Here is a 1,153,433-nt window from a genome sequence, read left to right as displayed (position 1 = left end):
ACACAACCTAAGGCATTCAGACCTATTAGTCTAACGTCCATTATTTTGAAAATAATGGAGAAGATACTTGACGAGTACATTAAATCGCAGTATCTTAGCTTAAGTAAGCTAAACAACTTCCAGTTCGCTTACAAAAAAGGTATGTCCACGGTTACGGCCTTACATACCCTTACACAAAAACTAGAAAAGACTGTAGAGGCAAAAGAAATAGCACTCGCTTCTTTTTTAGACATTGAAGGGGCATTCGACAACGCATCTCACACTTCAATCGAAACAGCTATGAAAAGACGAGGGTGCCACTCGGCAATTGTTAACTGGACTAGTGCGATGCTAATAAACAGAACCATTTATGCAAGCTTGGGAGGACTTACAATCAAAGCCACACCAACGAAGGGATGTCCCCAAGGCGGGGTTCTATCACCGTTGTTGTGGTCCTTGATAGTGGACGACCTCCTAAACAAACTTGTATCCATGGGATTCGAAGTTATTGGCTTTGCAGACGACGTAATTATTATAGTTCGGGGAAAACATGAGAATGTGCTGTCTAATAGAATGCAAACTGCACTCAACTACGCACTATTTTGGTGCAGGGAAGAGGGACTAAACATAAACCCTTCCAAAACTACTGTGATAGCCTTCACTAGGAGACGAAAAATTACACTAAAACCTCTAACATTAGATGGGGAAGTGTTAAACCTCGAATCACAAGTGAAATATTTAGGCATAGTACTAGACTCAAAGCTATCATGGAACCCACAGATAGAGCATGTAATCGCTAAGGCTACAACAGCTCTATGGGTCTGCCTCAAAGGAGTAGGGAAAAAATGGGGACTACAGCCGAAAATTATCTACTGGATATTTGCAGCTATTATAAGACCCAAAATCTCTTATGCCTCCTTAGTATGGTGGACCAAAACTATGCAAATTACTGCCCAGAAAAAACTAGCGAAGCTCCAAAGACTAGCAACGCTAGCTATAACTGGCGCAAAGCGAAGCACACCGAATGAGGCTCTAAATGCACTACTAAATATTCTGCCTCTACATCAATTCATTGAGTTAGAGGCGGAACGTAGTGCCTTGAGACTCTCCAAACACAAAACTCTCTATGAAGGAGATCTTACAGGACACCTCAAAATCCTAAAGAAATTTAAATTAAACTCACTTATTGTGAAAAATGATGACTGGATGGAGCCCATTTTCAACCTAGACATACCATACAATGTAACTATCAATGATAGGGACGTGTGGGAGTCAGGTGGACCTGCGGTTCCTCCCAGATCGATCCTATTCTTCACTGATGGGTCAAAAATGGATAAAAGAACTGGGGCAGGGGTTTTCGGACCTAGACTCAGGATCTCAATTCCTATGGGAAACTGGCCAACAGTATTCCAAGCTGAAATTCAAGCCATTCTAGAATGCACTTTAGCCTGTTTGAAAAGGGGATACAGGTACACAAGTATCTGCATGTTCTCTGACAGCCAAGCTGCTCTCCGAGCACTAAGTACGTTCACATGTTACTCCAAACTAGTTTGGGAGTGTATAGTTGCACTAAGAAACCTGGCCATAAGGAACAGAGTATCTTTATTCTGGGTACCAGGCCACTGCGGTATCCTAGGGAACGAAGAAGCAGACCAACTAGCTAGGGAAGGATCTCAGGGACTGTTGATTGGACCTGAACCTTTCTGCGGAGTATCGAGAAGTGCCTTGACTATGGAGCTCAAGAACTGGGAAAGCACCACTATTGTTTCCAACTGGAAAACAGCGGAGGGAGCAACCCAGGCAAAAAGATTCATTGAACCAAGCGCACGACTCTCAAAAAACATGTTGAACTTAAGTAAGCACGAATTAAGTACTTACACAGGTCTCTTGACCGGACATTGTCCAACAAAACAGCATCTCAAAAGGATAAACATAATTCTGAACGATGACTGTCGGTTCTGCGGGTTCGAAAAAGAAACCGCAGAGCATCTTCTATGCAACTGCTGCGCCCTCCTAAATAGGAGAGAGCGAATACTTGGGGCAAAGTTAATAAGCGCACAAGACATATGGTTGCATATCAGCCCTAAGAAGGTTATATCATACATCTTTGATATCATACCCGATTGGGATAAAATGCTTAATCAGCAATCAACTGTCACTCCAATCAATAGTGCAGGTGAACCTGACAGCATATAGTAACGCGGGGTAAACACCACAATAGATCAACTACTGGTCGCAGTGGGCTCTCCCCTACAGGAAAAAAAAAAAAAAAAAAAAAAAAAAAACGTATCATGTGTGATTTTTTTCGGGAAATGCAACGAAGCCTATTTGACACACCGCACACATCGGAAACAGGAGTTATGGCTGTTTTACCCTCAATTCCCTTTCATTTTTTCAAAAAGTTCAGAAAAATCATGATCGGACTTGAAAATTTTGAGCTAAATGAGACTTATCTAATGCAATTTTTTCCGAGGAATCCAATGGAGCCTGTTTGAGCCACTGCACGCTTTGAAATAGTGAGTTATGGCTGTTTTTACCCTCAATTCCCCTACATTGAATGAAATCACATGAAAAATGTAGGGGAATCGAGGGTAAAAACAGCCATAACTCACTATTTCAAAGCGTGCAGTGCCTCAAACTGGATTCATTGGATTCCTCGGAAAAAATTGCATAAGATAAGTCTCGTTTAGTTCAAAATTTTCAAGTCCGATCATGGTTTTTCTGAACATTTTGAAAAAATGAAAGGGAATTGAGGGTAAAACAGCCATAACTCCTGTTTCCGATGTGTGCGGTGTGTCAAATAGGCTTCGTTGCATTCCCCGAAAAAAATCACACATGATACGTTCCATTTGGTTCAAAATTTTCGAGTCCGAACATGCTTTTTCTGAGCTATTTAAAAAATTTAGGTAAATTGAGGGTAAAACAGCCATAACTTCTGTTTCCAATCCGTGCGGTGGCTCAAATAGGCTTCGTTGGATTCCTTGGAAAAAATGACATAAGATACAATCCATTTGGTTCAAAATTTTCAAGTCCCAACATGATTTTTTCTGAAACCATTGAAAACTGTAGAGGAATTGAGGGTAAAAACAGCCATAACTCCATTTTCCAAAGCGTGCGGTGGCTCAAACAGGTTCCATTGGATTCCTTGGAAAAAATCACACAAGATACGTCCCAAAAGATTCAAAATTTTCAAGTCCGAACATGCGTTTTCTTAACAATTTGAAAAATGTAGGGGAATTGAAGGTAAAACAGCCATAACTTCATTTTCCGAAGCGTGCGGCGGCTCAAACAGCCTTCATTCGATTCCTCGGAAAAAACTCCACAAAATACTTTACTTTTGGTTCATAATTATCTGGTCTCAACATGCTTTTTTTGAGCTATTTAAAAAATGGTGGGCAATTGAGGGTAAAACAGCCATAACTCCTGTTCCTTATCCGTGCGGTGGCTCAAATAGGCTTCGTTGGATTCCTCGGAAAAAATCACATAGGATTCATTCCATTTGGTTCAAATTTTTCAAGTCCGAACATGCTTTTTTCTTAAATTATTGAAAAATGTAGGGGAATTGAGGGTAAAAACAGCCATAACTTCATTTTCCGAAGCGTGCGGTGGCTCTAACAGCCTTTATTGGATTCCTCGGAAAAAATTACACAAGATACGTCCCAAAAGATTACAAATTTTCAAGTCCGAACATGATTTTTCTTAACAATTTGAAAAATTGAGGAGAATTTAGGGTAAAACAGCCATAACTCCACTTTCCAAAGCGTGCGGGGGCTCAAACAGCATTCATTCGATTTCTCGGAAAAAATCACACAAAATACAACCCATTTGGTTCAAAATTTTCACGTTCGAATTTGCTTTTTTCTGAAATAATTGAAAAATATAGGGGAATTGAGGGTAAAAACAGCCATAACTACATTTTCTGAAGCGTGCGGAGGCCAGAACTGCCTTCATTCGATTCCTCAGAAAAAATTACACACGATAGGTCTGTTTTCGTTCAAAATTCTCTGGTTCGAATCAGTGTTTTTCTGGAATGTTTACAAAATATAGGGGAATTAGGGGTTAAAAAGGCACTATATCTCCGTTCGTAAGCTTGTGCGGCGTTTGAAATTATGTCCAATCGATTCTCCGGAAATTTTCACAAAAGGGAAGTATATTTCCATAGATTTGGGTCATGTAGCACGAAAGATATTGAATTTCTTCGCGGTTTGTACACTTTTTTCCCCATTGTGCATTGACCCTGAAAAAATCAAATTTTAAACTGCTTTTGAACTCTACAATCGGTCTTATCGGCAGAGGTTTCCGTAGTTGAGTCATGTACGCGTCTTGTGTATGTAAAAACTTGATTTCAGTAGATGAAGAAAATGTAAAATTTTTAAGCATGGTATCGTTGGAAATTTTTGGTGTTCGGGCAGTAGTGAGTGATAGAGAAGCTAAAAATATTTCAATCACTACACACAAATTACATGAAGGATGACTGAGTCCATTTGGGTTCATTTTTGGTTTGTCTCAAATCCTGGGGTCTTAAAAGCTTCGTTTTTGTTCAAAACTAATCGAGGGATGAATGACCCCATAGATGTTAAAATCTCAATGATTAAATAAATAACAAAAAAATCAAAACTAATCCATAATTTTTTGCAGAATTTTCAAGTAACTTTTACATGAGTTAATTTGAACTTTTATGTTTGTATGGGAAAATTGAATATTTCAATGCCAAAAGACATGCCCCTATTAAACAATTAATAACTATTTTGCCTAATAAGATAAAAAATTACAGTGTTCGACAAAGTTGTTCAGCGCAAAATTTCCTTTGGAGAATTTATAAATTGGTATAAAAACCTTTAGCAGGCTCGGTTTCACAGAGGAAACAAAAATGATATTAATTTTTCAGTACAAAATATTCAATTTTCCCATACAAACATAAAAGTTGAAATTATCTCATGTAAACGTTACTTAAAAAATTCGCAAAAAATCATGGATGAGTTTTGAACCAAGACGAAGCTATTCAGATCGCAGGGTTTGAGAAATTCCAAAATGACTCCAAATCGACTCATGCTGATGTGCATATTTCAAATTAATTGATGCAGTTAGTAACAATTACAAACCTAAACACAATGAATACGGACTTGAGAAATGAAGTCACTACTGAACATGTATACATTTTACGTTAATTTTATTACTTGATCTGAGATATGAAGATGACTTTTCAAAGCATTTTTAATTTTGCTTTAATTTAATTCATAATGATTTTCAGATGAGTTTTAGAAAAATCAGTGCAAATATTGAAAAATTGTTTGATCTGACTCCACTGGGTAGCATTCAAAATCAAAACATTGAAAACTCTTCCGGTTTCTCGAAGGGGCGAAAACGGTAATTTTGTCTTAAGAAAATCGCGTTTTGGGTACGTCCTTTTGATAAAATTATTCGTTTCATTTTGTTTAGAGGTCCGGGCTGAGGCCTTTCCGTAAGGTAGTGTTCGTAGCGTTCGTTGACAGTTCTTCAATATATCCTAAAAGAAAAAAAACGTTCGATCGAATGCTAGAATGCAATGTTTTGTTCGTACGAACGATGTTCGAAAACAAAAATACGAAATTCAAAACTTTCGAACGAATGTCATTCGATCGAAAACGAGAATAAGGGTGAAAATTCCAAATTTGTTCCTGAACGACTTGTTAGCGCTGTTTTAGTGGCTTGTTCGTACGTATCATTCCTGCAGTCAAATTAACATTTGGCAAATTTTTAAAGAATTTAACTAAACTACAATTCAAACAATGCTCACGGAAGTTCGTCTAGCATTTCTAATGCAAAATTAATCTTCGATCTTCTGAAGAGTGGCAGAATTATTCAATGCGCGACCAGGTTAAAGACTAAAATATGACAACAGTTTACACTTTGGAAACTGTTTTTCATTTGTTTCATTGTTTTTTAAAATATGACTGCGGTCCAAATGTTCTTCTTTTTAACAAACTTATATAAACTAACATAAGCACGCACATATAAAGGGTGATACGGTCAAAATTTGGTCAAGGGAAAACGCGTGTAAATCGGTGAAATCGTTTATATAAAAAATCAAATTAAATTTCTTTTTCAAGTTTAATCAGTATAAAATTCAGGAGAAATATTCAGTTAGGCTTCCGCTTTTCCACATCCGAATTGCCGGGCCTTACGCTTAACCCCTGCCATCAGATTTTGTACAGCCACCTTGTCCACCTTCTTCGCCGCAGAAAGCCAGTTTGCCTTGAACTGCTGCTCGTCCTTAGCAGTTTTTTTGGTCTTCTTTAGGTTCCGCTTGACAATAGCTCAGTATTTCTCAATCAAGCGGAACTCTGGCGTGTTGGGAGGGTTCTTGTCCTTGGGAACCACCTGCACGTTGTTGGCGACGTACCACTCCATGGCCTTTTTACCGTAATGGCAAGATGCCAAATCCGTTCAAAACAGAGCGGAACAACCGTGTTTCTTCTGGAAAGGCAGCAGACGTTTATTCAAACACTCTTTCACGTAAATTTCTTGGTTGACAGTCCTGGAAGCTATGAAAATGCTGCTTTTCAAGCCACAGGTACAGATGGCTTGCCAAACCAAATATTTCTTCGCGAACTTTAACAGTTTCATGTGCTTGAAAATATCTGCTACCTTTCCCCTTCCTTTGCCGTATAAAACTCCTGTCCCGAAAGCTGTTTGTAGTCGGCTTTGACGTAGGTTTCGTCGTCCATTACCACGCAGTCAAACTTCGTCAGCATCGTCGTGTACAGCCTCCGGGATCGCGCTTTGGCCGTCATATTTTGTTTATCATCGCGATTTGGAGCCGGACTATTCTTGTAAGTCGATAGTCCGGCTCGTTTTTTGGCTCGATGCACGGTTGTAGACGATACACCCAGCTTATTTGCGGCATCTTGGAGAGAGAGGTTAGGGTTTCGCTTGAAACTACCGGCAACTCTCTTTGTCGTCTCAGCAGCTTCCGGTTTTCGATTTTCCCCCGATCCAGACTTCCGGGCTGTCGACAAACGTTCCCCAAACACTTTAATTACATTTGTAATGGTTGATTTGGCAACTTTTAGCTATTTTGCCAACTTTGCGTGCGAGTAGTTCGGATTTTCGCGATGCGCGAGCAAAATTTTGATACGCTGCTCTTCTTCCTTGGACGGCATTTTGACAACTGAAGGGTGAATTCCAAAATCAAAATAGGAGCAACATTCTACACAAAAAAAACCTTCAAAATGAGGGGTGTTCAGGTTTTTTAAATGCAAAATTGAAAGAAATACGTCAAATTGATACTGACCAAATTTTTACCGTATCACCCTTTAGTCTATAAGAATAAAACTATTGATCCTTTTAAAAAAAATCTAATTAACTTTATTTATCCATTTATCTTTCAGATAGCCATTGAGCAGCTCTAAATGCCCTTTCTGAATAGCAACTAGTGAGTCAAAATAAACCAGAAACGTAGTGCAGCATACGTACTAAACTTTGCGTGCATAGCAAACATACAGATCCAATAGACACAAGTAAAAAAACTCAAACCCTAATGTAACAAAATAAAGTAATAAAAAAGCTTAATGACAAATCCAACCATATACACGTACACTCACACAGAAAAAAACAAGCATACAATGTTTAATAGAAAATGTTAAAGAAGCAAAAACAAAAACAACAACAAAAAACAGGAAAAGTAACCAAAGCGAGGAACGATAAACAAGGTTTGTGTAGGAAGGACGAAAGTTCATCGCAAAGTTCGCGTGGCCGAACCAAAATAAAGCAAAAGGTGAACATCTACTGTGTTCTACCGAAAACAGCAAAGAGAAAAGAAACAATAAATTAAACTAAATCAACCAATAAAAAGTATCGCTACATGTAGTGACTGAAAACACACATACAGAACAAACCCATTCGTTGATGTCTACAACAGAAGGAAACGAGAAAAAAAAATCCAAACGAAAGCGTGCGGGTGCAGCACGCAGAACAAATCTTTGAGTTCCATAATAACGAGTATGTGCAACAACAGCAAATTCATCAACACAACACATAAGTTAGTAACTGTCGAAACACAAGGAAGAACTTTAGTAAAAATCTATCGATAAACACATGATGAAAGGGCAACCGAAATTAGTGCGGGAGCATTAACAAAATCATAAAATTTATGATTACATTTTTCGGAAGATTTTATGGCTTTTTCTTATTCGTTACGCGTTATTATTCCTAACGCAGAGTCAGCAAGATGGCCACTGCAATGTTTTGGTGAGCAGGAATTTAGAGTGTGCCCTTAACTCGAACCTTAACTGGATTCGAAGGCATTGGTGCTAAGTTTCTTCACATTTTGGCAAATGTAGTTAAGACGAAAGAGAGAAAATACAAACAATGTTGTTTGGATATAATTTAATGGAGAGATCCAACGAAGCTCTATAACAATGGTGTTAAAAATCGTTTCTACTGAATTTATGTGACTGTTTTTTTTGCATTGTTTCGAGAACAAAAAGCATACGAAAACATCGGTTTATCATTGCAAACTATTTGTTAAATATTTAACTAGATTTCATCACCATTCTTTATTCATCGGATGATAGGCGAAGCGCAAAAGAGTAAAGAATATATAAAAATATGCAAGCTACGGTTACGCATCTAGATATATGACAATGTATATTATAACAGAAGAAAAGCGTACATGGAAATGTGCCGTTTAAGTTGAACGAAACCTTTACTCTAAGAAATATGATAGTACATACATAGTTATACTCTGTATGAACAGAAAAAAAAGAGAAAACTCGATCTTTGCTTAGTTGGGGTGTCAGTTTACTAGCTGCGATTTCCAGGAATGATTTCTTCTTTCTGACAGCGGAATTTCAAACCATGAGGCAGTAGACATCATCCAGTGAGCTATTATATTAAATGATCGAAGGAACAAAAGTTTCGAGACAAAACAAAAATCTTCTGTGCCATATTGATGACCCTTTTCGTTTGCGATTCCTGGAACCTTTCAAGTTTCTTAGAAAGTGCGTAATCATTCCTCGTTCATCATGAACTAAAATAAAGCATCCTCAAGCTGACGTAAACCTTACGAGTAAAGTTCTTGGTTTCTAACCAAATGACATCCAATAAAGGAGAAATAAGTACCGTTGTATTTAATTTATTTCATAGCAATGTAAAACAACAAGAGGCCGTTCAGATCGGTCCGTTGCCAGCGAAAAAAAAAGCAGTTCGAAGGGGTACACAATCTACGAAAAGGTCGGCGTGGCAGTCGCAAAGGGCTCTGCGTTTGCCAAACCATGATCTTTTCTGTTGGTCGAACACGCAAAATTATGAAACAAAAAAAAAAATCGAGAACAATAGTGGACAATGTTTGAAACAAACAGTATATATTCAGCATCCACAAAACACACATCTATGTTTTAGCGTATCGGAAAATCTTACAAGTTATTAAAGACTAAAGTAAATAAACATTAAAATACATAATACAAGCTATATTCAATGGAAAATAAATCAATAAAAACGATAGAACGACAATTGGAACAGAAATGCATTAAATTTATTGAAAACTCGACTTGAGTGTTTATAAAATGGAAAAGAATTTCGTACCAAAAATATATAAAAAAAAAACTTTGCTCTCACAAATCAGCATTGCTGCATACCAATTTTTTTTCATCATAAAACGATCTCATTCGTTCTAAAAGAAAGAAACAAAAAAAAACACGAGAAAATATAATCTCATATCGCCAATTGGTCATTTCACTTTCAAAGTAAAATAAATGATTTCAGGTACGCGTGTTTATATTTCAGATCCATTAACATTTCTCTTGATTTCCCACCTGCCTTTTCTTTCCGACACTTATGTGCTTATGAAAAGAACATCAATTGCGTGTACATAAAATTTCCTATGTTGGGGATTGATGAGAAGAATTAGCAAAGACAGAAGTCCCCCTACCTTTTTTGTTTTGCTCAGACATCAGTCATCATTATCACATTCGCTAGATTGAATTAAACTCCAACGAATTTTTCAATCGGTTACAATTCGAGACGAATACAGTTACAGTACAATTTGAGTCATTCTGCATTTCAAGCAAAAACACAAAAAAACGAGCAGCACACGAGAACATTAAAAAAAACAACCAACCAGCAACATACAAACATACATTTACACATTGAGACACGCTTCAAGGTGGAAACAAAACCAATAATCGAGCAACACACAAAACAAAAATGAGAGTAAAAACCCGAGTAGAAGAAATTATGATTTTTATATGTTTTAATATATATTTAAAATGAGACAGAGAAAATTCTATTAACTACATACACAAACACACACTGGAGAAGAGGAAATAATAATAAATCTAAATTGAGAGACGAAAGAAATGATATTTGTAAAAAGCAAATATTTATAATTCTAATAAATATAAAAGAAAAAAGAGAAAATTAATAATAATTTAGCTAGGCTGTTTTTTCCTAGGGCAGAATTTGAAAGAAATGTGCCGTCAGATTTAGATTTCTAATGTAAATTTAATCATTCTTCAAATTTTTTGAAATCTCAGAGAATTTAATGAAAACCCTTCTGGTTTTTATCCACCCTCATTCACTCTTCCAACCAAATTACTTTTTCATCGTATTTACGTAATTATTACTCAGATGTACTCTCTGGAGCCACTCGGTAAGTATCTTCCCAAGACTGCACAAACGGTTAGATGACGATAGTCAAGTCACCCGAGTCACTCGATTCCAGGAATCGCTTTAGGTGAACAACGGATGAACTTTGGGAATGAACCTCTGTCGTAATAAGGTGATTCGAGTCCTGTGACGGTAAGGTGACTGGACTATCGACACCTCACGCGCGGCGCAGGATAAGGACCGATATCTTTTCAGCAATTATTGCACAACTATGTTTCCGTATATGTATCAATAGGCTCCAGGCTCCAGTAAGTGTTAGTCGATTTCGACATTTCCCAAACGTCTTAAAAGGATCTAGGAATTATCGTTAAACAAATCGCTTTAACACAGGGGTGAGCAACCCGCGGCCCGCGGGCCGCATGCGGCCCTCGAGACATGTTTGTGCGGCCCGCGGAGCTAATCTCAAATTAAATTTATTTCACGATTTTTTTTTTCTACAAAAGATTGTTAATTATCATAAAAAAGCAGTCCCTACTATACCAAAAACATGATGTATCATTAACTTGATATGCACGTCGCTTGTTTGCAGTTGCATTTTTCTCATAATCATCCGTATAGTTGACTTAAGGATTAAAGCTTTTTATTGAGTTCTTTTCACTTATCGAAAATACGTTATATAAGAGGTTGCTTTTCGTTTCAAACAAAGTTCAAATTGTATGATAAAGTGAAATATTTATGATAGAAATAAGGAAAATTTTATAATAATCACTGGGTTAACGATTATAGATTTCTCATCGATAGAACTAAGCGAAATTCTGATATCTCGACAAAAACAATATCTGTAATTTTGTGATTCAAACCAAAAAGTTTGTAACGATTACACAGTGAAACAGCATTTTTGGTGCCTATGTTTCAACTGATTTTGTAAGAGTTTGGCGTCCTTCATTCAAAACATTTCACAAATTCCGGCTATCGCTTCTTGTTTCGGTAATATAGCGTGTGGAAATTTTCAAATTGATCTATTTTGGGTAAAATCGAACTTTCATAACTGATATACCAATAAACCAACATAACAATAAAAAGCTGATTTTCAATCAAAAAGGGTAGTATTTTTTCAATCAAGGACTCAGATTACAAATTCTTCTAAACTCATTGAAGAATGTTATTGAATTGAAGATTTTAATTTTTTAAGCAAGTTTGTTAAGACTGCGAAATGATTTGACTTGCGGTTTTAAAAATATCAAAGATTCAATTTAGTTTGATTTTTCTTTAAAATTTCGTATAAATTCCCAGTTTTTGCAGGTTTGGATAACAAAAAGAAAACTTCCATATCTTTTTTTCTCCGAATTCAAAATTACTCGTGGTTTTTTTTAAAGTTGATCATTGAGTCAATAAGTATTTGTATTTAACAGTTGTGTCAAAAGAGGACATAAATTGAAACAAATTTTTTACCTATTTTTTAAAGTTATCTCGAAAACTAGAGCTGATAAAAAGACTAATTGTACACATGTTTGGATACAGCGCCCCTGAATAAGTCAAAATCAGTTCTGAGATTCCTTGCACCTCGGAAAAATCTGAATTTTGTTAACTTGTGTTATGTGTTATCATAAATTTCAGAAATTTGTTTTCAGAAATTTCATAGGCAAATTATGCAAAACATTGATTAAAATGAGTCATTTAACTTAAAAATGAGACAGTCCAGAAAGCCTGTCCCAGGTGTTCTGGTTAAAAAAATGTTAACAATAATTTTGAAACCTTGCTCAACATCTCTTAAAATCTATTTTGATGCGGCCCGCCGAAAGAATTTCAAATTAAAAGTGGCCCGTTGCTTCAAAAGGTTGCTCACCCCTGCTTTAACACATTAGGGATTGCTCTGTGGCGTCATATATTTTCAGTTGTATGAAAAGGTCTGATTTTGTGCCAAATAATCGTCATTAGCTGAGAAATTTTTGATGAGGATTTACTTAGTAATGTAATGTTTACATGTGCGAATTTTTGAGACGAACTGTAAATGGTTTTTCACACAATGCGGACCAAATATGAGAATTCTCATTTTTTCACTTGCCGCGAAAGGGCTTATTTTAAAAGCATAACACAAATGTTATAAGTTAAATAATAAAACTCTTCCTTGGCAAAATTGAACACAATACTTTTAATAGCTCAAAGATGCTTGGTCCAGCAAATTTTGAGATGTAGAATGCCGAATTTTTGGTGTTTCTTCGCTTGGATTACTTCGTGGCCCTTAATGTGTTGAGATAGCGTCCAATGAAGAAGCTCATAGACCGAAACTTTTGGACAGGATCGTGAATAATCCAGCAAAATCTTAGTGGGAGCCCCCTAATAGCCGGAAACCCACTGTTTGACTAAAGTTCATGTGGTAAATCGTTCAAAGAGACCTAGAGAACAGAGAGCTAAAATTTGAATAAAAGTGAAGATGATTGGTTCTACGAAGATAAGGTATGTAAGAAGGCGCAATCCTAAATTTAGATTCAGGATGTGGTAAAGAAGGTAAATTTTTCTTACTGTTTCGTTCAAATAATACAAAAAAAAAGTTGTCGGTAAAACAACAAAATACGTTGGTCAAGTCGTACGCAAATTTTTGAATTGTTAGCCACAGTTATTTAAAAAAAAAAGTCGTAATGAACTGAAAAAACGCCCTTTTCAGCACGCACCTGGCCTTTTTCCGGCCAAAAACTTTCCATTTACAAGTCTCGGGGATGAAGGAGGAGAAAAAGTTGAAAAATTTGAGGTCTAGTACTTGAGATGGCTGGCGATCTGTGGGAGCTGCAAATCAGTAAGTGTTACATAGCGATTGACACAGTTAGTGGCTCAATATATAAAGAAGACTTTCTCTAAAAGAAACCGCTTAGCGTCCATAGCACTTCCATGGGTCCCTCGAAGTTGACAACCTATTTTGGTTGGATGTGAAATCTTGCCATTACGCGAAAACTGTGGTGAATTGATCAAAAGTCGCCGCCGGCCGTGGCCTAGAGGATAGCGTTCCAGTCTTCTAAGCCAGAGTCCATGAGATCGAATCCCGATCACGGCACACATAGTACACTTTCTGTGGTCTGGTGGTTTTAGCATTTGTAAGATGCTAGCCATAATATCCTTGAAAGATGTACGCCTTAGAGTTAAGTAAATTAGATCTCTTCAAAGAAACATGAAGTTTCACTGAGATCCTATATGTGTGTGTTCGTTTTATAAAAAAAAAAAAAAAAAAAAGTCAACAACGTTGTTTTAGTGCCGAAGCAGGAAAAATCGGCTATATTTGCCATAGCTTCGATCAAATAAAAATTTGGAGTAACTTTGAAGGTCGAAAACAGGTAACAGAAAACGTAATTAAAATATCCTCGATTTGTAAAAGTGATGTTTCATTGAAAATTTAATCAATTTCTCCCCACTCATTCAAAACTTATCGAATGCACTTCATTGTATTTTCTAACCGTGCTCTATGGAGCCACTCTCAAATTCAAAACTTAGCTTGGGTGATATACCTGATGGCCACATCTTATTTTTATCACTGCATTTAAAAAATATTTATTTATTTATATAAATATTTCAATTGAAAACATACCTATCAGGAATTAATTTAAAAAAAATGGTTCAAGGGCTCACAATGTAAAATAACTTGTCATCACAAAAATGTGAAGTCTGTTGGATCATTTATCAAATCTTTAACAGAAGTTAAGAAAATATTCCAATTCTTGCTTTCAACAAAAAGGGACGGCGATAAAAATTTATTTAAAAAAAATCAATTAAAAAAATAGTTTCTCATGAACCCAAAGAATCATTCTTTTAACTGATGCACTTTTCAAAGAATCAAATACCTAGTTAACATCGGAGAAATAAATAATTATGACTGCCATTCTAAATATATAAAACTTTCAAATTTTCATAACTATTTTTGTTGGTATGCAAACATGCTTTGCACATACACGGAGCATTTAAGTAAGTGTATGCGCAATAGTCTACCTGTTATTTTCCATGTAGGACTATGGACACTTACCATCATTTTGTTCGTTCGCACTGCAAGTTTCCAATCATTGCTACCCGCATATTCATCATCTTTAATTTCTTCTAACTTTCCAAATCTGAAACTGAAATCTGAATCTGAAATCTGGAAAGGAGTGCTTATTATGCCCTGGGTGCTCGTTATGCCCTTATCGGTCCTACGCCGTTTGGCCTAAAGTCATTTGGCATAAAGCCGTTTGGCATAACGTCGTTTGGCATAAAATCATTTGGCATAATGGTCATTTGGCATAATGGTCATTTGGCATAATGGCCGTTTGGCATAATGGTCATTTGGCATAATGGCTGTTTGGCATAATGGCCGTTTGGCATAAAAATATAACAATTTATAAGGTAACATGAAATGTTGCTAAAAATTCAAATACATAAGTTTTTTTTTCAATTTACCGATTTTCTAGGTTTAATCAAAGCCCTAGAAAGGCCCCGTGTTTCAAGGTTTACCCAAAGCTAGGGAAAATCCCCTAGCCCGGTTCGCAACGCGAAGCGTATGGACCAAACTTCATTTTAGTTCGAACGCGAAGCGTGAGGAGGCTTCCTCGAAATTTTGATCCATCATTTTAGGACGGCCATGTCTTTAGGTTTATTCAAAGCCCTAGAAAGGCCCCGTGTTTCTAGGTTTACCCAAAGCTAGGGACAATCCCCTAGCCCGGTCCGCAACGCGAAGCGTATGGACCAAACTTCATTTTAGTTCGAACGCGAATCGTGAGGAGGCTTCCTCGAAATTTTGATCCATCATTTTAGGACGGCCACGTCTTTCTAGGTTTATTCAAAGCCCTAGGAAGGCCCCGTGTTTCTAGGTTTACCCAAATCTAGGGACAATCCCCTAGCTCGGTCCGCAACGCGAAGCGTAAGGACCATATTTTATTTTAGTTCGAACGCGAAGCTTGAGGAGGCTTCCTCGAAATTTTGATCCATTATTTTATGCCAATTATGCCAAACGGTCGTTATGCCAAACGGCCATTATGCCGAATGACGATTGTGCCAAACGTCCATCATGCCAAACGACTTTTATGCCAAACGGCTTTATGCCAAATGACTTTATGCCAGTTCTTATACAATCGCCCTTATCTCCCCTATCTGAATCTGGCGTATCTGATTTGCATAAACTTTTGACCAATTTTTTTTTTAATCAAAGGTCTGTTTATTAAGGCATTTTACTTACAAAGTTTCATTTTGCCGAGTGTATCACTTAACTTATCTATGTTAGTAGAAGGGGGAGCCGTAATAGTCGCGGCGACTCAACTGTTAGATTATAATTTAATTTAGGAGAGGGAAGGGGAACGTCTAGGGTTCAGTATAAAAATTTTCCATCTGGGTACGCTGGTGGCTTCCTGTAGCTGAGGTTCCGATAGCTGCTCCAGATGATCGTCTTCCTGGCCAGCCTTTTGGTAGAGTTTATCGGACCCATCGCATGAGAGGTTACTCTATTAATGAAACGAAGCCACGATTAATAGGGTACATATACAGGGGGGAAGATTAATAGGGTACATATACAGGGAAGGTAAGAGGACTAAACGACCGAGTCAGACATTTTAAGATATTTGTAGATAGGGTACAAATATTCAAGATCAAGTTTTGCCAATATGTCTCGAATTGGAACACCAGGTGGTTTACGTCGGGCCCTAAGGGTATCCAGTAGCCAAGCCCTCGATCGATCAAACCGTTCACACGTCCACACAACATGATCAATGTCGTGGTAGCCATCCCCACAAACACAAACATTGCTTGTAACTAGTTGTATACGAAACAAATGCGCGTCAAGCCGGCAGTGATTTGACATGAGCCGAGAAACCACGCGAATGAAATCGCGACTCATGTTAAAATGCTTAAACCATGCCTTCGTCGGAACCTTAGGGATAATCGTATGGAGCCAACGTCCCTTTGTGCCATTGTCCCAGCTAGACTGCCAAGCGTTAATCGCTAAAGTGCGAGGTATTGAAAAATATTCATTGTAAGTTATTATCCTCTCAAAGATTTCACCTTGTAACGCGCCCACCTTAGCCAATGAGTCCGCATTCTCATTGCCTTGAATAAGACAATGAGACGGGATCCAAGCTAAGGTAATCCTGTACGAATTTTCGATCAAAGCGCCCAATATCCCTGAAATTTCCAGCAAAAAATGGGAAGAGCGCTTCATCAGTTTCATCGATCGAATTGCCTCAACGGAGCTGAGACTATCCGAATAGATGAAATAGTGGTCTGCGGGCAGTGTGCGAATGTGTTCCAAGGTGCAGTAAATAGCGGCTAGCTCAGCAGTGTAAACAGAGCATGGCTCTCGAAGCTTGAACGAAGCTTCAAAGCCCTCATTATACACTGCGAAGCCAGTCGCGTTGTCGATTCTAGAACCATCAGTAAAGAACATTTTTATAGGATCAATTTCACGTACTTTTGAAGCAAAGATTGAAGGAATAATGTTGGGTCGGACGTGATCTGGAATTCCACGGATGTCATCGGTCATGGACAGATCGAATCTTATCAAGGAACTGCTACTCGGGTAAAAGTGACTCGTGTCCGAATTTAATAAAGAAGGATTTATTTCTAATTGACTAAAAGTTTTATAATTATTTACATATTTTACTTGCGGATTAATATTCATAAGCCTTTCCAGATTTTCTATCACCAAAGGATTCATAGTTTCACTTCGAATTAGGAAACGTAGCGATAAATCGAAGAACCGATTTTTCAACGGCATTATTCCCGCCAGTACTTCGAGACACATCGTATGTGTCGACTGCATACAACCCATGGCAATACGCAAACAACGATATTGTATTCGTTCTAGTTTAATCAAGTGGGTATCCGCGGCTGACCCAAAGCAAAAGCTTCCGTATTCTATGACCGACAGTATCGTTGTTTGGTATAACCTGATGAGGTCCTGTGGATGAGCACCCCACCAGGTTCCAGTAATCGTTCGAAGAAAATTGATTCTCTTTTGGCATTTTTGTGTCAAGTACCTAATGTGTTTTCCCCAGAGGCATTTAGAGTCGAACCAGACACCCAAATATTTAAAACTAAGAGATTGAGTTAGAGTTCTACCCATCATAAGGAGCTCTATTTGAGGAGGGGAATGCTTCCTTGAAAAAACTACTAACTCGGTTTTACTAGGCGAAAACTCGATGCCTAGATTCCTGGCCCAATGTGATAGATTATTTAGAGTTTCTTGTAGCGGAGGTTTTATTTGAGTGTCTGTTTTACCTGTGATATGAACAACACAGTCATCCGCAAGCTGTCTTAGCGTACAATTTTGTGCCATACAAGCATCGATTTCTCGGACATAAAAGTTGTATAGCAGGGGGCTTAAACATGAGCCTTGGGGTAGACCCATGTAACTAATTCGTTTAACGTTGGTTTCTCCATGGCTAAAATGCATGATTTTTTCAGACAACAGGTTATATAGAAAATTGTTCAAAATTGGTGAAAGTCCGCAAGAGTTAAGATTACTAGATAGCACTTCTATGGACACCGAATCGAATGCCCCTTTGATGTCCAGAAAGACTGCCCCCATCTGCTCTTTTTGGGCAAACGCCAATTGAATGTCTGATGAAAGTAATGCTAGACAGTCGTTCGTACCCTTGCCTCTACGGAATCCAAATTGTGTACTTGACAACAGATTGTTTGATTCAACCCATTTATCCAGCCGAAAGAGAATCATTTTTTCGAGCAATTTCCGGAGACACGAGAGCATTGCAATCGGCCTATACGAATTGTACTCTGAAGCTGGTTTTCCCGGTTTTTGGATGGCGTTGACTTTCACTTGTCTCCAGTCATGCGGAACAATGTTTAGCTCCAAACACTTATTGAATAAATTCAACAAGCGTTTCTTAGCGGTATCTGGCAGATTCTTCAACAAGTTGAATTTGATTCTGTCCAGTCCAGGAGCTGAATTGTTGCAAGACCAGAGCGCAAGTGAAAGTTCGACCATCGAGAATTGATCCTCCGTTTCGGAACTATTCTCTGTATCCCGATAGTGTTTCTGAGCTGGTGCTGCGTCCGGGCAGACCTTTTTCGCGAACTGTATCAGCCATCGACTTGAATTTTCTTCAGTTTCGTTCGAAGGAGTATGATTTCGCATGTTTCGTGCCGTTCTCCAAAGCGTGTGCAAAGACGTTTCTCGAGATAACCCATCCACGAATCGCCGCCAGTACCCCCGTTTCTTGCCCCTGATCAAGTTCTTGAACTTGCGTTCCAAGGCCAAGTAACGTTGGAACTTCTCTGGCATTCCGGTTCTGCGAAACTCAACAAACGCCTTGCACTTTTCAGTTCGCGCGCGCGAGCAATCTCCATCCCACCACGGAGTGGGAGGCCGTTTCTGTATCGTCGAGCTTTCATTCCGTCTGACCTGTGCCCCGATTGCACAGTCCACAATTGTCCCGGAAATAAAACTGTACTCTGCCTCCGGAGGCAGTTCGTCTGTTGAGTCGATGGCTTCAATGACATCCGATGCATACTTTTTCCAATCTATATTCCTTGTGAGGTCATAAGGAATATTGATTTCTTCGGGTGGACTACGACCACTGGTGATAGAAATATGGATAGGCAAATGATCGCTTCCCTGAGGGTCCTGGATTACCTTCCACGTACAATCCAAGCTCAGAGAGGAAGAAGCTAAAGAAAGGTCTAAAATACTATGCTGTGATTGGGATCCATTAATTCGAGTCACTTCCCCATTGTTTAAGACAGTCATGTTGAAGTCGTCGCACAGCTCATATATCATGTTAGCACGATCATCATCACGTGAGCTACCCCAGCCCACGCCATGGGAGTTGAAGTCTCCCAGAACTAGTCGGGGTTCTGGAAGAAGTGAAATAATATTCGCCAATTGGTTCCCGCTCACGCTTGAATTTGGCGGAATATATACCGAGGCTAGGCAAAGGTCTTGGCCTTTAATTCTAGCTTGGCAACTGACGACTTCAATACCTGGAGATGGTTGTAGTGGAATACGATAGAAAGAGTGGCATTTCTTGATCCCCAAAAGAACGCCGCCCCCTCTTTGACCATCACGATCCAGGCGAATAATGTTGTGGCTGTGGAAGGAGAAATCTACGTTTGGAGAGAGCCAAGTTTCGCATAAGGCGAACACATCACAATTCAAATTGTGTACCAAAGCTTGAAAAGAGTCTAATTTTGGTAGAATACTTCTGCAGTTCCATTGTAATACAGAAACAATTTCTCTTCCCTCATTGAATGAATTAGCCATCAAAAGAAATTGTTTCTGAAATGAGGGTCATGGTGAGAGCTTTCTTTTTTAAAATTTCTCTCAAAAGGGGTACAAACATATTAATCATAGTTCTCCATCCTGCTGGTACACTGAAAAAGTCCAGGATGAACGCAACAATTTCCGAGAATTTCATCTTACCATCAGTCGAAAAGCTGGGAAAACTATTCGACGATGGATCAGATGCAGTTTCTCTGGAAATTGTAGCATTCCTGTTAGCTACTGATGGGCCTGAGTTCTGAAGGGAAGCCTGGGGTTTTGACTTCCCAGAAAGTGGAGGGAAGTCCTTCGGGGATGGATTAAAACCCGGAGGATTCTGAATAGGAGGGGAAGAATTACTATTTCCACTTTGAGGATTTCTTTTAGTTTTAATTTTGCTGGCAGCTAATAGGGGTTGTTTGTTAGTTGTGCGTTTCCTTTTTGGAGCCTGTGAAACATTTTTATTAAAGAATGGCCCAGTTGATGTTCCTTCACATGGATCCTCCCCTTCGGACTCATCCTCGCTTAGAAGGCCAAACTGGTTTTCTGAGACGATTGGCAAAGACTTTATTAGCATGTCTCTATAGGACTTTTTGACACGAGTTTTTAGAGAAGTCTTGATTTTTTCCCGGCGCGATATGTACTTCGGACACGCCGAGAGAGCATGAGATGCTTCCCCAGTGCAATATAAACACCTGTTTGCTGCTGGTGTTGTACACGAAGCTTCCTCATGCTTCTCCCCGCACTTAGAGCAGCGTGCCTGATTGCAGCAGTAGGCGGCCGTATGATCCAACTGCTTGCACTTCTGGCAGAACATGACCGAAGGCACATAAAGTCTCACAGGTAGACGAACCTTCCCGATCGCAACGTAATCAGGAAGTGCAGTGCCGGAAAAGGTAACCCGAAAAGAGTTCGACAGGGAAAACTTCCGTTTTTCCCCCTCGCCAGATGCTGACTTTAGTTGACGCGCGTCCAACACCTTGACCGTGGGAAGAGCAGGGTCTTTGAATCGGCCAACCCCGGACTTCACCAGATCATCGACGGTCAAACCCTCTTCCGTTACCACTCCGTCGATTTCCACGTCACGAGCGGGAACGTAAACGCGGTATTCGATCGTAAACTTCGGGTCACAAGCAATGGCATTTGCTTCCTTCAAGCTACCAACAACAATGCGCATCTTGTGCGGTCTCATAGGCTGGTAGCTTATTACGGAAGGGTAAGATCGATCGAGGTCCCGTGCAATTGAAATCACGTTGGGTGATTTCCCATTAGTTTTGGACCGGATGTAAACCACCCAAGGTCCCGTCGATTGGTGGTTGAGGGGTAGGGGAAGGAGAAGGGTTATTTTCGGTGTCCGATATATACATGGGAACATTAGGTGCTATGTCATGGTCAGATTCATCGGAAAAAAAATCTTTGGAAATAAGTGCCTCTCGGATGGGAGGATCTTTTCCTCCCTCGCCGCCGTCATCCATTAGTGGGTGACTTCCCTAGCTAATGGGTTAGTGGAGAACGAAACCGTGTAAAAGTTATATCGAAATTTGATTTATCAATTGAGGTCAAATTGTTGAAAAAAATTAAAATAAAATGAATAATTAAATATGTTAACATAAAAATATAGGTTCAGCATAGAAAACGAAAGGGTAAAAAAGGAAAAAGGGTAAAAATAATAAGAAAAAAAAAAAAAAAACCAAAAAAAAACTTGTTGGGAAAAAACAACTTTGTATTTTTGGGTAACCCTATTATTGGATACACCCTATACCACCTGTTTCCAACGTGGCCTTTTGTTGGCTTTTCAATATCTTCAGCAGGGTCTATTGTCTTCGCTGCTGGAGAACACCAAAGATGGAGGATCACTTATGGTGGGAAACACTGTGATTATAAAAACCACCCGCCTGGTCCTTCTCCCATAGACGAACGGCACATAAGACCGGATCTATCGGGAAACACGGAACGGCACGGACGGTAACCACTCACTGCACTGGTTGGTATCAACACTTCTCACAATTCGGTTCACTATGACAGAAACACAACCGCTTGAGTCAACTGTTGCGAGACGAATGCCTGACCAATTTTCAAAAATATATAAATTTTGGATTATTTTTTGTATTATCCTTCCCCCTTTGTGAATGTCTCAACTCCATGTGACAAAAGGATTTTAAATTTGTTCCGCCCTTACAAAAAAAAAATGATTAGATAAACTTACCTGTCCTTAAAACGTGCATTTTTCACAAAAACAATATGAGGATCACAAATTTAAAATTTCACTAATAGTGAACGCTTTTTAACTTTCACATTCAATTATTAATTCTCATTAAAACTCAAATCTGCACTTAAAATTAGTTTTTAAAATTTACAATCTTCTAACAACAGTTGAGTTGGTTGAGTTACTCAATTTTAGTGCGGTACCGTTACGAGGATATAGTTCATTTGATTGTATAAACAGGCGAGAGAGGAATGACAAATCTCTCAGTGAGATTTGAGCTACAAAAATAGCGAAAGAGAATCCATCCGCGAGAGTGTGAATTGATGCGATTCGGTTGTTTTCCAAAGATCGCACGAAAGATCCAAATTGTAAACAAAATAATCATTCCGAAAGAAGATTATTTCGTGCATTGTTAGAAAAAGAATAGCTTATAGGTATTTAAAATGGAAAAGATAAATCTCAATCTATCCAACCGACCGAAGCTGAGTATTCTCGACAAACCGCTGAGTCGAGGCAAGGGGGAAGTATCGCTGAGCTGCTATGCGTTACTGTTCTCGGAAGTCGTGCAATACTCCCAAACTCGGGTCAACACCATCCCGGATTTACAAAACAAGTAAGAACTTGCTAGTTTAACTGAGGATCAAGGTAATAAGTTAATGCTCGTTTCTTTCAGGTTACATGATTTGGGTAAAGATGTAGGCTGTCGAATCATTGATCTCTACTTTGTTCGAGAACGAAATTCCAAACGAGAAACCAAACTTATCAACATGTTGCTTTTCATCAAAACAACACTTTGGAAGGTAATTGAATCGGATAACTCAAAGAGGGGGCGTATTTTACTTCTCACAAAAATATTTTTGTTATTTAAAATCTGAACTTTGTTATTAAAATCTATTTGATATCCCTTTAATCTCAATTACTGAACCCGTATTGCAAAAATGAAATATTATGAACAACCAATTTGTTTTCTGTCAAACCTATTACGCAGACTCTCTTTGGCAAGGAAGCGGACAAACTGGAGCACGCTACCGATGACGAATGCACATACTACATCATCGAGAAGGAACCGTTAGTGAATAAGTTCATCAGCGTGCCAAAAGATAAGGGTTCGCTAAATTGTGCTGTTTTTGTGGCTGGAATCATCCAGGCCGTGCTTTCCAACTGCGGTTTCGTAAGTATTGTTGTAGTAACTCTTTATCGATTGTTGATGCAACGTTGTCGGGCGCATTGAATCCTTATTTCTTGACCACAGCGTGCGCCGTTTCCGACCTTCTAGATTGCTTTGCGCATTCACCTACTTATTTTCTGATTAAAAAAGTAAGGAAAGATCTGGTTAAAGTCGGTGTAATTCCGCACTATCAAAGTGCTGTGAAAATATGACGCATCGAACTAGTATTACGACTTCTTTCGTTTTAATTCGTCAATACTAAAGAAAAAGATAAGCTTAAATGGCTTGAAAGAAGCGAAACGCATAATTGTTTGCCTGCCGCTTATCACGCGAATAGTTTGACGGACATACTAAGTTCATTCACTTGAGAGCTTTTGGCCTAATGTCTGAGCCTGCGTTTGGTGTGATGTGGGTCATAATGATGCGGATAGTAGATGGGGCGTATTGAAGGGTAAAAAGCATCCTGATAGTGAAAATATTTAGTGCAATGTTTTACGCACTCTCTATTTGTTGTACAGAGGAAATGGCTGATGTAATTGGCTCAACAATTGCATTTCTAATTGCATTAATTAAGTAGTTTTGCATGCCCCAAATCTGTTAGCCTACATATCAAGTGTTCATCCTATAGCAGAATCTTTTCAAATCGAATTTTATACAAAAAAAACTTAATCCGGACTGGAGTAGAGAGTAGAAAGGTAGTTGATTTTGATAGTTTTCTAAATATGATATACTACTCCTAAGCTTTAAATTTTATTTTACGATTTAGTAATTTCGACCATGTGCGGTTATCATCCTTGTCGGATTCGTTTAGAAACATTCCCTCATGTAGAAACTGAAGTGTCTTCAAAACGGTTTACCAAAAATTTTGGTCCAAAATTAATTCGAGCTGGTTGGCTACGCCTTGAATTGAACTTTCTACATATTTCCACTTTCTCTTGTTATTATTACTTTACCTACTATTAAACTTGGCTCAATCAAATTTGCATGTGGTAAAAAGGACAGTCTTAGAATTTAGTGATTTTCATACTCGTATATTTGCTGAAATTTCTTAGGATAAAGAAAACTATTTTTTTATTCCATAATTATTGTAGTTTAAATTGAAGGCTTGTTCTTCCTTTTCCAGACATGTCAGGTATCCGCCCATTGGCACAAAGGAACGACTTATATGGTCAAATTCGAGGATCACGTTATCACCCGAGATAAACAATTGGAGGAGAAATAAAAAATTCAAACTGTTATCGCTAAACAACTAAAATTGGAGAACTTCAGCAAACGTTTATTCATCCGAAAGCTTTTCCCGTAGCCGGGTGAATTATGTTCAAATGTTTAGATAAATTTGAAACGGCGATCCTTGTACGCGACCTGTCCTGTGCGGTATTGATGTTCCCGTCCGTCCCGTTCATTCTTCATCATCCATGAGTAAACCACGATCGGAATCACCGTCATCAACATACCGATCTTGAAAGTTTTCCCCGTTGGCTTGAAGTGCTCGAAGTGACTAACACGCATGGCCTGGAAACGTGCGATACCAGCATCGAACTGAAACGAGATATTCAAGCCAGCGGATTAGCGTTACGACGGATTGTTTTGATATCTGCAGAGCTCTACACATGATGACATAACAAGGGCCTTTTCGAAAAGGAAAACAAAATACATACCACTCCGGTGCTTTCACCGTGCAGATGGGCATGCGGATTGGTCATCGTGCGCCAGTACTCATTGCGGAGGGCAGCACGGCGAGCCGCCTTTTCCTGCTGTATCTGTTCCTGGGTCACCATCGCGGATTACGGAATTATTTCCGACACAGCGCTGCAATCTTCAGACAATACGCCGTAGCCGGACGTGATTTGATTTCGATGTTGCTCAAACTGAAGTACTGTCAGAAATATGAGCGCAGCCATCCCGGAGCTCGTAGCATAAAGAAGGTCTGTTCAATAACTTCATTATCAGTTGATTTTTTTAGATAGTAAAGAAAGACAATTTCACATCAACTTTTCAATTAGAATTCTTATCAAATATATTTCATATAAAAAGTACTATATTTAATGACAGAGAATTGTTTCTTAAAGGTTTGAATAATATTTTAAAAAAAATTCATTACTTTCCGTAGCTGTTCACTTTATTGAAAATCTGTCGGACCCAGATTGGTTTATCAAATCACTATGGAATGTTTCGTTCAAAGTTTTGTGTTATTTTAAGAAAACATTTCACGTTTAATTTTTGAAATTGTTGAACATTTTACAATTTTTGAGGCTTATATTTTTAAACAATTCAACACTTTCGTGTCTCTTGAGAGGTGGTGGTTTTCTAATATTTTAGATACTCAGAAAGAAGTCGTATTTTTTTTACAGATTTTGTAGTTGATTTTTTTTCCTCCAGTTAAAAAAGTTCTTTGTAATTCGTTATCGAATGACTCATCTAACTTCTGAGAAAAATCTGAATCAGATGTTTTAAAAATCGTTCGTTCATTACATAAATGAATTGGGTTGTTGAACAGGACCAATGAGAGAGAATGAGCTCCGGAGAATGAAGATGCTCAAACGCTCTCTTTTCTCTGGTGAATCCGAATCGCCAGTTTTGAAAAGGAAAAGCGAGAGAGTTTTACGCACAAAACAATGTAAACAAAGTAGAGAGAGTGTGAAGAGGTGAGCGAAAGAGAATATTTTGAATAGGGGATTAGGGAACCAAAACGGATTTAAACGAATCCTTCTGCATATTCGAGTTCATTCGGTGTTATTTGTTAACCAAGTGTGGAAGCTTACCCAAGCTGTGCAGTTGCTACAGTGAAAGTGTTACAAAGTGAAATAATTTCCATAACCAAGACTGATAGTTTAAGTAAGTGCTTCCGAGAAAGCTATGTTTCCAATATAAAAGCATCGATAAGATGATGCAACAACCCTTTCTGATAGTGATAGGGCCAATATCAAAACCCCTCCTTCATATAATAACTAACACATCCATTTTTGGCCTTTCTTTGTCGTTCGCAGTTGCAAATTAAATTCAACCATAGTGATACAAGAAGATCTCGACCCCGAGACTACCAAACGCAAATATGAAGATTTTGATTTTTTTGGTGGCTTTTGTGGCCGCGGCCAGTGCCGTCAACATCTTTGAGCTGGTCAAGGAAGAATGGACCGCGTACAAGGTGAGTTTTAATTTCCGTATTCAAAAAAGGTTCCTATGAAGTAGACAAAGCACTATTCCTAGGACATGGTGAATAATAATGTGAGAATTAGGCAATGATCGATTTGCGGAACTATTTAAACAGTCATTATTATTCATAGAATTGTTCCGAAGCCATTTTGCCCGATTTAATCAGGCGTTCTGGTTCAATGACGCAGTTCGAATTAGATTCGCATACAAGTCCAGCTCAATTTTTCTGGGTCAAAATGGTTCCGATTGTAAACGGAAGACACAAAAGAATCTTATCTCCTTTACGAATTACTTCATTTCTCCAGCATATTTTTCGGTTGCTAATTGAGAATCTTTAGACAAAAATATGAGGGTCCAAATAATATTTCATTAACTGTTGATTGTAGTAAAATACTCAATCCTCCATTTTATATAAGCTGGTGCATCTGGCTCTGGCTTTTAATGAATCATTCGAAATCGCAATTGCCAAAGCAGCAGGGTAAGAGGGCTAATGTGTGGGAACCAAATATCGTGGACAAGGAAGGAACGTAAAATCCCCGACAAAAACAAGTACAGTTCGACTACACTCTGGTCAGAGCAAAACAACACAGCTGACGACAATAAAAAAAGGCAAAGTTGTTGTTGTTGTGATCGAAAGATCTGTATAGGTACCAGAGACCAGCTGAAGTGATTATCAAGTGACTGAAAAGGGGGAGGATTCGTCTGACCGAATAATAATCATTTGAGCTTGGTTGTTTTTGTTAATGTTTGCCTTATCTCATTTGGTATGTGTAATTTCATGGATGCTTTTTGTTCGCACTGTGTTCTAAAAAACCGTTGAATGTGATAAAACACAAAGGCACAGTTTGATGTCAATAAGTTTATCAAACTTTAACGCACCACTCGACACCCAAAAATGTTGGCTGAAAAGGATTTTTTTTAATGTTGACGATAGATAAACTTTCTTTAAATTGTTCCTACTACATGTTTCACAGCGGATGCGAAACTATCACATACTTGAGAAACAAGAAATTCTTGAACGTATTCTAAAAAAAAAATTTGCAGCATTTGAAATTGCTGTCACCCTCTTATTTTGATTAAATACTTTTCATTCAAAGATTTATTTTCAGGAAATCTTAATTAAATACATCTAATGAATCCCATAAATGTTTGTCCTGAAATGCGATGATTCAATCATTTCGCTTTAATTAATTTATCAAATTGTGTTTATTCTGTTAACAAACAGTTTTACTCATGAAATAGAATGAAATAGCACAGAATTGAAAGCATTGTATTCTGCCTTAAGGCTAAATGCCGTTCCGGCCCTAAACCAGAATTGATCTCTATGGATTTTGCTATGAATGATGGTTCTCTATGAATGATAATAAAAGTTCTGGGATATTTTCTTTCTACTTTCGTACAACCGAGGCAGGTAGAAAAATATTCTCTTCTATTTTGTTAATCGTCGAATCTCTTTGGGTTGCAAAAATCAACCTCACCACAGGGAAGAAAGAAAATGATGAAACCATAAAAACAACCTTGCCACAAACACGTTTTCATTTCAAGTTGAACGCTACAGCTATACCTACGTTCAAGGGTGAGGACAGCTCCATTCAACACGGCGACGCATTTTAAGTCCGGTCTCTCCCGGTTGACCGCTAGCTGTCTCGAAAAACATAACAATTTATGCACTTACTCACTTATTTATATGACATCGAAGAAAGTGGCCTGCACGTGCCTGTGGGAAGATTCTGAATGGGGTAGCTTGTTTTCTACATTATTTTTAAACAAATATCAACTATTCTAAATATTTGTTTGAAAAGTGCTTGCTCAGAACAAATCTTTTTCAGGTTTAGAATGGGGCGAAAGAAAGTGAGCTCTCTTTCTTCACCACTCTACGCCTTCCCGTGCGATCGGCATTCGTCAGCAGATAGTACGAGAAATTGTGGAACGAACGTATTGTTTGTTTTGACTGGCAAACCGGAAAGAATTATGTTCAGCTCATTTGAAATGTTTAATCAATAGGACCGTAACATATTTGCACTCCAGCATGATAAGAAATGTGGCTCAAACCGTGAGAATTGTTAAGGCAAATATTGAGGTTTTGTAACGGGTATTTGTTATATAATTGAAAACGCTGTTCAATTCTCTTGTCCGGACCGTGTTAGAATACTGTGTTCAAGTCTGGGCCCCCTACCATGACGTCCATGCTAACCGCATCGAGCGAGTCCAGAAAAGCTTTTTACGTTACGCACTTCGAACGCTACGTTGGAACGATCCTGTCAACTTACCGCCATACGAGCAGCGGTGCAGGCTCATTGGACTGCCGACACTCGCTGAAAGGAGAACTCTTCTACAACGTTTGTTCATTTATGATCTTCTGATGAGCAACATAGATAGCAGGGAGTTGCTCGAGAAACTACAGATCAGTGCGCCGTCTAGAACATTACGCCATTACTATTTCCTAAGACTCCCAACTCATCGTACACAATATGGCCTTAATAACCCTCTGGAAAATTCATGTCGTCATTTTAATAATGTTTACCACATTTTCGACTTTAATTTAAGCAAGTGTTCATTTAGATTAAGGATTAGTTCATAAGTACACATCTGTGGGACATAGTCGAAGGTGAAATAATAATAAATAAATAAATAAATAATCATCAATCACTACCGCCTTATGAACAGTGAAGTTCAAAGATTAATGCGGCGCGTAATGTGAGATGACTCAAAATTTTTGCTTCGCCTAACTAACGCCTAACATTACGCTAAACGTCATACTCCCCTATAAAACAATTACACTTTCAATTTTCAAAAAAGCTTGGTAAAACATAAAATCAACGAATGAATTTGAAAAATTATGTATTTTTTTCTAAACTGAGTTATAATAAATTTTTATCTACATGAGTCACCACATGTGTTGTGTGGAACATTTAGAGAAGAATGCAACGAAGAAAATGAAGGTTTTTTTTTTTTTTTTTATAATTCGTTTATTTGAAACGGCTCATACCGAAGGTTTTAAGGAGCCAAAGTCAGTTTTTTTTTGTATTTACAATTCATTGTTAAAAACTAGAATAGATATAGAGAAAATAGTAAAGGATTGGTTAGAGACGGAGGTTTATAGCTTTTAAGAAGAGGTAGATTTCAAACATGTAATCAAGGTCTATCGCAGCTAATACATCTCTTACTGGGGTGTAGGGTGGTTTCCCTCGGGCCCGAAGGGAGTCCAATAAATCCGCTCTGGCGGCTAGATGGACCTCACATGACCAAACGATATGCTCGATGTCGTGGTAACCTTGGCCACAGCCACACAAATTGCTGCCAGCAATATTTAAACGATAGAGTACCGCATCCATGGAATAATGATTGGACATGAGACGAGAGAATATACGAATAAAATCCCGACTCAGGTCCAACCTATTAAACCAGGGTTTGAGGCTTACCTTTGGAATAATCGAGTGGAGCCAGCGGCCCTTCTCATCTTCGTACCATTTGCGCTGCCAGTTGACGAGAGCGTTTCGACGAATCAAAAAATAGAACTCATTGAAGGCAATTTGACGCTGATAAATATCGCCTTCAGTTGCACCCACCTTCGCTAGTGAGTCTGCCTTCTCATTGCCCACTATCGAGCAATGTGAAGGAACCCAAACGAAGGTGATGCTAAAGCAGCGTCTTGATAAAGCACTCAACGTTATCCGTATCTTCTCAAGGAAGTACGGTGAGTGCTTTCCGGGCTTTATTGAACGAATAGCCTCAACTGAGCTGAGACTGTCCGTTACAATGAAATAGTGTTCAACGGTTCGCGTGGCTATGTTATCCAGTGCCCAATGAATGGCTGCTAATTCAGCGATATACACGGAGCATGGAGATTGCAGACTATAAGATGCACAGGATATTTGATTGAACACTCCAAACCCGGTACACTCGTTTATGAAAATGAAGATTGTTTTTCCTTCAAAAACATCACGTAAGTACTAACCTAAACTCGTTGGGTTTGTTGACCTGTTGTCTCATCTGACCTAAAGATACTAGGTAGGGAAAATAACTAGTCTTCAATTTGATCCATTAGGCTAAATAATACGTGATTTTTAATGTAAACTTTTGATGACACGATGACAGCTTGACGCTGGACGATGGTCTCGTCTTCTGAAAAATTTAAATTCATTATCAATCATCTATTGTGTTCAATTAATTTCGTTAATTATCTTTTATTTCCATATTGTTGTTTCGAACATATTTTATTAAAACTCATTTTTTTTAATTTTTTAGTGATGAAAATAATTGGATTGGTTTAATAAAATCAGAGAGTTTTGATATTTCTGAAATTTTATTGTCTTTATTTTAATAGAGATAACTATTAAAAAACTGACAACACTCTTTAACATCAAAATACATAGTCTATAGGAGTAGCTTATATTTGAATACCACCAAATCTGTATTAAGCCTTTTTTCTCTTTGCCGGCCTGGGTATGAACAACCAAGCCACGAATCTTCCGCAACCAAGCCAGCCTTAGCAGACCAAGCTCTCAGAAACAAAACGTTCTCAAATAGTTTCAAAGCGATACTTGAGCAACACTTCTAAATGTTGTAGCTTGTTTTTAATCATAACTAATTAATTCTTATGTTGAAGTATCTGATTGTTTGAAAACTGTAAACCAAAACCAATAATCGCTCCATTTACAGAGATTTATCTCGCTTGATGCAAACAAATGATGTGGAAATTTTGATCCCCATCATTTGTTTGCAAAGAATGTGCTACAAGTCTACAACTGGTTGCTGTCAGGTCTATTGAAGCAATCAGTGATTGAGAAATATCGTTTTGATCAACTTCAAATGTGCTGTAAATTTATACTTCAGAAACATACAGCGCAGGGCCGTAGGAAGAACCGACTCATGGGGGGGGTTTTGGTGACTGATTATTATCTATGATTTTTTGCCCAACAAAGCACGATTAAAAATTATAAAAACAAATTATGTTTTATGATGATTCATTTTTATGTACTCATTGATAGTTTTCGCGTGAAATCATAACTTTAGAAAAATGGTCCACCTAAAGGGTGAGCTAGATTTTTATATTGAAACATTTAGAAACAAAATATGGAATTTGCTTTCATCGATTGTTAACATGTTTGAATTTGTTTAAGAATCTGGTAAATTTAAGTTATTCAACTTGAGCATAAAATAAGTTCATTTTGGGGAAGCCTTCAATTTTCTCTAAAAAAAAAGCTTATTCAATTCTCAAATCAAACAAGCTCAATCTTCCAAACCCTTTTGCAAGTTCCAAGATTCTAACCTTTGATGACAATAAATCAAATTTTCCAAAAAAAAAAAACATTTGCTTGATGCAAACTTGAAGAAACTAAAATTATGACTTTAATTTAAAATTTGGCTTAAAAAACTGCAATGTTAAAAATGTTGAGAAAATATAAAATTTTGTGCAGTTTTTTTAGGTGAAGATCAGGTATATATTTCTTTAAAAGCAAATATTTTTCATAAAGAATCAATTACATACTGAAATTCCGGTGGATGATTTTTTAAATTGAATTTGGAATGTTTTCCATAAAACAAAAGTTAGAAAATTAACCCAAATTAAAGATTTTCAGCTTAATTATGTGTACAAACTTATACTGATTAAAATATTTTAAATCTGGAAATTGAATAGCAGCAAATTTATAAGTTCACTAGCTGATCCCATACGAACTCCGTTTCGCTTTCAACTTGGAATACGTCATGAACTGTTTGTATGAAAGTCAATTTTCCAGATTCATTATAAAGTAATAATTGCAAAAATATTGGACGATCACTTCGTCTGTCGTCTTCTACTAAATTTGAAATCAGGAATCAAAAACCACGTGTATAAATTTCGACTAAATCATTGCATAATAACGCAATTATTGCCAAAAAGCTAAACTCCTTTCGGAAGCTCTTATACATATAATCTTTGATATCTGAAATCGATTGCCCTCCCCTCAAAACTCCCGTGTGCAAATTTTCAAAGCAATCCATTGTATAATAACGTCAATATTGCTAAAAACTGTGAAAAACTAATTTATATGGACGACCCCTTTCGTCGACCCCTGGCAAAATATTTGACATTTGAGATCGATTTTCCGTCCGTGAAAACTACCGTGTGGAAATTTTCATCCCAATCCGATGTATAATAACGTCAATATTGCAAAAATATTGAAAAGTTTATATGGACGACCCCCTTTGCCAGCCCCTTAAACTGAATTGAATACCTGAAATCCATTGCTCATCTCTCAAAACCCTCATGTACTAATTTTCGTCTGAATCCTATGTATAAAAACGACAATATTGCATTAACAGTGAATAGTTAACATGGACGACCCCTTTGGCCGACCCCTGATTTTAGTTTGGATAAGTGAAATCAGTTGATTGTCCCTAATAACTCCTATATGCAAATTTTCATCCCAATCCGATGTATAAAAACGACAATATCACTAAGATACTGAAAATTTAATATGGACGACCCCTTTTGCCGGCCCCTTACATTAAATTGGATACCTCAAATCGATTGCACGTCATTCAAAACTATCGTGTACCAATTTTCATCTGAATACGATGTATAATGACGTCAATATCGCAAAAACAGCGAGCAGTTAATATGGACGACCCCTTTGGCTGTCCCCTTATACAAAATTTTACACCTGAAATCGATTGCTCGTCTTTCAACACACTCATGTGCAAATTTTCAACACAATCCGACGAAAAATAACGTCAATATCGTGAAAACATTATTTGTCTTGTATGGACGACCCACTTCAGAAGGGGTCATCCGAAAATCTGAAAACATTTTTCATCCTTCCTGGTCCTAATGAGTATCCATGCCAAATTTCAGCTCTCTAGCTCTTAAGACGGCTGAGTCTATAGAGGACAAACAAACAAACAAACAAACAAACAAACATACAGAAATTGCTTTTTATATATATAGATGTTTTCTTGAATTCCTTAACAATTTTATGTTGATTGAAAAACTCACTCACATTTTTCTGGAGTTTCAATCTGAATTCTGAACCTGAATTCAAAAATTGAACTCTGAATCTGTTTCCGAATTTCTGTACGATTTTTGAAAAGTACAAAAAATACGATTTCCGAATCTTAATTCCAAATCAGAATTTTATGAGCCAAGTTTCAGAGCCCTCATTTACGAATCTTTTAAATAAATTCTGTAGTGCAGGTTTATTCCTAATTCATTTATTTAAATTATGTATTTTCAATCTGTCTTGTGATTCTGAATTAACATGTGAATTTCAAATGATGAATTTGAATTTGAGTTTCAAATGATGAACTTGGATGTTTAATGTTTTGTGTTAGGATAAAGTTTAAGAACTTCGAATTTGAATTTAGAACAAATTTTTTCTTTCTTTCATTTTCGAAAAATCAAAATTATCATTATAATATCATAATTAAATCATAATGTAATATATCAGAAATATAACCAAAATATATCGAAAATGGATATGATTTTCGATAAACATGATTTAAATTGATATGAAATGCAAAACCGAATTTGAACCAGGATTTCAAAGCAGCTTTTCATTCCTAATTTCTTATGATTATTCGAACTGAAAATCAAGAATCCAGAGCTTGATACAGAATCAAAAATACGAAAATATATAGAAATAAAATTTTGGTTATGGGAATATGGAAGCGGAACCTCCAAAAGGGGTTTAATTTAAAATTTTATATTTGGACCTGAATTTCTATGATATAGTAGTTCTGGCAACCTTATTTTATGAACAAATGAGAAAGTTTTGAAAAACTGTTGCAGAATTTTGAACTTTGGATGGATTTTTGAGGTTTTGGCATAAGTCTTAGTATAGATTGTTACTCTTGAATAACTTTACACTATTATCATAATTTGATAATGAATTTAAAATTTTGAGTGTAGAGTAGAATACCTCCCTTGCGTTTTTGGACCCTCATGGGGGGTGTTTAACCCCCAAAACCCCCCCCGTTCCTACGGCCATGATACAGCGTATGTGAATTTCTATTGAACCAACTTAGATGACATAGTCAAATCAACCAGGAAGCGATCTGTTCTAACAATCGACACCTAAGAAATCCTTCGTTATTGAATGAACCTCAAAAGATGGCTGATTTGTCTAACGAGGCGTTCGTAAATTGTTTTTTATGTCCAAGTGAATGACATTGTAAAAGCAAATGAAAATATGTATTGGGTATAATAACAATGAACCAACAAAGTGAGTTTTTTTTTCAGTCGGTCTTAAGGCAATTTCGCGGAAATAATTGAAATGGTAGCTTCATTAGCTTCAATTTCTATCTGATAGAAAATACAAAGAATTAAATCTTCCATCAGCCAACTCCTTCGGAACTACCTAATTAGTCGATTTATTCCTGCCATGTTTCTCAATGTTCGTCTGCTGTAAATATTGATCTAAAATGCTCAAAATCCTAAAATCTATACAGGGCTCTTTTAAGATCAAACAACCTTTTAGGCAATAAGCGGAAACAATATTACAATGCCACAAGCTTGTTAATAACAGTGATGATTAGAGAGGGTCCCAAAAGACTTCCCTATGGAATAATACTATTCACCACGAATATCAGGGTTATCCGGTGTTGTGAAATGATCAGTTCGAGCTCAACATTCGTAGTACCGAAGCATGTTGAGCTAGGTGACGGTTCAATGATTTTTAACAGAAAAGCACCTCATTTTCATGAAAATTCTCAAAATCAGCGCTTATTATGCACTTATATTTTCAATTTCATACACATTGAATCTTTTCTCCTGTGGTCGAGAAGATGTTGTCCTATATTTTCAAGAGCTGAAATTACAGGACAGATTTCAGGATAGCAAAACAGCTCCGGAAAACAACTCTCAAAATCACCTGTAGGTTCGAAACCGTTTTCTCCTATGCATTCAAAAAGGTTTTGTCCTGAGATTTGTTGTGGCTTTTGGGTGGTATCCCTTCCCCCAATTCTATTTAAGGTACACCGGGGTAAGTGGGAACGGTTTTCAACTTTAAAAAATCAGCAGTGGATCAATTTTGATAAAATCGCATTCAATGAGATGCAAAACATGTTGTTTACAAATGCTGAAGAAATGAGCTTGATAGACGAAAAGCGAAAAAAGTTATCACGTGAATTGTTATGGACTGCTGATGTCTTCACTTACCCCGCCTTATGGAGTAAGTGGGGACAGTAGATTTTCCCTTTGATTTCTCAGGAAATTTTCAACAAATTTGTATTTTCTTGGTTGAATACGTTACTTTATTGCTCGAACCGTCCAAAATTTTGAAAAAAGTTCATGCTAGTGATATTGTGTGTAATTTATGTTACAACACACGAGATCCGATTTAATCGAAAATATATACTTATTCCAGAAAACACAAGTAGTTTTACCAACTTTTTATTATCCGAATGCTAAATACAGCAAAAATGTATTGAATGAAGGAGAGAAACTTGAAAAACTGTTTAAACATTTTAGATCTTTGCAAATAAACTATTTTTTCTTAATTTTTAATCGTCGTTTCTTTTTCTAACTGGTTGTCTCTAATGTAAGGATTGTTTCAATGTAGAGTTTTTCGTCAAGAGCCAGCTAGTTTACGAGAAATTTGCGATTGAAAAACATGCACATCAACTTCACATCGTAGTTAAAAATAGAAAATTATCGAAAAGTCATCGTAAACATCCGTTATGGTCGGAACCGTATCTCTTTTACAGTTATTGGATAGAGTACAAGTAAATTTAACATTCTGCATTAAAAGTTTCAAAAAATAGTTGACAGTATTATTTTAGTAGCCACCGTCCCCAGCCGGTGTACATTATTCAATTTTAAAAATCAATCCCAATGCCAAGGATATACTAAGATTAGATCATACTAGATTAGAATTTTGTCATCTTTACAATTATAAAAAAAGGAGAAAAGTTGATTATTGTGCGGGTGACTCAACTCATCGTTGAGTTTTTTTTTTCAACCCCAGTGTGAAAGGTTGAATAATTTCAATTCGAAGAAACGCTGCGAAAGACTCAAATCACTGGAGTATACCGTTTTATTAACTGGAACTGGTAATTCGTATCCGAAATGAAAACCTGTTTTTTTTTATTGATGATATGTCGGTAACGCAGTCGGAACTCTTAAATATTTGTATTCGATTTATTCTTTTCGATTATGTCCAGCTGCATGAGACGTTCGTGCAGTTTTTTTTTAATTTTCATACTAAAAAGTGACGGTTTTTTTCAAAGCGGCACCCTCCAGATTGGTGCCATTAGGTGAAAAAATGATCGTCTGAAAGTTTCAGCTCAATTGCGAAATGCGGAAAAATCACACTTTCAATTGCACTGTAAACTCGTACCACGTTACGCGTCTACAAACTTCTTCCTCATTGTTTTAACTGTAAATTTTGCAATTTTGGGCTAAATAGCATTCTCTACATATTTTAGACCATAAAGAGTGTATGTTGATTTTTCATACATTTTGCCAAGAATCTCCATACAAATTTGAACTTAATTGCTCCAGCCAGTGCTTCAGCCAATTGAGCTGAAACATTCAGATAGTTATTCTTCACCTAATGGCACCAATCGGGAGGGGAGGATGCCGCGCCAAAAATTAGGTTTTTTTGTTATGGGCCGGTCTAGTGTGTAGGTTGTTCAAAATTTGTTACTTCATATCAAAAACCTCCAGAAAAAAAACAAGTTTTGTCGTTATGCTTAGATTGTTACATTATAGAATTTATTTTTTTCCAGATGCAACATCGCAAAAAATACAACAGCGAGAGCGAAGAGAAGCTGCGATTGAAGATCTACGTCCAGAACAAGCACAAAATCGCCAAGCATAATCAGCGCTTCGAGGCGGGACATGAAAAGTACCGCCTGAAGGTCAACAAGTATGCTGATATGCTCCACGAAGAGTTCGTCCAAACGCTCAACGGATTCAACCGAACCTCCTCAAAGTAAGTTTGTCACGAACAATGAGCATGACTGTATGTCTGAGGAAGTGCAATGAGTGATCGTTTGCCTCAATTGACATCTTGTAGTAGTTATATGTAATAACAGTTGTTCGGTTCCGTTGGAACTTGCTTCCTAGAACGCAATTTGACGACAATGATTCACCTCTTCCAGTTGCTGTTGTAACATAATCTCGTTAACCGCGCGCGAGTAGATATACGGTGCTTTGTTGCCGACACACTTGTCCAAATAGAAACGCGCCAGAATAAAATACCGAAGAATGAATCAAATTACCGACTGGCAAATTCAACAACTCTCTTTAAACAAAAATGACGTTATTTCGTTCTTTATTTTCGTTCCGTTCCGCAAAACGAATCTAACGAGATTTTTTTCGCAAAAAAAACTTTTGTCAACAGGAAACTGCTCAACAGTGTGCTCATCGAGGAACCGATAACGTTCATTGAACCTGCCAATGTAGAGGTGCCAACGACTGTCGACTGGCGCAAAAAGGGAGCTGTTACCCCAGTGAAAGATCAAGGTGGGCATTAATAATCATCATAAATATAGGTCACAGATAAGCTCAAAAGAGTTTTGGAGTGGCCAATTTGATTAGCAAGCGTAACAGCATTAAAGCATGTCTGGTTCAAGACTGACAGGAAATTGGGCAGAAAGAGATCTGTTCAACCATTTCTATAGAATTGAGAGCTGCTAGTTATTCGACTCAATTAAACCTGATTTTATTTTATATTCAATTTCTTATTTTCTCCAAACATAATCAAGTATTTCAGAAACATGTTTCAAAGATTTCTCTCACGTTTCTTGTGGCTTTGAGACATTGCTAATCCTAACTACTGCATTATTTTCACAAAAGCAATGCCACTCAACTCAAATCTCACCTTATGTTAATCACGATAACAGGACACTGCGGTTCCTGCTGGTCGTTCTCGGCAACCGGTGCCCTGGAGGGACAACACTTCCGCAAAACGGGCAAATTGGTTTCGCTGTCGGAACAAAATCTGGTCGACTGCTCGAGCAAATACGGCAATAACGGATGCAACGGCGGCATGATGGACTTCGCCTTCCAGTACATCAAGGACAACAAGGGTATCGATACGGAGAAGTCCTACCCATACGAAGCCATCGACGATACCTGCCACTTCAACCCGAAATCGGTTGGCGCTACCGATAAGGGCTTCGTTGATATCCCTAACGGTGACGAGGAGGCCCTGAAGAAGGCTCTGGCCACCGTTGGACCCGTTTCGGTTGCCATCGATGCTTCCCACGAATCTTTCCAGTTCTACTCTGAGGGAGTGTACTACGAGCCGCAGTGCGATTCTGAGAACCTGGACCATGGTGTAAGTTTTAAACAAATTGGCCCTAATTATGCGAAAATTTTCAACTAATCGTTACCCTTTCTCTAGGTATTGGCTGTCGGTTATGGTACCAGTGAAGACGGACAGGACTACTGGCTGGTGAAGAACTCTTGGGGAACCACCTGGGGAGATGGTGGCTACGTGAAGATGGCTCGTAACCGTGATAACCATTGTGGTATTGCTACTTGTGCTAGCTACCCAGTTGTCTAGGCTAATTCGTCGTTTGAGCGAGTGAGTGTGCGTGTTATTTGATGATAGAGTAGCAGCATTACGCAGTAGAAAGTGAATTTGTGGCGGAAGTGTTTCTTCTTCCGACACGTATTATTTTTTTTATTTCGAACAAGATTTTTCTTTTAAATTTTATCCCTACCATTGCCATTGCGTAGACACAATTCGCCGATAAATTTCCAACTCGATAATGTTCATTTCAATTTGTGTCAACGGTACATTAATTTGCCTACGAAAGTCGTGCCTAGATTTTTATCTGTGAATATATTGATCTGTAAGCTTACGTATTACAAACATGTTTCGTGATATGTGAAACGTAAATTAATAATTCCTGGTGTAAATTATTTAGATGACAATACCTTAGTACTTAATTGTTTGAGTAAAAAATCATGAAAAGTGTTTGGTCGACAACCAGAAAAGTATGTATAGTGCTTTTAACTACTCCAGCTCACACGGTAGTGTAACAAATTTCTGCTGAGTATCGCGATTGAAGAATCCAACTGTAAAGCGGTTCTTGGAAGCGAACTTGTTGGGCACCTGGAGGACGCTGTCGGAAATAATATGGTAAGTGTTTCTGCTTTTTTAACAATTTAAATATCTTGATAATTCATTTTAGTTTATACCCAGTAATTGGCCACTAAAAAATTTCCGAGGTATTTTCAAAAAAATTAGAAACTCAAACGATTCAGATAGAAAGAGATATACTCCAATTTAATAACCCCTCACCCTTTTTTGGAGATGATGGAGAAAAGAGGTGTCATACAAAATTAATTGGTCCAATAGTTTCTGAGTTCTTGAAGAATACAGATAAAAATTCTCTATTTTCTAGAGATCTTAGCAATTTTGACTAAGCTTCAAACAACGATTAAACGCTTTTAACAAAAAACATATCTCCAGTTATTTTAGATTGCAAAGACTGTAATATAGGCTTGCCAGATACTTTCAGAAAAAAGCGGGACATTTCACAAAGAAAAAGCGGGACACAGCCGAAAAAAGCGGGACATTTAAGAAAATCGTTTAAAAAAAACTTTATTGTGTAGCCAAACTTATTATTTTAGACAAAATATTTCAAGTCGTACATGAAAATGGCGGATTTGATACCATGAAAAAACCTTTTAGTAATTTGTTTTAAAATAAGTTTGTTTGGTAATTTGTTCAAAAATATGAACACTCAAGAAAATTGCCATCACCTTTAATCTTAATATACTTTGGACAATTGAGTCGAAAAAGGTGGTGTATAATATAACTCAATTTTACTAAGTTTCCGGCACAAAAAATAATCTCTTCGATTCTAAAACCTTTAATGAAATGGAGGCAACTCAAACAACATTTTCTTCATACATTGGTTGAACTTAACTGAATCAAAATCTTACTGTAATGCTAGTGCTTCAGGATTATTCAGTATTGCCTTAAACAAACTATGAAAAATGCTGCTTATTTTGAGAAATATCAAGCAACATTTCAGGTTTAATAACAGGCTAGAAGACCAAGTTTAAGTTTCAAATGTGACCTGAAGATTCTCTTAAATCAATCAGTTTTACTTGGGAAAGATGTATTTGAAAGATTTTCTGTTCATCATAGAATTCAAATTGAGACTAAAGTTTGATTTTGTCCAGTGTTAGTCAGTTACTTTGTAAATTTTTCTAAGAAAAAAAGCGGGACATTTTGAGGAAAATGCGGGACAGCGGGACACTCAACAAAAAAGCGGGACATGTCCCGCTTTTGCGGGACGGATGGCAACCCTACTGTAATATGAACTCTCAAATGCAATCAACGATAAAATTTTCGACTTGCCTCATTTGGAGTTACCGTAGCTCTAAAAGAGTCATTTAACAAGACAAATTAACTTATAAAATTAAAAAAAATACAAATATTGGTAATCCGTTTTACGCAAAAGATGCGTCTTATAATTATCTAAAATCTTGCTACATAAATATTTTTTATAAAATATCATCCAGAAAAGATATAAGTAACAAAAAATCCGTTATTTTTCGTAGGGTCACCCACCCTAACTTCATTAAAACAAACTGCCATAAAACTTTCAGTTTAAGAGAGAGATGTTTAGTGTCTTCGGCACAGTTTCATGCATTATTCAGTTCTACAATATTACTGAGTAGTACAATGTAGGCCTCTATCTTATTACAGTTGGAAAATAATTTTATTATGTCTGAAATTAGCGGTATAATGTTTAGCGGAATACTATTTTGGCGGTTTACCATTTGGCACCTTAAACGCAACATGACTATTGGCGGTTTGGTCGATTTGGCGGTTTACCATTTGGCAAATGGCCTTGTTTGGCGGTGTTATTTTTTGCGGTATGAGTCTTTTCGCGGTTTGTCTTTTTGGCAATATGCAACATTTCGCGGTAAAGTATTTGCTCAGAAATATACTGAGCAAATCGGTAGCAAATTTTGAATAGGGCGAATGCGCCAAATGTAAACAAACTGAGTTATCAACTGGGTGAAAAAGTACGTTCAATTTTTTTTCAGGAATTTTCATCCTATTGGATGATTCATCCCATCTCCTACCGTGGCTAGTGTACTTTTTACTTTTGTATTTTTTTTGGGAAGGGAATGGATAGGGAAAGATAGGTGGAATGATGTTTATATTTCTTCCTAGATGCTGCTGCTTCGGAGGAAGTACGTTCGAAGACCTACATTTCGATGGTATAAAGTTATTTAAAGAATATTTGGTTTTCGAGAAATAAAGGAAACAAAATAATATTTTTGCTGGGAGCTTATGGAGCTGTCAAACATCGAACGCGTTTTTCTCGAAACAACAATGTTGGCGCATTCGCCGTATTCAAAATTCGATACCGAAATGTTGTATCCAAATCTTTTTTTCTGATTTCGAAACGTAAAGCGTAGGACCATACATCATTCTAGTTCGAACGCGCAGCGTGAGGAGGCGGCCTCTCAGTTCTGATCTATGTTTCTGAGACGGCCCCGTTTTTCTAGCTCTACTCAAAGACCTAGAAGACGGGCCCTCGTTTTAGAGATTACCCAAAGCTTGGGATGATCCTCGTAAGAACATCCTCGTAATTATGGGCCTTATTACATAAGACGGGCCCTCGTTTTAGAGATTACCCAAAGCTTGGGATGATCCTCGTAAGAACATCCTCGTAATTATGGGCCTTATTACATAAGACGAGTCGATTAAAGGCTGCCACACAATACAGCGTCGATCGTCGCGTCGCGTTGACATTTAATTTTGAGGATGCCATTTTCCGTTTGAGTCGCCACAATGGTGCGTCGCGTCAGCGAAGGCATTGTACTAAAACGCAAAACTTGTTCTAAACGGCAGCGTTTTCGAGCGTCGACGTTTTGGTTTTGAAAAATATCAAAATTTAAGCGCGTTAGCATGGGTTTGAACTAATCGTATTTGATATTTTTCGTCAAAGATTGACACAAACAGATTCAAAAATCATATCATCGTTATTTTATGTCTTCGATGATACACATTTGTTGAAAAACGTCATTGAAATTTATTTTTAACATTATAATGATAATGATGAAATTACATATAAAGCGTTTTTTAGAAATATTAACTTGATTTGTATGTTCCCGTTTTTTTTAAATAAAAATAAATGAAACATTTTGCGTTGGAGTTTGCGAGTTTTCTCTCAATATTTCCCTGTCAGCCCTGTCAGTGGACGCTATATTGTGGTGCGAAAATTGTAGAGTGCGTCGCGTCAGCGTTTTAGTACACAACGACGGCGTTGACAGCTGACGTGACGTGACGGACGACGCGGTATTGTGTGCAGGGGTGTCAGGTGGTTTCATCAAAAATCAGGACAACGCGGGGTTAAAAATCAGGATTTTTCAGGACACCTCTTGATTTATGAAAATAATAAGGATTTCGGTAAAGATTGCATAATTTAAGCCGCAATACAGGTGCTGTATACACCTCGATTTATGCAACTACAGCACGGAGCTTGTTGGCTGGCCGATAGTTCATATCGGAAACACCATATACATATCATCTGAACCGAAGATTACCATCTGTTAATTGGTTTTAACTATTTTATGACCCTCTTATTCGATTTTCTCATAGTTTAACTACAAATTCGATCATATTAAAGAACTTTTTATGAAAATCAGGACAAATCAGGACATTTTAGGGGCTAATTTTCAGAAATCAGGACAAATCGAGAGTTTTTGAAAAATCAGGACGGGCCCTCGAAAATCAGGACAAATCCTGATAAATCAGGACACCTGGCACCTCTGATTGTGTGGCTGCCTTAACACGACTCGACTCCAGTCACTGTCGAGTCGAGCGAAATGTCGTATTACGGGAGTCGAGTGAAACAGCAGAGTCACGAACCTTCAAGCACTCGACTTAGTAGAGCTACTCGACTGAAATTCGACTCGACTCAACTACTGTAATACCAAAATGGCTCACTCGAGTAAAATGACTCGTGACTCGTCTTATGTAATAGGGCCCTATGATCCATGATTCTAGGCCGGACTTTTGAACATTTGAAACAGACCGCGAAGTGACTCAGTTGCCATACATCCATACCGCCAAGATAGACTTATTCACAAACTGGGAGACCGCGTAATGTTACAAACCGCTGAAAGGCAAACCGCAAAAAGGGCCATATGCCAAATGAGATACCGCCAAGTGTTACAAACCGCCAAATGGTAAACCGCCAAACAGGTTCATACGCGAAATGTCATACCGCCAAAACGAATACCGCGAAGTGGTTTACTGGGGGCTGTGATACAATCGACCGCCTTTAGTTGTTGTAAAAGTTTGTCGAAGACATCAAATGCATCAAACTTAAGGTGAAGACGCTAATAATTATTGCCTGCTAAATTTCATTTCTGGACTACTGTGCAACGGTTTTTATCACGAGATTCCGAAATTGTTCATTTAAATGATAGCTTGGAGCATACCCGTAGGAACAGGGGGGGGGGGGGGGGGCGGATTTGGGCTCCTCCCATGAGGGTCCTAAAAAGCAAAATTTTAAATCAAACGACGAAAATTGCACATTTTGTGATAATGGCGAAACGGAATCTCTAACCCACAAGTTCTGCACATGTACTCGAGTCGGACCGGCTTGGACGGTTCTTCAGAAGAGAATAGCAGCAGAGAATATTTCACAACTCAATTTGTTTTTTAAAGTTTGATTTAAAATGTGAATGAGAACAAACCCGGCTTTTCCAATGAAATCCGGGCAACCGGGTCAGACTGGATTTTTCCCAAATTTTATATCAAATTCGGGCATATTCATATTATTTGTCGGACAATCTGGCAACCTTATCATAGTAATTCAGGTCTGAATTTAAATTTTAAATTAAACCCATTTTGGAGGTTGATTCTAAAGCATGGATCACTACAAATCTGGACGCATTAAAAGGGGTCTATCTCGGAGCTATGTAAACGAAATAAAAATGTTTTGTACTTGAAATGTAGGGTTTTTATTGCACTTTAAAGGAAAAATAATAAAAAAAATTATTCCGATGTTGTTTTGATGAATTTTCGAACTTTTGGTTGAGTATTACTCATTATAGTTTGAACATCCTATTAGGATATATTGACAGTTTTACACGAACACCACCTTAGCAGGAGGCCTCAGCCCTAACCTCAAACCATGGGAGAACAGAATCAATTTTTGAGAAGGGCGCTCGATAAACGCAATTTTGCGGTACTAATATCGACGAATTCGCCCTGTGGAAAAGCGACACACAGATGCTCGTGTTTCGATTTTTTTTGGTGTTCAGGGCTGCCAAGTGCATTGATATTTGGAAAATGATTATATTTTTTTTAATTGCATTTTTAGTGAAAAACGTTTTTATGCACTGAGAATTTGCAACTCCCTCGTAGATTTCTATTCGAATGTGAAATTAAACGCAACATTTATCTGAACTGAATAACAACTGTCTGTATTGCACACTTAAATGATGTAGCGAATTATGTGGATATGTTTAAAAAAAATCAGAGCATACAGGCTATTATTATCATAGTCAACATAGACGAGGCTTTCATTAATTCACTTTTTTTGGTAGCAGTGATTGATTTTGCATTCGTTTAGAAGTTAGAAACAACTTTTTTTAATTTACCGGGAGGTACATGAAAATATACATATTTCAGATGTTTTAAATTCACCTTGAAAGTTCATTGGCAAAAAATGATCTTCATATATTTAGAGACGCCCCGTAATGAATTCAAACGTTATCTGTTTATGGTTAAAAAAATTCAATCATTTCAGAAAATTATATTACATTTTAACAAAAAAACAAACAAATACTGATTTTAGTAACGCACCTAGCATCACTAGTGAGGCCATCAGCTCATCAAAGTTTGAGGTTATGGCTGAGGCCAATTTTTCGCCAATACTATCGCCCGTATATACCCTTATTCGCTGACCTCAGCGGCCATTTTGTTCCACAATCTCTTCATCTCTGTTGCTTCCCGAGTCGTCCTACCATTCTTCTTCATCTTCTGCTTGACAATTGCCCAAAATTTTTCGATAGGGCGGAATTGAGGGCAGTTGGGTGGGTTGATGTCCTTTTCGACAAAATCCACCCGTTGGCCCAATACCACTGTAGAACCTCCTAGGCGTAGTGGCAGCTTGCCAAATCTGGCGAAAACTTAACTAGTCCTTTGTGAGATCTAATGTACGAAAAAAAAAAGTTTTTCAGGCATTCCTCCTTGTAAATTTCGGAGTCCATGGTCTTGTTTTTCACAAAAACCGGAATTTTTCGTCCGCAGCTGCAAATACCTTGCCAGATCAAACACTTTCTTGCACACTCATCAGCAAAAACGAATTTGAAGTTGCCGGGGACATCACCATGACCAGTGCAGTGCACCACTGCAGTGGATTTACATATTTTTTGGCCAGAAAGCTGCCCAAAATCCATCTTCACATACGTTTCGTCATCCATGAGGATGCATCCGTCGAACTTCGTTGGAATCTTCTTGTATAACTTGCGGGCACGTCCTTTGGCTACTAAATTCTGCTTCAATGTCCGGTTTGGTTGTTTACTGGTCCGATAGGATCGTATTCTTTCGCGTAGACGAATTCTGCTGACGGTGCACCGGTCGGCGTTGAATTTCTTGGCAATGTCATAGTCCTACTACCCTGTGTTTTCCTTGATCGTTCTCAACACCTTCAAATGCAGTTTCTGATTCTTAGGTCCACTATAACGCTTGGTATGAACCTGCCGATCTATAGTACGCATCTCACGGAAACGTTTGAGAACGCTACACACGGTTGATTTGACAATTTTTAACGATTTCGCGATTTTTGAACCCGACCACGTCGGGTTTTTGACGTGGGTGTTCAAAATTTATTTTCATCTCGCGGCTTCCATCACGTGTAACTTTTTTGAAACAAAACGAATCGTAATGAAATTTTCAGCACTGGTAGAAGAAACATTCCAGAGTGCCTCCAGTAGGGTGGGTGCATATTGAGGAAAAGTAGGCAAGGGGTACCAAAAGTTTCTCATTAGTGGGGGGTGAAGACGGTGCGCTTTTTGACAGCGAATTGTTCGCCTACCATGCCTACGATTACGATTGCCTGTCACGCCTGTCACAAGATGGACGATTCCGTGCATTGGTATAAGAACACACCTGAAGCTTTACCCGCCTCGAAACATTCCTCTACAAAGTGCTGCCAAAACATTCCAGATCCGACAACTAGGAGCACTATGGTAAAATAAATAGTGCGTCCAGATTTGTAGTGATCCATGCTTTATATTCTCATAACAAAAATTGAATTTCTACATATTTTTGTATTTCTGATTCTGTATCAAGTTTAGGATTCTTGATTTTCAGTTCGAATAATCATAAGAAACTAGGAATGAAAAGCTGCTTTGAAATCCTGATTCGGTTTTGCATTTCATATCAAATTTGAATCATGTTTTTCGAAAATCATTTGCATTTTCAATATTTTCATAATAATTATCTGAATATGAAAAAAAGAAGATTTTTTTTTACATTTTATATCGAAGTTCTCAAACATTATTCTAAAACAAAATTTAAACAACAGCTTCTAAGTGGTGATCCAAAATTGAAAACTCAGATTCAGATTCATCATTTGAAATTCACATTTGAATTCTAATTCACAATACAGATTTAAAATAAATAATTGAAAAAATGAATTAAGATTAAACCAGCGATACAGAATTTAAATAAAAGATTCATGAATGATGGCTCTAAAACTTGGCTCATAAAATTCTGATCTGGAATTAAGATTCGGAAATTGTATTTTTTGTACATTTCAGAAATGGTGTAGAAATTCGGAAACAGTTCAAGTTTTGAATTCAGGTTCAGTATTCAGATTTTAAATTCAGGAATGAGTGAACGAGTTTTTTAATCAACATAAAAGGAATAAAGGAATTCAAGAGAACATGAACATAAAAATTAGCTTGTCAATTTCCAGATTTTTTTTAATCAGAAGAAGTTTGTACACACAATTCAGCTGAAAATCACAGATATGAAGTAGAATTTGAGTTAATTTTCTATGTTTTGTTTCATGCAAAATATCCCAAATTAGGTATAAGGTACACCGGGGTAAGTGGGGACGCGGGGTAAGTGGGGACGGTGGCTATTAAAAAAATACTGTCCACTATTTTTTCAAACTTTTAATGCAGAATGTTAAATTTACCTGTAATCTATCCAATAACTGTAAAAGAGATACGGTTCCGACGATTGCGGATGTTCACGGTGACTATTTGTAAATTTTCTATTTTTAACTACTATGTGGAGTTGATGTGCATCTTTTTCAATCGCAAATTTCTCGTGAACTAGCTGGCTCTTGACGAAAAACTCTACATTGAAACAATCCTTACATTCAAAACAACCAATTAGGAAAAGAAACAACGGTTAAAAATTGAGAAAAAAGGGTTTATTTGCAAAAATCTAAAATTTTGTTTCCAAACCCTACCTGGGGTAAGTGGGGACGGCTTTATAAATACTTGATGTTTACACATTTTTGCCTTTCTTTCAGAAAGGTATAGTTATCGGTCGATTTGGGAGATCATTAATTATGGGTCTTAGATATACCTTTATAGGTACCTATCGAATCAGCTCGTCGAGTTCAGACGATGTCTGTGTATTTGTGTGTATTGGTGTGATTTTTTGTAAACTTATTTTGCACGTTTTTGCGAAACTGGGCAGTACAATAAAAATGATTTTTAGCTTAAAAAATTTGATTTTTTTTCTTCTTCGTCCTATAAAAGAAAGAAAAAAAAACAAAATAGTTTGAAAAATAAATTTTCATAGTAATTATCATCAAATCATCACTCCAAAAAACGTGTCAATTTGGCTTGCTAGCCTCAACCAGCAATCACTAAAATCAAGATTATCGTGTCTATGACGTCAAATTATACGTGACGTCATAGATAGGCGCATGCTATCTACAAGTATGGATCTGTCGATGTGTGGAAGGGAGAACAGACAGGCTTCACTCCCACTCAGGTTTGATGTCACCGTGACAAAAACCGTGTGGGAGGAAGACGACAGTTTAAATTTTCCCGGCCAACGGATGTAATTAATTCATTTTAATGGTTCAGTTTGAAACCGAACCATTCCAAAAAAAAACTGATGTCCCATATATAAACATAAAAATGGTTTTCACCAAGGGGTACGACCCCGAAATTTATGAAGTCGTTGATGAGTACGTCATGCCCACACTGCATGGTACGAAAGTGATTGTAACTTTGAGACTTAAGCACGAACGACAGGAGAGAATTTCGCCCGTGGAAGCAAATTGAATCCAATAAGACAAAGGCTTCTCAATCCTCTCGAGCTTTAAGCTCTCGGGCTGGTTTTTTTGTTCCCTTTTCTCTTTCCTCTTAGATCTAACGTTGCGCGATGAAAGCTTTTCGTTCGCATTTAAAAACCCTGTGCAATTGTTGCGTTGCTGTTGTTGGGGTTGGTGTCTAGGGATAGCGGCTTGGGAGTCAATCCGAACTCTCACTTGCTGAAGTCAATGGAAGATATTAACCTAACAGTAGCGCCACCAAGTCCTCCATAGTAGAGTTTAAAGCATTTGGGATTGATGACCAAAAACAAAATTGACGAAATTGACAAAATTGATAAAATTGACGAGATAACAAAATCGACAAAATTGACAAAATCGACAAAATTCACAAAATGGGCAGAATTGACAAAATTGAAAAAACTAACAAAATTGACAAAATTTACAAGATTTACAAAATTGACAAAACTAACCAAATAGCCAAAATTTACAAGATTGACAAAATTGACAAAACTAACCAAATAGACAAGATTCACAAACATGGCAAAATTGACAAAACTGACAAAATAACCAAAAGTGACAAAATTGGCAAAACTGACAAAATTCCCAAAATGGACAAGATTGAAAAAAAAAAATGACAAAAAAGACAAAACTGAAAAAATTGAAAGCAGTGACAGAATTGACCAAACTGACAGATCTCACAAAATTGACAAGATTGACAAAACTGTCATAATATACAAAATTTACAAAATCTACAATTTCAGTAAAATTGACAAAATTGAAAAAATTGAAAAGATTGACATAATTGACACATTGACAAAATTGCAAAATTGACAAGATTGAAAAAATTGACAAAATTGACTAGATGACCATAATTGACAAAATTGGGAAAATTGACAAAATTAACAATCTTCACAAAATTGAAAAATTGACAAATCGGACAAAATTGACAAAAAAGACAAAATAGACGAAAATTACAAAAATGACAAAATAAACTAAATTGACAAAACTGACAAAAATTATAAGAGTGATAATGATGACAAAAATGATAAAATGGACCAAACTTACAAACTTGATAAGATTGAAAAAAAATGGAAAAAATTGACAAAACTGACTCATTCGACAAAATTGACGAAATTGCCCAAATTGACAGAAGTTGACAAAACTGAAAAGATAAATAAAATCGACAAAATAGAAAAAAAATCACAAAAAGACAAAATTGACAAAACAGACAAAATTTAAAAAATAGACACAACTGACCAAAATTGACAAAAATTACAAAACTGACAAAATTGGCAGAATTGAAAAAATTTACAATATTGATAAGATTAAAAAAATTTAAAAAAAACTGACAAAGTAAATAAGATTGACAAAATTGACAAGAATAACAAAACTGACAAAACTGACCAAATCGAAAAATTGACGCATTTCACAAAAATTACAAAACGAAAAAAAAATAACAAAATGGACAAAAGTAACAAACATGAAAAAATTGACAAAATCCACAAATTCATTGATTAAGATAGATTAAACATAGAAATTTAACAAAATTAACAAGATTGACAAAATTGAAAAAGTTTGACAATATTGACAAATTCAAACAAAAATGACAAATTCGGCAAAATTGACAAATCTGACAGAATTGATGAAATTGACAAGATTAGCAAGATTGACAACTTCACTAAATTTAGAAGATTTACAAAATTGAGAAAATTGACAAAACTGATAAAATTGACTAAATTGTTAAAATTGGCAAGATTGTGAAAGCTGACAAAAGTTATAGAAATGACAAAATTGATAAAATATAAAACCGTCAGAATACATAAAATTGACAAATTTGAAAAAAATTACTATTTTGACAAATCTTCCCAACTTGACAAAAATTAAAACTGACAATTTGACCGAATTTGACGAATTAGGCAAATCATTCCTATCATTAGGCAGTGATGGCAAAATTGGCCAGGGAATTTTTATCCAGTCCAACCATTGTTCGAACCGAAAACTAAATAATTCAAGCATAGATTAATTCAAGCATAGGGACCTGACCCTCACATCGTCAATTTCGATAGTGGTAGCAAGTCCCACCCTGCGCCCAACGGTAGATTCTCAATCACAAATGATCTCTTTTTTTCCTAAGCACGAACGACAGGAGAGAATTTCGCTCGTGGAAGCAAATTGAATCCAATAAGACAAAGGCTTCTCAATCCTCTCGAGCTTTAAACTCTCGGGCTGGTTTTTTTGTTCCCTTTTCTCTTTCCTCTTAGATCTAACGTTGCGCGATGAAAGCTTTTCGTTCGCATTTAAAAACCCTGTGCAATTGTTGCGTTGTTGTTGTTGGGGTTGGGGTCTGAAGCCAATGGAAGATAATAACCTAACAGTAGCGCCACCAAGTCCTCCATAGTAGAGTTTAAAGCATTCGGGATTTTTTTTGGAATATGCATATAAATCCGAATGAACCATTTTAACCAGGATGACCAAAAACAAAATTGACAAAATTGACGAAATTGACAAAATTGACAAAATCGACAAAATTGACTAAATCGACAGAATTGACCTAATTGACAAAATCGACAAAATTCACAAAATTGGCAAAATTGACAAAATTGAAAAAAATAACAAAATTGACTAAATTTACAAGATCGACAAAATTGTAAAACCCGATTTAATACACTTAACAGTGGATTGTAGCCTTTCTTACAGTTTATAAATTATATTTGGATACACATGACACAAAGTAGGTAATAAATAAATGATAGATTTATAAATTCTGAGTAATGATTTAAGTATTTCGAACGTAGTAAATCCTAAATGAATTTAAGAAATTAAGATTCAAAATTTTTCAAAGGATAAAGTATTTTGAAATAATTATAATTTTCTCATAAAGAATAACATAATTTTAAACTAATTGATTATTTTTGAATGATTGAATTCTGGCATATCTGGTATGATCCCGTTTCTATGACATTATAATATTTGAATTAATTCAAAGGAGACCAGTATATGCAACAGCAAATGGAACTGAATTTTATTCAACTATGGCAAGATTGACAATTTTTTATTTTTCAAAAATTAATAAATTTCCATTTATTTATTTTTGAAAAAGAAAAACTGACCAAAGCGACATAATCGACAAAAATTAAAATTATACTCTTAATTTTTAGACCTCTTCTAATTTATAGATATAAGATCACAATGTTTTAAAAACCGGATCATAAAAGATATTCCAGAATTCAATCATTCAAAAATATTCAATTAGTTTACAATTATGCTATTTTTTATGTGAAAATTATAATAATTTTAAAATACTTTTATCTTATAAAAAATTTTCAATCTTAATTTCTTAAATTCATCAAGAATTTACTACGTTCGAAAAACTTAAATCATTACTCAGAATTTATAAATCTATCATTTATTTATTATTTTGTGTCATGTGTATCCATATATAGTTAATAAACTGTAAGAAAGGCTACAATCCACTGTACAGTGTATTAAACCGGGTTTTCAATTTTCTCTCCTTCATTCAATACAATTTAGCTTTATTTAGCATTCAGATCATGAAAAGTTGGGAAAAGTACTTGTTTTTTCTACAATAAGTATATATTCTCGATAATATCGGATAACACACAATAATCATTGTAAGATGCCTTATTAATAGTACCATGAACTTTTTTCAAAATTTCGGACGGTTTGAGCAATAAAGTAACGTATTCAACCAAAAAAACACAAATTTGTTGAAAATTTCCTGAAAAATCAAAGGGAAAATCTACCGTCCCCACTTACCCCATAAAGCGGGGTAAGTGAAGACACCAGCAGTCCATAACAATTTACGTGATAACTTTTTTCGCTTTGCGTCTATCAAGCCCATCTCTCCAGCATTTGTGAACAATATGTTCTGCATCACATTGAATGCGATTTTATCAAAATTGACCCACTGCTGATTTTTTAATGATTTAAAACCTGAACTATACGAAAAACCGTCCCCACTTACCCCGGTGTACCTTATTTAAAAAAATTACTCACAGGATTTTCTTTATGGAATTGATTCTTTATGAAAAATATTTCCTGTTAAAAAAACAAGTACATATCTGATCTTCACCTAAAAAATCTACATTCTATACTTTTTCGTTGTATTGATTAACATTATTGATATTGAAGTTTTTTAAAGCTGAATTTCAAACTGAAATCATAAATTTAGTTCAAGTTTGCATCGAGTTAAATTTGATCCGAAAATTTGTTATCGCTCATTGTTTTTTTTTTTTGAAATTTTTATTTATTTTCTTCAAAGGTTAAATTCTTGGAATTTGCAAAAGAGTTTAGAAGATTGGGCTTATATGATTTGAGCATAGAATACGATTTTTTTTAATAAATTGAAGGCTAGCTTAAAAAGAACTTATTTTATGCTTCGACCTACCAGACTCTTAAACAAATTCTTAAATTTTTACTGTCAATGAAAGCAAATTCCATATATTGTTTCTAAAGGTTTCATACAAAAAAAAAAAAATAGCACAGGTAAAAATCAGTCACCGAAACCCTCCCCCCCCCCATGAGTCGCTTCTTCCTACGGCCCTGGCTTGGGCTTGGAGAGTGTATTAGATCTACATAGGTATATCCATGGAAAAGAAGTTTCCAACAAGCAGCAACATTTTGTCAAACCGATTAAACCAGCATTTATCGATATCCATTCCAATCAATTTTAGAAGCATAATTTTATTTATAACTCTTATTTAGGCCATGCTGAAGAATCATTACAAAAAAACACATTCAGAAAAGTGGAGTTTATTTATTTTATTATTTACATGAAGATAACATTTTCAGAATTCTTTTATGTATTATGAAAATGGCTAACAGAAAAGATTCAGGATACAAGAGGAAAAAGTAAAATAATGAACGATTCAATCCCGAGGTTTCGATTCTGGGGCCCTATTTTTGGAGCATTCATGCTGTGTTTGGTGGAATGGTGCAGTGAAAATTGGCGATGGATTAAAGCCGCAACAGTTTGTTTTTCCAATTACTCATCCAAAGAATTGTTAACTTCTACTGGGACTTCTTCATTAGATTCATTTCCATCGGTCTCGCCAGATGTTTCAATTTTGTTTCCACTAGTTAGCCGCTCCTGAGGGGCTTTATTAGTAGAATCCTTATTTTTACGGCGTCTTGGTCTACACATGGATCTTCTAAGCATTTTCGATTTAGCCCTGGACTTGCCGTATCGGAACAATTTTGTTCTGAAGAAATCCGCCAAATTCTGCATAGTATAAGTAGAGTCTCCGATCAAGGTTATATCGAGAATCAATTTAAGAATATTTCCGAATTCACGGAATCCTCGAGAAGACTTGTCACCTCGGTTAATTCCGGTCCATGTAAATGAATTCCAGAAAGTGCGGCAAAAAAACAAATCCGCAATCAAATATACCGCATTATCACCTTTCCCGTGGTAAGTTTTTGGTGTAATTATCGTAGCTGAGTATTCCAACTGAAAAAGATAAGTGAGACGTTATCAAAGAATATTAGAAGAAAGTTTTCAATGATTTTTTTTTAATAAAATTATTTAAAAAAAATTACATATTTGTTCCGGAGGGTTTCGTCCGCCAAAGCAGCATTCCATTCAACCAATTGACGCTCGTTCTCAATCCGTTCATGTGATTCTGCAGCGTTCAGTTTCTCTTGTCTCAGATTTTTGTTCATCTCAGGAAGTGGGCTCACCCTTCCGAAATTTTTCTGGAAGCAGGCATCGACAACCTTCTCGATCGTTGTTTCAATGTGTGCTTTCAATCTTTTTTCCATCTCATCCAGCTTACTTTCGATCAGTCGAACAATTGTATCATCTTAAAAGTATATAAATTAAATTTTGCTATAAAACATTTTTTTATTTTCAATCTTACTTGTACTGGGCGTTGTGGAAACTTGAGGTGCTACATTTTGTGGAAGCATAACATCATCTACAATAAATGAAAAAATAAATTGGGTTAGTATTGGGATAAACGTTCAACAATTTTCATGTAAAAATACCTTGTAACAAAGACGAGTTGGGTCCTGTTACTATGAATTCGTTTTTCACATCAATTGATTCGAAATGTTCCTCCAAATCATGGGTCGGGATGGTAACCAAGGTAACAGGAGACTGAGAAATATCCTGGTAGGACCTAATTCGATTCGATGTACTAGGACACGCTTCGAACGTTGTTACTGGTGACGGTATGTTACTTGGAACCATATTTCCAGGCGTGTCCTCTACTTCAAGCTTTATTAGTTCCTCTGCTGGTTGTTCAATTTTATGAATGACTGATTCAGCTTGTTGAAGACAAACCATAGCTTGTTTGATATCGCTTTTTAAAGAATCTGTCGAAAGATAAAGAATGAAATTTAAACCTTTTAATCATGGGCCTTAAGAGGTTTAAAATTCATTCTTCTAAGTTTTCGTGAAAAATCTACTTCAACGCGACGAAACTAGGTTTTGTAATATGGTGGAATCAATGAAGAATACATGGTTGTATGAAAATAGATGAGATGAAAATCTTACTGGTCTCGTTTTTAAAAACCACCTAGAACGTTTTCAATTACGATTCCCCGCCATTATGAACTTTCCGCGGTAAAAACCGGAGGAATCGAAATAAAAACAGTTCTATAGAAGAACGAGTCAGGCTTTGATGTTGCGTTTTTGGGTAATTTACAAAACAAGAAATTTTCATGTTCATTTTCACGAAAACTGTAATAGGGCCTTTAAAAGTAAATAATTAATCAACTTACCAATATACTGCCTGTTGTAATTCACCGGGGTTGTTTTCAAATTGTTGGGGTTGCTTCCTTGAAGTTTCCTACGTTTTGTCTCCATATTGGACAAATCCGTGTCTGTAGACAATTGTCGCATATTACGAGGGCAAAATCGTATATCACTAAGATAAAAAAAATCTTTTCGATTAAATGTATTTACTATCGTAAATAAAAACGGTGAAAGCGCTTATGATTCTTGGGCGATTAATATCATCATCATTATGTAGCTATATACGACAGATCTACGAGTGGATTCACACACCATGGCTGCTTATCTCACTCTTTTGACAGTTCGCTGTTCCTGTTTCGTTCTCGAAATAACACGCTAAGGAAATAAATCAAGCTATTGGGTTTTAATTCAATTCTCACTCACACATTTTTAGGAAGATTCGTCAACTCATTTTTGGGATGCAATAAACTTTGAAATGGGATGCAATAAACTTTCAAACCCTGTACAATGCAAAAGGAATTAGGGGCCGTTCAGATACCACGTGGACAGAAAAATGAGATTTTTGACCCCCTCCTCCCCCTCCGTGGACAAGCGTGGACATTTGGCAAACCCCTACCCCCCTCCTCTGATGTCCACGTGGACACATTTGAAAAAGTTTTTATTTTAAATTCCTATAATTTGACAGTAAGAAAACACCACTTTTTGCCTTTTTGCCGTTTAAAAATTTTAAATTTCTTAATTATCATATTGTTTAAACTTAAACTGGAAAGGTATGCCATTTCAAGATTTTGATTTAAACATCTCAATATCTATTCACCTTTAGAAAATATTTTGAAAGTAAGTATGTCCACGTGGACATGACCCAAACCCCTACCCCCCTCTCCGTGGACAAGCGTGGACATTTCTATACCCCCCTCCCCCCCCCCCCCCCCCCCCTAAGTTGTCCACGTGGTATGTGAACGGCCCCTTAGTTGTTTAGAGATTAAGATATTTTTGTGTCTTACAAAAATAATTTTATCTTTTTGTTTGTTAAATCAGCTTACAACTTAATTTTATTACGACAAAAACTGAGGCATATTCGATTGTAAAGATTGAGCATAGTTCAGTCTTTTATTTCGTACGTTTACAATAAACCCTCCTATATGGAATGCTGTTGTCACAAGAATTTGGGAATCGCGTCGACGTGCGTGAATCAACCCATTTTTAGACCGTCGAGAAAAAATGGAATGCTACAGAAATGGAATTTATTGGGTAGGAGGAAATTTGTAGGTACTTGTGTAGAAATTCGAATACATTAATATTGAATTTCATTATGCATGCAACGTCGTCCATCACATGCAAAATTTGTTTGGAGTTGAATTGCAAAAGACGTACCTACCTAGTTTGGGTGAAAGTTCTGAAACAAATATAAAGATGTATGATTCTTACCGAATTATTTCTACGAAACCACTATTGTAAGTTCAAATGAATGTGCAGTAGTAAATTAACCTAAATCTATTATTGTTCTGTTCAATTCGACTTATTTACAGACGATTCAACTCTCGCAAAAGATTTGCGACACGATGTGTTTGAAAATAAATAAACACTGACCTATTTTAATTCGTGAATTTACTTCTTTTTATATGTTCAAATAAGGATGAATTCCTACCTATAGGATGTGTACCCGATAGCTCACTTTTGCCTTTCCTGTCCGGTACAAACAGGACCTTTTAATGTTTACCGGCTTTATTGCACCCGTTTGTTGGTGTGTTCTACAATTTCTGTGCTAATTATAGCCATCAATTTCGTAGGTATATCAAAAGAACTACTTATACTTACACCTATGTCATCTCTGTAAAAAAAAAATTATCGTATATGACGTTAGAAATATGCTTATACCTACCAAAAGCGAAGTCGTTATACGTACATTAGGCAACGGACTATACACTTTTGACGACAAATCACCTAAACCGTCGAGTTCTGAAGTTATCTTTACGAGAGTTAGTAGTTTTATAATTTCTCGTATTTTTGGTAATTTCTCTATTTTTGTTTAATTTGACTTTTTTTAAATTTTTCTATTTTTTGCATATTTTTTTAAAATTTTCGTAGCTTTTGTAATTTTTATAACTTTTTGTAAGTTTAGCAGTTTCTATAATTTTTGTATTATTGGTCGGTTTTGTCATTTTGATCATTTTTTCCTTTTATTTTTTTTTTGTACATTTGTCATTTTCATTGTAATTAGGTATCATTCTTAAATTAGACTCGAATGATCCGGGTTGATACAAGGGCTTAAATAAATTATATGTAGGGGAGAGTGGGGTATCGTGGGCCATGGGGAAACGTGGGCCACTTTTAATATCTCAGATGTGTGTTGAGATAAAAATCTCAAACCAACTGTCATCGTCATCGCTTTGCGTGAGCATATATTTCTATATGCTGTTGTCTGAAATACGCATCATATGCTTCTTAGATTTATCAAGCTAAAAAAAGTTAGAAAAATTTACTTACATAATTTAAAAAACACCCGCTAATTTCATCGATGGGGAACCTAAAGTGCATAACAAAAATATGCCCATACGCTTATGATCTTAGTTCTGTCATGATCTTTCACGTGGAAAAGGAATTTTTGATGAAACATCACTAAGTCACACAAAAGCAACCAATTTGCAAATCATAGCTTGTGGGGAATCGTGGGCCACACATCTTGAACCACCTATATTTTTTATGTTTTTATACACATTCAGAGCTTAAAATACGTTTTTCCTATCTGTAAAGTTTTCTTATGCCAAATGAACAGTTATGAAAAATATTTTGTCCATCCTATATAAGAAGTTTTGCTAAAACTTTCGCGAGCCAGATTTTTAATCTATTAGATCATACACAGCTCACTTTTTTTATTTCATCATCTGAAATTGCTTTAATATAACGGAATGAATTAGGAAATAACAGTTTTGGGTCAACTCATACACTTTGCATGTAATTTGGTCAATTTAGATTTGGTGGCCCACGATTCTCCACCATTTTTCAAAATCCAAAAAATATTGTTTTTTTAAAACAGTCAGAATTTGAGGAAAATAACTTATCAAAAATTTTAAAAAAATACGTTATGATACCTTGAAAATGTAGGAAACCATACCATTTTTTATTTTCATTTTATCTTTTATAATAAAGAAGTTATGGAACAACGAAAAAAAGTGGCCCATGATTCCCCACTCTCCCATACCTAATTATTTTTAAACTTTTGAATTATTTTAGTTTTTTGAATATTCTTTTTATAAAGTTCTTAAAAATGATAAAAAATAGATGAAATTTGAAAACCAATACAAAAAAGACAAAGAAAAATAACCCAAAAATAATGTAAAATGACAATAATGACAAATATAACAAACAAAACAAAAAACGTGCTAAATGTTAGTGAATCGACGCACTTCTGTAAGAGAAGTCATGCATCATTTTGGTTGGAAGCTCGAGTCCTTGTGCCAGTAGTGCTTTTTCAAAGATACCGTCTTCGGCACAGTGCACATTTCAGCACATTATCGGCACAGAGATTTGCTAAATAGGTAGTGGATTTTTGCAACCTTTTCTATGGGTGTAGTGGGGAGATATTTATTTTGAAAAAAAAAATCGTAATGGACAGCAAAACGAAATCTTTAGCAGGTCCCTGCCAGGAACTTTTTCGCCTGTATATTCCGGAGTTAAAGAAGGAGAAAAAAAAATGAAAAAATAATGTCTAGTACTTGAGGAGGCTGACAATCTGTAGAAGCTGCAATTCAGTCAATATTTCAAAACGATTGACACGGTCAATGGCTAAAAGTACAAAGATGACTGCCTTCAAATCCAACCTTTTTCCCTACAAAGTTATAGAAAGTCAAAATGTTTTTTTTGTACCGAAGGAAGACAATCGGCTAAATTTATCATAACTTAGACCAAATTAACATTTTGATTTGGAAATAAAAGTCGAAAAACTTCTTTATGGGCTTGTGAAATAGCTCAGTTGGCAAGTCAGTTGCTTTCTGAGCCGATATCCGTGAGTTCGAGCCCAAGAGTAAACATCGATCACAGTTGTACCGGATAAGTTTTTCAATGACTCGTCTGCCAACTTCATCGTTGATATAAGTCGCGAATGACATATAAAGATGTTAAAACGACTATAATCGAAACACAAAAAAAAACTTCTTTATTAGACGCTTTCTCAAAAACCACTTAGTAGAACGTCACAAAAAAATTGCACATGTGAACATTACATTGCTAGGCAGCTTCGCTTGCATAGATTTCCACACTGTAAATTTTTGACTCGGTTTCCAGCAAAACAAATTGCTGGAAACGTTCAGCAATCCAAATTTTTGCTGGAAACCAGCAATCGATTTTCTTATTGCTGGATTTTTCAGCATTCGGTTGTGTTCTTGTCATTTTTGCTGGAAAATCAGCAATCGGTTTTCAAATTGCTGGACTTTCCAGCAATTGTTCTAGTTTGCTGGAAAATCAGCAATCGAGTTGTCAAATTGGAGTCTGTTTGTTTTCGTACGCTGAAGCAAGGTGAGACTCTTTTTCACGAATTTTTTTTATGTTAATACTATTTTTTTATTTTCCTCTGTATTCTAGCAACCAGACATCAAGTCAAGGGTGAGTTTGTATTGGAAAATGGATTGATTAGATTCATGAAAAGAATTAATCAAATCTCCATTTCAGGTGCCGGATGATTATCACATTGGCACAAAGCTGCCACCCCGGAGGCGGTGTTAATATATTCACAGATAATATATTGACAAAACATATATCTCTGCTAATTCATTTAACTCATAATAAATAAAATTGAAGAAAACAAATGTTGTTTATTACTTATCATGTGCACAGCCATTTTCGATATTTAAATTTGAATTGAAATATAAATTCGATACCAAATTCAGCCGAATGCTTTGATAGAAATAGCTGGTTTCCAGCAATCTGGATTGCTGATTTCCAGCAATTTGAATTGCTGGAAACCAGCATTGATGTTTACTGATTTTTTCAGCAATCGATATTGCTGGAAATTTTGCTGGAAAGTCAGCGGGACAAAAACCAGCAAAATTTTGCTGGTTTCCAGCAAAAAAAAATTTGCTGTGCATCCATGCTTTCAAAAGTTAACTTCAAAACAAAAGTATTGCATTGAAGAGAACCGTGCTTTTTATTCATTTTTATATTTCTTTTAAGAGTCGAAACAGGGGTTTGTGATATAGCTCAGTTGGCAAGTCAGTTGCTTTCTGAGCCGATGTCCGTGAGTTCGAGCCCAAGAGTAAACATCGATCACAGTTGTATCGGATAAGTTTTTCAATTACGTTGTCCGCCAACTTCATCGTTGATATAAGTCGCGAATGACATAAAGATGTTAAAACGACTATAATCGAAAAAAAAAAGAGTCGAAACAAGGCTCACAATGGAAACTGGTTTCCGACCTCCTCGTGAAATAACATATCTCACGGTGTCTTTTTTTGTACCTTTTAAAAGAAAAAAATCGGCATATCTGAAAATTGCCACATTATAGAGGAGACTCTTCCCTATCAAGGAAACAATCGATCGGGGGGTTTTTTTTTTTTAAAGGTTTGCGACAAAATACACAAGCAAAATTTTCGCTAATAATGTTTCCTATTTAATTTTTGGCATTTCGGCGAGTTGTGAAAATTCAAGGTAGAATATTTAGAAAGAACATGAAAGTATTATAGGTGGAAAGATCAAAGCTAGAGCGCTTTGGGTAGAAGAAATTGAATAGTTGGTGAAAATGTGAGCAGGGCTTTTGTTGTGTGAACAGCTTTTGAACTACTTGCGTGATTCTTTGCCGCGCGCCGTTTCAATGTTGATAGGAAGCGATGAAGAAACCCATCGCATTCCTACCCAGATTGAAACACGGACGGGTCTCGGAACATCGTTTTCGATATAAAATTCTATCGCGACGTGTAAATTTAGATCGAAAGCGATGCACGAAAATGGACCGGCTTATTGTCGTGTAAAAATACATCGTGATGTAAAATGTGAAAATTCATTCTGGATATTGGCGGTTTTTTGTAAATTTATTATGTAATTAATGTAATTCAAGTTTCAAATATTGAAAAATGAAAAAAATTTACGATGATTATTATTATTGCACATTTATTTTTAAATATCAGCCGCTATCAGCAAACAGCACATCTTGCTCGTACGGTGTCTGTGCAGAGCCTCGTCCTCAAAGTGAGCTGCCGATAGCTGACGGTACGATCTTCTGCGATCTTAGGACAGCGGCTGGGGCTGTGACTCCCATTTCCGAAACACTTTTAGTTTATTAACACAACAAAGTACAAATGAATCATGAGAGTGAAAATATGTTGTTGAATGATTGAGTTGTAACTTTCATCACTCAACTAAAAACTACATTCTATCTTGGATAGGAATTATCATAAAAAATACACCTTCATTGCCGTAAATACTCTTGTTATTTTGCTACAGTGTTGCCAATCAATTTAAAGGTTTGCTCTAGATAACTTTTATTGTTAATTTTCGACTTTTCGAAATTTAACAATTTAGCGAAAAAAATTTATCAAAAATCAATTTCATCAAAAAAAATTTAAGATTTCATTTATTTTTGAAGGAATCTTAACACTACTAAGCTAAAAAATGTAAAATTTGAAGTTCTTAGGAAAAAATATTAACGAAAACTTGAAAATTTTGCTCGTGTATTATGTTCATGAATCTTCAAAAGAAGATTGGGTTCTACACCACCAGAGGAGAAAATCCTCAATAATGTGGCAAATTTTCAAGGACGCCTATTTTTTTTTCTTTGAAATTCTTCCAAAAAAGACACAGTGATCTCATATCACTTCAACTTTATGCTGAGATTTTTGATTCTTGTAATTTTTTGCGGTAAAGGGTGATATGGTCAAAATTTGGTCAGTGGAAAACGCGTGTAAATCGGTGAAATCGTTTAAATCAAATTAAATTTCTTTTTCAAGTTTAATTAGTATAAAATTCAGGAAAAATATTTATTCAGTTAGGCTTCCGCTTTTCCAAATCCGAATTGCCGGGCCTTACGCTTAACCCCTGCCATCAGATTTTGTACAGCCACCTTGTCCACCTTCTTCGCCGCAGAAAGTCAGTTTGCCTTGAACTGCTGCTCGTCCTTAGCAGATTTTTTTTGTCTTCTTTAGGTTCCGCTTGACAATAGCCCAGTATTTCTCAATTGGGCGGAGCTCTGGCGTGTTGGGAGGGTTCTTGGGAACCACCTGCACGTTGTTGGCGGCGCACCACTCCATGGCCTTTTTACCGTAATGACAAGATGCCAAATCCGGCCAAAACAGTACGGAACAACCGTGTTTCTTCAGGAAAGCAGCAGACGTTTATTCAAACACTCTTTCACGTAAATTTCTTGGTTGACATTTCTTGGCTTTCCAAACCAGATATTTCTTCGCGAACTTTGACAGTTTCATGTGCTTGAAAATATCTGCTACCTTTCCCCTTCCTTTTGCCGTATAAAATTCCTGTCCCGGAAGCTGCTTGTAGTCGGCTTTGACGTAGGTTTCGTCGTTCATTACCACGCAGTCAAACTTTGTCAGCATCGTCGTGTACAGCCTCCTGGATCGCGCTTGGGCCGTCGTATTTTGTTTATCATCGCGATTTGGAGTCACTACCTTCTTGTAAGTCGATAGTCCGGCTCGTTTTTTGGCGCGATGCACGGTTGTAGACGATACACTCAGCTTATTTAATTATATTTGTAACGGTTGGTTTGGCAACTTTTAGCGATTCTGCCAGCTTTGTGTGTGAGTAGCTCGGATTTTCGCGATGCACGAGCAAAATTTGGATACGCTGCTCTTCTTCCTTGGACGGCATTTTGACTACTGAAGAGTGAATTCCAAAATCAAAATAGCAGCAATATTCTACACACACACACACCTTCAAAATGAGGGGTGTTCAGGTTTTTAAATGCAAAATTGAAAGATATACGTCAAGTTGATATTGACCAAATTTTGACTGTATCACCCTTTACTGACGAAAAAAAAAAACAAACGTATTAAATGCATCGTATTTTTGTTTAAGGACATTTATTTGTATATTCATAAGATTACATCTATATACATGCACAATTTTGTTTGGTGTGTTAAAGGATTTTAATCTAGTTGGATCTATATGGGTACAAAAAATGCAATTCAATATTTTGATTATTCCGAAGAATGCTTGAATATGATTGTAAAACATTTGTAAACTTGGTACATTTAAGTATGTACTTTCAGAGCACCGGGGAAGTTGGATTATTTTATTGGATCTGGTCGCCATCGCTTAAAAAAATCATTTGTTTGTACATCTACGAAAAACTTCAACGATTTTTCTCAAAAAGGTTTTGCACGTATTTCTTGTAGTTTGCTACGAAACCATTATACTCAGAAAGGGTATTTCCAAATTTCATAACTCTTTTGGCACCAAATGCGCCGTCTGTTTAAACCGTTCTCACCAGCTAACTTTTAACTGTATGAGATTATTGATGATCAATTTACGTGCTCCCACGGTAATTGATTTAAGTATTATTTTTGTTGGTTTTTTGAATGAAATGTTAGCACCTTTAGCAATCAACTTCAACTACGCCGTTGCCATTCGAATGCACTCCATTTGTGCCGTTAGCTGCCTTCGAGCCATTTGCGATTTTGCTCTTCTTTGCTGGAGGTTCCACGCTGGCCACATTCAGGTTAAACTGGTGGAATATAAGGAAAGATAGTTACCTAGTTGTTTTGAATACAAACTATCGCTCAGAAACTTACTCTGTGCTCCAGAGCCATGTGGCTAGTCGGAGGCAGCCCGATGCATGCTCGAAGAATGTTTTCGATTGCCGTTCGTTGCCGGAACAGAGAGTTGACTACGGGAGTTCCTTCCGGCACCAGTGGAGCCTTGCAAAGGTAACTGAGGATCGACAGCACCGAGCGGAACGGAACGTACTGAGCGTTGGGTTCTGCCTTCTTTTTGATCTGAATACGAGAACACAGCTCGCCGAGTATAGCAAGGTCCAGGATCAATGGTGATGCCAACAGCGAATCCTCACATGTGTTGTGAATAACCAGGGTGTTGTGTCCTCCGAGCATAATCTGGCTGGTGTATTCGTCCATGGCTCGCTTGCTATCGCCAACGTAGGGTACATATTTGATTACCACACAATGATCAGGATGCTCTTCCTTGTTGTAAAGAATATTGTTCGAAGCCACCATGTCGTCAACCACGTTGCTCTTCGAAATCTGTAAAAGTCGATCCGAATTTATAGTAAAAAGCTTCTGGAAATATTCTACCGATAGGATACCTCTTTAGACCGGAACTGTTGTGGGGCGGATAAGTTTTTACCGTCGTTGTTACCCAAATGGTTGTAGCTGACAATCGAAACTGGTTTGATACCAGCGGAAACCAAAAAGTCGACCAACACTGACTTGAGCTTCGTTTGCCCCGATTTGAAATCGTCTCCTGCAATGAACGCTCCATGATGTTCTGCCATCTCGATAAGCCCTGGTACGAAAGTGTTTTGCGGTGACCCGTTGATGTAGATGCACTGTTTGCAAAGATGACAATATTTGATTGGTATATTTTTTAATTATTCGATCTGAAAATGGAAAAAAAAATCTAATATTCTTACCCCTTCGGCGATAGCTGCCATGGCGAAAATAGTTGACGGAGCGATTTCTGATTTATTCTCCTTCAAAGATTTCTCCAACTCAGACATCGTAGTGTTCAAGCCTTCCCTAACCTCGGCAAATCGTTCCGTATTGGCCGTCCACAGAACAACAATCTTCTCGACGCCAGAACTCTTTTTGAAATCTCGAATGTCCTTAACGATCTGCTGGTACTGTTCGTATCGAGTTCCGGCAATGACGTTGTCCGCCCTTTCCTCCTGATTCGCAGCAATAAAATCACGATCGTAGATCGATGGTCTCGGCTTCAACAGAGACATCTTCTTGTATACCTGATCCTGCAGCTGCACATCCAGGACCTGCGCCCTCACCATGGCCTCACCGATGTTCAGCGAACTAATGTCCCACCCGTCGACGACGATATCGTCCGGGTTTACCATGGGGATCATTTTGTTCATGGGGACGTGCACATCTTGCCCGTTGGCATCGGTACCCAGCAGGACGGTTGATGCCTGTGTGATCGAACCGTACCAGTTGGCCTTCTGCACTCCAGTGCGCGTTCTCCACTCCAAGCCACGCTTGTTTGCTTCCAGGGCGGCCGTCAAGGTAGATCCATTGTTGCCACCCCAGCCCACCAACATCAGCCCAAGTCGGGGCACCTGGCGTTCCGTGCGGATGCTTAACTCCGTCGTTTCTGGGCGAACCTGTAAAGAATAATTTAAGAAAATACAATAAGTATCCAATTGTAACTGCATAGTTAGCAGTTTATTTGTATAGTAGACTGAGTCGATTTGGGGTCATTTTATAATTTCTCAAACCCTGGGGTCTAAAAAGCTTTGTCTTGGTCCAAAACTCACCCATGATTTTTTGTGGAATTTTTAAGTAACTTTTACGTTTGCATGGGAAAATTGAATATTTTGTACTGAAAAATCAACATAATTTTTGTTCCTCTTGTGGAACCGAGCCACCTGATGGTTTTGTGCCAATTTATAAAATTCTTAAAGGAAATTTTCCGCTGAGCAACTTTGTTGAAAGCCGTAACTTCGTATCTTATTGGACAAATAAGTTATTAGCTGTTTAACAGGACTATGTCTTTTCGCATTGATAAACAATAAATTCAATTGACATCACTATTCAAGCCTCGCGAAGTATTTCATGAAAAGTAGTCATGAAACACCTCGCTAGGCACTCAGCAGTGATGTCAATTGAATTCATCGTTTATCAATGCGAAAAGACATACCCCTGTTAAACAGCTAATAACTTTTTTGTCTAATGAAATACAAAGTTAGTGTCTTCCACAAAGTTGTTCAGCGGAAAATTTGCTTTAGGAATTTTATATATTGGCGCAAAACCATCAGGTGGCTCGGTTCCACAAGAGGAACAAAAATGATGTTGATTTTTCAGTACAAAATAATGAATTTCCCCATACAAACCTGAAAGTTCAAATTTACTCATGTAAACGTTACTTAAAAATTCTACAAAAAATCAAGGATGAGTTTTGGACCAAGACAAAGCTTTTTAGACCCCAGGGTTTGAAAAATTCAAAAATGACCCCAAATCGACTCAGTCTTTTGTACAGTTTCATTGAGTTGTTTCAGGACTTTTTGATAGAACTGGAAAGTACTAATAAGAAGAAAAAAATTTGAGCTGATTATGCCTTAACGGAACTGCTTGCAATATCTCCCAAGCAACTTGGAGTTCCTAATGTCAACAAAGCTTGATCAGTTCATTCAATTTAGTAGTTTAAAATACTTTTAGCACCAAAACCAAATTCTATAGATCCCCATATGACCCGACTTTTAAAAAGTTATGCACTGAAGGCTAAAACTAATTCTAGGGTCACGGGAAGGGGTCGCTCAACGAGCCTGGAGTTTGTATAGGATTTAGAGACATTTTGTTCAGGAGAAACATGAAAAACCTGATTTTCATCAATAACTTTGGTTCCCTTTGGCTGATGTCTTTTGACTACCATTTTTCTTAAAGCCCTTATTAGGACAAATATTTCATCCAAAGACTGCCTTTCGATTAGAGTGAAGATAAAAAAGTTATTAGGCTTCAAAAATGGGCTATCTTTTTTGAGGGTGGTATTCATCACTGTTAATGAGGCGTCAATATGTTTGACCGCCCCGACTTATTAACAGCGATGAATATCACCCTTGAAAATGTTAGCTCATTTTTGAAGCCTAATAACTTTTTTATCCTAACTCTTATCGAACATTTAGGCTTCAAGAAAAACCGTTTTCAAAAGAAATCGGCCGAAGGGAACCAAATTTAATAATGAAAAACAGTTTTTTTCATGTTTCTCCCGAACAAAACGTCTCAAAATCCCATACAAACTTCAGGCTCGTTGAGCGACTCTTTCCTGTGATGCGATCTGGCCCAAATTTGGCATAAGATCTTGTATTCGGCCTTGGATCAATTTTAGCCTGCAGCGCATAACTATTCACAGGTTTTGAAATTTCCATACAAATTTGGGGCAGTCTAATGGCTCTTCAGCTTTTCTTTTATCTTTTAAAAACAAAAAAAAAACCTTTTTTTTTCTTCTTTTTCGTAGTCAGCTTTTTAAAACTCAATCCACCATGTACATTTTCTCGACATACTTCTGTATCGAACTTAACCTTTTTTGTTGAAGTTCAATTTTATTAAATTCGATTGGCACATGACGTTTGAAGCAACCAAATTATCTTAAGAATACGAGATTTTAAATCTCGACGCTCATGGCGACAACTAGGCAAGCTGTTACTAGCCATGCCACGCCTGCTTAACACCTTGCGGACCAAATACGAGATATCTCGTTTCTCGCTTGCTGCGAGTGCGCTACACTTAGAATCACAACTCAAGTGTTAATTATCAAATTATGAAACTGTATTCTACGAAATCAACCCTTTTCTTCCCACGAGGTTTTTCACGTTTTCAAAATAGAAATATTGATTAACAACTAAAGTTCTAGAACAAAAGATGGATTATTTTAGCCTACCCAGCCAACAATTTGGTATGTATATCAAAAGATATACGTACATCTATGCTGATAATAATCATCGTATATAATGTTTGAAAAAAGCATATACCTACCAAAAGTGGAGGCGATATACGTACATGATTTGATGATTTTCTGGTTTACGACTTCGACAATACAATATACGATGTTGTTACGATGTTTGATTTAATTTGATACGTTATGTCGCATTGTTGGAATGTTGTACGTTACATTATACCATTCGATTCACACACATTTACGATGATGGGATGATTGACAGTTCCAACCACATTTTATGCGATGTCTGTTTTACCCTTTTACGACTTGACGCGATCTGATGATAAATTGGCGTTTTAAGTCACACTTTATGCGAGGTGTGTTACGGTGTTATACGATGTTCAGAGTTTTGAACATCGATTGACAACTTAAGTCACACTCTATAGGATGTGTGCTGTACTATTTTACGATGTGGAGTAATTTGACATTCGATTGATTGTCTAAGCGACACTTTATGCGAGGTGTTATGTTGTCTTGTACGATATGGAGCGTAAAACGATTTTGCGAACCACTTTATGTAGCATATTATGTGTATTATTGTGATTTAAATACGATTCTAGAAAGAAATACGAATTCCTGATATATATTCAATTGATTTTTATTCAAAAACAATATTAATACACTTCAAATTATTGCAATAAATATTACAATTATAAATTGCGCCACTAGCATTGTCTTTTTATCTGGAATGTCTTCTTATCTTTCCTCCTTGGTTGGCTGTTTCTTTTTCCGGGCCGGTTGCTCATGAATGTACCTGTTTGAGAAATAAAATTGTCATTAAGCTCAGCTTTATTTTCCCTTAACTTAAATTTACCTTTTTTATTTCATCCTATGTTCACTTTAGTAGCTTCAACTCACACATTTTTCCAATTCACTGGATAAATTTCAGGCACGATAATAAAAATGCATCAATTCGAACACACATGCCATTTTATGTCCGCTTGATATACGATGAAGTTTTGATTCACGATGTCGGAGTATGTGTCTGGTAATACGAGTCTGATTCGATATCAATAAATGAATTTATACCGTGGGTAAAGTGACCGGTTATACGATTATAATAACACTTGTGGCTTTGTTAATTTGCCTTTTAATGTGGCATTCTATACAATGTACATAAGATACGAAAGACGATGCTTACGTGGTATTCTTTATGAATTTATTTGAAGTCATTTACGATTTAGATACGAGAGTAATTAATGTACGAATAAAATGCGTCTTAAGAAACCTTATGTGATGGTTATAAGATTTCATTTGACATCGGTTGAACTAAATACGACTTCATCCAACATTTCGTGAATAAAGTCGTACTTCATTTGGTTTAAACATCTTTTACGACGAATTTACGATATGGTCGAATGTTAAGTGTACACGTTTACGATTCCGATTTGAGTTGAATCCATATACGAGTTCGGCGATGATTTCTTTTACGATTTCATGTTGGCTGGGTACTTTCATGATCCATCAGTTGAAGCATCAGTTGAAAAATTTCGGTTTTGAGGTGGATCATATATGCTCCAATGGGAAGATAACAGCAAAGAGGGTGCAAATAAAAAAAAGAAATAACGGCAAAAATGCATGGAATTTCATTTCCTCGTTGATCAAAAACTAAAACGATCCTATTTTGCAAAATATTTCTTGGGTATATTCTTCCCACAAAACTATTGAAATTTTTGAAATTTTTATTTTTGTCTTGAACAATAACCGCCATGACACTTAGCGCCAAGAAAAAAACTGAATGTTACATTTTTCTAAAACAAACATAACTTTCAATATTTTTTCAAACCGGTGGTTATTTCAGTAGATGATGACCTATCCTGAAGAGGGCGACTCAGAAAAATGATGTGTAGAGGTTGTTTTGATTCGACAATTGAAAACAGTCCATTTTCTCGACACTGTTCCAAAAAACAATTTTTAAACCTGAAAAGTATGAAAGTATTAAATATGAAACTTTTACAATTTCGGTTGGATTGGAAATTTAAAATAAACATTTATTTTCGACTGTCTTTTTGTATGTCTGATAAAATCTGCAAATTTTGAAAAAAAACCATAAATAAAGCTTTTCATCAGCAATCAACTCAAAATAATATTTTGCACAAAAATATATATCCATATGCCCATTTCCAGTTATTTCGAAGTTTACAATTTTTCAAACTTTTGCAAAGGTTTGCAAAGGTGCAAATTATTTCTAGTGTTCCCTCCTGGAAGCTGCAGAATACTGTTTAACTAAATTTGACAACAATTCCTGGTTGGTTAGGGCGAGGTAATACATATTCACTAATATTTTAATCTCTGTCGGCGAAATTTTTTCTACTTATTCCGTTGAAATACTGGCGATAAGGAAACCGAACTTTTTTGAATATCATCATTGTCGAACAGTTTTGAGACAGTCACAAGTTCAAAAGGATTTTTTTCTTTAGGATCTCTTCTCATTTGAATGACTCTCATTTCAATAAATTCAATTTGCTTATCTAGCTACTTTTTTGGTCGAACGATAAGAATCGTTCGATGGATGTTCAGCAACCGCTTCCGTGCGGGGCATCCGTCTAGCTACGCGTATGTTGCAGTTATTCCATTCGTGATGCAAACAGTTCGCCCATAATGGTAGACTTTCGCGCATAGGGTTCTTCCAACATTTTTTCCGAAAACCACAAACCTTCTTCGTAAAAATTAAATGTGCTTTCAATATCTGACTTTTGAAAGGCCAAGCGTTATTATCTCTTCCCCAAAATTTTGATTCGAAAGTTTTTGAAGAGGCTCATATCTGATTGTTACTACGTGCATCTCTTATATCGAGTTCTTGTTGATAAACACCCACCATATGTTTCTATCTTAAGCTTACAAGAGAAAAAAAAGTCCTACATTTCGAACACACCTCCTTCATGCATAGCGATAAGACCGCCAGAACGCTTTCAGCTAATCGCACGATGATTCAAATTTCAGCACATCGTACGATATCGTGACGATATTGGCAACCATCGTCGGATAAGGCATCGAATATGGTGCAGGTGGGCTCTTTCTGTAGGAGGTGTTTATTTATCATCAAACGGGCAATAGTGCAAAAAAAGAATAATAAAACAGATGCATTGTCGGCCGGTAACCGGGGAACCTCCAACTGCAAAATACGAGAGAGGGTGTGTTATGGAAATTTAAATGCCATCTTAAGCGAGTGGTGTGACTTGGGATTCAGCTAGAATAGAATGATTAAACAATGCAACGGCTAAACATTCCGAGTGATTGGTTAGGTATCATTTTTAAAAATAAATATCAATCTTCTTCTCCTTCTGACACCAACATGGCCTAAACTTGTATGCATGCAACTTACGTTCTTCATTTTTTTCAACATAGCATCTGATAATTAGAACAGTTCCCTGCCAAACGCTTCTTATGATTATGTAGGGTAAGGTTATGAAAATTCAAAATATTTTTAAACTTTAAATACATGAAAAAATGAACGAAATTATTTAAAACCAATTCAAGGGATCAGGCACGATTCAGTCATTTTCCACTTGACTCTCTGTATCTAATAACATGAAACGAACTCACCAATGATAAAAAACATTCGTCAGATTTTCAGAGTTTGTTTCAGTAGGTCCAAATCTTCCATCCCGGACCAACTGAGGTCAATTCTTGGGTAATTCTAATCCAATCTTGTTTTTTTTATAACTGCAACTCTATGCTTCTAAAACATCGTAATCTTCATAATACTTCACAACTCTCATACTTGTTTTTAAATTTTCATTTTTTTCGGAGCTTCTGTCAACAATTTCCTTTTTCAACCACAGCCTACTCGAGAATCCTCAGTTTTAAAAATCAATATCAATCCAATTTACTAAAACTTGTTCATGTATTGATAAAGTAAAATTTAACATCAATCCATGTTTATCAATACTTTTTAATGTTTTGTCTAAGAATTTTTTTTTCGATTTTCGGTAACGTTTTTAAAGCTTATATTAATTTCGAATGTAATTCTATAGCTTCTTACATAGGAGTATGTTCTTCATTTTAAAAATACATTGCAGCAAATTTTTATCTTTTATTTGGATTTGGAGTTTTTCAGAGTTTGAAATTTCAATCGTTTTACGGATATTTATCGGAGTTTGCTCAAACAATTTGTGAACAAAAACACTTAGACTTAATCTGACATAAAGAAAAATGTTTATCAACGTTGCAATAGGTGGACTGACTTGACAAGTCAATTCATCACAAGTCAATGGTATTCTGAAAGTTGGAGTGTCATGCTTTTAAGTTTCGTACTTTTCGGTTAATACTAAACATACCGACAATTGGTATACGTATAACCTATTTATGCCGCCACGGGTTTCAAATGACCCCAAACACTTTTTCCGCTAAAACATTCTTATTTCTCAACCCTTTATATTTTTAGAATGCTTGTCGTGACCCAAAGTTGTTACACAGACAATATTCAGCTACAATAATTTATTTTGAAGTTATTCAAAGTCGATTTTTTTTTAAACATGTATGTACAATGTAATAATGATAAAAAGAATGATCATGACATCGAGCAATAGATGTACAAATTTTTACATTTTTCGATGCCGTAAAAAACTTTACCCAGTATAACGGATTGGCTTAATAATATCATCTACAAACTTTATATTGCTTTTATTATCAACACTGTTGATAAAAAAATATTTTTTCGGATAATCACCAAATTTATTTAAATAAATATTTTCATAATTCAGTCACCAGTCAGGCTAGAAAGCATCAAAATTTAAATCATAGATTCACCTTGTAAATCTCGTTCCCATCATTTTTCATTAAAAACAAAGTTTGTTGCATATGGCATATGGCCTTCTGATGACTCCCTTAAACCATCTATGTCTTTTTTTGCAAGTATTTTGATTTTAAAGTAGGTATTTATTATGACAAATGTGATAAATTAATCAAAAAATATCCTAAATTGTGATTTTTGTTAAGGATTAAACCGTGAATGGCCTTTCACAGTATGATACAATCAACATGTTTTGTTCAGCAAAGTTTAAGTGCACAAAAATCCGCATCTTTTGATGGCATTGGTATCAAAAATATTCTACGCTTGGTAAACATTTTGGTCAGTTGAATGCAAGTTTTTTGGACCAAAAAAATTTGTTTTCTTGAAAATAGTTTTCATACAAATTTGGTTCATTTTTCATTTTTCACGTATAGCATTTAACTCAAACGAAATTAAAAAAATATAAAGTATATAAATTTTATGAAAGGTTTTGGACCCAGAATTTATTTAGAATCAAATCTTTTGAAAGTGGACTTTTTTCAAAAATCGCGCTTGCGGAACCTCTAAACATGATTTTTTTTAGTCGGCCCCATACAAAAGTTTGTTCTGCACATCCTAATCTACCATTTGGAGGGTGAGCCCCCAGATTCCCAGAAGTTATGCAATTTTGGGACACCCTACTGTACAAGTGTACAATGACTGAAAAAAACAAAACAGCTACAAGAAATTTAAGATTGCATCACAATAATCACTGTAATTTTCATTGAAAAACTGGAATTTGGTCAAAAGATGCAAAAATGTATTATCTATAAATAGGCCAAATTTTTCAAATTGTTCTAAGCGTTGCCGGGCGTAGATTAGAAACTTCCTACTTGGTTTTAAAACATGAAATGTTTGAACAGAGTCAGCATTAAACACATGTTAGAAAGTTTGTATGAAATTTCTCTATCAATATTTTCAAGTTAATTGATGAAACTCTGTAGTTTTTATTTTTAACGCTGTTGAAGCATTTTCTTTTTCCAGACAAAGCAGTAACAAAGTTTTTATAAATTTGCAACAGTATTATAGCAACAAAGAGCGTATAGATCAGATCCTAACAACTATATTTATTGCTGAATTTTGACTGGTTTTTTTAATAGATTTTTATTTCCATTTGTTCGTTTTACTTTTGGAAAGGCAAACTTAATGCGATCACGACCTAGGTTGCGGGGAAAACATCCGTATTTTAGACAAAAATAATCTGTAATGGCCGGTTTTTCAACATCAGCATCATCAACGTGCACAGCCCTCACCTCGGAAGTACCGGTGACGACAAAGACGAATTTTACGCGCAGCTGGAGCGTGAATACGACCGTTGCCCAAAACATGATATCAAGATCGTCATCGAGGATTTTAATGCTCAGGTCGGCCAGGAGGAGGAATTTAAACCGACAATTGAAAGGTTCAGTGCGCACCAGCTGACCAACGAAAACGGCCTCAGACTTATTGATTTCGCCGCCTCCAAACGAATGGCCGTACGTAGTATCTTTTTCCAGCACCGCCTCCCACACAAGTACACCTGGAGATCACCGTACCAAACGGAATCACAGATCGACCACGTTTTGATTGACAGCCGGCACTTCTCGGATATCATCGACGTCAGATCCTGTCGAGGCGCCAACATCGAGTCAGACCATTATCTGGTGATGGTGAAGATGCGCCCAAAACTCTCCGTAGTGAACAACACACGCAACCGGCGCCCGCCTCGGTTAAATATCACGCGACTGAAGCAACCTGAGGTCGCGGCAGACTACGCGCAATCGGTCGAAGCAGCGCTGCCGGCAGAGGGCGAGCTTGATGAAGCCCCTCTCGAGGACTGTTGGGATACCATCAAGACAGCCATCAACAGTGCTGCGGAGAACGTCATCGGTTATGTGGAGCAAACTCGACGGAACGACTGGTTCGACGAGGAGTGTAGGAGGGTGATGGACGAAGAGAATGCCGCGCGGGCGGCAGTAGTGCAAAGAGGCACCCGTCGAAATGTGGAAAATCACCGACAGCGGAAGGGGCAGCGAGTCCAGATTTTCCAGGAGAAAAAGCGCCGCCTGGAGGAGGAGGAGCTCGAGGAGCTGGAGCAGCTGCATCGTTCCCAAGAAACACGAAAGTTCTATCAGAAACTCAACGCATCCCGCAAAGGCTTCGTGCCGCTAGCCGAAATGTGCCGGGATAAGGACGGAGGCATCCTGACGGACAATCGTGAGGTGATCAAAAGGTGGAAGCAGCACTTCGATGAACACCTGAACGGCGCACATGCAGGAGATCAAGACGGTGGGGGAAGGTACATCGCCGGCGTAGCCAACGACGTAGAGGAGCCACTCCCAACGATGAGTGAGGTTAAGGAAGCCATTCGCCAGCTGAATAGAAACAAGTCGGCTGGGAAGGATGGCATCGCAGCTGAACTCATCAAAATGGGCACGGACAAGTTGGCCGATTGCATCACCGGTTGATAGTCCGGATCTGGGACATAGAACAGCTACCGGAGGAGTGGAAGGAGGGGGTAATATGCCCCATATACAAGAAGGGCGACAAATTGGACTGTGAGAACTACCGAGCGATCACTATCCTCAATGCAGCCTACAAAGTGCTGTCCCGAATCCTACTCCGCCGCCTAACGCCACAAGCAAACAGATTTGTGGGAAGTCATCAGGCCGGCTTCATGGAGGGACGGTCAACGACGGACCAGGTATTCACATTACGGCAAATCCTCCAAAAATGCCGGGAACACCAAGTCCCTACGCACCATCTATTCATCGACTTCAAAGCCGCATACGACACGATCGACCGTAACGAAAATAATGGACGAGAACGGCTTTTCCGGGAAGCTGATCAGACTGATCAAGGCGACGATGGATGGAACGCAGTGCTGTGTGCGGATCTCGGGTGAATTGTCGAGTTCATTCGAATCGCGCAGGGGGCTTCGACAAGGTGATAGTCTATCCTGCATGATGTTCAACGTGGCGCTAGAAGGTGTTATTCGACGAGCGGTGGGCGAAATGCGGGGCACGATTTTCAACAGATCCAGTCAACTTATCTGCTTTGCCGATGACATTGATATAGTCGGCAGGTCATCTGCGGCGGTGGAAGACATCTACCGCAAACTGAAACGCGAAGCAGGTGTTGCATTTGTATTAATATTGAATATTGTCTCTCTCGATTTGATATGTCACGAGCGAACTGGCAACATTTTTTAATAAAAACCCACTTCTCAGCAAAATTTTGCTAGCGTGCATCGGATTAACAAACTAAAAACCCTGACTGAAAAACTTCAGTCGAAGATCAAGCCGAATTGACACGCCGACAAGCCGAATTCGTCCGAAATCGGACACATTGTCGGATGAAATCTCCTGACTGGGCATTTTTCGGTTCGCAAAAGTTGGCAGTGGCTGTGGTGGAAAATGACAGACGTCAGAGGGAGTTCCGGAAAAAAAAGTGGCAGGTGTGCGCACGAAGCTTCTGCCGGGGAGTCGAGATGCGAACTTTGAAGCGTACGGTTCGGTCCAATCAAGGTCGGCCAAGCCAGGACGGCCGCGTTCGGTGGTGGTACGCAAAAACAGCCAGGTGGTCCGTCGATTCGCAACGGAATCGGAAAATTGAAGGTGATAGCACCCGGTGGCAGCAATATCAACAGTCGGGTCGTTCAGCAGCCACGAGACCGGAACAGCCAAGGCGGCTGTCTACAGTATCGTTACCGGAAAAGCCCATCTGGTCCCTCCTCAGTGGTCAAAGTCGGAGCATGGACCGTTCAACAGTGCCTGGAAGCGGAAAAGCCAGGTCGGCGAAAGTGGAACCATTCGGCCTGCGAGTCATTCCCGAATTGTCGGGGCCATTGGGTAACTGGCCAATCCACGACGGTGCAGCTTCCGCAGTGCCATTTCGCAATGAGGTCAGCATCGGAAACGGCAGGAGCGAGCCAGCTAGCTCCGAGTTTCGCGCCAATGGCGGATCGAGGTTCGGAATGCAAAGGAGTCACTGTGTTCATGTCGCAAAATTGTGAACCGTTCGACGAGGCAGAACTGTGAGTAACACGCTTTTTTTAAAATGGGTCAAATGTTGCCAATATAATCTGAATTAAAACAAATAACCATCTTTTTATTTTGTGGCACCGACCACCATATGCCTTCAACACAGGAAGGATTGGGTTGATGATTAATACGTCCAAGACGAAGTACATGCTGGCCTGCGGATCCGAGACCGACCGAACCCGCTTGTCCAGTAATAACAAGGTCACGATCGACGGCGACGAGCTGGAGATAGTCGAAGACTTTATCTATCTCGGCTCACTGGTGACCGCAGACAATGACACCAGCCGTGAGATCCGGAGGCGAATTATCAGCGGAAGTCGTGCCTACTTTGGACTCCACAAGCAACTGCGGTCGAGAAGACTTAGCCCTCGCACGAAGTGTAACCTGTATATGACGCTCATTAGACCGGTGGTTCTCTACGGGCACGAGACTTGGATATTGCTCGAGGAGGACCTGCGTACACTCGGGGTATTCGAGCGACGAGTGTTAAGAACCATCTTTGGCGGCGTACAGGAGAACGGAGTGTGGAGGCGAAGGATGAACCACGAGCTCGCGCGACTCTACGGCGAACCCAGTATCCAGAAGGTGGTGAAAGCTGGCCGGATACGCTGGGCGGGACATGTTGCGAGAATGACGGACGATTGTCCTGCGAAACAGGTGTTCGCTACGAATCCGGTAGGAACAAGACGAGCGGGAGCGCAACGAGCGCAACGAGCGAGGTAGTTAGACCAAGTGGAGCGTGATCTGGCGAACGTGGGGTGCCCGGAATACTATATAAATAAAAAATAAATCTGTAATTTTGTGAGTCAACCAAAAACTTTGTGACAGTGTTTTGAGTTAAGTTTAGTATTTAATTAAAAATCTTTTCTTGAATCTGAATACTGTTCTACGGGACTTAGGATAAAAACTCGTCGATAACTATATAAAACTTCTATAATTTCTGCAAACTCAATGTGAAATTATAATAATAAAATATCGATGATAAATATTATGATTATCATGAGGGTGATGATAGATTTATGACAAAAGGATAATTTAATGGCAAAATAACATTTTATTTTTCAAATTGAAAATGATGCAAAATCTAGCGTTAAAAAATCTGAGCAAGCATTAAAATTACCAAGCGTTAAAAATTCTACTGCAATTAGACGAAAACTTTTCATGAATTTGATATACTTTGAAAAATACCGGTTTTCTCGGTTTTATAAATTACAAATACCGAAATACCGGATTTTAAAAAAAAGGTGAATCCGACCACCCTACTCAAAACTAAGTTCTTTAGCCCTTGTGGTTGTGCAGTTTTTGATAAAAAATGTTAAAAATATGTCCTCCACGATGAAGTTTTTCGTAGAACAAAATTTGTTTTGTAATCACTAAACTTCTGTGAATTCTTTAACGAATCAAAAATAGGTTTTATGGGGTTTAACCTGTAGACCTCATGAGGGTTAATGAACAACTTAGAATCGTCGTGGGAACCACTTAGGAAGTTAAAGAACAAGAGCACACGAAAAAAAAAAAATCTAAACCAGTTCAACCGGTAACGATTTCAACGAGTTTCAAATTGATTTACATAAAACACCGATTATCACTCCAGACGCTCTTCCTCTTGATGAGCCGGGACGGCACGGTGATAACACCGTTTGAAATGCTGTGAGAATTTTGATGTGGCTTAAACAGGAGTGGTCGGATTGGTCGGACCCCTTTTGTTCTAACGACGCGACGGGTGAGGATTAAATTTTGTGGTGAAATATTCGAAAAAGTTGAATCAGCCGTGACTTGAATAAGTAGGTGATAACAAGGAAGAATGGGTGGTGCACAAAAAAAAAATCGGATTGCACAACTCCGCTTATAGTTGAAAAAAAAAAAAAATGAAGATCTTTTACAGAATTTTAAACGTTTTGAACTCCTTAATTTTGGCAAACATGTGCCGCTCAAAGAAAAAAGGTTATTATTGAAACATAGTTTTTTTGCTTTTTTTTTTAATTCAACAAACAACTGTCGAAGTGCATCAACCGCTTAAGCAACTTTTGAGAATGTATCGCCCGAATCGATAAACATTTTCGCTGATTGGTGCAAATTTTGGCACCTTCGTGTAAGCAGCAACTGTTTACTACCGAATTATTTTTCGTCTAGTTGAGAACAGCTTATGCCGCCCTTTCATCCAACCCAGCCTAGCGCATACGGTTGCGAATATCTTTCATCGTTTGGAGAAAATCGAAAATTTGGAACTATTTTTGGCAATGTAAATGAAATTTATTGAATGGGAAGACAGAAAGGTGCATTTTCTCCATTCATTTAGAAGGAAATGCAACACATCTCACTCCCGCATGTTATGTACCTGGCATGCCTATTCCAAAAATAGTATCAATTTATCGATTTTCTGTGCATCTTCTGAACGAGCGCAGCCACCACAATTTAGAATATTCCATCGATTCTCTGTTTTGGCCCTCCTCCTGACCAGGCAGCAGCCAAACACGTGCAGCGTCCTTGACCGTGAAAGATGGAAAATTACCGTGAGGTAATCTCACCCGGCTCAACATCTTCTGGAGCCACGCTAGGAGCTTTGCAAAGAAATTACACCAAAGCAAAAAAAAGAGCCACTTACCGTGTATCCGGCCGGCCCATCGCTCACGACAGAGGTGGTCTGATACTGGTAATCCACATCGATGTAGCTATCACTATAGTGCACATTCGGTGACACGACATTCAAATTGGAAGCCATTTTCACTCTGCGGACGATTGATTACACACGACAGCACTTGACCGGTCACGACGGAATCAATACCAAAAATGCTACAGGTATCCCGAAACCAATATCCAACAACTCCTCGTTTCCTCCTTGTTTCAATTTCCACCCGGGGAATAGGCTGTGTAAGAGCTTGAGCTTCTGTGGGGATGTGGCTGACGAGTGGATGATGAGAATGCGACTGAACAGCCCACGAGCTGGTTTGGCACTGTCCAGCTGAGCAAGCAAAAGCTCTTTCGTTGCCTTCCTTCAACCATCGCAAAGCTTCGATAGAATATTTGAATACTCATTCCTGTCCCGCTCCCGGTCGCCAGGTAGCTGGCAGCGTTTATATAACACCGACCGGAGCAAACGGCGTGTCCTGTTATCCCGGGATTGTTTTAATTAAAAAAATACTCAAATACTTCTCAAGCTAATATTTCTTTCAATAAGCAATAACTCTGGCTCAGATTTTTAGTTCCCAAATCATCTATAATTGTGTCTCCCATCGTAATTGGATAGTTTTAGAAAATTATTTAATCATCAAATTTTAATTTCCAAAATGTTGAATTTGAATTTTTAATTCAAATATTCTTGCGTTTTCACATCCACAATTATTTATGTTCAGCGTTCAAATTCTAGTATACATTTAGGCGTGTTAATGCATGATTTATAAAAAATCACTGCAGTTCTCGACTAGGCTGGGTCATTCGGCCGAAAGCCATGAGGCCGCAAGCCAGTTCAGCCGATGAACGTTGGGCCGAATGGGTTATCAGACCGAATAGGCCGAATGGGTTAATCGGCCGAAGGTTATCCAGCCGAAGGCTGTTAGGTCCAAAGGATGTTAGGCCGAATGATAATAAATCCAAATGGCCTTCTTCTTCTTCTTCTTCTTTCTTCTGTTCGAAGTTATCCTCTGACAACTTCTATTTTGTGGCCCAGTGACTTAGACTATATGGCCATTTTCATACGTTGTCAGCAAGACGGCTAGCCGTATTGCTTGGCAACGGGTCGATTATGTGTACAAGTACCTTAGCGTTTTATTGTTCATAATTTTAAATTAGCTTTTTGGACAAAATCAGTAACTTCTCTGTAAAGCTGATTGTCGTTCAATTTCAGTAAATCAGTTAGACATGTAAAACGTAATTCGAATGAATAATTGGACCTCAGGTTGTTAAATTTTGGACAAAATAGTATCGAGTGTTCTGCTGTTTCTGGGGACTGACAAATGTTACAGTCACCATCGTCTTCGATTTCCATGATGTTCAGCCAAAATCTCGAGTAGTCGTGCCCTGTGAGTAGTCGGTTTATGAGGCGAATTTCGTGTCCTTCAAGATCCTTTTTGTGAAACCACGGTGTAGGCAAGTATTCTGGGTAAACCTTTCTGAATGTCTTCCCTTTCAGAGTGCCTTGCGCGTCGCAGTACTCTTCGTACCATCTTTTTGTTTCTACGAGCTTCTGTTCTTCAAATTTATTGAACGCATCTTTCAAAAAAATTTGGTTTTTCAAAACTGGAGCAGTGTCAGACAGTCCCATGTTGGCCAATGCATCAGCAATATCGTTTCCTTCAATGTTGATGTGGCTAGGAATCCATTGAAAAGCAGTGCCAAAACGCTGTGCTATCTCTAGAATCTCTACAATCAGAGCAGGTCCTTGCAAGTCATCGAACGTGTTTCCAAGGATGGTACAGGCGGATCTTGAGTCAGTGTATATAACTGCTTCCGGTATTTGTTGATCCTCTATACACTTCATGGCTATTCTGATGGCAATAATTTCGGCAGATGTGATGCTTGTTTCGTCGTTCAAACGATAAAAGTATCTAGTTTTAGCACATTCATTGTATATGCCAACTGCACAAATGTTATCTTTTTTTGAGGCGTCCGTGAAGATTCTCCTGCGTCGACTGTATTTTTTGTGCATAGTGAACAAAACCGCTTGTTTCATAATTTTTGGGCTGATATTCTTTTTAGTTAGCGTTATTCCTTCCAACTGTGTTGCAATTTCGATGTGGGATGTTTTATTGAAATTTTTGGTCTTGGTAATTTTATCGAAAGTGTGTTTATTCTTGAGGTACATTATCTCTTGATAGCTGTATCTATTGATTGGTGTTATTCCTGTGTCATTCAAATTTTGAAGTTGGTATGCTACTATGTTGTTTCTACTGATACATCTGGCAATTTCTTTGCAAACAACTTCTTCCTGGCGCAGGTTCAGGGGTTGCTGTCCTGATATTGCCATGAGTGCATTTAGTGGAGTGGATTTTGTGCAGCCGGTCACCCTGCGAAGACATTGATTGTTAACTACCGCTATTTTCCTTTTATTTGTGTTGCTCGTGTTATTTTGAACAGCTACACCATACTCTGTGATGCTTCGCATGAGCGCCTTGTATATATTGCTCATAGTTTGAGGATGTGAACCAGTTCGCGTGCCAGATATTATTTTAAGCATGTTTAATCTATCGTTTATTTTTCCTACTGTTTCTCGTGTGTTAATACCAAAGCTTAGTGAACGGTCCAGAGTAACCCCAAGGTATTTATGACTCCTTACGGTTTCTAGTTGGGTTCCTTTGAGATTGACTGTTAATTTTTTGTTGCTAGCTTGGAAGATGATTGCTTTAGTTTTTTCAGGATTGATAGCAAATTTCAAAGACTCTGCCACTTCGACAAATTTGTTCATATATTCTTGTGCGTTTCTGTTCAATTCGTCTAATTTATTGCCTGTCACTAGGATGCCGAAATCATCGGCAAATTGAACGAGATTTATTGCACTATGATCGATCTTATGTAGTTCTAACGTGTACAGGTTGAATAGCGTAGGTGAAAGAACATCCCCTTGGGGTAGACCTTTACTGATCGTTCTGGAAATCGTTAAGTTTCTTATCTCGAGGGATATTTTTCTATTTATCAAAAACGAGGATATCCATGTTATTATGTCTCCTGGTACACACAGATTGATAAGAATATTTTCCAATTTGCTTGGATCTACTGCGTTAAAAGCGTTACTTAAATCCACACAGATAAGGGCAACCATTTTCTTTTCTCTTTTATATTTTTTAATGGAATTAACAACGAAAGATAGACAGGTAGTTGTGGACATGTTCTTTCTGAACCCGAATGATGTTTCTGGCAGAATTTTATTTTTATCTATAAATGCATTGAGATCTTCTAATACTGCACTGTTTATAATTTTTGTGGTTGTAGGAATGAGGCCTATCGGTCGTTTTCCAGATGGTAAATTTTGGTCCCTCCCTGGTTTAGGGATTGCTACCACTTTTATAGATTTAAGAGTGTCGTCAATAAAACCTCTCTTCCACATTTTATTCAGATCGTCTATTATGTTGATAATCACATCCGGGTTGATGTGTCGCAATGTTTCGTAGGAAATACGGTCACTACCTGCAGCTGAATGCTTATTCTTTTTAGCTAGAATTCTATCCCATTTATTCTTATTCATTAAATCTTGTGTGGCAACTGGAATTGGCCATTCCCAAAACTGGGGATCATGTTTGCCGAAATGAAGATCTAAGAATTCTTCAGCTAGCTTAGAATCCTCGTACATAACATTGTTAACTTTCGCCCTAACTCTCTTGCCTGTCAATCTACCAACTTTTAACCACAATTCCTTGGAACTAATGAACGGATTCAATTCTTTAGGAAACTCTTCAATTTTTTTCCTTGTTTCTTCTCGCTTTTTCCTCAAGAATATCGACGCCTTTTTTTTAATTCTAAAAGATTTTGAAGGTTCGATTGCGAGTTAAATTTTTTCCTTGCTATGCATTTTTCTTTCCACGCTAGCTCCACTTCGTCGGTCCACCAGAATTTAGGCTCCCTCGTATCTTTTTTTCTGTTAACTTTATAGGTCCTTCTGACTACTGGGAGTAGATCCTCTACAGTTTTGATTTCCCTTGGATCTAATTTAGCCATTTCTTCATATATTTTTGCTGTGTTGTAAATGTACTTTTTAGTCTTGTGCTGTATATTGCCTATCAATGTTTCAATAACCATGTGATGGCTACCGATACTAAAATCTTTAACATTCCACTGTATCGCTGACATCAATTCAATCGAACATAACGTGACATCAATTGCCGAAGACCTCGCATTTAGTTGAACGGGAATAAAAGTTGAAGAGCCATCATTAAGAATCAAAGTATTGCTGTTATTTATTACATTCATCAGTATTGTACCTTTCCGGTCACAATCTTCACTACCCCATGTGTAGTGATGTGCGTTAAAATCGCCTCCAATCAAAACCTTTTTATAGTTCCTAACGCTGTTAAAAATTTTTGTTACATCTTCTTCAAATTCCGCAGTAGAGATAGATGGGCTCATGTACACCGATACAACTACCAGATCAAGTGATAGTATTTTTATAGCACAGGCTTGTGTCCAACGACCGATGTTGGGTAACGGGATTCTAACAAAATTGTAGTTATTATTCAGAAAGATTGCTGCTCCCCCATAATGATCATCTCTTGCCTGAGAGATCAAATGATATTTGGAAATTTTGTATCGATTTGTATTGATGTAATACTGTATTTGTTTTCTCCACTCGTGGAGTGTTCCACCGTTCCCGATAAAAACAAACACAAATCCTCGCCAGTGTATTGCTACCTCGCTCACTCACACGCTCTCTCGCAACACTGGCAAAATTATCGGTGGGCCACCGTCCGTAAGCAGAACTCCGACAGATCAAAACCAGTGCAACACCGTCCGAATAAACAAACAGTTTGACAGCACCTAGTGGTGCACCAGTGCAACACTAGTGCAACACTCGGCATAAACAAATACGGTATAACATTCATTTATCCATGATTCGGATATAAGAGCAATATCGTATGAAACCTCAACTAGAGTTTTAGTGAGTTCTGCCTTATGTTTTTCTAAGCTCTGTATGTTACACTGAATTACTTTTATAGTAGCCATTTTTGTATAATGTATAGGTTTTTAAAGTATATGTCTGAGTTTTTATTTTACTGATTGAAGTTACTAATATTTATTTATTTGTCGTAAATCGAGTTTGCTAATTTAAAGTACTTTTGTGTACACATTTTAAACTTACTTTTCGTTGTTTCCTCGTTGCCAAGCTGTTGTAAGAAGTCCGCATAGAAGCTCATTACAGTTGCTTGGGTTTGCTGGCTAGCCGTCATCTCTGCTTTTTTTGTGGCCATCTGGATCAGATGCTCCCACCTTTCTTTCTCCTCTACGATGTTCGGATTAGTTGGTGTGCCTGTCGACTTTTGTCCAGTGTTTACCTCCTTGATGATGTTGTTGCGTTCAGTCATGGTTTTATCCGTATTTGCGAGATTGTCGGATCTAAGCCGTTTTCCTCCAACTGGCTTGCCATTGGGTCTGTCCGGGTATACTTTGACTGCGGGTACAATTTTTCTTCGTTCCAAGTTTGTTAGTTGCCATTGTTCACGTAGATTATGAGAGACGCCGTGTTTCTTCGATGTTATATTGGCATAAGAGTTTTCGATCGATGGAAACTCATCCAGATTTTCCAAGGCAGAATAAGAATTCTGGGTCCAAATAGGCACCTGTTCAGTCGCTTCAGCAAATGTCATCGTTCGCTTTGCCATCAACGATTTAATGTTCTTTTGTCTTTCTTTTTCAGGACACTCATCGTGTTGCGACATATGATCGGGAGATTTACAGTGTGCACATTTTACCGGGTTATTACATTTTGCGAAGTCTTCAGAATTATCATGTTGGACAGCACATCGCCCACATCGTTTTTTCCCTCTGCAATTGTCTGCCCGATGATTGAACCTGAGGCAGTTCTCGCAGACAATCAGTTTTTGAAAAAACGGTCTCACTCGGGTTGAGCAAGCGAACAATCGAATTCTATCTGGAAGCTCATTCGATCTGAACATCACACTTATGCGATTCGTGGGTACTGGTTTTTTATCAACATACCGTGTCAAGCGTTGAACCTTGATAATGGGAACATCACACTCAATATCCGCTAAAATCTCTTCGGGATCGATCTCCGTCGGGACTCCAAAAATAATTCCGGTCACACAAACCAGATGTTGCGGCACATATGCCTTGAAGACGCTACTTGGGTCTTTGTTTACTTCCTCCATAATCATGTTTGCCTTGACAAAACTATTAAAGTAAACCATGATACGGTTCCTTCCATTCTGCTTCATGTCTATTATGTTTTGCTTGAACTTCTCCTTTTTCCGTAGAGTTGAACCAACCATGAATTTGTTAATCCGCACTCCTTCTACTTGTTCCTTTAGTTCGAAATAAACCCTATACGGGGCCGAATCCGCGTGTGTATAGGTGATGTTGATGAACTCTTTCTTCGCTGAACCACGTTCTTCATCCCGTCGCACTCGCTGTAGCTCTAAGCTAGCTGCTCCAGGTTCATCCATATTATCGTCGGTGAGTTCCCTCGCTTTCCTAATTGAGTTAGGTGGATCCGCCATTTTGGATTTTACCCACGCCAATGGCGTGCTTTTTCTACAGAGAAATCTCTGTTAATCACTGTTTTCTTTTCACTTCTACTTCACAAAGCACTTAAATGATTCGAAGAAGTCTTTCTGTATATCTAATTCACTTCCAGAATCACTTTTAAATGTCTATTTTTTATTCCACTCGATATGCTTAAAAACGCGTCTGTCTCACTCGTCGTTCGCGAACAGAATGATCCAAATGGCCATTCGACCGAATGATCGTAATGAACGTTTGCTTGGCCGATAAGACATTTTTACACCTGTTTGCATGCATTCGGATAATGGTCGTTAGGCAAAATGGTTAGGCAGGCCGAATGGACGATAGGCCAAATTGAGAATAGGCCGAATAAACGTAAAGGCAGAAACACAATACAGCGTCGGACGTCGCGTCGCGTCAGCGTCGCGTTGACATTTCATTTTGGGGATACCATTTTCCGTTTGAGCCACCACAATGGTGCGTCGCGTCAATGAAGGCATTGTACTAAAATGCAAAACTTGTTCTAAACAGCAGCGTTCTACAACGACGACGCTCTGTTTTTGAAAAAATTTAAAATCAGCAGCGTTATAAATATTCCGACTTTGTGTTTTATACAAAGTTTGAAACTAATAAACTCGAATCTCTTATAATCACCCATATTTTCTACTCGATTTAACAAATTTTCGAATTTTATCATTAAGAATGAACATTTCATTGTGCTTTGACACGTTGAGGAAATCAATTTTTTTTTCGGAGATTTCCATCGATGAAAAATTATAATGTTGTGAAGTTGTAAATGTATACAAATGGATTTTCGGATTGATAGTTTTTCTAAAAACACTCAATGAAATAGTTACATTTATTACTAATCTAATCAACATATTTTTATACATTTTTTCTCAATCTTCCACTTTTTTCGTGTAAAATTAACACCGTGCAATTGAGGAGTTGGGGAGCCTCATAAACATACTCTTCCGTTGAGGTTGGTTGGTTTTGATCCTCACTAACTCACCTAAACACAAGGCTGGCTTAAATTATTCGGTTCGTGCAACAGCTCTATCTTTTGATCGATTCAGATCCTTCCCGCAACTGATCGGCTACATAAGATGCTTGAATTCGACGGACGATTTTATGGAAACCTAAAAGAAACCATATATTTGTAATTTAAAAAACAAATCTGTATTTCAGCACTATTTGAAATACCTTACCTGCTGTATCTCTTATTTTGAATAAATTTCACAAGGCCTCCCTTCCGTGGGGCAGCAGCCGTCCTTCAACCAGCGAAAACTTTGGTGAAATTGAATTGGGGTTGTTTAGCGACAACAAATCAGAAAGTGGGGCGAAAGCAGCAAACCAAAACAAACTTTCGGTCGCTATGGGTACGAACACAGTGAGCGCGAAGCGAACTGTGAAGCGAAATATTCATTCACCGGATGAATTTCGCAAGTTCGTTTTTGAAGGCCGGCCACGCAGTGTACGCGAATTGCGAAGCGGTTCAACACTGAAAAAAACCTTCGGTGTTTTGCAAACATTAATCACTCGTGAAAAAATCTTTGCAAATTTAATTTGCAGAATCAAAACTGTGAGCGAGGGATACGTACTGCGTAAAAAAACTAATCCGCGTTAATTCCGCGAAAAACCACGTTAATTCCGGAAAACCGCGGAAAAAAACCTTGCACGTACTAGGACCACAGGATTTGTGAAAAGGAATCTTAGGACCGGAATAAGGACCTGATTTTTGACACCCAAATCCAAGATGGCGGCTTTAGCCTAAAATCAAAATGCTTTTAATGACTGAAAATCGCATAAACCCCCATAATGTGGGTATTAGGTGAAAGGAATCAATTAGTAAAAGTCGAATTTTGCAGTCTGACGCTATGAATCGCCATCTTAAAATCCAATACGGCGGCTTCCACTCAACTTTAAAATATTTCAAATGACTGAAAATCGCAAGAAAAAACATCTACCAAAACTATGACAAAAATATTACAAAATTATAAAAAAAAAATTAAAATATTATAACAACAAAAATTACGAAACTCTGACAAAACTTTGATAAAAAATATGGTAAAGGTGATAAAAATATTACATAAATTTGAGAAAAATATACCAAATCTATGATAAACTTGACTGTTAAAATGGCGAAGCCATGACTAAATTTAAAAAAAAAATCTGACAAAAATTAATAAAAATTTACTAAACAATAACAAAAAATTAATAATAATGCCAAAACCCGAAACAAAAGCTTTGACAAATATTTGACAACATTATGGATAATATGAAAAATTAAATTAAAAATATGACAAATATAATAACTAATAAAAAATTACAAATATGACAAAAATTTGAAATAAAATAACATAAATCTTTCAATACTATGACAAAAATCTTACAAATGTGATAAAAATATATGTAACAAAGCTATTAAAAAATATGATAGAAATATAACAAAACTATGATAAAAAAAATAAAATTATGACAAACAATTGACAATGGTTGTTATAGTACTGTAAGATTTTTGTCATTTTATTTTAATTTTTGTCATTATTTTGTCATGTATTCATTTGTCGTATTTTTGTCATAGTTCTGTCAGATTTTTTGTTCATTTGATTGTAAGTTTCTTTTGATAGTTTTGTCTTTTTTCCGTTCGATTATATATAGTCGTTTAACCATCTTCTCTTCATACTGAATGTCTTATCCGGTACAACTGTATTCGATGATACTCTTGTATTTGAACTCACGGACATTGGCTTAGGAGGGAATTAACTTGCCAATTAAGTTACACATATCACAAGCCCATAGATTTGTCTAGATTTTGTCATATTTTGTCATTTTTTTTGTCATATGCCATATATTTGTAACATATTCATCATTTATGTTCGGATTTGTCATGTTTTTTGTTGAAATTTTGTAATTTTAATGTCGTATTTATCATCATTTTGTCATTTTTCTTACATACATGTATATTTGAAAGTATTTTGTTATATTTTTATTTCATTCTTCATAATTTTGTCAAATTTTTGCCATTATTTTGTCAAATTTTTTCCATATTTTTACCACCTTTGTAATATTTTTTTTATAGTTTTATTTATGTTTGTCAGATGTTTCTGATTTTATTGTAAATTTTTTGTTATTATTTTGTCATTTTTGTAAATTTGTTGTCAAATATTTGTCCTTATATAATAGTTCTGTCAGGTCATTTTATGGTCAAATTTTGATTATAATTTTGTCATATATTTTTTCTCATTTGTCTTGTCATAGTTTTGCAGTTTTTGTGATTTTTTTCTTATATTTTTGTCTAATTGTGTTATATCTGTCATATTTTTGGCATAATTTTTTTTACTACATTTGTCGTGTTTTATTCAAAATTTTGTCATTTATCTCTTTTTTGTTTGTCATATTTTTGTCATATTTTAAATTTTAGTAATATTTTTAATATTTTTCCACAGTTTTGTTATATTTTTGCCAATGTGACTTTCTTTTTATAACACTTGTCATATTTTTGTTTATTTGTTTCAGTGTTTTTTTGCAGTTTTCTCAAAATTTTTGTTAAATTTTTGTCAGTCATTCTTTATCTACTTTTTGATCCCTTTTACTCATTTCTTATATTTTGGATGGATCATGCGATTTTCACTTATTTACTGCATTTTGAATAGAGCGGAAACCGCCATCTTTTATTTCAAAATGGCGTTGGACAGCCAAATTCGACTTCTTACTTATTGAGTACTTTCATCCAATACCCATATTGTGGGAGTTTCATGTGTTTTTCAGTCACTTCCAGCATTTTAAAGTTGAGTGGAAGCGGCCATATTGGATTTCAAGATGGCGTCGTATAGCAAACTCCAACTTCTATCCGTTCAGCCTCTTCACCCTATACACATATTGTGGGGCTTTCATGCCACCGGTCGTTTATTGCCAGTTAGAATTTGTTTCAATTGAAAGACTGAAACCGCGTTTTTTTCGAAAATCCGCGCTAAAAAACCGTGCATTTTTCATTACCAACACAGAAACGGCTTAATAAACTGTTGAAAAAGATTTTTTAGATAAATCATTTTACGATAAAAAATATCCGAGAGAATATTTTCAGTGTCTGTCCGGATGAACAGGATGAACTCGCGCGATCCAGCCGGGTCTTCGCATGAAAATTCGCGTGCACTGTGGCCGGTCGATGTTTTTTTCAACGTGTTTCAATGAGAAGCGGTTTGCCGCGCGAATTAGAAATTCGCTTCGCACTTCGCTTCGCGCTCACTGTGAATTCGACCATAGGTCTTTCGACGCTGCATTGTGATGCAAAAATCTTCGGTTGCGTCGCGTCAGCGTTTTAGTACTCGACGACGGCGTTGACAGCTGACGCGACGCGACGTTCGACGCTGTATTGTGTTTCTGCCTTAAGGCCTACTGGCCGTAAAGCCGAATGGATGCTAGGCAGAATGGTCTTAAACCCCGCCTAGCGTCCATTACAAAAATTACCAAAATGACCAGTTTGGCCTATTGTCTTATTCAGCCGAACATCTTTCTGCCTATCGGCCTTCGGCCGAATGTCCGAGCCTCGTTCTCGACAGTTGATCAAAGATTATTGGGGAGAGTGAGTATACTTGATCCCTGGGGATACTTGATTTCCTTAGCTATATCTCGAAACTGGAATGTCTTACAAAGATCAAATGTACTAGAAAAATGTGCCAAAAAGAGCAAAACAACAATGATTGCAGTTCAAAAAATTTTAACAAAATCATTGTTTGAGTAATTGAACTTTGTTTGAAAAATTTCACAAAATGTAACTTGAAGGTCTTTTTTCATCAGTTTAAAATGTTCCTTTCCTTACATGGAAAATTATTTAAAAAAAAATTGCTCTATATATCAATCGTTCGAGCGTAAAGCGGGCCATAGACTACACAACATTTGTACAAATGCGATGAAATTCGATGAAATTTTGTCGCTGTGAGCACGATTTGCATAGTGTATGGCACTGCTTGAATGAGCGCCCAAACGGTTGGAGTAAAATCGGTCGGGATCGAAATATTTTGTACAAAACATTCTCCCAGCCGGGGTGGAGATGGTTTTTTTTGTTGCTGTTGCTGTTTTCGCCAGCAATCATTTGTGTTCGCGTGAAATATGTTTGTATAGTGTATGGGCGAGCATAGATCAAACAATCGTCGTGGAAACATCGAATTTGTACAGGCCAATTTGTGTAGTCTATGGCCCGCTTAATATGAACTTCATAATACCATATTTACAAAGCAATGGAAAACTCTCAACTTTTTTCAGAAAATGTTTTCTAAAATGTTGATTATAGGTACAATTGATCCCCAGAGTTAAAAACGACATATTCTTCTTCTGAATTGATCGTTATCATTGCCGATTACGAGATTACTAATATTTATCCAAAAACTAATGTTTATCCAACAATTGTCTGACGAAAAGGGCTAAAATAATTAATTTTCATTAATAATCATTATTAATTAATAATCATAGAAAATAGCGCCTTTAAGTATGCAATGTCATTAGCGTTGAGACACAGTTATATATTTTTTTCCTTCTGTCAGCTATAAATTGTGAAATGAGAACAAACATGACTAAAATAGTCAATTGACTTTCTATCTTGGGGTTTTGTTTTATTTTTTTACAAGGATTAGGGCTTCCTGAAAAAAAAATCAAGTCTCCTTCAATAGTGGATCAAGTCTCCCCTAACTTAAAAAATATCGCAATTTTTTTACTTTCACGAAAATGCTTCTAGTTCATCTACGGGTTCAAGTATCGTTCTAATTTTCGGAGCATAGAAACTTGAAGTTACAAGCTGTCAGAAAATGTAAAAGACGGCGAGCTGCTAAATTTCTCCAAAAAGATATGGGAAAAATAAGAAAAGAGGATCAAGTATCCCCACTCTCCCCTACATATAATAAACACATTAAGCATCTTGAAGAAATCCAATCCCGGAAACCCCTGAATTTGATATTCTCCATCTCAGACACGTTTGGTTCAAATTCTACAAATTTAGAATCTTTGAGTTTTCGAAAACGTTGTACGCAATTATGTACAGATTACATTTTCTTTATAAAATGTATCGTATTTGAGTTATGCTTCTCAGTACACTCTCGTCAATCGAAATATCGAGATATCTTGTATTTGATCCGCAATGTGTTAATTTAGAATTTCGATTCATAGCTCGAGGAATCAAAATACTAATAATGAATCTAACTAAAGAATTTTATTCTAAATTTTTGGTTGGGTCCGAAACGAAATTCGAAATTTTAATCTGAAATAGAGAAACAGGTTAGCATGTTTAGGAACCCTAAATAACGGATCAATTCGAATGCCTATGAAGCGATAAGAACATAACTAGAGACCAAAGATAAACATGATTTTTTTTTTCGTTTTCATGCTTGGTCAGCCGTGTAAAGGCAATAAGTGAAGATGGCTGAGAAAGTTCTAGTCAAATATTGATGAAGAGCTTGAATGTTTGTGATGAGTGTCTGTTTCTATTTGACAACTATCTCGCAGCTCGTTCTCATCAAACTATAGCTGATTTTTGATATCGCTTGAATTGATTAGTTGTAGCGCATGGAAATAAGCTTTGTCAGGTCAACCAGTTCAGTGTTTCTCAAAACGGCTACCCCAATATTTGAAGCTTTTTATTGTGAAACACAACCAAAAAATTTTGTCTTGTCTTTTTCGAATACTTTGGAAGGGGTTGCTTTTTTGGAACACTAAAAAATTTTGAAATACTTCGTGTGGAAAGGAGTATAAGGCAGAATCTTTGATAGCAGAATATTCAAACGACATAAGTGGCTATAACTAAATGTTTATTACAAAACCAGATTTCATGTTTCGGGGTAACTTTGATCACTATGATTTTAATGTATCTCAACATCTTCAAAATTAATTGTTTTGATGCCAATTTTCACAGAAGGCTTAAAAAATCAGTAACAGTATTTGTTTGTTTGGACTAAATTAAATTTTTCAACCTTTTCTTTCAAAAACAAATATACTCAAAAGATGGACAATGTTGCTGCATACATTTAGGGGCAAAAATTATAAACATTTCTCAGCATTTTTTGGCCTCAAAAGCAAATTAAATTTTACCTTCATACAATTCCCTAGGTCCTCCCCCTGTTCCTATGTTCGTTTTTTATTCAAACTTAACCATATGATAGGGATTTTAGCCATTTATTCTATACAGGCTTTCTCATAGAAAATGTCCATTTTTTTTAATATCCAAAAATCATCATAGAATGACCATAAAAATAACTCTAAAACTATATTTACCTATAAGTACAGACGAAAAAAGTTAAACTTTCATATAAAACAACCCATTTGCTTCTAACGGCGTGTTGGTAAATTGGTTTTTTCTATCGAGGTGATTTTTTTTATTGATGCTGGCGTTCGTAAATTATAAACAGTAATTGCCATTCTAGTTCCCGCATACTTATTCCATCAAAAAAATTAATAAAAATTCAGATTAGCGAAAATTTTTAGGTAATATTTTTTTCAAGGAGTCTTTTCAATAGAAAATCATCTTAAACGATTTAATCATGATCCATGAGCAAGATTAGTACATGATAGTAATCGGAAAGGATAAAAAGGATCAGAAGCAGGAGCAATACAACAGAATGATGTCTCAATACTGGAACACACTGCACGTTGCAATACAACTCAACGCTGACTTGCTTGAAACTAGTAGGTATATGAAATGGTTACGTATTCCTTTTCGTTTCAAATGACAAGTGAATAGGGTTGTAGCATAATGTATTTCACAGATTTCAAACTTAATTTCCAATTCCAAACTTATATTTAAAACAGATAAACAAGTTAATTCTTGTTCTTAGAGGAAAGCTGAACCTTGAACAGGGTTCCATACATTCAATAATATCCACCCGGTGGTGGGGGTGGTGGTGGCGGTTGACTAGCAGCAGCTGCTATTGCGAACGGATTGATAACTCGCTGCTGGGGAGGTGGAATTTGGGTAGCCTGTGTTATGCGGTGGTGCCAGCTGTGATCGTTATAACGCCGCTGTGGGACTCCTCGACCCCGGCCTCTAGGGCGGTGCATCGGATAAGGATGTTGCTGTGGTTGTTGAATTGGAGGATCTGAAGACTGAGAAATGGTGCGGTTTCGGCGCTGTCGCCTTGCTGCCCGTTCTTGTTCATCATCTGAGTAATCCAGAGCATGCTCGGGACATTCACCATCGTGTTTCCAACTGGCATCGGAACCTTTGTCCTTAACCAAATCGGAAAGGATTATGAAAGATGTATGTTCGGTTTGTGGGGCGCAATAGACAGGAGCACCGACCGATATTCCTTTGCTAAGAACCTCCTGACGTGTATTGAATAGCACACAATACATGGGGGCCTGAACCTGACCGATGACATCGAAAATCTTGCCCAAACAACGTTTGCCTTGCTCCAAAAACAAAACCGTTTCGAGATTGAGCAGTTCCACGCCACCGTACGATTGAACGATGACAATCTGCGCTACAATTGATTGAATCTGGCCAATCTGCTTACATTGTGTTGCTGATACCGAAATTTGCAAATCCTCAATCGGTGGAAGTTCGTGCGTGAATATTTCTTCGGTAGGCTTAGGAACAATCGGAACTGCCGGTGCATCTTCCTCCGACGACATTTCGTAGTCGGGCCTAATAAAATTTAAATGGTTATGAAAAAGACTTGCACAAAAAAAAAGTTGACCAACTTACTCATCGGCATGCTCATCTGAGCTACTTTCTGCATCGCTTATCGTGATTGGAACATCCGTTCCACGATGCATGGAATTACTGGTAGCAGGAACAACGTTCGAGATAACCACATCATCGTCGTCAGAGCTATCGTCATCCGATGAGGAAACAGCCCTGTTTTGCAGTTGATTTGGAACAGCCAGATTCGGTCGGGGTTGTTCATCTTCGGAATCCGTTATATTACAATCGGACTCTGAACTGCTATACTGCGAAAGAAGCGACAGGGAGCTATTTGCTATTTGAATAATGGCTCTCGTTTCAACCGCTTGCTCGCTTGCGATCTGTGCTTGGTATGATATCGGTTTTTCAGATGCTACAGTCGCCCGTGGAATCATGGGGAAATCGGAAGGCTTCTGCACAATGGTCTGTAATTTGTAATTTATTGTTTATAAACTTTTACGCAGCCTAGTTACGATTAACTTTATAGTCATGTTAAGGAAAAAAAAAACTTCTTTATAATATCCTACTTAGCGAGTGTTAAATTGATTGAATTTGTTAAAGAACTTACCTCTTCCACATTTTTTTCTATTGGTTCCTGTTTATCGCTCAATGTCGGTTCTGAAGAGTCCATATCGGATCTAGTAACGGTTTCAATACCCGATCCATCTGTATTCATCTGTTCGGGCATTTTGTTGTCGTTCTCGGACACTACGCTTTGTTCAGGGATGTTTGGTGTATCGGCGTCCATCACAGAAGATCGAGAATTTTTATTGTTTTGTTTTTCTATTGTTCTAACAAATCTTTTGATATAACTTTTTTAAACAACTCTCAAAACGCTCAAGAACACGTGCACCATCAGCTTTGTTTTGGATTTTGTGTACAGCCTGTACTAAAAAGTGTACACGAAAAAACTTTTCTACTCACCGGGTGTTTACAGAATTCAACCCATATATTGCGTATTCTTCTCCCTCCTTCTGATTAAAGTTTTAAATCAAGTTTGCCAAAGTTCTTTAAAAAGGTAAACAATGTTACAACCAGAACGTTACCATGTGCAGTAATCATTTTAAATGATTTGAAATGTTGCTGAAATATCATAATTGATTCTGAAACATGATGTTTATCTTAGCAAAAACGCATGAAAGTGTTCTGAAAATTTCAGTTTCAAAGTTATCGGTTTCCATGTGCGAGATGCGCGCTGAGTGTTAAGTTAATGGAATCTCTTCGAGGAAACAAAAAGTTTCATTGAGATCCTATATGTATTTGTGTTAATTTTTTTTTAACCATAAATCTCATAACATCATGCTGTTCAATGCGCCGTTTTATCAGTTCGAATCAAATAAACTGTATTAAACTGTATAAGGTAGTTGGGAATGATTTCCAAACTCATCATATTCGTCCAAATATGTATATAGTTTTTTTTTAAATAATAGTTCTGGTTTATATAAAAATTTTCGAAGCTCATAGATGTAACGTTATTTGGACCAAAAATATTGGTTTGTTACAGTTTCAATTTGGAATACAACCAGGCCTGAATTGACCTCCTATTCCCCTAATTATGTTCTAAAATTGAAATAAAAATCAGCCCTGCGCTGATTAATCAGCTGACTTTTGAACGTCAAAACCAGCGGTGTCATATATACAGATTTTTCTGTATTATACAGATTTTTCATCGTCAATACAGATAAGATACAGATACAGATTTTTATACAGATTTTTAAACATTGATACAGATTTATACAGATTTTTAAGAAGAAAAAAACAAAATCAATTGCTGATGAATCGTATTTTATGGGCTAACTGAGTTAAATCTTTTTAAACCTTTATCTTTCCAACTGCAGTATACGCTTGCAACCAAGGGGCTGAAAGAGAAAGAAATTTTCGAACTGACATTTCAGTACCGCACTGACGTTTTGGTACCAAAATGCCATTGAAATCAAAGGGGAACTGACGTTCTGGTTCCAAAAAGTCGGTACGGTCCGTTTGTATGTGATTTGACAGTTGCTTCAGTCCTTTGCTTGCAACAGCACAAATAATTTATCCAGACCTTTAACTTCTACAAGTAAGCTTTTGTGACGACTATTACTATGACTTATCATTAATTCTAGGTTAGTAGAAGCTTCAAAAGTCTCTTTTTTTCAACAGCATAACTTAATTGTTTTAACGGTGAATCCCCCTAACAGAGTACACAAAATTTGGTAATAAAATCAGCGTAAAATCTCTTCTCCTTAAGTTTGATATCTATAGAGTAGGGTGGTATTAAGGATTATCACTTTAGGAGAGTAAAAAAAATAGATGGAGAATCATATAGAAAATTCTAATTTCAGATTCAATTAGGTTTGCATCGTCAGTTTTTAATCCAAAACTCTTTAACTGAATAAAGTAGGAGCACACTTAAGAATTTTAAAACAAAACCATTTCTTATACGATATGCAGTTATTTTTTTTAAGCTAACCCACTTAATGAAACGAGTTTTAGTTCATAAATACAGGGAAAAATTCTCAAAATTTAGTTTTGATATTTCATTACGATAACAAAAAGTATTTGTCTTTATGGTCCATGCACTGATGTGAAAATTATTAATAAAATTTAATAAACAGAACTTGAAATTGAACCTGTTACAATAAGACAATCACTGAAGTCAATATTACATTTCATTTTTTTATCTTAATGTGTCCAGTTTCATATGGCAGAATATTGTTAAATTATTATAGGTAAATATTTATAGTTTTTGAGTTATTTTTCTAAGTGTAACATTTAGCATGATGTTTAGAAGACGAAATTTTTCGTAGTTAATCCTAAATGTGGCAAGGATTCAAAAATAAGATTTAAAATTTTTATCAATAACACGTGGCAGAAAATTTCAAGCAATATAAGCTCTTATTTTTTATATGAATACTAAAAATAGGTTGAAAAATACATTCATCAAATTTATTCGCTGGCAAAACTTCATGGCAAAGATATAAAAAAATGGTTTCAATTCAGCCATCGACTTTCTCGTGGACCGTGAGTTATTTTGACTTCGTAGGAAAAAGTGATAAAAGTTTCCGTTTTGTCATTTTTATTCTCATTCAACAAAAAAATCGGAATTTTGACCTAAATTTAATGAACAAATAACAATCTTTCGTATTTCTTGGAGAATGACTCAAAACATTTTGTAGACTTTGGCAAGGTTGGGAAATAAGTTAAAATCTTCAATATCAAATTCTCAAAGACTTTCTTGAATTATGTCAGAAATAGATATTATTTAATTTTTTAAAGCGTTGTGTTTTTGGAACTAAAATATCTTAGCAGGATATATGAATGATTGATTGAATGGAAGATAACAGAAAGGTTTAAAATATGTTGTACATATTCATGTAGGTTTAGTACTGGGTATAAAAAGAATAAATTAAAATTTCTATTTAAAACCTGATTGATTTGAATTTAGGAAGCCAAAAGCTTCCAAAATCAACTAAGTTTTTAAACATTTGAATTTGAATTTAAAATAAATTTTTGTTTTTATTACCGATAACATATTTATATCCAGGTGAGGGTTCGACTTTTATACTAGAATAAAAATACTAGGCTATTGAATCAGATTCAAATTTCTCAATAGTAATTGTGTAATCAACTTTCACTCATAACATGAATTCAATTTCCGTACTTAAATAAACATTTTTGAATTTTAGGATTTTTGAAATAAGATTGAAAAAATTCAGTAAACAGGAATGTAAATTCAGAATAACATTCATAATTATTGGAATACATAATTATTTAGAATTATATATTCAAAGCATTGAGCTAAATCTCACGCATTTCGCGATCCGGTTTAGAGAATTAAAAGTTTTAAAGATTTATGTATTCAATGAAAGGATGCTCAGCAAAATGCTGCTTAAATGTGACGAACTTTTAAATTTTTGTCCTAAGGTTGTTAGATTGCGACCAAAAAAATGCATTTTTCATCTGATTAAGTTCAATTAATGAACTAAATTTTATTTTTTTGAATAATGAATACGTTAAAACCATTAAAACTGATTTCCAAATTGCATATTGAGCAATGAGCTAACATAGAAAACAATAATTGAAGTTTTTTTTTTGGTTTAAGTTCAAATACAGATAAATACAGTTTTTTTCATGAGGCCGATACAGATTTTTTAAAAAAACATCTGACAACCCTGGTCAAAACAGCGAAGCGCGTGAATGTATTTTATTTACTGTTGGCACGCCTCTTATATACCACGCTCATGTGTGCGGTGCGGTGGAGAATGAATGAGAAAACTGATGATGTGATGCATGCCTGGCTGTGGCTGGTTTGACCATTGCCATCCGCCACAGTAGTCACTGCTAGCAGGTGACGACGAGAGTCTCTAGATTATTCAGTACTTTGTTCACTTCACTTCCTTTCGGTTGCGCCCTCGGAAATGTTTACGGCCTAAGTATTTGGATCCATCAAATCAAATATTTCCTTTATTTATCAGTGTGATTAGTTTCCGGCATCCCTATAGCAAATTAAGCAGTTTCACTCACGGATAATCTTCCAAGGCACTCTGCGGTTAAATTGACCTTGTTTATTTACGTCTGCTAGTTTTCAATTAATCAAATCTTCAACTTCAATATTTTTGGTGAAACCGGATTTCCAAATTGTATTTGTGATTGTTCTGCATTAGTTGCATCAAATCAAAAGTATGGGCGACAAGAAGAAGCCAGCGTACATTCAATATCTCTTTGGAGGATTGTCAGGGTAAGTTTTTAGGGTGAGAATTTGGTAATGATCATTGACGGGGGTATAATGATAAATGTAGGCATACATATTGCATATTGAGACTTCCGAGTGTTACCTAACTTTTTTCGGGGATGAAACGCTATTTTTATGATCAGCGTAATGAATGTTGGAGCTACGCACGTTGGTTCGACATATGGACAAAAAAAGTTCAATGCTTTTTTTTCTTGACGAACAACGTTCTCTAGCAGAAAATATAGATCAATGACCGTCATCATAAGACTACTACTACGGTAAAGCGTATAACTATGGCTCGAAACTATGTGGGCATTGAATTGAATTCAATGTCAAGGACAATCAATTAATTATTCACCAGCTTCATCAAATATTAAAATTAAAAGCCATTTGAAATGCCTGCAAAATACCCATATGATTTAGGTACATTTTCATTGTGATATAAAACTTATACTTCAATCACTTCAATCATAATACATATAGGGATACAATTATTATGAACAATTTCAGAGTGATTGAGACTTAATTTGTATCACGGTTGTAATTTTTCTCAAACATGAACAAAAATCATTTCAAACATTTTTCGATGAAGCAATTAAAAGGCTAAGCTATTCCAAATCGAAATCTCGGTTCAAAGATCACAATAGGTCAATAACTGTGTAGTTCTGATTTATGCAATATAAACCTTATCGTCGAGTGCGCAGATTGATATGGACTGCTTTTATAAACTGGCGTTTATCTGTTTACTGCTCCACGCCAAATCGAAATATGAACCAATGTACTCCACCGTTATCGCTGCACGTTCCTGTACGTTGTGCAGGTATTTCATGGTAAATATTAAGATGATGTAAGGGTTTTTATAATCTTTCACGAATAAATTTTGTTAAACTTCTTGCCTGAAGACGTTTCATACTTGCTGATAAACGGATGATTTATAAAACAATTATTGTCTTTTTAAAAATTTATTTATTTATGTTTTTTATCCATCGAGTATTATTTTATCGAGTTTCACGTCATGTTCACTGATTACGAGGATGTCAATGTCAATCGCGTATCGGTGCGGATATTTTTTTTAAACTTATATTGAATATCATTGAATCCAATTAGTGACGTACAACCATCAAAGCTCCACATGAAAATATCCCAGTTACCAATTGACACAATTTATTTTGATAACTTAACGTCTCGCGGGCTATATTAGACTCTGATACTGTTAATCAATTCTGTCAACATTTAGTGCAAACTCATACGCGACATCAGACTGGATTGTAAGCATAAAATATAAATGGACAAATATTGTTGCATGTTGCAAGAATAAGTTCGTAAAAAACATTAAAACTTATCTATCTTGATGGAAATTTGAAAAATTTTCGCAAACGAAAGGACTGAAATTCGTTGCGTAACTGTAGCTCTCAGCTCAGTTCATGTGATCTTAAATTGGGTTTCACGTCTGCAACGGATATAAATCCGCTTGTTTGAATGAATTGCGTATTTACCCCTTGTCATGATGCCAAAATAACATAGTACATAGGTACAAAATGCATGACTATTCGAGTGATGACGGTTAATCGAAGATCTGTTTTCTTCTGTTTTGGCACAGAATTGGGGCAACATGCGTGGTGCAGCCGCTAGATTTAATCAAAACACGCATGCAGATTTCCGGCATTGGTGGCGCAACCAAGGAGTACAACAACACATTCGATGCCATTACCAAGATCGTCAAACGGGAAGGGACCCTCGCGCTGTACAAGGGTCTCAGTGCGGCCATCATGCGACAAGCCACCTATACCACTACTCGGCTCGGCGTCTACACGTCACTCAACGATACCTATCGGCAGTAAGTATCCTCGTCTTATATCATTATTTTAGTTGTGACAAGAGATATTTTAAGAACCGACCCATAAGTGGGATGTTTATTTTTGCGAAAACCTTCCTACGTTTGAGTTGAGAGAAAAATATTATTGCACGAAATGCTTTCGTCATTCGAAACCCATTTTTCATCTGGGGGTACGTAAGCATTTTTTTGGATGGAAAGAAGGATACAAAATTTTCCAAAAAAAAAATCTTCTAAATAATCTATCAAGAGATTTTTAAAGTCATCTAAACAGCTTCAAATGTTTTTAGCCTCTAAAACTTTAATTTCAAATATTAAGAAAATGCAGAAAAATAATTAATTGAGCTAGGCATGTAAGACTATAAGCTCTCTTTTTTTCTTTTTGAATAATTTCTAACCATAATCTTTGTTATTCACCATTTTGAATTCAGAAAAACGAACAGAGCTCCTCACTTACTGGAATCGATGGGCATGGGTATGATTGCCGGGGCAATCGGGTCGTTCGTCGGCAATCCATGCGAGCTTATTCTTATCCGAATGACTGCCGATGGCCGTCTTCCAGTGGCTGAGCGACGCAACTATACGAATTTCTTTAATGCATTCATTCGCATTGCCAGAGAAGAAGGTATAAATGGTTTCCTTTCGAAGATTATGCGTTCTTTCTCTGATTAAATATAATAATATAATGATTTGGTTGCTGCAGGTATTTTCGCTCTCTGGCGTGGATGTATACCAACGATGGGTCGGGCCATGGTGGTCAACGCGGCTCAATTGGCATCCTATTCGCAAGCCAAGAGTTATCTAGTCGAAAGTGGTTACTTCACCGAGGGTATTGGTCTTCACTTTACTGCCAGTATGTTCTCTGGATTGGTGACAACAGCTGCATCGTTACCGGTGGACATTGCCAAAACTCGGTAAGACTCGATAAACGTACTGCGTATTTGGAACTTTTCTAATAATCATTTGAACGTTCTGCAGAATTCAAAACATGAAAGTGGCCGCTGGTGAAGTAGCGCCGTACAAAAATACCATCGATGTGATAGTGAAGGTAGTAAAACATGAAGGCATATTCGCGCTTTGGAAGGGCTTCACTGCTTACTACGCTCGATTGGGACCACACACTGTGCTGACCTTCATCCTCCTGGAACAATTGAACGGCTTCTACAACAGGCAATTCATGGGAGGGCAAGGCCCAAAGTCTGGCCTCTAAACAGTTGAAAAGCAGAATTCCGACGTTCGTTGTCGTTAACCGTCCATTCGACACAAACTCGAAAAGCGCACAGAAAATTATCAGTGAAATTGAAAACACAAACCGATATCAATCAAGCGAAATTACTGAGAGAAAGAAAAACAATAAAACGGAGACTACCATAGAGTAAAACGATGACCGGTGAAAAACAGCATTTTATGTCTATACTTGTTACATTCATCTATTGCTTTTAAGTTACATCAGTGCATTATTTTCTCTTTTAGAGTTGTTAAAGACCCAAATTATTTCAGTCCGGTATAAAATTGATGTATTAAAATGTATGTTACAAAAATAAATCGTCATAGTTTTCTTTACTTTATTTTGTGGGCTGGCATCACATAAACAAGTAGTTACAATTGAGCATTGACCCTTGAAATTGCGACACAAACAGAGCATGAAGGTTTGCGTAATAAATCGAGATCTTTTTGGCTTATCGCCAAGAAGGAACAGGCGCGGCTGTAGATAAATACAATTTCTTCACAGCTTGAATGTGATTTAGTTGTGAGCAACTGTGGCACGCGTGTTTCTAATTCGTTTGTCAACTACTTACTATCTTTTTGTGGTTGAAAAGATAATTTTTGTTTATACACGAGATCGCGCGCGCTTTACTGTTTGAATGTCGCGAAAACTGTGCTTTGACTGTTTTCCAAAGCGGTTATTGTTTTGAAAGTGATTGTTGAATTTGCTGATTTGCGCTCGAAAAATTGCTTAACGAAAGTCGTGGGAGATAAGATGTTAGGTATCGGAAACAAAATTAAATTGGTATCTATCATCCATCGAAAAAAATCCAGAGTATAAGTTGATCTGTGGTAGAGTCAGTAGGTATGTCACTTTGTTTTGGAATTACGATAGTTCCAAAAGGTAAGTGTTGGTTCAATCATAATGATAAAAGGAATGGTAGAAGGATATTCAGAAACAATAGTTTAATTAGTAGTTTTAGTAATGAACTATAAGTTGATTTCCTATTAAACGATTTCCTGATAAACGACAGAACAACCAGATTTAGAACACCAATAAAAAATCTTGAAGCAAATCAATTGTAATGCGCCAGTCGATGCTGTCGATTTGCCGGAGAAAGAACAGTTCTAGTGTCGACTGAACAGGGAGGTCGACTGAACAGGGAGGTAATTCCGAAGAGTGATATTCATATCCACAGGCAACTTCAACGCCAAGGTTGGTTCCGATAATCAGGACGTTGAGCGCACCATGAGACCTCAATGAGATACAAATACCTTCGTATTGCGCGAGGTCAAAAATGCAAATAGAAACTCGGAGTCCAGTCAAGCCTCAAAAAATCCGAAGATAAGGGGATTAAAATGCTTTTATTACGAAATGCCGTGGAAATTATGGTAAATGTGTGGAAAATAAAGTGAATAGATGTTAGATAAAAATGCTCGAAGAACGAAACAAGCCGGAAATTGGAATCTATATGCGCGAAACTAGAGAAAACAGTTTAGCAACATCATCTTTTGACATATTGATGCTTCAATGAAACCTGATTTTGCCATCGGTAAAAATGCGATACTGAATTTTGCTATCATTTTAGCATTGATAGCGCATTACTGTTTGCTATCGATTTAGGCATCAAAGTCTGCTCGGGCAGACTAATAGTTTAACGGGATTCTATGTTATGCCAAACGGCGTAGGACCGTTGAACGGCCCTGCAGACGGGACAGAGCCTGAAGAACGATAAATAAGATCTTGTTGGAACTCCCGTATTGACAATCGCTGCTGGAACTAGCAATCACTAGTGTAAAGTAAAGAACCTTACTTAGAATACGAATAAAGAATCAACTTAATTCCATCACTGAAACTCGCATTTTCAACAGGTTATGGACCCAGACACGTCTATAAGAAACCGAGAGGGACATTCTCAAGCTTCAGACTTGTGGTTAGCAAGTGCGCCAGCTACCAGCGCAGTGGAGGCATCTAGTGCAGTTACTTGCGGAAAACAAGTGGACCAGCACCCAGGACAGAGAAGCCAACCTACACAGAGGTGCTAGCTAGCACAGAAGAATCTACCCTCACAGTTCACAGTGCTTATAGCGCAAAGGAACACCAGCGCGAAGGATCGGCAACGCAGAGGACCGGAGATGCTCCAGGTGAGCCAGAAGGTGCCACTAGAATTCGAGATCGGGTAGCCGGTTCCAAGAGGCTTACTCTCGGTGGTCAGGAGTTGGAGTCTTGGGATCCGCTAGCGGAATAGGCCAGCGCAGAAGTTGACAGATACAGTAGGAAGAGCAAACTAGAGCAGTGCTTGGGTAGAATTACTAGAGAGAATCATTCCCGTGCTGCGGAGAGGCGCAACTGTTTACAGGCTTATGCGCGGCCTGATTGATCAATTCCTGGTGCTATGATGTGGTTGAGAGTATTTTAGCGTGTTGGTGGAGGTTGTTTGAGCAACGGTTAGTAGACATCAATGTAACAGTTATATATTTTTAATAAATATTTAACTTTGAATCATTTATATTAATTCAAGACGACCAATCAACGAAAAGCTTCTAGCGCGGGCCGACACAGGGCGAGAGTTTTTTGGGGTGATTGGGCATGGGCCTGCCAAACTCTTTACTCTTACACAGATTTCCATAAGAATGACAGCTAATCGGAGTTAAATTGGAGCGAAGGAGAAATTGTTTACCGGGATTGCGAGCGTGCCCATCGCCTATTGGAAAGCGGGAAGAGAAAAATTCGGTGACGAAGAATTGCGAAAAGATATAAAGTTGGGCGAAGAACATCTGATAGAATCTTAGGCGCTGAGTTGAAATCCAGATAGATATTGAAGAAGAGACGGTCCTAGAAGCTCGAGGCTACGCTGCCACAGAAATTATACCTGTCGTCGAAAATCTAGGCCCCGGATAAATCATGTAGCAAGTGGTAGTATAAATAATAAATAAATCATATTTTAAGTTGATAGGTTAACACTTTAAGAACCGCGAAGAAATCTAAGTCGATACACGCCGAAATTAGACATGCTGTATTTCAAAACTCGCCTGGCCAAAATGTACAAATTTAGTATCTTTGAGTTACCGAAAGTCTCGTGTTCAATTTTAAAGAATAAAGTTTCATTAAATTTATTACTTACATTTGTTTATACTTCTAGAGTAGCATATTCGCGACAAGCGAAAAAACGAGAATTCTCGTATTTGATCCGCATTGTTTTAACGTAAATCTAATCGCTTTACAACCAATTTTACAAACTTAGTACAGTATGAATTTTCGACGTGAGGATATTCTTTTTAGTTCCAGCGATACCAAGAAATTTTGAACATATCCACCATAAACATATATTTCGCATAGTGCTAACGTCAATACAAACCCTTGTAATAGTACAGTCATAATCGATTATTAAAGCGTATTCCGTAAGTAGTTTTTAACTAAAAATATCTTTGTCATCAATGGCCTTGGATTTTAGAAGCAATCTTCTTCTCAACAGTTGTAAAAAGAGCAGTGAAGAGAGATCGCACTAACTATTTAAATAGTTGTAGATAATACACATTTTTTATAATTACTAACCAAACTTTAAATGAAGAACAGCCCATAATTGTACTTTGGCCTGAATTTTGCCAGCGAATAGTGATTATAAGGTTACACACAAATTGCAGAAGCTAGCATTTAACTGTGATCCCGTTTCTATATCCCCAACGGGTTGGTTAGTCAAAAGGTTAGACCATTCCGCTTTTATGTGTGACCTGATTACTAAATTATCACCAAATTGTTTTTGTGCTTACGTTAAAGATCCAAACGATACTTCAGTTATCTTATTTGTTATAGATAAATGTCTAACTACTTCCGAAAAAATTTAATACACAACATCTTATGATTGGCATACATAAGAAAATTTGGGATCTTGCATTATCCGCAAATGCAAGCTGTATATATTGCTTTGACCTGTACGAAACCGATTCAAAAGATCATAATTTATGATTTGTTAATTCTAGGGAACACCGGGTTTGGATGCATTCTCTGCATCACAATCTTTAAGAAAATCTTCAAAAATATTTACCAAACTCTCGATCCCCTGTAGATAATTGGTGTCGATGGACGCTTCCTCGGCCGGAAACGCATGCGCAAAGTCAATCATCCTCGCTTGGGCCCACACTTTATTCTCATACGATCCGACTAGATTATCACGCATAAACACGTAGCTTTCGCGCATGGCTTTCATATCCTGAAATTGCGAGAAATTTATAATAAAAAAACTCTAACGAATACTTTACCTCTTACTTCTTCATAGTTATTCATGGTTGAATGACTTCTTTGGATTTTGTAGTAATGTTGCAGCGGCTCCACATTGCTGAGATCGGGCGTTGGCGTTCTTGAAATGGGAGAAGATGAACCAGCTACCACCGGGCTCGAACTACCGGAGTTGCTGACCGCGGGTTTGGAATTGGATCTGCTAAGACTTCTGGTTTGGTGTTGCAGCACCGGTTTCAGACGACGAGCGTCGTACACTAGCAGGACGGAACTGGCATACAGCCGGAAACTGGTTTGGGTACGGGCCCACTTTTGAATAGTCCACAGGTCCGACAGAAATTGCATCAACAACTGACGACAGAGGCCACTATCGGCGTTCAAAAATTTTCGGAATGCTGTCGAGGGAAAGCAAAATGAGAAAAGATTCCTCATTGAATTGAGTTTTTAACAAAGCTGTTTGTTGTTTTCATATCCATAAAAAGGTACTTGGCTTTCCGCTTAGTAAGAGCAAGAATCCGGCTCGAAGGACCGAATGTTCCTCGTGTAGGTCGTAGAGAACAAAAGCCTCATTGTTTTTTTATTTACTTTGTGCGTCCACAGCGTCAACCCCCGAGATTAACCCGTGTCGTGTGGTTTCGACCTAGATACGAGAAGACAACAATAAAATTGCAACATAATACACTTACCATCTTTCACCGTTGCTTCGGTCAGTTTTTTGCCGTAATCCCTGCCATAGCGCATCACCCGTCCATTGGCAAGCGAATAAAACTGAAATCCAGGTATGCACAGTCCCAGATTATGTTTGCAGGCGTAGTATTTGGACTCTTCCGCTTTACGTTTTTCTTCCGTCGCCAAGGGATCCCAGGTACGGCTACCAATTTTCACATCCATGATGCACGGCTCCAGCATACCGTGCGTAAGGTCGGATAGTTTGATAAACTCAACCGATTTGCCATCGATTACCAATTTATGATGACCGTGATACTGTGGAGTAATCTCCTTCAGCCTCAAGAGATCTTGCTCAGTCGTGGCTGCCTGTAATTGGTCGTAGAATTTAATTTCTCGAACACCACAAAGGACTTTTCCAGCCGGTTTCAGCACGGTGCCATTATCCGTATCCTGAAGTAATCCTAAAAGAGAAGGAAATTTAGAAACTGATTGACGTTATGAACATTCTATACTAACCTAGGGCATCCGTTCCTTGTTGAAATGTATGACCTGCGACCTGATTGTCCAGCGGCTGTACTCCTTCCGGTAGCGCTGGATAATCTCGAATGGACGACATCCCTAGGCCCAGTACTGGTTGCTTCTTTCCATCAAGTGAACTCACGTGACCTTTCAGCTTTTGGTAGGGAATAAGTTTAAGATGATGATATTGATGACTCATAACTGATAAAAGTAGTTTTCCGCAGATATAATATTTAACAAAAGTGATTAATGAAGCAATGAGAACCGAAAAGCGACTTATGAGGCGTACGTCAAGGTGAAGTGTTTCGGAACACTGATTCTCGTTTGTAAAAAAAAACCAGGAAATTTTGGCTTATATCTATTTACCTATCGCTTGCTTGAAAATCTTATCTTTATCGCAAAAGAACCGCCCAGGTCGATGTTTTGTCGAACTCTTAGGTCTTCATTGCTAACATCACATGTGATAGATAAGAGTTGAAACAAACTTAAAACTAAATTTTAAGATAATTTTATAGTAACAGGATTTCGAATTTTCGCATCATACCAGTATTGAAGTAATAATCACATATTTATTGGCCTCAATACCCTATCACCAGAAACTCAACTAATTTAACTTGAACATTTTTATAGATAAGTATTAATTCATTTATAGCTGTAAAACCCTTCACCACTCTTAACACCAAGCTTCTTTTCGGAAACAAGCTTCTCTAAAATGTTTATAGTTTGCAATGAAACATCTCCGGGAAAGCGTTCGTTTCTCTCTTGCATGATACTTAGTGTCACATCCAATCCAATCATATCCATAAGCTCGAAAGGGCCCATAGGATGGCCCAGTCCCAATTTCATAGCTGTATCGATATCTCGCATCGAAGCGTCCTGATTGTGCAGCATCTGAAGTGCACCGGATGTCAGCGTAAACAGCAGCCGATTGACAATGAACCCTGGAGTGTCCTTACAGGTGATACACGTTTTCCCCAAGGCTCGGCCGAATTCCAATAGTGCGTTGTAAGTTGCTTCCGAAGTTTGGTCGATTTTAATTACCTCGATAAGCTTCATCAACGGGACGGGATTGAAAAAATGTAATCCAGCGAAACGATCTTGTCTTTTAGTCACTGCTGCCATTTCTGCTATTGAAAGCGACGATGTGTTGCTGACAAAAATCACGTGTTGCGGAGCGATCTATTTAAATTGTACCTCGATTACTTGATACAAAAATGAAATGTGAAATCTATACAACATACATTGTCAATTTTCCGGAAAAGGTCCTGTTTGACTGTCATCTTTTCTATAATAGCCTCAATAACCAAATCTGCGCCGGATACAGCTTGTTCCAATTGCGTGCTATACTGAAGTCTGGATAATGCCTCTGCAACGAACACGTCAGCCGCAGCGGGATCTTCTTTGAACAGTTTCCTACCAAATCGAGTAGCATTTTTTTCGATGCCTTGGCGAGATTTGTCCAGTACAGTCTGATTTACATCTACTAGGACTGCCTGATGACCTGTAGCAACTGCGACCTGTATAGTACAGAAAGCTATTTTGTACAATACTGAAACCTTAACTTTAGTTGCGATTGTGCGTGGCGGGTACATACCAGTGCAATGCCTGATCCCATTGTACCAGCTCCAATAACTACAACGTTTTTAATAGTGCACGACATTATATTGGGGTGCGATCTCTGAACTTTAGTTTAATAATCAGTAAAGACACATCAGAAGATTGGTCTGAAATATTTAGAAACCAAGTATCAATATCATATTGTTTGCTTTAACTATTAACTGATAAATATTGGATCTAATACACATGCTTATAGATGCTTATGTTGAGATTTCTTTAAAATTGAATAACCTACAATGAGCCTAGAATACCTGAGATAATAATGGTTTTTTTTATTTTATTAATTTTTTCTATTTGTTTCATATTTTATGGAACTACATGAATCTACATGAACGAATTTTTGAGACTAATATTAAAAATACTAGTTTTTACAACTCAAGTATGTTATTCGCTTTGTATATCGCTTAAATATATGTAGGAATATAAAATTATGGATATGACGAAAATCGAAATTAGTATCCCAGAGAAAAAGAAAATATTTAAGCACCTGTAACGAAAATAACATTTACTGCTTCCACAAGTTTTTTTCACAGTTGAATGCAGACCTGAAAGATCATTCTTTCGTCAAGTAATCTGCCTTTGTCAACAAAATTTCCTACCAAAAATCTGTCAAACTTCACAACAGCTCGGAAGAATATGCACAAATAACTAGAGTACAAATTTTATTTTTTATTTACTAGCTGATCCCGTACGAGCTTTCGCTATTAACTTATAATGTGTAATGAATAGTTGGGTTTGAATGATAATTGCGAAGAATTTTCTCGATGCATTTTCTTATGCCTAATCAAGCATGTAGGGGGGAATGAGGATACTTGATCCCTGGGGATACTTGATTCCTTAGCTATATCTCGAAACTGGAATGTCTAACAAAGATCAAATGTTCTAGAAAAATGTGCCAAAATGAGCAACATAACAATGCTTGTAGTTTATATAATTTAAACAAAATAATTGTTTGAGTAATTGAACTTTGTTTGAACAATTTCACAGAATGTGACTTCAAGATCTTTTTTCATCACTTTAAAATGTTCCTTACATGAGAAAATAATGAAAAAAATATTTGTTCCAATGTATCAATCGTTCGAGCGTAAAATGAACTTCATAATGCCATATTTTCAAAGCAAACGAAAATTCTCAACTTTTTTCAGAATTTTTTTTCTAAAATGTTGATTATGGGAACAATTGATCCCCTAGAGTTGGGTACAATTGATCCCCCTTCCAAACGGCATATTCTTCGTCTGAATTGATCCTTATGATTGCTGATTACGAAATTACTAATATTTATCCAAAAACTAATATTTATCAAACAATTGTCTGAAGAAAAGAGCAAAAATAATTAATTTTCTCTTAATTATAAAAAATAGCGCCTTTAAGTATGCAATGTTATTAGCGTTGAGACAAAGTTATAGAATTTTCTTCTTATGGCTGCCATAAATTGTGAAGTGAGAGCAAACATGACCAAAATAGTCAATTAACATTCTATCTTGGGTTTTGTTTGATTTTCATACAAGGATTAGGGCTTCCTGATTGAAAGATCAAGTCTCCTTCAATAGGGGATCAAGTCTACCCTAACTTCAGAAAAATCGCAATTTTTTTACTCCCACGAAAATGCTTTTTTTCTAGTTCATCAAGGGGTTCAAGTATCGTTCTAATTTTTGGAGCATACACAGAAAAAAATAATGACTATTACGTGTCATTGAAAACGGTGTCCTGTAAAATAAAAATACCTGTAATTTTAAAATCACGCGATTTTTAATCAATTTGTCTGTAATTTTAAGAATATCATTTAATATTACAGAAAATGCCATGTAACAAAAAGGAGCATGACATTTGCCGTATTTTTACAGGTCAAAAAATATTACGTGTCAAATAATTTTAAATAGCATAGAAAATTAAAGTGCATCTGGCATCCCAGTCACCAAAAAAGGGAAACGTCAAAATAGCGGTCGTTTTTGTTTTGATTCGGAATTTCGGCTCGGTTCACTTCGGTTCTGTGTTTTTCTCGTTTCTGCATATGAAACACCGGCGATTTCTTAGCAATGTATCCGGAAAACGAACGTGCTCGTAAATCCTCCGAAATAAAGATTCCGTTAAGTGGTTAGCTACCATTACCGTCCAGTATTGTAACCCGTCCACAAGAGGCCCTCTTGCTATTCCGGATTGCTGGTTTGTACTGAATCGATAAAGGAAATAACAATGATGCTGATGTTCCCGAAATAAAGCCGATTGGAGCGCTTCCAGTTTCAAAGTGGAGGCGTGAAGGTTTGTTTTTTTCATTCTCAATGCGTTTCCAAACTTAATATATATTTTCATACAAGGTAGCTCCAACTGCAAAACCAGTGTTACGACAAGAACCGTTTATCAAAAATTCATGTGTGCCAAAGATGAACTAACTTGGTGATCCCAGTTGTAACTTCTGCACCTTAACGGAAACATGTCTCGAGGGATTAGCTATCCGTGGGAGTGCCGATTCGCTGCTGGTAATTTGTCGGCAAAGTCTTATTGTGTTACGGGACAGAAACCAATTTTCAACATCTACGAGACACGAAGATGTCAGCTCTTCACAACTGTTCATCATGAGAGGCATTTGTCAAATCTGATCTAATGACATCGCACCGAAGTGAAGGAAACTTTAAAAAATGAAAGCAAAGCGTCTTTCTCAGGAAGAATAAAAAACGCCAAAGGATCGTGCTTATGAATTGATCATCTACGATTGACAAACACTCTAGGTAAGTTTGACTCAATTTTCTCTTAAAATATGTTTTTTTTATGTTAACTTGTAGGATCTGTTTGATTCAAGACGAACCGCAGCGTAGACATGTATTTATCTGACTATTTTTTCGCTGTCACATCGGATATCCTACCGGTGGCTTCAGGTTGAACATTGCAGAAATACCCAGTCAGGATTGACCTCATTCAACGGTATGTTTATGACAAAATAACTTACATGCCAAAAACTCATTTTTTTTTTAAATTTTAGATTAAATACACCAATGATTATGTCTACTTGGTAATAGAAAACCGTACGGTTATGTATTCTATTCCTTCAAATCTCCAGGTTCTGAGGAAGCAATAATGAGTTCAGAACGTCCTATAATGCCAATGCAATTCCAAAACGCTAATGCAATCGTTTCCATGACGGCTTCCAAAGAAAAACATTAGCATTGTTTGGCAATGGCATTTTTATTTCTTCTGGCTAGCAACGAATAAGCCGCCAAAAGTTAATCGCGATGAGGACCAATTTGAGGCATACTTTAATTGCTGATGGCAATCAAACCTCTTCGACACTATATTCTTGGTAAGATCATTATTGTATTTTTGTGTTTGTACTTTTTGATCAACCTATCAACAAATTGATGCACGAGAATTTTTATTGCATTTCGAACATCGTTTCTTTTTAAAAGGTACTGCGACGGTAGATTTCCCTCTGAGAAGCCACCTACGAAGCCCGAAAGAAAATCGGAGGAAGGTTCCGATGGATTAAATAGACTCGAGGAAAACATCCTGAAATGTACACCAAGTCTATGCATACAGGTTAGTTTTGAGTTAATTGAAAAATTATTTTACTTATTTTGTTTATAAGTTTCTACCTGGTCAAATTTAGACAAAATTTTGCTTAATTCCAGCCTCAGAAAATTTGTGTGAGTCTTAGAATACAGTTTCTACTACAGATTGCATTTCTTTTCCAGAAATCAGTCATCTGCTGATAAAGTATCACAACCAACTTAAGGAAAACAATCCGGACCAGTTACAGCTAGACCTGAGCCGGATGGGTCCGTGTGAGATTTGGATTAAATTTTGCAATCGGATAAAGACGCAAAAGATCGACGACATTAGTGGCAACGATGGGGATGATCCGATTGGCGACGACGACGATGAGGTCGTTTCGGCTGATTCTCCGGGGTTTTCCCCCGGATTTTCGCAATTTTGTGTCGCAGAAAACGCACCGAACAATCTGTGTCGATTGTGCCCTTTACGGCTAAGGTAAAAAAAAGCCATTAAAACATGATTCGAAAATTATTCTGTGATGTATTGTTATTGTAATTAATAAATAATGAGTATACGAATACAATTTGTTTCATTCAATAATGATATCTCACTCTTTTATAATAAATCAAAACAATAAAATTACGTGCAGATTATTTTACTGGTCGCTGAAATTACAGGTCGTTTGTAATTACAGTTTGCTTGCAATTACAGGTCGCATGAAATTACAGGCCTGTAATTTTCAACTTGCCTGTGAATTGCATGTCCTCGACCTGTAAAATTACGGTAAATGTCCTGCTCCTTTTTGTTACATGACATTCACTGTAATTTTACAGAAAATAATTTTTTCTGTGTAGAAACTTGAAGTTACAAGCTGTCAGAAAATTTCAAAGACGGCGAGTTGCTAAATTTTTTCAAAAAGATATGGTGAAAATAAGAAAAGGGGATCAAGTATCCCCACTCTCCCCTATTGAAAAAACATTAAACATTTATTATGGACGATTCCTTTTTCTGTCGCCTGATACAACATTAACAGTGAACAAGTAATATGGACGACCCCTTTTGCCGAACTCGGCCTCGAAATTGGATGATTTGAATCAATTGCTCGTCCCTCAAAACTCCTGTGTGCCAATCTTCATCTCAATTCTATGTATAATAACGTCAATATCGCCAAAACCGCCGGCCTTACACAAAATCTTATACCTGAAATCAAATGAAATCCCTTAAAAACCCATGTGCAAATTTCGTCAATATCGCAAAAACAATATTTGTCTTATATGTACGACCCCTTTCAAAAGGGTTGATTCGAAAACCAAAAAATATTTTTCATCATTTCTGGTCCTAAGGTCCAGGTCCTGGTCCTACCCATGCCAAATTCAGCTTTCTAGATCTTAAGACGGCTGAGCCTATTGAAAACAAACACACAAACGAACAAAAAAACAAACGGAAATTGCTTTTTATATATATGTAGTAGCTGATCCTGTACAAACTTCGTTTCGTTTTGAGCTTTCAAGCTGAGAAATTTGTATTTGCATGGTACATATTTGGGACACATTTTAACGACAAAATTGCTAAAATATTCAACAGTATTCATTAATCCATTTGTGCTTTTTTGTGGTCTGATCCGGAATTTACGAAATTTCATGCAGCTGCCCTATTCATTTATTTTGGTCAAACAAAGTTATAGAACGGGGTTCTCCAGCCTGTCTCCGCAGGCAAGTACACAGTTCCGATTAGTTTTCCGCTTGGTGATGGAATTTTACCTTCCAGCAAACAACTCCCCAGTATGCCTTCTGGACGGCGTGACTATATTAGCATTTTCTACCAAAACGTCGGTGGCATTAACTCTTGCGTTAATGAGTATTTGTTGGCCTCTTCCTGCTGCTGCCATGATGTTATTGCCCTAACCGAAACATGGCTGAACGCCAGGACCTTCACCAGTCAGGTCTTTAGTTCTGACTATGTCGTGTTTCGTTGCGATCGTGGCCCCAGTAACAGTCTGAAGTCAACCGGAGGCGGAGTTTTACTGGCCATCAAATCAACTCTGCAAGCTGTGTCTATCGACGACAATTCCTGGGATGATCTGGAAATTGTGTGGGCCCGCATCGATCTCGGTAACCGGAAGCTCTTTGTGTGTGTGGTCTATATCCCTCCGGATCGTACACGAGATGTGAGTATTGCCGATTCGTTTTCCAGCTGCCTCACCAAAGTCACGTCGCTTGCCTCACCTGAAGACGACATATTAATCATCGGTGATTTTAATTTACCGGGTATCAAATGGTGTCCCTCTCAAGGCGGATTTTTATATCCTGACCCAGCTCGTTCCTCATTTTCGGCATTCTCCGAAATTATTTTTGACTCCTTAAGCACAGCCACTCTCCGTCAGATCAATAGCGTCGAGAATGAAAACGGACGTATGCTTGATCTATGTTTCGTGAATGAAGGAATTAGAACGCCGACAATTGAATTAGCTCCTGTGCCTTTGGTCAAATTGGTTCGTCATCATCCAGCTCTGCTCATCTCAATTGAAGTTTCCGACTTGGATATTTCTTCTAGAAAACCAGCTGCATTCTTTCTCGATTATAAAAACGCGGACTTTCAAGCTATCTCTGATGTGTTAAACTCTGTAGACTGGGAATCCGAGCTTACACTTTCTGATCCCAATGCCGCGGCTGAAACTTTTTCACATGTCATCAATTACATTATTGATCGTCATGTTCCGAAACGTTTGGTGAATGAAAATTCAAGAGCTCCCTGGATCACCAAAGAATTGCGCCAGATGAAAACTTTAAAATGCAAAGCCTTCCGCTATTATAATAGGCACAAATCACAAGACGCTAAAGACCATTACCGTAAACTTAATTCTGCGTATAAAAAAGCTAGCAGCCGATGCTATAGGAACTATCTGACGCTACTGCAACGAAACTTCAAGAATAGTCCTAAATCATTCTGGAAACATGTCAAAGATCAGCGGAGAGAATTTGGACTTCCAACCAACATGTTCTTGGAGGGCGAAACTGCAAGTTCGGATCTCGGTATATGTAATCTGCCCGCTAAAAAATTCTCTAGTGTTTTTACCACTGGTTTCATCTCTGCCGATCAAATAGCTAACGCTGTTCGAAACGTTCCTTCCTTAAACGCATCTTTAAACATGATTGCAATTGAAGAGGAAACTATTTTAAAGGCGACTGCAAAAATGGAAAACTCTGTTTCCTCGGGACCGGATGGAATACCCGCCACATTTCTGAAACGCTTTATGCCCCATTTATTGTCGCCAATTAAACAAATATTTCAAGCTTCGCTGGACAGAGCCGTTTACCCTTCGCTGTGGAAGGATGCTTATATGTTTCCTGTTCACAAAAAAGGTGACAAAAGGGATATAAATAACTACAGAGGAATATCTGCCTTATGCGCAATTGCAAAATTATTCGAACTGGTAATTCTGGACCTCATTTTCTCATTCTGCAAGGAGTATTTTTCCAATGACCAACACGGGTTTATGCCCAAGCGTTCAACTAGTACGAACTTAATGAAATTTACATGAAATTTACATGTACGTCTCGGTGGTCGAGTGGTTAGCGTGGTAAGACGGTAATCGCTGGTCCACTGATGGCATGGGTTCGATTCCCAACTCGGTACTGGGTGTTTAATGTTAATCTTAAGTTGTCCGCGTCATTTATTCAGTCTGTGAGCCTAAATCGGCTAAGACGGTGTATGTCTTCTTTATGTGCAAGAAAGTTTTACAACGGGTATCCAAACCGACGCAATCTACACAGATTTGTCTGCCGCGTTTGACAAGGTTAATCATGAACTTGCTATTGCAAAACTCGAACGTCTTGGAATCTGCGGTTGTCTATTGAATTGGTTCCGTAGCTACCTGATCGGAAGAAAACTGACCGTTCGAACTAAGGTTTCGTATTCCCGACAATTCCCTGCTACTTCCGGGGTTCCACAAGGGAGCCATCTAGGACCGATTGTGTTCCTTATTTATTTTAATGACGCTCTTCTGCTGCTCGACGGACCCAAACTCGCCTATGCTGATGATCTGAAATTGTTCAACGTAATCAAAGGCCCCGAAGACACTGCTTCACTACAAAGGCAATTCGACCTTTTCGCTACCTGGTGCAACAACAATTGCCTGGCGTTGAACCGCAATAAATGTTCCGTCATAACATTTTCGCGCAAAAGGCATCCCATTTCCGCCGATTATTTCCTTTCGGACCACTTAATTGCCCGTGTGAACCATATCAAAGATTTAGGTGTGATTCTTGATCAAAAACTTGACTTCAAGACACATACAAACTTTATAGTGGATAAAGCTTCTCGATGTTTAGGCTTTATTTTCCGCGTGACGAAGGACTTCAGAGACGTATACTGCTTGAAAAGCCTCTACTGCAGCCTCGTTCGCTCCATCCTGGAATATGCATCGGCAGTCTGGAGCCCTTTCTATCAGAATGGCACTGATCGGATCGAAGCTCTACAACGACGGTTTATACGATATGCTCTACGCCATTTGAACTGGTCTGACCCGTTCCACCTTCCAAGCTACGAGAACCGCTGCAACCTCATTAGCCTAGACACGCTACAAGCCCGTCGAGCTGTCACACGGGCCTTGTTTGTCTCCGATATCTTGACATCGAAAATTGACTGCCCTTCGCTATTGGAATCAATCAACATTAGTGTCAGACCTCAAGGACTACGGAACAGAAATTTACAGCTCTACACTCCCCTTCGTCAAAACAACTACGGGGCAAATAGTGCATTGATCGGCGTGATCAAGACGTTCAACCGTTACTCTGAACATTTTGATTTCGGTACATCGAGGGATTCCTTCAGAAGAAAAATTTTAATAGCGTTTAGGTCAAGGTAGTTTGTGTAAACTTTTTTTTCATAATTTTAATTATTTTGTTTTGTATCCATTTAATCATTGGGATCAACATGTGATCCGTTGATTTGTTACCAAATAAATAAAGAAATAAATAAACTCGCTGTAAATTCAAAGTCCGTCTCAAAGAACACAAAAATGCCGTTGAGAATGGGAGGAATTGGAGGATTAATGAATCGAGTGTTGCCGCCCACACAACAGAGCTTGACCATTCCATCGATTGGAAAAAAGTCAAACTTAGGAAATTTGTACGAAAAACATCACATCTGAATGCTTGGGAGTCGATGTTCATCAGCACCGCCGAAAAACCGTTGATGAACGAAGACGATCCGCCGATCATTGCACCTCTCTTCAACCTGATCAAACAAAAATCCGTATAATGCCAATTGCGTTCGACGAATACTACATCAAGTATGAAACTGGAGCTGTAATTATCCTTTGTGTAATCAGTCGGGTCATCGTCCTGTAGATGGGCAACATCGATCCCGAAACCGTACGACAAAAAGGTAACTTTATATCCTTTTTCCGTAAAGTAAGAACGTTATGTGTCGTGTACAGTGTTCGTCGTGTGTTATGTGTATAATTAAAGTTCTGTAGGCTTCACATGTTTTCTCAAATACAATTTGGTAAGGGCCCAAAAAGTTTCAATCGGTCTTGCTTGAGGACAATTTAGCGGATTCATCTCTTTCGATACGATCTGGACACTTTGAACCAAGCCATCGTGTTTATTGAGTAGTGAACTGATACCAAATCCGACCAGACCAGTACTGCTTGCGGATCATGGCGACGGTTCAGGCACTCTCGGACGTGAACAGCTGTTGTATTCATTGTGTCAGAAGTCACGAACGGCTCGGAAGCTTGCCACACTTACATATGGCTTGCCAAATCATTCCCCTTTTTCTGAATTTTTCGGTAAAAAGTTATGTCTCTGCCTCGTCAACACTTTAGCCATCCCGAACAGTGTAATACTGGTCAGCCGGAAGCGTTTTGCAATCAAACTTAAACAGGTTTCGTCGTCGAGCACCTCGATTTTCCAAACAGCAGTTGATCATATTATCCACGCGCTCATGGTTAGGCGGGAGCAGCTTTGTTTTTGACCTGGCTTCGATTCCTGGTCCAAAGTTTTGTCCACCGGTTTCTGTCCAGATTTGTTTTTGTCCACGAAGCTGCTTTCTTCTCCATACTTCTGAAGCCAATTTAAGACCGCCTCTAGGCTTACTTCTTCCATTTCGCCAACTGGCTCAGTAAAATGTTGTGGATAGAAGGGCTAAGTGGGGTAATTATGAAAAAAAAATTCTTCATTCGGCACACTTACAGCACCCAATTGTTTATTTCTTATCATAAATTCTTGAAACTTGTCGAAAAAAAAATGTTTCAGTGATCTTCCTTATTCTGTAGTGCAACTTTTTTTTGACGCAACCCATGTCAATTGAATTGTATCAGAAAATCCCAATTTAAAACAAAATTATGAAAAAGAATTAGCAGTAATTAAAAAATCATTGGTTTTATAAAATCTCAATTCAATTCATGTAATGAAACTTGAAAAAAATGTAATCAAAACTTAAAACGGAAAAATAGCAATTATTGTCCATTTTTATTGACCTTTCCTTTCTTTTGTTTTGGGAGTTTTTTTTTGTTTTTTTTTTTGTTTTTTATTGGCTTTACCTCTATAACATAACCGGCCAAGTGTTAATTACTCTTCTACTTACATGTCTATTTCACATTCAATTACAAAATTAGCTATCGTTTTATATAATTCAATGTCTTTCTTTTTTAGTATCAAATGAATATCAGGTGGAATTCCTTTTTTCATTAAAATTTGCCAAATAGGTCTTCGAACATTTTCAAATCTGCTGCATGCGAAGATCATGTGATCAAGATCTGCGATGGATTCGCCACAACTGCACGTAGCGTCCAATAGGATACCATTTCTAGTCAGATGAGCAGGGAGCCGTGAATGCTTTGATATTAATTTGGAAAGGATTACAATTTGTCTGGGGTTGAGATCCAAGCTACTAAACCATGGTTGGAGCGAAACGTTAGAGAGGATGCTGTGACAGAAACGTCCTTTAGTTCCTGCATTCCACTTTGCTTGCCATTTGTGCACTGTTGTACGCCGAATCGGAAACTGGATGTCGAATGATGTTAAATATAATCTGCTGTACCACCATTGATGCACGCACTTTTCGCCTCTTGATCTGCCAACTCGTTCATTGGAATACTTCTGTGAGACGGAACCCATATCAGATGGATCTCTTGCCCCATTCTTTGTCCTTCAAGAATGGAAGCTTTTATATCGTACCAAGCAACGGGATATTTTTGATTGATGTTGATTTTTTGAAGGCTCGTGAGACAACTCAAACTATCGGTTAGAATAATATACTGAGCAACAGGAAGGCTTACGATCATTTTCGCAGCATGCCTGATTGCTAGAAGCTCTGCCATATAAACTGATGCTTTACTGTCGAGTTTGATCCCTTCTGCAGGCGCTCCAAAACTATTTACCACAGCATAACCTGTGCCGTGTATATCTTTCGACTTTCGATCCGTCAGTTGCCAAGATTTTCGCGTTGGCATACACTTCCAAGAGATAGTTTGAAACCAAATCAGCTGCCGATGAGTTCTGGTGTTCTGAACATAACCGTTTCACAGTGAGATCAATGGATATTTTTGTTCTTACAACTTCACGGTTGAACATGTAGCATGAGAGATTATTTAGAGGCTGTTCAAGTGGAATAAATTCGTTAAGCATTGTTATGGCGCGGTGTATTCCCGTAGCCACTAAGCCACCTTCCAAGATCGGTCTGGAGTATTGTCCATGCCAAGAAGAAAGTGACGCACAAAACGCATGACAGCAAGTTCTCTTCTTTGTTGCAGCGGAATAATACCAGCCATCACTTCGAGTGAACCTGTGTGGGTGATTTTTGTGGAGTTCACCGTTGCCTATCTCCATAACGGCAAGCTTCGCCACCGGTTTCTCGAGTCGCCCAGACGCTGTCTGTACTGCAACACGCATTATCCTTCCATCCTTGTTGGGGAGTAGCTCCACTATTCTTTCACGGATCCATGTACGTCGACTGCCTTCCGCAATGTATACCAGGTCACCAAGTTTAACTGACACCACATCTTCGAACCACTTTGACCGCTTATTAATATTAGGAAAGTATTTCTTCAGCCACCTGTCCCATGTAGCATCAGTTAAGTACTGCGAACGCAGATAGCTGTTTTGTAAAGCTTGGCTAAGACTGATTGGATCAGTCTTAGCCATAAGATCTTGATCACCCGTGGAGTGATCAAGAATCTCGTCATTGAATTTCCTTCCGTCGTCGAGCGCTTCGCACCATCCGCTCCCACACTCCAACCATGTGGGGAGCAGAGTGCGGATTTAATAATAAGCTTGTTCGGGCGTTGATGAATGTGTCGGAACAGTCGAGGTTGATTCTTTTGATCTGTCATTTAAGCTCGCGATCGCTACCGACAAAATTCGTCCCGTTGTCAGAAAATATTTGGCGTGGGGGACCTCTTCTTCGCACAAATCTTCTGATCGGCGTTATGCAGGAATCTGTCGTTAAACTGTATGCTCAGACTACCAAGCATGTAGAGACTGTTACATATTGCTTTTCCTTCCGCCTGCCAACGGTAACCTCCAACGGCCCGAGATAATCCCACTGGTATACAGTGTCAATCTTTGCTCTGGAAATGACGTCATTCTTGGTGGATGTGGTTTACATTTTTTTTATCTTACATACCTGGCAGCGTCTCGATACTTCGTTTACAGCGGACCTCAGAGCGATCTTAAAACGCTGACGGACTTTGTAGACAATCGTGTCTCTATTAGCATGTCCAAAAATTTGGCGATAATGGCCCAAAAGCTTTTGGGTAACTAGATGCTCTCGGGGCAATATTACTGGAAATCGAGTCGGGATTCGGAGGACACGTACTACGCATTTACGGTTCTTCCTTCCACTCTAATAACACCAAAATTCGTCAGAAAACGGGGAGAGTTGATACAGGGAATTAGCTTTCGCAATTTTGACTAAATCCTGCAGCGGTCGTTTACGATTGGATATCAGCATCTTCACCTCATCGGAGTAGTGCTCACTTTGAGCCAATCGCCAAAGCATATTTTCGGCTGATTGGTATTCGGATTGCTTCAACGGTGTTTCGATATTCGGGGTGATTAAATCAACGACCATCCGGTTTTGGGGCCGTATTTTTATTCCACTTGGTCAACAGCCATGTTCTTTTTCGAAGGGACCCAGCGCCAGTGATCCGAATCTGTTAAGATCAGAATTTTTCCGATACGAACGGCTACATATTGCTTGAATTTTCGGTGGTCAGATGTAACTCAAGACAAGACAGTGCTAGAATTTTTCCAAAGATATTTCTCCTTGATTTCCACCGTGTGGCTAGAACAAATGTTTATCGTCATCCTAGCGCCCAACACAGCAGCTTGAAGTTCTCTTCTGGGAATCGTTGGCACCTTGAGGGAAGCTACCTTAGCCTTCGCCATCACCAAACAGCATTTAACTTTTCTATCCTCGATGAAACGGAAATACGCCGCGCATTCGTAGCCCAGTTCGCTGACATCGGTGAACACATGTAGCTGCAATGTTTCATACCTGCCAGCATGATATTCTCCACAGTACCATCTGGGGATCTGAAGGCTGTTGATTGTCCATCGGACCCATTTCTCGAAAGCTTCATCCGGTATGTCGTCATCCCATTGTATGCCGCATCTCCAAAGATATTGGAACAGCATCTTCCCGTGGATTGTGTACGGGGACAGAAGACCCAATGGGTCGAAAAGACTCATAATTACATCGAAGATCCATTCTGTCAGTCGACCGTCGTTCGCCGCAGACTAACGGCGTCAACTCGCCACGTAGACGGGTAGGAAATTGGAAACAATCCTGACGTGGATTCTAAACCATTCCAAGGACCCTCTCGATGTTATCGCCTCCTATGTCACTGATAAGTGAGAGCGGTTTCTGCTCCGAAATCTCTTCGACTGCTTGTAGCCAGAGATGTCAACCTTCCAGATTTTTTGTGGATCTTCCAGACTTTTTGGACTTTTGCCAGACATTTTTTTGGGTTTCCAGACTTCCAGACTTTTGTCATTTCTTCCAGACATTTCCAGACTTTTAGTTTCGACATGAATTTTAAGACAAAACAGTAAAAATTCAAAATTTTCGTTGCAAAATGGCAGAAAATGATTCGAATTAGTAATTTAAGAGTGAGGAATGCCATGAAGATGGTAGTAAAACAGAAAGTAAAGCATAACAGGCATTGATAGTGTATAGTGATGGGAGTAGGCGATGATGCTTGCCGATCGCACGCGTTTTTCAGTCCGTCCGCGAAATTTTATAAAATTTAAATTTTTTCATCGTAAAAATGATATGAAACTACCAAAAAGGGTTCAAATGTGATGGGTGGGATAAAGTTTTAAGGTGTTAACGGAATGTTCCGCGATTTTCTCGTGAAATAAGTTTAATTCAATCAGAAAGTTTGCAAAACGGGTGGCAGCGTAAGCAACGTGATGAAATTGTTCTTTGTGCTTGGTTAAGTTTGGGTTCTCAAGAAAAGTGCTTAATGTGAGGAGTGTCTGGAAAGTAGTCACTCGAATAAAACTGATTTAGTGGGGTTAAAAAAGCTTTTAGGGTACGAACACAGTGAGCGCGAAGCGAACTGCGAAGCGAAATATTCATTCACCGGATGAATTTCGCAAGTTCGCTTTTGAAGGCCGGCCACAGTGCACGCGAATTGCGAAGCGGTTCAACACTGAAAAAAACCTTCGGTGTTGCAAAAATTAATCACATGTGAAAAAATCTTTGCAAATTAACAAAACTGTGAGCGAGGGATACGCACCGCGCAAAAAAAAAAACCAATCCGCGTTAATTCCGAAAAACTCAATCAATTAGTAACAGTCGAATTTTTCTGACGCTATGAAACGCCATCTTAAAATCCAATACGGCGGCTTCCGTTCAACTTTAAAATAATTTTAATGACTGAAAATCGCAAAAAAAAATCTTCTAAAACTATGACATAAATATAACAAAATTTTGAAAAAAAAAAAATACAATATAATAATAACAAATATTACGAAACGCTGACAAAACTTTAATAAAAATATGGCAATGGTGATAAAAATATTACAAAAATATTAAAAAAAATATACCAATTCTATGATAAATTTGACATTGAAATGGCAAAGCCATGACCAAATTTAAAAAAAAAAACTGACAAAAATTAATAAAAGTTGACTGAATAATAACAACAAATTAGTAATAATGCCAAAACTCGAAATTAAAAACTTTGACAAATATTTGACAACATTATGGAAAATATGAAAAATGAAATAAAAATATGACAAATATAATAACTAATCAAAAATTACAAATACAGACCCCGTTCGTTTTTGGCAACACGCCCGAAAATTTTATGTTGCCAAAATCGAACGGTCTTTTTTGTCACTTTTTCATTTTTGATTTTTAATTCAAATTAGTCAAAATTTATGTAAAACCTTATATTAGCATACAATTTTTCAATTTGACTCAATTATATTAGTTATGAGCATTAAACATGGAAAAAATCATGTTTTTACTGTTTAAAACTATCATAATTAAGCCGAATGAAAAAATTTCATGCTAATATTACGTTTTACATTAATTTTTATTTGTTTAAAATGAAAATAAAAAATAAAAAAAAGACAAAAAAACGTCTTTTTTGGATGTTGCCAAAAACGAACGGTTTTTGCTCGGATGTTGCCAAAATCAAGCGGGGTCTGTATGACAAAATTTTGAAATAAAATAACATAAATCTGGCAATACTATGACCAAAATCTTACAAATGATTTTTATAGATTGTGTCATTTTTTCGTCGTATTTGCGATATATTTTTTACATATTCATCATTAATAAATTATTATTATTATTATTATATGTTTGGATTTGTCTTTTTTTTTTTTTTTAATTTTGTGATTTTTATGTCGTATTTGTCATCATTTTGTCATTTTTCTTACATATATTTGAAAGTATTTTGTTATATTTTTATCTCATTTTTCATAATTTTGTTAGATTATTGTCATTATTTTTGACAATTTTTTGTCATATTTTTTTCAAAACTTTATCATATTCTAGCCATTTTGCCTTATTTTTTGTCAGATTTTTGTGATTTTATTGTAAATTTGTTGTTATTATTTTGTCATTTTTGTAAATTTATTGGCAAATATTGGTCCTTATATTAGTTCTGTCAGGTCATTTCATTATCAAATTTTGATTATAATTTTATCATAAATTTTTTTTTCTCATTTGTCATAGTTTTGCCATTTCTGTGATTTTTTTCTCATATTTTTGTCTAATTTTGTAATATTTGTCATATTTTTTGGCTTAATTATTTAACCACATTTGGCGTGTTTTATCCAAAGTTTTGTCATTTGTCACTATTTTTTTTGTCATATTTTTTAATTTTAGTAATAGTTATTCATATTTTCCCACAGTTTTTTATTATTTTTGTCAATATTACTTTAGTTTTATAACACTTGTTATATTTTTGTTTATTCTTTTCAGTGCTTTTTTGCAGTTCTCTCAAAATTTTTGTTAAATTTTTGTCAGTAATTTTTCATCTACTTTTTTATCCCTTTTACTGATTTCTTATATTGTGGATGGACCTTACGATTTTCAGTTATTTATTGCATTTTGAATTAAGCGGAAACCGCCATCTTGTATTTCAAAATGGCGTCGGACAGCCAAATTCGACTTCTACTTATTGAGTACTTTCATCCAATACCCATATTGTGGGAGTTTCATGTGCTTTTCAGTCACTTCCAGCATTTTAAAGTTGAGTGAAAGGGGCCATATTGGATTTCAAGATGGCGTCGGATGGCGTCACCCTATACACATATTGTGGGGCTTTCATGCCACCGGTCGTTTATTGCCAGTTATAATTTGTTTCAATAGAAAAAGACTGAAACCGCGTTTGTTTCGAAAATCCGCGCTAAAAAACCGTGCATTTTTCATTACCAAAACAGAAACGGCAATGATAATTAAATAAATAAACTTTTGAAAAAAATTTTTTTGATAAATCATTTTACGATAAAAAATATCCGAGAGAATATTTTCAGTGTATGTCCGGATGAACAGGATGAATTCGCGCGATCCAGCCACACGCTAACTTTTGGTTACCCCTTAACGAATACTTTTGACCCGTTATTCAATAAGACTGGGAGAACTCCTTTTTACGGATAAAATTTCTTTACCCTTTAAGGGGTACTCAACCTGATAACGCTTGTAGCGGATCAAAATTACCCCTTATTTCAAAACGCTTGATGGCGGATGAAAATTACCCCTTATTCCAAAAGCTTGCGTATACAATTTCAGGAGCTGCTCATGGGAAATAAATTACAAAACTATTATGTTTAATTTATTTATTCAGATGGCAGTAAATTAAAATAAAAAAATCATTTTGTTTGTGTATTCACCACCAATCCACCGCGCTCATCCGGAACCATGCAGTGCTGAAATATGTTACGAAATACTATAGTTTTTGGAAGAAAACAATTATAATTTCGACGAAAATACTTACAAACTTTCTCATCATCAGCAGTTTTCCGGACAAAAAGTAACGCTTTGGATTTGACAACATCTAAAACTACCCCTTATGAAGGGAATCGAGCTTTCCGAAATAAGGGGTAATATTAATCCGAAAAAATGACCCGTTATTTGACAGATCGTGAGGGTTCTCAATAACGGGTCAATTTTACGCCTTTAAGGGGTAGCCAAAAGTTAGCGTGCAGGTGTTCGCACGAAAATTCGCTTGCACTGTGGCCGGTCGATGTTTTTCTCAACGTGTTTCAATGAGAAGCGGTTTTTCGCGCGAATTGGAAATTCGCTTCGCACTTCGCACCGCGCTCACTGTGAATTCGACCTTAGACAAATGTGTGCTCGCAAACGGCGGTTTTTTAGTCTAAAGGGTGCCGTAGAAGTGAAAAATGTGGAAAATGAAAAACTAAAATCAAGAGAGTTTAGAATGCGTTGCAAAAATAGACATGGGGAAGGTTCAAACTTATTATTAGGTTATGAAAATTGATTAAGACAGTGTTCAGTAAAGTGTTGGTTAAATCCAGGAATCGAGCAAAAGCTATCATTGGCTTCGCGTATTCAAGGTTTCACTTGTAGCCGTAGGAAAAGGAAGAAAAAATCCACGTTGAGAAAACGGGGGGATTGGGTTCGACAGAAGAAAAATATCTTTTGGAATGGGTACATCCGAAGTTTTGTTTAATGGAAAGGTTGAGAACTAAGGTAATAGTTTGGCGCCTAGAAAAAGAAAGTATTTTGTGCGGGGAAAGGGAGGAGAAGTGTTCGTTCTGGAAGATTACCGAAGAAACACTCCGAAGAAAAAACCGTCAAACGATCGATAAGTATTGTTGTAGCAAATAAATGAACTAAAGTTTTGATTGCTTATTCCATAAATCTTATTTACCAAATAGGATGTGCTTTTACAATTGGACCATTTAAATATGCACTCTTTGTCGAAAATAATTTCCAATCCAAATTTGATCTAATGTTTTGCATTGAATCACACATTTTCAATGTCTTTTAGAAATTTTGAAATAATAAAAAATATAAGAACATTGAGATTGGATTACTAAGTATTCGAAAGTTTTTTTAATTACTATTTACGTAAAACTGATTGTATATGTTTTATGGAAAACTGTCGATTTGAGTTAATTTCTATTATAAGGGTACGTTTTAAAAAAAACCTTTCGAGCTCAAACAGGCCTCGGAAGGTTTAATGTTCTACTAATATTTTTTGTTTCTCTTCTTTATTTTCAAGAGCGAGTAAAGGCGCTTTATCCTTGGTCGATGACCAGAAATGATTGTACACTGAAATCCAAAACAATTCAACTAAGAAAGCTTAAACTTATATTTTCAAGATACGTTTATTAATTTCATAAAATTCTTCAAAATGCTTTTGTTCAGGTTTTGTGATTTCTGTGTACAAAATAAATCATTTCCAGCCGCTAAAGGATGGTCCTAGTGATTGGAGTAGTTAAGTTTCTTCACCAAGAAGCAATTTCTTAGCATGCTTCCAACGATACTGCCCATTTGAAACGTATGGTACTGGTGGTCCACGTTTCTTCCTGTTCCTGTGTTCCAGATGCCTCTGCGTTCTCTGCTCCACGGTAGGCCCAACCACTTTATGTTTTTGATCATTTTAATGTTTTTATGTTAAAATAATCAAACACATGAACAAAGAAAAGAAGAATAATAACAAACTTGTATTATTCTTTGGGACTCAGACATAAGTTCTGGCTGTGGAAGTACGATTAGTGATTAGTGATTAGTGACAGGCATTGATAGTGTATAGTATGATTATGATGAAGTAATAAGTGTTATTCCCTAGACTGCAATATTGCGATCCAGGCGACCAAAAAAACAAGGTCATCACCTATAAAGTTTGCCATCCAGACTTTTCCACACTTTCCCAGACATTTTTTCTAAATCTTCCAGACATTTCTGAAAAACAGTTGACATCATTGCTTGTAGCCAGTGATGTCAACCCTCCAGATTTTTTCTGGATCTTCCAGACTTTTTGGACTTTTGCCAGACATTTTTTTAGGTTTCCAGACTGCCAGACTTTTGTCATTTCTTCCAGACATTTCCAGACTTTTGAGTTTCGACATGAATTTTCAGACAAAACAGTAAAAACTCAAAATTTTCGTTGCAAAATGGCAGGAAATGATTCGAATTAGTAATTGAAGAGTGAGGGATGCCACGCAGATGGTAGTAAAACAGGAAGTAAAGCATAAAACGTAGTACCGCCGACATCACCACGATAGCCTTAGGCATTGATAGTGTATAGAATATATGATTATGATGAAGTAATAACTTATTACTAATAAGTGTTATCCCCTAGACTGCAATTTTGCGATCTGGCGACAAAAAAAAAAGGTCATCACCTATAAAGTTTGCCATCCAGACTTTTTCATACTTTTCCAGACATTTTTTCTAAATCTTCCAGACATTTCTTAAAAACCGTTGGCATTACTGCTTGTAGCACCAATTCATCGTTGCAAACCTTATTTCTTACGGCGAATCCGGCCCGATCAAGGGTTCCTTTCACCTGAATCGCTCGATCGGCTGCTTTCTCGGAAGTGGGGGCACTATCAAAATAATCTTCCATATACGTTTTCGCCTTAATAGCTGTCGTAGCTTTCGGGAAATTAGCGCTGACGTGGTCTAGTGGATAGGCTGGCGCGAGTCTGGTAACACAGGCGTACTGGGTTCGATTCCCGGTATCGGCAAGAAAAACTTTTGGGTTCGAATCCCATAAGTTGCCGACGAGATGCTTGGGGAGTAAGTAGAGGCCAGTCTCGAACCCACCCTTGTCCTTCCTCCAACTGGTATCACGAGGGGTTGGTTTATTATCTTGAACTGCATTCTGTCCATATCCAGCCGGAATGGATATAATGAAGTGCATGATGGTCTAACCAACGCCTCATGATCGCTTACTATTCTACGCTGCCTACTCTAAACTTTAAAATTACCTTGTCCAAACTATCTCTAGTTTTCATTTCCAGCGTCAGCTCCCCGAGCTATTTAAACGCCAAAAAAAAAGCTGTCGTTGCTTTCGGGAAATCCTCCTGGCGCTCGTCTGCTATTCTGTGCAAGACGTAGATCGCCGAACAGGGTGAGCACGTCGCGACGTCGCGACGTCCATAGTATACACGTCGGGCCGTTGTGCTGCGTCGAATCGAAACAGGAATCGTTGGTAATTTTTGTCTGCTGCTCTTATTCGGATTTGGTGGAACATTCCCTTAACGCCAACACCATGTGCCACTCACGGAACTTGCATATTACTGAGTGCAGAAGGACTAATAAATCCGGGTCCTTTAAAAGTTGATTGCTGAGGGAGCGCCACCCACTGAGGCCAGCCGTCTTTTGGAAACACATCTTACCTGTCAGCGACTTATGGGATTCAGCCACTAGATCACATTCGGCACATTACTGGAAAAATTCTAATTATTCCAATAATGTGCCGAAATTCCAGGTTTTTCGGCGACTTGATGGAACTACAAAGTTTTGCCCTGTTTTTCCGGTTGGCTAGCGACCATGAATAATTCAACAAGCCCAAATTTCTAAAAATCGGTTTAGTGGTTAACAAATAAGGTGTAAGCTGGAAAATTTTTAGGAAGGACTTTCTTCAGGTTGTGCTTTTATGTGTTAATTTTAAAAAGAATTTAACTTATTTGCCAGGTCTTAATTTAAACCTTTTTTTTTTGTTTCGATTATAGTCGTTTTACCATCTTTATGGCATTCGCGACTTTATCAACGTTACAGTTGGCGGATCGTTATTGAAAAACTTATCCGGTACAACTGTGTTCGATGTTTACTCTTGGGCTCGAACTCGCGGACATCGGCTCAGGAGACAACAGACTTGCCAACTGAGCTATATCACAAGCCCTTAAACCTTATTGATAAAGATTTATTCGAAGTGAAATAAAAATTTTGATGTTATAGGTAACCAAAATGCATTTTATTGAAATCAATTTCATGCAAACCACATTACTTCTTATATGAATAGAATCCTTCTCCAGACTTAACGCCATACTTGCCTTCGGCTACCATTTTTTCCAACATTTTGATCGGCGCAAACAGGGGATTATCCGGATACTTTTCATGCCATCCTTGCAAAATGTTGTTCGTCGTATCTAGCCCAACATAATCGCTTAGTTCAAACGGTCCCATCGGATAACCGGCACCCAACTTCATTGCCGTATCTATATCTCTAGCACTGGCATCGCCACGTTCCAGAAGACGCACAGCTTCCGCCATGTAAGGAACCAACAGACGATTAACCACAAACCCGGGAGTATCCTTGCAAGTGATACAACTTTTGCCCCATTCTTTGGGACTCAGACATAAGTTCTGGCTGTGGAAGTACGATTAGTGATTAGTGATTAGTGACAGGCATTGATAGTGTATAGTATGATTATGATGAAGTAATAAGTGTTATTCCCTAGACTGCAATATTGCGATCCAGGCGACCAAAAAAACAAGGTCATCACCTATAAAGTTTGCCATCCAGACTTTTCCACACTTTCCCAGACATTTTTTCTAAATCTTCCAGACATTTCTGAAAAACAGTTGACATCATTGCTTGTAGCCAGTGATGTCAACCCTCCAGATTTTTTCTGGATCTTCCAGACTTTTTGGACTTTTGCCAGACATTTTTTTAGGTTTCCAGACTGCCAGACTTTTGTCATTTCTTCCAGACATTTCCAGACTTTTGAGTTTCGACATGAATTTTCAGACAAAACAGTAAAAACTCAAAATTTTCGTTGCAAAATGGCAGGAAATGATTCGAATTAGTAATTGAAGAGTGAGGGATGCCACGCAGATGGTAGTAAAACAGGAAGTAAAGCATAAAACGTAGTACCGCCGACATCACCACGATAGCCTTAGGCATTGATAGTGTATAGAATATATGATTATGATGAAGTAATAACTTATTACTAATAAGTGTTATCCCCTAGACTGCAATTTTGCGATCTGGCGACAAAAAAAAAAGGTCATCACCTATAAAGTTTGCCATCCAGACTTTTTCATACTTTTCCAGACATTTTTTCTAAATCTTCCAGACATTTCTTAAAAACCGTTGGCATTACTGCTTGTAGCACCAATTCATCGTTGCAAACCTTATTTCTTACGGCGAATCCGGCCCGATCAAGGGTTCCTTTCACCTGAATCGCTCGATCGGCTGCTTTCTCGGAAGTGGGGGCACTATCAAAATAATCTTCCATATACGTTTTCGCCTTAATAGCTGTCGTAGCTTTCGGGAAATTAGCGCTGACGTGGTCTAGTGGATAGGCTGGCGCGAGTCTGGTAACACAGGCGTACTGGGTTCGATTCCCGGTATCGGCAAGAAAAACTTTTGGGTTCGAATCCCATAAGTTGCCGACGAGATGCTTGGGGAGTAAGTAGAGGCCAGTCTCGAACCCACCCTTGTCCTTCCTCCAACTGGTATCACGAGGGGTTGGTTTATTATCTTGAACTGCATTCTGTCCATATCCAGCCGGAATGGATATAATGAAGTGCATGATGGTCTAACCAACGCCTCATGATCGCTTACTATTCTACGCTGCCTACTCTAAACTTTAAAATTACCTTGTCCAAACTATCTCTAGTTTTCATTTCCAGCGTCAGCTCCCCGAGCTATTTAAACGCCAAAAAAAAAGCTGTCGTTGCTTTCGGGAAATCCTCCTGGCGCTCGTCTGCTATTCTGTGCAAGACGTAGATCGCCGAACAGGGTGAGCACGTCGCGACGTCGCGACGTCCATAGTATACACGTCGGGCCGTTGTGCTGCGTCGAATCGAAACAGGAATCGTTGGTAATTTTTGTCTGCTGCTCTTATTCGGATTTGGTGGAACATTCCCTTAACGCCAACACCATGTGCCACTCACGGAACTTGCATATTACTGAGTGCAGAAGGACTAATAAATCCGGGTCCTTTAAAAGTTGATTGCTGAGGGAGCGCCACCCACTGAGGCCAGCCGTCTTTTGGAAACACATCTTACCTGTCAGCGACTTATGGGATTCAGCCACTAGATCACATTCGGCACATTACTGGAAAAATTCTAATTATTCCAATAATGTGCCGAAATTCCAGGTTTTTCGGCGACTTGATGGAACTACAAAGTTTTGCCCTGTTTTTCCGGTTGGCTAGCGACCATGAATAATTCAACAAGCCCAAATTTCTAAAAATCGGTTTAGTGGTTAACAAATAAGGTGTAAGCTGGAAAATTTTTAGGAAGGACTTTCTTCAGGTTGTGCTTTTATGTGTTAATTTTAAAAAGAATTTAACTTATTTGCCAGGTCTTAATTTAAACCTTTTTTTTTTGTTTCGATTATAGTCGTTTTACCATCTTTATGGCATTCGCGACTTTATCAACGTTACAGTTGGCGGATCGTTATTGAAAAACTTATCCGGTACAACTGTGTTCGATGTTTACTCTTGGGCTCGAACTCGCGGACATCGGCTCAGGAGACAACAGACTTGCCAACTGAGCTATATCACAAGCCCTTAAACCTTATTGATAAAGATTTATTCGAAGTGAAATAAAAATTTTGATGTTATAGGTAACCAAAATGCATTTTATTGAAATCAATTTCATGCAAACCACATTACTTCTTATATGAATAGAATCCTTCTCCAGACTTAACGCCATACTTGCCTTCGGCTACCATTTTTTCCAACATTTTGATCGGCGCAAACAGGGGATTATCCGGATACTTTTCATGCCATCCTTGCAAAATGTTGTTCGTCGTATCTAGCCCAACATAATCGCTTAGTTCAAACGGTCCCATCGGATAACCGGCACCCAACTTCATTGCCGTATCTATATCTCTAGCACTGGCATCGCCACGTTCCAGAAGACGCACAGCTTCCGCCATGTAAGGAACCAACAGACGATTAACCACAAACCCGGGAGTATCCTTGCAAGTGATACAACTTTTGCCCATGCACATGCCAAACTCCATCAACAGCTGATATGTTTGTTCGGAGGTTTTTTCCGTTCTGATGACCTCCAGAAGTTTCATCATTGGGACAGGATTGAAAAAGTGCAATCCTCCGAAACGATCCTCCCGCTTGGTTACCGATCCAATTTCAGCAATGGAAAGTGATGAGGTGTTGCTGGCGAAAATTGTGTTGGCTGGTGCTGCGGCATCAATTTTGCGGAACAGTTCATGCTTAATGTTCATCTTTTCAATAATGGCTTCAATAACCAAATCGGAAGAAGAAACTGCATCTTCGAGTTTGGTAGAGCCTTTGAGGTTTTTCAACGTTTCCTCAACGTATTGCTGGCCCCTAGCAGCATCATCTTTGAACTGTTTCTTTACCACACGCTCAAGGCTTTTTTTGATGCTCCCTACGGCTTTATCAACGAGTTTGTCATTTACCTCCACCAGAGTTACATTATGACCGGTTGCTGCAGCGACCTGGTATGATAAGAATGAATATACTTGATTGTTTTAATGTGTTTTGGATACTTTTTAAATGAATCTTTAGATAACAGCATGAAACTTAAACCCTCAACTTTGCTTCTAATTTCAAACATAACATTAAAAAATATTTGAGGCTTTAAAAACATACATATGCAACGGTACAACTGCAATATATTCTAAAAAAATCAATTTTAAGAAATCGCTTATACTGCTAAATTTGTTCTCTAATCTAATAAAAGCTCACCTAAATGGAATTACAAATATGTTATGAAATTATTGAAACAAAGCAGGAATTTTACTTAGGTCGGTTTCAAACGTTACACTACATTTCTCGCGTGAGCTTTCATTACGTCGAATGAAACAAAATTTTAAAAACTGAGATATTCACTAAAAAGGCTTCATTATAACATTATCTACCTATATGATTGATAAAACAATCAATTTAAACCCTTTTAATGTATAAAATTTAAGACTTTCAAAATGACGAATGAAACAAAACCTTGCTTGCCCATTTCAATGTTGCTTACGTCCCTTCTTCCAAACGGCGAATGTGCAGAGGAAGAAAAACCTAGCATATTCGCTATGGATTCCATGAGCAAACAGTGTATACAGGTAGAGGTAATCAGAATATCAACCTGGCAATATTAATTCAGATTCTTGTTTTCAGGCGTTCTTAAATCGATACTCAAGGCTTTCGAACGCTGTACAATAATGCAGCAAGGAAAAGAAACCGAACAGCAGCAGTAGCAGCAAACCTAACAACTAACAGCAGCAGGCTGATCGGCAGCAGCCTGCTGCTGTTAGTCACACAATCACCCGATTCACACTTTTATTACGCATTCACTAATAAATTTACCGCTACACTCGATAACTCACTAAGGTAACATTCACTATGTCAAAGAAATTGAAAACTTACCGGTAATTGCCTCAGAAACATTTGGGCGTAAGTGCAAGTTCAACGAATCAAAGGACGAATGAGACAAATTTCCCCTCCAGCTGATCGGCAACAGAAAGCTGAGCAGCAGCGAGTTGGTTTGATCGATGTCGCACCCGATTCACACATTTAATTATGCATTTACTCACCAATTTACCGCTACACCACTTATTAAACAGCCACTACGCCGAGAAAATTTAAAATTTTCCATAGTATTTACATGAGAAACATTTGGACGTATGTGCAAGTTGAACGAATCAAAGGACGAAAGAAAAGAGACGAATGAAACAAATTTCCCCTCCAAACGACGAATGTGTTTAGACGTATGAACGATTTATGTTTGAATAAGTCGTATGTTCCTATATGATTAAAAAATAGCTCTAAAAATTGCAAAAAAATTAAATTCATAATGTGGAATATCTGACACAATTAGTTTCCATGAATATCGCGTATTTTTCGAAGGGTTATCGGCGAAGGAATAAAAATAGGATTTGAAAAACACTCTTCAAATTTCAGAAGCGTTTTTCTCGGTTCGGTGTTTCTGTTTCATTCGACGTAATGAAAGCTCACGCGAGATTTGACCTTTGATCAGTGATTGTGATGCATTTCGTTCGCAGATGGTTATGTATTGTTTGAATAACATCAATCCACTTCAAAAATTGATGCTTTCAGTAAACATGTCTATTACAGAACTTTACTTACCTGAGCAATTCCGGCACCCATAAGGCCACCCCCGATCACCACTACGTTGTTGATTTTGGCCGCAGTGGCCATATTACGGTAAAATACGCGGGCGAGAGACATTTGGAATCAAGGTGTTGTCGTTGACTGATAAGATATGAATAATTTACTCGGTTTACTGACCGAATGACTATTTGATAGTACAATTAAGAGTATTACAGTAAATGACTTAAATGGTAATTGACAAATCAATTTGAAATTCTAAGCGATTCCGTTTAAATAATGAAAACACTATCAACAAATGACTAACTCTCTCTTTAGTATGACTGTCGGTATTGGACTCAATTGGTTGACTGACCGGACTATGATGACGAAGTATCTTTGCGCAAACTGAGAGCTTTTTTTCAAAAACGAAAGCTCCATCGATCGTTCATCTTGCTGTTAGCTTATCTTCGTGATAAGGCATTCGAAATTCAATGATGGTCGCTTTGAGGGAATTCGATAGATTAGGGTTCCTACATGTAGGGCATGGTAATACTTACAAGCTCGATGCACCCCAGGAAATCTGTCTTCACTGTCGCTTAATTCAACAAACTTTTCAACATATATTTGCTACAAATTTACATGTTTTGTAGCGGCAACTGAAATAATTTTCTACCACTAGTCATACGAAAATGATCGGGAAAACAAACTGCGCAACCAAAACAAACACACTGCAGAAGAAAGCAAAAAGAATCGAAACTGTCATTTTGAGCGGAAGTGGCTGAGCAGCAGGGGTGTTACCGAAAAAAAGTTTTTTCGTCGATTTTTATGCACTTCACGCTCGTTTTTTTATAACTATTTATGGTTCTAAAATAATCATTTTTTTATGTTTACAACCGCTAAAAGTTGTTTTTAACATTTCTATCGCACACTTGTTAAGCGTGTCCAGATGAGACGGGACAATTAACCTCAAAAACTCTTGGCAAAAAGCACGAACAGCCGCTCGACACACATGGTCGATTTTGAGGTTGATTGTCCCAAAACTGAAAAGACCAACCAGCATAATATCACGAACACTACCAGCGGCAAGTTAGACCAGGGCTCGGAATTGTCGAAAGGAAAGATTGAAATTGAAATTACTTTCTATTCGTCTCACTCCAACAAATTTCATTTCCGAGCAGTTCACTTTCATCACTCAGATGAAATTGCATCCACTCTATATGGACAATTCATTCAAGAATGTACAACACAAGGTGAAGTAGAAGATTCATATGAAAATACAGCTGATATAATTTGCATGCGATTCTATATTCAAGATAAATAATCACAATAGATAAAAAAAAAATTAAAAAATGTGAATGTTGATCGTTTAGTTATCAAAATGAGCAAAATTTCGAAAATCATTATAAAGTATTTGTAAAACAAACATTTTGGATTTTTAAAATGACAATTCTCGCTTATAAACTGCTGACAAAGTCAGAGAACCTTATGTGTGCTAGGGTACAGCTATTCAAGATTAAAGCTTGCCAAGATGTCTCGAATTGGGACACAACACAAGGTAGTTTACATCGGGCCCTAAGTCAACATTTTTTTTGGAAATATTTTAGAATTCAAATTAAATTTTCTTTGATCTTCGTCAGACATTGGTTATTCATATTTTTTTTACAACTGACACTTTTCAATTCTTTTCCATTGAGTGTATGGATCGCATATTTTTCAAGTCTTGCGGGGATTGAGTTGGCGTTATTCATCCAGTTTATAATTTCTCAAATTGAGTCTATCTGCTATTAGAGTGTACCAAGTTTCGTCGATTTGTTTTAATCGATCAATATGATTTGAACACAGCCCTGCATTTGACGTTACGAAGCTTTCTCTATCGAATGGTGCCCTCTCACTCTTTCTCTATTTCCGTGGTTCTTGTTGCAATCTGTCACAAAAATGGTGAGTCCGGTTAAATTTTCTGTTTTTACAGTAAATTAAAGCTAGAAATCTTTTTGAAATGGTACCATTTCAAGTTTATAAGTGGTTGAAACTGTCGAAATGTAAAACTGGATTGTAAGACTATTACAATTCTCTAGTTCACGCTTTTTTAAATCAAGTTTACCTGAGGTTGATAGCCACGGATAGACGTCAGCTACATGTGTTTGAAAATGGCGTTCCGCCAGCAATAACATGAAAAGCGGCTAATACAATTTCTGTTGATTTACTTCTTTACAGACCAAGAAGAGGCGTAACGGAGGACGTTGCAAGCACAACCGTGGCCATGTCAAGGCCGTGCGTTGCACCAACTGTGCCCGATGCGTCCCAAAGGACAAGGCGATCAAGAAGTTCGTGATCCGTAACATCGTCGAGGCTGCCGCCGTTCGGGATATTTCCGATGCGTCCGTCTACAACTGTAAGTATTGAAACACCGTGTCTAGGGCTTATCGTTTTCAAATATTCAGAAATGTGACGCGCTTGAAAGGGGCTACATTGATATTGTCAATTGTTTTGGGTGTAAAAAATCTTAATATTTGAATTTCATGTTAAAAGTTTGCCCTTCTTTAGAAAAAAGTTGAAATCTGAAACAGCCTAACTTGTTGCATTGAAATGTTAAATTTCAAATATCCTTTTAAGCATCCTCCGAACGAATATTGAACATCAGTTCCGTTGTTTCTCTAATATATTAAAGCGCTCGCATCTCTGGACTTTTTTTCCATGATGAAAAAACACCGCTGATTATATGGAATGATATATAATTATAATATTTGCTATCTGACGAAATTAAAATTAAAATTTTGGGCGCGTGTTTGTTATACGCATACTAATAACCATTTTTTCCTCTTTTACCTTCTCAAAAGCCTATGTGCTACCTAAGCTCTACGCAAAGTTGCACTACTGCGTATCCTGCGCTATCCACTCGAAGGTGGTCCGCAATCGTAGCAAGGAGGCCCGACGAATCCGTACACCTCCGCAGCGAGCATTCCCCAAGGACATGAACCGCAACCAGAACGCTCAGCGCAAGTAAACCAACCACGACTGTCATAATAAGTCTGTTTTCGAATCGAAGGGAGTGAGGAATTACAGTATCCTCGTTGCTGGTAGCCTGTGGCTATACGAAATCTAACCAGAAAACAGCAATTGATACACGAATGGAAGGCGACAGGTCGTTAACTTATAAGTTCGTTTAAGAGGATGATGAACACAACACAAAAAAAAACCCTGAAAAATAAGATAAATTCGTCTTTAACAATGCTTTGGTTTGAATTTCTGCGATGACAAGGTTGTATGAACTATTTTGAAAAAAAAAGGATGTCTAGAAGGTAGGTGGTAAAAATGTTGTATTTTTATCTGTTTATCAAGATGTTAGTCGATGTTTCAGTTTACTCAAGAAGCCACTCTTTGCTTTATGATTTCACGACGGAATTTTTAAAGAAAACTCTGAAACCAGCGAAGGATTGGCTTGATCAAAACTCCTAACACATTTCATCAATCTTTTACAATTTTATACTTGAATAGCTTAGACCCATAATAATTTCATAGTATTCCAATACAGCTCTTTCCACTCTTACATACTTAACACGTTAAGGACTGAGAAACCTAAGTCGGGAATTCATTTATTGTAAAACATTTGAGTTATGCTTTTAAATAAAGCACACTAGCAGCGAGCCAAAAAAAAACTCTGATATCTCGTATTTGGTCTGTAATGAGTTCAGGATTTTGAGAATCATAAGGGATAAGGAATCTCAACGCTTATTTAGGACAGTATGAAATTGAAATTGCATTTGATGATTATTAGGAGGTATCTGTTGGGTCGTACAGTAACAAAGATTGTTTTATAAGGTTCTCCTGAGTCACTTACAAAACTGAAACTTGATCTGTAAAACTTAGGAATGTTACTCGTGTATGCTCGTTTCATGTTTTGGATGTTTGAGATAAGGTTGTTGGATTAGCATTTGCAATTACTAGAGTAGTGAAGAAAATATTCATGACTCTCCATTTTTCAATTACAAATCTCGCGAGAGCTTTCATTATGTGGTATGAAAAACAATGTAAACAAACAGTTTTATAAAAAAAAAATACAAAAATGGCATAAACTAGTCGCAACTTCTTTCCATTTAGAATATTTGTAGTCTGGACAACATATTCTTTTTTTTATGTTAACAAATTTTCATGTGGAATACAAATTTTAAAGTTATTTTATAACTTTTGCAACAATTTTCTGTAAATTCTCAAGATTTTTAATACTACGTTATGAAAGCTCAAGCGAGAAACGGTTTTTTTAACGAATTTTTCTTTTGGTTTTTTTAGGTGCTTTGAATACTTTGCCATTCCTTTTTTTTCCTTGCGGGAAAGCCCACTTAAGGGCTTAGTTATACTAGCCGGGTTTGCGATCCGTTAGCGTCATGACCTGTTAAGCTAGGTGCCCTGATTTGTCTGTGAAACACAGATTTTCGTAAGATTTTGCCCTGATTTTAGCTCAGAGTACACAGATTTTACAGTCTTACAAAATTGATTGTAGAAATCAATATCAATGTATCAAATATGATCCATTAGTTAGTGTCAGATTACACTAAAATCTCGCTTGTGAGCATTGGTATTTCACTATTCATGCATTAAAACTTATTTTTTTTAGTAAGATCGATATTTTTCAAATCGAAAACCAAATTCGAGTTCAACAAATCTGAACTCCTCAACCTCCCCACCCCCAAGCCCAGGTAAATTTTTCCCGCACTCAAATTTTGCAAGGTTCGCAATACCGACGATAGCTAGCAAAATTAGACAGAAAATGATCGGAATTTGTTCTAAGTGTCATGTTTGTGTGATCTGTGCGTGTGAAGACTTTTCCGTGGGCTTGATTGAGTGCTCATTTTTGATATAAATGGATCTACCTTGACATAAATGTAGTGATACCATCACAGTTCAGCGTTGCTATAGGCATCAACGGATCACTTCCGACCATAAGTGAAACGGAACCCCTAGATGTTGGTCCCACGGCTTTTCACTGAAGCTCAATCACAACATGGTCAACGTGGTCCGATCAGAAATGATTGTTTGACCTATTATTATTATTATTATTTTATGAACCTTTTTTTAATTCTCTTATATTTTTCAGATAATTCGAAGGGGGAGTTTTTTTTTCAGATTTATTCAAACATGAAAGAGTAGGTTAACATATTTCAATACCTGCTTCTCTCCAATGCTCCAGTGAGGTGTATTTGCGGTTTGTGAATTACGAAGACTTATTCTTAAATCTAGCTTTTTTCAATCACTGGGGGCTAATTTGTGAAATGAATCAGCAAACAGTATTGATTATTTTTAAATCTCATCAAAAAAATAGATATGTGAGGCAGGTAGAGTAAGGCAATGCTCAAACGGTAAGATAGGCTCTCATATCCATATTTTGGTAAATTTACATGATTCTGTGGTGTTGTGATAGGAATAATGTAGCTTACTTCTATTATTAATTTGAGCTAGATTTATTATTATTATGAACTACGCTTATTTTTAGATATTGATAGATAATATAAACTAAACTCCTTTTTATTATCTTCTCTTTTTGCTCTCTGTTTTCTTTTCAAGTATCGTGGCATGCACTACCGATAAATTATTTGGTTCAAAGATGACCCTGGGTGTCGAGTTTGGAAGAACTCGGACAACCTTCAAGCCATCTCCTAACAACATATGACCCAGACGATGGCTTCGCATGATGTGGTTGTCAGCCCAACGATTTACCTAAAGCCCAATCCACACTAGGCAACATGAACTGCGATTTTTGTTATGAGACGAACTTTGTTGTCTGTTGTTGTTGGAAACCTGAGACGGTCTCAGTGTCTCCCGAAGAAAATGGGAGACGCTGAGACCGTCTCGAGACGAACCGTCTCCTAGTGTGGACTAGGCTTAACAATCAACAGCTGAAGATGGTGTCCTGTAACTTGGTGAGATCTGTCCTTTTTATGTTTATTTTTAATATGTTGAATGCGCCCAACAGCAAGCGCTGATGTGGTCTAGTGGATAGGCTGGCGCGAGTCTGGTAACCCAGGCGTACTGGGTTCGATTCCCGGTATCGGCAAGAAAAACTTTTGGGTTCGAATCCCGCATAATTTGCTCACAGGTGAGATGCTTGGGGAGTATGTTACAAAACTTAGTTTCGTTGCGTTGTTATTGACGAAATAAGATTTTTCACGTGAAGTGTTAGTGGACCTTTATAGACAAAACCAGGGCGTGTACAGCTTCGGGTGTGTTCTTATACCAATACAAGGAATCGTCTATCTTGTGACAGGCAGGCAATCTTATGGCGTATTTTCAATCATCATTTTCCCGTTCATTATTTCAACTGTTTTGCTTTCAGCCAAAAACAGCTGTTTAATGTTTTGACAACAACGTTGAGAGTATTGGTGAACTTCTCGCAAAACTGACTTTCAAAAAGGTAAAATTTACCGAGATAGCCAAGGTAAACGATCGTGAAAGCCAAAAAGGTAGCTTCTACCTCTTCGAGGTGAAACTCACCTCACAGCGAGGTAAAATTTACCTGAATCGAGGTTGGAAAAAACGTACAATTCACCGAGGAAAAAGGTGAATCCAAAAAAGGTAAATCTTACCTCGTAGCGAGGTGAAGTTCACCTGAATTGAGCTGAATAAAAAAGTATAATTCACCTAGAAAAAAAGGTAAAACCAAATAAGGTAAAACTTACCTCGTCGCGAGGTGAAGTTGACCTGGATTGAGCTAAACAAAACGGTACAATTCTTCTCGAAAAAAAAGTGACTATTCGCCGAACCCGTTTATTGAGGTTAAGCTGTTTTTTCATTCAGGAACAAGTTATGCTTTGTGCATAATATGTGAAAATCGGAATAGAATGGTAAGTGTTTTCTTAGATATCATTTTGTTGTGCTGGTTCTCGTCATAATTCATTGCTTTTGTTTCAGATCGACCCATAGAGCTTATAAGTGTATTCCACGTCATCCTCCAGCCGGAAAAGCCGAACCTGACCGGATTAGCCGAACAGAGGAGGTCATGAATGTACGCAACGCAGGAGTATTCAGCGGCCATGGCGGCTCGGAAGAACGCGAAGCCGAATTATCAGTCCCTATTTATCTCCAATAAATATAATTTTTGATAGAATTTTGTATTTTTTTAATTCTTATTGAAGAAACCAATCAAACCAACCAGCATTTACCTTTTAAACCAGTAAATGGGAAAACGGTATTATTTACTATTTTGCTAGGTGAATGCGAAAAAGGTAAAATATACCTTTTTGTGAGGTGAATTGAAAAAAGGTATAATTTACCTTTTTGCTAGGTGAATGAAAAAAAGGTAAAATTTACCTCGAAAGAGGGGTGGAAAAAATTCACCTCGCAAAAAGGTAAATTTTACCTTTTTTTTATTTTCCGTGTAGATCGACACTCGACGCGAAAGTGGGCCAGAAAATGGGTGGATTTCTTATAGGGTTGTTTTAGCTGAAAATTTTTTTTTTCTACCGGTTATGCGAGATTCGGAAAATGACACATGCGAAGTTTTCGTATTATAATGAAAATGCTTTTTTTTTTTACTATAAATACGACTGATCGACTAAATTACTGAAATCAAATATTTTAAGATCATCTATGATTTTTTGTTAAAACGATTCGTTGTTGAGTTTTTGAAAAAGTTAGCTTTAAATCTGTCTTAATTTAGCTCAAATTAATTTAAATATTTAAAAACGAAATAGATCAATACCTAATTAACGATTATACAATATTTAATCACGAGAACTGTTTATTGTGTAATAGTTCGCGTTACAAAGTAACACAAAGCCCCGCCTTACAGTTTTCCCAAACAAGGATTACATAACCAAAAATATAACCTCTTTCAGGGATTTCTTTCAACGAGATGAAAAACATCTTTTCATAATTTTTCTCACGACCAATGCCATTTTCCTGTATTTCCGAACTTCCTTAAAACTGCTTTTTTGCGTTCCCCTTTTAGACAATACTTCAAGCTGATTGGGCTTATCGGATCTCTTTTCACTACATTTTCCACTGTCCTATCCTTAGAGGTTCGTTAGGAATGAAACTTGAAGACGATTCACAGACAAGTGGGAGGATTCCGGAACCACCTTCCCAGTCCCATTCCCGTATGTTAATGTTTCTATTCTCGGGCGTGCAACTAAGTGATGACTAATTACGGTATTGTTTGTGTGGTTGTGGCTCCCCACCTTAGGCAGCTTCCTTGGCCAAACGTTCGGCCTTCTCGACGACCTCCTCAATTGGACCGACCATGTAGAATGCAACCTCGGGCAGATGGTCCAGCTCACCGTTCAAGATTCGGGTGAATCCCTTGATGGTTTCCTCCAGGGGAACCAGCTTGCCAGCGTGTCCGGTGAAGACTTCAGCAACCTGGAAGGGCTGGGACAGGAAACGCTGAATCTTACGGGCACGGGCGACGGTCAGTTTGTCTTCCTCAGACAATTCATCCATACCCAGGATAGCAATGATATCCTGAAGCGATTTGTAATCCTGCAGGATCTTCTGGACACCACGAGCAATGTTGTAGTGCTCGGTACCGATGATGTTGGGGTCCATGATACGGGAGGTGGAATCCAGTGGATCCACAGCTGGGTAGATACCCAGTTCAGCAATGGCACGCGACAACACAGTGGTGGCGTCCAAGTGAGCGAATGTGGTGGCCGGAGCAGGATCGGTCAAATCGTCAGCTGGCACATAGATGGCCTGTACCGAAGTGATGGATCCCTTGGTGGTGGTAGTAATACGTTCCTGCATACTACCCATGTCAGTGGCCAGGGTTGGCTGGTAACCGACAGCGGACGGGATACGACCCAGCAGGGCAGACACCTCGGAACCGGCCTGGGTGAAACGGAAAATGTTGTCAATGAACAGCAGCACATCCTGTCCCTCTTGATCGCGGAAATATTCAGCAACAGTCAGTCCAGTCAGGGCAACACGGGCACGGGCGCCGGGGGGCTCGTTCATCTGACCGTACACCAGGGCGACCTGTTGGCAAGATGAAAACGTTTGTATAATACTCTTTGTTACTTTGTGTAATTGATGGATGATACATTATTAATTACGCAAGGTAAGTCGAGCTTGGACCTTGTCAATATACGGAATCGTTGCTTTTTAAATTTTTGTTAGCATAATAACTTTATTCTGGTTTAATGTGAATAATTTTACGGTAAATTAAGTTAATTTATTCAAGGTTGAAACGTTAATGTTACGTCCTTCAAGACTTCTTTTCATTATTGATCACAACGCTCAAATTCTTTCCTTGTTTACTTTTGTGATAGTAACCCAGTGACGAATAAAAACTACGAATAAAGTATTGAATTTTAACAAAATTCTTTGAAATTTGAATTCGCAGTCAAACTAATGTATATGTAACAATTAACATGTTTTTATGGTGTGATGCAAATAAAAATCGGTAGGACCATAAAACAACGATTAACGTGAATCGAAAAATGTGGCCCTTATAAAATTAAAGCAAGAATGCCAATTCAATTGTTTTCAACTCGTCGAAAACCAAATGATGTGGGAATGGAAATGCATTAAGTAGGTTTTTGTTTAGGGTAAATGTTAATGATTAGTTTTAGGAAGAGGATTTTAAAGGAACTTAAAAAATAGAGGGTTATAAACAACATTTGAAAATAACTGGCACTTTACCTTGGAGGTCTTGTCCTTAAGCGAAATGACACCACCCTCAATCATTTCATTGTACAGATCGTTACCCTCGCGGGTTCGCTCTCCGACTCCAGCAAACACGGAGTAACCACCATGGGCCTTGGCGACGTTGTTAATCAGCTCCATAATCAATACGGTCTTGCCGACACCGGCACCTCCGAACAGACCGATCTTACCACCCTTGGCGTAGGGGGCCAGCAGGTCGACGACCTTGATGCCGGTGACCAGAATTTCCTGTTCGACGCTCATCTCGATGAACTCGGGAGCTTCAGCGTGGATAGGAGCGGACAGATTGGTCTCAATGGGACCACGCTCGTCAATGGGCTCACCAATGACGTTGATGATACGGCCCAGGGTTTCGGCACCGACCGGAATCCTGATGGGCGATCCGGTGTCCAGCACTTGCTGGCCTCGGACCAGACCTTCGGTACCGTCCATGGCGATTGTGCGGACGGTGTTCTCTCCCAGATGTTGCGCAACTTCCAGCACCAAACGGGCAGAACGACCCTGCACCTCCAGGGCATTCAGAATTGGCGGCAGTTGGTCATCGAACTGGACGTCCACGACGGCACCGATGACGGCTACTACCTTACCGGATGAACCGGCGGCCGCCTTAGCCGCTGCCTTGGCCGCATAACCACGGGCCAGCTCAGCCCGTGTTGCGACCGTCATCAACGTTTTCATCGAGGAAAACATCTTCAACTATGCTGCTTTTTCGTTCACAAATGACCTGTTTTGGATCGGCAGCCTGGAAAAGCGGAAAACCAAGAAACAAAATTAAATTTTCACTTCAAATTCAACCATTATCTAACATGGAGGTGATTACGCAAACCCTCACTTTTGCAGCAGCCACCCCTCTCTCTCTCACTACACTTCACACACTGCTACTCAACCAGTCGGTAGAGGAAGCAGAAGCACCAGGCAGCAGCACTTACCCTTATGACATTCGAACCAAAATTGAAGGAATCTAGCGGAAAAATGTTTCGTCTCGTCTCGTCGATGTGCGGTGATTCTGTGTGGCCAAAATGTCGGTCTTCGCTTTTCGCTCACACTTTTCGATGCTGCCCGTGGACGAACAGCAAATCCGCGACAACCCCAAATCGATTTTGTGACGTTACCCGGCGCTGAAAATAAGTTTAGCTGTTGATCCCAGTTCGGAAAATTTTCCGTGGAAACTACCCATATTTCAAAACTGTTTGGCAAGAGTTTTCGGTCAAGCGCTTTCCCTACTTTTAAGTTTGTTTTTAAACAATTTCTTCTTTAAATTAATTTGGAGCACAAATAATAACATCTCGTAGAACGTATAGACATACAGTAGGTGGTATGAATAAGAAAAAAGCAATTGCTTCGGTAGCTTTAACTCAGCTCGATCTCTCAATGGCAAAATTTTAAAGTATTTGATTATAAAAAAGCACTATGGCACATTTATTCAACACCTGATCCAGAATAGAACTATTCATAATCGAAGTATTTGACCCTCGAAACTGCTTGAAAATAGCTAAAGTAATTGTATAGTGTTTTATTCATATCAGCCAATAGCAAATTTTGCTAATTCGTATAGCTTGTAATAAAATAAAAAGAATCGATTGGTATATAAACTTAAATCAAAATCGATGATTTTAGTCCCTCTGATTCTGTAAAAATTGAACATAAAAATTACATTGAAGAAAATAAAACGGAGGAATTCACCTTGTCCATCTGGTGCAGAACTCAGAATTTTTACAATATTTGAAAAATCGAACAGCTTTGATGATTTCTCGAAACTATCATTTGGGCACTTATCTCCCTCTGATTCTGAGGGCTTCATATAGAGTCGCTGCATATCTGATGTTGGCTGATTTGAATAAAGAACTATATAGCAGTTGCTTTTGATAATTTCGCGTTTCGCGAATCAAATACTTCGAAGAGCATGATTATTTTTTTTATTCCGGAGAAGGTGTAAAGGAGAGGTTATTGTTTCATTGTGTTTAAAATTTTGCCATTCTTAAGTTCGAGCTTAATAAAACCTACCGAAGCAATTGCCATTTTCTTATTCATACCACCTGTTATAAAACTCAAGAAACGGAGCTGGTGTTTCATCTTGGTCCCACATTTCAAATCGATTTCTTCATTATGCCTAAGCACATGCCTGCAGGCGTTAAATTTGCAACGCTCTGGTATAGTTTGATATTCCTATATTCTCTATGTTGTATCATCCAATAGCCCCTCGTATAATATGAATAAGCCTTAAGCATTCATCTCAGTGTATTTTGATATGATGAGCATTCGAGTAATATACGTTAGATAGTCTGGATCGTCTTAAATACATTCGTTATGTTTGACTAAGTTCTTTGTTTTATTTGAACCAGAACATGGTGTCAGAAGTGGTTCGGTCGTTCTGAGTTTATTTCGCGTCATTAAATATCGCAATCGCGAAGAATAAACGTCGAAATTACGAATAAAAAAAGTTTTTCGCGTATCGCGTTCCGACCGCCATTTTGTAATCATAAAGTGGGCTCCTCATCAAAATGGACGCCGCACAGTTGAAAATGCTTCTGGATCACCAGACGCAACTATTTGCTAGAATGATGGAAAAAATGAGGTCTCCAACAGCAGCGCCACAACCGTGTGCAGCAGGCGTTTCTATCCCTCAGCCATCGCCGTTATGTCTCACCGGTGATATGGAAGAGAATTTCGGATTCTTTGAGAGGAGTTGGAGGGATTATGCGAAAGCAATCGGCATGGACCGCTGGCCGGAAAGGGATAACAGCCAGAAAGTTAGCTTCCTGCTTTCAGTAATCGGCGAGCAGGCTCGAAAAAAGTTTTTTAATTTTGACCTTACGGAGGAACAACAGGCGGATCCCGAAACGGCTCTTGAGGCTATCAGGGCTAAAGTGGTACCAAAGCGAAATATTTTTGTAGATCGCTTGGATTTCTTCTCGGTGTCTCAGTTTTCCGGAGAGTCCATTGACGATTTTGTATGCCGTTTGAGGATCCTCGCTAAGTTGGCCAAATTAGGACCATTGGAAAACGAGCTGATCTTGTTTAGAGTTGTTACCGCAAATAAATGGCCACATCTGAGATCAAGATTGATCACCACACCCGAAATTGAGTTGGAAAAAGCTGTGGATATCTGTAGAGCTGAAGAAATAACTGCTAGAAGATCTACAGAGTTTTTGACCGCTGTTCCGGAATCTGACGTACATAAAATTACGAAGTCGAAAACCTCCAAATCAGAGGTCAAACGAGAGTGCAAATTCTGCGGTGAATCGCATAAATTCAAGAAAGGGGTGTGTCCAGCTTTGGGAAAAAAATGTTACAAGTGTGGTGGAAAAAATCATTACGAGAAGATGTGCAAGAATAGAAGAGCACCGAAATCGAAAAAAGTGTATACAGTGAAACAGGATTGTACTGACTCAGACGATGAGAAGTCATCCCATGCCGAGGCGACTTCCGAAGACGATAGTGAAATCGAATACGAAATCGGCAAAATCTTTGACAATTCGGACAAAGGTGGAAGTGTTTTAGCACAAGTGGAGCTAAAGTTTAATAATAAATGGAAAAGTGTTAAATGTGAAGTGGATACAGGAGCGAGTACCAGCTTAATCGGAATCGATTATTTGAGAAAGCTGTCCAAAAAAGAGAATCCGACCATGCAACCATCATCGTTTCGTCTGCAGAGCTTCGGTGGAACACCGATCAACGTGCTGGGACAAGTGAAGATTCCATGCCGCCGCAAAGGAAAAAAGTTCCGTTTAATTCTTCAGGTCGTTGATGTTCATCACCAACCGTTGTTGTCAGCTAAAGTCTCTCGAGAGCTGGGTTTTGTCCAGTTCTGTAATTCCGTAACATTTGGGAGACCAAGTTCAAATCAGCAGCTGTTGAACATTCATCGTGTCCAAGCGGAGCAAATAGTCGATAAGCACAAACAAATTTTCGAAGGATACGGAAAATTTGCTGGTAGGGTTTCCCTGGAAGTGGATCAGTCTGTCGCACCGACCGTTCAAAAGCCTCGCCGAGTTCCTATCGCTATGAAAGTTGACGTCAAGAAAGGGTTTTGGCATGTTGAGCTTGACGAGCCAAGCAGTCGTCTCACCACCTTCTGGACGCCATTTGGGAGATACCGTTGGACCCGACTTCCGTTTGGTATTTCCCCTGCTCCTGAAATATTCCAACAAAAGCTACAGGAAGTTATTCAGGCCTTGGAAGGAGTTCAATGCCTAGCCGACGATATACTTGTTTATGGCGTGGGTGACACCCTCGAGGAAGCGTTGATTAATCACAATAAAAGTTTGGAAATGCTCCTAATAAAGCTTAAAAGTTTTTTTTTTTTTTTTATAAATTACTTTATTTGAAACGGCTCATACCTTTGAGTTTTAAGGAGCCAAACTCGTTTTGTGTTTATAACAATTGATTACTTAGGTCTAGCACTTTTTGTTTCAAGAAAAGAAAAAGATAGAAAGGGAAATAGGAAATTGAAAAGAATTATAGACGGAGATCGATAGCTTTTAGAAAAAGATAAATTTCGAACATGTAGTCCAAATCTAGCACAGCTAACACATCCCTCACTGGAACATAGGGTGGTTTTCCTCGGGCCCGAAGGGAGTCTATCAAATTCGTTCTAGCGACAAGATGAACCTCGCACGACCAAACAATATGCTCGATGTCGTGGTAACCTTGGCCACAGCCACACAAATTGCTGCCAGCAATATTTAAACGATAGAGTACCGCATCCATGGAATAATGATTGGACATGAGACGGGAGAATATACGAATAAAATCCCGACTCAGGTCCAACCTATTAAACCAGGGTTTGAGGCTTACCTTTGGAATAATCGAGTGGAGCCACCGACCCATATCATCCTCTTTCCATTTGCGCTGCCAGTTGACAACAGAGTTCCTTCGTGCCAAGAAGTAAAATTCGTCGAAGACGATTTCACGGTGATACGTGTCGCCTTCTGTCGCCCCCACTTTTGCCAGAGAGTCTGCCCTCTCATTACCCATTATCGAGCAATGTGAGGGGACCCAAACAAAGGTGATGGCAAAGCAACGTTGTGATAAAGCACTCAGAATATCTCGTATCTTCCCAAGGAAATACGGCGAGTGCTTTCCCGATCTTATTGAACGGATTGCTTCAACAGAACTAAGACTGTCCGTTACAATATAGTAGTGTTCTGTTGGCCGTGATGCGACGCTTTCCAACGCCCAAAAAATGGCTGCTAACTCTGCAATGTATACAGAACATGGTGACTGGAGATTATATGAGGCGCTAGCTATTTCGTTGAAAACTCCAAATCCCGTTGATTCCTCTATTAGAGACCCATCGGTAAAGTACATTTTATCAGCATCGACGTGTCTATATTTAGCATCGAAAATTCTTGGAATCAAAAGTGGACGATGCGATTCCGGGATTCCTCGAATTTCTTGCTGCATAGACAAATCAAACTGGACAGAAGAGGTGTCGTAGTCAGGGATGAAAACACGAGTTGGAGAGTACGAAGAAGGATTAAACTGCATGGACATAAAGACATGATATATAGACATAAATCTTATTTGAAGATTTTGCTCAAGTAGTCTTTCAAAATTTACGATCACCAATGGGTTCATGACCTCACACCTGATGAGGAACCGGAGTGATAATAAATTAAATCGATCTTTTAGTGGGAGTATGCCTGCTAAAACTTCAAGACTCATGTTATGCGTTGAGGGCATACAGCCCAACGCTATGCGGAGACAACGATATTGAATACGCTCGAGTTTGATGAGGTGAGTTTTAGCAGCTGACTGGAAACAGAAGCTACCATACTCCATCACTGAGAGAATAGTTGTTCGATACAATTTTAAAAGATCTTCTGGATGGGCTCCCCACCAGGTGCCAGTGATTGATCGGAGAAAATTGATTCTTTGTTGGCATTTTCCTTTCAGATACTCAATGTGGGCTCTCCAGGTACACTTGGAATCAAACCAAACCCCAAGATACTTGAAACACCTCGATTGAGTGATCGTTCTGCCTAGGAGTTGAAGCTTAGGTTGAGCAGGTCTATGTTTCTTAGAGAAAACCACCATCTCCGTTTTCTGAGGGGAAAACTCAATCCCAAGCCCCAAAGCCCAGGAAGACAATCTGTCTAAAGTATCTTGTAAAGGTCTGTGCAGATGAGACTCGGAAGATCCTGTGACAGACACCACGCCGTCATCTGCAAGTTGTCTTAGAGTGCAGCCTTCAGAGAGACAACTGTCGATGTCACTTACGTAAAAGTTGTACAAAAGTGGACTTAAACATTAACCCTGCGGGAGGCCCATGTAAGAGGTTCTTCTAATTGCAATATCTCCGTGAGCAAAGTTCAGATGTTTCTCACAAAGCAAGCTGTATAAAATGTTGTTCAAGAGAGGAGGCAGACCCCGGGAGTGCAACTTGTCTGACAACACCTCTATTGAAACTGCATCAAAAGCTCCCTTTATGTCCAGAAACACTGAAGCCATTTGCTCACGTTTTGCGTACGCCATTTGTATCTCTGAAGACAGCAAAGCAAGACAATCGTTTGTCCCTCTGCCCCTTCGAAACCCAAATTGAGTATCTGAAAGGAGACCATTTGTTTCAACCCATTTATCCAAACGAAACAAAATCATTTTTTCCATCAATTTGCGTATACAAGACAACATCGCTATTGGACGGTACGAATTCGCATCGGACGCTGGTTTTCCGGGCTTTTGGATAGCGATAACTCTCACTTGTCTCCACTCTTGGGGAACAATGTTATGCTCCAAGAATTGATTAAATAAATTTAACAAGCGAAATTTGGCAGCGTCCGGAAGGTTTTTCAACAAGTTAAATTTGATTTTATCAATACCCGGAGCTGAATTGTTGCAAGAGAGGAGGGCAAGTGAGAATTCGACCATCGAAAAGCTGGAATCCATACCACACCTATCTGGAGGCACATCCCGTATTATTTTTTGTACAGGCGTAGAGTCTGGACATACTTTCCGTGCGAAGTTAAATATCCATCTATGTGAATATTCCTCACTTTCATTCGTAGTTGATCGATTACGCATGCTGCGTGCCACTCTCCACAAGGTACTCAAGGATGTTTCTCGTGATAAGCCACCCACAAAATTCCTCCAGTACGCCTTTTTCTTCCCCTTGACCAATTTTTTAAACTGATTTTCAAGGGAAACATATACTTCAAAAAGGGCGAGAGTTCCATATTTCCGGAAATCTTTGAATGCTTGTGATTTGTCCTTATAAAGCTTGGAACACTGCTGGTCCCACCATGGGTTTGGAGGCCTTCGAGGAACTGATGAATCTGGGATGGGTTTTGTTTGAGCACGAAGTGCACTTTCATGTATTAATCGTGAAAGAAAGTGGTACTCCTCTGTAGGAGGTAAAACATTCGTAGCACCGATAGCTGATGTTATTTCGTCCGTGTACTTTTTCCAGTCGATGTGTCTTGTAAGGTCATATGTCATATTTATTGTGTTTGAAGAGCTGACCCCATTGGTGATTGTAATTTTGATAGGCAAATGATCACTACCATTGGGATCAGGGATTACCTTCCACTGGCAATCCAATGATAGTGAATTTGAGCAGAGTGAGAGGTCAATTGCACTGTGTCTTGCAGGTGGTTTAGGTACTCGTGTTTTTTCTCCCGTGTTCAAAACTGTTAAATTGAAACTGTCACAAATGTCATAGATAAGAGTAGAACGACTATCGTCAATTTGTTCTCCCCAGACAGTTCCATGCGAATTGAAATCGCCCATTATTAACCTTGGCTCAGGGAGCACTGAGCACAGGTCCTCTAGGTGATTTCGATCCACTGCAACTCTCTGAGGCCAGTACAAACTGACAACACATAAGTCCTTACCTCTTATAGTTGTATGACACGCAACAGCTTCAATTCCGCCTGATAATGGAAGGTGGATTCTGTAAAAGGAGTGGCGCTTATTGATCCCCAAAAGGACCCCTCCATAAGAATCGTAACGATCCAGACGGATAACATTAAAATCGTGGAATGAAATGTTCGATTGAGAAGAAAGCCAAGTTTCGGACAACGCAAAAATGTCACAATTTATTTCATGAAGAAGATGTTTGAACGGATCCATTTTCGGAATTAGACTACGACAATTCCACTGTAGAACAGTGATATCTCCGACCTCTCGGCGTAAATTAGCCATCGAGAGAGATAAACACTGAAAGAAGGGGCCAGGTTTGCATCAATTGCTTCAAAAATGTCTTTGCCAAGGGGAGCATTGCGAAAACAATGTCTCTTATGGATTCAGATACGTTGAAAAACGATAATATTCCATTTACTATATCAGTTAGCTTGAAAATTCCCGCTTGGGAGGTTGGTTCTCCCGAAACTACGTTGAATATTGGAGACTTCGAAGATCCTGTCACTTCTGGTTTACTCTGGGGTACAAATTTCATGGGGAATCCAGGAGGGCCTGTTTTGGCATTTCTCGAACTTGATGGATTTTGTCTATTATTTGTTGTAGAGCTAACTGAGGGTATTTTTTTTGGAACTTTGGGGGTTTTAGGAGCAGGTTTTGCCCGTTTCCGGGAGTTTCCAACGAAGATAACTGGTCTATCCTGATCAGTGGAATCAGTGTCTTCACTGTCAACTGACAGCACTGAGAAGATGTTACTGCATTGGGGTTGGGTCGGAGGCGCCGCGCTCTTTAAAATTGCGGCATAGGAACGTTTTGACCGTTCCTTCAAAGAGCGCCTTTGTTTATCCCAGCGGCTCTTGAATGCCTCGCACAGGGAGATATCATGGGGTGAGCCCCCGCAATAGACACATTTCTGCTCTATTGCTGAGCACGCTCCTTCCCCATGAGTCTCCCCACAGTTGGGACAACGCGTCTTGTTGCAGCAGTGGGACGCTGTGTGCCCCAATTTTATGCAATTTTTACATTGCATCGGTCGAGGCACAAAGAGCCGCACAGGAAGCCTCAAAACTCCGTCAATCAAGACGTAGTTAGGGAGGGCGGTACCTGCGAAGGTAACACGAAATGAGGCTGAAGGAGTGTACCTTTTATCTCCATTAACGACGGTGGTAGTTCTGAGTTGGCGACAATCCAAGATTTCAACCGAAGTCGAATCAAGGCTCTTGAACTTACCAACGCCGTTGGATTTAATGTACTCCTCCTTGAGACTCATCTCTGTGATCACGCCCTCGATCTCTACGTCTCGAGACGGGATGTAGACACGGTACTCAAGGTTTATGAAATTGCTAGCTACAATTTCATTTGCGGCTTTCCGGTCAGCCACAACAACGCGCAGCTTGTTCGGACGTACTTTTGTAATACTAGTTACAGAGGGCCACCCTGCCAGATCTTTGGTGATCTGTACCACATTTAGTTGTTTACCGTTTACTTTGGGCCGGATGAAAACCACCCAAGGTCCAGTGAGAGATGAGCCCTCTGTGTATTTTCGGAGTCGGGCTGTTCCACTCTTAACCGAGGGCGATGAAGAATTATCACCTACCCGAGAAAGGTTCGCATTTGAGGGACCAGCATGATCTGTATCTTCCAAATGCTCTTCATTCTCGTAAGTTAAATTCTCATCGTCTTCGGTTGAAGAGTTTAACTCCCCGCCTTCATCCATATTTATCAACGGAGACACTAGTGCCTGCCGTTTTCAAAAATATGAACAAAGCACTAAAATTCGAAATTTAATAAATGAGAAAATGATAGGGTAGAAAAAGAGAAAAAAAAAGAAAGTTACAAACTTGTTTCCTTATTCGTAATCGACGATTTTGTTCAGTGTCAGCAATGGTCCTATTTTCCAACGTCAACAATGGCCGTCCACCACGTGTTTTTCTTCCGATTCGATAAAACCTCGTCCGAACTGCTTGTCCGCCTTGATCAGACGTAGATTGTCCAAATTGTGTTCACCTGGATGAATTGGTTCCCCGATAACGGCAATCAAATCCGAATTATTCGGGCTTCCAAAACAATCCCTCCGCCGTTGCGGTAGATTTTATCCGGATGTATCCGGCTGTCTGGAGAAAATAATCCTTTCCGGTACTACTGTCGATTGTCCACTCACGGTCCAATTTTAATCGCACTTGTACCATAAAACTCCACAAAACTTTAAACTTTTTTTCACGCTTTTGTTTGGTTTCACTAGCAAAGGGTAAAAAAGGCGACCGCCTTCGGCGAGTGATGCAAAACGAATGAAGCTTAAAAGTTGCGGTGTTAAACTTAACCGCTCAAAGCTTAAGTTGTTCCAAACTTCAGTCAAATTCTATGGACACGTACTATCTGATAATGGTTTACAACCAGATAAAGAAAAAATAGCTTCCATCCAAAATTACCCAGTACCTAAGTCTCGTAAAGAAGTCCATCGTTTCGTCGGAATGGTAAATTATCTCAGTCGTTACATTCCGAATTTGAGTGTAAATTTTACCAATCTTCGAAAGCTAATTTCGGATCAGGTTCCTTGGCAGTGGACCAGCGTCGAGGACGATGAATTTCACCAAATGAAGGTCATAGTTGGCGATATTCACACTTTAAAATACTACGATGTCACACAACCTCTCACTATAGAGTGTGATGCAAGCTGCTTCGGGCTAGGAGTAGCTGTTTATCAAAAAGAAGGTGTCATCGGGTATGCTTCACGTACTCTCACAGCAACCGAAAAAAATTACGCTCAAATTGAAAAAGAGCTTCTTGCTATTCTTTTCGCCTGTACTCGATTTGAGCAGTTGATTATTGGAAACCCTATGACTATTGTAAAAACGGATCACAAGCCTTTGATTGCAGTTTTTCAGAAACCATTACTCTCTGCCCCAAAAAGGCTCCAACACATGCTCCTCAACCTTCAGCGATATAATCTGTTCATCAAATTTGTCACTGGAAAAGAAAACGTCGTTGCTGATGCGTTGTCGCGGGCTCCACTCATCGGTGAAGAATCGAAGGATGAATACCAAAAACTGAACGTGTTCAAGGTGTCCAAAGAGATCGAAAAAATTAATCTGGCTAACTACTTGAGTGTTTCTGATCACCGTCTCAACAAAATAATACTGGAAACGGAGAAGGACCTGGCCTTTCAGCAAATTATTCAGTACATTCAAAACGGCTGGCCTACAAGGATTGATCAAGTTCCGGATAGTTCCAAGATCTACTTCAAGTATCGCGATGAGCTGTCCCACCAAGATGGAATCATTTTCCGATGTGATCGAATCCTCGTTCCGCACAGTTTACGATCAAAACTCATTCAGAGTTGCCACGTTAGCCACAACGGAATGGAAGCTACCATAAAACTTGCTAGGGCTAATTTGTTCTGGCCTGGAATGACTGCACAGATCAGAGATGTAGTTAAAGAATGTTCCATATGTGCAAAATTTGCAGCATCACAAGCCAATCCACCTATGATGAGTCACCGCATACCTGTACATCCGTTCCAAATGATCTCAATGGATGTTTTCGTAGCCGAATACCGAGGTCGCAAACGAAATTTTCTAGTGACAGTTGACCACTACTCAGATTATTTTGAAGTCGACATTCTAAAAGACCTCACACCGGAATCAGTCATTGAAATCTGCAAAATTAATTTTGCCCGACATGGAATACCCCAGCAGGTGATTAGTGATAACGGGACCAATTTTGTCAATCGCAAGATGTCTCAATTTGCTAACGATTGGGAGTTTGAGCATATCACATCGGCGCCTTACCACCAGCAGGCCAATGGCAAGTCAGAAGCGGCCGTGAAAATTGCCAAACGGTTGTTACTGAAGGCAGATGAAAGCGGCAATGATTTTTGGTACGCTTTACTCCACTGGCGTAACATACCTAACAAAATCGAATCGAGTCCAGTGTGAATCGCCGAAGAATGAATTGAGAGTCCTTGTCCGAGTTTTTAATAAACAGTGTATTAAAAATTTCCTGCAATTATTCTAGATGTAACTTTGTTGTTGTTGTTTACAGTATGTTTTACTTACGTTTACTAATTTTTCCTCTTCTAATTAATCCTTCTTCAATTCAGTTCAACGTACTAACTTCGGACGTTCCTGGAGTGTTTGTACAATAATATTGGGTAAGTATTTTTGTTTATAATAAAGTTTCAGGTAACCTCACTTTTCAACGGTGGATAGGTAAGTATGTTAACCTTTTACGAACCGGCGCAAAGATGCCGTTTGGGCCCTACGGGATGCTCAACTTGCAACTGTTCTACGCGTTGGATGTCTGTTGTAATTTTACATGTTAGAAATAGTTTGCATTCTAATATATGACATTTAACGTGCTTAACAACTTACATACACAGCTCGTGAATTCTGAACGAGACGTTGTGGTGATATCACTACGGCGTTGAAGTGTTCCAGCTTCCTAATAATATTTAAAAATGAACTGTTTAACTAATTCTCTTTTTTTTATCTTTTCAGATGCGGTTACCTGATAACTTCCACTTAGTTATAAGTTTAATAAATTTTAGACCTCACAATGTGCTACGCTTTTCAATAAAATCCTAGATGGCTTCTCCTAACTATTCTTCTTTTCTTTTTCTGAAATGTTCTCTCCAAACCATTTCCTCACACAAGTAAAAGGTCTTTTTCAGTTGACCTTTATATGTTGATTCGAAATTTCTCTTCCTACTCTACAAAATTTTGAAAATGATTTTGATGGAGGCGCGCCGTCACACTCCCCCGGGTACACCAGTTCCTGGTTTACTTATACATCGCGTCGAACATCGAGTACAGCAAGCTTCACTGCGGGTCGCTCATAAATTCCTTTCGCGGTTTGAACTACCACCTCTCTGACTTCGCCGTCTTTGCCTGGGATAGCCGAAATTACTCTACCGAGTGGCCAGCAGTTTCGCGGAAGGTTGGGGTCAACAATCACAGCAACATCATCTACCTTGATCGATGCGTTTGGAGTGATCCATTTCGTTCGCTTAGTGAGGTCGGGAAGATAATCACGAATCCATCGTTTCCAAAATACGTTTGCCTCGATTTGAGAAGTTCGCCATGTATTTTTCAAAGCTTGATTGCTATCATTGAATGGAGTCGTTGGCTTCAGTCCGTTTGAAGAACCCAATAGAAAATGGTTAGGAGTCAGAACAGGAGACGATTCGGCTTCCAAAGCCAAGTGTGTCAATGGTCTAGAGTTCACGACGTTTTCTATCTCAATTAAAAGATTCTGAAGAACTTCATCAGTAAGTTGATGGCGTGGTTTAATTTGATTGAGATTTCTTTTCACTGTCTGAATCATCCTTTCCCATGAACCACCCATATGCGGCGAAGTTGGAGGGATGAATGACCAGGTAGTATTAGGACTTGCAATCTCTTTAATGACGGTGTTTTGATCCATTGACTTCAAAGCCGCTAAAAGTTCTTTACTAGCCCCCACCATGTTAGTACCACGATCGCTGTATATTTCTATGGGAACGCCTCTTCTTGCCATGAAATTCCTTAAGGCCATGATGCAAGATTGTGCTGATAGTGAATATGCTATTTCGATATGGATCGCCCGCACCGTTAGACAAGTTATTAATACGCCCCATCGCTTCTCTGAGCTACGTCTTACCGTCACGTTTATTGGACCGAAATAATCAATCCCAACAAATGAGAATGGTCTTGAAAAGGCTGCTAATCTTGCCGAAGGAAGTTCGCTAATCGGAGGGGGTAATGGAACTGTTCGCTGATTTTTACAAATTTGACATTCTTTACGTACCTGCCAGAGGAGGCTGGCAAGGCGAGGTACTATGCAAAAACGTTGTCTAATTTCGTTCAACACGGTGCGATGGTTTCGATGGTAAAATCTGACATGGTAATGTTGAACAATGAGGATCGATATGTGACTGGTTTTCGGTAATATAATAGGGTTTTTGGCGTCCATACTAGTCATCACGCAAGCGCCAATACGAGTTTTTTCTCTTAATACTCTTTCGTTATCTATGAACGGCCAGAGTTTGTAGATAGAGCTAGATTTGGGTAACAGTTTGTGAGAAGCATTATCGTCCGATAGAATTTCAATTTCTGCTGCAAACCTTTCGTTTTGTGCCTGGCGAAACAAGACCATTTCTGCTCGGTGGATTTCTTGACCAGAAAGCGGACCACTTACAAATGGTTTTTTCTGCCATCGGTTTCTAAAGTTAGTACAGTATCGTTGAACCCATGCCGACGTCCTTCTTAGATGATTCCAACTCCTAAATCTCTTTGTGTCAAACAAAACGACTGGCGCCCGGTGGACGAGTTTGTGGTAATAAACAGTTGCCCTGAGTTCTTCGTTAGTCGGTTTTAAGATCACTCGCTCGATTGGCCATGTCATCTCGTCTTCTTTAAGAAATTCAGGTCCGTTTAGCCAGCGACTGTTGTTCATCAGTACCGATGATCTATGCCATTTGGTGCCTTCGTCCGCAACATTTTCGTCGGTTGGTATCCACCTCCATTCCGGAATTTGAGTTAGCGCGAGGATCTCACTAACGCGATGTCCTACGTAGTGTGAGTAGCGGCGATGATCTGACCGAATCCAACAAAGGACATCTCTAGAGTCGCTCCAAAAAAATCGCTGATCAACGTTTAAGCTCCATGCTTGACATACAGAATTTGCAAGTCTTGCTCCAATTAATGCAGCCTCAAGTTCCATTCTCGGAATTGACAAGAACTTAAGTGGGGCTACTCGAGATTTTGCAACAACAATCATACATTCAACCCTCTCATACTGCTTAAAACGTAAATATAATACTGCTGCGTAACCAAGCTCACTTGCGTCGACGAACGTGTGCAATTGAACATTTGTATTTGGACCAATTGATATATCGGAGCGGAAACATCTCGGGATTTGTACGTCTTTGACTTTTGGTAGAACAGCTACCCACTCCAGCCAACGATCGAAGATACCTTTTGGGATTTGTTCATCCCATCCTAGCGAAGTTCTCCATATTTCTTGTAGAATAATTTTCAATTGTATCAGCAAATTCGATAAAAATCCTAGGGGATCGAAAACGGACATGAGTGTTCGAAGCACCTCTCTTTTCGTCGGAATACGCCTCCCTGCTAAAAGATCATCGTCGTGCCTTTGGGATAGCCGGTAAGTAAAGCTGTCGGTTGCAGTACACCACCACATGCCTAAGACCTTCTCGGTGGATAGCTCTGAATCAAGGTTTAGACTTTTATCTGCAATGTTTGGTTGATTTAAAGCGGCCAACACTTCTGTAGAGTTGGAAATCCAATTTCGCATTTCGAATCCAGCTTTTCCGTGAATAAAACGCACCTCTTCAGCCAAGCGAATGGCTTCCGCCTCGCTCTCAACGCTCAGCAACATATCGTCCACGTAATGGTTGTTGATGATTGCTGCTGCTGCTTTTGGGAACCGTCCTGCGTAGTCTCTTGCGTTCATGTTTTTTGCGTACTGTGCAATGCTCGGAGAGCAGCATGCGCCGAAGGTGAGAACCTGCATCACATAGGTGCTAGGTGTTTGATCGCTACGATTTTCCTTCCACAAAAATCTCTGGTAGTGTTGATCCTCCTCAGAAACCATGACCTGGTGGAACATTTCCCGCAAATCGCCACAAACTGCAATCCTGAATTCCCGAAATCTGATAAGAACGTCAATTAGTGGAGTGTTTTGGTCCGGACCCTTCAGGAGGAGTGAGTTGAGTGCTATTCCGTGACTTTTTGCTGCCGCGTCCCATACGATGCGGATTTTGTTGGGTTTGTTCGGATTGACTACTGGGAAAATGGGAAGATACCACGCTCGTTGACTGTTCCTTTCAATTTCGTCATCATTCAGTTTTCGTATGTATCCTTTCGATACATAATCCTGCATTTTTGCATGAAGAACGATTGCTAGTGAGTTGTCCTTCCTCATTCTGGCTTCTAAGCATTCATACCGGCGCATAGCATGCGGTTTACTATTTGGAAGCCGAAACTTGTCGTATTTCCAGAGTAGTCGACCTTCGAAGCGTCCGTCATCTCTTCGCCTGAAACGTTCAAGGATCTCCCGAGCTCGACGATCATCGTTAGATTCCACAAGCGCTGTGGATTTAGTAATGCCTAGCCCGTCTATTGAGAAATACTCGTGCATCGCCTGATGAAGCGCGTCATCTTGAGTGCCGTTGCAATTGCACTTATGAACACCGTGATAGCTTGAGAATTGTTGGTTATGTAAATTGCATCCACCGTAGACGATCCAACCAAGACGAGTCTTAGTCGCTACTGGCTCGTGTATTTTTCCCTCGCGGCCTTTAAGGACATACCCTAGGTTTGCATAGTTACATCCAATCAATATACGAGGTTGTACATTATGGTATGACTCGACAGGGATCCCTTTCAAATGATTGTATTTTTCAGTTAAATTCTGCATATCCAGTGATTGATGAAATAGTCCAAGATTGGCTACGGTGTGCACTTCCGGTAAACAATACCTTTTATGTCCAGCCCCTGTTCCGGAGATATCGACTGCCAGGTTTTGTGAATCGAGTTCATTGCGAGTGTTGTGACCGGTCCATCTAAGACACAATGGTTCCGCCTTTCCACTCACTCCTAATTCTTCCGCTAGAGCACTTTCCATTAATGTCAATGATGAGCCGTCATCCAGGAACGCGTAGGTTTTTACCGTCTTGCTTGGTCCGTACAGAAATATGGGTATCACACGAAAAACAGCTTGGTTCGAGTTTTGATAATGTGCGTTGCAATCCGCAGTGACTACCTGACCGCCTTCTCCATCAACGCGACTGTCGCTTCGAAATTTATGGACTAGCGGATGGTGTTTATATGAGCATCCGTTTTGACCACAAAGCTTTTGTGACTTGCATGGTGTTCTGGGGTGTCTCCCCAAACATCTCTTACATAAACCATACTCGTTGATAACAGCCCAGCGACCGTTATATGTGAGCTCTCCGAAACGCTTACACCTCTCCAGCGAAGTGCAGTTGCCTTTGCAAACCTTACACGGTCTGTTCACCTCAGCAGGTGCCTGAAAGTGTTGTTTCTGCTTCTCCTTCAACTCGGTATTCTGATGATAATGTAGCATGTGATCCTTAGAATCTATCCATTGATCATCGTCGTATTCGGAATGAGTATTCAAAAATGCTGGCCCTTTCCTCGAAGATTTAACCGTTTTGGATTCGACTTCTGTGAAAGATGTTATCGGTAAAATAGTCTCCGCGAAATCGTACAACCAATCAGAAAATGTTGTGAGTTTTGCTTCGCCTATCGATCTTCGATATTTAGCCCATTCAACCCTATATTGTATAGGTAACTTCGCAACTAATTCTCGAATCAAAGCAACGTTATATGTATATTCATCCAATCTGCATGCATAAATGGTGGCACACAAATTTTTTACCTTAAGTGCAAATTCCACCATAGTTTCCAATCGATCCTCTCTTGGGGAAGGGGTGGAATGAATTTTCGAAATCAAATTATGCACTATCACCTCAGGACTGCCAAATAGCATCCTTAGTGTTGATATTATACATGCTACATTCGATGGGTGCATCAACATGCATTTCACAGCTTCATATGCTTTCCCTCGTAAGCATTTCTGAAGCCTTATCAAATTTTCTTCTGGCGTAAACCTACACATAGTTGTTGTAGTGTCGTATGTCGACAAGAATAACGGCCATTCTTCCGGCACACCACTGAAGGTCGGCAATTCTTGGGACACTGCTTTTCGGGCGGCTACTTGACTGTTAGTCAGATCACTTTCGAAATCAGCTTCACCATAAACGTTTCCTGTCATAAAGCGATGTGCAGGATACTGCGGCGTAGATCGATGTCTGGGAGTGAATTGTCCATGAACAGAATACACTGGTGGCCGAAAATCATCCTGTTTACTTTGACCATCGGCTACGGCTGGATTAAGACCTGAATCCCCCACGATCCTACGTGGATGCATTCTCTCGAAAGGTGGCTGAGAAAAGTGAGACTGCGATTGAGGCAAATGACTACTTATTGTTGGTTGAGTTGTGGGGTAACGTTTTTCTACAGCATCGAGTTGGTACATTTGACGATCGTTCGATGGGTTTCGTAGCCCTACGCCCGATTCCATACGACGCAGTCGTCCTCTCACCCTAGTGTCCGGTTCGATATCAACTGGCTCTTCCTCCATTTCTAGCATCAACTGGTAGCGCCTCTGAAGTAGTTCCTTCTTCCTAGCATATTCTTCCTCGTTCAACCGTTGTTCTTCTTCTAATTTCTGCAATTCCAATCGTACGTTTCGTTTCACCGGAGGCCGTGGGAAAACAGGTACGTCCAGCTTTCTCGGTTGATCCACAACGTCAAAATTTTGATGACTGTGATGATCTAATGAGGGCATTGTGCGAAAGTTTTTCATCGTGGCGGTGGTGTGAACTGGTTGGGTTGTGGCCGCAACCTTTGCTCGAAAGGAAGTAGGAGAGCCTGTCATGGGCACAGCGCGTTCGCGCACTTCACTGAACACAGCACTCGGAAGCGAGCTATTTACCTGGTAAGCATTTGTCGCACTAGACAAATAGCTTTGAGAATTTATAGTAGCCAAGGGAGCGAGCGTATAAGTCAAAGCGAGGGTGGTTGCAGGGTTAACCGATAGTGGAAGCATTGCATGAGGGGTTGTATTTGTTGGAAAAACCGTCGAATTTGCGGTACTAGTTTGATCGCCGATTGACAACAATGAAACTCTAGCTTCTAATTGAGGATTTGATTGGGGTACAATGAATTCACTTCTAGTACTTACAATATGTTCCGTAATATTCTCATGTTGACAACCAGCGCATTTCCAACTCATGTCAGCAATTTCCTCTGAGACACCTACGCATTGAAAGTGGTACCAGAGGTCGCAAAAATCGCATTGCACCATTTCTTCCGTTTCCGGACCACCGCAGGCTTGACACTGGCTTGATGATGCATCCCTTAGTGCAGATAGGTTTCCAGGCACCGCAAAGACGATACGAACGCAGGACTTGCACGTCCAGGCTCGTTTGATAGCATCATTCGAAGCCCCGACACATTTCAGATGAAACCAGATTGAACATTTGTTGCACTGTAACATTTCGGCGGTTGACCCGGGGAAACTGCAGGAAGCACCGATGCACGTTAGGTTTGAAGCAGCTTGGACTACCTTCGGAGTTGTTCCAGTTTTTCGATTGGCATCTTTTGCAGTAGTTGCAGCTTCCGACATCATCGTGATAAACGAAATTTTTAATGTGAATCGCCGAAGAATGAATTGAGAGTCCTTGTCCGAGTTTTTAATAAACAGTGTATTAAAAATTTCCTGCAATTATTCTAGATGTAACTTTGTTGTTGTTGTTTACAGTATGTTTTACTTACGTTTACTAATTTTTCCTCTTCTAATTAATCCTTCTTCAATTCAGTTCAACGTACTAACTTCGGACGTTCCTGGAGTGTTTGTACAATAATATTGGGTAAGTATTTTTGTTTATAATAAAGTTTCAGGTAACCTCACTTTTCAACGGTGGATAGGTAAGTATGTTAACCTTTTACGAACCGGCGCAAAGATGCCGTTTGGGCCCTACGGGATGCTCAACTTGCAACTGTTCTACGCGTTGGATGTCTGTTGTAATTTTACATGTTAGAAATAGTTTGCATTCTAATATATGACATTTAACGTGCTTAACAACTTACATACACAGCTCGTGAATTCTGAACGAGACGTTGTGGTGATATCACTACGGCGTTGAAGTGTTCCAGCTTCCTAATAATATTTAAAAATGAACTGTTTAACTAATTCTCTTTTTTTTTATCTTTTCAGATGCGGTTACCTGATAACTTCCACTTAGTTATAAGTTTAATAAATTTTAGACCTCACAATGTGCTACGCTTTTCAATAAAATCCTAGATGGCTTCTCCTAACTATTCTTCTTTTCTTTTTCTGAAATGTTCTCTCCAAACCATTTCCTCACACAAGTAAAAGGTCTTTTTCAGTTGACCTTTATATGTTGATTCGAAATTTCTCTTCCTACTCTACAAAATTTTGAAAATGATTTTGATGGAGGCGCGCCGTCACATCCAGCCTCCAGGTTGTTTTCTCGATCGACTCGGTGCGGTGTTCCCATGTCGGCAACAAATCTTCTTCCTAAGATTGTGGAGAATGTACCGGCAAATATAGAGAGGAATCGAAAGAAGAGTAAATTTCAGTACGATAAGAAAACGAAGAACCTACCTGAGTTAGCTATCGGCTCCCCGGTGTATGTCCAACTGAATCCAGATACTTCTAAATTATGGTCTGCTGGCAGAGTTTCGGATCAATTGAGTGAACGTTCTTACCGAGTAAACGTGAATGGATCATCGTACCGCCGAAGTCTGGTTCACATCAAGCCGCGGAAAGAACCTTCTTCGGAATCAGGCAGTATGCAGATCAAACCAACAGAATTATCGCCCGAGAAACCACCAAAGGAAAACGCAACGTATCTACGCACGAACGACCGTCAAAAGAAAACAGCGAATCAAAATATCAACAAACCAGAGTCGGTGCCTGCTTTGATGTTTTCGCCGGAGCAGGATTCACCCGTTACACCGCAAAATGTTACACCGTCGTCATCGAGAAAGAGTTCAGCGCCGTCAGAAGAAGTTAGTGTTCGCAGCCGTCCAAAAAGAGAAATAAGACTTCCGAAAAAATTAAAAGATTATTTGATGTAGATTTTTTGCTTAATGTAGGGAGGATGTTGTATCATCCAATAGCCCCTCGTATAATATGAATAAGCCTTAAGCATTCATCTCAGTGTATTTTGATATGATGAGCATTCGAGTAATATACGTTAGATAGTCTGGATCGTCTTAAATACATTCGTTATGTTTGACTAAGTTCTTTGTTTTATTTGAACCAGAACACTCTAAAGAAGAAATAACCTGCTTCGAAATTTCAATTGAAAATAAAATTGTGACCTAACAAATATCACGAGCACATAACGTTAAAATTTATTGACAGGTCATCTTTTCTGAGCAACTTTGTGGATTTCTTTTTTTCAGTTGTACATTGTGATTATTTCTAGCGAAAACTTCAATAACAAAAAAATAACGATTAAATCAATGTTTATACTTAAATCTGTTACACGTGGTTTCTGTACAAAACAGCTTTTACAGGTTTATGCTATGAAAGTGCAATGATGACATTCGTCTTGCAACACTCGTTGAGAACACTTGTGGTTTCGCGCATCTCGAGCATTAGTGTCTAGTAGTGTGTGAGAAAAAAGTGTCCGTTGTCCGTCCGTTTATTCCGGGAGTGGATACCGTCCGGACGGTTAACCTTTTTATCCGGAGTTGTGTGCCGGGTTGTAAAAGTGGACATTTTCCTGCCATTCGCCAGGGCAGAGTTGACATTCATAACCCTTCGGAAAAGTGGGGTTATTGGTGGATTGCAGTTTTCCCATTTTCACCAAACTGACCGACACCGCCAAGAGAGGTTGATTACCACCAGGGGCATCGCAATTGTTTGGCAAATTACCCTGGATATCATCATTTGATTGTGCCCAGTACCAATTGGAGCAGCCATCTTCAACCAACAACAGAAGACCACGTGGTTGGGTTCATCGACATTGAAGGAGCCATAAATATAAAAGAGTGCTTAATTAGCTGGTAATTCTTTTTTCATTTTTTCTCTTTTTCTTGTATCTATCATTTTCTCTTTATTATTTCGTTCATATTTTGCTCCGCTCATATTTTTCCACGGTAGACATTCGTGTCTCCGCGAAAAAATATGAGCGAAGGCGGGGGGTTGGATCCACCAGCTGTAGATGATGAGAGGATCATCTACGAAGATGAGGAGCATCTGGAGGATTCAGCAGTAGCTGGTCCTTCAAATGCTAGTGCTCATGCCCCTCTAGTAGTTAGTTCTCCCTCACCACCTACAGCTGTGGAAAAAACATCCCGACTCCGGACCTATCCGGAAAACTCAACCTTTTCTGGGCCCTGGGTGGTTTTTATCCGGCCCAAAGCTAACGGTAAAGGTTTGAATGTGGTGCAGATCACCAAAGATCTGGCGAGGTGGCCCTCCGTTACCAGTGTTTCGAAGGTAAGGCCAAATAAATTGCGCGTCGTTGTGGCAGACCGGAAGGCCGCAAACGCGATTCTTGTTAGCAATTTTTTTAATTTGGAGTATCAGCTCTATATTCCGTCTCGAGACGTAGAAATCGAGGGTGTAATCACCGAATCGAGTCTGGAGGCTGAATACGTTAAGGCTCACGGCGTTGGCAAGTTTAAGAGCCTCGATTCTACTTCGGTCGGAATCGTGGATTGTTGCCAACTCAAGACTGCCATCGTCGTTGATGGCGTTAAAAAGTATACGCCTTCAGCCTCGATTCGAGTTACCTTCGCGGGAACAGCCCTCCCTCACTACGTCTTGATTGACGGAATTTTAAGGCTTCCAGTACGCCTTTATGTGCCTCGCCCAATGGAGTGCAAAAATTGCATAAAGTTGGGACACACTGCATCTCATTGCTGCAATAAGCAGCGATGCTCTCGTTGCGGGGAGAATCATGGGGAAGGAGCATGCTCGGCAATAGAGCAAAAATGTGTCTATTGCGGGGGCTCACCCCATGAAATCTCCTCGTGCGAGGCATTTAAAGGTAGCTGGGATAAGCAGAGGCGCTCTTTAAAAGAGCGTTCTAAACGTTCTTATGCCGCTATATTAAAGAGCGCCTCTCCACCGACCCAATCTCAACCTAGCAATATTTTCTCATTGCTGCCAGTTGATAATGAGGACACCGGGGACACAGACACGGCTGATGAGGTTCATCCAGTCCTCTCTGCAGGAGGCTCTCGGAAGCGTGCAAAGGTGCCTTCCCCCAAAATACCTCCAAAAATTCCTACGATTATCTCCTCAATAAGAGTTGAGAAAAATTCATCGTTTTCGGAAAATGAAAAACAAGTTCCTCCAGGCTTTCGCGGGAAAATTCCACAACAGAATAAACCATCGACTGTGGGAGAATCGCAAACCTCATCTGCTAACCTAATGCCAGAATCTATTACTCAATCTGGGATTTTTAAGTTGTCCGACATCTTGAACGGAATTTTCTCGTGTTTTAACGTACCAGAACCCATCAAAGGAATTGTTATTGCAATGCTTCCTATAATAAAGACATTTTTAACGCAGTTGATGCGAACTTGGCCCCTCCTTTCAGTGTTTGTCTCTCTCGATGGCTAATTTACGCCGAGAGGTCGGAGATATCACTGTTCTACAGTGGAATTGTCGTAGTCTTATTCCAAAATTGGATTCACTGAATTATTTACTTCATAGAACTAGTTGCGATATTTTTGCGTTGTCCGAAACTTGGCTTTCTTCTCAATCTACCATCTCTTTCCACGATTTTAATATCATCCGTCTGGATCGTGACGATTCTTATGGAGGGGTGCTTTTGGGGATCAACAAGTGCCACTCTTTTTATAGAATTCACCTTCCTTTATCGGGCGGAATTGAGGCCGTTGCTTGTCATACAACCATAAGAGGTAAGGACTTATGTGTTGTCAGTTTGTACTGGCCTCAGAGAGTTGCAGTGGATCGAAGTCACTTAGAAGACCTGTGCTCAGTGCTTCCTGAGCCAAGGTTGATCCTGGGTGACTTCAATTCACATGGAACTGTCTGGGGAGAACAAATTGACGATAGTCGTTCTACTCTTATCTATGACATTTGCGACAGTTTCAATTTAACAGTTTTGAACACGGGTGAAAAAACACGGGTACCTAAACCTCCTGCAAGACAAAGTGCAATTGACCTCTCGCTCTGCTCAAATTCACTATCATTTGATTGCCAGTGGAAGGTGGTCCATGATCCTAATGGTAGTGATCACTTGCCTATCGAAATCACAATCACCAATGGGGTCAACTCTTCAAACACAATAAATATGACATATGACCTTACAAGACACATCGACTGGAAAAAGTACTCGGACGAAATATTAACAGCCATCGACTCTATGCATGTTTTACCACTGATGAACTGATGTACAAGCTATATTGTCAACTGGCAGCGCAGATGGTACGAGGATGAGTTGGGTCGGTGGCTCCACTCGATTATCCCAAAGGTAAGCCTTAAACCCTGGTTTGATAGATTGAATCTGAGTCGGGATTTTATTCGTTTATTTTCCCGTCTCATGTCCAATCATTATTCCTTGAATGCGGTACTCTATCGTATAAATATTGCTGGCAGCAATTTATGCGATTGCGGCCTAGGATACCAAGACATCGAGCATATTGTTTGGTCGTGTGAGGACCACCTTGTCGCCAGAGCGAATTTCATAGATTCCCTTCGGGCCCGAGGAAAACTACCTGACGTTCCAGTGAGGGATGTGTTAGCTGTGATGGATTTGGACTACATGTTCGAAATATATCTTTTCCTCAAAGCTATTGATCTTCAGCTGTAATTCTTTTTATTTTCATATTTCCCTTTCTATCCTTCTTTCTCTTCTAAACAAGTGTTAAGCTAAGCATACCAATTGTAAAAATGCAAAACGAGTTTGGCTCCTTAAAGCCTAGAGGTATGAGCCGTTTCAAATAAAGAATTTACAAAAAAAAAAAGTGCAATGATTCTATTCAAAGTAAATAGATAAATAGAAATTAATTTTAAATGGACTTCGACACTAAAAAATGGGAATGAATGGGATTTCAAATTACATTTTATTAAATTGGTCTAATCGTACGAATAGGTTCACTTTACCTATCAGATAGTCAATAAAAGTATGATATATATGATAGAGATAAGTTATATGTAGGAAAACAGTAAACAAGTATCAGTAATTTCCATCGGATCAATAAGTGAAAACTGAAAACACACAATTATTCCAAGTGACAATTGTGCAGTAATTCAATCGAAGGGAAAGGAAAGTTTAAGCAGTAGCAGTTCTGGTTAGAAAATAAACACCATCAAAGAGTACTTATGGGACAGGAAAAAATCTCATTCCGTTACAATAGGTAAGAATTGCTAAAAGTTAAACTTATGCATGTGGGTCTCACAATAATGCTTATCATAATTTTGTGGCAGCAGCAGCCTAACTGTCGGCCAGAGAGTTGAGCTGTTTCTCCAATATTTTCTTGGAATCGCAGAAACCTTGCTTCGTTTTGCCGAACGAGTTTGGTCCCGACGAAGTGGGCGTTTCTCGGCCGATGTTACGCATCCGCATCCGACACTCGGCCGGCATTTCTTCCGGCTCGTCGTCGCTGTCGTCATTGGCGAATGCGTTGGCCACCGGTTTCAGCAGCTTCGGCGTTTCTTTCTTTGGTGCCGTTCCCAGCTTCAGCTGGATAGCGCTCGATTTGCTATTGCTGTTCTGTTGAAACTGGAAGCCCATCGCGGACCTGCCGCCACCGGGATTACTCAGGCCAGCGGATGGTTTTTGGAAACCGAATCCTATTTTCGGTTTCAACGAGCCCACCGTCGGAGCTGGTTGTGGTGCTGAAGTTAGTATCAAAGAAGTGGAATAAATTTGTATGCGTTACTTTAAAAAGTGTCTGGATTTCTGAATGTAAATCATATTTTATTACAGAATTCTCAAAGAAGCACGAGATGAATACAATATAAGAGGAACAGTCAACGAAATTTTAAGAAACGAAGAATCACCAGAACAGTCACTTTAAGAATTCCTTAAAGAATGTTATATCTACAAAACTCTGTAATCAAATAAACAAGACACGAATGCCGCAAAGATGGTAAAGTGTCTAAAATAAACAAAAAAAAATTAAGGAATCCGTTTTAGAATAATAAAAATGAAAATTCTGAAGTTAAATTCCTTGATGAATATCAATGTTCAAAATAATATTAAACGGCGCGTTCGTAAATTGATTTTTGTTTAATTTACGAACGCCAGCATCGATAGAAAAAATCAATTTACGAACACGCCGAAAGCATTCGTTTTACAGGCTCAATTAGACCGTTTTAAAAGTATAATAAGAACGGATAGCTGGGAATTTTCAGTATGACACAAAAAGTGTACAATTATGATGATACTGATAACGTCATGTATCTTTTATCTAGAGAGCAAAAAATTACCTTCGTTGGAATCATCGCTTGAGCTGTTATCTGACAATCGTTTCTGGGTGTGTTGTTGTTCCAGATGCGCTGCCTGTCTCAATTCCCTCTCCTTCCGGCGCCGTTCCTCGTCCAGCTGCCGCAGTCTGCGTTCGACCGGGGAGGAGGATCGGGATCTGCTCCGACTTCGCCGGAAGCATTTTTCTTCGTCGTCTCGCCGATGTTGCTCCTCATCACCACGCTTCACCCGAGGAGGTCCTGTGGCAATTTATTTTTGGGGGTACAAAGAGAACTGGCAAAATTAAATAACTACGTTTCAATGGGGTCTCAAATTATAGATGATGCAAAACACAAAATCCTTCTATTCTATTGTACCTTTGCAGGAATACATCAATATAGTTTTCACATTACCACTTTTATACAAGGAAAGAAATATAACAAAGAATAATGTCAATGTTACGAAAGGATGCAATCGGTCCAACGCAATGACAACATTGCAGGCTATGCCCTGCGCAACACAATACCTTCGGTTCTTTGATCCCAGCGGCTCATGATGCAGCGCTTTGTCCCAAATTTTCACTTGAACACCTTAAACTTGTAAATCTTCTGTTTTTTGAGTAATATAACTTGTAAGTTTTTATAAATAAGATTTCTAAACTAAAAATGCAAAGCACCGTCTTTTACATCGACGAAATGAGGGCAAAATCGATTTTCTACACTTTGTCGTGATACCGAGCATATTTGGATTGGAAAAAACTCATTTTAATTTGAAAATTTAATAACTACACTTTAAAATAAAGTTAGACATTCAGGCTAGAATTCAAATCGGTTTTTTCTATTTTTTTACAAAGATGAAAACATCACCTGCTGCGGCAACTATGCTAATTTTCCTTCAAAATATTATATTATATTAAGGACTGAAATACGAAAAAATTCGATAGTATTGAAGAAAAATATAATTCAAAATGTGAGAAAAAAAACTTATTTTTTGAGTTCAAAAAATGTTGTGTATTCCGTTTTTTAGATTGCTGATAGCAAAATTTTGGACGAATGTCATTCGATCGAAAACGAGAATGATGATAAAAATCCGTTTTTTTTTCAATTCAATTGAATATAGTACCTCGTGCAAAAGTTTCATGTTAAAAATCAGATAAAAGTAACATAATATCAGCGTGCAAGACAATTCCACAGTACGCGTCCGCTAATCGGGATCCTTTCATGAACGAAATGCAAAAATACAGTCGCAAAGCAATTCAAAACAAAAAAAATTATCTAAGGTCCCAAAACTCGTGCGGTGATGAATTTATCTGTGAGAAAACTATTTTTTAGAGATGTTAAACTGTTAAACAGGTGTTATTCTTCTATTCGTCGTGATGGTTTCGAAAATCGGCTTCAGCAAGGTCCGGGCCTTCGTGAGTTCATTCAACAACAGGAAGGTACACCCGATGAGGGATTGTCGTCGGTACACCACATTAAGAAGGTCAGTGATATACCGTACTTGTCGCGTGAATCTGTTTCGGGACACCGACGGAAAGTTTTCTTCGAAGTGTACGGTTGCCAGATGAACACCAATGACACCGAAATCGTGTGGTCTATTTTGAAATCCCATGACTTCCGTCGAACCGGAAGCATTCACGATGCTGATGTGGTACTGCTGATGACTTGCGCCATCCGGGATGGAGCAGAGAGTACTGTCTGGAATCGACTGAAGCACTTCCGTTCGATAAAGGACCAGCGAGAGGAAACTAAACCTATTCAAATTGGTGTTCTAGGTTGCATGGCCGAAAGATTAAAGACACAACTGGTGGAGAAGGAACGGGTCGTTGACGTTGTGGCTGGTCCCGATAGTTACAAAGATCTACCGAGGCTCCTCGCAGTTGGCCAGAAAGGACAGAAAGCAATCAATGTTTTACTTTCTCTCGATGAAACGTACGCCGATGTTATTCCGATGAAACTAGATCGTAAATCGCGGACGGCATATGTGTCTATTACGAGGGGCTGCGACAACATGTGCTCCTACTGCATAGTCCCATTCACACGGGGCAAGGAACGATCCAGGCCTATTGCTTCAATCAAACAGGAAGTTTTGTACCTGGAATCCAAAGGTATCAAGGAGATAACACTACTGGGTCAAAATGTGAATAGCTATCGAGATACGTCAGGCCAAATCTATGAACAAGACAGTACAAAGCAAGCTGTTGTCGTGGCTCCGGGTTTTAAAACAGTTTACAAAACTAAAATCGGGGGTCTAAAATTTGCTGAACTGCTAGAGGAAATTGCACAAACTGTCCCAGAAATGAGGATTAGATTTACATCACCCCATCCTAAAGATTTCCCCAAAAATGTGCTAGAAACAATTGGTCGTTATCCCAACATTTGCAACAGCTTACACCTTCCCGCCCAATCTGGAAGCTCCTCGGTGCTGGAACGAATGCGTCGTGGTTACAATAGGAAAGGTAAATGCAAATTTTCGAGTTAAAGCACATGACTTTGAAAAAAATTGTACCTGACAGAACAGTCAATTCAACAGAGTATAAGCTCAAGCACATTCTGAATATGTTTGATGTTCATTGTTAGGAGTACGTGAGCCTGTCAGTTATAACCTATAGTTCAGGTTAAGGATATTTTTGTTTTGTTTCGATTATAGTCGTTTTACCATCTTTATGGCATTCGCGACTTTATCAACGTTACAGTTGGCGGATCGTTATTGAGAAACTATCCGGTACAACTGTGTTCGATGCTTACTCTTGGGCTCGAACTCGCGGACATCGGCTCAGGAGACAACAGACTTGCCAACTGAGCTATATCACAAGCCCAATTAAGGATATGTAATATAAGGATTTCACTAGCTATTTTGCTGATTCTGATTTTCAATTTGTCGAAAGTAATGTTTTTTTAAATTTTTATCTAAAATATAAATTATCTTTTCCAGACTCTTCACTGTTATACGCATTTTAATCATTTGAAGATTTTTTTTTCAATCAGCCTAGATAGATACTACAATTTTCATATTTTTCTGCGCAGCCTACATAAATCTGGTTCACGAAGTCCGTTCAATACTACCGCAAGTGACACTGTCGAGTGATTTCATTTGCGGGTTTTGTGGCGAAACGGATGAGGAATTCGCGGAAACGATCTCCTTGATTCGAAAAGTAAAATACCACAATGCCTTCCTGTTTGCCTATAGCATGAGAGAGGTAAGTTTTATTTTATTCTAATTTATTTTTACAATATTCAAAACTTTATTCGTTACTTCTTAGAAAACAACGGCTCATCGACGTTTTCAAGACGATGTACCAGAAGATGTGAAGCAATCTCGTCTCCGTGAAATGATAAAGGCTTTCCGAGAAACAGCAGAACAATTAAACAGCAAATTCGTTGGCAGAGTGGAGTTGGTTTTGGTGGAAGGTCCAAGTAAGAGGTCTAACAGAGATCTATCTGGACGGAACGACGGTAATGTAAAAGTTATAATTCCTTTCGGGCATGTTCCTTGGGATGATATCGATGGTAGCGAGATGAAATCCATTGTCAGTGGTGATTACGTGGCCGTAAGGATCACCGAGTCCAATTCGCAGATTTTAAAGGGGGTTCCACTTTATCATACATCGATTCAGAAGTTTTATGAAAAAACTAAAAGCAATCTTGGGCAGAGATTGATAAATGTTGGTTAAATATGTATACAATCAAAAATATTAAGCTTAACTATGGAACTAATTCACTGGCTTTCTTGTCTGGAAGTGATGATTCACAATACATTTTACATTTCTGATGTTGTCTGGCTATTTTTTGGGGATCTAAAAATCTTATCGGTAGTATTTGAATGCACTTTTTTTTTAAATTTATTAATGGTTTTATTGGGGTACCATCATGTCACCATCTACCGCCCAGTTAAGCGGTTTTCAACTTCAAACATGTGTAATAAAAAAACGACGGCAGATTTTTATTCGCTTCCTTTTCCAATACATGTCAAAACTGCTCTACTTTGAATAAAAAATTTAGTGGAATGCGAAAAATGTACGCTTTTAAAAATAATTAACTAAACGTTGAGGTGTTCAACTGGCCCTATTACCGCCCACTCGACTTTTTCGGGTATCGATAATGTTTTCTTAAGGAAAAACTATCTAACAGCACAGAAACTGTTCTTTTTAATATTGTCGATGTCACGAGCTGTCAAAACCATATTTTGGATCTTGAGAGAATACATTTTGTGAAATCTTTCCCGCAAATTTTGTACAAATTTTAACAAAGTGCGTTGGCTGACAAAATGATGATTCCCGGCAAACAGCCTCAAGTAATCGGTTACTTTCAGCGATAAAACATCATTTTCTAACGTAATCAAACGAAATGCTTCTTACAATTTACACTTTTGACACAATACATGCGTTAAAAACAAAGAAATTGTGCGTGACAGGAACCCGCACTTTTATTTATACACCAATTACCGCCCATCACTAAACGCTTCAAAAAACAACAACTATTGAAAAAATCGAAAATTTTCCGATGCAAATCTATTCTACAAAATCAAACTATCGTTTCAAGTCGATGGTAGGACAAATAGGTACTATTTAGACAACAAAACCCCTTTTTTCCCTAGGAGCACAGTTATACTTAGTTCGCTAACAGGCGTCGAATTCAATAATTTGACCGGAAACGAAAAACTAAATATTTTATTTCTGGCTATAGTTAGCATAATTTGTAAAGTTCTATAATTGATTTATGAGTTTATAATTTAAGGAAACTAAATTAAACACGTGGTGTGATATTATTGAAATAGAGGCGTTCTACGCAACACTATGTGATTAGGTTGAAAGTCACAAAACGAATGACCTAGTCTTTTATTCCATCTTATATCCGGAGCTTGTGCCTTTGTGCACATTCTCACTCTCTCCCACTTGGGGTTGTTCATGACTATTCGAAAAGCACTTTGCTATACACTACAACTTCTCCTTCCTTTCGAGAACTAAGTCAACCTATTTGATTATTAATAATTTCGAAAGTTTGGTTACAAACTAATCAATTCATATTTTAAATTATTTCGTTTTGCTTTAAGATCTATATTCGAGTGCATGATTCATGCTTACAAATTCATTAAACAAAATTTATATGTTACCAGCTTTTTTTCTCGAACACTAATAATAAATGTAGTCATGTAGCTTTTTTCTTTTCGATGATCTTTTGGATCTTCTAAGTTTTTCATTGCTATTGGATATTCTATCCTCTTCATTCTCCTCCCCCGCGAACATAAAAGAATCTGCTGCGAACCCATAAAAATCCTCAGATTCACTGTTGTCGTCTGGTTCTCTTCTCCGTTTATTGCTACTGCCGCTTGAAAAAGGTGATAAAACATGGTGCGTTGCTTCAAAACTGGCTTGTTCAAAATCGTTTGTGGTATCTGCAGGCAAAATTGTTGATCCATGTGGAAAAGAACGACGGTTTTTTCTACGAGCGTTATCCGTAAGCTTAAGCTGACGCTTGTGTGCTAAAATCGTTCTGCCACCCAGTGACACCTGTGAAATAGTTTGAGAAATCCATTTTAAAAATGTGACAGGAAGATATCGTCTTAAATCAGTTTTGTTCGGATTAATATAAAAAATCAGGTCTCCATTTTTCACACTCAGAAAAGGATCTCTCAGTCTTTGAGGTGAGGTGTTCCGCTGTTGAGATAAATCATCATTAGATGTTGTCAAATTGTTTTTAAAACTTTTCTTAGGGTTTATAAGATCCAACAACCCTTTAGGTTTGTATTTCAGTAGACGTTCTGAAGGAAAACTATAGTCCGTATTTAAACAGGTATTCCTGTAGTTGAACAAGAATAGGTACATTTGCTCATCCACATCAAGCTTTTTTATATTAGGGTCCAAAAGAAATTTTTTAAGAACATTTTTTACTAAACGGACCATTCGTTCCGCCTGGCCGTTGCTTTCTGGATGATATGGTGGACTTTTCATCATTATTATGCCTTGCCTTTCAAAAAATTTGATGAATTGTTCAGAGTTAAAAGGTGGTCCACCATCCGTGACTATGACATCTGGGAAACCATATCTGGCAAAAACATTCAAAAATACTTTTATGACTTTTTTACTTTCTGTACCATTTTTCATATTTTCTAGCTCAATCCATTTACTAAAACTGTCGACAATCAATAAATACATTTTACCTTGGAGGTAAAAGAAATCCGCATGAATCCGTGAAAATGGTTTGTTTGTTGGTATCCATTTTGAATATTGAGCAATCGTTTTAGTTGGAGTATTTAATTTGCATATTCTACAGTCTTTAACAAATTTTTCAATATCTTTATTGATACCCAACCAGTACACGGTTCTTCTAGCCATTTTTTTCATTTTATTAATGCCGGAATGATTCATATGTAATAAGTCCAAAATTTTCGATGTCATAGTTTTCGGAATAATAACTCTATCCTGAAACAAAACGCATCCTTCTACTTCTTCCAGTTCTTGGTTCATTGAAAAAATATCTCGATAGTGTTTGTGGATACGTTTAGGCCAACCTCTTTTAAGAAATTCTATAATTTGTTGTATAAAAACATCCTTACTTGAGGCGTAAGCGATTTCTTTATAATCAATCGGGAATTCATCAGTGAAGTTTAGATTTTTAATAAAATGTTTATCCAAATCTTTGGGTACTTTTTCGTCAAGTGGGAACCTAGAGCAAAAATCTGCATTGCCTAATTTAGAAGCTGGTCTATAATAAATTTCAAAATCATATATAGACAATTCTAAAATATACCTTTGAAGCCGGGTAACTGAAATTGAATTACGACCTTCTTTGCCTAAAATTCCAATAAGCGGCTTGTGATCAGTATAGATCGTAAACTTTTGGCCGTACAAATATTTGTGGAATTTCTTCACTGTACTTACAACAGCGAGAGCTTCTAAATGTAAAATTGGGTATTTCCGTTGTGCTTCATTTAGCGAAAAAGATGCGAAAGAAATAGGTCGTTCTTCTCCAGAAATTTCATGAGCTAAAACTCCTCCTAAGCCATAAATACACGCGTCTGTTACTACCACAACAGGTTTATCTGGATCAAAATATTCAAGCAAATTCGGTTTCAAAAGCAACTGTTTGCATTCCTCGAAAACTCTGTTACATTCCTCTGTCCAAATATATTTTACTTCTTTTTTTAATAATTTATAAAGACAATTCACCCGAGTGGACATATTTGGTATAAACTTCGAATAATACGAAAGTAAACCAAGAAACGCTTTTAACTCAGAGATATTTTGAGGACATTTCGCTTCCTGAATTGTCTTTACTTTTTCTGGACAAGGAAGTAAACCGTTTTCGGTCAAAACATGACCCAAGTAGGGTAAAGTAGAAACAAAGAATTTGCATTTTTTTAGATTTACTTTTATATTAGCCTTAGCCAATCTTTCCAAGGCTAGAAAAAGGTTACGTTTACATTCTTTCAAAGTTTTTCCAGAAATAAGCACATCGTCTAAATAGCATACTACATTTTCAAGTCCTTTCAGAACTTCGTCCATAACTTTTTGAAAAATTTGAGCAGAAGACGATGCGCCTTGTGGTAATCTCTTATAAACATATAATCCTTTAATTGTATTTATTATCATTATTTTCCTCGATCTTTTTGATAATAAAAGTTGCGTGTAAGCACCTGCAAGATCCAAAGAACAAAAAAATTTGGCTCCCGAAAGAGTAGTAAATAAATCTTGTGGCAAAGGTAAAGGATACGTGTTGGTTACCAAAACTTTGTTGATCGAGACTTTACAGTCGATAACCAAACGTATATTTTGATCCTTTTTTATCACCACGACAACTGGAGATGCCCATTCACTGGCATCGATCGGTTCAATAATACCATCTTTCTCTAAATTATCCAAATAGTCAATAACTTTTTGTTTAAGTCTGAGAGGCACGTCATACGCTTTTCTGAATATTGGAGTATTATCCTTTAAAACAAAATCTCCCTCAAATCCCTTAATAGGATTAGAAAAATCCTCGTCAAATACTGTAGGGAACTTACTCATAATATCATCCATTGCTTCCTCCTCCTTGACTGCATGAACTGAATCATTTGACGGTTTGGTAAATGTCTTTCTCCAGCCTGTATAGAAAACGTCCAACCAAGTACGACCTAACAAAGGAACAAAATCATTGCTGCATTGCAAAATAACTAGTGATAACTTCTGTTGATTTCCATTCAACTGCACGTTCACATCTGTTTTTCCTAGAATATTCAGTCGTTTGCCATCTATTACTACCAAACGTTTATTACACGATTTAACCTTCAAATGTCCAAAATTTCTGTTAAATTGTTGTTCGGATATCACACTTTCAGCCGAATCACAATCTATTTCCATCTTCATTCGCTTCCTTTCTATAATGGTATCTACATAGCATGGCTCATTTATTTTGTGAACCGAAGAAATCATCTTTTTTTGTAAAGAAATGAATCCAACTTAGATGAAATTTCAGGGACTAGAAAGGGAAAATTGATGTTGAAAAACATGCGAAAAAAATTCGCCTTGTCTCCCGGTGAGACTTGAACCCACATCTTGCGCCTCTCCGGGGCCCATGTATTAACATTCTACTACAGGAGACCAACCTGGCGTATGAATATTATACTGGTTGAGTGTCGATGTCTATCGGAATGAAGGGAATAGTTCTCCCATGTGATCATAATCATTTTTCTTGGTCTATTTCTATTCCCATCTTTTCATCTTACGGTAGTTGGACTCAAATTTGGATATTTTAGGCACGGCAAGATTTGCATTGCCTTCTCATATACTGCACGGGTTGTCAGTTATGATGAGAAATGATGCGTTTGCCGTATTTGGATATCCAACCAAATTCGGTGTTTGGCACCGCCTTATTTTCTATTTTTAAACTGTGACCCAAAGATGGGAATGTTTGAGTCAAGACCCATCTTTGGGTCACAGTTTAAAAATAGAAAATAAGGCGGTGCCAAACACCGAATTTGGTTGGATATCCAAATACGGCAAACGCATCATTTCTCATCATAACTGACAACCCGTGCAGTATATGAGAAGGCAATGCAAATCTTGCCGTGCCTAAAATATCCAAATTTGAGTCCAACTACCGTAAGATGAAAAGATGGGAATAGAAATAGACCAAGAAAAATGATTATGATCACATGGGAGAACTATTCCCTTCATTCCGATAGACATCGACACTCAACCAGTATAATATTCATACGCCAGGTTGGTCTCCTGTAGTAGAATGTTAATACATGGGCCCCGGAGAGGCGCAAGATGTGGGTTCAAGTCTCACCGGGAGACAAGGCGAATTTTTTTCGCATGTTTTTCAACATCAATTTTCCCTTTCTAGTCCCTGAAATTTCATCTAAGTTGGATTCATTTCTTTACAAAAAAAGTTTCGCTGACTGAATGTTTGAGTCAAGACCCATCTTTGGGTCACAGTTTAAAAATAGAAAATAAGGCGGTGCCAAACACCGAATTTGGTTGGATATCCAAATACGGCAAACGCATCATTTCTCATCATAACTGACAACCCGTGCAGTATATGAGAAGGCAATGCAAATCTTGCCGTGCCTAAAATATCCAAATTTGAGTCCAACTACCGTAAGATGAAAAGATGGGAATAGAAATAGACCAAGAAAAATGATTATGATCACATGGGAGAACTATTCCCTTCATTCCGATAGACATCGACACTCAACCAGTATAATATTCATACGCCAGGTTGGTCTCCTGTAGTAGAATGTTAATACATGGGCCCCGGAGAGGCGCAAGATGTGGGTTCAAGTCTCACCGGGAGACAAGGCGAATTTTTTTCGCATGTTTTTCAACATCAATTTTCCCTTTCTAGTCCCTGAAATTTCATCTAAGTTGGATTCATTTCTTTACAAAAAAAGTTTCGCTGACTGAATGTTTGAGTCAAGACCCATCTTTGGGTCACAGTTTATAAAAAAGAAGAAATCATCATGCAGTCTAAATCGTTATCACTATCAGACTCTAGATCCTTTTTTAATCTCTTAAAAAGTCCGGATGAACTTGGTTGTGGCAAAGCAACATTATTCACACTTGATCTTTGTTGTCGAGGGCTTCTGTTCTTTAGTCGATAACAGTATTTCTTGGTATGACCTGTTTTATTGCAAAAGGTACATCGATAAATGGGTCTATTATCAGAGTAATTGTCGTTTTTAGTATCGTGTCTACGAAAAGTTACTGCCCGATTCCTACTATTACTCCAGCTTCGTGACCTAGATCGATGTCTAACCGGAGACCGAACTGAACGTCTTCCAAGCCTATTGATCAAACTGTCACGTCTTGTTGAATTAGTATTTACCGATTGAGTCCGATTCCAAGCTAGTTCCTGGTTTATTATCATCTTCTCAGCTTTGCTAGCCGTTAAATTTTCCTCGTTAAAAAGTTTTCTTCTTAAATTTTCATCTTTAACTCCAATTACCAGCACATCTCTAATCCCACGTTCTTTAAGGTCACCCAAATTACAAAGTTCAGCCAAAAATTTTACGGCTAAAACAAAATCCATGTTGCTCTCGCTTTCACCCTGTCTGCGAGTCCAAAATTTATCGCTATTTACGACTTCATTCGTGTCTTGATCATAGCTTTTAGTTAATTCTTGTTTTAATTCTGTATATGAAATATCTCTTACATTTCTACCCGGAAATAAAAGTTTTATTTTGGAGTAAACCTCCTGTCCACAAACCGCTAAAAATGAGGCCTTATATTGGTCCTCAGAATATTGGTTGTGGATAAAAATCCATTCTAATTGCTCGATATACTGAGCGAATGGAACTGACCCGGGAATGTAAGGTTCCATTGTAGTAGTTAAAGGCATTCTGAATATAAAAATGTGTTCAAATAAACCCAGCAATAATAACGTTCAAATAAAAAGAAAAGAAAACAAAACAAAAAATAAATTAAAAAAAATATTAGAATGTCTCGTATTTTGACAATATAATAAAATGATAAAATGTATCAAAAACAATGAGTAAAAATCAACATACCTGATACACCAAAATATTTCCGGATCACCAAAATATTTCCAAAGCTGAGGAAAAAAAAATCCTAACAGTAGCAATGGCAATCACCGAAAACAGCAAGCAGTAGCAACAACAAATATCAGCAGCAAAAAAAAAATGGGGCAGCAGCAGCAACAGATGAAACAGCAGGAGCAGCAAATGGAGCAGCAGCGGTGAATTTCGATGTACAACAGCAACCAGTAAAACGCAAATAACAAGTTATTTGAAACGCTCTTGGCTACACCACTAACAGCAACCTTCAGCAAGGCCCGTAATTTGCGAACTTCCGATGGATTCAAAACGCTCAGCTTTGTGTTCAATGTGAACAAAATTTGGAAGAAATTTTTCGTTTCGGCTATTCTATTCAGCTGATCACACCACAACACTACCGTCTCACTTGTAGTTCACTTATGACAATTCGACTGAGTGATGATGGTGAGTTGAGGGATACCAAGTGAGATGTCAAATTATCTTTCTTCTCACCGTTTACTGCAGTGCGGCAAATTTTACTAAAATGAACCAACTTCCAAAATGAACACTTTCTGAAATGAAGAAGATTAAGAAAAATATGAGTTTCATGGACAAAGGATAGTAAAATACAATAAAATGGCGTGTTAGCCAAAAAAATGTGCTCCTTCAGAAATTAATGTAAAAAAATTACAACAAAAATGCTGGATTTCTCGAAATAAACTTTTACACCTCCTTTACAAACTGAACATATCAACATCAATGCAATAAAAATTGTAAAAGACGATCTAGTAAAAGGTGTTTAATAACCACTACCAGCGTCAGTAAAAAAAAACGGTAACTCCGTCACAATTTTTATATTTGCATAAACCACAACTTACTAAATTTTTTTTTTTTTACAATTTTACTTTGACACTATGCTGAATTTGAGATTTTATCCCACTCGTCGCCAGTTGTAAAGTTCTATAATTGATTTATGAGTTTATAATTTAAGGAAACTAAATTAAACACGTGGTGTGATATTATTGAAATAGAGGCGTTCTACGCAACACTATGTGATTAGGTTGAAAGTCACAAAACGAATGACCTAGTCTTTTATTCCATCTTATATCCGGAGCTTGTGCCTTTGTGCACATTCTCACTCTCTCCCACTTGGGGTTGTTCATGACTATTCGAAAAGCACTTTGCTATACACTATGGGAGAGTGGGGAATCATGGGCCACTTTTTTTCGTTGTTCCATAACTTCTTTATTATAAAAGATAAAATGAAAATAAAAAATGGTATGGTTTTCTACATTTTCAAGGTATCATAAGGTATTTTTTTAATATTTTTAATAAGTTATTTTCCCCAAATTCTGACTGTTTGAAAAAAAGTAATATTTTTTGGATTTTGAAAATTGGTGGGGAATCGTGGGCCACCAAATCCAAATTGACCAAATAACATGCAAAGTTTATGAGTTGACCCAAAACTGTGATTCCCTAATTCATTTCGTTATTTTAAAGCAATTTCAGATGATGAAATAAAAAAGAGAGCTGTGTATGATCGCATAGATACCAAATCCTGGCTCGCGAATGTTTTGGCAAAATTTCTTATATAGGATGGACAAAATATTTTCCATAACTCTTCATTTGGCATAAGAAAACTTTACAGATACCTATCTACGTATTTTAAGTTCTGAATGTGTATAAAACATAAAAATATAGGTGATCCAAAATGTGTGGCCCACGATTCCCCACCAGCTATGATTTGCAAATTGGTTGCGTTTGTGTGAATTATTGATGTTTCATCAAAAATTCCTTTTCCATGTGAAAGATCATGACAAAACTAAGATCATAAGCGTATGAGCATATTTTTGTTATGCACTTTAGGTTCCCCATCGATGAAATTAGCGGGTGTTTTTTTAATTATGTAAGTAAATTTTTCTAACTTTTTTTAGCTTGATAAATAAAAGAAGCATATGATGCGTATTTCAGTAAACAACATATAGGAATATATGCTCACGCAAAGCGACGACCATGACAGTTGGTTTGAGATTTTTATCTCAACACACATCTGAGATATTAAAAGTGGCCCACGTTTCCCCATGGCCCACGATACCCCACTCTCCCCTACATAATTAAGTGATGATTTTTCAGTGAAATGGTCGAACAATGATGCCGACACAGAACACAGCTCTTATTTTTGGAGAAAAAATTCCAGTTTTTTCGAAATACACACAAAAGGGTGATTTTGGGCGATAAATGGTGTCTGGGTGGTGAATGGTGACTTGATGGTATTTTACTTATAAAGTTTTTCTGTGCCGGAAGTATTTTCCTAACACTGGGTTAATAAGAGGGGTGCCGTTATCGTCGCGGTGACTCAACTCTTAGTGATATAATTATGGTTAAGGAAAGAGGATTATCTAGGGATAACTTCCAAGAACAATTTCTGTCAGGGTCTGCTGGTGGCTTCCTGTAGCTGTGGTTTCGATAGCTATCTCAGATTTTTTGTTTTACTGGCCAACCTTCTTTCTGGTTTTATATTGTAGGACCCGTCGGATGAAACTTTGTTCTAATAACGAAATAACGAAACGAGCATTAGATGGAGATGGAGTAGAGACAGAAGAAAAGAGGGCTAAGCGACCAGGTCAGACAGTTTGAGGTGTTTGTAGATAGGGTACAAATATTCTGAATCAAAGAACAACCGAGGAAGACCCCCGGACTGGACGGCATTCCGAACGTCGCAGTGAAGGCCGTGATCAGGGAGTTCCCCGATATGTTCCGGACATCGTTACAACGATACGTGACGGAACGGGTGTTCCCTGACACGTGGAAACGGCAGAAACTCGTCCTTCTGCCAAAACCGGGTAAGCGTCCAGGAGACCCATCGGCATATCAGCCGATCTGTCTACTGGATACAGCGGGTAAGGTCCTGGAGAAGGTGATTCAGAACCGACTTCAGAGGTACACTGAAAGCGAGGGCGGACTCTCGGGGAAACAGTTTGGTTTCCGTCGAGGTCGCAGCACTGTAGATGCCATCCGCTCGGTCATCGAGGTAGCGGACAGAGCCAGGCTGACCAAGAGGAGAGGGCTCCGCTTTTGCGCGGTGGTCACTCTGGATGTGAAGAACGCCTTCAACAGTGTCAGTTGGACAGCGATTGCGTCGTCGCTCATCCAAATGAGGATCCCGGCATATCTGTATAGGCTTGTGGAAAGTCACTTCCACAATCGCCAACTGCAGTAAATGACCGGCGAGGGTTTGCGAACACAAGAGGTTTCGGCGGGTGTTCCACAGGGGTCAATACTCGGCCCGGTTCTGTGGAACATCACTTACGACAAACTCCTACGAACGAGCCTCCCATCGGAAGCTGAACTCGTAGGATTTGCGGATGGTGTAGTCCTCTTGGCGAGAGGCTCCTCAACTGCGGAGGTCGAGCTACTGGCCACTGTAGCTATCCAGGCAGTGGAAAGCTGGATGCAGTCCAAGTGCCTGCGTCTAGCCCACCACAAAACCGAGATGGTGCTTATCACCAACCTGATCTCACCCCAAACAGGTACCATTGCCGTTGGACCGTGCAATATCGTGTCCAAACGCGCAATCAAGTACCTAGGGGTGATGATTGACTACAGGCTCAGCTTTACGAGCCATGTCGATTACGTGTGCAAGAGAGCGGCAATGGCCACGGCCGCACTCACACGGATGATGCCGAACTCCTCAGCCATCCAAAGCAGCAAAAGGCGGATCCTGGCAAGCGTGACCACATCGATCTTGCGGTACGGAGCAGTGGCCTGGAGGCAGGCCCTGGAAAGAAGCTGTAACCTGCAGCGACTTAGCAGCGTTCAGCGGCTGATGAACCTGCGGATTATCAGCGGATACCGGACCATGTCGTCCGAAGCCGCCTGTGTAGTAGCGGGTGTTATGCCCATCTCGGTTTTGCTTGAGGAGGATGTCTATTGCTACGACAACAAAGACACGCCCAATGTACGAGATCTCGCCAATGAGGACTCGATGTCCAACTGGCAGCAGCTGTGGGACAGCTCAACGAGAGGAAGGTGGACCCATCGTCTGATCCCGCACATCGGGAGCTGGATCGGAAGAAGGCACGGTGAAGTGGACTTCTATATGACGCAATTCCTGACTGGTCATGGATGCTTCATGAAGTACCACTACCGGTTTAGACATGTGGCTTCGCCATACTGCCCAGATTGTGGTGGAGAAGAGGAAACACCTGAGCATGTGGTGTTTGTCTGTCCGAGGTTTGCGGCGGTACGTACTTTCATATTTGCCGCCTGTGGGCCCGACACGACAGCAGATAACGTTGTACAGAGGATGTGTGCGGATTCCAACACTTGGCATGCGGTCAGCGATGGGTTCACCCGGATCATGACTGCCCTGCAGAGGAGCTGGAACCAACGGCAGTCCGCGAACGGTCTAGGATGACTCCATCGACGGGGAGCATCTGAGTAGTGTGCGTCCGATCCCTTGATCAAAGCTACAAAGATAAGGCATCATCTTCTGCGTAGCGGAGGTCAGGGGTGCGCCGCGAACGTGGGGGGTATCCGAGTAGTGCCGCTTCCTAAGACGGAAACTGCGGGGATAAGACTATACCTTCCTCGTAGCGGATCTCGAGGGAAGATGGTTAACCACTGTCGGGGGATACCCACGGGCGAGCCTCTCGAGTCGGTGTAGGATGTCGTCACCGTCGGGAAACATCCGAGTCGTAGCGTTCCAAGTCCCGAATGTGTGCCGTGACAGGCGCGAGTCTAGGATAAGCTGCTCTCGATCTGGCACACAACGGGCAGGAAAATCCGCAGGCCAAATAATCCTAGGGTTGCCAGCCAAGGGGGATAAAGAAGACCAGACAACGGTCGGAGTAGACTGACCCCATCGACGGGGGGCTGTCGAGTAGAGTGCGTCCGACCCCACGGTTTGAAGCTACAAAGATAAGACAATACCTTCTGCGTAGCGGATGCCGTTGGTTCGTGCGTAGGATGCTCCACCTTCGGGGAGTATCCGAGTAGGGCGGTTCTCAACGACAGAAGCTGCGGGGATAAGACTTGACCTTCTTCGCAGTAGAAATTGTTGGAAAAGGGTTATTCCACGTTCGGGGAATACCCACGGGTAGAGTGGCTCTTGACGCCGGGCGAGCCATTCGAGTCGGAGTAGGATGACGTCTTCGTCGGGAATCATCCGAGTCGTTGCGTTAAGTCCCGCGCGTGTGCCGTGACAGTCGCGAGTCTAGGATAAGCTACTCTCGATCAGGCACACGACGGGCAAGGTGGCCAACCTCGAACCCTGAAGATAAGAGGTCGGTGCTCGAGTCGTTAGAGGAGAGATCAGGCCTCAAACCTTCAGGCAGAGAGGGTTGTGTGGTAAACCCCGAGTCTTTATGATAAGGGGTCGGATCTCGAGTCGTTAGAGGAGGGATCAGGCCCCTTACCAACAAGAGGAGGGGTACAAGTGGTCACCTCGAGTCATTACGAGGAGATGTCAGATTTCAAGTCGTTAGAGGAGAGATCGGGCCTTGAATCGTGCAGAGGAGATGTAAGCCTCGAGTCGATGCGAGGAGGGGTCGGATCTCAAGTCGTTAGAGGAGAGATCAAGCCTCAAGTCGCGAAGAGGAGAGGTTTGTGTGGGAATCTCGAGTCATTGCGATGAGATTTCGGTTCTCAAGTCGTTAGAGGAGAGTTCAGGCGTTGAGTCGTAAGGATGAGAGATTTTGCTGAAAGTGGTCTCGTTAATGAGTATTGCCTTGGAGCCGATTAGCGCGAATAGACCTCCCACTATTGAAGCATAGTGTACTAAACAGTTCGAGGTGGGAACCAGTTCTGCGACCCCAGGTGGAGTTTAGGGAGTAGGGGGTATACACGGAGTATATCATGAGTCTTCCCATTGTACCCATGGACCCAGAGTAGCAAACTGGGGGGACGCGGTGGCTCGCCGTGCCTTGGAATACAATCCGTAAACCGGGATTTACCACCTGTGGTTACCAACTAAAAAAAAAAGGCCGTTATCCGCTAGTGGCCGCTTCAATTCTCCTGATTCCCTCCCCATTGTGGTCCAACGCAGGCGTGGTCTGGTAACTGCCACTGTGTCCCGCTGGACCATCTCCACGGAACCTTTTATCGTCGCCCAACAGCAAAACCACCGGACAACCGAACCAGGTGAACTTTAGGCCTTGCGACGCATCGTGCAGCAGAACCACAAGGTAGGACTCCACAATAGTAAGAGGGAAGGGCATTGTGTACCCCCCAATGTGTTGAGTGTTTGGGGAGAATAAAGTAGGAATTCTATCCGAGCTACTAAGGTGCATCCTTGTGCCGAAAATCCTTTCGAGTGTGCCGACCCTGAGGCTTGAGAGGGGGTTCCTCACTCAGCTGGTTAATCTGGGAACCGATGGTTACAACTGTATCTCCATTATTAACTTATAACCACTTCGTTTCCAAAATTTGTTTCTGTAAAATAGTTTCCTTTTTCACAATACACATGAAAACAATACTGAGTTTTTAAATAATGTTTATTGTACAACTTGAAATTTTTATTTTGCAAATTCTTTAAAACTTTAGACAAAACATACATTGTAGAATTAAAACCTTCCTATAGCTAAAATTCATATTAAAATAATTTAAATAAACACACAGAATTATTAAAACTCTATAAAACACTATTTACACAGCACGCCCTTATCCGCTTACACTAAACTTGAAGCACCTAGATTGTAGTGAAGGTGTTGTTGTTGGTCATCATAGATGGAAACGGTTGAACCATTTCCAACACCGGCGGCTCCTTCCATTCGACCTGTTGCGTTCATGGCAACACTGTTTGTATTTCTCGCCGAGATAGCGCCATGTCCCGCTAGGAGGTGATAGTTGGTGTTGCTGGTAGCCGGCATAAAGTGTCGCGGCATCGGCAAAATGCCGGACGGGGTCTGTAACGGTAACAGGGGGCTTCCACAGTTGTCGGTTTTGTTAACGGGACCGTGGATTTCGCTAACTTTGGCACTGATGTAGCCGGAGTCGTCATTGGAAAGGTTATCTTGCGACTTTTGGAAGTGAAGGTGCGTTGATGAGGTGGTTGGATGAAGGTGAGACGGGGGATGATTGTGAAGGTGCGGTATTGGTGGATGCTGACCTAGTGATCCCCCCATGTGATAAGGAAATTCGGGAGATGGCGTTCCGGTACTTCCACCGGAAAAGGCGAATGGGGAACCCGAGGGATTGATGTACTTCCGGCTTGTTAGCAGTTTTTCCTGTGTTGGCATTCGAGGAACGTATTGAGTGCTGTAAGGAGGCATGTTATAATCGTTAGCACCGTTGAGGAACTGCGGAGATTGTGACGGATAGTATAGTGCCGGTGTTGACTGGTGAATTTGGTTGGGCATACTAGCTAGGTGATTTGGAGGGTTTAGAGATTGAGACGGGTTGAAGATTTCGTTGTCGTTGAGGTAGGACGGTAGAGGATTGCGATTCCGGGCCAAAACAGGTAAGCTTATATTTTCCGGTGGAGTTGCCTGAGCTAGGCTAGCGGTAAGTTCCGGGGATTTCATAGGAGGTTTTGGTTTATTGGGTAGCTCATGGAAATATGCATCTTTTGGTACGAGTGGTTGTTGACGAATTGCTGCCATAGGTGGCTTATTTTCAATCTTTGGCAACCCTTTTTCGTACATCTCTATAAGGCTTTTGGCAGTTATGGGTCGATCATCCAGTGGTGTTGGTCCATCAACGCACTCCATGTCATCTTCTTCCTCACTAGAATCGGAATAGTTGTCATCGTTCGCAAGCATCTGATTAACTTTCGGAGGGTCAATTTGCTGGATGTTGCTCTGTTGAAGTTTAGAGATGATGTACTTCACTCGATTATGGTCAGACATATCATGTGGTGACTCTTCATCGTTGTCTTGAACGATTTCATTTTCTTGTGTTTGTTCGGTAGCTTCAATAGCAGATTGGAATACATCTTGAACACTTTTCTGCAGAACCTGACTCCTCCAACTGGTGCCATTGAGAATCCTACTCTTCAACTCTTTCAGTTGTGTTAGGTTTGCCATATCAGAGAGATCACATTGATCGTCAGATTCCCAATCTTTATCATCGGTATTCAAATCACCATCTACATTTTCTTCGTTGGCATCCTCATCTTCGTCTTCATCCTCCGAATCTTCTTCTTCCGCACTATCACCGTGTCTCTGATCCTCCGATTGTTCAAACTCTTCATTTTTCCTACGATGATTGCGAGCCGATTGTATGGTAGTATTCGACGAGCTAGGAATGTCTTCGAAACAATTGTTGGCGTAAAAACCATTTATCATAGGAGCGTTCAAGCTATCGACGTGTCGTTCCTGGTCCGAATCGTCATGTTCGCTATTCAACTCCGACAAATTACCGTTGAAATGAGTTGAAGCCAGAAGTGACCTCATACCATTCGGGCTTTCTGAAGCTACTTCTTTGGCAGCAGTTCTAGTACCACCTAGTAGAGACGAATTCGGGGACATGGTAGAATGCGGTGTAGAACTGTGCGCTAGTACAAGCTCTTGATTCTGGAACGAGCTCTGCGAATTAGATGAACGTTCCTTCCGGGTGGTGATGTCTTTGGATATTTCCGGCGAAACGGGTGCGTCCGGCAACAAAGATTGGGTGATTTTTTCCATCTCGTGAGCAATATCGTAGCTGTGACCAGGCGAGTCACGCTTTGAAGACAGCTGGTGGTGGTAAACTTGAGGATTGCTTTCGTAGTGGTGAATATCCTTGAGACGATCTAGTGCTAGGATATATCTGAAAGAAAAAAAATCAAATACATATTGTATCGAACCGCGAACCTTATTGATCAAACAATTATTCTTACCTATTATCATTGGGTTTCTTCTTGGCTATTTTCTCGAGTTCTAGTATCTTCTTTGTCTTACTAAGCAGCTCTTCCAACCGTTCCGTAACCTTGATCTTCTCGTTCTTGTGATCGTACCCGGAAGAGTTTCCCGAAGATCTTTTATCACCTTTGTCTGGACCAGTTCTATGATCTGGATATATCACATGGGGTTTCTCTTTGTCGTTGTCCTTATCCGAATAACAGTAGCTCTCCCGACCCGAATGGCTAACGGAGGAAGATCGTTTGCTGCCGTTGTGTTGAGGAGATTCGAACTTTCGCAGCGGCGTTCTCCGGCTGTTATCGTCCGTTTCCGAGTGATTTTTCATGTTGGAGTTGTTTGAACTATCCAGGCGATCGGAATATTGCTGGTGATTGTGGTGCGGTATGTGGTCTTGGGAATCCAAAAAATCTATACTTCGCGAAAACTGGGGAGTTGAGGATTTCATTCGATCCGATAGAATATCATCTGTTCCGTCCAACAGTTCCAGGCTTCGACAGCGCGTAAGGGTGTTTGTGTTAGCCTCGTCTTTCTTGGTTTTTGGGTTGTGAGGTCCAGTAGATCGTTCCAGAACTCCACGCTTCAACCATTGTTCCAAATGCAGCCGTTTGTTCTCACATTGCACTCTGTTGGCAATCATTGTCCTGAAATAGAAAAGAATTTGGTAAGTAAACTTTTTCAGAAAGCACATAAGATTTTTGCATACTTGGTCAGTTCCTCAATTTGGTCGTCGGTCTTCATAGCCAACGCAGTCATGCGACTGTCTAGTTTTTCCGTTGCTCGATTCACATATTTCCGAATACTCTTACGGTTCTGGTTCATCCGTTGCTCAAGATGTTTGAAGAATGGCGCGCAATAGCATGTATTTCCGATCCCTACCGGACCTTTTCGAATGTTTCCGGCCAAATCCAGGTAATACTGCTCTCCTTTCTGCAGCGGTTCCTGAGGTAGAGTTTCCAATTTGGGCGATGGAAAATTCCGAGGATCAGGAAAGTAGTGGCAACCATAAGGGGACCAATGGCGGGGATCCACATCATAGCGTTGATCCTGAGGACCGCTGCTACTTCGGCCACGAGATTTGTCCCTCGATTTCCTGTGATAGTCTTCTTTACTGCGGGACCGGTCGGCACTTTTAGGTTGAGTATCACGATCTTTGTGCCGATTTGAACTACTGGAACTCCTCTCCCGGGCAGTCCGCGCAGTAATTTGGACCGGAGTGTTGAGGATGTTGATTATTTCCAACAGATTTTTCCGAATGGCTATGTCCCGAGGTGTTTCACTCTTAAAAATACAAAAAAAAAGTTGATTATTAAAATTTTCTATAAAATCAATAGATCATTTTTGGTTTCAGAATTTGTATTTAGAAGAAAGAACTGTTAAACGAGGAAGTGTCTTTTCTTTGGCATGTGAACAAAAATTTAATTCACCGTGAAAAATTACTTCCAGAAGGTCTGCCCCAAGCATTCACGACCTCTAACAATTTCACACGCAACATAGCGTAAAGAAAACACCGTAGAATTGAGGCCTTCAAAGACCTTCACCAGAATTGGAGCCCTCTATACCTACTACCGACAATGAGTGTAAATAACCTGCGATACGACCCATGCGGAGTCGGTAATTATACGCCAAACTGGGGTGCTTCTGATCCAATTCCGTTGTCTTAAGCTATTCGCAGGTCATTTTTTTTTTAAACGGTCTCATGTGCAAAACAGCACCACCAACTCTCGTCGATAATCGGTTGTTTACAAGAAGGTACCTAAAGTGTGTTAAGCCTCCTCTTAATCTTGGAGCGATTACGTACTCGCTCTCAGAAAAAGCACCGAAAGTTTAGTTAGTTTCGGTTAGCAATTTTCCAATATTTTTCTTTGTTGCTTGAAAAAAAAACATGTGAGATCTGTTAGTTTTCTCCAATACGTTCCTAGAGACTGAAATCCATTATCATGTTTATCAATTGTTATTCATGGATTCAAAGACATACCATTTCAAAAAAATGTAAGAACGGTTAATAAGAATAGCTACAAAAATAATATAATTTATGATCGTCCCTCATTTCAAAGCACGAGTTTTATCTGAATCTGAATTTGCAGATAAAAATTCGTAATTTTGAAACACCATACACCCGAACTCTAACCCAGTTGAAAATGTTGAATTTTAAAAAGTTCCGTTTAAGTACAAATTTAACTTACGAATGATTATTAAAATAATTTTATTTTAAAATAATGGGGGGTTAGGTTTGATTTTTTTTTATCATTTATCATTAAAGCATAACATCTTTCAAAAACGAGTTATTCTTTCGAGAACTTAGTAAACTATGATCACATATTTTCGAATTTAATTATGAAGAAATCATGTCTTGCGTTATTAAATTCAACTGATTTTTAGAAAGTAAAATATCGACTATACAGTTGGTTAAATTAACACTAAGAAATTTTTAATAATTGATTTAAGAACTGAACATAAACGGAACCTTTATCTATTACTTGAGCTAGCAAACACTAATTGTTGACAATCCATGAAATCCACGTTATAACTATCAACACTCTATCAATATAAATATATGAATGTTACGCATCGCAATTAGTGAATTTTTAATAAGATTTTTGAAATTTGAATTTTAATTCCAAATTTGAAAATAGGGGAACAGGCTCTATTATAGGCATAATCTAAGCGAATCCTCAATTTACCATAACATTCATGAACATTTCGAGTTAAAACGAGTTGACTCCTTGAAGAAAAATGTTTTCTACACCCAGAGAAGAGGTTGCAAAAATTCAATGCCTATTTAGCAAATCTCTGTGCCGAAAATGCGCTCAAAAGTGTACTGTGCCAAAGATGATATGATTGGAAAAGCACTACTGACTGGCATACGAGCTCCCAAGCAAAATGATGCATGACCGGTACGTTCAAGCGAAACAAGAAAAATATTCTAAGGGATTCTCATCCATCTGAGTCGGTAAGCAAACGAAAGTTTATTGTCATAGCCTTCCTGCAACCGCTGATTACCAAAAATAACGCACTGCATTGGCCGTATGCCGTTTGACAGGTGATTTTTTTTCCTCCTCCTTTGTCTTTGATGGGCTGGTAAACGGTGGATAATGTGCAACTCGAGACCCCATAGTGGTCATATCACCTCTTATTCACAACTCCTATCTCTACCTCCCCGTGGTACCGGCTGGGATGCGAGTAACCTAAGCGGAGATCGGGTACCCAACCCCGGTGGATGCTTTGGTCGCGTGCAGACTGAGAAGGTGGCCGCACGCGTCTGTTCCCCAGGTCAGGGCGGCTCGAGCAGCGTCTGTCTCGCAGCGAGCGGCTGAATTTATGAAATGCGGCTCCCGCCAGCTAAGTCCAAGATGGCAGCCCCATCGCGGGATAGGGACTTTAGGCTAACAACCTACTGCTCCTGATATCTTGTATTGTTACAGAAACTGAGAGAAGAAATAACCGAATTGGAACTTTTTCAACGACTTTTAGCATGAAAACACGGACTAGAATTGGAACTTGGAACGTTTTGACCCTTGCCCAGCCAGGAAAGCTGGCTCAACTTGCTAGAGAAGCTAGCCGCCTCAAGCTAGAGATATTGGGACTGAGCGAAGTCCGTTGGCCTAACACTGGAGAACACAAGACACAGTCCGGGCAAGTACTGCTTTACTCTGGCATACGAGGAGAACATGCTACTCGGGAACGAGGAGTTGGTTACCTGTTAAGCCCGCAGGCCCATGCGGCCCTCATAAGATGGGAACCGATAAACGAAAGAATAATCGTAGCCAGATTCAGAACTCGGGTTAGAAACCTTACAATGGTCCAGTGTTATGCGCCAACTGACGTTGCCGATTTGCAGGAGAAAGAGCAGTTTTACAGTCAATAGAACAGCGTGGTTGAGAGAATTCCGAAGGGTGACATTCAAATCCACTTAGGCGCCTTCAACGCAAAGATTGGCTCCGATAATCAGGACTTTGAGCGCATCATGGGGCGCCATGGCCTTGGACAGATGAGCGAAAACGGAGAGCTGTTTGTAGAATTTTGTGGCAACAACAACATGGTGATCGGTGGATCGCTCTTCCCCCATCGACCAGCACATAAGGTCACTTGGGTATCCCGAGATGGCCGAACAGAAAATCAAATTGACCACATCTGCATCAGTCGAAAATGGAGAAGGAGCCTTCTTGATGTCCGCAACAAACGAAGCGCAGACATTGCATCTGACCATCACCTCGTCCTTGGTGAGATACGACTGAGAGTTGCGCGTGTCCAACGGCGCGAGGAGAAAGTCGGGTGTCGATACGACGTCCGCCGGTTGGAGAATCCAGAGGTGAAAAGGGCATACGTTGAACAGCTAGAATCCCGAGCCTCGGAGTTGCCGACAGACGGAACAGTCGAAGAACAGTGGTGTGGAATCAAGAATGCCTTTATCACGAAGAGCCATGGTACTCTCGGTAAAGTTCGTGGAAGAAGAAGTGAATGAATGTCGGATGAAACCTGGAGGATGATCGATGATTGGAGAAAGGCGAAAGTCGGAATTAAGCAGGCATGTACCGGGTCAGCCAAAGCAGCCGCCCTCTTACGATATGCGGAGCTGGAAAAGGCAGTTAAACGAGCTTGTAGACGAGACAAGAGAGCCTGGACAAACTCCCTAGCCGAAGAGGGAGAAAGAGCCGCCGCCATTGGAGATATCCGATTATTATATGATATTTCTCGCCGCCTTAGTGGTGCAAGGACTAATGCAAGAATGCCGCTGAAAAACCGAGCAGGTCAGCTGCTGACAGATCGAACAGATCAGCTCAAGCATTAGACTGAGCATTTTGATCAACTTTTCCGAGTTACAAATAGCAATGGCCAACAAAACCCGCAGCTCGAGGCGCCCACAGTAAGTCGCATTAATGGCGTCAACTCGGAAGCGCCCTCGCTGGCTGAAATAGAAGCGGCAATCAAAAACATGAAATCCAACAAAGCGCCTGGAATCGATTGCATTCCTGCTGAAATGCTCAAAGCCGACCCTGCCTTGTCAGCACAAATGTTGCACCGTCTTTTCGCTGACATTTGGGATACTGCAACATTCCCGGCCGACTGAATGCAGGGTATCCTCGTAAAGGTCCCGAAGAAAGGAGACCTGACAGAGTGCAGTAACTGGCGAGGCATAACGTTGATCTGTACAACCCTCAAAGTACTCTGCAAAGTGATCCTGAACAGGATCCAGGAGAAAATCGACGCTACACTCCGACGGCAACAAGCTGGATTCCGATCCGGACGATCATGTGTGGACCACATCACATCGCTACGAATAATACTGGAACAAATCAACGAATTCCAGGACTCTCTTCTGCTGGTGTTCGTTGATTTCGAAAAAGCATTTGATCGACTGAACCTCGAAAACATCTGGGCTGCTCTTAGACGACGAGGGGTCCCAGAGAAACTAGTCCATCTCATCGAAGCACAGTACGAGGCATTTTCGTGCAAAGTCTTGCACGACGGTGTCTTGTCCGAACCAATCCCGGTAACTGCTGGAGTGAGACAAGGATGTATTTTGTCACCGCTGCTTTTTCTCATCGTATTAGATGAGATCTTGACTGGATCGATTGACTGTAGACCAAACCGACGATTGCCGTGGAATCCTTCAACCATGGAGCAACTGAACGACCTTGACCTGGCAGACGATATTGTTTTGCTCGCCCAAACACAACAAGACATGCAGAGCAAACTCGACGACCTCACCAAAAGCTCCAAGGCAGCAGGTCTTAAAATCAATGTCGGAAAGACCAAGTCGATGGAAATCAATACAGAAAATCGTTCCAATTTCGTGGTAGCTGGACAACAGGTTGAAACAGTGGAGTGCTTCCAGTATCTTGGTAGCCAGATTACGCCTGATGGTGGTACCAAGAAGGACATCGAAACCCGGATCAGAAAAGCCCGATTTGCGTTTGCGAGTCTCCGAAACATCTGGCGGTCACGTCAGATCTCTCTACGAACTAAGATTCGAATCTTCAACTCAAACGTCAAATCCGTATTGCTGTACGGGTGTGAAACTTGGTGCACATATGCGGTGACGACGCGAAAACTGCAAGTTTTTGTGAATCGCTGCCTGCGGAACATCATCCGCGCTTGGTGGCCTGGCAACTGGATCTCAAACGTTGAACTTCATCGCCGGTGTCATCAAAAGGCGCTAGAAATCGAGATTCGGGAACGTAAGTGGAGATGGATTGGGCATACGCTGCGAGATGAAAACGAGATTTGCAGAGAGGCGCTTGACTGGAATCCAGATGGGCATCGAAGAAGAGGCAGGCTCAAAAGCTCGTGGCGGCGAAGTCTAGCCGCTGAAATCCGCACAGTTCACGAGAACCTTGGCTGGCAGCAAGTGAAGACGCTGGCTCCGGATCGCCAGCAGTGGAGATCTTTTATCTCAGCCCTATGCGCCGGTCAATCGGCGCTGGACCCTTAGGTAGGTTGGTTTGTCTTTGATGGGAAAGGGATGAAAATGGGGTGCGAAAAGGGAATCTAGCAACTGTTTGGCCGTCAGTTGGAAACAGAGAATTCGACAATATACTTGCTGGTCGATTGTTTCCATCTTGCTTTGTCTTGTGATAGGATATCGGATATCTTTTGTTTGGTTTCTTTCAGACATATCCAATGCGGTTGTGCTGGGAGGACAATGCCATTTATTAGAAAGCTTGTTAATGCTGGTCCGGCATAGAATCTTATACCAATAATTCCACCTCCAAGGAAGTTAATTATTGGAGTAGAGTCTGATTTGTGGGTGCACAAAGGCCAATAGGTTTTCATTACGGAAATTCATTATGCTGCATCAAAAGCTTTGTTCATAAAAACTTTAACAAAAACCACAGAATTGATTTTTGTTGCGAGTTCGTGGCGCTGTGTATTCAGCCGAAAACCTAAAACACACTAATAGTAAAACACATTTGGACTGAAAGAAAAAATTAAAATGGACTGAACCAAAATTAAAAGTTGATTTTTTGGGCTGAATTGACGCTCAAAACTAATATATATTTTACCGAGTTTAGTATGATCTTTTTGCATAAAGTCATAGAATAGAATATTAGATTCCCTTCTATCTGTATGTATCAGAAAATATTGTCTTATTCATTTCACTTTGCTTGGTGACATCTCTTCAATTTAACATCAAAATGAAGAAAAAACAAAATTGCTAAATTTTTACAATTCTGAGAATGCTCCTGAAAAATTCAAACTTGCCATGACAAATCACAGCATTAAAAACAAATTGGTAGTACATAATTAACAGGCTTAAAATGTTACAGTTTCTTGAAAACACGAGTGGCTCTTATTAGCTACATGGGGCATTGTATGAACTTTCCCCCTACATCTTGTAGGGCCGTTCTTAACCTTCTTGGAACATTAAAAAAGCTAAAACTCAGACCCCAACCTCCCACGCTGCTTGGGCTATGACTGTTTATGTTCGTAAAATCTGGATTTGAGATATATTTTGATTATCAAATACAGGGTTGCTAGCGAACCGGGAAAACCGGGAAAACCGGGAAAAACTTTGGAATTTCATCACGTCACCGGGAAACCGGGAAAAAACCGGGAATTTCGGCACCTCACCGGGAAAATTGACATTTTTGAAATTTTTTTACAAAGTTTCAAAAATATTTTTAGAATTATTTCAAAATTTAAGAGTATTTTTGAGAGTCTCGATATAGATTTATCTCACTATCGCTTATTTTCGTTCATTAATAAAATAAGCGTTTATGTTAACACTTATTGCGGAGAAAGATGAGTTATCTCGATTTTTCGCTCTCCGCTTACAAGCATAACTCAAATGATATTAATTTAATAATGAAATTATTATCGACAAATCTAAACACAAAACTGTACTTTTTTCCTCTCTTAAAGAGGTTTCTAACTTAACCAGGTTCTCTTTTATAGATGGTCAGCAACATACAAACGAATTAAAGTGATCTAGGAATTCAACTATTCAATATGTATTTGATAAAAATCCACCTCACACCAGTTGATGCATCAGTTCGAAGTTTTCTGAGTAAGTTTCAATAAAGAGGAGAGAAAATAACACAAAAGTGTTATTTTCTCTAACTTCCTTGATCTAGTCAGGTAAACGACTCTAGCTTATAGAGGTATTACACTCTCACTTGAAGAGGTTTAGTAAAATTATTTTATGCAAAAAGCAAATAATTTGGCAGCGTGAGACGTTTTTAAGCAGAGTTACACCTCTTTTCCATCAGAAAAAAAAAAAGGTTTTTCAATTTTGTATTTCGTTTTAATTGGTCTGAGGAAGGAAGCATTACATCGCAAGTGTTAAGTTTTTAATTCATTCTACGTTAAGCTGTTGCTTATAGTTTCCGAAATGTAAGGTCTTAACGCTGATAAAAATTAATATCTTACACTCGAACAATCAAACCTCAACCCTGTTTTATACATGGTTTCTATATTTTCACGAATCTTTAGTTCAAATGACTATTACTACAGTTATTCATTGTTTTGTTTAAAAGAAATTTTTTTTTGAAAATCATGTCTTTGGATTTGTACAAACAAAATTTAACTGAATTTAGAAAATAACTAATTATTTTTCGGCAATCTGATCATTTTAAGTTTTGTAAGACAAATCCCCATTCAAGTTGATTTTATAGTATGTTTCGATGTATTGTTAACATACTTCTATAAAAATTATACTTTTTTTCTAGAACTCAATAGAAGTTCTAGAAAATTTATATTGGCTGAAAAGTACTAACATTACAGTTTCAAAATCAATTTAACCGGACTTTTTTTTGCAAAATTTTTGAAATTGTGGAGAAAAACAACGATTAGATGCCCAGTTCGTTAGATTTGTTTTAAAATAAATCATGAAAGCCTGTAAATTTGAATCGAAAAGACTACGTGTTACAAGACGCCGGAATGTTTGCCATGATTTCTAATCGGTTAACAAGTTTTGGGATACAATTATTAGAAATTTGAAGCCTTTTATATTGATTTTTTTTAATTCGCCATGATTTTAAATCAAAAAACGAGTATAAAAAATATCGGAAAAATCATCATTTATAACCGGGAAAAAACCTGGGAAAAACCGGGAAAAACTTTGGAATTTAAAAACGAAAAATCGCTAGCAACCCTGCAAATATGTTGAAGATTGAAAATTGTTAAATAGAATTGAATTCAGGATTGAATACAAAAAAAAACATAAGGACGGTTTTTTTTTAATTTCGAATGCATGATTTATCAATTTGAGGGAATAGAAATATGTCGGGAAATGGAACACCACTCTAGAAAAAAGGGTATTGACAATCAAGAGGCCCAGCCTCAAAAAACAGTCGGCTCTAAAAATTTAAACAACTTTAAATTGTAAATCACTGATCCGAAATCACAAATTTAGCTTGCTGAATTATTTGAAGTGTCTAGTATTAGTTAGTAGGTGGACGTGGAACTTAGTTTAACTCAAAGTTACAAGGATTTTGTGATACGTTTAGAAATATCAAGGTAACTTGTATTTTTTTTGGTTATCACTACTTTCCCTCATAATTCAAGGGTTGAACTTATATATAGTAGACAAAATGGTAAAAAATGCTGGATTGGTTTCGAGTTTTCAACTTTTTGATCGTGTTATAACTATTGAATTTTGAATTGTTAATAAATTTAAAAAAAATCGCGCAAAGTAATTCTTAACAATTTTTTATATTTATGCACTTTTATATCACATTATTATTTTATTATTTATGTCAATTGTTTGTATTCTACAAACACACATACAATATTTTGTTGTTGCTTTGTTTGATTGATGATGCGACTAGCCTTATAATGCAACAATCAAAATAATCAATCATGAATAGTAAATGAAAAAAAAATCGCCTCGACCAGGAATCGAACCTAAGTCCTATGGGTTACCTTCTCCGACACCTTACCTCTAGGCCAACTCGTCAGATGATCTTTTAAGCTGTAGTTCTATGATTAAGTTGACTTCATCGAGTTGAATTTGTGCTAGACTTTTCGACAGAAAATGCTCTTCGTGCCCCGATTAATGGTGCTTATACTGCCCCATGGGGATTCTCATTATGTCCCTTTAGTGACCGATTTTCAGCTTTCGACAACAAACATTTTAAATGTATTTTTAAACGTTTTTATCTACTTTTTCAAGTTTCAGCCAGATACTAAATAGACTCCTTTAGTGTCTGAACACGAAACAGTAATGTGACTCACATAAAAAGCTTTTTTCTATGACGAAACAAGCATATTCCTTAAGGTACCCTACTTTAGCTTAACCTACTTTACCCATATACCTTACTTTAGAAAGTCACATTGAAATAAAAAAAAAATAATTCAACTTAAGAAGAAAAATGACCAAGCTGGTTAAAGTCCTCTATAAATAAACAAAATAGAATAGAAAAGAATCATTCAACGAACATAGTTACCTCTAAATTTCGATATCTAGCTGAAAATACGAAAACCTTATAACGAATTCGTATAACAAAACAATTTTGATACTTTAAGTAATTCAATGATATAAAGTTTGTAGGAATTGGTTCAGTAGTTCCTTAGATATAAGGTTCAAGATCTCGGGCTGGGCTTCAGTATAACTTTAACACACATTAGGCCTTTGAGTGTTAAATTTACCTGCAGCGATAAAATTTCAAAGGACAAAGGAATTTTCCTTTGTTTAGTCGCCCAAAAAGGAAAATTTCTTTGATTCTGGGACAGTTAAAAATTCCTTTGTTTCTTATCTGTTTTTCTTTACTTCAAAGAATTTTCACCTTTGAAACAAAAACAAAGTCTTTTATTTTAAGTTTTTTTTAGTTCAAAGAATAAATTGTTTGTTCCAAATTTTTTTTTTCATTAACGCCAAATTCATAATACATTGTTTCAAATAAGGAAAAGTTTGCTTGAATGGAATATTGTTTGAATCAAGGAAGGAAACAAGGAAGGAAATCAAAGTTTCTAAATAATGGTAAACAAATGCTAAATTGGTCATTATTAGCATTATTATTTTCTTAAATATTGTTATAGCAATATCTTGTTTCAAACGAAATATCTAGAGATTTCCCTGTTTGTTGCTAGTAAATTCAGAACATTCCACATGGTATGCTAAACAACGAAAATAATAAGCCACTAGCAACAATTATTTCTCCGCAGCAATCATAAATTGCACAAGTGGATCATTCGGATTGAAGCTGTACGGTTGTACACTTAAAATCTCCACTGTTGCTACGAAGAGGCACTCAATAACCATAATAATCCAGCATCAGGCGGTATGCGGTAATCATATCGATAGATAGCACCGAGCAAGGAGCCAACATACTAGTAGGTCTATAGAGGTGGTTTAATGTGTAGAGAAAAAGATAATGTATGTACCTGAGCATTTTTCGTGTCTTGCTTGCAGCCAGCCTCCAGTAAAATTCGGGTCAATTTGCGTCTTCCCATGGCACAGGCGATATGCAGAGCCGTATCTCCGTTCAGGTTGATCCGTTCGAAGTCACACTTGGCCGAGAGGAGAATTCGAATGGCACCGGCATGGCCGTAACGGCAGGCCGTATGTAGCGGAGTATCGCCATACTTTGGACGGACGAGAAAAGAATGCAGATAGGGGGTTCATCATTAGTTTTCTATCCATATAAATACCTATGAGGTTTGCTCATAATTGCATACACTTGTTCGCAAGCGAATTCCAGGAAATCTTCGAGAACTCCTGTCTTAGGTCGATTTACACGTTCCACGAGTACTTACATTGTTTTGAACATCGGGATCGGCACCGGCCAGCAGAATCTCCCGGCAGCTTTGGTTATGTCCATTTTGAGCGGCCAGATGGAGCGCCGAGAAGCCACCAAAGTTGCGGGCCCCCAGGAGAGCACTGTGCAGGGCCCCTTTGGTTTCCTGCACCACGTTTTTCAGCTTGCTGCTGGAATCCTTCATTATGAGATCCAGGTGGGGCAGCTTGCTAGTGGCCCCGAGTCCACCGGAAGGCGGCTTGAGGGCGACCCTCGGTAAGGAACATAGGATTTTGGTGCAGCGGCTGTAGCCCTTCCAGGCGGCCTCGTGCAGTGGGGTGTTGCCGTGCTGCGGATGGAGAAGGTTATTATTTATTACATCGATTTATTGCAAGCTTTTCCTCGAAGATCAATGGTCTATATTATTGAATCAAATAGTCAGCTATTTACTTATATCTGCATATCAATTATAATTTTCCACTGTTCTTTACGGCGTCCGAAAGCTTACGCGCGCCTATAGAGAAAAACTACTTACAAAACATACGCACCAAGTGTTACACACATTCATTGGTTAATCAGAAGGAATCTTAACACGTGCTAACATTTTTTATCTAAGAAATCTCAACTTTCAAAACTCTCCTAATAAGTTGTTAATTAGAATATTCTTTATTGTTTTGATTATACAGACCTACACAAAAAAGGTAAAAATCCATTAAACGCAAACGCTATATAATTTTTTTCAGAGTGTTCAACATGCGGAGTACGTTAATCAGCTGCATTTCTTTTTTTTTTAATAAATGAAAAAGAGTTTTAATAAAAAAAAAAAAGTGCCAGGCAGATATATTTCACCAATATTCTGTAATAATTACCGAAATCAGGTAATATTTACCGAACCAGCTGTAATATTCATCGATTCGGTGTTTTTGCTTGGTCATTTTTACCGAACGTTATCAAACAATAAGACATGACATTACGTATTCACTGCTGACCATAAGTTTGGGATCACTCCCTTGAAAACAAGCAAATTTTTATCGACCAGATCTCAGCCACCTTATGATATATTGCATTTCATTTGATCTTATGAAAGTTTAAATCACCAATCAAAAGAATAGTTTAAAAAATTGCAATAAAAATTCACTTGAACTTTTCATAAAAGTTTTTGAGGAACACTGTAGAAAATTTCAAAGAGCATAGTCGTCAGAATGTGTTCTCTAAATTTATTTAAAAAGAGACCGTATGAAGTTTTGAATCTAGTTACAAGCATACTTTTTTGGGAATTTTTTTATGAATATTGAGTCGAATCATCCTGGGAAGAAAATACCATTCTGGTTTTTGGGATCTAATTTTTTTGTCATCTTTTATTCTTAGCAAAATATACTTTAAATTTTTTTTGGAAGCTTCCAACACGATTTGAACGCTGGTGATGTGATTTGAGATTGTATCCCATTTACCCGATAAATTTTGCCCAGAATGAATTTTTCCCAGAATTACAAATACCCGAAATCAAACCCCAGAATTAACCATTTCCCAGAAAAAAACATCCCCAGAATGCACCATTTACCAGATTTTTTTTCCCAGAATGGACCATTTCCCAGATTTTTTTTTCCTCAGAATGGAACATTTCCCAGAATGGCACAAATCCTAGAATTTTTACTCTAGTATTTTTATATGTTTTTTTCTAAAGAATTCTTGTAAATTTCATGTGATTTCAGAATGATTTTTGAAATGAAATTACAGGTTTAAAATTTTTCAACTAAATTTATTTTAGAACCAATATTGTGCTTGGTTTATGGTTTGGGTACTTTAATTTTTTTTTATATATAAAGCGGCCCACCACACTCCCCCATACCAAGAGGCTCATTTGAGCCCCCTGGTAATGGACGCTTTCTGTTCTCAGCATGCCTGACAGCAAAAAACAATTATCAACAACAACTTAACGTGAGCAAAATTTACTCATGCTGAGAACTTAAAAAAATATTTACATTATGCGGGGAAAGGGTACGATACGATAAACTAAATTTAGACATGAATCTCAGTGGAAAATGATTTCCTTTTAAGAGATCCATTTTATTTAACAAAACAACAAAAATTAAACAAGAATCTATTAAACTAATGCTTTACAAAAGAAAAATTAAAAAAAGAATGTTTTACTACACAGAAAGAAAAATGTAATCTTACATTGCACGTTTTCACATCATCCCCACGAAAAATATGAAAATGAATATAACATTTAAAGGCTAAGATGAACTTTACATGTCACCGCATGCAAAATTCAGCGTCAACGTCAGTTTGCCAATTCTGTTTTGTATTTGTTCCTATTGGATTCCCAACGAAGGCGAGCTTCATCAATTAGCTTGCAATTTCATGTAAATCTTAGCGTTCGCAACGTTCGACCGTATTTCGTTGTACCTGCTCGTGTGCTGTTCGCTTCTGTTCGAATCGAGGTGGTGCATGCTGAGTTTTAAAGCAAGTAAGTGAGAAATAAAACTTAATACCCTTCTAATTATTGTAATTATTATATCAAATGATCAATTTTATTTGTTCCAGAAAAAATGCCACTTGAATTCAACGAAAGCTCGGGCTACCCCAAGTGCATGACAACTTATTTTCTTACCAGCATGTCAATCGCCGTTGCCTTCGTCGGGGGAATAGCACCAAAAACCGGTATTCGTGAAAATTTATTGAATACCAATTTTTCTTGTGTGGATCAAATAAAATGTAGGGGAGATGGGGGCATAATGGCCACCTTAAGGAAAACGGTTATTTAACCATAGAAAATAGCTCTAATATGGAGGTTACATTATTGTTTCGTGTTCAGACATTTGAAAATCCTATTCCCTAACGGGCTGAAACGTGAAAAACTAGATGAAAACGTTAAAAAATGCATTTTAAAAATTTTTGCCAAAAGCTGAAAACCAGCCACTGTGGAGGCATAATGAGAACCCCCCCTGAGGCAGTATGAGCACCATTAATCAGAGCAAGATGTGCGTTTTTGCCGGGGAATCTAGCAGCGAATTCAATTCGATGAAGTCAGGTGAGTCGTAGATTCATCAAACAAAGCAATAACAAAATAATCTAGGTCTGTTTGTAGAATACAAACAATTCACGCACGCTCATACATTAAGTGCTTTGTTCGGAGGATGATGCTACTAGCCGTATAATGTAACAATAAAAAAATCGATCATGAATTGTGAATGGAAAAAATCACCTCGAACAGAAATCTAACTCTAGTCTTTTGATTACCTCTCCGACACCTTACCAATAGGCTAAGTCGTCGGATGAAATCTAGTCAAGGTGTGGCTCTAGAAATCAATTTTAATTCGCTGCTAGATTCTACGGCAGAAAATGCTCATTATGCCTCGATAATATGGTGCTCTATATGCCCCTAGTCAACAAATTTAAGTAAAACGTGTTTTAAAATTGATAAAAGGGAAAAATCAAAAATTTTTTGATGGTAAAAATTGAGAAACAATGTGTACATCATGTTGCAGTGCGTATTGATCAAGGTTATTTTAAGATCATAACAGCTTATTTCGTGGTGCTCAAAAATTATAATATTTTCGTAACTTGAGAACCAAGCTAGTTTTTTTTAAATATCTCTGTAAAGATGATAAGGAGATTCCTTTTTTTGTGAAAAATTAATACTATAGGAAGTACGAAACAAATCCTCATGAAAATTTATTTAAGAAAATACGCACTTTCGTAGAAAAGCGTAGTTCTCATTATGCCTCGGGTGCTCGTTATGCCCTCATCTCCCCTATGTGTAAGATATTAAAATCTCTTATCGACAAATATCGATCAAATTCTTATTGGATAAACAACCATACTAAAAAGACTGATTGGAAATGTAGGTTTACAGTAAACAAATAAGTTGAAGGCGATGGGAAGTTTACATGAACTAAGCCGTATTGATACATGTAAATACCCGATTCCCTTCTACCCATGCAGTTGCATGTAATGTTACAAGGATTTTTCTAACTGTGTACTAAATGTTTTACTACTAAATTAAAATTAACAGATTAAAAATAAAATTATTGACTAATACGCGAAAAAAAACTGGCAAGGTGATTTGGTTATTGACTAGAGTAGGGGTTTTCAGATCGTGCTCCGCGGAGCACTTGGTGCTCCGCAATGCTTTTGAAAGTGCTCCGCGACGTTCGCAATGAAAATCATAAACTAATCTTGAAAAACTCTGATTTTTTTATCGTTTCATTTTCATCGAAGCTTAAGAGAAAAAAAATATTCATATAGCATATGACAACGTCAACAAGCACAGTGTTGAGTTTAGATTTGTTGTTTTACAATTCCAGTTTGAAAATTTGGGGATTGGAATCACTGTGGATCGCTGGTTAAAAAACGGAACATTTGCAAAACCCCCATCCAGAAGCACAGCCGACAGGTATGAATAAATGTGCCTAAATAGCAACTATTTTTTAATTTGGTTTTGTTCAATGTTTAGAGAGCAGAACCTTCATCGATGGATGTTGAGCTGGACTTGGGGGAAATCGAAGAACTTCAGCCGGAAGATGTATCCAACGTCAAAAAAACAACAAAACGGAAATATCACGAAACGTTTCTTGAAATGGGTTTTACTGAAACGGGCGATAACATGCCACAGTGTGTTCTCTGCCCGGTAAGGTGCTTCCCAACAGTTCAAAGGTTCCGACAAAAATGCGCCAACATTTTGAAAAAGTGCATCCGAAGTACGGAGGTGAGCCGAACGATTTTTTCAAACGTAAACTTGAAGACTTGTCATTGACTCAGAATAACACGACTAATCGCTGAAATACACTCAATGAAAAGGCTGTTCTTGCGTCGTACTTAGTGAGCTACCGAGTTGCAAAAGCTGAAGAATCGCATACTATTGCTGAAAACTTATTCAAACCTTGTATTCAAGAAGTCGTCCGTGTCACGGTTGGTGATAAAACAGTGGAATTGGTAAATGCGATTCCCATGTCTGACAATACGGTTTCTCGGCGAATTTGTGACATGGTTGAAGATGTTGAAGGCATTTTAGTTTCACGATTGATAACTTCAAAATTTTCAATGCAGCTTGACGAATCCTCAGATGTAGCAGGAATAGATGATTATGATTGTGTTACGGACAACGATATTCCATGGAAAAATTGTATTGGTGTATGTAAGGATGGTGCGAAAGCTATGGTTGGAAATACTGCTGGAGTCGTTGCCAAGATCGAAGAAAAGCCCAAAGGTTGCGGTAGTAGTCATTGCACCCTTCTTCGACATGCATTCGCTATGAAGAAACTATCATCATCTTTGAAATCTTGGTCGGAAGCTTAAAAATAATCAACTTTATTAAGGCTCGACCGAAAAATTCAAGGTTTTTCAAGGCGTTGTGCGAAATGATGAATAGCCAACATTCCACGATACTACAACATACCGAAAATTGCTGGTTATCTCATTGGCTTGTCAGGTTGGCTTATTTTGCTTACATTTTTCATTAAATGAATGACCTGCCTCTTTCAGTGCAAGGTGAAGAAATAACAATCTTCGATTCAAACGGCAAAATCATGAGACACAAAATCAAACTTTGAGCAGAATCGCTCAAAAAGCTCAACCTTGACAGCTTTCCAAATTTAAAAAGCATTCAAACAGAAATAACCTCGAAGTTATCATCCGAAAATTTTCAAGAGCTCAACGAGTATTTACAGAAACGTATTAGGTATGACAATCACAACACTTTTCGTTGAAATATTTTTATTGTATTCCTTGATGTAAAGTTAAACTAAAAGGCCCACGTACCTAATAAAGTCATTTACAATTACAACTACAATGTTTTTCCGCAGGATTTGTTGAACAACTTTTAGCAATATTTCTCCGAAGAATATCATAAAAAGATCGAAGACTTGAAATGGGTGGAATAGCAGTTTTCAGTGTCAAAGAAACCAGAATCATTAACATCGCAAGAATGCTTGATAGATATGACATCGGATTCAAAGCTACAGGAAAGATTCGCTCCCAAGAAGTCGTTGGAGGAGTTTTGGTGTCAACTAAAAATGAATTTCATATTTTGTCCGATGAAGCAAAATTTATCCTTCTGCCGTTTTCCACAACTTATCTATGTGTGTCTGGATTTTCCACATATCTCGCAACGAAGACAAAATACTGAACCCGGCTAAACGCGGAACCAGACATCAGACTACAACTGACACAAATTGAACAAAACATTTTACAGCTTGAAAAATCGAAGAAAGCGTATTTGTTCTATTGAAATCATTTATTTTTTAATGTAAATAAAAACAAGACTATTCAAAAGTAGCCATTCATTACTCGTTTTCATGACTACGATGATAAAAATTATCAAATTTCCAAAACTCGGGTTTTTCATTCTTTCAAAAATGTAGGTGCTCCGCCAAAATTGTTGGTATTGAAAAGTGCTCCGCCAAGCAAAAGATCTGAAAACCCCTGGACTAGAGTATTCCTTTGAGGTGACGAATGAGTTGGGTTTTGAAAGAGCTACGGTTGTTAGTGCTTTTAAAGACTTCTGGAAGACTGTTGTAAGATATAATGGTCCAATGTAGGAGATTCTGCGTTGACCGAAAGATGTTGAACAGCGACTTTGAAGCAAATGATTCGACTGACGAGTAATTCGAGAGCGAGTACCTGAGCTAAATAATAAATTACGGTTATTATCAGTGGAGTTTAAATTATCGAACACGTACATTAATGTTTGCAAGCTGCACAGTTTAGATAATGGCAAAACATTATGAGATGTACTTGAATAAAGTAATGAAGTTGGATAGAGGAAAGGTAGTTTGAAGATAGTTTTCATACAACGATTCTGTAACGTTTGCAACCGGGCAAGAAGGGACAAAGATGCCCTCCCCCACACTGCTATAAGGTAGTTAAACTGGGAATGAATGAATGCAAAGTAAAATTTCATTAGAACATGACGCGGTACAAAATTCCTGACTCTCCAAAGAATGCCACTCAAGGACGATGTTTTTGTGATTATGTTGTTTATATGAGGACTCCAGGAAAGTGTTTCATCCAGTGTCAAACCCAAGTATTTAAAGTTGTCAACTTTTTCAATTGTAGAATTTGCGAAAAAAGATGATAACTCTTCTGGACGAGTGAAAGATCATGTACTTGGTTTTCGATAAGTTTAGAGTTAGAAGGTTGCTATTGAAGTATTTGTGAAGAATTTCTAAGTCTTTTTCCATTTGTTTAACTATAATCTTTGGGCAAGTTCCAGGATAAAACAAAGCAGTGTCAACCGCAAAAAGTCTGGGAATGCCGTGTAAAGGTAGATTGCTTAAATCATTGATGTATAATAAGAATAACAATGGCCCAATATTACTGCCTTGTGGTACACCCACATCAAGTGGTTCCAAAGAGCTTTCTGTTTGGTCGATAGAAACGAATTGTTTCCGACCTGTAAGGTAGCTTTTAATGATGGTATTAGCAACACCCCTTATACCATAACGATCAAGTTTTTTGAGGAGGATTTCGTGATCTAAAGTATCAAATGCTTTTTTCAAGTCTAGAAACAATCCTCCAACAATTTTCTTTGTGTCTATGTTTTCTATGACAAAATCAATCAGTTCACACATAGCTATCAATGTACTGCAGCCGGCTTTGAAGCCGTATTGCAAGTTGTATAAAATATTATTTTCATCAATGAATTGGTTTAGTCTGTTTATTAGAAGTTTTTCAAACACTTTACTGAATACGCTAAGCGTTGAAATTGGACGGTAATTGTTGATACATGTGGCATCACCTGATTTAAAGACGGGAACAACTTTTGCGATTTTTAAGATTTCTGGATAGATTCCCGTTTCCAAAATATTATTAAAACACTCAGAAAGTATTCTTGAAAATTCCAAACAATTAGATTTTAGCAGGCTGCTTGGTATTTTATCAGGACCACTACTTTTTTTGTTTTTTAAAGTTTTAAATTGATTAAATGCTAACCATGGTCTTTTAAAAACCTTTTTGGTATCCGACTCCTCACGCTGCGCGTTCGAACTTGAAAGACGTTTTGTCCTTCACGCTGTCGTGTGGCGGACGGGGCTAAGGAATCACCCCTAGCTTTCACGCAGACCTAGGAAGCCCCGGCAGACCTAGACCAATGTATTAGGGCCGTCGCTTCCGACGGCGGGTCGGAGGCCACCTCGGCCCCTTCATCCTCGTTGGTTGCGGCTTTGCCGCAGAAGAATAGTATTATGGGAACCCACTTTTTGTGAAAAAAATTTATTTGAAATTTTTGAATCTCAGGTTGGATAAATATATTAAATTTTCCGGGAAATGGCAATTCTGGCGAAAAATTTTCTGGGAAATGGTTCATTCTGGTAAATTTTTTTCTGGGAAACGGTTCATTCTGGGAAAAAAAATTCTGGTAAATGGTGCATTCTGGGAAAAAAATCTGGGGAAGTGGATTTCTGGTAATTGAAATTCTGGTGATTTTTCATTCTGGGCAATGGTTTTCGGGAAAATGGAGTACAACCTTGATTCGACGTTAAATTGCTTCAGCAAAGCCGACATACATAATTGGTTTTGATTTTTTGTCATTTCTCGAATACATTGCATTGAGACTTCTGTTTCTATTTGTATTACTAATGTCGGTCTGTTCTGATTATGAAACAATTACATTGGCACCTATTTTTGCTGGTAAGGTCAATCAAATCAGATGAGATTAGGTAAGTAGTTTTGGCAGAATGAATGAAATAAGATGCATGTTTTTGTTTCCGGCAGACCTTTTATAGCAGATTGAGATTTTTACTTGTAAAATAGAACAGAGAATCAAAGTGGATGGATAACTCTGCTAAAGAATAAAACGTTAAAGTGAATTGAGACATTTGCTTATGGCGTAAAAGATAAATCGGATTGAGTCTTCTCCTAACAGAACGAATTAAAACGGATTGAGACTTCTGTTGAACAATTCATTAAGACTACACAACACACCCAGAATTCAAAACAGATTAAAGGGTGATACGGTCAAAATTTGATCAATATCAACTTGACGTATTTCTTTCAATTCTGCATTTAAAAAACCTGAACACCCCTCATTTTGAAGGTGTGTGTGTAGAATGTTGCTCCTATTTTGATTTTGGAATTCACACTTCAGTTTTCAAAATACTGTGCAAGGAAGAAGAGCAGCGTATCAAAATTTTACTCGCGCATCGCGAAAATCCGAGCTACTCGCACGCAAAGCTGGCAAAATCGCTATAAGTTGCCAAATCAACCGTTACAAATGTAATTAAAGTGTTTGGGGAACGTTTGTCGACAGCCAGGAAGTCTGGATCGGGGGGAAATCGAAAACCGGAAGCCGCTGAGACGACAAAGAGAGTTGCCGGTAGTTTCAAGCGAAACCCTAACTTTTCTCTCCGAGATGCCGCAAATAAGCTGGGTGTATCGTCTACAACCGTGCATCGAGCCAAAAAAACGAGCCGGACTATCGACTTACAAGAAGGTAGGGGCTCCAAATCGCGATGATAAACAAAATACGACGGCCAAAGCGCGATCCCGAAGGCTGTACACGACGATGCTGACGAAGTTTGACTGCGTGGTAATGGACGACGAAACCTACGTCAAAGCCGACTACAAACAGCTTTCGGGACAGGAGTTTGATACGGCAAAAGGAAGGGGAAAAGTAGCAGATATTTTCAAGCACATGAAACTGTCAAAGTTCGCGAAGAAATATCTGGTTTGGCAAGCCATCTGTACCTGTGGCTTGAAAAGCAGCATTTTCATAGCTTCCGGGACTGTCAACCAAGAAATTTACGTGAAAGAGTGTTTGAATGAACGTCTGCTGCCTTTCCTGAAGAAACACGGTTGTTCCGTACTGTTTTGGCCGGATATGGCATCTTGCCATTACGGTAAAAAGGCCAGCGAGTGGTACGCCGCCAACAACGTGCAGGTGGTTCCCAAGGACAAGAACCCTTCCAACACGCCAGAGCACCGCCCAATTAAGAAATACTGGGCTATTGTCAAGCGGAACCTAAAGAAGACCAAAATAACTGCTAAGGACGAGCAGCAGTTCAAGGCAAACTAGCTTTCTGCAGCGAAGAAGGTGGACAAGGTGACTGTACAAAATCTGATGGCAGGGGTTAAGCGTAAGGCCCGGCAATTCGGATTTGGAGAAGCGGAAGCCTAGCTGAATATTTTTCCTGAATTTTATACTAATTAAATTTGAAAAAGAAATTTAATTGATTTTTTAAATAAACGGTTTAACCGATGAACTGAAGTTAAAAATTTGTGCATCCAAAATTTTTAACTAACGTCTCCGAAAGCAGTAACTGAAGTATTTCCAAATCTGGGAGCTGGCTCTAAAGCAGAGCCGGCAGACGCAAAAACACTTTCGAGCTCGAACACAGGAAGTTTGCGTTTTTTTTTATTTGACAGCAACACCGCCATCTAAGTTCGGAAACGTTTCAATTTCGCTAATGATTTATTCGTGTCCGTAGGCTAAAAAGTAAATAAAGGAACGGTGTGTAAACGAAACTGGTTGCGGAACACTTAAATTAGATCAAGGTTCATACGGAGGTCAATTCTGTGAATCGAGACTAAATTTACTAACACTTAGGGGTTATGTAGAAACTAAAAATATATTTTTTAATAACATTTCTTTAAGAGTTTTTGATACTCACCAGCAGCTCCTTCGCATTCCGATCGGCTCCAGAAGCCAGCAGTGCTTCCACCGCCTTTTCGTCACCTTTGGACGCCGCCTCGTGCAGAGGTGATCGATTGGTATTCTCCTGATTTGGGCAAACGAACCGCACAGCACCGGGTGCCGTAATTGGTTTAAGGTTGTTAGATTATGATGGATCCGTCGACGTTCCGGAGAGGATGCAAAGAAAGAAAAAGACAAACGAAAAAGAGAGATATTTTAGCAACTCGTTGACTGAGTTAGGTTAGTTACATATAGGTAGGTGGTAGTCTGGTAGTTTCAAAAGCATTTTTGCGCCGGCATTTCCGATCAGTATATTTGCGCAGTTTTGGCGTTGAAATGAAGGAATCGTTTTAATGTCCACTTAAAACTAAACGGGTAAGCCGGTCGGTCTATGTTAACATATTGCCTTTTACAACGTTTAATCATCGGTAGAATTTTGGTTTTTTTTAAGCTAATTGTTGAGTTCAAACCATGCAAATTTGTCAATCGTAGATTCTGGATTTTTCTAGACGGGGAAACTTTCAAAAAGCTACACCGTTGAGTGTTGTTAACCAACTTTTAACGGTCGCCACAGAAGAAAAATACACAATATTCAAGTGCCTTTTGGCATCTTTTCATAGCCAAGCAGGGTCTTTACAAATACTTCATCTTTCAGTCAATGTAGCAAATGCAAACAAAACTTGATTTTTATTTGACAAACGGATTGATTGAACCTAAACGGCGTTAGTGTCGCTATAAGGTAGCCGACCCGACAAAAACAAACAATCACGATTGTATTGCTCTTTTTTCAAGAATGAATGACGTATACTGACCTCAACAAACCAGTCGGCAAATTGATCGTGAGTAGAATAATGAGATTCGCAGTCGGAGCAACGGAAGAAGCCACCGGGCCTGTTCCCTGCTGCGGATTTGTCCTGCACGTGACAACTATTAAGGCACATTTAATATATCTACGTCTATCGGAATCGACGACGACGAGTTGTGTTGTGACATCGGAAATCTGGACCCTTACAGTTCGGAATCCGTTGAAGGCAAACAGTGGTAAGTGTTCACAGAACCCCTGGGGGCATCAGATAAATAACATTGAACAGCTTTCTGGCAGGACGGATCCAAAGCAGGGAATGTGGTCTCACGAAGTTGACAAAAGTTTCAAATTTCAACTGCTCTGATTTTTTTTTAACTCAAATTTGGGCGAGTTCTCGTTTTATAACTCGTTTGTTTTGGACCAATTATTTGACGAAATTAATTAAAAATCTATTCATAATAAAAACGATGCACTAATGGAGTATGATATTTTCCCACAGTTTACCCTTTCATCAACACGCGAGGCTTGCGCGCGTTATTCCGTTGAGGCCGCGTGCTCCCGGTACTGTCACAAAACGTCGTAAATTATTTCCCTCGGGGCAAACCACCGAGCCACATACAGTGTTGCAGCAGCAGCTCTCACTTAAAAATGCACATACGCCCATAAGGCTGGTTGATGTAATATGGAAACAAGGCACCGCGATAAGATGAAATTCAATTTGTTTTCCTGTCAACAGTGCCAGCTCGTGGTCATGTTCCGTATAAAATTGAAGGTATCTCTCTTCGCTTTTCTTTCAAATTCATTTGCCTAAAAGCTGGACCTCGTCGCCGTCGTCGTTCGTTGTTCGTGGCTGATACCCTTTCTCCGTTTTTGGTGGGACCACAAAAGTTCAAAGGCGGCAGCAGCGTGGTGGCGGATTTCGTGGGCCACCACCTTCGCAAACGACCGTTCCTCTCTCCCCAAGTCACGATTGCGGGAGGAAAACGAAAACGAAATAAATTAAATAAATAAAAATATGCCAATGTGGTGCAACGACGACGATACGGTGAGGTGTGAAAATCGACGCCCGGCAAAGCAGTTGGATTGTATCTGCTTTTGCTGCTATGAGGCATATTTTACGATTTGATATCAATATGCTCCGATGAATAAATTATGTAGATAAATAACGTGTTCACAGTAGTGCTGCGGTATAAAACTGAAGTTACGTATCACTGGAACGATAAGCATGAAATATAACAAGGTTCAACAGAAGTTGAAGGGAACAAATCAAATAAGCAGCATATTCACTCTCCCATCATATAATAGGATATCAGGATTCAACTCAATAGTATGGACTCGGATGACGTCTTTTATCTTTTTCAAAATTAGTTCTTCTACAGAAGCAAATTGAGTTGATTGAGATTTCCGCTCGTAACAGATTGAAATTTCTGTATGAATAAAAATGAATCAAAATTAAATCTTCTGGAGATAATTAAGATTTTTGTTGAAAAAATGGTAAAGAGATTTGGAATTTCTGCGCTTCGCTAAGTTGAAGTGAATTGTTATGAAAACTACCTATCAGATAAAATTGAGACTTCCGTTTATACAAATGACGAAGAGAATTAGGACTGATAAAGGGAATGTATGTTGTTGATAATGATTGATACTTCATATATATATATACTTTTGCTATATACTAGCTCGATCAGGAGATCATATAAAAATTGTTACTCGAACCCATCTCCACGAGATATTCTTATCGTATTCAGAGATAGATTTGATATCAAAATTTTCGGTTTGGACGTTTCCAAAAAAAAAAAAAAAAAGAAATTATATATCCTTTGATAAAGACAGTTGTTTTTCTTGCTCAATTTGCCTGTTTTAACATTGCATCCAATTGAATGAGTACAAGACAAAGATTACATATATACAAGCTTGTGTGCATGTTTTATGGTCTAAATTGAGGTTGCCAGATTGCCAGGTTTTATCCGGGTTATCTCGGATATTTAATACAAAACAACAGTCCGACCCGGTGCGGTTGCTTGGATTTCATCAGTGGGGTTAGCTGTGAGCTCGTGACTGAAAAAAAATACAAGCAAAGAACTATGGACAAGAAATTTTGGATGAAAAACGGCAAAGACCTCCGCAACGAAAAGAGACCAGCAATTGAAAACTTAAGACATATTCCATAGTACTGCCGATCTCTAAAAGCGCGTAATCAGGTGGTGGTCGTATTTGTTATTTATTTCTAATCAACTGATCACATATTGTTCCAAATGATTTCTTAAAATTAAAATAAAAAAAACAAAACATTCAACTCTAACTATGGGGTTCTCAAGGCCCTTATCACTTTTTTTCGGAAAACATCCTTGGAAACGTCAAAGTCAAAATGCTCCGAAAAACGGTTGAATGATTTCATTGCACCGATGAGGGCGTCGTTGGCTCCGTAATTGTTCATTCGAATTGGTTTTCGGGGTCGTACACTAAGCAGAATAGTGTACGACCCCGTGGTCTTAGGAATCAGGATCTTCAATTGTATATAGTGCAGCACTTTGGCAGTGGAAAGGAGAGATCTGTACTATTTGCTGGTAGAACTGAGAATATTTTATTTAACTAATTTCGCTACCTTATATACCTATTAAACCATTTCCATGGTTACATATAATACTTGTTTACTAATTATGTGTATGTTGTTATTTGTCCCTTCGTTTGCTACGATTGCCCCTGTTGCAGCTCGACGACCTTACTTCTGGCTTCCGGCTCGACTATCTACCAGTAGCTCGTGCTCGTCAATCTTCCATGATTCCTGGCTCGACGACCTCCAACTGGCCTCCAGGTACAACGACCTTCCAATTGGCTCCTGGTCTGACGACTTTTCATGATTCCTGATCCGACGACCTCCATCTAGCTCCGATCCGACGACCTTCCATCTGACCTCTGGTCTCGACTCCCTTGCTGCAGCTCGAAGCATTCTCTTTCGCCTTGCCGCCTTTCCTGAGGCCTGAGCCTCCCAGTGGTCCAAGCCTCACGACCTTCACTTGACCATCTTCCGTAGTACCCCGCTTCTTAAGTCCTCCAGTGGCTCCTGGCCCCGACGACCACCACCTGGTTCCTGACTTGACGACGTTCCATGATACCGGCCGCCAACCTTCCATGGCTTTCGGTACGATGACCTACTGGCCCGACAACTGCTTCGTTGTGCAGCGACCTTCCACTGCACCGGTCCGACGACTTCCCGTGCTACCTGGCTTCCCGATTCGATGATCTTCCAGTTGGGTCCTGGTCCGACAACCTTTCACGGTCTCCGGTTCGCCGACCTTCCAATGGCTCAACAACTTCAATATGGCTCGAGATCGACGACCTTCCAGTGGCTCTGGTTCCTGCCTCGATGGTTTCTGATTCGTTGTCCTTCCTGGCTTCGGCTCGTTGACTTTCATTGACGTTGGCTTTTCTTGCCACTGTTGATTCCGCTGCTCATCCTTTCTACTAGTGCTGAGCCCATAACCTGTTGGTGGAAGCACTTGAGCAGTGGAAAGGAGAGATCTGTACTACTTGCTGGTAGAACTTGGAATACTTTATTTAATTTAATTTAATTTATTTTATTAGAGAGGCTTGCTTGGTAGATTCGCCTCTAATACTTTATTTAACTAATTTCGCTACCTTATATACCAAACTATTTCCATGGTTACATATAATACTTGTTTACTAATTATGTGTATTTTGTTATTGGTACCATCAATTACTACGATGAGACAAATCTCAACGGGTTGATAGACCCACGATTGTGCCGGTTGCGAATCAAGGGCCGGCTGAAACGTGAACATGACCGCTGTCGAATACATCGTCAAGATCGTCATCCGGAATTTTAAGGCTCAGGTCGGCCAGGTAGAGGATTTCAAACTGGTAATTGAAAGATTCAGCCCGCACTAGCTGATCAAAAAAAACGGTCTCAGACTTAAAGCTTTAGCCGCCTTCAAACGAATGGCCATATGTAGTACCTTTTTCCAGCACATTCTTGCACACAAGTACACCTGGAGATCACCCCACTAAACGCAATCACAGATCGACCACGTTTTGATAGACTTCTCGGACATCATCGACGTCAGATCCGGCCGAGGCGCCAACATCGATTCGGACTACTATCTTAAGTTGTACCCTAGGAAAGATATTTGATGTTAGGTAGGGGAGATAAGGGCATAACGAGCATCCGCGCGAACTGGACACCCCTCTCTAATTTTCACGAATAGTTTTGTATAATATACGCTTAGCTACATGATGTACACATTGTTAATCAATTCTCATCATTTTTAAATTTTTGATTTTCACTTTAATTTCATCTGTGCTATAATCAATTTTAAAACACGTTTTTACTTTAACTTGTTGAATTGAGGCGAACAGAGCACCATTGATAGGGGCACGATCTACATTTTTTGCAGTAGAATCTAGCAGGGAATCCAACTCGATGAAGTTAAGTGAATTATAGAGCTACAGCTTGACTAGTTTACATCTGACGGTTTAACCTATTTGTAAGGTGACGGAGAGGTAATCAGAAGACTCGAGTTCGATTCCTGGACGAGGCGATTTTTTTTCATTTACCATTCATGGTCGATTGTTTTGAATTGTTGCATTATGCAGCTAGTCGCATAATCCGACAAACAAGCACCAAAAACATAATAAATGAGTGTGTGTGAATTGTTTTTATTTTACAAACAGATATTCATTATTGTGTTATTGCTTTGTTAAATGGATCTACGATTCAACGTTTATTTAGTGCAAAATGTATGATCATGAATGATACATGAAAAAAAAAACTCGACTTGGCCAGGAATTGAACTCGAGTGCTCTGATTATCTCTCCGACACCTTACCAATAGGTCAAATCGTCCGATGAAACTTATCAAGCTGTAGCTCTATGATTCAGTTGACTTTATCGAATTGAGCTCACTGTTAGATTCTACGGCAGAAAACGCTCACCGTGCCTCGATCAATAGTGCTCATACTTCCCCAAGGGAGTTTCTCACTATACTCCTACCGTGACTGATTTTCAGCTTTCGGGAAAAAATATAAATGCATTTTTAAACATTTTTATCTACTTTTGTCTAGTTCTAGTTTCAGCTAGTTAGAAAATAGACTTTTATAGTGTCTGATCACGTAACAACGAAGTAACTCACATATTATCGCTGTTTTCTATTGGTAAATATGAGTCTTTCTTAAGGTGGCCATTGTGTCCTTATCTCCCCTATACGAAAAAAGAGTTAAAACTATAGTTTTTGAATTTTTAGCGTCTTTGACTGCTGGTTTGAATGCTAGTTAATCGTAGAATGAAAATAAAAAAAAAATCACAAAACTGGTTTGCATAACCAATGAATTTGTTGATTCATATTAAGCATGCTTCATTTAGAATTAGAACATTCTTAGCTCATATTATGGCGCTCTCCAGGTGAACGGATTTGAAAGTTCTTGGTGCCCGCGTGGTGGGAATTTTGTCAGCTACTTTTAACATATCGCAAATCGACTGTTCTTTGTGAACAATCGACATAGAAGCCGAAAAAAGGTAAAAATAGTGAAAAAATTGCAAATTTGCTCGTAAATTTATGATTTGGCAGGGCATTTGCAACCGTGGCAAAAAAAACGAAAATATTCTGTATGTATGTATGTTGGTTATTCATCATGGGTGCACGGATTCACCGCAGTTTCTGCCTAAGATGTTCACATGCATTCTTTAGATTATTAAGTTTGACAAATCTTCAATGCAGCGCATACACCATACCTGGACCCCATGGTTTCGTATGAACTCTTATGGAATTGGATTTATTGTATTGATGAGGGTTTATTTTGAAAGAAAGATTCGATCAGGTGGGTTAGTTTATTTAAAGGTATTCCGTCAAAGACATCAATCAGACGAAGACCTGGTGGAATAAGACAGCTAAAACGTCGACCGTGGCCTAGAGAATAGCGTTCAAATCTTCTAAGCCAGAGGTCATGAGATCGAGTCTCGGCCACTGCATACATAGTGCTCTTTCTGTGGGCTGGTGGTGTTAGCATTAGTAAGATGCTAGCCATTATATCCTTGAAAGATGTACGCTTTAGTGTTAAGTAGAATTTAGATCTCTTCAAAGAAACATGAAGTTTCACTGAGATCCTATATGTGTGTGTTCGGTTTTACATACTTAAAAAAAAGATGGACGAAGAGGATGTGCGCCGCCTAGTGAGCCGTTTTACAGGAAAAAATAGAGAATTCTTTCAAAACCGTGACGAATAATTTCATCCTTATTTTTTCATTAAAGTATGAAGAAAACGCTACTTTTGTGTAAAACAAAAATAAATAACTGAAATACAGGCAATTGCTTTTGTTCCAATTCTATCTGAAGTAAGCTTTAACCTTGGAAAAAATATTTCATCAAATTATTGAAAGCTCTAGCTAGCAAAGCCTGCTATTTTTAAATACTTTTATTTTGAAATGGTTACAACTTTTTTCATGAAATACTTAGCTTTTTATGTTAGGAATAATATAAGTTTTTCAATAACTGTCCGCCAACTGCAACGTTGATATATATTCGTCGCGAATGTCATAAAGATGGAAAAACGACTATAATTGAAACAAAAAAAAGTTGCACTTATTCAGGAATCACCCAAATAATCTCAAATTTTATACTGATCCTTGTTGTCCTGAAAGTTCTAAAAGGCATCGAAAAAAAGTATGGAACGAAAAGTCAATTTTTGCAGCGGTTTTATGTGCATACATTACAGTCACAGTACTTTCCTACCGGTATCAGCTGTATCACAACTCTAAATATGTAGTTTCCGATAGTAACCGATTATAATCAGTTGACAATTATCAGTTTTAGTAGTAGCAGCTCACTGATCGAGCCCATCCTGGGTGTTTGATGCTAATCTCAACGCCCTATCCGACCCTTTTTCAAATCCAATAAGATACAAATTCCAACACACCGTTTCCCATCACCCAAGATTTACCATAAACAAACAAACCCCCATTTCGTCTCACACACAGCACAGCAGCACTTATGTCCAAATTCCTGGATGATTCGTCCGACACCTCCGGCTAATCCGGTCCCTTCTCTATCTCACGCCACCAATGGATACGCATTGGACTCGAAGACCTATTCCCGTGTTATTACTACTCCGGCTGGAACGGAACCTGCTACATATGCCCGGTCCATGTGAAACAGCAGCGCCCGATCGAAGCCTAATGATGTCGGTACAACAACTGGGAACAACAACACGATGAGGTGGAAACATTTCTTTCAAGTTTTTTTTCGTCTTGAGCCCCCATTCTACTATAATGTGTGTTATAGTACGTACGGGTGCTTCACACCTGATTGAGTCTCATCATCCCATGATACCCGCATCATTCCTTTGTAGGCCCATGTTCGTCGTAAACTGTTCCGCTTTTACCATACTTATTTACTGATGAAAGGGGCTTAACAGTAAACTCGGGGAGTGATTACGTCGTCGCTATGTGCGTGTGCCCCAATAAGGCAGTACAATAAGTCTTAAATCTTAGCCGGATTCCGTAGGAAAAATGCTGAGCAATTCAGCATTATTAAACTATGTTTCGACCAGCCATGAGTTTTAATGATTGCCAAAATTTAAAAGCCGGTTTCAAACGTGAACATAAGGTAAATATAAGTATTTACGTATGACAATTTATCATTAAGAATAACAGTAAAATCCTGCTATTAGTGGATTTCAACTGCCCTGTTTCTTTTATACCCTGGATACACGACGCGATGGATTAGAAAATTACTGTACGGTGCAATTGAATGGCTGTATAAACACGCTTTGGGCGTTAGTTTTTGCATCTTATCCACATAAGCCTCTAAGTTGACAGCACTAGTTTTTTTCCCTGGCCTCCAGCCCCAAGCTGTTCCAAATGTTGTCCATGCTTGATGCTAAACGATTATAAATAGTGACCATTTAACTGGAACTGCACCGAGATACCGGACCAATTGGGACGGGAAGTTACTCCATCTTGCTTGCTCCGGTGTGTGTGTAGGTGGGTGTTTTTGGGTCATCCGACTACAGCTTTTAAAGAGACAGACCTTGAACAACGAAACAAACGCGCTGGGGCAAGGAAATGAAGGAAAATAATGACACCGGGTGAAGGGAATTAGTTTATGGACTTCGGTGTGGCAGGCAGGTATGATGTTAAAAGGTAAAATAAAGTTTGTTAAATGGCCTTACTTTCAGCCAGTTAAGATTTTGTTTGATTGTGGCTTTACGTCATTAGTAAATGTTGCTTGTCTTCCCAAAGAGGTATCAGTAGTATTGGTTGTAGTTTTTGTTTATAAAATGAAGAAGTTATCTTCAGTAGCTGCAGCCGAACAACAGAAGAAAACTTGATTAATAACAATATGAGAATAATTCGGTCTCTCTTTAAGGAAGGTTCTCTAAATCTCTATGTATAAATCAGTTTATGAACTTAACTATGTTTTCTTAAAAGTTTCAATTTAACTTTTCAAAGAATGAAAAGTAGATACTTTTCAGTTTTATAAATTTTATTTGGATTTATGAAAATTTCAGAGCAGAAGTTTTTTGTTTTTCCCAAGCAACCAAAAGTCCCATATCTACTTAAACACGTGCTGCAAAGTTTAAATTTCGCTGAACAAAAGTTCCTTAAAAAGCCTTTTTTGTGCCATGTAAATCGCATCCATTCAGTATAAAAGTTACAAATTGGGTGTCAAATAGCCTTCTATGGACTTTAAGTTCCAAATAGTTCCCAAACCCTTCATTTCATGATTTTTTTTTATATAATTTTTAACAGTTGGGAATGATGAGTACATTAAAAATCAAAATAAATTGTTACTTTATGAAACGAACGGTTAATTAGCCTTTTTTTGTGACATATCAATCGAATCCATTCAGTATAAAAGTTACAAATTGGGTCTCAAATTGCCTTCTATGGACTTGAAGTTCCAAAAAGTTCCTTAAATAGCCTTTTTTGTGACATGTCAATCGCATCCATTCAGTATGAAAGTTACAAATTGGGTCTCAAATAGCATTCCATCGATTTGAAGTTCCAAAAAGTTCGTCAAATAGCCTTTTTGTGACATGTCCGCCATTTCATGAATATGAAATATGAACAAACATCATAAATTTTTTAATTTAATGATTAATGGCATTTCGGTGAAGTATAAAGGTGCTCCGTTAAAATTTTCCAAAATAATAGTTTAAATAGCCAAAAATTCGTTAAAATTGTGCCTAGACATTATAAATCAATTGCAGTGCATATAATTCAACTACAGTTGTGCAAATATGCAAAAGTAAATTCTGATGATTCGATGCAGCCAGTACTGGAACAACGTCCAGCGAGCCTATCTTGGAAATTCCAATTCAAGTCGAACGTAGACCTTCGAGATAACTGCCGATGGATTTTCAGCTAAGTGTTTTCTATTATGTATCCATTTGATTTGATTTCTCGTGGTTTCGACAAATTTCTCATAACAAAATATAGCAGTAAGATGATTCTAAACAAGTTACGAAACATTTCACAAGGGATGTTTCCCCGAAATTGTGTGCAATTGTAGATTTTTAAATTATATATTTAGGCATTCCCACATTAAACTGCTTGATTTATGCATATCAAATAATAATTTCAGAAACTGGATGTTAACTAGGTAGTATTGTAGTTTTTTAGCGTGAAAAAATTCTTTACGATTCATCAGGACAGAGAACCTTCATGAACATTTTTCTATTTATAGCTGTCAGAATTACATTTCAGGATATTATTTCTGTCATGTTATTTATTTTTTATTTACATAGTATACCGTCTTACGACATAACTTGACGAACATAATTCCTAAAATTCACTCGGTTCATAGCAACCGTTCTCTAATTTCTCGGGCACCCCACGTTCGCCAGATCACGCTCCACCTGGTCTAACCACTAGGATTGTTCGATCTTCGGGAAATGATCGATCTCCAAGATCGATTCAGATGAACGGTTCTGGGATCGATCTATCTTAAAAATCGGAGCTTGAAGATCGATCTCCGATTAATCGATTTCTTCAATTTGTTCAAGAAGGAACTGCATTTTATGAAAAATTTGCAAAAAAGACAAAATTTCAAATTTGTATAGTACTTCTACATATGGAAAGAAAAAAAAAATAAGCGCTATTTTGTGAGGTGAACCAAAGTTGGTGCTTTAAAACAACACTAATCAAAATCTAAATATCTCGAAAACGCTTTGATACATTATGTCATGTACTGACAAGAAATATTATAGAAATTAAAAGAAATTATTTCAAGGTATTTTGATTTGAATTTTTGAATGAATGTGAGACATTTCGAAAAAAATATGCGGGAAAAAATAAAAAAATCTTTTTTTTTGGAAAATTGCTATTATTTCTTAAGATTAGCAAATTCTAGCAAATTTTTTATTCTTAATCAATCACAAACACCTTTCACCCAATTCACAAAATTTGGAAATAATTTTCAAAATTCAATTGAAATAAATAAAAAAAATTTAAAATTGTTTTCAACTGATCATGAATGCTAAATGAAAAAAAAAACGGCTTGACCAGTAATCGAACTCTAGTTTTCTGATTTTCTCTCCGACACCTTACCAATAGGTAAATCGTCAGATGTAAACTAGTCAAGCTGTAGCTCTATAATTCTGTTGACTTCATCAAATTATATTCGCTGCTAGATTCTACGGCAGAAAACGCTCATCGTGCCTCGATTGATGATGCTTATACATCCCCTACAGTGACTGGTTTTCAGAAATTTAAAAATTTAAAATGTATTTTTAAACGTTTATAACAATGATGTAACTCACATATTATTGCTGTTTCCTATGGTTAAATAAGCGTCTTCTTTAAGGTGGCCATTATAACCTTATTTTCCCTAAATGAGAAAAAAAGATCGAAAGATCGGATCGAAAATAAACCGATCTAATCGATTTTTTCCTGGCCAAAAAATCGAAAATCGGAGTTGAAAACATCGATCTTCCAAGGATCGATCCAAGATCGACCAATTCTACTAACCACCTCGCTCGTTGCGCCCCCGCTCGTCTTGTTCCTACCGGATTCGTAGCGAACACCTGTTTTGCAGGACAGTCGTCCGGCATTCTCGCAACATGTCCTGCCCAGCGTATCCGGCCAGCTTTCACCACCTTCTGGATACTGGGTTCGCCGTAGAGTCGCGCGAACTCGTGGTTCATCCTTCACCTCCACACTCTGTTCTCCTGTACGCCGCCAAAGATGGTTCTTAACACTCGTCGCTCAAATACTCCGAGTGTACGCAGGTCTTCCTCGAGCAATATCCATGTCTCGTGCCCGTAGTCATGTTACTGTTACTATTGAATAAATAGCAATTTAAAAATTTATTTCGAAATATAAAGGATGCATTTTATCCAGATATTTTTTGAAACGTGTTTTTAAAATTGAATAATTTGCATCTTTATTTTTATCAAATATTTTTGACAGTTTTAATGTTCGACATCTTTTTCATCATCTTATAAATTTGAAATTGAACTAAATATGTTTTATTTAAGTGTTCATAATTGTTTTTGGATATTTAAATTAATAACACACCGTAGTCTGTACGTATTAATAGGAGATTTCTCAGGAAATGTCTAGGAGCATTGGAGGTGTAGGTAAAACGAAGATCGCACCATTTTCCAAAATGGCTCCTGATTCAAACCTCTCTTTTACAAACCCAACCCTTCCTGAGATACTTGACTAGAGATTCGCAGATGTATAGACGGTTTCTATAGCTGGTGATACTGACTAATCATTGTTTCAGAGTTTTTCAAAACAAGCTTTTTAAGAAAACTGGAATAACAGATTTATGGTTGATCCTAAAAAGTATCTTACTAACAATCCTTCCTTCATCCCTCATTGACTACTAGAACGTGGCCGGCGTTGTTATTGATCATATTTTAAAGGGAGAGCATGAGTTTTGTGCATTGAGAATGAATTGCTAATCCCAAGCTGCATTCTTTTGGCCCTTGCATAAAATTGATGGCCTCGATCAATCACGGAATAGCAACCAACTCGTTCTACTTAGCCACGCCAGCGATCATGGAGCTTGAAATGTATTCAGTATGTTTTTTGTTTCAAATAATGAAAAAAATTTAATATTAGGATAACAATGTTAGAGAAGCATTTCGGGTTCAATGATTTAAGGTAGGTAGATATGAGTAGTCAAACAAGCTTAGCTAAGGAACAGAATCTTGGCAAATCATTAAACAACCTGTAAATACATACTTTAATATGCTAGGGACCTTACAGCGAGCAGACATGTTATGGGATTCAAACTCAGGAATTTGTTTGATATAGGGGTTTTCACAAGTTTTGTCGGCCTTCAGAAACCCGTTTCATTGCCTAGATACCAGCTTCACAGGTTACGAGCTCTGGAACTAGCAAAAATTTGTTGATTGAGATTAGGTTTGAATGACTCATAATTAGGCAACATTGTTAGCTTATCAGAGACAAAATTGCTGGACATTTCACCGATCTAGGTATATTTAGTTTTTCGTTTATTGAAAATTAAAAATTATGGTCTGAGACTTGTCTTCCCTGATAACCCTTAAACGTAGTTGCCGATCATGTGCTTCACCACAATGCTTGATTCGAACTTTGTGGACAGTTTTGACTTGTTTTTGAATATTTTTCCACCACTCTCACACACTAATTTTTTTTAATAATGAACAATTTTTTGAGCTATCAATTTGATAATGATGATTTTTGGAGGAAACTGTGCAAGATATTTTTTTTTTCTTTTTTCTTGCATCGTAAATATCTCAAAAACTCATGAATTCAAAATTTTGAAAAAAAATAGGTCGGTTAGTAATTTTCACAGGCAAACAAAATGCTATCAAAGTTTTAAATGTCCGATTACTAGTAAATGAGTTATTAGCAAAAGATTGTGTCCCATTTCTAAAAGAACTAAACTTTAGTAGAGTTAGCAGTATCCTGGATTGATTTTTTGAGTGAAAATATCAGATCAAGTAGAGGTAGATTTTCTTGACTCCTTAGTAACTTTTTCTTGTCTCATCAAGATCTTACGAATTGTATATAGCTTATATTGCTCATCAGTGTACATCCTTAAACTAAATTGTCCATTTTCCTTAAATAAAAAATCATTGAAATGTGTAAAAACAATGATCCAAAAAGTACCAAAAATTAAGCTATTGGCGTCTGTGGTTATGCAAACTTAGAAAAAATGTTAAAACATTTTCCTCAACGATAAAGTGTTTTGCAAATCAAAAGTTGTTTGTAATCGTAAAGTTAAACTACAGTGAATTTTTCAGTGAAATAAAAGGTTTAAGAGGGTTGATGAGATTTAAGAAAAATTTCATTTATCTGCTCTGCTATTGAAGGTAACTTGTTCCCAAATGCTCTGAACTCTACTGTGGAAGCAATCAATTTGAGTACACGAAAAATAATAAAAAGGTAAAATATACCGAGATAAAAAGGTGAAAAGCTGTTAAATCAAAAAAGGAAACATTTATCCCACCGAGGTGAAACTCACCTCACAAAGAGGTAAAGATGACTTGAATCGAGCAGACAAAACAGATAGAATTCTAGAAAAAAGGTAAATCCAAAAAAGGTATGTTCTTCATCTTCGAGATAAATCTTACCTCGTAGCAAGGTAAAGTTGACCTGCATTGCGCTTTAGAAAACGGTAACAATTCCGACGTGCACAATACGAGGAAATTGGAACAGAAAGGTAAATTTAGCATTAGAATCTATCTATCTATCTATATCTATCTATTATCTACTAAATCAATTAAACTTTTATTGTCCTTGCCATCATTTAAGGACAAGAAATCTTTTCATAATAACCTCTACTCGAACTGACTATAGAAAATATAGTCCAATGAATGGTTTAATGTATAGTTACAATAAATATTATGAGAACATAGACTTTACTATGTCAAAACAGCAGCTGAAAAAAGGTTTTTACGGTAACAGGCACCGAAGAACCTGACTTTGTAAATGTAAAGAAAAATCATTATTATTAAGCCTATTTGAAAATTTTAATCCCTAGCTTTAAGTTATTATATATGTAGCCTACAATGTTTGGCGAAATAAATAAATAAATAAATAGAATGCATTTTAGTGCGCTAGTTCTCATTATAAAACAATATTACAGATTGGCCTACTAAGCTACGAAGTGTTTTCCTCATCATTCCTGAGCAGCCAATATTATCCGCCAGCTGGCCGGATGAGTCGAACGGAGAAGGGACGGAATGTGCTTATTGTAGAAGAATTCAGCGGCCAAGGTGGCGTGGAAGGACACGGAAAAGGCAGAGTTGATGTCTGAGAGAAAAATCGGAGCTCACCGATCTGGATCGTTGGAAGGAAGAACATTATTGAAACATAGATTCCCAAAACACACACGTTTTTGCTAGGTGAATGAAAAAAGATAAAATTTACCTCGGGCCGGAAAAACTACCCCAGTTACTCGGTAAATTTTACCTTTTTATTACTTTCCGTGTACTGCGCTGTTTACCTTATAAGTCCAATCGTTAACACTTCAAATTATGAACACAGTTTTGTCACTGTTCTTATTTTAATTATCGCAGATATTCATTATACAGAAGCCATATTTTTTGAAGAAGCTGAAGAAGCTGAATTCAAAGGAATCATCGACTACTTTGAACTCATAGTTTCATTCAGCTAAAGGGTGATATGGTCAAAACTTGGTCAAGGGAAAACGCGTGTAAATCGGTGAAATCGTTTATTTAAAAACTCAATTTAAATTTCTTTTTCAAGTTCAATAAGTATAAAATTTAGAAAAAATATTCAGTTAGGCTTCCGCTTTTCCAAATCCGAATTGCCGGGCCTTACGCTTAACCCCTGCCATCAGATTTCGTACAGCCACCTTGTCCACCTTCTTCGCCGCAGAAAGCCAGTTTGCCTTGAACTGCTGCACGTCCTTAGCAGTTTTTTTGGTCTTCTTTAGGTTCCGCTTGACAATAGCCCAGTATTTCTCAATTGGGCGGAGCTCTGGCGTGTTGGGAGGGTTCTTGTCCTTGGGAACCACCTACACGTTGTTGGCGGCATACCACTCATGGCCTTTTCACCGTAATGGCAAGATGCCAAATCCGGCCAAAACAGTACGGAACAACCGTGTTTCTTCAGGAAAGGCAGCAGACGTTTATTCAAACACTCTTTCACGTAAATTTTTTGGTTGACAGTCCCGGAAGCTATGAAAATGCTGTTTTTCAAGCCACATGTACAGATGACTTGCCAAACCAGATATTTCTTCGCGAACTTTGACAGTTTCATGTGCTTGAAAATATCTGCTATCTTTCCCCTTCCTTTTGCCGTATAAAACTCCTGTCCCGGAAGCTGCTTGTAGTTGGCTTTGACGTAGGTTTCGTCGTCCATTACCACGCAGTCAAACTTCGTCAGCATCGTCGTGTACAGCCTCCTGGATCGCGCTTTGGCCATCGTATTTTGTTTATCATCGCGATTTGGAGTCACTACCTTCTTGTAAGTCGATAGTCCGGCTCGTTTTTTGGCTCGATGCACGGTTGTAGAGAGGTTAGGGTTTCGCTTGAAACTACCGGCAACTCTCTTTGTCGTCTCAGCGGCTTCCGGTTTTCGATTTCCCCCCGATCCAGACTTCCTGGCTGTCGAAAAAAATGCCCCAAACACTTTAATTACATTTGTAACGGATGATTTGGCAACTTTTAGAGGTTTTGCCAGCTTTGCGTGCGAGTAGCTCGGATTTTCGCGATGCGCGAGCAAAATTTTGATACGCTGCTCTTCTTCCTTGGACGTCATTTGGACAACTGAAGAGTGAATTCCAAAATCAAAATAAGAGCAACACTCTACACACACACACACACACCTTCAAAATGAGGGGTGTTCAGGTTTTTTAAATGCAAAATTGAAAGAAATACGTCAAGTTGATATTGACCAAATTTTGACCGTATCACCCTTTAAGAGGTTCTTCAAACCTTTGATTATAAGTGACTCTAAGTTGGGATATGTTGAAGTTTGATTGACAAAACGGGCTGTCGAGTTGAATATCTGAAATAAAAAAATACCAACGTTAGGTCACCTAAAATGGTTAAAAGATTCCATCTTAGTACAGCTAAGTTGTTTCCTCATACATTTCTTTTAAATATGAATGCTGAGAGTTTTTTTTGCGTTTAGCCTTTGTTTTGAAATCTTACGCTTGGCTCGGATAGGTACCTAAATCATCTCAGCTCTTGAGCTCATAAAAACGACGATGATACATTGCATATGTCTTCCAGATTGCACTACAAAGGGTACTGACTGCTAACATTTATAGATAAGACGAAAACGATTCAAATTAAAACGCCCTTCCAAGTTCCATGCATGAAGCACTATTTAAGCTGATCGCTGTGAATGAGAAACATCTCTGTTTTTTTCTTCTGTAGGTAACCTTTGGCATGCAAGCTCGCTTTGGCTGGCTTGACAAGGTAAAAGGAAATGGAAATAGACATAAGAAACGTTTAAGACGAAAAAGCATTTATCCACAGCATGCTCTAGATAAGGTCGGACTAGTCAGCGTTTAGATAAGCCACTTTCCCCATTTGTCATTTCACCGGAGCTGTAAATGAGGTTTAATTTAGCCGAAAACCCCTTCGTCTCTGTCGCTTCACTGAACTTTGATCGCGTACTGAGTTGAATGTTAATTTTTTTCCTAACAACATCATAGAAAATTATGATTTGAGATAATTTAAGTGTGTCGATGGTCATAATAGGATCAACTTGGAAGTAATTTCGGACCATTAGTCTGAGAAGGACAAACCTAAAATTACCCAACTTACATTCTCCTTTAATTATCAACTCCGAAATGCTGTTCAGAAGATAGAGTCTGTATCAGACAAAAATTGTAAAAATTATTAAAACTTAGTATTTCTAGTTGAATTGCAATGTAGGCTTGGCTTTACAGAACAGTAATAAACTATAGCATTTAGAATTTCACGATCACTGGTGTGGCTCAGAAGAACGTTTTTCACATCGCCAATGATTGCCACCAAGGAAAACATGTCAAAAATTGCCAAATAAGAGACAGGAAACCTTCAATCAATGGATTTGACCTAATCGCCAAATTCATAGATGACGAAAAGTGAAAGATAATAGAATTTAGCCTCTAATAAGCAGTCATAATGAACCGAGGAGAATCCATTCAAGTTCTCTGTAACCGCTAAGCTCATTGAACAATTGAAACCATGCAGCCCCGAAGAACGGTGAATCATTAAAATGATTAATGGCACCGATGGATGCCATCTCGATCTTGAAATGACCAATAAATGTAAAATCTTATCGGATGCCATTATCATCTGCCGGAATCTACCGACAGACCGAAAGCTAGGAGGGCACCCGGCTAAATTATTCCCTTCGGAAGAAGCAAACCGTTTCTGATCCTTCGGATGGATCATTAATTAGCCGTTGGATCATTATTTTCGGTTTCCAGTGGAAGACCTCACACCCATCGCATTTTGTTCTTCGCTTATGGATCGTTTGGGACCTCATCTACTACTTATGTGGGCCCTTAAGTGCCAGTGGTTCGTATTAAAGAACACCGGGACATTAGAGCGAATGACGAGGTGGGTGCTGAAACGATGCGATTGATGAAAAATATTTCTCCATTAGCGTTCCCTATCGGATGCATAGATCGAACCGGTAGCAGAAGCTCGAAGATAGATCTAACTTCACGGAAAAAACTTGCTTGATGTAGTCGAGCCGAAAGACGAAATCTACCACCTTCTATGACAGGATGTTGTTTTCGTATCAAAATGGGGTCATTGTACGAGTATTTAAAATGAGTATTCTAATTTTCATATTTGATTGTGGTTCAATTCATGAATACAGCTTCCATTCAGATTTTTCGTAGTATAAATTCTGTGTGATGATGAAAAAAAACAACTTCAAATCTAAATTTGGATAACAACAGAGTTTTATTTAGCATCTAAAATGCGCTCAGTTAGCATCTTTTACGAGATGAGCATCTCTACTGAGTACTCTAGATGTAAACTAAAAAAAAAAACTCCAAGACGCCTCGGTCGTCGTTGAGATGAACCGTGGAAAAAGTGGAGCATTCGAAAGTTCAAGTGGCAAGTCAAATAAATATTAATCCGTCAGCACCAACCAGAGAGCGTGGCCACCGTTCGTTCGTCGTCCACGATCACTCACGTTCCAATAATGGAGGAGCTTCTTGCTTGTTCGGCAATTTCTTGGATCTTTTGTTTTTATTATTATTTTGGAGCAAAGCGGCTTCGGGTCATCAATAGAGGAATGACCCCTGGAGGCACGAGTGAGTTACATGGGGATCAATTTTTCTTTGTGATTTTGAGCCAAGTAGTTACGAAACGGTTCAAGATGGTGCTGAAAAACAATTTAGTTTGTGAGATACTAGTGTTTGTTTTTATTTGGAGCTTCTTCAATATTCTTCAATAAACTTTGAAAGCTCTTCCATATGATCTAGGTAAATCATGAAAATCTATCGAGCATATCCTCGAATTATGACTAGTTATATAACAACCAAACTAGGAGAAGGAACATAACGAGAATCCGAAAAGACGTCTACTTGACCATACAAAGGACAATGAAGAAGCCTTTAACCTACTGCAATAACTACAGATTATGAGGAAAAGGATGCCCGTTATACCTCAAGTATAAGTGACCATTTCGCCCCCACTATCATTGAATTGAATAGATTGAGATAAAATATGGATTATAGAAGCTTCTTTGTAGTGCTGAAAAATTAAGTACCGCTTGAAAAATATTAAAGAGAAAGCGTATTAATGTAGAAAGAACCTTTAAAACACACAAGCACACACACACACACACACACACACACACACACACACACACACACACACACACACAAATTTTCAGTTAAGTTAGCTAGTACAGTAGTTTCTCGATTTTATCACTATTCGATTTTTTCACTACTCGCCAAATTCACGCTCGATTTTATCACGGTTATTGTTTCGATTTTTTCACGCTTTTTCATAAATCATTCAGAAACCATTAACAGGACCTGAATTTTCATTCAAAAGCGTAGAGCGTCTTTGTTGATGGTATATTTCAAGGTTTATGTTATGGTATACAAGCATTAATAATATGAAAATGTCATTGAACTGCTTACTTCAGCTGTAAAGTGTGTAAAATCGTCATTCGGTTTTTAAAAATGTTTGTAATATTCGAAATAAGTATTTTGATGTCACGCTATTGCTAGGGTTGTTATTTGTTCTTGCTTAGCAGCTCTATAATAGTATACTTTGTTGGTTTTATAATCATATAAAAATGTGAGTGACTGTAAGCGTTCTTGAAAAGAGATTAGGTTTATCTGATCTCACTAATTACTAATCTAATCGTACTTCCACAGCCAGAACTTATATCTGAGTCCCAAAGAATAATAAAAGTATTTTATTATTCTTCTTGTCTTTCTTCATGTTTTCAATTATTTGAACATAAAAACATTAAAATAATTGAAAACATAAACTGGTTGGGCCTACCATGGAGCAGAGAACGCAGAGACATCTGGAACACAGGAACAGAAGAAACGTGGACCACCAGTACCATACGTTTCAAAGGGGCAGTAACGTTTGAAGCATGCTAAGAAAAATGCTCCTTGATGAAGAAACCGTACTTAATGTCAATTAACTTCAACACTCACTGGGACCATTCTTCAGCGGCTGGAAATGATTTATTTTGTACACAGAAATCACAAAACCTGAACAGAAGCATTTTGACAAACTGGATGAATTATAGAAAATGATAAGAAGATTCTAAGATTTACGATTTCTAAGTTGAACTGTTTCTGATTTCAGTGCACAATCATTTCTGGTCATCGACCAAGGATAAAGCGCCTTTACTCGCTCTTGAAATTAAAAATAGAATCGAAAATATTAGTAGAACATAAAACCTTTCGAGGTCTGTTTAAAACTCGAAAGGTTTTTTTTTAAATTACCCTAATGATTGAAATTTAATAATGAGATAAAAAAAATAAAAAATTAGGATACTTATCTTTGCACAGCAGGTCAGCGTTGGAAAGGAAGATGAAAAAAAGGTTTTTTTTTTGTTGCTTCCGCAAGCGTGTCAAAAAATCTGTGAAACTTCATATGCATCTCGACCACATGAAATCATGACATCAGCTCTTCGGCGATTTTATAGCCAATTCTTCATTTTCCAGGAACTCAATCAGGCGACGACTCAAGAATATTCATAGCAAGCAAGAAATCAGCAAAGTTTGCAACCGAAAAATATGCATGGGAAAATCACATTACATCCAGCAGGAACGACAAAATTTCGCTCTCTTATGGCAACATGAATCAGCCTTGGAATTTGCACCAATCTATTTTAAAATTCGTCCAAAAACGTGCACTTATGCTCGATTTAGCAACTGCTCCTTTTTAACTATTGCACTTAAAAATAACGCCAGCCAGCTACACTTCAGTTGTAGGACCTTTTAGATTTTTTTCGATTCCTTTAAGTTCGATGCGGAACTCCAAATCTGCCCTCATCAAAAACGTTAATTGAATTAGCACAGATCAAAACAAACTTTAATTTACTTTCCTCTAAATGATTGAAAATTTTTGCACTTCTAAACGTCAAATCACCATTCTTTCTTCCGTGAAAAGACTGAAAAACCACCCATGGAACTGACAGCACTCCGTTTTGAAGACCCCGGGCCCCGTAGACTGGTTTCAAAGAACAGCACAGCCACACGACCCAGGATATGAGAAAGAACCATTCCTAATACAACACATATTCGGGCTCTCTGATGAAAGTGTTTTGTCAAGATTCTTCGATAATTTTCACTATCAAAGAGATTAGGTTTATCTGATCTTTTAAAATATTCGTTTGATTGAGAGGGTGCCATGTGCAATCCTGATTTGGCAGCATTTAGTGTTGTCTGAACTGATTTTTTTTATGCAGATGAAGTTCTTCTAGCTTTATGGGACTTTGATTTTTTTTTCTGCAAAGTATGAAAAAGAAACGATTATCTGACCATAAAGCAAATTTCGAGAAACACACTTTTAGAGTCTAAGTTGTGCAAATTTCAAAATATTTTTCAAAAAGGTAACTTTTTTAGTTCAACAAAGAATAATGTGAAGTGAGAATGAAAATATTAAAATCATTAATTGGCAGAAGATCATTTTTTGATACAGTTTTCTTTGGATTTTTTTTTTAAATTGATGTAAGAAACAACGACTGTTGAATTTCCATAAAAAACTAAATAATTCACTTTAATTGGCTGAGCAAATGCTTTTTCGTCAAGAATAAATCTTAAAATTGCTATGGAGAAGAGAAATTTGAACTGAAATCAATAATTTGTGTATAGTCAACTTATGTAGTAATCAGTGTTAGTAAACATCTTATGATCAAAATTGATTGATCCAAAGTGTATGCGCTACATAATGCGTTATAATGAATCATTTCAGACGATAAAAATATATTTTCCACTTTAAATTTTAGTTTCGCCAAATTCACGGTTTCGCTATATTCACGGTGAAATTTTTTTTGAGCGTGATAAAATCGAAAAACTACTGTAATGTAATGGTTATAAGGCTTGCTTCAGATAGAATTTTCAAAAATTGGGTCATTGTAGTATCCAAGTAGACATGTATTTCAATACAGTTTATCTTCTGTCAACTTAGGATTATTATTAGTTCGATCGCCGAAGCTGGAGGTTGAAGATACTGAAAATCTGTTTTCAAATGGTTTTCAACGCTTGAAGATTCACCAGGAAGCATCGGAAGATTAAGGTATTGGAAAGGGCTTGGCGAATGGTGAGTTTGTTTTATTTCTTTTGAAGAAGTATTCAGTATTCCTTTCTTAGAAATTTTCAATGTTTGATGAAATGTTGTGTTCTGGCTAGTGGTGCCGGAAATGCCTCAGACACAGCACGGGTCCTTGAATTGTGGGATCTATTGCTGAAACTTAGGAAACTGGGAATTTCGGAATAGTTGCCCAAAGTATGGCTATTTTTAATACCATGCAGTCGAGCGATAAATCCTGGCTGGAGGTTCCTCAGACACAGTGCAGGGTTCTCGAATCGTGGGAATAGTTGCCGAGACCCGGTAAAACGGGAATTCTCGGAACAGTTGCCCAAAGTGTGGAAACATTCAATGTGTCCATGCAGTCGAGAATAAATCCTTGGCTGGGGGCAAATCAGTACACGGTTCTCGAAATGTGTGAGCTTTTGCCTGACCAAAGTATGGTTTTTTTTTTACCTTGCAGTCGAGTGTAAAAATGACATGATTGAGGAAAGGAAGCTTGATATTCGAAACCCATTTTTAATTAAGAAGTATTGCTGAATCCAATTCTCGTTATTTTGGATTCCGAGAACCATAAACATAGATGTCGCTCCATCTTTTGGATAGGGATAAAACACCTACTTCCCACAAGTAATAAAAACTAGAAATGATAATGGAAGTGTTAATCATGTTAATGCTCGATGTTTATTATTGTTGGATTCACCACTTAAACCGCTACAGAAGGTTCATTTGATTGTTGCTAAAAATTCAGCTCTGTTTGAAAGAATCATACGTCTGAGAGCAATTTTGAACTTTCCCACTAGTGTTTATGTTTTTTTTAATAAACTGAACTACACAAATGTTAAACAAGATGCAGGCTGGAAAAATTGTGGGAAAACATAGTTTGGCTTTTTCTGTCTTTACGAGACGTTGGCCGATGAGATTGACAATGTATAACAAAATAACGGATGTTTGAATAAAAAAAATGGGTGATAGAAAATAAATGAAAAAACATTTGTTTTCTGAATATTTATTCTAAAACTAATGGAAAAAGGGAGATAATGTAGTATCCAAGTAGACATGTATTTCAATACAGTTTATCTTCTGTCAACTTAGGATTATTATTAGTTCGATCGCCGAAGCAGGAGGTTGAAGATACTACAGTCATTTGGGGCACTCTAGTTTACATGCAAAAAACGGTTGATTCACAAGTTGTGCAGAATCTTATGGCCGGGGTTAAGACCAATGTGCTGGCATTTGCGTATGAACTGGGAATAAAATACGAGAAAAATGGTAAAATGAAGTTTAATAGTCATTCTTCAATCCCTGAAAATTTGATGGCAATCGCATGAAAACTCGAATTTTGCGAATCAATTTTGTGTGTGGTAATTTCATCGTGGACACCCTTTAAATGAAGCAAGCTTTATATTAATTTTTTTTTTTTGAAAATCTTTCAAGTGATTTATGAGATAGTGTTACAGTTGATTTTTAAAGCTTTTATTATGGTGTGATTTGAGCAAAAATGCAATTAAAAAACCCAACCCTAATCAAAAATAAACCAACTTGTTCGATCAGATTTGGCCCACTGTATCGAACTTATTTTTGAAAAAACCAGACAGCCCATAGTTCCCGAAAAAAAAAGCACTGTCATCAATATTTCGGGAGGTGAGTTTTGGAAAAGAAATTGGAGGAAAAAGTTCGCGGTGCTCGGTCGAGTGCGGAGGCCTTTGGGCCTGCCGAAAAAAGGTTTCGGGGCTTCTGCTCCACATCCCCACGGAGGACAGAAGCGGCGATCGTGGCACAGATGGTCACTCCATCATCGCCGACTTCGGAGCCAGTACAGTGCCGTGAGACGTCGGCCCATAGAAATCAATAGTTCCAGCAACAACATCCGGCACGGCAATGTCGTGCGTCTCCATCGGTGCGATGCAAGTCACACCTCCGACTGCTCCGTGCTGCACCAGAAGCAGAACAACAACAACACCAGCAGCAGAACGACAACAACATCCGGACCATCGGTACAACACCAGCCACACCCCGGCTGCTTGGGAAGTTCTGCACCAGCAGCAGAACAACAACAACGCCTGCAGCAGAACAACAACAACTCCAGCAGCAGCATGGCCTGGCCGTCGAGTGTTTCGGAGGCAACTACGAGGCAGACAGTGGGACCATGCATGGTTCCCAGTAAGGTGCCAGTCGGACAAGAACCGTAAGTGAAAAATACACTGCAAAACAAAACTCACCATGATAGTCGGGAGCTTGGGTGGGTGAAAATAAAAGTGGCCAATTGTAAAATTTGAACCAATGTTTTGGATTTTTTTTATTTGTGGCGACGACCATGAGAAACCTCCTGTTACAATAGCGTCAACTGAATAAGCTCATTGTCCAAAAATTTGGGGAAAATCGGTAAAATAAATATAATACGGTGGTCAAATCAGGCGCAAAATATTTGGTCTGCTAGCGGGGAGACGTTTTTTCTTAGAAAATGAGCGGAGGGGTATTTTAATTTGAAAAACTTTTCTTCACATATCATCTCTTTGTTTATCTAAGATCGATTTTGGCAACACTAAATATCCGGGCATATTGTATTTATATGAAATTGCATTTTAAGTTCCCAGTGTCACTTCAATAATCGACATGTTTTTCAATTAAACTCTAATAAATTTTGTTTGTTCATTGTGGCAAAATTTGGAAGTGCCTAGTTGTACACATTCGTTGAGTTTATATGAATATTGCCGTGTTGTCACCTCTGCTTTGCAAACTCCACTTTTAACTCATTTTACTGGTTGTAATAAGCGTAAAAACTTATGAATTTGAGCTTGAGCTTGCTATCAACTACGGTCCACCTGCGGCTCCAACTGACCAATGGCATAATGGTTGCACTCCGTGATTGGTTCGAGATAATCAACATTGCACAATGAACCAAATGAAAGATGCGGGGAATAAGTAACTCAACCTCACTGTAGAGATTTGCGAATCTCATTCTTTAATATGGACCAATAGCGACGCCGGCCAAGTCCGTATAGTCGATAGAGGGAAAGGAAGTGCAGCACATGTGATGATTCGTTTTACGGAGACCAGCTTTACGCCATCCCTCCACAAATCTCACGCTGCATATTTTAGGGTAAAGGTAATGTGGCCTGGAAATCACCTTGGTAAGTAATGTGGCCACTAAGCTCCTAAGTTCGTGAGTTTCCTGTGAAATTCCTACTCACTTCAAGGGATTCCATTATTTTCAAGCTTTTTTTTTCAAGCAGCTTATTACGCTTTGCGGATTTTATTTAGAAATTCTGAGACGAATGTGTTACGTAGGGGGGGGAGGGGGTCAAAAATGCTTGAAAAATTGCGTTACGTAATACAGGGTTGCTAGCGATTTTTCGTTTTGAAATTCCAAAGTTTTTCCCGGTTTTTTCCCGGTTAAAAATTATAATTTCCTTGGTATTTATTATACACGTTTTTGAATTTAAAATTCAGATGAATAAAAAAAAAAATAAATGTTTCTAGCGAAAAAGATATTAATTTCGTCAGAAATATGTAACCCTGCTTAAAAAGTCTATATCTACCAAAATATTTGGTTTGGCATGAAATAATTTAATGATGTATGTATATAGAATACTGAATCATTTGACGCCGAAAACTGTAACACATTGAGGAGTATCATTAAGATACCAAACGTTTTGTGTTTAGTTTCGTCGATTAACGTTTCGTTATGAAATTTAGAACATTTGCAATATGCTTGTTAGTGTAGCTAACTTGCGGAGAGCGAAAAAACGAGATATCTTGTATTTGGACCGCAATGAGTTAAGAAAACGATTAAAACTTGGTTTGTTACTCGTGAACCAAAATAAGTGTTACCTCATGTAAATGTTTATATATCGAGACTGCCAAAAATTACTATTAAATTTAGAAATTAATTCAAAAATGGTTTTGAAATTCTGTGAAAAATTTCCTAATACGACAATTTTTCCGGTGATGTTTGGAAATTCCCGGTTTCCCGTTGATGAGATGAATTTCCAAAGTTTTTCCCGGTATTCCCGGTTCGCTAGCAACCCTGGCCCCTATAAGGAATAAGCCTGATGTGATATCATATTAAGAATTGCGAAGAAATCTAAGCCAGAAAAAAACAAAAAATGAATGAGAGTTTATTTTCCAACGCTGTTTCTTGATAAATACAATTAAATGTTTTTTATTCAATATATTCTTTCGCTTCAAGCAAAATTATGTCAATTTTGTTCAATAATGAAGGAAATTTATTATTGGATGTTTAGGATTTAGGTTTTTAAATGCCAGAAAATGAAAAAAATTGTCGATTCCAATTCATTGTTCAAATACAAAACGGGCCTTATCATTAAAATGTAAAGGATGAAGAAGTATTAAGTGTAAAGGAGTATACTTAGCTATGGTAATTTCAACGAAATCTTCGTCGTTTCACGCATTTGATTTTACGCCCTTTTTACTAATTGCATCACAATTATCTTATTTCACCATTAACACACGACGTATTACAGGACACGACACTTAACGTTTTTACTAACGGAAAAAGGAACTAAATTCACCTTTTTTGTCGACCGGTTTCGGGCTCGATATTGTCCATCTACAGGACGATGTCGAAACCGGTCCACATTAAAGGTACATTTAATTTCTTTTTCCGTTAGTAAAAACGTTAAGTGGAGCAGCATTTCAAAATCATTACTCACACCCATCTCGATGATATTATTATCAATTCAAATATTTATAGTTTTGATACCCAAATCTTTGTTATCGTCGTTTCAATAAGTTAGTACTTTCTTGGGCCTCTTTAGAGTCAATTCTACTAGAGATAAAAAAAAAGATTTTCAACTGAATCTGAGACAGTCAATTTCTTTCCAATGCTAATGAGTCAACAGTTTATGTAACATCTTGACAAATAGAGTTCCCCAACAAACGATCTATGATCTGAACAAAGAAGGGAAATCTTTTAGACGAGCTCGAGCTGGCTATTTGCAAGCTCATTTGCGTAATGCTCGCTCACTTAACCTGGATCGCGCGGTCATTCAAATCTATTAAGCCACCTCGTGGCATGGCGTGGCACGCAGAGAAAGGCGACACGCGAGCTGGTACATTTATCAGTAGAATCGTACTATAACAAAGCGCCATTCGTAGATGGAATGTTGTTGGTATGAAGATGAGATGCTGTCGCAAAGAGACACCGCCTTGACATCTCACGCAGTTCCAAACTGCACAATCTCTATGAGCATTGAGTATGCTCTTTCTATGGATCTCCAGTGCGAGTGTTATCTTGCATGAATTATCGCACTTCAACATCTCGTATGTTTTAACACATACATATCTACGGACGAACTTTTTGTCTCAAGATTTTCTGCTGATGGGTAATTTTGCTTTTGTCTGTTGCATTTCTAGAGAATGTTTCTGTTTTTACTACCTACAATTGAGCGTGAGAAATTTGTTCAGTTTTTAGCAAGCAGATGGAACTCATAAATGAATGTTGTTAAATTATGACACCAGAACCAAAGCAGAACTGTTTCTCAGTTTTTCGAAAGCTTCTCAGTGGTCATGTACAGGTTAGAATTTGTCCGTTTGTGATCGCACAGTAATTTTTTCAGAGATACTTCTGTAATTAGAACGGTCGGCGGTGAAGGCGCTAAACTTCTTTTTTTGCGAAACCAATTCGATGAGAGATGAGCGAATTTATTTAATTGTTTTTTTTTTCTACAGTTTTTTCTCGGTTCGCTTTTATTAACAATGGGAAGCTGTGTGCGTCGTTTAGCGGTTCGTCTTCTGCCTGTTATTGAAGCGGCTGCAAGCGCTATTCAAGGCGATGAAGTGTTGATAGAAAAAATTACATTGTTATCATCTGCTTGCCACAGTGCGATTGTCATTCCGATGATGGACGCCTTTTGCCACAAAATAAGAAAGGTGACATAAGCCTAGTCCACACTAGGCAACATGAACTGCGATTTTTGTTATGAGACGAACTTTGTTGTCTGTTGTTGTTGTTGGAAACCTGAGACGGTCTCAGTGTCTCCCGAAGAAAATGGGAGACGCTGAGACCGTCTCGAGACGAACCGTCTCCTAGTGTGGACTAGGCTATACGTCTTGTCTTCTGCTGGAAGCAATCGATTAAACGAGTGAACGTGAGCGATTAAAGCTTCTTAATCAGTTAAGGTGCTAATTCTACGCCTCGTCTGTAAGTACGGCTGCACTTCTGGTATGCGAATGAGCAGAAATCAATAAGGCCAGAACAAATTTAAAATTCTTCTTTTGCCTTCTTTGTTCAAACGGTTTAGCCAAGAGCGGAGCCTGGATGTAGTTGATCATCGATAGGGTTACTCTTGTGGTGTTGTGCTACGCTGCGGTCAGCATGCGTGGATTCGCATCAAAATGCTGGAGGGGTATTAGGGCACTTTGGGGAAGGTTGTTTGGACGACGGTCAGTTGCCAGCCTTACTTCATTGCCGACTCCAGATCTAAGCTGAACGACGACTCATGCCAGGGATCGAGATTGGATGGAGATATTCCCAACAAAATTTAATCTAACGTTTTCAGCTACGCCGCGATTAGCAAATTCCGATGGCTGGAACCCAGTAAGCGCGTCCTCTCAGAAATCGACAGAGCATGCAAAAAATTGAGAGTTGAGTCACAGAACTTAGAGTAAAACGGTTAATTTAGGCGACACTCCAAGAGCGCAAATTCTCATTCGGTTCGTCCTGCCGAGATACCTAGAGGCAACGAATACGAATGCGTACATGCGAAACCAGTTCAAATCGTACACTCGTACGGTGTGCTCGCATTCTATCCCCGTAATTATTTTATATGTGTGCTTTCAATCGTAGCAGTCGACTTCTCAGGCAGGCAAACATGCGTCTCGAAGGGAAGCATACGATTCGGATTGTGTTCGTGTGTTTCACTGGAGGGCGTTGTAGGGAATAATGTATGAAATGAACAAACCTATTGCAATTCCTGATATTACCCATAATAACGTAAATGAAAATAAGCGTTTGAACGAAAGAGAGAAACGCTCGCCTCTCTTGATGACAAGAAAATGAAAAAATTAACGTAATTCTGCTAACGACTTTCAACTCGGACGGTTGTTTGTAGCGCGTCTAAATTTGGGTGATTAAATTCAACTCTAAATTCACTACACAGCTTTGTATCCTTGTTTGAAAATTATAGCCCAAGAAATTCCATACAATGAAGATCGATTAAAAGATCATCCATCGGCCTAGCTCTCTACTCGTACTTCATGAAAAACTCGAATATTTTGAAAATCGTCGAAGAAAATCCACATCTGGCATGGAGACTTGTTAGAAAAAAAATACAAAAATTAACAGTAGGTTTCAACAACAAATGATGCATGTACGATTGTTTTCATGAAAACAAGTTTCAAAATTTAAAAGCATTTTTAATGTAGGGAATAATGTATGAAATGAACAAACCTATTGCAATTCCTGATATTACCCATAATAACGTAAATGAAAATAAGCGTTTGAACGAAAGAGAGAAACGCTCGCCTCTCTTGATGACAAGAAAATGAAAAAAATTAACGTGATTCTGCTAACGACTTTCAACTCGGACGGTTGTTTGTAGCGCATCTAAATTTGGGTGATTAAATTCAACTCTAAATTCACTACAGGCGTGTCTTAGATTATTTCGTGGCACTCACCCAAGGCACGCGTATAGTGTGTTCCTCTCTGCCGATTAGATGATGCAAAATCGCTAGAGAGATCGATACGATCCCTCTGTCGATTTGAGTTACCTCTATGCCGATTCATGATTACTGGGAAGACGTTATTGTTGTTGCGGGAGAGCTCAACAGTCGACGATGCAATTCAACATTCTCAATCTGCGAATTGAGAACTCATGTTTGTGCAGTTCGCATACGTGCTAACCATAAGCTCAAATTAAGCAGAAAACACGAAATGGAGAAGGCTGATGGACCAGCGTCATCTTTGAAAACCTCGCCCAGCAATTCGGAGAAATCATGCAGAATTCTCCCATTCGAACAACTATTATTAGCTGACCAGAAGGGCCTGCTACAATAGCCCTCGAATCCCTGGTCAAGCCACGGGGATTCTGGTGAGGCTGTGCCTCATGCGGCCTCATGCTTCATGCCGGTCGTTAACTTTAAATTTTTTACTTACTCCTACTTACATTCGTGTCTCTGTGTTTAGAGTAGTGAGTGGGGTGGCCGGCCAACTGGAACTCTGCTGCTGCGGAATACCTCGGGGTTCTGGGTTTGCACGTTGTGCACGAGATCAATGGAGGTGCCTAATTTGCGGTTATGGACCTCGGGAAACCTTAACAGGGCTCGTTTCGGCTGAGCGCTGCTGCTGCTCGCCGAGCGGATATCGCTAGTCGCTGGCAATTGTCGCACACCCTTTCACTCGCCGGTCAATCTCCGGAAAGCACCAGAAAGTGTCGAACTGGGCTATTTCCGGGATTGGTGCTAGTTGACGATGGCGGTCGGGCGTATTGGGCGACGATATCGATGATGCTGCCTTGCGACGGACCTGGGCAATTTTCGCCTAGTAAAAATGGGTTCTGGAACCGAAAGGAATTAGCGAATTGGCGCGCTACCGGGAATAAAATCGATTACCTGATCTCTCAAAAACTATTTGAGCAGATAACTTTTCCACTGTCCGATGTGGCTTGTACGGAAGTCAAATTGGAAAAGACCCTGTATTTCCCGGTAGCCAATTTCCGTAGCCCCTTTTTTACATTTTCAATAGTGATTGCCCCTTATCCTTATCATTCTCCCTGTAGCGTGCTGTCTCTCTCTAGCCCATATCCCTTTATTCCCGTTTTGTGTATATTTTGTGGTAAGTGTTTTGTGGAATGTGTTTTTAAATTTGATGTGACCGTTAGGAGTTCCCTTTCAATTTTTTTTATAATGCGACATAAAAACCGATGCTACATAAAACACATAACATCTAGGCGTTTACCTAACAAAATGAGTACTCTTCGTGAGTGGCATAGGGTAACGACTCAAATGGTAACACAACTCAATGGAACACAGCTGATGCTAATTCGTCGCTATTACACCTACGAACACGAAGAAATAGGCGTTCATGAAGGAGACAACGGCCTTGCGTGGGACCAGCGTAAGCTATACGGAATCTGAGAACTTCGCCATGCAGTTCGTCAGAATTTGGGGAGGGCCTGGCAACCTTGCTTGGGATTGCCGCCACTCAGTGTCCTGAAAGCTAACCTGTCATTCAGAGCAGCGTTATTGCGATGGGGATAGTAGCACTGGGGAGTCACCGTAGCCAGGCGTTACATACAATGTCGCTGCAATTGAAACGATTGGCTTCGCTCAGCTCACAAGAAACTCCTCTCTTATGGTAGTGTTGTGTAGCTTTACTTAGATCAAATGTGTGTAAATACGGTTAATGCGAATCACAGTCCAGTAACATTGGTCAAAGAACCATGACCGTGTGTCGGAATATGAACCCGACAAGAAAATTGGCAGCAAGACAACCGATTTCAAGTCGGCCTCCTCCAAATTGCGGGAAAAATAAAAAAAAAGAAAAAAAAACGTGTGGGAGGATTCCACGCGGCGAGTGAGAGATTCAGTGAGCTTTGAGAATTCCAGGAGCATCAGCAAAGCATGGGCCCGAAGCAGACGAGGACTTTCCCGGCTCTTTGGCACATTTGTCTCCCGGAGAAAGCCAAGCACTCCAGCGGGTGCACCGGAAGTGGGCGTATCACACGGAAGAGAGCACACATGTAAGTCGCAAAAAAATTTCCCACTAACAATCGCTAGAGTATAATGAGCTATATGTGAGGACTTAACTAAGATAGCAGATAAACGATAACTCTCTTTTACCACTGGAACCTGCGTTGAATCTTTCATTTCAAAAGCAAATTTAAGAGAAAAAAAAAAAGAAAAATCACATTAAATATTTGGCTTTAAAAAAATTTCACCACTCACATTTATAAGTTTTTATGTGTAGTTGAGCATTCCAACGACATCTAACATGTTCAGTTCAGTCTGGTCGAATTGCTACCTATAAACTAATTCATGATTAATTAGTTTTTGTTTTTAACACAATAAGAACACAATTCTATATCTGAAAATTCGTTTACCCAATTTTACCTAATAGTAGTAAAGCATGGATCACCCTAAATCTGGACGCACTGTTTATTAAACCATAGCGCTCCTAGTTGTCGGATCTGCAACATTTTGACAGTACTTTGTTCAAAAATGTTTCCTCTATCAATGCTGAAAATTTCATTACAGTTCGTTTTGTTCCAAAAAAGTTACACGTGATGGAAACCGCGAGACGAAAATAAATTTTGGACACCCACGTCAAAAACCCGACGTGGTCGAGTTCAAAAATCGCGAAATCTGTAAAAATGGTCAAATCGTCCGTGTGTAGCGTTCTCAAATGGTTTTGTGAGATGCATACTATCAATCGGCAGGTTCATACCAAGCGTTATAGTGGACCTAATGATCGGAAACTGCATTTGAAGGTGTTGAGAACGATCAAGGTAAACCCAGGGCCCCAGGGCAGTCGGACTATGACAGCTCCAAGAAATTCAATGCCGACCGGTGCACCATCAAAAGGATTCATCTGCGCGAAGGAATACGATCTTATCGGGCCAGTAAGCAACCAAACCGGATATTGAAGAAGAATGTAGAAGCCAAAGAACGGGCCCGGAAGTTATACAACAAGGTTCTAACGAAGTACGACGGATGCATTCTCATGAATGACGAAATGTACGTGAAGATGGATTTTGGGCGGCTTCCTGGCCAAAATTTTTACAAAGCCACTGGTCAGGGTGATGTCCCTGCCAAGTTCAAATTCGTTTTTGCCGATAAGTTTGCAAGAAAGTGTTTGACCTGGCAAGGTATCTGCAGCTGCGGACGAAAAATCCAAGTTTTTGTGAAAAACAAGACCATGGACTCCGAAATGTACAAGAGGAGTGACTGAAAAACGTACTGAAGACTAAAGAATGGTAGGACGACTCGGGATACAACAGAGATGCAGAGATTGTGGAACAAAATGGCCGCTGAGGTCAGCGAATAGGGTGTCCAAGCTATGATGAGTGGTACTCGACGAAAACTTCGAAATTTCATCAAAACGTCAGATTTTTTTTAAAATTTTTCCTTTAAAGTGAAATATACCCTTTTTAATGCGTTCGGATTTTGAGTGATCCATGCTTTAATAGTATTTTTTAATCACCGAAATTGCTGTTTCCCTATGTAATAAATCCTTAATAAGAATTTTGGATTTCAGCATTCTAAATTTTTGTTTTCTGAATTACAAGTTTAAATCTTAATTTGAATTTTAATTCTTAGTTCTGATTAATAAATCTGAAGCTTTATACGGAGAAGGCAGATAACCTTCCAAAATAAGGTAATTTGTCCCATTCAAATAATTTTTGGAAGTTGAATTTTCTTCTTGAAGCAAAAAAAAAATAATCAAAACGCCCTTCCCCGTTCGACATTTCAGAAACCATGCCAAAAAATGTGCAACAATATTGTCATCATCGCAGGTGGATCACTTACCGGCACATTGTTGGGAAGCGGGTTTTCCATTGTCGTCGATTGCGCTGTAGACTCATTATGCATGTCTGGGGGGATGTTTGTCCTGTTTCACATGGTCTATTGATTCCGATCTGAAAAGAAGCCAAGAAAAATGGCAAACAAAAACGTTAAACAATGAAAATAAGGCGACACAGTTAGTTGTTAGTTGTTAAGGCGGATCAACGCTAAAGCTGCGCTGCATTAAAATTGTATAAATAATTGTGCGATGTTTGCGCAAAGTGAAAGCATTCCAGGGCGATCGAGAGAAAAACTCTTTTCCTAGAATGTTTAAAAATATGAACACAGGTTTTCGTTACAGCTGGCAAAAAGTGGGTACAACAATCTTATCATTAGCAATCATAACGAAGTGGAAAATGCTTTCTTTTATCAGAAGGTGCCCGGACAACATTATACCTACCCCCTGCTTTTGAAATTGATGCAGAAAAAGAATTGTTTCGAGGGCGTCCATATTATAATTCCATTGCTGCTACAAGCAAAGGTTAATGAGCTGAGCGCGCACAAGTCAAGCCAGCCAAGCGAGGGTTCGTCGCTTGTTTGCGCATCAAAGTTTTTTGTCTTTCTGAGCTGGAGATCTCGTTAAGAATTAAAATTAGCAACGAAGCTCCACTTTTATGGAAATGAAACTAAGGAAGTAGGTTAGCCAGGTTCAAGACGTCTTGATGGGGTGAAAAATGATAGTGCAAAAATTGCACAACTTTGACAACACTAAGACCAAGCCCACCGGGCGTTCCTATTTCGGTTGGTATTTTAGATGGTTTCATTGGTTGCCTTTTTATCTACTTACTGATTTTCGCACCCATTGTAGCCATCCAGTTTGGTATTTTTGTTTATTTATTTTCTCATAGCGATGACCGGTTGTGTTGCTACCGGGTTGCTACATAAACGCATCCAGTAACAACCTACTGCTCGAATGCTATTTCTCGAATCAAGTTAGTGACTGTTGGTGCGATGATGGGTTGATAGATATGTTGCTAAATGTACTCGATTCGAGGTTTAGCAACCATTGCACAGTGGTCCAAAATGCGAAAAACGTGATCGTTGCTTATAACTTTTTTAGGTCATATTTTAGCATATCGGTGTCTTCGGAGAAGTTTGTCAATAAAATCAGCTCTATAATAAAAAACTTTTATTTTTCTGATAAATCCCCCTACAAGTGAGATAAAATTTCTAACTTCTCTGTTATAGGTTTTAGCTCTTTGATGTCTTCGACAAACTTGTTAAAAATCAAATTTTCTACAACTTTGTCTCAGATGCCAAGCTTCTAAAACAATTATTATCCGAGATATCGGCCAAATAAGAAACTTAACCTCTAAAAATCAGTTTTTTAATAATAACTTTTTTCAGTAAATTTTAAGTTTAATAAAATGTTCCACAGAGTTGTTTGTCTTACTAAAATACACCACTTTGTTGAACATTTCAAGTTTGTAAAATGTGATACTGCAGAGCTAAGTTAAAAAGATTACCAAAAATAGGGCTTTTTCACGCCTTATTTTACAAACACCGGGCAACATCGGGCAGCCCGCTTTAGATGCAAAATAAAGTCGAAGATTTCGTCTACAAGATGCAGGTACAATCGTCAGTATCCACTTGTATCCAAGCGAGATACATCAATTTTACTTTTCCATGTTTGCATTAAAAACAACGATTTCTATGAAAGCACAGACAGCGCATTCTACTAGGTACGTGTGTTGTCTTCTGGCTTATCCCTGCGCGATATCAGAAGCAAAGGTTCGGAAGCGCATTTGTATTATTAGCATCTTCAGCTTGTAGAGGATATCTATTTCAATTGAACACACAATAACCCGTACTAATAATACAAATGCGCTTCCGAACCTTTGCTTCTGACATCGCGCAGGGATAAGCTAGAAGAAAACACACGTACCTAGTAGAATGCGCTGTCTGTGCTTTCATAGAAATCGTTGTTTTTAATGCAAACATGGAAAAGTAAAATTGATGTATCTCGCTTGGATACAAGTGGATACTGACGATTGTACCTGCATCTTGTAGACGAAATCTTCGACTTTATTTTGCATCTAAAGCGGGTTGCCCGATGTTGCCCGGTGTTTGTAAAATAAGGCGTGAAAAAGCCCTATTTTTGGTAATCTTTTTAACTTAGCTCTGCAGTATCACATTTTACAAACTTGAAATGTTCAACAAAGTGGTGTATTTTAGTAAGACAAACAACTCTGTGGAACATTTTATTAAACTTAAAATTTATTGAAAAAAGTTATTATTAAAAAACTGATTTTTAGAGGTTAAGTTTCTTATTTGGCCGATATCTCGGATAATAATTGTTTTAGAAGCTTGGCATCTGAGACAAAGTTGTAGAAAATTTGATTTTTAACAAGTTTGTCGAAGACATCAAAGAGCTCAAACCTATAACAGAGAAGTTAGAAATTTTATCTCACTTGTAGGGGGATTAATCAGAAAAATAATAATTTTTTATTATAGAGCTGATTTTACTGACAAACTTCTCCGAAGACACCAATATGCTAAAATATGACCTAAAAAAGTTATAAGCAACGATCACGTTTTTCGCATTTTGGACCACTGTGCATTGGTGGGCTTGGTCTAAGGGCGTTAGTTTCTTTTTTAATTGCCTACTGTTGTTAAGAGCGACGGTTTACGTTATCTCAGAATAAAAAGAATGAGCTGCAATTTTTTAGGAAAGTTTTGGTTCAGGAAAAGTAATTTTTTAATTTAAGTAAGTCAGTAACAATCAAAGTGTCTTCATCTGGGAGTATTAATAGAGTAGAAAGAGTAGAAAAGAGTAGACAGAATGTGCGTATTTTTGTGTGACAGAAATTTGTGATGACATTTCAGAGTTGAACTCTGTAGGGTTTGAGCCAGTACGAGATCAAAAACTCGTCACAAACTTCGCCCTGACTTCCAAGATTCTGTCCGTGTTTCTTTTCGAAAGATTTAGTTTGTTTAGTACACTTATTTATACTTGAGTTCATGCCGTCACAGGGAATTACTTGGCAAATGATGACCTCCTGGGATCGATCGTCGGACCAAAACCACCTCAAGGTCAAAGGCGCAAAGGTAAGTTAGCAAGACTAAAGTTGATCCAGTAAATCTGAACCAAAACGATGAAGTAGGTACAGCTTATGTTGAGGCAAACGGCATGCTTTGCTCGCCTCGATTGCCTTTCAAATAGGCTCACTAGATCAAAATATAGAAAAGTAGGACTTTGAAAGGAAAACTAAGTAAAAAAAGGATATTTTTTATTAAAACGAAGGAAAACAGTAGGATGCCTGATTTAGTACCAATTTAAATAAAAATATAGGTAATTTAGAATTTGAAGACCTCAAATAAATCACATATAAAAATATTGATTATTGATTAAATTTGTAAATTTAAAAGTTATTTAACTACAGGCGCGGTCCTAGAGCTCACTCTTATTGGGGGGTGGAATTGGCTGATTTTAGAAGTTTTCGAAAATCGGCCAATTGAACCATCTTTATTATCTAGTGAAAAAAGGTTCATATCGTGAGAGGGGAGGAGAGTTCTGCACACTGCCCCTTTCTGTCCCATTTGATATCACTGAACTAAATCAGAGGTATTTTGAAAAATTTTCATCAACTCTGAAGTTCAGTTTCAATATTGAATTGTGGTCGAAGAATTTTATTCCTAAATTTAAATTAAATTCTGAATCTAAATTATGATTAGTGAATCTGATGTCTGGCGCTTTTGCAATTATTGGAGTTGCTCTTGAATTTAAGCTTTATTTTTTTTTATCCAAGATGTTTAACTTTATTTAATATGGAATGATTGAAATGAAATTTTAACTCTCTGTTTTGAATAGTAAGAAATTTGCAACATAGAATGTATGAATAAAGTGAAAAAAATGTTTTTTTTCATGATGGACACATTATTTTCAATTCTATAAATTCATGTTTATAATATAAATTAAAAAAAAAATTATGAAATAAAGGATCAATTTCTGATAGCACAAGGCAACAAAATTCACATTTACCGTGAAGAAACAAATTTGTATTGACTGGTTTGAGCGTGTTGAATTCAAATATGCATTTAATTTTATTCTACCAACTCTCGTTTCTGAGACTCAAGCTAACATTTGAAAATAGGTAAAAATTTATTTGATAAAATTGTACACTATTTAATAAAAACTGTAAAATGTTACAAATATATTAAAAATAAAGGTTTTAAAGCAATGGTATACTTTCTCGAATGTTTCGAGTAATTTTGACTTCTGAGAAAAAGTAACTTAAGTGTACTTTCTTTTATTTTTTCCAGTTCTACGAAAATTTAGGAATTTGACGAAATTTTGAAGAACTTTTAAACCATAATGCATCTTAGATATTATTAAAGCAAAACGTATTGCAGTCTTCAACAAATGTGTAGATGAAATAAAAACTTTAATATTTAAATCTTCAAATCTCCCTTTTGTGATGTCAGATATAAAAGTATTTTTTTTCAATTAAATTTTCTAAAAATTGTGGAATTTATTTTTTTCTAAAGTATTGTATCTCTGAAACAAGAAAACCTTGACAAAATCGTTTATCGAAAAAAGGTTAGAAAAAAGATTCAAAATCAGTTATGTTTTTATGTAGGTTTATTAGTTTATCAACTTTCAGCTTTCTTTTTTTCAAAATCTCTTCTTGTAATCTTGGCATGTCGGCGAATTATGATATTCAAAGTAGATAGGTTTATAGGTAGAAAGATCAAAAAATAGAAGAAATAGAATAATTGGTGAATAATGTGATATTTTTCAAGCAGACCGCGAACCCAATTTTAAATTTTGGGGGGGCGTAGGAAAGGCTCAGGGGCGGTGAGGTTTTTGGCGTTTCACATCCAAAATTGAAAAAATCACAAAAAATTTGTAATTTTAGTTTTTGAAGATTTTCCACAGAATACAGGTTTTTGTCGATTATTACTTCACATTAAATTTATTTATCAATTCAATTGTTGCCATACTATTTAAACATATATATGAAACTTCAGTCGACTTGAATTTCAACGACTTTCACATGAAATCTTATGGAGAAGCGTTATTATCCAAGAATATTGAATACGATTCATGGTATTTTGGAATGTAGTGTTAACAAGCAGACATATCTAATAAATTACCAGTGCCAGAATAACCACTAAAATTTGCCTTTCTGTTATCGGAAATAATAATAAAAATGCTTCAGAAGAGGAATTTGTGTATCGATGAGCTCTGAAGACCAATAACAGCTCCGCCGAACGGAAAATTTCGAGACTAGAGAAGCTATTTAAGCCAGCGAAACGATATGAAATTTCGTAAGTCACGTCACTCGAGTCGCAGAATAAGCCCCAGTATTTCCATTCAATTAAAGAAAATAAATATGAGGATAATGCTCTATAAATCTGAATTTTCCACCAGCTGAAGGTTAAGGTGTGATTAATCGTTTTGCATTAGACATCAACTTAAACTTAGTCATTTTTGCACTTATTTCACTTTGGCTACAAACGATTCGTTTGTTTGTTTGTTAGGGTTATTGAAATTCATGTTTAATTAATTTTTTTGTAATGTAGTGGAACTTAATTTTTTATTTTTGTTTAACGACTAAATTGTGAACATTTGAACAAGATTTGGTTATTTTAAATGTAAATTTCTTCGACTATATCATTAACTTACCGGGGGCGGTGAGTTTAGAAATTTGACACAAAAGAGTGATGAGTTAAAAAAAATTGAAAACCACCGGTTTAGTTAATTTAATTGTCTTTTATTAGAGAAAATAATGAGGTTTTGAAATGTTTTCGAAATTTAGACTTGAATTTTTTTTAAAGAATATAAAAAAAAACGAATTTAATCCTCTCATTTAAAAGATTTTAATTTTTCTATTAAATTTTTTTTTCAGGCCATTATATACATCAACGAAAAAATAGCTTAAAATAAATGTTCAATCCTGTCTTTGTTAAACATAGGTACATGTTTGTTTCCATTCGATTTTTTTTTTGGTAAGATCAAAAATTTAATAATACTAACCCTCTTAAAAGCAATCTCATTTTTGAATGAGGTTTAATAAAATCAGCATAAACCCAAAGCGAACCATTATTTAAGTTTTACTTTTGCGCAGAATATTTCAAAATATATTAATCTAACAATGTATAGGGGAGAACGAGGATACTTGATCCCTGGGGATACTTGATTCCTTAGCTATATCTCGAAACTGGAATGTCTTACAAAGATCAAAAGTTCTAGAAAAATGTGCCGAAATGAGCAAAATAACAATGCTTGTAGTTTAAAACTTTTTAACAAAATAATTGTTTGAGTTATTGAACTTTGTTTGAAAAATTTCACAAAATGTAACTTGAAGATCTTTTTTCATCACTTTAAAATGTTCCTTACATGGGAAAATTATGAAAAAAATATTAATTCCAATGTATCAATCGTTCGAGCGTAAAATGAACTCCATAATGCCATATTTTCAAAGCAATGGAAAACTCTCAACTTTTTTCAGAAAAAGTTTTCTAAAATGTTGATTATGGGTACGATTGATCCCCTAGAGTTGGGTACAATTGATCCCCCTTCCAAACGGCATATTCTTCTTCTGAATTGATCGTTATGATTGCTGATTACGAAATTACTAATATTTATCCAAAAACTAATATTTATCAAACATTGTCTGAAGAAAAGAGCAAAAATAATTAATTTTCTCTTAATTATAAAAAATAGCGCCTTTAAGTATGCAGTGTTAATAGCGTTGAGACAAAGTTATAGAATTTTCTTCTTATGTCTGCTATAAATTGTGAAATGAGAACAAACATGACCAAAATAGTCAATCAACATTCTATCTTGGGGTTTTGTTTGATTTTTATACAAGGATTAGTGCTTCCTGAATAAAAGATTAAGTCTCCTTCAAAAGGGGATCAAGTCTCCCCTAACTTCAGAAAAATCGCAATTTTTTTACTTCCACGAAAATGCTTCTAGTTCATCAACGGGTTCAAGTATCGTTCTAATTTTTGGAGCATAGAAACTTGAAGTTACAAGCTGTCAGAAAATGTCAAAGACGGCGAGTTGCTATTTTTTTCCAAAAAGATATGGTGAAAATAAGAAAAGGGGATCAAGTATCCCCACTCTCCCCTACTTATGGAAACTGTTTAACAAGCAATTGTCAAAAACTACAGCTAAGAGAAGCTTTAAAGCATGAGAAAACTAGAAATGGACTTGTTTTTCAAGAAATTATCATTTTGTAAGTGTTAGAAATCTCTGGTTCATGCATGTGTTTTTGATCTCAAATTTCTATAATGTCAGGGTCTAAAATTTTACCACCATTCTGGATTTTTTTTGAAGAAAAAAAAATCATATGTTAGCCAGAAAAGAAGAAATATAAACCTCGTCCAAAGTAAGCATTCCAGATTACCCGGATATTCAAAAAAAAAATGCTAGGCGAGTCCGGTCCGGACCAGATGCCTGGATTCCATGAAAAACTGGCCGGTTTTTTGCCCAGATTTATTCTCATTATTAGCTTAATTTACCAAAAAATTCAAATTGAGCAATGATAAGCTTTACTTTTTGTGTCCAAAGCAGCATTCATTCAGCATGGTATTCAGCAAAATTAATTAGATATTGTTTTTGTAAGCATCGAACAAATTTGATGTGCTTCGAAGAACAATAAAAGTTTCAACTGATTTTAACCTATATTCCTCTTAATTTTGTTAAGATTGTGGATAAATTTGTCTCAGATTTGTCCGGATATTGCCGAGTTTTTGGATTGGAATAATGGAAAACAAATGCCCGGTTTTTCAAAAAAAAAAGCTTAAATTGCCCGGCCCAGACACGTGATGGAAAAATTCTGGAATGATTAGTCTGAAGCGTTAGGACACACGATAATGACTCGACAAATATGTTCAATATTTGCAACCGAAAAAGTTCTGAAATTAAGATCTTTGGCCATGCGATTATGCAACTGAAAAAAATCAATGTTTTTTTGAACGATAAAGTTTTTCTCAGAACTAAAGTTGTATATAATCATAAAACAAAACTTCTGTAAATCATAAATGATTTAAAAAATTCAAGGGTTTTCACGCGACCCCCGACCAGAAAAAATCTACAATAATGATTTTTTCCCGAAAAATTTTCAAGTTTAAAATTTTGAGTGATTAAACGAATTCAAGGTAGAGATGTACCGAATAGTGGTATTCGGCGAACGGCCGAATACCGAATATTGACCTTTTGAACTATTCGGCCGAATATTCGGCCGAATATTCGGTCGAATATCCTACTGAAGTTTTAATGAAAAATAGCTTTAGCGATTATTTCAACGCTTTCCATTTCTTCGATGTTAATGACCCTCATGTTTTAGTCGATTATTTTCAACCAGATGAAATTATCGGATGATGTATTACAAGATATTTCTAAGTAGGGGTCTTTCTGATTTTTAAAATGTCACTAATAACTAATGACTAGTCGCTTCTAGTGCGTTTATCCCCAAAGAGATTGAGTTCCTGTAAAATCTGGGACAAAACATGTCGATACAGGTGCCAGGCTATTTGAATTTGCTTCTTTGATATTGAATTAGATGAAGGTCAAATTTGAGCAAGATATGTTCTAAATAATTGTTGAAAAGAAAGATGTTTTTTTAACATTAAGCCTACTTTCAACCACACGTATCCACACGGTCAGGCATTCAGGACGATTTTTGAAAAAAAAAAAAAAATATTGAAAAGGGCATATTTATATTTATGTTGAAATTTTAGAAAAATCGTTATTGAACACAAAATCTAAAAGTTTTTAAAAAGAAATTTTAGTTTTTTTATTTTATTGAGCAAATAATTTGACAAAAATCGGGAAGTTTTCTGGACATCCCGGACAGATTTGACTTATTTGGAATCTAACCTGAATTTATGGGCAAGCCTGAATATATCCAGTGAATCTGGAATAAACTTAAATCAAAGCTTAAAGCGATACTTGACAGCATTCTAACGATCTAGATTTACAGTGAAAGATCCGCGGATGCACCTTGGATGTTTTGCTGAAACCATAGATTTTTAATGATTGTATAGCCGCTGAAATCCGAACTGTCGACGAGAATCTTGACTGGGACCAGGTGAAGACGCTGGCTCCGGATCGTCAACAGTGGAGGTCTTTTACCACGGCCCTATGCACCGGAGGATCGGCGCGGGATCATTAAGAAGAATAGCTTAAACAACATTACTTTTGAATATTTTATAAATTATCCAAAGTTATTTGAAAAATTGTATAAGTCTGTAGTAGATATTCGGCCTATTCGGCCTATTCGGCCGAATACTTAGCTCAACTATTCGGTGAGCCGAATATTCGGCTTAACGGTTTTTCAGCGATATTCGGCGCCGAATATTCGGCCGACCGAATATTCGGTACATCTCTAATCCAAGGTTTTTCACGCGACCCCCGACCAAAAGCCTTCCAGTTGTTCCAGCCCGATGACCTCCACTTGGCACTGGCTTGGCTCGACGAACTTTCGCGGAACCCCGCTCGAAACTCTTCCCGTGGCTCCTAGTTTGACGACCACCACCTGTGTCCTGTTTTGACGACCTTCCATGATATTGGCCCGCTAACCTTCCATTACTTCCGGCACGATGACCTACAAGTGATTCTGATCCAACGACCATTTGGACCTTCCAGGTAGCTCCTGGTCCGACAACCTTCTACGGTTCCAATGATCCTGGCACGACGACATCTTTTTCGACTCCCCATCCTTCCATCGGCTTCATGACTGGATTACTGTCCAATTGTGTAGTGTGTATAAGGTAAAGAAATCAGTTGAATAAAGTATTTCAAGTTCTACCACCAAATAGTTAACAAGTCTCTCCCTTCAACTTCCCAAGAGCTGTTTCAATAGGTTATGGAGTAAGCACTAGTGAAAAGGAAGAGAGGAATCAGCATTGGGAAGTCATCCAGCCAGGAAGTCGAAGGCTTCAGGATTTCAAACAGACGTCATTAACACTGACCTGTCAGCCGCTTTCTACAAAGTGAACCATGAAATAGCTATCGCCAAACTCGAACCCATTGGTTTTCGTGGGTCTCTACTGGAATGGTATTTCAGCTACCTGGTAGGTCGGAAACTCATTGTCCGTACGGGCGAATCCTTTTCCAACCGGTGCATTGCCACCTCTGGAGTGGCTCAAGGGAGCCATCTAGGACCAATACTATTCTTAATTCATTTCAACGATGTGCTGTTGCTCCTCGATGAACCAAAATAGCTTACGAAGACGACCTGAAATTATTTTATTCCATCACCAGGCCCGACGATGCCAAGTTCCTGCAGGACCAGTTAAACCTCTTCTCCTTCTAAATCGTAGTAATGCACAGCAATTTCTATTTCCCGTAAGCGGCTTCCATTTAAAGCAGTTTATTTCCTCGGCGACTTTCAGACCGCGATTTGGCCAATAAGTTCCAGGCCGCTCACAGTACGGTGCGACGAATTCGTCTCCGGGAAGGAGGTCATTCCGGTCATTCCGAGCCAGCAAATAGCCAAATCGGACGCTGAAGCAGTACAATGTGGCCAGAATCCGTGCTCGAAAGCTGTACGACCAAGTGCTGACCAAGTTCGACGGATGTAAAGTCTGCTTCATTTAAAATTGGAACACAAACAATTGCGTGTAGTTCAGTCATTTATTAACGAATTCATAATTTGTATTTCATACAAATGTAGCATTTTCTTTACTCTTTCATAAAAAAACATTAAAAAAATTATTCATTGCTGTTTCGAAGAAATTCTCTTACTCGTACTCGTAAGAAAACTGTGCACAATTTGATCTCTCCGTTCGGCTTCCATGGCGGTTGTTTACAAAATGCTATCGTTTGGTGTTATGACATAAATACATGGTGAAAGGTAATGAATTTCCCGACACGTGGGTGAAAAAAGTTTCCAAATCCGTCCACTAGGAGCGCCACAATGAGCAAAAGAATTTGTTCCAATATTAAATGAAGCAGACTTTATCACTCGAGTTGAGCACGTGAAACATCTTGGTGTTATTCTTGACAAACGGCTGGATTTCAAGATCTACACCAATTACATAGTTGATAAAGCTTCTGGAAACCTATGCCTACTATTCCACATGACGAAAAACTTCAAGGATATTCACTGTATAAAGAGTCTCTGTTGTAGTTTGGTTCGTTCGATCCTTGAATACGTCTCTCTGCTATCTGGTGCCCTTATTACCAAAACGGCTCCCAGCGTATTGAGGCTATCCAACTGCGCATTATAAGATTCGTCCTTGGACACCTGAGCTGGTAAGACCCGTTCCGACTTCCCAGCACGCTGCAAGCCCACAAAACCACCGCAGGAACCTTTGTCGTAGCTGATTCATCAAGAACTGATTGTTCCGCACTGTTGGAAGGTCTTCAACTCAACGTACGACCACGAGGTTTGAGAAATCGGTGGAAACCAGGTTGGGGTTCACGAGCCAGGAGCCACGGAAAGTCGTCGGACGGATGCCATGGTACGTTGTTGGGTCAGATCCATTGGATATGGACTGGAAAGTCTGCGAGCCGGGTGGCCAGCGGAAGGTCTTCGTGCCATTGGTGAGACGTCGGGCGAAAAGAAGAGCGTCGAGCCGGAATTAAACAAGGTCGTCGAGCCGGAATTAAACAAGGTCGTCGAGCAGGAGCCGGAGCTAGTGGAAGTTCGTCAGATCGGTACCATGGATGGTCGTTGGGCTGGAACAACGAAACAGTTGTCGGGTCAGATCCACTGGGAGGTCGTCGGACCGGAAGCCAAGGAAGGTTGACAAGCTGATTTTTTTTCTAATAAAATTCAGATGAGTTTCCGCTGATATTTCGCAGATTCATCATCTGCTTTTTACTTCTGAGTCTCTTCAGCATACACTTGGCGCTTCGTGTGTAGTGCACGTGTGACAGGCGTGTTTCCAGGATAAGCTGCACTGGATCGGCACACATGCTCGGATAGGTAAAGGAGAGGGAGAGAGCTGCCCCAAATTGAGTCCAAATTGCATCGTTTTTGGATCAATTTATAAACCAGTGCTAAAAATATTGAAGATTGATTTCGAAATGGTACCAAATTTAGAATAATATTGCACAATGTTTTGTCTGAATTTGGTTCTTGAGCTATGGCTGCAGTTGCCCTAAGGTCTGAAGTTTTCCCACACCAGCAAGCTTCTCAAGTCCTCAATAGGATTCTAAAATGCCAAATGTATGCAACACCTAGTATGTAAGCTTCCCCCTTTTTCCAACTACTCCGAGAAAATACCTGATGGTGGTATTCAGACTATCACCAGCACCATCAGTTCGAGGAAAACAACACCAATGGCACAAGATTACCCCTGTTGATTGCAATAATGATCAAAAATCACTGCGCACGCCCCTCTCGAGTAAATAATTATTCGATCCGATTACGCGGACGCAATTTGCGTAGGCCATTAAAGAAGCAGAGAGAAAAACAAACACCCTAATCGTGGTTTCGTGGAACGGGCTCTGAAAAACGATCAACTTTCTAATTTCGTTCGATTGCCGGGTTGCCCAGCAATCAGTCAGTGGTCCCTCTGTGCCTCCTAAACTCATATTGACATCGAGCCCAAGCAGACCCAAAGTTTGATCGCGGGACTTGTCCACCCCACGGATGGAACCTTCCGATCAAAATCGATCTTTTGCGGTCGATGGAAGGCAGCAGCGGAAGTTTGTTGAAGACATACCCTGCTTGTGTGAGATGAAGGAGGCTGGAGCGAAAAATTGCTGAATTTAAAACCACACTAGCACGTTTTCTCGTGATTGCACTTCGATCGAAGTTCGATAAGTTAGAAAGAAAGAAAATGCAACGGAAATCTGATTGTTTGTTTTTTTTTTACAGAAAGGAGGTACAATCAAAACCAGATCCGAGTTGTCTTTTTTAGCTATGCATAAGATTGAAAATTGATAGGCGTGTATAGGGGAGTGATCACCAAGATAAATAACGTTACACCCCTTTCTCGGTGGATGTCACCTTCATTTATGATCAGCAGCAGAGGCTGTGAGGAGTAGCTTGTATCGTAGCCACTAGTGATGTATTAATCACTTTTTTGTTGGTTGTTGTTGTCAACATCCTCAATCGTGGCGTGATAAATAACCTTGTATCTACCTTTGTTTACTTTCTTTGGCTGGTAAACGCCTCTTCCTGTATGAAAATTCATTTAATCTCGTATGAAACGCACAGAGAAGCTGGATGTGAAGAATAGTAGCTTTCAAAATTTTTATTCGGTTACGATATGATCAACAACATTCAAAACTGTTTCCGATTTTAAAATGAACTTAAAATGTGTGCTTTTAACGAACGCTGAGTGCATTTTTTGGTTTCATATGCTACGTTATGGAATTTGTATGCAGCTGAGAATACTTCTGGTTTGGACAGGCCTATTTTTCTCATTCCTCCCGTGGAACCGACCGAAGAGCAGATCAGGGCATTGAGATTTAGGAATCTTACTATTTTATAAACTAGTTGCTAATTCAACTCTAACTCGACAGAGCAAACAGTCCCAAATAATATCACTTCAGAGTAGCTAAAGAAAAATAAAGTTAAATTTTTTAAGCTTGTTTGTTCGAGTGGTTCATATCTACTTCCAAAGTAGTTTAAAGACCAGTTAAAGTTAATGAATTCAAAACAAAAGAAAGTTAAGTCCAACCATCCATGAAATTTATTTGAATCAGCCATAATGTTGGGTTGTTTCAACAATGCAAGGATTTTTTTTGGATATTTTTGCGCTTCTGTAGACACTTCTTAACCTTCCCATGCCGTTCGCAAAATATCCGTTTCGGGGAGATTTGAGTTGTAGTTTGATTTCGTTCTCCTGGCTGTAAATGTTAACCAATTTTGATGATATTATATTCATTGTGTAGGCAATTTGTTCTTATTACTCAAAATTTTAAAATAATGTCGATATGTATTACCAAGTTATCAGAAACTGGTTCAGAAAGTAAAAAGTCCGAAAAATTAATTTTGTTTTCAAAATGCTCATAACTTTTGACAGCTTTTCTATATTTGAGTGTTTCATTGATGTTTGAAATCGCCAAGAATCCATCTATCCGACAGTGTATAGATCTGTTGGGGTCCAATGAAAGTTTTGACCGCTATCATAGATCTTCCGGTAGAAAAAAATCTAACTTTAAAAAAACGACATCCAATTTTTGCTTTGCTTAGCTGTATTTCGTTTCCCAATGAACCGATTTTCAAAACTCAAATTTCAATTTTTTGACGTTAATTTGATCATTATTTTCATAGAACATACTTGGTCTGTCAAAATTCCTAGTTCTTCAGTATATTGGAATGATGATAAAGAGATTTTAAATGTGCGCTTCGGGTCATATTGACCCGAACGGCATGGGAAGGTTAAAGTAAACCTGCCCCTTACCGTGCCGGTCGTCACGAAGGGGCGCTCCGCTTTCCGCAAGAGCAGATCGTTTGACACACCATGTACTTTTTGGCAAACTTGGATAGTTTCTGCTTGCGAATCTCCTCCGGAACGCTGAATTTGTCATCTGCGGTGGAGAAAAACAGGCTGGGCAGCTGACGAAAGTCTGCTTTGACGTAGGTTTCGTCGTCCATTACCAGGCAATGCGGCTTCGTCAGCATACAGCTTCCGGGTTCGCGTCTTCCCCACCATGTTTTGCCTTTCATCGCGGTTAGCAGCCTTCTGAACCTTGTATGTACGCAGGCCCTCCCGCTGCTTGGTCCGCTGGACGAATGAACTTGATAAATTCAGCTTTTTGGCGAACATCCCGGACCGAACTTTTCGGATCATGTCTAAACTGACTAACTACGCGCTTGTGATCTTTTTTACTGACGGAGAATCCATTTTTGACGTTCTTCACCTTCCGGTCGATGGTTAGGTTCTCGAAACATCGTTTTAGTACTCTGCTGACCGTGGATTGGACGATTCCCAGCATCTTACCGATGTCCCGATGTGACAACTCCGGGTTCTCGAAATGAGTGCGCAGGATTAATTCACGACGCTCTTTTTCGTTCGACGACATTTTAGCAAATTTCCGAAAAACTGACAGTGAAGCATGGCCAACGTGATCTATATACTCTTATCTGATTATAAGCGAAAGCTGAAGATATAATTTCTTAAAATAAAGATTCTACAGCCTTTTTCCGTGATGCAATTTGATGTGACACACCCTTTAACGGCTTTAACGTCAAAATTTTCTTCTTGAATTTGTTCAAAATTGTTCTATGGAAAGCTTCGGCATACATTTACTTTTTTTCCGAATAAACAATGGGCGTTGATTACCAAAATTAAGATAAAAGGATGCGAAATAAAAACAGTACCACTTGTGTATTCCTACAAAATTAAAATTATTTTTATAAAAACTACTATGTTTGTACAAGGGTTAATAATGCTTTGCCATAAATGCATGAATGCCTAAAACTACAATTTAAGGCGTTCTCTGGTATTCCAATTACATGAAAGCACTTTAACGTGCAATAAGGATTATGTTGCACAAAACTTTCTAGAACACATCCTTTGGCAATTTTCAAGCTTGCGAGTTCCACAATTTCTAAGCTAACGTCCTTATTTACCCGACTCGGGGATGAACAAAATAAGTTGTTTACAAATTAATAGTAAAAATCTTTACTAGATTTTTTTCCTTTGATTGATAGATGATAGCCAAGAATTCGACAGAAATATTACGAAAATAGTCCAAAAACAGTTCGAAAATTGACCCGTCACCCCAATTTACGGTATCTCTCAGCTGTTCAGTTTTATTTCAAAAAAGTTTTATTTCAAAAGTTCCGTGAACCATGTGTTTGCATGCAGTATTGCAGTAACATTTGAAACATTCTCGCACAATCATTCTACATAATGTCTTTTCACATTCCACATTATATAGATAAATCATTAGAAAATTTTAACCTTTTTCTGACATAGGCAACGATATTTTTTAGTTTGGATATTAAAGTCTTTAATCTGTTTTACAATTTCGATAGTGACTGCGGAATTTTTTGACTTATGCTTTAGAAAATATCTCAGATTTTTTTTGTTTAAAATTTCTATAAAATCTTCTTCAAAACAACAGTATTTAAAAAATGAGGAAAACCAAACGGAAAGAAAACTTCTATAACTTTTCTTCTCGGAAGTCAAAATTATTCGCGAACATCGAGAAAATTGATTATTGATATAAAACCTTTATTTTTAAATTGTTTTAATGCTTTACAGTTTTAGAGAAAAGAGAAAAAAATAGCCTTTTTATAAAATAAACCCTTGAGTGTAGAAAAAAAAAACAAATAAATAGCAACTCATACCTCGTTATACGGCCTGAATACGTTCCATAAATCATGGCCGTATAGCGTATCGCCGTATAACAAATCTCTGATTTTCAAACAAATTCATATAAATTCATTGAGATCAGTTCCAAATTTGTAAAATTTAATTAGTAACACGCTCTGTCAGATTATATCGTTTTATTGCATTCAAATCGAATATATACGTTCATACAATCGTAAAAAAAAAGTAAATTTCGTACTTTAATAAAAAATTGAATGACTTCAGAATTAAAAAAAAAAATAGTCCTAAGACATTGAAGAAATATCGTCCAGGAGTTCACTGCCATAATCTTTTTCGCTGATTAGGAAAGAAGGGCTTGGCTCATAAAAAAAATGATCAACGTTGTGTTTTGGTCCATCTAATCTAATAGCTTAGTTGATTTCTTTAGGAAACTTTAACGTTAGGTTCGTCATTCGGATCGTTTTCATTTTCATAAGATCGGCTTGAATGAGAACTTAAAAAAAAGTTATGCTCATCTTGTTGTTTAAGATTCGAGGAACGACTTTGCCAAAAATCATAAATCATTTTGAGGAATGAACTAAAAGTTATAAAAATTTCAAAATTCAGTTACTATAGTGGCTCCCAAATATCGATATAATATATAATTAAAATTGATTATTTCCCCATGTGTTTGAGCTGAAATTGTCATTTTTTGGCAGTCTTGGCAACACATTTAAGGTAAGGTTGCCAGAATTTTCCAGCAAGTATGCGGGCCGGACAAATCTATGCTATTTTATCTAAAAACCTGGCAAAATCCGGGCATTTGAGTTCATAATTTTTGACAAAAAAATCTGGGCAAGTATGGTCAAAACCCAGAAACTCTTCAAAAATCAAGAAAAAAAAAACTTGTAACTTTTATTTTCGTCAACACATATCAGCAGTTTTTAATAGAATTTTAGGCTTCTAAAAAACCTATCATGATTATTTAAAAAAAAATTGTTAGAAAAATTTAATTCTGAAAATTGTTTAAAAAAAATAGGAAGTAAAAATCTGTCATATTTTTTTAACAATTTTTTTAAGGAGTAATATTGCTCTAACTTGATAGTATTATGTGATTATGATTATAAATAATACGGAAAGTGCTTCAAATGAATTAAAACTATGTAGGGGAGATGGGGGCATAATGGCCACCTTAAGGAAAACGGTTATTTAACCATAGAAAATAGCTATAATATGGAGGATACATTACTGTTTCGTGTTCAGACACTTGAAAAGCCTATTCCCTAACGGGCTGAAACGTGAAAAACTAGATGAAAACGTTAAAAAATGCATTTTAATAAAATTTACCAAAAGCTGAAAACCAGCCACTGTGGAGGCATAATGAGAACCCCCCCTGAGGCAGTATGAGCACCATTAATCAGAGCAAGATGTGCGTTTTTGCCGGGGAATCTAGCAGCGAATTCAATTCGATGAAGTCAGGTGAGTCGTAGATTCATCAAACAAAGCAATAACAAAATAATCTAGGTCTGTTTGTAGAATACAAACAATTCACGCACGCTCATACATTAAGTGCTTTGTTCGGAGGATGATGCTACTAGCCGTATAATGTAACAATAAAAAAAACGATCATGAATTGTGAATGGAAAAAAAATCACCTCGAACAGAAATCTAACTCTAGTCTTTTGATTACCTCTCCGACACCTTACCAATAGGCTAAATTGTCGGATGAAAACTAGTCAAGGTGTGGCGCTTTAAATCAATTTTAATTCGCTGCTAGATTCTACGGCAGAAAATGCTCATTATGCCTCGATAATATGGTGCTCTATATGCCCCTAGTCAACAAATTTAAGTAAAAACGTGTTTTAAAATTGATAAAAGTGAAAAATCAAGAATTTTATGATGGTAAAAATTGAGAAACAATGTGTACATCATGTTGCAGTGCGTACATTATTGATCAAGGTTATTTTAAGATCATAAGAGCTTATTTCGTGGTGCTCAAAAATTAAAGATGATAAGGAGATTCCTTTTTTTGTGAAAAATTAATACTATAGGAAGTACGAAACAAATCCTCATGAAAATTTATTTGAGAAAATACGCACTTTCGTAGAAAAGCGTAGTTCTCATTATGCCTCGGGTGCTCGTTATGCCCTCATCTCCCCTATATCGTCACAAGAAACCAAACTGTCCCTGCTTTAAAGACAGCAATGAAGTCTAATTCAAATAAATAATAAATAAATATAAAAAACTAAAAGTGCTTAAATTTAGCATAAGAACTTTGAAACGTGTCAAAAAATTTCAACGAGTTTTGTGGAAAAAATAAACTTAAATGTCATGTCGGAGAAATAAATGAGAACGATAATACATGAATACGAGACTGAGAATTTTTCCTCGTTCCCTGATAAGACTTGAAAAGACTTAAAAAAGCGTACAAGAGGCACGTCAGGAAACTGAATGCTGTGTGGTTGTCAGTATGTTGTTATGATTCAATCCAAGAGATCAGTTCATATATAAGGCTTAAATAGAACAGTTGGCAAAACACCCAGTTGGTATGATAGAATAAGATTGTTGAGCCGTGAATTTGATTCTCATTTTCCCATTGACGATGTTTTTATCTTGTCTTCAAGTCCAACAGTTTAAAACAAACCAAATTCGTGTGCCAATTGAATCGACCAACCGCCTAATTAGTAGAGCACATAATTCAGCCCTTTCGATTGCTTCTTGGGATCCATTCAATGAAAAAAACCCCATGATTAGACAACCGTTTCAATCGTCGTGACTAAGCTCAGATGAGGTTGCTGTTTTTTTTCATCTTCCTCTCTGCTTTTCAAGCAAAGCATCAATTTTTGCTCAATGAACTGAAAGCGGCAGCCAACGGAAGGGCAATAAACTGGCATTTTATTGCAGTTTATGATGGCCATCATTTTTGACATTTCTCGGCTTAAAAATGTTATCGAACATCAGCAACCAACAGCAGCCGCTAGGTTGGGGTTTCGGGTTTGGTCTGGTCGTTTGGGGTTGGATTTGTACCTTCGTCATCCGGGGAGGAGCCGCTATCCAACTTTTTTTTATGACTCTGGTAATGAAAACGAGAGCACAACTCAACTTGCCGGGGTTTTTGCATGCCGGACTGTTGATTGAATAGATTTTGATTAGACCAAAAGTTTCTAGCTATGGTGAGCCAGTTTTGGTTGGGGGCTCTCGGTCGGGGACATTTACATAAGTGGCTTATGGTGATGTTGTCTGGAGCGGTTAAGGTAACCCTGCATAGCTGCAGAAGTTACCACAACATCCGAAGTGGTACGTCAGCACTTAATGTGCTACTTGCCGCGAAGGAAAATAGGAAACAGTAAGACCAAACTGTGGTCGAAATAACAAACATCAAATTTGTCAGCACAAAATGTGCTATCAACGATGGCGCGGACTCAACGACCGAGCTCGCGCACCCAGCCAACCCAGCAGCAACAATGTTGCATTCATTTCGTGAATAGCAGCCAGAAACCTGAGACGCAATTCGAGATGTGGCCGTTTACAATGGAATCGCCACCCGAAGTCGCCGTGGAGAATAACATCTCCACTCACAACATTGTGGGCTACTCTGTGGACGCCCTGTTCATCATCGCGGCGATCATCATCGTCATCGTCTGGCGTTGGCGCAGGAATGCGCGACGCCTGAAACAACTGGAGGGCGCAGCGACGAAGCTGCGTCAGCAAACTTTAAACAACTCTGTATGATACAGTAAAATAAATTGCAGTCTTTTTAAGTCTCTCTAACCGTTGTGTCGCGTTTCTGTTCCGATGACATTTCTGTGTTAAACCCTTGCGGGAGCGGGGTTTTACCTTAATTTCTAATCAGGCTCTTCTGCCTGGAACATTGTTAGCTCTCCCCCCGACGGGTGTTAAGCCCTTGCGGGAGCGGGGTTTTACCTTAATTTCTAATCAGGCTCTTCTGCCTGGAACATTGGTGACCCCGACGTGATCGCACGTGCGATCACTTCAGGTTTAGGCAACGACGCCTATCAATTGTAAATTCTCCCGTCGGGGGGAGAACGGACTGAAAAAAAAAAAAACATTCAAAGTGTTTCGGTGTGCCAAAATGGCAACGATAAATAAAGTGTAACCTAAGTGTAGGCAATCATAAGTGAAAACAAAAGTGCAAGTCTCCCACTGGTGGAAATGAATCAAAATTTGTGCAACGACGTGTTGTACTCTAAGTACTACGCTCAGTTAGTGGAAATCGAAGAGTCTGTAAGGGCTAGGCCGTGTCGATCGCGAGAAGAAGGCGCAGCCATTACAATCATCGTTTCACACCTGTTCAACTTAGCCGCCGGAGCTGCGGCTGTAAGAGGTTACGAAAAAAGATTTACTGACGAACTGGTGAGGTTAGCCGAATCAATCAGCGAGAGGCTAGAGTGGAACGTTTTGAATCCGCCGTCTATGTTTTAATTGAGCTCACACGCACCTGTGTGGCTAACCGTGTGATTAGTGCAAAGAAGAAAGTTGAAAATTCGCTCGCTGCGCGCGTAGTGTTTCCCGTCGGGGGGAGAATCCAATCAACGAAAGTGAAATCAGTGTGTGATTATGTGCCTTGGTGCCACTGCACCATCGTGAAAATAAATAAAACAAACGCGGCGAGACTTGTGTAGCTTCTCCCGTCGGGGGGAGAGCTAAACTAAAGAAAAAGCAGTAAATTGAAAAGTGACTCGCATTCCTAGTGTAGAACAATGGCCGAGGAAGAACTAAGTAAAGTGTGGATGCGGCAGTTGACTGCCCTAGAAGGGTCCGTCAACGAGATCGCGGTGCTGGTTGACCAGCGCAGCGACGCTAACCCTCCGGAAGTGGAGGAAATTGCAGTGCAAAGGGACACCCTGCGTGTTCTTTTCGACCAAGCAACAGCTGTGTTGCTGAAAATTGAAGGGGCCTCAGGTCCCTCGGCAAGGAGAGGGCCGTTACTAACTAAGGTAATGGCCGTTCAAGTGAAACTCGGCCGCTGGGAAAGACAGCATGCGGAAGCTGCCAGAAATCACCAGCGCCCGAGTGAAAACTTGCTCGACAAGCTCTGGCACTAGCTTCGCCGATGCGTGGGCGAAATTAGAGACGCGCTTTTTCAAAAAGCGAATTGCGTACGAAGGATACTTCGTAAAACTGATCAAATTTAAAAAAATAAATGTGCCATGCGCTAAGTCCATCATGAGCCTCATCGATGCCGTGGACACTACAGTTCACGCTGCAAAGCAGATACAAAAGGATAAAACAGCGACACTGGACTGTGTTGCGAATGGAATGCTAGTAAGTCTAGCAAGATCCCGTCTGGATTCGGAAACCGCATCCAGGCTGGAGGAGAGATTAGACATACATCGTGTCTACACTTGGACAGAATTCAAGGAAGAGTTGGAGAAGCGAGCCAACCAATTAGCGTGCCGAACCGATATCGACGAATCGAAATCGCGCAACACCAAGACGGTAGCAGCAGCTGCCATCACCCAACCCCAGCGTAGGGAAATCAAAACGCAACCGCAATCCTGTTTCGCGTGCAATGAGAAAGGGCACGCGATCTGGCACTGCACCGAATTCAAAGCGCTGCCTGTACCGCAAAGATGGGATAGGACCAAAAGAGCCGGTCGGTGTTTCAATTGTTTGTCTTGGGGACACTCCGTCCAAAAGTGTTCATCCAAAAAGCGGTGTTCAGAATGCGGAGAAGCACACCACACATTGCTACATCCAGTGGATGCGGTTCCAGAGAAGAAGCCAGCGGCTGACCCAGCCGTTGTGGCCTCAACCAGCAGTAACAACTGACTACATGGCAGTTACGTATTCTTGGCAACAGCCGAGATCAACATTAAAGGTGCGTCCGACTGGTATCGAGTTAGGTGCCTATTGGACTCCGGTAGTCAGGTGGAGTCTATCACGGAAGCAGCCGCGCAGACTCTAGGACTACCGTACGCACGGAGCGACGTGCAACTTGTTGGCATTGGCGGAAGGGTCAATGCTTCCAGAAAGATTACAACCGTAATCTCCTCCAAATGCGGAAGCTTCGCTATGGAGGTAAGTTTAGTTTTGGTTCCGCACCTTTTAGACGACCAGCCCAGCATTCGGCTGGAAGCGAAGGATGTGAGTGTTCCGTCAAACATTGAGTTAGCGGACCCCACATTCTACAAGAGAAGAGGCATCGAGATTATACTCGGTGCCCGAGTACTATTCCAGATTCTGAGCCCCAGACAAATCCAATGTACAAATGGCCCGAATCTTCAGGAGTCAGCCTTAGGCTGGCTTGTTGGCGGACTAGTTTCGCTACGGTCAACCCGGAAAGCAGTAATGACTGTTGCCACCGTTAGTACAAATGAGATCCAAGAAGAAGAGGACCCCGATGGGAAATTGGATACTCTCTTCAAGAGGTTTTGGGCCTTGGAAGAGGTAACTTCTGCGGAAGCGAAGTCCACCTCTGACCAGGTAAACCTATGCGAGGAGCACTTCCTCCAGCACACCAAGATAGGGGCAGATGGCAAATATATTGTGCGCCTCCCTTTCAACGACAAGCCCATTCAACTGGGTGATTCCTACGAGCAAGCAAGAAGACGCTTGTTCTCGCTAGAAAGGAAACTCACGCGAACTCCGGAAGTATACGAGCAATACAGAGAGTTCCTGAAAGAGTATCTGACATTAAATCATATGGAAGTTGTAGAACCAAAGGATTATCAAAAAATCCGCTACTTCATACCCCACTCATGTGTCATCAAGCCAGATTCTTCATCAACCAAGCTTCGCGTGGTATTTGATGCAAGCGCTAAGGCATCAAATGGACATTCCTTGAATGACATGCTGCGTAGTGGACCAGCGATCCAAACGGAGCAATTCGATTTGCTCCTGGACTTTCGCTGCCATGACAAGGTGCTAATGGCCGACATCGCGAAGATGTATCGGCAAGTCCATGTCCACGAAACGGACTCGTGGTACCAGTGCATCGCCTGGAGGGATAATCCTTCGGAAGCGATTCAGGCTTATCGCCTCAAAAACAGTGACTTATGGCGAGGCGGCATCCTCATTCCTAGCATGTCGCGCTCTACACCAAGTCGGAGAAGAAATCCGATCGCATCAGCCGAGCATTGCTGATATTATTCAGAAATGTTTCTACGTCGACAATTTGATGATGGGGGGAAATTCAGCAGAAGGTCTTCTGAGTCAACGAAAAGCCGTGGAGGCCGCTCTTCTGCAGCGAGGCTTTCCCTTACGGAAATGGGCATCCAACGATGCCAGCATCATAGAAGATGTACCTGCCGACGATCTCGAAAAGGAGATCAACATCGGAAATCACGATGTGATTAAAACCCTAGGCGTGGCCTGGTCTCCACGCGGAGATACCTTTCGATTCCTAGGGAGGCCAACATAAAAGTGGCCAAAAGACTCTTCACCGCAGCCGCTCGTGGATCCAGCTTTAATATATTGGAGATTCAGACGGTGTTCTACCAAGTATCAGCGATAATGAATTCACGTCCGCTGACCTCAATTTTCTCCGACGCCGGAGCTCCGGAACCTTTAACACCAGGGCACTTCCTAATAGGAAGAGCCATGACTACTATACCCATCCCGGCAAGCCACTTAGAACAGCAAAACTTAGTTATGCGCTGGAAGCGCATTCAACGCCAAACCGCACAATTCTGGCGTAGATGGCAAAATGAATATTTGCAGCATTTGCGCTGTATCTTCAAGTGGACAAAAAGGCAACCTAACCTGCAGCCAGGTCAAATCGTATTGATTGGAGACGATAACAACCCCGTGGCAAAGTGGCCCATGGGAATCGTAACTCACACCAAACCCGGAAAGGATGGAGTTGTGCGGGTAGCAACGGTACGCACAGCTTCAGGTATCTACACACGAAATGTTCGGGCTTTGGCACCACTGCCCATCGACATTACCGAAAGTCAAGTAGGCGAATCAGTCGAACCATCTCAATTTGATTCTTCAGAAATAGTGAATAACCCACACCATGAAGTACGCGAGCAAGGGCCAGTACCTGAAAACGAAGAAGACCCACCACCCCTGGCTATGAGTAGCAATGTTTGGAGCGACAGACTTCGCTCCAAAGGGGGGAGAAAATGGAGCGGTTAAGGTAACCCTGCATAGCTGCAGAAGTTACCACAACATCCGAAGTGGTACGTCAGCACTTAATGTGCTACTTGCCGCGAAGGAAAATAGGAAACAGTAAGACCAAACTGTGGTCGAAATAACAAACATCAAATTTGTCAGCACAAAATGTGCTATCAACGATGGCGCGGACTCAACGACCGAGCTCGCGCACCCAGCCAACCCAGCAGCAACAATGTTGCATTCATTTCGTGAATAGCAGCCAGAAACCTGAGACGCAATTCGAGATGTGGCCGTTTACAATGGAATCGCCACCCGAAGTCGCCGTGGAGAATAACATCTCCACTCACAACATTGTGGGCTACTCTGTGGACGCCCTGTTCATCATCGCGGCGATCATCATCGTCATCGTCTGGCGTTGGCGCAGGAATGCGCGACGCCTGAAACAACTGGAGGGCGCAGCGACGAAGCTGCGTCAGCAAACTTTAAACAACTCTGTATGATACAGTAAAATAAATTGCAGTCTTTTTAAGTCTCTCTAACCGTTGTGTCGCGTTTCTGTTCCGATGACATTTCTGTGTTAAACCCTTGCGGGAGCGGGGTTTTACCTTAATTTCTAATCAGGCTCTTCTGCCTGGAACATTGTTAGCTCTCCCCCCGACGGGTGTTAAGCCCTTGCGGGAGCGGGGTTTTACCTTAATTTCTAATCAGGCTCTTCTGCCTGGAACATTGTCAAACAGGGCGTTAGTTTTGGATTCTTTCGAGAGGGAACGATCGTTAATCAAAAGGTTTCGCCATTCACAACTTTTGCTTTCACCATTTTATGGTTTCGTCTCCTTTTTCGGAAACATCCCGGGTGTTGCTGGGGGTTTTCATCTATAATCTTCCAAATGGGCGGCAGCCGATAATTGGTAACATGATATGTTTCTTTTCATCCTGGAGTTGGGAAGGGAACAGATTTGTTTTCTTGTTTTTAATTAAAAACAAAGTATCTCAATCTAGCCTTTATTTTTATTTGAACCTTTCAAATCGAGGTGAGTTCTTCTGAATGATGTTATATTTCGAAAGTATACTGAACAGTCTAGGCTAAATATTCCAATGGCAGTTGAAATCACAATGAACACCTTCTATTCATTGAAAAATTCATTGAATAACCCGGAAGTTGTACCACAAGACCCGAACCGATTCAAAACCTCAACTCCAGAACGGTTGGTTGGGGTTCGAAAATGTCGATCAATTGATAACACAAATGCCGCTGCACGAACCACCTCCGCACGTTCGTTGTTTCCATTGTGCTGTGCGCTCGAATTCCGAACCAAAGTGTCTATTCCAATTAAAATCCAATCTGCGTAAGTCGGGTTGTCGTGACTTGGCCACGAGGCGGGCCGATTATTCACACCCTTCAGGAGCCTAGTCAGCGATCCGAAAGATCGCTGAAAGCGTTAATTCACAGCGTATTAGCAAATTTACCTCTATAAATGTTGCCGTTTCATGCGGCAGAACCATTGAACGGGGATCGGTTGAGATTTGCGCCATCATGATTTTACGTCGAGCTTTCAGATTTTTTTTCAACTGTAATCAGCTACAACCTTAGAATACTTTCAAAATTCGTTTAAAATTCTACATATATTTATTTCTCAAATTTAAATATGTTTGTTATGTTATTGAAACCAAAATATTTAAACCGGTGCCTTGTGGATCATCTTAAACCAGTGTCCACACTCGCAGCGCTTGAGCTCTCCCTGACGCATCGGCATGTACTGTACGGTGATGCTGTCCTCGTCACAGATGCACCCAATCAGCCGGTACTCGAACGCGGAAAACACTATATTGGGGTTGTCCTTGGTTCCGGGACCCTTCTTGAGCACCTCCAAGTTGAACGGATCATGATCCCCGGCCTGGTGGGCCAACAGTTCCCGCTTCTCGATTCCGGTTGCGTGATCCAGCGAATCGTTCATCAGCTTGCAGCCCCGGGTCACCGGAAGCCAACGCACCGGAGGGCGCTTTGCCGTGGTCAGAAAGAGGTTCCGACAGGAAAATGCACAAGCCATTGCTTTTGAATTATTTTTTCGAGTTCGATGTTTGCAACTGAAGTGACAAATTAGTAGAAAATGATTTTTTTCTGAAGAGCCTACTTTGTTGTTGAGCTCGCTACACTGTTTCAGCAAATCGCAAATAGAGTAAAACGTTTAAAAATGCACCTTTTATTTATTTATCAAAACTTTATCGACCTTAGCGGTCAAATACAAAAATTAAAATGTCTTTTCAAAGTTTTTATCATTCATGGCGGTTTTGAAGCCAGATTCTTATCTTGGATCATGATCCCGAATCCTGATTCTGCTGGATCGACATTCCGGATTCTGACCCTGATCCACGTTATCAGATCATGATCTCGGATGCTGGATCGTAAAATCTAATCCTGATTCTCAATACAAATTTAGAAAATGAAAACTCTTACTTCAAATTTTTCAGATCTCTTCAAAGAAACATGAAGTTTCACTGAGAACCTATATGTGTGGGTTCGTTTTTTTTTTAATTAGTTCATACTTTTATGGATACATAGAGATATTTAGAAATTTTATTGTGTGGTTTTGAACATTTCGATAAACGTGTTCTTTACTTACACGTTTTCAGTGAAATGTATTGAAACAATTAACATCTCATTGTTTTGAATCGAAAAATTTTTGAGAACTTTTGAACACCAACGAGTGAAAAGAATGATTTTGTGAAATGAAAGAAAAAAAAGATTATTATTTAGCAAATAAGGCGATTTTCGAACTTTTTTAAATTATCCTTATAAACTCAAACAATTAAATTTCATTTTACTCTTATTAAGACGAATCTCCTTAAGATTTCGGTGAAGACCGAATCTTAAAATTTTACTTCACAGCTTCGTTAAATATTTTTTTGTTCTTTTCCGGTTTTAACTCAGATGATTCAAGGATCTTATATCAATTTTGTTAAAATCTTATTTTTAAATTAAGCAATAAATAATATGTCGTTCAACATGTATTTCTCAATTGTAAACGAAAGGTACAGTAGGAAACTTTGAACCCTTCATTTCATGACTTTATTAATTTTTCTATAAACACTGTTTTGATTAGTCGAAAATTATGTGTAAAGTTTTTCGTTTTGGAACCATGATTTTGAAAAATAAAGTTAATTTCTGTATGGTAGATATTATTTGAATTTTTTTTTCGCTTCAACCACCCTATACGTAACATAAATTGAGAATAGATGTTAATAAAAACCATATCAAGTAGAAATAATAGATGGCACATTATTCTCGATTTAATATCATTAAATAAAAAGCTTTTCATTTGGGCTCAACGAATTAGTGAATCCAGTCAGCGTTCTAAAATTTGAAAAAAATAAACGAAAAGAAAATTTTAATACTTTTTCGATGAGGTAAAATAAATGTTTATTGTTTGTTCTATAATTTTTGTTTTATTTGAGATATTGAGAGATTTTTAGTTTCGTATGGATTGCTCGGAGTTTTCGTCAATATTTTTATTTATTTATTTTTCTGTATCCATACATAAATTTACAAATAGTGAAGCAAGTTTTTGTCAAACCAAAATGTCGACAAATCAAAGGGAAATTTCCTTTGACTTTGGGATAAACATTTCTCGTTTCCTTTATCAATGTCAGCAATAACTTGAAAAAAAATTGCTTTTTCATTTCATTTTAACAAAACCTTATTCCATTGATTCAAAGCAATTTGATTGAATTAATTGAAGAATTGTTTCAATTGACCTTTTTTCCTCGTTGTGTAGTCATTTTAAATTAGTGAAATCCTGATAGAATAGTTGAAATAATTATTCTGTCAAAAAGAATATTCGTAGAATTAATTTTAAGACAATCAACCGTGAAACTCAAAACTTATGCAATTTTTCCAATAAAATGGGTTTTTTCTTCTCAATTATTGAGTGTCTGCAATGGAAGTGTTTCCGTTTTAAATTTGCTCCTACACCGGTGGGGAGTGGGTGTTTTAGCCGATTCTAAAATTTTAAATTGTGCTAAAACTGGTATACTTAAAACCAATATTTACGCCTGAACCGTTGCAGGTGCTCTAACTAGTTGAAGTTTGATATAAATATTTATTTAAATTATGTGCACAGTATCTATTTGAAATTTCAAGTGTAAAGCAATCAGATCAAATGTGGCATACGACGAACTGAGTACTTGCTCTCAAAGAATGTTCCATCTCTCTTGCACTTACGTGGTGTCATATAGCGAATTCGAGAATGAGCTTCTTAAAAAGATTGAATCAAATCTTCATTCTGAAAACTATTGTTGTGACGAACGGACGTTGCAATAAAAAATGGTTAGACTAGAGATTCGCGATCGAAATTGAAAATTAGTGGCTCGTAGTTGCGTGTAGGTACTGGTTTATGCGTGGTGTTGTGAAAATTGTGGTTTGGTTTTAATTTAAAAGGAAAACAAAAGGTAAGCTGGGTCACTACAATGGCCAAGGGTCCTAGATGACTGGGACACGCGTGAAAAGAAGCAGGATTCGCTGGAGGAAGTACGGGATATTGCTTAGTCCCTCCAGTTGAACAAAGCTCCGGGTCCAGATGGCATCCCTGGCATCACTGCAACAATATGTGGATGAGAGGGTCTTCCCTGACATGTGGGAGCGGCTGCGATTAGTACTGTGCTAAATAGTACTTTTTATATTACTAGACGTACGGAACCAGTTGACGATCATGGGATGTGATATTCTTAGTTTAAAAAGGACTATTGATTTAATGTGGACTGTTCTTAGTCCCGATGATAACTGATTTATTTATATTTTCGTGGTGGGTTTAGATACCCACCCATGTTGCGCTACATTCCCGTAAGACCTCTGGAATGACTTGCTGACGTCAGTGTGACACTTTTTTTTGTTATTATTGGCGTATAGAACTTTGTACCTTCGAAGGCGTTCGGGCTGCATCGATACGGCTCACCGTAGTGGTTCGATTCGCTGAAGCGTACCTTTTGCGTCAGCATAATAATTATATGTGCACCTGATTTACTTTGAGGATTGGCACGTCTTTCATTTGGTGCATCACAGTACTCCTACCAAAACCGGGTAAGTCACCAGGTGACCCATCAACTTATCGCCCGATATGTCTCCTGGATACTGCTGGAAAGGTGCTAGAGAAGGTGATCCAGAGCAGGATACAGCTCTACACCAAAGGTGCGAACGGCTTATCCGATAAACAGTTTGGTGGATGCCATTCGACGTGTCATAGAAGGGGCAGACGAAGCCAGAACGACGAAGAATAGAGGAGACCGGTTTTGCGCAGTGGTAACCCTTGACGTGAACAACGCCTTCAACAGCGTCAGTTGGGCAGTCATTGCGTCGTCGCTCATTCGTATCAAGATTCCGGCATACATATATCTGTAGGATGATGGAGTGTTACTGCCGTAAACGCCAACTACAGTATAAGACCAGTCAGGGACTGGAAACAGTGTGTGTCTCGGCAGAGGTTCCACAAGATCGTTTACGACGAACTGCTGAGACTGTGTCTCAACACGGGAGTTAGACTTATGGGATTCGCCGACGACGTGGTTCTCCTGTCATCGGGCCCATCAAGTGGAGAGGTCCAGCTACTTGCCACAGTAGTGATTGAGAAAGTGGATAGTCGGATGCGCTGCGCCCAGCTTGCGTCTGGCTCACCATAAGACCGAGATGGTGCTGATCACCAACCTGATTTCAGCACAATCAGGGATGATTTCAGCTGGACCGTGCGCAAACGAATCCAAGCTTGGGAACAAGTACCTGGGGGTGATGATCGACGACCGGCTGAGCTTCACGGCCCACGTCGACTACGCCTGCAAAAGGGTGGCAATGGCGATAGCAGCCCTCTCACGGTCCATGTCGAACTACTCGGCGATCCGCTGCAGCAAAAGGAGGGTGCTGGCATGTGTTACCTCGTCCATTCTGCGGCAGGCAGCGGCAGCCTTGAGCAGGCAATGTAATCTGCAAAAGCTCTGCACAAGCAGAGGCTGATGAACCTGCGAGTTATCAGCGCATACCGAACGGTGTCCTCGGTAGCTGCTGATGTTGTGGCGGGGGTCATGCCCATCTCGGTCTTGCTAAAGGAAGATTTCTTCTGCTACGAGCACAGGCACATGCCCGATGTGTGGAAACATGCCATCTGGAAGCGCCAGTGAGACAGCTTGGAACGCGGTCGGTGGACCCATCACTTTATTCCTAACGTCGGATTTTGGATGGATCGGAGACATGGAGAGTTGGATTTCTGCATGACACAGTTCATGACTGCTCATGGATGATTCATGCAGTACCACCATCGGTTTGGACACGTGGCCTCACCATTCTGTCCAACCTGCGGTGACACAGTTGAGACACCAGAGCACGTAGTGTTCATCTGTCTGAGGTTCGAAAAGGTACGCGCCACCTGTGGACCAGACACGGCAGCCGACAATATCGTGTGGAGTATGTGTGAGGGTGCCAATACTTGGCGAGTGATCAGCGATGGGTTCACCCAGATCATAACTGCCCTGCAGAGGAGTTGGAACCAGCACCAGTCCGCGACCTGTGTAGGGTGACTCCTTCGTCGGGGAGCATATGAGTAGTGTGTGTCCGAACCTAGCAGTAAATCATACAAAGATAAGACTTTACCTTCTGCGTATGCCGAGCTGTCTGGTACGTCGCGTGCGTGTGCACCATTATCGTGCACCATTATCGTCGTGGAGTATCCGAGTTGAACGCACTCTCTGCGACGGAGGCTGTGGGGATAAGACAAGACCTTCTCCACAGTCGAACTCGTAGGGAAAAGAGTATTCATGCCACGGATACTCTCGAGTAGAGTGGTCTCACGTCGCCGTTGGATGAGCCACTCGAGTCGGGTAGGATGACTTCACCGTCGGGATTCATCTGAGTCTCAAGCTTATTTCGATTCGGCACACGGCGGACAAAAGCATTCGAGTAGTGTGCGTCCGATCGTAGCAGTAAAGCATGCGTCGTGAACGTTGTGTAGGATACCTCCAACGCCGAGGGAGTATCTGAGAAGAACGCACTCCCTACGACGGAAGCTGCGGGGAAAAGACTTTACTTTCTTCGCAGTCGAACTTGTAGGGGGATGAGTATTCACGCCGCTGAATACTCTTAGGTAGAGTGACTTCACGTCGTCGGCGGGAGAGCCCCGGACGTGTGCGCTGTGACAGGCGCGTGTCCAGGTTAAGCTACTCTTGATCGGCACACGGACAGGTAAAGAGGAAAGGGTCTCGAGCCAAACCAAGCGGAGCCATGATCTCGAGTCGTTAGAACATTCTTCGTCTTGCTGATTTTTCCAGCACTTGATCTGCATTGCTGAAAAACCAGCAATCGATCTGTCAAACTCGAATTAGTTTTTTTTGCTAGTTACTTTTCATTGCGAGCGAAAAGTGTTTGTCGTTTATGTCGTTTGTGAAGAGATAATGTATTTCGTTGAGGAAACTAATAATTTTTATTTTTAATTCAGATGGAACATGATGTCCAAATATAGCGAAAAGCGGCCAACCCATGTTATAAAAATTTAAATAAATGTTGCTCAAAAAATTAATAAACCAATTTATATTTAGGGGAGAGTGGAGTAACGTGGGCCACTTTGAATATCTCAGATGTGTGTTGAGATAAAAATCTCAATCCAATTGTCATCATTGTCGCTTTGCGTAAGCATATTTTTCTTTATGTTGTTGACTTGAATACGCATCATATGCTTCTTTCATTTATCAAGCTTTAAAAAAGTTTGAAAAATTTACTTAAATAATTAAAAAAGCACCCGCTAATTGCATCAACGGGGAACCTAAAGTTCAAAACAAAAATATGCTCATACGCTTATGATCTTAGTTTTGTCATGTTCTTTCACGTGGAAAATGAATTTTTGATGAAACATCAATAAATCACACAAACGCAATCAATTTGCAAATCATAGCTTGTGGGGAATCGTAGGCCACACATCTTGGGCCACCTATATTTTTATGTTTTTATACACATTAAGAACTTAAAATACGTTGTCCTTATTTGTAAAGTTTTCTTATGCCAAATGAGATATGAAAAATATTTTGTCCATCCTAAATAGGAATTTTGTCAAAAAGTTCGCGAGCCAGGTTTTTGAATCTATTCGATCATACACATGTCTCTTTTTTATTTCATTATCTAAAATTGCTTTAAAATAACGAAATGAATTATGAAATTACAGTTAGGGTCAACTCATAAACTTTGCATGTTATTTGGTCAAATTTGATGTAGTGGCCCACGACTCCCCACCATTTTTCAAAATCCAAAAAAATATTGCTTTTCTTTAAACAGTCAGAATTTGGGGAAAATAACTTATTAAAATTTTTAAAAAAAGCCTTATGATACCTTGAAAATGTAGAAACCATACCATTTTTTATTTTCATTTTATCTTTTATAATAAAGAAGTTATGGAACAACGATAAAAGTGGCCCATGGTTCCCCACTCTCCCATATGTATAGTTAACTCATGGGGATTGGTCGAAATAAGTTGCATACAACGCACATACTAATCATTTTTGCAACTTTCAAGTTCATTAATGAGTACATAAAGTTCACTCAAGGGAATTGGGCAGTCGATTCTCTTTGTCAGCCAATATGTAACTTTCAAAGCCTTCATTCAAGTAAATATGTGACTTTTGATTGCTTGGGTCGTTTTGGTTATATGGAGTTTATAAGTTTAAAAATGAATAAGTTTTAAATGAAATCAATCGTTGACAGCCGATGAACCAAAAAATCTACAGGAAAGATAAAACTGATTCTTAATTTGTTTTATTTTGGTTTTCAGGAATAATATTTTATGTATGACGATGAATATGAGTTATCTGAAATACTGTGACTCTAAAGTTTTTAAATTTTGAATAAACAACTATTTCCGACATTACTGAAGAAAGTTTATGAAAAGGTTTTACGTCTTAAACAAATTTATTTAAATCTGCCAAATGATATGATTTTTGCTTTTTAAATATTTTAAATTCAATTTAGATAATACTTTTTCAAAAAATCGTTAAAAATATATTTACAGAATTAAGCAAATATACCAAAAGAAAACTTCTACAACTTTTTTCGTAGAAGTCAAAATACCAGCGGCCTTGGGGAAAGTTGATACAAACCTTTAATTAATAATACTTTGAAATACTTAAGAGTTATGTCAGAAAAGTCCGATTTTTTAAAAATAATTATTACCTATTTTCAAAAGTTTCAGGGCAAGAAAATTATAAAAATTAGCTCTTTGAGTGCCGGGGAAGGTTGCTATAATAGTTTGAGACCCCTTCTTCTTTCTGGAAGGGAGGAGGCGGCATCTTAAACAAAAAAACATGTTTGAATAACTCGAGAACCGATTATGCAATTGAAACCCAATTTGGCATGGGAGTTGATTTGGTTACGAGAAATGTTTCTAAAATGGATTGGTATCCCTTCTTCTTCTAATGGAGATACAGTAAGTGTGGAGGGGGGATCCCATACAATGTTACGCAAAATTCGAAAGCTAATCAGGCAAACGGAACCAAATTTGGCAAGCGAGAGTATATGGGTAGGAAGAATATTTTAACACGTTCGCCGCCATGGGACCCATATTCGTGTGACAGGTGTATTTCCTGGGAGGCCCTCTGTTTCCTCTGTTACTCAAGTTAGCCGCTCAGTTTAGCCACACGTTTCAAATGGTGGAGTTCTCTCTCTTTTTTTCTCGCTCCGAGAATTTATTTGGGCCCGGCAGATAAAACTACCAAAATGAGCGTGGTGACGAATGTTTAGAAGAGTTTTGAGGCTCCTCTCTCCTTCCAGTGTGGAGATAGAAAAGGGAGAGGGGCCTCCCATACAATATTTAGCAAAATTCGAAAACTAATCAAGCAACAGAATCAAATTTGTCATTGGTGGTAATTTATTTATTTATTTATTTATTTATTTATTTATTTATTTATTTATTTATTTATTTATTTATTTATTTATTTATATCGAAAATCATGTAGTTTAAGGTAATTTAATTCCTTATAATTTACTACAATTTGTGCTACATAGTATTCATTTAGATAATTCTCTGCTGTATGATTTTAATCATTCTTGATAGCTACTCTACAATTCGAATTTTACTGGTATTTTTTGGTATCTGATATTACTGGTTGAAAAATTCTTTGCAATCTCGTCTGAAAGTTATAAAAGAATTACAGGTTCGTAAAGTACTAGGAAGTTGATTCCAGAAACTTATTCCCTTGACAAAAATGGATCGACTATAAGACTCAGTATGGTGGCGAGGGATAATAAAATTTGCAACGCGAGAGCTTCGAGATCTAGTAAGTTTTTCATAAAGATAAGATGGTTTACCCGTTTGAACAACTTTGTGCAAGAACATATAAGCTCTATATTTATAGAAAACTTTAAAAGGACAACCAAGAAGCTGTTGATGATGGTGGCTCACTCTATGGAATCGATTTAAATTAAAAATATATCGTACGCAGCAATTCAAGGCTAATCGAAGACGGCTCATCAAGGACTCCGACGCATTTAAAAGTAATTCCGCTCCAAAAACAAAATGTGGAAGAATGAGGGTTTTAAAGAGTTTTAATTTGATGTTAATGGGAAGTATACTTGTTTTAAGTTTGAGAGTTCGTAAAGTGTTGTAAATTTTAGTACACTGAGCGTTGACTAGTGCGTTCCATTTCAAATCTCTCTGAACTATTACACCTAAGCTAGTGGCTTTATCAACAAATTCAATATTTTGATCACCAAGACTCAATGCTGGAACATTGCTTGTGTTCAAATTGTATGGGAAAAGGATAGCTTTAGTTTTGTCATGATTGATTGGCAGTAAATTATGCAAGGACCACTGGTAAATGTTTTGTAGATCGTCATTCATTAAGCTTATTGCTTCATGAGAGGAAATTCCTGGCGAACAGATGTAGATTTGAACATCATCAGCAAAAAGATGAACTTTGGTATTTGAGCAAACAGTTTCTAGGTCATTAATATACAAAGAGAATAAAAGCGGTCCAAGAATGGATCCTCGTGGAACACCCGATGTAACATAAGCAGCATTAGAGTAATCATTTCCAATAGCTACAATTTGCGTACGGTTGCTCAAGTACGATTTTAGCAAAGAAATAGCACTGCGTGAAAAATTGAATTGTATAGACAGTTTTTTCAGTAGATTGACATGAGACACTTTGTCAAATGCTTTCGAAAAATCAATCATCAGAAGAACGGCGTTTTGTTTCTTATCTATCATACAGTGAATGTCGTCGATAACTTTTATCATTGCGGATGTTGTGCTATGGTTTGCTCTGAATCCAGATTGAAATGGGCTCAATAGGTCTATACTGCTTATATATGTCTGCATTTGTTTATTCACGATACGTTCAAAAACTTTAGAAAGTGTGCTTAATATGCTGATTGGACGTAGGTTAGAAATATTTTTACAATTAGATTTTTTTTAATTGGTATAATTTTGGCAATTTTCCAAGGCTTGGGATACTTCCCTGAAACTAATATTGAATTAAACAGTTCACACATGGGAGGGAGAAGTAAAGGGAGTAACAGTTTTATAAACTTCAAGGATACGCCATCATGCCCTACAGCATTGGAATTTATAGTGCTTATAGCTAATACTACGTCATTAATATCGATTGATGCAAATTTAAAGCCACTTTGGTTAAGTGGTAAAAAAGGCAATTGTGAATTGCTCTTGGAGAAATTAGATACAAAATATTCATTTATTTCATTGCTTGTGTGAGATGAAACATCATTGCAATTGGATTTGAATCTGTGAATACTTTTCAGTCTTTTCCAAAGCTCCTGATTTGAATTTGCAGATTGCATTTGATTTGAGACAAAGTCGACTTTAGCTCGTTTAATTTGATTATTCACCATATTTCTTATTCGTTTATATTGCTGGAAGTTCGAGACTGATTTAGATGATTTCCATGTCCGGTATGCTTTGGGTGGTTATTTGGGTCGTTATTTGGGTTTCTATGATTATTTGAGATTCTACCTTTTTTACCTTCCATACATTTTAATGCATTATTCGATAACTAATAGTCCAAATGAATCAAAATTTCACATAGGAAGGTGAAAGGCTTCGAGTCAAGTTCTACGATGTTGGAGGCCTACATATATGCCCTTCCACTGGGGGGATAAGAAGGAAGGAGGGGATCTCCCATACAATTTTATGCATTACTCGAGAATTAATCGAAAAAAATACAAATTTATCATGGAAGTATATTCGAGTACGAGAAAGGTTTTTTTTTTCCAAAGTTCCGAGACCCTTCCTCTCTTCAACGGCAAGAGGAGGAGGAGAAAGGAGGTTTTCATACAATATTTTTGGATCACTCGAGAAATTTTTATTCAAACTTAATAGCAATGAGATTTTTAGAGGGGTCGACTGGATGATTTAATGTAATTATTTTTCGGCATAACAGTCTTTATTGTCTTATATCGATGTTTTGATTAGTCCAACGTTTCGATGCTTGTTGGCATCTTCCTCAGGGAATTCTATGAATTTTATTACTATCAGTATTTATAAATTATGTGTGTTAATCTATTCTTCTACTTACAATCTATCGTTCCGTGTGAAACTACTGTGCTTATGTGAAGCTTATTGTCCACTTTTCTCTTCTCTAATCGTCTCAATGTTTTTTTAAAAAACTTACTGTGGAGGATATATAAATTAATTTAATTGGTTTTAAGCTACACTATTAACCAAGTAGGCTGGTAACCATATTGGTAGCCATTTTCAAATTTATACCGCTTTAAAGTTCGATCACGAAAAACCATACAAAAACCCAAAAGTGTGTATCTTATAAAATAGTGTAGCTTAAAACTAATTAATTTAATTTATATATCCTCCACAGTAAGTTTTTTTAAAAAACATTGAGACGATTAGAGAAGAGAAAAGTGGACAATAAGCTTCACATAAGCACAGTAATTTCACACGGAACGATAGATTGTAAGTAGAAGAGTAGATTAACACACATAATTTATAAATACTAATAGTAATAAAATTCATAGAATTCCCTGAGGGAGATGCCAACAAGCATCGAAACGTTGGACTAATGGAAACATCGCATTAAGACAATAAAGACTGTTATGCCGAAAAATAATTACACTTAATAGCAATATTATTTTCTTATGATTGTTTAAGGCTTCTTTCTCCTTTCTCTGATTCAATAGGAATGGGGAAGGGAGACTCCCATACATTTTTTTAATAACTCGAGTGCTAATCTAGCAGATGGTAAAAAATTGGGAAGATAATAGAAACAAACGAAATATCTCTAAGATTATTTGGTTCCCCTCACGGGATGGGAAAGAGAAAAGAAGTGCCATACGCTTGTTTTGATGAATTCAAGAGCGTATCAAATAAATTTAACCAAATTTTAGATGGGCGAGTATAAGGGTACGAGAAATGATTCTATGGTCATTAAAAACCCTTATAACCTTCCAGTTCCAGTTTGATATAACTTATGAACTTATTCAAAAAAGGGATCCCAATTTGAAAGAAAAAGTATACGATTACGAAAAATGGAGGCAGAAAGGCAAATGTTCCTGATTTTTCAGGATTGCCTGATTTTTCGAGGCTCAGCCTGACAACCTGATAAGACATTGGGTTTCCCTGATTTTTGAAAATAAGTCTGATCTTGCCTGATTTTTTCAACTGCGATGAAAAATGGGTAGTCAGGAACTCTGCCGCTCATAGCAAGTCCGTCCCATTTGCGTTTTTGTTGAATTGAGAAAAACGGCATTGAAAAATCGCAAAAAGTCCATCGTAAATTCAGCATTTGTTTGCGTTTTTAATCAAAGTAATCAACAGCATCTGTCAATGCAAGGGCTAATGAAAGATTTTCGCTTTATATGGATTATTTTTTTGTTTTGATTTCGTTGAAAATCATTTGCTGGGCTCTTATGGCAGTGGGACCGACATGCGATGATTTATGCCATATGGGACCGACTTGCGATCATTCGTTCAATGGGATAAAATTTCTTGAGGTTTTTTTCAATGTTCATTAGAACAAAGTACTGAAAACAAAGTTTTCTCTTGAAACTACTGATAAAATTAAAGTGATTCCAGCAATAAACTGAAAAATGATGAAAACGCAAATGGGACGGACTTGCTATGAGCGGCAGAACTGCATTATATACCATTGCTGAAGTGAAAATGTGGAGCGACAATCAAAAAAGGTTATTCCTTTTAACGAAATTTCTGTTATTTTGATGTATAATTTTTATTTCACCCAAATTAAAAAAAAAATCGTTTCAGAAAATCTAATCTAATAATCTAAAATCTAATTTGATTAGATAGGCTCATTGTTAAAAAAAATTATTTATAATAAAATAATTTTTCACACAATTTACTGATTTTTGAAAGGTGTAGCAAAGCACACCGGGTCAACAAGAAATAATTATAAAAGATTTCCTGATTTCAGCAATAAATCTATTACCCAAGTCGGTTTTGAATGAAACGTTCGTCCACTAGGTATTTAAGCTACGCCTCGAAAAAATATTGCCCCGGGCCACGGGTAAACCCTACACTGCTGATTCTGCAGCTTGATCATTATCCCCGAAATCGACCCTGATTCAGAATCCCGATCCTGGATTCTGATTCCGCATTCTGATGCTGGATTTTGATTCATATCTTGATTCCGAAATCTGGATCCTTCATTGGTTTCCTAGCACAAATCCTAAGTCCTAATGCAGGATCCACATTCATGATCCCAATTCCGCTCTCGATACCTGATCTAAATTCAGGATATCAGCGTCTCAATAACAATCAGGATAGTGTTCCAAAAATAACCTTATGAATTCATATTGAGTACCAAAAGGTGCATGGGCTCACTTAAATAGATGCTTGGTAACAGGCTAGATAAAACAGTAAGATGTCTCGTTATAATGATGTCTTCCGAAGTAAAACTTTTCCGCAACGAAATCCGTTCGAGAATTTGAACTTGTATCCCTGCCATAAGACTGTTTGAACACTCGTTCACGAAAAAATGTGTTATGCAATTAAGGCGTTTATCAAGCTCATAACTCAACTCTTAATCCTATATTGAAACTGTATTGTCCTGTAACCTGTCCAGTCTACTTCATTAAAGAAAAACACCATTCGCCACAGTCCAACCTGTTTCAGATGCAGTCAACAAAAAACAAATTGGTACCCAAAACAACACCAATTCACGGGAGTTGCGGAAAAAAACGTGCTTCGATGCGTCAAAAACCGATTCAGGTGAAAGTTGTTCAGATGTCCCTTTTTTATGAGGATCAAGTTTTTCGGCTGTCACAGAGAAAGACCACGCGAACAACTGTCGAGGAAGGTAGTATAATCATCCGAGAAAGTGATTCTCCGTTAGAACCCCTAATAACTGAATTACAGTTTAAAAGTGAAGTTTATATTTAACGACTATAAACATGAACTTTACTCTTGACAAATCCTTAAAAAAAGCACTTGGAATACAACTTGTAGACATAATGCATACACAAAGAAATTTCGAATACGGGAGCATTTATGCACGTAATTATTTTCGTAAATTGCCAGCTTGCCACCATATTGGTTGGTTAATGGATTGAAATTTTATTAAATGTCTACGCAATCATGAGGACTCATAAATTGGTGTTCCGTTCCACTCCTTGTGCAGTTTTCCCCTGATCCGGAATAAATTGAGTTTTTATGAATTTTACTGCAACGCAACACAATTCGAAACATGTATCTCCACTTACCTTGCAATCGAACGGATAAAAGACGTTAAATAAAAATCGATTTCGACAGGATAATTATTGTCAGCATTCGATCGAGAAGGTACCACCGGGTCAGTAATCGTTCGATTAAGCGTGAGGACACAACACTCATGCTTGAAGGCAAGAAAATGTCACCGAATGGTGGGAACTTTATCTCCAGTAACCGTAAAACAAACCGCATGGGAATCGTATGTGGGATCATTATTGGGAGCTTTGAAAAAATCCTCAACTGTTAATAAAGGTGAAAGTAAAGCTGGACAAGTTTCGCGTGTGGGAGAGATGTGTTTGTTGCTGTGGTTTGTTTTTCATGTTCACCGCAAATGATGACTTTGCGTGAAATTCCTCACGATGGTAATAAATCAAACCAATAATGGCGGCGTCTGCAAATATCGGCGGCATAATGAGGGACAAACGGTGTTTTTTTTTGTCTATTTTCGTTCTTTCACGAGAAACACATCAACACGACCGAATCTATCGATCTGTGTGGGGAGACGTACAAACTGACTGACGATCTATCGACTCGACTCGTGTTGATGAGTAAAGCGTGACCATGAGTCTTACAGATCCGTCGATTTGGGGTCTTTAAGTCTTGCTAATGGCGATCATCAGCAAATTCACGCGCCGAAGTGTGATGTTTCATGTTTGACACGATCGGTGTTTTCTCTTCTTGCCAGTTTTAGCAATCGAGTGAGGGCATTATCGTTCATTAATGGAGAGAAATAACAAAATTTGCTTTGGAATATTCAATTACGCTTTAGTTACGCGTTAACTTGCAAAATGATGAAAAGTAACAAAAGTTTGAAGGTCACATTGAGGTTTTCCAATTAAAACTCGTTAAATCCATTCTTTATAGCGCTGTTGGTAGAAACAACAGGGGAAATTTTCAGGCGCATGCTTAGAAAAGAAGTATAGTTGGTATGTGCTAAAACTTCGAGCATGGTTTAAGTTAGAGATCTAGTTAAGTAAACTTATTAATCTGATCGTGACCGTAGGCAATGCAAATTCATTTGTACGTACCAACAATTTTATTATTATTCCTTTATTTCATTCTTGCAACGTAAGATTACAATCTTTTTAATTGTTACAATGTGGTAGGTTATTTTCTTTTATTTCCTTGACAACTAATAACTAATCGTTCCCAATTCGTTCCTAATCGTTCCCAAATGCCGCTCTACTCCACGAATTCCTCAAGGAAACACCTTTTGAACTCTGATTTGTTTTGTATTGTTTTTAAGTTGAGAGGAAGATTATTCCAAATAAAAAAAGGAATCTACCGTAGTAAGTCGAACTATGCGGAGGGATTACAACATTACCAGTTCGAGAATTCCTTAATGGGATTAGTAAAGTTTTCAAATAAAGCGGTTTTCCTATTTCTAAAATCCTATGCATTATCACACATGAGCGATATTTCTGAAAGTTATAGGAAGAACAACCGATGAGTAATTTTTGCAAGTGTGACCCTCTACTCGAGAGAAACGCGACAGCATTAGAATAAAGAAAATCTCCATAAATGAACAAGGGGAAAACATAGTCTTGAAAAGTTTAAGTTTAGTTGAAACGTCCAGGTGATTTGTCGTTAGGTTTAATCTTTTGAGTGCACCATAGATTTTACCGCATTGAGCATTGATCTGACAATTCCAAGAAAGATCCCGATCGAAAACGACTCCGAGGTTTTCAGCGTGGTAAACAAATTGAATAATAGTGTCGTTGAGAACTAAAGGGTGATACGGTCAAAATTTGGTCAAGAACCCTCCCAACACGCCAGAGCTCCACCCAATTGAGGAATACTGGGCTATTGTCAAGCGGAACCTAAAGAAGATCAAAAAAACTGCTAAGGGCGAGCAGCAGTTCAAGGAAAACTGACTTTCTGCGCCCGGCCTGGCAATTCGCCCGGCAATTCGGATTTGGAAAAGCGGAAGCCTAACTGAATATTTTTCATGAATTTTAGCTTAGCTGAGCTTAGCTTAGCTTGATTGACTACTCACATCCACCTGAATCAGTGAACCCGAAATGCTCTGTTACTATTTAAAAAAAAAAGATCTTCATAGAAATGGTTTTTCATTATTTAAATGTTGATTAGTGATATGATTGTTCATCTTTTTTTGTTTGAAAATAAATGCATTTCGAATACCATGATTGCAGGCGTGGCTCAGTAGAACGAATTCCACATCGCCAATGGTTGCTACTCCGTGATTGACCGAGGCCACCAATTTTGTTCAAAGGTCAAATGAATGGTGTCTGGGACTGACAACACATTCACAATGCCCAAAACTGATGCTCTCTCTTTAATCATCAATAACGGCGCCGGCCACGTCCTAGTAGTCAAAAGATAGTTTGGAAAAGAGAGAAAGGGATTAAAGAAATAATTCGTGCTTTAGGACCGAGGTCACCTCTGCATCCTAGCAAATAATGTTTTGGGGGTGTGGGTTAAAGGATATGATCAGGAAACACTTTTGACCAGTGCGATCTAGTAAACCAAGAAAATCTGCTAAAACAGAAACCCTAATTTATTGCCTTATTGTTTGTATTTTCATCACTGTTTTACAGAGGTATTTTGTTAATCAAAATATTCAAAACAAATATTTATTTTTAAGGATTTCCTAAAAATATCTCGTATTTCTCATGAATTAAAAGGGTCATTGTAAAAGAAATGTATAATCTTTAAAATTCTTTAAAAGCCTTAATTTTTCAATTACTGTTCAACAAATTATTTGATTTTTTTTTCTTGACTGTGAAAAATAACTAATTTATGTTTCCAAAATTAATGAATTTGTAGGAACATATACTAATCATTCTCAACATGTCATGGAAATCTTTTTATTTTTCAATAGGCTTATCTGAACAATAAAATGTTGTTAGCAAATATATCGTGAATATTATGAAAAGGTAAAATTTTGCATTCATATGTGAAGACTATTGATTCCAAATATTTTAATGTGATATTTTTCGATTTGTAGGATTAATCAACTCAGAGAACTCAATTTTTTTGTGAAAACAAAACGTATTTTAGAAGGTTTCGATAACATTTCAACGATAATAAAAACAATTATTTTTTATTTTTGTTGTGTAATATAGTAACCTTTTGATCACAGCATAGCAGTCTATAAAGTGACCATATTAACGCGTACGCAGTCCACACAATTGGATAAATCAAAAATAAATAATTTGTTTAAATGCGAATACATTTTAAAATCTTCATGAGAAATAATGATTGGTGGGAAAATCAAAAAACATATCTATATGTTCAAGCTATCTGCATTTAGTATTTTAATGATCAAAGCAACCGAACTCTGATATGATGACACTAGCTGCTAAAAACAACCATAAACAAAAACTTTCGAAATCTTTCGGAAGTGGAAACTTTTTTGATTACCTTATTTCAGTACCGCACAGCAGCAAAAGCGAAAGGATAGCAAAAGTATTCAAAGTATTGAAAAAAAAAATCGGAAAGCTCTCACCGGAATTTCTGGGATTCATCCATATCGACTGCCATTCACCGTATAGAAGCATCCATTGTTGTTGATTGCCAAACTTTTCCTGTCACAAATCACTCTAACACTTTTACTTAACTCCACACATAATTTAAGATTGACGCGATAAAACAAACTTTCAATTTCTTCCAAATTCTACTTTCATTACTTTCCTTAACCATTAGGAAAATAACAAGGAAAAAAAAATAAAAACTGCAGAGCAACGAGTAGAATGAAAAACGCGTCCGCACCCGAACAAGGCCTACTCGAAACTCCGAATATTTTTCATGAATTTTATACTAATTAAACTTGAAAAGGAAATTTAATTTGATTTTTTTAATAAACAATTTCACCGATTTACACCGATTTACCTTGACCAAATTTTGACCGTATCACCGAAAAATTGGCGAGGATATGTACCTTTGGGAAAAATTGGCGAGGATATGTACCTTCTACCGAAACAAAGAGCTTTGGTTTTGGAGGGGACCATACTTTTATTTTATCAAGATCTTGATTTATTTTGGAACAAAACTCGTTAAAATTTGGAACATTTTTCTCACAGAGGTAGATCTGCACATCATCTGCGAATAGATGAATTGAGCAGTGCTGTAGAACAGATGGAAGATCGTTTATGAAAAGCGAGAAAAATAGTGGTTCTAAAATCGATCCTTGAGGTACACCTGATTCAATGGAAGTAAACTCAGAAAAACAACCGTTGAAGAATATGGCCTGTGAACGACCTTCAAGATACTACTGGACGAGTTCAACCGCGCGCTGGTCTTGAAAAATTGTATTTAGTTTTCAGTTTAAGGATGAGTTTAGAATGCGATACGCGATCGCAAGCTTTTGCAAAATCAATCAAAAGTAAAGCTGCAATACCTATTTTATCCTAAATGAGCGCTATATCGTTATGCACTTTCATAAGAGCAGTTTCAGTACTGTGGGAAGAACGAAAACCAGACTGAAATTGGAACAGTCTATTATTTTGATTTAGGTAATCTGTTATCTGATTTTTTTTATCAATTTTTCGATAATTTTAGAAGTTGCGCTTAATATGCTGATAGGTCTTAAGTTTGACAGGTCGTGTGATTTAGCCTTTTTTAAATGGTGTTAACTTTAGATTTTTTCCATTGATATTGAAATTTGGAAGTTTTTAAAATTATATAAAAAATGTGGCAATTAGCAGGTAAGATGTAGGGCAGTAATATTTTGATTAATTTGATAGGAATATTATCTATTCCTATCGCATTTGATTTAATTGAATTAATCGCATTTATAATTTCATACTCTTCGAAAGCTTTAAACTTGAAACCGTTCAAATTATTTGGATAATGCAATTGTTTAGTGATATTTCTTGAAAAATTCAAAGTAAAATAGTCATTAATCTCAGTAGCAGAAAACTTGGTTGCGTCAGTGTTTCCTTGTGATTTACTTAGTCCATTTGTTTTAAAATTATTCCAGAAAGTCTTTGCTGGAACATCCAGGTTAAATCGTTTTTTATCAAGCGTCATTTTTGCTTTTATAATTAGATTATTAACTTTATTTCGCAATATTTTATGTTTATTTTTATCTTCAACTGACATTGAATGTTGCCATGTGTTGTAAGCCAAGTCCCTGTTTATCATTGCATGGTTTATCTCATTAGAGAACGTAATATTCTTACGATGTTTTCTGAATTTGAGAGGAAATAAAGTTTCATGAATATTCAGCAGAAAGCTATTAAACAACTCAACAAGCATTCTTTCAATACTTAGAAAGGTATTCCAGTTAACATTAGAGAGAGTTGTGAAAAGCACTTTCATCAAAGTTTTTATAATCGCGAAACCAGTAACCGTCTGGTTCATTAGCTTTTGGAAAATTCAATGAAGAAAAGATTAAATCGTGATGAGAAATGCCTGGTAAAGAAATTTTGGCTAAAACGATGTATCAGGTGAATCTGATATAAGTAAATCAAGTAGAGAACAGCCGGTAGAATGGAAGAAGATGGGTTCGCTATTAATGCAGCTGAAGTTGGTAGAATTCATGAAGTCTTTGAATCGGTGTTTTCTCAAATAATGTTTTGGAAGGTCCACATTAAAATCACCAAGAAGAAGCTCAGAGCAATCGCGTTTGGGAGGGTTATAATAAACACCAAACAAGAGTTTAGTATCATTCAAGAACAGTTCCATGATAATAAACTCAGTACAATTGCCTTCATTACTATCTGATTTCAGTAGATTTTTACATTTCAGATTATTTCTGAAGTAAATGCAAATACCTCCTACATGCCTGTTTCGATCATTTCTTATCAAGTTGAAGCCGTCAATTGCTATTACAGTATCGTTGACGACTTCACCAAACCATGTCTCGGTCATAAAAATAATTGTAACTTTACTTTCAAAAAATAGATTTTTAAGTTCACTGAATTTTGAAAAGCGACGTGCGCAAAGGCTTTGAACGTTGATATGACAAATGTTAAGCATATCTTCACTAAGTACACTATGAAGTACAGCTTTCGGAATCATATTTATCGTTGAGGCATTGTGGCTAGAATAATTATCCATTGAGATAAACTTAATCTAATTCAAAGTTCAAAAGGTATCTACGTAGAAGAACAAATTTCAAAAAAAAGTTTTCCTGACTATTCAGATCTAAGGATAACGGAACGGAAATACTCTTAAATACGTATGAAATATGTATGGGAGAGTGGGGAATCATGGGCCACTTTTTTTCGTTGTTCCATAACTTCTTTATTATAAAAGATAAAATGAAAATAAAAAATGCTATGGTTTTCTACATTTTCAAGGTATCATAAGGTTTTTTTTTTTAATTTTAAATAAGTTATTTTCTCCAAATTCTTACTGTTTGAAAAAAAGCAATATTTTTTGGATTTTGAAAAATGGTGGGGAGTTGTGGGCCACCAAATCCAAATTGACCAAATAACATGCAAAGTTTATGAGTTGACCCAAAACTGTGATTTCCTAATTCATTTCGTTATTTAAAAGCAATTACAGATGATGAAATAAAAAAGAGAGCTGTGTATGATCGCATAGATTCTAAAACCTGGCTCGCGAACGTTTTTACGAAATTTCTTATATAGGATGGACAAAATATTTTTCAAAACTCTTCATTTGGCATAAGAAAACTTAACAGATTGTAAAAACGTATTTTAAGTTCTGAATGTGTATAAAAACATAAAAATATAGGTGATTCAAGATTTGTGGCCCACGATTCCCCACAAGCTATGATTTGCAAATTGGTTGCGTTGTGTGACTTATTGATGTTTCATCAAAAAATCCTTTTCCACGTGAAAGATCATGACAAAACTAAGATCATAAGCGTATGAGCATATTTTTGTTAAGCACTTTAGGTTCCCCATAGATGAAATTAGCGGGTGTTTTTTTAATTATGTAAGTAAATTTTTCTAACTTTTTTTAGCTTTATAAATAAAAGAAGCAAACGATGCGTATTTCAGTCAACAACATATAGGAATATACGCTCACGCAAAGCGTCGACGATGAAAGTTGGTTTGAGATTTTTATCTCAAAAAACATCTGAGATATTAAATGTGGCCCATGTTTCCCCATGGCCCACGATACCCCACTCTCCCCTATATAAAAAAAGGTTTGAAGTTTCATGTGATCAACTCATACAAACATCCATGACGAGGTAAAAGAAAAAAAAATATAAATATGAACCTTTGCCGAGAGACGAAATAATGATGCGTGTCGTGACTAGCAAACGCGAACTACTATCAATAGAAAATTTCCAACCAAGAAACGCACGACACGCATCATTATTTCGTCTCTCGGCTTGGCTTTCTGCCCAAATCACCACTCATCGCACCTACTCGGAGAGCAAACAAACACGTTCTGCTGGACGCGCTGCTTGTGGTTGTAGAAATTCAGGAATGATTTTACGTTTATAATTTTCATATTTTTGTGAAATCTCACAGCGTGAATTGTTGCACCTCACTAGAATGTAGATTAAATGTGATGAAATTTCAATTTGTAAAAAAAATCGCGCAAAGTAGTCAACTTTGAAAAATTCCAGTAAATTCAATTTTAGTTGCGTCAAAAATCTAAAGACAACAAAATGTTAGAATTAGAATAAATTTTGTAGTCATATTTTTTCGAAAACTCTACCATCGCTCAAACAGTTTTTACTAGCAATCGAATGAAAAGTAGGTTTTTCAGACCACTTTTTTGAACTTTTTGTGACCCTTTCATTAAAAAAATTTAAAAAAAATATTTCTTGGCTTCATGATGTGAACATTAACTTCAGCTTTCATATACATAAGGCAAATATTTTTTGGACGTGGAACTACAGCAGTTTTCCTGAGACATGTTTTTTCGGATTTTTTTTCTTTCATGCTGAATAACGAGAAAACTAGTAGCTTTAATAATGTTCTAAACATATTTTACTGACATTACAAGGTTTCTATTTATATAAGATTTATATGAAATTAATTTTAATTCAAACGACTTAGATATATTTAATCTTTGGAGTGTCAAATTGACACTCTAAGTCGGAAAAGGGAGTTTTTTTGTCCAGGCTTCCAGGGTTTGTCCATAAAAAAAAAAAATAAAAATACAATATTCAAGAACTTTTGAAATCATTTGGGGTCCTCGAAGAAATTTTTGTTTTTTGAAGCTTCAAACTTGCAATAGTGTCAAAATGACACTCTATTGCGGATGAGGGTTAAATCGGGAGTGTGAAGAGGTCAGTAGAACTGACGAACCTTTGGGCACTCTTTGGGGTCCTGGGTACTTTATAAAATACCTTCATCGGAAAGATGAACGGTTTCGAAGGAATTCTTGAATTTTTCCTGAAACACAGCTCATTAGGCGGCGCACACCTTCCTTGTCCATCGTTTTAGCTATCTTATTCCACAAGGTCTTCATCTGATTGATGTCTTTAACAACCTTTCCGTTTGCTTTGAGTCTTCTATCCATGATTTGCCCAGTATTTCGCAATAAGGCGAAACTGGGGGTAATTGGGTGGGTTAAGATTTTCGGAACAAACTGAACCTCGTTCTCGGCATACTATTCTCAAACGTTTGCCAAATCTGGCCAAAACATCACGGGATGGTCGTGGGATCAAATGAACGGCGAAATTCATTCTTGGAGACACACTTTTTGGTATAGTCACGTCATTGTATTATTTGTAACGAAAACATTCGTTTTTTGCCTTAGCTGCAAATGCCCTGCCAAATCATAAATTGTCGTGCAAATTTGTCGACAAATCCAATCTAAATTTGGCTGGAACATTCCCCCAAGCCGTTGCCAAGTAAATTTTTTACCCTGGGATTTGCCCGAAGTCAGCCTTGACATAGGTTTCATCGTCCATCAGAAAGCACCTGTCGAACTTGGTCAGCACCTGGTCGTATCGCGATGCATGCGGCTCTCGACTTTTTGCCGATTTTTTCAAACCGATCCTTTCCTCTAAAGAATCATCCTGCAAAAATCGCACACCGCACTACCTACTTGGCGCAAAGAACAAATAGCCCACTCAAAATCGGCGTCACCCGAACGAAAAAATCGTTTGACTTTTCCACTGATTCTATCTTCGGATGAATTGTTTCGTCCGAACAGTCAACTAATTTTTCGTTTGGGTGACGCCAATTTTGAGTCTTCGATTTGTGCGGTCCGCCAATTACGTAGCGTCGGTGAGCGATTTTTCAGGATAATTCTTTTGAGGAAATAATCGGTTTTGAATCGTCGTAAATAAATGTTTTCTTATACCGTTTGATAACGCGCCATACGGTATTTCTGGGCAATTTCAGCTTTTAAGCTAGTTTAGATGCAGACCACAATGGGTTTTCCAAAAAACTGTGCAGAATTTTTTCCCTTCTTTCGGCTTCCATGTTGACTGTTTGCAGAGTGCAGGTGAATTGCGGAATGTCAAAAATACATATGTGAAACTGACAAAATTCCCGATACGTGGGTGCCAAGAACTTCCAAATTCGTCCACCAGGAGCGCCACAATATGAGCAAAAGTTTGTTCCAATTCTAAATATGGCAACCTTTACTAAGCAGCTCACCGGAGTCGTGGTATTTAAAACGGTTGCTTAAAATGAATTGAAGATGCCTCCTGTTTTCATAGAAGCTGGAATAAAAATTAATACTGAAGTTAACATATTCATTTTGAAGAATCAGGTGCTTCTGAGGATTTGGGCAAACTTCGGTGAACCCGAGAATGTAGTTTTCCAACAAGATGGAGCCCATACCATACGTCGAAACGGATCAAAATGTGGCTGGAGGAAAATATGAAATTTTATCCGCAAGAGGAGTCTGGATTTCAACCCCGTATGTCCAATCAAATGCCTGTGGATCGTCTCATCAAAGTGTCAATTCTTTGGAGGCCTCCATCTCATAGGTGTAGGTTTAATGTCTGAGGCTTATATTGCGAAGGTATGTCCCGATTCAGATCTCGCCTGGAGAGAGTAATTGAGAACGAAAGTGCGTTGTTATTGTTTACGTTCGTCGCCACGCTCATTTTGGTAGTTCCCAGTAAGCGCGTTCTCTCAAAAATCGACAGAGAATTCACAAAATTGAGTGCTGGGTATCCCGACTTAGGAAAAAACGGTTATTTTTCGGCCACACTCGCGCGAGCCGAGGCCGATGTTTCTTCTTATTCGACTTGGGAGCATTTTTCTGAAGAACTTAACTGGGCCGACGGGCGACGGCTGCTCGTTTGATATTATTCATATTATTACCTCACCGGGTTACACGTTTCGAATAAACTGTGTTCAAACAAAGCATTGTCAGTTCCAGACGTACCCTCGTGTGGTGCGGTATGGTTTTCTGAAAACTACGTATTAAATCAGTAAACACAAATTTAATTGTTTCTTCTATATGAGTCTATTTTTGTACGCTGCGGGAAAAAAGTATTAATCATACAAACGGAAGAAAATGCGGGTAACGGTTTCTGAAAGGGTTAACCCAATATAGCATTAATTTTGGAAATTGCGTATTTTAAGTCCTTAATCAAATCAACCCAACTGTAACGGAATTCATTCGGCAAGCGTCGGCAGATCTCTCTTGGGGCTTTGAGCATTTCTACTCAGATCTCGTAGCACTCACCCGAGACACGCATATGGTGTGTTCCTCTTTGCCGATGTGATGATGCAGTTACTTCTCTGCCGATTCATGTTTACTGGGTTTTACTAGACGGGCCGAAAGAAATTCTCGGAGCGTGAAAGTAAAGAAGGAGAACACCAAGCTTTGTAACGTGTGGCTAAACCCTAATAAACATGAATCGGCAGAGAGGTAACTCAGATCGACAGAGGGATCGTAACGATCTCTCTGGCGATTTTGCATCATCTAATCGGCAGAGAGGAACACACCATACGCGTGCCTTGGGTGAGTGCCACGAAATAATCTAAGACACGTCCTCCAGAGAAACATACGAACGCAATTCCAATCGTGTTTGTATGTTTCCCTTCGAGATGCGTGTTTGCCTGCCTGAGAAGTCGACTGCTACGAATGAAAGAAAGCACATACGGGACACGGGGACAAAATGCGACCACACCGTACGAGTGTAGGGTTCAAACTGATTTCGCATGTACGCATTCGTATTTGTTGCCTCTAGGTATCTCGGCAGGACAAACCGAATGAAAATATTTGCGTTCTTGGAGTGTCGCCGAAGTTAACCGTTTTATTCTAAGTTCGGTGACTCAACTCTCAATTTTTTGCATGCTCTGTCGATTTCTGAGAGGACGCGCTTACTGGGAGTGGGGTGTGGCTAAACTGAGCGGCTAACTTGAGTAAGAGAGCGTCACACGTTTATCATGTGACGGGGCCGCCCAGGACATACCCCCGTCACCCGAACATGGGTTCTATGGCGACGAACGTGTTAATATGTTTATCTACATGTATGAATGAATGAAATAGTTTTTAAATTAAATATGCTATTATCAAGAAAAGTGTTTTTGAATCTTGATGGAAGATTTTCGCATTTTTTATGGGTCATACTTTAAAGTAAAAATTCAAAATGATAACGTTGCACAACTTCGCAACTCAGTTTTTTCCTACTTTCCCATATGATATAAGAGCTCATATAGAGGATATCAGTTCGACCCCAATGGGGCAGTTCAAGATGCCAAGGGCTCTTAGCAGTTCTTAAATCTGAAATTATTTTCGAAAGCACTTGTTTGATCATTATATGCTTATCCATTTTTGACGTCATGTCAGTAGTACTAATCTGTGATTAGGAAATTCTTCTTAAAAAATATATTAAAACTTCCTAGTTTGTTGATAATTTCATCTTAAAAATGATAAATCTAGAGAAATTATTTGTTTTTTTTTTTTAACCTGGAGCTAGTTTAGCAATGATCAAAACAAAACTTAACACCTTCGTATGTAGATTCACATCAATACCAATGCCTTCATGAGACGGCTCAAGTCAGAGGCAAGTCACGACTAATGAATGGAGCAATTATAAAAAAAAATCTGACTTCGAAGAATGCGTCTGCACATCTACCCACAGACGACCCCAATGATGGTCGTTGATGATTGTGTTCTCGAAATTGAAAGTTCGAAAGATACATTCGATGCGTAGGTCGCCTCGCCTTCATTTGCATTCAATAGAGCCTCTGATTGTTTCCGTAATACATTTTTCTTTTAACCTTTTTGGTTGGCTGCTCATGAATTCCATCTCCGCTAATCAGTGGGTACTCCCGATGAAAGAAGGCAATCAATTTTTTTTCTTCTGCTCTCAATTGGATCACGCTGAGAAATGAGTAGGTATTTAAATTTTCCGTCTTAAGCTTGTGAGTTTGTCTACTGAGAAATTAGTCATTTCGAATCGCAGATGGATGCGAGACCCTATAATGCGCAATCTTTTGTTTCGCAGTCTAGGCCGATCAAAATATTGCCCGAAACATCCGACAATCGTGCTTAGCAAGGGTGTTGAAAGACTTTGGTATGCTAATTTTATGCAGCATCTCTCCATTTTGGATGATCTCTTCCTCCGTTTGGGTTTCCGTGATGAAGCTGGGTGATGATCGAATCTTTCCACGCGATTGTTTTAAGCGATATTAGGTAGGTAGTAGGAAAATTAAAATCAAAGCCCAGAAAGTGTCAAACGGCATTTCCGCTGGAAGCCGAATACATGTCACATTGTCACACCCTACCTTCGAGGGCCCCGTGGAATCGAGGTTCATGGTGTGGTTCCGGAATTGTCGTGTTAGCCACCGGACGTGGAGATTGTTTTGCACGCATTAATTGGGTGAGAGGAAAAAGAAAAACAAATCGATGTCCGCATTGCTCGGTTGGGTCTCTCGAAGTTCAGGGAAGTGCTTCCAATGACGATGGAATCAAAGAAGAAAAAAACTCTACCCCGCGTAAAAACAGACGACGATGTCCGGGTGTATCGAGGAACTGACCTAGGAAGCCTTTGGATCAACCGGCAAGCGAGCATCGACTTGGACCTCGCATGAGAATGATGGACACTGACCGGGGACACCTCTGGTTTGCACTTTTCCTCTCGAGACCATGTATTATGTATTAGCAACTGGTGGTATTTTGCGTGCAGTGTCAATTAGGCTTGTGTAGTCGGCAGTTTTTTTTCTACTCTTACATGGCGACCATCGAAGTGTGTAGTGATGCTAATGAGCTTTGAAAGATGCGAGAAACAAACTAATTACTTGGACCCGGTGGTGCTTGCGTATTAATTTCTGCAGTTGTACCGGGTTCGTTGCGTAAGAATGTATGAGCTGGGGGTTAAAAAAGGTTAAAACCTTAAGAAAATCTCATCATTTTTTCATTTTTACAACTTTAAATACCTTTCAATGTTTAACAAAGGTATTCTTTTTAAATAAAAGTTACATAAGCAAATGAAAAAAATGTTTAAAATGATAGCTTTATACATAAATACTCGCTTAGATTTACAGTGCAAGACAAAATAAAGTATGCACTTACAAAACAAATTTTTCGAACCTATGTATTTTTTGTAAATGTAAATCAACTTGAAGTATGCAGGCACAGTTTCTCCGTATGTTTGGATAACGTGCCGCTATTAAGCCTACCCCCATTCTGATACCTGATGAAGTATCGTTCTTTTTTGATAAACTCACAACTGGTGAAAAAAATTGGCCAAAAATGGCAATTGTTCTGTAGTAAGTGTCAGTTTTCGCTTGGAAAATCTAAAGTACACACTTTTAATAACCTTGACTGATCACTATTTCTCTGTTTAGAAAATTGTTGAAGCTTCTTATAGACCGACCAATTTTCTGTAAAACACGTCAAAACTAAAGTTTTTTTTTGTTTATCCGTTTTAAAGTGCGATCGAATTCGTTAAGATGACAAAAAAGTCAAGTTTCCGCAGTTATTCGTGAACTTCGAGCTTAAACTGTCATTAAAGTTTTTTTTTTGTAAATCTAAATTGCATGAAAATAAATACGTTTCATATGAAATAATAGAACAAAATTCAAGCAAAAGGCTAAACACAGTAGCAGTTCAACACGACAGCTGAGGCAGTCATAGATTTTTTTTTCGAAAATCAGGGAACTGGTGAAATAAAAATCCGGCAATATCAAAGTAACGGAAATTTCGCTCAAAGTGATGACCTTTTTTTGATCGTCGCTCCACATTTTCACTTTTTCACTTCAGAAATGGTACCTAATCGAGTTCCTTACCACCCATTTATCATCACATTCGTCAAAATCAGGCATATTTAAAAAAAATCAGAAATCCGAGAGCTAACACAGTTTTTGTGGTACGTTTACGAGAAAAGACCCTGCTCTCCGAACGCTACTTTATGAAGAGCAAGGCATCCTTTTTTTTTTTTTTTTTTTTTTTTCACGCTTTATTTATTGAGGGATTAACCTTCAGTTTTCACCCTCAGTATTAATATATCAATACTGGACGTTACAGAGTTTCTTAAATTTGGTCGTACAATGCACTTTGCTTAAGGAATTTTATCACTATTTTTTCACTTTCTTTGTTGTTTTTCAACATATTCACTAGTCCTCCTCCGGCGTCGGGAAAAATATTAGCTCTTTGCATGTCGTACTTCCTGCAGTCCACCAATAAGTGTTTAACTGTGATTGAAACACCACATGTTACACACGTTGGGGCTTCAGTTCGTTCCAATATGTGTTTATGGGTTATCTTGCTGTGTCCAGTCCTTAACCTTGTAAGAATTTTCTGGTCCTTCTTCAGCGCCGTGTCTATCCATTTCGATGTTGATGATTTGATTTCTCTTAGTGTTGTTTCCTGTTCGTTTTTCCAATTTCGTTCATGTGCCATCCACAGTTGAGCGCGTCCGCCTTGGGTGTTTTTCTGGATATCCTTTCTCCTTCTCTGCCCAAATTTGCCAATTTGTCTGCTTTTTCGTTGCCAAGAATGCCAACGTGACTAGGTATCCAGACCAATGTCACGTTTCCTTTGATTCTATGTTTTTGAATATGTTGGATAATCGGATGTTTTATCCCAGATTCTAAGGCTTCTAGTACACTAGCTGAATCAGAATATATTATCGTTGGAATACTCGCTTTTTCTACAGCTAGCGCAATCGCTGTTGCTTCAGCCGAGAATATTGAAAAAGTGTCAGGTAGCCTGTGAGAAACATTGTTTTCGGTTGGACTAAATACGCCAAAACCGACTTTTCCATTTGAAAGAGATCCATCTGTGAAGGCTTCTCTTTTGTGAGGGTACACTGTATTTTTTAAGTTTGAAAATAAAGCAATTGCTGCTGCCTTGTTTCCACCCGTTTTATATTGCCTTTTGATAGTCCAATCTATTATAATAGGATTTTCAAACCAGTCCCTGGTTACTTCGGAGCGAAGTTTTGCTATAGGATGTAAACGGCAATTGGATGTTCCTTCCAGTAAGTTGTTGGCTCTATTTAAAATAAAATTTTCACTATGCTGTGCTCTTTCAGCAATCCATGCAGCTTTCCTTGCCCAATTTTCAGCAACAAGGAATTCGAAAGGAAGACTCCATTTTCCACGTAGAGCGCTTTTATTGGCGTTGTATAAAATGCACCGGATACAGTTCGCAACATGTTGTGGTATATTGTTTTCAAGGTGAGTATTTCGTGTGGTTCAAAAATTTCCAAACCGTAAAACAGCTTGGATATCACAGTTGCATAACCAATTTTCATAAGTGTTTCTCTACTTCCGAGGCTACTGAGAGTTTTTAAAAACCTTATCCTAATTTCACAGTCTTTTTTTTAAACTTTCAAGTGGGCGCTGGCATTTCCTTTTTGGTTTAAGTTAATTCCCAAGATCCGTGTATTTCTTTTTCGCTGAATTTCTGTTCCGTTTATCGATAGATTTCTCATTCTAAAGAAATGGTGGCGACCTTTCGTGTTTGAGCATGTGTGTAGGAGGGAGCTTTTTTCTGCATTTATCGTGAATCCATTTTTGTCGGTCCATTTGATTATATTATCTATACCTTTTTGTAGTTTTTTTCGACAAATTGCAGCGAACTTACTTCCACATATAAGCAGTATATCATCAGCATAAATTAACACCATGATGCCTTTTGGAATTACTTTGAAAACTTCGTTAATGACCAGTATAAAGAGAGTTGGTGAGATCACTGAACCTTGTGGTACTCCTGTTTCTTGTGGCCGCGCGGAGGAAAGTGATCCGTCAACAACCACTCGAAACGTTCGGTTGCATAAAAATTTTGTAACCATTTGATAGGTTCTATTTCCCACTTTATATTTTTCCAAAGCTTGTAAAATGCCTGGACGCCATGTGCGATCAAACGCTTTCGATAGATCTAAGGAAACAATTTCCGAATGCTGTCTCTCTTGACGATGTTCTGTCAATATGTCTTTTAATTGACTCAAATAGCTCGTGGTACCTCTACCACTTCGAAATGCGTGTTGATTTTTGTGAAGGATTTTGTTTTTCTCTAAATAGTGCTGCAATCTTTGGTTTATCATTCTCTCATAAATTTTTGCCATGCATGAAGTTAGAGAAATTGGTCTAAAACCTTTGGTATCTCCGGGTTTGGGTATTGGGATTATTCTACTTTCGCACCAATCGGATGGATAGTCTCCGTTTCGCCACAGATCGTTAAATAGATTAAGTACAATCTTTTTTGCAATAGGTGCCATGTTAGTTATCATGCTATACGTGATTTCATCTGGTCCTGCAGCCTTACTTTTACATTTACCTAACGCTACATTCAATTCAATGGCTGAGAAATCTGAATCCATTATTCCGTTGGTAGCGATGAAAGGGGGAGGTGAAAATGTATTTCTTCTTAGAGTTTCTGGATAGTTGTTCAAAGAGAAGCTTTCTTGGAATGTATCGGCTAAGTGGTTAGCAATTTCGTGAGTATCTTCCGTGAGATTTCCGTTGATAGTCATTCTCATTTTATTGTAAGTCTTTTTACCGGTAATTTTTTCAAATTTTTTCCAAATAACAGAAGCTGGTGTGTGGGCATTGAAAGAACTGGCAAATTCTTCCCAAGATTTCTTTTTTCCTTTAACAATTGCTGTTTTTGCCTCCGCTCTAGCTTTCCTGAATTTTTCGTTTTTATCATTCCAACTGTTATCCGTTTTAAGAGTTTTTAGTAGAATTTTCCATGCCTCTTTTCGTTTTTGGATAAGTTGGCTGATTTCTACAGTCCACCAGGAAGTGTATTTTGGAGAGGTATTTCCTGTCGTTCGAGGTATGGCACGTTTAGCAGTTGCGTCCTGATTTTTAGGTTTTACCCTGATTTTCGAGATACCTTTTTGGTTTTTTTTAATTTCTTGAATTGTCCTGATTTTTGAAAAATTGTCTTTAAAATGTCCTGAATGTTCCTGTCCTGATTTTCAACAAAACATCTCAATTATAATCAAATTTGTAGTTATATGATCGAAAACATCGAACAAATCTGCTATAAAATAGTTTAACCCATTTAACCGGTGGTTATCTTCGATTGATACGATTATTGAATTGGTGTTTTTCGATACAAATTGCTGGTCAGCCAGGAAACTGCTCACTCCTGTTACATAAATCAAGGCGTTTACAGTACCTGTATTTCTGGCACCTCCTACTTTTGACAGATCTTTTTCAAGAAAATAAAATCCAAAACAGCAGTTGGCATGGTTGCCACAAGTACAGGTTTATCTTAAAAGTAACAGAATTTTTTCATTATTTTTTGGTACAGATTCGGTCCGTACTGAAGACAGATTTTTAGTATTTTGTTCAGATTAATTCTGATTTCATCATCCATCATAGACCACAAAAAACGTTTTGAAATAGGAAATAAATGGAAAACAAATCGATTGAACATTTTACTGAGAAAAGGCAGAATTCAGATTTATGCGAAGATGGTCAATTATGAACAAAAATTATCACAGTTGAAAGAAGCTTCCGGATTTAAAAACACCTATGAGGTAATTAATTAATTTTGGTTATAAATATAATATTTGAAATTTCGAAAGCACAAAAACTTTATCAACAGTCAAACAAAATAAAAAAAATATTTTGAAATATTTTCCACTTATGACCTTTTTGGTTGTTGGTGCACATTTCGGTGCAGATTTTTGACTATTTTTCCAGTGAGAGTAAAGATTTCAATGTAGCATCACTGACAGCGAGGAAGAAATTGTTGTTATTTTTTACGTTGTGTGGTGGGAGATAAAACAAATTTTTCCTCCATCACACTGAGGTGCAGGGTTGCCAAATTTTTTTTTTCAAAATTCAGGGAACCTTGAATATAAAAATCAAGATAAATCTGGCCTGAATGAAAAGGCTGAACTGCTTTTCCATTGTCTTTCTTACAAAAATGTTTAGTTATCGATAATAGTGATAGAATATATTATCCCAAGTAACACTGATTGTTTTATAAGATTCTCCAAGCCTCTTATGAAACTTGAAGCTAGTCTTTTAGCCGGTTATAAAACCTAAAATGTTGCTTGGGTATGGGTTTTAGACCACTTTTCCATGCCATGTAGGCAAAAGATTCATAGATCGGATCTTGGAAGCTTATTCAGCATCCACAATATATGTATCTAGTTAAAGCCTGACAATGCTTTGAGATTCAGTTCGACACTTTTGATAAACCTCAAGTGTGCAACTGATGTTAATGGGGCTTATTCTGCGAGGCGAGTGACGTGAAGTGACTTAGTTTTTTAGAGTCACCGTATTCTAGCAGGCGAATGCCGTGACTTCAATGAACTTTAGGTGACTTGAATGAACTTTTTTTAACTGTCACCGTATTCTCAGAGGCGAATGGCGTGACTCGAGTCGGTGGCAAGTGACTTTTGGAGTCGTAACCTATTTCGCAAGTGACTCGATAGGAAACAAGGTGGAAAGGCAAAAAAACATAAGAAAATGGAACGAAATTTTTATCAAATCATTCCGTGCGTATAATAAAAACTTGTAACATGTACTCTGACTTCAAATTACGTTCTTTTTAAGCAACAAAATCTGCAACTGCGGGGATCGTACCTCGCCGGTTGATGAGTTTTTTTAACGACCCGAAACAGACAAATGGTCTAAGTGTCCGCTTAACACAACCAATAGGTTTGGGATAACTTTTACACCCATTTCGTTGGTACTTTCATTCTATAAATAAAAAAAAATCATGATTCTCTCTATTTTGCTTATTTATTTCGCGTTCAATTTTCTTTTACCGTCCTCTTTGTCTATCAAAATTAACACCCAAAAGGCCTAGAACCGCAGCTCCGGATCCGACGAGGGATCTAAGATTCACAGTGTTTATTTCTGCCGCTGGAACATTTCCAAGAAACTGTAAAACTCCAGCCACTGCCATCGTCGTCGATAAGATTCTGGGCAACCTCCATCTCTAGCGGAATCTGCTGTTTGAGCTGTTCCTTCGATTCCGGCGGCAAAGTTATAAAACTCCTAAAACCATGACCCGGGCATCCTCGGACATCTGCGGATTCTGGATGGCCCCCAGCAGATGTGTCACCTTGCCTCCGAATGGTAGATTGTTGAGGAACTCCTGAAGACCGGTGTTTCACGTAATTATGTTTAATTTGAGTACGGATCCGTCGGGTCTCGATACTTTGACAGATTGTTGGGTTCATGCAAATGAACACAGTGGCAAAAACTCTTGGAATGTAAAGGGAGGTGATGCAAATATTTATTTTTAAAATTAATGGTAACCAAAACAGACGGAGAAGCTACTTTTTTGTTGATTGGAGTGATTGAGCTCGTTGTAAAAAAAAGGTTTAATATTTAGCAAACAAATTGAAATATGTTAACATTGAAAATTTCAAAATAACTGTGCAAAATTGTACATGAAATTGATCTGATTTGCTTCACCTGAGTGTGAACGAACGTTGGGCAATAGTCATTTCGGATGAATTTCAAAGAACTGTCAATCAATGAAATTAACTTGATTTTTGAGGTACGCTGTTTCTGTTTTTGTATATGTATTAGTAGTTTAAAAACAATGCAATTTCATTAAAACGAGTTACATATGTTACATAGTTACTATGTATGTGCAGCGCATAGTAATTTATATCACAGAGAACAGAGTTCGAGCTGGAGCTCAACACGTGTGTTTGAATACCAACCTAAGTTTCAAACCAAATGCGTAAGTGGACTAACATACATAAGATGTCGCTACCGGTACACCTATTTTTGTTTTCATTTTTTCAACACGCTTAGAAATTAATACTCATCGCTTATCTCAAAGAAGGCCAGTGCAATGTATGACAGTAACACAAATTTCGGTGTAATAAATTTTAAAACATCATGATTTAAAAAAAAAATGCAAATCATATTTCAATCACAATTGAACGCTGTCAGATGCCCCATATTGTTCAAACAATTTTGGCGCTGAATTGAAAGTTGAATTCCAAGTGTTATAGTATGTGTTGGGATTTTACTATCAGTTAACAGTTTTCTAGAACAGAAAATGTGAACATAAATGTAATAATTGTAAACTATGACTCGATATTCTGGTTGATGTTACCTGAGATCGATATATGACGACTTGTAACTCAGGGTTAGTAATCAGTAGAAATGATTTAAGTTATTTATAAACATGAGTTACAAGATACCATCAACCGGAATACCGACCCATAATTAACAATTATAACATTTATGTTCACATTCTCTGTTATAGAAAACTATTTAATGACAGACATACTTTAAAACTTGGAATTCATTTATTTTATTTTTTTTTTTATTTACATAGTATTCCGTCTCACGACATAGCTTGACGAACATAATTCCTAAAATTCACTCGGTCCATGGCAACCGTTCTCCAATTTCTCGGGCACCCCACGTTCGCCAGATCACGCTCCACTTGGTCTAACCACCTCGCTCGTTGCGCCCCCGCTCGTCTTGTTCCTACCGGATTCGTAGCGAACACCTGTTTTGCAGGACAGTCGTCCGGCATTCTCGTAACATGTCCCGCCCAGCGTATCCGGCCAGCTTTCACCACCTTCTGGATACTGGGTTCGCCGTAGAGTCGCGCGAGCTCGTGGTTCATCCTTCGCCTCCACACTCCGTTCTCCTGTACGCCGCCAAAGATGGTTCTTAACACTCGTCGCTCGAATACCCCGAGTGTACGCAGGTCCTCCTCGAGCAATATCCATGTCTCGTGCCCGTAGAGAACAACCGGTCTAATAAGCGTCATATACAGGTTACACTTCGTGCGAGGGCAAAGTCTTCTCGACCGCAGTTGCTTGTGGAGTCCATAGTAGGCACGACTTCCGCTGATAATTCGCCTCCGGATGTCACGGCTGGTGTCATTGTCTGCGGTCACCAGTGAGCCGAGATAGACAAAGTCTTCGACTATCTCCAGCTCGTCGCCGTCGATCGTGACCTTGTTATTACTGGACAAGCGGGTTCGGTCGGTCTCGGATCCGCAGGCCAGCATGTACTTCGTCTTGGACGTATTAATCATCAACCCAATCCTTCCTGCTTCGCGTTTCAGTTTGCGGTAGATCTCCTCCACCGCCGCAGATGATCTGCCGACTATATCAATGTCATCGGCAAAGCAGATAAGTTGACTGGATCTGTTGAAAATCGTGCCCCGCATTTCGCCCACCGCTCGTCGAATAACACCTTCTAGCGCCACGTTGAACATCATGCAGGATAGACCATCACCTTGTCGAAGCCCCCTGCGCGATTCGAATGAACTCGACAATTCACCCGAAATCCGCACACAGCACTGCGTTCCATCCATCGTCGCCTTGATCAGTCTGATTAGCTTCCCGGAAAAGCCGTTCTCGTCCATGATTTTCCATAGCTCGTTACGGTCGATCGTGTCGTATGCGGCTTTGAAGTCGATGAATAGATGATGCGTAGGGACTTGGTGTTCACGGCATTTTTGGAGGATTTGCCGTAATGTGAATATCTGGTCCGTCGTAGACCGTCCCTCCATGAAGCCGGCCTGATGACTTCCCACGAATCTGTTTGCTTGTGGCGTGAGGCGGCGGAGTAGGATTCGGGACAACACTTTGTAGGCGGCATTGAGGACAGTGATCGCTCGGTAGTTCTCACAGTCCAATTTGTCGCCCTTCTTGTAGATGGGGCATATTACCCCTTCCTTCCACTCCTCCGGTAGCTGTTCTATGTCCCAGATCCGGATTATCAACCGGTGTAGGCAATCGGCCAACCTGTCCGGGCCCATTTTGATGAGTTCAGCTGCGATGCCATCCTTCCCAGCCGACTTGTTTCTATTCAGCTGGCGAATGGCTTCCTTAACTTCACTCGTCGTTGGGAGTGGCTCCTCTTCGTCGTTGGCTACGCCGGCGATGTACCTTCCCCCACCGTCTTGATCTCCTGCATGTGCGCCGTTCAGGTGTTCATCGAAGTGCTGCTTCCACCTTTTGATCACCTCACGATTGTCCGTCAGGATACCCCCGTCCTTATCCCGGCACATTTCGGCTTGCGGCACGAAGCCTTTGCGGGATGCGTTGAGTTTCTGATAGAACTTTCGTGTTTCTTGGGAACGATGCAGCTGCTCCAGCTCCTCGAGCTCCTCCTCCTCCAGGCGGCGCTTTTTCTCCTGGAAAAGTCGGACTCGCTGCCTCTTCCGCTGTCGGTGATTTTCCACATTTCGACGGGTGCCTCTTTGCACTACTGCCGCCCGCGCGGCATTCTCTTCGTCCATCACCCTCCTACACTCTTCGTCGAACCAGTCGTTCCGTCGAGATCGCTCCACATAACCGATGACGTTCTCCGCAGCACTGTTGATGGCTGTTTTGATGGTATCCCAACAGTCCTCGAGAGGGGCTTCGTCAAGCTCGCCCTCTGCCGGCAGCGCTGCTTCGACCGATTGCGCGTAGTCTGCCGCGACCTCAGGTTGCTTCAGTCGCGCGATATTTAACCGAGGCGGGCGCCGGTTTCGCGTGTTGTTCACTACGGAGAGTTTTGGGCGCATCTTCACCATCACCAGATAATGGTCCGACTCGATGTTGGCGCCCCGACAGGATCTGACGTCGATGATGTCCGAAAAGTGCCGGCTGTCGATCAAAACGTGGTCGATCTGTGATTGCGTTTGGTACGGTGATCTCCAGGTGTACTTGTGTGGGAGGCGGTGCTGAAAAAAGGTACTACGTACGGCCATTCGTTTGGAGGCGGCGAAATCAATGAGCCTGAGGCCGTTTTCGTTGGTCAGCTGGTGCGCGCTGAACCTTCCAATTGTCGGTTTAAATTCCTCCTCCTGGCCGACCTGAGCATTGAAATCCCCGATGACGATCTTGATATCATGTTTTGGGCAACGGTCGTATTCACGCTCCAGCTGCGCGTAGAATTCGTCTTTGTCGTCACCGGTACTTCCGAGGTGAGGGCTGTGCACGTTGATGATGCTGATGTTGAAGAACCGGCCCTTGATTCTCAACCGGCACATTCGTGAGTTGATCGGCCACCACCCGATCACGCGCTTTTGCATCTTTCCCATCACTATAAAAGCTGTTCCAAGCTCGTGTGTGTTGCCGCAGCTCTGGTAGATGGCACGACCATCTGGATACGTTCGTACCGTGGAGCCCTTCCAGCATACCTCCTGCAGCGCTACGATGTCGAATTTGCGGCTCTTCAATTCGTTGGAGAGCACGTGGGTACTGCCCACAAAATTTAGAGATCGGCAGTTCCATGTTCCAAGTTTCCAATCGCTAGTCCCTTTTCGTCGCGTGGGTCTTTGCCGATTTCCATCCGAAATTTGTTGTTCGTTATTCGTTGCTTATGTTTTTTTAGTAGTCACAGGCTCGCAAGGCCCGCAGCTAACCCCACTATCTCGCAGGAGGACCGTCGTGATGTTGCTGTTTTGGGTCTCGAACACCACCAGGACGTTGTTGCACTCCGCACGCCGCCCCTAACATGGAGAACAGACGCGTGCGAAGCCCCCTAACTCATTCTGCATGCGACCAAAGCATCCACCGGGGTTGGGTACCCGATCTCCGCTAAGGTTGCTCGCACCCCAGCTAGTACCACGGGGAGGTAGAGAATCGGAGTTGCAGACAAGAGGTGATATGACCACTACCCGAAGGTTGGGTGTATGGGGTCTCGAGTTGCACATTGTCTACTTCACTAGCCGAAACTTGGAATTCAACTTTCAATTCAGCGCCAATATTGATTGAACAATATGGGGCATATGCTGGGACATATGACAGCGATTAAAGTATGATTGAAATATGATTTGCATTTTTTTTAAATCAAGATGTTCTTAAAATTTATCACACAAAAAGTTGTATTACTCTCATACATTGCAATGGCCTCATTTGAGATAAGCTATGAGTATTAATTTCTAAGCGTGTCGAAAAAATGGAAAAATATGTGTACTGGTAGCGACATCTTATGGATGTTAGTCCACTTACGAATTTGGTTTGAAACTTAGGTGGATATTCTCACACACGATTTCAACAAATTTTTGTTCGGGGCCCGATGTCTGTTCTCTGTGTTTATATGTCTATTTCTATTGAATAAAATTATTTACGTTTTAAAGTAATAACTTAACACACTGAATTTATTGAAGCAGTTTATTTGTATCGCATTTATTAATGAATTATCAAACATAATTGTTTATCAAACTCTACATAACCGCAATAAAGAGGTTTTCCACGATGTAATTAAAAAAAAAAAAACAAACGAAACAAATGAAAAAAAATAGATACCAACAAGTTTTTGATTCAAAATTTAAGTTCGTTCATGTCATTTTTAAGTCAATTTGTTATGTAAACTCTGTTTTTTGCAAGATCTAAAGTTTAAAAAAAAATTTAACTTTCTTTAATGTTGAATTTTGTCAGCTTCCCACAGCTATTTAAACGCCACAAAAAAAAATTCAATTCGTTCTTGTCGTTTTTAAGTCAATTTGTTATGTAAACTCTGTTTATTGTAGGGGAGAGTGGGGTAACGTGCGCCATGGGGAAATGAGGGCCACTTCAAATATCTCAGTTGTGTGTTGAGATAAAAATCCCAATCCAACTGTCATCTTCGTCGCTTTGCGTAAGCATGTTTTTCTATATGTTGTTGACTTATGTACGTATCATATGCTTCTTTTATGAAAGTAGCCTAGAAAAATATACTTACATAATTCATCAAGCACCCGCATAATTGCATCCGTGCGAGACCTCAAGTACATAACAAAAATATGCTCATATGCTTATGATCTTGGTTTTGTCATGTTCTTTCACGTGGAAAAGGAATTTTTGATGAAACATAAATAGGTCACACAAACGCAAGCAATTTCCATATAATTGCTTGTGAGGAATCGTGGGCCACATTTTGTGGGGTATCTTGGGCCACCTATATTTTGGTGTTTTTATACACGTTTAGAACTTAAAATACGTTATGACTATTTGTAATGTTTTCTTATGCCAAATGAAGAATTATGAAAAATGTTTTGTCCACCTTTTCTAATGCGATAGAGGTGAACAAAAATCCTATATATGGAATTTTGCCGAAACGTTCGCGAGCTAGGTTTTAAGATCTATTCGATCATACACAACTCTCTTTTTAGTTTCCTCATCTGAACTCGCTTTAAAATAACTAAATGAATAATGAAATTTTAGTTTTGGGTCAACTCATAAACCGATCTTCCATTTTATCTTTCCTAATAAAGAAGTTATGATACAAAGAAAAAAAGTGGCCCATGATACCCCACTCTCCCCTATATTGTTTTAGTAATTTATTTAAGTTATACCAACATTTGTATTCAAATGGAATCTTCCCTGTGAGTGAAAATAAAAGGCCTTTAATAAACTAGCTGTAAATTCAAAAAAAAATAACTTAACTAATGATGTGATCTTTAGCTGATAAGTTTTCGATTCTGAATGAAGAATTCGATAAAAAAAAAAAAAGAATTTCGACTCTGTTATCGAAATCTCATTTTTTTTTAATTATTAGGGGAGAGTGGGGTAACGTGGGCCACTCTAAATAGCTCAGATGTGTGTTGAGATGAAAATCTCAATCCTACTGTCATTTTGCTTAGGAATTTACAGCATGTTCGAAGAAGATTGTTTTGTTTTATTGAAGTCCTACATTGGGTTTGGTTACATAAATATTGAATGCATTATTTTCAAATTCTTCATGAATGTGACGTCATCCAAGAAATTGAATATCACACTACCTGCTTTGAATGTTCCTTACATGTTTGACAGTTCGCATGGTGAACCCGATGAAACTGGTTCATTGCCTCTGGAACGTCAAAATGAACATCAAGCCACCGAGGCAATGAACTAGTCACCGTGAGTGAGTCGCCTCTCGGAATACCCCGACTAGAGTCACGTGACTACGACTAATGTGACTCCGAGTCACTTCATTCGCCTCGCAGAATAAGGCCCAATATATTTTTCCCCAAAACTTCAATTCAGAAATTCAAGCACCTGTAGATTATGAAACAGTTTTAGTGGCACATAGGATGAAATGGTAATAGATCATAACTTGGCCGAGATACAGACACTATGTAATTACGCCGTACAAACCGGTAGGAACACGTACATAAATACGTAAGTCCCCCACAGTCAGCAGATCCGAATCATTATCTCAACGAAATTCCTCTGGACGAACGACGTACAGCAGCGGCCCAATCTGTGTGCTGCCCCATTCCAAAAGTCGCTCCTGGCGTTGTTGTTTCAATTTTATCAACCATCCAAAACCTGATGGCAGACGTTTCGCATGTAGGATATTGTTGAACTAGCTATATGTTCATGAATACCTACTTCTTTTTTGCTTCGTACCGCCGGCCGTCGATCTGTTGGCATTTGGATGTTGTGGCATGTCAGCCACAACCAAGGATAAAACGCCATCACTTTCTCGAACTTTAATCTCCTGAAAACGAGATCCATTTTTTGCGTAGCTCGATGCTCTAAAAGTATTACTTCAGTACCCTGCAGGGCATGTGCGATCTCTTGTACAATGTTCGAACCAAAACTGGTTCCTCATACTAGCTCCCGCACCTGAATGGGATAGTTAAAACAGTGAGAATCGGTAAAAAGACCTGTTGCTTTTCGGCACTGTCAGATACGTAAGATCCAAACTCAAACCGTACCTTGTAGTCAGTCACCCGGTGCCAGTTATAAATTCCTCCATCACCTTCAATAACTGGCACCAGTTACATCGTCATCAGTCACTTCCTGTTTCGGAAGACACAAAAAAAAACAGAGAAAAAAAAGAATGTCTCGAATGTCGATCGACAGAAAGGTGCTTTGATATGATGTGTAACAATGCCAGCATCAAGTATCCCATCCCATCGGGTGTTGTCGTTATTATCACTAATTTGATTCGAATCTGGATGCAACGGGAAATGAGCAGCCATGAGCATCCAGAGCAGGCCATCTGGGATCATTTGGCAGCTGCTTGAGGGTTCAGTATTCATAATTCGTCTGGGATCACGGGTTCGAGACTTTCGTTCACTACGAGGGAGGTACAGTTTTTTAAGGGTGTATGGATGTCAGAACAATAATTTTTTTTAAGTAGGAAACTTCCTGTTCCAGGAGTAAGAGTACTTAAAAGTAATTTACGAAAACTTTTGAACATATAGACTGTTCCAGAAATTATGAGCACACCTAATGTTAACGGTCATTTTGAATCGATTTTTTTTCGAATTCTACTGGCTGCGTTCTTTTGTTTACCCATTTCTGTACGTGATAAACTAAAAAAAAAAAAAATTTGTGATTACATTTCAAAATGCGTGGTCTTACTCCGGAGAAGAGAAAAAGTATCATGCACAAGTGATGTACTGTGAATGGAATCTCATTCAGAAAATTGGCCAAAGAAAAGAATGTGAGCATCGGAGCGGTACGGAAAGCTATTCAAAAATATGGTATACATTGTACATTTGAAGATGTACCGAGGAGTGGTCGAAAATCTGGTCCATCGGCTAACGTTCGGAATGTGGCGAGAAAAGTCGGGACCTCGACATCTAACGTGATCCGTGATAAAGAGCCACTTGGGCTCAAGACGTATCGGATGCGGAAAAAACTTAAAAGGAACCCAAATCAAGCCTCTTCTGTCAAACCAAGAGCCCGGACACTGTATGATTCAATATTTAGCTTAAGTTCTGGGTGCATTATCATGGACGATGAAACGTATGTGAAACTAGGCTATAAAACCCTTCCTGGGGCACAATACTTCACTCTACGCAAGGACGAGTATATCCCCGAAATGGAGAAGGCAATTTTCACCGAAAAATTTGGCAAGAAGGTGATGGTGTAGGAGGCAATTTGCGAGTGCGAACCTGGCTCGCGAACGTTTTGGCAAAATTTCTTATATAGGATGGCTGAATATTTTTCATAACACTGCATTTGGCATAAGAAAACTTTAAAGATAGGAAAAACGTATTTTAAGTTCTGAATGTGTATAAAAAAATATAGGTGGTTCAAGATGTGTGGCCCACGATTCCCTACAAGCTATGGTTTGTAAATTGGTTGCGTGTGTGTGACTTATTGATGTTTTATCAAAAATTCCTGTTTTCACGTGAAAGATCATGAAAAAACTAAGAACATAAGCGTATGAGCATATTTTTGTTATGCACTTTAGGTTCCCCATTGATGAAATTAGCGGGTTTTTTTAATTATGTAAGTAAATTTTTCTAACTTTTTTTTAGCTTGATAAATAGTAGAAGAATATGATGCGTATTTCAGTCAACAACATATAGAAATATATGCTCACGCAAAGCGACGACGATGACATTTGGTTTGAGATTTTTATCTCAACATACATCTGAGATATCAAAAGTGGCCCACGTTTCCCCATGGCCCACGATACCCACTCTCCCCTACATCGAAATGAAGAAAAACTTAAATTGTGAAATTTTTACGGCACAGCATTTTAAACAAATTTGTAATATTTTGTAGGCTTAAAATTTTACAAATTCTTCCAAACACGAGTCGCGCGTATTACCCTAATGGGGCGTTATGAACTTTCCCTCTATACTGCATAGTGCATCGATTATGAATGGAAAACGAAAAAAAAATCGCTTCGACCAGGAGTCGAACTCTAGTCGTCTGAGTTCAAGAGCTTCTTCAGTGTCCGAACACGATTCTGTGATGCGACTCACTTATTACAAATATTTTGTATGATTAAATAACCGTTTTTCTTAAGGTGGCCGTTATATCTCCCCTATATTTACATCTGGGGCTTACAATTGCTTTAAATTTATAAAATATACAAGGGAGCTTTAAAACTGGGCAATGAACAAATCTGAAGTGGTTTCGAGATTCGTAAAAACTTGCTATTGAACGCTCCTAAATGGTTTTAAAATACTTAAAATATTGTTCGAAGAATTTCGTTGGAAGAATTTTAAATCCTTCAAGCGTCTATATAGATTCCTATAAACTTATGATTGTAGGATTAATTCTTACTCAATATTTCAAATGATTGAGCAAATATCCTCTGGGTACTAGGTAAGACGCAACCGCGGCTGCATATTTACCAGGTCGTATTTTATCCATCTTCTGCGCCGACCAAGAAGAGGTTATCGGCGAATGGCCAGTGAATGTTCCGATCGATCCAATACCTGCATGTGGTGCAGCTCGTTTGGGATGCGATTTATGGCCGAGGATGAAGCTTCCGATCGATTTTTTTTTAATGTCGTTAAGTCGAGGGAGATTAAACGAACGGTGTCCCAAGCGCTATCTGCATTTGCATCTACACAGCAAAAAATTTTTGCTGTAAAATTACGGCAGAAATCCTGTAACAAAAAGGAGCAGGACATTTACCGTAATTTTACAGGTCGAAAAAAAATCACATGTAACTTAATTTTACGCGAACAAATTTTTTACAGGCTGGTTTAAAATTACAGGCCTAATTTTTTGAACCGTACTGCATCCTTAGTTTTAAACTTCTCGACTAAATTGATTGATTGAAAGGATTGGCAATTAAGATAAATTCGAATTGAAACTCAACCATATTATGAGGCTAAAACAGTAAATTTATTATATACATATAACTTTAGATAACTTTGCAAAATAGTTTTCGAAAATTGGAATCCCACATTGGTGTTTTATTTATATTATGGCGAAAAACTTTACCTCCAGATCGATCCATTTTCCACGGAAAAATTGCTACGAGTCTCAATCCTATCGAACTTGTTGTGATACCGCCACTATGGATCAACAAAACGTTCCCTGCAGTATGTGTATGGGGCTTTTGTACAAATGTGAAATCCGTTGATTGCCGGTTTCGGGTTCCAGAGCGACCGATGTTCTTGCACTAAAAACATTATAAATCGTGCAACTAACGCTACCGACCAGCAAGCAACACCCCGATCTTACATGACAATATCATATAATGATCCGTTGTGCAGCTTCCTCCATTCTTTCCGTTGTGCCCTCCGATAAAGATGTACAAAAGTTGAAGCAGATCCGGTCGTATTTGCTGTTTTGACGATCAAAAGAAACAAAAGAATATTAAGTTTCTTGCCGATAAAAAAAAAGTTGAACTCACCCCCGGTATTTTTTTTATCTAATTCGCTTTGTTGATGGTCTTCAAAATCTCCTTTCAATGCTCCTTGCGAAGAAAAAGATGATCTGGGGAGAAAATAAGTAAAAAAAAATAATAAGTTTTGAGTTTACATATTGACAGCATAAAATTTGGCTATAGACCGGTGCTGATTTCCAGCACATACCCGATACTGCAGAAATATTTCAAGTTCTTGTGTAACTCACCGTCAACGCCCGGTTTTCTCCGTGATGTTCATCAGTTATTGATTTGCGGCAGGTCCAATTGATGCTGAAAGACATCCGCCCGCTGCCATAAATTCACCCGCCGACAGCTAGCAAAATCCGCACAGGCCACAAACACCGACTATGGAACACTTTATTTGCACATTTTGTGCACTGATGTTTCCAAAATCGCCCATTTTTGATCGGCATCATTCAAATAATCCCCTCCAAGACCTCCGCGACGTCGTCCACCGGGTTTTTTTTTGGTTACGCGGAGTTGTTCCGGAGATTTAAGACCAAATCAAAACAAATAAACCGATAAAACCTCGCACGTCGCGGTGTCATCTTTTTGACGTTCCTCTTTCGATGGCAAACCAGGATGCCAGTCGCACTTGAATTTTTTGATTTGCAATTGAAAACTATTGGACGGCACGTAATTTAAAACACGTAATGCTGTTTCGACCAGTAAAAACAAAGCAAATGTCTTGCTTCTTTTGTTACAGGACGTTTGCTGTACTTTTCAACGATTTTCGATTAACTTTTAGACAAGTTAATTTATAATTAAATGTTTTTGAAATTAAAGGTTGTGTTGTCTTACAGGTATCTAGTTTCAATGACACGTAATAGTCATTATTTTTTTCTGTGTACGATGTAGGCCTATGCTTTGAATGAATAAAGGGCTGTTGGGTTGAGTGCTAAATAATTTGAAAATACCTTCAGAAACACTGTGAGTAGAAAATACATATTTAGATGGCTATCATCCTAATTATTTTAGTTTTATTTATTTTAAATTTATTGCGTTTTATTATGTAAAAATGATTTTCCAAAGTTTTATACCAGACTCAGAGTATAGCAAAAACAATTCACCAAAGCTCTCCGTTCTCACATTATATAAAACGGTTTTTTTTTGAAGAGTGAACGACAAGGATGGATCATCTCAAAACTGTTCGCAGTAGGTATGTCGAAAGTGAAAAATACATTTTCTTTCCACAGCCATGATTACGAAACCCAACCTGTGAGTTGGTCTTGAAACGCAACTGTTGTTGTGGCCAATTTGGCGGAACACCCCTACCCATCAAGAGCGCAGACATTTGACCAAAGCAAAGTGCCGAGAGAAAAGTTCTAGACAGATGTAATTACACCAATTATTGGAAGTATACCTTTGCCTTGGATTTCTCACACCACGAGGAGCCACGCACGAGAGAAAACTTGCCGAAAGACTCCGATGGAGATCACCCGGTGAGAAATTTGAGGATAATTGTTCGATTTAGATTGACTTTCGATGCCATACTTTATGACCTCCGTCTGGGAATTGAGGTGAGAAGTTCTATAATCATCTATAATTCTATCGAGAGGTGCTTTTAATACTTTTTTTTTGCAATATCAAGAAACCTATTCCCAATAACAATTTACACTTTTGATAACACCTTTGACTAGATGTTGAATTGAATGTTATCCAGTCCAGCCTTCGTTTGATAAACATAATAGAAGTCTAATTTCCATTCGCAGTTATTGGTAGGTAAATGCTAACCCGCCTTAAAACACTCTACAATCTAGTTGAGTCAACAGTGATTTATTGGCTGTTGCTGATGCTGGCTTTTAATTCTCATATTTCATTCAAAATCAATCGCAACCTCTTGATACTCGTAACCTGCTGTGAATTGATCTAGATGGGAGCCGGTTTCGATTCAATCCAATCATCAATGCCAGTGGTTTTGAGGTGTGGGTTTGCGTTCAATGAAATGTAAGACAAATGAATTCAATTTGCAATTCGGTTAACTATTGAACAGGCTCAGAAATAGATGCTACTTGTAATCTGGTGTTGCCGAACAGAGTTTCGAATCTTATTTGTTTTCAATGCTTTTTGTGCAATTTGCTAATGAAAACAATGTGAACATCATTTTTAAAGACCTTTTTATTAGAATTTTAACAAAATTTCTGTTGAAATTTAGTTTAACCACTTACGAAAAGCTTTGAATCTAATATTTTATAACCGATTGATCAAAGCAATCTGATTTACATAACGCCTGATTTACTGTAAAATTTATGTGTTGAGTCCTCATTGCAACCTGTGTGTGAACCTCATTGCATAATATTTACCTAGATTAAGCGATAGGAATCCTCATCCATACCTGAAAAACAGAAAAAATAGTTAGATAGAATTATTTTTGGTATAAATCTGCAGTGGGATATTCGTGTTTAGTTTACTTAAAAATTTAAAAATTTCCATGATTCTGATTGGTGGACCAGACGATACGTATGGAAAATTTGGCTTCATAGTGACCAGCGATGGAAACGAAATGATTTCGATTCGATCAACGTTTAGTCGCAACGTCGCAAGATCTCGGTATGTTACAAACCAAGAGCGAACTCAATCCCGTCGGCAGCTGAATCGAGTTGGCATGATGATGGTTGAATACCTACATGCAACATCCCAGTAAGCGCGTCCTCTCAGAAATCGACAGAGCATGCAAAAAATTGAGAGTTGAGTCACCGACTTAGAATAAAACGGTTAACTTCGGCGACACTCCAAGAACGCAAATATTTTCATTCGGTTTGTCCTGCCGAGATACCTAGAGGCAACAAATACGAATGCGTACATGCGAAATCAGTTTGAATCGTACACTCGTACGGTGTGGTCGCATTTTGTCCCCGTATCCCGTGTGTGCTTTCAATCGTAGCTGTCGACTTCTCAGGCAGGCGAACACGCGTCTCGGAGGGAAACATACAAACACGATTCGGATTGTGTTCGTGTGTTTCTCTGGAGGGCGTGTCTTAGCTTAATTCGTGGCACTCACCCAAGGCACGCGTATGGTGTGTTCCTCTCTAACGATGTGATGATCAGGGTTGCCAACTATTTTTCAGAAAAGTCTGGAAGATTTTTAAAAAATGTCTGGAAATTTCTGCAAATGTCTGGACACCTAAGTTTTGAAGGTGGCGACCTTTGTTTTTGGTCCCCAGATCTCAATGTTACAATAGTATTTTTCTATCACTATATCAGTCACATGCTCTGTCTGAGTCTCAATTTAACATACAACCTCAAAGCATTTGCCAAGGTTTCGAACCCTTATTGAATTCATAGTTCATAAGTTCTACTAATCATTTCCTCAGGGTGGCCACTCGAAATCCATATTGGTTTACCCGCATGTTAACATGAAATTCCCGATTTTGTAAAACAGGAAACAAAACAAAAACCCGAATATTTATTTTTGAAACCACCTACCTAGACCTAGATTTCTAAGATTTGCCTTTGCTTTTATATTTTTTTCAAAAATCGTCCTGAATTGCCCGACCATGTACAAACGTGTGATGGAAAGTATGGTATTTTTAAGTTAAAAATCATCGTTCTTTGAAACTACTGTTTTGAAGATATTTTGCTCAAATTCGACCTTCATATAATTCAATATCAAATAAGCAATTTCAAATTGCTTAGCACCTGCTTTGACATGTTTTGTTCCAGATTTCGCAGGATCCAAATATCTTTTTTTTTTGTATGAGCAAATCCACTGCGACCAATTTATTTGATCTATTGTGGAGTAACCCAATTTACTATTTGTCTGATTACGTCGTACTGTCATCATTAATTGAGATGTCAGTTGTAGACGAAGTCAAGACATAATTCCAGTTTGGGATGGTGTTTCTTATGAATCCCACCACCTTACTGGCCTTCATCTTCCAAATATCATCGGGCGTTAGTATTCGCTTACCAAGAACTTTTAGTCGATGTGTCATAAGATATCCACAGTCACACATTAAGTGCTCTGCAGTTTCTACTTCAGTTTTACAGAACCGGCACATATCATTACTAAGTTTGCCAATTTTTTTAAGGTGGTAATGGCATGGACAATGCCCTGTTAAAAGGTCTGTAAATGTTTTCAGATCACTTTTCGACAGGCTCAAAATATCTTTGGTAACCAACGTCCTAGCAGCGACAAGTCATCTGATGTCCTTTCAATTCTTTGAGACATTTTGATTATCAGAGAAACCCCAACCTGAAAAAGACCTCGTAATACATCATATGGTAATATCATCTGATTGGAAATGATCGATTCAAAACATGAGGGGTATTACAATGGAACAAATATAAGGAAAATGAAATAATCGCTCTTGGTTTTATAATTAAATACTCTCTGGAGTATTCGACCGAATATTCGTTTGGCCGAATAGTTTAAAAGTTCAATATTTGGTATTTGGCCGTTGGCCGAGTACAAATTTTTTCGTCCATCATACTTCCTCTCTATGAGCGTCGGATAGAAGCTTCAATTGTTTCGCCTCCTCGGCCGCCTCTCGCTTCCGATTTGCAATAGTTTCTATAACAGATTGTTTTCCTTTTTTTTTGTTTTAATAGGACTCGACATCTCTCGAGTGAGCATAACGAGCATACTGGATTAACGATTTCGTTACGGTTTCCCGTTGTTCAATGAAGCAAGTTAAAACTAGTCAAAACCAGCGGTGTGTAAACTCGCTTCGGAAAGAATCATTCGGCTGATTTTTTCCGAGTTTAACTTGTTGTGTGCAGATTGATTTTATCTTCGTTCCAATCATGACGTGATTGCATACAAAACGAAGAGAACAGTTCCGAATTGATGTTTTCCATGCCTCGCAGGAATAAAATCACACCAACGAAACAACAGAACGAAGCTTACCGTACACGAATGCTCACGAGCGATCGTTGCCCGACGGACCGAGTTAACATTTCTCGCACCCTTCTCTCGCTCGTTTCCCGTTCCTTTGTATCTATCACTTTAAGCCACGCCCCCATGCGTTGTCCGATTGATGTGTTCGGCTGCCGAACGAATACGATTTTTTTCTTTAATTCGCAGAACTGTTCGTTTGCTTCGCTGATGTTTCCCCCGATTGCTGTTTACTCCTGCCGAGTTTACCCGAAGCTTACTTCCTGATGCTTTCCGACATTTCCGAGTTGAACTTTAGATAGCATCATTGCAGATTGAGTTTAACGAAATAAAATCGTTCTGCAAAGAAGGGCAAAGTGCGAGTATGTAGACTCGCGATTTTAACATCTCTGGTCAAAACCGATCCAACACGGTAGGAGGATCCATTTCGACCTGGTAGAAATTGGTCGAAGCCAATCGGAAAGAGATTGATGATCAACTGTGAATCAATTTTTTCTTGTTTCGCCTTTTTCGTTCAAACTTCATTGAACAGACTTTCACCGAGCAAAAAATTCCCAACTCTTCGGGAGAAATTCCCGGCTTTCTCCTGCATTTTTCCCGGTGGATTCCAAATCCCGTCTTTTTCCCGCATTTCCCGAATGGGTTGCCATCATGTTTCCTGCCATATTACACCATGACAAAATTGAATTTTCATAGAATCTTAGAACAATTTATGTCCAAACAGAAAAGTCTGGAATTGTCTGGAAGAAATGCCAAAAGTCTGGAAGTCTGGAAACCTAAAAAAATGTCTGGCAAAAATCCAAAAAGTCTGGAAGATCCAGACAAAATCTGGAAGGTTGACATCACTGGTGATGATGCAAAATCGCCAGAGAGATCGTTACGATCCCTCTGGCGATTTGAGTTACCTCTCTGCCGATTCAAATTTACCGGGGATTTGTTTTGCTCTCGAGTTACCCAACCGCCCGTGTATGGATAGATACAAAAAAACATACGCACGGGCGTTGTTTAATGAGAAATTTGTTTGGAACTTTTTAAATCTTCCCATGCCGTTTGCAAAGTTTCCGTTAAAACTGATGTGGTTTTTTATTTTATTTGTAGTTTGTAGTCGTTCCACTTGTCATAGAATGTGTTCAATTTGTATGATGTTAGATTTATTGGGAACGTAATTTATTCTTGTTTCTCAACATTTAAAAACTGGTTCGATATGTTTTAGTAAATAAGCCGAAGCTGGCTTTGAAATGAGTAGGGCTATGAACAAAATGTCTTCATTTGGCACACTCATAGCCACCATATGTTTATTTCTTATCATAAATTCTGAAAACCTGCCAATATTGAATGTTTCCGTGCTCTTCATCATTCTGTAGAGCAACTTTTTTTTGGTCACAGCCTACGTCCTTGAGACTTCTGTTTATAATTAACCCGTCTGTTCATATTTACCCCCCTGTCTAGGGGGTAATTATGAACACGGATTACGAACTTGGTAGAAAATTTTTGAAAAGTAACAGTTGTTATACGTTACATTTAGATACCCATAGTAAGCAGTGTATGGTGATCTTTTACTTAAAAAATTATGTTCATAATAACCCCAAAGCCTGTTCATAATTACCCCGAACTATGTTCATATTTATCCCGAGACTTGTCCAATATGATTTATATGATGTCAGAAAATCTCAATTCAACACCAAATAATGAAAATGATTAGCAGTAATAAGAAAACGGGTTGTTTAATAAAAACTCAATTCAATTCATGTATAAAACTTATAAAATAAACAAATGTAATCAAAATTTAGAGGTAAAACAACAACAAAAATAGCTATTTAGTGTTCTTTTGTATTGATTTTTTCTATCTTTTGTTTCGGTAGTTCAATTTTTTATTGCATCTTTTACGTTTTGGTTGGTTTCTTTTTCTTTCGTATCTTTATGTCGTTGCAGATCATTTCTATTTGATTTGACCTCTCCATACGTGTGAAATTTTAGGCGAGTTAAGCTACTCGATAGTTTTTACATCCGTTTTAAAGTCCTGCGCAGCAAACATCAAGTTTTCACCAAAATGTCGTGGGTTATGCTTTTCACGTACGTTCGAGATATCATGAAATTAAAGCCTATACATATAGAGAAAATTCTATTTTTTTGAAAGATGGTTATTTCACAAAAACACCCATAAAAATCTTCTTGGATCAGTGAACAGTCATATTTTGCAAGGCTTGTCAATTCTATATGATCCACTGTTTTGAAAAATATTTACACTAATTAATCTTTTTAACGCCTGTACGAAATTTCACATTAGTAGCTCTATTTTCTCAAAACCAAATTATTACTGCAGAAATTTTCATCACCAAATTGAAAGAGAAAATCTTCAACCAAAAGATTTTCATTTTGTACTAAATTTTAAAAAATGTATTCGAACAAATAAAGATTGAAAAAAGTAAAAAAGACTGCAAGAAAATAGATTTTGCATCTTTGTTATCCGAATGTAACTCATAAACAATTATTCTTTGCTATAATTCTAATGCTCTCAATAGCAGCACGTTGTCCAAACATACAAGAAAATTTATCCTTTTGATCTTTGTTTTGTGGTCTTATTCATCTATTAAATTTTTCATGGTTTTTCATATTCTTTCTTTATTCTTTATTGGAGGGGAAAAAGCCCATATAAGCAGGATTGGATCCCTCTCATATGCGCGTAAAAACCCTCATCTTTTGCATCAACAGATTACAATTTAAATCCAAATGATACATCGAGTACTTAAAATTATATTTTTACTGTTGACCAAAGAGATTTAAGGTTTATAATAATGTTAAATTTCACGCGGTAATGAATAATAACTCGAGCAGCAAACCTTTTGTTAAAAAATGGTGAATTTTATTTTTAGTAAAATTAAAAATTTCTTCAAGTCTAGTCTATAACCTTGTTATTTATCAATACAAAAGACTGGTTTTGGAAGGACGTAAAACCTTTATTCGGTGTTAGAAAATTATTCATGGGATACAGGTTTTCGGTTTCGGTATTACCGGTAAAACTGTCCGTAAGCACCACTCACTAAACCTAAGAAAACATTGACTGCATTTTTTTCTATCAACAAAAAGCAAGTTCTTATCACTATGATAAAAAAAAAAAGATTTTGAGCTCGGGACGAGCACTAATGAAAAAAAGATTTTAAGCTCGGGACGAGCACCGATAAAAAAAAAAGAGTTTAAGCTCGGGACGAGCACTAATAAAAAAAAGAAAGATTTTGAGCTCGGGACGAGCACTGATAAAAAAAAAATTTAAGCTCGGGACGAGCACTGATAAAAAAAGAGTTTTAGCTCGGGACGAGCACTGATAAAAATTAAAAGATTTTAAGCTCGGGACGAGCACTAATAAAAAAAAGAAAGATTTTGAGCTCGGGACGAGCACTGATAAAAAAAAAATTTAAGCTCGCGACGAGCACTGATAAAAAAAGAGTTTTAGCTCGGGACGAGCACTGATAAAAATAAAAAGATTTTAAGCTCGGGACGAGCACTAATAAAAAAAAGAAAGATTTTGAGCTCGGGACGAGCACTGATAAAAAAAAATTTAAGCTCGGGACGAGCACTGATAAAAAAAAAGATTTTGAGCTCGGGACGAGCACTAATGAAAAAAAGATTTTAAGCTCGGGACGAGCACTGATAAAAAAAAAAAAAAAAGAGTTTTAGCTCGGGACGAGCACTGATAAAAATAAAAAGATTTTAAGCTCGGGACGAGCACTGATAAAAAAAAAGATTTTAAGCTCGGGACGAGCACTGATAAAAATAAAAAGATTTTAAGCTCGGGGTGAGCACTGATAAAAAAAAAAGATTTTAAGCTCGGGACGAGCACTAATAAAAAAAAGAAAGATTTTGAGCTCGGGACGAGCACTGATAAAAAAAAATTTAAGCTCGGGACGAGCACTGATAAAAAAAGAGTTTTAGCTCGGGACGAGCACTGATAAAAATAAAAAGATTTTAAGCTCGGGACGAGCACTGATAAAAAAAAATAGATTTTAAGCTCGGGACGAGCACTGATAAAAATAAAAAGATTTTAAGCTCGGGACGAGCACTGATAAAAAAAAAGATTTTAAGCATCTAAATATTTGTTTGTTTATGATCTCGGGACGAGCAAAAGTAAAATGGAAATTAGCTCGGGACGAGCATCTGATATGAGACATAAACAAAAGACTGGTTCCTACCTCGGGACGAGCTTTTGAATTGTTACATGTTTAATAGCTCGGGACGAGCAGGAATTAAGTGAATTTTAGCTAGGGACGAGCATTTTAAAGTTTTCTCGTGACATAACTCGGGACGAGCAAACCAAAATGAATATTAGCTCGGGTCGACCAGTTGCCAACTTTATGATAGCTCGGGACGAGCATTTAAAGAAAAAGATTTTGAGCTCTGAACAAGCATTTAAAAAAAAAAGATTTTGAGCTCAAGGCTAGCATTAAAAAAGAAAAAAAATCGAGCTCAAGACAAGCTTTAATACAAAAAGATCTTGAGCGGGGCGAGCACAGGGATGTTTGTTGTCTGTTGTCGATAGTTTGGGACGAGTAGGAAGAAAGTGATTGTAAATATTTTTAATGTTTAAGTATGATAGCTCGGGACGAACATTTATGAAATGATTATTTGTCCAGAATGAGCAAGTAAAACATTCCTTTAAGTGATTGCTTGCGGCACGAATTCAACGATATTTCTTTTTCGCTCGAGACCAGCAGCGGTGAAAAAAATGGCTGAAGTTTCAAAGCTATTGAGAACTCGGGGCAGCAGATGTAAGTGTTGGTAATTCAAATGTCCACGCAATAGCTCGCCTGCAGGTGGTCTAATCGACGCATTGACACACAAACACACTCACTGCTTATGTGTGCAAAGCAAACTTTCTCCTCCCCTTTGGCCAGCTAATAAATTGTTTTGTATGTAGCGTTGTGTGCCAGCCGATATTTGCCGGTAGACATTATGATTAGATAAAGAGAACACAAATACAATAAATCGAAATTTTTGTTGATGAGAAACTAAGCGAACGTTGTCATCCCCCACCCTTATTGTCGCTCTTGTTTTTTCCTTGCTTTTCTCAAACAATTTCAACCGAGCACAGGTGCTCTTCGTGAGATGCGTTTATTATCGAACGAGCGAGTCCTTCTCAAAATTCACAGTTAAATGTTGTCTCTCTTAGTAGCAGCGACGACAGCCAATAACAACGCCGATGCAGTGACAACAGAGAGCGACGACGCCAGGAGAACCTCCGACGAGAACAAATTCTGCAAAAACGATGCTGGGAGCGTCGCACCGTCGAGATTCGCGAACGAGCGACATATTTTGGGCAGTTTAAAGACGTGCCTGCATTCAGGCGTTTTGGATACGTGTCTATTTTAAGGCGCGTCCTATTTGCGCATTTCAGCTTGAATGGCATCTTGATATTTAAAGGATATTTCCAAGCGTCGTATCCATTAGCTTGGAAAGTGAAACAGTTAGACAAAATAAATAGTGTACGTAAAAATATAAAGAAAGTGTCGTCTTTCTTGCGCCTCTTGTGCTGGCATTTGCTCAGCCTTGTTCCTGCCTTAAGTTCGGTAGTTTGTTGATGCAAAATTTGGTAGAGATCTATCAATTGGTTTTTGAGATAGCGTCTATGTAAAGATCAGTCTCCAAAATTTGACTTGCATAAATATCAGTGTTATAAAATGTACTTTGAAAAAAATCTTATTGAACTTTTTAAAAGACGGCTGGAAGACGGCTCAACAATGATGGGTTGAGTAACCTGTCACCCAGGATGATTATTTTACATCTTCGGAAGTAGGAGCTATAAGAAAACGTAGGCGCGGTGTGTCAAAAGCTTCTCAATGGTTTTGAAAGTGGAGATGGGAGACGCTGATCAGTTGAAGGTAGTCAGTTCAAAAGCTGCGTTGTACTCTTAGTGCTGTGAGTTGTGACGTTACTTTAGCTGAGTCGAACCTTTTTCTTCACATTACCCTTTCAAAATGTTACATTGTGCATTACCGTCCTTTAATTACTATGCTCTCTACCGTAGCTCCGAAAACAGAAACTTTCTTTTGGCATATTTAAACTGGGATACAGTAGATTTTGAAATTTAATTTCAGATTCACCGGAAAGTTATTCATAACTAAGGTATTACAAACGTATGATGCAACAAACGGTTTGGGTACCGTTTTCAAAACACAAGCTCCTTATCAGATTAGTGCTCATGTTTAAATTAATATCTCGTAACCGGTTTGTTCGGTATTGAAAAAAATATTTAAAAAAAAATGCTTACTACAAATCTAGTCAAAAATAAAATTAAATTAAACATGGTTATACGGACCCGCGATTACATGCATTCGTTACCTTGGAAATCCAACAAATGTTAAATTTAGCGTACGCAGAAGCCATATTTGTAAAGGAGTAAACTTCATAAGTCTACATCAAATAATGCACTTCCTTTCTGCATTTATAGAAAAAGCAACACGTACCATACGTTATACAAAATCTGCATTACTTTCACGAAATTTTGGAGACATAATACTAACATAGACAATGTCAACAGAAGCATTGTCAGAGTGGGGTGAAGATTTATTTTCAGTTGTTAAGTTTTATGGTCAGGTGATAAGATTTCATCCGAAGCTTGAATGCAAAGCTGCAAAACTTGAATGAAAAGCTGTAAAGGTTAAACGATACCAATCATTTGTTGAAAAAATAGCCCGTGTATCTCGATACTTTTGTTGTACCTTTTAATGCTATGTTATTACTTCTTGATGAGACATTCAAGAAAATATGTTCATTTACAGAGCTACTGATGCTCAAGTGGTTAGGGGTAGTTATTGGCAAATATAGACTAACTCGTCATGCTATGGATGTCCCGCTACCAAGGTTTATTGGCATAAGTAGTTTTGTCCATCTGTAGCTTATATTTCAAGAAAGTTTTTCATCATGAACTGGGATTTGGACCATTCTGACTCGCCTTGAGAGACCGCTTGATTATAGCGATGCTCATGTCTTCTTTGTATATAAGTACTTCTCGAAGCAATATACATAGACTATGGAACTAAATGGGTGTTATAAGCGTGGCTGCCAGTTGGCCTAAATTGTAGGTAGTTAAAATACTTCGACATTACGCAAAACCGGAAAGGCAGAAAACAATTTTGACAGCATGACGTTAGTAAATATTATTCCATGGGTTGAACATTTGAGGCGAAAAAAATTTTCTTTTTCTTTTTTCCTGGGAGAAGAGGGGAGATGTGTGGTAGTCTATTGAACGATGATGTAACATAAAGCTGTATACTGTGAGAGTGTTAGTTATGTCCCATCGCTCTCCCGATCACTGCTTGATTGTATAAGCGTTTGCCGCTCGTAGGGCATCATTTAGTTGTTAACACTGCGGGAGATAAGACGTGTGTTGCTTGTTGGGTGATTCCTTGTGAAGGGCCATTTTGCATAGGGGAGAGTGGGGATACTTGATCCCCTTTTCTTATTTTCACCATATCTTTCTGGAAAAATTTAGCAACTCGCCGTCTTTTACATTTTCTGACAGCTTGTAACTTCAAGTTTCTCTGCTCCAAAAATTACAACGATACTTGAACCCGTTGATGAACTAGAAGCATTTTCGTGGGAGTAAAAAAATTGCGATTTTTCTGAAGTTAGGGGGGGAGACTTGATCCCCTATTGAAGGAGACTTGATCTTTTATTCAGGAAGCCCTAATCCTTGTATAAAAATCAAACAAAACCCCAAGATAGAATGTTAATTGACTATTTTGGTCATGTTTGTTCTCATTTCACAATTTATTGCAGACATGAGAAGAAAATTCTATAACTTTGTCTCAACGCTAATAACATTGCATACTTAAAGGCGCTATTTTTTATAATTAAGAAAAAAATAATTATTTTTGCTCTTTTCTTCAGACAATTGTTTGATAAATATAAGTTTTTGGATAAATATTAGTAATTTCGTAATCAGCAATCATAACGATCAATTCAGAAGAAGAATATGCCGTTTGGAAGGGGATCAACTGTACCCAACTCTAGGGGAACAATTATACCCATAATCAACATTTTAGAAAACTTTTTCTGAAAAAAGTTGAGAGTTTTCCATTGCTTTGAAAATATGGCATTATGAAGTTCATTTTACGCTCGAACGATTGATACATTGGAACAAATATTTTTTTCATAATTTTCCCATGTAAGGAACATTTTAAAGTGATGAAAAAAGATCTTAAAGTTACATTATGTGAAATTTTTAAAACAAAGTTCAATTACTCAAACAATTATTTTGTTAAAAAAAATTTAAACTGCAAGCATTGTTATTTTGCTCATTTTGGCACATTTTTCTAGAACATTTGATCTTTGTAAGACATTCCAGTTTCGAGATATAGCTAAGGAATCAAGTATCCCCAGGGATCAAGTATCCTCATTCTCCCCTATAGCTTTAGAAAGGCTATAGGATAGGCTTGCCAGATACTTTCAGGAAAAAGCGGGACATTTCACGAAAAAAAGCGGGACATAGCCGAAAAAAGCGGGACATTTTAGAAACTCTTAAAAAAGATTAGTTCTATACATATACCATTAGCCAAAGTTGTTCATAGAAAGTACACTACACTAAGTTTTTCCTACATGACTTCAATTTACACGGTTTTCGCCATATCCACCGATATTTTTCACGGTTCATACAAATGAACACGTATTTTGAGGGAAAGTATTTCAAGTCGTGCATATTAACGGCGGATTTAGTACCGCGTCAAAAATTTTTTTTTAACTTGTATAAAATTTTGTTTGTTTTGTTTAAAAAAAATTGAAAACTCAAGAAGCTTCTATTTTAATATACTTTGAACGATTGATTCGAAAAAGATAGTGTATAATTTAAGACAATTTGATTAAGATTCCGACAAAAACATTATAATAATCTAAAATTATTTGGAAGCAACCTAAACAATATGTTCTTCATACATTGGTTGGACCCAGGGGTGGAAAACAGAAGAACAAAATAAAAAAAGCGCTCAAATGTCAAATTGATCTGATTAAATCACCGACCAGTGAGCAAGCATCAAATTTTGTTTCATTAGAATGACCATTCTTAAAACTTTTTTTAAGCCGTTGAGAGAGTTTTGCATTGAATAAGTTTACAAATTTCAGCGAGCGAGCATGCTCCATCTATGAAACAACAGCTTTGCTGATTTTGTTTGGTTCCGGCACGAATTTTTATCATAAACGATTACAAATCTTTTCAAAAAGTGCTAATTTTTTTTGTCGAAAAGTAAAAAATGCTGCAAAAATGCTGCAGCAAAATTTTTATTTGCCTGACCTAGGGTTGAACGTACTCCAAGAAAGCATAACTGAATTAGAATGTTACTGTTATGCTAAGAACTTTAGAGTATATAAGACAATACTGAGTCTTATATAAACTATGAAAAAGACTGCTTATTTTGAGAAAAGACGTATTTGAGAGATTTTCTGTGTTGAACCAATGAATTCAAATTGAGACTAAAGTTTAAATTCTTCCAGTTTAAGTTAGTGAACTTTGTATAAATTTCCCAAGAAAAAAAAAGAAAAAGCGGGACAGCGGGACACTCAACAAAAAAGCGGGACATGTCCCGCATTTGCGGGACGGATGGCAACCCTACTATAGGATTTAGAACAAGATTATCAGAAATTTTTCTGCACATATCCGGGCTATTTTCACATCGCATTTTTTTTGTTTGATATAAAAATAAAGTGTCTTAATCCGTGCAAAATCCGGACTTTTTCAATGAAATCCGAGCAAAATTGTGTATTTAATATTCGGGCAAACCCGGATAAACGAGGCAATCTGGCAACCTTAGTTTAGAAGAGTAGAATCTCTTCTCATTTCATATTCTGATGTTTCATTATCATACGCCAGTTCTGGATCAGTAGATCCAGTTTCGTGCAATCACCTGTGCTTTCGTAAATATCGCTTAACAGAAAAATAATGTTCTAGTTAATAAAAAAAAGCCTAGCTGCGACATCGAATTGCTTTGTATCAAAATTAACCTGTTTATGCACTAGTCAAAGCTGCATTTTAGATTTCACTCTATAGACACTGTTTGTTATTATCTGATGAGAGCACTGACTGGTCTATAATAAAAACAATCTGGATCTTCTGTATGGTTTAGACTGATGATGACTAAGCTAGATGACTGACTACATTTCATTTGTATGTCTGAATTAAAAATTCTTTTGTAGATAGGCTTTATGCCATATCTTGTTAAGACTCCCCATGTGGATAGGCTACATGCCATGTTTGATACATTGAATTTATTTTCCTATCCTACTTTTGATAAGTTTTCAGGTTTCTCAGGTTGCTGAAGAGCAAGTTTACAGTGTGATCTGCCTTAAATCGTATTCATAAATTCGGGAAAGTCTCCTTAACCATTCTCTTATTTAGCTTGGTTCAACTTTCCCTCCAATTTATTTCTATTTGAACACAATATTTCATTGATGGACGTTCCGTCGTACATTAATTCTGCTAGAACTTCCGGTTTAACACTTTCTGTTTAATCTCCCGTTCCAACGATTGATTAATGACACAGCATTTGATAAAACTCAAATATCTTGGTAGTTTCAATTATCTTGGCACTTCCTAGAGTTTTTTTTTCAATTCCAAACCGCTATTTTCATCAAAGATTAATAAAGCCGAAACGTATTTTCGTCAAACCAACGAATTTAGCTACAATTCTTTACTCTGACATAGACATTTGCTTGGAACGTTAACTGTTCTGATTCTTGACTTCCTCTGATTCTTTACTTCCTTCCTTCTGAACATTTTTTAATTGATCCTCCCAATCCAACGAAAATTCATAAAGTGAACGTACAAAACACTTTCATGTTGGTCCTCCCAAACAAACGAAAATTCATTAAATGAACCTTCAGAACATTTTTCATGTTGGTCCTCTCGATCCAACGAAAACTCATGAAGAGAACCTACGAACACTCTTCATGTTGGTCCTCCTGATCCAACGAAAAATCATAAATTGAACCTACAGAATACTCTTCATGTTGGTCCTCCCGATCCAACGAAAATTCATAAAGTGAAATTCAGAACACTCTTCATGTTGATCCTCTCGATCCAACGGAAAATTCATAAAGTGAATCATAAACACCTTTTTAGTTTCGAAGCAAAGATTTCTTTGTTATTTTAATCTAAAACTTTTGTTATTTTGTTCAAGGTGGTGTATTTTGAGAGAGGGTGCTGCTGTGAGATAACGCTCGCTCAATTTCTAGAGCAATGAATATTCGTTTTAATTCGTGAGTATTCAAATGTGCACGCATACTTTCTTAGGCAGAAACTTCGATGAATCCGTGTACCCATGGTGGATAACCAACATACATACATACATACATACATACATACATACAAATCAATGATTTAGAAGGAGCAAAACTGAGATCGATCTAAGGATCTCAAAATTGATCCCTCTTTGTGTACGTTGAACTGAAAGCACCTAGCGAGTTCGGCTGTCGAGCGCATTTTGGGTAGCAACGAATAAAGGCATGAAGAAAGTTCAAATTGGACTTCGGCTGTGGAACTTAGGTTTGAGTATGCCTGTCAGAACTTAGTTTTGCGATTGCCCAGTCGAACTCAAAGTTGAGGGCTGCAATTGAAGTGCTGTTTTGAACCAAAACAACATAATTTTGAGGTTAAAAAAAAGGATCGTGTATGACTATCCCGAATCCTTACTATGTTGGAAACAGCACTTTAATGACTCTGTTTGAAAATTGTTGTACATTAAACTCGACAGTGACTTTTGACACAGCTGTCCTCGATAAATGAAGGGAGTTTCGTGTACCTACCCCATCGAAATTGAAAGACTGGCTAGACGATCGGCCAACCGTCATAACATTTCCTCGACATCGAAGATCGTGTCGGTATTTTCTCATCACGCTCCCTTCGACGACTCAGAGCGATGGAACGACTAGCAGAATTGCAACAACAACAGTCCAAACCAGGCAAACGTGCTACATAGCAATTCATATTCGTTCCGAAGAAACCTTCCCGGGTTACATGATAATAATGATGAATGACGGGCGTCGTCGTCAGCAAAACGACACCGGGATCAAAGATCTGTAATAACAGCAGCGATCGGAGGAGGAAAGTGAAACTCTTTTTTTTCGCTTCTCTCCACCATTTTATGCATCAACTTCTGCAACATGACGGTTTTCGAAAGATGGGGTTCCGATAATAACAATAATAAATAGCAAATATGGCGGTCGGTACATGAGGTAGTCTTAAATTTTACATTGTCGATTATCTTCGGCACATTTCTGCGCTCGTTGAACCCGAAACAAAACACGTTGGCGGAGATGATGATGATGCTGCACTATTAATGCAAATTTTCTCAAAGATTTTCACTTTGAACGTTTTGTTTTCGCTCTCGCTTCCTATGTGTATAATTTTCCGAATGAATGGTTCCAAACAAAATTATATGGTTTTAAAGAGATATGCTTAAAGTTTAACTTAATGATTACTATTCTAGATCAATTATGTTGAGGATTGGTCAGCTCAACCCATGTCACTGTTGAGATTTCTAAAAGCCTGGTTTATATTTTCAAATTTCGAAACAAAAGCTTGAAGGGGGCAATGAGTCTCATACCAATTTTTTTTTATCAAAATCTAGAAACCTGGAAAAAATGCACTCAAAAATTTTCTTTAGTTTTATTATTCTAAATTTTGAGTACCTACTCAAATTGCGCTCAGGAGTTTTAAACAGCTGTTTTGAAAAGCAAACAATTTGTTTAAACTGTTACTTAGCCAATATGGAATTTTAAAAGCATACTTAATGGTATTCAAGTGTAGTTTTTTGATTTTGTCTTGAGTATTTTGGGAAAAAATGTGACAAGAAGATCTAAAAACAAAGTTCTACCTTCTGACAATGAATTTTTGGTCAATGCTTTTCTTCTATCTGCACATCAAAGTGCAAATTCCGAATACTAAAAACGAAGATTAACTCCCTCTGAATCCCGTTTTACGAAGTATGCTTTTTATTCTCAACCAAAACCTTCATTCATTTCTGATTGTTTAACGTTTCAAGACGCGATCCTCCTCACAATTTCAGCACTTGTGCAATTCGTCGTTGGCGTAAAAACTAATAAATTCTTTCGCGCATCCAGTGCCGAGGCTCGCTTTTTTATGAAACCCCAAGTTTGCTCCAAGTTTCTTCCTTTACAGCTGATGGACCAAACTTGTCGGAAAGCGTCTTAAAAAATAAACACCTCTTCGGAGAAAACCGCGGTCAGCGTTTGTTATTATGATTGATGACCACCTTAAAACAAAAAAAAAACGTTAAAAAACAACGAAACCTCCATGAGCTTGGGAGCCGCCAAGACAAAAACATGCGGATGCTTTTAGAAACATCTGACGGCTTCGGACCGGTTAAAATCGGGAAAACTAATCTCGTCAGTGAACAATTTTGCGCGCTTTTTTGCCTGATCGCGAGACCGAATCGAGCATGTACATAAAATATTGAAATTTAATTTCATACCTCATTCCATGTCGAAGACCTTTCGGCAGTTTTATGAATGAATTTTAGCTTTTTCCGGATCCTCTACAGCATCCTGACTTTTAATTATAAAATAACTTTCATAAGTACCTTGTTAACTTATGTATTGTCAGATATATGAAGATTGAACCATAAAAACCATTAATCTAAACGTTTGGTCCTTTGAACAGTTTAGGAAAATTTACACGACAATACTTTTCAAGAAATAGTTTATTAAATGTTTTCCGACCTTTAACGACAATATATTTAAATAACCGAATCATACATACCCTGAATCAATGTGTATTGTAGCAAAACGAAGATTTTATGTTTGTGGTATTTTGGAGCAGGGATGAGTAACCTTTTGATACAACGGGCAATTTTCAGCTTAAAATTACGGCGCGGGCCGCACCTAAAATAACAATTATTAATATTTTGCAGAACTTTATTGATGATCATGAGGCTCATGGGGCCAAAGAGGTATAAGTGCACAAAAGCTTATTTCGAAAAACACGCTTTAAAATTGTTGTATTTGGCCATTTCCTTTATATTTTTCAAGAATTTTTATGTTTCTTTCGAATATAAAAGTTTGTAAACCAAATAAAAAAATACGAAAAAAATTATCAAATATAGATTGAAATGTAAAGATTCGTTTCGCATCATTAACTCAAAATCGACCATTTTGTCACCCCTTTGGTTCTGAGGCCCTCATATAAATTTTAAACGAAAAAAAAGGAAAAAAAAAACAAACCATGTGTTTTAATTTAAAATTATTAGATTTGATTGATACACTTTATTTTTGTAATTTTTTCTGGTAATTTTTATTCGGCAATAGGCGTGGACTCGTGGTAAGCGCACGCGTTTTTTTCGCTTGTCAACATTTTTCGGAAGTTCAGTTTCGTTCGTTGGGCTTGTGATATAGCTCAGTTGGCAAGTCTGTTGTCTCCTGAGCCGATGTTTGCGAGTTCGAGCCCAAGAGTAAACATCGAACACAGTTGTACCGGATAAGTTTTTCAATAACGATCCGTCAACTGTAACGTTGATAAAGTCGCGAATGCCATAAAGATGGTAAAACGACTATAATCGAAACAAAAAAAAAGTTTCGTTCGTTAGTGGAAGTTTTATATAAATTGTTTTTATCCATAAAATTGATTTGAAATGCTGTAATTTTTTAGTTCGAATTGTGCTGCAGTGTGAAGTCGTGAGAATTTATTTTTCGTCTAATAGTGTGGAAATGTACATATTTGTTTTGAAGCTTGGTAGAAGCGGGCTGGTCTTTCTCAATCCGGTCAAGCACTGGTGTGCTCTACTGGCAAGAGAGCCAGGGCCTTGATGGATGTGTTCCAGATAATAGCCAAGCTAAGTCGTTTTTTTTCTTCTATTTTGCCTTTGAATCACATTGGATTGAATTTTATCATTTGTTTAGTCCTAACTTCGGTTTTCAGTAGCAGAACATGAGATGTTTCGAGCCATCATTTTTCCATGGAAACGTTTAAACTAATTCATGGTAAAGGTTTAAGTACCCTTCCTAGACGAGGGAAGGGCTTCCTCGAACAGAGGTGGCAGTAGTGTTTCTCGGGAGTTGATCGGACAAATGTTCGGGTGCGAAATAGCTGATCTACAGAAACCCAAATGTAATTTTTCTGGTAATTTTTATTCAATTCTTTTCAATATTCAACAGAATTTTTAAAGATCATTCTTCGATTTCTAAAAACGTTTGATCAGATCCCAGAGATCCGTTTTTGTTAAAGCAGGTGGTACTATGGTGGAGGTATCACTAGTATTCGCAAGTTTTCTAGAGCTATACTGCCCTTCTATATACATATTGTCGTGATTTTACGAATCTCAATTCAGAGATTTACTTAAACACGTCTGTCACTCACAAGAATAGATCAATGACTGACTTTGTTTTGTTTGTTTGCCTAGTGTTGCCAAAATAACAAATGTTGCCATTAAAATTTATTTTATTTTATTTATCTTCAGTGTTACCGAATACAACTATTATTTTATTTTATTTTTAAACTGTGACCCAAAGATGGGCCTTGACTCAAACATTCAGTCAGCGAAACTTTTTTTTGTATAGAAATGAATCCAACTTAGATGAAATTTCAGGGACTAGATAAGGGAAAATTGATGTTGAAAAACATGCGAAAAAAATTCGCCTTGTCTCCCGGTGAGACTTGAACCCACATCTTGCGCCTCTCCGGGGCCCATGTATTAACATTCTACTACAGGAGACCAACCTGGCGTATGAATATTATACTGGTTGAGTGTCGATGTCTATCTATGCCAAACACCGAATTTGGTTGGATATCCAAATACGGCAAACGCATCATTTCTCATCATAACTGACAACCCGTGCAGTATATGAGAAGGCAATGCAAATCTTGCCGTGCCTAAAATATCCAAATTTGAGTCCAACTACCGTAAGATGAAAAGATGGGAATAGAAATAGACCAAGAAAAATGATTATGATCACATGGGAGAACTATTCCCTTCATTCCGATAGACATCGACACTCAACCAGTATAATATTCATACGCCAGGTTGGTCTCCTGTAGTAGAATGTTAATACATGGGCCCCGGAGAGGCGCAAGATGTGGGTTCAAGTCTCACCGGGAGACAAGGCGAATTTTTTTTTCGCATGTTTTTCAACATCAATTTTCCCTTATCTAGTCCCTGAAATTTCATCTAAGTTGGATTCATTTCTATACAAAAAAAAATTTTATTTTATTTTTAATTAAATTTGATTTATTTTCTACATATACTTCATCTCATCCCTACACATTTATGCATATGAGTCTCATGTATGAAAATTGCAAACTGTGTAATACGCATCCAAACCCAAGTAACACCGATAGTTTTATTGGACTCCTCAAGCCATTATAAAACCAAAACTGTATCTAGTAGCCTGCTAGAAAACTTTAAATGTTACTTGGGAAAGTTTTGATTTGCGGATACTTTGTACAGGTCAACGAATTTTGAGAGGCATTTTTATCAAAATTTTGGGAACAAAGTTTATAAAAAACTGTTTTTTGGTAAATTAGTATTAAAACAAACGTTTTTCATATATAACTTAAAAAATGGCAAAATTCACATGGGACTCAGATGCGTAGAAAGAAAATTTCTAAACTAAATTTAGTTACCCCTGAGAAAGAATTTCTTACGCTGATTAACGAAAATCTCATGACAGCGGTAATGTAAATTGTTACATTCCTAGTAAAAGGACTCAATTTGTCGATGTTTGGTATGACTTACACGTATTTTTTCAGCACAAGTCGTAAATTTATCAAACGAGGCCGAGTTGGATAATAACTCGAGTGCCGAAAATATACAGTTTTGCAACGAGTTGCATACACAATTTATGCATATTCGAAAAATTCCTTAAACTTGTATTAATCACCCTACAAATCCGGGCCGTAGGAAAAACCGGCTCATGGGGGGTTTGATGAAAAATTTTTCTCATAGATATCAGTTTTGCTTGACAAATCATACTTGAATAGTATACAAATGTGTAGGTTCTGTATAATTATTCAGCTTTGAGTTATTTTACTGTTAATGTTAGTTATTTATTTTGAATTCCAACTTTGGAAATTAGGTCCTACATATGCATTTTTTTTTTCATTCAGATTAAAATAATAAATACTGAATTTTCAAGGTTTCATTTTAGAGAAGAACTATTTGTATCCTCTTAAATAAGCAAATGATAACCACAAAACCACAAAAAAATCAGGAATATATTATATTTGCGTTTCACATCAGATTTATTTTCTTCTCTTGTTAACTCGAATAAAATTTTAAATTTGAAACTTTGTTTTTCAATAACCAAGCAGTTTTGAATAATTTATTCAGTCTGTAAAGCCTCATCCGTCTTAGATGAGATGGTGTATGTCATTAATTTGCAATATGAACCAATAAAGTATATTTGCAGGCTAATTTTTGCTTGATGATAAAGTGCAAGTTCTATGACCAATAGAAATTCATAAATAATTTATTGTCTAATTAGAATGCTGAGATTATTTTAAAAAAATCAAAATCTATCTTTTTCCAAGAACGAAATCTTCAAAATTAATCCAAATTTTATTTCATATTTGAGGTTTCTGCTGGATTGTGTTTCCAAACTGACTGTGATTAAATATAAAATATACATTTTGAATCTAGAATCAAAACTATGAAGCTGCAATCTCCTGCAATTTGAATCTTTAATGAAATTCTCACATTGATATGTTTATCTTGATTATAAAACTTGACTTCGAGTTGAATCTGAATCTGAATTTGTTATTTAAATTTCGAATTTGAATTCTGCCTTTTGAACCTGAGTTCGAAATCTGGATTCCGAATCTGACTACGAATTTTTGATCTCCATATAATAACTTCTTTTGACAATGAACCAACAATCGAAATTTTTATGAAAACTCTCAACCAGAAATCACTAATTTGAGTTCTGAATTTTCTCCTTGTAATATGATTTCTTTCTTCAGTTATTTATTTTAAAATTCAATTTGTAAATCTGAATAAAAATTGTGAATGATAAAACTGTTTTAGTTTTTTTATTTCTGGATTACCATTATGAAACTTTCTTAAGTTTCAATTCTGCTAAGGAATTAAAAGTTGAAATAGTGTAATCGTTGTAATTTTTTTTTACACATTCCGAAATGATGAATTTTCGAATATGGAAAATGCATCTAGTTGAGGTTTCAAATATAAAACCAAGATTCGAATGAGGATTCTTTTTCCAATGATGATCCAAACTGGATTTCAATAACAAAAAACCGAATAAAGAATCCTAAATATGATTACAGACATCCAATTTTAATGTTTATAAGCGTATTTGTTCCACAAAATCCAGAATTATTCTAACCTAAGCTTACCAGATATTTTTCCGCTTATATACAGGCCGTGCAATTTCGGGTTATTTACCCCAATATCCGCCAATATCAAAATTACTGAATAAAAATCATTAAGAAAAGCACTCAAATACCTGTTTTATATCAAAACACATCAATTAATTTTGAATCATAAAGTTTCTAGAAAAATCGTTCATATAAATTTTGGCAAAAATTGCTCAATAAAATTTAGACGCAAAATACGTTATTTTATTTTTAACGAATCAATTCAAATGTTCGTTTAATTTAGCTAAGAAATGAATCGGGAAACATCTGGGCAATCTGGCAAACTAAGTCTTTTCTTATTCAAATTCGATATTCGGGACTCAATTTCTATCAACAAATGAATTTTTTTTTTTTTGAAAAACTGTTGTAGAATTGTGAACTTGGAATAATTTTTCGAAGTTTTGGCTTTAGTTCCGAATCGAGATTATTACACTTTAATAATTTTAGTCGTTTATCAAAATTTGATTGGGAATTTAAAATTTTGAGTTCAGAGAAGAACATTTCGCATGGCTTTTTGGAACTTCATGTGGGGATGAGGGGCCCCGTTCCTACGGCCATGATACAAATTGTGTCAACAAATAGTAACATGTAGACTACTATGCCAACGACTTAAAACTTCCCTTCATATCCACAACAATCAGGGACAATCTTATTTCCAAAAGTCGGGGAAAACTGGGGCTGATTCTATTCTATTCTATTCTAATTTGTTTATTTATAGAGGATTTTAACCAACATGGTCATTCGTCCTCTTAGGAGATTTTTTAACGTTTACACTGTTTCTTAAATCTAGATCTGGGGCTGATAAAAGTGATAACAGCTTGATCAAAATACATAAATGTCATATCCGTATGTTAACATATTCTTAGTTTGAAATTCTGCTACAAAAACATTTTCATTTCGTTTTTAAATTTTTGTGTAGGGGGGAGATGTGTAGCCGATAATTGCGAGTACGACACTCTCTCGATAAGCCTTTCCGAGTCGGTAATCTCTTTAAACCGTCCCTCTATACAACAGGCACACGCACGACGGCTGAGCTGTCGTGCCAATGTGCCTGATTTTTCGAGGCTCAGTCTGACAACCTGATAAGGCATTGAATTTACCTGATTTTTAAAAAAATATGCCTGATTATCTGCGAATGTGATGAAAAATGGGTAGTAAGGAACAGGATTAGGTACCATTGCTGACGTAAAAAATAAAACCGTGGCTGAATCAAAGCAATCGGAAGATTTCCTTTAACTCTTATTTAAAAAAGGAAATTAAAGGAAATCTTTCGATTGCTTTGATTCAGTAGACCAAGTAGGCTCACAACTGTCACAACACATTTTAGAGTTAAAATGTGGAGCGATGACCAAAAAAAAGGTCATCACTTTGAGCGAAATTCCGTTACTTTAACCTCGCCTGATTTTGCCTGATTTTTATTTCACCAGTTCCCTGATATATGAAAAAAAAAATAGTTTTGGCAACCCCTGCTTGCAATCCTTAACTAGAGTGGACACGTTTCTCCCATTCAGCCAGTACAGCGCAAAGCAATTGTTTCACAAATTTGAGCAAGGAAATCATTTTCAGTAGTTCTACTTTGATATATGACTTAGACTTAATCATTTTTTTTTCTAAAAACTGGTTAATTAATTGAATTTTATTAAAAAATAGTTACTCCGTTCGAAAACTTAGTGTAAAACTGAAAAACGACAAAGAATCCATAAAACCAAAGAATTTGAATGTTTTATTTTGTGACATTCATCATTTAGAACTTCCGTTTCGCAAACTGTCGACAGCAGCAAAATCATTGTCAAATAAATGACATATATATTTTTGAAACAAAAGGATAGTTATCTGAAAATTTATGAGATTAGATGAATATCCTGAAGGCTAGCCTACCAACTACTAGTGATAAATTTTCAATTATGTTTTTCGATTTTTTTCCGCAAGAATCAGTCAAGTTTGTCCGATCAAGTATTTAGTTTTGGGGTCTTGGATTTGAACTTTTGAGGCATTGATGAAGTTTGAAATGTTTTGCAATGCTACTTTCTAAAAATTTAAAAATACAATATTGATAAGGTTTCTATGCAGTAGAGTGTTAAAGTCTTAATTTCCTATTTTTCTGAGATCCCAAGAATTCCCGGGAAAAGGGTCGTCAGATTTCCCGATTCCCGGGAACGCTAAAACGTCCGGGAAATGGACACTCAAGCTATCGATTTTTCACTAGAGGTATCGACGAAATCAGGCACCTCCACCCTACTGAGAAATGTATGTACTTAGCCGTAGTTTTCTGATTTATTTCCGAAAGTATTAAGTCATCAACATTAAGTCATTGAGAATACTATCTCTGTTTTAGCGTGTGGCTTATCTCTGCTTTAGAGGGAAGTTTTTGTTTAATGATTTGATTAAACAGAAAATTACGAATTTATTGGTATCGTAACAACATATATCGTACGTCCCAACTTCAACTTTATATGCCCTAAAGATATATACTAAGGTTGCCAAAACTTTTCCTGTACGTCTCCGGGCAGGGCTAAGCCGGGCTATTTCATCTAAAAACCTGGCAGTATCCGGGCATTTGATTTCAAAATATTGAACTTAAATCCGGCAATATCCGGGCAAATTTAGTCAAAACCCATGATTACCTAAAAAAAAAATCGAAAAAAAACACTTGAAGATATTCGTAATGTTAACATATACGAAATATGGTTCAACAAAGAGTCACGGTAGGGATGAATCATCCCAGAGGATGATAATCCCGTACAAAAAAAAGAGTCAGTGCTAACCTAATTAAAAACCTAACACTTTTTCATCCACAACTGAGAGATGACTGATTGAAATTCGATCCAATCTTGCGGTTATCGGATAGTTTCCCACCGGCAGACGAGGCATTACCTAGAACCAAGTATGTATTTACACTTCCTCGACCCACGTGGGATTGCGTTATAATTCGTTTTCACAGGCAATAATTTATATTTATATTTAGTCTCGGGGAGCGACAAGAATTTTTTTCATTCTTCCCAAAATTACCACTGTCACTCACTAAGCTCTTCAATTCTGAAGAGTCTTCAGACCGAACCGGTTCCATGCTGAGTTTGTATCCAAAATTCCTAGGATCGAGTCATCGGCCGACAAACAGCCGGCAGGGATTCTGCGAAGTAATCAATCCGTGGCAAATGACCGAGTGACGTGGTTAGTTTTTTTTTTGTAAGTCAGCATAACAGTTTTGGAATAGCAGAACATTTGATGACTAGAGCCTTCGGAGACAAATTGATTGATGGCCGATGAATAATAATCCAAAGCTCTTCTACAAATTTAGCTGGGGATGATTTATTTAACATTCATGTTGATTGTAAATACCAAAAAGCGAACTTGCGAAAATGGGCTTTCCGATATATTCACTCGATAAATTCAAAGAAAACTATCAACTATCAACTAACAACCTTACAGATCCCATTTAAAAATTTCAAGCTTCAGGACTCAAGCACGTGGAATATGTCCAAGATTGGTTTGAATCTGATAATCTCAGCACAAGATAGAATGAACAAGAAACCTAAAAAACAAAACAAATCTCAATGTGTATTTAACCCAACGAATAAATAACGCAGAAAAAAACACTAACAGCGATAATTAGACCAAATTGACCAAAAAATCTGACCGGCTACGCGATTACGATCAAATAAAAACCCACACACAAAAAGGCTAAACAGTGGCATCGCGCTTCGCCGTAGTCTGGTGCTCCGAAATAAGCCATAAATATTAATGTCAACAAATTTATTGTTATTAATTCCAGTGGGTCATCGAGCTCTGATATATGTGAGAATCGGTAGTTCAGCTGAAAATTAAAAAAAAAACTTTAAGAACGAACGAATGAAATATACCATCTTGTGATCGATGCTTTGTTATAATGATTACAAAATTGCTTAAGTTTGCATGGTTGACGTTGTTGGCGGCCTTCCCCCCTAAAAAAAAACAATCAATTCTTTTCTATGGAATTGAATTGATTGAGTCTCTGTAGGGCAACAGAAACAACCTAACCTCAAAAATCGATTACGAAATCACATTTCCGATCCGATCGAGAAACTCGGACACCAAGATGGATGCGAACCATTGAACCGATTGATTGTTGTTGGTCCTAAGTATAGGTATCTTGGTTGTTTAGTGGAAATGACCCAGTTTTAGGGGCATTTGGATTCATCGAAGCGTGTTATACCAACAGCTGTTGAATACTCTGAAATGGACTTAAAATGAACTGTTTGAGTCTTTAATGAATGTTTCGTTTAAATATTTTATCTCATTTTTCAAACTTTGATGAATATCTCAAGGGGGATTTTTGTGCCTAATTTTTGAAGATTTTGATGTCCTGAATTCGAATAACTTGTAATTTGAACAACACCGGACAGATTTGACTTATCTCGAATTCTTTATTGGATTATTGGTAAGCCTGGGTATATCAAGAACATCTGAAAAAAATGACAATCAAAGTGTAAAGCTATATTCAGTGAAAAATACATGGATACACCTAAGATGTTTAACTGAAACCATAAGTTTTTGATGATTGTGTAGCTTTTTAACATTAATTTTGGATATTTTATAAAAAATCTAAAATCGTTTAAAAAATTTGACAATTATGTTGTTGTATAAATTTTGAAAAATAAATGTTCGGCCTATCCTATCCTCGGCTTGACAGTTTTTGGGCGGTGCTCGGCGCCGAATATTCGGTACATTTCTAGTGTTTTATTACACTGCCGGCCAAAAGTTTGGGATCACCCACTAAAACATGTAAATTTGGATAGTCGTCTTAGGGCATATTGCAAATCTTCTGATCTCATCTAAAAGATAATGAGCAATAGCTATTTCAGAGGTATTTTGCCCAGAAATAATGTTTTAGTTCTGTACCTTGAACCTTGAACTTAACCTAAAGTTAGAACATTTTCAAAAAATCGCACTCAATGTTCAAAGCCGATCATCTCGGGATAGCGTCGAAAAAATTTCAAAATTTGAGTGGCATTGGAATCCTTATTCTTTACTTCTCAAAACACAATAAAAAAATTAGTGCAAAATTTAAGAATGCACTTTTAATTAATAAAATAGACACTTAAGTCACTGATCATACTGACAGGACACTTAGAACAAAAATTCGATCATTTTCTGGATAATTTTTTTCGTCAAATTTAGCAGGTTCGCAATACCGACGCCACCTGCCGTCGAACCTATAATTTTTCCGGTAGAAATGCCCTGTAGGAAAAATGTACCTGTTTTGTACGATTTTATCGTCTGAATTGCCTGTTTTTTGCGAAAGTCGGGTGGCACTTTCTAACTGGGATAGCATTTCTTCAAATCGATCGATGCGCACTCTGGAATCGATATTGCGTACTATCGATTCCAGAGTGCGTAAATTATCCAAAAAACGAAATCGACTGTCCAGTCAGTATGGTCAGTGCTTAAGTTATCGGCCAAAAGTTTGGGATCATTCTTTCAAAACATGCAAATTTATCTCATTCATATCTTTCTCATCTAACATCGTATTTGAGATCTGAAGGGTTCATTTGGAAATTGTTGTTTTTTCATAAATTCATTCAAAAATTATATTTCAAAGTGATAACTATAGAAAATTCAAAATCATAAGTGTAAACTTTAAAAAACTTCTAATTTCAGGTGATTTTTTTTTATGGTTCTCTCTTTAAAATATTATGATTGAATGATTTTATGAATGAATTTATGAAAAAACAACAATTCCTAAGCTTCCCAATGAGCCCTTCAGATCTGAAATACGATGTTAGATGAGAAAGATATGAATGAGATAATTTTGCATGTTTTTAAAAGAAAGTGCCCATTTTATTAATTAAAAGTACATTCTGAAATTTTTGCTCAAATTTTTTTAATGTGTTTTGAGAATTAAAGAATAAGGATTCTAATGCAACTCAAATTTTGAAATTTGGTCCACACTATCCCGAGATGATCGGCTTTGAATATTGAATGCAATTTTTTGAAAATTTTCTAACTTTAGGTTAAGTTTAAGCTACAAAACTAAAACATAATTTCTGGGCAGGGCTTGTGATATAGCTCGGTTGGCAAGTCTGTTGTCTCCTGAGCCGATGTCCGCGAGTTGGAGCCCAAGAGTAATCATGGAACACAGTTGTACCGGATAAGTTTTTCAATAACGATGCGCAAACTGCAACGTTGATAAAGTCACGAATGCTATAAAAATGGTAAAACGACTATAATCGAAACAAAAAAGAATATTTCTGGGCAAAATATCTCTGAAATAGCTATTGCTAATTATCTTTCAGATGAGATCATAAGTTTTGCAATATGTCATAAGACGGCTGAGATATGGACGATCAAAATTTGCATGTTTTTTAGTGGGTGATCCCAATCTTTTGGCCGGCAGTGTTTTTCAAAACGGTTTCGAAAAGTGATAAATTTCGACAGAGTTTTGATTCTACAGAAAAAACAACAATCTGTTTCTTCAACTTTTGAAAACTCGGTAAGGGTAATTTTCGGTATTGGCAAAAGTTTTGTATGAAACTCGTTACAAAACATGATTTTTCAATCATCTGTACGACTCGTGCTGAAAATAATCTACTTTTTGTAAACAAGTACAACACTTTATTTTGTTAATAACTTATGCAATGCATGCATGAATGAATGAATGAATATTGATAAATTTTTCAGTAAAGCTACAAACTAGAGTGTCACATGGTCTAATTTTGGTGACGTTCTATCAAAAGGTTTTTGAGATATCATTCAATACAGAAGGTCATTGAATATTTTTTTAGCAGTATCGCGAAAAATTCAGGAAATTCCAGTGGGAGACTCAAAAACAGCTAAAAATCAACTATTCCAAAAAACTATTCGTTTAAGGGGTCCTAGAGGATCTAACAGTTAGATAATTTATTCTTATTTTCACTATTCATGAAGTGAAGATGATTGAATCTGTGAAGGTAGAGAATATTCGATTGGGGAAGTGACAAAAAAAATGTTTGACTCGTTCATCGAGACCTGACTTCATTTCTGCAAGATAAAAAAGCTGTAAGCTCGCTGTAAAAATAAACAAAATACGGTGATGAAATCGTGCACAAAATATTAGAACAGCTAGCGGGATGGTATTTTGAAAATTTAGGATGAGGACATCGAAACGAACTCTTTAGCGGGCATCTGGTAGGTTTCTAGCCAGGAACTTTTCGTTGACAAGTCTAGCCTGGATGTTCCAGAGATAAACATGGAGAAAAAATTGACAAATTTGATGTCTAGCTCTTGAGGTGGCTAACGGTCTGTGGAAACTGTAAATCAGTTAGTGTTACATAACTATTGATGCAATGAATGGCTGAATATATACAAGGAAGGTTGCCTTCAAATGCGACCATCTTCCCTTCATAGATCCTACAAAGTTGATACTCTGTTTTGGTTGGATCTGTAATGGCGCAATTACTTGAAAACAGTGGAGGAGTGATTAAAAGTCAAATACACATGTACTTTTTTGACCGAAGAAGGACAATCTGCTGAAATTTTCATTACTTCGATCAAATTGAAAGTTTTTAGTTATTTTTAAAGTCGAGCTTCTGGGAACAGAAAATGAAATAAAAAGGCCTTGATTTCGAAAAATGGTGGTCCATAGTATGCATTATAGATGGCGCACGTGTCACCCAAAAATTAAAGTCGAAGACCTGTTTCTGTGGACGCTATCTCAAAAGCATTGACAGAACGTCACAAGAATTTGCACATACAAACATTACATTACAAAGTAGCTCCACTGAAAATTTAATCAATTTGCATCCATGCACTCAAAAGTTATTCACAAAGCAACACTTTGCATTTTTTTTTGGAACACACCCCTTATTCATATTAATAAATCCCTTTTTTAACGTTCATTAACATTTAAAAGCAAATTTAATATGTTAGTTTAGGTAAGTGGTCCAAAATAAGTCCCTAAAGAATTAAGTAGGACTTATTTTCAACATGGCTAAATAAGTCCTATCTTATTTTTTATTAATGAAAGCTCTCGCTCAGTCCATGTGTCTGTACATTTTCTCGGATTTTTTTGTTGTTCTAAAAACTTAAAACGTGTTTGGTAGATCTTCTGTTAACCACATTGTACATGTTCAACGAAATGTTTTCGATCTTTCTCTGTTCTATTTTTCTTTGAAAATCATCTTTCCAATGTTGGTCTGGTAGGGGAGATATGGACATAACGAGCACCCAGGGCATAATAAGCACTCCTTTTGTTTCTACATAAGTACGTATTTTCTTCTGAATCAAAGCAATCGAAAGATTCCTTTTAATTCAACCACGGTAAATGAAAAGTTCATATACCAGTATTTCGATAGCAACTTACTACCTTCTTCAGTGAACGTTTTCGATTGATTCGTTTTCACTGAAGAAGGTAGTAAGTTGCTATCGAAATACTGGTATATGAACTTTTCATTTACCGTGGTTGAATTAAAAGGAATCTTTCGATTGCTTTGATTCAGTTGAATCATTCAACCAAGTAGGCTCATACCACAACAGAACGTATTTTCTTAAAAAAAAAAATCATGAGGACTTGTTTCGTACTACCTTTAGTATTAATTATTCCCCACAAAAGAAATATCCTTTTCATCTTTCAGAAATATTAAATAATAACCAGCTAGGGTCTCAAGTGACGAAAATATTATAATTTTTGAGCACCACCAAATAAGCTATTATGACCTGAATCATCTTGATCTGAAATGTACGCACGGCAACATGATTTACACATTGTTTCTCAATTTTCACCATCTGTTATCTTATTTTAATCGCCGCTGGGATATATTCTTGTTTAGTTTTTGGCATTTCGGCGAGTTGTGAAAATTCAAGGTAGAATATTTAGAAAGAACATGAAAGTATCATAGGTGGAAAGATCAAAGCTAGAGCGCTTTGGGTAGAAGAAATTGAATAGTTGGTGAAAATGTGAGCAGGGCTTTTGTTGTGTGAACAGCTTTTGAACTACTTGCGTGATTCTTTGCCGCGCGCCGTTTCAATGTTGATAGGAAGCGATGAAGAAACCCATCGCATTCCTACCCACATTGAAACACGGACGGGTCGAACACATGTGAGATTGTGTCCGACCGGGCAAAAAATCACCCAAGCAGCGCTCACATGTGCTGTTCTATTGCTAAGCCAATTCTATCGATGCGTGCTACTTGTTTAGGTACATCGGATGGTTGCTACTTTTGTTTTTCGCATATTATCCATCCGATGCCTTACTTTTTTGCCAAATGCATCGTGGTGAATTGTGTTGTAATTTTTGTTATCCCATTTCCCCCCTTCTTTAGCCAAGCCGATGGGTTTCTTCATCGCTTCCTATCAACATTGAAACGGCGCGCGGCAAAGAATCACGCAAGTAGTTCAAAAGCTGTTCACACAACAAAAGCCCTGCTCACATTTTCACCAACTATTCAATTTCTTCTACCCAAAGCGCTCTAGCTTTGATCTTTCCACCTATAATACTTTCATGTTCTTTCTAAATATTCTACCTTGAATTTTCACAACTCGCCGAAATGCCAAAAACTAAACAAGAATATATCCCAGCGGCGATTAAAATAAGATAACAGAATCACTTGGCTAAAGAAGGGGGGAAATGGGATAACAAAAATTACAACACAATTCACCACGATGCATTTGGCAAAAAAGTAAGGCATCGGATGGATAATATGCGAAAAACAAAAGTAGCAACCATCCGATGTACCTAAACAAGTAGCACGCATCGATAGAATTGGCTTAGCAATAGAACAGCACATGTGAGCGCTGCTTGGGTGATTTTTTGCCCGGTCGGACACAATCTCACATGTGTTCGACCCGTCCGTGTTTCAATGTGGGTAGGAATGCGATGGGTTTCTTCATCGCTTCCTATCAACATTGAAACGGCGCGCGGCAAAGAATCACGCAAGTAGTTCAAAAGCTGTTCACACAACAAAAGCCCTGCTCACATTTTCACCAACTATTCAATTTCTTCTACCCAAAGCGCTCTAGCTTTGATCTTTCCACCTATAATACTTTCATGTTCTTTCTAAATATTCTACCTTGAATTTTCACAACTCGCCGAAATGCCAAAAACTAAACAAGTATTTTCACCATCATAAAAATTTTGATTTTTCACTTTAATCAATTTTAAAACGCGTTTTTACTTAAATTTATTGACCTGGGGCGAACAGAGCACTATTAATCAGGGCAGGATGAGCGTTTTCTGCCGTATAATCTAGCAGCGAATTCAACTCGATGAAGTCAACTGAATAATAGAGCTACAGCTTGACTTGTTTAATCTGCCGATTTGGCCTATTGGTAAGGTGTCGGAGAGGTAATCAGTAGACTCGAGTTTGATTCCTGTTCGAGGGGATTTTTTTCACATACCATTCATGATTGATTTTTTTTATTGTTACATTATACGACTAGTAGTTAGCATCATCCGTCAAACAAAACACCAGAAACATAATGTATGAGCATGTGTTAATTTTTGAATACTACAAACAGACCTAGATTATTTTTTTATTGCTTTGTTTGATGAATAGCCCAAGTTTAGTGCAAAATGCATCGATCATGAAATCATCAAAAATAAAAAAAAAATCACCTTGACCAGGAATCGAACTCGAGTATACTGATTACCTCTCCGACACTTCATCAATGGGCCGAATCGTCAGATGAAACGAGTCAAGCTATAGCTCAATTATTCAGTTGACTGCATCGAGTCAAATTCGCTGCTAGATTCCCCGGCAAAAAACGCTCATCGTGCAATGATTAATAGTGCTTATACTGCCCCAAGGGGGTTTCTCATTATGCCCCTACAGTGACTTGTTTTCAGCTTTCTGCAAAAAATTTTAAAATACATTTTTAATCGTTTTTATCTACTTTTTCAAGTTTCATCCAATTAGGCAATAGACTATTTGAGTGTCTGAACACGAAACAATGATGTAATTCACATATTACAGCTGTTCTCTATGGATAAATAAGCGTTTTCCTTAAGGTGGCCATTATGCCTCCATCTCCCCTATAGATAAAATTAGAATCATTGGAAGGAGCTTTAACTATATTTGTTTCAATTTTTCATGATTAACTTGATTTATGAGAGAAATAAATGTGGGATATTTGATAATATGTTCTTGGACCAAAATAAGTCAGTTACCGTAATTAAACAAAGATCATGAACTGAAAGATTTTTTTCAAAAAAAACTTTTATAGGCCGAAGTAATACGTCCTCAATCAAAACAACAGACAAAAAATGTAAAAGTAAAAATATGGGTTTTCAGATAAAGCTACCTTATATTTCCAACAAAAATAAAAATACGTAATATCGCTTATGAAATAACTGATCATGATGGAGTTCAGGAAAATGTAAAAAATCCAAGATGTTCTTTAGTATCAAGGAAAACTCACAAGAATATTGTTTGCAGTCTTAAAATATATCAGATTTACATCAGAAGGACTGCTGAAAGTAAAAATCAAGTAAAAAGAAAACTCTCCTATCAGTTAAATCTCCCTCCAAACGAAGAATCGAGGAAAACAAACGACCTTCAAAGGTTTTTATCGCGATTGTCTCCGGCAAATCACACGCCATCTGAACGCGATAACACATGCGAATACATACTTAGCACGCCACACCGGAATGTTCCGGTGCATGGGCCCGCATCACTCTCACTATCGCTTGCTGGTGCCGGCAAATCGTGGGTATCTGCCTACCCACCCCAGCGCAGCCGTGGACAGAAATGGTCATAAATCTGGACCACTTGAAGCAGAACTTGATCGGCGGAATGGGAGGAGGAATAGGGGTCTGGTAAAAACCACCAGGTGGAAAAACACGCATGGTCGTCCGAAAACAGGCCCTGGCCATACCTGAGTGCCCAGCGTGTGAAGTGACTGTTTGCTATCATCATCATCAGCTTCATAACAACACGTCTTTTCCGAGTGAGTTGCGGGGCACTTCAGCCGTTGAGGAACTGACAAACTGGACAGGGTGTGGTACCTATCTTAGTGCATTAAGAGAGAAAAAACTAAGTAGTATCCAGTCGAACCGGAATGGAAGCTACATTTCGATTAAATACGACGATGTGAACTCTCTTATGTGTTATTGTAGTGTAGTAAACGCGTAGGATACTTTTGGTGAGTTGCTGAAGTAGAGTCTCCCTCGCTCTGTTTCAGCTATTATGGGTAGCAAATGATGAGCTTAATTAATTCATTATAATGTTATGGCTTTTTCGAACACTCTTTTTTGTTTCTCTGTCTACTATTGAGAGGCTTCAAATACTTCTGAGTGGGAAGTAATCATCATCGAATGGATTCAATTGTGTGTGGTTGGGCCTATTAACGACTTGTATGTAAACCGAAAGAAACACATGTAGTTTGTCTTGGTAAGGTGCGATGCTGTAACAGCAATTTCCTGAAATAAGTGATGAGTAGAATCCGGTCAATTACCTTACGTACTTCAATTGTAGGTAGAAATTTGTTTCTAGCAACATCCTTTTAAAAACAGGATGATGTTCAATTCTGTATCGTCACCTGTAGCCTTTTCAGATTAAACTTCTTAATAACATAAGTGAAAATAACAACTCGTTGCGTAATTCATATCAACCAGGGATACATGCAAGGCTAGGCGAGATAGCTTAAAACGAGGAAGTTGATGGCGACTTAATATCATAGGGGATGCAATGTCTTGAGGCGGATATGAGCAACAGCAAACATTTGCATAATTATGACGTCGGACGTGTATTAATCATTGAATCGGTTGGACTCACTATATCAACTTATTTCAGGATGCAGGAAATCGACCAGGAATGCATTTTTTATTGTATAATTTTTTTCACATACTTAGCTAACCAATTGTATAAAACTTTCGAAATATAAGGTGAGCAATAAAAACACCACCATAAACGCTCGATGAATACAGAAATCGATTTGCTAAACCATCTTCCTACTTGAAACCAACACAATAATGAGAAAAGATTAGAAAAATTAATAAAAATTCACAGCCAAATTTTCAAAGCTTAATTTTGGCTTTTCATTATATATTTTTCATAATAACCCGAGCAACCAAAAATAACGTATTCAACTCAAAGGAGGCTTTCAATGTTACATATTGGCTGACAAAGAGGAACAATTGCCCAATTCCCTTGAGTGAACTTTATGTAGGTATACATTAATGAACTTAAAAGTAACATAAGTGATTGATACGTACATTGTATGTGACTTATTTATCCCTATTATCATGAGTGAACTACATGTGCTAATTAACGAACTTTAAAGTTGCAAAAATGCTTTATATGTACGTTGTAACCCAGTGAACATTTTGGTCTGTATATTTCAGTTGTTTCTGAGATATACACACTTTTGTACAATCTAAAAAAGTTGTATAGAATATTCTATATGAGCCTGTACGTACCAAAGTGCAGGCAATATACGGACCAAATTTTGCTCACCTTGAAAATATAAAACTTTGTATTGCGTTTTTAACAATTTGATAGCAACTTTGCTTGGCATAAAATCTTAGGATTGTACAACTTACAACTTTTTATTGCCTGCCCTACAATTTGATTACAATTTCGTTTTGCAGGTAGCGTGAGGTTTGTACAACTTTCTTCGCCATTTAATACAATTTATTGTTACTGTATCCCAAAGCAATTATATTTTTTCCCTTATTACGATTTTACTATGAATCGACGTGAACATTAATTCAATACAATTTAATGTTTACTGCGAAAAAAAATTGAACCATATACAACTTTATGTGTCTCTTTATCCTCAGTCTCGAACTTACAACGTTCCAATCCCTGTTGTTCGATACTTCCTCGGTGCCATTTCATGTTGATACAAACAAGCAAATTTGTTCATGTACAGTTGAGAGTTCCGTTTAAAAATCAGTTGATCGTATAAAATACCACTGACTGCATCATTTCGGACTCCAAATCTATTTGTGGATGCCGTTTTTTCATATACAACTTTATCCTATCTCATAGAAGATTCTATTGCAATCAATAATTGTATTCTTGTACTGTTAAACAATTCGACAATCTGCAGATTGTTTAAATTCCATTATACGATGATCTTACAATTACTGTACGACCTTTCATGGAAATAATATATCATCATAGATCGCAAGCATGAAAGATTGCTTAATTGTATGGTGGGATATAATATTAAGCTTTACACAATTCTACTGCAATTCAAAACAATTTTATTGATCTTTCTATACAATTAACAAAATATTTTCGTTTATAATGAACTATATAAACCATAAACGATAAAATATAACTTGGTTTAGCTACAACATGATGTTTATACAATTCCAATTTAAACTGGATGCTTATACAATCTACAATGAACACAGCTTTACGATTTCTGGTTATTTGGGAAGGGACTTAAGTCACAAAAAGAACACAAAAGTACTCAAAACGGGATTTAATAAATCTTAAAAGTGCATCAATGAACTTTCTTCCTGGTTGGCGGATGCGCCTGCAGCTTTGCTATGATATCATATCACCACTTCGAGTTTTAGTTTTTGCAAGAACAACATATAGACGTGGCCTTGTGTTAGCGTGTTCGGTTGTCATCACCAAGGTCTGAGTTCGAACCCAAAGCCGGGCAAGTTTTTAATCATAAGAAATTGGATTACTTGAGTTACCATTCTGATGTATAATGTAGGAACGCAGCAATCGGGCAGCAAATTGATCAAATCTCGGCAAACTGCAATTTTTCTAGTTTGGTATAAGGCGCACGGCATCATGGCGGCACCATGTATTGAACACAATAAATAATCAAAAGAAGGAGATATGAATTGATGCCTAGGGTAAAGTCGAGATAGAGAGAGTATTTTTTGCTCGTTTTACGATTACGATTACGGAAGCTGAATTGAAGGTCAATTAGACTTGTTTTGGAACTGGAAAGGATCAAGAAGAACTTAATTTTTGGGCTGCATAGAACGTACTTCAGATCAATGTAAATACTAACAAAGGGTTTTCGTACCTGTTTTATGGGACTTTTGGTTCCTTATTCTTAGACAGAAAGTTGCTTGAAAATAAATTTCAAGTAGCACAAATCTCAATATTTTAGAAGGACCAGAAAATGAAGAAAAAATAATAATTGAAATAAAAATTTCGTCCAAACCAGAATTTAAACAGGAATGAAATATATTAAACAAATTTCATCGTAGTTGAGAAGTTCTTATTCAAAAAACAATATCCAGGGGTTGGTCCAAATAAAGAGTTAGAATAAGCTTGCCAGATTGCCCGGTTTTATCCGGGTTTGCCCGGATATTTGATGCAAAATTTCGAGAAAGTCCGGCCCGGCCCGGTTGCCCGGATATCGTGAAAAAAGTCCGGATATTGCCCGGATTTTTTCACAATTTTCACAAAAAAAACAAAAAAAAATCTAAGTTTTTGAGTAAGTTTTAGCAAAATCGATTTGTATGGAAATTTTCAACGGTTGTTTCAAATTATTTCGCTGATTTACTTTTATAAACCTTTAAATACTTAAGTGTTCCAAAAAGTTTTTGGAAGTCGGCAATTACATTAATAAAATATTGATTTCATTTTTTTTTGCATTTTTTATTTGTTTTTATACATAACAACACCTAAATTTTGCCCGGTTTTTGCCCGGTTTTTGGATTTGAAATATTGAAATCCATGCCCGGATTTTGCCAGGTTTTTTTGAAAAAATGCCCGGAATTGCTAGGCCCGGATGGGAGTGGAAAAAATTCTGGCAACCTTAAGTTAGAAAAAATAAGATGTACAAACACCAATTAAAATACATTTAGAATGGTTAACTAACATCAGCATTGAAAAAATAACTTCAGTTCATGTCTCTATAACAATACATTGTAATTTCATTTTATTTTGTTTACTTTCAAATAAAGGGTTTATTGTAAAATTTTAAATTGTTGTTACAGATGATGTCTTGAAAAAAAAAATGATTTCAAATGTAAATTATTGATTAAATAGACGAATTTTAGTTATTGTTCACTCAAGAAAATATAACCAAGCACATAGTTAATAACACAAGGGACCAACATCGTTGGTGCCTATAGCTGATTTTGGAAGATTGCTAAAGACGTTCTATTTAAATTCAAATCATTCTTCAGATTTTGTCTATCACCTCTAGTTTTAATGATTTGGTAATTTGATCAATTTTGAGAAAAATCGATCTTTGATCTGATAAACTAATGAACCTACATGAAAATTAGATTCAGATTTTGAATCTATTTACCATTTATCATCCAATCAAGAATTCAGATCTTGCTCAGATAATTTCGAATATTACTGTAGAAAGTCTTTCAATATTTGATAATGAAAAATTGAACTCCTTAATAACTTTGTAGAAGACGTTAAACCATTTAACTTATAAATAATCAGTATTCAGTTCCTTTGTTTTCAAAATCTTGGTTATGTTCATGAATTGTTTAATGAAATTTTTACCTATTTTCAAAAATTATCTCGAAAACAATAACTTATAGAAAAAAAATGATTGCGTATTTTGATTCACGCCCAAAATAAATTCAAAATTAGCTCTCAAATTCTCTGCACCTACAAAAAAATGTGAATTTTGTAGTCTGGTGTCATCGAATTTAATTTGGTTATACAAGAAAAAAGAAGATTATTAAATTTTTAGAGTGTTTAGTGATCTAATTAAGAATTTAAAAAAATATTAAAAATCTTCCAGCTCTCAGAATAAAGGGAGGATAAAATTCATATTGGAATTTTTCACAATTACTACTTTTGTATTTGAAATGTATCATATTTGTTTAATTCTGTTGAAAAATTTGAATCTAAATCTAATGAGCAAAAATACTGGTATATAATTCATAACTTGGTTGTTAACAATGAAAGAACATCAAACACACTTATTAGGAAAACATTACAGATCAAAATTTAGCTTTAAAGCTGGAGAAAAATTTCAAAATCATGATCGATTCTGAAAAAGGAGATTTCGAGAAAAAAAAAATAAACTCATTTATACATTTTATAGCGCAGGTTTAAAAGTTGATAATTCAAACCTTAATAAATTGTTTTTTCGAAGAATTTGAATCTGAACAATTAAAACCAAAAGTGTAATTTTGTTGTCAGAACTCAAAAATTGCGAATCGCAAAGCTGACTTTAAAATTCATTGATTTCATTGATAATCAGTGCTCAATATGAATAAAAAAGAATAGATTTTTTAATGTAAAAGGAAATTTTCTGGAAAAAATTATATACAATTTTATTCCAAACCATAATGTATGTTTTCGATAATCTGCACTCATCAAATACCATCCAAAACCTGACCTTTACTACTGGAGTAAGAACACACAACACCCGCCGTTTGTATTATTTGCAACGTTGTCGGTCGATAACTACTTTAGGACAGAGAAGAATTTCCTTCATAGGACCAACAAAATAAAACAACTTACCCAATGAATTGAAAGAAATAAATAGTCGCCCAACTTACAAAATAAAATTGCTCAAATATTTAAAGAAAAACTTAGTAGTTAAAACAAGTCGAACAAGGCTAGTCTTAAGAATTTATAAATTGTAGCAATAATCCTTTGTAAATTTTAGTTTAGATGCAGAATGTTTTAAAAAAAAATTTGTATAATTTAAAGTAAATCTCTTAAAAGGAAATCTCTTTCCATTGAGATTCATTAGTTAAATTAGTATCGTTACCTTTCCTCGCACTAGATTATTAACATTTTGAGTTTTCAGCATGAGTAAAATTTTGCTTGCGTTTTTAGTTTAATATTTCTTTTTTCAATTGCTGCCAGACCTCAGCACGTAGCGTCCATTACCAGGGGGCTCAATCGAGCCTTTTGGTGGGGGGGAGTGTGGTGGGTCGCTACAAAAATAAATAAATAAATAAATAAATAAATAAATTAAGTTGTCTATTCCATTTCAAATGTAAAATTAAGATTTTATAAGAACTTGAAACATTCATAAAAAGTTGAGATTGTATTTAATGGGTTTGAAGCATGTTTTGTATCTGCAGAAAGTGTTTCATTACATATATTTTATATATATATATATTTTTTTTTTTTAATTATAAAAGTGATTGTTAGAGCTTCTACTGCTTTTTACTCATTTAATTGAATGTATCGAGTAGAAAATATCTGTTACAATTAATATACATTGTCGACTGTAAAATAATAAAATAGAATATTACAAACATGTTTGAACATAGTTTCAAAACCATGCAAATACCTTGGAAAGGTTGTCTGTCTGTTCTGGGGAAATAGGAAAGGGAGTCTCCTACAATTTTTAATATAACTCGAGAATAAGTCAAGCAAATGGAATGAGGGTATTTGGATACGAGAAATGTTTCAATGATTATTTGAGACCTCTCCCTTCTTCCAGTGGAGAGATTGAATAGTGTAGGGGGGCTTCTTACAATTTTTATTGCAAAATTCGATAACTATTCGAGCAAATGGAACCAAATTGGATTGGGGAGGATGTTTGGAAATGGGAATAAGTTCTATGATTGTTTGAAATCCCTCCCGATTTGCATTGGGAGGAAAGGAAAGGGGGAGGGGTCTCATTAAAGTTTTTGCAATACTCGATAACTGATCAAGCGAGGGGAATCAAATTTGGTATGTGAGAGTATTTGGGTGAACGAATTGTTCCCAAGATGGTTTGAAGCTCTTCCCACCTTTCATTAGAGAAACATAAAGAGGGAGGGGGCTCCCATACAATTTTATTGCAGAATTGGTGAAATAATCGAGCAAATGGAACTAAATTTGGCATGGGGCGATATTTGGATACGGAAAAAGACTCTATGGTTCCTAAGACCCCCCCCCCCCCTGGGGAACCACAGTTTTTTTTTAAAAATGTCGATATTTAATCAGTCGAAAGGCACCGAATTTGGTATTGGACTGTATTTTGATATGCGTAATGTTTCTAAAGTTTTTTGGGACACTTCTCCCATTGAGTGAAATAGGAAAACGGGAGCCTCATACATTTTTGTTGCTTATCTTAAGAATTAGTCAAACTAAAGAAACCAACTTTTGTAGGGGCGGGGGGCTTTAGGATGGAGAAATGTATCCATGCTTATTCGGGAGCCTTCCAGTGGGGGAGATGAATAGGGAAGAGGGGGGACTCTCATACATTTTTTGCATAGCTTGATTGCTTTTTGAGCAAATGGGCTTAAATAGGAAAGTTTATGGAAATAAGAATATAAGACTACTCCGTCCTTTCCAGCGTGGAGCCTAAAAAGGGAGAGGTGTGCACTCATACTTTTTTTTAATAACTCGAGAAATTATCGAGCAAATTTTGCATAGAAGGGATTGAGGTATTTACGAGAAACGTTTTCTTCATTATTAAACAGCAAGACTCTCATAAATTTTTTTAATGACTTGGAAAGTGATCAAGCAAATGGGACCGAATTTGGCTAGGGAGAGGAGTTTTATACAAGTAAAACTTTTATTGTGGCAGAATTTAGAAACTTATGAATAAATAAAAACCGAATCTCATTTTAAATACAAAGTAATGATTAGAAAACGAATTCAAGGAAAGGGTTTGAAATCAGAAAAAAAATATTCCTTTTTTAAAATTTAAATCAATTTTAGAAGATGTAGCAAAGAACACCGGGTTGGCTAGTTAATTATAAAATAATCTAAACTTTATGTAAGTTTAGTCATATTTTTTCTAAACCACAAATGATAAGTCATAGCTTAATCGGTAGAATAAATCTCCGAGCTGTTGATCACCTGTTCATGCCTAAGAGTAAATAATGCCAACATTTGTAGGTACCGGATTAGTTCGCCTATGAACATGTGCAACGTAAAACTGAAAAGAATATGAAAAATGTTTGGTTATCATTTAATAAATGTCTTAATATCTCTGACGATTTTCATCGTTTCTAATTGATGGTCAGTTGCTGATCCGTAAATTTGAAAATCAACCTCAAGAGTGCACCAAAGTTTAGTTGAACGAAACCGGAAAAAACAATAAAGAGTGTTCCAAGTTTCACTTGTCCCAAATTGGGAAAGCTCCCCCGATCCAAAAACCCGAATTGCAATCTAATCACAAGTTCCCCTCAGAGCGCGCCCGCTCGTAAAAAGAAATGTATGCATAAACATATTTGCGTCAGGGAGGGAACAGAAAGAGAAACCACGAGGGGCAGAAAGAAAGGCCGTAGACCAATTGCTAAAAAAGAAGTCTGAAGCGCATATTTTTGGGTGATCCAAAACTGGTTTTCCGCCTGCCAATTTCATTGTATTTTCTACCACCTTCTTTTGAAAAAGTTTGCTTTCCGCTCAAAATAAGTAAGACCTCGGGATGGCGGCGACCAGATGTAAAGTTGCTCCCCAACAAAAGAGCTGGGGCACACTCTCTCTTTTTCACACGAACAAAAAAGATCAACCCCTCCCTCCTTCCTCACAAGCAATTATAAGTGTTTCAACATTATTATTACCGATCTTTCTGGTTTTTTTTCGGGTGTTGGGGGGGGGGGCTCTTTTTTTACAACTTTCGCACAAACAAAGAGGCGAAAAAATAACACAAATTCAAAACGGAGACATAAGCGACTGCTACGGGAAAAATGGGCGCCAAATTGAGGTGAAAAATGCTGTTAAAATTAGGACCACATTTTCCGTTAGCGTGCTTCAAGTGGACCCCATCATGCAAATGTGGCTTTGGACTTTTGATTTCTCTTGTATGCCTGTCAGTAGCCGGTTTGAATTGCTTTAAGTAGATTGATGATTTTATTTATTTCTTTGAGGCGCGATAAAATTTATATGATCTTTTTTTAATTTTTACCAAAATAAAGAAAATGTGTACATTAAGATTGAATAAAACCATATTTTCAGAAATAACTGTTTCAGCATCAGGTGAAATTGTAATGTGCTTGCGATCGCTTTTATTTCAAGCTTATTTTCTGCTTCATAAAGACCTACCATCAATAATTAACTATCATCAAGCTGCAATAAAGTGAGGGCTCAAGTGGATTAATTTGAAGAAAAGGCACTTTGAACCGCAATTTTATTTCGCTTTTAATTACAATCAATGACGTGTGTGTAACGTTGGCGCGGAAAATTATCACAATGAGCGATCCGGTAGGCTTAATGACTTAATAAAGCGCCCGAGCGATTGGCCCCTTGCCATTTACGAAATTGATCCGTGAAGGTGAAAGTGTGTGGTAGTTTGTAAGAGAGTGGTTCAAATTTGGATTTTTCCTTTATGCTACGGGGTTTGGCATTCCTTTTACATTGTTTTTGCCGTTTACTCTAAATGAATACTCGAAACATGATATGGATTAAGGAGTTGAAATCGTTGCACATTATTTCGACATGGCAGTTAAAAATCGAACGCAAACAAAAATTCAATGTAATCATCCGATATTATGGAAATCGCATCTTTTTACAGTTATCGGATAAATAAACTTAACATTATAGATTGCAACTTTGATAAAATTGTGCACAGTACCTACAGGTCATAAAAGCTTATTTGGTGGTGCTCAAAAATTATAATATTTTCGTAACTTGAGAACCTAGCTGGTTATTATTTAATATTTCTGTGAAGATGAAAAGGATATTTCTTTATTGGTGAAAAATTAATACTATGGGTAGTACGAAACAAGTCCTTATGAAAATTTGTTTAAGAAAATACGTACTTATGTAGAAAAAAGGAGTGCTCATTATGCCCTGGGTGCTCATTATACCCTCATCTCCCCTACTTTTTCAACAGCCATAGTCCAAGATTGACCTGAGGTTGAAGCTGAATGAAAATACTAAACCAGATTATTTGAGTTCGAAAAATTAAGCAATTCAACACATAGCCAAGTGGTCAAAAATATTTAAAACGTGATCGTTGCTTATAATTTGTTTGTTTTACGTTTTATCTTCTATCACCAGGGGGATCGCAAGTTGATTCTTCTTGCGAACCAGAAACTTTTTCTTTTTTTCTATCTATCGGGAGGAATGTTATTGGTGTTTTCCTCTCAGAGCAGTACGGAGTTGAAAAAGTCAAAATTTCAAACAACCAGAACCAGAACGAATGTTGTGTGTGTGTAATCATTCATAATTCTCTAGGATTTGACATTTAGTCCGGGTCCTTGACAGCAAAACGTCAGGTTTGTTATGGGCCCAGAAAATCGTGGGTCCGTAATTTTGATGGTTGTCAAATTCAATGACAAATGATAGGGATCCCCATCCCCTTGTCTATAACTTGTCTTCGAGGAAGTTTTACAGTCTTGGAAAAACTTGTTCGAAACACAATTTAATGTAATTTTGTTTTGAACGTCGAGTATCTAACACGTTTATCTTTCGAGCTACAGTGTAAAATATGAAAAGAGCCTACGAAGATAATTTCATTCAACATAAGTTTTTTCTGGTATTTTTTTTGATTTACCATAGCGTAGCATAGTCACTGTGTAAAATTAAAATATCCATAACGGAAAGTCTTTTTAGTATCGATTTATTTTATCAAAAACTTCAATGCAAGTTTATTAATAGTAGAGATGAACCAAAAAAAATGTGAAAAAGGGCAAATCTGATCAAAGTCTAGGCCAAAACCAGACAGAAGGAAAGTGAAAGAAAATATCTTAAAACTTAAAGTTTTCGTTAAATCACAGCAGCAATTTTAAATTCGTATCTAAGGATTAATCAAAAATTTATGTTCATTTTGAAGTTGCTTGGAAATCGTTTTTGAAAACAAAATCTTAAAATTTCATAAGAGAAATTTGAATTTTTTTTTTATTTGATTTAGCAAATAATTTGAATAAACCCGGGCAAAATCCGGAAGTTTGGAACAATATCTGGGCATCCAGGCCTGATTTGACTTATATCTAATTCTTTATCGGATTTATGGGCAAGGTTGAATATTTCAAGAAAATCTGGGATAAACGACAATTAAAATATAAAGCGATACTTGCCAGCATTCTTCTGAACGATCTACAGTGAAAGATGCACGGATACACCTGAGGTGTTTAACTGTAACCATAAGTTTTTCATGATTGTTTTTTCAACATTAATTTTGGATATTTTATAAATTATCCAAAATCATTGGAAAAATTTGACAAATTTGTTATTGTACAAATCGGAAATATAAATATTCGGCATATTTGGCCGAATACTTAGCTCAACTATTCGGTGAGCCGAATATTCAGTCTAACGGGTTTTTGGCGGTAAGTATTGGGCGCCTAATATTCTATATAATCTCTTATTAATAATAGCACTATAGCAGCTTCAGGCACCTTCAGCATTAATAATAACCTGACATTTTCGCGGCCTGAGTTGGACTAGATTTTGCGCATAATCTTCTGAAAACGACCTCCATTTTTTTTTAATTCGGCGGACAAGCTACTTCGAATTGCAGGGTCGATTCTTCTGAAGTTTCATCTTCATTTGAGCCCAAACGTTTTCAATTGGAATGGCATCAGGCGACAGAAACGGCCAATTTGTAGTCACGACCTTTGGGGTGCGAACATGATTACTTGTACATACCTTCTTTGAGAATTGCCTTCTGTAAAATGCAATCTATTTTTTTTTTTGATAAAATAAACTTATTCGATCTATTTCGAGACATGTTGGTGCGGCCCGCGAAGCTTTTCTCAAATTGAATTTATTTTACATTTTTACGGTGTATTGTAAAGCGTCATTAAAACTGGTTAATTCTAATTAAAAAAAAAAATGAAATGTCAGTAACTTAATCAAATATGCACTTCACTTGTTTCACCATTCAGATTGTTAAATATTTCTAGAATTTATGGCATTTATTGTGATGTTTAAAGACAAAAATGCAATCTTATTTATTGGCAAAACGTAATATTGGAGTTGTTTTTGCTATTATTAAATTTTTCTTAATTATTTAACTACCACTTTCAAATTCCAATCCATGAAAGCGGATCCGGAGAACAAACAAAAAATCGCAAGGCTACAGATGATCACAGGCTTTTCTAAGTCCGTTAGTGAGATTTTTTTTTTGTTTTAAACATAGATTAAGTTTCATGAAAAATATGCTTAGTAGATTTTTTTTTCATTATAATAATTATTTCATTTAATTAGAAAAAATGGCTTGTTCTACAAGCACTCAAATTTTTTGAAATTTTGAAAACTTAAGACTAGGAGAACGATTTTAGATTACTTATCGGCATGACTAAACATAAAATTCAGAATTATCGACATTTGTAATTCTGTCATTTGACTCATAATTTTTGTGACGATTATCTGTGATGCTATAAGAAAATTCATAGAAAAATCATGCCTATCATCGATAAATTGAGTTCTTTTACATAAAAATAGGCAATCGACATTACCATGGTCATAAGATTTTCGTAAATAAGCTTTAAAAAGCCGGTCCTAGTGGCATCTCAATAAAATTCATGAATAAGTATAAAATAAGTGGAAAAATTCTAGACTCAAGAATGTAAACTCTAACTTTGACGAATTTTCAAAATTAATAATTTTTCAATGGTTTTAATAACATCGCATCAACATGCAGCAATGCAATAAACGATCCACTTCATATTAAAAAAACAGTTTTTTCACCGTTTGTAGGAAAATAATTTGGTCTACGAGGGCAAAATGAATTGTGAAAAAACTTTTCGAAAATGGCGACAGAAAAGGGATTCTAAATCTACAAATTTCATTATCGATTCAACTATATTTTTCTCACTTAAAGTTTTCGTTGTGATTTACCTCCATAATTCAATTTTAAACTGAAGTGATGACAAGCATCAGTTCGAACGAAACAGAGTTTTTCATAGAAAAAGGTTCTAACCTTTTGAACCACAGAAAGACGTTCACATTATTTCTAATAAAAAGGGAAACAAACGATGTTTCTGTTTATAAGAAAGATCATTGAAAAAGTTCAATTGAAAATTTTTGATTCAAAATTTAGTTATGCAGGTACCTGTCAAATTTTGGCTAATATAATTCACCTTGTTCCAGTGAGGGATGTGTTGGCTGCGGTGGACCTAGATTACATGTTCGAATTATACCTTTTCTTTAAATCTATAGATCTTCGTGTATAAATTCGTCTTCCCTTTTCTTTATTCTTTTTTCTTCAACTATATAATGTATGAATTGTAAATACAAAAACAAGGGTTTGGCTCTTTAAAACCTTCGGTATGAGCCGTTTCAAATAAACAAAGTATAAAAAAAATTCACCTTGTATTAAAAAAAAATAATAAATTTATGTTTTCTTTAAAAACATGAATTCACTTTGTTTTCCCTTTTTGTCGTAAAAAATGTGTCGTTTTAAAAACATGATAAAAGCTCTGCTAAATAATAATAAATATTATATTGATTGCGGCCTGCCGAAAAGATTTCAAATTCAGTTTTGCCCGTTGCTTCAAAAGCTTGCTCACCCCTGCTTTAGTTGATTACAAAGTGCAATATAAAAATTGAAAACAACTTCTCTCTTCACTAGTTTTTCAATGTACACTCCCAACCAAAAGTTTGAAATTACCCACGAATTTTCACATTTTGAAAATATAATCAACAATTAATATGAACCACTTTTTTTTTCTATTGACTGATACCAAATTTGAGATTAGGTACAGACCATCCTGGCCCTGTAAAACTCCCGTGCATGAATTCAAAATTTTAATCCAGGAATCGATATTCCGTTTTGTTGAACTCCCGTGTTTAAATTTTCGTCTCCATCCCGTGAATGATAAAGTTATCTCTTAAACATTTAACAGTTTATATGGACGACCCCTTACAAAGTTTAAAATCAGGAATTGATTTCTCATCCTGCAAAACTCTTGTGTTTGAATTTTCGTCTTAATCCGATACATAATAACGTAGCTATTGCAAAAACAATGAACAATCAGTATTGATCACCCCTGTTGCCCTGTTGCCGATTCTTTGTTCAACATTTTACACCCGAAATCAATTGCCTGTGCTGTAAAACTCTGATGTGGAAATTTTCAACTTTAAATGAAGATTACACCTAATATAATTTTTTTTCGCAAATTTTACTACAGGACTATTTTCATTTTCAAGATGCAAGTATTTTTCATCTTTATAATTTTTGCTAAGTTTTGTTATTTTTGAATTACGCATGTGGTATTAGACTGAGTCAACTCATTCTGGAATTTCTCAAACTCTGGAGTCTAAAAAGCTTCGTTTTGGTTCAAAACTCATGCATGATTTTTTGCAATATTTTGGAATATTTTGTACTGATAAATCAACATCATTTAGATTTCGATTGATTTTTGAAATCTGCTGAATGTTATGCCTTATCTGGACATGTATTAAGTGGTTAATGTCTTGAGGGCAAATACTAGATTATAGTGATAATAAATGAAAAATCTGATATTTCGCAAATGAAATTATTGTTTTATGGTTTGTTTACCATAGGCACACAAATTTGTCTATGTTTGAAGCAAAATTTTTATTACCAAAACTATCAGAAACCATTTAAATTACAACTACCTTAGTTTATTGAAATATAAAAATGCTTCAATACTTATAAATTTTGATGATTCATTGGAAACCTAATTTCTGTAGGTTCTAGACACATGAAGCTCATAAAAATTGTTGAATTTCTTTTTAAATTTATTGGAAAAAGGGTCAATTTTCAATCAAGTAGATCCTGACTTAAGCTATTCCTAGTTTTTTTTTGTTCTTTTAATGTTTATCTACAATTTACCATAAATAAGTAAAAAAAAGTACTGAAAATGATAAATTTTTATATTCAACAGTTATTTTGATTTACAAGGATTTTCTATCATTACAATTTTACCCTCCCCCCCCCCCAAAATTTATAGACTGCCAAACAAAATTCAAAACTTGTTACATTAAACTTAAGGTGACCAACCGTGATGAGAATCAACAACCAGGATTTTCGTAATTCAAAATTCTAAGATCAAGATCCATTTTTTTCAAATTATTTAATGTACCTAGAAGTTACAAAAAACATCAAGAACAATATCAAATTCATACTTAAGAACTCTATAATTTAAAAAATCATTCTGAAGTTTCAATTTTTTTTAAACTTTGATATTACGAAAATAAACTCATGGTAGGGATTCGAATGAATTCATGAATCAGATACACCAATAAACTGTTATGGAATTAACCCTTCGTTTCATGATTTTTTATTTTTCCTTAAAAATAATTTTAAACAGTTTAAAATGATGAGTACATCAAGGAAAAAAATTAAAATAAAATACGATTTTCCCATTTTTACATACATTAATTTTTGCCAATTTGTCACTTTATGAAACGAAGGGTTAATGCAGGACGTGTTTCTAAATCTCGTTTGTAAGAACGCTTTAATCGGACACATATCTTATTGGTTACCAAGCGTACACATTTGAAATGTAACTTGATGCTTAAGGCGTCGAAATACAAAAGCCGTGTTATGAACTCCATGACCAAGTTTCGATCTAATGACTATTGACTTGGAAGAATAAAGCACTGGCTAAGGCCGCGTTTTGTATCCCTGCTGAGAGAGTGTTAAATACTATATCGATTTTTCATTGGAACAATTTTGTAATTTTCAGATTGCGGAAAAGTTTGATAATATGTTTTATTGAGTCTTTCAAATTCTTCTTCTTTACTCAGAGTATTTTTTTTATAGATATACATACATTTTACAATGTGTACCTACATCTTGTTTGTGCTTATCCTACTTAACCATTATGTTTCAGAATTCAGCGAAAAAGACCCCATAATCCGTATCTAGCAAGGGACTGAAAACTGTTGATTTTCGTAATGGATGGCACTGAGAAAACAGTTAATTAAACTCGCCTGTCTACGTGTTCGGTCACGTTTTTTTGTCCCACCCAATAAACATCACCAAACATTAATCCCGTTGTTCAAGTAGAAGGTATTGGGTAGGTACTTACTTACGCCAAAGAACCATGCCGTGGCCGAAGCGAATCTTGAAACCCCTTCTTCTCTTCACTCAACACGTGTTTCTGGTAGCAGTTCAAAAGATGGATGAGAAACCTTCCAATCTTTTCTGGTTGTTCTTTTGGGCGGCGAACCGAAAGCTCGGATGACCTTAAACTTGTGCACCAACCAACTTTTTACGGCTACAGGAAGTTAAGAGCGTTGATAAACAACCACCAATTTTCGGTAAGATAAATCATAATCTGGAAGCCTCTTTAACGACACCATTATGAGCATCATTTGGCATACACAAGAACACAAAACCAACAACCAACATACAGAGAAAAAATAGTGACAGCATCCGCAGCTGGATGTTTTTTTCACTTAATTTTTTATTTCCTCGGTTGAATTTCTTGAAGATGGAAATAAAAACTCAGCTAACCACCACCCAACAAGTGAATAAAATAAAACTTTGTACGCGGCAAATGTTAATGAACGCTCCCGGGAAAAGATGTAATTAAATTTTGAGTAACACAAAAAATGGTTACATTGGTAGGTAGTGCTCAACTGAAGAGGACGGATGCTGACGCGTACAGAGAGGTTAGTTTTGAACGTTCGAATGTTGCGTGTGGTACCTGCTCTAAAAATGACCTCCAAAATGTCAACAACGAGATGAGAGGAACTACTAACTCGTACTTGAAAGCATGATACGAGTAATAAGAAAATAATGTTGAAAGGTCAGCACAGCTTGTTCGAATAATATTGACGTATTACGGCTTTCTCAAAACTTGGGGGTGTGATTTTTCAGAATTCGCTCCAATTGAACCGAAAATTAGCTCCAATTGAACCATACCATGGTTAGATTAAAAGAACTCTTTTGATTACAGTAAGGTTTTTTTTTACACTGATATACGTACCGCGTAAAAAAAAACCGTGTAAAAAAACCGTGTTAATTCCCGAAAACCGTGTAAAAAAAAACCGTGCTAATTCCCGAAAACCGTGTAAAAAAAAACCGTGCTAATTCCCGAAAACCGTGTAAAAAAAAACCGTGTTAATTCTCGAAAACCGTGTAAAAAAAACCATTCGAATTCTGCAGCTTTGAAGTTCTGACACTTAAGACCTGAGACCTGAGACCTGAGACTTGAGACATAAGACCTGGACTTGAAAATGTAGACTAGAGACATGAGACCTGAGACTTTAGACATGACACCTGAGACCTAAGTCCAGGGACCTGAGACCTGAGACATGAAACCTGAGACTTGAAGAATGAGACCAAAGACATGGGACATTAGACCTGAGACCTGAGACATGGGACATGAGACCTGAGACATGAAACTTGAGACTTAAGACATGACACCTGAGACCTGAGACATGAGACATGAGACAAGAGGCATGAGACATGAGATATGAGACCTGACCCTGAGACATGAGACATGAAACATAAGACATGAGACCTGAGGTATGAGACAAGAGCCATGAAAGATTAGACCTGAGACATGAGACTTTAGACCTGAGACAAGCTACTAGTGTTATTACCGCGAAAAATTATATAAGCTTCGATTACAACTTGCGACCCCTCTAGTGAAAGGGTTTGACTTGTAGTTGACGAAAAATAGTGTCGCGACTTCGCTAGTACAAGCTACTAGTGTTAGTACCGCGAGATATTAGTTAAGCTCCGATTTAGACTTGCGACCCCTCTAGTGAAAGGGTTTGACTTGAAGATGACGAAAAACAGTGTCGCGAAATTGCTAGTCCAAGCTACTAGTGTTAGTACCGCGAGAAATTAGTTTAGCTCCGATTTCAACTTTCGACCAGTCAAGTGAAAGGGTTTGACTTGTAGTTGACGAACAAAAGGGTGTCGCGACTTCGCTAGTACAAGCTACTAGTGTTAGTACCGCGAGAAATTAATTAAGCTCCGATTTCAACTTGCGACCCCTCTAGTGAAAGGGTTTGACTTGTAGGTGGCGAAAAACAATGTCGCGAAATCGCTAGTCCAAACTACTAGTGTTAGTACCGCGAGAAATTAGTTTAGCTCCGATTTCAACTTTCGACCAGTCAAGTGAAAGAGTTTGACTTGTAGGTAACGAAAAATAGTATCGCGAGTTCGCTAGTACAAGCTACTAGGATTAGTACCGCGAGAAATTAGTTAAACTCCGATTTAGACTTGCGACCCCTCTAGTGAAAGGGTTTGACTTGTAGATGATGAAAATTACAGTTGCGATTTCGCTAGTACAAGCTACTAGTGTTAGTACCGCGAGAAATTAGTTAAGCTCCGATTTCAACTTTCGACCCGTCAAGTGAAAGGGATTGACTTCTTGGTGATATTGGTTACAGGGGGTAATCTTGAGAATCCGGGGAATTGAATAGTATTTAAAGTGTATTTTTATATTTTGTATCACGTTTTGTTTTAATTACTGGCAAAATAAATCAAAACGCGCAAGCAGAAGCTGCAGCACCCAGCTGAAAATTGAGTAAAATCATCATTCTAGAGAGCTCTGCGTTTTTTGATTGTTTGAAAACTTGAACAAGATGCTACAAATTTTCGAAATTTTTTATCAAACATCGCTTTCTTTGAAAAATTTGCAGTTAATGAAAATATAACTTCAATATTTTTATCCATCCAAGCCAATTGAAATCGGAGCTAAACTAATTTCTCGCGGTACTAACTCTAGTAGCTTGTACTAGCGAAGTTGCGACAATATTTTTCGTCATCTACAAGTCAAACCCTTTCATTAGAGGGGTCGCATGTAGAAATCGAGGCTAAATTTGTTTCTCGCGGTACTAATTCTAGTAGCTTGTCTCCGGTCGCAGGTCCAAAGTCTCATGTCTCAGGTCTCAGGTCTTATGTTTATTGGCTCTTGTCTCTTGCCTCAGGTCTCATGTCTTATGTCTCATGCCTCATGTCTCATTTCCCATGTCTCAGGTCTAAAGTCTCATGTTTCATGGCTCTTGTCTCATGCCTCAGGTCTCAGGTCTCAGGTATCATGTCTCATGCTGAGGTCTCAAGTCTAATATCCCTTGTCTCAGCTTCCGGGTCTCAGGTCTCATGTCTAATTTCTAATGTTTCATGTCTCAGGTCTCATGTCTCATGTCTTAGGTCTCAGGTCTCAGGTCTCAGGTCTCAGGTCTTATGTTTATTGGCTCTTGTCTCTTGCCTCAGGTCTCATGTCTTATGTCTCATGCCTCATGTCTCATTTCCCATGTCTCAGGTCTAAAGTCTCATGTTTCATGGCTCTTGTCTCATGCCTCAGGTCTCAGGTCTCAGGTATCATGTCTCATGCTGAGGTCTCAAGTCTAATATCCCTTGTCTCAGCTTCCGGGTCTCAGGTCTCATGTCTAATTTCTAATGTTTCATGTCTCAGGTCTCATGTCTCATGTCTTAGGTCTCAGGTCTCAGGTCTCAGGTCTCAGGTCTCAGGTCTCAGGTCTAAGGTCTCAGGTCTCAAGTCCCAGGTCTCAGGTCTCAGGTCCCAGGTCTTAGGTCTCGAGTATCATGTTCTTAGTCTAAGAGATAAGATTTTCCCAACTTCAAAAAGATTCTAAGTGTTTGCCTTTGAAAAGGACTCAAAAACCGTGTTAATTCGCGAAAACCGTGTAAAAAAAAACCGTGTTAATTCCCGAAAACCGTGTAAAAAAAGCCGTGAAAAAAAACCGCGTAAAAAAAACCGTGTAAAAAAAAACCTAGGTGTACTTTGATTCAGTTTTTATATAAATTTCTTACAAGTTTCTAACTATTCATTCTAATTTAAATTCAAATCTATAATTTGTCACACTTTCTATGATTAGTTGGCAAAGTCACATTTTAAGTATAATAAGTATTTGTTTTGAAATTTTAATGTAAATTTGATAAGATCTTTATTGTTATAACGGGAAAAATTTGAAAACACATAAAAAATAATTTTATTACAAAATTTAATCATCCAAAATTCTTGGAATAGAAAAACTTTCTTTCTCCTTATTTATCAAATCAATTTCGATTGATTATTGCACTATAATCATTAACATAATTTTCCTAATCAAGAATTTACCCCGGAATTTGGAATCAACCCTTCATTCGAAAAAGAAGAAAATAAAATTTAATTTAAGCGATCTTTGAACGATTAATATCAGTAAGAACTGTAAATCGCAGTTCTGTTTATGGTTTTTTTTTCAAATACCATCAAGTCACCATTCACCACCCAGACACCATTTACCGCCCAAAATCACACTTTTGTTTGTATTTTGAAAAAAAAAACTGGGATGTTTTCTCCAAAAATAAGACCTGTGTTCTGTGTCGGCATCATTGTTCGACCATTTCACAGAAAAAACATCACTTAATTATGTTAACTCTAGCCAGGAATAAAATGTTTGGTTTTTGGTTTCCGGTCAAATTGTTGAATTCGACGCTTGTTAGCGAACTAAGCATTATTGTACTCCTAGGGCAAAAAGGGTTTTTGTTTACTAGATAGTACCTATTTGACCTAAAATCGACTTGAAACGATAGTTTTATTTTCGTAGAATAGATTTCCATCGAAAAATTTTCGATTTTTTCAATAGTTGTTGTTTTTTTAAGCGTTTAGTGATGGGCGTAATTGGTGTATAATAAAAGTGTGGGTTCCTAATGACCGGTCACGCACAATTTCTTTGTTTTTAACGCAAGTATTGTGTCAAATGAGTAAATTGTAAGAAGCATTTAGTTGGATTATGTTAGAAAATTATGTTTTATCGCTGAAAGCAACCGGTTAGTTGAGGCTGTTTGCCGGGAATCGTCATTTTGTCTGTCAACGCACTTTGTTAAAATTTGTACAAAATTTGCGTTAAAATTTCACAAAATGTATTTTCTCAAGATCCAAAATATGGGTTTGACACCTCGTTACATGGAAAATACTAATAAGAACAGTTTCCGTGTTGTTAGATAGTTTTTCCTTAAGAAAACGTTATCGATACCCGAAAAAGTCGAGTGGGCGGTAATAGGGCCAGTGGAACACCCCAAAGTTTAGTTAATTATTTTGAAAAGCGAACATTTTTCGCATTCCACTAGATTTTTTAATGAAATTAGAGTAGTTTTGAGGTGTATTGCAAAAGAAATCTAATAAAAATCTGCCGTCGTTTTTTTTATTATACATGTTTGAAGTTGAAAAACCGCTTAACTGGGCGGTAGATGGTGACATGATGGTACATGATATTAAATTGATTTTGATTTTTAATGTTGATATACGATTCTGATAGTCTATTTTATATTCCTGATTTTTTTTTCTGTTTCAATATTTGGATTCCAAACGTGGGTTGTTTTTCTGAATTAGAGAATTCTGGTTTGAATTGTTTTAATTCTGACCGTATTTTTTTTATGTTTTTTTATTTCTCTGAACTAATTTTATTAAAGGTACACCGGGGTAAGTGGGGACGGTTTTTCGTATAGTTCAACTTTAAAAAATATCATTAAAAATCAGCAGTGGATCAATTTTGATAAAATTACGTTCAATGTGATACATGTTGTTGTGTGTAGAAATTTGGAAATTAATCGATTTATGAGTAAAATCTACCATTGCTAACTGATGAACCAAAAAAACCTTCATGAAAAACAAATACTGATTTTGAGTCAATTGTTATCCTCTGATCAATTGAAGAGCCTGATTTTGGCTAGATATTCTAGTTTCAGAGATTGAAATTAAATATTACAATTTTTATAAATTTGAATAGAAACCGTTACAACTATTTGTAACATCATTGAATAAATTCTTTGAGTATTTGATGTTGAAGATTTTGAAAAACATCTAAAATTCAATTTGTTTCAAAACTTCTTAACATTTTTGTCAAAATTTCCGTAATTTGCAGGATTGGGAAAATAAACAATAAATAGCTTCAATAACTTGTTTCTCAGAAGTCAAAATTACTCGCAGTCTTCGGAAAAATTGATCGTTTAAAAAACTATTGATTTCCAAAACTTTGTAATGTTCGTCAGTTTAAAAGCTGCTCAATGTGACTAAACGCATTTTTACATATTTTTCGCACCTTAGAAAAATGTAACTTTTGTTGCCTTGTGTTAGATAACTCTGAAAATTTCTGAAAAATTGATGACGTTACAAATATTAATGTTTAGGCATCTGATGCAGTAACGTATGGCTTTTTTTGTATAATGTAATTAGTGATTGCTTTTATTGTTCATATTTGTCAAAATATTTGAATGTGAGGAGTTTAAAAAAAAGCGTTTTCGTTCATGAAATTTGTAATTTAGTATAAAAGATTTCAAAGGTTTTCAAAACATTGATACCGTTTCATGAGATTTATAGATTGATGTCTTCCAAAAATTGCTACAATACAAACATAAACATCTTAGTGCGTTTAGTTCCCTTCAGATATCTAGGCCATTTTTGGAATTTACATGAACTCTATCAGGAATAATGTATTTGATAAAGGAAAAGTTTAGGTTGAAAATTATCAACACCTATGAATATCTAGCTCCTGGTTGTAAAAAGCCTGTGAGACAGGCCCGGATTAAACCACCGAGGGGCCGGAGGCCATTTTTCTTGGGCCCCCTATGAACCGATTTTTTTTCATATGTCACCCCAGAGAAGAATACATAATTTTTTAAACAAACAAAGGAACTTTTAAGTAGAATGTTGTTTATGGCATCTTTAAACAATGATTGTTAATACATCACGTGCAAATAATGCGAAAAAGTTAATCAAATCGAGAAATTTTTTTCAAGAGATTTAACAGCAAGTTGTCATTCTTCCCAACTAAATAGAGACATGGGAACTCTGTTTAGAGCTGTTTTAATGCAAAATTCAATTCATAATTCATTTAATCACTCTTTCACCAACTTAAATCATCTGTTTGAAAAATCCAATGATCGATATTAAAATGCTCTTAATTTCATCATTGATCACGTGGTAAATGCATCATCGAAAGCAGATTTAATAATTCCCTCATGACAGTTGGGAAATAAACATTGAGATTCCAAACTTTAAAACTAAAATTGATAGAATAAAAGAAAAGTATCAAGTTAAAATTCTAGTTGCAACCAGAGCCAAAGCAGGAATGGCAAAATATTTTATTTTTAAGCCCCAAAAATTGTTCTTACTAATACTTATGTATGTTTTAAACAGATTGTCACGTTTATGACTTTATGTTTATAATTTAAAAAAAAACGTTTGCACTTTATTAAAACAGTATAAATTTTCTTTAGACAATCTGATTCAAAACTGATAATTACTGTAATTTATACAAACTTCAACAAAGCTAAGAAAACGATATTCCAGCTGCCGTAAAAGCCGTAACTTTTTTTTATAAATGTTGAGAAAAACATAATTCTAGATTCGCGTGGACCTTCCAAAATATAGATACATGAAATATATTGATTCCAAATTCGGACTAGCCCAGGGTTTCAAAGTAAAGAGGAAAATTATGGCCTGGCCAAGTTGCCAAGATATTTAAAAAAGTCCGTTTTTTGCTGGATTTATTCACATATTAAAAAAAAAACAAAAGTTATTTTGAGCTTGCTTTATCTAAATTGTTTTTTGGTTGTACATAGTTTGAAAAGCGGTTTGCATTCTGCTTACGTGTTTAATAAAAAATTCCCTCTTCATTTTTATTTTTTCTAATAATCGCTGGATTCTGCTTAGATTTGTCCGGATTTTTTGAAAATTCTAAATAAAATGGCCAGATTGTACCTGGTGTTGATAAGAATTAGATGCTGTTAAAATGCTGTTAAAATTCTGCACTACTTACTCTAAGAGCTCTCCAGGGACTGTATCTGTTCGAGATATCATTTCACGGGCCCTCCCCTCAGCTGTTATATTTTACGTTTGTTTTAATTCCGATTTTCTAGTTTCGGTTTCCTTTCCTAGATTTCTATAACTTAAAGCTGGTAAGTGTACAGTAAATTTAAACTTTTTTTTTCTAAGGGAGCTCCCTTGGGTCGGGGGCCCGGGGAAATTGCCCCACATTGCTTCCCCCCTTCTTAATCCGGAAATGCTGTGAGATATACAATATTGATTGAATTGATTCTGTCTTTGGCATCCAAGATCGACTCTTGTTTATTTATTTTCAAAATATTCCGTCTCACGACAAAACTCGATGAACATAATTCCTAAAATTCATTCGATCCATGGCAACCGTTCTCCAAATCCTCAGACATCCCTTAAAGGTTAAAAACCACAGAGTAATATTTAATTTTATAAAGTCTTTTTAATGTAGACATATCAGTTCATGTGTCTGTTCATTTTCATCGGATTGTATTATTGATATGAATCAAAACTAACCTAAGGCGTATTGAATTATACAATTGTTGTACATCAAAGATTTTTTAAATATTATACACATTGGTGAAGTATAAATTGATTGCATCATTTACTTAAGGTTTCTAGCTCTGATTCCTGAAAATGCTCTTGCACTTGATATTGTCTTAGTTATATATAACGGTGTGTATTTGAAATTACATTTGATTGCAACTCGTGCAAGTAGCTTACTATTTGTAATGAAAAACTCAGGCATTTTTTTAGAAACTCTTTTTTTCTTAACCATTTCTTTCAGTATTTTTGAAACCGATTCGCAGGGGGGGGGGCTTTTTCGGGACTACGAATCTTTTTTTTTAATACGCCAACTAATCGAAAATTAAAACACTTATTAGAGCTGTTAACTTCAAAATTCGATTTTTAATTTTTTTTAATAAGTCTAGCAGCAGCTAACATTTCCTAGCTGAGAAAAATCAAAGAGAGATATTAAAATATTTTTATTTCATTCAAGTTTTGGAAAAAAAACTCGATGGAGGAAATTCAAATTCTATGAAGATACGGATATGAGAGTTCCAGAGTAAAACTCGAACCCTGAAATCAGAATTTATTCAGATCCACAATCCAGTGTCCTAAATTAAAATAGCATCTTCAAATAAATATTTGAGAAACAAATCATAAATGCAATATATTTGAGAAACAAATTATAAATGCATTTCATATATCTATAAACTTGAGCAACAAAGTAACAATAAGAGCCAAAAAAGAAACTACTAAAATCATTTTTATTTAAATTTCATCGTTTTTAGTTATGTGTTGAAATTATTAAAAAGTGGTGTGGATTACAATTTTAAATTTCACATCAAAATTTGAGAATAACCATTTGGCAAAAGATATGCTGAATTCAGGATATTTACATCAGTATGAAAAGTTTCAAAATAATAGTTCATCAAAATCAATAGAAGAAAACTTCAGTTGAAGATGTTTGAATTTGAATCAAGAAATTTAAATGGAAATTCAATAAAGAATCTCAGTATGACCGATTGTACCAATTTAAAAAACTAAAGAATATTTTTTTTAAATTGAGTTTTGCTAATTTCAGAAATTTTACATTACTCATACTCATACTAATGCTTAGAAAGTAAACATTCTAGATTGTAGGGGTTTTTTCAATTTAATTTCCATGGATTTTCAATGTTTCCCTTCAAGTTCTACATATTTGTTTTAAATTTCAATAATTTCCGGCATTTGCTCTGAAATTTGCCGGATAAAATTCATGAATGTTTTTCTTTTATTAAGGGGGGAGTAGGATCTAACGGGTAAAAAACACCATTTTCACGAATTTTTTTTAGAGCTATCGTTCAAACAAATGTATTCAAATTTTTTGCATTATACAAAGCATTGTTAAAAGAACATTAAGTAATTTTTTCGTAGAAAAATATTGAAAAATGAGCCGGTGACGGAGCACTTTCGAGGATGCCTTTTAGAAAACAGGATTTGCGGTGGACACTGTATCTCAGCACAGAATCATCTGAAGTCAAAAAATCAGAGCAAAATATTTTTAATAGATGTTTTTCTGGACCCCAACGATTTTATTTAACTTAAAAAAGTTTTTTATGAAATTTTTGTGGCTGTTTGAAGTAAAAACAACGATTTTTCACGAAAAAAAATACGCCATTTTTTATCTGTAAAATCTCCCCAAAGTAAAAAAAAAGAAAATCGTTGGGGTTTGGTATTTTATATGTATAAAATATGTTCCAAATTTGAAAAGAATCGGTGAAGTAGTTTTTAAATGACGATCTCTCTATTTTGCAGTATTAGATAAGAGGAGATAAAGGCCTATAATTTCTACAGTTTTGCTTCGATTGACTTGAAAATTTGACACAACATTTTTAAAATGTTTTACAATAAGAAAATAAAAAAAAAAAATTGATTTTTTTGAAAGTGTTAAACCCTACTCCCCCCTTAAGTCTTCAAATCAATTTAGGTCAACATGAATAAACAATTCCTCACAAATAGTGGTGAAATTTAAACTTAAAGCAATATACCTTACAGTTGGGCAGTAAATTCTAACTTAATTAAAATGGAGATGTTTTCTTTGTTACACCCATTCTGTGCTGCAGGTCTTCTTTCAAAAAATGATAATCATGGAGCTGTAATTTGATCAAATCTTGACACAGCTAATAAAAAGTAATTCCAGTTACATGTATGTATGGTGGTTATCCACCATGGGTGCGCGGATTCACCGCAGTTTCTGCCTAAGTATGTGTTCACATGCATTCTTTAGATTATTAAGTTCGACCAATCTTCAATGCAACCAACCCCCTGGCAACTTGACAGTTCGGTTGAGTTTCGTGTGTCTGTTTCAAAATCGCAGATGTCGCATGTGTGCCGCTTGTTTACATACTTTTCGAGTCATGCATATGGAAAGGGCACACTATTAAATATGGTGCGAATCAGGCAAATTCATAACTTTCGAGTGAATAAAAAAAAGTTTAACCCGAAATTGTTAATCTTATTCAATATTCTACCGATTTATATATTGTGTAGGAACAGTTTTTCTTTATAATGGCAAAAGTTCTGCTATAATGTGATTGTTTTATCATTTTAAAAAGTTCATATGCATCGCAACTTATGGCAATCACTTAATGACTGATGCGGTAGTGTAGTATTTTAGATTTATTGTGCTTGAGTTTCTTCAACAGTTTCGGTGGAAGGTAAACTTGTCCCAAAAATCTGCCGGATATCAGTAATTTATTTAAAGCATTCCAAAACTTTTATACCTTATGTAGGACACACAAATTAGCGCTCTACTCGTTTTTTGGACTAAACTTTTGAAGACAGATTCACTTCACATAAAACATAGCCAAAAGTTCCAAATTCAAAACTTTTTTTTAGTTATTGAATCAGTTACAGAAAAGATATTTCAATATCGGTCCTTCCGATATGTTATGTAGCTCGATTTTCGATTTGACAGAACCAGAGAACCAGAAAAAACTGGCACACGCGATTTGTATGGGAAACGTCAAGTTGCCAGGGGGTTGAATGCAACGCGTACACCATACCCGGACCCCATGGCTTCGTATGAGCTGTTATGGATGAATGTTTTGTGTTATTGTAAGTATATTTTGGAAGAACGAGTCAATCAGGTGGTCTAGTTTACTTACAGGTATTCTGGCATCGGTGTATATACCTGGCCAGCTGGCAACTGATTGAACATCTTTATTATATAGTCAATTATATGAGAAAACACATCTTACCTGTCGGCCACTTAAGGGACTCGAACCCAAAAGTTTTCTTGCCGATACCGAGAATCGAACCCAGTACGCCTGGCATACCAAAACCAGACTCGCGCCAGCCTATCCGCTAGACCACATCGGTGCTGCTAATAAAAAGTAATTCCAGTTACCATAAAAAGCCTTCACATTTTTGCTGTTGAGAAAATATTTCATATTCAAAACATAATGCTTTCGCTGGGAACTTCTAGAATTCTTAATTTTTATTCAATAAACAGAAAATGTGTTTTATTATTTATTGTGGGTAGACATTCAAGAATTTTTTCGGGCACATACAGGTTTTCAAAATAAAGTGAACAAGTAGAGCAAACTACGTTTCGACTGGTTGCTATAATATTGTAAAAACAAGTCTGTATTTTGCTGGATTTATACACAGGAAAAAAAAAGAAAACTCAAGTAGGGCAAAAAAAAAATTGAGCTAGCTTTAACTAGAATTGTTTTTATTTGGAAGTTTGGAAAGCGATTTTAATGTTGCTGACGTGTTTCGATAAAAATAATGTAGTACTATTCCTCGCTTCATTCTTGATTTTTTTTTTTCGATTAGTCACTGAACTCTGCCTAAAGTTTTCCGGATTTTGTTTTTAAAAAAATTCCAAATGCTTGAATTTTTTTTATTTTTGGAAAAAATGGTCCTGATTTGCTCAGCCGTCATAAAGGCCAGAAAAATTCAGCAATACTCACTCTAGGGGGCCTTTAGTAAGGTTGCCAGAATTTTTTCATCACATACCCGTAATAACTATATTGGTCTGTATTCAACATGAAAATGTCAATTGTCTACCTCCCGTTCAAGAATCGCATTGTTCATAATGACCCCGAAGACGGTAATGTTCCAGCCAACCCCTTATTCATAAATTTACAAGAAAAAAAACAACTTTAACAAACCTTCTACATTCAAGTGTTGGTTGATTGAGGAATGGCCCGGGTATTGTGTAACGAGCACAGCCCGTTTCCGTTGATCCTCTGCTCCGATGTCGCGATGTTTTGCGATATGGCCTGGCTACCGTGTTCTAGCTTAGCAAAGGCGGATGACGTCGGTTTGTCGCTTATTCTGTCGTTCAACTCACTTCTTTACTTCTTTTCTTTTAGACTGCAGCAGCCAACATACCGGTCGGAAATTTCTTCTGCTGCTGCATTTAATAAAAGATTATCCACAACACAACAAAAAACAACACCGCGCGTCGTCGTTCGTCTCAAAGAAGGTGCACAACGAATACCTTTTGGCCCAACCAACAGCAGATTGACGATGACGACGGTCTACGTAGCTTTGAGATTCTCCTTTAATGGCATAGGGAAGATGGCAGGTGTGCAGGCCGGCTGGCCGGGGGTACCAACTTCTGTTGTTATTTCTTCTTGTTCGATGGTTTCCTCACTGCACTTGCTTGCTTGCTTGCTTGCTTACTTACTTGTTGTTGTTGCTGCTGACTTAAACTTTTCTTCTTCACCTTTCCGTTTAGGTTTCCTTTCTTTTGAGTTGCAGGAATGGGATGTTTTGCGCAATTGCAGATGCTATTCTTCACGGAACTTGCGCGATCTTGCGGGCACCAATGTAATTCTTTGCCTCGACCCCGGGTATGTGTACTGAATGTGTATGACTTTTTAAACTGTTTTCTTCCTCTTTTACAGAGCGAGAAAGATTTTCGCACCAACACTGGTAAGGTAACGGGCTTTAAAGACCACAGACACACGGATAGGAATTTGTAAGGCGGCTGCCGCCCGCCGTTCTTCGCTTTGGGGAACGTGGTAAGAAAGAGCACTTTTGTGTGCCGGGGTCTGTTTGCCGTACTCCGAACAAGATCGCTGATCGTAAAGGCAAGCAAGGAGGCACAACACAACACGCGGGCAGAACTGGTTCTCCTTTGACTTTATTTTTTTTTAACTTTGGCCAGGCTCTGAATCGACGAAACAAAACCGAGAGGCAACAACTACGGTATTCACAACAAAAATAACCACAGAGAGACCAAAAGGGAGAGAGATACCTCGAGAAGACCGAACGATCGTATGGCATAAATTTTTTGCATGCAAAATTAAGACAACCAACGGAATTTTTAATTTATCTTCTTTTCCCCTTTTGGCGATCAGCGGCACTGAATTTTTTTTTTCTCCAGTTGCGAGTTGGAGGTGTCGGCTGGCTAGAGAGCACCGATGCGTGATGTATTGACTTGTCTCCGTGGTGTTTTTCTTCGTCGTTCATCCAAATATGTTTACAGAGCACGGTGGCAGTTGCAGTTGGCTGGAGGAACACGCGTATGTTTGTAATCCCTCGAATAGAACAAGCACTGCGTGTGGTTCTTCTTTTCACTGGTCAATGTATTCCGATACCTCACTTAACAGCAGCGGAATCTCCCAGCGGATATCGATCATTCCGCTATGCGCACATCCCGTGAGACTTAAGCAATGCACTTTTCTACCAACAGCACAGTTCCATCTTTCACGATCGATGAACTGCATTCAGAGATGCCGCCATATTTCTTTCCCCCCCCTTTTTGCAGAACCCCTTCTTCCAACTGAAGTCCCCGTTCCTGGTTCCGAAATGGATGGATTCCTCACGCGCGCGCTTACTCCCGCACCACAAAGATCCGTTGATCCCTTGTTTTGGCCTCGTTTTCCTCGAAGCACTCAACAAAACCGCACCAACTCTTTAGCACTATGCAATGAGATTAGCTTTACAACAACAATCCAGTTTTTTCGGTCGTTTTTTTTCCCTGTTGCCTTCCTGTTGCTGCTTCGTTCCAGAAACTACCACACAAAGCAGAAGGCAGAAATTAATTTATCAAAAATCCCATTCAAAACGTCAGAAAATTCCGAAAATAAACAGTTCACCAGAAGAAACGCGATCGCGCAAATAAAAACACGTCCGATGGCGATGGGCGAGCGAGTAAAACTGACGCGCCGAGCGAAGATCGCTCCAGTTCAACCCTCTCGATTAGCTCTCTTGATCGTGGCTTAAATTCAACCCTGTCGAAGGCTCCGTGAAGCAACGGTGTCTGGTGCCGCGATGCAGTCCTGGAAACGGCGGTCAAAACAAATATTTAAAAAATGAAGGATTTGGATGGTGCTCAGGAGAGTCGAACGTTCGTCTCTTGTGAGAAAAGGTGAAGCGTTGAAGTCTTTTGATTTCGATCGAGGCGAGGCTCTCAATTTTCTGGAGCCACATTACCACATTGGGTATTTGGGTTCATGTCTTGGAAAGGCAGAGGCGTTTTCGAGAGTTTTTAATGTAGTCAGAGAGGCAGCACGTGTGTAGAATTAACTTCGGATAAGTTATTACAGAAGTTCAAAGTTGGCAAACTGAGAACTCTCCCTTGGACAGAAAATATAAGCTTGTAAGCTAACCTTTTAAATAAAAGCTTGTGGTTAAGGTGTACAGAAGTATTAAAATACATCTTTGTTTTTGTGTTTCAGTCAATGATTCTTCAACAATGGAGCAATTAAAGCCCTTGACCTGGCTGACGATATTGTATTGCTCGCTCAAACACAACCGGATATGCCGAGCAAACTCCATGACCTCACCGAAAGTTCCAAGGCAGCAGGTCTCAAAGTCAATGTCGGAACAACCAAGTCAATGGAGATCAACACAGGAAATCCCTCCAGTTTCATGGTAGCTGAGCAACAAGTTGAGAAAGTGGAGTGCTTCCAGTATCTTGGTAGCCAGATGATGCCTGATGGTGGTACCAAGAAAAACATCGAAACCCGGATCAGAGAAGCCCAATTTGCGTTTGCGAGTCTCTGAAACATCTGGCGCTCACGCCAGATCTCTCTGCGAACTTAAATCCAAGTCTTCAACTCAAACTTCAAATCCGTGCTGTTGTACGGGTGCGAAACTTGGTTCACAGATACGGTAACGAGGCGAAAACTGCAAGTATTTGTGAATCGCTGCCTGCGGAATATCATCCAAGCTTGGTGGCCTGGCAACTGGATCTCGAACGTGGAACTACATCGCCGAAATCGAGATTCGGGAGCGTAAATAGAGATGGATTCGGGAACAGAAGTGGAGATGGATTTGGTACACGCTGCGAAGAGATTATTATTATTATTATTATTATTTATTTGAGACCTTTTAACCACCCGGGTTATTCGGGTCTATTCTTGATATTGCTGCGAAGAGATGAATGCGAGATTTGTAGTGAGGCGCTTGGATGGAATCCAGAAGGACATCGAAGGAGAGGCAGACCCATAAGCTCGTTGCGGAAATCCGAACTGTCGCCGAGAACCTTGATAAGGACCAAATGAAAACGCTGGCTCCGGATCGTCAACACAAGTCTCTCAGAAAGGGGTGAATATGACGTCAATAAACAATTTTTGCTCTCGCACAATAGAGTTGTTTTTGACATTTCTTAAGCCTAGTCCACACTAGGCAACATGAGCTGCGATTTTTGTTATGAGACGAACTTTGTTGTCTGTTGTTGTTGTTGGAAACCTGAGGCGATCTCAGTGTCTCCCGAGGAAAATGGGAGACGCTGAGACCGTCTCAAGACGAATCGTCTCCTAGTGTGGACTAGGCTTTACGCACACTTGCTGAACGTGTACAGATAAAATGGGACAATTAACCTCAAAAATTCCCGGTACAAAAAACGGGCAGCCGGTCGACACACATGGTCGTTTTAGAGGTTGATTGTCCTAAAACTGAAAAGTATTGGTGAAACAACCAGCATAGTATCACGAACACTACCAGCGGCAAATAGGATATGAGCCGAACTTAAGAGCGATGCTAAGCAATCGCTAGCACAACTGACTTTTCTAGCATAGCATTTTTGTGTGCCAACTTTGGGACATAGGATGAATAAACCCAAGAGGCTTAAATCCCAAATAAAACGTTAAAACAAACAAACCAATCACAAGATGATCCTTGAAAAGGGCCGTCCGGGTTCCTTCCTACACCCGTTTAAACTTTTATTCTGTTTGCTTCTGATTTCTTACTAAATGATAAGACTAAATAGGTGAGGCAAAAAGAAATTCGCTGCAGCATTTTTTTTTTAACTTTTCGACATAAAACTGAGCAGTTTTTGAAAAGATTTACAGTAGTTTTTCGATTTTATCACGGTCAAAAAAAATTTCACCGTGAATTTGGCGAAACCGTGAATTTGGAGAAACTAAAAATTTGACTGGAAAAATATCTTTTTATTGTCTTGAATCATTATTTTTTAATGTTTTTAGTAGTGAAAACGTTTTGTATCAATAAATTTTGATCAAGAGATGTTATTATCAAAGTTTACTGAACACAAAGGATCGATTTCAGTTCAAATTATTCGTGTCTGTAGCATTTTTAATTTTTTTTATTGAAATAAAACCATGCAGAATATAAATTCGATAGTGTACATCTTATTAAAGTGAATTATTAAGTTTTTGTGGAAATCCAACAGTCGTTATCTTATTTGTCCATTTTGTAAAAGAATTTAAAGAAAATTGCATCAAAAAATTATCTTTCGCAAATTGCAAATTCCAATATTTTAATCTTCCACCATTGATTAACTGAAAAGTTTACCTTCAAAATTTGCTCAACTTAGATTTTTAAAGTGTGTTTCTCGATTTTTTCTCTATGGGCAGATAATCCTCACCAAGCACAAATAATAACACTAGCATTTGCGTGACGTTAAAATACTTAAGTCGATTATTACAAATGTTTTCTGAATCTGAATGACGATTTTTGAAACTATATAGCTTAAACAAGCAGTTTTTTTCATTTTCATATTATTAAATACTTTTATTCCATAACATAAACCATAAAAAATATCATGAAATATCAAAGACGCTTTATGCTTTTGAAAGAAAATTAAGGTCCTGGAAATGGTTTCTGAATGATTTCTCAAAAAAAAAAACCGTGATTAAAACGAAACAATAAACGTGATAGAATCGAGCGTGAATTTGACGAGTATTGATAAAATCGAACAGCGAAAAAATCGAAAAACTACTGTATAATCTTTTAAGATAAAAATTCATAGGACATTGCGTGATGATTTGTTTGATGGGGATGGTTACGCTGCAAGCAAGGCAGATGCGAGTGTCTTCTTTACCCATAAGATAGCCATGGGTTAATCTTGTGTGTCCTATGCGTATTCGAGTAAGGGCTCTCCGCTCAAAAAAAGAATTCCGGTCGTTCCATGTATAGGTGCAGTTTTTGACCTCCTTCAGCTTGTTTTCGGTGATGTTCCAGGTGTTTGCCCAAAAGAGAAGCAGGTGGTTTTTAAGCCAGTGGGAGGCGTCTGAGGAAGGGATGGGCATATTTGGGGGTTCCAGCTGACTTCCGTTGAAAGTTTATCGATCTGCTGCTTCGTTGCCGAGAATCTTGGAGTGACCAGGAATCCAGCACAGAGTTATTTTCTTCGCAGCTGCAATGTTGGAAAGTGCAATGATCCATGGGTGTTTGATGTTGGCTGCCTGGACAGCTCTCAGCACGCTTGCAGAGTCGGAGAAGATGACTGCGCCAGTAGATGAGCAGAGGTCCTGGGCTGCTTTTAGGATGGGGAAAGCTTCAGAGCTGAAAACAGAGCATTTGAGTGGTAGAGCAAGGGCCACACTGTCGGTAGTGCTGGACTTGGAACCATTGGTGAAGAACTTGGGTATGCTTTGGTATTTTCGATTAACGAGCTGGTGATAGTTGGCCAGAGCAACAGTTGAGCTCCCTCCGGCTCGTACCGCGGAGAGCAAGCTTAGATCGAATTTTGGGACAGGAGCATTGAATTTGCGAAGTCTAGGTTCAGGGCGGGTTGATATTTCAGGGATAGATACTTGGTATTTTTACAGGTAGTTTTCGGTACGCTGGACCATAGGTACTTTGGGGGTTCGGTTGTAGGATAGCCAACGGATCGTTTTGATGAAAAAGTTCTTTGCGATGATGTAGTCAAAAGGGATCTGTCCACTTTCTGCCATAATAGAAACGATTTTCATTAATGCGGTCACCGCCGCGACTAAATAGGCCCAATCCGTGAAGCATCGTAGGCATCAGCTATCCATGAAGGAATCGAAATAGTGACTTTTTGGGCCCTATTACATAGGACGAGTCGAGTAACTCGACTCGACTCCAGTCACTTTCGAGTTCAGCGAAATGACGTATTACGGTAGTCGAGTGAAAAAGCCGAGTCACGAACTTTCAAGCAGTCGACTCAGTCGAGCTACTCGACTGAAATTCGACTCAACTCGAGTACTGTAATACCAAAATGGCTTACTCGAGTAAAATTACTCTTGACTCGTCTTATGTAATAGGGCCCTTTAAGTATATTTAGTTTGGGTGAAGCTCATTTCCGAACTTGGTTTGCATGGTTGATGAATTTGAGTTTGTCATCCACCAGGACTCCAAGGATGCGGGTTGCGTGGGCAATGGGGATAAGTTTGTTGCCCATGATAAGTGGAGGGAGTCTGTTCAGCTTATTTTTCCTGATAATAAGATGCATTAGTTTTGACTTTTCAGGAGCGAAGGTGAAACCCATGGACGGTGTCCAGTTGTCTACCTTATCCACGGCTATTTGTAGTTGCTTTCGGGATAGTACGAAGTAGGAAGACACGGATATCAGGGTAATGTCGTCGGCGTAGGCCAGAACATTTACGTCATCTGGAACTACATCAAAGAGCGATTGCATCCCGATAAGAAACAACGTTGGAGCCAAGACAGAACTGCTGCTTTCGCTTGAAATCTCTGAAGTTGTGACTCCTATCAAGAAGCCGGCATCCTTTTTTCACGATTTTAAGAACGCCGATTTTGTCGCTATTTCACAAACCCTTGACGCCATCGACTGGAATTCTGAGCTCGAATCTTCCGACCCAAACGCCGCTGCTATGAAGTTCTCCCATATCATCAACTACATCATCGATCGTCACGTACCAAAACGCTCAGCAGCCTCTGACCTACGTGCTCCCTGGGTCACGAAAGAATTGCGACAAATGAAAGCACTCAAGAACAAAGCCCTCCGCTACTACTTGAGGCACAAGTCTCTCCACGCCAAAAACCAGTATCGCAAACTTAACGCAGCTTATAAACAAGTATGCACGTGTTGTTACCAGGGCTACCTTATCCGGATTCAGCGTGGTTTTAAAACTAGACCCAAATCGTTTTGGCAGTACATTAAGGACCAACGGAAAGAATCGGGCTTACCGTCCTACATGTTTTTGGAAGACAAGTCGGCGACCTCGGACCTTGATATTTGTAACCTTTTCGCTGACAAATTCCGTAGTACTTTTGATTCTGGTTCAATATCCACGGACCAGTTGACTATGGCGGCTAGTAACGTCCCACGTCAGAGCACTTCCTTTCATCACATCGTAATTGATGACGATACCGTCTTGAAGGCGACTGCTAAGCTGAAATCCAGTGTTTCTGCAGGTCCGGATGGCGTTTCAGCGACTTTTCTAAAACGCTATATATCACATATGCTGACTCCTATAAAACGAATCTTCCAATCATCGCTCACGGAATCCACGTTCCCTTCCATTTGGAAAGAGGCTTACATGTTTCCGGTCTACAAAAAAGGTGACAGGAGGAACGTTAACAATTATCGCGGTATTTCTGCCCTAAGTGCGATCGCCAAACTGTTTGAGCTGGTTGTATTAGATCCATTTTTCTCGTATTGCAATTTTTATTTCTCTAACGAACAACATGGATTCATGCCCAAACGCTCTACGACAACAAACCTGTTGACCTTCACATCTTCCGTGCAAGACAGTTTTGCCATGGGATCTCAAACCGACGTAATCTACACCGACCTGACCGCAGCTTTCGACAAGGTAAACCACAAAATAGCCATAGCCAAACTAGATCGTATCGGTATTTGCGGCTCTTTGCTGGAATGGTTCCATAGCTACCTGGTAGGACGGAAACTTATTGTACGATCAGGTGAATCATTTCCAATCAATTCCCTGCCTCTTCTGGAGCACCTCAAGGGAGCCACCTAGGACCCACCATATTCCTGATCTACTTCAACGACGTGCTGCTGCTTCTCGATGGACCAAAACTGGCGTATGCCTACGACTTGAAATTGTTTCAATCCATCAACAGCCCCGAAGATGTCAACGTCTGCAGAGCCAGTTTAACATCTTCGCCGCCTGATGTGATGTCAATTGCCTTCCCTTGAATCGCAACAAATGTACGGTAATTTCGTTTTCACGCAATCGGCTACCGCTATCGGCTGATTATTTTCTTGGACATGAGGCAATTGAACGAGTTGAGCATGTCAAAGACCTTGGTGTGATCCTGGACGAACGGCTGGATTTCAAGATCCACACAAACTACATCGTCGATAAAGCTTCTAGATGCCTGGGTCTTTTATACTGCATGACAAAAGACTTTAAGGATATTTATTGTCTCAAGAGTCTTTACTGCAGCTTGGTTCGATCGTCCCTCGAATATGCCTCGGCTGTATGGTGCCCCTACTACCAAAATGGTGTAAGAAGAAAAGGGGTTTTGGCTTAAGGAAAAGAAGAAGAGAATTGTTTCTTCCTCTTTGCCAGGCTAGCTCAGGTTGTTCTAAGCAAAAGCAATAAATTTAAACATGTCATTACATTTCTCAAACAAATTATTGATGGTCAAGCCATCCTTTTTATTTTGCCCTCAGGCTCATTCATCTGATTATTTATGGTGTGTGAAAGCAATGAATAAACAGCTGACTTACGTGCATTTCACTGGATGTTCCGGACTCGATTCGTCCCAAGAATGACGATCAATTGGTCGGTCATCGTTGACCCAGAAATCGCAGAAATCGCTCGGGTGGCGAACGCAGCAACAATTCGCATTTGGATGTCCTGACAGCATACTTGCGGTTGCGGTAGATTGCCTTCTTCGGTCGACGACGATTCTCTGGCCTGCGTCAAGGCCGAATCGTTCTCCACCGGCAGCCGTCGGCTTCGATTCCGTGCAGCTTCTACCCGGATTGTTCCGGAAAACCACGAACCGTTCCTCTGATACTCTCGACCACTGTCGAGCACTTTTCTGGTGAAATTCTCCTCCGTGCAATCCGGATTCTTCCGGAATCTGTTTCCGGTTCCCTCGAACTCCTCGACCACTGTCGAATCTCCGTCTGGTACCTTGTAGCGATGAATTCCGGCTTCTCCGGAAGTCCTGCGATTCCTTGATGACCATCGACCACTGTCGAACTGCTTTCTGATGCTCTTCGGTTCCCGCTTGTTTCCGCACGCGTACTGTTGTCCGCTCGCACACCGTTGACCAACTCCTGGGAGAAAAAGAGGAAGAAAAGAAGGGGAAAAAGAGAGCCCTGCGGCACCAACAACGTCAGCAATTTAGCACAACATATTTTGTCTGTTGTTTAATTTCTCACCCTTTTGTGAAGGGGCTCTCGGGAACTTTTTCCCTTCCGTTTGCCGGTTCAGTTGCCGGGATTACTTGGCACTTTTCCTCTTCTCCGGGTGCTCGTTTGTTGGTTATTTTCCGTGCTTTCGTCTCCAACTATTGAGTGTGGGGAAAAGTTTTTTAATAAAATTTGCTCGAATGCAAATTGGTGCCGTAAACTCACCTCTGCGGGTTCCCAAAGTAGCCAAACTCTTTGTGACCGTCTTTCCAACGGCTTGGGAAACCTTCGCAGGTTGTTTTCGTCACGGAACAGCAGCACGATTCGGCAAACAGCCGTTCTCGGCTTTCTTCCTCCGCTCCTGACACGAGAAGAAAAGGCAGAGAAGGAGTCGTTAGGACGAGTTCTGTGGCAAATTGGATGTTTGCAATCAGTGCTAAATTCACTCTATTTTGATCGCTTACCTTCTCTCTATTTGGTGCGTTTCCCGTTTAGGTAGATTCAGGGGCTTTGGTTTCCGAAATCGCGACAACGAGGCACACTGCATCTATCCCGCACTTTTTCTTTTGTCGAATGACAATCCCACGGAAGTGCGTGAAGTTGAGCCGGTGCTGGTGTTTTCTTGATGCTTTTTCTTCCTTGCCCAGTTTTCTTGCGGATGACAACAGTACGGTTTCAGTTTTCTTCAGGTCGGTTCACACTTTTTGTATACACGGAGCGAAATCCTTCGAAGTTTTTCTCATTCGGTGACAATTATTTTGTTTGATGACATGTTATTTATCCGAATTGGTTTATTGAAGACAAAATAAACCAAGTATAATCTTATATGTTACACAGCATTGCCACAACAGAAAATTTTTTTCATGAGACGATGTGAGTCGGCTCATGAAAAAAATTACAAATTCATCCGAAATTTGGTCGGAGATAATATTGATCAGAAGGATTGAGCTAAACTCAAAATGCTTATTAACTAGCTTAGTTGCGTGGCCCTATAGGCACACCAGATGTAGTGCACATAGTACAAGACGAAGATACTTATTCTAACCAATAGTAACACCAGCGAATTCTGGCAAATGGTGATCAAAATTGCGTCACCTAAATGTGACAAAGTCACCGACCAATATCTTAAACTTGCTTCTCATAACGAATTTCTGCTGCAGCAAACACGCAGAAACGATCAAAAATCTTTACTGAGCAAAAGGATTTAGATCGAACAATGATAACGAAACTTAACGATACTATTTACAAGTATTTACAGAGAAACATGATGGTTTTATTTACAGGTTCGTGGTGATTCGTAGAGTTCCAGGAAAAGGAGGATTTAGTCTCCTAAATCAGAAAGAGCCCAGAATAGAGGTTTTACCGCGCCTCCAATTCGCGTTCCTTTTGAATTTTCTTACTGACCCCCGAAAATTTCTACGAATGTTTGTATTTGGATTTCTTGGATAATAAGAGTTATTAGTAGAGAAAGTAGCTTCAAATCCTTTACGTAGTACAAATACAAATAGATAGTGATGGTTGTCGCTTTCGGTGTGCACGGTTTGTCTCGTCCGGCGAACGGTTTCTTCTCCTTCAGTATTTCTTTCAGTTCGACATCAGTTTGTAGCCTTCATAGCTATGTGTCAGTTTTTCACGATCTGAGAACGGCTAGGTTTTGTTGCTCTTGTTTTCCTGTTCTCAAGCTTGGTTCTTTGCTGTATCAATGATGGTTGTGGTACTTATAAACATTTTCTGGTGGAGAGGTAGTTGCAGAGAATTTTGTTGCTCATCACATCATTTATGTTGTTTTCGGAGATTTCTCGTTGTTGACCGGCATGGCCGTGTTTACATAGCTTGATTTCTTAGTGCGTGGTGCTTTCGGCAGTTTGCGAGAGTCGATATGGAAGTAGCGACCGTCATAATGTCTACCCCTCACAACTTCTGCGCAAAACTCCGTAGGTGCTAACTCTTTCGCCCGTTTTGAAGTCCTGATTGTCGTTTCGACAGCAGCGACTTGGTGTTTGGAGCTACTGTACTTAGATTTCCCGTATTCCAATATCCCGAGCCTGAAGGGGCTGGTTTTGCCTTCGACGTTTCCTTCAGTTCGTATAGGTTGATGGTTGGGTGTTGGTTGTTGTCAGTTTGTCACGGTCTGAGAACGGATGTGTATTCTTGATTCTTGTGCTTCGTTCTATCAAGCTTGGTTGATTGCTGCGTTAGCATGATTGTGGTATTCTTGAACATTTTCAGGTGGAGAGGTGGTTGAGAGATTGTTGTTGCTCGTCACACCTTGGATGTTGTTTTTGGAGCTGTGCTCGTTGTTGACAGGCTTTGCCGTGTGTACATAGCTTGATTATTTGGGCGTGTGGCTTTCTATAGTTAGCGAGAGAGAGTCGATATGGTAGTAGCGGCCGTCATGATGTCTACTCCTCACAACTTCTTCGCATAACTGTATTTCGTGGTGCTGAATCCTTTTTCTGATGTCCTGACAATCCTTTCAATTGCAGCGACGTGGTATTTGGAGCTGCTGTACTTGACTTTCCGAACATTCCAATATCCCGAACCTGGATGGGTTCTCTGCGATGGTGTGTAGCGCCTGGCTACGGTGTCTCACCAGTGCTACTATCCCCAGCGCTGCTACGCTGCTTCACGATGACAGGATTGCCTTCTGGACAATAAGTGGCGGCAATCCCACGCGAGGTTGCCGGCCCTCTCCAAATTCTGAAGAACTTCCTGGCAGAGTTCTTAGAGTCCATCCAGCCGACGCTGGTCCCACGCAAGGCCGTTGTCTCCTTCATAAACGCCTACTTCGTTGTGTTCGTCGGTGTGCTAGCGACGAATTAGCATCAGCTGTGTTCCGTTGAGTTGTTTGAATTGAAGAATTCTGCAAATTTGCTCCGAGTTGTTGGTGGCGAGGATTCAAAGATGATGTTGGTCCTTCAGCCTTCTCCATTTCGTGTTTTGTGCTCTGAGTGAGCTTGTGGTCAGCGTTGTTGCTTACATAGCTTGAAACTTAATCTGCTTTGATGTCTTTCGCGTGATAGCGTCCGCGTTTCCCGCTCGAGACATCTTCTAACTCATACCGATTCGCACCTAGCACATTTCGAATAACTGCTGGCACGAACTTCGGATTCAGCTTTTGGTTGGCATGATCAGCCTTCGATGACAGGTTGAACTTCCTTCTCCAGACTACATCACCAATCTTGAAATCTACCGTCCGCTTCCTTAAGTTGTATCGCTGCTTGGACTCTTCGTGACCTTTCTTGATCCTCTTCGTGATAAACTCTTGGATTCGCTTGATTCCTGACAATCGTAGATCCTGTGTGATCTTCGGATCATCCGCGGCGTTCAAGTGTTGTTGTGCGTAGAGATCAGTGTGTAGAATCAAATCACGGCCGAAATTCGTGAAGTGCGGGCTGACTCCAGTGACTTCGTGCTTCGCGCTGTTGATCGCTGCGGTGATCGCCGGTAGATTCTCATCCCAACGGCGATGGTCTTCGTCGATTAGCGAGCGGATGCATGTGATCAATACGCGGTTGGTGCGTTCGGCGTTGTTTACTTGAGGACAGTAGTAGGCGGTTCGCATGTTGATGATCTTGTTGCGTGCCAGTAACGATTTGAATGCGGCTGATTCGAACTGCTTGCCATTGTCGGAAAGTATGATCCTGGGTCGTGAGAACTTTAGAAACACCTGTTCTTCCAAGAAACGTACCATACGGACTGAATCTGCTGCTCTCATCGGTTGCACTATAACGTACTTCGTTATCCAATCTACTACGACAAACATGACAGTGTTTCCCTGCTTTGAACGCGTCAGAGGGCCCACGAAATCCACCGAGATCAGCTCCCATGGAACTTTGGCTGGTTTGGCATTCCCCATTTGCGGCATCATCTTTGTGTTCGGTGCCTTGCTAGCTTTACAGGTGTCACAGCTTCGAACAAAACGGCTAACATCGTCCTGCATCTTGGGCCAGTAGAAGTGGGTTTGGATTTTCTTCAGCGTCTTATAGAATCCCAGGTGAGCTCCTGTTGTAGAATCGTGAAACCTTTTAATTACTTCTTGCCGACTTTCAAGTGGAATTACCTTCTTCCATGTGTGCGTGGTGATTCCGGTTTCGTCGCGACATCGACAGTTCTTGTACAACTCTCCGTCGATCGTTCTAAAGTCTGGATACTTGTCCTGTTCTTTTGTGACCCGCAAAACAAGTTCTTTGTACCAGGTGTCCTTCGTTTCGTCCTTGGTGAGCGTAATTGTGGCGACTGCTCTCGACAAGGCGTCCGGAACCACGTTGATTGTACCCTTTCGGTAGCGAATCTCGAAATCGAAGGCATTCAATCTGAGTATCCAGCGACTGAGGAGTGCCGTCGGATTCTTCATCGACTTTAAATAACTCAATGCAGCGTGATCGCAATGCACGATGAACCTAACTCCTTCCACGTAACCGCGAAACTTTTCTATGGACCTTATTACCGCCAAACATTCCCGTTCTGTGGTCGAATACTTCCTCTCCGATGCTGACAGCTTTTGGGAGAAGTAGCATATGGGATGTTCCTCGTCGTCAATCTCTTGGGTGAGCACAGCTCCAATGGCGACATCGCTGGCATCACACGCGATCGCGAACGGCTTTGAATAGTCCGGCATAGCAAGAATCGGTGCGGAGACCAACATTGATTTCAGCTTCAAAAATGCCTCTTCTGCTTCCTTGGTCCAGCGAAATTTAACCTTGGTCCTGGTGAGTTCCGTAAGTGGTGCTGCAACCTTGGCAAAGTTATGGATGAAGCGACGGTACCAATTGCAGAGGCCCAAAAAGCGCTGCAACTCCTTTCGCTGAGCGGGAACCGGAAACTTCACTATGCATTCAACTTTTTCATCGTCGACTTTCCATCCCTGCTCGTTCAAGACATACCCTAAGTATTTAATCTCCTTCCGGCAAAACATCGATTTTTCCTTGGATATTGTTAGGTTTGCTATTCTCAGTCTTCGAGCGACTTCTTCCAGTGTTTTCAGATGCTCCTCAAAGTCTTTTGAACAAATCACGATGTCGTCGAGGTAGTGAAACACGTGCGGTTCCATGTCGGCGAAGATGTGCGTCATTACCCTCGCCAGCGCTTGACTAGCCGTGCATAAACCGAAAGGAACAACACGAAACTGATAATGACCCCGAGAGGGTACTGTGAATGCAGTTAGCGGACGAGAATCTGGATGTAATGGAAGCTGCCAAAATGCGTCCTTTAAATCGATGGTCGAGATGTATGTGCAACCGCTTAAATTGTTGATGATTGACGAAATTTGTGGAATCGGGTAACCTTCGTTGATCATCACACTATTCAGGTGGCGGGCGTCCAAGCAGACACGACATTTCCCGTTTTTCTTTTTCACAGCGACGAGTGGGTTGTTCCAAGGGGAGAACATGGCCTCCTCGATGACATCCATGGCCAACATCCTGTCGATCTCCTTATTTACCTCCTCCAGCACGTATTTTGACATCGGATAATGCCTTTGTTTCTTCGGTGGTGCGTTTCCAACGTCGATACGGTGCTCATATAGCTGTGTTCTGCCTAATTCGCCATCTTCTGCTTTAGGAAATTGCTGTACAACCATCTCTAACCGGTTCTGCTCTTCATCCGATAGTGTCTTCGTAACCTGTTCTTCTGGAGGATCTTCTACATCTGCTTCTGTCGTCATGGATTCCAGCGTACAACACACGGCCTTAACACCAAAGGTGTTCCAGAAGTCCATCCCCAAAATAATACAGTCTGGAATTGACGGAACTAATAAAACAGGAAGTGTTTCGTTACGATTGTTGTAGGCAATAGGCAGGCGAACGAAGTTTGATATCATGTGGCTCGTACCATCTGCTGTCTTTATTCCACCTTGCACCGTTCCTTTCCGTAATCCTAGATCGTCAACTATTCGTGTATGCTTGCCGCCTAGCAATGAGCAATTGGCTCCGCTGTCTAATAGTGCTTTCATCCTTCTACCTAATACTCCGATGATTGCATGCGGTCTGTTGTCATGTCCGGGATTTATGATGATAGCATTTAAGTGTGTCAATATCAGATTTTCATTGAGAGTGTCGCTTGGGTTAATTGAATCATCCCTCTCTACTGACGATTCCCCGCTTCGTAGTTTCCCGCGCTAGAACGACATGATGTGCAGTTGCGCAGAGTGAATCCCTTTTTGCCGCAGCCATGACAGAAATAGAAAGTCTGCTCCTTCTCACAATCGACGAATCGGTGTCCTGCTTCTTCACAATTCCAACAAATTGTCAGAGTTCTCCGCTGGTCCTGTGAGTACTGTTTGAGTTGCCGTGCCTCTTGTGTTTGCCAGGGTTGTCTGTTCTGCTGAAATTGTTGTTGAGTAGTCAGGTACTGTTGATTTGGTTGGTTGGGCTGATACTGTTGATTGTAATTCGCAGATCGTTGCTGATGACCTTGCCACGGTTGCTGCGAATGCTGAAATTGTTGATTTTGATTCCCCGAATACTGCTGCGTTCCTTCAAACTGTTGCTGTTCTACCGGATACCGAGAGCTCTGCCACTGATGTTGTGTAGCCTGCAGCTGTTGCTGTTGCGTGTACTTCGGATAAGGTGATTGTTGTTGTTGGTTGAGTGTCGACGGTTGATTCTGCCTATTTGTGGTCCTGGGATGTCTACGATCTACAAAAGTCTTGATGGCGTTGATCTGCTCCGTCAGCTCTTCCATTTTCAGGTGCCAATATTCTTCGTCGTCTGCTTCTGCCGCTTCTTGTAGTCGAGTTGTTGCTACAGATTCTCCCGCTTTGTTCTTTTCCACTAAATTCACCTTCGAGAAACGCTGGTTGTATGACGGTTTCTGCTGGTTCTTCGGAGTAGCCAACCTCGGTGCTAATAGCGATTCCCTTGGAATAGACATGCGTTGTTGTCTATCCAGCAAAAGCTTCATGTTGTCTTGGGTCTTGCACGTCCGAACTAGCTGCTCCAGCGTTGTAGGGTTCGCTGCTGTGACTGCTGATAGGTAATCCATGCGCATGTTCTTTTTTACCAGGAACAGCTTTTCTGCGTTGGACATCGGTGGATCGGCAAACCGGAACAACGTAGAAATGTCTTTGAAGTATTGATCGAACGATTCTGCTTCACCTTGGTAACGGAAAAACGCCTCAGCTCTCAGCAACTGACCATGCTCTTCACCTAGATAGTCACGTCGAATGATACGCTTGAACGCGTCCCACGACACCAGTTGACGTTGGTTATCTGCATACCACTCTAGCGCATCGTTCATAAGTAAATGCTTGACGCCTGACAGCAACACCTCATCGGAAATATCGTCCGAAACCGCAAAGCTTTCAACTCGATCCAGGAACGTGTTGAGATTCTCGACGTCTTCGCGCCCCTTGAAGAAGAAACGCCAGTGGTGTATCGCCTTCTGCATCCTGCTATTCTCGTCATTTCTGCGTGGCTGAAGTTGTAGCTGCAACAGGTTGTTCAAGAGCTCGTTTCTAAGATCGTCGAAACGCTCTCTTTCCGTGCTGCTGTTTCCTGCCTGTGCTGATCTGAAGTTACGTCGATTACCTTCGTTGTTGTCTTCAGTTGATTGCTGTAGTTGTTGATCACGGTTGATTGCAGATGCATTGTTGTTCAAAACCCGTTGTGGTTGCGCATGAGGATTGGGGAGAAGGTGTGGAGGGTTGTTGGTTTCGAAGTCGTTGTTCAACACTCGTTGCTTTGGAACGGCTCCTGTCTGTTGATGTGGCGAAACTCCTCGCCCTCGTCCTCGGCTTGTGTTGATTGGTGAACCTGCCTGAATCGTGGTGTTTTGAATACTTGCTGAAGCGTTAAAAATCTCAGCAAGACTGCTTTCTCCTCCGACTCCTTCCTCTTCCGCTGCCACTAAACTAGAGTTTGCACTAGCACCGTTTTCAATATGCGCACGCACTTTTTTGAGCAACTCGCTTACGATTGACTGAAGGGACGTGAGAACATCAATAAGATAGTTTGGTGGATCTATGATTTTCAATCTTTGGTCATAATGAAGCAATCTAGCTCTAGCTACTTTAAGATCCTGATTGTTGTTTGTTTTGCAAGCTAAATCGGCAAAAGTTTGCAGATCTTTAATGCCAACTGTGCAATTCTCAATATTGATTGTAGGACTCATCACATGAATTGAACTATTGTGAAAAAAGTCCTTAATTTGTTCTTCTTGAAAAAGTGCTTTTAAACGCAACACTTTGCTGCGATGTGTAAGTGAATTCACATTCAAAATGTGTCGCAACGCTAATTCGTAAGCGATCTCCTCTTCTGATAGCAACGAAAAATCCATCTTAACTATAATTTACTTACTTTGTATTGTACTTGTTATGATGATAGCTCTAAATGCTACTTACTTTAAAGCAGCAAAAACGAAATATGAATCCAAAGACGAACCAAACAATGAAATCTTAACAAGATTTCGAAAATTAACGATAAGGAGGAAAAACCATCGAAAAACCATGAAATTCTGTTGTGCTGTGTGGGTTTTTAACGTTGGGTGCCATGTAAGAAGAAAAGGGGTTTTGGCTTAAGGAAAAGAAGAAGAGAATTGTTTCTTCCTCTTTGCCAGGCTAGCTCAGGTTGTTCTAAGCAAAAGCAATAAATTTAAACATGTCATTACATTTCTCAAACAAATTATTGATGGTCAAGCCATCCTTTTTATTTTGCCCTCAGGCTCATTCATCTGATTATTTATGGTGTGTGAAAGCAATGAATAAACAGCTGACTTACGTGCATTTCACTGGATGTTCCGGACTCGATTCGTCCCAAGAATGACGATCAATTGGTCGGTCATCGTTGACCCAGAAATCGCAGAAATCGCTCGGGTGGCGAACGCAGCAACAATTCGCATTTGGATGTCCTGACAGCATACTTGCGGTTGCGGTAGATTGCCTTCTTCGGTCGACGACGATTCTCTGGCCTGCGTCAAGGCCGAATCGTTCTCCACCGGCAGCCGTCGGCTTCGATTCCGTGCAGCTTCTACCCGGATTGTTCCGGAAAACCACGAACCGTTCCTCTGATACTCTCGACCACTGTCGAGCACTTTTCTGGTGAAATTCTCCTCCGTGCAATCCGGATTCTTCCGGAATCTGTTTCCGGTTCCCTCGAACTCCTCGACCACTGTCGAATCTCCGTCTGGTACCTTGTAGCGATGAATTCCGGCTTCTCCGGAAGTCCTGCGATTCCTTGATGACCATCGACCACTGTCGAACTGCTTTCTGATGCTCTTCGGTTCCCGCTTGTTTCCGCACGCGTACTGTTGTCCGCTCGCACACCGTTGACCAACTCCTGGGAGAAAAAGAGGAAGAAAAGAAGGGGAAAAAGAGAGCCCTGCGGCACCAACAACGTCAGCAATTTAGCACAACATATTTTGTCTGTTGTTTAATTTCTCACCCTTTTGTGAAGGGGCTCTCGGGAACTTTTTCCCTTCCGTTTGCCGGTTCAGTTGCCGGGATTACTTGGCACTTTTCCTCTTCTCCGGGTGCTCGTTTGTTGGTTATTTTCCGTGCTTTCGTCTCCAACTATTGAGTGTGGGGAAAAGTTTTTTAATAAAATTTGCTCGAATGCAAATTGGTGCCGTAAACTCACCTCTGCGGGTTCCCAAAGTAGCCAAACTCTTTGTGACCGTCTTTCCAACGGCTTGGGAAACCTTCGCAGGTTGTTTTCGTCACGGAACAGCAGCACGATTCGGCAAACAGCCGTTCTCGGCTTTCTTCCTCCGCTCCTGACACGAGAAGAAAAGGCAGAGAAGGAGTCGTTAGGACGAGTTCTGTGGCAAATTGGATGTTTGCAATCAGTGCTAAATTCACTCTATTTTGATCGCTTACCTTCTCTCTATTTGGTGCGTTTCCCGTTTAGGTAGATTCAGGGGCTTTGGTTTCCGAAATCGCGACAACGAGGCACACTGCATCTATCCCGCACTTTTTCTTTTGTCGAATGACAATCCCACGGAAGTGCGTGAAGTTGAGCCGGTGCTGGTGTTTTCTTGATGCTTTTTCTTCCTTGCCCAGTTTTCTTGCGGATGACAACAGTACGGTTTCAGTTTTCTTCAGGTCGGTTCACACTTTTTGTATACACGGAGCAAAATCCTTCGAAGTTTTTCTCATTCGGTGACAATTATTTTGTTTGATGACATGTTATTTATCCGAATTGGTTTATTGAAGACAAAATAAACCAAGTATAATCTTATATGTTACAATGGCTCGGAGTGTATCGATGCCATCCAGAAGCGTTTTTTGCGTTTCTTTCTCCGGAACCTGAACTGGCAAGACCCATTCCGACTCCCCAGCTACGAAAGCCGCTGCCGCCTTATCGACATCGACACGCTGCAGGCCCGCCGGACCGCAACACGGGCCCTATTGTTGCCGATCTGCTTTCGTCTAGAACCGACTGCCCTGCACTGCTAGAAGCACTCCAACTCAGCGTGCGATCCCGAGGCTTGAGGAATCGTAATCTTCAGCTCTTTGCTCCTCTCCGACAGAATAACTACGGAGCTAATACAGCGCTAATTGGTGCAATAAGGACGTTTAACCGCTTCTCCGATCATTTTGATTTTGGCGTTTCGAGGGAATTATTCCGTAGAAGAATCCTTAGTGCTTTAAGTATAGTATAGGGTAAATTCCGTGTAATTGTAGTTTGTCTTCAATTTTTAACCTATCATTTGGATCAATATGTGATCTGTTGATGAAATAAACAAATAACAAATGACAAATGCAGAGTCGTTAGAGTATTGTTGGCCCAACAACAGATGGAAACGGCTGGAGCGATTGGAGCCACTCAAGCGTTTGATTTTATCCCAAACTTTGGCGGATGGAGTTTCAGGATTGATTTCTTCCACAAAGTCCCTCCAACTATTTCTTTTAGCGGTTCTAACAACAGCTTTAGCGACAGATCGTGCAGCTTTGTACTCTCCAAGAGCAAGAAGCTTTTGGGGGTGGTCATTAGGAAGGCGAGGTAGTGCTCGGAGTTTTTTTACGGCGAAGCTTGATGGAGTCTCGAACTTCTGGGCCTCACCAACGTACAAAGAGGCTGTGTTGAAGAGTAGTCTAGTGAAGGAATCATATGTGTGGCTTAAATTACTTTTCAAAGCTAGCTCGATTTCAAATTGGTACCGACCCAGTCGGCGTCCTCGTATTTCCACCGAGGTCTTGTGGCTACTGTAGGGGTAGAGTGCTCGAATGATACAATGATTGGAATGTGGTCACTGCCGTGATTGTCTTCCAGAACTGTTCAGGAGAGTTTTGGGCTAAGGTTCCAGGACACTAAGCTTAAGTCCAGGGCAGAGGTATTTCCAGTTGAGGGGTCAATTCGTGTGGGTAAAGAGTGGTTCAGGATGTACAAATTGTTGGTGGAGCAAAAATTTTCGATAAATTAACCTCATTTACCCAGTCTGAAAGCAGCGGGAAAAAACATACTCCTCTAGCAATAGATATGAAACTTCCGGTCGTCAATAATTTGTTTGATACTATCGAATAATGGTGTGTTCAGAATCATTTTCGAATATACGGGATACACTGATTCAGGAGACTTATTTATACATTTAAATCTACAGAATTTATTATTAAAAATAGGCTTACATCATTACTAAAAAAATCAACTCAATTTTCTTTGACGACATTTCGCGCCGTCAACCATTGTATAACGAAACGCCTCAATGATAACACCACAAAGATGGTACTGTCCTCCATACCCTGAGCCGAAAGTTTCCTTGCCAAAGAAACACTTTCTTCACAGTGTTGCACATTCCCATTAGCCAACACGTACTTAACATGCCACAGCTGCTGTTCAAACAGCTTTTCGAAGTATTCCATCATCGATTGCAGCACCTTTTCTGAAACTAGTGTTAGGTTACTTTCCTTATCTGTAGTCGTTTTCTCCAATAGGTTTAGGAACCGTGATAGTGTTTTACTGGAGCTTCGGGTTGAAAAAAGAGGAACAAATTTCAGGATTATTATCAGAATGGTGCGGCTTAATTGTGGTACGTTGAAAGACTGTCTTTGGACCTGGACCGAGTACCAAATGTTGCTCAGTATTCCAAGGAAGGCTTCAATAGTGTCGAAATGGAAACTCTCGATGCTCTCGATACGTTCGCTGATCCAAGTTAGAAAGCCTAGTGTGTTGACCATCACCTCACACGATTTTGGAGTTTTGACAATAGAGTTGAGGGCGTTTAAAATAAGAATGTTTAGCTCTCTGTTCGAAAGCGGGGAACCGTAAAAATCTAGCAGCGCTCGAATGACGGGGGATGTTCGAAGAATCATGAAGTCATCGTGACTTTTGATGCCATTGTAAATTGTTTCCATGATGAATACCCGGTGCAGGTTGTGCTTGACCTCACTGCTGTGGAACATTACCAAGAAATTTGGGACCGCTTTGAAATCGAACGTGTCCTTTAGGAGAAAGTAGTGTGTGAGAGTCGAGTGAAGCTCGTTCAGAACTTCCGGTAGAATGTTGATAGTTTCGCCGATGAACAGGGTCGGTAGAAAAGCGGGCTTCGGTAACTTTTTCTTGGTGTTGTCCGGTTTGTCCTTATTTGACGGTTTCCCCCGGTTTAGCGTGGCAACGCCGTTCTGTACTGCGTTGAATAAGTGCAGCCAAAATTTTGAGTCGATGAATTTTCTGTAAAAATTGGAAAATTACAATGTTTTGAAGAATTGGGAAATGTAAAAGAGAGCTTACCTAGAAAGCTCCAAATGGCCTCGAATCCTCACGATCACACTGGCAGCTGCCACTCGCATCGACTCATCGTCACTGGCAAGACAAGCGAAGGGAATTGCCAGGGCGCCGTTTTTACCAGCCAAATCGAGCAGATCGTAGTTTTCCGGTGCAAACAAATAACCCATCATTGGAAGCAAAAATGAGGGATCATATATGGCTGCCTGAACTTCTCGCTTTCCGGCACAGTGTTCCAAAAGTTCAGCTGGAGGATTTTTTCTCCGATGAAACTGCTGTTGCTCGACGTAGCGTTCCAGTTCATTTTGAGGTTGTATCATTCCTGGGCTTTGAGAGTCTTTGACTAGTTCGTCAAAGTTCACATCTGGTAGTTGTCGGGTGGCGTCTAGTTTGCGCCAGATAGGAAAACTACGAAGAGTGTTGCCTAGATTGTCTTTGCTGAATAGGGAGAGGGCTTCAGAGTTGTTTGTTCTGAACAGAGTTTGCTTATCGGACGATTCTTGCCCTAGGGAAAACTGCTTAATAGCCGTTTCTCCCCACAGATAAGGGCGATATTCGTGCATATGGATGTTGGACTGCTCGTAAAGCTGAATCAAGGCTAGAACGTAACGGTTGGTTTCCGTTAATGTGGCACCGTAAGCTCCCAGCAGTATTGGGATGTGTTTCTTGGTCATAACGCTAGAATTCTTGCGAGCGATGTTGAACAGGAGATGAACCAGTGATGTTTTCACTCGAAACTGGAAAGAAACAAGCAGCACATCCAAAAATCGGGAGTGCGTCAAAGCTAGTTCGTAGAGCGTAGCCAATTCTGCAGGTGAGCTGTTGTCTTTATAAAAAAGATTAACGAGTACAGCTGAGATTTTCAGCAAAATATATAAACGATCGTCATATCTGTAGGGATTATCGGGACACTTTTGAATGTCAATTCCAAGCTTCAAGGAAAATTTGCAGAAATTATTCCAGTTTGAACTATCCGTGATTTCTTTGAATTCTACGTTCTTTAAGTGCTTCGAATTTTTAGAAGTTTCTGCCCATGAAAAGGTGACCAAAACCAGTTCATGAAGCTTGTCCAGTTCCTTGGTAATGTCAGAAGCCTTCAATAAAATATTGAAAAACTGCAGTAAAACGTTAAACACGTTTACATAAATTACTTTGGATTGGTTGACATCATCATTCGCACTTTCTAGTGCCTTTCGGTAGATCTCCATCATGAGTTTTAGCTGATATATTTCCAATGTATCCAGTTTAAGTTTTTTCTTGGCAAAATCTACACATTCATTGCTTGGCATACAATTTTTAATCAACTCGCTGTTTGCAATATGATTCTCTTTGTAGATCACCGCAGCTTTGCCTGGTTTTTCGATGGTTTTACTCAAGCCACTCTTGAATTCGTTGTAAATTGAGGTCATAGTCTTCTTCAAAGCATCTTTATTGTTGCTCAAAACACCTTTACGGAATGCTACATTGACCAACGGATAAATCAATTCTTTTTTAGTGATGTTCCCTGGAATCAGTTCAATAAAAGCTTCTCCATATCGATCATCCCTTTCCAGAAGAAAAGCGGCAAGACGAACCATCGGTTTTCCCAATCGTTTGCTCTCGAAGAAACTTCGGAACAAGTCAAGATCCAAATGAGCTATGTTATGGCTGAAAGTCTCTAGGTAGTCCAGTATTGCGATTTCTAAACTCTCTAAGTTTAACTCGTTTCCGTTTTCTCGAATGAAGTCAACATATATTTTGGACAGGCCCTTCATAGTCTGTTCGTCCAAGAAAACGTCGTAGCTTTTGGCCAATTTTATCAGGCTACCAACCAACAAATTGTAATGATAGGTTTTCTCATTTTTTTCGTTGATAAACTTTTGATGGGGCAAATTGGCGTAATGCTGCAGCAATTCCACACAATGGCGCTCGTTGAGTTCAAATATTTCTAACAACTTCTCGACCAATCCAGCATCCAAGATATATTCATCTCCTCCCAGTGTCGACGATCTAATAAGTTCGCCAACGATTTTGTTCGAATAAAGCACCGTGTGCTGTCCAAAACTTTCGACAGATTGTAACTTTTTGAACAGCTGATAAACGAGCCCAGTCACGTTTTTTCGCAACTCCGTTCTTTCTTTGCGAATACTGAAATGCTGATACAAGACCGGTCGATGGCAGAAAATGTTACGCAGAACTTCGTCAAGCTTACGATCCTGGGCGGGGAGTTCGATTTCGACCTGCAGAAGCCGATCTAGTAGGGTGTTTAGATAATGCAAGCACACCGATACATATTCTTGGTCCAAATCACCTTGCTCAATAAAGCGGGTTGCGTAGAAAACGGTCTGATGTATGAGATAGACCAACTCGCAGCGTTGATCCGTGGAGTCTGAAAAAGATGATAAGAAAAATATGAGGATAATATATATGTATTCCGAAAAACACCAGGTTTTAAATTTCCTCTCCCAGACCCAGGTGTCAAAGCTAGGTCTTAGATTTCATAGTCAGATTTCAAATTCAGATTTATAAGATGCTATGTACTTTAGGGTGGCAGTCGAGTTTTGACCACAAAACTTTTTTCGACCTGTATAATTGCTGAAGGGTCTTTAATGATTATCATCAGCATCAAAATAAAAAAAAAGAGTAAAAATTTGTTGGGAACTTACCATCCTGTATAATCTGATCTAGTGGAACAGTTTTCTTGTCTAGCAAAAATCCGCTGAGCTTTCCAAGCGAACCGTTCCTATTGTTTTCATCCAATCGCTTCAGCTTTCCATCAACGACCGTTTTCCGGAAGTGCTTGTACATGGAACCACCCAAACTTTTGCAGCAATTTTCTACAATCTCCGGATAGGGTAGTAGGTGAAAGTAGCGCAAAGCTACCGCTTCCAAATAAGGTCGAAACTGTTCGGGTCTTTCCGTGCTCGGGTGAAACATGTACATCAGGAAGTTATCCGCCACAGGTAATTCGATGGTTCTGTCCGAAGAACTGGCTTGCTGTTGACCGTAGCTTTCGGCTTCGACTTGTTTGAACAGTTCGTCCAAATCCGATTTACGGACCTTTTCGAATGCTTCGTTTATTAACGAGTGATCGTTCTCTTTGGGAAGATTTTGCTGCTCAGCTGCAGTGCGGAATGACTTTGCCAGGTACGGGAATATGGCCGAAGTGAATTCAATTTGCTTGAGTGATTGAAACCAGATTTCTATTTCGGTTGGGTTGTTTCCAAATAGGGACGTGTTTTGGAAAAGAGACAGTAGCATTTGGGTTGATTCACGTTGCATTTCTAGGTTTCCGTGGAGGTAAACTTTGATTAGCAGCTTGAGAACCGATGGAAACAGATTGGAGTTGAAGGCGATTGATTGAGGCTCGAGAGCAATTACGACTTTAATAGCTTTGAATTCATAAGAAAGGTATTCCTGTTCTAGGGCAGCATTTTTGTAAACCGGGTCCAGGATGTTGCGGTAAGTTGTAATGAAGGCGGAACTTTCTATGTAGGATGGAAATGTTCTGATGCATGCTATCAGGATGTCCATAGCATATTCCATAACGATGTATGGTTTTGATACCAGTTTGTTGGTTCTAACAGAGTTCATGGAAAACATTATGGTATCGATGGTGGGGAAAAGTGCCAATATCTGGTTGATAACGTCAAATTTCACTTTTTTCTGATCAAATTGATCAAGATTCGTCAACTTAGTTATCTCCTGAAGATACTGTTCACATTGACCCAACATAACGGATAACATTTCCAAACAAATTGCTGGTCTGCTGTCGATGAAAGAGCTGACGTACTCCAGAATAGTTCTTGGAAGTGTAGATTTAACAACAAAGTTTGAAACTTGCTTCGCATCTGCCGTTATAAAACGTGGAACAATTTCTTTCGGCTTCGGTGCACGTAAAATTTCCAGCAAAAATGCTTGATTTTCTGGTTTTTTCGTTTTTAACAAAGTTCCAAAATTTTCGAACACAGCTGGTAAAACTTCTGGACATACTTCGAAAATTTTCAGAATCAACTTTCTCTGGTGCTTGCCTAGTTTGGAATTTTTCAAAGCCAGTAGAATATGCTTGTGCCGGGAGCTTCCTTTAGCTAAATCGGTTACTTTTGGAACTAAGTGATACTTTTTCGACGTCAGTAATGGAAGCACAACTTTTTCGACAGCATTTGAAACCGACGCACGTAGTTCTTCGTTAATGTTAGCTTTTGGTGGTCCAACCCAATCGTACACATGTATCAATGCTTTTAGAATATCCGTTGAAAAGGTTGTACGGTAAATGTACTTATCGATCTCCGGACATTCTAAAACGTATTGTTGAAACGTTTTCATTACCAAAATAACGTTTTCAGCCCTGTCGTACAAAAGATTTGATACCAGCGGGTTAACCAACAGAAAACGACTTAACCAAGCTCTGGTCAAATCTGCTCCCGTATCGATCAGAAACGAAAGATTGAAATCGATAAAAACTCCACGTAACGATTCATGCGAATCATTAGCCGAACTTTCGCGAACAGTTAGCATCTCCATATCCGGAAGGCAGACATCCAACAGTTTCAGAATATCTTTACCATGGCTATAATCAACGAGCAGAACTGCTTTCAGAATGCGGAACGCCGAAGATTTATGAAACTCATTTTGCAGGGTCCTTAACAACGACATTATTACTGGCTTATAATCGGTTATAATTGACTTCGCACATTTGGCTGCATAATCGGCATGTGTTTCGTCATAGTTAACACTTTCGATCAGAATGTAGTGTATCAACGTGAGCAACTCCGCAATGTCCGATAGTTTTTCCTTGTCGAGAGCATTCAGAACTTTGATCAGCGGCTTAAACGTGCCACCCGCTCGAATGTAATCTACTGCGTAAGAGGGATTCTGTTGCAGCGAGGCCGTAAAATGACGAATCACTAAAATTTAAGTGAAAATCATTAACATTTCTTTTAACAATCAATCAACAATCTACTCACCATCGATAGGTACTGAATCTTGGTTCAGCTTTTGCCTGAAATTCTCAACCACTTTATTCGCGGGGGTATTATCTACCGGATGCTGTTGCTTCGTATCCTCCAGAATCTTTTTCGCCGTACCCTTCTTTATCTTTACCTTACGAATCTTATCCTTGGTTAGTGCATTCCGCTTTACTTTCAAACCATCCTTTTTTACCTTCAGCTTTTTCATTTTCTTACCCGCTCCGCCACCGGTTCCATTTTCAACTTTCGCTTTTTTGGCCCCGAACGGACAGCCCCCGGCGGAAATCGATTTTCGCTTCATTGCCGTTGTGGTCATGCTTTCGGGTGTCACTAAATTAGCAGGTTAAAGTATTGTTTTAAAGGTGTATTTTTGAATAAAAGAGACCGACTAGTTCCTGTTGCACGTTTGAGACCGATTTTAGAACAACAAAACCACGCGGTTCGGAATGCGATCTGTCAAAGGGGGAGAATGGAAGAATGTGGGTTCAAAACATTGCGATTTCACACACACTACCTTCTTTGTTGTGATCCGGTTTTTCGTATACATGGAAAATTTTGGGAACAGACTACGTCAGCAGCGCTACCAGTGGAGATAATTGGAAGTTTTACGGTGAGAACTTATCCAGCGCACAAACCGATACGTTTAATCCAGTGCATTTTTGCCGCTAGAGGTGCTGAAGTAACGAAATTGATAGGCAGTGTCGATGTTTAAATTTTTTTCATTTTCGTCATTTTCGATAGCAGATTTCTTATGAAGTACGGTGCACAGCAAAAAATTTCTAAAAGTATACGGAATCTAAAACACGAGTGATCTATTTTTTTACGAGTGTAATTCACAAAAGATGTAATTTTTAACTCCTTTTGATGTAATTTTAGTCTTTAGAATAGAAATAAATTGTTTTGATATAATTTTACATTCTGTGATGTAAAAACCAAGCGGTCAATGAAATTTATATCACAAACAGTGTAAAATTATATCTGTTTGTTTAAAATTCAATGGAAATTCTCAACTTGTGGCATATGTGTTTGTTTTTGTCCGAGCAGCCATAAAAGTTCCAATCAGTTCGGCAAGAAAATTTACTATGAAAAAAGCCAAGGAAAACAAATAAGTCCACGGAATTCGGATGGAGATAAGGTAAATGACATTATGTAAGTGAAAGATGTGGAACCTAATTATTATTTTTGTTTCAGCAGATTTACGCAGTGAAGTGGAACCACGATTGGAGAATACTGATGACGACGCTGACCGGTAAAAATAGGCTGTATGAAGTCCATCATCCAAACCTGGCACTGCTCATGATGTTGGGTGAACTTTTTTTTATTTTTATGCTTCGATTTGAAAATAAATTCCTTCAGTAAAAGAAATAAGTGTGTTTCAATTATTTATTATTTATACCTTCAAAAGCGGCAAACAATCAAAACAAAATCATAATTTACACCGTTGTGTATTTTTACACGGCAAAATGCGGCTCCATTGGCGTGCATCGTTATCGATCTAAATTTACACGCCCCAAAAATTACATTCTTGTTAAAAATACACAGTGATAGAATTTTAGATCAAAAACGATGTTCCGATTTCGTGCATCGTTTTCGATCTAAAATTACACGATTTTTTCTTGCTGTGTGGTGGCCCAAACTGGAACTTCAGTTTCGATATGTTAGGCATCTTAAGTTTGGTGTGCACACCTGATATTTTATCCTGTTAATAAGAAGATTTCTTTCTGTATTTCCAACGGCTGAAATCTCGGGACAGATAAAAGGCATGTCGTCCTCGTTTCTTCCTGAGATTTGTATAAGCAGTCCAGATGTTTTATAGAGAACGATGTTTTTTTTTCTGTGGTTTAAATCGCTTTACTATGTTTCAAATTTAGTTTTTTATTTTTTTTAATTTATTGAGAGTGTCAAATACTGAGCATATTCATAAATTACTTATGTTCTATTTACTGACTAATTCAAATCCTATAATTACTAACTTATTTACATACTTATTTAATAACTTATTTACATACTTATTTAATAATTTATTTACTTAGTTACTTACTCAATTACATACTTACTTACTTACTTACTTACTTACTTACTTACTTACTTACTTACTTACTTACTTACTTACTTACTTACTTACTTACTTACTTACTTACTTACTTACTTACTTACTTACTTACTTACTTACTTACTTACTTACTTACTTACTTACTTACTTACTTACTTACTTACTTACTTACTTACTTACTTACTTACTTACTTACTTACTTACTTACTTACTTACTTACTTACTTACTTACTTACTTACTTACTTACTTACTTACTTACTTACTTACTTACTTACTTACTTACTTACTTACTTACTTACTTACTTACTTACTTACTTACTTACTTACTTACTTACTTACTTACTTACTTACTTACTTACTTACTTACTTACTTACTTACTTACTTACTTACTTACTTACTTACTTACTTACTTACTTACTTACTTACTTACTTACTTACTTACTTACTTACTTACTTACTTACTTACTTACTTACTTACTTACTTACTTACTTACTTACTTACTTACTTACTTACTTACTTACTTACTTACTTACTTACTTACTTACTTACTTACTTACTTACTTACTTACTTACTTACTTACTTACTTACTTACTTACTTACTTACTTACTTACTTACTTACTTACTTACTTACTTACTTACTTACTTACTTACTTACTTACTTACTTACTTACTTACTTACTTACTTACTTACTTACTTACTTACTTACTTACTTACTTACTTACTTACTTACTTACTTACTTACTTACTTACTTACTTACTTACTTACTTACTTACTTACTTACTTACTTACTTACTTACTTACTTACTTACTTACTTACTTACTTACTTACTTACTTACTTACTTACTTACTTACTTACTTACTTACTTACTTACTTACTTACTTACTTACTTACTTACTTACTTACTTACTTACTTACTTACTTACTTACTTACTTACTTACTTACTTACTTACTTACTTACTTACTTACTTACTTACTTACTTACTTACTTACTTACTTACTTACTTACTTACTTACTTACTTACTTACTTACTTACTTACTTACTTACTTACTTACTTACTTACTTACTTACTTACTTACTTACTTACTTACTTACTTACTTACTTACTTACTTGCTTACTTACTTACTTACTTACTTACTTACTTACTTACTTACTTACTTACTTACTTACTTACTTACTTACTTACTTACTTACTTACTTACTTACTTACTCACTTACTTACTTCATTACTTATTTACTTACATACTTCACGCAGAGAAAACTTGGATTTTGATACCAAACAAAACTGACTTTGATTCAAATCATTCAGTTTTTTGAAGCAAACTCCTATTTTTTTGAATCAATGAATTATCGTTCTGAGTCAAATGAATAATTTTGGAAAAATAATTAATTTTTTTAACTAAATAATTTTGGACTTAGATTTTAAACAAATTCTTTGATTCAAAAGAAATTTGTTCAATTGCACATTTCGTTTAAAACAAAGTAAATTTTCTTTCAACCAAAGAAAATTGTTTTCAACAGAAAGGAATAATTTCTTTAAATTAAAATTTTAAGCTTAGAAGATATTTTGGATTGAGCAAGAACCGAATTTCGAATACAGTTTGTCCGGTTGTGTTGAAAATCAAAACTACACTCAGGCAAATTCTTATTATAATTTTCATAAGATGCATCTTATGAACCGCTTTTTAGAGTGTAAAATAATTTTCCATAAGAGTCTTATGAAATTCTTTCAATTTTCATACGATGTTCTTATGAAAAATAGAAGAAACGGCATTGTGTAAAAATAATGAACACATTAATTGATTCCTTCAGCTTTTTCATCATCTAACAGTACGGAGTAATCGCTAGTTCATAGTTACTAGTTTTTCTTCAAAGTTAAATGTTATTGTCATCTCCGGAATGGTAAGTTCGATTTGATGTTTTTATGTGAACGTTCAATATATTAGTAAACTTAAATACATGTTTTGTTTACTTTTCAGCTAGCTGATCGGCAAAAAACGCAAGTTCGAAGATTGGGATGCGGCAAAAATAACCTTGATGAAAGCGTCTGTTGATGCGCTGCTGATGGTGACCATTAATGATTTAATATCGAACAAACTTGGCAAACAATAAAGTGAATGTTTTCAGCATGAAATATCTGATTTTTTTTCTTATTAGTGTCGAATCCGCCAGTTCCATTTCGATTCGAATATTTTTCACATAAACAACACGCATCCGTTTATTGCAATAGTCGTAGAACAACTGATGTTTGCTCTGTTTGCGCATTAGGATGTTTTCTCGCTTACTCTCAATATACACGATAAAACGCAAAACCTAATAACGCGTCATTTTATGACCAATTCTAACATTCTTATTATATTTACGAATTCTTTTATTCATTTCATCTATCCTCTACATTCATCTCCTCCTCTACTCTCAATCTTACTTGAGATTACGAATTGTTATACAATTAAATCAAACTTTTTTCCAATATGACCCTCGTCCAGTAAAATTTGTAAAAGTAAATCATAAACTGAAATTAATAAAAGTTTATCCAATGTATCAATTTTCATTAATCGAGCCAAAAGACACAAGGCTTTATTTTTTTTGCAACTTGATTCCCATTTGCCAAGTTGTTTTGCTAGTTTTATAATACTTTGTTAATTTTTAAATTAATCTTTTTTTTTCTGCAAAGTTCTTGCTTTTCAAAACTACATTACTATTTCATCACAATCATTTACCTTTTTGATAATAAAATTTATTTTGAAACTTCCTATTTTACGCCTTCATCATTTATTCTTTTTAAACATCTTTTATTTTAAAATCATAAGCTTGATTTAGTTTTTACTTTTATTAGCTGTATTTTTAGACAAAGCTACTATTTCAATCATTCACCATTTTTAATTTGTTATCGAATATCTCTTGAAAAATTTCCTTTCTATTCTTACGTCAGAGTTTGTAATTTTCAAAAAAAAATTTTTTTTATTTTCTTTTTTTTATGTAACGTTCTTGCTTTTGGGCTTGTGATATAGCTCAGTTGGCAAGTCTGTTGTCTCCTGAGCCGATGTCCGCGAGTTCGAGCCCAAGAGTAAACATCGAACACAGTTGTACCGGATAAGTTTTTCAATAACGATCCGCCAACTGTAACGTTGATAAAGTCGCGAATGCCATAATGATGGTAAAACGACTATAATCGAAACAAAAAAAAAAGTTCTTGCTTTTGAAAACTTCATATCGACCACATATTTATCATTAACCAATTACAGTTTGTTTTTAACCATCAAATTTTTCGATTTTGCCAAAAATTATTTTATCATTTATTATTATCAAATTTCTTGTCTTTTTTCTTGTAAATTATACTTTTAAGCTTGTTTTCTTACTCAATATTACTATATTTCAATCATTTACTTTTTTTTTAATTTACTTTTATATGGACTCTCTTTTGAAAAATCTTCATATCATATTATTCCTAATAATCGGTTTTCATTTTTCCATTATCTATTTTGTTTATGCAAAGTTCTAGGCTCCATGCATAACTTCATGATTAATCCATCTCAGTTAACTACTATTTTATGGCATTTTAAATTTATTAAAAAAAAACACACTTATTTTCTTAGAACGAAATTTTCCATAACTGCTTTATTTTTTTTTTTGTTTATCTTCTATTTTTAGAATAAGCTGTACTTTTTCATTTCAAAACTTGATTTTTAAGTAAAATCTTATCATTTTTAAGTATTTTTTTTAATGTATCTCTTGTTCATACTTCATACTTTTTCGTTAAATTCTCAATTATCATAAATAGGTTCTATCTTTTTTTTTCATTTTCTTATTATTTTATTTGTTTTAAGCAAATTTCAAACTTTGCATAACTCCAAACCTTCTCCATGTCAATCATTGACCATTTTGAGCGAATTTTTATTTAACCCACTACATTTCTTAAAATACATTACAACAACATTTTTAATTTTTAATTATCAGCTTTTTTTGTATTCTTGCGAAGTTTGTTTACTTTCCGAAACTCAACTTTAAAGTTAAAGTTTTTCTGCTTCATTCAAAATTCATCTTTTTTTTTATCTCAGATTTTTTTAAACTTCAAGCTTTGCCTTTTCCATGTCAATCATTGACCATTTTGAGCGAGGTTTTCTTTTAACCCACTACTTTTCTTAAAATACATTACAACAACATTTTCATTTTTTAATTATCAGCTTTTTTAGTATTCTTGCGAAGTTTTTTTTTTTACTTTCCGAAGCTCAACTTTAAAGTTAAACTTATTCTGTTTCAATAATTCCACTACTTTTCTTAAAATACATTACAACACCATTTTTGATTTTTTTTTAAAATAATCAGATTTTTTTTTTAGTATTCTTGCGAAGTTTTTTTACTTTCCGAAGCTCAACTTTAACGTCAAAGTTATTCTGTTTCAATAATTCAACTATTTTTTTAAATCTCAGATTTTTAAAATTTCAAGCTCAACCTTTTCCATGTCAATCATTGACCATTTTGAGCGAGATTTTCTTTTAACCCACTACTTTTCTTAAAATACATTACAACAACATTTTTAATTTTTTTAAATTAACAGCTTTTTCAGTATTCTTGCGAAGTTTTTTTTACTTTCCGAAGCTCAACTTTAACGTTAAAGTTATTCTGTTTCAATAATTCATCTTTTTTTTTTTTTAAATCTCAGATTTTTAAAACGTCAAGCTCTGCCCTTGCACCAGAACCTCGCCTTATTCAATCTTATTTTGATTTCCATATAAATATTGCCTCTTGGAACTCTGCTCTTGCGGCAGAGCCTCAATCTTCTCAAATATCTTTTTGTTTTCAATCAAAAGTTCACTTTTCAAAATTTTCAACCTCATAACTCTGCCCTTGCGTCAGAATCAGTTTTTTTCTAGAGCTCTGCCCTTGCGTCAGTGCTCTGCCCTAGCATTCGAATTCTGCCCTTGCGTCAGAACCTCGCCTTATTCAATCTTGTTTTTGATTTCCATCTATATATTACATTTTAGAGCTCTGCACTTGCGGAAGAGGCTCAACCTTTTCAAATTTCTTCTTGTTTTCAAACAATAGTTCGTTTTTCAAAATATTCAATCTAATCTCATAACTCTGCCCTTGCGTCAGAATCAGTTTTTTTTTCTCTAGAGCTCTGCCCTTGCGTCAGTGCTCTGCCCTGGCATTCGAGCTCTGCCCTTGCGTCAGAGATCCATCATTCCAGCCGGTCATTTATTAAAATTCTCTACTTTTGATCAGAGTTCTGCCCCTGCGTCAGAGCTCTGCCTTATCAAAACTCACTGTTTCTACTGTTCACTTCACGAAACACCCCAGTTAATTTCCTTTGTCTTCAATAATATCATTAACTTACCTGGCGGAGGGAGTCTCAACTACGCCATTGTCGAATCCGCCAGTTCCATTTCGATTCGAATATTTTTCACATAAACAACACGCATCCGTTTATTGCAATAGTCGTAGAACAACTGATGTTTGCTCTGTTTGCGCATTAGGATGTTTTCTCGCTTACTCTCAATATACACGATAAAACGCAAAACCTAATAACGCGTCATTTTATGACCAATTCTAACATTCTTATTATATTTACGAATTCTTTTATTCATTTCATCTATCCTCTACAATTAGAAAGTGATTTACTGTTTCCATAAGAACCTCTTATGAAAAGCAACAACCTCTCATTGCAGCAGGCGTTCATCTTCAGAATTCATTCGCTTCATAAGACAATCTTATGAATTTCAATGATTTTTCTTATGGCGCCACTTCATAAGAGAATCTTATGGCATACATAATAGTATTTTTCTGAGTGTAGTGAATCAGAGATAGCTATTTAGGAGGATTCAGGATGAAGAATGGTAAGTGTGTGTTAATCCATTAATCAAAAAGTGAATGTTTAAGACTTTATATGAACTCTTGCATTGTTACAGGACCACAGCTGATTCCGCCCCAAATCCAGCGGTCTGATTATCTTCGGCCCGATCTTCAGCGGTAATCACCAGTTGGATGACCACTAAAGCTAGCAACCGGAGCTGCTTCCGGAAGTCTATTGAAGAAGAATGCCCTTAGGCCAAAATTAGGACCGGATGATTCAATTATAGTGAACCACTGTTAGTGTTAATTTTGTGAATAAAAATGAATTTAAGATGTAAATTCTTTCTTTTTATTATTCAAAATTCCTAATAGGAACTTCGGAACAACAGAAAATATTTCTTCCAATTGGAATGAAAGGAAAATGGTTCAATGAACCAATCCTTTTAAATCTAAATGTAAATTACATTGTAGCAAACGACAAGAACTTTGTTTCAAATGGAACTGTTTTTTGTTTCAAAGCATTAATATTTTGATTCAAAGATTTTTCAAAAGATCCTAAATCCACGGGGTCGTACACTAAGCGAAATAGCCTCCAGTAGCGTGGGACAGTCGATTCGCGATGTCAGGAGGTCGGCGACAAATGAATCACGTGTTGCTTGTCTGCGGGCTTGAATGGGTGTCGATATCTATGAGGCGGCATCAATTTTCGTATAGCTAGGCAAGCGAAAAGGGTCTTGCCAGTTCAGGTGTCTAAGGGCATATCGCAAGAATCGCCGCTGAATGGTCTCGAGCCGATCGACACCGTTCTGGTAGTAGTGACACCAAACAGCTGAAGCGTATTCAAGGATGGAACGAACAATACTGCAGTATAAGCTTTTCAGGCAATACACGTCCTTGAAGTCCTTCGCCACTCTAAAAATGAAGCCGCGAGACTTCTGGATGCTTTGTCAATCACGTAGTTGGTGTGTGCCTTGAATTCCAGGCGCTGATCTAAGATTACGCCAAGATCGTTAACGTGGTTAGCACGTGAGATAGGTTCGTTTCCAAGGAAGTACTCCGCAATTAAAGGCTGCCGCTTACGAGAAAAGCTGATGACTGCACATTTGCTGCGGTTTAATGGCAGGCAGTTAATGTCGCACTACTCAGCGAAGAGGTTGAATTGACATTGCAGAAAATTTATGTCGTCGTTGTCGTTTATGGTGTAAAATAGCTTTAGGTCATCAGCATAGCAAAGTTTGGGGACGTCGAGGAGTGACAACACGTCGTTGAAATAAATTAGGAAAATAATCGGTCCGAGATCGCTACCTTGAGGCACACCGGAGGTGGCAGAAAACTGCCTGGAAAAGGTGTCACCCGTTCGAGCAATCAATTTACGACCAGTTAAGTAACTGCGGAACCAGCCGAGTAGAGTACCACAGAATCCTAAGCGTTCGAGTTTTCCGATGGCAATCTCATGGTTCACCTTGTCGAATGCAGCGGACAGATCGGTATAGATTGCATCGGTTTGAGATTTGGCAGCAAAACTTTCATGCACAAAAGAAGTGAACGTTAGCAAGTTACTTGTCGTAGAGCGTTTGGGCATGAATCCGTGTTGATCATTGGAGATGTTATTTTCGCAGTACGTGAAGAAAGGATCCAAGACCACCAATTCGAATAGTTTGGCAATCGAACATAAGGTAGAGATTCCACGGTAATTGTTAACATCTCTCCAATTTCCTATTTTTTTGTACCGGGAACATGTAAGCTTCCTTCCATAGTAGAGGGAAGGTGGCTCTATCTAGCGAAGCTTGAAAAATGAGCCGAATAGGGGTCAGCAAAACAGGCATAAAACTTTTTAAAAAAGCAGCTGGTATCCCATCCGGGCCCGTAGAAAAGGAATTCTAAAGCTTCGCTGCTGCTCTAGAGATGACTGCTTCCTCGATTTCAATGCCATTTATAGAAAATCCCAATGACAAAACGTTCCTGACAGCGCTAGCTAAATGTTCTGGGGATATTGAAGCTGAAGTGAAGAGATCGCAGATTTTACGGTCAGAGTTCGCCGTTATGCCGTCCAAAAACATGTTTGAAGGTATACCCACAGAGTATATTTGTGGTATTTTTTTTTTCTTTTTTTTACAAGATGGAAATTTGACTTCAAACCATAACAGCCGGGTGTTTGCTGCCGTGTGTGGGTTCGTCCCACTAAAACCACCTTGGGCTTCGTGTGCCAGATGTGCCCCTTGGTTTCACCCTATGATACTACATCAAGGGGTAGGCTGTGCTCATGCACTTATACATCTCACCCTTTTCCTCTTTCTCAATTTCTCCTTGATCATCGTTCTGCTTTATTGTTTTTCCTCCTTCTCCTTTTCCTCTGTCGTCAACTTCAGACTGGTACGGAAGACCCCGAAACGTGTGCCGGTTAGGTAACGCTTTCATAATAACTCACGCCCGTCACAGCATCCACTATCCCGGGGACCTCGAAACGTGTGCCGGTTAGGTAACGCTTTCAAAGTAACTCGCGCCCGTCACAGCAACCACTTCTGCAGGATTTCTAACCACCAAACTAGAATCCCGACACGACCACCCCGAATGGTATCTCCGCTTCCTTTTGCTGCAGGAAAGATCGTAGCTGAGTACGTGAGACCTTTTAAGTCCCACCACACGTATGAGTCCAGATTGGGGTTATACCGCGCCCTAAGATCGCGTTGCTTTTGAATTGAAGGCCCAAGACCTTTCATTAGCTTGTCAAATTTGGTTGACTATCTCGCTCTCTCCGTTCATCATCTTTCCTGATCCTTATCAGATCGCGCATGATTTGCGAGATTTCGTCGACTATAGCACGCCATGACTGTTCGTCGCGACACATTTCACTCACTATGTTTTCAGCGTTCAAATTTTGAAGTTGTTGACGCCTTGAATTGAACCTGGGGCAGACAAAGATAGCATGTTCTGCCGATTCCTCCGTCTCTACGCATTCCGGGCAATAAGGCGAGCTGATAAGCTTAAACCGATGAAGGTATTGCTTAAAGCACCCATGACCCGAAAGGAACTGCGTCAGGTAGAAGTTGACCTCTCCATACTTCCGATTTACCCAGTCTGAAAGTCTCGGGATTAGCCTATGCGTCCATCTTGCGTTGTTCGATGCGTCCCATTGCTCCTGCCACTTGAGCATTGACGCTGCTCGTTGAATATTACGCGCTCCTCTAACAGCTCTTGCTTTGTAACATTCCATATCCTCCGCCAGAGTTATGTCGATGAGAACCATGCTCGCGATGACAAAAGCTGCATCTGCTGATATGGTCCTGTACGCACAGGAAACTCGCATGGCTATCAACCGATGAGTGCTCCGTAATTTGGATCTGTTGCGCTCTACCTCTATCGCGGAGCTCCAGGCCGCTCCTCCGTATCGTAGTTTCGACAGTGCTACGCTCGCAAGGAGACGTCTCTTGCTACTCTTTGGACCATGGCAGTTCGGCATAATCCAGGCCAATGAATCTATGACTTTCGATGCACTTTCGCAACAGTATTTGACATGCGCACCAAAACTTAAGCGATGATCGACCATTACTCCAAGGTATTTCAGCTGCTGTTTCGAAGATGTCGTGTGCCCTCCAACAGTAATCTCCATGTGCGGCACAACTCTTTTATTGGTCACGAGCAGAACTTCAGTTTTATGGTGAGCTATCTGAAGCTTAACTCCCTCCATCCAGATGCCAACCCTTTCTACGGACACCGTTGCAAGGTCTTCTACCTCCTCGATTGTTTCGCCGGTAATCATGAGCACGATATCGTCAGCAAATCCGACTATCTGCACGCCTGCTGGTAGTTTCAGCGTTAACACCTCATTATACATGGCATTCCAAAGCACAGGTCCGAGTATGGAACCCTGTGGAACACCCGCTGTTAGGGCAGTAGATCGTATCCCAGTTTCGGTTTCGTACGTCAGGATTCGATTTTCGAAGAAGCTTCCTATTATCCTGCAGAGAGTATTGGGAACAAGCATCCTGTGAAGCGCTTTGGCAATCGCTTCCCAGCTGGCATTGTTGAAGGCATTCTTAACGTCGATCGTCACAATGGCGCAGTGACGAACACCTGTTCGCTTCTTTTTATATGCGCGCTTCGCGTACTCTGTCACCATACGGATGGCGTCCACCGTAGATCTCCCTTTCCGAAAACCGAACTGTCTGTCCGACAGTCCACTTCTGCCTTCTGTGTAGATAATAAGTCTGTTTAATATTATCCTCTCCAGTAGCTTACCAAGGGTGTCCAGCAGACAAATGGGTCTATATGATGATGGATGCCCTGGGGGTTTCCAGGGTTTCGGTAGTAGCACCAACTTCGCCGTTTTCCACGAATTGGGAAAAGATCCCTCGTCGAGACAATTTTGTAGCACCACTCTGAAGGTATCCGGGATGGTCTGTACCGCCACCTTCAGCACTGCATTTGGGATTCCGTCTGGACCAGGGGCCTTATTCACCGCAAGTTTCTTAGCGATAGCCACGAGTTCTTCGTTCGTTACTGGCTCGATGTCGTGGGCACCCGCGTCGTACGGGGTAAGTGGCCACTGCGTCGGGCCATTCTGCGGGAAAAGATGTGCAACGATCTCTCTCAGTTTTTCCGGACACTTTTCGGTCGGCGACCTTGGGCCACCGAATCTCGCCAGTGCAACTCTATAGGCTTGGCCCCATGGGTTATCATCTACGCTCTGGCATAACGCTCTGTAGCAGTTTTCTTTGCTTGTTTTAATAGCTCGCTTAAGTGCCACCCTGGCTGCTCGGTAAACGGCACCTCTCGTTTCTCTGTCGGCTTCATTTCTCGCCCGTTGAGCTCGTCGTCTCGCTTTTAGACAGCTAGTACGAAGCTCAGCTATTTCTGAAGTCCACCAGTAAGCCGGTCGTCGCCACCACTTCGGTGTATTTCTTCTGGGCATGGTCATGTCGCACACCGCTACCATCATTTTCGTCAGCTGCTCAGCATTATGGACCTGGGATGAGTCCTGCATGTATACAGCTTCGGTGCACACTTCCTTGTCGAACACTTTAGTCTTCCATCTCCGCTCGTGCACTGGCAGCTGCCTTACTGCCACCGGATTTCGGTTTCCTACGCTATAGCGTATCGCCTGGTGATCGCTGTGGGTATAATCGTCACACACTCTCCAATTCATATCAGTTTTTAATGATGGACTCGCAAAGGTGATATCGATCACTGACGTTCTGTCTGGTAATCCATGCTTGCGATAGGTGCTGATGGATCCAGTGTTGCACAGCTCAACTTCCAGTCTTGCGAAGGACTCTAGTAGACTGTGGCCCCTAGGGTTGTTGCACCTACTACCCCAGTTTACCGCCCAGGCGTTGAAGTCTCCTCCTATTACAACAGGGGCCTTTCCTGCCAGTTCGTGAGTGAGTTCATCCAACATTCTCTGTGGTATACCAGGTTCTTTCCGCTGTCTATTAACGTGTTTCCAAAAGGATTTTGGGAAGGACTTGAGGTTACGTTGTACGCGAAGTAGATAGTTATGGTAACAACGTTCACTGGCTTTTTCATAAACGGAGTTAAGTTTACGATATATTTCCCTAGTGTAGGATGATTTTTGCTTCTTGTAGTTTCGAAGAGCACATATTTTTGCCGTCTTCAGTTGTCGCAGTTCAGTCGTGATCCAGGGGATTCGCATGTTTCCACCGCTAGAGCGTTTTGGAACGTGGCGATCGATGACATAATTCAGAATGTGTGAAAAGGTATCAGCGTTGGGATTTGAAAGATCAAGCTCAGATATCCAGTCGATAGTGCCCAGAATGTTAGAGATGTCGTCGAAGTTAGCGTTCTTGAAGTAGAGGAAGAAGGTCGCTGGTTTCTCTACTGTAGCGTGCAGCCTAGTTACTTCAAGTGATGCCAATAGAGCAGGGTGATGTGGGACTACTTTAACAAGCGGTGCAGGAGCGATTTCGATGGTATTCGTTCACCACGTCGTTGATCTGGTGCAAGGTCGCTGCACTCAGGGAGTCCAATATGATGTTTGAAGGCGCCGAAAAAGAAGAGCGTGCTGGGTCCGGGTACACAAAGCTACCATGGTTGGAGCACCACTTCAAACCGGGCATATTGAAGTCACCAATGACAAGTAAGTCATCTTCTGGAGCGCAGAGGGAACTAACTTCGAAGATGCAGCGAGAAAACGACTCAGCGAGGGCAACATCTCTTGAGCGATCGGGTGGCAGATACACTACATATACGTACAATTTCAGGTCTACAAGATCAATGCGAATCCATATAAGTTCAAGATCGCACCAGGAATTGTTGTCGATAAGCTGCGCTGGAAGATTCGACTTCACGGCAAGTAGCACCCCGCCTCCACTGGACTTTTTGCTGTTACGGGCGCTTCGGTCACAGCGGAACACTGCGTAATCAGGGCCGAAGATCTGACTTGATAGTGTGCGGTCATTCAGCCATGTTTCTGCGAAGGCGATGACGCCATAGCAAGGAAAAAATTTTTTGTTCAAAAAATTTGTGTTCAACTGACTAAAACATGAACCTAGCGTATTTTTTAAAAAAATAAATGCCATCAAAAGATGCGTATTTTTGTGCACTTAATCTTCGCTGAACAAAGTATGTTGTTTGTATCATTATGTGATGAGCTATTTACGATTCAATCCTTATTAAAAATCACAACTTAGGATATTTTTTATTTAATTTATCAAATTTGTCTTTATAAATACCTACTTGAAAATCAAACCACTTGCAAAGAAAAGGCTTAGGTGTTTTAAGGGAATCATCAGAAGGCCATATGGCAAATTTGAGCAGAATCTGATAACGGGAAGGGGATGATTCCCTTTAAACATATAAGTCTTTTCTCTGCAAGTGTTTTGATATTCAAGTAGGTATTAATAAAGACGAATTTGATAAAATAAATAAAAAATATCCCAATTTGTGATTTTTAATAAGGGTTGAACCGTAAATATCTCTTCACACGATGATACAAACAACATACTTTGTTCAGCAAACATTAAGTGCACAAAAATCCACATTTTTCGATGATATTGATTTTAGAAAAAAAATACGTGAGATACTGCACGGTTTATTCAGTTTAATACAAAACTTTTGGGCAAAAAAAATTCTAGAATATAGCATGTTAATTTTTATTTTTGATACAAATTTGGTTCATTTTTCATTTTTTGCGTGTAGTATTTAATCCAAACAAAATTTTAAAAAAATATAAATTATACAAATTTTGTGAAAATTTTTGGACCCAGAACTCATTTAAAATAAAATCTTTGAAAAGTGGACTTTTATTTAAAGATCGCGTTTGCGAAACCTCTCAACATGATTTTTTTTAGTTGTCCCCATACAACAGTTTGTTCTTCAATTCACAATTTTGGGACATCCTAATGTGGATGGAACTTTTCAAGGGAACTTATGCCATATTCGTTTTCATCTGGTGGAAAGATGGTTTTGCACCAACTGCTGTCATCTTCATATAAAAAAAACGCTTTGACAGCACTTGGTGCACTACCGGTGCACCACCAGGATGAAAACGAATATGGCATTAGATTGCAGTGAGCAGTGTGTGCGCGTAGTGCTACAGGTAAACAACTGCATCTTCAACCAATAAGGCAGGGGTGTCAAACACAGCAGAATCTATGCAATGGAAGACTGCCTCGATTTGTCTCTTAAGCTAAAGATGATTTTGTTGGCCATCTCTTCGATCGATTCAATATCCCCAATCCGATGAAGATCTTCGGTGCTTTTACAAGGTGGAAGCTGCAAATTCAATTTCAGAACCTCGTTATAACGACCATAATCAGCTAAAATTCCTGATCCGGTAGCTTACCTTAGTGCGAAATGTCTCTTAGAAGAAGCTTTCAACTGATAAGTAAATAAACTGCGAGTAAGCAATAAGGTCAGTTCTTAAAAAGAAGAATCAATGCTAAAACGCTTTTTCAGCCTCTCACATTTTAACGGCCCACATGCAACGTACTCTGCCACGTGGTCCTTCTTTTCTATCGCTCAACAGCATAAAACAGATCAACCTACATATGTAGGTAGGGTGCAGCATATCAAATTGAGCAGATCATCTGTTTTTCGGGAATCAAATCAGCCTGCCATCACTGGCACGTGATTCGTGAAAAACACATACCGCAGCAGAACAAGAGCGAAAATGCGACTGTCTACAACTCTAGCTAATAGAGCTAATGAGAAAAACATGCACCGCACAATCATTCCATAACAACAAAAGGAGCCGGAAAATGCCAATGCGACGCAATGAGTACCCCCTCTCGACAAACAGCAGTAGCAAACAAGAGAACGATTAGTGATCATCATCGAGGGATCTTCTCCCGACTTTTCCTTATTTCTCTCTCTCACGAAATCGTGACACGCTACTGTGGGAGCGTGATTGTGTGTGAAGGAAAATCGGCTTTTCCCTCAGTCATCGTCGGGCGGCTACCGTGAGTAGGAAATTCGGGACGATCGATCGTGGCCGTGTGTGGATTTCTTCTAGTCTGCCAGTCTTGGGTCAACATACTTTGAAAAACAGTGTGGAATCCGGAGAATACAGGTAAGTTTTCCGACTGTTTTGCTTTCGGTTGTTTTGTTTCAACATTTTAGGAGTAATTTTCTGTTTCTATTTGCATTGATTGATCGTAGGGTGCCCTGGAGGCGGCGCATTTGAATGACTTGTGCATTCCACATGTGCATTTCATGGCTGGCTAGATTGGACCGAAATCATCCATCCACATGGTCTGCTAAGAATATACCAACCGGTGAAGGTGCTTGCACGGTTTAAGCAAGGAAGAGATCACTTTACTTCTTCATACGTACACACGTCGTGACACGGCTCATTCGATCGTCAGCCATTTTAGTCGAACGCGCGTGAAACTTCTGCCGTGATAATTCTGCAGCTCGACGACAATGTGACAAGGAATTTCACGAATTTCCCATTAGCTGCGGTATTTTTTTCGCTTCTGCTGCTGCTATCAATTTGTTCTTACAAAAAGCGAAGGCGGTCCGAAGATAGACAAGGATACAAATCTACGAATAATACAAACCACGAATAAACATCATAGCAACGAATTTAAGGCCAGAGTCAATCCTTCGGGATTTGAAGGAAAAGGTGAAACACAATATTTCGAGTGATACAAGTGTAAAAGTGTGGCAACACAAATCACAGCCAATCAAGGGCCACAACACAGTACTTGCTCGAAGAGATCAACTTCACTTAGGCCATTTTGGTTTAAAAATAGGGAAAAGTTATTTATAGGCCGCGGCAACACAACACACCAACACCAAAAGCATCGGGCGGGCGAAAGGAGAAGGCCGCATCGTCTATTTATTTAGTAGGTGTCTGAGGGGGTGCGTACTAGTTTAAGCCAAGCCAATCCCAACGAAAAAACCGCAGCGGGCGGCCAGCAACACTCGCATTTTGGGTAACAAACCAGAATAATGACCCTCTCGGCAGGATCGCCAATGAATCGGGAGCGAGTAATCACTTTTGAGTAATAACAACAACACGTTTTATCATCTGTTTGAATTTGGCAAATCAGGTCTCGGCTTAAAATAACGAGAGAAAAAAGTTCCCCAATCGTAACTGAACTGTAAAGTATTAACAAACATAACAATAACACGCAAAAGTATTTTCGGGTGGCGAGACGAAAAAAAGAGTTGAAAAATTTGTTTGCACAGCGTTGTTGGAGGAAAAACAAAATAACTGATATCGAATATTTGAAAGCACAAAACCAAGAAAATAAATGTGTCACACACGTTGGTGAAGTGAAACAAATGTAAATCGTAGAAGAAAACAACCCAACATAGTGCAACCCAGAAGTTACGTGTTCGGTACACGCGTGCCGTCGATTTTCGTGAACATTTTTGGTGAAATTTTGTGTGTGCGGACATCTCCCTGGAGTAAATAGAACAGCAATGGGACTGGAAGGGTTACAGACAAGACAGAACGGAGGGGGTGGTTTGGGAGCGGGAGGTGGTGGAGGAGCCAGTATGTATTCTCCGACTTCTCTACAGTGGTATTATCTGCCAAACGTGGATCACTCGAGTGATTCGATACAGGTGAGAATGAAAATGTGATTTTTTTAAGGTGTTAGAATGGGAAAAGCACGTTTTAGAGGCTGAGTCGATTTGGAGTAATTTTTGAATTTCTCAAACCCTGGGGTCTAAAAAGCTTCGTTTTCGTTCAAAACTCATCCATGGTTTTTTTTTTTCAGAATTCTTAAGTAACGTTTACATGAGTAAATTTGAACATTTAGGTTTGTATGGGAAAATTGAATATTTTGTATCGAAAAATCAACATAATTTTTGTTTCTTTGGTGGAACCGAGCCTGGTTATGGGTTTTAGGACAATTTATAAACTCTCTAAGGAAATTTTCAGCTGAAAAACTTTGTTGAAGACCGTAACTGCGTATCTTATTAGACAAAAAAGTTATTAGCTCTTGAACAGTATGTCTTTCGGCATTGATAAACAATAAATTCAAAAGGAGCAAACAATTGAAATCTAATTTTGACAAATTTGGGTGCCCTGAATCTGAATGCAATTTTTTTAACACCTTTAGTTATTAAAATAACTGGAGAAGCAAGCGTTGACTTGGTGGCAGCGCACGCGTTTTTTTTCGCCCGTGAAAATTCTATTTTTCTAATCAGTTTTAGTGGTAAAATTGTCGATATTTTTCTCAAAAAGTGGTTACCGGATAGTATAAGAATAATCGTACTGGTTGGGGAACAAAAAGATACCCAAGGTCTTTTCAATCTGTTTTTGCCGGATCCATCTGTGAAAGCTTGAGTGGTTGTTTGACCGGTTGTGGAGTAGCAAATTTTTTGCTCCTGCCAAATTTGAAACCGAAAAAGTGTAAAATTGGTGAAATAGTGGATAGTGAAAAGTTTAAATCAAGCATCAACTGGTACAACCACATGTAGAACGTCCAAACCATGCAAATTTCAACCTTCCCGGATTTCTGTCAGCTGTTGCATGAGACAGAGTGTTTCTCCTGTGTAATTGAAGAAATTCTAGAATCCTTTTCAAATGGTAAGCTGTTTAAAATGTGTAACTTTTTTTCAAATTACATTCATATTTTCATAACTGCTTAACTCTGCCATTGGGGATTCGCGGGGGGATTGGACAGGTCATCAAACGACCAGAAAACTGATATACAATGGATTGTGGGTTCAAGCCAGCCGGAGTATCTCGGCAAATTTGGAATCTTGAGTAGGTTACTTAGACACCTTTGCAGGATTCTTTATTTGTTTCGAACAGTTGAAAGGGAGTAAGATGAGTCAAACCTGTCCCAAGCCAGTGGTAACGGGCCCCTTGGTTGTGCTGCAATTATTGTTTATGAGTTAAGCATGAACAATATCTGAATGCGCGATCGAGACTTCCCGTACTGCCTCGGGTCGAAAGACCTTTCAGCCACTGGTGGGTTCTCATACATACATACATATTAGTTATTGAAATAACTTGAACATAGGTTAAAATCATGCACTTTAAAAAAAAAAGTTTGAAACAGAAACAAAACATTTTAAATTAAAAGTCTTAAATCAATTATCAACTTTCCTGAAGACGTACAGTGAGCGAAATAAGAATATTACCTAAAATGCTTGCTAAAATATGAATGATTAAAAATCACCTAAATTTTCTTCTGCAATTTGTTTGAATTGTTTAACGGATAAATCAAGCATAAGGTTCCTTTTTTTGGCGTTGAGGACCAAAAATATGAAAAAAAGGTTGCGAAATAAGAATATTACCATTTGTGGTTTTCTACAAAAAAAGATTATTTCTTAAAATTTACTATGTAAAAGTAAATAATAATGCTTCTACAATTTATTTGAATAGATAACTGCATTTCAAGGAGTTTTCTAGAATTCCAAAGGTTTTAAAAGGGGGTTTTAAGAGATGTTCCTCTAGCGTTACGAAATTTGATGTTTGAGCTATAATACTTTATGACAGGCATGTCAAACTGGGGGTCAATACGGCCCGCGTAAATTATCACTAAATTCCCTACTACACAGAAGTACGCTGGCTTTCCTGCCACAAAATATTAAAAAGATTTTTTTTTTGGCTACGAGAGGAAAGAATATAATTTTATGAACGGAAAGATTTTTAATGCGGCCCGCACACTTAAACGAGTTTGACATGCCTGCTTTATGAAACTGCTTGATCTCCTCATTAACATTCATTAGTTTGACGCCAAATGATGAGTGATATTCTTCACAGTGATATTCTTCACAGTTAATGCTGCGTCAAAATCCCCCCCCCCCTTCAAAATTTTCAAAAACTCGAAGGGGGCAATAAATAAAGTTTGAAGTATTTTATATAAATTTCGAAAAAAAATCAAGTAGCCGAAAGATTACAAGACCAAAAAACTAAATTTTTTAAGATAAGAGTTATTTCACCTTTTGTTTTCTTGATTTTATTGAATTTTTCGATAAAAAAATACTTGTTTTGTAGGTTTTGTGCAATTTTATAGTGTGCAATTTTGTTGCCTACAATGCATACGTGAAATTTATTCCAATTTATTTGTTTTTCGCGTTATTTTTTATTGACCCCCCCCCCCCCCCCCTCGCGATGTTCCAACTCCGAGTGGCAAAAGAAGAATTTGAAATTCGTTCCAGCCTTAATAGTGATGAATATCACCCTTACAAAAGTTATCCCATTTTTGAAGTTTAATAAATTTTTAATTTCAACTCAAGTCGAAATGCAGTCTTGGGTGGGATGAAATATTTTTCATGATTTAAGCTATAAGAAAAACCATATTGAAAAAGTCGACTGAACGGGTCCAACGTTATTGATGAAAAATAGTATTTTCATGTTCCTACTCCCGAGCAAAATGTGTCAAAATCCCATACAAACTTCAGGCTCGTTGAGCGACCTCTTCCCGTTATCCGATCTGACCCAAATTTAGCATGAGATTTTGTACTAGGTCTAGGATCAATTTCAGCCTGCAGCGCATAACATTTTCAAATTTCGGGTCATTTGGGGCACTCTAGCCTCACCCTTATTTCCTAAACATAGCTCTCACCCCCTGAATCAATGATAAAACAATACTGGCAAAGTTTAAGCTCGTTCGGATAACTCTAAGGCGACCCTCAAGATTGAAGGTTATGTGTATGGAACTTTGTATGGAAAAATGAAAAATTTTCATTAAAAAATCTTTATTGATTCTGGCAACACTGTAAAAACACACAAATTTTATTGCGTCAAGGTTTTGAGTCTAATGAAAACTATGTGGAATATTTTAAAGAGTTTTGATACACGCATTTTTTTTTCATTTCAAATGAAAAATGACCATGCACATCTATTTCTGATTCAGATTTCTCTTAAAGTTGAGTAGAAACCTGTACAATATTAATTAACCATCCAAAGCTGTCCGCAAATTAAATATTCGCTAGGGTGAAATTTTACTTGTAGTTAGTTGGCGTTCTCTTTTGCCGCAAATGTTGACCGATTTTGTTGATATTCGATTTATTAAGCCTAGTCCACACTAGGAGACGGTTCGTCTCGAGACGGTCTCAGCGTCTCCCATTTTCTTCGGGAAACTCTGAGACCGTCTCAGGTTTCCAATAACAACAACAGACAACAAAGTTCGTCTCATAAAAAATATCGCAGTTCATGTGGACAGGCTTTATACATATAACTAGTTAATTCTAGATTCTCAATATGTAAAAATAAAATCGATATGTTCTACCAGGTCATCAGAAATTGGTACCGTAATCCGGGGTAAGATTGATCATTTTTTTAAAAATATCTTTCGATTTTTTTCTGTTAAGGGGAATGTTACATACTTAATATTTTTAAAACCAGTACTGGACCCCTATGAACGTAAAACATGATTTCAGAAATTTATTAGACTACTTTTAATTTGATTTAAAAATCGATTTCGTCTTTGAAAAGAATTTGATGCTTTGGGGTAACATTGATCAGTCTCTGTTTTGACGGTTTGAACGACTTTTCTTGATCATAAAGGAAACAGACATTACAACTTTGTGAAAAGGGACAATATTCTACAACTCCGTTTTGTCATAAACTTATCTCTTTTTATTAATATTTACAGAACTCGAAGCTATTTTCCACTTTATGGAGTCCATTCCCAACATCTCAGAGTTACTCCAACGGGGAATCTTTATCGCCACTTCCCGATAACATCAACGACCTGTGTGATCATTTCACTGAACTCAATCTGTTCGGATTGAGTCAGCAAAACCATCAAAACCATTCGCCCAGCAGCGTTCAACAACCGCTGGGAAGTCCCATTCTTAACAACTGCAACAGCAACAACAGTAGGGGATACTCACCGACGGCTGGAGTTGGGTTTTTCAACAACCTGGGCAGCGGCCAGCGCCTAAATGGACTAATTTCCAACGGGTCCTGCTCCGATGGAAGTCTTCATTATCAACAACAGCACCACCACCATCAGCATTCACTGTTGGGTTTCAACGGTCAACAGAATCAACAGAAGTACAGCAAAATTCCTCCCGCAAATTATTTATGTCATTTGTGCTTTAAGAAGGGCCACTACATTCGAGATTGTCCTCAGGTATATTGCATTTTTTATTAGACTTTTATTGCAGATTATTAAATCATATTTTACTTTTTAGGCTCGTCCCAAGGCTGAAGGCAAAACACCATATCAGGGCAAAAAACGGTGCTTCGGCGAGTACAAGTGCCCAAAGTGCAAAAGGAAGTGGATGTCCGGGAATTCCTGGGCCAACCATGGGCAGGAGTGCATCAAGTGCCATATCAACGTTTACCCGCATAAACAGGTATGTCCACGATGATTGAATGTATCACGGAATATTACGGAGTAAAAAACACGTGTCTGATATTAAGCCAAGTTATAGAGGGTACAATACCAACGAAAATATATATCAGGGGGTCTTACAGCAATAGTTGACCTCGTGTGCTTTGGTACATCTTTAACAATTAATGAAATTATTGAAATTAAAAAAAAAATTTGCTTTATTTGTACATCATTTAAAACAGGTAAATTAAATCTCAATTTCATTTATTAGTCGGGAACTCTTGAAAACGTGAACTGCAACTTGAGTTTCGATACAAAGATAAATTACAACAATTGTTTTAAATATGGATTTTTATTTTGTGGAGAGGTGTTTCCTCGAGCTGCCTTAGCAAGCAAACTTATTTGGCCATTTTTTCTTTCTTATATTTTTTAAACCAACACAAACATATAGTATGTATATCTCAATGAAACTTGATGTTTTCTCGAAGAGATTCCTTTTAGGCGTCATCCATTCATTACGTAACGCAAAAATGCTCTTTTTGGACCCCTCATCTCCGTATGTTACATATCGTAACGCTGCGCCGCGCCGTTCCGTCTATGAAACGTAACGCTAGAAAATACCCCCTCCCCCCTTTTCATATTATTTTCAATTCTGAATTCCACTTAAATATAAGTAATGTTCTTCAGTTAAAACACAACTTTTTCAAACGTTCATCATTTAATCGGTCGAAGATTTTATTATAATAATGTTAGTAAATATAAAAATGAATTTTTGTCTGCTAGTCCCCTATACACTCAGAAACTACTGGACCAATCATTGGGAAACATGGCATGTCAAACTTTTTGGGGTCGAAAATGGTTTCTAAAATTGATATTTATCTTTCCAACTAAAAAGAGGGTGGGGTTCCATACACAATTAACAAAAATATGATACAATTTGAACAATTTTCAAAAACTTTTGAACCGATCGACGTGAAATTTGGTGTGTAGCCATTTTCAAGACCGGGAATGGTTTCTAAAATTCTTTTAAACCCATAAAAATCCAAAAAAGGGGGGCTTCCATACAACATTTACAGAAATTTGAAACATTTTGAACAATTTTCGGAAACTACTGAACTGATCAAAGTGATTTAGGTTTGTGGCCGTTTTCAACACCGGTTATGGTTTCAATACAATTTTTAAACCCCTATGAATCCAAAAAGAGCGGGCTCCTATACAAAATTAACATAAATTTGACAAAATTAGAACAATTTTCGGAAAATACTGAACCGATCAACGTGAAATTTGGTGTGTAGCCATTTTCATGACCGGGAAGGGTTTTTAAAATACTTCCAAACCGACATAATTTTAACAATACTCCAAGGATTTTTTTTTTGTTAAAAATTGATAAACGTAAGCGTTTTGACATGAGATGATTTATTGAATTGAGAAATAGGTTTTTACGAAATTAGATGATATGTTGTATTGATTGACGCAATGAAGACTTCGCATATTCACACCGGGTCAGTAAATGATAGAAAATGAACTATCCACCAAGAAGTTTATTGATTTCAGTACCGGAGTCCACATCTTTTCGAATTGCATCTCTGTACTCAATAAGGAAAACTTTCTGTTAATTTTGGTTACGTAGCATAGTTGTTTACTAATGGAATGGCACTTGTTTGTTTATGATATCCAGCATAGCCTATGATGCAAACTAATTTTCACTTCACAAGGTCCTGACAAGGTACCTTTCAAAACCTTTGAAAGAGGGACGGATACATACACAGTTCCAATCATGTTGGAACCTAGGTTTATTCAACTTTGTGGATTTTTTTTGCTGTTTTTATGAATTTACCAATATATAACTTGGTTCGCGAAATCATCAACTTGCGGACTAATTTATTAGCGAAAACAAATTGGGACTTAACTCTTAAGGTTAGCAAGGTAGAATTTTTGCCGCGGGATTTGTCGATCTCGGGAGTTTGATGCTTTGGCAATCATTCCTCCTGGGTCTGCAACGTGGTTGTGCGGGATTATTTTTCTTGACGAAAATTTCATCACTATACTCAAAATTAAACCTTTAATCCAATCATGAGTTCTCGATATTACAGCGTGATTGGCATGATATAAGAACGTGAGCGGCAATGATTCGATTTGAGATCCATCGCCATTAACTTCCCAGCACAACCGCATTGTGTATGAATGATAAAATCACGTGATTACGTTTTTTTATGTTTCTGGGATGAATAGTCCAATGGGATAGATTCCCATAAATTGTTTATCTAGTTTCGCTTGAATGTTGTGGTCCGTCATGATCCATATTACCCGAGAGCTTGAGCTTGAACAATGCATTTCCAATCATATCATCTTTGGTGTAATGCATGTTTCAGCTCATTTTTGGCATTGAGTTAGCGCCGAGTGGCATTGAATTTTCTTAACCTCTTCTTTGGGTGCAGATAAACAAACTTTGCAGATCAAAACGCTGTCATTAGTTTCTCGGTACAACAACTAGTGGCGCTGCAGTAAACAAAATAAAACGACCCGATACTAAGTGGTACACACTTTATCTTTTTTCCTGTGGTCAGGACGATTTCGTTCTGTATTTTCAACAGCTGAAATTACAGAACGATTTCGGGACAGAAAAAGAGCTCAGGAAAACAGCTGTCAAATCGACCTGTAAGTTCGAAACGAGATTTGCGGGGGTTCTTGTTTTTTTTTTCCTGTAGATCGGGGCGCTTCTTTTTATTCTACACGGTAAATTTAGATTATTCAGAGACTGAATAATTTCGGTTCAGAGGTCGCACCATGTATGAAGATGAAAACAACTGAGTTGGAATCCATCAAAATTTTGAGTTGTTTTCATCTATTGACTTTCAAAGCCTGGAACTTAGCGAAGACGCATACGTTTTCGAACAAAATAGATGAAAACAACTCAGAGAGTTCCAAAAACCAGTGTTGATTGTTTGGATGCGATGGTCGGAGACCAGTTACGGAATAATCACAGTAATCAAGGTGAGTACAACTTTTAATTACATTTACTATTGAGTTAGAAATTAAGTGGTGTCGAAAGGATAAATATAAAATTTAACAAATTTATCTTATCTTCCAGCAATCTCTACGGAAGCCATCATTCACAACTATAAGTATAATTTTCTCATAATTTTGAAGTGTTAATCATTTTCACCTATGGTGTTTTCTTTTTTCTTGTCTTTTCAGATCAGCTCAAATTAGACAGAGTGTGCTGGTGGGTGAGCGTGGCAGGTGGGATAGCACGTAGTTCCTCCCGCTGAGTGCAGTCAAATGGCCCGGCGGTTCTAATTTTTTTTGTGGTGAAGATAAAACCAACCGGATAAAAATGCACGCATCCATCTTCTGAATACAATCGTCTTTTTCTTTTTGAAATCAGAAATTCCATTCAAAACCGCTTTGAAATTTCATAAATTTTTGATTTTTTTTTCATTCAGTCGATCCATGAACAAGCCTAAACCGCCCTGAACAAAAACAACTCAGAATTCGTGAAAACCCCTTGTGGAACATCAGATTCGCACTGCACCAGCTGAACGGGAGACAATCAACCGGCCTCGCTGAATATCGTTAACTGTCTGGCTGTGGCTCACGACACGATTAGACAGGCTCAGTCGTCGTGACTCGTGTGTATGCATGTAGTGATGTCGATGAAGAGAATACCGACAGGAAAAGGCCTAGCGGCCGAGAGAGTGTGCCGCTCGCAATAATCGGCTACACATCTCCCCTCCACACTAAGGAAAGAAAATGAAAAAAAATGCATTTTTCGGTATCAAAGCTTGCCATTCTATTCTTTCATTTTCCAAATATGTTCGCTCATTATTTTCTAGTATTCCAAGGGTGGTCCCTTAAAAAGAAGTTTAGAGACTGTTCCAACTTTTTTTCTGTTAAACCTTCCGTCGCAACAGTTCGTCAGTTGAGAATTTAAGGCAATTCAGCTTTTGTTTCGTTATAAGTTCTTTTTTTAAGAATATATCATTATTAATAACAACAAAATATTTGTTATAATTTAGTCAGTATTTTTTTTTTTGAGATAACGAAAAATAGACTGATCTTGAATTTTATCAGTTTTTTCACATCTATCCTTCTACATGAGTATTCGTTCGAAAAGTGGTCGAAAACCTCTTAATCTGCTATTAGTTGCGTAACAGCATACATTGTAGTATATTAATGTATTTCTTTTATTTTCTTAATTTTTTTGTTGTTGCCTGGATAAGCTTCGATTGGAATATCAATCAAACTTCAGTCTGAACTCCCATCGCGACTGGAAACTTAAGTCTTTGATTGAAATTCTTATCGCAACCAAACTTTAGTCGGAACTCCCATCGCGACTGGAAACTTAAGCCCTTGATTGGAACTCCATCAGTAAAATATGAGCAAAGTAAATTAAACCTCCAGAAACCTGTTCATGATGGTCCTCCCGATCCAACGATAATTTGCAAAGTGAACCTTCAGAACACTCTTTATGTTGGTCCTCCCGATCCAACGATAAATTGTAAAGAGAGCCTTCAGAACACTCTTTATGTTGGTCCTCCCGATCCAACGATAATTTGCAAAGTGAACCTTCAGAGCACTCTTCATGTTGGTCCTCCCGATCCAACGATAATTTGTAAAGTGAACCTTCAGAACACTCTTCATGTTGGTCCTCCCGATCCAACGATAATTTGTAAAGTGAACCTTCAGAACACTCTTTATGTTGGTCCTCCCGATCCAACGATAATTTGTAAAGTGAACCTTCAGAACACTCTTCATGTTGGTCCTCCCGATCCAACGATCATTTGCAAAGTGAACCTTCAGAACACTCTTTATGTTGGTCCTCCCGATCCAACGATAATTTGCAAAGTGAACCTTCAGAGCACTCTTCATGTTGGTCCTCCCGATCAAACGATAATTTGTAAAGTGAACCTTCAGAACACTCTTCATGTTGGTCCTCCCGATCCAACGATAATTTGTAAAGTGAACCTTCAGAACACTCTTCATGTTGGTCCTCCCGATCCAACGATAATTTGCAAAGTGAACCTTCAGAACACTCTTTATGTTGGTCGTCCCGATCCAACGATAATTTGCAAAGTGAACCTTCAGAGCACTCTTCATGTTGGTCCTCCCGATCCAACGATAATTTGTAAAGTGAACCTTCAGAACACTCTTCATGTTGGTCCTCCCGATCCAACGATAATTTGCAAAGTGAACCTTCAGAGCACTCTTCATGTTGGTCCTCCCGATCCAACGATAATTTGTAAAGTGAACCTTCAGAACACTCTTCATGTTGGTCCTCCCGATCCAACGATAATTTGTAAAGTGAACCTTCAGAACACTCTTTATGTTGGTCCTCCCGATCCAACGATAATTTGTAAAGTGAACCTTCAGAACACTCTTCATGTTGGTCCTCCCGATCCAACGATAATTTGCAAAGTGAACCTTCAGAACACTCTTTATGTTGGTCCTCCCGATCCAACGATCATTTGCAAAGTGAACCTTCAGACCACTCTTCATGTTGGTCCTCCCGATCCAACGATAATTTGTAATGTGAACCTTCAGAACACTCTTCATGTTGGTCCTCCCGATCCAACGATAATTTGTAAAGCGAACCTTCAGAACACTCTTCATGTTGGTCCTCCCGATCCAACGATAATTTGCAAAGTGAACCTTCAGAACACTCTTTATGTTGGTCCTCCCGATCCAACGATAATTTGCAAAGTGAACCTTCAGAGCACTCTTCATGTTGGTCCTCCCGATCCAACGATAATTTGTAAAGTGAACCTTCAGAACACTCTTCATGTTGGTCCTCCCGATCCAACGATAATTTGTAAAGTGAACCTTCAGAACACTCTTCATGTTGGTCCTCCCGATCCAACGATAATTTGCAAAGTGAACCTTCAGAACACTCTTTATGTTGGTCCTTCAGAACACTCTTTATGTTGGATCTCCATTTTCAACGATTATCAAGTTGTAAACCCTCCGTTTCAACTCTTGAGTTGGGCTTCCTGTCCCAACAATTCGAAAGCCGTTTGTTTGGACTCTTCCGTTATACCTCTTGTCTCAACGATTCTTAACTGACATCTCATCTTACTTGGTTGTAGAACTTGAAATTGGTCATCTACTAAATAATTTTATTTCCGTCACTCAGCAAAATCAATTACAAACTAATAAATGTATTGCCATATGTTATCTAAATTTATCTATAATCATTTTATCAATAATCAATTTATGTGGTCTCATGTGAAATGTACATTTTTGAATAACTTCCGCATTCGTCCATGTCAACTGTAACAACCGTTCCACCTTTTTTATACTTGCTATATCATTGCCAAAGTTCAAAATTTTTTTTTTAATTTTGACTTTTAGTCATTCGATTGTAAGAATTGTATGCAACCTTAATTTCAGCTCTGGATTTTCAAAACAAAAAGCCAATTAAATAGTAAGTGAATTTTTTAAACTACTCAACTCTGTCGCTTATCAAACATTTGTATTCATTGAAATCTGTCAATGCATGGCTAGCTTACTGACAAGCGAGAACAAATAGAACAAGATTGAACATAAATATGCTCGTTTATTTTTTTCTCTTGCGGACGAAGGTTTTATTTGTATTCCTTCCTAGAATTTCGATCGCAGACAAATAATTTATTTTAACCACGCTAACGGTCTCCCTAGTTTGGGAGAAGCCGCACCATCATGTTCTGATGCAAAATAATGTCATTTATTGGCATTGGCGTTCTCCCTTCGTCAAACTTTAGCCGCAGGTGCAACAAAATGGTGTACAGCGAACAAGGAAAACTTTTTTTTAAACACGCACACAGAACAAACACTTTTCACCAGAAAATTTCTTTCCAATTTCTTTAAAATTTTCAACTTACCGATTTTTTGCAGGATTCCCAGCTTATATAATTCACTACTAAAACACTTTCACACAAACAACACAATCACGCAAGTCCCCCGTTCAGCCAAAAAAATCTTCTGGCAGGATACGCCATTGTGGAACATCCGATTCGCACTGCACCAGCTGAACGGGAGACAATCAACCGGCCTCGCTGAATATCGTTAACTGTCTGGCTGTGGCTCACGACACGATTAGACAGGCTCAGTCGTCGTGACTCGTGTGTATGCATGTAGTGATGTCGATGAAGAGAATACCGACAGGAAAAGGCCTAGCGGCCGAGAGAGTGTGCATCATTCCCCGGATGATGATGTCCTGTGAGAGAAGGACCGACTGTTCTCAATCGATCACTGGTCAGTTTCTCTGTAAATAAAGAAAACAAATATTTTTAGTAGATTTACTAAAACACAGGATGAAACTGAGTTGAGTAGATTCCATTAGACGAGACCTCTTATCCGGGCGAAGGAACCGATCTTATCAACTGTGCCGTTTTCCGCAGGCCTCAATAACCATTTTTATTTCAGTACTAAGAAACTAATGCGAATTGAATAAACAAAATTATTCATATATTTGCGCCTGAGCGAGTACCGACCACTTAACAATAACATCAAACGGAAACTGAAAGGAAGAATGGCAACGTGAAATCTTCGCGGTTTTTTATTGCACTGGTGAAAACGAGAGAAAAACAAACCCCTTGTCGATAGACAGAGAAAAAAAATTACAAGACATGTGTCTAACGTGATTCGGGAAAATACTGCCCTGAATATACGAGATTCGTTCAAGCTCCTGTGAGCTCGTATAAAATTTATTCTAGATTTCAGGCGTGATGAGCCGTCACGAGATTCGGCTGGGTTTCCATTTGAACTTCGTAAAATTTAACCGTTTGCCCTGTGGCTCGAAGAGTCATTATCCCGAGCGGATAATTGCAATCTTAGTGTTTACACACTTAATCTTTTCTCCTGTGGTCGGGACGATTTTGTCCTGTATTTTCAACAGCTGAAATTACAGGACGATCTCAGGACAGAAAAACAGCTAAGGAAGACATCTGTCAAAATCACCTGTAGGTTCGCAACGATGTTTTCCTGTAGTTTTCAGGGAGCTTGGAAGTATTCCTGTGGGATCGAAACATTATGAGATTTTCACTCTTGTGGATAATTAATCAGGGAGATGGCATCCCTATCCTTTGTCATTGAATTTGACAACCATCAAAATTACGGGCCCACAATTTTGTGGGCCCATAACAAACCTGACATTTTGCTGTCAAGGACCCGAACTAAATGTCAAATGTTAGAGAAGTATGGTTGATAGCACACTAACACATCAATCATTCTGATTCCTCATTGGTTGAAATTTTGACTTGTTTTGAGCCTTCGTACTGCTTTGAGAGGAAAACACCATAAACGCAAGGAATATTGAAAGAAGGTAGTGCCGAGAGCCATATTGGATTTTTTTCGTGACGTCACTGTTGCCAAGCTGTCGAAGGTTTATACTGGTAAAACTCAAATTTCAAAGTTAAACACATTAAAGAACTAAATTAAATGCCAATTTGATTCGGATTGTTTTGTAAGGCCACTTGTTGATTGTGCTATGAGGTTTCTTTGTGTTTAATAGACTGCAGTGTGTATTATTCTTGAATTTGTTATTGAATGCACTGTCATGCTCTATGTGAAACGAGCAAAAATAATAATTTTCCCCTTTCAAAAGGTCTGATTGGTAGTTTATGAAAGTGCACCTCATCGTCATGATTTGAATCTAACATGGTGTACCATGAATTTATAATTTTGAACAATTAACCCCAATAAAACCATTGCAACTTTGGTTTACTAAATTCTAATTAAAGATTGTGGTTGGATTCGAAAAATACTAATTTTGTTTATTTTATTTTATCAACGATACAAACCTAACTAGATACAACATTCATAAGCAAAATTTTGAACTAATTATCAAGTTTTGTCAATTTGAGTTAGGATACCTCAGCAACTTCAATCGTCTGAATTAAAGCAAAACAACTACTACATTCAACTTTTTTAGTATCAGTCTTAAAGAACAATAATATTTCTAGAATTGTATGCCTTCTAAGTTGAAAAAATCTTCAAATTTTTTTAATTGCTAACAAAAAAGGAAAAATGTCCATATAAATTCACAGATTATTGGCAACAGTGACGTCACATGCGGTTCTAATACTAAAGCAAGGCTGCCTCGGAACTACCTCCTTTAAATATTCCTTGCCATAAACGTCTCTCCCGATGGATAGAAAAAAGGAAAAAGATTCTTGTTCGAAAGAAGAACTAGATTGCCACCTCCCTGCAATTAATCCCAGAAACAGGAAAAAAACACAGTGCCGTAGGGAAGTGAGAACCGAACTCACAACACCTCTGGTGATTGTACTCTGGTCAATCCTGAGCTTGATGGAGGATGAGGGATATTTGTCATAGGCTTTCTGCCACCGCACTAAAAAAACGCACAATGGTAGTCCTGAAGAAAAAGGGAATAGATTCCCATTGCCGTGCAACTTGGCCGGGAATGTTTTTTTTTTTGCTTTTGTTACAAACACACGCAGAGTGCTCGGTTCGCTGGCTGCCTGATGTTTACTAATATTTATTTCCATCCTGTTTCGACTTGTGATACAATAGAGAGGGACTTGAAAACGTTTTAATTTTGTTTATTTCAGTCAAACGCAATGCGGTTGCACTGGGAGGTTGATGCCGGTGGTCACAAATCGAATCATTATGCCAATTACGGTATGATATTGATTACTCATAATTGGCAGAGGCTGAGTTTTGAGCAGGGGTGTCAGGTGTCCTGATTTTTCAGGATTTGTCCTGATTTTCGAGAGGCCGTCCTGATTTTTCAAAAAAGCTTGAAGTGTTCTGATTTTTGAAAAATGACCATCAAAATGTCCTGATTTGTCCTGATTTTTGATAAATATTTACACTATGACTAAATTTATTGTTAAATAGTAAGAAAATCAAAAAAATCTTCAATAAAATAGTCTAACCAGTTTAACCAAAGATAATATCTAGAGTTTGTTTTGATTAGGTCGTATGAACCAATATAACCAAAATTGAGCTATTCCCTGCAAACGATTGATAAACATGTATTTTATCTTTGGTAAAAAATTGGTTTCATTTTATCATTAAATAATTTTTACACAATAATTTGAATTTAGGACGTATGTTGAATTTTTCATTTTTGAGTGCAATTTGGTTTTTACGTCATTTTCCATTGCCGTGTTCTTGCCGTGATGCAAAAGGTCGCTTAAAACAATTCGGCAGGTTGGTTTTTACGACATAATGCTTCGTCGCGAAAAGTTCTTTGCAAAGTGATGAAAATTCGTGTGAATATAAAAAGAAACTGTCTCCAGGAGTGATCATAGCCGTGCTAATATAATAAATGGCTCAAAATTGGTGTTGGGTGAGTACCATAACTCTTCACTATTTCCACCTTGTGAATGGTCAGCAACCGCAATTGGTAATTTCCTTCATTTCAGAGTCAAACAAAATAATCAAGAGATGGATGCTTTTTCACACTCCTTGAACGGCCAGTAGCGCCTATGGTAGTGGTCGGAAATGTCCGGGTGGACTCCCAATGACCACCATCGCTATGCAGCAATTACAAATTACCATCGATCAAGGATTTACGCATACTAATTGGACAGGATTATCATTTAAAGCCTTTCTTCAAACAACTTTGAATTAATTAGTGAAGATTTGGGCGAAATAAATCAGTTTATGCGCACAAAATTATCTATTGATCAAAAGGACGTTTGCGCCAAAAGAAAAATGCAATATGTCGTAAGTACATCTTTATTGATAAGAAATGAATTAATGCAAATTTCAAGGACATCATCATGTTCTGTGTATAGTTTAACATCAAATTACGCATTTGCAGATGAATTTGACCAGCAATTATAAAATTAGATTTAAAAAGGTGTTTCGGAACTTAAACATCGATTTTCTCATAACATGCCAAGTGGTTCATACGACCTAATCAAAACAAACTCTAGATATTTGGTTTAAATGATATTTAAATAGTGTTTCTCGATATTGATTTCAGGCCAGCCAAGGTTCTTCTCGCTTTGGTTGCATAATTTAAGGCGTCTTCAGCACCTGTATTTCGCCTTTAGTTATGCAATTTAAGCGGAGCTGCATGTTATTTTTATCAATTTAGTGGCGTCCTGAAAAATCCTGATTTTTTTCATCGCGGTGTCCTGATTTTTCTGAAAACCACCTGGCACCCCTGGTTTTGAGTGTTGGTTTTAGAATTGTGGGTTTGTGATTATTTGAAAAGATGCCTGCCATCTATGTAAAACTGGTAATAACCCATAACATTTCAACAGTAAATTTAAAAAATCAACAAAACTCGCTAAAATGCAAGGTTTAGATGTGGTTTCAAACTAAGAAGATAGTTAATACCAAAAGTCACCACATAACAAGAATCGTAACAGTGTTCATAATTATCCCATAGACAAGGGGTTAATGCTGAACAAACGGAGTAGGGCTATGTGGGGTAATTATGAACAAAATTACTCAGTTTTTCATACTATCAGCTCAAACAAGTAGCACTGTAATTTTTAAATTTTAGAAAGTAATAAAAAATGAATTACTGTTTCCCTTCTTTGCTATTTTGTATGGGTTTGTTTCTATCATACGCAATATAATTTTTTTTTTACGTTGCAGCTTGTGGGCGTAAAACTTTTTTTTTTTCGATTATAGTCGTTTTACCATCTTTATGGCATTCGCGACTGAAACGCTTGTGCATAGTTACCACGTTTGTTCATAATTACCCTCTTGTCTATGGGTCAATTATGAGCACTGTAATGATGCTTTGTTATGTGATGACTTTTGATATTGGCTTTATTCCTTGATTGAAACCACATCTAAACAATGCATTGTAGTGAGATTTGTGATTTTTTAAATTTACTGTTAAGAAGTTATAGGCTACTTTCAGTTTTACATCGCTGGAAGGCATCTTTTCGTATAATCACAGATCCACAATTCTAAAAAAAAAATAAAGTAATGTTTTAGGCTTCTTTTCAAGGTTTGGATGATTATCGTGATTTTGAAGGTAAAAAGTAAATTTTAATCATAAACCAATGCTGAGAAAACACGTGTTCATAATTACCCCGTATCTTGAAAAGAATGGGGTAAATATGAACAATTCTTTGTGCGTGGGTAGAATTTTTTTTTAATATAAAATCATATAACACCACATGGAGCATCAATTACCAAACGTAAAACTTTCAAAAACAACATTTTATCTCCATTCACATTGACGAGGAAGTCAATTGATAAGACAAGTCTCAAAAATATTCTCCTTTCTCAGAGACATAAATTTGGTTAATAACTGTAACTACAAAGTTTATACCGTTAGGTTTGCAAGTTATAACGATAACTAATCAATAGAATGACAGACTATCACATTTGATCAGTTTTAAGACCCTACTATGTATGACCCAAACGGCGCTTACGGCGTTTGTTTGGAATTACCCCTTGTTCATAATTACCCCACTTAGCCCTTATTATGGACAAGCGTTTTACGCCAACAAGCTGCAACTTAAAATTATGAAAAAAAAAAATTAAATTAAGTAGGGATCCAGTCATTTATTTTGGGTTACTTTCCAAAATTTAAACACTATATTTCTTTAGTGTTTATGCTTGTAGTATAAAAACTGAGTAATTTTGTTCATAATTACCCCACTAAGCTCTTCTCTATAAAAATTACTGCAGGAATAAAATGGTAACATCGCTTGAATACGTGTCAATTCAATCATAAATATGAATGACTGATTCTAGCTTGGAAACTCAGTTAGACCAGACCGCAGGTGATGTTTGAAACGAAAACATAATTAACTTTTTTTTTCGTTTCAAACATCAAGCATAGCATAGTTAACCATTTTAACATTACCTGCAGGCTGGCTCAAGCAGGTGACTATTTTCTTCTGAGCATGAGATATGGTTGATTTAGAAATAGAAAAGGAAACCGGTGATCCTTTAGTAATAACAACTTTTGATTACAATCCATCATATTATCGCCGAACTTCTTTGCCATAAACATGTCGAATTCTATCTTCTGAGCAATGAATAGCTCTGGATTATCTCTTTTCACGAAAAGACATTTCATTTGAAGAAATTTATTAAATTTTTCATTTTTTTAGAAAACTCAGTCTTATTTTTTCTCTTATGAAGCAAGAGATCTACAAGATAAATTAGCCAGAAAATGATCGGATTTTTGTTTGATGTTTCATATCAGTGGTGTAGTAGATGATATGGTTCTTAAACATCGACTCGAATGGACAAAATATAAGGTCCAATCTATATAATATCAGTGAAATGCTAGAACCTGTCATGTGGTTTATTAAAAGAACTATTGAATTTTCAGTAGTGCATTGTTTGGTGTCGAGGCTATAATATCAAAGATACCGATTTTTTATTTTGTTTTTTTTTTTTTAAATGCACCTTGAAATCAATTGAAATATGTATTCATCAATTCATAGACTCTCATTTCAAAGTTACATCTCAAATTCCAAAGATTTATTTCAATTACAGTTCCTTTCGTTTCAGCGTCCCCTGGAGAAACCCGATGGCTTGGACGTGTCGGACCAATCGAAAGTACACCCACAGTTGCTGTGCGAAAAGTGCAAAACCCTCGGATATTACTGCCGACGGATCCAGTAGTAGGACCAGCATTTTAACTTTTTTTTTTACTGAAATAATACGAATATCGAAACATTTAAACCACTAAATCACACTTATAAGCTCGCTCATTTGTTGAGCCAAACCACACAAATAGTCAGTCAAGTCATCAGCAGTGCCTTTATATCTACTGTATATCTAAGTGTTGTGCCATAATTTTGTAAGGAAGTGTGAGTGTTTTTTGAGGGTCCTTAAGATGAAATCGACTAGCGGAACTGAATTTATGCAAGCATATTTGCTCATATGAAGAACTTTATCCCTTTTTATAGATGGAAACTTTTGTTTGTTTTTTCTTCGAAACGAGAGAAAGAAAAAGTTTTGTTTTACTGAGACTTATCACTTATTATCGAACTTACCTATCGAACGGCGAACAAAAATTGAAGTACGCTCAGCTGCCAGTTGAAGAAAACTTATTTGTATATAGTAATGCTCTATCGTGTTTTATTTTCATTTTTACTTTCTCGAGTCTGTTTGTACTGATCAACTATTCTATCGTTTTTTCAAGAGAATTGTTATCTCAAGAAAAGAAAGGTTTCTTGTATCTCCATATCTGAGCGTATCCAGTTTTATTGAGTTGATATTGTTACCAAGCTACTTAAACTGTCTGTCGCATTATACGAATATATACGAATGTTCATTTTCGAATTTTTTAATACATTATTTCAATATCACAGTCCTTAACAAAGTGTTTCCAGTGAAGAAGGTTTTCCAATAGAGCAGTATCGATTCCGGCTTCTGAGAAATGAATAAATTCTGTGGATATGTTCGGATTTTACAAAAAAAAAAAATTAAAAATTTTAATAAGGATATTTTAATTGTATTGTATGAAGAATCTTATTCTAGTGATTTAAAAATTATCAAATCTAGCTAAGATACTAGTATAAATAAGGCTAATCTTTGAATGACAATACTGAAAACATTTATTTTAACATTTAATCGAAAATAAACCATTTAACTGTTGCACAGCAAGAGAAATTTAAGTCTACTGGTATTATTTAACTAGAACTGTCAAGTTTAAAAAACAAATGAAGTTGATTGAAATGACCATTGAACTGTTGCACAGCAAGAGAAAGTCTAACTCTACTACAATTTTACTTATATTGAAAAATTCATTACAATGTCAGGACAGAGAAACATCGTGCAGAGAAAAGCTTCTAAACTTTCAAAATATTTCAATTATTTTTTGCTCAAATTCAAATTATTTAAATAGTTCGAAAGAAAAATAAGCACTCTTTCTAACGCCCAAAAGTATACTCAAAGATTTTTTTCTATTTTTTTCTTCAAATTACAATTTTATGACCTCATCTGGTTCATTCTAGTACAACTTAAATAAGAAAGCTCAACTTCCCTAGGAACAGTATTTGGGTAAGGGCCTCAAAGAGAGATGCAGCTCCTTTCTCTGGAAATATATCAAGTTTAAAAGTAACGGTTAGTTAGAATGAAGAATTTTAAGACGAAATATGAAATTGATGTTGGAAACCAAATGATAGTTTAGGCTACTTACCTCAACGGAATAGGACCAATGCAACTGCTGCAAGTGTTGCCAGAATACCAGTGCTGAGAGAATTGGCAATCACAGACCGAGCGCTGTTGTTTTCAGGGTCTTGAACTGAAAGTTGAAAAAATATTCATAAGCATTCATAGAAATACTAATTTCATCAATCAGTTTAGTAGTTACGGTAGTTCATCCAATGCGCAATGTGAAAAACATATTCCATGCTTAACCAAGTCAATTTGAAACAAAACAGAACAAAACACGAATATACCGAAAGCAATCAAAAGCAAAATCAGTTATTTGTTGAGCTAAATGATAATGTTGGGTTAAGCTAAAGCTCACAATTTCATAGGTTTTAAAACAGTTCTAGAAGAAATTAACACCCTGTATAGTTACAGATTTGACAGATATTAAATAATTTTGAAATATACTTACAGATTGTGGCTAGTGTAAACGTAGGAAATTTGGGAAAAAAAGGTTTCAGAAACTTCGAAAAACTGTGCACTACTCAACCATGTAGAACATTTTTAGATAGAGGGGCTAGAGTATCTAAATCATCGATCATGTTTTGAAAGTTGTTATTCTTATAGAATAGCTGCATCCGAAACAACACAAGAAAATAGAAATAACAGAACATTATTCAGTAATGGTTTTAAAATGAACAAAGTTTCTTCAAAACGTTAAAACAAAAAATTGCAAAATGGAATTGTTGAAAAAAAAAATAAAGATCACCAGCTTTTGACATTTAAAAGAATAATTATTTCAACGAACTTATTCAGTTATATCATACAAAATTTTGATTTTACAAAGTACGGACCTTAACATCAACTCAATACAACTCTTTTCAAATTTTCCAGTATCTCGATTTGGCAAGTGTTTTGGGAAAGACTTCTTTAAACATGATGAATACGAATTTGTTTGTTTTATTATCATTGCACCTTTTTTAACTAAAATTTTTGCTAAAAAAAGTCGAAAAACAAAGCATATATCCTTTTCTGGAAAGCTGAGCAAAAATTACAAATTGAAAAAATTTGCAGATCAAACTTTCGATGTGTTACATAATTTGCAAAAGTTATTAAATTTTTATGGATAAACGAAGGTTTTGAAATTGAATTCAAGTTACGATTGGTTGAAGTGGTTGTGAAAGTATAATTTCAATTATGATGTTGATATGAATCGGTGATTTGTTTAATTTTTAAACGATATTGATAGAGTCTTACTAAGTCTTGTATTACGTAGGTTTGTATACTTGTAGGCAGTGTTCGGCATCGCTAATTGAAAAATTAGCGGCGCTAATTAAATCTCTAACTCATTCAAATTTAGCGATCGCTAATTAAAACCGCTAAATGAGCGGAAAAATTTATCGCTTCAAGCTTAAAGCGCTAATCGCTAATCGCTAACTGTTGATAAACAATAACGTAAACATGATGGCAACAGCATGGATTATGGTTGCATCTCAATTCGTTTGCTCAAATACTTCACAAACATAGTGCAGATTGTTTATTGTGCCCAGTCTGTTGATAAATCTTTAACCAGGTTTCACTTTTTTTTCCAAACTTTCAAAATAGTAATGCAAAATTCCCATGATATTAGCATTGCCAAACATGTATCTAAAAAACTAAATGAAATAAATATGCAAATTAATTCTATGGTGATGCTATCTTATTTTTATTTTAGCTGATTTGAAATACTTGTAAAAACTGCTTTGTGAAAAGTAAATATCTCATCCACTTAAAACAAGTTGTAAAGAGCGGATTTTTCCAGCATTTATTATTCGAGACTTGCCGTGTGAGATAGTAATGTGAGATCTAAAAAAAATTTAGAAATTTGGAAAAGCTTTTGAAAATCCATCGGTTAACCTAAAATGCACATTTCAACAAATCACCGCATGAGGACGACCATGCTAAAGTCATGTAAAATATTGATCAAGTAGGCCGTTAACTGTACTTTTGCAAGCAAAAAACAGTATCTAGAAATTGACCTTCTAGCTTTGAATTATATAAATGATGTTTAAAATAGTTTAATACTGTTTAACATTATTTATTGAATTGTTTGTCTGAGAATGTCGAGAAAAAAAGTACTTAAAGAGAAAAAAAGTTAACCTGTATGAGGCACTTCTGCCCTGAGACCATTCGAAGTGACCATTTTCACTTGAAGCGCATATTGGTGTAAGAATGTCCGATGTCTCCTTTACTTGTCAAATGACAAAAAGTCTACATCCATCAGTAATAATTTGTGAATTTGAAACCAGTAGATGGAAGTTAGCGTTCTTTATTTAGCGGAACCAAAAAATAGCGGAACTTTTTAATTCGCTAGCTCAATCAAAATTTAGCGGCAAAATTAAACCGCTAACAAAAAGTTATCGGACTAACTAGCGATTAGCGGATTAGCGTTTTTGTGCCGGACACTGCTTGTAGGTTTGTAATTTGAAAAATTTGAAATTAAAGAAAAATACTGAAAACTTTTAACAAATTTCCTCATTATACTTATTTCGATATCTTTTTATAATACAATCTGCGAATCATAGATGTTCACTGTTGATGATGACAACTGGGAACACTGCAGGAACACTTTGCGACAGGGTACGTCGCTGTCAACTTGCCGAGTGACGTTAGCCGGTGGATGATTGGAAAATAATCTTTTCTGCTGATTCATCGAGCTTGCCAGTATCGTCGAGTTTAACTCCAACCTAAATCTACTTAATTCCTCAAAATTCAAGTTTATATTTACTTAGTTTAAAAGTTTATTATATTATCCAAAGTTATCGATTGTATCCAGTTTATAAGTTCATTCCAACGCCATAGGATATACAGTAGACTGCCCCAAATTTGTATGGGAAATTCAAAACCTGTGAAATGTTATGCGCTGCAGGTTAAAATTGATCCTTGGCCTAGTACAAGATCTCATGCCAAATTTGGGCCAGATCGGATCACGTTTAGGGGTCGCTCAACGAGCCTGAAGTTTGTATGGGATTTTGAGACATTTTGTTCGGGAGAAACATGAAAAACCAGTTTTTCATCAATAACTTTGGTTCCCGTCGGCCGATTTCTTTCAAAAACGGGTTTTCTTAAAGCCTAAATTATGAAAAATATTTCATCCGAAGACTGCATTTCAATTAGAGTTAAGATAAGAAAGATATAAGGCTTCAAAAATGGGTTAACTTTTTTAAGGATGGTATTCATCACTGTTAATGAGTCGAGGCGGTCGAACATATTGACGCCTCATTAACAGTGCTGAATACCACCGTTAAAAAAGTTAGCCCATTTTTGAAGCCTTATAACTTTTTTATCTTAACTTTTATCGAAATGCAGTCTTCGCATGAAATATTTTTCATAGTTTAGGCTTTAAGAAAACCCGTTTTTGAAAGAAATCGGCCGACGGGAACCAAAGTTATTGATGAAAAACTGGTTTTTCATGTTTCTCCCGAACAAAATGTCTCAAAATCCCATACAAACTTCAGGCTCGTTGAGCGACCCCTAAACGTGATCCGATCTGGCCCAAATTTGGCATGAGATCTTGTACTAGGCCAAGGATCAATTTTAGCCTGCAGCGTATAACTTTTTCAAAAGTCGGGTCATTTGGGGCACTCTAATATACAGGTTAATATTTTAATACGTTCTCTAATCCACTATACTTAACCTTGAAATCGATTTGCAGCGATTCACTTGAGAATCGATAACTAAAAGGAAAGATTGTTCGCACGTGGTAACATCACTGTTCGAATACTGATTCGTAAGTAATAATTGCCACTTTCAATTAGTTAGTTTACTAAAAAATACATTTCTTGCAGTTTGAAGCTGCATTGCATTGCTCTCAAAAACCAGTTTATTTTTTCCACGCCCACGTCCCGAACAACTGCAAAGTGTTGATAAAAAGTTAATTTTCGTCGTTTTACATTTGTCAGTTTAAAAATTATTACTTTAAGAATTCTTTAAAGAATTTTTCGATATAAATGTGATTTCACAAATGAAAATTGAACACACATTGTCTTTGAAGAATATGTAAACAAAATCTTCAAGTAATCCACGATATTTTTACTGGGAATCTTCATATCAGGGTAAGACACTCACCAAAATTTTTTTTTTGATTATAGGGGATGAGTAAGCCGTAGACGCTTAAAATCCCGAAAAAAAAAAACCAAAAATTTTAATGATTCTCATTTTGCAACGATTCCAAAACAATTATTTGAGAAAAGTGTTTGTTAATAATTGCTATGAATTAAAAACTGAATATTTAATTATTTTTCTGAAGTATTTTGCTGAATTTCTGAAAGTTAAAACTATTTAAAAATTTCAGTGAAAATTCATAATCAATTGCAATTGAAATAACCAAACTTTCAGATTCAGAGAGGATTCTAAACCTAAATAATTAAGCTGGATTTCTACTTCAAATTTTAAATATTATTGTCTATATGAGCTAAAAACAGTATCTGCGATACAATTGGTGTGAATCCTGAAATTCAGCCTTTTTGGTGAAAATTTAGAAAAATGTTTTTCAAATGTTCAACTTGAGCGATTGTCTTGTTTCCGAGAAAATAGTCGGAGATTAAGGAATAGTTTTTTATCCACCTGGTAAAAAATAAAACATAGGCAAGTTTTTGGAGCCTATATTTTAAAAATCGATTTGGAAAATAAACTTCTGAACTAGATTTCAGATTTTATTCATCACCTCTAGTTTCAGAAGTAGTATTTTCAGTATATTTCGAAAATTGAATAGATATCATTAGAGATGTAGCGAATAGTTCGAACGGCCGAGGACCAACAATTGGCCCTTTTCAAGTATTCGGTAAAACGAATACTCTGAACATGAAAAATCGTCAATAAGCCTAAAATGTGTTCATAAGTACCGTCTGCACCACCGAATATTCTGCAAAAAAACCATTGTGAGTAATATTTTAAAAGTGATGATAGAATTCCAAAGCAAAAGTACTAATCAAAGCAGGTGAAATACACTATTTTTTCGTGCTTTGTATATAATTTGAAGTATAACTGACATCAGGCCCGTGCGAAGGACAAGTTCATAAGGGGGTTTGAAATTCAAATTTACCGAAAAGCAATAACAATACCAAAAATAAACAATAAAAAAGGAAAGGGATTTCTAACACCGTTTCTCACTCATAATTTCTACACAAACTAAAAAAATTTACTGATAAAAACAACTTAATTTTCGAAACATTTCAAAATGAAAGATGAAAATGTTCGGTAAGTCATGATAATTTTTTCAAAATAATGTTCTTTATTCTGAACTAGACATTTGTTTCGAAAGAATTTCTGAGCGAATTTAAAATAAATGTTTCCAAAACACAGAATTGAAAATAAATCTGAATTCTAAAATAAATGTCCAATCAGGTACGAAACTAAGCATGATTAGTTGTTAGGAAAACGATAACATAATTGATAATTTTTATTCATCTTAATTTTAAATTCTTTTCTTCATTTTCAACTCAAGGGTTGATTGAAAAATTCCGCTGTAGTATTTTCAATTTGAACAAAAAATATTTAATCGCGATTTTAAGTGTGAATTTTCTATAACTGGCAAAATCCATTTTGAACATAGGAGAATTTGTTCAATGGTTGATGGGTTAATTTAATTCGATAAAAAGAAAAATATATTGATTTTTTTTAAAGTTCCAGTGAAAGAAGACAGAGATAAACGACTTGAAAAGCTCATTTTTGAAATTACAAGCTCTGAGTATTTTGTCACTTTTGATTGAAATATGGGGTCCTGGAAAGAACTGAAGGTTGAAATTTTGTTATCCTTATTAAAAATTTAGATTCATGTGTCAAGTACACAAAAATTCAGAATTTGTTATAAATATATTTCTGAAATTTAAATAGTTTGACTATAAAATTCGGCAAGTTATTAAGAGAATTTTAAAGAAAACTGTACTTCGGTAAATTTATTTTAAAATTTAAACAAAATATGCAAATGAAAAATATTAGTTTTTTGAAACATTTCAGAAGGTTTTTTCAATGAACACGTTTCACCCATCTACAAAATTTAATTGATGGATCAAAGCAAGAACATTTTTATACTTTTTTAAAACGATTGATTCAGTAGATTATAACGTCTGGAACTCGAATCTTTTTTCAAATTTTGTCGAACACATTTAGTTTTGGTGATAGATGCGGAGTTTTAAAATGTATCAGTTTTAAGTGTAATCAAACATTGATAACTGATTAACTAACAAACCTACATTTTTTGAAAAAATCTGATTCTGATTCTGTTTATCATACTTCATCCAAGTAAGGAATAATATTATGATAAATGATACGTGATCCAAAAATTCTGACATTACTGCAGAAAGTGTAAAAAAAACATAATTTCATTTAACATATTTGTTGATAAATGAGAAAATGGGAAAAACATAAAACTTTTATGATTTTTTCGCAGACCTCAAAATTACTTGAAGTCTTGAAGGAAGTTGATAATTTATATAAATGTTTTATTTTTAAATATGTTTTTAATTTAAGTTTTCTTTTAAACTGCAGAAATTTTTCAAATGCTTTAAACTTATTTCCAAAAGTCATTTTAATAACAAAAGCTGATAGAAATATTGCATATTTAGATTCAGGGTACCTACCCAAATTAGTCGAAATAACCTTTAAAATTCATTGCACCTTAGAAAAATGTAAATTTTATGGCCTTGTGTAAATTTGGTTTTGTGTTCAGCATTTAGAAGAACAAAAAACACGAAATTAAATTTAGTCTGAAATTGGTTTCTCGAAGAATATTTCATATCAGCAAAACATTTGTACAGAAATAGACAATTTTTTTTAATGGTTCGTTTCAAACTCTGTTCTTATGTATTTATTTGAAGACGAGTTAAGATTTTTGTATGTCAAGTTTTGAATTCCTATACAAAAGATTAACTGAATTGTAGACAATTTGATGAAAAAAAGAGTGCTACTTGAAATCGTTCTTTTAAAATGGCAAGAAAAGGCAGGCCAATTTGCAATGTTTTATAGTACAAAAATGTGGACATCTAGCCAACATGAAATTAGAAAGGAGTTATGTAGTGTATTTTAATCTCTAGTTAAAGTTTGAAAACCTAAAAAAAATATAGGGGTTTGCCACTAGATTCCATATAATTTTTTTTTTTAACTTCATCCCAAATCATAAATTTTCTATAAATTAGGTATGATATATGCCTTAATAAAATATGAAAATAATTTCAAGGACAAATTTATTTGTGATTTTGTTATCTATTCGTCATTCAATGTCCACAAATCTTTATGAAATTTTCAAAAAAACATTCAATCTTTTCTAAGCATTTCTGCGAGAACTCCTAAACGGGTATACTTATGAATTCCAATAATCTAATAACGTATTCGTTTATACCCAGTTTTGCACCAGGTCACTACCACTTTTGCACATTTTGCTGTCATTTCTAGTAGTTTATGCGCTCAGTTATTATTTCTTTCATAACTCTTCAAGGAGTTGTTGGCTCACTTTGGTGTCTTCAGATGAAACTTGCATCATAAATTGAGCTACACAATGGTATTTTTTGCAAAATATTCGGTGATGCAGACGGTACTTTTAGACGCCATTCAATGCTTATTTACAATTTTTCATGTTGGAAGGTCATTAATTTATTTTTTTTAGGTATTTTATTTGGAAAGCTCATAAAATTTCAATGCATTTTTATGTGCTATTTCATAATTTTCGTTGGAAAATAACAGAGTTATGTAGCTTTGAAATATGGTTATTTTTTATTTACAAAAAAATATAACCGAGGCTTACTCAAAAAATAAAAAAGTTAGAATCTGAAAAAATACATGAATTTTTAAGTCGTAAAAATGAACCAAGTTTTCAATTTTGGAGAAGATCCGAAAACCCCCGGCGCAAACCCGTCAGATAATAAAAAAAATCCCTTATGAGACTCTCCTTTCTTCCATTAGGGATAAAGGAGCGGGGGAGGGGGTCACTCTCACAATTGTATAATAATTTGAAAACGAATAGATAAAATCTGGGGGAGGAAGACTGAATAAAAAAAGAAAAAAATCTTTCAAACGTCAAATTTCTCTCATCAATCTACCGACCAGTGCGAAGGTTCAAACTTCTACTTTCTTATTTAGTGATTTTTAATCAAACTTTTTTGATGCTGAAAAGCAATTGTTTTGCATAAAACAATGATTTAATTAGGTTTTGTTTTGCTCTGGCAAATTCTTGCATGATCAGGAGGCGTATTGAGTCGCTCAAATTTCGTCAAAGTTTTCAAGCTGATAAATAAAAATGGCTTGATTAATGGTTGCACTAAAAATAGGTAAATCTAAATTTAGCACCTAAACAACTAAGTTACATGACTCGATACACGAAACTGATCATCTAAAGTTAAAATTTGAACGATTACAAATCTTTTCAATAATTACTGGCTTTTTGCCGAACAGTAAAAAAACGATACAGAAAATTTCAGTGTTGAGTGTCCCGTGACGTTATTTTGTCACAATTTTTTTTAGGATTGTTTGAGACCTACTCCACATTAAAAAGGGAAGCGAAGATTCTTTATAAAAATATATTTTGGCATAAGTTATAAACTTATGTATCAAATAAATCCAGAGTCATAAAAAGGATTAAAACACAGATCTAAAAAAAAATTAATTAAGATTTTAGAATTAAAAAAAAATGCTATTTTATTAAAAAAACATTTTAATGGTTTTTAAATTGAATTAAGATTTTTTTGCAAATAAATTAGAAGTTGAATAAATTTGGTACCACAAATTTCAATAATTTTTGGAAGGTGTAGAAAAGCATACCGGGTCAGCTAGTCATGTCGGCCTGACGCATATTGAAATGCTTTGAAATGCTTTGGGGTGAAGTGTTCGATTTCGGGAACCTCACTGACGTTCAGGTACCAAAAATTTGGTACGGTGCGTTTGCTAGCGATTCGACAGCTGTTTCAGTCCTCTGGATTTAACTTGACCCTGCATTACCTACATTAGGTACCTACTTTCTTAGATGCTCTACCAATTCTAGTGATGATTGCCATTTTTGAGATTCGCTTTGAGCAAGGAGGGTAAATAGGAGGTGATTTGATCCGTCAAACTTCAGATTCAGCCATGTTGATTGCTTCGTTGCGTTTGTTTACCTTTAATCCATAGACAGCGAAGACTTGCTTGCCTTTTCATTTAAGCACACTGCTAGTTTGTAAACAAAGGGAACGAGCATCACCCCACTTCACAGCGCTCTCCTCGCCTACTTACTGTAAAGGTCAGATCACCTAGTATTTTAAAGACCTTTGAAGAACTTTGAGTAGCTACCTACTAACTAGTTGTTGGCACAGTCGTGCTGTGAAAGCTCACTTCAAGAAATCCGCAACCATCCATTCGCGAGTACCAGACAGCTGAGAAAAGTCTAAGATCTGGGACAAGGACTAAATACTCCAGATGACATGAGCTGCACTTTAAGGGGATTCACGAAGAATAAGAGTAAGTAAACTCAAGGATGGGAGCAAAATGGCAACCTCAAGGAATTTTATACAGGATTTAGGTAAAGCTCCAAGTTTGACTTGAGTCAAAGTATTTGATTACCTCTGACTTTGCCAATAGGCGATGGAAGCGCTGCCGAGTTTGGGTGATGGTTTTCCATTGGTGCAAGTGGAATGCAGCTTTACCCAACTTTTTACAGATCTTACGGGTTTTTCTTAAGAGAAAAAAGACTTTCCATCGCCCATGTTCCGATGGACCCAGCCTCGCCGACTAAGGACATTTTGTGGAGCTCTTCGGCATCGTTTATATGGTAAGTTGAACAGAAATCTCGTTGAACTTTAAAAGATTTTGTTGTTCTTTACTAGCTTTTCAAATAAAGTTTAAAACGACGATACTAATACTTACAACTTTGAACTATTCACAAAACAATGAATGACAACCGGGACGAAAAAACTAATGTATGCAAAGATGGACACTTAGAAGAATAACTTAGAGATGTTTTATGGTATGTATGAAACAAAGATAATTTATGTTCTTTGTGCAATTTTGTAGAGGAAACTCATTATGTACGATTTAATAAATATATTTATTTCATTTATAACAAACTAACGACGATGTCACAATTTCTAAAATTTTACATAAAATGCCGTCCTAGTTAAACAGATTAAAAAAAAGTTAAACTATTATCTACTTGAAAATCGGTTCGTCAAATGTTGGTTCTGATTATTCTCTAACTTTTTTTTCCCTAAGTAGATTTTGTTTGCGTATGTTCCTGGTTTACATTTCCTCTACTAGGAATGGTAAGCTCGTCAATAAGTCGTTCCGATGAATACTGGACAAATGTTTACACGGGTTGAGATTGGCTTATGGTCATTCGTGCATTTTATACATGCCTCGGATTTCTTGAGATTTTGTTTTTGTTATTTGTACGTTGTTCCCCATGAAGAAGATTGGTGAAATGGACCCGATAGATTTGAGATGAATTGCATGTCATGAATACAAAGTAAACTTCCTTAGGAAAGAGCACCAGGTGTTATGATTGTTCACATGTAAAAATGTATCGTTGTTTTATAAACGAAGAGACAGTAGACACATTCGATAACACGTCAATACAGAGATTTGAAACAATCGAGCATGGTGAATATGGTAGAGACTTTTTGTTTTGTTTCATATTTTTTCCCTAGATTGTTGTTTGAGGTGTTTATGGTTGATTGATTTGATTGATGAGCACATTCATTGTGGGCACTCTGTCGACGAACCTGTAGTCAGCCGGTCACCGTATTTGTACATCAGATCCATGACAGCTCCATTGCTCCAGCCGAAGCCTAATTGAACTTCGTATTCACCACCTCCTCCATGGCCTCCTAGTTTTTCTGCGTTGTACTGTGAGTAGAATAGAAGAAGTGTTGGTCAAATGTATAAAAGGCATAATTTTTAATGGTTAACATCAGAAAACAAAGATCAATGTGTCCTACCTTCTCAAACATGGCGTTCGTTTCGTTGAAGGCCAGGTAGTTGCCCAGCACCCACCGTTCGGCCCATTTGAAGGCCATCTCCTTGGTTTCGTCACTGTCCATACCATCCAAGCCCATGATCAACATATGCTGCATTGGCGGCCAGACATTGGGGAAATCCCACTGCTCACCGGTGTTGAACATCGTATTGGGTACACCTCCAGGGTATTTGTCCAGCCCTTCCTTCTCGATGTAAGCCAGCACCTTTTTGGCCAGCGTTTTGTCACCCTTGTCGTAGCATCCGGTCCACAGAGGAGAGAGATTCGTGGGAACGAAGTATGGACGGTGTTTTTTGTTGATCAAATCGTAGTCCAACCAGATGCCATGCTCGCTGTTCCATAATACTGCATCGACGGCTTTCTTGATGTCGTTGGCTTTAGCAGCAAAATCGCTTGCCTTTTCCAGATCGCCTTTCAATCCATAGAACTCCGAAATGATCATAGCGTTCCAGTACAGGATTGCATTGAGTTCGACAGCAATGATTGATCTACACTTGAGATCGATCAACGTTCCATTGTTCGTGCCGTCCTTGATGAACCATCTACTGCTGAAATCCATGCCACTTTCTGCAGCTGCCTTCAACTCTCCGTAGTAATCCTGTTTCTCCTCTTCCGTTGTGAAGGCATCTTGAGCGCTGCTGTAGTCCTCTCGGTAGGACTCTGGTCTAGGACCACTCGATTTGTAACCGTAGGCAGCCAGTTGATGTCCGTTGACCTCAATCAGATAGTTGTTCCTGAAGAATTCAAACTCCCGTTCCAACGTTTCAACGTGGTCAACAGCGAACTTCTTGTCACCGGTTGCATCCACATAGGACTTGACCATTCCACAGAGTAGCGGAGGTTGTGATCGCATGCTGTAGTAGATTCGGCCTCCATTGGGAATAAATCCGAAACGATCAACGATGGAAAGGAAGTTCTCCAGCATACCTCGCGTTGTCTGAAGAAGTAACAAACATTAGTCTTGGATATTCGAAGCGCGTTTTAATTCAACTCACCTTTGTCATTTCCGAATGCAAGAGACCTTGCACAATCCAGTAGGAGTCCCAGTAGTAAAACTCTCGGAACCGTCCACCCGGTACAATTACGGGGTGTTCCACAGGAATGATGGAATACTGATCGGAATTGAGCTGTTACGTTTGCGAAAGACAAATTAGTGTTACGAAAACACACAAACGTTTTAAATTAAACTTACCGCAACATCGGCAATCATCTTTCGTCCCAGCACGTGCCAGATGCCGTTCAACTTGGAACCAAACTCCCGCAGCTTCTCATCATTAATGCGCTTCAGAAACCCAGGGCTTTCGACCCAATCATCCGGGGTCCAGTCCTCGAACTCGGCACCGGGCGCATCGAACGCCGACTCGACCCACTGCTTAATCTCGGCCGGGCTCGGGTTGTCCTGCTTCGAGGTCATGAAATCGTTGAACGAGGCCAACGTTTCGTTGGGGGTTTTCTTCATCTTCATATCGACAAAGGTTTTCGAGTCCGGATAGAGATGCGCCATCTGGACCGTGTGCAGCAGCTTGCCATGGCAGTAGATTTCACTGTTGGAGAGAAGAAGGAAATTTAAGGTTAGATTGGTTGGTAGGGAAATGGAGGTTATAATTGTTGCTGAAACATTGTAAATTATGGTTTCTCTTGAAAAAAATGAAACGTCTGGAGCCTGAAAAGCAAAGAGGTGTATTTAGTTAAGTTCATTTAAGCTTCTTTCGAGAAAACACACTTCAAAGATTCCGCGTTAGGCGATTCTTCAATTCTTTTTCGAATAATTTTTGGTTTTACTAGAACTTAAAAATGTGGTATTCTTCTCTATATATTTCAGCTGTGAATGTGTGAATTGGGTTATTCTTAATATCTCGGATGTGTGTGGAGTTAAAAAATCTCAATAAAACTCTCATCGTCGTCGTTCTACGTAACCCTATATTTTCATAAGTTGTTAACTTTTGTACACATGATATGCTTCTTTTATTTAACAAGCTCAAGAAAATGTTCTTACACTGATGGACAAATTCATTCGATACATGCTAACTCATCGAATTTATTCCAATTTACAGTAACTCAAAACAGTTTGTGATATTTGCATTTTTTACGTGAGGGAAATATTCTCTATTTAAGGTCATGAAATTTCCTACACTCAACTCTTCCTCCATAAGAAGTAAAGAATAAACAAAAATTTCAACAGAGCACTTAAATTGTCGAATACTTATGTTCTTCAGCGTACATAATTAATCAGTCACCCGCAAATTGCATCGGTGGGAAACATAGTTTTCAATTCTATTCAATGCGATACAAACGAACATAAATCCTATATTTTGCCAAAACGATCGCGAGCCAGGTTTTTGAAACTATTCGATCATACACAGCCGTCTTTTTTATTTTGTCTTTGGCTCTGAAGGCCTTCTCAATTATGATTACAGTTTTGGAACAATTCATTAACTTTTGATGTTATTTTGGGTTTGGTGGGCCACAATTCTCTCACATCTTTACAAATACAAAAAAATATATATATAAGAGGCAGAACTCGGGGAAATAAATTTATTTCAAAAACAAATGTTCTTGTCAAATAATATGTTAAAAACGTAGAAAGCCTTAACTTTTTTTTAAATTTTACATGATTACATTGCGCATTGATGATTCTGATATGATGGCTTGTGATATAGCGCAGTTGGCAAGTCAGTTGCCTCCTAAGCCGATGTTCGTGAGTTCGAGCACAAGAGTAAACATCGATCACAGTTGTACCGGATGAGTTTTTCAATGACGGTCCGCCAACTGCATCGTTGATATAAGTCGCGAATCACATAATAAAATGATTCCGATATGCTTGATGATATTTTCAATTATTTTGGCTAGAAATTCACAAGTTTTTTTTTCACCTCATTATAGTAGAAACCGTAAGAACGAATGGTTTAACCATAAAATAAATCATGCTATCATAAACAGAAATTTGGCTTATAGTTCTTGAAAGAATTCCAAGTCTGTGGAAGATAGAAATAAGTGGCTTTTGTACGAAATAAAGTGAACATGATCTTAATCTCGATTTACTTGTCAGGTTATTTTGGAGTAACTTGAAAAAGTTTGGATTGAAAAATCTGCAGGAAATTTGGCTGTGTCTAACTTCTCTTCTGCCGAAATTAATGATTATTTTCTCCTAACTTCACTCATCTCGAAGTTAAAGAATTGAATTTTCCCCTAGCCCACAATGATTTGAATGTAAATCTATTGAAGACTACGAAATCATAAAGCTTAGTTCTTTTAGAAATGGGACATTTACGAATGCCTGTATCTAAAAAACCATTCGTTTGAACGAAATACTTTCTATGAAGAAAAAGAAGGTAATGTTATGAACTTTTATGAAAAAATTTGAAAAAAAATATTTACCGTTTTTTGTTAAAGAAATTTCTACTTTATTCGTGGTATCTCCCATTGGCCGGCGCACACTTTTTTCAGTCATGGTATTGATCAGTTTCTCCAACTTATACTTCGTAAAATTTATATTTTAGGTAGCTTCACCCTCCTTCTTCAATTTCTGATACTTTTTGGTCCAATTCTTCTCTGGACACTGGAAACTGGAAGCATTTTAGTGGATACAGTTGTTTCGAAATGAACAAATTTGAATATTTTTGACCACATTTTTGAACGTTTTTTTTCGGTACCGGTTTTTCAGCTTAAGAGCTTTGGAACTATCAAAAAATGGTTGTTTGAGGTTGGATTTCAATGAGTCATCACTAGGCAACACTTTCAGCTTATCGGAGAAAATTGTTTTGGACGTTTCAGCGATCTACCCTTAGTTTTTCGTTTATTGAAAATTAAAAATGCTGGTATGAGACTCGACTTCCTTGATGAGCCTGAACCGTTGTTGCCGATCATGTGCTTCTCTCCAATGCTTGATTTGAACTTTGTGGACATTATTGACAGTGTTTGCATACTTATCCACCACAGAAACTCAGTAATTCTTTGAATAATCAACGGTTTTGTCAGCTATCAATTTGATAATGACGTATTTTCAAGGAAACTGTGCAAAATTATTTTTTTCTTTTTCTCTTGCATCGTACATATCTCAAAAACGCGTAAATATTAAATTTTGAAAAAAATAGGTCGAATAGTACTTTTTACAGGCAACAAAATGCTGTCAAAATTTTCAATATCCAATAACTAGTTAACGAGCTATTGGCAAATGAAAGTGTCCCATTTCTAAAAGAACTAAGCTTTAAAAGCTGTTAATTCGGTTTAATCGAAGGCTCTAGGATTGGATAAAATTCCAATCCGTATTTTTGATTAAAATTATTTTACCATACACTCTACCAGCACTTAGTCACATTTTCAATACCATAACAAAAACTTTCAAACTTCCTTACCAATGCGAAAAAAGTCTAAAGTAATTCCCATCCAAAAAAAAGCGAAACTTTTGACCTGACTAACTTGAGACCTATTAGTATACTGAATGCAATTTAAAAATTTGATGAAAACTAATCCAACAAAAATTACACTAAATACATCGAAATAAAAAAATTGTTATATGAATTTCAATCTGGGTTTCGCTCATCTCACACCACAGAAATTGCACTCATGGAAGTGCATAACGATATTGCGTATAGCTTCGACGAAATAGGAATTGATATACTTTCGGTGATAGATTTTGCAAAAGCCTTTGATCGCGTTTCACATACTGTAGTTATCAATAAATTGATTTCCAAATATATTTTTGTCCAGTTCAGCTGTAAAACTGGTGCAATCTTACTAAAAATCGGGTGTTCCTCAAGGATCAATTCTAAGTCCTTTGTTCTTTTCACCTTTCATTGACGATATACCTTTCGTTTTACAACATTACTCTATCCATCTCTTCGCAGATGATGTGCAAATTTACTTTCGCTCTATTATTTACCCGCAACTTATCCTAAATAATAGTGAAATTCAGTTTGTAGATTACGCCGGAAATCTTGATGTTATTTTTGACAGGGATTCAACCGACATGTTAACGCTCATTGCGGACATTTAGATATAGCACATTTATATATAACTACAAAATTGAAACTATTCAAATCTTATGTTTATCCTTTATTTATTTACAGTTATTTCGTTAATTTCAATGCATTAGATAGTTCTGTAAATAAAAAGCGCGTAACCCTCCACTCCTGCGTGCAATATCTTGAATTTGTCACATTATTTTCGAGTTTCTCATCTCCAAAAAATTTTCATTGGGTATTCATTCAAAAATTTCTATAAAAACCGATCATGCATGGTGATGCATCAAATCCTAAGCTCCGGAAAGCCAGATTATTTGAAAAATTTACTTATTCCGCTAAGAAATTCCCGCACCGGAAACATACTCAACCCTCCACATAGCTCCTCTATTATGGCAGATCCCTTTTTCTTAAAGACATTGTAAATTGGAATTATCTTCCAACTAGTTTAAAACTAATAAACAAGAAATCAGAGTTTAAAAGAAGTCCACTAGAAGATTATATGAAGTAAAATGACATGATTTAGATTAGAATTGTGAAAATGAAACAATTTGCATATAAGTTTAAAAAACAACAAACATCCACCACATTGTAACTTTTAAAATGATTTTAATCTTACTTTGCATAAATAAAACAAAGTTATATTTAATTAACTAATTAACTAATTAACCAACTAATTAAACGGACTCTTTCACGACAGTTTTAATGTAAATTCCATATTAAATAAAAAGCGAGCAAAACATTTCTTGTTTGAAATATGAGACTGAGATGATATGATGATATGATTATTTTGATTAACAGATTTATTTCAATTGGTTATTCTTTAAAAGTCTAAATGTTTTGGGAAAATTCAAAATCTTGAGTACACAACCTATCCAAAATACAAAGCAGACTTTGCTGTCTGAATCGATAGCAAACAGTTTCCAAAATGAACTATCGATGCCAAAACGATGAAATACCGCATTTTTCCCGATGGCAAAATTAAGTTTCATTGGAGCATCATACGCCGAAAGATTAAGCCAAATCAATAACTAAATAAGGCATGAGTGCAAAATGAAAGTATTATTACGTTTTGTTTTTTTTTTTTTTTCAAGATAATACTTTCATTCCTTGTTTTGTCATCTTGGAAAAAACAAAATAAGGCATCGCAAAAGTTTCATTGTTTTCATCGAGTAGAAAAACAAGATGGCAATATTTGGTGTTCCATTTTCTGCGATAATAAATATTTAAGTTAATGAAAGAGTTAAAAATTTGATCGAACTGAAAACAAACATACAATGTAATAGTTACGAGCATAGTACAGACATTAATTGGTGTTTAAATTTTCAGTACTTTCAAAACTACACCCATAGACGAGGTTGCAAAACTGCAATGTTTATTTAGCTAATCTCTGTGCCGAAAATGCACTGAAAAGTGTACAGTACAAAAGATGACATGATTAGAAAAGCACTACTGACTCGAGCTCCCAAGCAAAATGATGCATCATCAGAAAAATATTCTTAAGACTTGCCCAGAAATTATAAGCACACTTCCAAAATAACAGAAAAATATTGCATTATTAAGTTTTTTTTTTATTTGGCACACTGTATTATTATTTGTGTCCTACCCTACACTGTAATCTTATTTGATGAAAATCTTTAATCAGCCAGACTTCGCAATTTTCCTCGAAGCTTCTGCCCAGTTGCATTACCCACAATTTTTACCACTTTTGGCCAATTCTTTCTAAATTTTCCGATGTCATAAGCTGGTTTAAGTATTTTCGTAGCTTTGCTTTGGTCAAAGCCCAAAAAGTCTGAATTGGCCGTGCGGATTACATACACACGCGAAACTCATTTTGGTTGTGGTTTTTTGCCGTCGGTTAGAAATAAAGTATGTTTTTTTTTTCTAATGTCGCTTCACAAATAAAAAGCGCTAGCACTAGCGCTATCCTTGCTGACTGATTGTTCCCATCCTGCTGAGTCTTGTGATATGGTATATGTTTTATTTGGTTTCTTTCAGACATATGCAACGCGGTTGCGCTGGGAGGACAACCCCCTAGCAACCAAAATTCTCTTAAAAAAGTTTCATAGAAACTTAATCAGCTCTCGTTTCTGTCTGAAGAGAATGCTAATCAGCCCAAATTTAAGATTTTAAAGCTACTTTGAAGCTCGTTTAGGTTGCTGAAGAGAATGCTATTCAGCTTCTTAGAGAATGTCCAAAAACTTCTAAACGCCGAAAAAAAATCCGGTTGAAACTCACCAGCCTCTGGACCAATCCAGCAATTGTCCATTGCCACTGTAATAATTAGTGATAACAAAAATTTTTACCAACAAAAATGTATTCGAACATCTTAACATTGATGAAAAAAATCGAAGGATTCTTGAATTCCATTTGTAAATATCAGTATTGATATAAACAAAACCAATTCCATGGCCGCAGCACGTGGCGTAGAGGATAGCCTTCAAGTCTTCTAAGCCAGCGAGTATGAGATCGAATCCCGGTCACGGCATACATAGTACACTTTCTGTGGGTCGGTGGTTTTAGCATTTGTAAGATGCTAGCCATCATATCCTCGAAAGATGTACGCTTAGAGTTAAGAAAAGGGAATCTCTTCGAAGAAACATCAAGATTCATTGAGATCCTGTCTGTGTTAGTGTTCGTTTAAAAATTGACAGAGGATACATGCGAAACCAAAATATGGCATCATTTAAAACACTTTTTGAAACGGTTGCTAAACGAGGCATCATTGAGCTTTCACTGAAACCTACAATTGGCATGAAAGAATGTGGTATCTTTAAATGAGAATTGAGACCCAAATTTTGGAATTTTACCACCTTTACTCGGGTAAAAATAATACCAAGCTTAACGATCAGGACATTAAAGCAAAATTAGTTATTATCTGTTTGTTCGGGCAAAACAGTCATTTTGACGTCGGTCGTTCTAGTGTGAAATGAAACGGAAATTTAATGATATTAGGTTTTACAACGGCGAAAACAACCTTTGTTTTAGTTTACATCAAATGTGACAAAAAACAAAGTACAAATTTTAGCTGTCGGATTATATTGTTAGTGCTTTCGATACTCTATTAGTGCGAGAGAATTTAGAACGTTATCATAAACATCAGTCAGTAATCATAAAAATCATAACAACCTTCAGGAAAAATTGATAATAAAACGGGAAAAAATTTACCATGTTTGAAAAACATCGGGAGTTCAATCGAACATAGAATACTGCTATTGCGTCGTTAACATCCAGCAAGGGTTTCAGTATGTAAGGGTATATTTCATTTAGAAAAACAAACTCCTCATAAACAGTTGATAGTAATCAACTGGATTATCCCAAGAATCGATAAGACACTAGACCGGAGTTAGAAAATATATACACCCACAAGCAATTGAAATTGAAAAATAGAAACAAGTTAATATAAGATCAGACGAATGTGAAGCCTTAACAAACTTGAACTTTTTAGAGATTTCCGAGTTGGACCGAAAAAAAAGTTAAGATACCTACTTATAAACTTGATAACCCATTTCTTAGGTTCTGATTCCATAATTCCCATAACCAAAATTGTATTCCTATTTTCGTATTTGGGATTCTGTATCCAGTTGAGGATTTTGGATTTTCAGTTCAAATAATCATAACAAGTTAGAAATAAAAGCTGCTTTGAAATCTTGGTTCAAATCAGGTTTTCCATTTCAAATCAAATTGAATCATAATTATCGAGATAATATGCATTTTCAATATTTTGATAATAGTTTTCCGAATATGAAAAAAAAAATTAGTTTTATATTTGAATTCGAAGTTCTTAACTCTTCATTTCATGATTTTTCATTTTTCCTTCAAAATCATTTTTAACAGTTGGAAATGATGAATACATTAAGAAAAAAATTAAAATAAAATACGATTTTTCACTTTTTCCATACATTAATTGTTACAAATTTGTTACTTTATGCAACGAAGGGTTAAACTTGATTCTTACACAAAATCCAAACATTTAAAGCAATCCAAAATTATAAATTCAGATTCAGATCATTGTAGATTCATATTTTAATTCTGACTCATAGTACAGATTAAAAATAAATAATTTAAATAGTGAATTTAGATTAAACCTGACAATAGAATATTAATAATAGATTCATGAACGAGGGCTCAAAAGCTAGGCTCATAAAATTCTGATCTGGACTTAGATTTGGAAATTGTATTTTTTGTACATTTCAGAAATCGAATCGAAATTCTGATACAGCTTCAAAGCGAAATTTTTGAATTCAGGTTCAGAATTCAGAAGAAAAAAAATTAGTTCGTAAATAAATATTACAATCAACATAAATGGTTGAGGAGTTCAATAGATCATGAACTTAACACATTGCGGACCAAATACGAGATAACTCGGTTTTTCGCTTTCAAACAGTGTGCTACACTTTGGAGTAAAACTCGAATTGACTGAATTTAATTGTTAATTTTTTTTTTCGACAAAATTGAACACGAAATTTGCCGTAACTTAAAAATGCTAAACTTGTAAAATTTAAACCGGGGGTTTTCGAGGTAAAGAATGCCGAGTTTCCGGGTTTCTCGTCATAGTTTTCTTCGCGGTCCTTAATGGGTTAAGATTGAGTGTCAATTTCCGGACTTCAAAATTTCAATCGAAATTAGTTTGTAAACACAATTCATCTGAAAATCACAAATAAAAGGTAGAATTAAAGTTTTTTGTTTTATCCGAAAAACCCTAATTTAATTTAAAAAAAAAATCATCCACAGGGTTTTCATTATGGAATTGAAACTTTATGAAAAATATTTGCGGTTAAAGAAACATCTTCACCTAAAAAACCTGTACAAAGTTATATATTTTTTCGGTGTATTGTTTAAAATTATTAACACATGAAGCCACACCACACACACCAAAATTCTAAATTTTATGTTTGAGAAACCAATAGACAAAATTTTGCTTATTTAATATATATGAGTAACGGGAAGTGTTTTATTTAAATTTGTGGAATAGGTTTTCCTTATAAGATTCATAACATTCGAATTATGTTTTTAAATGAAACATACTAGCGTCAACCGAAAAAACGAGATATCTATGGTAATAATGCAGTTTTTTCTAAAGCCATATTTCATAATAAAATCATATTTTGGTTCAAGTTTGCATCAAGAAAATTTGATCCAAAAATCTGAAGATTTTCATCTTTTACTTTTTATTTGTAAATTTGATGTATTTTCATAAAAGTTTTAAGTCTTTGAACTTGCAAGATAGTTTGGAAGATTGGTCTTGTCTGATTTGAGAAAAGAATAAGTTTTTGTTTTAAGAAATTGAAGGCTCTTCAAAAATAGCTTACTTTATGCTCTAATCAACTAAGTTTGATCTACCAGACCCGTAAACAATCGATCGATGAATGTGAATTTTGATCACCCTTTAGATATAGGATCAATTTTCTAAAGTTACGATTTAATATAAAAACTTTTAATTTCAAAGTCCTTAAAACGAATAACCATATAGTTAAAACCATAATTTGTTTAATTTTTTTTTTGTATTCGTGCAGGCCCGTTCGAAGGACCCGTCCATGGGGGGGGGGTTTCAAAATTCAAATTTAGCTGAGAATAATAACAACACCAAAAATACACAATAAATAAGGTAATTGATTTCTAACACCATTTTTTTACTTATGATTATCAAACAAACTCAAAAACTAAAAACTCTAATTATAAATCAAATCAAAATGTTCAAAACAAATCAAATAGAATGTTTCGAATCAATGCTTATTTCGGTAAGTCATTGATTTTCTTTTTTCAAAATGATGTTCCTTATTCTGAACTAGAAATTAGCTTCAAAATAAATTCTAAGCAGACTAGTTTTCGAATTTGGAAAAAAATATTTCCAGAACACAAATTTTTTTAAATTTGAATTCTAAAAAAAAAGTCAGATCAGGTAAAATTATCCATGATTTAAATTTGTTAGGAAAATGATAAAAATTTAAATTGATTATTCATCTTAATTTACATTCCTACACTTCATTTTCAATTGAAGAGTTGACTGCAAAATTCCCTTGTAATATTTTGAATTAAAAAAATATCACGATTTGAAATGTGTTGATGTTGATGTAGTAGATGATAGAATTTGTTTTTATGAAAAAAAGAAAACATTTAATATTTCTTCAAGAGTTTCAGTGATCAAAGTGAGAGATAAAACCATTTTCTACACTAAAATTTTTCCAGTCATCAAAATAAAAGTAAAAAAAAAGTTCATTGTTGAAGTTCAAATTAATAACTTTATATTTTGTTGAACATCATGTTCAATTATACTTACGAAGTACATGTCATGACGCAAATGATCAATAAGAAACTGTTTAAAGAATAAAAATTAAGAATTCCAATTTTGTTCTAAATATTGAAAGCACAAAGCAAATACAAATTTAGATCTTTTGCGCAGCTTAAAAGTTACTTATTCGAAGCACATTTCCAACTTTTTAAATATAAATTCAAAATTCGTTATCAATTCAAAAAATATTATCCAATTTAATTAAAATTTATGAAAAATTTATGAATTTTCTATAGCACGCAGGTTTCAAAAATAAATATTTCAAGTTCTGAAGATTTTGTCACTTTAAATTGTATTGGGTCCTGGAAAGAACAGAGGGTAGAAACTATGTTTTTTTTTTAATTAAAATCTAAGTTTCAAAGGCTTATGTTTTTTGAACACAAAAATTTAGAATTGAAAAACAAAGACATAATTTTTAAAAATACTTCCAAAAATTTAAACAGTTTGACATACAATTATTAAATAAATTAAATACAATAATTAAATCAAAATAGAATGATGAAAAAGAGAAGTTTCTAAACATATGTGAAGGATTTTTTTTCAATGAACACGTCTTACGTCAACGTTTTTATAATTGATTTGATATCTATCATCAAATTTGGTCCAATCTTTAGTTTTGGTGATATGAAGTTTATAATTTATTTTGTTGATAATAATCTAAAAAAGTTAAATTCTGAGATTTTTACAAATTTGAAAAGGTATCATTTAAAGTATTTCTGACATTAATGCAGAAACAAAAAAAGGGATTTCCTTTATTAAATTTGTCGAAACCTTCAAAACGATTTAATTTATGCTTTATAAATTATCTAAAATTCATTTTGGTTCAAAACTTGTTTTAAAATTCGTTAAAGGAAAAAATAACAAATTGAAATATAACTTTTTTTGCAAAACTTAAAATAACAAAACTGCAAAGTCTTGAGAAAATTTTCTAATTTATGTAGAACTTTTATTTCAAAGTGTTATGTTTTTTTCAATTTTTTTTCATTAGAGTGCAGAACTTTCTAAAATTTATTATATTAACATCATTTTATATTATCCTTACATTAACCAATTTTCAAAAGTTATTTTAATAACAAAAGCCGATTGTAAAATTACATAACTAGATTAAGGGCACCCAAATTAGTTATAATTAGCCTCCAATTGTTTGCACCTCGGGAGAATGTCATTTTTCTGGCTATGTGTCATTTAGCAAAACCTTTTTGAATGTGATGTTGAGCGTTGAAAAAAACAAGAAACACGAAATAAAACTTGGATTGAAATTGTTTTTTTTTTTTGAAAAATATTTCATATCAATATTTCATACAAATATTTTAATGAACCGATTTTTTGGTAATCAAAATATTTAGTAGTAAAGAAGAAGATACTAGGTTTTTGATTTTTGTTTTGCTAATTCTTTACAATCGTTAGTGGTAAACACCTGTTACATGGCCAATGTAACGGTTTATTTATAAAACTAGTTTTCGATGAATTGATTTTGCAGAAACGAATGGTTTCAAATTCTTAATTTGTTTAGTTACACTTTTTAATTAAAACCCATTCTATAGACGGGGTTGGGTTTTTGTATTTAAAGTTTAGAGTTACAATGCAAATCATTGATTGAATTGTAAATCAAAATTTACAATCAAAAATAAGTTTCAATTCGTGGACTCCATATAATGTCGTCAAATGAAATGTCTCAAGCCTAGAGTGATTGTAGACGAAATTCCGCCAGAGCTCTGCAGAGGCGAGAATTTTTTATTTGGCTTAGTTGTTAACACTTAATCTTGATCACCTTTTCAGATCAAGTAATTTTCCGTTACTACGGTAAAAAAATTACTTGGAAAAATCTTTTTGGGGGCTGGGGGGGTTAAACCCCTAACCCCCCCCCCCCCCCCTTTTGCACGGCCTTGTATTCGTGCATTGTTGGGCAAAAAATTATAGTTAAAAATCAGTCACGAAACACCCCTTCCCCCCACGAGTTGGTTCTTCCTACGGCTCTGTCTCACGCAAACTCATACACCAGTGCAATTCACATTACCGTAAACAATATAATAAAAATCATGGTGTGAGCGAAGTGACGTTTGATATTCAATGATTTAGTGCGATGATGTGCTTTTAGTCTAAGCTTGAATCCAAAGCTGCAATGTTTGAGAAGGAAGCTGCAAAGCTTAGATCCCATCTCGCAGAGCGGCAGCACCATAAACATTATATTGTTTGAGAAAACAACCGCCCGACTATCTTAATGCTTAGAGATCTTTAGTAGAGGACAAACTTCTAGAATTCTCTTTGTCTGACACTTACAAACTGTCAAATGCGAACTAATGGCCAAAATAGTTAGAAAGGTCCATCTTTAGATTTTGTTTCATTTTTGCTAAGGGTTAGGGCTCCTTGAATATAGGATCAAGTCACCTTTATTAAAGGCTCAAGTATCCTCTTAAAAAATATCACAATTTATTTCGCCTCACGAAAATGCTTCTAGTTCACCTATGGGTTCATGTATCGTTCTAAATTTTGAAGTAAATAAACTTGAAATTACACGCTGTCAGATAATGCAAAAGACGGCGAATTACCATCCATTTTTTTTTCAAAAAGATAAAAAAGGAAAATAAAAAAGGAGATCAAGTATCCCCATTCTCCCCTACCCTGATAGACACGAAAGCATTATCAGCTTGTCTAGCGACAGTTGGATCCCGATTGATTTTCGAAGATTTATTTCCACGGTCATAAATTATAGCACTTTATCTTAGGAACATTTAATCTTCAGAGCCGGCTGACAACAACCGATATTTTCTTTTACCGTCTCTCACGCACATTTTAAGCTCTAACTGACAAGATAGCACGATGTCCTTCCATTTTTTTTTTGTTAAACCCCCAGTCAACCGTTCATCAACAGCCGTAGAATTCCCGAGTCATCAACCAGACTGGGATTTCCACAGAACCGGTAGGCGTGACGAGAAAAATTACGCGACACCTGAACGTAGTAGGCTACATTTGTGGGTGGCTAGAAACTTCCCACCCTTTTTCGGGGGGCTCGACCCAGTCAGTACCAGTAGTGGGAACTTACCTCGGACAGCTCGGCAATAAATCAGTCGGATCGAGCCGGTTATCGACGATGGTGGGGAACTTGTAAACCACAACGGCCGCCGAAAGCACCTGCGCCAGTGTTGCCAGCACTAGAAGTTGCTGCATGGCGCCTCGTCCGGAACTGCTTCGCCACCGGAAGTCGCGTGGTGGTCGAGTAGCGAGATTTAGTGACATTTTTTAATAGGTTAGCGCACTTTGGAACTGTATGTTTTCACTGGAAAATTTCTTCGACAGATTGCTTCTGTCACGTGTGCCACGCGAGTGTGTTCAGCTGACCAATGACTAGATATTGATTCTTTCGCGAACAATATTTGCTCAACACTTCACACGATCCTTAAACTAGATTTGTTTCTTATCTACTGCTTGACCTCAACCGGGAGGCACACTACTTAATAACTGGAACTGTTTCCTACTGGAAAAAGATTATCACAAATAAGCGACTAGAATTTTTAAACTTTTTTTTTCTATATAAACCGCAAGTTAATACCTGGGATTTTTTTCTCACTCCCACCGAATGCAAAAATATTCCTAGTCTGTTCGATTCGATTTCAGTTGCGGATTTGATATGGAAGAGGTATTCTCTCCATTTGAGCTTGAGCGAGACTGGAAGCGGTCCGGACAAGGTGAGGTTTATTTATAATGACAACAAATCTTGGGTGATTCCTTTCTTCAATCGCGTCGTAATCGAGTGGCAGCTTTTTTTGTGCAACTGGGAAAAGCTATCGGACCCATTTGATCTTACTGACTACCAGCCTGGTGTTAGGTTTTTCTGAAACTCAGGGGCAGTTCTAGATTAAGTTTTCTTTTCCGATATTTCAAAAATTGTGTTTTGACCCTCCAATGGGATGGCTAAAAAATGTAACATCAAAATTAGTGTGATGTTGAATTTGACAAAGATCTCAAAACTGAACATTCAATAAAGCATATGAATCAGATCAAGAATACCAACCGTGACCCTAGAGCGCGTGGCGAACATTTGGCATCTTTAGGTCAACACGAATAATGAGTTGCACCTAAAATAAGTTCCTCAAACAGGTTTCAGGATCGTGGTTTTTTGTGTGTCCTTTCCAAACCGTTTTCTTCGGAAGCTTTTTATATTCAATTTATCAATGTTTCTTTTACAGCCTTTTGGTAATGCGATTAATGAAGTTTTGTCATTTCACGATTTGGTGCAGAGGTAAATATAGACTTAAATTTACGATCAGAAACTGAGGAATCTTGTTTTTTGGTTTCGAATCCTGAATTAGTTTTTTTGCAGACTCATATTCGTTGTCAAAGCGTGAGATAAAAAAAACACAAAGGAGTAAAATGTTCAGTTTGAAATCGCTTTTCCTCCACTTCGTTAAAGTTTTTAAATAATTATTTTTAAAATAGAATTTAATTATTTTTAATTATTTAATTAATAATTTTTTCTTCAAAAAGTTTGACAGCCACATTTTTTTCAATGTTTCTCAAGAAAAATGCGGGTAAAATGCGCATTTAGGAGTGTTTAAATTATTTAACAACAATTGAGATGTATGTTATGAATTTTAATATATCTGGATATGATTTTTAGTGGAAAACAATTTAATTTCATTCCAACCATTAAAAATGCATTTCTTCATGTAGTACTGTTAGATTTCCGAACTTTTTCGTCACTGATAAGTTTAATACCTAAATGTTACATATATAATTTTGAAATAGTTTTACTATAGTGTAGCATAGTACAGGTTTTTAAAACTCTTTGATATGAAACAATATACAAATATTACGAACACAGCGGTTAAAACGGACATTTTCAATATTTCGAAAATGACAATGTTTGGCACAATTCTAATGATGGGAATGTGTTTGCACATGCATATCAACACTTTCGAGATACTTTGTTGGTTTGCAGCAAGCAAGGTTTAAACAAAAACTTTGAGGATGCACAATTTGATGTAATTTTCTTTACTCAGAAAATAGTCCATAGCTCGCAGTATTTTTGGAAATTTCGACCGTTTTCAACGGTGAAATATAGATTAGGCTTCTCATTGACAACCTAGAGGAAAACCGGGACGAAGGGGGCGAGCAACAAAGGTTTTGAAAAAAAAAGGTCGGGCGGGCTCGAGCAACAAACGTTTTGAAAAACAAAGGTTGCTAGTTCGGTTAGGACGGACATTTTAAGGTGGGCTAAAACGGACACACAAATTTCTCCAGATATTTTAAATTTGTCATTGGTTTGATCCTTCATATGCCTTGAAAAGGCCTTGACAAGAATATTTGGAGGTCAAAAAGCAATGAGAATCTCAAACAGGCCATAAAAACTGTAAAAACTGGATCCCCCTTGAAAAAAACGGACCCATAAAATATGTTTCGCTGCCGGACTCGGACCAGTTGGTTCCATTTTGGTTTAAAACATTCTCAAATGCTTAACTCACAAAAATATGTAGGTACTTGTGCAGCAATTTTTCCGGCAATATTTACCTATTCTACGCACTGTCCGTTTTACGCGACTATTTAAAAAAAAGTTTGATTCCGAAGTATGTTTTAGATTGCTAGAAAACAGTCGTGCTGCATGAAATTTACTCATGTCAATGCTAAATACGATAGCAAACATCCTGAACTGCCCATCTGATCATCAAGATTGCGAACAATATTTGATTTTCTATTGCGATTCTACCTTAGGGTGTCCGTCTTACCCGAATTTCCCCTAAATGGTGTAGTTAACAAAAACGAGTCATATTGGTACGGTATACAGACTTCCCAATTTGAATCAGGATTTTGTCCCAATAATGAACTGAACTGACAATCAAGAATAATAAACTGGATACAGTTTCCACAATCTGATCACAGGCAAAAATTCTGATTTTCATAAAAAAATGGAATCAGAACATCGGAAATGATTCAAACCTAAACTTACCAAATATTTTTTCGCACTCATGCGGGCAGGGCATATCCGGGCTATTTGATCTAAAAACCTTGCAAAATACGGGCATTAGATTTCAAAGTTTACAACCCAAATCTGGGCAATATCCAGCCATATTAGAAAATTCTATAAAATCAAGAGAAAGAAATCCAAAAAAAAATTGTTTTCATCAAAACACATCAGTTTATTTATTTGAATAAAATTTGCTCAAAAAATTGTTTTGGACGCAAAATACAGAATTGTGATCACGCAATTTGTGGGTTTTTTTTTAAATTTTGCAAATTAAGTGAAAACATTCGTTCAAAATCCGGGCAATCAATCAACCTAAGTGAGTCTAATCTTATTGAAAATTAGATATTCGGAACTAAGGATTGTACCCTTATTTCATCCACCAACTTCTTTAGTGAATAACTTTTGATAGCGAATTTCGAGTAAAATCTTTGAATATCTATCAACAAGTGATAATTTTTTTTAAAAACTGTAATAGACTTGTGAACCTAGGAAAAGATTTCGTGGTTTTGGCCTTATTTTTGAGTTGAGATTGTTATTTTTGATTGCTCATCACAATTTGATTAAGAATTTAAAATTTTGAAAAACATTATGCTTGTCATTTTTGGAACCTTATAAGGGGAAGGGTTTACCCCCAAACCCCCTCCCTCCCCCCGTTCCTTACTCAAAAACTAATCTCCGGTTCAGAATTTTGCTTCAATATTTCAAAATTTTCTCTCTTAACACATTAAGGACCGCAAAGAATTCTGAGCCCAAAAACACCAAAACTTGGCATTCACTTTCTCAGAAACGATTGGGTCAAACTCCACAAATTGAGTACTTTTGAGTTATCGAAAGGGTTGTGTTAAATTTTGTAGAAAAAAGTTTCTCTATCAAATATATCACATTTGAGTTATGCTTCACAGTGAAGCGCACTCGCGTTAAGCCAAAAATGAGATATCTCGCAATGTGTTAATGTTTGAAATTCATTTCTGGATATTGAATTCTTAATTGAATTAAACTGATTTCGGAGGTACTGGCTCTATATTATAAAAATCAAAATTATTTTTCTGTTCACATTTTGGATTCTGTATCCATTCAAAGATTCTTGATTTTGGGTTAAAATTATCATAAGTAGAAAGAAATGAAAAGGTATGATTTTCAAAACTCATTTGAATTTAAATATTTCGATAATAATTTTCCGAATATGAATAAAATGAAATAAGAAATCGTTTTAAGTTTTTGTTTCATATTCAGATTCGAAGTTTTCGAACTTAATTCTTATGCAGAATTTAAACACAACAAATCTTAAGAATTGGCAAGCCAAATTGAAAATATATGATTAAAATAATGACTTCATATTGAACCCGAAAACGTTAGAATAAAGAATAAAGATTCATGACGGCTCGGAAACAAAATTCAATTTTTGCCTCATATTTGGAATTCCGATCTGAAATCTTAACTCAATAATTGTTTTTTTTTTTTTAATTTCAGAAATTGCTTTGAAATACAGAAACAGATTTAAAATAAAAATTTTAAATTCAGGTTCGGGATTCACATTCAAAATTCTGATTCAGATTTAGCTCGTAAAATAGTTTCACCATCAAGCAAATTTTTAGCCTGTTTGGCAGTTTGTATGCAATTGGCAATTCAAATGATAATCACAAATATAAAGTAGAATTGAAGTTAATTTTGGAAATTTTGTATGTTTATATGAAAATCTTGTTTTATTAAAAAAATATATTTCATCATTTACATTGTGAAATTCATTATTGATGAAAAGTATTTGCTGATAATGAAAAATGTTATCTACTCATAAGTAAATTTAACATTATTGATATTGCAAAGCCAAATTTCAAACCAAAACCTTAAATTTGAATCGAGTTAGAGAGAATCTGATTTGAACTGCAAGATTTCATTCTATTTATTTTACTTAATTTTAAGGTCACAAAAATCACAAAATCTGTATATCTAATAAAGAATAATCCACAGACTTAATCTATAAGTCTTCACTGCCATCACTGGGTGAAATTGGATAATAGGTATACGGTAATCATTTTCATTTCAAGAGGGATTAACATGAAAAGAAAGAGATCAAAACGTTTTTAGATTAAGGTACTCCGGGTTAAGTGTGGGCGGTTTTTGGTATAGTTCAACTTTAAAAAATCATTAAAAAATCAGCGGTGGATCAATTTTGATTAAATTACGTTCAATGTGATGCAGAACATGTTGTTTACAAACGCTGAAGAGATGAGCTTGATAGAAGAAAAGCGAGAAAATTATCACGTGAATTGTTATGGACTGCAGGTGTCTTCACTTAAACCGCTTTATGGGGTAAGTGTGGACGGTAGATTCTCCCTTTGATGTCTCAAGAAATTTTCAACAAATTTGTGTTTTCTGTGTCCTCTTACTTTATTGGTCGAACCGTCCAAAATTTTTAAACAAATTCGTGGTACTATTAGTAAGACATCTTTCAATGATTATTGTGTGTAATTTATGATGCAACACACGAGATCCGATTTTATCGGAAATATATACTTAATCCAGAACAAACAAGTACTTTATCCAACTTTTCATGATCTAAATGCAAAATATAGCTTAATCGTATTGGATAAAGGACAAAAAATTGAAAAAAATGTGTAAACATCAAGTCTGAATAAAGCCGTCCACCCTTACCCCAGGTAGAGTTTGGAGACAAATTTTATTTTTCTGTAAATAAACTATTTTTTCTTCATTTTCAACCGTCGTTTCTTTTCCTAACTGGTTATTTCAAATATATTGTTCCAAAGTAAAGTTTTTCGTGAAGAACCAGCTAGTTTACGAAAAGTTTGCAATTGAAAAGGATGCACGTCAACTCGACATCATAGTTGAAAATAGAAAATTTCGAAAAATTCGCTGTTAATATCCGCTTAAGTCGGAATCATATCTTTTTCACAGTTATTGGAGAGAATAAGATAAGAGAAAAAAATATACTTTCTTATGATTTTTTTTGTTATCTTAATATTTAACTTCTCCCCTTGTGTCTTTTAAAAACGATTTCAACAAGAAAAATTGGCATCTCTGAAAATTTGCCACGTGAAGGCCCATTTATACTTCACGTGAAAATGGACGTGAAAAATCTTATTTCGTTATTAACACAGCAACGCGACGAAACTAGTTTTTGTAAAATAGTGGAATCGATGGGAAATGGTTGAAAGATGAAATTCTAGTCGGACTCGTTCCTTAAAACCTGATAGAATTGTTTTTATTCCGATTTCTTCGGAATTGAAATAAAAACAGTTCAAGAAGGTTTTAAGGAACAAGTACGGCTGGAATTTCATCTTTCAACCATTTCACATTGATTTCACCATGTTATACAAGCTAGTTATTTCAAGTTTTGAGTTATTGATGGAATAAGATTTTTTCGCGTTCATTTTCACTCGAACTGTAAATTGGGATTTTTAGCGCAGACTCTCCCCTATTCAACGCAGTAAGGGGCCGTTCCATCTTCGTCAATTTTCAATCCTTATATTCTTCCTCCAAGAATATTTCACCGAAATGATGGAACTTACATTTTTGAAATTCTCAATTCTTAACTCGAAATTCTGAATTTCGAATTCAAATTCAGAACTCTGCCTTCAGAGCTCAGAATGGAGGATTAAGGATTCATAATTTTTATAATTTGAGAATTCAATTTTGAACTCAACAAATTAAAATCCATTCATTTTTATTGTTGAATGAAACGTTCACAGTTCAAAATTATGAACTGTTAAGTTATTTCCTTATATTTTTACGAGGTTACGATAAACAGATGATTCAATGCTTCCAATTTTTCGCTCACTGTCGTCACTAGTAGATTAATTTTAATCCACCATTTGCATATGTTCCAGCCTCGCTCTTCTCCCGCTAGTTATAACAGATACGCTTTTCTGTCATTTGAACAGACAATCGTAATCTTGATTATTGTTTATTATGCGGCAAAAAAAACAGGCGGTAGGTACACAATTATCTTCCAATTTTAACTGTCAATAACAGACACACAATGAGCGGCCGAAGAAGTTTATCATCCATAGTAATAGCGCAGTTATTTTTGCTTGTTTGGCAAACACATGAAAAAAAAAACTTCTGGCTGTATAGTTTTTTCTCCAAAGTTATTCACAATCACCTTTTGATTAATGTTATTTGTGGGATTTTTATCACTTAGGACTGTTATTTGCCCGAACCTTAAACTTTCCGCGTATCACGATTTTTTAAGTTCCTTGGACCGTTTCACAAAAAAGGAACACTTCAACTCACTTGAAATTCTTCAATTTTGCAAACCAGTTCGCTTTTGCCGACACTTTTTGCGCCTCTCGGTAGATGAGCTAATGCTCGAAAATATTACACCAAAAAAGCTGAATTCCCGCAACCGGCACTTAATTCGAAGCGAGGAACCGAAACGCCCACGAACTAAGTCAAGTGAGGCTCGACTAAGCGGCTCCGGCTTCTGGCGGGTGAATTTATTCGCGTATTCCCGACTTGCCGGCTGATAAGCGGCTGATAAATGGAGGTTGATTTTCCATGAGGGACTATTTGCATTTTGCTGGAAGTTTATTGAATAAAGGTTTCAAAAACAAATACCTTTTCAAGAAATAAGCCGAATCATTTTAATGAAATCTAGAAACGTGGACGAGTTAATAAAAACCAAAAAAAAGATTGCAGTAATTATTCATTCAAATCTGTTTGTTTAGGTACCTCATCAACATTATTATTTTCGCGATTCATTTTTTTGTAGCAGGAAAAGAGCAAGATTTAGAATTTATTCCCATACTATAAGAAAAATATGTCAATAAGTAAGCACTAAAAATATAAATCTTCCAAAAAATAAGAGAAAAAATGTTTCTTTAGAAAAACGTGATATCAGTTATCTCCAGGGTAAATTTTGAATTCTTTTACAAGTTTTGTTTAATAAGATGAGTTAATAATTAAAATCTTGACTCAAAACATAGGGCACAATTTTCTGTATGTTTGAATAATGAACCTCCTCTAAAACTCAATTAAACCTAAAAGACTCATCAAACATTCAATATTTTGATATCTTTTATCAAAACTTTCCCACTTGTAAGGGATCGCAATGGATCAGGCGCAGTTACTAAGTTTCAATAGAGTTCGACACATTTGAGATGTTCAATCATTTTCCGAATTCTATTTGTATTCAGTCAGTATATTTTAGATTTTAATTTCGTTGTTGAAATTACAGCATGCAGTGCATTTGTTTTAAATAAGATTTCCAGAATTTTTTCAGCATGTATCCGGGCCGCATAAATCCCGGCAATTTTAGATAAAAACCTGGCAAAACCCGGGCATTGATTTCAAAATTGACTGCCATAAAAACCCATAAATTACTCAAGAAAAATCAAAAAAAAATTGTGAAAAAAATTCAATAAACTCATCAACAGGGTTTAAAATACATTTTAGGATTCCGAAAAACCTTAATGATAAGTTTTGAAAAACTTGCTCATAAAATTTAGGTTTGGAGGCACAAATGAAAAAAAAAAATACATCACAATTCGTTTTTTTTGTTTGATTTTCCATAATTAAAGAGAATAAATCCTGGCAAAAACCGGACAAAAACCGGGCAATGTTCAATGAAATACGGGCAATTAGGCCGGGCCGGACTGTTCTCAAATATGGTTAAAACCGGGTAATCTTGCAATCTTATTTTAAATAAATAAATGGTAAGAGTATAGATTAAAAATCAATAGCTCCAGTTTTTTAATGAGGGTTTCCGTATCTAATTCATATGTACTATATTAAGATTTCAGAAACAAAATTTCGTTTCCATGATCATTCTGAAAATGCACTGAAAAATTCATACATTAAATTTTGATACATAATTCAAACACAAACACGATCGTCCTTCTTGTTCCTTTTCTTGCTGGGAACTTTCTGCTCCATGTTAATGGGACTGTGATTCAGTAAAACACGATTCAAGTTTATAATTTTGAGTCAGACATGAGAATTTAGAATGAAACGTTAAGTTTCGGAACTCAGTTCCGATTTACAAGTTTAGCAAACCAAAAGCTACCAAAACAAGATTATAAAAATTGAAAGTTCTGATTCAAACATCGCATGTGTGATTTCTATTAGCTTAGCTTAGCTTGATTGACTACTCACATCCACCTGAATCATTGAACCCGAAATGCTCAAATATCCATTTCTACTAAATGAATTTCACGTCTGAAACAGATATTTTTAATTGTTAAATAAAGATATAGTCGTTCAGCTCTCATTTTTCTACACAAAATATGCATTTCGAAAACCATGATTGCAGGCGTGGCTTAGTAGAACGAATTCCACATCGCCAATGGTTGCTACTCCGTGATTGACCGAGGCCATCAATTTTGTACAAAGGTCAAAAGAATGGTACTTGGGATTATTAGCTCATTCTCATTGTACAATACTGATGCTCTCTCTTTGAACATCAATAACGGCGCTAGCCACGTCCTAGTAGTCAATAGATAGGTTTGGAAATAAGAGAAAAGGACGAAAGAATAATATTGCTCTTTAGAACCGAGGTCACCTCTGCATCCTAGCAAATAATTTTTGTTGGGAATTTAGGGGGAAGGATGTGATCAGGAAACACTTTTGACAAGTGTGATCTAGTTTTTGAAATTCTTTTTTTTTTAATTTTGTTGTTTGATGGAAATACCTGAACTGGTACAAGTACAATCTTAACTTATAACCACATTTCTTCGTTTTTTATGACACTTTACAACACATCTAATTAACTGTCATTTTATCGTAATATTTTTACTCAAAATATCATACCTTTTTCTCAAATGATAGAATCATAGTTTTATAGAAGCTGAATTGAAATTATAATCGTTTAATTAATTTCTTAATGCTTCTCTGATCTCGGCATCATATTAGTTTTCTAATCAAAGCTATTTTTACAGGTGGCGGATGATCAACACTTTGGCACAAAGCTGCCAGCCCAGAGCCGGTGTTTAAGAATATTGAAAAAAATATCGGTTTCTGTAAATAAATATATCCCTTTATTGAAAAAAGGGAGCTAGGAGATATTTGTTTTATTGCGTATTATATGCACAGCCAAATCCAAATTTAATTTTGAATTAAAATATAAATTTGATACTAAATACAGCAGGTTGTGTTGAAAAAAATAGCTGGTTTCCAGCAATCTGGATTGCTAATTTTCTAGCAATTTGAATTGCTGGAAACCAGCATTAACGTTTGCTGTTTTTTCCAACAATTTAAATTGCTGAAAATTTTGCTGGAAAGTCAGCGGGACAAAAACCAGCAAAAAATTGCTGGTTTCCAGCAAAAAAAATTTGCTGTGTAAGCTTGTGTTGCCCAAACGCTCTTTAATAAAATCGATACCGAGAATGTTTCTTAATCTGGATAAGTGATTGTTAGGTCGAAAATTTGTTTTCAAGCACTCTTGGTAACATGTAGAAATATTTTAAAGGGTCCTTTGCACGAGAAATTCTCCAATAGTTGTATGAATGAAGTAACGTAAATAATAAATAAAGTAAATAATTTTGAAGAAATTTGTTTTTTTGGAAAAATAATGACTTCCTGCTGTGTGGTGGCGGCTTATAGAATACTACCACTGGGATACTGGTCCACGTCGTAAAAGGCGACTTATCCAGTACTTCCCATATGCGTTAGTCATTCTTCAAATGCGACTATCACATTGGGAGGGGGGAAAACTTGGCTTGGGATTTTGAAGTTCTAAGCCAAGTTTTCTTCAGGGAGGATTCACCAATTGTGCTTATTGCTATTAAGTTGAATTCTCCTAAATTTTGTAAACACCCGCTTCAGGGTGGTTCTGTGCCTGTGGGCCCCAAAGTGGGGGTAGGAGGGTGTATAATAATCCTACCTTAAGCAGAACGTTGTTAAGGTCTGCACTATAGCCAGGCACTGGTGCAAAGGGCCGTATTTTTCCTGGCAACTCGTGGGATTCAGATTATACACACGATTTTTAAATTTTCATCCTGTATGGGATACCCCGCTTCATGCGTCGATATGAAGGTGCAGAGGTTCTTGTGTGTGATGGAAATATGTGTGGAATTCTTTGATAGAAATGCTTTCTATTAAGGTTGCACAGATAAATCTGCAGCACAAAAGAACCGCTACACTTAACTTATGTCGTTTAATCCTTAATGGAACTGCATCAATCGCCTTGGTGCAAGAACCCTATTTCCGAAATGGAACTTTTTACTTAGGGAATTTGCTCAAACCAAACTTTACTGTGTTCAGTGTAATTGGAATGACTAATGCCCGAATAATGCCTCGTGCATGTATATTGATAAACAATTCTTTAAATGCAACACTTATACCCAATCTAACAACAAGAGATATTTGCGTCGTTCAGGTTTCGCTGCCTGATAGAAAATACGTCTACTGTTCGGCATACTTACCATATGAACAATCATCCCCTACGGATGATTTAAAAAATGTCATTTCATTCTGTGAATCACAAAATACACCTCTTGTAATAGGCTGTGATGCCAATGCTCATCATTTTGTATGGGGTAGCTCAGATATCAATCTGAGAGGCTCAAATTTAATGGAATATTTAAGCAGCACTGATTTAGAAATTCTAAATGTAGGAAATAAACCAACTTTTGTTAGGTGTGACAGAGAAGAGGTGATTGACATCACACTTTGTTCTAGAACAATTTCTCAGGAAATTTCAAATTGGCATGTGCCTAACGAAGAATCGATTTCTGACCACAGGTTTATCTATTTTGAACACTCAGGTGAGTTTTTAGAAACAATTACATTCAGAAATCCAAGAACAACTAATTGGGACCTTTATTTGGAGCATATTGCTATTAAATTTCATGGATATACACCTGAAATTACTACTCCTTCTGAGTTGGATGAAGTGGTTGCAAAAACCACCGAAATTATTTTAAATTCTTATGAAGAAGCGTGTCCCGTACGAACGTTGAAATTCAACAAAAACAGTACACCATGGTGGAACTCAAATCTCAGTAAATTACGAAAAAACTGCAGACGCTCTTGGAACCGAAGGCGCACGGAAGGTTTTGATGCCTTCAAGTTGGCTCGCAGAGCTTACCGGAAAGCAACAAGAGCTGCCGAACGCTCAAGTTGGCAGAGCTACTGCACAAACATTTCAAGCTTGCACGAAGCAAGTAGGTTAAATAAAGTCTTAGCCAAATCAAAAGATTATCAGGTTTCATACCTTAAAACCCCTAGTGGTGATTATACATCAAACGACGAAGATACATTAAGTTGTCTATTCAATACTCACTTTCCAGGATGTGTTGATCAAGATTCATCGATAGAGCCTGAGTTCTTTTCTGGAAGTCTAGATTCCTTGCATTTTGCTCGGAAAATAGTTACTACAGAATCGATCAAATGGGCAATCGATGGTTTTGCTCAATACAAATCTCCTGGAAGTGACGGTTTATTTCCAGTTTTGCTTCAAAAAGGTTTCGATCATTTCAAACACATATTAAGAAAAATAATGATAAGCAGTTTTGCTCATGGATATATTCCTAAACTTTGGCGGCAGATAGCCGTGAAATTCATCCCTAAAGGGGGACGATCATCATACGACGAAGCCAAAAGCTTTCGTCCTATTAGTCTAAGTTCATTTCTATTAAAAGCACTTGAACGTTTAATTGATCATCATATCAGGCAAGAATGCCTTGTCCAACATCCGCTTAATGCGACACAACATGCATACCAAACAGGAAAACCAACATTAACTCTTCTGCACAACATAGTACATAATATTGAAAATAGTTTTTCACAGGAAGAATCATGTCTAGGAGCATTTCTAGACATAGAAGGAGCATTTGATAATGTCTCGTTTACATCAATAATGGATGCGGCACTACTTCATGGAGTGCCTAGTGTTATAACTAACTGGATTAGCGCAATGCTAAGTAACAGGAATCTTCATTCGTCTTTAAGACAGGCTTCAATAACAAAAGTTAGCACACGTGGTTGCCCACAGGGAGGTGTACTATCACCTCTTTTGTGGAACCTAGTTGCAGACGGTTTGTTGAGAAAACTCAATGACCGTGGAATACCAACCTATGGATTCGCAGATGATTATCTTCTGCTGGTAAGAGGTTTGTGCATAAGCACATTATTTGATATAATGCAACAAGCTCTGCGCTCTGTTGAACGATGGTGTTCTCATGTAGAACTTTCAGTTAATCCTCTAAAAACTAACATTGTTTTATTTACTAAAAAACGTATCACCCGCGGGGTGCGCCCTCTGCTGTTTTATGGTTCCGAAATCACCGTGTCTAATCAAGTTAAATATTTGGGTGTCATTCTTGACTCCAAATTAAACTGGTCTGATCACATCGAATTCAGAATCAAAAAAGCATGCATGGCCTTCGGACAATGCCGACGTGCAATCGGAAAAAAACTGGGGACTCAAACCTAAACATATTCACTGGATTTATTCCACAATAGTAAGACCAATTCTGGCCTATGGGTGTCTAGTGTGGTGGCAGAAAGGAGAAGTTGCAACAGTTCGGACTAAACTAAATCACCTTCAAAGAATGTGTCTTTTGGGGATGTCCAGATCGTTCACTACAACTCCTACTGCAGCACTAGAGGCTCTGTTTTCTATCAAACCTCTACACTTGTTCCTAAAACAGGAAGCCTTCTCATGTGCTTTTCGTCTACAGGCAGTTGGTCTCTGGCTGTCAGGAAATATCGAAAGATCATCGAGTCATACAAATGTGTGGCCTGAATTAGTTAGATTAAACAAGTTTAATCTTGCGCCAAACGATTTAACACTCTCGAGTAGTTTTCCCTACATGGGGTTTAAAGTCAAATTTCCTTCTCCTCAAGAATGGTTATCAGGTTTCGTAGAGGACCAAATGTCCTCTCATATTGTATTCTATACTGACGGTTCATTATCAAACGGCCGTGCAGGTGCAGGAATTTACTGTCACGAGTTGAACATAGAATATGCTCAACCTCTAGGAAAATATTGTACAGTCTTTCAGGCTGAGCTATATGCTATTATGTATGGAGTGCAAATTGCACTTCAAAAGAAGATTATGTTCAGAACTATTTATTTCTGTTCGGATAGCCAAGCAGCTATCAAATCACTCAGTGCTTCCAGTTCTAGATCAAAACTGGTAATCGCATGCCGGAAAGCAATCGAAGAACTTGCTGAAGGCAATGGATTAAACCTTCTATGGGTACCCGGACATAAGGGAATTTTTGGAAACGAATGCGCCGACGAACTCGCTAGAGCTGGGTCGGAAAAGGAATTTTACGGACCAGAGCCGGCTGTCCCAATATCACCATGTTGGTTCAGAAACCAAATTCAAACTTGGTCCTCTAACCAGCATGAACGATACTGGGAAGAGTTGGACACTTGTCGTCAAACTAAATTATTTTTAGAAAAACCATCTCCAATCATATCGAGTTACTTATTAACTTTAAATAAATCTCATTGCAGCATCTTGATCAGAGCACTCTCCGGTCATTGTAAACTCAACTATCACATGCACAACATTCAGCGTGCTGAATCTCCAGTATGTGGTAGTTGTGAATCAGATGTGGAAGATCCCTTCCATCTTATATGTAACTGTCCCTCATTTGCCAGACTACGTTTTCGTACTCTGGGATCTTACGCTTTAAGCGAATCTGAGTTTAAGAAATTAAACTTAAAAAACATTCTATCATTCCTTACCGAATGTAGAAAAGAGCTTTAATGCTAATAATCCCTAGTGGAAAGGCTTTATGCCATCTTAAATAGATTGAATTTATTTCTTCCTTTTATAGGTTTTTCAGGTTTCTCAGGTAAATGATGAAATCTTGGATAAAAAAAGGCTAGGCACAATTTTCCCGTATGTTTGGATAACGTGCCGCTATTAAGCCTACCCCCATTCTGATACCTGATACCTGATGAATGAAGTAACGTAAATAATAAATAAAGTAAATAATTTTGAAGAAATTTGTTTTTTTGGAAAAAATAATATATTTTGAATATTTAAGCATGGTTTTATGGTTAATTTTGAAAGCAGCTTTGTAGTCTGTAGATCATATTGATCAGTTTCTTATCTCCTTCTAGTTTCGTACAGTTAGAAAATTGGAGCCAGAATTGTCTACACACGCCTTCTATTTTAGCTTACTAGTAGTTAGTACAAATATAGCCGTTCTTGTCAAACATTCATAAGTTCAGCTGATGATAGTGGTTTTACAAATTGCCTCATAGAAGGGGCAATCCGTCGTCGTTCCGGCCGAGGAATTGTTATGACCAATGTGATTGACAGTGTTTGGTACAGAAGTTCCCATTGATCATTTGGGATTTCAAGAGCAGCAGCAGCCTCTTCACGAGAAGGATGGTGCTATTGGTTGTTATGAAATTCGGAAATCAGAGGGCTGTCGGCACATGAGCATCACGTTTCCCGCCGGTGTCTTGGGAAAAAGGATGGTACAGAATTTTTAGAAGCGATTAATAAGGGTCGATCATTCGATCTTCCACGTTTCAAACACTGCACCTACATATGCAGATTCCACAGGCGCCACAGATCACCATTTGACCATCTGTCTGGGTCGATGAAATCGAAAGATTAGGGGTTATGTGAGTTGGTAGCATCAGGTTGTACCTACCGAACGTTTCTCACGTAACAAAGTACAGTTCATTGGTTGGTTACAGTTGTGAAATACGTTGAGTCATTTCTCTATTTTAATCTTGAATTATAGATACAACAGATTTAAACATACGCGTTTCAAATATTTTCGTAAGAAAATGATAAAGTATATATTTATAACCAGCCCCTACTTTTGGGAGTTCAACTGATGGAAGAGGCTCTCATATCTTACTTAAAAGTTAATTATTAGAAGTATTTCGTAAAAAAGACATGTTAGTCACTTTTTTTAAATTGAATTTAATTTCGTTTCGATTTTTCCACAAAACTTTTAGTGTCATATAAAAGCACAAGCAATAATGCATAAAAAATGGATGTACGTCACTTCGTCACGCCGCAGCAGCTTAAAGAAGTTTTTACGATAGCAACTTGGCACGATCTACTACGAAAACCAATGAAGTTGAATAATGGTAATTACTAAATCTAAATCTGTTGGTCACATCATATTTAAGTAAGTTTTCAAATGATTCACACTTTTTTCCATAATCAACCTAAATCACATTTTCTTCCAAAAGTACCAATACGTCGTTGATTTTTTCTTTCATTTTAAACATCATATTGCGTGAGTTAACAGGCTGGCCCATAACTATAAAAATCATTTTTGTTATCATGTCGATTTTTTAAAAAATAAAACGAACACAAAAATACAAGATTTGAATTAAACTTGATGTTTGCTCGAAGAGATTTGTTTTCCTTGACTATAAGGGTATATCTGTCGTATGTTAAGAAGACTTTCCATACATTTTGCTGAGAATCTCCACAAGACTGCGCCAGCTCATGCTTCAGCCAACTGAGCTGAAACTTTCAGAAAGTCATTTTTTCACCTAAAGGCACCAATCAATCTGGGACAGTCTAGTGAGCAATTTAGAGCTTTTCTTACCGAATCATCATTTTTGTCCAACAGATTAGTGGTATGGTTTCATTTAATAAAGAAAATTTAATAAAAACTTTAAACCCCAATAGAAATGCTAATGTACTTATGTTGTTGTTTACTGAGTACAATGAGCAAAAGTTCTCTATGGAATGATTCAATTTCACTTTCCATATTGTATTCGAATGGCGTTAGACTAAGTATCTGGTGACTGTGTTGTTCGAATTCAACCGAAAAAACCATGTCCTTGTCCATGTGAACAACAATTATAACTGTCATTTGTGAGATATGTACCTATATTGCAGCCTATTAAGTTACAGACGATTAAGAATAAGTTGGTCGATATTGTTTAAGTATATTTTTATGACACTATATTAGTATGTTGGATATGGTTCCGAGTAGGCCTTGTTCGGGTGCGGACGCGTTTTTTTCGGGTTTCTCGTGCGCTGCATTTTTTGCTCTCTCATTGATATACTTGGTGGTTTAAGTAATGATTCGAGGATAAAATTAAAAAATTGAAGAATTGGTACTGGTGAATTTAAAAGTATTCGTGTGATTTGTGGCTGAAATTGTGTCTTTCTCGGTCGTTTATGGTTGCTTCTCATGTGAAATTTAAATAAAGTGCAACAGAACGGGAAAAGAAAGCATAAACTTTTTTCATCTTGTGCTAAATGAAGATATTGCTATTCTTCTAATCTATTTGAGAAGCATAGTGATTAATGAAACAAAGTTGTGCTGAAATGTGTGCAAAAATTGTGAAGAAATCGGATGATGAAGCCAATCGATTGCAAGCAAATCAGCAGCCAAAAGCGCGCGAGCGGCGGAATTCAACAGAACGGAGAATCCGGTGAGCTTGTTCCTTAACATTTATGGAATTTTCCACTTTTCATTTCCTTATTCGAGCTTCTAAAAAAATGTTTTCTAAAGATTTGTATAGAAGTTGGACACGAAATATTTTAACGAAGAAACCTTCCAATTAAACGCTCAATGTTTTATTTTTCTTTACTCCGCCCACACACACGATGGTTTGATTGCAGCAATCGATGATTTTTCAAAATTCATCACCACCAGTTATACCTAGTGGGTTTTTTTTCTTTACTGTTCTTTCCCATTTTATTCGGGTGGGTACTTTGTTCATTTAGCTAAACGTCGGGTTGCTAATGGTTTCATGTGCCCGATAGAACGTTGCTGTTAGGAATCATTTGAACTAAATTTGCTTAAAAGACACGTAATAGGTGTTGTTGATAATTGCTACGACTTCGAATAGATACTGCGAGTTCAGAATTTGACATTCGGATTGAGTAATTGTTCATTTCGTGCTAGGGTGATTCCGCCCAACTCCGCCTGGTATAAAACTTATTTCCACTTTTTTTTTTGTCAATTAATTGCAGGCGTATAAATGTAAAATAATTTTAAAGATTCTTTAGGAAAATTACAAAATATAATTTATTTCCTTGTGTAAATAATCGAACACCATACTGAAGCACTATTAAACATCATTTCACATACAACATAACATCACTTGTTTACTTAATTCATGTTGAATCAAAAATATTAACTGAAGTTTTTTTTTAAATTTTGAAACATAATCTCAAAATAGTTTTTAACAGGGTTAAGATATTAAGATATAAAAATGTTTCAGCAATTGAAAATTTAGCTAGTATGCAAAGATAAAAAGAGCTATTATGCTCTCCATATCATAAGAGAAAAATATTTTTCTAATATTGTAGAGTAAATTGTTACTCGAATATTGGTGCTAAGGTAGACAGATTTTTTTTTCGATATATCACTCAAAGTGATTTTATGCTAAATCTGACAAATGCTACGTATTCAGGAAACCGAAATCGTGCAAAATGACTTTTTCAAACATATTGGCAGCAAAGACACTGCTCCTCAGTGATTTTGTTTTGGAACCATAAATGTTAAACCGACATTTGCTTCCTATTTATCGCATTGTTCGATTAAGATTTATTATATTTTAAAGGTTGCAATATTATGAAATATGTAAGTTTTTTTTTTTCGTAAATTTCCTTTATTGAAGTTTTCAATTTGAAAAAAAGTAATCGTCACGTCAATTGATAAATTCCAAAATGTCATCATAAAACCTAAATTAACAATTAAACACCATAGTTGAAGGTTCTTTACAGAAACCATGACAACTCAACATAATATTTGGAATTTTAATTACATTTAAAAAAATGGGGTTGAGTTTAAAGCTGCGTTGTGATTTGAGATGTGTAAAGGTTAGATAAGGTAGATACAGTAAATGGTAAGATTTGGGTTTCATAAAATGGTAAAGTTCATTGATTTTTTTTTAAATGTATATACAAATATAAGAACAACCAGAATTACCGTTAAATTGAAATTTTTTACCAAATAGAATAAAAATATCATCATTTAGCTTGGAATTATAAATTTTAATTGCTTTCAATAGCTTTAAATTTTTAAGTGCAGTAGAGTATCCTGACTGATTATCCACTAAATAATATGTTTTTTTCATTAATATTTTTAGAAACGGATTAAAAGTCGGTAAATTAAGCTATAGCTTTAACACAACTGGTAAGATTTAGGATGGAGTATGAAAAGGTAAGAGTTCACGGAGTGGTAAGATTTCATAATTTTTCAACAATTTAATTTATTAAATAAATTATTTTTGAACGGCCACTCAGTTGCCAGCTGGGCAGGTATCTACACGTATGCGGAATACCTGTCGAAGATTCATAACACTGGAAATGTTATGAATTTTATACGGTTGCGAAACTGATTGATCGTTCTACAAATAACACATACACATACACGTAACACTCATTACATAACAGTTCATACGAAATGGTGTCGGGTATGTGGCTGTTTGCATTGTAGATAGGCCGAACAATTGATATAAAGAATGCAAATTAACGCATACGTTGGCGAAACTGCGGTGAATCCGTGCACCCATGGTGGATTACCTACATACATACATACATACTATATTAGTATGTTGGATATAAGCGCCGATGTGGTCTAGCGGATAGGCTGGCGCGAGTTTGGTTTTGATATGCCAGGCGTACTGGGTTCGATTCCCGGTATCGGCAAGAAAACTTTTGGGTTCGAATCCCATAGGTGGTCAAAAGGTAAGATGTGTTTCCTCTTATAAATGACTATATAATAAGAATGTTCAATCAGTTGCTAGCTGGCCTGGTATTTACACGGATGCCGGAATACCAGCAAGTAAACTAGCCCACCTGATTGACTCGTTCTTCCAAAATATACCTTACATCAACACAGCACACTCACTCCATAACAGTTCATACGAAGCCATGGGGTCCGGGTATGGTGTACGCGTTGCATTGGAGATTTATCGAACTTAATAATCTAAAGAATGCACGTGAACACATACTTAGGCAGAAACTGCGATGAATCCGTGCACCCATGGTGGATAACCAATATACATACATACATTTTTAAAAATTTTCTTTAATGATGTCATAAGAAGTTGTAATCTTATTTTGTGAAATTTCTAGAATTTGTAGAATTTAATTTTTTGTAAGCGTTGTATCACCAAATACGAGAATATCTTGGCAATATTCAAATCCTGGATTTTAAAAAAGTGTAGTAAATTGATTGGAAATCAGCTTTTTGTTTGGATATAGGTCAGGACGCCAAAATCAGTTAATTAAACAAAGGCACCAAAAATGCTGTTCCCTTGTGCAATCATTACAAACTTTTTGGGTTGAATCACAGAATTACAGATATCACATTTTTCGGGAAATCAGAATTTCGTTGAGTCATGTCGATAAGAAATTTATAATCGTTAATCCAGTCTTTATTATAAAACTTTTTTTCATTTCTGCTATTAATCAAGAACAAAAGTATTTCACTTTATCATAAAATTTTAACTTAGCTTTAAACAGGCCCGTGCGAAGGACCTGTGTATGGAGTTGGGGGGAGGGGGGTGGATGGGGGGGGGGGTTTCAAAATTCAAAATTCAAAATCAATATTTTCTAGTTTTGAATCATTTCCTCCCAGCAAATCATCAATAAGTATTTAAAATGTTGTTCCTTTTTCTGAACTAGACATTTACTTAAAAATAAATACTAAGCAGTCAAGTTTACCAATTTAACATAAATATTTCCAAAAACACAATAAAATTTATTAACTTTAACCTAGATTTGAAAAGAAAGAAAGAAATCCAAATTCTAAAATAAATTTCAGACCAGATAAGAAATTAATCATAATTTAAAATTGTTTTTTTTTAGATAGGGAAAAGCCCGCGGGAGTAGAATTTCCTTCAAATTCTTTCTCCCGTAGGCATAAAACCTTCTCATCATATTTATTTATTTTTTCTTTTTTCAAAAGATTTTCAAAAGGTTTACAATAATGCAGAAGTATACCATAATTTTTCTGGTTGCGATGGTGGCTGCAGCGGTGGTGGAGGGCGGTGAGATGGCTTGTTGGTGGTGGTGGGGGAGGCGGAAACGAAAAAGTAGAATATATGGAGACAGGTATTAGTTAGGGCTAATGGTGGCGGTGACATATGATGAGATTTTTAGGACGATTTTGCACCTTCAGTGAGAATTGAATCTCTGTTGAGAGGGTGCAGTAGACTCCAGTTTCTCCAGATTAGGCGACATCAAGTTTTTATAAATGTAGATTTAGATTACTTATTATAAAAGTTTTAGCTGGAGCTCAAAACTTCGTAAAATTGTTCTCAAGTCGTACGTGCGATGGTAGAGCGTTGAACATTTGGCTACCGTAATATGAGAAGGTAGCTTTTCCCCTTTCTGTGTTCATTCGACGTGTCTGTACAGCTTGCAGTGGCTTCAATGCGCTTTTGCTGGCACTTCCCCAAATTGCTACCATGTACTGGAGTTTTGATTGAACAAAAGCATGGTACATTGATAAACGTTGCTTCATGGGAATGTATTTTTTTTTATCCTCCAGAGAAGGCCACATGTTGAGCTTATTTCCTTTCTAATGTTTTCGATATGGGTTGTCCATTTAAGATCGGCATCAATGGTTAGTCCAAGATATTTGTAACTCCGCGCTTTTTCTATAGTTGTGGATTGTACTATCAGCTCATTCCTTGGTTGAATTTGAGGCGACCTCCGAGGGTTGAAAATTGTGTATTTGGTTTTGGAAAGATTTAAAGACAACAGATTTTCCGAAAAATAATCCTGGAGCAGTTGTAGATCTAGCTTCATCTGAGCAACGATTTCGCTTGGATCATTCGTGGTGTACAACAAGGACGTGTCGTCTGCAAAGAGTCGTGGTTTCCCCTTCAGGCCAAGCTTCGGTAGGTCATTTATGTACAGAAGAAAAAGCAAAGGTCCCAGATTACTCCCTTGTGGTACGCCGACTGTCAGAGGCAGTGTTTAGCAAAACGATAATAATTGTTGTGTATAAATCGTCTTAATTAACATTCCTTTTCTTCATTCTCTATTGAAGGCTTGATTAAAAAAGTCTACAGCTATTTTAAATTTGAAGAAATATTTAATCACGATTTGAATTGTAAAATCTTGATCTAGCGAAAAAACCAATTTGAACTTGAGAGATTTATTCGAAACACATCCTACTTGAAGATTAAATTTAATTTGAATCAAAGAAGAATATCAATCATCAATTTTATATCAAAAGTACCAGGGATCAAAATCAGAGATAACATAATTTTTTATGTTCAAATTGGTCCAGTTATCAATCTAAAAGGATGAAGTAGTTCATTTTTGAAGTTCACTAAAATAACTTCATTTATTTATAGAACAACCTTCTACTGTCAAAGTACAGGTTTGGAAATGGAAATTGATCTTGAAAGATCAATAAGAAACTTACAAAAATAATAATAATGAATTCGAAGTTTTGTTGTAAATATATAAAGCACAAAGCAAATACGGGCTTGTGATATAGCTCAGTTGGCAAGTCTGTTGTCTCCTGAGCCGATGTCCGTGAGTTCGAGCCCAAGAGTAAACATCGAACACAGTTGTACCGGATAGTTTTTCAATGACGATCCGCCAACTGCAACGTTGATAAAGTCGCGAATGCCATAAAAGATGGTAAAACGACTATAATCGAAACAAAAAAAAAAAAAAAAAAAAAAAAAAAAAACAAAGCAAATACTTATTTAATAAATGTTGTGCATTGAAATGTAGCTTAAAACTTGTTACTTCGAATAGTTTCGAACTTTTTATAGAGTCAAAAAATTATGAACGGTTAAAATAAGATTATTTGAAGTAATAAAAATAAGTAAAACATTTATAAATTTTCAAGCTCAAGTTATATAGTTTAAAATGTCATGCTCTGTACGTCTCGGTGGTCGAGTGGTTAGCGTGGTAAGACGGTAATCGCTGGGCCACTGATGGCATGGGTTCGATTCCCATCTCGGTACTGGGTATTAAATGTTAATCTTAAGTTGTCCATGTCATTTATTCAGTCTGTAAAGCCTAAATCGGCTAAGACGGTGTGTGTCTTTTTTATTGAAATGGAAATACCGAGTCCCAGAAAGGACAAATAGTAGAAACTATATTTTTGTTAAAAAAATTTGTATTACTAGGCTTATTATGTTTTCAGAACATAAAAATTCAGAATTGAAAATTAATGAGAAACTTATTTAAAAATCAATCAGTTTTTATGTGAAATCAATCATTGATAACCGATGCTATAACAAATCATTTTATGTAGTAATTTCAATGATGATGATGATCATGATAAAAGATCTTAAAAAAATCTTTTTCGCAGAAACCAAAATTACTTGCGATCTTGGGGGAAAGTGTAAAATTGTTTCTTTTTTTATGTTTTAAAGTTTTGTCAAAAAAGTGAAAAAAGACATTTTTGAATGATTTTTACCTATTTTCAAAACAGATTTCAAATAAACAAAAGCTGTTAGACGAAAACCTAATAGCATGTTAGGGTTCAGCGCACTCAAATTATTCAAAACCAGCTTTTAAACCCTTCGCACCAAGGAAAAATGAAAAATTTTAGACCTTGAGTAATTTGTCAAAACCTTTTTGGATATGGAGTTTAGGATGAAGAATGAGAAACACAAAATACAATTGAGGCTGAAATTGGTTTCTTGACGAATATTTCATATCAGCATAAAATTTGGAATCACGTTTACCCTTTTTTTACAATCAAAATGATTAGTTATATAGTCATCGATACTAGGTTTTTGTTTTTATTTTGCTAAATCGGTTGACTATCATGAGTGTTTAACACCCTTCAAATGGCTACCGACTTGTGGTATTTAAAATTAGTATTACATATATGAATAAATTCTAAAGTTTGAATGGCTGGTTTCAGATTTTGAACTTGTTTAGTTACATTTCTTAGTAAAAACCATTTTAAACACGAGTTAAAGTTTTTGTGTGTCAAAAATTTAATTTCAATACAAAAGGTTAACTGAATTGCTAATCGAAATCTACAATTGATTTGTTTAAATTCGTGAACGCCATATAGAACCAAAAAATCAAATGTCTAAGATCTAGAGAGTGATTTAAGACTAAATTCTGCCGGAGACGAGTCAAAAGTTTGACATGTTTATCAACACTTATTTTTATTTCCCGGTAAATTCATTCCTTTAAAAGAGCTCAATAAAAAGCTTAAATCCTACAAAAACGACAACAATTTGGATGATTATTGAACAAATGCAACAGCATACAAGTGACGTGCATATCAACTTATTAATATATCATTTTTTTTAGTACGGACTGTAATTTTTTTGATAATTATATAATAATGTATCGTAGAGAAAAATCGCGAAATAAATTTAATTTAAGATAAGCTTCGCGGGCCGTGGTTTGTCTTGTGGGAGGTCTGAAGCTTGGTATAATGATTAATGATGAAATTTTCCAAAACAAGTAAAAACAATGCCTTTTATTGTCGAACATTAGTGTAACACTGATGAATTAAGGTGGGAACCTAATTTTTTAAGAGATACTTCTGAAGCAAAGTAACACTTTTCGACATCGTACCGTTTTAAAAGCAGTATCAAAAAGTTTTCTTCGGTAGGAAAACGGGCCTTTATGTAATCTAGTTAGTTTTTAATACCCAATATTTTAGAGCGGAGTTGCAAAAAAGGTTCTCTGGTATAAAAAATAAGCAAGTACATAAAAAAAAATTTACCCCTCAATTTATGCACAACAGCATTATTTAAATCAGGCGTGGCTAAAGAAAATGTATTAACTAAAATAAAACAAAACATTAGTGTGTCTGCTAAACTGTCCATATTCATTCCCATTTTACGATTTTTTCACATATTAATTCACAATATAAATGATGAATGTTTCTGCTAGCTTAGTGCGATTACATAAACAAGAACGAACAGTTCGACACTCGTCAGGCATTCCTCACTGTGTGAAGTAACGTCTTTGCATACTTAAACGGCTATAAATCGAACAGTTCATAGAAGCTCATTACAATGTGAAAGTAACAGCTAATTGCTAGTTCCCGTTAATACAACATTGAATGAAATATCATTTTTTATGAACGCTGTTAAAACACTGATGAGTTATATATGTAGGTGGGAACTACAAATTGTTTTAGATTCAAACCTAAAACCTCTGTAGAAAGCAAATCAAACCGTTGACACGTGCTATGTCCAACAATCTGATCAATTATTACCTTGCTAAACGAGTCTGAAACGGCTGCCCGAAGAACGTCCTTAACCAGTTCTGTTTAGTTAAGTCACAGCTTCCTGTTGACAGGGAAGTCGTGCAGTTCCGCTTCCAGCAGTTCCCGGTCCAGAAGTTGCTCCGCCGATGAGGGCGTCGTCGGGTGTCATTTACCTTCCTTGCAGAAGCTTGAATGATCTCACCTCGTGCCGGTAGCCGTCTGCTGATGGCTATCATCATCAATGGCATCATCGCGGTTTATAGCGAGAGATGAACATAACAGATCAATCGAGCGCAATCCGTAACGATGTACGATTCATTAAAAGTGAGGTATCAACACCCGGAGTTGATCGCCAGGTGTTGTTCATTGAAGCCGACACAAGTTGTAACAATATTTACAAAACGCGGAAACCCGTATATGAATGCAGATCCAGTCAGAATGATAAAGCCAATTACTGAAACCGTCGACCGGGAACGCCGTTGTCAAGCATATGGAAGATCGCTCTCTCGCTCAACCCGAAGAATCGCGTGAATAAATTGGCAATGGTTTTATTGTTTGATGTATGGTATCTTTGTCGTGTGTTTACCAGTCCTTAAGGGTGGATTTACTGCCAACCGCCAATAAGTAGTGAAAAGGCGAGGTAAAACGAGAGTAGTTTCGTGGAGATAACAACGCGCGACTATTTTTCTACACCTAGTATTGCTCACTCGGTCGTTCTACAGAATAACTAACTGGGCGGAAGGAACTTGTCAGAGATCATACCGAGAGCGTGCTATAAACGCGACTAGCATTTATGTATACAGACATAATAGTGTAGTGTGAGACGTCATTGATTACAGTTGAGTCTTGAACGTGAACTTGACTCCGCAAAGTGGGGTTATTGAGCAGTAGTTCTCTGATCTTTCGCTTTTAGTGAAACAAGATAGCTTATTCAAATTGTCGTAAACTTATTTGGAATTTGTATCTACATTACACTTGACATTTTTTATAACCATTCCAAGATTCAAGATCAAACACCACAATAGGTACATACTAATTTATTTTTAAATTTGTAACTTATAAAAAATATGAAGTTGCACCCACCTCAAACACAAATCAACCTTGTGAAGACAAACAATATCTTTATGGTTTTATATTAGCGAGCATAACATTAGGACTATCTTCTAAAAATAGCGCAGTCCAATTTTCGAGGTTAGTCGTATTCTAACTGTATGACACCGGAGTGATAGTGCCCATTCATGCAAATATATTTATGTACCCATAGTTATTCGTCGTAACATTAACCTAGGCGCGGTTTTTCCCGTTCAAGTAATGCTGCAAGTCAGCTGCTGCAAGTTCCTAGTGTTATCGAAGCATTAGAGAGTGCGCAATAAATTAGGAAACCGGGGAACCGGTTATGTTATCATAGTACGGTACAATGTAGTATTCCGAGTTGGAATTTTTTTCAAGGTCGTTTAACGAGCCTCTTTCAACTGCTGAATAAATTCTCTGGACAAATAATTAGGTGGCAAAAGGTTATTTGCTCTTCAATTTGTTTTTCTTGAGCAATTCGTTCAAGTGTCGCTCTTGAGTGCAGAGTCATTAAAAAAAACAACACTTCACCCAGTAACTTAGAAAGACAAAAAAAAATCGAAACAAACAGATCGATTATTTGAGTCACGTTTAAAAAGCGTGCAAGAAATTTGAAACCAATTTAAATCAATAAAACTATATGCGAAAATTATTACTCGGATAGTTTTAGTCGTAAAAGAGCTAATAAAATTTAATTTTTCATAAGATATCGTGATCACGAAATTTCCCAGAATGACTGATAAGCTACATATAAACACGATTGAAAAAATTTCATCATTGTTTTCCTCGTATGGGAGTGAGTGATTCCAAATCTAGACAAACATACCTTTCGCTCCAAATGAGACACTGCGTCATAGTTCTAGGGCGACACTCGTGAGTGGTTTTTTTTGTGATTAACTATAGGTTCTTCTTCCCAATGCAATCATTATTTAAGTATCACAGACAATGTTTTTTGGTCATGAAAACATGACTGTTCGTCAAAATAGCTTGTTAAAGCCAAACTTATTCTATATAGCCGAGTAAATAAAATGTATGCCACCGATCACAATCAGAATAAATCTCTACACTAAGTGTTGATACACAATTCGGATCGAACTTGTCAATAAACAACGAACGAACTTTAAATTCTCTGAGACCTTTAACTATTTTATCCATCACAATCTTAGTGGGTTACCCATAAGTGTGCTTACAACTAGGGATACCATACGTAGGGGAGAGTGGGGTATCATGGGCCACTTTTTTTCTTTGCTTTATAAGTATTTCATTATAAAAGTTAAAAAGAAAATAAATAAATGGAAAGATTTTCTACATTTTTAGAGGTATTATTAGGCATTTTTGTTTATTTTTGAAATACATGAGTTTCCCGAGTTCTGACTGTTTTGAAAAAAGTAATTTTTTTTATTTTGAAAAGCTGTGGGAAAACGTGGGCCACCAAATCCAAATTGACAAGATAACGTGCAAAGTTTATGAGTTGACCCAAAACTGAAATTTTATAATACATTTAGTTATTTTCAAGCAATTCCAGATGAGGAAATAAAAAAGAGAGTTGTGTATGATCAAAAAGCTTCTGATTCCTGGTTCGCGAACATTTTGACAAAATTCCTTTTATAGGATTTTTGTTCGTCTCTATCGCATTGGAAAAAATGGACAACATATTTTTCACAACTCTTTATTTGGCATAAGAAAACTTTGCAGATAGGAAAAACGTATTTTAAGTTCATAATTTATAAAAAACCACCAAAATATAGGTGGCCCAAGATACCCCACAAAATGTGGCCCACGATTCCCCACAAGCTATGATTTGCAAATTGGTTGCGTTTGTAAGGCTTCTTGATGTTTTATCAAAAATTCCTTTTCCACGTGAAAGAACATGACAAAACTAAGATCATAAGCGTATGAGCATATTTTTGTTATGTACTTTAGGTCTCCTACGAATGCATTTTGCGGGTGCTTATTTAATTATGTAAGTACATTTGTCTAAGCTAGTTAAATAAAAGAAGCATATGATACGTACATAAGTCAACAACATATAGAAAAACATGCTTACGCAAAACAACAACGATGACAGTTGGATTGAGATTTTTATCTCAACACACAGCTGCGATATTGAGAGTGGCCCACGATATCCCACTCCCCCTACTCTTTTAAGAGTACATGTACTCTTTTTCGATCGAAAAATAAGCGTACTCTTTTTTTGGTAAAATTTTACCAAATGTACTCTTTTTTTGGCGAAGGAAATAAATGAAATTTTCTCATATAAATTAAATTATTTCTTCCTATACATGAAGATTGTATTCTCATAAATCCAAAAAATCCAACTTTTTAATGCATTCGTTGCACAGCACTTCAGTTTCGCTTCTTTTGTAAAATGATTTAACGGATTGATTCCTACAAAAGGAATAACGAGTACATTCACGATTTCAATCTTTCGTTCAAAATTAGAGCCTTTAAACACTGATCATACTGACAGGACACTTAGAACAAAAATTCGATCATTTTCTGGCTAATTTTTTTCGTCACATTTAGCAGGTTCGCAATACCGACGGTAGGTGGGGAACCTACCATTTTTCCGATACAAATGCCCTGTAGGAAAAATGTACCTGTTTAGCCCGATTTTATCGCAGAAATTGCCTGTTTTTATTTTAAAGTTGGGTGGCATTTCCTAACTGGGATAGCATTTCTTCAAATCGATCGATGCGCACTCTGGAATCGATATTGCGTACTGTTAGAAAAATTATCCAGAAAACGAAATCGAGTGTCCAGTCAGTATGGTCAGTGCTTTAAAAATGCAGTGAACAGTAGGCAATATGCATAACAACAACTTACTTAAAAGCATAGTGCACAAATCACAAGCGAACGAATCACCAATAATGTTTTCGAAGAGTGAAAAAATACGCCTCTAAAAAACTCTTTTAAATTTTTTTTTTTTTTTTTATCAACTTTGGTGTGCTTCCTCAGTATAAAATCGAATACCGTCAACTGGGGCAACATGCAACACTTTTCAAATTCGATGGCTTCTAAAATCTGAATGCCTACAGAGAATCATTCCTCTTGTCTATCAAAAGTTTTAAGGTTGATGGTACACCAAATTGACGTAGTCAGAAAAATTTTTGGTTTTATAAGTTATTTTTAAATTTTTAAAACATGCGATTTTCACCCAACTAAGAAAAAGAGGCAAGTTGCAACAAACTCTGTTATTTATGAAAAATTAAATGAAAACGTTTGAAAATTTATGGTTTTCGATACATTTGTGATGTCATAACGTATAAAGCACTAATTGCAGTAATTTTTTGTTTTTTTTCGAATTAAATTTTACATTTTTCTATCGAAAATATTTTTAAGGAAAAGTGTAATCTTGCTGCATACATTTAGGGGTAAAAAATACTACAAATATTCTATTAGCTTAAATCATGAAAATAAATCTTAGGATGGATGAAATTTGAATGTTAACAAACGCATAATGCAAAATAATCACATCTCAGCATATGGGAACGAGATTTATGAGTTTTAGTTCTGATTTTCATTTTGTTGCCTTTTGCCCCAGACTGCTAAGTGAATTATAAAAATATCAATTTAAATAAAATTGGTGATTGTCCGAAACATATTTTTACACCAACAGTGTTGGTATAGGATAATAAAAGCAATATAAAGATTTTAGGTGATATCATTAAGCCAATCCGTCATACTGGGTAAAGTTTTTTACGGCAACGAAAAATTTAAAAATTTGTACATTTATTGCTCGATTTTTTTTTAATTTTTTATGACAATCAGAAATTTTTAAAAACTCTTTCAAGATATTAAAAACTATGTCATCATCAATTTGTTATAATTCAATGATAACTTTATAACAGTATATTGAAATAAAAATTGAATAAGCGTTGTGGTATACCAACGTTGCATTTAACCCTGCTTTTGCATGATGCCCCGTTTGACGGTACTGAATACTTCGAATTCTGAGCATTTGTCAATTAAGTCACATATCTTGCAACAAATTGGCACTATTTGAATGACCTAAAAAATCACGGTTTTGAATAAATAGCGATTGTCTTTGTAATTTTGAAATTATTTCTCAATGTATCTACTCTTTTTGGCGTTGCAGGATATGGTAACCCTACTTACAACCAAGGTTGCCGAAATCACAGAAAAATCTGTAATTTCACAGAATTTTGAGCAAATTTTCATCATAGAATCTGTGTCACAGAACACAGAATTTTGAAATTTTCACAGATTTCACAGAATTTTTAAATTTTTAATGGATTTCCGAAATTATAATTTTTTTGGACAAAATCAAATTTAGATTTCTTACTTTGAATTGAAAAAGTATGATAAGATTGGTAGCAGTAATTGATTTTGCCAAACTAAAATGTTTTTTTGATTATCTGATGGGTTTGCGACTTTCCCTAAAATTTCAAATTTTTATCAATTTAGCGGCTTAAAAACACATGTTGTTTATCAAAAAAAAAATGATAGAATTACCAACTTCAACAGTTGCTTTTGCTCTTCTAACTGTTTGAAATTTTGAAAATTTATCCAATTTATCCAAAAAAAACCTTGAATCATAGATTAACAGATGTACAATACAATAAAATGATGAAATTGCAGTATTTTTAAAAGTTTAATAAACTCTTTGTTTATACCAAAGTGTATGGTTTATTGTTGGATTAGATTATTCACCCTTTCTCTCTTTCAAAGTGAAGAGGGCTCATCAGGGGCGGTCCTAGAGCTGACTCTTGGGGGGGTAGTGTGATTTAACAAATTTTCAAAAATCTGGCGAAAAAACCTTCATTTTGAGAAAGCGAAGAGAGGGGGTGATGAGAGGGGAGGGGGGGGGGGGTTTCAATTGCAAATGAGACACATTTGCTGAACACTGCTCCTTGTCTTCCCTCAAAATTTCATGTCACAAAATTAGTGGTTTGTATTTCGAAAAATCAAAATTGAAGAAGAACAGTGAAAACTTTGTACAAATTTTCTCAACATACTTATTTTGATATCCTTTTATACAACTTATACATCCTTTTATTAAAAAATTGCGAATTGTTAATATTAACTGCGATAAAATATTGATAAAAAGATAAATTTCGTCATTTGTTCATTTGGTAGTTTTAAAAATAATAACTTAAAGAACTCTTTGAAGAATCTTTCGATATAAATTTCATTTCATAAATGAAAAGAAACACACATTTTGGTAGAAGAAAATGTTTTAAAAAATCTTCAAGTTATCTACAATATTTTTTCCTGAGGATCCTAAAATCAGCGCAAGACTTTCATCAGAGTGTTTTTTCTTCATGCACTTAATATTTCTAAACTTTTTGTACATATTTGAAAAATGAAATAAAAAAATATTTAAAAAGGGTTAATTTGTGATAGTTAATACTATTTTTTAATAAAAAAATCCTAATAAATTACAATTGTAATAACCGAATTTTCAGATTCAGAGTGGATTCAATCTGGGTTTATCTTTCCTGGGAAAAATGAAAACATAGGCAAGTTTTTGGAGAATGGAGAATGGTTTTTTTTTTATAAAAACTGTTAATCATTAATGAAATCAGGGCCGTAGGAAGAGCCGCGTCATGGAAGGGGGGGGGGGGATTTGTGACCTATTTTTTCGGTAGAAATTTTTACTCCATCAATGCATGAATAAACAAACAATAAACAGAAATTTTTAATACCATTTGATTATTCATAATTGAGTTCTTTTACATTGATAGTTATTCGTATTTTTTCTTCTTGACGTTTGTAAAAGCCAGATTTTGAAGCTATATTTGTATACGGAAGACTATAGTAATAAAAAAGCAAACTTACTTTCAGCGACGGTTTAAATCTTTGCATTTGCTAAAAAATCTGACGAATTTAGTTTATTAAAATTGAATACAGCATTAGATTTTTTTTTCAAAAAAGCCTTTAATTTCTTAAATAATCTACGCTCAAATAAAAAAAAGTATAATCTATCAAGCTCTTGAGATTAGACAGTTGGTGAATGAAATTTTCTATAAAAGATTACATATGTACATATTTGTGTGATTCGAATCTGATTATTTAATACTAGATCTAAATTTAAAATTTAAGAATAATGTTTATGGATTCTCCCGATAAAATAATTCTCGGTTAAATATTTTTCGGGAAGATTGCATGCTTCTTTATCAGCAAATATTTTTGTTAAAAATTTATTCGATAATAAAAGTTCTATAGAAGATTTTTTATAAATAAAAACTAGTTTTTTTAATTGAACAAAACTTGCAAAATAAACTCAGATTTTGCTATATGTTTGTGATTTGAAATAGTAATTTCGATCATTTTAACAAATGCTGAGATATATCTTGTTTCTCTTGTGCGAATGTGTTACATTCAGAAGCATTACTCAAAGGTTATAAATTATATCGTTAAACTAAATTAAAAAAATTAAACACAATAGTTAATTCAAAACTCTGGCTGGATTGATAGTTATTTGGATTGATAGTTATTTGGACTGCCTTCATCCTGACAAAATTTTTAATGTTTGAGCAATCAAAATTCTGGCTTTCAATGAAAGTTTGTTGTTTTCAACCACTAGCAAATGCCGAAGAAAGAATTTAATTAATATGTTTCTGTGTTAACATATGTTTCTGTTTTGCACAATAAACTGTGAATCACCAGAAACATTGAAGGGGCAAAAGTACGAACTGCAAATGGGGCAAAAGTACGAATGATATACAGGGTCTACTGAAGTAAATCTGAACGGAAAAGTTTAATTTCTTTCTAAAATTCACTGGGAACATCAGCGCATATTTTTGTTCCTACAAAGACTTGCTCACGCGAAAACTTGCTCAAATACGATGAGAACGGGGTTTCGTAAACCTGTTGAATATGAACAATTACTGAGAACTCCAAATCCGCGCAAGTTGTTCGCCCATGTATAGGATTTGTATCCGAAGCGGACACAAAAGTAAGCAAAAATTGATATTAAATAATTTTACTCTTGACTTCATGCAAAATTGTAGAATTCTGGATGGTGGTACTTTTACCCCACATCATTCGAACTTTTGCCCCAGAGGTGGGGTAAGAGTACGTTTCGATAGCAGTTTGGCATCTTCGCTACTGCTATCAAATGCGTTGATCGATTATCTTCGTATTTTTTTAGAAGAGAAATAAAAATCTAAGGAATCCAATGCAGCTCTTGGTTTTTTAGAAAAACAACTGCAAAATTTTCTAAAAATAGGATAGCACTAAGGTCTTTTACCCCATCATACTCTATTCACTTCCATAATTGACTTTTTGAAATCTGTCATTCTATTGAAATTTAATAGAAAATGAAGAATTAGTAGCTCAAAAGTTTATGCAAATACAAAATGCATAACCATTTGTTCGTGTAAATTAAGGCATTTGAGGGCAAATTAGTGATTTATTTTAAGTTGCCTCTACATTTTATTATGTAGCTTAAATGTATGAAAGATACATACATACATATATGGACAAAAAATCCGAAATCAACACTGTAGGTACCTCAACAAAAGCTATTTGATGATAATCGGTACAGGGAATTGCAAGTTACAGCTGTTTTGGTTTGGTGGACTGGTCGACTTTTTTCAATCTTTAGCTTTTAAGAGATTACTAGGGGAGATGGGGGCATAATGGCCACCTTAAGGAAAACGCTTATTTAACCATAGAGAACAGCTGTAATATGTGAATTACATAATTGTTTCGTGTTCAGACACTCAAATAGTCTATTGCCTAATTGGATGAAACTTGAAAAAGTAGATTCAAACATTTAAAAATGCATTTTAAAAATTTTTGCCGAAAGCTGAAAACCAGTCACTGTAGAGGCATAATGAGAAACCCCCCGAGGCAGTATGAGCACCATGAATGAAGGCATAATGAGCGTTTTCTGCCGAAAATTCTAGCAGCAAATTCGACTCGATGAAGTCAACTGAGTAATAGAGCTACAGCTTAACTTGTACCGTCTGACGATTTGGCCTATTGGTTAGATGTCGGAGAGGTAATCAGTAGGCTCGAGTTCGATTCCCGGTCGAGGTGATTTTTTTTTTCATTTATCATTCATGATCATGATTGCACTAAACGGTGAGGCGTAGATTCATCAAACAAACCAATAACAAAATAATCTAGGTCTGTTTGTAGAATTCAAAGAATGAACACATGCTCATACCTTATGTTTCTGGTGTTTTGTTTGACGGATGATACTTTGATGCTATTAGCCGTATAATGTAACAATAAAAAAAATCAATCATGAATGGTATGTGCAAAAAAAAATCCTCTCGAACAGGAATCGAACTCGAGTCTACTGATTACCTCTCCGACACCTTACCATTAGGCCAAATCGACAGACGAATCAAGCCAAGCTGTAGCTCTATTACTCAATTGACTTCATCGAGTCGAATTCGCTGCTAGATTCCCCGGCAGAAAATGCTCAATATGCCTTCATTGAAAGTGCTCTGTTCGCCTCTAGTGAACAAATTAAAGTAAAAACGCGTTTTACAATTGATTAAAGTGAAAAATCAAAAATTTTATGATGCTGAAAATTGAAAATCAATGTGTAGATCATGTTGCAGTGCGTACATTTCAGATCAAGATGGTTTAAAGGTCATAAAAGCTTATTTGGTGGTGCTCAAAAATTATAATATTTTCGTCACTTGAGAACCTTGCTGGTTATTATTTAATATTTCTGTAAATATGAAAAGGATATTTCTTTTTTGGTGAAAAATTAATACTATAGGTAGTACGAAACAAGTCCTCATGAAAATTTGTTTAAGAAAATACGTACTTATGTAGAAAAATGGACTTCTCATTATGCCTCGGGTGCTCGTTATGCCCTCATCTCCCCTATATTCTTTTATTTAACAGACACCCCCACGGAGTGGAAAATTTTGAAAATTCCTAAGTACTCCTTCTAAGAAAAGTTCTAAGATTTTCTAGAAATTCCAGCGTTTGCAAGTATTTTATAACGGTTTTTGCCTCTCCGGGGTGGGGCGGAGGGTGATCATCCCGATCAGGGACCGCGCCTGACTCGTTTGTAGTAGAGGATTGTAATTCATATATGGTTTTAAGTGAAATGATCACAAAAACTTTTCTAACTTATAGATTATTGGATATTTTAAAATAATTTTCTTCTTGAAATTTTCTTTTAAAGGCCTTATAAAGAATAATTTTGTTCCAGGGAAATATGTTCTGGTAGCCACGACGTAGTACTGTGTAAATATTGTTTCTATGAGGCGCTTATATAGTTTGCAAATTAATTATCGCTTCCTGCCTGGGGCTCATTTGATCCCAGACCTATCAGAACGAACCAGTAGTTCAGTTCATATAGATAATCACGAGCCGTGCTGTTCCATATACTAACTTCTAGGCGAACAATAAAAAAGCACCATAGTGGCTAATTCAATTTCCACGATACGATACGATTTGAATGTTTGTTAGTTTTTGTGGTGACATTTCCCATTATTCTCGGACACATTTCGATGTGGCGATGACTATCATATCCGGAATAGATTATCACAACAGGCGCTCCGATGCGGTGATTCTTTTGCGTTTGTCGGTGTGAAGCACCTGAACACAATTGAAGGTCGTCTCGTCACGTCTTGCGCATTTATGACTTCCTACTGTGTTAGTTGATATGGTTTTGCTTGAAGTTGACCGAATCCCAAAGTTGTGTCCTGGTTAATTCGAACGACCATATCTGGTAGGATATGGAGTTGTTATAGTGTGGCCAATCAGTGTCGTGACGACAACTTACGTAGATTCCCGATAAAGTTCAGAGCACTGCATACAGGAAGATTTACGAGCACGGACGGTACAAATCATACTACATACAATCATCGGTATCCTGGCCGACATGATGGGGCATCAAGCTTTTCAACAGATGCAATTAGGTTCGTCGTTTTATTAATGGCGATGATCAACCGCTAAAGTGAATGGAAACATGCTCGTGATAGTTTATCTGGAAATCTGGATGGCAATCAATTGTTAAGCAGCAATAAAGGTTTCGCTAAAGGTGTACAATTATTTCTGAACGATACTACTGATAATCAGTAACTAAGTATCATGAAATCATGAATGAACTTCTCGAAACTTGTCTCTACTACAATAACAACGGTACATACAACCGAATACAAAAGTTATTAGTACCGTCAAATTGAGCACCATGCAACAGCGGGGTAAGATTAAGGTTGTCAGAATTTTATCTGCACGCATCCGGGCCGGACAAATATAGGCAATATATCCTAAATCTTTGCAATATCCGGGCAAATTTGGTAATAAAAAAAACACACACACATAGCATCTCAGTGAAACTTCATGTTTCTTTGAAGAGATCTAAATTGTACTTAAGACTAAAGCGTACATCTTTCAAGGATATAATGGCTAGCATCTTACTAATGCTAACACCACCAACCCACAGAAAGAGTACTATGTATGCCGTGACCGAGACTCGATCTCATGACCTCTGGCTTAGAAGACTTGAATGCTATCCTCTAGGCCAGGGTCGGCGACAAAATATACTAGGAATTATCAAACAAAACTCAGAAGAAAAACAATTGAAACATTTATTTTTCCAAACTGTTTTTCGGCCGCAAATTTGTCGTGAGAATTTTAAGCAATTAACACGTTCGTCGCCATGGGACCCATATACGGGTGTCGGCTCAGTTTTGCCACGCGTTGTAAATCTCGTTTTACTTTCACGCTCCGAGATTATTTTAAGGCAAAGAACAGAGATGCTAATGTGCCTAATTTTTCAGGATTTGCCTGATTTTTCGAGAATCAGCCTGACAACTTGAGAAGCTATTGATTTGTTCTGATTTTTTAAAATATGGTTGATTTTGCCTGATTGTTGCGAATGTGATGAAAAATGGGTAGTAAGGAACTGGATTAGGTACCATTGCTGAAGTGAAAAAGTGAAAAAGAGCTGGATCTAAGCAATCGAAAGAAAGAATTAACGGGAATCTTTCGATTGCTTTGATTCAGTAGAATTATTCAACCAAGCAGGTATTCCGGCATACCTGGCCAGCTGGCAACTGGTTGAACATTCCTATTATATAGCCGATTATAAGACATCTTACCTGTCGGCTACTTATGGGATTCGAACCCAAAAGTTTTATTACCGAGGCCGAGAATCGAACTCAGTACGCCTGGCATACCAGAACCAGACTCGCGCCAGCCTACCCGCTAGACCACATAAACGCTTTTTCTTGACAAACAACATATTGTTCGTCTAGGTAGATAATAACATTACATTTGTAACAAATTGCATATACATTTTTATGCAAATTCAAAAATTCCATTAAAATTCATTCATTAACCTGCAAGAAGCGCATCTTAACAAATAACTGCATGTGGATGGCTATGCCTAAATACTGAAAATGTCTAAGCAAGTAGGTCGTAGACCATGGGTGGCCAACATTTTCAGATGGCGGGCCAAATTTTAGAAAGGTGACTCATCTGCGGGCCAAAAAAAATCTTGTCAGAGATTTTTTCGCTTTCAAACTTTTGAAGTATGTTTTCAACATATTTAATTAAGTAAAATTTAGAAAAAGCGCATTTAAAAGTTTAAAAACATTTCAGAGTTTGAAAGGATTTGACTCATGGTCATGGTCTGAGATGATATGCATTTTTCTTTAATAATGTAATTTATACACATAAGAAATATTCTACATATATTTCAATGATTGAAAAACATCTTCCGGTACTCAATAAACAATGTTTGATAAAAATTAGCAAAAGAGTATGAGTATAAATTGACTATATCAAGATTTTTTTTTCTTATTTGATGAGCCATAACTTTTATAGGAACAAAATAACTTCTTCAAAGTCGTTCAGTTGTGTTATTAAAAATGATGTTAAATATTTTTCTGAATCAATAATTGCTATAATCATTTGAAAAAGCAATATCCAGAGGAGTGGCTTGTGATTTTCCTGGTTTTTATTACAATAGTTTTTAATATAAAAACATGGCTTATCAAAAACTTTAATAGTTTTGAAAAAAAAAACGAGATCAAAAAACCTGTTTTGAAATTTTGATAATTTTAGACTTCTTTCAAGTCACATCACAAAAGAAAAAAAAATTGCTTTTGAAATTTTCCAGAGCTGTAATAAAATGTAAATAGCTAAAAATAATCGAAAATGTTTCACGTGAAGACTTCTGTCAAAGATCGCGATGGCTTATCATTATATTCAAACTACACATGATTCAAAACAGAAAGTTTGACAAAAAAAATGCGACGATTTGTAAATCACAATTCACAAATTTTGTTTCTTTTTCTATATAAAGTATCATAATCATAAAATCTAAATATGCAGGAGAGGAGTCTTTGAGCAAGAATCTTTTTCTCTCAAAAGATGTGAAAATGTTCTCATGAATTTTAAAGGAAAAATTAAGCCTGGGTAACTTTAAGACAAATTTCGTTCAAATCAATTCTTTCACACGTCTGCGATTAAAATTCTGTACACTTTCATAAATTCGGATGAAAAATATTTTTATGCTTTTAATAGAGCTTTGTTATTATAAAATTTAGTTGAACCCAAAAAATTCTTACCTTCCTTATAGGCAATATTTTTTAAATTTGTAGGAAAATTTCCAAAAAATAACAATTTTCCTGGTTAATGCTGAAATTTTCTTTTTTTTCAGTTTCCTTGTGAAGGAACGACATTTCAAACTTTTTCCCGAATTTCCGATTCGCTAGCATTCATCAACAAACCCAAGTTCATAAAATGCAGGATACTTTACCTCATCCAAATTTGTTTTATGAAGCTCTTCCAGACCAAACTGATGATATTTTTTCTTTAACTGGGTATCAGTTTTGCGGTGTTCCATTTGTAATAATTCTGGGAATAAGCTTATGTTAACGAACCATTGTGTTCTAAATGCATAGAAATGCATGATTTATAATATCTTGAAATCTGTGTCAAATTTCAAAACTCAGTATATTTTGGCATTTTGGTGATGTTTGACTTTAAATTCAAGCTTATGAATAAATTTTTACGTTGAATAGTTCGAACGGGGTTTCATGTCCGATGAAGCGGCTTTTTACTGCCTTCAAAGCTACGAAATTATTTGATTCATATTCTAAAAATCGAAAATTTGAAATAAATTTAAATCTTTAACTTACAAGAAGTTCTCAAACATTATGCTTCGAGTTATAAATATAATTCTTTTTTCATAACATCGAAACTTATCAAAGCCCCGCGGCTCACGGTTTGGCCACCCATGTCGTAGACTGTAATTTTAGCAAAAAAAATCACTTTTCGATATTGTTTTCAGTGTCGAATAGTTCACTTTTCAGTAATAGTTATTTATGCAACAAGTGGCAAAATGTGGATTTTTCCAGCACAAGTCGTAAATTTATCTGCTGAAAAAATCGAGTTATGCAACTTGCGCAAGCTGAACGCGTTTGATTTTCAATTCGATAACAAAAATTAAAGTTTTCCCCTCGACACGCTTTTCACAAATGTCAATCTGCTCTCGACTCACTTTGAGGTTCGATCTAATTTAAAGTACTCTCAACCGGCTCGAGCTTCAATTTGATAAAATTATCAAGAAGACCTCTCGACTGGCTTTAAAGTCCGATCTTATCGCAAGCTGTCCTCTCAACGCGCTTGATTTTCAATTCGATAAGAAATTAAAGCTGTGCTCTCGACTCGCTTAAGATTCAATTTTATATCAAGCTATCCTCCAACCCGCTTGGTTATCAATTTGATTAGATAATTGAGCTGGCCTCCAAGCTGTTCTCTCGACTCGCTTTAAGGTTAAATCTTATATCAAGCTTTCCTCTCAACGCGCTTGATTTTTACAAATTCCACAAATTTCAAGCTGTTCTCTCGATTCGTTTTAAGGTTCAATCTTATCTTAACCCTTCATTTCATGATTTTTCATTTTTCCCTTAAAATCATCCTAAACAGTTGGAAATGATGAGTACATTGAGAAAAAAAAATTAAATTAAATACGATTTTTCACTTTTCCATACATTAATTGTTGCAAATTTGTAACTTTATGAAACGAAGAGTTAAGCTGTACTCTCAACGGACCCAATTTTCAATTTGATAAGATAATTAAGCTGTTCTTTAGACTTGCTTTTTTACAAGTTCTGAGATGTTCTTTCGACTCGCTTTAAAGTCCGATATCAGATATATGTATGTAGCATGTTTTCCTCTCAATGCACTTAATTTTCAATTCGATAAGAAATTAAAGCTGTGGTCTCGATTCGCTAGAAAGTTCAATTTTTTTTCTCAAGCTGTCTTCTTAACCCGCTTTAATATCACTTTGATTGATGATTCAGCTGTCGTCTCGACTCACTGTGTTCAAATTCCGAGCGGTCCTCTCGGCTCGTTTATATTGGTGTTTGAAGCTCAAATCTTATCTCAAGCTGTACTGTCGACCCGCTTGATGTTTAATTTGATAAGATAATCAAGCTGTCCTCTCGACTTGTTTTTTTCCAAGTTCCAAGCTGTCCTCTCGACTCGCTTCAAGTGTTGTATTCACAAAAAATATTTCAGAGATTGAAAAATATTAGCCCATGGCATTTTTATCACGATATTTTAACGTATGTAGAAAAACTGCAAAAATATTTTTTTATGTCTTTGAAAAAAAAATTAAAATAAATGAAAATCACTGTTTTTCTTCAGATTTGCACATCCTAACAGACTTTTTTATCTTAATTAATCACAAATGCCTTCTTGCATCCAATTTACAAGGTTTGAAAGAAATTTTCAAAATTATATTGATATGAATCAAGAATTTCTAAAGAAAAAGTCCAACTTTGACTTTTCTGATACTCAAAATAACGACTTCAGTTGTGTTATTCGAATTAAAATGTTATTATTTCACTGATTCACACAATTAAGAACTGTTATTCTTCTTAAAAAAAAGTCTTGCATTAAAGGGTTAAGGTTTAAAATTATCTCAAGCTGTCCTCGATACCCGCTTGATTTTCAATTCGATGAGATAATTAAGCTGTCCTCTCGAAACATTTGACTGCATTTTTTCTTCTGTCAACAAAAAACAAATTTTCATCACTATTTTTTTAAACAAAATTAAGACTCGTTAAAATGCGGATTTAGTTTATTTTTCAAAATTTCCGTTTTATAAACTTTTTTCACTTTTAAAGATTTATTCAGTTTTGATAAAATTGTGTTCAAAACCTTTTTTCAAAGACTTAAAAGAACTGGCATAGCTTTTTTTTTCTAAACCCGAATCTCATTTTTTAGAAGAAAAAAAATCAATTTCTCGAAAATTCAAAACTTAATACATTGCGGACCTAATTGAATTATGAAATTTATTAAATTTGGTCCAGTAAGATCCTGGGATATATAATGCCGAGTGTTGATGTCTCCTGACTAAGATTTCTTCACGGTTCTTAATGTGTTAAGATCTTACAGAAGAAGGGGGGGGGGTTAGTTTTGTGAATAATTTATTTCAAGGGGAGGATGGGGAAGGAGGTCTGAAAATGCTTGGGGGGCATCCATAAATTACGTAACGCTCCTAGGGGGGGGGAGGGAGTAAGCTCTATCGTTACGAATTGTGACATAGGGGAGGGGGGGAGGTATGCTCAACGTTCGGTAACGATTTTTTCCTTAAAAATTTCAGTTTCATTGCAGCTATTCTGATGTCATTCAATTTTAGCAGAATTATAATTTGTGAGCTTCAATATGATTAAACTGGATTGTAACCTTTCCTTTTTAAAGATTCTGAGATAGATTCCATAAAATGTGTATTGAATATCCGTGAAATAACCGTTGGAAAACCGAATATAGGGTACATTTATCCCCAAGAACTCAATTCAACCTTAAGACGGAAATTTTACTATTTTTCCAATTGATTTAAAAAATGCATGTTTGATTATTCCAACGAATTTTACTTAGTGGTGTATATTTTGCGTAACAAGTTATGCTCTTTGAACAAAATAAAGTAACCAAGGTAGATCATCAGTTTACAAGCACAGAGCAACTCGTAATAAGACATTCAATTTTTTTATCAGAGAATTATCATCAATGAGTACTAAGTACAATCTGATCGATATTAATTCCGTTTTAAAAAACGTTAAATAAATTTAGGTTAAAATCTTATTTTGACCTTCGAAAATCAGTATTTTAAAACATGAGAAAATCGGTGGAGGGGGGGTAATTATCAGCGTTACGTAATTTGTCTAGGGGAGTACGTCGAAGCGTTGCGATTTGTGACATACGGGGGGGTGGGGGTAAAAAAATTGCACTTTTTGCGTTACGTAATTTATGGAAGCCGCCTTGGGTAATAAGTGAATGGCCCCCTAAGTTGATGAATAAAACATTTGACCATCAAAATGCCAAAGAAATGTTAGGAAATGTGTGTTCCTAATTACCCCACAGGACGAAAACTATGGGGTAAATATGAACACTCATCTGTGAATCAGTGCGAAGAAATTTTTTCAAAATTTCGTCAAAATCCAGACAAAGCATCATAAACTGGATGTAAAACAGTTGATAACAACATTCTAGCTGGATTTTTTATGATCAGATGTTCAAAACATTGAACACTGTCCAAAACGATTTCCGTTCCACGGAGTAATGGTTTTTTAAAACATCTGAAATGATATCATTAGGATTTCAAAACAGATCGGAAACAGCTTATAGCTATCAATCGGATGTTAAACTACCACTTTAGGGACTTTTTGTATCCATTCATCCCCCACACTAGCGCGTATGGCACTTGTTCGGAATTACCCCACTTGACCCTAGTTAGTTTATTGAATTTTAATTCTTGACGCGTGGTAAACGATGAGAAAAAAAAACGTTTGAATACATTTTTCCTCCTGCTTTTTGCACTTTCGATCTTCACAGATCATATTAATACAAATACAGTCCCCAAATGTGCAGACCTGTCCGGTGATCTGAAGCTCGGAAGCAACACCGGTGAGCCACTGGATCCGGCAATCGGAGGAAGAGTGAAATAAGGGTGATACGGTCAAAATTTGGTCAATATCAACTTGACGTATTTCTTTCAATTTTGCATTTAAAAAACCTGAACATCCCTCATTTTGAAGGTGTGTGTGTGTGGAAGGAAGAAGAGCAGCGTATCAAAATTTTGCTCGCGCATCGCGAAAATCCGAGCTACTCGCACGCAAAGCTGCCAAAATCGCTAAAAGTTGCCAAATCAACCGTTACAAATGTAATTAAAGTGTTTGGGGAACGTTTGTCGACAGCCAGGAAGTCTGGATCGGGGGGAAATCGAAAACCGGAAGCCGCTGAGACGACAAAGAGAGTTGTCGGTAGTTTCAAGCGAAACCCAAATCGCGATGATAAACAAAATACGACGGCCAAAGCGCGATCCCGGAGGCTGTACACGACGATGCTGACGAAGTTTGACTGCGTGGTAATGGACGGTCGAAACCTACTTCAAAGCCGACTACAAGCAGCTTCCGGGGCAGGAATTTTATACGGCAAAAGGAAGGGGAAAGGTAGCAGATATTTTCAAGCACATGAAACTGTCAAAGTTCGCGAAGAAATATCTGGTTTGGCAAGCCATCTGTACCTGTGGCTTGAAAAGCAGCATTTTTAAGCTTCCGGGACTGTCAATCAAGAAATTTACGCGAAAGAGTGTTTGAATAAACGTCTGCTGCCTTTCCTGAAGAAACGCGATTGTTCCGTACTGTTTGGCCGGATTTGGCATCTTGCCATTACGGTAAAAAGGCCATAGAGTGGTACGCCGCCAACAACGTGCAGGTGGTTCCCAGGGACAAGAACCCTCCCAACACGCCAGAGCTCCGCCCAATTGAGAAATACTGAGCTATTGTCAAGCGGAACCTAAAGAAGACCAAAAAAAAACTGCTAAGGACGAGCAGCAGTTCAAGGCAAACTGACTTTCTGCGGCGAAGAATCTGTACAAAATCTGATGGCAGGGATTAAGCGTAAGGCCCGGCAATTCGGATTTGGAAAAGCGGAAGCCTAACTGAATATTTTTCCTGAATTTTATACTAATTAAACTTGAAAAAGAAATTTAATTTGATTTTTTTAATAAAAGATTTCATCGATTTACACGCGTGTTCCCTTGACCAAATTTTGACCGTATCACCCTTTAGGACACAAATAGTGATACTTAATGATACTTTAATTTAATGAAACAATAATTTTTTGATTATTGTGAAAATGTCCTTACAATTTTTAAAACAATCTATAAGTTATATTAAAAGTTAAATAACCGGTGTTCAGGCGTGTTGCAATAATGGAAAGCAGACATTGAAGAAAAGGTGCTCAATGGTCCTTAAATTTTACGATTTTGAGTCAGTCCACCTACTACAGTAATCACTCCCGTACTACATAAGCTATTTTCTCGTATTCAATACCGAAATTAAAGGATTTATAACGTGGCTCACTCAATTTCTCCACAAATTGTTACAAGATATGCTATACGATGTTCAAATAATTCTTCTGAAGCTGCATTAAGTTGAGGATCTTCTTACATGAGAATCCATATGCGAATTTTAATTGTTTAGCAACTTTGTAAAACTCCGAGAAATTAATTCAAACCCAGGAAAAAAATACTACAGCAATTTAGTTTCTTTTATAACATTCTCGCAAGAACCAAAAAATTAACTTTGAAACAAATTTCGCGTTAGAAAAGTACTGTCCTGCTCTTTTTTAAGCTGCAAATAATGGCCTTATAACGTCGCTTACCTTCGTTGGGAACGTGCTTTTCAAATCAATCGATAATTTGATCCACAATCACGTTGATTTAAAATCATTGAACCCTAAAAACCAAAAAAATATTTCTTATATCTACCCATGGTAATGAATTCTAAGCTCCTTGTCCGTCGAACACGTACCAAAAATTCGCAATTGGTTTTACACCTCTTAAAGGAAAAAAGACGGTGGCGGCGGGCGGTAGGTGCCAATAGTGGGTACTTATTTTCGCTCATTGACACGAACGGACTACGGCACGAGTACACACGTTTATATACTTTTCAAAATTAAACAAAAAAAGCCGCCCATCCACCTCCGACGACCAACCAAAAACGAAGCGAACCGTGACACTTCATCCATCCCTCGATTTTCTGATTGAGAGTGCAAAGCCGCCGGGTAGCCGTCATGAATGCGGTTGATTGCTGTTAGGTTAGTTAGTTAGTTAGTGCCACATTGACCTTCACGAGGGGCCACCCGGACGGAGGCTCGCACGTTGACACTTGTTTCAATCACATCGGATCGGATCCGATCGGAGAACCACGCTGTCTGCCATGTCGCGTATCAGCAATCGATAGCACGTTCCTACTACCTCACTTTGAATTTAGAACATTCAAATGATCAAAAAAAAAACGTCACAAGATTCTCTTCCAATCACTCTTCCCACAACTGAAACCACTCGAACGCTATTCACATTTTTTTTCGCAATCGGAATTAGGCCTATTTACATTCTTGACAACGATATGCAGGCCTCCGGTGAAGAAACACACATTTCTCGGTAATTGATTTAACCACATTGCTCTACTTTGTGGCATTCTTCGACAACACTATTTCTGCAAAAATTGCATAATTTAATCACTACCTCAGAGATGCAATTGGTTGTTTGCTTGCTTTCTTGCTCGATCACTTGAAACAAATTATTACTTGCACTTTTCAAGACGTGACCAAACCCCCGAGAGATCATGAGCAGATCACTTGAGCTTGACTCTAGAACCCAAGCACCTTTCTTATCGCCTCTCAACAACTTAGAAAGGCGTGTTTAGAAGAAAAAAATCGTACCGATAACGAACCCGAAAAAACTCCCATCGATCAACACACAACCGTTCAATAGCCGAAATTGTAAACAAAAATCCGTTAAACAACCATTCGGTAAACAATATCGACTCACCGGACGCTACAAAACGGAAGAAACTGAAAAGCAAATGATCGATGGAGATTTCCGCCCGCAAATGCAAACCGTCCGCGGCGAGACGTCGGATTAAGACTGCAACTGGTAGGTTGGTGCTCAGCCGAATGTCATGTCGCTTGGGGTAGCCCCTGTAGAGCATCGATTCGGTTGACCATAAAGCTACTAAAACTGTATTCCAGTCAGTGAGAGAACGCCTGGCTTGGTTTGCGCGTTTTGCTTTGTGGTGTAGCGTAGGATAGATTAACGAATAGGAGGAATAAATACCTACATGGAGTGTACCTACTGGTGGACTAGCTTAGCGACGTTTTCAGAGCTCCCTCGTAGGTCTACTCAGAAACAGAGTGACCGCTTAACAATGTTCTGTTTACATACCTACTTACTCGCTCTCTAGAATGAGTTCTCTACCTCTAGCCGGTATCCAACAAAGTATGATAGCTGCACTGCTTATTCGAGACCATGTGGAGAAAATAAGGGAAAAGAAACGCCCTCTCTCTAGTTAGAGAAGAATGCAACGAAAAGGATAATTAAGTGCATCAACATTTGGCTTTTTGAGCCCATTATATTAATTATTCAAAAACACTTGGCCTCCAGGCTTGGATTCTACTGAAGTTAAACAAAGTGAATTCAATATATATTGAAATAAAGCAAAGTACTAAGTGCTTTAATATTTAATAATTGCTATAAAAAGGAATGGTTAAATGCATGAAACTTGGAGTGCACTTAGGGCGTCTCCTTGAAAGTGATAAACTCGTTTGGGTGCCTCTCGATGCAAACTCTACTCATTTGCTATTGATAAGCTGCGTTCTTTTATTGCGGCACCTGTTTAAGATGGTGTTTTTTTTTTTAATTTCCAAAATTCTATATCTCATAACCAAGCCCAACAGTTCTTCAGCTTTTCTATGAGACTGATAAAAAATACAAATTATAAAAACTTTTATTTCGTTTGCTTTGAATCAGATTGCCTATGAATTTTTTGTTGAGATTACTAGTAGACCCAGTGCGCTTTGCTACTCCTTCTAAAAACAAGTTAAATTTGTAAGAATTATTTAAATTTTGTATTTTTGTAGGTATTATTTTAAATCAATTTCAGCAGAAATCAGCAGTAGAGATGTTGTATCGAATAGTGGTGAATTGTGGTCGGTCAAATATTCAATCGAGTTTTTATAAAAATATATAAGCGATTATTTCGATTTGCTTCTATTGCTTGCATCGTAATGCCTCTTATGTTTTGAGCTGATTATTTTCAACCAGATGATATTACCAGATAATGTATTACTGGATATCTTTCATGTACCTACGAATCTCTCTGATTTTCAAAATGTCAGCAATAACTGAGAGAACATCATATGACATCATCTATACTTTGATAAAACTGCGGTAAATTCGTGCATCCATGGTGGATTATCTACATGCATACTTTTAAAGATTCATTCTAGTTCACAATGGGCTTTTCACAAGCAACGTTCACCTATTAACTTCTGGATTGCATGTACTTTTATTGAATCCTTAATTTCTAGAGTAATCGTCAACTTACTGTAAACTGATGAGACGGAGTAGGCAACGACTGGATGAAATCGCACATGTTTCTTTTTCGTCTCCAAAATGTATATAAAATTAACGATCTCTTCGCGAAATTTTAGAAAATTTGTTATTATGTGATATCAAAATGAACACAGTAAAATAAATGTAACGATGGCCGATGTAATTTCTGTGACCAACAGAATTTTCGCTAAAATATTACATCAAAATGATGAACACAACGCGAACAAGTCATGTAGTTTAATATCTCAACCTTCTATGTAATAATGCATCAAGTAGTCAATGTTATTTTCAAATGACGTTTGAAATTTTATCAATTTCAAAAACTGAGAAACGGATTGCGGGGCTCAGGAGGATTTGTTCTGCTGGTAAGTACTAACAAATTTCATTAAAATTCTTAGCAAAACCACATCTCTGAACTGATTCTCATATTTTTATTGTTTTAGGCTATTTGCCCAAAACACCAATCCCAAACAGATTCGAGGCTTTTAATCATCCGGATATGAAGATAAGTATTTTGTGTTGTTCATCCTCATAGTAATTTATCAATTAATTTCTAACAGAGACTATCAGTTCTAGATTGCAAACACGAGAGCTTGATCATCCAAAGGACGCGGATTGGAATTTTCTGATGTTTAAAACACTGACCAAGAACACAATTGAATGTCTATTCATTGTTCCATCATCGTGCAAGAGGCCGAAACTCAAGTTATGTTTTGAAAAGGAAGTGGATTATATCAGAAGTTTTCAGAACTGAGGAAGTTGCAAAGCAGACGAAAAGAATTCCTGTTCTGGACGTGTCCTCCCTTTCAAAAGGTTAATCGATCGCTCCAAAAAAACCATTTTTCCAAACAGTTCAAGAAGAAAACTCCTATTTTTAGATTTAGATAATGTTGTCCACATAATTTAGCTGATAGTTTTACTTTTATTGTTAGGCTCGAGGCTTCTCAAGAGACAAATAATGTATACAAAAATTAAACTTTAACACTAAGCTCATCTGACAAATATTCAATTAAAAAATTATTGATGAGTGTAAGTACCTAGTTCTGATTTATTTTTTAAATTCCTTAACTCCTAGAAACAAACCAAAGTCTGAACTCTGAGACTAATATTTGAATATTGACAAATTATCCTGAATCAATAAAAATTTATCCAAAAAAAGTTAAGCTAAATCTAAACGACTCGTATCGAAAGCCTTCTATTTTTTGTATGCTCGAATCCGTCTACTACGTTACAATCATTTCGTGTAATTTTGTTCATCCTATGTGTGCAAAAGCTCGAACATCAAAATGATGTAATATTAGGTACCATTTGCGACACAAGTTATGTGCACGTTTTCGATGTAATATCACAATACTTTTTTTGCTGTGAAGCTGGATCGGTACAGCTCAAGTGTCCGCTGGAATTTTTGGTGGAAGCGTGATAGAAATCGAAAATTTACCTAAATTTACCTTTCTCGGAGTAATCAACTGAGCGAAAGTGTTTTCTTCTCGGTTGTCAAGAACAAGTTTAGCAACAGAAAAAAATTCCATCGAAATTTGGGTGGAGTCTATGTGATGAGTGAAAACATATTCAATGGGTGTAATTTTGATACTACGAGAAAAACGGAGAAGTAAAGTTGTTATTATTTCAAAAATGAAAATTGTGTTCAGTTTTAACTTTTAATACCTTTCAATTGAACTCATTAATGTCATCAAAAAATTTGAAAAATTTTAAAAATTTTTTTAAACTAGTTACAGAGCTGTTTAACATAAAAAATGCTTAAAAAGTATCTGCCGATCCTAAAATTTAAAAATTTGCTGGCTAATCCTGTCAGCAGTCTGAAAGGGTAAAATTATCTGAATTTTTAAGAACTATCTAAAATAATATGAATCCATCTATGAATCCATTTAAATCCATTATCTTTAGATTTTCTGATTGTGGCAACACTGGAGGGAATTTTATTGAATAAAAGCTTATTGATTAAGAAAATTAGTAAACACTAGGAACCGCTGTAACTTCTTTATGATAACGCTTATCGTGATGCGATCTGGAGTAGAAACGTTTGCCTTAATTCAAGCTTTGAAAACAATAAAACGATAATGAATATTGAAAAGTTAACGATACGTTTAACACATTTTTGATGTGAAATCAGTTTTTAACTTCTTCTGAGTTTAATGTCTCAAATTTCCATTCGCACTTCAGACTCAATGCAAATCGCTACAGCAATTCAATCTCGCTCAAATTTAGCTTGTTACTGTCTTTTGATACAATAATCATTATAATCTTAGCTTCTACGGTTTCCAAACCACTATATTATTTAAATAATCTCTCAAATTCTTTGTTTTTAATAAAATTTTACATTTTTTTTTAAATGAATATAATTAATAGATCAATCTAATCAAAAACTGTGATAAATTTGATTTTTTTTCCAAAAAAAATGCATTTCAATCTTTTTGTCGATCTTAAATGTACAAAAATTAACAGTATTTTTGGCAAAAGTGAATTGCAAATGATCGATAGCAAGCTAGCCTGCAAAACATAAGTTTAATCACATTTTGTTCATCCCTTACTTATTTAAGTTATTCTACTGTACACTGAAGTTCTTCTTTATTATTAAATAGAACCATAATGAAGCATAAATGTTACAGTCAAACAATCATTACTTCTACAATTTTATACTAATTATGGTAAAAACTATAGAAATCATTGGTTTAAATAAACCAAAGAAATCCATAAAAAAAATAAAACGCATAAATTTGGTCTAAAACCGTCGATAAAATTGAAATTTCTCGTGAAAAAAGAATCGTTTTTCATCGTTTTGTTCATGAATTCGAAAATATCAGCAGTCCTTCAATTCTTAAGCAAAAATTAAGTTTAAAAGAATAATAGAAAATTTATTCACCATCAATATGAGAAATAGAAATTTAAATTTGATGTTATTTAAAGGAAGATAAGCCGATTTCAGTGCAAGTACTTTTACTTTTAACTAAATTTTATTGAAAGCTGGTCTTCTTAGATATGATAAAATTTAATCTTAATCTTTAAATTTAATTAAAAAATGCCGAACGAGTTAAATAAAAAACAACAAACGATTGACATCATCAAAAATTGATTTTACCCATATGCATCAGAGCCTGCAAATATTGTGAAAATATTTCAAAGAACAATTTTGAGAAAAAAAAAAAAAAAAAAAGAAAAGATTCTTAATATTTTGTTGGAGACCAATCAAATGGTGTTGGACTGTTCTTATTCATGTATCATAAATTTTGTTTAACTAGGATTAGTTCTCCAAGATACACACAAATGAATTTAAATTCATGTTACATTTGGATAACACCAATAATAACAAGGATATTCCAAATATTAAAATTTTAAATAAAATGTTCATATAAAAATAAGTTTTTCAGAAAGTCCAAATCACTTATCTTTTCAGGCGTTGACATTTTTTATTGTTTCAGAGTGATAAAAATTTGATTAAAAATAAAAAAATAAATTTTCCATGAAAAAAAATACTATTCCATTGTACAAGAATAATTTTACAAATAATAAATTCGTAATATGGACTACAAATCTTCAAAAAAAAAAAACAAAACGTATGGTGACTCATCGACCAAATATTTTAATTTTGCCTGAAAATGATTCAGAAAAGGCTAAATTTTCCATTTTTGAAAAAAATAGAGTTGCTGTATTTTTTCTTTTAAACATCTTCCATAAAAACACCGTGCACACAGAAGATGGTCCGATGATTCCTTCTCAGCCCTTCAAAATCTACAGGGTCTGGCAATTGAAGTGCTACATTGGAACTAACAAATAATTTGTTCAAAACAAACACTTTTTCTTTCAAATTTAATACGATTTACATCAAAACAGATCATATTTTAAAAATCCATTGGCGCCTTTCGATTTTTATGTCCTTAAGGGTTGAGCTTTACCACTCGCTGCAGAGGCTCAAGGTACATATTCTAAAAAGCTCGCAGGTGGTTTTTGTGGTATTTTATCCCAGGATTCAACTAGATGGCGCTTCAGAACTTCCAACCCGTCATGTTTTGTAGAGTAGACTTCGGGCTTCTGTATACCCTAGACCAGGGGTTTTCAGATCATTTGCATGGCGGAGCACTTTTTAAAACCAAAAATTTTGGCGGAGCACCTACAATTTTGAAAGAATGAAAAACCCGAGTTTTGAAAACTTGTTAGTACATATTTATCGTTTGAATAAAATGTGTCTCGTCATCGTAGTCAATAAAATCAGTAATGAATGGCTACTCTTTGAATTGTCTTGTGTTTATTAACAAAATATGTGTCATCAAAAATTAATGATTTCAATAGAACAAATACGATTTTTTCGATTTTTCAAGCTATAACAAGTTTGATTAAATTTGTGTCAGTTGTAGCCTGATGTCTGGTTCTGCGTTTACTCAGGATCGGTATTTTGTCTTCGTTGCGATATATGTGTAAAATCCAGACTCACATAGATAAGTTGTGGAAAACGGCAGAAGAATAAGTTTTGCTTTATCAGACAAAATTTAAAATTTATTTTTCAGTTGACATCAATATTCCTCCAACGACTTTTTGGGTACGAATTCTTCTTAAAGCTTTAAATCCGATGTCATATCTATCAAGCATTCATATATTTGCGATGTTGATGATTCAGGTTTCTATGACTTAAAAATAGGCTGTTCCACACATTTAAAGTTTTTGATCTTTTTATTATTTTATGATATTATTGCTGGAAGTTGTTCAACAAATCCTGCGGCAAAACATTGTAATTGTTATTGTAAATGACTTCAGTAGACACGTGGCGCCTGTTAGCTTAAGTTTACACCAAAGAAAAATAAGTTACTAACGAAAAGCGTTGTGATTGTCATAATTCTTGGAAAATTTCGGATGATAACTTCAAGGTTATTTCTGATTGAATGCTTCTTAAATTTGGAAAGCTGTCCAGGTTGCGCTTTTTGAGCGATTCTGCTCAAAATTTGATTTTTCTCTTGATAGTCATGATTTTGCCATCAAAGATTGTTATTCCTTTACCTTGCATTGAAAGACTGAAGCCATTCTCAATTCAAACAGGCGAGACAACGTTTTTCTACTAGATAACCAGTGATCTTCGGTAGGCTAACCATCTCTTCGCACAACGCCTTGAATAACTTTGAATTTTTCGGTCGAGCCTTAATAAAGTTGATTATTTTTATGCTTTCGTCCAAGACATTCTTCAAAGATGATGATAGTTTCTTCATAGCCAGTGTAAGTCGATGAATACTACCGCAGCTTCTCGTTTTTTCTTTGATCTTGGCAACTAGTATTTCCACCTACAGCTTTTGCACTGCTATACATACATCAATGCAATATCCTCATGGAATGTTATTGTCCGTAACATAATCATCAATTATTGAGCTTGAAAATCTCAGCCCCGACGTGCAAGTTGGCAACGGTTTGCAAAGAAACAAATCTTCTTGGAAACATTGAGAACTTTGATAGTGAACAAATATCATCAGATTTGCAAGTCCTGCTACATCTGTGGATTCGTCAAGCTGTGTCAGTTTTATTATCAACTATGATACGGAAGAAGGTTTGATTAAGTTTTCAGCAATAGTTTGTGCTTCTCCATTTCATTGAGTGTTTTGCACATTCAGTCCTGCAACACAACGTTGTTCGATCAAAGCAGTGCACTTTGACAAACCACCATTCTTTGCCAACATCCCTGCAGGGATTCAGCCGCCAGTAAAAACAAAGTAAACAACATTTATTTGTTCATAATGTAAGCCCTTTGATTTTTTTTCTCATGTTACGATAAAAATTAAACGATAAAAAAAAATTCAGAGTTTTTCAAAGTTGGTTTATGATTTTCGTTGCGTACGTCGCGGAGCACTTTCAAAAGCTTCGCGGAGCACCAAGTGCTCCGCGGAGCACGATCTGAAAACCCCTGCCCTCCATAGGGTCCAGGGGGTTCAGGTCCGGCGAACTCCCCGACCACTCCGTACTCGAAATTAACCCTCAAAAAAAAAATCGCACACACAAATTGGGACCTCTTTCCTTCGTAAGCCGATGCGAAGTTCTGCTGAAAAACCATCAACCGAAACCAAAATTAGGACGTGTCCATAGTTCGAGGACATACCGTAGTAGAACTATTTTCGATACGTAAATAAATTAATCTACACCTCTTCAGGGTGTTCGGTTGATTTTTTACCAGGAAAGTACGGGCGGTTCCGACCCAGACCTATAATAAGACAGATTTCTGTCGTCTTGTGGCCTTTAATACGTTTGCACAGGTTCGTGATCTTTCTGGCAACCAAAATCTGTAGATCTGTGTTTTCACGAACCGCTGTACGGCGAGGAATTCATCGGCAGAAATCACGATATTCTCCAAATGTTTCATGCGCGGACCACGTAAGCTGCGCCTTCACCCTTTTTATCCGCTCTTGCTTCTGCTTAAACGAGAGGTCTTGCTTGAAATCTTAGGATCTTGTAAGGCTGGGTCAAAGATCAGAAGGCGATTTTGATACGGTGTATTAAAATCTATCGCCAATTTAGTGTTACTCACCAAGAAATTCTCTCAGAGTGCATCTTGATAATCTTCACCATGGTAGGTGTCGCCACTGTAGCTTGACGATCTCCACCATACTATATTTGGGTACTTCTGATCTCCAGGTATCTTCCAAGAGCGAGCCAAAAAAAAATACATACACTCATTGGACAACTCACGAAATATGGCTTTCTACCGTTTCACAGCCTGGAACCAGGCAATCAAAGCACTACGTTAAGGTTCGAGGACTATTTTTACAAAAAAACATTTGATTACAAAATTAACAAAAATATCCTCTGACATCTTAGACATAATGTTAACAAAGTGACAAGGTGTCATCTAACTCGGTTTTGTATACTTCGTAATAATCACTCCTATAGTTTTGTAGCAGTTCAATTGCCGGACCCTGTACATACGTCTGAATGACTCTTGCCTATATTAGATTTAAATGATAAATACCTTCACAGTGTCCTGTTATTAGTCCTGTGAATGTTTTTAGTTCTTTTTAAGATAATGCTAGGATCTTTTCGATTTGTAAACATTTGAAACAATCAAATGCTTTGATTGTCTTGCTCCGAAAATGTTCTTCCAGTTTGTTTCAATCAGTTTTTTCAATCGTTTTTTAACACACATTGTCAAAATTTTCAAAGAAAAATTTGAGTTTTTATTTGGGTTATCGGAATACACCCCGGCAAAATCCGAGAAGTTAAAAAATATCTGGGCATCCTGGCCAGATTTGACTTATCTCGAATGCTTTAGTGGATTTATATGCAAGTCTAGATATATCATGAAAATCTGGAATAAACAGTAATCAAAGTATACTATCTATCTCTATACTATCTATCTACTATCTACAGTGAAAGATACACGAATACACCTAAGGTATTTTACGGAAACCATAAGTTTTTGATGATTACCTACCTCTTTCAACATTTCCTTTGGTAGTTTATAAATTATCCAACATCATTTGGAAAATTTGAGAATTTATAAACTTTAAAAATAAATACTCGGCCTATACGGCCGAATATTTAGCTCAACTATCTAGCGAGCCGAATATTTGACTCAACGGTTTTAGGCGGTATTTGGCTCCGAATATTCGGTACATCTCATTTACTGTAGAATTTTACTGTGTTTTTATAAATTTCATGAAATCCTTTAATTATGCCAAAATGTATGTTTCATTGGTATGGATTCGCCGCCCTCTTCCCCTTCCGAAGTAGGCAGGGCTCAAGAACTATTATTGAACATTGTTAGTATTATCATATAACATCACATTCCACATCTGGCTCTACTTGCTTGATAAATTTTCGAGTTATGCCAAACATAAAATAACCTGTCTCCTTTCCGATTCTTTCCTGAAAAACGAGAGAGTCTCGAATTATGTGTACGCAAACAACCTCTCTGTTTTGGGACTGGAACACTATTTCGGACCGAATTCAGAACTCGCGATTTAATTTAAAACTCAAACTAGTTTCACTTAAATTGAAACTCTTTTATTTCGATTCGAACGATTGGTGGTTTATTGATTGGGTGTTTACACGGCGACGGATTGGTTTGGACTGTCTGCACAATTGTGTTGTACAAAAAGTGTCGAATGGTGGAACAGAATACAAAACAAATAGTTCCTATCAATCTAGATTTCACACATTTACATTTTGTAAGTGTTTTTTGCAGAGAGGAAATAAGTTCAAATTCGAGCAGTTGAACAGAGCTTAAGTGAGCTTTCCCTTTTTAGATCACTTTCGAGTGATCAGCTTTTGACGTCCATCTATCTGTCTACATTCGACTGCACTACTACTACCTGACTCGATATACTGATATCTACCAAAACACTCTCTAATAAAAGATGGTCCCTTTTGATTTTTTTTTTTTGGGAATTGAACAACAAGGTCATTCTTTCCAACCCACTGTGTTCTGAACACAGTAAAGCATGGCTTTGTGAAGATGATTGATTAACATAGGATAGGATTTATTTTTGTTTATTTATGACAATTTACCAGCTTGTGGCATTTGTGTCTAAATATAGGATAAGATATGATAAGATCATTACTTTCAATATCTGCAATACAAATTCGAATAAATATGAGATGAATCATGGATATTTCAATATTAAAATATTTAAAAAAAACTCAAAACAACACACTAAATTATAATACTTTGATCGCAGATTTAATTTATTTGCTACCGCGGGAAGTTGATTGAAATCTGCACACTTGCGGGTAGACACAATACATACCTAGACTTAGTACACTGCAAATGATGATAGCAGGCAGTTTAGGAATACATTGCACTACCAACGCCATATGATGATACGTTCCTCTTCTTCCGGCGACCGCGGCATGTGGTGTATCACGTATGTCCAGTAAAAAGGGGTGGCGCGTTTATTGTTCATTCTATAGTCGAATCGTGCTTCGTTAGGGCAGTAAAAGTTTTTTGCAGTAAACTATAGATTCGACAATAGACTTATGTTAGAAAATGAAATGAAGAAAATGAATTTCTTGGTTGTAAATATTCTATTGATAGTAGTTTGCATTTGCTAGTCACGACACGCATCATTATTTCGTCTGTCGGCTTCGTTCTCTGCCCAATTCACCACCCACCGTACCAACTCGGAGAGCAAGCAAACACGTTTTGCTGGACATGCTGCTTGTGGTTCTAGAAATTCAGGAATGATTTTACGGTTATAATTTTCATATTATTGTGAATTGTTGCACCTCACTAGAATGTAGATTAAATTTGCTTTCCAATGAGTATACTTTTTATTGGTCCAAACAAAGTAAAAGCACTGAAAATCCGGGTACAAGCTGACGGTGGATCACAAAAACAGATGAAATTTCAATTTGTAAAAAAATCGCGCAAAGTAGTCAACTTTAAAAAATTTCCGTTAATTCAATATTTGTTGCATCAAAAATCTAAAGACAACAAAATGTCAGAATTAGAATAAAATTTGTAATGATCCACTGTAATGAGACCACTTTTTTAAACTTTTTGTGACCATTTCATCAAAAAAAAATTAAAAAAATATTTCTTGGTTTCATGATGTAGAAATTAACTTCAGCTTTCATATGCATAAAGCAAATATTTTTTGGACGTGTAATATATGAACTACAGCACTTTTCCTGAGGCATGTTTTTTAGGATTTTTTTTTCTTTCATGCTGAATAACGAGAAAACTAGAAGCTTTAGCTATATATAATGTTCTAAACATATTTTACTGACGTTACAAGGTTTCTATTGATATAAGTTTCATTGCAATCGGTTAGATATAAAAAGAGCCGATTTTAGCTTGGAGTGTAAAATTAACACTCCTAGTGCTGATTAGGGTTATGAAATCTAATGCGGATGAGGGTTAACAAACTTTGTTTATAATTCCCGTTGTAACTTCTTCATTTCTCAACCGATTTCGATTCTGTAAAAATCATTGAACGTGGGTTCAAAAGTTTGAAGGGAATCCGAATTTTCATCGTAATTTATCTAAAGAGTGCGTTGTAAACCAAAAAAATAAAAATTACGTTGCATCACATCTTAAAAAAACCCTTTTTAAGCGATCTAAAAATTTAAAATTATAAAAGTAAGCTCCAAACGCCTTGACATCTTGAAACAAGTTGGCATTTGTCATGTTTTTGGATACCGTACATTTTTTGAGAATAACCCGTCTAGTGATTAAAATTATAAGCATTCATCAAAAAGTACATTTTTGTTATTTAAAATGAACTTATTGAATTGTGTGTAATTTTTATAAGTGATTTTTTTTAAATGCAAAAAAATGAAGAATTTACTTTTCAAACAGTGTACGGACCCCGTTCGATTTTGGCAACACGTTCGAACATTTGTGTGGCCAAAATTGAACGTTTTTTTACAACAATTTTTTCACTTATATCTACATAAAAACTATTATCAATATTATTAACAAAATTTTTTGAATATTTATGACACTTTTTGGGATTTTTTTTATTTTTTTATATCATGTTTTTGATACATTTTGCACTTTTCTTGTTTTGTTTATAATATTTTTTTTGTAATATCTACTATTTTAGTCATTTTCCACCGTTTTTTTGCCATTTATTAGTAAAGCGTTTGTATTTGTCTTTTGATTTTATGAAATGTTCATCATATTGTCATTTTTGAGTACTTAGAATTTTTTTTTTTTGCCTTTGTTGTTTTTATATCACCATTCAGAAACCTAAGAATATTTATGGTAGTGTCTAAATTATATTGGTTCTGTAATAGCGAAAACTATAAGGTAATGTCGTCCGAAAAACCGTTCGATTTTGGCACATGGGCCGAAATCGGATGTACCAAAAATCGAATGAAAAATAAAAAATGAATTTGTAGTGGACGGACGCGTCGGTCATTTTTGTATTTTAGAATTAAAAATGTTAAAATCATCAAACTGTATGAAATTTAAAAAAAAGTACTGAAAAATCAATCAAATGTAATTAAACAACAAAATTAAATATTTTTAAATTATACGAAATATATAAAATTCTTCATGTTGAGAAAAAAAAACGATATGGGATTAGCGGTCGTATAATTCAGGGATTCAATATTTCTCCAGAAAAATCTTGTTGGGGTTTTCCTGCCATTGACAGATCTGAAATCAGGTAAACATGAAAAAATAGATAATTTGAATAGCAGAATCGAGAACAGATTTATGTTGAGTAAAATTTCAAAAGTTTATTCGAGGTTTTCAAATATTATTCGAGGTTTTCATATCTGGAGCTACTGGACTTAGGATTAAAGTATTTCTATGCACAAAATTATAAAATACCAATCCTTTTTTGAAAAATAAACAAATAATAAGCAAAAGACTGAGACTCCACTTAATTTTATTCGAGTTTTTGTTTTTGATTTGCTTTTTTAAGATTTGCTTAATGCTGAAGGGAATTTAAATTGTATCTTTTTTATTGAATTTTGTTATGTGTAGAAAACCCGTCTTGAAACATGTATCAATTTATACCGAAACCTTCCCGCAACAGAACGGTGCAACTCAACTTAGGTTGCGCGACACGTTTCAGTTCTAAGCGACTTCAAGGTACGATGTATCGTCACATCACTCGCGTTGCCTGACACAGTGCTCTCGTTTTATGGTTGTCAACAAACGGCTCTAGAGCTATGAACTGCAATGACATCGAAAAAAAAGATCATTCAGATCACTACCAGGTAGCTCCATTAGACGGCATTCTTCAAGTTACGTTTTTTTGTGCTGTACATTGTTCAGATGGCGATCGAAACATGCAGATATTTTTACAACTTGTTTGTTGCAAGTTTTATTGGAAATATAAGTGGAGTAAAACGTGATGCAATGCGCGATTTTACAATTAACTGTCCGGTAGGAAATTCATTCCCTCTACTCCGTGACTTGGTATGATAGCTTTAAGAATTAAGCTGAAGCAAACGTTGAGAGAATCTGAATAATAAATTTCTATTTTCTAAGTTCAAATGTAGAAGTAATTATTACCCAAACTTTAAAACGTTTAGTTTTTATGAAATTATGTTTTACATATTTCATTTCTGCAAAGTTCTCCAACTCAATAAAACATTCATGTTCTGCAAGCTACCAGACTGAATACGAAGAATGCACCGCAGTTGTTTGCACCAATTTAGTACAATCACTCTTAATGAAATGATTACAGGGCACAAGTTGTGCCTAATAAACTTTAGAAACAAAGAACAAATTGTAGTCGAATTCACCTTATAGTCACTGTGTTATGTTATGCATCTAAATTATTAAGGCACTTAAAAACAACACCATTTCAGAAGAAACGCATGATATGATTTATGGCTTGTTTTGCTAGCCAAGAATCAAATGGTTTCCGAATAACCACAAATTACTTTCAATTGATTCAGCCTTCATAGATTGGTTGATCTTAGATTGTTTTCAATCGAGGAGAGTGTTAGAAAAAAAAATTAAACCAATTTAACTTCCACCAATCACGAGCTGAATCGCAGTGAACTGTCCCCCAGACTGGCCCATTCCAAGCTGAAAATAAATTCACAACTTATCTACGTCAACGGTTAAGCGTAGTGCCGGCTCTACGCCATTCAATTCACGTTTTGTATCCAGAAGATCTGACCGCCATCTCGAATGACGTACTTTTGTGGGTACACACTCAAAAGACTTATACATAGTAGGTACTCGTGATGGGTAAGATATCTTATATCTAAGTTGCGATGATGAAATACTTGGAACAAAAGATGAAAATGTTTTATCATCTGAAATGATTCTATACAAGAAGTCTGAACCACCTGATTCAAAGAAAAAAAAATGCAACAAATTTAACTCAAGAATTGATAAGATGGCATTCTTATCGATTTAGTATAATCTTTATCCCCTCAATGGGGTACTTGAGGAACACTTATCTATATCCAGATGGCTTGGTTAGATAAGAAATCGTTTTGAAACTACTTGAATAAGGTACGTGCTCCACTCCAGATTGTTTGTTTTCAATGATTAAATTTCGAAAGCAAAAAAAATAGGTACCGTAAAACGGGATAAATTTGATCACCGGGGTAACTTTGACCAACAATAAATTTTTGCACATTATCATCAATAACTCAGTCTATAGTTTGAATTTTTGAAAATGGTTTTCTACGTTTGAAAGCCTATTAATTGATTATTAAATAGGCAAACTTTGGTTTGTATTTGAAATTTTTTTCTGTTAGTAAAGATGCAATTTCAAAATCTTCGATTATCTATTTTTTTCCAAGGCTCGCAAAAAACAGCTCTCCTGATGAAACCAAGAAGCATTTAGAAGCAAAGGGATTGTTGAATGTGAAACAACTTCTTTTTTTCTTTGTATATGTACAGTTATAGTGCTGTTTTATTAGTCATTTAGTGAAATTTTTTTTGATATTTCAACAATAAGAACATTTTCCAAGAGTAAGCCCGTACTGGACAAATGGATTGGAACCCTATCAAATGGTTAACTTTGAAGAAAAAATGAAAATGGGAGTGGGAGTGGGGAGCCTAGAGGAAATTTTGTAGCTCAAACTATTTAGCAATTATTTTAATTTTTGCCCCTAGATGTATGCACCATAATAGTTCTTTTTTTGATTATAAATGTTTATAAAAGAAAACATTAGAAAGCAAGGTTAAATTGATAAACTAGCATTTGTAAACATTTTGAAGGTGTTTTGTATCCTTTATAATCAAGAAAACTGGTTAAAACCGTCAACATAGAGACTGATCAATGTCACCCCATAGCATCAAATTCTAAACAGAGACGAAATAGATTTTTAAATCAAATTTAACGTAATCTAATAAATTTCTACAACCATGTTTTACGTTCATAGGAGTCCAGTACTGGTTTTAAAAACATGAAACATGCCACATTCCCCTCTACAGAAAAAATAAATTACCCCGGATTACGGTAACATTAATAAATACAATGTTTGGCCAACAATAACCTTTTTTTTAAAGATTGACAATCTTCAAAGACAGTTCAAGTTTCTTTATTCTGCTCCGTTTTTGTTAGATGATTATCATTTTCATTTATTTTTTCATCAAACTTTTGTACTAGCAGATAGACAAACGTCACCACAAGTAATCAGTAAAGGAAGATGCTGATACATGCTTTTTTCTAGTTTCTGGCGTTAAATCGCTAATCGCTAATTAGTCCGCAAATTTTTTGTTGATAAATTAATTTTCTTACGGGATTTCTGTTGAAAAAACGGATAAAAAAAACTCCACTAGGTGCAATTTTCCAAGCAGGCTTGCTGATAAAGGTTATTTTCTATAAAGTGATGGAGTTTTTTGAGCCGTAAGTTCTCCAAAAAAAAAGTTAAAAAATACATATAAAAACAAAAATGTAGCGAACTAACTAGCGAATAGCCTTTTTAATGCCGACCTCTGAAAGTTATGAATATTGTACCTAAAATTTATTTTTGTATACGGTCGGGAATTGTGGGGTATTTTGAGCAACCCTCATTTTATTTGCTCCATAATCCTCTATATAAGGTGTCCCATTATGTCTAAGCACGATTTAAAATGAACAGTATAAACACAATTTAGGAGCAAATTTATTTTTTTACTGTTATGTTTTCTACAGTCTTCTTTCACAGTAAATCAACACTTACTTATAGCTTGCCAAACCATTGCCTTCGTATCGAATTTTTCGGTAAAACTTTATGTCTTCGTCTCGTCAATACTTTGGCCATTCCGAATGGAGTAATAAATACTGGTCACCCAGAAGCGTTTTGTTATCAAACTTATCGATAATAACGCACATCAATTCTCCACACAGCAGTTGGCATACTAATATGTGCTAATCAACCCCCTGGCAACTTGACGTTTCCCATACAAATCGCGTGTGCCGTTTTTTCTGGTTCTCTGGTTCTGTCAAATCGAAAATCAAGCGACTTAACATGTCAGAAGGACGCATATGGAAATATGTTTTCTTTTAACCGATTCAACAAATGAAAAAAACGTTCAGAATTGAAAATTAGTTCAGTTATACGTAAAGTGAATCTGTTTTCAAAAGTTCAGTCGAATAAAGGGCACACAGACGTAAATCTGTATGTCCTTTATTACGTTTGAAACTTTTGGATTGATCAAAATAATTCACTGATATACGGCAGATTTTTGGGAAAAGAACCCCTTCCACCAAAACTATTCATGACGATCGTACAAAATAAATGTAAAACAAAACATTACCACAACAATCATCGAATGATTTTTATAAACTGCGATACATATGAAAATTTTAGTAAAACAAAACTTTCAAATTATAGCAGAACATTTCTCGGTTTATGGAAAACTGTTCCTATACAATAAATAAATATGTAGAATATTCAATGAGAATAATAATTTCGGTTGATATTTTTTTTCATTCATTCGAATTTTATGATTTGCACCATATTTGATGATCTGCCCTTTCCATACGCATGGCTCGAAAAGTATGTAAACAAGCGGTACACAAGCGACACCTGCGGATTTCAATCAGACACACGAAACTCGCCAGAACTGTCAAGTTGCCAGGGGGTTGGTGCTAATATAATGTACAAGCTCAACTCCGACGGGTTTTACACTGGTTTGACAGGTCGCACAAATGTCGCAGTCATGAGCGCGCGGTCCAATCTAGTGCGCTGCGATTAATATGCTTCGACTTCTTCTGCTTCTCATATTTCTTTAGACCCAGTCTTGCCTTGGCAAGATGGCGCTACAAGGGGATCCCACTTTTCTGGCCACATCCCGAACTGAAGCAGTTTTCTTACTTGCGTAAGCACGCAAGACTTCTCGGTCCAAAGTTTTGTCCACAGTACCCGGTTTCCGCCCAGTTTTTTCCTGTCCACGAAGTTGATTTCCTCTTCATATTTCCGAGTTGCATTTTGGAACACTCCAATGCTTACTTCTTCCATTTTCGCCAACTGACCCAGTGAAATGTTGGGGATAGGACACCCATGGTAAAAAAGACATGGCTACCCCCACGAATAAACAACTCGTTTGAATGTAAAAAAGTGACGTCATTGCTATCTTCGAACAGGGTGCAAGACAATTATTTTTGCGCGCGTTTTATAACGCTGAATACACCGAGGCTTACTAGATGGATAGCAATGACGTCATTATCGGAAATATATCACCTTGTGTTATTGTGGGGGTGAGAAATAGGCGCCAAAATAAATGTTACATTTTTTTTCCAGCGATCACTGATCAAGTATGCTTTGGTTACTATCCTCTCGGGATTGCTGCTTGTGATGCGTCATGACGACTCGCCCATGGAAACGAAAAACAAACTCAGCGTAGGAAAGAAGAATTTGGTTGAAAATTGGATGCCATGATTTTCAATATCAGAAATTGAAACGAAATTCGCTGACCATTTCAAAATATGGGTAAAAATTCGTAACAAAAAGTTTTCTAAGACCACCTCCGTTCCTGTGCTGGTTTTGGTCGCGATTCGTTCGCCCTGTAAAAATAGTATTCCAAACATACAAACATACACGCATGAATGTACACATACACGAATTGAATGTACTAGGGACTCCCTACATAATTTTTAAGAGTACATGTACTCTTTTTCGATCGAGAAATGAGCGTGTTCTTCTTTTCGTGAAATTTAACTGAAGGTACACTTTTTTGTTGATGAGAGATATTTCATCAGAGACTCTAAAAAAAAATTATTTCAATTTATGAAGTTCCTGTTCTTACATATACCAGAATTCCGAAAAAAGATAAATTCATTATGCATTCATTCCACGGTACTTCAATTCAGCCTCTTTTGTAGAATTCTGAAAACGTGTGATACCTGTAAAAAGGGTCACGGAGCATTTCAAACCGGGACTTGCGTAAAAAAATTACTTTTTTATAGGCATTACTTTTCTATGAACAAAATCTAACAACTTACTAATGCTTCCAGTTTTATTTAAAGCCTTCATCCTGTCAAACTAAACTGTGAAGGCAATCAGCGCCTTCGAATATGCAGAAAACACCCAAATAGTAGATGCAAGTGTTTCAAAGATTCGTCAGAAAAGGGGGTAGGCTTAATAGCATAACTCACAACTATTTGGCGATATCCTGATTTTTCCGTTTCTCCTAAATATTTTTGAAATTTCTCGATGTACTCTTTTTGGCGTTACAGGATATGGTAACCCTACACTACACTGAGTCGATTTGGCGTTATTTTTGACTTTCCCAAACCCTGGAGTATAAAAAACTTCATTTTGATTCAAAACTCATCCAAGGTTTTTTGCAGAATTTTAAGTAACGTTTACATGACTAAATTTGAACTTTGAGATGTTTTTGCGATGTTTTTTAACGACTGTTACTTGAATTTAAGGTGATTTTTCGGCTTTCAGTCTGTTCAAATAGCAAAAACGACTATTTATTTAACGTTCCGACGTTTCAATCTATATAAGATCGTCATCAGGGACTGTAATGTTTATTGATTGCTATCAAAATTTCAAAAAATCTACACAAAATTAACTGATTCTTACCTAAAATGTGTCGTATTTCTCGTCAGGTTTGATTCGGCTGATCGGGTAAAGCTGTCATTTGTGTCTGTTACAATATTTTGTGATTAATTTGTGATTCTAGTGTTTTGTAGTGCTGTCTGACTTACTGTGTAAAAATCCGTACTTCCTCCTATTTTCTGGATTTAATTTCCGCAGCATCGACTTTCCACAGTCACTACTTTTCGCTTTTTGTTTTACATAGATCTGTTACACCGAGTCTGTGCTATTTTTTTCTGAATGTTGTTGGATTTGTGTTTCTGTGTTGGTAGTTTTATGTTTTTGGTTTATTTTTCGTATGTGTTGGATGGTTTCAAAAATGTTTGCGTATGATGTATGTATGTTTTCGATGACTTTTTTTAGGTTTATTGCATGTTTTGTTGTTTTAATGTGGCAACTCTCCAGGATCAGCAATTTGTTTGTAGATATTTTTGGGAAAATTTAAAATTTTGTACTGAAAAATCAATTTAATTTTTATTTCTTTTGTAAAACCGCGCTTGCTTATGGTTTTTGTGCCAATTTATAAATTCTCTAAAGGAAATTTTCCGCTGGACAACTTAGTCGAAGAATGTTACTTCTTATCTTATTAGAAAAAAAAGTTATTAGGTTGGGGCATGTCTTTTGGCATTGAAAAACAACAATTGTATGACTTTTATGCTATGCTTATACATTAATCTGTTACGTGTTGTTTGAACAAAAAAAGCCACTCAGTCACATATTGTCAATTGCTTGAATTTTTAGACTTCTGCGAGAATCAGATTTGACAGATACAAATCTCGCACTCACTAATACCATAACACTCTTCATGTAAACAATCATGTGGTAGAAGTTGAAAAGGGAGTATACGAAAAAAGGACCAACATCAGAGTTAAGTTATTACAAATTATTTCTACCAAAAAATCAATATTCATACGCACCGTTGTCATCTTCAACAAACTGCGCTGATTGCACCTTTTTAGACCCCCGTGCAAATAATTTACGCGCAGTAAAATCTGATCACTGACGTATACAAAGACAATGACATATATCGATATGCATTACATCTTTAGATGAAATTGAATAACCATAATTGAGACTGGTATGATGTCTTTTCTTAATTTTTAGCTTATTTTTAGTAATTCGAAAAACGCCCGAATAATGCTTGATTTGTTTGTTCCACTTACATTCTGGTACCGGAATGTACAGAATGCATTCGGTTTTCTGTTCGTTTCTTTTCATATGTAAGTCGATTAATTTTCGTTATTAAACTCCTTGGTTCGCAACGATTATGCTTTTTGGAAATGTGATTCGAAAATCAGAAGCGAGCAACGGCTGATTTGAATATCTGACACCGAGTGTCTATGTGTGCGTCAGTACGAAAATATTTCTGCGTGGAAATTATTTGCTCATGAGTCTAAATAGGTGCAATTTCCGCAGTACTAATTCACATACAAACATTGAATTTCGAAAACCACAACACATTTCAAATCCTTTTTTTTTTTGCTTTCAAAGAACTTAAGAACAACTATTACACTTTAATTTGTGATTTAAGATACAGAGGTTCTATTGAAATTGAATGTTTTTCACTCAAATTGCCCTGAATAAATCAAAAGATTCCTGAGATATGCAACTTATATGCCATGCTCGTAACACTCGCGTGAGTATTTTATGATCAAAAATGCAAAAAAACCTAAGAAAAAGGTTTGGTCAAAACTTAATGTGGGTTCGCTCCGTAGTTACCTGAGCGAAGTATAAAAATTCCGCCTGAAACTGTAGTAACTCGCTTGTAGGTCCTAACTGTTACTTAAAAAACATTTGTTCCCGTAATTGTCTCCTGTTGATTCTCAGAACTGCGTATTAACGTTTAATCACCAAACTCAAAGTCGCAGTACGACTACAAGCTTTATTCCAACATCCCGTTGTAGCGTCTCGTTGTAGCGTCTCGTCAATTTTTCGCATATTTTATAACGAGCAACATTGTCGACTTTCGTGAAGTTAAATAAATAGAAGTGAAGATATTTGCCACCAAAAAATCTTCTTGAACGCGCTTGAAATATGTTTACACTTTGTAGACACACATTTTTTTCGATTGAAAAAAGAAGGGATAGTGACGGTAAATTTCTACACTAAGTTTTGGTGAAAACGAGTAGTCAAAAAAAGTTAGTACTTCAGCCGGAAAACGAACAGAATAAGTCAAAGCTAGGAATAATAAATCTTTCTTCCAGCTTTGTTTGTGTCAAAACGTGTTTGACTTTTCGCTTGAAATAATTGTTACTTATTAACATTCCAATGGATTCATATTATTGTCGTAAGTATTTACCACTTGTTGCACCAAAGCAACATTTCACACCAATTTGTGTTGTTTCAGCAAAACACCGGTATCGAAATACCACTAATCGCACAATCAAAACGAGAAGCAACAACAGTAAAAACACATCCCTCAACAACAAAAATACAACATAGGTAAACAGAGAAGGTATTTGTATGAAAAAACCACCTTATTCGAAAAAACCGCACACTCTAACAGAATAACGTAGATATCTATCTACTCGAAATTCATTCGTTTTCGTACTTGGATAAACAGAACGTCGTCACCGCGATCAGCTCTCTAACTAAACCTCGCACCAAATACCTACACTTGAACAGCGGCAGCAGCAACAACAACGTTGCATAGCTCTTTAATTTTAGAGCTAGAAGGTAGTTAACTAATTTGACATTCGCTACTTGGAGGTCAACAGCTCTTACCTCTGAAAAGCTACTTAACCTTCCAAAGCCGTTCGCTAAATATCCGTTTCGGGGAAATATGCGTTGTAATTTGATTTCGTTCTCCTGGCTGTAAATGTTAACCGATTTTGATGATATTATATTCATTGTGTAGGTAATTTATTCTAATTACTCATCATTTCAAAATAAAGTCGATATGTATTACCAGGATTTCAGAAACTGGTTCAGAAAGTTAAAAGTCCGAAAAATCAATTTTATTTTTAAAATACTCATAACTTCTGACAGCTTTTCTGTATTTAATTATTTCATTGATGTTTGAAATTGTGAAGAATCCATCTATCCGACAATGTATAAATATGTTGGGGTCCAATGAAAGTTTTTACCGCTATGACAGATTTTCCGGTAGAAAAAAGTCTTACTTAAAAAAAACGACATCCAGTTTTTGCTTTGCTTAGCTGTATTTCATTTCTCAATGAACCGATTTTAAAAACTCAAATTTTAGTTTTTTGACGTTAATTTGATCATTATTTTCATAGAACATACTTGGTCTGTCAAAACTACCAGTTCATCAGTATATTGGAATGATGATAAAGATATTTGAAATGTGCGCTTCGGGTCATATTGACCCGAACGGCTTTGGAGGGTTAAATTCTTTTGCGTAAAACAACAACAATCATTGGATAGAACCATTTACGTGTGGGCAAAACACTCCTGGGAATGTTATATAGACTATTAAACAACCGTATGTTACAGGTTTGATGGATTGATTGATAGAGGTTTTTGTTTAATTTGAAAGGTTTATCCTTCATCGATCACTGATGATGTAACGACGTTTCATCTGTTTGTATTTTTTAATTTTATTTCCCTGAATTTGGTAGAATAAAATTGTTTAAAGTCCTACCTGTTGGTTGTCATGTTGAGTATTGCTCCGCAGATGAGGAGTGTTGATAAAGTCAGCAGCAACGTGGATGTATTATGAACGCTTAACTGCAGCGCTTGTGATATAAAAATGTTTTCTGGATTAGCTCCTACGCTTGTGATATTAAATTTAAACAATCAACCGACTGAGGACGACAGCAAGCGTTATCGATCGCAAGCAAAAGATTCCGTTTCCCAGGACGAACGTTCGAATGATATGAGATGCTCGACGCAACTAATTTTATATGACTTCTGTTGTTTTGCTGCCGCCAGTCGAACATTCATCAGAGAGATCTGCGACGATTTTTATCCAATCTTCCAACACACATGTAAACAAAGTGCTAAAACAGAGAGACGTTTTTATTCACCGCCAGTGTCTCATTTAGTTATTCCTGACGATCGTTTTAACAGCTCACGGATTGTAAAAAAAAACTTCACACTACCGATACACTAATCAATTGGCAGATATCAGCTCAGCAATAACTTTGTCAATGGACGTGAAAACTACGAGTTTACACCTTATACCGTATTTGTTTATGCCGAGTGTTGCACTAGTGTTGCACTGGTGCACCACTAGGTGCTGTCAAACTGTTTGTTTATTCGGACGGTGTTGCACTGGTTTTGACCTGTCGGAGTTCTGCTTACGGACGGTGGCCCACCGATAATTTTGCCAGTGTTGCGAGAGAGCGTGTGAGTGAGCGAGGTAGCAATACACTGGCGAGGATTTGTGTTTGTTTTTATCGGGTACGGTGGAACACTCCACGAGTGGAGAAAACAAATACAGTATTAGTGTAAGAAAACAAACCGATACGAATTATTCGTACACCTTTCTAAATGAGCATCTAACAGATAACTGAATGCCGCCACGCTACCATGCAAACGTCACCTTGACAGCCGTAGTTTGCTTGGGTTGCTTCGTTGCTTCGAGAAAAAAAACACCAATTTCCACCCTCCTGTTCCAACTCTTCCGAGTGACGTCACATCTTATCCAATTCAGAAAACCACATATGTTATTCGTTGAATTGCCCCCTACACGCGTGGTTTTGCAACGGCGTGGTGAAATTGTAGGATAGTTCATCAAAACAAGAAAACAAAATATCTCACACTTACCAATGACCACCGGACATTTCATCGAACCAAACTGCATACAAGAGTTGAATTCGTTTTCATCGAAAAGCGAGTGAAATGAATTCATCGCCTGGGTTCATCGGAACCGGCTTTCGTGTTTTATCAAACCGCGACTCACAAGCACGTGTTTTTCTCCGTTTTATACGTTCTTACCAACACTCCTTTTACAAATTGACCAATCCAAGTGCAGTTTATCTGGGGGCACGGCTCATGAACATTGATGGTTGACCACAACTATAAATGGCGACCGTGTTGTGCTGTGTATGTGAAAAATAACAACTTGGATTTTTTTTCCAAGAAAACCTGTTGGACAATGCAATTCTTAATAAGAAGACGAGAAATGCAACCTTCCCAGAAAGGGAAAAATACGTCGTTGGGAGAATCGTTTAGTTTATGGCTAGCAATCATCAATTTATTTGCACTAGTAAGCTCATTTCCACAGTTGTTAGCTGACTTATTAATGCAGATTGCATTTAAAAATCAATTTGCAAACTGCAGAATTAAGATTAAATCACCTTGGAATTAACATAAAACTTTATTGTCGATTTTATTGTTACTTGTAACACGTAACCCCAACAGTCATATCTTAACTTAAGTAGGAGTTTTTAAAATTCAAGTTTGTCGATATGAAAAGTATTTGGAAGAGAACAAATTTGATTATCTAAAGTTCCCGATATGGACCTTTTTACGATCTGTAAAAGTTCAATGATCGTCTTTTGTTTCAAAACTGATTTCTTGACTGGTCCTTGGATATATTTTTTTTTCGAAGATATTATGTTTCAATTAGGCCGAAACTAATATCAGTTTCTTCTTTTGTTACCCTAAGCCAAACCCCCTTCCCCCCCCCCCCCCCTTCCCCCCCCCCTCCAAAATTTTTCGAAAAACCCGAAGGGGGAAATAAATAAAGTTCGAAGCATTTCAAAGAAATTTCGGACAATTTATTAAATGACCGAAAGATTACAAGGGCAAAAAAACAAATTATGGAAGATGGGATTTTTACCACTTTTTGTATGATTGATTTTATTGTTTTTTTTTTTTTTATAAAATATTACTAGATTTATGGTTTTTGTGCAATAATATAGTGTGCAATTTTTGTTCAGGATCGCCCCTGATGGCTTGGATCGATAGCTTCAAATATTATTCGACGAAATTATTAAAAACGCACTTATTGGAGTCTACTTGTGTCACTCCACCCTGACTACTAAGCCACCAAATGGTTTGAGAAAATTACAGCCAACGTAGCAATCTGTTCGTAGTTGGTTAGCGATGGCACTGATTGGAGCCCTCAGGTTCCACCGTATAATGGGAGCATGCAGTGGGAGCAATATTTCTCACCGTAATAGTGGATGCAAGGAGAGTATCATCTTGGTCATCGTCAGCAACGATTACTAATTGGAGCCAGAGCCATCAATGATGCTGTAGTCTCTCAAGGCTCTTGAAACGGGAGCACATCAGAATACGGGAGCTATCGTCGATTTCGATGGGAGTTGAGTGGTCAAATGGGGGAAGCTAGCGTAGGCTTAGATTTTCGAGTCAGTCCTCGTTTGCATGCGCAACGGTTAAAACCAAATTGCATTAAGGCTATGTTGAATTTATGTATGAAATAGATGTTAAGTAATAATACAAGTGTTTCCTTTCATTAAAAACCTGTGTTTGAACCAAGTACCTACATATATCGTGATCTTCATTTAACAAGTGAAAAGGAAAGGTGGATAACATCTAGAAGGACAAAAGGGCCATCGTATCCAGAATAAATTGGCGCCTATCTTTTCTCGCTGAAACTTGTGTTGGGATCGTGTAAGCACTCGAAGGGTTATCGAAGGCAGAAATTTCGGATTCACAAGACCACATCCGAACAGCACTCATTCAAACAAACATTATAAACTTTGAGTGGACTGTATAACGACTTAAACTATATAACAACAATGACTTATTCCGACACAAGCTTGTCCCTTTTGGACTTCCGATTGAAGATTTTTTTCTTCAAGTCACTTACTGAATAGGTAACGACTTCAAAAGTCACTTGCCAATGACTTGAGTCACGCTTTTCGCCTCTGAGAATACGGTGACAGTCCATGCGTGTTCATTCGATGTCACCTAAATTCATCCAAGTCACGGCATTCACCAGCTGGGATAAGGTGACTCTGAAAAACCAAGTCACTTCACGTCACTCGCCTCGCAGAATAAGCCCCAATGTTAACAAGGTAACAAGGTGTCATCTAACTCGGTTTTGTATACTTCGTAATAATCACTCCTAAAGTTTTGTAGCAGTTCAGTTGCCGGACCCTGTACATGACAATTGGACAGTTGTTTTCTTGAACATTTGTGCTGTCCTGAAATCGTCCGGTAATTTCAGCTGTTGAAAATACAGGACGACATTGTCCCGACCACAGGAAAAAAGATTGAATGTGTTCTTTAAAAAAAACCAAAACGATAATTCGACGACCCTCCAAGGCAGCTCCAAGACAGAAGCAGGGCTCAAAGACATTGGCCCTTATTCTGCGCCTCGAGTGACGTGACGATAGTCGAGTCACCCAAGTCACTCTATTCCCGTAGTCGGTTTAGGTGAGGATTGTCACTTCGGATGAACTTTGTGAGTTCTTACCCTATTCTCGTAGTCACCGTGGGTGAGAATCGTCGCATTCGGGTGACGATTTTAGGTGACAATTGTCGGTACCTTTTCAGGTGGTGACAAGATAGAAATTCAATGAAAATTTTTCATAAAGCAAACTTAGTTAGGCTCTAAATAGTTCACCACAGACAACAATGGCAATTTTTAGAAAACCCAGATAAACTTATTTACCTTTTTAAAGAAAATCAATTTTTTTCACCCCGTGAAAAAAAAATTGTAATGAAAAAGATGATTTGTAAAAAGATGATTGTAATGAAGATGATTTAAAGAGCTGATTTTCAAATCCAAATCTAAAGTTTGTTTCTGCATGTATAAAGTTATTTATTTTAGAAATCAAAATCCAAATTTAAATTTTACAATAATAGCACAATATTGGTATGAAGGTGTTGATGATAATATAATCCTTTCAACGAGTGATCATCTCCAGTTTTGCCCATCTCCAGTTGGATCCATAGAAGCCTGGAACTGAGGCTTTCTGACGAACATGTTTCCTGGATCGCATCTGATAGCCGATAGGTTGTCCGGTTGCTTCCAATTTTCGGCGGCATTCCATTATGCTAACAAAACCTGCCACCTTCAATTCACCCCTACGAAAAGTGCAAAAAAATATATCCGGATTAGCTCGGATCATTTCTGTTTTTTTTTAAACTTACTTGTTGTTAAATCCTTTCTTATCCAGGGACAATACAATACCGGTTTTTCGGGACAGCAGCCGACGACTCCTGCATTCGTTTTGCATATTTTCCTCTGGGTATCATCGTATCAGCCAACTACATGGTTATGTTTTCACACCATCCGCTGCACTTCTGAACTTCTTATCTAGCTTGAATGCCTTGCTTAGATCGTGCAATTCGACGGTAGCCTTTTCCGAACCGAAAATCTTACTAGTTGAATTAAAAACTAATTTAAAAGTTTGAAAGCGCTTACAAAACAAAACAAACCAAGCCGGTTAGACACATAAGTTCATTTGGTCACTCACCGACAAATGAGCACCTGTCACTTCACCCACACAGACTCCGGGAATAAGGTGACAAATCTCACGGTGACTCGAGGTGAGGTGACAATCGTCACCTCATGCGCGGCGCAGAATAAGGGCCATTGTCGGAAAGACCAAGTCGATGGAAATTTATAAAGATCCTCCCAATTTTTTGTAGCTGGGTAACATGTTTAGAAAATTGTGTGCTTCCAGTGTCTTGGTTGTCAGATAACGCCTGATGGTGGGTATCAAGAAAAACATCAAACCCCGGATAAAAAAGGCCTGATTTGCATTTCTGCCCATATTTGATAAACGGTCTAATATGCCTTTTTTTATTCAAAATAGAAAAAAATTGTGCCATTTGATAGCTTATAATCTTTATAATATCCGTACTTCATTCATTTTTCAAAAAATTCATTGGTGGAGGCATATAACCCGAAAGAAAGTTTGTCTAATGTGCAATATATTTGATAAATTGTTTAATGTGCATGATGTATTGAAAGAATTCCTGTAACTGTCGGGCCGCTTTCGTCGCCATTTGATTTCTACAAGGAGGACACATTTCTGAATAAATTCTTTTTGTTCTGCCTGCGTTTTCTCCCAATAAACTTCATTGATCCGATAGCGCGAATCCTTATCAATTTTAGAATGGCAGTCGAAAGGCAGCTTGAGCAGCCAGGCAGCATCGGATGCTTCAAGCGTCTCACTCGTTTAATTTCCAACGCAGTTTCTTCCTTTTTCGTCCTCTTATGCCCTGGAAAGCATCTGCTACTAACTTCATCCTCCTTTTCGCTTTCACTAGAGCTCCCATAGTTTTTTAAATTATTTAAAGCCATTTTGTAGATGAGAACCGCAGCAATATTTGAAAACGTATGCACATCAGGCAGATTCAGAGCTATTTGTCATCTTTTGTTCACGTTATATTTGATAAAGTGGCTACTGTGATTGAAATAATTTTTTTTTTCATAAATTCTTTATCTAAATTTGCAATTTAACTCAACCGCCTATGCCCTCCACCTACAATGATTGTTATGCACATTATTCTACTTTATTTTGAGTATTAGGATGCAAAAAAATAGCTAAAACATTTATTTTGCGTTTTCCTCGCATTGGTGTTCATGGCACATTAGACCGTTTATCAAATATGTATGGGCAGATTTGCGAGTCTTCGAAACATCTGACGGTTACGTCAGATATCTCAATGAACGAACATCCGAATCTTCAACTCGAACGTCAAATCCGTATTATTCTACAGGGTGAAACTTGGTGTGAAACTGTAAGAATTTTTAAATCGCTTTCCGCACCGGGTGGCCTGGCTACTGGATCTCAAACGTGGAATCGCCAGTATCATAAAAAGGGTGCTAGAAATTGACCTCCGATACAAAAACAATTGCTCAAACGAACAAGCAAAAGCGACTCTCTTCCACTTTCAAATTTTCGCTTAGTCAGCAGTACCATTGAACGAATTTTGGGAAAAAGAATTTTTCCTGGTATTTGGAAAACTAATCGATACCCAAAGAAAGTCTTTGAAGGCGACAATCGAAAAATTTTCGACCTATATGTCATGGGGCAACAGTGGCAAGAATATAACATGGGCTGACGTTAAGCCCAATGACAAAAGTGTGTGGATTATAAGCCAGTCGTCCAGGTATCGAATCCCACCACTCTAAAATCTTGAGTAAGAAAATCTATAACTGGACCATAATAGGAGCTAGTCGATAAGTCAGTTCCGAGTCGTGCTAAAAATAGCATTAACAAGTATGAATAGAAAAATAAGAATATCAAAGAGTGAAAATTCATTGGGATTTACAATGGCTCCAGAGAAATGTATCAGGAGCCATTTCTTCCCAGAAAACCATACATCCTAGAATTTCAAAGTAGAACTAGATGAAGTACCAATAGCAATCAGAAAAGTTTCTGATGTTGAAGCACATTGGATGAATTTGAGCAGAAAATGCGTAGTCAAAAACGGCTGATCGATATAATTAGCTGTGAAATTATTCTCACCATAACACAGTTACCGTGCGAGACCCATTGACCTTTGAACTTTGATAATTTTTTTTTCGAAAATCAATAACTATTATTTTAATATTTCACATTTTCTGATTCCTACACTATTTAATTAGCGATTTCCTGAAAGAAAACAAATTCAAGTTGGTTTTCAATCTCAGGCAAAAAAACAAACATTGCTTTTTTATGTTGCCGTTTTTCTGTTATTGTTCTATTTGAAATGTCCGGCAAAACTTTCCAAATGTTCTAAAAAACTTAATTTAAACGGGGCGCGGCAGTTGGAACACTTTAGCGGGCCGATCGGAACAAGCCGCGGCGTGCGAAGAACCACAAGCAGCGCGTCCAGCAAAATGTGTTTGTTTGCTCTCCGAGTAGGTACGGTGGGTGGTGATTGGGACAGAGAGCCAAGCTGAGAGAAGAAATGCGTGTCGTACGTTTCTTGGTTAGAAATTTTCTGTTGATAGTAGTTCACGTGCTGCTGGTGGTTCTAGAAATTCAGGAATGATTTTACGTTTATAATTTTCATATTTTTGTGAAATCTCACAGCGTGAATTGTTGCACCTCACTAGAATGTAGATTTGCTTTCCAATGAATATAATTTTTATTGGTCCAAACAAAGTAAAAGCACTGATAATCCGGGTACAACCTGACGGTGGACCACAAAAACAGATGAAATTTCAATTTGTAAAAAAATCGCGCAAAGTAGTGAACTTTGAAAAATTCCAGTAAATTCAATTTTTGTCAAATCTAAAGACAGCAAATTGTTACAATTTTAATAAATTTTGTAGTCATATTTTTTCCAAAACTGTACCATCGCTCAAACAGTATTTTCTAGCAATCGAATGAAACAAATGTTTTTCAGACCACTTTTTTTTACTTTTTGTGACCATTTCATTAAAAAAAAATTAAAAAAATATTTCTTGGCTTCATGATGTAGGCATTAACTTCAGCTTTCATATGCATAAGGCAAATATTTTTTGGACGTGTAATATATGAACTACAGCAGTTTTTCTGATGCACGTTTTTCGGATTTTTTTTCTTTCATGCTGAAAAACGAGAAAACTAGTAGCTTTAGCTATATATTATGTTCTAAACATATTTTTTTGACATTACAAGGTTTCTATTGATATAAGTTTTGTTTAGATCGAACACGCCAAAAGTTATAACGATTTGAGCTTGTAGTGTCAAATTTACACTCCTAGTGCTGATTAGGGTAATGAAATCTAATGCGGATGAGGGTTAAACAATAAACTCTCTGGAGCCACCATTTTCTACAGCTATTACAAAAAAAAGTTCGTTGAATAATTTTTCTTTCTTTCAAAAATCATACTTACCCACCCTTGAAAACAGATGTCATCATATTTTCATTCTGGAGGAAACCATGTACTATTTCTAAAGAAGATAATTTCAGTAGGAAAATTTTTTCTGGGCGAACATGGACAACGAAGTGTTTCTTTCAAGCGTTTGTTTTGCAGCTGAGTTTTTTTGGTGTTTGATTGAGTTTTGTGATCTGTTGTTGAAGGTGGAAACGAGCAGCTTGTTATGAGTCAATTTGTTATGTTATATAAAGTTATAATTTTAAACTGGCATCTTGAATCTTGAAAGTTCTCGTATGTTGAATAAGTTATCCAGTAAGGTGTGTTGAATTGAAACTTTTTATGAATTTCAAAAAGTTCCTTTTCAGTCAAAATGAACGACGATTAACGAGATTAAGATATCCGGCTTATTATATCTTTTGAAAAAATCACTTTTTTGGTTTTTCTTAAATATTTTGCAAACGATGCAAATAAAACTTCAATATATGGAGCTTACTGGAAAATTTTCTGGCTACAACCTTGTCCAAGACAACAAATCGGTAGGAGTATCGAGAAAAAATTTATAACGTGCCAAACTGAGGATTTTTTCAATGAAAAAAAAAAACTAGCAGTAGATTTTCCGTCCAATTTTCAGAAGTGTAAAATAACACTTTCAAGTTTTTCAAGATATTCATTGATTTTGGAGTCTTGAAATTATCTGATGAAATGATCTAGATAAAATTCTCTATCATTACAAAAATAAAATTTGGGCTGCCAGAAATTTAGAGTCACCTGATTCCAGGATTTTGCAAAGTTGAAACTTAGATCAGGTTGATTTGTCTTTTCTTCTTAACATTTTAATTGGGAGCAAATATCAACTTTCAATTGATTGTACAAATGGATTTTTGTATTAAAAAAGTTTGGGCATTTCCAGTCGTGCAGCTTGTTGGAATCGAACAAATCCATGCCCTTTTTCACAGCAATACACCTTGTCTGAGGCCTCCAAAGTGGTGGCCCATAAACATGACTACACCATTCGATAATTTTCTCCAAAGTGTTAGTCGTCTTTAGTCTGACATAATTATCGGTAAGGATTTTTCTTTCATATTTTTTTACAGCAAAATCACGTTACCTCTATCAGGAGCGCATAAAATAGTTCACAAGACTTGTTCCGAAAAAGTGAAATATGATAATCTGTTAACTGTTGGTTTGATTGAATCTTGGGTAATTTTTTTTATTTTTTATTTTGATTGCTGAAGCATAAAAAAATATTATGAGATAGCTAAATTGAGCATTACATTACAAAATGGCCTGAGTTTGTTCGAGCCCAAAAGCTGCACGATTAGAAGTGCCCAAACTTCATTCAAAATTAGATTTGAACGATTCTTTTAAAGTAAAAAAGGACAGCTCCACATAATTTTAGTTTAATTTTTGCGAAACCGTTGCATCTGGTGACTATACATTTTTGGTGACCCTAATTTATTCTTGCCCATCATTTTATCAAACATTTAAAGACTCTAAAATCAATGATTTTCTTATTAAAAATAATATTCTGAAAATTGAACAGAGATTTTGTCAGTGTAGCTCATTTCTTTTCATGAAAAACAGAATGCTGAGTATAGGACGTTATGACTATTTTGCAACTTTTATCATATTGTCATCTTCGGAAAAGTTGTAGCTAGAGTATTTTCCAGAAAGCTCCATAAATTGAAATTTCGTTTGCATAGCGTGAGAATATTTTAAAACCCAAAAAAATGACATTCTTCGAACAAATTTTCGCGTTTTTTTTTTTCACACAAACATTTAACAAAAAAAAGTCTTTATATCGTAATCTCTACAAAATCTGACCTCTTATGTAATCAATAACATCAATAGAAGTAATTCAATCAAGAATTTTCTCGAGTGCTGTAGTTCATTCCTTTTTTTGTGAATTATTTCATAAAGAAAAAATTCAGGCAGAAATTCCAGATTATTCATCAAAGGGATGAGTTGAAAATCAGGTTTTTTTTCCTTTTTTTTCGGGATTTTCATCCCTCATGAAAATCAGGTGAAATTATAATATCGTTCCAAAAAAAAATCAACTGTTTCAGTTACTTATGTAATGAGAGTTATTTGTAGTATTGAAGATTGATATAGAAATCCTCAGTGTTTCCTGTTGATGTTGAAGAGATTTATAAAGTTTTGAAATACCTTGAACGTATTAAAACAATTTTTAAAAGAAACTGCAATCAATTATTTCAAGTTCAATGCTGATTGGAAAAAAATCTTTTCAAAATCGCAAAGTAATGTTTAAAATAACTGACAAAAGGTTTAATCTTTAGTATCCGTTGTTTGTAGTAGCGATAGCAGTTGGCAGTATTAGTGAGTGAAGAAATAGAAGTAGTAGTTTGAGTAGTAGAAATTGTTGTAGAAGTGCTTTCCTGATGGAGGGAGACCATTGTATATTGATTGGTTGACTGACTGGCTGACTGATTGGTTGGTTGACTGTAGTTGTGCGGGGGAGGAGAGGAGCGTGATGAAAACAAGTTTTTTTCTGTGTTTATTCAGTGTCTAAATGTATATATGTGTATTAATGTATTGTTTACATGTAGCAATTAATCCATATATAGATAGGGTTTTTTTTTGTTTTCTATGTTTTTAGTGTAATTTTTTTTTCTTTCCATGTATTTTTGCATATAATTTTCAAAGTTTCAAGTTTTTTTGTTGTTTTTTTTTCATCATCTGTTGTATTTGTTTGTTTTGTATTTTCTTTGTCTCATTCTTACAAGAGTAGATGATTTGCTTTCCTTTATTTCTTCTGCTCTCTACATTCTGATGCAATGTTTCTTGATGTCAAATGCCTCACTTGTTTGTTTTTATATATAATTTTGCAGTTTGTTTGTTAGTTTTTTTTCTAACTTTTTTATGTGGCTCTATTCAATGAGTGAAGAAGAATGAAAGTTGTTTGGCTATGGATTCTCGAATCAAATTTGATGTTGATTGTTGTTTTTCTTTATTTGATTTCCAGAGCTGGCTCTGTCTCTGTGTGTGTCGGTGTATTTTGATTGATGTGTTGTTCGGCTTTATTTTGTTTGTGTATATGTTAATTAGGTGATGTATGGTGTGTGTTGATGTGTAATTGTATTTGCTCAGCCTTGATGCCGGCTTGAAAGTGTAATAATTATGTATCAATGGGACAAACCCACCTTAGTATATAGTGTAGTGACATTTAATTATACAATTGATTAGCTGTTTTTTTGTTTGCTGCATTTGTCATAATCGTTTCACAAGACATATTTCTAGGCTGTATAATAGCATGTTCTGCTTGATTGGTTTTTTTTGTTTATTCGTTTACTGGGTATAAGTATTTCTGTGTGTTGCTCTAGAAGCAAAATTTTCACGGTAGCAGCATTTTTTCCACAATAAAACAACATGGTTTTGTTTACCTTTAAAGTTCAACCTTCTCCATCGTATTGGTTCGCACGAATTCGCGCTCACACACACATGGATGGAAAACAATCGACATTGTTCCAACGTGTGCGTGCCCTTTCTTCTACGCTCCCATATGTTTCGCATCGGTGTTGTTATCGTTAAGTGTTTGTTATTGAACTTTATTTTTGTTTTGATTCGATTCTACTTAGCAAAGGTAGAGTAGTTGTTTTGTTTGTTGGTTGGTTTTTGGTTGGCTTATGTTTTATGCAAACGATATGTTTGGTTCTAATTAGCTTAAACATCTTGTTTCTCACCGCTTTTTGTATGCAATCTCAATGCCACGTGTTAGTTTTGCTTGTTGTATTTGTTCTGTTTGTTGTTTCTGTTCCTGTTTTCCAGTGTAGAGGTGTCTCGTGTCTCTGTAAGAACGTGTGAGTGTCTGCAAAGTGTCAATGTGTTTATGTTTCATATGTGTCTCTCAATATGTTTACGATTCCTGATAGTTCAGTGTGGTGCCCATTCGCTCTTCTTCTTCTTCCGTGTTATCCGTGTCTTGTTTTTTTTCTAAATTTTTAACAACAATGTGTTTGTGTATTTTCTGTGGGATTTGACGGCCCAGTTGAGGCCAAGCGTTTCATTTTTGCTAAAACAATATGATGAATATGTTTGATGTGTAGTTTGATAGTCGTAGTTTGACGATACGCATCAATGATAATAATAGTTCACGAATACAGGCAAGTGTAAACAAACCATAAACAACAACTTTTGACTACGTATTGACAAATAAAACAAACAGCATTAACCTTCTTTCTTTTTCATAAATCGTTTTAGATATTTTTCGCCTATAAATTTAAATATGAAAACATGCTAGAGTTTCGTTGTCGAATGCGTTAGATTTTTCTCCTTTTCTTGTTTGTTTGTTTTGGTTCTCATTTGAATGTTGGTAGGTTTGTTTCGATTGGTTGATTGTTTTGATTGGAAGCTGGAGAGTCTGTGAGAGTGTTTGTGTGTTTGATGTGAGCAACTCACTCTGAAAATTGTGAACAGACGCCATTTGCAGCATGAAAGCGTGATGAAAGCCCCGAAGTGAGTATTTTAGTTCTATGTTTTTGAGTTTGTTTTTGAATTCGAGCCAAAAAAGATTTATACCAAATTTTGTGTTTCTCTCTGTAAAGTGGTCTGGGGCAATTTGTTTATGTTTTGTTTGTGATTGTTTGTTACTATTTGTTATTTTATCACACGCAAAATTATACCAGGAGTTCAGGCAACAAACAAATATTTTTGTATTTGAATTTTAAAAAAAGCTTTTTATTCAATACTTTGGTCGCTAGTAATTGGTTTTTAAAATTGTGTGTTTACTCTCTTACTCCGTTGTTCATCATTGACAACTCGCAAACTTGCACGTTCAAGTTGGCTTCCGGTTTGATTTATCTTCTTCTCCGCAATTCAATCGGTTTGGTTTGTTTTGTTTTCATTTTTGTTTTGGCACATAACCTCTGAAAAAGGAACAACGAAAAATAAGACAATATATGGTAACGTATTATTATCGCATGTTTTTTTCTCTCTTCTCTGTGATTTCTCGTGTGATGGAAAATCGATGAATGTGAAATCATGTTGTGGTCATCCTTATCACATTTTGTCTTAAGTTCAACCTAAACGGTTTTGCACGTCATAGTAGAAAGCGTTTCGAGGATGGTGGGACAGGGAATTTGAACCGAAAACTTGAACGATTTTGTTTTTTTTTGTGGCTGGGATTATTGATTGGCATACCGATCCTTGATTTGTTCTAATTATTTTTTCTGCATGCACCTTTCGTTTTTAGATTTTTTTTTTGATGTATCGGTGTGGACTGGCGATTTTGGTTTAGTGTTCGTTTTGGTTTTTTGCTGGGCGATTTTTTCCACTTTGCTAACGTAATTTTATCTTTTGTTTGTCTTAAAATTTCACGGTTTTATCGTAAGTTGTTTTTTGTGTTCTTCGCTATAGGCACATATTTATATAAATAATTGACACTTGCCTCTCTCTATACCATTGTATTTGGTTTGTTTCTTTTTCTCTTTCTTCACATTGGTTTCGTTTATGTTTTTCCATCAGTTGTTGGTGGTCTTCGTCTAACGAATAGATGTTTGTTTTATCTCTATTTTCGTTCTTTCGTTTTTAGTTTTGTTTGGTTGTTTGTTTAGTCTAGAGTCAAATTTTTAATGCTACATCTGTTGTGGGTCAGTATATTTCGGAGAAAAAATGGTTCGCTGATCACTACGCTGATTAGAGAATTGGATTGATCTTTGTATCTGCTTGTGGTTTCTGCCTTTTTCTAATACATTAAATATATGTTTTTGTTTGGAAACATTTAGAATGAATACTTTTATGCTTGCTCTTTTTTTTTTTCTTCAAAGGGGGATATTAGGATATAATTTGACATGCTCTAAAAATGATGCATCTTTACAATCTCGCTCACATTCTCTCGTTTCCCTTATTCTTCGATTTTCGGGGCTGTTCCGATTAAAATAGCTTTCGAGATAAACCCTCAAAAACTGCCTCAAACCTCAAAGCCTCTCGATCCTCAAAACGGATTCAACAGATTCAAGTCTAGCTTACTGCTTCTTACAACTATGTCATTTGTCACGATAGCTGCTGCCTTTTTTCTCCTATCGATTAGTTGTTTTCTTTTTTTACTTTCAATAACTCTAATCGGTCAAATTTAGCTAAAATATCAACTACGTCACTACTCACTTTTATTTAAAGTACTGTGTTTTTTGCCATTAGATTTTACGATACTTCTAAATTTACTCTAGAGCAGTTAAATTTCTGTTTGCATTTCTGCTTAGTAAATATTTGTTTCATTTTTATCGGGTATTTTCTCATCAAATACACTCATCTCGAAATGATATTTGTATTCCAAAAACGAAATATCTCTAGAACAAAACTTTATCGGTTTTGCGCGCGTTTGTTTTCCGAATTGCTGTTTCTTTGCTACATTTTCTTTGGGTTTTCGGAAAACACTTATAACCCGGAAAAAAAGATCGTGATTATCATCACATGAAATCAGAACGTATTGTTGACATTGTCAAACAACTAAAAAAACCGAGCGACGAAAACTGAACAACGTCAAAACATGGATATGTATGCATAACCTCAATATTGTCGTTTATTCCAGTGTGTTTCTTCTTGTTTGGGTTTCATTTTTTCCATCAACCACTTTTAATTTTAGGAGCCCAATTTTTTCTGATTTTATTAAATTTTTTTGGCGAATGCCTTCTTTTTTTGGGCTTAGTTTTTAAAGATTTTTCTTATTCGATTTCATCCCAATAACGAATGAAACGGCTCAACCTAGTTAACGAGTCAACAAAAATTTGGCAGAGCTAAGAAGCGTTTTTCACCTTCCGCTTTTTCGCAGTGTATTTTGCAATCAAAATCGATCGAAACTGAAAACCTTTCTTTTTAAACTTTTTCAACGATTGGGGATATTTTTGGTTGTTGTTTTGCTTTGTTCATGTACATATGTTGTGATTTTTCTTTCTTTCTTTATTTGTAGTTAGTTCAATGTCTTCGTTTTTATTCTCCTATTTTCGTTTGTTCACAAATGATTTTTTCTCTCCTTTAAGTAGAGTGTGTATAGTTAGGTGGGAAGAGTAGAGAAGAATTATTTGTTTTGTTATTTCGTTTCCTTGGTTTTTTTTTGTAAGTAGAGTTCGGTTGTTGTATTTTAGTACTTTTTTGCTAATAAATTTTGCGATAGTTTTCTATGTTGATTGATAGTTTTTTTTTACTGATGGACACCTTTTGTTTCTACCAATACTTTCTAGATTTATTGCACCATTTTTAAATTTTTTGGATTTGAAAACGAATAAAAATTAACGGAATAACTCACGAAAATAATTTCAGAGCACTAGAATAAAGCACACGAGCATTTCGAAATCTGACTCTTGAAAAAAATTTCAATCATGAAAGTAAAATTAAGATTTGATAGCTAGAAATTAATTTTGGTCTGAATTTTGAGTAATGATTTCTAAATTTTGGGTCCAGAATTCAAAGTTCCGAGTTTCAAGGTTTTAGGTCTGACTTCTGAATAATAAGTTCCGAGTTCTAAATTTAGAATTCTTAATTCCAAGCTTCAAATTCTGTGTTATGAATGTTGATATCGGAATCATGAGTTCGGAATTCTGAATTTTAAGTTGGATTTTGACTTTTGAATCTGAAAATCTTAAATCGCACTTAAGAAATTTGAGTTTTGATTTTTCAGTTCCTAATTCTGGGATCTGACTAACGAAGTTTTGGGATCTTCGCTAAACAGATTTTGGGTCTGAATTCTGACTCTCAAATTCTGAATTCAGGATTTTGAATTAAGAGCTCTGAGTTCTGAATTCTAGGTTCAGAATACTGAGATCTGAATTCTAAGTTTTATTTTTTTAATTTAGAGTTCTGCATGCAGAACACAGAAACACAGAATTTTGGATCCGAATTTTCAGTTCTGTTTTCTGAGATATGAGAGTTCTGAGTTTCATGATCTACGTTTTGAGTTCTAAGTTGTTGGTACTCAGTATTAAGAGTGCTGAGATCTTAATTCTTAGTTCGTTATAAGTTTCAATTTATGAGATCTCGAAACTGAGCTCTGAGTTATACATCGTAAGTTCTGAGATGAGGTTTCTCAGTTCTGAAATCTGAGTTCAGAAATTTGAGTTCGAAGCTATGAGTTTTGAACTACGAATTTTGAGATCTAAGTTTTGAACTGAGAATTTCTGATTTTTAGGGTAGGACCCCGAGTTCTAAATTTTAAGTTTTGACCTTCAAGTGCTGAATACTGAGTTCTGGCATTCTAAGATTTGAGACGTAAATTTTGTGTTTCAAATTTTGAGTTCTGATTTTAGTAATTTAAATATAAATTACATGTTACGAATTTTGAGATCTTAGTTCTGATTTTGGAGATGTGAGTTTTTAACTATGGGTTCTGAGATTTCGATTTAAAGTTTTGAGTTCTGAATTCTGAATTCTGAGTTCCAAATAGTGAGACACAAATGAATTGAGTCTGAATTCTTAAATCTGAGCTCTGAGTTCTAAATTCCGGATTCAGTGAGTTCTGAACTCTGTTCTAAGTTCTGAGTTCTAATTTTAAGCTCTGCATTCTGAGGCCCCCAAGTTCTAAACTCAGTAGTTCTGGATTCCGAGTTCTTCTGGTTTCTGCATTCTGAGTTCTGAAATTAAAAATCTGAGTTTTCAATTTTGATTTCCAGGCTCTTAATCCTGGATTCTTAGACTCAAAATTTGAATTCAAAGTTTCAAATTTTTAGCTCCGAGTACAAATTTTTTAATTTGAAGTCTGAGATCTAAATTCTGAGTTCGAAGTTTTGAGTTCTGAATTCCAAATTCAAAATTCTACACCTGACTTTTACACCTCAAAATTTTAAATTGAAAGTAAAAAAAATCCTTATGGACACTTCTACACAACAGAACTGTACAACACAAACATTTTTCATTGAGCAAACTTGTTTCGCGTGATACTGATTTTTTGTTTCGCCTCATGCCTCATGAACGGTTACTTTTTCTAAACTTTTTTCTTTCAACTCAATACGTATTTTGAGATGCATTGCCATCGGTTGGTTTATTTAGATTTTTGTTTGGCATGTTCTTCTATTATTTAACTTTTTTATGAATATTTTTAAATTTCCTTTTTATTTTCTCTCTGATTGCTTTACGGTGTTTTTGCTGATATCTTGTGAGTTTCCATTTTTTTTTTACTACACTATTAATTTTCTTTTAAGTTATACAATTAAGTGGTAGTTTTTCACATGTTTCCAATCACATTTCGGTGTTGTTGCGATTATTCACTAAGAACTAATTAGCGCCATGTATGGGTTTTTCCTTGTTCCATTTTTCTGCTGCTCTCATTCTTGGTTTTAAGCGAATTTGATTTTTTTTACAATGATCACACAACGAAAACCAAAAATATGACGACGACTCGCAACTTATTACTCTCTAATTATATGCTCATAGTTCTTTTTTTACCCAAGCGTGGGTGAGTTGTGGTGGGTTGTTGTTGTTAGGTTGTTCTTAACGAAGAAGAAGATTTATAGAGATTTTCGCTTAAGTTAAGTGGTTAAGGTTTAGTATAGCAATAAATATATGGAGAATCACCTTACGCACATACATAACAAAACATATTTTATTCACATCCACAGCCGTGATTTTCTTACAACTTTTTCGTTTAGTTTGAGTGTTTGTGACAAAACAATATTTAAGGATTGCTGGAACAAAAAACGATTGCCATTTTAAAAGAGGGGTGGTTGTTTCCGTTTTTACTTTACTACTGATTTCGGTCGGTAAGGTTTGGCTTTGAATTTTTTGCACATTTTTAGGTTTTGGTTCTAGCAGAACATGAACGAACTCTTCCCATTTTTGTCCTAAACAGTTTAGCTATAGGTTTATTTTTTAGGTTATTTTGAAATAACAACATCGAGGGCTATTATTTACCACACTACGGGTTTATTTTTCTTAATTTTCTTTTAAGATTTATCTGTTTTTCATTTGTGGTTTTCTGATTCTTGATGTAACTATTGCCTATTGTAGTTGATTGCCGTTTTTTTACTTTTAAATTATAATTGAACTTTTTCCCATCTTTCACGGTTCCTTTTTCGCTCTCTCCTTTAAGAAAAAAATGTGCCTCTGAGTGAAGAGATGATTTTACTTTGAGGGTGCCGTTTTGAATTGTAGAGTTTTTTTTTAATCAAATAGTCTCAGTAACGCTTCGTTTGATTCTATTGTACCAATAGTCTCTCTACTAGGATATCTTTTGTTTTGGTTTGGTTTTGTAGTTATTCAAACACAATCACCAATCGACGAAAGTTGTATAGAACTTCGTCAAAGATGTATTTCTCGATTGTGTGTCTGTATTTTGTTTTCTTATAATTTGTTTCGTAGATTCTAATTTAACTGTCTTTTTCACTAGAATTTATTTAGCCTTTATCGATAAAGAATCTCTCTTTGTTACCCCATTGTAGGTTTGTTTTTTTTTCTTATTTTTGTTATTCTTATCTGTTTCGAAAAGTAATAAAATGATATTACTTAAACATTGGACCACCATACATTATTGATTATTTTGTGTGTGTATTTTTCTTACAGTTATCGCGCTTTTTACAATAGTTAGGTTTACTTCAAGACGTTCCTTAAATTTCGTTTGTTTTCTGACAATTGTGGGTGCTTATTTCAGTTTTTTTTTATTTTGTAAATATAAATATGCATCATCTGTTCGTGTCTTGATAATTTGTGTAGAAGGGTTTTTTTTTCATTTGTTTAATTATTAGCATGCGTTTGGATAGATTCCCATTCGTTATGAATTTATGTGTGTGTATTTTTAATGATATAGTTTGGAGAGTAGTGTGTATATGTGGGATATGTTGCTTCTTAACAGAGGAAATTGTCAAAGGAAAGAAACAAATAAAGAATAAAAACATAACAAACTGTTGAAGAAATGAAGCAGGAATTAAAACAATAAAAGCAAAAAGACAAAGGAAGAATAAACAACTTAAAATCTCTTGCTGCGTTTCGTTTTTCCAAGTTTTTTATTTTATTACGTTTTTTTTGGAACTTTGATCCAATAGATGTCAGATTCAATCAATCCTGAACAACAAATTTGATAAACAGCTAAATCCAATCGGTGGTAATTCAAATAACATTAGAAAAATATAGAAGGAACTGGGTATAACAAACAAAAAAAGCGAGAAAAATCAAAGCAGAATCGATCAAAACTTAACAGCTAGCTATACGGAAAACAAACGCTATCATAAGAAAGTGTTTTTCCTTTTGTTTGTTTGTTTGTTAGTTATGGAAGATCGAAGTTTTTTTTTCCTAGCTTAAAAACAAAAACTAAAGTAACGTTTTTCCCTTACAAATAAAACAAGTAATCAATTAACATCAACAATATTGTATGTACTTGCTTGGCTGAGCGTGACTCGGTCAGTTCCGTCTGAGCCTGAGGTCCTACTCGTAAACAACCTCTGATGTTGCTGCTGCTACATAATCAGTTCTTTCAATATAACAGAAAACTTGAGACTTGAATAAGCTTACTGTATTTTTTGTATAAAAATTTACAAAAGAGGAAAAAAATCTAACTGAGCTGCGACTCGTTTGTTCTTAACACACTAAAATTGCGTTTTAAATTTAAATCGGTTTCCGGTATACGGATCGACTGATTGCCGGTGATGGTCTCCTACTAAATTGTCATTTTACTTCGATTTCACTTAAAAGAGAACATCTGCACTAAACAAAAAGGACTTTTTTTCTAAAATTTTTATTTAAAAAAAAAACAAAAATAACCTATTTCTCATTGTCATCCAGTCAGATATGCTTTTGGTTCATATACTCTGATTATTGATGATAGCACACTAGCTAGTGTGTTCTTGTGTTCCAGTGTTGGTTTTATGTATCAGTGTTGTTTTAAGCAATCGGTGACCTTTCTCAGGGTTGCCAAGGTGATTTGTTTTGCTTCTTTTTGTTCGTTTGCTTTCGTATAAGTGGTAAGTGTTTTATATGCTTTGCGTATGTATGCGTGTAAGAGTGTTTAACTTGTGGTGTTCAGTAGTGATTGGTTCATTCCGAACGAAAAGTTTTAAAACGATTTTATACAAGGGTCTCGTTTCCTTCTTTTGTTTTGTTTTTTCATCTCTGTCTATTAACGTTAACTAACTTATTTGCTAGAACTAAATAAATTCCATTTGAATATTTTTGATGTTTCTCTTTTCTTTAATCTTTGTTTTCGCTTTCTTTTTTTATTATTTCTGATTGCAATGATTTATTAATGTACACGGTTTAAAACTAATTTCGCTACGACTCCATTTGAACAATTGACTAAATTTAAAAAGATTTAACGAATTCATTTCCTTCCAATTGATGCAACAATTTGGAAACTAAACAATCTTTTTATTTCTTTTATTTTTATCTACAAGAAAAAAAAACAATTCAAAGATTTAGGTAGGGCAAATCAAAACCGAAAAAAAATAACAGGGGCGGAAATTCTATCACTCGTATCACACGTTCGCGATTTCCACTCGTATATCAACTAATTTAAAAGGAAAAACAAAAAAAAATAGGGAAAAAATAAGGAGCAGTTTTGAACATCTATCTACTAAAGTGTTGCTTAAACTAATCAATAAATAATGTCTTTTTAAAGGTTCTTTGCCTGTCGATCATTTGGACTAAGTTTATCCTTTTTTTGCTTACTTCCAACATCCGTTATTGTGCCCTAACTCAATCGGATCGCATCTTAGTTTTTTTTTTTCATGAGTAGCAAACGATAAAATCGACACAGGATTATCAGTTTCTCTGGCAAACGAGAAACTCCAAATTAGTTTTTTTCTTCTGTTTCTATACAATGCTTTGCTCAAAGTGCCAACACGAATTTCCGTGTTACAATTCTTCGTACGATTTTCTGTTTTTTTTTTTTTTTTCATTTGTTACAAGGTAGCCTCAACATCATCAATCAAAACCACCGAACGCCGCCGCAATGCACGCGTATGTGTCGTTTTTTTCCTGGATGATCACTCGAAATGGAAAGAAATTCTAACAAAAATATCAACTAAGGCATTGCACGAGACTACTAAACGCGGATCATTTCCAGGTGAAAAAACCTTCAAGCAGCTGTGGCTGTGGCTAAGCTCCATCCTCCCTTATTCATTTGTTGGTGAAATTTTTGGCGTGGACGTACATGCACATCCCTACGGGTGCCGCCACCGGGATGAAGCTGTACGGAGAATAGACGGCGGAGGAATTAGCCGGTGCCTGTTGTGATGATGGCTGTGATGATGATGTTGCGGATCCGGCCAACATTTACATCGGCATGTCGTCCTTGTGGATGCCGCCCGTCGAGATGACCTGCACCGCCGATACGGGACCGGAAGCGGCCACGGCAGCGGAAGCGGCGGCTGCTGCGGCGACGGCTGCCGCGGACATTGGGGTCGCGCCCTGCTGCACCACCACCGGGATGCTCATGTTTTCCATGTTTTCCTGGTTCCAGGCGCCATTCATCGTTTTGGACGAGGAGAAGCACAGCTTCATGATGAAGGGGAACTTTGTGCCTGGAAAGAGTCGATGGAAACATTGTACCGGGGTTAAGTAGCTGGTTCGCGATTAGAGCTTACATGGGACATAACGAACTTGTAAGAAGACTTTGCTCATTGTACTACAGTAGGAAAGAAATCGAAATTATTCCCATTTATAGTAGAACTGAAATCTAGAGTTTACAATACAATGTAAGAAGGATGCAGTTCTATATATATCGACTGACAAGAACAGTAGAATGTAATTTTTCTATTTTTTAATCATACTTGAAAATTACCGCAAAATGAAACCATAACCATTTTCACATAGCACATTTTTTCCCACACTCTCAGATCGAATGAAACGGCAAAAAGAGCACCATCGTTTGGTAGCAAAATTGACATAGGAATTTGGCAGAATTGGCATTGTAAAAATTCTCTAATTTAATGACATCCAGTGTATGGATCCAAATAACAGCCTGCCTGTATGCGCTTACAAGGAAAGCTTAATAGAAGAGAGAAATAAAACGTTTCTCTCGATCCCGTATTAAAGCGGGCCATAGACTACACCCCATTATGCGCAAATTCGATGATTCTACGACTTCTGTCTGAATCTATGCTTGCCCACTCACTCTAGGCTCCGGCTAAGGTCAAACCACCTCTAGTCCGGCTGGGGCTGTGTAAATTTCTTTGGGGAGAACTCAATCCCAAGCCCGAAAGCCCAGGATGACAATCTGTTTTAAGCATTTTGTAAAGGCATGTGCAGATGTGATTCTGAAGGTCTGTTATATACACTTCGCCTTCATCTACAAGTTGTTTTAAACTGCCGTCCTCAGAAAGACAATTGTCGACATCGCATACGTAGAAGTTGTACAAAAGTGGACTCAAACATGAACCTTGGGGTAGCTCCATGTAAGATCAGCCGTGGGGTAACGGCATTAGCATACCAAATTCCCGGGATCGCTGACCCATGTAGTAAGAGGCGACTAAATTCAGCAAACCTCCTTCCTCCCTATAATGACCTTCGCAAACGAACTCGGATTATGCACTTGGAATAGATTGAAACCATCTTCCCTTCAAATGATAACACATGCAACGAAAATGGATTATGCAAATGGAACTGATAGAAAACCCTCTTTTAAAGACACATACAACGGATATAAACTATGCAAACGGAACTGACAAAACCCCTCTATGGATGAAGAAATACGCAACGAATTCGGAATTTGCTTACGGAACTCATTGGATACAACGACCCAAGGTTGCCCAAAGTGTGCCGCTCATGAGAGCGCGGAACCGCCTCCATGCGAAAGACCGTGATGATGAGGCGGAAGGCTGGCGGGTCGGAAAAGTATCAGTCGCAAACGGTAGCCTGTGAGGATCCTGGACGCACCCCACAGTAGTGAAGTCCTTGCTGCGCTAAAGCGGGGCACTGGCGCAGTGGACCTAATATTTACCTAGCTTCTCGTGGGACTAAACATGAATAAAAACCGCAACAACACCAAAAACAGAAGGAACGTCGAGACAACTGACGTTAGCTCGGACGAATGAAGAGAAGGCAGAAGAACACAGACGGAGGTCTTTGCTAAGAGAGAACTTATTAGGCCTCCTCTATTGAGCAAAGTAGCAAAGGAGACATGCAACTGATATGGACTATGAGCGGGAAGCCGAGGCTGTGGAGAAAGACCTGGAGGAAACAAAATTGGTTAGTTTTCAAGGACCTTCGAAGGAGTCCAAGCCGAGAAGAATCGCGGAGAGAGATCGCGACTCCCCCGTCGTAAACGATTCCTCCAAAAAAGAAGGAGTTTGGACTACGAGGATGCTGACGGAGAAAGCAATGCTGGAGGCTGGCGAATGATTCGTAATAGAAAGGAGAACGAGAAAAGAAAGGTCGTCATGAAGTCAGAACCACCCCCAAAACTCAAACCTCAACGGGTGATGGTCGGGAGTGATGAACTTATCGTGGAAGCGAAAGAAGGCACAACGTATGCAGACCTGTTCAGGTAGCTAAGCGCAGAGCCAAGTTATCTGCTCTTGATGAGAGCGTCACCAAAAAAAGACGCACCCAAAAAGGCGAACTTCTAGGTTAAAAAAGACTTCAAGGCACTTGCTGAAAGCTTCCTAGGTGATAAAGCGACTTTCCGAGCACTAACGCAAGTCGCATCTATGGAATGCAAGGACTTGGATGAGTTAACCACTACAGAGGAGCTCGCGAAAGAACTCTCCAGCATATCTGGCATGAGCAACGCATCAGTAGCTATAAAACTAAAAAAGGCGTACGATGGAATGCAGATTGCAACAATTTTTCTCTCACCAACAGCGGTCAACACGCTACTGACGGCAGAGAGTGTAAGAGTAGTAGGGTAGGGTAGTCAGTGGGGCACTTCATAACCTCGCCCAGGATACCGAAACAAATGCAAAGCTGCTTAAATTGCTGGGACTTTGATCATCAATCCATAAGCTGCAACGGACCTGACAGGTCACAATTTTGTCGATACTGTGGTGAATACGGACACTTAGCTTACGATGGCAAAAATCAACCGAAATGCGTGCTGTGTAAGCATGCGGATCACAACACCCACGAACTGGTTGGCTTGGACTGTCTGGCATACCAAAAGACAAATACAAGCCAGTAAAATTGGATGTAATCCAGCTAAATCTGAACCATAGCGAGGTATCACAGCTTCTGCAAGAGCAAACGGCAGACGAAAAAAATTCGATGCAGTGCTATTGTCGGAACCATAAAGAATTCCGTTTGAAAATGGTAATTAGGCAGCAAATAGGTCTGGCGTAGCTACTGACGTCATCTTCTCCTGCAGCTGCTACGCTCCACCAAGATGAACGATCGGGGGATTCAACAGAATGTTGGATGAACTCGCTCACGAATTAAGGAAAGGCCCTTGAAGTGATAGGGGGAGACAATATCGCTTGTGCGGTCAACTGGGGTTGCAGGTGCAATAACCCTAGAGGCCACAGCTTACTAGAGGCATTCGCGAGATTGGAGATTGAGCTGTGTAATACTGGAGTTACCCGCACCTATCGCAAGCATGGAATACTAAACAGAACGTCAGTGATTGATGTCACATTCGCAAGCCTATCACTTCAAACCGATATGAATTGGAGAAGGTGTGAAGACTTCTCCCATAGCGTTCACCAAGCGATACGCTATAGCATAGGAAACCGGAATCTCGTGGTTGAGAGGCCGGATCAAGAGCGGAGATGGAAGACAAAAGCTTTTGATCGGGAAGACTGCTTCGAAGCTATAAACATGCAGGGTGTATCGCAAGTGCAAAACACTGAGCAGCTTACGAAAATTATAGTAGCGGTGTGCGACATGACTATGCCCAGAAGAAGTATACCGAAGTTGTGGCGACCAAGAGCTTACTGATGAACCTCAGAAACTGCCGAGCTGCGTGCTAGCTGCCAAGAATCGAGAGATTCCGTTTATAGAGCAACCAGGGTAGCACTCAAGCGAGCTATCACTACGAGCAAGGAGAACTGTTACAGAGCATTGTTTCAAAGCGTAGCGTTCCAAGTCCCGAACGTGTGCCGTGACAGGCGCGAGTCCAGGATAAGCTGCTCTCGATCTGGCACACAACGGGCAGGAAAATCCGAATCCTAGGGTTGCCAGCCAAGGCGATAAAGAAGACCGGACAACGGTCGGAGTAGACTGACCCCATCGACGGGGGGCTGTCGAGTAGAGTGCGTCCGACTCCACGGTTTGAAGCTACAAAGATAAGACAATACCTTCTGCGTAGCGGAAGCCGTGGATGCGCCGCGTTCGTGCGTAGGATGCTCCACCTTCGGGGAGTATCTGAGTAGAGCGGTTCTCAACGACAGAAGCAGCGGGGATAAGACATGACCTTCTTCGCAGTGGAAATCGTTGGGAAAGGGTTATTCCACGTTCGGGGAATACCCACGGGTAGAGTGGCTCTCGACGTCGGGTGAACCATTCGAATCGGAGTAGGACGACGTCTTCGTCGGGAATCATCTGAGTCGTTGCGTTAAGTCCCGCGCGTGTGCCGTGACAGGAGCGAGTCTAGGATAAGCTGCTCTCGATCAGGCACACGACGGGCAAGGTGGCAAACTTCGAACCCTGAAGATAAGAGATCGGGCCTCGAGTGGAGGAGAGGTCAGGTCTCAAACCTTCAGGCGGAGAGGTTTGTGTGGTCAACCCCGAGTCTTTATGATAAGGAATCGGGTCTCGAGTCGTAAGAGGAGGGATCATGCCCCTTATCAACAAGAGGAGGAGTACAAGTGGTTATCTCGAGTCATTGCGAGGAGAGGTAAGATTTCAAGTCGTTAGAGGAGAGATCGGGCCTTAAATCGTGTAGAGGAGAGGTAAACCTCGAGTCGAAGCGAGGTGGGGTCGGATCTCAAGTCGTTAGAGGAGAGATCAGGCCTCAAGTCGCGAAGAGGAGAGGTTTGTGTGAGAATCTTGAGTCATTGCGGTTCTCAAGTCGTTAGATGAGAGTTCAGGCGTCGAGTCGTAAAGACGAGAGGTTTTGCTGAAAGTGGTCTCGTTAATGAGTATTGCCTTGGAGCGCATTAACGCGAATAGACCTCCCACTATTGAAGTATCGTTTACTAAACAGTTCGAGGTGGGAACCAGGTCTGCGGCTCCAGGTGGAGTTTAGGAAGTAGGGGGTATACACGGAGTATATCATGAGTCTTCCCATTATACCCATGTAGCAAACTGGGCGGACGCGGTGGCTCGCGGTGCCTTGGAATACAATCCGTAAACCGGGATTTACCACTGTGGTTACCAACTAAAAAAAAAGAGCATAGACGACAACCCATGGTTCCCGCAGCATGGCCCGACGCAATGACCACTAGCCCCGTACGACACCGGGCCAGTAACAAACGAGGAACTTGTGGCCATCGCTTGAACAAGGCACCCGGCCCGCACGGAATGCCGAATTCAGTGGTGAAGATGGCGGTACAGACCATTTCAGATACTCTCAGAGTGGTGTTACAGAAGTGTCTCGACGAGAGATCTTTCCCCAACCTGTGGAAACTGCGAAGCTGGTGTAACTACCAGTCGGATTTGCAGACGATATCGTGCTCATGATCACCGGCGAAAAAATCGAGGAGGTAGAAGACCTTGCAACGGTCTTCCGTAGAAAGGGTGGGCATCTGGGTAGAAGGAGTCAAGCTTCAGATAGCCTACCATAAAACCGAAGTAATACTCGTGACCAATAGAAGAGTTGTGTCGCACGTGGAGATTACTGTTGGAGGTGGATGTGGTGTGTCCACTTCTTCGAAACAGCAGCTGATATACCTCGGAGTGATGGTCGACAGCCGCTTAAGTTCCGATGCACATTTCAAATATTGTTGTTATAGTGCGTCGATTATGCCGAACCGCCATGGTCCAAAGAGTAGCAAGAGACGTCTCCTTACGAACATGGCACTATCGAATCTACAATACGGAGGAGCGGCCTGGAGCTCTGCCTTAGAGGTGGAGCGCAACAGATCCAAATTACGGAGTACACATCGGCTGATAGCCATGCGAGTTAGCTGTGCATACAGGACGATCTCAACAAATTAAGTTTTCGTCATCGCGGGCATGATTCTCATCGGCAGATTTTTTTAGTAGCGGGTAGCACATGGCACTACTGGTTACTTTGGAACACTGCCAAATAGTGACATTAGACTCCCGCAGCCCGTATTTTCAGAACAGGAGGTTCTGAAAGTATTGAAATCTTCGAAAGGTTCGGAGCCTGATGATAGCTGTATCACTTGCCATGCCACTTTGCATGATTTTCAATCTATCGTTCTCGGACGGTGCTTTTCCTGCTCTATGGAAAATGGCATCTTAAATCTCCAACTCATAAGTCTGGAAAACGCTCATTGTGTGGAGAATTACCGACCGATATCCATTCTTTGCTGCTTTTTGAAAGTATTAGAAGTCCTGATATATGAAAGATTGTATACTGCAGCTGTATACTCACGGAGGTCCAGCACGGCTTTGTCAAGAAAAGGTCAACGTTTAGGTGCTATGCCAACGAATTACACACCGCAGCATATGAGAAATTGCAAGAGGACTCAATATTTATACATCGACTTCGCCAAGGCCTTCGATAAAGTTCCACACAGAATCGTCATAGAAAAACTTACTCGCTACGGCTTTCCTGTATGGGTAACAAAATGATTGTCGTCGTATCTTCCAAACAGCCTTTCCAGATCTACGGATTTCTCCGTAGTTCTACGGATTTTAAGCATTTCTACGGAGCTACGGATCGATGCTCGAAATCTACGGGTTTTCAGCATTTCCTACGGGTTTTCTACGGATTATCGAATAAATTCAAGGGATTCTGCGGATAAATGAAAATTCTTCCAAAAAAAGGTAATCAAGTGTTATTTGGCCGAAATCAGTACATTTTTCGATTTTCGTCAAATCTACGGGCTTGAGCGATTTTCAATCTGGCAACGCTGCTTCCAAAACGTCATGGTTTTATCAACATTCGTGGTACTCACTCTTCTGTGTACCGCAGGACAGCTACTTAGGGCCACTTATCTTCGAGCTGTTTATAAACGATTTAGCAAAATTCCTTTAATCATGGGAACTACTGTTTGCTGATGATTTGAAAATTTTCCGAATCATAAATTCGATAGTGGATTGTGCTGCGCTTCAAGATGACATCGATAGATTACTGGCATGGTGCGAAATACATGGAATAGAAACCCATGGCGAAAAGTGTAACTGCATAAGCTACAGCTAGAGCTTTCGCAGCGTCTTAGAATATGCGATTCTAGATTGCGCACCCTATCATTCCGTCCACAGCGACAGGATTGAAAGAATCCCGATACGATAAGATCCCGTACGGTTACCTCCTTTTTCTATATGAAGCCATGGCCTACTATCAATGACGGCTTTGAGTCAAAGAAGAAACTATCTGCAACGAATGATCATCTACGATATTTTGACAAACGCTGTTGACTGTCCGCAACTGCTCCATAGTTTGAACCTCTTCCTTTCAGCTCGACAACTGCGCGATCAGTTGATTTTTTGGTTGCCAAGAAGCAGAACAGTATTTGGACAAAATCACCCCTTACACCGATGTTGTCAAGCTTTTAATGACGTCTACAGTAAAACAAGAAAAGTTTAAATTTTACATTCCATTTTTGATTGGAAGGTTCGCACATTATTGTCTTGGAAATCTTGGAATTTTAATTGGACGGTATGGTGTAACCTATAAACCTGTAGACATCTGGCATATTTTATGACATTAACGAGTATGGTGAAGTAACAATTTTAATACAATCAAACCCTAAACATACCTTTGTGATCAATCGGACTGTGGTTGCACTTCATGATGGCTTGCACGGCGAGGGCCACACTGGGGAACTCAACGAGGCCGGACGAGGAGCGTTCCGATTTGAGCGGGAACATCCGAACCTGCGACGGGTGACAGTCCTTGGAGGTGAACGCTTCCAGCAGCTGCTGTTCGGACATGCCGGGCGGAGTGTTGAAGAAGTGAAGGATCTGTGCGGGAAGTTTGAGGAAAATATTATTAGTTGTTATGCTCAATATCGAAAAGGATTCAAAGTTTACCTTGCTTGGTGGCTGGATGCGATTTTTACTAGCCTGCGTCAGCGACAGGAAGCGGTTGTTCTTGGAGGCGCTGTAGTCTTTGAAGCTGATCGAATTGTCCGGCAATGTGTAGGGATTGGTGGATTCTGACAAGTAGTTTTGTTTGGAAAATCTGAGGAAAAGGAAGATGCAAAAATTATTCAAATGCACTTTTGAAAATCAAGGTTCTTTTTTTTCTCAGAAAACATACGCGATTTGAATTTTGCTGCCTTCGTTTCCGATTGGAATGTTGTTCAAGTGCTGGATACTGCGCTCAACGGCAATGGCGTCGCCCATCTGAACCATAGCTGTGCCTTCCTTGGTCTTCAAGAACTTTATCTGAAAATGAAAGGAGAAAGCGTTAGAAAATTGATTTTTTTTTTATCTGAGTACGTTAAAATTTGAGAAGTATCATGTTTATAGTCTATGTGTATTTCATTGGATTCTCACTTTTTCCAGACGTTTAAATACAATCAAATTTTGATATCTAAAAAGTTTGAGTCGGTTAGATAAGGAGACACTCACGACTATTACTGCAAATCAGCTCAAGGTATGTATCTTATTAATAAACTTCTACGATAAAAAAGGTAAAAATATCATTTTAATTTCAACTTAAAATAATAAATTAATATAGAATGTAATTCATATAATAGCTTAACAATTTATTTTACAATAAAAAAAAATCTCAGAATAACAAAGGTTTACGTCCCTGGTCTATTTATTTGTCTGAAGTCTTTGTTCTTTTATTCTTCTTACAATGTATGACTTTTTCTGACAAACTTTTAAACCCAAATTTCAAAAAAATCATTGTGCCTTTTTTGACATTAGATTTGTTCCTTGGGTGTACAAGAATAATAATGTAGATATGAAAAGTGCTATCATTTTTTGAATAAAATCCTCAAGAAATTTTCTGATAGTTTCACCATTCTACACCAAACAGCAAGTAAAAGTTTGTTCAAGATGTTCTTCCAAAACTCACGCTTCAATCACGAATTGCTTGAAATGATTCCAAAGAAAAAATAAAAACAAACTTCCAAGTAGTTTCCGGAAGCATCAGGTTCGGTTTGCGATTTCGGGAAAACAAGTCTTTCGGTCACACTTTTGCGTCATGGCAGCTGCATCGCTTAAAACGAGAAAAGTCTCGGGGCCAAAGAAGCGAGTTCCAATTTTTATCTCCGAAAGAAAGTGTTCGGTTCCATGAAAGTTTTCGGGGCGCACACTTTCTCATTGAAAAATCACACCAAAAAAAAGTCGCTTCTTCGAAGAATGAAAAATGCCAAACTGTAACCCATAACCAATAAATGTTACAGTCACGCGCGACCGAAAATTGGAAGGATCGTTTACTTACTGGAGAGAGAAAAAAAACTCCGGAAAACCAAAATTTATTGGGGGTGAAACCAAAACCATAGGGCAAACAAACCGGAAGCCTTTCCTTCGGGGTTGTGCTACTCGGTGCAGTGATATTCGCGATAGTAAACATCAGCTACACTTTTTTTTGCAGACTTTTTCTGAAGGTTTTGACATTTATATGGTTAAGGAATTTCAGTCCTTTCCATTCGAGACCTGTGGGAAAGGAAAATGCAAAATTTTCCAAGAAGAGACACGAAAAAAAGAAAAATACTAAAAGGCTTGTAGCTCGCTGCTTGGCTATGATTGAGGTGGTAGTATTTCATCCATTTTATACTCCCCCACAAGGACGGCTGCGATGAAGACTTTATTTGTGTGCATGTGAAATGTGAAAGATTTTCATAGTTCGGGAACCGGAAGCCACGATTTTTGGAGGACGTGCTTATCTGGTTGCATCATTCTTCGAAGCTGTAGCTTTCGGTTTAAGAGTAAAATCTCATCTCGAGGGATGAAAAATGTTTGATCGAATTAATTTAATACGGAACAGAGGACGTATTAATACCTACATCAATTAAATGAAAAATGCAATTAACCATTTTAAATTGAGTCTCCTTTTGATGTGGATAACCGTGATTGATTTTCACACACGAGATTCCTCTTGTGTCAGGGCTTTTATTACAGTCGAAACACTTCGCTCGAAAAGCCTTTACATGCAAAATCAATCATAAATGAGATTTCGTTCGATTTAATGTTCTATTTGGTAAAATTTCCTTTCTGTACTTATGTTTTGTCACTGTTTGGTCCAGTATCTATCTATCAGGTTTAATGTCCGTTAAGGTTAATGATCTTTGTAGTCCGCTTGACGTGGAATCTAGTATGTGAAGATGTATAGGGTAAAAACCTTTACCCTATAAATCTAATACCCTAATTGCCACAAAAATAGTCCTCCAACCTGAGAGAGGGGAAGAAGATTTAAATTTTATATTTTTTTTATCAAAGTGAACTATTTTATACATAACAAGATTCTTTTTCAAATGGAAAGACCTCATCATATATATGGAAAACTCCCATACGAAATAAACATGATATTCGAAACAATTCAAACAGTTTTCAGTGGGATTATGAAACTTTGCATAAAGCCAAATTCGGCGTAACAAGATCTTTTAATATGCGTCCCATATACACAAAAGAATGATCGTAAAAGTTGAAAAGCATTTACCTACCAAAGTGGAGGCAATATGCATTAGACTGAGTCGATTTGGGGTTATTTTTGAGTTTCTCAAACCCTGGGGTCTAAAACGCTTTTTCTTGGTTCAAAACCCATCCATGATTTTTTGCAGAATTTTTAAGTAACATTTACATGAGTAAATTTGAACTTTTAAGTTTGTATGGGAAAATTGAATATTTGGTACTAAAAATTATCATCATTTTTGTTTCATCTGTGGATCCAACTGTTATGACCGGGAGGGAATTTCGGAAACTCACGAATGAAGTCGGTATTTCTAACTTATCGAGAACTTATAATTCGCACGTGTTTTCTGTTCCGTAACTATTATCGTAGTGACAATCAAGTATAATGGAGGGAAAGCTAGAGCCCAATGTCGTCAATGTGTAGTGTATACATCAGGTGGTGTGAATGTTGTATTTTGTATGTGTGGATATATGACAAAAACATACCTATATTAAACAATTAATAACTTTTTTTCCTAATAAGATGCGAAGTTACGGTCTTGGATAAAGTTGTTCAGCGGAAAATTTCCTTCAGGAATTTTAAAATTTGGACAAAAACCATCAGCTGGTTTGGTTCCACAGACGAAACAAAAATGATGTTGATTTTTCAGTACAAAATATTCAATTTTCCCATACAAACCTTAAAGTTCAAATTTACTCATGTAAACGTTAATTAAAAATTTTGCAAAAAATCATGGATGAGTTTTGGATCAAGACGAAGCTTTTGGGACCCCAGGGTTTGAGAAATTCAAAAATGACCCCAAATCGACTCAGTCTAATATGCATACATAAATTTCATTTCTCTCTAAAACGACGAAAACAACACCAATAGGAGATATCCGACACCTTATTCGTACCTATCGCAAGAATGCAAGAGAGCGACAGATGTTGCTCTCATATCTTCAAATCGTTGCCAGCGACAATATTTTACAGTTCTCTCATTGGTTAATATATTACACAATTCTCATCTGATTTTCAGCCATCTGGATGCACTGCTGGCTGCAGAGAGAATATGACAATGATTTTCTCATTTAAAGCCCGTGCGGGAGCAAAATCATTTCAAAATCAACAAACATGGCGGACTTTCTATCATATCCGATTTAAATCGACTTCAGACGACATTTTATACGATCTTTTCACTATGCAGTTGGAATTGCGATTCGCAACACTATTGTAAACAACTAGAGTTATCATTTCTGATACGATTCCATGTTTTCTGTGGAAAAGGTCCCCTTAACCCTCCAAAGCCGTATGACCCGAAGCGCTGATTCTATGAGAATAATAACCAAATTAACGAGAAAAAATCAAAATTTGGGTTTAAAAATCAGTTATTTGAGAAATGATATACAGTGAAGTAAAGACAAAATTGGATGTCTTGGTTTTAAGTAAGATTTTTTTTACCGGAAAATCCAAGATCGAGGTCAAAATGTTCATCGGACCCCCACGTATTTATTCATCGTCGAATAGATGTATTCTGGACAATTCCAACAATCAAAGAAGCACTCAAATACTGCAAAAGGCTGTCAGAAATTGAAGGCAGTTTAAAAATAAAAAATTGTTTTTGGAACCTTTTTCATTCGGAACCAACTACAGACAAAAAAAAATCACTACATTTTAAAATATTTAGAAACAAAAATAAATTACCTATAGGTACAATGAATCTAATATCATATCATAACATTTGCGGAAACGGGAATAAGAATAAACTACAAGACAAACTTCCTCGAAACGGATATTTTGTGAACAGCTTTGGAAGGTTAAACTTGTGACAAATAAGGTTCTTCTGATATAGTATTAAGGTCAAGAACAACAAAAATTGTTGATAAATATTAAGATGATTTCATTTTATTTGGAACAGTGGCAGGTTTTGAGGTTTTTTTCTCAACCTTTTTTTTACTAGTTTCTAAAAATAAACCATTGTTGTTGTCATCAACGACATTCAACTTTGTAAAACTTTTTCAATTTTTGTTATTTTATTATTTTTCATCACTTAAGTCATTTTTCAGTTTTAAAGATTTTTCTATCTTTTGTTTGTATTTGTTCTTCAATTCGTCGTTATTTTTGTCCCCTTTAGGTACTGTTGAAATTTTCATTATTCTTGTTAAAATTTATCAACATTTAAGAAAGTAAAACCCCATTTATGTTGTAACATGATATTTTCATCACATTTGGTACTAGTTTCAACATAATGGATAATTTTGTCGTATTCAATGACCCATCCCGCTTTTAAAAGCTCCTATATAAAATTATTATTATTAAAGCCCAAACCTTTTTTTAATAATTCCTATCAAACTCAGCAAAAAAGAAAGTTTTAACGAAACAAAATGGTTTGTTCTTTGAAATATTACTTCCATTTTTAAAAGCAGCGAGCGCTCTCATACAAAAATATGACAAAATATAACACTACTCAAAAATTTTGTAGTTATTTTTCTAAAAATTTAGTGCAAAAGCAAGTTTTGGCAAAACTTTTATTAAATTATGCTTTCAAAATACACGTTTTTCTGTCCAAATTAGCGGTTCGCGGATTTTTCTCTATAACAAAGAACGGGTCTCCCCTTATATTTCTGTTCAAAGCTCGAGAACCATTCAAGCAAACAAATCCAAATTTGGCGTGGTGGGGTATTTGAAATATGTTTCAATAAATATTTGATACCCCTCCCTATTTTTAGTGGGAAAATAGCAAGGGGTGTTTATAGGTTCTCATAAAATTTTTATTGTAACTAGAAAACTTACCAAGCAAATGCAACCACATATAAGACATTTCGGAGAGTATTTGAATACGAAAAATGTTTCTATGGTTATGTGAAATTTCCCTCTCCTTACAGCGGGGGCTCCCTTACATTTTTTGCATAACTAGAGAATTGATCAAGGATATATGAACCTAATTTGATATGGGATGGTATTTGAATAAGAGAAAAAAATCTATTATTATTTGAGACACCACTCTCGTTCCAGTATCTAAATAGGAAAGGAGATGAGGGCTTGGCAGAAATTTAAAACTAATCAAGCAAATTAAATCAAATTTGGCATGAGAGAGAATTTGGTTACAAGATGTTTCTATGACTATTATAGACCCTTTCACCACTGACTATTCACATTGAAAATTGCGGGTTCAAATCCCGCCGGTGGGCCGTTGTATGTTTTTCGAGAAATGTATGATATTTACGACTCATGTTCTTTCTTTCTTTCTTCGATAGCTTATGTTTCTCTAATGCTTCCCATCACCTTTACAAAAGGTCCATTACAAATTTTGGGATGATAATCAGAGACCTCCACCTTAAGCTTGCCAGATTATTCGGTTTTATCAGGACTTGCTCGAACTTTTGATAAAACTTGCTCAAAAAACGAATTTTTTGAGCAAGTTTTATAAAAATCATCATGAACGGTTCTTTGGAAGCCTAAATCATTATTGAAAAACTGTTGATGTGCTTTGCTGAAAAAAAAACACATAAGAAGTTTTTCGCTTGAATTTTATTAATTTCATCCGTGGTTTTGATCCTATTTGCCCGGATATTGCCTGGATTTTGGGATGAAAATTTTGAAATCAAATGCCCGGATTTTGCCTGGTTTTCAGATAAAATAGCCCAGATTTGTCTGATTTGAATACGTCCGGGAAATATTCTGGCAACCTTATTCTACTTCCTTCCAGGAGGGGACCTTATTTAATAAAGGGATAGTTTGCATACGAATAATTTGAGCCCCTCCCGTTTTTCAGGGCGGAGTCGGGAAGGAAGAACCAGATTTTTAATTCGAATTCGTTCGAAAACTTTCAAAATAATGGAGCCAAATGTGGCATGTAAAGTTATTTATATACTAAAAATATTTCAATGGTAATTCGTGAGCCCTTCCCGCATTGGAAGGGGAAGGGTTGGGAATCCTTACCAGTAAAACATTAATTTTTCCATAATTAAAAAATCCATTAAACTTATAGAAACAGAATAAAAATATTAGAACTTCAAAACAAATTTAGAGGTCAAGTTTTAAAAAGCTAGAATACATTATTTTTGTATCGCAGTTCAATATTCCACCTGCAGCTCATTTAAAAGCTGCTTCTGGTTGCTTCTGAATTATGTCGAAATTTGAATAAATATGATGCCCTCAAAAAATAAATTAAAATAATTTTAACTTATTTCATATATTTTTGGAAGGTGTAGCAAAGCACTGACTGAAGATGAACCTATAAGATGTCTTGCTTTTAGAAATACTTTGCAGTTTTACAAAAATAAATTATGGTTAGTCGAAGTTGAGTTCCTTGTAAATTTTGAATGTTTTTTTTTCAATTTTTCATTATAATTCTATTCACCAAATAATGCGCTGTTATTTACCCGATACCAGACAAAACATTTCACGTTTTCTAGTGTCTCTATAAGAAAACCTAGAAGGACGGAAATTCCAATTCATTTCATCACCGGTCACGGTTTTCTGGCAACCGAGCGAGAGACCCGCGACACTTGTCTGTCAGCCGAATGTAAAATTTTCACACCATCAGAGCTTATCAACTTTTCGCATGCCTCATTTCGCCCCATGATTTATCTTACGACTGTGCTGCTTCTAAAAGTATTTGTTTCCCTCGCCGCCAACAGTCATCCTACTATCTTCTTCGCTTTTGCAAAGAAAATTCAACAGGCATGCATTAGGAAGAGCCACAGCATCAGAAGCACAATTTTCCTAGCGCTAGCTTAGCGCAGCAAGTAAATGTGTTGTCATTTTCTCGGAAAGTATATTGTTCCATTGCTGCCCGGTTGCTATCAGAAAAACGGGTACCGACACCGAGAGATGTTCTGTTCTGAGTGTATCCTTTGAAGTGTATCTACAAGAATGGTATGGCGACCGTCACACAAGAAAAGGAGGGAAGCCGGTAAAAAATTGTCTTCTTCGGACGTGATGTTTGCGCTCGCCATTCCCTTCGGGCGCATACTTTCACGGTAACGAAAATTAATTTTTCTATAAATAAATGTCTTTTGCCTAGGAAAAAAATTGCCCATCGTTGATAAATTATTTCGGTACGCTTTAATTGTCGAGCGAATCCAATTACTCACCGTAATTGTTGCCAAAGTGAGTTGTCAGTTCACTGTGCTGGTGACGGACGCTTTCGTTCGAAATATGTAAGAGCAAAGCCTGGGTCCTTTTAAAATCTAGAAGCAAAATTCAGCTCGGTAACAGATGATCCACCAATTGCTTCTCGACTGAAGTTAATAGACATATCGAATTGCTATAATTAGTGAGTCATGGAAAATCCGTACAGACTTCTCGAACCAAATTAACCATGACGAAAATCGTAAACAATATTGATATCCTAACCTACAACCACTCATTTAGAACAGAATGCTGAATTTTTTATGTCCCACGGTGGAGAGTGAACTCGGGAAAATTAATCTGTACCCGGCAAATGAAATGATACTGGCAAAGAAGCAGTTGCATTGGCAAAGAGTGAATGTAATGATGATGGAGGTGTCGTCTGAACTTAAAAACTGTGTGGTCAGTAGACTCTAAGAGTTGGTACCTTCTGTTACAACCACACAGCTCGAGAAACGCACACGTCCGTCCGAGTAATGTCGGGTTAATTAATTTGATTGATTACCCCGTGGCCGAGCGCATGTTATGTTATTATGTTGGTGGTAATAGGATCCACAATTTGTCACTTGCCCGGCCGGTGTTCTTTGAATGCAAGTGTGATGTGCTGCAATTGCACTTCTGATATCGAAGTCTGCACCACCGAATTAATGTTTGCACATGAATCATACAGTTGAGTTTGAATATTCGAATCAGATTAACATTTCAAAACAAAATTCTGAAGAGGGGATAGAATTATACCAATGTCAAATTTACAGATGAAATTTTCTTTTTTGGGCTTCTAAATGCCTGAAAATTCTTATAATTTACATATATATTCTTCTTAAAAAAAAAAAAAAAGAAAGTTAAATCAGCTTAACACATTTAAGATCGCGAAGAAATCTAAGCCGAGTAACGTCGAAATTACTCGGCATTTATTCTTACAACTAGGTGGCCTAGATTTTACAGTGTATAGTATCTTTTAATTTTCGAAAGTGTTGTGTTCGATTTTGTAGAATAGTTTGTTTATTAAATTTTTAACATTTATGTAATGTTTCTGAGAGTAGTGCCTACGCCGGATCAAGAGGGGGGAGGCAATGTGGGGCAATTGCGCCAAACCCCCCCTCCCCCGCTAAGGCCCCCAAGGAGAAAAAAAAGTTTTACTTAAAACTAGCAAACTATATTAAAAGTTCAAAATTTATGAAACTTAAAACTAGGACGAGGGGGCTTCCCAAAATGTAAATTTATTCAGGATTTGTAACTCAGCGTATGTAACATTTTATTGGAAAAAAAATCTCCACGGCTCGATGGTATAACATATATTTTCAATAAAATTTTCCTCAGGTGCCTCCATAACTTGCTAAAGAAACGTACACAAATTTTCATAAGTACTAAAATATTAATTGGAGATACCAAGAGTAAGGTTGCCAGAATTTCTTCAGCATGTATTCTGGCCGAGCATATTCTGTTTATTTTTATCTAAAAACCTACCATTTGATTTCAAAATTGTCGACCAAATATCCGGACGATACCCGGGCAAATTTAGTCAAAATTCAAGAATTGCTCAACAAAACTCAAGAAAAAAAACTTTTTTTTTCATTAAAAATATTATCAGCAGATTTCAAATTGTTTTCTATGTTCCAAAAACCCTCATGGTTATTTTTATAAAACTTTCTAAAAAAAATTATTTTGGACGCATAATTTAAAAAAAATCCACAAAAAAATTTGTTTATTTTTTAATTAATGCGGGCAAAATCCAAGCATTTTTAAATGAAATCCTTCAAAGTTTTCGTTTTTTCTCGTTTTCATACTTTTTTCAGAAAGTTGCAACTTTCGTTTGATCGGAAAAGTATAAAGGAAAAAAAATTGAAATCTTAAAATTTCACCAAATATAGTTTGAAACATGTAAAATTGTTACGCATTATAAACTAAAAATTGATTATTTTTGCACTGTTACCCTTTTGGTTCTGAAGGCCTCATATGGGTTAAGCCAACGGTAAAATGGCAAAGTAAAGTTTCATCACGCCAAGCTTTCGACAAAGCAAATCACAAATCATAATTTTTACGAGGCACTAATAAAGAATTCTTTGATTTTATAAAGAACTAGCTGATCCCATACAAACTCCGTTTCGCTTTCTGTCGTCTGGTACTAAATTTGAAATCAGGAATCAATTACCCGTGCCAAAAAAAACAACCCGTGTATGAATTTCGACTCAATCGTTGCATAACAACGCAATTATTGCCAAAAAGCTAAACCCCTTTCGGTGGCCTCTTAAACATCTTTGATATCTGAAATCGATTGCCCTTCCCTCAAAACTCCCGTGTGCAAATTTTCAAAGCAATCCATTGTATATTAACGTCAATATTGCTAAAAACAGTGAAAAATTAATTTATATGGACGACCCCTTTCGTCGACTCCTGGAAAAACATTTGACATCTGAAATCGATTACCCGTCCCTTAAAACTACCGTGTGCAAATTTTCATCCCAATCCGACGTATAATAACGAGGATATAGCAAAAATATTGAAAGGAGAATATGGACGACCCCCTTTGCCGGCCCCTTAAACTGAATTTAATACCTGAAATCCATTGCTCGTCTCTCAAAACTCTCGTGTACCGATTTTCGTCTGAATCCGATGTATAATAACGATAATATCGCATCAACAGTGAATAGCTAATATGGACGACCCCTTTGGCCGACCCCTGGTTTTAGTTTGGATAAGTGAAATCAGTTGTTTGCCTCTAATAATTCCTAAATGCAAACTTTCATCCTTATCCTATGTATAAAAGCGTCAATTTCACTAAGATACTGAAAATTTAATATGGACGACCCCTTTGGCCGACCCCTTACACAACATTTTACACCTGAAATCGATTGCTTGTCTTTCAAAACGCTCATGTGCAAATTTTCAACACGATCCGACGAAAAATAATGTCAATATCGCGAAAAGAATATTTGTCTTCTATGGACGACCCCCTTCAGAAGGGGTCATCCGAAAATCTAAAAACATTTTTCATCATTCCTGGTCCTAATGAGCATCCATGCCAAATTTCAGACCTCTAGCTGTTAAGACGGCTGAGTCTATAGAGGACAAACAAACAAACAAACAAACAAACAAACAAACAAACAAACAAACATACGGAAATTTCTTTTTATATATATAGATATATTTTTTAGCGAAAATCAGAAATCAGATATCAGAAATCAGAAATCAGAAATCAGAAATCAGAAATCAGAAATCAGAAATCAGAAATCAGAAATCAGAAATCAGAAATCAGAAATCAGAAATCAGAAATCAGAAATCAGAAATCAGAAATCAGAAATCAGAAATCAGAAATCAGAAATCAGAAATCAGAAATCAGAAATCAGAAATCAGAAATCAGAAATCAGAAATCAGAAATCAGAAATCAGAAATCAGAAATCAGAAATCAGAAATCAGAAATCAGAAATCAGAAATCAGAAATCAGAAATCAGAAATCAGAAATCAGAAATCGGAAATCGGAAATCGGAAATCGGAAATCGGAAATCGGAAATCGGAAATCGGAAATCGGAAATCGGAAATCGGAAATCGGAAATCGGAAATCGGAAATCGGAAATCGGAAATCGGAAATCGGAAATCGGAAATCGGAAATCGGAAATCGGAAATCGGAAATCGGAAATCGGAAATCGGAAATCGGAAATCGGAAATCGGAAATCGGAAATCGGAAATCGGAAATCGGAAATCGGAAATCGGAAATCGGAAATCGGAAATCGGAAATCGGAAATCGGAAATCGGAAATCGGAAATCGGAAATCGGAAATCGGAAATCGGAAATCGGAAATCGGAAATCGGAAATCGGAAATCGGAAATCGGAAATCGGAAATCGGAAATCGGAAATCGGAAATCGGAAATCGGAAATCGGAAATCGGAAATCGGAAATCGGAAATCGGAAATCGGAAATCGGAAATCGGAAATCGGAAATCGGAAATCGGAAATCGGAAATCGGAAATCGGAAATCGGAAATCGGAAATCGGAAATCGGAAATCGGAAATCGGAAATCGGAAATCGGAAATCGGAAATCGGAAATCGGAAATCGGAAATCGGAAATCGGAAATCGGAAATCTAAAATCTGTTTCAGATATCTGAGGTCTGAGTAAGAAATCTGAAATCTGCAATCTGAAATCTGAATTCTGAAACCTGACTCTGAAAATCCGAATCGGAATCAGACATCAGAAATCTTAAACACGAAAACTGATATCTAATATATTCAATCTGCATTCTGGAATCTGAAATCTGAAATTTGAAATCTGATATCTGAGTCAGATATCTGAGGTCTGAGAAAGAAATCTGAAAACAGAAAACTGAAATTTGAAATCTGGAATCTGGAATCTGAATTCTGAGTATGAAATCTAATTGAAATCTAAAATTCAAACTTGATATATTCAAACAAAATATTTAAAAACGGACAAGGCATTTCTATGATGAGGAGTCAACGTCAGCTGCGTTCAAAGTTCAAAATCAATCGTAATCCCTGAAGAAAATTTTCGAATCCCCTTGTCTCGGAAAGAAAAACTATCGAACAGCACTCTGAAAAATTGGGATCCAAATAAATGTTGCCTTCCACACAAAGCAAACAGTCAGTTTCGACACTTCCAGAATTGTACCGAACAAAGTTAGCACTCCTGCCTGACATCGAAAGCTCGTTGCATCCGATTAGATGCGCTTTGGTTGCCCTCCGGAAAATGGATCGAACTTCCGGCTGCTTTTGCAGTCCCTAGTTGGGGGAAAAGTTGCTTCCGCTTATTTCCATAGACCAAGACCAGAAGGAGACTATTGGAAAAGGATTTTTTTACGCTGTCTTAGTGAATCTATTTGACGAAACTTAAAACTTCTTCGGCAAAGTGTAAGTAGCTCAGATTTAATTCGATGAACAAACCCCGGATTGCACTCAACTAGTTTTGTTTAAAAGTGATCGGGGTGTTTGAATTTTACGTTTCTGTGGGAGTTCTGAGTAGTTTTATTGGTTTAAAATTGTTGAACTGAGCAGATTGGCTTAAAATATATTTACTTGTTCGAGTGAACTTCATTATCACAATCATTATAGAGAAACATAAGCTTCCAATAAACCAGAAGCCACGAGTGGCTCCAGAGATAAAACCTCATGTATAGAATAATACGCAGGCATCAGCAGCAAGGTTGCCGAAATCACAGAAAAATCTGTAATTTCACAGAATTTTGAGAAAATTTTCATCACAGAATCTGTGTCGCAGAACACAGAATTTTGAAATTTTCACAGATTTCACAGAATTTTGAAATTTTGAATGGATTTCCGAAATTATAAATTTTTCGGACAGCATCAAATTTAGATTTCTTACTTTGAATTAGAAAAGTATCATAAGGTTGGTAATGGTAATTGATTTTGTCCAACTAAATTGTAAAAAAGATACAATTTGTCATGAATTTTCTATGAAATTCAAGGAAATAGCATCACAGAAATCCATCACAGAATTTTTGGGTAAAATCACAGAAAGTCAGAATTATTTTTCTCAAAAACACAGAATTTTTTTCGGCAACCTTGATCAGCAGATGCTCTGATTCAAAATGAATCTCGATGCTTTCACGCTGAATAAATTCATTTAAAATCGAGAAGTAATTTATGAGTGGATTAACTTTTAGAATTGGATTAGAGCTGAAATTCTGGTTAATGATATAAGCAAATGATTTCAAAACTAACAGCAAGCACCTGAAACAACTAAGAATATAACAAAATATTCCTCAGGGTATTAAAAGATTCTACCATTGACACGATACATTTATCGACACAAGAGGAACCTGCACAGCAGTAAACTAGTACATTTTACCAGCCATAGTGGATTTAGCCAAACATCTCAAAGAGGTGCTATGAGACTCTCGTTTGTTGGTCAACAAAGAAGCAGAAAAGGAGTAGCTGGAAGCTGGAACCAATGTTTGTCGTCTCGTGCCGAAGAAGATTTTCTTTCGTTCATTTCCCACTTCCACAAATGCTGAAAGCGTAAGACCGAACTGTAACCATCCGAGACAGCCTTTCATCGCCGGGAGGAGGAAAGTGCAAGGATTCTTTACCAGAAAAGTGAGTATTGAAGAGCACCCGATTGTGGATATACGAAACCAGTTGACCGGTGGAGCGAATCCGATGATGTTTGCACACTTTTGCCACTGGTATCTATCTCTGTTATTGATGTGGAACATTGTAGGTTCCGATTATTTTCACATCCTCGTCCGGTCCGGACAATGTGAGAAGGATTCAGTATTGAACTGAATTTTTTTTGCGTGTAGTTTTATTTATTAAATAATCAAAGCTAATTCTACAAACATATCTAATACTTCTTGATTAAACTCGTACCAACTTTATTTTAAACGACCAAAAAATATATTTAAAAAAGGCATATACTTTATCAGCCGATTTAGCTTAAAAGATTTTTTTGCTTCACTACGTTTTCCGCCAATTCGTTTTGTTCAGATGAGTTAAGTTTTATAATGTTCATCTAACTTCTAAATCGCTCATGAAGTATTCCTGAAAAATGTATTATACACAGAAAAAAATTTTGACTATTACGTGTCACTGAAAACTGCAACCAGCGATACCACACATACCGATTTTTCGGTATTTAACCCGATTTTTGGACAAAATTTTGACCAAGAATCGGTATATACCGATTACCGATTTTTGGCAAAACATACCGATTTTATACCGATTTTTAAGAATTTGTATCCAAACATTAAAATTTTCTTCTAAATATTTTCCTTTATAATGGGTTCACTCTCATTCATCGAGGATTTGTTGAGTTCTGCTAAAATAAAAAGCGTCAACATGTCATACGAACTTAAGGTTTGGCGAAACACCTCTTAATTTTTTTTTGTTTTTATTTAAGAGGTTTTCAGCCATAGGCTATGATGGTTCACCTCTGTCCTTTAAAGCTGGCTCTTTTGGACAGGTCAAGGAGCATTTCAAGAATCCAAAGATTCTAACATACGTGTGTAAGACAGCAGTAGGACTAAATCTTAGTTCTTTTAGTAATAGGACACTTTCGTTTGCTGATAGCTCATTTACTAGTTGTTGGATTACTAGAGAGCGATGTCAGGCTAAACCAATAACCCTTCGTACGACCCTGGATCATGAATGAAGAAGGACGGTTCAAAGATGTCGAGATGCAACTGTCAGCATCTCTAATGAACAGCTGATTAGAAGGAGTAAAATGATCGTGGACTATGTTTGTCCTTTACCAAAAAAGAAGCCAAAATTTTGTATTGTATCCAGTCTTAGTCTTAAGAAAAACCGCCATTAGAACAGATGTTGATTTAGAATAGTAGTTTGTTAAATGTTGTCGTAGTAAAAATAAATGTTTAAGTAAACCGTTGATTTTCCGTAAAAACCGCGTTGAATAAATTGTGCCAAAAACTTACCTGTGACTTGTGAATAAATAGTGTAAAAATCCAAGTCAGTGTTTTGATAACCAAGTCACAATCGCCGAAAGAGCTGACCCAATAGCTCCACCTAACCAAGGAATCCCCCACCGAAAAATACAGTCCACGAAGGTATCCCGCACCCCAACATTTTGGTCCATCGGCCGGATCAACAAGCCCAACCAAACACACCACGGAGGCACAATTTACATTCGCCATTGCTTTGGTTATTCCCCGAGAAGGAGACTCGGAAACCCGACACCAGGTGCGCGTTTAAACTCGCAAATTAGCAGCGATCACCTACGATCACCAGCTCACGAAACCCGTTGGTAGGTCTACACTTCGCTTGCCGCCGTCAAAGAAGTTTAGCTATCGCCGTTTGCAACAAACAAAACGTTGCGTTTAGCACAACTTCCACACACTTCGGAACCACAACGTTGCACCAAACTCACCTGTAATATCCACATCACCCAATTCGTCGGTCGAGGTAGCAGGTATCCAGCAATCGAGCCGCTGAAAACGGTTCTCCAGGTAAATTACCCGAGAACAGTTTATGTTCAGCCAATTGCTAGGATTTTTTTTGCATACTACATCGTTTGTTTACCATTCCGCATCCACACCCATGAGAATTGGAGATTCTCACCAACCCCATCAACCCACAAGATCAACATCGACGTCACTACGACAACTCTACCGGAATATCACCAATACTCCAACAAGGCACTTGGAACTAACATCACCAGCAGCAGTGATATCATATATCGATCTCACTGCTCATCATCCCGCGGCCAATCATCACCATCTCTGATGATCATCATCAGCGCTGATCAGCATCATCAACACCAACGACGATAGATTGACCAATTTCTTCACACTCCAGGAATGAAAATCATCTGGTTTTTGGTTTTCATTGGTTAATCAATTAAAATCACAGCACACAGAACATCACATCAACTGACTGGTTTAATCCACCCTGCCCCGAGCCAAGAAGGTACGGCTCAATCAATCACTTGCCGTGCGCCATTGTATTTCACGGTCGAGGTCAGCCCAACACACAACGCACTATCATACCTCTAGCAGCTGGAGATCCCCTTCGGCAGCAGCACTTCTGTGCTAAGTTTTAGCACCCGTTTGTCATCGACTGGCCAGATTCATCCCGCACAACTTTAAATTCCCGGACACAGCACAACCGTTAGGTGAGTCGCAAACTTTTTAACCCGACGCAAAGAACGAACCAGCCGGTGCTGGTTCCAACACGAGACTAAACAACAATCATAAATCTCACGAACACCACCTTGTACCTACCGTTATATGTTTGAATGAGTTTTCGGCTTTGGTATTGATTGATGCAAGGGGCACACGAATGCACTAAAGCGATTGAGTGCAACACAGCATAAATACACTGGTCAGCAAAATTTTAGATTCAAATAATTTTTAAAATTGAATCCATGCAACGAGTTTTTCGGTCAGGTACTACAACGCCATTATTTTCCCATCATCCATCCTGCTATTCTGTTTGGTAACGAGGGTACGAACGAGTTGGCTATAAGAATATTTTCACACGGAAACCGAGGCGTGAAATTATTCCTCGTATCGAAATTTGCGGCTAGGACGTGCATACCTGTAAAGGTGTTCAGCCTTATTTTTGTTAAGGTAAATTAAGCTTACAGTATATGTCCTTTGCCGAAGCTTGTTCAAATCGGAATACTACATCATATTTTCCCCGTTTGTATCCTGAATTCAAATCTGATCTGAGGGCAACCATTCCAACCGCGAATAATATTGAGGCAAATCCACTTTGAAGGCAACGCACGCGTAATACGTCAAGGCTTTCGGGAGTCGATCGATACCTGTAGAGGAGTGCAACTTTAGTTTCTTTAAAGTAAGTTAAGCTCTACAGTGTATGTTCATTGCCGAAGCTTGTTCGTAGTACAAATACTCATCTGTCATTTTATCACTGTGTACCACTGCGTGAATCCGTTTAACCGAGAACCATGGCTACTTCCGGCGCCCAATCTTCTACCAGAAACCCACCGCTGAGGAATCTCCAAACCAGATTGAAGGCAATGCTGGAGATGTTCAAGGCACTAACCGCGTTTGCGAACACTTTGGGCGAGGTTACATCTGTTCAGCAAATCCAAGTCAGGTTGGAAAAGCTGAATGAGTTATGGGATAAGGTCAACGATGCTATCATGGATGTAGAAATTCATGAAGAGTATTCGTCGAAGGAAGGCGCTTGTCCAGGTATAAGGTTGGACTTCACCACCCGTTACTACGATGCCAAGGCCAGCATGTTAGACCGGATCAAGGAGTTGGAAGGAAACACCACGAACACCAGCGTTCTGCAATCCACCCGCATCATGGATTCATCCATTCAGCCAGTCACGGAACATGTTAGGCTACCCCAGATAAGGTTGCAGACTTTCGACGGCAACATCGATCAGTGGTTGAGTTTCCGGGATCTTTTCCTATCGCTGATCCATTCCAAGGTGGACTTACCGGACGTGGAAAAATTCCACTATCTAAAAGGATGCCTAGCCGGAGAAGCCAGAGCACTCATCGACCCTTTGGCTCTAACGAGAGCCAACTACAACATCGCTTGGGAAACACTGATGACTAGATACAACGACAGCAAGGTTTTGAAACGTCGACAAGTTGGAAATCTATTCAAACTCCCGAAGGTTACCAAGGAATCGTCATCAGAAATTCAGGTGTTGCTGGAAGGCTTCGAACGTGTTGTGCAAACGTTAGATCAGCTGGTGAAGCCCGAGGATTATAAGGATTTGTTGCTGTTGGAGGTGTTATGCTCGAGGCTGGATCCCGTAACTCGTCGTGCTTGGGAAGAGCACAGTGCGCATCAGACCGAGGACACTGTCAAGGATCTCACACAGTTTCTTCAAACGCGAGTCAAAATTCTTGCCTCACTTCCATCAAAGGCCCAGGATACCAAGCAGGAGTCTTCACAGTTGCCTAAAAAGAACTTCGCCTCGAGAACAAGTTATAGCGCAGCTCAGATGTCATCCGGAACGTGCATCGCTTGCTCAGAATCTCATCTGCTTTACACTTGTCCAGCGTTTTCAAGGTTGAACGCATCCGCTCGCGACAAACTACTGAGGCAGCATTCTTTATGCAGAAATTGTTTTCGACGTGGTCATCAAGCCTCAGAATGCAGATCTATGCAAGTGTGCCGTAAGTGTAGGGGAAAGCATCACACTTTAGTGTGCTTCAGAGAAGACGGTGGAGGTTATAGGAATCCTCAATCAGCATCACCCGCCAGAAAAGTTCAACAGTCATCTCATCCTGCAGAGACAACAGCAGGAACTGTCTCTTCGAATGTTGCCAGGAACCACTCGTCGACGATAATCCTCGCCACAGCAGTCGTTTTGGTTGAAGACGATACAGGGAAGGCTTTTCACGCGAGGGCTCTACTAGACTCCGGATCGGAGAGCAACTTCATGTCAGAGAGGCTCTGTCAACGGATGAAGATCTCCCGAAGGCGTTCAAATATCTCGGTACTCGGAATCGGCAAGGCAAATACAACTGTGAAATACCAGATTTCAGCAGTTGTGAAGTCACGCACATCTAGTTTTGCGAGAAATATGGAATTTCTTCTTCTCCCAGCGGTTACTGCAGATCTGCCTACTACTAGCGTGACGGTTTCTTCGTGGAAGTTCCCACAGGGTGTGGAACTAGCGGATCCAGGTTTCTTCCAATCAAAATCAGTGGATTTGGTACTCGGCATTCAGCATTTCTTCTCCTTTTTGCAAACCGACAACAAAATTCCGCTTGGCGAGGGGCTGCCAATGTTGATAGATTCAGTATTCGGTTGGTTGGTCACCGGAGCAGTTGAACACCAGGGTTCAGCTCGACGCATCGTTTGCAATGCAGCATCTACAGTTCATCTAGACGAACTTCTCACCAGGTTTTGGTCGTGTGAGGAGAAAGGGTCTCCAAACATATTTTCCCCGGAAGAACAACGCTGCGAGGCGCAGTTTGTTCGCCCTATCCAGAGGAGTTCTGATGGACGATACACCGTAGGCTTACCGAAGAACGACGAGATCCTTTCGAGGATGGGCGAGTCGCGCGGCATAGCGCTTCAGCGCCTAGATGGCTTTGAAAGAAGATTGGCGAGGGATCCAGAATTGCGGAATCATTATAACCAGTTCATGGAGGAGTACGTGGATCTAGGGCACATGCGTAGGGCGCATGTGGGCCCAGAGAAGCGTTGTTATCTACCACACCATCCAGTCATCAAACAGGCAAGCACAACAACGAAGGTTCGAGTGGTATTCGATGCATCGTGTAAGAGCAGCAGTGGCGTTTCCCTGAACGATGCACTCCTGGCAGGACCTGTGATCCAAGACGAGCTACGAGCCCTAATCATGCGTTGCCGAATGAAGCGGATAATGATTGTCGCAGATGTCGAGAAAATGTTCCGACAAATAGGTATCGATAGAGCAGACATGTCGCTACAAAGCATTCTGTGGAGGATAGATTCATCGGAGGACGTGAAAACGTATGAACTCACCACCGTTACATACGGTACAAAGCCTGCACCGTTTCTCGCTACCAGAACACTGAAGCAGTTGGCCACAGATGAGCAGGAATCATATCCAATGGGATCCAAGGCAATAATGGAAGACGTCTACATGGATGACGTTTTGACTAGAACGGATAACGAAGAAGCGGCTTCAATACTCTGCGAACAACTAATCAGCCTAACGAAACGTGGAGGGTTTCGATTAAGAAAGTTCGCATCCAATTCGCCGACGGCCTTGAGATCAGTAGACGACGAAGACCTTGCGTTGCCGCACACGACCGAAATACCCGGCTCCGCATACTGGATGCGACTGATGCGTATTTTGAAGAAAAATGAGACAAATCCCAAGAGTTTTCTAACCGTCGCAGAGCTTAGAGACGCCGAATAGGCTATAATCCGCCGAATACAGCTGGAGACGTTTCCTGAAGAATGGAAGTGCTTGGTCGAAGGAAAGGATATTCATCGAAGCTCACCCTTAAGATGGTTTGCTCCTCGAATTTCTGCAGAGAACTTAATACGAGTTGGCGGCCGATTAGGGAAATCGGAAGAGTCGGAAGATACCAAGCATCCAATAGTTTTACCGGCAAAACATCCTTTCACAGTTCTATTGTACGAGTACTACCATCAAAAGCTGATGCACGCAGGTTCACAGTTGCTGCTCAGCTCTGTTCGTTTAAAGTATTGGCCACTTGGAGGTCGGAATGTTCCTCGGCAAATTATACACAACTGTAAACAGTGTTTCCGCGCCAAACCTAGTCCCATCCAGCAGTTCATGGGTGAATTGCCTTTAGCTCGTGTCACGAGATCGAGACCGTTTTCCAAGACCGGTGTGGACTACTTCGGACCAGTATATGTTCGCTTAGCCCCAAGACGACCAGCAGTTAAGGCCTACGTAGCAGTTTTCATCTGTCTCTGCACGAAGGCAGTGCACCTCGAGTTAGTTTCGGACCTATCGACGGAACGATTTCTCCAAGCATTACGCCGCTTTATTGGAAGAAGAGGATATTGTTCGGATATTTATTCGGACAATGGGACGAATTTCGTAGGAGCTCGCAATTTTCTACAAGAACTACTGATTCATTTCCGTAACAGCCAACATCAGGAGAAGGTAGCCAAGGAGTGCGCAAACAACCATATTCAGTGGCATTTTATTCCCCCCGCTGCACCCCATTTTGGAGGCCTTTGGGAAGCTGCAGTTCGATCGGCCAAGAAGCATTTTCTCAAGGTTCTTGGAGAAAACGCTGTTTCCTTCGAAGATATGATCACATTGCTTGTTCAAGTGGAGAATTGTTTAAACTCGAGACCGATAACTGCGTTAACCGATGACCCAGGAAACCTTCAACCGTTGACACCTGGGCATTTTTTAATTGGAGAACCATTTCAACAGCTACCAGGAAGGGATTACAGCGATGAATCGGCTTAATCAGAGCCAAGTTATCCAGAAAAAGCTACAACATTTTTGGGATAGATGGAGAACAGAGTATCTCACTCAGTTGCAAGGGCGATACAAGAGATGGAAGTCACCTGTCGAGATAACTGTTGGGAAACTAGTGATCATCAAGGACGATAATCTACCGCCATGCCGCTGGAAGTTGGGACGTGTTGAAAAGCTGCATCCTGGATCCGACGGTGTTGTTAGAGTAGTTACTCTGAAGACGGCTACAGGACCTTCTACGCGCCCAGTTGAAAAGCTGTGCATACTACCAGAATCATTTCAGCCTGAAGAAGATTCCCAACTTGCCCGTGAAAACCAAACAGATCAGACCTCCCCCTTGTGTTCGTGAGATTTCGTTCTTTTATTTTCAGAACCGCGAGCGATTCAGGATGGGCGAGGATGTTGGATTACTAGAGAGCGATGTCAGGCTAAACCAATAACCCTTCGTACGACCCTGGATCATGAATGAAGAAGGACGGTTCAAAGATGTCGAGATGCAACTGTCAGCATCTCTAATGAACAGCTGATTAGAAGGAGTAAAATGATCGTGGACTATGTTTGTCCTTTACCAAAAAAGAAGCCAAAATTTTGTATTGTATCCAGTCTTAGTCTTAAGAAAAACCGCCATTAGAACAGATGTTGATTTAGAATAGTAGTTTGTTAAATGTTGTCGTAGTAAAAATAAATGTTTAAGTAAACCGTTGATTTTCCGTAAAAACCGCGTTGAATAAATTGTGCCAAAAACTTACCTGTGACTTGTGAATAAATAGTGTAAAAATCCAAGTCAGTGTTTTGATAACCAAGTCACAATCGCCGAAAGAGCTGACCCAATAGCTCCACCTAACCAAGGAATCCCCCACCGAAAAATACAGTCCACGAAGGTATCCCGCACCCCAACACTAGTAATCCGACATTCAAAATTTTGAAAGAATTTTGCTGACTGTAAAAAGTATTATCAGACCTATTTTTCTCGAAATTTTAAATCTACGCGTTTCTGAGATATTTACGATGCAAGAGAAAAAGAAAACAAAATATTTTGCACAGTTTCCTTCAAAATCCATTATTTTCAAATTGATTGCTGACAAAACCGTTGATTATTCAAAAAATTAATGTGTGTGAGTGGTGAAAAAGTATGCAAACAGTCAAAAATGTCCACAAAGTTCAAATCAAGCATTAATTGGAGTGAAGCACATGATCGGCAACTACGATTAAGGGTCATCAGGGAAGTCAAGTTTCATACCAGCATGTCTTATTTGGAATAAGCGAAAAACTAAGTGTACATCGCTGAAATGTCAAAAAAACAACAAGTTTTTGCTAGTTCCAGAACTTTTAAGCTGTATAGCCGGTACCGAGGCAATCAGACAGGTGATTTCTTATGGACAACAAAATTTGAAAAATCCAATTTCAAACAAATTCCAGCGTTTGAATCCTATAACATGTCTGCTTGTGGCAAGTTCCCTAGCAGATTAAAGTTTGTATTTGCTGGTTGTTTTGTATAAAATATAATGATTTGCCAAAATTATGTTTCTGTGGAGAAGTACAACACTTTTTAACAGAAATATACAAGAAATATTATAATTTGTAACACGATGCAATTATGAAAATAAAAATTAAAAAAAAAATCCTTAAGAAAACTACCGGTGTTTTTTGACGATCAAACATTTTTTTTTTCAAACATCAACAAACCGGTTTAATGAAATCTTTACAACTTTTTTTCATTTTCCTAAGACTTCCAGGCTTGAAGATATTGCATTTTCAAAATGATAACTTTATGAAAATCGTAAAAAGGAGTCATTCTCTTAATGCAAGAATTTATATAATTGACCATTGAATAAATGCTATATTCACATAAAGATTTTTTAAATTAATGAAATTATTTTATCGGCTATATCGGTGAAATTTTATATTCTTTGAGAAAGAATATTTAAGAATTAAAAGAATATAGACGGATAGAAGATTAGAATAAGGTGAAAGATGTTTGAAAATGAGCGGGAGGGTATTTTTAATTTGAAAACTTTTCATCACATTTCATCGTTTTGTTCCTCACGGGCCTACTACCTTGCGGTGGTTGATACTGATAGAGTTGTAGCAACCACCACACAATAGTAGGCCTAGCGTGGTTCGTCCCACAAGCGGAAACTTGCAGTACGAACGAACAAAAAAGATGAAATGTACCGAGAACCGCATCTATCGATAAATGTGTCTCGGTCGTATTTGAAGCTTTTCTGAGCGATCACATTTCATCTTTTTTGTTCGTTCGTACTGCAAGTTTCCGCTTGTGGGACGAACCACGCTAGGCCTACTATTGTGTGGTGGTTGCTACAACTCTATCAGTATCAACCACTGCAAGGTAGTAGGCCCGTGAGGAACAAAACGATGAAATGTGATGAAAAGTTTTCAAATTAAAAATACCCTCCCGCTCATTTTCAAACATCTTTCACCTTATTCTAATCTTCTATCCGTCTATATTCTTTCAATTCTTAAATATTCTTTCTCAAAGAATATAAAATTTCACCGATATAGCCGATAAAATAATTTCATTAAACAAATTTACGGTGATTAACTCTTCATTTAAAAGATTTTTTAAATTATCAGATAATTGTTTGATTTTTCGGAATTGAATGCGATTCTCCAGGAAATCTTCTAGTGCTATCGGGGAATTTTTGAATAACCGTATACAGAAGATAGTGTATGTTTTTTTTTATAAATCCACATTCTCCATTTCAAAATACCGATTTTTATACCGATTTTTTGGATTTCCATACCGATAAAAGATTTTTTGGGTTTCAAAATACCGATTTAAATGTGGCATCACTGACTGCAACCTTTAAAATAAATCACCTGTAATTAACAAAACCTGTAATTTTAAATCGTTTTCCTTGAAAGTTAACGCAAATTCATTTATTATTACAGCAAATGTCCTGTAAAAAAGTTGTACACTAAAAATTAAATGTCACGTAATCATGTTTTCGTAAGTACAATAATGTCTGAATCATGAATAGCGGGAATAATTTTTCCACTTTTTCTTTCACACGTGCTCAAGGGACACAATGTAGCACCAATGTGGTGTAGCGGATAAGCTGGAACGAGTCTGGTTTTGGGTTGCCAGTCGTACTGTGTTCGATTCCCGGTATCGGCAAGAAAACTTTTGGATTCAAATCCCAGTGACCGACAGGTAAGATGTGTTTCTACTTGTTCCTCCGGTATCCTTTAACAGTAGCAGACTTCTACTGCTACGAGCAGAACCAAAACATTGTTTGTTTTGGTTCCTCTTGCTATCGAGAACAATAGATCAATGATTGATGATGACAGGTGATGATGATAAACGCGGTACATATGTTTACATCAGCACACGGTTAAGCCAGACTACTCAAATTGGGTTCGTGGTAACACAATAGTGTTGCCAGATATTCTGGGTAAGAGTATCAAAGTATTCAGAAATGAGTACTTTCTCGGTTAGGGAAGATGATAAGTGGAGAGTGAAACAATAGCAATCGCTAATGAATTGTGTAGTTATGTACCAGACTGGCTAGACTGACGAAACATGAATAAAGATAACTCTATTCCACCACGGAAACCTGCGTTTTCAATAGTAATGAACCAGCCACCATGAATTTTTTCTTCTGATTCTTCTTCTGATTGGAATTTATGCGACTCTCTGTCTAAAAGTGCCTCACAAAGTTCGATTAAAATATTGTACGTTTAGCATCAAACCGAATAGCGCCAGTTGGACTAGTAACACTTTACTAGTGAGATTCCTGTCCTTCGCAAGTTTGTTCTTTTTTTTTTCATTCCAGTCGGCGATTTTAAACTAGTAGGTACACGAACAATTTTTAATTAACTTATTTGCTATTAATACATTTTCCTAGGTTAACAATCAGGCCCGTACGAAGGTTTCGTGCATGGCGGGGTATCGAAATAAAAATTTAGCTAAAAATAATAACAATACCAAACATACACAATAAACAAGGCTTTGAATTTTTAACATCATTTTCTTTCTAATGATTATCACACAAACTCAAAAAAAAAAAAAAATTACTGATAAAATAAATCAAAATTTACGAAACTAATTTTTTTTTTAGTAGTAAAATTTAGTTTATTTGTCTATTTTTATGTACATCGTTTAAAGATTCAAGTAAAACAGTAATGCTTCTCTATCTATCATATTATCACATTGGTTAATGAAGGTGATGTAGTTAACTAAAAGTTTGAGAACTTGTATTCTTCTGAATGGTCTAATCCCATCCAAGACAGGCCGCGAAACAGCATCGAAGTTTAACAGTTGCGGTCTAGGTAGAATTGCTGCTATTCGTTGTTGTAGGAGTCGCCAGCTGTCTTGCACACGAGGACACTCGGAGAATTTATGACGTATGTCTTCGATCGCTCTGTTGCAATGTGTACATATCTCTCCATCGCAACGCCGCATTCTGAAGAGGAGGCGTCGTGTTATTGTTTTCTTGTTCACGAATAAATAGAGTTCGGCTTTCTGAACAGCTGATAGGTGTCGACACGCTATGTTTCCCCATACTCTTTTCCAGTTGATGTTCGGGTTTTCGCTCTCAACCTTAGGTAGCTCAGTTGTTTCCAAAAAGTGTGTGTGTATTGATTTGGAAGTGGGATTGAGTCGTATTTGTGTCGGGAGTGATTCCAGAACTTGCGTGATCGATCTTAGATCGTGTAAGTAGATAGGTACATTACCAGGGATCGATGTGTGTCGTCGGATGTGCATTTGGTAAAAGGGCATGACTTCGATTTCTTGAAGGTGTCGGTTTGTTAGGAGAGACTTACATTTCAAAGCAGGAAGCTGTAGATTCAGTCCACCTTGGTTGATAGGTCGAGAGAGCTGTTGGATGGGTACCCGAGCACATATGCCTCGCCAGATGAATGAACCCATAGTTGCTGTTATCTTCGCGATGTGTACAGAGTATGGCGAAAGTACTGAAGATAAGTACCACATTTTTGCTGAGATAAAAACATTGAGGAGCGCTACTTTCTGGTGGATCGTAAGAGTGCGCTGCATGTGTAGCCAGATGTGACGTGAAATTTTTGTAGTAAGCTCATCCCAGTTCTTCTTAATCATAGTTCGGGTTGAATTTGTGAATGTGATACCAAGAACTTTTATCTCATCCCTGGAGTTTAGCCATGGTGCATCAATTATTGTTCCGTCGTCATAGCCTACGTACATTGCTAAGGTTTTTTGATGGTTTAGCTGGGCTCCAGAAACTCGCCCAAACAACATGAAAGCTTCGTTCATTGCTTCCAGCTGTGTTGTTGACGTTACGATAGTAGTAATGTCGTCAGCATATGCAACCAAGATATCGTTCCCACATATGTTCTCAAGATATGTTATTAGTGGTTGTAGGTAGATCACAAACAAGTGCATCGATAAAGGATCTCCTTGTCTTACCGATCGTTGTATAGGAAAGGCTGGAGAGAGCCTTCCATTTATTAATAGCCGAGAAGATGAGCGGTTTGCTAGTGTTAGTAAGAGAGAGATGAGTCTTTGATTAAATCCGAGTGCGCACATGGTATGTTTTAGGAACGATCGAGATACTCGATCAAAGGCTGCTTGAAGATCAAACGACACTAGTTTACCTCTTCGTTTACTTTCTGTTAGCTGTGCTATGCGATCCTTGAGCGCGAGAGTGGCCTGGAAGATGTTCCGTTCACCATTTGAACACTTTTGAGTCCCACTTATTATCTGGTTAGCAATCATAATCTTTTCTAGCCTGAGCTTTATAATGCGAGAAAGTATTTTTGAGTCGAAGTTTAAAAGTGAAATCGGTCGATAACCTCTAGCAGTTTCGTCATTACCCTTCTTTTTAACCAAAACTATAATGCCATCCATAAAACATGTTGGGAAATTACCTGATAATGCCTCGTTGAGTATCAAATTTAGCTCTCTGTGTATGATGTCAAAAGTACGAAGGAAAAACTCTCTGGGAATCCCATCTGGTCCCGGAGATTTCCTCGGCGCACTAAGTTTTATAGCAGTGTATATCTCAGCTGTGGTGATCTCATCCATACACGTCCGATTTGCCTCATCGCTCTCAGAGATAAGTCTCTCACTATCAAACTGGATTCCTACGTCGTCGTCAGTGTCCTGGTGTGCATATAACTCCCTGTAGTAGTTCAGAAGATATCGTTCGATGTCGTCCGCCTGATCGATGACGTCATTTCGCTCGTCGATCAGCCGTTTTATCCGTGTTTTTTTCTTCCTTCTTTCGCCTAGTTGATACACAGATATTGGTTCGCCTGCAACGTACGTTTCGTTAATACGCATGAACATTTCAGTAGATCGTCTCTGGTGGGCAAGCAGCTGTCCTTTCAGTCGGTTTATAGTTGTGAGCAAGTTTGGGTTCCTGTAGTAGCCGTCGTATGCCTCCCGAAGGCATGCATATAGTCGTTGGTGTTCACAGTGGAAATCGTCGAAGGCCATTTTAGATCTCCATCGGAAAAAAGATTTTATTTTGGGTTTCGCAAATTCTATCCACCACGAGATCCACGATGGATAGTTTCTTCGGTGCCGAGTCCATTGCTGCCAACTTAGTTCAAAGTCAGCAATGTTTTCAGGTGTTAAAAGGTGAGGGCGCATCGACCAAAAGCCTGGGCCAGGGGCGGTTCCCAAAATTGGTAAGCATAGACGTAATGTTACGGCCTTATGATCAGAGAAACAACATACGTGCGTAGCTGTTGCTCTCAGCTGATCAACCAGTCCTGCACTTACATAAACACGATCCAATCTTGAAGACGAGTTGTGTGTGATGTATGTAAATCCAATATTTTGTGGTTGTAGTTTAATCCATGTATCGTAGAGCTGTAGGTGTTGTATCGTTGCTTGAAGCGATGGGCTTTGGTTGTATCCAGTAGCGTCGCATTGACGTATTACGCAGTTGAAGTCTCCAGCCAATATAACGTTTTCAGTAGGACGACGTAAGTAGTAAGCGATAGTGTTGTTAAAAAATCGCTCTCTTTCTGTACGGTTTGCGGTGCCAGAAGGAGCGTAGATGTTGCAGATTGTAGTGTTAGAAATGCAGAGCGCTAGCAACCTGCCATCGATGCTTTTTTCTACTCGTGTAAAGTGTATGTGGTCCTTAAGTGCTATTGCAGTGCCTCGTTTTGAGTGATCTATGTTGAAGATGATAGTGTAGCCAGGGAAGGAAAGGTTTTCATCATATACTTCTTGCATAAAAACAATGTCGAGATCTAACATGCGTATGAAGGTTAGCAGGGCATTTATCTTAGTCGGGTTGGTTATCGTGTTTATGTTGATGGTACCTAAATTGTAGCTGTAGTAATCCATTGTAGTTGTTATTTGGTGATGTTGTCAGACATTTCTGTGTCGGACCTCATCTTTTTCGGAGCCGGGCGTAGTCGGTTGCGTTTACTGTTGACCGTAGTGGTGGAATCATCTGTCTCGCTATCTTCGGTTGCTTTCTCGGTGTGTTGGGGTTCTATCGGTGTATTCGGTCTGCGGTTTGCTAGTGGTGGTAACGGTGGTGGTGGCATCCTTTTGGTTGTTGTGTCCATTTGAGTGGTTCCCGTGGTCTGTGTATCAGGTCGCTGTTGTTTTGGGTCGCGTGTGAGCGTGGTGGTTCTAGATCTAGAACGATATCTTGATAGTGGTTGACTGTTGGCTAGCACCTTTGCATAGGAGAGTTTGTCTGCTGCTAGTTTTTGAACAAGAAGCTTTTTATTCTGCACACAAGGAATTCCTGCGTGTGCGAATTCGTTGCAGTACACACAGGTCTGGCGCTGACCTTTGTAGCTTACACCTGTGGTTTGACCTTCGATCACAACCGTCGAAGGAATGTTTTGGTTCACGATCATACGCACGGATCGTATTCCTGTTGGTAGACCTCCAAATAGGAGTTTGGCATCCCAGAGGACATCACGCACGGTGAGTACTTCTCCATATGCACCAAAGAAATCAGCTACCTGCTGGTTAGTTATTGTATCGGTGAGATCGAACACTCTCACCTCTACAGCGCCATCTTCCATGTAGATCCGAATTTTGTACGGTTTGCCTTCCTGTTCTAGGGTGTGCTTGTCGTCGTGTTCTTCGACTATGCGTTCAGCAAGTTGCAGGTCATTGACCTTGACAAAGATAGAATTCAACCTTCTATTGGGTTGGATAAGAACCACATTTTCGCGTGACAAACCCAGTTGTTCGCCCACAAATTTGTGTAGTTCTTCATAGCTCGGTGGTTTCGGAACTTGTGAATAATCAACACGGAACGTGTTCTCTCGACGACCCATCACGGGTTTAAACTCCGCGAGTTAAATAACGCGAAGAAAAACCGATAAGACTTCTGATTTGATCAAGGACTTCTGACGAAAACGACCGATTCGCTCAGAAGGAGAGCGCGAACTAATCACAATGAAGTTTCAAATCTATAATATTTTCGGAAAGTCATTGATAAATTTCTCAAAATGATGTTCCCTATACTAAACTAGAAATTTGCTTCAAAATAATTTCGAAGCAGTCTGTTTTCAAATTTGAAATAATTCAAATTTTCATGGCATGCTCTCGCCGATCATTTTTTTTTAAAGATTGATAGGTGTTTAAATTTTAGGCTTAAGGGCATGTTGATGAAAAGCTCCCATCATGTTTATCCACCTTTTTCCTATCTGTAAAAATATTTCACTTAAAAAAGTTCATCTCACCGAGCATGCCATGAAAATTTGAATCATATAAAAATACGGCAATTAAAATCTTCAAACATTTCAAACAAACTTGATACTAATATTTCCAAAACGCAGATTAGAAAAAATCTAAATTATAAATAAAATTTCAGATCAGGTAAAAAAATAACCATGATTAGTTGTTAGCATAATGATAATAATTGTTTCGGATTATGTTCTTTTTTTTTCTTTGATACCTCATGTTTCTGTAATACTTTTCATCACCTTCGAATAAAAAAAGTATTGTTATTTATGATTCAACTTAATTTACATTTCTTCTCTTCAGTTTCAACTGAAGGGTTGATTGAAAAATTCCGCTGTAGTATTTTGAATTTGAAAACAAATAAATGATCGCGATTTGAAATGTAAATTTATGATTAGGGAAAAATTTAAAGGTTTGCAAAATTTCAGAATAAAAACATTGACAAACTTATCAAAAATATTTCTAAAAATTTAAAGAGCTTGGCTTAAAATTCGAGATTTTTTAAGTTGAAAAAAATCTGTACAGTAAAACTTGGTTTACTCGTTTGATAATTAAAACAAAATATTAAGATAAAAAGTTTTTTTAACATTTAAGAAGGAGCTTTTTTCAATAAGCACGTTTTACCATTATAAAAACTTATTTATAGAATTTAATTAATAACTGAAGGAACAGGTTTTTGTTGCTTATGTTTTGATGATTGATTTGTTAGATTTTAGTGTTCTGAACTTTTATCAAATTTGGACTGTTACATTTAGTTACATGGAGTTTTAAGTGTTTAAGTGAAATCAATCATTGAAAACTGATTAACTAACAAATCTACATTTAAGAAGAAATCTGATTGTGATTTCGTTTATTATACCTACTTCATTCAATTAAGGAACAATATTTTGATGGTAATGATGATGGATGATCTAGAAAAGTAAAATTCAACAGTTTTTAAATATTTTGAAAGATATCATTACAAATATTTTTGACATTACTGCAGAAAGTTAAAGAAAACTTGATTTCATTCACAATTTTTTTTGGAATCTACAAAACGATTAGATTTATGCTTTAAAAAGTACCTAAAAATCAATTTGGTTTAAATTAAAACTTCTTAAAAAATTCGTTTTAAGAAGAAGTAAACAAATTGAAAACATTTTTCGCAGAACTCTAAATTACTTGAAGTCTTGGTGAAGGTTGACAATTGATTCAAGACATTTACCTTAAAACATAACGTTTTTGTTTTCATGTTTTGTTCAAAAAAAATGTAGAACTTCCTTGAATAATTTAAACCTATTTTGAAAAGTGATTTCAAATACAAAAGCTGATAAAAAAATCCATATGAGGATTCAAGGCACTCAAATTAGTCAAAATTACGTTTTAAATTCAATGCACTTAGGAAAAATGTTGATTATGTGCCCTTGTGAAATTGATCAAAACCTTCTGAATTGTAATGTTGAGCATTTAGAAGAACAAGGAACACAATATAATATTAAAACTGAATTTTTTTGCTTGAAGAATATTCATACCACCATAACATTTTTAATGACATAAACGATTTTTTAAATCAAAATTTTAAATAATAAGGTAGAGTATATTAGATTTTAGGTATTTTTTTGCAAATTCTATTAACCATCGTGAGAGGTAAACGCTTGTTACATGGTTTCCAATTTGTCAATGTCAAATCGAATACTAATGTCAAATTAGTATTCGATGAATTAATATTAAAGTTTAATTGGTTCGTTTCAAACTCTGTTCTTGTTTAGTTGCACTTCCTAATAAAAACCCATCCTAAAGAGGAGATAGGGTTTTTGTATGACAATTTAAGAGTTTCTATACAAAAGGTTTACAAATTTACAATTAAAAATATTTCAAATCGTGAGCGTCATCTAGTGTCGTAAAATGAAATGTCTCAAGCCTAAGGTGATTTACGAGTAAATTCCGCTTGAGGCGAGCCACTTATTTTTAATCAACTTTTAAGATGAAGTAATTTTCCGATACTACGGTGAAATTTAACTTGGAAAAAAATCTCAATGGGGGAAGGGTGGGGGGTTAAAGTCTTCAAGATAACTCACGATGCATCGTTACGATTTTCAACGTCTGAATGTATAATGCTGTGTCCGAGCACTCGATAGGCGTACTCTAGTAAAAAAAAAAAGTATTCCGAGACATTTATCAGAGACAAACGAAAGCATGCTTGTTATGTAAAATAGAAATAAGAACCAAACCACTTACAACTGGTTGCGTCTGTAACACGTGAGTGATGGAATACATGAAATCTACTTATTCTCGCTACTTATGACTCACCCTTTATTGCAATAAACTGAGATTTCCAGAATTTTTTTCAGAGTATATCCGGGCCGGGCAAATCCGGACGTTTTTTTCTAAAATCCTGGTAAAATCCAAGCATTTGATTTCAAAATTGTCATCAAAAATCCAGGCAATATCCGGGCAAACTCAACAAATAATCATGGAAAACATTTAAAAAAAAATTTGTTTCATCCAAATTTATAAGCAGATTTTAAATCGTATTTTAGGCTTTCGAAAATCCTTTCCTTATTATTTTTATGAAACTTGCTCAAAAGATTTAGTTTTGGACGAAGAAATAATTGAAAAAAAAATTTACAACACAATTTGTTTTTTTTAGTTTGATTCGAGAGAGAATTAGAATGAAAATAAACCTTGGCAAAACCTGGACTTTTACAATAAAACCTGGACAGCCGGGCCGGGTTATTTATTAAATATTCGGGCGAACCCGAATAAAATCAGGTAATCTGAAAACCTTACAACAATGGTCCGAAAATCAATCAAAACAAACACTCAGGATGCGTTTCCTGTTGGAAACATTCCGATTGTATAATGGGATAGCGCCTCTCGCTACTGCTTCGCCTGGCTGGTATGCAATCTCGATCAGCGCTCCTATCAGCTATGCAAACCGAGTCGCATCATTCAGAATCATCGGTTCAGCAAACATCGCATATCGGAGATGAGTGAGATACAAACTGATCCATTCTGAATGTAGCTCACTCAGTATCTGCCTGAATTATATGAAATTCAAAATTATTTTTTGCAGGACGAGAAAAATCAAACAGTTGTGCGGGACACCATAAATTCTCAGTAGTTTTAACGTGACGTACGACATTTTAATAAGAGAACTTGTAAAAATTGAAAAACACGGCGAAAGTGAACATCTTTCCCTCACAAACACAACTGCAATTTGATTTTGATCATACTGATGTTAAAAAACGTAATAACAACAAATAAATTTATTAATTTGCTTTATATCAAATCAAACAAAATACGCTAATGATCGGCTTCATGTATCATTCACTCACTGCCTGATCCATTCACTCCTGATCGAAGACCAACAAGATTCGCCATATGCATTGCGCATTGGTGATATTCCAATTTGATGATGGTGCTGCACTGTTTTGACAGCAAGCATCGTGCGAGGTGATCTGTATTTTAGCGATGAATTGAACGATCGATGATCGGGTAGGTCCAGTAGCAATCAATAACGAAACCCGACCGCTGTACGTTCAGGTGCGAAGTGCAATCAGAAACATTCATTGAAAATGAGTGATATTCAGAACACTGCCTTACAATACACTCAATTCGCACTCGCAGAAGCAGGACGCGAGTACTTCCCCTAGAATTAGGCTATGTAGCATTGACAGGATGACTGACACCAAAACACATGAGACAAAATCTACTCTACAGAAATAGTGTTGTAGATAATGATTTTCTACTGTCAGATGTTACCCCGTGAAAAGAGAGCCTCAACGAGTCGAAACACAACTGAGCATAACTTCAAGAAAAGGTTAAAAACAATTAACGATACAATTAAGGCAAATGACTCATATTTTATTGTTTCAGTTTGATTTTTTCACAGTTCAAAACAGATCAGTTCGAATTTCTGGGCCCTTCAACTCCACGGTGTATTCAATTCAGAACTGGCCACTTCAGGGTTTAAAACAACTTCCACCGTAAAATCCCTCAACAGTTGGAAAAAAAAGTCCAATTTTCAAATCAGCGACAACCAATTTTTTTTTATGTTGAAATCGAATCTCCAATATTCAAGGAACGTTATTATGTAATTAGATATTTTCTAGGACCTTTTATACACCTTCCATGGAACACATGAACGACAACTTAAAGACAAGAATAAAAAAAAAGAGTTTTTATTCTTATTAAAAAAACAACTAAAAAGCATATGAATCTTTAAATGTCTATATTGAAGTGATATATATTATAATCTATTTCACAGTTCGGAGATTAAAAACGTCCTCAATATCATGAACTGATAAAGTTTCGCTTGATTTAGTAAAATTCGAATCAAAGTTTTTTGAATTTCGATTTTTGATAATTTTTATATTTTACTCGGCATATTTTGTTGGGTTTGTAATGAATTTATCTGACTTCTTAAGACCCATATTCCTTGACCCCCGCAGCAGAACACTTTGAACCAATCCGATATGCATAAAGCCCGCGTCTTAACAGATTTTAACCCAAACCAAAAGGTCAGCGTCCCAAAATAAGTCCCCGGAGAGCTGCAGATTGTTTTCCATAGCCGTCGGTTTGGTTCCATCGGAGGAACCCCGTCCGTTTCTTTCTGGGGCCCTTCTCCGAATGAAATGGTTCTTTCATCCCCGTTTTTCTTTTTTGTCTGCCACCCAGAAAATGTTTTTGGTTGTTGGGTTCGGAGGTAGTTCCATCTCGATTTCATTATAGGAAAACGGAGACATCCATGGCAACCGAAATCTCCCCGAAGGGGGTGATAATGATGATAAACTAAAACAAGGTTTACGAGTCGATAAAATGATATGATGCCTCGGATTCTGGCAGGAATCGGTATCGTATTGGTCAGTCGTCTTGGTCGTTGCTTGCCCGTTCTAGTCTTCTTTGGGAGTGTATTATTGGAGCATAAAATTTACTGACTGACGGATATAGTAAGCTATCAGAGTGGAGCATGTGTCGAAAAATATGAGTTTGAGGATACGATAAATTGTATTAAAATGTAAGACGTTTAAAATTTAGATCCCATTCAAAAACACATCTGTCCGAAAACGACAGATTGTTTGTTGATCTCTTTTGATTGAAATGTCCAAAATCTAAAATACAACATGAAAAAAATATTTCTAAGAGATACGTACCCTGACAACGTTTCCATACAAGCAGAACAGATTGAAGAGTTTATCAGTGTTGGATGTGCAGTTGTCCAGACCGTAAACCATCATGACTGCGCCCTGTGAAAGAAAAAAGAATAAAAACATAAAGATAGGAAGGTAAAAATTAAAATTCATTGCAATGGCGGCTACTTCTGGAAGCAACAAGAACGAAAACCATCGAACACCGGCATAAATACATAAGATAAATTCAGTGGAATAAATTGATACTGGCTGACCACCGCCGTCGTTGCTTTACCGGGGCAATTTGGTTTCATCCCATCTCGGGAAAAAAAAACCCGATCCAACCTGGAATTTTTTCCAGATTGGTAGTTTTTCCCAGACCATCGACAGAGCTGTTGATTTTTCGCTCCTGGTCCCAGGCCGATGGTGTTGATCGGATCCAATTAAAAGATAAAATAGCAAAATCGAATTATGAAAACATCATATTTTATTGTTTCGGCATCCGGGCGACGAAATATTTTGGTTACAGTGCCTTTTTTCGCGATGACGTTAAATGTTTGCAACCTGTAACCGCCTGGTTTATCTGTCAGTTGTGTTTTTTTATGAGCTGTGACAAGTTCTGGATCTCCTGGATAATCCATCAAAATTTGGCAAAAAAATTATATCTAGGATCAAATCAGAGGGCTGGATTTAAATTGAAAACTCAGTACAGTTCTAAGCTATTTTAGTCGTTATCGCGACTGTGACATAACATATAATCTGATTGATAACATTTCGATTGAAGGGCTTTGCTTTTTTCGAGGAACCATTTTCAATTACGGTGAGATGTTTTTTTCCGCTAAAACAAGAAAAAAACGTGCAACTGAAAATTAAGGATGCGAATCAAACATCACCGAGCTCTAGAAATATTTCTGCCGTTCAAGAGAAGAACTGAAAAACATCCCAAAAAGCAACGAGGAGCAAAAAACAGGATAGGTACATTCCTAGCTGTCACTCAGAATTTCGTTCGCCGTAGACAGTTTTCGGTTCGGTAAGCCCGCGGCAGCCAAGCAGGTACCTTGCTTATAGCTTATTTTCGTACTCGAATGCCATTAAAATAGTTGCCATTGTTTCAGTTTCGAAGAAACATGGCGAATGGTTGGTGGAATGGTTGCTTACAAGAAAGCAAGCACTAATTTGTTGAAACTTTAATGTATAAGGGAATTTAAAAAAAAAAAAAAGGTGGCTCCAGAGAGTTTCAAATACTTTTTGAATTATGGCAATGAAGTTGCGTATCCAAAACTGTAACATAACGTTGACTTGAACAAATAATCATAACCGCTTTTCAATGTATTCAGCCATCAGCTTGCTAACAAGTTATTCAACACTCAAGCTTAATAGATCAATATAGCCTTATTCGTTTCCAAGGAATAAGGCACATTTATCCGTATAAAAACCAACAAAATTCGCAAAATTTGTCTGTTCAAAAAAATTCCAGCTTAACTCCCGTTCCAACGAAAAACAATGCTGAAATCCGAAATTATTTGCATCGCTTGTTCGGGCTCTTTACCACCCATTGACTTACGACAGCCGAAAAAAAGCTAATGGCATAACAGAATGCCCTTCACAGGCGCGGTAATCTCTCTGCAGTAATTTCCGGTTTTCGAATTGTTTCTCGGGATCTGTGTCACCCGATGTAGTAAAAATTTAGGCAGCCCAAAATGACAGCTCGGCGGCAACCAAATTGTTTTTCGTTCTTTTTGCAAATGGTACAGATTGTTTTTTTTTCCTTTTTTCCTTTTTCATACGAACCTGTTGCTGTGTCGGTTGAATGAAGTTGGCCGGTCCGTTTCGGGTCAGCGGCGGGTCCTTCATCAGTCCAACGTGTGTTCCGGCGGGGGTGGGCTTCCAATTTTCCGACGGGTGAAACTCGGGAGGTGAAAAGTTTGGCGCGAAGCCATTTCCTCCTCCGGGACCGAGCAGGGCTGGTTCTGAAAAAAAGGAAGGGAAATCCTGAATCAGAAAACTTTCGTCCGGATGTTATGCTAGAAAGTTTTTAAGATTTAAACAAATTTTCCTAGAAAAAAACCCAACCCATCTCCTGTGTAACAAGTGATCAAGATTTGTTGTTTAAAGATAAACCACATGAGAATATCCTCCATTCACCGCGCACTCCATTGATCTTCGATAAAGCTTTATTGTGAGTGGATGATAGCAGCATATTGTGCATTCATCCTTTCGCATCCTTCAGGTCCCACTAAATCCCTCTACATGAGGCGCACACACTTGTTGGTCCTATCATCCCGTCGCTCGTTTGGTTCCCATCAACATTTCAACTTATCTGAACGAGTCCTAAGCGCTGAAATGGCGCTCAACCACCATGCTACCATCGCCATCTATTCCATTAGGAACTCAGAAAGAGAGAAAAAAAAGAATGGAACCTCATTCACAACAACCAACCAATCTAGGGCTGTGCTGTGACATCGGGTACCGGAACATGCTCCCTACATTTATGAATTGTCATCTTATCTGTGTTCAGTCTTTCTTCCCTGGAACCATGAGCCGAGAGCGCCACGTTCCATTCATCAGCTGCCAGGCTGGGGCAGGACTGCATTGTTTTACACATTTTTGCCCTTCCGTCGAGCAATCGTTATATCATCGTCCTCGTCTGATGACATCGTCGTTCCGCGATAAAAGTGCACTTCAAATCTTGGTGGTTTTATTATGACGCTTCTTGCTTGGTTGCTTGCTTGCAAGTGGCACCCCTAAAGGATACGGGTCCAGAAGGATGATCTTTTTTCTAAACTTGCTTTCATCAACTCGAAACCGACTATCACAGATCTTTATGAAGAAAATCTAAATTTGAAAGTACGTGAGCGGTAAAAAATATTTTTCAAAAAAAATGTCAGCACAAGCTAGATCAGTTTTCGAGTGGCTTAACACATTGTGGACCAAATACGAGATATCTCGTTTTCTCGCTTGTCGTCAGTATGCTACACTAAGAAGCATAACTTAAAAGTTATGAATCTTGTAATGAAACTTTATCCTACGAAATTAAAAACAACACTTTCAGTACCTGAAAGATATAAGATTTGTAGAATTTTGTCCAGTGATTTCTGATATATAGAATGGCGAGTCTCGGTGTTTATCGGCTTAGATTTCTTCGCGATACTTAATGTGTTAATATTACTTAAAAATTTTCTAAGATTTAAGAAAAAAATTGAAATTTTCACTTTAAAAAAGGGTATCCAATTTATAAATTGGGACAAAACCGTTAGCAGGCTCGGTTCCACAGAAGAAAGAAAATGATGATGATTTTTCAGAACAAAATATTCAATTTTCCCATACAAACCCCAAGTTAAAGTTCACTCATGTACGTTACATTACGTTAGTTAAAATTTTTGCAAAAAATCATGAATGAATTTTAAATCAATACGAAGCTTTTCAGACCCCTGGGTTTGATAAATTCAAAAATGACCCTAAATCGACTCAGTCTAATGTAGTATACACCTATCATAAATCTGTTGCATTTCAGCGGCTTCTTCGGAATAAATCTGCTCTCATCTTAAAACTGCAAATGGGTTGACTCTAGCTTGAACAAAACAGCCAGAAACTGATAGAAAAAATTTAAACAATTTTTTTATTGGGGATGTTGCTAAACTGACACGTATACTCCTCATTAAAATGCAACACTTATCCCTGGGTATGATTCTGGGTTCAATGTTATGAGCAAAATCAATGAGAATTGGGATCAAACTATTGAAATGTTTGAATCAGATAAATTTCCTCACAATCTCTAGAATCTAACAAAAAATATATTTCAAGCAAAAGTGTGTTTATCGTTGCATTAAATCCTACCATATTGTTTATACACTTTCTTTGACTTTTTCTATCAATTTTAATTGTATTGCACGTGTAAACACATCACTCTAACTAGTTTTACCCAAGCAATAAAAAAAGTCAAACACAAAAGAAAAGTTTGATTTTTTCAAAACATTGTTTTCCGGATCGATCAATCATATTTTCCATATAACCATATAACAACTATAATACTTATGGTTTATTTAACTGGTATGGCTCATTCCATATTAAGTTACTATAAAAATGCACCGACTCTCTCCAATTTGACCCTCAGTCAGTAGGATGACTTATTGTGATGTAAATAAAAAAAAATCCAAATATTATGGTGAGTTGGGAAATCACCTTGGTAAGTGATGAACCAATTTATTAAAACATGCGCACCGATGTTCTAAAGCTACTAAGCTTCCTTGGAAAACTGGGGTGAAATTATGAATCCTATTCGATTCGAGTTACCCGTTTCGAGTTGAACTCGAATCGAACTAGAATCAGTATTACGAATCTTGTTCGAGCTCTAAATTTTAAAGTACTAGATTTCGAGTAAATCGGTTAGTAGATCCTCGCGAAACGTTCCATTCGAATCGAGATCGGTAATGCCAAAGTTGGTCGAATCGAACGAAACTCGATTGTTTCGAGTTCCATAATCCCGCCCCTGATCTTTTCTTCTCACGGTTAAAATTAAAAACTAAAAATGTATAACATTTAAAATAAGCTGATATGTATATGGGTCATTCCATGTCAAGTGTGCACAGCGAAAAAAAAATCTTATCGAAAATTCGCCAAACTTGGCCGAAAGACTTTCTGAGGCCTACAAAATAAATCCTCAATGTTTGAGAATGATCCGCCCACCCCTCGTTCCAGGACCCTCCCTTCTTTTTTTCACGATTTTGAAAAATTCATCATTTTGAAAATACTATATCTCCGAACTAAAAAATCATACCAAAATGACAAAATATGCGTTGTGTTGATATTGTTAAAATCTATCAATTGATGTTATTCATTTGTTTAAATAATGACGTTTAAAACGTCAAAACATAGCTCTAAAAATAAAACGTTATTTTTCGCAAGGAAAGTATATTTTTTTGTTGAATTTTATGATTTCATTGCATTTTTGAGAAAATTTTACGTAAGGACCAATTAAAATCCCAATATAATATTTCTTGTTTTCGAGATATGAAAGATTTAAGTTTTATTGTCCATCAAATATTTTCTTACAGTATCCCCTTAAACTTTTGGTAATCCTATTCACGATTTTCTGGACGATTTAAATTTAAAATCAGCATACAAATGATGTTACCTTCTAGTGAGCAGCAAATTTTTGTAAAGATAAGATGCTTAAAAAAATAAAATAACACTTTTGGTTTCAATTCGTTTGGCTATTGAATAATAATTTTATTCATTATCACACTGTAAAATCATTAAGCAAGAGCTTCCCTAGCGAAAACTACGGGTAAATTAATGTGAGGATTTGGTTCATTTTTCCATAAAACTGTTAAACTTATTCACAGAAAATGTGTAAATGTCGAGAATCTGCTCTTATGTGGTTTACCTACTAAACTTACATGCATTATGGCGATACTGGTCTAACAATACTGACTATTGTTAAACTATTGCATAGGTATTCGTTGTATACCTAATAGCCTTTATTTATGCAAAGTAAGCACAGCAGATTTTGTTTTGTTGACACCGAGTGGCGTTGAACAATAACATTTATTTTTAACTGATTCACTGACCATTGTGAACGAATTGTTGCCGCAACTGCTCGCTTGCTGCTACTTGCTAGTAGTTATGAATAGGTAAAACTTCTAAAATCAAAGATTGCGGTTGAAATATCCAGTTGCCTTCTGTTACTGCATTAAAATGGAGTTGTCTTAGTGACTTTTATTGTTAAGCTTCTAAATAGTTGGGAACAGTTTTCTGAGCATGGCAAAAGCAACGTGTTCAATTTGAAAAGAACTTCATAAGCGATGCTCAGTGGATACATTTTTCAAGAACACACGACTTTTTACCTCAAGGGAGTGGAGTTTGTTCAAATTGCGAACAGAAGTGCATAATTTAAAGTCTGTCTGCAAAAACCATTTTAACAAGTTCGGTAAATTGTATCCTGTTTCGCAAAATGTTGCTTATGTTGAATGCTTTCAAATCAGAATAACATTGACTGGCAGGTTTGAAGCATCTGTGGCAATCAAAGGAATTCGTTCGTTTCACGCCGCAATCCCTTTAGATACTGGAAAAATTGGAATGAAAACATTTTCAAGCTCCACGGAATTTGAAATATTCAATGTATGCAAAAAGAAAAGACAATCTAAAGATGATTTAACTTGCAGAGTTGGAACGAAAAAAATAGAAACAAAATAGTTATATTTCGAATAAAAATATTTCATAAACCAAAAATATTGTTTTCCGTTTATTCAAAATGTTATTACAAATTTTCTTCAGTTATAAAACAAATCATGAAAACAACAAATATGATCAAGCATGGAAGATGTGACTAAAAATTTCGACGATTGGTGCAGTCTAGTGAAACCACTGAGTGCTGCGAGTAAATAATTGTTAGACAATTCAACTTAAATCTTTCATATCTCTAAAACAAGAAATATTATATTGGGATTTTAATTGGTTCTTACGTAAAATTTTCTCAAAAATGCAATGAAATCATAAAATTCAACAAAAAAATATACTTTCCTTGCGAAAAATAACGTTTTATTTTTAGAGCTATGTTTTGACGTTTTAAACGTCATTATTTCAAAAAATGAATAACATCAATTGATAGATTTTAATAAAATCTGCACAACACATATTTTGTCATTTTGGTATGATTTTTAAGTTCGGAGATATAGTATTTTCAAAATGATGAATTTTTCAAAATCGTGAAAAAAAGAAGGGAGGGTCCTGGAACGAGGGGTGGGCGGATCATTCTCAAACATTGAGGATTTATTTTGTAGGCCTCAGAAAGTCTTTCGGCCAAGTTTGGCGAATTTTCGATAAGATTTTTTCTTTCGCTGTGCACACTTGACATGGAATGACTCATATGTAGTTCTCGTTTTTAATGAATAAATACTGTAAATGAAATTTCATATGAAAATTGCTAGTCGTGTTGTAAAAATTTTACGTTGAAAATTAATATCCATTTTGAATTTTTATTTAAAACTCCCGTGCCTTTCTTATTTTACCTGCTCTAGCAAATTTTCTTTTGTGAATATCTTAGAAACCGTAAAACCTAAAGATGATGTTGTAAAAATTAAGTTATTGTCGATGTTAAATTATATTTTAATATTTTTGTATTGGCGCAAATGTGTTCAGCGTAGAATTTTAACGTAAGTATCACTCATTCACCCAAACAAATTTGCGCCGTTTCTAATATATTCAACATCTAAGATGAAAAGTTTGAGAAAAGATTCTAATGTAAAATTTTAAGCTGAACAAATTGACGCCATGAAACTCTTTAAAGAACTTAGGGCATAACTCAAACTTCAAGGGTCATACTTCATCTGTAGCTTCTATGGTTTCTGAGATATTTTTTTACAAAAGAAAATTGCTGTTTTTGGGAAAAAGGCAAAATTTTAAAGAATGGAGGGGGGGGGGGGAGCTCCCATTCGAAGGAAGGTGGTCCGATTCACAAAAAACTTTGGATTTTTCCTATTTACATTACAATAAGCTATCCTACTGATTAAGGGCCAAATCGGAGAAGGTCGATGCATTTTCATGGTCATTTAGTATTTCTAGTAGCACAGATTAAGTCAACTAGAATTAAGCAGTGTATTCGAAAAAAAATCCAACATTTTGTTTTGTGGATAACTTTTGAATGCATGAATGTAAATTGATGAAATTTGAAATGAAGTTACCTGGGAATGAAGAAATTTTTTGACTTTAATTTTTGCGCCATCTTTAATTCAAACTATGAACCACCTTTTTTCAAATCAAGGCTATTTTTAACTCAGCTTGCTGTTTCCTGAAGCTTAACCTTCAAAATAATTTAATAATTTTGAATTTGGTCGAAGTTACAACTAATTTAGCCGATTGTCTTACTTCGGCACAAAACCACACTTTTATTACTCCACCACCGTTTTTGCCTAATGGCACGATTAAAGATCCCATTAGATCTTAATCAGAGAATTTTGTTTCTTCCTGTTTATCTCCGGGAAATACAGGCGAGATTTGTCAACGAAAAGTTTCTGGTTGGAAACCTGCCAAGTGACCGCTGAAAAGTTCGTATTGCAGTCCATTACAATTTTTTTTTTTCAAAATATCCTCCTACAAGCAGTCCAATTATTTTGCGTTCGATTTGACTACCGAATTTTGTTTATTTTACCAATGCTCTATGGGGTTTGAGGCGGCTAAAAGTCAAAAACTGAACTTTATCGGATCGCTTTTTTTATTTTTACTAGTTAATAACTCAATATTTGACTAAGATATTCCCAGATTTCAACTCATTATCTTGAAAACTGAACGCACCACAGACATCAGACTTTAAAAAATTGAAAAATTTATATGATGAAGAAAAAAATTTAAATCACTTAAATTTGTTTGGAAACATTTCTCTCTTAAATTTAAAGTACACCATATGAAAGCTTATATTAAAAGCTATCATTTGTACCACTCAAAATTTTTACATACTTAATTGATCTATGATAAAAATGAGTAGATAATAATTTTTTTTTTCAAAAGTCAAATACTTTAAAGCCTTGCCAAAAAAAAAATCCTCGCATTTCTTTTCACTATCAAAATCTAGTTTAAAGTTCTGGGCTTGTGATATAGCTCAGTTGGCAAGTCTGTTGTCTCCTGAGCCGATGTCCGCGAGTTCGAGCCCAAGAGTAAACATCGAACACAGTTGTACCGGATAGTTTTTCAATAACGATCCGCCAACTGCAACGTTGATAAAGTCGCGAATGCCATAAAGATGGTAAAACGACTATAATCGAAACAAAAAAAAAAAGTTTAAAGTTCTGAAAATGCAATGAAAGAGATTCCAGGCACCTTAAAGCACCGTTTTTTGAGTTATAGTCAAATGAAGCTGAAAATATCATGCAAATGGGTAATTTTGACCCATTAATGAGTTTAAATTCAACAAAGTTGATGTCGGTTTGTCAAAAAAATTTTCTCATGACTGATCAATCATTTCACCTGTTTTTTTCTTGAGTTTCTTGAAATGTCTTGATGATATTTATCATATAATGATCAATAAGTCCAAAACCCGGTTTTCAAAAGAAATAAAAAGTAAGGTCAAAAATAACACCAAGCATCCTACTTAAAAAAAAAAATTATTCAAAATTTTTGTATGAATTTATTTTAAGTTAGTTAAAATAGTAATTTTAATACAAATTTTTCAAAAATTACAAAATAGTCCAAAACACATAATCATATTTTTGCCGCCTCATTGTATGGAACTGCCCCATAGTGCAATGCCCAGCTTTTCTACCTTGTTGAAATAAATTCCCGATTTATAAGTCAACTAGATGAACCAGTCAGAAAAATTTGACTTTTTTATTACTTCCTCTATTCGTATTTTGGGATTGAGCTTGGAAAAAGTCTTTCACGTTCCTCTCACTTCATGGAACCAAATATCACTTTTATTCAAATTTTACCTCACTATTGGCTCCTCTAGGACTTCTTAAACGATTTACCATGTGAGCTTTGGTCGAATAGTAGATTTCTAGCTGTTTTTGGGTCTCCCACTGAGACTTTTCTGGATTTTTCTCCAGCCTGCCAAATATTTATGTCAATGAACTTCAGTATTGAGCGCTACCTCAAAAACCACCAGACAAAGTATTGCATTTTTTTTAAATACACTCTTTAGAAAGTTTATTGTGGCATTATGTATGCAGCTGGTTTCATAACTGTTTTGTTTAGTTAACTCCAATAACACATAAACTAAGAAGTTGGTTCCAAAATTTTTTGCATGTTTGATAAAAGCACGCAGTGCTTGATTTTAAAAACGATATAAAATTAGGTGACAGCTCTCGATCAAGATGTGAAAACAGGACATGCTTAGGCTCGATTGCACATATTTGAATTGGAACTCATTTTTACACATTTTTGATTAGACATGTGTGTTATTTTTGAGTTCCTAAAAAAATATAAAACTCTTTGAAATACTTCAAATCACCTGAAGTGGTGTGAATATCTCTGCAATATAAGTATTGAGTGTAAAAGATCAAATAGTAGAAGAAAAAATTTGTTGCTTGACACCATCATTAAACCAAGATGACGGCTTTCGCATTTCTTGCCAAAGCTGTAAGTAACTTAAAATCAACAAAAAATAAAAATAAAAAAAAAACGTCGATAACTTCGAAGTATATAAATACACAAAATGTGGAGATTTCGTGGAACTTTCAGTTATTCATAGCATTTTTTAAGTTAATCGGAAACCTGAATCATCTTGAATTCCAAGATGGTGTCAGATAGCGGAATTCGACTCCTACTTGTTGAGTTCTTTCAACTATTACCCGTGTTCCGAGGATTTCATACTATTTCAGTCATTTACAGCATTTGTTGTCTCCATCTTAGTTTTCAAGATGGCGTCAGAAAGTGAAATTCGACGTCTTCTGGTTCAGCCATTTTACCCAAAACCCATATTGTGAGGCATTCATGTGGTTTTCAGTGATTTACATCATTTTAAAGTTTAGCGGAAATCGCCATATTGGATTTCAAGATGGCGTTAGACAACAAAATTCGAAAACAACTCATAGTATTCCACCGGACATTCACAACCAATTCCTTTTTTATGCAGGGTGGCCACTCAAAATCAATTTTTAATTTCCCGCATTTTTCCCGTTTTTTTCCCGCATGGTCGCATTCCCGGTTTTCTGCAACAGAAAACCAAACAAAATTCCGAATATTCATTTTTGAAACCATATAAACGAAAATCGATCTCTGTTTTAATGGTTGATGATCTTCAAATGGTTTTTGTTTCAGTTATGCAAATCATTAGATTGATAAGCAGGGTTTTTTTCAATTTTCTAAAGCTATGTCACTCGATTCGAAAATGTTGATTATCATTTTTCAATTTTATTTGTATGTCATGTATTTTAAGTATTTTAATTTTTTCGTCCATCGAGCTTGCCCCTCTCTGAGCATCGAAAAGCACCTTCGATTTTTTCGCTTTCAGTTTCTTACTCTCCTTTTCTGCCTCTCGCTCCCGTTTCGCTATAGTTTTTTACAGATTTTCCTCCATTTTTTTGCTATTAAGGACTCGGCATATCTCAAATGAGAATTGAGACCATGCATCCTATATTAACGATTTCGTTACCGTTATAACTGTAACTCCCCCTGACCCCCTGAAAAGCCTCTTTCCATCGTCGCGTTGCCATGAGACAACGCAATTTTCTGCAATAAGGTCGTTAAATTGAAGAACTCCTTTTTCGATTCGCCCATAAGTTCCATCCAAAAAATGTCCAATCGTTGTGTTTTTCTTTGATATCCTTTGATCTTTGATCGAATTCGTCCTTAATTTTATCAGCACAAGCTCTACTTAAGTGTTGCTTGTCAACAAGTACTTCTAGACACAGGTCTAAACGTTTTTTGGCAATATCTGGATAGTGTACAATCACATCGTCATTGGATGGGATAAATCAAGGGAGATCGTATTGCCATTTTATCAAAAATCCACAGTAAAACGAACTACAGCTATTTCTGAATACAAGGATATCCTTGTCGGAAACATGACCAGGCTCTTTTGCTTTCTTAATTGCCGATTTAGTTGAGAATCCAATTTCTAGGCTTCCAGGAGGTAGGAGATTTATTTTTGTGTTCTATGAGTGTTTTTGATTTTACGTTTAGTCGTTCAGGCTTGGCTTCACAACTTTCTCTATCAATGCTCTTACAAGCCCGGTTAAATCATCGAAGAGAAACGGAACCTTCGGTGCGTCTGTCTGATACTCGCGTAAAAAGGACTCAACAGTCGAAGCGGCTGTAACATAAAAAAATTAGTTTTGGTTCCCAAATTATCATCTACAGCTTTAGCAACAATGTCGAATACCTTCGACCGGGAGTCTCCACTTAAAATTTGAAAACCGGGAAAACTCCGCTTAAAATTTGAATGATTTTCCCAAATCTTTTTCTCCTCTTGTTTTTTTTACTAGGTTTGAGGTACGGTAGCATTTTGGCAGCAAGTTCTGCAACGCGTTCATTTTCCACCCAGCGAACGTCACACAATTTTAACGGAAATATAGTTGAACTCGTTACTGCAGTATAATCTGCCCTTCTAAGTGGATTGTTTTTGAACAGGCTATACAACGTCCTAAAAAATTCATCCAAATTTCATTCACTTTTCCTCAGTCTCTCCTTGAACGTTTTGTGTACAGTGTGTACAGTCAATAATGGTGAGAACAGTACGCCGGATTCGAAACAAGTTCTTGAACCTCGCTTGTTAGTTCTTTGAGCATTTTCCAATTTACTGCTGGACCATCCAGGGAACTGGAATGCTCGTTTCAGTAGATCAGGATTTTTAAAAAAACATAGTTTCACGCCATTCAAAAGGTCATTCGAGCGCGTCGACGATAAGAATGTATACATCTTGTATATATCTATAGAACCAATATACCTTGCTTCAACTAGGTTTGTGTTCCAGAAGCGCACACTAATATCCATTTGTTGCTTCTGCACAATCTTATTCAACGTTTCGTCAAATCCTAATACGAACTCGCTACAATTTTGTAGTAAATTGAAAACTTCAAATAGAGAGCAATACCGTGTGGAATCAAATAGCTTATTTTTGTTCTTCCCATTTCCATTCGATTAGCAATTTGGCTGTTCGGGAACATCCTTTTGTTGTTCAATGAAGCAAGTTCAAACTAATCGAAAAAGTTCCACTTCGGCAGGAGGATTCGTTTTGACCTGTTAGAAATCGGTCGAAGTCAATTGGAAAGCGACTGGTGATCAACTGTCAATCCATTTCCACTTGTTTCGACCTATTTCGACTGAACTTCATTGAACAGATTTTCACTGAGACAAAAATTCCCGACTTTTTGAAAAACTTCCCGGCTTTTTCCCGCTTTTTTCCCGTTGGATTTCAAATCCCGTCTTTTTCCCGCTTTTCCCGTTTTTCCCGGATGGGTGGCCACCCTGTTTATGTCATTTAAAAAGTCTGTCCTCATATACTGGACTAATGATCAACAACTTAGAAATGAGGAACTCATCCTACGCGTGTAAGTGGTTGGCTTGGGAGAGAAACGTTAAATTTTAGTTATCTCATAAAATTTAAAAAATCTACGCACCAGTCGATCATAATCTGTCGATATATTTTTAATAAGTCGATGGAGAACGCATATGCATGGGCTCAAAAACGATGTGGATGTTATTATCTTTTTGTGGATTTTGAATAATCCTTTTCTGCAACAGTATTAATCATTTAACGCAAGTGATCGAGAGTTTTCCACCTAGCTGAATACAAATCACCCGATTCTCCCGATTAAATTTCCAGATAATTCTCCTCGTGTGCTTCGACATCTGTGAATACGAAGATGGCATTGTGATTACTTCTCAAACATGGTCTCTAAAAGTTTCAAGTATTAACCCTTAGCACTGAGGAAGGCATCTTCTTCATTGTTTCAAGCCTTTCCAATTTCTTGCGAAGAGTACGGGGCAGCATTTTGTTCTATGCTCCCTAAAGCAAAGCTAAGCGCAATGCTTTTCGACTCGTTTGGATCCGGTTCGAAGGACCAAATAGGTTTTGGCTCGTCCAAGAGAGCCTTCGAGACTCTACGACCTCGTCTTTAGTTGTCAGGTAAAATTTGTATTCCTGGACTTAAAACCTCATTTTTTATGTCCGTAGAAAATCCGTTTTTAAATTTGTAACTCAGCATATTTCGAGAATCGATCCTTATATCCATCGGAGTTTTAGGAATTATGTTCGTCAAACTATGTCGTAAGACGGAATACTATGAAAATAAAACATTGAAACTGTATCGAAGAGAAAGGGTGGAATTTGACTTTGGGATCGGGAGTCTCGATTCCATGTTTCAAGATATCATGTCTCTGGTCTCAGGTTTCATGGCTCAGGTCTCTTGTATCATGTCTTAGGTCTTATGTCATGTCTCATGATTCATAAGACATGAATCGTGAGACTTAAGACATGATACATGTTAGATGAAACAAAAGACATGAGCCATGAAACCTGAGCCCAGAGAAATGAGATCAAAAGACATGAGACATGATGCATGTGGGTGTGAAAAAGGGACATGAGACGTGAGACCTAAGTTTATGAGACATGGAACCTGAAACATAAGGAATGAAACTCGTTAACTCACGACCTACATCTTATGTCTCATGTCTCAGAACAATTATGGTTCCTGAGACATGAGACATAAATAAATTTTTTCACTGAGTTAAAATGTTTAGTGTAAAATCATAATGCATGAAAATGAGAAGCAGTTAAATTTTCAACACAATTCACTCTTCTCTCGTGTTTGACAGGCTGATAACAAATCTTAATACACTCAAGTTACTTCTCTCAAAGTGTCTACACTCTTTAAGGTTTTTAGTTTAGTTCACCGAAAGGTTTCTTATTTGCTTCTAGTGGTTTCTTAGTTGGCTGCAACTTGGGGAATGGAAAAACTTGTGCCATAAAGATTCCTGAACAAATACAGGTGTCTTATCCCTATACTGTTTTCCAAACTAACTAACCACTCTCCGCAGCAGCAACAGCAGCGCTGGAACTTTACCACTTTGTGTAAGAAGTAAGCAGCTTTGAATGCACCGGTAGGTTTCTGTGTTTTATTTTTTGTGTGCCAAAAGCAGTCGAAGGACACGATTCATTCATGAAAAATAAACACACACAGGCAGCGCGCCGCACAAGATGCAAAACAGATGCACGCTTTTCCACCGGAGATAAAAGCATTCCGAAGACTATGCTTTTATCTTTTTCAGTTTTTCCTCCTTTTAATTCGCTCTCTTCTTTGAGCAAGGAATTTTCCTTGCCTTCATACACCTGTATTGTGGGTGCAATTTCTTGCCGGGAACCACCTTCAGAAACCTATGTCTAGGGGAGGCAGCTTCACCCATGTAACAAATTTGTGGCATTGTTTGCTTTGCAAAATGATATCATTAGCTAGCCGGAGTGGAAAATCGGTGCATTTCATAGGTGGTCCCCGACTATGTCTTATCTTTCGGTGTAAGTTTTTTGCCAAGTTTACGATAACTTACTTTTTGTCAGAGTCGTTATTCTTTACTTTATATGGGAAACATTGCCCGTTTATTTTATAAAAAGTTGAGTTGGTCTTTAAGTTGAGGCCTTAAGGCTTCTATTTTGTTTAGTATTCTGATCTAAGAAATTCAAAATAAAGAAGCAGCAAGATGTGAAAATCGAAATAGTCTAGTGTCCATTCAAACGTAGATGCAGGATGTATGAGCCTGGATTTACAAATCGTTATCCTTTGTGGTGATGGCACTTTTTCATCGGCGATGATGGCTCACACAACAGCTGTGTAGAGGTCTCTGGTCAGCAATGTGACTGGCTAACAAAAAGAACCCAGCCACCCACTTCTGATTCCCTATTTGCGTGCGGTTTTAGCGGAAGCTATCTCTTGCGAACCATCGTCAGCCAACGGAATCCTCGGAAGTTTCTGTCCTCTGTCGACATCCGGTGCTGCTGCTGGAAACTTATTCAAGCATTTCCATGCATGACCACACACACACCAGCTTCCCAAGAGCAAGAGGACAAATGATGCAAATAAATTCTTCTTTATTGCTATGAACTGGCAGCAATAGAGCAAGCAAAGCGGATTGCTCATAACCTCAATCCACGGGCAGCACTGGATTTGGTCTCCGGCTCCTGGCTAATGTTTGTTCTCCGTTTATACATATCCACACTTCCCTCCGGTGGTACTTTTCGCCTGAATGAATTACACGAAAACTGATTGCCAGATGGCGCTCGCCATTGTTACTTTCTCGACCGGTCCAAGAATATTCAGACAGTGGACCCTCCTCCCTTCCTGCTGCAGGAAATTTTTCCTAATGTTATGGTCCTTGACTCGAAGCTCATTGAGAAGAATATTCCAACGCGCCACGATGGAGATGACCTCTTTACCGAGACAAATTGTACATTGGAACTGACCCAAATGAAGCTGATCATTTGTTGCACAGCTATTACTGGCACCATTAACTGTCGAATTGCTGTTGTACTTTGACTAGATTGCAGCACCATTTTCGGGGAGGAACTGGTTGGATTAAAATTTGTCCTTGCTGATTACGTGCAACGTACAGTTTAGACAGTTTATATTCTCTCATATTTTTTTTTTTAGCTTTTAAGAAATATTTGATTACAGATCATTGTAACGGTCAGCTGATTTCTTCTGGCCCGGCTTTAATCTTCAATATGATCTAGATTCAGATCTCAATAATCAATGTGTTTGTTGTTTTATTAACATCGTGCTTCTTATTTGTATTTGTATCAATCTAGTCCTGATACTAATACACAGTGGTCCAGAACGGGAATTTAGCGAGACAAAATTAATAACACAGAAACTATAAGATTTAGACAAAAGGTGTCTTCAGCAAAGATGCTCATCAAAAAATGAAAAATGCGGCTTAATAATACAGTTCACGAAATTAGGATGTGTAATTATTTCCAGGATTTTGACATACAAACTTTTTTAATAGCAAAGATAAAGTAAAATTGTCTGCTAAAAATTTGTAGCCATAAACTTTCAAAGCATCTTCGTTGAAGACATCAAATTCATATGACGATCAGGAAGCGGGCTATGATTTTTTCAATGTTGAAATTCTAAAGCGTGTCTAAAAAACATTTTTTCAGCTCTAACTCTTTTAAATGAATTCATACGTAAGCGGTGTCTCTTCTGAGAACTTTTATGAAATGCGCACGTTATTGTCACGGACAGCAAAATTCCATCTTGAAGCATTCGTTATAAGGCTTTTTCTATCAAAAAGATGTATTTTTCAAACTGCCATTTCTCAGATGGAGGCAAACAAAAAATTTTAATAAAGACAGCGCTGTGTCGTTTGAAAATCAATCTTTGTTTTCAGGAATTATTCCAGATGTTATATTTTTTTAACTCAAGAAAAAAAAACAACACTGTCTTTGTTATTTTTTTTGTCTCAATCTGAGATATGGCTGTTTGAAAAAATATTTTTTATAGAAAAATCCTTATAACTAACGATTGCTTCAACATGGACATTATGATTTCATTAAAGTTCGCAGAACACACCGCTTACGTATAAATTCAATTCAAAGAGTTAGTGCAGAAAAACTGTTATTTAAACACGCTCTAACAGCATTTCAACATTGAAAAAATCATAGCGCGCTTACAGTTCTCTCCATACCCTACATTAAGCTTTCTAAGCTTATTTCTGAATGTATCCGGCCGGAAAAATTCGGTCATTTTCACCCAAAAATAAGGCAATCTCCTGGGCAATAGACTTTTAAATTTTATACTCAAAAACCGGGCCATAACCGGTCAAATCTGGTCAAAATCCAGGTATTTTCCTATTAAAGGCAAGAGAAAAGGTAAAAAATGAACACATGAAACAGATTTCTTTTACCAAGACACATCTACGGCGGGCATTCGAATCTTATTTTACTATTCCAAAAATGTATGCCAAGCTAATTTATTTTATATTCGAAGTAATTTGTCCCAAAAATGATACATTTCATGAATTAAATAGAGTTTTTGGTTTGTATTTTGCAAAAATTGTGGAAAAAAAATCTGAAAAAACGGGTTTTGTTTTCTCGATATCCGGGCAACCGGACCAGACCGAGTATTTCCCATTTATTCGTTAAAGATCCGGTAACCTGGTTAACATAGGGCAATCTGGAATGCTTATCGTAGGTTGTTCAAGAAATAGGTTCCGATAGACCGGGACAAGCTCTCTTCTAGCCTTGTTTTTCATCAGCGTTTGCAGTTGGCTATGGAATGGGACTAACTTGCTATCATTTTTGCTAGATACCTACCATGAAAATAATCGTCTCAGAGCAAAATTTTCAGCACAAACAAACCAAATTTTGGTATTTTTGAACGAGCAATGATGCAAAAGTATTTGTTTGTCACGTAAGTAACAAATGTCGCCATCAAAACCGCGGGAAAATTTGAAAATTCCCAAAACAAGTAACAAAGTTCAATTGCTATTTTCTCAACTCAACAAAAACGCAAATGGGACGGACTTGCTATGAGCGGCAGTATTGTCCTTCACGCTGTCACGTGGCGGACGGGGCTAAGGGATCACCCCTAGCTTTCACGCAGACCTAGGAAGCCCCGAACGACCTAGACCAATGTAATAGGGCCGCCGCACAGTGGCTCAAATCCCCAAAAAGCCGGAAAAAAGTCTATTTTGCAAGTCAGCGACAACCAAAATTTTTATGTTGGAATCGAATCTCCAATATTCTAGGAACGTTATGATGTATTTAGATATTTTCTAGGACCTTTTATACACCTTCTATGAAACAAACATGAACGACAACTTTAACACAAGAATTAAAAATTGGATTTTTTATTCTCAGGCCAAAACAACTTAAAAAAGCATATAAATCTTTAAAAATTTATAAATATTTATATCGAAGTGATGTATTATAACCATATTCACAGTTTGAAGATAAAAAACGTCCTTGATATCTTGAACTAATAAAGTTTCGCTTGATTGAAAACCAAAAATTAGATGATAAAAAAATTTCTATATACTCTATTTATTTTTCGGAAGCAAAAATAAAGCTTGCGCTGTCGATCGCCGTTTTAAATTATACACCGTTGGATAGGGAAAGCCTCATCAAAAACATATCTTAAAATCAGCTGCTAGTTTTTGCTATATTTTGAATACGAAGTCATTGAGTGGAACACTGTAAGGTTTGAAAATGCAAATTTTAAAATATTTATACGAATAAACCAAGCAACTAATATACAGGAATTTAGGAGCCCATACTTACTTTTAAAATAAATATTCATAACTAATTGAAAAATATTCGATTTCCTAGTATAAAGCTCGAACTTCGTTTCAGCATTATTGAAAAAAAAGCAAATTTTGAAAAAAAAAATCTAATTTATTATTTTTTCAACTTTCCGCCAATAATCTTTAACAAAAAAAGCTTTTTAATATTTTTTTCCCACTTTTTTTTATTTTGAACCACTGTGCGCCACTCTGACGGCGGGTCGGCGGCCTCCTCGGATTTGGGAGCCTCAGCGGCTTTGTGCCGCCTCAGCCCCGTCATCCTCGTTGGTTGCGGCTTTGCAGCAAAGAATAATATTTTGAAAAATCCTTTTTATGGATACAAGTTCATTTTTCTGGAATTCTTGTTTGTAATGGTAATGGTAATTCTGGTGATTTTTTTTTTTTTCGAGAAATGATAAATTCTGGCGATAACAATTCTGGTGAGAGGTATATTCTGCCGAAAATTTATGGGGAAATGAGATACAACCCATATTTATACGTTTTAAAGAAATTCCGGTAAATGATTTTCCTGTAAATGGTATAGTCCGGTAAATGGAAATCCGGTAAATAGTACAGTCCCGTTAATGGTATTCCGGTAAACGGTACTTCCGGTGAATGTAATTCCGGTAAACATTATACAACCAATTCAATACATTGTATATTATTCATCGATGCTTGATAAAGCTCCCAACAAACATTTTTTCAGGTTCATTGCTCAACAAACTTTGTTATACGTTTGGTATACATTATAGAATCATAAAACTCGAAAAAACAGTATTTACCTAACAAAGTGGAGGCATACATACAAACCAATTTTTAACTACTGGCTTAAGCGATAATAATTATACAAATTAGACGATATTTAACAACTTATTCGTACATCCTTAAAGTATGCGAGAGTGCGCAAGTTTTGCTCTCAATGCATGGAAACCGTTACCAGCGACAATATTTGCTGCTTCTATCATTGGACAATTTTTCCAAATGAATCATCTGATTTGTAGCAATCTGGTTGCACTGCTTATCGCAGAAAGAACAAGAATGTTGTTTTCTCACTTGCATCTTACGTGGGAGAACAAATTTGAAAACATGGCAGACTTTTTATCATATGCGATTTATACCGACTTTAAGTAACCATTTTTACGCTCATTTAGAAGGAATTACGATTCGCATTAACATTGTTAACGATTTTAGCTAGCATTTTAAATGCGATTTTGTTTGCTGGGTTGCTACTGCTTGACCAGTATAAACCTGTAATAATGCGATTTTGTAGCATTAATGATAAAGAAACAGTACATTTTAACTGGCAAAATCAGTTCAAGGATACTTTTAAAAATTCAAAATAAAAATTAATAAAAATAAATCAACGGTGATAAACTCTTAATCTATACATATAAAAAGCAATTTCTGTGGGTTTGTTTGTTTGTTTGTCCACTATAGGCTCAGCCGTCTTAAAAGCTAGAGAGCTGAAATTTGGCATGGATGCTCATTAGGGCCAGGAATGATGAAAAAAGTTTTCAGATTTTCGGATGACCCCTTCTGAAGGGGGACGTCCATACAAGACAAATATTGTTTTCGCGTTATTAACGTTATTTTTCGTCGGATCTTGGTGAAAATTTGCACATAGGGGTTTTAAAAGATGAGAAACCGATTTCAGGTATTGAGTTTGAGGTCAGGGGTCGGCAACAGGGGTCGTCCATATAAATTTTTCAATATTTTTGTTATATTGACGTTATTATGCATCGGATTGAGATGAAAATTTGCACTCGGATGTTTTTAGGGACAAGCAATCGATTGCCGGTATAGAATTTTGTGTAAGGAGTCAGCCAAAGGGGTCGTCCATATTGACTGTTCGCTATTTTTGCGATATTGACGTTATTAAACATCGGATTTAAATGAAAATTGGTACACGAGAGTTTCGAATGATAAGCATTCGATTTCAGGTATCGAATTCAGTGTAAGGGGTCATTCATATTACCTTTTAATTTTTTTTTTGTGATTTTGACGTTATTTAACATCGGATTGAGGAGAAAATTTGTGCATTGGAATTATTAAGAACGTACAATTATTCCATTTGTCCAATTTTGGGTCAGGGATCGGCCAAAGGGGTCGTCCATATTAACTTTTCACTGTTTTTTTTTCGATATTGACGTTATTATACAATGGATTATTTTGAAAATTTGCACACGGGAGTTTTGAGGGGGCAATAGATTTCAGATATCAAATTTCGTAAAAGAGGCCACCGATCTGCAATAATCGAGTCGAAATTTATACACGGGAGTTGGGACGTTCAATTGATTTCTAATTTCAATATTTATATCGAAGGACAAAAAACGGGGTCTTCCATATTAACTGTCAAATTTGTTTCAGCCACAATTACGTGAGTTTGTATCGCATCAAGACGGAAATTCATATACCAGATTTTTTGCACGGTCAATTGATTCCTGATTTCAAATTTAGTAGTAGCAGAAAAAGTGATCAAACATATGACGTGCTCAACATTTTTGCAATTATTGATCTACAATGCATTCAAAAATACGTCTGGAAAATACCTGACAATTGATATTCAATCAAACTATTCATGACATATTCTAAATTGCAAGCGAAACGGAGTTCGTATGGGATCAGCTAGTCGAAAATAAAAAAACATGTCCGTTACTGAAACTCGTTCAAAGTTTATGTGCTTTTGGTAAATATTGGCTACATGCATCACACTTTAAATTTTAAATGTGTTCTAAGATTCAAAGGTTTATATAACAATTTAATTATGAAAAAACTGCTTCTGGGCGAAAAAGTTAATTAAATTGTTGATACCAAGTATTTAGCCTGTCATTTAGTTTTCGAATAGATTTTCAGGGTTGAAATTTTCATTCATTTCCAGGCATTGGGTTCCTAAATTTTAAATTCAAAATCCTAAAAGTAATATCCGGGCAATCCAGCCAAAAGCAAGCATGATCATTGATCACCTAGTACTGCTTTGGCCTAACTTTCAGTTCACTTCTTAAAGGACACGATGGCTTCCCGAGCAACCAAAAGTCCCACAAATCAGGTACAAAAAAACTTAATCAGCTCCATCAGGGATATGAAGTATGGCTGAAAGTCTCTTAAAGTAAAGAAAAAAAATATGAAGTACGTTCTAAGCAGCTCAAAATTTAAGTTTTTTTTGATACTTTGAAGTTCCAAAACAAGTCTTGATGATCTTCTATTGAGCTTCCAGCGGTTTTTTAATTCAGCTTCCAAAAAATTGTAAAATGAGCAAAAAATTATCTCTCTATCTCTATTGCACCCTTTGCTTCGGTTAATATTAACTTCTCTTGATTATTTACTGTTCAGTACATAGTGCCGCCATGATGCCACGTGCCGGATTCTAAACTCGACTAATTGATCAGTTGCTTCTATCCTACATTTCCTTCATATATCGCATCAGAATGGTCACTCAAGTACCAAATTGCTTTTTTTTTTTTTTTTTTTTTTTGTATGGGTTTATGAGCTACCTGGCTGACCCGGAAAGGAAAAATAGATCGAGGGACAGAAGAGGAAAATTCACATGAGAGTAGAATAGCTTAGAGTAGGATAGCGGCAACAGAGCCCGAGGGTTCTGAAGCACCAGTTTAGGGAAGCGTTAAGATAGTGCTCGACGGACTGGGACAATTGGGCCCTACATGAGCTTCGAGTTAACTCAACCTCCAATTCAACCGAGCAGTAACAGTATGGTAGCAAAAGTTATCATATGCTAACGTCTCAATATCATTGTCTGAAGGGTTCACTATCTTACCGTAGTTGATTTATCCCTACCTGTCACCTAACCTTACTCGATTTAATGAATTTATGATCGTTTTTAATCGAGATTAACATAGATTGACTAATAAAACATATTCCCGAATTCAGCACAAAACATCTAAATAATAAGCTATCTCTACCATTTGTACTATCATTGACTTATCGAAACAACAGGATATAAACCATAATGCAAATGGCGATTCTGTTCTTCTAAAACCTCATTGCTAATTTCGAACAACTTTTCAAAACAACCTTCCTCGATCTTTTGTTTGGTTAAAATGAATGTCAATATTTAAAACCCGGATATTATTTTCCTGGACGAAAAGGTACTTGTTTATCAAAATCATACCTTCTATCTTCTACATCCTTATTTGAATTTCAAACCTAATCAAGCTATAGATCGAACTACAAAAAAAGTATAAAAACGAGAAAGAACTAGATTCAGATGGATTGGGTAATTAAAGATGTTTCCCAATGTGTGATTCCTTAGAAATTCAAAATAAATACGCGGCTGCTCTGTAATTATATTAACAACTTGGATACCATAAAACAGAATTTCTAATTGTCTATAACTCCAACTTTTGTATTAATTTTACATTATACAAACAATAAAATAAATAGCATGATTGAATTCATAATCGAACCATACTGCTAATGACAATGCTGTTCTTCTAAAATCTCGAACTCTTAACAACTTCTCAGAGCAATTTTCCTCAATGTGTTTCTGATGAAATAAATTACACTCCTATTTATAAATCTCCAATATTATTTTCCTGGTCTATCATCTATCTTTTACTTCATTATTTGAATTTCACACCTAACCAAAAAAATAGACAAATCTTTCAAAAAGTATTGAAACGAAAAGGAAATATTCTTGATAGGAAACTGTCTAAACAGCATCTTGATCCAATTAGCCTCTAGTTCTTGTAAAATGCTTGATTTAAGAATAAGCCTTCGAAATTCATAAACCGCAAATGCACACTTACTAGAGCATTGGGGAGAAGAATACTATTACTTTATCTTGCCTAGTAGCACATTAAACATTGAATACCTAACCATGTGCCAATTGTTAACATCCTCATCCAACTAATTCTTGTACAATTAAATTGTCTATCTAATTTTGGCAGTTATCATTCATTTACAATACTGTCTATTCTAATCTAACTTGCGCATGGTGGAAAAGTGGAAATATCAACATTTAAACTGAAAATTGTGATATTTCCACTGCGCAATGCTGTTGTTGTCCAACGGAAGGGAGGGCAAGTGTTTCAACTCCCATTCACCTTATCAACATGGATCATCAAAGAAAAAGTATACGATATTGGACCACCTTTTAATTTACTTTCTATGATCTCATATCGAATAAGGCTACGTGCAACCGCCCTTTCAGGTTTATGTTAGTTTAGAGTCTGTTTCCAAACCGTCCACTTCCATAAACACAGTAATGCACGCCATCGCCGTGACCCATTACAGCCTAGGGTACGGAAGTACCAAATTGCTTATTGAAAAAAAAAATTGCTTATTGAAAAAAAAAAATGTTTTTCTATCTGGAACTAAAACTCGAAGTGGTGATGTGATTTTGAAAGCACCTCAATGCACTTTTTGTGACATAATAAATCCAGTTTTGAGCACTTCTGTGCCCTTTATGTGACTTAAATTCCTTACAACGTACATATAAGTCACTTTCGCAACTTTCAAGTTCATTGATGAGTACATATAGTTCACTCATGGGAATTGGGCGGAGTAAGTGCCTTTTTGAGCATTTTTATGCCCTTTATGTGACTTAAGTTCTTAACAACGTAAATATTTAATCATTTTTGCAACTTTCAAGTTCAATAATGAGTACATGAAGTTCACTCATGGGAATTGGGCAAATTCAGTCACGTACAACGTACATAAATCACTTTTGCAACTTTCAAGTTCATTCATGAGTACATAAAGTTTACTCAAGGGAATTGGGCAGTTGATTCTCTTAGTCAGCCAATATGTAACTTTCAAAGCCTTCATTCAAGTAAATGTGTGACTTTTAGTTGCTTGAGTTGGTACCAACCCAACAAAGTCCAGTTCGTACCGAATGAGATGAATCTTCCAAATTCTCTTCAAGTGAGACCGTTTGAAATTTTCGGCCCATACACCAAATCGTATTTGAGAAAGCATGTGAAGCCTGCAGATTTTAATTAAAACGTTGCAAAAAACAGGAAAAAGTGGGAAAAATCATTGCATGTCAGTCTGTGCTGAAGCTAATGAATGCTTTCCTGATTGTGTACTGTACCTGCTCCTGAAAAAAAGTATTTGGATACACTTTGGCATATTCTTGCGTTATAAGTTTTCCACGAAAAAGAATAATTTACTATGAGCTAAACATCCCTATATGATTTATATTGAATTTGGAAATACTTCAAATCATACAAAATTTATTGCAACGACTCCAACGACACTTAATATCAATTGTGAATTAATTTATGGGCTCATCAAAATCCTTTGGTAAACATCGACCTAAGAAGTGTTCTGTTGTATGTAAGCGTGTCTAATCTTTCCAAGATAAATGAACACATACATACGTATGTGTGCCTAAAAGCTGGAAATGAAAACGCCACTATCGGTTACATTATCTCCGAAACGTGGGCAGGCAGGTACCCATTTCTCAACAACTACCAAAAACAGTAGAAGACAAGTAGATAGGAGATTCATCGGTGTAAATAGAAATTGTTCTACGAATAATTCAGCACATCTTGGTTCTGTCACATTGCTCCTTGTACTAGTTATTGTGGAGTTCTGGCAGCCACCATCGTTGCCATTTGTAGGTTAGTATGCACGTGTGCGGATATGTGAACAGCAGATTCCATTTTCCGAGACCGAGTCGTCGTCTTTCGGGGTCTTTCTGATTCCGACTGGGAGATATGCGCTGAAAATAACTTCGGAACAAACATATGAACATGTACCAGTAGGACTTTTGCAATCTGTTGTACAACTGGGCCACTCACGACTCAGTTTGTAATGTAAGCCTCCTCTCGGTGAGCTGGTGTTGAATATTTGATTGGCTTATTTGGTCGGGATTCTCCTTTTGACGGATGCCGTTGACTTTCGAGATTCCGGGAGCTGACGTATGTGGAAGTTTTGTACCTTCTGTGGATGAAACGTGTGCGCTCTATAATGGCTGTTGAAGCCAAATTGTACCAAACAACACAAGCACAGTGAAAAAGCTTGCCTGATATCTCGAGCAGCGAAAAATTAATTATAAACTGGAAAAAATCTCCAGATGCTTTGGGGGGAGTAAGTGAGCTTTAACGAAATTAATCAACAGCTTCAACGTGATTACCCTTAGTAGCTTTGATGAATTATTCCATTCATTATGCATAAGCTGCTTTCCACTAGTGTTGATTACCGATTGTATGTCGAACCAACATACGTAAGTTAAACAACAGTTTGAATCACCGGATCTTCCACCATTAAATCACATTTGATATGCAAATCCCCGGATGAATCGCAGAAGTTCAATTCAAGATTCAATCCTTCGAAAATTTATGTAGTGCGAAAGCAATAAGACCGCCCTCATTTTGTGTACCGATAGCGTGTTGACAATAATAATAGTGACGTCGATGACTACAACGACGACGAATTGTAGTTGTGACGATGGATTACAATCAATGATGGAAAAAGCTTCCAGCCGCTTGTATTTGCTCTAATTGAAAGCGTTATTTTACAAGTGTATGAACGCCCTACAAGAATAGCTTTCCTGCTGTTTGGAAATACGATTTACCATTAGTGTAAGAGGATTTCAGAAGGATAGAGAAGTTGTTCTAGACGTGACATGTTTGCCAGATGATGATGAATTCAATTTCAGTTATCAGGACAAACCGTTGCTTCCTGAATGTTGTTTGCGAAAAATATTTCGAAAAAATCATCGCAAAATGTCGGTAATTTTTTACACCAAAAAGGGGGAAAATGAAAACACTCCTTAACTTATGAACGAATACCAAATAAACAACGTTCTTCTTTGTAGCATTAAAATTTAAAATCAATTCCTTATTAATAAAATCGATTAATTAAAATCTTGATAAAATGCAGGCGATTGGTAGATAACGTGCAACTCGAGTCCCGATACACAACCTTCGGGTAGTGGTTATAAGAGTTGTGAGAATTCGCCCGTCAAGCTTAGGACTGGACTAGCAACAAAACGGCTCCGTACTCAATTGACGAAACCTCTCTACTCACATGACGGAAAAAGTACGACTTTAGTCGTCATTTCTCCGGCTTGTGAGTGACTGGCGAAGCGAATGAAGAAAGAAGGAATGACCTTGAAAGCAAACAAGGAAAAAACGTTTTCAGTTCGGCTACTGGCGGGAAGAAACAATAGCAACAACAAACAGAAAACGGGCTTACTGACAGAAACAACAATCACAATAAATGTCTTTTGTGTTCGTCTTCGGTTGTTTGAATGCTTGACTTTGAAATTCTTTTAGCTTCAAACGATTGGGAAATGGGTGACCGGCAAGAGGAACCCATGTATGAAACAGTCAAATGAGTTTGACGGACTAAAAGGCTTCACAGTCACAGCTTATCTTACAACTCCGATTTTCTCTCTCGTTGTGGTGCCGGCTGGGATGCGAGCAACCTTAGCGAAGATCGAGTACCCAACCCCGAAAGATGCTTTACGGCATACGAACTTAGATAGGGGATTATGTACGTGTCTTTTCTCCATATCAGAGACGACATACGATGTTAAACAACATCCTAGTAGAATTAGACTGCAAAAAAAACATCTAGCAACGAACAATGTAGGATGACGTCTTCGTCGGGAATCATCCGAGTAGATGCGTTAAGTCCCGCGCGTGTGCTGTAACAGGCGCGAGTCTAGGATAAGCTACTCTCGATTGGCACACGACGCGGTCGGGCTTCGAATCGTTAGAGGAGAGGTCAGGCTAAGAGTCTTCAGGAGAAGAGGGTTGCATGATCAACCCCGAGTCTTCAGGATAAGAGGTCGGGTCTGGAGTAGCAATAGGAGAGATCAGGCCTTTAATCAACAAGAGGAGAAGTATAAGTGGTTACCTCGAGTCGCTATAGGAGTGATCGGGCCTTGAGCCGTCAACCTCGAGTCGGATCTCGAGTCGTAAGAAGAGAAATCAGGCTCGAGTTGCAAAGAGGGGGGGTTTATGTTGGAATCTTGAATCATTGTGAGGAAATGCCGGTTCTCATGTCGTAAGAGGAGAGTTCGGACTTCTATTCGTAAGGATGAAAGATTTTGCTGGAAGTGGTCTCGTGGAGGTGGAGTTTGGGAGTAGGAGTAATACACGGAGTATTCATATCACGAGTCTCCCCATTGTATCTATGGACCCAAAGTCGGAAACTGGGGGGACGCGGTGGCTTGCCGTGTATTAGAATATAATCCGTAAACCGGGATTTACTACCTGTGGTCATCAAAAAAAATCATCTACCAGAGCTGCGGAAACACACACGAGCCTCGAACGTCTTTTATCGTGATGGAAAAAATGCAGAAGCACGTGCTCGGTTGGTGGCGGATCGACCCAGAAATCTGCCGGTTGAGAAACAAGAGCCATCATCAACGTGCACAGCCCTCACCTCAAAATTACCGGTGACGACAAAGACGAATTTTTACATGCAGCTTAACGTGAATAAGAACGCTGCCCAAAACATTACATCGAGATCGTCATCGGGGATTTCAACGCTCAGGTCGTCCAGGAGGAGGAACTAATACTGACAATTGGAAGGTTCAGCGTTCATCAGCTGACCAACCAAAAAGGCCTCAGACTTATAAATTTAGCCTCCTCCAAACGAATGGTCGTACGTAGTACCTTTCTCCAGAATCGCCTTCCACACAAGTACGCCTGGAAATCACCGTACCAAACGCAATCATAGATCGACCGCTATCTTGAGTCTTGATAGCCAGCCGCCACTTCTCGAACATCATCGACGTCAGATCATGTCGAGGAGCCCACATCGATTCAGACCACTATGTGGTGATGGTGAAGATGCAACCAAAACTCTCCGTAGGTTTAATATCGCACGTCTGAAGCAACCTGAGGTCGCAGCAGACAGAGCAGTAGAGGGCGAGCTTGACGAAGCCCCTGTCGAGGGCTGCTGGGATACCATTAAGACAGCCATCAACAGCGTTGCGGAGAACGTCATCGGGCATGTGGAACGCACTCGACGGAACGACTGGTTCGACGAGGAGTGTAGGAGGGTGATGGACGAAGAGCACGCCGCTCTGGCGACTGTACTGCAAAGAAACGAGGAAAATCACCGACAGCGTAAGAGACAACGAGTTCGAATTTTTCAGGAAAAAAGTGCCACCTGGAGGAGGAGGTGCTCGAGAAGTTGGAGCAGCTGCATCGTTCCCAGGAAACACGAAACTTCTATAAGAATCTCAAAGCATGTCGCCAAGGCTTCGTGTCGCAAGCCGAAATTTGCCGGAATCAGGGCGGATACATCCTGACGAACAACCGTAAGGTGTTCAAAAGGTATAAGCAGTAGCCAGCGTAGCCAATGCGAAGGACGTAAAGGAACCACTTCCAACGATTAGTGAAATTAAGGAAGCTATTCGACAGCTCAATAGCAACAAGTCGGCTTGCAAGGATTGTATCGCATCAGAAGTAAGCCGATTGCCTGCACCGGTTGTTGGTCCGGATCTGGGAACAGCTGTCGGAGGGGTGAAAAGAGGGTTAGGGGGTAACCCTCTTTTCACCCCTCCGACAGCTGTTCCCCATCTACAAGCAGGGCGACAAATTGGACTGTCCTAAATGCCGCCTACAAAGTGTTGTCCCGAATCCAACTCCGCCGCCTAACGCTACAAGCAAACAGATTCGTTGGAAGTTATCAGGCTGACTTCATGGAGGGACGGTCTACGATGGACCAGATCTTCACACTACGGCCAATGCTCAAAAAATGCCTTGAACACCAAGTCCCTACTCACCGTCTATTCATCGTGCCGATCGTGCCCCATACGACACGATCGAGAGTGATGAGCTAAGGAAAATTATGATCGAGAACGGCTTCTCCGGGAAGCTGACCAGACTGTTTAAGGCTACGATGGATGGAGCAAAGTGCTGTGTGTGGATTTCGGGTTAATTGTCGAGTTCATTCGCATCGCGCAGGTGACTTCGACAAGGCGATTGTCTATCCTGCATGATGTTCAACGTGTCGCTACAAGGTGTTATTCGACGAGCGATTTTCAACAGATCCAGTCAACTTATCTGCTTTGCCGACGAACATTGACATAGTCGACAGATCATCTGCGGCGATAGAGGAGATCTGCCGCAAACTGATACGCGAAGCAGGAAGGATTGGGCTAATGATTAATACGTCGGAGACGAAGTAGCTGGCCTGCGGATCCGAGACCGACCGAACTCGCTTGTCCAGTGATAACAAGGTCACGATCGATAGCGAAGACCTGGAGATAGTCGAAGACTTTTCCTATCTCGGCTCACTGGTGACCGCAGACAGTGAAACCAGCCGTGAGATCCAGCGGTGAATGATCAGCGGCATGAACTGCGCACGAAGTGTAGCCTGTACATGACGCTCTTGAGACCGAATGTCCTCTACGGGACGAGTGTTAATGACAATCTTTGAAGGCGTGTAGGAGAATGGAGTGTGGAGGCGAAGTATGAACCAATATCCAGAAGGTGACTACGGCTGGACGGATACGCTGAGCAGGAGATGTTGCGAGAATGCCCGACGACGGCCCTGCAAAACAGATGTTCGCTGTGAATCCGGTCGGCATCAGACTCGGTGGTTAGACCAAGTGGAGCGTAATTTGGCGAATGTGGTAAACATGAGAAATTGGAGAACGATTGCCATGAACCGAGTGAATTTTAGGAAATCTGTTTATCAAGTTATGTCGTGAGACGGAAAACTATGACTATGAGACATAGATATTGCTCGAGGAAGACCTGCGTACACTCGGAGTACTCGAGCAACGAGTGTTAAGAACCATCTTTGGCGGCAACCAGGAGAAGTGTGGAGGCAAAGGATAAACCATGAGCTCACGCGACTCTACGGCGAACCCGGTATCCAGAAGGTGTTGAAGGCTGGCCGGATACGCTGGACAGGACATGTTGCTAGAATACCAGACGACTGTCCTGTAAAACAGGTGTTAGCTACGAATCCGGTAGGAACGACACGAGCAGGGCGCAACGAGCGAGGTGGTTAGACCAAGTAGAGCGTGATCTGGCGAAAGTGTGATGTCTGAGAAATCGGAGAACGGTTGCCATGGACCGAGTGGATTTAAGGGAATTATGTTCATGTAAATATTAATATTTTCCACTCATGATAGTGGTTGTCGTCAATACACATGAAATAATCAAAATCAAAAAACTTTTATGAGTATTGAGCTTAATCGGAACTATTTCAAAAAATTTAACATTGAATCTCAAAAAGAGGTTGTATTAGGGGTTAGAAATTTATGAGAGAATCAAGTTGTTTTTCTTCGTAGATTCCAATTAAGAAAAAAATATGAATTATGCTATGCTCGTTTTATATCAACAACACACCGCACCTCAAGAATCAAAGAAAGCAGTGAAACATGAATCTCCAAAGGTAGATACTAACTAGGTTAGGTTTGCGTGTTTATGAATGAATTTACTCTCATACTACCGCACAACCGTTGGATGGACAATCAGCGGTTTCACATTACCATGTTTGTAGTTAATTAATTTTTACCAGCTCCCCTCGGATTGCTCCCTGAAATCATTGCTAGTCCAGTCTTCTTCAGGTTTACCCGTGAAGCAACTAAATATTGTAATAGCGAAGCACTGTGTTTGTTTGTTTGCTTTCCCACCCGCACCGGTAACCATTTGCCCGTTTGGTTTATTTACTAGCTCCCAGAGAAGTCCTAGCAGCTGCCAAGGAAGAACGGTTGGCCCCAGTCAGGATTAGGATAATTGGAACGGTGTGTGCGGCTGACCTTAAACCATCGGAGGCAATCATCGGGAGCCGGGAAATTACCGGTGCAGAGATTGCTTCTTCTTTTCCCGAGCGTCAAGTATCGCAGCCCCTGCACAGTCGGGAGAACGGTTCCGGTTCCGTTAAGATGGGCGACAGCTGCTTGGAAAGCTTATTAATTTTCGTCCCTCCTGCCCGTTTGGAGGTGTTCCTCGGAACGTTAGCCGTTAAAAGCATAAGATATTCCATAGCCCAACCAAGCGAGAAAAAATAAATCAGGTAAACAAACGCGTTGTTTGTCAAGATCTTAATTAGTATTCTTGGCGGCTACCAGCAGGTAATCTAGATGATCCAAATCCGTAGGAATTAATGTTTATTATTTAATTTTTTGAAAATCAATTTTACAAAAATGCGTGCCAAAAAATCGCATCCTTGCGTTTATGACTGAAAACGCCATACATTGCAGATTTTTTTTTGTCTTTATTAGAGAGACTTTTAGCCTTTGGCTGTTTCGTCTCTAGGACATTGCAGATTATGTTTAGTATACTATGTTTGTCAAAATTAAACTTTGTTACAATAGTCACAAAAACAATATACGCAAAAAGATATATGCATCTTACGTTTTTGCCATGGTTCACATTATATTGCACTTTTGGCATATATATCTTGAAGATTTGCCATGAATATCTGCAATTTTTACTACCGGTCGAAAACCTTGAAGCGACAACAGTTGCTTCAGAACTTTTACTCGACTCTTGCAGCGTATCGCAGATAAATGACACTGTTGCACGACCTCAAATCACCAGCTAAGCCAACTTATGGTACAATAGTCTAATGAGTTTTCCCTTCAGACACAACCTCACCCGACATGTGCTAAGAAAAGTTTTTTGTGTGCCAAGAAGTTGAAAATAAAATCAATCCTAACAAAACTGTGTTCACCAGACTAGCCAGGCAAAAGTCGAGATAAACGCAAAGATTAATTATTTTTCTTTGCTTTTCCGGGGTTCAGTTTGGAGCACCAACCCGTACAATTTTCTGGTGCATGGAGAAAATAAAAGAAAAATGGAAAGTTCATGCAACCGGGGGGGTCTCTTCCTTTCTCAAGGAACCAAGCCCCATTATCTTACACTATCCATAAGGTGTGTCCTGTTCCTGAATCAGCCGGGTCGGGTGTGTTGACTTTTGGTTGTAAATGGCTCTTCCGGTCCTTTGTGTTGGTGGACATTGAATGAAAGACGAAGCCATTTTTGCTTTTCCCCCCTAAGGATACGGTCTTTGGTTTGTTTATAAAGAAGAAATTTCCACAGGAGTGCTCTGTGATTGATGCAACTGAATTGATTACATTGAAAATGCTGTCAAGTTGGTGTTGGGAGAGAAGTTTTCGAAAATTCTGTCCTCGCTAACGTTTTCTTAACAAACTATCGAACCAGGTTTGAAAATAATTCTATGTCACAAGAATGAAAAGTGTAGTTTTTGTCACAACAACGAAATTTAGCATGCAAAAGTCTACTCTACACGAAAGAATGATTAATATTTCAAAGTTTGTACAATTTTCGGTCCCTTAAAATCATAAAAAAAAAATCTAAAAACTAAATTTCACTCGTCTATTCTGTACTTACTAGGAGCTCGGTTGACTGAAATACAAAAAAGAAAAAATATATATAAAGTAATGATTGATCTGTTCGTTTCGTCACTAGCTACTGGTCTAAGAGCACTACCAATCGTCAATAATTATATTAAAATAGAAGAAAGAAATTTTGGGAAATTTTAGCAGCTGGCAGTTTTGCAAACTAACATACATTATTCAAAATTTAAAATTCAAAACTTGTTTTAAACACGGAACCTTTGATTTATTAGGATACTATCACTATAAATCCAAAATAATAATCTTCTAGAATTCAACCAAGAACCGAGTTGCGGTCTTGAACAAAGTTGTTCAGCGGGAAATTTTTTTAAAGAGTTAATAAATTGGCACAAAAACCATAAGCAGGCTCAATTCCACAGAAGAAACATCTTTTTTTTTGGGATTGAAACGGCTTCATCAGTCATTTGTGGGAATAAAAATGAGATATTTTTATTATTGTCCAAACATTTCGGCCATTTATTGGGGCCTTCTTCAGTAAGTAACTGTAAATTTATTGCAATTTAGTAACATTGTCAAAAATTTTGTGTTATGTGAACACATTTTTTTACTCACTAATTGTCGGGTTCGTTTTTAGTCTAATTTATGTTGTGATTAAATATTGTAGTGCGAATTTTATCTGTGAACATGCGTCGAAAATTGAACTGCCGCACAGTTTATCTAATGGTGAAGCGCTGCAGTATTTATTTTAAATATCTCATTTTATGACAAATTATTCGGTTCACATCAGTGTAACGGTAATGATAAATACATTTCGAAAATAATGATTTCAGGCGTGGTTCTGTAGAACAAATTCCACATCGCCAATGGTTGCTATTCCGTGGCCATCAATTGTGTTCAAAGGTCAAAAGAATGGTGCTTGGGATAACCAGCTCATTCACAATGCACAGAGCTGCTGCTCTCTCTCTCTCAATGTCAATAACGGCGCCGGCCACGTCCTAGTAGTCAATAGATAGTTGGGAAAAACAGAGAAAGGGTTTGAAGACATAAATATACGCTTAAGGACCGAGGTCACCTATGCGTCCTAGCAAATATTTTTTGTTGAGAATTTATGGGAAAGGATGTGAGCAGGAGACACTTTTGACTAGTGTGATCTATTATTTGAAATCTTTTTTTTTAACAACTTATAGATAGTTAACTCTTTTCATTATGTTCCTTGACTTTTGAAAAATGCGTTTTTAATTATCAATTTATGTGAAATATTATTTTGGAGACGTTTTCGATCACCGCTAATTGTTATTATCGATTTTGGTTGATATTTTTCGGTGAAAATTAAGTCAAATCCAAACAACTTTTTTACGTTTCGGCTTACTATTTTGTTTCGGCCATCTTGAGAGAAACTGTATTTCATAAAAATCTTAAAAAATAGATTACAAAAAATTAGAATGCAAGTTTTACACAATTTTGTCACTTTTATCTACACTAGAAGCACTTACAATTGTTTCGCCGTGTGCTTTCCTAACGGCTGTGTTTTTACCGGAATTGGATGATCGGGGATTTTCGGGGACAATTGAATTACACTCAATTAACTGGACAAACTTTTATTGGACGAATAAAAAACGCGACGGTTCGGATGGACAGAAATTTATTTTTTGTGAACGATCAGACACAGAACAAAAGGATCAAACGGAACGAGTGTGTACTGATCAACAGTTTATTGGGTTCTAAATCTATTGCCTGTACGATACAGGCATAGGGCTATTGGCGCCAGATTTGAGGCGTTCTATTTATGGAGAGCGAGAGACATTTAAAATATTTATGAATGAAGACGTGTTTGAACAGGGATTGCGACAACCGGATTTTTGTACAAACAGGCTGTCTAAGTTACTTTGAGTCAGATTTTGAATCGCTTCTATAGTAGCTTGCGTTTTGCGTTCTTGGTGACGTTGTGAAGTCGGTTGTTGTCGTCGTGTTTGAGGTCGTCATTTTCGAAATCATTCTTGAAAACTGTGGCGTCGCTCAAAGTTTTTTGATTATTTAGTTGTATATTTTAGAGATCTCGATAGCGTTTTGTTTTATGTTTACTGCATTTCATTTTTTCAGTTTTATATGTAATGTTCCTTCTTGGTTCAATCTCTCTAATATATAAGCCTTTTCAAAATCAAATTTGTGGTTAAAAAAAATAGATAATACTTTGCGATTCCTAGACCCAAACTCTTCAGAAATCAAGGAAAAGTTGAGAAAAAATGGTACACAAAACAGGAAAATGAGAGATTACTTAAATTTTTACTCAGAAAGTCCATACGTATATAAAAAGAACACCGCAATAGCGCTAGTTGATCGAGCGCTTAAACTTAGTGACATAGACAAACGACAAATGAGCATCAAAAAAGTTAAAAGAATTTTGCACCAAAATAATTATCCGGATGAATTCAATACGTTCTAAAAAAGAGGGTAGATGTCATTTACAATTCGCTAAGTAACAAACCCACTAAAAATAACGGCAAATATGTCTCACTAACATTACTAACTTTGCGAAAAAGTTAGTAAACTACTAAGAAAACATGATGTCATTGTATCTTCTAAACCAATAAACATAATAAAAAACTGTTTGGTCACTGAAACGAAGGACCAGAACCCAAAACTTAAACAAACAAATGTAGTTTACTCGATACCGTGTGAATATGGAAAGGAATACTGTGGTAAAACATCACAAACACTGGAAAAACGCATAAAAAACCACAAAACGAGTCTTAAACAAAACTCCAGGGCCACAGGATTGACACAACATGCTCTGGAACAAAACTAAAAATTTGATTTTGAAAAGACTTATATTTTAGAGAGAGTCAACCAAGAAGGAAAAAGAAAGACTGCTGAAACATTACATATAAAACTAAAAAAGGAAATACAGTAAACATAAAACAAGACGCTATCGAGATCTCTAAAATATACAGCTCAATAATCAAAAAACTTTGAGCGATGCCACAGTTTTCAAGAATGAATTAAATAACGACGACTCCAAACACGACGACAACAACCGACTTCACGACGTCACCAAGAACGCAAAACGCAAGCTACTAGAAGCGGTTCAAAATCTGACTCAAAGTAAGTTAGACAGCCGTTATGAAAGCACACGGTGAAAAAATTCTAAGTGCTTCTAGTGTAGATAAAAGTGACAGAAAATTGTGTGAAACTTTCATTCTAATTTTTTGTTTTCTGTTTTTTTTTTTTTTAATTTTTATGGAATACAGTTTTTCTGAAGATGGCCGAAACAACATAGTAAGCCGAAACGTAAAGAAGCTGTTTGGATTTGACTTAATTTTCACCGTAAAATATCAACCGAAATCGCCAAAAAAAAAAAAATAAAAAAAAAAGAAAAACTATTTAAGTGTTATCTTGTTTGTTTTTTACTCTACGCTGCTTGGTTGATTCGATACAAATACATAATTTCATTTATTTTTTCCGTGAGATTTGATATACAGTTAAAGTCTTCTTGATAATGGATTCAGTGACAATAAATTTCATAATCTTTTCACAAAAATAATTGGTTTAATTTTCTGTACTGTTTTCCCCCTTAGAGCAAGTTCACTGGTGTTGGGAAAAAGTGGTAGAAATTTTGTCACTTTTTGCATATTTTGAAAATTTTGCCATGCAAAAGTAGTTTCGCATGCTGTGATGCAAAAATAGCAATATTTCTATCACATACGACTGAAATATAAACAGTGAAAAAAAATACACGCCCAAGGATCTTGAAAACATTTTTGCAAGGTAAAATTTTCAAAATGTCAAAATTTCTACCACTTTTACCCAACACCAGTAAACTTGCTCTTAGCTTATTTGCGTCCTTTAAAGTTTCTACGCAAAGGCTAATGATTCACGATATTGAGAAGTACAGCAGGCGTGTGCCAAGAAAGGATTGTATCCCATTTACCCGAAAACCATTGCCCAGAATGAATTTTTCCCAGAATGACAAATACTCGAAATCAAACCCCAGAATGAACCATTTCCCTGAAAAAAAATCCCCAGAATGCACCATTTACCAGAAATTTTTTTCCCAGAATGGACCATATCCCAGAATTTTTTTCCCCAGAATGGAACATTTACCAGAATGGCACAAATCCCAGATTTTTCCCCCTAGTATTTTTATTTGTTTTTTTTTTTCTAATGAATTCTTGAATATTTCATATGATTCGAAATTAATTTTTTTTAAAATTATTTTTTAAATGAAACTACGACTTTGAAATTTTCCAAATAAATTTATTTTAGAACCAATATTGTGCTTTGTTTATGGTTTGGGTACTTTAATTGATTCAATGCTTACCATGGTCCTTTAAAAAACCGTTTTGGTATCCGACTCCTCACGCTGCGCGTTCGAACTTGAAAGACGTTTTGTCCTTCACGCTGTCGCGTGGCGGACGGGGCTAAGGGATCACCCCTAGCTTTCACGCAGACCTAGGAAGCCCCGGCAGACCTAGACCAATGTCTTAGGGCCGCCGCTTCCGACGGCGGGTCGGCGGCCTCCTCGGATTTGGGAGCTTCGGCGGCTTTGTGCCGCCTCAGCCCCTTCATCCTCGTATGTATGATTTTTTAAATTACGCATTTTTACCACTTTTTGTTTAAACAATTTTTTTAACCATCCACAAACAAGTGTTCTATAGATTAAAGTTTTCAATCAACAACGAACTCGAAAGATGCGCGATGTTATGAAGTGCCTTTTAACTTTTTGATTTTATCACTTTCTTTTTCACTTGTGTTTGGTGTAATGATTTTCTGACTATTTGATTTTTTGAATTTTAATCTGTCGACATAACGACTTTTTGACGTTCTAATTTTCAGGCCTTCTGACTTTCCTAATCTCTAGCTTTCTGAATGTTTCATTTTCTGACTTTTTGACTTTCTGGGTTGCAGTTTTTTATATTTTTTTTTGCTCAAAAATTGTACCTATTCAAAAAATTGTTGAAATTGTTGGTCATTGCAACGTGGAATGAAGTCAGATTTGTTGTAATTTTGCCGAGGTGATTTGAACCCAGGTTTCCAAAGAAATAAGGGTTTACTGAGTTAAAATTATATATTTGCATATAGTTATGTACATATTTGATAAGAATATTCCAGGTTGATGTGACCAAATTAGTAATCTAACCTTTCGTTTAAAATATTTACTTATTTACATGAACAAATTTATTGAAAAGGTGAGTTTCGAAAATCTCGCCCTTTTCACTATTTTAGTGAATTGAGTAAAAAGCAACATATGAAAATCATATTCAAAAAACGATCTATCTTAAACAATTGTTTTTGTAAATAAATACTGAATTTTGTGCTGTCTCAAAAAACGTACCCTTTACCAAAAATAATAGAATCGACAAGAAAAGAGGAAAATAGATAGAAGAATAAATATCATTTATGTGTCTTTCACGAATTATGATAGGATGAAGTTTGGTTTCAAATCCCAAAATATTCTTAAAGATTTAGCTGAATCAAAAAAAGTTGCTAGAGCAGGTAAAATTAGAAAAGCACGGTCTAAAAAAAAATTCAAAATGGGTATTATTTTCAACGTAAAATTTGTACATCACGACTAGCACTTCTCATATTAAATTTCATTTCCAGTATTTCAGCTGCATATCAGCTTATTTCAAATATTATGCATTTATATTTCAATTATGACCGTGAGAAGAAAACATCAATTTTCTAAGAGAATTCCGGAGCGCAAGTTACAATAAAGTGGTTCATTACCCTTGCCTCCTTAACACTCAGCGTGAGATTTGTACACGCACAGAGGTTTAAACAAACAAATACAATTCTAAATCCATTTTTTAGATCAAAATTAAATTCTAGAGCAATACTTCGTCGAAAACCTCCATGCTGGCAGCAATCATATAAACGTTACTTAAAATTTCTGCAAAAAATCATGGATAAGTTTTGAATCCAAACGAAGTTTTTTAGACCCCAGGGTTTGAAAAATTCAAAAATTACACCAAATCGACTCAGTTTACCCCTACATTTTCAAAAATTTCAGAAAAAGGAATGTTCTAATTTAAAAATTTGGCATCAAATGACACCTATATATCTTGTGAATTTTTTCCGAGGAATCGAATGAAGTTTTTTTGAGTCACCACAGGAATCGAAAAATAAAACTATGGTTGTTTTCACCCTCAACTCCCCTAAATTTTTCAATTCATTTAGAAAAAAAGCATGTTCGGCCTAAAAATTGTTGAACAAAATGAGACCTATCTATAATGCTACCGCATGCATCGGAAAATGAAGTTATGGCTGTTTTTACCCTGAATTCTTCTTCATTTTTTTTTTATTTAGTTCAGGGAAAAAACATGTTCTCGAGTTGTTGGCAAATCTAGCCCTCGTTCTCTATTTTTAAAAAAAAAAGTTGCTTAGAATTTCGTTTTTTTGTATGGACGGACATACGTTGAAACAATACAGCTAGACAAAACTAAATTGTATGTGTATAATTAAAGTTCAGATTTAGCAACTTCTCGAGAAATTCAACGGTTATTTCTGTTTGAAGACTTCTGCTTTCTTTCTTCTATCGTGATATTTTTAACCTTTTGCTTTTAATTCGTGTTCCTTGTTCATTTTAAATGTTTTTTCAAGAAATTTTACTATTAACAAACCTTACTGACGGTTTTTGGCTTGAAGTTCACGAATATTTACGGAAATTTGCCTTTTCACCATCTTATCAGATTCAATCGCATCCTTTGGATGAACAAATAATAAAACTCTTAGTTTCGGCGGGTTTTGCTAGGAATGTAATCCTTTTTGCCTTATGGGAAGAGAGAGTGTTGAGATTATTTAAAGTGTGTACTTTATTTTGTCCTAGCGAAATCTCCTGCCTTTGAAATTGATGAAAGTGAAGTTTCCTTCACGGAAACGTCGAAAGATTCTGGAAACTCTTAATAACTTCGAATCAAATCTCCCCCAATAAAAGATGCAAATAAATAGTGTTAAAAAAAAGGAAAAAAAATTAAGAATCTAGCGAAGCTTCGCCATGAATTTTTAAACATTAATACAACGAGGAAAAACTTACAAAAGAACTAATAATCTTTATTTGAGAAAATATTTGATAATAACTCAAAAATGTGAATAGTGAAAAAAAAATTTCGTTTTCAGTGTCAGTAATAAATTTATTATGGAACTAAATTTTAAATAATCACGTTGGGTTATTTTAAGAGTTCCGAATAAAAGATTTTACAAAAACAAAATTCCTGAAAATTTCATTATTTCACAAGCGTTAGAAGCATCTTAAGTTCATCAATCTAAAAACGTTAAATTTATCTTATTTTTTTAAAGTTATATATTAAACGAACGAAAACATCATTTGTTAATGCTGAAGCTGCCTGAATTAAGAAAAAGGAGCAAAATTTCAAAAAAATATCGGAATAAAAAATAACAGGATAATAATATTATTAAAATATTTAATTCAGCAGAACTCTCAAAATAAAATAAAAAAATTAATAGAAGTAATCCGATAAGGCCGGAACAAATTTGAAAGCCTTCTTTTGTCACTTGGAGTTGAAACATCAGGGGAGGGGGGGGGGGGGGGGGGGGGATTATAATAAACAATAATCAAAACTTTCAATAAATTGGAACAAACTGGAAAAAAGCTTGCATGCAATAAACTTTCATACAACCTTCATAGCACATCAACGAAAAATCGAGTTATTTCAGATCGAAACTTTGGAAAAAACTCGAATACAAAAGGTGTTACAATTATCATTCTCTACAGTTTGACTTTCGCTCTTCCAATTGTTTGAAATTTGAAAAAAAAAAAAACAAATCAAGCGTGAGTTTTCAAAAGGACGTATGTCGCAAAAGTAAACAAATTGAGTTACTGTTTGCACGGTATAGTAAATTTTATTTTCTTCTGTATGAATTAACTGTTTGTACAAAAAAAAAATAATATGCCGTTAGCTAAAAAAATATACAAACGACCTATGTCATCTTTTCTCAGTGTTTTCGAAATTCTTCTTTACACCTCTTTTTGGTAAAACGACGCATCTGTCAAAACAAATAATATCGCACACACAGCAGATAGGATCGCAGCAAACCGTCGTATGCGTCAAATCAGATACGTCGGTTTTTTCACATCATTGCAGATGCGTCAGTTTTAAAATAATAATTATTTTAAAACTGACGCATCTGGAATGATGTGAAAAAACCGACGTATCTGATTTGACGCATAATGAAAACAATTTGTCCAAGCGACGAATCATAAAGGGTGTATGTAAATATTAAACTGTCACAACGACGAATCATTATGGCGTATGTGAAAAAAAACTCAACAATACGGTGTAAAATATTTTTTTTAACAAATTCACTAGGAAACAGCAAAAAATCCAGTATGCTCAAACCTATAATTAAAACATTATTGTTTTTCCTACAGCTGCCATGATAAAACTTGATTCTAGATCAAACAGCTTTAAATAGCATTTATTTATATTAACATAATTTTGTCCCTCCTTTTTCTCAGATTTTGTCTGATGTTACATACGTCCTTTTGAAAACTCACGCTTGAAATGTTTAACTAAAACACCTTGAACTTTATTTATTTCTCCTTTCTGGATTTTCGAAAAAATCGAAGGGGGAGAGCGGGGCGACAAAAGAAGAAATTGAAATTTGTTCCGGCCTAATGGTACTTAAAATTTATTCATACAAATATAATTTGAAAGAATATAACGTTTGATCAATGAAATAAAGAATGTTCAAAAAATCGGATTGGTTCTGGTCATATTCGATCAAATGAAATACAGTTAAAAATAAAAAAAATTAGAAAGATAAATAAAAATGAAGAGAGGATTTATCAAGAACTTCAAGTGAAATTCTGTTAAAAAACGGAAGATCGTTTGCTCTCCATGAACATAACAAAAAAAAACTATTTTCCTGTTAAAGTTGCAAAAATCAACATTTGTAAAAAAAAAAAACAAACAAGCAAGCAAAAGTGCTTTTCCCCCAAAATTAAAATTGATTTGATAATTTCTTACAGTGCTACCGGAAATGATTTGTAAAACTTCTTGACACATTAAAAATCTAATCAAATCTTTTCGTATTTAGATAAGTCATCATTTTTAAACACTGGAATTAAACAATTCATAAAAAAATGCCAACAAAAGTAAACTTTGAATTTTAAGAATTAACTTTGAAAAACTATTTAGATAAACAGGATTGTGAAAGTATAAACAACTAAAAAAAATTTTAAAACAAAAATCAAGGTTTCAAAAAAATTAAAAAAAACACTAATTTTATCAAACGATCCTTTGGAAAATTTCGAACAAATTTGATCAATAAAATGAGTTTGAAAAAAATGCTATTCTTCTTAAGTTTCAGTTGAGAGTTTTAGTTCCAGAGATGATAATCGGATCAATTGGAATAGAAAGGTCCGGTTCGTTGAAATCACCATGAAATAAAGAGAATCTAAATAAATAGTAAAAATCACACCAAACCAAGACACTATTTTAATTCTACCGTAGAAAAAAAGTTACTTGCTATAAATCATAGCTTATGTTAAAACATGTTTTCGCTGCATCTATTGATTTGTTTATGTTTAGTAAATGTTTAAAAATTCACTCACCTTGCAGCGTTTCTGTAATGAGAAAAATCACAATATTAATATTGCAGGTTGTTTTTTTCGTTATGTTTTTGTAATAAACTAAAATTTATGTTTGAGCTTAATGTTTTTTTTTAAATTCAACAGAAAATTAAAATAGTTTTAAATGTTAATTTAATGAAAAAAACAACATTATAAATATAAAATCCAAAGGTCACCAAGAGCCATCGGAATCCGAGACGGGACAAGAAACCTCTTCTTTGTTCTCAAAATAGCCTGCCTTTCCAGGCTGCCGCAGGATTTTCGCCCTTAATGGAAAACATAATGGAAAATCGACAGCTGAAGTGAAAGATCCCAATGCAAATGTCCTGCTTCTCTTCTCTAGGTCCGAAGTGAATAAATATAGAGCAGTAGCAACAGTTAGTTGTCTGAAATTTACATTTGCAGCAAAACTTTCCGAAGAATCTGGTAATCACCAACAGGGAGTCAAAGAGTGGATGGGATGTTTGCACTTCAGATTTCCAGTTGCTATGAATGAATTAACAGTGTAATTCCGTGTTGTGAATATGGGACTGCATTTTAATCGGTTTGAGTAGTTCTTGAAAGCTAGGAAAGCTTCCGGGAAGCTTTGACTGAGATAAGCATGTTTCTTGTAATGATTATTTTCGATTGAATTTTAAAAAAAAGTTAATCACATCTGACTTTTCAACATTTTACTTCTTCTTCCTCAAGGAACGCCCAATTCTTTATTTTTATATTATTTTAATTTATTTTTTATAGTGAAAGTGACAACATCAGTTATTGTAAAAAACATGAATAATCCAAACATTGCCAGTTTGATAGCTACCGTCGAGAACCTTTTTACATCATTTGTATCGAAAAGAAGATCCATCTGACATACATCAATCAGGACTTTTTGTATAACTGAAAATTTGGCAACTCCTCTGCTCTACGAAGAGATATAACGGCAAGAGCAACAACTTGAGAGAAAAATGTGTAGCCATACATATTGTTTTTCCTTCCTTCCCAAATCAGGGTGCGATGTGGCCCTCCGGAAGGCGCCCAAAATAAGCTCACCCGATGTCAATATTGATACTTTTATTGCGGTGGCTGAATCTGATGATGGCGGTGCTTCCATTCATATTGCTGGCAGGCCAGACTAGAAGTAAAAAAAAACAACCGGATACCAGATGAGATGAGAAATTTCCTCCGGTGATGGAAAACTGAAACCGGCAGATTGGCTGGCTGGCTGGCTTACTCCGGGATGGGAAATGGACGAGGAGAGGATCGATATTCTTTCGATATATGGGAAAATGATTGCTTTTTATTTTGCTTCTGTTGGTTTCAATATAGAGAGCTAAGTTGATGGGTCTGACTTTGCGAAGACTAATGTTTATTCGCTTTTCATTAGACGTTGAGAAAATTTATTTTCTTTTAAACAGAGAACAATCTACTGTTACAGAATTAAACAATTTTTTTTATGAGATATACGTTTTAACCAAAACACACAAAGGAATTGGTTATGAAGAGGGAAGCAGTAACATTTCATTAAAATACAGAAAACTGTTCCCTTTGAAAGAAATTTCCAATAGTTACAATCGAAAAGCGATCGGTTTCTCTGACCCGGAGCTAAAACAAAACCACAGGTTGATATAAATTAAATCCAATTTCATGCCCCGTTGAAGGATCATGGACGACAAATCTAAAATGTCGGTTTCAAAACAAAGAAGGAAATGAGAAAAACTCTGTTCTATCAATTAACGGAATCCGACAGCTGAATGTGTCGTCTTTCTAAACTAAAATTCAGACTGAAATTTCATTACGAAAAAAAGGATAAAGCCCCAATGAAATGTGAGGCTATGATTTTTTTTTCCATTATTGTTACCATTGTATACAAACTTTTACCACCTGACGTTTCAGCTCCGAGGGGAATTCGATTTCAAGCCGCAACAAAAAGTTATTCCGATAGTAAATTCAGATTATTTGCTCTGCTTCACCTACCGTCCCATCATTTGGAAAACCAATTGATCTAAATAGCTATATTTTTATTTTTATTCCAATGGCAATTAAAAGTTTTGGGGTGCAAAAAACTTCTGAAGTGGTGTAATTTCAGATGGAGAAATAATATAGGACAGATTTTCAAAACAAATTCTTCAACCGTCTTTGGAAAAAGGTAAAATCATGAGCATTTCCTTGATTAATTAAAAAAAAGTTTACAAATTTCTCCAAACTTAATTTTTTTTAAAACATATATGAAACTTCTTTGTTACAATACTCGCTTGTGAATCGGATGTTTGAGAGCTGAGACCAAGTCCATTTTTTTCTCAATAATTTCAAAAATTAGCTCCTTTTTCTAAATATTCAATTAATCGGACGCTTCCTTACGTTCGGCTGTTTCAACATTTACTTATCATTCGAATTGTCGGGCTTTTCTATGCTTTAGGAACTTTTTCATTTAAGCTATAAAGTGTCTACAGAATATTTGCTCCTTCGAACATGCTTCATAGCTTGATAGCATAACAAATATTAAAAAAATTGAAAATTCAAACCTTTTTGTTTCAAGAGACAGAGCTTTACTTTGTTAAACAAAGTTGTAAAATACACGAAAATATGTAACTTTGTTGAAAACTCTTTTCAGACCTTCTAGATTGTCTTGAGTCTCAATGCACCTTGAAGGTTTGAAAAGGCACAATTTTCTCGTATATTTGGATAACGTGCCGATATTAAGCTTACCCCTATTCTGTAAGCTGAAATAAAAAAAGAATACCAAACTTTATGAAAACACAAGCTGACCCGGCGTGCTTTGCTACCTCTTCCAGGAATAAATAAAATTTTAGGAAATTATTGAAATTTCAACATAATTCAGAAGCAACCACTTCAAAATAATAGCTTCACCTTTTGGAATTTCGAAGATTTTGGAAAACTTTAGAATTGAAATACAAGGATGATTTAAACTAATTTTCTGAAACTTGATCTCTAAATCAGTTTTAAAAGAACTGCAATTTTAGCTCTGTTTTCATAAGCTTTAAATTGATTCTTAAACTATGCCAAAATTAAATTGTCGCTATTGCTTGATGAGTACTCGATAAATGTCCAAAAAATTGAATGGAAGCCCCCCTTACACCTTCCGATCTGCAACTGCTGGAAAGAGGTAGGGATTCCATATATATATATATATATATATATATATATATATATATATATATATATATATATATATATATATATATATATATATATATATATATATATATATATATATATATATATATATATATATATATATATATATATATATATATATATATATATACATATATATATATATATATATATATACATATATATATATATATATATATATATATATATATATATATATATATATATATATATATATATATATATATATATACATATATATATATATATATATATATTTTCATAATAAGAACCCTGATTCCATTTGGTTGATAAGCAATACAACCCTTCCCGTCCCTCTCCTCTCCCCACTGCAAGGCAGAAGGGTTTATAACTTTCATATTTAGAAACATATCTCGTATATTATTATCATGTCAAATTTGATTCTATTTGCTTACTTACTTCTCCGGTTATATCAACAAAATTGATTTCATTTCCTTAATAAGCTCTAAAGTTATTCGGAAATTTGTTAAGGAGCCCGCTTTTCATCTTCCTAGTACTCCACTGGAAGGAAGCAGTAGGCAGTAGTACTAAATATTCGAAGAAACATTTCTTGTACTCAAGTATCCTCCCAAGAGAAATTTGGTTCCATTTTTTGGATAAGTTCTCGAGTAATGTAAAAAATTGTATGGGCATCCTCTCCTTAAATTTTTCTCATTGGAAGAAAAGAGGGATTTAAAAATATCATAGTCACAATTCTCGTATTCACATACCTTCCCATACCAAATTTTGTTAGATTTGCTTGATTAGTTTTTCAGTTATGCTGAAAATTGTATAGGAGCCCCCTCCCCCCTTTCTATCTCTCCACTGGAAGGAGGGAGGCGCACCTATCATTCATCATTTCTCTTACCCAAATACCCTTTCAAGTCAAATTTGGATCCATTTACTCGAATAGTTAGTTAGTTGTGCAATAAAAACGGTATGGAAGACCCCTCCCCTCCCTTCCTATTTTCCAACTGGAAGATGAGGGGGTCTGCCATATTCATAGAATCATTTATCGTATAGCAATACCCTCCCATGCCAAATTTGGTATCATTAGCTTCATTAGTTATCGAGTTATGTAAAAAAAATGTAAGGTAGCCCCCCTCCCCCTTCTTATCTCCCCACTGGAAGGAAGGAAGGGAACAAAATATTCACAGAAACGTTCCTCGTACCAACATACCCTCCCACACCAAAATTGATTTAATTCCCTTGATCAGTTCTCGAGCTATGCAAACATTTGTCTTTTCTTTGAGAGACCCTCACCTCCCGTCTATCAACACAATATATCATATAATTTTCCTTTGAGAATTGTTAAAATTTCGTCAATTTTTTGGTAATTTTATTTGCCCCCGCTTTTTTAATTCGGCAGGGGTTTGAGAGTATTATATGTAGATACCATTCCCGGTCTTGCAAACCAAACACCAAACACACCAAATTTCATGTTAATCGGTTCAGTAGTTCCCGAAAATTTTTCAAACTGTGTCATATTTTCTATTAATTTTGTAATAAAGTTCCTTCCTCCCTTCCTGAATTTGTGTCATATTTTTATTTATTTTGCATGGGAGCCCCCCTTCCTCTGAGTCGAAGCGGTTTAGAAGTATTTCAGAAACCATCTCCGACCCCAAAAATTCTTACATATCAAATTTCACAAAAATCCAATGCCTATTTAGCAAATCTCTGTGCCGTAAATGCGCTGAAAAGTGTACTGTGCCAAAGATGATATGTTTGAAAAAGCACTATGTACTGGCATAAGAACTCGAGCTCCCAACCAAAATGATGCATGATGCATTCAAGCGAAGCAAGAAAAACATTTTATGGGATTTTCTTCCTATTGGATAATTCATCCCAGAAACAAGAAAATTAAAAAAAGCCATAGGGAAGTGAGAATCGAACTCACAACACCATTTTCATATCCTCTTGCCAATCCGACATCTTAACCAGTGTACTACCGTAGCGAATGGAGGACGTGGAATATTTGTCATAAGGGGGCATCCATAAATTACGTAACGCTCCTAGGGGAGGGAGGGAGTAAGTTCGAGCGTTACGAATTGTGACATAGGGGAGGGGGGAAGGTATACTCATCGTTACGTAACGATTTTTTTCCTTAAAAATTTTGCATTGCAGCTTTTTAGGTGTCATGCAATTTTTGCAGATTAATTAGCAAACCAAAATCAGCTTAAAATTTGAAGCTTCAACAAGATTGAAAATGGTTTATAACCTTTCCACTTTAAAGATTCTGAGATAGACTCCATAAAATATGCGTTGGATATCTGTGAAACAACCGTTGGAAAGCCGAATATTTGGTGCATTTACCCCCAAGAACTCAAACCAATTTTAAAACGGAAATTTTACAATTTTTTCTCAATTGATTTCAAAAATGCAATTTTGGTTATTCTTCCCACGAATATTACTAAGCGGAGTATTCTTTGCATAACAAGTTATGCTCCTGGAACAAAACAAGGTAGATCATCAGTTATCAAGCACAGAGTAACTAGTAATAAGACAAATAATTTATTTCAATGAGTACTTAGTACTAAGAAGCGATTTGGATTTATATTAATTCCGTTTTTAAGAACGTTAAAAAAATTGATGTTAAATTTTTTTTTCAACTTCGAAAATCAGTATTTGAAAACATGAGAAGATAGGGGGAGGGGTAATTGTTAGCGTTACGTAATTTTCATAGGGGGGTACGTCGAAGCGTTACGATTTGTGATATACGGGAGGGAGGGGGTAAAAAAAGAACATTTTTTGCGTTACGTAATTTATGGATGCCGCCTAGACCACAGCAGCGCTCAAGAGATTGCGTTAATTTTGTATTCTAAATGAAAGAAGAGTGATCTCACTATAAAATCAAGTGGATTTTGGCAGTTTATTAATTCTAAATCTTTATTAATTTCTAAACCAATAGCGATGCCAGTTCATGACAAAAGTGTGGCAGTCAGTACGCAGACTTATGATTTATGCACATAAAGAAATGAAAATCCTTTACGAGCTACAAACGCGTTATGTTTGGAATAATTTGATAAATTTTATTACGCACAGACAGACAGACCAACTGCCAAAAGGGAACTTCTGAGATAGCCTACCAAAAGGCTGCACAATGTTGAAAGAGAGTAACAATTTTCGGGCAGTTGTATATGAAGTACAATTGTGTTTTGGAAAAAAGGAGAGAAAATCCTTTTTGAATGAATCGAGCCCCATTCTTTCCGGCAATAAGCCGATTGTGGTTTTTATGACACACACGCGCGTGTGGGTGATAACCGAAAAAAATGTGAGGGTAGCTTAAAACATTATAACAGATACGTTTAATTGCTCCGGAATGAAGGGGGCGATACGGTAGCCGTTCATTTGCCGGCTTTCAAATGCCATTTAATAACCTATGGGTTTCCGAAAAGAATTCAATCATTGAAAATTCTGGTGTAAAATTATTTTTTTTTAGTTTCAAAACACTTACCCAATGTTTGACGATCATCTGAAAAGATAAAAGAAAACGATTGTTAAAAACTGGTTCAACATTTGATCACAGATTCTAATGGATGGGGCTGTCAAATTTCACGCAAATATTACTTAGCTAAGAGTAAATGAAGCAGAACTTAAACACAAGTAAAATCCAATCAACTTCCAAGCGACCACACTTCGACCGAAATTTTCACCCGATAGAGCAATGGTCACTTTATATCCGAGAAATTCCCATTGGATAAGGAAAAAAAAGTGAAGGATTCCAATAGAAACTTTTCATCGGTTTACTGAAACCATACACTAGTGGAATCAGTTGGATTTTTTTTTTCCTTTCGATTGCAACAAAAACAGTCAGTCGGGTTTCCTTGAAAAGAAGTGAGGAAAAAGTAGTCCAAAAAAGAACGTTCGATTCTGAGCTGCTGAGTTGCTTCACAATTGTGGGAGAGTTTCACGATTCGGAAAAATGCACTTCCGTGGCTTATCGATGTGTCGTAAAACAAATCGCGCCGCTACCGGAAGCGCTTCCATTTTTTTTTGTTGCTGTTTTTTTTCTTCTAGAGTGTTGGTTTTGAGACCTTCCGCCAAGCTGATTGTTTCCACTGCTGACGGAAAAGTTGGTTCGCTTTACGATTCCACAGTTCGGGTGAGAATGGGAGTAGAAGTTTTTCTGGCGTTTTGTTTTTGCTCGGAAAACCGTGTCCCCCTTTTTTGCTGAATTTCGGTTGATTTCCTGCTTGAACTTAAAAGTTACTTCGTGCTAGACTTGAAAATAACATAGAAACACCCCTCGTTAGCTACTGTCATGCCTCTGGTGATGGGAATTGAAATCTGTTTGACAGTTCTTGATCATTTTGGCAATGGCTTTTAATATTTCAGTTTCTCTATTCAAACCACAATGTAACTTGAAAATACTCTTAAAAAGGTAAAGATGTTAATCCGTTCTTAAAACAACGGAATATTGTTTCCGGAAAAGCGTGAAAATGCTCCCAGAAACAGCCTTTTATGCCATTTTATTCGCATTGCGTTATCCCAGAAAAGAAAAGAGAGCAGAAACAACAACCCAACTTGTCACCCATTTTCTTTATACAGCCAATCCATTACCAACAGCCAGGCCAGAACAAAAAAAAAAAAGCAGAAAACAAAACAGCTCATTAATTTCCTTTTAATTTTTCTCACCATAATTTCGCTTTAAATGAAACTCATTTGAATCCACACCACCCTCGCGTTGTTCCGTCATTCAGCTTTTCCACCAACCAAAGTGAATGAAAACCCGACTGCTGGCAGCAGAAGGTGAAATATTCTCGAAACTACGCCTCATATTTTTTCACTGGGATCAGCCAGCAGGACCCCCCCACTCTTTTTCGAAAAACTGTCATTTGCCAAAATCCTCAGCATCCTCTCCACACCGCCATTTGTCTCGGAACAACAAATAACAATAATAAAATTAAACAACAACATCCATCGGCATCAGCCAACTCAGCAGCAGCATCATCATTATGAATGATTTTTGTGTCGCCCGGTGTTTAATTCGGGCTAAATTTTGTTTGAGCCAACACTACACTTTTTTGGCAAGCGCCATTTAAATTTTCCCCGTGCAACAGGATGGACCACCACGTTTCGGTGGGAAAACTCCGCCTTTTTCCGCGAGGGGAAAAACTATTTCATAGTGATGGTAATTAAACCGGCTGTGGCTGCTTTGACGAGTGGAGGGAGAAAGGTGATTTGAATAGTTTTTGGTGGGTGTTTAATACAGATGGCAGTTGATTATGATTATGAATAAACATATTTAACTTTTTGCGATTTCAGTAACAAACTGCAACCTGATTTAGCGTTTTAAAAGCGGTCAGAAATTTCAAAATGCTTATTTTATCTGAATGAACTTGTCAACCTATTTCTATCGCATGTTTTTCTACAAATTGATTTTGACAATAGATTGAATTGTTAATCAACAAGTCAAAAGTTCAACAGTTAAAAATGTTATTGAAAATACATAAATAAAAGCCCAAATGAATATAATGATATAAATTCCATTTAAAATTGCGGATGTTTATTTCTAATATCGATTCGAAACTAGGCCTAGATCAGAATCCTGATTCAAAACCCGATATTGATTCTGATTCTGATTCTAATAGGAAAAAGATCACGATCCCTATCCCGATTTTGATCCTACTCCTGATCTTTATCCTGAATCTGAATCGAATACTGATCCTGACTCCAAACCTGGTCCTGAACCTTATCTTGATCTGAATTCTTATCCTTAGCCAGATTTAGATAATACTGATCCTGATTTTTATCCAAATGTTCCTTCTGAACTTGGATTACAGAACTTGATTCTGAGTTGAGTATCTTGATTCAAGATTCTGGTTTTGTATCCTGATGCTGGACCTAATCCTGATCTATGATCCTGATCGCAATCCTGTATCTTTTTCCTCTGACATCCTGATTCCTATCTTGGTTATTAGGTTCTTAACTTCACCTTGATCCTTTAGATCCCATATCAATATCCTAAGCCTGATCTGATTTCTTGTTTTAACCTGATCCTGATCCTAATTTTGATATTGGATACATATCCTTATCCTCATCCTGATCTTGAATATTTATACGCTGATCACGGAATCTGATCCAGTATTTTGGATCCATTATTCACCTACTAATTTCTTTGTCTTATAAGAAACGAAGTTACGGCATTCGACAAAGATGTTCAGTACAAAAACTTTTTTTAGTGAATTTATAAATCAGCAAAAAAACCATTAGCAGGCTCGGATCCACAGAAAAAACAAAAATTATGGTAATTTTTCAGTAAAAAATAATCAATTTCCCCATACAAATTTACTCATGTTAACGTTATTTAAAAATTGTGCAAAAAAACATGGATGAGTTTGGAACCAAAAGAAAGCTTTTTAGACCCCAGGGTTTGCGACAAATCGACTCAGTTAATTGCCACATACCTTCTCTCAAAAAGCAGGACATTTTGTGGAAACAAGCAGGTCGAAGCCGGCACGGCATAACATAAACTCTTCTAATCAAGAGATTCAAATTTCAAGGTAGAAACTAATAAAGGGACATGTGTTCAAATTTTTACAGGAAATGTGTGCTTTTACAGCCAGAATTTTGAAAAAAGCGGAACATGACCCGCATTTGTGGGATGTTTGGCAACCCTAGCTTAGGTGGTAACAAGCTAAATAGGTGATACCGTAAGCAAGGACTAAAAAAATCGTATTCAAATCGGAGCAGCCAAGAAACAAAACCGCGCGTAGTTCACAAAAGTTCTGACCACAGTAGGTTCGCGACTAAGCAAACACGTGATTGTGGGGGATTTTTTCAAGGGGAATCCGATCGCCAGAAAATCGTGAGCGAGCCGTGGCAGAAAACCACGCGAACCTCGCGATTCCGGTTCGTGAACCAAATTGGAAAACGCATTGCACACTTGATGGTCGTGTTTTCCGTTTCGTTATTTTGTCTCCACATGGTTGTTGATTGCGCCAAATGCAACGCGTGGACATATGAAATAAATCGATTTTTCAATGTTTTCATAACAATTTCTTGAAAATAATTTACAATGTTGTAAATTTAAACGATGTATATAATTTGTGAATTGAAGTATGTCCTTTCTGATGTTAAACAACGTCAAATTTGGCAAATTTGTATATAGAGTTTCGAAAGGATGCAATCTGGCCCAGTAACAGGTAGAAAAAAATATTGATTTAAGTATCCGAAGGATGAAAAGTTCCTCCGCATCCTAAAAAGATGTAGTTTTTTCGCTTGACGCGTTTCCGAGCCGGACAAACCGGGCAATTTTAAATAAAAACCTAGCAAAATCCGGGCAATTAATTTTAAAAATGTCCATAAATCCGAGCATTATCTGGGCAAAAAAACTTTTTTGTTCATCAGAACTTATCGACAGGTTTTGAATCGTACTTTAAGATCCAAAACACCTTTCATGATTATTTTTTCTCAAAAAAATCCGTCTTGGAGGAGTTTGTTATTTTGTTTTCCAAATAAAGTGAATAAAACCGGGCAAAATCCGGGCATTTTTCAATGAAATCCAGGCAACCGGGCCGTCCCGGACTGTTTCAAAATTTTGTATTGAATGTCCAGGCAAACCCGAATAAAACCGGGAAATCGGACAACATTAGATAAGAAAGAAACGCTATTTCTCTAATATCATTTTCAGTTTATGAGCAATGGCATCTTATTTGATTTTCATTACTACTTAACTTTGACATACATACTACCTTTGGACTAGTGTGAACATATTTGATTTTTATTTTTTAAATATTTCAAATATGTACGATTTGCGATTGATATTTCAAATTCCTAATTTCAGCTGAAAATCCGAATGATGAACAAAACTTGAAAACAAATAATTCAATGTTCACGATTCAAAATTCATTTCTTAAAATTCCTTTTCTGGATTCGAAATTATACAATTGATTTAAAAAATTAGGATTGAAAATTCTTTCTCATAAATTCTAAATTTCATATTCGTGATACTTCATTTGAAACTGTACAATTTAAATTCGAATTCTGAGTTTTGAAATAAGTTCTACGAATATTTGAATCTAATTTGTGGATTAATAATTCCCAATTCAAATAGTAAAGTGTGACTTTTCCATTCAGAATTGAGTCATCAAAAGATCACAATTCCAAAATCAGGATTCCCTATTCCAAAACTTATTTCAACTGAATATTTTTGAATTTGGAACAAGTAATTTTCAATCATTAATTTGTCCATTCCAAACTCTATGCAAAGAGTGAGAAAATATAAATTTTAATAGCAAAATTCGTTTAAGCGGATTCAGAAATGTTAAAATAAAATCTGAAAAACAAACTCCGTACTTACTAACAGTTCGAAACATAGAATGATGAACCCATAAAAAGAATTTTGATAGTTTTGAATCATAAATAATGAATAATTAATTTAGAGTTATTAATTTTAAAGTTGCGTTGTGAATTTTGATGATCGAAAAATAATCTTCAGATTATAAGTAGATAAAAATAACGAAACAATGATAGATAAAAAAATTGCAGAAAACAATTCAAGAAGCTCAATATAAGTAAATTCAGACAATAAAAGGTGATTTAAAATTCAGTAGTAAGATCAAGATCGGATTCAGAGCTAATGTTAGAGATTATTATAACTTAAAAATAACAATGCAAATTTGTAATTGATTTTCCGACGTATCATTAATTCTATCGGTTTTTATCATTGATTGAGTATCATACTCATTTTTTTATTTAAAAAGATTTGAATTGAGAATAACATGAATTTATTGTAATATTTAAAAACTACCGTCCCGTTATTGTGGTCGAAGTCCGTATTCGCTTTGACAAAATAAAGTACGCACTCTTATTATTCGGGTTTTTTCTCTTCATGAAAAATTGTTTCATCTTTTTATAAGTTAAAAAGAATTCAATTCTCTACAAAAGCCGTTGGAACTAAGGGTTTCATTATTTCTTCATCCTTTTAGGAGCATGTGAATAGGGTGGTGAAAAAGCAAGTTTCCGTAGATATTTGTATCCCTCAAGACAAAACCCCTCAAGAAAGTTTTTTTTTAAGAAAAATTACTTGAAAACTCTTCTTTGATTATTTAATTAATTTATCAATTTTTTATGATATTCAATTTAATCCAAAATAATCATTGATACGTTTGCATGTGTTTTCTTATTGAAACTTTACATATGGAATCGTGGTTGTCTTTTCCAAATTTAAAAAACAGTTATGGAATTTTACACTTAACCTCTACTACAGAAATGTAGTGATTTAGATGAAATTGTAAGGCTCTAAGATTTGATTTGATTATTTATTCCTTAAACGGTTGTTAAAGATCATTATTAGGGTCTTCTTGTGTCCATTCTAATCAATAATTTTGTCAAAAAGCTTTGTTTAACTCAATTGACCACCCAGGAGTTGACATGGCAGAGTGAATTTGATTTAATATTTAGAGTTTCGTTAATCTTAAAACGCTGTAAGTTATCAAAAAAAAATTTTTTAATAAACTTAAAAATATAACAGAAATATTCCATACAATAATTGAAAGAACAGTGGAAAATGAAGAACTTCCTGCTGCTGCTTGAAGCACAATTTATTACCCGTACGCGTACCTAAAGAGACGCACAGCCTGCCTACGGAAGAAAGTCGAATAACCACGCGTTCCCTTCCAAAAAAAAGTTCATGAACCTTTCGCTAAATGGTTCGTGAGCCAAAATCGTGGAGAAAAATTTTCATGTATGTTACGATTTCCACGAGCGAGACAGGATTCAAAATCCAAAAGAATCGTCTGTTGGTTGGACTGCCTCGCTCGTGTTTCCTATGGTTCGCGAACCTAAGGGATTTTTTTTCACAGCCTGCTCGCGCTTTGGCGAACCTTTACGGGTAAAAATCGTAGACGAGCGGGAATCGCCACTCGTGTACACGATTTTATTAGTCCTTGACCGTAAGATGTCTTTCATTTAGGATGTCTTTTAAAGTAGCACTGTACCATCAAGAAAAATTCTTTCGGGTGTAAGAATTTTCGATCTTAAACATACATTTTAAGAAGACGATCTTTTTCTTCTTTTATAATGTGCGTGCGTTTAATTTTCTTCTAGATTATTTTGGCGGAATTGTGCAATTTTGCTAACGTTTTATACTTTATGATAAAAAATAATGTGTTCGAAATGCTATTTCATATTAATTGAAAAAAATGTTAGTAATGAAAAGAGCTTCTAATTAATTTCAAAACTAAATAAGAGCTAAGAGAAAATACATATGTGCCATCATTTGAACGTTGTTTCCATAAGAGAATCAGTGGATGTTTGCTTAAGAAAAGAATTGAACGCCAAAAGTTTCAATCTTTATTTCAACTTCAAGCGAAAAAGAAAACTAGATAATTGGGTAAATTGTAGATGAAGAAAATCGATGTTTGAAGTGTGTTTGTACCAGGCGCGGTACTAGACCTGACTCTTAAGGAGGGTGATTTTTCAAATTTTCGAAAATCAGTCAATAAAAAAGAACGGAAATATCAGGTGAAAAAAAATCATTTTTAAGAGAGAGAAGGGGAAGTTTTTGCTCACAAATATACAATATTTGCTGTACCTTCTCTTACACTTGAATTTCATTGAGCAAAATGAGAAGTATTTTAAAAAATATGTAAATTGGATATGCATAAAAATATTTTTCCAAATATACTTATTTCGTCATCCTTTAATACAACTTAAATCTTCGAACCTATAATATTACATGGAAGAAAATGTTTAAAAAAATATTTTCATAATTTGTATATTCTGGAAGTTTAAAAATAATCAGCTTTTGAAATGTCATTTTTAATGAAAATAATATAAATGTTAGTAAAGTAAAGTAAAAAAACTGTTAGTTATTTACTTTTTTCTGGGCTTCTTCAGATCAGCGCAAGGCTCAGAAAAGAATTTTAATTATTCTCAGTTTGCATCTTCCTATACGTTTGAAAAAGTAAACAATTGAGATAAATAGGTGTTTGAAAATAGTTGTAATGAATTTAAAAGTGACTGTACAAATCTTATACTTCAATACCATTCTGAAATATTTCACTGAATAAGTTTTTGGGAATTATCGTATCATGATCATCAATTCTAAAATACAATTCTGATTGTTAATTCTGGTTATTTCTCTATCTTCCTTTCTGGTTATATATAAATATAAGTTTATTTCTGAACGATGCTGGAACATTATTTTCATTGATTGGATTTCGAATTTCAAGCATACATACGAGATTTTTATTTTATTCGAACTGAAACGAATAAAAAGGTTACTAATTTGAAAAAAACGATAAACGAAAGACTGAAAAATCTTTTTTTATTTTAAAGAATGTTGTCTACTACATTAAATTTCAAGAATTATTTCTAAACGTACTTGGGCCGAGAAAATCCGGGCATTTCTACACAAAAAAAAATTTGGACATAAGATTTAAAAAAATCAACTTAAAAATCTAGGCAAATGCGACAAAAATCATAAGAAAGGAAGAAAAATGAACACATTTAGAATAATTTATTTATCAAGTAACATCGGTGACGTTTAAATTCTGTAAAAAATGGAAATCGCAACCAAAATATTTCAAGAAATTTAAAGTTTTTTTTTATTTGTGAAGTTACTTTAAGAAGTAAAAAAAATTAAGACCCTTCATTAAAAAGTTTTAAATTTATCGGTTTATTCATTTTTAACAAAAAAAAAATTATAGGCCAAAATATGGGGAAGTTCTTTTTCGCTGTGTTTATTTTATTCATATCTGTTATTATTTTGATAATCATAAATCGAATTACATCAACATTAAATAATGGTTACAGTATTAAAAAGAAAGATATTAAAGTAAACAGCTAGTGAAAGAAACATGCTTCTAAAAAGCATACTGGCAAAAAAAAGCATAATTAACTGCATTTTAAATTTCTTACTGTAAATTTGTTATTATAAAGGCAACTTGACACTTAAAGACCCAACATCTTTTTCACTTTTTGAAATGACCAAACTAAGTTCATTCACTAAATATTACACTTATTTGAATTTATCTAATTTGTCATCTCATTCAAACATAAGTGAAAGTGCTCACAGAAGCGCAGAAGTTGAAGCAAATACAAAATCCATAACCATTTACCCGTGTTAATTTTGACAGGAGGGATAATAAGTGACATTTTTTTTACAAAAAAAAAAAGTTGCTTCACGTTTCTTTACGTAGCTGCAGATGATCATCAATGCAAATTGAACACTCTTAGTAACTCAACAAAAGTTATTTGGTGACATTAGGCCCGAGAAATGCAATGTTCCAGATGATTAAGTTTGGAGGACTCATATTTAACACCTCGGAACTTTCAGTGATAATTTTTTTTTGTTGACAGACACTCCCACAGAGTGGAAAATTTTGAAAACTAAAATGTACTTCAACTAGGAAAAGTTTTGATGAGATTCCAACATTTTCGTGTATTTTCCAAGAGTTTTTTTCCCCTTGGGGAGGTGAATACGTATGTCTAGTACAAATAATAAGTCGATATCTGACTGTTTCTTGCAACAGAGTTATTGTTTCGATTCTCATTCCAGCACTAGGTTTTAAGCGTTTATCTTAATTTGTCCACATATTCAGTTTGCTAGTCTAAATCGGCTCAGATGGTTTCATGTCTTCTAAAGTTTTGGCTGAAATGGGCTGACATGTGGATAATAAAAGTCGATTTTCAGGTATCAGAAAAAGGATGCTTGATAGCGGCAAGTTATCCAAACATACGGGAAAATTGTGCCTAAAAATGTACTTGAAGAAAGTAAAGTAAATGAGAAGCATTTTCCCAGAAAAGCGCAAAAATATCATGCACAAATGGTGTACTTTTTCAAACATTTCGCTGAGTGCCTGAACCGTCGCCTGCTTCCCATGATCCAAAAGCATGATAACTCAGTACCGTTTCGGACTGATTTTTCACCGATCCAACAAAGCCCAGATCGTATCGAATGAGATGCATCCGCTAAATTATCTTCAAGAGGGACCGATTGAAAGTTTTCGAGCCCATACCAAATCATATTTAAGAAAAAATGTGAAGCCTGCAGATTCTATCGAAAACTTTGCTAAAGACTTGAAAAAAGTGGTCAAAATTATCGCAAATCTGCTGGTGGTGCAATATTCGATAAAAAATTCGATCATTGTCCTACGATTGACTGAAGTCTTATTTTTTGTAGATTCAATTGTGTTTATACTGTTCATTTTAAATCGTTTTTACACATGTAGACTCTCTATATTACATAGACAGGTAACGAAATAATTTTGTTTTTTTTTTAATTTCTTCGACACACTATTCATGAAATTGACAGCAATAGTATTAGAATTATTGATCTATAAATCAAATAAAGTGTGATAGCAGCATTAACATGAAAAATGTAATACGAATTGTATTTTATTGACGGTCATCTAGAACGCATCAAAGACAGTATACATTTCAAAGAACCTTTTCCAAATTTGTCATATAGAAGTTATTATTGTTTTCAATTTCCTCAATAGCCATAAAAAGCTAGGTCCATATATCCCTTCTCGATAAAGTGTTACCACTTAATCGGCAGTTAAGTTGAATAACGGGCTACTCCGGGAAAACCAAAATCCGATTTGGACCGGTGCGTGTGAATGAATGGGTGTGGGTGGCAGCTTCTAGCTGGTCTTCATGCAAAACCCATCTCTCCATCCCCTATCCATTAAGACGCTCGTTATCACGTTATCGATATCAGCGGCTAATGTCCGATAACCTTTGGGCTTCTTTTCGATTCCTCCGTTCGACGACATCAATATGTGTGTAGGAGCCTCCAGAGCTTGTAAGAAGAGGGGACATGCTAATGCTTAAACGCCCCCCAAAAACACTCCCGAGACCGGGACCAAGATGGGTATAATGTGGGCACATTAACACTAATACTGCTCGATGTTTTCGGATATGTGGACAGTGCTCTTCAAGAGGCAATTTAAGGATGCGGGGGGCAGAAAACTTCTGACAAGTATACTCGTAAAATTGATGGAAAAATGTGTCGGTTTTCCATCTGTTGGCTACCAGAAAGTAGCAAACTTTGACCTCCATCAAGGCGGCTGAAAACAACTTCACAAAATGGAACCACGCGCTTTAATGGGAATATGTGAACGAACGTATATTTCGAAGGACTAATGTACAAGCTTCCCTATCTTTCAACCATTATCATCAACTTCCGAGAAGCGCTGGATATCAACAATCAAATAACAGTTCCGGTGTACTTTTAGCAGAACATTTTTGTTTGCGGTTGATTATCCAGTTAACCCTTACGTTGGATAAGATGAAGGGGGGAAATGGTTCTGGAAGTATTCATTAGCTAGGATGCTTCACTTTCTTGTGGTGGGATCTAGAATCTAGAATTTCGCAAGGTGTAGGGGAAATGTGGGTAAAATGGACAGGGGTGGTAAAATGGACACCCCCTTGAATCTTACTTATTTCTTTATAAAGTAGTCCATAAAGGACACCCCCCCCCCTCCCCCTCCGTGACCATTCTACCCGCACATGTTTTTTTTCGCACAAAAAATGGGTTGAAAAATTGTTTTGAAAAAACTTTAAAAAAATGTACATTTTAGCTGATTTATTAATTTTTTGTATCAACTATAAGTGGCTCATTGAATGTGTGCAATCCACCCAGTGTTTTGACGTTTAACTGTGGAGAAATTGATGCAATGCCTTAGGGTGTCCATTTTACCACCCCTACCCCTAACTGTGAATATGTTCACATAACTATTCAAAATGATTGAAATTTTTATGGTTTCAATCACACAGAATTTTAATTTATAACTTTTCATTGACAAAACAACCCAAAATGAAAAACATTGATTTTAAAAATTGGGATACCTACACAGTTTCTTGGTTTACGAAAATTGTTTTGTAACACAAAAAAATTCACTTTGTTTTCGGATGAAATTCACGTTAATTTATGGGGTAAAATTAACAGCAAATTCGATTTACCCTAAATCAAGAGTTCTGATAGACATGAATAGATATAAAGTTTATTACGGGGTGGCAAAAATAGTGTCCGTCCCGTGATTTCTCGGTCGGGAAATTCCCGAGATTTTCAAAAATTCGGAAAAACAACAACAGGCGCTGATTAAAACACGTTAAAAACAATGACAAATGACACATAATTTGAACAAAAACGACAAGAAGCGAAAGAAAAAAAGAAAAATGACAAGTTTGACAAAAATGAAAAAAATTGGATTATTGACTAAAATAACAAAACTAACCAAAATAAAAAAGGCATGAATGACAAAAATGACAAAAATAACTAAATTGATAAAAGTGACAAAATAAAAAGAATGAAATTAATGATAAAAAAAGACCAAAACGATAGCCACAAAATTTTACACACTACGTCCCAAACTAGCATCACTAAAAATTTCATCAATTTCCATTCATGGATTCATTTTGACTCGTTTTTTCCTTTATCACTCTGGGCTAAGACACTTCATTCTACGACACTATATACCGTTCACAAGTTGGAACTAATTTTTAATTGTCAATTTCTATTTACAATTCAATAACTCTTTTGTTTTGAAACTCAAATCTTGATACCAAGCACCTTACTCTACATGACAAGTGCCTAATTAAATTCATTCATTACAAAATTTTCAAACATTTTATGCGGATATGAATTATTTTTCAATAAATCAAGTTTAACCTCAATTTTATTTTGTGTATCTTGTTCTTCTCAATGCTGAATTCCTTATTTATAAGGTTTTTGATATTTTAATTATGAGAAGGCCACAACATTCATATTTTTCTGAGGAGAGAAATAAAGAGCTAATTTTGTTTAATTTTATCAACTTTCTCCGTAAATAATTTTGACATCTGCGAAAAAAATAAATGTTTTCTTTTCTAATATTGTAAAATAATAGGTTTTGAATGAATTTTTCAAAAAGTGTTAGCTAAATTCAATTTTAGAAATTTTTAAAAGCAAAATCAATTCATTTTGCAAACTTTTTTGCAGACATTTTGCAACAACTTTGTTAAATGAAATAAAACTTTTTTTTTAATCATGTCAAACATACTTGTCTTTACAAAATTAAAAAAAAACTGTAGAATTCAACTTTTTAAGATTATTCAACAACATCATTATCATCAAATTATTATTCCTTAATTGAAAATTCAAGATCAGTTTTTTCTTCTTGTAGATTTGTTAGTTTATCAATGATGTGATATAAACTCCATATCACGAAAGCGAGAGGTGATAGACAAAATATGACAAAAGATTCAAGTTCAGGACGCCAAAGTCTACAAAAACAATCATAAAAACATAGGTATTATAATGCTGTTATCAAATTCATTCCATAAAAAATATTTTAAAATGGTAAGATCTTTCTAAAATGTTAAAACTTATCAGTCGCCGACCGTGGCCTAGAGGATAGCGTCCAAGTCTTCTAAGCCAGAGGTCATGAGATCGAATCGCGGTCACGGCATATATAGTACTCTTTCTGTGTGCTGGTGGTTTTAGCATTTGTAAGATGCTAGCCATCATGTCCTTAAAAGATGATCGCCTTAGTGTTAAGTTTAAACTAGATATCTTCAAAGAAACAAGAAGTTTCACTGAGATCCTATAAGTGTGTGCTCGTTTTTTCTATTTTAATCTTCATATTATACTTAATTTAAGAAAATTTTAACCACCGTTAGTTATTAAACAAATAATAGAAAGTTAGAAGAAGTTAATATCTATACAATGCAAATAAGCGAGTAGAACTTGAATAGAAGCATTTACATCATACGTCGTCAATTTGTTCCTCATGAAACAAATTTTCATTTTCGTAATCATAACTTTTACCGATAAGGCCGATAAAATAAATTAGCATTTTAAGTTGTATTTTCAAATAAATTTATAATTTTTTTATTGTATAGTTTCTTTAATTTTCCTATAAATTTACCAAACTTTATAGTCAAACGATAAAAAATCTTGTAATATTTTTTTATGAGTTTGCCATTGTTTTTCAACTCTTGTGTTCTGAAAAAAATAAACTTCTTGGAAGCCTTTAAATTTAATTTTGTAATTAGAAAAGCTTAGTTTTTTTACTTTTGTTCTTCCCAGAAACCAATTTCAATAAACGACGGCAAAAAAATCATAGCTTGAAATTTTAGACTATAACTGCGCTTGAAAATTTATAAACATTGCAATCATCTTTTTTAAATCGAAAAAAAGTCATGCTTTTTGATAAATCTATGAATAGTAAAAAAAGATGCCAAGTAGGAAATTTTAAGCTCAAATTTTAATGCGTGATGTTAACTGAATTAGTGTCTGCTTTGTGCTTTTAATATTTACGACAAAGCTTGTAGTTCCTTATTTTTAATGTTACCAGTTTGGAATTTGATCATTCAAGAAATCAACTGTACTTTGTCAATGATGTTGAGTCAAACTTGTTTTATTTTAAATTTATGAAGTTAATATTATGAACTTGGATCTAACATGATTTTGTTAAGCTTTTTATTTTGATCTTTGGCACTCTTGATTTTTTTTCCTTTTTATCAATCTAAATTCAATGATCAACTATATGTTTAAAATAAATTCAATTGTAATAAATTCAAATTTAAAATATTACAAAGGATTTTTTTCAACTTTTTGATTGAATATGAAGAAAAGAAATGTAATTTAAAAGGATTATTATCATTTTGCAAGAAATAATTATCTTGGTAATATTTTGACCTGACTCAAAATTTATTTTTCAATTAGGATTGAATTTTCTTTTCAAATTTGGTTTTAATTTTCTGTATTCCATTTCTGTGCATTGTTTGTTTCATCCAGAGTTTGAATTCTAGTTTTATTTGAAATTTTTATTTCGCACTCGTTTTCTGGTGTTTCGAAAATATTGCCTTAAAATTTCTAGTTCCGAAAAAGAATCATCATTTTGAATAATTTATAAATAACTTTCATTAAATAACTTAACGGAAATAATATTGTTTTGAAACTTTGTTTCAGAATTATTTTGAATCATATAACGTATAATTTATTATTTTTAAAATTTTCGTGATGGCCGTAAGAAGAGGGAGGGGGGAGGGGGGGTTGGGGGTTAACCTTTCCCCAATGAGGGTTCATCATTTAAAGAAATTTCGATAATGGAGTAGGGTTACTTATAATAAAATCAAAATATTATCAAAATTTGCTTCAAGATGTTAAAACTCATATGATTTTTAAATTTAGTGAATATTTTTCCGAATATGAAAAAAAAATGTAATCATATGCAAAATTTCAAAATAATAAATCTTCAAAACGGCGGTATAGATTAAGCATTCGAGATTTTTATTTTCATTAAGATTTGCAAGTCGGATTAGAAATACATAATTGAAATAAATAATAACCACTGAAGACCATAACATCCGAATTATAATTTTGGATTCATGATTGAGGACTCTGAAACTTGTTTCAATACTTGGCTCATATTTCTAAATTCAGAAAACGATATGAAATTCCAAAACAGATGGAAAATTCAAATTCGGAATTCAGGTTCAAAATTCAGATTCACATTAAATGAGTTCCACAATCAAAATAAATTTATCAAGGTGACAATTTCAGTACGGAATTTAAGTTGCAAGAGATCGCTTATACTTTTTATGTTTAGTTCCTATTTTAAAATTTAACCAAAGTCAGTTCGTTTGCACAATTCAGCTGAAAATGACAGAAAATAAGTAGAATTCGAGTTCAGAATTTTGCAAGTTTTGTCTTATCACAAACTAAAAAAAAACTTCCACAGGAATTGATTTTTAATGATGACAAGAAATTGCAGGAAATTCCATATGTTTTAATGTCAACATTATTATTATTGCAGTTTTTTTCAAAAACGAAATTTCAAACTAAAATCTTTAAGTGCGATCGAATTTGCATGAATCCGCTTTGAACCACAAAATTTTAACCTATTGCTTTCACTTTTAAAAATTGGATTTATTTTTAGAATTTCTTTTTCCAGAAATTGAAGGCTTTCTAAAAACAAAAACTATTGTAAGTTCAAATCAATTCAGCAAAATTAACCTGCCACTTGCCCGGACATTCATTAAAAAAAATCGAAGATTCGGCCCGGTTGCCAAATTTTGTTGAAAAATTCATAATTTTGTTTTAATTCATTCCCTTTTTTTTGGAAAATCAAACAAAAAATTCAAATTACATCATAATAATTATAAATTTTGTATCCAAAAATGAAATTTTTCAAGCTAGATCTATTTAAATGAAAATAAACAATTTATTGGGAGCCTGGAATACGATTCAAAATCTGGTTAGGTTTTTGGATGTAAAAATAATGATTCAATTTTATTCTTTTCATTTAGGTTGAATGGTTCCCGGAGTTTTGTTAAATTTTCCTGGATATTGCCCGGATTTTAGTTTGAAAATATGGAAATAGAATGCCCGAATTTTGCAAGGTTCTAAACAAAATAGCCCGGATTTGCCTGGCCCGGATACGTGCGGGAGAGAGAACTTCTGGCAATCTTAAGCTTCCCCAGATTTTGATGCAAATTTTAAGATTTCAATCTTCGATGAAAGTATGTTTCCTATTTTGTTACAAGAGGATTCTTGATACAAATCCTAATCATTATTTGAAAGATGTGAGGATGTATTTTCTAAAGTTTCTATTTAACACGATAAACTATTTATGTAAAAGAACTTCAAAATGATTCATCAAATAGAATTTAAAAATAATATTTTAATTTATTTAGTCATGCATTGTTTGAGCAAAAATGTCATAGAAAAAATAGGCCGCGACGTGCACAATTAATCAAATGATTTTTTACTCATTTTCCAGAGTTACTTAGAAAACAAGGACTACTAGAAACAAACTAAATGCATATTTTAAATCAGCGCCCCCAAATTAGTGTAAATCAGTTCTTTGCACCTCGGAAAATGTAAATTTTGTTCCCTTGTGTAATTATTTACAATCTACGGATTATATGAGAACCTCAGAGCCAAAGGGGTATAAGGGTAAACATTTAGAATTTTATTTACATACATTTACGTTCCAAATTTTTTTTTTTTTGAGAAATATATATATATGAAAAAACGCCAAACACAGCAATTTAAAAGCGTATTTTCTCGAAAATAGCTAATATGCATTTATACCCCTTTAGCTCCAAGGACGTCATATAGTATTTAAACAAGATTTTTACGAATCATAAAGAAATTATTTTAAATTAATCGTAAAAAAGATTTAAAAAAATCAATTGCGATTAAGTTTTTCATTTTTTTGTTGCCTGAAATTATCTTCCGTGTTTTTATAATATAACTTTTTTCTACAAAATTTGCCAAAATTTATTACTTCAACATCAACTTCAACAGATGAATTCAATCAATATTGCGCACGTTGATAGACCAGTTTGTTCTCATTAGGTTCGATTTTCGACCATTTTTCATATAGAATCAAAAAGCTATTAGTAAACAACATAAATATTAGGAAGGCAAGTTATATTATCACGAACTACACAAATCACTGTTAGCTTGTGTGTTTGCTGCACTCTACAAAAGCATCATGAGAAGAGTTTTTTAAAACCTTACCACGTCCATGAATGTTTTAAAAATCTTCTATGAAACATCATTATTTGCGTACGAAATCAGTTGCGGCTCAAATGGTTATAGGGTCATATTAGAATTACAAAACCCATACAAAATATCAGCTGAAATTCCATTAGTTCTCCATTTGCCAAAGATAACACGGAAACAGATCGCTCTTAAATGTCACTGACATAGTGCAACGATTGCAACTTTCTTGCTCGTGTTAATGGATTGTGCAATTTTCATGGTTCGCTTGGCACCATTCATCTTTGCCGTACCAGTCAATGAATGGTGGCCATTGGTATTTTGTTAGTATTTACACACCAAATGAAAGAACATCTAACATAGTCCATTGTCACGCATTCCTAGTAAGTAGTCACCCACACCTCGTTTGGTCTTCCTTGCTTTTCTGACTTCTGAGGAAACCTAACGTACCACGAGTTGACTTACAACAAGACAGTTACATCACCGGTACAGAATTTCCCTGGAGGGTGCTCTTGATTTCTGGGAAGAAATTCATGATTTCTCAGGAGCACCAAACGATAGATTCCCAACAGGGATGCTCTCTACTGGATCCAAGTATTCGAGCAGCCTACAGACATTGACGAAAATACGAACAATTTTCTCGGAAGCAATTCAGCAGCTTCGAAGGTACCCTGCTTCGAGATGCTAAGCTTTAACGAAAACGAAACTATTTCAACTTATTTTACCCTTCCTTTCCCCGCTAAATATACGCAAAACATGCGTCGGTCGTCCAGTTTTGTTTCCCAGACTGTGCCTAACCGAAAGGAAAACAAAGGTGATCGAATGAATGAATCGCAAGCTCGGAACGTTTAAGATGAATGGGCCACCCTCGCTCATTCGCCCGCTTTTTCTTTGTCAGCTGTTAGTTTGCTTGATTCGCATGATAGCTCACAACTAAACGACCACCATCTGGACATTAAATTGCACCATCTACCGAAGCAGCTACCTTCTCGGGCTTGCAGCACGTAAACTTCGCACTAGTGCCACACATTTCTTGGGTTCACGCGAATTCAAATATGGTAGTGCAATATGCATTTGTTTACATAATATCTTGTGGGAAATCGAAACGACCGAAAGCATCCTCTAGCTAGTCTGTCCCAAAGTGACTTTATTTCGCTTCAGTTTAGATTGAATTTTGAGCTAGTTGGAATTCAATGTAGGTGCACAAGTATCAACTAAACAGATTTCCCATTCCCGATATCTTCTGTTTGCGTCTCTACACTACTACATGATAAATCCGAGCTTGAAACTCGATGCTGGAAGTCGTGCGATTCTTGACATCATTTGCTCGTTTTGTTTTTTTTTTGTAACTCCTGATTAATTTTTGTCCCATGGTTTTTTATTCGCGATTTGTGAGAACAGATCCTAGTGATTGATTAGCGAGGAAATTAATCCGTTTGTCACTTTTCCTTCTATGCCTGTTTTGGAAAAACAAAACCCGGAAGAAGTTATAAATATTTGAAAGAGGCATGATGCCAAATCCTTGGAACAAAAAACAAAGATCTTATAGAGAAAAACAGTTTTTGATTATTTATACACAACACCTTCCAATTTAATTGAAAACTTGCCTTGTAAACAAAATCATAAAATTTCTTCTTGTATGGCGACCGTGAAAAAATAAGTTGAAAAACGTAGCCAAAGTTATTGAACATCTACTTAGATTCAGCTTCCCCAATTTAATTAAAGGCTTAATCTAGAACAATATTGGGAAATATTTCCTTCCATGGCGACCGTTAAAAAATGTAGAAATACACGTAGTCACTCAGTTGTTTTGATAAATCACTTCTAAATATAAAAAAACGACCAATTGTATAACAATATTAGACCTTTTAAGTGTTTCAGAAAATTGAAATATGCCAAAATGTCATCAAAATAATACAAAAAAAGTACATTGAAGTTTCGTTTTCAATGCTTAGCCCTTCCGAAGGCGATAGAAGTTCTAAACGGTACTTTTAAGCGATATGTTCAAGTGTTGTTGGAGCAAGTTCGCGACATTTGGTTGCTTGGGAATGGTCAGCAACGAATATTACGTCCTTTTTCAGATACCCCTTAACATGGAGTATATATGCTTACCGAAACCGAAGAACCATCGCTTTCCCAAAAAAAAACGATTGGATCTTTCCAGTTTTATTTCGTCAGATTACCTCCAAAGGGAAAAATCCATCAAAATTATTGACATTTGACACCATGTTCTGCGATGGTCCGGATCAGGAAAAAAAAACACAACGAGACCAAATTCGTCACATCGAAGATGACACAATCTTGTAACGGAAAGCCACGACTGCACGGATCAAGATTTTGATGGAGATGGATGACTGAAATAAACTAAAAAATAAAATGTATTTTACAATTCCCACAAAGCTAATTTCACACTTTTCATCGATGGTTTGCTATCAGAAAAGTTAGCTTATTTATTTTCTCATCCGCAGCCATCTTTTTTCCAAAAGTTTGTTTTCATTCCATTTCCCGACGATACGATGGATGATGACCGCAACATCGAAACGACTTTCACAGTCCATTTACCGTCGAACAAAAACCAAACAATATTGAATCAATTCAAGAAGATCAAGTATTGACCATCCATCCCCACCGAAAAAGTTTCGATTCCTGAACCGAAGCAAAAGCATGGCATGGCTGCTTCCTCTCTGCCGCTTCATGATTGATACAAATCCCATTATCACACATAGCAGCAGCAGCAGTACCAGTGGAGCGAAAAATTGCCATTACATTCCCGGGGAAAAAGATTACTACGTTCACTACCCCGGGACGTCTAAAAAAGAGTGCTAAAAAATAACAAAAATCCGAACCAGAGCCATGAACAACCAAATAAAAGGGCAGCTGGAACCCAGCAAAAGCCTAAGGGGTTGTTCGTAAACTACGTCAAACATTTTCTTGTTTCGTGGAAGTTCCTCTTTCTTTTGCCCTCAGGTGAACAATTCCATCACCGCAAACAAACTTTACTTGGTTTATGAACAGTGGCAGCAGCCTTTTTGGGGGTAAAATATCACTTCCGGCAACAGTTACAGTCACACGAATCAGGAAAAAAACAGTATCCTTCTCATCTCAAAACAAAAAAAAAAGAAAATTCCCCGGGAGGGTAATGGAAGAAACAGCAGAGGCGCAGATAGGATTTGGTTTTGTTTATTTCAGTCATCCAACTCCATCAAAATCTTGATCCGGGCAGCCGTGGCTTTCCGTTACAAGATTGTGTCATCTTCGATGTGACGAATTTGCTCTCGTTGTATTTTTTTTTCCTGATCCGGACCATCGCAGAAAATGGTGTCAAATGTCAATAATTTTGATGGGTATTTCCCTTTGGGGGTAATCCGACGAGAAAAAACACAGGAAAGATCCAATCGTTTGTTTTGGGAAATCGATGGTTCTTCGGTTTCGGTAAGTATAGGGATAAGCTCCATGTTGAGGGGTATCCGAAGACGGAAGTAATCTTCGTTGTTGACCATTCCCAAGCAACCAAAAGTCGCGTACTTACTTGAACAACACTTGAACATATCGCTTAAAAGTGTCGTTTAGAACTTCTATCGCCTTCTGAAGGGCTAAGCATTGAAAACGAAACTTCAATGTACATTTTATGCGACATCTTCCTGAAGGGAATCATGTGCCTGCTGTGCTTTTTCTGATGAACCAATAAAAACCTTTACTAAATTTCCATGTGTATTTCCTGATAAGGATTGTCTCATGTTTTCTCTACATTCGATGGGACCCCCCTTGTATGCATTTTCACAACTTTTGATGAGAACCACTTGAATAGATTGAATTTTACCACTTTTTTCGTATTTTACTCAAAAAACTACTCCATGCCAAATTTTTATATCAATCGGTTGAATAGTTTCTGAGTTCTTGAAAAACAAAAGTACAAATTCTCTCATAGAGATTTTGACGATTTTTTAAAATAAATTCTATACAACAATTAAACGCTTTAATAAAAAAAAAAACATATCTCCAGTTTTTATTATATTGTTAAGATTGTAACATGAACTTTCAAATGCAATAAACGATAAAATTTTCGGCTTTCTCTATTTGGAGTTATTGGAGCTCTAAAAGAGTAATTTTTCAACACATATTGCCTCATAACTTCAAAACAAGAACAAATATTGGTAATCCGTTTTAAGCAAAAGATGCGCATGGTAACTATATTAAATGTTGCTGAATAAATGATTTTGATAAAATACCACCATGAAAAGATATCAAGATAAAACTTAAGACCACCTTCATTTCATAAAAACAAGTTGTCATAAAGGGCTTGTGATAAAGCTCAGTTGGCAAGTCTGTTGTCTCCTGAGCCGATGTCCGCGAGTTCGAGCCCAAGAGTAAATATCGAACACAGTTATACCGGATAAGTTTTTCAATAACGATCCGCCAACTGTAATGTTGATAAAGTCGCGAATGCCATAAAGATGGTAAAACGACTATAATCGAAACAAAAAAAAAAGTTGTCATAAAACTTTCAGTTCAAGAGATAGATGTTTGGTGTCTTCAACAACGTTTCATGATTTTTTTGTGTTCTACAATATTGTAGAGTAATGAAGGCCTCTATCATATCACAGTTAGGAAATAATTTTCGTATCTCAGAAATCTTATGAACCAACCTAATAAAAATTCAGTCAAAATGCCGCCCTTCTTTTTTTTGTAAAAGTTTGCTTACGGCATCAAATGCATCAAACTTAAGGAGAAGACGCTAATCATTGAATCCCGCCAAATTTCATTTCAGGACCACTCTGCACTCGATTTGGCGATTTTGACAATATCCGCACCATGCCGAAGCCCGCAAATTTTATGGAAATTTGATTGACAATACAAAATGTGCGATTGAAAAAAATAGAAAAAATAGAATAAATAAAAGTAATGAACTTATGAATGAAGGATTTTGTGTTTTTTATCAATCAGTCCTTTTGTTTAAAAAAATAAAACTTCAACTTTTAGTTATTACGTGGAAAAGGTTGTCTAGAAAGCTAAAAAATCTGAAGTTTAAAAACAACTTTTAACGATATTTGGAAATAAGTTAGTATGGTTGAGAGGCTAAGGATTTTACTTCCAATGAGCCGTTGTTCAAATCCCGAGCGTTGAGAAGCTATGTTTGTTTTTATGGCAATGATGACATTTGTCAATGAATAACATGTTTTATGCTCTGCAAATTTACAGGAAAACCACTTTTAATTCGCTGAAAATTATACTGCTCTGGTACCAGCATCAGACCTAACAAACATAACAAAATGATTTATCTGTTGAATTTGTGTATCTCTTAAATAAAAATATGAGTTTTCATTTTAAATGTATATCATTTTTTGGGATCAACGTCTAAACACATAGATTATTTTTTCGATCAATGAAATTATACTTTAATTAAAAATAGATATTGTAAAGTTTAACCCTCCATTTCATGTTTTTTTTATTTTTCGTTAAAGATCATATCAAACGGTTGCAAATGATGAGTACATCAAGAAAAAAAATTAAAATAAAATACAATATTTCACTTTTTTCATGCATTAATCGTTGCAAATTTGTTACTTTATGAAACGAAGGGTTGAATCTAAATCTGATACTAGAAAAACACTTACCATATTCATCGGTACGGTATCGGCCTCTGTAGGTTGATGTTGGTTTCGAGTAATATTGGTAGCCACTATTGGTGATATTATCGCAATCCGGAAACATTCGGGTACCGGCAGCATCAACTGTAAGAAGCAAAACAATAACAAAAAAATGAATAAGTTGAATATTGGATTATTTCAAAAGGAAAAATTACATTCAATACATTTTTTCAGAAAAAATTGCTTTGTTTAAATATCATCTCATGCAATGCTAGAATTTACAAAGAAATTAACCAGAGAAAATATGATAGGAATAGACTTCATAACTTCAATAAAGCATAGAAGCCAGAAACAAATCAGCTAAGACCTTGCTCAATATTGTTCATTGGCTAATTCATCAGCATATGTAAGGTATAAGCTGACCCGGTGTGTTTTGCCACACCTTCCAAAAACAAATGAAATTTGAAAATTTTTTTTTTATTTTTTTAAGCAGGTATCACTTGATTCAATTTCAGCATAAATCAGAAACACCCAATCTTAACATATAACTGCAGATGGAGGGGATTTCATCTTATTTATTGAAACTGTGTTTTTGTAAATTTCATGAGTTCTTTAATTATGCCAAATTTTATGTTTTGTTTTGATGGATTCTCTCTCCCTCTTCCTAAGTGAGGAGAGGCTTAAAAAGACTGTATGGGAGTTCCTCTCCCTTTCTTTTTTCTTTCCTCCACTACTTGAAGGTGGTGAGAGTTTCTAATAATCATATCCATTTTTTTGTACCCAAAAACCCTCCATTTCTCAGATAGGTTCTCGAGTTTTACTAAAGAATTGTATACAACATTTTATAGGAACCCCCTCCCTCTCCCTTTATCACCACTGTTAGGGTAAAGGGATTCAAAAGGTTCAGGGAAACATTTATCATACCCTAATACCATCCCATACCAAATTAGGATCCATTTGCTCGATGTGTATTTCAGTTATACAAAAAGTTGTACTGAATCAAGGAACCGTAAACAAATTTTAAGTCAAACCAGATATATTTATAAAAATGGTTTGAAAAGCTGTCGTAATTTGGCACATTTTTGCATTTATAGATTATTAAAATACGAAACACAGCATTTTTAAGGAATTTTAAAAGTAGCCGGTTTTCGAACTTTTTGTCAATTTGCAATTTCTCAGATTTTCTAGCACTAACATTCAACTTTGCACTGGATTTTTGAGTATATTAACTCAAAATATTTGCAATAAATTTATATTCACCAGGAATCCAATTTCATACCGAGAAAAATTTTTGAGTAACATTACGGGGTTGTCAAAACTATGAATTTTGAAGAAATCGGTTGAGAAACCAGAGAGATATAGCGATTTTAAGCGAGGAGTGTCAAATTTACAGTAAAAGTCTGATTTGGGTGTTTTTTTCCTGGGCTTTCAGGGTGCGTCCATAAAAAAGAAATAATGCAAATTAATTTATTGAGGGCCCCCGATCAAACTGTATTATTTGGACGCACCCGAATAAAGTAACAATCCGCCAAACTTCCAATATTCAGTGTCATATTGACACTTAAGAGCGGATCAGGGTTAAGAGACCGTATTATTGAACGTTTGGTTTCTCAGGTTAAATCGGACAATTCTGTGCTTTTCACGCCGCATTTGAAATATTGGTAGTTTAAAAAACCTTTCTTAATAGACCTGGATGCCGTTTCCATGAGACTTATGCAGAAGTTTTATTTGAAGGTCATCTCACACACAATTTATTATAGAATAGCTCGTTTTAGTTTATTAAAGTTTAAAAGCTTAAAACTAAAAAAAATCTCTAAACATTCAGATTTTTCTCGCGCATATAAATTAACTAATAAAAACTGGCAACACTTAAAATATCACGATGAAGCAAAAGCTTCGAAAGATTGCATACAATCTTGTGTGGCATTCGTTTTAAATGTGAGCAATATTCAACATGTAGGTTTACGCTATATTCACGACTTAAGCCATTGAGCCAAGAGCCTTGACAGTTCATTCAAAGTAAAGTTTGAAATAACTAGGATATTTGATTGAAATTAACGAAAACGAATTGAACGAATGATCCCAGATCGGCAAAAAGGATCGATTTTCATCCGTTTATTAGGGGGGGAAACGGATACTGTTTTGGATTGAAATCGCGCCAGAATGAAACACTTTTTCGGTAGACGCAAGCATTGTCAAGAAAAAACAAACCGAATCATATTGAAAACCTGTAATTTTGACAGTAACCGGTCCAATGGAACAACCGCTAACAATCTAGGATACTGTGCGAAAGTGTTGAAGGCTACTTTTTATTATACGGAAAATAATTAAAAGGTAAAATTTACCGAGATAAAAAAATGGATGCTTGTGGAATCCAAAAAGGTAACTATTACCTCACTGAGGTGAAAATCACCTCACAACAAAGTAAAATTTACCTGAATTGAAGTAGAAGACATAGAAAAAAGATAAATCCAAAAAAAAGGTCTTCTGTTAAATTACATTAATTTTGATCGTGATAAATTTATAGGTCGACCAATTTTAGTACTAAACTAAATCATAGAATTTAATATATTGAGGACCAAATGTGAAGTATATTGATTTTTGCTTTACGCTTATCGTTACACTGCGCACAACTATTATAAAAATTTTAACTTATTTATCAAATAATAAGAAATGAAAAACACCCCCTTGATTGGCTCAAGAATATGAAATCTGCCAATTTGATCCGTTTTATGTCGAAAAAAGCTACGGCGTACTCCGGAAAACTCTCATTCTGTTTTATTCTGTTTTAGTTCTAAATGTGATAAAAATCGCAAAAAAAATAATTTAGTAGTTTTTCTTTGATTTTGATGTGAATACACAGTAAATCATCTATCGATTCTGTTTAATGAATATTAGCTGATTATTCAGTAATAAAAAAAAAGAAATCAGGAAAAAAGTCACTAATTTTTACGTTTTTCTTAAATTCTTATTTTTGGCGTATGATATTGAAATCCAAAAACTTTTATTACTTCAAATGAATCTTTTAATCAGCTTAAATACAGCTGACATAGGAAAATATAATTATTTGACCAGCGTGGTTAAAAAATGCCTTTGCCCAACAACATAACAATAAAAAAAAAATTTACATCTGCATAAATAGTTAGTGAGCAAGTAGACAATTCCAAAATGGTATAATTTATGAAAATCGGTTCAGTAATTTTGAAGAAACAGCCAAAATAGTTATCCGGGTCTATAAAACCCTTAACGCCTAATGGTCCTTTTTTATTACCGTAAAGGAAGGTTAATATTAGTGTAAACGAAGAACATTATTTGCATGTTGGTTGAACGACAGAGCAAACTTGCGGGAAAAAACTTGAAATCCATCAAAATATCCAGTTTTTTGTCTGATCGCACTGTGTAAAAATTATATGTAGCGATGGAAAGCCCAGAAATAAATCATTTTTCTTAAGAATCATTTTTCTAATGTTCTTTTGTAATTTGTCTTTTACGAGAAATGAAAACTCAACTAAACTTCCATGCTATTTTTGAAGACGTCTCATTTCGCGCGACTAAATTTCAAAAAAGTCCATTTGTTTATGATTCTCTTAGAAAATTTCCTACTCATCGTTTTTCTATTCGTATTGATCCGTCGTTCGTTCCAATCCGACGAAATCGATTAAGAGTTGAACACACTCATTCTAGCACTAGTAATTGTTCGTTCAGCCGGGGAAAATTCGATCTGACAAAGCAAAAGCTGCAATCGAAACGTCAATCGATGGTCAACCGACAAAGAACGTTACCAAAAGTGTCAATTATCTTCACGTCAGATAAAATTTCAGCGGTTATCTTGGTGATTGTTTTCCCACGTGCGAGGGTGGTTGGTTTGAATCGATTCGATTGAAACAAGTTTAAATGTTTTTTTTTATTTATCATACCACTCACAAGTTTAAGGGACAAAATTTTTCAGCAGAAAACATATTCGAAAGACTTTCATCAAATTTTTATTTGATGAAACACAATGCTAAGAACCTAACTCATCTTTTACGATACCAATTCAAGTATGGTACCCTCCATTTCGAGGGATTAAAATCATCCAAGAGTAAAAATGATACATTTATTGATTTCAACATCCATGCTGATGCTGCAGTCGTGGGTGGAAAGAAAACTTTGAACTTTGCCCGTGATGTCCGAACGGATCACGACATTCAACTCAATGACGTCGCATCACACTTTTACAACCTCGCCAAATGGAGCGCATGGTAATTGTTGAAAATTGAAATCGAACAAACCAGCTCTCTGCTGCTACTTTTAAACATAAATGGAAGCTTTCTTCTTCGATTCGAATCGGACACAAAATGAAGATAGAGAAACTTTCGCTTCCACCCAACTGGACCTTTGCTTGTGTTCAAGGAAAACCATCGCCCATCTTGGGATCTGGAGCAAAGGATGTAAATTTCACTTAAAGTTTAATCCTTTGCCAGGGGAAATAGCGAAAAGGAACACATATTTCAACAGCTGACAGTCTTATTTCTGTGAAGAGGTGTAATTTCAAGTAATTTGCGGTGGATTACACTGATTTCTACCATCTGTGTGCTGGAGGTTTTTCCGTTTTTCTCTTTTTTTAGTTCACGTTTCTCGGGAAAAACCTTTTTTGGGCAATTGAGAGACGCTGAAAATAAATATTTAGTGCTAAGTGGTTTTCAAGAAAATGGAGTGGACTCGACAATTAAATACTGCTTCCTTAAAAAGATAGTGTTTTCGTATCGATTAACTATTTCGATTAAAATTTCATCTCAAAGGTGGATTTTATTTTTATTTTTATTTCATTAAGAACCGAAAATTCATTCACAGCTCACTGTTTCAACAGTCCAGCTGGATTGGAATATCAACTCTTTCCTTCCAACGGAAGCAATATTTGCATTCAAAACCAATGGGATTACCCGGGAAACTTCCGGCAGCTTAATTCCTCTCTTCCAGCTGAATAAATTTTAATATTTATCCAGATCAAATCTTTCCGGATTTACATTCGTCCTACGGTTTACAGAATCGGACCAAACGGTCCGGAAACAAACTATCATACCGGATCTTTGGCACCGAAATCCAATGAAAAACATCAGCTGCTGCCATGGGTTCGAAAAAAAATCTATCGTCTCATATTTGGCAATAGTTTACAAGCCCTTCAGATCCCCTTTTTCGTGTCTGGAGCCATTTTAACCAACTGAGATTGGTATCCTAGTCAGATTTCTCTTTCCTGTTTGAAGGAAGAGCAGCAGGAGCTGGTTTCGGAATACATCTTTATCGTTATGAATATTCATATCGTTAGCAAACAGGCACCCAGATTGGCCCACCTCCCATTGGGTCAGGAGTTAAATACGAAACAGGAGAATTAACCGGGTGAAATGAAGTGATGTGAAAACCCCTGGCATTCATATTATCGCCTGTTGGCCTCAAGGAAAGGTTTCCGGCCAATGTTCACACAAGAGCGATCATCAGCCTCGGTTGCCTCGGAAAGAAAATCGAAGCAAAAGCTAACTTTTAAATGAAAATAACCAGACTCTGAAAAGTTAAACACTTGCTTTTGCGAGGGTTAATGGGGGAAAGAGGAAGCAAGGGTTAAGTATGTGGTTGGCAGCATTACGATGGAGGTTCCGTAGTGAACTTTCAGTCAGTCTTCCAACATGGGCAAAGGAATCAGAACCCTGATGCTAGAAAGAGTTAATTTCAATGATTGATTGCACTCAGTCAAAATTATAGTTTGAATTAACATTCAATTTTTTTGTTGAAGGAATCTGCCAAAGAACTTAAATTACACCTAAAGTACAGTTTCTTTTACTAACATGGCGACCGTCATAATTAAATACAATGTACTTCTTAGAGCTCGTACGTTGGTTTTCTAAAAATCGTGACAGATCCACACCGAATCGCTTTCAAGGAGAAAAGCAACATTTCGTATTGACAATTCATTGATTTAAGGTGTGAGACAAACATGAGAAAGTAGGGATCTTTTATTACAGTCTGAACTTTTTCTTTTATACCTCTTTTAAAGAAACTTTCAGCCTTTGACTGGTTCGCCCCTTGCATCATATAAACTTGGATAAGAGATGATTTCTAACAAAAACGATATTTGAAATTATCCATATTATACCTATTTAGATTTCGACTTATGTTATTAAAAGATTGACATAAATATTCCCAAGCTAGTTTTAGTTTATAAAACATAAATGCATAACATGTTTCACAGAGCATGAGAATTGTAAAAGAATCAACAAACTTATTCTCTTGATTACTATAAAACAAAGAATTCAGCATGCATTTAGGCGTAAACCTAGCTTGATATAGAAAAGTTATGCCATCAACATATGACACGAGTAAGACTCGTAGTAAAACAAAACATTTGTTTTATAAACAAAACCCACGAGCCAGACACGTGATGAGGTATTATCACATAAAGTAAGATGTAAACACAAGTCTAACGTTAATAATGTCGGTCATGAAGTCAGGCCATGCCATGAGTCACGCTCGTGGTTCAAAGCTTGTGTTTAAAAACATAAGCCACGAGCCCAGCTCGTGATAAGAATTAAATTTATCGTAACTTTCATTCCACGGAACTATTGATTAGCAGTTGCTGAGGAAAACTTGCGTGACCATCTGGCTCCTGATAAAGTGTTAAATAACATATACTCCGTCAATGCCACGAGCCTGGCTCGTGAAAAAGAGATTAACGTTTTTCTACTTTACACAAGCCGCTTGGAAACAGTTTAAGTACAAAATTGAAAAGTACATTTAAGAGTAATCGATAACGCAGCAAACATTTTTGTAGCTACACGAAAACTACACCAATTAATTGGGCGTTATCCGACACCTTATTTGTACCTATCAGAAGAATACACAAGATTTTGCTCTCATAGTCTTCAAAGCGTTGCCAGCGACAATATTTTCCAGTTATCTCACTGGTCAATATTACTCAATTTCCATCTGATTTTTAGTCATCTTAATGCACTGCAGTGAGAACATGATGTTGATTTTCTCATTTGAAGCCCGCCAGGGAGCAAAACCATTTCAAAATTTATAAACATGGCGGACTATCTATCATATACGATTTAAACTGACTTCAAACGACATGTTATACGATCTTTTCTCGATGCAGTTGGAATTGCGATTCGCAACACCATTTTAAACGACTTAAGGAATAATTTCTGAAACGATTTCATGTTTACTGGGGAACTGACTTTAGTGACAAGTTTTACCAATAACAGCTGAGATGGACTTATTTTTCGAAATCCCAGCATCGGTAGAGTATCTTTCTTCAAAAAACATTATCCCTGAGCTTAAAGTTAATGAATCAAAAATTGAAAACCCCGCTCCAACCACCGATCTTAAAAATATTTGAGAGCTCAGCTCCCGGGCCCGTTCTACGAATGGTCAGCACCGGCGAGCAACTAATTGGATTAGTTCTGGGTCCGAGAGTTACCGGAAGCTCAAGAAACACAGCTTTTGGAAAACGGAACACAACTAGCGTGTGTGTCTGCAGCATTCATGTGAAAGATACTTCAGCAGCTCATACTTTCGCCAGTGTTTTAGTATGGCATATGTGTACAATCTGTGCCGCCCTCGCCTCGAGTCAGGCACGTGCCAACGGATAGATTAAGGCAATCAACCGGACCGAAAATCAAGAACCGTTGAAAACTGTTGATGAATAATTAAGTCCGGCTAATGAGACAAGAAACACAAGCGGCGTTTGCCCGAAAGGGGCAACCGGAGGACTTGCAACTGGTTTGGTTATTGTTGCGTTGAAACTAAGTTTGTCTTAAGTAGAACGAAGTGAAGCTCTTAAGGTTCAAGCAACAATTTTCCTCCAAATGAATCAACAATTGATAAGTATCAAGTTTTTTTCTTCGCGAGAAGTTACCGTCAAGAATACAAAACTTTGGAACACATTGAATTCTACATCTGTTGGAAACAAATTAATTCCACATAAATTCCACTTCACAGCACTGTTGATTACCAGTTGCTTCGAGGAAAAAAACAACACAGTCATTAAAGGAGCCAATATTAAAACATAAATATTCGCACCAGTTCCATTCTTAAGCTCTAATCCTGTTGTAACCGAAAAGCAACCACAATGAACGCTGCTGAAAACACTGGTTTCAGTTCCCAAGAGACTCAAATGGCATCTTTGCACGCACAATTGGTTCCAAGAGGAGACTGTTTGTGTTTGGCGTTTTCTGTTTATTGTGACATCTTTTGATATTTGCCGTTTTGGTCTCTCTCTCTCGCTCTTTTCCGATTCAGAAAATCTTTGAAGCCCGCATCAATGGACGGACAACGTCTTCTAACTTGCAAAGTGATTAGCAAATATTAGCCAATTCATGGGCCTCGGGAGAGAAGGAAAAAACTGTGAAGTTTGGTTACGGTGGGTTGTGGTAAGTTAATCTGTGTTTTCCCAGTTTTGACCAGTTTGAAGTCAGATGGCTGAAAATTGAAATGAAAAAGAAAATAAAGTTACAAGTCAAGTTTTCACATTAGGGATAACTTTGTCTATAACAAAACATAGCAATATGAGAAATTTTTTAAAAAAATCCAACCTTTTCATTTAAAAAAATGTGATTTCCATACACATTTAAACTTAATGCCAAAAATGCCATCTGTTCATGTTGATACCTACGGTTTCGGCGGAGCCGTCCCACATTGCTGCCGACTGCAGCAGAACCAAAACATTGTTTGTTTTGGTTCCTCCTACTATGTTTCCAATTCGCAATCGAGAATAATAGATCAATGATTGCTGATGACAAGTGATGATGATAAAAGCGGTACAAATGTTTACATCATCACACGGTTTGGAGATAATACTCAAATTGGGTTCGAGGTAACACAACAGTGTTGCCAGATATTCTGGGTAAGAATATCAAAGTACTCATTGAGAAATGAGTACTTTCCCGGTTAGGGAATATAAGAAGTGGAAAGTGGCAATTAGCTATCGCTAATTAATATAGATGTATTCTACTGACCTCACATACGAAACATGAATAAAGATAACTCTATTCCACCACTGAAACCTGCATTGAATTATTCATTTCAACAGGTTATGGGCCCAGATACGTCTGGATTTTCGATTAGTTAGAGAGGGGTACTCTCAAGTTTCGAACTTGCGGTTAGCAAGTGGACCAGCCAGCAGCCAGAGGACCACCAGCCAGAAGAACCCGCCAGCGTTGAGACGACCCAGTCCAGCCAGAGAACCACCAGGCAGCGAGATGTCTCAGGCCAGCCAGGAGGTGCCGTCAGCGGTCGAGACCGGGAAGGTTCGCGGATCGAGAGGGTTATTCTCGATGCCGTCCAGAGCCACGCTGCGGTTAGCATGCGTGAGCTTACGTCCGACGGCCGGGAGGAGTCTCTGGATCCGCAACCGGGCAGCGCGAAGGTTCGAAGGTCCACCTGGAGGAACACCCTGGAGGAGTTGGTTGGAGCTGCTAGCCGAGAGGGTTACTCTCGTGCTCTGGCTGTGCGCTGCTGTTAGCATGCTCGAGCAAAGCTGGAAGCAATTTCTGGACTCCTGGAGGAGGTGGTTTAGGCTATGGTTAGTTGCCAACGACTTCAACCACCCTATGCTGATCTTAAGGTTTCTCGAAATCATCGAGAAACGGCGTTGATGACCAAGAGAGGTTGTTCTTCTGGGGTTACCAGAAAACAGCCTGCTAGAAGTTCTATCGCATTTGGTGCGAGATCAGAGCCTGTTGGTTGATGTCAATACTCTGGGAGAGCCATATGTCATCAACACAGCTAAAACTGGCGAGTGTTTGAGAGCCAAGCAAACTGGAAAAATGCATCTGAGCAGTGTAATTGGAAAGTCCATTGTTCCAATTATACTGTACAATGTACTTGTGATTCCAGAGCTCGACGAAAACCTTCTTTCGGTCAGAAAGTGCACCGAGAACGGGAAAAGGGTTACTTTTCTCGGAAAGCAAGTCCAGTTTGAGTATTCACGGGAAATTTTTGCCCAAGGAAAACTCCTGAACGATTTATACTGCTTGGATTTGTTTTGGAGTCCTGAAATCAGGCGGAAAGCCTTGCTTGGAAGTCAGCCGACAGTTAAAACATTGGCATATGCGACTCGAACATCTTGGCGTTGGAGCGTTGCAGCGAATGGTGCGTAACAATATGGTGGAGGGTATCTTCCATATTCCAGCCAAGGTGGAGAAACAAGCTGTCTGCGAAAGCTGTATGGCAGGTAGACAAGCAGCCAACAGTTTCCAACAAGCAGTACGAGGCTATGGCAACTGCACACTTCGGTCAGAAGTTGTGCAAACTGCGATGCGACAACGCGCGTGAATACGTTAGTAACGAGTTTCAAAGACATTGTTTTGAGAAAGGAGTTCAGATGATATTCACGGTCCCGTATACTCCGCAGCAGAACGGCGTCAGCGAGCGAGCGAATCGTACACTGATGGAGAAGGCCAGAGCGATGATCCATGGTAGCGGGTTGTCAAAGACGATGTGGGGCGAAGCTGTTTTGTGCGCTGCGTACCTCACAAACAGATCACCAACAAGAGGTCTTGTGGTCGACAAGACTCCTTTCGAGATGTGGTACGGTCGGAGGCCAAAGCTGAACAACCTGCGCATTTTCGGTTGTCCAGCCTACGCACAGGTTCCCAAGGAAAAGCGACAGAAGCTTGATCCGAAATTGAAGCATCTGGTATTCGTGGGTTACACAAATAATGGATATCGGCTTTGGTATGGTTCGAGTCGATCCATCGAGATTCACCGTAACGCGGTCTTTGATGAAACCAGCGTTTTGGAGCCAGTGCGTGGCGGTGATGCGCCAGATAAGGGCATCGAGAAGCCCGTCGTACACCCACCTGAGCCTGAACTCACATTTGAGCGGTTAGCCAATGTACCAGATCTACAATCAATATTTGAGCAACTAGACGATACTCCTGTGCCTGAAAACACATTCGAGCGGTCAGCCGATGTGCCAACAACAGAATCCACATCTCAGCGGTTAGCCGATGTGCTTGCTGATCCCGATCACACTGTGGTTAACAGTGTGGTTGTTGACGATCACGGCGAGAGCGACTACGAGAGCAGCGCGGAATTCCTGGACAATGACGATGATGACCAAGATTCCGTCACCCCTGAACCGGCCCTGAGACGAAGTCAGCGAACCAGAGGGACTACACAGCGCTACGTGGCTAACGTAGCCGCTGTTGTTGATGAGGAGCTACCTCAGAATACCACAGAGCTGAAGCGCCGGGACGATTGACAGCCCTGAAGGAGAACAAGAATTGGAAAGCGGTTAACTTGCCCCCGGGTCACAGGAAACCCATCCTGTTCAAGTGCGTGTTCACCGTGAAGGACGATGGTCGCTACAAGGCTCGATTGGTCGCGAAAGGGTGTTCCCAAAGACTAGTATTGGACTACTGGGAAACATACGCTCCGGTCGCCAAGATGGAGAGCGTTCGGACAGTCTTGGCGTTGGCGAACGAATACAACATGGTCGTTCATCAGATGGACGTCAAAACTGCATTCCTGAATGGAAATTTAGAAGAGGTTATCTTCAAGCAGTTGCCAAACGATGAAGTCGGCAAATCAAAGGTCGTTTGGTTACAGAAAAGCCTGTACGGATTGAAGCAAGCGGGTCGTGCTTAGAACCAGCGATTCGACGACGAGATACGAAAGCTTGGTTTCTATCCGTAGAAGAGTGACTGTTGCGTTTACCGATCCTGCAAGCGAGGATTCACCCTCATCCTGTACGTGAATGACATCCTGATTGCCGGAAAAGACGTTTCAGAGGTTATCTGGATCAAGACCGAGCTTGGAAGGCTATTCCAGATGAAGGATCTCCTGGTAGTCAAGACTTTCTTAGGGATGACCATCAAGCAAGACTTCCCGAATAGCATCATCGAGATTTTGCAATCAGGATACGTCGAAAAGGTTCTGCAACGATTCGGTATGGCCGATTGTAAACCCGTGAGCACACCGCTTGACACAAACGTTCACAGGACGAAGCTGAACGACGCGTCGCGACGGTGAGGTTATCACCGAAAAACCGTTCAAAGAATTGATCGGTTGTCTACAATATCTGGCGACATCTTCGAGACCAGATATCTGCGCTGCAGTTAGAGCACTGAGCAAGTACCAGGCCAGCCCGGCGGTAGGCACTGGCAAGGCCTGAAGCGTATTCTGCGATACCTTCAAGGTACGACCGATACGGCGTTGGTATTCCGCAGAAACGCGAAATCAGAACCACTCATCAGATATGCTGATGCAGATTTTGCCAACGACTCCGATGATCGAAGATCTGTATAAGGTTACGGTTACATGATCTTCGGGAATCTTATTTCGTGGTCAACGAAACGTCAGCAGACGATCAGTCTCTCATCGACCGAAGCTGAGATAGGAGCGCTGTGCCATGCGGTGAAGGAAGGTTTGTGGCTAACAAACTTCTTGGATGAATTGGGTGTGGATAGTACTCCTTTCACATTGATGGAGGACAACATCCCATGCATCCAGTGCCTGCAGGAGGCGAGGACCCATCAGCGGATGAAACACTTGGATGTCAAGCACGCGTTCATCAGAGAGATCATAAGAAGCGGTCAGCTTTCTTTGCGACATATCTTAACTGAGGTCAGCCAGCTGATGCGTTCACGAAGGCGTTACCAAGGGCGAGGCATGCGAAACTGTTCAGCACTCTCAATTTGCGTATTGAGGGCAGGTGTTGATACTCACGGTTTTCCGGACTCGATATTTCTCGCGGCCACGTTCGAGCTAAACCAAAACCGACTGTTTTGGTTTCGTCCTCTTTCGTCAATTCGCATATTGACAACAATAGCGGTTGACAGTTAATGATGGTCAATGATGATGACAACAATATAAATGTTGTCATCATGCACGTTAAACTCAGCCAACACAGCGAGTGGTTATGGGTTACCCTGCAGTGTTGGAAGTTTATTCTAGGTGGTTAGCCCAGAATACGATAGTATTTAAGGAATGATTCTGGGTTGAGAATCACCTAGGTTAAGCGGCAAGATAGTTATCGATATAGGTCTAAATTAGCTTGTAAGGACTTGACGAATAGAAATGAATAAATGGTATCTCATTTCCAAACCAATTCCCTGTTGCTAAATCATTGAATTCAACAGATATCACAACAAATTCAAATGCTTTAAAAGAAAACAAATTAAGTTCTTTAAGAGGATTTATAAAGTGTTACAAGCTTCCCAAAATCTTCTCAAGGTTTTTGAATCACTCGAACGAATATTTAACTAATGTTATTTTTAAAAGGATTTCCAAAATTTCATTGAAAAATTCATGTCAAGCATAACTTAGTTTCGCAATGATATAGACAAATATTTTATTATTGGATAATCCTTAGTTGATTTCTTTCTATTCTGAAGCCGAATCAACAATATCTCATGCTTAGAAGAAAATCAAAACCAAGTTGATTTAACCTTAAGACATGGTTGAAATACTCAATACAAATGGTAAGTTATCCATACTTTTATTCTTTTTAAATGTCACCCTTTTCTTGATTAAACTGTTCTTAGCGGTCAAAACCAGATAACCATTTTTATGGATGCATTGATACGTCTTTTAAATTTTCATACATTTTTTTACGTTTACTTAGAAATTTTCGAATTTCGGTAATTCCAGCATCAGCTTATACTTTTTTGAGAACCTTCACATAAATGGGTTTTATGGTTTACGGTTGTTTTTTTTCTTCAAAAACAGCTTGAAAAAGGTTGTAGTTATTACAACAGATATCTGGTGAATTATTTCACTGAGTATTCCATATCTTGTCCCCATCTCCGGGGGTTAGCCAAAGAATATCCTACCGAAAAAGTTTCGCTCCATTCCCAATTTCCTTGACAAATAAACATTTCTGTTGCTTGCTTTTCGTCTCCCGGTTGGCTCATTAGCTGCTAAATAATCAAAGCGACAATAGGACGGACGAACGAAACTAAACTGTATTGCCCACTTCGTTATTCGAATCATTACCATAAAAGTAATAGGTCCCCCGTTCCTTTAATGAGGCCTCGTTTTCTTCGACACAAACACAGGGTAATTTTAAAGGTTGGACGGATTTCAACTTAAAGTTGAATTTACTGAAGATTTAAAACGTTGATTGAATCTTTTAAGAACAAAATTACTTTTTTTAAATGTGAAAGGAAAACGAAATCTCACTCAAAGTACTAAGATCTTCTTTGTAATACATCTCAATCGTCAAAAAATCAAGATATATTTAGGAACAAAACAAAAACTCAGAGAAACAGAACCGAAAACAAGCAGTTCACATTTATTGCCCATTTGCGCCTAAAATGAGCAGTAAATTTCCACATAAACACAAAATCACACGGTTTCAAATACATGAATTATGGGCACTTTCTTAGCTGCAGTTTCCTCGTTGCTCCCTACCTTCGAGTTGGAATTCGTTTAGAACGAACTAGAAATAGAGACACCGTCTCCAAAGTTAGTGCCCCGATTCCTTACTAAGCATCGGTTTGGCCCGGAAAATGCAAAGAACCAATCTGCACCCAAAACAGTAGCGCTTGGGCACGGAAAAACCGAGGAAAATTTATGCTTTTTGATTTTCTCCGTTGTTTCCCTGTCCCGTTGTTTGCTTGCTATCTTGGTTCTAGCGATGGATGGATGGCCTTGTGCCGGTCTCAAAACACGGCACGTCTTCGCTGCTAGAGAGCCAAGAAGATAGAACAACGAGACTCCGGTGTGAGAAAGTTCTAAATTTGGCGCGCTTTCTAAACCTAGAGAACCTTTGCTAGGTTATGTTCTCTCGTTCTTCGGTTCACATACTCTAGTCACGCTCGAGACACCTGGTGTAGACGTTTGGGTTTTGGGGATTTAGATTCCTTGGTTGTAAGGAAAATTGTTAGGGTTTCCAAAAATATAAAACTTCAAATTCCTTTAAAAATAGGAACACATTAAGAACTCACTCTAGAGGAATGGATAGAAATTTCCATTCGTAACTTTTATTCAGTCACTATGGAACTTTGAAAGCACACATTCAAGAACACAAGTATTTTATCAAACTGGTAACCCCTTCGAAAACAGCGACAAAACACCAAAAGTGGCAGCAACACGGTACAACTATTTTAAGGGAGCCAAGCAGCGACTTTGTCATAACGAATTGATTGCCATCTTGCACTATTATTTTGTTTTTGTTGTTGCTTCTTTTATGTTTAGGAAAAACAGAAGTAAACTAGACTCCGCTGAAGAAAGGTAGAAACGTGAATATTCCTGCCGGCACGTGATCAACGAAAAAACGAATCCATCTATCGTCGACGAGGTAGGTAAGTACCAAAAATGGATGATGATGACCACTTAACAAACAAACGGTTTGGAATAATGTAGATAAATCTCGTGATTTGCTTATGCGCCGTCTAGGAAAACGAAACGTTGAAGGTTAGCTTAAAACTGTTAGGAACACTCTTGAGAGGAGTAGAGAGGATGATCCTGATGTGTGTTTCATGGTTGAGAAAGTATAGAATATAGCTCTCTATCCGATATTGTGTTTATTGCACTGCTTTTGGTGACACATTTTCCACAGCCGTCTTATGAACAGTTCACGTTTGAAAATTTTAGCTCAACTTTTTCTATGATCAAAGCTTTATACTTGCCGTGCTCATTCAGCGATGCATCATTCAATGAAAAACAAGGCTCTTTAGTGCTGGGGCCGATAGCCCCTTGAGTATCGTTAGGCCCTTAAAGGTCATCAGGCATTTTGGGAATGCCAGGCCAAAAGAATCGTTAAGACTTATGAAGAATCATTCTTAAGCCTACACGGTTTGTCACGACCCTGAAGGTCGTGAGGCCACCCCTGAGGTTGTCAGCTATCAAAGATCAACAGGGTTGTCCGGCCCCTGATCAATTTCAGGGAGATGCGGGTTTTGAGACTAATGGGGATCGATAGGACCCTAAGGGTCGCCATGCTCTTGGGGAGTGTAAAACTTCTGATGGCCCACTAAGGATCTTCAAAGCCTTGAGGATCGTCAAGATACTGAAGATCATTAGGCCGCTGAAAAGTGTAAGGCCCTTGAGGGTCGTTAGACCCCTTAATATCATCAGACATCTGAAAATTGTCAGTCTATTGAAGATCTAGCCTCTAAAGTCATTAGGCCTCCGAGAGTTGTGAGGTCTCTGAGGGTCCTCAGGCCACTGAGAATCGTCAAGCATCTGAGATTTGGGAGCCCTCTGAGTGTCGTCAGGCCCTTGACGGTCGCGAAATCCCTTAGGGTGGTCAGCAATCTGATAGTCAACAGGCCCCTGACGGTCATCAAGCTTTTGAGGATCATCAGAACCCTGAAAGTCGTTAGCCCCTGAAAGTCTACAGACCCCTGAAGATCGTCAGACACGGCTTCCGAGAATCAGCAGGCCTCGGCAAAATCTTTAAGATCTATGAAGATTGAAAGGCTGATCTTCAGGAGCCCAAGGATCGTGAGGCCCCTAAGAATCATTCTTAAGCCTACGCGGTTTGTCAGGACCCTGAAGGTCATAAGACCACCCCTGAGGTTGTCAGCCATTAAAGATCGACAGAGTTGTTCGGCCCCTGATCATTTTCAGACAGATGCGGTTCTTGAGACTCCTGAGGATCTTTAGGACTCGCCCGTTAGGAGTCGCCGTGCCCTTGGAGATCGTAAGACTTCTGATATCCCACTAAGGATCTTCAAAGCCCTGAGGATTGTCAGATCCCATGAGAACATCAGATCCCTGATGTTCGTCATGTTACTGAAGATCATCAGGCCACTGAAAAGTGTAAGGCCCACGAGAGTCGTTAGAGCCCTGAACTTCGTCAGACTTTTTCAAGCTTTTGAGGATCATCAGAGCCCTGAAGGTCGTTAGCCCCTGAAAGTTTGCAGACCCCTGAAGATTGTCAGACACAGCTTCCAAGAGTCGGCAGGCCTCAGCAGAATCGTTAAGATCTATGAAAATTGCAAGGCTCATCTATAGGAACCTAAGGGTCGTTAGACCCCTAAGAATCATTCTTAGGCCTTTTTTCATTTGAATGGATTTGAACTTGGATTTCTTAAGCCTACCGGATTTGTTAGGACCCTGAAAGTCGTAAGGCTACCCCTGAGGTTGAGATCGACGTTTTTAGGCAGATGCGGTTCTTGAGACTCTTGAGGATCGTTAGGATTCTAAGGGTCGCCATGCCCTTGGGAGTGTAAGACTTCTGATGATCCACTAAGGATCTTTAAAGCCCTGATGATTGTCAGATCCCATAAGAACATCAGATCCCTGAGGTTCGTCAAGTTACTGAAGATCATCAGGCCGCTGAAAAGTGTAAGGCCCTTGAGGGTCGTTAGACCCCTAAATATCATCAGACCTCTGAAAATTGTCAGCCTATTGAAGATCTAGCCTCTGAAGATCATTAAGCCTCCGAGGGTCGTGAGGTTTCTGAGGATCCTCATGCCACTGGGGATCGTCAGGCATCTGAGTTTTGTCAGGCCTTTGGCGGTCGTGAGACCCCTTAGGGTGGTCAGGAATCTAGAAGTCATCAGGCCCCTAACGGTCGTCAAGTTTTTGAGGATCATCGAAGACCTGAAGGTCGTCAGACGCCTGAAGATCGTCAGACCTCAGAAGATCGTTAGACCCCTGAAATCGTTAGACCTCTGCAGATCGTCAAACACGGCTTCCAAGAGTCAGCAGTCCTTCGAGTGTCGTTTTTTTACGTCTACCGTCTGAAAGTCGTTCGGCTTCTGCGGGTCATCCAGCCCCTAAACATCGTAGAACCCGTGACGATCATAAGGCTTTTTAGGTTCATCAAACCTATGAGGGTCATAAGACCCCTGGAGAACATCAGGCTTCTGAGAGTCGTCGAACCCTGTAACTCATTGAACGAAGTCGTCAATCTCCTCGGGGTGGTTAGGCACCTGAGAATAGTCAGAATCCTGGGGAACATCAAACAAATAGGGGTCTTCGGGTCTCGCTCGAGATTGTTAGACTAATGGCTTCTTAACGTAGCGAACAGTGGGTTACAAAAAAAAGAACGTCCAACTGTCGGAGAAGACTGCTCTCATCAGCAGAAGACTGTCGAGTAGAGTTCGTAATAAACCATCTACGGCGTAGTGGATGCCGTTGAAAAGTCGGACTCATGGGTGAACATGGTATTGCGCTCTGATGAGAACAACTTTCAACGCCGGTAAAGCCGTCTGAATCGGGGTAGTCGTTCAAAGGGAAGGTCGGAACTTGAATCATATGAGTAGAGGCCGGGATTTGAGTCGTCAAGATAAGAAATCTAAAGTTTGTTTTGTTTAAAGTGTATTGGTTGATGAATATTGATGTGGATTGCATTCGCGCGTAGACACCCTCTTGAAAGCAGTCCTCAAATGGCAGGCCCAAGATTGACTTCAGGACAAAGAGGATATACAGAGATACATCCTCAGTCAACCCATTGTTACACACTTGAAGACACAACAATCTACCACAAAAAATTAAAAAAAAAAAAGAGTGACCTGGGCGATTGAAAAACTTTTTCCAACTCGCCAAATTCCTTGATAAAGGCAAAACAAGCATGTCGAAACGTCGGATGTATTAAATAAACATCGTTTTATAATTTTTGAGGCTGAATTCATCCAGAAACTTATTCAACATTACTGGACCAGTCGATAGGAAATTTAAATAAACTAAGATTCATTTCAACGTTTCGTAAAAAAAATCGATTCGAGAATTCTTCTGCGGATAAGCTTTGGGATCCTTGGGAATAAACAGACAAGGCCTTAAAACAATCAAGAATCGGTTTACAGATTCTACTTGAATGGATAAATCAAATCGATAAAACTTCCTAGAAATACTATGATATGGTATAAAGATATTTTGAACAAAACTTCAACAACTAACTAGTATCAAAAAAAAAAAGTTAAGATACTCACTGTACGGTGTAGGCCTTCCTCCGAAAATGGTTGGATCGTGCAGCAGCGGGGTGCGTCCATTGCAGGCTTCCTTGGTGGCCGCGGCTACTGGACCACGCGTCAAGAGCATCCATTGACAGTCGACGAATTGGAGGGTTGATTTTCATGATAGTTGTGATGTTGATGGTGATTATGATGGATTCAATGTTGACGGTTTTGATGTTGTTGTAGTACAGCAAGGCAAGAGTACAGGGTAGTAAACACAGTAACGGAAACAAGTAAAGAATGGAACAGAACGAATGAAATCAATTAGTCATTTCGAAATACAATTTTGGTGTCTAGGTTTTTGTTCAATTTGTTTTTGAAATTTTATCTTATCTAACAATATCAACGCTTAAGGTAGGTCAAATGTTACAGTTAAAAGCAGGCAAATTGGTAACTTATAAACTCTACTTAGGCTGGGGGATTCTGAAGGGTTGGAAATTGAAGGTTCTAACTAATATGGTTTAAGGGGGGACTCTAAAGGTGATGATCGCTCTAGAAAGGGGCTTTCGCTAATGCTCGGTTTGTTTTTTCGAGAAGTTTTGAGATGAATGGAAGAAAACCACAATCACATCTGAGAGTCAAAAATAAAAATGAGTGAGAGAGCAACTAGTTGCCAAACAAACCAAAGAACGGATTGTAACGCTTATAGTTCTTATCGTATTCATTTTCATACAGATTTACTTATTTCTAATGTTTTGAGTTGATTCGTTAGATTTAGGACTTTTTACGTCACGAAGTCTGCAACGGGAAAACACGTGCATGGAATGTTGTTTCACTTTGTTTTTCTTATTTACTTTTTTGAGAAACATATACTGTTTTGATTATACAGACCAACAAACGGTTCACAATTATTTACAATCGTGTGCGTGTGTTATCTTGTTTTTGTTTACAAATCTATACACACTCCTAATTGTTCAGATTTCACATGTGAGAGCGCGTCCTACGCATGTGTTTGTTTGATGTTTTAAATTTCGATCCATGTAGTAGTGTGTGTTGCGGTTCCGTGTCGATAATGTAGTGAAAGGCACAAAAAACGTTCAAAAAGGCTGGTAAAGTAGCTCAACGGGTCTAAAACATGAAACGATAAACGGTTTTATTTTTTATTTCTATTCCAAAATACTGATGTTCTCAATCGCTTGAGTTCGTGTAGGTTGTGTGTTTACGGTTAAATGCGGTAAAAAACAACAATTAACTTACCCCAAAATACGATCGTAACACTCAAAACTCAAAGGAATTCACTTGTGTTAAGGGCTTGAATGATGAGATGATTTCTGCCGAGTTCCGTAGGCTGCACACACAAAATACACACACTTTTTCGTCAGTGCTTTCATATAGCGTCACTCATGGCATCCCCAATTTTGTACCGTTTTCGTGAGAGTTCACGCGCGTCGCTCGCTCTCATTTCATGTCTTCCTCTCTCGTGTAACATAGCCGAGTCGATCGTTGTCGTCATCGAAGTGCATTCGTTGAAACGTTTTTCTCTCTCCTTCAGCGGATTTGCGGTTGCTCTCCAACGCGTGTGTTTCAATTGGCTGACACATTTCCTGCACACAGACAAACACAAGCACACTGAATGCAACCATTTTTTGTTGTTGTTGTTGTTTATTTTTGAGATCTTGAGAATTTTGATTTTTGCTCAGTTGGGGTTACTTTTTATTGTTCTTTGATTAGATAAAATTGTGATGAAGAATGTGTTCGTGGTGTTTGCGTGTGTGTGACACAGTTACTATCCAACAGATGGGGTTTTTAGTAATAGGTATTCAGGTTTTTTTGAAAAATAGAATTCACTTACTCAGATTGTAAAGACAGACATGTTTTTTTTGTTGTGGTACCTGTTGATTTTTTTTTTTTTTTTTTGTTTTTTGGCGTGCTTTTGATCTTTTGTTTTGTTTTTTATCTCGTGGGTCTCCATGGATTTTTTTTCTATTTGTTTCAATCGGTATCGCAAAAGGTCTGCTTGACATTTCAGTTTCAGCCATCGTTCGCCGTGTGTGTGTTTGTTGTTGTTGTTATGTGATTGACGGATGCCTGACCGTGTTTGACTTTTTGATTTTGTCGAATGGTTTTTCTATCTCTTCCTTTGGAATCGGTGTTGTTTTTTCAGTTTCTTTTTTTTCTCGGCCGAACCAAACCTATCAGTAATGGTAGTTGTAGCAATAGCAGTACCTCAAACTGGGAGCGAAGCTGAATTGATTGGATGTGTTGGATTGTAGAGGTATCTCCGAATGGTTCCCCTGAGTGCTTAAGGTATGGGGGCAGCAGCTTGAATGAAAAAGCGCACAAAAGAGCACAGACATGCATCGAAATCGAAGCAACAGCCATATGTCTCCGAGATCCAGATTGAAATTGATTTTTTTCGGAACTGCTATCACTTTCGGATCATTGAATTCGTCACGCGGGTTTTGCTCGTTGCTTTTTGTCGATTGTATTAAAATGAATTTGTTTAAATATTTTATGGAAACGGAAAATAACTAAAAATGTAAAAAAAAACAGAAAAAAAAACATTCAGACAGCTCAAACAAAATGGCGTATTACGCTCCTCCAAAAAATGACAAAAAGCAAAAAAAAACTATCCATTTTTTTTCTTTTTTTTCTGAACAGAAACACCCACCAAGATCAGGAAAAATGGCACCCATTTGCATATCAATTGAGAGAAACAACTGGCAAAAGTAGAAAGATGAAGAGGCTTACGTTGTCGCAAAATGAATCATTTAAGGTTTCTTCTTCCTTTCCCATTTGTAGGTTTTCTACCGATTTCATTCTAGACTCCGCCAAATTTTTTGGCAGCAACAAGGCATTTTCTTCCTTCGTCTCCGTCGTCGATCGACAGGCTGATGTTAGTCATTATTTTTTGCAGAGCAAATCGAATCGAAAAGAATTTCGACTCACTTTGAAAGAGAAGGAAGTTTGCGGAGGAGAATGACGGGATACTTTCGATTGAAATATCCTAGCTCAACTTGTTTCAACTTAATGGTTTTTATTTTTGATGCAGCAAAAACAGAAGATGATGAATCAGATTTTGGTTTAAGCAACAGTTCGTGTATTTTGATCGGATTATTGACACTTAGTTAGTGAGCGAGAAAAAGTTTTCTGAAAAAGGGTTTAAAACTACACGTGGGAATATAGTCTTTGTTCCTGATCATTCTCTGAAGCAAAAGCCTGAAAACACAAAAAACGATAAAACAAGTACAAATTTTATTGGTTAGTTTTGAAGTGCATTCTTGACGTGTTTTTTTGACTACTAGGTATTAGCTTGAGCAGCCCACATAAACAGTTGAACTCGGATGAAAGTTTTTTTTTGTCAAGGGACGTTAGACTTAAAAAGTCATCACATCGAATAGAATACACGACCATATGAGTTTTGTGCCAATTTATAAATTTTCTAAAGAAAATTTTCCGCTGACCAACTTTCTCCAAAACGGTACTTCGTATCTTATTAGGAAAAAAAGTTATTGGCTATTTTACAGCGGTATGTCTTTCGGCATTAAAAAACAATAAATTCAATTGACATCACTGCTGATGCCTTGCGAAGAATTGCATGAAAAGTAGTCATGCAATACTTCGCTAGGCACCCAGCAGTGATGTCAATTGAATTTATTGTTTTTCAGTGCCAAAAGACATACCCCTGTTAAGTAGCTAATAACTTTTTTGCCTAATAAGATACGAAGTAACGATCTTTGACAAAGTTGTTCAGCGGAAAATTTCCTTCAAAGGGTGATACGGTCAAAATTTGGTCAATATCAACTTAACGTATATCTTTCAATTTTGCATTTAAAAAACCTGAACACCCCTCATTTTGAAGGTGTGTGTGCGTGTAGAATGTTGCTCCTATTTTGATTTTGAAATTCACTCTTCAGTTGTCAAAATGCCGTCCAAGAAAGAAGAGCAGCGTATCAAAATTTTGCTCGCGCATCGCGAAAATCCGAGCTACTCGCACGCAAAGCTGGCAAAATCGCTAAAAGTTGCCAAATCAACCGTTACAAATGTAATTAAAGTGTTAGGGGAACGTTTGTCGACAGCCAGGAAGTCTGGATCGGGGGGAAATCGAAAACCGAAAGCCGCTGAGACGACAAAGAGAGTTGCCGGTAGTTTCAAGAGAAAACCTAGCCTCTCTCCCCGAGATGCCGCAAATAAGCTGGGTGTATCGTCTACAACCGTGCATCGAGTCAAAAAACGAGCCGGACTATCGACTTAGAAGAAGGTAGTGACTCCAAATCGCGATGATAAACAAAATAAGACGGCCAAAGCGCGATCCCGGAGGCTGTACACGACGATGCTGACAAAGTTTGACTGCGTGGTAATGGACGACGAAACCTACGTCAAAGCCGACTACAAGCAGCTTCCGGGACAGGAGTTTTATACGACAAAAGGAAGGGGAAAGGTAGCAGATATTTTCAAGCACATGAAACTGTCAAAGTTCGCGAAGAAATATATGGTTTGGCAAGCCATCTGTACCTGTGGCTTGAAAAGCAGTATTTTCATAGCTTCAGGGACTCAACCAAGAAATTTACGTGAAAGAGTGTTTGAATAAACGTCTGCTGCTTTTCCTGAAGAGACACGGTTGTTTAGTACTGTTTTTGCCGGATTTGGCATCTTGCCATTACGGTAAAAAGGCCATGGAGTGGTACGCCGCCAGCAACGTGCAGGTGGTTCCCAAGGACAAGAACCCTCCCAACACGCCAAAGCTCCGCCCAATTGAGAAATACTGGGCTATTGTCAAGCGGAACCTAAAGAAGACCAAAAAAATTGCTAAGGACGAGCAGCAGTTCAAGGAAAACTGGCTTTCTGCGGCGAAAAAATGGACAAGGTGGCTGTACAAAATCTGATGGCAGGGGTTAAGCGTAAGGCCCGGCAATTCGGATTTGTAAAAACGGAAGCCTAACTGAATATTTTTCCTAAATTTTAAACTAATTAAACTTGAAAAAGAAATTTAATTTGATTTTTTAAATAAACGATTTCACCGATTTACACGCGTTTTCCCTTGATCATTTTTTGACCGTATCACCTCTAGAGAATTTTTAAATTAGCACAAAACTCATTAGCAGGCTCAGTTCCACAGAAGAAACACAAATGATGTTGATTTTTCCTTACAAAATATTCAATTTTCAAACCAAAATGATCAAATATACTCACTTAAAAATTCTGCAAAAATTCAAGGATGAATTTTGAACCAAAACTAAGCTTTTTGGATCCCCGAATTTGAGAAATTCAATAATGACCCTAAATCGCCGGGCGAATTTTAGAGCAGTATCGCCACTTTCAACTTCTTGATAAACAAAAAATATGAAATCTCCCTAGCTTGAAGAATGGTGTATAATAGACGTGAAAAAATTCCTCAAAGATTAGTCCACAGAAAACGAAAATTCTTTAACAGAATTCAACGACATGTTTGACAACGACATGTTTCCAAATTTGAACTCATTTTTTTCCAAGTGACACAATTTCCACTTCCCACCTTCACAATCGAAATCAACAGCTAGCAAATATTTGCATCCGTTTGATGAATTTTCCCCCGGTTCCTTTCCGAAGGAAACCATCCTTTTTTTACGAATCAACAAACACCGAAAGGGAAATTGGCGCTCGCAACACCCCCAGACGTTGTTGTTTATCTGCTGAAAAATTCTGTTGCGGAACAGAACGATGTGTTTTTTAGTTTTGTCCTCTGCTTCCGGAATGTGTATTTTTTTCTTCGTTTTTTTTCGGTACTCGCTCCAGATTGATGTTTGTATTTTGGGCAAGTTCAAAGAATGAGAACAGTGTCATTTGAGCACAGCGTATCGGTGATTAATCTCCGGATTGGGAAAGTACGACGGCAATTTTTTTTTTTTTGGTGCATTTTCTAAAGAAGAGATTTTTCTCCGAGGGAGGATTGTGTGTGTGTTTTTTTTTTGGTTGCAGAAAAAAAGTTCAAATGAAGCTCATTCATTACTGTCCAGGCGTTGTTTTTTAATCAATTAATTCCCTTTTCGGTCCAATGACCCAGTGTTCTGGGTAATGAACTAAATTGGATTCGGGATTGAAAAATACTCATCTGAACGAAAATGAACAGATTAAAAAAAACTCCCCAAAGTGAACCCATCTCCATCGATGTCAACACTTTGGTCCAATTCCCTAGGGCGACACCTATCCCCAAATCCGTAAGCCAGCAAATCTCAATAGAGCTGTCGAAAAAGCGAATTGAAATTGGCAGCAGCATCCATATCTCGACACTTCCTTTCCGGTTCTCTCAACTAACCCTATCCTTAACGGAAATAAAATTTCACATGCCCAGACACATTTCATCCATCACCTGCCCTGCTTCCTCTACCTGAAATTTAAAAAAATGATTCCTAGCAGGAGCAACAGTCAGAGGATGAAATGGTATATGATTTACGAATTTCGAGTTTCGACCGATTCATGTTGGGAAAAAATTAGGTCCTCCTCAAACACCGATTGGAAACCCCAGTTTCCGGTTTCTTGGACCGGAAGCCCCTTTAGTCGTTTTCTCTGTGTGTGTCAAGGATATTTCGACAAAAACAGGTGTCAAAAGAAATTGTATTTATGCTTGCCAACCGTTTTTCTCAGAAAAAAAGCTAATTGAAAAGACCTCGAAACTGGAGAGCCAGCCTCTCCTCCTCTAACGAGCGAATTATTTTCGCATTAGAACGTAGAATTTGAGGCAAAAGTTTCGCTATTTATTTGTCCGTTATGCTGGTACGGATCCGGAAATATTTGTTGTTTCGCTCCAGTTCTAGGTATCTGGGTGAAAAAAAATTGGATCAAATGATAGTTTAACTGCTTAGTCCAGAACTGAGAAAGTTTTGAAAAAAGATTACTGGAGACTTTGTTGGATTCGTTAAAATATATATTTTTCAAGTTGAAAATTGAATTCTGGAATATGCGTGGGATCAACGTTCTGAATTCTAAGTTAAAATTTCGAAGGACAGTTTAAGCAATACTGAGCTCTGATTTCGGAATTCTAAATTCTAAAAACCAGATCTCAGTTCTACGTTTAGAGTTGTGGTCAGTGATGTCAACCTTCCAGATTTTTTCTGGATCTTCCAGACTTTTTGAACTTCTGCCAGACATTTTTTCAGGTTTCAAGACTTCCAAACTTTTGTCATTTCTTCCAGACAATGCCAGACTTTTGTGTTAGGACATAAATTGTTCTAAGAAATTAGGAAAAGTCAAAATGGTTATGATAGAATACGGCAGGAAATGATTAGAATTTAAGAACTATTAATTCAGAAGTGGTTCAAAAAGCTATGAATTATGGCAAATGCTTCAAGATGTACTATCTGCAACATTGAGATCTGGCGACCAAACAAAAAAAGGTCACCACCTTCAAAAGTAAGCTATTCAGACATTTTCAGATATTTCCAGACATTTTTTCAAAATCTTTCAGACTTTTTCGTAAAACAGTTGGCAACCCTGGTTGTGGTCTCTGCGTCCTGAGTTCGGTGCTCTGGATTACAAGTTGTAACTCCTGAGTCCTGAGTTCTCAGTTCAAATTTCTGATATCTGAGTTCCAACTTGAGAGTTCTCTCTATTGAGTTATGATTTCTGCAAAATTTCATAATTTTGAGTACACATTAGTTTTGAGTTCTAATTTCTGATTATTGAGTTTTGATTCTTGAGTCCTGATTTCGAGTGCTGGGTGCCCTGAACTGATAGTTATGAAATATGAGTTCAGATTTCGGAATTTTAAGTTCTTGTTTCTGGGTTCTAAGTACTGAGTTCTGATATTCTTACTTCTGATTTCAGATTTTCAGAACCTCAAGACCTCAAAGTTCTGAGTTTTAAGATCAGAGCTATGAAATCTACGTTCTGAGTTATAATTTATGATGTCCTGAATTCTAATTTTAGTGTCCTGAGATCCAAGTTCTAAGTTATGAGTTCAGAACTATAAAACCTAAACTCTGAGCTCTGATTTCAGAGGACGATGTTTCATGAGTCTAATTTCTAATGTGCTGAGTTTTGAGACTTGAGTTCTGAGTTATGAGACTTGAGTGCTGAGTTCTTGATTGAGTGTTAAATGATAAGTCTTGAATTGGGAGTTCAGAGCCCTGAAAATGGAGTTCTGATTCTTGAGTCCTGATTTTCGAGCTGGGTGCTCTGAATTGGTAGTTATGAAATATGAGTTCAGATTTGTAAATTCTAAATTCTTGTTTCTGAGTTCTAAGTACTGAGTTCTGAGATTCTTACTTCTGATTTCAGATTTCAGAACTTCAAGACCTCAAAGTTTTGAGTTTTAAGTTCAGAGCTATGAAATCTACGTTCTGGGTTATAATTTTTGATATTCTAAATTATAATTTCAGTGTTCTGAGATCCAAGTTCTAAGTTGTGAGTTTAGAACTATAAAACCTAAACTCTGAGCTCTGTTTTCAGAGGACGATGTTTCATGAGTCTAATTTCTAATGTGCTGAGTTTTGAGACTTGAGTTCTGAGTTATGAGACCTGAGTGCTGAGTTCTTGGTTTTAAGTGTAAAATGATAAGTCTTGAATTGTGAGTTCAGAGCCCTGAAAATGGAGTTCTGATTCTTGAGTCCTGATTTTTTGAGTGCTGAGAGCTGGGTGCTCTGAATTGATAGTTATGAAATATGAGTTCAGATTTGGAAATTCTAAATTCTTGTTTCTGAGTTCTAAGTACTGAGTTCTGAGATTCTTACTTCTGATTTCAGATTTTTAAAACCTCAAGACCTCAAAGTTCTGAGTTTTAAGTTCAGAGCTATGAAGTCTACGTTCTGAGTTATAAAGTTTGATGTCCTAAATTATAATTTCAGTGTTCTGAGATCCAAGTTCTAAGTTGTGAGTTCAGAACTATAAAACCTAAACTCTGAGCTCTGATTTCAGACACGATGTTTCATGAGTCTAATTTCTGATGTGCTGAGTTTTGAGACTTGAGTTCGGAGTTATGAGACCTGCGTGCTGAGTTCTTGGTTTTAAGTGTTAAATGATAAGTCTTGAATTGTGAGTTCAGAGCCCTGAAAATGGAGTTCTGATTCTTGAATCCTCATTTTCAAGTGCTGAGAGCTGGGTGCTCTAAATTGATAGTTATGAAATATGAGTTCAGATTTAGAAATTCTAAATTCTCGTTTCTGAGTTCTAAGTACTGAGTTCTGCGATTCTTACTTCTGATTTCAGATTTCAGAACCTCAAGACCTCAAAGTTCAAAGTTTTAAGTTCAGAGCTATGAAATCTACGTTCTGAGTAATAATTTTTGATGTCCTGAATTCTAATTTCAGTGTTCTGAGATCCAAGTTCTAAGTTGTGAATTTGAAACTATAAAACCTAAACTCTGAGCTCTGATTTCAGAGGACGATGTTTCATGAGTCTAATTTCTAATGTGCTGAGTTTTGCGACTTGAGTTCTGAGTTATGAGACCTGAGTGCTGGGTTTTGAGTTCTGAGTGCTGGGTGCCCTGAATTGATAGTTATGAAATATGAGTTCAGATTTCGGAATTTTAAGTTCTTGTTTCTGGGTTCTAAGTACTGAGTTCTGATATTCTTACTTCTGATTTCAGATTTTCAGAACCTCAACTATGAACCAAGATCAGAGCTATGCAATCTACGTTCTGAGTTATAATTTTTGATGTCCTGAATTCTAATTTCAGTGTCCTGAGATCCAAATTCTAAGTTGTGAGTTCAGAACTATAAAACCTAAACTCTGAGCTCTGATTTCAGAGGACGATGTTTCATGAGTCTAATTTCTAATGTGCTGAGTTTTGAGACTCGAGTTCTGAGTTATGAGACCTGAGTGCTGAGTTCATGGTTTTAAGTGTTAAATGTTAAGTCTTGAATTGTGAGCTCAGAGCCCTGAAAATGGAGTTTAAAAATTCTGAGTTCGGAGGCCTGACTTTTCTATATTAAATTCTGAGTCCTGCGTTTCAACTTTCTAAATATAAGTTCAGTGTACTAAACCCCGAGTTCCGAGATCTGAATTCGGTGATCAGAGTTCTAAGTTCTTAATTCTATCATCCGAGGGTCCGAGTACTAGACTCATGGGTTTTGATATATGAATTATGTATTCTTAGCTATGAAATCTGGGTACTGAAACCTGTGTTCTGAGTTCAGAGCTATGAGTTTTAAATTTTGGGCTCAGTGTTTCAGTTCTGAAATTTATGTTCTGATTTCTAAAATCTGAGATCTAAATTTTGAGTTTCTGAGTATGAGTTTTGAGTATGAGTTCTGGGTATGAGTTCTGAGTAGGAGTTCTGAGTTCCGAAGTTCTCAGTTCTTATTTTTTGGGTTCTGAGACCAGAGTTTTGCGTTCCAAATTGAAAAACGTAGGTTCAGAGTTCTGAAGCTATTTTTATTTTTTACGACTTCAATTTAAGTCCGAGTATTTTTTTTTATTGAGAATAAATCCATTAGAAAAGGTTAGATTGACAGAGGAGATAAAGGAAATGAAAAAAAATGTTTTATTTGGAAAATGCCGAAAAAAATACTGACCGCACTGTACAGGATCCTGCATAGTGTGATCAATAATTTTTTGGACATTTTTCATATAAAATTTTTTAATGTTATTTTCTATAGCTTCTCTTAAATCTAACCTTTTTTGATGGATTAATTTTCAATAGTCCCGAAGCTGAAACTCTGAAATCTTTTTTTTTTTTTCATTTGTAGTTCCAGAGTTCTCAGTAATAATGAATGGCGTTTGAGTTCTGAGATCTGAGTGCTTGAATTTGAACTCTGAGTTCAGAGTTATGGGTCTTAACTACTGATTTTAGAGTACTTGAATTTGATTCAATGCCCTTAGTTCCGATATTTTGGTTCTGAGTTCGGCCCACTGAGTTCTGAGATTTGAGTTCTGAGTTTTGTATTTATGGGTCGGGAATCCGAGCACTCAGAACTGTAAGTTTCGAGAGTTGAGTTCTAAAATATGGGTTCAGGGTTGAGATTTGCTGGAATTTGAACTCTGATTTCAGAGTTCTCAACTTCTGAATTTAGAGTACTGGTATCTGTTTCCATGCTCTAAATTCTGATATTTTAGTTCTAAGTTCGGCCCACAGAACTCTGCGATCTGAGTTCTGAGTTATGTATTTATGGGTAGGGAATTCGAGCACTCAAAACTATGTTTCGAGATTTGAGTTCTGAAATTTTGGTTCAGTGTTCTAAAACTGAGTTCTTGGTTTAGAATTCGGTGTTTAAGAGTTCTGAATTCTGAGTTAGTTCAGGATCCTTAGTTCATAGTGTTAAGTTCTGAATGATTTCAGAGCCATTAGTGGGTTCAGAGTTCTAAGTTCGAAGTTCTTAATTCAACATTTAGAGGTTCAGAATCCTGAATCCTATATCCTGAGTTTCAACAGTTCAACTCCGACTGTCATTTCTGAACTCCGAGTGTTCCTAATTCAGATTTTGGATTTCTGTGTCTTAACTCTGAGTCCAAGTTATGATTTCTAAGTCCTGAAATTCTTCTTCTGAAATTTGAAATTTAATTTTGGTTTCGAATTTGGTTTCAATTTTGAAGTTTTGAACCAAAGGCACATTTCTTTTTTTTTTTTTGTAAATGGCATATTTCACAAACCCACTCATCAAAAAGCTGTTGCCTGCAGATGCCGCACCCCACAAAACGAAACAAATCGTACTTTCCAGGAATCAAATGAAGCTTATTTTCGATACAAAGCAAAACCAGCAAATTTCCGCAAAACTCAATCATCCTCGTTTGGGTCCTTGGGGAAAATTAAACCGATTACCAGCAGCAACCAGAATCGGGGAAAACTGCCGGAAAGTTCTTCTTCAAAACAGATTGCCCGAAAACTTTAGGCGCCGCAACTTGTCCATTATGGCTCATCAACGGGACAAATTTTTCGAAACAACACTACTAGGAAGAAGGTGCCTAGCCTAGCCTAGAAGATGCCAAACCGAAAGCCGAAAGCCGTTCCGGCTAAACTTTTCCTATTATTATTGCCTATAATATCGTTGTTCCCGCAAAAGGTGGAGAAATGTTCTGGAAACTCAATCTGTATCAAATGTTGGTTCGAACGGGTTTTCTGTCAATTTCCGGAATAGGTACCAGGAGCCAAAATAATATACATTGGAGTCTGTAACGAAAAGTTGACACCGGAAACACACACTCGATTTCCCGCTCTTAGTAGAAAATGAAAATCAAGTCATTTTAAAAAATAAGCATACGTAAGTATACGAATGCATCGAAGTTTAATTCCGGAAACTTTTCTCCTAATAACGCTATCTGGCGGCAGAGATAAAGTCGACAATTTGCCCTTTTTTGAAGAAAGCTATTGAGAACCTATCCCGGGACAATGTGGCTCAATATTAAGTTTATAGAGCGAAAATCTTCTTGCTGTGCAGCTTTGCAGCAATGGATGAGAACAAAGAAGACGATAGGTTTTCATTCCGGTAAAAAAGTTTTCATTCAAAAGTGTGTGCATATCGCTAGGAAATTATCACGAAAAGGGGGTGGGAGAGAATTTAAATTTTTTTTTCTACTCCATTCGGAAGAATATTGAAAGAGACATTCGGCCGACTTTTCTTTGTGGTGGAAACGTGCTGAGATTGGAATTGGTTTCTTTTGGCTTGAAAACGTCTGCAAGCTGGTGGGAGGTTTGGAAAAATAAAGAATTTCTGAATGCTTCTTTCAATCGGTAGGTAAGCGAAATTTCATCCGATAAAATCTTTTGATTATGAATATCGTGAGTGACTTCATGAATGCTAGGATTTGAATCAGTTTAAGAAGCCTAGAAATTCCCAGCTTTTTTTTGAAAAAAAAACAAGAAATGTTTACCCTGGAAAATTACAAAAAAAAAGTATTCAAAAATTCAGAACATTTGGAGGGAGTTCTTACTATTTGTTTTTCTAATTTGGGCATTTGCTTATTTCCTCATGTGTTTGTTTGCTCTTTGCAGAGGTATTCAATGCTATTTGACTTATTCGGTTATTGACTAATTTTCTCGTTTGTACATTTGCTTATTTACTCATTTGCTTATTTGCTCTTCTGCTCATTTGCTCATTTCCTCATTAGCTCATTTGCTCATTTGTTCATTTACAAATTTACTGATTTACTCATTTACTCATATACTGATTTGTGCATTTCCTCATTTGCTGATTTCTTCATTTCCTCATTTGCTCATTTCCTCATTTGCTCATTTGCTCATTTACTAATTTACTCATTTGCTCATTTGCTCATTTGCTCATTTGCTCATTTGCTCATTTGCTCATTTGATCATTTACTCTTTTGCTCATTGGCTTATTTACTCAATTGCTCATTTGCTAATTAGCTCATTTGATCATTCACTAATTTGCTCATCTGCTCATTTGATCAATAACTCATTTGCTCAATAGCTCATTTGTCCATTTGTTCATTGGTGCATTTGTTTATTTGTTCAGTTGCTCATTTGTTCATTTGCTCATTTGCTCATTTACTCATTCGCTCATTTCCTCATATGCTCATTTGCTCATTTGCACATCTGCTCATTTGACCAATAACTCATTTGCTCAATAGCTCATCTGTCCATTTGTGCATTTGTTTATTTGTTTATTTGTTCATTTGTTCTTTTGCTCATTTGCTCATATTCTCATATGCTCATATGCTCATATGCTCATATGCTCATATGCTCATTTGCTCATTTTCTCATTTGCTTATTTGCTCATTTGCTCATTTTCTCATTTGCTAATTGCTCATTAACTCATTTGCTCATTTGCTCATTTACTCATTTGCTCATTTGTTCATTGGCTTATTTACTCAATTGTTCATTTGCTAATTAGCTCATTTGCTCATTTACTCATTTGCTCATCTGCTCATTTGATCAATAACTCATTTGCTCAATAGCTCATTTGTGCATTTGTTCATTTGCTCATTTGCTCATCTGCTCATTTAACCAATAACTCATTTACTCAATAGCTCATTTGTTCATTCGCTCATTTGTTCATTTGCTCATTTGCCCATTTGGCTCAATAGCTCATTTACTCATTTGCTCATTTACTCGTTTGCTTAGTTTCTTAGTTTCTTTTAGTTTCTTATAGTTTCTTTTAGTTTCTTTTAGTTTCTTTTAGTTTCCTTTAGTTTCCTTTAGTTTCCTTTAGTTTCCTTTAGTTTCCTTTAGTTTTTTTTAGTTTCTTTTAGTTTCTTTTAGTTTCTTTTAGTTTCTTTGAGTTTTTTTAGTTTCTTTTAGTTTCTTTTAGTTTCTTTTAGTTTCTTCTAGTTTCTTCTTGTTCCTTTTAGTTTCTTTTAGTTTCTTATAGTTTCTTATAGTTTCTTTTAGTTTCTTTTAGTTTCTTTTAGTGTCTTTTAGTTTCTTTTAGTTTATTTAAGTTTCTTTAAGTTTCTTTTAGTTTCTTTTAGTTTCTTTTAGTTTCTTTTAGTTTCTTTTAGTTTCTTTTAGTTTCTTTTAGTTTCTTTTAGTTTCTTTTGGTTTCTTTTTGTTCGTTTTAGTTTATTTTAGTTTCTTCTAGTTTCTTCTAGTTTCTTTTAGTTTCTTTTAGTTTCTTCTAGTTTCTTTTAGTTTCTTTTAGTTTCTTTTAGTTTCTATTAGTTTCTATTAGTTTCTTTTAGTTTCTTTTAGTTTCTTTTAGTTTCTTTTAGTTTCTTTTAGTTCCTTTTAGTTTCTTTTAGTTTCTTTTAGTTTCTTTGAGTTTCTTTTAGTTTCTTTAGTTTCTTTTAGTTTCTTTTAGTTTCTTTTAGTTTCTTTTAGTTTCATTTAGTTTCTTTTAGTTTATTTTAGTTTCTTTTAGTTTCTTTTAGTTTATATTAGTTTCTTTTAGTTTCTTTTAGTTTCTTTCAGTTTCTTTTAGTTTCGTTTAGTTTCTTTATTTTTTTTTAGTTTCTTTTAGTTTCTTTTAGTTTATTTTAGTTTCTTTTAGTTTCTTTTAGTTTCTTTTAGTTTATTTTAGTTTCTTTTAGTTTCTTTTAGTTTCTTTTAGTTTCTTTTAGTTTCTTTTAGTTTCTTTTAGTTTCTTTTAGTTTCTTTTAGTTTCTTTTAGTTTCTTTTAGTTTCTTTTAGTTTCTTTTAGTTTCTTTTAGTTTCTTTTAGTTTCTTTCAGTTGCTTTTAGTTGCTTTTAGTTTCTTTTAGTTTCTTTTAATTTTTTTTAGTTTTTTTGTGGTTTTTTTTTTAGTTTCTTTTACATTCTTTTACTTTCTTTTAGTTTCTTGTAGTTTCTTTTAGTTTCTCGTAGTTTCTCGTAGTTTCTTGTAGTTTCTTGTAGTTTCTTGTAGTTTCTTGTAGTTTCTTTTAGTTTCTGTTAGTTTCTTTTAGTTTCTATTAGTTTCTTTTAGTTTCTTTTAGTTTCTTTTAGTTTCTTTCAGTTTCTCTTAGTTTTTTTTAGTTTCTTTTAGTTTCTTTTAGTTTCTTTTAGTTTCTTTTAGTTTCTTTTAGTTTCTTTTAGATTCTTTTAGTTTCTTTTAGTTTCTTTCAGTTTCTTTTAGTTTCTTTTAATTTTCTTTTAGTTTCTTTTAGTTTCTTTTAGTTTCTTTTAGTTTCTTAGTTTCTTAGTTTCTTAGTTTCTTAGTTTCTTAGTTTCTTAGTTTCTTAGTTTCTTAGTTTCTTAGTTTCTTAGTTTCTTAGTTTCTTAGTTTCTTAGTTTCTTAGTTTCTTAGTTTCTTAGTTTCTTAGTTTCTTAGTTTCTTAGTTTCTTAGTTTCTTAGTTTCTTAGTTTCTTAGTTTCTTAGTTTCTTAGTTTCTTAGTTTCTAAGTTTCTTAGTTTCTTAGTTTCTTAATGAAGCACAGAAAGATAAACAACAACAAAACATGGAGTTTATTTCTTTGAAAAGAATATAATTTTACGTTTAGAAAAGCATTTATCAAAGTCAATCCCCAAGGTAACGACATTAAGTCAGTAAAGTTTGTCTACCGATAAAGGGAAAAAAATCTAATGGAGAGCAGACACTTTCAATTTTTTTTCTCAAAGTGCAAAATCATATTTTCCACCCAATTGAGTTCCGGGCAACAAGAACCGTTTTCGATTTCTATTGCTGCGGTACATAATATTGAAAAGACCGTTCGAGGATAGAAAATTGGAACACTTCGCCAGCATAATTTTCAGGACCATTATAAATCAATACTTTCCCTCCGATTTGTGTGCTTCAACAGCCTTGTGGGTAACCGAAGAATGGCAGAACTGCCATTGAACTCAGTCGTTTTGTCGGTGTTTTCATTGCTGACCGATAGTGTGTAAAATTGAATCAATAAAAGTCGTCGGTTGATTTGTTTCAACATTTTGTGAAACTAATTGAAACAAATTTAAGTTTACCTACTGAATTTGTTGGGATATAAAATATGGAAAACTGTTTAACATAATCTTCATTGTCATTTTTTCTGGGAGAAAACCCCATTTAAGTTGACAAACTTTTGCGTAGCTGCTAGTAGAACAGATTGAATTGAAACTATTCCCAAGTCATGGACCGTAAGTTAGCCTCTCTCTCTGAGAAGAGATGCTGCGGCTAACGTAATTTATGACCTGTTTTGTAGAATGCTTCAAGTTGTGGAGCGAAATGATTCGCATCAAAAGTGGTAGCTAGCAAATCCTCAAAAAAATCCACTGGAAACTAAATCTCCTTCAAGGAATTTCTTTCAATTTTGAGCTTCCTTCAAAGAACGTGCGCAAGAGTTCAGGCAACGAAACGGGGACACACAAGAAAACTGAGAAACCCATAAATGTGGCAGCTTTTCCGAGTGGCAAAAAAAAGTTCAATTTCGGGCGATAGGTGCGGGCATTCAATCTCGGGAAAGCCAAAAATGGGGTGGGTGGAATTTAAAAAGTTTTTCATTTCTTTCTAACGGGGCTTCACCTTTTTTTCGGTTTCCAAAGGCAAGTTTGTTGGCCAATAAAACGTAGAACGGTCAACTTCGTCCATTGATTAGTTTGAGACGGCTCTTCAGTCCTGAGCAAGATATGGTGGTTAAAATTGAAGGGGTTTTCTCGAGTTTGCTTGAGGCTGCGAGAAGATGATGGTAGATGATTGATTGGTTCAAATATTGAAAGGATAACAATCGAGGTTCCAACTGAAAAAAATAAATCCACTTCAAATTAAAGTTTAATGAACGTTTAACTTAAAAGAAAATCCCTCATTCTACGCAATTTCTCTTTCGATTCAAAATTTTTCAAACCGGTTGAAAGGATTGTCAATCGCTCTCATCAAATTGACAGTTAACGCATATTTCCCGAAAATGTAGGCCAAACACTGCTGCGGTCCAATGTCATTGGATAAAAATGCGAAACACGTCAACTGCGGCTCTCGGTCAGTCCATCTAGTAACAATAACCGTAGAGTTGATTTGAAGTAAAAATAAACATAAACCACAGAAAAAACGATTTGAACCGCGAATAGGTTCACTCAAGACGAGGAAGAGAAAACCCCGATACAATTTCAACAGTTTTAAACAAGCAATTTACGAAAAATCTAAAAGTAATTTAAACCAGAACACAGAACAAGTCAATAACCGAACAAAGCCAAAACATTCGAGTACGAAAACAAAACTCTGGTCGGTCAGTATTCAGCGCAAAAAGGAATGTTTGCATAACCGAAAAAAACAAATCTCCCGAAAAACAAAACGTAAACTCTTGACCATAACTATATACCTATAAATATAGTCTATATAGCGTATAAGAACGGGGAAAAAATGGGAAATAAAATAAAATATATGAGCTGCTAGCAAGTTGTCTCGTGCGGCCAAAAACCGAGAGTACCGCAGCCAAAACAAACATGCAACAGCTGACTGACAGATGAAGTTAAAAACGGCCGCGGCGCGGGCAGGAATAAGAAATCACATCTTGAAGTTAGTGCAGAAACGCTGGTCAAATATCAGAAAAATCAATACAGACTAAACCTGTAGTTGTAAAGCAAATGAGAACTAGAGGAAAAAGGCTCAAAACATTCAAAAGACAGAACTTACATAAAAGACTTAAAAGAATTAAAAGACTTAAAAGACTTAAAAAACTTAAAAGATTTAAGAAAATTAAAAGACTTAAAAGACTTAAAAGACTTGAAAGACTAAAAAGACTAAAAAGACTAAAAAGACTAAAAAGACTTAAAAGACTTAAAAGACTTAAAGGACTTGAAAGACTTAAAAGACTTAAAAGACTTAGAAGACTTAGAAGACTTAAAAGGCTTAAAAGACTTAAGAGACCTAAAAGTCTTAAAAGACTTAAAAGTCTTAAAAGATTTAAAAGTCTTGAAATAATTGATATACTTGAAATACTTAAAAGACATTAAAGACTTTAATGATTTAAAAGACTCAAAATACTTAAGACTCAAAAGACTTAAAAGACTAGAAGGACTTAGAAGACTGAAAAAACTTAATAGACTTAAATACTTAAGACTTAAAAGACAAACAACAAAAATACTTAAAAGAATTAAAAGACTTAAAAGTCTTAAAAGACTTAAAAACTGTGAGAGACTCAAAAGACTTAAAAGATTTACTTAAAAGACTTAAAAGACTTACTTAAAAGACTTAAAAGACTCAAAAGACTTAAAACACTTAACAGACTCAAAAGACTTAAAGGCTTAAAAGACTTAAAAGACTTAAAAGACTTAAAAGACTTAAGACTTAAAAGACTTAAAAAACTTAAAAGACTTAAAAGACTTAAAAGATTTAAAAGACTTAAAAGATTTGAAAGACTTAAAAAACTTAAGACTTAAAAGACTTAAACTACTTAAAAGATTTGGAAGACTTAAAAGACTTAAAAGACTTAAAGGACGTAAAAGACTTAAAAGGCTTAAAAGACTTAAAAGACTTAAAAGACTTAAAAGACTTAAAAAACTTAAATGACTTAAAAGACTTAAAAGACTTAAAGGACTTAAAAGACTTAAAGGACTTGAAAGACTTAAAAGACTTAGAAGACTTAAAAGGCTTAAAAGACTTAATAGACCTAAAAGTCTTAAAAGACTTAAAAGTCTTAAAAGACTTAAAAGTCTTAAAAGACTTAAAAGTCTTGAAATAATTGATATACTTGAAATACTTTAAAGACTTTAAAGACTTTAATGATTTAAAAGACTCAAAAGACTTAAAAGACTAGAAGGACTTAGAAGACTGAAAAAACTTAATAGACTTAAATACTTAAGACTTAAAAGACAAACAACAAAAATACTTAAAAGACTTAAAAGTCTTAAAAGACTTAAAAACGTGAGAGACTAAAAAGACTTAAAAGACTTACTTAAAAGACTTAAAAGACTCAAAAGACTTAAAACACTTAACAGACTCAAAAGACTTAAAGGCTTAAAAGACTTAAAAGACTTAAGACTTAAAAAACTTGAAAGACTTAAAATACTTAAAAGATTTAAAAGCCTTAAAAGACTTAAAAGATTTGAAAGACTTAAAAAACTTAAGACTTAAAAGACTTAAAATACTTAAAAGATTTGGAAGACTTAAAAGACTTAAAAGACTTAAAGGACGTAAAAGACTTAAAAGGCTTAAAAGACTTAAAGGACGTAAAAGACTAAAAAGACTTAAAGGCTTAAAAGACTTAAAAGACTTGAAAGACTTAAAAGACTTAAAAGACTTAAAAGACTTAAAAGGCTTAAAAGACTTGAGAATCTACCACCATCTCTCCTACAGGTTTGCCTGGAATCAACGTAAATATCAATATACCTCCTCCTGGAGAAGGGATAAAAAGACTTAAAAAACTTAAAAGACTTAAAAGACTTAAAAGACTTAAAAGACTTAAAAGACTTAAAAGACTTAAAGGACGTAAAAGACTTAAAAGACTTAAAAGACCTAACAGAATTAAAAAAAAACTTGAAGGACTTAAAAGGCTTAGAAGACTCAAAAAACTAAGACTTAAAAGACTTGACAGTTTAAAAAGAATTAACAGACTTAAAAGACCTTAAGGACTTAAAATACTTGAAAGACTTAAAAGACTTAAAAAAAACTTCATGACCTTATGATTTACCGACTGTTAGAGGCTTTCCAAATTCTATCACAAACTGTGAGAGTCGTCAGGTCGCCACAAACTCTCTATTTTGATAAGTGGCTTTTCTTGAGTGTCCAGAGAATAGAATGAAGAATTTGCTTAATCGAGAGAAGTTTTTTTCTTAAAATGAGTACGAAGAGCGCGTCATCTCAAATAAAATGTTTATTTTTTATTTCGACCTATAGAGTGGTTAAGAAAAATTTTATAAATCAGGATAAGGAATCTTCCCTTGAATTAAAGAAATATGAAGTATCACTGTAATTTATGTTTGTTACGTACTACATCGACCATATCGGTGAAAAGAGATATCCTTTTTAGTGAAAACATCTTAAGATTCACCATCTTTGATTTCCTCTAACTTTCTATCTGTCTGTAAAATTTCAGAATCACAAAATGTTCTCACTACGATGAATTTTTAAAAATATGTTTTACTAATTCATCTTAAAAAAAACTTTTTTGAAACTAAGTTTACGTTTTCTCCGATCTTACACATCTCATGGGACATCGGGCAAATATTTGTCACCCCCAAAAGCTGTAAACACACAAATCCATATCGAGCAACGAGCAAAACCGCGACGACAATAAATAATCGGATACACATATTCCGATGCAATTTTTGCAACTCGGCGACGAAAGAACAAGGGAGAAGAACCGATGACATTTTGTATACACTTGAAGTTGGAGGGTTTATTTAAGGAAGGGGGGGTTCGTTTCTTTATTTTTGTCAATCAAGTTGACCGCCCCAATAAATTAAATCGCTGAAGCGAGAAACCGAAGACAGAACTGTAGTGTCCCCATAATTTATGATCGAAGTATTCTGGGCAGCATGAAGGTTAACAGCGCGTTTGTTTGAGAAGTAAAACATTGTTGAAGCTTTGGATTTGTCATGATTTTCTTTTTCGTTAATTGGTAGATATGATTCGATTGATCTGTTATTGTTCGGATTTGTATTGAAAAGCAGGAATAAACTTTTTTTAATCGAAAAATTCTAAGCACGGAAGAAATAAACAATAAGCACTGGTTTGGTTGTGTGAGTGTCGACGATTTTCTTATGTTAGTTTGCTCATCACTCACCTAATGGGTGAGTAACTTTCTTGTCTAAATATTTTGCTCTCTTCTCTTATGTTTCTCTTCCAATGAGTTTTTGTGTTTCTCAATTGAGTTACCTAGTATGTTTTCTTTGTAATACGCACGTTTCCCAAAATGAAAATGAATGCGATAAGTGATTTTTTATTCTATTTCTCTTCAATGCTTTATCCTTTCTATTGAGTAGTAAAACAAAAAGTCAAAAATAGCAGTGGAATGGAGTAATATAAAATGTCAGTTACTAATCTTTTCTTTCAGCGAGCGAGAGATATTTATAGAGAGAGAGAGGTACAGAGTTGAAAAGTATTTGGAGGATAGTGTGAGTAGTTAAAAAAATAAAAGAGAACTAACAAATAAAAAAAAGAAAGGAAACAGGTAGCTATCATTGATACTTTCTGGTAGGAGAAAAATTCATGTACATTTTTTTAAGAGAGGAGGAAAAAAAAGTAAATCCTTACCCAATGTGTAGTCCCAACTGGAGTCCGTGTCGTTTTTGTAAACATTGAGTTTTTCTGGCTGTTGGTTGTTGGATCATGGTTGGTTGATTTGGTGCATGATGACGGATTTTTTATTTATATTTTTTTTAGATTTTTTTGAGAGTTGTTGGTTGTCGATGTTCATAGAGAGCGCGAGAGAGAGGCAGGAATGAGAGAGAAATATTTGTGTTGTAGATGTATATATTTTGTATTGGGCGTTGAGTGTTGTATAAGGGTGATGGTTTGAAAAATGGTGGTTAATTTAAATTTAATCAATTAGCAGTAAGAGAGATATGAAGAAAATGAAGATAAAAATCGACAAACTATGATGAGTATTCTTTTTTTGTTGATTTGTAGATGTAAAACTGTAACAGTAGCTTTTGTTTTTCTAATCATGTTCAAAAAAAATTAAATTAAGGCAAATTTAATGTACAAGTACACCAAAAGGAAGGATATCTAAACAACTATTAGAAAAACAAAACCTCGAAAAGGAATAAAAATATAGGAGAGACTATAAACTGTCAAAAATCGGTGAGAGAGAATGGATTTGAGAGACATCGATGGATTGAATCAGTTGGTGTGTCGTTTTCACGGTTGTATGCCTTTTTTATAACTTTTTCCCATTGAGGTTTCAATGAAGCACCCGGAAACGGAAAACGACAACACCCTAAGGAGGGAGACAAAAAAAAGCATAATTACCTTTGCGTAGTCGATCTTCAGTGTGCAGCATCCGGAATAAATGTCACATCCGTTTAGGGCTTCACGTGCTCGGGTGGCGGATTCGATGCTGTCAAACGTACTCGCCCGGAAAACCGGGTCTTGGTTAAGGAAAATTATGTTTTTTGGCTGTAAAATATTTGAGCTTGCAACACAACAATCAAGTAACATCACGACTAATCAATTAGATTCACTGAAAAATGCAAGAGATGTAGAAGATTTATTCTGGAAGTAATGTAAGTGCGTGTAAATTTATGTTGAGACGAATGTAATTTTACTTTGAAAAAATGTAAAAATAAGAGTTAAGCATGTAAATTTACCTAAACGTTAAATCTGTTTTCTAAGCTCGTTCAATTGCTGTATAAATAATGAATCTAGTAATGGAAAATCTTATTATCATATCACGTGTAATTTTCACTGTTTTTGCTATGGAAAGTTACAGAGGAATCCTTTAAAAAAGTTAAAAGTCAATTTTACCAAAACTTAAACGTCGTATCCCCAAAAAATCAACTTTATCAGCGGTTTTCCCATCTCCGGATCCCGGTAGAATCGGTGTCACCCTGTCATAACTGTTCCAGATCACAATCGCACCGGGCCGAGAAAGCGTCAAAACTTTATCAACATCCCGTTTTGGCTGGAAATTTCGATTTGCGTTCGCTCCAAATTGGGTGCCAACGACCTAGCTCCTATGTATATTCACAGAAAGCAGCCTGACTACACCGCGTCAGCAGCACCAAACAGGCAGATGGATCTCAAATGGGAAAAGTTTCATTAACTTGCTAAATCCTCGCACATCTTGAAGCGTTGTCGTTTTTTTTTCTCGCGGCAAAAGCCCCAGGATTAGTGGCGGTGGTGGTGCTCTTAGATCGGGGCCGGTTCCAGTTTAGCACTTCTTGTATCCTTTCCCCCTTAAAACGAGCAATCCCCAGAAGCATTAAGCAGAAGAGCGAGCGCGGGGACCGGGTGTAAAGTTGAAGGTTCAAATTAAATTCGCGGGCGCCCAACACAACAAGATTGCCGCCATTTTTGGTTACTCTTGGGGGGTTTGTTATTATTATTGCTGGTTTTGGCCAAGGTTTTGCAACTGCCTTGGTCCCCTTAACTCGAAGCCAGGGTTGAAGCGGAGCGAGAAAATTAAATTGAGCAGAAGGCTTTTATCGGTGGCATTTATACACCCTCACACACACCCGCACACCCACACACCATTCGGATCACGCGAGGGTGTTATTTTTGAGGAAAGCAAATGGGGTAGGAGAGCTTGGACATATTTTCCTCCCGAAAGCCTTCATGACATAACGGAAGAGACCGGAGAAAGTTTATACACGAACTAGGATAAGTTGTAGGATGGAAGGAAGAACTGAGCTAGGGGCAGCGCTGAACCAATTCCATTGGAAGAGAAATCCATTTCCGGCGGAAATGCATTTTGGATGTTTGGCTGCACGGGCCGGGCAATCTCATCTCAGGGAAGCCGCTAAGGATGGTTGATTTATTTGGCAAAGTTGAGTGGTTATGTTTAATTCAACTTGAATGGGTCCGCGCTGAAGTGTTTATTTTGAGCAGCACTCCGGTTTCGCTGACGTAGTTTTGAAGGGGGGATTTGAAATTAATTTGGTTGCTAGTTGATGTACAGTAAATGGTTGTTAACATGCTAACTTTTAGCCAGTGATTAGAGAGGATTTTTTAATCAAAGAGTAGATTGAAAAACAGCAGTGGATGTAATTCAACCTTGTTACAGCAAGAGCATGGTCGCTTCTTAAAAAATCCAAATGCATTTTGATAAAATCTATACTAAGGTTGCCAGATTGCCCGGTTTTATCCGGGTTCGCCCGAATATTTACTATTGAATTTTACCGGCACGGTTTGCCGGCACGGTTTCTCGGATTTCATTGGTAAAGCCCAGATTTTGTCCGGATTTATTCTCTTTATAATTCTCAAATTAAACTTTAAAAAACAAATTGTGTTGTAGAATCTTTGTTTTTTTCTTCGTCTGCTCCTCACAAGCTGTGCGGGGAGAGATACATAAATCGCACTGTAAACAAGAGTGAGATTGTCAACACATAAGAGTGAGCGAGAGCATTCACATCCACTGATCAAGAGAATTATTTTCTCCGGGAAAATGTATTGCCGGCAGAGATGCCAATGTGCCTGATTTTTCAGAATTTGCCCAATTTTTCAAGGCTCTACCTGACAACCTGATAAGCCATTAGATTTCTCTGATTTTTATAATAAGCCTGATTTTTGCGAATGTGATGAAAAACTGCATTAGATACCATTGCTAAAATGAAAATTTGAATCGACGACCAAAGAAAAAAGGTCATCATTTTTAGCAAAGTTTCTGAAACTTTGACGTAGTCTGATTTTTATTTTACCAGACCCTCATTTAAAAAAAAAATGTTGGCAACCCTGCTCACAACAGCACACGTATTCCGGATTGCGCATTGAAGAGAAATCTGAGAGGCCAGCATAGTTAAACATTTTGGTACGTTTACGAGAAAAGACGATGTTCTCCGAACGCTACCGTATGAGGTGCTAGAAGTCCTGATTTCTTAGCATTTGTCCTGATTTTCGAGAGACCATCCTGATTTTTCAAAAACTCTAGAATTGTTTCGATTTAAAAAAAAGTCATCAAAATGTCCTGTATTGTACTTATTTTCAATAAAACAACTCAATTATAAGCGAATTCGTAGTAAAATGATGAAAACATCAAACAAATAAAATAGTTTAACCCAATGAGATTCCAATGAGATAAGTAAAGATTTCAATGTGGCAACACTGACAGCGAAGAAGAAATTGTTGTTATTTTTAGTACGTTGTGTGGTGGGAGTTAAAAAAATATTTTTTTTTACATTACCACTGAGGAGTATGACTAAAACACTCTGGCACTCTTGACTAGAATTCTCTCTCTCTCACTCAGAAGCGAGAGCTCTCACACTTGCTGTCCGAGTCGCTGACAGCTCGTGTTAACTCGGAAAAGTAGAGTAGAGCATGATCACCGGAAGAGGACTGCTGTCGGAAGCCGAACTGAAAAACAGTGCTGTTTTCTCCCGGCTCTTTGTTGTTTGGGCGGAGCCGACCAACCATGAACTGAACTGTTGAGCAACTCGCTCATCTAATAACTTAATGAATGGTTCTGAGCCTATTGAATCCGGCCCAACTTCATAAGAACCCTATGATCAAAAATATTCTTTTAACAGCAGAGATCCTGAGGGCAGCCATTTTGGTCTATGTTCCAAGGTCAAAGTCCTTTAGGGAACGCTAGGATCAACACTGGAAAAAGTTGGAAAATTGAGTAATTTGGGGTTTCTAAGGTCAATCCAAACCCACATCGCATTGGTACTGCCTCTTGGATCTGCCATGACTGTTTCTAGGGCTTGAATCACTCAATGTTTCCTTTGCGACTTCACTTGATGACTTGAACTGTGCAGTAACGGCTCAAGAATACTACCTCTGGGATATCGGATCATGTTGTAAGGGGCGTCTCAATCCAGTGACCCTTGCCGTCCTTCCGGATGAAGAATCTGAGAATGTGTTCAGATTCGGTGGGGCGAAATAACTGGCTGCTTCTCTTCCGTATCCTTATTAAAGGAAGTGAAATCTACCTGAAACGGCCATGTGACTGTATGGCGTCCCTGTAGCAACCTGACGAGTTTACTGAAGAAACTCCCCCCTAAGGCCTTTCCCCACTTGTGCCGTATCAGCTCTGAACCTGAGCTTCGTAAGGGTCCAGGTCAACCGACCCAGATTCTTCACCTTAAGTTGAGACATCATCGTATGTGGAGGTGCCCTGGTAAGATCACCGCCACTAATTAAGACACAGAGTAGAAGAGGAGTCAAAAGCAGGCAGCGCTTATTGAGTGCGTAGATGAGGAACTGCATCGCCGATGTCATCAAAGGGCGCTTGAAATCGAAATTTGGGAGCGTAAGTGGAGATGGATTAGGCACACGCTGCGAAAAGATGAGAACGAGATTTGCAGAGAGGCGCTAGAATGGAATCCAGAAGGACATCGAAGAATAGGCAGACCCAGAAACTCGTGGCGTCGAAGTCTAGCCGCCGAAATCCGAACTGTCGACGAAAATCTTGACTTGAACCAAGTGAAGACGCTGGCTCCGGATCGTCAGCAGTGGAGGTCTTTTACCACGGCCCTATGCACCGGAAGATCGGCGCGGGAACATTAGGTAAGTGAGTAAGATGAGGACATTTCAGCAATGATTGGGTCTATTAAAAGCCCAGAAAGATCGAAAGAAAGCGGTAGTCGATGTTCAGATCCTGAGTCAATTTATGCTGTTGAGGTATCCCTTAAGCTAAGAATCGATCTGCCAAACGCGTTATAATGGAGGCATTGGGGACACTTTTGCGGTCTTCCTTAACACCACCGGGAGTGTCCCAGTAGCTTCGAAGCCAGGTGTGAGCGAACGAACCTCAAAACATGATCAGGTGGTACCCAAAGTACAGTGAATCAGATTCTGCGAATGCAACTACGATTTTAAGGTAAGGTCTCCGGAATATAGAGACTCATAACGCCGAGTGATCTATTTGAATGGATGTAGGGTGACGTCTTCAACGGTAATCTTTCGAGTAGCTTCGTAAGGCATTCAACGACTACGAGTTGGCAGATCGCCAACTCGTCAGAGCAGAGGTCGAGCCTTCAGCCATTGCGTTGTCAAGAAATCCGGATATATGAGTGTATGCTTAAAGCGTATTAGTTGAAGGGTATTGCCGTGAAGTGCTCAATCACGAGAATGACCTCCAATTCGACGTCATGGTTTAGGAAGTTGCCGTATGTGAGAGAGGTTAGAGAACCCGGCTCATTATAGCCCTGAAATGATGCGGTCACTAAACGTGTCTTGTTATGCTCAGTAGACTTTACCTCTTGGGCGATCAGTTAAAGAACGATAAGGTATCTAAGGGAAGATAAAACTATGAAAAGAGAGTTACTCTGATACTCTTTAGAACTATGAGGTTTCTTAGGTCAATCGAAGGCTTAATTTTAATGATCCTGCCTCTTGGGTCTTCTTTAACTATCTAGAACTTGAATTACACACAGATAACAATGACTTTATCACTTGGGCGATAATTTAAAAAACGATAAGGTATCTAAGGGTTGATAAAACTATGAAGAGAGAGTTATTCTAATACTCTTCAGAACTATGGGATTTCTTAGGTCAATCTAAGGCTTAGTTTTACTGATCCTGCCTCTTGGGTCTTCCTTGACTATCTAGAACTTGAATCACTCACATTAGTTAAAAAACGAAAAAATATCTAAGGGTTGATAAAAGTATGAAAAGGGAGTTACTCTGATACTCTTAAGAACTATGGAATTTCTTAGGTCGATCGAAAGCTTAATTTTAATGGTCCTGTCTCTTGGGTCTTCCTTAACTATCTAGAACTTAAATCACTCACAGGTAACAAAGGCTTCACTAAAGTGCTCACTATTTCTACAAAGTCTGTACTCAACTTACAAACGTCAACTGACTGGCATTACGTTTGACCCCTGGTATTCAGTCTCTAGGAGACTTATCTGGTGTTCAAAGCATCAGTTCCTTGACAACTTAAATCTTCTAAGTTTTGTAAACTTGAGATGCAAATGAAGGGGTCTTTTTGCGGACACTCAAGTGTAGCAAATATAGTCAAGTAATCCCCTGAATACCAGATAATATTTACGTTGAAGATAAGTTTTCATGAAATCGTGATTCAAGAGCATAAATAGAGAGGGAGAAAAGGATTGTAAAGCCTCTTATAGGAATTCATATGAATGTGCATTAGGGTGGCAATGAATGTATGGGAAAATTTCATGATCAAATTTTGAAAATCAACCACACATTTTTTACATTTTCCGAAAAAAACTGATCTGTGCCAAATTTCAGTTCAATCGGTTTTAATTTAGAGGTACCTTAAAGCGTTCGAAGTTTCGATTTTTAAATTTTTTAAAATGCACACTTAGAAAATCGCAAAAAATCGAAATTTCAATTTTAATGCCGAATGCCTTGGCAAAGCCTAAAACGCGATCTGGTGTTATATTTTTTTGGACTAAAATCTACTCTCTGGGACAAGCCGTTTTTCGGATAACCGGCCAATTTTAGGTACCGGCTAAGTTTCCCCTTAGGTGATTTTGGAGAGTGAAAAAAACGAAAGTTTGAGCGCTTTGAGGTACTCCTAAATCAAGTCCTATAATTTTCACAGGATAAAATTGTATTTTCTGATCTAATATACGATCTGAATTTCGAATCGACACAACTGAAGCGATCTACAAACGATCAGAATGTTGTGAAAATCAGTAAAATTTCTCGTCATTTAAGCTTTAGGAACAAAATCAGACAGATGGATGCATTCACGAAGGAAATTTAGCTCACAAACTTCCAACAAAGATCCAGTAAAGGAGAATCAGACACTTCCCGTTGATGCATGAAAGAAGCATTTTTCCAGCACGCGACGAGCTCCCATCTTAAGAAAATTTAAAACGTTGACAAAACCACCATACCGTCAATCATCTCCGGAAATCAACATAATAAAAGCTTCGAAAAAGGAAAACCCACAGCAAACCAAGCGAATCTTATCCGCAAACAACTTACCATGTGCTCAAGGCACAAAAAAAATCCGCAGACCCACTTACCAAACGTGGAATTTATAGACCACCAGCAGCATGAACAGCCATTTGAAAATAATAATAATACTAGTAACATGATCCCCTACTCCTAGCTGAGTAAATATTTGAAAAATTTGTCTGAAACGGGAAAAAAAATTAAATAGCATCCCTCCCTGGTTAACGTTTTTGAGAGTTGCTTTCCGACCATCGAGAAAAGAAAAACCTCCTCCGGATGGAAGTCTCATAAAAAGTGAATTTATTGCCCGTTATATTATCAATTAAGCATTAATTGAACATAAAGATGATTTTTTTAATGCTACTCCCTGTGTCGGTGGCACACAGACTCACACTTGGTTTGCTAGGCAAAATTTAATGAGAATTTTATTTACATTCTGTTTTCTTAGCGGGAAATAACGTAGGATTGGAATCGAAATTGAGTTTTTCGAACATTCTGTTCTTCGCAGGAATAATGGGAGTTTTATTTCGAAACGATTGATTCATTGAACGTAGTATGTAGAGCGGAATCGAAGCTGAAAATAATCGAGAGGTATCTCTTTTTGGTTTTTATCGAAGAATCGATAGAATAAGCTAGTCATCACAAAATGAAGTACCATCGGCTATTGAGACATCAAAATTGTTCCTTCTAATAGTCCTCAAAACTTTCTCTCGAAGGAAAAGTGGCTTCCTAAGACGCTAGGATTTATTCGCCAAGTCTAATTGCTTCCATTCAAAATTTTAACGGTCGATCCGGCTCGGAGGAATCGAGCAATTAACTTTAGTACACACTCAAGATGATCATAATAGCTTAAATACCTACGACGTTGACGACGACGACGACGACGAGGACCAAAATCCGGGACAAGAACCGCCGGCATGTTTCTCGATACTTCGCATGTTCAGTCCATTTTCATTGAGACCACTTCACTCCTACACACTGCCCGAGTAATTTCTGCCCCAAAATGATTAAGTTCAACAGCTCTCGAGAGCATAAAAAGAACATCTTCCCAACAGGCGCCGCCTTTTCTGGCGGGATGAAACAATCATAATTTTACAACGGGGATTTTAAGGTTTGTCTCAAACAGTTTCCACCGAGTGTGGTCCACGAGATTCTAAGGGAATTTCGTTTTTTACCACTTTTAATTAGGTTGGACTTATGGTTAATTAACTCAAAAATTGGGGATGAAAAAGTTGATTTTTTGCTCCCTAGACTTACTACATATTACATGACATTTTATGTAAAATTACATGGTCCGAAATGATTTTAAATGTTTGAACCACTAAAATAACATTCAAACTAGTAAATTTACACGATGTTGCATTTAAAATTAAACAAATGAATCCGTAAAAAAACGTTAAAATATATTTGTTGAATTGAAACTAGACTCTTACGGAGCTTTTGATAAAAAAACGTTGTAATTTTCCTAAAATATGCCAAGGTTTTTTTGCGTACCGTGTAAAAAGCCCATAAAAAACGTGTAAATTCCCGAAAGGCATTGAAAAAAAAAAATTGTTGATTGCAGAAAACCATGTGAAGCAACTGAAACTCTGAAATTCATGGCAATTTGACATGTATCCTAAGACTGCACATGAAATTCATGAGATCTAAGATCTAGACCTCTAGACCTAGAAAAAGAGCACTGAGATTTGAGACTTTACACCTGAAACTCTACACCTGATATCTGACACTTGATACATGAGGCCTGAGACCTAAGACCTAAGACCTCAGATCTAAGATCTAAGATCTACGACCTGATACCTAAGACCTGGGACATGAGAACTTGGACATGAGACCTGAGTACTGATTCCTGAGGTCTGAGATCTGAGCAAAACCTGATGCATGAAACGTGGGACCTTACATTTGAAACATGAGATATGAACCGTGAGACCATATAAGTGGGAATTCAGACGAGAGAAGTAAGACGGAAAAAAATGAAACTTGAAAATCGAAAAGTGAGACGTGAGAACAAAGAAAAAAGCTTGAGAAGTGAGAAATGAGACGTTAAAAAGAGATAGCTGAGACGTAGAAAGTTAGACGTGAGAAGTGAAACGTTAAACGTCTCATGCTCAAGGTCTCAGGTCTCAGATCTCACTTTTCAAGCCGCAGGGCTTTGCTTCTAACTACTTCTAAAATCTTTCCATTGCAAAAAAACGGGAAATATTTTTTCTGTAATTCCATGTTAATTCGCAAAAATGGTAATAAACGTGCGAATTGTCAAAAGGCATGTTAAAACTGTGTGAAAAAAATCTTGGTGCGTATTCATTTTCCTGTGCCAAAATTATTATGATTACTATTCCACCTTGAGTGAAAAAAAAGCAAATAGAATGCTTATGAAGTTTAAAATATTCAAACCGTAGGTGTTTATCTCCAAGTTGCCCTTTAACAATCAAAACTATGTTCTCTTTAAACCGAACATATTCAAATAATGACAGTAATGAAACGGAAAATTACCATGACAAAAAACTTGTTCACAGGAACTCCCCTTGCAACATGAGATAAGCTCATACAATGTAAGCATTCATTAAGCAATTTGAACATGAATGAGCCGAGCGAACTTGCATGAATTAATCGGAAATCCCATCGATCATAAAGTGTTGTACTCATCTCAGCATATAAAAGCCATTAACATTTCAGGCAACTCGTTATTAGTTTGGGTTAGTCGAACGTCAACCATGAACAAGTTGGTTCTACTAAGTTTGATTGCATTTTGTGCCTTCTATTTCGTGAAACAGGCCGAGGCGGAGCCTGTGGAAACGCATAGACCAGCTTCCGGCTGTGAACGATCCTGTAGAGGTCCTTGCGTAAACCGGGAATGTGTGAGACAACATCGGCGCCAATGCCGGGAAAGGCAGAGATGCTGCGGGTGCTACTCTTCCGCCGTTTCCGAAGAGGAAGTCGATGACGAAGACGAGAACGAATCTGGAGCGGTCGGCGACTTTGAACAAAACCAGCTCGATTGGGATTCACATGAAGTGTTTGGAGAATCGGATTCAGACAAAAGATTGGGCTAGAAGTTCTGATAAATTTACGATTATGGAATAAAAATCACAATTTTCAAAGATAAAAGTAGTATTTTTTAAAATTAAAATATTTCTTTTATTTTATTGTAAAATTACATCTTATGTAAAATTACACAAGAAATTTAGTGAAATGTGTAAAATAACATTTTTGCGAGAACAAGGAAACGCCGTTTTGAAATTTCATGGGAGGCGGTGAGACGTGAGCAGTGATAAGTAGAACGTGAGGCTTGAAAAGGTGAGACGTGACACGTTTGGCGTGAGACGAGATTAATGAAACGTGAATGAGTAATTTAGTGAAAAGAGTAGCGTGAGACTTTCGAAGTGAGGCTTGAAACGTTAAACGTGAGATATGAGAAGTAAGAAATAAGAAATAAGAAGTGAGATTTGAAACATGAAGCAATGAGACGTGACAATTTCACTGCATAAGTTTCACTGCATTTCACTGCAATTTCACTGCATAAATTTGAGACATAGAATGTGAAAAATTAGAGGTAGACACGACACGTAAGAATTGGATGCGAAAGACGTAAATCGTTTACGTGAGAAGTGAGAAGTAAGAAATGTGGGACAATGAACTTGAAACGTCCATATAATATTGGACGTGAAACATGAATTTGAATCGATGTGTTTTCTTTTTCATAAAAATCATGTAAAAAAAAACGAGGAAATGCGAACAATCGTGTAAAAAACCTGGAAAACGTGTAAAAATTACCTTAGTATACACAAAACTATAATTTCTAACTCAATTCGACTTTCCACGGGATATTATTTAAAACCCTTAAAGAAATTGACTGAATAAATTTTACATGTAATATTTACACTGTAGTAATTGGAGTAACTTGAACAAAAGAACAGTAAAATAAAATGTAATTTTACATATCAAAAAGGTTTCAGAAAAGCGGTAGGCTTCATAGCAACACCTTATTCAAAAATACGAGAAAATTGTGCTAAGAATATCAAGTTGCGAATGGATGACGACTTTTTACATTTAAACAGCCAAGAGTAAAAATCCTGATTTTTAAAAGCTAACAATAACCACATTTTACTTTAAAAATTTTAATCCTACTGACCTTATGATTTTTTCACAACAAACCTCAGTAAGAAAATTCTTAGTCATTCAAATAGCAATAAAAATTTCAAATGCTAAGAATTTAAATGCAGAAATGCATGTGAACATGCAGAATTACAGGGAAACAGGCAAAAACATGCCATTGGCTAGAAACAGTTAATAATTAAATTTTTATTTAAAAAAATCGAAACTTTACTGGAAAGTTTTCCCGAATCAAAAAGTTTCGGAAAGCACCTCGAAACTTGCACTCTTTAATCCATGTCTGAAACCGCCGAAAAATTCAAATTCTAAACAAAAATAAACCACGCAACAACCTACGAGAAACAGAACTTTTTACGGCTAGGTCATTCCCGCGTTGCCCGGAATTGAACTGTTGCTTCCAGCAGCAACAAACTAGATTCCGAACGTGCACTTGGTGAGGAATAGGTAATTAGTAAATTTCTATGTAATCATCGGAACTTTACTGGAAAGTTTTCCAAAATCAAAATGTTTTGGGAAGCAACTCGAAACTTGCACCCTTTAATCAATGCCTTAAACAGCCCAAAAAATTCAAATTCTAAACAAAAATAAACCACGCAACAGTCTATGGCAAACAAAACTTTTTGCGGCTAGGTCATTCCCGCGTTGTTCGGATTTTAACTGTTGCTTTCAGCAGCAACAAACTAGAAGGAGCACGTTTCGGTTTTGTTGGTTTATTTTTTTCGGGACTAGTAGTTTTGTGACACATGCACCTCTGGAGCAAAAGAGACAGAGGCAAGCCTAAAACCTTAAAAATGAATAATGGCAACCTGCAAATCGGGCTTTAGTCAGAGGTTGCTGATGTTAACACGAGTTTTACCAGTTTTTATCCTCGCTAAACCCCGTTTTCAAAGGAGGAGGAGGAGGAGTTTGATGTTTTTTTTAAAGCAGGAACAAGTGGGATTTGGTGTGACAGTTTATTGAATTATCGCCTCTTTTTAAAGGTTTTTTTTGGAAACTAATCCTTCGAATTGTTATCGGTGGAATGATGTAAAACAAAAAAAAATATTGAAGCCACAAAAAGTACTAGATTATTCATGTTTTTAAGGTTCACGAATCATCAGCGGTGAATTGTGTGGCAATTTGACCCTTCAAGCTTTTTTTTTGTCTTGCTTTATCAATTGGATAAAGCTCAATCAAAACTTAGTACTGATAAATTAAGTTGTTGGCGTTAAACTTATTAATATGACGGTTTGTTTCCCCAAGGAAAATACAAAAACACTTACATTTTTTTAAATTACGGGGACGTGAAATATAGCTTCTGCACAAGCAATTGAATTCACTGATGCGGGAGCATCAAGAATTATTAGTTTGAATAGAACGGGTTTTGCATTTGATGAACCAATTCAGGGCCAACTTGAATAGAACAGGAACTCAGAATGAATGCGCCTTGAAGTTAAATGGCTTTGCATTCGAAGCACCAGAAAATGTGTTTGAATTGATAGTTGATCAAGTATGGATTGAAGCATTCACAGAGAAAAAAGACGACTGTTGTTCTTAGTATTGCAGCTGGTTATACCAATCATTAAAGCGTAGTTGATTTATTCGCATCCAATTATAAATATAATAGATTCAACTATTCATCCCTGGTTGACCCCTCACATCTAACTATAAATATGATAGATTCAAGTGTTATGGTATAATTGATTCAACTGTAAATATGATAAATTCAACTGCAATTGTATGATTGATTTGAGGCATGCAACAATAAATATAATAGATTCAACTATACATTGCTGATTGATCTCTACAATCTTACTATAAATATGATATATTCAACTGTAGTTCTATAATTGAATCAACTTTAAACATGATAGATTCAGTTACAAATATTTGATTGATTCTAGGTATTGAACTATAAGTATAGTAAATTCAACTATATTTTTATGATTGATTGTGTGACACTTGAATAAATACATATCCAAACACTACATGTATTTACAGTGTAGTTAGTGTGCCTAAACCAGCAGGTAGCCGGTGTTTACCAATTGCAAAAACAGAAGATAATTAGCAAAAATATAATTGAATGCCATACATTTGACAAAATTTTTCCTTCCTATAGGTTGATTCCAGCCAGATGCGGCAGCAAATCAATTCCAAACGAAGGAATCGATGCCGCTAGAGGAATCTTTGGACATTCCAATTGGGTGGCATCGAATGGCATTTCATCGGAAAGCAGAAATGGCTGGACAATGCCATAACCATATTATTCTTTGTTACCATATGAACAAACCAAAATAAAAATTAAAATTAATGCAGGAAAAATACGAAAAATGTAAATATATAGTTGATCGCATAAAAACAATCATAGAAGTATAATTGATTCAATCATTCATTATAGTTAAATCAACCATACCACAAACGTTCTGTTTTCTACAACGGACTGAAGATGTATAATAACCTGCCGCTGAACATCAAAGACAGTTCGAACCTAGATGTCTTTAAGAAACTGACAATACAATATGTTAAACAGTCAACCTGAAACAATGACAAATCCTAAAAAGGATCATATGGATGTGATGAAGATCTGAAGAAGTATCAGATAAAAATAAAATGTACGGCGATGGACATACGCGGGAGTAAGACAAACAAGTCGTACAAGAATTGATCGAATAATGTAAACATAATTATCCAGAGGATAAATAGTCCCTCCCACTCCTAAAGAAGCGTATGGGGTGGAGGAAGGACCCAAATGGGCCTGTGGGACCATCACAGAAAAAATAGTTGAATCTACAATAAATATAGTTGAATGCTTAACATCAATCAGTATATTATAGTTGAATTGATTATACTTATGACTGAATCAATCATACAATTGTAGTTGAACCAATCATACGAAACTAGTTGAATATTTAATAAAGTTATTGGTCGAGAATCAATCATCAATATGATTGAATACAGGTGGAATGTTGTTGATGAAACTATACTTTTTTCTCGGTGACGTCTGAACTTGATTAGGGAAGGTTTAATCCGAACGCGTTTCGGACTAGATTGTTAAATATCTCGGATTGAGACATCTGGATTATAGGCCTTGGTTAAGAATTGTCTCGTTGTCCAGATTAGAACCTAGGGCTTCTTGAATTTCGATCGATGAGGCTTAAAGATCTTAAAAGTGAAGCCCTTAATCTATGAGATTCCAGGTTGCAAAGTTCGATGCTATTCTACACTGATTAATCTTTAGCTCGATTATACCCTATATTTAAAACGTTCTGTTCAGGTGAGGCACTACGTTCTCGATCAATAAGGCCTTTGGATGATGAAACACTAGATAAATAAGTACTTAGTTTAATGAAAATTTTGGACAATAAGGCCAGAGGCTTATGAAGCTTTTAAATCACTAAATCTCTAGCTCGAAGAAGATCCGGACCAAAGGGGATCTCGGATATAAGAGGCCCTTTTGTCAATGGGAACCTAGATCGATTGTTATTGTGTTAATATTGTAAAACCTTACATTAGGTAATTAGAATCTAGTTTCAAAAGTACTTTATTAAACCTTAGATTCATGAGGCGATAAGTCTTAGACCGAGTTCTTTGATCGATAGAGCTTTAGGTCGATGAGCTCCTAGACCGATTTGATTCTAGGCCCTAGTTTGATGAAACTATGAAACCCTAGGTTGATGATGCTCAAGCTCGATGAAACCCCAGGTTGAAAAGATTTGGAACCGAATCTAAGTCGATCAGTATCTTATATCGATGAGACACTGAATTATGAGGCTTTCGATCGATGAGGCCAAAAGGTCGATAAGGCCTTAGGTAAGTTGATAAGGCTCTAGTTGAATGAGACCCCAGATTGGGTGCTGTTTGGAATCTAGGTCGATGAAGCAATTAGATACACGACATCTTGATCGATAATTCTCTAATTCGGTGAATCCAAAGGGCCGATGAGACAATAGGCCGATGAGGCAATAAGACGATGAGGCAATAAGCCGATGAAGCAATAAGCGGATAAGACCCTAGATTTTTGAGAACGTAAAACGTTTAGACTTATCTGTAATGATGCTCTAGTTTTATGGAATTCTCATTCAAAAAGGCTCTAAGATAATCAAGGATTAGACCGACGAGGCAATAATCAGATGGTCATTGATTTCGAAAAGGCTTTAGATCTATGAAGCGCCTAAAGTGAAACGACTCTTGGTGATGGAGCAGTATGCTTTCAAGCCTTGGATTGTCAGTATAATTTTGGCTATCAGTCTTAAGCTGTCCAAGTTGAATAAATTTAAAGATAAACTTGCTTCGCGGAGAGCGTATTATTTACAAAATAAAAACGATTTTTTTCGGTGCCCCAGCTATTCCGGCAACAGGTCTCCCACTAAATCAATAAATCTATTTAAAATCCTTTACGGAACCGCAAATTTCTCAACAAATCTGTCACCAGGCCATTAAAGCGTTCTCCATTGCAACCACTAAAAGAGCGCAGCAAAACGCGACCACATGTAATGGTCGGTTTTCCTCAAAGGCGGGGGCAAGCATCTGAAGAGCGAATATTGGCCGCCCAGCTGCTGCAACAAAATTTGCTCTGAAACGCATACACGTTCAATCATGTCTTTGGGAAAAATCCCGGGGTATGTCTGAAACCGATTGTACCAACGATGTTGATCAAACAGCTGGAGCACATGGGTAGATTCCGGGAAGACGAAGCAATAGTAGTCGTAATAATAATAACAATAATAATAACGAATCTCAACGACTCTTGAAGGCAGAAAAAAATGTCTGCTCTCTTCCCTCATATGTGCGTGACAGCGCAAACCACGACGATACTTTGGATGGACACTTTTACGAGCCTGTAAATCTTTTCGGAAAACATTCCAGGCGCAAAATTTATTATGTGGGTTCTATAACTCACGTTTTGTTTTTTTTAAGTAAGGGGTTTTAAACGCACGTTCGTAATATTGTTTTATTGCGAAAAGATTAGAAAGTTTTGAAAATACATTGATTAAGACACTCAATTTCTACAAAAATGTAGAAATTTGTTTGTTGGATTCAATGAAGTAAACAAAACGATGAATTCTATTCTCAATCAATAAGACTAATTAATTAACCTAAAATGCCTACGTGTTGGCGGTACCCCGCAATATTCTAAATCAATCATCCGATGGATCCCAGCTGACTCGTCAAAATCATTTTTATTTAATTAAATCAGCCAAATCATTAATAATTTAGCCCCTACGCAGAACCGGGGGGCTTTGACCCGGGGGCCACTAAGCGAACGAAATCAATTAACGGCATTCAATTTAGGTTTCGATTCTATGTTGGGATAGATAAGGAAGAATGCCAACAAGCTCACAAACCCATCTGCGCAGGAGTATTATGAAGTTTAACAAATAATAACGGCGGCGGCAACGGCGATAATTTATCACACTTGGCACTCAATTTCCAGTAATCCTTCCCGCGGGAGCGTAAAACACACAAAATTTTGCTCCTTCCATACCCGATTTCCGGCTAGCAGCAGCTGGATCCGGTTGTTGCAGCTGGTTTCCGGTACACTCAAAATTTGTCGGGATTCATGATTATTATGATTTTTGATTGGAATAAAACCAGAACATAGAGCGTTCCAGAAGGATGCATTTAAAGACCACTTTTTTCAGTATCACTACGAACAACGGCTATTACTCAACTTATTCGTTCCACAAAAACTAACAGGAAAACTTTGAGTGTATTTCACCAACGCAGCCTGGTGGGATTATTCTCACCTATAACATTAATGTGCCTCCCCTTTTCCAATGACCTCCTTCCACTCCTGAAAGAGGGAGAGAAAAAAAAAACCTGAAACAGACAGCTCCCGGGGCCCGGAATAGAAACCTCCATTATCACATTGTTTCACGACACGAGCTCTATAATTTGGACTCGATGGCGAGCGGAGATAAAGCGGAGTCCTACATACACAGACAGAACCGGGACAGGAACGCGCGAGATAACGAGAATGCAGCAAATTCCTGACCGACCCGAGGGGCAAATGGAAAAGCGGAAAAGCTCCGATGCCAGCAGGTATTAAAATTGGAAATTATTTTCTTTCTTTCAAACCGGGCGTTTCAAGCCGGCAGGTGACCGAGTCCTGTTTCCGTTAGGCGAGGTTGAAGGTATGAAAATTTGCATCACCCGGTGCGCTCTGAGGGGACTCTAGAGTCAGCGTGCCTAAAAAACTGATTTATTATGTAGTATTTACTTGAATGATTTTATCAAAACGAAAGATTTTGATGGACTCTTGAGAATACAGAAAAGCTAGTTAAAAGAAGACAGCATCATCAGAAGTTCTGATGATGTCAGGTCTTGAGGGTCGTAAGTTCACTGGGGTTCATCAGACTTCTGAGGGTTGTCACGTCGATTTCTGATAGTCTTCCTGCCCCTGAAAAGTCTTCCGGCTCTGAGAAGTGCTTGTGGCCCTGTGAAAAGTCAAGTTTCTGATAAGTCGTCAGGCTTTTGAGGATCGTCAGTTCGATAACTGGTGATCTTGAGGCCCCTGAAAAGTCACCTTGCTCTGAGGAGTATTGTACCACGAAATTCGTCAGGCATCTGAAGGTCGTCCAGACCCTGCGGTTCGATAGAACTCTCAAAGATACCAGGTTCCTAAGAAGTTATCAAGTCGATTTCTGATAGTTGTCAAGCCCCTGGAAAGTCTCCTAGCTTTGAGGAGTATTTGGCCTCGAAGATCTACAGGCGTATGAAGGTCATCAAGACCTTGAAGGTCTCCAGACTCCTACACGCAGTATTGTTTCCCAAGGACAACTGGTCGATTTCTGATGGGTCCGTCAGACCCCGGGATTATTTTCATTCTCTGAGGAGTATGACGCTTAAAATTTCGTCAAGCATGTGGTGGTTGTCAAGATCCTGAGGTTCGTTAGAACCCTAAGATATCAGGCTCCTGAGAAGTTGTCAAGTTGATTTATAATGATTGCCAGGCCCCAGGAAAGTCTTCAGGCTTCGAGCAGTATCTAGCCTTGAAGATCTATAGGCAAATGAAGGTCATCAAGATCTTGAGGGTCTCCGGACTGCTGTCAAATGAATTGGTTCCGAAGGACATCAGGTCGATTTCTGATAAGCCCGTCAGGCCCTGGGAAGATCTTCAGGCTCAGAGGACTCTAAGGGCTCAAATTTCGTCAGGCATGTGAAGGTTGCCAAGACCCTGAGAGTCATTCAGCTCCAGAAAGACGTGGGGCTTCTGAGGAGTTCTTATGCCCTGAGTATCGTCAGCCTAAATTACAGAGAACTCTGTTGCAAATAATTTTGAGTGAATTTTCTTCACAGAAACTGTGCACTGATCACGGAGTATTGATAATTATCACAGGTTGGTGAAAGATTTTGATGGACAATGAGAATTTCTGTATTCTCAGCTATAGCTCTGGCTAGTTTAAAGAAGACAGCATCATCAGAAGTTTTGAGAGTTGGCAAATGTAAGGTCTTAAGGGTGGTAAGGTCCCTGAGGTTCGTCAGGCTTTTGAAGGGTATCACGTGAATTTCTGATACTTTTCACCCTGGGGTGTTGGCCTTGATGGTCATCAGGCCCTTGAGGGTCTCCAGACTCCAGTGTAAAGTCGAGCTCCTCAGAAGTCATCAGGCTTTTGAGGGTCGTCAGTTCGATTACTGATGATCTTCAGGCCCTGAAAAGTCATCTTGCCCTGAGAAGTATTAGACCACGAAATTCGTCAGGCATGTGAAGGTTGTCAATACTCTGAGGTTCCTAAGAACCCTCAAAGATTTCAGGCTTTTAAGAAGTTGTCAAGTCAATTTCTAATGATTGTCAAGCCCCTGGAAAGTCTCCAGGCCTCGAGGAGTATTTGGCCTCGAAGATCTTTAGACATACATATGAAGGTCATCAAGATCCTGAAGGTCTCCAGTCTCCTGCACGAAGTATTTTTCTGAAGGACATCTGGTCGATTTCTGGTGGGTCCGTCAGACCCCGTGAAAGTTTTCAGGCTCTGAAGAGTATGATGCCTCAAATGTCGTCAGGCAAGTGATGGTTGCCAAGATCCTGAGGTTCGTTAGAACCCTCAAAGATATCAGGCTCCTGAGAAGTTGTCAAGTCGATTTCTTATGATTGTCAGGCCCCTGGAAAGTCTACACGCCTCGAGGAGTATTTGGCCTAGAAGATTTTTAGGCATATGGAGGTCATCATGACCCTGAAAGTCTCCAGACTTATGGAAGAAGTATTGATTCCGAAAGACATCAGGTCTATTTCTGATGGGCCCTTCAGTCCTCGGATAGTCTTCAGGTCTAATTCTGATGGGCCCTTCAGTCCTCGGATAGTCTTCAGGCCCTGATGATTATGCGGCCTCAAAATTGGTTAGGCATGTGAAGGTTGCCAATATCCTAAGGATCATTGGGCTCCTGAACGACGTTGGGCTTCTTAGGCCTTGAGGATCGTCAGCCTTGTTCTGAGTTGCTATTGTATTATTATATTGTCAGCCTTGTTCTGAGAGCTATTGTATTATGAAGTGCACAGAGTAGATCGCGGCGCGCTTTAAACTCGAAAATAAGCAGTGATCTTACCTTACTATCTTCCAAAAGTGCATCGAAGATTTAATTAAACGGTCAAACTTCAACCGTCATCTGTCGTCGCGAGTTAAAACCAGCAGAAAGGGAAAATTGGGCGGATAATAAAAATCGAAATTTTGCAAGCAAGTAGCCATTGTTCACGAATTACAACATCGTCCGTGGTACTCACTGATCTCAACTTACGGAATTCTGCTCACCATGGCAACTCGGAGCCAAAACACTAAACGTAACAAGCCGGACAATAACGATTCCACCGACTCTTCAGAAGAAATGTCCATCTCACAGCTAGCAGAACTATTGATGGGAAAAATGGAACAAACGAAAACCGAAATTTCCGAACACATCAAAGAGGAGCTATTGTCCATGAAAACTGAGATCAAAGCTGAGATGGATCTCATACGCTCAGATCTGCAACAAACAATCTCCGAACTTGGTGTCTCTGTCGCACGCAACACAGAAGGCATCCAAATGAACACAGAGAGTATCGCACGATCTCTGAACACCAACGATCTGCTGATGAGAGGCATCCCGTTTATTCAAGAAGAAAACCTATACGAATATTTTGAAAAGCTGTGTCGTCATCTTGGTTACGCTGGACAGGTGCCTCTCGTCGATATGAGACGCTTGTCGAGAGCCACAATGATAGCCGGGAAGGCGTATATAGTGATGATCCAGTTTGCGATAACCAACCAGAGGAACGATTTCTACTCCAGGTATCTCAGAACGAGGACACTCACTCTCGAGATCATCGGTTTCAAAAACAAGGATCGAATTTTTGTGAACGAGAATCTCTCTCCCGCTGCAAGGCTTCTCAACATTAAAGCTTTGAATTCGAAACGAGAGGGAAAACTTTCATCTGTCTACACGAAAAACGGCGTAGTGTTTGTTAAGAAGAGATCTGACATCGAAGGCACACCGATCTCATCGGAAGACGAGCTGAAGCGTGTACTACAATAACCTTTCCTTACAAGATATCTCTCTCCTCTGATTCCCATCCTGCTGTCCTTGGTGATTCCTCTCCTGAAAGTTACAAAAAGTAAACAACCCCTTCCTCATAAGTGCTCTCTCTCCTTCCAATCCATCCTTAAGCTATCCCGTGACTCCCCTCCTAAAAGCTACAAAACGTAAACAAACCCATCCTCATAAGTGCTCTCTATCCTTCCAATCCGTCCCTAAGTTATCCCGTGACTCCCCTCCTAAAAGTTACAAAACGTAAACAAACCTATCCTCACAAGTGCTCTCTATCCTTCCAATCCATCCCTAAGTTATCCCGTGAATCCCCTCCTAAAAGTTACAAAAAAAAAAAACCTTTTCCTTACTAGCGCTCTCTCTCCTTCCAATCCATCCCGAAGATCTTCCTTTGATTCCTGGTCCTAAAAGTATGTTGCTGTTGTTGCTGTTACGTTGCTGCTGTCGACGGGGAGCTGTTGTTGCTGTGGTATCTTCGGATTGGCGTCATCGAAGGCACTTGCTACGGATCGTTACTCTATCGAACTTAGCGTAAAAAAGACTGTTTTCGAGTTTAAATTGCGGTAGTTTGAATTTTAGAAATCGTTCATTTGAAAAAAACCTTTTTAATTAAAATTGATCATTGCTTCTTTAAATGTGTTTTTCATGATAATGGCTAATAATGATCAGTTAAACACCATGACAAATGTGTGCATACCGGGTATTGTAATGAAATCCTCGTTTGAATCTAAGAAGTTATCTATCTGTTCTCTCAACATGCAAAGCATATGTGCGAAAAATATGACCAAATTTGACGAATATAAACAAATATTGCAAGTCTCATCTGTCGATGTTGCGGGGGTATGCGAAACTTGGCTAAATAATACTAAAGATACAAGTTTAATCACTATTAATGATTATTTTACGTTCAGAAGCGATCGTGTAGGTAAAACGGGCGGTGGACTACTCCTGTATGTCAAGAAACGTTACAAGTGCAAACTTATTGAAGCTAATTTTGTTGTTAGACATTCTAATACATTCGAATACATGTTTGTAGAGCTGATTCTTCCCAATCAAAAATTACTAATTGGAGTGATTTACAACCATCCAAGTATAGACTGTGCAGAAATGATCCACGATGAAATTTTGAAATACGAAGGTGCTTACGATGATATTGTTTTGATGGGTGACTTTAACACTAATCTCGTGATCCAAAATAGTAAAACTGAGCGGTTTTGTAGCGTGTTGAGTGAAATCGGAATGTATAATGTAGGGACTGAACCAACATATTTTCATAATCATGGGGCTTCACAGCTGGACTTACTAATAACAAGCCGACAAAGTTCAATAATACGTTTTGGACAAATAAGTATACCCAATGCTTCAAATCATGATATGATTTACGCTTCTTTCAACTACGACACAGAAATTGTAAACGATGAATACTTCTATAGAGACTATAAATGTCTAGATCCAAATTATTTAATCCAAGAGTACAATAAAATTAATTGGACCTATTTTCACTCCCTTACTGATACCAACGACATTATAGATTTTTTCAATGATCGTGTCAAATTCCTCCATGACACGTGCGTACCTCTTAGGAGAAAAAACACATCCAAACGCAAGTACAATCCTTGGTTTAAATCGAATTTGCAAATTGCTCTGATTGACCGCGATCGCGCTTATGGTAAATGGAAGATGACTAAAAGCAGTGAAGATAAAAGTAATTTTAAAAGACTTAGAAACATAGCAAACAAGAAAATTTTGAAAGCTAAACGCGACTACTACAATAATGAATTTAACCAGCATATGACACCGAAAGAGTTTTGGAGCAAACTTCAAAATATCGGCTTATCAAAGCGTAAATCCAGTACCGAAAATGACTTCCACCCAGATGTAATTAATCAAAAATTTCATGAAAGCTTTACTGTAGACCACGCAATATCTTATGAAAATTTTCATTCAAATTCAATGGGTTTTAAGTTCAACTGCATTCAAGAATATGAAATTATCAACGCTGTGTACGAAGTAAAATCGAATGCCATAGGATTAGACCAAATTCCTATAAAATTCATCAAGCAAATTCTGCCACTCATCATTAAACATTTATCACACATCTTTAACAGTATAATCGAAACATCTAAATATCCACAAGCTTGGAAACAATCAAAAATAATCCCTTTTAAGAAGAAGTCAAACATAACATCACTCTCAAATCTCCGTCCAATAAGCATTTTATGTGCTCTATCAAAAGTATTCGAACGAATAATGAAAAAACAAATAAGTACATATTTGAACGCATACAGTTTAATTACAGAATATCAATCTGGTTATCGACCGGGCCATAGTACAAAAACCGCAATGTTGAAAATAGGTAATGATATATCCAAATCCATAGATGAAGGTTGTAAAGTTATTTTAGTGCTTCTTGATTGTTCAAAGGCGTTTGATACAATTTCTCTGAAATTAGGTGAAAACGAAATCGTTTTTGTGGAAAAGGCAACTAGTTTGGGATTTGTCGTAAACAACAAATTTGATTGGGATAGTCATGTTTTGAAACAGTGTGGAAAAATTTATGGAGTGCTTCGAAACATAAAACTCAAGTCTAGTTTTCTTAATCAGGATATAAAATTAAAACTGTTCAAGACATTTATCTTGCCATATTTCATCGCGTGTGATTTCTTGCTACCCACAGTATCAGCCAGAGCATTTGACAGAATGAGAATTGCACTAAATTCATGTGTCCGCTATGTTTTTAATCTACGCCGTTTAGATCGAGTCACACATTTACAACATAAGTTGCTAGGCTTTTCTTTTTATAACTTCATTAAAGCAAGGTCATGTTTTATGTTCCATAAAATCATCAATACTAAATGTCCTTCATATCTTTTTAATATTCTACAGCCTTTTAGTGGCACTAGAGTGAGAAACTATGTTATACCCAATCATTCAAGCACATACTACAATTGCACATTTTTTGTCAGGGGTGTAGTTCTTTGGAATTCACTACCAAGCTCAACAAAAAATATTTTAAATTTAGGCACCTTTAAGAAGCAATGTTCAATTTTATTCAATTAGATGTAATGAGAATCAGAAAAATAGTCTGAATAATTCAACGATAGAGAGAAACAAATCAATGTAAATTATTAAGTGCATTTCATCAATACTGTAACGCCACTGTGGCATTAAAAAAGACAATTGTCTTACGCCGCTTTTCATAAATAAACTAAACTAAACTAAACTAAAGCACAGAGAAATCTATAGCAAACAATTTTAAGTAAATTTTCTTCACAGAACTTGTGCACTGATCACTGAGTAATGAGTATTGATAATTTTCACAGGTTTTACAGAATTTTATTGATTCAAAAAAATATTTTGAAATTGTGATTGTAGTCGGGGTCAGCCTCTTCAAATCGTCAGACTCCTGAAGATCATAAAATTTCTAAGAAAATGTCAGAACGCGACGTTCGTCAAGCTTCGTAAGGTCATCAGATAAAATTTAGATAACCATAGGCTCCCCTCAGATGGTCGGTTGGATCCTGAAGGCCATCTGATTCCCGAAGATCGTCTCGCCTCTGAAGAATCGATTGGTACTAGAAAATCTCAGGCCTCTGATAACCGTCAAGTTTCTAAGAAACGTCAAGCACTGATTCAAATCTTTGGAGAGGTCCACAGGCCCTTGAGAGTCATAAGCCTTCCGACGCTTGAGAAGTCGTCAGGTCAGGTCTACAGTCAGGTCTCGTGAATCATTAGGCTCCTGAGAGTCATCAGGCTCCTTAGAATCTTCAGACTCCTGAGAGTCGTCAAACTCATGAAAGTCTTCAGGCTCCTGAGAGTCGTCAGACTCTTGAAAATCTTTAGGTTTTCAAGATCTACTATAGGCCGTTTGGCACCTAAGAAGTTTTCAGACCCTTGAGATTGTCAAGCTCCTAGAAGTCGTCAGGCCACAAAGGTTTTTTTTTAAACTTTTAGAGTTCATCAGATCGAGTGGACATCAGGGTCCTTAAGGTCGTCTGGCCTGTGATTATCTTTAGTTTCTGAAAGTTCTTAGGTCTCTAATTGTCAGGACTCTTCAAGCTACTGAAGGTCGTCAGGTTTCTATTGATCTTCAAGCTTCTTGGCTTCTGAAGAGTCGCCAAGCCCCGAAAAGTTATAGGCCTCTGAGGGTTGCAAAGCCACTAAGAAAGTAAGAAATCCTTGAGAGGTGCTCTACAAGCTACTGAGGGTCGTCAGGCTTGTAATGATCTTCAGGCTTCTGGGCCACTGAAGAGTCATCAGACCCCGAAAAGTTATATGCCTCTGAGGGTTACAAAGTGTGCCCTTCAAGCTGCTAAGGGTCGTCAGGTTTCTATTGATCTTCAGGCCTCTGAAGAGTCGTCAGGCCCCGAAAAGTTATAGGCCTCTGAGTGTTGTAAAGCCACTGAGGAGGTATCAAGTTCTTGAGGTGTGCTCTACAAGCTACTGATGGTCATCAGGCTTCTATTGATCTTCAGGCTTCTGGGCCTTTGAAGAGTCGTCAAGCCCCGAAAAGTTATAGGCCTCTGAGGGTTGCAAAGCCACTAAGGAAGTAAGAAATCCTTGAGAGATGCTCTACAAGCTACTAAGGGTCGTCAGGCTTGTAATGATCTTCAGGCTTCTTGGCCTCTGAAGAGTCGGCAGATTCCGAAAAGTTATAGGCCTCTGAGGATTTCAAAACCACTGAGGAGGTTTGAAGTCCTTGAGGTGTGCTCTACAAGCTACTGAGGGTCTTTAGGCTTCTGGGCCTCTGAAGAGTCGTCATGCCCCGAAAAGTTATATGCCTCTGAGGATTACAAAGTGTGCCCTAGAAACTAATAAGGGTCATCAGGCTTCTATTGACCTTCAGGCTTCTGGGCCTCTGAAGAGTCGTCAAGCCCCGAAAAGTTATAGGTCTCTGAGTGTTGTAAAGCCACTGAGGAGGTATGAAGTCCTTGAGGTGTGCTCTACAAGCTACTGAGGGTCGTCAGGCTTCTATTGACCCCTTCAGGCTTCTGGGCCTCTGAAGAGTAGTCAGGCCCCGAAAACTTATAGGCCTCTGAAGGTTGCGAAGCCACTGAGGAAGTATGAAGACTCATGAAAGACTCATGATATACTCCGTGTATACCCCTACTCTCTAAACTCCCTAAACTGAGGAAGTATTAAGTCCTTGAGGTGTGCTCTACAAGCGACCCTACGACCCTCAGTACGTCAGGCTTTTGGGCCTCTGAAGAGTCGTCAGGCCCCGAATCGTTATATGCCTCTGAGGGTTGCAAGGCCACTGAGGGAGTATGAAGTTCTTGAGGTGTGTCCGATCCTTGAGGATCGTCGATGGTACAATAATGTTTAGCACAGGAAGGCAATTTCGAACGATTTGTTTTTCAAATTCTGGAATAAGAACGTTTTTTCAGTGTAAAAAACAATATCAAAGTCAAATTTAATCTAGCTTTCTTCAGCGTGGAAAGAAGTCACCTTTTTTTATGTCATAACAACGAAAAACTCCGTTTTCAAATAATAAATTTGACAGGAGAACAACAAAAACGTTATCACCAATTCAACGAAAAGTTCAATCGAATCTTACACTGCCACTAAAACCGTTTTAATTCGAAACCGGCAACCAAGAACCGTAAAAAAATATCTACTATCACGCACTAAAACCATATGCCGCTGACCAACCAGGAGAGGGACACCCCACGATATAAACCCGAGAAAAACAGAAATCCGGGACCCCATGTGCTCGATATTTGGTGCTGTCAAATGCGCTTTGGGTTCAAATTTCGCTTTGGTTCGATCGTAAATCACCCCCCGAACGCAAAAAAAAAAAACGAAAATAAACCGTCATACTTCAACCATTTTTTCCCTGGGCCCCAAAGGCGACTACTATTTTTTCTATTGGGGGGTTCAGTTCATTCATATTTGTCCACAGCGTCGTCCCATCCATTTCGTCGATCGGTCACTGCTGATATGATTTTGGTATGGTCTAGCAGCAGTATGTCGTCTAAATGTGTCAAGTTTTTTTTCTCCCGGCCCCGAAAAATTCCAATAAATGTGATTTGTTACTTGTTGTTGTTGCTTTCAGTGGCTGTTACTGTTATGAGTATTTTGAAAAGGATATTCAACCATGGCTTGGACTCCGTTTTTCTTAAATATCACGATACGCTGAACTGGACCATTCGGTTGACAGATGGTGTGTAGAACGTCCTGAAAGTAGAGAAAGAGGAGATGGAAACGAAGATTAGAAATTTATTATTTTTCTTCGGGCACGTTGTATCAAAGTTTTGCTGTTAACATTGTTGTTATTATTTGTATTTTCAGATGCCATCGAGTGGAGGCAAAACAGTATTGTTTGTAACTTAGGAGTGGCAGAAGATGCTTGACCAATAATATCCGAAACTCTGACACGATGATGATCTTTTTTCTCATTTTATTCGTAGGAGGAAAAACAGTTGACACGTTTTTATCCGGCAAATATTGTGGCATAGACTCCTTTTGAAAAGATATTTAGGGCAGCGCTCCAAGAGTGAACCTTTAAAAATACTCCACACATTCAAAAGTTGAAAATATTTAAACAAATCGTTTCAAAGAGGTTTAAATCAATGGGTACCTGAGCACCCATTTCTTTCGAACCCTTCAGGCTTAGATGGAAAACAAACCGAAAATGAAGGATAGCAGCGCGATAATGAAAACTTTCATTTCCGGGGCACCAAAAAGTCCGACAACAAGTCACGTCCAAAACGGTCCAAAACGAGTTGTTAGGTTTGTATTGAAATATTTCGACATCTTTTCAGGTCAACTTCTTATCGGGTGGAATCTTCTCGAAAACCCGGACAACCCCTTCTGTTAGCTTTTCAGGTCACCTTTCACCTGCCTCAATAAGCTTCAAATTCAAACAAATGGCGCCAAGGTACATGGAAGGGAGAAAAAAAACATTGCCAAAGAAACGAAACTCTATCGGATGATTCCCCCATTGGCACCAAAACTGGGAGCAAGGTGAACTTTTTCTCGATATTGAAAAGAAATTTTGACACCCAACAACACAAAAGTGTCCAATTTCGGTAGAATGTTTTTATCCAAGAATGTTCTCTGCGGCATTCAAAGAGATTTCGTATATGAGATGAAAAATCCCCTTTGAAAACTTCTTGGGACGAAGAAAAATAAAAAAAAGGGATTAAAATTCCGCCTAGGATTAAAGAAATTTGTTATCTTGAGACCAGCCTTCAAATTTATTTCAATAAGAAAGTAACAAGCAATGTGTACCTTCTTCCAGCTCTTATATCTGGAGCCACGATGCTGTATTTGCAAACATACTAAATTTCACTCTCTGGAGCCACTTAATGTATTTGTGAAAAATCAAATAAATTAAACTTTTACTCTCTAGGTCTACAAAAATGTAGAGTTAAAAGTTTTAACATAATTCTCAAAAAATCCAATCCAACTCTCTGGAGCCATAAAAATTAACTTGAGTGTTCGAAAATTTCGTCAGAAAAATTTCGATTGAAAGTGAATGTCAAAAATTAGTCTTTAAATTTAAAAACTCATCTCTTATTTAGTCCAAAAACCCGAAACGACCGGATCCCCTCATTTTTGCCACAGATGCAAAAATGGATACCACCGAATGAATTTCACATCAAAATAATTTCAACAACGAAACCGACCGGTCTGATCCCGTCCTATCTGTCTAGGACACTAGTCTATGGAGTGCAAAATTTTCTCTGGAAGACTAGGTCCGATTCTGGATACTGCCTGGGTTTTGAAATTAAAACCCCTTCCAGGAATTGTGCTTAAGCAAAAAGTCCCACCCGAAATGTTGGGCACAGTTGGCTACTCGATGTGGTTTCCTTTAAGGGGGAATACTCATTCGGAATCATTCGACCAATGTGACGAAAAGGTTGGTAATTTTCGGAAAGTGAAATTTTCGTATAAATTGAAAAATTAATTGAAAATTAATTTTTCCAATAATTTAAGAGCTGTTCGGAAAAAATTTCGAATCCATTCAAACTCATGTTAAATGTAGCGTTTGAGAATCCAACCCAGGATTGTCACCAATATCGAATTGATACCGAAACCAGAACACCGTTTTCAAATTTAATTGTGGTGGTGCCGATAGATTTCCATCAAATTTGCACGTGCTTTAGTGAACCTGAACGGAATTTGGTCGGGGGAAAAACCCACGGATCCACCTCATAAGCGGCTTTTGATCGCTGGGTATCACCAATCGAATTAAATGCGGAAACAATGATTTATAAGACAAAATTGATCTGATGAAAAACAGATATCACGAATTTCAGTTGATCTGTTAAAGATGTTAGGAAGCTAATTTTGCATTAAATTTTGAGTAGCCATACTTCTTCTTAGTATTATATTGGTAATATTATCTCATAATTCAATAAAGTCAATAAAGAATGTGAAAATATAATTTAGGCCACAACAAATTTCAAATCCTTCTTTTGTCGCTCGGAGTTGGAACATCGCGAGGGGGGACAATAAAAAATAATGCGAAAAACAAATAAACTGGAATAAATTTCACGGAATCTTGTATGCAACAAAATTGCATACTATATCGAGTAATTATTTACCGAATAATTCAATCAAATCAAGAAAACGAAAGCTGAAATAACTCCTATCTTCTTAAATTTGATTTTTGGTCTTGTAATCTTTCAGATATTGGAATTTTTTATCGAAATTTACATAAATTACGTGAAACTTTATTTATTTTCCCCTTCTGGTTTTTGGAAATTTCGAAGGAAGGGGTAACAAAAGAAGAAATTGATATTCGTTCCAGCCTTATTGTGTTTCCAGAAAGTATTATCGCAGTTTTAAGCATAATTACTATTATTTCGTTAAAATTTACAGGTTTATAAATTCCAGAACTTTGCCATCACATTTTTCCATTCTTCTACAAAATTTACTGATATTTCAAGTATTCCGAAAAAATTGCAGTTTGGAAAAAACAGGAAAATTAATAGAACCGGTATTTTGATAAAAAAAAATTTCACAGTAGTCTCAATCTAATAGACCAGATTTTGCTAAGCCAAATTTACAATCCAGCTCAATCAGTTCGAAAGAAGGCTCAATCGAATTTTAATTTATTAATCATTTTTCCAAGCAGAATCCTAGATATGTAATTATAAGAATCATCAGCAGTGTTTTAGTTTCAAAAAGGACGATAACCCACTGTAAAACATTTCCTAGAGATAAAACTCAATCTAGTAAATTATTTGAAAACCTCAATCACAAATTTTCCATGAGGAATTTTCGATCATCTCTATTCAGATTCAGGTCAAAAAGCAGCAGTTAAGATCCACTTGAGCAATTTCAAGAACTTCGATTAACTGAAATTGAGTGAACAAAAATCTACAATCAGAATCAAATTCTTCAGACAGAAATAAGAACCCCTTGTAGAATTCCTTGTTGAGATTTTACCCTACAATGTTCATTTATACATGTCCAATTGTATTGCCAAGCATTTAAAAAAATGTTGAGAAGAATTTCAACAATTGTAACTAGCAAAAGGCTTGACAAGCTTTAGATTTTTTGGACAGAAGATACCAACCAAAGCGTTGAAACCACAGCAGATAATCTCAAGAGCCCTAAAATGCTAAAAAACCAAGATCAAATTTTTATGATTAAAAAAAAATACCACGACTGAAAAAAATTATTGATGTTTTGATGGCATGTTTTAATGATGTGCTCGAGACATAAATGTTATTATTAAAGATTGCATTTTCTTTTGGATCTCATTTTACAGATCTTAGATCTACAAAACGAAATTCTAAACATTTTTTTTTCTATCGGCAGTAAAGGTCAACTAAATCCGATGAAAATGATATGCTCATATTTTTTTAAAGTAAAACCTGCTGATATGTTTTCATTTCACAACAAAAAAGAAAGACAGATGAGGAATACGACAGGATTCCTAATAAAATCAAATATCGTATCCTCGATACCCTCGACTTTGAAATTTTTTTTCTGGAATTATAAAGCCAATGGGTTTATTTATTCCAATTTGAAAAATTTTAACCTGTTTTATCTTATTTAAAGCTATATTTTTTAAAAGTGTTTTCTAAAGACTTAATAAATCTGTTTTTCGTTTCGACCCGAAAAATTTTTCAGATTAAGTTAACTATAACACCCCCTTTTTATATGTCTCATGCAACGTTTTGATTTTTTTATTCCATGGTAAAGAATCAATACAATTCGAAACGATGGATAAGGCAATTATAAAAAGTGTTCAAATCAATTTGATAAGACAAAAAAACCAACACATATCCAATTGATGAATCTCAAATCTGAAACCAAGAATCTTATGACTGATATCAGATTTTTAGATCTCTTATATTAAGGTTATGTTTGATCTTATATCTGATGTTTGATGATAATTTTTTTGTCTGATGATAGGATTATGATGGCTGATAAAATTGACGACCAAAAATCCGAGCAATATGCTGGAAAATTTGTCAAAAACCAGAAATTACTCGACTAAAATCAAGAAAATAAATTGATAAAAAAATCTTTTATCCAAAGTCATCGACAGATTATAAATCGTATTTTAGGCTTCCAAAAAACCTTTCATGTGATAATTTTTATAAAACTAAAACAACACAATTTGGTTTTTTTTGTGGTTGTTTTTCCAAATAAAGTGAATAAATCCAAGACAATTTCATTGAAATCCGGACAAAAGAGCCGGACCGGACTGTTCCTAAATTTTGTACTTAATATCCGGACAAACCCGGATTAAACGTCTGACGTCTGATGTGTGACGTTTGATGTCTGACGTCTGATGTCTGATATCTGATGTTTGATGTCAGTAATCTTTTTTCTGATGATTGAATTTTAGTAGCTGATATCTAATAGCTAATGTCTAATGTCTGATAGCTAATGCCTGACGTTTGATGTTTGACGTTTGATGTCTGACGTCTGATGTCTGACGCCTGATAAGTCTGATATCTGACAAATAAACTGGAATAAATTTCACGGAATCTTGTATGCAACAAAATTGCATACTATATCGAGTAATTATTTACCGAATAATTCAATCAAATCAAGAAAACGAAAGCTGAAATAACTCCTATCTTCTTAAATTTGATTTTTGGTCTTGTAATCTTTCAGATATTGGAATTTTTTATCGAAATTTACATAAATTACGTGAAACTTTATTTATTTTCCCCTTCTGGTTTTTGGAAATTTCGAAGGAAGGGGTAACAAAAGAAGAAATTGATATTCGTTCCAGCCTTATTGTGTTTCCAGAAAGTATTATCGCAGTTTTAAGCATAATTACTATTATTTCGTTAAAATTTACAGGTTTATAAATTCCAGAACTTTGCCATCACATTTTTCCATTCTTCTACAAAATTTACTGATATTTCAAGTATTCCGAAAAAATTGCAGTTTGGAAAAAACAGGAAAATTAATAGAACCGGTATTTTGATAAAAAAAAATTTCACAGTAGTCTCAATCTAATAGACCAGATTTTGCTAAGCCAAATTTACAATCCAGCTCAATCAGTTCGAAAGAAGGCTCAATCGAATTTTAATTTATTAATCATTTTTCCAAGCAGAATCCTAGATATGTAATTATAAGAATCATCAGCAGTGTTTTAGTTTCAAAAAGGACGATAACCCACTGTAAAACATTTCCTAGAGATAAAACTCAATCTAGTAAATTATTTGAAAACCTCAATCACAAATTTTCCATGAGGAATTTTCGATCATCTCTATTCAGATTCAGGTCAAAAAGCAGCAGTTAAGATCCACTTGAGCAATTTCAAGAACTTCGATTAACTGAAATTGAGTGAACAAAAATCTACAATCAGAATCAAATTCTTCAGACAGAAATAAGAACCCCTTGTAGAATTCCTTGTTGAGATTTTACCCTACAATGTTCATTTATACATGTCCAATTGTATTGACTTCTGAAGTCTTTTTCTGAATTCGAATGCATGTTTTCTGAAATCTGTATTCTACTGTTTGATAGTTGTTGTGCGATGCGTTATAACTGAGGTATTATATCCGATGACTGACTTTTGTTTTGTAATGTTGAATGTATGTTGCCGACATCCTATGCCTAACGTCTGATGTCTGATTTCTCATGTCTGGATTTGTTGTCTGATGTCGGACATTCGATGTCTATCGATATCAATTTTGATGATTGGTATATTTTGTATGATGTCTGATGTCTGATCTCTGATTCCGATGTTATATATCACATGCCTGATCCCAAATCTTATATCTAATGCATGATTGTCTGATCTATGATACATGATGTCTGGTATCTGAAATCTGATATTTGATTTTCGGTATCTGCTAATAGCTCCTTTCATAATAAGATGATCAAATTGATAAAAGGTTCATGTAAGAATTTTTTTTACCAGAATTAACAATTTCAGCCGAAAACTCTTCAAACTTTTGAAAGGTAAACGTTACTCCACGAAAACTCTCTCACATGTCGCATGAATCTGAAATCTGTAGTCGTATTCCTCATGTCTTATGTTTAATGTCTGTTTTCTGATGTCTGTTGTCTAATGTCTGATGTCTTATATCCGAGTTATCAAATCTGATGTTTGATATCAACAAATTTTAAATCGTATTTTAGGCTTCCGAAAAACCTTTCATGATTATTATTACACAATTTGTTTTTTTGTTAGATTTGCCAAATAAAGTGAATAAATCCGGAAAAAATCCGGGGAAACTTCAATGAAAACCGGACTGTTCCTAAATTTTGTATTAAGTAATATCCGGGCAAACCCGGATAAACCGGTCATTCTAGCAACCTTAATCTTATATCTGATGTCTAACGTCTGATGTCTGACGTCTGATGTCAGACATCTGATGTTTGATGCCAGAAATCTTTTGTCTGATGATTGAATTTCAATGGCTGATATCTAATAGCTGATGTCTAACGTCTGATAGCTGATGTCTAACGTCTGATAGCTGATGTCTAACGTCTGATAGCTGATGTCTGACGTCTGATGTCTGACGTCTGATGTCTGACGTCTGATAAGTCTGATGTCTGACTTCTGAAGTCATTTTCTGAATTCGAATGCCTGTTTTCTGAAATCTGTATTCTACTGTTTGATTGCTGATTGCTGGTTTTACATCCGATGACTAACTTTTGTTTTGTGATATAGTATGTATGTTACCTTTATCTTATGTCTAACGTCTGATGTCTGATTTCTCATGTCTGGATCTGTTGTCTGATGTCTGACATTCGATGTCTATGGATATCAAGTTTGATGATTGATGTATATTTCCGATGTCTGATCTCTGATTCCGATGTTATATATCACATATCTGATCTCAAATCTTATATCTAATGTATGATTGTCTGATCTATGATACATGATGTCTGGTATCTGATATCTATTACCTGACTTCGGTACCTGCTGATAGTTCCTTTCATAATAAGTTGACTAAATTGGAAAAAGGTTCTTGTAAGAATTTTGTTTACCAAAACAAACAATTTCAGCCGAGAACTCTTCATACTTTTGAAATGTGAACGTCTGATGTCTGACGTCTGATGTCTGACACCTGATGTTTGATGTCAGTAATCTTTTGTCTGATGATTGAATTTCAATGGCTGATATCTAATAGCTGATGTCTAACGTCTGACGTCTGATGTCCGATGTCCGACGTCTAATGTCTGACATCTGATGTCTGACGTTTGATGTCTGACGTCTGACAAGTATGATGTCTGACTTCTGAAGTTATTTTCTGAATTCGAATGCCTGTTGTCTGAAATCTGTATTCTACTATTTGATTGCTGATTGCTGGTTTTATATCCGATGACAGACTTTTGTTTTCTGATATCGTATGAATGTTGCCGATATCTTATGTCTAACGTCTGATGTCTGATTTCTCATGTCTGGATCTGTTGTCTGATGTCTGACATTCGATGTCTATCGATTTCAAGTTTGATGATTGAAGTATATTTCCGATGTCTGATGTTTGATGTCTGATCTCTTTTTCTCATGTTATATATAACATGTCTGATCTCAAATCTTATATCTAATACATATATGATTGTCTGATCTATGATACATGATGTCTGGTTTTTAATATCTGATATCTGATTTCGGTATTTGCTGATAGCTTCTTTCATAATAAGATGTTCAAATTGAAAGAAGGTACTAGTAAGAATATTGTTTACCAAAACAAACAATTTCAGCCGAGAACTCTTCTAACTTTTCGAAGGTAAACGTCACTCTACAAAAACTCTCTCATATGTCAAAGTATTTGCAGAAAACGCAACCAAATTGGTAAGGGACTGGAGCAAACTTTCAACCAGCAAAAGCGAGATAAATTCCCAGGTAAGTTCCAATGGCAAATTTTCAATCCAGCAAAGCTCCAAGTAAGTGGTGTGTCAAGTTTCCTTAAAATTCTAAGCATCTGACAGAAATTCCCAACTGTGAAGTGAAGGAAAATGAATAAATTTCTCAAGCCTTGAGCCTGGGACAGGCTCTGCCAAGTTTGAGGAAAAGTCAACTCACCGGGACCGATGGCAGCAGCAGTGGGAGCCAGAAAGATTAATTAAAACGTTTTTGGTGATGGATTCTGGAAAGGTTCTGATGCTACTCAAACCACATACATCTACATCGGATTGGCAGTGTAAAACACTCAAGGAACGATTAATTATGTAACCAATTTGGTAGCTATTAATCACATCGATGTTCCCATATAGTTAGTAGTCAGTGATGGTGGTTTTGGCGACTGGTTGCTGAATTTATGATCTATGTCCTACATGTGGTTGGTGGTGTGACATAAATAATATTTTATCTATGGTGTAGGAACAAGAATCAAAAGTTAATAAAAACGAAATTTTCAAATCGAATTGGTTTCTTTGAAGTATTCAACAGGAAAAAACCATAAGATCCGCAAAAAATCAATGAAGAAAGCCATTGGAAAAATTGTTTCAGACGCAATAAAAGCAAATATCTCGCCTAGCATCCATTCAAGAGCTGATCCTTGCCTATCAAAAACTTGCAGTCGAACTGTAACGATCAACTTATGGAGACTCGATTCTTTCCATCTCTAGTGTAGTGGAGCTCAGACAACAAGTTTTACAGTATCGACAATAACGACGATGGATGGCGAAGTTTTATAGACTTCAATTACGACCGATTGTTAGCCCATTACTCGACTGTTCTATTATCCCATTATTCGAGGGAGCCCGGACGACTTGTAGAGGATTTGCCTTCTGCCTTCGAAACCAAACGATTGAAACTAGCAGTACGCACCAGCCCGAGAAGAAATAATGCGGTTTTTGGGCCTAAATTGAGGCCTCTCGGTACGATTCCAAATTTGATTGATGGGTTCGCAAATAAGGAGGATTTGCTGCGAGCACTTCAATTTGTGTATTGCTTGTTTAACAGCGATCCATAAACCTGAATGAAGCCTCATTTTCATTGATACTTTAATGGTGGGATTGTAACCGATTCAGATACTAGCTTTCCAGCATCTTTGTTTTTTTTTTCAAATGAAAAAAAGCTTTAGCATTGTCAAAATTCACAGTTTTAAAATGAATGAAAATTCCGAAGACTGTTCAAATTGACAAAACAATGGCAAAATTTGGTAAATCAGCAAAAAAATAAATAATTTCCAGCAGGATTCTGTAGCTTTAAGAACATTAACGTTGATCAATAATCAGCATAAAAGAGAATCACTACTGTTTTGATCCAGACAGAATCCCGACGTTCATTTCTTAGTATCTATATCTGACAGAAACAATGGAATCAAATCAAAACAAACAACCTGGCACAAACCGCCTACGCCATTAGCAAAGCTCGACCCCCCGAAAACCTTAACCTCAAAGTATATTTTATTCCAAAGGTTTTAGGGAGTGCTTCAGCAGTTTGTGGGAAGCAAATGCTTCCGTTCCAGAATTTGTCTGCTGCTTCCTTGCTGCCTAAGTAGGGCAGCAATAAGCAAATCAACTGTACGTTTTCCCCGAGTTTTCGTTTTGCGGTTCCTACTTCCTAGTTGTTATTGTTGCTGCTGTCATAAAAACATAAGTGAAACATGTGTTTTTTCCCTAGTTTTGTTCAAACGTTCGTCGCGCACCAGTCACATTTTCCACTCGGCTTGACAACAACAAAAATAACAACAAGTTCTAACTAGACGTTAAGATTGTGGAGGGAGGTTCTCTGTCTGGTTCTTCCTCGAGCTTAGATGTTTTCTAGTAGTTGTAGTTGTTAGTTTTGTTATGACTGTAGATGACATAGAAATGTTGTTCGGTGCTTAAGCTGTCCCCGCGTCAAAGCAAATGGCGAGAACGAAATGCTCCGTTGTTTTGAAGAGGATTATCCCCACTTTGAGGTCTATTCTTGACGGTCGTTTGTGTGCTTCAAGAGCGAGAAACAGAATAGTTTCGAATGGGTTGTTTGGGTTAGCGTTATTTGGAAGTTCAAGTTTGAAATTACGATTTCTACAAGCTCAGAATAAGGGTTGTGCCTGATCAATTGATCGCAAAAATTATTTTAAGCCTCATTGGCAATGTTTAATACAGAGAGGTTTAGTTATCGATCGAGAACTTTTTCTAAAGTTAGCTATACAAGTGTGTTTGCCAAATCCGACTTATCGACTTTTCGATTTGACAACCTACCTATGTACCTGCCTATTTGTCACTTGGAGATTTACAAACTTGGCAAATCGGCAAATAGTCGGCAGACTTTTCGAATTGCTAACTTTTGTTGACTGGCTGACTTTGTTGACTTCTCAACTTTATGACCGACCGGAGATTTCTTCAGATTGCCAACTTGCCTTCTAACTAAGTTGATGACTTTACGACTTGGTAACTTGCCTTCTAAATAATTTGTTGACTTTTCGACTAGCCAACTTGCCTTCTAACTAATTTGTTGACATTTCGACTTGCCTACTCGCCTACTTCCCTAATTGTGCCTACTTGCCAACTTGCCAACTTGCCAACTTGCCTACTTTCCTACTTGTGCCAACTTGCCAACTTGCCAACTTGCCATCTTGCCAACTTGCCAACTTGCCAACTTGGCAACTTGCCTACTTGCCTACTTGCCTACTTGCCTACTTACCTACTTGCCAACTTGCCAACTTGCCAACTTGCCTACTTGCCTATTTGCCTACTTGCCTACTTGCCTACTTGCCTACTTGCCTACTTGCCTACTTGCCTACTTATCTACTTGCCTACTTGCCAACTTGCCTACTTGCCTACTTGCCTATTTGCCTACTTGCCTACTTGCCTACTTGCCTACTTGCCTACTTGCCTACTTGCCATCTTGCCAACTTGCCAACTTGCCAACTTGCCAACTTGCCAACTTGCCAACTTGCCAACTTGCCAACTTGCCTACATGGCTATTTGCCTACTTGCCTACTTGCCTACTTGCCTACTTGCCAACTTGCCAACTTGCCAACTTGCCTACTTGCCTACTTGCCTATTTGCCTACTTGCCTACTTGCCTACTTGCCTATTTGCCTACTTGCCTACTTGCCTACTTGCCTACTTGCCTACTTGCCTACTTGCCTACTTGCCTACTTGCCTACTTGCCTACTTGCCTACTTGCCTACTTGCCTACTTGCCTACTTGCCTACTTGCCTACTTGCCTACTTGCCTACTTGCCTACTTGCCTACTTGCCTACTTGCCTACTTGCCTACTTGCCTACTTGCCTACTTGCCTACTTGCCTACTTGCCTACTTGCCTACTTGCCTACTTGCCTACTTGCCTACTTGCCTACTTGCCTACTTGCCTACTTGCCTACTTGCCTACTTGCCTACTTGCCTACTTGCCTACTTGCCTACTTGCCTACTTGCCTACTTGCCTACTTGCCTACTTGCCTACTTGCCTACTTGCCTACTTGCCTACTTGCCTACTTGCCTACTTGCCTACTTGCCTACTTGCCTACTTGCCTACTTGCCTACTTGCCTACTTGCCTACTTGCCTACTTGCCTACTTGCCTACTTGCCTACTTGCCTACTTGCCTACTTGCCTACTTGCCTACTTGCCTACTTGCCTACTTGCCTACTTGCCTACTTGCCTACTTGCCTACTTGCCTACTTGCCTACTTGCCTACTTGCCTACTTGCCTACTTGCCTACTTGCCTACTTGCCTACTTGCCTACTTGCCTACTTGCCTACTTGCCTACTCTACTCTACTCTACTCTACTCTACTCTACTCTACTCTACTCTACTCTACTCTACTCTACTCTACTCTACTCTACTCTACTCTACTCTACTCTACTCTACTCTACTCTACTCTACTCTACTCTACTCTCTACTCTACTCTACTCTACTCTACTCTACTCTACTCTACTCTACTCTACTCTACTCTACTCTACTCTACTCTACTCTACTCTACTCTACTCTACTCTACTCTACTCTACTCTACTCTACTCTACTCTACTCTACTCTACTCTACTCTACTCTACTCTACTCTACTCTACTCTACTCTACTCTACTCTACTCTACTCTACTCTACTTTACTCTACTCTACTTTACTCTACTCTACTTTACTCTACTCTACTCTACTTTACTCTACTCTACTTTACTCTACTCTACTTTACTCTACTCTACTTTACTCTACTCTACTTTACTCTACTCTACTTTACTCTACTCTACTTTACTCTACTCTACTTTACTCTACTCTACTTTACTCTACTCTACTTTACTCTACTCTACTTTACTCTACTCTACTTTACTCTACTCTACTTTACTCTACTCTACTTTACTCTACTCTACTTTACTCTACTCTACTTTACTCTACTCTACTTTACTCTACTCTACTTTACTCTACTCTACTTAACTCTACTTAACTCTACTCTAATCTATCTCTTCTACTACTTCTACGAATCTTTTCTACTCGAATTTGGATATCACAGCGAGAACATCAAATGGTGACTTTTTAAATCACCAAACCATTTAACTTGATTTAAAAAAAACTCATCTCACATCATTCGGACACTAAATATGTTTGATCCCAGAAAATTAAACAGCACTTAAAATTAATTGATTTACTCAATTAACCTGCGGAAACCTTTCCGGAACGAAACGAAACGAAACTGTGCTATTGAAGTGACAATATTGACCGGAGTCTAAATTCCGAGAAAAAAAAGAGAAAAAACTTGCTTCTAATGTGTATACACATTCCTTCGGTTTGTAGAATATTCCCATTCCTTCGGTTTGTAGAATATTCCCGGGATTTTCCACCACACATGCAAACGTGAGCGTGGCCGCGATATTATAAACGTCAAACATGATTTGACGCATCATCATCATCACCGCCGTCATCATTAACACCATTACTAGGCAGCCTAAATCTGAACGTGGTTCGGCTGACGTTTGATGAAGGAAAGGTTTTGGAGCATCCAAAAGCGTGTAAACACACCAACCGAAAAGAAGCGGGAGGACACATGCAAACGCAAAGAATTTTCATATTTCTTTAAGGTTTTTTTTTTCATTTCGAGGAAGAGCGAAAGAAAATTCATGAACCAACCAGGAAATCAAGGAAGGGGGTTGTCGCCGCCGCCACGAGAAGAAGCGAGGAATAATTTGAACGAATCAATCTTGATGTAAAATTCATCAGAATTTGTTTGTTTTTCATCAAACAATTTTTCTCGCCCGGCTGCCTCGGTGGGAACACAAACCTCACCGATGAAAATGTTCACACGTGGAGTAAGATGTGCAATATTCTGTTTTCAGGGCACTGTAACAAATCTGGATGTAATTATTTTTTAAATAACTATTCGTAAATAACAATTTAAAATTAAAATAGGTCGAACATTTTATTTAAAAAAAATATGAAAATTAGTAACGACCTTTTTATAACGGTTTTCTTTGTAGTGTCCTTCTAAATCCGTGGGATTGGCGAGAAAAGCAGGTTTGTGTGTGTCGAATATTGGTCGATCGGGAAAGATACACAAGGCAAGAGACAAAAAAACGTTTGATGAGGACATTTAAAGATCTGTGATTTTTGCTTCTTCTCGTTAAGGTTTGAGATGAGATATTACGATATAGGCTTGATTCCGATACACGCATTTTTCCGGCGGAAATCGAACATGAAAGAAAATGTTGCTGTCGGTAAACGATTGTTATATTGGTTGTTGATTATTGAACGCGTGATTTGTCAATCTAGATTGGGATTTAAACAAATCTTAAAGGCCGGGAGTCTGCTATCACTGATCACGGATTTCTAGACCAAAACTGGCTTTTGAGTTACTCACTGTAGTACGATCATCAAAAACTCACCTGAAAAGAAAAAGAAAAAAACACATTATAAAAAACTTTCTTAAAAAACCAGAGTTGGAAATTTCATATTTAAAATTTGAATCAACCTGAATTCAATTTTGAGTATCATTTTCATTTAAACAATGGTCAATACGATAAAACGCATTTTTTAGATGGACCTACACGAAAAATGAACTTGAGAAAACTGCTTCAAAAAACACTTCAAATATGAATCCAGTCCAGCCGACCACTCATTTAATGTTGATTAATTGATCCAAATCGCGCCAATTCTTCAGCGAAATGTTGCCTTATAAACAAACATAAATTAATTTCTACCAAAATCTGTGACCTTGTGTTTATGATATTGAAACTAGGCCTTCGACTAGCTCAGGACTCCAGCCAATCTCAGGGTCGGCTCGTCGTAACTAGAAGAACACTCACTCACCTGTTCGACCTTCCTCCCACCCAGTTATAACCCGTATTTTGATCTTTTCGGTGTACGCAATAAATGTAACACAAATTTTGAAAGGGCATAAGAAAGTCGTGTATTCAAGAATTAGGTAAGAAGAATGAAAGTTTGAGGAACTAGTAATTTTATTCTAATCACTATAGACTCACTGCTGTTTTACCTTGGTTGCTGCTACGCTGCTTGCCGCTGACACTTCGTTACTGGGACGTTCGCTGCCGTGGTACCACGTGTACTATTTCCGGAACCTAGCCGGATTCACCGACCTCCTGGTGCGTCCTTCGGGTAGTTAGCCAGCCTAGGGTGGCACTCGGGATGATCGCCTCGGGATGGGCGGATTTGCGTCGGGCCTGGATTTCTTACCAAGGCCTACAGTGAAAACCGTAGTTCTCACCAGATGAGTCCTGGCCGTATGTTGACGGACGGCCGTGTTCTGAGCCGTATGGTGACGGACGGCTGTTCGACCTTCCTCGGGGACACGGGCACTTATTAACGAGAAACTTTAGCCTTTATCGGATAAAACAACAGGCACTGTGCCAAACTTTTTGGTCACAACCAAGGTCCAAATTTGTGACCGACACTTGGTTGGCGGAAATGCGGGTTATAATACGCGCACTTTTTGTCGAACGACACTGACGGACTTCGCGTTCCCCAAGGGATAAGGGAGCTGCCCATTGGTGCGTCGGCCTTTTATAACCTCCTCCGGTACGGCCAATCAGTGATCTCGACGCTCCTGATTGGGCCACGTCATCTTCTTGGTGGTTCCGCATGTGGCGCGGATTCCATGTGTCGCGGTTGGTGTCTCGGCTAGATGGGTTGGCATAACAGTGGAGTCAACCTGTTCTGCTACACGGAAAATAAACTGCTATCCTTCTATTTTAAAAAACTAAACTTAACCGCCCAACTGATGATGACTTATTAATTTTAATTATATAAACCAATATATTTTATTGCGTAAAAATTTACATTTACCTACATTTTATATTTATCATGGCAAAACTTGCACCGAAATTCATAAAATGCAGGTTGTAACCGAGTAGGAGGTTACAATATCTAAACAACAAGAAAAAAAACATAATCAAAATCTCACACCATCACTGGTGTTTTAAGAAAACCAAACAGCCTTGCATTCCTTATGAATCAACCAGCTTCAGTACCAGGGAAATCAATTAAAGGATAATGCAAAAATGACAATGAAAAAGAAAAATATGGGCAAGCTTCAGTAAACATTTTGAACGATTTTAATTTGATCGAAAACGTTCCCTCCTTATTAAGAAGTTTTAGGAAAAAAAACTGTAGACTTCATTTTTAATAATTCTGCCCAGAAAATAACAATCATAAAGAAATGAGCTCAAAATTGAGAATGATATCATCAGACGTACGTTCCAATCAGAAACTTCTAGACACCTGTCGACTCCAGCTAAGTGAAGATGAGTCTTGAATGAATCTTATTCTGCTGCATCAAATCATACAGTATGATAATGAAGAGAAAATGTCCTCCCGCACCAGGATCCAACCATTGTCCCTAGCAAATGGCGAAAGGAGCTAATGATCCTGCTTTCGCATAATCGTTAGCCACTTGCCTTTTTTCATCAACGTCAATTCTTGGCTCGCCTTTTTTCATCGGAAAGAGCAACTGCCGCAGTTTTCTTTTACGAACAGCAGAATCCACAGCAAGGAACATAAATTACCATCAAGGAATAATCATCCTGGTCCATTCTATCTGTCCGGTTTCATTCTGACCAAAAGTTTCTTTGTATTAAACCATCAGCGGCTCCGTTGAGTCCTGCTACTTTCTCCCGATGCTCAGAGAAAAAAAAAAGATGGTAATCAGTGTCCTGAACCACCACACAATTTTTCCCCATCTTGAGATTTGAAGAAGGAAAAGAAATCTCGTCAACACTTGCCCCAGCCACGCAGTTTGAACTCATTAGGGACCAATGACCGTTTCCTGATGAGCCGGAATGGAAGTTCTTTAGGGAATTTCAAACTTGACCAATTCCGAAAAAAAATTTGAATAAAAATCAATAATCCTTACATTTGTATTTCTGACCTAATGTAAAAAGCTACCTACTTCTTTTTAATCAAACAAAAAAAAATAGCATGCATTTAACAATTTACCTGTTTTATTTTAATTTGTCAACTTTAAATTATACATATTTTTCAAATTTCAGATTATTCGACACATAAAAGTGCTTGATTTTTGTTTTTTTTTCAATCTAGTATTTTGTACTCCTATTGTTACCCTTTTTTAATTTTGTCCTCCGATTCTTTTGTATGTTTCCAATATTTTTTTGTCTCCGATCTTTTTTTTCGATTTTTCGGAATTCTCTCTCCTATTTTTTTTAATTTTTTTTTAATTTTTAATTTCTTTCTAATTTTTCAAATTTTATTCCTGGCTCTCTGTTTTTTTCGTTTTCTTTTATTTTTCTCCGATTTTATTGTATTTTTCTCCATTTTTTTTCTTCGATTTTTTTTTAATTTTTTGTTATTCCATTCCGGTTTTTTCTGCTTTTTTTTATTTTCTCTCCGTTTTTTTCATCCCGGATATTTCCGTAAAAAATTTTTTCTCTTCGGTTATTTTTATTTTATCTACGATTTTTTTTATTTTATCTCCGATTTGTTTTTCTCCCCTTTTTTTAAATTTTTTCTCCGATTTTTTTAATTTCTTCTCCGATTTTTTTTATTTATTGTCCGCTTTTTTTTCTCCGATTTTATTGTATTTTTTCTCCATTTTTTTCTTCGTTTTTTATTTAATTTTTTGATATTCCATTCCGGTTTTTTCCGTTTTTTTATTTTTTGTCCGATTTTTTTTTTATTTTTTGTCCGATTTTTTTTTCTCCATTTTTTTTTTTATTTTTTGTCCGATTTTTTTTTCTCCGATTCTTTTTTCTCCGATTTTTTTTATTTTTCTTCCGCTTTTTTTATTTTTTCTCCGATTTTTTCATTTTTTCTCCAATTTTTTTTAATTTTTTTACTTTTTTTTTCTCCGATTTGTTTTTATTTTTTATTCGATTTTTTTAATTTTTTCTACGACTTTTTTAATTTTTCTACGACTTTTTTCATTTTTTCTCCGATTTTTTTAATTTTTTCTCCAATTTTTTTAATTTTTCTCCGAATTTTTAATATTTTCTCCGATTTTTTTTTATTTTTTCTCCGATTTTTTTAATATTTTATTTGTGTTTATTTTTTCTCCTATTTGTTTTTATTTTTTCTCCGATTTATTCAATTTTTTTCTCAAATTTTTCTCGCTCGTTTTTTTTTTTTCATTCCAATTGAAAATTTATCTCCTAGTTTTACTTATCTCAAATTTTTATAACTATCAAATATTTATTTCTCACCAATTTTTACTTCTCTTAAATTTTTATTTATCTTAAATTTTTATTTCTCTCCAATTGTTATTTGTCTCTATTTTTTAATTCTCTTCAACTGTTATTCCACTCTATTTTTTTCTTCGTCAATTTTTATTTCTCTCCACTTTTTATTCCCTCCACTTATATTTCTCTCAACTTTTTTATTTCCCTCCACTTTTTATTTCTCTCCAATTTTTTCTCTCTCTATTTTTCAATTTACTCTCTGTGTTTTAAAATTTTTTATCTGATTTATTTAGATTCAAAACATATATTCTCTTTATGATATTTTTTTATTTTTTTCGGATTTTTTTTCTCCGGTGTTTTTTTTATATTTTCTCTCGTTTTTTTTTTAAATATTTTTCTCTATTTTTTCCTATTTATCTCTGATTTTTTTATCTCCGATTTTTATCTCCGATATTATTATTTTCCCTTAGATTTGTTTTTTTTATATTCACTCCATTTTCTTTTATTTTCTCTCCGATTTTTTTTCTTTCCGATTTTTTTTCTATCCAAATTTTTTTTCGCTCTATTTTTTTTCATTCCAATTGAAAATTTTTCCAATTTTTATTTTTCTTTAATTTTTATTTCTTTTCAATTTTTACTTCACTTAAATTTTTGTTTCTCTCCAATTTTTATTTGTCTCCAATTTTTAATGGTCTCCTATTTTAATTGTCTCCAATTTTTAATTTCCTCCAACTATTATTCCACTCCATTTTTTTCTCTTAAAGATTTATTTCTCTTCAATTGTTATTTCTCTCCACTTTGTATTTCTCTCCAATTTTTATTTCTCTTCAATTTTTATTACCTATTTTTACTTATCTCCAATTTTTATAACTATCAAATATTTATTCCTCACCAATTTTTACTTCTCTTAAATTTTTATTTCTCTTTAATTTTTATTTCTCTCCAATTGTTATTTCTCTCTATTTTTTAATTCTCTTCAACTGTTATCTCCACTTTTTATTTCCTCCACTTTTATTTCTCTCAACTTTTCTATTTCTCTCCACTTTTTATTTCTCTACAATTTTTTCTTTCTCTATTTTTCAATTTATTCTCTGTGTTTTAAATTTTTTTATTTGATTATTTTAGATTTAAAACATATATTCTCTTTACGATATTTTTTAATTTTTTTCGGATTTTTTTTCTCCGGTGTTTTTTTTTTATATTTTCTCTCGTTTTTTTTTTAAATATTTTTCTCTATTTTTTCCTGTTTATCTCTGATTTTTTTATCTCCGATTTTTATCTCCGATATTATTATTTTCCCTTAGATTTGTTTTTTTTTCTCCCCGTTTTTTTATGTTCACTCCATTTTCTTTTATTTTCTCTCCGATTTTTTTTCTTTCCGATTTTTTTCTATCCAAATTTTTTTTCGCTCTATTTTTATTTTCAATCCAATTGAAAATTTTTCCAATTCTTATTTTTCTTTCATTTATATTTCTTTTTAATTTTTACTTCACTTAAATTTTTGTTTCTCTCCAATTTTTATTGGTCTCCAATTTTTAATGGTCTCCTATTTTAATTGTCTCCAATTTTTAATTTCTTCCAACTACTATTCCACTCCATTTATTTCTCTTCAATTGTTATTTCTCTCCACTTTGTATTTCTCTCCAATTTTTATTTCTCTTCAATTTTTATTACTTTCCTATTAATATTTATATATCTCTGATTTTTAAAGATCTTCATTCTTTAAATTTTTGTTGTTGTTTCTATTTTCCCGCTCCCTGCTTTTCTATTTTTCTTTTATCTTTTTTTCATTTTCCATTTTTCCATTTTTAAATTTTTATTATTCTATTTTGACATATTCGGTTCTTCTGTTCTTATGTTCTTCTGTTCTTTTGCTCTTATGTTTGTCTGTTCTTATGTTTGTCTGTTCGTCTGTTCGTCTGTTCGTCTGTTCGTCTGTTCGTCTGTTCTTCTGTTCTTCTGTTCTTCTGTTCTTCTGTTCTTCTGTTCTTCTGTTCTTCTGTTCTTCTGTTCTTCTGTTCTTCTGTTCTTCTGTTCTTCTGTTCTTCTGTTCTTCTGTTCTTCTGTTCTTCTGTTCTTCTGTTCTTCTGTTCTTCTGTTCTTCTGTTCTTCTGTTCTTCTGTTCTTCTGTTCTTCTGTTCTTCTGTTCTTCTGTTCTTCTGTTCTTCTGTTCTTCTGTTCTTCTGTTCTTCTGTTCTTCTGTTCTTCTGTTCTTCTGTTCTTCTGTTCTTCTGTTCTTCTGTTCTTCTGTTCTTCTGTTCTTCTGTTCTTCTGTTCTTCTGTTCTTCTGTTCTTCTGTTCTTCTGTTCTTCTGTTCTTCTGTTCTTCTGTTCTTCTGTTCTTCTGTTCTTCTGTTCTTCTGTTCTTCTGTTCTTCTGTTCTTCTGTTCTTCTGTTCTTCTGTTCTTCTGTTCTTCTGTTCTTCTGTTCTTCTGTTCTTCTGTTCTTCTGTTCTTCTGTTCTTCTGTTCTAATGTTTTTCTGTTCTTCTGTTCTTCTGTTCTTCTGTTCTTCTGTTCTTCTGTTCTTCTGTTCTTCTGTTCTTCTGTTCTTCTGTTCTTCTGTTCTTCTGTTCTTCTGTTCTTCTGTTCTTCTGTTCTTCTGTTCTTCTGTTCTTCTGTTCTTCTGTTCTTCTGTTCTTCTGTTCTTCTGTTCTTCTGTTCTTCTGTTCTTCTGTTCTTCTGTTCTTCTGTTCTTCTGTTCTTCTGTTCTTCTGTTCTTCTGTTCTTCTGTTCTTCTGTTCTTCTGTTCTTCTGTTCTTCTGTTCTTCTGTTCTTCTGTTCTTCTGTTCTTCTGTTCTTCTGTTCTTCTGTTCTTCTGTTCTTCTGTTCTTCTGTTCTTCTGTTCTTCTGTTCTTCTGTTCTTCTGTTCTTCTGTTCTTCTGTTCTTCTGTTCTTCTGTTCTTCTGTTCTTCTGTTCTTCTGTTCTTCTGTTCTTCTGTTCTTCTGTTCTTCTGTTCTTCTGTTCTTCTGTTCTTCTGTTCCTCTGTTCTTCTGTTCTTCTGTTCTTCTATTTTTATTTTTTGATTGTTTTGTTCATCTGTTCATTTGTTGTTTTTTAGAATCTAGAATTTAAACTTTTTCAACATATTCCAATCTAGGTAGTGCGTTGAAGTAGTTAATTTAAGGACTGCTACTAAAAATAAACGATTTCCAAAAGACGTGCGGCGCACTCCAGTCGATAAATTCTGCCACCCACACCAAATATCTGATGTTGTTGTAAGAAACGGAATAGTTTGTTTACCTATCTTCCCCGGATAGTTCTAACTAGGAGGTGTAGAAATGCGTTTCTCATCGGGTGATGTTAAGTTTAAATGTTGTTTTCCCCGAAGCGGATAGCCGCCGATAGTCGTCATCATTTATGTGTACATAGGCAAATCAATTCTCGACTCGATAAACAGTTGGTGTTACCTTGGAGCTCATTTGCTAGGGCTGTTCAAGTTTAAATCTAGACCATTATCTGCTGCAAACTACTTTTCCCTAGTTGTATCTATGGATTGGTTCAGGTAAACGGAACTGTTATGTTTGTTGGTTTGTGTTGGGAAATCAAGTTTTGAACAAATAATCACTGCAAAGTAATGTGTAAAACAATTATGTTTTTAATGACGGCACTAAGACAAACGTTCTTAGCTTTAACTGATCCCGATTTCGAGGTACTAAGGAAGAAAATTATCGAACGGATAAATTCAATCGACTCAACAAAGACAATTTAAATTTCCCGCCAAACCTAAGGCTGGCGGGTGCGGGCCCATTTTGGTTTTCGAGAGAGATGCTAATGATGATGATTCCATTTGCATAATTGAACACTCTAAGGGGAAATTTCCATCAAAGGATTGTTGTGGTAGAGCAGAATCCATGGTCCGTGGCGTAGTGTTAGTATTTTGCTGGATTAGCTTGTGCCTATCGCCCCAAGTTATATTTTGCCAAAACATTTCCTGTGAGCATGAATATTCAAACCAGGAAACGTCTCAGATAGCGAGCAAGACAAATCTTGGAGACATTTTTTTCCGACTGCCTCAAATCATCTCTATATTTCACACCGTTATCATAACATTACATTGTTCATCGTTGGACTTCTGCTTCCGTTTCCTAGGAAACGAAATAGATCCCATGGGAGTTGCAAAACATTAACTAGCCATCATTTCCCACATGTCATCCTCTCTTCTAATGAAGCCATTTACATTTCCTTTTCTTCGTTCAAGACTAGGCTAGGTAAGAGGAAGTGTAAGAAAAATGTCCAAAAAAGACCCAAAATAAATTCACACCTTGTTGGAGAGAAAGTAAAAAAATCACGGCAACTGTGCTAATGAACTAGACAGCTTCCGACAGTTGCGGGAGAAACGGAGGTGATGATTTTCGCTCCTCTACAAGAGATAATTTAGGGGCTACCGTTATCATTCAAACATACAATCCCAGAACTTTAAGAATAATTTAACATTGCCGATAAGGAAAATTGAGAGTTGTGATGAGATAGAAAGAGATTAAAAATTCAGTCAATTCAAAATTAAATTAAAATTTCAAAATTTCATTATCAAGCCTTACGTTTTGCATAAACGTCAACATGTCTATCATGGCGACCGCCAAAATCCACTGTTTATCTATTCATTCTTTCATTCTGACAGTCAGTCAGTCGCGTGGTTGTCCATTTCTCCCCGAGCGGCTTGAAAAGTGCAACTCAGTAAACTTTTCGTTCTGAAACACTTGCCCAGCTCTGTTGCGACGCCGAGCGTTCACCCAACCAAAGAGCAGGCTGATGTCAAGCTGAGGCGACAAGCAACGCAACACGTTCACACGACATACCTGCTCTCGTTTGATCTCCATGGAAAAAGCGCAGACCTGTCAAGCTAAGCGCATTGGAAAGCGCGACAAAGCTGATGCCAGGGTGTTTTGAAGCGCGACAAGAATCCAATGGGAATGTTATTTTTCCTCGGTTAAAAGCAGTGATTTCGGGTTTTAACCACAATAGTTCGTAGATCCGTCCAAATTTGTGATAATAAACTAAATAATATCTGAATCGAAGAGAAAATTTTCATGAATTCTTAGTTGCCGCAAAAAAACAAGGAATTTTGTCGGTTGAAATTGCGGCATTTTCGCAATCCGGATCATGATCTGATGAGTTTTTAATTGCTCCCTTAAGAAAGGAGACGATTCCAAGCATTATCAGCGGTCTGTCAGTCATTTTTCAGTCGTCTGTTAGTTGTCTCTCAGTCGTCTGTCAGTCGTCCGTCAGTCGTCTGTCAGTCGTCTGTCGGTCGTCTTTCAATCGTCTGTCAGTCGTTTGTAAATTGTTCGTCAATTGTTTGCTAGTGTTTTCGCCAATAGTCTGTCAATAGTCTGCCAGTCGCATATCAGTCGTCTGTCAGTTTAAATTACCTGTAAGTCGTCGTTTAGTTTGTCAATCTAACAGCCGTTTGACAGACGTTTAAATCGTCTGACAGTCGTCTGTCAGTTTTTCACTTGTCTTTCAGTCTGTCTGTCAATATATCAGTCTGTCAATCACCGGCCAGTCTTCTGTCAGTCGTCTGTCAATCGTCTGTGAGTTATCTGCCTATCTTCTGTCGGTCATTTTCATCAGATTTCTGTCAGTCTGCCAGAAAATAATTTCCAAAGTTTCAAAGACAATAAAAACAACCAACAAATCAACCCCACGAACATAAGGGCTATGCTGTCGACAAATATTTGAAGTAATAAAAAATATTTTCAATCAAGCATGAGACCGACCATTTGCCCTGGGCGTCGAATTTTTCACCATCAACTGTTTGTCCTAGATCGTTTGACCAAACTATCTTCCATCTACCCACACAAACATACACTCAGTTACAATCATTCCGGATGATTGCCTCTAATGAAAAGGCTCTTCCAGGGACGCAAAAGACACATAATCCATTGGCCGCCGACAGTAGTCGATGGAAACAATTTAACTCCATCTGGTTACTCGGGGTGCCTTTTTTCTTTCCCGTAGCTCTCTACTTGCTACATGATGATAGGCACCTTTGCCCGTTGCTCCTCCCAGGAAGTTGGCGAAACTAGACCAACCGGACACATGACAAATTCAAGGTAGGGAGAGCTTCATTTTACGACCGCTTTCCACCTAGTAAAGGGAAAAGTCTTCATCAATGTGCAGGAAAGCACCCACAAAACTGGATCCGGTTTTCCTTTTTTTTCGATTCCGACTAGAGCAAAACCGGAGCAAGAACAGGAAATTATTGCCTCAACTGGATGGTTTGTGATTTTGTTCCTTCTGTTATACAGTGGGGCAGTGCCCAGAACACTAATTTAAGAAGACTTGAAACGGGCCGGTGGATGCATGGAATGTACTGGATCCGGATTGTTGCTCCTCCGGAGAGATTCCGGGCAGAAGATACACACAGTACAATATCAGACAAGTCAGAAGCAGTTCGGTATCGGAATGAAGCAAACGACCATAAATCCCGATTTTATGTGCGTGAGTTGGCCTACACGCTTCTCTAGATTAGGTCGTTTTTATAAACGGTCATTCGGAATTCAGGGGCTCTACGGCCAAAAGGATTTCTAGAGAGCTGGCCTGGTTCTCGAAGGCTTCATTTGGAGGATCATGTGCGCACTTCGGTTTATACAAACACAAGTGAAAAACAAGCGGAAGCGAATCGCCTCTAGAAGAAACATCTTCGCTCGAGGGCGGAAACAGAATTGTGATTTATACAATTGGATTACTAAGCGTTTAATGGAGACGCATTATAGTTTGATAGGTTCCAGTAGCCAACGATTTATGTCTTCATGTTACGAGCTTTAACGGCGGGGGCTAGTAGTTATGAATCAGAAAAGGATTTGCGTTATGATTGTGCTTAGAAGAATGATGGACCGGATTTTTAACAGTCTATAGCCGTCGTTCTTGATCAGTACAAATCTTGTTAAGGCAATATAATATAGAGATATACCGAATTTGGACTATATTGTGTCTGTGACAAAAAAAAATCTTGAAAAATTGACATTATTACCTGAAAATTTCCCTGTTAGAATAAAAATCGCGTGATTCATAACGGGCTCAAAGTTTCGTTTATGATTATTGGCAATGCCAACTAGCTACAATCATAAGGACACATTTCTATCGAGCATTTAGCATGTCGTCATAACATCTAACGACCCATTTGATCCAATTAGGCATACAACCATTCGGCAGTATTCTAGAGCTGATTCCGTTTTAGAAACACAAATGCCCGCATCCAACCGGTTCCGAAATCCAATCGAAAACAATATTAAATTCTGTGTCCGTTTTAATAACAATAATCGAATCATACTCGAGGAAAGCATGTTCTCACTTTTTTCCCTCGGGGGACAGCTTTCGCCGATGTATTGGTGACTCTATGAGAGAGCCACAATCAAACAGACAGTCGATGACAATTCATGTGTTTGAGTGTTTGAGTGTGTGTGTGCATTTGCTCGATCCATTACCGGCACCCGGAATCATTTGTGTGTGATTCGACATAAACATGTTTGCTCTCGAAACCTGTCAACGTTTGGCAGATCTTTGGCTCACACTAGTTCCGTTCGATTTTCGATGAGCCGAAAGGCACAAGTTCAAACTCGAAACAACCAACAACTTCTTGCTACTCTGCTCTGTTCTGCTCTAGTCCAAATGACAACATAGAAGGGAGCAAGCTTGTTGCTGGCTTTTCGTTGGAATCGAAAACATTAACTGTGAAGTGGTATAGGAAAATTGTATCGACTTTTGTTAGTCCGAATGTTGCAAAATTCATCGAATCTCAAATAAAGTCAGAACAGACTAAATTATCTTTAATGTAATCAGAGGTCTCAATCGGCAGTAACAATATTTCTGCAACCAGAAGTCTCGATCAATCTTAATCGATGAGTAGAAATTTCAACTTGTTTTGATCATTTCACTTCACAAGAAGACGCCCCGATTCACTTTCATTGATTCATTCCGAAGAAATCTCAATCCGCAGATATTAGCAGAAGTCTCAATCCAACTGGAATGTATTTTACCAAAAAACCAGAAGTCTAAGACTTTTTAAACAATCAGAAGTCTCAGTTCACCTTTATTTTACATTCTTTTAAATAGAAGTCTCAATCATTTTTAGTTATTGTAACTAACAGTAATCTCAATCCTCTGCATCCCTCTCTCGTAAGCGAAAAGTTCCATTCTAGTATTTTGTTAAAAACGTTTTCTTCAGAGTTAATCGCAGAAATTCCAACCTACAGAGACAGTTTCTTCTTCATAAGCAGAAGTTGAAATCTGTTTTTTATAACACAAACAGAAGTCTCAATCTCAATTGATTCAACAGGTAGCAGTTTCAGTTGGCACGAATTGTTCTGCTTTAAAGCAAAAGTCTGAATCTATTTCGAATGTATTCCACCAAACAAACAGAAATCTCGTTTCACTTTTGTTGTTTAGACCATCAGAAATCTCTATCCGCAGAAGTCTCAATCAACTGGCAATAGATCTACCAGTGATATCTCAGTCTGCTGAAATAGATTTTCACCTTAATCCACTGTCATCTCAATTTTTGCTTTCACTGTCTCAATCATCTTAAATTTCAATGTTTTTTTTTTCATATATTTTACTCAAAATACAAGCTTCAATCCGCTTAATTTTATTTTTCAAATTTCATATTGAAATCTGCTTTTAAAAACACAAACAGAAGTCTCAATGCATCTTTATTGATACAAATAGTAGCAGTTTGAATTCTCTTAAATTGATCTGCTTATTAGCAGAAGTGTCAATCAATTTCGTATGTATTCCACCAAACAAACAGAAATCTCGTTTCACTTTTGTTGTTTAGACCATCAGAAATCTCTATCCGCAGAAGTCTCAATCAACTTGCAATAGATCAACCAGTGAAATCTCAGTCTGCTAAAATAGTTTTTCATGTTTAAAAACCTTAATCCACTATCATCTCAAGCTTTAAGTCTTCACCAGAAATTTCAGAAATTTCAAACCTTAGTAACCAGCCCAATAATTTTTTTTTCAATTTTTTTCATATTATTCCCAATTTTCTATCGTCATTTCTAAGATCAAAAGTCTTGAGCTTAACCCACTTCCTTCGGCTCAATTGGAAAAAGTTTCAATCTGCATGAACTGTTTCCTTTAAGCAGAATTCTCAATCCAACATCATTTTATTTTTGGCAAACATTTTGAAGTCTCAATTTGTATTGATTGCCTCGAAAATCAGAAGACTCAATCTTTTTTTTATATTAAATTCCGTAACACAGTAACACAAACAAGTCTTTAATTACATTTTTAACAGCCTACAGAAGTCCCAATTGAATGTAACTGCCGCTGAAAATCAAAGACATACGAGAAACGGTAAAACAGCAAAATTGTAAACGAGCTGAAAGACAAAAGGAAAAGAGGGTAAAATGTAAAAGGCCAAAAGGGGAACAGGAACAGACTCAAAGAAAAGAAAGAAAAAAAAATGTATGTGAGGAAAAGCGAAAAAAGTCAAATGGCAAACTCAGCCAATAGAAAAAAAATAAAACGGGAAAAGGGAAAAAGGAAAAATGCAAAAGATAAAAAAAAATGTAAAACGTCTAATACCAAAAAGAGAAAATGGGCAGAAGAGTAAACAAAAGAGAAAGAGAAAAAAGAGCAAACGGACAAAAAGGCAAAAAAGAGCAAACGGGCATAAGAACAGAAGGGCAAAAAGGAAAAAGAACAAAGAGGCAAATACAAAAAAGAACAAAAGAACTTAAGAGGAAAAGGTCAAAAGGACGAAAGGACAAACGGTAAAAATAGCAAAGGGAAAAAGACAAAAGGGAAAGAAAAAAAGGGAAAACAGGAAGAAGTCAAATTTCAAATCGACAAAAAACAGCGACTAAGGGAAAAGAGAAACAAGATAAAAGAATGAAGAACAACCGGAGGGAAGAAGCACAAGGACAAAAGGGCATAAGAACAGAAGAGAAAAAGGACAAAAGGGAAACAATACAAAAGGGCATAAGGAAAAAAGAACAAAGAGGAAAATGCACAAAAAAAGCAAAAGGACTACAGAGTAAAAAGTCAAAACGACAAAAGGACAAAGGGACAAAATAGCGAGAGATAAAAGAAAAAAGGGATAAAGAAAAAAGGGCAAACGGGTGAACGGGCAAAAAAGCATAATTTCAAGCAACAGAATGATAGCAAAATAAGGAAAGAGAAACAGGAAAAAAGGATGACAAACAACTGGAGAGAAAAAGCACAAGGACAAAAGGGCAAAATAGCAAACGGGCATAAGAACAGATGGGCAAAAGGCAAAAGAGAAACAGTACAAAAGGGCTTAAGGGAAAAAGGACAAAGAAGTAAATGCACAAAATGAGCAAAATGTCGAAATAGAACAAGGTCAAAAGGGCAAAACGACAAAGGGTAAAAATAGCGAAGAGCAAAAGACAAAAGGGAAAAAGAACAAAGGACAAACAGGCAGAAAGGCAAAATTGCAAAACGAGAAAAAGACAGCGACAAAGGGAAAAGAGAAACAGGACAAAAGGAAGAAGAACAACCGGAGAGAAGGAGCCCAAGGAACAAAGGATAAAAGAGCAAACAAGTATAAGAACAAAAGGGGGAAAAAACAGAACAAAAGGTCATAAGAGAAAATAGACTAAGAGGCAAATGCACAAAAAGAGCAATAGGACTAAAGAGGAAAAAGTCAAAAGGGCAAAAGGACAAATGGTCAAAAAAGCGGAGGACAGAAGGGAGAAATTACAATAGGAAAAAAGGCAATAGGACAAAGAGTCAAAATAGCGAGGGAAAAAGACAAAACGTAAAGAGAAAAAGGGCAAACGGGCAAAAAGGCAAAATTACAAGACGACAAAAAGATAGCAAAAAAAGGTTAAGAGAAACAGGACAAAAGGATGAAGAACAACCGGAGAGAAGAAGCACAAGTACAAAAGGGCAAAAGAACAGAAGGGAAACAGTACAAAAGGGCATAAGAAAAAGGACAAAGAGGCAAATGCACAAAAGGAGCAAAAGGATTGAAAAGGTAAAGGTCAAAGTGGCAAAAGGACATAAGGTCAATATAGCGAAGGGCAAAAGACATAAGGGAAAAGGAAAAGCAGGCAAACGGACAAACAGGAAAAAAAGACAGCGACAAAGGGAAAAGAGAAACAGTACAAAAGAAAGGAGAACAACCGGAGAGAAGAAGCATAAGATCAAAAGTGCAAAATGGCATAAGAACAGAAGGGCAAAAGAGAAACAGTACAAAAGGGCATAAGTGAAAAATACAAAGAGGCAAATGCACAAAAAGAGCAAAATGACAAAAAAGGAAAATTTAAAAGGGCTAAAGAACAAATGGTCAAAACAGAGAAGGGCAGAAGGAAAAAATGGAAAAAGGACAAAGGGTCAAAATAGCGAAGGGCAAAAGACAAAAGAGAAGGATAAAAAGGGAAAACGGGTAAACGGGTAAAAAGGTAAAATTGCAAAACGACGAAAAGTAGCCTTTATCGCTGGGAAAAGAGAAACAGAACAAAAGGGTGAAAAACAACCGGAGAGAAGAAGCACAAGGACAAAAGGGAAAAAAGCAAAAGGGCGTAAGAAGAGATTACAAAAGGATATAAGGGAAAAAGATCAAAGAGGAAAATGCACAAAAGAGAAAAAAGAACTAAAGAGGAAAAGGTCAAAAGGGCAAAAGGACGCTATTTTTTATAGGGAAAAAGGGCAAAAAGCTAAAAAGCCAAAAGGACAAAGGGGCAGAAGGCAAAACGTGAAAAAAGAAAAAAGGCAATAGAGCAAAAAGCAAACGAAAAAAGGCAAAAATGCAAACAGGCGAGAGAAAAATGTTAAAGGGATTAAGTAAAGAAAAAAGGAAAATTGAAAAGAGAAAACAATATAAAGAAGGATAGACGAAGAAAACAAAAAGAAAATCTCATAAAAAGTTCAATGACAAAATTTAAAAAAAAATTATTTTAGATTTCATTTTGAAATTTTTCAATAAAACCGAATTCGATTCAATGATCCAATACCCTATGTCACCTTCAAGGATTATCAAACGTATCGTTCAAAAGCGAGTAACACGAGTCGGTGTCCCCAAATTCAATACCATCCAGTACGAGAACATTGTTGCTCGATTCGGGGCCTCTGTTTCGATTCAACGCATGCAGCCGGAGTCTAATGCTACTGACTTGTACTTGTATCTGTCTGGGTACCCCCGAGGGAGTCCTAGGAAAACTTTGATGGCGAATATTGTTTCGAAATGTCTCCCTGTGTCTGGATCGTTTTCGCAACGAAGTACGGTGCGTGAACGGTACCGCAAATAGCATTAGAAGTGACAGGATGATGCTGTGAGCAGGTTTGGAATCGTTTGCGTTTTCCTCCAAACGAGTGACGGTAACTAGAAAAAAAATTCTCGTTTTATCGATGGAAATAGCAGTTTGGCTCTGCTAAATTACGATAGTGTGAAATTTGAAGCATTGTTTGGGACTCAGATTAATTTTAAATTCGAGCGTTGTTTCTCAAAACCAACACTGGTTAAAATCAGTTCTGGAATATTTCGGAAATAGCGCACATTATTAGGTTTCATCCTGAAGTTTTTTTTACTACTGCAAGTAAAAACACTAAAAAGGATAGTTTTCACTCTACTCGAAACAACGAAACTGGTCCAAAAACCATTCAGAGCGCTTTTCGCCCACGCGAGGCAACCTCGAAAAACCAATCCCTGCATTAGTACCGTATCACATTACCGGAAAGCAAAAGCAAACTCTCAGCAAACAACAAAAACAACAACGGCTCCAAACCTCAGTGCTCAAAGAGCCATTTGTAATCGGAATCGAAAGTGACAAGCTGCTGCTGCTAAACTCTCGGCAAATGGTTATAAGCTACAATCGCCCACCCACCCTCGAAAATGCGTACAATTGTTTGTTTGCGGGTTTGCTGTGTTTACTTTTTCGGATTTGGGAGCTTACACGGAAAACAATAACATATGAAAAAAAGATCAAATAAAAAAATTAAAATAAACGGTATCACTGCTCCTTGAAAAAGTGTCAGTCCAACAATAGGAACGTTGGTGAATAACCACAATTTTAAAACAATTAAAACATTCAAAATTTCCAAGTTTAAAATTTTGTTAAAAATCTCAAAATGGCCAAAGGTGCAAAAAATGCCAAAAATGTCATTTGTCAAAAGTCAAAACTATCACAATTATAAAAATTGTTAAGATTGTCCAAATTGACTAAATTATGAAAATTGACCAGATTTTCGGAATTTCTAAACTTTCAAAATGACATCTATGACGTTTATAAAATTTGCACATATTAATCTCATAAATGTTTAAAATGTCATAAATCTACATTTAAAAAATTCATGAGATTAATGGCATGTATGGCATATATGATATATGGCGTAAATTTCATAAATGTCATGTTTTTGACATAGATATGTCATGTTTATGACATAGATATTACATAGGTACGTCTCGGTGATCGAGTGGTTAGCGTGGTAAGATGGTAATCGCTGGTCCGCTGATGGCATGGGTTCGATTCCCATCTCGGTACTGGGTGTTAAATGTTAATCTTAAGTTGTCCTTGTCATTTATTCAGTCTGTAAAGCCTAAATCGGCTAAGACGGTGTATGTCTTTTTGTCTTTTTAGATGCCATAACCCATCTCGTAATTACATAACTTTCATAACCGTTCAAATAAAGTTGTTCAATTTTACTTATTTCCGGCGCTCCGTGTACCAAAATGCTCGCTGGATTTTCACGAGTAAGTAGGTACTTGAAAGTTTGAAACACGCCCACCCTCACGCCAAAGCTTCAAGCACGGTAACAACACTATTTTAATGAGCCCAAACTCGGATATTCGGCTGTTTGTTTGTTTGCCAAGGTTCGTTTGTATGTTTTGAATTTAAGGCCTTCTGAGATTCAGAAAGGCGAAGGCTCCAACTAAATATGCCTTAGATTTGATATCCATTTAGTTGGCATCTTTCAACACCGAACGTCTCCGATAAACTAAATCTTTCTTTAGAAAAAAAAATGACGCGGGGAGAGGCGTGAAATGTTAGGATTTAAAGTTTTTTTTTTCATGTCTAGTGATTTCATTATACGTCTCTTGCCTTTTATGCTCGGTTCAGCTCAGCTCAGACACGTCGTCGACGGCGACGTTGCTTTGCGTATCAGCGAGAATGATGTGTGAGAGCATGTGTGTGGCGCTAGGCGCTTTGCTGCTCATCTCGGTCCGCTACGCTTCAACGTTGTACGCACGGTCATTAAATCATAACGTGTCAGAACGTGTCGTCCGGTTGTTTTCATTTTTTTGTGGATGCTGGACCAGAAACCGTTTGCTCGTTTGTGGTTTTTTATTCACAGAACGCATTCGTCCAATATATGACACCAAATTTGTATTTCAAATTTGGATTTTCGGCATCAACGGTGAGATTTTGGTGTGAGATTAAATCAAAATATACAACCTATATTTTTACTGTTTTTATGATTTTTGGGACTATCCAAAATACAATTCAAAAGTTATAGTTTCAATAATGTTAAAAATCTCTTTGAATTCAAAACCGTTCTGGGTAATGAATTTTGCGATAGAATTCCAAATTTGTGAATACCGAAATGTCAACACCACGTTGTGATGCATTCCAGTCGTGCGAACGAAAGGGATGATTTTCTTCCCAAGAGGAAAATTCATCATCATTATGTGTCCAGGTTGAATCGAACTGGCACCGGTCAAACAAAATCATCCCAAAATAATTGGTATTTCGATCAGATTACCGAGGTTAAAATGATGGCACACTTTTTTTTTGTATCTGGCAGCCGAAAATGATTATCATTCCAATAGAGAACACACTTTTGGTTTTGGTTCGATAACCTGCTTGGAACATGATGTTTGCTCACTGGGTCACACACGTTTGTGTTCGGTATTCGAGACTCCGAATACAAAATAGGTCCTGAGGGGACCTTAACCAAACAAAGTCGAGACAAATAAAACAATAAAAAATTGCAAATAAAAATAAATAAAACAGTGTTATCCGTCCCGTGACCGGGTCAATAAGGATTCAATTGATTTACGCGTACATCATTTTGAGCTGCTGTTAAAAGCTTTAGAAAAGATTTTTTTCCGATAAAAAATGATTTATTTTATTTAGCAAAATCTAGCCCTGTCGTTCGAAACTGGAGAAGACTGTTGAAAACTGTTATCATCAAAAATGTCAAGAGTGCCAGAAAAAGAATGTCTCTGAATAATATCCAATGGAAAACTGTTCACTCTATCGCATAAAGGCTGTGTATGGACATTTTTGTCCCAAGACATTCGTAAGGACACTGCCATCTGAAGGCTGTGATGTTATAATGACATTTTTTTCAAACTGTCGGCCGGAAACTGCCGTCTGAAAAATGCCGTATGTTATCTATGTATAGTCCAATAGTTGCATTTTTACAAGACTGTTAAGTTGTGAAGACTGTCGTCTGAAGACTGTTGTCCGAAAACTGTCCTCTGAAGACTCTGGACTGTAGTCTGAAGACTGTTGTCTGAGGACTGTCGTCTGAAGACTGTTGTTTGTAGATTGTTGTCTATAGACTGTTGTCTGAAGGCGGTCGTCTGATGACTGTAGTTCTACTGAAGACGGTCGACTGGAGGCGGTCGTCCGATGACTGTCGTCAAATTGTTTGTTGTAGACTGTCGTCTGAAGACTGTCGTCTGAAGACTGTCGTCTAAAGACTGTCGTCTAAAGACTGTCGTCTAAAGACTGTCGTCTGAAGACTATCGTCTGAAGACAGTCGTCTGAAGGCTGTCGCCTGAAGGCTGTCGTCTGAAGACTCTTGTCTGAAGACTATCCTCTGAATACTGTCGTCTGAAGACTGTCGTCTCGAGACTGTTGACCAAAAACTGTCGTCTGCCGACTGTTGTCTGAAGACGGTCGTCTGATGACTGTCGACTGAAGACTATCTTTCGAAGACTGTCGTCTGCAGACTGTTTTCTGAGAACTGTCGTTTGATGACTATCGTCTGCAAACTGATGTCTGAGGACTGTTGTCTGAAGGCTGTCGTCTGCAGACTGTTTTCTGAAGACGGTCGTCTGAAGACTGTCGTCTAGAAACTGTCGTCTGAAGACTGTCGTCCGATGGCTGTCACCTCAAGACTATCGCCTGAAGACTGTTGTCTGAAGACTGTCGTCTGAAGACTGTCGATTGATGACTGTCGTCTGCAAACTGTTGTCTGAGGACTGTTGTCTGGAGGCTGTCGTCTGTAGACTATTTTCTGAAGACGGTCGTCTCAAGACTATTCTCTGAATACTGTCGTCTGAGGACTGCCGTCTCGAGACTGTTGACCGAAAACTGTCGTCTGCAGACTGTTGTCTGATGACGGTCGTCTGATGACTGTCGGCTGAAGACTATCTTCCGAAGACTGTTGTCTGAGAACTGTCTTCTTATGACAGTCGTTTGATGACTGTCGTCTGCAAACTGTTGTCTTAGGACTGTTGTCTGGAGGCTGTGGTCTGTAGACAATTTTCTGAAGACGTTCGTCTGAAGACTGTCGTCTGCAGACTGTCGTACGATGCCTGTCGTACGATGACTGTCATCTGAAGACGGTCGTCTGATGACTGTAGATCTCCTGAAGTCTGTCGTCTGTAGGCGGTTGTCCGATGACTGTCGTTTGCAGACTGTTGTCTGAAGACGGTCGTCTGATGACTGTAGATCTCCTGAAGTCTGTCGTCTGGAGGCGGTTTTCCGATGACTGTCGTCTGCAGACTGTTGTCTGAAGACTGTCGTCTGCAGACTGTTGTCTGAAGACTGTCGTTTGATGCCTGTCGTCTGATGACTGTCGTCTGAAGATTGTCGTTCGATAACTGTTGTCTGATGACTATCGTCAGCAGACTGTTATCTGAAGATTGTCGTTCGATAAGTGTTGTCTGATGACTATCGTCAGCAGACTGTTATCTGAAGACTATCCTCTAAAGAATATTCTCTGAAAAATATCCTCTGAAGACTATCGTCTTAAGACTGTCGTCTGAAGACTACCGTCTCGAGATTGTTGACCGAAAACTGTCGTCTGCATACTGTTGTCTGAAGACTGTCGTCTGATGACTGTCGGCTGAAGACTGTTGTCTGAGAACTGTCTTCTTAAGGCTGTCGTTTAATGACTGTCGTTTGCAAACTGTTGGCTGAGGACTGTTGTCTGGAGGCTGTCGTCTGCAGACTATTTGCTGAAGACGATCGCCTGGAGACTGTCGTCTGAAGACTGTCGACTGAAGACTGTCGTCTGCAGATTGTAGTCTGAAGACGGTCATCTGATGACTGTTGTCGGAAGACGGTCGCCTGATGACTGTCGTCTGAAGCTCTTGTCTGAAGACTATCCTCTGAAGACAGTCGTTTGAAGATTGTCGTCTGGAGACTGTCGTTCGATGACTCTCGTCTAATGACTGTACTCTGGAGACTGTCGTCTGCATACTGTAATCTGAAGTTGGTTGTCTGATAGCTGTCACCTCAAGACTATCGTCTGAAGACTGTCGTCTGAAGACTGTCGTCTAAAGACTGTCGTCTAAAGACTGTCGTCTAAAGACTGTCGTCTAAAGACTGTCGTCTAAAGACTGTCGTCTAAAGACTGTCGTCTGAAGACTATCGTCTGAAGACAGTCGTCTGAAGGCTGTCGTCTGAAGGCTGTCGTCTGAAGACTCTTGTCTGAAGACTATCCTCTGAATACTGTCGTCTGAAGACTGTTTGTTGAAGGCTGTCGTCTGAAGACTGTCGTCCGAAGATTGTTGTCCGAAGACTGTCGTCAGAGGACTGTTGTCTGAAGACTGTCGTCTGAAAACTGTCGTCTACAAACTGTCGTCCGATGACTGTTGTCTGAAGACTATCGTTTTATGCCTGTCGTCTGATGACTGTCGTTTGAAAATTGTCGTTCGATAACTGTTGTCTGATGACTATCGTCAGCAGACTGTTATCTGAAGACGGTCATCTGATGACTGTCGTCTGAAGACTATCCTCTGAAGACTATCCTCTTAAAAATATCCTCTGAAGACTGTCGACTGAAAGCTGTCGCCTGAAGACTGTCGTTTAAAAACCGTCGTCTTAAGACTGTCCTCGAATACTGTCGTCTTAATACTGTCGTATGAAGACTGTTGTCTGAGGACAGTCGTTTGTAAACTGTCGTCTGAAAACTGCCGTCCGCAGACTATTGCTTGAAGACTGTCGCTCGATGACTTTCATCTGAAGACTATCTGCTGAAAAATGTCGCCTGAAGTCCGTCGTCTGAAGAGTCTGAAGACTGCCATCTGAAGGCTGCAACCTGAAGACCGCGGATAGAGAACTGTTGTCTGAGGACTGTCGTCTGAAGATTTTCGTCCGATGACTGTCATCTGATGACGTCATTTTATGACTGTTGTCTAAAGATAGCCGTCTGAAAACTGTAGTCTGAAGACTGTTGTCTGAAGACAATCGTCTGAAGAATATCATCGAAGACTGGTTTCGCATACTGTAGCCTGAAGACTGTCGCCTAGAGACTATTGTTTCAAGATCGTCGTCTGATGACTGTCCTCTGAAGACTCTGAAAACTGTCTTCTTAAGACTGTCGTATGAAGACTATCTTCTGGAGAATGTCGCCTGAAGACTGATATCTGAAGATTCTGAAGACTGTCGTTTGAAGACGGTTGCCTGAAGATTGTCGCCTGAAGACTGTTATGTGAAGGTTGTCGTCTGGAGAGTGTCTGTCTATATTCTTAAGAATGTCTGTAAGACTTTGGATGAATTTTGCCTTCTGAAACTGGCAAAATTGTATTCTGGAGACAACTTTTTGTCCTAACACTGTCGTCTGAAGACTGCTTCCTGGAGACAGTCATATGGAGAATGTTGTCTAATAAATACAGTCTGATCATTCTAATCTGAAGATTGTCGGTAAAAGATAATCAGCTAAAATGTGTGCTAAAGTTCCAAATATTCATTTGAAGACTGTCATTCGAGGACTGTCGCTCAACGTCTGTCACCTGAAGCCTGTGCCATGTGAAAACTGTCTTAAAACACTGAAGACTGTCTCCTTGAAACTGTCTTTAGAAGACTGTCTTCAAAAGACTGTCTTCAGAAGACTGTCTTCAGAAGACTGTCTGTGTGTAACGGATAATGATTCTCAGGGTTTCATCCTTGACCATGTTGTGTAAAATTCAATTTAAAGCAAGCAGTAGACATTGAAACTGTCAACGGATCTTTCGAGGATGCTCTTGGTCTAGAAAATATTGACTTAGTCCCCAATTTCCTACACGGAAAACAGAATAAAACGTAGATGACTTGAAAATTTTAGATCAGTTTTTTAATACCTTGAAAACGTCTATACTTAATATAGACCTAATGGATGGATTGCGTCATGTTTCGGTTGTCTTTTTCTGTTGATTGTTGCATTTAACCATGTATATCAATCAAATATCGATTTACACACGTGTATCATCACAGATAAAACACAAAAAAAAACTCAATCAACCTCGCACCTCAAATGGGTAATCCTTCTTTAAGCGGGCAACCGCACTTGAAAATGTTGTAAAACAATAAACCACATCGGGCACAACTTCCACTCCAACAGAAAATGTAGTACACCGGAACATGCGTAGATTTGTATATTTTTTAATTTTCATAAAACGAGTGAGAAATTTTGTTTCTGCTCTTTTGAAGGGCGTTAGGGTTTTATCGACGTCATCGGTTGGTGGGGATTATGATACATTCATGTTTATATCATAAGGTACATATAACATCTGGTGGTTGTTCTAGAAACAGACAGAAGCTCCACAGCCAGTAATTACAATCAGCAATTTCGCTTCCAGCCACAACATAACGACATCGTTGACGATGATGATGAAACGGATGATGATGATCGCCCGTTCCAAAGACTTTAACTGTGCCGGGATGGACTGAAATGATGCGCGGAAATTTTCTGGTGGGATTTTGGGGAATTTATTCATTTGGTACCCGTTAGAATGTGTTAGAATAGCAATTTCTTATTCAAATTTCATGCATACTGGATTTTTTTTTATGAGCTCTGAACCCTTCTTTATCAAACACACAGCCATTGAAAACAGCTGTGAATTTGAGACGAAAGAATTTAGGTGGAGCAAGGACATACAAAATTCAAAGGGTAACATGCAAAAATTGGAATGACTCGAGAGATTTTCGAACAGTAATTTGAAGTAAAATTTAATCTGAAATATTCACACAATGCTGATAGGATTCAAGAGAACAGTAGGTAACCCTCTCTGGTGATTAAAAAAAAATTTAACCAGTACAGCCTTTTCTTGCTCTTCACTTTTGTATTATTCTGACTCAAAAAAACTAAAATAAGATATAAAACAACTAAAAAAGTGAACATTTCACCTCTCACAATGGATTTAACATCTCAAGGCGAAGCTTACGCTTTTTATTTTTTATTTATTTTTTTTTTCAAAGAACGCAACAATTATGAGAAACTTTCTTTCCCTGGAAACGGGACACGTTGAATTAACGAGCTAACAATTTGCCTATGAATGAAGCGCAAATTCTTTTGTACCACCAAAAAGAAAATGGACGATAATTTTCAATAAGGAGGAAGTAACAATGGCCAAGACAGGGGATTAAATTTGTTCTTTTGCTCTTAGCTCGAGATCTTCGGAACAACGAGAAACATCGGTTGATCAACAGCATCCTTTAAACTTGTTGAATTATTCGATAAATGTCCTTTCAATAGAAAATGTTTCTCTCAAAATGGTATAAATAGTTTCATTCGAAATGAAGACACCATTATTTTCCCGATGCTTCTTAAGCACGTGGCTCATGGAGAAATGGAAATATGTATCGAGTGCTGCTGCTGCTCTGCTTTTAGTAAAGTCTTGACAATTTATATTTGCTGCCAGAATGACACCGGAAGCTAAATGGAAAAATGTCACTTCCGCTGTCTGATATATGCAGATTGAGCCAACAGCAGCGAGCATTATCCCGGAGCTGGGCTTTTTCATCAAGCAGCAGCAGCTGGTCGATTTGACTTTCTTGAGAGGTGAGAATCGAGAAAAACAGAAAGCTTAGCACGTTTTGGTACTTTAGGGGTTTTTTTAAACATTAACTCTCTAGAGAAAACTCCAGATAATTGTATTAAAAACATCGCTTCCAAATTTAACGATTCGGACAGATTTGGATTCCTTTTCGGAAAGTTACCCATAGCAAATGTCATTAAAAATTAAAAAAAAGAAAGGGTAACATTCGTACCTAACTATTGCAAACTTTCCATTTCAACAGCTTTTTCTGACTCCTCTACATAGTCAATACTTGTTAAAAGTTTCTCTTTAAATTATTTATGTTAAATTGACATTTAACTCTATCACACAACTTGAAGAAAGGTTCATAGAATCAAAGATACTATTCAAAATATTAATTACAAAAATCGGACTTCAATCTCTAGGATTGGGTTTGGATTGGGTTTTGTTTATTTATAGAAGATTTTAACCGTCTTGGTAATTCTTCCTCTTCAATTTCCAAGACATCGAAAACTATGAGAGCAGAAATTTCAAACCAAAACTGCTGCAATGAGGATAAGCCACTCCGAGAGAATGTTGATTGATTCTCAATTGTAAATATATTAGATGACTTTAGAAAGGATATACAAAGAATTCCAGAATTTTGTTCGCACGGCAAAATGGGTCATCTGGTTTAAAATTTTCAAACCAAATAATACACTTTAAAAACGATGTGTCATCGCGAAAAATCAACTGCACTCATATCACATTTCTGACGTAAAACTTTTTTTAATGTTATCTTTGACCAAACTAGTATTGAAAATTTCTTTATAGGAAACAAAAACTAAAAAAAACTTTAAGTTTGTTTGACTTAACAAAGATTTTTGTTGAATTGTACAAAACTGTACCTAAACCAAGGTTGCCTAGAAAAAAATTGTTTTGCGAAAAACTAATTCTGACTTCCTTTGACTTTCTGTGATGCTATTTCCCTTAATTTAAATAAAAAATCATGACTTATCGGGACATTTTTTACATTTTAGTTGAGAAAATCCAATAAGCATAACCAATCTTAGCATACTTTTCAAATTCAAAGTAGGAAATCTAAATTTTATATTGGCATAAAAAATATAATTTCGGAAATACTTTCAAAATTCCAGAAATTTTGTGTAATCTGTGTGTATATTTAAAAATTCTATGATTTGTGACACAGATTGTGTGATAAAAATTTGTTCAAAATTCTGTGTAGGTAACTATACAAGATTTTTCTGTAATTTCGGCAATCTTGCTATAAACACGGGCAAAATCTAAGCTTCGACTTTTTTGAACTAAACGTTCGAAAAAGCAGTAGATTTCTTTTAAATGCTTAAGAACTGACATGTAAAATGAATCACAAATCGGTCTGAATTTCATGTTAATTTTTTGAATTTTTATATGCGATCTTAGACTTAGTTTTTTTTGGGGTTGTCTTGAAATAATGATAAAAAAAACTAAACTTTAATAACAATGTACACCAAGTCTGAATCAAAAATGAAAAAAAACGCAAAAATGACAAGAATGACAGAAATCACAAAAAATTACAAAAATTTTCCAAAAAGAAAAAAAAAGGAAAATGATAACAAAAAAGGCACACATGATAAAATGACAAAAAGAACAAATCTCCTAGAAACAATAAAAATGTGAAACAATTATTTCAAATATGAAAAATGATAAATTTGGCCAAATAGACAAGATTTAAAAATGAAAATGGTATTTCTGTCATTTTTATACTTTTGTTCATTTCGTCAGTTTTGAAAACTCGGTGTAATTTTTAATTTTTTTTTTCCTAATTTCGGATTTTCAAATTAGCTGGGACAGTTCTAGTGAAAAGGGAAGTCCAAGATGCTTTCTGAACATTTAAATAGATTACATGGAATTTGGAGCGATACCGATTTTTCGAAACACTAAACCCAAAAAGCCGATTTTCGATCAATATTTTATTTTCAGTTCCCTGGCAATCGAGAAACTTCGACACCCGACCAGTATAATTTCATGTTTTCCAACATTAATTTTCATCTAATATATTTCTTGAGATATCAAATTACTATGTTGGTTTCATTTCTCCACAAGTTATGATAAATTTGGAATTGACAGAGTCAAATAATGTCAAAGGTAGGTACTGACCTAATCATCATATTTTAGGGACTACGAATGTATTTTGAGTGAAGTACAGATTTAAAAACCACAAGTTGATAATATATTTTTTTAATCTCATAAGGGGTGTTCACGAATGTCTATGGTAAAAGTTTTGAAAAAAAAAAACAAAAAAAAATCAGTTTGAAATATCGTTAAAAAGTGTCCATCAACAGATTATTGAGAAATTAGACCCTTACACCTTGTCTTACGAGCGTTGGTGAATATTTTATTAAAAAGATTTTGTAAAATTTTGCACAACTTTGGTTGTGACTTAAGGGCCATTTTGACTTAAAAAAATAGGACTAAAAATTCTGAACAAAAATAGACCTATCTTTAATTTTCTCCGAGAAATCGAAAAAGGCTGTTTGAGCCACCTCACGCATTGGAAAATGGAATTATGACTGTTTTATCCTCAATTCCCCTTCAGATAGTCAGAAAAAGCATGTTCGGACTTGAAAATTTTGAACCAAATTAGACTTATCTTATGTGTTATTTTCCAAGAAATCAAATGAAGGCCGTTTAAGCCACCGCACGCATCGTAAAATGGAGTTATGGCTGTTTTACCCTCAATCCCCCTACATTTTTCAATTAATTCTGCAAAAGGAAGTTCGGACTTAAAAATTTTGAATCAAATGAATGAGACATATCTTGTGAAGTTTTTTTCCGAGGAATCGAATGAAGGCTGTTTGAGCCACCGCAAGATTTCTGGATGTTTTACCCTCAATTTCCCAACATTTTTTATAAAAGTCAAAAAAAGCTTGCTCGGACTAAAAAAATTTGGAGCAAGTGCGATTTTTTTTTCGAGAAATCGAATGAAGTGCATTGAAAAATGAAGCTATGTCTTTTTTTACCCACTATTTCCCTACATTTTTCAATTAATTAATAAAAAAAAACAAGTTTTAACTTAAATTTATGAACCATATGAGACTTATCTTGTGTGTTTTTTTTCCGGGAAATTAAACAAAAGCTGTTTGACCACCGCGCGCATCGTAAACTGGAGTTATTGATGTTTTACCTTCAATTTCCCAACATTTTTTATTTAATGCAGAAAAAAGCTTATTCACACAGGAAAATTTTAGAGCAAATAAGTACTATCTGGTGTAATTTCTCCGAGGAATCGAATGAAGACTATATGAGCCATCGCACGCATCGAAAATGGAGTTATCGCTGTTTTACCCTCAATTGCCCAACAGATTTCAAATATTCCAGACAAAAACATGTTTGGACTTCAAAATCAAAACAAAATGAGACTTATCTTGTGAGTTTTTTTTTCGAGAAGGGCTGATTGAGCACCGCACGTTTCGTAAAATGTAGTAATGGCCGTTTTCACCCTCAATTCCCCTATATTTTTGAAATATTTTGAAGCCATAGCTCAACGCTTTAATGCAACTTTTTCAATATTTGTTCACGTGCATTCCTTAAAGCAGTTTTACAAACAATCCAACATAATTTTCACAATTCTAGCTAGTATACTTGCTTAATAATATGGAATAAGAATAGTTTCTTTCGTGAACAATCCTTATATGCGTTGTACAATTATTATCAGGAGTCCCCGGGGTATAAGATTTTTCAAATAAAGAAACGCCTATTATAAATTCTACTGTCTTGGTTCGAGGATTAGTGACAAGTTTTATAATTTTAAAGTATCCATCTTACTGTAATTTCTCTTATCTATTCGCGTATCAAAAGTTTCACACCGATTTCAGTTTTTTCTGTTGACGGTTGATAGTCTGACTGACTGACTCTTCAAATTTTTATGGGAAAATATTCCTCATGTACAACACGGATTTAAATAGCCCATCTTTTTAGACCCAGGGAAAGTGTTCTATTTGACAGTTTGAAAATTTCGCCAACTTCTGTGAATGTTTTGATAGAAACAGGATTTCTGAGTAGGAATGCGTTACGAATCAAAACATTCTATAGAGTTCATCAAAACATGAAAAACCCCTCCTAAGCATACTCTCAATTCTCACAATGTAAAACTACTGTGCAACATTTCAAAAAAGGGAACATCCCACTCGGCAGATGAATAGAAAACAATCTTCAAACACACATTTATCACCCATTCAAAACACTGCCCATCTATCTACGATTGAAAAGAAGAGTAGCAGTCTTCCCATGGCGACCGTCATAGTTGTCTTCGTCGCCGCCGCCTCGAGGGGAAGGTCGTCCTAGGCCCAACCGACAGATTACCTTGGTTGGCTTGAATGAAATCAACGACCCCGACCTTCTGCTTACACCTGGTGCGAAGCACCATACACTGTCTAAATATGCCTACCTACTTCTATAGCATTGAGCGAAAGTCATAATCATCTCCCACCAGCAGCAGCCAAAGCATTATTACACCGAAAGCCCTTTTCGCAAACCTGTCTGGTCTGGTCTGGTCTGGGTCTCTCTTTGCCTAGACCATTGCTGTAGATTCCCTCATCAACGAGTCTGCTGCACGGCATTGACGACGATGCACTATTCTGCAACGGCAGCAGCAACCGAACCCATCAACTGATGACTGAGAGAGACCTTGGTGGATGCACTCATGCAAACCATCATCAACGTCATCATCATCATCATCATCAAGGCTTCTTTATCTGCTTCAACCATAGAAAACGCGACGGCGAAGTAGTTGATCCATCCAGGGGAGGGGAGTATTTCTCCGCACTCGCGAAAGATGCACTTACCTAGAAGAAAATGGAAACAGAAAAGGAGAAAATTAATCATTTACGTTCGGCGGGCGATTCTGAAACTTAAAGCTATAGCTACAAGAGACGAAGGAGGAGACTCAACAGGGAGGCACAAATATCCACTTCAGCAGTCGCTGAAGTGCAGACTAGTTTTACCCTAGAAGTGTTCTCCAGCCGCTGCTCCTCCAGGTGATGAAGGTGCATTCAACATCCGTTGTCGACAGATTTTTTTTATAATCTTCAAAGGTACAGGGTTGAACAAGAACGAACTTTATAACAACTGATCCCACCCAATGGCGTCGGGTTGGGATTATTTGCGGCGATCTTCGGAGCTTGGGACAAATCGTAATTGATAGCTGCTGACTGAGGATCAACTGCGCCGGCCAAGCTCAATGACAGCAGCAAGATTTATCTTGCGTTAATAGGCAAAATCCAATGTTCCGTAACAGAAGATGGTAATTAATCAAAATTTTCCGAATACATCTGTGGGAAATGGGGGGACATCAGCGCTTTTTTGTAAGGAAACGAGATCTAATACGTGGCATAGATTGATCCATACCACAAAAGTTTTTGTTTTTGAAGCTAGTTTGATGGAAAACAAACATTATCGGAGATATGTCAACTCTATCGAAGTTGAATTACAATCTTGTTCACTATTTTTGGACGTAAATCGAACATAATTCGATCATTCGACTTGATAAATAGTAGATTCCTCCAGGTAGGTCACTTCACAGGTTAGTACCATTTTTTGCCTCCTAAATAATTGTTGTGAAACTTGTTTTAAGAAAAGGAAAAAAAATAACTTATTTGATTTCAAATCAAAACGGGATTTAACAGGATAGTATCAATCGAATCATCTCGACAATTTCTGTGCATTTGTTTGTACACCTAGGTTTTTTTTCGCGGTTTTTTTTACACGGTTTTTTTACATGGCTTTTTTTACACGGTTTTCGGGAATTAACACGGTTTTTTACACGGTTTTCGCGAATTAACACGATTTTTGAGAGAAAATATTGTAATCCTTTTCAAAGCAAAACACGTAGAATCTTTTTGAAGTTGGGAAAATCTTAGCTCTGAGACTAAAAATGTGAATTATGAGACTTGAGACTTGAGACCTGAGACCTGAGACCTGAGACCTGAGACCTGAGACCTGAGACCTAAGACATGAGACTTGAGACCTGAGACCTGAGACCTGAGACATTAGACCTGAGACTTGAGACCTGAAATATGAGACCTGAGAACTCAGACACGAGACATGAGACATTAGACCTGAGAAATGAGACCTAAGACTTGAGACCTGAGACCTGAGACCTGAGACATGAGACATGAGACCTGAAATATGAGACCTGAAAACTCAGACACGAGACATGAGACATTAGACCTGAGACCTGAGACATGAGACATTAGACCTGAGGCATTAGACATGATACCTGAGACCTGAGACATGGTTGACACCGTGGTTGAATTAAAAGTAATCTTTCGATTGCTTTGATTCAGGTGAAAAAATTGACAGAATTGGCAAAATTACCGAATGAAAAAATTGACAAAATTTTCAAAATTGCAAATTGGCAAAGTTGACTATTTTTTTTTCTTTTTGTCAATTTCTTCAGTTTTGTCATTTATGCCAATTTTTTCGATTTTTCATTTTTGGAAATTTGCAAATTTTGTTCGCTTTATTAGTTTTGTCAATTCGGTCAATTGTGTCAATATTTTCCATTTTGACAGTTTTGCATTTTTTTTTTCATTTTTTTTAATGTTATCAATGTTCTTCTGAACATTTTTGTTAATTTTGACATTTTTTTTTCATATTTATCAATTTTGTCAAATTCAAAAATACAACATAACAAAAATACAAAAATATAAAAATACTGGCGAATTGTAAAATATTGAAAACATTTACAAAAAATACAAAATTGATCAAATTTACAAATATAACAAAATTGACTAATTTAACCAAATTGGCCAATTTTACTAAATCAAAGCAATCGAAAGATTCCTTTAAATTCAACCACGGTATGACCATGGTTGAATTTAAAGGAATCTTTCGATTGCTTTGATTCAGTTGAATCATTCAACGAAGTAGACTCACAACACTATTGAGTGCCAAATTTTACAATATTTTCAGAACCAACAAAATTCAAAATCGACAAAATTGAAAATATAGACAAACTAGGAAAAAATAAGAAATTGACAAACGTGACAAGAAGGTCAATTGACAAAATTGACTCAATGAAAAAATTGGCAATTTGACCAAATTTTCAATATTAAAAAAATTGACAAAATAGGCAAAATTGACTATTTTTTTTTTCGTTTAATTTCTTCAAATTTGTCATTCATGTCAATTTTGTCATTTTGAACAATTTTTAATTTTTGTTAGCTTTATTAGTTTTGTCAATTCCGTCAATTGTGTTAATTTTTTTCATTTGACAATTTCGCATTTTTTTTTCAATTTTAAATTTTTGCCATTTTTTAGTATTATCGTTGGTTTCTTATCATTTTTGTTAATTTTGTCAAATTTTTCAATTTTATCAATTTCATCAAATTCAAAAATACAAATTTGTAAAAAAAAATACAAAATTGTAAAAATACTGGCGAAATGGAAAATACTGAAAAGATTTACAAGAATGACAAAATTTGCAAAATTGAGTCATTTGTCAAAATTTACCTAATTGGCTAATTTTACAATATTTTCAGAACGACAAAACTGAAAAATTAACAAAATTGATAAAATAGACAAATTGGAAAAAAAATTAAAAAAATATGGAAGTGGCGAAAGTGACAAAATTGACCACATTGACTGAATTGACAAAACTGACTTATAAAAAAAATTGACAAATTCGACACAAATGATAAAATTGATAAAATAAAGGGTGATAAGGTCAAAATTTGGTCAATATCAACTTCACGTATTTCTTTCAATTTTGCATTTAAAAAAACTGAACACCACTCATTTTGAAGGTGTATGTGTGTAGAATGTTGCTCCTATTTTGATTTTGGAATTCACTCTTCAGTTGTCAAAATACCGTCCAAGGAAGAAGAGTAGCGTATCAAAATTTTGCTCGCGCATCGCGAAAATCCGAGCAACTCGCACGCAAAGCTGGCAAAATCGCTAAAAGTTGCCAAATCAACCGTTACAAATGTAATTAAAGTGTTGGGGAACGTTTGTCGACAGTCAGGAAGCCTTAATCGGGGGGGATATCGAAAACCGGAAGCCGCTGAGACGACAAAGAGAGTTGCCGGTAGTTTCAAGCGAAACCCTAACCTCTCTCTCCGAGATGCCGCAAATAAGCTGGGTGTATCGTCTTCAACCGTGCATCGAGCCAAAAAACGATGATAAACAAAATACGACGGCCAAAGCGCGATCCCGGAGGTTGTACACGACGATGCTGACGAAGTTTGACTGCGTGGAAATGGACGACGAAACCTACGCCAAAGCCGACTACAAGCAGCTTCCGGGACAGGAGTTTTATACGACAAAAGGAAGGGGAAAGGTAGCAGATATTTTCAAGTACATGAAACTGTCAAAGTTTGCGAAGAAATATCTGGTTTGGCAAGCCATCTGTACTTGTGGCTTGAAAAGCAGCATTTTCATAGCTTCCGGGACTGTCAACCAAGAAGTTTACGTGAAAGAGTGTTTGAATAAACGTCTGCTGCCATTCCTGAAAAAACACGGTTGTTCCGTACTGTTTTGGCCGGATTTGGCATCTTGCCATTACGGTAAAAAGGCCATGGAGTAGTACGCCGCCAACAACGTGCAGGTGGTTCCCAAGGACAAGAACCCTCTCAACACGCCAGAGCTCCGCCCAATTGAGAAATACTGGGCTATTGTCAAGCGGAACCTAACGAAGACCAAAAAAATGCTAAGGACGAGCAGCAGTTCAAGGCAAACTGGCTTTCTACGGCGTAGAAGGTGGACAAGGTGGCTGTACACAATCTGATGGGAGGGGTTAAACATAAGGCCCGGCAATTCGGATTTGGAAAAGCGAAAGCCTAACTGAATATTTTTCCTGAATTTTAAACTAATTAAACTTGAAAAAGAAATTTAATTTGATTTTTTAAATAAACGATTTCACCGATTTAGGGGGCGTCCATTAATTACGTAACGCACCTAGGGGGGGAGGGAGTAAGCTCGAGCGTTACGAATTTTGACATAGGGGAGGGGGGGAGGTATGCTCATCGTTACGTAACGATTTTTTCCTAAAAAATTTTTGCTTAATCAGCGCAGCTATTTTGATGTCATGCAATTTTTGCAGAATAATAAGCGAACCAAAATCAGCTTAAAATTTGTAAGCATGATTGAACCGAGTTTTTAACTTTTCCTCTTTAAAGATTCTGAGATACACTTCTTAGTCGTGTTTTACTTCGTGATTTCTTTAAATTTATATTTCCTTCACCATTTTTCAATAAGTTAAACAGCGGTAAAGTCTTTTATGTATATCGTTCGATTCATAGTTATTAAGTGGGTTATTAATTTGAAACCCTAAGTGGAGTGAAATAAATGCTTATCGTGATGGTTTGTGAAGTTGTTGAAAGTGGCCGAATCAAAGTGGCTGGTACTACGCTTTCCGGACCGGTTCAGGACCGTTCTTAGAAGACACCCAGAAACTCTTGACTGATTCGGATCAATAAGATAAGTAACTGTATTTTTTTTTGTGGTGAATGAATTTATTCAAAATGTGTCAGAAGTTCGGTTTCCGCGACCGAGGAGTTTTGAATGTTTTTTTCCAGCAGGTGGTCGTAACAGCCATCGATTGCTTTGATCTTAAAAATACTCGATGTAGAAATCCGAAATACATTGTTAAGCCACGGTGCGCCTCTGGACCGTTATTATAAAAAAAAATTGTCCATCAAATCCAAGTACGGGGCTCGATTCCTTAGGTCATTCTGCACCTCTGGGTAAATTTTAAAAAAAATCCCTAGCAGAAAATCCGAGAAATCTTGATTTTAAGGTTTTTGTTGAGAAATTTCAAAATAATTCATATTCAAATTATTCAATATCATCAAAAAACCTCCAAAAACGTCAAAAAAGTGGTCCAAGTCATTTCCAACCAGTATGTATTTGTTGCCGTTGATAAAATTATGATTATTTACAACTGACTTAACTCTCCAAACATGGCTTAAGTGTATTATAAGTATGGTTTATTAGTGGTTTAAGGTTAAATAAATCATCATTGGCTTGAAACTACCTACAAGCGAATGACCAGCGAAACAGTCGACCGGCACAAAAGCGGGGACACAAGTGGGCTTTGAAAAATCAAAAGGATTCAACTTCAAATTCTCAACGTCAATTTTTGTCCTCAAAATGGATGTTCACGAAAAGAACAGAAATTTGGTTTGCGTACTCTGCCTTTCTAAGACATCGTCGCTTCGACCGATAAGTGCAGGTATAAGAGTTGTTATTCGAAAATTTCTCCAAGATTTTGAATCCAGAGAAAATTTGTATCCGTCGGTCATTTGCGGAACATGTCGCGCGTCGTGTGGAGAGTTCAGCAAGGGAGGTACAAGGGTCCCCAGGATTCGAAGTTACAAGCTCGAAAATTCAATCATCACGCGATCTCAAGGAATGTGCAAATGTGAGATTTGTGTTGCTGCCGGTATACATGAGGGCAGAAGCAACCTGCCTGGTTTTGAACCCAAGAAACTCAAGCGCGGAAGACCCAGGTCCAGTCCAGACACAGAAGACATTGATGGGTGCAAAGCGGTGGTAATTTGTAAAACTTGCTACAGTGAATACGGAAGAGGAAAAAGGCACCATTGCACTCAATCCACCCGAGCGTCGAATTTGAAAATCATTTTTTTGAATAATGGAGAGCCCTCGTCAAGCTCAGCGGATGCGGCAGTAGCTGACTATATGCGTTCAAAGCCAGATTCACCAGGTAAAACTATATTTCAAAATAATCACCTGCAGTGATGGTTTGAATCATTTGACTTATTTTTGAATCATTTGGTTATAACTTCTTTTGAAAACATTTTTCCATGAAATGATGTTCTAAACTTTAGTAGATACAGATCTAAGCTACAACTTTCTTGTATGTCATAAATATGTATCTTCAATGTGGTATGAATTGTAGGATTTAATCCAACCCGCTAATCCAAATGATTGTGATTACGATCATTGCTCAAAAATTTAAACTTTTCGATTTCTCATTCATAAGGCATAAGAGATACAGGTTTGTGTTGGTCACAAAAGTTGCAGCTAAGATCTAGTTCTACTAAAGTTTAGAACATCATTTCTGGGAAAAATGTTTTCAAAAGAAGTTATAAGCAAATGATTCAAAATTAAGTCAAATGATTCAAACCATCACTGATCACCTGATTTAAAAAATCAAAAAAAAAAAAATATTTTATCCATCAAGATGGAAAATGTGTTCTGCGAAATCTTCGTGGAAGACCGTCTGTATTCGAGAAAGTTTCAACTTGTCCAGAACCTCCCAAAAAACTACGTGCAGATGATTTGTTTAAGGTCAAAGGCGAAAACAATCTAAGCATGAGGAAATCAATGGGTAATTAGTATTTTATTCATAACAATGGTTGTTTTATATAATCTATCTATTATCTAGGTGTGATTAAAAGTATTCGAGCTTCTGGAGTCGATATAGAATCTGGAGTGCGGTTGAAATTGATTGAAATGAACCGGCAGCTTAAAGACTTGTTTGATGTAGTTCAGTTGTCCAGCATCACAGGAAATGTAGCACCTTCGTCAGATCATGTTGTTGCATATTGCACTGATGTACCGGAACTCATTAACCGTATCAAACGTTCAAGACCACCTGTTGATGATTTTGTGGTGAAAATAGGAATTGATGGGGGTAGGAGCTTCTTCAAGATAACGTTATCTGTGATCTCTCCGCAAATGGAACATCTGGCTGGCTTCAAGGATGGCGGCGTGAAGAAGCTTTTCATCATTGCACTTTCACCAAATCTCGCTGAAAAGTATGACAATATTTCCCCCGTTTGGACGAAACTTCTCAAATTACACGAGCTCGAATACTTGGTTGCTGGGGACCTCAAGATTATAAATATTATAATTGGCATAATGGCCCACTCTTCGAAGAATCCATGTCCATACTGTGAGGCTTTAAAGAGTGAGCTCGGTGTAGCAAACGGAACCGCGAGAACCAAAGGAAGTATAAACGAAAATTGCACAAGAAAAAAGAAATTGAATGGAAAGAACTTCGCAAGCTGCGTGAATGCCCCGTTGGTCTCGGGTAGTGATGAAGACAAAATCGTGAACCTTTGCCCGCCTCCACCGTTACATATAACGCTTGGAATTATTAATACAATTTTTAAGTCACTTGAGAAGAAAGCACCAGACTGGGTAGACTTATGGGTGGAACAAGCACAGGTGAGACACCAACAGATGACGTACGGTTTCACCGGAAGAGCTTGCCACGCGCTATTGGATGCTACCAATTGTTTGGCAGACAACCCTGAACTTTCAGATTACGTTACGGTTGGTTGTTCTACTAAATAAACTTTACCAAGTTTTTAATAAATATTACGATTTTCAGGTTCTGAATAACTTCAAAAACGTGTATGCAAAATGCTTTTCCTTTAAACTCGAGCATGGGTTTGAGGAGGCTATTGCAGATTTTGCCAGCAGCTGGGAGAAGCTGAATCTTCCATTCACATCTAAATATCACATTACAAAGTACCATGTGGCGGATTTCTGTCGAGAAGCCGGAAGAGGACTTGGGCTTCACAATGAGCAAGCCTCCGAATCCGTACATGCTGATTTTGATGTGATTTGGCAGCGATATAAAGCTCCCAAATCATCAAAGGTTTATAACGACCGTTTGTTAAACTCTTTGATTGATTACAACAGCAACCATATGTGTTAGTTTTGAGTTTTTAATATGTTCCATTCATTATTTTTAGTTGTATTGCTGTTTTATAGTTTACTTTTACTTTTTACTATTTCACTGTTTCCTTTTCCTACTAACCAATAAAAGCACCACTGATTTGAAATTCATTTTCCCCCATAACTTCACGGAAACAATAATTTAAACTAAACTTAAACCCCTAATAAACCATACTTATAATACACTTAAGCCATGTTTGGAGAGTTAAGTCAGTTGTAAATAATCATAATTTTATCAACGGCAACAAATACATACTGGTTGGAAATGACTTGGACCACTTTTTTGACGTTTTTGGAGGTTTTTTGATGATATTGAATAATTTGAATATGAATTATTTTGAAATTTCTCAACAAAAACCTTAAAATCAAGATTTCTCGGATTTTCTGCTAGGGATTTTTTTTAAAATTTACCCAGAGGTGCAGAATGACCTAAGGAATCGAGCCCCGTACTTGGATTTGATGGACAATTTTTTTTTATAATAACGGTCCAGAGGCGCACCGTGTAAGCATTTTAGAGCTTATCTTAATTTCACACCACTTTTTTTTAATAATAACAATTTTCATTTTAATTTCTTTTGTGAGGGCTGCGTGCTCGTCAGTGTGGTCACTGTATTGATTGCTGTTATTGTTAGTAAATCAATGCGTTACGGAGCGACAGTCATCTAGCAGTTATAAAATAAGCATTTAAATTGCTTCAAAAACTATGCATTGAAATTTAAATAATTTTGATAAGATATGTGTGAACAGTCCAAACTCAAATGTAATATTCTATATTCTAATTATTATTGCGGCGAGTATAATGTTGGTAAGTATCGTAAGTTCCTAATTCCTTAACAGCATTTAATGTATCAATATTAAATACACACTTTCCCAAATGACATAAATTCATATTTAGGTCTTTCCATATTCAAAATATTATATGAAGCGTTTGGTAGGGATCTCCACGCTTCATTCCGCCCCTGTATCCTGTATCTTTCGCGGTTTTCATCACATGGTTGGCCTGGCCGTAATAATATCTGCAATGCATAGTGTAGTGTACCAGCTACAACAAAGCAACCAGGATGCTGACCGGCCGTGCGAAAAGGGAATATGGCATAATCTACAATAACGCGAGAAGAACAGCCATAGTAGACCGGGGTATAAATAGAACGTGCAGTGCTCGATATATTGCATTCCTAAGTTGACATTTGAATAAAGAACATCTTAGTTATTAGACATCGCTCGTCTTATTATTGTGCTTAGTTGATACACTACAGTTTGGCGACGAAGGGATTTTCGAAAATGAACGTGAAGCCTCCGGAGTTCCACATTGGTGATTCCTGGTCACTGTACGAAGAACGGTTGAGACAATTCTTTGTGGCCTACGGAATCGAGGAGAAGGATGACGAGCGACGGTCTGCCTTTCTGCTGACGGCGGTTTCGATGGAGGTGTACCAGACAATCAAGGACCTCTGTTTCCCAGCGAAACCGGAAACAAAGATGTTCGACGAACTTTGCATTTTGCTGCGCCAACGGTTTACCCCGACGTTGGTAATTTTTCACGAGAGGACCCGGTTCATAGAAGCGCGTCAAGGCGACGGCGAATCAGTCATCGAGTGGTCAACCCGCTTGAAGAAGTTGGCCGCCGAGTGCGAGTTTGGCAATGATCTGCCAGTGTTCCTGAAAAACATTTTTGTAGTTGGTCTTAAACGTGGACCGATTTACGAGAGGGTTTGCGAAGAGGATCCGAATTCGGAGATGGAAGTCCTCGTGAAAACTGCTATGAAGAAGGAATCAACATTACGACAACGTGAGGTTTTGGAAATATTCAAGGTTCGTTCCGACCGTGGAAGGAAGGAAGACAATCTGGAAAGACCCGATCCAGATTCCCGTTGTTTTGCCTGCGGTAAAGGCAATCACAATTTCCGGACTTGCCAGTACAAGGCGTACGTGTGCAAGTTGTGTGAGCTGAAAGGACATCTGGCCAAAGTATGTCCGAACAGAAAAGATCCGAACGAAGGAGCGACGAAGCCCAAAGTTCATCATTTGGCGATGAACAGGTTGGATATTCCCCCTCCCGTCATTGTTCCGGTTCGTGTTGGTGGTTACTCAATCAACTTCGAACTAGACACTGGAAGTCCGGTGAACGCTATTCCGAAAGCGTTGTTTCATCGGCTTTTCAAATCGATGCCGCTCGAGGCTGGTGGAAGCGAAGATTTCGTTTCCTATAACGGCAACAACTTTCGAGCAGCTGGAAAATTCAGAGCGAAAATGGAGTTTAGACACCACAAATCCAAAGAGGTGATCTTCGTTTTCGATGGTGATCGGCAACCGTTGCTGGGACGACAAACAATGTGGCGATGGGGGTTGACAGTAGATTTTGGTCATTCAAAGGAGCACATGAAAGAGGTAAATGCTCCATCGAAAAAAGATTCTTTTCCCAAGTTTTACAGGACACATCGGGGAGCACGAGCTTTCGAGGAGAAGGCGAAACCCGGCATCTTCAGCGACGGTCCAGTAAAGGCGAAAAGGAGTTTCAGGGTAAACGAAACAGTGTACGTTCGAGACTACCGTTTACCGAAGAAAAAATCCTGGATCCGAGGTCGCATCGTGGCAAAAAGAGGTTCTGGTCTTTACGAATGCCACACTAAAGAGCTTGGAGTCATCATTCGCCGGAGTCATCAAATCAACAAGTACCCATACGATGATTTTGGTAGCGAAGCAGATCTTGGGTCTAACGATGACGATCCAATGGAGAGCCACGTCAAGGAAGAAGAATCACATTTAATTCCGGAGTCCCATCGGTCCCAAAAAAGCATCAGTTATCATCATCATCCTGATGGAATCTACGTGAGCAGATGCAGCCGAATCATCAACCACTTCGTTTCTAGGAGAGGGAGTAGTTGTAGTGTACCAGCTACAACAAAGCAACCAGGATGCTGACCGGCCGTGCGAAAAGGGAATATGGCATAATCTACAATAACGCGAGAAGAACAGCCATAGTAGACCGGGGTATAAATAGAACGTGCAGTGCTCGATATATTGCATTCCTAAGTTGACATTTGAATAAAGAACATCTTAGTTATTAGACATCGCTCGTCTTATTATTGTGCTTAGTTGATACACTACACATAGGAATATGTAACAGGTAATACGCTGAAAAGAAAAATTATAGACGCAAGTCTCCCATTTTCCAGGATGCCTACATGTTTTGGCCATGTTGATGTAAGAAGAAGAAAAAGAAGAAGAAGAAAGATTCTGAGATACACTTCTTAAAATGTGTATTGGATATCCGTGAAATATCCGTTGGAAAACCGAATATTAGGTACATTTCCCCCAAGAACTTAATTCATCTTGAGACGGGAATTTTACTATTTTTCTCAATTGATTCGAAAAATGCAATTTTGGTTATTCCGACGAATATTACTAAGGGGAGTATATTTTGCATTACAAGTTATTCTCTTTGAACAAAATAAATTAAACAAGGTAGATTCTCAGTTAACAAGCACAGAGCAACTCGGAATAAGACAATAATTTTATTTTATCAGAGAGTTATCATCAATGATTATTAAGAAGCGATTTGGATAGATATTAATTCCGTTTTGAAGAACGTTAAAAAATTTTATGTTAAAATCTTTTCTGACCTTCGAAAATCAGTATATAAAAACATGAGAAAATGGGGGGGGGGGGGGTAATTATCTGCGTTACGTAATTTTCATAGGGGGTACTTCGAAGTGTTACGATTTGTGACATACGGGGGGGAGGGGGTTGGAAAAGTGCATTTTTTGCGTTACGTAATTTATGGATGCCGCCTTACACGCCTTTTACCTTGACCAAATTTCGACCGTATCACCATTTAGCCAGAACTGACTATTTTTTTAACTTTTTTTTCAATTTCTCCAGTTTTGCCATGTCAATTTTGTAGATTTTGTCATTCTGGGAAATTTTTTAATTCTAGTTCGCTCTTATCAGTTGGTTTTGTCCATTTTGTCCATTTTGCAACTTCTTTTAGTTTCAAATTTTTGACAATTATTTTTATTATGTCATTGTTCTTCTTATTTTTTATGATTAAAATGTCTGTTTTTTCATTTTTAACAATTTTGTCAATTTCGTCAATTTTTACATTTTTTTAAAAAAATTTTAACTTTGTCACTTTTGTCAATTTGGCTAATTTTAAAATTTTTTACAGTTTGTCTATTTTTTACTTTGAGTCAATTTTGTGAATTCTATTTTGGTTTATTTTTGTCATTTATGTCATTCTCGCAAATATTTCAATTTGTATCGAATTTGTTTATTGGAAGAATGACAAAATTGAAAATATAAACAAAGTTTTCAAAATTGACAAACGTGAAAAAATTTATAAAATCAATAACAAAAACGACAGCTTATTGGATTGATGGAAGTTGTCACATTGTATTTTACTCTTGCGATCTTAATGTTACCCAATTATTTTAATTTCAATATCCTCGCTTCGTCCACTTCAAAGGGTACGAGCAAACGTTGAATTATTTTAAACTCATGGTTGGACACCTGATTGTAATTTTTATTTATTTTGACGTTACCATATGCTGTGACTCCAAAAAGAGTACATTGATACTTATTTGTATTTCAAAAAATTTCATAGAAACGGGATCATACAAGATATTACAGGATCTAGCCATTCAAAAACCGCCAATAAGTTGGTAATAACGTAATTTATATGAAAATTATGCAATTATTAATATACTTTTATCCTATAAAGATTTTGAATTTAATTTTTTTGAATTCACTTTTAACTTCATTCGAAATTCTTTAATCATAATTTTATTGTTCAGAGTCAAAATCTATAGTCTGTAAGAAATACTACAATCCACTGTAAAATATATTAAATCGAGTTTGTTTTTTTTTTTGTTAAACTGATAATCACCGGTGTGCTTTGCTCCACCTTCCGAAAATCGATTAAGTTTGGTTTTTCAATTTTTTCAAACCCTGAAAAAGTCTATGACCGATTTTATCTTTCACAGATCTTACACACAGAGGTTTTTTAACACGATGAGACACGAGACGAGAGCACATGAGGTATTAGATATGAGATATAAAAAGTAAGGCTTGAGACCGGTCTCACGTCTCACATCTCATTTCCCAAATCTCACTTGTTACGCCTCATGTCTCATTTTTCAATCATCGCGTCTTACGGCTCACATACTTTTCATTTCACTCACTCCTAACTGACGTGCTACGTTTCACGTGTCACATCCAACTTATCAGGTGTTGAGTATCATGTCTCATGTCTCATTTCTCATGTCTCAGGTTTCGTTAAGGTCTCGGGTCTCAGGTCTCAGGATTAAGATTTCGGTTATCATGTCTCAAGTTTAAGTTCTCATTTCCTAGATTTTAAGTCTCATATCCTAGGGTTTAATGTTTCATGTTGCAGGTTTCAGATGTTATATCTAGTTGTCTCAAGTTTCAAAGCTGATCTCAGTCTCAATTTTAAAAATTTCAAGTACCTTCTTTGCTATCATAATGCCAAAATTGCAATTCAAGATGGAGCAGAAAATCAGAAACTTCTTTTCCTTTAAAACTTTTCAATAAAAAGTTATGAGTTTAAAAATTGTCCTCTGGTGTACAAAATTAGATAATCGTAAAACTTTTCACTTAAAGATGGTTATAAATTCAGATTCAGACTAATATTAGTGCAATTTTTATGCTAAAATCTCTTACAAATTTAGGAAATAATGGATTGATAATAAAAGTAGACAAAATATTCGATTTCGAAACCTAGCGCCGATGTGGTCTAGTGTATAGGCTGGCTCGAGTCTGGTTTTGATATGCCAGGCGTACTGGGTTCGATTCCCGGTATCGGCAAGAAAACTTTTGGGTTCAAATCCCATAAGTGACCGACAGGTAAGATGTGTTTTCTGTTATAACTGACTTTATAATAAGAATGTTCAATCAGTTGCCAACTGGAAAGGTATATACACGAGTACGGGGTACCTGTCGTAGATTCATAACACTGAAAATGTGATGAATCTTATACGGTTGCGAATCTGATTGTCTCGTTCTCCAAATAAGACTCACACATACGCAAAACACATTCATTACATGACAGTTCACACGAAGCCATGGTGTTGGGTATGTGGAGCTTTGCATTGAAGATTAGCCGAACTCATGATCTAAAGAATGCAATTCAGCGTTGGCGAAACTGCGGTGAATCCGTGTACCCATGGTGGATTATCTACATACATACATACAAAATAGACGATTTCGAAACCGGGCGTAGCAACATGCGTATATTTATATTTTAAGCACTATATCTGTTACTCTGGCCATATTTTTTGTATAATTTATTTCAAGATGGTAGAAACAAACATTAAAGTTAAAATTTTGGCGAAATTTTTAAGGTTTGATGTATCTCAGCAAAATGGGTAGCAAGCCTTATTTGATTTTTTAAATTTTCTCGACTTTCATCAAAACAAAACTCAACAATTTTTTGGAATCCCAAACAAGATTCTATAGCAGCATATATTTTATTCATATATCCTGGATTTTGCCAGATTTTAAGAAAAAGATCACCCGAATATTCCCAACCCGGAAACGGCACGGGAAATATTCTGGAAAGCTTATTTCAAACACAATCAGACATTCACCCGACTTAGCTGCCCTTGAGGTTTTTATCAAACCCCGAATCATAGAATCACATAATAGATTAAAGGATTTTAAATCTGTTGTATGGAACTAAACTAAGATTTAATAGAAAAGTCGATCGATTTGAAACAAATTCTAATTTCCCGGTAATTGTTCAATATGTTAAGGTAGATGAAAAATAGAACAATGACACTAAAACATTGTTCCTCCCTATTAGCATTCATATTCCTGTCCATGTCCCGACTCAATGTTCTAACAGTGTGTCATTAACGGAATTGTGAGAAAATGTTTACAAAACCACACCGGCGACAAGAGGAACAAGACTTGAAAGCAGTGAAAAGAGGAAAAAAGTCTAAACCAAGCAGCAACTGGCTTCAATTCTAATAACGTGCACATCCGTTCGCTTCGACGGTTCGACGTGATTGATGACTTAACATATGTGAACCCGTGTCTATTCTTACCCGGACCCCCGTTTGTCGTCTGTCGTATCGGGTGTCCCCTCTCTTCTTAAAGGCCTTCAGTCGGTCTAACTTAAGACGAACCAAATCGCGAGGGTGAGGGGGAAAGCAGGGAAATCTAAATCAACTCCGAGAGCTCAGCAACAATGCGGTTGTGTCACTTCAGGCGATTGTTGTTGGTTTACCCCAACACACTCACATGTGTGTCATCTCACGTGCCTCAAACGTGGAAGCAGAAAAAACCACCGAAAAACGAGGATACGTGGAAAAAAAACTCCCACTAACAAACCATCATCATCCATGGTTGGGATCCGTTCCATTCTGGGAAAAATTTTGGTGGGACTTTCGACACGATGCCGCCCTTCGGAGACGATTGACACGCGTTTGGATAATCTACTGGAACATGGTTGTCATTAATTTTCTTTTTTGTAAAAATAAGTCAAGACTACACGTATAAGTACTAGCATTTGCTAAGTAAATTAGAAAGTAAATTGAAATGCTAAAACGCACAAATAGGTTGTAGAATCCTTCTTTGAACGACACTTGAAACAAATTGCAATTCAGAAGATGATTTTTTTTTTTTCAAATTGCATTCCGTTCCAAAAATAGCGACACACAACAATGCACTCATTTAACAAAAAGCAACCGGCAGCCGTTGCAAAACCACTTTCTGCTCCAATGATGCATAAATGTCACATTTTTCGTTGACAGTCGTTGTAATCCATGAAGGACACATTCTTTCCGTCAAAGCTAAAACAAACCAAAAAAATGTGTGATGGTAGGAAGAAGCTAAACCACGGCAACAACGACAAATGAGGATTTTTCCTTCGGTTTGATTTGCGGAACGCATCATCATCGTCATCGTCGTCTTCGTCAAAGTTGGAAATAGCTAGAATAAGGTGACCCTGTACTGTCAATGTTTGATTTGTTAAGGTTAGTTAGGTTAGCTTCAATGACTTTTGTTAGATTGTTGGGATTTTTTTTGTGAACGCTCAAGTTTTCATGGAAATTTGACATCATCTGTTCTAGCTAAACGTCAAAATCTCGTAAAGATGGTCCTTCGAGCCGGATCGACCCAGTAATATATGGATCGCGGCTTCATTTGGGATCAATGCAGGTTTCTACTAAAGTCGATTTCTGGTTCTACATTTTTTTCTATCCAACAATCATTGTCAGAGGGGTCAGGTCCCGACACGCGTTTCAGCAACTCATGACCCCGAATCGTGGATACGATCCGATAGGAGGAAGTGTAGTCGACAACTCGATTTGACCGTTTCAGGACATCCCAGAACCAATAAGCAAAGCGAGAAGTTCCGCAAAGTGGTGAGCCAAGTGAGCTCTTGGAGACGTGTCAGGCACAAGAGGTGTTCGGGAAAAAGAAGACCGGACAACGGTCGGAGTAGACTGACCCCATCGACGGGGGGCTGTCGAGTAGAGTGCGTCCGACCCCGAGGTTTGAAGTTACAAAGATAAGACAATACCTTCTGCGTAGCGGATGCCGTGGGTGCGCCGCGTTCGTGCGTAGGATGCTCCACCTTCGGGGAGTATCCGAGTAGAGCGGCTCTCAACGACAGAAGCTGCGGGGATAAGACTTGACCTTCGTCGCAGTGGAAATCGTTGGGTAAGGGTTATTCCACGTTCGGGGAATACCCACGGGTCGTTAGAGGAGAGGTCAGGTCTCAAACCTTCAGGCGGAGAGGTTTGTGTGGTCAACCTCGAGTCTTTATGATAAGGGGTCGGGTCTCGAGTCGTAAGAGGAGGGATCAGGCCCCTTACCAACAAGAGGAGGGGTACAAGTGGTCACCTCGAGTCATTACGAGGAGAGGTCAGATTTCAAGTCGTTAGAGGAGAGATCGGGCCTTGAATCGTGCAGAGGAGAGGTAAACCTCGAGTCGATGCGAGGAGGGGTCGGATCTCAAGTCGTTAGAGGAGATATCAGGCCTCAAGTCGCGAAGAGGAGAGGTTTGTGTGGGAATCTCGAGTCATTGCGAGGAGATGTCGGTTCTCAAGTCGTTAGAGGAGAGTTCAGGCGTTGAGTCGTAATGATGAGAGGTTTTGCTGGAAGTGGTCTCGTTAATGAGTATTGCCTTGAAGCGCATTAGCGCGAATAGACCTCCCACTATTGGAGTGTAGTGTACTAAACAGTTCGAAGTGGGAACCAGGTCTGCGGCCCCAGGTGGAGTTTGGGGAGTAGGGGGTATACACGGAGTATATCATGAGTCTTCCCATTGTACCCATGGACCCAGAGTAGCAAACTGGGGGGACGCGGTGGCTCGCCGTGCCTTGGAATACAATCCGTAAACCGGGATTTACCACCTGTGGTTACCAACTAAAAAAAAAAGGATCCAACACGCATTCCGGGAAGTGTTACACCCGATTTGTGTGTGCGACCATAGTGGAATAGCAGTCGACAACTCGATTTGTGCCTCGGGACCTCCTAGACCCGATACGCTAAGCGGGTTGTTGCGCAAAGTGGTGACTAAAGCAACACGTGGATTGAAAGCTGTCAGGCATAAGAGGTATCAGACGTAGACAGAGGTATTGGAAGGGTCAAGGTTTGACACGTGACTCAGGGGGTCAAGCCTAGAAGTAGTTGCGCTTCAAATGTGGATCTCTCTCTAGACAAAGCGATGAGATATAGGATCTTAGCTTATCAAAGGTGAGGTCAAGTATCGAGTCGTGTTGAGTCGTGATGAGTCGTTGTTGATAAGTGGATTCATAACGAATACTGCCGTGGAGCGCACTAGCGCCACTAGACCTCTTACTATTTATGGAACTATACTCAACAGTTCGAGGTGCCTGGAGTCCCTCTTGAGGAAAGGTTTGTGTGTTAACCCGGAGTCTTAACGAGGAAATAAGGAGAGGTCAAATCTAGAGTCGAAAAGGAGAAGACAGGCCTCGATTTAACAAGAAAAGGGATATGCATGTAATTGTCGAGTCGTTACGAAGAGATGCCCTCCAGAACTTTAGCTAGCTCCTTGTGACCTCCTACCATTAAAGGATAGTTTGAGAGGCCCCAGGCGGAGTTAAGGTTGTTGGAGGTATACGAGGTATACCCATTGCATTCATAGACCCTTACTTGCAAACTGGGAGGACGCGGCGCATCGCCGTGCCTTGAAATGCAATCCGTAAACAATAGCACGTTACAAATAGCCACAATGAGGGACACAAAGAGACTATTGTATCAATTACACCCAAAAAAAAATCTGATGCTTTTCGGTTAAGCCATCAGTAGCGATCCTTATGTATGGTTAATGATCCGGCTCGAAGGACCATGTTCAGGAGAGTTTCTGATGGCGGAAAGTTCAGGAGAGTTTCAGCATGGCAATGCTTCTACACCCATAGAAAAGAGTTACAAAAATCCATTTAGCAAATCTTTGTGCCGAAAATGCGCTTAAAAGTGTAATGCACCAAAGATGATATAATTGGAAAAGCACTACAGGCATAAAGACTCGAGCTCCAAAGCAAAATTATGTATGATCACTAAATTCAAGCGAAACACGAAAAACATTTATGGGATTTTTATTCCTTGGATAATTCATCAAAAAATATAGTGAGAATCAAACTCACTAAAAATTCTCAACTCGACTTGCCAGTCCGATATTTTAACCAGTGAACCATCTGAGTCAGTTAGCTAACGAAGGCCGGTGTTTTTTTCATCCTCCTTTGTCTTTGATGGGAAAGGGAAGAGAATGGGATGGGAATGGGAAATAAGAAACTGTTACCGGCCGCTTTACATACACAGGCGCAACTCATCTTGGCTGGTGATTTTTGTGCCGTCAGTTGGAAACAAAGATTTTTTTTAACTAATGCCTGTTTACATACACACACAGCTTTATGGGGCTTTTGATATAGCTCAGTTGGCAAGTCGGTTGTTTCCTGAGCCGATGTCCGTGAGTTCGAGCCCAAGAGTAAACATCGATCACAGTTGTACCGGATAAGTTTTTCAATGACTTGTCCCGACTACGTCGTTGATATAAGTCGCAAATGACATAAAGATGTTAAAACGACTATAATCGAAACAAACAAAAAAAAAATACACACACAGCGCTCGGTACATCGTTTGACAATATCCTTGCTGGCTATTGTTTCCATCCTGCTTTGTCTTGTGATAGAATATGGGTTATGTTTTATTTGGTTTCTTTAAACCGTATGGAATACGGTTGCGCTGGGACAATGCCAATTATTAGAATTGTTAATGCCGATCTGGCATAGAATCTTTTATCAATAATTCTACCTCCACGCAAGTTCATTATTGGAGTAAAGTCTGATTTGTGGGTGTACTGAGTATTTTCCTCCATCAGGATTGTTTAAGTTTTTGGTTTAAAAATAATAGTCATAATGACTCTATATCAACATCTGCATTTATTAAACATTGTGTTTAATTTGTGATAACGATGAGAAGATTGTAGTTAGATTTTAGAAAAAACAATCAAAAAACCATGGGCTTGTGATATAGCTCAGTTGGCAAGTCTGTTGTCTCCTGAGCAGATGTCCGCGAGTTCGAGCCCAAGAGTAAACATCGAACACGGTTGTTCCGGATAAGTTTTTCAATAACGATCCGCCAACTGCAACGTTGATAAAGTCGCAAATGCCATAAGGATGGTAAAACGACTATAATCGAAACAAAAAAAATCAAAAAACCAGCTATTTGAAGATACAGGTCAGTTCCCTATTTATCGAAAGCAAGGTTTAGACTTGATCTATCAAATTATTTAAGTTGGTTATTTAGCTGAAAATCAATTGACACATCTTCTTGAAATTCCTCAAATAGACGGATCTCGGACGTGTTGGCAGCGTTTTTGTTCTTAGCTATCAATTGTACTTTGTTCTCGGCATACCAGTTTAAAATAATTTTTCTTAATGGAAAGATTATGTAACCGAAAAAGCTCAAAACTATTGTGTTGTTGCTTAAGAAACGAAAGCAGGACAAGCTTTCTCAGACACTTCTAGATTCAAGTTCAATAGAACTAAACCTTCCCAGTTAAAAAAAAACTGAAAAATGACAACTACTTCGCATTAAAAATGTCAATAATGCGGTTGCAATACTTTTTCTAAAATATTACCAGTCGTGAATGAAAAATTTTCAGACGTTTTCAGCCAAACTGAGAATGGAACAAGTACAACTTTGAAAGTAATAAAATAATACACCGAACACTAAACAGAAAATAACCGGGCATCGATAACGCTACACTTCACAATGCATATTTTATTCGGAATAAAACGAGCGAACTCTGCACACCCCCGCCCTGAATCGCGAAAACGGACGGGCGGCGCATCCGAATAAGTTTTCATTATTCAGCAACATGACCGGATCATTATAATTTGTTAAATTAACATATCAGATTAGGGTGAGGCATGAGGAGGAAAGGTGGGTAAGTTCGGAATATTCTAAATTGTTTCTGATATGGCGTGCACGCTCGAGTTGATGATTTTGTTTGCCAGGTCAGTTTGCCAAATGTGCGTATATAAACTTTGTGTTTGATGCATGTAGCGTTTTCCGGAACGTTGTCCAGTTTATGGAGGTATTTCCGGGGTAAAATGTGGATGGAGGAGGTCCAAAAGTGGGTGGTTAGTATTATGTCAGAAAAAAATAGAAACTGCAACTACTTTCCGGCTTTGCAAAACACTTCACCGGGTCGCAACAAATTTGAATATTGACTTTGTGCTCCATTTAATTTTAAATAATGATTAGAAAAAAAAGATTAACGGCAAAGGTTAATTTGTTGGTCTGATTTCCAAATAAATTTTTAAACATCGATGTGTGTTGTGTTTATGTTCTGAGTAAGTTTGACAGAACTCGTGACTGTTAATTAACTTCAATTTAATTTGCATGAATCCTTCAAATTTCGGGCATGTCATTTTTGTTTTGCTCTTTCACAATTGGTTACGATACTCGCACTTGTTCGTGATTCACAAAAAGCAAATCAACAACATACTTTTTTCTCGATCATTCCTTCCCCATACATAATCGAAACATAACTCTTAGCAGCCAGACAAGAAAATAGAGATCCGGGCAGCCACCCCCGTGACAAATAACCGGGACGAATTCATTTTCGATACCCCCCGAAACGAATCGTCATCAAAGAAGTAATGGCCAGATTGGGAGAAAATTTGCTCCACACAACAACAAACTCGCGGCAGCGTTTAACCCACATGTTTCGACAGCAGCTCATAAATCATTTTCCGCCGAGAACTCAGCACCATTAATGGAACGCGGCCGAACAGGCGCTTGTTAGAATTAGAACTGGGTCATTCATCGAGCAGTAGCGAACATAGTAGAAGGAGTAGTTGTATTAGTAATACTCGGCACCTTCACTTATTTCTTTACTCGTATCGAAACGTTTGCCTGATTCTAACTAATCAAAAAGTTTCATCTGCTCGATATTGATTTCGATTCACCCAAGTGGAACGAAACCTAACCCCAAATTTGTCTATCGAAGCCGTGAACACAAAAAAAGACGGCGGTTCGTGGACTATTTAGAAGGGAAAAAGTGCCAATAAAATCCGCTAATGCATTTTGGAATGGAGGAACTCGCGTTGCGATGAATGTCGTCTCGTTAAAGTTGTGTGTAAATCCCTGATATTTTAGTGATGGCGACGACCGTGATGATGATGGGACAACCACGATATAGATTCCCGGCACGAGACAACTAACTGGTGGTCCTTCCTAACTGGTTTAGTTGTTGCTTTGCTACAAACTTGTCGTCGTCGGTCCTCAAAAACGGTTACAACAAAGTTTCCCGAATGGGCTAGGGAATAATCGTAAAATTATCATATAAATGTGTCATCGTTCCTTCATTTTTCCGGTTTTAAATGAAAGACGGCTTCGCTAAATAGTGTTGGGATTTGAAATTTTGCGACGTTTTTCAGCTTGTTCCGGTCTTTCATGAACTGGGGTTGGGTAATTGGATGTTGGTGAGTTATGAAATACAATAGTTAGAGCTTAAAAAATACTTGGATTTGAATTTCACTTATGCCAAATGTAAAAATCGACCCAATATTTCAGACATTATTATTCATTCTTCGGAAATGGAAACGGAGTAGAAAATCATCTTAAAATTGTTCGAGTTGCATCCCATTTCAAGTTGATTTTGTATGGGAGCCCCCTTCTATAAATAGTGAGATTTTAAAAACTATTATACGAACCATCTCTGGCCCGAAAAACCCTCGGATATAAATTTCACTTCATTCCGATTCATACGTGATGGTGTTACAAAAAAAACGCCTCCATCAGTCTTCAAATATCAGATATCAGAACCGTGATATAACGCACATCAGACTTCAGACATTAAACATCTGACAATCAGATGATTAGAAATCAGATATCTTGTCTTTGTTGGAGACATTTTTAGCCTTTGGAAGGTTCGTATCTAATCTTAAATATCTGACATCATACTTCAAATATCAGACATCAGACGTCTTAAAAAATAGATCTGAAGTCAGATATCAGACGTCTGAGAAAACAAATCTGACATCAGACATCAGACGTCTGAAAAAATAAATCTTAAGTTAGATATCAGACGTCTGAAAAATATATCTGACGTCAACATCAGAGTCTGAAAAAAATAAATCTGACATCAGACGTCTGAAAAAATAAATCTGACGTCAGACATCAGACGTCTGAAAAAACAAATCTGACGTCAGACATCAGACGTCTGAAAAAATAAATCTGACGTCAGACATCAGACGTATGAAAAAATAAATTTGACGACAGACATTAAACGTCTGAAAAAATAAATTTGACGTCAAACATCAGACGTCTAAAACAAATAAAATTTGACGTTAGACATCAGACTGCAAACATGAAACATCAGGCTTCAAACATATGAAAGCAGAAAACTGACATAAAAAATTACACATCAGACATCTAACATCAGCCATTTCATGATCATAAACTAGACATCCGACATCCAACATCAGAATTTAAACATCTGAAATCTAAAATTATAAATCATACACCAGACATCAGATGTAAACCATATGACATCTACCGTCAGATGTCTTGATGATCAGAAATGCAAAAAGTGAAATGAGCAATCAGAAATCAGAAATCAAGCTGCCATTAGAAATTAGAATTTGAAATTAGAAATTTGAAACAAGAAACATGAATAAAAAAATCATTAAAAACAAAATTTAAAAAACTACAATTTTTTTAACAAACAGAATTGTAATGGTTCAGGAATGGGTAAAGAGTTTCAAATTAAGAAAATATTGATTAAAGATTGAAAAACTCATAATTCATATTCGTAGTTTCAAAACAAAAAAATAAAATTTCAATTCAATGCTTTGTTGTTTCTGAATCAGACCATTTGTGAATGGAAATGTTACTTTCTACGTGACAAGCTCTGCCGCCAAACAAATCCGAAGCAGCCGGCAGGCAAGAATTAGAAATCGAAAGCACCAGACGACCGCTAAGTGACTTACTCGTCATATTTGCGTGTCACAAATGTAAACAAGGGCTAGTGGAAAAAACAATAACAAAATTTACAAGACAGCCGACGGGGGAAAAAAAACATGCTGCAAGAAAAATGGTGGGAAAGCTTTCTTTCTATATTGCAAAAGGCTTTCCGATTGTCGGAGGTTTTTCTGACGCCGATTCTTTGAAGTTTATGTACGATGTGGACCTTTTCACCTGTTTCGAGATCATACGATAGAGTATAAAATAACATCAAATTTTTTGTCTGGATGTTTGTCAGACTTCATATATGTTTACATGTTTTCATATAATTTTACATCGACAGTTTCCACGATTTTCGTACGTGAGAAGTTTTCTCGACTTTTTCGGTGTTTTTCGCAACAAGTCGCTTTAGTTCTAAACCACCTGAATTAATTAGGAAAATTCCACAAACGTTACGAAGTTGTTTATTTATTCATCCACAAAAAAGATGAAAAATACAATCAAGAGCTAAAGTTCACAGGTTAAATTCGCTTAAAACCTGACAGTCCAAGTGCAACCTTTGATTCTCTCTCGCAAATTTTCTCGGGCCCATTGAGAGCAAAAAATTCGCAAATAAAACCCCGGCACGTCAAAACAAGACCTACATAACTTACCGGCTTACGCCACCAACAGCCAGCCGGAATCGTAGCACGGCAAGGGCAACAAAAGTTAAGAGTTGAGTAAATATAATTATTCCTCGCGGTCCGCCTCGATGCAACTAACTTCGTCTCGCCCCCCGGCAATTACCAAAATAGTCACATTTTTCGCCCACCGGCAAGCTAGCAGCGGAAAAAAAACATTCTCAAAAACTCGCGAAGCAAATGAAAAACTTGAAACCCTCCACCTGCTCCCAACCTCCCAGGAAAAATATTTTTCCTTCCTCCATTTCCTTTGCCAAAAGTGCACTCATGCAACCGACCGAGTGAGAGAGAGGGACATTTGCGGTGGGAAAATCAACAACTAAAAACAAAAATCAACAACAACAAAAACGGGGCACGACAACTCATGAACACCACCATCAACGTCGTCGTCATCGTCATTGAGTGTTTGTGAAAATTACTGCAATGCAAATAAATCTCTGCGGGGGAATTACTGTTTTCGATGTCGGCTAAGCGTATAGCAAAGCCGTGCAATTCCCAAGAAAAGAAGATAATGCCCTCTGGCATTGGCGGATTAGTCTTGGGCATCGAATGACTGTCAAGTTAGCATTAAAAAATTTTTGAGTATTAATTTCACATTTCAATTCAACGAATACCCGTTTTTTTTTTATTTTAATTTTGTGTTGTTATTAATTTTTCTCAATTTTTGATGTTTCAACTACTAGGTGATTTGAATTTTTGAACGTCGAATGACTTAATAAAGGTTTTATAACTTTGACTTTATGCTTATTTGACTCTATCACTTCATAGCATTGCCTTTATGACTTTATGGTTCTATAAATTAATAATCTGAAGTCTTTGTGACTTCATGACATTATGACTGTATGACTTCATGACTTTGTGACTTTATGATTTTATGATTATATGACTTTATGATTTTTTGACTTAATGACTTTATGACGTTAAAAGATTTTCACCTTAAAACTGTATGACTTTATGGCTTTATGACTTCAAGACTTTAAGACTGTATGACTTCAAGACTTTCAGACTTTAAGACTTTAAGAATTCAAGACTTCAAGACTTCAAGACTTCAAGACTTCAGGACTTCAAGACTTCAAGACTTTAAGACTTTAAGACTTTAAGACTTTAAGACTTTAAGACTTTAAGACTTTAAGACTTTAAGACTTTAAGACTTTAAGACTTTAAGACTTTAAGACTTTAAGACTTTAAGACTTTAAGACTTTAAGGCTTTAAGATTTTAAGATTTAAGACTTTAAGACTTTAAGACTTTAAGACTTTAAGACTTTAAGACTTTAAGACTTTAAGACTTTAAGACTTTAAGACTTTAAGACTTTAAGACTTTAAGACTTTAAGACTTTAAGACTTTAAGACTTTAAGACTTTAAGACTTTAAGACATTAAGATATTAAAACTTTAAGACTTTATGACTTAATGACATTATGACTTTATGACATTATGACTTAATGACTTTACGATTTTAAGACTGCATGAATATGTGACTTTGTGACTTTATGACTTCATGACTTTGTAACTTTGGGACTATCTGACTTTATGATTATATGACTTTCTGACTTTATGACGTTAAGAGATTCACGTTTCAAAACTTTTATGAATTTGTGACTTTATGACTTTATGACTTTGTGACTTTATGACTTTAAGACTGCATGAATTTGTGACTTCATGACTTTATGACTTTCAACTTTATGACTTTAAGACTTTATGACTTTATGACTTTATGACGTTAAAAGTTTCACACTTCAAAACTTTATGACTTCCTGACTTTATAAACTTATGTCTTTAAGACTGCAAGACGATATGATTTCATGACTTTGTGACTTCATGATTATATGACTTAATGACTTTATGACTCAATGACTTTGACTTCATGAATTTATGACATTAAGAGATTCACAACTCAAAACTTTCTGACTTTATGACTTCACGTCTTTATGACTCTATAACTTCATAACTTTGTGACTATATGACTATATGACTTTATGACTTTATGACTTTATGACTTAATGATTACACGACTTTATAATTTTATGACTTTGTGACTTTATGACTTCACGACTTTATGACTCTATGATTTTAAGACATCATGACTTTGTGACTTTATGACGGTTTTTTTTTTTTTTTCCGACCTCGAAATTTTCTCATTTGTTTTCGTGAATATATTGTGATTTTTATCTGTTTAGAAGCTTCTTTTTCGAAATCTGTGTAAGGATAGCAGTGACGATTGTGTTAAAAAAATCCGCAGAAGAAAAGAAGCACTCAAATCCCGAAAAGTCATCCTGGATTATCAAATAACAGTGACTGGAAGGTGCAGAGATTATCATCATTAGTGCAACAGGACCATCAAATAGAAATCAACCCACGCTGCCTCCTTCCCTCATCGCCTATCAATGGACTTTGGTGAGATTGTTTCATTTTATTTTGATTATATTTAAACATATTTTGTCAATCCTATTTGCCATGTAGGATTTCCCACTAAAACATCCCTTCCATTCCTTTCTGAAACAGATTTATGGGTCGTATGAGTTCTCTGCACCTAAAGAGTTATTTTTGCTGTTTCAGATAATCCCTTCTATGATTACATTGACTTGTCACGGTGTGCATCATGGTACCACACTGATCTTCAAGAGCAGCACTTGGAATGAATATTGAATCCAGATACTCATTTTGGCATCTTGCGTTGCTCTTGATTATCAGTTGTACCTCGTGTATCAGCCAATGCTAGATGTGTGTAGTCACCCTATGCTATGCTATGCTATCATGACTTTGTGACTTTATGACTCTGTGACTTGATGATTATATGACTTTATGACTTTATGTTTAAATGACTTTATGACTTAATGACTTTATGACGTGAAGAGATTCTCATTTTAAAACTTTATGATTTTGTGACTTTATGACGTTATGACTTTATGACTTAAGACTTTGTGACCTTATGACTTTATGATAATATTACTTTATGACTCCATGATTTTAGGACGGCTTGACTTTACGACTCAATGATTTTATGACTTTTGACTTATTTTGCATGAGTCAATTTTGTCCTTTTGACCTTTTCCTGATTACTTTTTTTTTACTTTTTAATGTCCTGCCTTTATGACTCCACTTAATGAGCCAAAGGATTCAGAAAATCCATCTACCCCTCGCAGTTGGATCGGTTCAGGTTGCCTGTCCTTCTTTTCCCCAACTCAACCGGCTTACACGAAAAATAACCGGGAAAACTCAACGTCATCACCGCCATGGATGTGGACCATATTTAACCCGCAGACTCGAATTAATCATAACTGACACGACACTCTGTAATGAAGAGTAATTAGTGTATGTATGCTCTAGAAGCACTAGTTTTGCCGTTTTGTGTATTTGAAGAAGGAGGTAGACCGAGAGAGTAACCTGCAACCTCAGGAATGACCGACAAATCTGTGTCTTTGATGGATTTGGATATTTCTTGCTGCTGCTCCTGCTGGGGGACCGAGATTGGCAACCGAAGGACTTCCAGCAGCGGGGTAATTCGTTGGGACCGGAGCTAATGCAATGATTAGGCGGAAGGACTAGTGCAATAAGTCATCAGAATCTTTGCATCGAAGGGTGTAAGCTTTGGGAGAACGATTTTTAACGTTGCTATGCCAGAGTGATAAGTGAAAATAATCAACAGAAATTATAACTGGCGACTTCAAAATTATAAAAGTTTTTTTTGCTATAATTTTCAATTGCAAACAAACATGTTCGTTTTAATTAAGACAAGCCGGTACCAGACATTTCGAAATCGGAAACTAGCCAAATTTCAAAGAACCAACCCTTTCACCCCAAAAATAATGAGACTCTTTCTTGTACCTTCTCCAACCGAACGTCATATTTTTGGCCCAAGGTCAAAAGTTTTCCGCTCTCCGTTTTGGAACAGTTTTTTGAAGAGAAATGATCTAAGTAAATAACAACAACAAACCACAGAAAACACGTGCTCCTAAAGGCATTTTGCCATAAAGTCTGATTCACCGCGGGCTTACCTCAAATAAACTGGCTGAGCTTGGCTGAATCATTCCTCCGAGGAGAGTGCGCGTCAAGTGACAGGTATAGCTCTCAAATGAAGAAAAATATGGCACTTTTCTTCGGGAAATGACCGGCATCAATGAGCCATGCCTAGTTCTAACTTGGCCTCAACGGCGGAGAGAGACGCAGTACGTAATAAGACTGCAAATGTGCTGCACCGGTAGTTGTAGAAAGCATGGACGTTTTGCTCCGAGGAAAGGTGTGTGATTTTAAACGTCGCTAATGAATGGTAAAAGGAGCAAACGTCCCCGTGGAGATTTCCAACGGGCTAGCAGGCGAAAATTGTGTTAACAGACAGGAGAATGTGATAACCAAATAAATAGTAAATCAAAATCTTGTCTAATCATTTCATCGTCTCTTGCCTTTTAACCCCATCGTCTTCTCTCTCATCTTATCGTATAATCGTCTAATTGTCTTCTAAACTTATCACCTTATCGTATTTTCGTCTAAAAATCTTAATCGTCTTATTGTCTAATCGTCTTGTCGTCTTGTCGTCTCGTCGTCTCGTCGTCTTGTCGTCTTGTCGTCTTGTCGTCTTGTCGTCTTGTCGTCTTGTCGTCTTGTCGTCTTGTCGTCTTGTCGTCTTGTCGTCTTGTCGTCTTGTCGTCTTGTCGTCTTGTCGTCTTTTCGTCTTGTCGTCTTGTCGTCTTGTCGTCTTGTCGTCTTGTCGTCTTGTCGTCTTGTCGTCTTGTCGTCTTGTCGTCTTGTCGTCTTGTCGTCTTGTCGTCTTGTCGTCTTGTCGTCTTGTCGTCTTGTCGTCTTGTCGTCTTGTCGTCTTGTCGTCTTGTCGTCTTGTCGTCTTGTCGTCTTGTCGTCTTGTCGTCTTTTCGTCTTGTCGTCTTGTCGTCTTGTCGTCTTGTCGTCTTGTCGTCTTGTCGTCTTGTCGTCTTGTCGTCTTGTCGTCTTGTCGTCTTGTCGTCTTGTCGTCTTGTCGTCTTGTCGTCTTGTCGTCTTGTCGTCTTGTCGTCTTGTCGTCTTGTCGTCTTGTCGTCTTGTCGTCTTGTCGTCTAATCATCTTTTCTTCTTATAGTTTTATCATCTGATTGTCATTATATCACAAGAGTCTACAAAATTGAAAGATATTCTATTCTTCAAGGAAAACATTGAGAAGGCCGGTAAGACAGTTGTTAACGCCAAGCAACTTAAGAAAACATAGCGTTCTTGATGAAAAACAATAGCCAAAGATTTCAAGAGTTTTTAAAGTAAAAAAACACGTATGTTTTATCACAGCTTCTTGAAAACCAAACTGGATCCATGTCACTTTCAATAGACACAACCGAGTGGGATCACTCATATTTTCCCAAAAACTTCAAAATTGAAAAGAGAATCGATAAATATTAATAAAGGCTGTGTGAATAAAATTTCCATTCCTCGAAATCAATTAAAGATCTCAAACAGAACCTGCTCCACAAGATATCTTCCGCTCGTTCAGAGGCGCTTCCGTCTGCAGAAGAATGATGATTCTCTTCCTCCTCCCGAGACTCATTTGAATAAAATACATCTCAGCACCGTAGATTGGCATCCTTTGGAAACGGAATTTTTCACTCAACCCCTTCAACTTTCACATTCTCCTCGGCGTCTCCTCCTAGTTCTGATCCTGGTTGACAAATACCAAAGCGTTGTTCGATGAAGTTCCTCTCGTCAAAGGATAGAAGAAACCTCCCGGTTTTCCTTGTTGGATGGCGCGCATAATCTTGCGAACTATAACAGAACAGCCATCGCCAGGCTAATGACGGCCCGGGAGTGTCAATCACGTTCATGCTAATGCCTTAATTAAATGACGCTTAAACGTTGGCCGCCGTCGGATTCTTTGCCTTCTTCTAGCAAGCCAGGCTGAGGGTTAGCAATTCTCGGCAGGTTCTTGAAGTGTGAGGTTATGTTTTTAAAGTCGAATTAGGATACATCATCATAAAAAAGCCAATATGGCTCGGCCGTGCGAAAACTACTGAATTGGACCGATGACTCTGGCGATTGTCCTCCCTCCATAAATGAATTGATTACAGAAATAAAACACACACTCTCGCGAAATGACTTTCACTAAGCTGAATAAATCAAGCTACAATTTAATTAAAACTGATAACAACAGCTAAATCGTGTAAAAACCTAGCGGTGCATGTAGTAGCGCGATGAATAACCTGCCGTCAACGAATAATTGACTTAATTCAGCACTTCATAGCATTTCCATATGCACTGGAACGGTTATTGGCACGGAAAGTGAAGACAAGCCTCTGCTGCTGCCTGAGGTGGAAACTTTTCCTTTTCAAACTGCATATAAAATTGCATTCGTGAACCTCGGAGCTATTTTCAGAAATGGAGGAAGCAGGGAGCTCTTCTGTCTCCAAGGGAGCTTACGCTTTTTTATTTCCAATGAAACTATTTCCTCCATACAGAAGAGGTGGAAGCAGAAATGGATCATAACGACACACTCTCGCTTACATAGTTTGGAGGCATTCAAGATTGGTGCACATTGTGTGAGTTTTCGTTACTCTTTCCATTTTCGCACAAACGGTGTAATCAATCGGATCTATTTTATAATGTAGGAGCAGAATGTGGAGTCGACTTTGAAAAAAAAACGACTGTACCAAATGCTACATACGTTTCCTGATTTATTCTTTTTTTCCCATCGAGTATTGCATTAAACTGAGTCACGCTAGAAGATAGTCATTGATGGCAGAAGTCAATAATTTCGTTTCTTACAAAGAGTAAGCTACCATTTTTTCGAGAAAAAGTTCAAACTCATGGCTGTAAGACTTCTTGAGACCTTAGGTTCTAGAGGTCTACTTTTTCGAAGGTCGTTAAGCTTCCTGAGATTCGTTAACGTTTCTCTAATCTTTTGGGTAGTGGGCGCTCCAAAGGCCTCTCGATTATTTTTAAATGACAAACCTTTAAATGATCACAATGCTTTTCAAGGGCTAACAAGCCAATGAGGTTTCACAATTCTTTTGAGAATTTTTAAGTCATTCAGACACATAAAGATCTTTAAGTTGAGCGTCCTGAGGCCACTCGATGGTCGTCAAGGGTCTTGAAAGTCGTTAAGCCTATCGATGGACGTTAAGCTTTCGAAAGATCTAAGGCCCCTCGATAACCTTTATGCATATCAAGGAATGTTGAGCTTCTCGTTGATCTCAAAATCTTTAGAAGATTAGTAAGCCTTTTAATAACCTTTTGACATAAGAGTCTTTAGACCTCTCGATGATAGTAGAGCCTATTGTTAGTTGTAATATTTAAGCCTTTCAATTATCTTGAACCTCCTCAAAAAACTGAAGATTATCTAGTCGTTCGATGGTTTTTTCGCCTCATGATGGTAGAAAGGTCCTCTTGATTTCCCTGAGGAGTCGTCAGGTCCCTGAGGAGTCGTCAGGTCCCTGAGGAGTCGTCAGGTCCCTGAGGAGTCGTCAGGTCCCTGAGGAGTCGTCAGGTCCCTGAGGAGTCGTCAGGTCCCTGAGGAGTCGTCAGGTCCCTGAGGAGTCGTCAGGTCCCTGAGGAGTCGTCAGGTCCCTGAGGAGTCGTCAGGTCCCTGAGGAGTCGTCAGGTCCCTGAGGAGTCGTCAGGTCCCTGAGGAGTCGTCAGGTCCCTGAGGAGTCGTCAGGTCCCTGAGGAGTCGTCAGGTCCCTGAGGAGTCGTCAGGTCCCTGAGGAGTCGTCAGGTCCCTGAGGAGTCGTCAGGTCCCTGAGGAGTCGTCAGGTCCCTGAGGAGTCGTCAGGTCCCTGAGGAGTCGTCAGGTCCCTGAGGAGTCGTCAGGTCCCTGAGGAGTCGTCAGGTCCCTGAGGAGTCGTCAGGTCCCTGAGGAGTCGTCAGGTCCCTGAGGAGTCGTCAGGTCCCTGAGGAGTCGTCAGGTCCCTGAGGAGTCGTCAGGTCCCAGAGGAGTCGTCAGGTCCCTGAGGAGTCGTCAGGTCCCTGAGGAGTCGTCAGGTCCCTGAGGAGTCGTCAGGTCCCTGAGGAGTCGTCAGGTCCCTGAGGAGTCGTCAGGTCCCTGAGGAGTCGTCAGGTCCCTGAGGAGTCGTCAGGTCCCTGAGGAGTCGTCAGGTCCCTGAGGAGTCGTCAGGTCCCTGAGGAGTCGTCAGGTCCCTGAGGAGTCGTCAGGTCCCTGAGGAGTCGTCAGGTCCCTGAGGAGTCGTCAGGTCCCTGAGGAGTCGTCAGGTCCCTGAGGAGTCGTCAGGTCCCTGAGGAGTCGTCAGGTCCCTGAGGAGTCGTCAGGTCCCTGAGGAGTCGTCAGGTCCCTGAGGAGTCGTCAGGTCCCTGAGGAGTCGTCAGGTCCCTGAGGAGTCGTCAGGTCCCTGAGGAGTCGTCAGGCCATAAACGAAATCAATTAAAGATCTCTAACAATACCTGTTCCACAAGATATCTCCCGCTTATTCAGAGGTGCTTTCCTTCTGCTGAAGAATGATGCTGCGTCAGATCCCTGAGAAGTTATCCGACACGAAAATGTCGCCTTTATCTTTCGGTTGTATGAATTAAAAAGTTCTAGTAATGTAGGATTCATTTCACAGCGTGTTTGTTTTGAGGTAGAGTGTTTTACAAAAATATGATAGCACTACACGCAATGAATCACTGATTTGCGTTTTCGCCCTGCTAAATCCATCAGACAGCAGGGATTCGTATGATGCATTTTCGATTTTAATTGCCGTCATATTTCATGCAACCGTGAAGGTGTCAAAGATATGCGCTAGGGCACAGTCAGTAGTGCACATCGGGGGCCCCAAGATCTCGTCAGTCGCCTGCTAGCGCCATATTTTATGCGCTACCAAAACAGCTGAAAATAGCAGCTGGAAGCTGCATTTTCTCACCTGGAAGGGAAGGAAGACTGCTGGAGTCCAACTGGAAATCGAAGAAAAGTGTGCAACCATTCGTGCTCGACTGTGAGCGGGAGGGTGGTTTTTATTTTTGTTCTGTTTTATTTCTGCTTCAGTTATAATATTCAGGTACCTGTCGCGCCTTGAAACCTAGCAAAACATAGTCGGTGCCTCGTTAAGAGCTCAGTTCTCTTCTTACGGCTCGGAGGTGGTTGGATTCTGTTGGGTCCCCCTTCTGAAAAAGCACTTTGGTTGCTATTTTTCTGCATTTGCAAATAGTTGACGATAATGGGACTGTACCAGACAAGTAGTTGAAGAAACAGAGTAGTCAAGCTTGGTTTGTTTCAATCAAAGATAATGACGTAGTTTATGTTGTTATATTTTCTGCTTTTTTTCCTTCAGAATTCCGGGTGGCAGGTTGCCGGTGCTTGACGATTATGGGGTTTTGTCAGTATTGGAGCCATGACTTTGAAAAACAATTGTGGGCACGGATGATGATGCTTGTCAGTCTTGAGGGAGGCGCCCAGGTGAAGAAATTCGGGCTTCTGCATGTCACGATAAAAAATGCATCGCACTTTTCCCCGGACCGAAAGCAGAGGAAGGTGAAAATATGCACCTGAACTGCTGGGCTCAGCTTTTCTATCATTCAAGCACCCCTTAGACAGTGACTTATGGTTTTGTGCTGTTCATATTCATCATTCTCTGCATTTGGACCAGCGAGGAAGAAACACACGAATGTTGACTTTTGAAGTGTTTCCTGTCTAACTAGGAAGGTGAAACTTGACATAAACATTGTTCTACTCGGGGGAGCTGACACATCATACGATAAATTCCAGCCACGAGTTTGATCTCCAGTTGAATTTCTGTCGACTGTTGAGAACTGTTTCTCTTGAGTCTTCATTGAACCTAACTTGTTAAATTTTCAGTTCGACTTCGGAGCCGGATGTTAGACTTTCCATTTAGGATGGATGTATTTTTTGTCCAAATAAAACTGGGTCAACGGCAGCCGCCATTTGCCGCCAGGTGCACCAAAAAGGTGCAGAAAAAGTTAGTTATCAATTAGTCGACTAATTGGAACGAGGAAAGCACTTTGACTGATGCTTCCGATTTTTTTTTTCGTTCGGAGTTTTCTAGTCCTAGAAACTAGAACCTGGAAACTGCTGCTGATAATTGATTTAAAGGCTTTTCTTATAGATAGTGTACCGGAATCTTATTTCGACTGCTGCTTCATAAATCAATTTTCGTCACGTCGTTAGCGCTCGTTTGTTGCTATCGAATGCAGAGTTGTCTCATTTATGCCTTCCACTCCACAATGTCTTTCAAATCCGGAATAATAATAACATTTATTAAAGACCTTTGTAGGTCATTCGGGCCGGATATTTCCAACCCGAAAGAATACTACATATTGGAAATCAGCTATCACAAATTATAAAAACACCAGAGATAATTTATCAGATGGCAAACGTGAAACATTTGAAGTATGCCAGCGGCTTCGGCGTAGTGGTTAGAGTTCAAGTCATCTACGCCAAAGTTCATGAGATCGAATCCCGGTCATGGCATACATAGTACACTTTCTGTGGTCTGGTGGTTTTAGCATTTGTGAGATGCTAGCCATCATTACTTCGAAAGATGTGCGCTTAGAAAGAGACGAACCAGCCCAAGGCTGAAAGTCTCTATAATAAGAAAAAAAAAAAACATTTGAAGTAAAAATCCAAATCAGATAACATAAATCATTTATCTAAGATAGCAGGCATCATAATCAGTTATCAGACAACAAACATTTAACATTAGACATCAAGTATTTGAAATCAGATGCCTACTTTCATGTCACATCAGACTTCAGATGTCTGAAATAAACCATCAGATATCAGACATCACTTATCAGACATCAGATCTTAATATCAGATATAAGATATCAGATATAAGACAACTATCACCAGACATCAGATATCAGACATTAAAAATCAGACACTAGATTTGAGATATCATTCATTAGATATCTAAAATCACACATCAGATGCAGACAGAACCATCAAACATCAGACAACAGGCATTTGACATCAGAAATCTGACATCGAACATCGAATACCAGATACCAGACATCAAACATCAGACATCTAGAACCTGATATTTCATATTAAATATCAAATATCAGACATCATGCATCCGATTTCTGACATCCGTCTTCTGAAATCGGGAATCTGACATCTAACACCTGACATGATATCTGACATCTGGCATCTGATATCTGCCATCTGACATCTGACATCAAACATCAGACATGAGACATCAGACATCAGATGATATCAGACATTAAACTACTATACTAGACAACAGATATTGGAAACCAGGCATCAGACATCAGATATCAAACATTAGACTTCAGACATCAGATACCAGACATCAGACCACTGTCATCTGTCTTCTGAAATCGGAAATCTAATATCTGACATCTGACATGGTATCTGACATCTGGCATCTGACATCAAACATCAGACATGAGACATCAGACATGAGACATCAGACATCAGATGATATCAGACATTAGATACTGTACTAGACAGTAGATATCGGAAATCAGGCATCAGACATCGGATATCGGATCAGACATAAGACTTCAGACATAAGATACCAGACATCAGACATCAGATAACTGACATCTGTCTTCTGAAATCGGAAATCTGATATCTGACATCTGGCATCTGACATCTGACATCAAATATCAGACATCAGGCATTAGGCATCAAATGATATCAGACGTTAGACTACTATAGACATCAAATCGGAAATCAGGCATCAGACATCGGGTATCAGACATTAGACGTCAGACATTTAACATCAAACAAAAGTCATCAAACATCATACATCAGAAATTGGAAGTAAGACCCGATTATTACTCCATGGCTACCGTAAAAAATCCATAAACACCAAAAACTTTATCATTTATTCAGGTATTCAATTAAATGTAAACTCAAATAGAGTTCAAGTAATAATTGTAATATTCGATGAAGTGTTTACTTACGAATGCCAAAGACATTTACATCACAAATCTTAAAAAAAATCTAGCTCCAAACAACTAAATCGATCTAATGGCATAGGTAGGGTCGTTATCACTTTATCATAGAAACTAAAATCAATATTGTGCCACCGACTGTGGCCTAGAGGATAGCGTTTCAGTCTTCTAAGCCAGAGGTCATGAGATCGAGTCTCGGTCACGGCATACATAGTACTCTTTCTGTGGGCTGGTGGTGTTAGCATTAGTAAGATGCTAGCCATTATATCCTTGAAAGATGTACGCTTTAGTCTTATGTAGAATTTAGATCTCTTCAAAGAAACATGAAGTTTCACTGAGATCCTATATGTGTGTGTTCGTTTTTAAAAAAATATGTTAAACTTTACGGCTCCATTCAAAATTCAAAACTGATATCCATCATCACAAAGCAAGGAAGCGGACATCATTCATAAATAAAGGCATATATAATCCCCGGCATACGTTTACCCAGATGTCCAACACAGACCCTTTACCCCAAAGACAGAAACGTTTTAGTATTCAACCCGATTAAGATTTCCCTCAACCTCCTACAGTTGCCTCTTCTGTGAAAGTATGAATAATGTCGTCTATCTTCGGGAGCCAAGGGCCCCCATTAAGTAGGCCATGTAACGTCAGGTGCGTGACATTCCCACCCTTTAACATTACAATTCTGTTGCCTTAGGAGAACAGTCCTCGTTTGAGTCCCTCATTGTTGTCGTCGGAACGTGGCTGCCATGATATTTGTGATCCATGTTTATCGGAAACATTCTTCATTTACTTGTGCGCCCCCAGAAGGCCTACCAGTGGCACTTACACATTGAACAACAAAACAACTGAGGTGAATATTAACACGCTTTCGCGTGATTTGCGTTATAATCCGTTGAGTTTAGCCTTTCATTACCCATCGAATTCGGGAGCAATGCCATGCGTAGCTAATTGGATTCGATTAGGACAATTTCAGAGGTCGGGATTATGTTCGAATCTTATTCAGACATCACATTGGTGGGAAAATAAAAATGGATAAAAAAAATCTGACAGGATCGCCAATGTAAAACGGTCAAAGGCAGTTTCTATGTTCACACAGAATTGAAGTATCAGATACGGGCTGTTTTTTAAAGACAAAACCCAGTCCCTCTAATAGCTACCTTCACGGTTTTGCAATCAATAATTGATATGTCTGATCCAAGAAAGATTACCTTCGAGCGGAGAAATCTTAAGGGAAAGTTCACCCTGCAGAAATGGTCAGACGCAATAGGCACCCTCTAGCAGCACCAGGAATGCGTGTGTGAATGTTAATTATGTCCCTCCAAGAGACGGTCGTCTATAAAATGACGATTGAGAGATTCATGATAACGGCAAGTTATTTATGTTGTTTAAATGTAACAACCAGCAGCGGTATTAAATCGGCGGTAGTCGGGACATAATGCGCCCGTTTGGATGCATGTCTGGCGTAGTTCGGCCGAAGTTGTCTTAAATAGGCTCCATTAGATTAATGTTTGACAGGCGGCCGCCCTCTATCTCCCAGGAAAATTAATGGCCCTTACCGCGTTCAAGCTGCTGGGTATCCACTTAAAAGTAATCCGGTGAACTCGTCAAAACGACCATTTCAAGCGTATGAAACATTTTTCTAGCATTGAATCGTGACAAAGCCCCCGCAAAAGCTAGAATAAAAACGTCATTCGAGAATCACATAAAATCTTCGTTTCAGACGAAGATGGCTTCCAGAAGTCACCCTTAATTCCACTTGCTGCCACCACCTACCGATTTATAATGGGTTTGCAACTTGAATGGCGACCAACACACAGTGTGGACATTAAATTTAACCTCATCTGTAGGCCGAACCCGGCTGTTATCACATGGCGCAACAAACAGTAATAATCGTTATGAGGGATGGGTACGACCCTTTTTCTAATCCCCTCCGCATATTAAAACATTTATTGGAAATTAATTCCTCCCGAAGATTCAAACGATATTCCAGAAACGTTGGAACACTTTTATGTTCCAGGATATTTTCAGAACGAAATATTTCTGAAATACACACTGTTTATGAATGATTATTTGAAAGGCCATTTGAATTAACACATCAAACTATTCAAAACTTACGGTTCTTTTTTCTTATATTTTTAAAACCCTCCTTTCGTTACGCTTTTTTTGTTAATTACTTGTGAATTCTCTCTCTATATTCTATTCCCTCTTATTTTTATTCTCTCTGAATATATTTTCTCTTTCGGGTATCTCATTCTCTATGTATTTTCTCTTTTTGTAATCTCTCTTTCTATAGTATTGCTTTCTAAATTTTGTCTTTGTATATTCCCTCTATCCATCTTCTTTCTATGTATATTCTTTTTATCTAAATTCTCTTTTCTGTTTCCCCTCTTTCGCTATTCTCTCTTTCTCTCTTTTCTATTCTGTCTTTTGCTATCCTATCTTTCTCTATTTTCTATTTCTACATTCTCTCTTCATCTACCCTCTTTATCTCCTTTCTCTTTCTCTACTCTCTATCTCTCGTTATTCTCTCTTTCTCTATTCTTTTTTCTCATTCACTTTTACTCTATTTTCATTTTCTCTATTTTCTTCATCTCTATTCTCTCTTTCTCTATTCTCTATTCTCTCTTTCTCTATTCTCTATTCTCTCGTTCTCTATTATCTCGTTCTCTATTATCTCTTTTTCTATTCTCTCTTTCTCTGTTCTCTGTTTCTCTATTCTCCGTTTCTCTTTACAGTCTATCTATTTTCTCTCTTCCTATATTCTCTCTTTTTCTATTCTCTCTATTTCTATTCGCTCTTTCTCTATTTTCTCTTTCTCTATTTTCTCATTCTCTATTCTCTCATTCTCTGTTCTCTCTCTCTATTTTCTTTTTCTCTATTCTCTCTTTCTCCATCCTCTCTTCCTATTCTCTCTTACACTATTCTCTCTATCTCTGTTCTCTCTTTCTAACTTTCTCTATCCTCTCTCTCTCTCTATTCTCTCTTTCTCTATTCTTTAGACATCCATTCTTTACACCTCTATTTTCTTACCATCTCCGTTCTCTCCATCTCAATTCTCTCTTTCTCTATTCTCTCTTTCTCTATTCTCTCTTTCTCTATTCTCTCTTTCTCTATTCTCTATTTTTCTATTCTCTATTTTTCTATTCTCTCTTTCTCTATTCTCTCTTTCTCTATTCTCTCTTTCTCTATTCTCTCTTTTTCAATTATTCCTCTCTATTCTCTCTTTCTCTGTTCTTTCTTTATTTATTTTATATTCCTCCATTCTCTCTTTCTCTTTTCTCTCTTTCTCCATCCTCTATTTCTCTATTCTTTCTTCCTATTCTCACTTTCTAATCTCTCTTTCTCTAGTCTCTCTGTCTCTCTTTCTCTACTCTCTTCTCTATTCTCTCATTCTCTATTCTCTCTTTCTCTTTTATCTCATTCTCTATTCTCTTTTGCTCTATTATCTCTTTCTCTATTGTCTTTTTCTCTATTATTTCTTTGTCTATTCTCTCTTTATCTATTCTCTCTTTCTCTATTTGTCTCTATTCTCTCTTTCTCTATTCTCTACTTCTCTAGTCTCTCTTTCTATATTCTCTGTTTGGTGGAAGTGTCAACTGTCTTCAGTAACCTCTCTCTTTCAATTTATTTCCTCTATTTTTGATATACTCTCTTTTCCAATACTTTTTTTTCAATTTTTCCGTTTTTCTATTCTTTTAATTTTTTTTTTTAAATTCGGTCTTTCTCTTAATTCTCTGTTTTCAATATTTTAAATACTAAGAGGTAGAAAACTTCATGTATTCTTACTTTAATTCACCTATTTTTCAATTTCACTCTCGTCAAATGTTTTTTTTTCTCTGCTTTGTTAATGTCTTTTTATTAATGCTAATTTTCAATTCTGTTTTTATTCAATTTTTGCTCTACAATCATCTCTTTTGAATTTCCCGTTTTCTATTCTATCATTATTTCTTCGTAAACTATAGTAAACTAATATCAACATCGCCAAAATCTGTAGGCATCCTGTATAATGCAAACTTGAGATCTCGATTTCTCTTAAAATCTTTATTTCTTCTCAGTAAATTTTAATTTCCTTTTTTTTTTCTTTGCGTCTCCATTATTTCTTACCTACCTTTATTTTTATTTGATTGTTTTCTTTATTTGTTTATTCTGTATAATCCAGTTTTTTTCTGTTTGGTCTCGTGTCTTTTCCAATTCTTCGATTACTTCTCTTTTCTGTTTTTCATTGTTTTGTTTTAAAATTCTGTTTTTTTTTTCAATTTTTTGGTTTTGCTTCTCTTTCTGACAATTTTATTCCATTTTCAACAATTCTCAATTTCTTATTTTCTCTTTTCACATCTTCCCACTTTCATTACGCTGTCTTATTTGAATGTTTTGTTTTTAATTTTCTCTTTTCTTATTAATTCGGTCTTTATCTTAATTTTCTCTTTTCAATATTTTAAAGACTTAGAGGTAGAATGCTTCAAGTATTCTAACTTTATTTCACTTATTTTTAAATTTCACTCTAGTCAAATATTTGTTTTGCTCTGCTTTGTAAATGTCTTTACAAAAATGCTAATTTTAATTCTGTTTTTTTTAAATTTTTTCTTTACTATAATCTCTTTTGAATTTCCCGTTTTTTTATTCCATCTTTATTTCTTCTTTTTCTTCAACATCAACATCGCCCAAACTAGTAGGCATCCTGGAAAATGAAAAACTTGCGTTCTACATATTTTTATTTCAATATAGTATCTTTTACATATAAAATGCGTTTTAGATACTACCAACTACATCCAGGCCAACCATGTGATGAAAACCGCAAAACATACAGGAACAATTGTTTTATTTATTTGTTTTTTTTTTGTTGAAATTTAATTCAATTTCACCAAGTTCTTTGAAGATCTGTGGCCTTTACCTTTACCTTTACCTTTACCTTTACCTTTACCTTTACCTTTACCTTTACCTTTACCTTTACCTTTACCTTTACCTTTACCTTTACCTTTACCTTTACCTTTACCTTTACCTTTACCTTTACCTTTACCTTTACCTTTACCTTTACCTTTACCTTTACCTTTACCTTTACCTTTACCTTTACCTTTACCTTTACCTTTACCTTTACCTTTACCTTTACCTTTACCTTTACCTTTACCTTTACCTTTACCTTTACCTTTACCTTTACCTTTACCTTTACCTTTACCTTTACCTTTACCTTTACCTTTACCTTTACCTTTACCTTTACCTTTACCTTTACCTTTACCTTTACCTTTACCTTTACCTTTACCTTTACCTTTACCTTTACCTTTACCTTTACCTTTACCTTTACCTTTACCTTTACCTTTACCTTTACCTTTACCTTTACCTTTACCTTTACCTTTACCTTTACCTTTACCTTAAGCCTCAAGTAGTAGATTTGCATGGCGTTGACCATACAACTATTAAGCTCTAGGTGGGTATAGACATTGAGAAATTGATAAAGACCTTCTACAGAATTTTAGACTTGGGTAGATGCGGCTGATCTGAACCGCATGAGTTGAAAACCTGAAGAAGAACCTCAAAAAAAAACAAGTGAAAGACTTTCAATACTTGAAATCCTTAGATTCTTTGTTTACACTGAAAGACAAAAAGACAATTTACCTTAGGAATTTGAGCTTCAATACTTTGAGCCTTAGTTTAAAAAAGTTGGATCTGATAAATTCGTGGAGGTTGATCTGATTACCTTCAGAATATTCCAAATCTTTGCCATGAAAAGGTTAAACTTAGGTTAACGAAGAACGACATCAATACCTTCAATTTATCAGTATTTTCGAGCTGATAATCTATTTTTTATGGAATTTTTTGGCTCTGAAGATCTGTAGAATTTGAAATCTGCATAGTAACAACAAAACTTCGAGACATTATTGCTCAAAACTTTGGAGCAGAATAAAATATAACATAAAGATGCTACACCTAACTAAAGCCTTAGTTATGATTGTCTGAAGATCTTTGACCTCTTTGAGCTTGTGTATCAAACCTTAATATCATCATTCTGAAGTATTCAAGCCTGAGGTTTCGAATTGAAGGTTTTGAACTACGCGACATTCCAAGGCTAGGTTAGAAAAAATTCCCAAAAACTTTTATCTTGAGTGTGTGCATAGTTTGGTCCTCCAGATATTGAAGTATAAGATTCCGGCCTATCGTACTTTCAACCTCAAGATAATGCAACTCAAACCCATTCGTTGAGCCTTTTCTCCTTGAGGCCGTTTGAATTTGATTCGTTTTACTCAAGCAGGACTGAATTCTGAAGCTTTTGGATCAAAATAAAACCAACCATTAGCACGAACTATCCAGTTCCAAGAATCAACAACTGAAAACTGATAACCAGTGAAACTTTAAAACCCAAACTTGAAGATATTGGGTCCCAACACCAGAAACTCAAGACCAATTTTGAAACCACCATCGAAAACGTTAATCCAGAGAAAGTAGATTATCGACCTGATCGGCTCAGACCTGATGAATGAAGAACTTGGACCTCATGATCCTATTTTGTCTTTCTTATTTGGCTGGTTCACCCTTTCCTCAAAAATTTCGGATTCACCTTGTCTAAACTACAATTCAAGACCTCAAAAATTTGGCTACTCAAAATAATTTAGCCATAAGACGTAATGTCCAATAATGATTTGCAACCTGAGTATCTGTTGATTTAAGAATGTCAGAAACCTTTGATGTTAAGATGAGATTTCAGGGATTTATTTTACCATATCCAATGCTGAAAAGCTACGCTAAACTTTTGACCACTCCTATCAGCGTTAGTTATTTTTATGTTGAGCCATGCAATAAAATGATTCGATGCCAAAATAAATTACCATCAATGTTTGCACGAAAGCATGTTTAATTTCCCTACATTAATTTGACCTACATGATTTAATATCGTCGTCCCACAAATTGCATCCTCACTTTCAACAGGTATCAAACGAACATGAATCGAATTAAAGGCGAAAAATCCCCGCCCGGGAAAACCAATATTCGTGCATAAAATATCGGCAACAAAAGGCATTAAAAACCGCCCAAATTATGGACAATAATTGGGAGCAACCACTCCGAAAGATTGCTTCCATTATTTTTAATCACACGTGGGTGGTTGGCTTATCCCGGTGAAAAATAAAGCTTGGGGCCTCGAAAAAAAATTGAAAAATATTCCCAAACACAACCCCGCCGGTAACATTCGGCCATAAATTCCTTCGGGTACAGTTGTGCAAGCCAACGGATAATCAAAAGGATGAAGTAAAACCCTTTCTGCTTTTCAATTTTTTATTCTTTCGTGTTGTGCTGCGACCTGGAATAGTAGCTAGCCGAAAGATTTTCTCTTGAGGGGCAGAAAGCCATAGTTACTCAGTTCTGATGAGAGGAAAATAAAACGAAGCGAGAAAACTGTTGGCCAAAGGTTTTCTTCGGAGCCAAAGCTCGTGCTAGGATTTATTACTGCTGATGGAAAATATTGTATTCTTTCCAATTTTTTTGCCCTGGTCCTGTTTGCTTCTAAATCCCATACAAAGCTATCGAATCAAGCTGGTTCCGGCAATGGTCTCAGTTGTGGGCGGAGGAAAACTAACCAATGTACATATAGGCTAGGAAGGTGTTTCTGGGCCCCCGAAAAAGATTGCAGAAAATTGTTGACTTTTAGTTACTGCAATGTCCGGATCTTCGGAAAATGGGCACCGAGGGATCAGTTCTGTTGATTTGTTTTCCGACTCCAGGTTCGGTTTCAAAGTAATGGCATCTTTAGCATCAGCATCTGCAGCATCGTTCATCTTGGGTTTAATAAAAATTGAGAACCTTGAGGGTGATGAATTTATGATGCTGGAGTCTTGCTCTCTGCTAATTTTTTAAGTCCCAATTTTTTATAAAGATAAAAATCACATTTATTTCCATACACTACAAGTTTTTAAAATAAACATACCTACAGACTTATCTCAATCGTGAGATATAGCCGTTGAAATAAGTCAAGCCCGGAAAAAAATATTTAAAAACTGTGTAAGCATACATATCTAGCACGCTCATAAAACAACGAGCAGCCACTTCATACGCCGAGTCAGACTCGTATTTTACACTTGTGACACAAACTGCTACGAATCTGACTAGTGATTCTCACTTAGAAAACAAATTCTTCAGAAAGAGTTAGACTCGTGCTTTTCGCTCAAAAGTCAAAAGACTCAAAAGACTATGCTACGCTCGCTGTTCAGGATCGCCCCTGATGGCAGGATCGATAGCATCAGATATTTCTTCCTTCGATAAATAACCGCACACATTCTTTCAAAAAAACATTACAAATAGTGGACTGTATTCTCAACAACTTAGACTTAAATTACAATTACTTTACGACACAAACTATGGTCCCTTTTGGACCTCTGACTATGGCCATGCTGGCCTCTGACTTGGCCGCTCGGGCCTCCGACTTGTAACCGTGTTGATCTGTCCCCGATGATGGTTGGTTGGCAAAAGAGACCAAAACTGGGGCTAAATTTGTCTCGACCCTTTGAAAAACCCGAGACCCGAGGAAAACCCGAATGTTTTTGGCGCGCATTACATCCGTTAATGCGCGCAGCATCGCCATGTTGCTACTGGGCCTTTTTCGCATATTAGGGTGATTCAGTGGCTCGTTCGTTCCAGAACATGCCGCCCGCCTTGAAAGGCGACGGGACGTACGCATTTCGAAACCTTTCTTGCTGTGTTGTGCTGTGCTGTGTATTGCGCTGAACCACACCGATGACCTGCGCTCGTTGAATGGTGGCCGCCCGCCATTGATCCACATAGACCTTGGAGTTTGGAAGGTGCCTAAGTGCTTGGGAAAGGAAGTATCACTCTTCTAATTTTGTCTGATATTTCAGAATACTTAACCTTTCTGAGCGTGCGCTGGCCTTTGCCACGACCAGCGTTGTGATTCCAACTCATGCTCTGACTTGATTCCGAATGCCTTTCTGACTGTTCAAACTCTGAGCTGTCCAAGCTCTCTGACTTTCAAAAAACTGACATGAGCCGAACAAGCAAGTTCCCAAGCTCTTCTGACACATACTCAGACTTTATAACTGACATACAACTAACATAAAAGCTTACTCAACATACATTTCTTTCCGACTCATTTCTGACAGGTTTTCTGAATGATTTTCCGAATGTTTTTCTGAACGTGTTTCTGAATGGGTTTCCGACTTGCTTTCTGAAAAAGTTTCACAGACAAAAATCCGACTCTGAAAAATCTGACACATTCCCAAGTGACTTCTCACCAATATAGTCAAACCGTTTTATCACTGACTCATACTCCGATAGCTTCATTCCGATTGATGTGTGTGTAAGTGTATGTGTGTGTGATGCAGAGTTGCGTTAGAGAGTCCTGGTACTTAATTCAGGATGATGCTTGATGAGAGACCGCCAAATGCTAGTTCTGATCCCGTCGATCAGACTAACCGAAAACCGAAATCCAACGCAACTCTGAAGTGTACCGAATGATATAACCGACTGATACCGAATAATTGAATCCCTTGGATTCCCGATAACTCCTGATGGCGGAGTGAATGCACAAAAAACTTCCGTAAGTAATTTGTGTATTCGGAGGCGCGCTGGAAAGCCCTGGTATTGCCATGCCCGATTGCAGCAGACATGACACAGCAAAAAAAACCGTCACATAAATGTCCTGATCCCGCGATCAGGTTAACCGAAAAACGAATTCCAACGGCTACTCCGAACATTTCCGAATGTGAATACCGATTGATGACCAAATGACTGAATTTCCAAATTGAATTATTACCGAATGGAACCCCGTTTGGTTCCCTTTATGATTTTGCCCTCAATGATGCCCAGTGTAAATTGCAAGTGTATTACAAAGTGAATATCTGAATGATTTGCTGACCGATTTCCGAATTACTGACTGTGTCACCAAATGACTTTCAGAACGATTTGAACCCAACTGGTTTCAGAAAAATCCGAATGGTTTGCCGACTGATACCCATTATGAATCCAATTGATTCAAGAAAAACTGAATGATTTACTAACATTTTCGAGGCGAACCTGATTAGATGTACTCAGGCCCCTCTATACTGAATGGTTTTCTGACATAGTCTGAATGATTTACTGACTTATTCTGAATGCTTTGCTGACTATTTCGAGGCGCACCTGGTCCGCGGTGTCCAGGCCCCTCTACACTGAATGGTTTTCTGAATGATGTACCGATTATTTATCTGATTTTCTGTAAGTACCGACTTAAAGCTGACAAATTACCAACGCATTATCAAAACTTTCCAACATAACATCTGACTTTCTCAATTTCGGCTTGAGTGAATAAAATTTGAGTAATTCTGATTGTGCATAATCCGACTATCCGACTTTGATTGATACCAGCTTGTGTGAGTCTGAATACAAATTTCCGACTCCGCATGTGAATCCGATTTCCGATGCAGGTGTGAAATTTCGATCGCAAAGATTTTCGTTTCAACGTGTAAAACCTTTCGATTTGATTCCGGTTCCCGATTCATTTTGAAGATGATTACTATATTGAATGATTTACGATTCACGATGATTGTTTCGACACCAATCTGAATTTAATTAATGAGTTAAAAAAAAACTCCTCCTATAATATCGAATGATTCAAGACGTGATTCTGAGTGTGTATCTGACGATGTTCAAAATAGGTTTCTCATACTGATGTCCGATGTGGAATCCAGATCCCTGAGCGATTGATTTCAAATAAGATTCTGAAAGACAATTTCTGCTTTGCCTTAGTACACAAAGTATCTTACGCAAGAAATATCAATCACAACCGAACTCATAAATTGTATTCCGTTTGAATGAATTTATGTTAAATTAACTTTCTTTAGAATACCAAATTCAACATGGAATAATTAACCAAATATTAATTAATGCGTTTGATATTCATTTCGCATTCTGCGCTTCTAAAGAAGTGAGAAATAGTTGTTTTTGCCTTCAATTATACAAACCGATTTATACCACCAAAAATTCTATCATTGCATGAAATAATAATATGAATCAATTGAAAAGGGCGATACGATTTTTGTGAAGTACCTTGAATTGAACGAATGCTTGATCACCTGGATTGAATCGTTGATTGTTCTTTCTCTTTCTGTTTCGCTTTTGTGGGTCCCTGCAGACCGTAGGAGAACGATGTTTTAACCATCTTGGTATGAGCATGAATCCGATTAATTCTCAATTCACAAACCCAGAAAAATAGACTGTCGCACGCTCGAATAGTAAATTTCAACCCCGATATGAGCGACCACACTTTTCACTCGAATAAAACTCCGTTTCAGCGGAAAACTTGCTTATCCGAGAAAATACCGCAAGAATGCAAAACCGTCCGATCAATACTTGAATGTTTTTATTCGCATTTTTTTTGTCCACCTCTTTCTGACAGTTCGTTTCGGTTTCTGCTCTGTTCCAAAAGGTGAGTTTCATGCCACAGATATGGATTCTCCTTAACGAAGAGAGTAGATTAAAGACTCGACAACCAATTGGAATCGAAACAGTATATTATTTTCAGGAAAACGGAACATTTTGCAGTTTTAACTCTGTATCTGGATACTTTAACGTAAAATTCACAAGAGTACGATGCATATTTGTTAAAGCGAAGGTATTGTTAATTTGAAAAAGGAACAGTCGACTCAAAAAGAAAACATCGCATAACACAACATACCATTGGTAGATCAACTAGGTATAACAATAATAAGTGGTGAATTTAAACAGAGTAGATTTCTGACATTTTCCTTTTTCTACGATTCGCCATGAGTTACCTGCGGCACAACAAGAATGTGGTATTTTGTGGATATCAACTTCGATAAACCGTTTGGACAAAATTCTGATGAATGACCGCAACAAAGAGAACACCGAATGCACCGAAGAGTTTAACAGGTAATGTGACACTTAGTTTAAAAGGTGTGTGGATTGGGATGAATGATACACAGGAGCTATGACTGTCGATTTCATGAATGAGACAGAATGATGATTTCATTAGATCGACTAGGAACACCACTTTTTGCAATAGAAAGGACACAAAACTGATCAAACGAATGCTTTCACATACAATTAGGTAATTTCCGTGTTTTGATGTCTCAATGATTTGATTTACCGAATTTGAAACTGCTCTCATACCGAAATTTGGCTTTCGAAATTGCTTTTTTCACACACACACTCACTCTCATACTCCCATACATACCGTACCGTACTGATGCTTATCGATTTGGTTTTTATGATCTGGCTCGATAGGACCATGTTCAGGATCGCCCCTGATGGCAGGATCGATAGCATCAGATATTTCTTCCTTCGATAAATAACCGCACACATTCTTTCAAAAAACATTACAAATAGTGGACTGTATTCTCAACAACTTAGACTTAAATTACAATTACTTTACGACACAAACTATGGTCCCTTTTGGACCTCTGACTATGGCCATGCTGGCCTCTGACTTGGCCGCTCGGGCCTCCGACTTGTAACCGTGTTGATCTGTCCCCGATGATGGTTGGTTGGCAAAAGAGACCAAAACTGGGGCTAAATTTGTCTCGACCCTTTGAAAAACCCGAGACCCGAGGAAAACCCGAATGTTTTTGGCGCGCATTACATCCGTTCATGCGCGCAGCATCGCCATGTTGCTACTGGGCCTTTTTCGCATATTAGGGTGATTCAGTGGCTCGTTCGTTCCAGAACACTCGCTCATAAGAAATTTGACTTTAGTTAGATGGCAATCGTGCATTAATTACTCAACACGAGTCTGGCTCGTGACTTAATTTATAACACAAATCAAATAACGAGTCGGGCTCGAGATGTTCACTTGTTTCGAATTGTTTACCTCAAGTGATACTCGTGGTTTTCATTTATGGCACCAATTTACTCGGCACGAGTCTGACTCGTGGTTGTCGATTATGAGACAAATTTTGGCTGCGAGTCAAACACTTGATTTCCAGTTATGACAAAAATAAATGACATTATATGCTACATAGCATAGGTCTAACTTGTGACTCTTGTTTATAATTGACCACAAGCCAGGCTCGTAATTTCAACGTAAGTCAAAAATAATCAGAATTTTATGAAGAAAATCTCTAGCACCAGTTTGACTCGTAGTTACCGTTGATGATACAAATGTTGGTCACGAGTCAGCCCGTGATTTCCTCTTATTTCGATAATCAGCGACATTTCTGGTACGGATTCCCAAGCACGAATCTGATTCGCGTTCACGTCAGAACCGGGATTTCTCTTATGTCAATAATAAGCTGCATTTCATGTGCATATTTCTTAGCACGAGTCTTACTCGTGGTTTTTGTTCATGATACAATTTTTTTCAGACTTGAGATTTTCAATATGGTAAATGATAAACAGCATTTTATGCACAAATTCCTTAAAACTAGTCTAACTCGTGGCTTTTATTTATGACACGAATTTGACTACGAGTCAGACTCGTGATTTCCACTTACGTCAAGACATGGGATATGTCATGCACAAATACCAAATCACAAGTCTGAGCCGATGTCCACGAGTTCGAGCCCAAGAGTAAATATCGAACACAGTTGTACCGGATAAGATTTTTAATATTTGTCCGCCAACTGGAACGTTGATAAAGTCGCGAATGCCATAAAGATGGTAAAACGACTATAATCGAAACAAAAAAAAAAACAAGTCTGACTCGTAACTTTAGTGTCCGAAAACAAATTTCAACCACGAGTCAGACTCGTGATTTCCATGTATATCAACGATTAGGAAGCATTCCAAACTTGAATTTTCTAGCACGAGTCTGATTCGAGGCTTTTGCTTAGAACAAAAATGTTGGCCAACTGTTGGCCAAAAATATTTACTGTCAATGAAAAGCGGATAAAAAAAAATGTAAACCTAAGTTTCTACATGTTTAAAGCGTAATGTTTTAAAACATTGAGTATTCGTGACGTAACATTTTCCATCGAACTGAAGGACATAAAATTAAAGCCATTAGGAAAAAAAATCCTGCCAGCTTATTTCAGTGATTCAATTTTTCTCACTCAAAGTAATTAATATACGTCATTACGTGTTTAATTGATGCCCAGCCGTTGGACAGTACGTGATGTGATGTGCTGTGCATGTAAATCATATTAATCATGAGAAGGATTTCCGGCTACCAGGTGCAGCTGTCACATGCTGGTTAGCAAATAATGTCCCGGCATTATCTCCGGACTTTTTCTAGCTTCCATCAATCATTGATTGTGGGTGTATGATTTTTTTCATGGTGATAAAAAAAATAACAATAATTGTAGGTCAATTTCAACAAAAATTTGAATTGAAAAATGTACTTTTTTGGTTATTGATTCAAATTGAATCAAAGAACTAAGAATCGTTTTCGTAATCTTAGAAAGAAGTGGCTCAACAATGCATTCTAATTAAATTTAACTCAGCTGCTATAAATTGGAGAAAAAATCTTTTCAGGAATATTGGGAGCAGTCCTGTCTCTCAAAAGAAGGAAATTATTGTCCATAAAAGGGAACAAAACTATCTTCTAAACATCTAAGAGCTGCAGAAATAAATACATAGTCTCCCTCTGAAAATTCTCCGCCCTACAAACGTGCGGACATTGTGCCGAGTGAAATCTGAACTTTTTCTCACAAGACACACCGGTCCATTCCTATCCTCAAAGTACTGCTGCCCCACGCTTGATTGCCTACTTTGGGGCAATAGAACCCACTTTACACGCTCCTGAGCTCCCGTGTGGTAGACTCTTTATATTCACGCCTCCACACTCGTGTCGTTCGTTTGTTCTCAAAGACCATTTTCTTACACGGGAATCCTAGGGGCGCGACTAAATGTTCTGATGGGGTTTGTCAATTTTACAGCAAAACATTAAAAAAGCCTAAATGTAGCCAAAACGCCTTATTGTATGCAGAACCTCCGCTTTTTACACTCTGAACTAAATTGAATAAAATTTTGAAAATTTTAAACCAAAAATAAAAAAAATTCTAAGGAAAAAGAAAGATTAAAACAGTTGTAACTAACAGAAACAAACGGACGTTTCGATTTTGTAAATGATTCATTTTCAAGGGTACGTTTGAAGGATTTTGACAAACATTTTTTATCCTTCTGAGAATGGTTTTTGAAAATCCTAGAAATACTATCATCGACACACCCGAGCATCGCTGCTCGTACGTGTGCTCTTTGTTGCCTTCATTATGCCCTCCATCGAGGCGGCAGGATAACGTGGAAAAGAGGACAATATCACGCCATTTGCCGCCATTCCAGGTTTCCTCATTTTCTTCCGCTTCCGGGATTCACCCTCTGGAAATAGGGCGTTCTTTTTCTTGGCCCGAAAGAACCAATTCGCATGCAGCAGGACATCGCGCTCTCTGCTTGTTAAAGGTAGCAAAACGAAGAAAGGAAGCACTCGTCTGAAAAATGGAAAGTAATTTTTGAAGCGTCGCGCCGCTGCTGTTGCTGCTACTTCATCGGAATTGTAAGAAGACTTCTAAACAGGTTCGCTCTATGGAGCCAGATGGGAGTCTGTTTTGAATGCTTTGCTTATCTGCTCTGCATTTCGGGAAGGTGATTTGCGAAAAACGCTTCCGAGTAGATCCGTAATCGACAGTGGGACAACAACGCGACGACAGTGTATGTTCCAGAAATTCCCGCATCGAGAGACGACACCCACCTTCGGATCAAATATCCTGGAAGTGTCGCGATGTGCGACGATAACAGTGACAAATAAGGTTTGCTGCTTTTGAAGGAAAAGCACAACTCATCTCGGAAGGAATTTGCATTCCGGATTTAGAACTCCCGCTGATTCATTCCCTCGCTTATGTCGTGTTAGCATTCACTAAATACTATAATCATATGATGATTCACCTTTTAAAACTTATCGAATGATCTTTCTAATAACCTTTAAAACTCGATATTATCAAAAAAAATTACACTCATTCAGCTCAAACTGAAAACATCTGATAAAAGTTGAAGATAGAGACAGCTTCATTTTTACGAATAATTTAATCAATTTCTAAACATTAGATCCCTAGGAAATTATCAAAATTTCGCAACGCTTCAAACACTATCTTATTGCGGAGCGGCAACCGCATAATCTCGTCAGGAAGAACCCACTTTTTACTCAAAACGAAAACTCAATGAAGCTAACCTCCTCGAAAGCCGGTCGTGGGAGGTGACGCTGGAACAGATAGAATTCCTAATGAGCTTATTTACATTCAAACCTAATCCCTTCGGATGACGACACTGGGATTCGATATCGGCACACCATCCACAATATCTACGGCTGTTAGGCAAGGCAACGCTTAAAATCCAACCAAATTAGGTGCTGCCCTGTTAAAATGCTCTCTGTTGTGGCTGTCTTGAATTTCCTATTCTGTCCTGTTATTCGGTTAACATTTGAAAGGATTCCTTCAATCGGTTGAAAAGCGGAAAGCTTAAAGGATCATCACTTTACTCAACTGTGGTCAATTTAAAACAACTCAATAAAGAATTTTTATCAAAACTTGATTAAAAAAGGATATTGGGTGTAATCTTTCTAATTTCTAAAGTCATTCTAAATGAATCAGAAGGTGTCTGGAACTGCTATTAGGCTGAATGAAAATCTTGAAAATCTTTAAACTTTATAGAACTCAGGACCATCAAAAAAGCCCAATAACATCATCAGTGGATCAATATCATTAGCAAGTAACAAATTATCACAACCAATGCTATGAAAACGCTTCGTAGTGATTGTTTTTTTTTTTGATCACTCATGAAAACTTCACACCCACAATTCACATTTTATTCCAATAATGACCTCCCTTGGAGGTGGAATTATCGGCAAAAGACTCTAAGCCGGGCCGGCACTAACAAGCTTTCTCATCGCTGACATAGTCGTCCTAGCGCAACCGGATTGCATATGTCTGAAACCAAACAAAGTATATCTGATATCCCATCACAAGATTATCACAGGATGGAAACAATCATTCCCATTCCATTCCCATTCCATTCCATTCCCATTCCATTCCATTCCCATTCCATTCCCATTCCATTCCCATTCCATTCCCATTCCATTCCCATTCCATTCCCATTCCATTCCCATTCCATTCCCATTCCATTCTAATTCCATTCCCATTCCATTCCCATTCCATTCCCATTCCATTCCCATTCCATTCCCATTCCATTCCCATTCCATTCCCATTCCATTCCCATTCCATTCCCATTCCATTCCCATTCCATTCCCATTCCATTCCCATTCCATTCCCATTCCATTCCCATTCCATTCCCATTCCATTCCCATTCCATTCCCATTCCATTCCCATTCCATTCCCATTCCATTCCCATTCCATTCCCATTCCATTCCCATTCCATTCCCATTCCATTCCCATTCCATTCCCATTCCATTCCCATTCCATTCCCATTCCATTCCCATTCCATTCCCATTCCATTCCCATTCCATTCCCATTCCATTCCCATTCCATTCCATTCCCATTCCATTCCATTCCCATTCCATTCCCATTCCATTCCCATTCCATTCCCATTCCATTCCCATTCCATTCCCATTCCATTCCCATTCAATTCCATTCCCATTCCATTCCATTCCCATTCCATTCCCATTCCATTCCCATTCCATTCCCATTCCATTCCCATTCCATTCCCATTCCATTCCCATTCCATTCCCATTCCATTCCCATTCCATTCCCATTCCATTCCCATTCCATTCCCATTCCATTCCCATTCCATTCCCATTCCATTCCCATTCCATTCCCATTCCATTCCCATTCCATTCCCATTCCATTCCCATTCCATTCCCATTCCATTCCCATTCCATTCCCATTCCATTCCCATTCCATTCCCATTCCATTCCCATTCCATTCCCATTCCATTCCCATTCCATTCCCATTCCATTCCCATTCCATTCCCATTCCATTCCCATTCCATTCCCATTCCATTCCCATTCCATTCCCATTCCATTCCCATTCCATTCCCATTCCATTCCCATTCCATTCCCATTCCATTCCCATTCCATTCCCATTCCATTCCCATTCCATTCCCATTCCATTCCCATTCCATTCCCATTCCATTCCCATTCCATTCCCATTCCCATCTCATTCCATTCCCATCTCATTCCATTCCCATCCCATTCCATTCCCATCCCATTCCCATCCCATTCCCATCCCATTCCATTCCCATTCCATTTCCATTCCCATCTCATTCCATTCCCATCCCATTCCATTCCCATCCCATTCCCATCCCATTCCCATCCCATTCCACTCCCATTCCCATCCCATTCCCATCCCATTCCCATCCCATTCCCATCCCATTCCCATCCCATTCTCATCCCATTCCCATCTTATTCCCATCCCATTCCCATCCCATTCCCATCCCATTCCCATCCCATTCCCATCCCATTCCCATCCCATTCCCATCCCATTCCCATCCCATTCCCATCCCATTCCCATCCCATTCCCATCCCATTCCCATCCCATTCCCATCCCATTCCCATCCCATTCCCATCCCATTCCCATCCCATTTCCATCCCATTGAAATTTGCAATCTTTTCTTAGGGAATTATTCGACAGTTACCAAGTTCCGAAGGTTTTAAAAACAGTTTGATGCTCTTTTAATTTTAATTAGGCCAGTCTTATGAAACATTATGAATTTTTAAGAATACCTTTTGGTCCAATTAAGGCGCCAGATATTTTCAATAAAATTTGAAAAATTTAATCAAGCTTATTTTTTGGTGAAAGATTATTGTTTATTGTTTATTGTTTATTGTTGCTTTTAAATCGTCTGACATAGTTGTCTTAATGATTAAACTTAATTTAAGGTTACAAAAATAAATAAATTGCTCGAGCGATGATTTTTCAACTATTATTTCTCAATTCATCTCTTAGATAAGATTCAATACGACGTTTAAAGGTTGTGGTACATACATTGAAGTCGAAAAGCGTATAAAATCGTAGGAAGCTAATTTTTGCAGACCGTAAAGGGTCGTTACTACCATACCGCGTACTTCTTGATTCGAGTGAAAGCCAGTCTCGATTTCGAAGAGCTCTTTCTGGAGCATAGATATTACAGCGAGATAGCAACCATGAACAGTCGATTTCATTTCGTAAAACCTTCGCCACGAACAGTGATTGGCCGATGACATGACGATCCGAGAGTGTGTGAAGACCCAGTAAAGCACAACGCTGGGCATACGGTGGCAGGTTTAGAGGATTCTCCCAAGGCAACTCCCGAAGAGCATATCGCACAAATCTTCTTTGAATAGCTTCAAAACGTGCAATCCATACAGCTTCAAATGGCCACCAAACAAGGCTTGCAGATTCTAATGTTGAACGAACCAAACAGCAGTATAGAGCTCGCAGGCAGGCAGGATCAGTAAATTCTTTGCTCATACGAATTATTAATCCCAGCATCCGGTTAGCTTTTTCAATAGTAGCAGAGTAGTGGTGCTTAAAAGTCATATGACTGTCTAAAATAACACCATTATTAGATAAACAGATGGAAAATTTTACAATTTAAACCTTCTCTCTAGATGTCACCTTCGATTTTGTTGACCTGAATTCAAGACGCGAATTCCCATTTCCCACCTGGTCTCACCATTGTCCCACAAAGAATCAACAACACCGGTTGCGCGCTGTGAGAAACCAATAAACAATCATATCTCGCTAGATTAAATTGTACCGGGAAGGATCTCCAGCTCTGTCGATGGGTAATTGAAATTGAGAACGTGCTCTACGTTAACCGCTTTGCCGAAGCGGAAAGCATGTTGTTTACCGGGAAAACGTCTTACTATCACAACCCGACGCCCGGAAAAGTATCCTTTCCTAGGAAAGTCACCGATTGAGTCTTCTCGGAACATCTCTTTCGCTACCGAAGCCAGGAGAGCAAATCCCTCACGATTTACCCCCACAATCAGAACATAACATTTGCATTTAGGCTTCCCCAGGACCTTTCGTTCGGAAGAGAAATCTTAGACAATATTACTACTCAACAGTTCATCCGGACTGAAGCAATGAAAACGAATTAGTTTCCACAATTCCCGCGTGTCTCCCGGGCCCGGATGAGATTTTCCAGAATTGTTCTGTCATTCCGAGAAACCTGATTTGAATAATTCAAAACCCATACGGCTCAAGTTCGACTGTTTCGGGTGACTTCCATTTCACAGTTTCACAGCTTCCGAATGGAGTCGATTTGTTACTGAAAACAACAGAACCCAACTCACGTTCCATGGAAATTGTCCCCTGTTTTTTGTCACCAGATGTCACCTCTTTAGACAACCCGAAAAAAAAGAAAAGTTGTTGATTCAATCGGCCATACCGTTCAAAAGATCCGGACGAACTTATATTAGTACTCAATTATGTAATTATAGGTTCCAGTTGTGTTGCTCTTTTTTTGGCGCTTTTCTGCTCCAAAAGAAACCGTCAATGAGCTCCGTCGGTCCTCCTTCATGGGTTGATGATTCCTTCAACTCAGACTTGATCGGTCGGTTGGTGAAAGCGAAAGGGAATACGCATCGGTAGGCAAGGCGAGCGCACACAGTCATTAATCGAATGACGGGACATAATTGGCGGGCTTTTAGCTTGGTTTCAGTCAACACTTTCTTTCAATTGGCGTGTCTCGGGCGACCGACGAAGACGACGACGACGACGGCAGCTGGCATCAATCTGGCCTTTATTGATTGCTGCCGCCCCCCGCTAGAACGCGCACACGATGTGAGATCGATTTTCTTCTCTTTTGGGGAAGCAGTGTTTCTCAAACATGTTTTGCTGGTCTCTACTTGTGAGATGTTTCTCAACCAAACTTATCTACATATTGGAATCCAAAAAGTTGTAGCTCATCTGGACTTTAGGCTGTCATTATTCTACGCCCTCAGAACTTTAGCCAGCAAAAGCTCCCTGAACGTTAGGACATCAGAACTTCATCCTCCTGGCCATCAGGACTCCATGTCGTCAAAACTTTGTCACCTGAACTCTAAGTTGCCAAGACTTTAGGCCGTCAAGACCCTAAGCCGTCAGAACTCTATGTTCTCTGAGATCTAGGCTGTCAGAAAGCTTAGAACAACAGACCGTTATTACTTAAGATATCAAGACTCAGCCGTCAAAACTCTAGCCCATCGAGATACAAGACTGTCAGGATACTAGGTTGACAGATATCAGACAGCAATCTGAACTCTAAGTAGTCAAGATTCTAGGCAGTCAAAATTCTTGGCTGTCAGGATTCTAAGTTGTCAGGATTCTAGACTGTGAGAGCACTAGCACAGGCCATCAGAACTCTACGTCATCAGAATTCAATATCGTCAAGACTCTGGCCATCAGTTCTTTAAGTAGTCAGAATTTCAGTCTTCTGGTCGTCAGGACTCTGCGGCGTCAGAACTCTCAGTCAGCAAAACTGTTGGCTGCCAAGATTTTGGACCGTCAAGACTCTGAGCCGTCAGGAATCTAGACAGTCAGAACTCTAGGTTGTCGGGATTCTGAAGTGTCAGGACCTCAAAGATCTAGGCTTTTAGAAAACTAGGCCGTCAGAAGTCTAAGTCGGCTGAACACTCGGTCGTCAGGACTATAGGCTGTGCAGACTCAAAGGCGACTGGAATCTAGACCATCAAGACACAAGGCTTAAAGGACAATAAGCCGTCAAAAATCTATACAGTCGGAACTCTACGCAGTCAAAACTTTAGGGCTGACAGTAACCCAGGCGATCAAATCTCTGGAACCGTCAAAACTTCAGGTCGTCAAGACTCTTAACCGTGATAGCATTAACTCATCAGTTATTAAGGCCGTCAGAGACCGGGCCACCATGACTTCAGGCCGTCAGTACTTTAGGCCATGAGAGATCCAGGCCGGCAAGAATCTGAGCCGCCATGACTTTAGACTGTCAGGAATACAAGCCACTTGAAGTCAAGAACGTCTGAATTCAAGGCTGCTGTCAGTACACTATGCCATCAAGACTCTAGGCCGGCAGGAATTAAACCATACAGAACTCTAGGTTGTCGGGACTCTAGAGTGTCAGGACTCTAGGCCCTCAGAGATCTAGGCTTTCGGAAAACTAGGCCGTCAGAATTCTAAGTCGTCTGAACTCTCGGCCGTCAGGACACTAGGCTGTGCAGACTCAAAGGCGTCTGGAATCTAGGTCATCGAAACTCTAGGCCATCAAGACACTAGGCTTTAAGGACACTAAGCCATTAGGAATCTCTACAGTCCGAACTCTACGCAATCAGAACTTCAGGGCTGTCAGCGATCCAGGTGATTAAGGTGAGCCGTCATGACTTTAGACTGACAGGAATGCAAGACAGAAGTCAAGGCCGTCTGAACTCAAGGCTGCCGTCAGTACACTAGGCCATTAATACTATAGGCTGGCAGAAATTGAAGCAGTCAAAACTCTAGGTTGTCGGGACTCTAGAGCGTCAGGACTCTAGGCTCTCAGAGATTTAGGCTTTTCGAAAACTATGCCGTTAGAAGTCCAGGTTGACTGAAATCTCGACCGTCAGAACACTAGGCTATGCAGACTAAAAGTTATCTGGAATCTAGGCCATGGAGATGCTAGGCTATCGAGACATTAGGCTTTATAGACACTAAGCCGTCAAAAATCTACGCAGTCAGAACTCAACGCACTCAGAACATCAGGGCTGTCAGCGATCCAGGCGATCAAGACTCTGGAACCGTCAGAAAATTCAGGTCAGCTCTAGCTCATCAGTATTTAAGGCCGCCAGAGACCGGGCCGTCATGACTCTAGGTCGTCATTTCTTTAGGCCATGAGAGATCCAGACCGGCAATTATCTGAGCCGACATGACTTTAGACTGACAGGAATAAAGGCCACCAGAAGTTAAGGTCGTCTGACTTCTGGCAGTACATTAGTCCACCAAGACTCAAGAATCAAGAATTAAAGCAGTCAGAACTCCAGGTTGTCGGGACTCTAGAGCGTCAGAACACTAGGCCCTCATAGATCTAGGCTTAAAAAAAACTAGGCCGTCAGAATTCTAAGTCGATTGAACTCTCGGTCGTCAGGACACTAGGCTGTACAGACTCAAAGGCGTCTGGAATCTAGGCCATCGAGATTCTAGGTCATCTAGGACACTAGGCATTAAGGACACTTAGCCGTCAGGAATCTATACAGTCTGAACTCTACGCAGTCAGAACTTCAGGGCTGTCAGCGATCCAGGCGATCAAGACTCTGGAACCGTCAGAACTTCAGGTCATCAAGACTTTTATCTGTGATAGCTCTAGCTTATAAGTATTCGAGGCCGTCAGGATACTAGGTCTTCAGAGACCAGGCCGTCATGACTGACCGGCAAATCTTTATGCCATAAAAGATTCAGGCCGGCAAGAATCTAAACCGTCATGAATTCAAGGCTGCTGTTAGTACACCAGGTCACCAAGACTCTGGACCGGCAGGATTTCAGAACATTATACGGTTGTCAGAGATCAGGGTTTTAAGCCGTCAGGATTTTAGGTTATCAGAGTACAAGGTCATTAAGTTTTTAGAAGGCCAGGACTCTGGAGAATAAAGAATCATGGCTGACAAGACTCTGGGAGGTTATGTCGTAACTCTTTAAAGTCTTTAGATAGTTTTTAAAGCTAATGATGTTCAAGCCTTTGGATCTCAGTCCTTCTGCCGTAAAGTTTTTAGGTCTTAAGGTCGCCATGTTACTAAGCAATCAGGTATTAAAACAGACAGTTTCAAGACGTTAGCATTTTAGGCAATCAGCGGTTAGCTAGTAGCACGTCAAGATTTCTGACTTCAGGCTAGAATTGGGAGAAGCCTTAAGGTCTTCGGGACATAATCTCGTCAGGTCCTTTGAGCGTAAGATCTTAAGGCTTTCACATCTCAAGGTCTTCAGGTCTTATGTCCTTACAGCCTCAAGGCCGGCATGACCTCAAGCCTTGAGATATTTTGGACGTTTAAGAATCTAAGGCCAAGACGCCATCAGATCTTTGGCTTACCAGGTTTCAGAGCTTCAATTTCTTCACACAAAGAGGAAACGAATTCTAGAAAAAAAAACTACAACAAACTAGTATCTCCGTCTGAGCACCTCTGCCTTCGAAGAAATGCGGTAGGTCCCGCATCTAATCTGTCGACGATGAAGCAGTAGCAGCAGTAATGGCCACTGTTGGTAAGCGGAAGGTGTGGTTATTACGGCTAGGTAGTAACCAGCAAACACCACTAAACACCAGATATCTGGCACCTACTTAGCGCGGCAATTGCAAGTGTAACAACTGGGTGGATATCGTTTGTACAAGAAGGAGACAAGGGAGGAAAGCCAACTTCTCTAAAATCTACCCTTGGTCGACTATCTGAAGGCAACCTAGCGAGAAGCGGCTGGGAAAAGCCGATCATTGTGGCCCGTACTCAGTTGAACCGCAAAACGCGGTCAAATCAAAACACAAATTTCCATTGGACCGAAGCGAGCACTGACACAAACAGGTGTAAAATAAATTTTTAATCCAAACGAAATCGTTGCGCTAATGTCGCCCTCGGTTCGATAAATAGCTGGATCGGATCCAGCCGATCCGGCTGCTGCTGTCGCAAAACCCCACTGTCAACAATTTGACAGTTAATAAGTACAAGTAGCCAGCAACCACCATGACACAAGGGTTTTAGCTTGTACTCTTGCAGCCAGACTACTCTTGGTTTGGGCTTTTGGTACTTACTGGCCAAGAAATGCAGCTATGCATAAAATTGAATGACAGTCAGGAAAGTGTTGGCTCCTTGTTACTGCTTCGGCTTGGACCATTTTCAGACTGATGTGTGGAACATGGAATTTAGAGTTAGCTAAGGCGAAAAACAAAATTCTTAAAAAAAATTCCCAGTCATAGGAAAATCCCAAAAAATCCGACTCTTTTAAAGTACTCATTCTCAATAAACTTAATTTTTTTTAATATTAGGAGTTTTTGAACCGATCCATTCAACCGAAAATTAGTTTCCAATCTCGAATTTGCTACTGACTCCGGGTCAACCCGGTCTGATATCGCCTAGTCATCTTGATGGTGGTTTTGAACCTCCCAACTATACCCCCTCTTTCCTGTGGGGGCTCCCGGCTGAGTGGGTGGCTAGTGGGTGCCGGCACAAAAGTGCCAGAAACGATTCCAATCCATCACGTTTCGGTGCTGCCCTCTCAGAAGTGTGTTCGGTTTTATTATTGTTGATGGCTCTGCGCAAAAACTAAAAAAGATAAGGGACCAGCCAGTTGACAGCCGAGGTCAAACCGAGTGCAAGCAGCACAAAACCTCGGAATGCAATTTAGATTTGTGCACAAAACACAAGACTAACGTGAAGAAGAAAAAGGCTGGAAAAAGTGTCTTACGGTGCTTCTACGAATGTGTGAGGTTGAAAAACTCAGGAATGACAGCACCGGTTATAAATTGGTCCCGCTGGAGATATTTCGAAGGTGCGGTACAATGATTTCTAAATGGATTTTCGAGGTGGAATTGAAGGAGCCACATCCGAAAGGATGTGATTTGAAGAAAAGAAAACTTGAATCGGGTTTGAAAATTGCTCCTGGAATTTTAAATCGGTGATAGGTATTTAGTTTTTTTAAAAAAAAAATTAATAAACTTCGTTAATGAATTTTTGTAACTGGATAAGTGTCAGATTGTACACATGTTTGGCAGAAAGATAGCACAGATCATATATAAACAAATACCGTCAAACGGGGCATCATGCAACAGCGGGGTTCGATGCAACATTTATATAACACTACATTGAATCAATTTTTTATTTAATGTATTGTAATAAAGTTATCTTTTAATGATATCAAAATGATGATGACATAATTTCTCGCATCTTAAGCTAGTTGTCTTAAGTTTTTTTTATTTTTATGTAAAATTTGAAAAATCGAGCAATAAATGTACAAATTTTAACATTTTTTGATGCCGAAAAAAACTTTACCCAGTATGACGGATCGGCTTGATAAAATTACTTACAAACTTTTTACAGGTTTCCTCATGTTATACCAACATTGTTAATGTAAAAATATTTTTCGAACAATCACCCAATTTTTTTAAATGAATATTTTTAAAATTCCGTTAGGTGTCTGGGGTTAAATGCAACAAAATGCAAATCAAAGAAATACCTTGTAAATCTCGTTTCCATGTGCTGGAATATGAATGTTTTGCATCACGCGTTTGTAAACATTTAAATTTCATTCATCCAAACATTTATTTTTATGATTTCAGCTTGTAGAATTTTTCTTAGTATTATTTAACCCCCAAATGTATGCAGCATCCTTATTTTCAGAAAAAATGTGAAAACTTGTATTTACACACCCAAAAACTACTGCAATTGGTGTTGTCATGCGTAATGGTCTTTAAGGCACCGCAAATATATTAAAAACTATGAATTTTCGTACGTGTTCATAAGATTTTTCATTAAAAACAAAGTTTGTTGCAAGTTACCCCATTTTCTAAGGAGTGTAAAAATCGCATGTTTTTTGAAAATTATAAATAACTGAGGAAACCAATAATTTTTTTAACTACGCCAAATTGAAGCCCCAGCATCCTTAAAACTTTTGATGCATAAAGGATACGATTAACTGTGAACATAAGTTTTTTAGAAGCCATTGAAGTTGAAAATTGTTGCATGTTGCCCCAGTTGACGGTATGTTAAAAATTGCCCCGGTCAGTTCCGGTTGACTATTACTATTACTTTAGGAGTGCCAGAAAAACGATTCATCAGATCATCAACGCGTCTTCAAACGGAATATATTAATTAAACACATTATCAAAATTCTGACAGGCGTTAAACACGCAAGCCCGGCAAAGTTTTAGGCACTAAATATAATATCCACTGCGTTATGATGGTGGTACACCTTTAATCACTGTATCTGGGTAACGTCAGTGATCATCGTAAAATTATGAGAAACAGCAGCACACCCAAATCAACCCCCGGCAGCAAGGGCCTGAAATCCTGTTTGACGGGTGTCGTTCAAAAAACGATTAACACGATACTACCCGGACGCCCGAGAAACCAGGTCAGAAAATCCACCGAGTGCCTTCCGCTTGATTGGATTATGTCATGATGACGCCCCCACGATGTTCACATTTCAAGCTTCCGGAAACGGATTCGGTTGTCCATCCTTCTTTCGAAAGGGCTTTTCAACCCTTCAACAATTCGCTATTCGTCCTCGTTGACAACTTGATATTTTTTCGCCTTTCACCCTTAAACCAAAAGGGACTGCATCAACGATTCTCACACCTGCATGGTCCAGTCGAAATTGTGCGTCCTGCGACTCAATCATATCCGAGTGAGATATCCTTACCGGTTCCATAAATTCCTGCGGCATAAAATACTGCGCGCGACCAAAAGCTTTAAAAAAAAAACCGGAACTGCCTACATCATCAAATTCGAACCCCCAGAAGTTATGGGAGCTCGACTGAATAAAGTGGAACGCAGCATCCCACCCACACTCTTCACACAATTTTCCGCATTATAAAATATTTAAAATGATATTTTAACCCTCGGTACCAGAAGGCTTGAACTGCCGGTCCCCTCTGACTTTCTGTTACCGTTTTACCAGGTAACTGGGTTGATGCGGTTTCGAGACCGAAACGCGGAATACCTGCACATCGCCGCCGTGCAGTTATGATAGGTTCTCCAGGAAATTGCTACCTCTTATCCGAACTTTTGGATGGAAACGGTGGGGTAGGGTCGAGCAATAAATAATTTTCCGTCTTTCCTTCTCGAATACGAACTTACTCTCTTGTGGAGCACGTTAGAAGTCAAATTGCAAAGACATATCTTCCATCGGCCACAGACATCAGGAGCCACCAGAGTGTCTTCTCTGCTCGGTCTGCTTAGTGTATCCAAATGTCGGGTTGAAGGACTAAGAATTCCTGCGCTGCAAGGCATGCGAGTAAATGTGTCTGTGCTTGTATTCGGTAGAATCGAACGCGTGTGGCATATCTTGCGGGGGGCACTCGCATGTTTGCCAAGCTGACAATTTTGCTTTTGCAGAGACGTGCGGTTTCAGGAGGATTTTTTTTGCTAAATTCGACATAGAAAACTTTCAAGATTTTTTTAAAACAAAATAAAATCATCAACTTTTAATAAGATTAACAAATAAAAAAACGAGCACAACAACAAATTGGAATAAAACTTGATGTTTCCTCGAAGTGAATCCATCAACTTAACACTAAGCCTTACATCTTTCAATGATAAGATGGCTAGCATCTTACAAATGCTAACACCACCACCAACACATAGAAAGTGAACTATGTATGCCGTCATCGGGATTCGATCTCATGACCGTTGGCTCAGAAGATTTAAAAGCTATCCTCTACGCCACGGGCGGCGGCAAATTTAAATCATAATATTGAGGTCAAAACTTACTTCCGCGGAGGAAAGCTAGGTAAATGAATGGGGTGGGGAAGCACTAAGCACTGGCACACGTATGAATACTGGTTGCTCCGTGATAAGTCAGGAAGCTGAATTATGAAGGGTTTACTGTTCATAGTGCAAAGTGTCAATATGTCTCTTTGCATTGTTTCTGTATTGTCTAATGCTGTGATGTGTAACACTTTGTTATGACGGCGTAACGGACAAATAAACGTCAATGTGAGATGAGCTTTATTGTTTCGATGTTTAATGCAGGGTTGCTAGCGATTTTTCGTTTTGGAATTCCAAAGTTTTTCCCGGTTTTTCCCAGGTTTTTTCCCGGTTATAAATGATGATTTTTCCGATATTTTTTATACTTGTTTTTGATTTAAAATCAGGGCGAATAAAAAAAATTAATATAAAAGCCTTCAAATTTCTAATAATTGTATCCCAAAACTTGTTAATCGATTAGAAATCATGGCAAACACTTCGGCGTCTTGCAACACGTAGTCTTTTCGTTTCAAATTTACAGGCTTTCATGATTTTTTTAAAACAAATCTAACGAACTGGGCATCTATTCGTTGGTTTGCTCCACAATTTCAACAATTTTGCAAAAAAGGCCTGTTAAATTGACCTTGAAACTATGATGTAGTACTTATCAGCCAATATAAATTTTCTAGAATTTCTATAGAGTTCTGGAAAAAAAGTATAATTTATAAAGAAATATGTTAACAATACATCGAAACATACTATAAAATCAACTTGAATGGGGATTACAAAACTTAAAATCATCATATTGCCGGAAAATATTTAGTTATTTTCTAAATCCAGTTATATTTTTTTGTTCAAATCCAAAGAAATGCTTTTGAAAAAAATGTTTTTTTTTAAACAAAACAATAAATAGCTAGCTAAAGAGTCATTTGAACTAAAGATTCGTGAAAATATAGAAACCGTGTATAAAAAAGGGCTGAGGTTTAATTGTTTGAGTTTAAGATATTATTTTTTATCAGGGTTAAAACCTTAGATGTCGGAAACTATAAGCAACAGCTTAACGTAGAATGAACACTTGCGATGTAATGTTTCCTTCCACAACAACAACATAGAAATTTCTGATGAATTTCTGATAAAAAAGAGGTGTAACTCTGCTTAAAAACGTCTCACGCTGCCAAATTATTGGCTTTTTGCATAAAATAATTTTGTGAAATATGTATATCGAATACTGAATAATTTTACGTCGAAACTGAAAACTGGTACAGCCTAACCTGGATGTACCTAACCTCTATAGTGAGAGAAAACAACAAGTCTCAAGATTTGCAAAACACAAAACCTCTTCAAGTGAGAGTGTGATACCTCCATAAGCTCGTCTTCCATAATAGTCGTTTTCCTGACTAGACCAATGAAGTTAGAGAAAATAACACTTTTGTACCATATTGAAACTTACTCAGAAAACTTCGAACTGATGCATCAACTGGTGTCAGGTGGATTTTTATCAAATACAGCTGAATTTCTAGATAACTTTTATTCATTTGTATGTTGCTGACCCTCTATAAAAGAGAACCTGGTTAAGTTGGAAACCTCTTTAAAAAAGGAAAAAAGTTCAGTTTTGTGTTTAGTTTTGTCGTAAATAGTTTCATTATTAAATTAATATCATTTGAGTTATGCTTGTGAGTGTAGCACACTTGCGGAGAGCGAAAAAATGAGATAACTCGTATTTATCCGCAATTAGTTAAAAAAGTAATAACATAAACGCTTATTATACAAATGAACGAAAATAAGCGATTATGAGATAAATCTATATCGAGACTCTCAAAAAAATCTTAAATTTTGAAATAATTCTGAAAATATTTTTTAAATTCCGTGAAATAAATTAAAAAATGTCAATTTTCCCGGTGAGATGCCGAAATTCCCGGTTTTTTCCCGGTTTCCCGGTGACGTGATGAAATTCCAAAGTTTTTCCCGGTTTTCCCGGTTTTCCCGGTTCGCTAGCAACCCTGTTAATGCTGCGCTGTCTAACGTAACAGACAAATAATAGCATATGTGAGCTGAGCTTTGTAGTTACGATGTGTAATGCTGTGCTGTGTAACATAACAGCAAATAATAGCCGCTGTAGGCTGAGCTTTGTTGTTACGATGTGTTATGTAGCGTAACAGACAAATAATAGCCGATGTGGGCAGAGCTTTATTGTTACGATGTGTAATGCTGTGGTGCTTAACGTAACAGGCAAATAGCTGTCAATGTGAGTTGAACTTAATTGTCACGATGTGTAATGCTTTGCTGTGTTATGTAACAGACAAATAACATCCACTGTAGGCTAAGCTTTGTTGTTATGATGAGTAATGCTGTGCTACCTAACGAATTAAAAACTAATAGCCACTGTGGGTTGAGCTTTATTGTTACGATATGTAATGCTGCGCTATGTAAGGTAATAGGAAAATACCCTTTAATGTGGGTTGAGCTTTGTTGTTACGATGTGTAACGTAACAGACAGATAACAGACACTGAAGGCTGAGCTTTGTTGTTATGATGTGTAACGTAACAGACAAATAATAGCCGGTGTATGTCTTTTTAATAGCCGCTGTAGACTCAGCATTGTTGTTGCGATGTGTAATGCTGTGCTGTATAACGTAATATATCAATACCTGCCAATGTGGGTTGAGCTTTGTTGTTACGATGTGTAATGCTGTGTTGTGTAACGTAACAGTTAAATAATATCCACTGTGGGCTGAGCTTTGTTGTTACGATGTGTAGTGCTGCGCTGTGTAACGTAATAGGCAAATATCCGTTAATGCTGGTTGAGCTTTATTGTTATGATGAGTAACGTAACAGACAAATAACAGACACTGAAGGCTGAGCTTTGTTGTAATGATGTGTAATGCTGTGTTGTGTAACCTTTATGAAAAATACCTGCCAATGTGGGCTGAGCTTTGTTGTTACGATGTGTAATGCTGCGCTATGTAAAGTAACAGGCAGATAATAGCCACTGTGGGATGAGCTTTATTGCTACGATGTGTAATGCTGTGCTGTGTAACGTAGCAGTTCTATAATAACCACTGTGGGCTGAGCTTTGTTGTTACGATGTGTAGTGCTGTGCTGTTTCATGTAACAGGCAAATACCCGTCAATGTGTACTGAGCTTAATTGTTACGTGTAGTGCTGTGCTGTCTAACGTAACAGACAAATATCTCCAATGTGGGCTGGGCTTTGTTGTTACGATGTGTAATGCTATGCTGTGTAACGACAAAACAAATAACAGCCATTATGGGCTGAGCTTTGTTATTACGATGTGTAGTGCTGCGCTGTGTAACGTAACAGGCAAATACCCGTCAATTGGGCTGAGCTTTGTTGTTACGATATGTTATACTGTGCTAAATAACGTAACAACAAAAAATAGCTCCCATCGGCTGAGCATTGTTGTTACGATGTGCAATGCTGTGCTGTGTAACGTGACAGACGAATACCTGCCAATGTGGGCTTAGCTTTGTTGTTTTACAAATAATAGCCAGTGTGAGCTAAGCTTTTCTGTTACGATGTGTAATGCTGTGCTTTGTAACGCAACAGACAAATAACAGCCACTATGAGTTGAGCTTTATAGTTACGATGTGTAATGCTGTAGTACTGTGGGCTTAACTTCGTTGTTACGATGTGTAATGCTTTGGTGCGTAACGTAACAGACAAATAATAGCCACTATGGGCTGAGCTTTGTTGTTACGACGTGTAGTGCTGTGCTGTTTCATGTAACAGGCAAATACCCGTCAATGTGTGTTGAGCTTAACAGACAAATCCTTCCTATGTGGGCTGAGTTTTTTTTTGTTACGATGTGTAATGCTGTGCTGTCTAACTTAACAGACAAATACCTCCAATGTGGACTGAGCTTTGTTGTTACGCTGTGTAACGTAACAACAAACAACAGCCGCTGTTGGTTGAGCTTTGTTGTTACGATGTGTATTGCTGTGCCGTCTAACGTAACAGCCAGATACCTCTTATGAGGGCTGAGCTTTGTCGTTACGATGTGTAATGCTGCGCTATGTAACGTAACAGATTAAAAACAGCCACTGTAGGCTGAGTATTGTTGTTACGATGTGTAATGCTGTGCTATGTAACATAACAGACTATGTAGGCTGAGCTTTGTTGTTACGATATGTAATGCTGCACTGTCTAACGTAACAGACAAATACCAGCCAATGTGAGCTGAGATTTGTTGTTATGATGTGTATTGCTGTGCTGTGTAACGTAACAAGAAAATAATAGGCACTGTGGGCTGAGATTTATTGTTACGATGTGTAATGCTGTGCTGCGTAACGTAACAGACAAATTTTTGGGGTTGAGCTTTGATGTTACTATGTGTAAACTTTTTTCAAGTAACAAGGTAAAATAATGTTACCCCTGCAATTGTTCCGTATATCAGTATTATCCTACTTCGACATTTATTTAGCCAATCAATAATAGTTTCACTTTTCCACATAACGAACAAAACAATACTTAATATATGTAGTACATGTAGAATGTTTGAAATTCTTACGGAAAGTTATCCTGTTCCGTTGAATGCTACCGTTAAACGTGGCCAAATTACACTAAAGAGAAAAACAATACTCCGGTACCGGGATCGACTTTTACAGAACTTGAAAATTAGAGAATTAAGTTATTTTTTGATATTTTGTCAAAGCATTGAGCTTTTATAAACTATTTAAACAATCTGTTCTTTACTTAAATCTATTAAAACAGTCTTTTCTCCTCCGTTTGAGGATTTGTTAATTCCAAATATCATAATCTCCGTAGATGGTTTGGCCAGCTATCTTTAAAAAGCAAAACCAAATAGGGACGACAAATCACAACCTCTTACTTTATTTTGGTCAAATTTTTAACAGATCGTTAAAAGTCTTGGCTGACTGTGAATTTTTTAAGTGTTCCATAGTTAAATCGTAAGCACAATAACAATTTTGACGGAACTGAACAGGAAATTTTAAAAAATGATGAAATTTTATTAAAACGGTTATTGTTTTAACAGCTCGAAAAAAAAGTTGGATGAACGGCTGAATTTACTCTCATTTTGAACAAGTTTGAAATCGTTGATAAGGCAACTTACTTAAAGGCATTTATTATTATTAAAGTGAACTTTTTGTACAGTTTTGTAGTTTGATCTTTATCTTCGATTGATCATGTATCTTCGTTGAAAAATTTTTTTTTTATCAAAACTCGTCGACAGATTTTCAATCGTATTTGGCTTCTAAAATACCTTTCATATTTATTTATTTAAAACTTGATCATTGTTTTGTCTTTTGTTTGATTTGCCAAATAAAGTGGATAATCTGGCAACCTTAAACTAGAACAAACAAGATAATCAAAAGTACAAATAAATACGAGATAGGGGAGACAAGAACATGATGACCACTTTCAGTTTTGGCGAAACTGTGCGTTTTAAAGACTTTTTTCGAAACTTACCTTATTTAAGGGCTCATGTCTTATTTATTTATAACATAATTTCTAAGTCGAAACCATGCGTAAGCTTAAGGTAACCTTCCAAAATATTTTTAATAAATAAGGAAAGAAATTTCTTTGAAACCAGTGTACATACAAAAAAAAAAAAATAATTTTACACGACATAAAAATGTATGGAAACAACATCAATCGACAAATCTGTTGTTTGTAATCAATAGGCTCAGCCATCTTTAGACCTAGAGAGTTGAAATTTGGCATGGATGCTTATTGGAATCAGGAAAAATGAAAACTTTTTTTAGATTTACGGATGGCCCCTTTTGAAGAGGGTCGTCCATACAAGTCAAATACCGTTTTGGCGACATTTTCGTTATTTTGAGATGTATTGGAATGAGAATCAGCAAGCTGGGGTTTTCAGAGACGGAAATTCGATTTCAGGTATCAAATTTAGTGTGAGGGGCCGTTGAAAGGGGTCGTCCATACAACACAAATACTGTTTTAGTGATATTGACGATATTGTACATTGGATTGAGATGAAATTTTACACACGAGAGTTTTTGGGGACGGGGTATCGATTTCAGATATCAAATTTTGTGTAAGGGCTCGGCAAAAGGGGTCGTCCAAATAACACAAATACTATTTTAGTGATATTGACGACATTCTACATTGGATTGAGATGAAAATTTGCAAACAGGGGTTTTAAGGGACGGGCAACCGATTTCAGGTATCAAGCTTTGTGTAAGGGGTGGGCAAAAGGGGTCGTCCATATAACACAAATACTGTTTTAGCGATATTGACGACATTGTTCATTGAATTGAGATGAAAATTTGCACACGGAAGTTTTCAGGGACGGGCAATCGATTTCAGGTATAAAATTTTTTGCAAAAGACCGGCGAAAGAGGTCGTCCATATAAAACAGATACTATTTTAGTTATTTTGACGATATTGTATATGGGATTGAGATAAACAAAATTTGATGGGAGTTTCGAGGAACGGGCAATCGATTTCAGCTTTCTGTTTTTCTTTGTTATTTCTATCTACTTACGTGTAATTTAATGCCGTTAATGATAAACATCATCTCAAACTTTTTTAACAGTGGATAATAATTTATTATTAATATTTTTTTGTTTATACAGGAAGTTTGTGATTTAGTTTTTTATTTGAGGCCTGCCAAAACTTTCTGTGAAGATGTCTGTTTACTTTTGTTAAAAGGACTTTGATATGCCATATAATTTCAAATTAAATAATGTAATACCAATATTCAAGATTGGATCTCTTTAGCCACCAAACTTTGAAAAAAAAACTGATGTTTAATCTGATAAATAACACTTTTTCCAAAATCTCATTAAAACTTCCATTCTTTCAGACGCTTCTGCCTAGCATCCGATGTTTGCGTGAGGCCCCATTTGCTAGCTATCTGCCGTAGAAGCGAAGAACAATTTCTGACGGATTTTGCAATTTTGTTCACATGACTCAACTTAACCTGAAGTAATGGGATCTTCTCGATTGCCTACTTTCCTGTGCTTTCGTTGTTTGTGGTGTGAGTTTGCTCCATATTTGGGTTTACAGATTGGTTGGCAGAGGAAGTAGACGGAAACGTCGCCGGTTTTCTAAACCAAAAGACACCGGGAAGGGTGGGTGCGAAAATTGAGACGTGATTCCACACAGTACACAACTTGCGACTGAGAGACCCCCATCGCGTTTGCTTTGGCATCCCGGGTCCTCCTAATCTTGTTGCCGGGGTGCAAGTCGTCGTGTTTGCGTGGGCGGAATTCTCGGGCTTCCACAAAATAAGGTGAGCGCCTACCCCGGGAAGCCAGAGATCATGAACTGTGCTAGGAAGAGCAGGAACAGAACAAACAAACCTAATATATGTTGGTGCTGGCTTCTGTTTCAGCATTGCATGTCCTGATGGGTTATGCGAGGATATACGTGTTCATCAGATAAATCTTATTTGCGAGCATAAAATGTTCAGCACCATCAGTCCTGGTTGCAGCCGTTTTTTACATTTTTTCTGTTTTTTGCTGATGGCTTTTACTGAATCATCAGCGCAGTATTCAACAGCAACCAGGAAACACAAATATAAACGGTACAGCATAATTTTACTTTTTTTTTGTTTTGAGTAACGGAACGTGCTGAATATAAATGTATATGTGTTTCGAGATGAGCTTGTTTGAAGCTTGACTCAAATATTTAACAAACGATGAAATCTTTTTCCGGTACTGCCAGCCGCCTTTGAGAGATTTATCCCTGATTTAATATTCAGGAAGTTGATTTCTGCAACTTTTCGGAAGTTGTTCCGTTACCCACTGGCATCAATTGAAAAGAGAACATGCAGTTTTTTTTCTAAAAGCTCGGAAATTAACTTTCCAAGATTTTGTTTATCAAAAAAGTTCATACGACTTCCTAAATAGACAACCATATAGGTACCAATTGGCATACTTAGAAATTCCTTGCATCAACCAGCAGACCGAATTCCCATTAAGCTCGACTCAACAACATTCACATGCCGGTGGTGACAAAACTCAATTTACTGAAATGAATCGACAAGTGTGTTCGATTAGTCCCCGGATCCTTTGATGTGTTTACCCATTGATTGATTGACGCTGATTGTCGGAAAAGCAATCAGGCAAGGCAACTTAGGGCTGCACAATATGATGACATTCAATATCGAAGCCGAGAATGAAGTTGCATTTCGGCACCATTTTTCAAAGGTAGCAATCATTGTGACAAAATTCTGTGCAAATAAAATTTTAGAAGATAAAAACCCATTTCGAAATCAACGCTAATCCCGAAACTTTTCAATTGGAAAATTTGTCCCTCACTGATTTGGCTGCCCATAATTCAATCCGACAACAACCACAGGGAGCGAAAAAAAAAATGATTAAGCATAAAAGATTTCCATTTTCCAAATATTCCAATCACATTTTCTCAGAGGGGGGCTCTGCTCGGTGATAGGCTCCAGTTGCTTCTTGGGAGTTCTACCCATTTTTTCCGTAACCATTTTGTCAAAGAAAAAATCATCACAAATAAAAAATAAGTAGAAAAAAGAGGAAATAAAATGACACCAAATCCAATAGTCATTCGGTTGGAATCAAATTGCATACTTGGCGCTGGGTTTTGTTGATGGTATCCGCCATTGACAACAAAATATGGATGAAAAATGGTCTCTCGAAGGAAGAAAAGAAATACAATCCTTGAGAAAAATAACGGGGAAAGCCATGAAGTTGGTTAAAAAATGGCTCCTTTTCTCAATGAGGATTCTGAAATCTGTTTTAAACCCGACAAGCGGGATATTAGAGAAAGGACATCCCAAAGAAATGGTTTGGTTAATTTGAATGAAACATGGGATGTAAACAGATTTTATCTCAAGCAGGTGGTTGCTAAGATAGGCATTGTTTGGAAGATGGACAGATTGTTCAACGCAGTTAAAATAAACAGCAAAACAAAGATAAACGTACTTTGCCTTTTACTTCCTTCCGTAAAAACCCTTCATCTTATTTCTAAAATCAGAAGACGTTACTTTTGTTAATTTGGGCTTATTTTAATGATAAAATTATGTTAAAGAGATTTCGAGTCCATGACTAATTAATCGCTCTGTAAAAAGAAAATTGGTGATTACAATTGCTTGATGAGGAAGCATTTCTGTACATCATGTACAGCACCACCACATATGATTCTTCAAATTTAATGGTATTTCAAAGTAAAAAAGAAACTTCTCCAGGACTCCAGAAATTCAATATATGAAAAAAAAAGTTAGTTGGCTGCGCTATCAAGCCTACCCCTTTTCTGAAAAAAAACCAAAAGAGGACTTTTTTGAGCAGGAAAAAGCCCCCGGGAGTTGATTTTCTTTCAGAACCATTCTCCCGAAGGCATAAAACCTCCTGACTTTTTATTAAAACATATTTTTTCAACTTTTTCATAGTTTACTTATTCAATATGATTTATTTTTATACAGAAGCGAATGAAGATCTTTGTTTGAATTTCTTTTCTAACAGTGAAAAAAATATTTATACAAATAGATAAAAATTAATTTTTGTCTGTCTATCTGTCTGTCTGTTCCCAATAGACTAGAAACCTACAGAACCGATTTACTTGAAACTTAGCATGTGGGTGCTTTTGGGCCTGGAAGGTTCCCATTATGGTTTGGCACCCCTTCATCTTACAGGGACACTCAAAAGACAAATGTTTGCATAACTCGAGAACCAATCAAGCAAATGATACCAAATTTGGCATGGTAGGGTATTCGATAAATGACTCTATGATAATTTTAGACCCCTCCCTTCTTCCAGTGGGGAGATAGGAAGGGGAAGGGGGGATCATACAATTTTTTACAAAACTCAAAAACTAATCAAGATAATGGAACCAAATTTGACATGGGAGGGTGTGAGGATACTAGAAATATTTCAATGAAAATTTGAACCTCCACCCCTTCTTTCAGAGCAGAGATATGAAAAGACGAAGGCGGCTCTCTTACAATTTTGTGCATAACTTAAGGGGCCCTTCTGATAAGTTTTTGTATTGAAGCAGAGCAAATCGAGCAAATATAAAAAAAAATTGGCATGGAATTGTATTTGGTTACGATAACACAGTTCGAAAACTATTCAAGCAAATGGAACAAAATTTGACATAGGAGGCTATTTGAATATGAAAAAAATTCCAATGATTATTTTTGAACCATTTACTTCTTCTATTGAGAAAATAGGAAAAGGAACCGTGGTGCTCTCATACAATTTTTATTGCATAACTCGAAAACTATTGGAGCAAATGAAAACAAATTTGGCATGGAAGGGTATTTGAGTGCGAAAAAGGTTTTCTGTTGATATTTGGTGCCACTTCTTTCTTCCAGTGCGTGATGAGATAGGAAAGGGGAGGAGGGGTTTCTCTATAATTTTGTTGCATAGCTTAAGAACTTATCAACCAATGGAAATAAATTTGATATGAGAGTGTTTTTGTGTACGGAAAGTGCGAATGGTTATAAGTATCGCCTACTTCAGGGCTAGAAGCGACTATTAGGCAAAAAAGTAGGGGAAAATAGTAACTTTCAAATGACATTAGGGCAAAATTAGTGACCACATCAAGACATAACTTTTAACAAAAAGGGCTTCAAAAATTTCAACCAATAAATAAAATAATCAAATTGTTATTTGAAATACAGTTTTTTTATAAGGATTTATGAGCTCCTGGCAAATAAAAAAAAGTTTATCAAATGGCTCAAGGCAGGCATCAGACTGAGTCAATTTTGGGTAATTTTTTCATTATCTCAGGGCCTAAGGTCTTAAAATTTTCGTTTTAGCTCAAAATTCATCCAATTTTTTGCCGAATTTTAAAGAAAGTTTCCATGAGTAAATCCTAATTTCTAGGATTGTATGGAAAAATTTTGCCCTGTAAAACAAACATGATCTTTATTTCAAATCTGGAAGGCGTTTTGACGCTGTTGTGCCAATTTATGAATTATTAAAAAGATTTTTTCTGATTAAGAACTTTGTCTAAGACCTTAACTTCGTATCATTTAGTTACACATTACATTGCATTTTGAGCGAAAATAAAAAAAAAATTACCTCAGGAACTAAAAAATTCACCCTCTAGCCCACATATGGATTCGAATACTTTTTTTTTACATTTTTTAGCTTTATTAATACCTACCTACTTTAAAAAATTTCAAACTTTTTTAATGCATCAAAAATACAATAAGCATTTATAAAACTTAAATAAATGTTACTATCCAAACAATTCAAACTTTTGAAAAAAAAACACAATTTCTTTTTTTTTAAATAATTTTTTTAGTAAAAGATCCAAAAAGTCATTTCCACCATAACAAAAAATTCAACGGATTCATAATTCAAACAGTAAAAAGGCTAAAAATCGACAGTCCAACATGACAGACATGTTTTGAAGAACATAAATATAGAAGCTCGAAATAAATTTTCAAAACGTGAAAATACGAATAATCAAGGCCGACCTGTAAAATGAAATTAAAACAAAAATGCAGAAGTTAGTTTTTGGAGGTAATATGTAGTAATTTGTTAGTAAAATATTAAAACTAGTGACTTTAGAGACCAAATTTCAAAAAAGTAACTGGTGAGTGACCAGCTGAAAAAAAGTGACAAAGTTACTAAAAAGTGACTAACTTCTAGCCCTGCTACTGCCTTCAAGCAGGGAGGATGGGAAGGGAAAAGGGGAATGAAATTTTTTTATTCAATGATCAACTTTACCGAAAACCGCAAGTAATTATGAATTCTGAGAAAAAAAAAGTTATAGGTTTGTTTCCTTTGTGACAATTTTTCCCAATTTAAAAAAAAAGGGATTTTCAATGATATCTTATAGAAGACTAGCTAACCCGGTGTGCTTTGCTACACTTTTTTGAACTAACGAAATTTGCAAAAAAAAAAAGATTTAAATTTTCATTTATTTCAACATAGTTTTAAAATAAATTTCAACATTGTTGAGATTAAAATACAAAGACGATTACTTTTAATTTTATAATTTTTTTTATTATCAAAATTTAACCTAAAATTTTTTTTAAATGTTTTAAACCTGAAATAAAGACACTGTTTTTAGAAACTTCATAAGTTCTTCAGTCATGTCATCATATGTTGGAAGTTTTTGAACTACCTTGCAACTATTTTCGTAACTGAATAACGTCACCTGGCTCCATTAGTCTATTTTCCCGCTTCCATTCTGAAAGAAAGGAGGGGTCCTAAAACATCATAGAAAGATTGTTCATCAGCATATACTCTCTCATGTAAAATTAAGTTCTATTTGTAACATTTCAAGTTGTGCCTATAGATTTTCACGGAAGCACCCTTCCCACTTCTCCATTTGGACGTAAAGAGGGGTCTAGAATAGTCATAGAATGATTTTTCGTACCCAAATACTCCTGTCAAATTTGATTTCATTTGCTTTATTAGTTCCAGAGTTAATGGAGCCTCCTCATTCCTCTTTTCCCATCTTTCCAATGGAAGGAAGTAGGGGTCTTAAATAACCATAGAAATATTTTGCTCCTTAAGTTTGATAACCCAAATACTATTCAATGCCAAATTTGGTTTCATTTACATGTTTAACACTCGAGTTGTGCAAAAAAATGTATGGGAGCCTCCTCCTTTTAGATTTTCCCAGTGAAAGAAATGAGGGCCACTTCAGATACATTTCTTGTACTCAAATAGCCTCCTATACAAAATTTGATATTCACTTGCTTGATCAGTTTTCGAGTAATCACGAAATCTTACCTCCCCCTGATTATACCTCCAATGGAAGGAAAGATTCCAAGTAACCAAAAGTCACATAGTGACCTAATAGTGTGCATTGAAAGTTCAGATTTAGCTGAATAAAAGGTACTCAAGAGAAATAAAAACCTTTTTTCGTAATTGATTAATTTATACTTCTGAACGAACATTTATAGTCCATAGAAATATCTTTCTAATGGACTCTGAACGAACTTTTTGGTTGCATTCTGAACTTCGATGGAATTTCTATGCAACTTTTTAGTTCCATTTTTAACTTCTATGGATTTTTTATACGAATTGAGTTTTGTCGAAAACTTTCTCATTGATTTTAACATTCTCCAGAAAACTTTGTAATGTGGTTCGCTATTTTTGACAGAGACTGTAATATGTATTATTTGTAATGAGATTAAAAATGGGATTAGGAGAAAAAACTTGACGCAAAATTTGGAGACATAAATAATTTATCATTAATTATACGTTAAAATAATTTAAAAAAATAGTTTAATTCATTTTTTTGAGTCGCGAATTCCATTAAGCTGGTAAAACGACTGTAATCGGAACAAAAAAAAATATTTTGAATTCATTTTTCTTCACTAGTACCAAAAAAAAAAATTTCGTCACTAGTACCAAAAAAAACTCACCTAAAAACCCGAACTTTTTCATGAGCTGAATTTTGATTTCCATTTATTTTAGTTGGGATAGATTGATTGATATTTAAATAATAATAATCAAAGCATTGGCCATGGTACAGAGGTACAGAGCTCTAATCTTCAAGCATGCCCATTTTCGGGTGAGTATATGGAATTCATTTCTTTCTCTTTTTTTCTGTTTTATTGATAGTTTCAAGTAAAGACTGAATAGCGTTAGTTATAGAACTTGGAAGTGTGTATTAAATTTTCAGCTCAATAGATTGCCATAGAGCCAGGGTTGCTAGCGATTTTTCGTTTTGGAATTCCAAAGTTTTTCCCGGTTTTTCCCAGGTTTTTTCCCGGTTATAAATGATGATTTTTCCGATATTTTTTATACTTGTTTTTGATTTAAAATCAGGGCGAATAAAAAAAATTAATATAAAAGCCTTCAAATTTCTAATAATTGTATCCCAAAACTTGTTAATCGATTAGAAATCATGGCAAACACTTCGGCGTCTTGCAACACGTAGTCTTTTCGTTTCAAATTTACAGGCTTTCATGATTTTTTTAAAACAAATCTAACGAACTGGGCATCTATTCGTTGGTTTGCTCCACAATTTCAACAATTTTGCAAAAAAGGCCTGTTAAATTGACCTTGAAACTATGATGTAGTACTTATCAGCCAATATAAATTTTCTAGAATTTCTATAGAGTTCTGGAAAAAAAGTATAATTTATAAAGAAATATGTTAACAATACATCGAAACATACTATAAAATCAACTTGAATGGGGATTACAAAACTTAAAATCATCATATTGCCGGAAAATATTTAGTTATTTTCTAAATCCAGTTATATTTTTTTGTTCAAATCCAAAGAAATGCTTTTGAAAAAAATGTTTTTTTTTAAACAAAACAATAAATAGCTAGCTAAAGAGTCATTTGAACTAAAGATTCGTGAAAATATAGAAACCGTGTATAAAAAAGGGCTGAGGTTTAATTGTTTGAGTTTAAGATATTATTTTTTATCAGGGTTAAAACCTTAGATGTCGGAAACTATAAGCAACAGCTTAACGTAGAATGAACACTTGCGATGTAATGTTTCCTTCCACAACAACAACATAGAAATTTCTGATGAATTTCTGATAAAAAAGAGGTGTAACTCTGCTTAAAAACGTCTCACGCTGCCAAATTATTGGCTTTTTGCATAAAATAATTTTGTGAAATATGTATATCGAATACTGAATAATTTTACGTCGAAACTGAAAACTGGTACAGCCTAACCTGGATGTACCTAACCTCTATAGTGAGAGAAAACAACAAGTCTCAAGATTTGCAAAACACAAAACCTCTTCAAGTGAGAGTGTGATACCTCCATAAGCTCGTCTTCCATAATAGTCGTTTTCCTGACTAGACCAATGAAGTTAGAGAAAATAACACTTTTGTACCATATTGAAACTTACTCAGAAAACTTCGAACTGATGCATCAACTGGTGTCAGGTGGATTTTTATCAAATACAGCTGAATTTCTAGATAACTTTTATTCATTTGTATGTTGCTGACCCTCTATAAAAGAGAACCTGGTTAAGTTGGAAACCTCTTTAAAAAAGGAAAAAAGTTCAGTTTTGTGTTTAGTTTTGTCGTAAATAGTTTCATTATTAAATTAATATCATTTGAGTTATGCTTGTGAGTGTAGCACACTTGCGGAGAGCGAAAAAATGAGATAACTCGTATTTATCCGCAATTAGTTAAAAAAGTAATAACATAAACGCTTATTATACAAATGAACGAAAATAAGCGATTATGAGATAAATCTATATCGAGACTCTCAAAAAAATCTTAAATTTTGAAATAATTCTGATATTTCATTTGATAGCATATTTTTTAAATTCCGTGAAATAAATTAAAAAATGTCAATTTTCCCGGTGAGATGCCGAAATTCCCGGTTTTTTCCCGGTTTCCCGGTGACGTGATGAAATTCCAAAGTTTTTCCCGGTTTTCCCGGTTTTCCCGGTTCGCTAGCAACCCTGTAGAGCCCTCGAGCAATTTCATAGTCGAATTTCAAAAACCGAGACCTGTAGATTGGCTCAAAAAACTGATCTATGAGAAAATTCAGCTCAATCGAACTTGATTAAAAGGTGCCTCAAAGCGCTCAAAATTTCAGTGTTTTACCCTCAAAAATCACCAAAGCATGCCAAATGACCTAAAAATGCATAAAACGTTGAAATTTGATTTTATCTCGAAAAGAAAAATTGTTAGAAGTTGATGTCAATTTATTTTCAAAAATCACATAGGTGGAGACGGGCCACAAAGGATATCGAAAATTGTAATTTGAATTTTGTTGCCAAATGACATAAAATGCATAAAACGTCGAAATCTGGTGATATCTCGAAAAAAAAATTGTTTTGTAAAAATTGACTTCAAAATTTCAAAAATCCGACCAAAAGAAATTGGGAAAATTTGAATTTTAAATTTGATGCCAAATGACTTTAAAATGCATGAAACGTCGAGGTCTGGTGTTATCTAAAAAATAAAATTGTCAAAAATCAACTTTATGGGTTTTCCGAACCCAAAAATTTGATATTTGGCACGAAAAAAAAAACCCCGAGATACCATCAGATACTCACAGGTCAGTTATTTGAGCTATCTACAAAATATATATGGTCGGATTGAGAAATTCGACGTGACCCATCTGGCTTTCGAATGGACAATGTAGAAACAGGATTTATTTCTCTTTTTTTCCTTGATGTTCACATCATTTTCAACTTTGAAGTATGATAAAAAGAAACATCAAGAATGAAGTGTTATAAAACACTTGAAACTTGAACTTCGTTAGTGTAATCCATTTTTAATTACGATAACCCCAAAAACAGTTATAATGCCACTGGTTCGATTACTTGTTCTATACTGTTCTGTTCTATTCTTTTTGGTATACTTTTAGAAGACTTAAACCAACTTGGTCATTCGTCCACTATTTCAATTTCTTTTCTATTTATTTTAAGAGGATTTTACCAACATGGTTATTCTTTCTCTGATGAAACAAAATTCAAAATGTTTACCAGGAAAATAAATCGAAGAATTTGAAAAATGTCTAGAAACATTACTTATTAACATCTCTACTTACGTTAAGTATATGTAAATGCGATAAAGCCGTGATAAGAGTGATAAATGTGTGTTTTGTATTATATATCCAGGCTTCTCTACTTGGCTCCAGAGAGTGGTTTGAAACATATACTCTCTGGAGCCACCCTTTGATTGAATAATAGAGATGAGTAAAAGTTGCTATCTGAATTTCATTGTATTTACTACCTTCTGTGCTTAGAATGTACCGGATTCGAAAAAAAATTCCTTCATTTCAATTAAGATTATAACTGTCCTTGTCACTTTGTAAATTCTTAGGGAAGATTTTTTTTCTTAAATTCTACTAACAATCTCTATTATTTTTGTGGCAGAACTCGTTTTTTTAGAATGCTTATTCGTCTGTTTTTTTAATCGTGTTAAAAGAAGTCGATAGGCGGTATTTGAATATTTGTTTAATCATTCAAGCATAGTCGCATCCCACCGGAAAGAAGCGAAAAGATAAGAATAAAAAGAACCTCGACTTACCACTGTAATCGGATAGACTGGATTGATGATTGTGAACAGGAGAATATGGTTCGGTCGGGTTGCAACTTCGCGCTTCCGCCGAGGCTCGTCTGTTCCGCTGATGTTGTTGTTGTTGTTCTACAAAAAGAAGGAAGAAGAAAGAAAAAGGAAAATTAGCACTTTTCGCACTGTCATCTCCCCCTCGGTGCACCTTGTTATTCTTCGCTCATCCATCTTTTCATTCAGTCTTTTTGCTTGTGATTACATTTTCATATGTGATGAAAGAAATTAGAGAAACATGAACTATCAAAGAACGAAATAACATAAGCCGTAAATATCATGAAAATTTCGAAAAAGATACAACGGCTCACCGACAGGACTTGAACCTGCAATCTCCGCAGGTTCAAGTCCTGTCGGTGAACCGTTGTATCTTTTTCGAAATTTTCATGATATTTACGGCTTATGTTATGTCGTTCTTTGATAGTTCATGTTTCTCTAATTTCTTTCATCACATATGAAAATGTGATCATTTTCAGGTACTAAGATGTACCAAGCGATTTCATAACATCAGTATTGATTTGCTTGTGATTCTCAGTAATACCTTTTCCGGAAATGAAGGCACAAGGAAATTTTTCCAGTTTGATCCATTGAAGCAATCTAAACAGCCGAAAACGACCGATGATGATGATGATGGCAGCGATGGCAAAAGGCGACGAAGTCGGGTGCCAAGATTGCTTAACAAGACCCAATCGAAAGCCGTTCGTTCCGGGAGTCGAGGAAACAGACAGACCCAGACGGAAAAACAAGGGGAAAGGAACATTTTGGTCCGTTTATTTATGCATAGCTTTGGTGTGTTTTACTTTTCTGAGCATTTACCTCTAACAGAAAGAGTAGGTTTGCTGTGAATGTATTTGTTGCCTTACTTCTTTTGCTTTATTTATAAACAGCATGTTTTTCGGCGTTTACCGCGTGTCTCAATTTTCTCGCGTGCTAAGATTTTTCGAAAATTTGAAAAATGCCTTTCGTGCGCCAGTCAAAATCCAATGAAGGTAAATATGCTCGTCGATGAATGGTAGACCGTGCCTTTTGCTTACTAGGTGTAGTAAACAGGCTGCTGAAGTGTGGTTTTATTTATGAACAGGAATGACAAATTCGTACGATTTTCGAGTTAAATTCGACTGGTACCGCCGCGCTGACTTGGGGTTGTTGGAGTTTTTTTTTCGTTATCGGAAATGAAGAACGACGGAACTTGTCAGTTTGGGTATTGAAGGTTGAATTGATTGTTGGTTTATTTACTAGTTTATAGGCAGCTTGAAGTTAATATGCTCAAATGGATACAACAGGTTGAAAACAACTAAACTGAACTAAAGGGTTCTTTGAATAAAATCAGAAGAATTATCTAAGACTCAAACTTGAAAACCCTTCTCCATAAAGTTTAATTTACGAACATTTTGACACACAGTCACCTAATCCAAGAATTGTAAAAAATCTCATAAAACTTCAACCGAAACTCTAAGATCAGTTTTCTTTTATTCAAAGCCAAACTTTGGAATGAATCCCCTGATGATATCAATAATTTACCATTTTAAAGAAAAGTAGTAAAAACACGTATGCCCAAAACGACTATGATGATGACGAATGCCGAACGAGAAGAGTCAGGTCGTTTATGGTTTTTCTTTGTACCGTGAAAAGGCACTCAAAGAAGTAAGAAAAGGCGACAATCACCACACTCTCTTAGTTGCCCCCAAGGGAGAGAGAAAACTGTGAAATAGAGAGAAAAAAGATTTTAAGAAAACGGAAGGAAAGTCAGGAATCTTTACTTTTCGGACGAAAAGTCATAAATTTGGGAGTTCGACACTAGCAGAAGAAGGTTTCAAAGTTTTGGTACTTTCGAGAATCGTGATTCGTTTGCCTTCTGTGCTTAGCTTGTTTGACTACTCACATCCACCTAAGAGTTGGGCGAAACCAAAATTCAAATGATTTTATATAGACACAAAAAGTTGCCGGAAAGATCTCCATTATTTGTAGAAATAAATGTGAAAATCACAAGCAAATTTTTGCTCTCAAATGTTCTTCGATGGAATGGTTTCGTAGGTTTATTTATTTAAAGAATTTGAAACATTTTATCCGACTGACTTATATAGAGCAGTCTTAATTTAAATTTATTTGCTCCTTAGGATTTTAACATCTGAATGTCATTCATCCCTCAAATATAGAGCAGTCGGCAAAACACCCAGATAATAAGGTGAGGTGTGGTTGCTGAGAGATGAACTCAATTCTCAATCTCCAATGGATAATTTTTAATGCTTTTGCAGTAAGCTTGTATGTAGTGGTCGACAAATAATTTAAGCTTGATAAAAACCCCTACGTCAAGCAAGAGGCTGGGTCATTCGGCCGAAAGTCATGAGGCCGAAAGCCATTCGGCCGAAGGTCATTCAGCCGATGGACAGTAGGCCGAATGGGCTATCTGGCCGAATAGGCCACTAGGCCGAACGGTTATTCAGCCGACGGTTATCCAGCCGAAGGCTGTTAGGCCGAAAAGACGCAAGGCCGAAAGGATGTTCGGCCGAATGGTCACTAATCCGAATGGTCACTAGGCCGAATGGTCATAAGGCCGAACTGTCATGAGGCCGAACGGTCATAAGGCCGAATGGTTACTAGGCCGAATGGTCATTTGGCCGAATGGTCATTAGGCTGAATGTTGGTAAGGCCGAATGGTCGTAAGGCCGAATCGTTGTAAGGCCGAATGGTTATAATGCTGAATGGTTTTAAGGCCTAATGGATGCTAGAAGGTCGTTAGGCCGAATGGTCGCAAGGCCGAATGTTCGTAAGACCCAATGGACGTTAGGCCGAAATGGTGAGGTCGAAAGGTCATTAGGCCGAATGGTCGTAAGGGTTAATGGATGCTAGGCCGAAAGGTCGTTAGGCCGAATGATCATAAGGCTGAATGATCTTCATGAATGGTTGCTAGGTCAATAAGTAACCTTTCACACTTGGCTGCATGCTAGGCCGAATGGTCATGAGGCCGAATGGTCGTTAGGCCGAATGGTTGTTGGGCCGAATGGCTGTTAGGACGAATGGTTGATAGGCCGAACGGCTGTTAGGCCGAATGGACGATAGGCCGAATGTTCATAAGGCCGAATGACCACTATGCCAAATGATCGCAAATCCGAATGGTCGAATCCAGCCGTACATCCATTCGGCCTAATGACTTTTCGGCCTAAGGACCATTCGGCCTAACACGCAGAAAAGCGATAAAATATCTTATAGGCCTAACATAAATTCGGTCCAACGACCAAACAGCCGAACAACCATTCGGCCTAACGACCTTCTAGCATCCGTTCGGCCTTACGACCATTCAGCATTATGACCATTCGGCCTAGTGACTATTCGGCCTAGTGACCATTCGGCCTAACGACGATTCGGCCTAGCATCCATTCGGCCTAACCAATATTCGGCCTTACGACCTTTCGGCCTAACCACCATTCGGCCTAATGACAATTCGGCCTAGTGAGCATTCGGCCTATCGTCCATTTGGCCTGATGACCATTTGGCCTAATGACCATTCGGCCAAATAACCTTCGGCCTAATGTCCTATTCGGCCTATTGTCCTATTCGGCCGAACATCCGTCGGTCTTTTAACCCATTCGGAATAGCGATCTTCGGCCTAACATCTTTCGGCCGAATGTCCGGCCCCCGTCAAGCAAGGTTCTACAAAAGCACATTTTTGGAGAAGTTCACGTGTTGGCAGTAGGGCTCTATTTGGCATAGAAATCTGCCGTTTTATATTTGAGTGTAACGATGTTATTTTTCTGAGATCCCTTATTTCTGATCTGTTTAAATTACGAATTTTGCTATACTCCGAAACAAAAACTCGGAAATGTTTTTCAACATCTTATCATTGTATTGCTTATCCACCTCAGTGAACCAGAGTGAAAGACACTCTCCAATAAATAATCATTAAAATCAATTGCAGCAAAAGTTAAGCCAACATGGTGGAATCTGATCATTTAAAACACGCAAAAGGGAATGGAAGAAATTAAAACAGTCCTGAAACTACCAGAGCAAATTAAAAAAAAAAAATTAAAGTTTTTAGAACATTTTATGCTCATTTCTCAAAATATTTCCAAAGCCCAACATTAGGAATGAAACAAATGCTGCAAACAGATTATTTCTAAACCTTCTTTGTTAGTTTTATTTTCGAATAGCAAAAACATTCACATCGTAGCATGATAACTTTACATTATTTCCAATAACTCCCTTATCAAAGAATATTTCAGGTTACTAAAAAAAAGCCTCGCTCACATAAGCATAAACAGAAGACATATTGGAAGCCTATTCTCATAGAGGTTTACCCTACACTCCAATCCAAACAGAATATTAAAACATGTCGGATTACTACTCATGCCTTCAAAGGCATATCCATAAATTTTTCCCGACGATTCAAGCAATATTTGAAAAAAACAAAGAGGATTGAAAATGAAATAGCTGCTGTCTAGTGACACAGAAACAGCAGAGTATTCCCGATCTCCATATCCTTCTATATCCTTTATGGATTGATGCAGCCTTTTGGAAAAACATGAAAAAAAATCCCTCTACTTCAAGTAAATGGTTAACAGCAGGACCAGTAACTGGGTGGTGGTTTTCTGAGAAATTTTGACTTCCACCCCCAAAAATTGCTCTGAAGTCGATGATGCGAACCGCAATTTAAACCTTTTTACGGATCGCTGCAACAGCTCGATGGACGGGATACACTGGAATGATGGTCTATGATTGAAAGAGTGCTGACGAAAAAGTGAACGTTTTACGACCGGAATGTTGGTTCATTATATTAGATGTCTTCGGTTATCGGAATGTACAACAATTTCATTTTGTCTCTCTGGAACAATTATAGAGCAAACACACACACACACACACGTCATCTTGCGTTGTAAAGATTTTTAAAAAAAATCGGAATGAGTTGTTTGAAAAAGTACTTAAGCTGTTCAATTAGCTGACGTTAAAACACAGCTTTCCTGGAGTTTTGGGCTAGATTTACTCCTTCTTTTATATCAAAATCATTGAGCTTTACACAAAGAATTTCCCATGGATAAACAGAACAAAGATCGACATAGCAACCAAAAACAAACGAGGCTATGCGCAATTTGGAAACCGCAAACGTCACGTGCGGCTTAGGATTGTGATGTTTCATTCCCCCGCTTCAAAAAGACTTAGAGCCCCAGATAAACATAGTCATATAGACTAATCTCTTCCCGATAGCCTACGTCTTCTCGGGATCGTAAATTTGCTCCTGATGGTGGCGAGAAAACCCGTAAGCATGATTTTACAGCCTCGGTAGGTCATCAAAACATGCCCCGGATTTTGACCAGCAAAATAATGGAAGGTGACAGGGCTAGAGGCCAAGAAGCAATTCCGAACTATCGGGAACCGATTCGGTGTCTATCAAATGTCAATTGCTTCCACCATGTCGTTCTGCCTGATCAGCACAAGCTGGAACCCAGAATGAGCCATTGCTGCCATTCGGTTCCCGATAGTATAAGGGTCTTTGACAGACCACAATTCTCACACCATTGGTCAATCTTCTCCGGGAATCGTTTCTCCAGACGACAAATTCTATCCGTTGTTCGGTTTAGTAGGAAAAAACAGAGCTCTAAAAACCGGCAGGCCGGTGACGTTGTCCCCTCAGACGTAATCCAATCATCAATTACTTACACCCTCTTGGTTCCACATTCGTTTTCGGGGGAAGACCGTTTTCTTCCTTCGGAACCCTTGGGGCAAGGATAAATTCCCCGAAACCTCATCGCGCTGTATCCAGTCTTTTGGGGAATCGACCACAGTACAATGGAAATTGACAGCTAGGGCTCACCATTTTTTTTTTTTTTTGGTTTTTGTTTCGCTGATACAGCTTTCTTTTCCAGTCACTTCCAACGTCGGCCATCTTCATCTTTGGTCCTTTGTCCTGTCATCCTGGGCCCCGCTAGATGGCGAGCAGATGGAAATGATGGCGACTGATGGTAACATTTGTGCGTTGAGTTTTGCGAGAGGTAAATTGGATTTCGCTGACAACATTTGCCTGGCAGATGAAGGATGCGAGCACGATAATACACGTCCTATCGTTGACACCATACACACCGGGGCGAAGAATTTAATCGAAAATCAGCTAGCACGATTCAGAAGCTGCTGTTCATTTTGGTGGCCGTTCATGACTGATGCTGACCAAATGGAGGCTTCAGATGTGGTTTCGTGGTATATTCAGAGTGTTTAGTTAACACTTGGATCAACAGTTGATCCGAAAGAGTTTTGGGTAAATTTTTACTGAAACTCAAAGCATTTAAGAGTACTAAAATTTAAAATATATATAGTTCTAGTCTCTCTCCCAGCATTATTTCTAGTCCCTGTATTAGTTCTAGTCTTAGTGTAAGCCCAAGTTCTTGTTTTAGTTCTGGTCTAGTTCGAGTCCTAGGTCTATTCCTAGGCTTAATAGTAGTCCTAGTCTCGTCCTAGTACTAGTTCTAGTCCTAGTTCTAGTTCTAGATCCAATTCTAGTTCTAGTCCTAGTTCAAGCCCTAGTTTTAGTCCTAGTTTCAATCCTAGTTCTGGTCCTAGTTCTGGTCCTAGTTCTAGTCCTACTTCTAGTCCTACTTCTAGTCCTAGTTCTAGTCCTAGTTATAGTCCTAGCTCTAGTCCTAGTTATAGTCCTTGTTCTAGTCCTAGTTCTAGTCTCAGTTCTAGTCCTAGTTCTAGTCCTAGTTCTAGTCCTAGTTCTAGTCCTAGTTCTAGTCCTAGTTCTAGTCCTAGTTCTAGTCCTAGTTCTAGTCCTAGTTCTAGTCCTAGTTCTAGTCCTAGTTCTAGTCCTAGTTCTAGTCCTAGTTCTAGTCCTAGTTCTAGTCCTAGTTCTAGTCCTTGTTCTAGTCCTAGTTCTAGTCCTAGTTCTAGTCCTAGTTCTAGTCCTAGTTGTAGTCCTAGTTCTAGCCCTAGTTGTAGTTCTAGTTCTAGTCTTAGTTCTAGTTCTAGTCTTAGTTCTAGTCCTAGTTCTAGTCCTAGTTCTAATTTTAGTTCTAGTCCTAGTTCTAATTTTAGTTCTAGTCCTAGTTCTAGTCCTACCTCTAGTCCTAGTTCTAGTCCTAGATCTAGTCTTAGTTCTAGTCCTAGTTCTAATTCCAGATCTAATTCTAGTTCTAGTTCTAAATGTAGTCCTAATTGTAGTCCTAGTACTAGTCCTATTCTTAGTTCTAGTCCTTATTTTAGTCCTAGTTCGAGTCCTAGTTCTAGTCCTAGCTCTAGTCCTAGTTATAGTTCTAGTTCTTAGCTTAGTTCTAGTCCTAGTTCTAATTCTAGTTCTAATTCTAGTTCTAGTCCTAGTTCTAATTCTAGTTCTAGTCCTAGTTCTAATTCTAGTTCTAGTCTTAGTTCGAGTCCTAGTCCTAGTTCTTGCTCTAGTCCTAGTTCTAGTCCTACTTCTAGTCCTACTTGTAGTCCTAATTTTAGTTCTAGTATTAGTTCTAGTCCTAGTTCTAGTCCTATTTGTAGTCCTAGTTCTAGTTTAGTTCTAGTCCTAGCTCTAGTCCTAGATCTAGTCCTAGTTCTTATTCTAGATCTAATTCTAGATCTAATTCTAGTTCTAATATTAGTTCTAGTTGTAGTCCTAGTTGTAGTCCTAGTACAAATCCTAGTTCTATTCCTAATTTTAGTCCTAGTTCTAATTCTAGACTTAATTTTAGTCCTAGTTCTAGTCCTAGTTCTAGTCCTAGTTCTAGTCCTAGTTCTAGTCCTAGTTCTAGTCCTAGTTCTAGTCCTAGTTCTAGTCCTAGTTCTAGTCCTAGTTCTAGTTCTAGTGCCGTTGTCCACCAGTAGACGGGTTGTCGAGTGTCTTTCCATTTGGCCTTCCTTGTCTTCGCAGTCGTCAGGTATTCCGCGGACAGGTTTTGCAAGTTCCGCTCCCACCTTAACGCTTCGACGAAGACGTTCCGGTCGAATTATGTTGTCTTCCAGAGGCGTGCTCCTGATGTCGTACCTCTTCTACCCGTCCGCGTACTTACGCGTACTTGCGCGTACTTGCGAGCGGAAGATTCGCTCACTTCAGTCACTCATCCAGCCCGGAATGCAGAAAGTGATATCTATGATGGATTCGCTCCCATTCCTGTGGTAGGTTCTTGTTACATTCCCCAGTTCTACGTTCAGCCTTGCCAGGGCTTCTAGAAGAAGTTGAATCCTAGGGTTTGTATGGTGACTACCTCATTATACGGCGCACGCGTTGAAGTCCCCGCTGATGACAACGGGGCTTCTACCCGTGAGACCTTCAACGATTCTATCCATCATAGAGCCGAACATCTCCAGGGACCACCTGGGGAGAGCGTAGTAGCCACAGATGAAGATCCCGTTAGCTTTAACTTTCACGAAGCCTGCTTATCTTGCCGACACTACCTCTTGTATGGGGTATCTTGCTGTAACCCATATCGCGGCCAGTATGGCTTTATCGGTTACCCATATTTTTCCATCAGAGCTCCTACGATACGGGTCTGCTACTTACGCCACGAACGGGGAATACGGAATACGGGTAGAGTGGCTCTCGACGCCGGGTGAGCCATTCGAGTCGGAGTAGGATGACGTCTTCATCGGGAATCATCCAAGAAGTTGCGTTAATTCCCGCGCGGATGCTGTGACAGGCGCGAATCTAGGATAAGCTGCTCTCGATCAGCACACTACGGGCATAAAGGTGACAAAACTCGAATCCTGGCGCTAAGAGGTCGGGCTTCGAGTCGTTAGAGGAGAGGTCAAGACTTAAATCTTCAGGAGGAAAGGTTTTTGTGGTCAACCCCGAGTCTTTACGATAAAAGGTCGGGTCTCGAGTCGCAAAAGGAGAGATCGGGTCTTCAATCAACAAGAGGAGGGGTATAAGGGGTTACCTCGAGTACCTCTTGCGTGAGCACGCTATACTCTGCGCTCTGATTTTAAGGATTATCTCGCCAGAGCATGTTTGGCGGATTGTCCTCACGTCCTTTCCTTGGCCCACCAGCCTAACGCTCGTTCTTTGACGGACAACATCGGCTTAGGCTCTTTCTGATGCATTTACCACTAGCTCTTCCCCCTTGTATCTGACCCGGTTAGGTTTGGGTTTGGACTTCAGATTGGCTTTCGTGGCCTATTCCCTATTTAACTCAACTGTCTGCCACCCAGTTTTGGCTTCAGGAACTTTGTCTCCTTCTTTATTTCGCCCGGATTCTACCCGACCTTAGGATCCCGGGCTCTTTTCTTCGGGGCTCCGGTCTCGTCTCCCTTGGAGACTCTCTTTTCCGCTTGCCGTTTCCGTCTGAACGAAAACGCTCATCTTCTTTGGCTGAATGGTTTCTGCCCGCAGAGGGATCACCACGTCTCTTCATGTGCCATCCTCCGGCACTCCGGTAACGTAAGGATGGTCACCACAGCACGATTTACCATAAGGAAAGTGTAATCACGTTGGCGTGTTCCTCCCGGACTTCTTTCTGGATGTTAGACTTCTTCCTAACAAATTTCACCAAGTCCTGAATGCCTGCCATTGCCAGTACTAGTTTATCAGGCCTCAGGGTCACGAAGCTCCAGGGAGCTTAGGAGTTCCTCGACTGCCTGCTGGACCTCGACGAAGGGATCTTCCCTCTCTCAGGCTTCTTTCGCCTTAGTCCGCTTCTGCCCAACGGATTAGGACAATCGACCTTCTCCGCATCCAAAGAGTATTCTGTTGAACGGCAAAGGCGTTTTTCTGCCCTAAACTCTATCCTTCAGTCCTGTTCTAAGTTCGTGAGTCTTTTTCTTAGTCTAAAGTTCTAGGCCTTCAGTTTTCATTTTATGCATTCTCGGTCAATTTTATTCTATCCATCTTAACCCGGGTTGTATCCGAATTCTATTTCTTCAGTTCTCATCCTTGTTTTTAAGCTTAATGCTAGTTTTTTGTCTGAATCTAGTACTTCAGTCATAATTCTTATCCTGAAGTTAAAATACTGTCTGTAAGTCCTATTTCTAGAATTTGTCGTAGTTTTTAAGTCCTAATTGAAGTTCTTAAGGTCCTATTCTAGTTCTGCAGTTCGAATCTATTGCCTCAACATTTATTCTAGTCCTTTCGTCTCAAATCTAGATGCTAGTTTTTCAGCACTCATCTAGGTTCTTCAGGCTTTTTTCTATTCCTTCAGTCCTAGTTCGTTAATTTTAATTCTAGTCCTTCAGACCTTATTCTAGTTCTTCAGTCCTAAGCATAGTCCCCCAGTCCTAGTATTGGGCCTAGACCTTCAGGTCATCAGTTTTTATTACAGAAAGTCATAAACGTCTACGTCCGCATTTGATCCGGAGCATGTCCAAAGTCCTTTTTGAAAATAGCTTTAAATTTTTAGAAACCCAATCAACATATCTTGAATCTTTGTGGTTTGAATATCAAATAGGATTAATTAAATCAAACAAAACACAGTACCGTTCATAATTGTATAGAAATATGAAGCACGCGCACTGTCACTTCGACTTTGAACTTCCATAACTTTTTACTCTGATGATATATTTTGATCAAATTTTTTGCGTTAGATAGATCAACTATCACACTATTATATCACAAAATTTGAGCTTTCTGAAGTTTGTGTGGCCTGAGAAACAGCAATTCTACGAAAATCGGACTTTTTGGACTTTTCTCATTCAAACTGCAATATCTCTGAAACTACGCTACATTTTTATTGAAATTTTGCACAGTGATTATTGAAATATGAAGCTAGTATGTCTGAATTTTTCGAAAAGTTCTATCGGTGAGATCAAAAGTTACGCGAGGTGCAATATTTCAGGCATGAACATTGAAATGCGATTTCTATAGAATTTTGTACGAATGTTTCCATAGGAAAATCATATTCTCTGTTTAACAACCAGTAAATCTATTTCAACCGAAAAAACACAACAATATCGCGAGATTCTGATATCAAAACACAAATGGATCATTTATTCCATTTTTTCTTTTCTTCATTGCTTTTGCCAGACATTTTTTGTCTGATTGGTAGAGGAAAAGACATTGTTCTCATGAATCGTCCAAAATTCTATAGAAATCGCATTTCAATGTTCATGCCTGAAATATTGCACCTCGCGTAACTTTTGATCTCAACGATAGAACTTTTCGAAAACTTCAGACATACTAGCTTCATATTTCAACAATCACTGTGCAAAATTTCAATAAAAAATGTTGCGTAGTTTCAGAGATATTGCAGTTTGAATGAGAAAAGTCCAAAAAGTCCGATTTTCGTAGAATTGCTGTTTCTCAGGCCACACAAACTTCAGAAAGCTCAAATTTTGTGATATAATAGTGTGATAGTTGATCTATCTAACGCAAAAAATTTGATCAAAAAATATCATCAGAGTAAAAAGTTATGGAAGTTCAAAGTCGAAGTGACAGTGCGCGTGCTTCCAATTTCTATACAATTATGAACGGTACTGTAAGTATGAGAAATGCACTTTGAATACAACAGAGAACTTTTCGAAATAAAGTTCAATATCAAGAAACAATCTTTCAAATGAACAAACTTAAATATTCTTTTTATTCATGTGAACTTTTCAAAACAAAAACCATCGAATCAAACAGGAAAAATATGGAGGACTATGAAATCTGAAATCACACACACCCATGCTCAATCACACATTGGACATTCTCCAGTGTGTTCAGCACATAACATCATCCTTCCAACATTAGCTAGGACTCATCCGACCGGGTGAACGATGATGAATCTTTGATAGACATTCCCAGATGACTGGGACTGCGAATGGGATTCAACCATAATCCACATGTTGAAAGGGTCCTCGCCGTTCGTTGCTTTTCCCACTTCAACAACAAATATTGAAGTAACAAAAAAAAACAACCATATACAAATCAACTATACCTTTCAGGGAATAATCTTCCCGGTGTATATGGTTTCGATTTCACCAGGTCTCTTTTTGTTTTTGTTTTTTGGATTTTTGGTGGAAGGAAAGGGAAAACTTTGTTGTCGGAGTTTATTTTAAGCATCAAATGGGAAAGTTTATTAAGAAGGTATTTCTGCGAACTGGAATCAATCTTTCCAGGAAAATCGAATGAACTTCTTTGAAGAAGATTTTTGAACACTGGTTCCTTTTCGTGGAGCTAAAACTACCTTGAAACTTCTAGAAGGCTTAGAAGGGGTGAATTTCTTAAGACAGCTTCTTACTGAAAAATCATCAACAAAACTGATTGAAACCTCACTACAAGCTGGATCACTCCAAGGTTTTCCCCATTTGATATATGCGCGAATCAGAAAAAAAAATCCTCGCTCCTCCAGAGGACTTACACAATTTGTTCTTATGTTTCCGCTCATCTCTTTCCGGTCCGGGGAGTTGAAAAACCCTCCGGATGACACCGATGGTTCCGGCGATTTACTGCTGTTGCTTTTTTTGTTTTATTTTTTCGCCCTATCGAAAAACCCTTGAAGCACACTTGCGGCAGCTCGACAACGGATGGCAATCAGAAGCTTGACTGGAGGAGCCATGGGGGTGGACGCAAGTTTACGGAAAAAGTTTTTCCCTCCCGGGCCGGATGCTGTTTTCGGTCATCCCCGTGAGAAATATTGTTTCATCAACCGTTAGCAGGAGATTGCTGTGCCTCGAATTTTTCGAAAGCGGATGGAAGGGTTTTTTAACCGGTCGGATAGGAGAAATTACTGAGTTTTTCGAGAGTTGCTGGGATTCTGACAATTTGATTTTTAAATTTTACTTGAAACCAAACCAAACAAAAATTTACACCCTTGAAGATAACCTTGATCGATATCGAAACGTTGAAATTTGCATTTTAACATGCTTGATTAACCGAAAATAGAAGTTTGACTTCGGTTTACTTACAGAATTAGATGAGTCCTACAATTATCAAAGAAAGCCACGTTGCTTACCTGTAAAAGATAAAAAAAAAGGATTTTTAGAAATACATATTTAAAATAAAATTAATTCAGAATGAATTTCTAGATTGTGGAACAAGTTTTTTTGTTAAAAATCCTCGGAATCCGTGGGTGTCTTCAATGTCTTCAATTAAACTCACATCCATCAACATTTCAATCAACACACGGGTGAATGATCTCAACTAATCTACACACAAACCCGTTCGAAATCAATTAATCCCGGACTGCCCACCCGCTCGTATTTTTCTGATTTTTTTTATTTACTTCTTCTCTCAAAGTTGCCACCCACTTGTGTGTTCCAACCTAGTTTGTAAAGTTGCATACGACGACGACCTCGGAAATGTCCCCTCTTAGAGTAGTGTGCTTCCAGAGTTGACAAACGACAAACTATAAAACTTGTTTTGATCGAACCGAGCCTCGAAAGAAGGGAAGCACCGCGTCAATGGGAGGAGCGCATTTAAAGGTAGATCTCGGCTGGGATGATGACCCCTATTTTGGTCCCATTGATTGTGTGTGTGTGTGTGTGTTGTGTGTGTTCCATCCAACGACCCCCTGAGCTGGCAGGTATGTTATGCAATAGAATCAATATTAATCCATTTTATTAACATTTTTCAATTGCGGGTGCTGGAGGTGTTAGCTCTATTGAGATTCCAATAACCCATTTCAGAATGACAGAGACCTAGCTGCACATTCCGAGGTTATCTTCCTCATCAATAAGCCCCGCCCAATCACAGCCTAATGGCCAAATGGGACATTGGATTATGATTAGACTTTCAATGTTGTATGTTCTGACAAGTCCAGATGTAAATTTAATATAATCGTTGATTATATTAGATCGGTACCTTGAACCGTCCAATACAAGATTGACTCGTATTTAATAGATAATAGATGATCAATTTGAGAAAAAAAAATATTACCATAAAATATTACAATAACCTTACCATTTGTTTGGTTCCATACTTATCTGAAAATTGTCGATCGTTGAGAGTTTCATTCGCCAGGAAACACTCTTCGGATTCTACATTATCAGCTAAACGCTACCCCGCTGTAAACTTACCGCATCTTACCTCAATTTCCTCATTCAATTAAAAAAAAATAACACTTCTTAGGTGGACTATGTAAGTCCCTTCTAAATTTTGGTACTAAATTTTGAGACATTCCCGTTATCTTTGTCAATTTAGCTCAAGCAGAATTTTAAAATAAACATAATTATTACGCATAAAACTAGAAGTGTCTTAAAGAAAAATCTAATGATTTTAAAAGCATCACAAACATGAATGAGTAGATTTGCTCATGTTTAACGCCTTTTCTTGCACAACTGGAATTGCTCTGCCACAAATTTCTTCGTTGGTAATATTGGCACCATGAGCAAATTTATCACTGATTTTGTGGATTTTTCTTTCTTCTTCTAAACCACTTCCTCACTCAAAATCATTACGATTTTCAATGGCAAATGAACATTCTTTAGGAACACATTCTGTGTATTTTAATGAAAATTCTGGACCCGCCGATCCGAAAAAAGCAGCATTAGTCCAATCCTCTTGACCAAAGTGCAGCGTTTGCTGCTCTCACTATACGGTAGTTGATTGCTTTAATCACTCCTGGTTACAGTGTGTGTACTTGCGTGCCGGTGTTTTTACATGTGTATGTGTAAATTCGTGCGACCAAAAATCCTCTCAAAATATACATTCTTTAAGAGTCACGACACCAATGAATTTCCATCAATCATTTTCTTCACAACCTCTTCACTTTCACCTTATCAGAGTCCCTCAAATTTAGCTTTATCAACAATACTTATTTTAATTCTGTTGCAAATAAATTCGGATATTCTCGAAATCAGTCTTCGAGACAGCGAGTGAAATCATGATTCTAATCATTCAGCAACATTTTCTCGCGACATTGTTTTTGTTCCGTCGACCGTCAATGAAGTTGACGTTTCTTCTTTGATGGCGTTACGGTTCACTTTCCACGGTACACATTCGTAACGCTTTCTTGGGGGGTATTCGGAACTTTCTCTTCCATAACACGTCGTGTAATCTAATTCGCGTAGAACTTGGCAACACGATTCTCATGCTTCAAGGAACAGAATGGAAATGAAACAACGAAAGCCCCGGTACCGTCACATTTTAATCGATTTTTCTCATTCAACTTGCACTTATCAAAAAAACTTTCATTCACTATATATTCTAAGCCACTTTAACTGCAGTATTTAAACAATAACATCTTTCCTAAACTTTCAAATCCGATAAAATATACGATTTTTGAATACGTCCGATCACGAAGAACGTCTTACTAGCAGAGTTGCCAACTCTCCCCCTCCCTATTTTGGTCCCATTTATTAAAGTAAAAATACAACACTTCCTTGACAATTTATTTACAAAATAAATGAACAATATTTAGCAGCTTACTTCAAAAGAATTGAATCAAACTTACATACGTCACTTTTAGGTTTTGTTGATGGTTTTTATTATAGTCGGTCCATAAACTTGATAGAAGCGAAAAATGAATCCGTGGAAAAAGAAAACAAAAAGTGACGCTGCCAGCAAGAAAGACAAGACCCGGTTTATTATCCACCATTTGGATTCCGCCTAACGAGCCCCTATTAATTTCACATCTACCCACTACCCAAAGCTCTGCTCAAGTCGACTGGCAGCCTCTTATGTTAGTTATTGCAACTGAACGATGGGCACGCGCCTCAATGAACTCTCTTTGAAAGCTCAAGTCCGAGTATTGTTGTTTCTTGAAGTAGCTCTTTATGAAAAATCTTCCGCGATATTGAGAAGGTCGGTACAAATTTTATAAAAAAAAAATACTGGACACTCCATACGACGTGCTGTATTTGCTATACCGTGCTATATTTGTTTTAACAACAAAAGTGTGTGTTTGCGAGTTGTGTCTTCCTTCTCGCTCCCAAACTGAATTGTTGCAAAACCGGAGCAGCTGGGTTTATTGAAACAGGTAAAATGAGTTTTTACCCTTGAGGGTGTAGCTTTGGACAGCTGAAAATCAGTTTCGTTTATCGTACACCACTAACAAAACGCGTTTCTATTTGGCAAGTATCTCTTCTGGGTTATGGGCCTAGCGCAGTCCGAGCCCCATTTGAGAGAGTGTTCGTATTAAGTTTTATGTTTGATGATGAAAATGTTGATAATCGAAGCTTCCGCATGGATATCTTCCTGTAGAACTAGTACACTCAGAGGAAAGCTTATTATAAATTTCATAAGATACATCTTATGAACCACTTTTTTGCGTCCAAACTAAATTTTCATAAGAGTCTTATGAAATTCTTTCAATTTTCGTACGATGTTCTTATGAAAAATAGAAGAAACGGCATTGTGAAAAAATGATGAACACATTCATTCATAGTATCAGTTTTTTCTCATCATCTAACAGTGCGAAGCAATCGCCAGTTCATAGTTATTATAGTTTTCCTTCAATGTTAAATGTTATTGTTATCTCCGGAATGGTAAGTTCGATTTGATGTTTTTGGTGTGAACGTTGAATATATTAGTAAACTAAAATACATTATTTGTTTACTTTTCAGCAAGCTGATCGGCAAAAAACGAAAGGTCAAAAATTAAGATGCGGCAAAAAAAACTTTGATGGAGCCGTCTGCTGATGGTGACCATGGAGGATTTAATTTTAAACAAATTGTGCAAACAATAAAGTGAATGTTTTCAGCATGAAATATTGAGAATTTTTCTTATTAGAAAGTGATTTACTGTTTCCGTAAGAATCTCTTATGAAAAGCAACAACCTCTCATTGAAGTAGGCGTTCATCTTCAGAATTCATTCACGTCATAAGACAATCTTATGAATTTCATTAATTTTTCTTATGGCGCCACTTCATAAGAGAATCTTATGGCATACATAATAGTATTTTTCTGAGTGTATCTATTAGAGACCATTTAAAGGTAAGTAGAAGAAGACTTCCAAATGTTTACAAGTAATACTGACGGAGGAAAGCGGACAAGAGGTGAAACTAAACTGGAGGAAAGAGAAGAACGTAATAAGCAAATCGGTATTGGAGGCCATCTGAAATTAAGTTTGTTGAAGCTGATCCTATTTCAAGTAACACCTATTCGAGTTCGAGCGGATGGTTCGGGACTTGGAAGATGAGGGGATCAAACCGCAGGAAAACTTATTCGTGTCTGTAAACACGTTCATCGCGACGCTCATTTTAGTAGTTTTACTAGCAGGGTCCAAAGAAATTCTCGGAACGACAAAGTAAAGCGGGAGAACTCCAAGATTTTCAACGTATGGCTGAACAAAGCGGCTAATTTAAAAGAGCGTCACCCGTTTATGATGTGACGGCCTCCCAGGAAATACACCCGTTACCCAAAGATGAATCCCATGGCGATGAACTGTTAAACCTGCTTGGAATGGTGCCGAACTCGTACGAGCAGCTCGTAACTGTATTGGAGATACCCTTGCTGAAACAGATTTTTGGATAACACGGTCAATTGTTACGTCCTACATATTTTTCCGAGAAAGGTTACGTCCTTCATATTTTTCCGAGAAAGGTTGGTAGAACCCGCACCCGTTTTTAAGCTTGAACCGTCATATAAGGTGAATAGTATCGAGAAAGACTGCAAATAGATTTGATGACTACTGATTCGACCAAATGGAGCTGAACAAAGTCTGCACAAACGCTTTTATCAGATTGTTTTTTGGAAAGTAGAGACCTCAATATACGCAATCAGTAGTCTTCTTAATACCTCAGGTTGCTTCTTCTGAAGATCTCTGCACCTCTCAACGACGCGGACCGGATCTTAATAGTTATCTTTACTTGCAAAATGTTCACCCCTGTTTAAGCTCGATGACCATTCATCTGTCTTCCAGCTGGAGTATCTTGTAGTGGCTCATGACCTGAACGACCTTAAATTGGTTCTAAGCACTCGTCGCTCGAACCCTCTGAGTGTGCGCAGACCGTTCTCGAACAATATCCACGTGTCTCGTGCCCATAGATGACAACCGCTCTAATGAGCGTCGTACACAGGTTATTTTCGATCGTGACTTTGTTATTTCTGGACAGGCAGGCTCGGTCAGTTTAGGATCTGCAGGCCAGGATACTCCGTCTTGGACGTATTAATCATCAATCCAATCCTTCCTGCATGGCGTTTCAGTTTGTGATAGATCATCTCGATGGCGAAGCAGACTGGATCTGTCGCCACGTTGAATATCATTCAGGATAAACCATCTCAGCTCCCAAAAGAAATGCAGGATGCACCACGCGCAATTCTACGGCGAACCCAGTATCCAGAAGGTGGCGAAGGTTGGACGAATACGCTGAGCAGGACATGTTGCGAGAATGCCAGACCACTGTCCTGCAAAACAGGTATTTGCTGCGAATTCAGCATCTGACGAGCAGGAGCGCAACGAGCGAAGTGGTTGGATCAAGTGGAGCGCGATCTGGCGTATGCGGGATACCCGAAAAATTGGAGACGGTTGCCATGGATCGAGTTGTTTGGATAAATTATGTTCAAGTTATGCCGTGAAACCTTCAATCGGCATTCAGGTCCGACGACCTTCAATTTGACTCCGGCTATCTCCAGATGGCTTCGAACCGACGACCTTTCAGTTGACTTCTGGTTCCGGCTTCCTTACTGAGGCTCGTAGATCTTCCATGGCATCAGCTCGAAAACCTCCACCGGGATCTGGATCGACGACCGCACCGGTCCAACGACATTCCAGTGACTCCCGTTTTGACGACCTTCCCTGACTCCAGTCCAACGACCTTTCATGGCTCCAGTCCGACGAACGTTCTATCGTTCCAGCTCATCGACCTCTAGCTGACTTTCTGGTCGTTGTACTCCCATCGGATTTTGCTGGTTGACCTTCCACTGCTGATTCTTTTTTTCTTCCTTTCCGTTGCGGTTGTCGAGCAAGACCCAAGTCGTGGTTGTTGAGCCGCAGCAAGGGAGTCAGCTGGAAGGTTAATCCATTAGTTAGTGCCATTTTTGAGGCTTCGAGCCAAAAGAAGAGGCTCTACCCGGAGCCAAACAAGTTCGTCGCATCAGTGCCACTGTGAGGTCCACTGTGATGAACACGTCAGGCCGAAGCAATGAAAGGTCATCGGGCCAGAGCCATTGAAAGGTTTTCGGATCGATGCTATGGTAGGTCGACGTCCAGAAGCTACGTGTAGATGAATCTCAACAGATTTATGGATCCATAAGCTCCAAAAACGTTCAAATCATAATATATGTTCAGGAAAGTTGAAAAATTCACCTTTCATATGCAGTTATTACAGGTTCCAGTAATAGAAATGCTACATAACTCTGGGTCCATGAGTGCAATAAGTCAACTCCATGACATACTCTACGTATACCTTATACTCCCAAACGTCCGCCTGGTACCTCTGACCTTGGGTCCCACTTCAACCTGTCTTCAAAAAATCCTTTAATGGTGGGAGATCATACTTGCGCTAGTGAGCTCCTCGACATAAGAACTCGTTAACAAAACCACTATAAGTAACAACTCTCCTCTTTATAATTCGAGGCCTGATCTCTCCTCTTACTACTCGAGCGTACGAACCTGTCCTCTTGACTACTCGAGGTCTGATGTCTCTTCTGACGACACGAGATTTCACATCTCCTCGTTATGACTCGAGATTAATGCTCAAATAACCCTCCTCCTGGAGACTCAAGGCCTAACTTAACCTCAGTGATTGCTATGAAGCATACGAAACTGAATTCGATGACTCCTTGTCACCTTGTTTACACTATGTCTCAGAGGATCAGAGGATATATTTGTTAATTTTGTAAACAAGTGTTTTTCGGAGGAGTGAGCCTCGAAGCGTAACGTAGTGCTTTGATTGCCTAGTTTTAGGCTGGGACTAGGTAGAAAAACATATTTCGTAAGTTTTTTTTTTAATATACGTTCGTGCTTTTTTATTTTGCCTTGCATTTGGTAGATACCTGAATATCGGAACTTCCGATTCGGAAGTACCAAACCACAATACGGTGGGGAGCAACAGAGGCGACACCTACTATGGTGTAGATCATTACGATGCTCGACCTGATCAAAAACGCCATCCGGATCCTAAAAGATGAACTTCAGACCAAGCCTTACAAGATCCTTAGGTTTCAAGACCTTCCTGTAGAACAAAATTTGATGTCTATGGTGCGTTTAGTTTCCAAGATAATGAGTTGAAAAACTGGGGATATCTTAGTCAAATATTCAGTTATTCAAGAGCAAAAATAAACAAGCGATCCGTAAAGTTCAGTTTTTGACTTTCTGCCGCCTCAAACCCCATATAGTGCACCATTGATGTGACTCGATAAAAATAATGTTTCATGTGTTTATTTTTAACTTTTTCTCTTAAATTTTTAAGAAAAAAGCCTGGATTTTGGGCGGATTTGCCCGAATCTTGCCAGGTTTTTGGGTAAAAATGACCGAAATAACCGAAAGTTGCAGATATAAGATTATGTGCATATGGAAACATGTTTCAAGAATTGTTTAAAACAGGTTATGTAATTTCCGTTTCTTTTCGATAATTTTAAGGAAAACCAAAAAATGTCTATTGGAAAAAACATTGGAAAAATGAACAAAACTGTTTTTTCTTTTTAAATTATAATCAATTCCATTCTTCAACTTTCTGTTAATCTTGTTGTGAATACTGTTGCATTTTAAAAATTTACATTTACCACTCCGTTATTCAAGGGCAACGAAAATAAAGTATACAAGAAAATAACAATAATCATTAAGCTCGAATTTCACAGCGTCTTTTCACTCCTACACCTTTACCGGTTACGTTTCGATAAATTTGCACCGTACCGTAAGAAAACGCAACCTGACGACAATGCCGAGAGTATGAAAGAAGGGGAGCACAAGAAGTGAAAATCATCCATGGTGGAACGCATAATTTGTGAGTTTTTACTACTAAGGTTGTACACATTTGCTGCTTCACGCAGCGCCAGGCAGCACACCGATTCATGCATATTAGTCGCTTTATTACGACCACGAATATCCTGTCAACTATACGAAGTCAACGATGACGACGACGACGACGACGCCTAAGATGATTTTGTAAACACAGCAGCAGTACGCTGAAACAGAAACGAAGGGGGCCCCTGTTTTGGTGGGTGGGTGGATGTTACGATGGAACGTATAAAAACACATTTTATTCGCGTCAAATCGCTGGAACGCCTCTAACGCGTCACAATCCAGTCGGAGTAGCGTGAAACCAAAAAAAAAAAAAGAACCCCACACAGCTGGTCCGGTACCTGAACGCAAACAAAGTCAATAAAGAAACCAGATTGGATGGAAGCAGCAACAAATATGTTCAGGCAGCCAGCAGTGAATGAACCGAACACGAACGACGAAAGTGAATGAATCAAACGAAAGGGAATTTACTTGCCACCGACAATTATGGCAGACATGACCAAAACAAACATGGGCGCGCTCCGAAAGGAATCGAAAACACGGAAAATGGTTGTCACCAAAAAAAGCAAGAAAAATCAAAATACCTAGTTCGATTCTGGTAAGAAAGAACAAAACTCAAGTTTAAAATTGAATGTTCGAGGAAATAGGGAAAAAATATCGAATTTAAGAATTTCGATTTTATTTTTTTACTTTTGTTAAAAAAAAACCATTGCATTTCCGTGCTTCGGCAACCATCAACATAAAAAATAAGAAAGGAGGAAAAAACACAAAATGACAAACCCGTCATCAGAATCACCAATTACTTGTCAGCAGTCGGTCAGTTTATTTGGTTTAATGTGTTATTCGAAATGTTGCGCATGTGGTTGGCGGACATTTACTGGAAATAGGGGGTAGTTTTTTCTTTATACAACTGTGTAGGCATATCCACACACACACATTCAGCTTCAGGAAATGTTTACTACTTCGACTCCTTCCAATCGACGAACCACATCAACCATCAGCCCCAGCCATTGATTGATTGGGAGTAAACCGTTTGATAGTTTGTTTAATGGTCGGTTATTTGTTTGTACGGCAAGTTTCCTTCTGGCCTCAGCCAAGGCTGGTGCCGCCGTGTGATGCCGATTTGTGAGCATTCAATTTATGGATTTTGGGGGTCGTTCCAATCGATTTCGATCGGGAATCAGAAAACGAATTGGATAATTTAGTGCGTCGGTGGTTTCAGGAAGACAACAGTCATTTTCACTCGATTGGAAAAAGGAATATTGAAATGTTCATAGGAAAGAAGAGTTGGATATAAAACTTGTGCCGAGCGTTGAATTCCGGAAAGTTGAGGTTTTGACATAAAGGATTGCTATGTAACCCTGATCTAAATTATGTACCCCTAGAAATTGAAAAAAAAGGATTGCAAATAAAAATTACAATAAACACCTTCACATAAAATAAGTGACGTTCCTAAAATGATCTTATTTTGATTTTTTAAACCCACTCCTCGATCGGAAAAGCAGAACGAATTTTGATATTTAGAAATTTATTGTTTTCCTTTCTAAATTACTTATGAATTAATTCTTTAAGACATGGATGGACTTTCCACCAAAATAGCCTTAAAAATAGCTAAAATAGCAGGCAGCAGCAATTTAACGTGGTTGATGGTATTTTTTTTAACCTTTTTCGACTAAAATAATTTGATTTTGATTGTGACAAACGTAGATTGTGAGCAATATTGATGCATAATAGGGTTTGGCTAATTTATTACTATTTTTTTTATCGAATTTTTTTTTTAATTATTTCCCTCTTGTTATATTCCAACCCCAAGCGAGAAAAAAATTTCAAATTTATTCCAGCCTGATATCAAAAATTCAATACAATCATAGTTAAGTTCAGAGCCGTAGGAAAAAATGCCTCATGAAAGAGGGTTTTGGTGGCAAAATTTTTCAAAAACATTTTTGCTTGAAAAATGCATAAATACATTAAACAAATTAAAAATATTGAAACTAAGAGAACTATATTATTCGGGCTTAAGATCTTTTATATTATTTATTCATATAAAATTGTTACTTTCGAAAATAAGTCCTAAAAGATTTCAGTTTTTTAAAACTTTAAAAAATAAATATGAAATAAAAACTTGTTTGCGATTCAAATCAGATTTATTTCCAACTCTTGTAAACTCAATTCAACAATATTTTAGTTTAACTCTTTGTTTTTGAAGTATTTACAATAAAAATAAGGTTTAAAATATATTTACAGCCGAGTTCTTCTGAACATTCATTAAGTACTATTTTAACAACAATAAATTATCTTTGATAATTTATTTCACTATTAAAATTCTGTGAAAAAAAAATTAAATTTAAATTTATCACAGAACGCAATCTTGAAAATAAATTTAGATTTTATTTTTATAATAGTGGTTTTCACCGGTTTTGTGTTTATTTTTTTTTTGTTTTGAGAAATTTTGAATTTTAATTTCGATTCAGAATTCTGTATTTTGAACCAGATTAAAAATTCGGTATTCCTTTTTCAACATCGATTTCCGAATCCAAAATCCCAACAAACATTCCCAATTTCCCCATTATTTACCTAAAAAGGCGTTTTATTACAGAACCCTTATGAAGGATTCCTTACCAAAAATCTAATATATGAATTTTGAATCTTTGAACTCATATATAAAGAATTCTTTCTTAAATTATTAATTTTTAAACAAGTGAATCTCTATTAAAACTCCGATTGATGAAACTCTGATATTTCAATTCTGGATCACCATTATGAAACTTTATATAAGATTCAAGTTATTTAAAATATTTTCTTCTAATATTCCGGAATTATGAGTTTCTAACATTTAAAATAAAATAAATAATTAATAAATTTTTGTTTCGAATGCAAAATCAAATGAGGCGGCAAAAAGTATATTTTTGCTATTTATGAACTTTTTTGAAGATGAAATGAATTGTATACATTCAAAACCCAATATAAACTATTTTCAGCTTTGGTTTTACATATGCATGTGCTCAGAAAGGAGAATAAAATTGGAACATTAACTCGTAAAATGCAAAGAGTAGTTTTGAAACAATACTTGTTTGAATAAACTTATTTCGGAAACGTGTAAATATTTTTAAGTTGTATGTTCACAATATATATTTGAGAGATTTAAGCAAAACCATTCAGAGTATTTTTGTTAATGATTATTCAGTTTTTTTATGAAGAATTAGAGAGTAAACGCAAAACACTGCAGTATTGAAATTTTATAATTTCTTTTTTTTTCGATTATAGTCGTTTTAACATCCTTATGTCATTCGCAACTTATATCAACGATGAAGTTGGCGGACAAGTCATTGAAAAACTTATCCGGTACAACTGTGATCGATGTTTACTCTTGGGCTCAAACTCACGGACATCGGCTCAGAAAGCAACTGACTTGCCAACTGAGCTATATCACAAGCCCTTTATAATTTTTGGGAAATAAGTAGTTTTAAAAAAATCTCAGTTATTTCTACATATATGGATATTATTTTGTAGCTTTTGGTCACAAACAATTACAATCATCTTCCTGTACGTTGTGAACAATGTTAGCTTAATGATATTTAACATAAAACATACTATTTACCCCAAAATGGTTAAAAATTACCCATTTTTTGTTTTTATTATAACTTTGAAGGATGTAAATAAATGCAACTTTTTTTTTTCTTGCATTCAAATTATTAGACCCTTAGCTATGTTTAAAAGACAAAAAAAGTTTTGGGAAACGTAAGGCTTTTTTCTTAGAGACCAAAATGTTTAGACCTTTTGAGTAAATTATAAGATTACTCATTTTTTACACTTTTTTGTAAAATGAGAAATATTTCGAAAAGAAGCTTAGAAAATAAGCTTTCAAACGATGTATCGGGAATATATGTAGCATTTCAATCAAAGGAAAAAAAATTATTTGAATATTATTGGATTTGAAGTATATTTTTTCAAAATTTTCTAAGTATGATGTCTGTGAAACGATAACGGCTTATGATAATGATCTGAAAAATTGAGGATATCTTAGTTTCATATAAAGCTACAAACTGGTATATGACAAATAACATTACGATGAAATTAATTTTTGACTTTTTGTGGCCTCAAACCCCATAGTGCATATGATAGATATTTAAAAACCAAAATATTTCAACTCAATCAAAAATCGTTAATCTTTAGCAAGTTATGCGCGTACCTCTTAAAAATTATGATTTTTTTATTATTTTTTTATTTTCAACTGTGACTCAGAGATGGGTCTTGAGACTCAAACATTCAGTCAGCGAACCTTGTTTGTGGAGAAATAAATCCAACTGTGTAAGTTGAAATTTCAGGGAATAGATAAGATGAAAATTGATTTGATAGGACTTGAACCCATATCTTGCGCCTCCGCCTCCCTTGTAAATTCTAAATGGAAAGTTACAGGCTCATAATTAGTTATTGAGTAATTCGGAGGGATACTAATGTTTGTTCTTTAACAGACAAATTCTGCATTTTAAAATACAATTATATTAACGCGCATATTTTCATTAAGGCCACATTTTTTATTCGAGTTCTTTGTACGAGGATATTAAGCAAATATCTGTTGTACTTATTGCTGTTTGATGATTTATTACATACCCAAAGTCGCTTACCGCCTTCAGAGTATATAACGTCTAGCTAGAAGATACCTTTATGAAAACTGGAAATTTGGGTGGCAATGGATACATGGGAAAATGTAATGGTCGAATTAAAAAAAACGGATACATTTTTTAGATTGGCCCAAAACACTGACCTGTGCAAAATTGGGTCCAATCGGACTTGATTTAGGGGTGCTTCAAAGCGCTCGAAGCTCCGGTTTTTGACCCTCAAAAATCACCAAAGGGGGAACGACCACGTGTTAACACGAATTTTTTTTGTCAAAAATAGCTTTCAAAATTGTAAAAATCTCGTAATGGGGAACCAATAGAAACCGGGAAAATCTAAATTTTAATTTTGAGGTCAAATGACTCAGAAATGAATAAACATTCAAGATGTAGTGTTATCTCAATAAAAAAAATTTGAACAAAAGTATACTTTTTGGGACTTTCAAAACCGGCTGTTTTTCGGAAAACCGACTCAGCTTGAGCTTGAGCTTGCTATCAACTACGGTCCACCTGCGGCCCCACGGCCAATGGCATAATGGTTGCACTCCGTGATTGGTTCGAGATAATCAACATTGCACAATGAACCAAATGAAAGGTGCTGGGATCAAGCAACACAATCTCACTGTACAGTTTTGAGAACCTCCTTCTTTAATATGAACCAATAACGACGCCGGCCATGTTTTTCGGAAAACCGACTCAGTCCCAGAAAGTCAATTTTTGGCAAAACATATTTTTCGAGATAACACTAGATCTCGAGGTTTCATGCATTTAGAAGTCATTGGGCATTTAAATTAAGATTTCGATTTCCTTTGGTGATTTTTGAAATTTTGGAAGGTTGATATTTGACAATTTTTTTTTTCGAGATAACACTTGATTTCGACGTTATATGCATTTTTAAGTCATTTGGCATCAAAATTAAACTTTAATTTTTTTTATTTCTTTTGGTCCCCCCTTTGGTGATTGTCGAGGGTCAAAAACCCGAAACTTCGAGCGCTTTGAGACACCCCAGTTTGTAAATTCAACTTGACCCATTTGGCTGCCACCCTACTGGATATTTGAAAGTTATTGATATATAGTTCTTTTCCTTTCGAAATTCTGGTAAAAGATGTTTAACACAAATTTCATAAACTGGAGGAGATAAGCCTTCGTTTTCCTTTTCTTTCCTTTTTTATAGGAATTTAACCCATTAAGGTCATTCTTCCTCGGCCTTCGTTTTCTGATAAAATGTCTTTCAACGAAAAAAAAAGAGTACATTTTGTAAAATTCACCATAAAAGAGTACACTCATTTCTCGATGGAAAAAGAGTGCATGTACTCTTAACACATTGCGGGCCAAACACGAGATTTCTCGTTTCTTACTCGCCACGAATGTGCTACTCTTACAAGCCTAACTCAAATGTTATAAATTTGATAATGAAAATCAATTCTACAATATTGAGCACAACACTTTCGGTAACTAAAAGACGCTTAAGTTGTAGAATTTTATCCAGCGTGTTTTTAGATATAGAACGCCAAGTTTTTGCCAAGTTCCTCAATTTATCAAATATTTATACTTTTAAATTGATCGAATGGATGTGAATCGTACACATCGAGCTCCGCCGATCAACTGATGCACCTTCTATCGAAACACATCATGTGATCTTTCCCACTATTGATCACTCATGATGTTTTTTTAATAGTTCATAACTTTAATACGGCTCATATATGTCCTTTCTTTCTTTGATATCTCATGTTTCTATTAAACTTTCCATTACTTCAAAACTTTAACAAAATATAATTAACCATTATAAAAACGTTCGCTTGAAATACCTTATCCTGTGTGTTGCGAGGGCCAGTGTATATCCTCAGAAACGCTAAACTTCTCATTCCAGTATATTTAAAGCCAAATCAAGCTAAGGAAAAGGTCAGTTCTGTTCCTAGTTCTTTTCTGCTTCATCATACAGTAGCAACTCTGTCCATGTTTCTTCATAAAATACGCAATAGCCGCAATTTACATCTAGCAATATTTTTTCCTTGGAGGTTATCCACAAAAATGAGCATCGCGAAGAGAGAAAAAAAACCAACCCAGTAGGGTGCTCTAGTTGGGGTGGCACCGCACCCCACTAGAGACTAAAGGAGACGATAAAGATGAGAGAAAAAATATAGACATAAGCAAGGAAAAAACGACTAACGACGACTCGGATTAGAGGAACGCCGAACGCAGCAGTTGCTCCTAGAGCTAGAGCAGCAAGGAAGGCTTCTATTTTTATATGCAAACAGCTCCGCCACACACTTGAGATTTTCCGAGAGAATAGACCAAAGAACAGATGAGCCGGTCGTAAATAACCGTGCGTCTCCCTCTCTGCTGTTTCTCTTCTTTTTCGAGGGTCTGTCTTCGGAAAAGTCGCGGCCTAGGTTTTTCCGAGAACGCGCAGAATTTCCCAACGATGGCTGGATGGTTGGTCTTTTGAAGCTAGCTAACGGCTGGAAGATCTATTCTGGCTCCGGCGAGATTGAGAAGTCTTCTCAACTTCCAGAAATTGGTCGGCCGCATGCTGAGGTAAAGCAATCAAAACAATCAAGGAGGTAGATTCCGACGAAAGTTTTGCTTTCGGTACCTACGACGTTCGGGAGCCTAGCAGGGAGAATACTTACGATTACGATGACGTGACTCTACTGTCAAAGAAAGGGGGTGGGGCTAAGAAGGAGAGGGGAATCGTAAACAATGCTCTTCCAAATGGCTCCAGCAATTGGAAGTAGGTTTCTAGGGTTTTTTGAGAGTTTAAAGGAGTGTAATTTATGTGCCAAGAACATAAGCGTTTCTATCACGTGTGTGGCATTTCAATTCGTCTAATGGCATTTCAATCCGGGGGTTAGTTAGTATGTTTAATGTAACACAATTGAAATTTCGCCACGAGAGTGGTGCGGAAGGCTGGTAAACCGACATTGGAAAATTGAAAAGCGGATGAGCTGAGCTTAGCAATGATTACAATGCATTTCGTAAGCTAATAATTACACAAGGCGCAAGAGAATTTTCTTCCTAATTAAAACATACATTAGACTTTTGTCACATACACGATTAACAACTTAAGAAGGAAACGAACAACAAGTAATCACTTCTACAATCAAACCATTTGTCAGACCTGAGTCAGCTCCAGACACCATAATAATAATCACCGTTCGTTCGTTCGTTACTTAACCCAATAAACATTTTGTGCTGTCGTGAGCTGTCGCTCGTGCTATATGCCATCTGAATGATGGCGCAGCGAAATCCTCGGCAAATCCGGCTACTGACAGCGCGCGTTACTCAGGAAAATTGGAAAGTGTCACGAAAATCCAACGTAAACGTGAATAACCAACGACACACATTTTTTACGCTCCGATTTGGTCCGCTCAAATCCCTGGGAGCTCCTCTGGAGACCGAGAAAGGCGAGAGGGAAGCAGAGACAGCGGAAGTCCTTGTCAAATATGCGTGAAATATAAACCGGAATCAGAACGATAAACAATACCGCGAGCAGCCGAGAAGCAAACAAGTTGGCATACCGAAATACATCAAACAAAACAACAGCCTCAAAACAACTGCAACAGAACAGAATCAAACATATTTGGAACATACCAAAAATGGTCTATGGGTTTTTGTTTATGGGGATTGTTTGTTTTGATATTTTTCTCTAATCCTGCGAATGTCAACCGTATTAAAAATTTCAAAATTATTTTGTCATAAACTGTTGGTGGTTTCAATGCATCCCGTGGAAGAATTCGCTCTCCAGAAATATTTGAAAAGATAGCAAACTTCATAAGGGAGGAAAAATGTCACTCAAGTGTGCCTTCTTCTGGGCGTAAGCTGCAGCTGACACTCTAGTGCAGCTATTCTTAAAAAAAAAATGCGATGGCATCTTTACGATACCGTTATAGATAGCTTTATGTGATTCTCCGCATTGTAGTGATCGCCTATTCTTGAACTGACAGAGTCATTTTTATTAAAAACATCATTCTGTATCGGGGATGCCTGATGATAACGAAAAATATGCAAAACTGGAAGAAGCTTGGTATCGACAAATTTTCTTTTATACTCAAAATAAAAGTGAATCGGACTTGTTCACAACTTCTAAATATTGTTGAAGGCTTGAAGCTACGCTGGATGATTCTCTATTGAGTTAAATTGTCTTATATACAGTTTCTTTAATCTTATTCATAAAACTAGCTTTCTTTTTGACACCATCACCTATAAACGGGTGAGTCGATGATGGTATAACAGTTTGAAGACCCTCCCACTTCAGAGAAAAAATCCTCCCATATAAATTCATCTTAAAATATGATAGGTACAATAAGAACAATTTCCAGGAGATTTTAATAAAACTTGGTTCACAAGCGTGATTTGACACAAGAAGTTGTTGTATTATGCAAAATGACCCCTCGTTTTGGAAACGGGAGGCTCCTATAGAAAAATTATTTAGAATATCTGAATGGATTTTCATATGATATTTATAAAACAAGAAACACATAATTGTCGAAAAAAAATGCTGCGTTGAAAAAATAAAAAATCTTCTGTTCTGTGATTCTACTAAAAAACTCAGTGAAGGTTTTTTGAGACGCTATTTCCATTTATTTAATTGAACAATCATGTAAAACAAAACCAATTCGACTTTTTGACTTTCTAAAAATATTAGATACTTATGTTTAACCCTTTAATGCATAGTGTTGTTTTAAAACAACACTAATCAAACTCCAAATATCTCGAAAACGCGTGGATATTTTAGATTCATGTATTCAAAAAAAATATTTTAGAGATTAAAAGAAATTAGCATATGCTATTTTTATTACGATATTCCAATGCATGTGTGAGATATTGAACAAAGTATGCGGAAAAAATGCGAAAATCAAATTAATTTATTTTTTTGAAAAAAGTAGTTTTTGAAACATCGCTATTATTTCTTCAGAAATTCCAACAAATTTTTCAATCTCAATCAATCACAAACACTTTCTGCATCCAATTAACAAGGTTTTGAAGAAATTAGAAAAACCGTATTGAAATGAACTCAAAATTAAAAAAAAAATTCAACTTTTATGGGCCATAACTTTTATAATACTCAAAATAACGACTACAAACTTGTTGAGTTTTGTTATTCGAATTAAAATGTTATTATTTCACTGAATCAATAACTGTAATTCTCATTTAAAAAAAGGCATGCATTAAAGGGTTAAGTGCAATCAAAACAACATTCATCACGATACTTTTTTGTTAGAACAATTGCAAGAAAAAAATTCGGCATATCTGTAAATTTATTACAATGTAGAGAAGACTCTCCTCTATCTAACGAGTATCTAAATTTTCGAACAAAATAAACTAGCAAAATTTTTAAGTTTTCTTTAATAAATCTTTCCTACCAACTTCAAATTCTACATTTTTAGCTTAGTTTTGTTACGATTCCTTCAAAAATAGTTAATAATTAAAAGTTTTCAATAAAATGATTTTGAATCAATAATTTTGATAAAAGTGTTATATTTCGAAGAATATTTGAAAATTAACAGTAAAAATTATCTAGAAATAGCCCTAAAATTAACTGTCATATATGTTAAATATTGACAAGAGCACGGTAATAAAGATGTATTCTCTATAATCATTTCTATCGAAGACAGAATGTAGTTTTGAGTTAGGTGAAAAAAGTTACAACTGAATCATTCAACATTATATTCCCCCCTCTCACCCCCCCCCCCCCCCCCCTCCCTCACGATTTACTTGTACTTTGGACACCTATGGGTGTGGTATTTTTGAAAAAAATGAACACTATCTGTTATGATAATCATTAAATGTGTGCATGGTTTACTTGGGGAAAAGCCTTTTTTATTAGGAAAAAATATGTTATTTTGATATGTTTCTATGAAGATTGTTTCCTTTCAACATCGAATTTCCAGTTTAAAGAGTGCTTTGAACATTATATTTTTAAACAAATCGCAGTGGTCACAACTAGTGAACCTGTATCTAAGAGAAGTGACATCTGAAACACAAAATTCCAATCGAGCAAAAGAACTGTCAAAATCGATTCCAATCGATCCGAGCATTTTGTCGCAGAGCTTTTACCTTTCTTATTGAAAACTCAACCAAGGAAGGTATTGCGATTGTTATTATAGTTCAAACAGATAATTTTTTAGCTGGTCATATGAATTTATGATTAGGTGCAATTTTTTGTAATGCTTTGATGAATCATGTTTCTAGTTAGAAAGCTAACTGATTATTAACGAAATTCAAGTCATTCATACCGTTTATCGCGATCCTTCGGTCATCGAGTTCAATGTTATTTTGTTAGATTGAAGGAGCGTTCACTTTAGAGCTTGAACATTGAGCCAGAAAACAGTGCTGGGAATTTTTTTGTCCAAGATTTCGGCGATGTTGCCAGATATTTCATTTTAAGAGGGATCAGATGTCGCTTCTCTTATATGAAGGTTCACTAGTCACAACGTGTTTGATAAACTTTTAAAAGCATTGCAAGGTTACTTTAAATACTTATTTCAATACGGTTGGTATTCAAACCTAAAAGTTTTCTGAGGATCGAACCCAGTACGCCTGGCATACCAAAACCTGACTCGCGCCTGCCTATCTTCTAGACCACATATGAAGTTCTTAGGAAAAGTTATTGGCGAAAACTTGAAAATTTTGCTCGTTTATTTTGTACGCAAATCTTAAAAAAGTTTTAAAAAAAAACAGTACCAAATTGACATTAAAATGTACTATTTGTAAAAAGCTACAGAATAAAAAAAAATCTGTGAAATCTGTGAAATTTTCAAAATTCTGTGATCTGTGTCACAGATTCTGTGATGAAAATTAACTTGAAATACAGTGGAATTACATAATTTTTAAAAATTGCATGTTTTAAAGTATCTAGATGATTTATTGGTATATTAATTGTTAGCTTCATTAAAACGAGGGCCTCCCATACAAAGCCAAGAAAAAAGCGATACAACAAAAACAATGTTCACATAATATTTTTCGAATTCCGACAACAAGTATGATTTGACATAAAAAGATTATTAATATTAACTCAATGAATCCTCCAACTTTCGATACAAAATTACTATAAAATCAGGTTGTCCAGCAGTTTTTTTAATTTTACAATTCCGGGTTTGCCCGGTTTTTCCTTTTGAATTTTTTTTTTCGCTATAAAAATACACGAATAAATATGTTTTCAGGTTTTTTATGCAAAATATTAGGTTTGTTTATTAGTCAGTTTATCAGTCAAAACAGCTGGTTCGACCGATTTTCATCATATTTGGAACTACATTCTTGGAACGAATGGGGCTAGTGATATAGCAAGTCAGTTGCCTACTAAGCAGATGTCCGCAAATAAAACCCAAAAAATTTGTGATGGATTTCTGTGATGAAAATAGTATAAATTTCTTTGAAAAACATAAAAAATTGATTCTTTTTTACATTTTACTTGAGAAAAATCAATAAACATTATCGATCTTATCATTTTTTTCCAACACAAAGTTAAAAATCCTAAATTAATGTTGACATTAAAATCATATTTATGTGAATACGTACAAATTTCAGAAAATCTTTGAAATCTGTGAATATTTCTAAAATTTTGTGTTCTGTGACACAGAATCTGTGATGACAATTTTTTTAAATTCTGTGAAATTCTATCCCAAGAGCCCAAGCCCAAGCCCAAGAGTAATATCGAACACAGTTACCGGAATTTTTTTTCAATAACTTTTTGTCAACTGCAACGTTGATATAAAGTCGCGAATGCCATAAAGATGGTAAAACGACTATAAGAAAAATTAAAAAAAATGGCAAGAGGGGTTTGCTTAAAAATTATTGTTAAATGTGGAAAGATTTTATGAGACGATTGTCTAAACTTGGAGTTCCATTGAAAATCACCTTGAATACGAAATATCATTTTTTTTTGGTAAATTTCATCCTCTTCGGTTTTTTTAATGAAGATGTGTCCAAATCAATGCATGTAAAGAAACAATCCCCAAAATTTTCAAGAGATCTTAATGAAACTTAAAACATGTAATAGTTTTGACATTATGGGATAATTTATTATATTCTCATGATGAAGAGGAGTGAGACCAATGAATAAGCCAAAAGAAGCTTGCAAACATGAATTTGATATATTTTGTTTGACGAAATACTTCGAAGTTAGAAAAAATTAAGTGTAGGGGGAATTTGCCTATAGCCATTGATTTTTCGAAAACGCATTATACTAGTAAGGTTTTAACACCATAGAAATAAAGTACCTATTATGGTGTTTGAAATAAGGCAATCCATGCAAAGGTAAACCAATGATAGGCATCGAAAACTTTTGCTTAGTAGTAAAGATGATCGCCTTAAATTTGCAAAAGGCATTGATCAGTTTTTTCGGCTTGTAAAATGTGAATTGCACATAAACGTGGATGTTGGTTGGTTATCTTTCGACTACAGTAGATTAGAAGATAACAAAATGGAAGTTCAAATGAAATATTGGGAAAATTCAAGAAAATGCGATTTGTCTATGACCGGACAAGAAAATATTCGAAATTAAACACGATTTCAACTTGAAAATTTAATTTTTTTTTTTCATCTCTTAAGCACACTCAAATATCAGCAGGATTCAGAAAAAAATAATTTTAATCCTCGGAGGAACTTTAAATTTTGCTGTTCGGTCATAGACAATGTTTCTCTAGATTTTTTTCGAAACAAATGTTTCATTCTGGTTTGTTCAAAATACTTTTATGGAAGTTTTAAAAGGCTTCAAAGAATGTTCAGTATTCAAAAACCCGTACTCACAAGATCTGCGCAAGTCATTTTGCTACGTTTTTTTTTGCGATGGTGGCAACTTTGGTGAAGTAATTCGTAGTGCCCGGCCATAGACAACACTTTTAGAAATGAGTGGAAACCAAGGTTGCCGAAATCACAGGAAAATCTATAATATTACAGCATATTTGGCAACTTTTTATCACAGAATCCGTGTTAAAGAAAACAGAATATTAACAGAATTTAACAGGTTTTTCAAAATTTGCATGTATTTTAAAATTATTATTTTTCAGGGCTATAAACTTTGGATTTCCAGCTTTTAATTGAAAATTTGATAAGATTGGTAATATTTTTTTTTTCAATTTTGTCAAATTAATGGAGATAGAGTCACAAAAAAATCACAGAATTTTGGGTAAAATCACAGAAAGGCAGAATTTTTTATCGCAAAAACATAGAATTGTTTTTCGGAAACCATGGTGTAACATAAAATTATTTCTCTAGCCACATGATTTTTTTTTTTCTTATATAGTTTAGTGATCATAATATTGATACTCTTTAAATCAGTAGAGGAACCAATATTAACAAAAATATATTTTTGAAGTTGTTGCTAAAAAACCTGAAGTGTTCGGTTTTTGACAAGTTCCTTCATTTTGATAGATATAATGTTTTTTAAGATCTAAAAGACCACCTCCAACGAAATTGCCAAATTTTCAAATACTTAAAAAAAACTATCTGTTTTTCAAAACGCTAATAAACGCTTCTTGGTAATTCATTTATTACTTTTACGTCGAACTTCTAATTCAAATAATGGGATTTTTTGGATGAAACGTGCTGCCCGAAAATCAAACGACATACAGCAGATTTAGCTCGAAACAAACTCCAAATTAAATTAGGCTGCACACTTATTTAACGTTAGATTTGATTACTTTTTTATGACAAACAGGATGAAGACCTTTTTCTCAAACCGAAAATATCAGAAGTCTCGGTTTCAACGCAATAACGCACCGCATTATAAGACCTTTGGATAGCAGGCATTTTGTTTTCGATTTATTTTCAGCATCCTCTGAGCAGATTTTCTTAGAACCTTATTTGGCTGTCATGCCTAACTAAGCAGCCATCATTCAATTTACTTTTATAAAAGAGTACCTACACTTCTGTAATCTTATACATGGCAGGAAATGTTTCAATTTAATTGAAAATGAATGTCAAAGCTAAACAAACTTATATCAAAAACACGACTTTCCGAACAAATCTCCTTCAAAAAGGAAGTGGTCAAACTTTGTTTATATAGGTCGTTAATTAAACATTAAACGTGTCGCTTTATACATTTGGTTTAGGGTGAGAGAAGGATGTCAGAATAACAGTTTTATCGATGGAATTTTAAAACAAGGCATGTTGGCAATTCACATTGCAATTCCGATACTTTTAAAAACTGAATCATATTTAAGTAGTATTCATTTGGTAGTTTGTTTACAACTTATTACCACTTACAACCCGGTGGGTTCTACGAATGAAATATGGGTTTGGCGCAATTCCATCTACCGTACGCATCAATCATTCAATTTTGATTTCATGGCTAGCCACTAAAAACTACCCTGATTGTTTGATATACGCATCTAACATGAGTGAGTAAGTTTATCGGCCGAGTGCGTGTTCCCAGAAACATACATTCGGTTGACTTTCCGTTTTATAACCTTGATTTGATTTCGTTTTTTCCTACCCTTTACCCAATTTGCCGAAATCCCTGAACCACCTACGCAAAGCACCAGTAGCCATGCGTGCGTGTTCCCGTAAAATGGAGTCACGCAAATCTCTTTGCATAATCCATTAACGTGAATTGGGTGAGTGCGCGTATAATTTCGTTTTTTGGGCATTCATAAAAAATGGAAGGTATCATTTCCGGCGATAAATCAAGCAGCGTGAGGCCGCCGATTCCAGAAAGGACCAGCACCCACCACAAAAGGTTGTCGAATATGATTTGATTCGATTACTTTGTGACGGGTTATTTGTTACGTTACGATTTCAGTGGGATTGGGGTTCGGTGAGGCTTGAGAGAAAACCCTCCCGATTAGTAAAACAAACGGTTACAAGAATGTATCTTGATTGGGAATATTTTGAATTTTAAATAAAGTCGGAAAACTGCCACGTTGATGCGGAATGTTCTGGACATTTTACCTCGCAAAGCATTGCATGAAAAGTAGTCATGGCCTCTTTAGGCAGTGATGTCAATTGAATATATTGTTTATCAATGCTAAAAGACATACCCTTGTTAAACTGCTAATGACTTTTTTGCCTAATAAAATACAAAGTTGATCTTCGACAAAGTTGTTCAGCGGAAAATTTCCTTTGGAAAATTTATAAATTGGCACAAAAACCATAAGCAGGCTCGGTTCCACAGAGGAAACAAAAATGATGTTGATTTTTCAGTAGAAAATATTCAATTTTCCCATACGAACCTAAAAATTCAAATTTAGTCATGTAAACGTTTCTTCAAAATTCTGCAAAAAAAAACATGGATAAGTTTTGAACCAAAATGAAGCTTTTTAGACCCCAAGGTTTGAGAAATTCAAAAATGACCCCAAATCGACTCAGTCTAATGTCGACAAAATCATATAAAATTAAAAAAAAAACCAAACCAAACAATGTTAAAATGTTCAAATGAGAAAATTGTATGGTTCACAGTTTTGACATGACATAAATGTACATTATACTGATTGAACCATTCCACTTTCAAAACGCAGAAGGAGTGTTGCATGCAAAAGCAACGTGAAATAGGAAATTAAAAAACATTTTACATACAATTTAGAAATGATAAACCGTATAGTTTCAGGTTTCTACCACTTAGAATCGGGTCATATACAATTTCCGATTTCTCCATGAGGAAATAACGTACATGGGTAATTCATGAATACAAAAAATGCTGTTTTGTTGACTTTTCGTCAAGTACCTTCTATCAATTTCCGTACAGTGGTATCATCAACCGTATCGGCATTTTTTTCTTCCACTTTGCCATATCAGACGATCATTTGATTGATTTTCCATCCCAGGGAGGGCAGCGAGTTTCCATTTTCAAATTCCTGGTTTTTTCGTAAGATGTTTTATAATTTCCCCGGTTGAAGAAATCTGTACAGCGTTTTTTTACCAAAGCAGTAGATATTTATGTGTATGAATGTTTGTATGGATATTCTACAGAAAATAAAATATTAAAAAATTAAAATGCAAAGCTTCAAGAAAATAATTTTAGGCAGAAAATAATTTTAGTATCCTGCGAAATCTCGCTGAATATTGCCACCTCTTTCTCAGTCTTTGACAACAACTTCGCTTTTAACATAATTTATTTTAATGATTTGGATTTGAAGCAAAATTGCTTTAAATTTCAAGTTCAAGTTTCAACGAAAAATTTGTTTTTTTTTTCTGCCCTTAAGCTGAATTTTACTATTGAGCTCTGGCTTCTGTTATTTGAAATATGATCATGAACAATGAATTTCGGATTAAGTAACTAATCCGTAAATCAAAACTAAATTTCAAATTGAGATTCATAATTCGAGTTTAAATTTAAACTTTACTTGTGATGTTAGCTTGAAATTAATGTTATGTGGAATTCAGTTTTTTATTGGATAACTTTAAAGTTATTATTTTTAAATTATTCGTATCAAGAGTCTGAGCTCTGGGTGCTGGATTCTGAATTTGTAAATATTAAAAAATCTAACAATTTTCCGTTCGGCCCCGAAGATGTATTAATCAAAACTTTTAAATTGAAATTTTCATCCAAATTTTTAAAACCGTGCTTAGGGTGAAATTTGTAAATTGTAGATTTTTTGTAATGAATTCTTAATAAATATCATTCCGAAACTCATATACATATGATTAGTATTTTTCCACATTTCTTTCCTAATGAAGAACGCAGTTATCAGTGAAAGCGCAAAATGTATAAATAACACAAACCCAAAAAATTGGGTTTGATGATATTTTTATTTAAAATAATATTATTTATGAAATGATAACTTGAAGTATGGTTAAGATAAAAACGTGTACGTGTTCGTATTCCCAATTCAAAATAGCCGAAAATCAGTCAATTTAATTTCATCCTCATTTGTTTAACATATGCATTCGATTTTTTGGTCGGACTCTTCAAAATTGTCTAACGTAAATTTGAAATATTTTTTTTATTTTAAATTTCTGCCTATTTTGAGTTTGATGAAGATTTGAACAAAATAAATTCCTTGCCAGTCGTAAGATAGGTGTTAAGCATCAATCTCTATTTTCGAAATAATAATTCAGGAAAAAAAATTTCAACATATGAATGCAATGTTATCAATTTTTTTAATTTTTTGAACAAATTTTCTAATCCAGACTTTCAGGTTTTTATTTCGTAAGATTCGTAAGGAAAGTGCACTGACGTATGAAATATATAATTCTTACATTAATCAACGCAAATAAAGCAAATTTAAAAAAAAATCCACGCATTAATGTGTAATTTAAGGATTTTTTAATTTATGACACATTTTTTACTATCCATACACAATATCCGTGATCTAAGAAATAGTTTATCAACGAGAAATTTTTCTGCTACGTTTCGTTGTTTTAAAATACGTATGAAATATTTTAGGACTGAAACAGGTTGGTACACTGAAAATGTAAGCGCTGTTCCATCGCTCCAAAGAAATTCCGATTTTTGAAAAAAAAAAATTAGAATGTAGAGTGTACTTTGAAATGTAAAGCCTCTGGGAAAAAGTATTCGTGTTAAATTGAATGAACCTTAGAATTGAGGCCTTGATATGACTAGATAAACGGCAAAGCTTTCTTCTGAAGAAATTTCTAATTGTAAACTTGTCCATTAGACTGAGACGATAGGGTCATTTTTAAATTTCTTAAAAGTTTTGATTTGGTTCAAAACTCATCAAAGATTTTCTGCAGAATTTCAAAGTGACGTTTACATGAATAAATTTAAACTATTATGTTTGTATGGGAAAATTGAATATTTTGTACTGAAAAATCAACATCATTTTTGTACCTTCTGTGGATCCGAGCCTTATGGTTTTCGTGCCAATTTATAAATTTTCGAAATAAACCGGAATCTAGTTAATTTCTTATCTCTCCTGTTGCATAAATTTAGGCGTCTACACAGCATCGTTATTTCGCCTTCATTTATGCAATTTAACAAGAGCTGCATTTCATTTTCACCAACCCTCTGGTGTCCTGAAAATCCTGTATATTTTTCTTCACGGTGCCTGATTTTTTTACCTCTGCTCCGAACGTCACATTTGTTTGACAGTTATTTCTGCAAGAAAAAATCAAAACAGCCGTGGGCATGGTAGCCACATGAACAGATTTATCTTAAAAAGTACCGACTTTTTCATTATTTTTTGGTACAGATTCTGAAAGCACAGAAGACAGATTTTAATTATTTGGTTACAGATTTCACCTTTTAAAATGGTTTCTCATATGAATTAGGCGTTTTGAAATAAACAAACGAAACCATATCAATTGAGCGTTTTATTTAGAAAAAGACAGAATTCAGATTCATGTGAAATTCGTCAATTATGAGAAATAATAACACAATTGAAAGAAGTTTCGGGATTTGAAAACACCTTTTAGGTAATTAATTAATTTTTATTATTATTAAAAAAAAAATGGAGAACAGAAATGGACAAACAAAATTTATAAAAAAAAATTACAGATTTTCCAAATATTTTACACTGATGATCTTTTTTGTTGTTGGTTCGGTGCAAATTTTTTGTTGGTTTAAAATATTTTTTAATAAGAGTAAAGATTGAATGTGGCAACGCTGACAGCGAGGAAGAAAATGTTATTTTTTTGTACGTAGTGTGGTAGGAGTCTAAATAATTTTATTCTTCATTTACACTGAGGAGTATAACTGTAACACTAGGCCGCTCTTGATTAGGATTCTCTTTCTCCCACTCAGATACGAAAGTTCTCATACTTGCCGTCCAAGTGGCAGCGTTGCCAGATTGCATACCCCTCGAGTCCATAGGTTTGACAAAAATCGAAAAATGTGCTGATTTTGACAAAATGAAACTGACCTTTTTTGGACGCCACACACAGGAGTACGTAGAAGAAAAAGTTGGCCAAAAGTATTTTTTAGGTTTAAAATCCATAAAAAAGTTTATTTTGACTTATAAAACGTTTTTAGGATCATTTAACCCTTTAATGCATAGTGTTGTTTTAAAACAACACTAATCTAAATCCAAATATCTCGGAAACGCGTGGATATTTTTGAAAGGTGTATGGACAAAAAATGTTCTAGAGATTTAAAGGAATTAGCCCATGGTGTTTTTGTTACGGTATTTTAATGTTTCCGTGAGATATCGAACAAAGTATGCGGAAAAAATGAAAAATCCAAATTTATTTATTTTTTCGAAAAAAGTAGTTTTTAGAAAATTGCTGATATTTCTTCAGGTTCGCAAATTCTATCACATTTTTTAACCTCAATCAATCACAAACACCTTCCTGCACCCAATTGACAAGGTTTGGAAGAAATTTGCAAATTCGTATTGAAATGAATTAAGATTTAAAAAAAATATGTTGCAACTTTGATGGGCCATAACTTTTATAATACTCAAAAGAACGACTTAAAACCTGTTGATTTGTGTTATTCGAATTAAAATGTTATTATTCCACTGAATCAATAACTGCAATTCTCATTTAAAAAAAGTCATGCATTAAAGGGTTAATATATTTTTTACCGTTTTCGTAATTTTTCATAATTTTCTTTTAGAAATTTTCTAACATTTATATGACATGATAGATAATCCAGGTTAAAAAAGTTGTAAATTTCAAAGCATTGTATATTATCTCTATAATCATCGATTTTTATCTATTATACTTAAAAATATTTGACATCCTTCCATGAAGTTGTCCATTTAAAATTTTAATTTTAAGTCGCTTAACAAAGTTTATTTCATAGATTTAGTCGCGCTGATTCAACGATTTGTAGAAAAATTCTATCTCATAAAAATACTAAAGTTAGCTGTCCTAGGCTTAAGAACAAATCAGATGCCAAAAAAATGACCGGTACATGGTGTTAAATTCATTCAAGGATCAAATAAACATTGACATAAAAGTATCCAATAAAATTTAAATTTTGAGTTTTGGCCTGTGTGCGCCAGGTAGAATTTTCGTTTATCCACAGAATCCCGTTAATTTTTTCGAAAATCCGTAGAAAATGCTGAAAGTGCGTAGATTTTGAGCATCGTTCCGTAACTCCGTAGAAATGCTTAAAATCCGTAGATCTGACAACGCTTACAGCTCGTGTAAACTCGGATAACGAGTTGAGCACGATCAGTGAGGGAGGATTGCACTCGGAAGCCGAACTGAAAACAGTGTTGTATTCTCCCGGCTCTTTTTCCTAGTTCGCGCGTTCTCTTAGAAATTGACAGAGCATGCAAAAAATTGAGAGTTGAGTCACCGAACTTAAAATAAAACGGTTAATTTCGGCGACACTCAAAGAACGCAAATATTCTCATTCGGTTTGTCCTGCCGAGATACCTAGAGGCTAGAGGCAACGAATACGATTGCGTACATGCGAGATCAGTTTGAATCGTCCACTCGTACGGTGTGCTCGCATTTTATCCCCGTGTTTTTTTATATGTGTGCTTTCAATCATAGCAGTCGACTTCTCAGGCAGGCAAACACGCGACTCGATCGAAGGGAAACATACAAACACGATTCGGATTGTGTTCGTGAGTTTCTCTGGAGGGCGTGTCTTAGATTATTTCGTGGCACTCACCCAAAGCACGCATATGGTGTGTTCCTCTCTGCCGATTATATGATGCAAACTCGCCAGAGAGATCGATATGATCCATCTGTCGATTTGAGTTACCTCTCTGCCGATTTATGTTTTCTTCTTTGGGAGGAGCCGTGTGTATCTAATGCATCAATAACGTAGAATTCTGGACAGGTGTATTGTTAAAAAAAAGGAACGAGTAATGTCTTACCATTAAAAACAACGCTTGGTCTAACACGAATAACGTCCAAATAATGTCTAAGGACGTAAGTTTTCCTAGTAGATCTGATTTTCGACCAATTAATAAAGGGTGATACGGTCAAAATTTGGTCAATATCAACTTGACGTATTTCTTTCAATTTTGCATTAAAAATAACCTGAACACCCCCCATTTTGAAGGTGTGTGTGTAGAATGTTGCCCCTATTTTGATTTTGTAATTCACTCTTCAGTTGTCAAAATGCCGTCCAAGGAAGAAGAGCGGCGTATCAAAATTTTGCTCGCGCATCGTGAAAATCCGAGCTACTTCCACGCAAAGCTGGCAACATCGCTTAAAGTTGCAAAATTAAATGTAATGAAAGTGTTTGGGGAACGTTTGTCGACAGCCAAGAAGTCTGGATCGGGAGGGAATCGAAAACCGGAAGCCGCTGAGATGACAAAGAGAGTTGCCGGTAGTTTCAAGCGAAACCCTAACCTCTCTCTCCGAGATGCCGCAAATAAGCTGGGTATATCGTCTACAACCGTGCATCGAGCCAAAAAACCGAGTCGGACTATCGACCTACAAGAAGGTAGTGACTCTAAATCACGATGATAAACAAAATACAACGGCCAAAGCGCGATCCCGGAGGCTGTACACGACGATGCTGACGAAGTTTGACTTCGTGGTAATGAACGACGAAACATACGTCAAAGCCGACCACAAGCAGCTTCCGGGACAGGAGTTTTATACGGCAAAAGAAAGGGGAAAGGTAGCAGATATTTTCAAGCATATGAAACTGTCAAAGTTCGCGAAGAAATATCTGGTTTGGCAAGCCATCGGTACCTGTGGCTTGAAAAGCAGCATTTTCATAGCTTTCGGGACTGTCAACCAAGAAATTTACGTGAAAAAGTGTTTGAATCAACGTCTGTTGCCTTTTCTGAAGAAACACGGTTGTTCCGTACTGTTTTGGCCAGATTTGGCATCTTGCCATTACGGTAAAAAGGCCATGGAGTGGTACGCCGCCCACAACGTGCAGGTGGTTCCCAAGGACAAGAACCCTCCCAACACGCCAGAGCTCCGCCCAATTGAGAAATACTGGGCTATTGTCAAGCGGAACCTAAAGAAGACCAAAAAACTGCTAAGGACGAGCAACAGTTCAAGGCAAACTGCCTTTCTGCGGCGAAGAAGGTGGACAAGGTGGCTGTACAAAATCTGACGGCAGGGGTTAAGCGTAAGGCCCGGCAATTCGGATTTGGAAAAGCGGAAGCCTAACTGAATATTTTTCCTGAATTTTCATACTTATTAAACTTGAAAAAGAAATTTTAATTGAATTGATTTTTTAAATAAACGATTTCACCGATTTACACGCGTTTTCCCTTGACCAAATTTTGACCGTATCACCCTTTAAAAATTGGCATAACTTCGTAGGGGAAAGTGAAATGAACAACAGTTGCCAACGAGATAAAATTCTATGCAAACTTATATTCTGCGACAAAGAAAGCGAATAACAATTTTGGGAGAAATTTAACGGAAAAAAGACTAATGATAGCTTCCTGTAACACCTGTAATTCTATTCCAAACATAAAAAAGTAACAAAAATTGTAACTCTCCTGCGTAACAGTTAAAAATGTTATCTCGCAAAATTTAAAGCCTTTAAAAAAGCACGAACTTTCTCCATTCGACAGACAGCAAACGAAGGATAGTGATGATGGCTGACGATGATGATGCCGACGCTGATGAAGATTGCTATTTCTTATGATGACATCTGATGAACGAGGGACGAACTCATGGAGACCGGCTTATTATTTTTACGACCGTGCCCGGAATCATAAAAGCCTTGCAACAAACTCCTGGGTTCATTTTCATTTGAGCGAGTTTTTTTTTATTTCGTTGCGTGGTTTTTTCTGTCCCCTATTTTGTTCCAATATCCGTTGGTCTACGACGAAATGGTCAGAACCAGGTTTGATGGAGGCTGATAGACATAGAATCCAGCTAGACTCCTTCGCGAGAAAGTTGCTCTCGTTTATAGATTTTTACAGGTGCGATAAAAAATGAATGACCCACTTACTCCGAACCTGTTGGATGATGGTTCGGGATTCTGCAATATGCATAACGTTTTGTGTTGCCTAATTATCTAAGGCGAAAATGCTCACTGTTTTGATTTTTTGACAAACGATGAAACAAACAGGGAAAAGTTTTTAATAAAAAAAATATATAATCAGGAAAAATGCAAAAGTTGTAAACAAAATTTCCCCGCTGATTGGATGAGCTTTGAGGGCTCCCCTTCGGGAAGAATTCCTCCCTACGAATGAAGGAAGAAGAATAAATTTTTTTATTCATCGCCAAGGATAATTTGGTGCGCAAAGTTTACACCTTAACGATGTTTTCCAGCCGACCGCTTTTTTGGGCCCTGGGAACCAGTTTGTTGTTCTCATTTCAAATGCAAATTCAATCACATTTTATCGGCTGTTAGTGTCAATAAAACAGGAAAACCGGAGGAATGTGCAACCACCTCGACCTCGGTAGGTCGCGAAACACCTGAAAGGTGTGTGGGTGGAATGGATCCTTGAGGGATTAAGAATATTCTTCCTTGAATCATCCATCGGAAAAGGAAAAGACTTTGCGCGCGCTGCACCTCCTTCAAGTGTGAAAATGCGTGCAAAATATCCGCTCTTATCAAATTATTTATTCAAAACCTGGCTGCGTGTGCGTTTGCCGGTTTTTTTTTTGTGAGAAACACGTGAAGCAAAAAACTAACTTCTGCAGCATCTAATCACTTTTTCACGGAGGCCTGTTTTCCATCCATTTGTGCCGGCCGTCCGTAGCTTGTTTTTAATGCGTTCTGACTAAGTTCGGGGAGTCTGAGGATAATAACAAACACGTCGTTTCTTTCTGGTTTTATTTTTTGCCACCGAATTCCCGCAACAACATAGGCACATGCGATGCGCGGAAAATAAAAACAAGAAATGAATATTTGAATCGCTCCAAAAGGACCGTTGAAAACAGAACCCTCACTCGCGTTAGCGTTTTGTGCAGGATTTTTTTTTGCCTTCTTATCTCTCTCTCTAAATTTTATGACAGGAGCTGTTCTCACGGTCAATTAAATTTTGACATTACCACCCACTTATCCTGGGAGGAAAGCAAGCGGAAAGGTAGGCGAAAATGGCGGATGCCACATTTGAAATTCCACGATGCTGGCCCGGTGCCCGAAACAACACCAACCATCATCCGACCATCCATCCACAACCGGTAGCGAGAAAGTTGATGAATTTGAAAAATGGAGAACCTCGTTCCGGCGGGTGGAAGTTGCAAACTTTTCCCGCTCCCGTGCCCTTCCGCGACTCGTAAATGAATGAATAAATCATTGGAAACGTGTACCCCATCCTATCCTATCCCAATTGATCCCTCGATAGAAACCACCCACCCATCTTCGAGGAGCAAAACCAAAGGTATCCTCCCGCGCGCTTTTTTGATTAGTAGTAAAATTTTGCTCGCCCAGGAAAGTGGAATTATTTTTGCGCTCGACGCGCGTGAAGCGGAACATCTTCGACGCGCTTGCTGTTGCTGCAGGATCCAATTAATGGAATTTAAACTTTTGAAGCGGGTTGCAATTTGTGAGCCCCCTCGAAGCCTGGCTGCAGGAACCGAACGAACGATTCGTGCTTAAGAATGCTGGTTCGAATTCAATCGACACCGGGAAAGTTTCCGGAAAAGCGGAAGCAGCAGCCGCGTTTGTTAGCTGTCGGTAATCAGGGGATTTTAGTTGAACATTGTTTTTCTTGGGAGAAAAGGCTTTCCGGCGGCGAAATTTGTCTTTTGGAGATGGTCGATTGATTGGAAAGAGATGCTTGCTAGTTTCCGAAAGTACCCTTTAATTATTGGATCGTTAAAAATCTTTTAAATAATCCTGGGAACCGTGTAACGCCGCAGGAATGCATACTTTGGTTTCGCTGAGAAATTGTTAGGAAGTTTGATGATTGGGAGAAACATCCTGAACCTAGTCTATCATTGCTTTCTTGATTGCTTCTTCATTGATCATTGCTGAAAGTGAAGGAACACCAAGATTGTAAGGCTTACGGTATTAAAATCTATAAGCAGCAGATGCTTTACAGGGCCATGAATCTGTTCATGAACATTCAAAGATAAATACTAACTAGAAAGGCAAACTTCTGTTTGAGAAATTGAGCCTAAATAGCCTAAATATAATGAAAATCATATCCACGTGAAGGTATTCCGCATTGGTTCTATTGATCATAGTTGTTAGTAGTAGTTGATCATATAGTTGATCATAGTCTTTTACTCTGACAGTCGGTTAATGCCAGATTTTTTCTTATTTTAACACTTTAATCTGAGTTATACATGGCGACCGTCGAAAATAAGGTTTTTGACCACTTAAACGATCAATTTAAAGAGCACAGTTGGAATCTTCAAAATTCACATTTGAAATGAGAATAGTGCCTAATTGTCTCGATAAAATTCAAATTAAGTTCAAATGGCCTTCACTCCAAATCCTTAAAACCTTAAAGTCAAATAGCCTTTTATAAATCCAAATTATTTTTTCCCAGTCATTATCACCTTTATCAAGTCCAAAAGATCTTTCTCAAGTCCAAACGACCTTCTACAACTCCTGATACTCTTTGTGAAGTCCCGATTGCCTTCTTCAAATCCTAATGGTTTCTATCAAGCACGAATTGCTTCGTTCAAGGCTTTCTTCTAAGTCCTACGGGTCGTATTTTCAAAAATGATGGAAAGTATTAGAGAAACATGAGATATCAAAGAAATAAAGAACGTAAGCCGTAAATATCATGATTTTTTCGAAAAAGATACAACGGCTCACCGACGGGATTTGAACCCGCAATTTCCGCTTAAGTAGAACGGCGCGTTATCCAATTACACCACGGTGAACGTGACGAAATAGGCTCCAGTATGCGTACATGTCGAGTTCCATCGGTCGACTGCTGGATCTTTTATCGATACACTCCATGTACATCTCGCATGCAGGGTTGCCAAATTTTTTTTTCAAAAATCAGGGAACTGATAAAATAAAATCAGGCAAAACCAGGTTATATTAAAGTAACTGAAATTTCACTCAAATTGATGACCTTTTTTTGGTCATCGCTCCACATTTTCACTCTAATATGTGTTGTGAGCCTACTTGGTTGAATAATTCCCTTTAATTCCCAAGGGAATTACAGGGAATCTTTCGATTGCTTTGATTTAGCCACATTTTTACTTTTTCACTTTATCAATGGTACTTAATCCAGTTCCTTTATACCCATTTTTCATGACATTCGCAAAAATCAGGCAAAATCAGGCATATTTTCAAAAATCAGGGAAATTCAATGGCTTATCAGGTTGTCAGGCTGAGCCTCGAAAAATCAGGCACATTGGCATCTCTGCTCACATATGTTCTTTGTCCACTATTGATCTGTCTGTTATTTCTCTATCACCACCAGCGTTGCTAGATCTACGGATTTTAAGCACTTCTACGGACCGAGGAATGATGCTCGAAATTTTCTACGGATTATCGAAAAAATTATAGGGATTCTGCGAATGGACGAAAATTCTACCTGACGACCAAATAAAAAAGGTCATCAAGTTTCATTTTGCCAAAATCAGTACATTTCTCGTTTTCTGTCAAACCTACGAATTTAAGCAGTTTGCTATCTGGCAACGCAGATGACCACCCATCGGCTCGGGTTTTAGCCGAGCGCGCACATGATCGATTGCTTCGGGTTTGCCGCTAGCAGCAATCATTACCAGTGATGTCAATCTTCCAGATTTTGTCTGGATCTTCCAGACTTTTTGACCTTCTGTCAAAGGTTTTAAGACTTCCATACTTTTGTCATTTGTTCCAGACAATTCCAGATTTTGAGTTTGAACATGAAATGTTTTACAAAACAGCCAAAATTCCAAATTTTCGTGGTAAAATGGAAGGTAATGATTCGAATTAGTAATCGTGAAGTGAGAAACCTCCTCATAGGGAGTAAAGCATTAAACGTAGTTCTGTCACTACTAAATACCACAATAGTTTTAGGCAATCATAGTTCAACATCGTGATCTGACGTCCAAAGAAAAGTCGTCACTTTCAAAGTTCGTCATCCAGACTTTTGCAGACATTTTTTTTTTTAATCTTCCAGACTTTTTTGAAAAACAGTTGGCATCTCTGATCAGTCCTACTCAAGGCTCCGAGCAAACCTTCAGCTTCTTCATATGCCCGTAAGCAGGGGCAAACCCGAAGCAATCGACCATGTGCGCGCTCGGCAAAAATCCCAAATTGATGGGTGGTGTGGTGATAGAGAAACAACAGAGAGAACGATAGTGGGCAACAGCGTTGCCAGATTGCAAAGTGCGTAGGTTTGTCGAAAATCGAAAAATGTACTGATTTTGGAAAAAAGGAAAATTGATGACCTTTTTATTGATCGTTAGGTAGAATTTTTGTTAATCACCAGAATCCCTGTAAATTTTTCGATAATCCGTAGAAAATCCGTAGGAAATGCTGAAAATCTGTAGATTTCAAGCATCGATCCGTAGCTCCATGGAAATGCTTAAAATCCGTAGATCTAAATAGAAATCCGTAGATCTGGCAACGCTGTTGGGCAAAGAACACCTGCGAGCAGAGATGCCAATGTGCCGGATTTTTTAGGATTTGTCTGATTTTTCGAGGCTCACCCTAATAACATGATAGCCATTGGATTTCCCTGAGCCTGATTTTTTCGAATTTGATGAAAAATGGGTTGTATGGAACTGCATTAGATACCATTGCTGAAGTGAAAATGTGGATCGAAGACCAAAAAATAGATCATCACTTTGAGCGAAATTTCCGTTACTTTGACGTATCCTGATATTTTTATTTCACCAGTTCTTGATTTTTAAAAATATAGAAAAAAAATTGGCAACCCTGCCCGTAATATATACATGGAGTGTATCGATAGAAGATCCAGCAGTCAACCGATGTAGCTCGACATGTACGCATGCTGGAGCCTATTTCGTCACGTTCACCGTGGTGTAATTGGCTAACGTGCCGCTGTAGTGAAGCGGAAGTTGCGGGTTCAAGTCCTGTCGAACCGTTGTATCTTTTGCGAAAAATTCATGATACGGCTTACGTTTTTTCTTTCTTTGATATCTCATGATTCTTTAATACTTTCCATCACCTTTGAAAATGTGATAATTTTCAGATACGAAAATGTACCAAGACAAACTCATAACATTTGGTTTGATTCTAAATGACTCTTTTTTCTTAAAGTCATACACCGCTGATTTAGGCTTTACACTCTAAATAAACGTGGACAACATAAGATTAACATTTAACACCCAGAACCGAAATAAGAATCGAACCCATGTCATCAGTGGACCCAGCGATTACCGTTTTACCACGCAAACCGCATGGCGACTGAGAATTTTTCAAATCCGTATCTCCCTTCATCAAGGCCAAATGGCCTTTTAAGTCATTATTATATTTTCCCAGTCCTTACCACTTACATTATGTCCAAATGACTTTTTCAAGTCCTAAAGACTTCCAAAAAGTCCAGACAGACGCTTTCAAGTTCAAAAGACCTTATCCAAGTACAAATGACCTTCTTTAAGGCCCAATACTCCTCGTTGAGTCCAAGAGGTCTTTTTGTATAATCCTATTGGCTTCCATCAAGTCGGAAATAGCTTAATCTAGTTCAAATGGCATTCTTTAAGCCCTTATGACCTTCATCAAATCTAAATGACTTTCTTCAAGTTATACTCATTGTCTCAAGTCCAAAAGGCCTTTTTTAAGGGACTACTCACCTTTGTTATAACAATATGGACTTCATCAAGTCCAAATCGCTACTTTCAAATTTTAATATCTTTCTTCAAGTCCTTATGGAAAGTTTAAAAGTTTTTCATATTCCACTCTGCTGTCTAATTTAGATTAAAACTTCCGAAAAAAATTCTGAAACTCCAACAACTTCTATAGTCCACAATTGGCAGAACAGATTAAAAGTGTCCTTTGCAAACAAAGCAGAGTAACAGGTCACCTTTCCCATGAATATTCATTAAAATATTCATGAGCAAATTATTGTTACAATGACAGAAAGTATTCCATTTTATTGATTTTATGTTGAATAGGTTGACAGTAGGGAGACACATAAAAAGGACGTCCCATGGAATACAAACGAAAGTTGTTGCCTTTTTTCCTGGTTTACAATCGATTCAATGTGATTGCAATTTCCACTATATTAAAGGGAGAAAATGGGTATTACGTTATCATTCACCCGGATACTGAGGCGATTTTTATAATTTGACGTTTTTAGGGCTCTCACTTAAGCTCAAAAGTTTTAGGCATCTTATTTTCTATTTCCATTCGTGTCTGCAGGGTCCTGCAGAATTTTAAGGCTTATAATATGCACAGTAAATCATAACAACTTCCTGCCAACACCTTTTTCAGTGGTGTTGGAAATTAATCACAAGCGAATAACTACAGGACCAATTATAAGTTCAGACCTAGTCCAAACATTCGGATGGGGCACAACTATTTGTATAGCAAGCCGCCGGAAACCTAGTGGTGGCTGGTGGCCGGACAAATGTAACAAAAATATATTCATTAACGTTCTCTCACATTCCCACCGCCGCCATTCGATGGAACCCCAACTTTCAGCCGAATGGACTCAAATGGGCTATTTTGGTGCACAAAAAAAAGAAAAACAGAAAACTTGCACAAGAAACTTTTGCCGGACCACTGCTGTTTGGAAGCAGTTCTAACATGGAGAGGAGGAAGAAGGCAGCACTATCAACAGGACCAACTTTCTCCGTTGTTCCTTATTCATGGGCCTAGTTAAGCCTAGCCTGGCCCAGGCACAGCCATAGCGCAAATCAGAAATAATTCATTTATTTCCGCTCGGCTCCTGTCCGGTTTACGTCCAGCCGTTTACTCAACCCGTTGGGAAAATATGGCCGGTCCAAAAGCAAGGCACCCAAAGGTTCCTGCTGTACAAACAAACAAACTTCGCATCGGATCTCCCCTTCCTATGGGATGGGAGAATAACATACCTTAAAACATACATATATGGTATGTTTTGCTGATGGTTTGAGTTGGCTCCAGAAACGGACCCAAGGCCAGTGTGTGAAGTTCGACAAACGGTCAGTTGGCAGCCGAAATGTTCCATACAACGGCGACGGTCGACGGAATTATCCACCTATGACTTTCTCCACTAGTCCTGCCCCAACTTCCAAAAGCAAACTTCAGAAAAAGTTTTCCAGCAAGTAAACACAAACCACACTCACACACACCTCTAGACATGGAGGAGGTAATGAATGGGAGCTTCGGTACACACATTCCATCATGTTGACGTCCTTCTTCGCTTACTTCCGGTTCGGCTGCGATTTTTTTTTGTGATAACAGTAACTCAAATGTTAGTTTTCAGGTAATTTCATTGATGCTTTTGAAAAACTAATAACATCAATAGAGAGGTAAGTACTCGAAAACGAATGAACATTTTCGCTCTGGGTCAAAAACTAACAGAATATCTTCCAACATGAGCATGTTAAGAATTTGATGAACTACCACAAATTTATACTTCTAACTAAACCTACTAGTCAAACATACAGTAGTCGATTCTATGGAAGAGATAGGATAACGAGTTAAAGTGGGAAGTTTGGTGCCCCCAAACTGAGCCCAAACTTACACCCAAAGAACTGATCCAATGCCAAATATTGCATCTTATCTTTCAAAATGCAAATGGCAAAATGCATCGGAACACTTCAAAAAATGCCAATTAAATTAGCTTCCCACATACTGATGAGAAGCCTGAACATGGAATTGAAGCCAACTGAAATCCCAAAGTGGTGTAAAGTAAGGTTGCCGGAATTTTTTCAACACGTTTCCGGGCAATTTTATATAAAAACCTGGCAAAATCCGGGCATTTTATTTCAAAATAGACTAAAAATCCGGACAATATCCGGGCGAATTTTGTCAAAACCCAGAAATTTCTCAAAAATAATCGGGATAAGTTAAAAAAAGTGTTTCATCAAAACTCTTCGATGGATTTTAAATCGTATTTTAGGCTTCATGATTACTTTTTTTTAAACTTTCTCATGAAATTTTGTTTTGGAGGCATAAATAAAGAAAATTTACAACACAATTTGTCTTTCTAAAGCAATGAAAACTACACCAATTGGGCGCTATCCGACACCTTATTCGTACCAATCAGAAAAATGCAAGAGAGCGCAAGATTTTACTCTCAAAGCTTTCAAATCGTTGCCACCGGCAATATTTTATAGTTTTCTCATTGGTCAATATTACTGAATTCTTCGGACGACTTCGGACGACATTTTATACGATCTGTTCACTATGCCGTTGGGATTGTGTTGCTAAGCACCACTGTAAACGACTTAATAAGTTATCATTTCTGATACGATTTCATGTTTGCTAGGAGAAAACTGCATTCACCTACACTGAGCTCGGAGCTGCAGGCAAACTCTCGAGCCTCATCTCTCGATTCTCGATTCTACACACTCTACACTCTCAAATTTCAAAACTCGGCTCGCGACGCCCGACTCACATCTCTGAGCTGTCGATTTTTAACCCTCAAATCTCGTCTCTCGATGCTACTATATCAACTCTCGACTCGAATCGATAATCTAAGACTGAAGTTGAGATTCAGAGTCGAAGATACAGAGTTGAGAGTCAAGATTAGTGAGTCGTGAGTTGAAGGAGCTATTATTTTTCAATTTGACTGTCGATTTCGGATTTCTACCCTCAACTATAAATTCTCAATATCAAAACCCCAACTCTCGACCCGACTATCAACACTTGAATCACGACTTTTGACTCACAAACTCTGAATTTTCGACTTTCAATCCTCGAATTTCGTAAACCTATCCATCAACTTTTGACTTGATTCGTCGAGAGTCAAGAGTCGAGAGTTGAGAGTTCAAAATCGAGAGACGAGTATCGTAAGCAGGGAACCCAAAAATCGTTATCCTCGATAGAATTTGCCGATCAAAACACCCGTGGAGAGAACACTATACTAGCGCTTATCAATTTCAATTTGGCTCTCGATATGTTGTGCATTCCTTTTTAAATTTATTGTCTCTTTTAACATTAGGGATAAATTCTCGCTCCCGGACGAGAGAAAATTTCTAATTATTTTGCATGAAGTTAAGGGTGCAGAGAGTTAGAATGGGCGCAACTAGCTAGAAAAAGCACTCAGTGTGCGTTTGTTCTTTTGCTCGCTTCCAGTTTTGTCGGAAAATATTCTCGGAACTAGAACTGACTGAGAGAAAAGTCAATGGAAACGGATGAGAAGTCATAGTGTTCTCATATTTCTTGCTAAGTGTTAAAAAAGTGGTGAACCAGATAACATTATCATACCTGCTCGATTTGCTTCCCTGGTCGTGAGTGGAGAGTAGAGAGTCGAGAATCGAAAGTGTAGAGTCGAGTTTCGACAATCAAGAGTTAGAGTCAAACACTGAACTCTTAACCATCTACTCGAATCTCAAAATTGACGTGCAGACAACTCTAAACTGTCGAACTTCGACCCTTAATATCGTGTGTAGACTTTCAGCTCAATTCATGGTCTCAAGTCCAAAGTCGAATGTCGAGTAGAGCATTTCGAATCTCGACAAAAGAGTCGAGAGTTGATAGTCGAACGACTCTCTCGACATTCTATTGTCTGAGCTCTCATCTCTTAATTCTTAAAACGAACTTAACACTGAACTCTCGATTCGACTCTCAACACTTGATTCGCAACTCTCAACTTAAAACTTTGGACTCTTTACCCTTGAGCTTGAAAAATTGTATCTCTTAACTTTCGACTCGTTTCGAGGGTGAAGAAGTTATAGTATAGAGCCGTAAGTCAAGGGTAGAGAGCCTAGAGTAAAGAGAAAAAATCAATAATCCAAAGTTGAGAGTCGTGACTCGAGAATGAAGAGTCAAGATTCGAGAATCCAAAGTGGGTAGTTTAGAGTGGACAATAGAGAATCGTGAGTTTAAAGTGGAACGTTGAGGTAGAGAGCCTGTAGTGAAGAGTAGAAATCAATAATCAAGAGTTGAGAGTCGAGACTCGAGAATGAAGAGTCGAGATTCGAGAATCTAAAGTGGATAGTTGAGAGTCGACAATGGAGAACCGTGAGTTTAGAGTTGAGCGTTGAGAGTCACAAGACAAGAAACGACTATCGACTTCTCATTTTAAACTTTCTACTCTCAATAACTCAATTCTCAACCCACAGCTCTTAAACCTGAACTCTATACTTTTTTCTATGAACACTTTTAACTTTTTACCCTTAACTCAATCTTATTAGAATTATCTCAACTATCAACTATTATCTATGATACTCTCAACTCCTTGCTCTCTATTCTTAAATTTCAACTATTAATTCTCAACTCTCAGCTCTCAAACCTCAACTCTAAGGTGGTTTAAATTTAGTGGATCCTGGAATAAAATCAAAAGCGTTGTTCATCCGAAATCTTTTACTAAGAGAAAGTGAGGAGGTAATCGAAGAAGAAGAACTTTATTTAATGAATTTCCGAAATTCTGAATTTCTTGGAAGGAACATGAGAGAATGGATTGAAGAAGGAAACCAAATAAAACGGTTGCAGCATTTAGATTCGGCAAAGAAAATTTATTGGCATTTCATCAATGTACGTGGAGTCAAGCCTTTAGTAGAAGAACAATATCCACTGATGGACTGGAAACTTATTTGGTCGAATGTAAATTGGAAATGGCTCCCAAGTGCTGATCGTTCGAATATGTTTATGCTTTTAAACGATCTGATCCCCAACAAAGGAAAGTTAAAACTGTATAACATCGGAGGGCTTCAAAACAGCTTATGTAATGAGTGTGAAATCAGCAATGACGATAACGAGCATAGGATGAAACTTTGTCCTTCATCCAAAATAGTCTGGGATTGGCTGATTGATGCCTTGATTAGAAAATTGAGAATAAATTGCAAGAAACCTGAAGACCTACTGAGTTTGAATATTGGAACAAGGGAGAAATGTTTAAAAACTGGACAGTGGTTGGTAATACATACTATGAGCTTCCTACTTTCAAAATTCCCACATGCAAATTTGTACGAACTAAAGAAAGGATTGTTAGAATGGAAATGGAAATACAGAAAACGAACACAAGAAATTTTCGGAAAATATTTGAATTTGATATTGTAGTGCTAGGAAATAAGAGTGTGAACATGTATTTTTAGTTTTTTAGTTCAATAAAAAAAAAAAAAAAAAAAAACTACACTCTTTTCTATAAACTCCTAATTCTACACTTTTAACCTTTAACTCTTAACTTACTCTTATTTCACGGTGTCACAAGCCTAGCGGGACGATAAAAAGGCGTTTATTTGTGAGATTATTCAAGATAGAACATTTTCAGCCTAAAAACATGAGCCCGTATTTGGCATGAATTTCATGAAGATTATCATAACTTTCGTCAATCTTTTCTGGCGGTGTACTTTTATCACCGAGTCCAGTAATTTTTGGTATCCATGTGTTAAAGGGGTGTTTATGGGCAAATGAAGCCCGCTTCTTTCTGAACAGGACTGGGAAATGTAAAGCTCTTCCAAACAGGACACAACTACCAGGAGTTCACATATACTGGTGCAAACACAATTTAGCGTACGTGATAGTCTAGTAGCCCCATTACCACCCCCACAGAGCGGAAAACTTTCAGTCAGGGATTGGTGGAGCAACCCGTGGCGGCACGGCGCGGCTTGTTACATCGTTTACGGCCGAAAACTGATAGTTCTAATATTGGAAAACATGACCACCAAGCGCGGCGTTTGCCACAATCTAGGCCGACGGCTGGTCGCTTGGACCGGTAACAGTAACTTAGTGGGTTCCAACGGTGTCGGAAAACACCAGGGGCCAGGAGGTTCCAAACTTCCTGCCATTCGGCAAATTTGGTTCGAAGTAACTTCCACGATGCAACATTAAATATAGAGCAGAATTGGTTTTTTGCACTTGCCGCTGTCCATTCCTTTCTCCACGGGACACATCGGTAGAGCTTTCGGTATAACTTTTTCGTATTTTAGAAGTTGGTAATAAAGTTGCTGCTCCTGATTGCATCCTTTTACTTAGAGAGCAGCAGTTGGCATGCAAATGTTTTTCGATCGACCGAAAAACCACAAGTGGAATGTGGAACGGGTGGGTTTTTCTGTGCAATTTGAGAACACACTTAAGAAGGACAATCAATGATCGGTTTCATTAGATCGAATGGGTTTCAATTGAAACAAGCTAAAAGGAATAAAAAAAATAGTGTTTGAAGGTTCCTGCTATCGACTCTCGACGTTCAATTCACGGCTCGATCCTTGACTATATACATTTTGACACCCGACTCTGGACTGATTTTTAACTCTTATCTTCGACCATTGACAATAGACTGTTGACACTCAACCTTCAATTCTCGACTTCCGACACTCTACTCTCGACTCTCAACTCTGGGTTCTCGACCCGCGGCTCTCAACTCTCAACGCTCGGCTCTCAACTCTCAACTCTCGACTCTCAACTCTCGACTCTCAACTCTCGATTCTCAACTCGCGACTCTCAACTCTGGACTCTAAACTCTCGACTTTCAACTCTTGATTCTCAATTTTTATATCAAATCTTTGCTCTCGACTTTTTTGATAAGACATACACTGTCTTAGCCGATTTAGGCTTTACAGACTGAATAAATGACGTGGACAACTTAAGATTAACATATAACACCCAGTACCGAGATGGGAATCGAACCCATGCCATCAGTGGACCAGCGATTACCATCTTACCACGCTCACCACTTGACCACCGAGACGTAGACTTTCGAGTATTAACATTCGTCTCTCGAATTCTGACTTTCAATTTTCAACTTCCGACTCTTGTCTTTCAACGGCCCTCGACTCTAGACTTAGAACAATCGACTCTCAACTCTCAACTCTCTACTCTCGACACTTTCGACTCAACAACTGACTTTAAACAATCGACTCTCAGCTCTCTTTCCGACTTTCAACTTCCCAGTAAACATGAATCGGCAGAGAGGTAGCTCAAGTCGACAGAGGGATCGTAACGATCTCTCTTACGATTTTGCATCATCTAATCGGCAGAGAGGAACACACCATACGCGTGCCTTGAGTGAGTGCCACGAAATAATCTAAGACACGCCCTCCAGAGAAACACACGAAAACAATCCGAATCGTGTTTGTATGTTTCCCTTCGAGACGCGTATTTGCCTGCCTGAGAAATCGGCTGCTACGACTGCACGATACGATACGATTGTACGATTCAAACTGATTTCGCATGTACACATCCGTATTCGTTGCCTCTAGGTATCTCGGCAGGACAAACCGAATGAGAACATTTGCGTTCTTTGGTTTGTCGCCGAAATTAACCGTTTTATTCTAAGTTCGGTGACTCAACTCTCAATTTTTTGCATGCTCTGTCGATTTTTGAGAAGACGCGCTTACTGGGCTCCAACACTTGACACAAGAATCCCCTGAACTACAACTATCCACAATATACTCTCAATTCGTAACTCTCGACCCTCGACTCTCATCTATTAGTATCCTCTCTCATCCCTTAGAATTCAGCTTTCATCTCCGAACGCTCAACTTTCACCTTACGGCTCTCGATCCTCGACTTAAGACTTTCGTTTTTCGACGTCTGGCGTCTGTAGTCTAATCGAGTTTTGGAGTCTAGAACATGATATTTTATTTTTCAATACAAAACCCTGATGGTTTATCTGAATGTGAAGTCATAATAAACCATTTTTGAGAAGATTTCAGTTCGAAGTTATACTATCAACCAACTCCAAAACTGCCAAAAAATTTAAGCGAGGCCTTCAAGATAAATTGGGGTTACCTTAAATTAAGTTATAAAGAATTCTTCAAATTTTAATTAACAAACCCTTATCTGCACCTGGTTCCTCAAACAGATTTTTATCTCATTTTCCTATCAACCACATTATTGACAAACACATAGACCGAACATTCCCGGCGAGATGCAAATATGGCTACGCACTCCTTGATAAATGGATCATTATAAATTATACAGTAGGCAATAAATTTCCCTGGCTGAATGTCTTTAATAAAGTTCGGAAAAGCTTCCCCGCAAGAAAAAAAAGAAGAAAGAAAATGGAATACATTTTCCGCAGACATAAATTCCGGAGCCCCGGAGAAAAATCCTTAAATCCATCAAGGAGTAGCGCAACAGCAAACAGGAAATAACATTTCAACACATTCACACCGGAGCAGCCAGTGTGCTGGTCGGGCACACACCTGTCCACATAAATCTTGTTGCGTTAGAGGAAAGTCCTGGAGCAGTACTTCTTCTCTCTCGTCCTTATATTCTGTCTCTCCGTTTCACTATCTTTTGCAATCTAACACACAAGAATCCGAAACCATTCGATGATTGATTGCAAATCTATTATTTACCTTTTCATGGCGAAACGATATCACTCGGTCTATCGGTTCTCTCGCTCTTTATGTGCTGTTATATATGCTGCTACCACTTGGAAGAATTCTCAGAAGCATTGAAGGTTGCCGGCCAATACTTAATCACATCAGCAGCATCGTTCCGAATGAGAAAAAATCAAGTACAGCTCTGGACCTATCACCGGAACCGATTTGATGGGGAAACATTTTATGCCGACGGGCTCGCTTCAATCAAAACAGGGAAAGCATTCCGGAATACCAACCTCGAAACGATCATCAATTCCGAGAGGCTCGAAGAGAAGGACGAATTGTGAGACACTCAACATAGGAATTCAATGCTTTCTAGAGGAGACGAAAGCTTTTGCATGATCTTCTGCTTCAGGGATTGTTTTGTGGAAATGCAAAGTTTTGTTTAGTATTTGTCGATGAAAAAGCTAAAACAAATTGCTGTATTATTCAAACGTTTCGATCCTGATTGGATCTTCTTCAGGGATCCAAGGAGGTTTTCTTTTTTTTTCGACAATCGATTCTTGATTCTCGACAGTCAATATTCGACTCAACTTCCGACTCTCAACTTTTGACTTCCAAATTCCGATTCTCGATTATCCACTCGAGATCCTAGACTTTCGACTCTAGAGTCTTGACTCTGGAAGCTCGACTCTCAAATTTCGATACTCGACTCGAGTGTCGAATTTCAGTTTAAGACTCTAAACTCTCGACTCTAGATTCTGGAATCTCGACTTTCAACACTCAATATTCGACATTAGACACTCAATATTCGACTTTCGACTCTAACTTTCTCAGATCTAGACTATCGACTCTCAACTCAAGGCTCTAGTCCAGACCACCGACTCTCAACTCTCACATTGAATTAAATCTAAACTCTTGTTTCTCGACTCTCAATTTTCAACTCTCGATACTCGACCTTTGAGCCTCAACATTCGACTTCCGAATCTCTTCTTTCGACACTCGACTCTGAACTCTAGACTCTCAACACCCAACTTTTATATCGACTGAACTCTAAACTCTTGACTCCCGACCTTCTTATATCGACAGTCGATATTTAACTCTAACTTGCAACCTCCGACTCTCAACTTTGGACTTCCAACTTCCGAATCTCGATTTTCTACCCTAGATCCTAGACCCTCGATTGCAGATCCTTGACTCTCGATATTAGGATCTCGACTCTGAACTTTCAATTAAGCTTTCGAAACTCCACTTTCGACTGTCGAATTTTAGTTCTAGACTCTAAACTATCGACTCTAGACTCTGGAATCTAGACACTCACACTCGATATCCGACATCTCACACTCAACATTCGATTTGCCTCTCTAACTGTCTCAGATCTACCGACTCTAAACTCAAGGCTCTAGTCCAGTCTATCGACTCTCAATTCTCACATTCACTCCAATCTCGACATCAATTCTCAACTCTTTATATTCGACATTCGACTCTAAACTCTCGAAATTCGACTTTAAACTCTCGAAATTCGACTCTAAACTTTAGACACTCAACACACAACTTTTATATCGACTGAACTTTAAACTCTTGATTCCCGACCTTCTAATTTCGACTTTTGACTTTTGCCTCTCGACTCTTGTTTATCGATTCATGACCCTAGAATATGGGTGACCAAGATTTTCACCAAAATTGGCTTATTTTGAATCTAGCGGACAGCAGTAATTGAAATTCTTTATGAAAATTCAACATCATGGATCCGCATGTGGCCTCATTCTGTACATCGAAAGATAAATTGTTTGCATAAATTTGGGGGTCTTTAATAGTCAAAAAGCATTTGGCCTGCGGGAATCCTTAAGACCCCTGGATATATGCGAACATTCATTTTTCCTTCCATGTACATAAAGAGCTCACAGGCGGATCCATGATGTGAAATTTTCATAAAGAAATTCAGTTCCTGATGTATGCTAGATTTAAAGAAAGGCTATTTTGGTGAAAATCTTGGACACCATTACTATATCTAGATCTTGGATTCCTGACTCTAAGATTCTCAACTCTTAACTCAAGAATTTTGAATCTCGACTCTCGATTTTAACTCCTGACGGTCTATTCTCGAGATCTATGTATTTTTAATTGTTCTACGTTTCAATCATGATTGGATCTTCTTCAGGGATGAAAAGGGGCTTTTTCTTGTTCGACAACAATTCAAAGTTACTGTTCTTCCCTGAAGAAGACCCAACAGGTTCGAAAAAGTTGGGAGCATGAAACTGTTTTATTTTTTGCTTTACTATAGTCACAATAACTTGAACGTTTGATAACCTTGATACTCATTTTAGTATAAGGTTGCCAGATTACCCGTTTTTATCCGGGTTTTCCTGAATATTTAATACAAAATTTGGGAATAGGACCCAGATTTCATTGAAAAAAGCTCGGATTTTGCCCGGATTTATTCACTTTATTTGGCAAATCAAACAAAAAAAACAAATTAAATTGTAAATTTTTTTATTCATGCATCCAAAACGAATTTTTTTAAGCAAGTTTTATAAAAATAATCATGAAAGGTTTTTTGGAAGCCTAAAATACGATTTGAAATTTGTCGATTACCTAGTTTTGATGAAAAATATTTTTTTCAAATATTTTTTTTATTGTTTATTGATAAATTATTTCAGGGTTTTGGCAAAATTAGCCCGGATATTGCCTGGATATTTGACCGTCAATTTTGAAATCGAATGCCTGGATTTTGCCAGGATCGGGTTTATTCAACCCGGAAAAGTGCTAAAAAAATTTGGCAACCTTATTCTAGTAAAATTACAAATACAAGAGTAATACATTAACCACCCTATAGGGAAGAAACATCCAGAATACAAAACCACACCTAGTAACTAGATGAAAAAATTCACTATTGCCGCAAAATGCGTACACTAAATTCGGAAAGCACAAATAGAAAAGCAGCAAACTTTTTTTTTTTCGTTATCCAAAACCATCCTACTTCCGGTTAATCCTTATCCATACCTTACGGGCACCAGATGAACAGAAAAAAATCTCATTCATTTGAAGGAATAAAGCCGCTATCTTCCCGCTCTCCTTTGCTTTGGAACACTAAAAGGATTCCTCCGGCAGTTTTGCCTTTGTCAATGGATGTGAGTTTTTTTTTTCTTCCATACCCGCGGAAACTTTCTGTTGCCGTTGTTGTTGTTCTGTTCGTCCTTGCTCATACATACCTGTGAATGGGAAAAAAGAAAAAAAAGCCATTAACAAAGTGAAAATGGTGAGCTTTTAGATCCCCCTTGTATCCGGGGGACCACGCTTAAACGAACCTTAGAAGAAAGTAAGAGAAAAAAAATCACTCATAAAAACGAGAACAACAATTGGTGTCGTAGGAATTACTATGCCAGGATGAACGCGCCCGCGTTAAGTTAACTATAGTAGCGTAAGAAAGTCTAGGGCGAAACCACCCATTTTAGCATAAATAACCTTGGTAAGCATTTCCGGGACAATGAGTAGGTTTTTATTCGATGCTGCCGCCAGCCGGGCCGGGATTATAGGGTTTAACATGGATCACTTTTCACGCAGACTAATGATCCGAAACGCAATATGAGCAGCGAGAGAATGGCGGTACGCCACATAGAAATTATAATTTAAGAGACAATGAATAATCACTTAAAATGCACACAAGGCTTTTTAGTCCACATTCATACTTTTTGAAAAAAAAATGATCTGGTGAATCGGCCGAAGTGGTCGAAAAGAAATTTATAGAGGTCAAGTGATTTGATTTCTTAGTTCTCCTAAAAATTTCATTCCACCTAACATCAATTCGACTTATTGTCCATTTGTCCTGGCCTCCATTCACTTTCATCCGAACATTCCTCGGGTTTCGACCCATTTGACCTAATGTCCTATTCGGCCTGATCACCCATTCAGTCACGTCCTGTGACCTAAAGACTATCCATAAAAACGAAACGATTGCTAACAAAACATATTTTTTTCGTTCGATCAAGTATCATATCATATGTATCTAGTTCTAATTTTCCTACAGACCCATTCGATTTCATGTGATCTAATGCCTTGATCGGACAGACCCTAAGATATGCTATCCGCAACACCAACTATGCTTAGAAAAGAACGAGTGTATTCGTCTGGATAAAAATCTATGCACATTTGTGTAGAGGAGTTATTATTGTGAGTTTTCAAAAACCCATAGACTGATATTCAGAAAGACAAATATAGAAGTGTCGCAGTCGTAGTAAAGGTCTTATTCCTGTAGCCCTTGATCGTCTCTTGAATAAACATTCTAGTTGTGAGAATGTTGAAACACGTTACAGACTATAAATAGACTCCTCAAAGGTCTTTCACCTTTGGGAATAATCTGGGGCCCATATGAAAGACCTACGAATCGGATTTTGAACTCTAGGAAGTACCCAAGTAATCATAAGCACTAAAAGCTAGCACCAATTCTGCTCTAACGTTAGCTATAGAGCTTGTTTCTGTGCACCATATAAGCTCTGTGAGCCAGGTTTGGCGAAATTAACTTGAGTGCAGAAACCTGGTGTAAAGGCCAATTAAAGCACTGTATGAACATTGGTTGATGCTATAGCGTTGGCGGGAAAACCTATCAGTTCCGCGTTATATCTTTAAAAAACAGCCCTATTTGAATCAAATTTCTAGCAACCGGTGCCCTAAATTTGCAATAATTCAGCATCAATCAATGCTAATGTGCTTTGGCCTAATGCCACTGTGTGCTTACAAAGTGCTAAAAAGCATTAAAGCAAGCTTGTGTGATGCCAGTTTAATGCTTAGAAAATATAGCATTTGTTATTCTGATTTAGAGCTACGTTGCATTTCGAAAGCATTGTGCAAAGCTGATAAAATGCTAGTTGCATTTTGAAAGAGTGGTTTAATTCTAATATGATGCAGAATAGCACTCGAAGGGCTGTTATAATGCTGAATTGCACTTGAATGCTGGTATATAGCTATAAAAATGCAAAACTTTAGTGTTTATTGTAACTTGGGTAATTCTTTGTGATCAAGAACAAGTAACGATCGAGGGTTCATGAAGAGCTTAAGCTATGTCCTATTGTATTATGTTTAAGAACCTGATTATGGTGCTTTAAGTGGTCGAAGTTCAAAAGAACAAATGTATTCTTGGTATCGTCGTAGAACATTCTCAGTTCTAGTCACCTGTCCCTGGACGAACGATACTAGTGATGTGGTAATTGGATTACGGATTACGTGCTTTAAAGAGACTCTAAAAACCATATTATCCCTAGTGAAGACATTGAAACAACATTAACTACCCATGAGTTAAATTTTGAACTACAAAAGGTGTTGATTTCTTGTGACTAAGACCACGAACATCTGCTAGAAAAGGCCGGTAGTTCAGCGACACCAGGCCAATAAAAGTATTCCTAATAGTGTCGCACTACAGTCCTAGTTCTAGTAGTCCTAATTCGTCTCTCGACGAATTATTCTATATGTTGATGTTGAATCAGCCTTTAAAGCCTATGAAGAGGAGTCTCTCTTTTAATCTCGAAGAGGTAATTCCTTGAGACTCAAAACACGCACATCTTCAACGTTTCAAGGAGAACATGAGGTCGGTCATATGATACACAATGGCCTTTCTGAAAAAAATTTAGGAGGGAACCCGGTTTTTAACTACATCTTGGAGTTGCTTTGGATAGTCTACCCACATGGGTAGAGAAGCCTCAAAACATTCGACAATTTTGTACTATTGAACAAAATAGTCATGCCAACCAAAGCCTTGACCATGGAGCAAACAGAACAAATGTAATCACACGTCTAACAATGCAGACGGAATCACGGTTGGTGATGCTTAATGGTAAAAAGGGTTTAGTTAGAAGAGGTAGTCGTTAAGGTCATAGGATGTCTACCACACTAAGGGATCAACGCCAAGTGACTTGTCTACGTGTAGATCTAAGAAGCTTTACCATGCGCGTAAAGGTGGCTCAGGTCATTTTGAACCACTACTACCGACGTCAGCGATTGTTTCGAAATCTAACAGTTAAGAAGTAGATACTACCAATCCGGACCCAAAACTCAACGGCGTACAAAAGGTTCAAACTTCAGTTCTAGATCTAAGACTATCACTGAACAAACCTTGAGGACCACCAGATGCCAAATGGCGATCCCTCTGCAACCTGAAGTCTTCTTAGGTTGTGTGGCTTAGTAATACGTCAGGGATTAGTGTTTAACGAGAAACTTAGAGGTATTGCAAGATACCACTGGGCTTAAAGATGTACTTGTGGGTGTTCTGAGCATCACAATGGAGACAACTACCTTGTACAACCTGTTTGACATTATCACCAGGGATACTTCTTAGTTTATTGTACTACGTACGAATTCCTAAGACATCCAGAAGATCCCTTAACCATTTCAACAATCACACTACAGTTCAAGGGGGCAAATATAGGTAATCCTAACAGTGTCACACCACAGTCCAGGGTCGTCTTTCGACGAACCATCCTATACATATGTAGTTGTTGAATCAGATTTTAAAGCCTATGATGAGACTCCACGAAGAGGTAATTCCTTGAGACTTAAAGCACGCACATCATCTCGAAACGCCCAACGTTTCAAGAGCAAGATTTCAGTCCTATGTTGCACAATGGCCCTATGAAGAAATTTAGCATCGTAATAATTATTTATTTATTTACATAGTATAACGTATTCTTGCTCGACTCGTTCCTACCGGATTCCCAGCGAACACCTGTTTTGCAGAACAGTCTTCCGACATTCTTGCAACATTTCCTGCCCAGTGTTTTCGGCCAGCCTTCACCATCTTCTGGATACTGGGTTCGCCGTAGACTCGCGCGAGCTCGTGGTTCATCTTTCGCCTTCACACTCCGTTCTCCTGCACGCCGCCAAAGATCGTTGTTAACACTCGTCGCTCGAATACTCCGAGTGTACGCAGCAATACCCATGTCTCGTGCCCGTAGAGAACAACCGGTTTAATAAGCATCATGTACAAGTTACACTTCGTGCGAGGGTCAAGTCTTCTCGACCGCAGTTGTCTGTGGAGTCCATAGTAGGCACAACTTCCGTTGATCATTCGCCTTCGGATCTCATCTTACGATTGGTGTCAGACAATGCGGTCACCAGTGAGCCGAAATGGACAAAATCTTCGACTTCAGCTCGTCGCCGTCGATCGTGACCTTGTTAATACTGGAAAATCGGTTTCGGTCGGCCTCGGATTCGCAGGCCAGCGTATATTTCGTTTTGGACGTATAAGACATCAACCCAATCCTTACTACTTCGCGTTTCAGTTTACGGTAGATTTCCTGCACCCCCGCGGATGATCTGCCGACTATGTCAGTTCCGTCGGCAAAGCAAATAAGTTGGATGGATCTATTGACAATTAAGGCACCGCTCGTCGAAAAACACCTACTAGCGCCACGTTGAACATCATACAGGATAGACCATCGCCTTGTCGAAGCCCCCTGCGTGACTCGAATGCGTTCCATCCATCGTCGCTATGATCAGTATGGTCAGCTTCCGAAAAAGCCGTACTCGTCCATAATTATGCGACTTTGAAATCTATGAATAGATGGTGCGTAGGGACTAAGTGTTCACGGGAATTTTGGAGAATTTACCGTAATGTGAAGATCTGGTCCGACGTAGACTGTCCGTCCATGAAGCCTTCCCACGAATCCCACGAATCTGTTTGCATCGTAATTAAAGTAACCTTCAACATTTCGTTTGTCACGAGTTTTCATTTCAAGTAATCATACCTTTTGAATGCTATAACACTACGAACGAATGTTCAAAGAAGATACCTTGACAAGTCTTCAAGAAATCCTGGTCAATGCGATAAGGTGTCAAGTTTCCCAAGCGTTGAAAGATAGTGCGATTTACTTACTTACTTAATGATCTCGCGCCGATCCTCCGGTGCATAGGGCCGTGGTAAAAGACCTCCACTGTTGACGATCTGGAGCCAGCGTCTTCACCTGGATCCAGGCAAGATTCTCGTCGACAGTTCGGTTTTCAGCGGCTAGACTTCGCCGCCACGAGTTTCTGGGTCTGCCTCTTCTTCGATGACCTTCTGGATTCCAATCTAGCGCCTCTCTGCAAATCTCGTTTTCATTTTTCCGCAGCGTGTGCCCAATCCATCTCCACTTACGTTCCCGAATCTCGATTTCTAGCGCCCTTTGATGACACCGGCGATGTAGTTCCTCATTTGAGATCCAGTTGCCAGGCCACCAAGCACGGATGATATCCCGCAGGTAGCGGTTTACAAATACTTGCAGTTTTCGCGTCGTTACCGCATATGTGCACCAAGTTTCGCACCCGTACAGCAATACGGATTTGACGTTTGAGTTGAAGATTCGGATTTTTGTTCGTAGAGAAATCTGGCGTGATCGCCAGATGTTTCGGAGACTCGCAAATGCAAATCGGGCCTTTCTGATCCGGGTTTCGATGTCTTTCCTGGTACCACCATCAGGCGTTATCTGGCTACCAAGATACTGGAAGCACTCCACTTTCTCAACTTGTTGCCCAGCTACCATGAAACTGGAGGGATTTCCTGTGTTGATATCCATCGACTTGGTCTTTCCGACATTGACTTTGAGACCTGCTGCCTTGGAACTTTCGGTGAGGTCGTCGAGTTTGCTCTGCATATCCGGTTGTGTTTGGGCGAGCAAAACAATATCGTCAGCCAGGTCAAGGTCGTTCAGTTGCTCCATTGTTGAAGGATTCCACGGCAATCCTCGGTTCGGTGCACAGTCGATCGATCCAGTCAGAATCTCATCCATTACGATGAGGAAAAGTAGCGGAGACAAGATACATCCTTGTCTCACTCCAGCAGTTACCGGGATTGGTTCGGACAAGACACCATCGTGCAAGACCTTGCACGAAAATGCCTCGTATTGTGCTTCGATGATGGACTAGTTTCTCTGGGACCCCTCGTCGCCTTAGAGCCGCCCAGATGTTTTCGTGGTTCAGTCGGTCAAATGCTTTTTCGAAATCAACGAAACCAGCAGAAGAGAGTCCTGGAATTCGTTGATTAGTTCCAGTATGATTCGTAGCGTTGTGATGTGGTCCACACATGATCGTCCGGATCGGAATCCAGCTTGTTGCCGTCGGAGTGTAGCGTCGATTTTCTCCTGGATCCTGTTCAGGATCACTTTGCGGAGTTCTTTGAGGGTTGTACAGATCAACATTATGCCTCGCCAGTTACCGCACTCTGCCAGATAGTGCGAAGGTAGAAAAAAATTGACCTGAAAGTCTCTAAACGGAGACTGTATTGGGAACTTAGCAGAACTACAAGCTTTGAGGCGGAATTGATCATCCAGGTTAGGCATAGGTCATAGCAGAAAAGAACTTTGGAAACCACAATGATCACAATGAGCTACCCTAGATCAAAACGATTTTCTTGTGTACATCTAGGTGATGGTGCATTAACAAAAATTGGTAGATGGTGGTTAAAAAAGTTGACAAATTCAGAAGTTTATTTCCGATGAGAAATGTTCGATATTGCCAAAGATTTAAGATGTATTCGTATGGAATTTACCTTGAACACCCCATTTGCCAAAAGCGCTTACACGAGAAGTACTTTTAAAGCTATTAAACTGCGTGAAAAAACAGACAATTTTTTATCAATGCACTCGTAGTTTTCGCTTGCCACCTACTTTCTTAATTTCAAAATAACAGTCTCATATCTGCTGTTATCATGTCAAAAATCCTTTAAGGAACAAAACATACATAGAGTTCCAATATGCAAAAATTTATACATTCCATATTCAAGCCGCCTGGAGGACCTATCTTCAAATCTGCAACTTGGATTCGATCCACGTGTCGGCAGCAATACACCAAGAGATAGGAACAGTCATAAAAACAAGTATTATTGCGTTCCCCTTAAGAGCCTTTGGCCGCTCCCAATATGTTGCAAAACAACAACATGAGAGAGAACATGCCCTGGCTTCTTTTGAACTGTTGTCTATATGAGGAGCAAAGAAAGAACTTTTATATGTTTTCCAACGCTTACCGGTAACAAAAACTTTTTTCAGAACGACTTGCACTTCCCTAGGCTTATCGTTTTGCACACTGAGTATGGATTTTTTTAGGAACACTTTTAAAATTGAAAGTGCTATCCGAAATCCGAAGTAAGAATATAATTTAGGTATTATTTCTAAATCGAGGGGCCACGGTAAGCCGGGTTTGAATTCCCGGATTATTCAATTTAACTTTTTAGAGCACCGGAAAGAGCGATATGAAAAAAATCAACTCAAAAGTGTGCTCTCGTTTTTTCCCGGAGTGTACCTATTCAACTGTATCCCGGAATGGATTAAAAATTAAATTCACACCCGAGTAAAATCATTTTCTTCAGGCCTGGTGGTGCTGGATTGATTTTATTGACTTAGAGTATGCTTCCTCCCCGTAACGAAAGAAGGCTGGGGTGGAAGCAAGTTGGACTCGAATAAACGAAAGAGCTTCCGTTCTGAATAAAGCCATGATGTGGAGGCTTCTGAAAAGAGGGTGGATTGAATGAAAAGAAAAGGGGATGGAGGAATCTCCTGATAGGGTTTCTGGGTTAATAGAATGGCTGCTGCTGTTCGTGCTTTCGTGTTTTACTGTAGATGTAAAATGGGGTAAATGATTCTATCAACCGAGAACGAGCGTAGGTGTTTAAACATTGCTGTATATAGTAAAAGCGTCCTGAAAAATAGTAGGAACCAAACGGTGTATGTTTATGTAACTTTCGCCGGAACGATGTCGTTTAGTGATGTACCTAGAGAGGGCGTCCACTGCTTGAAGTCTGCAATTTGTGTGCGAAACAAAAACATCTTCGGCCGTAGATTTTCTTCTGGCAGCTGCTGTTGCTGTTGCGTTAGGAAAGGGTGTGAAAAACAAATTGCTTCGAATGGGCCTCTGGAACGATCGTTTTGGGATCGTTTGAGGCTTGATTAAAACCAACCCATTTGCCCGGTATGAACTCTCAAAATGCTCTAAATGTGGGCCATTGGTTTTATTTGAATAGAACTGTTTATGAATTTGAACACGATTAATGTCGGGCGAACATTGCCGGTTGCTTGAATTTCCGAGTTTAGGCAAACTTACAAACGATGAAATGAACTGACAACCGTTAGGTTTATGACATTATATGAAACATTTACGGTTGCTTGAATTTTAGAGTTTAAGCAAACTAGCAAACGACAAAACGAACTGACAACCGTTAGGTTTATGACATTATAGACTGTTTAGATCGCTAGGCCAAATGGGTCATCATGTCAAATGGCATTCAACTTTATAAACCACACATTCATCCTGTGCACAGATGAATGTTAGGATTTAAGGTTCAAGGTTTACGCATAATTCGAAGAGATTATTCGGCGTATAGTCCGCCCGACTTAATCTGCATGCGACCTTATAACCTTCGGCCAAACAATCTTGTGCAAATGACCAATAATGCCAGAAGTCCAACATGTTAACACGATTTCGGCGTAGCGGAATAACCTTCGAAAAGGTGGCCACAACTTTTTCATTTTAGAATTTCATTTTGAATTTATTTGATTGATTTTGTTGATCTATCACACTTATATCATCGAACATTCAGACGATCTCGAATCTATTTTATGGTTTTCATCACATTTTCTAAAATTGACCAAGAGAAAATTTTACACAAAATAGTTATGTGTATAACAAAGCTCAACGACAAAACGCTCACAAGAAATTAATAAATGGTGTATAAAACAGGACATTTCAGTTCGTTTTAGGAACTAAAAAGTATTCAAATATGTTCCAAGTTTTTCGTTTACCAAAGTAAAAAAAAATTACAAAAAAATAAAATTATTTTTTTAAATGTGTTGTTGAAGTCGTTTTTGCATCTTTTGAAGTTCTCATTGAAAAATTTAGAAATCACGATCTCAATTTTGAATTAAAATTTCAAAATTCAAACAAAATATGGGAAACGAGTTCCAGAGACTAGAATTAACAGTTCTGTGGATTATTTAACAGCAAGTACTGCGCTTAAAAAAATATAAACTATGAAACTTTAATTTTGAAACGACTATTTTGAGGAAAAAAAAATCAAAATTTGGACTTTCTAATATGAGGCTTTTAGAGCCCATGGATTTTGAGAAAGCAAGCAGCATCATTTGTATTTTTGTTCCAAAAGCCAAGGATGTAAATAAATTTATAAAAATCTTTAAAAATCTTGCCTGAATAAAGAGAACAGTTTGGCATTAATAATTCAAAATCTCTTATATAAAAATTTTGTTCATCAATTTATGTTGTGAGACTATGAAAAGAGGTTAATAGTTTAACTTATAGCGTAAAATTGTAATAGTAAAATTGTTCATCAAAACTTTGCAGTTTCAATTGGTTGAAACATGAGTTCGGCTACACTTTTTTTCAAAAACCCTTACTTTTAATTCAAAACCCATGAATTTAGAACCCTTTTATTTTTATTTTATTTATTTATTTATTTTTTCTGAAAAAAGTAATTTTCGGAAAATTGCCGTTATTTCTCAACATTCGCGAATGCTAGCAAATTATTTATTCTAATTAATCACAAACACCTTCATGCACCCAATTCACAAGGTTTGAAAATAATTTGCAAAATTGGATTGAAATGAATTAAAAATTTCTCAAATTATTTTTCAACTGATCACGAATGCTAAAAGAAAAAAAATGGTACGACCAGGAATCGAACTCGAGTTTCCTGATTATCTCTCCAAACCTTACCAATAAGTAAATCGTCAGATGTAAACTAGTCAAGCTGTAGCTCTATAATTCAATTGATTTCATCAAATTAAATTCGCTGCTAGATTCTACGGCAGAAAACGCTCATCGTGCCCCGATTGCTGGTGCTTATACTGCCCCTACAGTGACTGATTTTCAGATTTCGACACAAAAATTTAAAATGCATTTTTAAACTTTGTATCTACAATTTTCAAGTTTCATCCAGTTAGAAAATTGACTTTTTTAGTGTCTGATCACGAAACAATGATGTAACTCACATATTATAGCTATTTTCTATGGTTAAATAAGCGAACTCCTAAAGGTGGCCATTGTACCCTTATTTTCCCTAAATGAGAATAAAAGATCGAAAGATCGAATCGAAAAAAAACGATCTAATCGATTTCTTCCTGGCCGAAGAATTGATCCAAGAAATCGAAAATCGGAATTGAAAAGATCGATCTTCCAAGGATTGATCCAAGATCGACCAATCCTACCAGGATCCAAAAAAGGGAGCTAATAAACAGAATCTTGTCAAGAGCACTCTACCATTGCCAGTTTGAAAATATGTTGAGATCAGGAATTAAACCCAAGCAACCAGAATTCCCTTAAAAAGGTTCCATAGAAGCTTAATCGGCTCTAGTTTGTGTCTGAAGGGAATGCTAATAAGCCCAAAATTTAAGTTCTTAAAGCTACTTTCAAGTTCGTTTAGGTGGCTGTATTGGGGGGTCTCATTGGTTTTAATTATATTGTTTTTATATCAGTACAGATATAAACAAAACAAATACCATGACAAGAAATTGACAGACATTTTTGACATGTCGCTTAGAATTCCCATATATGTAGGTTCTTTAAAACACCTTCAAGTATCTTAATGGTACGTTTTAGAATGTTACGCAAACGTTATCGACCTTCTTGAAAGTAGTTCCATTAAATGCGCTTAGAAGTTCCGTTATCGATAGTTTATCCTTTCAAAGGGCGATAGAAGTTCCTGAGTATCTTTTACGCGACAAGAGTCACCTGAAGTTCCCGTAATACATTTTTTCAGCCAAATGTGAACTTCGGAGTTCGGAGTAAAAACGCGACTTTTAGTTGCTTGGGAATTGACATTCTTTACTTTATAGTGTGATACAGTCGTTAAGGGTCCGAAAAATTTATCGTTTCTCTTGATTTCAAATTTTGAGAGTTAATCAGAAAGAATTAACTACTCAACTATGCGTGAAAAATCATAATTGTTTCGATTTTGATTATTTTTTTTTCTAGAATATTTAGAAATATTGTGAGTGTTTTGAAAACTTAGTTTTTTCAACAGCTTCCTAATAAAATACGGTCATTAAACGATGATTTTGCCATTGCTTTGATTACCGGATACTGTCGTTCTGCGCATTCAAAATTCGATAAAGTATGTTTTTTTTTGTTTCTATATTTTTCAAATTTGAACTCCACCACTCCATGTTTGAAATTTTATATGAAGTAAGAATATTGACAAAGATTGAGGTCTTTATTCTAAGATGCGCTTTTATTCTGTACCTAAATGTGCATTTTATTTCTTGTGCTTGACTCATAAGTATTTCATATTATGATTCTAAATTTGGTTTCTTATTATGTTTCTCAGGTCCTATGGATCAGATGTATTCAATGATGATTCTGATTTCTGAGTCTTTGTTTGAAATTTGATTTGATTTGAATTTAAAAGGTCAAACTTAATATGTAAAACAAATGAAGAATCTAAATTGAGTTAAATATCAAAACTTCAGATTGTGATAATAAGTTTGTCAGCAATAATAAGAATTTATTTTCTAAATTGAAATATTGAATTATTAAATTATAAAAAGCGAATAAACCAAATTCATAATCACTTTATGTATGAAAATTTTAGTTATGAATTTGTGATTAAAAAGTCAATAAAACTTCGATAGAATCCAAAATACATTTGAGACACAGATGTTTAGACTTTATTTGGAAGGTTTGATAAGTTTCCCGAAACAAAATCTCGAAAAAGCAAAGATTTTGAACAGAATTTAAATTAAAATTTCCATATTCGAAACAAAATTTAAGAAACAGATCGTTTTATGTGTTAAATTGAAATTACAATTAAAGGGCCGAATTTGAATCAATGAAGATTTCTGTTTCAAAATTTTGTTTAGAGAAATCATACTACTGTATCATTGAATCAGATTTCACAACTACGTAATCAATTAATTCTGCCATGTTTAAGCTCTTTTTTTATTTTGTGTTAAAATGAGTGTTTATGATTCAAATTTTTTTTGACTTTGAATAGTTTTTTTTCAGTGAAACTTTAACATCCTTAAAGCATTCGTGGCGATTTTTGAATAGTGCTGTATCACTGAATCCACGTCACGAAATGTGTCTTAATAGTAATACCATTATTTGTAGTAGAAACAAAATGAAGTGTGGCTCTTTTATATAATAATACATAAAAAGTAATAAATTTTTATGTAAGGTTTACTTTGAAACAACCTCTCAAGAACACAATTTTTTCGGTTTCTACCAAATCAAGCTAGAGTTAAGACTAATTTTATATATTTATGCAAAAACTTAGTTTAACAGTGGAAAAATTATGTGTAAAACAAATTCAGAAAGACTCAATACTTCCTGATACTATGGAAGCTAAGTTACAAAATGAAGATTTCAAAAAGAAAATTTTCTTCTTGTTTTCAAATCTTAAAGCTAAGAAATTTAAAATTATAAGAACTTCAGCAGGGAGCAACATTTTTCGTGCCTTTGTTTGAAAAACTTAATTTTGAAAAATTATGCGAATTATTTGAAGGATTCTGACTAAAATTTCTAATTTCGGGGAAATTGGGGTTTTGAAATTTTAAAATTAAGTTTTGAGTAAAATCAATTATTTATGAATAATGAACTGACAACCATGTGAAAAATATAACACCACTTATAAAAACAAAAAAAATGGATTTGAATCTTTTTTTTTTTATCCTCCATTTGATAAAGGTTAAGATTTTGTCTAGCGTTTATAGTTCCAGAAAAAAATTATTTGAATAAAGTTTTAGAAAATTTAAAAGTAAAAAATGTAAATTATCGAAGATTTTAATTCTATTAACAATTTGTTGAAAAATGCGTATCGATTTGACTGATTCTTTCATGGATTTTTTTAATACTTCACTTGAAACACAAATTTGAGGGAGGTACAATGCAATGTTGTATAATTATAACATTTAAGGTATTTTGTCTACAATCTTTATAAACATATCATGGTTACAAAGCTCTTCCTTACAGTATTAATAAAAATTTCTTTTGCTATTTCGAGTAAATTTCCACTAGAAATTTTAAATTTTCTTCAAATTATTATGACGGATTAGATTAGAAATAAGTTCATTTGTAATCGTAATTTATAAAATATTAGTAAAATTCTAAAGGAATCGTAAAATATTCATGCTTTAAACAAAGCAATTCGAAGTTTTCTGGATAAATTAAAATGCTGGATAAATTAAAATGAATAAAAAAAAGAATTTAAAACAAAAATAGTTCCAGACCCTCTGATGGATCTGTTTTCAAAAACAGTTCGTTTTATGGTAGAAAGTTTCCTATTCGTTTTATAGAAACGACAAAAAGACACCGTGCCCTATTAAAGATGATTTGTAGATATGTTTTAAATTTTTTTTTCATTTTCTTGTGTTCAGCTTTTCAATAAACACAATCATTGGAAAATTATAATATAAGCCTCTTTTTACATTTCCAACTACGATTAATTTGTTTGTTGAATAATTGTAATTACATGCGGAACAATAACAAATTTTAGGTGACTTTTTAAATATTTTCATCACATTTTTCGAGTCAGATTCACTCTCTGAGTTCCGGTAAAAATTGTGAGAAATATCAGAGTAAATTAAAATTTCAATACTGATGATTTTCTGCCAATTTTTTATTTGGTTTGACTTGCAAATTTATAATAAAATTCTGAATTTTGAATAATGGTTTGAATCTCTGATCTTGATACCGAAATGTAGTTTTGATTTCCCTTTGTATTTTTACCGGTTTCGGGTCTGAGTTCCTGGTTTTTCCCCGATTTAACGGTGCGATTGTCAATTCCTGGATTTTCCGGGTTTTCCCGGTTCTATGGCAACCCTGCTTCGAGCAAATGACATCAGGCCGAATGATCCAGGTACTTGCCGAAAAGCTTCATGTAGAACTCGATAAATGATTCAAAATCCCTTTCTCTTACAATTTGTCATCCGCCTCTAATGGTAGACCAATATTTTTCAAATAAACTTTCGAACTATCGAACTAAATTTGTAAACTATCTTACAACAATGATGATATTACAATCTAACATCACAAAAACTGAAATCGGATTCTCCGTCCTTGAAAGATGAAGTAAAATTCACCTGCAATTGGAAACTTCATTGCACACTCTGTTTTCCACACTTAAATTCGCACCCCATAAAAATAATTTTCTGAGCCTATGTTCGAATAAAAAAAAACAACACCTAAAGGTCTTTAGAGGCTTAACTGACGCGCAGATCAGTTTTTTTCTAAGCAGACACCGATTTCAGCACCTGAAGTTGATGAACTCCGATGACCTATCACAGGCGTATCACAGCACCCTTCAGTTGTTGGTAGCTACCCAGCAAGCTTTCTGCGTATGGCGCTAGGCTATTTTTTTTTCATGCGCTCAGCTTTACGCCAGATGGAAAATCACTTTCCCCAGGCGTAATACGGTGCGAGTCGGACCGGGAGTAATCAGCTGTAACGCGTTGTCGCTACCAAAGCTTTAAGAGGCTGGAGATTGATGAATGGAATCCGAACGACTATCGCGATATCGCGTCTAAAATTGGAACATTTCGTAGCCGCACTGCGCTCATGTTATCACTATTTGTGGATGCAACGTGGGGAAACTTTAAGCCTTGTTAAGTAAGGGAACAACGCGGGGGACAATTTCCATCCATCCATTTTATGCGAAGAGAAAAGCAAAAAAAACATGGGTATGTGAACGACTTACCGAAGAATAAAAGTCTTTTATCGAGAGTGAGAGCAAGCAAACTGTTGGCGAAGGCAGCAGCCGTTAGGCTGTCTCGTTGAAGGTGGTAATTAAAAAAGGTACGCCGTGGCCAATTATAGGCTAAATTTCCCCATTAGCATGCAGCCGGTATAGGAAGATCGGAGGCACTTTCCCGGGGACCCAAAGATACGCGCGCTCTGCCCTAACTTCAGTTCATAATTTAATTCAATCTAATCGTGACGATCGGTGTGCCGAGGTTTGACAGAAGCCTTTTCGCGCTCCGGGCTGTCAGATGAAAAAGACAACTATTCCTGGCAGCAGCCTTTCAGGTGGATCGGCAATTTTCTGGTCACTTCATCGCCGCTGGGGGCTCCGTTTCATTATCGTTCCGGATGGTGGAAAGGTGAAAGAAGAGACCACTCCGGTCAGTCCTGGCGGATCCTGAAATTGCTATCCATTACATGGCCGGTGAGCTAATTGGCTGGAATGAACGGTGCCGAGGATGGTCATTTCGCAGAAAAACGGTTGCTACCGTACATTCATAGGTACTTATGTGTATGTGTGGTTTGCGTGGGGTTCTGATTCACATTATCTTGAATGTTATTCACTTAGTTAAATGATTCGTAAGCTGGCAGTCATTACGTACGGATTGATATTTCAATGAACCTCGATTGACCCCGAGGCAGCATCTTCTTGCATGTGAATAATGTAAATCAAGAGAAATCACGGTAATGATTTTGATGTATATTGTGGTAGGCAACCTAGATAAAATTATATAATTTTGATTTGAATATAAATACAACTTACTCATAGAACAAAGCCTATAGCTTCAACGTTCTGGATCAATCTTAAATTGTAATTTCATTATTTGAAACGGCTCGGAACTTTTAGTTTGACGGAGCCAAAATAGAGGTTTTGTAGATACATTGATGGCTTGAATCTATTTTTAATCATCTACAGACGAAGATCGACAGCTTATAGAACAAGATAAATATCCATTGGGTAGTTTACCGCAGTAGAGCGGGTCTAGTGTTTCATAATAAAATGCATCCTACAGATTTTTTCTCCTGATTTTGTATTTGATATTGGACATGCCTCATTAAATTTCCGACCTTAGAGCGTAAATTCAACAGTTTTTAACAGACGCTTGACAATATTTTTGCTGTATCCGTTTCATAGTTGGAGTCAAAGTGCCATCAACTGAATTAACAAACTTAACAATTTACAAGTTTACAACCTCTAAACGCCTTGGCTAATGCAGATTCTGTTTTTGATTTTGATACTCCTGTTGTTGGGTGCATACATAAGTGGGTACACCTTGGATCGGAAGGCAAATTAAGCACCGTAAACTGAGGTTTTCGAGGTAACTTTGAAAAACATTATATTTTTTCACATACATAATCATCAATGACTAAATTCAAAGGGTGGCCAGCAGTTCAATCACAGGGTGGCCAGCGAGTTTTTATATTCCAAATTCCCGGTTTTTTTTTCGGTTTTCCTGAGTGAGGTTTAATGGTTTTCCCTGTTTCGAAATGCGCAGATAAATATGTTTAACAGATTTTTTGACCAAAAAATGAAGATATTTTTATGCAAGTTGAACGTCAAAATGTTAGAGGACTTAATTTTTTTAGTTTAATCTTGAGACTTCATGGTAATACGTCCAGAAAATATTTCAATTTTCCCCAACCTTAACCGAAAATTGTTACCGTCTTTTTAGTCTTTCACAACATTTTCGCCTATTATAATGATTTATTTTTATTATTTGCATGAGATAAATTATAGTGTTATGATGCCATGTATATAATAGTTTAAATAATTTCAAGTTGAAATACTGAAATTTACCATAAAAATCTGGCTTCTGAGCTCTGAAATTTGAAACATAATCATACGCGTTGATTTTGGAATGGAAAAACCAATCCATAAATCAACTTAATTTCAAGTTTGGATTCATTATTAAAATTTCAATTTTAATTTCTGACGCTTATTTTATTTGAGGAATAAGAACTCAAGTTTTATTTTATAGCTTGGCTACTGATAGATATTCTAGTATTTTTCTTTTAAAGTTCTTAAAACAGATTCCGATGAACCTTATTCATGCTAAGCAATCTGAAATTTTATTTCGGTTCTTGTATTGAATACTGAATCATGTTTTTTTTTATTTAAGAATGCGCTGAGTTCTATATGCCTGAATCTATTTACCTAAATTCTTGTAAATTTATCAAAATTTTCTATCTAAAAAATGTATGTTTTTATTCGATTTTTCAATTTGAAACCCTATTGGTTTTATTAAAAAATGTATACAGGAATCAAACAAAAACCTGCTAGTTTGTTACACCTTCTGCCTTCTGTGCGTTTACTAATTAACCAAAATAAAGTGGTGGCATCTTATTTTATTTATTTGTTTCCGGGATTTTTCCCGCATGGCACGGTTCCCGATTTTTTAAAGTTACAATTGAACCAAATTATAAGAAAATATTTTCGAAACAAAATAAGATAAGGTTCGTCAGAAATGTTGTGTTTGATTTTTGATAATTTTAGGAAATAGGTATTGTGTTAGAACATGTAACACAAACAGAAAGTATATATTTTTTTAATATTTTATCAATCAAAAGAAAACTTTAAGTATGTTTATGATTATTTTTGAATTTTGTTAAAGGTACCGTAAGCTACATTGAAAATAGCTGAGAATAAGTAAAGTTTCGTCAAAAAATTCTCATTTTTCAATTAATTTAAAACAGTATTTGATCATAAGATCTTTGTAAAAAAAAGGCTTTTCGGAAAATTAGTTGACCGATTTAATATGAATACCTAACTGAATTCATATCTCTCTTTTTGCGTTCTGTGAAAATAAATTTTTTTTTCTCACCAAATTAATTCGATTTTAGTCAGATTCTTCAAAATAACTTTCCCAGTTTGAATGTGTTTGTTAGATTTCTGCAAATTTTTTCAAGTTTTGTTTTAGCATAACGTATTTTTCTTTAAAAAAATATAAGAACTAAAAAGTCACAGTATTTGAATTTTTATTAATTCCTTTTACTAAATTATTCATTCAGGTTTTCAAGGTCTTCTTTTTTTCAGAATTTGGTAAAGAAAGTGCACAACGGTACAACATTTTCAATTGATTAATTCAATGAAAGTTAACTACCAAGACTTAACGTATTAAAACTTCACAGTTGTGAAAAGTTTATTTAATTTACACTCTTTTAAATTCGCTGCCAGTGCACAATATGGAGTGAGCTAAGAAATAGTTTATGGTCGAAAAATTCTTCTGCGACGATTCTCTGCTTGACAAGTCTATTTTTTAAATGGAATTTCCGACATTTCCCGGCATTCTACTCATGAAATAATATTCCGACATTTTCCTGCTCTTGCCTCACTGCTTCACAATCCTGAAATAAACGACTGTGGATAGTAATGCTTCAGTGAAAAAGTTTCGTCATCATGAAATAAAGGAATTGTAGGATTTGATTTGAAATTCCTGATTTTTTTTCCGGTCCCATTCTCAAATCCCGGTTTTTTCCCGGTTTTCCCGGTTCGCTGGCCACCCTAAAACTGATCTCAACGTTTCGAAGCCTATACATTGAGTTCCAAATAGGTAACATTTGGTCCTAATATATTTTCAAAATCTTAGAATATCTATTTTTTCGAAATCTTGCAAACACACACTTCTTCTGATGAAATCAAATCAACAACCCTAATTCGCTGTTGCGTGTCAATTTGACACTATTGGAAGTTTAGCGGCTTGGTTACTTTATTCGGGTGCATCCAAATAATAAAAAAAGGAATCGGACCCTCAATGAAAATTCATGCAATCTATAATTTTGGATCATTATTTACTTTTTTACGGACGCACTCTAAAATCCCATGAAAAAAAGACTGTAGATCAGCTATTGAATGCCCAAAAAAATTCAACTAGTTTTCAAGAAGGCTGAAGTTAGAAGCTATACGTTGCACATATGACATAAGAATTTTTTTTTGAATTTTTTAAAATCATGCTCAGAAGAAATATAAAAAAGTGTTTTAAGAGGAGAAATCACCGTGAATTTGTTTTATGAAATTAATTTGCGGCTTTATCGGTTAAAGAGTTGAAATGAAAGACGGATAGAAGATCAGAAGAAAATTCTAAGGTGGTGAAAAAAGCGAAGAGCATTTGAAATAGAAGCTTGACCACATGCTAAACTCTTTGTCCCGCATCAATTAACTGTATTGAAGAAGTAGTACCCAATAGGGAAGGCACTACATTTTTCGATACAGTTAATTATGGATGATTCGACCGCCATGCAGACTTGTAAACCATCGACATTTTCTCTGACAGTCGCACAGCCTGCTTTTATCAGTATCATTGTTCGTGCCATCAAACGAATGCGACCGAAAACTTGCCGAACAGTCGACTACCATCAAACGAAACGACATTCATTCTTCTTTGTGTGATTGTCGAACGAAATTTCGTGTCTTGGTACACGAGAGGGATAATTTGATGGTCAAACGACCATCATTCCCGACAGTTTACGACATCGCCTATCTCTTTCACGCAGCAGAACTTACAGACTCAATAAGCAAATGCAATCTTTTCTATTCACTCCCTTCTGTTGAAAAAAAAATTCGTCACTCTGCAGCGCCGGGTGATGTTTGGATGTGTTGGTCGAACAATGTGGAATGATTATCTCGATTATCTACGCAAGAGGGATGACAGTCAAACAACTAACCACAAAAAAGATCAAAATTTCGTTTGACATTTTTTTGCTCTCCGATCAAACGATTGCGCTCTCCACGATGGTCACGAACGATGTGTTGTGGTTGTCTCCGGAAAAATTCAAACGATGGTGACCAATTACAAGCCTGCCGCCATGTGAGTGTGCACATGTGCCGAACGGACAAAAAGTGTTTAAAAGAGGATTGAAAAGTTGACATAATTTGGCTCATTTTTGCATCTCTTGTTTCAAAATACGAATTTTTGACAAATTTTTAAAGAAAGCTGTTTTTGAAACTTTTTGCAAATTTGCAATTTCTCAGATTTTCTTGAACTTAATTTTCAACTTTGTACTAGATCTTGGATATATTCACGCAATATTTTTGCAATAAATTTATATTCATCAGAAAAGAAATTTTTACACCACTTGTTTACATTCTTTGACCTTGAAAAATTTTAAAAAATATATCCTTAAATATGTGCAACGTATAGTTTCTAACTTCAGCTTTCTTACACACTGATTTTTTAAGCATTCCGTAGCTGATCTACAGTCTTTTTCCGAAGATTTTTTTTCTTAAACTTTGAACAAGGCTGTGCGTACGGGGGATGTTTTATGGGTTTGACTCGCCCATGGATATTTTTCCCAAGTAAAATTTTCAGTAAAAAAAACATTTACCCTAGTAAAGAGAAATTATTTGATTTTTAAAAGTATTTGAACGCTAGTGTTAACAAACTTGTCAGAAAACTCTACGTTTACTAATTGAAACTAATTTCTAATTAACGGTTTAATTTGTTCTAAATCTCAAATTTAGACACTCAAAAATCATACCTCGTCTTTAGAATTGGTTTTCATTAAGAAGTGTAGCTAAACAAGATCAGAATTTGAAACCAATCATTTGAAGCTCAATATTTATTCATCAAATATGTACTTGAATAAGTTGGAAGCCATGTGACATGTGTTTACTACTAACGATAATCAACAGAGTTAATAAAAAAAAAAGTGAAACCTAGTATTCATTACTTTATTATCTACTTATCACTTTGATTAGAAAAATAAGTCGTTTCTTTCTTTACAATTTCGAGGCTGATATGAAATATTCTTCAAGAAACCAATTTCAGCCTCCTAAATGCTCAACTCCACACTCAAAAGGGTTTTAATAAATTACACACGGACAAAAATTCACATTTCAATCTCGACATCTGCGAAAAAAGTTAAAAACAAAAATTGTTTTCTTTTCATCATTCTGTCACTAAAAGGAAATCTTAATGAGTTTTCGAAAAAGTTGTTGGCAAATTGTTTGGCATGCTTCAACAAATTTGTTAAACGGAATAAAACCTTTTTTTTTAAACTTTCTTCAGAAATGTTAGACTTACTTGTAATGATATCCTTTCAAATTAAGAAAAACTGTTTTTTTAGATCTTTGTATTTCTGAAATTAAATATATAAACAAAAACTTATTCCTTGATTGAATAAACCAATTCAGAAACAGTTTTATTTTTTATATAGATCTGTTAGTTCATCAGTTATCAATGATTGATTTTACTGAAATCTGATTATATAATTTGAAAACTTAATAATTCCATGTCACCTCATATCAACTAGAGGTAACAGAGAAAATCAGACAAAGATTTGAATTCAGAACGCCTAAATCTTTCAATTCTATCATAAAAACATATGCACCAAAATACTGTTGCCTTGAGTTATCAATAAAATTTTATGAATTTGTTTTTATGAATGATGAGACGTTTTTATTAAGAAAATTTTCCTTGTAAAATGATAAAAAAAAAACTTATTTTTTTTCATCTACATATTTAGTTTTATTTTTCACAAAAATTTAACGATTTTAAAGCATAGTTTAAGCATAAATTTAATCATCAATTATATGATTTGATTAAATTTGATTGATTCAGAATGGATATATTGTTTTCCAAATCGAGAATTCACTTTTCAAATCGTGATTAATTTTTTTTTACTCAAGATATTACTGCGGAATTTTTTAATCAACTCTTCAATTGAAAATTAAGAAAAGAAATGTCAATCAAGATGATAAATTATTAGTAATTATTATCATTTTGCTCAACAATTTTAAATCATGATTAATTTCTGAATGCCAAAAAGTTGGTAAAATGTCCCAAATTAAATAAATAATAATAATAAATGATTAATTTCTAACCTGATCTGAAATTTTGTTAAGAATTCGGATTTAACTACTTTTGAAATGGTGTTACATTTCATGTTTTCTTTTTCTGTGCACTGTTAATTATTTCCGAAGCTTTAAATTCGGGATTTATTCAAAATTTTAATTCATTTTCAGTTTGTGGTGTTCTGGAAATATTGTGTTAAATTTGCAAACAAAACTGCTTAAACAATTTTTTTAAGCAAATTTTTAGTCCAAAATAAAGAACATCATTTTGAAGAATTAATCCCAATCACTTAGCGGAAATAGCTTTGAATTTGATTTTTTTAATTGTACCAGTAGGGTAAAATACCTTGATTTCGACAGTTTTGGCTTGATTTGTTAGAAAAACCATGTGAATAAACTATTTGACTAAAATTTTTCATTTCAAATGTGATTGGTTATATGAATCAGATTTTTTTCTTCAATCTCTACCTCTTTTATTGATCAAAAGTTTCAAAACAACGTTTTTATTAGCCTTTTACTAAAACCTCTCGATGATCTAGTTTTCGACATAAAAAGTTTTAGTTTTCGACAAGCATATTTCCACCTCCTTTGTTAGCTCAGCAATATGAATATTTGCGTATTGGAATTGCTTGTCTACTTCACGGCGTTTTTTACACCATGGAAACAGTATAAACATACAGAAGAAGATGGGTGTCGAAAAATAGATTATTGGGAGAATTTTCAGCGCTAGTTTTCGACAGCTTTCCTTAACATTTTGTCGAAAACTAGCTTCTGGCGAAATCTAGAGTATCTACCCCAATATTTTTTTTAGAGTTTGTGTATTGGTCTTAAATCAGAAAAAAGTTCGATAAATCAATTACTTGTCTGTCTTTCTCACAGAGACTTTCAACCTTTGGTTGATTCGTCTCCGCGATTTTTTTATACTCTATAGAGTCCAAAGACCTACGAAATTTCCTTAACCTAGATTTAGGGTGATGGGATTCGATCCATGGACCTTTGACTTATAAACTAGACACGTTAGCCGTTAGGATAAACGACCACCCCTATCAATCAATTTCCTTATTTATTGTGAATTTTTGGTATTATTATTATTCTTAGCTAAATTTAATTTTCATAACCCCCCTTCATGAACGAGTCCTTCGCACGGGCCTGTTTTGAATAACGGAAAACTGAAGTGTTGTAACTGGATATTGTCTGAGAAACATATTTGAGTTACATTACGAGGTTTCCAAAACAATAAATTTTGTGAAAATCGGTTGGGAAACAAGAGAGTTAGTTTTAGTTGGTTTTGGTCAGGAGTGTCAAATTGACACTCCAGGGACTGTAACGGGTAAAAGTTACTGGGACGGGTGAGGGTTAAAACCCCAGTTTATGGAACATTCGGTTGCATTCGGTAATGTTTAAAAAGTATTGTAGCGGCCCCTTTTTTGAGGAAGACAGCCAATACTGATCGCAAAGTTGTGACTTTGATTTGATTTGAAATTCGTTTATTTGGCGGGTGCCATGCGCTATCTCGATTAGACACCCACCCTTCGCAAAGTTGTGAATTTAAAAATAAAGTTTTCTTGTTAATACCTCGCACAGAAATTAAGAAAAATTATGAAAATGCATATATGTAACAAGATTAGTTTTGCACAAAGGGGGACTGGAAACTAATGTAAAATTGTAAAACTGTGCACATGTTATGGAAGGGTTAAAATTAAAAGGTAAGTAGTCATAGTATAAAATTCATGCAAGCTGGAATAAATATTTCAAACTAACGACAGTTGTAGTGTAAGTTAAAAAAAACACAAAAAAGACATGTAAAATTTTACAAAAATCAAACAATCTTTGAAAGCTTTAAAGATTCTGTTCTAGCTGCCAAAATAATCCGCCGCCAATCCAAAGTCGATGTTCGACACAACAAAATCTTCCACACCGCGTCAATTTACATAAGACGAGACAAAGTTTGGAACTCATTTACATTCTTATTCTGCTCAACAGAAGACCGTCGTCTCCTAAAAAGATAGAAACAAAAAATCTAGCTCGACCGAACAAAAACAAACCGAAAGTTACGAGGTCACCAACATGAAGAAATCAGAGCGCCAGAATAACACGAGCCATTTTCAGCTGCCGATTCGATCGATTTTCCCAACTCCAGCTGTTGACAGGTTTGATAACCCCCTTGAGAGAACGGGCAGAAACTTCCCAACCGGAATTTGATGGGAACAAAACGCACAAAAAAACGAAGGAAGTCGAGCTTATCGCAAAATTTTCATTCAACATAAATGTTGACTTCTGGTGATTCCTTCTCGAAAAAGTCTTCCTCTGGATGAAATTCCTACCTTGTCATCCAAGGCTACTGGTTTGAAGTTGAAAGAATACTCACATCACCATAACAAAAACATGCAGATTTATGTTAAATTCTTCGACAAGTCGATAGTCATTTCTTCCCAAAAGGGGTTTTCCACTTGACCAATGTAGGTATCCTTTTCCAATGGAGAAGAAAAACGGTTGCATCGCGAGCAGTTTTCCATACTTTTTTTTCTACAAATTTGGCTCCTTCTGTGCGTAACAAAATTCTAAAACTCATCCCAAAACCCCAATCGATTACCGAGCACATTTTCGAAATTATGCCCTCGTCTTTTCGAACGAACCGGGAAAAGAATTGGGGAGCAGCACACATTGCCTCAACAACGTCATGGGAAAAACGGTACGTGATCCTTTTGATCTTTGCACTTTGGGCCGCTACTCGGCACAAACCGGAAACGTAAAAAGCCGGAAGACGACCATCATCCTGACGGAGTCTGATGGCAATGGGAAGGTGCACCTCCAACCCAACCAACCCATTTGGGACAATTTCCCTTGAGCGGGTTTAACCGAAAATCACTTTCGACAAAGTCCATCGAGAAAGGATCAAATTATGATGATTCACGTTTATGGCTGACTTACCTACTTGGGTGCCCCCGAAGTGTGTGATGTGGGTGGTTGATTTCCGGTGTAAGTGTGGAGGTGTGCGTTTGGCGAACGATTCAATTTAGAAAGGATTTTAGACTGATACGGCTACTCATTTTTTCCTGTTGTTGCTTCAGCTTCATCCTCATGTTCCTTTCGCTGGAATTGACCACACAACTCTTTCCGGAACAGCGTCAAGGAAGATGGCATTACGGAATAAATTGTTTTTTTTTTTTCATCTGACCCCTCTTTTTTGCCGGAAGGCAACAAGGGAATTTTACCTCACCCTACCTGCGATGAATTATGGACTACTTAGGAGGAGGAATGATTATTATGAGAGTTTTTTCCCGTTGAGGACTTAACCGGGATTATTTTTGTAAGGGTTGCCCCCCACATTATGGGCTATCATCACGATTATGATATTTGTAGGTTTTACAGAGTTCGGTGGATTGAGCCTGAAGATGACCGATAATTTTGAATGTGAGTCATTTAATTCTTATGAACAAATAATTGGAAATTGAAATCCTCATTTGCGAAAAAATGCTTCGTTTCAAAGTACAGAATGAACGAAAAAACTCAAATTCAGAATTAACTTTGGCTAGCAATTTACATCTTTTGCCTTGATAAAACGAACCCAAGTTTCCGTAATGTGGCTTAAGGATGTTTTGATGTGTGCCTGACATGTGTCTGACTTGTGTGTGACTTGTGTGTGACTTGTGTGTGATTTGTGTGTGACATGTGTGTGATTTGTGTATGACATGCCTGTGACATGTGTGTGACTTGTGCCTGACTTGTGTGTGACTTATGTGTGACTTGTGTCTGACTTGTGTGTGACTTATGTATGACTTGTGTGTGACTTGTGTGTGATTTGTGTGCGACTTGTGTCTGACTTGTGTGTTGCTTGTGTGTGACTTGTGTGTGACTCGTGTGTGACTCGTGTGTGACTTGTGTGTGACTTGTGTGTGACTCGTGTGTGACTCGTGTGTGACTTGTGTGTGACTTGTGTGTGACTCGTGAGTGCCTTGTGTGTGACTTGTGTGTGACTTGTGTGTGACTTGTGTGTGACTCGTGAGTGCCTTGTGTGTGACTTGGAAGTGACTTGTGTGTGACTTGAGTGTGACTTATGTGTGACTTTTTTTGTGATTTGTTTGCGACTTGTGTGTGACTTGAGTGTGACTTGTGTATGACTTGTGTGTTGCTTGTGTGTGACTTGTGTGTGACTTCTGTGTGACTCGTGTGTGACTTGTGTGTGACTCGTGAGTGCCTTGTGTGTGACTTGTGTGTGACTTGTAAGTGACTTGTGTGTGACTTGTGTGTGACTCGTGTGTGACTTGTGTGTGACTTGTTAGTAACTTGTGTGTGACTTGTGTGTGACTCGTGAGTGCCTTGTGTGCGACTTGGAAGTGACTTGTGTGTGACTTGAGTGTGACTTATGTGTGACTTGTTTGTGATTTGTTAGTGACTTGTGTGTGACTTGAGTGTGACTTGTGTATGACTTTCGTGTGACTTGTGTACGACTTGTGTGTGACTTGTGCCTGGCTTATGTGTGACTTGAGTGTGACTTATGTGTGACTTGTATGTGATTTGTTTGTGACTTGTGTGCGACTTGTGTGTGACTTGTGTCTGGCTTGTGTGTGACTTGGGTGTGACTTGTGTGTGACTTGTGTGTGATTCGTGTGTGCCTTGTGCGTGACTCTTATGTGACTTGTAAGTGACTTGTGTGTGACTTGTAAGAGACTTGTGTCTGACTTGTGTGTAACTTGTGTGTGACTTGTGTATGACTTGTTTGTAACTTGTGTGTGACTTGTGTGTGACTCGTGAGTGCCTTGTGTGTGACTTGTGTGCGGCTTGTTTTTAACTTGTGTGTGACTCGTGAAAGCCTTGTGCGTGACTTGTGTGTAACTCATGTGTGACTAGTTTGTGACTTGTGTGTGATTTGTGTGTGACTTGTGTGTGACTTGTGTGTGACTTGTGTGTGACTTGTGTGTGACTTGTGTATGACTTGTTTGTGACTTGTGTGTGATTTGTGTGTGACTTGTTTGTGATTTGTGTGTGACTCGTGTGTGACTTGTGTATGACTTGTTTGTAACTTGTGTGTGACTTGTGTGTGACTCGTAAGTGCCTTGTGTGTGACTTGTGTGTGGCTTGATTTTAACTTGTGTGTGACTTGTGTGTGATTCGTGAATGCCTTGTATGTGACTTGTGTGTGACTTGTGTGTGACTTGTGTGTGACTTGTTTGTGACTTTTGTGTGCCTTGTGTGTGACCTGTGTGTGACTTGTGCCTGACTTATGCGTGGCTTGTGTATGACTTGCGTGTGACTTGTGAGTGACTTGTGGGTGCCTTTTGTTGGACTTTGATGTGCCTTGTATGTGACTTGTACATGACTTTCAAGTGAATGTGCGACTTTTCTGTTCGATATGTGCGAGTTATGTGTGGCTTGTATGTAACTTATATGAAACCTGTATGTGATTTTTGTGTGAATTGTGTGACTCCTGTATGACTTATGTGTTGACTCGTGTGAATTTCTGACTTGAGTGTGAATTATGTGTGGATTGTGGGTGACTTATGTAGATAAATATAATTTGTATGTGACTTGTATGTATGTGACTTTCGTATGAATGTGTACCTTGTGTATAAGTTATTTAATGAATCATAATCTCGTTATATAAAACATGTTTTAAATCTGATCCCAATATTGTCTGTTTGAATTTCTAAACAGGTGCTAAACAAAATTCTCAAAAAGAACTGTTTCTATAACCGATGAAATGTGGCTAATATAATCTAGAGTTGTAAATACACCGGTCCTTCGAATAACACATTTTTCGCTCCCACCCGAACGGATGCATTCAGAAATGTAAACATTGGCCACTCGACGCTTAATCTACGGACAAAATTATCGCCCCTAGCGCAGGTACTCATATTCGAGCTGACAGTTCTCTCTCATTCGTATCATTCAATGGGCCGAAGAGGGAGAGTGTGAAAGAAGCACCTACTATTGCCGGTTTGAATGAGTTATCGACGCGAAATGAACGATTGTGGTATTAGCGCCACATTAGCCGGAGAATTATGGAACCCGTAAGCCCATTCCTCATCAAAGCTGCAGTTTGCAAAATCGTTTCGACGATATTGCTCTGTGTTTGCTGATGAGCGGGCGCGCAGTGGCGACACTGATTTGGCGTTAAATCAGCAACCATTTCACACTTGGTGCCATAATTAATCTACCTTGTATCGCACGTTTACGGCTTTCTCTCTCGTCGTCTGTTTGTTTCTCTCCGTTGAAAGTAATCCGCCGGCCGCTGAATGTACCCAGTGGATGCGTTATTGGTATAATTTGCTTCCTCCTTCTGTCGGTCACCTAGCGGTGTTAATTATTACGTAGTCTTAGGCACAGTGGCGGGTGACATAGTTGCAAATTAAAGCAAGGTGCTCCGGTTATGAATCAATGGTGGCCAATTGCACGCTGACGACGATGACGGCAAGATAGTCGGACCCTCTAGGGTAGGAACACCAGATTCGTCAGTAAGTGTGTCGCCTTGATACTTCTGCATCTCGAAAGTTGTAAACAGTTGGATATTGTTCAATTGAAGGTACATTAATAAATTCATTCCTTGCTATTTTTTACAACGTTTTGTTGTAACCTTCACAGTCCTAAATCATCTTCCTCTACCTTAACAGAAGTGTCCCCAGAGTGAAATCCAAATACCAAAACCAACAGGTACCGGGCACCGGAATCCAACCGGCAGGTTCATCTCCCTGCGGTCGTTTACTCGGGTTTAGCAGCCCAAACGAGAGACACCGCTGGCTGCTCGCCGACCGCCAAGAGTGATTAGTGGAGGTAACTTAGTTTACCTTGCTCACTTCGAGGTTTTAGCTACAAGACGACAACACCTGTGGTCAGTCAACAACAGAGCAGTCGAAATTGGTGCTCGTATTTTCTTTTATTTCTGTTTGGACCTGTCCGGTTCCAACGATGATGGTTGCTGTTACCCTCTTTTGATGTGGCTACACAGGTTGTAAACAATATATTCGCGAAATGTCTTTTTTTTTGCGAACCAATCGGGAAAACCGGATTACCGCGGATTGGCGCAAGAGTTTCTGTTACGCGGATTAACAACTTGACGACAGTTAATCCAAATCGAAAGGAAAGATAATTAAACTGTTTGGATTGTTCCTCTTGTTTTACCCTTCAAGGTAATCAACTGGATCGATCGAAAGTTGGCGATTTCGCAACCATAAAAAACACTTTTACTGCTGTTCAGTTTTCAGATAAATCGAATGTTTTCGGCTGCGATTGTTTTGTGTGACCTATAAAGCATCATTTCATCTCTGATTTAAAATGAGGCAAGGAAAATGTGCAAATCGTAAAAAACATTGTGATTTTCAGACCTGTCTCGAAAGTTTTCTTAAGTGTCAACCATTTGATTTCTTCGACGAATTAGGATAACGATTCAAATCCTTTTATTTAATTTTTATAAACGTGACACAGAGAAGAATCTAGACTGAAACACCCAGTCTGCGAAAAAACCCTGTTTTCGAGGAAAACGATTACATTTCAAGTGTTGGAAGGGATTTTTGAAAATGAGGTGGCGTTGTGAGATGAGATTGTCTGACCTAAGTTACATTCTACTACTACTATATTCTACTACTACTACATTCTACTATACTACATTCTCCAACTACTACATTCTCCAACTACTACATTCTACTACTACTACTACTACTACATTCTACTACTACTACTACTACTACTGCTACTACTACTACTACATTCTTCTACTACTACATTCTTCTACTACTACATTCTTCTACTACTACATTCTTTTACTACTACATTCTACTACTACTACATTCTACTTCTACTACATTCTACTACTACTACTACATTCTACTACTACTACTACATTCTACTACTACTACTACTACATTCTACTACTACTACTACTACTACATTCTACTACTACTACTACTACTACATTCTACTACTACTACTACTACTACTACTACTACTACTACTACTACTACTACTACTACTACTACTACTACTACTACATTCTACTACTACTACTACTACTACTACTACTACATTCTACTACTACTAGATTCTACTACTACTAGATTCTACTACTACTGCATTCTACTACTACTGCATTCTACTACTACTGCATTCTACTACTACTGCATTCTACTACTACTGCATCCTTCCAATTCTACTACATTGTATACCTACCACAATTTATTCCTAATACCAAACATTATTCTCTTACTACATACTCCTACTGCATTCTACCCTAATACATTCTACCCTTCTGCATTCTTTCCAACTACATTTTACCCTACTACACTCTACGGCTAACCCTAATATTCCGTACAGAACAGCAGGAATGAAAGCTACTTGTAACAGGATTAAACGCAGGTAGAAAAGCTACTGTAACCTGATTGAAATAGTGGATAACTGAATGCACTCCAAGATCCTGCGTCTAGTTCCCAAAAAACCGACCATTGGACCGTGTTACAGTCCAAACGCCCATTCCAGGGTACCAGGGTGTGATGATCGGCGGCAACACTTGAGTCACTTGATCTCTCATTAAAGTCACTGATGCAACGAAAGAAGAGTATTATCGAGCGTGACCTTTGCAATCCTGCAATGCGGTAAACAGACAGGCTAACCTGCGGAGACTTAGCAGAGTGCAGAGACTGATGACCCGGGAGATTATTATCCGATATCGAATAATACATTCGAAAGCGGCCTGTATTGTGGTAGAGGTTTTGCCGATATGGGTTCTGCTTGAGAAGAACGTTTATAGCATCAGCAACACGAACACTTCCAACGTAAGGAAATATTCTAGAGAGGCCTTTAATACCTACTGGCAGCAACTGGGGGTAAAATGCCCTATCTACAAGAAGGGCGAGACTACCGATCGATCACTGTCCTTAATGCCGCCTACAAAGTGCTGTCCCGAGTCCTACTGCGCCGAATAACACCAGTCATCAGGCCGGCATCATGGAGGGGTGGTCAATCATGGACCAGATCTTCACATAATCTAATACGTACCATCTATTCATCGACTTCAAAGCCGCATACGACACGATCGACCGTGACGAGCTGTGGAAAATCATAGACAATAACGACTTTTCCGGGAAGCTGACCAGACTGATCAAGGTGGCAATGGATGGAACGCAGTGCAGAACAAGGTCACGATCGACGGCGACGAGCTTGGGATAGTTGAAGACTTTGTCCTAATATCTCGGGTCACTGGTGACCACAGGCAATGACACCAGTCGTGAGATCCGGTGGCGAATGATCAGTGGAAGTCTGACTACTTTGGACTCCACAAGCAACTACGTTCGAGAAGAGTCGTCCTCGCACGAAGTGTACATGACCTGCACGCTCATTAGACTGGTTGTTCTCTACTGGCATGAGACATGGATATTGCTCGGGGAGGGCCTGCGTACACTCGGAGTATTCGAGCGACGAGTGTGTAACCATCTTTGGCGGCGTGCAAGAGAAAAGAGTATGGAGGCGAAGAGAGAACTACGAGTTTGTACGGCGAACTCAATATCCAGAAGGCTGGCCGAATACGCCAGGCAGGACATATTACGGAAATGTCGGACGACTATTCTGCAAAACAGGTGTTCGCTGCTAATCCGGTTGGAACCAGATGAGCAAGGGTGCAACGAGCGAGGTGGTTAGACCAAGTGGAGCGTGATCTGGCGAATGTGGGATGTTCGAGAAATTGAAGAACGGTTGCACAATCAGAAAAAGGAATACGGATCTACCATCTGATCACGAACGTCGTAAATCGGATAGACTGAAAGCATTTGAAGTAGACTCTAATATGATCCGCCGCATCGATTCGGACCCGAAGCAAGGCCTTTGCCTGACTTGCGTTATCACGGACGATATTCTCGAACACCTTCAGTTCTACTGTCCAAGACTCCAAGAAAAAAGTGCCGTCCCACACGGTTCAGACTATAAAGTTGAAGCATCTACGGCTTTTTGGATACCCTGGATATGTCGCGTGCGTTAAAGAGATAGGTTCGCCTTTGAGAAGTATTCGAGAAGTGTCGTTTTCTACGATTGAAGCTCTGACCTTCTCACAGTGGAAAATCACCTCAGAATACCTCACTCAGACAAGAGTGGCTCTCGAAGTCAGCCAGTCATTTCAGCCGATTCAGGATGACATCTTCGTCGGATATAATCCGAGGCGTAGCGCGGAACAAATCCTGGGCATCAGTCCACAATAAGCGACTATTTCATGAACATCGGTCATGGAGATCGGAACTAGAGTAGTCGTTAGAGTAAATGTCATGTCTTGAGACTTTATTTTTTTCAATGAAAGAGTATATGGTTCAAGTCTTTTCGTAAATGAGCATGGTTCAGTGGTCTCAGGCGTTAGAGGCATATCGCAAGTCAACGAATTGTACCCATGGACTTAGATTAGCATCTTAGAAGAAGCGATGGTTGGCAAATAGATAATAGAACCGATAATGAGAAAATACCAACAATGCTAATCCCAAGAACAGATACCCCCACAGATTGAAACTAATGCCAAAAATAGCATCTTCGCGTGGTGTCATCAATGACACAAATTGTTCGAATGTTAAATGTCGACCTTTCTTGTACCCTTAATAACTTTTCAGCCGTAAGTCGTATCATCTGACAACCTTCAACGGAAATATGTGAAATTACGTATAAAATAAAATTTGATGAGCTATCGGTGCTTGTGCTAAGAAAGAGCCAAAACGTGGATTTGGCAATTTCGCTTAAACAAATTTCCATCCAAATTTTAGGCTCGTTGAACGACTTCTTAGAGTGAACCAAATAAGCTAAATTTGGCATGGAGCCTTCTGGCAGGCCACGGAACGATTTCAGCCGCCATGATTTTGAATCCGAAAAAAACACTATTTTTGGACCACCCTAATGAACAGTCTTAAAAAACGTCCGTATGGTGCTCAAAAACACCAAACTTTAGTAACACATCAGAACTACGCCCAATTTTCAAGCTCAAATAGCGTTCTACGGTTGGAACAATGATCCAGAAAGATAAATTTTTATCAACCTTGGTCTTTTTTTAAAAACGATAAGATAGAAAATATGAACAAAATCTCAGGAACGAAGAAGAATCTCAGGAAAAATTTAATGTTATAATTGAACATTCGACTTAGTACGTTCCGATTATGATGCGTATTTCTCTCGCTTCTAATCCCTTCTGAGGTGCATTTACCCCCGCCATTCGACAAACTAATTACCAAACCCATCAACGCTAAATACCTCCCGATATTAGTCATTTCAAGTACCCGGAACATAGAACCGAGCACACAAATACGCAAATAATCATGTTTTGCGATTCAGACTTTCCTTTTGCCCTCCCAACCGAGCTGACCTCTTCCTCCTACAACCTACCGAGTTAACTTTCTTCTATCAGTGAACTAAATACTAGCAGCTAGTGAGAGCTAGCACAGCAGCAAACGAGCATTTTGTAAAAACAGAAACAAATAGACTAATAGATTTTACATGCCACTCTCTAAGCGTGGAACAGAACGAATTTCATCTTCTAGAAGATTTAATACCGCACAGTGGGTTTGCGAAAGGATTGAAAATCAGAAAATTACATTTTCGGAAAGAAAATCTATTTTCGGGGGCAAAGAATGTGTTTTTTCTCAAGATATTACAATTTAAATGTGGGTTGCTGGATGGAAAAGTTACAGTCAGAAATGTTTAGAAAAATATTGGATAAAAATAGAAGAAAGTAGTCTTAAAAAAAATATCAGAAAGAAAGTATCGGATTTCACCTCCAAATAAGAAGGAAGCCACTGGGATCCGATTTCCGTCAAGCAGTGCCCCGATGTGCGCAAACACTCACAGTCAGTGCTGCGGATGTGTTGTTTTTAATTAGATTGATTAAAGCTGGGCAGGGATTAAATTTAGATGGCAGTCAGTCTCAAGAACCGGTGACATGTACTAAGCTCTGCCGCGTGCGATCGAGGGTGTTGAGCTGTGTTTAGAAGAATCCGTGGCCCTAAACCCCGCCGGGAGGAGTTGAGAGCGACGAATTCGTCTCTAGTACTGGTACCAGGCGTACGAGATGCTCTTTAAGGTTTACATTTTCTTGTTGGTAGTGTGGTTTTTCCCTTGGATTTTACTTTCCCTGTCTCTATCGGTGTAGAATGACAGATTTGCCTTTCGGTTGAAATTAAATCCGAATGAACTTCCTTCTTGAGGCGACATTACATACATGTTTTACTGATGAGGTTAGGAAAAAAAATTACGCAATGCAAATAAAAAAAACCTCAAATCAATAATTTATAGATTTTTCAACAATCGAAAGAACACACTTTTTCAAGCCAGAAATTTGATCCACCCTTCAAAATGATACCGGACCATTTTTGGTTATTTTATTTGCCATATTTTTTCGTGCGTTCAACATCCTTCCAAAAATGTTCCCTCCAGCAGCCAACCAACTCTAGTTACCAACCATTTTTCAGGAAACCGCACAAAGTGAGGTTATGTAACTTTTAATGCGATTAGGCGGGAAGAAAGCACGTGGGTCAGGACTTTTGTTTCTTTTGTGTTATGGATTCTCTTTATTTTTTGGAAGGAAAACCATTTTCGGTAATTGTTTTCCTTTTTTTTCGGGTGCTCCTAAGAGATACTTATTAATATTTTCATGTTTACTTTTTTATGCTGGAAAGAAGCCCCATTAAATTTTTCACTGGCCTTTGTGAGGGAAAATAGGAATTTTAATTATGAGAAAATTTGCGAGCATTCTTTAAAGAGTTATCCTGCAAGTTTTTGCTCAAGTATTTCAAATAATTGCGGAAAACATCTTCTCAAATCTCGTGACGTGTGTTTGATTGTCAAAACTAATTTCCGAGCAACTTTTCCGAGAGCAAATCTGTATGTTGTAAACAATTTACCAATCAAAAACGCTAAAATAGATATTCGAGAGCCCCGAACGCTAACTAACGGGTTTTCCGGCAGCAGCCGCTTAGAAATCCGATTAACGTGGGGGCAACGCAACGATCAGTCAAATTTTGATCATCCATCCATCACTCGCCACAGTCAGGCACCGGACCAGATTGAGTCCGAACCTTGGCATTCCGCGTGTTTTGTGTGGTTTTTTTTCAGTTTTGTTGTTGTTTCCTCTAAACTCGAACAGCTTGATTAAAGATTTTTACAAAAATAGAACAATCCGAACACTTTAATGAAGATAAAAAATTTGTGCCCTATTAAACAGAAGGTGAAAAAAAGTAACAAGAAAGGATGATTCGTAAGGAAAACTACCTTGGATTTTTTTTAATTTTTTTTCCTAGATTTTCATAAAAAGTGAAAAAGAGTTTAATATGAAATTCCGTTTAACTTTTCATATAAGTTGTTGATCAAAAGAAAGATTAATGTTGATTATCATAAACCACAAAGATGACATAAAATAACGAAAGAACTAAAAATTTCGTTTCTACCTTAAACAAGCTTCATCTGAAACGTATATCAGGCAAATAACAGAAGATTTAAGATTAAAAAAAAACGCCAACAAAAAATAAAAAACGTCACGAAAGGATATGTTTCAAAAGTAAACCCTAAACGGGTGAATCAACAAACAAAGCCCCAAAAGAAAACAGCAGCGTGGCATTTCTGTAATCCCCCAAGTGGAGCATGAATTTGTCAAGAAAACCGCGACCGAAGTAGAATCGAAACAAAAAATGTTTTCATTTGTATCAGCTTCCAAGTGGAGTATCGAGACTAGGATCTGCAAAAGGATGCTTCTTGAAGGGGTCTACCTAAAACCAAATCAAATATTGACAGATGTTGACAAAATATTTATCGAATATTTACATCTTGGCAAAGCAAAGGCTTAAGCAAATCAATAAAATATTGCCATCGACCCAGGAACAGAACACACTGAAAGATAATCGATTTTTACTGAAGGCCAAACATATTTTTGTGAATCAACAACTTTTTAAATTTGACTCAAAATTACGCTATGTGAAAATTTATACGTAAAATACACAAACTTCGACTTAATCTACACTATCTCTTCTCTCTCTACCTTACTGTATTCTTCTCAACTCAGCAATCAACATTTTTTGTTTTACGTTACTCAGCACTCATCTCATTTCTGACCTACTATACTCTACTCTATTCTTCTCTAATCTGCTCTACTCTAATCTGCTCTACTCTAATCTGCTCTACTCTACTCTACTCTAGTCTAGTCTACTCTAGTCTACTCTACTCTCTACTCTCTACTCTCTACTCTCTACTCTCAACTCTCTACTCTCAACTCTCTACTCTCAACTCTCAACTCTCAACTCTCAACTCTCAACTCTCAACTCTCTACTCTCAACTCTCAACTCTCAACTCTCAACTCTCTACTCTCAACTCTCTACTCTCTACTCTCTACTCTCAACTCTCAACTCTCAACTCTCAACTCTCAACTCTCAACTCTCAACTCTCAACTCTCAACTCTAAACTCTCAACTCTCAACTCTCAACTCTCAACTCTCAACTCTCAACTCTCAACTCTCAACTCTCTATTCTCTACTCTCTTCTCTACTCTCTTCTCTACTCTCTTCTCTACTCTCTTCTCTACTCTCTTCTACTCTACTCTACTCTACTCTACTCTACTCTACTCTACTCTACTCTACTCTACTCTACTCTACTCTACTCTACTCTACTCTACTCTACTCTACTCTACTCTACTCTACTCTACTCTACTCTACTCTACTCTACTCTACTCTACTCTACTCTACTCTACTCTACTCTACTCTACTCTACTCTACTCTACTCTACTCTACTCTACTCTACTCTACTCTACTCTACTCTACTCTACTCTACTCTACTCTACTCTACTCTACTCTACTCTACTCTACTCTACTCTACTCTACTCTACTCTACTCTACTCTACTCTACTCTACTCTACTCTACTCTACTCTACTCTACTCTACTCTACTCTACTCTACTCTACTCTACTCTACTCTACTCTACTCTACTCTACTCGAATCTTTTCTACTCGATTCTATTCTACTCGATTCTATTCTACTCTAATATATTCTACTCCACGCTTTTCTCAAATATCACGGAAAGAATTAAATCAAAGGGTCCTGATTTAGAACTAGCACATTTGCCGGTTTCAGAATTATTACGAATAAACCCCGTTTTTTTAACAGCCCCGCCCACCAAAAGTTGCGTTAATGTTTTATGATTCATTCCTAGCCTCGAAAATGGTTGCTGAGTAGTTTGTTTGAAACGTACAGTCAAAAGCAAATCAGTTTATTGAACTGTTAGTGAAACAAAAATAGACGGAAAATTCAAAGTTCAGTCGTAAACTTAATTGACGCTATTAATGTCAAGCTGTAAAAGAAATCATCTTTCTTATGTAAGAGGCCCACCATTTTAGTTTTTTTTTAAATTTTAACATAAGTAGAGCGTTATCACCCTAGAGCACTTTCCCGACACCATTTTCACGTGTCTGATATTCAAACCATGCAGACCGAAAACATTCCTCTAACAATAGCTGCGTCCTTCATTTGGAAACATTTAAATCGTATTCACGCATTCACGCTCGGGTACCGAATCTAATGAAATCAAGCCTTTTCCTTCGCCCGAATCATCATCGTCTTCGTCTTAGAACGCACATTAGCAGCAGTACGTCATAACAACTATAAACAATCTGCTGACATATTGTCACCGGGCAGCAAATGGCACTGACACTTACTACTCTCGGGCGCCTTGGATTGCTCAGAAATTGCAGTCAACAACAGAGCCAAAAACAAATGAATAGCTTAAACAATAAACCGAGTTTTAGGTTTCGTTTAATTTTAATTTTCCCCTTCGGCGACGCAGCTCCGACCGAGGGGACCGTGAAAGTTGAGCTTGGGTCCGGATCGTTTACTTTGGATGGAAGACGACGACGACGACGTGTGATACGCACTGCTGTTGCAGAACGTGTGCATGTCTGGACACGTGGTTTGCTAGAGTGGCTTCCTGATGCCATTTTTGCAGAGTATACTCAGAACTACATACTTCTATAACAGTATATTTAATTTTTTTTTTATATAATTTGATTTGGTAATTCATGTACAGGTATTCTGACCACGAGTTGGACTCGTGGCATTTGTTTAAGACACAACTTATTTACCACGCGTCAGACTTGTGGTGAGTAATTTTACTAGAAAGTGGTGTGGAATGTGAAATTAAGTGGAATTAAGACAAATTAGTCATCACGAGTCTGATTCGTGGCTTTTTTCATGGCACAGCTTTTATATCACGAGTCTGGTTCGTGATGAGTAATTTTTAAATAAAATGCCGTTGTTCACCTTAAGGCTTTTCAAAAAATTACTCAACACGAGTTTCATGTATAAATTTCTGACCACGAGTTGGACTCGTGGCATTTGTTTATGACACAACTTATGTACCACGAGTCAGGCTCGTGGTGTTTGCAATGGGAAGAACTATTACAAAAAAGGTTGTCAGTGTTGTTTCTCATTTTTCTGAATACTAAAACTATTCTTCTTTTTATGTTAATCACATTAAATCAATTGAAGCCACACTTTAGAAAGCGTTCTTATTAAATCAAAATACACCGAACTAAGCATTGTCTCACTTGCATAGATAGTGTTGCCACTAAGTGAAATGGTTAACATTTCTGTGCCGGAGAACTTACAGATTTGATTCAACTACCGGGGCATGACGCCGAACAGTGCCAACCCAGCCTGTCTGGTTCCAAACCCAGAAACATGATTGGCCTTCACATGCCCACCGTATAGAGAGTATCGTTCTGATTTATCCTCTATCTTGGTATTACTTTCCTTCTAGTTTTCCTTTTTTTTTTGTTTTTACTTTCTGCTTAAACAACACCCAACGGGTTCCCAAACGGTCCTCGAATGATGGTTGGCTCGTAAATCAGATTGACGTTTTGATACCGGGGGCCTTACTAGAGGAGAGCTGTCACTAGTTGCTGCTAGCAAACCAGCCGGGGGATCTCTACCGTATATTCAAAATACGGTTTCTGGTGTCTCCGGAGTCTTGTCGATGCCAAGCACTTTCAATCTGCATTCGGTATGCATCTTGATAACGGACCTTTGGTCACAGTAAACGGCTCTTACGAGATACTATCGTTTCTATCATGCAAGTAAGCGTGTTTCATTTTTGGATCGTAATATGTTGCTTATGAAATATTACAATGCAACATACAACAAAAAATTAACACCAAGATGTTTTCACATCTTATTAAATGATGGATCATATAAACATTTAGGAAAGAATAATTTGTAGTTTTATGAACGCCAAACTTATTGTGATTTCTTGGAATTGAAAATAACTTTTAAGTTAAGTTACCTGTACCATTTTAAAACACTCATTTCTAACTCAGCGAAATAAAGAACGTACCTGGAAAAGAAAAAAAGAAAAAAAATGATTAGAATTTATTTTGAAGCTTGATAACTTAAAACAGAGGGCTTATTGTTAAATTTTAAAAATATTTTTTAATTGTTTTTAGTTGTTTCCCCACGCTTCATTTAATTTTTTTAAAATGCAATATATTTAAAAAAAATAGTATCGAAAAATTGGCACTCTTTTTTTCTCTCATGAATAACAAGTTTAAATTCCATAGCGAAATTGAAATACCTCATTATTATTTCTTTGATTTTGTAGTATTCCGGCTTACGACATAACTTTATGAACATAATACCTCTAATTCACTCGGTCCATGGCAACCGTTTTTAAATTCCTCGTGCATCCCGCATTCGCCTGATCACGCTCCACTTGGTCAAATACCAAATTCTATGTTCTAATTCAGAAGTTTCAATTCCAAAGCGTAAAGAGATCAAAGCCAAATATTTAAAGACAAAATTTGTAAATCAAAGTCCCATTTATAAATTCTATGAAGTAAAAGGACCGAGAATCTAAGTCCGAAAACCCAAGACTCAGATCCCAAGTGCTTAAGACCCAAATTTCTAAATCCTAGTTTCCCAGGCTCAAGTACGAAGTTTCAAGTTACAAGTCCCTAAATTTCAACCACTAAAATGTTCAAAGTAAAAGTCCTAAGTCCCTAAACCTCAAGTCTCATGTCCTATGCTTCAATCACCAGTCGCTAGTCCCTACTTCCAATCATTAGTTCGTAGTCCCTTAGTCCCTAACCCTTGTTCTAGTCCCTAGTCTCATTTCCCAAGTTCAAGTCCAAAAACCAAAGTCCCAGTTATAAATTCTGTGAAGTGAAAAGACCCAAGCAAGGATGCTGATCTTCGCTCAGAATGGTTTTTCACCCCGATCCTAGTCACCAACGAGTCTATTCCTCAACATAGAAAGTCTGTTTTCTTTAGAAACGACGCTTTTCAGCATCGAACGACGCTAACCTAGTTTGTTTTTCTTCCCCTCTTTAGCGATCCGTTATTTTCTGAGTTACTATCGGTAACCATCAAACAATCATCATTCGCTTCTAATGAAAACATTGCGCGTAGACGGCGTCGAATTCTTCGACATCTACTTAACTCGCTGACGATCATGCTTCGCCGCGAACGCTTCATGAAGGAAAACGAGTTAATTCTTGGAACGCAAGAGATACCCAAAAACCAAATTTATGCCAAAATTGCCTTATTTTCCCCTCAAGGTGGGTTAATTATTTTATCAAATATCGATCTTAGTCTTTATCCCAGGAATTGATCCCTAGTAGCATTCTTCTTTAAGGGGGGGGTAGGGTCTAACGGGTATAAAAAAAAACACCATTTTCAAGATTTTTTTCTAGAGCTATCGTTCAAACAAATGTATTCAAATTTTTTGCATTATACAAAGCATTGTTAAAAGAACATTTAGTAATTTTTTCGTAGAAAAATATTGAAAAATGAGCCGGTGACGGAGCATTTTCGAGGATGCCTTTTAGAAAACAGGATTTGCGGTGGACACTGTATCTCAGCACAGAATCATCTGAAGTCAAAAAATCAGAGCAAAACATTTTTAATAGATGTTTTTCTGGACCCCAACGTTTTTATTTTACTTAAAAATATTTTTATGAAATTTTTGTGGCTGTTTGAAGTAAAAACTACGATTTTTCACTCAAAAATCCGCCATTTTTCACCTCTAAAATCTCCCCAAAGTAAAAAAAATCAAAAAAGAAAAACGTTGGGGTCTGGTATTTTATATGTAGAAAACATGTTCCAAATTTGAAAAGAATCGGATAAGTAGTTTTCAAATGACGATGTCCACGAACTTTAAAAATGTGCTTTCGAGAAAAACGCGTTTGAAGTTTCTGCTCTTGCTTTCTTGCAGTATTAGATAGGAGGAGATAAAGGCCTATAACTTCTACAGTTTTGCTTCAATTGACTTGAAAATTTGACACAACATTCTTGAAATGTTTTACAATAAGAAAATAAAAAAATAAAAAAATCGATTTTTTGAAAGTGTTAGACCCTACCCTCCCCTTAAAGGTCTGATTTTGGGCATGAATCAACAGCATCGTCATCAACTCGCGCCGAATCAACTCGCAAACGAATTTATTCAGTAGCGAAGCGAATGATTGCTGGAGTAAACAATGACTAAAAGTCGGAAGGAAAAAATCAACAAGGAACGCTAGGCAACACAAACAGAACGAAAATTCATAGTACATGGTTCACTAAGACGGCGTTCTTATGTTGTATGTTTTGATTCGTTCACGAGTCAATGCTTACCAGCGTCGTTACTGTGGTTGCGTCGTAACGATTGGTAATTTTGAAGCAAATGATGCGATTATCAGTAACCCTGGACCCAAGTTCAAAGTCCGAAAACCCAAGACTCACATCCCAAGTACTTAAGATCCAAATTCCAAAACCCTAGTTCCCAGTCTCAAGTTCCAAGTCTCAAGTTACAAGTCTCTAAGTCTCAAACCCTAAAAAAGTTCAAACTCCCAAATCCCTAAACCCCAAGTCCGTAATCCCTAGTCCTAAGTCCCAAGTAAAAAGTCCTGAGTTCTTAAACTTAAAGTTCCCTCAAGCTTCAAGTCCCCAGTCCCTAGTCTCAATCCCTAGTCCGTAGTCCCTCGTCTCTACTCCGTAGTCCCTAGTTCCAGTCCTTAGTCCCTAGACCCTAGTCTCTGTTCTCTGGTTCCTAATCCCTTGTCCCTACTCCCTAGTTCCTAGTCCCTAATCCCTTGTCCCTAGGCCCTAGTCCCTAGTCCCTAGTCCCTGTCCCTAGTCTTATTTCCCAAGATCTAAGTCCAAAATTCCAAGCCCAAGTCTTCTGTCAAAAATCTTAAATCTAAATCCCTATTTCATGTTCAAAGTCCAAAATCGAAAGTCCTATTTATAAATTCTTTGAAGTGAAAAGACCCAAGTTCTAAGTCCGAAAACCCAACACTCAGATCCCAAGTGTTTAGGACCCAAATTTCTAAACCCTAGTTTCCCAGTCTCAAGTACGAAGTCTCAAGTTACAAGTCCCTAAGTCTCAAGCCCTAAAAAGTTCAAAGTCCCAAGTCCCTAAACCCCAAGTCCCTTATCCCTAGTCCAACGTCCCAAGTAAAAAGTCCTAAGTTCCTAAACCTCAAGTCCCATGTCCCATGCTTCAAGTCACCAGTCGCTAGTCCCTACTTCCTATCCCTAGTCCGTAGTCCCTTGTCTCTAGTCCCTAGTCCGTAGTCCCTTGACTCTAGTCCTTAGTCCGTAGTCCCTAGTCCCTAGTCTCTGGTCCCTGGACTCTGGTCTCTAGTCCCTAATCCCTTGTTCTAGTCCCTAGTCTCATTTCCCAAGTTCAAAGTCCAAAATCCAAAGTCCCATTTATAAATTCTGTGAAGTGAAAAGTCCCAAGTTCCCGTTCCGAAAACCCAAAACTCCGATTCCAAGTACTTAAGACCCTAGTTCCAAAACCCTAGTTCCCAGTCTCAAGTTACAAGTCTCTAAGTCTCAAACCCTAAAAGTCCCCAGTCCCTAGTTTCGATCCCTAGTCTCGATCCCTAGTCCGTAGTCCCTCGTCTCTACTCCGTAGTCCGTAGTCCCTAGTTCCACTCCTTAGTCACTAGACCCTAGTCTCTGGTCCCTGGTCCCTAATCCCTAGTCCCAAGACCCTAGTCTCTGGTCCCTGGTCCCTAGTCCCTAGTCCCTAATCCCTAGTCCCAAGTCCCTAAACCCTAGATCCCAGTCTCAAATTCCAAGTCTCAAGTTACAAGTCTCTAAGTCTAAAACTCTAAAAAAGTTCAAAGTCCCAAGTCCGCAATCCCTAGTCCTAAGTCCCAAGTAAAAAGTCCTAAGTATCTTAACCTTAAATCCCCTCAAGCTTCAAGTCACCATTCCCTAGTCCCTAGTCTCGATCCGTAGTCCGTAGTCCGTAGTCCCTCGTCTTTACTCCGTAGTCCCCAGTTTCAGTCCCTAGATAACGTGCCGCTATTAAGCCTACCCCTTTTCTGATATCCTAGACCCTAGTCTTTGGTCCCTGGTCCCTGGTCCCAGTCCCAAGTCTCTGGTCCCTAATCCTTAGTCCCTAGTCCCAGTCCCTAGTCTCTTTTCTCAAGTTCTAAGCCCGAAATTCCAAGCCCAAGTCTTCTGTCAAAAATCTTAAATCTTAATCCCTATTTCAAGTTCAAAGTCCAAAATCCAAAGTTCCATTTATAAATTTTGTGGAGTGAAAAGACCCATGTTCCAAGTTCGAAAACCCAAGACTCAGGTCCCAAGTCCCTGAACCCTAGTTCCCAGTCTCAAGTTCCAAGTCCCAAGCCTTAAATCAGATCCCAAGTTCCTAAACCCCAAGTCCGTAATCCCTGGTCCTAAGTCCAAAGTGCCAAGACCCAAAACTTCAAGTCCCATGTCCTAAGCCTCAAGTCCCTAGTCCTAGTCTCTATCTCTAGTCCACAGCCGCTCGTCTTTCGCCTCTAGTCCGTAGTCCCTAGTCGCTAGTTTAAGTCCCTAGTCCCTAGTCCCTAGACCCTAGTCCCTGGTCTCTGGTCCTTAATCCCTATGCCCAGTCCCTAGTCCCAGTCCCTAGTCCCAGTCCCTAGTCCCAGTCCCTAGTCCCAGTCCCTAGTCTCATGTCCCAAGTTCTAAGTCCAAATCGCCAGTCCCAAGTATAAAGCCCAAACTGCTAAGCACTAAGTCTTAAGCCTTAAACCCACGGCCCGAAGACCACATGAAACAAATTTAGTTCATTTCAAAAACACAAACTTTTCACTGTGCTCCTCGAGTTTTAACGGACTTTTTAAGTGGTCGTACTACCACGATCGTAAAAACTGTCTCTAAATTAAGTCGAGCTTAACCAAGCTGCTATCAACCTCGCTAGACATTTACGACAAACACACTTTGCTACGTTACAATCCGACAGTTACATCTCTGTTCGACGACAACATCTCTTTTGCTACGACGATTGTTTTTGTGCGGTCGCCGTAATAGTCCTGGTACATTCATAGATATGGTACTTGGAAACCTCCCACTCTGAGACCAACCTCCTCTCTATTGTTCGTCAATGAAAGCTCAGCAAACAGAATTGCTTTCCTCCCCCCTCGAGGCAGCAGCATCTTTACGCCTCTTCTACAGGGGTGGACGACCCACTTAATCTCTCGGCCCTAAAGCGTACGCCCCCAATTTTTGCTTTTTTCACATACAGACACACATCTTTTCCAAGATGCGCCCGTAACCTCTGAAACACAGAGAGACTTGAACATAAAATATTCATCGTATAATCTTTAGCCGCTTTTCAGAAGCTCTTTTCTTCGAAAAAGGTATGCAAGAGATGGGTTTTTCTTGTTGGCCGAAATGTGGGGGGGTGGACTTCTAAAATGCTTACCTCCTTCGGCTGTCGCGTTTGATAGTGTGTATGGAAATTTGGTACCGAAGCTCGCTGCTGAAAGAAAGTGTGTGGAAAATCCTCACCCCAATCCTTTTTCGAAGTGAAACCGGAGCAGAAGTGAAAAGTGCCATATGTGACCGGATAGGTTTAGAAAAAAAAACCAGCCCCGCGAGCACAAGGACGTACTCATTCAAAAGGACACGGTTTAGGGGCATGCATCTGAAGGGGGGAGGGTTTTTGAAGAATTTTCGGAGCATTTTCCGTGGCGGTTTCACGCCAACATCAGTGAGTGACAACGCCTGTTAATGGTGACTCCATAGTCGAATAAATATTTAATGAGCTTTCTTATGGCTATGTTTCACTACTGGCAGAGCGTTAAATTTCCCCTCCTCACACAAGATTGGTGACGTCAAACTTTCATCCGATTTCAAACGATACTGCCAAAGTGTAAGACTTTTTTTCTTTAAAAAAAATGCATACCACATTAGCGCTATTAGAATGTGACACGGCAGACTAAATATGTACCAACTGGGACTTACAAAAAACCCCGACAAGTTCCTAGAGAAGAAAAAAAACCCTAAATTCACGCTTGAAGTAAACCGAGAATTCCCCGTAACCATCAGCCGACGCAATGGAGAGAAAGCCATGAACCGGAAAGTATAAGCCACCAACTAGATTAAGGGGGCTGCATCCTTGCCGCTGCTCTCACTAGTTCCAATCAGCGGTCCCAGCCGACCCAGTTGACTCAAGCGGGCTGAAAGATGCGACTGTGCTCAACCACCGAACAAATTAAACGGTCGGGTTGGAGCTCCGCAAGAGGTTGGCCCCTGTTTATGGGATCGGTAACATATTGCGTGACGCTTACGCGTCACTTCTGTCAAAAATTAATGTTCGAACAATATGATGTCCCTTGTAAAAATAAGGAAATTTCTTTCTCATTATTTAATAGTTTTCCGAAAATGTGTTACGTAATTTGTTAGCTTGACCTGGTAACCACGAGATAGATTCCATCCAACCGCGGCTACCACACCGGGGAAAATGAGGTCTCTCAAGCGTTAATTTCTTGCACCACGAAAACAGACAACGCAAGCATACACAGACACACGGACACCTTCATCGACAATCCTGCAGCCAAAAGCAGCTACAAATATGTGCTAAGGAAAGCTGATGCAGCAGCCCCCGAAATTTGAAGCTCATTTCCACGGAGAGATGTGTTGGGGTTATCACCACCTTTCCTGGTGGTTAACCGTTTTGTTTTGCCAGCCAAAAACCACGCGTGGCACGGATGGCTTCTTTTGGCTGCTATTTGATGACTTGTTAAAGCGAAATTCGGTTGAAGATTTAAATTTTTGGCAGTTGAATAGATCTACGATACAAGGAGCCTTAAATTTTCCGTTTCATTGACAATTGACACTGAAATCAAGTGATGACTCTTGTAAACAATTTAGCTGCGTCCTTTTGTGTACCGGCAACAAAACCGACGAATCAGTAGAATGATGGATCATGTGTGATGAAAAGAATGGAAGCATGTCCTGTTTTCCTTTCAACGATAAATATCTAATCATATCCGTATCACGCTAATTTTGTCAATGTACTCGGTTCCAAATCTTCGTGTCTCAAACGCTCGTATGGCCCTTAGGCTTTTGACTTAGACTCGGATGGCTCCTGAAGAAGACGGCATCTTAAACCTTCTCAACTGACTCTCACGGTGTACAGCGGAAACAATCTTTCACCTACGATATTCACTGCGAAGAAGGTCATGTTTTGCCCTCAAAGTTTCACGCGCGTGGCGTATCGTCGAGCTTTACTGCGCATTAGATCATACCTTAACTTCGCATTTTCTCACGTAGGATCGAATCTTTCTATTCTGGTAAGCAATCAATATGTTTAGGTACCATCAACCCATCTTTTAGTGTTAGCACACTAGCATATGGCTTCAACGCTTCTAGGACAGTCTTGAACAACAACGATGACTTTAATAGTTACCCAGTACCTGCTGGAAGACTGGTTAACTCCAGAGAACTATAAGGCGAAATGGCGTAGGGGAGTATCTGAGAAGTGTACGTTCGGTCCCTTGATCGAAGCTACAAAGATAAGGCATGTCTGTAGGATACTCCACCGCCGGGGAGTATCCGAATAGTGCTGCTTCCTAAGAGGGAAACTGCGGGGATAAGACAATACCTTCCTCGAAGCGAATTTCGTAGGAAGAGGATTAACCACTGTCGGGGGATACCCACGAGTAGAGAGGTTATCGATGCCGGGCGAATCTCTCGAGTCGGTGTAAGATGTCGTCACTGTCGGGAAACATCCGAGCCGAAGCGTTCAAAGTCCCGGTCGGAGTAGACTGACCCCGTCGACGGGGGGCTGTAGAGTAATGTCCGTCCAACCCAACGGTTTGAAGCTACAAAGATGATCTTCTGCGTAGCGGATGCCGTGGGTACGCCGGGTTCATGTGTAGGATGCTCTACCTTCGGGGAGTATCCGAGTAGTGCGGTTCCCAACGACCAAAGCTGCGGGGATAAGACTTGACCTTCTTCGCAGTGGAAATCGTCAGGAAAGGGTTACACCAGGATCGGGGAATACCCACGAGTAGAGTGGCTCTCGACGCCGGATGAGCCGTTCGAGTTGGATTAGGATGACGTCTTCGTCGGAAATCATCCGAGAGGTTGCGTTAGGTCCCGCGCGTGTCTAGGATAAGCTGACCTCGATCAGAAATGTGTCAAACCTCGAATTCTAGAGATAAAAGGTCGGGCTTCGAGTCGTCAGAGGAGAGGTCAGGCCTCGAGTCTTCATGGGGAGAGGTTTGTGTGGTCAACCCCGAGTCTTTACGATTAGAGGTCGGGTCTCAAGTCGTAAGAGGAGAGATCAGGCCTTTAATGAACAAGAGGAGGGGTATAAGTGGTTACCTTGAGTTACCTCAGGCCTCGAGTCACGAAGAGGAGAGGTTTATGTGAGAATCTCGAGACATTGCCAGGAGATATCGTTAGAGGAGAGTTCAGATTTAAGGGCGTAAGGAGAGTCGTAAGGATGAGAGGTTTTGCTGTTGAAGCATAGTGTGTTAAACAGTTAGAGGTGAGAACTAGGCCTGCGACCCAATGTGGAGTTTAGGAAATATACACGGAGTATATCATGGATCTTCCCATTGTACCCATAGACCCAGAGTAGCAAACTGGGGTGACGTGGTGGCTCGCCGTGCCTTGGAATACAATCCGTCAACCGGGATTTACCACCTATGGTTACCAACTTAAAAAAAAGACATTGGTTGAAAATATAAGATTATCCAGTATATCGACTGCATCAACGTTAGGAGCTTTTTTGGCTACCTTCAACTCTAAAAAGAATGGTAACTTTATCGGCATGAATCCCGCATTTAAATTTAGACTAATTGCGCAGTCCGTTGTCTTACGTTGCCTCGTTTAGAGACTGACCTCTAGGGTCACTAGCTTTTTAACTGCGTACATCTACACTTGGTGACCCAGAACTTCCTCTCTCAGTGATTTGTAACAGTTGGGGATTGCACCTAACGTAGTACAGGGTCTTGCTGATTCCATGGACGTTCTTATCTAATGCGGCTAGCTTGGAATCTCCACTTATCTGTACCAAAACATCAGCATACAACCTTTTATCGATTTTCACGATGATCTCATCCATCATCTCTCGGATTTATCCCTTAAGCTTCTTAGGTGTTACCTGAATCTCTTTGACCACTTTCTCAATCTCTACTCGATGTCTTTGAAAGGAACTGACCAGAGCAATGACCTTGATTACCCTATGTTAAATCTGAAGCATGGAACGCGAAGCAGTTCAAGGAGAGTTTATGCCTACGGATCCCAGACCGACCGAGCCCGCTTGTCCAGTAATAAGTCACGTAAGTAATAAGGTCACGATCGACGGCGGCGAGTTTGAGATCGTCGAAGACTTTGTCTATCTCGGCTCACTGGTGACTGCGGACAATGACACCAGCCGTGGGATCCAGTGACGAATCATCAACAAAGTCGTGCCTACTATGGACTCCATAAGAAACTGAGGTCGAGAAGACTTAGTCCTCGCACAAAGTGTAAACTGTACACAACGCTCATTAGACCGGTTGTCCTCTACGGGCATGAGACGTGGATACCTGCGAACACTCGGAGTATTCGAGCCATGAGTGTTAACATCCATACTTGGCGACGTGCAGGAGAACGGAGTGTGAAGGCGAAGGATGAACCACGAGTACGACTCTGCGACGAACACAGTATCCAGAAGGTGGTGAAGGCTGGCTGGATACGCTGAGCAGGACATGTTGCGAGAATACTGGACAACTGTCCTGCAAAACAGGTATTCGCTACGAATACGGTAGGCACGAGACGAGCAGAGGTGCAACGAACGAGGTGGTTAGACCAAGTGGAGCGTGATCTGGCGAATGTGGAATGCTCGAGAAATTGGAGAGCGGTTGCCATGGACTGAGTGAATTGGAGGAATATTGTTCATCAGGTTATGTCCAAAGCACCGATCGCCTTATACGATCTTCAAGCAATCCCGACCGAAGAACCGACACAGGGTTCGTCTGTACCTTTACTAAGCCCAGGGTCTGAGCCAGGCCGATGTAAACTGAAAAGACAACCGCACCCACTTGATGATCAGCTCAGCAACAATTAGCGAAGATTCCCCAGAAAAACTCGCCGGGTTATACCTGGGACTACAGATAGTCACCTCCTCAACCCCTGGCCAATTTCAGTTTACATTCCTTTACCTTACTTAGATAGCAGGGAACTGTCTCCTAACATACCTGCAGGCAGCTTCCACAAGTTTATCAATTTCGATGTAGGCACAATTTTCCCGTATGTTTGAATGACGTGCCGCTGTTGAGCCTTCCCCTTTTCTGAACATGTTGGCCTTCAAATGAATATGGTCATGATAAAATGTGAAAACGGTTAACCATTAATGCAAGAGGATTAACAAATGAAATATAGAGATAAGTTCATAACAAGCAACTTCGTACCACCAAATTAGAAGAGGTAATGTGGCATTCCATATGTCATGCAAATTTAACGTCAAATTGGTGATCTTTTTCCACCAATATCATTTTTCTAACAGGTTTGATTCACTCCTACCGTTTTGCTTACTGGTACGAAAATCTTATCATCCTGAATTCAAATTTTCCAACCAAACACATGACGCTTACTTATGTGTGGTACATGCGCCGTTCAGCGCCTAGACTAGAAACAAGTGCGCTCAGCAAATTAAATATGTGACCAAAAAATCAAAGACACATTCCACCCGGTTTCCCATGATTCTTGTCCTCCATCTTTTCCCTCTTTTAAATTTATCTTCATCCCATCGTGCCGTCGTAGTCTTCCGAAGTGGAGTGATTATCTATTTTTACGAGCGGGCCGAGCATTTATCTGGTCCGGATCGACCGCGTGTCTTTTGCTGCGTTCGTCGCGTTTACGGTTTTTTGAACCGCGCAGCGATACGCACCCGCGCAAGCACGCACCCACCCGATTCAAGAACCTCTCTCTTGCTCCCTTAAAGATACCAATCATCAAACGGCAAGTTTGGGGACGACGACAGCGATTCTGTGCCTATACTTGTAGTGACTAGTGAGTGACTAGAAATACTACAGGCAAAACAAGCGGCTGCTGGCCGTTGTCGACGACCACTAGGAGGATGATACTGTGCGTCTTCCCCAACGCCCTCTCTGCGCCTCGAATCTGAAACGAGATTGATGACCGTGCGTCATCTGACGAGAAATGTTCAGAATCGCCTGAGCTGAGAAGCCGTAGCTTTGGCCACCATTAGGGGCGTTGAACGATCGAAGCATTCCATTGTAACGAAACGTTGTGGAGCATACCCTCAACATGTGTCTCATTAGTTAATGATTTCTTTTTTTGCTTCCAAAAATTTGAAAGATTATATCACACTGATTTTTAACCACATTTTCCGGTGACTCATTAGTACGGTTTGACGATCTGATGATATGGTCGAGCGAGATTCCCAGCTGGAACGAACTTGACGATGGTTGATGTTTAGTTCCATCTGCCACCTGCCCATTCGTTCATCGTTCCGGTAGTTTTGTAAATGGCGACGATCTGTGCATCAACATCGCCCCGTGGGTTCCTCAATCATCTTCTGCCCTCCCCTGGGGTGACCGCTGATGAAGACATTAATTTCGGCAAATTACTACACACAGCTCTTTTCTTAAATGGTGTGTTACCGGCCGTCGATTCCGGCGGCTTAGATTATTAATCGCCTTAGTCCGCGTCAGGGTTCGTATACCTACCTATCTACCGTAGTAGTAAGGAACCGCGGGACCGGTTAGCTTCGCGGAGATGGTGCGATATTAGTTGATAGGCGTGCGTAGGTGAGATGACTATGCGCCATCAGTGCAATGGACGGAGACGATATTTCCACCTTCGCCCGGTCGCCGACTAAATGACCAACTGGCTAACTGATTTGAGGGGGGAATAAGATTCGCACCCGGCTGTTACAGTTAGTCAATTAATTTTCTCACGCAGCTTCCCGTAGTTTTTTTTTTTTGCGGGATCTTCTCCTCAAATGGGACAGCTGTTGGGGCAACACTTTGGCAGAGGGACACCGAACAGTAAACTTTTTCGTTTAATTTTTAAGGCTGATCGAAACAGTGGGCCTAGAAAATGTCAGGGTAGGAGTCTAAAACAAGAGTTCCAAAGTCAGGATACAGAAGTCAAGAATCAAGAAAATACAGTTAGGATCACAGTATCCAGACCACAAAATTTAGAGAAAAAAAGTTTAGAGTCAAAAGTCGGAGTCTTTCAAAGAGTTAAGTTCAAAGTCAAAAGTTCAGGATCCATAATCCATGGAATTCACTGTTCACGATTCAGAGTTAAGAGTCCGGACTTTAGGGATTAATTCTATTGTAAAACTTTTCCTAAGACCTGAAGCCACAGTTCGGAGTCTACGGTTAAAGTTCAGAGTTGTCGAATTCTTGTTCAGCATCCATAATCAATACCAGAGATCCAAGAATCTGAAGTTAAGGGTCCAGCGTCAAGAGGCGTATAGAGTACACAATCTTTAAGGCTCCTTATCTAAAGCTTTTATTAGTAATGATCAATACTGTGGGCCTACAAAGGGTCAGGGTGTGAGTCTACAGTCAAGTGCCAATTCTGTAGACAAGAGTTCAAAAGTCAGGACACTAAAATCAAATATCAAGAGAATATAAGGAAAATAAGAGGATCACAGTATCCAGACTACAAAATTTAGAGAATAAAAGTCTAGAGTCAAAAGTCGAGTGCCGAAGTCTTTCAGGGTCTTGGGTTCATAGTCCATAGTTCAGGATCCAAAATCCAGGATCTTGAGTCCATGGTCCATGAAATTCAGTGTTCACGGTTCAGAGTTAAAAGTCCAGACTCTAGGAATTACTTCAAATTGTAATTTTTCTAGAGACCTGAGGCCACAGTTTGAAGCCTATAGTTAAAGTTCAGAGTTATGAAATTCTTGTTCAGAATCCATAATCAAGGAAAAATCTGAAATTGAGAGTCCAGCGTCAAGAGCCGTACCGAGCACCCAATCTTGCTTTCAAAGTCCAGAGTCCAGAGTCAAGTCCTGAGTTTAGAGACCGGTCTATCCAATTCATAGATCGGGTTTCAGAATAAGTCCAGAGTATAGAGATAGAAGTCAAAAGCCTAGCGAACGTTCTGGAGTCCAGAATTCAGAATTCAACGTTCAGAGCTCAGGGTTTAGAGTTCTAAATCCAAGGTTATGTGTCAAGCGTACGTTCCAGGGTCCTTATTCCAAAATTCAGAGTCCAGATTTCAAAGTCCAAAGTTCATTGTCGGAAAATCAAAGTTTAGAATCCAAAATCAAAATTTGAAAGTAAGACCCGGAGGTCTGAGTTCTAAACACTATGTTCAGAGTTCAAGGTATAGGGATCAGCGTATAGAAGCCAGAGTCAAGAGTCAATAGTTTGGACTTGAGTCTAGAGAATGCTTCAAAAGTCAGAATCCGAGGCTAAAATTCCAGGATTGGAATTCCGGGAACCAGGGTTTAGAGTTCGGAATTCTTAATCGGAAGGTTAGGGATCAAAGTTTAGGAACTACAGGTAGGAGTATGTTCCCAGAGTTGAGAATCCCGAATTCAGAGTTTAAAGTCTTGTAATCAAAGTAAAGAACCCAGAGTCTAGAACCCAAGAGACAAAAGTGCAAAAACCAGAGTTTTGATTTTTAAGTTCAGAGTACAGAGTCAGAGCCATATCCACAGCCATATCAAAGATCTGTATCCAGAATCAATATTTTAGGAGTCAGTCCCAAAAACCTGATTCCATAATCAAGCGCTGAATGTTCAAAGTCTTGGGATTAGAGTCCAGATTCAAGTGTCAATAGTTCAGGGTTATAGAATGCAAACACTAGAGTATGTTTCATAGATCAAAATTCGGAGTTCAAATTCCAGGGTTTTTAAGTTGGTAACCACAGGTGTTAAATCCCGGTTTACGGATTGTATTCCAAGGCACGGCGAGCCACCGCGTCCCTCCAGTTTGCTACTCTGGGTCCATGAGTACAATGGGTAGACTCATGATATACTCCGTGTATACCGTCTGTTCACTAAACTCCACCTGGGGCCACAGACTTAGTTCCCACCTTGAACTGTTTAACACACTATGCTTCAATAGTGGGAGGTCTATTTGCGCTAGTGCGGTCCAAGGCAATACTCATTGACGAGACCACTTTCAGCAAAACCTCTCATCCTTACGACTCGATGTCCGAACTCTCCTCTAACGAATTGCGAACCGACATCTCTTCACCGACCTAAAACTCTCCTCTTCGCGACTCGGGGCCTGATCTCTCCTCTAACGACTCGAGATCCAACCCCTTCTCGTATTGACTTGAAGTTGACCTCTCCTTTGCACAATTCAAGATCCGATCTGTCTTTAAGCGACTCGAGATCTGACCTCTCCGCGTAATGACTCGAGGTGACCACTTATATCTCTCCTCTTGTTGATTATAGGCCTGATCTCTTCTCTTGCGATTGGGACCCGACCTCTTATCGTAAAGACTCGGGGTTTACCACACTGATAACACGCAGGTTCATCAGCCGCTGAACGCTGCTGAGTCTCTGCAGGTTATTTTGTGTTCACTGGGCCTGCCACCAGGCCCCCGCTTCGTACCGCAAGATTGACTTGGTCACGCTTGCCAATATCCTCCAGGGGTTACCCAGGACAATTGGTATAGAGTTCATAGCTCAGAGTCCAGAATCTAAAAATAGATGCTCAGAATCCAAAGTAAAGAGTAAGTCTCATAGGCCAGTAATCAGGTTTAGAAGTCCATATCTCAGAGATCATAAATCAGAATCTAGACATTAGAGATAAGAGTCTTAAATAAAGAGTCAAGAGTTTAGTCTCAACAGTAATAAGTTCAACAGTTCAAAATCAGGGCCTGAAATTCAGAGTCCAAATTACAAGATACAGAGTCTTCATTTACAAATTTTGTGTTCAGAATCTAAGACTTAGGATTCAGAGTCTACAGGCTTGGGATCGAAGTTCCGAATCCACAGTCAAGAGTGAGTGGCCAAAGTCCAGCATTCAGAATTCGGAGTCCAAACTCCAGAGTTTACCAAGGACAATTCATAACTCAGACTTCAGAGTCGAGAAATCAATGCTCAGAATCCAAAGTCAAGAGTAAGTCTCAGAGGCTAGGAATCAAAGTTAAAAGTCTACAGCCCAGAGATCACAAATTAGGATCTAGACTCTAGAGTTAAGAATCAAAAGTAAAGAGTCAAGAGTTTAGCCTAAAGAGCAATAAATTAAGCAGTTCAAATTCAGGGTCTGGAATTCAGATTCCAAATAACAATATCCAAAGTTATAAATTTTGTGTTCAGAATATAGGACTTGTGATTCAGGGTTCTGAGGTATGGGATCAAAGTTCAGAGTCCACAGTCAAGAGTAAGTCGCAGAGGCCAAAGTCCAGAATTCAGAGTTTGTAGTTCAAAGTTTAGAGTCCATTCATCGGATATCGACATCCATAATCTAGAGTTCAGAATCAAAAACCCAAAGTTATAGGTAAAAAATTTAGAGCCAAGATTCAAGAGTCCAGAATCAAAGAGTTATAAAGTCAAGAGTCCGAAGTTCAGCGTACTGAGTTCAAAAACTGAAACTTTAAATCCAAAAGCAGGATCCGGAGTTCAAAGTTCAAAATCTGCAGTCCAGTTGTCATATCAGGAATCAAGAATCTAGAGCCAAGAGTCATGAAGTTAAGGCTAATAGTCAAAAGTTCAAGAACAAAAATTAAACAGTTGAAGAGCTCAGAATCTACGGTTCTGGCTCTGAAAATTATAGTCCAGAGTTCAGAATGTTGTGCTTAGGGTTCAGATTAAAAAATTATGAGTTCAAAAGCTGTTGGTTAATGTAAAGAATTAAGATTCAAGAGTAAGTCCTAGAGGTCAAAGTTTAAAGCCCAGAGTTCAATGTTGGAGTCCAGATTTAGGAGTATACTTAGAGTCCAATGAAAAATGATAAAAAAAATATCTGCTAAATCAATTTTAAAAAAAAACATGATATTCCTCAATTTTGGTCAACAAATTTCCTGAAAGTTAAACAATTTGACTCGAAAATTCGAATCATTTTCGTCTAACGGTGTTCACGCAAAAACAAACGTCAAACACCGATGGCACCGGGTGTTTACACAAAAATCAACATAATTCTTTACTCCTTTTGGTTCCCGCACCTCTATCTTGCGGAGATGAAACCGAAAATAAAATGAAGCACCCACAGGGGGAAAAAACTACAACTCTCGAATTCAAGAATGAAATTGGCGTTGGCGTTTTGGGGATCGACTGGTTTTTGGCGGCCCCATCGTTCAGCGGGAACGGAACATCTGGGCCACGTTCTCGGGATGATTCCGTCGCGATTTTTCTTCTCACATCAAAACGTGATCGGTACAGCTGCAGCAAGGGGAAATCTCACAGGTGAGACAGCTTTATTGTGGGATGATTTATCGATTGTCTGGCTGATGGCGGAGAGAGATTCTCTCTAAATGGGGGATTTTTTTTTCTAAATTGTCTCACACCTGAATTGTCAACTATCAAGTTAGTTCAGAGCGGGTTTCTTGTTGGTATTTTTAAAGTTGCGGAATTTCTCGTTTCTCACACTAACGTTCCCTCGAAAATGGACGTTGTAGCACGTGTTGCCTTACCCGAATTCTTCATCCGTGGGTATTCTAACGTGGTTTGTTGACAAATCGTTTTGATTTGTTTGTACGTCACCGGGACTGGGCGTCCCGCGAAAATCCGCTCACATGAGCTACAAACTTGTGCAGTGTGTGTAAAATATCGCAGGTGACACCTCCCCCGCCATTTAGTTTTTGTTTGTTGTCGCCCTAAGCTAAGGTGTGTTGGCTGAATGCGCGGGATTATTAATCGGTTCGCTTCTTGCAATCTGTTTCCGGATTACATCCGAAATAAATGGTGGAGGCAGAAGACATTCTTAACAAAAGCTGTTCAGAGACGGATTGACGGATCTCTTTGAGTTTTGGAGTGCGAAATTGAAATGCTAATTAGTCGCAGAAGAGAGCCGTAAATACCTGGAAGTGATTATTTGACCCATAGAGGAGTTGGGTGATGACTAATGGGTCCGTCTCAGTGTTGATGGTTGTTAAATTAAATGGTTTATTCTAATGACTGATGATTGCTTTATGTGCTGATATTAGGATAATACTAAGCTATCTTAATGGCATGCTAACAAACAGCAGATTTGCTGGAATGAATATCATTATTTATGTTTCCCAACATGTTCGTCAAGTTATGTCGTAAGACGGAATACTATGTAAATAAAAATAAATGTTTCCCGGAATAGTTGATCTTCCACGTTTTGAGTGTTCAAAACATTTAATTGAAACTTAACTTCTAATGAAATATGCAAACAAAACACTGCGAGCTTATTCTAGAATAAGTTAGAAAGAATTTTTTAAGCCCGTATCCGGGCGGAGAAATCCGGGCAACTTTATATGAAAAACGTGGCGAAATCCGGTCATTTGATTTCTGAATTGGCTACCAAAAATCCGGGCAATATCCGGGCAAATTAAGTCAAAACCCAGAAATAACTCAACAAAAATCAAGAAAAAAAATGATTATTTTTGCAAAACTTGCTTGATAAATTTAGTTTTCGAGGCATAAATAAAAAATTTAAACAACAAAATTGTTTTTTTTTTTTTCATTTAAACAACAAAAGTGGATTTGCCAAATAAAGTGAATACGTCCGAATCTTCTCTTAGACATTCTTATCGGAAAAAGAAATAAAGGCAAGAATAATTTGAAGTCATTCTTTTGCAACTCGGAATCGCAACATCACGAGAGGGTGGATAATAAAAAATAATTCAAAATTATGATAAATTGGAATCAATTGCACCAAAGCTATTCTGAAAATCTTATTAACTAATCTGTTGACTCGAACTTTTGAATCGATTTTCTTTTCATTAGATACCTTAGTTCCCATAGAACTGAACCATCAAGGAAACATACCTGAAAAGAAAGAGAAAACAATCTTATGAATCTTAGAAATTTGCATCATAACTGGTAAAAAAAGTAAATTAAATTTCTTCTGAAGTAGTTCTGTCAGCCGTTTTGAGGCTTATCTATTCTAAAATAACAAGTGAAATGCAAGCTACGCATCCAGAAAATTTACATTTTCACTAATCTCAGCGCTGGAAAAGCTGACCACCTATTGCCCTAGCTCTGAGCAAAGTTCCCGAATACGAGCAGCAAGAGTTCTACTTCTAAACGCGGCAACTAGTCTAAGTTTTCAAAATTCACCAGTCAGCATTTTTTAAACCTCCCGAAAATCATTCCCCAACCGCCTTTGAAACAGCTGACTGCTACCAGTCGATATCATATCTTGAAAATTTTAAACATTCAACCTTTTCTGACCCGTCTCGCCGACATTGCGGAGGTGCCTATCAAATTATTCCCCCGGGGGCCGAGGCCAGAATCTGGGTCCCAAATGGGATGACAACTTGAACTCTCCCCGTCGTTTTTTTTTTCAGATTTCAGGTCACCAGGCAGAACATTGTTTGCAGTTCGAAAGTGAGAGTATAAGATTTTTAAAGCAAACACATACCTTTCTCGAATCTGTTTGGCTAGGCGGCCGGCAGCCGATTTACCTTCTCCGATTTCAGTTTCCATCCTCAGTCCGGAGACACCGATCGGGGTTTATTTGAATCTTATGGCATGTCGAAACAAGGGTAGAGGATTGCTCAAAGAAGTGAAGGTGCAAAAAGAATCTTCCCAGAGATCATTCGACCCGATCCGACCGACCGACCTTCCGATTTAAATTTACACAACTTATCGGAAATGTGTGGCCGTTCTCCATTTGATTTTGGGGAGCCTTCCGACCGAATCACCTCTGCTATGATCCGATACTACCTTCTTAACTTTGGCGCTGACTTTCTCTTTTTAGCCAAATTTGCCGGGGCAGAACAAATCTCTTCTGCTCGTTCCAAAGATGCTGCCGCTCATTATCAACGGAATGGTCAAATTTATTTAGGCTTTTTGGCTTAAGTAAATTTCGGAACGGATTATGAAGGACGGAGCGTACGCGTAAGCCAACTGGGGAAAAGGTGGATTCAGTGTTTCCGACGTAGTTTGGTTGGGGCGTTTGCGATTTAAACTGAGTATTGAAATTAGCAAGAAAAAAGCTTCATACAAAAGAAAAATTCATTTGAAATTGGAACTGCCATTAAAAAATCCAAAAGTGACAATGTGGAATCCTCAACTTCAAGTTAACGATTACCGTCTATTTATGACGGTCGCCATGCTAGAGCAAAAAGTCAGTAAAAAGACAGATTGTTCTGAGATTTATTCTTTTCTGGAACAGAATCTTGATATTTCAATACAGACGTTTTTGACTCGAAACCACGAAAAATCTGTTCATCACAACCAAAAATCTAAATGGTTGATATACTAAACTCCAATCCCTATCCAGGCTAACATATGTAGACAACCGACTGACATGGCTCCACGCAAAAGGGAAAAATTGAGTGCGTAATATTTTACCATCTGCCCTTATTTTTGTTTCACCATGCATTATTTTTTCTTTTTCCTATTTTTGCAATCCCACTGGACTGTAACGACGGCCTTCCCTTGATGTGCGGTGCAGTTCAATTTCAACAAGCGCCGCCATCGACATCGATATAGAGACCAGAGGCAAGCAGCTCGAGAGTTCAAATATGTGTTTCGATAACCGATTTATTTATGGCGGCTGCCATCATTTATTTCTGATGTCGGTGTGCCTGTATCGTAGCCATAGAGAGGTTTGCAGCGGCAGCAGGATCGATGCACATTCGAATGTGCATCCGCAAACCGCAACACAACACTGCACTTCATTTCGGATCGGCAGCACCAATTCGGAGATTTATCCCCCCGAGTTGGTGAGTGATGAGAATGGGGAAGGGCATCGAAAAATCATCTGTGCTGCTCAATGCCAAGAGTCGTAGGAATGAAAACAAGAGCAACAATCTCAACTTATGACCTAGGCTGGTAATGGGATTCGTTGTAAGGAAATTGATTATTTCGTATGATATTAACATGCAGAGCTAAACAATCAACAAGTACCTTTGACGATTTTTCTAAAAACTTATATCTTATATCTTATATTTCATATCTCATCATACGAAGGTAAAATCCTCTTTAAATAAATAAAAATAGAATAGAATATCTCATCCCTCGTTTCTCATATATCGTTGCTTAGATCTAAAACCTTTTATCTCATATTTCAGATATTTTATTATATATCCCATATTTCAAATATCTTATCTCATATCTCATAGCTGGTATCTCAACTCCAATATTTCATATCTCTTATATCATATGCCATAGCTTACATCTGGTATCTCGTATTTCATATTCAATATTTCATACCTCATATCTCATATCTCGTATAGTATCTATTATCTAGTATCTCATATCTCGTAAATCATATCAAGTATCTCATATCTAGTATCTTATATCTCGTATCTCATATCTCGTATTCCATATCTCGTATCTCATATCTCATGTCTCGTATCTCATATCTCATATCCAGTATCTCGTATCTCGTATCTCATATCTCGTATCTCATATCTCGTATCTCATATCTCGTATCTCATATCTCGTATCTCATATCTCGTATCTCATATCTCGCATCTCATATCTCGTATATCATATCTCGTATCTCATATCTCGTATCTCATATCTCGTATCTCATATCTCGTATCTCATATAACGCATGTATTATCTGACATCATTTCTCATATATCGTTGCTCAGATCTCATACCTTTTGCTTCTTATCTCATATCTTCGATCTTATATCCCATTTAAAATCTTTTATCACATATCTCATAGCTAATATCTCTTATCCAATATTTCATATCTCTTATCTCATAGCTTATATCTCATGTCTCTTATTTCATATCCAATATTTCATACCTCATATTTCGTATCTTGTATCTCATATCTAGTATCTATTATCTCGTATCTCATATCTCGTATCTCATATCTCGTATCTCATATTTCGCATCTCATATTTTGCATCTAATATCTAGTATCTCATACTATGTAAAAAAAAATCTCGTACCTCATATCTCATAACTCGTATCTCATATATCGTATCACATAGCTCCTATCTCATATCTTGAATCTCATATCTAGTATCTATTATCTAGTATCTCATATCTCATACCTCATATCATATCTCATCTCTAGTATCTATAATCTGGTATCTCATATCTCGTATTTCATATCTCGTATCTCATGTCTCGTATCTATTAACTAGTATCTATCATCTAGTATCTTATATCTCGTATTTATTATCTCGTATCCATATCTCGGATCTCGTATCTCATATCTCATATCTCATATCTCGTATCTCGTATCTCATATCTCAAATCTCGTATCTCATATCTCGTATCTCATATCTCGTATCTCACATCTCGTATTTATTATATAGTATCTATTATCTCGTATCTCATATCTAGTATCTCATATCTCATGTCTCGTATCTCATATCAAGTATTTATGTATTATCTAGTATCGCATATCTCATATCTCGTATCTCATATCTCGTATTTATAATCTTTTTTTTTTTTTTCTTATTATAGAGACTTTCAGCCTTGGGCTGGTTCGTCTTTTTCTAAGCGCACATCTTTCGAAGTAATGATGGCTAACATCTCACAAATGCTAAAACCATCAGACCACAGAAAGTGTACTATGTATGCCATGACCGGGCTTCGATCTCATGAACTTTGGCGTAGATGACTTGAACTCTAACCACTACGCCGAAGCCGCTGGCTTATTTATAATCTAGTATCTCATATTTCATATCTCGCATCTCATATCTCGTATCTCTTATATCATATCTCATATCTCATATCTCATATCTCATATCTCATATCTCATATCTCATATCTCATATCTCATATCTCGTATCTATTATCTCATATCTCGTATCTCATATCCCGTATCTCATGTCGCGTATCTAATATCAAGTATCTATGTATTATCTAGTATATATTATCTAGTATCTCGTATCTCATTTCTCGTACCTCATATCTCGTATCTTATATCTTGTATCTCATATCTTGTATCTCATACACTGCCGGCCAAAAGTTTGGGATCACCCACTAAAAAACATGAAAATTTTGATCGTTCATATCTCAGCCGTCTTAGGACATATTGAAAATCTTCTGATCTCATTTGAAAGATAATGAGCAATAGCTATCTCGGAGGTATTTTGCCCAAATATAATGTTTTAGTTTTGAACTTAAAACTTAACCTAAAGTTATAACATTTTCAAAAAATCGCACTCAATATTCAAAGCCGATCATCTCGGGATAGGGTGGACCAAATCTCAAAATTTGAGTGGCATTAGAGTTCCTGTTCTTTACTTCTCAAAACACAATCAAAAAAATTTGAGAAAAAATTAAAGAATATATTTATAATTAATAAAATAGACACTTGAGTTACCGTCCAAAAGTTTGGGATCACATCTTTCTATGGTGAGTTTGGGATCATTCTTATAAAAACATGCAACTTTATTGTATTCATATCTTTCTCATCTAACATCGTATTGCAGATCTGAAGGGTTCATTTGGAAGCTTAGGAATTGTTGGTTTTTCATAAATTCATTCAAAAATTTTATTTTAAGGTGAGAACTATAAAAAAAATCTGGGAACTTTCAAAAAAACAATTAATTTCAGGTGATTTTTTTATGGTTATCACTTCAAATATTATTTTTGAATGAATTTGTTAAAAAACAACAATTCCTTAGCTTCCAAATGAACCCTTCAGATCTGCAATACGATGTTAGATGAGAAAGATATGAATACAATAAAGTTGCATGTTTTTATAAGAATGATCCCAAACTCACCATAGAAAGAGGTGATCCCAAACTTTTGGACGATAACTCAAGTGTCTATTTTATTAATTAAAAATACGTTTTTGAATTTTTTCACAAAATTTTTTGATTGTGTTTTGAGAAGTAAAGAACAGGAACTCTAATGCCATTCAAATTTTGAGATTTGGTCCACCCTATCCCGAGATGATCGGCTTTGAATATTGAGTACGATTTTTTGAAAATGTTAGAACTTTAGGTTAAGTTTTAAGTTCAAAACTAAAACATTATATTTGGACAAAATACCTCCGAGATAGCTATTGCTCATTATCTTTCAAATGAGATCAGAAGATTTTCAATATGTCCTAAGACGGCTGAGATATGAACGATCAAAATTTGCATGTTTTTTAGTGGGTGATCCCAAACTTTTGGCCGGCAGTGTATCTCGTATCTCATATCTCGTATTGATTATCTAGTATCTATTATCTCGTATCTCATATCTAGTATCTCATATCACATATATCATATCTCATGTCTCGTATGTAATATCAAGTATCTATGTGATATCTCTAGTATCTCGTGTCTCATATCTCGTGTCTCATATCTCGTATCTCATATCTCGTATCTTATATCTCGTATCTCATATCTCGTATATCATATCTCGTACCTCATATCTCTTATCTCATATCTCGTAACTAATATCTCGTATCTCATATCTCGTATCTGATATCTCGTATCTCGTTTCTCATATCTCATATCTCGTGTCTCATATCTCGTATCTCATATAAGGTATCTCATATCTCGTATCTTATATCTCATATCTCGTATGCATTATCTAATATCGTTTCTTACTTTTCATGATTGGTGAGATAATAAAACAAAGATATGAAAATCTCGAAATTGACAAAAAAGTTATTTTTTATAACTTAGTTTTTATAACTTCAACGTTTCGATTCATTTGCGATCTTCCTCAGGGATTAAAAACTTTTTTTCGAAAAGATAAGCTTTACCGTGTCAAGCTGTCGTACTATCCTAATAAACTTTTTTTTTGGCATTTGATAGTACATTCTAAAGAATTATTGTAACTAAAATAGAACAGTATCGCATGGTAAAATTGCTCAACCAAGAGCATTCGATGAAAAAGATCCTATCCTTCAGTCACCGATCCAACCCAACAGGGTTACTGGAACCGCAATCAAAGCATCCAATAATAAACATCTATAAATCAACTACTAGCTCAAACAAACAACACCAATGCATGTAGGAATAGTAAAGTCGACGTTATCCCACCCGCCGCCAAAAACATCTGTTCTGGTCCAGTCAGCCAATTGCTACCGGGTGCTCCACCGTCTTCGACGCCTCAGCTACCATGCCGCCCTGGAGCGTATCGCCTAATTGACTACTTGAAATGCCTTGATGAATGCGCGGCCGGTGATATACTGCTCTCGCATTTCGAGATTCTTCTCATCGGCCGCCGATACCGATCCTTCGATTTTCGAAGGAACGTAACACAAACATCGAAGCCAAAATATCGTAGCCTGGGCGGTTTGAGCGAACGATTTCGACCGCAGAAGCCGATTAGCAAAACAACGAAACACGGCAAATGAACATTGCAGGCACAGAAGTGCACGCGGCCAGTAGTCGCCTCCGTATATCATTTTAATGTAGCGTCGTATATTTCACTTTTATTGGATAGATAATATTTATAAATTATTCAACTTTCTTCTCGATCTCGAGACGAACTCGTGGTTCTGTGTGTCGGTTACCTCTCTAAGAAGATAAGCAACTACATCGGTATTGGTTGCTCTAGGAAGACGGCCGCAGTGCCGATCGTCATCATCTGGCGGCGGTGAATGGAGCAAGCTTGCAAGATGAACCGGCCGGCGATTCATTCACGTCAGCTGTACTAACGCCAACGGAAAGTGCATGTTTACGGCGCTGTTTTTCTAATGGAGGTTTAGATTTTGGACCAATTACGAAACACACGCGTGAGTTCAAACGGAAATAGAAATAATTGTTTTTAGATGACTGCCATTAGACACTACTAACGTTTGTTTCCTAGCAAAAAAAAATCAACAGCAAAGCACCACTGGGAAAGTAAGTATTTACCGTTGAGAATATTCTGCCCTTTTTCCCATCATCCGTTTGGCAGACAACTTTAATGGGAAGAAATTTAAACTTTGGCGGGTAGGTGGATGCACCGATGTAAACTCTAATGGCAAATCAATTAGAAGCGATGAATATGTGGAGTGGTTGTGGAGAAAACGAGACCAACAAAAAAAAATCTTCAGAATGAAGTGTATACGTTCATACACTGGTTGCCTCATGGCGAAAATCAATACCGCGAGATAGAATAAGTTCGTTGATGCATCGGTGAAAAAATACTGACGATGGAATGTGAAGTGCTGCATCCATCTACTCTCAGGCTCGTCATCGAAAGCGATCATTTATCTTTGTAGGAGTGTGAAGACAGGAAGAGGACGAATAATGAGAAGTTTTTTATCGAATTCAGTGAGATTTTTATGTGTGGTTATTTAATGTAATTTTATTTAATTTATGTAAATAAAATTCAATTTAATTTTTTTATGTAAAGCCTTGTTAATTTTCAAGTCCAACTATCTCACCTTTCTTGAAGTAAAGTTTGAGATTTATCTAAAATTAGAAAACGAATTTTACTCGCCGATGGTATTTTAGCACGACTCGGAACTGCCTTATCGACTTGCTTCTATTTTGGTCCGGTTACAGGACTCTTTGTAATTGCAATTTCACCACTTTTCAAAGAATTCCAATTACCGTGAAAATGACTTACAAAAACAATGGAAACGTTGGATAAGTTTGTAAAAAAACGTATTAATTATTTGTTTATTCTCAAAACTAAAAAAACCAATGTATTATTTCCGAATATGATGTTCTGATATCATAATTGTGAACATTCGTACCCTAACTGAGAAACAAAATTGATGGGTTCCATCAATTGTATAGAAACTTTGGGTAACCATCAGTAGATAGACCGAATGATCCTCTAGAAGGCTTTTTGGCTCAGTCGATTCGACTGTCCTCTTTGTTAAATAGCTTAACTAAGTCTAGCTTGATTAACTACTCACATCCACCTGAAGTTATGTTTTCATTATTAGTTCCAAGATTGAGGTTACATACATTTCGAATTCCATGATCGCAAGCAGTTTGGCACAGTAGAACCACATCGCCAATGGTTGCTACTCCGTAATTGACCGAGACCATCAATTTTGTTCGTAGGTCAAAATGTTTCATGTTTTTTCTAACTTTTGACTTTATTGTATTCTTTAAAATTTTATTCATTTTTCATTTGTAATTTTTTCAGTTTTACCATTTCTTTCATTCTGTTTTTTTTTCTATTTTGTCTATAATTTTTCTGTTTTTTTTATGTTTCTGTATTTTAATATTTTTTTTTATTTTTCATTATTTTTGTTTTTTAAAACATTTTTTTGGGTTTTTAAAGTTTTTTTTTATTTGTTTTTAATATTTTTTTTTGCTTTTTTTAATAAATTTTTGTTTTATTTTTAGAATTATTTTTTTTGTGTTTTTTTTAAATTTTTTTTTTTAATATTTTATTGTTTTTTGTTTTTTTTTTGTTTTTCTTATTTTGAATTTCTTTGTTTTTTTATTTTTTTGTTTTTTTTTTATTTTTTTGTTTTTTTTTAAATTATTTTGTTTTTTTTTTAATTTTTTTTTTGTTTTATCTTTTTTTTTTTACTTTGTTGTTTGAGGCCCTTGGAGCCAAAGGGGGTGCATAAAAGCTGATTTTTGAGAAAAAAAAGCACTTAAAGTTCGTTATTTTTCAATGAATATGATCTTCTAAAATAAAAACAAATCATTTGGCATCATTTTTCAAAAAAACAACGTTTGTTTGACGTAAATTGAGACGACACGTGATTTTTGATTTTTGCACTTATACCCCTTTGGCTCCAAACACATGCACTTATACCCATTTGCCACCAACAAAATTCCATTTTCCGGTGATTTTGTCTTATTGATATGATCCAGAAAACAAAGAGAATTTATTAGGTGAAAGTCAAATAACTTATTACCATATTCATTTTTTTACTGTAATGATGGGAAATGTGCCCTGGTACAGTTAATCGAGAGATCTCATGTCAACCTTGCCTTGTCAGTTGGAGTAAACCTCTTCAAACAACAATTTTTCATCAGGATAATTATAAGAATAATTCGTGAAAAGTATTTCTCTATGAATTCTCAATCATTGCATGTTTCCTGTGCTATTTCCTGAAATTGGACATTGGAAATGGACTTCCGTTCATTATGAGTTGATGTTTAACAGTACATTAACGACTAGCGCTTCAACGGTCATTCAATCAGCTCATAAAAATACGCATTAAGCCTAGCCCAAAAGTTATGGCATACTCCATATAATTATTATCCGAAATCAGGAATTTGGAATTCATTTTTTGGGGTTAGCATAGAAAAAATATAAAATTTGACAATATTTTGTTCAATAGAATTATCACTAAATGCAATGAAATGACTTTACTTTTCAAATGATTTACTTTTCAAACGCAAATTAAATTCTATTTTTTTTAATTTTTCGTCCCGATGAAAAAAACACTTCTTACTGAAAATGACATTTGGGTTGGTGGCAAAGGGTTATAAGTAGATGACTTGGTGACAAAGGGGTATAAGTGCTGCACTTATACCCCTTTGGCTCCAAACAAAAAGTAAATTTCAGTTAGCATGATTTTCAAATTGATCAAAACATAAGAAAACAATGAAATAAAATTATGATTAGAATAGCATTTATTTTATTTTATTTATTATTTATTTACATAGTATTCCGTCTCACGACATAACTTGACGAACATAATTCCTAAAATTCACTCGGTTCATAGCAACCGTTCTCCAATTTCTCGGGCACCCCACGTTCGCCAGATCACGCTCCACTTGGTCTAACCACCTCGCTCGTTGCGCCTCCGCTCGTCTTGTTCCTACCGGATTCGTAGCGAACACCTGTTTTGCAGGACAGTCGTCCGGCATTCTCGCAACATGTCCCGCCCAGCGTATCCGGCCAGCCTTCACCACCTTCTGGATACTGGGTTCGCCGTAGAGGCGCGCGAGCTCGTGGTTCATCCTTCGCCTCCACACTCCGTTCTCCTGTACGCCGCCAAAAATGGTTCTTAACACTCGTCGCTCGAATACTCCGAGTGTACGCAGGTCCTCCTCGAGCAATATCCATGTCTCGTGCCCGTAGAGAACAACCGGTCTAATGAGCGTCATATACAGGTTACACTTGGTGCGAGGGCTAAGTCTTCTCGACCGCAGTTGCTTGTGGAGTCCATAGTAGGCACGACTTCCGCTGATAATTCGCCTCCGGATCTCACGGCTGGTGTCATTGTCTGCGGTCACCAGTGAGCCGAGATAGACAAAGTCTTCGACTATCTCCAGCTCGTCGCCGTCGATCGTGACCTTGTTATTACTGGACAAGCGGGTTCGGTCGGTCTCGGATCCGCAGGCCAGCATGTACTTCGTCTTGGACGTATTAATCATCAACCTAATCCTTCCTGCTTCGCGTTTCAGTTTGCGGTAGATCTCCTCCATCGCCGCAGATGATCTGCCGACTATATCAAGGCTATCTATGCTATTAGAATAGCATATGATGTTCAATAGTCAAGGATTCGTTCTAGATGGTTATTTCGATTTTTTACATTTTGTCACTTATACTCCTTTGGCTCCAGATCCAGGGGCCTCATTTTTGATTTTTTTCTATTTTATTTTTATATTTTTTTCGTTTTTTTTTAATTTTTTTTTTTTTAATTTTTATGTTTATATTTTTTTTTTAATGTCTTTATTATAGAGATTTTCAGCTTTCAGCTGGTTCATCTCTATGTTTATATTTTATTTTTATGTTTTTTTTTAATTTTTATGTTTTTCTTTTCATTTTTGTTTTTTTTTATGTTTTTTAATTTTTTCGTTTTTTCATATTTCTTTTTCTTTTTTTTTTGTTTTTTTTTTATTTTTTCTGTTTTTTTATATTTGGTTTTTTTTTAATTTTTGGTTTTTTTATATTTTTTTTTATTTTTTGATTTTTTTTTTAATTTTTGTTTTTTACATTTTTTTATTTTTTTTAACTTTTTGGTTTTTGGAATGTTTTACTGCTTTTCCGTTGTTTTTTGAATATTTTGCTGCTTTTCCGTTGTTTTTGAATGTTTTACTGCTTTTCCGTTGTTTGTTCTTGGTCTTTTTAATTTTTTTTGTTTAGGTTTGTTTTTGTTTTTTTTTAATCCCTTTTATGGTTTTTTTCAGATTTTTTTTTCGATTTTTTTATTTTTTTTTTTTATTGTTTTATGTTTTCGTTCATATTATTTTTATTTTGCTTTTTTTCTAGTTCATATTTTTTCCATTTTTTTTTTCATCTCGATGTTTTTAAATTATTTGTTTATTAAGATTGCTTTTTATAAGTATTTTAGTTTGTTTTTTTTTTTCATTCTTGCAATTAATTTTTTTTAAATTTTTTTCCCGTTTTTTTTTTTATTTTAATTCTTATATAAAGTAAATTTTTATTTCTACCAGTTTTTCGGATTGCTTTTTATTGATTTGATTTTTTTTCCGGTATGGTTTTTTTTTCAATTTTTTATCTTTCAGTTGATACATTTTTAGTTTATTTTCTAAAAAAAAATGCTTTTATATTTTACGATCTTATAAGTGAAATGTGAAGTCATTTTGAGTAAGAAAATCTTAAGAATTTTACATGTTATAGAATTTCAAACTTTGTTGACTGAAAACCTGTAATTGTTATCTTCTCTATTTAAAAAAAAAGACGCGAATAACTGATAACTAATGATGTTTTTTTGGTCGAACGGATGTTAGGTCGAATGAAATTCGAGCAGAATAAATGTTAATCCGGATGGGCAAAAATCCGAAAAGACTATAGGCCGAAAGGTCATAAGCCGACTGGTCATCGGGCTGATTGGATATTAGGCCGAATTGATGTTAGGCGGAATGGAGAGTAGGCTTAAACATGTTGGGCCAGATAGATATTAGATGGAATTAAGGAATGCCACAAAAATTTATTTGGCCGAATGGATGCTCAGTCGAATCACGGAATTCGTACATTTTAAATTCATTCTACCTAGCATCAATTCGGCCTAACATCTAAGTTAGTTCTACCGTCCATTCGGTTTATATCTAACCGGCCTTACGCGCATTCGGACAAATGATTAATGACCATTTGACCGAAGAACTTCCGGCCAAATTACCATTAAATATAATGTAATGAAGTTATCATTTAATGATAACAAAATCACATCGTGAGATACTTTTTTATAGTTTTTGATTTGCATATAAAATTTAAAAAATCGAGCAATTAATGTACAAATTTTTACATTTTCCGATGCCGTAAAAAACTTACCCAGTAAGATGGATTGGCTAAATGATATCACCTACAAACTTAATCTTGCTTTTATTATCCTACTAGCTTATTTTACCCGGCCTTGCTCGGGTTCACATAAAATATTAATCAAAATGAGTCGTTTGACTTTTCAAGTTTTTGAAAGCTTTGTATTCATTCATCATTATAACAAATTTCTCCCAAGTTTGGTCATATAAGCCTTGTAAGCTTAGTCTTTAAGGTTTGATAGGAATTATTTACAAAGTATATCGTTTTGAAATTAGTTTGTATTAATAAAAATTTAAAATAATTTCCCTTGATTGCTTATTCATTCTATTACGAAAAACATTTTGAACCGCCATTTTTAGGAAACTTGAATAGATTTTGCAATTTTTATCTACTTATGTTAACAATTTCTTTTATCTTTTAACTTCTCTTTTCTAATCAAAATTCAGTACCTTAATCTTAAGCTTGTGAACATATGCAAACGACCCCTTTTGAAAATTATACCAATTTTTACGATGGATGCTTACCCACTAGGATGGTATATTCGAGTTTTATTTCCTTTGAAATTTCTAAGAAGACTTCTTATGACACCTTGTTGAAGAGTCACTCTGCACGTTTTCAATAGTATGTGCATTTTTCGTTGTTTAATTTCATGATTTTTTTTTAGATGTTGATTATCAAAAAGCACTGTTCTAAAGGTCATTAAAATCAATCTCACAGATTCTTACAATAAAAAATGTTCAAAATTTTTTTAATGTTAGCAAAATTTGACCGTGCCATTAGAATGAGTAGATTTGGGGACATTTTTTAATTTCTCGAACCCAGGGGGCTAAAAAGCTTTGTTTTGGTTCAAAACCCATCTAAGGTTTTTTGCAAAATTTTTAATAACGTTTGCATGAGTAAATTTGAATTTTTAGATTTGTATGAGAAAATTGAATATTTTGTACTGAAATATTAACATAATTATTATTTTTTCTGCCGAACCGAGCATGCTACTGCTTTTTGTGCTCATTTAGGATTATATAAAGGAAGTTTTCCGCTGAACAACTTTGTTGAAAACCGTAACTTTGTATCTCATGAGACAACAAAGTTATTAGCTGTTTAACAGGGGTATGCCTTTTGGCATGGAAAAACAATAAAGTCAATTGACACCATTGCTGGTTTGTTTGTTTATTTGTGAAACTTTACCAACGTTTTGGCATTCGTGACATCACTGCTGGTGCCTCGCGTAGAATTGCACGAAAAGTATTCATGCAATACCTCGCTAGGTACCCAGCAGTGATGCCAATTTAATTTATTGATATTCAATGTCAAAAGACATGCCCCCGTTCAACACCTTATAACTTTTTTGTTTAATATGACACGAAGTTACGGTCTTCGACAAAGTTTTTCAGCAGAAAATTTAGTTTAGAGAATTCATAAATTTTTACAAAAATCATTAGTAGGCTCGGTTTCCCAGGAGAAACAAAAATTATGTTGATTTTTCAGTATGTACTCAATTTTTCCATATTAATCTAAAAGTTTTTTGAAAATTTTGCAAAAAATCATGGATGAGTTTTGAACCAAAACGAAGCTGTTTAGACCCCAGGGTTTGGGAAATTCAAAAATGACCCTGAAATGACTCATTCTATTTACCGCGCCATCTCAATGCGAATTATAAAGCTTCATTCCAACCTTTATTTTAATTAGTTCTAATAAGGGTTAAAGTTGAAAGCTTTCGTTCGAAAAGTTCACGAATCCTCCAAGCAACAGTACAAATTTATTCAGCACTAGCCATATATTATAGACGCGAAATTCCGTAAAGCTCCTTTAAAAGCAACAGAAAACCCCATAAATCAGCACGGCTGGACCCCATAATTTACCGTACACTTGAATTCCAACCACCAACTATTTAGCAACGTCCATACGACACGAAAACAAATCAGCGTGACACAAAACAAATATTGACCTTTTAGGAATCCCGCGCGCGTGAACTAATTCAAACGCCTTCGCTTGCTAGTTCTCTCTTTGTCGCTCTCTCTCCGTCTCCATTCTATAGTATGTATTTCATTGATTGTTGACAACGTATGGGGTCTGGAATACAACGACCACACTCGTCCTCGTCCCGGTTAAAGTAGCCAGAGCCCTGCTTTTGATGCTGTATAGATTTTTTTTATTTAGAATCGTGAATCGCCAACCCGAAACCGGTCGATCGGCTACAGCTTGAACCAGTTTTCGCGGTGGCTGAATTTTTCTGTTTCGACCTTTTAAAAGAGGCACTAGGGGCATAGAGTGAAAATATTCACTAGCACCTGAATACTGAAGGAAACATCAAAACCGTAAAAAAAAACAGTTCCTTTCTCACTTTTGAATCAAAACAGAATTGCCGTTTGCTCGTATTTCTATAAAAATAATACGAAAACTAGAGTGTTGGTTTAGAGGTTCTTCAATAATAACAATAGAGCCAACCATCTGTTGACAATAAAATTCTACCATATCGAAACATTTGCTCAACAAGCTACTTGATGGGCAAGAAAAATAAACCAAAATTCCACATAAAATGTCTAATTAAAAACGAGATTGTTCTCTATTTTGATATTCGTTATTTTAATTTTCGTCGTCGATTTTCAAATCAGTGACCTGAATTGTTTTACCAAAGAACTATGAAATTCTCACAACAAATGACTGGAGTCGCTGCTAAGAACAAAAAGTACAGTACTTGTTGAAAATTCCAGCATCACACCACGAGAACCAAAAAACCGGTGCGAAAGCCACAAAATTCGCAAACATTTCCAGGTTTCGGCAAGTGTTTCGCCATCCCGAACAACTTCCTGCTTAATTGTCGGACAGCAGCAACCCCTATTCGTGGGGAGAATTTTCTCCATTTTCTAGTCCGACTTCCGTCGGAAAACCATGCTCCAGTGGAACAGATTTGCACGTTAATTCCATACCTTCAGAGAAAACGGTTCTCCCGCAAAAGTAGACACAAAGTTGACTTTTTCAAGTACCCTCAAAGCAGCACACGGGAAATCTCCTCCTCATTCTTATCGTCTTAGCATTCAACTTCCTGCCCCACGATACCTCACTCTCAGAATGGAATGATGATGGTTCATTTTCCTGTGTCACATTGTTGTGCAGAATCAACAACCTGTGCGGTGATGTTTCTGGTCTACTCTACTCTAGTCAGGCGTCTGTGCACGTTACGATACGACTTGTCGCGTTTATCTTTGCATCAAATAAATGTTGGATAGTGACGGCTTGTCGCGTTGCCAAACAACCGTAAAACTGAAAACATTAGCAACCATTTTCGGATACTAGGAATAATCCGTGGGGTCGTGTAACTTTCTTTATGTATACAGTAAGAACTTATTGGCAATGTATAGGGTATTTGTATCTTTCCAAATTTAGTCCATAACAGATTAAAAAAGTTTGAAATAGCTTAGAATAGCCAACCAATAGTTCAAATAAGCTTTAAGAAAATCAAAACAGAGCTGCACAGTGCACAAAGTTTGGTGACAATCTGTAAAGTGGTTTTTGAGATAGCGTCCAATACTGAAGTTCATTGACAAAATTTTTTTGGGCTGGATCAAGAAAAATCCAGAAAAGTCCTTTGGGAGACCCAAAAACAGTTGGAAATCAACTATTCGACCAAAGTTAACATGGTAAATTGTTTAAGTCTTAAAGGACCCAATAGTGAGCTAAAATTGGAATAAAAGTGAAGATTATGGATTCCATGAAGTGAGAGGAATGTGTGAGGTTTTTTCAAGTTCAATCCGAAAATATTAATGAGAAAGTGATGATAAAAGTTAATTTAGTTAGCTGTCTTAAAAATAGGCTTAACTTCATTTCTACTAGCTTGAAAGGATGCCCAACGGTAAAATAAACAAAATACGGTGGTCAAATCTGGCGCAAAATATTAGGACTGCTAGTGGGGAATTATTATGAAAAATTTCGTAATGGACACCAAAATGAACTCTTTAGCGGTCACTTGACAGGTTTCCAGCCAAAAACTTTTCGTTGACAAATCTCGCCTGTATTCCTCGGAGATAAACAAGAATAACAAGTTGAAAAATTTAATGTTTAGCACTCAAGAAGGCTAACGATCTGCGGAAACTGCAATTACTCAGTCTTTCATAACAATTGACAGGATGAATGGCTAAAAATACAAAGAAGATTGCCTCTAAATGCGATCGTTTTCTCTGCAAAGCACTTCAATAGGTGCCACAAACTTTATACTCTGTTTAAGTTGGATCTGGAATCGTGCCAATACGCAAAAACGGTGGTGGAGTGATAAAAAGTTAAATATGTTGTTTATGTGCCGAAGGAGGACAATCGACAAAATTTGTTAAAACTTCGACCAAATTTCGAGCTTCAGAAGAAAGAGCAAAAGTAATCAAATATAGCCTCGATTTGAAAAAAAAGTTGGTTCATAGTAAGCATTACAGATTGCGCACGTGTTCCGCAAAATTTAAAGTCGAAAAATTTTTTCGACTCACACCCACCACCAAATGAAAAAAAAAATAACAACAATTTTTCCTCGCTGTCAGCGTTGCCACATTCATTTCTCATAATTGACCATCTCCGCATTAATCTGAATTCTGTTATTTCTTATAAAATGTTCAATCAATTAAGTCTTTTTTTTTTTTTTTTTATCCTCATTTATTAAACCGTATCTTAAACTAGAAGGCACTTTCGGAAAGCAACCATAAATGTGCCGATCATCACTAAATGTTTATTCTGACTTACAAAATTAATTAAATTGAATGAAGTATTCATTCATGACGGCAAAATGTTCGCCAAATTGGGCCAATTTTCAATCAACTTCGAGATTATTGCAACCAAAAGGGGTTTCAATTTCTGCAGCATTTCAATCCAATCAGCATCTAGATTGAAGACCATAGAAAGGAGCACAATCAAAGTATCGACACTTTTCTCGGATTTGTGGGTCTTGGTTGGTTCCGGATTCGGTGGAGGCATCTTCTTGAGGGTCTGCTTCTGGATCGTGGATGGATTTGAGGGCAATATTTGCTTACTGTGTGGCATTTGTTTCTGTTCATTGTTATCCTCCATGTTTACCAATATCGGAGAATAATTTGATGGCGGAGTACGAGTTTCCCTGGTTCGTTTGGCTGCAACATTGTTCGGAGGAGAAGAAATCGGTTTTGTACGTTTTCGGACCTTCTGTTTGGTTGGAGTTGTTTGTTGGCTGTGATGCGGAATGTTGTCGTCCATATCAGATGAATCACTTAAAATACTGAACAAATTCGCTGGTACTTTTCCAGATAGACTGTTTTTCACAATTTCTGCATAACTTTTTTGAGATATCCGTAACAGTTTTGCTTTTTCTTCCAGAGCTCGTTTTTTGTATTCCGAACATTCATCTAATGAAGTATGGATTCCTTTACAATGGAGACAGGTATTTAGTTTGGACGTACACATATCAGGTTCATGAAGTAGGCCACATTTGTTACACTTTGGCTGGTTGTTGCAAAATTTTGCCGAATGTCCGTAACGTTGGCAACGGGTACACAACATGGGTTTCGGTGAAAACAGCCGCACTGGAATCAACACTCGTTCAATTTCTAAATAGTCCGGCAGAATGGTTCCCGCGAAAGTAATGCGTATTGATTGCGATGGAGTAAACTGCTTCAATCCGTTCACTAATTTGGATTCCATGAGCTGTTGACACTCCAATATGGCAACTGGTGAAACTCGGGGATCTTTAAATTTCCCTTTTCCTTCCAAAACTAGGTGCTCATAATTAAGATCAGTTTGTTTTACTACTCCCGCTATTTCCACTCGATTGCTGGGTATGTAGACACGGTAAAGTGAGGTCAATTTGGGATTCTGAACAGCATCATTGGCTTCATTACGATCGTCAAATATCACCCGTAATTTGCCGAAATTCACTTTTTTCGTTTCACGCACCGATTGGTAACTAGTAAACAATTCCTTGGATACCAAAATTATATTGATGGGTTTTTCAACTTGCCGCACGAAAACTTCATACGGTCCCTTTGCAGATGCAGGATAGCATCGATTCCGTTGGCCAATGGCATCGGGATGACGTTCTTCTTCGGTAACTGTTCGACCATCAGGAAGTTCCGAATCCTGGCTTGATATTACCATTGGCTGGTTTCGACAATCCATGACACGAAGAACTGCGATGAAAGCACACAGAATATTCAGCCCGGTACGAAATGACGACTGCTCTCATGGCCGGCTGAGTAGCGAATGAATTAAGTCTTTATTTCCTATTTTAAGACGTTTTTGTGGTCTATTTTTTTTTTTAATGATGAAATCATTTGAAACTATACTAAAAAACAATGCAACTTTTTAGATAAATCTCTGCTTGTGGCAACCATACCCACTGATCTTTTGGATATTTTTTCTTGAAAAAATAACTGTTAAAGGTAGCCTAGCCAGAGATGCCAGATGGTTTGGTCAAATATCAAAACATCGCGAAGAAAAAAACAGGATTTTTCAGGACCCCATTAGATTGATGGTTTTTATATACAGCTTTGCTTCAATTGCATAAACAACGTCGAAATATAGGTGCTGTAAACGCCTCAATTTATGCAACAGAAGTGGGTAGCTTCTTGGCTGGCCAGCAGTTTTTATCGAAAAATACCAATTAAATATCGTATGAACCGAAGATTACCACCGGTTAAATGGGTTAAATAAACTATTTTATAACAGATTTTTTGCAGGTTTTCATCATTTAACTGCAAATTCGATACAACATCTAAGTTATTTTTTGTTGAAAATCAAAACAATTAAGCACATTTTGAAGACCATTTTTCAAAAATCAGGACATTTCAAGAGATTTAAAAAAAACAGAACGGTCTCTCGAAAATAAGGACAAATCCTGAAAAATCAGAACACCTGGCACCTCAAAAGGTAGCGTTCGGAGAGCAGCGTCTTTTCTCATATACGTACCAAAACAAACTGTATTAGCTCCTCAACACAATGCGCAAATAGGTTGCCTTACCAACATTTATTTTTTTCAAAATTCAGGGTCATGAGAAATAAAAATCAGGATATAAGGTTTAACGGAAATTTCGGTCGAACTGAGGATAATTTTTCTGCTCGTCGAGAAGGGAATTATCTCCATCAGTGGTTGTGAATGCTCTCGCTTAATCTTATGTGTTGACAATCTGACTCTTGTTTACAGTGCGATTTATCGCTCCCCTTACAGCTTGGGGGAAACAGACGAAAAAAAATTGACCCTTATTCACTGAAAAAGCCAAATTGAGGAGTTTTGCCATCCAAGTTACGAAATAGAAACGATAATAAAAATTGTTTTTGCCATGATTAGAAGAAATGATTTTGGAATCTGTGCAAATTTACAAAAAATCATTCGAAAGTCACCTCAAGACACTCCAAGGATTTATGGGATTAATTCTGGTACTATGCCTTTAATTTATGATTTTGCCCAAAAGATATACAGAAATAAATAACTGAATGCGAAATTATGTTAAACTTAGAGAAAACATTAAGCTGGAGCTTTCCAAAGGTGTTTCCTAGCACAACATCAATTTCAATCAACTTGTTTTTGCGTAGCTCGAAGATTGTTCTTTAAACAAAAAGGAAAAGTTTGAAATTTTTGAATGGGTCAACAGCTTTTTTTTTTAAATATTGCTTTTTTTGTTTTTTTTTTTTAAATTTTTTATTTTTTTTTTATTTATTTTGCTTTTTTGATTAATTTAGCTTTTTTTATTTTTTCTATTTTTTTTTGTTTTTTTTTTTTTTTTTTTTTTGTTTTTAAACTTTTTTATTGCTTTTTTAATTTTTTTCTGTATTTTATTTTTTTTTTTTTTTAATTTTTTTTTTGTTTTTTTTTAATTTTTTTTTTGTTTTTTTTTAATTTTTTTTTTGTTTTTTTTTTAATTTTTGTTTTGTTTTTTTTTTAATTTTTTTAAGTACAGACCCCGATCGATTTTGGCAACCCGCCCGTACATTTTGTGTTGCCAAAATCGACCGGTTTTTTTTCTTACCTTTTTTTTAATTATTTTTAAAAAATAACTATCATTATTATCAAAAACGTTATTTGTAGTGAATTTTCGATTATTTGTAGTCATTTTTTATTTTTTTCATCATGTTTTTGACACATTTGGCACTTTCCTTAAATCGTTTATAATGTTTGTTTTAATTTGTCATATTTGCTGTTTTTGTCATTCTTCATCATTTTTTAGTTGTTTTTTGTCATTTTCAGTCTTTTGTGTGAATTTGTTTTTTTAACTTTTTGAATTTTTCATCTTTTTGTCATTTTTGAGTACTTTAAATTTTTTTTTTAAACTTTTGTTTTTATTGTTGCATTATATCAACATTTCAGAACAAAAAAACGTATTTATGGTATTTGTCTAAATTAAATTTGTCCTATTATAACGAAAACTAAAAGGTAATATTGTTTCTAAAAACCGTTCGATTTTGGCACATGTGCCAAAATCGGATGTTGCCAAAATCGAATGTTGCCAAAAACGAACGGGGTTTGTATTTTTTTTAAATTTTTTTATTATTTTTTGTTTTTGAATTTTCTGTTGCTTTCTTAATTTTTTGCTTTTTTTTTTTGTTTTTTAATTTTTTTTTTAAATTTTTTGTTTGTTTTTTTTTTTGTATTTTATTTTTGTTTTTTTAATTTTATTTTTGTTTTTTTTTATTTTCTTCTATTTTTTTTATTTTTTCAATTTTTTTTTTTAATTTTTTTTTATTTTTTCAATTTTTTTTAATTTTTTTCAATTTTTTTTTTTATTTTTTATTTATTTTTTTGATATTTTTTTTGGTTTTTTTTAAATTTTTTTTTGTTCTTTTGTTTTTTTTTTGTTCTTTTAATTTTTTTTTGTTTTTTTTTTATTTTGTTTTAGTTTTTTTATTTTATTTTAGTTTTTTTTATTTTGTTTTAGTTTTTTTATTTTGTTTTAGTTTTTTTTATTTTGTTTTAGTTTTTTTTTATTTTGTTTTAGTTTTTTTATTTTGTTTTAGTTTTTTTTATTTTGTTTTAGTTTTTTATTAATCAAAAATTTAAAAAACAATTGGACGCAACAACGGATGCAAAAAGAAAGAATTTCAAATTTAAATACATGTTCTGGTTAAGAATCAAATCAGGATCCTTAAAATCTCATTTAAACATCAGGCTCTTTGAAACCCCTTCCCGTAGTCAGAACAAGCGAGAATTTGACATGTGACCTTTTTAAACTGACATTTTTGTTTTAAAAACATTTTTGAAATGAAATGATCTTTTATGAATCCATCAAGTAGATTAATTCTTTTTCTTAATAATGCGTTTTAAGGTTTTTACAGATTTTTTATCACAAAATCAAAAATATCAACAATAGTTTGAAGGTCCAAAAAAGTGAACTTGAGATGATCTATATCATTTCAACTTTAATATAAAGAAAAGGAATTTCATATTGATGTTCTGTAGCCTGAAATATTTGGATTTACATATGTACAAGAAATTTTTTCTTGCGGCGAGAATAACTCAAAAAATGTTCAACTTAGATTTTTTAGTTTAGTTTCAGGATTTTATATTAGAAACATGGGTTAGCCAATAAAGTTAATTTTTTTTTTTAATTTTGTAAACTAGTGTTATTAATTTAAAAGAAAACTGAGCAGAGTCAATAAAGCTTCAACAAGTAAATGCCCAAAAGTTGAAACATCAAAATTCAAACTGAATATCAAAAATACTGATTTGTCAATCTTTGTTAACGTCGAAAACTCCATAACTTTTAACTTTCTCAGACAACAAACGATTTTGAACAAGTTTACCAATTCATTCTACAGAAACTTGTTACCATGTGTTGCAGGCTGCCATGTGCATTTGTAACGGCAAAAGGCTCTCCACGCCAGCCTTTCTTCCGCCCAACAAATTTGGGGTTGTTTGACTTTTGCCCTAATGACCCGGACAGCAGCAGCCAGAATGTTCCGGGTTTTGCTCAGCTCGATGGTTTGACAAATCGGCACAGACAAGAACAGCGCCTCGGTATTAGAGAGACATGAGACGACACAAGTTTACATCAACCACGTTACGGTGTACCCGGAATGAGGAATGTTCGGATAGGAAAACACTGTATCACGGTTGCCATGCATTGGTAGTTTGCCTGCCATTCGTTGGTCCACCACCACTTTGTGGATCTAATTTAAAACTAATTTACAGAACTTGGAACGCAACATCACCATCTTTCCTTGTCGTGGTTGCACTAGCCACGCGAATTTCGATACCAATGTTTTCTACACCCAAAGGAAAGGTTGCAAATCTCGATGCCCTTTCGTGATATCCCTATTCCGTAAATGTGTACGATTGTGGACTACAACATTTACACTCTCTTTCTCTTTATATCTCTCTCTTTCTCTTTATCTCTCTCTCTTTATCTCTCTCTCTTTCTCTTTATCCCTCTCTTTCTCTTTATCTCTCTCCCTTTCTCTTTAACTCTCTCTCTCTTTCTCTTTATCTCTCTCTTTCTATTTATCTCTCTCTTTTTCTCTCTATCTCTCTCTTTCTTTTTATCTCTCTCTTTCTCTTCATCTCTCTCTTTATCTCTCTCTTTATCTCTATCTTTATCTCCCTCTTTATCTCTCTCTTTATCTCTCTCTTTATCTCTCTCTTTATCTCTCTCTTTATCTCTCTCTCTATCTCTCTCTTTATCTCTCTCTTTATCTCTTTCTTATCTCTCTCTTTATCTCTTTCCTTATCTTTCTCTTTATCTCTCTCTTTTTTTTATCTTTCTCTTTCTCTTTATCTTTTTTTTCTCTTTAGCTCTCTCTTTCTCTTTATCTCTTTCTTTCTTTCTCCCTCTTTCGTTTCCTGTTAACTTACAAGCGCTTTCGAACAACTGTCATTTGGACGAGTGAATAAATATAAAATTTGAGGAAACTCTTACTATGCCAACTTTACCAACGCTGTTTGTTCCATTTTTGGTGATTTCTCTATGCCAAATTTTATGCAATTTTTCGATCTGTGAGTGTTTCCAAACCCAGCTCCTGACTTTGGGTGTATAGGCCCTACATTGGTCGCCGTAGACGACAACGCGTCACCGCCGCCGATAGACGAAGAAGAATGTGTTCCATCTTTGTTGTCCGCCCTATCCTTTCTGTTCTCGATTTCAACGGCAGGCAACGATGCTGCACTCGCGAATCTTCCTAAAAGCGTATTACCGACCAGCCCGAGCGCAAAATTAATGGAGGTAGAAATTAGTATCCGTCAAACTCGGGAAGGGGAAATTGTGGAGAGAACGGTTCGGTATCAGGCGGTAGAAATGCCAGAAGTTTTGTGATACATGTAACAACACTGAATGCACCGCCGGGAGCAAAGATAGTGTCTAGGCTGCCCCATTGCCGTCGATGCGTTCGACGAACTGCACCACATTTTATTCAAATTAAATTTCTTGATTTGCTATCCCAAATGATTTACGGCCATCTTGTTGGGTTTGTCTGTCGGTCCCCGCTCAAATCGTGAAAGTGTTTGTCTGTCGCAGGATAGTGGCCGATCAATTGAATCTATTTTCAAATCTACCCGGAGTTGATGTAACTCTTTATCAACGAACCTGTCATGTAGAGTACACTAGTAGTCGTAGTAATTGCTAGTATGAGGAAGCAATCGAAGATTATGTGCTCCGGTAATCAAAGGGCTTAGTGTGTGCAGTTACCGTTCCATTGTACCATTTAGTACTCGGATGATATGTTCTATAGCCAGAGAGATAAGAGCCAACCCAAGAGAACGTGGCTAGCCGTCCGATTGAAAAGATTAATCAGAGACAGAGAGTTCCGGGGAGTGGAGACGACGAAGACGATGACGACGCCCTGGGCAATTGATTGTACACAATTGGATTATAAAGGGTGCCTGCTGATAACAACCGAACAACCGTGTGTCGTGGTGCCTGAGAGTGTTGGTAAAAGATAAGATAGGTAACAACGTATGTACCTACATATGTAGGTACCGAAGATGATTAAGTTTGTTGCCGAATGTGGGGCAAATCGATGGAAACGGTTCCCGAAGACCTTTCCAGAGCTGTTGAAGGGGTGTCTTTAGTGTATCTTTTCCATACTTGATACTCGATGATAGTATTCCTCACCCAATTAGATAAGAATAATTGAGCTTTTCATAGTCCATAACTCCAACCCTCTTGTTAATTGATTTCCATATTTGTTCACTGACGAAAGAACATACATTTTTGTCAAACATATTGACGGAAAATTGTCTGCAATGCAACATTTCTTTGCAACCAACCTAATGTTGAACGGTGACAGCGCGCCTTTAAAAAAAAAATCGGTCAACATTCTTCACAGTGAGTAATTACGTTCCTTCCGATTACATATTTGCGACTATCCCCGCGAGTAACAGCCATTGCATAGTGAATGATATCGAGAAGCAAGCGCAAAAAAAAGATTCAAACCAATGTTTCTTGGTTGCCATCGAGTGGAACCGATTGCTTCGCGTAAATTTTCCAAATATGTACAAGCAGCAAGTTGAGGCACTAGGGGCTATAGGCGTTACGTGCAACTGAAACTGTCGGCTGGGTTTGTTTTGGTTTTGACACGCTTCTCCGGTCCTAAATAACTACATGACAAAACTGAAATTGAACCAGTTTTCAGCAAAAAAAAAAATCAACTGTAAAATCACCTTGAAAACCGAGAGACTAACTACTTAGGATTGGGTAGTTTAGTCAAGGTATCTTTTTTGGTAATACATATCTGGTTTGTAGAATCCATTTTTTCATTGATTAAATCTTAAATCGAAAGCTCATTTTACCCCACCGGGAGTGCTCGCTTTAGTTCCGCATATTTTTTATGATTGTCAGTTTTTTAATCCACGAATTTGGATAACATTTTTCAACGTTGATATCTTTAGGTTTACTCAGAAGTAGTATAAACATTTATATTTTAAAAGTAAACATATACATGAAAGCTTAAAAATGTATACCATGCTACCCAGTAAACATGAAATCGTATCAGAAGCGATAACTTAAGTCGTTTACAATGGTGTTGCGAATCGTAATTCCATTTTAGGCACAATTTTCCCGTATGTTTGGATAACGTGTCGCTTTTAAGCCTACCTCCATTCTGATTCCATTCTGAAGTCTGCCATGTTTGTAAGATTTGCAATGTTTTTGCCTCCGTCCGGGCTTCAAGTGAGAAAACCATCGTCATGTTCTCTCTGCAACCAGCAGTGCATTCAGATGGCTAAAAATCAGATTGATTAATATTGACTAATGAGAGAACTGGAAAATATTGTCGCTGGCATCGATTTGATGGCTATGAGAGCTAAATCTTGCGCTCTCTCGCATTCTCTCGATGAATATGAATAAGGTGTCGGATAACGCCCAATATGTGTAGTTTTCGTCGTTTTATAAAGAAAATGAAATTAATGTATGTATATTGCCTCCACTCCTAAACGCTGTTTTTTTTTCAACTTTCATACGGTCATTTTATAATGTATATGGAACGTATATCAAATCAGCCTAAGAATATAGCTACAAAAATACTTGCTGGGTATACAGTATGACCCACAAAAAATGCAAAAATCTGTCATCAAGGTTAATAAACACTTTTCTTGATGTTTACATGTTTTAAAAAGAGGTGGTTCAAATTCGGACTGCTCGGAAACCAAAGATCCTCCGGCCAAAATTCCATATTCTCCTCCATCCAGGGTTGGGTTCGTTACGAGGTATGGCATGGGTTTCATCTCGTTGGAAAATAACATTCTCGGGTTCATCGAAGTTAGCACGAATCCACTGAAGCACCTGATTCTTCAAAATGTCCATCTAGACTTCAATATTAACTTGTATTCCAGCTTTTATAGAAAAGCATGCATCTTCAATCTATTCGAAGCAACCGCTCCAAATACCTTGGCTCCGGTGGGATGCTTGGGAGTAAACTTGAATTTTAGATTCTCTGGAACATCCTTAACCTTCAGGGGTGAAATATATCTATGAACCGAAAAAAGTTTCTCGTCTGAGAACACGACGATCAACTGCTTCTTTTTCAACGTAGACAGCAGTCGCTTCAAGCGCTCAAGTCGCAATGCTTTAATTTGCTGTGTTCGTGCCTTTGATGATGCATTAAAATCATCTTTGATCAATCGTTGAATGGAAGAATTCGAGATATTCGCAGCCTCTAGATCAGTGGTTTTCAAAGTGGTCCCTACCGCCCCCTTGGGGGCGTTGAGAGCTTCCAGGGGGGCGGTGAGCTCAATGTTGAAATTTGGGGGGCGTTGGAAGAGCTCAAGGGGCGGTGAGGTCGTGATTCACATTTTCACAAATCACAATACAACGTAGATTTGGAATAAAATCGAGTAAGTTCGATGCATTAATTGAAATAAACACAAAACTAGACATCAGGTTGAAGACTAAAAAATCTATAATTTCACAGAGCTCCAAGAAAATTTTTGCTCCAGTATCTCAATAATTATTTTTAAATGTAACTAAAAGATTTATTTTATATTGTTACTGATTTTCTATACGCTCTACATAATGATCTTGTTTGGTAAGATTTTTTTGGGTTTTACTAAAACAAAAATAATTTTAGATGGAATTGCTTGATAATCTTTAAAATGTACTGCTCAAACAATCAGCCCAACAGAAAATACCTTCAAAAAATCTGTATTAAAAGGCGTCGTCTGTGATTGAGTGATAGATATTTTTGAAAGAAACTATGTAAGAATTATTTTAGATAAGAATTTTTTTTATTTCTGTTCTTATTTGTTCATCTCTATTTTAATCGATTCAAAAAATCAATTGTGCCATTTGCCATGGATAAACTTTTAATCTTTACGGTTATTACTTACATCGCCTGGATTTAGTTATGAGAATCTAATTTAAAATTTAAGACCCGTGAATGCTGCATAACTGTGAACAGGACTCAAATTCAGATATCAAAAAGTAATACTATTCTTACGTTATTTTACCGACTTGACAGTATTTAATTTGTATTCAATCATGCAATTTAATCTTCAACACTAATGCAAATTAATGTTGAATAAAAAATTTTGTTCATCAAAATTTTAGATATTTGATTAGATTAGATATCAAACTAATTTATCAGTTTTAATAAATGTCCTGGAAACTTTACATAGAATTAGGTGTTTACTGCAGGTTTGAAGCAATATGAGGCCTTTGGAGCCTAAAGGGTATAAGAAAAGGTTGCCAAACTGCTCGGTTTTATCCGGATTTGTCCGGATATTCAATGAAAATTCGAGAATAGTCCGGTCCGGCCGGTTGCCCGGATTTCATTGAAAAAAGCCCGGATTTTGCCCGGAATTATTCACTTCATTTGTCAAAACAAATTGTGTTGAAAATTTTTTAATTATGCGTCCAAAAAGAAATGTTTTGAGCAAATTTTATGGAAATAATCATGAAAAAATTTTTGAATGCCTAAAATACAATTGAAAACTGCTGATAAATTATGACGGAAATATTTTTTACGTTTTCTCTTGATACTTTGTATTGAAATTCCTGGGTTTTGACATAACCAGGGTTTTTGGTCGACAATTTAGAAATCTAATGCCCGGGTTTTGCCAGGTTTTTAAACAAAATATCCCAAATTTGTCCGACTTGGGTACGTGCTGGGAAAATTCTGGCAACCTTGATATAAGAATATAAAAGCAAATTTTGAGAAAATAAGCTTTTCATTTGTTATGTTTGGTAATTTTCCATATATTTTCCCAAAAATTGCATTTTTCTTTCGAACAAAATATCATGTAAATAAGATTCTTAAAATCTGAAAAATCATGAAATAAAGATTAATATTTAAGAATCGCTCGACATTATTGAATCAAAATCGACCATCTTTAATACGCCTCACCCCTTCGGCTCTGAGGGCGTCATATAGATTAAAGTTTTGAATCAAGCGTTACAACAACATCAAGCCAAAAGCTAATGGTTTTTAAACGATCCAGATTTTAATTTTTTTTTTAATAGATTTTTTGAAAATTTGCTGAGGGGGGCGTTGAGCTTGAAAATTTTGCAAAAAGGGGCGGTGAGTGAAAAAAGTTTGAAAACCACTGCTCTAGATTGATCTTTCTGGATTCCACTTAACTTTCGTCTTTACCGGTTTAACCACTTTAAAAGTGCTTGAAGAACGTGGCCTTCCACTTCTCAGCTTCCGTGGACTTGGTCTTTCAAGGAGAGAACGTTGCACGCGATAAGCAGTCGTTAGATGGCCTGCTTACAGAGAACAGAGTTCGGGCCTAAAACAAAAATGAGCCGAAAACGTGTGTAAGAATTTGAATTTTAAAACGTTAGTGTTTCGTATAAATATCACTCAGCCAATAGCCACTGGATAGTGCTGATTACTAAGTTAACGAAAAATAAACGAACTGCTCCGTAACTCCAAAGTGGTGCCAGGTTTATTTTAAAAAACCGGTTTCAGGATTGTGCAAACTTATCTTCAACTTCCTAAAACAAAACCAATATCATAAGTTAATTAATTTTTAGTTGGGTAAAAATTTTCGTTTGCAATTTATGTGAAATCTAAGAATATTTTTGGATATATTTGAGACGGTAATCAAATTCAAAATGGCTGTAGACTGAGTTATCCAGACTTTATTCAAATGCGGGAATTTTTACCCGAAATTTTGTCAAAATCCATGCATTCGAATTCAAAATTTTCAAAAAATGGTTCGGTGATGTAAACTCAATGAAATTTGATATTGACACAACAATCATTAATTGTTTTAACTTTAACTGGAGCCTTTGGTTTCGATTTTGCTGAAATTGTGGTTGAATCTGAGCAAAACTCGAGCTTTTTTTCCGAGATCCGGGCAACCGCCAAACCTGGCTTTCTTCTTTTTGTTTTTCTTAGAAAATCCTGGCTGATAAAACCAGGTAATCTGGAATGCTTACACTAGACACCACCTTTTTGGAGGATTTCATAATCCTGAGGAAAAATAATAATGTTAATCAAATACGAGCCCAAGATTTTTAAGAAAATTAGAAATTTTGAAAAAGTTTCTCGGCGATTTCAGTCTCAAAAAATCATAAAACGATGTTTATTTACTAGAGTAAGGTGGGGTAAAAGTACGAGTCGGGTAAAAGTACGTTTTAGGATTATCACAAACCGAGAACAGTAAAATTCAAAGATCTGGCATGGATTGACAGTGATTTGGACTGCCAACAACCAGCCATAATTTTTTTTCGTAGAAATTTAAAATATTCCGAAAAATGAGGTAAAGTAGCTTTTTTGCTTGAATGATGTAATATTTCAAAAAACGGCAAACATGTTTGTGCAATCAAAAGTCTGGCTTTCAATGAAAGTTTTAATGTGTCTTTTTAGTTGTTTTCAATCACTATCAAATGCCGAAGAGAGAATTTGATTACTATGTCTCTATTCATCACAATAAACTGTGAATCACAAGAAACCTTGAAGGGGCAAAAGTACGAACTGCAAATGGGGCAAAAGTACGAACGGTCTTCTGAAGTAAATCTGAACGGAAAATTTTAACTTCTTTTTTAAATGCTCTGGATACATCAGCGCATATTTTTATTTCTACAAGACTTGCTCGCGCGAAAAATTGCTCAAATACTATGTGAACTGGATTTCGAAAACCTGCTGAATATAGACAGTTAGTGGAGAACTCCAAATTCGCACAGGTTATTTGCCCATGTATAGGATTTGTATCAGAAGCGAACAAAGAAGCTGCTGCTGTAAGCAGAGATTAATACAAAATAATTTTCCTGTTGACTTCATGCAGAATTGTGGAATTGTTAATGGTCGTACTTTTACCCCACATCATTCGAACTTTTGCCCCAGAGGTGGGGTAAGAGTACGTTTCGATAGCAGTTAGGCATTTTCACTACTGCTATCAAATGCGTCGATCGATTATCTTCGAAATTTTGTAGAAAAGAGATAAAAGTCTAAGCAATCAAATGCTGTTCTTGGTTTTTTGGAAAACAACTGACAAAAATTTCTTTAAATAGGATAGCACTAAGGTCGTACTTTTACCCCACCATACTCTACATCCGACGTTTCGGCATGTCTATTTTGCCTTTATCAAGGAATCTGGCGAGTTGGAAAAAGTTTACAAATTTTTTTAATTAATTATTGTATCAGCTAATCTTATTCCTTACTTCTAACTGTTTTGATGTTATGAGGACAATACAAAATCAATATTATATAATTAAATGTTGAGGACAATACAGATCAAAAAAATAAAAAAGGATATAATATAAAGCTATGTGTATGTTAAAAGCTTTTAATTCTACTTACAGAAATTTTTCGTTTTAATTGTCCACAATGTTTTTCGAGTCTATGACACTGTCTTGATGAAAAAGTAGTCTCGTTGTCTGTGGTGTGAAAACATAGAATATTCAATGAGCTTTCAAGTTGCGTGCAAGCTTCTATGGAATATTTTTACTTACTGACTGAGCGTATGGAAATCTATTGCAAACTAATGATGTTTTCGTTTGGTGATACTTTTTAAAACACTTTTCGAAATATTATTAAGAAATGAGAACACTATCGATTGTTGTTGATTGTTGTGTATGAGTTTTTTTTTTTGTGTATTAGTGTGTTGGTTTTGCATGGAGTTGTAAATACCGGCGTAAATGATACTTAGCCCTTCCGTATCAGTCTTTTTGTTGGCAGTGTTACCGTTCCTTGCGATGTGACACATTTCAAGAGTTTGAAGTCCAGAGGTGTATCTATGTCGATCGATGATTTTGGTCCTTTCCAAGTTGAATGAGTGATCTTGTTTGATGCTGTGGTGCAGAAGTGCTGTTTGTCCTTTTAATGTTGTCATTCTTGGGTCGTGTTTGTCCGCTCCTTTGCTCCGTAATTTATCCAACGCCTTCTTGTTCGACCTGTGCCCTCCAATCAGTTCTTTTAGTGTATTTGTTGTCACACCAATATACTGAGAATCGCAATCATTACACGGTATACTATAAACAACGTTCGACGAATCGTCCCTTGACACAACATTTTTAACTTTTGTCATGATTTGTTTTATTTTTGAAATCGATTTGGTCGCTAGTTTAGTTGTAGAGTAATCAGATTTCAAAAAATTTCCGATCTTTATATGTGTATTGTTGTTCGCCGGAAAAATTTTTTGTTGGCCGAAAATTTCTGTTGTTTCATCAATATTCTATGTTTTCACACCACAGACAACGAGACGACTTTTTCTTCAAGACAGTTTCATAGATTCGAAAAACATTCTGGACAATTAAAACGAAAAATTACTGTAAGTAGAATCAAAAGTTTTTAACATACACATAGCTTTATATTATATCATTTATTACTCTTTTAATCTGTATTGTCCTCAACACTTAATTATATAATATTTATTTTGTATTGTCCTCATAACATCAAAACAGTTAGAAGTAAGGAATAAGATTAGCTAATACAATAATTAATTAAAAAAAATTTGTAAACTTTTTCTAGCCAGATTCCTTGATAAAGGCAAAATAGACATGCCGAAACGTCGGATGTAGTAAATAAACATCGTTTTATGATTTTTGAGACTGAAATCGCTGAGAAACTTTTTCAACATTACTGGACTAGTCGATAGGAAATTTAAATATTGAAAATTAGAAATATTCATCAAATTGGCATCCCTGGTAATGTTTTGAATTTTCGAATGATTTGAATCCTGAAGCCTGAATGATTTTTTTTATCTGCTCATATCATTCCATCTGCTGTCTAAGAGCAAGTTCACTCGTGTTGGGGGAAAGTGGTAGAAAATTTGACGCTTGTAGCACATTTTGAAAATTTTACCATGCAAAAATGTTTTCAAGATCTTTGGGCGTTGTATTTTTAACAGCTCTTTTTCTCTTTCAGCCGTATGTGATAGAAATATTGCTATTTTTGCTTCACAACCAAGGTTGCCGAAATCACAGAAAAATCTATAAATTCACAGAATTTTGAAAAAAAAAAAAATTCATCACAGAATCTGTGTCACAGAAAACCGTCACAGAATTGCCGAGTAAAATCACAGAATGTCAGAATTTTTTTCGTCAAAACACAGAATTTTTTCGGCAACTTTGATCACAACATGCGATAATACAACACGTATTGTAAATACTCTTGAAGGCCTAATGAAAGTTAACATATCTGAAGTTTTTGGAAAATTCTATTGATGAGATCAAAAGTTATGCGATGTACAATATTTCAGGAATGAACCTTAAAATGCGATTTCTATAGAATTTTGAACGATCCATGAGAACGATATCATTTCCATCCACAAATCAGTCAAATAATGTCTGAAAGAAGGAATGAAGAAATGAAGAAAATCAATAAATGATCCATTTGTGAAATCAAAATCTCAAAAAAAAATTTAAGGTTCTTGATTGATACAGATTTACTGGTTGTTAAACATTAAATATAATTTTCCTATGAAAACATTCGTCCAAAATTCTATACAAATCGCGTTTTAAGGTTCATGCCTGAAATATTGTACATCGCATAACTTTTGATCTCATCAATAGAATTTTCCAAAAACTTCAGATATGTTAATTTTATGTTTCAACAATCACTCTGCTAAATTTTAATAAAAAATGTTGTGTATTTTCTGAGATATCGCAGTTTGAATGGTGAAAGTCTAAAATGTCCGATTTTCGTAGAATTACTGTATCTCTGGCCATACAATTGTTAGAAAGCTCAAATTTTGTGATATGATAGTGTGATAGTTGATGTATCTTACGCAGAAAATTTGATCAAAAAATATCACCAGAGAAAAACGTTATGGATGTTCAAATTCAAAATGACAGAGCGCGAGCTTCCAATTTCTATACAATTAGGAACGGTACTGTAATTCTCAAAATTTCGGAAAATTTATTACCAAATTAAAACGTTGTTTCGCATTTTAGTATACCTACACATTTTTAACGTGGATTTTTATTATCTTTAAAAAGTTCAAACGTTCATCTAAACATGCGATTCTATAGAAAAAAAAAACCAAAGGCACCCCCAAATTAGTATTTAACGGAATTCTGGAATTATGGACATTTTGGAAAAAGTGAATTTAATAGACCTGTGTTATCAAAACTTGTGTAAAATGTATGAGAATTTTTTTGTTTTTCGTTGATAAACTCTAATTTGGATGAAGTTAGCGCAGTAAATAGCAAACAAAAGGTTAAGAAATCGTTTGATCGATATTTTTTAACTGCCGAACAAGTAAGATTTATCACCATCTAAAAAAGCAAAGTTTTTATAAATTATTGAGCTATTTTTGTACAAGCTCCTGCAGATCATAATTCATTCCATCCAAGTTGGAAGCTTCTTTAGACGCTATTTCGTGAATTTCATGTTGTCCATTATTTGATTTAATTTCATAAATTCATGCGATTGATGTAAAATACACATAGCAAATAACCATTCAAAAACGTTCAGACAGGTTGTTTATTAGTGCTTAAACATGTTTTCTGCCTTAGCGTGCACATTTAACGAAAATATCAAAATCTCCGTTAAGTATGTTTCTAACGACGTGTAGTGGCTATTTGATGAGTTACCGTCAACTGGGGCAACATGCAACAATTTTCAACTTCAATGGCTTCTAAAAAACTTATGTTCACAGTTAATCGTATCCTTTATGCATCAAAAGTTTTAAGGATGCTGGGGCATCAAATTGGCGTAGTTAAAAAAATTATTGGTTTCTTCAGTTATTTTTAATTTTCTAAAAACATGCGATTTTCACACTCCTAAGAAAATGGGGTAACTTGCAACAAACTTTGTTTTTAATGAAAAATCTTATGAACACGTACGAAAATTCATAGTTTTTAATATATTTGCGATGCCTTAAAGACCATTACGCATAACAACACCAATTGCAGTAGTTTTTGGGTCTGTAAAAACAAATTTTCACATTTTTTTGAAAATTAGGATGCTGCATACATTTAGGGGTTAAATAATACTACGAAAAAATCTACAAGCTAAAATCATAAAAATAAATTTTTTGATGAATGAAATTTAAATGTTTACAAACGCGTGATGCAAAACATTCATATTCCAGCAAATGGAAACGAGATTTACAAGGTATTTCTTTGATTTGCATTTTGTTGCATTTAACCCCAGACACCTAACTGAATTTTAAAAATATTCATTTAAAAAAATTGGATGATTGTTCGCAAAATATTTTTACACCAACAATGTTGGTATAACATGAGGAAACCTGTAAAAAGTTTGTAGGTAATTTTATCAAGCCGATTCGTCATACTGGGTAAAGTTTTTTTCGGTATCAAAAAATGTTAAAATTTGTACATTTATTGCACGATTTTTCAAATTTTACATAAAAATAAAAAACTTAAGACAACTAGCTTAAGATGCAAGAAATTATGTCATCATCATTTTGTTATCATTATAAGATAACTTTATTACAATACATTAAATTAAAAATTGATTCAATGTAGTGTTATATAAATGTTGCATCGAACCCCGCTGTTGCATGATGCCCCGTTTGACGGTATTTAAAATAACGGTTGACATTCTTACACAAGATTTGAGCTCCAGTCCGACATCTGTTCTCTGTGGCTTGCAGAAGCCGCCGCATTTTGCTTGGAAGATTTTTGGGTGAGAAGCAAACTGGTCACTGTCTATTTTGTGTACAGTGTACATCTTGCCCAAATATCGTATACAGTACTTAATTTTTTACGTCAATTGAAAGATGAAGGTTAGAGCTAATACACACACACACACACACACACACACACACACACACACACACACACACACACACACACACACACACACACACACACACACACACACACACACACACACACACACACACACACACACACACACACACACACACACACACACACACACACACACACACACACACACACACACACACACACACACACACACACACACACACACACACACACACACACACACACACACACACACACACACACACACACACACACACACACACACACACACACACACACACACACACACACACACACACACACACACACACACACACACACACACACACACACACACACACACACACACAAAAACCATCAAAAGTCGTCAAAAACAACCCTAACAGACCGCTAAAAACTTTCGCATTTTTTATGGGTCTTACTGTATATAAATTGAAAACCCACAACCTTGGACTAATTTTGGCTTCCGACATCAAGCACATCAGCATATATTGTAAATGTAGAATATCTTGGCCTCTGAAGCATGATTGAATAGTTTTCTTCAAAATTGTGAACTTAATAAACGTGCGAATTTGAATGTCCTACGACAAATATGATTGCTTACTAGCCTGGAGTGCAGTTAAAATATGTCGTAGCTTAAACTTTTTATTGAAATGCTCCTAATTTTAGCCCCGTTCCAAACTATGGCCGTTTCTGAGTTCCTAAAATAGGCCGTCGTTAAAAACACTTGCTTAACCAATACAAAAAACGAAACATAAGATTTTTTTAATAACATTGAGGATGTCTCCAAGATATAAAAAGTATGCATCGTCAATAAACTTTTTAAATTATTAGGCATTTTAAATTATCCACTTACGTTAAAAAGGTCAATCCTATTTATTTCGTTTTTTTTTGCGCGTTTGTGAGTCGCCTTAGACTTATAAAGTTTTCTCTAATGATTAGTGAATCAATATTAGGGATTGGAAGCAGGAAAATTTTGGCATTTGAAACCTCCATATAGCTAAGGGCCACTCATGGAAGAAGAAGTTAGCAGGTATACTTGAAAAGTCAGGTTAAAAAACAATCTCATATACAATAAACCTCCCACTGTGAAACGTTGATAAAAGTACAAATTAACGACTCCGATTACGCATACACTTTCTCGGGCTCCAAAACAAACGATCGACCGACGACGGCAGACAACCATATTAGCATGTATACGAGCCCAGGATGCCAAGTGTTGCATACTAAATTCGTTCAACGAGTTGCCCCGGCGCTGAATGAAAGCAAAATATGATCGAACGAGGCGATGCAACGATAATGAGTGGAAGTTCCGCTCATTGCGAGCAACCGGTGACTTCACAGACAAGCTCTTTGCTCCTCAGACAACTGCAAGGGAGCGTGCGTCATGCTTAAAAGCCACCGACAGGAACAGAAATCTATGAAATCGAGAGCACGATCGATGAACTGGAATCGGGTAAACAATTTACTTCAGCAGTGCAGTAAGGTTGATTCATCCACAGGCAAGGAGTTCAATTTTAAGTATTAGAGGAGTTCATTCTTTTTGAAATAATTCAGAAGTGAGAAAATTAAAATCACACCGTAAATTGGGTTTCACGTAAGACTCAACTGACTAGTACGCAACTTAGTGATACAGGAAAACACGCAAATGCTGCTATCTTTCCTTTGATTGGAAGAAGTAATCAGGCATTCAAACGACCATGATGATAAAAGAGATAATGATTTTTACTAAATTCCGATCCTACTTCAATTCTTCTTTTTGAAGACGAATGAACGCAATTCCGTTTCTCTCTAAAAGAAGAAAACACATTTGACATACTGTAAGCTTAAGTTGCGTTATTGGCATAAATATATTGAAGTTTTTGCATAACTTTCTGCAGTCTTTTTTGTCGTTTTTTGAATTAGATCACCGCACGTTTCTATTGTTGTCTATGATTAATATTTTTAGGTGATTCACGTAGGACGAAAAAAACTGCTGTTTATACGTTTCGGCTTACTGAGTTTCAGCCATCTTCATTAAAAAAACTTGTTTGGCCGATCGACTCTTAATACTCTTAATACGGCCGTTGAGGGAAAACGCGGTGAAACAAGTTTTTCTTCTAAAGATGGTCGAAAACTAGTAAGCCGAAACGTATTTCGTCCCACATTAATAATCGAAAATTAATAATCTATAGACTTCTCTGTCGGATTTAAAAAAATCTTTTTTTTATAGAAACCCTTCTTCTTTTCTTTCTTCTTAATGGCGAGCTGATAAATCTGAACGGCCAATTTTCAGGAACCCAAATTTCCTCAATGTAAATGTACCACTCTAACATTTGACGTGTCTACCACCTTCGGTGACTTTACTTGGTTTGAAGTCATTGATTTCGAGCCAAAAGGTAAAGGCACAAGACAATGGATGGTTGCAAACCAGTTGCGTACATTATCATTATTAGTCTCAGCAACACAATATAATTATTATAGTTATTATTATTGATTTTTTTTTCTGCAACAGCTCCTTAGCGATGTTTTAGCGACGAACTTCGTTAGCTGTAAACCTAACCTGCCTTATGGCAAATGGCGATAGGGGAAGAGGGCGCGCGCGAAAGTTTAATCATTCGCGTCGGTTGAGCGGTTTCCTCTCTATGATGGGCGGCTGGCGGTTGAGTTTCATGAAGTTTGCCACATTAATATGGAAGTCAGCAGCTACCTACACACTGCTTCTGGAGCTAGATGGTTGAAGGCGATTAAAAAAAAATAGATACGAGCTCAACAAGTTTGGCTGGCTGCTAACTAACCTAGTTATTGGGAGTGGTCCGTTTTGGTTGAGTGTGGAAAATATTTATCGAAATTGATTTCAACTTTGTAACGGGCTTGAAGTTAGAATCGGATCCGAGTTTGAAATCAGGAATTCAAACTGGCTGACAACGGTTTAAAACTGACCAAAAAGTATTTTTTGAAATATAAACATTGACTTGCAATATTTTTTTTTTGTGTGAAGTGCATTAGGAAGTATTGCTCCGTTGAAACATCATCAGTTGAAACGCTTGTAAATCATCTGCAAAAGTTTTTGCAACGAAGAAAGCTTTACAAACTACCAGCAATTTTAAGAATAAAATTGATGAGGATAACATCCTACGAAAAACCCGGCATCCTTCAGCAAAAGTGGTGATTCGCTTACCTGAAAAGAAAAAGAAAAGAGAGAACATTAAAAATAATCCATTGAAAAACATAGAGAAAAACTTCGAGACATGAAACATACAAGCAAAATAACACGGTACCAGTACCATCATCAAAAGTGCGGGTTCGCTTTACTCAGTAAGCAACACCCCAAGTTGCATCGGACAAATTGCACAATCGCACAAAAAGTTGTACACCGTTTAAATCTTCCAACTCGCAAAGAATCTTAAGTTTTGCTTCCGGTTCTACTCTGCTTCCGGTTGCCGTTTTCTACTACCATTGAGCCCGGTAATCATTTCTCCAATTTTCAAAGTTTACCAGTAGGTACTTGTACGTTTCTTATCGAGAATTGGATAAAAATTCTGCTTAAAAATGTTTTCCAAAAAATTTCGCAAAAAAAAATTTTTTTCTCTATATGGAATTACCTTAGCTTTTTCAGACCAATCCAAACAGTTATGAGCTGTATGTTTAATGTAAGTAGAACGTTTTAGGATTAAATGACTAAAATTTAAAAGACTGTAATTGGAAGGAATTTTGGATAAAATCAGGTCAAGAAACTTTGCGGATCATTACATTTTAGAGCGAATCTTTAAAAAGCCGTGATGAATCTTTAGACGGTCAAGTAGGGTCTTTGTGACCAAAAAAAGTTCCGAAGAAAGTTTCAAGGGTCTCGAGGAAGATATTCAAAACCGAGAAGGTCTTTAAAGGCCTTTAGAGACCCGGTACGTTCATTAGAGCCGAAAAGTCTACAGGGCCCAGAAGGGGCTTTAAAACCGAAAAGTTTTTATGGCAAAGGCCATAGGAATCTAGATGAGGGTCTTGAGGTTCCCCAGGATTGCTTCTAAAGCCAAGGAGAGTCTTTAGGGCCCAAGGAGTTCTTAACTGCCGAGTAGGTTCTATAGAAAAGTGATTAAACCCGAGCAGAGTCTTTGGGATCGAGAAAGGTCTACGAGACAAAATAAGGTCTTCAGGAACTAGAGAGGTCTTCTAGTTTCAAAGATCGAGAAGGGTATTAGGAAGAGTGTTTAAAACAAAGACGAACGAAGAAAGGTATTAAAATCGAGGAGGGCCTTTAAAGGCCCATTAGGTTCATTAAAGCCGAAAAATCTACAGGGCCCAGAAAGTTCTTTAAAACCGAAAAGTCTTCATGGTAGAGGCGGGCTTTTAGAATCTAAGGAAGGGTCTTGAGGGTCCTGATGATAGTCTCTAAAGCCGAGGAGAGTCATTATGGCCCAGGGAGTTCTTAAAGGCCGAGCAGGTTGAAGAGTAGAAGAGTCTTTGAACCGAGTAGAGTCTTTGGGATCGAGAAAGGTCTAAGGGACACATTAAGGTCTTAAGAAACTAGAAAGGTCTTCTTGTGTCAAAGACCGAGTAGAGTATTAGGAAGAGTTTTAGAGCAAAGATGAACGAAGGAAGATATTTAAATCGAGGATGGACTTTAAAGGCCCGTTAGGTTCATTAGAGTCGAAAAATCTACAGGGCCCAGAAGGGTCTTTAAAACCGAAACGTTTTTATAGCAGAGGCGAGCTTTTAGAATCCTAATGAGGGTCTTGAGGTCCCGAGGATTGCTTCTAAAGCCGAGAGTCTTTAGAGCCCAGGGAGTTTTTAAATGCCGAGTAGGTTCTATAGGAAAGTCTTTGAACCCTAGTAGAGTCTTTGGGATCGAGAAAGGTCTAAGGGACACATTAAGGTCTTCAGGAACTAGAAAGGTCTTCTAGTTTCAAAGACCAAGAAGGGTATTACGAAGAGTTTTTAGAACAAAAACGAACGAAGGAATATATTCAAATCGAGGAGGCACTTTAAAGGCCCGTTAGGTTCATTAGAGGCGAGTTCATCTAAAGCCGAGAGTTTTTAGGACCCAGGGAGTTCTTAAATGCCTAGTAGGTTCGATAGAAAAGTCTTTGAACCCGAAAAGAGTCTTTGGGACCGAGAAAGGGCTAAGGGACAAAATAAGGTCTTCAGGAACTAGAAAGGTCTCTAGAAAGTTTCAAAGACCGAGAAGGGTTCTAGGACCAAGAAGGATCGTCAGAGCGGAGACGAGCTGAGTAGGATCGAGAATAGTTTTTGGAAACTTGAAGAGTCTATAAACCAAGGAGGTTAGGAGCGAGAAAGTCTTCAGACTTCAGATAAGTGAAATATTTCGAACCTAGGTTTTGAGGTCGAGGAGAGTTTTCAGGATAGGGAAAGATCTTTAGGATTTAAAGAGATTTTAGATATGGGACGTCTTTAGAACCGAGAAAAGTCTTTATGACCAAGCATGGTATAAAGGGCCAAGAAGGGTTTTCCGTAAAGCCGTGAAGTTTCAACAGCCGTGAAGAATTTGAAAATTTTGACCCCGAAGCAATTAAAAAAAAATCCTTCGAAAGAGTGAGTAGTTTTGGATTCACTCATGTTATGTTGCTTATTAGGCTTTCCAATCTAAATTTTTCTAGTTGGAAAATAATAGTAACGTGTTTTTAAATTTTAATAACAATCTGGCACAACAAGTAAAAAAAACATCGTAATTCAATACTAGGTGGATGAGTTGATTCTCATGAAAATATAAAAAAAAACACCTACAAATGAAAAATCTCATTTTCCACCGTTGCTCCGGAGCAACTTTCATCTCGACTAAACCGAGTGTAGGGCACTTCTAAAGCAGAGCAGAGAAAGGCAAAAACTGGTAGGTACTTTTCCATTCATACACGGTGCCATGAGAAAGCTCCGCGCTGCGCGTAGTCGAAACGTACCCCCCAAAAGTAAAACCAAAACTGAGGCGGGTGCAATTTTTGTTAATTTAATTTTCCGGTAGCTCGTGAGCGATATACAACACATATACTTCATGACGGTTTTTTTTTTAAATTTTTCCTTTCTCGGGTCGGACGTGAAAAACTTTAACACTCCCACTCACAGCCTTTGATGGCTGCAACTACACTCGGCCCGAGCATTATATTATGCCCTCTCATCAACCCCCGGCGGGTGGATCAACTACTGAGTATGAGGCCGAAAACATTCTAAATGCCTATACGACCGGGGTGTTTTTTTTAACTTCAACCCCCTTTGTGCCCGGAGACTTTTTTGAGGTTGACCATCAAAAAGGAAGGTTTTCGCATTTGAAATTCATGTTCGCTAGAAATGGGGAAATAATTTTCCCTCGGCAGCAGCAGCTTGTGTTTTGAAACAGAACTGGACCCGGGAAATAGGTCAGTCAGGCTTTTTAGCGGATCAAGTTGCCGACGAGCTGCTGCTGTAATTTTTCCTCACTTCGGTTCCATTTACGTCCCACACAAATTTAGTACGAACTCCGGCGAAACTCTAATCAAATTCCGGTCGGCAGCAGCGAGCGAGGATTCACAGCCGGAAACACGAATAATGAATGGGCAGCAGTTTGGTGCACCGTTCCGATGTGTGTGACTAGTGAGTGGTTACCGAGTGCTGCTATTCTAATCATTTTCTGCCTTCTCTGTCGTCACTCTACTAGCCAGTGGTTCTAACGGCTTTTCATGAACTTGTCCTGCTAATGTGTTATGTGTTTCTATTTTTCATGCCAAAGTTTTGGGCATCAAATCGTGAGCCGGGCTGTACCGTAGTCCGCCTTTTTGAATTACGGGCGGAGAATGTAGCTAAGGTAGTAGTAGTTGCGCTCTCAGGAATAGGAACTATTAAAAATGAATAATTTGTGCAATGCTTCTCCGGCAAGTAGGATCATGAAAGCTTAGTCCCGGATGGAACGTTTTTGGTGGAATGCAGTATTGCTTTCACTTAGGATTTATATATTTTCAACAGATTTGAATTTTGTATGAGAGTAAAATTTCAGATGACCCAACAATTTAAATGGGATTGGTCAGTAGCTTCACGATCTTAAATATTTATTTTCGAACTCAAATCCTTGGGGCCAGATATTTTTGTCTTACTGAAGTTAGAACCGTCAGGGACTGAAGGTTTCAAAGTTGGGCCACCTTAAGGTCTTATAACTTCCTTGCGGTCTCCATTTCACCTTAAGAACTGTATACCATTTTTCAGTTTATAAGCCTCCGCTATAAATAGATTACTTTAAAAAATTAAAGTCAACGTCTCAGGGGTGCTTCGATGACTTAAACAGCCCTGAGAATTTGTTAAGGGATTTAGGGATGAGTCATCCAAATAGATGAAAACCCCAGAAATCACGGGTCTTTTTACTGCCTTCTGATCTCCTCGCCGCCTTCAGGTCTTTATAACATTTTTAAAATGCACATACTTAGTTTGTTTGGAGCTTTCATAATTTAAAGGTCATTCTTTAGGCTAGGGTAGGGTATGTATGCCTCCGAAATGTTGCAAAGTGTGGCTAAACTGAGCGAATAACTCGAGTAAGAGAGCGTCAAGCGTTTTTGATGTGACGGGCCTCCCATGAAATACACCAGTCACATGAACATGGGTCTCATGGCGACGAACGTGTTAAAACTCTTTACTTCTAAAGTCAAACCATCTTTCCCACTGGAAGGCCAATTCTAAATAAATCATCAACAGCAGCCTTAAAAATTCGCACTTTCTACATCAATCTGTCTGTTCTCCAGAAGGCCGAATCTATACACTATCTGCGCTTACAAAGCCAATCCATCTTTTCCACTGGAAGACCAATTCAAAATAAACAATCAGCAGAAGCAGTCTTATAAATCTGAGCTTTCTTAGCCAATCCGTCTTTTTCCACCGGAAGGCCAAATCATAACAAACAATCAGCAGCAACAGCCTTATAACTTTTCGCTTCCTAAGCTTATCCGTCTTATCCACCGGAAGGCCAATTCAAAACAAACAATTGACAGCAGCCTTGAAAGTTAATACACAAATCTGCCTTTTTTCCAGAAGGCAGAAATCAATACACAATATGCGCTCACTAAGCCAATCCGACTTTTTCACCGGAATATCGATACAAAATAAACAATCAGCGGCAGCAGTCTTCAAAATCTGAGCTTTCTTAGATCCATCTTTTTCCACAGGAAGGCAAAATCATAACAAACTATCAGCACAGCAACAACAACCTTAAAAATCTTCGCTTTCTAAGCCAATCCGTCATTTCCACTGGAAGGCAAAGTCATAACAAACAATCAGCAGCAGCAGCCTTAAAACTCTTCGCTTCCAAAGCAAATCCGACTTTCCACCGGAAGGCCATTTTAGAATAAACAATAAACACAGTCTTAAAAATTTGCGCTCCAACACCAATCTGCCTTTTTTTTAGATGACCGAATCTATACACAATCTGCGCTTACCAAGCCAATCCGTCTTTTCCACATGAAGGCCGATTCAAAACAAATAACCAGCAACAGCAGCCTTTTAAATCTGCGATTTCTTATCCTATACGTTTTTTTTTCAACGGAAAGGCCAAATCATTACAAACAATCGGCAGCAGCAACAGTAACCTTAAAAATCAGCGCATCTTAATCCAATATGCATTTTCCACCGGAAGTCCGATTCAGAATATACTATTAACAGTAGCCTTGCATATTCGCCTTCTTACGCCAATCTGTCTTTTTATTCCAGAAGGTCTAATCAATATCTGCGCTTTCCAAGCCAATTCGTCTTTTTCACTGGAAGGTCGATTCAAAATGAACAATCTGCGACAGTAGCCTTAAAAATGTGCGCTTTCTTAGCCAATCCGTCTTTGTCCATCGGAAGGCAAAATCATAACAAACAGTCAGCACAGCAGCATAAACCATAAAAATCCTCGCTTCCAAAGCCAATCCGTCTTTTCCACCGAGAAGCTAATTCAGAATAAACAATTAACAGCAACCTTAAAAATTTGCGCTTCCTACGCCAATCTGTCTTTTTTTTCAGAGATCGAATCAATACACAATCTGCGCTTACTAAACCAATCCGTCTATTTCAGTCACTACGTCTCATTTACCGGAACCGGAATCATTTCCAAACAATCTGAGCATCAGCCTTGAAAATCTGTGCTTACCAACTAAAGGGTGATACGGTCAAAATTTGGTCAATATCAACTTGACGTATTTCTTTCAATTTTGCATTTAAAAAACCTGAACACCCCACATTTTGAAGGTGTGTGTGTGTAGAATGTTGCTCCTATTTTGATTTTGGAATTCACTCTTCAGTTGTCAAAATGCCGTCCAAGTCCAAGGAAGGTAAGCTGGTAAAATCGCTAAAAATTGCCAAATCAACCGTTACAAATGCAATTACAGTGTTTGGGGAACGTTTGTCGACAGCCAAGAAGTCTGGATCGGGGGGAAATCGAAAACCGGAAGCCGTTGAGACGACAAAGAGAGTTGCCGGTAGTTTCAAGCGAAACCCTAACCTTTCTCTCCGAGATGCCGCAAATAAGCTGGGTGTATCGTCTACAACCGTGCATCGAACCAAAAAACGAGCCGGATTATCAACTTACAAGAAGGTAGTGACTCCAAATCGCGATGATAAACAAAATACGACGGCCAAAGCGCGATCCCGGAGGCTGTACACGACGATGCTGACGAAGTTTGACTGCGTTGTAATGGACCACGAAACCTACATCAAAGTCGACTACAAGCATCTTCCGGGACAGGAGTTTTATACGGCAAAAGGAAGAGGAAAGGTAGCAGATATTTTCAAGCACATGAAACTGTCAAAGTTCGCGAAGAAATATCTGGTTTGGCAAGCCATCTGTACCTGTGGCTTGAAAAGCAGCAATTTCATAGCTTCCGGGACTTCAACCAAGAAATTTACGTGAAAGAGATTTGGCATCTTGCCATTACGGTAAAAAGGCCATGGAGTGGTACGCCGCCAACAACGTGCAGGTGGTTCCCAAGGACAAGAACCCTCCCGACACGCCAGAGCTCCGCCCAATTGAGAAATGCTGGGCTATTGTCAAGCGGAACCTAAAGAAGACCAAAAAACTGCTAAGGACGAGCAGCAGTTCAAGGCAAACTGGCTTTCTGCGGCGAAGAAGGTGGACAAGGTGGCTGTACAAAATCTGATGGCAGGGGTTAAGAGTAAGGCCCGGCAATTCGGATTTGGAAAAGCGGGAGCCTAACTGAATATTTTTCCTGAATTTTATACTAATTAAACTTGAAAAAAAAATTAATTTGATTTTTTAAATAAAAGATTTCACCGATTTACACGCGTTTTCCCTTGACCAAATTTTGACCGTATCACCCTTTACTCTCTTTCGAAATCGATTCGTACCTAAAAATATGAGCAGACTTGAGAAGAATTAAACAAATTGTCACCCTTTACACCTCTTGATATGAATTGGCGTTTATTATGAATCTTAATTACAAATTCTTCTAAACACGTCTGTAGCTTACAAGTTTATACCAAATTTTCAATTAATTAGAATAAATTGGACAGAAGGATAATAGCAACAAACTTGAATAGCATCTACATTGAACAACATTTGAATTTCGGAAAGGTTTATCTAATTTTTCAATAAAATACCCTAAACTTCATTCCATTCCCCCTACAGAATATTGTTAGTGTTTTTTAGTAACACTGTCCCCCGATATAATCAGAGAATGTTGGTGTTGTTCCAGTCAACAGTCGTTGAAATTAAGCTGAAAAGTTGGTTCTGAGATTTTCTGTTTCACAGTAAATTTTGCCTCGGAACTCATTGATACTTTCGCTATCAAAATTACCTACACCCGGAATCGGAGCCCATATTTATAGTGGCCGCAAAAGTCGAGCGAGCATTATTGGAAGATAGATGATGATGAAGCTACTGCGGAAACCCCCGGCCAAAAGTTTTCTCATTAATAAAATATGTTACTTGGAATGAAAAAGATGGAAGGTAGATAGAAAAAAAAACGTTCTGCCGGGGCCATTTTGGATAGATTTGGCAAAATAGGTTTTTGTTTGAGCTATTTTTCCGTTCCATGTGGCACAACAAACTCATAATTGGCGTAAAGTTGGAGCAATACACTTCGAGCGGAAGATGTTTTGATGATCGACTGTTTGTGTTGATTCGTTTGTTGAAAGATTGAAGACTTGTAAATTCAATAATTCGTTCTCATGTTTCAAGCTTTTCTGACTAATTTGTTTGGAAACCAACATGGCGACCGTGAAAAAAGAAAACAAAAGACTAATTTAATCATCAGAAGTAACTGTATCCATGAAGCGATCAACGAACAAAAAACGTAAATGTCAGCTTACTGGCGGAAAGCTATATGGAGGTACAATACACGATAAAGACATCTACTTGGCCCTTGGTGCGAAAACGAAAGCCTTAAAATGAAATCCAAAACTTGGTAAGACCAAAAACTGTGTTACGTCAACCGTATACACCCGACACAATATCACAAACACCTCCGTTTTTTCGGCCGCTCTTCCCGGTTGACCTCGAAAAGCCTTCGGTGATATGGCAGACAACTTCAAGGCATGGACGAACTCACAAGTCCCGCTTTGCCGGCTCGTTCGATTTGGCTGTAACGAAAAAAAAAACCAGAAAGATTTTGTGCAGACCACATCGACTAGTAGCGACAAGGGTTAACGCTTTCGGGTGCCGCTAAACCAAATCCGATGGCTAGTGGTTTTTTCAGTGATGGAAAAAGGTTGACCATCAACAACGTCTACCCGTCACACAACAGCAACACCAACAACTCTGCCACCAGTTCGTCTATACACACAAAAGGTTGTCACCGATTAGCCATAAATCATCAGAACGTTTTTGGATTTGGACCGGAGAAGAAAAACGTGAACGCGTGAAAATGACAGCTTTATAGAACCCCCCGACCAAACATGGACCTACACAGCCATCGCTGCTGATTTGTGTCAACAAAGATGGCGGCGGCAACGGGGGGGAAGGGAAAGCTGAGTAAACACCCGCGATTGTCAACTGCTAATGGTCAGCGCGTTTACAAACAATAATGGAAATTTGAGGCAGTGTGTCGCCTGAGCGATAAAAGTGCTGCCTGCGTATCTAAACAGAGAGCGAAAAATACCGTAAGGCCTAATTACTGGATAGGTATTTTGAACAGCCTACACGAATTAAGTTCAAATATCATTCAAGAGAGCTCCGAAAATAAAAATTCTTAAAAAAATAGTTATTTAGTAGTGACACCTTTGGAAAGTTTTATCTCAGTTTTATATAAAATCCGGAAAATATCCAGAACCTACTCGAATGTTAGACGTAAAGCGATTTCGAAATATGTCGGTTGCTTCAATTTTTCAAGGGTAATCTCCGAACGGTGATCTGGAATTCCTCCGCTGCTAGTGAACCGGATAACGAACGGCTTCATCGCTAATCGAACTAGTGGCGATTAATGCAAGAATTTAATAAACGCGCCAGTCATCGTTCGTTCCCCGGCCTAACTTAATCTTCAGTTCACCGATCAAAGAGACGTAAAAGAGGTGTTCTAGATAGATGTGAATTTATTGCAAGATTCGTTCTGGAACTGACCCCTCTCGGAATATCGCGTGTGGTCACTATACTTAGTCAGTCGCTATCCGTATGACTGGACCCGGCACACTCTCTAGTACAGCTGTCTTTCTTGTCAAGTCATCGAGAGCGATCTCACACGAATCGCACGGCGCGAATCCACTCGATGGACGATTGTTGCGGTTTCGAAGTTGACATTTGATTGAGGGATTATTTTAAGTCCGGCACTGGACTGGGAGATGGGGAAAACGGTGCGGTGAGATGTAACCTTCAAATTTATTTTCCAAAGGCATCGACTTGGAAGTCGAGTGAACAGAACTGATTTTTTACCTTGACAGATCATGTCAGTTCACGCTGATAGGCAGAGTTAACTGCGTCATATTCATATATCTATACGAAATCCTAGAGTTTAAGCTTTTATCCATCTGAAGCAATGAAATTGTGAATAAAAATGTTCGTTACGAAAGTTGCAAGAGTTGCAAGACATTAAACTTCGACTAAATGATTTCTAAAAACCAAACAAAGGACCTTGATTCTGAAACGGTCCGAAAGTACTGGTTTATCTCATTTCTACAGCAAAATTCCACTATTCAAAATGAGCAAAATAGAATTATAAATCATTTTGGCAACACTGTAGATTTTATTTAAAATTCAGTGTGAAAACAGCTTTATTGTAGTTTTCGACCATTAACTATACAAATGTTAAGAAGCTTCAGAAACTGTAGCATTATAATTAATTCGAGTGTCTTTTTTTTGTTTTGCGCGTGTAGTCCGACCATCTGAGTCGAACACCTACCAAAGAATGAGTGTTTAGAATTTAGAGTGTAAATGTCGAACGCACACATGGGATGAAAAATGAAAACAAGAATCAACAAAACAAAACAACATCAGCGAAAGGAAACAAATTAAGCGCCAGCATTCGCCATTGCAACTTATGACCCGAATCGTTCCCCTCCTGAGAAAATACGCCATAGCTGTTGAAAGGATGGAACAAAGCTTTTTTTTTCTTTCGATACAATTCTCAACTAATTTTTTTTAATGAAACGCCAACAACAAACTGGGTTCTTCCGTACGACATTTTGAGTAGGTTCCGTTGAGCGTGTCTGATTATGTTAACATTTGTAAGGTTTCTTCATCAATTGTCAAACGCCAATGGACAACATTCGTACTCGAAGAGCTGTTCAGCGCTACGTGGCTTTGACGGTATTGATTGACGAGCTACCACAGAACAAGATAAGCAAAGTGAACGGCTGGGATCACTGGAACTCTAGGAAGACTAACATCGACAAGGAGATGGCAGCGTTGAGGATAACAAGATTGAAGAAACGGTTAGCTCTCGTCTGGGTCACACAAACCCCATCTGGTAAAAATAGGTTTTGACGTGAAAGAAGGTGGTTATTTCAAGGATCTATCGGTTTTGAAAATTGATCCCAAAGACCAGGCCGTGACTACTTAAAATCGTATGCCATGGTTACGATACCCTCTAGGTATCATCGCTATTTTGGAATACCCCAGAAATGTGAGACGGAAACACTGTGAAAAGTAATCAGGAGTTTTGTTCTCCAGGAAACAATCCTACCAACCCTGAAGACATAATCAATGAGGAGCTGGAACAGTTTAATCTACAGCCCAGAAGCAAATCCTGAATCAGAAGCAGGATCAGAATCAAACTCACGATCTGAACCAGAAATTAAATCAAAATCTAGATCAAAGTTAGGATAAAAGATCATAATAAGGATCTTTAGGATTAATTAATAGGAGTTAGCATTAGTATCTGGATCAAGATCAGAATCAGAACCACAATCTGGTTCTGGATCGAAATCAAGTTGGGAATTAGAAATAAGACCAGGATCTGGATCTGGTTTAGAATCTTGATCAGATTTAGGTTCAGGTTCTGAATAAGGTCTAAGACTCTAAGATCATTATAAAGGTTAGTATCCACAACAGATACAGGATCTGCATAAGGATATGCTTCAGGGGCAGAATAAAGATTTGAAATAGAATTAATTCTAGTATTTTGATCCCCAATCAGGAGAGCATATCAAAATAACTACTCAAACCCATCTCAATGCGATATTATTATTTAATTCGGATATAGCATTGATACCAAAATCTTCGTTATTGTTGTTTCGAAAAAAAAAAATATCTCATCAGAAACAAACAATTATTTTTCATCAATTTTGCCTCAATTTGCCCGCTTCGAAAGCTTTTATTGGCATTCTGAAGGTTCCATTCCAATGCATCAGGTATGGTTCCGTGGTAGTATGTGCGTCTCTCAACCGGCAGGTCGAGGTTCGAATCTCCTGGCTGTACCCAAACTTTTCAAGAAGTTGGCAATGAAAGTTGAATGCAAGGCATGGGACAAAACAACCTTGCATTACACGAGTCCAAAGCAAAAATATTACATGAAGCTCATGAGAGCATATCAAAATTACTAGTCAACCCCACCTCAATGAGATAAATATATATCTTATTCAGATAAAAATAAAAATCTTCGCTATCGTCGTTTGGAAAAAAATATACCTCATTTGATACAAACAGTTATTTTTGTCAGAACCAATGAACAAATTTTTTGTTTTGGATTAAATTTCCTTTAAAACATCCAATGATTGATAAAATTGTGCCGGAAAAATATCAATAGCGTGGAGGATTTTAGGCAATCTGGACTAGAAAGTGGAATCTGGATGCAGTTGAAACCCTGTATTGCATGATGAATAAATACATTTGAAAAATATAATTTTTATAGTTATTTTTCGAAGAAAACTTTTATTGGCTTTTTTAGTTGATACTTTTCGGTGAATTTGAAATCAAATAAAAACAATTCTTTTTACGTTTCGGCCTACTACCTTCAGCCATCCTCAGAAAACTATATTATAAACAAAAAACTTAAATTAATACAAAAAATTCTTCACAATATTCCATCACAATTTCACTGCACTTTTGCACTTACGATTTGTTTCGCCGCGTGCTTCCTGAACGGCTGTCTTACTTGATTTAAGTCCGGTTTTGAATCGCTTCTAGCAGCTGGCGTCTATCATTCCCGGTGTCGTCGTGATGTTGGTTGTTGTCGTCGTGTTCGGTGACGTCGTTTTTGAATCCGTCGTTTTAGTTGCGAATTGTGGCGTCTCTCTTAGTTTTTTAATAATAGAGCTATATATTTTAGAAATTTCAATCGAATCTTGCTTGATGTTTACTGTTCTTCCTTTTTTGAGTTTTATGTGTAGTGTTTCAGCTGTTTTTCGTTTTCCTTCTTGGTTTACTCTTCCTAAAATATATGCTTTGTCGAAGTTAAACTTATGGTTCTGTTCTATGGCATGTTGTGTCAATCCTGTGGCTCTGGTGTTTTGTTTGAGACTCGTTTTATGATTTTTAATCCTTTTTTCCAGAGTTTGAGATGTTTGTCCACAGTATTCTTTCCCGCATTCACAAGGAATTGAATATACCACATTTGTCTGTTTTAATTTTGGAATTTGGTCTTTCGTTTTTGTGAATAAACAGGTTTTAATTTTGTTGATTGGTCTCGAGGATGCAATTATGCCATGATTTTTTAGCACTCTACTAACTTTTTCGCTCAATCCAGGAATGTATGTTAGTGAGACGTATTTTCCTAGATTTTCCGTAGTGCTGTTGCTTAGCGAGTTGTAAATAGCATCTACCCTCTTTTTTAAAATATATTTGATAAATTCATCTGGGTAATTATTTAAATGAAGTATTTTTCTAAAAATCATAAAACGAGTCTCAAACAAAACACCAGAGCCACAGGATTGACACAACATGCCATAGAACAGAACCATAAGTTTAACTTCGACAAAGCATATATTTTAGAAAGAGTAAACCAAGAAGGAAAACGAAAAACAGCTGAAACACTACACATAAAACTCAAAAAAGGAAGAACAGTAAACATCAAGCAAGATTCGATTGAAATTTCTAAAATATATAGCTCTATTATTAAAAAACTAAGAGAGACGCCACAATTCGCAACTAAAACGACGGATTCAAAAACGACGTCACCGAACACGACGACAACAACCAACATCACGACGACACCGGGAATGATAGACGCCAGCTGCTAGAAGCGTTTCAAAACCGGACTTAAATCAAGTAAGACAGCCGTTCAGGAAGCACGCGGCGAAACAAATCGTAAGTGCAAAAGTGCAGTGAAATTGTGATGGAACATTGTGAAGAATTTTTTGTATTAATTTAAGTTTTTTGTTTATAATATAGTTTTCTGAGGATGGCTGAAGGTAGTAGGCCGAAACGTAAAAAGAATTGTTTTTATTTGATTTCAAATTCACCGAAAAGTATCAACTAAAAAAGCCAATAAGAATCAGCGGTGATCAAAGCTCGTTAACAAGAAAACTTTTATACTACCACAATATTTTTGTAGAAACGAAAAAAAATAGATCAAAGAGTTAATGGTTTCAAATTAAAATCAAAATAACTTGGAAATAAAAGGAACTTTTGTGGCATCAAACCAAAATGCTATAGATTCAAGGGATTTGAGATTTCGAATTCAAGTACCTATCTGCGATTATGAAACAAAGAACATTTTTTGAACAATTTTTCCTAGCTAAGGAAAATGTATTGAAAGGTTTTTTTTGTCCTAAAATCAGTTTGTTTTGTGGCACTTTCCTTTAAAACTCGATCTTTCTGGATATCGTGCAGAATCTTGATCAGGTTTAGGTTCAGATTCTTAATAAGGCTCAAGATCATGATAACGATCAGTATCAACATCAGCGTCATGATCTGAATAAGGATAAGAGTGAGGGTCATAATAATGATCAGGTTTCAGATCACAACTAGGATCAGATTTGCTCTCTGGATCAGTATCTGGATAAGGATCAATTTCAGAAACAATATCAGGGCTAGAATAAGAATCAGGGTCAGAATCTGGATCAAACTCGGAGTCTAGATCAGGATTTTTATAAGGATTAAGATTAAAATTAGGGTCAGCATCATGATCAGAATTTGAAACTGGATTTAGATCGATCTGGTTTTGGGTCAGGGTAAGGATCAAGAGTAGAATAAAAATCAAGATCTAGGTCACGTGAAGACCGAGATCAGGATCTGGACGATGGTTAGGATCTAGTTCTGAATAAGGATTAAAATCAGAGTCACAATCAGTATTCGAGTCAGGATAATGTTTAGTGTATGGATCTGGATCAGCACTAGGATCGGGGTTTATATTTGAAAAATCTCTCATGGAAATTTAAGTGAGACGCGTTAAGTAATCTGTGAGAGCTTAAATAATGCAAAGCCAAAAAATCAAAGTTACGTAGAAGTGATGTATCTAAAGTCTCAAAAAATCAAGACACATCAAGTTTCTATAGCTAATAATAAGCTAGTTGTTCTAACGGTACTAAAAAGTTTGAAGAAAAAATAACATTTCAGTAAAAAGTTATGGAAGTGCAAATTTGAAGACGTACATACGGTCAATTAAAAGAGTAACTATAGACTGTTCCAGAAATTATAAACACACTTTCAAAATAACAATTAAATATTGTTTAATTAAATTATTTGTGTCCTACCCAACACTGTACTCTTATTTGATGAAAATCTGTTATCATGAGCCAGACTTCGCACTTTTCCTCGAAAATTACTCATAAGCTTCTGCACATTTGCATTACCCACCATTTTCACCACTTTTGTCCAATTCTTTTTCTTTGCTTTGGTAGAAGCCCAAGAAGCATCGATTGGCCGTGCTTTGGGGCAATTTGGCGGATTCATGTTTTTTTGGCACAAAGCAGACGTTTAGCTTTTGTACCACCAGTGTGTCTTTGGCGTAATGACATGATGCCAAATCTGGCCAAAATATGACGGGTCCGTCATGCTGCTTGATCATCGGCAATAAACGTTTCTGGATACATTCCTTGATATAAAGGGTGTCCACGATGTAATTGCCACACACGAGTTTTCATCCAATTGCCATAAAAATTTTCAGGGATTGAAAAATAACTATTAAACTTCATTGTACCATTTTACTCGTATTTTATTTACAGTGCATACGCAAATGCCCGCACCTTGGCCTTAACTCAGACCATGGAATTCTGCACAACCTGTGAATCAACCGTTTTTTGCATGTAGACCCATACTTTCTTCAGTTCCTCGACTCTCTTCACAACCTTAGGTCGTTTAAGAAGGTGCTGATTCATAGTCGCCCAGTACTTCTCGGTGGGGAGAAGCTCCGGAGTGTTGAACATTTTCGGCACGAAATTGAACTTATTGTCCGCATACCACTTCAGCACGTCCTTGGAGTAGTGGCATGAGGCCAAATCCGGCCAGAAGATTGTTGGGACGTTGTGGGCCTTTAGGAGAGGAAGCAGCCGCTTCTAAAGGCACTATTTCATGTACACCTGACTGTTCGTCGTGTCCTGGGTCACGAAAGGTGCCTTGCCAAACCAGGAATTTATTCGAAAATTTGGACATCTTTTGAGTGCGGACATTCTCCACAACGCTGAACTTATCTTGGCAGTGAAAAACAGGTTGCCGGGCATCTCTTTGAAGTCGGCCTTCACATATGTTTCGTCGTCCATGATGCAGCATTCAACTTTCGTCATCATGTTGAGGTACAACTTCCTGGCACGGGTTTTGGCGATTTTTTTCTGCTTCTCGTCGCGATTTGGTGTTGTACGGAATACTTTTCTTTCACTTCTGGGCTTCCGATCGTTGGTCAATCGTTTCTCGAACCGCTCAATCACTCGCGACACCGTGGAATTCGCGATTCCCAACGTTTTAGCGATGGAACGAAGCGAGAGATCCTTGTTCTCGTGATGAATGCGCAGGATTTTATCACGCATGAGCTGTTCGTTCGACTCGCTTTCCGTGAGTTTTGATCACATGACTTAAAAACTTGCAGGATGTAAACAATGCACTATGAACTAAAACTATCCAAATTTTCATCAAATTCTACCCCACACCTTCATCTTCTTGCCAAATTTTTCGGTGAAAATGGCCATCTCCCATATCGTTTTCCTTGCGTACAGTGCAGTATTGTGGCCCAGGAAGGGTTTTTATAATCCAATTTCACATAAGTTTCATCGTCCATGATAGTGCACTCTGAACTCTTGCAAAATATTGAATAATACAGTTTCTAGGCTCTTGGTTTGGCAAAAGCGGCTTGATTTGGGTTCTTTTAGTTTTTTTTCTGCTTCCGGTACGTCTTGAGCCCAAGTCGCTTTTTAGTAGGCAGCACGTTAGACGTCGAGGTCGCGACTTTTCTCGCCACATCCCGAACGAAAGCTGACGGTTTGTATTTGCAGGCATCCCTGACATTTTTGACGATAGCAGAACTTACAGGACCAGATTTTCATCAGCGATTCATCATCAAATGTACAATACTCATGTTTTTAATAGCTGTCCGTACCGCTCAGACGCTCACATCCTCTTCTTTGGCCAATTTCCTCAATGAGATTCCACTCACAGTAGACCACTTGTGCACAATACTTTTTCTCTTCTCCGGAGTGAGACCACGCATTTTGAAATATAATCACAAACTAAACGATTTTTTGATGTTATCACGTACTGAAATGTGTAAACAAAAGGATGCAGCCAGTAGAATTCGAAAAAAGATTCGATTCAAAATGACCGTTAACATTAGGTGTGCTTATAATTTCTGCAACAGCCTATACAACCACAAATCAGACTCTACTTTAATAATGAACTTCTTTGGAGGTGGAATTATCGGTATAAGATTCGATGCCGGACCGGCATTAACAAGCTTTACAAAAAATTGGCTTTGTACTCCCAGCGCAACCGCATTGCATATTTCTGAAACAAACCAAATAAAACAAATCCAATATCCCATCACAAGACAGCAGGATGGAAACAGATTTTTTTGGCAATCGGCGATGGCAGAAGAACTATGACAATAAACTTTTGTTTGCTAACCGACTCAGATAGTGCACTGGGTAAGATATCGGACTGGCAAGCCGAAATTAAATGTTGCAGTGAGATCGATTCTCACGATATTTTTATTTTTGGGATGAAAATCTCATTTTTTTTGTTTCGCTTGAATGTAGGTTCATTGCTTTTCATGCTTTTCCAATCATATCATCTTTGGTACAGTACATTTTTCAGCGCATTTTCGGACAAAGATTTGCTAAATAGGCATTGGATTTTCGCAACCTCTTCTATGGGTGAATATACTGCGAGAACTTATTTAAAACTTATTTCCATATGAGTTCCAACATAACAATATTTAAGATCCCTTACTTCCGAGTGGAATGACTTTTTCTAATGAGTTATTTACAAACGATTCAACATTCATGCCTTACTTGCCAAATAATCACGCGAATTTACCAATGATATGGAATATACCTGCAAAGAAAAAAGAAAAAAAGAACAATTAGAACAATAATGACTGAATTTAGTTATGTAAATATAAATAAAAGAGAAACATACAGATATACAAAGCAAAGGTTCCAATTAGGTTTGAGAATCTTTCTCCAGTTGAAGGGTAGAGTTCACATTTCAGAAATTGTAAATCATGCCTATAGGGGTCTACCAAAATAAGATTTCATCGACACTAATTAAAACGGTAAAGTTGCGAGTTTTTCAGTCAAAGATTTATCACCTACACCTATTCGCATCAATAGCCTCCTTTTGTATCAAACACTTAAAAGCACCCAACCTTTGGCGAAATTTATCGCCCTCTACTCTCTTCAAGGGAGGGAACAGGAAGGGCTCTAGAATCTTTTAACCAGTGGTGGGTGCTAGTGTTCCTCTTATTTATATGTAACCATTTGTCATCATTAAAGGATAATTAATCGTGTCTACTGAATTCGCTACCAATACTCTTCGGGTACCCGGACCCCTTCCGCGAATGACAACATTCACTTTGACCCACATTTCGGGAGACATTTTAATCCCGATAGCCAGGAGGTAAACTAGTACAACCCGAATCGTTCCCCGGGATGATGTTAACTCATTTTCCAACAAGCCTCCACCCTCACCAATCTGATATGGACGTTCCCTACATGGTGTGAACGTATATGTTAGTAAGAGCTACTGGGAGTCGTCCGTCTCGTAGGTAAAATGTATATTTTCAAATCGGGGTGTGATAATTTCCGTTCTTATCAGGAGCAATTCGCTGTCACCCAGGCTTTAAGCCTCGAAGTGCTCTCTCGTTGCTGTTGTTGCTATTTTTTAGTCGTTGAAGCCGCCACCGAGGGAAAAAAACTTGTTAAACACCGTTCGAATTGTGTTTCCTCGGCAATGATGATGGCTACTAACTACTTTGTTCATACTTTTCGTAGGTGTGCTCTGAGCTGAGCTGAGCTGAGGGTGCCGAGGTGAGTCTTGTTAAACAACACTTAAAATGTTGTACTATGGGTTTTTATCAATTTCGAGCGTTCCTTGCTTGGTTTCAATATCTTTTTCGGCTGGGCATCGTCATTCGTTTGGAGGGAGACAATGCTGATTTTGGTCTATATTGCCCGGCAATCGGAGCTCGGAGCAAAGCTTATCGGCGTTCGGTCAGAAGGTGCTTTTCGAATTATGGTCGCTGATGAAGCGCGGTTGATAATGGTGACCAATTGATAGGCCGTTCTTTACAGGAAACCATCGGGGACTGAGTAAAATTTATGCTTTACTGGCTTATGGAACAAGCTTGGTTGTTGTATCTGAAATCTCTAAGAGAATATTTGTGGCACCGTCAGGTGCCCCGAGGAAGGCAAGTAATTGGCAATAAATTTCACATTTATTAGTCCGTTGATATCACCGCAATATTTTTCTTCCGGTCACTACCTAGGAACGTGGTTCCTAAGAGATTTGATTGCTATTACACTTGCACTCAAATTAATTTTTGAGAAATCAAGCTTACAGCAACGGTTCCATAATGCTGCCACGAAGATGCTCTAAGTACAAAGTAGCTTACAGTAGGCACCACCAACGTATATAATTTTAACGGTCGCCATTGAAGAGCAAAATTCACAGATTCCGATACCTGCAATTACAATACATATTTAAAGATCAAGTAATGGCACATTTGCGTAAGCTTAAACTGGGGTGACTTCTAATCATAATCTCTTAAAATTTTCAAGACCGACTGATGCCTTTATTTCGGAAGAAATTGTTCTCTTATAAAATATAATAATACGAAAAAAAAACGAAAATATGTTCGATTTTGACGAACTACCCCATATCAAAATCATTGTGACTAAGATTTGTTTAAATTTAGACTTTTCCCAATTGGGTTCAAAATAGAAAAAAACGACGCCAAACGCCACCCAGAACGTAAGCCAAGAAGCGTAATACAAATAACACTAAAAACCTCCACATTCGTTTAGAGCGGCAATAAAATCCGATAATGAAACGCTAATTTATGTAACAAACCGAGCCGAGGAAATCTCCGAGTGAGTTATTTCTGTTGAAGATTTGGAAAAAGCTTTTCCTTCCCCCGTTCTTTCTTCGCCTTCTTCTGTTGTTACTAGTGCGTTGATTTCGCTCTTAAAGCCGGAAGGAAAAACCAAAAATCGACAATTTTCAAATCACTATTCCCCGTACCTTACGTCTATTGGCACTACGCAAGAGGTGAACTTACTGGCACACGGTCGTGTTCTATTTTTTATTCTCCGTGGACTAGACCATACAGACATTGTAAGTGATTGGAGCGTATCGGCATCGGGCACACATTTCCCAATCCCCATTCACATCTGTTCAGTATATCTCGAGAGGGAGGAGCTGTTCCTTTAGCAGCCGTGTAAACGGTGTTGAGATCCATGCCAGTTGAACCAGTGATTTCAACAACAGTCCACCCATTACTTTCAACCATTCTTTGAACTCTTCGGGTCTTGAGCGAAGGAGACCGAAGTCGTCACCCTACTATCTATCTTCTAGCCGTTGGCCCCTGCATATTCTAGGCGGCATTGGGTGGTGCGAATTTTAAAATTTCTTCAAAATATCGTTGTAGAACTTATAACGTGAAATAATGAATCCCTCATAGAAATTTCACTTATGATACCAAATAACAGTAGAATGCCATAAACAGGGAATAAAGAGCCAGTATTTGCAGTGTTCAGCACAATTTGTACGTGCACTCAAAGGTTAAGTTGTAAAAATCAATCTATGTTATCTGTGGCCGGAGTAGGTACTCCATTAGACTAAGTCGATTTGAGGTCATTTTTTAATTTCTGAAACCCTTGAGTTCAAATAGCTACGTTTCAGTTAAAAAATAATCAATAATTTTTTTTAAGAGTTTCTTAGTTATTTTTACATGAGTAAGTCTTAACTTTTAGGTTTATAAGGGAAAATAAAACATTTAGCTCTGGAAAATAAGCATCATTTTTATTCCTTCCATGAAGCTGAGTCTGCTAATGGTTTTTTCTCATAAATTCTATCGAGGCATGACATGACTACTTTTCAAGTAATACTTCGCTATGCATCAGCAGTGATGTCAGTTGTATTGATTGTTTTTCAATGCCAAAAATCCCATTCAAATATCTGTAACAGGGACGCTCAAGGTTGCCAAGAAATATTCTGCATTAAAAAAAAAATCTGACTTTCTGTGTTTCTACCGCAAAATTCTGTGTTATTTTTCTGTGATGGAAATAGCACGACTTTCTTTGAAAAGTCATGAAAGGTTGAGTGTTTTTTACATTTTACTTGAGAAAAATCAATACACGGAGAAAAAAACGACAGTTATTTCAGCTGTTTATATCAATTATCAAAGTGTAGTTGATTTTTTCGAATCCAATTATAAATAAAATAAATCACTTATGTATTGCTGATTTATCTTATGTAATCAACTATAAATGTTATATATTCAACTATAATCGTATGATTGATTCAACTATGAATATGACAGATTCAACTACAATTGTAACGAATAAAAAAACAATTTTTCGCGCAAGGCCAGCCATAGCAGACAAGTAAAGGAAAGCAAAAGCTTCGAAATCAACGGGGTGATTATTAATTGTGATTTCCGAATTTCAGGATGTGACAAAAATCACTCGGGCAGAACCGAAACGATGGATTTTTCATCGGCATGCTGCTGAAATAATCATCAACAAACTGTTCGTATTGCTTGATGGAAGCGGCTACCAAAACATTTAAAAATGTGAGAAAGTGGAAATGAGATTAAATAATTTTTTTAAAATTATGTGATAAAATAAAATATTTATTCTGGAAAAAAATGAAGTAGCGTTGAATATACAAGGCGAATCTACAATACAAATAGTTGGCCTCATGAAATCGATCATAAAAATAGAATTGAACTTATCATATCTATAGCTGAATCAATTATATCTTTATGTTCGGATGTACTATACTTATTGTTGAAGATCAATCATACGATTATAGTTGAATCTATTATATTTATTGTTGAATGCATAAAATCAATCATACACATATAGTTGAATGTGTTATATTTATTATTGAACATACAAAAATAAACAGATAATCAATTATATATATAAGCTTAATATTTATAGTTGGAGAGAATCAATCAAAAATATGGTTGAATATAAGTAGATTATTGATTTTTACACGGATTTCGCGAATTAACACGGTTTCTGAGAGAAAATATAAGAATCCTTTTCAAAGGAAAACACTTACAATTTTTTTGAAGTTGGGAAAATCTTAGCTCTGAGACTAAGAACGTGATACATGAGAACTGAGACCCAGGTCTCAGGTCTTAGGTCTCAGGTCTCGTGTCTCAGATCTCAGGGCTCATATTTCAGGTCTCAAGTCTCAGGTCTCAGGTCTCAGATCTAAGGTCTTAGGGCTTAGGTGTCATGTCTTAAGTCTCAACTCTCAGGTCTCAGGTGTCTAGTTTTAAGTCTCAGATATCATACCTACAACAATACCTCGATACAGTAGTGAACTGGTGTGCAGTCAACCTTCTAGTTTTGAGTGTTGCTAAGTGTTGTATCATAACATTTGGACGCAGGAAACAACCTTTCGCGCACGATTATAATATTCTGGGCGAACAATTGCATCGTGTAGACCAAATTAAAGATCTTGGTGTTATTCTAGACAGTCATATGACTTTCAAGCACCACTACTCTGCAACTATCGAGAAAGCTAACCGGATGCTGGGATTTATCTTACGTTTGAGCAAAGAATTCACTGATCCTGTCTGCCTGCGAGCTCTATACTGCTGTTTGGTTCGTTCAACATTAGAATCTGCAAGCCTAGTGTGGTGGCCATTTGAAGCTGTGTGGATTGCGAAGATTCGTACGATATGCTCTTCGGGAATTGCCTTGGGAGAACCCTCTTAACCTGCCACCGTATGCTCAGCGTTGTGCCCTACTGGGACTTCACACACTCTCGGATCGTCATGCCATCGGCCAGTCACTGTTCGTGGCGAAGGTTTTACGAAATGAAATCGATTGTTCATGGCTTCTTTCTCGATGTAATATCTATGCCCCTGAAAGAGCTCTGCGAAATCGTGACTGGCTTTCACTAGAATCAAGAAGCACTCGGTATGGTAGTAACGACCCTTTACGTTCCGCAAAAATAAGCTTTCTACGTTTTTATACGCTTTTTGACTTCAATGTATGTACAACAACCTTTAAACGACGGATTGAATCTTATTTAAGTGACGAATTGAGAAATAATAATTAGAAACATCATCGTTCGTGCAATGTAACTTTTATGTAACCTTAAATTAAGACAACTATGTCAGATGGTTTATAAAACAATAAAACAACAATAAAACAATCATGTCTCAACTGTCAGGTCTCAAGTCTCAGATACCAGTTCGCAGATCTCAGATCTCTCAGGCCTCAGATCAGGTCTCTGCCCTTGTGGTTTAGGGCACGTCACCATTCCTCATAAGACGACCAAGCTACGGTTTGGATTTACGGTTTGTTTTCGTAGCTTCTGTTTTACCGTAGAACCGCGTTTACCGTCTGCCATTCGAACGCTCCCACGGAGGATCTCTTGTCATTTTGCTTTTTGCAAGGGCTCACCTTTTTCAAGTTTTCAGGTCGTGAATCATCTGGCGATAATCATTCTCTCTTTAAGCTGTAAGAGTGCTTTGGACTCTGAACTTACTTTCCAGCGTTTGGACGATCCGGTTTGAGCGACTTATAACAGTATTCGCCATTTGCCATGCTAGTTTCTCACTTCAAACACTGAGACAGGACTGTATGACTCTGTGAAAGACTCATAGCCTTAAAAAAATGTCCTTGGCCACCACATGAATGTTAGGGTTGCTGGAGATCAAGCTATTCATAGACTCCGTTTCCATCATAACGGCCTTTATGATCTTTGGCACGGAACGTTCCTTATAAGCTCATCGAACTCTTTTCTTACTCCCTTATTGAAGTCTACGAAGTCTGTGCTTTAGAACTAAACCTCGGTACAAGCATATTTACTTCTTCTAGTTTTATTTTTGACAACATGTTTGATCCTACGATTCGCTAGGGAAGTACACTGTCGACTGCGTCAGTGCCTGCTTTAGCACAGTAAGGACTCCAATAGTACAGAGTTCGTCTTAGCGCCCCAAAAAAAAAAACTGTTTTGGACTGACATATTTTCAACCGCAATATTTTCGCAGTTACTTTACTGGACGTAAATTGACAGTTTGCACAGGAGACTTTCTTTCCAGCCAATTCTCTATCTCCTCCGGTGTGCCCCAAGGTAGTCACCTAGGACCGATTATCTTCTTAATCTATTTTAACGATGCTGATGATCTTAAACTATTCTACACCATAGACGGTCAGGACAACATCGATTTCCTGCAAAACCAGTTCAATCTTTTCGCACAGTGGTGCGACATCAACTGGCTGCCTCTGAATCGCAGTAAATGTACAGTCATCAGTTCCTCACGAAGACAACAGCTTTTTTTGCGAGGACTACTTCTTAGGAGATGAGTCAATTCAAAACACATACGAACTACGTCGTCGATAAAGCTTCTAGAAGTCTTGGATTTTTATTTCAAGTGCCCAAGGACTTCAATGACGTGTACTGCTTGAAAAGCCTGTATTGTAGCATAGTTCTATCCAGCGGCGCTTTTTGCGTAATGCCCTCAGACACCTAAACTGGTAAGACCCGTTTCACCTGCCAAGCTACGAACATCGATGTCGTCTCAAAGACATGGATACTGTTTAAGCCCGAAGAAATGCAACACGAGCCTTTTTCGTCGCCGATCTACTGACATCGCGAATCGATAGTTCTACGCTACAGGGAGCTATTCCTCTTAATGTGAGGCCCCATTGACTGAGAAACCAGAACCTACAACTGTATGTTCTCATTCGATTGAACAACTACGGAGTCAATAGGGCTTTCATCGGTGTTATGAAAACTTTCAACTGCTTTTCCGAGCTCTTCGAATTTGACGTATCGAGGGATATTTTCCGAAGAAAAGTTATAAGTATATTGAGGAATCGTTAGTTAGATGTAACTTTTGTGTAATTTTAATCTTAAGTCATCATTTGGACCTATACTTGGTCTGTTGATTGAATAAACAAATAAACTTTAAAAAAAACTTAAACTTCCCTAACCAAGGTCTAATGTATGGATCGTTTCCACGTCCTCATGAGAGAGACACACCATGCCAAAATCTACATAGGGAATGATGGTGCATGTATTTAGTTACGTCTTACGATATGGACCCTTGGTAGTATTGTTGATCTGCGCTCCCACAGCGAAAATAAGATTGTATGGTCTTTGTTATTGTACTATTCGCCTTAAAAAAGAGTGCCCATTATGTCGCAGAAGATGCCCGATTTGCCTCACACTATGACCGATTTTGATAAACTGCATTTATCAGCGTACTAATATTTCGTTATCCACTGGTACTGAAATTTCACGGTAACAATCTGCTTGTCATTGTTTCAACAGGGAATGTCCTTCTGTTTAAGAGTTCTGTAGATGTAGGTATGGATTACGGAATTGTCGACTGGCGTACTCGTATCGTCCTTTTTGTCATACAATTTGCAGAGATTCCTTCTACTGTTTCTTCATGATCTCCACCCGTCATCCACTTTCAGTCTTCAGCTCGACATTTCAGGACACCAAAATCCGATAAACAATTCTCCCGGAATTTTTATGCCTGAAAGTGGTCTACTGGTCTACTGTATAATTTTTCCCTGACTTTCAAGCATCTCGAAAGATCGTAAAAGACACTTGTTGTTTCGACGCCATCGACGCAGAAAACCAGGTCGGACCAGACTTTTCTAAATATAGCATTGGATATCCGGGAAATCCCTGATAAATCAGTTCAATAATAAAAGTTAAGGTCAAAGTCAAATGATCAAGTGACTCATTCAACCTGTTAACATTTTCTGTGAGTTATTTAGTCCTCGATCACGGTGAATATAATAGCTTGACAGCTGATGAGCATTGTTGACAATTAAAAGCAATTTATCTCATAAGTATTGTATAAAATTGTATAAATCAATTCCAACTTATTATTGAACTGCATCAATAAATTGCTCAAGTTGCATTTTTGATCGTTGATAAATACAGTGGCAGCAGTGAGTGAGGTTGATAAGACTCGCCCGACTCAGGGCAATACCCTACGGGCTCTCCAGACGTTTGCCTACTCGAGAGAGCGATCGGGTTCAAGAAATAATCTTCTCTACCACCCTATCCAACTACATACATGTACCGGTATGCAGGGTTAAACTCTGCTCACGGATTGCGAGGTACTGGGATCCAGAAAAGAACGATAATGAATGTGAAATATTTATAGCAATGGTACATACTAATTGCCCGAGCGAATCGCCCGACTCTGCTGCTTTGCAGCAAAATAACAAACGAATCCACTGTTGTAGTTAGTCGGGGAAGTTTTCTTTTTAGTTTCGCTGTTCTCTGTATTGGACGAGATATATTGGATGCGTTTGCTCTTTGCTCCATAAGTTGAACTTGCTGGAATCAGAGTAGAAGGCTTCATAAAGGTGTTGGTTACTTGGCGGTGTTTTGTAGGACGTCGATTTCCATAAACCGGTTGAAAGAATCTAGAACCTTTAATTCACTAGTAAGAGTTTCAAACAATTTTTGTACCCCTCGTTTACAGACCTTCTTCTGAATGACGGATGTGTAGCTACTCCAGTTTATAACTACTACAAGCATCAATTTCTCTTCGCGAAACGGGTGGTTACAATAGCAAATAATAATAACTGCCCGGGTGGAATGAAAGAATGACCTTGCACGGTGCATTTGTTTACGTGCCCCGGCGAAGCTGCTCCAAACCCTTCTGTTGATTGAAGTTGATGATAATTTGTAACCGTTCATAAACTGACGCTCGCGAAAGGAAAAATTGTACCCGGTGACGATGACAGGCTTTTGCCTGGTACCAGGTGGCAGTTTCTGGTTGATATCTAGCCGACTGTTGTGATTTCTGTGTTATTAAAGTAGAAATTGCGTCAATTTTTAAGTAATTACTAACTTTCGCTGATTACAGGAAATGCTACCAATTAGTGTCGCATACCTATACATCAATCAATGTAAAGTAAGTTGGAAATCGGATTTTTGTTTAAATGTATCAAAATTGAAAAATTATGATTTATCAAAGTTAAAATTCAACTTGAAGCTTTCTTTTCAATGGTGCAATAGAACCAAGAACATGACACTTTCCCCCTGAATTCAACGAATACCTGTAGAATACTATCCAAACAAAACAACAAATACTGTTGCCATTGAGTAAATTTCCTACGAAACAAATCGCGGGCTGAATACAAATTTTCCATTCCGGCTCAACGTGACCCAAATAAAAAGAGCGAAGTAGAAATAAAACAATAAACTAGAGAGGCATGCCAATCAATATGATCATAACGCTAGTTCAGCGAAAAACTGCGCCAACAATCCTACACATTTCTCGCCGAACCGGCCAAACTGAACAAAACAAAATACCGACTGACGACGACTACGACCACAAATAGGTTCAAATCGCGGATAACGCAGCGCCGGACTATGCTGGCTGGGAGCTTAATGCTCAGAAAACCCACAGCGAGCCGGCAACAAAACGACAACAATACGAGTGGAGGGCCCCGGCCGCCATGTAAGAGAGAACTTCGGTTGACACAGACGGCAAAACAAACAAAAGAAAACAATAACAAAAACAAAAACAACCCACCGCGTCGTCATCAACAGGGAATCAGTGTCCGGCCATTTTGGATGCCAACGGGTAGAACTACCTACAACTACGAAAGATACCCCCTTGGCTTACGACTCTCTGACTAAGAACCGGATGAATGGCATTAACCGGGACAATCATCCCCATCATCAACCAGGGGGAATCGTCATCGTCATTATCATTCGCGTAATCACTGGCACTGACTGCGAATAGGCTAGATAGAAATGTAAATCATGGACCGAGATATTATCTGCCCAAAGCCGAAGCACGTGCTGAGGAGAGATGGCGTCTAGCATAAAATGTATTTTGTTTCCACTTTGGTATTTGAATTCTCGAAACAAGGGCCAAGTTTTTTTTATTATTCTTTTGAAGCGGAATATGATTTGACATTACGAAGATATCTGTACAAACACGTGAAAAGGATCTATCTCCATATATGGCGAATCGAGAAAAACGCGTTTGAAAAAAATACAACCTGTTTTAAATCGCTAATTAAAAATTACTTGAAATTTTTGATTTTTATGATAGCTTAACGATTTTTAGGAGCATCTTCTATATGTTGGAATAGAGGAATGTCAATTTTCATGAAAAAACAACGTGCTATCGTAGATAGAACCTATCTCACGTAATATTTTATCTCCCTTGTTTATACACCCTTTGCTATTTTCTCATTTCTAGCTTTAGTTTTAAGCTCGCGTTCATTTGCAACTATGTTTTTATTTTGAATAAAGTGTCAAATATTTACCAACACACAAAAAGGTTCTATATCCATGATGGCGTATTGAGAAAAACGCGTTTGAAAAAAATACAACCTATTTCAAATCGCTAATTAAAAATAACTTGAAATTTTTTATTTTTATGAAAGACAAACGATTTTTAGAAGCATCCTCTATATGTTGGAATAGAGGAATATCAATTTTCATGAAAAAATAACGCGTTATCGTAGATAGAACCTACTTCACGTAACATTTTGTCTAACCTGTTTATACACCCTTTGCTATTTTCTTATTTTTAGCTTAAGTTACAAGCTCGCATTCATTTGTAACTATGTTTTTATGTTGAATAAAGAGTTAAATTGATTATTTTGAGTTTATTGGCGGAGTACTAGCGAAAAATGGTTTCGGAGTAAAGGGTGTATATCCATGTAATGGAAGTTCTGGTATAAGAATGTTTATAGATCCTTTACTCAAATTGAGTTTTTAATGTAACGGAATATTATTTTCTCAAACGGGTTTTACCGTTAAGTAGTGCAAGTGTTGGCCTATCCCGAGGTACTGAAAATGGTTTTTGTTTACTTTTGGAGATAGATCCTTTTCACGTGTTGGTACAGATATAAGAAAATCAGAAGGCTTCACTTCACCTTGTGTTATCTCTGAGACTCTGAACTGGTAAGCATCTCTCAAAAGTCAATAATAAGAAACTGATGAATAAGATTTTTTTGTAGGAGATTTACTCTTGAAATCCAGTTTTCTTAGAAATTTAACATTATTATATGTTGTTGACTGGCAATCAAAAATACATAATTTCGATGTGCACGTTCGAAGCAACGAGAGTAAAACCTTTTCTGACCTTTTAGAACTTTGGGCAAGGACCTTCTAATAAATAAAAGTGGAAGTATTATTTTTGTTGCATCATCACTTAGAAATAGACAAATTTAGAGATGTTAAAATTCTGATCTGAAGACTTTTGGTCAAAGGATGGTTAATGACTGCTCTAAATTTATATGGGAAATTAAAACCTATGAAATATTAGCACTGCAGGCTAAAATTGATTCTAGGCCTTATACAAGATCTCATGATGAAGTTTGTAGGGATTTTGAGACATTTTTTTTTCGGGAGGAACATAAAAAAACAGTTTTTTATCAATAGCTTTGATCCCCTTGGGTCGATTTCTTTTGAATACGGTTTTTCTTAAAGCCTAAATTACAACGTGATCACTCAAATTTCAATTTTTTATTTCCCGTATTTTTCCCACATGATCTCACGAAATTCCTGATTCTCAAAAACAAAAAAAAAATGGTCTCAAAAGCTCTTTCAACGGTTTCTACATTTAAAAAGTGATTTAATCAGGCTTGGCAAAAGTCATCGTCATGAGGCGTGAAGCTGTGACTGTGAAGCCTCTTGGTCCGTCAAACTCAATTGACTGTTCCTTAACGACCAGTCACTTCGTTTGCCAGTCATTCATTCCCCAGTCATTTGAAGCTAAAAGAATGACCTAGTCAAGCAATCGCATTCAAACGACCGGTGACGAAAAAGGAACGCATTTATTATTATTGTTGCTCCTGCCAGCAAGCCGAAGACGACCGAAGACGAAAAAGAAAAGAATTTATTATTATTGTTGCTTCTGCCAGCAAGCCCGTTTTCGGTTTTTTATTGCTATTGTTGCTCTCTGCCAGCAAGTCGTTCAATTAGTTGTACCTGCCGTCAGCAGCCGATCGAAGTGTGAAGAGATTTGCCAGTCACTCTCAGGAGAAATTTTGACCTTGTGTAGGAGCTTCGCCAGTCGATGATGGAGAAATGTTGATTGTTGTCGTGCTTTATCCGTCATGTGAGTAGTGAGGCTCCGTCAATTGAGAACAGTGCCAGTCGTTTGATGAAACAAAACTAGTCGGGTCAAGCGTGACGGGCGAAATTTACCATCACTGGATTTAATTTTAACAAAACCCAAAAATCATAGCATATTTATGATTCCAATTTTTACTGTGATAAGGACCGGTCTCTGCACAATTTTATATATCGCTATGAAGAAAACTGATTTTAAAATCAATTAAAAACTTTAAGAAAAAACCTAAGCAAAATTAAAAAATGCGTAAAGTTTGAAATTGAACAGGAGTCCGATTTGGGTATTTATATTTTTTTTAAGCAGTTTTGATATTAGATAAATTAAGTTATTCACCATTTGAAACGGAGCTCCAATTTTAATTACATCCCAAGTAATCAAAAGTCGAAAAGTTACTTAATTTTGTGCATTAAAAGTGTGCATTTGGCTGAATAAAAGGCACCCGAGAGAAATCAAAACCGTCTTCCATAAGTGCTCGATTTGGACTTCTGAACGAACATAAAAATTCTAAAAGAAGGTTTTTGTGCGTTCCAAGTACCTTAAATAGTTTGGGGAACAATTTGGCCTATCGTGCTTTGTTGCGAACTTTTTGGTTCCACGCAGAACTTCTTACGAACTTTTTGATTGCATGCGAAATTTCTATACAACTTCAATGCATTAATTGTGTCAAAAATGTAGTAAGGTATAATATTAAAAAGTTATCAAAACACTAGGTTCACGTGAGGATTTTGCACAAGAAAGAATAACAGAATATTAGAGCTCCGAATAAATATACCAACAACGAATAAAAACCAGAAATAAACCAAATATTTTAATCAAAGTGGAAAAATGAAACAAACCTAAAGGATATTTTCCAAATATAATTCACATTGTTTTTCAAATTTAATGATGTTCACACCGAATCACAAGATTTTTCCTATATTTTCTTCATTGTGGAGTAATTTTTCCAGCCGAAGAAGGGAAATCCCCAGCACCTGGAGCAACGTAACCCAACAAGTAACCAAAAGTCGCATTGATACTTAATCTTGTGCATTGAAAGTTCACATTAGGCTGAATAAATGGTAATCGAAAGAAATAAAAATAATTGCTTGTTTTAAACTTCTGAACAAACATAAAAAATCTTAACAAGCACCGTAGAACATTTTTGTGCGTTCCAAGTACCGTAATCCGGGGTAAGATTGATCACTTTTTCAATATTTTTCGATTATTTTTTCTGTTAAGGGGAACGTGGCATGTTTCATAATTTTAAAACCAGTACTGGACTCCTATGTACTTTAAACATGGTTGCAGAAATTTATTAGAATACTTGAAATTGAATTTAAAAATCGATTTCGTCTTTGTTTAGAATTTGATGCTTTGGAGTAACATTGATCAGTCTCTATATTGATGGTTTTAACGAGTTTTCTTGATCATAAAGGATACAAAACACCTTCTGAATTTGCGTGTTTCTTGGTTTTGAATTCTTCGTGATCCTAGAAAAAAAATCGCGATCCTAAATGTGCTCCGGCCCAAAAACAATTTAAATCGAAAGATGGACAATGATGCTGCATCAAATAAGGGGCTAAACCTCATAAATAAATTTCGGAGGAGTTCTTTGTTTAAATGTACCAAACTTGAAATTATGCTTTGTCAAAGTTATTATTTTACTTGAAGCCTTCTTATCAATGGTGCAATAGAACCTTTCCCCCTGAATTCAACGAATACCTGTAGAAATACTATCGCGATCCTAAATGTGCTCCGGCCCAAAAACAATTTAAATCGAAAGATGGACAATTATGCTGCATAAAATAAGGGGCTAAATTTTAAACATTACTTATAAAATTTTATCTAGAAAAAAATGAAATTTTGCCTTCATCCAATTCTCTAGGCCTTCGCACTATTCCACTTTAATTTACCCTTCAAACTTTATTATTTGATAGGGTTTTTAGCGTTTTGTCCTAGATTGGGTTACTCTTGGAAAAAGTCCCTATTTTTTAATCAAAGCAATCAAAAGATTCATTTTTCAGTACCGTGGTTGAATTAAAAAAATCTTTCGATTGCTTTGATTCAGTTGGATCATTCAATCAAGTAGGCTCACAACACAATAGAGTCCCTATTTAAAAAAAAACGAAAACTTACTTCAACAAACAACAAAACTCCAAAAAAACTGTACAGTTACTAAGAAAAAAAGCTGAACTCTCACATAAATCAACCTGCTGCTTCTAAACGCTTTGATTTCTTCAGGAAGGGTGTTTGTTTGCGAGCCTTCGAAAAAATAGATATTTCAAGATTCTGAAATTTCATTTTTACATGCTTTTGGAATTTTCTAAAACAAACCATATTTTTCCTAATTTGAAACTCAATTTATAGGTTTTTAAAAGTAGAAAAAAGCTTTGAGATATTTTAACTTTAGACTTAGTAATTTCTGATTATGTGGAAAAATTTCATGTTGGTTAAAGTTACCCCGGTGATTATTGTTACCCCGTTTTATTATTCCTTAAAAAGATTAAGATTAAGAGTGAATAACAGAATATCAGAGCTACGAATATAGAAACAAAGAATTAAACCCACAAATAAATCAACTGATTTAATGAAAATGGTAAGATGATATAGATTAAAGCATTGGCCATGGTACAGAGGTCGCGTGTTCAGTTCTCACCTTGTTGGTCCAGGTTTAAAGTTTCAAGCATGTAAATTTTTCAAGTAAGTATAAAAACCATTCACAGTTTAAGCAACATTAAATAAAAATAAATAGGTATTCAAAATCCAAAGCAAGGAAAATTATGATTCTTTTTTCATTAACCTTTTTTTTGAAGACTCATTTGGAGGCTGAATAGCCTTCTACTCAGCTTCAACTATGGACTTTGGAAGTATCGATAAGAACTTAAATTTAAAAGGCAGATTAGCTTTTGTTAAATTTTGGTTACATGGGTAACCACCGGCTAGTATGGATGGTAGCATCTCGCAAGTGGCAGCAATTTATCCTTCAATAGGAGCTGGGCTCAAAATTTAATGTCTCCCACTGAGAATATAAAAAAAATACTATGCAGTCCTACTGATTGTTTCCAGAACCATTTCGAAGAACTGCTATGAATGGTCTAAGAACTCAGAAGAATAAAAAAATTTCGTGGATATTTTGTTAGTGGCACAAAAGAAATTGATAAGTAAAACAACCTTAATTTTTGCTAATGTTTTAACATCCCAGAAATTTACTCTTTCCATTTTTTATAGTAGAAAAAGTTTCAAAAAACATAAAATTTAAATATTTGGATATAGAAATCCACAGCAAGAAGGGAAAAGAATTGTTTCATTTTTTTATAAATCTTGTTTATTTGAGGTCTCATGAGGAGGCTGAATAACCTTCTACTCAGCCTCAATTATGGGCTTTTGAAGTATGGATAAGAACTTATATTTTACACTGAGTAGAATGCCACTAATTCGTTAAACAATGCTAAATAAATAAGCTCACAAGAGCCTGTTTTTATGGAACTTCTGGTTACTTGGAAAATGTCTTACTTGTAATTTCAATTACAACATCAATTTATTAGATGTTCAGAATTTCAGCTAAGACATTCCGTTATTCAAACAAAAAAAGAAGATGAATGTTAAACGGGGAATATAAAAAACCGCAAAGAAATGCGAAATGCGCAAAGAAATGCAAAAGTCTCTTATCGCTACTAGCTAGTTATCGGTAACAACAAGGCTGAAGTCTACAATTTCATCATATTTGAGTTGCTCGAAATTTCAAGTTGAATATTTAAAAACATGGTTTGAGTGAAAGTTTCACCATTTTTCAGTTATCCTGGAGGCACAGAAATATATTCCCGTTTTATTGGAGGAATTCCCGGCTTTTTCCCGACCTTCCCGAATAAGTGCCCACCCTGAAGTTATGACAAATATTTCATCCAAAGACTGCATTCCGATAAGAGTTAAGATAGAAAAAAGTTATTAAGCTTTAAAAATTGGCTAACTTTTTTAAGGGTGATGAGACATCAAAATGTTCGATCACCCCGATCGGAACACAATTTGAAATGCATGCCATTTCGTCAAATAATGATAGACTTCAACCATTTTCAATGCGTGGGATTACAAAATCTTTAGATTTTTCATATACTTTTAAACCCCTTTTTTTAACTGAAAAATTCACAGCACTTAAGCTTTATGATTTTAAACAACTTTTGTTGAATGAAAAACTTTATCATTGAGGATAACTGCTTGACAATTTTTTTCAAAATTGTAGAACAAAAGGGGCTAAAGAACATGAATTTGAGTCCTTTTTCGTTTCTATTTTTAACGCATTTAAACCATTTTTGGAAATATTTTAAGGCCGACTAAAGATTGCTTCAGATAGAATTGAAACAAAAATAATTGTTGTATTTCAGTTATTTCTTATTGAACTCTAGGTCGTTTTTAATAAAAATGTAGCGTTTTCTTCATACTTTTAAGAAAAAATACGGATAAAATTATTCGTCACGGTTTCAAAGGAATCCTCGAATTTTCATCACAGAAAACTCAGAAAAAACTTTGATTTCACAGAATTTTGAGCTAATGTTCATCACAGAATCTGTGTCATAGATCACAGAATTATCTGAAAAAATCACAGATTTCACAGATTTTTTAGAAAATTATTGAATTTTCAGTGACAGGTGTTTTCTCGAATCAAACATCAGTTCAAACCTAACAACACAAATTCAGTGTTCAACGCTGATGAAGATAAATTTAATCAATATGATAACAAGACAAACCAGCATCAGATTAGAAAGGTTAATGAGTTACACGTTTAGGTTTAAGGCTTTTATTCATTTTAAACCTCCCCTGACAGGTGCCCATTGTTAGAAGAATTGCATGTTGTTTTTGTACAGCATTCCGCTTACTAAACTCATCAGAAAATCACAAAATTTTGTCACAGAATTATGCCCAAAAATCACAGAATTTAAGAATCCCGAAAACAAAGATTTCTGACGTTGCTCATGAGGCGGTGCACACCTTTTTCGTCCATCGTTTTAGCTATCTACTTCCACCAGGTCTTCATCTGATTGATGTATTTGACAACTTTTCCCTTTGCCTTGAGCCTCCTCTTCATGATTGCCCAGCATTTTTCAATAGGGGTGGGTTTAGGTTTTTCGGAACAAACTGGACCCTTTTCAATGCATTCCATTCTTGAACAACTTTGCTGTAATGAGATCTAGCCAAATCTGGCCAAAACTTTACGGGATGGTCGTGGGATCGAATGAACGGCAAAGTTCGTTCCTGGAGACACTTTTTTGGTATACAGACCTCGTTCGTTTTTGGCAACGTTCCGATTTTAGCACATGTGCCAAAAACGAACATTACCTTTTAGTTTTCATTATGACAGGACAAATTTAATTTAGAAAAACACAATAAATACGTTAGCAATAAAAACCAAAGATTTTTAAAAACTTTATATAAAGTACTCAAAAATGACAAAAAGATTAAAATCTCAAAAAGTTAAAAAAAAAAAAAAAACAAAAGAATGAACTCAACTAAAAACAAATAAAAAATAATGAAAAAAGACAAAAACAGCATATATGACAAAAGAAAACAAACATTATAAACAAAACAAGAAAAGTGCAAAATGCATCAAAAACATGATGAAAAAATTAAAAAATGATTACAAATGGTCGGAAATTTACTAAAATTAATGTTTTGGATAATAATAATAATAGTTGTTTTGTAAAAATAACTGAAAAATAAGATGAGAAAAAAACCATTCGATTTTGGCAACATTCGATTTTGGTAACACAAAATGTACGGGTGTGTTGCCAAAATCGAACGGGGTCTGTAGTTCCGAAGTAATTGTCTTATTTGTAACGAAAATTTTCGTTTTTTTGCCACAGCTGTGAATGCCCTGCCAAATCATAAATTTTCGTACAAATTTGTCAGCAAAAACAAATTTAAATTTAAATAAAGTAAAATTTTTGACTTGGGGTTTGCCCAAAGTCAGCCTTGATATAGGTTTCATCGTCCATCAGAAGACACCCGTCTAACTTGGTCAGAACCTGGTCGTATAGTTTCCGAGCACAGATTTTGGCAATTCTATTCTGTTTTATGGTCCGATTTGGCAGTTTGCTAACTTGTTTCCTTCCCGGAGTCGAATTCTTTTCACGGTACTATGCGCAGTACCGAATTTTCTGGCCAATTCAAGGTCCGGAATTCCTCTTAACCGTCTTCAAAATCTTACCACTCCGACGATTGGCTTGAGGCTTCCGAATTGTCGTCAATATTTCCTAATACCATTTGATAACGCGTCATACAGTATTTCTAGGCAATTCAGTTGTTTAGTTAGCCTAAATGCAGACCATTTTCCCAATAACTGCAGAATTTTATCCCTTCTTCCGGCTTCCATGTTGATTGTTTACAAAGTACAGTCGATTTGCGGAATGTCAAAAATATATACGTGAAGCTCACAAAATTCCCGACACGCGAGCGCCAAGAACTTTCAAATCCAATATGAGCAAAAGTTTGCTCCAATTCAAAATGAAGCATACTTTAGTGGCATTGATTTTGATGTAGAGCGACTTCTTTAGTCAATCAATGGAAAATACAACACAACTCAAATAGTTTTCAAGTGATTTTCATTAAATTGAGAACACAAATAAATTTCCACTTCCGATAGTTAATTGTATTTAATGGTATCTTCCACTTATGAAAAAGCGGGAAGTGTCTCAAACAAAATTTTGGTAGAAAACGACATAACTCGAACAATTTTCAAGTCATTTCCTCCAAATGTGGTTCACAAACAAACTACGAGTTCGGTAATTATTTTACCCACCAGTTAGTTCTGTTTTTATAATCCGTAGTTCGGTAAGAATTACCAAACATCCGGTTAAAAATTATCGAACGCTTTGTAATAAAAACGACGTATAGGTAACCGTTTTACAGTTCTGTACTACAATTTTAACAGAAGACGTAAATAACGAAATTTGATGAGAAACATAATTATTTTCTGGAAGGAAGACTGCAAGTATGTAATTTGAAAAGCAGAAATGAGTTCGTTCAAAAAAGGGGTAGACTTAATAGCAGAACGTTATCAAAAAAAATCGGAAAATTGTGCCTTTATAAGAATTTTGGCTTACAAACTCCAAAATTTGAATATTTTATTGAATCTGAAATCTAAATCATTAAATATTCAAATTTTGGTTTTGATTCAAAATTTTAGTTTTTTTGTGAGTTTTTTCTTTATTAGATGACTGGATAAAAGTTTTACTGAGTAATCAAAGTCTCCTTTTTCCCTCAATCGACCTCGAGCAGAAGGCTTCCAACCGAAAAATTGATACACATACGTGACCGCAAACTTTCGCCTAAACTAGAACACAAATACATGGAACGACCGAAATAAACGAAATTCCTCCCGGCAACAACCTCACTCCTGTAGGGGAGAGGCGGGCTATATGCGCATATTAAGGAAAGCACTCATTTTCTCCCATATTCCAATAGATAGGAGTCTGAAAACTATATACATATGAGCGGACATCTGTTTTATATACGTTAGAGCAATTTTTTTGTGAAAATCTCTTACAGTGTTTGTGAAAATAATTTTATAATAAAAGAAGTCAAAATAGCCGATTTCCGAAACTGGCGGGCTAAATGCGCATATTTATGTTTATAGCTATATTTCATTAACAGTTGCAATATTTTGATATTCTTTAATTGAAAATGATAGAAACGGATTTTAGGCTGAAATTTTGGTGAAACTTTTTACATCACTAGTTCTTTTGCATAAAACATAGTTAGGTATGCCATATGGCCATATTTCATGGTAATATTTTGATCATATCGTATTTTTATCGGATCAGTATGAAGTTCTTCTTTTTTCGGTGTAAAATCGTGATTTGAGTGTAGATTTAATGTTTCAATGATAAAAAGTAGAAAATTTATAAGACTAATCTATTTTTATTGATATAGGCATTTAACCTGCCTTGATATGGGCATTCAGAACCTGTCTCTTATTCCAATATCTGATCATTTACAACCTTGCCAAAAGCTTCAATTTGTTGAATTCCCGATTTCCAGATGAATAAGAAAGAAAACCCATTAAAATTTTTGTTCACAGAAACTGTATGCACGATAACTAAAGTTCAATATATTATAACAAAACTGACTAAAATCTTGTTTGAATTTTTGAATTTTTTTGGCTTTATATAACAATCAAATTTCTTCATGCCATGTTTCAATAGCGTATTACCCTCAAACTGTACTGACTAGATACGTTGAATCTCCAGCCATATCGCCAATCGGCTGTATGCGCATATTACCTAACATGCGCATTTAGGAACACTTCCCCCTACTCGGAACCTGTTCAACAAAAACTAGCGTGAAGTACCCTCTCGTTCGGCGGAATCTCTGTTTGTATTGCAAATCGAGAAACATCAGCGCGGAGGAAAAAATCCAAGGATCAACCGAACGTCACACGACGGCGGGTATCTCGAGCGGGAGATAACAACTGGGTACGAACCATTGAGAAAAACAAAAACTTTAGGCAGCGAGGAAGCAAAAACTTGACACAGCCAAAAAGAAAGAACTGTAAACACAGAATGTGTTCCTTCAAGTATTGGAGTGTTAAGAAACGTGAGGAGAAAGACGGTTTCACGATTGGCGTGGCGGCAAAACAGCGAGGGGGATCGAATAAATCAATAAAAAGGCCAAAACGTCTCGAAACGAAAGCGGATCGTTCAACATGGATGTGGGGAGCGAGATATACGTATGAAAGCGGTTGGCAAAACTGAAAGAGAAGAGTAAAATCCGATGGAAAGACAGCACGAAACGTATCGGAAAGATGTTTCGTAATAAACGAAAAAGGGAAAAACACCACTAAGAGCCAAGTGACGGCGACGATGGAAAATGTGGAGCACAAGTGTCGTTTTTTTTTGTTGCCCGTCATTACCGAAAATCGGTCGCAAGGATTCACCCAACAGTAATCTTTGTAAACGTAACGTTTCTTTTCTTTTTATTTTTTCTTCTCAATTTTTTCGAGGGAGCCTTTCGACCTTTCATTTTCGTCCATGCGTCGGCCCAGTTTCGAATTTTTCGAACACCGCTGGGCACAAACCGGTCAACCGTAGAAGAAGCATGTCCATTTTAGAGGCGAATTGAAACTACGGCTGATGGATTTCGTGTCTCACCGAACTCGCTCGTTTACCCTCTGGCTGACTTCTCCCTGAATGTGGTTTCGTTCCGTTTTTTTTTGTCTTGACTTGGAAATATTTTGATAAAAATTGGAAGGTGGAAAAACAAGTTTACCCAGTTCCCTTTCACTAGCACGCTTCTGTATCGTTCGGATTGGTCGGTGCCGGTTCGACTCCAATCGAATATTTAGTCGCGGAAAGGTCCGAATCTTTAAAAACGAGAGCAACACGCAACAGTCCGCGGACAGAGAAAACCGGTCATTTTTCTTGTTGTTGGAGAAAATGGTTGGCTGCAAGGTCCGAACTAGGTATATATGTTTTAACGGTTCGGCCAATTGCATATCGTGGTTCACCGGATATGTTCGGATCCGAATGAGAGCCATATAAATTGCAAACGCGAAAGCCGCTGACCGACCGCTGATAAAAGTTGCAACCGCACCAGATTTGTGGCTGTAAAGGGATTCGCGAGCCTCATTCGGCGCGGTATAGAATTCATTAATTTTTATGGGCACAGATCTCTAGATGAATGAACTTATCCTATCCTTGGATAATTGCGTTGATGCAATAGATATTGGAAAACATTTCAAACAACCGGATAGGCGTTTATCAGGAAAGAGAGTTTCCTCTGAACAAAATTGAGACAAATTCAAGGTTGCTCGCCAGACATCTCTCCTCTGAACATTTAGAGTACAAGATGTCACTCTAAAATGTGCAGTATACTTCGTTGAATGTTCTACAGAATCAAAGCAATTGATATATTCCTGATACGTTGAGCATATACCTTATCAAAAGATGTGTTCAAACACTGTACAAAGCATGTTCAAGAATTTTAAGGATGATTAAGTGTGATCGTATCTGAGAGAACTGAGAACAATAATAGAAATTTGTCCAGTCTTGATAGCGCACTCCTTATGTTGATTTTCATTAATTTCAAGTCAGAGACCTTTCATCCACATGTCGCAAAATACTGTAAGAAATGAACTATTTTACTTCGGTATAAGTTCTAGTAGCTTGTACTAGCGCACTTCTCACATCAATTTTCACCAACTATTGCACCAAGTGCATTCAAAGTGTCGCAAATACGGTCAGATACGGGCCAATACGGTTAGATTTTATCTTATATTACACCGGTACTAGAAGCGTGTACTAGCGCACTCCTAGCATCGATTTTCGTCATTCAATAAACGAGCCCTCCCACCCAAGGTGTCACAAAACATTATCAGAAATCAGAAGTATTACATGAAGTTTGGACTAGCATACTCCGCACGTTGATTTTTGTCATCTACTAGGTATTGTCAAAATCCAGCTTATATTACAAAGGTACAAGTAGGTACTAATACTAAATTTTTGTAGCAATAATTTATGTAAAATTTAGTATAACATTTAAAATCTTATTAATTTTATTTTTTTTGTAAATTTGTTTTATTGTTGTTGTAAAGAATAGTAAAATTTAATTTTAACATGAATCTCTTAAAAGGAAATCTCTTTCCATTGAGATTCATGGTGTCAGTTAGTTTAATTAGTATAGTCACATTTCCCCGCATTAAACAACCTATTATTGCGTTCTCAGCATGAATTAAATTTTGCTCGCGTATAACTTTTTAATGCCTTTTGCTGCCAGACATGCTGAGAACAGTAGCGTCCATTACCAGGAGGCTCAATTGAGCCTTTTGGTGTGGGGGAGTGTGGTGGGCCGCTACAAAAAAAAAAAAAAAAAAAAAAAAAAAAAAAAAAAAAAAAAAAAATAGCCTGTACTAACGTAATCCTTACATCAATTTTCATCATCGAAGTCCTTTCCTCTATGTCGTTTTGTAAAGTAAGAAGTTTACCATTTTAAACCGATTTTAATAGGGACAGCTAGTGAATAATTTATTTACAACAACCATTTCACTCCATGCAGTTGCTACGCCTACTAACGAACGTTTCTCTCAGATCAACTGGTCAACTGGTAAAATATGAAAAATTTTTCGCCAAAAAAAAAAAACTCGGAGCGTGAAAGTAAAGCAAGAAAGCTCCAGATTTACAACGCATGGCGATCTTGGGTAAGAGAGTCGTCACCCATATATGGGTCCCACGGCGACGAACGTGTTAGACTACCTTCCAAACGTGAGTATCAATAGAGCGCACTCAAAAAGCAACACATCACTTAGGTGGAAGACTCTCAAACTTTCATTTTGCGGATATCACGAGAAAGAGATGAACTGCTTTCGGCTCAAAAGAGTACAAGCGAATCTCCTCGTGGTCTTATGTGAGAAATCGTCCAAGCATGTGTAGTTCTCGATCATTATACTCTGCATCAGTACCGCTTCCTAAGAAGAAAACTGCGGGGATAAGACAATACCTTCCTCGTAGCGGATCTCGAGGGAAGAGGGTTAACCACTGTCGGGGGATACCCACGGGTAGAGAGGCTCTCGATGCCGGGTGAGCTTTTCGAGTCGGAGTAGGATGACGTGTTCGTCGGAAATCATCCGAGTCGTTGCGTTAAGTCCTGCGCGTGTGCCGTGACAGGCGCAAGTCTAGGATAAGCTGCTCTCGATCAGGCACACGACGGGCAAGGTGGCAAACCTCGAACCCTGAAGATAAGAGGCCGTGCCTCGAGTCGTTAGAGGAGAGGTCAGGCCTCAAACCTTCAGGCGGAGAGGTTTGTGTGGTCAACCCCAAGTCTTTATGATAAGGGGCCGGGTCTCGAGTCGTAAGAGAAGGGATCAGGCCCCTTATCAACAAGAGGAGGGGCACAAGTGGTCACCTCGAGTCATTACTAGAAGAGGTCAGATTTCAAGTCGTTAGAGGAGAGATCGGGCCTTAAATCGTGCAGAGGAGAGGTAAACCTCGCGTCGATGCAAGTCGGATCTCAAGTCGTTAGAGGAGAGATCAGGCCTCAAGTCGCGAAGAGGAGAGGTTTGTGTGGGAATCTCGAGTCATTGCGAGGAGATGTCGGTTCTCAAGTCGTGAGAGGAAAGTTCAGGCGTCGAGTCGTAAGGATGATAGCTTTTGCTGAAAGTGGTCTCGTTAATGAGTATTGCCTTGGAGTGCATTAGCGCGAATAGGCCTCCCACTATTGAAGCATAGTGTACTAAACAGTTCGAGGTGGGAACCAGGTCTGCGGCCTGGAGTTTAGGGAGTAGGGGGTATACACGGAGTATATCATGAGTCTTCTCATTGTACCCATGGACCCAGAGTAGCAAACTGCGGGGACGCGGTGGCTCGCCGTGCCTTGGAATACAATCCGTAAACCGGGATTTACCACCTGTGGTTACCAACTAAAAAAAACTCTGCATTAGTACTCACTTTAACAAGAGTGTGATTTAGCATATTGTTGCGAAGCTTCAGAAGTGATGGAAATGGTAGCTCGATAACGAAGACGTCACAGTTAGTAGCTTTGAAGAACGTTATTGCCAAGACAGTTCAGGGTCTTACAAGTTATATAAAGCCAAGACCTTCTACTGATTCATTGACTCAAAAGTACTGAACTTTAAGGACCTATTGGAAATGATAGTAGCGGTCTGTAATATGAAGATGCCAGGGTAATCTCCTTGACATTTCAACAAGTAGTAAGACATGACCAGCGCTGAATTACTGAGTGCTGAAGGGAGTGCTCTCTAGCCGAAGAGGGAGGAAGAGCCATCGCCAATGGAGATATCCGATTACATTATGACATTTCTCGCCACCTTAGTGGCGCAAGGTCTTATACTAGAATGCCGCTGAAAGACTGAGCAGCTCAATAGATGTCTTCCCGATCTAATCTCGGTAACTGCTGGAGTATTGGATGTACTTTATCATCGCTACTTTTTCTCATCGTAATGGATGAGATTCTGCCTGGATCGATCGACTGTAGGCCAAACCGAAGATTTCCGTGGAAACCTTCAACGAAGGAGCAATTAAACGACCTTGACCAAATGTGCAAAGTTAACTCGACGACCTCACTGAAAGTTTCAAGGCAGCAGGTCTCAAAGTCGTGACCAAGTCGATGGAGGTCAACATAGAAAACCTCTCCTGTTTCATGGTAGCTTGGCAACAAGTTGAGAAAGTGGAGTGCTTTCAGTATCTTAGTAGCCAGAGTACGCCTGAAGGTGGTAGAAAGAAAGACATCGAAACCTGGATCAGAAATGCGACTTACGCCAGATCTATCTAGAAACGAAAATTCAAATCGTAAACTCAAACGTAAAATCCGTATTGCTGTACAGGTGCAAAACTTGGTGGCCTGGCAATTGGATCTGAAACGTGGAACTATATCGCTGGTGTCAGCCAAAGGCGTTGGAATTGGAATTTAAGAACGCAAGTGGAGATGGATTAGAAATACGCTGCGAAAAGATGTGAACGAGATTTCAAAGAGACGTTCGAATGGAATACAGAAGGGCATCGAAGGAGAGGCAGACCCAGAAGCTCGTGGCGGCGAATCTTGAATCTTGACTGAGACCGAGATGCTGGCTCCGGATCGTCTTCTACCTGACTCCAGTCCGACGACCTCCCAATGGTTCCGGTTCAACGACCTTCTAATGCTTCCTTGTCCAATGACATTCCGAAGGCTTTGCTCCAACAACTTTTCATTGGCTCTGGTCTGTTTACATAAGCCAAAGCCAAACAAGGTCGTCGAACTGGAGCCACTGAAAGGTTGCCGGGTCAGAACTATTGACCTGACATGATGGAAAATTGTCAGAAGGCCTGGTGGAGTTCGTCGGATTGGTAATCAATGTTAAGTGCTTGAGTCGGGAATGATCTATTGGATGGTTGTCAGTCCAAGAACCAACCCATAGAAGGTAATTGAGTCGGAGTTACTTGAAGGTCGCCGAAATTAAGCCATTGAGAGATCGTATATCAAGAAATCCACTAGGAGGTCTTCATAATCACGGAAGGTTTTGAAAGACCGTTGAGTCAAAGCCAGAGTTTTTGAAAGAAAGTCCGGTGGGAGTCGAAACGTTCACGTTGTTAAGGAGAAACAAACACCTCTTGAGGAGATCTCACCGAGTAAATGCAGTTATATAACTGTAAATACGAGTTACGTCGATCGTCGTTGCATTGAAGCGATTGATGACATCAACGAACAGTGACACACGCATTTGTAGTAAACGTGGCAATTGTACCCTAAGGTATTTATAATGGAAATTGGAACTACACAGGATTTTAGAGCTGAGTTTGAAAAGTTTGTTGATCCTAACTTCAAATATGCAATTATTTAGACATTTACATAGGCATCAACAATGCTGTTCTCTGTGTCATTAAACAAACTTATTCTAGATTCTATCTGTAGAAATCTCTACTTTCTACAAAACTTATCTAAGTAATAATTATTAGAAGAGGACCCTAAAGTATGAATTTCACTTGGCTAATAAATCAATTTCTCCATCCTGTGTCCGTAAAAATACATTTCTCCCTCAGCAGCCAAAAACAAATCTCTCCTAATATGATCTACGTGCGCCAATATTCCCCAGGGATATCGACCACGAAAATTTCTCCTTGATTTGCTAACGCACCATCATAACTTCTTATCGATTCGAAAAACAGGGGAAAAACAAAATTCACCAGTAACTCACCCGTCAAGAGGGAAAAAGGTATTCCGCAAAAAGTCTTGCGGAATTAGAACCCGAATAATGGAGCAGGGGATCCTGTACTGCGATTACTCCTCGAGCGGATAAGAAAGCACAACAACGAAAATCAATATGGGTAAGCTGCTAGAGGCAGACACTTATTGTTTGTGGTCTTCTCCCTTAGTCATTCAATACAGAGAAGCTCGTTGCTTGCCGCTAGCCAAGTTAGTAAATGGTTTCAACGAGAAAGTTTCGCATTTAATATTCGCACCTTTTCCGCCTATTGTTTGGTTTGATATCGAACAAACCGATGCTGGTGGGTTTTCTTATGATTGAGAAATCTTTGGAAGTACATTTTATAAAAGTCTAACGTCAATTTATGAATGAATTTGTGTGAATCACCATTAATTTTTTCGTTATATTTTGACTAAATGATCCAGGTATCAGAAAAGGTATAGGCTTATTAAAGGCACGTTATCCAAACAAATTGGAAAATTGCCACCGCCCCTGGAATAGATGATTCGGCAGTCATGAGATCGAATCCCAGTCCCAGAATGTAATATGGCATAAAGCCATTCCCCATTGGGATTTTCTACATTGGGTTGAAAAAATACAGAACTTTATCTAGTTGAAATTCGTAAAATTCGGTTGACTCCATACGCCACAGTTCAGAAACAGTATATGTAATGTATTTAATGAAATGTAGTATATGTATGAAAAAAATTATCTAGGTATGATTCAAAATAACAAGATTCAGGAGATTTGAGTTTACAATGACCAAAGTATGCTCTAACCAGAATGCTTCAAGAAGGCCAAATAAACGAACTTTTAATGACAAAGTTAGCATTTCAAATCTTTGGAACTCTTTTATAAAATCAAAAATTCATATAATAAGGCATTGTGTGAAATACCAGTTCGTTTTTCGTTCTATTTTGACCGAGTGAGACATCTTGACGCCAATAAAAAAAAGCTATGGAGTGATATGCCGGGAGCAACATCTAAGTGGCTTCCACGGGCGTACACCTTCTCTAACGAATCTTTATAGTACTTTTCCTAAAGTACTTGTTTCCGGGATTTTCATCCTTAAGAATGATTCATCCCTTTTATCAGAAGTATATAAAAGAATAACTGCCAAATCAAACTGGTATCAAATTAAACGACATTTGCCCAAACAGATTCAATAATTCTGAGTTCGACAGAATCCCGTAGGTCACCGACTTTAACAAACATCATCATTCATTCTCCAGTGACAACTGGAAAGCAGGAAAGCAGGAAAGCAGATCTGTCAACACCTTCCACCAGCAGTAACAGCAAACAAGTTTTTCAGCAGCAGTCAGTCGCTTCGGAGGGATGAAGAGGGAGAAAATCGGTATTGATAGAACCCTGGCTGACGCATCCAATCCTTTCCTGAAAGCATGAAGGAAGTGTGTTGAGAGTTCTTTTTTTTCAGACAATTTTCATTGTTATGTAAGCTTGGAAAGGTTGATTTTTTCAGTATTGGAAGAGGGTGCACCTCCATTTTATTTTCCTTACGAAAATGATTCTAAGTTATTTGACAGACAGTGTTTTTAATAAACGTTGAACCAGGATAGGCCCTTTTGTGTCAGCAGCCTAGACATCCATTAAATCCAAAGGCCAACGGAAGAGCAGTCAGGTGCATTTTATAGGCGATACACGAAGAATGAAGGAACGCAAAAATATGCATCCTCTGTTGGATGGAGAAGGGGGAAGCCACTTTTGCTACCTCTCGAGTGCTGTTGCTGCTCATTTTACATAATCGACGTTTGAGGAGCGTTCTTACTGAGGAAATTTGCTAATCGAGGGAGTGCTCTGGAAGCACGTTCCACGTTTTAAGGTTTTGAGGACATGCCGTTAGACCGTAATTTACGATATCCTTTTTCAGTTATCGAGCTACTACAACGACAAAAATGTTCTGGAGAAATTAGAGGAAAAGCTTATATCAAAGAAAAATTATCAACAAACTATCCTTATGCCCTGCTGATACGTTATACCAGAAGTGAAGCACCCAAAATACGGGGACGCCTGCTGGCATCCCTGACACACAGCTACCACCCACTTTCTGACATTTCTACGCTCTTTTTCCAAATCAACCTTCCCAATCCAATCCCCGGAGCCATTTTCACCACCCTCGCATGTTTTCCTCCAAATGTGACACAGTGTGGCTTCCACGAATACCACCAAAGGGCACCCAAACAGAAGGCAATCAATCGGGACGGGACAGGACAGAACAGAACAGAACAGAACAGAACAGACAGCAACAGGACTCAATGGGATAATATGTGTACACACATCCGAGCCCGAACAAAGCAAAATAACAACTTGGCCCAAGAAAATCCCTTACACGAGAGCTCGGTGGGCTACTCCATAAGAAGAAAAACGGACGTATCCGGTTTTTATTCCTTCTTTTCCGTAAAACGTCCCTTTCCTTCCCTTTTCGCCATGTTTTCTCTTAGTCCGTTAACACAGCCCTGTAAGAAGAAATCGATGCCCACTCGAGAACGGGCGCTCGAGTATTCTTGAATGAAAACCAGTTTTCCCACTTTTCCGGGAAACCCGGCACCAATACAGTGAAATCCCATTTTGATACTCAACCAGTCCGTTGTGGTGGGTGGGTGGTGGAACCAATTTGTTTGGGCAAGTACAGCAGCAAGATTCTCGGGGTGACTTGCTTACATTGGGCTTCACATCACTTTTTTTGCTATCTTCCTTACGCCATTTTCGTAATGTTTGGAAAATGGCATGTTTTTGCTGCTTCTGAAGAGTGTCTTGCAGAGAGACAGCGATTCTTTTGTGTGTGTGCGTGGATGCGGGGGAGGAACTGGCAAGAAGAATGATTTTCAGATAAACATACCTAGGTTCTTTCAATTTTTGTCGTACGCAAACAGCAAGATAGAATTCAAATTTCAAAAGGTTGCACAAATGCAGCACAAGTTTATAAAAGCTCACATGAACAAAACACCATTTTGATATACTTGTAAAATTGCATAAAATTTTCCAGTAAAGTAGCATTACCTTCCAACAGTTGAATCTATACAAATTATTGTATAATAATCGTATTAGACTGGTTCAATTTTTTACTTAACACTAAACGTACCGGAGGCGGTCAAATGACGGTTTTTGAACTTTAAACGATGATTACGCCTTATATAATTGTTTTTTCGCAAATTTAACGACAGGACTATTTTTGTTTTTGAAATGCAAGTATTTTTGCGTTTTTAAATTTTTTTCAAGTGTTACGGTTTTCGAATAACGTATGTGGTATACCTATTCATACCGCGAGCGGTCAAATGACGGCAAACACCGTTTTCGCTAAAACTCGCTTGTTTCTCAACCGATTTCTACCAAATTTATAGTTTTGAAAAGCTTATAACTCGACTCAAATATGTTTCTCAGACAATTTTCAGCTATAATCAATAACTTTAAAGTTATTTACAGTACAAGAAAAATTTTATTAAAAAACATGCTTCAGGAAAAAGGTTGTGCACCGCCAATGCAGTTACATCACTAGAACCGGCATGAAATTTGCTTTCTTTTGCATATAGTTTTATTGCCTAAACTTTACGTTAACCGACTCAAAATCCAGTGCAAAGCTGAATTTGGGTGTAGGGATGGTCTCAGAAAATCCAGATTCATAAAAAGTTCGCAAAACAACTACCTTTGAAAAGCCGTCAAAAATTATGTATTAAGTATTTTAAAAATCTAAAGATGCCAAAATGTGACAAATTGCGTCTACTTTTCAATTCACCTTTTCAAAATTTTTTACTGTAACAGGAACAGCTTTGGCAGTTGATTGATTGAAAAGTACGGGTTTTACACAACTTTTTTACATTTTTTGTGGCCATGATCTTAGAAATTTTTTTAAAAAAAATTCCATATGTGCAATTTCATTTCATAAAACAAATTCACGGTGATTTCTCCTCTTAAATAATAAAAAAAAAAAAAATAATTCGGCTATAAAAATCAATTACAAAACATCGTTCCGATAATCGAAAATAGTTAGGCCAAGATTTCTGACCGTTGACCGTATGCGACAACTCAATCCAGTTGGAACATCCGCACAAAACGAAAATAAGAAATCTACCTAGCCATCGATGGAACGATATCGCACAATAGAAGACTTAACAGAGCAACCACATGCTAAATTTTTTGTCCGTTCGGCACATGTGCACACTCACATGGCGGTCGAACCATCCATAATTAACTGTATCGAAAAACGTAGTGCCTTCTCTATTGGGTACTACTTCTTCAATACAGTTAATTGGTGTGGGACAAAGAATTTAGTATGTGGTCAAGCTTCTATTTCAAATGCTCTTCGCTCTTTTCACCACCTTAGAATTTTCTTCTGATCTTCTATCCGTCTTTCATTTCAACTCTTTAACCCTCACCGATAAAGCCGCAAATTCATTTCATAAAACTGTAAATAACTTTAAAGTTATTGATTGTAGCTGAAAATTGTCTGAGAAACATATTTGAGTCGAATTATAAGCTTTTCAAAACTATAAATTTGGTAGAAATCGGTTGAGAAACAAGGGAGTTTTAGTGAAAACGGTGTTTGCCGTCATTTGACCGCTCGCGGTATGAATAGGTATATACAAAGTGTCGGTATGTTTAGTGTTAAATGTTGAATAAAAGATTGATAACGTGTTACAGCTTTAAAATTCCCCGAATGTTTCCGATTTAAATTATACTTTCTCCGAGTTTTGGACAATGTTCTCGTTTGGTCTATCAGACCACAATATTATGTTTTCAACTGCTATTATGACCTTCTTATCATTGATTTAGATGTGAAGCAATTAAAGGATAAATGGCTTTTCCGCTTCAGCCATAGTGATTTTGAGTTTTGAAAAGCGCGGAAAATTTGCGTTGGTAACGGAATTAGAGACGAATGCCTCCGGTGCACAGTGGTCCAGAAATGAAATTCAGCGCGAAACAATTATTATTATCATAAGATTTCTGAGATCCGAAAATAGTTTCATCAACTTGACGTATTTCTTTCAATTTTGCATTAAAAAAACCTGAACACCCCTCATTTTGAATTGTGTGTGTGTGTGTGTGTGTGTGTGTGTGTGTGTGTGTGTGTGTGTGTGTGAGAGAGAGAGAGAGAGAGAGAGAGAGAGAGAGAGAGAGAGAGAGAGAGAGAGAGAGAGAGTAAGAGTGTGTGTGTGTGTGTGTGTGTGTGTGTGTGTGTGTGTGTGTGTGTGTGTGTGTGTGTGTGTGTGTGTGTGTGTGTGTGTGTGTGTGTGTGTGTGTATGTGTGTGTGTAGAATGTTGCTCCTATTTTGATTTTGGAATTCACTCTTCAGTTGTCTAAATGCCGACCAAGGAAGAAGAGCAGCGTATCGCGAAAATCCGAGCTACTCGCAAGCAAAGCTGACAAATTCGCTAAAAGTTGCCAAATCAACCGTTACCAATGTAAAGTGTTTGGGGAACGTTTGTTGACAGCCAGGAAGTCTGGATCGGGGGAAAATCGAAAACCGGAAACCGCTGAGACGACAAAGAGAGTTGCCGGTAGTTTCAAGCGAAACTCTAACCTCTCTCTTCGAGATGCCGCAAATAAGCTGGGTGTATCGTCTACAACCGTGCATCGAGCCATAAAACGAGCCGGACTATCGACTTACAAGAAGAAGAAGGTAGTGACTCCAAATCGCGATGATAAACAAAATTCGACGGCCAAAGCGCGATCGCGGAGGCTGTACACGACGATGCTGACGAAGTTTGACTGCGTGGTAATGGACGACGAAACCTACGTCAAAGCCGACTACAAGCAGCTTCCGGGACAGGAGTTTTATACGGCGAAAGGAAGGGAAAAGGTAGCAGATATTTTCAAGCACATGAAACTGTCAAAGTTCGCGAAGAAATATCTGGCTTGGCAACACAGCAAAAAATAATGTAACGATGGACGATGTAATTTCTGGAGATGATGTAGTTTTAGTGATTTCTGTCGCAATAATACATCTAAACGATGTACACAATGCGAATACGTCGTGTAGTGTAATATCACAACTTTCTATGTGATATCGCATCAAGTAGTCAATGTTTTCCTCAGTTGACGTTCAAATTTTATTCATTTTAAAAAGTAAAAAACAGATTACGGACCTCAGCTGTATTTGTTTGGCTTGTAAGTACTACCAAAAACAAATAAAAATGTAAGCAAAGCAAAGGCTTGAAATATAATTCCATTATTTTTCATTTTTAGGAAATTTTGGCCACTTGCCTGAGCGGTATAAAAAGGCAAACAATGATTTCAAACAGCCGGATACATCAGGGCGATGTAATAATACGTAACATTTGCGACTCAAGTTATGTGCAGGTATTTGATGTAATATAACAATACTTTTTTTGCTGTGAAGTCATATGTATCTGTGGCTTGAAAAGCAGCATTTTCATAGCTTCCGGGACTGTCAACCAAGAAATTTACGTGAAAGAGTGTATGAATAAATGTCTGCTGCCTTTCCTGAAGAAACACGTTGTTCCGTACTGTTTTGGCCGGATTTAGCATCTTGCCATTACGGTAAAAAGGCCATGGAGTGGTACGCCGCCAACAACGTGCAGGTGGTTCCCAAGGACAAGAACCCTCCCAACACACCAGAGCTCCGCCCAATTGAGAAATACTGGGCTATTGTCAAGCGGAACCTAAAGAAGACCAAAAAAAACTGCTAAGGACGAGCAGCAGTTCAAGGCAAACTGGCTTTCTGCGGCAAAGAAGGTGGACAAGGTGGCTGTACAAAATCTGATGGCAGGGGTTTATAAGCGTAAGGCCCAGCAATTCGGATTAGGAAAAGCGGAAGCCTAACTGAATATTTTTCCTGAATTTTATACTAATTAAACTTAAAAAAGAAATTTAGTTTTATTTGTTAAATAAACGATTTCACCGATTTACACGCGTTTTCCCTTGACCAAATTTTGACCGTCTCGCCCTTTAGATAGAGGCTTATATTATTCTACAGTATTGTAGAAAATAATAATTCATTTAAATTTGTCGAAGACACCACTAATCTATCTCTTGAACTGAAAGTTTATGACAACTTGTTTCCATTGGGTGGTCCTGTAAAAATCAGTTTAATCTCGACATATTTTCATGATGATATTTTATCAAAATCATTTACTCAGCAACATTTTAGATAATTATAATGCGCATCTTTTGTTGAAAACGAATTACCAAAATTTGTTTTAGTTTGTTTAGTGCTTACATTTACATGTTCTGATAATTTTAGTACACAGGAGGGGCGTCAAAGAAAAGGGGAGTACCCATTCAGTATAAAATAATCGTATTTTACGATTAGTCAGTCGACCTGATATCAAATCAGCTTCCGAAGTTTGTTTATTATTTAAGCCTGGTTTGCACTTCTCGTGAATATGGACGTGAAAAAAAATCTTATTTCGTCAATAACTCAAAAACGCGACACAACCAGTGTGTATAACATGGTGAAATCAAGGAGGAATGGTTGAAAGATGAAAATCTAACTGGTCCTGTTGTTAAAAACCTCCTTAAACTGTTTTAATCCGATTTCACCGATTTTCACCGCGGAATTTACATCATGGCGAGGGAATCGGAATAAAAACAGTTCTATAAGGTTTTAAACAACAAGACCAAAACTCAACCTATCCCTAAATGCACTACAGATCAATCTTTTTAAAAAGACTTGATCACACTTGCGTATTTGTTTTGGCAGGAAATCTTAGTTTTGTATAGCATTTTAAGGGGAGTTCTTTAAAGGAATTCATATTAAAAAGTGTAAAAATTTGTAGTTATGTTAAAAAACGAAAAGCACGATTTTATACGAGTAACTGATTTATTCTGAGGCAGGTTTGAAGAAATATTGCAAAACAATCATTTGATACATAATTTCAACAAATTGTTGGAAATTTTTGGGAAATGGGCCTTCAACGTTTGCCGTATTGCCATGAAATAAGAATAGTTGTGGGACGACGATTTTTTCATCAATGATATACATGTTAATAGACATATACTATTCAATTCAGTGTGGTTTTACGAAATTGTTGATTTTTTTTTGTCTTTATTATAGTTCTCATTATAATTTCTTATCTAAAGCGTTGCTTGCAAACCAAACTGCTAATGAGATTTGTACTGCATGAAACCAGATAGAACTTACCCTGAAATTCTACTTCTATTCAAAGGCTGTACGGAACCTTTTATATTTTTTTTTGTAAAAAACAATTGCAGTAATTCATCACCTATTTTACCGATGGTTTCTCGTTTTGCTACAGACCTTTTCAAATCAAATTATTTTTTGTAGGTAGACAGGTACATTTTTATTCTGTAAAATACAATTTTAAAGACACATTTGATAGCAATGTTTTTGGAACAATATCGGAAGCAAATCTGTTTGTCCAAACTTAAAGCAATAAGCTATAAAAAAAACGAAACATTTTTCAGCGACTGGACTGCCGTTCCAAGCAAAACTGTCCCATGTGACTTTTGGTTCAGTTACACTTTTTTGCTGGAAATGGTCTCTTCTAGTGTCAACTTTCAAATGAAAACACAAACAAGTATACTTTGTTCTGAACTTACACGAAACTTTCATCAAGATGCGAAGAGCCTTGAGTGTTTTATTCAGAAAAAATTTCAAAAAACAGTTTTCGGTAGGCTCTACTTACAGGATCCATACTCAACTATACATTTTTATAAACAAAGAGGAATGCATTTTTTGGGAAAAAATAAACTATACGAGTTTTTAGAATGATAGAAAAATTGTAGCCGTGTAACAGTTTTTCGTAGAACTAGCATAGGTATGCGTATGCGTTCTGAAAAAAAAACTGTCGGTAAATTTTTAGTTTGAGAGAAAAGTTGGAAATGTAGCTGATATTTCAATACCCGTTTTTCTCGTTAGTGCGTTTTTTCACATAGAACAATCTTGCTTGGAACGGCACTGGATGTATTGAAATTTTCCATCAAACATAAAATCACTTAGAAATGATAGTTGACCAACGTTACTGTGAATCGCAATTCCTACCAAAAAAGTAAAAGATCGTAAAAAAGGTTATTTGAAGTCGGTTTAAATCGGATACGTTAAACAGTTCACCATGTTTGTAGATTCTGAATACGATTTCGCTCAATTTGTTCACCCGCGCGGGCTTCAAATGAGAAATAAGCTAAAGCCAGAAGTTTATAATATGTATGTATTTTTAGACTAGCCCATAACAAAAAAAATCCTTATATTCCACACGGCACCCCTCAGGTTGGTGCCTTATTAGGTGAACAAATGACTTTCTGAAGGTTGCAGGTCATTTGACAGAAGAACGAGCTGGCGCAAGACTAGAAATTTGTATGGAGATTTTCGGCAAAATGTATGAAAAATCGACATATTAGTGCGATTAATATCCCATACACCGTTGACGAAATATCAAAGAACTGCAAAAAAATCACACATTGAATTACGGATAACTCATCACAGTCAACTCGTATCGCGTCACAATCTTCCACAAACTTGTTTGTCATTGTTTGAACTACAATTCCTGAAATTCTGAACTTTCTAGCATACTGGAAACATATTTTAGAACACAAAAAGTGAAAGTTTGTCGATTTTTCATACATTTTGCCGAAAATTTCCATACAAATTTCAAGTCCTTATTGTGCCAGCTCGTGCTTCTGCCAAATGATCTGAAACTTTCAAAAAGTGATTTTTTTTTTCACGTAAATGTACCAACAATCTAGGGGGTGCCGCGTTGAAAAAAATGTTGTAAAAATCATCCCATACAAATTTGGGCCAGTCTTATGTATTATATTGCCTCCACTTAATTAGATAACTGCTGTTTTTGTAAGTTTTATACGATCATCCATATGGAACGTATAACAAAATTGTCGAGAATTATACCAACAAAAATATTTGCTGAGTTCCGGATTCCGGACTCTTCAATTGTTCTTAAAGTCCATAAGGAGCAATATTTAATTTAAAAAAAAAAACAAAGAAAACAATATTAACGGACAAATTTGTAGAGGTCACCCAAAAGCATACAACAAATTGACTTTCAAATATCGAAAGATGCTCTTTACACATGAGGTATTTAATTTATGATGCATTAATGAATAGTGTAAAGAAATATTTCAAAACAATTCAAAACCAATAGATGCGAATTTTCCTACATTTCCTTCGTATTGGGTAATTTTTCGAAAAATAAATCAATAAAAAGGCAAGAACGTGTGATTTACAAGCGGAATTAAATAGAGTATGTAACAAAATATAATTTGAAAAGATGTTGATTTGCTTGGGCAAACAACAAGAAATGTATTATAGTAAAAAAAAATTAACAGAGACGAACCAGCCAAAGGCTGAAAGTCTCTAAAATAAAGACAAAAAAATGAGAATCAAAAAATTTCATTGAAGAACCATTTTTTCAGATTTTTGCTTTATATTTAGATAAAATATTATGGATTTCAGTTTCAGACTTCTTTAAATTTTAAATAATTTATAAAAGTTACATAGGCAGATTCAATTCCAGTTTTATGATTTATATTTTCATAATACAGCTGTAAATTTCAGATTCAAAATTGTATATCTTTTTCTGGAATTTTGCATTTCAAATGCCGATTCAAGATTTCGAATTCAGATTCAGAATCTAGATTCAGTTTCCAGATTTAAGTTTACAGATTCAGAATCCAGTTACCAAAATGAAACTAAAGGTCTCAGATTTCAAATTCAGATTAAGGCTTCATATTTAGATAGAGGATTTTGGATTTCAAATTAAGATTTTCTTTATAAATTTATTCAGATTCAATCTTTTATGTCTCATTTTAGAATTTCGCATTTCAAATGCCGATTCAAGACTTGAAATTCAGATTTTAGATTCAGAATCTAGATTCAGTTTTCAGATTTAGGTTTACAGAATCCGGAATTTAGTTTCCAGATTAAGATTCCAGTTTTCAACATGACATTTTAGGCAGATTCAATTCCAGTTTTATGGTATATATTTCATAATACAGCTGTAAATTCCAGATTATTATTCTTATTCTTGGATTTTGCATTTCAAATGCCGATTCAAGATTTCGAATTCAGATTCAGAATCTAGATTCAGTTTTCAGATTTAAGTTTACAGGAATCCAGAGTTCAGTTTCCAGATTCAGATTCCAGTTTCCAAAATGAAATTTTAGATCTAAGATTTCGGATTTCAGGTTCAGATTAAGGATTTATAGGTTAGATTGCAGATTTTCGAATCATTTTTTTTTCTTCTTTTTTTTCAGGGATTTTAAAAAGAATTAAATTTTTGATTGAGATTCTAGAATCAGATTTTAGTTTTTTTTAAAGAAAAGTATTGATTTGAATTTCAGCTTCCCGGCATAGTTAACTGTTGCCGGGTCCCAGTATAGTGTCGCTCAGTTTAACACCTATAATTTCTTCTTATCTATCTATCCATTTATAGGTAATTTTCAATTCTTGCATTCCTTCTTCAATAATAAATTTCCACAGATCTGCTAAAAACAGAAATTTAAAAAACAATTTCAGCTTTGAGGATCAAATTTATGGTTTCAGAATCAGATTTGAATTTTTTCATCCAGATTTTAAGCTTGAAATTTTAGATTTCAGATTCAGATTTTAAATGTAGATTAAAAATTCCAGATTGAGAGTTTAGATTTGAAATTTCAGAATCATGTTTAGAATTCAGATTCCAGTTTTCAGGATTAAATTTCATATTCGAAATTCAATTTGATTCTGATTCTAGGATTTAGACTCAAATTTCAAAGTCAGACTTAAGATTTGAGATTATAATTTTGATTTCAGATTAAAATAATAGGTAGAGATTCCAAATTTTTATTTCCTATTCTGATTTTATATTGAGATTGCAGATTCCAGATTTTTGTTTCGGAAATCATATTCAGATGCCAAATTTTAGGTTCATATTTCTGATACAGATTTCAAATGTCCAATTCCAAATTAAACCAAAATCTGATTTCAAAATTCAGAAAAAGGTTTTAGAATTCCGAATTCAGATTTTCATTTAGATCTTGATTTTAAATTTTAGATTCCTTCGAAGATTTTTAAAGTTTTTATTTCAAAGTTAAAATAGCTTTCCATTTTTTAAACACGAGAAAATTCGGTAACTTTTACCAAAATTTCAGCAAAATGTTTTACTAACAATCCTAAGAGCCAAACAAAGGAACTTAAGTAATGGGAAACCAATTTCAACGCAAATATTGAACAGGTCTATGGATAAACAAAATTCAAAGCACCATGTGCAAACCAAACAAAAACAGAGAACATCCAGCAAAAACAGAGGAGCAATTTCGATAAGGTATACATACCCGACTATTGAGCGGAACGGTCTCGATCATCTCCTGCCCGGTGCAGAGGCGCTTGTTGTGCGGCCCATCCTGGCCACCGCCAGCGCCGTTTCCATTGAACGCCATGATCATTGGGAGGGCTGTTTTTATTTTGGATTTTCGGGGACACAAGATTTACGCACTCTTCTCTTGGCACTTCGCGTCGCGGATATATGGATACTACCCCGCGGATTTGTAGTATCGAGGAGGACGACCGACGACGACGATGGATAACCGGATTCGCGATAAAACACTGGATGCTCTCACTTGACGATTGGGGGAACCCTTTTCGGAATCTACGGGTGTTATGATGACCCCTGTGATTCTGAGATTTTCTTGATTGCTGCTAAAAATCTTCGCTTTGCTGCACTCGGGTTGTTTTCACTCTTGATTTTCGCTTTCTTGCAACTTTTTCTTCTTCTTGCTGATAGTATTCACTTTCCTCCTTCACATGCGTGAATCTTTATTTTTCTTGCGGTGTTTTCGCTATACTTCAGTATGCTCGCTTGTTTGCTGCTGTATATATTTTTGCTGCCCTCTTCTTTCGCTACTTGGGTTGTTTTTATGTTGATGGCTCTAAACTTGACTGACTTTTCTGCTCTCTACCATAAAGTGATGACAAAAATGATAATTTTACTAGTTAGCAGACACACGGAGATAATATTATGGTTTTTCTTTTTTCTCGGATCTGAGTACGGGAATCCAGCAAGCAGAAGATTGACTCCTCGATGGATGAAGGAGGAAACTTTGTAGAAACAATCGACCGTGGTGCTCTTTTGAGCCAGACACTCGCAATCACGACGGCGGCGGCTCTTTTTTGGTCGATCTTCTGAAGAATTTGCACCAGATTTTCACGCACGGTACGGTACGACAAACCAAGCACACACACTTTTCGTTTTGACAGCCAAAAAAGCTTGGGATAGCTAGAGTACCACACACCGGAAACTCAGCACAATTTATGCCTTCGATTCTGCTCTGCTACTTCGAGGGCACTCTTTTGTTGGCAAGGACGCACACCAGCCAGCAGCGGAAGTCTTTCGAGGAAGCAGAGTAGGCGAGGGACCGAGGAAATGGCTGTGCGTTTGGGTGGCGGAGGCCGTTGCTATGACAGCTTTGGGCACACTCTCCACGAAAATGTCGTACGCTTGCTCTGAAAGAGTCGCTTGCTATGATTGCTTCCTTTCACGAAAGTTTGTTTCTCACAATCGGAACAATTTTACCGGAATTTTCCCTGGTTTTCCCGATTAAAACACAAAACTTAACAATGTTCTCCTCCAACAAACAGACCGATAATTCTTACGCGGTCCCGATAAACCTTTACCAATATCGGGGTGCTACTCGAATGTGTAATCCTGGTCCAAAAATGTCTCCGCGAGAAGATTCGGAGAAAGAAAAAAACTATCGTCTCACACAGCCACCTTTGATAGGCAAGCAAATAAAAATAGCCCAACTAGTTTTTCCACCTTACAACTTACGATGAGGCCAAACCTTGATGGCTGCTCCAAGCAGGTTCCACAAACGATTTTCGATAACTTCTCAAACTCACTACCCGCGAGCTGCGGAGGATAACACTACTTCCGAATTTAGCGGTGGCTAGTAGCTTCTTGAAAAAAACTGCGCTGCTGATAACCACGATGCTTCAGAGTGCGGGTGGACACACACGAACTCGGGGGCAAGAAAGTTTGCTGAAAAACTTCTGACTCGTTCTCCGTCAAATCGGATACTGATCTGAAAATCTCGCGAGCAGGACCGCCGTCGCTTGCTTCGATTTGATTTGAAGAAAAAAAAACCTCTGCCCAAAAGTAGTGAGTTCTTTTGAGTTGCCCGCCGGAGAGGCCACTCGCGCATTTGCTATGGTTGTCTCTTTTGCGCTAGTCAGGCGTTATGGGCTTTGTTGTATTCTCCTTTTCACCTGGCGGAGTTGCGCAAGTCCGCTCTCTGGTAAAAACTTTTCAAACTTTTGACCATGCTTGCTCTTTTCTCAATATTTGCGAAAGCTACTCTCTCTCTTGTTTTGATATCAGTTCTTTTTGTTCTTGAGAGAGATTGTTGTGAAGATAAAGGAAAAGAGTTTGTTTAATCCATTGATAGTTTTGTTTAATTTCAGTTTATTTTCAATCCCATTTAAAACTGAAAACGAAAATTTTAACCCAAAACAAAAATTTGGTTCCTTCTTATTGCTATAAATTTTCAATGTTTGTTTTATCAATTTTTTTTCAGGCAGAAAGAAAGGACAATCTTTTACGATCAACCATCTTCGTACACATACCAGTAAACATGAGTGGGTGGAGGGAGCTCGGGAGAGACGCTTTTTTGCGTTGCACAAAAGCACCGCGCATGCATGCGTGAGGGGAAAATGAGTGACTGACAGCTATTTTTGTGTACGAATGGAGGCACAAATGAGAAAATGTCAAAAATGTCACGCTCGAATTCCGAAAGGAAAGGACAAAAAGGAATATATTTAAACGGTCTGTTCACTGTTCAGTATCCAGATAATTCTAAATTTCTTTTATTTGTACAGACAAATTTCGATCATTAGAATTTTTCAACCTCGTGCACATTGAAATAAGGCTTTTAAAAGCTTTGCTATTGCATACACACCCCCTCGATTTTGGCACGTGTTAAAATGGATGTTCCCATATTATAAATGAAATTAACAATTCTCTCGATGATAGTGATCATTAATTCTAGAAAGTCAAAATTAAAGTTTTCATAGCCCTAGACATTATCTCAAAACCACAAAACGACTTTGAAAGATAAAATAGGAAAAATAAAAAATAACAAGAAAACAAGTTAAAAGTAAAAATACTAGAGAAATCAAGATTAAGATGAAAAAAGGAAAGACAACGAAAAAGAAAACGAAAAAAAAAAACAAAATAAATAAAAATATTATATTAAAAAAACAAGATAAACTGATGAGCAAAAGGAGAAAACAAGGGCCAAAACAAAGTAGGATAAACCAGATAAAACAACACAAAATAAGATGAAATCAGATAAAGCAAGATCAAATAAAATAATTAAAGAAACTTCAAGTTGAAACAAAATAAAACAAGAATCAACAAAATATGACAAATGAAAACAAGATTAAACTTTAGAACAATTCTAGAGTTTGTTTTGATTAGGTCGTATGAACCAACATAAGCCAAATTGAGTTATTTACTGCAAACGATTCAAAAACATGTATTCTACGTTAGGTAGAATTTTGGTTTCATTTTATCAATTAATAAATTTTAGAACATGAATTAAAATTAAGACGTATGACGACTTTCTCATTTTCGAGTGCAATTTGGTTTTAACGACTATTTGCATCGCGCTAATTTGCCGTGCATGCAAAAAGTCGCAAAACAACAGTTCAGCGAAGTGGTTGAAGCGTCCTTTTGCATTTTTTCCGGAAATTGCTTCAGAAAGACTACAAAAGTGAAAATATTAATCAGAAGTGGTAAGAAAAGATAGTTTTTGCTATTTTGGTACAAAAGAGGGCTTCAATATGTAACTTGGTAAGTTCAATTAATGTTAATATTTATGCTGCACCAAATCGGAAAATATCAATCTCATATTTTACAGAGGCATCCATAACAAAACAACTAGAGGCTATTTGGAAACGTTTCCGCATTCCTGGAACGTTCATGATTTCGAACAGCAAGCCACCAATGGTCAGTGGACTACGAACATTCCGTATGGACACTTCCTCGCAGCACCGATTCCGGTAATCACAGAACGGGTACTTTCAGGTAACATCTCTGCATACTATTAAGTTAAACATCAGTTTTCCATTAATTTCGATGGAAATTACAAATATTGAGAAACATCCAATCAAGTTAAAATGAAATTAATGTTAGTCTGCATAACGACGTTAGCGCCAAGTAGATAATGCAAAATGTCGTAAGTGCATTTTCACTGAATATAACTAAACGAATGGCCATATCGAATACATTAGCATGTTCTTCAACTATTTTCACATCTAATATAAGTTTTCCAGGCAGCTCTAAGCCTTATTCAAAATACTAGAATAAAATATGTGTTCAAAATTTTCAACAGCGATTTTCCCGGAACACGCAATGTGGCTCATACGACCTAATCAAAACAAACTCTAGAATTAAATTCCTATAGTCAGGCAAAAAGAATGGCCGGGAAACTTATAGTGTTTGTATGTAAGGCCGTTCACATACCACGTTGACAACTTAGGTGAGGGTATGTATGGAAATGTCCATGCTTGCCCACGGAGAGAGAGAAGGGGGGGGGGGGGGGGGGGGGGTAAGAGTTTGGTTCATGTCCACGTGGACATTTTCTTCCAAAATATTTTCTAAGGTTGAACAAATATTAAGATGTTTAAATAAAAATCTTTATATTGCAAAGCTTTCCAGTTTAAGCTTAAACAATGAGTAGCCACTTGAAAACAAGTAATAAATATGATAAATTTAAAAAAAAATCAAATTATGTTACCTATATCAAGAAATGTTTATCAGTCTTATTTTTTTCCAAAATCAGCTATTTCAATAACTAAAAAGTAGTGTTTTCTAACTGAACTTGACATCTGTCCGAGTGGATATCCGGGGCTACGGGTTTGTCAAATGTTCGTGCTTGTCCACGGAGGGAGAGGAGGGGATCAAAAATGTTATTTTTCTGTCCACGTGGTGTCTGAATGGCCCCTTACAGTAATTGTATTTATAAAAATTTGGATTAATCGGCATGTTGAAAACAGACAAGACAACCAGACAAGAAAACCGGTAACAAATACTTAAAAGAACAAGATATCACAATTTGAAACAAGATACTAGAAATACAAGCAGTTTTTCTGGCATTCTACATTCCAGATATCATTTTATGAGGCGGGAAGAATAAGAAAAAAATGAAGAAAAACAACGAGATAATCCACAACCAACATAATAAACAGAGATAAAACAAGAAACAATAAAATGAAACAAGAAACAACCAGTTGACAAGATTAAATTAAACAAAAAAATGAACATGAGTTTGTTTAATTTTAACATTTTTCAGTGAATGATAAAGGCAACAGAAGTACGATTCAATTGTTGAAGTAAATTTAAGAAGGAAATTTAAAACAGGAATATTGAATTAATCTTCAATTCAAATTATTTAAAAACCGGAAAAAATATTTAATAACAACAAAATGTTCGGGCATAGGAGGCCAGAATTATACAAACGTGTTTGAAAACCTATAATTAATTATCAATTATCAAAATCGATTCATTAGTTTTAATTCAAAAGCTTTAGTATATATGGAAGGAATTAAAGACAGTTTCTCTTTTTGGGATTGAGTTTCTGCCTTTAACCCTCATCCGCATTAGGGTGTCATTTTGACACCATTGCAAGTTTGAAGGCTTGTAACTTTTTTCAGAAGCTTCAAAATACAAAAATTTCTTCGGGGACCCTAAATGAATTCAAAAGTTCTTCAATATTGCATCTTTACTTTTTTTATGGACGAACCCTGGAAGCCTGGACAAAAAAACTCCCTTTTCCGACTTTTGGTGTCATTTTGACACCACAACAGTAAAATCTATTTAAGTCGTTTGAATTATTATGAACTTCATATAAAACTTATATCAATAGAAACCTTGTAATGTCAGTAAAATATGTTTAGAACATTATATACAGCTAAAGTTACAAGTTTTCTCGTTATTCAGCATGAAAGAAAAAAAATCTGAAAAAACATGCCTCACGAAAACTGCTGTAGTTTATATGTTACACGTCCAAAAAAATATTTGTCTTATGCATATGAAAGCTGAAGTTAATGCCTACATCATGAAGACAAGAAATATTTTTTTTAATTTTTTTTAATGAAATGGTCACAAAAAGTTCAAAAAAGTGGTCTAAAAAACCTACTTTTCATTCGATTGCTAGTAAATACTGTTTGAGCGATGGTAGAGTTTTGAAAAAAATATGACTACAAAATGCATTAAAATTCCAACATTTTGCTGTCTTTAGATTTCCGATGCAACAAAAATTGAATTTACTGGAATTTTTCAAAGTTCACTACTTTGCGCGATTTTTTTACAAATTGAAATTTTATCTCTTTTTGTGGTCCACCGTCAGGTTGTACCCGGATTATTAGTGCTTTTACGTTGTTTGGACCAACCAAGAGTATATTCATTGGAAAGCACATTTAATCTTCATTCTAGTGAGGTGCTGCAATTTACGCTGTGAGATTTCACAAAAATATGAAAATTATAAACGTAAAATCATTCCTGAATTTCTAGAACTACAAGCAGCCGTCCAGCAAAACGTGTTTGTTTGCTCTCCGAGTAGGTACGGTGGGTGGTGATTCGGGCAAAGAGCGAAGCCGACAAACGAAATAATGATGCGTGTCGTACATTTCTTGGTTGAAAATATTCTATTGAGAGTAGTTTGCATTTGCTATTCACGACACGCATCATTATTTCGTCTTTCGGCTTCGCTCTCTGCCCGAATCACCACCCACCGTACCTACTCGGAGAGCAAACAAACACGTTTTGCTGGACGGCTGCTTGTAGTTCTAGAAATTCAGGAATGATTTTACGTTTATAATTTTAATATTTTTGTGAAATCTCACAGCGTGAATTGTAGCATCTCACTAGAATGTGGATTAAATGTGCTTTCCAATGAATATACTCTTGGTTGGTCCAAACAAAGTAAAAGCACTGATAATCCGGGTACAACCTGACGGTGGACCACAAAAACAGATGAAATTTCAATTTGTAAAAAAATCGCGCAAAGTAGTGAACTTTGAAAAATTCCAGTAAGTTCAATTTTTGTTGCATAAAAAATCTAAAGACAGCAAAATGTTGGAATTTTAATAGGTTTTGTAGTCATATTTTTTTCAAAACTCTACCATCGCTCAAACAGTATTTACTAGCAATCAAATGAAAAGTAGGTTTTTGAGACCACTTTTTTTAACCTTTTGTGACCATTTCATTAAAAAAAAATGTTAAAAAATATGGGGCATGAGGCAAATATTTTTTTGGACGTGTAATATATGAATTACAGCAGTTTTCGTGAGGCATGTTTTTTCGGATTTTTTTTCTTTCATGCTGAATAACGAGATAACTAGTAACTTTAGCTATATATAATGTTCTAAACATATTTTACTGACATTACAAGGTTTCTATTGATATAAGTTATGTTTAGATCGGTTGAACACGCCAAAAGTTATAACGATTTGAGCTTGTGGTGTCAAATTGACACCACAAGTGCTGATTAGGGTAATGAAATCTAATGCGGATGAGGGTTAAACAAGAGGTCATTGAATGTGTTCCAGCTACATCTTAACTTGCTGGAGGTGATTCGAAAACGAGTATTGCCGTGAAGCGTTTTGCGCGAGTATGGTCTCCGATCACGTGTATAGTCCTAGTTATAGATACGGTTGGGAATTATGACCAGAGGCTTCAGGTGGACTTTATCGCGTAGGGGTACACATAGTATCAAGAGTCAACCAATTGCTTCCATGGCCAGAGTAGTATACTGGGAGGACGTGGTAGCTCGCCGTGCCTAAAGGGACAGACAAAGCCAGACTGAAGAAGAGGACAGGAGACCGGTTTTGCGCAGTCACCCTTGACGTGAAGAACGCCTTCAACAGCGTCAGTTGGGCAGCGATTGCGTCGTCGCTCATTCATATGAGGATTCCGGCAAACATCTGTACGATGGTGGAATGTTATCTCCGTAACCGCCAACTACAGTTTATGATCAGCGAGGGAATGGAAACAGTGAGTGTCTCGGCAGGGGTTCCACAAGGATCGATACTCGTATCGAGGATCGTAGGATCGATACGGTACTGTGGAACATTGTCTAGACTTGTGGGATTCGCTGAAGATGTGGTTCTCCTGGCATCGGGCCCATCAATCTTAGAGGTCCAGCTACTCGCCACAGAAGCTATCAAGAATGTGGAAAGTTGGATGGCTCCAAGAGCTTGCGTCTGGCTCACCACCAGACCGAGATAGTGCTGATCACCAACCTGATTTTAGCAGAATCAGGGACGATTGAAGCTGGACCGTGCGCAATCGAATCCTAGCTGCAGCAGAAGGAGGGTCCTGGCGAGTGTGATCTCGTCCATTTTGCGGTACGGAGCGGCAGCCTTGAGCAGGTGGTGTAACCTGCAAAAGCTCTGCAGTGTTTTTTTTTTTTTTTAGTTGGTAACCACAGGTGGTAAATCCCGGTTTACGGATTGTATTCCAAGGCACGGCGAGCCACCGCGTCCCCCCAGTTTGCTACTCTGGGTCCATGGGTACAATGGGCAGACTCATGATATACTCCGTGTATACCCCCTACTCCCTAAACTCCACCTGGGGCCGCAGACCTGGTTCCCACCTCGAACTGTTTAGTACACTATGCTTCAATAGTGGGAGATCTATTCGCGCTAAAGCGCTCAAAGGCAATACTCATTAACGAGACCACTTTCAGCAAAACCTCTCATCCTTACGACTCAACGCCTGAACTCTCCTCTGCAGTGTGCAGCGGCTGATGAACCTGCGAGTAATCAGCGCATACCGGACGGTGTCCTCGGTAGCTGCTGATGTTGTGGCGGGGGTCATGCCCATCTCGGCCTTGCTAGAGGAAGATATCTTCTGCTACGAGAACAGGCACATGCCCGATGTGCGGAGACATGCCAGAGAGGCCTCGATGTCCAACTGGCAGCACCAGTGGGACAGCTCAGAACGTGGCCGGTGGACGCATCGCTTGATCCCTAACGTCGGATCCTGGATGGACCGGAGACATGGAGAGGTGGATTTCTGCATGACACAGTTCTTGACAGGTCACGGAAGCTTCATGCAGTACCACCATCGGTTTGGACACGTGGCCTCGCTATTCTACCCAAGCTGCGGTGACACAGTAGACACCAGAGCACGTAGTGTTCAACTGTCCGAGGTTCGAAGGGGTACGCGCTAACATGCTTGCCGCCTGAGGACCAGACACGACAGCCGACAACATCGTGCGGAGGATGTGTGAGAATGCCAATACTTGGCGCGTGATCTGCGATGGGTTCACCCGGATCACGACTGCCCTGTAGAGGAGCAGCAGGAACCAGCACCAGTCCGCGACCGGTGTAGGGTGACTCCTTCATCGGGGAGCATCTAAGTAGTGTGCATCCGATCCTGGCAGTAATGCATACAAAGATAAGACTCTACCTTCTGCGTATGTGCTGGAGTTTTGACTTGAAATTGAGTTAGCCGATGAGCGCTTAAGCGCGGACTTGGTCTCCCATCTCGGGTACAGCCTTCGATGCAGGTCCGGATGTGAATTATGACCAGAGGCCCCAGGTGGACTTTATGGCGTAGGGGTACTTAGTATCATGAGCCGTCCAATTGCACCCATGGACCCAAAGTAGCATACTGGGGGGACTCGGTCGCTCGCCGTGCCTTGGAATGCAATCCGTAAAAAGCATTTACCACCTGGGTGATCAACTAAAAAAAAGCTCGCCGCGCCTCAGAATGCAATCTGTAAATAAGATTTACCACCTAGATGATCAACTAATAAAAAAGCTTCATTATCTGAGAAGCACACACGCGGCAAAATAAGTTTTTGAGAGCCAGCTTTTTGCCAGCAATCTTTGATTATTGCAATATCACCCAAAGTCACATCAAGAGGGGAGGTCGTACCGTTTCCTGTATAAACCCTAGAGTTATTCCCGTCTTTACATAGGGTGGGCGATAACACATGTTATGATAATAAGCGAATCAAATATTGCACATTACCTTGAGTATCACTGATTGATTGGACAGACCGAAGTCAGCTGAACTTGAGGTTTGAATCCAATTCTAACGGGTTTCGAGACTGATGATTGACCGCGATGTCGGTCAAATTTTTCCTATGTTCGAAATTCACCGACTTTTCTATATAATTTCTTTTCATATTTTATTGTATGTGTACTTTACTTTTAAACCTGTTAAGCTTGTGACGTAATAATTGTCCCAAAAAGAACAATGCTCTTCTAAAAGCTATCTAGAAAAACGGTTTTTAACGAACTGGTAAAAGCTCAACGGTTGAAACTTGAATGATTTTGAAATTTCACGTTACGTTTCTCTGACTTTTTGCGCTGAAAATCGATTGCTTTGTTAAAATCACAACTTCACACGAGCTATCCGAAAAGTTATTCATGTTCTGTTTTTCTTTTATAGTAATAGTGTTTTCGTTTATTGGCAGTGGCAACCTAGTTACCCACCAGTTTTGCCCTAACTACTGTTATTATGTTCGTTTATTAATTCAAAAGTCCACTAGTTTTGCCCTCAAGCAGGCGGTTGCACCCCGTAAAAGTTGTCAGTGTTGGGGGTAAGCATAAGGATGAGTATAGCAACCATATATTTGCATCGTCCCGGGTAACGATTCTGTTTGTTTATTCAGAAAAAGTTTTGCCCCGCGCTTGTGGAGAAAAACGAAAACGGCATAAATCTGACTCCAACTGTGTTCTTTTTTCAACAGTCGAGCTATCGAAAAATTTAATTTGTTTAAGAAGAAAGCAAAGTTTTCTTAAACCCGTTATTCAAAAATCAGACGTAACATGCATTGAACGTGACTTGATTGTAATATTTTAAGCATGCAGCGCCATCTGCTAGGGAATAGTTGAATGACTGGCAGTAGTGACCGTATTGCCAGCTTCCATATTTACTTAACTAAATAAAAACTAAAATTTAAACGCTTTTAAGTTAAAGTTTAACAACTCGTTTGGAGTATGCAAAATAAGGTGAATTTAAACTAATCTTCATAGGATGGCTATGAAATTTGGGGTGAAGTTCTTTGTATTCCGTAAATACATAAGAGCAAAAATGCTAGCTTACTTCCGAGATAATATGAATAATGTCAAAAATAATTGTTCTAGTATATCTGATAATGTGCTAATGCAAGAGGATCAACTCGTATCTTTTATTCCTTACATAAAAATAGTTTTACGCAGTAAAAAATAAGTCTGTGATATCTACTTTTAAGTAAAACACTTGCTTACAGTCATTTTTATTAGTATTGTATTGTTTTAATTTAAATTATTCATAACTGTAATACGATTGTTCGTTTTTCTATTTCAATATTTAATCATTTGTTTCCTGATGATGACCTCGAACGCACACACATAAGAAATTGGAAATCGAGAATAATTGGAAACCGACAATAGAGACGACAACGGCGCGACTTACCTTCGCAAGAATCCCTTCTTCGACCCCTCCGAAACCACCACTTTGAAGCATCAAAATGTTGCCCCAACATTCTTTGGAAGTTCGTGGAGCCATACCGGGCTACAGGATGTTGTTGGATTATGCGGCTGCTGCCATCCTGATTGTCGCTTCAGGTTCCCAATTTCCTTTCAATAATACCTGATCGAACGCGAAGAAGGACATTCCATCCAACCACCCAAGACAACAAAGAAATCGAAAGAGATGCGTTTTTTGTTGGTTTGGCTGACTCTTGACTGACACATGCTTTTCCAATCCATTACAGCTGAATTGTCCATTTTTTTAATCCTTAGTTAGATGTTTTTATTTTTCTTTTCTTAAAGTTTTTTCCAGTAGTATTTAAATGTTTTTGCTTATTTTTCACCTTCAGTTGATGTTATTGTTGTTCAAAGTTTTTGCTCTGTACTAATGCTTCGCTTATTGATGTTGCTGTTGTTTTCTTGGAGTGTTTCATTGTTGTGTTCGTGTGTTTGTTGTTGTTGTTGTATGAATGAGTTTTGTTGGTTGTTTTTTTTTTTCTGGTGTGCGTAATCTTAAGTAAGGATAATCTTATTGACGATCTGTGGCGCGCAGCTTCTCTTCGACAGCTTCCCGGGATGCTTCAGAGAGATCGGTAGCCTGAATGTACTTCTGAACGCCGACCAGCGACTTCTTCAGGGCGTCAAAGGAGCTGGAGTACAACATCTTCTTCTTGACCTGTGGATGGAAAAATAATATGGGTAGAACTGTGATTAGTGAATCGAATGAAAGAGATCAAAACAACCCGACGCTTACAACATCTTTTAGGTAGTTGAGAAATTTGTGTAAAAAGTGAAAATTACTCAAATCGTATTACGATCAGAATCCGTGGTTCAAAGAAAATTACGGAAGAAACTACACAGATAAGATTATATATTCAACCTAGATCTCGCAGAAAATGTCACGTACGTGGTAGAATCGTTCAATCGATGCGGAGTATCTGAGTAATGCCGTTTCCAAAGAGTGAAACTCCTGAGAAAGACATGAAACAGGACTTCTCCTCAATGGAAATCGTCAGAAAGGGTTCGACACGGTACCCTGGAATACTCCTGGAGTTGAGCGCCTCTCGTCGCCGGGCGAGTCAGTTGAATCAGTGTAAGATGTCGCCTTCATCGAGAATCACCCGACTGGTGGCGTCCCAGGCGTGTAGGCGCAAGATCGAGATAAGCGTCAACCGTACAGCATAGTGGAATCACCACGAAGAGAGGTCGAACTTTGACATGTTTAAGGAGAGGTCAGCTATTAAGTCGCTAGGAAAACTTGTCTTGGACAAGATTTTGTAGAAAATATCCGCTTTTGAATGTGAGGTTCTCAATATTGACCAGAAGGGGCCGTAGGTGAACCATAGTTGATAGCAAGCTCAAGCTCAATACTCGTCTTTGAATATTACCATAGAGCGCAATGGCGCGACTTCCTACCGTTAAAGGATAGCTTAACCGCAGTTCAGGGCTAGACACATGCTGTTTAGCGAGGAAGGATTATACGTAAGTATACCGTAAATTGTCCCATTGTACCTATGGATCCAGAACTACAACGAAATGGAGAGTTACAATTCATAAAAAGAATTAACTACGTGGACTAGATTTACCCATAGCCATCATACAAAAGGTGCTAGGGAAGGTGTTCCAGGAGCATACTGCATTGAAGATTTGTCGAACTAAATAATCTTAGAATGCATGTGAGCACATACTTAGACAGAAACTGCGGTGAATCCGTGCACCCATGGTGGATATCCAACATACAAAACCAGAGACGGTGGTCTAGTACGAGTGCTATCAGGTGTCATTGAATTTGATCACCTTCTACCTAATACGGGTGCAAGAGAGCCGCTCTTACGTAGATGCAGCAGAGGAAGAATACTGTCCAACGTCTAGTCGTCTATCATTTTTTTTCTTGTAGACGAGAGCTCACTGCGACCAGTAGTTGATCTATTGTGGTAATTACCCCGCATTACTATTACGTGCTATCAGGCTCACCTGCACTATGGGTTGAAGTGACAGTTTATTGCTGCCTAAGTATTTTATCCCAATCGGGTATGATATCAAAGATCTATGATGTAACCTTCTTAGGGCTAATATGCAACCATGTATCTGGTCAAGAGACCTGTGTAAGTACTTAACACCTGCTTACTTAAGTTCAACACGTTTTTGGAGAATCGTGCACTGGGTTCAATGAATCTTTTCGCCTGAGCTACTCCCTCTGCTGTTCTCCGTTTGGAAACAATAGTGATGCTTTCCCAGTTTTTGAGTTCCATATTCAAAGCCCTCCTCGATACCTCGCAGAAAGGTGCAGGTCCAATTAACAGGCCCTGAGATCCTTCTTTAGCTAGCTGGTCTGCTTCTTTGTTCCCTAAGATACCGCAGTGGCCTGGCACCCAGAATAAAACTACTCTGTTCCTTATGGCCAGGTTTTTTAGTGCAACAATACACTTCCATACTAGCTTGGAATAACATGTTAACTCGAAGAGCGGCCTGGCTGTCAGAAAACATGTAGATACTAGTGTAACTGTATCCTCTTTTCAAACAGGCTAAAGTGCATTCTACAATTGTTTGAACTTTTGCTTGGAATACTGTTTCCCGAAGGATTTGAGATCCTGAGTTTAGGTCCCAGTTCTATTATCCATTTTCGACCCATCAGTTAATAATTTTATCGATCCGGGAGGAACCGCAGGCTCACCTGACTCCCATACGCCCCTATCGTCGATAGTTACATTGTGTGGAGAAGAGGTCAGGCCTCGAAACTCCAGGCAGAGGTTTGTGCGGTCAACCCCGAGTCTTTATGATAAGGGGTCGGGTCTCGAGTCGTGAGAGGAGGGATCAGGCCCCTTATCAACAAGAGGAGGATAGAAGTGTTCACCTTGAGTCATTATGAGGAGAGGTCAGGTCTCAAGTAGACAGAGGAGAGATCGGGGCTTGAATTGTGCAGAGGAGAGGTCAACGTCGAGTCGATGTGAGAAGGGGTCGGATCTCGAGTCGTTAGAGGAGAGATCGGGCACCAAGTAGCGAAGAGGAGAGGTTTGTGTGAGAATCTCGAATCATTGCGAGGAGATGTCGGCTCTCAAGTCGGTAGAGCAGAGTTCAGGCGTCGAGTCGTAAAGATGAGAGGTTTTGCTGAAAGTGGTCTCGTTAATGAGTATTGCCTTGGAGCTCCCAATATTGAAGTATAGTGTGCTAAACAGTTCGAGGTGGGAACCAGGTCTGCGGCCCCAGGTGGAGTTCAGGGAGTAAGGGATTTACACGGAGTATATTATGAGTCTTCCCATTGTACCCATGGACCCAGAGTAGCAAACTGGGGGGGCGCGGTGGCTCGCCGTGCCTTGAAATACAATCCGTATACCGGGATTTACCACCTGTGGTTGGTCCTGTAAGTTCCCCCTCATAGAGTTTTGTTTGTTGAGTCTCCAGGGCACTACCAACTGTGTCTAACAGTCTAACTCAATGAAATGATGTAGTGGCAGAATATCTAGTAGTGGTTTTAGAGCCTCCTTTGATGTGCTTCGCCTGGCGCCAGTTATAGTTAGTTTCCTATTCTTTGAAGCTTCTCTAGTTTCTTCCGGGCCTTAGCTTGCACAGTTTTGGTCCAAAATACTAAAGAGGCATAAGAGATTTTGGGTCTTAAATATTATAGCCATTTTTCCCCTGCTCGTTGAGGCAGACCCACAGAGATGCTGTAGCCTTGGGTATTATTACATGGTCCAACTGTGGATTCCATGATAGTTTTGAGTCTAATTCCTAAATATTTCACTTGTGATTCGAAATGTACCACTTCCCCTATCTAGTGTTAGAGGTTTCAGTTCAGTTTTTCGTCTCAAGGTGAATGCTATCACAGTAGTTTTGGAAGGGTTTATGTTCAGTCCCTCTTCCCTGCGCCAGAACAGTGCGTAGTTTAGTGCAGATTTTATTCTATTTGACAACACGTTCTCATATTTTCCCCGAACTGTTATACCTACGTTGTCTGCAAAGCCAATAACTTCGAATCCCATAGATACAAGTTTGTTTAGGAGGTCGTCCACGATCAATGACCACAACAACGGTGAAAGAACCCCACCTTGGGAACGTCCCTTCGTTGGAGTGGCACTGAACGTAAGTCCTTCCAAGCTCGCATAAATGGATCTATTTATTAGCATGGCACTAGTCCCAGTCAACAATTGCTGTGAGGCACCCTTGTCTTTTCATATCTGATTCAATTGAGTTATGAGATGCGTTGTCGAATGCACCTTCAATGTCTAGCAAGGAAGCAAGTGCTATTTCTTTTGCCTCAATGGTCTTTTCTAGTTTTTGTGTTAAGGTATGTAAAGGCCGTAACCGTTGACATCCCTTTTTTGTCTAACGGGTAAAAAAACACCATTTTCACGAATTTTTTTTAGAGCTATCGTTCAAACTAATGTATTCAAATTTTTCGCATTATACAAAGCATTGTTAAAAGAACATTTAGTATTTTTTTCGTAGAAAAATATTTGAAAATGAGCCGGTGACGGAGCACTTTCGAGGATGCCTTTTAGAAAACAGGATTTGCGATGGACACTGTATCTCAACACAGAATCATCTGACGTCAAAAAATCAGAGCAAAATATTTTTAATAGATGTTTTTCTCGACCTCAACGATTTTATTTAACTTAAAAAAAAATTATGAAATTTTTGTGACTGTTGAAGTAAAAACTACGATTTTTCACGAAAAAATCCGCCATTTTTTATCTGTGAAATCTCCCCAAAGTAAAAAAAAAAAGAAAATCGTTGGGAGTTGGTATTTTATATGTAGAAAATATGTTCCGAATTTGAAAAGAATCGGTGAAGTAGTTTTCAAATGACGATGTCCACCGACTTTAAAAATGTGCTTTCGAGAAAAACGCGTTTGAAGTTCCTGCTCTAGAATTCTTGCATATTAGATAAGAGGAGATAAAGACCTATAATTTCTACAGTTTTGCTTCGATTGACTTGAAAATTTGACACAACATTCTTGAAATGTTTTACAATAAGAAAATAAAAAAAATAAAAAAAAATCGATTTTTTTAAAGTGTTAGACCTTACTCCCCCCTTAAGCTAAGATACTGAGATTTAATGTACTCGCCAAGTATCTTCTCCATTATCGATAGAATAATGGTTGTAGCACTGATAGGTCTGAATGCCTTACGTTGAGTTTTATTTTCTTTTCCCTGGTTTTGGGATGAAGATCACGCGCACCTTTTATCACTGTGTGGGAATATGACAAAGTGTCATACTGGCGACGAACATCTCTACCAAGGCAGTTGTTACCATTTGTTTCGCTTGCTATATTTGAATTGTTGGCTTTGGAAAACGATAGCGTAGAGTGTAGCTACGTAAGGACCTTAATAAGAACACGAAGAAAGAATTAACCACTGAAACTTTTGTTTTCAACAGGTACAACATGAAAATATTAACCGAAATGCGCGAGGGAGGTCTCGTGTATCAACGAATTACGAATACTATTTTATAAACCGTCATGAATCGATTGAAAAACTTATCTCTGTTAAAACTCTTAAAGTTTAAAATGATAACAAAATGTTTCGAATTACATATTATCAAAAGCTGTTAACTCCTTGCCCAACTTTCTCTTCAACAAGTTGAATCTACATTTCCGTTTCATTTCAGCGTCTGACGAAAACACGTGGCACGGACCTGAATGTTTTCTCACACCAAGAAAGTAACAACATATGAATTTCTACAGAGTTAGAAACTTACCTTGGCGGTATCTGGACACCACGACATCAGGAAGAGCTTCTGCTTCTTGGAACTTTCCGAGGTACCTTGGCACTGGTGCATGTACTCAAAGTCAAACAGTCCATATCTAAAAACACAAATAGTAAGTTAGTAGTAATTCGATTGTTCGAATTAGATTTTTTTTCTGGTTTGAACAACGTACCGGCACTCGCCCGGTCCACCCTTCTGAATGTCCTCGAGGAATTGGTCGTATTCGGCGTTGCGGTCACCGATCACCTCCACGTCGATCTGTTTCTCGTCCCGGATGTAGAATATGACATAGCGATGTTTTTTGTCTTTTTTAATTTCCTCGTATGTCGTTTTGCAAACATCTGATACGGTTACTCCTGAGGCCTGTGTGGGAGCAAATTGAGAATGGAAAATATGGTATTAGAACAAAATCTTTTTTTTTTTTAGAACAAAACAAAGAGATTTTTTTTTCTATGGAAATATGGTAAGGAAAAAACGTGGCTGCGGATGCATCGTTTTGGTCGGGTTTCTTCTTCATTCTCTGTTTCGCTTCAATACTCACTCGTTGCACCACCAACCAGCAACAAATAGCCGGCAAGTTCGGGGTGCTAAAAATATCTTATTCCGGAGCACGATACTAGCCGCTACTAGTGCTGATGTTTCAACATGGTTCCACAACAAGAGGCACCACAGCAGCGAGTGAGGACGGATTAAGGGGGAAAATATCATGGAAGAAAACACACATCTCGCACAGCACACCACACACATGGTGGTGCTTGCTTGCTGGCTAAATGGAATGTGCCTGCTTCTAGTTTTAGAAACGGCAGCCAGGAGAAGGTGTATAGCATATAGAAGTATTTTGCTGCTACAGTTCGAGTTTTCATGATTTTCGCTATTCCCCGATACTTATGGAAGAGCTGGGGCGGATAATCAGTTGTTGATCTGTATTAGATAGATAGATACATACATATATCGTGAGCCTGACGTCTGCTGCCACACCGGACAAGTGCACTGTTATGCACTACTGACAGCAGCAGTAATTATAGCAGTTAGGAGATTCGTTTTTACTCCTACGCTATACAAAAGGGATAAATATGTCAATTACCTACATCAAATTTTTGCAATTCGAATTCCTTCGCGGATAAAAAATCCTAGTTGTTAAAAAAATTAACTTGGTTCATATCACTTATATTTGATTGAAACTCACGCTTCGTTTAATCAGCATTATGAGATATGAGATCGATTCAACAATGTAGGATATGGGGATATACCAGCTGTCAATAGCTTTAGATAGAGCTGATTAGGCTATATTTAAGACGAATCAGCAATCCTGAGAGTTCAACAAATTAAGATTTCTCAACTGATGATTGCTAAAGTAGACAGATGTAAGGCGGTTTTTGAAGATGAAACCATCTAGTTTTGCAATGTTTACCTTCTGCGATATTCAACTAAGTTTACTCGTCTATAGCTAGACAACCATATTTATGACTGGATTGACACGTATTTCAACCGATGTTCCTATATATTTTCCTTCTTGTTTGCTGTTATGAAGAACATTTTGAAATTATAATTATCCGAAACATCCTGTAAATTTAGTCTTTTTCAGGAAAGCAATTTTGTATTTTGAAAAAAGTCTGCAAATTGGAAACACCTTACCGAATCAAGGAAGCAGGTAATTGAAAACAAAATAAATAAACAATTAAACATTTCCTGTTTAGCTGTAAATTCGATCGAATTTATGCTTCAATCAAGGTTATCCCAATCGTTTATCTCGTCTGTTTTAATTATGCATGTTATGAATCCGTACCAAAGGATAATAACACAAACGAAAGCAAAATAAATTCACCACATTTTTCACGCAAAACACCGCAACGCGCTCGTTTCGCATCTCGCGCATTACCACACCACATTGTTGTTTAGGTCCATTTTAGTTAGAGCGCGCCAACGCGCGTTTCTCAAAATAGATTTTTCTCGGCAGAACATACTGAACTGGGAAATTGATGTTCGTGCAGACAAGACGGTTCCTAACAGGTTTTTTTTCTCTGTGGTTCATAGAAACAAACCGCGATCTTTCTTTGCTTGCTGTAACGCGACACCCGAAAGTGCTAAATCTGTTTCCGGTCATTGGCTTTGGCACTTTTGGTTTTGAGCAAAACCAAAGTTGCTTGATTTGCCAGGTTTTTGAAGTTCCGAGGAGGAAACTTTCAATAAAACACGCGTGGCTGCTAGAGAAACATCATAAGTAGTCGAGTCGAGCGATCGGGATCGAAATACGCAATAAAATGCAAACCAAACCTTAAGAAGCAATCGAAGGTTAATGCCTTAAACAGCAGTAGAGCGTCTCGTTGCAAACTGGTTGTTCTTCGGGTTTGGAACCGTTCAAGTCTACCGCCTACCATACTCCAGAATGAGAGTATACCCACAGCTAGTTGGGTATAATAATAATAATAAAGAGAACTTCAACCAGCACCAAGTGACTTGCTCGGTCGATGCGAGCGCAATGATGAAAACTCTACCTACTACTCCAGGGTAAATTCCTCTAGGTCGACTGCTTCCAACCAAAGAAAGGAACAACAACAACGCGGAGGGAGAAACAACAAATTTGCCACCTTGCCCAAACTTAGTCATCCGTGACAAAATAGCGAGCGAACTCACCACGAAAGCAACCGGCATGGCAACCTTAAACCGAATAACAACCAGCAGCAGCATCAACGAGGTTGTGATTTTCATTTCGCTGATACCTTTACAAACTACTGGTTTCTACATATAGGATGGATCCTTTCAAATTTTCCAATGAGTAACGGGTTCATTGAAAATTCAGTTCACCATTCATGATACGATGATACGGCTTAATCATCAGCACAGTTCCCGCCTCGCGTGGCACTTTGACGACGCGACGTTTGATCACCGTGCTATCAATAGGCGCCTCGAGTTGTTGGAATCGTTTCCTCACTCTGGTATTTGTTTATCAGGTGTGATTCATCAGTGATAAAATTAATCCAATATTTTAGTAGGAAAAGTTGAATTAAAGATTCATACAAATGATTGCATTTCACAAAATTATATGAAACAAAATCATATCGGTATTGAATTTCGAAAACGGCGAATGCGCCAACATAACTGTTTCGAGAAAAAACGCATTCGAAGTTTGACAGCTCCATAAGATCCCAGCAAAAATATTATTTTGTTTTCTTTTTTTCTCGAAAACCAAATATCCTTCAGATACCTTTGTACGATCAAAATGTAGGTCTTAGTACTTTTTTACTCTGCTGATAACTCTGTTTGTTTACATTTGGTGCATTTGCCCTTTTCATAATTCACTACCGATATGGAAACAATAGAACGGCAATCAATACGTATTGCTAGACATGTCCTTTTAAAACTGCATTTAGAAGTTCATAAATGATCAAATTTAAGTCTTAGAAAGTAGCTTGGTGAACAAAACAGATTCTGTAAGGGACTGGTATGCGAGTAGATTTGAAAAAGGTCTCTAATATGCTCGCATAACAATCCCATAATAAACAAAAATTATGCTCCAGACCTTACCCATTGCGAAATTTCGGAAATTTCATACCCTACGATTTATTATGACAATCTAGATCACATTCCATTAAACGATTTTTGTTTATGCTGATAGTTGTTTTCACAATTTAAAAACATATTTCAAAACAAAAAAAGCTGATTTTCTCGCTGGCTCGTTTTTGCATATGGGACAAAGTATAGGGGCAGGATACGTACTGCAAAAAGTGCTTATTTCAAAAACCTTGTAGAAAACCGTGGAAATTTTCAAATTTGATACTTCAAACAATACAGCAAGTTACTTGAGATCTAAGACCGGAAGAGAAATCTGAAACTTGAGGTATGGGAATAAAGACCTCAGACATGACACATGAGACATGAAACGTAAGGAGAAATAGGAAGTGATACGTGGGACGTTAGAAGTGAGACTTGAAATGTGAAGATGGAGACGTGAAAAATGCAAAATGAGACAAAAGACGCGAGAAGTGAGCAATAACACGTGGAAAGTGCGAAAACAGATGTGAGAAATACGACTTGAGAAGTAAAAATTCAGAAAAACGACATGTATTGTACTGCTAAAAACGGAAAAAAGTGGAGAAAACTTTTTTTGCCATGAATTGAATTAATTATCTTTTTTAAAGGAAAGTGAACAACATAGAGCTTAACAGAGTTGATGTAAAAGTTGTAATGAACAGCTTTGTAGAACAAACTATGCCTATATCTTGCTTCTGTAAAAAGTTAAATTTTGGACGCCACCTTGCGGAGAAAAATAGAACTAAGTAAACTGAATCAATGATAGCGCAAATATAGTTGAGTAACTTGTCGAAAATACCGATGAGCTACAACCAACCCTCTAGCCTGTAGTCAATTTTGACCCCAAAAGTGTGGTTCCTGGCCCACTTTTTGACAAGTGAGAAATGAGACGAGAAAAAAGAAAAGTCTCACGTTTCACTTCTTTTGCCTCACGTTTCTGTTCTAATGTCTCACGTCTCACTTCGCACGTTTCAAGTCTGAATTCACATTTTACATATGTCACTGACTATAGTCGTGCTTTTTCCGTCTTTTGACTCACAAGTTGATGAGGTTCGAGCCGTTATGTTGACGGTAATTGGTTGGTCTAATCAAGCGGGACGGGAGAATTCTCGCATCTTTGGACAAGTCTCATGCTCATGTGTCTCATGTCTCTTGTCCCTGGTCTCAAGATCGCGAATCTCAAGTCTCATGATGGCAGCAAATCGATTCAATGGAATAGACATCTTCAAATTCAGCAATATTTTGTGAGGGCGGCAGCTTTGTGTTTTGAAAAGGCCTAATGGGCTGATTTCTCGTAAGTTTACAAATGTTTGTTAATTCGTCAACTAGAATAAAGTCACCTTGTAGACCACGGAACAAAACTATAGCTTTCAATGTTCCTAACTACGATCTCATTAGAAATTTTTTTCAAATACTTTGCTGTCTTCCAGATAATAGGAAAAATGCCATAATTTGGTGAACGATTGGATTCGTTTGAATTGAACGAAATCATAGTGGTCGTTTGATGGATAAATAGCCTTGTGAATAGCTATTAATAGCTGAATAGCCTGTGAAGACTTCGGCTTGAAGGTTTGATAATGCTTTGGAGTAGTTTTTAACCCTAATCTGCTCTTGAGTGTCAATATGACACTATTGGAAGTTAAGCGGATTGTAACTTTATTCGGATGCATCCAAATAAAAAAAATCTTCGGGGACCCTCAATGAATTCTTAAAATCTTTGCCTCATTACTTTTTATGGACGCACCCTGAAAGCCCAGAAATAAAAACTTCCTAATCAGACCTTAGGTGTCATTTTGTTTTTGTTTTGTTTCTAAACCGATTTTTACAAAATTTATAGATTTGGAAAACTCGTAATGTAACTCAAATATGTTTTTCAGACATTATTCACCTACGATACCTCAATTTTCCGTTATTCAAAGTCTAAGAAAAAAAAATCCGAAAACACATGTCAATCATAGGATCTGTGAGCATATATTATTATAATAAGGAGGCCACGATTGTATGACTGTAGTTCCATCATTATTGCTCAAGATGTCAAACAATAAAGTTATATCAAGCCCTAAGTCTCTCACTTATTCCGACCCCTGCCCCGGCAATCTGCCGGATTTAAAAACGAGATTCCAAATTACATGTTTATTACTTGAAGGTTTGAGGTTGTCTGACCATTATTTACCTTACCCTCCTAAGCTATCTGAAACATATTTAGGCCTACCTGATCCCTACAGCTCGGCCTTCCTCACTTGAACATCGCCCTCGATGATCATCTGTCCATACAGATCTTATAATCCTTATACATGCAATTTAAATTTTGAGTTACAAAAAAAAAATTCTGTTGTATCTTGTGGTTTACGAAAAAATGTATTCCATTCTTGAACCTTCTTCACGATTGGCCACCACTTCTGGATCCGTTAGCTCACCTGGGATGCTACTTGCATCGTCTGGCTGAAGAGCGTACATCCGCGATCTCTGGCTCCACCACTGCCTGCCATCCTGACAGCGCCAGTGCCTGGAAAACTACCAGAGCATCCGGAATGCTTAAAATCTTCCCAGAGTTTCTAGTTCGGGTACCTTCCGGAACAGGAGCTTCAGCCGCTTCCAAGTTTGTTCGAGGGTTCTTGGAGTAAAATCTTCAGAATTAAATGTAAGGCAGCGCCCGGTTATCCCACTTCTGAAATCTGCAGGCTGCCGGATTGAAAGACGAGATTCCAAATTACATTATTATTATTCGAAGGTTTGAGATTGTCGTGACAATTATTTACCTTAGCCTCCTAAGGTATCTGAAACATGTTTAGGCATGTTTAGCAAAGGGTTCTATTTTTTCGATGTCGAAAATGATAGAAGGGCAAATTTCTTACTTTCTGTTTAATTACAGAAATACCTGTTTAGGAACGGATGGCATTTTTCCTTCTGAAATTTTGTTTTCTTACAAACCGAAGAATTTGCTAGATTTGATAAATCCGAAGAAAAGTTTCAAACATAATTTAAAAGAACCATCATCATATGACTACCAACCTGAGGGGGGAAGACCTAGTACCTCTGACAACGGATTTAAAAGCTCGACTAAAGGAGATCTTATATACTATAAAATAATCATGAAACAGGCTTACCTAAATAGACTCAACCAAAGTTTAAAAAAAATATTTCTACTACCATTTCACAAATACTACTTGGAGGAAGCATAGTACTGGCACTGGCACATCGACGGCAATTGAAGTTTACCACCAAGATTATCACCAACCGCCATATCAGCAGCAAATGGAAGAGGGAAGAAGATGCAGACCCACAAACAGTTTCGGATTCGAGCTCCGATTTTTACGGGTTTCCCGCAGATTCTTACATTCACTCGGACATCGACCAACTAGAAGAAACAGGATCAATGTTTGAAGCCAGTCCGAATGAAAAGATTGAAAATCATCGAGAAGATTTTGAAGACGTCGAAAGTCTGATTTCGTTTATTACTAAAGTTAAATGAAACCTCAAAAGTTCATTCGATTTACTTTTTTTTCGAAATTTTTGTAAGATTGCTTTTATATATAAAGTTTTGCGTTTTCGAATTTTCTATAAAAGTTATTTTAGTTACCAAAAATGTTCTTAGATAGAGTTTAGGAGTTGAAGTATCCACTTTTATCGTGTAAACGATGTTCGAATAGATCGGTATTAAATTATATGCCCTTTCGAAAGGGTTCTATGTTTTCGATGTCGAAAATGATAGGAGAGTGAGAGAGAACTAGAATTGTACTTTTGGAGGATTGAATACCTTCTTTTTGGTTTGGCATTTCAACGAGACAATACCACTTTTATTTTGCTCCTGATCGATCATCACCCGTTTTCCAGACTACATTAACATGCTTCGGAAAAAGACTGTAGATCAGCTACGGAATGCTCAAACAAAATTTCACTCAGTGTCCAAGAAAGCTGAAGTGAGAAGCTATACGTTGCACATACGGATATTTTTTTTTGAAATTTTTCAAGATCAAAACCACCAAAAAATGTAAAAAAAAGGTGTTAAAAGCGTATTTTTCAATCAATAAACCGTCAAAATTGTTTAAACAGGGTTGCTAGCGATTTTTCGTTTTGGAATTCCAAAGTTTTTCCCGGTTTTTCCCAGGTTTTTTCCCGGTTATAAAAGATGATTTTTCCGTGTTTTTTATACTCGTTTTTGATTTAAAATCATGGCGAATAAAAAAATTAATATAAAAGGCTTCAAATTTCAAATAATTGTATCCCAAAACTTGTTAACCGATTAGAAATCATGGCAAACACTTCGGCGTCTTGTAACACGTAGTCTTTTCGTTTCAAATTTACAGGCTTTCATGATTTTTTTAAAACAAATCGAACGAACTGGGAATCTATTTGTTGGTTTTCTCCACAATTTCAACAATTTTGCAATAAAAAGTCCGGTCAAATTGATCTTGAAACTATGATGAAGTACTTTTCAGACAATATAGAGAGAGAGTTTCTATAGAGTTCTAAAAAAAAAGTATAATTTATATAGAAATATGTTAACAATACATCGAAACATACTATAAAATCAACTTGAATGGGGATTACAAAACTTAAAATCATCATATTGCCGGAAAATATTTAGTTATTTTCTAAATCCGTTATATTTTTTTTGTACAAATCCAAAGAAATGTTTTTGAAAAAAAGGTTTTTAAAACAAAACAATGAATAACTATAGTGACAGTCATTTGAACTAAAGATTCGTGAAAATATAGAAACCGTGTATAAAACAGGGCTGAGGTTTAATTGTTTTAGTTTAAGATATTATTTTTTTATTAGGGTTAAGACCTTAGATTTCGGAAACTATAAGCAACAGCTTAACGTAGAATGAATTAAAAATTTAACACTTGCGATAAACAGCTATTTTAAGCTTCTTGAAAGCTATTGAAATTTTCAACAAAACTTAAGTTAAGATATTATAATGTTAATTAGCTTTTAAGAAGCTTTAAGACACGAATGCCATGAAAATGGTAAAATGTTTTTAATAAAATAATAATAATAATAACACTGGGTGACAGCCAAAAAATAGTCTGGGGTTTCTTAGCTGATTTAGACTAATTTTTGTGTCCTGAGTTAGAATATCACATTGATTTTGCTGTATCAGGTTTTTTGAGATAGATAGATAGATAGATAGGGGTTTTGACCTGATTGAACAAAACCATGGTCATTGTCGGACTCAGGGCGTCAATATTAGTCTAATTCAGTTGGAAAACCCTGGACTATTTTCAAAAAATCTTTTTTTGTTACTCATTGTAATTAACACTTGCGATGTAATGTTTCCTTCCTCAGACAAATTCAAACGAAATACACAACAACAACAACATTGAAATTTCTGATGAATTTCTGATAAAAAAGAGGTTTAACTCTGCTTAAAAACGTCTCACGCTGCCAAATTATTTGCTTTTTGCATAAAATAATTTTATGAAATATGTATATCGAATACTGAATAATTTTACGCCGAAACTGAAACTGGTACAGCCTAACCTGGATGTGCGCGAAACCTCTATAGTGAGAGAAAAGAACAAGCCTCAAGATTTGCAAAACACAAAACCTCTTCAAGTGAGAGTGTAATACCCCCATAAGCTAGAGTCGTTTTCCTGACTAGACCACAGAAGTTAGAGAAAATAACAATTTTGTACCATATTGAAACTTACTCAGGAAACTTCGAACTGATGCATCAACTGGTGTCAGGTGGATTTTTATCAAATAAGTACATATTGAATAGTTGAATTTCTAGATCACTTTTATTCCTTTGTATGTTGCTGACCCTCTATATAAGAGAACCTGGTTAAGTTAGAAACCTCTTTGAGAGAGGAAAAAAGTTCAGTTTTGTGTTTAGTTTTGTCGTTAATAGTTTCATTAATAAATTAATATCATTTGAGTTATGCTTGTAAGTGTAGCACACTTACGGAGAGCGAAAAAATGAGATAACTCGTATTTCTCCGCAATTAGTTAAAAAGGTGATAACATAAACGCTTATTTCACTAACGAACGAAAATAAGCGATTATGAGATAAATCTATATCGAGACTCTCAAAAATACTCTTAAATTTTGAAATAATTCTAAAAATGTTTTTGAAACTTCGTGAAAAAAATTCAAAAATGTAAATTTTCCCGGTGAGATGCCGAAATTCCCGGTTTTTTCCCGGTTTCCCGGTGACGTGATGAAATTCCAAAGTTTTTCCCGGTTTTCCCGGTTCGCTAGCAACCCTGTTTAAATCACACCAGATAAACTTTGGAAAAAGTATTGAAAATTTTACGTAATTTGTCACTTTTAATCATTTTTAGATTTTCAAAATACGAAACACGGAATTTTGACAAATTTTCAAAGGTAGCTGTTTTCAAACTTTTTGTCAATTTGCAATTTCTCAGATTTTCTTGCACTAAAATTCAACTTCGCACTGGATTTTGAGAATATTAACGCAAGATTTCCGCAATAAATTTATATTCACCAGAAAGCTAATTTGATACAGACTCAGACTAGTGTAATTACATAAGCGCTGCGATACTTTACAAAAATATGATAAAAAAATGTGAATATCAAAAAAATATATCCTTATGTGCAATGTATAAAGCTTCTAACTTCAGCTTTCTTGGGAAATAAGTGAATTTTTTTTAGCATTCCGTAGCTGCTGCTGATCTGTAGCCTTTTTTCCAAAGCATGTTTTTTGGGATTTTTCCTTAACGGAAAACTGAAGTGTTGTAGGTGAATAATATTTGACAAACATATTTGAGTTTTATTACGAGGTTTCTAACACTATAAATTTTGTAAAAATCGGTTGAGAAACAAGAGTGAAATATTGGTTTAAGCCAGGAATGTCAAATTAACACTTCAGTGACTGTAACTAGTTAAAATCTCTGGGACATATGAGGGTTAATTAGTGGCAGAAGGTGTTTGTGAAAAATAAATAATTTACAGGTTTAATTTGTTGATTAACGTTAAAGCATAATTTGCATGAAATGAGGCAAACAAATCGAGACGAGAAATTGGTATTAAAAAACAATTTATGATTCTGATTCAAGCGAAGCCTCCCCAACAGTTCGATGAGCTTTAAAAATTTAATGCATAAACACAACATCCTGGGAACGTATTCCGATATCTTGGATGAAAGGTCAGAAAATAGTAAGGAATATTTGACAAACTCTGAACAGATTTTGAGCCAACGCCAACAGATTTGTAACACCAAACCGATTTTTTGTCTCTATAGAATCTGAAATTCAAAAATTCAACCGGCTCGCTAGTCACCCTAAATTGGGCAGAGCTGTGTTTGTGTCATCCATTCGCCGGTAAGAGACCGTAGTTACAACACACCCATACTTTCTAACAAACGTAGTTGCAATCAATTCTATCTCGCCTCCATCCACCCGCCACCCAACATCTTCGGGCAGCGCCAAAAACGACAAGTTCATACATCGCCTCACTGAGTGAGTCGTATCGCTCCTAGGTATTTACTGCTCCCGACGAACTGACTGACTAGCTGGCTGGCTGGCTGGCCGTTTTCGAAGCATGAATCATCTTTCTCCATACCGTGCCAAGCCAACTAACCGGTGGATAACTTCCCGTCACGAACCGACTGACAAGAAAACATGCGTGCGTTCAGCTACAAGGCAGGGGTGGAGGAGAAGATCTGCCGGAACGCGAAGATCCACGATTTTACTTGCAACGACGACGACGAAGACGACAAAAGAATCCCTGGCTAGTCAATCACTTCTATTGAGGAGGTATTATAGATGATAACTTCGTGTTGCTCAACTTCCGGCACGGCCGCAGAAAGAACAAGGCGACTCACGTCTAGTCGGTTTCCGTAACGGTTTTCTGAGTTCTGAAGAAGAGATAAATCGAAAATCCGCATTCCTTTTCCGTCGTCGTTTCATTATCGCGCTTCTCATTTGATTGTCAAATATGTTGAATTTTTTGTGTGCAGTGTCGGCATCATCGTTAGTAGCAAATAAAAAAACAAAGCGGCAGTCGAGAGCGAAAGTGCCAAGTTCAACGAAATGGGAAGATGAGACCGACACCGAGGAGAGAAAGTTCAACGAACTTGCGTGCCGGCAACGAGTGAGCATTACTTTGGTGTGCTGCTTTGTTCCCTATCCGCTGTGCTCTACTGATGAATCCCCCGCTAGGATGATGATGCCGGGCAGGTCACACCACCCGGGAAGAATCCTTCGACAATTCGGGTTGACTGGAAGGAAACCAACCACACCCTCTACAAATCCTTTTTCTTTCGCTCGCCTTCGCCCGGTTACACAGTCCGACATAAAATAACAATAAAACCTTCCCAAATGCGAATGTGTCAACAGAATGGCGGCGTCTTTGGTATCGCGTGCCGCCATTCGTGCTGCTGCGAAATCAAGAGCGAGCATACGTCTGCGCATAATGACCTTGCTTTGCTGCGTTCCGGTGGCTGTTTCATCTTCGAAGTTCGACGAAGGCCACAGGCACCAATGACTCGGAGAAGGTGTGTGGTGGGTGATGAGCCAAGTGACTAGTTTCATAATCAATTAACAATGCTTTGAGGGTTGAAATAAGCATGATGATCAACAACGTTTCTAGATTTCTGTATGAAAATACACATAATACATATAAACAATTAAAGTATGTCATAGTTCCAGGCATACTGATTCTTTTTTATCTTTTGTAATATTGCTCGATTTAATGCCGGTATCCTCCTTTGGTTGCAAAATTGGCATAAGAAGTTGCCCACAAATGGAATGACCAACATTGGCAAAATTCATATTGTACGGGTTTTCTCATAAATTCATGTGGTAAATTTTCAGAGATGCCTATTTTTTCTTTTTAAAAAGCCAAATGAAAATACTGAGAATTGAGGACAGTTTCTATTCGAGAAACAACTACCAGTTTGGAAACTTCGTCGTCGGACTCCAAAACATCGAGGGTATCACCTCTTAAAACGCAGTCAATATCGCGATTAGAATCATATGGAGTGCTGAAGCCGCTGTGTTATCTGAAAATATTCAGAGCGCTTTTACATTCCAAATCTTCCTTAATTTTTTAACTGATTCATGATAAAGGGTGATACGGTCAAAATTTGGTTAAGGGAAAACGCGTGTAAATCGGTGAAATCGTTTATTTAAAAAATCAAATTAAATTTCTTTTTCAAGTTTAATTAGTGTAAAATTCAGGAAAAATATTCAGTTAGGCTTTCGCTTTTCCAAATCCGAATTGCCGGGCCTCACGCTTAACCCCTGCCATAAGATTTTGTACAGCCACCTTGTTCACCTTCTTCGCCGCAGAAAGCCAGTTTGCCTTGAACTGCTGCCCGTCCTTAGCAGTTTTTTTGGTCTTCTTTAGGTTCCGCTTGACAATAGCCCAGTATTTCTCAATTGGGCGGAGCTCTGGCGTGTTGGGAGGGTTCTTGTCCTTGGGAACCACCTGCACGTTGTTGGCGGCGTACCACTCCATGGCTTTTTTACCGTAATGGCAAGATGCCAAATCCGGCCAAAACAGTACGTAACAACCTTGTTTCTTAAGGAAAGGCAGCAGACGTTTATTCAAACACTCTTTCACCTAAATTTCTTGGTTGACAGTCCCGGAAGCTATGAAAATGCTGCTTTTCAAGCCACAGGTACAGATGGCTTGCCAAACCAGATATTTCTTCGCGAACTTTGACAGTTTCATGTGCTTGAAAATATTTGCTACCTTTCCCCTTTCTTTTGCCGTATAAAACTCCTGTCCCGGAAGCTGCTTGTAGTCGGCTTTGACGTAGGTTTCGTCGTCCATTACCAACTTCGTCAGCATCGTCGTGTACAGCCTCCGGGATCGCGCTTTGGCCGTCGTATTTTGTTTATCATCGCGATTTGGAGTCACTACCTTCTTGTAAGTCGATAGTCCGTCTCGTTTTTTGGCTCGATGCACGGTTGTAGACGAAACACCCAGCTTATTTACGGCATTTTGGAGAGAGAGGTTAGGGTTTCGCTTGAAACTACCGGCAACTCTCTTTGTCGTCTCAGCGGCTTCCGGTTTTCGATTTCCCCCCGATGCAGACTTCCTGGCTGTCGACAAACGTTCCCCAAACACTTTTATTACATTTGTAACGGTTGATTAGGCACCTTCTAGCGATTTTGCCAGCTTTGCGTGCTAGTAGCTCGGATTTTCGCGTTGCGCGAGCAAAATTTTGATACGCTGCTCTTATTTCTTGGACGGCATTTTGACAACTGAAGAGTGAATTCCAAAATCAAAATAGGAGCAACATTCTACACACAAACCTTCAAAATGAGGGGTGTTCAGGTTTTTTAAATGCAAAATTGAAAGAAATACGTCAAGTAGATATTGACCAAATTTTGACCGTATCACCCTTTATGTGCTCCAATAGTTGAAACACATCCCCCATCAACGTAGTCAACGTTTGTCGCCAATAGAGTATCAAAAATTCAGAAGGTTACGGAAAGGTGCCCTTCGAGACACGTTCCTGGAAATCAGAATCCAGCAGATTTGATGCCTCGTTGTATAGCTCCCGAACAAAATCGAGATGTAGTGCAAGAGGCACCCGTCGAAATGTGGAAAAATTACCGACAGCGGAAGAGGCACCGAGCCCACACCGGTTGATGGTCCGGATCTGGGACATAGAACAGCTAAGAGAGGAGTGGAAGAAGGGCGTTATATGCCCCATCTACAAGAAGGGCGACAAATTGGACTGTGAGAACTACCGAGCTATCAATGTCCTAAAAGCCGCCTATAAAGTGCTGTCCCTTATGCTACTCCGCCGCTTAATGCCACCAGCTAACAGCTTCGTGGGAAGTCAACAGGTTCATGGAGGGACGGTCAACGACGGACCAGATCTTCACATTACGGCAAATTCTCCAAAAATGCCGTGAACACCAAGTCCCTACGCACCATCTATTCATCGACTTCAAAGCCGCATACGACACGATCGACCGTGAAGAGCTATGGAAAATCATGGAGGGAGAATGAGCCATGGATATTGCTCGAGAAGGACCTGCGTACACTTGGAGTATTCGAGCGACGAGTGTTAAGAATCATCTTTGGCGGCGTGCAGGAGAACGGAGTGTGGAGGCGAAGGATGAACCACGAGCTCGCGCGACTCTACGGCGAACCCAGTATCCAGAAAGTGGTGAAGGCTGGTCGGATACGCTGAGCGGGACATGTTGCGAGAATGCCGGATGACTATCCTGCAAAACAGGTGTTCGCTATAAATCTGGTAGGAACAAAATGAGCGGGGGCGCAACGAGCGAGGTAGTTAGACCAAGTGGAGCGTGATCTGGCGAACGTGGGATGTCCGAGATATTGGAGAACGGTTGCCATGGACCGAGTGAATTTTAGGATTTATGTTCGTCAAGTTATGTCTTGAGACGGAATACTATGTAAATAAATAAATAACTCCTGGGTATTTTCTAGTGGGAAAACCACTTTTGCAACTCCCGGAGCACGATTGGACTGAATCATCCACAAATAGGCTGAACAACTTACAGCTGGATCAGTAGCGACTCCACAATTTTTTGACGCGTTGGAGAAAGAGATGGAAACATGCAGCTCCAATTTGAGATGAACCGCTTCTAGTCCTCAGAGATGAAAATCGGCCACCTCTACGTTGGATAACGAGGCGTATTACTGATGTACATCGAGGAGCAGACGGGGTATTACGTGTGGTATCACTGAAAACGGCTAATGGAACAACAACGCGAGCGGTTGAGAAAACATGTTTACTTTCCTCGGAGCTTAAGCCTGTTGGTAGATGAATCTGGCATTTGAGTCGCGACGAAGATCCAAGGTGTGTTCGAGGGGCATTCTTCTTTTTTCTTCAGAAACACGAGAGATTTCAGGGAGTGCGAAGATTTTTATGATCTACATCGAAGACCTGTCGACGTTCTGAATACTCAACCATGCTGTCGGATGAAGAGAGACCATAGCTCGTAGAACTAATATTCAAGTTACACACATGAACAGTTCATAGAAACCTAGAAAGCTATCTTAAAACTAGATTAAATTCAGAACCAGTAAAGAACAGTCGCTAAATATAACTTTTCCTTTAAAAATACGTAGTAGGGCCTATGAATGTTTTTCCCTTGAGTGATATTTGTCTGTGTGGTTTGACCTTCCAATTGCCTCTAGGGCTTTCACGGCCGATGGTTGAAGGATTGGACATTTGTATAGCACAGATAGCAATAGAAATTTTCAACCTTTGCTTCAGGTAATACTTTGATACAGAACTCACCATTAAAAATTCAAGTTCATCGTTAATAATTCGAATATGGTTATTATTTTAACAGAGCTTTGTTATTTCTTTTTGTATGCATGTAAACAATGAAAATTTAATTAACACTAACAGCTTACTACAGGCTCAACCACTCCGTAAACTTGCAATCTTCCACAAAAGCGTCCATAAAACATGCACGAGATGCAAATTTGTTTGTGTATCATAAAGTTTACCATCTCAAATCTGTCACCAAGAGCTAAACTAAACCAAAAAAAAAACTGTTTCTTCAAATCCCCGAATGCAATAGCTACAAATTACAACGCCCCATCAACAGCTGTTCGGGTAATAAAACTTGTCAATTTCAATCCACACAGAAAGCAGCAAATAAAAATCGCACTCTCTTCACCATTGGGACGGGAACTTTCTTGGCCGTGGCGTGGTGGGTGCGTTCGTTCGTGTCACGAAACACAAATCATTCCAACCCATCGCAACCATTTCTCATTCATAACGGACGATGCTCCATTTCACGAAACTCGGTAAAGGCCGGTTGCGTGTGTGGTAGGGAAAAAATAAGTAAACGTTTGAATGGTTAGAAATTCGGCAAACGTGGTTCTAAATTTATAATCCCTAACTGGTGTGTTTCCATAACCATTAGCTGCTTGCTGGTCACACCTCAGAAAGTTGTTGACGATTCTTATCACAGTTTGTACCACACGAAATGCAAGAATAGCAGGGAAATTTTTACCAAACATTACTGACAAAAAGCCTTGGGTCAAAATATTGTAAATAAATTGTAAAATCATTTTATCGTGAAAACTAAGAATTGAACTTCAGGTGTTCCGTTTGAGTCAGCATTTTTTTATCAGATTCACTCACTTACTTTCGAGATGTACATATTGATATTTACAGCGAATTTTCATGCCAAAGACCTGTATCCTATCAGTAACGAAACTGATAAAAATATCTATCGATAAGGTGACATGGTAAATTGCCTCGCTTTGATACATGTCGCCATTCAAATGGTATTAATGCCTTTTTTGGTATATTTCTTTTCTGCAAAATATTTTCGAAACGGTTTCCAAAACCAATTGCCTTAAAAGGAAATAAATGGCCTTAGAGCAAATCGAACCTAATAAAGCTTGGAAGTTATACTTGTTGACTAAAAAATAGGAAGTTATTACATAGTATGGACTGTCGTTCCAAGCAAGATTGTCCCATGTGGAAAAACATGCAAACGGGAAAAACGCGATTGAAATATCAGCTATATTTCCAATTTTTCTCTCAAACTAAAAATTCACCGACAGTTTTCTCGTAGTGAAAAGTTCAAATTATTCATTTTACAATGTTTTCTGCCAAAAAAATTACATTTACTACAAAAAAAAACAGCAAATTAGAGCCAAAAATGCGCCGTGTGACACTTTTGCGTAGAATCAGAACGCATGCCGACGCTAGTTCTACGAAAAACTGTCACACGGCTACAATTTTTCTATCATTTTAAAAGCTCGCATAGTTCATTTTTTCTCAAAAACTCATGCTAAACCGTAATTTGAGAAATACGTTCCTCTTTGTTTATAAAAATGTATAGTTGAGTATGGATCCTGTAACGAAAAGTGTTTAGTGAAAATTTCTCTGAATAAAACACTAAAGGCTTCTCTTCTGCCCTCTATTTAAGCTTAGCTTGTTTGACTACTCATATCCACCTTAAATCATTGAACTCGAAATGATATTTAATTGTTTCAGAGGATGGTAATGCTATTTAATTACGTACTTCAAAAGAAAAGATTATTTTTTTGTTATTTTTTATCAATTCATGCGCATTTCGAATTCCATGACCGCTGGCGTGGCTAAGCAGAACAAGTTCCACGTCGCCAATGGTTGCTACTCCGTGATTAATCGAGGCCATCAATTTTGCACAAAGTCCAAAAGAATGGTGCTTGGGATTAGCAGTTCATCCTCAAGCTTAGCTTAGCTTAGCTTGGTTGACTACTCATATCCACCTTAAATCATTGAACTCGAAATGCTTCATTTAAAGGTTTTTTTTAAACGATTCTAGAGGAACTTCGTATTTTTTACATTTGTTTTCAAACTATACATTTCGAATTCCATGATCGCTGGCGTGGCTAAGCAGAACAAGTTCCACATCGCCAATGGTTGCTACTCCGTGATTAATCGAGGCCATCAATTTTGCACAAAGTCCAAAAGAATGGTGCTTGGGATTAGCAGTCATTCTCATTGTACAAAACTGATGCTCTCCCTTTTTATATGATTAATAACAGCGCCGGCCACGTCCTAGTAGTCAATGGGGAAAAAGGAAGGATTGTTAATAAGATACTCTTTAAGTTCAACCAGCAACCTCTCGGTACTGCACTCCAAAAAAAAAAATTGGAATAGTCAGAACCAGATTTAAGCTAGTATCACAAACTATGGAATCCGTCTATACGTCTGCGAATCCATGTTCAAGTATCCAAGGAAGGGGTTGTGTTAGTTGGTGAAAGGTGAAGATCAGGATCCATTTTGGTAAATGGTGCGATCATGAGTTTCCTACACCTCCTATGCTCCTAGACATTTCCTAAGGAAACTCCTATTTCTCTGAGGCATTCTATAAACATCCAAATAAAATGGATCGAGTAAAATATTGAAGGCAAATCAATACCATCCAAATTTCTTCCTTGATAAACTAGCTCTTTTTCCTAAACATGATCCCTGTTGAACCGAAGAGTTTACGAATGGGCTTTAATGGTTGAAGACGGAAAGTAACTTAAAATTACACAATTTTTTTCCAAATTGTTTTTCTATGAATATTGCATTTTTGAAAACTCTTTGATTCTATGCTATTCTGTGCCTCACATTTTAGAAGTCTTTCTCATCAATAGTAAATCAATAGAAAGTTAAGTTTATTAAAACATATTTAATCTGAAATAATACAAATATGATGAAGAAAACCAAAGTATCCTTGTAATAAATATATTTTTGAAACGTTATCTTATCAATTGATATGTATTTCATTTAGTAATTTTTCTGCAAATCAGTGAAAACTTTAATTTTCTTTGTAGAATATATAAATTTTTTTTCAGTGATTTAAAAAAAATTAAATTTACATTCAGTTAAATAGGGTTTTAATCAATAATAAATGCGCCTTTTCTCGCTCTTGAAACGAAAAAAAAAAAAGGAAATAATGATTAGTGCAATCACTAAACCTTTCGAAATAAACTGTTTCGTAAAGTTTAGTGGAGAAAAGCAGAAGTTTTTCATACTTTTACTTTACCTTTCAATAGTCTGCAAGGATCAACATTTCTTTTTTTATATTACATTGTTCGTATGCATATGCAATTTTGTTCAAAACTGATGACTGGAAGAAAGTTTCATAAAATCAGCAGGGTTTACCAATTAAAAATCACAACTTCAAATTCAAAGCAAAGTATAGAGGTAAAAAAAATGAAACAGCGTAATATATCGTTATCTATATGGTACATTCGTCGTCTGTGTACTTCCTTTTACTAATGTAGATATTGATTCAAATAACATTTTAACTCAGATTTTTGCAAACTTAAACAAATATGCTTACTAGCATAATTTTCCTGATATTTTTAGTATGTGGAAAAAAAATAATTAAAACAAAATACTTAGCTTTGGGTGCGCAAAGGCAACCGAACAGCAAACTGCATCCCATCAAGGCAAGCCGTTTAGCAAGCATGATAAAACAGCACCACAAAACCAAGACGACACAGCACAAATTGGTTTGAAATTGACGATCCGATACAAGTTTTTTTTTCAGACTTCGCAAAAACTGATTCATATTGCTCCTTGCTTGAATTTTATAACAAGATTTTCCTGAACACTCCGCGAATAGTTCATTAACAATTTACAATCGATAAACAAGCTCAAGAAAAAGAATTTCTCAATCGATTTCGAATTTTTCATTTTGTTAAAAATCACTTTAAACTATTCTTCAATGCGGCCGCATCAGCAAACTTTTTAAACTCTTCTTCCCTTCGGAACAATATTTCGCCAATTACAAAAGAAACACAGGGGTAAAAACAGGACAACATCGGAAAACACGAACGAGAACCACATTTCTGTAAACCCATCACGAGCACACAATTATAGCATTTCCCGTGAATTTGAAAACTAAAACACCTGCTAGGTAGTATTTCAACGCGAACACGAAAAACTTTCTGATATATATATATGTATATTCACTCCTACAATAAACGAAATTTCAAAATTTTCATTTTTTCGGACACTCAAAAGCAAAAATTAGCACAGGCGAAAAAAACCTTGGGATTAGCAGTTCATCCTCAATGTACAAAACTCATGCTCTCCGTTTTTGTAATGATTAAAACGGCGCCGGCCACGTCCTAGTAGTCAATGGGGAAAAAGGAAGGAATGCTCTATTTTAGTGTTTTTTTTCAGTGAATAACATTAAATTCAATAGTTTGAACTTATCTTAAGAGAATTTTTTGATAAAATTTTCATTTTTCATAGAATTTTCTCTAGTGTGAAATTCTTCCGTAGAACTATCAACATAGAGACAACCACCTTGATGAAAATTTCGTATATATTCAGAACAAAGTATACTGGTTTGTGTTTTTATTCGAAAGTTAACACTAAAAGAGACCGTTTCCAGCAAAAAAATGAAAATGACCCAAAAATCACATGGGACATTCTTGCTTGGAACGGCAGTGGAGCGCATAACGATTTTTTTTCGATATTATAATGTCGATTTAGTGCATAAATACATATGAAAGCAAAACGCAAATTTTTAGTTTAGAAATTTTTGTTTATGAATATGAATCCCTAGCGAAAAAAATCAATGAAAAGCCCTGAATTTCTAACAACCATTTACCAAAACATCCTAACTGGTAAGAAATCAAGACGAATACCCCAACGTCTTTATCACGTAGTCAACTCACACCGAATTGACCGGTCTTAATAAAATTTGGAAGATTATAGATAAGCTCATACACTAACATCAAGGTTGGTAGCGACTTTTCTGTTTGAAATTACAAAGTTTTCCCATATTTTCCCGGTTAAAAATGTTGATTCGCTATATGTATATGTAATGTTTTGCAGTTTTGTCAAAAAAGAGCAAACTTTTCTATAATGACTTTTTCCTATTTTTTAAAGTTATTTCTTCTTCTAACATCAACATGGCCAAAACTTGTAAGCATACTGGAAAATGTAAAACTTACGTCCTTCATTTTTGCGTTGTATCTGTTACATATTGAACATATTGCAGATACAACTATGGCCAGGCCAACCATGTGATGAAAACCCTTTAAAGATACAGCATTAAGGGAAGGAATGAAGCGTGGAGTTCCCTGCCAAACGCTTCTTGGATTTTTTTTTATGCTTATACCAGGGTATCTAGCGATTTTTCATTTTGAAAATCCAAAGTTTTTTCCCCGTTAAAAATGATGATTTTCCCGATATTTTTATACTCGTTTTTTAACATAAAATCATGGTGAACAAAAAAAATTCAATGTAAAGCTCTCACATTTCTGAGAATTATTTTGCGAGGTTGTTAACCGGTAAGGAATCATAACAAATATTTCGACGTCTTTTAACACGTGGTCTTTTTCGTATCAAATTGACAGGTTTTGATAATTTTTTTAGAACGAATCCAACGAAATTGGAATTTATTCATTGTTTTGATCCACAAATAACAGAATTTTGCAAAAACAAGTCAAGTTAACTTTGACCTCGAAATTAAAATGTGGTTGTTTTGAGCCAATGTGAATTTTTTTCTAGAATTTGTATAGAGTTGTAGAAAAAAATGTAGTTTTTATAGAAATATGTAGAAAATACATCGAAACATAACATCAAACCAGCTTGCCAACTTGAAAAGGGATTTGTCTTACAAAACTTAAAATCATCAGATTGCATGAAAATATTTAGTTATTTCATTAGTGCAGTTAATTTTTTGTAAAGGATGTCCACAACGAAATTTACACACTATGAAATTGCTCTAATTTTTAAACCGTTGGGTAGAATTTAATGAAAATTTGGGTGGATTTAGTTTATAGTGCATTGTTTACATCCTGCAAGTTTTAAAGTCCTGTGATCAAAACTCGCGGAAATGGAGTCGAAAGACGATAAAATCCTACGCATTCATCATGAGAACAAGGATCTTTCGCATCGTTCCATCGCTAAAACCTTGGGAATCGCGAATTTTACGGTGTGTTTGAATGTAAGATATTATTTTGTATAAGGGGAAAAACCTTTTATTTCGACAGCAGCTTGTTTTCGACAAATTTTTACATAAGACATATATATTTCAGCGTAGGAAACTTTAAGCAAAAGTTTAACTTAGGAAGAATAAAAAAAACAAAACACTTACAATATAAGGCTTCATTCCTCAGTCCAATTCAAAAGAAATACACAACAACATTGAAAAACATTTTTCTGGTGAAAATATCTATCAGAAACCACTGGACCAAATCAGGGTGGCCACTCAAAATCAATTTTTGTTTTCCCGACTTTTTTCCGCATGGTCTCACGAAAATCCCGATTCTATAAAACAGGAAAAGCAAACCAAATTCCGAATATTCATTTTTGAAACCATATAAACGAAACCGGTTAAGCTTTCTTTTAGTGGTAAATAATCTTCAAGTGGTTTTTTCAGATATTTTTACGAAACATTAGACTGATACGCAGGGATTTTTTTAATTTTAAAACTATGTCTCTCGAGTCGAAAATGTAAAACAAATAAAATTATTAACAGGCCAAACGAATATTCGGTCGAATATTCTGTCGAGCTTCTAATAAAAATAAAAAAAAAACGATCACTTCAATTTCCTTTCATTTCTTCTATCTTAATGCCCCTCATATAAAGTTTTTGATTATTAAATAGCTTTTTTAGTATTACTTTTGAATATTTTATAAATTATGCAAAATCAGGGTTTATAAAAAACAATGATTTAAAAAAAAAAAAACCAAAAAATCGTTTTTTATATTCAAATCGGTTTTTTTTATTTAAATCAAAGGTTTTTTTTATTTAAATAGGATTTGATAAATTGCATTTGTTGAGGAAATATTTCAGCATCCAAAGGTTCTTCCATCATGTGTATTTTTACTCAGCTTTATAAAGGCTGTATAAGTGTAACATTTATGTTTCATGATTTTTAACATTCATCAAAGACCGATGCTTTTTAAACTAAATCCACATTGATTCGACTTGGTTTCTAACGATTCGAAACGATTGACGATTGCCATGGAAAACTTTGTTGAATTCCTTCCTAAGCTTACTACTCCTTTGTAATGCATGTTTTCCACTGCCCCCGCCTAATTTTACATACAATTTTTTTAAAGTTTTTTTAAAGTTCAGTAACAAATAAGCAATTCCTTTACTGAATGAAAATATTATCGAAATTCACAAAACACTTTTTATAGACGGACTACGAGTTGGTCTTTAGCACTCGATCAGCCTTCTTCTTCTATTGGTTCAGAGAAATCGAACAAATAGAATAAACCTTAATTCATAATTTTCAAAAACGTTGAGCGTCGAGATTTATGCAAAAACATGAAAAATCTGATGGTTTTATAAAAAAAAGAAAATAAAATTGACTTCAGTTTCAAGCAAACTAATTTTTTGAGCAGATTTTTGCGGACATTGTTTGGGTTATTTGATAGAAATGCCAACTTGCCAAATTCTCAATCAACATATCTTCACTGAATTAAATTTGAGTAATATTCTTTAAATATGCCCACATGGACATTATCCAAACGTCTACTCCCTTCTACGTGGACAAGCATTCGGCATCCTCGTCAATCACAACTTGCGGAATATCCACAAGAAGCAAGAAAGAAAAATCTATTCTAAATTCTCGAGGAGATGAATAAGCCTTCTTGGAAACGTGGAAAAACGAAAAAAAAAACCATTCCACATTCACTGAATTTCAGGAATTTTATTCACTGAGAAAGTTTGATTTAAATCACTAATTAAAATCAAGTGATTTAAATAATGATCCCTTTGATTTAAATCAAATCCACACTGTCCAAAATCAATTGACAATTATGTTGTTGTATAAATTTCGAGAATAAATATTCGGCCTATACCGTATTTTTGTTTGAAAAATTGTCTAAGTTTGCACTTGCCCCGTTTATGTACTCAAAATTTATCATAAATGTTCAGCTTTCACTTGAATATCAGTCTCAAACACTTACCTGTTCGCAACTTATGGGATTCGAACCAAAAAGTTTTCTTGCCGGTAACGGGAATCGAACCTAGTTACCAGCGCGCCAATCTATCCGCTAGGTCTCATCAGCGCTAAAAGGAATAACACTTGACCGGTCATGTGCGAAATTTTCCTGTTTCCCGGTGAAAAATTGAATTACGAAGTTTTTCCGGTTTTCCGGATCGCTAACCACCCTGGTTTTCGTTAGGTCAAATTTTACATTTTTTTTTTCTATTTTTTTGGCAGAGGAAATAAGAAAAAAAATCTCCAAAAAGCAAAATTTTCTATAAGAGTTCAAAAAGTTTCATACATGGTCAGCAAAGTGAGGCCAACTTTGGCTGTTTGGAGACCTAAACGATATTAAAATTTTGGGAAAGCACCATGATGCCAATAGAAGGTATCGAATAATTTTTCATGGTAGCTCTCAGTTTGCTGTTGATACCTTATTTTGGTCTCAGTTTGACATTGAAAGTTTCAATTTGATTTGAAACTCGATTTTTTTTTGCTTAACTATTTATTGGCTTCACCTCTAATTACATAACCGGCCAAGTGTTGTAAAAAAATTGTTTTAAAGATCTATGTTACATGTAATAACGAAATCAGCTATCACTTTATATAATTCAAAATCTTTGTGTTTCAGAATAATTTCTAAATCCGGAATAATACGTTTTTCAATCAAGCTTCTCCACAGTTGTCTACGATGAGTTTCATACTGACTGCATAAAAAAATAATGTGGTCTCGATTTTCTATTCATATAACCAGATGACTTTCTATAAACTCATTCCTCTTTGCAGAACTGAAAAAATGCATGCGTGGAATGTGTTTTTCGTCACATAATAAAGTCTTAACAACAATGAAAGCATATTTTGCTGCTATTTCACTTCTGGAATTCCATCTCTCGATACGGAATTCATATATTCATGGCATGTTAGACTACCTGATGATATACTTATATAATCGTTTTTTCGCAAAACTCCATGAGCACCATGGTCTTCAAATCAATGTCATAAAGTTTAGTCTTTGAGTTTTTACTTTATCGCCTAAATATCCCAAATTATAATGTTTCTATACGAAAACATCCTTGTGATCCGACAATAATCAAACTTCGATTCAAGTGATTAAATTGTAAAATAAACACATATAAACAGAACAATTTAACCTACAATCCGAATACTCTCTTAACCATCTAAAACAATAATTCCATCGAATGTGGCGAATATCGTCAAAGCCATTACCATAAACCAGGATCCCTCCAATTTATGGTAAAGCTAATTCGACCAGACAGTTTACAGCACCAGCTAACTATAAACCTGTAAAATATTTCGCCAATACGGGTCGGTTTTCCGTTGATGGCGGCGGCATCGGGGTTGATGATGGTCCCTAGCTTTCGCTTGGTACCTAGCTCATCGTTCATCGCCTATTGACACATTGTGTCTGACAGATTCGGGTCATCCTAATATGCGTCATCTGTTTTTCAAGAAGAAGCTACCGCCAGACAATTTTGAATTTATGAGTTCGTTCACAAATAATAGTCGTCACCGCCGCCCTATGAATTGGCACCTGCTGCTGCTGCCGCTGCGGCTTTAGGGGACAAGGTCATTCGATGAGTTTGCAATTTTGCATTGTGAAGAAATTGTCCTCTTCAATCACACTTTCAATTCAACGGACGAGAACGTTTCAGCAGTACCATAAAATGGTTTATCAACTGGTTTGTAGCTGCTCTGATAAATCGGAGTCAGTGTCGTCATCGAGCAGCGAGCTGCTTACTGGGAATTAGAAGCTGACTGGATTCGTAATCCTCCGGAATCAAGGGGTTTGTGGGAGTAAGTGGTGCAAGAGAAAGGGCCACCGCCCTCTACTATGACAGCTGTTGTTGTTGTTGTTGGAAGCAGACAGCGGCTGATAACCGGGTTCGTTGATATTTCGCAATGTCAACGAAATCGACAATCCTTTCCATTTTCGGTCATTGCAGCGCATTCGGATTCGGAATCTCCCCTGGCTAGATTCCGTCCGTTCCGACCGTCTCTCGTCTATCCATCCACGACTACAACGAATAGGTGGTGTTGTTCGAATCGTGAAGTAACTGGAGAAGAGCCGGCGTGCTCTGGTGGTACTTTTGCAATTCAACGGGCGTTGTAGTTGTGCAATCGACACAGACGTCGCGTTTGGTTGGATTGGATTGGAAAAAGAGCAAGAGAGCGCATCTAGAGACCGGCATGTTTCACAAACACCGGTACGGTCCGATACCTTCCGTCCGTCCGTTCGAGTTCCGAGAGGACCGGTTCTGGCTTGCACCAATACCACAAATCGGCACCATCGACATCATGGAATAACGGATGCCGGCTGCGCACGAGTGTGTACTCTGCTGCTGCTGCTGCCTGCTCGCTCGGGTATGAGTAATTCGATTCACGAAAACCTATCTCTTCTCTACTTTGACCATATATGGTAATTCCTTACACTGTGCGTTGATGTTTTCGAATCTGAGCCAACGAGGCGGGGGGAGGTTGTTTTTTTTGCCAGCCGTGCCGAATAGTGATGATGCCCGAATTCACTGTGATACGGTACACGGCGATACCATAGACCAGGATTGGCTTATCGTTTTTTTTCTTCTTTTGGTTAAGGTCGTCTCCGATAGGACATTGATATGTGCATGCGAAATAATGAATTCATTAGAGAGCCGTATATGGTTAAAATTTCATTATCTGAGTAGATGTTTTTCTAAACTTGGTGATTCAACACGAAATCTAGAGATGTTTTATCTTTATCATAAAATCTTCATACAAAAATTTTGGAATCGTAGTTAACGAAGAATTTCAACCCTTGCAACAGTTTAAACTGCTATAGTTTTGTAGAACAAATGATGGCGTTTAAGGAAAGATATAAATTATTCTTTCAAGCATCCAGCCTTTAACCCTCATCCGCATTAGAGTGTCATTTTGACACTATTGCAAGTTTGAAGGCTTGTAACTTTTTTCAGAAGCTTCAAAAAACAAAAATTTCTCCGAGGACCCCTAAATGAATTCAAAAGTTCTTTAATATTGCATCTTTACTTTTTTTATGGACGAACCCTGGAAGCCTGAACAAAAAACATCCAGGAACATTATATATAGCTAAACAGAACATTAGAATATAGCTAAATATAGAACATTATATATAACTAAAGCTACTAGTTTTCTCGTTAATCAGCATGAAAGAAAATAAATCCGAAAAAACATGCCTCAGGAAAACTGCTGTAGTTCATATATTACACGTCCAAAAAATATTTGCCTCATGGATATGAAAGCTGAAGTTAATGTCTACAGGGTTGCTAGCGATTTTTCGCTTTGAAATTCCAAAGTTTTTCCCGGTTTTTTCCCAGGTTTTTTCCCGGTTATAAATGATGATCTTCTCGATATTTATTATTCTCTTACATATAAAATCATGGTGAATAAAAAAAATCAATATGTACAGGGCTTCAAATTTCTAATAAATCTATCCCAAAACTTGTAAACCGGTTAGAAATCATGGCAATATTTTCGGCGTCTTCTAACACGTAGTCTTTTCGTATCAATTGACAGGTTTTCATGATTTTTTTCAACAAATCTAACGAACGGGGCATCTACTCTTTGTTTTGCTCCGCAATTTCATCAATTTTGCAAAAATAAGTCCGATTAATTGATCTTGAAACTATAAAGTAGCACTTACAGCCAATATAAATTTTCAAGAATCTCGCCTGAGCTTACATTACGTCGTGTGAAACATCTTAAGAATTCACAGAAAACTGCTGAAAAAGTTATGAAAACAACTTTAAAATTTTTATTGTAAAGAAGTTGCGACTAGTTTATGTCAGGTTTTGTATTTTTTCGTAATAAAACTCTTTGTTAACATGAAAGCTCACGCGAGAAATCGTGTATAAGACTGGGGCTGAGCTTTAATTGTTTGAGTGTAGGATATTATTTTTTATCAGGGTTAAGACCCTAGATTTCGGAAATTTTAAGCAACAGCTTAACGTAGAATGAATTAAAAACTTAGTACTTGCGATGTAAGGCTTCGTTCCTCAGGCCAATTCAAAAGAAATACACAACAACAACAACATTGGAAAACCAATATCCTTTTCTGGTGAAAAAGAGATATAACTCTGCTCAGAAACGTCTCACGCTGCCAAATTATTTGCCTTTTGCATAAAATAATTTTATGAAATATGTATATCGAACACTGAATAGATTGACGTCGAAACTCAAACTAGTACAGCCGAATCTGGATGTGCGAGAAACCTCTATAGTGAGAGAAAACATCAAGTCTCAAGCTTTGCAAAACACAAAACTTCTTCAAATGAAATTGTAAAACATCTATAAGCTAGAGTCGTTTTCCTGACTAGATCCAGAAAATTAGAGAAAATAACACTTTTGTATCATATTGATACTTACTCAGAAACCTTCGAACTGATGCATCAACTGGTGTCAGGTGCATTTTTATCAAATACACATTGAATAGTTGCATTTGTACGTTGCTAACCCTCTAAATAAGTTAGAAACCTCTTTAAGCGAGGAAAGCGATTCAAACTCCGTTTGTTTACTAATGAACGAAGTTAAGCGTTTATGAGATAAATCTATATCGAGACTCTTAAAAAAAATACTCCCAAATTTTGAAATAATTTGAAAAATATTTTTGAAACTCCGTGAAAAAATTTCAAACTTGTCAATTTTCCCGGTGAGGTGCCGAAATTCCCGGTTTCCCGGTGACCTGATGAAATTTCAAAGTTTTTCCCGGTTTTCCCGGTTTTCCCGGTTCGCTAGCAACCCTGTGTCTACATAATGAAGCCAAGATTTTTTTTTTAATGAAAAGGTCACAAAAAGTTCAAAAAAGTGGTCTCAAAAACCTACTTTTCATTCGATTGCTAGTAAAAACTGTTTGAGCGATGATAGAGTTTTTGAAAAAATATGACTACAAAATTTATTCTAATTCTAACATTTTTTTGTCTTTAGATTTTTGAAGCGACAAAAATTGCATTTACTGGAATTTTTCAAAGTTGACTTCTTTGCGCGATTTTTTCAAAAATTAAAATTTCATCTGTTTTTGTGGTCCACCGCCAGGTTGTACCCGGATTTTCAGTGCTTTTACTTTGTTTGGACCAATCAAAATTATATTCATTGGAAAGGAAATTTAATCTACATTCTAATAAGGTGCAACAATTTACGCTGTGAGATTTCATAAAAATATGAAAATTATTGAGTTTGCTAGTCACGACACGAATTTTGCTCTGACAAAATTATGACAATATTTAGTATGACCAAAATCTGACAGATATGACAAAAATTTGACAATAAAATGACAGCAATCTAACAACTATGACAAAATTATGGCCTAGATATGACGAAAAATTGGCTATAAAATGACAAAACAATGATAAAAATATGACAAAAATATGAAAAATATTACAAAAATATAGCAAAATTGACAAAAATCTGACAAAAATGAAAAAATATGTCAAAATTAAGACAGAAATATGACATTGATTTAACAATAAAAAGACAAAAAATTCTATAAACCTTAATAAAAAATATGACAAATGTGTTAAAAAAAGACAAAATTATTACATAAATCTGATAAATATGACAAAATTTTGACAAAAAATTAATAATAAAATGAAAAAAAAAACATGACAACTTATGACAAATTTGGTAAAAAATGACAACATTCTGAAAGATATGACATTTGTCATATTTTTATCACTTTGTCATAATTTTGCATAGTTTGACGAAATTTGTGTCCCTTTAATTTAACATTTTTGTCATATTTTAATCATAATTTTGTCATATTTGTCTTATTTATGTCATAAATTTGTTTCATTTTTATCGCAATTTTATGTCATGATATTGTCATTTTATTGTCATATATTCGTCATATTTTTACCACGCTTGTCTGTCATATTTTTGAATTTGTTTGCCTATATTTTGTCTTATTTTTGTTATAATTGTTACATTTTTGTCAATTGTTTACCACAGTTGTCGTATTTTAGCAAAATTTTGTCATTTTTGTTAAAATGTTGTCATATTTTTATCACATTGGTCCTATTATACAAAATTGTGTTGAAATTTTTTGATTGTATTGAGAAATTTAAGTCATATGTGTCAGATAGACTTTTGTATTTTTTTTGTCATAATTTTGTAACACTTTTACCACATTTGTCATGTTTTGTCAGTTCATTGCCTAATTTTTGTCATATTTGTGTCATAATTTTATTATATTTTTTTCGTAATTTTGTCATAGTTTTGTCCCACACGCCCCCTCTCCAGCGTTCATCTCGCCAACCCGAACACTTATTTCTCAACCTTCCCACCTCTACACACTATACACTACACACTATACACTACACACCTGACATTGACTGCTATCGTGCCCTGTTAGAAATAAAGAGGATAAAATGCCATGGTTTGGTTTAAACATAAACTTGTTGATACCTCGTTTAGGCGGCTATTTTATGGAAAGTTCGAAAGCACACTGATACCATATTTTAGGTTACTGGAAGCCAAAAAGTGCCATCATTGGGCTATCAAAACACTTTTTGAAAGGTTGGCTAAACGAGGTATAATTAAGGTTTCACTGAAACCTACAGTTGATTGAGGTAAAATTGAGGTGTAAAAAGTGAGACCTGAATTTTGGCATTGTACCATCTTTATTTGGGCAAAATGATACCAAATTTTACCTTCAGGACATGATAGCGAAATTAGGTAGGTATTGTCTTGGCGTAAAAGTCTGCTCGGGACATATACCAAATTGTATATACATTTTGGCGTTTTTTATATTCGTTGTTTGTCTGAGCCATGAATACATTCACTTCTTTATTTGTTGGATTTGAAAGGCGATTTCCATCATATACCCCCCCCCCCCCCACCCCCCCAAGCACACTTAAAGGAAACATAATGCATAGGGCCCTATTACATAACACGAGTCACGAGTCATTCTACTCGAGTGAGCCATTTTAGTATGACAGTAGTCGAGTCGAGTCGAACTTCAGTCGAGTATTTCGACTGAGTCGACTGCTTGAACGTTCGTGACTCAGCTAACCGAGCCAAGTTTGTTTCCATCCAATTCGATCAGTTTCACTCGACTACCGTAATACGACATTTCGCTCGACTCGACAGTGACTGGAGTCGAGTCTAGTTACTCCACTCGTTTTATGTAATAGGGCCCATAATTTTGCTATCATTTCCTGAATGTCAAATTTAGTTTCATTTTGTCGAAAAAAGGTGTCCAAATTTGGGTATCGTTTTCGACTGGAAGATAGCACAATGTTGACAAATTTTGCTTTCAAAAATAGCTTGTTAATACCTCCTTTAGGCATACTTTTGATAAAATTTTTGAAACCACAACGATGCCGAATTTTGGCAATGAATTATACCTCAAAGTGGCATCATTGTGCCCTAAAATCTGGTTTAGAAACGTTGGCTAAACAAGGCAGTGAAACCTACACTTGGTATAATCGAGGTATCCATATATGAAAAGTAAGACCCAAATTTTGGCATTGGCATTGTTCGGGCAAAATGATACTTGAATTTACTTTAAAGGCATGATAGCAAAATTAAGTATTATTGCTCGGTAGGCTTAAAATTTCGTTTCTTGGGCGCAATGCTCGACAATGCTCTTTGTAACAAAGCGACTTTAACAGTAGCCCTCCAATTTTAAACTTGGCTGAGTAAAGTGTACTCAAGAAAATTGAAAACATTTCAAAACAGGCGGTTCAGGATCATTTGTGCGATTCATGTGCATTTTAACGAATCTCTATTCAGCTTTCTAGTTGCATATGGCACAAATTTGGAGCTTCTATGCACCTTGGGGGATGCTGCTTTTCAAGCAATCCATTAGAAACTGTGGAATAAGCCACTGTTTGGAACGCTGTGCCAGAAAAAAATGTTTTTCCCACATATCCAGACCGATTTTCGGATGAACTTGACACGCCAGACAGCCCACAACATTGCGCGGCGCGGCACCTTCCATTCACTCTTCTTGTCAATCGCTGACGACGACTTCAACTTCAATCCAACAGGGCTGCTGCTGCCAAAAGACATCGCATCGTCACGCTTGTACTTGTACTCTTCCATCGTTGTTACTCATATCACACGTCACTGTGTGTACGTACAGTACAAAAGATGAAGAAGAAAAAACCCTGACAGAGAGAGTGCAGCACCGCTGACTCGTACTTAGTGCTTGGTTTCATTCGTTCATCACCATCGGTTGGTTGATTACTCATCATCGCCACCACCATCGCGTCGTAGCGTTATAGTGAAGCATGTACTTGGGCTTGGGGCAGATATCGACTCTTGATAGAGAAGAGAGACTGCATCGAGGGGGTAATTCAGGTTTTTGAACACGTAAGCTAGTCCGATTTAATCTGCAGGCTCCAGCAGCAGTTGAATGGAAAATGCACTTGCATCGAGAGACTTTGATTGATCGTGAATTTTTATATTGATCCATCTTTCAATCGTGGTTATGAGGTAAAAAAAACACAATGGAAGGTTACGAAAAAATCGAAATACGAGTGGAATATTTTTTATTTTTTTCAACAATTGTTTATTGGCAAGTTAATGAGGGGAAATAATATTTTGGTTATTTAAGTTTCTTTCGAACGAATTATTTGAAAATTCCTTAACTAAAGCGAGCTGCAGTTGCTAATCGTCAAGACAATATGCAAAAAAGTTGCGATAGTTACAAGATTATCAGAAGATAGACTTTCTCAAAGAGATTGACAAACCCTTTTGTTATTTATTTTACTACCCATAAAATATGCAATCAGTCTATTCCCAATAAGAGCTTATTTGACTTTATGAATGTGAAGGAGGTCAAAGAATCAAATACTAACAGTATTAATAGAGGAACAGACTGATAGTTTCAGAGATCTAGTAAGCCAGATACAATTTTTTACTTTACTAAGAGCAAGTTCACTGGTGTAAAGAAAGTGGTAGAAATTATGACACTTTTAGCACATTTTGAAAATTTTACCATGCAAAAATATTTCAAGATCTGTGGCCTGTGGTTTTTACAACACGTGTTGTATTCTCGCATGCTGTGATGCAAAAATAGCAATATTTCTATCACATACGGCTGGGATAGAAACAGTGCTGTAAAAAAATACAACACCGAAAAGTTTTGAAAACATTTTTGCATGGTAAAATTTATACCAGTTTTTCCCAACACGAGTGAACTTGCCCTAATCGACTAATTGTTGCATCACACCACTTAAAGGCGATTTGTCAGATATCTTTCGTCACTTGTTGGAATTGAATCCAATGCAATCTACGAAAAGCAACTAAAGGTGAAGATAAAATAAAAAGGTGATTAGTTGAATCTCATTGGTCTTTGGCTCGCGTAATATAGACGAGGTTCTTCCAAATCCAAATCAGCCCAAGAAAATATTCTGAGTACAACTTATTTTCATAAATTTGCCAAGTAACAGATATATTCAAATGATTGATTCTACGCGACTACACTGTTATTCGACAACTCATCTAAGATATCATTAAAACAGAATCTAGAAAAGGTGTTTCTTAATTCATCAAACAATGAACTGAACGCTTAAATAGCTTTATTGATATCGTCAACTTATCAACAGAACAGGAAAACCGTAATCCTCCCAAAATTCCCTTAAAAAGATTTCATAGAAGCTTAATCAGCTCTAGTTTTTGTCTGAAGAGAATGCTAATCAGCCCAAAATTTAAGTTCTTAAAGGTACTATGAAGTTTGTTTAGGTGGCTGAAGAGAATGCTATTCAGCTTCTAAGAGAATGTAAAAAAAACTACGCGCCGAAAAAAAAACCAGTTGACAGATTGCTAGGTTGCCGGTCTATAATGGTCAATTTCATTGGTTTTAATTATATTGTTTTGATTACAAAAGCTACGTACGCCTAGAGAATTGAACCGCTGCTCTCTAGGTTGAAATGAAGCGCACCAGCCTCTCGACCAATCCAGCAATAGGGCATTGCCACTGTAATAATTAGTATTTAAACCTAATGTCATTTGAGATGATTGGATGGGTTGTTCGATAGATTGTACCTTATTTGTTTAAAGGACTTTCAGTACATTTAATAAATAATATCAAAAATTCTAATCTTCAAAAATTTATTCGAATATCTTAACATTTATTAGAAAAATTCGAAAATTTTTTGAATTCCATTTGTAAATATCAGTGCTGATATAAACAAAACAAATACCATGACAAGAAATTGACAGACATTTTTGACATGTCGCTTAGAATTCCCCTAAAGATTCTTTTAAAACACCAAGAAATATCTTAACGGTGCGTTAGAAAGTGTAAACCGAACGTTAATGACCTTCTTTAAAAGAGTTGCATTAAAAGCGCTTAGAAGTTCCGTTATCGATAATTTTACCTTTCAAAGGTCGATGGAAGTTCCTGAGTAACTTTTACGTGACGAGAGTCACCTGAAGCTCTCGTAAAACATTTTTTTAGGCAAATGTGAACTTCGGAGTTCTCAGCTGCTCCAATCTGCTCAATCTACAAGATAGGTTTTCTTTTGGTTTTTCTATTTTGGTTTATTTTAAGAGAATTTTAACCTTTCCAGTCATTCGTCCTTATACAAGATAGGGGCTCTATTTAAATACACCAAGGTTTTTTTTAAGCGTTTTTTACACGGTTTCCTGGAATTAACACGAATTTCTCGAATTGATACGGTTTTTGACGAAAATAGTCCTTTTGATCGGGAAACACTTTTTGAAGTTGGGAGAATCTTAGCTCTGAGACTAAGAATGTGATACATGAGACCTGACACCCGAGACCTGAGAATTGAGACCTGAGAATTGAGACCTGAGATTTGAAGCCCGAGACATGAGACCTGAGACACAACACCTGAGACAAAAGATATGAGACTTGAGACATGAGATAGAAGACATGAGACCTGAGGCATGAGACAAGAGCCATGAAACATGAGGCTTTAGACCTGAGACCTAAGACATGAGATCAGAGACGAGAGCCCTGATACAAAAAACATGAGACCTGAGACCTTAAATCTGAGACATGAGACCTAAAGAGCTTCAGGCCTCATGTCTAATGTGTCATGTCTCAGGTCTCATGGCTCTTGTCTTATGCCTCAGGTCTCATATCTTATGTCTCAAATCTCTTGTCTCAGATCTCATATATCAGGTGTCAGGTCTCATGTTTCACGTTTTTAGTCTGAGGTCTCATGTCTCAGGTGTAAAGTCTCATGTCTATTGCATCTGGTCTCAATTCTCATGTCTTAAGTCTCAGGTCTCATGTTTTATGTTTCAGGTCTCTAATCTCAGGTCTAATGTTCCATGTCTCAAGTCTCAGGTACCAGTTCGCAGGTATCAGATCTCATGTCTCAAGTCCCAAGTCTCAGGTCTTAAGTGTCAAGTTACATGTCTTATTTTTTCAAGTTTCAGAGCTGCAGAATTTTTACACGGTTTTCCTCAATTAGCACAGTTTTTTACATGGTTTTCGGGAATTAGCACGATTTTCACAAGGTTTTTTCACGCGGTACGTATATTACTGTAACCCGTTGGCATATTTTTTAATGCCAAACCTATCCGAAAAAATATTCCTATTAAATGCTTGATTTGAGTCTCGAGGTGGTCTCAGCGTCTCCCATTCTATTCGGAAGACACTGAGACTGTCTCGGGTTTCAAACAAAAATCGCAGTTTAAGTTGTCTAGTGTGGACTAGGTTTAAAATTCACTCGGTCCATGGCAACCGTTTTCTACTGTATATTGTGGTTTTAATTAATCGTTGTTTTAGCATTGTTCAATATATTGGAACCTGTTCAATGACTACCCTAATATTTTCGATCAGAAAAGGGATGGGCTTAAAAGTGAGACGTTATCCAAACATACAAGAAACCGTGCCTATTAAAATTATGTTATGTACAACATGCATAGTGAAATGCAAAAAAAACCTTGTGCAATAGATACATGTAACTTTGAGGCTACCGTTATTTCAATGAATAAATTAAATTTAATTAAGCTTTATAAGTTTCACGAGTCGAAGTGCCCGAAGTTTTTGAAATTGTGATACCGAATATTATTGAATTCGGAGTTCCCTTCATTTATAAATTAAAAAAAAAAATATCTTATCCAGTGTGACGAGTCGGTGTTCAGCACATCACTTGTAGCGTGTATTATTACCCACACGAACAACAGCAGACCCAACACATGCAATTGCTCAAAAATTTTGAACTCACTGTATGTACACACTTGCGCACATCTTGACACCCACAGATGAAGCGCAGCAGGAAAAGGTTAATTGCATTGCCAGGATAGAAGAAAAATCGGGTGGCGAAAATTGAGCGTATGATAACTTAGCTTTTCACGTTTTCCAATCGCTCTTTTTTCATTGAAATGATTTTCCCAGCCCCCTAGTAGCAGCCAGTGTGAAGAGATACGCATCATCATGTTAACAGTAGCTTGCTGGTCACCGTCGTCTTCCGCCAAGGAAAAACCGGCATGCGGTTGGTTGTCCGTGTAACGAAGCGAAAAAAAAATCGCCTCTTCATGAGGTTTAATTTTAACACACGCATGGGAGGACTCGCGGGTTCGAATTTGCTCGATCAGCACAGCACCAGAGTGCCGAAACTGAACCGGCTTGCTTTACCAGATGGGATATTTTTGTTGAAACATTTTCGAGTATGAAGTAACATAAGAATATTGTAACGATGCTTTTTACCGCAGTGTGAAGTAATTACTAGATATTAAAAATATGTAAAATAAAAAGGACACTCACCATTGTTTGCACGTACTGTTGTTTATCTTATCAAACAAAAAATCAAACTGCAATTAGAGAAGCCAAAAATTACGGGATAAGAAAACACGTTGGAAGATAAATTTTCTGTTCAGTCGGAAACGGATTTTTCTTGTTGGTTGGCTGGTCAAAAGATTCGACTTTTTTCCTCCTCCTCCTCCGTCGACTAACCACGATCTCACACACACACTCACACGCGCGGCGCGATTTTTAGCAACAAAAAAGAGGGCGCTGTCTACTACACGATTGGATATCGCTCGCCCAAAGACCAAAACTACTTTTTTAACAAGGAATATTACACTTTCAACAAGTTGTTTCGAAAGATTTCAAATTAATTCAATCGATTTCAGATAAATAGCAAGGTATTTGCCAAAATGTTAAGCGAATTTTAATAGCTAAAAATGGGGTTTCTTCGTCGCTTGCTGTAAGCACTTATCGAACATCTTTACAATGCTGGAAAGAGAAAGAGAGCGAGAGAAATCCATATCGTATTATTTATCCACCGGAGTGTCTTTGTATAGGTGTACTTCCTCCTTCACCTCCTGCGCACAGCTAACCAAATTTTCCATTCAATTTTCCGAGATACGATTTTCCCTTATTTTCCGATTGATATCGACCATGAAACGGTAGCCATTTATCTCATGAAACAAGCACAATTCAAGAAAGAATAAATTCACCGCTCTAATTAAACTTCACTGGCAGCGATTTGCGAAAAAAAGAAACGGAAGCACACGTACGCACGCACACCATCAACCGCGAATTCACTAGGATTTTTTTCTTTTTCCGGCTTTGCCGACTTTTTTTTACCGTGTGTGGTGCTGAAGACTACTACTACACTCTCGGGGGCCGCTGCTGGATCAGAGAAAAATCTGGACTTGCTCCTTCGGCGCACTAAAACGGACTGACGGCGAGCAACCGATTCAAGCCGCCCAAATACGGAACTTTTTGCTCCTCTGCTCTCTGAAGCCCGCCTCTCGAATTTTTGAAACCCGCCTCCAGCCTTGCCAGATCTACGGATTTCTCCGTAGATCTACGGATTTTAAGCATTTCTACGGAGCTACGGATCGATGCTCGAAATCTACGGATTTTCAGCATTTCCTACGGATTTTCTACGGATTATCGAATAAATTCAAGGGATTCTGCGGATATATGAAAATTCTACCTGACGACCAAAAAAAAAAAAAAGGTCATCAAGTTTTATTTAGCCGAAATCAGTACATTTTTCGATTTTTGGGAAATCTACGGACTTGAGTGGTTTTCAATCTGGCAACGCTGCCCGCCTCCGCTCTTTTTACTCAGTGCTGTCTCTCTCACTCTCGTATTGATTGCTACACTGCGCTAAATCGTAGCTTATGAAATGGAAGAAAATGACCACACTTTCGACCCTTTCGCTGGATATTATAGCCCGTTTTAATAAAAAAAAAATTAGCAACGTTGCTGGTGCACTGACAGCTATACACAGACTTCCGATAATCGAATATTTCATTTTCCTTTGTCGGAAGTCGTAAGATCGGATTTTTTTTTTTTTTTTAACAATTCTTTATTTGAAACGGCTCATACCTTTAGGCTTTAAGGAGCCAAAATCGATTTTGTTGTTTACAATTGTTTTCTTAACTTAACACTTTGTGAGAGGAGAAAGGAAGATAGAAAGGGAAATATGAAAATAAAAAAGAAATTATAGACGAAGATCGATAGCTTTTAGAAAAAGGTAGATTTCGAACATGTAGTCCAAATCTAGCACAGCTAGTACATCTCTAACTGGAACATTAGGTGGTTTTCCTCGGGCCCTAAGGGAGTCTATTAAATTCGTTCTGGCGACAAGATGGACCTCACACGACCAAACAATATGCTCGATGTCATGGTAACCTTGGCCGCAACTACACAAATTGCTGCCAGCAATGTCAAAACGATAGAGTACCGCGTCTAAGGAACAATGATTGGACATGAGACGGGAAAATATACGAATAAAATCCCGACTCAAGTTCAATCTATTGAACCATGGTTTAAGGCTTACCTTTGGGATAATCGAGTGGAGCCACCGACCATCCTCATCCTCGTCCCATTTGCGCTGCCAGTTGACAAGAGAGTTCCCTCGTACCAAGAAGTAGAATTCGTTGAAGACGATTTCACGTGGATACGTGTCGCCTTCCGTCGCCCCCACCTTTGCCAGAGAGTCTGCCTTCTCATTGCCCACTATCGAGCAATGAGAGGGAACCCAAACAAAGGTAATGGGAAAGCGACGTCTTGTTAAAGCACTCAAAGTATCCCGTATCTTCTCTAGGAAGAAAGATCGGATTTCCAAAGTAAAATTTAGTGCTGGCGTGATACGTGCTATAGCAAAAACCGAATATTGATGGGATGAATCATCCAATAGGATGAAAATCCCTGAAAAAAAACCAAACCGAATATTGTACATTTTCATAAAATTTTAGAAACGTCCGGTGGTGAACTGATAGCTGAATACAGACTTCCGACAATCTAGTACTTAAATTTCATTTGTAAGTCCGGACTTTTGAAATAAAATTTAGTACTGGTTTAGCATTTGTGAGATGCTAGCCAGCATAACTCCGGAAGATTGTTACCAAACGTCGTAAAATAGGGATTGTATTTTTAAGGTTGTTGTGTCATTCGTCTCGCATCACTCGTCGTGTGCAGTCGCTTTTTGTTGCCTTTCGATAATCGCGAACAAGTGAGTGAGACTTCGTCCACTATATCCGGGAGTTAGTGCCGTTCGGACGGTTAAAGGGTGTTTTGTGCCGTGTTTCCTGCCAGAGGCAGATGAAATTGACTTTCCCCAGCTTATCGGGAGTTCAATTAAAGACTGTTGCTAGTGAGTGCTAATTTTGTGGCTAGCAAAGGCAATCGTAAAAAAACAATAGGTCACCACGAGGGCCGCCGCCATTGTTTGGCGAACCATTGTCATCATCATCATTGTCATCATCAAACGGGTCGTGCTCGCCCGAAACCGAGTGGAGGCGTGGCAGCCATCTTCGATCGAGGAAGGACCACGTGGTTGGATCAATCACCAAAGGAGCCAAATTAATCGAAAAATCAAGTTTGTAATTCTTATTTCTTTTTTCCCTATATCTTGTTCTATTTTCCCTATAGTTATTTTGACATTCCGTGCTTCGCTTTTATTTTTATAAAATATGAGCGAAGGCGGGGGGTCGGACCCGCCTGATGTAGATGGTGAGAAGATCGTCTACGAAGATGAGGAGCATCTGGAGGATTCAGCTGTGGCTGGTCCTTCAGATGGTCATCTTTCTCCGTCAGTTGAACTTTCTACGCCATCTGCAGCTGCGAAAAAGACAACCCGACTCCGAGTTTATCCGAATAATTCATCCTCTTCTGGGCCGTGGGTGGTTTTTATCCGGCCCAAAACTAACGGAAAACCTCTAAATGTAGTGCAGATCACTAAAGATCTGGCTAGGTGGCCCTCCGTTACCAGTGTGACTAAAGTAAGGCCAAACAAAATGCGCGTTGTTGTGGGCGACCGGAAGGCCGCAAACGGTATTCTTGCAAGCAATTTTTTTAATTTGGAGTATCAGCTCTATATTCCGTCTCGAGATGTAGAGATCGAAGGTGTGATCACCGAATCGAGTCTGGAGGCTGAATACGTTAAGGCTCACGGCGTTGGCAAGTTTAAGAGCCTTGATTCGACTTCGGTCGAAATCTTGGATTGTCGCCAACTCATGACTGCCTTCGTCGTTGATGGCGTTACAAAGTATAAGCCTTCAGCCTCGATTCGGGTAACATTCGCGGGAACAGCCCTCCCTCATTACATCTTGATTGATGGAATTTTAAGGCTTCCAGTACGCCTTTATGTGCCTCGCCCAATGCAATGCAAGAATTGCATCAAGTTGGGGCATACTGCTTCGCATTGCTCCAACAAGAAGCGATGCTTGCATTGTGGGGAGAATCATGAGGAAGGAGCATGCTCAGCAGTAGAACAGAAATGTATCTATTGCGGGGGCTCACCTCATGATATCTCCTCTTGCGAGGCATTTCAGGCAAGCTGGGATAAACAGAGGCGCTCTTTAAAAGAGCGTTCTAAACGTTCTTATGCCGCCATACTGAAGAGCGCCTCTCCACCGGCCCAATCTCAATCTGGTAACATTTTTTCTGTGCTGCCAGTTGATAATGATGACACAGATACGGCTGATGAAGTACAACCATTACAACTCTCTGTAGGATGCTCTCGAAAGCGTACTAAAGCGCTTTCTCCCAAAGTACCATCAAAAATTCCGGCTGTTATCTCTCCAAACAGGATTGAGAAAAAACCGACTGTTGTTAACAAAGAACATCAAGTTCCTCCTGGTTTCCGCGGTAAAGAATCTCCACAGAACAAATCAACATCGGCTGGAACCTTGCAAAACCACAACACCAAAGAACTTTCGCCAGAATCATCCACCCAATCTGGGCTTTTTAAACTGTCCGATATTCTAAATGGAATTTTTACGTGTTTTAATGTAGCGGAATCCATCAGAGGCATTGTTACAACAATACTTCCTGTAGTAAAGACATTTTTGAAGCAATTGATGCAAACTTGGCCCCTCCTTTCAGTGTTTGTCTCTCTCGATGGCTAATTTACGCCGAGAGGTCAGAGATATCACTGTTCTACAGTGGAATTGTCGTAGTATTATCCCTAAACTGGATCCGTTCAAATTTCTTCTTCATGAAACTAGTTGCGATATTTTTGCGTTGTCCGAAACTTGGCTTTCTTCTCAATCTAACATCTCATTCCACGATTTTAATGTCATACGTCTAGACCGCGACGATTCTTATGGAGGGGTGCTTTTGGGGATCAGCAAGCGCCATTCCTTCTATAGAATCGACCTCCCTTTATCAGGAGGAATTGAAGCTGTTGCATGTCATACAACTATAAGAGGTAGGGACTTATGCGTTGTCAGTTTGTACTGGCCTCAGAGAGTAGCAGTGAATCAAAGTCACCTAGAGGACCTGTGTTCAGTTTTGCCTGAACCAAGGTTGATCCTGGGTGATTTCAATTCGCATGGAACTGTCTGGGGAGAACAAATTGACGATTGTCGTTCTACTCTTATCTATGACATCTGTGACAGTTTCAATTTAACAATTTTGAACACGGGTGAAAAAACACGAGTACCTAAACCTCCTGCAAGACCAAGTGCAATTGACCTCTCCCTCTGCTCAAATTCACTATCATTGGATTGCCAGTGGAAGGTAATCCCTGATCCCAATGGTAGTGATCACTTGCCAATCAAAATTACAATCACCAATGGGGCCAGCAATTCGAATTCAACAAATATGGAATATGACCTTACAAGACACATCGACTGGAAAAAATATTCGGACGAAATAACAACAGCCATCGATTCTATGAATATTTTACCTCCTTTAGAAGAGTACCACTTTCTTTCTCGTCTGATACATGAAAGTGCCCTTTGCGCACAAACAAAACCCATCCCACATTCATCAGTTCCTCGAAGGCCCCCAAACCCGTGGTGGGACCAGCAGTGTTCCAAGCTTTATAAGGACAAGTCAAAAGCATTCAAAGATTTTCGAAAACATGGAACCCTCGTCCTTTTTGATGCATATGTTTCCCTTGAAAATCAGTTCAAAAAACTGATCAAAGGGAAAAAGAAAGCGTATTGGAGGAATTTTGTGGGTGGTTTATCACGGGAAACATCCTTGAGTACCTTATGGAAAGTCGCACGAAGCATGCGTAATCGTTCATCTACGAATGAAAGTGAGGAATATTCACAAAGATGGATATTTAACTTCGCACGAAAAGTCTGTCCAGATTCTACACCTGTGCAAAAAATAATCCGGAACGTGCCTCCAGAAAGATGTGGTCTGGATTCCAGCTTTTCGATGGTCGAATTTTCACTTTCTCTCCTTTCTTGCAACAATTCAGCTCCGGGAATTGATAATATTAAATTTAACTTGTTGAAAAACCTTCCGGATGCTGCCAAATTTCGCTTGTTAAATTTATTTAATCAATTCTTGGAGCACAACATTGTTCCCCAGGATTGGAGACAAGTGAGAGTCATTGCTATCCAAAAGCCCGGAAAACCAGCGTCTGATCCCAATTCGTACCGTCCAATAGCGATGTTGTCTTGTATACGCAAGTTGATGGAGAAAATGATATTGTTTCGTTTGGACAAATGGGTGGAAACAAATGGTCTCCTTTCAGATACTCAATTTGGGTTTCGAAGGGGCAAAGGGACAAACGATTGTCTTGCTTTGCTATCTTCAGAGATACAAATGGCGTACGCAAAACGTGAGCAAATGGCTTCAGTGTTTCTAGACATAAAGGGAGCTTTTGATGCAGTCTCAATAGAGGTTTTGTCAGACAAGTTGCACTCCCGGGGTCTGCCTCCTCTATTGAACAACATCTTATACAGCTTACTTTGTGAGAAACATTTGAACTTTGCTCACGGAGATTTTGCAGTTAGAAGAACATCTTACATGGGCCTCCCACAGGGTTCATGTTTGAGTCCACTTTTGTACAACTTTTATGTGAGTGACATCGACAGCTGTCTCTCTGAAGGCTGCACTCTAAGACAACTTGCAGATGACGGAGTAGTGTCTGTCACAGGATCTACTGAGTCTCATCTGCACAGGCCTTTACAAGATACTTTAGACAGATTGTCTTCCTGGGCTTTGGGGCTTGGGATTGAGTTTTCCCCTCAGAAAACGGAAATGGTTGTTTTCTCTAAGAAACGTAGACCTGCTCAATCTAAGCTTCAACTCCTAGGCAGAACGATCACTCAATCGAGGAGTTTCAAGTATCTTGGGGTTTGGTTTGATTCCAAGTGTACCTAGAGAGCCCACATTGAGTATCTGAAAGGAAAATGCCAACAAAGAATCAATTTTCTCCGATCAATTACTGGCACCTGGTGGGGAGCCCATCCAGAAGATCTTATCAAATTGTATCGAACAACTATTCTATCCGTTATGGAATATGGTAGCTTCTGTTTCCAGTCAGCTGCCAAAACTCACCTCATCAAACTAGAGCGTATCCAATACCGTTGTCTCCGTATCGCTTTGGGCTGTATGCCCTCAACACACAACATGAGTCTTGAAGTTTTGGCAGGAATACTCCCTTTGAAAGATCGATTCAATTTACTATCACTTCGGTTCCTCATCAGGTGTGAGGTCATGAACCCATTGGTGATTGTAAATTTCGAAAGGTTACTTGAGCAAAATGTTCAAACCAGATTTATGTCTATATACCATATCCTCATGTCAATGCAGGTAAACCCTTCTTCGTATTCTCCAACTCGTGTTTGTAGCCCAGACTACGATCATTCTTCTGTCCAGTTTGATTTGTCTATGCAGCAGGAAATTCGTGGAATCCCGGATCCGCATCGTCCTCTTCTGATTCCAAGAATTTTCGAAGCTAAATATAGACACGTCGATGCTGATAAAATGTACTTTACCGATGGATCACTTATAGAGGAAACAACAGGATTTGGAGTGTTCAACGAAATATCCAGCGCATCTCACAGTCTCCAGTCACCATGCTCTGTATATGTTGCAGAGTTAGCAGCTATTCACTGGGCTTTGAATAGTATCGCCACACGACCTATTGAACACTACTATATTATAACTGATAGTCTCAGCTCTGTTGAAGCAATCCGCTCTATAAAACCAGGAAAATTCACGCCGTACTTCCTCGAAATGATACGAGATATATTGACCACTTTATCAAGACGTTGCTTTTCTATCACCTTTATCTGGGTCCCCTCACATTGCTCTATAGCAGGCAATGAGAGGGCAGATTCCCTTGCAAAAGTGGGTGCGATGGAAGGCAACATTTACCAGCGTGAAATCGTATTCAACGAATTTTACTTCTTGGCTCGAAGAAACTCTCTTGTCAACTGGCAGCGTAGATGGGACGAGGATGAGTTGGGTCGGTGGTTCCACTCGATTATCCCAAAGGTAAGCCTTAAACCCTGGTTTAATAGATTGAACCTGACTCGGGATTTTATTCGTATATTTTCCCGTCTCATGTCCAATCATTATTCCATGAATGCGGTACTCTATCGTTTAAATATTGCTGGCAGCAATTTATGCGGATGTGGTCTAGGTTACCATGACATCGAGCATATTGTTTGGTCGTGTGAGGACCACCTATTCGCCAGAGCGAACTTTATAGATTCCCTTCGGGCCCGAGGAAAACCACCCGACGTTCCAGTGAGGGATGTATTAGGTATGATGGACTTGGACTATATGTTCGAGATATACCTTTTCCTAAAAGCTATCGATCTTCGACTATAATTCTCTTTATTTTCATATTTCCCTTTCTATCTTTCTTTTTCTTCAAAAAAAAAAGTGAACTAGATCTAAGTACACAATTGTAATCAAACAAAACGAGTTTGGCTCCTTAAAGCCTAAAGGTATGAGCCGTTTCAAATAAAGAAATTACAAAAAAAAAAAAAAGGTTGTTGTGGATTTAGTTGTAGAATATTTCCCTATAAATTTAAGGCTTCTTTCCCCCTTTTAATATCCCTTTCACTAATTGTTGCTGCATGGGTCGGTTGAGGTTGCTAAAGCCGCCCAAGAGCATCTGTATTCGTGGTCTATTCTTGGGTCTAATTTATACAAGAATTGAACCAAAGAAATTAGATCCGATTCAATAAAAAAAAACTGGCAACTGCACTCGTGTTCCATTAACTGTCAAACGGTTTAGAACTGCGTCAAATTGGATCCAAATCTCATCAGTTTTGGATCAATCCTTAAACCAGCTCTAAAAAAAGTTGAGTTGAAACTAGTCTAATGGATCACCAGTGCGGTTGCTCGGGTCGGAATTTGGGTCTAAACCGGCTGTTTGGACCACGGATACAGGTGCTCTAACTAGCAACTTGGGGTTTCAAGATGTCAGCGGACTGCGAATCAGAACGGACGCCAATTGTTCTTGGTTCGAGTGAGGTAGCTTTCAACGGACTCCACGTGCAATATCAGGAGTTTCCCGAAGTGTCCGGTCTCCATCTTGCCTCTTATATCCGGTTTTAGGCAAGCATGGTACCCGGCATATCCTGACTTGTGTGTCGACGGGTGACTAGGACGCGGAAGATCGAGTCGAGAACGCCCACGTCTAACGGGTTTCGACTAGCATCACCAGCCCTCCTATCAACTTCGAACCTTGCCGTCAAGCCGTCCGGGGTGTAAGTTTAAAACCTACCACCTCACCGGCGTTACAGGGACTCCCATTATTATGCCTTAGGGCGGCTCGCTTAACTAAAGGAAATCGCAGGGATTTCAAACTCTATGTCAACCCTAATGATCATTCGGATGAAATGGCTATCCGTGACGATCAAGACCAATACCAAGGCCGATTCAGGACCAGGGTTCAGGGACCAGGTTGACTTCTGTCCCGCTAACTACGTAGTTGCTTTTGGCCAAAGACTTAAGGGTCCTGTATAAGAATCAGGTGTTAGTGTTCCGTCTTTCAGCGGGAACAAAATAGCGGTTCGGCGTCTCATGGCTTACCTAGTGTCTGGCTTTTAACACTTAGCTGGCTTTTGTGTGCTGGATGTGTGGTGCACTTTGTAATTCGCAGTTTTGTGATAGTAATCCAGCACCAGGTTGTTCGCCTTTGACCGGCCTTGAACCGAGAGTACAGGTCGTTGCTCTCCCATTATGGCGAACACAATCGCTTCGCCTTTCGTCAATTCGACGTCGGGGTGGTTACCAAGCAGCGCGGGTTACCATTGATGGCCCTCTGGTTGTGGCGCTGTCGTCGGCTTTGAAGGCTGCATTATTGTGGGAAAAACATCACCCATGATTTTTCCTGACTGCGGTATTTGAAAACTACATTTACTCGCGACCAATCACTTCAATCTCGATGGAAGTGTTATCTGACAGGGGCGATCGATCACTAAGTTAGCCTACAACGCTTGGCCTGAGGACGACGAGACCGAGCGAAGCAGAAGTGAGGAAAGCCGGGTGGCCGAACCACTACCAAGTCGCTAAATTTTACTTCGGAAGTCCGGACTTCCGAAGTAAAATTTAGTGCTGGCGCGATAAAATCTGCTCTGCTAATGACATTGACATAGTCGGCGGATCATCTGCCGCGGTGAAGATGATCTACCTCAAGCTGAAACGGGAAGCAGCGTCCAAGACGAAGTATATGCTGACCTGCGGATCCGAGATCGACCAAAAGCCCGCTTGTCCAGTAATAACAGGGTCACGATCGACGGCGACGAGATGGAGATAATCGGAAACTTTGTCTATCTCGACTCACTGGTGACCTCAGACAATGACACCAGCCGCGAGATTCGGCGACGAAAGATCGGCAAAACTCGTGCCTACTATGGACTCCACAAGCAACTGCAGTCGAGAAGACTTAGCGATCGCACGAACCTGTACATGACGCTAATTAGAGCGGTTGTTCTCTACGGTCACGAGACATGAATATTGCTCGAGGAGGACCTGCGCACACTTGGAGTATTCGAGCGACGAGTGTTAAGAACCATCTTTGGCGGCATGCAGTAGAACGGAGTGTGGAGTCCAAGGATGAACGACGCGTTTGCACGACGCGGCCGGATACGTTGGACAGGGCATGCTGCGAGGATGCTGGATGCTGTCCTGCAAAACAGTTGTTCAGACGAGCACATAAGGTCTCTTGGGTATCCCGAGATGGCCGAACAGAAAATCAAATTGACCACATCTGCATCAGTCGAAAATGGAGAAGAAGCCTTCTTGATGTCCGCAACAAACGAAGCGTAGACATTGCATCTGACCATCACCTCGTCTTAGGCGAAATACGACTGAGAGTTGCGAGTGTACAACGGCGCGAGGAAAAAGTTGGCTGTCGATACAACGTCCGCCGGTTGGAGAATGCAGAGGTAAAAAGGCCATACGTTTAACAGCTTGAATCCCGAACCTCGGAGCTGGCGACAGACGGAACAGTCAAAGAACAGTGGTGTGGAATCAAGAATGCCTTTATCACGACGAGCCATGGTACTCTCGGTAAAGTTTGTGGAAGAAGAAGTGAATGGATGTCGGATAAAACCTAGAGGTTGGTCTACAGGGTTTGTCCCGAAAGTGATAGGACTGATTGTATTCCGCCGCGACTGTACTTCGGAGCGCACGACGGCTGGATTAAGTAGAGGACGTTCCTAGCTATCGAACGAGCAACTGGAGAACCAGGATAGCCAATTTTGCGCTACGTGTTTCTGTGAGTGGTGCAAGCCGAAAATGCAGCGTTCCATACTTCGACAAACACCGACCGGTGTCATCAAAAGGCGCTAGAAATCGAGATTCGGGAACGTAAGTGGAGATGAGCAAAGAGATAAAAACGAGATTTGCAGAGATGCGCTTGAATGGAATCCAGAAGGACATCGAAGAAGAGGCAGGCCCAGAAACTCGTGGCGGCGAAGCCTATCCGCCGAAATACGAACTGCCGACGAGAGTTTTGACTGGGATCATGTGAAGACGCTGGCTCCGGATCGTCAACAGTGGGGTTCTTTTACCACGGCCCTATGTACCGGAGGATCGCTGCGAAAACATTAAGTAAGTAAGTAAATAATAAGTACGTCAATCATACTCCGTCTCCATGGCAAAAAAGTCACCTACACGAAGCAACGCATCTTGAATATGAAAAGAAATTCTCAGGTTCAGGTGAAAGGCAGACATCGGACAATGGGTCAAAGGGTTTTGAACCTTAAAATGGTCAATTGTGGCATGAAGGGCGTAAGATTTGTGAAGTTTTATGAAGTTATTCCCCAAATGAATTTGAGAACTCCACTGTATATGTTGGAGTCAAGTTGCCTATCTTTCAACGTGGATCATTTCTTTTCTGTTCTACCAGGCAAAAAAGCTACAATCCCAATTTATAGTAGTAGTACCTGAATCATAACAATTCATGTGTTTATTATACCGTACGGCGAAAGAACAATTTCAGACATCTGAAGAGTCTGGATGCTACTTCTTCTTCCGAACGGGGTTGGTACCCAAACGACACGATCGGTTGCTCTCTTTCTGATCAATAACTATATATTATTAATTGAATATCCTACACGTGTTAAACGTTGTTCGGCAAGTGAAAGAAACTGAACATACTACTACTCGAAGAGATGGAACAAATAAATATTAAAAGGAAACAAGACTGATTAAGCACTTGTTTGCCGGTTTACTTTCTTAGTGGGGGGATGCTCTCAGAGTTCGGTGTGTTCTTCTTGGTCAGGAAAAGGAAGAAATACAAATAAGTTTGTTCGTATTGTAAAATTTTCGATCAACATAAAAAAATGAAACCTTGGGAGCAGCATGGAATATTGACAACTGAAATATACAATCTGATAACCCATGTGTCGTTAACCTGATAGTTATTTGGCATCCTCCGCTGCCAATTGTTCGTTTCTCTGAGGTTGGTTGCATACGCTGTCTTGTTGATCACGCAATCTATATCATTCGTATAATATAGTGATTTTGTGTGTTACCTTTTAAGTGAGTTGATATTTTGTCAACAAGTGGGTGTTGTTCCTAGTAGATTTGCACTTTACACCTGCCATCTGAAGATATTTACGCACACAATATAGTTTTAGCTACAGAAGAAATGTGGTTGATGTGCTTCGCCCTTGAGGAGCCGCGGAACTACGCCGTGCTTCTAAATCAGACCGCGTTTCTTTTTGTAATCTTCCAGATTAAGTGAGCGTTTGGGGCCGGACTCTTTTACCGGTTTTTCAACCGGCTTCGGAAGAACATTGACCGAGCTTACTGAAATTGGAAAAAATTGAGAAAGAATTAAAGTGTTTTTATTTTAAATTTTATTTACAATAGAACTTACTCGGTAGCGGCAAATCTAGATCAATCTCGAAATCATGCAGCGAGTATAGGTTGTTGTCTGAGCTCGACGAGGCAGCTTTCTTTTCGTCAGGTTTCTTTTTCTGTCCCGGGGGCGGTGGTGCAGGCATTTGCATCGTAGGAGTTTCCTTCTCTTTTTCGGAGGCTTTGAAGGACATCCGAGGTTGCGTTTGGCGTCGTGTGAAGGGATCTTCAATTTTGATACCACGATTGGCGCGGATTTCTTCTTTGATCGCCTTTTCCGCGTCTTCGACGTTGCGCTTCCGGTTACGATCGTTGATGTACGAAATCAAACTAATACTGCTGCTACGCCTCTTGTCGAGCATGCTGGCGCGTTCTTCCAGTTCTAAAATCTGAGTATTTAGATCTCGGGCTAACTCATCTTCTCCCCGTAGCTGAGCTGCGTCACGTTCCTGGAAATAAAATAACAGAACAGATAGAATTGCGTTGATCTACTGTTTAAACCAATTAAAATTACCTTCATTAGTAATGTCTTTTTCATGGCATAATTCGTTGGATGAGCACGGAATCGGTTCTTTTCTTCGATAATTTTATCGACGTCCGCATCCTTATACTCATACCCGATTGCTCCTTTGACATCGTTGGCTTTCCTTTCGATTAAGTCGACGTTGGGAAGGGACGTCCCGGTGGCTGCACAGACGGTCAACCATTTTTGATACTCGCTCTCGGTGAAGTCTTGATTTGAAACGAATTCCAATCTGAATACCCGCTCCTGGCTGCCATGCTTCAAACGGAAACCTTTATTGGTGCGACCCTTGCCAAACTGATAGATTTTTGCGGTTTCCACGATCCCGACAATTTCCGCCACCCGGTAGACCGGTTTTCCATTATTATTGCCAATATTTATCCGTACAAAACTATTCATTACGAGTTTTTCGAACATCGGAAGCGTGATAAAGCGTTCCAACTTATGACGCGAGATTCGGAGCTTATTAAGTTCATCTCTAGTGCTAATTGCCACAGATTTTTTGCTGGAGCTGCTCGAGCTCTTCTCTTTGTTGTCCTCGCCAGCTTCCGTTTCACTGTCCGAAGATGAGCGACTGTCGCTGCCACTGCCGCTGCTGGAACCGGACCGGGAACGACGATCCGATTTCTTCTCATCGTCGCTATCGCTTCCGCTGTCATCCGAGTAGATATCTGATGCTTTCAGTTTCTGCGACTTGCCACCTGGTGCATCGTCTGAGTCATCCTGATCTTCAGCTTCAGCTTTCTTCTGGGCTTCTTTTTTAGCTTCTTCTTCCTCGCGTTTGGCTTTACCTTCACGTTTTGCTTTAAGCATGGCCATGGCATCGCTTCGTTTGTCATTGGTTCGATTTGCTTCGACATTCTTCTTCCGCTCTTTAGATCGTTCCTTGGGATCGAAATAATCTGAAGCGCCAGATGCAGATTCATTTTCTTTGGAGGATTTCTCCGGTGAAGAAATAGGACTCTCATCGCCAGCCTCATCCTCGGAATCGTCCGATTCTTTCTCCTGCCTCGGGGGTGGGGAAGGCTCTTTTGGTTCCGGTGAGGGGGCCTTAACTTTCTTCTTGACTTCCGGTTCTTTCTGAACGACAGGCTTCTTTTTAGTTTTCTCCTTCTTCTTCTTCTTTTTGGGTGGCTGCGATTCCTTGTCCTTGGCTCGCTCTGCCTTTTTAGCCAGCTTAAGCTTCCTTTCGATCTCCCAACGTGTTTTCATAACATCACGTCTTTCGATACGTTTGAAAATTTCCGTTTCTCGTTCTTTTTCCGACAACCCATTTAGCCGAGCCCGATCCGCCTCGTCGCCCATCAAATTTTCATCGAAACCATCGTCGAATTCGGAATCGCTACTACTACTACTGCCACTTTCATCATCGCTCTCCTCCCCAGAGCCGGACCCAGAACCGCTTTCCTCATCGCTCGTCACTTGGCCTTCCTCGGGTTCGGATTTGTCCTCCTGATCGTCATCCATCGGTTGCTTTCGTTTGGTACCGGTTGGTGCTGCTGCTGCGGCCGCAGATCTGGCCGCAGGTTTCTTCTTGTCCTCCGGTTCCGACTCGTCCTCCTCCTCATCGTCTTCATCGTCGTCGTCATCGTCATCTTCGGACTCTGACGAAGAGGCAGGTTTGACATTGCGTTTCTTACGCTGCGGGGCCGATTCCGGTTCCGAATCGTCCCCGGAGTCCGAATCGGACGATTTGCCGCCGGGGGAATTCGATGCCAACCGGGCCGGTTTCTTCTTCTTGGTCAACGATAGCAGCTCCTGTTGTCGAAGGGGATGAGAATATAATTAGCGAAACTTTTTCAAAACGAAATCTTGTAATACAGATTATTTAACAAGACTTCATTTTTAACTTTTTTAGAATTCTTACTTTCTGATAAAAGACAAAGAAATAAAATGTGCAATAAGATCAGTTCAGAGAAACAAAGCGATTCTCCAGGAACTTTCGGTGGGATCCATGGATGAAATCGTCCTTGGACAACCAAGTAATATAACATGGATAAAATGTTATAAAAATTCATATTGTTGGGGTTTTCATGTTCTTGATATTTAAGCTTAGACTTCAGCAAGTAAGTTGAGTAAGTTAAGTAAGTAAGTCACATCACTTGAGGTTCATTCAACAGTGCAAGATTTGTGAACTTTCGTATTATCTAAAATTTGCAGATACAAGGAAGATTAAAAGCTCAAAAACTTGACAGGCGGTTGAAATAATGGGTGCTAAAGATTCCAATATCAAGCAAATCCGACAAGATATCAATCATGTATCATTTTCAGCTTCTTATTCAACTTTATTTACCGGACAACCATATCTTTTACTGAATTGACGTGTGTATTATAGAAGTTATCAAAGTTCACATTTGAAATAGATATCTCTGGGCCTACAAAAGAAGTTCCATTGTTCAAAAAAGACAGTTTAGGTATTTGAGTTTGCTGTGCTTCTGTCATGTTGTCAATTTACATACTTTCTAATGAGCCTCAAGTGATGTGACACCAATTTGGAACTTCTATGCACCTTCAGTATCGCAGATGCTGTTATAAATTTTCAGTTTGACTCGGCTGTTGGAAACTTTTTACCTTAGTAGTGTGGAAAAAGGAATGACGGATAACAGTGTAGGTCATGATTTTAGAAGCTGTATTTGTTTTGATTTGAATCTTTTTAAGTATAAATTGATGTTTATGCAACAATCTATGACTAAAAATGACGCCACAAATTAGAAACATCTCTTTTATTATAACAGCTTTCTCAATCCTGAACCGATCTAAACAAGTCTTATGATTTTGGAACTCTTGTTATTGAAATGCAATATGATTTGAAATCACATTATTTTATACATTTCAAGGCTGAAGTTGAAAGTATCTAGGTATAAGATTTAATATTTAAAAAATAAACTGTAAGTCTAAAAACATGGCAAAAATGGTGTAGACTGACTTTTCAAAACTTTCTAACTTACAGTTAGTCGAAGATAAAAAAAAGTCTTAGAAAATCCATTATCAAATAGACTTGCAGAAAAGGTTGCAACTTTGCATTCCCCCTTTAAAAGTTTCTCTACTGTGACTGGAACATTTTTATGGTCATGATCTTAAAAACATTCTAAAAAATATATCTAAATGTATTTCTTTAATTTAAGTATATTTTTATGATGAGCATTTTATAGTTGATCTTCCTAAGGCTTTTCCCCGAAACTTGTTTTTGCTACTTTGAACTTTGAATTACGAAAAAAAATATACCGTTGGGAAACTAAAATAGTGTAAATTGACACCATTGAATCCTAAATGGAGTTTTTTTTAATCTGGGCTTTTTTTTAATCAGAATTTCATTAATTCGTTAGGAATCCCAGAAAAAAATCTTGTTTGGATGCGCCTGAAAAAAGTTCCTAATCAAACATAAGTGTCAATTTCCACCACCACCACCTCCGGACCGGATGAGAATTATTAACCTCCAGGATTATTTTATTTTCATGTTATTTCTAGTTCAAAAGTATTTTTCATACCCTTCGTCATTTCAACTCATCAACAATGATGAAGCATTTAATCGAAACTATCAATAATGTTATTTTGTTATGTTTTATCGATATTTTGTTTACGTTTCTGGTCCGGAATACGGGTTAATCCGATTCCGAAAGGCAAATGTCCATTTTACTGAAAGATTAAACTTTTTTACCCCGAATCTCCATATTCCCATCTCAAACTTTTCTTTCAATTAATAGAACGCAATAATTTCAAATCCGAAAAATTTATAAATAGCAACCTACCGAATCCAAATCCGATCCGGAATCGGAATTGCTGCTACTTTCGGAATCGATCAGCGGCTGCACCTTCCGTTTAACCATTGCGAGTTCGTCGATTCAATTCGACCTGAAACAGGGAAAAACAACTCAGCAAAGTCCCATTTTCCTGGCGATGAAAATCAATTTTTTTCCGCATTTCTTCGCACAAATTTGTTAGCGTCAATTTCATTTTGCGGACGAAAAACGTCTGCTTTTTTTTCGTCCATTCTGGTTGGGAGCAAAGAAATGCAGCGAAAATTGAGACTTTTCAACAAGCGCTTTACCTGCCAATCGACGGGGGGAACCTGCAAATTAACGTTTTGGGAGTTGGAGAAACTTTTGCTCTTTCCGTTCGACGATCAACGGTTGAATTCGAGGCACCAAATCCAAACGAAAAAAGGAATAAAACCACAAATCTTCCAAAGCAAGTCTGAACTTTTCGGCTGGTTTGATGAAAGTGTGAAGCGGGAGACGGAGAGAATGACAACAACTTGAAAAGGCTTTTTTACGGGTCGATCGTGCAGTTTACACGCTAAACGAAGGTATTTGTTTTGTGCATTAACTATTACCGTTAATTGCACGCTTGCACCTTCACATGGCAAACTGGTTCTTTTTTTTTTTTTTAATAATTCTTTATTTGAAACGGCTCATACCTTAAGGTTTTAAGGAGCCAAACTCGTTTTTGTTTTTACATTGTTTGCTTAGCTTAACACTTTGAGTTTAAAGAGAAAGATGATAGAAAGGGAAATATACACTCAGGCAAATTCTTATTGTAATGTTCATAAGTTGCGTCTTATGAACCGCTTTTTAGAGTGCAAAATTGTTCTTCATAATACCGTATTTGTTTATGCCGAGTGTTGCACTAGTGTTGCACTGGTGCACCACTAGGTGCTGTCAAACTGTTTGTTTATTCAGACGGTGTTGCACTGGTTTTGACCTGTCGGAGTTCTGCTTACGGACGGTGGCCCACCGATAATTTTGCCAGTGTTGCGAGAGAGCGTGTGAGTGAGTGAGATAGCAATACACTGGCGACGATTTGTGTTTGTTTTTATCGGGTACGGTGGAACACTACACGAGTGGAGAAAACAAATACAGTATAAGAGTCTTATGAAATTCTTTCAATTTTCTTACGAAGTTCTTATGAGAAATAGAAAAAACGGCATTGTGAAAAATAATGAACACATTTATTCCATCAGTCATCTATGTCATCGTTGTTAAACAAAAGCACTTGCAGTCACCAGTTGTAAAGTTACTGCTTTTTCTTAACAATTCATTTGATTTTGATCTTCTAAATGGTAAGTTTTAGTTGCAGTTTATTTATTGTAGACGTTCAATATATTTGTAAACTCAAAAATATTTTTCGTTTACTTTTCAGTATGTTGACTGGCAAAAAGCACCAAATTCAAGGGTAGGATACGGCGAAAAAAACTTCACCGGGTGTTGATGTGCTGCTCATGAAGCTGTTGGTCACCAATGATGCAATTCCAAGCAAATTTGCCAAAAAATAAATTGAAACTATTCAACATCAAATATTTTGGATAATTCTTATTAGACATGAAATTTCCTGTTTCCATAAGACTCTCTTATAAAAATCAACAACCTGTCATTGATGTAGGTGTTCATCTGAAGAATTCATTCGCGTCATAAGAAAATCTTATGAATTTCATTAATTTTTCTTATGGCGCCACTTCATAAGAGAATCTTATGGCATACCTAATAGGATTTTTCTAAGTGTAGGATTAAAGGCGCAGATCGATAGCTTTAAGGTAGAAGTAGATTTCGAACATGTAGTCCAAATCTAGCACAGCTAGCACATCCCTCACTGGAACGTTAGGTGGTTTTCCTCGGGTCCGAAGGGAATCTATTAAATTCGTTCTGGCGACAAGATGGACCTCACACGACCAGACAATATGCTCGATGTCATGGTAACCTTGGCCACAACTACACAAATTGCTGCCAGCAATGTCAAAACGATAGAGTACCGCGTCTAAGGAATAATGATTGGACATGAGACGGGAAAATATACGAATAAAATCCCGACTCAGGTTCAATCTATTAAACCAGGGTTTAAGGCTTACCTTTGGGATAATCGAGTGGAGCCACCGACCCAACTCATCCTCGTCCCATTTGCGCTGCCAGTTGACAAGAGAATTTCTTCTAACCAAAAAATAAAACTCGTTGAAGACGATCTCACGCTGATACGTGTCACCTTCCGTCGCCCCCACCTTTGCCAGAGAGTCTGCCTTCTCATTACCCACTATCGAGCAATGAGAGGGAACCCAAACAAAGGTGACAGAAAAACGACGTCTTGCTAAAGCACTCAAAATATCCCGTATCTTCTCAAGGAAGTACGGCGAGTGCTTTCCCGGTCTTATTGAGCGTATTGCTTCAACAGAGCTGAGACTATCTGTTACGATGTAGTAGTATCCTGCAGGCTGTGACGCAATGCTGTCCAAAGCCCAAAAGATTGCTGCTAACTCTGCTATATACACAGAGCATGGTGCCTGGAGCTTATAAGATGCGCTGAAGATTTCGTTGAATACTCCAAATCCCGTTGATTCCTCTATAAGTGATCCATCGGTAAAGTACATTTTAGAGGCATCGACGTGTCTATATTTAGCATCGAAAATTCTGGGAATCAAAAGTGGACGGTGAGAGTCCGGGATCCCACGAATTTCTTGCTGCATAGACAAATCAAACTGGACAGAAGAGTTGTCGTAGTCTGGGATGTAAACACGAGTGGGAGAATACGAAGAAGGATTTACCTGCATGGACATGAAGACATGGTATATAGACATAAATCTGGTTTGAAAATTTTGCTCAAGAAGTCTTTTGAAATTTACAATCACCAATGGGTTCAAGACCTCACACCTGATGAGGAATCGGAGTGATAATAAATTGAATCGATCTTTTAGTGGGAGTATACCTGCCAAAACTTCAAGACTCATGTTATGCGTTGAGGGCATACAGCCCAGAGCGATGCGAAGACAACGGTATTGGATACGCTCGAGTTTGATGAGGTGAGTTTTGGCAGCTGACTGGAAACAGAAGCTACCATATTCCATCACTGAGAGAATAGTTGTTCGATACAATTTTAAAAGATCTTCTGGATGGGCTCCCCACCAGGTGCCAGTGATTGATCGGAGAAAATTGATTCTTTGTTGGCATTTTCCTTTCAGATACTCAATATGGGCTCTCCAGGTACACTTGGAATCAAACCAAACCCCAAGATACTTAAAACATCTCGATTGAGTGATCGTTCTGCCTAGGAGTTGAAGCTTAGGTTGAGCAGGTCTACGTTTTTTAGAGAAAACAACCATCTCCGTTTTCTGAGGGGAAAACTCAATCCCAAGCCCCAAAGCCCAGGAAGCCAATTTGTCTAAAGTATCTTGTAAAGGTCTGTGCAGATGAGACTCAGTAGATCCTGTGACAGACACCACGCCGTCATCTGCAAGTTGTCTTAGAGTGCAGCCTTCAGAGAGACAACTGTCGATGTCACTTACGTAAAAGTTGTACAAAAGTGGACTCAAACATGAACCCTGCGGAAGGCCCATGTAAGAGATTCTACTAACTGCAATATCTCCATGAGCAAAGTTCAGATGTTTCTCACAAAGCAAGCTGTATAAGATGTTGTTCAAAAGAGGAGGCAGACCCCGGGAGTGCAATTTGTCTGACAACACCTCTATTGAGACTGCATCAAAAGCTCCCTTTATGTCTAGAAACACTGAAGCCATTTGCTCACGTTTTG

The 1,153,433-nt window shown here is 37.4% G+C and overlaps 30 protein-coding genes and 1 long non-coding RNA gene across 53 annotated transcripts in view; 12 read left to right on the top strand and 19 right to left on the bottom strand.

Moving 5' to 3' along the window:
• LOC129745799 (sprouty-related, EVH1 domain-containing protein 2) overlaps nucleotides 1-7,620 on the top strand; it is a 19,986-nt gene extending 12,366 nt beyond the window's left edge. For both annotated transcript variants that reach the window (XM_055739153.1, XM_055739151.1), the window contains exon 7: nucleotides 7,350-7,620. The gene's annotated coding sequence lies outside the window, so the exon portion shown is untranslated. The remainder of the gene's footprint in view (nucleotides 1-7,349) is intronic.
• A 14,674-nt stretch (nucleotides 7,621-22,294) lies between these two features.
• On the top strand, nucleotides 22,295-25,034 carry LOC129745912 (trafficking protein particle complex subunit 5). Its single transcript, XM_055739300.1, has 4 exons — nucleotides 22,295-22,611; nucleotides 22,672-22,798; nucleotides 22,987-23,169; nucleotides 24,290-25,034. Exons 1-4 carry the CDS (start codon nucleotides 22,442-22,444, stop codon nucleotides 24,386-24,388), a joined length of 579 nt encoding a protein of 192 aa, XP_055595275.1. The 5' UTR covers nucleotides 22,295-22,441; the 3' UTR covers nucleotides 24,389-25,034.
• On the bottom strand, nucleotides 24,402-25,049 carry LOC129745913 (uncharacterized). Its single transcript, XM_055739301.1, has 2 exons — nucleotides 24,825-25,049; nucleotides 24,402-24,705 (listed from the first exon to the last, which is right to left on the bottom strand). Exons 1-2 carry the CDS (start codon nucleotides 24,942-24,944, stop codon nucleotides 24,493-24,495), a joined length of 333 nt encoding a protein of 110 aa, XP_055595276.1. The 5' UTR covers nucleotides 24,945-25,049; the 3' UTR covers nucleotides 24,402-24,492.
• Nucleotides 25,050-25,844: 795 nt separating this feature from the next.
• LOC129746051 (cathepsin L) lies at nucleotides 25,845-39,159 on the top strand. The gene is made up of 6 exons (XM_055739479.1): nucleotides 25,845-26,001; nucleotides 26,154-26,311; nucleotides 37,030-37,235; nucleotides 37,647-37,768; nucleotides 38,149-38,585; nucleotides 38,652-39,159. The coding sequence occupies exons 2-6, from the start codon at nucleotides 26,219-26,221 to the stop codon at nucleotides 38,811-38,813; spliced, it is 1,020 nt and encodes a 339-aa protein (XP_055595454.1). The 5' UTR covers nucleotides 25,845-26,001; nucleotides 26,154-26,218; the 3' UTR covers nucleotides 38,814-39,159.
• A 14,156-nt stretch (nucleotides 39,160-53,315) lies between these two features.
• LOC129747094 (uncharacterized) lies at nucleotides 53,316-55,599 on the bottom strand. Of its 2 annotated transcripts, none has more exons than XM_055741109.1 (5): nucleotides 55,288-55,599; nucleotides 54,550-54,879; nucleotides 54,423-54,479; nucleotides 54,103-54,365; nucleotides 53,316-54,013 (listed from the first exon to the last, which is right to left on the bottom strand). In XM_055741109.1, exons 1-5 carry the CDS (start codon nucleotides 55,406-55,408, stop codon nucleotides 53,549-53,551), a joined length of 1,236 nt encoding a protein of 411 aa, XP_055597084.1. In that variant the 5' UTR covers nucleotides 55,409-55,599; the 3' UTR covers nucleotides 53,316-53,548. The 2 variants fall into 2 exon arrangements, with proteins under 2 accessions (XP_055597084.1, XP_055597085.1); XM_055741110.1 differs by having other exon boundaries at nucleotides 54,550-54,831.
• A 7,669-nt stretch (nucleotides 55,600-63,268) lies between these two features.
• Nucleotides 63,269-79,651, bottom strand: LOC129747954 (inositol-3-phosphate synthase). The gene is made up of 5 exons (XM_055742387.1): nucleotides 79,284-79,651; nucleotides 64,854-65,552; nucleotides 64,527-64,769; nucleotides 63,997-64,464; nucleotides 63,269-63,929 (listed from the first exon to the last, which is right to left on the bottom strand). Exons 1-5 carry the CDS (start codon nucleotides 79,398-79,400, stop codon nucleotides 63,801-63,803), a joined length of 1,656 nt encoding a protein of 551 aa, XP_055598362.1. The 5' UTR covers nucleotides 79,401-79,651; the 3' UTR covers nucleotides 63,269-63,800.
• On the top strand, nucleotides 76,053-77,496 carry LOC129747955 (uncharacterized). Of its 2 annotated transcripts, none has more exons than XM_055742388.1 (2): nucleotides 76,053-76,671; nucleotides 76,789-77,496. In XM_055742388.1, exons 1-2 carry the CDS (start codon nucleotides 76,535-76,537, stop codon nucleotides 77,399-77,401), a joined length of 750 nt encoding a protein of 249 aa, XP_055598363.1. In that variant the 5' UTR covers nucleotides 76,053-76,534; the 3' UTR covers nucleotides 77,402-77,496. The 2 variants fall into 2 exon arrangements, with proteins under 2 accessions (XP_055598363.1, XP_055598365.1); XM_055742390.1 differs by having other exon boundaries at nucleotides 76,785-77,496.
• Nucleotides 79,652-93,553: 13,902 nt separating the features above from the next.
• LOC129746407 (H/ACA ribonucleoprotein complex non-core subunit NAF1) lies at nucleotides 93,554-95,391 on the bottom strand. Its single transcript, XM_055740050.1, has 3 exons — nucleotides 95,083-95,391; nucleotides 94,536-94,939; nucleotides 93,554-94,475 (listed from the first exon to the last, which is right to left on the bottom strand). The coding sequence occupies exons 1-3, from the start codon at nucleotides 95,260-95,262 to the stop codon at nucleotides 93,701-93,703; spliced, it is 1,359 nt and encodes a 452-aa protein (XP_055596025.1). The 5' UTR covers nucleotides 95,263-95,391; the 3' UTR covers nucleotides 93,554-93,700.
• A 3,424-nt stretch (nucleotides 95,392-98,815) lies between these two features.
• On the top strand, nucleotides 98,816-102,607 carry LOC129745405 (mitochondrial 2-oxoglutarate/malate carrier protein-like). Its single transcript, XM_055738471.1, has 5 exons — nucleotides 98,816-99,234; nucleotides 100,829-101,065; nucleotides 101,494-101,687; nucleotides 101,766-101,976; nucleotides 102,041-102,607. Exons 1-5 carry the CDS (start codon nucleotides 99,179-99,181, stop codon nucleotides 102,270-102,272), a joined length of 930 nt encoding a protein of 309 aa, XP_055594446.1. The 5' UTR covers nucleotides 98,816-99,178; the 3' UTR covers nucleotides 102,273-102,607.
• Nucleotides 102,608-105,579: 2,972 nt separating this feature from the next.
• On the bottom strand, nucleotides 105,580-136,033 carry LOC129743950 (inositol polyphosphate multikinase). Of its 2 annotated transcripts, XM_055736201.1 has the most exons (5): nucleotides 135,844-136,033; nucleotides 107,691-107,847; nucleotides 107,192-107,635; nucleotides 106,536-106,900; nucleotides 105,580-106,479 (listed from the first exon to the last, which is right to left on the bottom strand). In XM_055736201.1, exons 2-5 carry the CDS (start codon nucleotides 107,788-107,790, stop codon nucleotides 106,246-106,248), a joined length of 1,143 nt encoding a protein of 380 aa, XP_055592176.1. In that variant the 5' UTR covers nucleotides 107,791-107,847; nucleotides 135,844-136,033; the 3' UTR covers nucleotides 105,580-106,245. The 2 variants fall into 2 exon arrangements, with proteins under 2 accessions (XP_055592176.1, XP_055592175.1); XM_055736200.1 differs by lacking the exon at nucleotides 135,844-136,033 and having other exon boundaries at nucleotides 107,691-108,307.
• LOC129742973 (hydroxyacyl-coenzyme A dehydrogenase, mitochondrial-like) lies at nucleotides 108,336-109,308 on the bottom strand. Its single transcript, XM_055734916.1, has 3 exons — nucleotides 109,288-109,308; nucleotides 108,935-109,210; nucleotides 108,336-108,872 (listed from the first exon to the last, which is right to left on the bottom strand). Exons 1-3 carry the CDS (start codon nucleotides 109,306-109,308, stop codon nucleotides 108,336-108,338), a joined length of 834 nt encoding a protein of 277 aa, XP_055590891.1.
• On the top strand, nucleotides 112,786-121,565 carry LOC129742972 (uncharacterized). Its single transcript, XM_055734915.1, has 4 exons — nucleotides 112,786-112,841; nucleotides 112,997-113,291; nucleotides 114,564-115,834; nucleotides 121,435-121,565. Exons 1-4 carry the CDS (start codon nucleotides 112,817-112,819, stop codon nucleotides 121,563-121,565), a joined length of 1,722 nt encoding a protein of 573 aa, XP_055590890.1. The 5' UTR covers nucleotides 112,786-112,816.
• Nucleotides 130,194-130,600, bottom strand: LOC129743952 (hydroxyacyl-coenzyme A dehydrogenase, mitochondrial-like). The gene has a single exon (XM_055736203.1). The coding sequence runs from the start codon at nucleotides 130,512-130,514 to the stop codon at nucleotides 130,245-130,247; it is 270 nt and encodes an 89-aa protein (XP_055592178.1). The 5' UTR covers nucleotides 130,515-130,600; the 3' UTR covers nucleotides 130,194-130,244.
• Nucleotides 132,814-135,681, bottom strand: LOC129743951 (hydroxyacyl-coenzyme A dehydrogenase, mitochondrial-like). The gene is made up of 2 exons (XM_055736202.1): nucleotides 135,323-135,681; nucleotides 132,814-133,680 (listed from the first exon to the last, which is right to left on the bottom strand). Exons 1-2 carry the CDS (start codon nucleotides 135,422-135,424, stop codon nucleotides 132,865-132,867), a joined length of 918 nt encoding a protein of 305 aa, XP_055592177.1. The 5' UTR covers nucleotides 135,425-135,681; the 3' UTR covers nucleotides 132,814-132,864.
• Nucleotides 136,034-137,114: 1,081 nt separating the features above from the next.
• Nucleotides 137,115-138,515, top strand: LOC129746247 (40S ribosomal protein S26). The gene is made up of 3 exons (XM_055739823.1): nucleotides 137,115-137,224; nucleotides 137,501-137,678; nucleotides 138,124-138,515. Exons 1-3 carry the CDS (start codon nucleotides 137,222-137,224, stop codon nucleotides 138,288-138,290), a joined length of 348 nt encoding a protein of 115 aa, XP_055595798.1. The 5' UTR covers nucleotides 137,115-137,221; the 3' UTR covers nucleotides 138,291-138,515.
• Nucleotides 138,516-143,144: 4,629 nt separating this feature from the next.
• On the bottom strand, nucleotides 143,145-146,028 carry LOC129747023 (ATP synthase subunit beta, mitochondrial). 2 transcript variants are annotated; one of them, XM_055741035.1, is made up of 3 exons: nucleotides 145,873-146,028; nucleotides 144,920-145,685; nucleotides 143,145-144,253 (listed from the first exon to the last, which is right to left on the bottom strand). In XM_055741035.1, the coding sequence occupies exons 2-3, from the start codon at nucleotides 145,631-145,633 to the stop codon at nucleotides 143,459-143,461; spliced, it is 1,509 nt and encodes a 502-aa protein (XP_055597010.1). In that variant the 5' UTR covers nucleotides 145,634-145,685; nucleotides 145,873-146,028; the 3' UTR covers nucleotides 143,145-143,458. The 2 variants fall into 2 exon arrangements, with proteins under 2 accessions (XP_055597010.1, XP_055597011.1); XM_055741036.1 differs by having other exon boundaries at nucleotides 145,776-145,909.
• A 9,693-nt stretch (nucleotides 146,029-155,721) lies between these two features.
• LOC129742970 (uncharacterized protein K02A2.6-like) lies at nucleotides 155,722-156,735 on the top strand. The gene has a single exon (XM_055734914.1). The coding sequence runs from the start codon at nucleotides 155,722-155,724 to the stop codon at nucleotides 156,733-156,735; it is 1,014 nt and encodes a 337-aa protein (XP_055590889.1).
• Nucleotides 156,736-169,445: 12,710 nt separating this feature from the next.
• Nucleotides 169,446-171,542, bottom strand: LOC129746065 (PEST proteolytic signal-containing nuclear protein-like). 3 transcript variants are annotated; one of them, XM_055739504.1, is made up of 3 exons: nucleotides 171,337-171,542; nucleotides 170,834-171,070; nucleotides 169,446-170,227 (listed from the first exon to the last, which is right to left on the bottom strand). In XM_055739504.1, exons 1-3 carry the CDS (start codon nucleotides 171,362-171,364, stop codon nucleotides 169,836-169,838), a joined length of 657 nt encoding a protein of 218 aa, XP_055595479.1. In that variant the 5' UTR covers nucleotides 171,365-171,542; the 3' UTR covers nucleotides 169,446-169,835. The 3 variants fall into 3 exon arrangements, with proteins under 3 accessions (XP_055595479.1, XP_055595477.1, XP_055595478.1); XM_055739502.1 differs by having other exon boundaries at nucleotides 169,446-170,239; nucleotides 171,337-171,540; XM_055739503.1 differs by lacking the exon at nucleotides 171,337-171,542 and adding an exon at nucleotides 171,188-171,311 and having other exon boundaries at nucleotides 169,446-170,239.
• A 470-nt stretch (nucleotides 171,543-172,012) lies between these two features.
• On the top strand, nucleotides 172,013-174,527 carry LOC129745713 (CDK5RAP1-like protein). Its single transcript, XM_055739024.1, has 3 exons — nucleotides 172,013-173,268; nucleotides 173,837-174,009; nucleotides 174,073-174,527. The coding sequence occupies exons 1-3, from the start codon at nucleotides 172,110-172,112 to the stop codon at nucleotides 174,481-174,483; spliced, it is 1,743 nt and encodes a 580-aa protein (XP_055594999.1). The 5' UTR covers nucleotides 172,013-172,109; the 3' UTR covers nucleotides 174,484-174,527.
• Nucleotides 174,528-188,292: 13,765 nt separating this feature from the next.
• On the bottom strand, nucleotides 188,293-382,555 carry LOC129744707 (protein phosphatase 1 regulatory subunit 12A). Its single transcript, XM_055737373.1, has 8 exons — nucleotides 380,576-382,555; nucleotides 246,950-247,059; nucleotides 212,916-213,023; nucleotides 202,325-202,654; nucleotides 201,953-202,153; nucleotides 191,331-191,905; nucleotides 190,606-191,268; nucleotides 188,293-190,535 (listed from the first exon to the last, which is right to left on the bottom strand). Exons 2-8 carry the CDS (start codon nucleotides 247,010-247,012, stop codon nucleotides 188,456-188,458), a joined length of 4,020 nt encoding a protein of 1,339 aa, XP_055593348.1. The 5' UTR covers nucleotides 247,013-247,059; nucleotides 380,576-382,555; the 3' UTR covers nucleotides 188,293-188,455.
• Nucleotides 268,349-270,268, top strand: LOC129742969 (uncharacterized). Its single transcript, XM_055734913.1, has 2 exons — nucleotides 268,349-268,943; nucleotides 268,986-270,268. The coding sequence occupies exons 1-2, from the start codon at nucleotides 268,349-268,351 to the stop codon at nucleotides 270,266-270,268; spliced, it is 1,878 nt and encodes a 625-aa protein (XP_055590888.1).
• On the bottom strand, nucleotides 272,867-273,329 carry LOC129744708 (cytochrome c oxidase subunit 5B, mitochondrial-like). Its single transcript, XM_055737374.1, has one exon. It carries the CDS (start codon nucleotides 273,289-273,291, stop codon nucleotides 272,920-272,922), a length of 372 nt encoding a protein of 123 aa, XP_055593349.1. The 5' UTR covers nucleotides 273,292-273,329; the 3' UTR covers nucleotides 272,867-272,919.
• A 6,534-nt stretch (nucleotides 382,556-389,089) lies between the features above and the next one.
• LOC129747836 (uncharacterized) lies at nucleotides 389,090-391,144 on the bottom strand. 2 transcript variants are annotated; one of them, XM_055742196.1, is made up of 4 exons: nucleotides 390,390-391,144; nucleotides 390,151-390,331; nucleotides 389,956-390,083; nucleotides 389,090-389,892 (listed from the first exon to the last, which is right to left on the bottom strand). In XM_055742196.1, exons 1-4 carry the CDS (start codon nucleotides 390,470-390,472, stop codon nucleotides 389,289-389,291), a joined length of 996 nt encoding a protein of 331 aa, XP_055598171.1. In that variant the 5' UTR covers nucleotides 390,473-391,144; the 3' UTR covers nucleotides 389,090-389,288. The 2 variants fall into 2 exon arrangements, with proteins under 2 accessions (XP_055598171.1, XP_055598172.1); XM_055742197.1 differs by having other exon boundaries at nucleotides 390,151-390,286.
• Nucleotides 391,145-398,439: 7,295 nt separating this feature from the next.
• LOC129749125 (uncharacterized) lies at nucleotides 398,440-399,937 on the bottom strand. 2 transcript variants are annotated; one of them, XM_055744010.1, is made up of 4 exons: nucleotides 399,740-399,937; nucleotides 399,501-399,681; nucleotides 399,306-399,433; nucleotides 398,440-399,242 (listed from the first exon to the last, which is right to left on the bottom strand). In XM_055744010.1, exons 1-4 carry the CDS (start codon nucleotides 399,820-399,822, stop codon nucleotides 398,639-398,641), a joined length of 996 nt encoding a protein of 331 aa, XP_055599985.1. In that variant the 5' UTR covers nucleotides 399,823-399,937; the 3' UTR covers nucleotides 398,440-398,638. The 2 variants fall into 2 exon arrangements, with proteins under 2 accessions (XP_055599985.1, XP_055599986.1); XM_055744011.1 differs by having other exon boundaries at nucleotides 399,501-399,636; nucleotides 399,740-399,936.
• Nucleotides 399,938-401,466: 1,529 nt separating this feature from the next.
• LOC129747470 (uncharacterized) lies at nucleotides 401,467-407,945 on the bottom strand. The gene is made up of 4 exons (XM_055741712.1): nucleotides 407,531-407,945; nucleotides 405,230-407,470; nucleotides 402,591-404,952; nucleotides 401,467-402,530 (listed from the first exon to the last, which is right to left on the bottom strand). The coding sequence occupies exons 1-4, from the start codon at nucleotides 407,847-407,849 to the stop codon at nucleotides 401,510-401,512; spliced, it is 5,943 nt and encodes a 1,980-aa protein (XP_055597687.1). The 5' UTR covers nucleotides 407,850-407,945; the 3' UTR covers nucleotides 401,467-401,509.
• Nucleotides 407,946-423,795: 15,850 nt separating this feature from the next.
• Nucleotides 423,796-444,323, top strand: LOC129745422 (zinc finger CCHC domain-containing protein 24-like). Of its 2 annotated transcripts, none has more exons than XM_055738494.1 (5): nucleotides 423,796-423,919; nucleotides 424,009-425,424; nucleotides 429,417-429,899; nucleotides 429,961-430,125; nucleotides 443,547-444,323. In XM_055738494.1, the coding sequence occupies exons 2-5, from the start codon at nucleotides 425,281-425,283 to the stop codon at nucleotides 443,658-443,660; spliced, it is 906 nt and encodes a 301-aa protein (XP_055594469.1). In that variant the 5' UTR covers nucleotides 423,796-423,919; nucleotides 424,009-425,280; the 3' UTR covers nucleotides 443,661-444,323. The 2 variants fall into 2 exon arrangements, with proteins under 2 accessions (XP_055594469.1, XP_055594468.1); XM_055738493.1 differs by having other exon boundaries at nucleotides 443,532-444,323.
• Nucleotides 432,871-433,482, top strand: LOC129745423 (uncharacterized). Its single transcript, XR_008737129.1, has 3 exons — nucleotides 432,871-433,097; nucleotides 433,195-433,228; nucleotides 433,302-433,482. It is a non-coding gene; the product is annotated as an uncharacterized LOC129745423 (long non-coding RNA).
• Nucleotides 444,324-444,473: 150 nt separating the features above from the next.
• LOC129744004 (trehalase) lies at nucleotides 444,474-539,317 on the bottom strand. 4 transcript variants are annotated; one of them, XR_008736773.1, is made up of 9 exons: nucleotides 477,581-477,743; nucleotides 470,411-470,842; nucleotides 457,307-457,658; nucleotides 457,110-457,241; nucleotides 456,077-457,051; nucleotides 455,861-455,984; nucleotides 445,609-445,768; nucleotides 445,183-445,287; nucleotides 444,474-445,077 (listed from the first exon to the last, which is right to left on the bottom strand). XR_008736773.1 is itself a non-coding variant. In XM_055736293.1 (8 exons), exons 2-7 carry the CDS (start codon nucleotides 470,602-470,604, stop codon nucleotides 445,184-445,186), a joined length of 1,881 nt encoding a protein of 626 aa, XP_055592268.1. In that variant the 5' UTR covers nucleotides 470,605-470,842; nucleotides 477,581-477,743; the 3' UTR covers nucleotides 444,474-445,077; nucleotide 445,183. The 4 variants fall into 4 exon arrangements, 3 of the variants coding, with proteins under 3 accessions (XP_055592268.1, XP_055592269.1, XP_055592270.1); XM_055736293.1 differs by lacking the exon at nucleotides 445,609-445,768; XM_055736294.1 differs by lacking the exons at nucleotides 445,609-445,768; nucleotides 477,581-477,743 and adding an exon at nucleotides 477,450-477,580.
• A 12,823-nt stretch (nucleotides 539,318-552,140) lies between these two features.
• On the bottom strand, nucleotides 552,141-1,080,841 carry LOC129744574 (heterogeneous nuclear ribonucleoprotein L). 10 transcript variants are annotated; one of them, XM_055737162.1, is made up of 15 exons: nucleotides 1,080,596-1,080,841; nucleotides 1,079,115-1,079,734; nucleotides 1,039,902-1,039,919; nucleotides 866,297-866,413; nucleotides 741,746-741,831; nucleotides 715,489-715,585; nucleotides 714,772-714,829; nucleotides 693,360-693,446; nucleotides 651,917-651,934; nucleotides 604,550-604,728; nucleotides 602,783-602,875; nucleotides 568,163-568,290; nucleotides 567,934-568,084; nucleotides 567,660-567,864; nucleotides 552,141-560,417 (listed from the first exon to the last, which is right to left on the bottom strand). In XM_055737162.1, exons 2-15 carry the CDS (start codon nucleotides 1,079,223-1,079,225, stop codon nucleotides 560,170-560,172), a joined length of 1,596 nt encoding a protein of 531 aa, XP_055593137.1. In that variant the 5' UTR covers nucleotides 1,079,226-1,079,734; nucleotides 1,080,596-1,080,841; the 3' UTR covers nucleotides 552,141-560,169. The 10 variants fall into 10 exon arrangements, with proteins under 10 accessions (XP_055593137.1, XP_055593138.1, XP_055593136.1 ...); XM_055737163.1 differs by having other exon boundaries at nucleotides 1,080,601-1,080,841; XM_055737161.1 differs by having other exon boundaries at nucleotides 1,080,608-1,080,841.
• Nucleotides 1,080,842-1,090,058: 9,217 nt separating this feature from the next.
• On the bottom strand, nucleotides 1,090,059-1,133,564 carry LOC129744578 (cofilin/actin-depolymerizing factor homolog). Its single transcript, XM_055737182.1, has 5 exons — nucleotides 1,133,453-1,133,564; nucleotides 1,132,628-1,132,674; nucleotides 1,096,184-1,096,374; nucleotides 1,096,003-1,096,108; nucleotides 1,090,059-1,090,981 (listed from the first exon to the last, which is right to left on the bottom strand). Exons 2-5 carry the CDS (start codon nucleotides 1,132,628-1,132,630, stop codon nucleotides 1,090,835-1,090,837), a joined length of 447 nt encoding a protein of 148 aa, XP_055593157.1. The 5' UTR covers nucleotides 1,132,631-1,132,674; nucleotides 1,133,453-1,133,564; the 3' UTR covers nucleotides 1,090,059-1,090,834.
• A 10,899-nt stretch (nucleotides 1,133,565-1,144,463) lies between these two features.
• Nucleotides 1,144,464-1,150,137, bottom strand: LOC129744572 (RNA polymerase-associated protein Rtf1). The gene is made up of 5 exons (XM_055737159.1): nucleotides 1,149,970-1,150,137; nucleotides 1,149,671-1,149,773; nucleotides 1,145,913-1,147,679; nucleotides 1,145,418-1,145,847; nucleotides 1,144,464-1,145,347 (listed from the first exon to the last, which is right to left on the bottom strand). Exons 2-5 carry the CDS (start codon nucleotides 1,149,746-1,149,748, stop codon nucleotides 1,145,238-1,145,240), a joined length of 2,385 nt encoding a protein of 794 aa, XP_055593134.1. The 5' UTR covers nucleotides 1,149,749-1,149,773; nucleotides 1,149,970-1,150,137; the 3' UTR covers nucleotides 1,144,464-1,145,237.
• Nucleotides 1,150,138-1,153,433: the final 3,296 nt, after the last annotated feature.

The sequence above is a fragment of the Uranotaenia lowii genome, chromosome 2 (assembly GCF_029784155.1).
Source record: "Uranotaenia lowii strain MFRU-FL chromosome 2, ASM2978415v1, whole genome shotgun sequence".
Taxonomy (NCBI): domain Eukaryota; kingdom Metazoa; phylum Arthropoda; class Insecta; order Diptera; family Culicidae; genus Uranotaenia; species Uranotaenia lowii.
Note: the sequence above shows the minus strand (reverse complement) of the source record. Positions and strands in the feature narration are given on the sequence as shown.

Bases quoted from the DNA above. Each gene is read 5' to 3' on its own strand.
- LOC129745912 (XM_055739300.1), top strand. From the start codon at position 22,442: ATGGAAAAGATAAATCTCAATCTATCCAACCGACCGAAGCTGAGTATT. The intron at 22,799-22,986 runs GTAATTGAATCG...CCTATTACGCAG, and splicing joins TCAAAACAACACTTTGGAAG to ACTCTCTTTGGCAAGGAAGC. The intron at 23,170-24,289 runs GTAAGTATTGTT...TTCCTTTTCCAG, and splicing joins TGCTTTCCAACTGCGGTTTC to ACATGTCAGGTATCCGCCCA.
- LOC129745913 (XM_055739301.1), bottom strand. From the start codon at position 24,944: ATGGTGACCCAGGAACAGATACAGCAGGAAAAGGCGGCTCGCCGTGCT. The intron at 24,706-24,824 runs GTATGTATTTTG...ATCTCGTTTCAG, and splicing joins ACGGTGAAAGCACCGGAGTG to TTCGATGCTGGTATCGCACG.
- LOC129746051 (XM_055739479.1), top strand. From the start codon at position 26,219: ATGAAGATTTTGATTTTTTTGGTGGCTTTTGTGGCCGCGGCCAGTGCC. The intron at 37,236-37,646 runs GTAAGTTTGTCA...TTTTGTCAACAG, and splicing joins TTCAACCGAACCTCCTCAAA to GAAACTGCTCAACAGTGTGC. The intron at 37,769-38,148 runs GTGGGCATTAAT...TCACGATAACAG, and splicing joins TACCCCAGTGAAAGATCAAG to GACACTGCGGTTCCTGCTGG.
- LOC129747094 (XM_055741109.1), bottom strand. From the start codon at position 55,408: ATGCGACAATTGTCTACAGACACGGATTTGTCCAATATGGAGACAAAA. The intron at 54,880-55,287 runs GTAAGTTGATTA...ATCTTTCGACAG, and splicing joins TTACAACAGGCAGTATATTG to ATTCTTTAAAAAGCGATATC. The intron at 54,366-54,422 runs GTAAGATTGAAA...TATACTTTTAAG, and splicing joins TTCCACAACGCCCAGTACAA to ATGATACAATTGTTCGACTG.
- LOC129747955 (XM_055742388.1), top strand. From the start codon at position 76,535: ATGAGGTCAGCATCGGAAACGGCAGGAGCGAGCCAGCTAGCTCCGAGT. The intron at 76,672-76,788 runs GTGAGTAACACG...CAACACAGGAAG, and splicing joins CCGTTCGACGAGGCAGAACT to GATTGGGTTGATGATTAATA.
- LOC129747954 (XM_055742387.1), bottom strand. From the start codon at position 79,400: ATGGCTTCCAATTTGAATGTCGTGTCACCGAATGTGCACTATAGTGAT. The intron at 65,553-79,283 runs GTAAGTGGCTCT...TATTCTTTACAG, and splicing joins ATGGGCCGGCCGGATACACG to GTTCGCCCAGAAACGACGGA. The intron at 63,930-63,996 runs GTAAGTTTCTGA...ATATTCCACCAG, and splicing joins ACATGGCTCTGGAGCACAGA to TTTAACCTGAATGTGGCCAG.
- LOC129746407 (XM_055740050.1), bottom strand. From the start codon at position 95,262: ATGGACGCCGATACACCAAACATCCCTGAACAAAGCGTAGTGTCCGAG. The intron at 94,940-95,082 runs GTAAGTTCTTTA...TACAAATTACAG, and splicing joins TAGAAAAAAATGTGGAAGAG to ACCATTGTGCAGAAGCCTTC. The intron at 94,476-94,535 runs GTAAGTTGGTCA...AAATTTTATTAG, and splicing joins TCAGATGAGCATGCCGATGA to GCCCGACTACGAAATGTCGT.
- LOC129745405 (XM_055738471.1), top strand. From the start codon at position 99,179: ATGGGCGACAAGAAGAAGCCAGCGTACATTCAATATCTCTTTGGAGGA. The intron at 99,235-100,828 runs GTAAGTTTTTAG...GTTTTGGCACAG, and splicing joins CTCTTTGGAGGATTGTCAGG to AATTGGGGCAACATGCGTGG. The intron at 101,688-101,765 runs GTATAAATGGTT...TGGTTGCTGCAG, and splicing joins TCGCATTGCCAGAGAAGAAG to GTATTTTCGCTCTCTGGCGT.
- LOC129743950 (XM_055736200.1), bottom strand. From the start codon at position 107,892: ATGAGTCATCAATATCATCATCTTAAACTTATTCCCTACCAAAAGCTG. The intron at 107,636-107,690 runs GTTAGTATAGAA...CTTCTCTTTTAG, and splicing joins ACAAGGAACGGATGCCCTAG to GATTACTTCAGGATACGGAT. The intron at 106,480-106,535 runs GTAAGAGGTAAA...TCGCAATTTCAG, and splicing joins CCATGAATAACTATGAAGAA to GATATGAAAGCCATGCGCGA.
- LOC129742973 (XM_055734916.1), bottom strand. From the start codon at position 109,308: ATGGGATCAGGCATTGCACTG. The intron at 109,211-109,287 runs GTATGTACCCGC...TGTACTATACAG, and splicing joins TGGGATCAGGCATTGCACTG to GTCGCAGTTGCTACAGGTCA. The intron at 108,873-108,934 runs GTATGTTGTATA...CAATTTAAATAG, and splicing joins TTTTCCGGAAAATTGACAAT to ATCGCTCCGCAACACGTGAT.
- LOC129742972 (XM_055734915.1), top strand. From the start codon at position 112,817: ATGTACACCAAGTCTATGCATACAG. The intron at 113,292-114,563 runs GTAAAAAAAAGC...TTTACCTTCCAG, and splicing joins TTGTGCCCTTTACGGCTAAG to CAAACAACTCCCCAGTATGC. The intron at 115,835-121,434 runs GTAATCTGCCCG...CATACCTGGCAG, and splicing joins AAGTTCGGATCTCGGTATAT to CGTCTCGATACTTCGTTTAC.
- LOC129743952 (XM_055736203.1), bottom strand. From the start codon at position 130,514: ATGGCGGAAGCTGTGCGTCTTCTGGAACGTGGCGATGCCAGTGCTAGA.
- LOC129743951 (XM_055736202.1), bottom strand. From the start codon at position 135,424: ATGTCTCTCGCCCGCGTATTTTACCGTAATATGGCCACTGCGGCCAAA. The intron at 133,681-135,322 runs GTAAGTAAAGTT...TTATCATACCAG, and splicing joins TGGGTGCCGGAATTGCTCAG to GTCGCTGCAGCAACCGGTCA.
- LOC129746247 (XM_055739823.1), top strand. The intron at 137,679-138,123 runs GTAAGTATTGAA...CCTTCTCAAAAG, and splicing joins CGATGCGTCCGTCTACAACT to CCTATGTGCTACCTAAGCTC.
- LOC129747023 (XM_055741035.1), bottom strand. From the start codon at position 145,633: ATGTTTTCCTCGATGAAAACGTTGATGACGGTCGCAACACGGGCTGAG. The intron at 144,254-144,919 runs GTAAAGTGCCAG...TCTTGCCAACAG, and splicing joins TTAAGGACAAGACCTCCAAG to GTCGCCCTGGTGTACGGTCA.
- LOC129742970 (XM_055734914.1), top strand. From the start codon at position 155,722: ATGCTCCTCAACCTTCAGCGATATAATCTGTTCATCAAATTTGTCACT.
- LOC129746065 (XM_055739502.1), bottom strand. From the start codon at position 171,364: ATGAGCCGCTGGGATCAAAGAACCGAAG. The intron at 171,071-171,336 runs GTATTGTGTTGC...AAATTGCCACAG, and splicing joins CTGGGATCAAAGAACCGAAG to GACCTCCTCGGGTGAAGCGT. The intron at 170,240-170,833 runs GTAATTTTTTGC...TACTAACTTCAG, and splicing joins AAGCGATGATTCCAACGAAG to CACCACAACCAGCTCCGACG.
- LOC129745713 (XM_055739024.1), top strand. From the start codon at position 172,110: ATGAATTTATCTGTGAGAAAACTATTTTTTAGAGATGTTAAACTGTTA. The intron at 173,269-173,836 runs GTAAATGCAAAT...TTTTCTGCGCAG, and splicing joins TCGTGGTTACAATAGGAAAG to CCTACATAAATCTGGTTCAC. The intron at 174,010-174,072 runs GTAAGTTTTATT...GTTACTTCTTAG, and splicing joins TTGCCTATAGCATGAGAGAG to AAAACAACGGCTCATCGACG.
- LOC129744707 (XM_055737373.1), bottom strand. From the start codon at position 247,012: ATGCATAATGAGTCTACAGCGCAATCGACGACAATGGAAAACCCGCTT. The intron at 191,906-201,952 runs GTACATACATTA...TGTATTTTTAAG, and splicing joins AAGACACGAAAAATGCTCAG to AGTGAAACACCTCGGGACAT. The intron at 191,269-191,330 runs GTATGCAAAAAT...TTTCTATTTCAG, and splicing joins CAAATTGAGGAACTGACCAA to GACAATGATTGCCAACAGAG.
- LOC129742969 (XM_055734913.1), top strand. From the start codon at position 268,349: ATGAGCCTCATCGATGCCGTGGACACTACAGTTCACGCTGCAAAGCAG. The intron at 268,944-268,985 runs GTAACAACTGAC...TCTTGGCAACAG, and splicing joins CGTTGTGGCCTCAACCAGCA to CCGAGATCAACATTAAAGGT.
- LOC129744708 (XM_055737374.1), bottom strand. From the start codon at position 273,291: ATGGCTTGTGCATTTTCCTGTCGGAACCTCTTTCTGACCACGGCAAAG.
- LOC129747836 (XM_055742196.1), bottom strand. From the start codon at position 390,472: ATGCAGTGTGCCTCGTTGTCGCGATTTCGGAAACCAAAGCCCCTGAAT. The intron at 390,084-390,150 runs GTGAGTTTACGG...CACACTCAATAG, and splicing joins TACTTTGGGAACCCGCAGAG to TTGGAGACGAAAGCACGGAA. The intron at 389,893-389,955 runs GTGAGAAATTAA...TTGGTGCCGCAG, and splicing joins GAGAGCCCCTTCACAAAAGG to GGCTCTCTTTTTCCCCTTCT.
- LOC129749125 (XM_055744010.1), bottom strand. From the start codon at position 399,822: ATGCAGTGTGCCTCGTTGTCGCGATTTCGGAAACCAAAGCCCCTGAAT. The intron at 399,682-399,739 runs GTAAGCGATCAA...AATTTGCCACAG, and splicing joins ACGCACCAAATAGAGAGAAG to AACTCGTCCTAACGACTCCT. The intron at 399,434-399,500 runs GTGAGTTTACGG...CACACTCAATAG, and splicing joins TACTTTGGGAACCCGCAGAG to TTGGAGACGAAAGCACGGAA.
- LOC129747470 (XM_055741712.1), bottom strand. From the start codon at position 407,849: ATGACCACAACGGCAATGAAGCGAAAATCGATTTCCGCCGGGGGCTGT. The intron at 404,953-405,229 runs GTAAGTTCCCAA...CATCTTTTTCAG, and splicing joins AGATCAGATTATACAGGATG to ACTCCACGGATCAACGCTGC. The intron at 402,531-402,590 runs GTAAGCTCTCTT...CAATTTTTACAG, and splicing joins GGCCATTTGGAGCTTTCTAG to AAAATTCATCGACTCAAAAT.
- LOC129745422 (XM_055738493.1), top strand. From the start codon at position 425,281: ATGGGACTGGAAGGGTTACAGACAAGACAGAACGGAGGGGGTGGTTTG. The intron at 425,425-429,416 runs GTGAGAATGAAA...TAATATTTACAG, and splicing joins ACTCGAGTGATTCGATACAG to AACTCGAAGCTATTTTCCAC. The intron at 430,126-443,531 runs GTATGTCCACGA...TTTCAATTACAG, and splicing joins ACGTTTACCCGCATAAACAG to TTCCTTTCGTTTCAGCGTCC.
- LOC129744004 (XM_055736293.1), bottom strand. From the start codon at position 470,604: ATGTCACTAAATCTCGCTACTCGACCACCACGCGACTTCCGGTGGCGA. The intron at 457,052-457,109 runs GTGAGTTGAATT...TTACTTCTTCAG, and splicing joins TGCATTCGGAAATGACAAAG to ACAACGCGAGGTATGCTGGA. The intron at 445,288-455,860 runs GTTCGTCGACAG...TTCAACTTTCAG, and splicing joins CGGTGACCGGCTGACTACAG to TTCAAGACCCTGAAAACAAC.
- LOC129744574 (XM_055737162.1), bottom strand. From the start codon at position 1,079,225: ATGATCATGGCGTTCAATGGAAACGGCGCTGGCGGTGGCCAGGATGGG. The intron at 741,832-866,296 runs GTAAGTCGAGGT...CTCTACTTTCAG, and splicing joins CAGTCTATCCGATTACAGTG to GACGTTCTACACACCATCTG. The intron at 715,586-741,745 runs ATATCCTTTTCA...CCGGGCGAGTAC, and splicing joins GGAGTCCAAGCCATGGTTGA to GTTTGACAGCATCGAATCCG.
- LOC129744578 (XM_055737182.1), bottom strand. The intron at 1,096,109-1,096,183 runs GTACGTTGTTCA...TTGTGTTTTTAG, and splicing joins GGTGGACCGGGCGAGTGCCG to ATATGGACTGTTTGACTTTG. The intron at 1,090,982-1,096,002 runs GTAAGTTTCTAA...TTCCATCCACAG, and splicing joins GGTGTCCAGATACCGCCAAG to GTCAAGAAGAAGATGTTGTA.
- LOC129744572 (XM_055737159.1), bottom strand. From the start codon at position 1,149,748: ATGGTTAAACGGAAGGTGCAGCCGCTGATCGATTCCGAAAGTAGCAGC. The intron at 1,145,848-1,145,912 runs GTAATTTTAATT...TTTTATTTCCAG, and splicing joins AAAAGACATTACTAATGAAG to GAACGTGACGCAGCTCAGCT. The intron at 1,145,348-1,145,417 runs GTAAGTTCTATT...TTCCAATTTCAG, and splicing joins TCTAGATTTGCCGCTACCGA to TAAGCTCGGTCAATGTTCTT.